This window comes from Carcharhinus amblyrhynchos, chromosome 1, assembly GCF_965287045.1.
Source record: "Carcharhinus amblyrhynchos chromosome 1, sCarAmb.v2.hapA, whole genome shotgun sequence".
Taxonomy (NCBI): domain Eukaryota; kingdom Metazoa; phylum Chordata; class Chondrichthyes; order Carcharhiniformes; family Carcharhinidae; genus Carcharhinus; species Carcharhinus amblyrhynchos.
Window position 1 is genome coordinate 86,028,347 of NC_137324.1, and position 1,018,781 is coordinate 87,047,127.

Here is a 1,018,781-nt window from a genome sequence, read left to right on the forward strand (position 1 = left end):
CAGATTGATACTAATGCTTCCTGAAATTACGACGTGAAATTCGCTGGTATCTCAAAGTCCTTCGGAATGCAGGCAGGCTGGAGATGCCGTTCATTGATAACACAACTCAAGATTAAACAGACTTAGGTGTCACTCTCCGATGTTCTAATTAAATTCCCACTGGATGTCAATCCATTATGTCCCAATGGAGATTCCCATCAAATAGACAGGGAGTCAGTCTCTGTCATACTGAAAGGATTCATATCAAATAGATTTGGTGTCAGTGGGCCATCCCTGGTGTCCATCAGATCGACTGGGTGCGAATCCCTGATATCCCAATAACGTTTTAATCAACCACACTTGATGTCCCCGGTGTTCTAACCGTAAGCACAATCAAATAGATGCAAATTCAAGCAAGATTTATGCCTGCTCGTAAAATGCTAACAGTCGTTTTCATCAAAACGAGTGGATTTGATGCTCTTGTAATGTTTCCATACAATTGCTGGGTGCCAGTCAGTAATTTGCCACTGGAACCTCCATCAACTGTTAATTTGGATGCGAGTCTACCACTGAAGGTTTCTCCCAAGCAAACTGTTAATTGGTCATTGCAATCCTCGTGCATTCTGGTCAGTCTGAATATAATATCTCATTCAATATGCCAAAAGAGCTTCCCGTATTAAAGTGGGCATCACTTCTTGATATTCTAATAGACATTTTCATTAAATAGACTGGGTTCAATCCTTTCTATCTCAATACACATTCTCTCTCCTATCTGTTATTATCTGTAGTTCGGTCCATAGCATTCTTTCCTCGCAGTTAGAAAGCTCTGGGTCCAAGTTTCACTTGAGCTGCTTTTTGTGGATTATTTTTTGGAGGCGTTGTCTTTCAGAAGAGATGTTTAGTGGAATCTTTATCTGCTGTGCCCGGCAAGATAGTTAGCCCCACTGTCCTAGTCAATATTTATCCCTCAATCAGCATCACAAAAACAGGTGATCTGGTCATTCACACATTGCTAATTGTGGGAGCCTGCTGCGCACAAATTAATCCACCCATTTTCTGCTTTACACAAAATGCATTTCATTGGCTGTGGGGCACTTTAAGATGTGAATGGCCGATGTAAATGAAAATCTTTGCTTCTAATTTGCATCCTTCTATCAGCCTCGCATGGGCCATTTCCAACACTTCTCTTCCTTGACCACTCTGTCTCCATTTCTGGTGATAAACTGTCCACTAGTATCCATTGCAAGCCCACTGACCCCCACAAGAACCTTGACTTACAGGTCTTCACATCCCGCATCCTGTAAGAACTCCATCCCATTCTCTCAGATTCTTCACCCCTGCTGCATCTGTTTTGACGATGCCACTTCCCAAATTAGCACTGCCAATATGTCTTCCTTCTTCCTCAATCGCGATTTTCCGCTCACTGCTGTTGACAGGGCTCTCGACCCATTCCTCAGGCCATTGCTCTCACCCTCTCCTTTCCCTCCCAGAACCAGGACAGGATTCCCCTTGTCCTCCTTTTGAGCCCACCAGCCACTGCATTCAAAGGATCATCCTTTGTCATAACATGACATAACATAAGGACATAAGAACATAAGAAGTAGGAGCAGGAGGAGGCCATCTAGCCCTTCGAGCCTGCCCTGCCATTCAATAAGATCATGGCTGATCTGAAGTGGCTCAGTTCCACTTTCCCGCTTTCTCCCCATAACCTTTAATTCCCTTGCCTACCAAAAACTTATCTACCCGTGACTTAAATATATTTAGCGAGGTAGCCTCCACCACTTCAACGGGCAGAGAATTCCATTTCTGCCAACTCCTGCATGGAGTCACTGCTCAAAGCATCTTCCCCTCACACCACCTGTCAGCATTCCACAAGGATTGTTCCCTCTGGGACACCATAGACCACTCTTTCATCACATCCAACACCTCAATCCCTGCCCATTACACCTTCCCATGCAATCGTAGGAGGTGCAACACTTGTCCCCTTACCTCCTTCCTCCATGCTCAACTCTCCAGCTCCTAAACACCCATTTCAGGTGAAGCAGCACTTCACATGCACCTCCTTCAATCTGGTTTATTGCATTCATCACTCCCAATGCAGTCATCTCTACATCAAATGGAGACTGGGTGATCACTTTGCTGAACACCTTCGGTCCATTTGCAAACAGAATTCAGAACTTCCTGTCGCTTGCCAATACGTCACCATGCTTTCCTGTCCACATGTCTATCCTTGGCCTTTTGCAATGTTCTTGTGAACCCCAATGCTGGAGGAACAGCACCTCATCTTCCAATTGTGCAATTTACAGCCTCCTGTACAGAACATTGAGTTCAACAAGAGATAAGGCCTGGGTGGGACTGTGGTCAGTGCAGACTCGATGGGCCAAATGTCATTCTTCTGCACTGTAGGATTCTATGATTCTATAACTTCAGAGCATGAACTCTCCCCTCTACCTTCATCCCATTTCCATTTATTTTGTTCTGTTTCTTCTTTTCATCTCATTCATCCATTCTTATCATCCTTCTTTCTCACTTCCAATGTTCCACATCTCCATTTCCATTCTCCTTCTTGGACCCTCCATCACCCATCTCAGGGCGACTACCTTAACCATCTGTACCTCTGTTCTGCCATTCGTACATTGTGATCACCTAATGGACACTTTTAGCACCTTTCTCAGCCTTCATCTGCATTTACATCCCCTTATGTCCTATTACAACATTCCTATCCCCCTGCCCCCACCCCCACCCACTATCTTTTCTGATTTTCTTTGTTCTAGCTCTGATGAAGGGTCATCCAGACTCAAAATGTTGGCTCTCCACAGATCCTGTTAGGCCTGGTAAGATTTTCCAGCATTTTCTGTTTTTGTTTCAGATTCCAGCATCCGCAGTATTTTGATTTATCTCAAGGAAAACCTTTTTTGTTATCCGTGACAATCAGTCCTCACAACCATAAGAACATAAGAAATAGGAGCAGGAGTAGGCCATCTAGCCCTTCGAGCCTGCCCCGCCATTCAATAAGATCATGCTGATCTGAAGTGGATCAGTTCCACTTTCCCGCTTTCTCTCCATAACCCTTAATTCTCTTGTCTATCAAAAACCTATCTACCCGTGACTTAAATATATTCAGCAAGGTAGCCTCCACCACTTCAACGGGCAGAGAATTCCAGAGATTCACCACCCTTTGAGTGAAGAAGTTCCTCCTCAACTCCAATCTAAACTGTACCCCCCCCCCCCCCCCCCCCCACTTATCTTGAGGCTGTGCCCTCTAGTCCTGCTATCCTTTCTAAGCGGGAAGAATCTCTCTACCTCTACCCTATCCATTCCCTTCATTATCTTATACGTCTCTATAAGATCCCCCCTCGTCCTTCTAAACTCCAACGAGTACAGACCCAGTCTATTTAGTCTCTCTTCGTAGTCCAACCCCCTCATCTCTGGTATCAGCGTAGTGAACAACCCCAATAATGATTTTTCTCAGACTGGGTTGTTTACCAATAGACATTACAATCATAAATATCGGGTACCAGTTCACAATATCCTAACAGAAATCCCTATCATACAGAACGGAAACCCATCTTTCAAGTCCCAGTAGAGACTTCCTATATTTTCTGCTTTAGAACTTACTATCAAACGGACAGGAAGTCAGTTTCTTGCTGTCCCTGGCGGCCTGATGGAGTGAATCCTATTGTTGCAGTGTCTGTCGCCCTCTGCAGTGTTTGTGAAGCATTCGGATGCTTTCCAGAAGCGAGCTGCCCAGACGTTCTTAATATTTGTTTAAGTAATTAATTATTACACCTAATCAATTTCGCATCGAAAATTTAATAATACTTTGTTTTCTAATGAATTTTAACAAACAAATAGGGAAATGTTATGAGACTCCTCATTGAGTTCTTTTCTACAAAAGTATAATCAATCCTGGAAATATTGGTTGTGTAAATAGCAGCGGCCTTTTTAACGAAGAACGCATTTGTATGTTCCCACTTAAAAGTAGACTCTGTTCGGTTTTGAACTTCGGGATTTTGACAATATATGAGGAACTACGTACCATCTTTAGACAACCTTGAACATTCTTGTTCTAAGTAAATATCTTAAGGATGCAAAGGCTGATCCAGAACGACCAATTCAGCTGTCCCCAATTACTGAGAGTACAGGTATGCAGTTGCTGCAAAGGGAACGCTCCGTTTACAGGTTCGACTACATGCTGACATCTTTTAGCCTTCCGATTCAGTGGGCCCAGTGGATAGTGCTAAAGTGCCTACTAGGAATTGCCCAGGTGCCAGCTGACAGTGCCAAGGTGCCAGGATGGCATTGCCCAAGGGGCACCCCCTCTTGCCCTTGTCCTCTCCAGGAGGATCTCAATGGCATCCTGTTCCACCGGAGAGGGTAACATGACTGTTCCCTGTTCATGGGGAGCAGAAGTTTTCCTTGCTGGAGAGAATCTCTCCCGGCCCGGCGATAAAGGGGCAAGCGAACCGGGACAATTGAGCTCCGGGCTCACTAAACACATGGAAAACGGTATTTAAATAAATTTAAATAAATTATTTAGCCTGTCGCTTACTTCTGGGGAGAAGCTGACCTTGTCGTAAATCCGCCTCTTGTAAAATCGCAAGACCGTGAAATTGGGCATGATCCTGATTTCTCAGCTCTTGCATGATTTTACCAGCTCACTCCGTCCATTGATGAGCAGGGCAAGCTGGTAAAATCTCAGCTGATGGATCAAGTGGCTTTCTTCTGAACTGTAACAGATCTGTGATTCTGTCATGTTTGTGTGATGTGGCCAAACATGGAGACACAACAAAATGCTTTAGATGGATTTTATGCATTTCCTGGCCTTTGTTAAGGCTGTTGGAGTAATATTGGAAATCTCGGGCAAAGATCCTCTCCAACAGTTAATGACCAAAGGGAGAGTGACCTATGGCTCGATTTCAGACAGAAGCAGTTTCACCAGATGTCTGCTCCAAGTAGATGTAATCAACCTGCCCCTTTATAATGTCATCCTTAAAAGCACATTAACTTATGTGAGTAGTTAAGAGATTGTCATAATTAGAAAAAGATGAAGTTGTGTTGACCATTCTGGGAACCTGGCATGGCCTATTTATGGACACCTTGATTATGAATTATATATTGTGTTAATATGAGAGCAGAGCAAAATATTCTGCTTGATTAGATCAAAGCTTCTCAATTAATCAACATAACCTAACACCTTTTCTGCACTTTAACACCCTATGCCTTCAATTCAATATATATCCACATACATATAATTTAGCAGTATTTTTAATATTTATGATTCTAGGGTCCTGATATTTTCTAAAGGACTCCCACGAAAATATACGTATAATTTGCTTATAAATGTTGTAAGGAATTTGAATGTAATTATTAAGCGAAGTATCAGCAGAATATTTGCAAATTTCTCCATAACTGGAGCTGAGCTGTTGATTTTCAGAGAATCCATGCATATTTATTGGCACCATGTACAAAAACCCAAACCATGCATTAAAAGAGGAAGACTCTTAACCGATGAATATAATTTTTGTCAATCTTTTTCAAGGATCCGCTATATTCCCAAAAGTGGTACCATTACTAAAAGCAGTAATGGCTTTGTGATTCTTTGTTGAGCTAAGGAAAGCTTTTATATTGTTTCACCAACCTCTAGAGCTGAAGATTGGCCATTTGCTGGGAATAGTATGCATTTCTTAAATTGCTTCTTAACCTATTTACGTTGTTTCTCAGGTAGTTTAATCTGATTTCAGGGCTCTTTGCTCTGTAGTAACTATGTTTGAAAATGTCTTGTCTTCCACGCTTGGAAAGTTGTTAATGAAGAAAGAGCATAGATGAACGGTCGATTTGATCAATCAGTTAATCTGACAAAATTGTACATAAAGTGGTCACAAACAAATATGATCCAATTATTTCCAATTGTGCCAAGATCTATTTTTATGGCTGGGACTGTCCTTGCTTCATAATTTTGATTTCATTGCACGGCTCAGGATAACTTGAAAATAGGTGAACTGAGGTTGAACTCTCCTGGAATGAGTGCTGATTCCAGAATCCGGTATATGTTCATTAGAATTAAATATAGCGTGACTTCTCCAAACCAGGAAATAGATAAATCTGCTGTTATTAGATTATGGCTTGTCTCTAACGATCCTTTCTGGAATTCTTCAAACCATTCCTGATTTCAGCTAGAACAAAGGCGAGCGGGATTCTTTTTTATCTAGCAAATTATTATGATCTGGAATACACTGCCTGAAAGGTTAGCCAAAGTAGATTTGATGGTAGCTTTCAAAAATTAATTAGATAAATATCTGAAAGGAAGAAAATGGTAGGACTCGGGGAAACCTAAGAGAAGGTCAAAGGCTTAGAATCCTGTGGTGTGTAACTCTCCTTCTCCCTCTCAAAAGCCACAAGCTACAAGTCAGGAGTGTGCTGGAATACTCTCCACCTGCCTGGATGAGTGCAGCTTCAATAACGCTCAAGAAGCTTGACACCATCTAGGACAAATTAGTCCACTAGATTGCGCCCCCGTTCCACAAATATTCAGTCCTTCCACCACCGATGCACAGTGGCAGCAGTGTGTACCACCTACAAGATGCAAGAACTCAGCAAGTTTCCTTAGGCAGCATCTTCCAAACCCATGACCACATTCATTTAGAAGAACAAAAGCAGCCGACACACCACCATCTGGAAGTTTTCCAAGCCTGTATTGGAAATATATCACCATTCCTTCACTATCACAGGATCAAGACCCTGGAACTCCCTCCCTAACAGCACTGTAGATGTCTTTACACTGCAGCGATTGCAGCGGGATAAGAAGGCAGCTCACCATCACCTTCTCAAGGACTGGTCAATAAATGCTGGCCTCATCAGCGATGCCACACCCTGTAAATGACATTTTTTTAAAAAAGGAGTTGGAGAAAGCCATTAAGCCCTTGAGTGACATGGTGGCACAGTGGTTAGCATTGCTACCTTACAACGCCAGGGACTCAGATTTGATTCCTGGCATGGGTCACTGTCTGTGTGGAGTTTGCATGTTCTCCCTGTATCTGTGTGGGGTTTCTCTGGGTGCTCCAGTTTTCTCCCACAGTTTGGAAGATGTGTTGGTTAGATGCAATGACCCGAACAGGCACTGGAGTGTGGTGACTAGGGGAATTTTGCAGTAAGTTCATTGCAGTGTTAATATAAACTTTACTTGTGACTAATAAATAAACTTTAGCCTATGCCACCATAATAATATCATGGTTGATCTTGAATCCCAACTCCGCTTTTTCATCCTATATCCATATTCTATTATTCATTTAATATCCAACAATCTATTGCTCTCAGTCAGGAATAAATTCAATAACTTAACATCTACAACCCACTGGGTTTGAAAATTTCAAAGAATCACATCCCTCTGAGAATAAATTTCTCTTCATCTCAGTCTGGGTTATCCAATCCCATAACCTGAAATTAAGATCCCTAATTCTAGTCGCTCCAGTCAAGGAAAACAATCTCTCAGCATTTACACTGTATGCTCTCTAAGAATCATAGAATCCCTAAAATGCTGAAGGAGGCCATTTGGCTCATCAAGTCTGCACCAGCTCTCCAACACAGCATCCTACCCAGGCCTACCCCCTGCCACTCCCTGTAACCCCAAGCATTTATCCCACTAATCCCCCAAGCCTACACATCATTGAGGTGGAGAGGCTCTTCCCGCTCAGAAAGGACAGTAGGACTAGAGGGCACAGCCTCAAGATAAAGGGGGGGCAGTTTAGAACGGAGTTGAGGAGGAACTTCTTCACTCAAAGGGTGGTGAATCTCTGGAATTCTCTGCCCGTTGAGGTGGTGGAGGCTGCCTCGCTAAATACTTCTAAGACGCGGGTTGATAGGTTTTTGATAGGCAAGGGGATTAAGGGTTATGGGGAGAGGGCGGGAATGTGGAACTGAGACACGACAGATCAGCCATGATCTTATTGAATGGTGGGGCAGGCTCAAGGGGCTAGATGGCCTACTCCTGCTCCTATTTCTTATGTTCTTATGTTCTTATGGACACTAAGGGACAATTTTGCATGGTCAATCCAACTAATCTGCACATCTTTGGACTGTGGGAGGAAACTGGATCAGCTGGAGGAAACTCATAGAGAAACAGGGAGAATGTGCATGTTTACACAGTGACCCAAGGCTGAAATCGAGCCCAGATCACTGGCAGCAGTGCTAATCACTATGCCACCATGCTACCCTTGGAATGTGGCAGCTAAGGGTGCCACATTTCAATGGGATCACCCTACTTTGCTAAATTCCTGCAATCACACTGTGTCTCAAAACCAATAATCTGAAAACCGCTGATGTCTGAAAACAGAACATTCTTTTAAGCTGCCATGCATGAATTTTAATTAATATTGATGAGTATCTCACTGGCATGTTTGGCTAGATGCTGCATTAGCACAACGGTGTGCCAGCTAATTATCAGCTTTTCACACTCTCCTAGTGGCCTGAGTGACCCTTCTGTACTGCCAAATAAAAAGGCTAACATAAAATTTACCTTCCTAATTGCTTACACATTAACTTTCTGCAATTCAGGTACACGGACATCCAAATCCTTTCTGCATATCAATGTGAATCTCTCACCTTTTAAAAAATAATCAGTCTTTCCATTTCTCTGCATTATACTCCATTTGCCATCTCTTGTCCACTCACCTATCTATATTTCTTTGCCATCTCTTTGCATCCCCCTCACAGCTTTTGTATATAATATTGTTCCTTCGTGAAACATAGATATGTTAGACTATGTCCTTTTATCAAAATCATTGATATATATTGTAAATAGCTGAAACCCAAGGACTGATCCTTGTGCTACCCTATTAGTTACAAGCTGCCAGCCCAAAATTACCTGTTTATTCCGAATCTCTATTTTTGGCCTATGAACTAATTTTCAATTTAAGCTAACATGGTACACTGGCACAGTGGTTAGCACTGCTACCTCACAATGCCAGGGACCCGGGTTCAATTCTGGCCTCAGGTAACTGTCTGTGTGGAATTTGCACATTTCCCCATGTCTGCATGGATTTCCTCCAGGTACTCCAGCTTCCTCTCACACTCCAAAGATATTTGGGTTAGGTTGATTGGCCATGCTTAATTGCCCCTGTTTTTCAGGGAAAATAGCAGGATAAATATGTGGGGTTATGGGGATAGGGCCTTGCTGGGATTGTTGTCGGTGTAGACTCGATGGGTTGAATGGCCTCTTTCTGCAAAGTAGGGATTCTATGATTTTATTCTATGGCTATTCCCAATTCCAAGAACTCTAACCTTGCATAACCACCTTTTACGAGTCACTTTATCAAATACCTTCTAAAATCTAAATATGGTCACTGGTTTCCCTCATCTACCCAGCTAGTTACACTCTCAAAATGCTTTGATTGATTTGCCAAAGCCACGTTAGCTCTATCTAATCATGGTATCATTTTCTTATTGTGCAGTTAGCCCATCCCCAGTAACAGATTCTAGATTATTTCCTATTACTGATGTCAGGATAACTAGCCTGTAGTCTCTTGTTTGCTCACTTTCTCCTTTCTTGAATAATGTTATATTTATTACCTTGCAATTGAAGGGTTCTGTTCACGGACCTAGAGATTATGGAACTCAAAACCAACGCATTCACACAAAGCATCTCCACAGCCAAATCTTTTAAAACTCTTGGATATAAACCATCAAGGCCAGGAAATTTGTTGGCCTTTAAACCCATTAATTTTTCTAGTCATACTCCCTTTCTAACAGCACTGTGGGTGTTAGCTACACCACATAGACTGCAGTGGTTCTGAAGACAGCTCACCATCGCCTTCAATTACCTTGGAAGACCTAAGTATCTCAAAAATGTGAACAATGTGTTAAATAAGCCAATTCACACGACTACTATGCAATGGTTGGTGTTTTCCACCTACATGATGCTGCTGTCAGTTCAAAAGGAGGTTTTGCGTATCACACAACTGAGCATCGTTGTTTGAGAACTTCAGTGCTGGTGCAATGCCAGCTGCATGCATCCCAGCAATTGGATGATCAAATCAAACAGCATGTTCCTTTGGTTGTTCATACTAGGCAGAACACAGATCTTATTCAACCAGTCCTTGCTTGCAAAACTGAAAACAAAAACCTCTACCGTTTAATGATGGGCAACACCTGCTGAACAATCCTGTGTGCATGAATAGCCACACTAACAACTAATTTAAGATAATTAGTTAGCTTGTAACATGGCTCATTTACGCTTGTCACAAGCGACATACAGTCATACACAGGGGTTCATTCCCTATAAACTATAGGGTCCCCAAGCATCAGTGTAATTCACATAGATGAAAGTTTGAACATATTCCTTTCTCCATGATAATGCCTCAGCCAATCAGCAGCCTTTTCTTCTATAGTATAAATTATTGTGATGGTTTGAAATTTGCTATTCTTGCATTTGTCCTGATGAGTGCAAGATGAAAAACTTTGGTAACGTGGTCTCTCTTTTCAGCAATATTCAAGTTCTGTCCTGCCAAGCAAACATTTGCATACTCTACTTTTCATCTCAATAGGAAGAGAGAAATGGTGGCGTGGTGGCAAATTCACTGGACGAGCAAACCAGAGGAACAGGTTAATGCTCTGGGGATGTGCATTCAAATCCTGTGACATTTGGTGGAGTTTTAATTTAATCAAATGTCCTAATCTTCACCAACTTGCACATGTGTGGATTTCAGAAGTTATTGTCAGCTTTATCCTGTAATAGTGGCAAGTATTGACAACCTTAACATTACTGGTACAGTAAAATACAGGCTATTATATCTTAAAATGCTGTGTGACTCACAACAGTCCATCTTCAAATCATTAAAAACTGTGTTAACTTTGACAATTTTTGAAGTGTCAGTATTTATCTGCAATGCCTATTACATCCCTTTGTGATGATAATTTTTTCATGTTAAGTTCCATGGAATGATTGCTGCCATACCAATGGTCTGGATTTTGCAGTCAGCAGTAAAGGAATGACATTCACTACTGACCACCTAGAAAACTGCCCATAAAGATGAAGAGAGCTCTGTTATGCAGAAGTAGAAAGCAAAAGCCACATAGATAGAATTCAGTAGCATTTATATAGTACTGGGCCCTGAGCTTTTTCACAGGGAATTTACCTGTGTGTGTGTGTGTGTGTTATGGACTTGAGGAATTTCAGAATGATATATCATTTCCTTACTTTGATGATTTAATTATTTATGAACAGCTAAAGCATCAGCAGTTTGGGCAGTAGTGAAGTCAGATCATTGGAGTTGCTCTGCAATGGAGGCTGAAAAGCCTTGAGACCTGATGTTCTAAAGCGCCACCCTTAAAAAGATGTCCACAGAATTTCCAATTTAAATGTGTATAGGAATTTATAATGGATAGGTTATCTGGAAGTCTGTGGGAGCATATGTTAATTAGGTATGAATGTTAAAATGTTCTAATACTTGGTCTGTCAATAATAAAAGCCTTACACAGTTGTACTTTAAATTTTTTTATTTATAAACAACATACATTTACTATAAAAGCTGTTGCATTATTTGAACGCATTGTATTTTTTCTTTAAGAGGCAAATCACTATACATATAGCGCAATGGTTGAACTGTAGCATATAGCAGACAATTTCAATAGTTTATTAGCCCCAGCTACAATCATTCACTGAAAAAAGCACCAGTCCAAGTCCATATTTGGTTAAGCATGTTTTGGGAGAAATGTTGTTAACTACATATAGTCAAATCTAATAACTTGCTACACAGATGTTAGCAGTTGGTGGTCGAGTTTCATTGCATGCTACTGTAAGGGTACTACATCCGATCATGCAAATATGAATGGATGAGTCTTACCAACAAGGTGAGAAGAGTAAGCACAACAATAGATACTTTGAATAAGCTTTTATTTATGAACCAAACATGGACTTCCCAAAGTCAGTAAAGTCAACCATACACATAGTGGAACATTTTAACGCAAAATGTAATTTTCAAAAACAGAACTACACTTTTTTACTTGACTATTTAGTTATCAAGGCTGTGTTTTCATAGAATTGGTGCTATACAATTTTGTTAAGCAAAGTGTTCATCTCTGGTATGACTGACAGGAGTTCACTTGTGTGAAACGTTATATTAACATTTTGGATAAGAACTTACTATTGATGTTATTAGCGGATGAACGCAATGGCCAGAATTTTCCAGCCCCACCAGCCATCTGGTGTTGCCAAAAGTCAACGGATATTTGGCTGACCTGCCACATCCTTCTCAGAGTGTCTCACTATGGCAGGGCCAGAAAGTCCCGGTCAATGTATTTTAAATGAATTAACAGCTCCTTTAAAATAGTGGCGCTAGTGGATTACAATCCACTCACAAAGTCCACACTGTTATGGTAACATCCATATTTACATGCATGTTGTAGCCTGGAGCTATGGGTAATGATAGTCAAGGCTCCAACGATTTTTCCATCTCATGGTTGACCCGGAATCTCTCCCATGTTTACCAATTGCCATTGCCATGTGTTGGGAGGATTTGCAAGTTTATAATCAACCTCTTTGGTCACATTCTGAGCATACCTTCCTTGGCCATCAAGTCCTACAGTGAGATTCAAACCCAGAACTTCTGACTCAGAGGGAGGGACACTACCTGCTGTGCCACAAGACTGCTTTAAAATAGTAAACAGAGGAATATAATTTAAACCTGTAATTAATTAATTTTCAATATTGCCAATTGTATTTTCCAGCCCGTATTCTGATTTAAGTACCAGCATTCATTGGTTTTGAATATTGATGTTCAGTGTATTACATATAAATCTGTATTGGAGCAATTTACTCTACAGGCCAAGAAATTTCAATGTTACCACTTAAATGCTTAATGACTTTGTCCCTGGTTCATGTTGGCGCCACTTCAACTTTATTTTAAAAGATAAAGAGAATTGCAAATGGGGCTCTTGGAACAAGTACAGAATGTGCTATTATATATGTTCACTGTTCCTCTCAACTGTTAATTTCTGAGGAGAAAAAGAGTACAAGAATGTGTAAAAAGTCCTCTTTAAAAATATTTTGGGCGCTGAAACATGTATTTTACACAACAGATAGACTGCAAGATAAACATCAGCCTTTGCTGAAACCATGCAGAAGAGTAGAATTCAGTTTAATATGAACCGGTCACATGAGATAAACCAATTAGGCCTCAGCTTCATGTTTAACTCATCTCCTTTGCAGTATCGCTTCCACCCAGCTCATTTGAGAGCTGACAGAGATGTTTATCAAGCCAGATACCAATTACTTCACATTCACTGCAGACGCTCAACATTTTTGACCGTCAATGTGCAACAGCCTGCATTTTCTAAGGCACAGTTTTAATGTGAAAAAGATAAAATCATTCTTCCAAAAGACTGATCCAACAATGGTTACAAATAAAAATACAGCACACAATTATCATATAATACCTCGGCATAAGGGCTCGACTAGCATGCAAAACATGTTTTTATCTATTTCAATAAATAAATGTCAAAGGTGTAATTTTAAGAAATAATTATTGCTGAGCCAAAGAAAGAGATTTACTTAATTGCGCACTCTTCAACAATACTGCTAAATGATCATGGACTACACCTTAATATTTAATATGGAAATCAAGAGCCTCGGTGACTATGGAGTTGACACTGTATTGCTGTTGTTTAAGGCAGAGACAATGCAGTTGGCTAATTAGCTGCTTTCAGTTCTCCATAGAATCATTTTGCAGGCATCTGCTTGCGATATAAATGGTCTTTTAAGCAAGGGATCATGGCATATCTCAGGCTAGTTGTAATTGGTTATTCTCATTTACCTACAAATCAAGAAAAATTAAATTTTAAAGGTTTCTGGTAAAAATAATGATATTTCAGTAAAATACAACAAAATGCGTGCCTGTAACTGACGCTTCCAGTAAGGTATCTGCAATTTCACAGTAATTTAGAAAAAAAACCTTCAGCGGCCTTGTGGAAAATTCCAGCAGTGACTTGAGACTTCATAATAATATAAAAATGCTGAATTCAATTAAATTCTTTCTCTGCTTGGAAAGATTGACTATTTAAAAAGTTTCACAGCTTTAATGTATCATAATAGGTAGAATGTTTTATAATAAAACAATAATAATCTACAAATTAATTTTACTCACTTCTTTGTTACCTTAATTGGGTTCTGGTACTTTAATTTCTTGCAGTATACAGGCATTCTGATATTTTGGGGGAATATTTAACCCAATTTGAGGCAAAATTGTGAAAGTTCAAACTTACTCTGCATTGTTTTCTAGTCAGTTCCAAAATAGGTTTCCCAGTTTTCCAGAATCTAAAATGGTGGCACAGGCCATAAACCAAATCACAATGGGCAGCATTTGAGCACCTGCAGGCATTGCGCAATATTTACTGGAATTTCATTATTTTAACTCTTGGTTCGCCTTGATTTACAGGAAATACACCGGATTTACAGGAGATAAAAATCCACATGGAGAAAGTAAACACTGGGTCAACAGAAAAGCTCGGGTCTGGCTGTATAATACGCAAAAAAACCTGATCAAAGTGTGGAAGAGTTAATACCTTCTCTTTGTGATCCTGAATATGAATTGCAGCCTGGTGGTTGTCTACTCCTTAATCATTAACTTAAAGAAAATGTTGATCTAAATTCTTCTTTATAGTAACTTAGATCAATTAGATAAACAATAAATGAGCAAAGCCAGTACTGAACATTTAGAAAACCTGATGCAATATAACAGCTTACAAGTACACACTGGAGAGCTGGCATTGATTGCCAATTGTGTCCTTTCTGCACACAAACCAGTGTAGTAAATCCCAGGCTTTCACACATAGTTTTCGAAAGACAAGCATTTCAGCTTTTCTTTCTATTTTCTGATGCATTAATAAGTCGTGTCGTTGTATTTTGTTATTATCTAGTATCAAAAAACAACTTGGTTATTGCCTCGATCATGATCCATTTATTCATATGCTAGACCATATGGTGATATTCTTGCATTATGAATAAAGCCAATTCAAAATATCTGAATGACTGTAAATCTATCCATTTCGAATCAACTCAATTTTCCCTTAATGTTACAATGACAGCTCATGTTAGTCCAGGAAAAGGAAAAAGACAGTTTTTATCCACTACATAGGACAAACATAAGGCTGAACCCTTTGGAGACAAAGGCTAGGGAGGGGTACGGACCACAGTTGTTGACCGGAAAGCCAGCGGGACCTCCATAACAGGACCTCCTTTTTGTGAAGGCCCACCATATCTCCTGCCTCTCAGGCACTTAACAAACCTGAGGCGGCCTTTCCCCAGGATCAAGGACTCTGGGGTTGGAAGTCCCACACCTGCTGAGAGTTCCCCACTAACCAGAGGCCAGCAATTTCTGCTGTATCCAGCAGTGCCAACTGGGAGGTGTTGGCTGCTGCAGGTACAAAACCCACATGAGGCTTTGGATCGAGGAGGGACCCAGGCGCTGATGAGTGATGGGGAAGGGGGTTATGGGAGGGGTATCGTGGGGAGGGGAGGAAGCGGGGGTCAGCAATATGAGCAGGGGGGGATAGCTCTTAGCAGGGCTGCTCCTTTCCAATGCCAGGTCCATTGATCAGACTCTGAGGGCCTGCAAGCAAACACACCAGGATGCATGGAGAACCTCCTGCCTGCTGCTGGCCTAATACTTAAGGGTCTCATTTGGCAGTGGGCAGGTGTTGAAATCCCCATTTGCTCCCATACCACCCCATTGAATGCCACTCCCACTACCAAGCCTGCCAAACGGAGGACACAAGATTCTGCCCCTAATTTTATTCAGTTTCTCTGATAATCATTGCACTTTTATGTATTTATCATGATTGGAGGAGGCGATAAAATAAATTACATATCACACAATATTAATTAAATACATGTTGAATCCAGTTAAAAGCTTTTATTCAACAGCAAAAATAGTATGCTACTTTTGTAACTGTGTGCACAAAAAGAATGGTGCTTTCACTGGGTACGAAAATGATCCGAAGTGTAGACTGCCAAGATAACAATGCAGGTAAAAGCTGTTTTGGAAAATGATGTTTCTTCTAATGAGAAAGCCAGTGAATGACAGTTTCTATCCGCGATTGTCAGTCGTCACAAGGATCAGCACTGAGCATCGGGCCACCTGTGTTCTATCCAACTTCCAGTTGCTGTTGCTGATTGGCATGTGCAAGGTCATAAAGTGGTGGGTTGTCCAGCAGCTAAAAACAAAGGCAATCTCAGTATGGACAATATTTAATTATAGCGCATCTCAGGTTATAAATGTTGCAATGCTACAAAGACTTACAGGAGATAGATAACATCATGGAATCACTCAGTTATGTTCAATTGACATCATTGAGCAGATCTCTTCTTAACATTCACAGTGCTGCAATTCTAGACTTGGCCCTCCAAAAGGCTGGCCAGGCTTGTATATACCCTTCCACGATGGGGCACTGTGACCGGAATTCTCCCAAGAAAATTCTAACTGCTGAATTCGTCTAAAAACTGGAGTAACTCCTGCTGGTTTTTTTTTAAGCAGGATTTTCAAAACGAATCTCCAACATTCTCAGCACTGCAGAGTGCAGTAGCGAGATTCACAATGAAGATCAGTGGGAAAGCCTATTCCCACTGGAGAAGCGGCAGCATGGCGCTGAGCGGACCACCTTGCATGCGCCATTCTGTCATGTGCAGTAGCCCCGCACCGCTGGCTTCTCAATCACTGGCCAGCACACAACCTTCCACATCTGATTTCCTCAGCCCTCCGATCGCTGGCCTCCCGGACATCTCTGGGCCAGCTCCGACCCCTCCCCCAGCCGCTCCTCCTCCCCCCTCCCCCCCCCCCAGCTCGATCTCCCTGACACTCTCTGTTCCGCGGTCCCAATCTCCCTGACACCCCAGCAGTCCTGACCCCATCCACTACAGTCCCACCCCTCCCACCTCTTTGGCCAGACCCAATCATCACCTTCCCTCCCCCCATCACAGATTCTTATGCAGGGTGACAGCGGATCCCCCCACTAATCTTGCCCCCATAGGCCGCATCCTCAATACGGCCCCTCTTTCTGGCCCCACCTACTTGGCACTGCCTGATGCCCAATGGGCAGTGCCACTTTGCCCCTTAGGCAGTGCCAGAGGCCCAGGCTGGCACTACCAGGCTGGCAATGACCAGGGGGCACCCCCCTTACACTTGACGTCCTGGAGGGCCTCCATGGCCTCCCTTCACTCTAGCGGGATCAGGCCGCCAGCTCCCCATTAGTGGGCTGTTGTAAACCATCCTGGAGTGAACCTATCCTAGCAAGGTGTGGGGGAAGCAGGAGAGGCTAATGGGCCCAGAGACTTCAGCTAATAAGATTTAAATGGTGATTTAAATATTTTAATCAGTTCCATGCCCATGGTGTTGATGATGCTGGAAATCCAGGCCCCAACGCAACGGGTTGGAAAAATTACCCGTTTTATTTCTCACTGACATTCTTTTTATCATTTTTAAACACAAATATGGAAATTGTATTAAGAATTCTTTCACAAGGTAACTCAAGAGTAGATTTTCCCACCCTGAACTCCTGACGTATAATATATATTGTTAAATTACATTCTTCCAGCTCATAACTCCCATTTATTAAAGTTGTTGAATGCAAAACCATGAGCAGATGTTACTTATTTTCCTGATATGAGCCAGGAGCAGCACAAGAAATGTTTACTCCTAAATTAGAGAATAAAAATTGCGCATTTAAAAATCCAAGTAATGAATTTACAGCTTATATAATGTTCCACTTGCAAATCAGTTAAAAGACTAAGGCTCAAAGAATGAATGCTGAATTTAGATTGTTTTGAAAATGGTTTAGTCACAGAAAGCAGAAAATAAAATATAAATGTAATAAACTTAGAACCAAAGGAGTGACTAATGCATTTCTGGAGAAAGCTGTTCTGAATCCCAAGCTATGAATGCCAGTCATTAAAAAAAAGTACAATGTTTCTTATGTTACATAACCTATTATTCTTAAATTTCTAGCCACATTCTGAATATAAAAGAGATCATAGTAGCATCCAAGGGACGTGTATCAATGAAGTTGATTGGCTAAGAATGACAAAAGAGCTTTGAAATTGTTACATGGTAAATAATGAATATTGGAGACAATTGAGCAGGGGAATTCTGCCAGAGTAAATGCTGTCCTCAGACTCCCGCTCAATTCTCAATCATTCTTGCCCACTGAAAATGGTGATGGAAAATCCCCACCTTTAGTAAAAAACTTATTCAATGAAACCAAAAGAGAAAATGCTGGAAAATCTCAGCAGGTCTGTCAGCATCTGTAAGGAGAGAAAAGAGCTGACGTTTCCAGTCCAGATGACCCTTTGGCAAATTAAATAAAGCGCTGCCAACTATAGTATAATATTTGAAATGATATTTGAAATGTGTACATCTGATCTGCTGAGGGTAATTTTACAAGATGTAAATTTTCAATTTAAATTTAAAATGTGGAAGAAAAGGGAAAAAATTTGCATGTGATAATTGATTATTCGCTTCATATTTCTGCTCAATGTGAAATATTTACCATCATGACTGAAAGATTAATGATTATAATGACAACACTGTAAATAAAAGCAAATCATTTTCAACTTAGTCACAGGAAAATATTTGAATATGAATGTCACAATCTTTAATATTAGCAATTAAATGTTGACCAAAGTTTTTAACTTTCAGCCTTGCAGAAATTGTGATTCTTCAGATTATATCTTTATAACTTTTAAGTGAGAAACATGGATGGAATTTTATGACCTCTCCCACCAGCCAGGTTTCCTGTCCTGCCAAAGTCAATTGACTTTTTGAATGGTTCACATTTTGTGCCCCCCCCCCCTCCCCCACACCATCCCCCCCCCCCACCCCACCCCCCAAACCGGCTCCAACTCTCACCATAGCTGGGCTTTAAAATTCTGCCCCAGGAACATTTTACAAAAAGCATAACTTACTTCGGGACCTGATGTAGCAATCATTACAATTGAGAAGCCCATTGCGGATCCGCACATCTGTCCCAGTGGTTGCATCTCCAAGTTGTCCTTGACAGATACCACACTGTAATATCACAATAAAAGTTAATTAGCCATTTCAAACCTACAAAAAAAAACTTGTCAATTTATCTGAATGCACTACAGAATATGGAATGGTCAAAAATTGATCAGGAAGTTCATGTGGCATATTGTCCCCCTCTTAGGTTGCTACATGTACTTACGGCCCCATCCTTTCCGTGAGCATACACAAATGTTGATTCATCCTTCCTGTTACTCTAATTTTCCTTCATGTCTTCAACAAGGTAAAAGATTTTGGAGATATTGATAATGAAGCACATCTTTAAAATGGCATTGGCATGAATAAATTGGCAAACAATACCAAGACTAAACAATACCAGGAAAGAAGGTACCTTCTGCCTGTGCAAACTAAATTATATAGTGCTTTTCATATTATATTGGGCCAGATTTTGCTGCAGCAGGGCATCCAATAGTGTCTGCCTTTTGTTAAGACTTGTTTCTGCATGCTCAGGTTTTTAAAGTTTTGTGCATGGCAAATTGCTGATGACCACAGAATCCCTACAAAGCAGAAGGAGACCACTCAGCCCATCAAATCTGTACTGACATCAATCCCATCTAGGGCCTATCCCTATAACCCCATGTATTTACTTGACTAATCCCCTATACTAAGGGGCAATTTATCATGGCCAATCAACCTAACCCGCACATATTTGGAATGTGGGAGAAAACCAGAACATCCAGAGGAAACCCATGCAGACATGGAGAAAACATGCAAACACCACACAGTCAATCACGCAGTATGGAATTGAAATCGTTTCCCTTGCTCTGTGAGGCAGCAGTGTTAACCACTGTGCCACACTAATATTGCAGTGAGAGAAATCAGACATCTGGACTAGAATGAACAAGACAAGGAACTGTATATGCTTAACTAATTTGATAGGAGGTTTGAGCAGCACATGGGCTAGAAGAAACTGTACATTGGAGTTATTTCACTGCCAAATCAGATATAGCATGTGAAATAAGGGGAGGTGTCATTCCATTAACTTTTGGCACAGTGGTTAGCACTGCTGTCTCACAGTTCCAGAGACCCGGGATCGATTCCTGGCTTGGGTCACTATCTATGCTGAGTCTGCACATTTTCCCCATGTCTGCGTGGGTTTCCTTCGGGTGCCCTGGTTTCCTTCTACAATCCAAAGATGTGCAGGTTAGGTTGATTGGCCATGCTAAGTTGTCCCTTAATGTCAAGGAGACTGGCAGAGTGAATTTGTGAGGTTACAAGGATAGGGTCTGAGTGAGATTGTTGTTGGGTGCAGACTTGATGGGCCAAGTGGCCTCCTTCTACATTGTAAAATTCTATGATTCCATGATAAGACTCCAATTTCTTTACTGACTTCACAAATCTGGATTCCACAGCTCAAACATGGGCCTCTCTGCTATTTCTGCAAAGTGGCTAAAACCTCAGAAAACACTCTCGGATTCCAATAGTCTGCTGCAATGGTTTCAAACTGCAACCAAACTGATCACATCCAGAACTCCTACTACAGCAAGGTTAACTACCTTTTATTGAGAGGATTACTATCGATTTCTTATTTAGCTTCCAGCAAAACAAACCTTCCAGTGTTTTTCCATTTCCAACTCTGCCTTATACTGAATACCAGCTCCATGCATCACGGACAATAAATCTATTTAATTTTTAAACTTATTCTATTTTTAAAGTTTCTTCATTTACCAGTGTAGGAATTAAGTAATGTAAAATATTACAATTTGAGATTACAATGTTTTAATATTTGCTTCTTTTCCGCTAAGGAAGATCCTAAAGGACCTAACAACAGTTTTAACATTGATTCCTATGGGATTTACCATTTTCATTCTAAGTGCTGAATCTAGGCACAATTCAGATCCGACTTGGAAATCTGCGTTCAGGCGCTCTCATACGCAGTCAGCCTGAAAAAAAAATCACCAGTCTGAATTGCGCTGTGGGTGGGGCTTAGCCTGCCTGAAACGATCGGAGCTCTGAACTGCACATGCGCCCATGTCAGATCGCTCCTGGGCCACAGAAAGCGGAGAAAGTGGTCGGGAAGTGAAAAGTGGAAACAATGGCCTCCACAGGCATCTTGAACAAGAGAGGATCTGACTGTCTCCCCTTGACAATCAATGGCATTACCATTACTGGACGTATCACCATCCTGGTGGTTATCATTGACCAGAAGCCTAACTGGACCAACTATTTAAACACTGTGGCCACAAGAGCAGGTCAGAGTCTGGGAATTCTGCAGAGAGTAACTTATCTCCTTACTCCCAAAGCCTGTTCACAATCTGCAAGACACAAGCCAACAGTGTGATGGAATACCCTCCATTTGCCATTCCACAATATTCAAGAAGCAAAAAGGGGACTCAAGATTGTTTTGGCATATAAGGCAAAGGAGAATCCAAAGAGCTTCCACAAATACATAAGGGGGCAAAAGAGTAACAAGGGAGAGAATAGGGCCTCTTAAGGATCAACAAGGTCATCTATGTGCCAATCCACAAGAGATGGGTGAGAACCTAAATTAATATTTCTCACCAGTATTTACTGTTGAGAAAAGCATGGATGTTAGGGAACTTGGGGAAATAAATCGTGATGTCTTGAGGAGTGTACATACTACAGAGAAAGAAGTGCTGGAGCTTTTAAAGCGCATCAAGGTAGATAAATCTCCAGGATCCAATGAAGTGTATCCCAGGACACTGTGGAAGGCTAAGGAGGAAATTGTGGGTCCCCTTGCCAAGATATTTGAATCATTGATAGTCACGGGTGAGGTGCCTGAAGATTGGACAGTGGCAAATGTTGTGACTTTGTTTAAAAAGGGCTCCAGGGATAAGCCTGGGAACTACAGGCCAGTAAGCCTCACATTTGTGGTGAGTAAATTGTTGGAAGGTATTTTGAGAGACAGGATCTACAGGTGTTTAGAGGCACAAGGACTGATTAGGGACAGTCAGTGTGGCTTTGTGAGTAGAAAATCATGAATCACAAATTTGATTAAGTTTTTTGAAGGGGTAACCAAGAAGGTAGATGAGGCTAGTGCAGTTGATGTTCTCTACATGAACTTTAGCAAGGCTTTGACAAGATACCGCATGGTAGGTTGTTGCATAAAGTTAAATCTCACAGGGTCCAGAATGAGGTATCTAAATGGATACGAAATTGGCTTCTTGACAGAAGCCAGAGGGTGGTTGTAAAGAGTTGTTTTTCAAACTGGAGGCCTATGACCAGTGGTGTGCCTCAGGGATCAGTGCTGGGCCCACTGTTATTTGTCATTTATATTAATGATTTGGATGACAGTATAGAAGACATGGTTAGTAAGTTTGCAGATGACACTAAGATTAGCAGCATAGTGGACAATGAAGAAAGCTTTCTCCAATTGCAATGGGATCTTGATCAATTGGGCCAGTGGGCTGACGAATGGCAGATGGAATTTAATTTAGACAAATGTGAGGTGATGCATTTTGGTAGACTGAACCAGGGCAGGACTGACTCAGTTAATGGTAGGGCGTTGGGGAGAGTTACAGGACAAAGAGATCTAGGGGTACATGTCCATAACTTATTGAAAGTGGAGTCACAGGTGGACAGAGTGGTGAAGAAGGCATTCAGCATGCTTGGTTTCATCAGTCAGAACATTGAATACAGGACTTGGAATGTCTTGTTGAAGTTGTACAAGACATTGGTAAGGCCACATTTGGAATAATGTCTGCAATTCTGGTCACCCTATTATAGATATATTATTAAACTAGTAAGGGTGCAGAAAAGATTTACTAGGATGCTACTGAGACTTGATGGTGTGAGTTATAAGGAGAGGCTGGATAGACTGGGATTTTATTCTCTGGAGCATAGGAGGCTGAGGGTGATCCTATAGAGGTCTATAAAATAATGAGGGGCACAGATCAGCTAGATAGTCAATATCTTTTCCCAAAGGTAGGGGAGTCTAAAACTAGAGGGCGTAGGTTTGAGGTGAGAAGAGAGAGATACAAAAGTGTCCAGAGGGGCAATTTTTTCACAAAGAGGGCGATGAGTGCCTGGAACAAGCTGCCAGAGGTAGTAGTAGAGGGTACAATTTTGTTTTTTAAAAAGCATTTAGATAGTTACATGGATATGATGGGTACAGGGGCATACGAGCCGAATGCGGGCAAGTAGGATTAGCTTAGAGGTTTTAAAAAAGAAAGGGCGGCATGATCAAGTTGGGCCGAAGGGCCTGTTTCCATGTGTAAACCTCTATAACTCTATGACTTTAAGCTCAATACCATCAAAGACAAAACCAATGTGCTTAATTCTCAAAAGCAACCCCATTCATTCCCTCCACAGCAATGCACAATGGCAACAGTGTATAAGATGGACGGTTGCAGCTCATGAAGGTTCCTTCAACAACACCTTCCAAGTCTGTGACCTCAATTATTTAGAAGGACAAGAACACACCAGTTCCCCTCCAAGCCAAACAAGATCCAAACTTGGAAGCACATCATCATTCCTTCACTGTCGCTGCATCTGAATCTGGAACATACTCCCTAACACCACTGTGGATATACCTACACCAGATCAACTGCAGTGGTTCAAGAAGGTGGCTTATCTTCTGAAGGGCAATTTTGAATCCCATCCAATAAACAAATTAAATAAAGGAGCTGACTTAATGGACCAGAAGATCTTTCTTTTTGAGATTATTAATTCTACAATAATTTCTACAAATAATACTTTCATATATAAATACTGTCCTGATTCCCCTTTATAAAAATACCTGGTCACCATCAACATAGACAATTGTGTACAGCTTCTTGAATTAGGACTCACCGTGAAACATTGAATATGGAAGTAAAGACTGAGTGTTTCGATGATCATGGCTGCACCTTTTCCAAGAGGAAGCCCACAAGTTGAGCACAGCTTCTTCCCACTGACTGACCTACAAAACCACGTAGAGAAACAATGATCAAAGCTGTTTCTTCCAAGAATTAAACACGATAAGCAACTTTCATGGTTTTAATCTTGACCCTTTACTAGAAAAATAATCATTAGATATACATTACACCTCAATATCCTGAATCAGGATTTAACCAGTAACAGCACTCCTTTCTGTTTATCTACACATTTTGGGCTGTAGCACACATTTTAACTTTGCAGGGGTTGTCAGGATGTATCACTGATCCTTTCTGTGATGCCTACCTGCTGGGTGATTGGAGCTGAAGGGGGGGAGATGAGTGTGGAAGGGGCAGAGATTGGCCTGACTGTAAGTTTTCATGAGATCCAGACCTAGGAAAAGAACAGATACAAACATGATGACAATATTCATTTGTACAGTCGGCTGAATATTTGGAGAAATTGGTAATGCATTCAGTAAAATTCTTCAGATGTCCAAATATGGGTACTATCTCCCACATTTGTTTGACAGTTTCTGGAGGCCTTGTATATTAATTGTTTTTCACTACAGTCCCAGGCTTGATTGAATGATCTATGAAAATCCCCTAACCCTTGACCTGTGCCTCCTTGGAACACAGCAGGGCAGGCTAAGTTAGATGATTGTATGGTCAGCATTCATTGTTACTGATGCTAGAGGGATTTCTATCATCCGTTCTGTGAAGGTGGAACACGATGGAGTTCACTTGCAAATTGGTCAAATGCAATGAAGTTCCAAAAGAAGAAATGCAGAAGTAAATGGTACCTGAGCTCTGTGGAAGGGTTTAAGTAGAACTCCACCATACAATGTTCCCTTTCAGCCTGAGCATTTATAAAGTACTTTGGTCACCAATCCCCAGAATGGAAAAGATAGATAACAAGGCAGTGAGTCTGGAGGCTCTTTTAACATGACTTCTGTTAACAATTAAATAAAACAAGCCAGGAAAAAAGAATTTATATTGTTTCTCTTTTATTGGTGAGCCCTAACATCAATGAAGTCCTAACTTTTAAAGATTTCTGTACATCGCAGCACTTGGAAAGTTGTTCGGGAAAAACTATTTCTGAGTACTTCTCCAAAACTCTGTACTCAACATAGACCTCCAGAACATCAAGGAATTTACTGTCATCCATAAAAATATTCAGATTCTCAAGCATCTAAATAAATGCTTGTTTGAACTTAAAAATTGAATTTCAAAGTTCAGCACTTTGAGAACCTTTAACACCTTCAGCTACTATTCAGTGGAAAGGGATAAGAATGCTCAGTTGTGCAATGCGTATTGAGTTGGTATGAATGGTGTAGCATGGGTCATCAGCCAACGCAGGCAGCTCATAAGCCAGGGATAAAACAAATGTATAATAAGCTTGATGTACATTGACCCAGATTTTGCAATAGTAATGACAGCAACGCTGTCATTGTTCAAGAAAGAAAGGGAAAGGCTTGCACTTCTCTGATTTTTTTTATATCCATGGGATGAGGGTGTTGATGGCAAGGCCCAACATTTGTTACTCATCCTTAATTGCCCTTGAACGTTAGGGGTTGCTGCCATAGAGCTCTCAAAGCCACATGTGCAACGGGTGGCAAAGCTATTTCAGAGGGCAGTTAAGATGTGGATCTGGAATCATGCATAGGCCATTCCAGGTCAGAATGGCAGATTTCCTTCCCCAAAGGAGGTTAGTGAACCAGATGGGCATTTATGACAAGTGATGATAGTTTTGTGGTTACAATCACTGAAGCTAGCTTTTCATTGCAGATTTTGGATGGTGAAATTTGAATCCATGTCTCCAGAGCTTTAGCTGAGATGTTTGGATTACAAGTTCAGTAACATTGCCACTACACCACTGCCTCCTTGCACTGGACTTCTCAGTGTTTTACAGCCAGTAAAGTACTTCTTAAGTGTGGTGACTGCTGTAATGTAGGAAACGCAGTGGCCAATTTGCACACAGCAAACCTACAGAAACTGCCAAGTGATAATGAATAGGTAATTTGGTTTATGAAATGTTGATTTGAGGGATAACTATTGCCATGATCCAGAGATAATTTCCCTGCTCTTCAGCAGTTTAAGCATCAGAGGCACATCTTCAGGTCTGCTCTATAATTGATCACGTTGAAGTAAGCACCACATTGTATCTTTCTTCTGAGGGACTTTGAAGATGATGTATGGGGGTCATGAACATTCATTTCTGCAGGTACCCTTTGTCACTCAGCAGCTGGCCTGTAAGAGCTATGGCCTTGCCATAGAAGCATCTGAGAATGTCTCATATGTATGAGTCTTGGCAACTCCCAGAGTACTTGGCACAAATGTGCATGATGTCACACACCAACTGAGTGTTTAGTGAGTGGAACCCTTTCCTGCTCATGACCATTAGGGGCTGCTGCCATGAAGCTCCCAAAGTCACACATGTGCAATCACAAGCTGAACTCTAGGGAATCCAGAAATTGCCATGACACTGAAGAATCTAGCAGTCTGGCTAGCTATATCCATGTGAACTCAACTCAATGATGTCCCTTGCTGCATCCAGCATCTCCTTGATACATTTATATGGGACTGAGAGATGTCACATAGATCCTCTGTGGATCCTGGAACAACCTAGTAGCAAAACAATTGAGTGCAATGGTGGCCGTCAGGAAACTGACGGAGTATGTTCTCCCAGTCCATGTGACATTAGCTCTTCCTATAGAATGCAGCAGATATGATCCACCACATCTTTTGACAAGTAGTGTTCGGCAGCACGGTGGCACAGTGGTTAGCATGGCTGCCTCACAGTGCCAAGGATCAAGGTTTGATTCCCGGCATGGGCACTGTCTGAGCAGAGTCTATTCGTTCTCCCTCTGTCTGCGTAGGTTTCCTCCAGATGATCTGGTTTCCTCCTACAGTCCGAAAGACGTGCTGGTTATGTGCATTGACCTTGCTGAATTCTCCCTCAGTGTACTTGAACAGGTGTTGGAGTGTGGCAACTCAAGAATTTTCATAGTAACTTCATTGTAGTGTTAATGGAAGCCTATTTGTGACACTAATAAATAAACTTTAAAACTTTGAACAATGTATAATGGAAATTCAAAGCTTCCCATTTTTATACTATAAGATTTACTGCCAGACCACTTGGTGCAAGGTTCACAATGTCAAATACAAGTTACCGTTCAGATAAAATTTTGCTGAACAATTCGACTACTTACCATTTCTTTTTGTCCGTCATACTGGACTGAAGAGCCCAGCTTCTGTCCAAAGATCCAGTCTTCAGTCCACCTTGAAGCCCCTGCTGTTGTTTTCTCTGAACCTCAAGAAACAAAGGAAATTCCTGTGTGTTCCAGGATTTGCTTGCAATCACTGGGGACCCAGCAGCTGAAAGCAACAGAAAAAAGGTGAATGTTTTAAATGTATGGGAATGAATTAATTGGCATCAGAACACAGTCATTCATTTCTAGAGCAATGAAATGCTTTTATCTCAATTAAATGAAACCGCTGATTTCAGCACTAAAGGAGTCAGGAAGTAACAAAATGGTGCAGATCCAAATCAGCCAATATGCATCATGATCCATGTTGATCACCTTGTTAGATAGGGAGACAACGTGGTGGCCTGGGTACGCTGGAAGAGACCTCAGACAGCATGGAACAATAATTTGGCACTCAACCTGCCTTCTGGACCTACCTATACCCTCACCTAAAAACACACAACTGAACATACATTTCACTGCATGACGGAACTCTCCATTAATGCAATCAATGGAGATCACCATGCCACTTTCAGTTGTAAGGCTGACTTTTGCAGAATTAATGGAAGTACCGTGTATTGTGTTATTGGAAAAGTTGACTGAAATGTTATCAGTCAGATACAAGTGATTTTGGGCATGTTGGAAAAATGCTGTAAATCTGAAAGATCTCTGAATAGAAAGCTGACTCCCAGTTATGTATACTATAGTTTTCAGTGCCACTTTAAAATGAGATAGGTGGATCTGGCGGCAGTGGGAAAACTTCAGATGATTCTGACTGGATTACACCAATAGTTACCCAGAAAATGTTAGAAGAATTAAAATCTCTTCTAACATCTTAATGGCTACTGCAGGTCCACATTGAACCTCCCATAGGGGTTCCCTATACCCCTAACACCTCCATAGGGTATTCCCTCCACCCCTTCCCCCATGAGATTCCCTCCACACGGAGATTCTTCACTCCCACAGCCCCCAACTCTCATGCCAGCTGCCGTCATTTCCATTCCTGAGGACGGATCCAACACACTCCCCCAACTCCCCCGCCTGAAGCCTGACCCAACGTTCCCACTGTACCACTGAAGCCTGACATTCCAAGCCCTGATCCCCCTCACCTCCCCACCAGGCACAACACCCTTCATGCTTCCAAAGGCCCCCCAAATCCCCAAGCTCCCCTCATCCCCAATACCTACCCAATTATCTCATACACTTACCTTCGCCCTGGCCTATAAAGGATCTTTAAAAACTTGTTTGGACCTTCAAACCGACTTGCTTTACGTGACTACTTCTGTAAAAATGGGGACATGGCCTCCTTCCCTTCTGTGTCTGGGTCAGGTGCTCTTTCAGAGAGTCGGTGCAGACTCAATGGGCTGAATGGCCTCCTTCTGCACTGTGGGGATTCTATCATTCTATGATTTCTCTGGTCTTGCCTGGCCTGTGTCAGAAATTCAAATGAAACTGGATTTTGGGTAAGAAACTAGGATTGATGTGTTAATCCAATGCTGATTGCTGCTTCCAGGAAGTTCAAGAAGTTAAGCCAGAAAGGAGACCTGGGCTGAAATTTTCCAGTCCTTGCTGCCAGCGTGTTTATCCAGTCCTAGATGGTCACCCCTTGTGGTGCGCTTCCCAGTGATTGAGGGCGCAGGTCACAGAAAGCCCCTAAGGCATCGGTGGGACCGGAAGATACTGTTGCTGGCCAAAGGTGGGCAGCTCCACTACTGGAAAATATGCCATGGGGTTGATGGGGAGTGGTGGCGGGGGTGCAGAAAATCCCAACCAGAGATTTTTTAGAAACATCTGGTGATTCAAAAATGAAGGAAAAAGTATAAATCCAATTCAGGAAGTCTAACCTTGAGCTGGTAGTTGCTGGTGACATGAGGAGGGTATTTGCCAGTCTGTCTGGTTCTGACTTTCACTAACAGTCTCTTTGTCCATCTGGAAAATGCCTGCTTCAGACTGGAGGTTCAACCTGTTGGTATAGAAGTCAAAACGTTATTGAAAATTATTTCATATTTCCAACAAAAATTGTTCTTTTCATTTCTTTAGGTGGTAGATTAGTGACACAGTACATGTTGCAGCATTAAGAAATGTATTTAGGATAAGATCACACAACCACTCTTGCTGTCAAATCTCTGGGAGATACAATGTGGAGCACCGCAGTCTTCTAGTTCAGTGGGTAATGTCCCTGCCTCTGTGCTAGAAGCTCTGAGTTTAAGTTCCACTCTAGGACTTGATGGGCAAGGAAGGTGCGTTTATAATATAGCCAAATGGGTTGAGTATCAACCTTCAAATCTTTCTAACACATCCTAATGGCAGGAGCTAAGAATTGGTACGATTCTTAGTCAGATAATGGAAAGCAATTTGGTGTCAATGACATAAGTAGGAATAGGGATATGGTTCTACAGTCAGAATTTAGGAAGCTAGGTATGAGATTAGCAAGTAGGATCTCAAATCTGGTAATCTCCACTGTAGTGAAGGACATGTCTCCATGAATGAGGACAAAGTGGAAATGATCAAGAGTTTCAAGTTTTTAGATGTCCAGATTACTAACAACTTGTCTTGGTCCCTCCACGTCGATACTACAGTTATAAAAGCACACCAACACCTCTACTTTCTCAGCAGGCTAAGGAAATCTGGCATGTGCGCTATGACTCTCACCAATTTTTACAGATGCACCATAAAAGCATTATTTCTGGTTGTGACACAGCTTGGTATGGCTTCTGCTCTGTCCAAGACCACAAGAAACTACAAAGGTTCGTGAATCAAGCCCAGTCCATCATGCAAACCAACCTCCCATCCACTGTTTACAATTCCCACTGCCTCAGAAAAGCAGCCAGCATAATTAAGGATCCCATGCACTACAGACGTACTCTCTTCCACCCTCTTCCGTTGGGAAAAGGTACAAAATTCTGAAGACACATACCAACCAACTCAAGAACAGCTTCTTCCCTGCTGCCATCAGACTCTTGAATGGACCTATCTTGCATTAAGTTGATCTTTCTCTACATCCTAGCTATTACTGCAAGACTACAGTCTGCACTCTCTCCTTTCCTTCTCTATGCATGGTATGATTTATCTGTATTGAATGCAAGACACAATACTTTTCATTGTATACCAATACATGTGACAACAATAAATCAAATCAAATCAAAAAAAAGCATCATATGCGAGTGAGTGCAGAAATGGGAGGATAGCTCAGACGAAAACATGGCTGAAGATATAGTGCAAGAGTGAGGGTTTTAGATACTTGAGAGGATGTTTTCTCTTTTGAGACAATCTAGAACCCTCTGTGAATTAACTGAAGATAGTCCAAGCTCATTTCTTAAGGGAGGGCGCTTGTGTTTAATGCAAACTTGATTATTTGATTCATTTTCTCTAGCGACAGTATTTCTTGTCTTCAATCTTCAACATTGAACAATTCTTAAAAAACAGTGAAGTTTTGGAGACGTCACTCATAACATGCAGTGTTGCACAATGAGAGTGTTGATTGGAGAGTCAGGTGCAGAAGCCAGTGCTCCATTTTGTAGTTTTCCTTATGGTTCAATCAGTAAGTTCTCTGAGGCTTTGGAATTGCTGTAGAGTGCTGCTCAATGGCGGCACAGGCTGAGGGGGATTATGCACAGAGAACACCAGCCTCAAACTGAAGTGCACCTGATTATCAAGTCATTAAATATAAAAGCAATGAGAGGTAATTTAAATAATCAGAAAATTAAGTTTGCCACACATTGGGCTTGCTGATCTCTAAGCCCTGCTGTTGTCATTAATAACAGCCTCAAAAACACGTTTGCCTTTGGTATCAACAGATTGCTTGGCTTTGGGCTATTGCAAAAGGTTTAGATGATTGGTAAGTCAAAAGGTGGATTAATTATAAAATATATTACCGGACTTCTTAGTGCTTAATAGATAATGATTTATTATAAACAATATTAAATAATACACCATTTTAATGTGCCTGTTATATAACTATTATAGCAATAACGTGAAATGAGCGGTACTGTAATTATCATACAGAATGAGAGGTAAGAGGGTTTGCAAAACTTATTATTTTACTCACACGTACTTTTGTTCTTCAGATTCAACTTGTTTGGTCTCCTGCCAGTGCCATTTCTCCAATTCGTTCTTTTCAGTTTCATCCCCATTTTTCTGCTGTCCTTCCTCATCGTTTTTAAGGCCCAGTGTTTCTTTCTGCTCCCACATCAACTTTTCTTGCCCTCCCTTCTGCCACTGTTGCTCCTCTTCGGCCTGCATCCGACCCCTTTCTTCTGCATGCCAACTCTCTGTTTCCACTGTATTCTAGCAGTTAAAGGCACAAGTGAGTTTATAGATCCAAACATCATTTGTCTAATACAAAAAAATACTGTGGGTACTGAAAACCTGAAATAAAAACAGAAAATGCTTGAAGACACAGTTCTGACAGTGATCTGTGCAGAAAGAAACAAGAGTTCAGGTTTTAACTCAATGACCTTTTATCAGAACTGGAAAAAGTTAGAGATGTAATGGATTTAAAGCAAGTACAGGGGAGGGAAAGGGGGAGCGAAGGAAAAGAACAAATGGCCTGCTGTGTGACAGGGTGAAAGATGTTGTAATGTAACCATGATAACATTGGATCTGTTGTAATGCAAACAATGGCAACATGCTGTGACACAATGCAACTAATGGCAAAATAATGTGGTGGTCAGCTGACCAGTGGACTCAGTATAAATAAGAAGCATTTGGGAATTGTGGAAGCTTGCATGACCCAGGGTGTGACCTCAAGTGTTGAAGTAATGAAGTTTCTTTACTAAACCTTTTTCTTTGATTTACTTTCTGAGGTTAGTTGTTTTATTGCTTGTAACTAAAGTATCCTTACTGCCAGATGGCGGCAGAGGAAAACCCATTGTAGATTGGTGTTTGTTTTCTAAGGTCTAAAGAGGTGCTATAGACTCAGGACATGGTCATAGCAGAAGGTAGAAGCAAACATATGTTGTTTGACTATTCCCTGTCTTTTTAACCATATCTGTAATGGAAGGCAAAGTGGAATTGTGGAACTTGTTACTACAATACCAAGGAACAAGCAAGGTACGGCCTTTGCTTTGGCAATTCTGGCTAGAAGTAAGATAAAGAGCAAAGTGTTTCCTGACTGGACAGCAGATGCCCTAAATGAAGAAGGGTTACAGCTCCCAGTGCAATATCTAGATAAGGGAGGTGATCCTCACATTCTGCTGTGCTAATTTCTTAGTGCTGTGGGCTGGGAGATTCAAGCAGTGCCTGATGCGCTGGATCTGCACTGGGTGTTACGCCCTGATAGCGTCTCCCAGTGCCGGATTTCCAATGGCGTCAGCTCTGTGCTGGAAATAGGCATGGACCTGCATTATTGATGCAGGATATTATTTCCCTACAATATAAATAAGATTAACCAATCTGGGACTGAAATCACTGGGCCTGCAGGGTTACTATATCTCCCCACTTTTGGGAAACTGGCGATCCAACTCCGCTGGTGTGATGGGGGAAATCGATGCCCCCAGTAGGTTGGGTGCCTGGGGTGGGGTGCCCGCTGGGCATTGCCAGCCTGGCTCTCCAGGGCTGCACAAGAGGTAAAGTGCCAATGCCCAGAGGACACCTTGGCACTGCCCATCATGCATGGGGCAGTGTCAAGGGGGCAGGACCTGAAAGGGCAGGGCCTCCTAGGGTGATCTGTGGGAGTGAGAGGGTCCTGCTGCCATTCTGCATTTGGGATCGGTGGGAGAGGCTAGCAATTAGGGCTGGCTACTGGGGGCGAGGGGTGCACGGGGACTTCAGTCCTTGGAGAATCTCCCTCTCAGAACATTTTGGGAGAATCCCAGCCAGGTTTTTTACCAAAAAGATAAGCTTTGGAGAATTATGAAGGGTGGATGATTTTTGACTATTAGAACACAAGAAAACCAGCCCATAGAGGAATATATCATGGATTTTGATCGCGACGTAACAGACCAATGAAATTTAATTTGGCGATTCCAGATGTGGCGTTGGCCTTTAAGTTTTTGGACTGTGCATGTCTACCTCAGATGGACAGTCTTCTGGTAATGACTGGAGCACAATTTAAGGGAACAGAGCCCCTCTTTGATCAAATAATAAGATCATTTATTCATTTTTTTGGGAAACAATCATTTTCCCCCTACTTTTTTCAGTTCAGGTTGGAATGTCAAAGCACTCAGAATAGAAGATTCAATGGTATTCAGCTGTGTTCTCGACCGAATGGTACACAAAGGCCCCAAAACAAAGACATTGAACAAAAGACAGATTCAATGACAAATTATATGATGAATCAAGAAAAAACTGCATTGGGATGGGGAGGGCGTAAAGGGGCAGATAAAGGAACAAGAAATGTGTCTAGAGGAAGTGTAACAGCATCAACAGCCGCCATCCAAAAACAAATCAGAGACCAGAGGTTATGATCTGAAATTTTGAACAAAGTGTTAAATCTGGAAGGTAGCTGCTACTTGTGCTTGTGTTGAGATACATTGGAACAGTGTAAGAGACCCAGGATAGAAATGTTCGAGTGAGAGTGGAACAAAGAATTAACGTGACTGGAAGCTCAGGATCCAAAAGGTTCAAGGTGACCAGAATGATAGGCTGGATGAACTGAATACAGATACTCCATAAAGCACTCACCGTGTCTATATTTGGTCCCTCTAAAGTAAAATAGACTACATCATGAACAATGAATAAAGCATATCTGATGGAAAGAAATATGAATAAACTACTATTACATCTGCAAGGCATGTTTGGGACCTTACATACTGAGAAGAAAAGAGACAACAGGTAGGTATAGTATCTCCTGCACCTGTATGAGAAGGTGTGGTGGGAAGGGGAGACTGTGTTGGTAGGTGACAGTGCAGTAGGTCAGGGTGTTGTGGAATTAACAGTCCATTGCTGAATGAGGGGAAGTGAAGCTGTGTTCAGTGGTGGCATCACACTGGAGGTGATGTAAATGCCAGAGAATGATGCACTGAATGTGGAGGCTCCAATGTGATGGCTTCACGCTTGCTTTAAAACTGCTACATCACTGACGAAAGGCCATTGACCTGAAACATTAATTGTTTCTTCCTTCACAAATGCTGCCAGAACGACTGAATATTTCCAGCATTTTCTGTTTTCATCTCAACAATTGTCTCTCGACTGCTAAAATCTTAGCAGAATGAAAGACCAAGCCAATTATCTGAGTCACATTTCCTTGATTTTGTCTATTTGTCAACATTGTAAAATATATATTTCCAGACAAAGGAATAACTGAAGTTGCTGGAAATCTGAATTAAACAAAAAAGCAAAAGTAATAAACAGAGAGCAAACCAATCAACACCTATGGAGAGAACAGACAAGTCAGCTTTTCAGGGTTAATCTTAATCTAAACTATCTTGAGGCTACATCAGAATGCTGCTGAATAAGACTATCTACAAATACTCAAATCCCATCTCGCATCCCATTGGAATGTCACCCACAAGAAAATATGAACGATCTACATAAGCACAGGAGCATGGCTACAAGAAAAAGATTTGTGGTCATATTTCTCTCTTCTGCTGTTTTGCTCAAACATATGCTGCAAATAGAAAATCTGCCCTGGAGCGTAACTTCCTGACAGTTAAATCAGAGACCCTGAACCTATATTAAAATGCAAATAGGATAGAGATATTGGGAGTGAACTTTCTCAGACCTCCCCTGCTATGTCGCTGTAACTTTGCTGAAAATCCCACTGACCAAATCAGTATAGGATTTCTGCCAAAAGTTAGGACTGCAGCATGAGAAATCCTGAGGAATTCCCCTTCACTGACAAGCTTAACTTTCAGCATTTACTGTTTCTCCTTCCACAAATGCTGCCAGACCTACTGAGTCAATAATATGGAAAAGCTTTTTTTGTTCCTTCATAGGACATGGATGCTGCTGGCTGACCAGCATTTGTTGTCCTTGAGAAGGTGGTGGTGAGCTGCCTCCTTGAATCACAATGTGGAGATGCTGGTATTGCGCCTGGGTAAGCACATTAAGAAGTCTCACAACATCAGCTTAAAGTCCAACAAGTTTGTGTTTATGTAAAGTCTATGTTCTGTGAGTTGACCTACAATGTTGTTAGAGAGAGAATTCCAGGATTTTGACCCAGCAACTGTGAAGGAATGGCAATCTATTTTCAAATCAGGATGGTGAACGGCTTGGAGGAAAACTTGTAGGTGGTGTTATTCCCATGCATCCGCTGCCCTTGTCCTTCTAGATGGAAGTGGTTGTGGGTTTGAAAGGTGCTGTCTCAGGATCTTTGGTGACTTGCAGCAGTGCATCTTGTAAATCGTACACACTGCTGCCATTGAACATAGATGGTGGAGAGACTGGCTGTTTGTGGATGTGATGCCAATCAAACAGGCTGCTTTGTCCTGGATGGCGTCAAGCTTGAGTGTTGTTGGAGCTGCACCCATCCAGGCATGTGGGGAGTATTCCATCACACTCCTGACTTGTGCCTTGCAGATGGTAGACAGATTTTAGGGAGTCAGGATGGGAATTACTTGCTGCAGTATTCCTAGCCTCTGACCTATTCTTTAACCAATGGTGACCCCAAGGATGTTGTCAAGTGTGCTTTAAATAGAAGAGTCAAAAAACTGATTAGAACATTTTAAGAATAAAATGGTTGTCTTATTAATGAAATGTAAAAGTCTAAACATAATAAAAATCAGTTTTAAAAATGGAAATACCAGGAATTATCTTGTTTTCATAACTCCAAAAGTGCTTGGTCTGTGTTTTTCACAATGCAGATTCAAGAACACAAAAGGATACCTGAGCTATAAAGATAATGGAGCATAATCTGAATATAAAAAATGCATTCATTGTCACAATGTGGACATTGTTGCCTAGGCCAGCGAGGGTGGAAGCAGTAGTGCTGAAACAATTAAGTGCTTATAAATTTATACTAATAGGCTTTGTGCCCCTTCTAGGTGCAAAGCTGCTCTCAGCATCAAAACAGGGTACAAACGGGATTTTTCCCGTCACACGTTTTTTTCCCGGCTCACTATGCTGAATGACCAATGCAGCAAACCAGTAAGATTGCACCCAATATCTTTTCTTAAATAAGGGGCCAAAACCTGCTCTGTGTTCCAGATGTGGTCTCGCCATACCTTGTACAGTTGCAGGAAGACTTCCCTATTCTTATACTCCAACCCCCTTGAAATAAGGACCAACATTCCATTAGCCTTCCTGATTATCTGCTGCACCTGTGTGCTAGCTTTCTATGTTTCATGCACAAGTACTTCAAACTCCCTTTCTGTTGCAGCTTTCTGCAGTTTTTCTCCATTTAAATAATACTATATTCTTTTGTTCTCCCTTCCAGAATGAACAATTTCACATTTTCCCACATTAAATCAATTCGCCAATTTTTTGCACACTTACTTAATCTATCAATATCTCTTTGTAAACTCTTTGCATCCCTCTCAACTTGCCTTTCCACCTATTTTCGTGTCATCAGCAAATTTGGTTACAGTACATTCGCTTCCGTCCTCAATCATTAATATATATAATGTAAACCGTTGCCATCCCAGCATCGATCCCTGTGGAACCCCACTGGTTACAGGTCACCAACCTGAAAAAGAACCCCTTATCCCCACTTGCTGCTTTTTATCCCCATGCCAATATACTACCTGCAACACCATGGGCTCTTATCTTACAATTTACTCTTGTGAAGTACCTTGTCAAACATCTTGTGGAATTTCAAATACAAAACATCTCCTGGTTCCTCTTGATTCACTGTAGTTGAGACTTCCCCAAAAAATTCTAAGTTCGGCTGATACAATTTCCCTTTCATGAAGCCATGCTGACTTTGCTGGATTAGATTATGATTTGTCAAATGTGCTACTATTATTTATCTAATAACTGATTCCAACAATCGGGGGCTGGTTCTCCCAGCCTGCTGCATTGCTTGAGTAGCCCAGTGGGCCAGAAGACATCAGCAGTACCAGCTCCGTGGGCTTCCTGCTGGGCATAATGGCCTCCACGTCTCTGAGACTAAGATTTTTGACGTAATGGGCGCAAAGCTGATTATCATATGGAAATGAAAATTTCCATATTAGCGGGCCTGAGACCGAATTCTGCAGGCCCACTAGCATCTCCCTCATTGGCAAGGAGTGGTTCCCTCCAGTTGGGTTTACTACTCCTCCCCAGTAACAGGGAAGAGGTGGTCTGATCCCGCAGGAGGGGAGAGGCCATTGAAGTCCCCTCCCAACAGATCAGTGCATGGACTGTTCAACACTATGCTGCCAGTCCCTTGGGTGGGAATAAGCCCTGCCCCCAGATTTCAAGAGTGAATCCCACTAGGGCACTCTATGATGCACAGTGTGTCGGAGATTCATAAGAACATGAGAACTAGAAGCAGGGGGAGGCCATCTGGCCCCTCGAGCCTACTCCACCATTCAATATTTCATAGCTGATCTTTTCATGGACTCAGCTCCACTTAATCCACTCATTCACCATAACCCTTAATTCCTTTACCATTCAAAAATTTATCTATCCTCGCCTTAAAAACATTCAATGAGGTAGTCTCAACTGCTTCACTAGCAGGCAATTCCACAGATTCACAACTCTTTATGTGAAGAAGTTCCTCGTCAACTCAGTCCTAAATCTGCTCCCCCTTATTTTGAGGCCATGCCCCCTAGTTCTAGTTTTATCCGCTAGTGGAAACAACTTCTCTGCTTCTACCTTATCTATTCCCTTGATAATCTTATATGTTTCTATAAGATCTCCCCTCATTCTTCTGAATTCCAATGAGTATAGCCCCAGTCTACTCAGTGTCTCCTCAAAAGCCAACTTTCTCATCTCCGGAATCAACCTAGTGAATCTCCTCTGCACCCCCTCCCGTGCCAGTATATCCTTTCTCAAGTAAGGAGACCAAAACTGTACACAGGTGTGGCCTCTCCAGGTGTGGCCTCTCCAGCACCATATACAGATGCAGCATGACCTCGCTTTTTTTAAACTCCATCCCTCTAGCAATGAAGGACAAAATTTCATTTGCCTTTTTAATTACCTGTTGCACCTGCAAACCAACTCCTGTGATTTCTGCACAAGGACACCCCGGTCCCTCTGCATAGCAGCATTCTGCAATTTTTTTACCATTTAAATAAAAGTCCATTTTGCTGTTATTCCCACCAGGATGGATGACTTCACATTTACCAACATTGTACTCCATCTGCCAGCCCCTCACCCACTCACTTATTCCATCTATATCCCTTTGCAGACTTTCAGCTCACTTTGCTCTGCCACTCATCTTAGTGTCTTCTGTGAATTTTGACACACTACACTCAGTCCCCAACTCCAAATCATCTATGTAACTTGTAAACAATTGCGGGTCCCAACACTGATCCCCGAAGCACACCACTAGTCACTGAACGCCAAACAGAAAAACACTCATTTACCCCCACTCTGTTTTCTGTTAGTTAACCAATCCTCTATCCATGTTAATACATTACCCATAACACAGTGCATCTTTATCTTATGCAGTAGTTTTTGGTGCAGTACCTTATCAAATGCTTTCTGGAAGTCCAGATTCACCATATCCACAAGCTCCCCATTGTCCACTGAACATGTAATGTTCTCAAAGAATTCCACCAAATTAGTCAAACATGACCTACCGTTCATGAATCCATGCTGTATCTTACCAATGGGACAATTTATATCCCGATGTCTCACTATTTCTTCCTTGATGATAGATTCAAGCAGCTTCCCTACTACAGAAGTTAAGCTAACTGGCCTATAGTTACCTGCCTTTTATCTATCTCCTTTTTTAACCAGTGGCGTCACATTTGCTGTTTTCCAATCTGTGGGAACAACCCTAGGGTCCAACGAATTTTGGTAAATTACCAGTAGTGCATTTGCTATTTCTCCTGCCATCTCTTTTAGTACCTTGGGACGCATTCCATCAGGACCAGAAGACTTGTCTACCTTTAGCCCCATTAACTTGCCCAACACTACCTCTTTTGTTATAATGCTAGTTTCTAGGTCCTCACCTTACATTCATTCTGGAAATCATGCTAACAAAATTGGCGGGATTTACTCCCATTTTCCCGCATGTTGGGAACTTAAGATTTTTGTGAGAATCCTGGCCAAGGTGTTAGACCAGAGGGTGAGATATTTCTGATAACAGCAACGCCTTCATTAAAATAAATATTATATTTACAGAATTAAAATATTTCACCAGACTCTAACCAAACCAACTTACTGTTTGTATCTGCAATTCAACCTGTTTGTTCTCCTGGTCTACGGAGGGTCCATCAGGGAACTCAGAATTCCTATTTTCCTCAGTTTTTGATGGGCCGATCCACTCGTCAGGAAGATGGATGGGCAAAGCTGGTGATTGTGGAGTCAGTGGAGCCACCGTTTCTTGAATTATTTTACGTTCCTAGTAAAAGGAAAGCGAATCATAGTTGCTCATAAGTTCAGACAACTCATTCAAAACTTTGCAAATAGTTAATGGGAGAAATATATTCTGTACTGTTTATGCTCATCACTAGGTGTCACTATCACATTTACATCAACCAGCTCAAGAATGGCTTCTTCCCTCTTGCCATCAGACTTTTGAAGGGCTTACCTGATATTAAGCTGATCTTTCTCTACACGCTGGCTATGACTGTAACATTATATTCTACACCCTCTTCTTTCCTTCTCCCTTATTGACCCTATAAACAGTATGCTTTGCCTGTATAGTGTTCAAGAAACAATACTTTTCACTGTATAGCAATACATGTGACAATAATAAATCAAATAAAATCAAAATTTAATAATAAAGGTATAACGTTATATTTTGTGAATAAAATATTTTCCAGAGTTTGTGGTGGCAAAACTATCAATGCCTTACAAGGTAGTGTTCTCAGTCCCATACTATAGTCCTTATACACCTGTGACTGTGCGGCCAAATTCCCCTCCAATTCAATTTTCAAGTATGCTGATGACACCACTGTAGTGGGTCGGATCTCAAACAATGACGAGACAGAGTACAGGAATAAGATGGAGAATCTGGTGAGCTGGTCAACACCAATAATCTCTCCTTCAACGTCTACAAAACGAAGGAGAGAGTCATCTACCTCTGGAAGCATAAAGGAGAACATGCCCCATCTACATCAACGGGGACGAGGTAGAAAGAATCGAGAGCTTCAAGTTTTTAGGTGTCCAGATCACCAACAACCTGTCCTGGATCCCCATGCCGATAGCGTAGTTAAGAAAGCCCACCAACGCCTCCATTTTCTCAGAAGACTAAGGAAAGTTGACACATCAGCTATGACTCTCACCAACTTTTACAGATGCACCATAGAAAGTATTCTTTCTGGCTGTATCACAGCTTGGTATGGCCTCTGCTCTGCCCAAGACCGCAAAGAACTATAATATGTCATGAAAGTATCCCAATCCATCACGCAATCCAGCCTCCCATCAATTGACTCTGTCTACACTTCCTGCTGTCTCAGCAAAGCAGCCAGCATAATTGAGGACCCCATGCACCCTGAACATTCTCTCTTCCACCTTCTTCCTTCGGGAAAAAGATACAAAAGTCTGAGGTCTACCTTGCATTAAGTTGATCTTTCTCTACACGCCAGCTATGGCTGTAACACTACATGCTACACTCTCTCATTTTCTTCTTATGAACAGTATGATTTGTCTGTACATTGCATAAGAAACAATACTTTTCACTGTATGTTAGCATATGTGATAATAATAAATCAAATCAAATCAGTGGTCTCTGTCATTAATCCACCGAAACTGATGACAAATTCAGAAGTCTGCAGAATTGCAGAATATCATGGAATTTATAAGTTGAAGTTAGTGATTCTATGCTTTTCCAGACAGTGTTGTTGAGGAGCTGCCAAACTACAACCAATGGGGAATCACAAACTTGCACTCTCCAGTTGTTAGTCTCACTAGAAAAACATTGTTGAATGAAATGTAACTAACTAGGTTTTTACTTGAGATGTAACCGAGTTTTTAATAGAGCACTAAGTTCATAATTAATGCTAAACATCCTCACTGAGCCTGAAACTAAATTTATATTTGTGAAATATCATATGTCTCCATTACATTAAAAATATCCATATATTGCTAGAATACAAAGCAACATTTTTTAAAATAAGTATTGATAGTTTATTTTCTATCTGAATCTAATCACAATGATTTATTTCACAATTGGAAAATTTAACAGTGAAGATTAAGAAGCTCTTAATTTCCTAATTTGTTCTCTGTGAGCATACTTCAACATGACTGGCTGCTTTCCATGCTTGCTGGCATCACTCCTGCTACATGACTTACTGCCGTCAGTTTTCCCATCATTTTTAATTTTGGGGACAGTAGCATAATGGTAATGATACTGGGGCTAGCAATCTGACCCAGATAAACAGCCCAGAGTTAGGAGTTCAAACCCCATCATGATAGCCAGGAGAATTTAAATTCTATTAATTAATAAGTTCAGAATACATGAAAGTGGTAATCTCATTATTAATGATCATAAAATTACTGATTTGTTGTAAAAATCTATCTGGTTCATTTATGTCTTTTAGGGATGAAATCTGCTGTTCCTTGTCTGATGTGGTCTGTAGGTGTCTCCGGAACCACAGCAATATGGTTGACTCTTAACTGCTCTCTGAAATGGCCTAGTAAGCCAATCAGTTATAGATGGCCCATCACCATCTGTTCCAGGACAATTAGGGATATGCAAAAAATGTTGGCTTTGCCAGTGATGCTCAAATTCCAAGGATAAATTAAAACAAAATCTATCATTAGACTCTTGAAAAATTAGCCATGGGAGTCTTTTTCTTTCTGAAGTTACTGACTCATGCTGGAGAACGATTCATGACCATTGAATACTTTCCAGTATCTCTGTTAAATATCCATTTCTCATGTGCCTCAATATTTACCATGAGTCAACTTTCTGATTGTGAGCTATGTCACAGCTAAACACAATCTAGCCCTCACTTGAGAGATGATTATCAGTGGGCCTTAGGTTGCTTATATTATGGCATCCTTGTGAGCTCACATTCCTACTGAGATGACTGGGAAGCAATGAAGAGTTAATCTGGCTGTCTCTTCCTCTCCCTATGTTATTGTCAGTGAGAATAAATACCCTACTGATGGTACCCTGCCCACATTTTGGGATAAAAGCTTGGACCCTGCTGCTCTGCGCCACATCACACAGCTCATTGAAGAAAGACAGTCATTGGTCACATCATCAGCAGAATTACTCATTGAGACTGATCTTTTATTGAAAGCAAAGTGATTTTAAAATTGTCAGTCTAACACTAGGTCACAAATGAGTAATTTGATTCCTTTCTTACCTCCTCATGGTATCGACGTTCTTCCTCCTCAACCTCTCTTTGTGCTTTCTCCCATTCCTGACGGAGCTTTTCTTGCTCCCTTCTGTACCTCTCCTGTCATCGGGTAAAACACTTGTGTCACTTACCATTGCCAGACAGTGAGTTAAATTTAAAGGAACAGATCAACTACTAAGCCTTCATCTCAGAGACTCATGCCTTTGTCTCTTTCGGTGAAAACTGTCATTAGACGAATTGTTAAGTAATCTCTTTGTTGTTGTAATGAAATTAATGGAATTTTTACAAATTCATTGCTTTCCCAGTAATTGCATTCAACATTTCAGAGCAAGCCCAGTCAAGCAAGACCACTAAATATATTAAGATATCATTAACTAGAGTGAGAATTCAAATCGCATTCAATCTTACTGCCACCACCAAATTTAAAGTTCATAACATGTAGGATATATTTACAAGTACAGACACATTCCCCCTAAAATAAGTTGAATACTCAAAGTATTTAAGAACAACATTCACACAACTTTGCAATTATGTTGTTAGCAAATAAAACAGTTAAAGACTCCACAGAAAAGTTTTCCTATGACGTTTAATCTTGATTTATCGCCTCACTTAACCCTGGAAATCTCCAATTTAAAATCAGACTTGGAATTTGGATCAACTGGAATTATATATGACCATTGTCACTGACCCACATGCTGAGTCTCGGAGCTTTGTACAAGCATTTGATGTCCCATTGTCTTATTAGAGCACCATGATCACAGACCAAGATTATTGAGTACCAAAGTTTATGTCCTATATGATCAGCACATGCATAGTTGTTAGCAATCATCCCACTTTATCAAATAATTCCATGCACTACAAAGGCTTGACTAAATTATGACACATTTATGGTTAATTAGAGTCTATTGTAGGAGGGCATGTTGTTATTATCTCCTGATGGTTGGGATAATAAATTCAAATTATTGAGAACTATGGGTGGAATCTCATGTTTTTGCATGTGTCATGTCAATGTTATACTGGAGCTATTGTGTCAAATTTACAATAGTTCCAGCATGAAAACTCTCACTTAGACTACATTGAATCACATTTATTTGACTTCTCCGTTCTAGAATAACAACATGATTATTGGCTTCACAATGCAGTGGCAACGTGCAAGCTTCATAATGATAGCTAGAGATACTTGAATGCCTCAAAAATCCATTTATTTCATAATTTTGCCTAAAGCGTCTCACTCGTGCTAGCACCCTCCACACCACAAGCATGGTTAATGAAGACAGCACTTTACTGTTAACAGAACACTCATAGGGAGAGTGAAGAAGTGGCATCCTTTTCAAAGTTTACATGTGGTGTGTCAATGCTGATCCTTCCTTTCATAGAACCCATAGAATCATAGAATCTCTACAGTGCAGAAGGAGGCTATTTGGTCATCAAGAATCTATCAATTCTTACCCAGGCTTATTCCATGACCCCAATGCATTTACTTGCTAACCTACATACCTTGAGACATTAAAGGGCAATTTACCATGGCCAATCAAACTAACATACAGATCTTTGGACTGTGGGAGGAAACTGGAGCACCTGGAGGAAACCCACGTAGACATGAGGAGAACATGTGAACTCCAAATGGTCACCCAAGGCTGGAATTGAGCCCAGGTCTCTGGTGCTGTGAGACAGCAGTGCCAACCACTGTGCCACCGTGCCTCTCATTTCCCCTCCACTCCCCACTGTCTACTCTTTTACAAGTATTTCTTGGGTTCCAACTACCTTCTGCACTTGAGCCAAAGAATCAATCTCAGATATGAACCTAACCAATTGAGCATTGTAGACAGCCCAGTTTTTCCTCACATGTGGAGGAGTTACTAAATAGCAAGAAGGAATGCAAGCCTTTGTTAACTTCCCCTTGCTCCAGGTTAATGAGGATACTTATAACACTACATTAGGTATCAATTAATGGTCACAGACCAAGGATCATAGGGTTTCTTGTCCTAGTTCTAATGGTATCCATTTATGTATATGTTTTTTAGTATATTCTAAAAACTTTCCTTCTCACCCCTTTGTGTTCCTTTCAGTGGTCCTAAACTCTATCAGACCAAAGTTGTTACTAGTATATTTGAGACCATTATAGGCATTGGGATAACAGATTATAATTAATGTCCCCTATTTGTGTCAGTCATGGTGTATCCTGCTCAGGACTTACATGTCTAAGGAGCTGTGTTAATTCAGTTGGCTGGATGGCTGGTTTGTGATGCAGAATTATGCCAACAGCATTTGTTCAATTCCTATTCTGGCTCAGGTTATGCATGTGCTTTCTCAACCTTGCCCCTTGCTTGAGATGTGGTGACTGTCAGGTTAAATCACCACCAGCTAATGGTCCTCTGGGACTATGGTGGAGAGCACAACACCTCTGAGGATGAAGATTCTGACCACTGTGGAATATTTGACATTTATATGTTTAGATGGATCATCAGCTCACATTCCTTTTTTGAATTCATTGTCAGGGTATGGGTATCACTATCAAGTAAGAAGTCACACAACACCAGGTTAAAGTCCAACCAGTTTATTTGATAGTAATCCCACAAGCTTTCGGAAACGCTGTTTCTTCGTCAGGTGTGTGGAAGGTTCTGATCAGAGAAGGGCATATAAAGTCACACACAGTTTACAGAATACTGATTAAATCTTTAAAGACTTGCATTCTAATCAGTATTCTGTAAACTGTGTATGACTTTATATGTCCTTCTCTGATCAGAACCTTCCACACACCTGATGGAGGAACAGCATTTCCGAAAGCTTGTGGGATTACTGTCAGATAAAGTGGTTGGACTTAAACCTGGTGTTGTGAGACTTCTTACTGTGTTTACCCCAGTCCAAGACCGGCATCTCTACATTATCACTATCAAGGTCATTATTTATTGCCCAACCCTCATTACTTTGAGAAGTTGATGTTGAGACTTCATGGTGAACCACTGACTATTTTTCTTTGTTGTGATTTTATACAATTGAATGACTTGTTTGCCCAAATCAGAGTATAGTTAAAAGTCAGCTATGTGAAGGATCAAATTAATTTAAACAAGTGCAATAAAGGCATATGTGTAATATTGCAAAAGGTTTAATTCAAGCAGGCTCAGTAAAAGTTTTGAAAGCAGGTGATTAAACATTCTTTCAGTTTGATTCCATTTTCACTAATCTTCAGCCAAGCAGTCATGCTGTTGCAATGATAGTTAGCATTTCAGCATAACAGTCCATGCTGTTCTTAACCATGATGCCTTACCTGTTGAAAATCAGGAGCAATTATTTAATTCATATAAATTGATGCAAGCCAGTTGGTCTGTAAAACTGGTTAAAATAGCTTACAGAAGCTCCCTCTCACTGTCAACCGTATCTACTGTTGAGTTAACGAGGGACATGCAGATGTTCACATGGACTGGAGACAGTGAATATCAAGAAAAACATGCTCCATCGATTGGCTTCACAGGTTAGATGATTTTACCTCTTGTAAGAGTGTCATACACTCTGCAACACTTTCAAGAAATATTAAGCAAAGATGACGGCGCATGGCACAGATGAACACAAATATATTTTGCGTGATAAAGGAAAAAAACTGGGATCATGCAGAAAGTCACGATTTCAGCTGCTACAATTTCCATCACCTTACACAGTGCGTGGCAACCACTTCTTACTATCTTTCCCACAGAAGCAGAATTATCAGCCTTTTTTGTTTAGAAAATTAGTCATTTCTATGTATTTGCAAATGCAACCATTTACTGCAGTAGTCAGCAAATTACTGTTAATGTGAAGCTTTGTACTTTTCAGCAGTACAGCTTTGTATCACTAGTAATGTTACTACAGAATGGTAAGAGCATGAATAAAAAGGATCCAAACCACTGCATCCATTTTCTAACAAAGGAAGTTTTTAAAAATATAAATTGGTGTCATTTTTTTCAGAATCCTCACTGACTTGAGTTAGTTCCTCACACTCATGTCCTTCTTGGTCAAGAGGACAGGTCAGTTGTGCCAACAGAGGAGCTTGCTAATAATATCAATGCCACTTCATGGAATCATAGAATTCCTACAGTGCAGAAGGGGGCCATTCAGCCCATTGGATCTTCACTGACAACATCTCACCTAGGCCCTAAACCCAAAATCCCACAAATTCCTCAAACCAATGTACTCCATGACACTAAGGGGCAATTTAATGTGGTCAATACACCTAACCAGCATGTCTTTCAGACTGTGCAAGGAAACCGGAGCATCCGGACAAAACCCACGTAGACACGGGGAGCATGTGCAAACTCCACACAGACAGTGACCCAAGCCGGAATCAAGCTCAGATTTCTGGAGCTGTGAGGCAATAGTGCTAACCACTGTGACACTGTGCTGCCCCTGTGACACTGTGCTGCCCCATAATTGAATTCTAATGTCACCAGCTGCCGCAGTGGCATTTGAACCTATCTCTCCAGAGCATTAACCTGGGTCTAGAACTGGTTCAGCGACATTACCACTACACTACTGTCACCCCTTCTTACAGGAGAAATCATAAGCAATATTCCCTTTTAAATAATTAGTTGTTGCACGCAGCCAGATTTCTCCAGTGTGATTCTTTCCGTGGCATAGAACAAGGTCTGAATGATAGCATGCAAGCTGCTGTGCACTCACGCACCATGCAGCGCAGTGGGAATGTTGGTCTGAAGATGTTGTCAGACTGTACAAGGTCTACTAGCTTGTCTTCTGTTCCTCAGGTGATTCAGTCAATACAAGTGTGACGTCACCTCAGGGAGTTACAAATTTGAGCATTTGCAAAAACTGACAGTCAAATTCAAGTGATCTAGTTCAATGGTCTAGAAATCTTCCTCGGGATGCTGATCTTCAACAACTTCCAGATAAGATAGGCTGGATTAAATAATTGTATGATTGCAGGAAGGATCAATCTCAACTCAGTAAAATTCATTCCAAAATCAAATTTCCAGAAATATGTTTTATTGAATTGCAGTAATTTGCTCCCTACTGCAGCAATCCTATAACCTTTTTCATTTCAGTTTTTCATGGTTCCAATCTGCCTATCAGGACAATGATGTTCTGCATCTCTCTCATTACTGTTTTTTGGTTGGCTAATCAGAACCATGTTTGTGAAAAGAAAACATGGATTAGTGCAAAGAGCCTTAACTGAGGATGCACCGTATCTAGCTGAACCTATATGATAAGCAGCAGCAGAATAAGCAATGTGTAGCAGGGGGTCAATGCAAGTTGTGTTAATGTACCTGGAGCAAGCGTTCCTGCTCTTTCTGCCATCTTTCCTGACGCTTGCGTTCTTCTTCTGGGTCCCAATACCAGCGGTCAAAACGCTTAGGGAGATTTAAAGGAGCAACTGGGATCTAACAATCCACATCAAGAAAAAGTTGTGTGACAGACTGATGTTATTTCATGATTTGAAAAATTTCCACTTAGGTGATGTTTCCAGTAAGTAAGAGCAAGAATGATAGCTACTGTGGAAGGCTGACAAAAAAATTACAGCAGGATAGGACTAACTAAATTGCTATCAAAAAGCTTAAGTGATCAATTTATTAAATATGAGTATTAACAAATCTTTTTTATAATGAAAGATTTTAGTCATGAACTATAGTATTACAGATTATTATGATTGAATTTATGTTCATGTACAATATTGCTTAGCAGATGTATTTAGAAAAGACAAGAGCACATTGAGCACTAATAATCCCTATCCTTTTCTCCCCACTTTTGAAGTGATTATTTTTCTGGGCATAATCAAAGGAACTGGGATATGACGTGCCAGGGTCTCCACCAGCTTAGCAGACACAAAAGAGAAACATGACTCATTCAATGACTACCCTCCCATACATCTGGGTAAACAATTAAGTTGTGCATGATTTCTTTGTTAGATGGCACACCTAAGGTTTGGCACTTTACAGAAAATTACATGGAATGTACCAAAACAAGCCAATTAGCCCAGCTAGTGTTCTAAGTCCATTCAAGTCCATTCCATTCAACACATTCTTTCATCATTTGTCTCTTCTTTGTGGGTACAATCTCCATCTTCCTCAAATCTGCTGTCATCGCCCATCTCCTCAACAAATTCCATGCTGGACAGCTCTGTCCTTGCAAATGACCACCCTACATTTCCTCTCCAATGTTGTCAAAAGTGACATTGCCTTCCAAAGCCATTCCCATCTTTCCCAAAACCCTGTTTTTGAATCTCTCCAATCTGATCTCTGCCCTTAGTACAGTACAAAAATGTCCTCTATCAAAATCATAAATTAAATCCTATGTGACTGTGCCTCTCCACTGTTGCCGAGTTGGGTTGGACTAGGCAACCCAACTAGGCAACAGTTGCATTCTTATCTATTTAATCATAGCCAGAGAATCTAATAGCTTCTCTCCCTGCTCCTACAGTTACCTTTGGTGAGGCCAGAGATTTAGCTTTGGCAACCTTCTACATTCCATCTACACGCTGCACCTCACTAATATTATCCACAAACACAATGGTCTGAATTCTTGCTCTCATGCCGGCTGCACAGAGTTGGGAGAACCCTGGCTCTATGAACCTGACTCTTAAAGAGTGCCACAGAAACTCATTTGGGGGAAGGAAGAGGCCTTTTCATTTTGTACATACTGCCCCCATCCATTCATTGTCACTGGCAATTTTTGCCCTCCCCTGTCCCTTGCAACAATTCACTGCCTCTGATAATCTCCCCATTCATCTCTCCATCCACCACCCCCCGCCATCCATTCAGCTAATTCCGAGATCTTCCCAATGCAAATCCTGTTAAGACCCTGTTGCATCAGTTTCCAGCCATAATGAGATTTGCACCCATGTCAAATTGGCCTGGAAAATTCTGGTCTCTGTTTCATGTCCAATATCACTCTTTGGACTCTAAACATTAACATTACTCCTCTCTCCATTGCTGCTGGGGTCAATTCTCCCAGGCCGCTGTGCTGTTTTTGTATGCAGCGAGCTGGAAGGCTCAAGTTACTTCCCACTGTGTGCGACAGCCTCCACGAGTCTCCAGCAGCCGGATTTCCAGTGCTGTCAGCTCCACGCCAGAAATTAGTGCGAACTGAATAAATTATTCAAACAAGTATTTTAATAGTTTAACATATAATTAGTGGGCCCAGGACTGAAATCTCTGGGCACGCTAGCCTCTCCACCACCCCACCCCCAGTCAGAAGTGGTTCACCTGCAGGGAGCTAGCGGCTCGACTCCCCTGGAGTGAAGGGGAAGCCAACGAGGCCCCCCAGAGGTTCAGGTGCCAGGGATGTGCCCCATGGGCATTGCCACTTGCGAAGGCTCAAGGGACAATGCCCAAGGTGACAACTTGGCACTGCCCATCGGGCATTCAGCAGTGCCAAAAGGGCGGAGCCTAATGGGGTGCAGGAGGGAGATCAAGACAGGCCGGGAGCAGGGTGGGGGAAGGTGTCGAGACTGGCAGGACATATTCAGGGACCAGCAATTGCGCCATGGGGGGGGTTTCGTACGGACAGCAATACTGGGGTCGCAGGGCTGAGATCAGGAAGCCAGCAGTGCAGGGTTACTGCCCATGTGCCAATGTCAACACTGACAGATCGGCACATGCACAGTGGGCCACCCAGCACTACAGTGCCAGCCTGCCCCGTGGGAATAGGCCCCACCCACTGAATTTTCACATCATTCATGTTAGTGCACTCTGCAGTGCACAGAGGGTGGGACATTCATTTTGAAAATCTCACTGAAAAAACCAGTGGAATTTTCTTCAGTTAACATGCGAATCCGACATTTAAAATGTTTTGGGAGAATAGTCCCACTGAGTTTTTCCAGCATTTTTTGTTTTTATTTCAGATTTCCATTATCTCAAAGAGTCGCAGAGTTCTACTTCACAGAAAAGGATCATTCGGCCCATCAAACTTGCACCTGTCAAATACAAATCATCCAACTATACTAATCCCATTTTCCAACACTTGATCCTAGCCTTGTGTGCTTTGGCATTTCAACTGTGATCTAAATAATTCTTAAATGTTACGAGGGTCTCTGCCTCCACCATACTTTCAGGCAGTGAGTTCCAGACTCCCACTATCCTCTGGGTGAAGCTCTCACATCCACTTTCAACCTCCTGCCCCTTATCTTAAATCTACGCTCCCTGGTCATTGATCCCCAACAAAGGGAAAAGTTTCTTCCTGTCTACTCTATCTATTCCCTTCATAGTTTTATACATCTCAATCACAACCCCCTCAGTCTCCACTGCGCCAAGGAAAACAATTCCAGTCTAACCAATTTCTCTTGATGAAAAAGATGCAGAAGTCTGAGGACGCATACCAACCGACTCAAGAACAACTTCTTCCCTGCTGCCATCAGACTTTTGAACGGACCTACTTCCTACTAAGTTGATCTTTCTCTACACCCTACTTATGACTATAACACTACATTCTGCATTCTGTCCTTTCCTTCTCTATGTACGGTATGCTTTATCTGCATAGCACGCAAGAAACAATACTTTTCACTGTATACCAATACATGTGACAATAATAAATCAAATCAAGTCAAATCAAACCCTCCAGCTCAGGAAACATCCTGGCAAATCTCCTCTGCACCCTTTCCAATACTATCACATTCTCTTTATAATGTGGATTCCAGTGCTGCACACAAAACTCTAGCTGTGGCCTAGCCAATTTTTATATAGCTCCATCATAACCTCCCTGCTCATAAATTCAATGTGACATCTAATACCATATGCCTTTTTAACCGCTTTATCCACCTGTCTTGCCAATTTACGGGACCAGTGCACATGCATAAGAACATATGAACATAAGAAATAGGAGCAGGAGTAGGCCATCCAGCCCTTCGAGCCTGCCCCGCCATTCAATAAGATCATAGCTGATCTGTCGTGTCTCAGTTCCACATTCCCGCCCTCTCCCCATAACCCTTAATCCCCTCGCTTATCAAAAACCCATCAACCCGCGTCTTAAAAATATTTAGCGAGGCAGCCTCCACCACTTCAACGGGCAGAGAGTTCCAGAGATTCACCACCCTTTGAGTGAAGAAGTTCCTCCTCAACTCCGTTCTAAACCGCCCCCCCTTTATCTTGAGGCTGTGCCCCCTAGTCCTACTGTTCTTTCTGAGCGGGAAGAGCCTCTCCACCTCTATCCTATCCATCCCATTCATCATCTTATACGTCTCAATGAGATCTCCCCTCATTCTTCTAAACTCTAACAAGTACAAGCCTAGTTTATTCAGCCTCTCCTCATAGCTCAACCCCCTCAACTCCGGTATCAGCCTAGTAAACCTCCTCTGCACTCCCTCCAAGGCCAAAATATCCTTGCATAAATACGGCGACCAAAACTGCACACAGTACTCCAGTTGCGGCCTCACCAATGCCCTATACAGCCGCAGCAAGACCTCCCTACTTTTATATTCAATCCCCCTCGCTATGAAGGCCAGCATCCCATTAGCCTTCCTGACTACCTGCTGCACCTGCAGGCTGGGTTTTTGCGACTCATGCACAAGGACCCCGAGGTCCCTCTGCACCGTCGCCTGCTGCAGTTTTTCGCCCCGTAAGTAATAGTCCTTCCTACCATTATTCCTACCAAAGTGGACCACCTCGCACTTGCCAACATTAAATTCCATTTGCCATTTCCTGGCCCATTCGCCCAGCCTATCTAGATCCTTCTGCATATCAAGGTCCCTCTCAGCCTTGGTGCTTCCCAGGATCCTGCTGTTCATCACGTATTTTCCTTGCCTCCTTTGTCCTGTCCAAGTGCATCAGCTCACACTTATCTGGATTGAATTCCATTTGACACCGACCAGCCCAAGAGACCAGCCCGCCTACACCCTCCTGTAACCTAAGGCTATCATTCTAACTATTTACCACCCTACGTATTTTTGTTCCATCCATGAGATTACTGATCAACCCTCCTACATTCAAGTCTAAATCATTTATGTAAGCCACAAACAGCACGGGCCCAACACTGACCCCTGCGAGGCCCCACTGGACATGGTCTTCCAGTCTGAAAAGCACCCTTCAATCGTAACTCTCTGTTTCCTGCCACTTAGCCAATTCTGGATCCAATTTGCCAAATTTCCTTGGATCCCATGGACTCTTATCATCGCTCTTTGTAGTTTGACTCAGTAGTTAGGAAAGCAAATGCAATGTTAGCATTTATTTCGAAAGGGCTAGAATACAAAAGCAGGGATGTACTGCTGAGGTTTTATAAGGGTCTGTTGAAATCACATTTAGAATGCTGCAAGCAATTGGGGGCCACGTATCTGGGAAGGATGAGCTGACCTTGGAAAGGGCCCAGAGAAGGCCCACAAGAATGATCCTGGGAATGAAAAACTTAACGTACGAGGAACATCTGAGGACTCTGGGTCTGTACTCAATGGAGTTTAGAAGGATAAGAGGGATCTCATTGAAACTTACAGAATACTGAAAGACCTGGATAGAATGGACATGGGGAAGATGTTTCCATTTGTAGGAAAGACTAGGACTTAAGGGCACAGCCTCAGAGTAAAGGGGTGGCACTTTAGAACTGAGGTGAAGAATTTTTTCAGCCAGAAGCTGGTGAATCTATGGAATTCATTGCCACAGAGGCCAGGTCATTGACTGCATTTAAGAAAGAGATAGATAGGTTCTTGACTGCTAAAGGGATCAAGGGTTACAGGGAAAAAGTGGGAGAATGGGGTTTACAAACTTTTCAGCCATGATTGAATGGTGAAGCAGACTCAACCGGCCGAATAGCATAATTCTGCTCCTATATCTTAGGGTTTTATAAGTCCCAGAGAAGGACTTGAACATAGAACTTCTGGCCCAGAGGTACAAATGCTACCATTGTATCACAAGTCTTCTCAAACTTATACATTTGATGCAATTCCATTCCCTATCCCTCCACATGCAATATACTGGGAATATCAAACTATCGGCATTGTTTCAACTTTTAATCAATTATGTTTCACTAATCTATTGGAAAAATGTGTAACTCAAACATGACACTAAACTGAACACTTGTATAATCAATTTGAAAAATTTTGCAACTGAATTCTTCAATGTGAAACTGACTTCATGCATGCAGTGCTTTTAAAATGTGCAGCTGTGATTTGAGTCTCATATTAGGCACCTTGTTCAATTGGCAGCTGAAATGCCTTTGGAGTCTAATGCATGCCATAAGATTTCATTTTGCATAAGCCTACGAGGCATGAATGCAACCAAAAAGAAAACAGTGGCATCAAGATCATTGTAAGTTACATAGAACATAGAACACTACAGCACAAACAGGCCCTTCGGCCCACAAGTTGCGCCGATCACATCTATATCTACCAACCTAAACCTGTGTCCTCTCGCAGCGACCATTTCAGCCCTGGGAAATAGCCTCCAAGAATCCACCCTGTCTATTCCTCTCAACATTTTGTAAACCTCTAACAGGTCGCCTCTCAACCTTCGTCTCTCCAGGTAGAAGAGACCTAGCTCCTTCAACCTATCTTCATAAGGCATGCCTCCCAATCCAGGCAACATCCTTGTAAATCTCCTCTGCAAACTCTCAATAGCTTCCACAAGTTAGAAGTAGAGCAGGATATTGGCCCACTCCATTTTAACCTCAGCTCTGCTCTTTCTACCAGATGCGGCAGTGTAAAGGGAGTGGTAGAGCGGGGAGATGGAGTTAAAATTTGCCCTTAAGTTTCAAATATACAAATCCACTTAGATTAATTTCACTTTTGTTTCATTGGGCAATGGTAATTTCCAAGTTAGCTTATTGTAATTCAACTCAGCAAAGAGTCCCTAAAGACAATCACTGAAGGGTGTAAAGCAACATTAACCTTTGACTCTTACCCCATGTTTCGAAGGTTTTTAATTCCATCAAATGCTCTTTGCTGTTCTTAAAAATCAAAATAGGTAGGATTTAGGATACTGACACTGATGTTATCATTTTATTGGAATATTGTATGGAATACTGTTGTTTCAGTCGAGTTTCGGACATTTATTGTAATATTTGTTATGATAAAACATCTAACTGCTGTGGCGGAGTAAATCTCAATAACTCAAAAACATTAACATAAATCATTAAGGCCTTTTCAAATGCTGACTGTCCATTTTCACCTAACAAATAGTGACCTACAGAAGAGGTTCTGGTGGGGAATGTGTACACCCATTTGTCATCATGTTCAATTTTTCATATTCTTTATTTAAGGGTTTCTGGCCCAGGCCAAACCATCTTTTCCCCCATTCCTATCACAAAGCCCTCCCCAAAAAGCCCTACATGACAACTCGTCCTGAGCAGAAGTCAATCCATTCCCATGAAAGTGGTTAAAAAATGTAAATGAGTCCTGAAACTAGCTTTCTCAACTCTGGCCTTGGATGGGTACTCGAGGTATACTGCTAATATTGCATTTGTATCAGACCCAAACCAAAATTCTCCTCTACTGCATTTTGGAGTCTGCTTTTCCTGTTTGCGCTGGGAACTGAGGCTCAGTGAAAAAGCATACCAAGATGTTTGGTCATTCATTGCTCAATATTTACTCCCAAAATATAATAGCTTTATCAGCAGAATATTTAACTATGAGCAAAAGTGCTAAACACAGTGCTTTTGAGCACTGAAAAAATGAGTTTGAGACAAGATCTTTGAAATTAAATAAGGCAACTAAATTAATAAATTTAATGGGTAGCCTTGGAGAAAAAAATTAAAGTTAAATTGTTTTTACTTTCAAAGTTCAAAGTTTAAATTGGTAAAGATGAATTTAAGACTGAAGCCAGAAGGAACAGTTTTGCAAAGACAGCAACCAAAATTTGGAACATCTTTTAAAATAGAGCAGATAAAGCTAATAGGATATTGTGATGTGGAGAACTGTAGATTTTTTTTTCTGAATGGAAAAGCGAAGATGAACTTTTCCTCATCTTGTGATTTTGTGAGTTCTGTTACTGATAAGGTGACTGACTGAACGCCAATTAGCCAAATAATCAATATACAAAGAAATACTTTTGCTGTGCAAGATATATTCTAAGAGCTCAACCTCCAATGAAGAATTTCATTTTAGTTAAAATATGTCACAAGTTCAAAGTAAAAAAAATTAAAACTATTTTAAGGTCCACTTAAGTCACATCAAAAAACAAATTCTGCTCCTAATTAATGGAGATAGCCTCTGAAATCAGCAATGAGATGAAGAACGAATCATGAACAGAAATAGTGCCATTCTTTAAGGATTATTTCTTAGTGACACAAGTAAGCTTACATTAACACCACAATGAAGTTACTGTGAAACTCCCCGAGTCACCACACTCCTGCGCCTGTTCAGGTACATCAAGGGAGAATTTAGCATGGCCAATGCACCTAACCAGCACATCTTTCAGACTGTGGGAGGAAACCGGAGCACCCACAGGAAACCCACGCAGGCACATAATCATTAAATGTAGTGCAAAGAATATGATAGTGTTGATGCATTGTGCCATGGAATAATAAAATACATTTTCCAATCAGTGTGCCATTGTAGCAAGATCCTCATCAAAATGGGACATCCACCAGCATGAAGCCAGCAGTTTCCCCGCTGTGAGAAAAGGAGGGAAACCCAGAGGGTCCATCCCAGAACACCCAGTTATGGGCCTGTGGCCTAGCAGATAGAACTGGTTCCCAGTACACTTGGAACCAAAAAGATGTTCATGAAGAAATAACAAAATAACTACACCAAGCCATTGATGAAATTCGCAAAAGGACCCTGTATAAAAGATTTTCAAATCTTCATCTTTTATTGAAACTTCAACTTAACATCACTGGTTTGCCTTTGAAAGGCATCATTTTTCACAATGCTGTTATTGAAATAGCTTGAATATTCAGCAACTTGAGTAAAGGAATTTAAAAAACAACACTGTACACATAATCCTCAATGATTCTGCACTGATCAAGATGATTCTTCATTATAATATTGAGAAGCAAACTAGGACAATAACACACAACACTACACTGAAGGTATTAGCTGTCAGAAAGAACTCTTGCTCATTCAAGACCATATTACACAGATAAAACAATAATGTTTTGTACTTACATTTTCATTGCTTTCCACTCCTGCTGAAAGATAAAAAAAACAAGCATTTTATACAGGATTAATGATCATTGGTTGAAATTCCACCTGTCCTGGGAGGACAGCTACACGTCGTGAGCAGTGACACCAGAAATAATTTCTTTAAATGTTTTATTAATTAATTTGCTCTATTTAATATGTTGATATCCAACTAGGTTGTCAAATGCAAGCAGTTTCCACAAAGAGCCAGCAATCAGCGCTAATGGCAGGCTAGAAAAGATCATTTAGAAATTGGTCACTTTCTTGAAATGTGCGGATGCATCAAGTGAGTTCTTTGGAGCTTGCAATCAATACCATAATAAGCATGAACAATGGGAGGAAAATGAAATATTATATTTCTCATTGTTAGTGATGCCAAATAAAATGAAAAGCAAGACCTGTGTTTGTATAATAACTTTTATGGCCAAGGACGTCCTAAAGCTCTTTACAGCCAATGGAGTACTTTTGAAATGTGGTTATTGTTGTAATGTAGGAAACATAGCGATCCATTTCCACACAGCAAGGTACCACGGCAGTAGCAGAAATGACCAGATCGACTGTTTTTGGTGTTGGCTAAAGGATAAATATTGGCCAGGGCACCAGGGAGCACTCCATGTTGCTCTCCAACCGTTGAAACCATCGATAGACACATGGGCCGGAATTTTACTTGCATGTCGACCCCAGAATCGGGGCGGGCAAATTTTGCAGAGTGGCATTCTCCATTGACCTCAGACTGGATCTTACGAGCCTCAGGCAAGCGAGGTGGTAAAATTCTGGCATTGAAATTCCAGGCTTACATAATGAACAAAAGGACGTAATGACCAGGTAAATGTACATGACCCACCACCAACAAAATGATTTCCAAAAATGATGAAAGAACCGTAAGTGAGGTAGAGGAAGTGAGCCACAGAGCTGGGATTTACTATCTGTACTCTTTGTGATATCCAGCAGCTGCTAAATTAAGCAGATTTAGGACACAGCTGTGGATTGCAAAGAATTTGTGCACCAACACCATGCTGTTGTGATTCTATTTTTTAAAGTCTTATTATTTGCCACCTGAAGTAGGGAAACAGGCAGATTAGTACAGAGAACACATTCGAGTCCCAAGGGTTTGCACTGCACATAGTTGCCAATCCTACCAATTTTAGGTATAAATTTCTAAGGGCATGGGACTGGCATTTTAAGTAAAGACAAATAAAATTATTAGATTGAAAAAATCTCCAAAATGTATGCACTGATTATCTTGCAACTATTGAACAAATTAGAAAAAAGAAACTGTTTTGATGGACAAACAGTGCCACTTTGCCTATGTTCACACGAGAATGGATCTGAATATTGTTAATGTTGATGATCAACATACATTTACAAAGGTTATTTCTGAAATTCATTATTTATATCATAGCTAGCTTTAGCCAGGACTTAGATTCTCCATGTGGCTCACTTGCCTAGAAATATTACATGTTACTATTCACAAAGGTGTTCATGTGGTAGCCACAGACCAATGTCTCTGATGTGCGGAGATGTCTCACAGTAACAATAAAGCTTTTGTTATGGCAATAATATTTTTAGTGCAATCATTATATTCAGATTGTGGCATATTGAATGGAATCACAAGATCACTATCGTTTTTTTAAAAGTGGGGTTCTAATTATAATGGCCAATTTATAAATGAGTTAGAGAGCAGTTGTTGAAGTCCACTGTAGCTGACCCCTCTGCATTCCCTTTAAATGCTCGATAGACTTGTTTGTGCATAGAAGTTCTTCTTTAACTCCAATGTATTACATCCAATAATGTGGAAGGCACTATTTTTAACGTCCTATGGGCTATGATCTGTGTAGTATCTAACAAGTTTTATTCTTGTGACAACATTTTTTAACCTCACTAGAATTCCTTAGCATTGGTGTTAATTTCAAAAGGGAGTTATCAATGAATTACTTTCGCAGCTGCTTCTTTCCCCACATTGGCATGCTTTGGCAACTATGCAGCACGTAATGAGGTAGGCAAATCGAGGAAAGCAGGGAATGATTCATGTGATCATTAGTGTGTCCCAAAGCACTCCCAGGTACAGGAAGCAAAATATAAGGAGGAAATGACTAAGCACAACTTTTACCTGGCTGTGAGAAAAATTCTGAGCGTCGCCAGGAGTTCCGAACTGTAACCGGAACACTGGCAGTAATAGGTGGCTCTAAGGTAGGTAGCAGAATAAAATAAAAAAAGGGAAACAGAAATCATAAGAAAATGACTGACAACAAAAGTATAGTATTTGGGTATTTAGTACAATTTTCAAAAATAGATTTGTTTTAGATAACAGATACTTACATATATATGTATGTGTGTGGCATTAAAAAATCTTATAGCTGATTGTGGCAACTAATTAATTACTGCTCCAAAGACCCTGCTACAGACTGTAATCCCATAGAGATAGTTATGTTTATGATATTTTGCATGCAGATCTGTGCATATTTTACTCTTATGCCATAGAAATGCCATTTTTATTTTGGTGCTTACCCTAAAAGTAACACCACTGTTTCAGCCATACATGCTCAGACGGTATAAGATATTTCTGAAGGTATTATGCAACTGTTGTTGTGATGCATATTTAACAATTGCTATTGTCAGAATACCTTACATTTTCATCCTTATATTAGGAAAATGTACAAAATAACCATTGGATCACCTTACAGATTTTATTTTAATTCAAATAACATGCAGGAAGAATAGGTTTTCACTATGTGAACTGATTCCTCTAGTGTGACTGAAACTCAGGAGGTCACTAACCCATGAAGTATACAGTTATGCAGAAGTATTGCCATATGCTACAGGTGTGCTTTATCACTGCAAACTAACCATTTGTAATAATAAATGAAATGTACCAAAATAGATTAAAATATTTAACAGCATTCAGTGCTGCTGGAACATTTAACATTAAAAATCATGCCATTTTTGTGATAATAAAATGTTTAATTAAATCAAATTGGCAGCACAGTAGCACAGTGGTTAGCACTGCTGCTTCACAGCTCCAGGGACCTGGGTTCGATTCCCGGTGTGGGTCACTGTCTGTGTGGAGTTTGCACATTCTCCTTGTGTCTGCGTGGGTTTCCTCTGGGTGCTCCAGTTTCCTCCCACAGAACAATGATGTGCGAGTTAGGTTGATTGGCCATGCTAAAATTGCCTCTTAGTGTTCTAAAATGCGTAGGTTAGAGGGATTAGCAGGTAAATGTGGAGGGATATGGGGTAGGGCCTGGGTGGGATTGTGGTCGGTGCAGACTAATAACAGTCAATTCCTAAATGAGTTGAAAAACGAGCAGTTGTTGGAAGGGTTGTCCTATGAGGAAAGGTTGGATCCACTGAGTTTAGAAGAGTAAGAGTCTACTTGACTGAAACATGCAAGATCCTTAGTGGTGTTGACAAGGTAGATGTGGAAACAATATTTCCTCTGGTGGGTGAATCTAGAATTAGGGGATCACCATTTAAAATAAGGGGTGACCCGTTTAAGACAGAGATGAGGAGAAATATTTTCTCTCACAGGATTGTGAGTTTTGAAACTCTCTTCCTGAAGTGTTTCAATGTCTGTATATTGGAAGTCCAGAGTAGCTGACCCTTCTTCAATAACCCACCTGACAAAACTCCTTGATTTTATTTTGAAGGTAGTAGACATTAGTAAATCTAATGAAATGCGTAATTAAACTTTCAAACTGCTAGATAAAATTCCATGTGAAAAGTGACTACTTAAACTCATTGTTGGAGAAGATGATTATCTGTAGGGGGAGAAAATGTAAATAGTTTGAGGAGTATATTGGTTGGGGAAATAATGAGTTGAGTCACCTAGAACTCAGTGTTGGGACTGCAAATGTTTCAGGTATATGAATGTCTTGGATTTAGAAGCTCAGTACAAACTTGTCAAATTTGGAGATGATACAAAATAGAAATGCAGCTCAGAAACTGCAGAATGACTTAGGCAAATATGCGAATGGACAAAACAACAGCTGATAAAATTTGATGCAAGTAAAAACTATGCATAGGAAGGAAAAATGAGCAACAGACATGTCCCATGAATTAAGTTGAAGTAGTAAAATTAAGTTCAAAGAATTCTTGGAGTCTTAATAAACTGTGGCACTCAACATTACAAATCAATGCAATGAAGCAGCTGACAAAGTTAATGGGTATAATTCTCCTGTCCCACCCGCCACGGGAATCGTAGCACGGGGGCTGGACCACGCAAAGATCCATTGACCTCGGCCAGGATTCTCCGGTTTTGGGGTGCGCACAGCCAGAGAATCCCACCTAATATGTTGAATTACATGGCCAAAACAATAAAATATGAGTCAGAGAAATTTGTGATCATATTGCATAGCTATCAGATAAAACTCTGCCTTAGCTGGGTCGTCCATTGCTGGTCACAGAGAAACTAAGAAGATATTACGGTGTGGAAGCAAATACAGAGAAGAACCATGAAACTGACCCCTACTTCAAGGATCTGAATTACCTGGAAAGGTTAGAGAAATTTAGAATAGAAAGGAGCCGTTCAAGAAGTGACTCGATAGAAATATACAATGGAAAATCCAGAATATTACTTTAAATTGAGGAAACAATTGGAGAACAGGTTCAAACTAATGTAGGGCAGATATCAGGAAGGGCTACTTTGTACAAAGAATGTTTAACAGTTGGAATGAACTTCTGCATAGACTAGTGAAAGTAAAAACCATGAAATCATTGAAAAAAACAATCTGATGCAGGGTAATCCTGGTTAAATGGGTCACCTTTCATTTTATTGTGATCTTTGGGGGGAATTTTCTGGCGGTTCATGCTGGGGGGATTTTCTGGTCCTGCTGCGGTGAACAGAGATTTAGCTGAGTGCCAAATTCTCCATCCTCATTTGCAGAGACGGTGAGGTGTGAATGGCCAGGAAATTCTGGCCCTTATGATTACTTTCTAGTTAGGTTCATCTGATGACATCAGAAGAATTGAATTTCACAATTTCTAAATCTTCTCAGAGTCAGAAATTGTGCCTTTGGTTATATGATTTATGTTCCTTTTATTACAGCAATTGTCTTACCATGCTGCAGCCAGTGCCATTAAGAGATAATGCAAAAGGCAAGACAGCAATTCCCTTATCCCCATAACACCTACTCACCTTCATTGTTCATGTTGTGCGACTGAGCTATATGGCCACAAAGCACTGACTTCTTCCCACCATCAAATATTTTCAGCCATTTCTGGGTTTACAACCCAGCTGTGAGAGCAACATCCCTTCCAGACAATTTTTCAGAAAGTAGCAATTTAACTAGATGCTTCTGGAGTCATCATCCAATAAGGATGGTGGGTGAAGCAGGCGTTTGATTGGTTATGCACCATTGCTTGGCTGACTGCTTGGCACCAGTCGCTGAGGGTAAGCATGCAAGTGCAGCAGGTGGTAAAGAAAGTAAATAGTATGATGGCCTTCATTGCATGGGTTTCAAGTACAGGAGCAGGAATGTGTTGTTGTGATTATACAGGCCTTGGTGAGACCACACCTAGAGTATTCTGTGCAGTTTTGGCCTCCTTTTCTGAGGATGTTCTTACTCTTGAGGGAGTACAGGGAAGGTTTACCAGACTGATTCCAGGAATGGTGGGACTGATGTGTGAGGAAAGATTGACTAGGTTGGAATTGTTTTCACTGGAGTTCAGATGAATGAGGGGGATCTCATAGAGACTCAGAAAATTCTAACAGGACTAGGCAGGATAGATGCAGGAAGGATGTTCCCGATGTTGGGGGTGTCCAGAACCATTGACAGATTTTAATCGGTAATGGGTTGAAAGGTCATGGGGAGAAGGTAGGAAAATGGGATGAGGAACATATCAGCCATGATTGAATAACGGAGCGGACTCCATGGGCCGAATGGCTTAATTCTGCTCCTTTATCTCGTGAACTTATGAATCAGGGGTCAATGTCTGAGGGTTCGAGGTAAATCATTCAGAATGGAGATGGCGAGTCATTTTTTCACCCAAAGAGCCTGTGGAATACATTACCACAGGAAGTAGTTGATGCAAAACATTGAATATATTCAAGAGATGGCTAGATATAGCACCTGAAGTGGTCGGAATCAAAGGTTATGGGGAGAAAGCAGGATTAGGCTATTGAGCTGGACCATCAGCCATGATCGTGATGATGGCAGAGCAGGCCCGAAGGACCAAATGGCCTCTCCTGCTCCTACCTCAATGTTTCTATGATTCTAAATCAATATACAAGGGAATTGAATCTCCTTCTGACTCTCTAAAGTCTGCCACCACCTACAAAGTATCAGTCAGTAGTGTGTGGAATACTCTTGTCAGCTCCATGACATTCACGAAGTTTGATATCATCCAGGGCAAAGCAACCCGCTTGATTGTTACCCCTTCTACAAGCATTCAATCCCTCCAGCACTGACACACAGTAGCAGCTGTGTGTACTATCTACAAGATGCAAGCTACACAGCAGGAACTCAATAAGGCTTCTTAGACAGCACATTCCAATCTCATAACCATTACAATCTAAAGGGACAAGGGAAGTAAATACATGGTAAGAACATAAGAAATAGGAGCAGGAGTAGGCCATCTAGCCCTTCAAGCCTGCCCCGCCATTCAATAAGATCATGGCTGATCTGTCGTGGCTCAGTTCCACATTCCCGCTTTCTCCCCATAACCCTTAATCCCCTTGTCTACCAAAAACCTACCTACCCGCGTCTTAAATATATTTAGCGAGGTAGCCTCCACCACTTTAACGGGCAGAGAATTCCAGAGATTCACCACCCTTTGAGTGAAGAAGTTCCTCCTCAACTCTGTTCTAAACTGCCTCCCCTTTATCTTGAGGCTGTGCCCTCTAGTCCTGCTGTCCTTTCTGAGCGGGAAGAACCTCTCCACCTCTACCCTATCCATCCCTTTCATCATCTTATACGTCTCAATAAGATCCCCCCTCATTCTTCTAAACTCTAACGAGTACAAGCCCAGTCTATTCAGCCTCTCTTCATAGCTCAACCCCCTCAACTCTGGTATCAGCCTAGTGAACCTCCTCTGCACTCCCTCCAAGGCCAAAATACCCTTGAGCAAGGGCGGCGACCAAACCTTCACACAGTACTCCAGCTGTGGCCTCACCAGTGCCCTGTACAGTTGCAGCAAGACCTCCCTACTTTTATATTCAATCCCCCTCGCTATGAAGGCCAGCATCCCATTTGCCTTCCAGACCACCTGCTGCACCTGTAAGCTGGGTTTTTGCGACTCATGCACAAGGACCCCCAGGTCCCTCTGCATCGTAGCATGCTGCAGCTTTTCACCATGTAAATAGTAGTCCTTCCTACTATTATTCCTGCCAAAGTGGATAACCTCACACTTGCCAACATTGTATTCCATCTGCCAGGTCCTCGCCCACTCGCTCAGCCTATCTAGGTCCCTCTGCAGACTTTCTACACCCTCCGCACAATTTGCTGTTCCACTTATCTTTGTGTCATCAGCAAATTTTGACACCTTACACTCAGCTCCCTCCTCCAGATCATCTATATAAATGGTAAATAGCTGAGGCCCCAGCACTGATCCCTGGGGCACTCCACTAGTCACCAACCGCCAATCCAAATAGCATCCATTGACACCCACTCTCTGCCTCCTATTTGACAGCCAATCCTCTATCCACGCTAACACCTTACCCCCAGCTCCATGCCCCCTAACTTTCTGTAACAACCTTTTGTGCGGCACCTTATCAAACGCCTTCTGGAAATCGAGAAACACCACATCCGCCGGTTCCCCTCCATCCACCGCACTAGACACATCCTCATAGAATTCCAATAAATTCGTCAAACACGACTTCCCCTTAACAAATCCGTGCTGTAACACCACTACCCGGAAGTTCTTTGCCAATCCATTTGGCATCCTGCGTCAGAAATATATCATCATTCCTCCACTGCTGTTAGGTCAAAATCCTGGAATCCCTTGGACAACAACAATGTGGCTGTATCTATACCATATGGATCACAAGAAAAAGACAGCTCACCGCCAATTTCTCAAGAACAATTGGGGTTGGGCCCTATCCCTTGAATGAATAAAATAAAACAGAGGCCCAATGGCAAAGATAGAATTAATAGGAATGCAGCAATTGATAAGCAAATTTGATTCATTAAAGTGTGTAAAAAGAGAAAAGGGACAAAATCTTAAAGGAAAAAGAACCTCAGGATACGCTAAAATGCTTTACAGCTAATTAAGTACTTTGAGCGCATGGCACAGCCCCATTATCAACAGTAAGATAATAATCAAATTATTTTTAGTGATGATGGATGAGGGAAGAATACTGGCCAAGGCACTTGAGAGTAACCCCCTGCCTTTTTTTGAATGCTGCCCTGGGAACTCGTTGGCTCACCTAAAGGTTGGAAGATGAGAAGCCGGAGGAGTCAGTAATAGATCTTTTTCTCCATGTGATGAAAGCCTAACTGCACTTCCTTTATAGTAAGTTAAGGTTATAGATTCTTTAGAAATTACTGTTTCCATCTTTGTATCTTGGTTTTGTAGGGTGAGTAATATTTGCACCAAGTCATTTTATCTGATGGTTCAATGCAGAAACATATTAGCCTCATAAGATCTTCCTTTAGTACCAGTTGTTGTTAGATGACACTGTAATTACTCTGAATGTATTGTGTAATTCAACGAAATAAGAGTTTCAGTGATAGATCATTACCACACTTACCTGTTTCTAAATTGTACCTTATAGGTCTCACGTTACTGACTTTTTGACCATTTTTCTCAGAAAAGATTTAAAGAAAAAGTTACATCATAGGAAAATATATTCACACAAACTTAAAAAGAAGCAATGAGGCAAAAGATAGTTAAAATGCTAATGAGCAAAATATTGAAGTTATTTCCCCAAAGATTCAATCATGGATTTTGCAATGGGAATGACGTCAAAGCATTTGCAGTCATTTCACCTCATAAATCGATAAACAATTTCCAGAGTGCTACCATAGTTAAATGTGATGATCCAGAGTTACCGTCAATGAATCAATATTCCTCTACAGCATGTGGTGTTGAACTCACCAATGTTGAAATTAATACAGAAATCAACATACTGATATGAACTAATTGTTCATTTCTCACAAACTTGCTTAGCTAAAAACTTTTAGAGCTTACATGAAAAGATATAAGAGGCGTTATTTAATGAAGGTGACGGGCGTCTTTCCTGCCTTGCCTCTCTTAGGGAAGTGCCTCTCAGGCACTTAGCTGGACAGCAGTTGGGTCTTTCCCAGGATCAAGAATCCTGGGGGGCAGAAGTCCCACTTTCCAACAGCTGCTAGTCAATCAGAGGTCAGCATTTCTATTGAATGGCAGTGTCACCAGGGAGGTGGTGGTTGCCAACCAAGGCCTGGAATTGTTGCTAGATCCTAGGCCAGATGTATGCAATGGCCAGGGTGGGTGTGAGCATTGAAGGAGAGGTGAGGGAATTGGTATCAGCAGGAACAGGTCCAGTAACTGGTGGAATTCTCTACTGTGCGTTAGCCCATTTTGAAAAGTGTTTCTTTTTCTCCTGTTTACGCTCAAAGTTATTTCCAAATTGACAAATGTAAAACCCACCATAAAAAAATCAAACTTTATTTTAAAAATTATTCATAGGGATATATGGCAAAATGGTTAAATTTATTTTATTATAAAAAATAAGCACTTTAAATCACTTCGTTAATCCATGGTTTTATTAGTAGCCCCTTTTTTATGAACATAAGAGCAGGATGAGGCCATTCAACCTATTGAGGGGAGGAGCGTAAACATGGGGAATTGATGAAGATATTTTGCAAGCACAGTTTGAAAAATAAAACACTATCTCATAATGCAGACTGCAGCCATGCAATTTCTTACGCAATTTGTTGATAACACAATTTTGAGATGATTTTCACAGCTTGATACACTAAACACTACTGTTCTACGTTTTAAAGCTAACTGCATCTCACAATCCGCAGGCATGTTCGCTGTGCTTTGAGATCTCTCACCTTGCTGATTAATAGCACCAACAGGCTGACTGCCCTCCACAGTCTCTTCCTCCACTTCACTTATCTTCTGAATGGAATCGAACACATCTCCTGTTTCATCGTGTTGAAGTGTCTCTGATTTTAATGCCTGTGTTGTGATAAACACAATGGGTGACATTGCAAATATTAAACTGTATCAGGTAAAACTGAGCGCCCTTGAAGTTCACTTCTTTAAAATGAAAAGAAGAGTTAAAGCATACAGTGAGCTTCCATCTTGGTGACTCTGCAATCACTCCAGAATAGTTTGAAAGTTAGTTTACAAAGTCACATTAATGTCAACGCTCCCTGAAAAACTTTGGAAACTGCAATTTTGGGTTACAATAAGATATTGCAACAGAGCAATCAATTGACTATCCATGGAAAAAAGTGAAACTTTTGAAAGCAGTGTATTAGATTAAATCAATGCCTACCTCTTGTTTAAGCTGTTTCTGTGCACTTTCAAAGGGTTCCTCTTTCTCTGGTTTTAAGCAGGCTTCATCAACTACGAGAACTTTGGAATCGACTGTGTTACTTGTGCCCAATGCTGCATTGTTTGACAGGGCAAAGTGTGCTCTTGATGTTTCTAAGTTCCAATCATGATCTTCTTTATCTTTACAAGAAGAAATGTTGAACTAGTAAATAAGTAAACAGATACTTGTGATAGGAACACAAGACCAATAGTCCATTCAGCCCCCTGAGTATGTTCTGCCATTCTGTGGTTCTCGGTAATTAGTAATTAGCAGACAATGCAACAATTATAGCGGGACATCATGAGGCTCTAAATTGGATGAAGTGTCTGCATTTTAGCCATAACTGACATAAATGAATAATCTGCTAGCCTACAGCTTTCAGATCCACAGATGTGAAACACTCTCAGTTTCAGGGTATGAGTTTTAAAGGAGGCTTATTCCTTTCTGAACACTGTGACTGCTGGTATTGGGCCATTGTCAATTGCAGTAAATGTTATAATCCAGCCTCTTTGCTCCTGCCAAAAATGGTTCAGTGCACATGGGACAGAAAAGCAACCAAAATTTAAAGCAGAAAATTTGGGCAGGGAAAGGAATAAACACATGAAACAAATGTCAAAGAGTGGAGGAATTGGAGTTCCATCAGACATCACTTCCTTGACCATAAATTATATTTAAAAAAGCTCCTCCGCTCCTTACATATAGTACTGTTTGAACCTGAAATAATCAATGCATTTTTTTAGAAGCCTATTAATGACTCACTATGATCAACTGTTTGCTTCTAGCCTCTAAGAAAGCTTCATAGAATCATAGAAATCATAGAAACCTTACAGTGCAGAAAGATGCCATCGACTACAATCGACTACAATCCCACGCAGGCCCTACCCCCATATCCCGCTAATCCCTCTAACCTACGCATCTCAGGACAATAAGGGGCAATTTTTAGCATGACCAATCCACCTAACCTGCACATCTTTGAATTGTGGGAGGAAACTGGAGCACCTGGAGAAAACCCATGCAGACACGAGGAGAAATGTGCAAACTCCAAACAGGCAGTAACTCAAGCCGGGAATCGAGACCAGGTCCCTGGAGCTGTGAAGCAGCAGTCCTAACCACCGTGCTACTGTGCTGCCCATTTTATTTCATTTATAGTATATGTCTGTCACTGCTAGACCAACATTTGTTGCTTATTCCCAATTGCCCTGGAGAAGATGATAGTGAGCCACCTTGAATTGCTGCAGCTGTCATACCCACAGTGCTGTTAGAGATTTGGTCTGGATCCCCAGAGGATCAGGGACAAGGGGTAAAAGCAGGTTTATAGTTAGCAAACTGCGTCTTCTAAAAATTGTTTTCAATCACACATTTTCACTGAACCTTGTGTTTATATATAATGTAATTCCCAGTTACAGTGCCATTTTATTGCATTGAGCCTCTCACTTGCAAGACTTGGAAAGCAAGACTTCAGGAAAGTCTGACATCTGTTTTACCACAATAAGACACACAACCAAGCTGGAACTTATTGCAGCATGTTTGAGTTCAGTCTCACACCTTCTTGTGCAGTATCTTTTATTGTCTCTTGCACATTCTCATTGCAGCAAGATTTTATATCAGATTCTTCCTCTGTGCTTGGCTGGTGATTGGTGGGAATGGTGATTGATGTCTCGGTTCTCTTATCCTACAGGAAAAAGAAGCCAGAGATTTATTATGAAGCACAATCATCAAAACAGCACGTAACTGCCAGAATACACAACAGCACTGCTATGGATAAGTGTGATGCTTGCGGGGAGAATGTCACGAGGTCCAGGCCATTTCCGTTCTTAGGCCTCATTTAAACATACCAAACGCGACTCTCCGTCAAACTTGCTGTCAATGATGGGCAGCTGACAGATAATAGTCAGCCAAATGGGGAAGGACCAGTTGGAACAGACCCCAAAGTCAGATAAGTGATGGGTTTAATGAAGAAGGTAGTCATGATGACTAAGGAGTCCTGATCCTATGCATCCTGGTCCAAAAGGAAATCTTGTGAAGATTAATTACTTATCTCCTAAGGGCTTGCTGCTGCTTCCACTGGGTTTCCCAAATCAGATCAGAACCATACACTCAGCTTGTGGCAAAAATTTAGCATAGCATTGGAGTCTGATTAAAATCATCAAATGCAGAGTTTAATATTTGAATTAAATTATCTCCTGCTGTCCAAAAACAGGGATAAAATGGTCAACGTGAGCACTGTGTTAAACCAGAGGGCAAGGCACCTGTTTCCATTTTAACCTGTGTGCTTTCTTTTTGTCTCTTATCAGACTTGGGGTGGGATGATGCTGATTAAAATCAGTATATATGATGAGTATTTACATCGGGGAACACTGACAGAAAGGTAACATGAAGTGAAAATGTATTAACCATCTTACATGTCATGGCTTCGAACACATAACAAATATTCTTGAGAATTGCCCTTATCCAGCATTTGGTAAAGGGACCAGTGGCAGAGCCAGTGGTTAATAAAGGTGTACTTACCTGCTCGGTATCCTCACTCTGCGGATCACTTATGGTCGAAGAAGCTGCTTGTTCAAGTTCAAACACTTGGCAGTAACTATCTGTCTGAGATTTTAATGGTTTTGATGGAGCATTGTCCACTCTTGCAATACCTTCGAACATCTGTGATTTTGTAAGGGTTGGGGAAGACGTTGCAGATGTGTACTCCTTGTCTTCAACTCTGGTAAATGTTGGACTGGTCTCTCCATTTATTCTAATCTTTCCATCTTTCTACACACACACACATACACACGCACACACACATATACACACAAATAAAGACAATAATTCAGATCAGATGTTAATTATAATATTCAGTTGAAACATAAAACTAAACATTTCTATAAGCTACCACAATAGAAAAAAACATTCAAAGCAATAAGAATAAAAACTCTTTGGATATACAGGTGGAAATTTATAGAAAATCAAAAGTTCATTTTGCAAAAATTTTTAAATACCAATAAAATGTAAATGATGTATTTTTGAAATCCAACGAACAGATAGTATGAAGCATTGTTAAGACATTCTGACAGCATCATAAGATTGTATGTATTTTTTTCTAAATGCAATTATACTTGGTTGGTCCAAATGCAAAATGTTCTTAGTTAAGCTACAATTAAATAGAAACATAGAAAATAGAAGCAGGAGTAGTCATTCAGCCCTTTGAGGCTATTCAACCATTCATTTTGATCATGGTTGATTATCAAATTCAATACCCTGATCCCCCCACCCCACCCTCCCATTCACCTCCCCCCCACCACCACCCTCCCCCCCCCACTCAATAACTACCTTGATCCCTTTAGCCCCAAGAGCTGTATCTAATTTCTTTTTGAAATCACACAATATTTTGGCCTCAACTACTTTCTGTCTTAGTGAATGCCACACATTCGCCCCCTCTGGCTAGAGAAATTTCTTCTCACCTCTGTCCTAAAAGGTTTATCCCTTATTCTCAAATTATGACCCCTAGTTCTGCACTGTCTGGAACATTCTTTCTGAAACCACCCTGTCTAATCCTGTTAGAATTTTATAAGTTTCTATGAGATCCCCTTTCACTCTTCATAAAATTATAATAGGAACAACCGGGAATAGGCCATTCAGTCCATTGATCTTGCTCCACCATTCAATGATCTGATTTCCTGCCTGTCCCCTATAACCCTTGACTCCCTAGTCAATCAAAAATCTGTCTAACTCGAGCCTCAAATATATTCAATGACCCCAGCCTCCACTGCTTGCTGTGGAAGTGAATTCCAAAGACTAATGACTCTCTGAGAACAAAAAATTCCTTATCTCTGTCTTAAATTGGAGTCCCCTTATTTTTAAACTGTGCCCCCACTCCAAGATTCCCCCATGAGAGGAAACATCCTTTCTGCACCTACCCTGTCAGATCCCCTCTGAATCTTGTATGATTCCTTAAAATCACAACTCATTTTTTTAAACTCCTATGAGTACAGGCTTAACCTGCTCAACCTTACCTCATGGCAGTGGATGAGCAGGTATTGTTGCCGTCGGGGGATCCCTATATGGTGCTCCTGATGCAAATGACCTCTTGGTTGCTCTTCTCCCATTGACACCAATGTTTCAGAATGTCATGGCCACAGATAAAACTCCTGCCATTGCTCAGGAGACCCGTCCACACTGCAGCTCTGATGGCCTCAGGCAACCAGAGGAGGCTTACCAAAGTCATCCCAGGCAAAAGGGCACCAGAGGCCGCAGCCTGTCCCCAGCACAGATAACAGCGATAAGGGAACACCGTAGCACATACACAAATGTTGATTAGAATGTGTATTTAGTGATGGTGTTGTGTGAACCTACTGTTCTGGCTTCATTTGTGTTTCATCTGTGTGGTGTCCTGGTTTGGATTTGAGTGACTGACTTGAGGTAATTTTAGATTATATGTACCCTACTGAAGGGCCTCATAATGTGCCTCGCCATTGACACATGCCAATAAATGTGTTAATGTATGCAGCTACAAGAATGAGGTGAGTGAGTCTTTCTGGTTTGATGAATTCCATATCCTTAAGTAAAACATTGCATGATAAGGGATTCTTGCACCTCTCTGTTATACATCAGATTCTATGGTTGACTGGCATTCCGCCTCCTGCTCATCCTCACACTTGCTCTACTAGATTGTCATTTGTCATGGTCTCCCCTTTCTGGAGCACCAGGTTGTGTAAGATGTTGCATACACAAAGATGCACCACAGAAAGCATTCTTTCAGGTTGTATCACAGCTTGGTATGGCTCCTGCTCTGTCCAAGACTGAACGAAACGTCCATCACGCAAAACAGCCTCCCATCCATTGACTCTGTTTACACTTCCTGCTGCCTCAGAAAAGCAGCCAGCATAATCAAGGACCACATGCCTCCTGGACATACTCTCTTCCTCCTTCTTCCATCAGGAAAAAGATACAAAAGTTTGAGAACACGCACCAACCAACTCAAGAACAGCTTCTTCCCTGCTGCCATCAGACTTCTGAATAGATAAACTTCGCACTAAATTCATCTTCCTCAACATCCTATGACTGTAACCTTCTGCACTCTCTCCTTTCCTTCTCTACAAACAGGATGCTTTTTCTGTATAGCACAAAAAACAATACTTTTCACTATATACTAATACATGTAACAATAATAAATCAAACTAAATTAAATTAAATAAAAAGACACAAGACAGAGAGTATTGCATGATTCAAGCATTGAATTCTCACAATGAACCTGGTAGACGCATCTTTTTCACATTTCTCTCTCTGTCTGTGGATATCACACCAGTGTCATGAACCAACACTTCAGTGAGTGTCGCTTGTCTTCAAGATGCCAACCCTACAATGCTCTGGTGAACAGAAAGTTTGTGGCACCTGGGAGTGCCTAAGGGTGTTAGAGAATGACTACTCCTAGAATAATGGGCACACACCTGCATGATCCTTTGATGATGGCCACACACAAATTGGAATGAAGATATTTTTGACTGACAGATGCATCTGGCTGGCCTGATGGTCACTTGCGTGCAGCCTATCACTCCTTGGGCAATCAGTATCACAAAAAAGCTTCTGGCTCTCTCAGCCTGGCTAATGTCATTGGTGAGGAAGGATATGAAGTCATTTGCTGCCTAAATATTAGATCTGTGGCTTTTATGCAATGGTGAGCTAAAAATTTAGATGGGCCACAAAGCTTTCCAGATGGTTCCTGGAATAACCCCAATGCACCAGTCTTCATATTGAGAATGACAAGCATGAGGTAGCTGCCAACTAAATTTGAACTGATCTCCCCAGTCAGCAATTCAGAAAGGGAAGTCACTGTCCCCCTGGAGAGCCAGTCTGTGAGACACTAACGCCCTAAGAGTTGATGGTAATTTATCCTGTGCCTCTGTAGTCCCTGTGCAGGATGACACTTTCTGCGACCACAATCTGGCTGTTGTTGTCTGTCTTGTTCCGGTTCTTGTGCAGCAGTGGGATCCTCACCTGCCTGGACTACAGAACTCACCTGTCCCTGCAACTGGCCTCCTCTGGCAGTATCCTCCAGAGTGTACAATCTCCGTGGGGATAGTGATCTCTGGTTCCTCTGCTGGGCTCCTCCCCTCTAGCATTGCTTTGTATCCAAGCCTTCTTCCTCTCTCCTTGTCATTTGTAATGTTAGAATATAAAAACTGGAGAAATAAAGTTTCCTAACAGCCAGACTGTGCCACCTTTAGCAGCAAGTGCTACTGCTACACACAGCTTTGATCGTATTTTCCCTTGTGCCATGCCTCATACCTGACATAAGTCACTTCTAACAATTTTCCCATGCAACTATGAAAAGACATAAAATTGTTGTAATTACCTCTTTAACAAGCTAAGTTGTCTGCTAATTTTTTTTTCGAACTGGTGATGGGCTTTTAATTTCAGCACTCGTTACCTTCTGTAATATTGGAGGCTGGCATGATGATATTGGATTGCTGACCTGGTGCCCTCATGTGTATTTTACATTAGTGCAGGGAGTGGCCTGCTCAATTTGCAGCCAGCCCAATGTTTAGCCATAAAATCCTGTCCTTTGCATCCTCCTCACAATGTGCTTATCTATTTAGTTTGTGTCATCAGCAAATCTGACTATAATAGTTGGTTCTTCATCCAAATTATTAATGTGATCATAAATGTGTGGCCAAATTCCCCTCCAAATCGATCTTCAAGTTTGCTGACGACACCACTGTAGTGGGTCGGATCTCAAACAATGACGAGACAGAGTACAGGAATGAGATAGAGAATCTGGTGAAATGGTGCAGCGACAGTAATCTCTCCCTCAATGTCAACAAAATGAAGGAGATTGTCATTGACTTCAGAAAGCAGAGAGGAGAACATGCCCCTGTCTACATCAATGGGGACAAAGTTGAAAGGATCGAGAGCTTCAAGTTTTTAGGTGTCCAGATCACTAACAACCTGTCCTGGCCCCCCTATGCTGACACTATAGTTAAGAAAGCCCACCAACACCTCTACTTTCTCAGAAGACTAAGGAAATTTGATATGTCCACTACGAGTCTCGCCAACTTCCACAGGTGCACCATAGAAAGCATTCTTTCTGTTGTATCACAGCTTGGTATGGCTCCTGCTCCGCCCAAGACTGCAAGGAAGTACAAAAGGTGTGAATGTAGTCCAATCCATCACACAAACCAGTCACCCGTCCATTAACTCTGTCTACACTTCTTGCTGCCTCGTCAAAGCAGCCAGCATAATTAAGGACCCCACACATCCTGGACATTCTCGCTTCCACCTTTTTTTGTCGGGAAAAATGTACCAATCGCCAGAAAAACAGCTTTTTCTCTGCTGCCAACAGATTTTTGAATGGACCTATCTTGCATTAAGTTGTTCTCTACATCCTAGCTATAACTGTAACATCCTAGCTATAACTGTAACACTGCATTCTGCACTCTCTCCTTCTCTACGAACGGTATGCTTTGTCTGTATAGTGCACAAGAAGCAATACTTTTCACCGTATGCTTATACATGTGACAATAATTAATCAAATCAAATCAAAATAGTTGAGTCCCAGCACTGATCCCTGCAGCCTCCTGGGGGAGGTGGTGGCCTAGTGGGATTATCACTGGACTAGTGATCCAAAAATACAGGGTAATGCTCTGGGGAACCAAGTTCAAATTCCAGCACAGCAGATGATAAAACTGAATTCAATAAAATCTGGAATTAAATGTCTAATAATAACCATGAAGTCATTGTTCATTGTCGTAAAAAACCCATCTGGTTCACCATTGTCCTTAAGAGAAGGAAATCTGCCATCCTTACCTGGTATAGCCTACAGTGATTGCAGACCCACAGCAATGTGGTTGACTCTTAAATGATTTCAGGCGTGGGCAATAAATACTGGCCCAGCCAACGACACCTATATCCCATGAACAAATAAAACAAAACTCCACAAATTAGAGTTTGCCAATTTGAAAATGACCCATGTATCCCACAGTTTCCTGTTAGTTAGTTGGTCCTCTATCCATGTTAATATATCACCCCAACACCATGAGCTCTTACCTTGTTCCTTTTATATGTTATCTTATCAAATGTCTTTCTGTTATCCAAATGCATTGCATCTGTGGGTTCCTCTTTATATATCCTGTTTGTTATATCCTCAATAACTCTAATAAATTTGTCAAAAATAATTTCCCTTTCACAAAATCATGTTAACTCTGCCCGATCATAATATAACTTTTTAAATGCTACAACCTCCTTAATAATGAATTCTAGCATTTTCCTAATGAAAGGTATTACACCAACAGGCCTATAGTTTCCTATTTCCTGTCTCCCGCCTTTCTTGAATAGCAGTATTATATTTACGGTTTTTCAATCCGCTGGGAGTTTTCCAGAATCTGGGGAACCTAGGAAGATTATATCCACTGATGTCCTGCATTCACCATCCCTGCAGCCACTTCCTTTATGATCCTAGGATACAGGACATCAAATCCAAGGGACTAGTTAGCCATTAGTTTTCCACCTTTTCTCCAGTAAGTATGAGTGCTTTAAGTTTCTCCCTACCCTATTCCCACCTGCTGCTCTTCTTCTATTCTTGGGGTGCCTTCTGTGACTTCCACTTTGATGACAGATACAAAATACTTGTTCAAAGTTCAAATAAGGAATTGCAGATATGGATGCTTGATATTTTTGTTGTTTCCAGAGATGCTTTCTGTTGCTATATTAAGATAACAGATAGCGTACAACTGGCACATGAGAGTAGTGTTATATTAGGTGGCTGATATGGAGAAAACTACCAGCACAAAATTAATGGACCAAATGGTTTGCTTCTATACTGTGCTTATCTATAATTCCATAATTTTGTTCTAACTTCCATGGAACCAATGTAGTTGATGAAGTTCACCTTAGCGCTCACTTCTTTGCTGTGAGTGTTGATACAGGCTATTCATGAGGCACCACTTTCAAAATATGTATTTACCAAGAGTTTCTGGCAACATAGGGTTGGCAGGTATTTGAGATATTGTTGTGCAAGTTAAGTGCCTTCCCACTGATGTCAAGTACTCCAGCAGAGTAAGTACTAGAGGGCACCGTTGGGTGAGATCATGTAATAGAATTTAATAGATGTATCCAATTAGTCCCACTCCACTGTTCTGTATATATGTTCCCTTCAAGTATTGATATAATTATCTTTTAAAATTTACTATCAAATCTGCTTTCACTATCCTGTCAGGCTGTGTATCCAAGATCAAAACAACTCACCACGGACGAAAAATATTTCTCGTGTTGCCTCTGGCATTTTTGTCAATTATCATCAATCTATATTGTCTGGTTACTGACATGCTGCCATTGGAAACAATTTCTCATTATTTACTCTATCAAAACCATTCATGATTTTGAACACCTCTATCAAAATTTCTTCTTGGTCTTCTTTGCTCTAAAGAGAACAGGATTTCCACATAACTGAAGTATCTTATCCCAGGTACCATTCTAGTATATCTCTTGTGCCCCCTTGCCACGGCTTTGACATTGTTCCCAAAGTGTTACACTCAAAACTGAACACCATTCTCCAGTTAAGGGCTAACCTCAAGAAGGAATCTTCTCTATGGTTTAATTGGCATTGATTGATTTGAATAACTAGCTTTACATGATATAGCAACTAATGTTTGAATAAGTACTCAGTCCATCAGTTGAAAGATTGAAGGCTTGGCTTGAATAATTCCTTCTTACCTTAAATGATTTCAGCACAGTCTGTGAATCTTTTGGTTGTGAATAAGGCTTGGGAGTCAACATAGGCACTGCCTTAGAGGCAAATGATCTTGTTGGGGATGTTACTGTGGCAGAAAAGTTAGTCTGGGACTGGCTGCTTGGAATGATCATTGCTTCAACTGTGGCAGTATATTTTTGGACAGGCAATGATTGCTGTCGTAAGTATTTCAGTGAATTAGGATCCTTTGTTGGTGAGGATGGAGTATCTGAGTCCACAGATTGACTTCTCTCCAGGAATTTTGGCATCACCAAGCTTTCTAGAATGGGTTCGCTGATGATAAATCGCTGTGAATATTTTCTCAAAATGGCTTCAGCTTCTTCTGGGGTCCTTGCTTTCTTGTACGCTTCTTGGAGTGCCTGTTCTCTGCTTTCCCTGAGATTCAAAATATAGTAATGAACTATAACACAAGGTTTAAATATTTCACTTTATCATAGAATCATAGAATTCCTACAGTGCAGAAAGAGGCCTTTTGGCCCTTCGGGTCTGCACCAACCACAATCCCACACAGGCCTTATTCCTGTAGCCTAATATATTTACCCTGCTAATCCCCCTGACACTAGGGTCAATTTAGCATGGCCAATCAACCTAACTCACACATCTTTGGACTGTAGGAGGAAACCGGAACACCTGGAGGAAACACATGCAGACACAGGGAGGGGAATTTCACAGTTACTTCATTGCAGTGTTAATTTCCTTCTTACCTTAAATTTTAATGTAAGCCTTACTTGTGACTCATAAATAAACTCTAACTTTAGAATATGCAAAGTCCACACAGTGACCCAGGCCAGAGTTGAACCCAGGTCCCTGGCACTGTGAAGCAGCAGTGCTAGCCACCGTGCCACCCAACCTATAACCAGCCTTTCCCAGATACAGCCCAAAGATGTGCAGTTTAGGTGGATTGGAGTTGCTAAATTGCCCCTTAGTGTCAGAGGGACTAACTTGGTTAAATGCATGGGGATTTTGGGGATAAGGCCTGGGTGGGATTGGACAGAGTCAATGAGTCAAAGGCCTCCTTCTGCACTGTAGGATTTTATGATTCTATGGGGTTTTTTGATGTATTAAATGAAAGAGATCAGTTCCACATAATCTGCCCAGGTGGAACAGGAGAAATTTGGGTCAGATACCCATTTCACATCCTGTCTCCAATTTACCAGACTAAATTAGAATAAAAAAGACATTTCAGAAGGCTGGACAGTGGTGTTCCCCAAGGGTCAGTTCTCGGACTATATAGAGGAATAGAGTAAAATTTCAAATTGTGGCTACGATACCAAACTTTAAAATATGGCAAACAGCGAGGATGATAACAATCAACTGCAACAGGATATAGATTAGCAGAAGGACCAAACAAGTGACAAAAGGAAATTAATGCAGAGAAGTTTGAGGTGATGAATTTTGGCAGAAAAGATAGAGGGGGCAATATAAGCTTAATGACACAGTTCATAAGAGCGTGGAGAAATGAAGGGATCAAGGGATTTATGTGCATAGATCTTTGAAGATGATAGGACATATTGAGAGAATAATTAGCAAAGGATACTGAATCTTGGGCATCATAAATAGAGGTATTGAATACAAAACCAGGGTAGCTGTGCTGAACCTTTATAAAACTCTAGTTAGGCCACAACTGGAATATTCTGTCTAGTTCTAGTCACCACATTTTACGATGGATGTGAAGGTCCTTGACAGGATGCAGTGGAGATTTACCAGAATGGTTCCAGGGATGAAGAATTCTACCTAGAAGATTATACTGGAGAAGCTGGGTTTGTTCTTTGAGCAAAGAAGAGATTTGATAAAGGTGTACACAATCATGACAGCTTTGGATAAAGTAGGCAAAGTAGAAAGTTATTCATGTCAATTGATGGTGAAATGACTGGGAAACACGGAGCTTTAAGGTCTTGAGAAGTTTGGGGAAGGACATTTTTTTATATAATGAAATGGTATTGACATGGCTTGGTCGGGAATGGAGGTCTAATCCAGTGTGGAGTGGAGGAGGTGCATTGTCAGGGATGTAAAACCTGAGAGATTGGAGGTCTCAAGTGGAGAGGAGACAAGGGGGAGGTCAGAGGCCTGAGGAATGAGAGTACTCAAAGTGGGCGAGGGCATCAGCTTTGGGATGGCCAGAGGAAGATCAGAAGGGTCTAGGAGTGTACGCGATTCCAGGGTTTGGTGAGGCAGATATGCTGGATCCAATAGGCAAATGGAAATATTGTAATAATTAAATTGTCCATTTACCTTCTGCAAGTGGATTGGTCCTTGCCCCTATCCTATCCCTATTAAACTGGAAGTGGACAAGTTAGAGAAAGGTTGTGGTCAGGATTTAAACCTTTAATACTTTACATCCCGCCTAGCCTCAACCCACCATTTCTGAGGCGTTAAAATTCACCCCTTCGTACCAATTATTGACAAATATGCTTCACAATGAATGGAAACATGATAATTTTGGACAACATGACATAAAAATTTCGTACTTTTCCTCCACAATTTCTCTGTATGTTTTAATGCTCTTCCGTCTTTCTGAACTGCGATCCCCACTCATTATCTTTTCCACAATATCTCGTTCCTCCTTCCGTTTGATAAGATCCTGGGAAGCACTTCTCCTCCGATTCTTCCAGCGAGCCAGGTCCTGCATAAAAATAGTAATGGATCAGTAATATTGGGGATGGGGTCTCCGATGTCCATGGAGGGGAGGGGGAGGCTATATTTGGCCCAGGAGGGTTCTGTCAGCAGAGCTGGTGTTTATTCGGGTTTTCCTGCAAATGCTCAGCTTGTGGCTCTGATCTGAGCTGCTGGCTGTCTGGTGAATTAGGCCCTGCCCACTTCATCAACAATGCAATCAAGTGTCACTCTCAGAGGGTGGCTCATCTTTGGAGCTTCCTTTCTGGATAGGCAGTGGAAGCAGAGTCTTTAAATGTTTTCAAAGCACAGCTAGATAGATTTTTGATAAACAAGGGGGTGAAAGGATATTGGGAAAAGTGGATGGTTGCAGTCAGAACAGCTATGATCTTATGAAAAGGCAGAGCAGGCCCAAAGGGCTGAGTGGCCAAGCCCAATAATGTGATTTTTCAGGCCCCCTCCAGTTCTAGCCCATTCTTAGAGGGCTGATAAAATCCAATTCATGGTTAGCATGTTGGCCATGTGTGATTGGCTTACGCACCACAGTCATGAACCAGGTGGTCAGTTAACAGCACTTATCAACCAGTAGTTATTCTCTGGTTTGTTGTGCAGGGCTTAAACACCGAAGAAACAATATGATGCAGAACAAAAACATTGTGACTGTGACCAGGATAGTGGCCATTCACCAGCATTCTGTGCTGACCATAGTTGCCACACGCAGGTTGAACACATGGTAACCTTTGAGGTTAAAGAACATCACAGTATTTTATCACCAGTGGAGAAAAAGTGCTAGAGGAGAGTAGTGTGGTCAAAATATCAAAGGCTGTAGGGAAATTGAGGGGGGAGGGGAACATAAAGTTACAAATAATGTCATTCAGGACTCTGGCATTGCAGAAGTAGAAATCTAGTAAGAGAAGATTCAGATACCATTTGTCATCAGACTGGGCTGCTGACCAGCCTACATAGCAATGTAGGCAATCTCAATGTGGTACAAATCCTATCACATTATCCTGCCAACATTAGCTAAATGAGTCTAGTCTGGCATCAGATGGTCTTCCGGAGCCAGCAACCAGCAGCATAGATGGATAGGAAGAGAGCACAAAACCACTGCAACCCCCTTTCAGGTGCAATTCCTGGCAGATTAATTAAGCCCTGTGATATATGAAATAAATGCAATCATACACACTTGCCTCACATTGACCAACACAGCCAACCTAAACCTCTAAATATCAGTTGCAGCAAAAAATATATACTTTTTATTTCGTAGAGGCTGTAAAAATATAATGTAGAATGGGAAAACTTATCATTACAGAATTGCTACCTTATGTTGTGTGGAAACTTGTTTTCACTTCAAGAGAAATTTTCCAAAAGTTAAATCAGCTGCAGCAATGTAAAGCTTAATTTATGCAGCTTGTTATGTTGGTGAAATAGTTTGACTCTGATGTTTCACTTTGGGTACAAGTGCCAGATGCCAACTTGTTCATTTGAAACTCTTTTCACCACTATTTTGGCAGAGGCATTAACATCCATTTAACTTAGCACTAACACTTCTAATGCAAATTTAGCAACATTGTACAAAGTACTAAGGTACCACATAATGCCATCATTGTATAATGCTGCTACATTAATATAACACTTGGAAACCTACAACTGCCAACCCAACTACCTGACAACAAGATGCTAAGAATCAACTATAGCATGTTGGAGGAAACTTAAGGAGTTCAGGAGCTCTGGCCCTTACCAATATCTTCCCATGTTGTTCATTGCTGCCAGATGGGTGGGCAATCGTCACTAGAGAGCAAAGAGCAGGGCAGAAGGGTACTGGATATGGTGGTGGGTAAATTGTTGGAAGGTATTTTGAGAGACAGGATCTACAGGCATTTGGAGATGCAAGGTCTAATCAGGGACAGTCAGCATGGCTTTGTGAATGGAAAATCATATCTTACAAATTTAATTGAGTTTTTTGAAGGGATAACCAAGAAGATAGATGAGAGCAGTGCAGTTGATGTTGTCTACATGGACTTTAGTAAGGCCTTTGACAAGGTACCGCATGGTAGGTTGTTGCATAAGTTAAATCTCATGGGATCCAGGGTGAGGTATCTAAATGGATACAAAATTGGCTTGTTGACAGAAGCCAAAGGGTGGTTGTAGAGAGTTGTTTGTCAAACTGGAGGCCTGTGGCCAGCGGTGTGCCTCAGGGATCAGTGCTGGGCCCACTGCTATTCGTCATTTATATTAATGATTTGGATGAGAATATAGGGGGCATGGTTAGTAAGTTTGCAGATGACACCAAGATTGGTGGCATAGTGGACAGTAAAGGAAGTTATTTCCAATTGCAATGGGATCTTGATCAATTGGGCTAGTGGGCTGACAAATGGCAGATGGAGTTTAGACAAATGCGAGGTGATGCATTTTAGTAGGTTTAACCAGGGCAGGACTTATTCAGTTAATGGTAGGGCGTTGGGGAGAGTTACAGAACAAAGAAATCTAGGGGTACATGTTCATAGCTCCTTGAAAGTGGAGTCACAGGTGGACAGAGTGGTGAAGAAGGCATTCGGCATATTTGGTTTCATTATTCAAAACATTGAATACAGGAGGTGGGATGTCTTGTTGAAGTTGTACAAGATATTGGTAAGGCCACACTTGGAATACTGTGTGCAATTCCGGTCACCCTATTATAGAGAGGATATTATTAAACTAGAAAGAGTGCAGAAAAGATTTACTAGGATGCTACTGAGACTTGATGGATTGAGTTACAAGGAGAGACTGAATAGATTAGGACTTTTCTGTCCGGAGCGTCGGAGGCTGAGGGGTGATCTTATAGAGGTCTATAAAATAATGAGGGACACAGACAAGGTAGATAGTTGATATCTTTTCCCAAAGGTAGGGGAGTCTAAAACTAGAGGGCATAGGTTTCGGGTGAGAAGGGAGAGATACAAAAATGTCCAGAGGGACAATTTTTTCACACAGAGGGTGGTGAGTGTCTGGAACAAGCTACCAGAGGTAGTAGTAGAGGCAGGTACAATTTTATCTTTTAAAAAGCATTTAGATAGTTACATGGATACAATGGGTATAGAGAGAAATGGGCCAAATGCAGGCAATTGGGATTATCTTAGGGGTTTTAAAAAAAAGGGCGGCATGGTCAAGTTGGGCCAAAGGGCCTGTTTCCATGCTGTAAACCTCTATGACTCTATGAATGGGAAGCTAGTGTGGAATCAGAGTTTGTGAATACACGAAACAAGGGGAGGTCTGTATTGCAGCAATTTGTTAGATGGTGTAGATTGATAACAATGTTAAGCAATTTTATTTTCCACTCTTACTTCTTGCCATCTGTCCTGGTCTTCACGTAGTCGACTGTGAATGTTGTGTAGTTCCTCATGGCGAGCTTTACCGTGAGGCTGGCTTGAAACATCATCTTCAGCCCTCATATCATTCATGCTGACACTTCTGTAATGCAGGAGGATAGAAATGAGCGTGATAATGCTTTTCCTTTCCTTTCAAAGATGATTTAATTAGGGTATGTTCCCCCTCCACATGAGGGTGCTAGAAATCATCAAATGAAACCCTATTCAGCTGATTTTTGCAAGAATAATATTATTTTTACTCATGGGATGAGATACATCATACAAGAGTTCTACAGTAATCAACTGGAGGAGAGGGCCAAGTTTTACTGTCTCTACTTGACAGTTTTTAATTAAAACCTCTTATCATTCATTTGGGATTAAGCAAGCATCAGACCATATTGAAGAAAAATGACAGGCAAAAATTGCATTTAAACAAATTAATTACCAAACTCTGCATTTATAAAACATAACAATCTTTGGGTCTAAAACAAAGTAACTTGATCAGCAGTCTATTCCAAAGGACTGACTAACAGCAAGTAGCACTGAAAAGCACTGTCAAAACTTTCTACAATCTGGAAATACTTCTCTCAGATTACAAGGCTTTTTTTTTAAGATTATGTAAAGTGTTATTTGACTATTGGCCAAATGAGCACAGACTATCCTGAGGTTAGAGCATTTTCCTAATTTGCAAAACTGAGAGTTTCATTTTATCTTTACATCAATCCATATCATCAAATAATATCATAAATGTTAAAGAGAAAGGGGATTTCATGGAGAAAAGTGTTTAATATTGCAAAACTGTGCCATGGGATTTCACTCAAAACTTATTCATCCTTACAGGAAGTTCTTGGAAAGGAACTACATTTGAACCAAATGAACCATCCACAAAACAGTTCTACAAAAGTATCCATGACCCAACTTCTCTGATGTTTTCATTTAAAAACAGATGGGTAAAATGTTCACGTTCAAAGTATTTCCCTTATTATTTTGTATGATTTATGATTTGGAAAGAGAATGAAATGTCCAATTGCAAGTGATTCAAGTTTTGTTGGCTTCACTATGTTCTCAGAGGTTTAAATCCACAATGGGGAACGATCATGCATAATGTTTTGCACTGAAACTATTAAAATGTTACAAGCCATGCAGTTTAATAAAATGTGAACCAAAGTAAAAACAGACAAAATGACAGCAGCAGCACCTGAGAGACTTGTGATTTTTTTTAACATCAACACAAGGTTTATAACTATCAAGTGAGCCAACACAACAGCAGCATCCCCTTCCAACCCACACTAAACATGTTGCCACACAATATACGGGATAATAATAATGTTTCTGCAAAAGAAGATATTACAGAAGAACCTACCTTTGTAAACACCCATAGAAATATGCTGCATTTAAGATTAGTGACATTAAAGGATTATGACTGATTGCGCAATTAATTTGCTTGTGATTATGTAAAAACAACAGTATTGCAAAAATGTATTATTGTTCATTCATTTATCGTTTGACTGAAAAGTTCTGACAACTTCAGTGGTTGATATTTGTTTTTTCTAAGAGCATAGGTACCTTGAGAAATGTACCTTAGTGAAAGCTACTGTACTGTACAGATGTGCAATTATGATTGACACAGCACCCTACTCTATAGAATAGAATATCTTAACGTCCTTGTTGAAAATATGATAAAAATGATCAATGTTGATAGCTGATCTGAACTGAAAGCTATTATTCCTGTTCACCCACAAGTCCATTCTTAATCAGTGTCAATAGTTCCTTCTTCACTGGAATACTTATGTCTGGGAACTCATCCATAAATTAAGGATGGAAGTTTACTCCATTGACTAAACAAGCTTATTCTCTGATCCGCATCAAAACTTCCTTTCTGAATGTCCCAATCAAGAGGTCTATTGTAACTTTAATTGTGTAAGTCTTCAAAAATAATTCCACAACATCTGTGCATTCTAACTTGCAGGAAGTAATCTAGGCTTGTCACCTGGATTAGAATTATAAAGTGTAAATCTGACTGCTCTAAACAGACTGAGGACACTATCTAAGCAACAGTATAAAGATTTCATAGATTAGATCCCCTCCAAAACTGTCACTGATTTAAAATTTGCTCCCACCCAGTGTACTTGTCACCTCATCCTGCCCTTCAGCAGCTTTTGATCGTTCCAAATGACTTGTTGCCATCTCCCATTGAAGTCTTATCTTCCTCCGACTGCCACAGAATATGCAGTTGCTATCAGGAAGTTGTGCAATCTCCATGTTTTGGTAATAATTACAATTTTCAAACATTCCCCGTGATCAATTATATTAAAAATTCTTTCTCTTCTATACGATCCTAATTCCATCCAGAAATTTTTAGTATCCTTTCCCAAATGCACTGCAAACATTTGCTGCCTGGGGAATTGAGCTCTGATTCAAGCTAGTATGCCTCATTGAATATGTACCGAGATGAATAAAAATAAACCATATTGGGTAGAAATTCCATGTAAATTCTCTCTAGTTTCCATTGTAACTGGTAAATGATTGGTGGAAGCATTAGAGAAACAATATAATCTGGTACATTTCTAGCTATTGGTGTAAGTGCATCTTTTACATGCTGACAGCTTCAAAATCAACTGCTGCTACCTAGTACTGTTCCAGCCCTGCAATTACAAGAACAAAATTGTAGTGTTCCTTTTTAAATAAGACAAGGTTAGATTAAAAGCATACCATCTGAAGCACTGCTCAAAGTAAATGAAATCCTGAACTGTTAAACACAGATGGGTATGATTCAACTGCAAAGACTGTGTGGTGTCTCTTTAAAGCCACAACATATACAATAAGTAAACACAGCTTGAAGTCATGTAGCATCTCTTTACAGATTGGAAAGACCTCTCTTTTTCAGGGTTCTGAATCAATTACCTTTCTCGCACACACTTTCCAGCACAGAAGGAGACCATTCAGCCCAACAGACATATGCTGGTGCTCATGCTCCATGCAAGTTTTCTCTAACCTTCATATGTCCAAACATCTTACCCATATTTCTTTCTAGTCTTTTCTTCCTTATGTACTTAACCAGCTTCCCTTTGAATGCGTCTATGTTATTTGTTTCTATTTCTCCCTTGGATAGGAAATTCCACATTCTAAAGGCTCTCTGGGTATAGATATTTCTCCTGAATCCCTTATTGGATTTGTCTTATCTTGATGGCCCCTAGTTCTGGGGCCAGATTTTCATCTTCGAGCTTGGACTATTCCAGACATTGCAGTCCTGGCATTTAAAGGCAGCTCCTTTTGCATCTCTGGTAGTAAGCTGTGAGCTGGAGTTGGAGCTGCTACCTCACAAGGCAAGCTCAAGTCAGCAATGGAGGCAGAGAAATGGCATGGCCAGCAGGATAGAAGCTCCACCACCAATGATTGGACATGTTCCAGTTGTATACATGGTTGTTAGACCCTCTAGCTGTCAGTCTCCCTCAACCTCCACCAACCCCCATGCCCACTCACCCAGTATACACTGGGTATACAACTGATGAGCCAAATAACACTGGCAAGTCTTTGAAATGCCCATGAAATAAAAACAATCAGCCATTCAAAAATCCCTTTGAAAAAAGTTATTGTAATACTGTCAATCAAATAAGACAATGAGAGTCTCATGGAAGAAGCCTTTAATCCACCTAACAACTGTTAATCTTGTGTAAATAAACAAATAGGTATTGAAATGCTGCTTTAAAGAAAAATAAACTTATTGCAAGTTAATAAAATTGATAATTAAACAAAGCTACAACTCCCTTCAAGTTATGTAAACAAGCCAGTCTAAGACCGAATGCATTAGTTAGCCTTGCAGTTCAGCCAAGCAATGCTGGCCATCTGGCAACTGTATCAACAGAAGCAGGTTGAACAGATGATTATGCATTCTGTTTTGTGGCATTTAACATGCACAAATCCTTGCTGTACAATTTTTCATTGATCATTGAAGTCAACTTTGATTAAACTCTAAAACCTCACTCTTTAAATAACCTTTCAGAACAGAATGTCCTACCCATTGTTTGGGTTTATCTTGCAGCCTATTTGATTTAGTTATCATGCTTTGCTGCCTTTACTCTAGAATAATTTTCTTTGTTCATTTTAGTGAAAGTGTAAATGTGAGTTTAAAGGATGATATTGTAGTTATGATTCTTACAATTCTATTTACCACATTTTGCAAAAATAAATCACAAGCAAATCTTTATTGTCGCCAGCTATTTGCTATAACATATATAGAAATACCTTAGAAATTTTAGTAACTCATAGAATCAACAACAACCTGCTTGTTTCCCCTCATTGGGAGCAACATTTCAAGGCATTGTACAAGGGGAGGATACAACGCCAATTTGGAAGTGGGAAGCTTCACAAGAACTGGAAAGCTAAATACACAGTCAATAAATGTACGAGAGAAATATAAGACCTTCTTTTTAACAATGTTGCACAAACTCATTGTATAATGTTGTTTATACGGGCCTTTGGATCTCGTGTCTAATTTACTTCCAGTAGAAAATGACACCAGACTCCAAGCAATGGCACTTTGCATCACACCCATTTGAAGCTGAACAGTTAATCTTCCAAAGAGTCACTTCTTCATGTAACACCATTGTGTTTTAGCACTTTTCCAGTGCACTTATGCTTCTAAATGACTCTGCCCCACCACCACCTGAATGTTTCTCATCAGTATTTACTGTTGAGAAAGGTATGGATGTTAGGGAACTTCGGGAAATAAATAGTGATGTTTTGAGGAGTGTACATATTACAGAGAAGGTGCTTGAACTCTTAAAGCAGATCAAGGTAGATAAATCCCCGGGACCTGATGAAGTGTATCCCAGGACATTGTGGGAAGCTAGGGAGGAAATTGCGGGTCACCTAGCAGAAATATTTGAATAATCAATAGTAACAGGTGAGGTGCTTGAAGATTGAAGGGTGGCAAATGTTGTGCCTTTGTTTAAAAAGGGCTGCAGGGAAAAGCCTGGGAACCACAGGCCAGTGAGCCTCACCTCTGTGGTGGGTAAATTGTTGGAAGGTTTTTTGAGAAACAGGATCTATAAGCATTTAGAGACGCAAGGACCGATTAGGGACAGTCAGTGTGACTTTGTGAGTGGAAAATCATGTCTCACAAATTTGATTGAGTTTTTTGAAGGGGTAACCAAGAAGGTAGATGAGGGCAGTGCAGTTGATGTTGTCTACATGGACTTCAGCAAGGCCTTTGACAAAATAGCACATGGTAGGTTGTTGCATGAGGTTAAATCTCACAGGATCCAGGGTGAGTTAGCTAAATGGATACAAAATTGGCTTGATGATAGAAGCCAGAGGTGGTTGTAGAGAGTTGTTTTTCAAGCGGAAGACCTCAGGGATCTGTGCTGGGTTCATTGTTATTTGTCATTTTATACCTATGATCTGGATGAGATCATAGTTAGGAGGCATAGTTAGTAAGTTTTCAGATGACACCAAGATTTGTGACATAGTTCTCAGTGAAGAAGGTTATCTCCGATTGCAATGGGATCTTCATCAATTGGGCCACTGGGCTGACGTATGGCAGAAGGAGTTTAATTTAGATAAATGTGAAGTGATGCATTTTGGCAGATTGAACTAGGGCAGGACTTACTCAGTTAATGGTAGGGCACTGGGGGGAGTTACAGAACAAAGAGGTCTAGGGGTACAGGTTCATAGCTCATTGGAAGTGGCGTTAACAAGTGGACAGAGTGGTGAAGAAACCATACAGCATGCCTGGTCAGAATATTGAATGCAGGAGTAGGACATTGTGTTGAAGTTGTACAAGGCATTGATAAAGCCACACTTGAAATACTGTGTACAGTTCTGGTCACCCTATTATAGAAAAGATATTATTAAACCAGAAAGCATGCAGAAGAGATTTACTAGGATGCTGCCAGGACTTGATGGTTTGAGTTATAAGGAGAGGCTGGAAAGACTGTGACTTCTTTCTCTTGAGCGTAGGAGGCTGAGGGGTGATCTTATAGAGGTCTATAAAATAATGAGGGGCATAGATCAGCTAGATAGTCAATATCTTTTCCCAAAGGTAGGGGAGCCTAAAACTAGAGGACGTAGGTTTAAGATGAGAAGGGAGAGATACAAAAGTGTCCAGAGGGGCAATTTTTTCACACAGAGGTTGGTGAGTGTCTGGAGCTGTCAGAGGTAGTAGTAGAGGCAGACATAATTTTGTCTTTTAAAAAGCGTTTCGACAGTTACATGGGTAAGATGGGTGTGGAGGGATGTGGACCAAATGGCAATTGGAACTAACTTAGGGGTTTTAAAAAAAAAAGGTGGGACGGAGAAGTTGGGCCGCAGGGCCTGTTTCCATGCTATAAACCTCAATGGCTTTATGACTCTATGACAACCTCCACTGATTCATTTTGTGTTTTGAACATTTCAGTGCTAATTTAACCAAAGTGCTGGCTAGAGCTCATACTTTGATTTCAATTTCACAAATGCAATTGATCAAGAACAAACATTAAACAGTTTACTCTGCATGCAAAACAGCATCATCTAAAATCACATGCACCTGCAGAGAAAGAATTAGACTGTCAAGAAATGTGTTTTTACAATTTCCCTAAAGCTAGAATACCAGTTCTTATTTCAAAGAAGTAGACAGCACAGGAGGAGGCTACTCAGGGTGATGAACTAGCTGTCCACTTAGTGTTACTGCCTGGCTTTTTCCCCATAGCCCTGGAAATAAGGAACAGGAGCAGACATAGGCCATTTGGCCCCTTGAGCCTGCTTCGCCTTTCAGTAAGAATAAATTGATCTTGTTTCAAACACATATACAATTCCCTTTTGAAGGCTTTGCACAGAATTATTGAGAACACATTTCATATTTGTGAAGATGCAAGTATGGAAAACTTGAGTCATTGGATGTAAAATGTCCAAACCTAGCCAAGAAAATACAATGTGTTCCAGGTACTGGTGCCCCTGCCTGATCCTTGTGTCTTGCCAACTCTTCCTAAATCTCCTACCCCAAACCTTTTCTACTTTACAGCATGGTATGTGCTTGCATTCTGGCATTAGTTGATGTTGAATTTAAATGTTCCAGTTGCTTTCATGTGTGGTCTGCAAAGGTCTGTAACTACATAGGTATACAGAACACACATGGGAATATGGGAGTACAAGTGAAAGCGAACTAGAAATATAAAAACAGATAGGAAGAGTTTGTACAAGTATTTAAAAAGGAAAAGAGTATCTAAATTAAGTGTTGTTCCTCGAAGAAGTGAGTTTGGGGAATTAACCATAAGAAATAAGGAAATGGAAGAAGCAAATGATTAGGAAAGCAAATGGAATGTTGTTGTTCATTGCAAGAGGAATGAAATATTAGAGTAGGAAAATGTTTCTGCAGTTGTATAGGGCATTGGTGAGACCACCTCTGGAGTACTGTGTACAGTTTTGGTCTCCTTACTCAAGGAAGGATACAATTGCATTAGAAATAGCTCTGAGCAGGTTCATTCAACTGATTCCTGGAATGTAGGGATTACCATATGAGATTGGGCCAATCTCCATTGGAACTTAGAAAAATGGGAGGTGATCTTACTGAAACATATAAGACTCCGAGGAAACTCAAAAGGCTAGATGCTGAAAGGATGTTTCTCCTTGTGGATAAGATGAGAACTAGGGGACACAGATTAAAAATATGATGTCTCCCATTTAAGACGGAGATGAGGAGAGTTTTATTCCCTCAGAGGATCATTACTCTGTGAACTCACTTACGCACAGAGCAGTGGAGGCTGTATCATTCAACATTTCTCAGATTGAATTAGATAGATTCTTGACTGATGAGTGTCAAAGGTTACAGGAGGTAAACAGAAAAGTAGAGTTGACAATCAGATCAGCCATAAATGGCGGAGCAGGCTTGTCGGGTCAAATACTCCTGTTCCTAATTCATATGTTTGTAAGTTATGCAATAGTCTAATAGCAATTGGCAATCATTAGCAAGAACTGCAACTTGGAAAGATCATTCCATTTTCAGTTCTCCCCAAATCTGATGCATGTTTATAAGTGAAAGTCACCTGTTTCTTATAAAGTGCTTTATTGTCAGTAATCCCCAGCTGTGTGTTATATATAGTTAAAGCAGTTAAACACGCAAGCCCAGAGAAACTCATTATTCTTGGTGGTTTAGTAAGCACTTGCAAATACTGATCAAGCACATGCACTTCCACAATTTTAAAACACAAGATACCACTTACCCTGTATCATCAGACAGGGCATCTGTAGGACTGTATCTACAGGACCAAATATAAAGAACACACAGAAAATTTACAAGAAAACATAAGAAACATCAAAAATGCAAAAAATTCAGATCTTCAAAAATGCACAATGGAAATTTGTTTGTATAACAGGTGTTTAATGTTTTAATTGATAGCGGGTCCAAAGCTTCAGTCTCCCTAGGACAGTAAGTCACTGTACTGGGATAACACACTCTTATGATTCTACTACTGAAAATTAAACTTAGATACCAGGTATAAGTTCATCATTGTAATACTCATTCTACAATATAAAAATAAACACCTTAAATGTTTCCCTGCTATCTCCCTCCTCCAAAATTTCTATTTTTATTATTCATTCATGGGATTTGGGCCTTCCTGGCCAGGCCAGCACTTATTGTCAATCTCTTATTGCCCTTGAGAAGGTGGTGATGAGCTTCTTTCTTGGACTGCTGCAATCCATAGGTGCAGCCACAGTGCTGTTATGAAAGGAGCCCCAGGATTTTTACCCAACAATGAAGGAACAGCGATATATTTCCAAATCAGGATGGAGAGTGGCTTGGAGGAGAACATCCAGGTGGTGATGCTACCATGTGTCTGCTGCACTTAGTCTTCTGGATAGTAGCAGTCATGATCTTGTAGATGGTACGCACTGCAGACACTGCATTGGGGTGACAAGAATGAATATTTGTGGATGACATGTCAATCACATGGGCTACTTTGTCCTGGATGGTGCTGAGCTTCTCGAGCATTGTTGGAGCTGTGCTCATCCAGGAAAGACAAGCTTTAAGGTGTAATATTATTGAATGTCAAGAGCTGATGCTTAAATACTCCCCTGTTGGAGAAGGTCATTGTCTGCCAAACCTGCAGCATAAATGTTATTTGCCACTTGTTAGTCCAAGCTTGAATATTGTCCAGGTCTTGCTGAATTTGGACATGAACTGCCGAAGTGGTTTTCCTAATTGGTCACCATAAGGTTAACAGAAGATCAGCAAATCCTCATTTACGTTTCCATCCAGGTTGCTTGACCACCTGGAAGATGCCCAAGTGTTTTATGTTAATATTAGCTGTTTTAATGTTAGCTGTTTCTTACCTAATTAATCTATTCTGGTGCATTAATGGTTTTAAAGCTATTTTTAAACTATTTTTCACTCTTTTCATCCTGAATTATGTAATACAATTTAGGGGTTGATGTGAATTCCACAACATTGCTTATTAAATGGCTGAAAGCTTTTTGCTGATAATTGCTGATTAGACGAATGAAAACCAAAATATTTTGGAATAAGGCCTGGCTGATCTTTGATGTGGGAAAATATAAAGCAAGAAGCAGTTCTATCCTAATGTTTCTTTCTTTATTCTCTTGTGGGTTGTGGGCATCACTGGCAATTCCCTTTGAACTAAGGGCTGTTAAAAGCAGATTGCGGGTCTGGAGCCACATGTAAACAGGTGTGGAAAGGATGGTAGATTTCCTTCCTTTTCTAAAGTGCATTAGTGAACTAAATGGGTTTTTATAATTACTGAGGCTAGTTTTATAGTCCATATGAATTAATTGCATTTAAATTCCACCAGCTGCCATGATGGGGTTTGAACCCATGTCCCCAGAGCATTAGGCTGGGCTTCTGGATTAGTAGTCCAATAACATTTTCACTACACCATCAACTCCCCTTCTATACAACCATTGGCAGTTTCTGGAGTTCAGCACCCCAGCAGCAGAACCACAGCATTGAAGAAGGATTCTATTTGGCAGCTGAATCTATGTATGTATAGTTAATACAAGAATAATGGGCAGCAATATGGGAAGATCAAAATAAAGAGAGGGGAGAAATTGCTGATGGGCTGATCAATCCTAACCAAGTGGGATGATCTCAAAGATTCTGACCACAGAATCAAAAAGCTTGCGTTAAATATGAAACGGAACCAGATAACAAAAAGAGGAGGAAAAAGGCTTTGGCCTTGATTTTCTCGTTCCTAGGCAGGGTCAAAATTCATCAGGTGGGATTTGAGAATGGGAGATGGGACCTGGATCCAAGATTAACAAACCTTCTTGATACTGCCAATTTTCTTCAGTGTGGGTTAAGGATGTGTTGGCCACCCACCAATGTCTCAACATTGGCAGCACCATCACAGAAATGGACTTTTCAGACCTTCCTCAATTTTGATGGATTCAGGCTGGTTTTGGAAGGCAATAAGAACATAAGAACATAAGAAATAGGAGCAGGAGTAGGCCATCTATGTGAGGCAGCACAGAGGTACCATGGACCATGGGGGATCCGTGATATGGTACTGGCAACCGTATGGAAGTTCAAAAGGTATTGCCATATGTCAGAATAAACTGCTTTATCAGAAGCTATACACATATTTTTAATAGTATGTTATGATCCCCATAAATATGGATAACTTTTTAGAAGAAAGGAATCCATGTGATGGGAATCAGAAGACTTCACTTTTTTAAAATAATTACTGTAACAAACTGACCAAAATGAACACAATTCAAATATTAGTTAACAGTTGAATTATTATTTGATCCTTTTAAATGGTCTGGTTGGCTCTGGCAAAACTGAAACTGTAGCAATGTGGCTGTTGTCCATTCCACAATCTCCACTCTCCCTGCATTCAGCTCCCTGTATAAAACACATAGTATTCCTGCTCTATTCTGGGAGTCTTCAATTTGCCTTTTCACCAGGATATGGTAAAACTGCAGAATCTGATTCCAGCTGTAATTTGATTACACAATTAGCTACCTATTGACCCTTTGTTTTCTGACTTTCATCTCCATGGTAACTTCAGATCAGATGGGCATCTCATGGCACTAAAATGCTTTCTAGGAAGTCCAATTACACTCTTTTCTGGGTTCTCCCCAGTTTACTTTGGAATTAAAGTAAATTCATAAAAGAAAACAAGCAGGCTTTTCCCCAAAGCGCAAAGGTAAACTCAAGTGATGGAAGGACATTACTTTGAAAACATAAGTGATTATTAAATGAGGTGGTATCCAGGTTGTCACTTTTGAGAGCTGACAAACTGCTGACAGAATGAATAGCATTATTAAAGTTTTCAGATGCATCAACATGTATTTACCTTTTGGATAAAGTGCTCTTCTGCATTGCACAAAATGAAATTCATATCTTATGATATTAAATATGTTCTAGATGTTGGTTTCCCTGCAAGATTCAGCTTAGCCATCAATTTGGTTGTTTAAAAGCTTTGAGAGTTAATTGAGCTTTTGATTCGTTTCAAAGGCTTTAATGGCTTTAGCTCAGGAGTTCTTGTTGATGTAGTGGTTCAATGGAATCTCACTTTGAATGCTAGGTTGACTTCAAAACCATTCATGGATTTAGTTTGGCTAGAGTCGTGTAATATGACTTCCTATGAGTGCTTGGCTGACTTCCAAACCTGCTATTCAGGTTGTTGACACAGCTGTTTGTTGGTTTGTTTTACATTTTTATGAGCTGTTAAGAGAATAGTGTTATTTTAGTGGATATACAAGTAATTCTTGTTGATTTTGACAGCTGTATGGTACTAAGTGTACTTCCTGGTCCTCATTTTCCAGTCATTGATTTTAATCGGCATGCCTAAATTGTCCATACACTTATCAGGTATGGAAAGCTCTCTGGTAAGAACATAAAAGATAAAAACAACTATTTATATAAATGCTTGACAATAATTCATATACTCTTGTATCAACATTTGAACAATTTAAAAATGTATTAACTGCTCAAACTATCCAAGGAAGGGAGGTTTTTACACAAAGTGGATTGTTCCAGTGTTAATTTATAGCCAGTTGTTCATAATTGGCGCGTACCATCACTGGAAGTCAATGTCAGCTCTATATAGCCTAGACATATCCCCCAATCTCAGACAATCATTCTGCCTGAAAACTTTTCCTTATTTCATTTCAGATTTCTACCTTCTCACATCCTCTTGCAGCAAGTTATGTCGATAATCAGATTTCTGTAATTTTACATGAAAGTAAGCACTCACAACATCAGGTGACATTAAAGCAAACCTGTGGCTCCGGTGATTGAGCTAAAGTCCAAACGTCCACTACTAGAATGCGCATTGTCTCATAAACAAAGGGATTTGTGTGATTATCCTTCAGTTGTCCTTTGTTACAATGTTTTATGCTTCTGAAATCCTGGTTACATCTGTAATTAAATATTTTGCGTAGAATGCTCCTGTATGTGACAGTGAACCCAAGACAGCACACCCTATGCCTGGTGTCAGTCAAACAAGGCAGCTTTATTTTCAGGGACTGACATCATTTCAGATTAAAATTATTGCCCGTGTATTCAAATGTTACTAGTTCTAGGACAAAGGAATTTCCAAGGTGCAGAAAAAGTACCACAGGCTGAGTGTTAAAACAGAATAAGCTATCAAATTAAAAAAACTGATTTTAGCTGTTATCACTGGGACATGAAAACATGAAAAATACAGTCCCATTTACCTTTTATATTATTTTTGTAAATATTTCTACAATGCTATTGTAATATTTCAAGATGAGTCAAGGTGACACACAGACAAAACAACTGCAAACACATGCTAAGTGTTACTTGGTTCAACACAAACATTTCCACACTTGCAATGAGTTTAAGTGCACTTCAGGCTCCAGCCCACAGCAACTGTTTAGTTAAATGAAACAAAACAAAAAGCTCACGTCCACAGAGATCCCTTCTTGGGTTTATTCATCTTCTCACGTCCATCATTGATTCCGCTCTTTGACTGGCCTTGTTGTGAACTGGGGACTGGGAGGAACTTATTAAAGGCAGCACTGGTCTGCTTAGAGGTGGATTTTATCCGCCTGCTCATCATGTCATCTTTCTCTAGATCTGGGACCCTCTCTTCTTCATCTTCGTCACTGGAATCGTGACTGCTTTCACTCAGAGTTACTGTCTGGACAACCAGGACAGGAGAAGGGGTTCTTCGAAAATACTCAGCTGTGCACGTGTCACTAAGGAAAGTCTCTTCCGGTTTATAGCTATGGAAGAAGAGGTAAATTAAGAAAGGAAGGAAGGCACCAACTAATGGGAAGTAAGGTAACAGCAGAACAAGATGGTTAGATAAGAAATAAAACATTCACTTCATGTTTACAGTCTACAGGATACAACTTCAGCAGATAAAGACTTAAAAACACAAATTTGTTCCTTTAACATGTCCTGGGAGAATGAATACTGCTTCACTATATCTATTATTATGGTAGAAATAGTAGTTATCATTGTAGTTACAGGAATGGGTACAGAACTGTCCTAAACCTCAATATTTATCCCTACCCCAATGAGTAGGAGGTAGTTGGAACTGGCAGAGTTGTGGGGGATGGGGGTGAATTAACTCCAAAAAAAGGAGGCATGTCCCCAACCCACCGTGGACCCACCTGTGGCAATGGACAAGGAATATGTGTATCATTCTGGCGAGATGAAACTTCGTTACCATATTTAAGTCAAGCTTCAAAGGTGCAATTTAATTTCAATTTAACTGCTGCTGGCTGGGTTTCCTAGCGCTTGGGAAACCCAGAGGGAAATAGGGGCAGAAGGGATCTCATTGAAATTTATAAATTTCTGACAGGGTTAGACAGGATAGATTCAGAAGGAATGCTCCCAATGGTTGGGGAGCCCGAAACTCAGGGCCATAGTTGACAATAAGGAGTAAACATTTTAGGACCAAAGTGAGGAGAAATTTCTTTAGCCAGAGAGTGGTGAATGTGTGGAAGTTACTACCACAAAACGTAGTTGAGGCCAAAATGTTGTCTAATTTCAAGAAGAAATTAGATATAGCTCGTGGAGCTAAAGGGATCAGGGATATGGGAGGAAAGGGGGGATTGGGATATTGAATTCAATGATCAACCATGATCAAAATGAATGGCGGAGCCGGATCGAAAGGCTGAATGGCCTACTCCTGCTTCTTGTTTCTATGTTGCTATATGTTTATATTAGGAGTACTGGCTCCAAATGGTCAAGCCTTTTAATAGCAATTTATGTGGCTCAAGAGAGGCAGGAGAGCTTCCCCAGCCCTTCAAAAAAATCTTCAGCACTCTCCATTCAGCTGATAGTGGCCTCTCTCCACCAGCCTCAACTCTGCAATCACAATTGCAGTGGATTGCTGCCAAAGCTTTCTGGCTGTGGCCTCCTGCCGTTTGTTTTCCCATCCGGTGGTTTGGTTGGCTGCCAGGCAGGAAACAGAAGAAATAAATTATGGCAAGGCATTAAATTCAGTAGGATTTCCAGATGGTGGTGGCATAGTGGTATTGTCACTGGACTAGAATTCTAGAGGCTATAGGCTAACATTCTTGTGGAACAGGGTTCAAAATCCACACACAGCAGCTGGTGGAATTTAAATTCAATTAATAAATCTGGAATATATAACAAGTCTCACTAATGGTGACCAGGATAACTATCATTGATCGTTGTGAAAAAACAATCTGGTTCACTAATGTTCTTAGGGAAGGAAATCTGCTGTCCATTCCCGGTCTGGCCAAAATGTGACTCCAGGTCCATAGCCAATGATTGACTCTTAACTGCTCTTTGAAATGATGTGAGGCAAGCCACTCTGTCCCAGAGTGAATAGGGATGGGCAACAAATGATGGCCTTGTCAGCGACACTCACATCCCATGAAAGAATAAATTTAAAAGGCTCCTCCACTTGTTCCCACACTACTAACCTATATCATCCCCTCCTTATATGCCCATAAATATCGGGGCCAAATGACTTTTGGGTCTAATGTAAAAGAGTGATTTCTTTGATTTGTAACCACACAATGACCAATAACTACGGTGACTGTCCCACGGTGACCATCCCATGGGAAGGAATCAATGCACTCAGAAGCAGGGGAGATGTGGACAGTGAGGTAGGAAAGTATAAAAATAGCAGAAAAAGCACAGAAAAAGCCCCATTAAGGATTAATTAAGAGGAGTTTTGAATGAAATTAATAATGAAGTCTACATTGGCCCAGTCCTTGGTTTGGGAGAGATTACTGGTTTGATTGTGCTGTGGTTAGTTTGATTCTTGGGTACTCGATTATCAGGGTCTGTCCTCAACACAAGGGAATGTCTTTTTTTTTATTGAGACTAGATTTGAGGTTAGAAACCTCACAGCTAGCAATATACTTGGGTTACATGGAGATTTGCTGCTTGGTTGGCCAAGTATTAGTCTCTTAGAGCCATGGAGTTTTATGATTTATTCTACTAAACCAAAGCTATACCAATTCTCCGTAAGCAACTGTTAGTTATTCCTATTTTACGAAAATTCTGTTTTTATAACACTGCTACTGCATCAAGGAAATATTGGCTAGAAATTACTTTATTGGTCTTAGATTAGTTATAATGCTGTATTTTTCTAGAATAACAAAAGTGTATAAAATTGGTGTCTGGTGTATTTGAAAAAATCAGTGAAACGAAGTTGGACTCAAAGTTTAAACTCTTAATAATATCCTCCTAGGACAGCAAGAGATGGAGAATTGATGGAATTTTCTGATCGTTCACGTCAGCGGGATTCTTTGGTTCTTAGGTTGAGCACCAGATTCTCCATCCTCGCTTGCAGTGGCAGTGGGGCATGAACGGCTGGAAAATTCCAGCCAATATCTCTCAAAATAAATATATGTGCAGATTAGAAATGCCTGATGAACCTCACTAACAAGCAGCCAGTACGCTGCGGATGTAGAGCAGACACTGCAAGACAGCTCGCCGATCAAGGGGAGCAGGAAATCACCCTGCTGCTGTTCCTCCTGACCGCACCAAATTGTAAGGAAAAATTCAACCATCTTTTGGAGTGGCCCCTTTGGCCTGTTGAGCAGGCTGCTCCACACCGGGAACCAATGGGTGGGGGTGTGTGGGATATTTCATACCCACTGATCCACAAAAATTACACCATCCTCGAGGGTGGGTTGAATGATGCAAAGAATTTGAAGAAGGCTAATTTAGTTAGCTCTAATAAATAGAAGGTTCAATTAATTTATACTACAGTTAAAGACAGGCTGTGCTTCTTACCTGGAATTTGAAGCTAGTTACAACAGTGGAACTGTCAATGTTTGCCCTCATTACTCCTCAAACTGACAGCAACATCTAAAGTCTGCACATGTGCAGTTAAATCTGTAAGTTGCAGACAGTGATTCTATGCTTCCCCATAAGGTGCGGCATTGAACTCACCTCAGGCTGCAAGCAGGAATAAATTGCAGAACTGACTCAAACTTGCCCTGTTAAACCATTAGAATCACTGTATAACCCTCCAAAAATGACACCTTGTTGAATGAGGTGCAACAGTGTTTTTAACAGCGTACTAACTTCATGATTACCACTAACAGCTTCACTGACTCCAAGAAGCTAATTTTATATTGGTACGATGCCAAATTTCTCCATTCGCAAATTTAAGAATTATTTTTTAACTATTTATGATATTTCAATGTCTACCCTAACCCCACATGTATTTCTCAATCATATATTTCACTCTGTAAAATTGAAACTGAAACATTCAGAACACTTTTGCTTCCTACTTTGTTGTCTATGGGAATATCTACATGTGATTGGTTGCTTATTCAGTGACGACACTGTTGTTGGACACTTGGACAATCCTTTGACCTGATGCCAGATTCAACATGGCTTTGAGAAGGGGAAAATCCAGGCCACAGAGATCACTTGATGCTTAAGGCAGCTTCTTCAAGGTCAGTGGTAAAACTTCCCTACTGACCCTGAGATCAGGGCCATAGTCAATCAGAAGCAAACCTGGAGTCAGACTAGATTAGTCGGTTCGGGCTGCATCACCAATTTTCACAAGTTCAGTGCAAGCAAAGTCAAAGTTGCTTTGCACAACTAGGTTAAATACACCTGAGGAATAAATACAATGCATGGAATTTTCTATTCTGGACCTAAGTCCCGTGGTGAGGGCAGGAACTGGGAGTGTTTCTTGCCACAGAGGCCAGCAGGAGTATGTGCTAATTGCACAATGCTCCATCCTTAATTATGCAGTCTGGAATTTCCCAACTTATCTCACAGCAGAACGGTCTGGATCGCGGCCATCCTGCCATCATACTCAGGCACCATAGTAAAAGGCACCCGGACATCAATTTCTTATCCACTGTTGAAAGAGGTGATAGCTGATTGATCTCAAAGATCAAAGAGAAAGAACAAAAAATGGTACAGCACAAGAACAGGCCCATCAGCCCACCAAGCCTGCACCAACACATGACACCTTTCTAAACTAAAGACATTTTGCCTCTACGTGGTCCGTATTCCTCAATTCCCTTCCTATTCATGTATCTGTCAAGATGCCTCTTAAATGTTGCTATTATATCTGCTTCTTCCACTTCCTCTGGCAGTGCATTCCAGGCACTCACCACCCTCTAGGGGAAATACTTGCCTCTTACATCTCCTTTAAACTTTCTCCCTTGTACCTTAAACCCACATCCCCTAGTAATTGGCATTTCTACCCTGGAAAAAAGACTCCAGCTATCCATTCTATCCATGTTTCACATAATTTTGTATAATTCTATCAGGTCATCCCTCAGCCTCTGACGTTCAAGTGAAAATAAACCAAGTTTGTCCAATCTCTCCTCATAGCTAATACCCTCCAAACCAAGCAACATCTTGCTAAACCTTTTCTGTATCTTCTCCAAAATCTCCACATCCTTCTATAAGTGTGTGATGACCAGAACTGTATACAATATTCCAAATGTGGCCTAACTAAAGTTTTATACAGCTGCAACATGCATTGTCAACCTTTACACTCTATGCCCCAACTGATGAAGACAAGCATGCCACATGCCTTCTTGATCACCGCATCCATTTGGGTTGCCATTTTCAGAGAACTGTGGATCTGCATGCCTAGATCCCTGTGCATATGAATGTTTCTAAGGTTTCTGCCATTTACTGTACACTTCCTTCTGTATTAGACCTTCCAAAATGCATCACCTCGCATTTGTTCAGATTAAATTCCATCTGCCATTTCTCCACCCAAGTCTCCAGCCTACCTATATCCTGTTGTATTCTCTGGCAATCCTCCTCACTATTTGCAGCTCCCCCAGTTTTGTGCCATCCACAAACTTACTAATCAGACCACCTACATTCTCCTCCAAATCATTTACATGTATTACAAACAGGGGTCTCAGCACTGATCCCTGCAGAACACCACTGGTCACAGATTTCCAGCCAGAAAAATACTCTTCCACTGCTACTCTTTGTCATCTATGACTCAGTTCTGTATTCATCTTACTAGCCCACTGCGGCTCCCATGTCACTTCACCTTCTATTTGAGCCTGCCATGAGGGATTTTGTTAAAGGCCTTGCTAAAGTCCATGTAGACAACATCCACCGCCCTACCTTCAACAATCATCTCTGTCACTTCCTCAAAAAGCAGGATTATGAGACACAACCTTCCCTGCACAAAGCCATGCTGCATCGCTAATAAGTTCATATTTTTCCAAATGTGAATAAATCCAATCCCCAAGAATCTTCTCCAATAATTTCCCTACCACTGATGTAAGGCTTGTGATCTTATTGCCCTTCGTAAATAAAGGAACAACATTTGCTATTCTCCAGTCCTCTGGAACCTCTCCTGTGGTTAAAGAAGGTACAAAGATTTTGTACAAGGACTCAGCAATTTCCTCCTTCGCCTATCTCAGTAGTCTGGGATAGTTCCCAACTTGTCTATTTTAATGCCTTTCAAAACACCGAACACCACCTCCTTTTTTATATTATGACCTAAAATACCAACATACGCATCTCCAGACTCACCATCCGCCATGTCCTTTTCCTTGTGAATGCGAAGTATTCGTTAAGGATCTCATCCACTTTCTCTGGCTCCAAGCATAAATTCCTTCAGTGAATCTACCCTTTCCTTAGCTACCCTCTTGCTCCTTATATATGTACAAAATACCCTGGGATTTTCCTTAATCCTGTTTGTCAAGGACATTTCATGGCCTTTCTAACTCCTTGTTTAAGTTCTTTTCTGCTTTTGTTACATTCTTTCAGTCTTCAGTTTCCTAAACCTATGTATACCTCCTTTTCCTTTTTGACTAAGTTTACAATTGCTCTTGTCATGCAAGGTTGCTGAATCTTACCATTCTTATCCTTCATTTTCACAGGAACATGCTGGTCCTGAGCTCTAATCAACTGACCTTTAAAAGATTCCCACATGACAGATGTGGATTTACCCTCAAACTGCCCCAATCTGCATTCTCCAGTTCTGCTTAATATTGTTGTCGTTAGCTTTCTTCCAGTTTAGTACTTTCACTTCAGGACTACTCTTATTCTTATCTTAAAACTTACAAAATTATGGTCACTGTTCCCAAAATCTCTCCCACTGAAACTCTGATCACCTTGGCGGATTCATTCCCCAAGACCAGGGCCAGTATGGTCCCTTCCCTAGTTGGACTATTTACATTTTGCTTCAAGAAACCTCCCTGGATGCACTTAACAAATTCCCCCATTGAAGCTCCTGGCACTAAGGGAGTCCCAGTCAATGTAGGAGAATTTAAAATCAGCCACCACAATAACCCTGTTGTTTCTACACTTTTCCCTAATCTGCCCACATATCTGTTCTATTATTTCCTGCTGGCTTTGGGAGGCCTGTTGTACAACTCCATCAAAGTAATTGCATCCTTCCTGTTCCTGAGCTCTACCCATTTGGCCTCGCTGAATAAGCCCTTTAAGGCATCCTCCCTCAGTACAGCAGTGATATTATCCCTAATCAGTAACGCAACTTCCCCACCTCTTTTACATCCCTCTCCATCATGCCTGAAACATCTAAATCCCAGAATATCAAGCTGCCAGTCCTATCCCTTATTTCCTGAGCCCCAATGGATGAAAGTCCACCTGTGTATATTCCATAGGTGGGATTTTACAGCTCGTTCAGGCAAGACTGGAAATTCCCACTCCAGCTCAGTGGAGATTTCCAGTGGCGGGTGAGGTGATAGAGTTCCCGCCTACATTTCCGCTCTCAAAATACTGAACTAAAACAATGCCAGTGATGATATGGGAATACTTGGGTTTGTTTAAAAATAGTTCCAGACAACAGGGGTTTCCAAACAATGAAGAGGTTACGGAGCACTTTGTGCTGGAGGCATTATCTCCTCCACCAACCCCCTCCCCCCAACATTCTGTGGAGTAGTAGATGGCTGAGGAGAAGGGGAGAAGGTGGCTGCTGGTGCTACCCATGCTGTTGCTGTCCTTGCTGCTACTGCTCCATCTCTCATCTGCGGTCCAAGGTAGAGTCGCATTAGTGGCCCCCATGTTGACCTGAAAGTTAACAATTGTGAAGCATAACTTCTGGAATAAGTCCTGTGAGAAAAAGTCTTTTGCTTGGGTAAGGAAGCATGTGTCTGATATCAGTATTTAAAGCATATCAGTTGCTCAATCCCCACTGTCCTCTCTCTCTGTTTTTTCCAGTTTGTCCTAAGAAGCCTAGAAAATCCAGGAGCCAACAGTTAAATTTGAGTGTTTTACCTATTTGAATGACATAGTTGTGTCCTGTGCACTATAGAACACACTTGTGTTAAAGGCAGAAGTGAGTGGGTTCCTGCCACCCACACAGAAACCCACCCACACTGAAATATTTCAGTTCCTTCCAACACTTCTAACTCATTTACTGTGAAGGCGTGATTGTACCTTGCACCAAATTTTCTGTAAGCTTGTGTCGCAAGTCATTATTGTGGATAAGTATATCTGAAGTAAGAAAGTTTTTACTGACCATAACCAAAAAGCATTATGAATATGGTGATCCAAAAGTTGCAAATGGTACCGAAATGAACCAGAACAAATTATAATCCTAAGCCAATATTTCCCATTATACAGCAACATATTTTCCAATTTTGCAGAATAAAATATGCAAAATGTATCCCAATTGTACCATAAAAAAGAAACCCACCTCCGCAGGAAGTGAAATATAACTAAGCTGTTAAAGGAACATACATTTCTAGTGAAGTGGTTAATACGAATAATGGAAACCTCTAACAGCATAAATGATCAATGTCTAGGCTATTGCATTGTCCATTTTTTTATCTCCATTATTATTAAAAACATATGTCAAACTATCTACATTACAGCAGGGTGAAGTCTCAATAAAACAAAGCTATTTTAGAGCCAAAATTCTTGAATAAGATAGAGTTATACAAGATAAGAGACCTCAGCCCTACATTGCAAACACATTGCATTACTAAGAGATTAAATCACACCATGCAACTGAAAATATTATATCACTCTTGACCCAGGCTTACTGGAGAGGTTGTAAAATGTACCTTTGCTCATTTTGGAAGTGAAAGCTGACCTCGCTGTCAGAAATGACTTGAGATTCACCTCCTATTACACTGTCCTGTGGATTGAGCATGACTGCTGAAGCTACTGATGGTAAGAGATGGCAGGTGTAGGCTTTGATAGTGCAACTATCTTCCCCTTCCTCTGACTCACTGTCTGGACCAGCCCTGGCGATGCTCAGCTTCTCCCACCGTTGCTGATCTATCTCCGTCACTGGGCCAAAGTGCACAAACCGCTGGCAGCTGCCTGAAGCACTTCTATTGCTTCTTGCCTTACGACAGGCAAGGTCATCTTGAGCTGCTCTTTCTATTTCAATTTCAGACATTGGCTTCATTTCAGAACAATTTCTAATTGGCTTGGAAGTCTCCTCGCTAGAAGAAGTTGTGCAGAATGAAGAAAAATGAAGATTAAAGGCAGAAAACAGAGACTATTAATTCCTTAGTTTGTATCCATTAAAAATGGAAATAAACTCTTAACAAATATGAACAATAAACTACTAAACAGGATCATCTATCCAGTCAGTTTTGTGAGGACATTCAGTTTATTATATGATTTTTTCAGCCACTTTGTTAGTAAAAATGAAAGCATACAAAATTGGAGGCTTTGATGAGGAATTTTTTAGGAGACAGCAGACAAAGGCTGGAATCTTGATGCAATATCGAGTGTCCTGATGGTGGGACAGGAAACGTGGGGACTTCTGCTTGTAGGCAGGATGGCTAGGCAGAAGCAATCATGGGGCTCAATCAATGAGATGGTTTCATGGATGAGGTGCCTAACCAATCTGGCAGTGAATGTTGGCAGAAATTAATGATCCTGCCATTACCTCATAGGGTCAAAGATCTGGGCACCATACTTAAAGGGCACCTGGACATGCATTCATTTCATGCAATGCAGCAGCATCAATTTGGCTGTGTGAGTGGACACCTTGAGATTACAGCTTTTGATTTGATTTGATTTGATTTATTATTGTCCAATGTATTAGTAAATAGTGAAAAGTATTGCTTCTTGCGCACCATACAGACAAACCATCCGTTCATACAGGAGGGAAAGAGAGAGTGCAGAATGCAGTGTTAGAGTCATAACTAAGGTGTAGAGAATGATCAACTTAGTGCGCGGTAGGTCCATTCAAAGTCTGATGGCAGCAGGGAAGAGGCTGTTCTTGAATCGGCTGGTACACGACCTCAGACTTTTGTGTCTTTTTCCCGATGGAAAAAGGTAGAAGAGAGAATGTCCGAGGTGCGTGGTATCCTTAATTATGCTGGCTGCTCAGCCCAAATCCACTAGGAAGCTTATTCACTGACTGCATGCAACCCTTTCTAAGGGCACTTGTTTCTCATTCACTGCAGAGTTAATTGCAAAGGCACTATTTAATCTGGCAAAATGCTGTTTTCATGTGTATGCATGACATGCCCAAAATAACAAACAGGTTCCCAGTGCTTGCTGCAATCTATTGCCACTTTAATTCCATACTTTCATCTCACTGTCGGGAAGCTGGCATTTTGCCTCCTGCACAATTACGTGTCCAGCCGCCTTGTTACTTATTGCCAATAGCAGCACAGGATTCTGGCCAAAGAGTAGGGAAAATGGCCATATACTCAAATCAGCAGATTATGATTATTGGTGACCACCCCCACTCCATCATCTATCCCCACTCCCACCAAGGATCTGTGTTGGGATCAATCACAGCTTTGCACAATTTTCATAAATGACTTGGATGATGGAATAGACATCTGTATATCCAGGTTTGCTGATAACACTAAGTTAGGTAGCGCTAAAAGTTGCAAAAGAACTTTGATTTGTTTGTGAGTGGGCAAATCCTTGGCAGATAGAGTTCAATGTGGAAAAGTGCAACGTCATCCACTTTGATCCCAAGAAAAATAGAATATTTTCTAAATGGAGAGAAGCTAGTTACTGTAGATGAGCAGAAATACTTAGTGCCACAAACATAGAAATGAATAAAAACCAGTACAATAAATATTTTAAATGGCTAATACAATGTTGATCTTTTTCTCAAGGGGATAGGGATCAAGGGGTGAAAGTTTTGTTTCAGCTCCACAGAAGAGCCCCTTTGGAGTATTATATTCAGTTCTGGACACCACACCTCAGGAACGTGTTGGAGGGGGTGCAACACAGATACAGCAACATTACACAGGGGCTTTAATGGGGTAAGTTATGAGGACAGATTGCATAGACCAAGCCTCTATTTCCTCAAGAACATAAGTTTAATTTTTGACATAACTGAGATGCTTAAAATGATAAATGTATTTGATAGGGTAAATAGGGAGGAACTGTTTCATCCAGTAGGGAGACCAGAACAACAACATAACCTTTAAGTTAGAACTGGGCTATCTAAAAGATGATGTCCAAAGCACTTCTACATGTAAAGGTCAGTAAAAGTCTGGAACTCTCTCCTCAAAAGCTGTTCAGGCTAAGTCAATCACAAATGTCAAAACTTAGGTTGATTCAAATTTGTTAGGCTCTGGTGCTGAGGGTTTCACAACCAAGGTGGGTAGATAGAGTTAAGATACAAACTCAGCTGAATGGTAGAACAAGCTTGGAAGGCTGAATGACTGATTGGTTCGTGTGTTCACTGATTATGAACATGCTGACTTAATGTACAGTTTTAATGCAAACCACTCAGGTCTACATATGCTGCAAGATTATCACTGAAATTAAATCCAAAGATTTATTTGTCTGCTGATAAACTTCTGCTGATGGCTTGTAAAGAAGTCCAAAGGCAGATGGAAATGGTGGCAAAACATCGCTGCCAATGGAAGGAAAATAAGGAACTGTATCCTAGAAGTGACTGACTTCCGTCAGGAGAGAAAAAAAAGAGGGAAATAGAGGAAAAATTAAGAGAGAAATTGACATTGAACAGTGCGTCTCCCCATAACTGTGACAAAATATCAAGCATGGTGTAAATCACCCTCATTGATTAAATTTGGTACATTGTCTGAGGAGATAAACAAGAAAATTAATTTGCAACCTAAAGAGTGCGCACACCCAGAAAGGGCGGTTTTGTGCACAGGAGTGAAAGATGCATATTTACTATCAGGGAGCCAAAATTCTTATCCTTCACTAATTCAGTAAAAAAGTACATAAGAGTAATCCCTTACATTGAAAAAGACAGGAATTTTAGTCTGCTTGAAAACTTCAGTCTGCATGGATGTGCGTATTTTAGCAACAGACTAAGACAAAAGAACACTGAAGATTACATGTTTAATGATAAAAGAGAATTTGCCCATAATTAAGTTGACTGTTTGATCATGCAAATTGCATCTACTTTACTATCGTTGAAAATATTTTTGTTTCAGGTTCAGCATGTGTGGAGGGAATCTCTGATTGTTACCTTCAGTGGACAAACCTCACATTTGATGGCTTCAGTGAATGAAATGGGAAAAAGTCCCAAGAGAAGGATAGTCAATGGCAGCGATCATTGCAGATTTCAGCTACACATACGGGCCTAAATATTGACTTTAAAAGTGGCAAACTAATTAAAACTTGATACGCTTAGGGAGGGGGATTTTGGCAATTTCTTCAGGCTTAAGACTGTTGCAGTCAGTGCTATAGGATTGAATGCTTTGCTGCCTTCTATTTCTTTAGGTTAGGTGGAATCAGACTAATAGATAACAAAGCTGTTTATATTCTTCCTTAACAATATGGTATAATCACAGTTCATCAGGGCATCCCTATTAAAATAGAGTGGCACATTTGGTTTGCACAATAGTCATCTGTTTCAGCCTCTCTCTAACATTGCCAGCTTGTTGAAAACCAATGCTGCTAATGGGTAGTTTGTGTTAGACTTCCAAGCATGCAAAGAATATTGATGAGAATGGTCACATCTATTTCATTTAGTGTCCATAAGCAAGCAAAAGGATGAGGCCTTAATGCCATCAACATGCCTTGTCAGAAATGGTGATCCCAGGATAAAAGGCAACATACTAGTCCATGGCATCAACACAGTCTCCCATAGGTCACTTGGTTTAATTACGGGTAATTTTGTTATTCTCTTTTAAATGGTGTTCTTTTAAGAAAATATCTTAGATTAGACAACAGAATCTGACATATGATAACAAGTTATATTGTGTTTTGATTTGCTTCTTCAAGGGATGGGTAAAATACTGAAAGGAAGTGATGCAAACGCTGTAACACCAGTATTGCATAATAATAGATTGAATTTGGTCACATGAAATTAAAAACAAGTACTTCAGCAATTAAGAACATAAGAACATAAGAAATAGGAGCAGGAGTAGGCCATCCAGCCCTTCGAGCCTGCCCCGCCATTCAATAAGATCATGGCTGATCTGTTGTGGCTCAGTTCCACTTTCCCGCCCTCTCCCCATAACCCTTAATCCCCTCTCTTATCAAAAACCCATCAACCCGCTTCTTAAAAATATTTAGCGAGGCAGCCTCCACCACTTCAACAGGCAGAGAATTCCAGAGATTCACCACCCTTTGAGTGAAGAAGTTCCTCCTCAACTCCGTTCTAAATCGCCTCCCCTTTATCTTGAGGCTGTGCCCCCTAGTCCTACTGTCTTTTTTGAGCGGGAAGAGTCTCTCCACCTCTATCCTATCCATCCCATTCATCATCTTATACGTCTCAATGAGATCTCCCCTCATTCTTCTAAACTCTAACGAGTACAAGCCTAGTTTATTCAGCCTCTCCTCATAGCTCAATCCCCTCAACTCCGGTATCAGCCTAGTAAACCTCCTCTGCACTCCCTCCAGGGCCAAAATATCCTTGCGCAGGTGCGGCGCCCAAAACTGCACACAGTACTCCAGCTGCGGCCTCACCAATGCCCTATACAGCTGCAGCAAGACCTCCCTACTTTTATATTCAATCCCCCTCGCTATGAAGGCCAGCATCCCATTCGCCTTCCTGACCACCTGCTGCACCTGCAAGCTGGGTTTTTGCGACTCATGCACAAGGACCCCGAGGTCCCTCTGCACCGTCGCCTGCTGCAGTTTTTCGCCACGTAAGTAATACTGAGGTTCTTAGATGGGCAATTATTATTTTTCAAGCATCATTTTAAATATATGTACAGATTAAGAAATTATGCAAAAATATACAATAGACCAGGAACATTTGAAACAGCAGCTTTCTGTATGATGTTTTCTATTAGAAACAACAAGAAGGCAAGGTCAGTAACAACCTGGTGTCAGTGGAAAGCTTGAGCCTTTGCCATATTTCCATATCAGCTGATGTGATAGAGGAATGGACGAAGGTGTGAGGCTTTTGCCGACTGGTAAAGCCACCCAGGGCCTTGCGCCGAGCCAGATCGTCACGCTGTATATCTGGGGCTTTCAGCTGCTCTTCCGCTTCAGGCTCATTCTGCTGCTGTGACTTCAGGAGCACGCCTGCTTTTTCTGGGACAACCACCTCACTCTCTGCAACCTGAACATGACTTTGGCTGAACAATTGTATGCAGGTCAAAAGAGGAAAAAGCACAGAATATCAAGTGAGAAGATAAATAGGGAAAAGAAGTGAGGTTTTGCAGATAGGTGCCTGTTTGGCAACAGATTAATATGGTGAAGTAGGAACTAGGAGAAAGGTGGCAGCATAGGTATTTCAATGCACATTAATAAGAATGAATATGAGGTTAGACAGAAGCAGAAAAATATGTTAAAATAAATAATAGGTTCATAATTCTATTAAATGTCTTCTCTGATGAGCACAGTAAGAAGTCTGACAACACCAGGTTTAAGCCCAACCGATATATTTGACAGTAAACTCGCAAGCTTTCAGGGTTTGCCCCTTCGTCAGGCGACAGGGCAAACCCCGAAATCTTGCAAGTTTACTGTCAAATAAATCAGTTGGACTTAAACCTGGTGTTGTCAGACTTCTTACTGTGTTTACCCCAGTCCAACGCCAGCATCTCCGCATCATGACTTTTCTGATGAGCACAGGGACATAATCTTTAGATGTAAACTTAGGCATATCATTTAGGAATCAGGAAGGATAGTGAGATGTTGGGAAACTCACCTGCCAAAAGCTATGGATGTTGAGTCAATTTTCAAGACTGAAATCGATACATTTTGTTTGGGTGTCAAAGGATATGGAGAAATGGCAGGTAACTGGAGTTGTACTACATAATAAACACAGTCTAATTGAATGGAACAGGCCTGAAGGGCTGAATGGCCTTCTGTTAATCTGTCCCAAGTCATGAAAACTGAAGTAAGGTTTTTTGTGTAAAAGCTGGGTATTCAAAAACAAACTGCAAACTTACATGGTCTACATTTGTTTACAATATTTATCCTTCTCAGCATCTGCTATGCATTTTTACGGAATTAAAGATATTCTATCTGAATTAAATTCACAATGTGAAGATTTTAAATTGCAAACTGAAAACAAAAGTGTTAGAAATATGCAAAGCAATCTATACTTAGAAGGGGAGAATGATTTCAAATGAACAGAGCCACTTCTCCTCCACTGGATATTTGGGAATGGAAGTTTACAACATACTGTCAATCTAAAGAGAATTTGGTGAGTTTCTGCTTCATATATTTTGAATGTACAGTTTTGACCAAAAAAAAATAGGAAAATAATTGGTGAATTCTGAACTGCTAACCATCCTGTTTACAAATCATCCAGCAGTTTGAAATAGCAGAGAAAGCAATGGCAACCCTATTGATGGCCAAGGCCTGCCAGATGTGACTTCCAAGAGAGAGTTAATGTGGATACACTCCACACAGTTGCAACAAACGAGGTGCAGAAACATTCCAGTCATGGCCAAGAACATTGGGCCGGGGGGGCGGGGTGGGATGGGAAATGCTTTTCCTAGCCCCACAAAAATCCTGCAGCTGGCTATTAGCTGCTGGGTAGGCCCAACCACTGGTGAGTCTTCCCTCTGCTGATCTCCAACGCGATTCACCTATTGAGATGCAGCCACTGGAATTCACTTCCCATTGGTTCAAGGAACTGCCTATTGGTGTGAACTGATCATTCAATCCATTGGGTGACCATTACAGCTGCACTATTGCATCCATACCCATTTTGGTGGATTGTTCAAAATTGATTCCTCATTGCAATATTTTAAATTGAACATCAATACTGAAGCATTATGAAAATAATAGCAAATTCATATACAAGGTTGAAGCCAGAAATAGCTTGAGATACCAAGTGCATGCATCATTAAAGTAAATAAAGCTGCCTTTCACTTTAAAAAGCACAGTTGAGGCACTGATACAATAAATATTCCAAACCAACGATGTTGGTATTTTTTTCTCTCTTTTCCTACTTATATTTGAAAATCATCTGCTGTACTTTACCAATCTTTGAGACTTTGTCGCATTTTTTGTATAAAATGGAAAAATCTTCAATAAAAATATAATTAATTTTTTATATAAAAAAGCAAAATAAAAAAACACAAAGTGGAAGCGAGAAAACCAACAAGGTTACCGATAAGTAAATTTTCAGAAAAATGTGTTGACTAGAAGTTGGTATGTACAAGACTATGACCCATTTAGCTAGTCACATTATTTCTCAGACACTTCCATTGCTTGCTTTGCTAAATGTCTATCCAGCTAGCTCCTGAATGTGCTGAAATTAATTGGTAAATATGAACCAATGTGGACTCCAAGCAGTCAAAAGGGGCCATCCAAAAGTCCTGGCAAAAAGCTTGGTCCATTGTAACAATTGGGTCTCATTCTAATTTGGCCAGCAGGCTGTGAGCAGAAAAGTTAATTAGGCTGTAGGAAGAAATAAAGAGAGCACGAAGATCAGTAAAATAGAATGAAAGATACCAATTTCAAACTAAGATAATGCACACCTGTCTATTTTTTGCTCTTTACTTTGTGAAGCTCTAGGAGTTCTATGTGTGGATTGTTTAATACTCTGCCAGCGCTCCCTATCTTTCTTTGTGCACGGTCCAGGTAAGAATTGATTGACAGCAATTTTGGTCTTGGACTGGTGCATCTGGGCCTTCCTCAAAGCAAGGTCGTCTTTCTCAATATCGGGAACTTTCTGTTCCTCCTCCTCGGATTCTGACTCGTTGTCCTGATAACTTGTCAGAAATGTATTCTCCCTGCGGAGGATGATATCTGGAGTGGTTTGCCCACTATTTTCATATTGTTGTTCTTGTCTACTGTAAAGGGGCAAAAGCTGTAAATACTTGTCATCCAATAGAAACAACAGAATTTTTCAGCTTGGTGAGCATTAGGCTATGTGCTGTTAGCAGAAAAACTTCCACACTCAAATACTATAAATGTGAGTATTTATATTTGGATGATTTTTTTCCCCATGCCTGTTTCCACACACAGTCCTTTGCAACTTTCATTCCATTTTCATGCACATGCCATTTTATTCCACACTGGTAATAAAAGGATGATTTTCCAAGATGATCCAGCGACAAGCAATGCCTTGCGTAAAGTGAGTAATTTAGGAGAAATCCCAGGGTAGATCACTCGTGATTCCCCAAGGGCAGGATTCTCCGATCTCATCCGTACCTGCCCCACTGCCAGTGAGAACAGAGTATTTGGCAATCAGCCAAACCTCCATTCACTGCGGTGGCACCAGAGAATCTTAGCCATGGTTGAGATCGGAGGTTTTCGACATTGAGTTCTATCGTGCAGCAGTGATTTTCTGCTAAGCTATTTACTGCATGTGATGTCCCATTGATAGCACAACCTCTTGGAAAAGCTGAGTTTTTATTGCATTGTTTATCATGCATCTCAGCTAAAAACAAATTATCGGAGTCTTGCTAAGAGTTGGTGCAACTATTGATAACAGTCACTGTCAATCATTTAGAAAAATATTAAATAAAAATAAGGGCATTTATTTCCCTGCAACCATTAATCTAAAACTCCTTATCAATGTAGGAAATATCATGTGATCCAATGTTTGAGTCAGGTAGCACAATATTACCATAGAATGAACTGTGGGACATAATGTGGACATTTGGACCTAAAAATGTGATCTGGTCTGAAAACCAGAAGGTGGGAGGGAGACAAGGCAAGGGCTGCATGATCCTGTTCATGGGGGCACAATGTGAAATTTATTCCCAAAGTCCACCATTCAATAAAGCAATATCTGATCTGCTTGTGGCTTTAAATCCACTTTCCTCCTTGTCCCTCATAACTGTGACACATTTACAGATCAGAACTTTCTGTAAACCTTGCACTAAATATATTCAATGATCCAACCTCCACTGCTCTTTGTAGAAGAGATGAGTGACCCTCAGAGAGAAGAAATTCCTCCTCAGCTCCATTGTAAATGAGGGAACCCTTTATTTTAAAGTGCTCCTTTGTTCTACAATCCCCACAAGGAGGGAGCAGGAAACATGTCCTCAGCATCTACCCTGTCAAACCCCCTCAAAATCTTATGGATGGATGGGCGGGGTGAGTTGGTAAAATCACACAAGAGCCAAGAAATCAGGATCATACCCGATTTGTCATCTCAATTTTATGAGAACAAAATTCTTGGCGAGGTCAGCCTCTCGCCAGAAATGGATGAGAAGCTCAATAATTTATTTAAATATATTTAAATGTTAATTTATATATGTGTAGCGAGCCTGGTATACAATCATCTGGGATAACTTGCCTGTACGGCCTCGTTGGGAGAGGTTCTTTCTGGTGAGGAAAACATCCGTTGGCCTCACTGGTGGAACTGGAGCCACTGAGGCCCCCCCAGGAAGGTAGAGGGCAAGGGGGGCATGCCCCTTGGACAGTGCCAGCCTAGCACTTTGGCACTGCCCAGCAGGCACCTGGGCACTTTACCAAGATGCAGGGTCAATGGGTGCAGGGCACCGATCGGTAGGAGGGGAGAATGCTGTGCACTCTGTAAAGAGATCGAATCGGGCGGCTGCTGTTGCTCTGCAGTTGCTGTCAGATCGGGGGAAGGGCCCCGATCAGTCTGGGTGGCAGGGGCTTGATGCCCATGCGCTGTGGGGCTTGCGATCAGCCACAGGCCCCCATGATTGTGGGGAGGGGAGCTGGTCAAGGCGGCCTGCTCTCTGTCAGACCCCTAAGTTGCTATTAAGCATGTGCAGAAGCAGAGGTCTTCACATGCGCAGTAGCTCCCTCTACAGGCTGCCTGGCAAACTAAGCCCAGTCCATTGCCTGCAGCAGCTAGAAATATCCAGACCACCTTTTCAGTGACTAAGTGCATAAGATTGGGTGTGAAAACATGCCCAAAAAGTAAATCAGGAACTCTCCCTTTTTCACGCTAGGTGGATATTTAAAATCAATCTTGTAAAATTCCATCCTACGGCTAGAATTTTACATGTACACCCGCCTCAGAATCGGGGTGAGCGATGCTCACAGAATGGAATTCACTGTTGGCCTCGGGTAGCCTCATCCAAGCATAGTCGTAAAATATTGGCCTATATGTTTTAATAAGATCACCACTCATTTGCCTAAGTTCCAATGAATATATATTCAAGCTCCTCAACCTTTCCTCATAAGGCAACCCATTCATCCCAGAAATTAGCTTAACGAATCTTCTGTGAATGACTTCCAAAGCAAGAATATCCCTCCTTAAGTAAGGAGACCAGGAGTGGAATTCTCTGGCCATTCACAGCAGTAGGATTCTGTGAACAGAGATTTGACTGAGCGCCAAACTCTCCGTCTTCTCTGGTGGTGATGGTGGTAGTGGGGAATGAATGGCCGGAGAATTCCAGCCCAGAATTGTACAGTGAACGTCGGGAAACATGGCCTGTCACAGATCGGGAAAGCAGACGATCGCGTTAATGCTTTCACTTGTGATATTTTCCGCTTTTATTACCGAACCTGTCTGACGTGAAAAGGAGCGGAAAATCCTGGCCAAAGTGCAGATGCCAAAGGTGCCAGCTCACTGGACAGCAAGATCATGCTCTAGCTTGCTTTGTAGAAGACTCTAGTGCCAACTTCAAGGGTCAAAGCTTCAGAAGGTTAGGAGAATACACCAGGCAAAGCATTGAGTAGCCTGCCAGTAAGCTTGTACACATGTTTCAGGGCATTGAAGAGTCCAGATTCTATTTGTGTCAGGCTTCACACAGAGTCTGGTCATTAATCTGCCCAACATGGGGCAAGTGGTCAATTCCATGAGCGATGCAGTGGCATCCATGACGATGAGGCTTCTGCCAACAGCAATATCAGCTCTATGGTTTTTTTTCTGTACCTACTCCCCCCTCAGCCCCAAAGGCCAACCTACTAGATCGCTCATGACTGCAATAAATCTATTTTCAAAATATAAAATGCCCAGTACCAGCACAGAATTATACCTAAAAGACAGTACCACTTGATGAATTCAGAAAATAGCCAACAAAAGGCCTAAATGTTAACCTGCAAATTAAGAGGACAAACCAGTAACTAACCCATGTGGAATGGTTGAACCCTTGTAGAACAATGCAGCAGGGTCCTTATTGACTGTTACTGGCATGATTTGCTGGGTGATTTTTATCAGATTGCAACTAAGCCATATGGGCTCATAAAAACAGTCCTGCAACTAACACAGGACCTGGATATAAATATTAGTTATATTAGCACAACCTAATTTTGCACTTCTATGCAGAACACAACCTGCCATTTTGAAGCCTTAGCTGCCCATTTCATGCCTGGTGCAGTATGATGTAATTTCTTGGTGCTGAAAACCTGGAACACTGACATAATTTTCTTATAAGAAAGTTGTGTTTGACTTGCAAATATAAATAATTTTATCGAGAATAAGAGTGTAAGGATTAAAGTGGTTTAAAACATAGGGTCCAAATACTATGAGTAACAGCTCAAACTTTATTCCTTGCCATTTTCTGCATTTATTAATATGGGATTATAATCTCCACAGGGCCTGCAGTGAAGTCAAATCCAATATTACTATAGTTCAAGCCATATGATCCAGTAAGAGTCTGCCTGCTGATCTATACTGCTGGCAAAATGGTTGTCCTTAAAATCTGGATATGACCAGTATATGCCAGTATACGCCTGTATATAGTGACACTTTCAAGGATGAAATAATTTCACATTCATACTACATGTTACTCTTTGGGATATTTTCCAACTCGGCAATCTTACAGGAAGCTTTATGTCCCAGTGGATCTGTGACACAATTTAGCCAATTGCTCAGTGCTAGTCCAGACTCAGAATATCTTTCACAATATAATTCCCATCAACTGAAGCGCTCAATGAGTATGATGGAGTCAGGAAATTATGAAATACACATTTATTTACCCAATCCTATATTTGATATCACTTCCCTCCACATATCACTCTATATTGTAACACACATTTACTCATATTAAATGCAATTTTGTAAGTGTGTGTCGCCCCCTCGTCTGCTGAGAAAACATAGTGGGAATTTGAGCACGTGCCTCTCATGACATTCTATCCATTAACATTTCCAAAATGTGTTTTGGTGGTAAGAGTCTGTGCTCTGAGTAAGAACTTCTAAAATCATCTCTATGGGGCATGGTGGCACAGTGGTTAGCACTGGTGCCTCACAGTGCCAGGGACCTGGGTTTAATTCTGGCCTTGGGTGACTATCCGTGTGAAGTTTGCACATTTTCTCTGTGTGTGCGTGGATTTATTTCAGGTACTTTGGTTTCCTCCCACAGTCCAAAGATGTGGTGGAATGGTCATGCTAAATTGCCCCTTCATGCCTAAAGATATGTAGGTTAGGGGGAGTAGCCCTGGTAAATGAGGGGGCTGCGACATTCTGTGTCAAAGAATCAACTTCTAGGCATGACTAACAAGAATATGTTCATTAACTGATGACATGGCTATGTTGCTACGTTAAGGCTTGAGCGGTGCAATGACAAACATTTCTATCAAACCGTTAGTTGTATAAATGGTGCCATGCTAGGGTGAGTAATCCAGCCAATATCTGTAGTACTTATCTATTGTGATTTAAATATTCAAATACAGCAGAATAGTCATTAACCAAAAACTTTGCTACATTAATGCAGAAAAACTATTGCTTAACGTGAATTAAGTAATATGGCCAAACCAAAATGTGCATCAATCAGCACACTTAAATTATACTGACACATTTCCCAGCCTCATCACGGATTCCTATTATACCATGTCAAAATCAATCGTTCAAAATAATTAAAAGCATCATTCTAAACCAAAACCCTTCAAATGAATTTTCATTTTCCATGTTAAAAGCACATTAATTAACCACCTTCACATTTCATTAAAATGAAATCACTTTGTGTTTAAATATTTTCTCTGATCACAATTTCCCTCATGTTCAGTTTAAAGATTACTCATATCGGAACACCATGGTATAATAAAACCCAATAAAGCAATAACACATTGTGCCTCAGTATAGAATTTCATGCCTTTATTTCACACCTATGAGAGCTCAACACCGCACAGCTGACCTGCAATATCGCTTTGATGCTGGCATGACTGTGATACCAGCTTTCTGAATTCGTTTCAACTTCTTAATTTCTTCTTCATCCTTCCTCTCCCATTTTGCACCTTCTGTAGATGCTCTGTGCCCTGGATCTTCTGCCACACAAACTTGCAGCTGCTTCTTGAGACTGTCTGTATCTCCAATTGGAGTTTGTTCATGTTTCACTGCTGTCTTGGAATCATCAATTCCTTGAACTTTGAAAAACGTAGATGGTGTCTCAGCAAAATCCTCATCCTGATAGGCGTCTTCATTTTGCTCTTCTTCAATAGTCTCAGGGTGACTATGACTAATGAGTTATATGATATATATTAAGGCAAAAAAATTGTAGATCTTATACAAGCACCCAGTTTACATTGTAAGCAGTGTCACAGATCATTTACAACCTTCACTGGGATACAGTTTAACTTCAAGTGTCCTGTCATTGGAGAAAGGCAAAAACCAGTGCAGGGGAGCTCTTATACCATTTGGAATTATTACCTTAGCCACAGGCTGCTAAGATAGTAGCTAAGTGAAGCTCAGCTACTCCCTTTTCACAGCAACATTTTCAATATGTTGTAGAGTATGACCTGGATTTACAAGGTTCAAGCTGAAGGTTGCTCTGTTTCAGTACTAAGAAATGAACATTGCTAAGAGTACGGCATCCTTCTCCTTCATGGTCAACTGCTTTACAGTGAGGATTCCTTCGCTCAAAAACTGGAATAATTCAATATAAGCAAACAATTTGACAATAATGTCTATTCAGCAGACTAATAATTTTACCACAACTGAACTATTTCCAAATGCATTCATGTTGATTCTTTTTATTGCAATTCAAATGAAGGGCGAATTGCTGTGTCAAAATTTATGATGATGGCACAATCATTTTCATTGGACACTAATGTAAGATGTTTTCTACTGAGCAATAACAGGCAGCTATGGGCTTTGCCAGGATTAGAAAGATAGTCCAGTTGAATAAAGCCATACAATGAGCAACAAAAACTATTTACAATCAGATCAGAATGTTTAGATTTATAATTAAATCACAATGTATAGCTCCTCAAATCAATGTAAAGGCTTAGATCACATGTGACTGTTACTTAGTACTGGTAATTCATAAAAACAACCATATGATGTGGCTTACCTGAAAGGTCGCTCTGCTCCTACAGGTGAGGTAGTGTTGCTCCAACTCTTCCGATAAGTTTCTCCTCGCTCTGCCCGTTTTTTCCGAAGAGGTGCTGGCATATAGGCCGTATGGTTGCTCTTGTTGGGTAGGTACTGATTAAAGGGCAAGGATGATTTAGGTTCACTGCAGGAAGTACGTCTTACAGACATGTCGTCTCGCTTCACATCGGGCGCCTTCTGTGTTATATCTGATTCAGAGTCACTGCCACGACCTTTCAGAGTATCCAAAAGAATATTGTCAGAAAATATCATGTCACTTTGTTGTGACACATTTTTAGCAATGCCTAAATTAAGTTACAGACCAATGATACTCAAAAGGTAATCTGTCTCCTTTTCACCTGTAGCTTGTCAAATCTAATGACCTGTATGTGCCTGAGCCTCCACTCACACACTCTCCACACTCTGAAATGCAGTGCCAATCAGGACTGTCCTGTTTTCTTTCTTTATCCTGCCTTCTGTAAAGAAGTTGCAAAGAAATGATGTCAAGAAGCAGGATAATCCCAATTTCTATACAGCAACTGAAATGGTCCTAATGAAAAATATCCATTGATCCAACATGTCCGAATAAACCCGTGATGTAGCATCTCACTGTAATCCTGAAATTGCCCCTGTGCAAGATTCTCGTTAGTACAATGGTCCTTGTCAATGCACTTGTAACATACATCCTGGAATGAGAGGTACATTCCACATTTAAAAGTCACTTTTTTTCTCTCTACTATATCTTATAATTCTGTACAGAAGAATAGACCTTCTATAAACAGCCCTACTCAGACCACCACCACATTTGTAAGAAGGAACTTTTTTCTGATTGTGAGCAGCCTTAGTTACATATGTTTCCTTATTTTCCAAAATGCATGTTCTTACAACTGCCCAAATTCTGCCAACTTTTTCACATAAACTGCTGCCTGCTTTGTTATTTTCTTCCAATAGCTGAAAAAGAAAGCTTCCATTGCCATCTTTTCATTCACACAACCTCTCTGGAAACATTATCTAGGATAAGTGCGTATATGCTTCATTTCCTAAACTCAATCATTCAAGTGTATGTTTTCTTTACTTACATTGGGTAAGATTACAAAGTTTGTAATTGTATCCCTGCTTTAAAAAAGTCTCATGGCATTTCTGGGGTGGGTGCTTTCTGCTTTTCACTCTAGGACTTTTACTGGGCTTGCTTTTGGAAAGCACACAATTTGTTATAATTGATAAAGAACATTGTAAACAGCAGGACAATTCATTCAGCATTTTGGTCAATGGTTATTCAGTCAGATGCAGTTATTGTCAAATATCGCCTTTCGCAGATTAGGTTCACATGCATATCACATTAATGGGTCAGTTATATTTCCATTTACATCAATGTAAATCTTTTTGGCATTGTATCAACACAAGCTTCATAGTGTAATGTGGGTGCCAACCTGCCCAATCTCAGCTTAGCAAAGTGGTATGAAACCTCCAGGATACTCTTTCGTGTTACTTCAGTTTCATGCTTGTTTTTGTACAACTGAAGCTCAGTGTGAAGTAAAGTTTAAAATTTGTCATGTTATCAAGGGTGACATTTAAACTGCATTCCAACGGTACTAAGAGATTTTCATGTATGTGGACAGGTTTGTGTGCGCAGGGCAGCATTGTCCCTCACCAAAGAGCAATATGGGAAATGCTGGTATAACTGAGCTTTGCTGGCCCCATGTAACTCTGAAGTACAATGATGAACTATCGCCCCATATACCCATACGCGTTTTTATAGATTTATACTGTGCACTCGTAGCTGCAAACAGTCCCCGGCTTACGACAAACTGCTGAGCTTGCATGTAGCAGATACCATCCTGGGACATTATCACTACCTACCGTCACTACTTCCTCTAAGTATCACCTCAGGTGATGGAGTCTGTTGTGACCGTGATCCAAATGAATCCAGACTATCAAAGGAATCATCCCTGGTATGTCTGGGAGGTGACAGGGAATCACTGCGTTCAGAGTCCCAGCTGTCAATGTAGCCACTATCACGGATGCTTCGTTTTGGACTGTCTGTATCTTCCATCTCCTGGTAACAGGCAGAACATGAAATAATTCATTACGATAGACATTGATTTTTTATTAGAAATTACTTACCCCGATCTTCAAGGGTTAAAAAAGGAAACAAAATCAACGATTCCGTCTTCTACTTTGTGTATTACAGTCCAAAGATTATATTGGCTGTGTTTGGTACAGTTATGCACATTCAACATCAGTGTTCTCCGAATAAAATATCCTCTTATTTTCCAACAGCTCTCCAAACAGTGACAATTGTGCCCTTCACCCATTCACCCAAACTCTGCCTGTGGCCATTCCCAGAGCACAGTGACAATCTGCGGATTGCAATGTAACCAAGTTTGTGCTCAACCTTCTCTCCCGACTAAATAAATTCCTGGGTTAAGGAGAAATAGCTTTCAGAGGTAATCAGCAATGAAAATATGCAAAAGCTTTCCTCTTCCCTTTTAAAAAAAATCATTCCAGCACTTTGCTGCTTGCCAGCTATTGGCTTTGAAGGCTATGAACGCACTTGCATCTGACCCACACGGTCGGAGCATTGAGAACAATCGCTGCTTTCACAGTCCCTGATTAGGAATTCTTTCCAAGGCAAGAAGCCCATACTAAACACTGCAACTCTAGCCCAAGGAAAGGTCAATGGAAGCCATCCTATGCTGCACTCAGCCTAGTGCTATAATAAACCCCTTGTCGCAATTAAAGATCACTTGAACATTAATTGCTGTAGCAAATAACCGATCAGCACACGTATATTCAAAAAAGGTCTCAATTTCACCTTACACAAGTATATGATTTTGGATTATTTATGACAATTTAATCATTGCATTTTCCATGGCTGAAATAAAAGCTGTGCCTGATATCTCACCACAGCGGTACAAAGTTAACAAGAAATTACACACAGTTAAAATACAGTGGTGCTCTTGTTCGCTTCTGTGCTCATTTCACATGGCCAAATGACTTAGTGCTTTCCACATTTGGTTACAGTTGTTATCTACCTCACAAATACATTTATTTTAGCTCTTAGATTAAGTTAGAATTACAGCAAGTGATGAAATTATATCACTGCGAACATTTGAGATGTTTTTAATGACTCGCTCAATACCTCCTTAAAAAAACATGGTTATGAATGAAGGCAGTATTTGCCAAATGTACTGTTATTCAGTATTGGGAATTAAACAACTTTCACTCTCTTTCTCCAGTTCTGAGAAAAGCATTTAAAAAAAACTATGTAATTAAAAAGTTGAAATCACTGGAAGTATTCATTAGATAAGTTTGAAACTAGTTACATAAGAGCCTTGAAATAATTTTTGGGGATATTATTGTATGAACACCTGATATGTTTGGATCAAATGCTTTGATCTCCTATTCTAACAGAAGCTGCTGTACCATTGCCACGTTCCATTTCATATGATTGAATTGGTAATGAATACATCAAGCATCTGTGAAATAAGATCACAGAGCATATTTTCTACACCTGGGTTTTTTTTTCTCCCTCTATTTATCATTTTCATTTTAGAAGTTGAATGTTTTATATGGACTTTGCCCACATTGTTTTAATAATAGGATTACGCAAGTGAAAATGAGCAGTATGTTAGGTCAAGCTGATAGTCCTTTACAGTAATAGCAAAGATACTTGACAGTACAAACTTCCAGCATTAAGGAAAAGCACACACACACATACACAGTCTCACACACACACACAAACACACACACACACACACACACACACGCACACACTGTCTCTCACACGCAGTCTCACACACATACAGTGTTTCTCACACATGGGGCCTGATTTTACCATCAAGTTGTGCCGTTTTTATGTGCGAAAACTTGGTAAAGTCAGGCATGAGGCAGGTAGCACGATCCGCGCCCACCTCCATGCCAGTTCCCCCATTATCAATGCCCGAAAATGCATCTGCATGCATTTAAATTGACTTAATGGGCTGCACGAGCAACCTCACAGGCATTCCCCCCTTTACCATTGCGTTTGCCCATCCAATATCAGCATAAAACAGACACGCTCTACAAAAGTCCAGTTTGGGCGCTCCAGTTAGAAAGAAGAGAAGTGCTGAATGGCCGACGGCTCTCTGCTTAAGATTGATGGGAGAGGAGTTGGGGGGGAGGTGGTTCCGACAGCTCTCTGCTTGAGATCGGTGAGGGGGAAGGGAGGTCCGCCGCTATTCTAGCTGTGGTCATTGAGAGGGAAGGGGGTCCGCTGCCACTCTGCCTGTGATCATTGAGAGGGAAAGGGGGAGGGGCCACAATCGGTCTGGATTATCAAGGAGGTGGGGGGAATAAGGCGGTCAGCAATGTTGTGGGTGTTTACACACGCGCATACACCATTGTTTACACACACGCATACACCATTGTTTATTACCTTTTGGATCAGAGACAACAGTCCTTCAAATTCTTTCAGGTTCAGTGTGGGCCCACTGTAGGATGTGCAGCAGTTTGCTGTTTTTCCCAGCCAGTAAATAGTGATTAAGACCTGAGGGATATAAATGATTCAGTGAATTTTGATGCACCGTGTTGCTAATAGTGTAATATCATGGTATCATTAAAAGAATGTGTTGTATTTGGAAAACTCTTTATTGCCATAAAATAAGCATCTTCATTGACATACAGGTCGGAATTTATTGAGGGCAGTGGGGCTGGGATGCCCGCCACCAAATGGCCCCTGTCAACCCAATGTCCAGAAGTCCTAAAAGAACTGAGTTCCTAATTGGCAGCAGGAATACTGTCGTCAGGGCTGCCGGCTCCATAGACAACAATTAACTGCAGAACTTAACCCAATAGGGTGGGAAATCTACCCTGAAAACAGTCGCTGATTCTTCACCAGGAATCATTGTTGTGATTGTGGACAAAGACAAACAAAATGGGATAGGGGTTGAGGGGAAGGATCATTAGCCAGAAGGGTAGCAGGATAGAAGGAAAAGGCAGGGAGTGGCATTCAGCAGGCATCTCCTTCCCAATTCAGGGTCCCTTGATCAGGAACTGAGTGCCTTTTAACCTCTTGATCAGCGAGACTAGGATCATCTCTCCACGTGCCAAGTTCTCCACTTGCCATTGATTGAATTGTCCATTTCAGTGTCTTAATTGGCACCTAGATGAGCAGGTTACCCTAGATGTAATCATCACTGGTTCGCATTCTCTTGCCACAGAATGCATCTCCGGGAGGGAGGCACCTACAGCAATTGATAATGCTATGGCCTTGAACCAATTAATTAGACCTAACATTAAGTGAATATTTCATTGCAGGGCTTCCCCCAGCAGAATGGAAATCCTACCTCAAGAGCTGCTGGCCAATCAGAGCCGGCAGTTCTCTACCACTGGCAGCACTGGTTCAGTATCCCTCAATGGAGCCAGACACTATATTAGTGCAGTGGAAGCATGTACCTTAAAAGCTCACCAAAGTTCCAAAATTTACTTAAAGCAGGAGCTCCCGATAATGTCACTAGAGTGTTTGAGCAACACTGCAGGTAGTTGTTTTGTAGTGCAGAATTTGAACATTGCTGAAAAGAGTGACATGTTGCTAAAGCTTTTCATCTTGCACACATCAGGACAAATGCAGGAATGATAAATTTCAAACTATCACAACAGTTTATACTACACAGAAAAAGCATTCTGACTGGTTGGCAAATTGACACTTATCGGCCGATATGTTTTTGATTGGCCAACGTGTTGCCATGAATAAAGTAATGGGGACGATAGGTCTCCAAGCTTCTGACTGTTTCAAAAAAGGTGCAAGGTTTGAAAATATTCCTTTTGTTTGCACTGACAGCCAATTTAAGATATTCAAATCAAGCTTGCAATGTGGCTTATTTCAGCTTGCTACAAGTGACATCCATTCATATGCATAGACCCTGCAAGCAAAATCCAGTACTCCTGCCTGCCCCCAATTCTTTGTTGCACTCAAAACATGTCATGCATTATGCACTAACAGGGCTACCAAAATAGTTAAATATGCTGAAATTACATTTTCTGGGTGAGATCAACTCATTTCAGCAGAGGCCAAGTTGCTGTGGACAGGCCATTGTTGAAGGTTAAATGTTCTGCAACTTAATATATACTTGCTAATGTCCATTGTGCATTAACTATACAAGGACATAGTAGGCTCAAGATGGTGAGCATAATCATGATGGGTGATGTTGCCATATGGCAGCTCCTCTAAAGTACACTCGTAACTTGGATTAAAGAGAATCAAAAGCTATTAGAGAACTTATCCCGATTTGCTGGCCTCTTACAAATTTCAATTTTCTTACAACACTCACAATAAAGATAATTGAAAAAAAAAGCAGGCGGAAGATCATTTTGAAAAGCTAAAAGTTAGATTGATAGCGGGGAAACCATTCCAAGATGATTGTAGGGGGAAGGGGGGGTTTCTTCAATGCTCATGGTCCTCTCTTTGAATAAAAGAATACTCCCTCGCTCGGGCTGCTGCTGGGATATTGCCTGCATTCAGCTGGCAGCCTCCACAACCCACCTGGAGAGAGGTGCATCAGCCATTGGCAAAATGCCCTTAATAGGGTAGTGGAACACTGAAATTTGCTACCTGTCTCCTTGTGAGGTGCAGCCTGTCTGAGGCCGGTCCCACTGTTGGTAAGGTTCCCTGACGGCAAGATGTAGTGAAGGAGCCGAACCAGCACAGCTTTTCCTTGATTTCACCACCATCCCCAATGATCCGACAAAATTCTTCCCAATGGATCAGGAGGTCACTGACCTTAACTTACCCAACACTGGATTCCTAAACATTCAACATTCATAGAATATAAGAGTAGGGAGGTCATGCTGGAATTGTATAAAATGCTGGTTAGGCCACAATTGGAGTACTGGGTGCTGTTCTGGTCACCACACTATAAGAAGAACATGACTTCATGAGAGAGGGTGCAGAGGAGATTTTTACCAGGATGCTGCTTGGGCTAGATGGTCTGACCTATGAGACTGTGGCTATTTCCTTAGAGCAGCAAAGGTTGAGATAGATTATGAGGGGCATAGATAGGGTGGATAGGAAGGCACTTTCTCCAATAATAGGAGTCAATAGTCAGGGGCAAGACAGGAGTTGAGGAGAAACCTTTTCACACAGAGGGTGGTGGAGAGTCTGGAACTCATTGCCTGAAAGAGTGGTTGAGTCAGAAATCCTCATGTCATTTATGAAGAATTTAGATATTCACTTGCACTGCAATAACCTCCAGGGCGATGGACCAAGTACTGGAAAATGAGATTCGTGTACAAAGAACAAAGTAAAGTACAGCACAGGAACAGGCCCTTCGGCCCTCCAAGCCAATGCCAATCATGATGCCCTAACTAAATTTAAAAAAACCTTTTGCTTTTACTCAAACCTCTATTCCCTCACTATTCATGTACCCATCTAGATGCCTCTTAAAGGTTGCTAATGTGCCTGCTTCCACCACCTCCTCTGGCAGAATATTCCAGTAGTCAGATCTTGGTTGACTGACATGGACATGATGGGCCAAACGGCCTCCTTTTGTGCTGTAAATGTTAATGAATCTGTGAAAAATTACTTCCCTCTGGTCCTTTGCAAAAATTTGTTCAGTGGGTAGTGAACAAATGATAGCCTACATATTCCAACCTTCAAGTAATGGTTATGATTTAGATTTCTGGCTTAAATATTAAACATATTTTAATTTGTGTTTCTGGGGATCACAGTGCATAATTAAACAGTAATCTGTTGCTTCTAGTGCCAGCAGCATGGAAACTTTGTGATGCTGGCTAACTTCAATGATAATAGTGTCCAACTAGAGCAGAGCTTGCTGCTGAGTGGCTGCTTGCCTGAGAAGAGAGCAGAGTTGCAATAGCTTGCACTGCTTGGTGCAGACTGCACCTCTTGCACAGGAGACACATTGCAGCTGAAACAGGTGCTGGAAGTAATTGGAAGTAAAATATTTTTAACATGGGTAATACTAAATAATTGCACAATATGACAGACAGCAAGCACCAAGATTTTGCGATGCAGAACCAGAGGCTTTGGTGAAAGAGGTTGAGAGGAGAGATATCACACAGCCATTGTGAAGAAGGAGGCCCTCTGCACAAACACTGCCAAAACAGTGGAAACAGACAACCATGGCAGTTGTGCCAGGGGCTGAGGACTGAGAACCTGGATATAGAGTCACATAAAAAAAAATAATCTCACCTGAGTGGTCTGGATCAATGAATGTATCTTCAAATGCCACACCACTTAAACACACTGCACCCACTGACTTACTTCCCTCTCTCCTGCAGGACAAGGTGGCATAAAACTGAGGGGTGGCAGGACTTAACTTAGAGAGGGTCAAGTGCAGCTGCATGTCTGACACTGCTGGAGGGGATGGTCATTGCCATCACTGCAGCAGATATGGCTGAGATTTTGAACAGCAATGGGGCTTGAAACATCAACTCTCCTACCTAATACAGTTTTTCAGATCTCATTTTCCCTCATACTACAATACCTCCCCAATTACAAGCTATAAATGATGTAAACATACACCTCTTGCTTCCCATCTCAGTATAACTGTATCTTGTGTCTTTCTCCTTTCAGAGAGCCAAGAATGAAAAACCTGGCCAGGCAATGCTGGAAGAGCAAGAGATGGAAGGGAGTGATGAAAAAGAAACATTGTCACACAATCTCACATTCAGATGTTGACAGTGCATGCTTAAGAAATTGGCTTAGGTGCTGCACATGGTAAGACACTGAGCACAAACAGCCTGCAGCCAATTCAGGAGACAAGGGCATGAGCTTTCCAGCTTGCCAGAAGGAGATGCACTAACAGACCCGTCAGGAAGCCTATGGTCCATGTCAAGAACCATGGAGTAGTCTGACATCAACTTGGCCCAAGGCTCTTTGCGCAGAGCTTGGAGTTGCTTCTTTCTACTTTACCATCCACCAAGCCAGTGACAGCACTGGAAAAGAATGTTGGTCAGGTTACAATGGTGATGATTTGTAAAACACAAGCTGCAAAAACATGCATAATAATCCTGGAAATGGTGGCCAAGTTTTAGAAAACTTGCGGACACATCCATTTTGGAACATCAGAGATTGATGGCTCAGCTTCCAATTCAGCACGAGCAGAAGCCACCCAATCTTTGGATGTTGTGAAGGAAGGTCAGGCTGAAGTCATGTCAAGGTCAGCTTGCTGCCAGGCAAACTCAGACTACAGCTATTACGACTACACATACCAGCGTGCAAAGGGGCTTGTATAGCTTAACTAGTCCAGTAATCTGATGAGTGAGGTGCTGCCCAGGTGAATGATTGTTGTTCTGTGGAACATAAGCCTGCTGTTCTCTTTCAGGAACACTGCACCACCCTCCACATCACCGACACATTACCTTGGTTTTGCCTGTCAGCCAGCTCAGATCACTGTCAGTTAAATAGAGATGTTGCAGTGTGAAGCCAGGCCCTCGAGGCCCAGAGCTGCTTGAGGTCATCTTCCAAGGCCATCTGCAATCTCTCCCAGTGAAAGTCAGCAATCTTCTAACATCCATGCTGCAGTCACACAGTTAGTACTGCATAGGAGAACTAGGATAGGCAAAGGTACAGAGAATACGAAACACTAACATGGTGTAGAATGGAGATTAGATGGTATTTATACCCATTATGGCTTGATTTAGGTTGGAATGTTTACTTTGTGTTGATTTTTATTTTTGTATTGCGGTCAAGCAGACACTGTGATGATCAGTAACAGAGAGAAGGTAAAGTGTGGGACTGGCAGTCTTGCATTTACTAGTATTGCAATCGAATTAGTCGATCACAGACAGCCCAGCCAGAAAGAGTTTTTGTTGATTCCCTCCTGTCTTCTTTTCCACCTCTTCTTCCTGCTCCTCAGCTGGCTACTTGTATCATTGGTGACAAGGGGCTGTAACTTCACTGTGGGGCAGGAAATAAAACTTGGGAAAAAGCAAAGTACTGCAGATGCTGGACCTCGGAAGTGCTAAAAAAAATCCCAGTAGATCTGGCGGCACTTGTGGAGAGAGAAACAAAGTTAATGACCAAACATTTTTTGACTGTTTCCACCAGTGGGTTCTTCAGGTCCAACCACACAGCCCCAACCACCCGCGGGTTCTTCAGTGGCAGAGGATGCAAATAACTGGAAAGCCTGTTAACAGCGCGGGACCAGAAGACCTTACCACCAGCCAATGGGGGACCGCCTCCGCCACTTAAAATACATCACAGAGGGAGTGGAAAATCCCACCAAACATTTCAAGTCTAATATAACTTCTCAAATTAAACAGAGGTTGAGGCTGTTTCAGGCTTGTGAGCCTAGCCCAGGGGAATTGGAGGAGGTGGGGTACGGAAATGAGTCTGGTGGACCTCTGACAATGCAGCACTCCTGCAGTACTTCACTGAAGTATTAGCCTAAATTAAATTTTATCACTGAGGAAGATGATGAGGGATTGAACATCGCTGTCAATGCAAAATCAGTTCATTCATGAATTTGGCTATGGCTATTTGGTTGATATGAGAAGAATGGAAGCTGGATTACAAGGATGTAGACAGGATTTGAACAGGAATTTAGAGGTGTTGGAACAGGGATTAGGAGGAACTGGAATGGAAATTCAAAAAGGGCTCTGGAGGTGCTGTCTTTCAGCAGAGGCATTAAACTGAGAGCATACTAATCCTTTCAGCTAGATGCCAAATATCCCATAGCATATTTGAAAAGTAGAGGAGTTCCATGAATGTGCTGCTCACCATTTATCCATTTAGCAATGTTCCCAGAACAAATTACTCGGTCCCTGTGACATATCAGTGACTATATTGTCCAGGAATTAGTGCAACAAGAATTTGGAGGGAATGGAATGGAAATTTGGAGGGATTTGCAGAGGGAACTGGAGGGGGATTGGGTTGGTCAAGAAGTTGGGAGATAATACGGGCCTGGTTGAGTTCTTTGAAAATGTGGCTAAACACATTGACAAAGGAAGAGCAGTGGATGTGGTTTATATGGACTTCAGTAAGGAGTTCGATAAGATCCCCCATGCAAGACTTCTCGAGAAAGTGAGAGGGCATGGGATCCAAGGGGCTGTTGCCTTGTGGATCTAGAACTTGCCCACAGAAGGCAGAGAGTGGTTGTGGATGGGTCTTTTTCTGCATGGAGGTCGGTCACCAGTGGAGTGCCCCAGGGATTTGTTCTGCAACCCTTGCTGTTTGTAATTTTCATAAATGACCTGGATGAGAAAGTGGAGGGATGGGTTGGTAAGTTTGCCGATGACACGATGGTTGGTGGTGTTGTGGATAGTCTGGAGGGATGTCAGAAGTTGCAGCGTGACATAGATAGGATGCAAGACTGGGCGGGAAAGTGGCAGATGGACATCAACCCGGATAAATGTACAGTGGTCCATTTTGGCAGGTCCAATGGGATGAAGAGGTATAATATCAAGGGTGAGACTCTTAGCAGTGTAGAGGATCAGAAGGACCTTGGGGGTCTGGGTCCATAGGACTTTTAAATCAGCCTCACAGGTGGAGGATATGACCAAGAAGGTGTATGGTGTACTAGCCTTCGTTAATCGAGGGATTGAGTTTAGGAGTTGAGAGATAATGCTGCAGCTTTATAAGACCCTAGTCAGACCCCGCTTGGAGTACAATGCGCAGTTCTGGTCGTCTCATTACAAGAAAGATGTGGAAGCTATTGAAAGGGCACAGAGGAGATTTAGAAGGATGTTGCCTGGATTGGGTGGCATGACTTATGAGGATAGGTTGAGGGAGCTAGGTCTTTTCTCCCTGGAGAGACAAAGGATGAGAGGCGACCTGATAGATGTTGACAGGTATAGATCAGATGGATTCTCAGAGGCTATTTCCCAGGGCTGAAATGGTCGCTACGAGCGGACACAGGTTTAAAGTGCTGGGGAGTAGGTACAGAGGAAATGTCAGGGGTAAGTTTTTCACTCAGAGGGTGGTGGGTGAGTGGAATTGGCTGCATCGGTGGTTTTTTAAGAGACTTCTGGATGAGTACATGGGATTTAATGGGATTGAGGGTTATAGGTAGGCCTGATAGGTAGGGATATGATCAGCGCATTGTGGGTCAAAGGGCCTGTTTGTGCTGTAGTTTTCTATGTTCTATGATAATTTCAGGGACCATAAAGTGAAAAGGGAGATTGGCATTGGAGCAGCAGTAGGAGGAGATAGATTGTTTAAAAAAGGGAGCTGATGGAAGCTGATGAGGCGGGGTGAGTAAGGGGTATTGCTTTGCCTGATATTGAGAACCATTACATCTCCAAGGTGCTTCAGCAGTGCCAGGCCCAGTGTATCCTTGGAAAACAGGGCTCGATTGGCCAAATGACCTCCTTCTGCACTGCAGATTCTATGATTCTATGATCATCACTCTATAACGACTTTGGAACACCTTAGCTGCTCTGACTATGGTGTTCCAAGGTCATTATAGACTAACAATCATAGAATCATAGAATCTGCAGTGTAAGAGGAGGAGGAGGCCATTTGGCCCATCATGCCTGAATCGACAACAATCCCATCTAAGTCCTATCCCTGTAACCCCATATATGCAACCTCTTAATCTCTCTGATATTAAGGGCAATTTAACATGGCCAATCAACCTAACCCACACATCTTTGGACTGTTAAACATATTGTTAAAAACATTTTCAGTCCTCAAGTGACACCTTTGTTCCTGATTAATAATCTTTGATAAAAATGTTGAGCCTTTCTGAAGAATTCAATAGGATTCGGCAAATTTCTTGGGAAATTCCAGAAAGCCTCTCAGATATACCCATTTGATAGTGGAGTGGAAAGAGCAGAAGATCTGATCAATTTTTCTTCTCCAAGAAGAGTTTAAGGAAAAGGAGGCATGCAAACAAAATGGAATCTCAATTTAACCAGGTCCATTCCCAATTCCTGGATTCCCAGAGTTTGGAAGTCTTCAGTTCCACACTCTGAAACACCAGGAATTTCAGGGTTTGTGAATCAAGCAACACATAAGTTGAAATAATACTGGATTTAATTGTCTGTCAATGTTACTGGAATATGCAAGCATTTTTAGTAATGGGTTATTTTAGTCCATTGTGGAGCTTGGAAGTCACTATGGTTAATCAAAATTAAAGTTGATTTTTATACTGTTATTTCCTAATAGTCCCAGTAATCAACCATAGCTTATACAATAGTGATCACCCAGCAAGTGTTAATCTTCAGTAGGGAAATTGGAATGGGAGGCCTTGTGAGTAGTGGAAGCTTCCTTACCTCTGAGCCAGAAACTTTGAGTCCCTGGACTGGATGGTCATGGAAGGTCCATTCATAACATGGTCAAGTCTGTCAGCCTGTAAATCCTTCCAATACACATATGGAAAGTGCTAGGCACAGGAGAATCGCCTGGTCAGCCAGAACCTACAGTAGGCAACGGCAAACCACTGCAGTTTCTTGCCAAGCATAACCATGGCCCAACACATGGAAGTCCATTGTTGCCAGTGCCTATTTAGGGCATTGTGCCTGAGGACGAGGGGGGATATTGCACTAGATTTACTTCTACCATTGCAACACCTGTTAGCAGACCAGGAAGTTGTTGGGGATTTGACACAGGTCTGTGGTGGTCAGCTGAACCTAACTATGTGGCAGCAAGCTTATTAATGGGGGAAATGGTGCTGTAGTGGCAATGTCACTAGATCACTAGATTCCCAGGCTAATGCCCTGGGGACATGAGTTCAAATCCCATCAGAGCAGCTGGTAGAATTTGATTCAGTTAATAAAAATCTGGAACATAAAGCTAGTCTCAATAATGATGACCACAAAACTATCATAGATTGTTGTAAAAATCCATCTAGTTCACTAATGCCCTTTATGGAAGGAAATCTAACCTGGTCTGTCCTACACATGACTGCAAACCACAAACTGCCCTCTGAAATGACTGAGCAGGATGGCCCATATCCAATTAAATAACAAAAAAAAATGTGGGCTTGCCGCCATTATGGATCACATAAAGGGTGTGATTCTGATGTTGGGTCACCTGCATTATCTGATGGCCATGTTTGAGCTGGTGCATTTTTGAAGGGTAGCCACTCTGTATTAGAATTAAATATCATCTTCCAGGCTTTTTAAGAAGGTCCTCTGCAGTTTAAATCTTCATCTGAATTTCTGTTGCTCTAGCACAAAAAGACGTTTCGAAGATTCCTGTGCCATTACGCAGGAGCATTTGGCGGCATCTACCTGATCAACTGAATGTGGAGATGTCATACTCCAGCCAGCACCTCCCCTCTAGCTCCCAAGAATGAAAAAGGTTGGGGTTCATGATATCCATGCTGCCGCTGGCTCTCCATTTCCCTCCAGGCCACCTTCTAAGTGTCCTCCCTTTAGGGATTCAGAGCTGTAATAAGCTCTAACTTTAAGGGGTGGTCCCTCTGCACCTCAGTTGTGTACTATCCCTTTAAATTTAGGACCAGTACTTCTTAGATCTTAATTGCCTGCCAGAGGTTCCACCACTCAGAGTTTTTACACAGCAAAAACATCAACAGGATTAATCCAGGGCAGTGTGAGTCAACCTCCTGGAAGTTTAAAGGACTTCCACAGTGAGTTAAGGAGGCCACATATGTAAGACAGCAGCTTTCACTGGGTGGGTTACTGAAGGTTCATGTGCGTCTCACTGAATCAGGCAGGATGAAATCCCATCGAATTGCAAGTAAATTATATGCAAGTGGGCCATTAAGCACATCCCACTGTTAACAGGTGAGTTTCTGTTTTGTTATCTGTTGTCGCTGACAGCTTCATAGAATCATAGAATCCTCATTGCGCAGAAGGAGCCTGCTCAGCTCATTGAGTTCACACCAACCATAATCCCACCCAGACCCCCACTTCTGCAACCCCACACATCCACCCCACTAATCTCCCTGACACGAGGGACAATTTTGCATAACCAATCCACCTAACCTGCACATCTTTGGATTATGGGAGGAAATCCATGCAGACATGGGGAGAATGTGCAAACTCCATACAGACAATGACCCAAGGCTGGAATTGAACCCCGGGTCCGTGGCATTGTGAGGCAGCAGTGCTAACCACTGTGCCACTGTCCCCATGCAATTCTCCATGATCATCCACCATCTTGCCACCTCCAGCGAGCTCCAAGTCCAGCCCACTTTCTGCCTATAACCACTTATTAGCTGGAACAAAATGGGCCCAAAGTAAAAAAAAAATTACTCTCCCTCTCAGAATGTTCACGTATCCATAATATGAAATATGGGATACATAATCTTAGAAATATCAGCATTACCAAGGAGGTTACCCTGTTCTTAATGTCTGGCATACTTATAGCAAAGTTTGGCATTTAGGTTCAAGGCAGGAGCACGTATTGAGTTCAGCATCATACAATGTGAATATCTCTCCCTCATCAATATTTATGCTATTCTGGCATAGGTTTGTAGTACAAAATCACAAAGGCAGTTTTTCCCTTTTTTAATGCAAATAACCTATAAAAATGGTTATAAAAGACACTTACATTTTTCATTTTCCTGCTGCACTCTGTTACCCTGAATTAACAAAAGAGACAAAATGATTAGTTAACAATTGGAACATGACATTATTCACCAATTTGTAATTTTGTTGGCCATACAGTTTATTCAAATTTGAACCAACAGCACATTTCTTCCAACAGACTGCACTGACTTAATAAATAACATAACACGCTTTTCGGGTAAGTTTTCCCCTCTCCACATGACATCATGCTTCTTCCTCTATCTGGCCTGTTGCCTAGTAGCTGGAGTTCAGGTATGTGTGGTCATTAATAAATTCAATAAGAAATTCAGACAGAACCTCTTTACTCAGAGTGTAGTGAATGTGGGATCCACTACCACATGGAGCTTTTGAGGCAAATATCACAGTTGTATTTAAGGGGGAACAAGATAAGCAGATGACAGAGAAAGGAAACAAAGAGCATGATGCTAGTGTTAGTTGAAGAGGGGTGGGAGAAAGCTCATTCAGACCTAGTGGACTGAATGGTCTGTTCCTGTATTGCAAAGCTGATTAATTCCATGGATGGCCCATTATTTTTCTTTTAAAGTCATGGACATTTTGTATGAATTATGATCATACATTTGAAAATATGAACTTTGGAAACCGTGCTGTTCTAATTTCCTTACAGTTAATGAGTGATGCTGCATTAAAGACTCAGTAGCAAATGATTAACTGCAATATTCTACTGCAACCTTAGGAATATCTGCATAACCAAGGAGGTTATCCTACACTTAAGGTCTGGCATACTTGTAGCGAAGTTTGGCATTTAGGTGAAATGCAGGCACACGTTGATTTCAGCATCATACGATGTGAAATATCTTTCCCTCATTAATATTTATGGTATTCTGGCAAGTAGCAGGTTCAGCTGAGCATTCACCAGGGAATTAGACTGTTATCTGAAAAGGCAGTTATCTGATAAGGGAGAATGTGCAGAGTTATGTGCAGAGAAGGCAGGGGAATGGCTTTCGGTGAATTGCCCATTTTGGTAAGTCAGTGCAGACACAATGGGCCAAATAATCTACTGTCCTGTAACATTCCTGTGATTTAGATTCCGTTCACCATATATTAACAAGAAAGAAAATAGTACCATTTGTAACAAAAGGATAAAAATTGTGTTCACTGATATAAATATATAAATAACCAAAGAGGTAATTCCATAAATAGAATATAATTGAAAAGTAGTACACCATTTAATCATGAATTAAGTCTGGATGCAAGTTAAAGAATGTAAAGGCTTCAATATTAACTGCACCCTACATCCCCCATTGGGTAAGAGAGGGTTCTCAGATAGCTGACAAGTCCAAGGCACTCAGTCTGCACACTTTAGCAAATGGGGGAAGCAGATGATGCTTTAAGGGTCAGGTAAATGAGCTGTTGGGAGATTTGTACATTCTCTTCAACATTTTGTTTCATCTCTGCATGCTGCCAATGAAGACTCCTGACCTGTTCCGGTGCCTTCCCAAATGAACTTTGGTCAGTGACAAGTCAGGGACTGTCATGAGTTAACCAGCATGTTTGACCTCATCAGGGAGGCTTTGATGACGTCCCTAACATGTTTACACTATCCTCCTGGGAGTCTCCTGCCTCAACCGACTTCCAACTAGAGCAGTTCCCAGGAGTCTGTGTCAGTCTTATGAACAATATACACTGCCCAGGAGAGCTAATTATGAGAGATTAGCATCTTGATGCTAAGCAAGTTGACTGAGGAGAGAACATTGCTGTTATATTGCCTTTCTTGCCACTGGATTTGGAGGATCTTGTAAAAATAATGCTGCTGGTGCTTGTCCAGTGATTTGAGGTATCGTCTGTAAGTTGTGCAAGTCAAAGCATATGGGAGCATAGGAATCGCCAATGCCCAGTAAACCATGACCCTCGCCTTGGGTTTTAGATCCTTGTCCTCAAATACTCTTTTCTTCAGTCAGCCAAAGTCTGAGCTGGCACAATGGAGGTGATGATGAATATTGTCATCTATGTCTGCCTTCATTGAGAACAGACACCCAAGATATGGTTCATAATTTTCACTGTTTGTCACCATTTTTCTTAATTGACAGGGAATGTTGTGTTGTCAGAGCTAGACGAAAGAGGAGATTCATTTTCTGGATGCTTACTGAAAGGCCCATGTTGTCATATATTTTGAAGAAGGAGTCAACAATGACTTGGAACTCAGTTTCTGAGTGAGTGTGCACACAATCATCATTTACACATTGGCACTCCATGACTGAAGGTGGAGTGACTCTGGTTTTAAACTGAAGGCAGCATAGGGTAAACTGTTTCCCTTCTGTTGTGTAGATTATCTCCATGCCTGCAGGTATTTTGCTAGAGGCGAGGTGCAGTATTGCAGTGAGGAAGATGGAAAAGTGGGTTGTTGTGATGACACAGCCTTGTTTGACCCCAGTCTTCACTAAGATAGGGTCTGTGGTGGTTCAGTTGAAGAGCATCATGGCTTGCAAGGAAATAGTGTATAAGTGGAAAATGTCAGAGCAGCTATGTACTTTATGAATAGCACATTTGTCATTCAATCTTGACATTTTCCAAAGGCATTCTACTGCTGCTAGTACAATACTGTAAAGAGGAAGCATTCTTTGGGCCTATTTGAAGGGGGATTAAGAGCTGAAAAAAGCAGTTTATACTGAGTCTTAAAGTGTGAAAGAAGCTGATGCATTCACAAAGCACTGAGTAAAATGTTATGACAACTTGGATTGCATAAATAGCTTAGTGCAAATATTTTTTTCTAAAGCAAAGGGTCACCTCAAAGGAGTGAACAACAGCTTCTGTTCTGGTATGTGGGACTGCTCAGCTTGTTATATGAAAACATGTATATGTTTTTCACTATTTGGAGCCTTTTCAATTTTAGGTATCATTTTTATACAATTATTGCAAGTCTTTTTCTTCCAATTTTCTCTTAGTTTTGAAGCTGCAATGGGAAATGATTCCATGGTTACTGGTGGCCCACATCAGAGCAATCCATTGTCGAGTGAATATTGGCAGATTGTGGAAGCAATCACACAGTAAAGCCTGACCCCATCCTCACCTTATGTCCCCATGAAATGGTTGATATTTTTCTTCCTTTCCCCAATGGTACCTAGGCAATTGTAATATTCCCACCATCATTTGTTCAGATGAACTAACTCTACATAGAGCATCATCTCAACATAGGATTCTCAGTTCTGTCAACTCAGGACATGCACATGAGCACACTGACCCGTGGGACATAAGCAGAGTTCTTTCAGCCTTTAAAAAAAATGAGCAGATACATGTTTTAGAAGAGGCATGAAATCATTTGACCATAATTTTACCCATGATGTCATTGTGAGTATGAAATGGAATGTCCTTATTGTTTATACATTGTTTTTGCTAAAATTGGCAACAGGACCATTTTTACCTCAAAGTAAGAGGGGTTTGGAATGATTCGCTCCTGTTTTTCAATATGGGCTCCTATGTTGTATAAGGTATGCTCTGATTCATGATACAGTTCTTATATGCTCCAGACACTGGGTTTTTTTAATAGCCTGGTTACAATCTCTCCCTGTAGCCTGAATCCATTCCGTGCAGCTGTAATAATGAGGTTATTTGGCATCTTCCCAGGGCAATGGACGACATTGGGAGTGATGCCAAACTGCATCCTTTATAGTGAATGAGTTAACTGAATGGCTAAATGGACTAATGAAGTGTAGAAATGCTGCGTTATTACATTCTAGATCAATTATGTAACTGTTCTGCTTTCTCTGTTTTTGTCTGTTAATTAATAACTGCATTCCAATATAAAGGGAATTTCACAGACTTCTGATTTCATGGATGCCACTTAAGCATCAAATTCAATCATGAAAGAGGCGCACGCAGCCCAATCAATCTACAAGGTTGTCCTTACTAAATTCTGAGGGCTTCCCCAGAGTTGGGTGAACTCTCTCATAAACAGTCTGACACGCTTTGATTAACAGATTCATATAATAATGTCCTATACTCCTCCTTTACCAAAACAGAGCATGTCCTGATCCTCTGATAGGACTTTGGCAGATTGGTATGTAGTCAGAGGACAGTGGCCCTGATGCCCTTTACATTAATTCATGACTTCAGGTCAGGCAAAGAGCAGAATCTTCGGATCTGGAGTATATCTTCTGCCAAGTTAAATACTGCGGTGTCTCGGAAATTATCAAAGGTTCTGGCTTTAAGTTTAATGGAGGGGTGATGATTAGTAAAAATATCGATGAGTTCTTCTAGTTCTACTTCTGTGGGAGTTCAAATAGCCCATTTGTCAGTACAAATACAGAAGATAATGTTACTACTTGACTTCATCACCTAATAAAAGCATTAGTAAGAATGAAAAAGGGGACCATGAAACCCAAAAATCAAAAAGTAGCCCCTGAGAAAATCTCAAGAAGATCACTGGAAAGATATATATTTTGGGCCCTTGAAATGAATGTTAAACTTCAGAACAGGATGCAAATCAAGTAGGCTGTTTTGACGTGGGTGGTGCCAAGCTTCTTGAGTGTGCTTGGAGTTGCACTCATCAAGGCAAGAGGAGAGTATTCTATCACACTCCTGATTTATGCTTTGTAGATAGTGGGAAGGTTTTGATGAGTCAAGAGATGCATTAGTTGCTGCAGAACACTCAGTCTTCAACTTATTCTTGTATCTATATGCCTGATCCAATTAGGTTTCTGGTCAATGGTGACCCCCAGGATATTAGTGGATGGTTTCAGTGATGATACTGTCATTAAATGACAAGTAAAGATAACACTCTCATGTTGGAAATAATTACATAAGAAATAGGATCTGGAGTGACCCCACTGACCCTTCAAATCTGCTTCACCATTCAACAAGATAATGGCTGATCATCTTCTTAAACTTCGTCCATATTGTCCTTTAATTCCATTTGTATTCAAAAACCTATCGACCTCAGTCTTCAACATGCTCAATACCTGAGTATGCACAACTTTCTGAGATAGAAATTTCCCAAATTTCACAGCCATCTGAGTGAAGAAATTTCTCCTCACTTCAGTCCTAAAAGTGACCTTGTGTTCTAGATTTCCCTGCCAGGGATCATTTTTGCACTTAACCTGACAAGTCCCATAATTTTTTTTACATTGCAATTAGATTACCTTTTATTCTTCTAAACTCCAAAGAATATCAGCCTAGTCTATTTGATATCTCCTCAGAGGACAAGTCCCTCATCCCATGAACCAATCTAATAAACCTTTGTTGTACCCACTCCAGGGCAATTATGTCCTTCCTTAGGTAAGCAGAACAAATATGCACACAACATCCCAGGTGTCTCCTCAGCAATGCCCTGTACAACTGTAGCAAGACTTCTATTCTCTTATAATCTATACTGCAACTATATTCAGCTAGAAATGTCAAGTGGATTATCCTTCTTAGCCTCTTCTTAAGGTGCCAATCATCAGAGAATCCAGTACTCAGTCATCAGGAATGGCTCCCGCTTCTCTGAAATGGCTGCCCACTCAGTAGTGGCCTCCTCTCCTTGGGCATGTTGCTGACCTAGTGTGTTTTCCATGTGTCATCATGAAACAGTAAATCATCTTTGCAATAACTGTCCGAACTTGCCACTTTCAGGGGGTTGCCATCCCCAAGAAGACGCCACTATCAAATTCAAATAGATTTGAATAGATAGGTGTTTGGTGGACAGCACTGACATGATGGGCTGAAGGGCCTCTTTCTGCTCTATGACTCTAAAATCATTGGGAGGCAGGATAGTATTGTGAAACCTGCAGGCTGTTCACCACTGAAATGTTTTCAGATATGCCACCGCCAAACCTGCTCTGTCTTTCAGTGAAAATTCAGCCTTGGCAATATAGATCAGAGATATTAGGTGCCAAAGGTGTTAAGCGATATGGGAAAAGAGCAGACATGATCCAACTGAATGGAAAGACAGTTCCAAGGGACTAAATGGCTTACTCCTACTCCTTTGTTCCTGTCGTGCCTTCCGCAGCCTCAGGATATCCCAAAGCACTTTACAGTTAATGAAGTGACCTTGAATAGTCAGTCACTGTAATGATGCACAAAATGTGGTAGTTAATTTGAGCACAGTGTAGTTTCACAAACAACAATAGGATAATGTGATCATTTTGTTTTTAGTGACACAGGATGAAGGATAATTATTAGTCAGGACATTGGGGAAAATTTCCCTGTTCTTTTTTTCATTTCCACCTGAAAGGGCAGGTGCAGCCACAGTTTAATATCTCATCTGAAAAAAAGGCACCTCTGAATGTTCAGCATTCCTTCACCACTGGATTGTCTGCCTAGATTATGTGCTCAAGCCTTTGGAAAGGGACTTGAACATGATGCCTTCAAATTTAGAGGCATGAATGCTCCCAACTAATCGAAGGCTGACATCTTGTTTGGTTGGTCAGATATACCTACAAGTAATTTAGCTACTCAGAGAAAAACACTTTGAGGGGAATTTTCCCATCCTGCCCGCCACAAGAATCATGGCGGACGGTGGGGGGGGGGGGCACCATGCAAAGATGTGTTGACCTTGGGTAGGATTTTCCGGTTTTGGGGCCAGCATGGCTGGAAAATCCCATCCTCCGTCTTAGAAATGAAGAATTTGCTGTAAAACACAAATCATAGTGGTTTGGTCCAATAAAGACATCAATTAAACCTTGGCAACATGGCTTGGAGAGGAGCTAAACTAATGCTGACAAGCTATGATTTGCTAGCTAAATAGCCTCATTTAGGATGACAACTCAACTGTTGTGTGATTTATCAACGACCATGTAAACAATGAATCTATAGCTTAAACTTAAGCCTTATCAGAAAATAATGAAATCCAAGGACAATCTGAATGTTAGATTTGTAACCTTTTACATGGATATGTTTGCACAGTGGCACAGAGGTTAGCACTGCTGCCCCAGAGCTCCAGGGACCTGTGTTTGATTCCCAGTTTGGGTCACAATCTGTGTGGAGTTTGCATATTCTCCCTCTGTCTGTGTGGGTTTCCTCTGGGTGCTCTGGTTTCCTCCCACAGTCCAAAAGATGTGTTGGTTAGGTGTATTGACCATGCTAAATTCTCTCTCAGTATACCCAAGCAGATGCCAGAGTGTGGCAACTAGGGGATTTTCACAGTAACTTCATTGCAGTGTTAATGTAAGCCTATTTGTGACACTAGTAAACTTTAACTGTTCTTCATTACAATCTCTACTTTATGGGAAGTGTGTATTTGAAGGTATGAATGAATAAAAACCATTCACTCTACTTAGCTGGCCTATTCTACAGGGGAAAGCTTCCCATTTAGTGGTACTTGTGCAAAGCTTTATGTAATAGACAGCATATCTGGAGTGATTTTGCAATCTAGTAGCAGCTCTAGGCACTATAGTTTAGGAAATCATGTGTCATGATTAATTTTAATTAAATAGTGTCTGCATTGGGACTGGTAAGAGTCAAGATTGGATCATAAAGGAGAGGCAGGGGAGAACATTGTGGTCATTAGTGCCGAAGACCACTGAGAAATAAAGAAAATGCAGACATGGCAGCCAAAATGATTTGCAATAGTTAACATGATCAGGTGCATGTGCTGGAGTTTCCCTGATGGTTCCGTCAATGGTCTACCACAACTTCAGTAAAATATCTACTGAAATCCCAAACAAGCAGCATAAACACTGGATGATCGAGAAAAGCCCCACAAAAATGAATGATATATAGTTTAGTGCTATGAATGTGATGGAAATGTGACAAAAGTACTGAAGGGATGCCTAGAAAAAAAGAAGTTGGAGAGGAGAAGGTGGCCAGAGAGAAAAGAAGGGTTGCAGATGGATTTTTAAGCAGTGGGGAGATAATGGCAGCTTTTATTGATGGAGCAGTGCCTGAATAGAAAAGGCAGTTGACAATATTAGTAGACAGAGACAGAAAGAAGGATTTTTAAATGATTGTCATCATCTGAGTTCCATGCCAAGTAGCAGAGGCAACCATGGTCTCCTAAACCTTTCAATCATAGCTTCAGTGGCTGATCTTGTTGTTGAAGTTTTGATTCAGCCAATCTCCAATGTAGTCTGGCTGCTTCCTTCACTGTCAGTATCTTGTTCTTCTTCCATTAATCCTTCCATTGGTGATTAGGCACACCATGGATTAGAATTCCATTTGATTTAGTTATTTTCTTCTTCCAGCCTCAGTCAGAATTTCTTTATTCATTCTTATCCCTAAACAGCTTATCCTCAGGATCCTTTATAAGCAGCACATTTTGAAGCTGTTAATTTTCTTTCCTTCCTTTCTCCCAAAGCTTCAATTTTCACATAATTCATTACTGACATAAGAACATAAGAACATAAGAAATAGGAGCAGGAGTAGGCCATCCAGCCCTTCGAGCCTGCCCCGCCATTCAATAAGATCATGGCTGATCTGTCGTGGCTCAGTTCCACTTTCCCACCCTCTCCCCATAACCCTTAATCCCCTCTCTTATCAAAAACCCATCAACCCGCGTCTTAAAAATATTTAGCGAGGCAGCCTCTACCACTTCAACGGGCAGAGAATTCCAGAGATTCACCACCCTTTGAGTGAAGAAGTTCCTCCTCAACTCCATTCTAAACCACCCCCCCTTTATCTTGAGGCTGTGCCCCCTAGTCCTATTATCCTTTCTGAGCGGGAAGAGTCTCTCCACCTCTATCCTATCCATCCCATTCATCATCTTATACATCTCAATGAGATCTCCCCTCATTCTTCTAAACTCTAACGAGTACAAGCCTAGTTTATTCAGCCTCTCCTCATAGCTCAACCCCCTCAACTCCGGTATCAGCCTAGTAAACCTCCTCTGCACTCCCTCCAAGGCCAAAATATCCTTGCGTAAGAACGGCGACCAAAACTGCACACAGTACTCCAGCTGCGGCCTCACCAATGCCCTATACAGCCGCAGCAAGACCTCCCTACTTTTATATTCAATCCCCCTCGCTATGAAGGCCAGCATCCCATTCACCTTCCTGACCATCTGCTGCACCTGCAAGCTGGGTTTTTGCGACTCATGCACAAGGACCCCGAGGTCCCTCTGCACCGTCGCCCGCTGCAGTTTTTCGCCACGTAAGTAATAATCCTTCCTACCATTATTCCTACCAAAGTGGACCACCTCGCACTTGCCAACATTAAATTCCATTTGCCATTTCCTGGCCCATTCGCCCAGCCTATCTAGATCCTTCTGTAGACTCTCCACACCCTCCGCACAATTTGCTGTTCTACCAATCTTGTCATCAGCAAATTTCGACACCATACACTCGGTTCCCTCCTCCAGATCATCTATATAAATGGTAAATAGCTGAGGCCCCAGCACCGACCCCTGGGGCACTCCACTAGTCACCATCCGCCAATTCGAATAGCACCCATTGACCCCCACTCTCTGCCTCCTATTTGACAACCAATCCTCTATCCATGCTAACACCCTACCCCCAACTCCATGTCCCCTGACCTTCTGCAATAACCTCTTGTGAGGTACCTTGTCAAACGCCTTCTGAAAATCAAGAAAGACCACATCCATCAGCTCTCCTCTATCCACCGCCCTAGACACATCCTCATAGAACTCCAGTAAATTTGTCAGACACGACTTCCCTTTAATGAAACCGTGCTGCGTCCGCTCTATCAAGCAATTCCTCTCAAGATGCCTCGCTATTTCCTCCTTGATGACGGATTCTAACATTTTACCTACAACAGACGTTAAACTAACCAGCCTATAATTCCCTGCCTTTTGCCTGGCACCCTTCTTAAACAACGGCGTAACATTAGCCACTTTCCAATCTTCCGGCACATCCCTGGAATCCAGCGACGTCTGGAAAATAACCACCAAGGCATCCACTATCACCTCCGCCATTTCTTTCAGAACCCTCGGATGCATTCCAGCCGGTCCTGGCGACTTGTCCACAATCAGCCCCTCCAGTCTGTCGAGCACCGCCTCTCTCGTAACAGTAATGTCATTAAGACCCTCCAGTCCTACCACCCTTCCATCTCTAACACCCGGCAAATTATTCACGTCCTCCTCCGTGAAGACAGAAACAAAAAAGTTAATAAGCCGTGGATAACGAAGGAGGTGAAGGAAAGTGTTAAATTAAAAGCGGAGGCGTTTAGAGTAGCTAAGAGTAGTGGGCGAGAAGAGGATTGGGAGATGTTTAAATGTCAACAAAGATTGACAAAGAAGTTGATAAAGAAGGGTAGGAGAAACTATGAAGCTGGGCTAGCGCTTAATATAAAAAAGGATAGCAAGAGTTTTTATAAATATATAAAAAGGAAGAGGCTGGCTAGGGTGAACGTTGGTCCCTTAGAGGATGAGAAGGGGGACTTAGTGGTAGGGGATGGGGATATGGCTGAGGACCAGGCAAAACATTTCACTGCACAGATTCCTGCTTTCTTTGATCCATTTAGCCGCAAGAGCTATATCTAACTCCTTCTTGAAAACATACAGGCCAGGTTTTACCGGCTGCCCCGCGCATCAATGGGCGGAGCGAATTGATAAGATTGCTTGAGAGCAATGAAATCATTTTACGAGAGCTGGATTTCTGGCACGGTCAGCCTCTCACTGGAAATGGGCTGTGGGCTCCAGCACTGGGGGGGGTGTTTGTTCAGGCTGCCTTCAGCAGCTGGAGTCTGACAGTTCTCTGTCTACCAGTCAGATTCCTGCTTTTGCAATTGCATATGTGCAGAATCAGAGGTCTGCACATGCACAGTAGCTCCCTCTACAGGCTGGCTGGCAAATTAAGTCCAGCCCAAGACCATTTTTTTCAATGATGAAATACTAAAGATTCGGTGTAAAAACTTGCCCAAAAAATGGACCAGGAACTCTCCCATTTTCACGCTAGCTGGACACTTAAAATCATTCTCATAAAATTTCACCCTCAATGGTTTGGCCTTGATTGTTTCCTGTGGTAGAGAATTCCATAGGCTCACCATTCTCTGGGTGAAGAAATTTCTCCTGATCTCTGTCCTAAATGATTTAACCATTTCTTTAGAATGCGACTCATATTTCTCGACTCTCCTACCGTCAGGAACATCCTTCCTACATCAATACTGTATAGTTCTGTGAGAATGTTATAGGTTTCTATGAGATTCTCCCCCTACATCCTCCCACCTTTCACACTTCTTAAATCCAGTAAATATTATTCTAACTGACTCAGTCTCTGCTCATATGTCAGTTCCATCATCCCAGGAATCGGTCTGATAAACCTTCACTGCATTCCCTTCAAAGCAAGAACTTTTGGCTTATCCAATTCTTTTGCAGATTCCAGTACTGCTTTTGACATTGGATGTTACTGTGCTTCCGAGATAGTTGAATTGATTTGTTTGTTCTAACTTGCTTTCATTTACTGTGCTGTTGAATACTGGAATCTTTTTCTTCTTTGTTATCACAATGGTATATATTTTCTTGAAGTTGAGGGTAAGCCCATATCTACCATTTTCATTTATGAATAGAATCGACTATCTCTTGCAAACATTCTTCATCTATTGCTACGTTAAATTGTAGGGACCTATACTGGTTGAGAGTTAAGCTAGAAAACCATAGGATTTCATGAATAGGGATCAACTTGAGAAAAAATGCAGTATTTTCAGGCAATATCTGGGGTGGATAGCAGGAAGGACAAAAGCACTTGTGCAGTTGAGTGGACAGCATCAATTTCAAATGCTGTCCACAAGTTCCTCACATCTAGCTACTTTCTAACCTCCTTTGAACAATGCTTTAATGTTTCAATGTTTTTTGATAGATATAGTTTTCATACATGATATGATGTCTAAGTGAAGTCTTACTAATGCTTTACAAAATGCTGCACAACATACATCAGTCCTTATACATCACAATCTACTTGCCATGGCAAGTTTTAGAGCGTCATCAATGAGAAAATGAATGAAAAAAATGGTGCATCAACTTCCCTGGCCTCATTTTGGAAAGTTATTTAAAGAAGAAAAAGCATATTTAAATGACTGATCAGAAATCAATGAACTCTCTTTTGAAAAAATAAATCAATCAATATGCTGTCAATACTTTGCACGGCAAGTTGAATGATGGTAGTCAGATGCATTATCTTCAAAAACAAAATAGACTTAGTAAATCCTGATTCCGCAAAGTCACCGTCTGTTCTCTGTTTAGTTGTTCACCACAAAAATATATCAAGCCGGGGGGGGGGGGGGGGGGCGCAAGCCAAAGTTCAGTAAGCCAGAATATGTAAATATACTGGGGGACAGCTTTATCTGATCACAATATCTTAAACACATTTCTGAAAACACATTCTCGGCATTGCCATAGGCAGCAGCCAGAGCAATCATTCCCCCTCTCCTACCATGACTCAAATACCAGAGAATTTGACCCCTATTGTGGTAATGTGATAATTATATCCTAGGTATCCAGAAGTATTCTTTTACACAAAGTGTGACTGACAGTTTGAACAAATTATTGGGAGTGTTGGTTGAAGCCAGAACATGGGACTCATTTGAAAAACAGTTAAACGCTTGAAATAAAAGTGCTTGGGATGGTATTTTGAGGGATAAGGGTCAAACGGACAGAAGATCATTTCCATCCAAATTTATGCTGTGACATTATGATCGTGTGATGAAAATAAAGTTACATTCATTTCACCAGTACGGTATGTGGTATGTTTTCAAATCAAAACATTTCGCTTGTATATACCTTGCTGTGCTTATTTACTTACAAGTTTCTTTAATGATAAAACTTTTTTTCTTTGACACAATGAATGCAATTCTCCCCCAAAAATTTCTAAGCGTTGTCCCCAGTGGGTAAAGTATTGCAATTCCCACCAGGTGGGTTGGCATGATCCAGATTACAATCCATCTTCAATTAGTTATTTCTTTGAAGCTCAGGTTGATAACTGCCGCGAATTGAGATGCATGGGACCTAAAGACACTGGCAAGGCTGGCCAATCTGCAGGCAACCACCCAGACCCCCTCCCCCTGCCCTCACTCAATGACGGAGAGGGTCCACCTCCCCCACCCTGCAACTGAACAATGCCCGACTGCAGATCGTCAAATGTCTGTCCTTCAGGTCCCCCCCTTCAAGTCTCTCTATGCTCCACTCATGCTTCCTCTTCAGGCCCTGCCCCTTGGCAATGCCAACCTGGCACTGCTAAGGCATGGCCCCACCATGTCCCTGACCACCCTGGGGCTTCAATGGTCTCTGATTCCCGCGGCATGGTCATCACATGTGATCTCCATTTGTAGAAACCAATGATGACTCCTGCCAGCCTCAGGTTGCACCGACAGGTGGGTGATGCTGGGAGCCAGGTGAATCCGGTTTAAAACCGAATATGCATATTTAAATGAGGATTTAAATGTGCTAATCTGGTTTCTTGCCCTCAGTGGGCATGAATCTGATTACATTGCCAGCTGGGGGTGGGGAGAAATAAGTTCTCACCAGCACCAACCATGTTATGGCCCCTCTCGCAAGCATCTCCAGCCGTAACGCAATTCGTGCTTGCGTATGCGAGGGGCTGGAGAATCACCCTTAATGTTTATACCTTTTTTTCTCATGAATGAGATGCCAATTCTTAGTTGTATTTGCTCAGATATAAATACTAAAATACAATAACTCAAAAAAAACAATGAAAAAATGTTGTCTGCAGCACATCTGCATCTGTTAAGCTTGCCAAAACAACTTTGAGTTTTATTTCAATGAATATAATGAGAACGATGGAAATCTTGAAACATATTCCAGATGTCCAGCAATTCTGAAGATAAGACTGGCTCATTAGTGCCCCTACTTTTGCATGCTATGATTACCCTCAGAGCTCTGAATGGCGTCTGCAATGTGTGCACACAAATGTAGGGCAAACTGAGCAAACTCCATATTGATGCAGGCAGCAGCATATGCAGAGAGAACATCTGGCAGACGTATGCACTTCCCATTTTGAAAGAAACAAAAACATACATTTATGTGACACAATTCATAACCACAGGATGTCCCAAATCACTTTACAGCCAATGAAGTACTTTTGAAGTGTAACCACTGTTGCAATGTAGGAAACATAGCAGCCAATTTGTGCACAGCAAGTTTCCATGAACAATGATGTGATAATGGCCAGACAATCAGCTAATGTGGTGTTGACTGAGAGATAAATATTGCACAGGACACGAGGTAACTCTCCAGCTGTTTTGAAATAGTACCTCAGGATCTTACATATTCACCTCAGAAGGTGGGTTCAACATATTTTTTCAAATGACAGCATTTCCAATAGTGTAGAACTGCATTTCTTAGCCTTGCATAGTTGAACACACATCCTGCAGCAAAAGGATGTCCACTTAGTGGTCTTTAAAGGGATCATCAATTCCAGGTTCGTTGTTCTTTTTTGCTGTTGCTCCAATTCTACAAATGTTTGTGTTTACAATGGCTGTCTCAATTTGCAAAAGTCTACAAAAAGTGATATGGCAAGTGGGGAAGGACATTTACTGACTTTAAGGCTGCTGTACAAACCAAATTGCTTCTAGGCAATACCATACTCATTAGCATTGTCCTTTAGATACAATATGACTTGGAGAATGAACAGACACCATACAGAGCAGGACAGGCTGCTGATAGATGGAGGAGATGGAAGAGAGGGAGGAGGGCTTTCAGCGGGACAGCATATTCACCACGGGTGTTCAGGTAACAATTCTCCTCACTGAATCTCAGCAAAGAACAGCGTGTTTGATGTCTGCACCTCAGTAAGCAAATCTTCAGTGAAATCTGTCACCTACTGCAACCATAACATCAGAGCAGGGCAAGTACCAAATTCTCAGTGACTATGAAGATGACAATGGCAATAAACTTCTATTAATTTGTCATTGTCCAAGGCCATGCTAGAGATGTTTGCAACATTGCAATTTATTGTGCTGTTATATGTAAGGGAAGTTACTAAGGCCCTCTGTTTAAAGATAGATGCATATATTAATTTCTCTCTTGTCAAAGATGAACAGATGGAGGAAACACGCAGCTTCATGAGGATTGCAGATTTCTGCTCGGAGCAGGATGCCATTAATCACATGCATATCATTTTGCGGGCACCTCACATCAATTCTGCCCTATATTGTGACCGAGAAGGATTCCCATCCTTAATGTTCATCTAGTGTGAGACCACAGGTGACAAAAAATGGCCAAATCCTGGCAGCAGTCATGGTAGCAGTCTTTAGTGCCAGCTGCATTTAGCTACCACAGGAAACCAAAGGTGGGCGCATGGTAACAAAGGCTTCTGCTGACGACATGACTGAGAATTGTGCAACCAATTCACAAGAGCACAACATGCATAATAATAAAAGCCATGCTGACACAAAAGGTAATACAGTAGTTCATTCGCATCCTGAAACAGTACTTCTGCTGCCTCTTCTGCTCTGGAGGAACCCTGCAATACACAGCGGTGTAGCTATCAAAGTTCATGATAGACTGCTGCATGTTGCACAGTCTTGTCCTCAAGAGGACACAGCCCTTGCCACCAAGCAGCTGTAGGGTGGGAGCATAAACTGAACAGTAAAGGTGAAGGTAACTTGGCTGCCTGTGAAGAAGTTATCGACTGCGGTAATCACAACCTCATATTCTCAACTACTCACAATCCCATACTTTACCTTCCCTCACATCACAAAATGCACTTGGCCAACATGCAAAAATCAAAGCCACCACAAAACAAGCATTCCGAACCAAATTATAAATGAATTCATGCCATATCTGTAAGTGCCTACTTTGTGGTGTGTTTGCCTATTCCAATGCTCTGAAGCAGCAATACCCCTGTCATTGCAGGATGGCTGGTGAAAGGCTGCGGACTTTCGGTGAAGACGGTAGATGGGGGATGACCACAAGCCACCCTGGGTCCTGTAAGCCCAGTCGCAGACAGCACATTTCTGCATGGTGGCAGCAGTCCGGGAGAAATTGCTAAGTAGCAGGCAATAAGAAGGGCACTGACAGAATGGCAGTGTTCATTCTGACAAACAGCAGGTACATGCTCTGTCCCTCCAGTCCCTGGAGAACAAATTGCTGGACTGGACTTCTGTAATATTCTGCAAGCACTGTAATCCACTGTAATCCACTAAGCACTGTAATCTATTGTAATACCCTGCAAGCACTGTAATACCATGCAAGCCCACCCTAAACCTGAAAGGAAATGGGATGTGAGAAGGAGGATTAGACATGAAGGTACCATCATCTTAAATGGTTTCTGTCCCACTGCTGTTTATGGCCTTGGTAACAGGTGATTCAACAATGGTCAGTGTTGTATCCTCCATAGGGGTCAAGACATTTAGGCACACCTGACCCACTGGTCAGCTATGTGTGAAAGCTGTGAGATATGGGTATGAGACTTGCAGTGATGCTAGGTGTGTGAGAGTGAGGTGGTGCTATAAGTGATTGATAGTGATCGTTGGCAGGTGCACGCACGATGGATGTGTAGTGATTTGAACATTGGCTGAGGTTAATGACACAATTGGGTAGGAGATGGCATTTGAAAATGCATTCACTGACCTTAACAACTCACGTAAGATCATTGAACTTCTTGCTGCACTGCATTAAGGTCTTCGGAATTTGACTCCTGGCCATGGCTATCTTCTCCCACTGCCTTTCGTCTCTGTGCCCTCATGCTTTCTGCTGATACAGGACATGCTTCCGTCTTTCCAAGCCCTCCCCTCAAAACCCCTATTACAACAATGGAAAAGTTTGGAGCCCTCATCCCCTCCTCTGAGGTGCAATTTCTCACTCTTTCCTAAGTCAGATTTTCTTAAACTATGACTCCCAGAACCTACTCCAGCCCACTAAGAGGTGTAGGTTAGCTTTAAGTGGCGCAGACTAGCTTTAGGGGATGCAGGTGAGCATTTGGAGAAGCAGGCCCAACATTAATCAGTACAGGTTAGTTTTAAACAGTACTAGCCAATGAACAGCACAGTTAGCACTATCTGAGCTATTTGATTTAACCTCTGGTATATTTAGTGAGTAAAAAGGGATAACGTGCTGCAAGCAGAATGAGATACTGTTACATACGGGCTGAGGATCAATAAATAGTAAGAAGTTTCACAACACCAGGTTAAAGTCCAACAGGTTTAGTTAGTAGCAAATGCCACTAGCTTTCGGGGCTTTGCCCCCTTCGTCAGGTGATTGGGGAGTTCTGATCGCAAACAGGGCATATAAAGGCACATACTCAGTTTACAGAATACTGATTAGAATGCGAGTCTTTACACAATCAAGTCTTAAAGGTGCAGACAATGTGAGTGGAGATAGCATTAAGCATAGGTTAAAGGGATGTGTATTGTCTCCAGACAGGAAAGTAAGTGAGGTGTTGCAAGCCCAGGCAAATCATGGGGGTTACAGATAGTGTGACATGAACTCAAGATCCCGGTTGAGGCTGTCCTCACGTGTGCGGATCTTGGTTACCAGTTTCTGCTCAGCAAATCTGCGCTGTCATATGTCATGAAAGCTGCGTTGGAGAACGTTTACCCGAAGATCAAAGCTGAATTCCCGTGACCACTGAAGTGTTCACCAGCAAGAAGAGAACAGCCTTGCCTGGTGATTGTTGAGCAGTGTTCATTCATCCATTGTCGAAGCGTCCGCATGGTCTCCCCAATGTATCATGCCTTGGGACATCCTTTCTTGCAGTGTATCGGGTAGACAACGTTGGCCAAGTTGCAATATGTACCGTGTACCTGGTGGATGGTATTCTCACGTGAGGTGATGGCATCCATGTCAATGATCCAGCATGTCTTGCAGAGGTTGCTGTGGCAGTGTTGTGTGGTGTCGTGGTCACTGTTCTCCTAAAGGCTGGGTAGTCTGCTGCGAACAATGGTGTGTTTGAGGTTATGCGGTTGTTTGAAGGCAAGAAGTGGGGGTGTGGGGATGGCCTTGGCGAGATGTTCGTCTTCATCAATGACATGTTGGAGACTCCGGAGAAGAAGTCCACTCCGGGGGGAAGTACTGGACGACGAAGGGTACTCTGCCCACCATGTCCCGTGTTTGTCTTCTGAGGAGGTCAGTGCTGTTTCTCTCAGTGGTGCATTGGAACTGTCAATCAATGAGTCGAGTGCCATATCTGTTCTTATGAGGGCATCTTTCACGTCTGGAGGTTTCTGTTGTGATTCTCCTCATCTGAGCAGATCCTGTGTATACGGAGGGCTTGTGCATAGGGGATGGTTTCTTTAACGTGTTTAGGGTGGAAGCTGGAGAAGTGGAGCATCGTGAGGTTATCTGTGGGCTTGTGGTACAGTGAGGTGCTGAGGTGACTGTCCTTAATGGAGATGCTTGTGTCCAAGAATGCAACCGATTCTGGAGCGTAGTCCATGGTGAGTCTGATGGTGAGCTGGAACTTGTTGATGTCATCATACAGTTGTTTCAGTGATTGTTCACCATGAGTCCAAAGAAAGAAAATGTCATCGATGTATCTAGTGTTGATGTATCAGTTGAAGGTCCTGCGCGGTGAAGAAGTCTTGTTCGAGCCTGTGCCTGAAGATGTTGGCATATTGAGGTGCAGATTTGGTCCCCATGGCTGTTCTGTGTACCTGGATAAAGAGCTGAAGGTGAAAACATTGTGGTCCAGGATGAAGTGGATGAGTTGTAAAATTGCATCTGGAAACTGGCAGTTGTCGGCGTTGAGTACTGATACATACCAGGTAACTTGGTCAATGTTGTCTACTTGATACACTGCAGGAAAAGACAATGGATGAATGAACACCACTCGACAATCACCAGGCAAGACTGTTCTCTTCCTGTTGGCGAACATTTCAGTGGTCACGGGCATTCAGCCTCTGATCTTCGGGTAAACATTCTCCAAGGCAGCCTTCACGACATATGACAGTGCAGAGTCGCTGAGCCCAGTTCCGCACACATGAGCACGGCCTCAACCGGGATCTTGGGTTCGTGTCACACTATTTGTAACCCCCATGACTTGCCTGGGCTTGCAACAGCTCACTTACTGTGCTGTCTAGAGACAATACACATCTCTTTAACCTATGCTTAATGCTATCTCCACTCACATTGTCTGCACCTTTAAGACTTGATTAGCTGTAAAGACTCGCATTCTAATCAGTATTCTGTAAACTGAGTATGTGCCTTTATATGCCCTGTTTGTGATCAGAACTCTCCACTCACCTGACAAAGGGACAAAGCCCCGAAAGCTAGTAGTGTTTGCTACCAAATAAACCTGTTGGACTTTAATGTGTGTGAGACTTCTTACTGTGTTTATGCCAGTCCAATGCCAGCATCTCCACATCATGACAACGAACAATAAATAGGTCAGGGGTAAAAATGGCAGTTTATTCCAGTCTTGTTTAGAGCTGGTTTGATTACAACCAAAATTGGCCACGGTAAAGATATGCATCTATCAGCAATGTACTTAAAAGAGATTCGTAAGTATATCTATTTTATTGTAAGCAAATAACAAAAAATAATTACCAGGATTAAGAAAGAATTCAAGGCAAATAAATGTTGAAATCCTTTCACAATTTGTAGAAGCTATTCTCTATAAATTTACTATTCACCACAAGTGGTTCTTTTCTTACTTACTTGATTGTAGCCCTGTTGGTCATATCCTGAAGATCACCAGGGTCAAAAAGCTGTGATCCCTTAAGTCCAAGCTCTTCACATGCTCTCAGAAATAGAGTAATGTTGTCCTGTTAGAGACATAAACACAGTGATGTTATCAGGCTAGCTCACTATATCAGTGCTTTTCATACACATGCAATGTGATTTATATGTTCATTATCCTGCACTAATTGTCCATTCTTTTTCATCCCTTGCTGTTCCATTCCTGATCATAATCTGCACAGCTCAAATGGAAAGTGTTAAATAATATTTTATCCTGCAGGTATGTCATCTGTCATCTAATCAACATTCAAATGCTTTCAGCAAATAAAAAACTGGTGTAATTAATGCAATTCTTTTCAAAAATGTATTTATAAACAGAAAGACGATGGATTCCAGAGCATTTTTACATCTGGAACATGTTTAAACAAATTTCAACACGTTAGGTGGAATTTTCTGTCCTGGAGACTAAGAGCGATATAGGCAGTAAAGTCAGCCTAATTCCTAATTGAAATATAATTAGCAGGCCGGGCTGAAATCTCTGGGCCCACTAGCCTCCCCCACCCCGCTGGGCATATTTCACTCCAGTGGAGATTACAGTAGCTCCCCACTTTCGGGGAACTAGTGGCCCGACCACAATGCAGTGAAGGGGAGACAATCAGGGCCCCCCAGAGGGTCTGGCAGCAGGATGGTTGCACCATGGGCATTAACACCTTGGCAGTGCTAGCCTGAGACCTGTAGCACTGCCCACTGGGCATGGGGCAGTGCCAAGGGGTGGGACATATGGAGGTGGGCCTAGAGGCGGGAGGCCTGGGGGGTGATTGGTGGTGATTGGAGGCCTTGGTGGTGCGTTCCGCTGCCACGCTGCCATTGGGAATAATGGGGGAAGGCCAGAGCGATCAGGGCAGGCTGGGCAGGGGCGGGGTAAGCTGAGGTGGGGGGGTGGGCGGAGCAGTTAACCTGCCAAAGGTGTTGGCACTGTGTGGGGGAGGGGGGAACTGTTGGATCTGCGAGGGAAGGGTCGGAACTGTGCAGGGGATAACTGTTGGGGGGAAACGGTAGGGAGAGGGGTGGGGCTGGAGAGGAGGCTGGGCCTCCTTCTAACACCGAGACAGGCATACAAGGGGAGCAAGGAAAAATAATCCTATTACACTGGTCATGTTATTTGGGACAGTCATCAGTGGCAACTGTCCTAATTGGCAGAAGATGTCTACTCAGGATTACATGTTTCTACCATGGCGTTTCTTGTGACAGAACAGGTCAATCCTCGGCCCACATATGATTGGGCACATGGGGCAGGATGTCCCACAAGGTAGTGAGATCTGCAGTTGGGATTTGTTTGCTTCACTGCCACCTCTCTGCCTCATTGTTAAGACACTTGAGCATGATACAATGTTGTAAACAAGTTGCCACCATTTTGAATGATTGGTAGCAAGCTCCTCCCAATCATTAATGTCAATGTTGCCAAACGCTAAGAGAGAGTTTCTGAGCGTTTTTGAAGTGTTCTCTCTTTCCTCCTGTTGCCATTGAGCAGCACTGCATATTTGAAAACAAAATAGTATTTGACAAGTTCACATGAGGCTTGTATTTTAACATATGTCAAAGAATCATTACAGCACAAAAGGAGACCATTCTGCCTACAAGTCTATGCTGGCTGTCTGTGGACAGAGCAATCCAGTCAATTTCCCTGCTCTATTCCCACAGCCCAATAAATTTATTTCCCTCAAGTGTTCATCCAATTTCCTTTGAAATGATTGATTATGTCTGTCCGAATCACCTTTGTACATGTGTTCCAGGTCACTATAAATTTACAATCAGGAAACTACAAGTGACTTTATCCTGAGACCACTTCACTTTTACAAGAAAACAACTAAGTATTCCATGGAACATAACACCACCTGGTCTCCTCAGAGCTGACTTTTTTTTTGTATTTACTGCCTTGCACAGATTTTTATCCTTAAGCCAGATTTTTTGAACTTGATACATTCAATCCCCATTCCTCTGTACCCTTGCCATATTTCTCATATATCTTGCAGTTGTTACTGTCATGTGTGGGCATGTGTCATGCATGATGATCCATTTGCAATTTATAAAGGAAGCTTTGCAACCTATTTCTGAGTAGCACTATTAAAATGATGTCCCATACTGGGAACACCGGACAGGATATGGCAGTTGTTGCTTGTGTACATATTTTATTATGATATCATGAATATTTCAGTACTGGGGAAATTGGGTTATGTCAAGCTGTTCACGAATTACACTAACTGTTCAAACAGATGGACAACTTACCTTTGCAACATTTATGAAAATAAATTCACAGAAAAGTTTACTGAAAAACTTCTGAAACACATCTTAAAACATGAAAGGTTTGTCCAGCAGGGACTCAATGGGCTGCATGTCCTCCTTCTGTGTTGGTATCACTCTGTGGAGTGGCCGGGACCCACCCCTTCCGGTAACCTTGGAGTGTGGGGGAGGGGGTACTCTGATGGGTACGATGGTTTTGTAAAGAATGTCACCTCCCTCGCTCTCCTTCACTGGTCACCAGCCTGAACAGTGAAAGATGCCAGGCTTCACACTTGGTGTCAGCCTCTCCCACTCCAGGTTAAATCCCAGCAGTTGTCAGGAATGGAGCCCATGACATAGTGCCCAATCTGACGACCCATCCCCCTGTCTGCTAACCCACCCACGGAGGGCCCTAAAATCCAGCCCTAGGACTCTTTGACTTGTAAATCATTGTTGTCATTACTGATATAGACAGTATTTCCCACTATAATTTGTGCACATGTTATTATTACACAGGTGGAGTGGAGCCATTTCAAGTCACAGAGTATGTTGAACATCATAGTTTACCCACTGTAGGCGTTATTACACAATTGGTACACATGGAATAAATAAAATTATAAATTAATAAAACTGAAATAAGAACCTCCTAAACGCCCTGCATCTTTTCAGAGAGATGATTATTCTGCTGTGGCCTGACTAAGTGCTGATGTCTCAGAAGCTGCCAATAAAAATATCCAATTCAGTCATTTAGTTCAATCAGTTCTGAAACATTACTGGAATAATGCCAGGGAAAAGTGTCTAGTCTACTAAACTGAACTTTCTCAAACACTAGTCCACTGATAAGGAATGTTTGGTCATCCCCTCTTTTGCACATAAACACTGTCATAATTGAATTGTTCAGCACAATCTTTCAACTGGTGCCCAGAAAAAAATAGAAGGCTTCAAACACAACTTTGTATTGTAGGCATCACAAAGGGGCTGCACATGGGGATATTCAAGTCCGGTGTTTTTCTACTTATGGCTTAAAGAGGCTGTGTTTTACTGACATCATTGTCCAAGCTGAGAACTAAATCCTTTGTGTCCCTGTGGTTCTGGTTTAGCAATGAATGATTATATTGTGTGCAGCTACAGCTAGGTGGAGCCCAATGTCTTCGGATAAACACCACACAGCTGCCAATGTCTGGCCGAGGCTGTAACTAAGGCTTGGCTCCCAGACACAAGAAGGAAAATAATGCCACTGCCAAGAAATTGCATTCCAGTACACTGTTTGACCCCAACTGAAACACAAACCAACTTCTCCCTTTGTTTATTTTAAGGTGCTGATCCCTTTCATGCAAAGTCCAGGCTCTTAGGTTTACTCCACAATGAAATACACTTCTTTATAAATCCGTAATCACCATGAGCTTATTTCCTGAAAAAATAATTAAAAATATAATTAAATCTTTTTTCTTATAATTTGATTTCTACTATAGGTTTCAATTGTACAGTTTGGCAATGAATATTGTAAATGTTACGTTTGTCTACCCATTCTTGTAGCACAGCAATTAGACCATTCAAAATAAACAGATTAATGCCGCCTTTAAAATAACACAGATTCAATTTTGATGCAAACTACATGCAGATGTGAGCACCACTAACAGCAACTTCTACCGCCAAGTTAGTCCTGAAAGCAAATTACTCAATGTCTTATGAATTATAGCTCCTGGTCTCAATACAATTCTCACCATGATGTTAAATGTTGCGGAATAATACAATGCTACTTCAGGTCACATAGGGTTTCAGGGTATTACAAAGTAATAATATACATGTATTCAGTGCATGTGGTGGTCACATCACTGACTGTAACCTGCATCATTAACTGTATGTTTTTGTCAATGGCATAACCATCACAATCACTAAAAACAACTCACAACTACATACAGGCTATTGGTTCCAGCCCTGGTAAGGACTGCAGATTTTCTCAATTAGTAGTTCAGCAGTTCAGTGAACGCTATATTGTTAGATCCAAGTTCTTTCGGATAAAATTTTGGGCCCAGTTTCACCATCAAGTTGCACTTATTTCTGGGCACGAAAACTTTGTAAAGTCATGCGTGAGGTGATTGGCGCAATCCGCACCTGCCTCCGCATCGGTTCCCCCTTTACCAAGGCCGGAAAATGGCTGTGATCAGGACTGCACCCATTTGCATGCATTTAAATTGATTTAATAGGCTACACGGTTAACCTTACCAGCACTTTGCCCTTTATTACCGCGTTCGCCCATCCAGATTCAGCACAAAACAGACATGCTCTACAAAAGTTCAATTTTGGTGCTCCAGCTGGTAAGCGTCCGATGGCCCTCTGCTTGAAATCGGTGCGGAGGAATGGGTGGTCCACTGCCACTCTGCCTGTGATCAATGGGGGGGAAGGGAGGGTCCGCTGCCACTCTGCCTGAGATCAGTGAGGGAAAGGGGGGAGGGGCCTGTGATCGGTCTTGTTGGCGGAGGGTGTGGGGGATAAGGGGGTCAATAATGTTGTGGAGGTACGGCAATGTCTGTGGGTGTGAGGAGGAGGCATTATCCTGCCTGGGAGTGATGTGGTAGGAGAGCCGCATTCTATCATTTTTATTTCTGCGCATGCACAGTTGGAAGCGCCGATCAGAGCTGCAGGATTTCAGGCATGTTAAGCCCCGTCCACTGGCTTGTGCGGCATGATTCAGAACCACTGATATTTTTGCAGGCAGAGTGCGTATGGAGGCGCTTAGAATGGATCTAAAAGTTGGATCTGAAATACTCCCAGTTTCAAGCCCGCCCAGCACTTTGAATCAAAGTGATAAAATAGTGTCCTTTAAATCCAAACGCCTGTTCAATTGGGCAAAAAAGATCATTGTTTAAAGATCAGAGGATTTTCCCCAGTTACTTGCCAATGCTCCTGCCTCAGTTAATACCAACAATAAAATTATCTAGATATTCATTCGCTTGCTATTCGTCAGCTTACTGTGTATAAACTGTCTGTAGCATTTCACAACACGACTGCAGTGAGTGGGATTCCATTAGTTTGAAAATGCTTTGAGAATGTGATAAGTTCTTTCTTAAACAGTGATTCCAACTATGCGTCCTATTTCCTGTGAGAAGGTGACAACTGCATACTGATACACTGTAGACAGCTATGTGCAGTAATGTGGCAATTGCAGAAATTTGCTAATGGTAGCCATGTTAGTATTGTCAGATGTTTCGGTTGGATTTGGAGACAACCATGGGGAATTGAAAGAGAATAACCTATCACAGATTTTTTTAAAATTCATCCTCACAGATCGCTGACCTTCTGAGGAAGAGAAATGAGATTTAAAAAAAAAGAAATGAGCCAAATCTCACCCATAATTTACACGATGCATTCAGAATTTTTGCTATGACCAAGGAGACTGGAAGCCAAGCAGTTCCCTTTCCGTTTGGTTCATGCCTTTGTGTGCGGTGAAGTACAATAGGAAACAGAGTACAAAAATGTTTGAGCTTTGGCAGAGTTATAGAGTAACACCCTCTGATCTGTCCAAACATCAGAATTCAGTTTCAACACCCTCAAGGTATGTTTAACAAGAATCCTGACATCTGTATTTATTATATCACTGTTCTACATGGCTGTTTGAAGAAATCCTAAGTCCAGAAAGGATATTGTTACTCTCGAAGAAGCCACTTGTTATGTCTCTAGATTATGCACCATCAACATGCCTGCCACTGGTAATGTCAACTGTTTTGGGGACTGTGACATGGGAAACACACAGTGCCTTCACATGTTGCTGGGAAAAGTGTTTTCCCATGCTGTTAATTACCTAAAGAAAGCATAAGAAGGAGTTTAGAAAGCAAGTACAGACTTGCATTTATATTGCAGGGGCTAAACAAGTGCTTTTACAGCACACACTATTAGAATAATAAGGTATTTAAGTTCAAATTATGATAATAATCAACAAATCAAAGTAAATTAATGATGGGGTTGATTTTTACAGTACTCCATTCTTGAACTGGTACATGATAGACAAATGCATGCCAGGGAGATCACCAGATTGCAGAACTTAAGTGAAACCACCTACCCATTCTGCCCACATATCTTCAATCATATCTTCAAATCTATGCACATTTACCTAGTAACAATTGAGAGAATCTAAGAACGAGATCAGTCGGAAGTTAAGTGCAGACTTATTTTGGCCACTGCAAAGAAACCTGCACCATAGGAACAGCAGTACAAGCAGCGATTAAGATCACCTTGCACTCAACTTGTCATTTTTCACTTACTTTCAGACCATTGTAGGGATTAACCACAAGATTAGCTAAAGTTCCAACCACAATCAAGTAACAGAAACATTCATCAGCATGTCCTGGACTTTCATTTCTTTCCTCAGTGAGGAGCAGCAGCAATGTGACAGTGCCGTCAAACATCACAGTGCTGTTCCAAAGGCACCTTGCACTGCAACCAATCTCTACAAATCCTCATACTCACTCTGCCTGCTAGATTGGGTCAAGATGGATTGAATGGAAGCTGTCTCTCTGTGCATAGGCAATCTCAATGATGTTTGTAATGCAGCAATATACTGAAAAGAGTGTGATGCTGCTTAGATCTCCAGCAGCAGGCTGCAAACAGCCAGATGTATGAAAATGAAGAAAAATGAATGGTCACCTAGACAGTAAGAAGTCTCACAACACGAGGTCAAAGTCCAACCATCAAATGAACTGGTTGGACTTTGACCTGGTGTTGTGAGGCTTCTTACTGTGTTTACCCCAGTCCAACGCCAGCATCTCTACATCATGACCACCTTGACAGTCACAGGCAACATGGTTCTTGCTTTGCTTTGCAGTTGCAGTTGTAGCTGTAGTGGTTGTCCATTTTCACTCACAATCTCTTTAGTGAAGCAGATGTACAGTGCCAATGCATTGATCCTCACTGAAGTTGAGGAAAGTGAATTTTTCCCTCATATTTCTCTGGATATGATTTCCCCATTCCAGAAGGTTGTCCTTAGCTGCATGGCCTCTCTCCATTCCCCCAGTTTGCTTAATTTTGTAAGGAAGGACCACCAGCCAGACCACCCACTTCTGGAAAAAAACATGCTTCAGTACAAGCTTTTAAATCTGCAATGTACTGGTCTGAATCTCTAGACAGGTTTCTTTTTGTACCTTTTGGTACTTTATTGCCAATCAAAAATCCAATTTGGTCCAGAGTCCCCACATGAGAGACAAAACAGATCCACGCTGACAAGACAGGAAGTACATTCCATCTTGGGCTTGATCAAATCAAAGAAGATCCAAGCTGACTGGAAATGAACTTCATCTTAGCCAAAAAGGCCCAGATGGCTTTAAAGAAATTGCTTCAGGTGAAGCCTCAGTTTAACCTCATTGGCCAAGGCAAGACATGAGACCAAATATTACACCTGATCTTAGCCAGAAGACCAAGAAGCAAATCTCTGGACAGGAATAGGAATGCTCCAGAAACACTAAATTTCACTAACAGCCAGTTTCATCCAGCAACTGACCTATGAATTGTTCATAGCACCTTTAAATTGAAGTGGTGGCATGGGGCATGGTGGTTTCCTTTATACTGTTTAATGTCATGTTCAAGGCTAAGATAGGGCATAGACTGAAATGTGGCATTCAAAAATGATTGATGCCGTATTTTAACTCTCTTCATGCTGTCTGGAGTTAGTAGGTGTGAACACATCAGATGCCGTTTGACATACTTCCCAGCAGAAGTGTGTATACAAATCTCAGAGATCATTATCAAGCATTAGAAAGTTGTGTAACTTCTAAAAATTGGCTCTATAGAGCCCAATTTCTCTCCTATATGTTTACAATTATCTAACTCGTCAAGTGGGCCCAGAAATGATAGAGCTGTACCCAGCATATTAATGTTATATATAACATTAATATGCTGATATGCGACCAACTGCTAAAACAAAATCGATTTTTGCAAGTTTTCTGAGTCCCAGCTGCACAAAGTTAAAATTCTGTAAACATGCTCCACACAGAATATTGATGACAGCAGAGACGGGACCATCATGCTAAATTGCTGTGTAGTGTCCAAAGATATGTACATTAGGAAGATTAGCCATGGTAAATGTGTGGGCTTACAGAGATAGAGCGGGAAGAAGGCCTGCATAATATATTCTGTCACATGGTCAGTATAGACTAAATGGGCCAAATGGCCTCTTCTGCACTGTATGATTTTATTGAATGTTACGTATCAAGAATTCCAGTGGCTAATATTATCATACTCACCAAACCAATTTTGGGCAAACAAAACAACAAGATTGTTGTCAAATGAGCTTTTCATCACCACTTTGGGTGAAAACGCTAAAACTGTGTATCATGGGTTCAGTCTGAGCAAGCAGTCAGAGAGGCAGATGGAATTGGGGCCTAAGGTGTAAACTTTAAGACAGGTGTCAAGTATGGCGGCAGTTGTTCTAATGCAAGGTCATTAGCGCGGAACGTTAATTCCCTTTCTCTCTCCATACATGCTGACAAACCTGCTGAGTGGTTCCAAATTTTCTGCTTTGATTTCAGATTTCCAGCATTTTTCTTTTGCTTTGTGGTATTGTGGAGCTAAGTTTCGTACTGAGAAAGTATTTGGTCATCCAGAACAACATGGTGCCAATTGTACAATCATTGATGTAAATATGAACCAAAACTCTGCAGACTATCCATATCAGGTGGTGACCTCAGGCACCGAACACATCCCTTCTGAACGCCTTAATTGAACCAACCTCCATGACACTCTTAGGCAGTGCATTCCAAGTCCCAATCTTCACCATTTGGAAAAGTTTTCCCTCAAGTCATTTTAGCTTCTTTTTAGTCTTTATCTTAATCTCTATTTTTTAGTCACCCAGGGAGCACTGGATTTATTTGCCCTACCTTGTCCCTTGTGGGAATATATCTTGACTGTTCCCAAACTATCACTTCTTCTAAGTAGCCCATTGTTCAATTATCATTTTTCCTGTCAACCTCTCTTTCCAATTTATTCCACCCAGATCCATTCTTACCCCATTGAAGTTGGCTTTCCCTGAGTGAATCATTCCTACTCTGGATTGTTCTGTGGTTTAAGGCCTTAAGACCAACAAAAATGGGATCTGTGTGAACAGAGCACTAAGTTCAAATGTTGAGATTGGATACAAGCTTCCTGCCTGTGTGATGCCCCCTTCCCCTTACTGGCAAAAATAGGATCTGCTGGAAGTGGGAGCCAGGTCACACTCACTATTTTTAAAGTTTTGCAGAGTCTTACAAATTCTGTAAAAATCTGGCCTTTGGGTGTCTCACTATCTAGCAGCAATTATCAAAAGGCAAAAATCGAAATACACAATGGATGTTGACTGGACGTCCCTGCTTTTCAGACTGCTTTCGCTGAGCAGCTTCTTCATTGCTAAACCCTTCCAATGGTCACCTTTCTCTGCCACATGACAGCAACATATGCTGTTCAAGACAATTTCAGTGTTTCTAACGCTTAGAGAACTCTTCAGAAATAGAATACTTTTGGTGCCATTCAAAAGTGGCACCAGATCAATAGATGTAATGACGGTAGGATGAAGGAGAATGTGTCCCAGTTTATTGAACCTAGCAAAACTGAGAGAGAAAATTTTGCATGTGTGAGGGGTTGGGTGTTTGGGCGCAGGGACTCCTGTTGCATTATGGCAATGCCAACAATGCAATGACACACTACAACAAAAGATTCACAACACAAACAATTTCATTAGCTTATAACAAACAGCTTCATGATAACTGAGCAACAACTGAGTCTGTGGATTACCCATATTGCAAGTAGAGTATGCCCAATGCTTCCTATTACTTTACACTATTAAGAGCATGAGTGCATTCAGGAACACAAACAATGAACAGCAAAGTAGTTAGTGCATCAATGCTAGAAATCTCCCAAACCAGTAGTAGGATTTACAACGTGTACGTATATTGACAGCAAAGGCAATGGATAGAAACGTATGGGTTAAAACGTAAAGGGCATTGTAGCCCAATAAAATTGACTGCGAGGCAGGAAAATTACAAAATATTCCTATTCAATTGACAATGTAGGCTATGCAACTTGCAATTGCAGATTTTCCCACTCATCCGAGCTGAAATATTGTCAGGAACCCAATAATACGTTCAGCCCTACACCAGTGAACGACATGGGTCAGCGTGGAGAGAGATGTCAGAAGCATGGAATGCAACACTGATTGGAAATTCCAAGCCAAATAGGAGAAGAAATAGTGTAACTAAGAAAAACAGCATGATTACAAGGATCACAAACACAGTCTGGGAACAAACCCTTGCAACGATTACCCTAAAAAGACAAGAACAGCGGCAGAAAGAACAAAGCTTTAGAAGAAGGACAAGTGGTGCTTTCAATCATGGTAAATCTGTTAACTTTCAGTAGATGCAAGACTGTTATTGTCTCGTTGAAATATGTAATCCTTTAAACATTCTCTGGGGTCTAATGTTTCCTGTCTGCTTCTGCTCTCTCACAAAATAATAACAGTTACAAACTGCCTTCGTTGTTTAAGCCTGTAAGATCCTTTCTTTCCCAGGATCCTGTTGCAATTACTGAGTACTTACTGAGTGACCAACTCTGAAGGTTGGTCAGCAAGACTTCCTGGTATTATAGTCTGCTTGGACCTTGTGTGTAAAAGGTCTGAACAACCAACATTATTTGCGATTGATTTAGTGATAGATACAACATTGTTTGGTTAACGATCTCACTTCCTCAGTCAGAAAGTAAAAAATAAAATCTTCAAATGGGTGTGCTGAGAACAAAATATTTATCTGAAAGCTCCATTTAAAGGTAAAGGTCATTGTAAATCTTGCACAATCTTAACACATTTATAATAATGTTTAAGTGCAATTAAGTAATCAGTTACATCAGGCCGATCCTGTCTGCATCCAGCATTATAATTTCTAGATGACCTGAAATTCCAGAATTCCCTGAATAAACCTCTCTGCTTTTTTACCTATCCATCTCCTGCTTCTTTGGATGACAGCAATTTTTTTTTGTCTGCTTACGCTCCTGTGAAACATCTTGGAATGTTTTATTACATTAAAGTTGTAGCAGGTGTTAGTGTCTACGCAACATGTATTTACTCCAATAGCAGACATGGTGGAACAGTAGCAGAGTTCTCACAGTCAACAGTGCAGGAGCTGCTGTTTTATGAAAATTCCCTGTGAAATGTCTCTTAACCCGGAAACACTAATAAATCAGAAAATCAGAAACAAAACAATGCGATTCTCCCAGTCCACTGTGTTGCATGAGTAATGCAGCTCGCCGGGAAATCTCAGCAGAGGACCTTTCTTAAGTGTATTCAGCCACATGTCAGAAATCAGCATGAGGCTGATTACAATATGGAAACTAACATTTCCATATTATTAGCGAGCTCGGGACATTATCGTCCAGGCTCGCTAATGTTTTCCACTCCACTGGGAGAGGTTTCCACTAGCAGGGAACATGTATGGTCCCCATCCGCTGGTGGGGATAGAGGCATTGAGGCTTGCCCTGTAGGTTGGGGGCAGGAAGGTGTTACCCCTTGGACAGTGCCAGTATGGCACCCTGGCACTGCCCATCAGGCATCAGGCAGTGTCAAAGAGATGGAGCCTGAGGAGAGCAGTGGTGTTTGGGGGTTGGGGACCCACTGCGCACTCTGCGTTAGAATTATAGAACCCTACAGTGCAGAAAGAGGCCCTTCGGCCCATTGAGTCTGCACTGAACACAATCCCACCCAGGCCCTACCCTCATATCCCTATATATTATACCCACTAATCCCTCTAACCTACGCATCCCTGGACACTAAGGGGCAATTTTTTAGCACGGCCAATCAACTAACCCGCAGATCTTTGGACTGTGGGAGGAAACCGGAGTACCTGGAGGAAACCCACGCAGACACCAGGAGAATGTGCAAACTCCACGCAGACAGTGACCCAAGCCGGGAATCGAACCCAGGTCCCTGGAGCTGTGAAGCAGCAATGCTAACCACTGTGCTACCGTGCCGCCCAAAGGGATCGGTAGGGATCGGAGGGCGGGGGTGATCAGGGTCAGCGCATGCGCACTGCCCCCACCCCCCCATTGCCAGCTTCCTATCACTAGCCTCAATGAACCCTTCGATTGCCAGCCTCTGTGACTCCCAAGCCCCCTGATTGCTGGCCTCTGTGACCCCCTACCTCCCCCCTCTGTAATGTACAGCGTCCTGGGGATTCATTTCACTCAGCCTGCTCAAAAGATGGGCAGGAAAAATACCCATTTTCCTGCTCATTGGGGACTTAATTTCTTTTTTTGGAGAAACGCCCCTCCCCATATGTCATTATTCCAGGCCATGTCACATTAAAGACGCACAAGATATCATAGAAAATTACAGGAAGTGAACTTGATGTTCTCCAAAGTGGCTCTGCCCCATTCCAGGGATATATTTTTGGAAAATCAGTCAAATACTGGAATAGGTTATAACATGTTAAACTCTGAGAGCCCAGTATTGCCACCAGATTTGTAACTTTGTCCACTGATTTATTTTAGCTGGTTTCTGTGACATCCAGATGAAGGCATTATGTTCAAATGGAAAGAAATGCATTTACATAACACCGTTTACAACCTTAAGTAATCCCCAAGTGCTCTACAATAACATACTTCATAAAGTTCTGACATAGAAAATTTGCATAGAACAAGACTCCAGAAATAGCAACAATAATGACCAGATATTCTGCTTCGATTTTATTGGTTGAGAAATACTGGCCAGACAACCTGGGGGAACGCCCCTGCTCTTCACCTGGGGTGGCAAGGTGGCACAGTGATTAACACTGCTGCCTCACAGCGCCAGGGATCTGGGTTCAATTCCCGCTTGGATGACTGTCTGTGTGGAGTTTGCGCATTCTCCCTGTGACTGCATGGGTTTCCTCCAGGTGCTCCGGTTTCCTCCCACAGTCCAAAGATGTGCGGGTTAGGTGGATTGGCCCTTAGTGTTGGGGAACTAACCAGGGTAAATGCATGGGGTTTTGGAGAGAGGGCCTAGATTGGATTGTGGCTGGTGCATACTTGATGGGCCAAATGGCCTCATTCTGCACTGTTGGATTCAATGATCACCAAAATGATCCTTCGCTTGAAGGCATTAAGGTCTTGCTTTTAAGAAAAGATATCTGAAACAATGGTTACTCCTAAATATATAAAGTGACTCTCCTGTGAAGATCATACTCTCAGTATAACACCAGCTGTGGGAGATTTTGAGCCTCTTCGTCCTGAAAGCAACACAATTTGCTGACCTTTGACCCTCAGTGGCCTGTACTATATTAAAACTGTGTGAACTATGAATTAAAGTAAGGGCTTCTCATGCTTGTGCTGCACTCAGGACAACATCAAATACAAAACACAAGAACCATCAGGAGACATTCTCAGCACGCGGCAAGTTTCTTACAGCTCTGGTTAAAAACAGGCACACCAAGACAAAATGCAGGTTACCATAACATCAAAAAAAATGACCGAAACAGGAAGGAAGCTGAACTGCTGAAATGGTACCTCTGGTCCAGTAAGAGTAATGGTCATTTTAACTGGTTTATTAACAGACAATTTCAGCTAGATTCTCCTCTTTGGGGCAAAGCAATGAATGGATTAGAACTTCTCCCCCCTGCTACCCCCACGTCTGACTCCACCTGATCCCAACTCACTTCCCTGAGCCCTAATTTAAGGGTCAACACTGAGCTGCCCAGAGCCTCTCACTACATTTCACACCACGGTCCCAGGAAACTGCGGGAATTGGAATTGCCAGGAATACAATGCACGGCAAAGAACAAAGAACAAAATCAGCCCAGGAAACAGGCCCTCTGGCCCAACGAGCCCGCGCCGCCATCTCAACACCACCAGTCCCCCTCTCCACCCACGATCCCTGTCTAATGTTTTACGGCCATCCAGGTTGAGGGAAACTGATTTAGGGACAATTTATTCCTGCCAATCAGCCTAACAGCAGATCTTTGGGGTGTGGGAGGAAACCGGAGCACCCGGAGAAAACCCACACAAGCACGGGGAGAATGCGCAAACTCCCACAGACACCGGCCCAAATCCATGTGTCTGCACAGCAATCAGCGATAGTCACTGAGCTGTCGTCTTGCCCAGTATCTGGTCCAGTTTAGGCACACACTAACGACATGAAGCACTAGGCCAATCTCGAACAACCAAGAGCAGCCCCAGTACGACCCATCGCGTGTATGCCCCTCGTTGGACACGAGGCGGACCGACTTATAACCTGTGAATGAAAAGGGAAAAAAACATTATTATCATACCATATCCATTTACCTTACCAGGGACGCCCCAATGCTAATGACCCTTATTTAAAACAATCTCCTATATCCACCCATCTCCAACCCACTCATGTGCCTGTCTAAGTTACTCTTAAATGACTGTAGTGTGTTTGCCTCCACCACCTTACTTGGCAGAGCATTCCATACCCCCACTACCCTCTGTGTGAAAAACCTCCCTCTAATATCTGTGTTGTACCTCTCCCCCCTCACCTTAAGTCCATGGCCCCTTGTCCTACGTGTCTCTATCATAGGAAATAGCTTACCTCTGTTTACTCTATCTATACCTCTATTAGATCCCCCCTCAGTCGGTGTCTTTCAAGGGAAAAGAGCCCCAATTTCTTCAATCTTTCCTCATACCCCAGTCCTTCCATACCAGGCAACATCCTGGTAAACCTCCTCTGCACTCTCTCCAGAGTCTCTACGTCCTTCCAGTAGTAAGGCGACCAGAACTGGACGCAGTACTCTAAATGCGGCCTAACCAACGTTCTGTACAACTGCAACATTAGACTCCAGCTCTTATATTCTCTACCCCTTCCGATAAAGGCTAACATACCATAGGCTTTCTTCACCACACTCTCCACTTGCACTGCCACCTTCAAAGACTTGTGCACTTGCACCCCCAGGTCTCGCTGCAATTCTATACTCTTTACGGGCTTACCCTTTACTATATAACTCCCCCCTACATTATTCCGGCCAAAATGCATCACCTCACATTTATCCAGATTAAACTCCATTTGCCATGTATCTGCCCAATCAACCAGCCTATCAATAAACCCGTTGTATTGCCAGACACTGCTCCTCACTGCCTGCCAATCCAGCCATCTTGGTGTCATCAGCAAATTTGCTGATCACACCACCTACTCCCTCTTCCAAATCATTTATATACACTATAAAGAGAAGAGGTCCCAGTACTGAGCCCTGCGGCACACCACTAGTGACAGACCTCCAGCTAGAAAAGGACCCCTCCACTACTACTCTCTGACTCCTCTTTGCAAGCCAGTTCTCTACCCATCTAGATACCTGACCACATATCCCATGAGCTTTAATCTTCTGTACCAACCTACCATGAGGGACTTAGTCAAACGCCTTACTGAAATCCATATAGACGACATCAACGGGTCATCCTTCGTCGACCGTTTTTGTCCCCTCCTCAAAGAATTCTACCAGATTCGTAAGGCAAGACTTCCCCTTTACAAAGCCGTGTTGCGTATCCTTAATCAGATCGCAACGCTCTAAGTGCGCATACATCCTATCCCTAAGAATCCTCTTCATCAACTTACCATCCACTGACATTAAGCTCACCAGCCTATAGTTACCCGGGCTATCCCTCCTACCCTTTTTAAACAACGGTACCACGTTCGCTATCCTCCAGTCCTCTGGGACCTCACCTGTGTCCAAAGAAGAGACAAAGATTCGCGTCAGAGGCCCAGCAATCTCATCCCTCGCCTCCCTAAGCAGCCTAGGATAAATGCAATCGGGCGCCGGAGATTTATCGGTTTTAATGCCAGCTAAAAGCCCTAACACTTCTTCCCTCATAATCAATAGATCTTTCAATTGGTCTATCGCTCCCTCAATGACCGTACCAGACATCAAGCCCCTCTCCTTCGTGAATACCGACGCAAAGTATTCATTCAGGATCTCCCCCATTCCCTCTGCCTCAAAGCACAATTCCCCACGTCTGTCCCTGAGAGGACCGATTTTACCCCATTCACCCTTTTGTTCTTAAGATAGGAGTAAAACGCCTTTGGATTCTCCTTAACCCTACCTGCCAAAGCCATCTCATGCCCCCTCTTTGCTCTCCTAACTCCCCGTTGAGATCCCTCCTACTCTCTCTGTATTCCTCCAATGCTCTCTCCGTTCCCAGCTGCTTAGACCTGACATACGCCTCTCGTTTTTTCCTAACCAAGTCTTCTTTATCTCTAGTAATCCACGGTTCCCTAATCCTACCCTTCCCATCCTTTCTCCTAACCGGCACATGCCTTTCCTGCACCCTTTGCAGTTTTCCCTTGAAAGGCTCCCACATGCCTAACGTGGTCTTGCCTTCCAACAGCCTATCCCAGTCTGTATCCCTAAGCTCCTGCCTAATCTGGCTGTATCTAGCCTTCCCCCAATTTAGCACCCTCCCCTTAGGACAGCTCTCATCTTTTTCCATTCGTATCCTAAAGTAGATGGAGTTGTGGTCACTATTAGCCACATGTTCGCCTACCGCAACCTCAACCACCTGACCCGGCTCATTGCCCAGAACTAAATCCAGTATCGCCCCCTCTCTAGTCGGGCTATCTACATACTGTTGCAAGGATCCTTCCAATACACATCTTATGAATTCCTCCCCATCCAACCCCCCAGCTCTAGGCACCTTCCAATCCACCCCAGGGAGATTAAAATCTCCCACTACAACAACCCTGTTCTTCCTACACTTATCCAAAACGTCCCTACATATACCCTCTTCCACTGCCCGCGGGCTATCGGGCGGCCTATAGTACACTCCTAGCACAGTAATGGCCCCCTTCCTATTCCTCAACTCCACCCACAGAGACTCAACTTCCAACCCCTCCATGTTATCCTCCCTCTGCACCGCTGTGATCTGCTCCCTAACTAAGAGTGCCACTGCCCCTCCTCTTTTCAACCCTCCTCTATCACGCCTAAAACACTTATACCCTGGAATATTCAGCTGCCAGTCCTGCCCCTCCTTTAACCACGTCTCTGTCACTGCCACCACATATAAATTCCTCGCGAACATCAAGGCCCTAAGTTCATCCGACTTTCCCGTCACACTCCTCGCATTAAAACAGATGCACCTAAGACCCTCAGGCCCTCTAGGATCCTCCTTCTCCTGGGGGATTTTCCTATCATCTAGACTTACCCTGACCTCCAACTCACTCCCAGTGCCTGAGCTGTCTCTCTCCTCCCCACCCCCCCTCCATATTAGTTTAAACCCTGCCTAAAAACTCCAGCCAGCCTCCCAGCTAAAATATGTGTACCCTTCCCATTTAAGTGTTCCCTATCCCTCTTATACAAGAGGTGACCAATGACAGACTTGATGGGGAGAGGGCAAGAAGATTAAGGGAAGGATGGTGTGACAACAACAGGCCTCACCACCAAATTTTACCCAATTTTTCAGCACTTTTCCACCCCACCAGGCAAAAGCATGGAGGACAATCCAGCCCCATGAGCACTTAATCACTTTTACACTGTTCTATAGCACTGCCAGAATTCTCCCATTGCACCCGCCACGGGAATTGTAGCGGGCGGGAGGCAGACCATGCAAAAGTCCATTGACCTTGGATGGGTTTCTCTGGTTTTGAGGCAAGCATGGCCGGAGAATTCTGCCTCACATCTGGGATTAGTTACAACTTCACACTAAAGAAACCAAAGTCATTGGGTTTGGTATAGAAGCAGGAAATGCTGAAAACACACTGCAGGTCTGGAAGCATCAGTAGAGAAAGAAATAGAATTAGTGTTACAGGGAAATGACTTTTCATCAGAACTGGAGAAAGTTAGAGGAGAAAAAGATTTTAAGTAAATGCAAAGATGGGGGGAAGGGATACAGGAAAGTGTTGTGATAGCATAGAGGGCTGGAAATCAGAATTCCAAGCTGAGGTTAAGATTAAGAGAAACTCAAGGAATTTAACTTTGGGATGACACTTATAGACTGAATGAAGGTGTTCTGCATAATAGTTTCTCAACCTGAGTTTGGTCTTTCCAGTGTAGAGGAAATATCTTTGATATCCATGAAGCAGTCTGCTCTACATTGGGAAAATTCAATCGTGATTAGGAGGGCACTTGAATAAACCATTCCATATAGTAAGCAAGTGTGACCCAGATGGTGAAAATTCACACTCGTGCTGGCTGGGGCAAGAAAGCAGTGTGCAGCTCTCCAGCTGCATAGCTGAGTTTTCTCTTCAGATCCTCTGGCACTCTATGCACAGAATCCCTGAAGGCATGATTTTCGCCACCACACTGGTGGAGTGAGGCCCTGATCTGCACTGAAAAAATACTCTTCCCCAACCCCCCCACCTATGGATGCAGGGAATACCCCTACCACAAACTCTGGGGCAAGCTGCTCACATGGACAAGGGCAACACCACAAAATGCACCAGGGCCACCCCTCTCTCCTCCACAGATAAGGATGACACTCCGCTACCCCACAAGGACCAGAGAAACATCCCCCCCAACAATGATTAAGGTCAAACACCACCCCCCCGCCCCACTCCCCAAAAGCACTGGGACTGCCACACCCCAACAGTTAAGGGGAACTCTACAAATGGAGCTTCCTAGAGGCATTGCCAGGTTGGCACTGCCAGGGTTCTGGGGACAGTGTCAGGGCTCAACTGCTTCTCGTTTTGCAAAAGCAGTTGTAAACCTTGCCGAGGTGCTGCCAGGGGAATGCTTAGTGAGGGGGAAACAAATGCAGGGAAGCCCTTTAGAACAAAGAACAGTACAGCACAGGAACAGACCATTCGGTCCTCCAACCACATTGTCCAATCTAGACTAACCACCTTTATCCCTCTACTCCCATCAGTTCATGTGTCTATCCAGATAAGTCTTAAATGTCACTAACATGTCTGCCTCAACCACCTCACTTGACCGTGCATTCCAGGCCCCCACCACCACCCTGTGTAACAGACTTCCCCGCACACCTCTACTGAATCTTTCCCCCCTTACCTTGAACTTGTGCCCCCTTGTAATTGCCATTTCTGTCCTGGAAAAAACTTCCAACTACCTATGCCCCTCATAATTTTATAAACTTCAATCAGATTGCCTGATATTACACACCCTTCCCACCTCTACCACCACACACACACACACACACACACACACACACACACACACACACACACACACACACACATACACACACACACACACACACACCAGACTGAATGGACTCCATCATATGTGCAGGGCTGAGCATAGCCTCTGACAACTCTGCCAACTGCCCCTACACATCTGTGATGTGCTAACAAGGCTCTGAATCTAATTCCAAGCACATACCCATTGATGTGCTCACTAGGTCCTGAATTTAATTACAAGCGCATACTCACAGATATCTCTGTGCTGATGGAGGTGCAGGAGAAATGATGTGAGGATGCCCTAAGGAGTTCTCCTTCTCAGACTACAAGTCCCCATTCCTGGAGACTGCTTGATATAACTTCACACCTCATTTCCCAAACATGTCTGATGTGGTGGACACCTAAGCTCAACATCTTTTCATTCTCTTGTGTTGTCGCTACTTTAATATCATCAGCAGTTCTGAGCCTGCCTTGTGAGAAGTCTCACAACACTAGGTTAAAGTCCAACAGGTTTACTTGGTAGCACAAGCCACAAGCTTTTGGAGCACTGCTCCTTCATCAGATAAAGGATTCTTCAAGACTACAATATTGACAAGTTAACAATTTACAGATGGCACTGGCACCTTTCCATCAGGTAAGGCTAATATCAGTGCTTTATTGTCTGCACTCATCCACAGGATGGGCCCTGTATGTCTAGGCCAATAATTTATCAGCTGCTGCACGATTATGATTAGCCAGCCACATTTCAATTATAGGGCAATGGCCCCCACTTCTGATGCTGTTATCACAGCCCATGTCATCTATGTGAAATTTAATCCTTTAATACCCAGTTACACAAGGATGTGAAAATGGCTAGCAATCTCAACCATCAAGACCAAGGCACTGAAATGGAGAAAGTGATGGGGAATTATAGAAATTACCCCAGAGCTCACAAAGATAATAGTTAGTTCCTCATCACTTTCTCCACGGCAATGTCTCAGTCAATTAGAGTCAACCTGTCAACCAATCAGCAGCCTTTTCTGCTCTGGTATAAACTGTCCGATGGTTTAAAATTTGGTATTCTTGTGTTTTTCCTAAGAACATAAAAACATAAGAAGTAGGTGCAGGAGTAGGCCATCTAGCCCTTTGAGCCTGCTCCACCATTCAATAAGATCATGGCTGATCTGAAGTGGCTCAGTTCCACTTTCTCGCTTTCTCCCCATAACCCTTAATTCCCCTGCCTAACAAAAACCTATCTACCCGTGTCTTAAATATATTTAGCGAGGTAGCCTCCCCCACTTCAACGGGCAGAGAATTCCAGAGATTCACCACCCTTTGAGTGAAGAAGTTCCTCTTCAACTCCATTCTAAACTGCACCCCCCCCCCCACATTTATCTTGAGGCTGTGCCCTCTAGTCCTGTGTGTGTGCAAGACACAAACCTTTGGCAACTTGTCTCTTATCTCAGTAATAATCAAAACACCGCCAGTTTGTACAAATCTTATCATTATTCAAGTGTTTACTTGAAAGGAATTTCCTGATACGAAAGCAAATAGTGACAAAGCAGGTTTGAACCTACTGAACCAAGGAGTTACTGAGTATGTCACAGTTGAAAAGAAAGTCTTGCGTTTATATCATGCTTTTCCTGACCAGAATGGATTTCCTTAAGTAGTAAGATTCAGTTTTCTGCAAATAAAGGTAATTCATAATGCAAGATGTTTTATGAAGTTCTAAGAGGAAAGGAGCTACTTAGGCAAAGAAAATAACTCAAAACTCACCAATCCTGCAATGGGAGTCGGCAGCCGATTGATCTTCTTCACGGCCCCAGGCTTTATAGCATTTAATAATCTGGGAGTAAAAAGCAAAACAAAACAATAAGAAACCTCCAGATTTATACAGCCTGAAATACTTCAACTGAAGTCAATCAAAACAGGTTTACGTGAAGTCACATGGAGAGACACTCGTCACCAAAACATACTGGTGGCAATAGATTATCTATCACTGCTGGAAATTAATAATTTGAACAGGTGACAATGTCTAAGAGATTTTTTACCTCCTTAAATACTAACCCCAGAAAATTAAGGTCCTACTAAATGAATAAAGCACCTGTGCACAGCTCTTAACAAATAGCCCTGCACCAGCTCCACCTGCCTTATGTAAATACATCTGACAATTCATCTTATTTCACTGTAAAGGAGACTTCAAAAATTTTCATTTGAACTATTGCCTCAGAGAGACAAGAATCCAGAATTTAGTTAAAACACAGACTGTTCCCCCACTCCCCCCGTGTAGTAAAAGTAAGAATAACTACAACGAGATAGGATGGTACCTGCCCTTTGTGACCAATGGTCCCAATAGTAAAATGTTCTTCACACAAGGTTAACATTGTATTGCTGCTTTGTTAACTAATCCGTGGCACAATGGTCTCAGCCTTTTGGCTCAGAGCATGTGTGGGATCAAGCCCAAGATGGATGTAATGCCATACTTTGTCAGCTTGGACCTTGTCAGCTTGGACCTTGTCAGTCTCTCTTGTGGGGACCATGAATTGGGTTCATTTTGAATGTGGTTTTTGGAGCAAGCAAGAAGATGGATTCGAGCTTGCCCTGTCCACACTGCACATTGATTTTATAACTTTAAAGATTGAGAAAAAATAAATAAATCTCTTCTACCCAAATGGCAGTCTGTAACCAGTTAAGGGGGATTTTGGAGGCCGATTCTTAGTATTATGTTAACTTATGGAAATGATTACATGAAAAGAGATTTTATAAATAGCTACAGTTTTGCAACAGTGTTGGCACACACAAATCATGGACCGGTAGCTGTTGATCTCAGATATTTTTCCATTGAGCCAAATTAATTTTCTTCCTATCTCTCAGCTGCTTCAGAGCCTGCATAATTTATTAATTTATGGCAAGCAAACATCATTATCTGATGAAGTTGCAAACACCTTCTAGAGCGCACCATGGGGTGCTTTGTTGACTCAGGTTTTGGCAGTCGTATGAGTTTATATTGGCTCTTCACGTTGCTGTGGAATGTGGAGAGAAAGCAAAATGCTATCCATGTGGATTCAAACTCTGCACTCTGCTTCCTGACCACTGGTTGTTTGTAAGGGTTGCATACTGATTGGAAAGAGCAATGGAATAGTCAGTTCTACCTTAGTCTGAATAGCTGCACAGTGAATTACAAGAAATAACGTTTGACTTTCAGGGCTTAGATTTATGGTGAGCTTTGCACCAACTGCTTTTATTCTGGAACCACTGTACATCTGAAACAATGTATTCCAGATGATCTTTTTATTAGTGCACGGTATCTGGGCCCACACACATCATTTAGCTTCAAACTGAGATTCTGACATCAAATTAGTAACCAAGAAACCACTACAAAGTAGAATTAAAATTTCAAATGCTTTGTAACTTGAAACAATGCATTAATATGTAACATATTGCACCAATGTTGTTTGCAACCTACTTCAATTCATCACAAATATATTTTATATTCATATTGTCAGTCTTAGAGGGTATACAGATGAGATATATAGCCTCACAACTATTTCTGTAAAAAGGAATTCTGCTCTGTAACGGTGAAATAATAGATAATATAAATGAGGCTGTAACAAACACATTGCCTGGAACACCAGTAGCTCTGTTTTTAAAAGCTTAATTTAAAACATATTTTTCATTTGTTTGTTACCTCCAGTGTTCGCAACCATTTTTCCACTTGTTTTTTTCTGGTTTATTGGGATGCAAGGCAAGAACTTTCTAGATCAACTTACCTATAAATTCTTCAGGTCAAGTAACAAAAGTAAAGGGAGACAACAAGAAGTCAGAATGCATCCTCTTAGTTTAATACCCTTCACTGTAACTGATAATCAGCATAGAACATAAAGGAGTGGGAGTACAAGACTAACTGTAGAATCAAAACTGCACTGGTAAAACCCAAATTACACGCTGTCTCACTGTGATTATAGTCCCTATCGCTCTTATCCCTTTCAACTTCTCCACTATCTTTTGAGTATTTTATCCTGCTCTGCAGTCCATCCCTATGGCATTGATTTCCTGGATCCACTCATTCTTGTTCCAACAAGGATATAAATCTCCAGTATTTTTGCTCTAAAAAGGACAGCCGCTCTATTGTTTCGTTCAGTCATTTCTAATGCACCCCAGACACAGGGAGGGAGACAGGTCAGATCTCCCAGACAAAGAAGATCCCAAACAAGGGAATGGGGGAGAAAATCATAATGCAGTCTGAGGTAGAGTACAAGGGCAGAGATCAGAAATAGATCTTGCTGAATAAAATGGAGAAGAGGAGCTAAGTAATTGGGTCCAAGTTAAAGTTGGGGAGCCGAACTAAAACAAAGCCAGAAAATCCCACCAAAGGTTGATGACTGCTATCTGTGGGTCCATGGAGCAATAGTGTTCTGCTTGGCAGAGCCGAACATCTATAAGTGAAGCTTGAGCCACACTGTGATCTGGGGGAAAGGAACGTTGAAAGATGAGACTGAAATCTTGGAGGTGAATCTTGGTAGAAACCATCTAAGTGGAAGTAACATTTGGAGAGAATTCCAAGGCAGGTTCTTAGAGTGTGGAGATGGACGCCCTTTTGAGAAAAGCAGAGTTTCAGTGAGGCTAGCTGGCTGATGGTGTATCATACATGAGGGGCGGGAAGGTGGTGGTTGTGTGGTTGGGTTGATGAGAAATCCATGGAAGCTGCTTTGGTGATATCTATCCCTCCTTTTGAGGTGTGTTGTGTCCAGCCACAGTTCCCCCATTAGTTACATATACCGCACACTGACATATCAGAGTTTAAGGGGGGTGAAGGAGTAGTGTGATCTGACTCATTTACTGGTGTTTGTCTTGAAATCTCTGCTACTTTTTGTCTAATGTAACATAGTTCATTTCTCTTATTTAATAAGCATTTTATCTTTGTGCTAGGTTCTCAAAAACCAAAACTTTACCATTTCTCCTGCCATTTGGTGCACACACTATAAAATATTCTGAGGCATCTTTTCACAAATAAAGAGTGCTGTAGAAAACACAAATACAATGTTCTTGGCAAAGTAGTCCTAATTTTGTTTTGTCAGTGGGAATTCTCACACCCCTGCCTGAATATTCACACAAATGTTACATAAAACTTCCTGACAACTAAATTAAATAATCAGAAAAATGTGCACAGACCACCCCCAATCTCCCCTGTGTACGCTTGGTGGGTAGGTGGAATTAAAAAAAATGCCATTTGTATTTGAAGTATCTGGCTTTGGAGATATATCAGTATGGCACCATTAAATTGTACGGTGCCCTGGATTTACTTATAGAATAGCAATGCTGCCAATCATAGTGCACAGCTTTGTGACATCAGGCCCTTTGTTCACAGAACCAGCAATTATAGGGTTCGAAGATCTGTTGTACCAGATGACATTTTGTTTGAAAGCAGAAGTAATTAAAATATATCCAAAACTGTAATTCCAAACAAGAAGTTTCAGTATGGCAAAAACCTTGTCGCAGAGTTACCGTTTGTTTCATAAATGTCAATTCCACTAATCTTCCTTTGAGAAGGAGAACATTTCTCATTACTGTGAGGCTGTGGGATAGCATTACGTTTTGCAAGGCCCCGGAAATCGAGCTGGCCACACTACAAACTTGCAAGGCAGGTTATCTCCAAGGCTTCCAAAACTGGGAATGGGCCTGCCCACTGCCCTCATTATAATCTGGAAGTTGTGGGTTCGAGCTAGCTTCCTGATGCACTCGGAATCTTAGCCCAATCACTACTCCAGCCACTCACATCCAACCACCCCCTTCACCCATGTTAAAATTCCACTCCCCTCCCCCCCCACATTCAATTTATAAAGGCTTAATATTACTCTTTACCCATTCCATGATAATCAATTACAATTTTCCGCATTAGTGATTACCATAATAGAATAAAATCTAGGATTCAGGAAGCTAAGATTATGAAGAGATTTATTATATCCAAATATATAATGCTGAAACATAAATAGGATTTCAGACTACAATTATATTCCTGTTTATAAAAGTTATTATAAAATAAGCACTAGTTTATATGAAAAACACTTAGTTATTCCACCCCGCTCCCCACCCTCCCTCCGCCTACCATTGCTAGAAAGCCAAGAAAATTCCCATTGAATTAGACTGGTCCTAATTCATCATCAATTGGTCAGATTAGGAAATGCTTTTGAAGTTTTGATCAAGGTACTTTTCTTTGTGACAAAATAAATTGAGCTTTACTCTGCAAAAACCTGTTCAAAATTCTTCTTGTGTGTTCTGATGGGTCAGTAAAGAACCCAGCACCACTAAAAAGCAGCAAGCCCTTCTGATGTCCTGAATATGATATCTAACAAACCATCATCACTGAAAAACAGATTAGCTGGTCATTCAACTGTTTGTGAGGTATTGCTGACATAGAACGTCTGAGGCATTTGCTTAAATCGATATGAGTCACGCATTTCAACAGTCTTTGCATATTAAAAATGTTAAGAATCTGAATGGATATTGCATCTTTCATGATCTCAGGACATCCCATTGTAAACTGCTTCTTAAGTATAGTCGCCACTGTAAAAAAAATAGTTCATTTGTACATAGCAAGGTCCTGAAACAGCAATGAGGTAAATGATCTGATTTTTTTTGTTAGCAGTGTTAGTTAAGGGATAAATGATCACCAGGACAAACAATATCCTGAGATCTTTAACATCTATCTTGGTTTGACAATCCATCTGAAAGGCAGCACCTCAGACACCTCTTGCAGTATTGCACGAAGATGCCAACCTTGGTTGCTTGCTCAAGGTTCTGGACTGCGGCTTCAAGATCCTGAATCAATGACAAATGTGCTAATGTTGAGCTGAGTCTGAGTCCCCAAAGATACTTAATTCTGACATCAATAAATGCTTGAGTACAAGTATATTGTTGCTATATAACAGCAGATGATTATTTGAATTGAGAGAGACTTCAGAACACTGCGGTACAGAGGGATCTCGATGTCCTTGTATACGAATCACAAAATGTCAGCATGCAAGTAAAGAAATAATTAGGAAGGGAAGTGGAACAGTGGTATTTATTGCAAAGGTGGTGGAGCGGATGCATCGGAACACCATCACCTGCAAATTCCCCGCCAAGCCACATTAAGAAATGCACATTAGCTACAACCATATGCTGAACATAGCTCCTTGTGCACTATCCCCAAAAATACACCAACTTTAAAAGAGCACCATATATTGTATGAGGCTGCAGGAGTTCAAGAAGGTAGGTCACCAGTACTTTTTCAAGAGTTATTCAGTATGGGCAACAAATGATGGAATAGCCAGCAATATCCACATCCGGTGAACAAATAAATAAAAGTAAGAAAGTGTTGCTACAACTGTACAGGATGTTAGACCACACCTACAGTCCTTTGTACAACCTACCTCATTAACTAAAGGACATCACCCTCTGTATAATTCATTAATAAGGTGTACAAGATACACTGCAGGAACTCACCGAAACTCCTTAGATGACACCTTCCAAACTCACGACCTCTACCATCAAGATGGACAAGGGCAAAAATCACATGAGTATACCATGACTTGAAAGTTCCTCTCCAAGGTATTCAGCATCCAGACTTGGAAATATATCACCGTTCCTTCATTCCAAAGTCAATAGCCTGGAATTCCTTCCGAACAGCAGTGTGGGTATACCTACAGCATAGGGACTGCAGCCATTCAACAACTCACTAAGGGGAATTAGGGATGGGTACTAAATGCTGGCCTAGCTAGCAACGCCCAAGTCCCATAAGTGGGTTTTATAAACTTGCGCTGGAAGCAGTTCAGAGAAGATTCACTAAGCTGATTCCTGGGAAATCAAGGGTAATGGGGCAGGCATAAAAGAAGAGATAAGGCCACAATTAGAACTGCCATGATCTTATTGCCACAGTGGACTCAAGGGGCTGAATGGCCTATTCTGCCTCCTTTTTCTTCTGGGATTGTTTATGAGGAAATGTTGAGGAGGTTGGATCTATACTCTTCAAAATTTGGAAGAATCATAAATCCCTACAGTGCAGAAGGAGGTCATTCAGCTCATTGAGTCTGCACTGACCACAATCCCACCCAGTCTCTATCCTCATAACCCAATGTATTTACTCTAGCTAGTCCCTCTGACACCAAAGGGCAATTTTGCATGGCCAATCAACCTAATCCACACAATATTGGACTGTGGGAGGAAACCAGGGTGCCTGGCGGAAACCCATGCAGACACGAGGAGAATGTGTAAATTCCATACAGTGACCTGAGCTAGGAATCGAACCAGGGTCCCTGGTGCTGTGAGGCAGCAGTGCTAAACACTGTGCCACCATGGGGCCCAGCCTGGTAAGCTTATTGAAACATATTAGATTCTGAGGGGACTTGATAGGTTAGATGCTGAATGGAGTTTTCATGCATTGAGGAATCTAGAACTGGGGACACAGACTGAAAATAAGAGATTACATATTTAAGATCTCGTCAGGGTTATTAGTGTATGGAATTATTTTCCTCAGTGAGCTGTGGACACTTGGCATTGTGTATAATCAAGGCTGAGATACCCAGGTTTTGATCTAAAAGGAAGTCAAGAATAATGGGACAGGCATGAGACAGGAGATAAGAACTGCTATGATCTTATTGGCAGAGCAGGCTCAAGGGGCTGAATGGTCTACGCCACCTCCTATTTCTTCTGTTCTTATGTTAGTACTACTGTTCAAAACGTGCAGACCGTCCTGATATAACCCTTAGAGGGACACACAATGGATTCTGCTCTAAAATGATGATGCTGATAAACGCCTGTAGACATGTAACTATGATTCCTAATTTGTTGATCACCATCTTAATTAATCCTTTAGTGAATTGCTGCTTAAGGTTAGAGAATATCAGTACAAAAAAAATTAATCACTTCTTCACTTTGACACTTAGGGGCTTAATTTCCTGTGTGCTAATTTTAGCACACAAGCTAACATAAATGCCTTCTTTTTCTTTTTAAATGGAACAATTAACTATTAAAAATAATGACTGTGCTGTAATGCTTATGGAGAAATTTGGGATGGGCAATAATCAACTGGTGTAGCAGGGTTATTTGCAACCTCAAGGGGGATCAACCCAGCTAAGTTGCCCCAGACTCAGATGAGGTACCATGTTTAACATGGGAGGCCCCGGCTTCAGTTGGCGGTCTTGGGCTCAGTGTCTGTGTAGAGTCTGTACACCGTCCCCATGTCTGCGGGGGGAGCCTTTCCTCACACTCTCCAAACATCAGCAGCATAGGGACACTGGGCAGGATCAGTTACTGCTCAGTGTCAGGGGGAGGGTAAATACTGGGATAGGATCTGTCTGGATGGACTGAATGGCCTCCTCCTGCACTGCAGGAACTGGAAATTTTTTGCTCGACAGACTGGAGGGATTGATTGTGGACAAGTCCCCAGGACCGGATGGAATGCATCCCAGGGTTCTGAAAGAAATGGTGGAGGCGATAGTGGATGCCTTGGTGGTTATTTTCCAAACGTCGCTGGATTCCAGGGAAGTGCCAGAAGATTGGAAAATGGCTAATGTTACGCCATTGTTTAAGAAGGGTGGCAGGCAAAAGGCAGGAAATTATAGGCCGGTTAGTTTAACGTCTGTTGTAGGTAAAATGTTAGAATCCGTCATCAAGGAGGAAATAGCGAGGCACCTTGAGGGGAATTGCTTGATAGAGCAGACGCAGCACGGTTTCGTTAAGGGGAAGTCGTGTCTGACAAATTTATTGGAGTTCTATGAGGATGTGTCTAGGGCGGTGGATAGAGGAGAGCCAGTGGATGTGGTCTTTCTTGATTTTCAGAAGGCGTTTGACAAGGTACCTCACAAGAGGTGATTGCAGAAGGTAAGGGGGCATGGAGTTGGGGGTAGGGTGTTAGCGTGGATAGAGGATTGGTTGTCAAATAGGAGGCAGAGAGTGGGGGTCAATGGGTGCTATTCGGATTGGCGGTTGGTGACTAGTGGAGTGCCCCAGGGGTCGGTGCTGGGGCCTCAGCTATTTACCATTTATATAGATGATCTAGAGGAGGGAACCGAGTGTATGGTGTCGAAATTTGCTGATGACACCAAGATTGGTGGAACGGCAAATTGTGCGGAGGGTGTGGAGAGTCTGCAGAAGGATCTAGATAGGCTAGGCGAATGGGCCAGGAACTGGCAAATGGAATTTAATGTTGGCAAGTGCGAGGTGGTCCACTTTGGTAGGAATAATGGTAGGAAGGACTATTATTTATGTGGCGAAAAACTGCAGCAGGCAACGGTGCAGAGGGACCTCGGGGTCCTTGTGCATTAGTCGCAAAAACCCAGCCTGCAGGTGCAGCAGGTGGTCAGGAAGGCGAATGGGATGCTGGCCTTCATAGTGAGGGGGATTGAATATAAAAGTAGGGAGGTCTTGCTGCAGCTGTATAGGGCATTGGTGAGGCCGCAGCTGGAGTACTGTGTGCAGTTTTGGTCGCCACACTTACGCAAGTATATTTTGGCCTTGGAGGGAGTGCAGAGGAGGTTTACTAGGCTGATGCCGGAGTTGAGGGGGTTGAGCTATGAGGAGAGGCTGAATAAACTAGGCTTGTACTCGTTAGAGTTTAGAAGAATGAGGGGAGATCTCATTGAGACGTATAAGATGATGAATGGGATGAATAGGATAGAGGTGGAGAGACTCTTCCCGCTCAGAAAGGATAGTAGGACTAGGGGGCACAGCCTCAAGATAAAGGGTTTAGAACGGAGTTGAGGAGGAACTTCTTCACTCAAAGGGTGGCGAATCTCTGGAATTCTCTGCCCGTTGAAGTGGTGGAGACTGCCACGCTAAATATTTTTAAGACGCGGGTTGATGGGTTTTTGATAAGCGAGGGGATTAAGGGTTATGGGGAGAGGGCAGGAATGTGGAACTGAGCCACGACAGATCAGCCATGATCTTATTGAATGGCGGGGCAGGCTTGAAGGGCTAGATGGCCTACTCCTGCTCCTATTTCTTATGTTCTTATGTTCTTTAGGGTTACGAGGGCTGCATGGTGGCACAGTGGTTCGCACTGCTGTCTCATAGTGTCAGGGACCCCAGGTTCAAATCCCAGCTTGGATCACTGTCTATGGAGAGTCTGCATGTTCTCCCCATGTCTGCGTGCGTTTCCTCCAGGTGCTCCAGTTTCCTCCCATAGTCCGAAAGGTGTGCTAGCTAGGTGCACTGGCCATGCTAAATTTTCCTTCAGCGTATCTGAACAGGCGCCGGAGTGTGGCGATCAGGGGATTTTCACAGTAACTTCATTGCAGTGTTAATTACGCTAATAAATAAATTTTTAAAACTTTAACCTTTAATGAGCTATGACCAACAATTGAATCAGTTAATTTTTGATGGTGATGATGTTAAGAGCTGGAAACTTGAGGGAAAAGGCTGCTTACAGATGGAGGATCCTGTACAGGGAGGAATTGTGTTTCCTTTAAGCACAAAAGCCTTGTGTATTCTTTCTCCTAGTATTTTGCTCATTGAAATTGAAAATGGAAGGCTCTTACAAGCAATCAAGAGGGAAAGTGCAAGATTATGAGGCATGGAGAAATGAGCAAGGGGCCCACCCTTAATTAGGTCATTTCTACAAATAAGCCACATGCTAAAAATAGCATACAAAGTCAATTAAACCCCTGAGTGTCAACATCAAGAAATGCACTTTAGCTACAACCATATGCTGAGCGTAGCTGTTTGTGCACTATCCCCAAAAATATACCAACTTTAAAAGAACACCCTATATTGTACTGATCCAGCATTTCATTTGCCAGTTTCTTTAGGCATTTCTGAATGAAACCATCAATTTATTGCCAAATTATGGATGGTTTAGACTGTGGATCTGTACCAATTAATTTGAGACTAATTTCAATTTCTCAGCCTGTGAACTATTAGTCATTTACATTGGAAAGCCAGGCACCAAACAACAGACATCTCAAGAAGGATTGTTTCCCCAATGCCATAAAGATTTCAGGAGCAAACAGACTTGAAGTGCAGAAATAAAATGAGAGAGGTGAATTTTGTTGAATCAATCAGTATTAGTCATCACTCAATAAAGCACACAAGTGCATTTCATTCAACGACAAGACTAAATATATTGCAAGTAATTCTATCTTCCCTTACCAGTAAAGAAACCTACAAACAGCTTTTTAACACTAAACAATAATGATTATTCTGATATCCTAAAGAATGTATACACCTTGATTGAGAATGTTCCTGAATAATCATTAATAATCATTAAGTTGTTAAAAACAGTGGAAAATGAAAACAGCAGTTTAAGAATGAATCCCAAGGCAAGAACCAACCATTGAGCCTCAAGCCCATTCCAATGACAGTATTTGGCATTATTGAATTAAATATGAACTAAACTAACAAACTTCATGGAATTCATGCTGTGATCAAAGTCATGTCTCCCACAGGAATGCAAGATGTGAGAAGGATGGCAAGAGGTGCAAATGTATACAGGTTGAGTGACTGGGCAAGAACATGGCAGACAAAGTATGAAATTATCCATTCTAGTGAGAAAAATAGAAAACAAAATATTTTTTAAATGGAGAGAAAGTAGAAAAAGTTAGTTTTTAAAGGGGCCTTGTAAACAAATCACAGAAAATGAACATGCAAAGAGAGCTGCAAAGAAGAAAGGGATTGAAGTATAAACCTGTTACGTATCAATTGGTAGCTATCACAAAGAAGAGTAATTTGGTGTCACACTATGGGCTGTAGTTAAACACGATGCAGCTTTATTAAGAAGGTGTTGCTTATTCCAAGAGTAAGGTGAAAGAGCAACAGAAGCCCGTGCATCTCCCTGCCTGCATCGCTACAGATCATGTGACATTACACCAGAAGAAATGCAATCATTTCAAATACATAACACAAAGTAAAGAAGCCTTAGCGCATTTATACAGCACATCATTAAGATCATACATGGAGCACTGTGCACAGTTTACATCTCCTTGCCTAAGGACGGATATACCTGCCTTACAGGGAGTGGAACAAAAGTTCACTGAACTGGTTCCTAGGATGATAAGATCGTCCTCTACACATATCTCTATCCAGTACAAGTCTGCACTCGGGGCTCAGGTCATGTATTTCTTTACATCACACTGTGGACAGTACAGTACCCAGTTCCACGTTACCCTTTTCTTTGCGAGACCCTTATACTGCCGAGCTATGATTTTAAGATTATGGTCCTTTGTTTTCAATTTCCTCACTCAAAGACACAATTATCCTTTATTTAGCCATTACTTTATTACTTTAAACACATAGGAACATAGGACCAGAAGAATGCAATTCAATTTGATCATGGGGCTGATCACCCACCTCAATGCTACTTTATATTGATCTATTGATGGAAGCATGATCAATTAGATCATGTTTCCATCTTCCATCTCAAGACAACACAAGACAAATTTTTGTAATGAACTGATCTAAGTTAACTCACCATGCACAAGTCTGATGAATATGCACTGTACCACCTCCTTGGTGCCAAAATTTAAACTTAGCTTTCAGATGAAGTCTCTGTGTAGCTGAAGCATCATTTTCTTATTTTTGAAGTCCAGTCCTCTTGAGATAAAGGTCAATGTCCATTAACCTTTCAATTATGCATATGGGCAGTCATTCTTTTTTTAAATACGGCCACCATACTTGCCAATTTTCAATCTACTGATATCTTCTCAGTGTTCACTAACTCCCTCGTAATGCTTCTCACACTCCAGTTACGAACAATATAAGAGGAGTGAGCCATTCATTCCCTTGCGCCCATTCTGCCATTCTATTGCATCATTGCTGATCTGTATCTTAACTCCATTTTTCTTCCTTTTTCCCTTATCTAACAAAAATATATTTATCTCAATCCTGAAAATTGCACTTGACTCAACATCCACAGCAGGATAAAGTTCCAAATTCCAATACACTTTGTGGTAAAAAGTACTACTGATTTCACTTTGACATGATCTTGCTGTAGTTTCAAGATTACGCTTCCTTGTGACAGCAATTTTTTTTACTCATTCATGGGTTAGAGGCATTGCTGGCTAGGCCAGCCTTTATTATTCATCATTAATTGCCCTTGAGAAGGAGGTGGTGAGCTGCCTTCTGAACCATTAAAGTCCATATTGTGTAGGTACATTAAAGAGCTGTTAGGAAATGGTTTCCAGGATTTTGACTCAATGTAGTGAAGGAATGACTATTTCCAAGTCAGGAGGGTGTGTGGTTTGGAAGGGAACTTACAGGTGGTAGTATTCCTATGCATCTGCCTCTCTTGTCCTTCTAGATGGTAGGGGGGCCAGGTTTGGAAGTTGCTGTCAAAAGAGCCTTGGTAAGTTGCTGCAGTGCATTTGGTAGCTGGTACACACTGCTATCAGTCCACATCAGTGGTGGAGAGTGAATGTTTATTATGGTGGACAGGGTGTCAATTAGGCGGATTGCTTTGTCCTGGTTTGTGTTGAGCTTCTTGAGTGTTATTGGAGCCACACTCATTCAAGCAAGTGGAGACTATTTCACCATGCTTCTCACTCATGCCTTGTATTGGTGGAGATGGGTAGGTCCTGTTGTCATTTGTGTCTAAAAGCACATCACATCAAATTATCACTGTTCACTTTCACATAGACAAAAACCTGTAAACATGTCACCAAAGCATTTTTTGGAAAAATCACTGGAGAATAAATAAAATGAACATTGACTGGAAACAATTATCACCAACTGTTGTCTTTCAAATACTATCCTGCCAAAGAATAAAAATATATTTTACTTCATAACCATAACAACAGATGATATATAACACAAGTAGTGGTATCAATAACATACATAATCAATTTGTAACTAAGCCTCAGAAAATATAAAATTGGCAATGAGTCACAAAGCTGTAACTTAATGCAAGTTCATTCATGGCACTGTAAACTGTAAAGACAAAGCTGCATGAATTTCACTAAACAGGATTTTACGGCCTTGTTCGACCAAGATTGGAAAATCCCGCCTGAGATAAATGGTCATTTCCATTGTCCACCCCTCTCCCGCTCCAAATTTGTGGCAGGTGGAGCAGTAGAATTCTGGTAATGACACTGAATTCTAGTTAAACTCAGTATCAACTGTTTATTACTCTGCAATCTAAATAGTTTTTTCATCTTTCTTTCAGTTTTTTTAAAGTCAGTCATGGGACATGGGCATTGCTGGCTTATCCTTAGTTATGTAGTTATGCATTAAGTACGATAACTGGTGGAGTATGGAAGTATGGACCTCATCTGATAAGTACAAAAGCATTCTAAGTCTTCTTTTACAGTGAGTGATTAAAGAAACTACAATTAGACTTAGGCATGATAACTGTGATGTTAGTGTACCTTTAAGAGGTTTCTTAAATCATGGTCATAGCCTTAGGTGATGTCATTGATGAGAGTAGGAAAAGAACTGTGTGCAGTCAGGTGACAAGAGCTGTTTTTAGTTTTGTTGTGGCTGCAATGTTAGAACCATAGCCAAAATAAATCTCTCTCTGTTTTTATTTTGAAAGTTTTATTAGTTAGTTAAAAACACATCCTGATTGCCATCCTGCAGTTAAAGAATCTGTGTTTTAAGGAGCTAATGACTACAAACTGCTCTGAGTTTTCAAGATCATTTGAAACCCGCATTCAACCCAGGGATCTGGATTCCAGTGTTACAGCTTTAGCCTGAGCAGTGATAAACCCATGAAAAAGGTTTATGTTGTTTATGGATTTTCATTTTAATCGGAACACATTAGAGATATTCATTAAAAGTTATACATTATAGTGGTTGTTTTGTTTCTTGTTTGTAATTGATAAAAGATGTTGCTAATTTTCTTATTGTACATGTTAACTATATTCTTAAATAAACTTTGTTTGATAAAAGCTCCTTAATGGGTCTTTTGAATCATACTGAATTGGAACCTATCCTGCTCATCCTAGCCAAATTCAACATAAAAAATGATGGTTCTGACAAGCTTCATAAAACATTTTGGAGTTTTTGACCTGAGCCATAACATAACATACAAGTAACTTTCCACCATTTGACCTTTAAGGATAAATGGATGAGGAGTCTGTAACTATGATAAACATTTCCTGCTTATCCTACAAATCCTCAGTGTGAAATATCAAATGTCTTTCAAAAATTCTGTGCATAAAATGTAACCTCAGAGCGTTTCCGGATCATTGCTGAGAATGTTCATCTGAGTGACATTGCAATTCACCCAAAAACACATTCAATTTTCAAAGCCAGATGCCAGATAAATTTCAGTTTGAAATTATTTATTGCCAGGTAAGAAATACATTTTTTCATTAACATTATATGGACTGAAAAAGCTAAAAACAAGTCACTGGAAGGTTGGAAATTCCAGAAAGAAGTCTCACAACACCAGGTTGGAAATTCTACAGCTTCAGTGTTAAATTCTGGTGGTTTCTTGTTGGTGTAGGCCATCTAACAGCTCGGAATCCATTCAGCATAAAGCATATACTCAGTCCCTGAGGACTGTAATAGAACAAGCAGCAGTTTATGTTCACTACCAGTGTCTCGCCAGCAGGATGCCCTCAATTTTCACCCATACCAGTTCTACAGAACATATTTTGCCATCCAGGTGACTCTAAAAGAACTTGCACATTTCAACCATGAGTTTCCATCAGTTATTAAATTTCAAGTTGATTACAAACTGGCATTCTGGGAAAAGTAATCAGCAGAACAACTTCTTCATTCAAATGCAATATGCATTCATGAACTTGCAGAGCAGGAGAACACCTTAGAGTCTAATCAATGGTATATTGCAGACATTTATTTAGACGTATACAACCTCTACAAGAAGGCAAGGGTAAAAGGACTCATTACATAAATGTCTCCAGGTACACAGATATTCTTTGCAATTGATGTTAAAGATTTCATTTTCTTACTGCTACATCTACCATTTCCTGTGAGTGAGTGCTGTCCAATACAACTTTTTCAGCGTCAGATGGTGTTAAATATTTTAAATTGTTGCATGATTGCTTTAAGAGCTGATCACATGATTGATAGTGATATAATTAGAGTACTTCACAGCCTGCTGTTTAGTTTCAGTCTCTGTTCTTTGCAGAAAACATCTCTTTCAATAAATCTGTTGGGCATTACTTTGAATCTACGGGCCCGATTCTCCCAAATCTGTATTGGTGAGAAAAATGGTGTAAATCACGATTGTTTTTTCAGTGGCAGTTCAGATTCAAATCTCCCACACTCTGCAATGCAGAGGTCACAATCAGGAATATCATTAAAAGCTCGGTGGTGGTGGTGGGCAGGGGGGCGCGGTTTGCTATTCACGCCGGAGTCTGAGAGTTCCAGAACTCTGTGCATTTGCAATGGTCCCAAACTGTTAGATTGCACTTTGCGGGCCAGCTCAATCGCTGGCCAGCCTGGGAACCCAGCCATATTGCCCCTATACTTCCCCCGTGGCCTGATCACAGCCCAATCACAGCCCGCAGAAGCATTCCCGGGCCAGCCCAAACCCCCCCCCACATCTCAGAGCACCACAATATCCAGGCACCACACCCCACCCCCAGCAGTGACACTCCCCCCCACACATCCCCAGCAGCACCCCCCCCCCCCGCCAATCCTCCTCCATGGGAGGTAGACCCTTCCCAGAAGGCAGACTCCCCCAGCGGGCCACCACCCCCCACCCCCCTCAACCCCCACACCCCCAGCCCGCCCTGATTATTGACCTCCCTCCTGCCCCGACCGATCTTATCTGCAGAGTGGCCATGGGAATCCCACCCCCACTGATCGTCTCCCTAGCCCCACTTACAATAGGCCCCTGCCCCCTGGCCCTGCCATAATAGGCTAAACCCACTTGGCCCCAATCCTTCACCCCAGACCCCACCTTCTAGGCCCCACCCCCATGGTCCCACCTCATCGATCCTGCCTCCTTGCCTACCCCCCAGGCTCTGCCCCATAGGTCCCGTCACCTTGGCATTGCCTGACACCCAACGGACAGTGCTAAGGTGCCCTCTGGGAATGGGCAGTTGTCCCTTGGGCAGTGCCAGGTGGCACAGGCTGTTACTGCTAGTGTGCCCTTGCCCAGAGGGCACCACTCCCCTGCTGCTTGACCCCCCGTGGGCCCCAATTGCCTCCTTTACTCTTGCAGGGTTTCCCACTAGCTCCCCATAAGTGGGGAGCTACTCTAAGCCCCACGAGAGTGGCAAACTCCTGGCGGGGTCAGAGATGCTATCGGGCCTGGAGAATTCCGTGCCGGGCCCGATAATAACATTTAAAATACATTAAAAACAGATTTAAATCACTTACCTTTCTTCCTGCCAGTTTCCACGGTGGTCCCAACTGCATCTGCTTTCCGACTGTGGAAGACATGCATGATGTGGGTATGCCGGCGTTGGACTGGCGTAAACACAGTAAATAGTCTGACAACACCAGGTTTTAGTCCAACCAAATAAATAGGTTGGACTAAAACCTGGTGTTGTCAGACTTTTTACTGTGAAGACATGCATGTCAGGATCATATGCGCGATTCCTGCAAAATGGCCAATACATGCATCTCCCATCCCAATGCTCCAAAAAATGTGTGCGTCAGGTTGGGAGAATGGGGTCCCACATGTGCAAATGACCATCTTTTTCTTTAAACACAGTGGCGCAGTAGCTAGCCCTGCTGCTTCAGAGCACAGGGAAGCGGGTTCAATTCCTGGCTTGGGTCGCTGTCTGTGTGGAGCCTGCACATTCTCTCCATGTCTGCATGGGTTTCCTCCAGGTGCTCCAGTTTCCATCCACAGTTCGAAAGAAGTGTTGGTTAGGTGCATTAGCCTTACTAAATTCTCCCTTAGTGTACCCGAACAGGCAGTGGAGTGTGGCAACTAATGGATTTTCACAGTAACTTCGCTGCAAGTAAACCTACTTGTGACTAATAAATAAACTTTAACTTTTTTTACTTTAAACTGCTAATACTGTTAGAAGTTACATTACAACAATATTAGGCAACAATATTAGATTCGGGGCAAATGTTTGAGGGCAAACCAACATCTGGCATATGGGAGGCTTTCAAGCGTCAGTTCATAGGGATTCAAGAACATTCCTATAAGCATGAAAAATAATTAAGGCAAGTTTTGGGAACCTTGGACAATGAGAGATACTGTGAGCTTATTCAAAGAGAAAAAGGAAGCATTTGTCAAAGCTAGGAGACTGGAAACACATGAAGCAAGTGTGGAATACAAGGAAAGTAGAAAGAAACTTAAGCAAGGAGTAAGAAGAACTAAACGGAGTCATAAAAAAGCATTGGCCAGCAGGATTAAGGAAAATCCCAAGGCTTTTTACACATATATAAAGAGCAAGAGGGTAGCTAGAGAGAAGGTTGGTCCATTCAAGGACAAGGGGGGGTAGTCTATGTGTGGAAAGGAAATGGGCACTGTATTAAATGAGTACTTTGCATCAGTATTCACCAAAGAGAAGGACTTGGTGGATGATGAGTCTGGGAAAGGATTTGTAGATAGTTTGAGTCATGTTGAGATCAAAAAGGAGGAAGTATTGGGGTTCTTGAGATATATTAAGGTAGACAAGTCCCCAGGGCCTGATGGGATATACCCAAGAAACACTGAGAGAGGCAAGGGAGGAAATTGCTAGGATCTTGAGAGAAATCTTTGTATCCTCACTGCCTACAGGGGAGGTCCCAGAGGATTGGAGAATAGCCAATGTTGTTCCTTTGTTTAAGAAGGGTAACAAGAATAATCCAGGTAATTACAGGCTGGTAAGTCTTACGTCAATTGTAGGGAAATTATTGGAGAGGATTCTTCGAGACAGGATTTATTTAAGGAAGAAAATTCTCCATTCTTACCTGGCGCAGCTTACACGTGACTCCAGATACACAGAAATGTGGTTGACTCTTCAATGCCTTCTGAAATGGCCTGGCAAACCATTCAGTTCAAGGGCAATCAGGGATGGGAAATACATACTGACCCAACCAATGGCACTCACAACTCATGAATGTAAATAAATTGGACCAGCAGAGGATAGATCTAAGTACTATTTAAGTGGTTAAAAGCAAGGAACAGTGGATTTTGAAAGAGATTTATAAGTCTATGTGCACAGGTCACTAAAATGTAATAATTGGGTACAAAACAAAATCAAAAAAGCTAATGGCCTTTCTAACTAGCGGGCTCAAATATAAAGGGGAGGAGATGCCTTGGTACATTTATGCAAATACCTGGTACGACCACATCTGGAGATCTGTGTACAGTTCAGAGCATCATATCTCAGAAAGGATATATTAGCCTTGGAAGGAGTGCAACACTGATTCACTAGAATGTTATGACAGTTCCAAGAGCTAGACAAGTATATAAAAAATTATGGAGCCACGGTAAATGGATGGAATAAAAGTACTGTTTAACCATGACTTTGTAAAATGGCAGAACAGACTGAAGCAACTAAAAGAATTCCTCATGTTCTTGTTTTACTACAGAAACATTTCTGAGAGCTAGTTATTTTAAATGCAGATCTGTGGTGCCCATATACCCACCTGATTCTGATTTGATTCTGATTTGATCTGATTTATTATTGTCACATGTATTAGTATACAGTGAAAAATATTGTTTTTTGCATGCTATACAGACAAAGCATAGGGAGAGAAAGGAGTGAGTGCAGAATATAGTGTTACAGTCAAAGCTTGGATGTAGAGAAAGATCAGCTTAATGCGAGGTAGGTCCACTCAGAAGTCTGATGGCAGTAGGGAAGAAGCTGTTCTTGAGTTGGTTGTTACATGATCTCAGAATTTTTCATCTTTTTCCCAATGAAAGAAGGTAGAAGAGAGTACATTTGGGTGCATGGGGTCCTTGATTATGCTGGCTGCTCTTCCAAGACAGTGGAAAGTGTAGACAGAGTTAATGGATGGGAGGCTGATTTGAGTGATGGGCTGGGTTTCATTCACAACCGTTTGTAGTTTCTTGCTGTCTTGGGCAGAGTAAGAGCCATACCAAGCTGTGATTCAACCTGAAAGAATGCTTTCTATGGTGAATCTGTAGAAGTTAGTGAGAGTTATAGTGGACATGCCAAATTTCCTTAGTCTTTTGAGAAAATAGAGGCATTGGTGGGCTGTCTTAACTATAGCATCAGCATGGAAGGACCAGTACAGGCTGTTGGTGACCTAAACACCTAAAAACCTGAAGCTTTCGACCATACCTACTTTGTCCCCATTGATGTAGACAGGCGCATGAACTCCACTATGCTTTCTGATGATCTCCTTCATTTTGTTGACTTTGAAGGAGAGATTATTGTCGTCGCACCAGTTCACCAAATTCTCTATCTCTTTCCTGTACTGTGTCTCGTCATTGTTTGAGATTCGATTCACAACGGTGGTGTCATCAGCAAATTTCAAAATTGAGTTGGCAGGGAATTTTTAAATTCTTCCTTTATCATGGCACACATATGCCATAACATTAAAAATTTCCCTCATTAATGAATACTGATGATGGGAAAATGAGACTTCCCCTGCTAGTAGATGTGCTACTAGGAGACTGTATTGCGTATTTAATGATCATCAACTCAGTAAACCAGACCGCGATCATTGCAGGATCAGAGCAATGGGTGAAAGTCCTGCCCTGACCATCTTACAACAGGAGGAGGCAAATCCAGCTAAATTCTTAATAATAAGCATCATATGATTGCAAACTTGTGTCAACAACATTCTCCTTGCCTGCTGTGGAAGTGCATAATATAGGTTTTCCAGTAGTGTTTTTTGCATTGATTGGACTGATGTGTGCAAGGCTACAAAGCATTTAATCTGTTACAGATTAGTTTGCCTTTTATTAACAACTAACTCTTTAAAGTGCAGTCGATTTCATCATCAGGCTAACAGAATCTGTTGACAAATTCTGCAAATATACCAAATAAACAATTGATTAACAAGCTGTGTTCACATCATACAAATAAACGATTTGATTGGCTCATGGTCAAGCCTATTTGTGGTAAATATTCTGTGGCTTAATCATGTACGCACCAGATGTCAGGAAATTGCAGGATTAGTTAATAATCTGAGATATTGGAATAATTACTTTTCCTGCATGTTGACCAGACGCAAGCATATTGACATTGTAAGTACGGTCAACAGTGCTTCAACTGACACGGCAGCACCAGCGTTAGTTAACGTCAATGCGATTGGAGTTTGAATTAAGACATTATGATATAGAATGGCTCCTACCAGGCACCAAATCACTGCAACTGTTATTTTATAAACACTACCACTTTTAAGAAGACAGTTTTCTGCCACGATACGGGCAGAGGGCTGAACCATATGGCCTCTCTCTACGTGCCAATTATTTATTTGTTCCAGGCAATGGAACACAGTAAAAGCCAGGAGGTAAATTCCATTTCTGGCCGATATTTTACACATGGTGACATGTGTATTTTTTTATTTGTTAAAGGTTAACTTTTGGGAGGGGTGGGTTGATATTGTACTCTTTGACCGGAAGCTAATTTAGCACAAAAGAAAGCACATCATTCTTGTTGGTAACTAATCTCACTAAGGTTAATTTTCCATTCTATCAGAAGTTATAGAATTCCTTCAGTGTAGAAGAGGCCATTCAGTCCACCGACTCTTTGACAGAGTATCGTACCCAGGTCCTCTCCCCCACCCTATCTCTGTAACCCCATACATCATCTATATTACACATCTTGGGACACTAAGAGACAATTTAGCATGGCCAATCTACCCAACCTGCATATCTTTGGACTGTGGGAGAAATCCACTGCACCCAGAAGAAACCTACACAAACACGCGGAGAACGTGCAAACTCCACACAGTCACACAAGATCAGAATCAAGCCTGGATTCCTGGAGGTGTGAGGCAGCAGTGCTAACCACCAAATAGGCTCTAATTATTTTAAATTCAGCAGTGCAAGTCTTAAGTAACTATGTTTAGTTGATACAGTGAAAGCTTTTTATGCAGATTTCAGACAGGGTACAAAAGCTATGAATGCAATTACAGCAGAGCCCTGACTCCACTTAAAGAAACAGCGAACAGCTAAATCAGTCTCAGTGTCCAAGGAGAATGGGATCTCTCACCTTCTTTGGTCGGTTTATTTATTGGAAAAGAAGCATTAAAATTACTTACTCGCAAAGTAAGATTCCATTTTCCAAACCAGTTCGAAAGTCCTTATCACCGAAACTTCTGCCAGTAACTTGCTGCAAACAGAAGGGAATTATTTTTAATAGGAAATATGAAGAAATAACACGTGAATCACACCAACTTTAAGGAGCACATATATTATCAGCCCTGGAACAGCCTGTCCATTTCTCAATACATGTAAAATAAACCCAAATGGCAAACTGTAACTAATAAGGATCTTATTTCCTAAACAAAAAGTTATGGTTTTAATTCAAAAAGAATTCAAATTGCAGGTGAGGTGTTTCATTTCTGGGATAACAATGTTTCATTCTTACCAATGCAATTTTCACAGATACATCGTTAGGAGAAAGACCTGCAAATTGTCAACAGATTCATTTCTAATCAAATATGACATTTGTGTTTCATTATGGATGCATAAGAAACACAAACTTGAAAATTTGTGAATCGAACAAATTACTAGTTCAGCCTTTACTAATTTTCATTTGAAGAGTCTTATATTTTTTAATTCTTCTTTTGTCATGGCACAACAAGCCATTGCATTAAAAATTTCCCTCATTTAGAAATATTGACGAAGGGAAAATGAGACTTCCCATGCCATTCATCTACAGCTAACATCAAATACTCTCATGTCTGTTATTGCACAACTAGATGCAAAATAAAGTTACCTTTCTCTGTTTTAACACTGACCTTAGATGGCACTACTGACTCCAGCAGTGTAATCATTTTGGCCCTACAGAATAGTCATACTGCACCCTCTCCAAGTTAAAATTACCAATTAGGATTTTAATTGAGATTTTCCAAACTAGTGCCCTTACAGTCAACATATACAAGGAGGATTCAATCCCATCAGCCTGAGCTGGACTTGAACCCAATTGGGAAAGGCTTGGGCTTAACCCAATGAACTGAGCATTTCTCCCTCAAACATCACTCCTTGACCTAAAAGAGCTGGCTAACAGTGACAGAGACCAGTCACCAGGGACTACATGATTGGAGAACATGCTTTTCAATTTCTCCCAGAATAGACCTGCCTTCACACAGCAGATCATTATACACACTGCAGACTCTGAGAGCTTGATTTATGAGGGAATTCTGGGCAAAATCTAACATTAAATCATCTATATCAGTCTACCAGGTTCACACATCAGAATTGCTTCAAAGAAGAAAAGAACGTTTTAGAAATGGGTTATATAGTCCGTATTAAAATAATGTTTCCTATAAACTGCTGAAATATTCCAACAATTTAAAAACATAACAGCAAGTCGCAACTGGGTCAATGTGGACTTTATTATTGCTATTTCAGAAGATTCCAACATTAAACTGTACAAAACAATCTCTGATTAATAATACAGTAGCAACAGAAAATGCAGCAACATTCGTATCTACACAAAAAAGAACTGAGCCAGTATGAAAGATTAGGTTCAAAGTGTTTACAGAGAATACTGAGACTCAGCTGACGGATGAACATGGTTTAGAATAACTGGGTCACCATTCTTCCAAAAGGTAAAGGATGCTGCTTCATTTTATTTAATTTATTTTAATTAGAAGTGTTTTGGACAATATTCATTTAAATTGAAGCTGCACTAAAAGAAACCCAATTCAACAATAATCTGCTGAATTAATATCGATCATCTTGATTTTAGCCTCAAAAGTTTTTTTTAAAAAATGTCAGCATTGAAGATGATTTTTTTTAAAAATTAACTTTAAATTAGAAGAATTATTTTGTGTAACCTTACCCACTTAAGAATATTTACTGGATTTTTTTGAATAGTGCATGTGTTTTTAGAATGGACTATTAGCTTACAGATGGGTAAAGTGATTGAATACAATAATGAGCCTTCGCCATGTGTTCCCTCAGAAATGGGTCAGAATCCAGGTCTGCAGCACAGCTACAGATCAATTCCCTCAGTTGGAGCTCAGATATATAAATACTCCTCCACTTGACACTGAATATCAATTTTAAGAGTGTTTCAAATCTTAAAGAGATATTCAAGCCATGATGAGACAAGAAACGTTTCCTTTCACAGTCCACAAAGATGTGCAGGTTAGGTGGATTGGCCATGGTAAATGTGCAGAGTTACAGGGATAGGGCGGTGTGGGGTGGTTGAGGAGGGGGTGGTGGTGGTTGCCCTGGTAAGATGTTCTTTCGGAGAGTTGGTGCAGTCTTGATGAGCCAAACGGCTTCCTTCTGCTAAACTATGACATCTCTCAAATGGTCAAGGCCAAAATGCATCTTCAAATGTCAAATCTGACCAACTGAACAAATAGCCTCACATGGTGCTTAATGCACCACGCTCCCATCACATACCCACTAGTTATATCCATCGATCACAACTCAACACATAGCTTCACCTCACTCTCACACACTTAGCATTGCTGCAAATCACACACCCACATTTTGCAGTGTACACACACTGCCACAGCACCCAAATTAGATTACACTAACTAACACATTTCCCACGTCTTGCAGGATAGATTCGCGCATAATTGGAGGAACAACCCTCAGGATCCAGGCATGGCTGCATGTCCTTACCACAGTGGAAGCCACTTATTAATGATCATCACAAAAGGTGTGGCCAGTGCCAGAAATAAAACCACTGGAGATGAGGAATCCTCATATCTAATCCTCCTTCTCACATTCCAGTCCTCCTCAACCCACAATATTTCCATATTTACAAGCTACTGATAGGGTAAACTTCCCCTCATCAGTCCCCTCACCACAATGCTAGCAACTCTTTCCAAATACCCAAGTACTCCTAGCAGTGATGGAAGAGAAGAATGTGAAGAAGAAGAAGCACCACCGGTCAGTCTTGCACTCACAGTCACCAACTCAGATACTGGCACTGCACATACTTGAGAGCTTAGCATCAAGGTAGAGTCTGCAAGTGAGTCAATGAGCATGAGTGGCTGGCAGCCAGGGTAGAAAACATGCCAGCTCGTGGCAACCTATAGTTGAGAATATACAGTGAAAAGCTTGGTGTATTGGCAGGCCTGTCAAATAATCCTGTAGCCAATGTCAAGAAGCATGGATGAATCTGGCACCAACTTGGCACAGCGATTTGTGCACAACACAGAGTGCATCCTTTCCAACATGCAAGTGGTGGGCAACTCCATTAGAACACAGGTGGACCCATCTTCAATGCAGGAGTTGATGGCATGTCGCAGCTTCCATTGCAACACAAGCAGAAGCCAGACAAAGTTTGGGTAGTGCATGGAAACTCAGGTGTATGTAATGCCAGGTCAACTCATTGCCATGCTAACTTACTGTTTTAATGTAAGCTCAACTTACTGCCAGGCAAGCCTACACTGCTGCCCCAGAATAGCTACAGCATGTTCAAAGAGACTTGCGGTATGTCAGCACAGGTCAGCGATGTGTCCTCTAACAGATTACTACCATCACTGAAGCAGGACCCCAGGGAAGTGATAGTACCTCTATGGAGTAAGAACTACTATCCTCTCTCAAGATGAAAGCTTTTGCCCTCCCACTCAGCTAATGTTGCCTCTCATCCAGTCAGTTGTCACCCGTCCCAAGATGGGGCAATCTGAAGTCGGACTTTCTAGGCCCAGAGTTGCTTAGCGGCATCCTCCCACGGTCAGTTCCAATCTACCCCAGTGAAAGTCAACAGCCTTCTTCCAAAAGTCATGCTTCAACCATTGGGATAGCACTGCAGAGGAGCACAAGGCCAAGCAAAGGTATCCGCAAGACAGGGACAAGAAAATGCACAAGAGTGCTTAGTTGACAATTTTATGTGTCATGATATGATTTGCTTTGTATATTTGGTTTTGGAATTTGTCAGTTTGCATGTTCTGCCCATGTCTGCATGGGTTTTCTTTAGCTGCTCTGGTTTCCTCCCATACTCCAAAGGTATGTTGGGTAAAGTTTTCTTTAAGTTTAAAGTTTATTTAATAGTGTCACAAGTAGGCTTACATTAACACTGCAATGAAGTTACTGTGAAAATCCCCAAGTCGCCACACTCGGGTGTTTGTTCGGGTACACTGAGGGAGAATTTATCATGGCCAATGCACCTAACCAGCACGTCTTTCAGATTGTGGGAGGAAACCGGAGCACCCAGAGGAAACCCACACAGACACGGGGAGAACGTGCAGACTCCACACAAACAGTGACCCAAGCTGGAAATCAAACCCATGTCCCTGGAGCTGTGAGGCAGCAATGCTAACCACTGTGCCACCGTGCTGCCCACAGGGTAAGGTGGAAATGGCCATGCTAACTTACCCCTTAGTGTCAGGGTGACTAGCAGGGTGATCACGTGGGATGATAGGGATAGAACCTGGGTAGGATTGTTGTTCGTGCAGACTTGATGGGCTGAATGACCTCCTTCTATACTTGTAAGGATTCTATTCCATGCTTCTATAACTCTGAGAAAGGACTAACGGCTTTTAAAAAATCATTAGTATGTGCTCCCTGTGCAAATTGCCCCAAGCAATGAGATGGGAGGTTAAATATCTAATGAAAAGCTCTTAAAGTGATGTTTCTCACACTAATGAGGAGACACTGAAGAGCAGAAAATCAGGAAACAGCTGGTGAGCAAAGGAGTGGAGGTCCAAAAGTGGGTTCTGTGCCTGTGGCTATACTGACTGTGTTCAACAGAGGGCAGACTCTGACTAGTAGGGGTTTTGCATCACATGTAACATCCAAAGACAAACAGAATGTTAGTGAAATGTTGGACAGATAAGTTACATATGTGATTTGTGATAAACTCTATTTCACTGTCATTTGGAATTGAATTATAAATTTCTGCAAGTAAACAAATTGTTTATTCCTTAAATATGCTTTGCAAACACAAATCACAGGATTTCAGTGCCCCTGCAGCAAGAACCTTCTTAAATTTACGATTTGCCTTTTAAAAGGAAATCAGCTTTAATTTCTTCCATATTTGCTATCAACTGAAATTTCTCCAGTAATTTACTGCTTTACTATGCCTATTGATGTGTCTGCTAACTATTACATAACCAAAACACACAGGCATTCCATCAATCGATCGACAGTCAGTTAAATCCTGGTTATATTCTCCACTCTCCACAAAACACATGCAACAACCATAGCTACCGATTACTGTAAAACACGGTTTGCTGTTGAACTGTGCTATAGAGATGTTTAATTTGCAAAAGTTCTATTATTATGTATGATTAATACAAAGGCCAAACATTCAAACTTATTTCTAAGGATGTACATCTAAGGATGGGTGCAGATCAGTGGGTGCAAACAATTTAGCACTTTCATCATAGCTCTTGACAGAGGAGTGTTTGTTTTGAGCAGGCTGAGACTTTGAGGTATGAAACAATAGCTTGAGCTAGTTTCCTTTCCCTTGTCAAAACACCTGCTAACTGCATCAATCCACTTCATCCATTATGCAGCAATGAGAGAAAGGAGCATTCCAGCTTGTTTTTCTCATCACAGTACAATCAACCCCTGCAAATTGAGAACTCCATAATGCCAACTGGCTTATACTCATCATTACTGAAACTTAAATAGGGTCAGAGTACAACGTCTGGACTCCCCAGTCAGCAGTCTTTGTCTTTTTAACTGCACCACACTTCCATTTTTATTTAACTGAGCAGTAGTTTATCTTAGAAAACGAAGGTTGGAGTGTGACATTTTGTCATCTATGTTGTATGCCTCAGAGACATGGACAGCAAGCAAAGAGACTATTGATAAACTGAATGTATTCACAAAGTGGACATATAGAATGGTGTTCTGCATATGCCACACAGGCAGAAAGACTAATGAGTAAGTGATGGAAGTGACTGGGGAAAAGGACATAAGAACATAAGAAATAGGAGCAGGAGTAGGCCATCTAGCCCTTTGAGCCTGCCCCGCCATTCAATAAGATCATGGCTGATCTGAAGTGGATCAATTCCACTTACCCGCCTGCTCCCTATAACCCTTAATTCCCTTACTGATCAGAAATCTATCTACCCATGACTTAAACACATTCAACGAGGTAGCCTCCACCACTTCAATGGGCAGAGAATTCCAAAGATTCACTACCCTCTGAGAGGAGAAATTCCTCCTCAACTCTACTCTAAACTGTCCCCCACCCTTATTTTGAGGCTGTACCCTCTAGTTCTGGTTTCCTTTCTAATCTCTCTACCTCTACCCTATCTAGCCCCTTCATTATCTTATATGTCTCTATAAGATCCCCCCTCAGCCTTCTAAACTCCAACGAGTACAGGCCCAATCTACTCAATCTCTCCTCATAAGCTAACCCCCCTCATCTCTGGTATCAGCCTGGTGAACCTTCTCTGTACTTCCTCCAAGGCCAATATATCCTTTCAAAAATAAGGGGACCAAAATGCACACAGTACTCCAGTTGCGGCCTCACCAGTGCCTTGTACAGTTGCAGCAAGACCTCCCTGCTTTTATATTCTATCCCCCTCGCTATAAAGGCCAACATTCCATTCGCCTTCTTGATCACCTGCTGCACCTGCAGACTGAGTTTTTGCAACTCACGCACAAGGACCCCCAGGTCCCTCTGCACAGTAGCATGCTGCAACTTTTCACCATTTAAATAATATTCCATCCTACTATTATTTCTTCCAAAGTGGATAACGTCACATTTGCCAACGTTATACTCCATCTGCTAGGTTCTCACCCATTCACTCAGCCTATCCAAATCTCTCTGCAGACTTTCTGCATCCTCCACGCAATTCGCTTTTCCACTCATCTTCGTGTCATCAGCAAATTTTGTTCCACTACACTCAGCCCCCTCCTCCGGATCATCTATGTAAATGGTAAACAGTTGAGGCCCCAGCACTGATCCCTGCGGCACTCCACTAGTCACCAACTGCCAACCAGAAAAGCACCCATTTATTCCAACTCACTGCTTCCTGTTAGATAACCAATCCTCTATCCACGCTAACACTTTACCCCCAACTCCATGTACCCTAACCTTCTGCAGCAACCTTTTGTGAGGCACCTTATCGAATGCCTTCTGGAAATCTAAAAACACCACATCCACTGGTTCCCCTCTGTCTATCGCACTAGTCACAATTTCATAAAAATCCAGTAAATTCGTCAAACACGACTTTCCCTTCATGAATCCACTCATTCATGAGAAAGAGCAAATGAGTGCATAACATTAACCCTCTGACCCCACATCTCACCTCCACCCTCTGTCCCCACACTGCACCACACCCTCTGCCCCCACACTGCACCCCACCCTCTGCTCCCACACCGCAACATACCCTCTGCCCTCACACCACACCTCCATCTGCTGCCCCCACACCACACCCCACCCTTTGCCCCCACACCACACCCCACCCTTTGCCCCCACACTTTGCTGCAGTTTTGATTATGTTCTGCAAAGATATAGCCAGAATGCAACACAGACATTAAAAATGGAAATGATTAGGCTTTTCCTGGTAGCTGTGAATCACCCATGTTACACAGCCATACAGCAAGGGACAGTGTAATACAGGCCTTATAAACTATCAGTGTGGCTCTAACAGTCAGCTTGTTGTTTTCTCATGCACACTTCATGATTTGACCAAAAGTGCTGGCTGCATTATCAAGTTCTGCATTCAGGGACAGATTGTGTATGACCGTGAACCCAAGGTTGCAGAACTTGCTAACTGCTTCCACTGGGGTGTTGTTCAGTGTGATCAGGGGATCAGGTGCAACACCTTGTCCTATGACCGCAGTTTTCTTGATGCTTTGAGTCAGGGAGAAAAAGTTTCAGGTGGGGGACAGACAGCCATAGTCTTTGTTGCTGTGTTTCCATGTGGGGGACTAGTGCAACATCATCAGTGTAGAGGAGTTTCCTGATCAGGACGTGATGTAATTTTGTCTTTGCTTCCAGTCCAGATGGATTGTACAACTGTACCGGCTGACACAGTGCACAAGTAGATTCCTTCCATATCTTCAGGGAAGACAAAGGTCAGGAGCATGGAGAAGAAAATGCCAAACAGAGTGGGGGGGGCGGGTAGGACACAGCCCTGTTTCACTCCATTCTTCACTCTGAAACTGTCAGGGTCGGAGCTTTCAAACTGTACAATGTGATGCATGTTCTCAAGAAAAGATGAGACTGAGGAGCTTTGATGGACAGCCAAAGGTCTATCAATGCCATGATTATAAAATTTTCATCTTTCTTTTTAAATTCTTATCCCCTGCGATCTCCTCCAACCCTACAACTTTCCAATTCTGGCCTTGTGTGTAATTCTGATGTTAATCATTCCATCCTTGGTAACTGCCTTGGCCCCAAGCTCTGGAATTCCTTCCCTAAAGCCCTCTACCTCACATTCCTCCATTAAGATTCTGCTTGAGACCTCCTTCTTTGACAAAACTGTTGGTCACCTGACCTAGTATGTCCTTCCTATGACTTGGTGTCAAAATTGTTTGGTAGTGCTCCTTGAAGCTCTTTGGGATGTTTACATATGTTAAAGGCACTTCATAGAATGCAAGTCATTGGTGATAGTAGACTGCAGTTGCCCTGGTCTGGACATGCCAAGGGAGGACCTTATACTCAGAGAGTGCTGCAGGCCTAAGGAACTGCAGACAGACACTGGGCCACCAGTGTATGTCTGTGTCTCAAGTTGATTTTGAAAATCAGCATTGAAAAAGCTTCAAGAACCAAAGATCCATCATAGGGCTCAAAGGGAAAGAAATTACTATTTTCAGAATGCAATGGAAGGGAGGCAGAGGCTCAAAATGATTAGTCTATTCCCCTGATTCTCCTGAATGAATTCTGTGAAATTCCCTTAGTGGCCTCACTCCAGCGCCTGTTGGGGTCAATGCATCTAACCAGCACGTCTTTCAGAATGTGGGAGGAAACCAGAGCACCCGAAGGCACAGGGAGAACGTGCAAATTCCACACAGACAATGACCCAAGCCAGGAATTGAATCCGGGCCCCTGGCGCTGTAAGGCAGCACTGCTAACCACTGTTGCCACTGTGCAATTCTAATTGTTGCCATCTGTGGGAAAATCAGTGCGTTTACTGAGATGAGATTCAACCAATTTAAAACTCAAAAAATATGCCCCCATGTGAATCACACCAGGCCAAATGTGCCCGAATCGACAAACAGCTTTTCAACTGAAATTCAAGAACACTCCCTATTTTCCCTTCTTTCAGAATAACTGAAGGAAGAATAACTCAGACTCACATTAATGCAGGAAGATCATGTTCGATCTTTTATGAGACTAATCTTTTGGAGTTATAGCTGTGGATTTACATCTGATACTCTCTGCTGCAGCAAGAACCCAGAAAAAAATTATTGAAGCCTGTAATTGAATTGCTCCCCATAAATTTGCTTCATCACAGGTATTCCATGCAATGTCCATTTAAACTATCTTATATAAGTGAATCAAACCTGTAGTGGCAACTGCATCTCAACAGTTCTATCTTTCATACACACCCATGACAATAGAATGAAATTTAGATTTGAAATTGTACCTAGTGCAGGAATATCAGAGTGGCACCATACACTAGGGTATTGAGCTTGTATATAATAGCGAGATATAGAATAACACATATGTTATCTCACGAGCTTCCAATCTCAGCTAATCGTTGGAAGTTAAACACTCCTCACACAGGGACGGACAGTTATCCCAAGACCATCCCTTACATATCCCCTAGTGACCACCTGTCCACCATGTCACTCATAAATGCTAAAACTGATGAAAAAACTATCATAAAAAGACTTGCATTCTTGCATAACATCTTACTATTTTCTTATGATGTCCTAGAGTGCCAATGAATTACATTGAAATAATACTACCAGTTCTTGAGCAGACGAACATTGACGAGGAGAAAGCACAATCATGTAAAAAGGGTCCGGTACTTTAATTGAAAGTCTTCATTTGTAGGATCTGGAATGTTTGTTAAGTGTGGCATTGTCATAATCTAAGGTCAATTTCAAATCGAAAGTCAGACTTATGAAACTTCTAAGAGCCAATGTTCAAATGGACAAGATTCTGCACCCATATGTCAATGGCAAAATTATTTTGTTGTCTTATTTAATGAATATGAATGATCTCTCTGAAGGGACTACTGGATGAAGTGAGGAGATTGGCTACTGATTAATAGAAAACCAAGCAGAAGAGGTGTCTGTCAGTTGAAAGTGATTCATATTTTAGCCCTTGGCAATAGCCCCATAGATCATAATACTTCTAATGGATAACCATGCACTGCATGTTTTAGAAGCTTTCTGCCTTTAACCTCCTCCCACTCTCTAGTTGAAATAATTTCCTCTCAATTCCACTTTAATTTTTCAGCCTATCACTTTTAATCTATGTCCCCAGCGACTTCTCCGCATTTAGAAATAGCTCCACCCGCCGCCCCCCCTTTATTTTATGTATTTCAATTAAATCTTCCCTCAGCCTCCTCTATTTCAAAGATAAAGCCCCAGTCTATCCAATCTTGAAGCTTGGCAGTGTTAAAAAAAACTGTAAGAGAAAAAAGCAATGATATGAAATTTATGGGTTCAGTAGCTCTGGAGGCAAGGAAAAAAAGCCAATGCCAAAATAAAACAGTGTTGAAAAGCATATCTGCTTTTTAGGAAGGGTCAGAGACCTGAAAAAAAACTGCATGTTAAAAAAATGGGATCAATAGACCAGATACAGTGAAAAGAGGAAGCGCTTCAAGCTTAATGGACTGTGAGCTGATTGAATTTAACTCTTTTTATGCCCTGGAGCTGTCAGTCAAAACAGCTTTTAGCAACTAATGACCATCAGTTCCTTGTGTAAACAACGCTAATCCCCTCTGATCTACTCTGGAGCTGTCAATCAAAACAGTTCTAAGATGTTTCAGAGCTGCTGGGGCTCATTCAAGCTGAAAAAAGGAACCTCCATGTTGAAATTGAATGCTCCTGTCAATCAATATAGTTACCACACAGAACCATTGGTTGGAATTTTACAGCCCTGCCTGCCACAGGAATCAGAGTGGGCAAGGGAACAACAATGGGAAGGGCCATTGACCTCCGGCAGGAGTTTATGGTTTCGGGACAAGTGAAGCCACAAAATCCTGTCCATAGAGTCATGACATTGTAGGAAGAGGCTATTTGGCCCATTGAATTGCACCGACTATCATTTATGGCACCTTACCCAGGCCCAACCCTACCCCCCAACCTGTCTTCAAAACCCAATGCATTTACTCACCATTTTTAGACACTTAGGGGCAATTTAATTTGGCCAATCCATCTAACCTGCCCATCTTTGGGTGCGTTCAAGTTTTAAATGCTAAGAAGTTTCAGAGGAGCTGTGGCTTGTGAGAGAAAGCAGGGGAATCTCTCTAATGAAGCTGTCAGTTCCTGTCACTCAAAGCACTTCAAAGAGGTCTGATAATACCTGGGGCTTCTGAAAGCAACAAAGGGCAATCCCCACTGTAGAATGGAGTGCTGCTGTGATTGCGAAGGCTTTCAGGTGTTCACGGGTGCATGTGGTTGTCCTTGCCTAACCAGCTCAGGGACATCTACAAAAATCAAATCCCCCCCAAGACATACAAAGAGATATACAAAGATAAAATTCTAATACTCACATCAGCACAAAAGTTACAATTCATGTAATTGTACTGCTGATCAATAACTACAATTTTTAAAAATTCAGCTGTAGGGTGTAAATTGCATTATTATTATTTTATAAAGTAGCATGAAATACATTGCGCAAGTTAAACATCTGAACAAGGGGAACACGTAATACGACATTGTGATGTTGTAGTGCTGAAGGATTGATATTTGTGATGATTCACAATGCTGAGAGCATCAATTATCCTGAGTACTAAAACCAATGAGATCTACCATCCTCTGTCCTAATGGTGTTCATCTGAACAAGCATTGCCTCAGGAGGCTAGCATATGTAACCTTCATTTGATCACCAAATCTTAATTTTATTCGCACAATGTAATAAATAGAAGTCCTTCTCAGCCAAGCACACTTCACACAAGTCAACCATCATACCAGGCTCCAAACATGAACTTACAGTTATCAGTCATTTGGGAAAAAAATGCAAAATTATCTGTAGATCAGCAATTGGATTCATTGTAGTATTGGATTATGAGAGGTTAAACACAGTCGATGCGTCCCAAAATAGATCCTGTGTAATGCTAATGATCTAAGGAAAATGTTGGTTATATGCATTTGTTGGAGGAATCAAAGGGGGAGTTATCAAGGGTGACAAACAAATGTTGATAAGGTCATAAAGCACATCAATGGAACATTTTACAGCCTACCCTATATCTTTCACATTTAAACAGGACCATGGAAGACCAATACAAGAGAAGCACTCAGACCCTGCGTGGACCAGCTGGCAGGGGTATTCGCAGACATCATTAATCTCTCTTTACACCAAGCTGAGGCTCCTTTCTGATTCAAGAAGATGACCATTATCCCAGTACTAAAGAAAAGTCAGGTAGCATGCTTTAATGGCTATCATCAGTGTTTCATGCTTAGTTATGGCACAAGTCAATTCCAGCCTCCCAGATTGCCTGGATCCACTATAGTTTGCCTATCACCACAACAGGTCCACAGCAGATGCTATCTCCCTGATCCTACAGTCAACCCTGGAACATATAGATAACAAAGACAGCTATGTCAGACTCTTATTTATTGACAAAGCTCAGCTTTCAACACCATTATTCCTATAAAACTCATCTCCAAACACCATGGCCTGGGGCTCAGATCCTCCCTCTGCGACTGGATCCTAGACTTCTTAACACACAGACCGTAATCTGTAAGGATAGGCATCAACACTGATGCCCAGAAGGCTGTGTCCTCAGCCCCTGACTATACTCTTCATATATCTATGATTGTGTGACCAAATTCTCCAACAACTTGACTTTCAAGTTTGCTGATGGCACCACTTGTAGTGAGTCGGATCTCAAATAACGCTGAGACATAGTACAGGAAAGAGATAGAGAATCTGGTGAACTGGTTCAACGACAATAATTTCTCCTCAATGTCAATGAAACAAAGGAGATAGTCATCGACTTTAGGAAGCATAAAGGAGAACATGCTCCTGTCTACATCAATGGGGATGACTTGGACAGAGTCTAGAACTTCACGTTTCTAGGTGCCCAGATCACTAACAACCTGTCCTGGTTCCTCCAGGCTGACACAATAGTTAAGAAAGTCTTTACTTTCTCAGGAGGCTAATTTGGCATGTCCACTATGATTCTCACCAACGTTTACAGATGCACCATACAAGCATTCTTTCTGGATGCATCACAGCTTGGAATGGCTCCTGCTCCGTCCAAGACTGCAAAAAACTACAAAGGGTCATGAACGAAGGCCCAGTCCATCACGCAAACCAGCCTCTTATCCATTGACTATTACTTCCTGCTGCCTCAGAAAAGCAGTCAGCATAATCAAGGACTGCACACATACACTGGACATACAATTTTCCACCTTCTTTCATTGAGAAGAAGGAACAAAACTCTGAGGACGCATACCAACCGACTCAAGAACAGCTTCTTTCCTGCTGCCATCAGAATTTTGAATTGACTTACCTCACACTAAGTTGATCTTTCTCTTAGCTATGACTGTAACACTACATTCTGCACTCCCTCCTTTCCTTCTCTATGTATGGTGTGCTTTGTCTGTATAACACGCATGAAACAATACTTTTCATTATATACGAATATGTGACAATAATAAATGAAATCAAATCATATTTAAAATCACCGGGTTTTGCATCTTCAGAATAGAATACAAAGCAAGAAAGTAACATCAAAATGGCACAGACTTTATTTTGGCTATAGCATTGTGCACAGCTTTGTGCACCCCATTTTAAAAAGGATATAAAAGCACTAGAAAAGTTTCACTAGGGTATTGCCAAAAATGAGGGGTTATGGTTCTGAAGAGAAACTAAAGAAATGCAAGATTTTATTAACAGAAGTTTTTTTTCATTCATTTGTGCGATATTCATTTGTGCTAGCTGGGCCAACATTCATTGCCAATCTTTAGTTGCTCTTGAAACGGCTTATTAGGCCATTTGTGAGGCAGTTGAGAGTCAACCACATTGCTGTGGTTCTGGAGTCACATGTAGGCCAGACCAGGTAAGCACGGGAGATTTCCTCCCCTCAAGGACACGAGTGAGAATTGAAGTCTTTGGTCTGTAAAATGGTAGCAGGGGAGTACAAATGTAAGATAATCATAAAATGAATGAAAGAGGAGATTGGTGAAAAATAATCTTTGCACAGAGGGTGGTTGGAATTTCTGCTACAAATTCTGCCTCAAAGGGATTTAAGGATAAGAACTACAAATGGGAGGAATGGGGGTTTGGGAGTCAATTTGGTCAGAAATAATCAGGCTGGTGATTGAGCAGGAGTTTTGTGTGGGATGATTCCATTCAGTCCCACAAGATTGTTCCACCTTTTCAACAGATCCTGGCTGATCTGTGCCTCAACTTCATTTCCAAAACTTTCATCTGTATCCCTTCATAGCCTTCCCGAATAAAAATCAACCAATCACAGTGTTGAAAATGTCAATTGGCTCAACATCCTCAGCCTTATGGGGAAGAGAATCCCAAATTTTCATTACCCTTTTATGAAAAATTGTTTCTTGATTTCATTCCTGAATGGCTGAGCTCTCACTCACAAAATTGTGCTGTTGTTCGGGATTTCTGGTTTAGAGGTAACAATTTCTCTGTATCAACCCCATTGCATCCTTTTATCAATTCGATGACCCTTCAGCTATTTAAACTCAAATGAATAAAAACAAGTTTATGGAGCCGGTCCTCATAACTTAACATGTTTAATCCTCAGCATTACTTGTCTTAATTTTGTGCAATACTCAATTAAAAGGCCAATATCCTCAGGAGTCTGACCCAGAGTTGAATACCATGAGCTGGAAAATACACTCCTGCCGCTGGCATGCTTGAAGATGAATGGGGAGAATGGGCATGTAAAATCCAGTGGGCAACTTACCCTCTGCCTACCTACACGTCTCTGCCCTCACTACAATTTACCAGCAGCATTAGAGGATTCAAGCTGCATGCCTGCCAGTTGAAGCCTATAACTGAGCAATTAATAACCACTCAAGGGCCCTGCAGCAGTGGGGAGGCTCATGCCAAGGTTTCCCTGTGTGCAGGGTGGTGGTAGGCAGGGGATGGGAAGTGGGAGTCCCTCATGTATTACTCCCCTCAGCTCCTCTCTCTCCCCTCAAGTTCTCTAAAACCCCAATCATTAAGTGGCATTGGGGCAGCAGCTTTTAGCCTAGGTGGGCTAAACATATCACCAAGAAGTGCAGGGATCAAAACCATAAAATTCAGCCCTTTGTTTCAATGGTGGCCAGACTAGAGTTATGTACAATGAAGCAAAATGCTCTATTTGTCTTTTTGATTCAATTTTTGTAAAGGTGCATGAGCTTTGAGTTTTTGCACATACTATAATCAAATCCTGCTATTCCTCTACTGTTCCTAATCCCTTGGCACTATCCTATCCAATACTGCTATTATTGTCTTCTTCACTTGCAGTATTCTCTTCTCTCAGGTACAAAACAGTTAGTTATGCCTCAACCATGCCTCTGCCTTTATAAGATCTCCCTTTGGTCCCTAATTGGTCTCACCCTCCCTTTGAATACAGTTTTACTATTTATGTGTTTCTGAAGGACCTATGGGTTCCCTTTTATCTTAGCCATAAAATGTTTCATCTACTAATCTTAATCTAATTTCTAGCGCTGTACAGCCCTTTGTAAAAATTTCATTAAAGACTTCTTTTGCAAAGGAAGCCTATTAAGAAGGAACAGCTAAGAACCAAAGCAGCTCTTGGGATCTAATCCTTAGAATTATGTGTGCACATAAAGATGATATAGATACAGAAATGTCCCAAGTTTTATTTCTGTGCAATGACTGTACTTTGGAACATGGGTCTGACCAAGACTGCTGTACTTCCTGGCTAATTAAAGAATCAGTTGAATACTGGGATTGGGAAAAGCTCATTAAATATACCCACTATGGAGATAGACTTGAACCAGAGTCAAATCACAATTGATACCAATGTAATTAGAACCAGCCTCTTATGATCTTGAATATGATTATAAGTTTCTTGCTATTATCTATTTGCATGACTGGAGTAAATTGTGGTCGGTCCATTCTAATGTGTGTCAGAACCCTCTTGCATGCAGTCACAGGACTGAGCAATTAAGCCAGCAAACATGAAAATCCATTAACACTAGCCCAACATCCACTCCTCACCCCAACTAAAATTGGGAATCAAAGATTCAAATCAATGCTAAGAATTTATATTAGGTTCCAAGAATGACTTTTCCCAGGCTCTAGGACCACTGGAACCTGCTCCACTTGGCCTTTCATTTTTATAAGCTTACTTCCATCCCCCAACTACATCACTGGTCACAAGTTTTCCCTGTCTCATAAATATTTCTATCAAGTTTCCTCTTTCTCATGCTAACGTTATTGTAATCGTTAATCTTCAATCTCTGATACAGTTAATAGATTATCCGACTTCTCCCTTGGATGTGTATGCTTATATTTCCATCATCCCTTTGCTCGCGTCCTTTCCAAACTCTGTTCATCTGTTGTATCTTCCAATTCTGACACAATCTGCACTGGAAATGCTAATTCCTTCCTTTTTACACAGGTGTTGACTCTCCTGTTGAGCATTTTCAACATTCTTTGTTTTAAATTTCTAGGGTGGAATTTTCCAGCCGTGTTTGCCCGGAATTCGGAAGATCCTACCCAAGGTCAACAGACCTTTCCATAGTCTGTTCCTTGTCCGTTCCAATTCCCATGGCAGGCGGGATAGTAAAATTCCACACTAGTGTCAGTGGCCCAGTTTGTTTTTTTGTCCGCATTCTATGCAAAGATGCTATGAACTTATGGCTTTCAGGATTTTATGATCATTAGCACAATTGGAATGTGGAGGAGTTAGTGTGGGGTGGAATTTTTCCAAGACCCCCTGCCCCCAGGGCAGGTTCAGTGTTTGCGGGGGGGGGAGGGGGGAGAGAATTCAGTGGGAGGTACAAAGATCAGTGTTACGCTGGCTTATCTTAAAACAGGAAGCAGGAAGTTCCGTTGGTGCCCGCTATGGTGGATCAAGAAACCTGCTGGAGGAAGGTGTGAATCTCCTTTTCATCAGAGCTGAAGAAGTCATACAACTCAAAACATTGGCCATGTTTCTACCATCCCATTGCACTAAAAAATTAGTGCAGAGGGTGGGAGACTCACATCAGACAATTCACAGGATTCGTGCATGTGTCTCTGCTCCAACAGTGTCTCCCAGCACCAGATTTCTGGCAGCAACAACTCCCGGTATCGTGGAATTAATGTTCTGACCCTGCTGGAGTAAAGGTGGGCCATCAGGGCCTACAGATGGTTGGGCAGTTGTGTGGGGGGGGGCGGGGGGGGGGGGTGCGGTGGCTTGCCACCTGGCCATTGGAAACTTGGCAGCACCAGCCTGTGCCCCCGTCACTGCCAAAGGGGTAAACTGCCAATACCGAGGGGCACATTGGCACTGTCCATCAAGAAAGGGTCAATGGGCAGCCTGGGGGTGAGGCCTAATTGGTGGGGCCTAGTGGGCCAATCAGTGAGGATGGGGGGGTCCTGCTGCCACTCAACAGACAGGATTGATGGGGGAAGGAAGGAGGCTAGCTAGTGGGGTGGACTGGGATCAGTCTGCTGGGTGGGTAGGACTGCAGAGAGTGGGAGATTCTTCTCTGAACCCCCACTGAGAAAAGCAGCATGAATTACTCCAGTTTTCATGTGAATTCGCAACTTCAAATTTTTTTGAGAGAATTCGGGCCATTAACTTTATTTGTCTCTCGACGGATGCTGCAAGACCTTGAGTTTTTCCAACTTGTTCTGTTTTCAGGAGTCAATCTTCTTTCTTCCATAGAAGGTCAGTAATGTTGGGCAGCTTTTCAATATGACGCCCAGATAGGACAGCAGACTACATGCCATCGGGCCTGTCTTGTTACATAGCATGGTGCAAGACGCCCAGTTGTATAATTAATGAGGTTCGAGCCAGAAGATTTGGCGCATTTTCCCACCAGCCTCCGCTGTGGGAAACACTCCGCATTCCCACCCCACCACGGGACTTAGTCCCAGATGGGTGAATTCTGACCGTGGACTCTATCGGGCTGCAGGGCCATATGTATTTTCACTGACTCAGGCATCAACTGTTCCTCCTCTTCTTTTGCATTTATGCTGCTGCTGAAGGTCATCTACTTCCCATTTCCCCAAGAACCACTGTCCATTCAGAGGCCCACAGCTCCCCATTACTAACTGTGCAACTGAGAGCAGAGGTTGCTGTTAGTAATTCACTTAGGCTTTCACTGGGACCTTCATAGGATCAAGGGTGAGATTGGGGTCACCAGGAGAGAGTACTGGCAAGAGACAGGAAGGTGGTATTGCAATGGAAGGGAGAGCAGTTGAAAGAAAGGGACTTTGTCCCAGTCAGTGTCTGAGGAGAAAGACCATCCTCCCCCTGCAAGTCTTCCCATCCAAAACTTAATGAGGTGGAGGCAGAGAGGCAACAGGGTCACTACCCCATAACTTCGCACCTAATCTAACAGATCTACAAACTCACTTGGGGAGATGGGGGTCAGTAAATTCCACTCTATGCTCTTGCATAGACATCTATGGCAGTGACTGCTTCAAGAATGGGTGGTAAATATCCTTGCTCTAGCAAATGCTTCAGGAAACTGTGTTTCGCAAACACATAAGAATGAAGGGTGGACTGATGCCCTTGCTGTTTGTAAAGACAGCAGCAGGTACACTATGAATAAGTAAGCATCTAAAGTTTTTGTATAGTACATATTGTACACAGCAGAAAGAAGGGATAACTGAAAGGTAAATAGCCTCATAAAGAATTGGGTAAAACAGATTGGCCTCCTGTTTTGCAGTCCATTCAATTTCCCGTTGGTTTCAACATCCACTTATTGCCATTGCCAAAGCTGCAAGTTCCCACTGTAGCTTTAATGTTGAGAAGGATTGGGTTTGAATAGGAATCCATGAATGGCAGCTTGGCTCAGTGGTAGCATTCTGAATAAGTAGGTTCCACTTCAGCAGTGGAATGCATAATCTAGGTCGACACTTTTCCGCAGTACTCATTGAAGATTGTCACTGCCCTCTCTCAGTGGAGATTTTGGAAGATCCCGTTGCCTATTCCAGCGGATATAAGAAAATGATATGGTAATTTTTAGAAGAATGCCCTGAGGTTCTGACCAATGTACCTTCTTTAACCAACATCTGTGGAACAGATTGTTGCTGTTTGTGGAAGTGCAAAGTGAGTGGAGTGGCTGGCCATATTTGCCTCTAAAACAGCAGTGGCTACACTTTCAGAAATAATAACTAACTGTGAAAGATCCGGAGATGGGAAAGGCAATAGATAAATGCAAATTTCAGTCCAGCAAGGATGCAGAGAAGATGTAAAATATGTAAATCAAGATGCACAAGTCACTTCAAAAAAATGACTAGATTCTGCAGCAATCCTTGATTATCCCACAAAGAATCTGTTCTCCAGAGCAGTTATAAATTATTAGCACAAGGAAGAAATATTGAATTTATATCCAGGACAGAGAAGCACAGTGGCAAAGTGGTTAGCACTGCTGCCTGACAGCGCCAGGAACCTGAGTGCGATTCCAGCCTTGGGTCACTGTTTGTACATTCTCCCCATGTCTGCATGGGTTTCCTTCAGGCACTCCAGTTTCCTTCCACAGTACAGAGATATGCAGGTTAGGTGGATTGGCCTGCTAAATTGTCCCTAATGTGTAGGTTAGGTGGTTTAGCTATGATGAATGTGATGCGTTATGGGGATGGGGCAGGGGGGTGGGCCTGGATGGGATGCTCTTCAGAGCATTGATGCAGACTCAATGGGCTGAATGGCCTCTTTTTGTATTGTAGTGATTCTATGATTCTATAACAACGTAGCAGACAGGATAACATATGAGATAATGGTACTGAAAAATTCTGATGTTGTCACAAATTATGTTTTCCACTGTTCAATACCTAAAAAATGTCACTGGAAAATCAGTTTTCTGTCACACCCAAATTTGGCATTCAGATGGAATTATTATAGCTGAACACTAGCATTTTACGGCTCTCTGTGGATCTCACTTCTTAAGTAAGCGTCATTTAATTGGTTTCCTTTATTCAGCTGGTTTTGTATCAGTAAGAAACACACAGGTTTTCCTTCCTCTTTAAATTGTCTGTCTGACATGGAAAACCAATAAAAGTTTGAAAAACAAAATAAAACTTTTAAAGCTGAAATTGCCAGACTTGTAAACTAAAATCAAGGAGTTTATTTATGTTCCAGTTGCTGCAGTAAATGCATCCAATAAGAGATGCCAAAGTTTTGAGTTACATAATTTCTTGCTTTTCTTCATTAATTTCAGTTAAGTTTATTTACTCTCTGTGAAGAGCTGTAACTTATGAGGATGGTCTACTCATTTGGCAAGGTTTTGAAACCAGCCTTCCTAAAGATACTTACAACAGATTTGTCAAATATCACATTTTGAACAGATGAGTGCAGGTAGGAGCCTCAAATCAGGTCATTTGGCCATTTAACTTACTTAACCTGGATGGAGTTATAGATATCCACATAGCCTTTCTGTATTATCCTTATCCTCAAGACTGAAATACTGCTGCAGTCAATTGACCCATTATAGTTTCACCATTTACATATTATTGAGTGACTCTTGTTCTGCATCATGTAAAAAGATTACCAATGATTTACAATGTTCTTGTGTGGTGATACATTCAAATCTTTTTTCTCTTTTTTTCCCCTCCTCTAAAAAATCATTGATTCTTTTTGACACATTTCTAAGTGCTTGGTACCTCAACTGGGCAAGCCTTAACAGTGAACATCTATAGGTCACTCATTCACATCTCTATAGTGTTCACACCTGTCTTCATCTGATATACACAAAAATGCACTTTCCAACAGGGTAATAGATAATGACCAGAAGTGGTCTTCTCATTGTTTTTCTCTCTATTATGTGAACATAGGAGCAGGAATAGGTCAGTCAGCTCATTGAGCCTGCTTTGCCATTCAATGCAATCATGGCTGGTCATCCACTTCAACACTGAAGTGGGGAGAGGAGGCCTCAGCCTCTCAATCTGTATAACAGGTTTGAGGTTCTTGCTTCCAGTCTGGACAAGGGAGGTGAGGTCGGTGAGCAAACTGCACACGGTGCAGTGATGCAGCAGGGCATAGGCAAAGAGAAGGTGATAAGGAACGTAGTAGTAGTTAGGGATAGTGGGGTGAAGGGTATTGACACTGTCCTTTGTCACAATGACAAAGTGCACAGAAGGGTGTGTTGTCTGCCTGGTGCTCGGGTCCGGGATGTCACATCTGGGCTGCAGAGGAACCTGGAGTGGGAGGGTGAGAATCCGGTCGTTGTGGTACATGTGGGTGCCAACGACGTAGGCAAAATGAGAACTGAGGATCTGGGGAGGGAGTATGACAAGCTGGGAATGGAATTAAAAAGTAGAACCGACAAGGTGGTTATCTCTGGGCTACTGCCTGAACCGAGTGCAGACGGGCGTAGGGTGGACAGGATTAAGGAAGTGAATGGGTGGCTCAGGGATTGGTGTGGGAGGAATGGGTTTGCATTTATGGGGCACTGGCATCAGTATTGGGGTCAGTGGGACCTGTTCGGGCGGGATAGGGTGGGTCTGAACCGTGCTGGGACCAGAGTCGTGGCGAATCATGTAAAGAGGACTGTAGACAGGGCTTTAAACTAATTGCGGGGGGGAGGGTGCGAGGGTAGGTGACATTAAGAGGCTTAAAGTTAAGGAGAGGGGTACTGGTAAGGGTAGAGGCCGAGGATGTCCCAATACTAAAGGGAGTAGGGGGCGTGAGTATGGTTGGTAGCATTCCGGCAAATAGGGTCCAGGTGAAGGCTGGGATGAAGGCGCTTTATCTGAATGCACGAAGCATTCGGAATAAAGTGGATGAGCTGGTGGCGCAGATCAGCACAAATGGATATGATCTGGTGGCCATTACAGAGACGTGGCTGCAAGGTGACAGGGACTGGGAGATGAATGTCCAGGGGTATCAAGTGTTTAGGAAGGATAGACAGGAGGAAAAAGGGGGGGCGTAGCTCTGCTGATTAAGGATAGCATCAGGGTGGTAGCAAGGGATGATATTGGAGCCAAGGAGCAGAAAGTGGAATCGTTGTGGGTAGACATTAGGAACAGCAAAGGGAGGAAGATGCTGGTGGGTGTCGTCTATAGGCCCCCGAATAATGATCTGGAGGTGGGGTGGGCTGTTAACGCGCAAATAAGTGCGGCGTGCAGGAATGGGACGGCCATAATTATGGGGCATTTCAATCTGCATATTGATTGGTCGACCCATGTTGGACACGGTGGGCTCGAGGAGGAGTTCTTGGAATGCTGCCGGGATAGTTTCCTTGAACAGTGTGTGTTGGAGCCGACGAGGGAGCGAGCTATCTTGGATCTGGTGTTATGTAATGAGGCGGGTAGAATCAGGGACCTTGCAGTGAAGGATCCTCCTGGGGAGAGTGATCATTGTATGGTGGAGTTTCTGGTGCAGATGGAGGAGGACAAAGTGGGTTCCCGGACACGTGTCCTTTGTTTGAACAGAGGGGAGTATCGTAGGATGAGAGAGGAATTGGCGAATGTGGACTGGGGGAGCGCGTTGGAAGGTAGGTCTGCTGAGGAGCAGTGGAGGATTTTTAAGGAGATCTTTCTTGGTGCTCAGCAGAAATTTATTCCGATGGTCAAAAAGGACCGTAGGAGGAGAAGTAATAAGCCATGGATAACGAAGGAGGCGAAGGAAAGTGTTAAATTAAAAGCGGAGGCGTTTAGAGTAGCTAAGAGTAGTGGGCGAGAAGAGGATTGGGAGAGGTTTAAATGTCAACAAAGATTGACAAAGAAGTTGATAAAGAAGGGTAGGAGAAACTATGAAGCTGGGCTAGCGCTTAACATAAAAAAGGACAGCAAGAGTTTTTATAAGTATATAAAAAGGAAGAGGCTGGCTAGGGTGAACGTTGGACCCTTAGAGGATGAGAAGGGGGACTTAGTGGCAGGGGATGGGGAAATGGCTGAGGTCTTGAATAACTTTTTTGTTTCGGTCTTCACGGAGGAGGACGTGAATAATTTGCCGGGTGTTAGAGATGGAAAGGTGGTAGGACTGGAGGGTCTCAATGACATTACTGTTACTAGAGAGGCGGTGCTCGACAGACTGGAGGGGCTGATTGTGGACAAGTCCCCAGGACCGGATGGAATGCATCCGAGGGTTCTGAAAGAAATGGCAGAGGTGATAGTGGATGCCTTGGTGGTTATTTTCCAGACGTCGCTGGATTCCGGGGAAGTGCCGGAAGATTGGAAAACAGTTAATGTTACGCCGTTGTTTAAGAAGGGTGCCAGGCAAAAAGCGGGGAATTATAGGCCGGTTAGTTAAAATGTTAGAATCCGTCATCAAGGAGGAAATAGCGAGGCATCTTGAGGGGAATTGCATGATAGAGCAGACACAGCACGGTTTCGTTAAGGGGAAGTCGTGTCTGACAAATTTACTGGAGTTCTATGAGGATGTGTCTAGGGCGATGGATAGAGGAGAGCCAGTGGATGTGGTCTTTCTTGATTTTCAGAAGGCGTTTGACAAGGTACCTCACAAGAGGTTATTGCAGAAGGTCAGGGGACATGGAGTTGGGGGTAGGGTGTTAGCGTGGATAGAGGACTGGTTGTCAAATAGGAGGCAGAGAGTGGGGGTCAACGGGTGCTATTCGGATTGGCGGTTGGTGACTAGTGGAGTGCCCCAGGGGTCGGTGCTGGGGCCTCAGCTATTTACCATTTATATAGATGATCTGGAGGAGGGAACCGAGAGTATGGTGTCGAAATTTGCTGATGACACCAAGATTAGTGGAACGGCAAATTGCGCGGAGGGTGTGGAGAGTCTGCAGAAGGATCTAGATAGGCTGGGCGAATGGGCCAGGAACTGGCAAATGGAATTTAATGTTGGCAAGCGCGAGGTGGTCCACTTTGGTAGGAATAATGGTCGGAAGGATTATTACTTACGTGGAGAAAAACTGCAGCAGGCGACGGTGCAGAGGGACCTCGGGGTCCTTGTGCATGAGTCGCAAAAACCCAGCTTGCAGGTACAGCAGGTGGTCAGGAAGGCGAATGGGATGCTGGCCTTCATAGCGAGGGGGATTGAATATAAAAGTAGGGAGGTCTTGCTGCAGCTGTATAGGGCACTGGTGAGGCCGCAGCTGGAGCACTGTGTGCAGTTTTGGGCGCCGTACTTACGCAAGGATATTTTGGCCTTGGAGGGAGTGCAGAGGAGGTTTACTAGGCTGATACCGGAGTTGAGGGGGTTGAGCTATGAGGAGAGGCTGAATAAACTAGGCTTGTACTCGTTAGAGTTTAGAAGAATGAGGGGAGATCTCATTGAGACGTATAAGATGATGAATGGGATGGATAGGATCGAGGTGGAGAGGCTCTTCCCGCTCAGAAAGGATAGTAGGACTAGGGGGCACAGCCTCAAGATAAAGGAGGGGCGGTTTAGAATGGAGTTGAGGAGGAACTTCTTCACTCAAAGGGTGGTGAATCTCTGGAATTCTCTGCCCGTTGAGGTGGTGGAGGCTACCTCGCTAAATATTTTTAAGACGCGGGTTGATGGGTTTTTGATAAGAGAGGGGATTAAGGGTTATGGGGAGAGGGCGGGAATGTGGAACTGAGCCACGACAGATCAGCCATGATCTTATTGAATGGCGGGGCAGGCTTGAAGGGCCAAATGGCCTACTCCTGCTCCTATTTCTTATGTTCTTATTATGTTCTTATGTGTTAAGAAAATTGTCAATTTCTGCTTTAAACATACACAGTGACTGAGCTTCCACAGCCCTGTGAGATAGACAGTTGCAAAGATTCACAACCATCTGAGTAAAAATACCTCTCCTCATTGCAGTTCTAAGTGGCTTCCCCATTCTTTTGAAATTGTGTTCCCTGGTTCTAGACTCCCAAACCAGAGAAAACACCTTACTTGCATCTATCTTGCCTATCCCTTTAAGGATTTTATAGGTTTCGACAAGATCACTTCTCATTCTTAAAAATTCTAGAGTATATTGGCTCCCTAAAATCTCTCGTTGTAAGACAGACTTGCCATTCCAGGAGTGAGGGAAAACTGGGAATTTCTGAGAAAAATTAAACCACCAATTGCTGCCCTTTCCAAGATGAACTAATTTAACACAAGACAAAGGATTCATAGCGAGGGGGATTGAATATAAAAGTAGGGAGGTCTTGCTGCAGCTGTATAGGGCATTGGTGAGGCCGCAGCTGGAGTACTGTGTGCAGTTTTGGGCGCCGCACCTGCGCAAGGATATTTTGGCCCTGGAGGGAGTGCAGAGGAGGTTTACCAGGCTGATACCGGAGTTGGGGGGATTGAGCTATGAGGAGAGGCTGAATAAACTAGGCTTGTACTCGTTAGAGTTTAGAAGAATGAGGGGAGATCTCATTGAGACGTATAAGATGATGAATGGGATGGATAGGATAGAGGTGGAGAGACTCTTCCCGCTCAAAAAAGACAGTAGGACTAGGGGGCACAGCCTCAAGATAAAGGGGAGGCGGTTTAGAACGGAGTTGAGGAGGAACTTCTTCACTCAAAGGGTGGTGAATCTCTGGAATTCTCTGCCCGTTGAAGTGGTGGAGGCTGCCTCGCTAAATATTTTTAAGAAGCGGGTTGATGGGTTCTTGATAAGAGAGGGGATTAAGGGTTATGGGGAGAGGGCGGGAAAGTGGAACTGAGCCACAACAGATCAGCCATGATCTTATTGAATGGCGGGGCAGGCTCGAAGGGCTAGATGGCCTACTCCTGCTCCTATTTCTTATGTTCTTATGTTCTTATGATTTGACTTAGGAGCATGTGATCTATAGAATTTATAATTACAAGCCATCAAAAGAACTGATATGGACTTGTTTTGACGGATGACGGTGTCTGGTGATACCAGTGGCCTCCTTAGCTCATCCACTCCTTTAGACCATTGTAACAGAGAGTTCAACTACTAAATCATAGGATCATAAATCATTGAACAATTACAGCATTGGAGTCCATTTGGCGCACCAACTCTCTGCAAGAACTCCGCCAGTTTTTAACTGTAGCCCTGCAAATATTTTCCCTTCAGTTAATTATCTAATTCTCTTTGAACCCGGATCGTAAACACTCATTGGATAATAAAGTTGTTCCTCTTGTTGCTGTTGCTTCTTTTACAATCGCTTCAAAATGGTGTCCACTGGTTCCTAATCCTTCTACCACTCAAAACAGCTTCTCCCTTTCTACTTTGTCTAAACTCCTCCTGATCTTACATCTATCTATCTAATCTCTTCTGAGTCGTCTCTTCTCCAAGGAGAATAGCCCCAGTTTCTGTGATCTATCTACGCAACTGAAGTTTCCCATCCTTGGAACCATTCTTGCAAAGCTTTCCTGTACTCTTATAATGCCTTCATTATCATTACTTGAACAAATGCCTTTTGGAAGTTCAGATACATCACGTCAACCACATTGCACTCTTCAACCCTCTCTATTAACTCATCAAAAGATTCAAACAGGTTAGCTAAACATAATTTGCCCTTAACAAATCCGTGCTGTCTTTTTTCAAGTATTTATAGAATCCCTCCAGTGCAGAAAGGGCCAGTCAGCCCATCAAGCTTGCACCAACTTTTGACAGAGTATGTTACCAGGCCTTCTCCCCCACACTCTCCCCATAATCTCACATATTGATCATGGCTAATCCATCTAACCCACACATCTTGGGACACTAAGGGGCAATTTAGTATAGCCAATCCACCTAACCTGCATATCTTTGGACTGTGGAAACTGGAGCACTCAGGAGAAACTACTCAGAAGGTAGTGTTGAAGAGCAGAAGGTAGTGTTGAAGAGCAGAAGGATCTTGGGGTCCGGGTCCACAGGACTCTTAAATCGGCCTCGCAGGTGGAAGAGGTGGTCAAGAAGACGTATGGTGTACTGGCCTTCATTAATCGAGGGATTGAGTTTAGGAGTCGGGAGGTAATGCTGCAACTTTATAAGACCCTAGTCAGGCCTCACTTGGAGTACTGTGCGCAGTTCTGGTCGCCTCACTATAGGAAAGACGTAGAAGCTATTGAAAGGGTACAGAGGAGATTTACAAGGATGTTGCCTGGACTGGGAGGCATGCCTTATGAAGTTAGGTTGAGGGAGCTGGGTCTCTTTTCCCTGGAGAGACGAAGGTTGAGAGGCCACCTGATAGAAGTTTATAAAATGTTGAGAGGAATAGATAGGGTGGATTCTCAGAGGCTATTTCCCCGGGTTGAAATGGTCGCTACGAGAGGACACAGATTTAAGGTGCGGGGAGGAAAGTACAGAAGTGATGTTAGGGGTAAGTTTTTCACTCAGAGGGTGGTGAGTGAATGGAATCGGCTGCCGTCGTGGAGGCGAACTCGCTGGGGTCTTTTAAAAGACTTCTGGATGAGTATATGGGGTTTTATGGCATTGGGGGTTATAGATAGGTCTATAGATTGGTAGGTGTTGATGTGATCGGTGCAACTCGTGGGCCGAAGGGCCTGTTTGTGCTGTAGTGTTCTATGTTCTATGTTCTATGTTCTAAACCAATGCAGACACGGGGAGAACGTGCAAACTCCAAACAGTCACCTAAGGCCGGAATTGAATTCGGGTCCCTGGAGCTGTGAAGCAGTGCTAACCACTGTGACACAGTGCCACCCAATTATCACGGATATTTTGCAAAATTGCCCAGTTCCTGCCTTTTGGAGCTTTTAGGTAAAGTGTTTCTTTTTCTTTATTATTGCTTAGCATTTATCTGGTATGAATTGTAATCATGTTTCTCAGTTGCTTTCCACATGCCTTTGCTGCAATTCACCCATAGTTTGACTCATCATTGCCAGAACATGCCAGTGGCATGCACAGTGCATGTCTGAGGGTCGAGCCTGCTCCTAGTTCCTTTGAAATTTTAGCCTTTAACTGTGAGGGACATAGTTTCCATGTGTGACTACATGTAGGCACAGCTCAGGACTTGCCAAATGAGAGGCTGTCTACTGACCGGGGGAGGTTTACCCATTTGGCTCTTTTCCACGTTGCTGCTGCCAATCTGTAAGCAAAATATGAGAAGGAAACTAGCACACCAAATTGAAAAGCCTGCTAACTCCCTTCAGCCATACATAATAGATACATCACATCGACCTGTTAAACACTCCATGGCAATTAATATTTAGCAATTAGTCTACAAAAGACCCAGTCATGAACAGGAGTTTGAATTTGATACTTTACTGTGACTCTCCAGTATGGGATAAATAAATGTCGAAGTTAAAAACATAGAGAAGCAGAATATTAGTGCCAGGTTTTCATTAACATTGAGAAGGGTCCATACCCAGTCTGAATATTTGCGCCCACATAGCTATGACGATTGGAAGACTATGTATAGAGATTTGGGTAGAGGGAGTGAGGAGGAGGTATCTGGTGGATACTAGAGTCTCTAGAATGGTACTGAACACCCCAGATCTCACATGATCACACTGACCGAGCAGATCACCCTATGTTTTAAAAGGATTTACAGGATCTAAAACAAGACAGGGCGGTATCCAACCTCCTAAAGCTTTGGGAAGGACCCTGAGAACTGAAATGGAAATGAACAGCCCAGCATGGGTTATGTGGGATGTTAGCCCATTACGTGATATTAGAAATGATATAATAAGAATAATAACGTGGGAAGTAACTGCCTATGGAGTGCAGTGAATAAAGAACAGCACGTTATGGAACTGTCAGGCTATGTAATGCCATACGTGCTGAAGGCAGATGATGGTTGGTGTGAATGACATCACCTTAGCTGCATTCAAAATTTATCTGTTGATTTAAAATTCCATTTACCTGTGAATTCGTATTTGTTATTCGTTCTGGTTTATGTCAGTTGAAGTTATAGAAAGTGAACTGTTCATGATAACTTCTTCATTTGGGGGGTCATTTAATAAATTTGGTTACTTTGATTTATATGGGGATTGAAACAACGTTGTCATATCATCTCAGCCTGACCACCTGTATGATTTAATGTTCTCCATGTGAAGAATCCCAGTAAACCAAGCAGGAAGATCCCAATCAAAGATTGCTCTGAAGTGAATACCGTCATCTCAGATTGACCAATGGGGGAAGGGGTGGATAGAGTAACATCTGAGGTATTTGAAACTGTTTTGTTTAAAATTCTCAATAAAAGGATGTTGGATTTGGTGTGAGATTGTGTCAATCATAATCCTCAGTCTCAGAATTTAAGAATCAGGTAAAATCACCCCCAGCTTATTTCTCCTGCAGAGCCATGGCAGTGCTGAGGGTCAGCCCCTGGAGTCCCATTGGCTCCATGGGGGAGGATGACATGACATCTGACTTCTCCCCCAGCAACCTCTGAATCAGTGTGCCTAGTGATGCCAGACTGCTCCGGTTTCTACATCTGACAGTCTGCAACTGTCTTTACAATTGCCCAAGAGTCTCACAGTTGCCCACCATGATCACTTCACACCCTCCATGGAGGTTCAGCAGCCAAGCAGTAGCCACTGGAAAGCCACCTCATAGCAGCATTAGGTTGTGTAATAAAGCGCACAAGGTAGACCTTAGGGCTTTGCACAAGAGAGAGATTTATGGCTAAGCAAAACTTGTACAAGCACATGTCAAATCAAGAATGGACCATTTGGAGCATGTTTTGCTTTTGGTACTGATGTAGTCCTTCAGGTTGTTGGTAATGTAATCTATGAAGCTGTATACGTTGAGGACACTGATATGTTGGATGTCACGGCTGGGCCAGATGGAAAGAGGGATTTGTGCTCTGGGACGGGGGAGATGGCTCTCCTCATTACTTGCTATCTTACTGCTCTGTGTTGCTGGTTGTGATCCTCCTCTTCATTCTTCAGTTTCTCATTCCCATCTTCATCTCCTTTCTCCACTTCTTCCTCCTCAGGCAGCTCCACAATAACTGCCCATTATTTTGCAAGATTTTTGTGAGGATTCTATAAACAATTATGAATCCTGGTGTGCTAAATGACTCCCCTCGAGCTTTTTAGACACTGAGACCTCTGTTACAAGATGTTAACGATTTGCTCAGTCTGAAGACTTCTCATTGCATGGCTCTCATTATAATCAGCACTCTACTTACGTGCCCAAGTTCCTGTGAAAAATTTTGAGCCAGATGCTCAGAATATAGCTCTTATCCCTCAGCAGCCATTTTACTTCCCAGAAGAACAGAGAAGGCATTGAGAACTGGCATAGTATGAAAGCAGCGTGAATGCTGCCTGTACACTGTGCACAGACCTACATAACTCGTTGCCTGTGTCATAAAACAAGTTGAACATGGAGCAAATGAAGGCTCTTCCCATTAAGTGATGGTTCATGATGGGGACACATAGGGTTGTGTGCCCAGCCTCTGAGGCTCTGCACATACAGGAATCCAGCAAATTGGGCAAATCCCAGAGCTCTTTTTCCTTATTTGTTAGGAAAGCAAAGTACTGCTTTCCTCCTCCCTGGGAAAGCTAATAAATAGTTGTCACCCTGCAAACAGAACATCAAGTGATCTTCCAGGTTACCATGTGCATAACAAATTGACTGATGATGCTGATATCACCCAAGGTAGTTTTGAACAAACCAGAGGCATAAAAGATACAACCACTGAGATCTTCACTGTCAGATACAGCTTAATGCAGGCCCTGGTGTTGTCCTCCACCTATCATTCCAACATGTGGAATAGGTAACTGACCATATTCCTGTTAAAAAGCAGTAACCACATACACGGCTCCTCTTAGAGGTTCAGGAATTATGTTCTCTTACTGAAGACGCAAATGTTGTGCCCTTTCCTTCTTCGCTCTCTTCCCATTTTCTTCTTTGCTATTGTCCTTTGCTATTGTTATCTTCCAGACCTGGAAGCCTCAAAACTGCTTCCAGCACTATTCCCAGATGCAGCAACTGGGATCTTAATTCCCAGCATCATATATTTATTCACATATTGTAATGATGCCTGCAATCATTTCAGGCAGCTGCCTATTTATCACAGAAATCAATATGTCTTTGTCAGTGGAATTCTAATATCATTATGGTAGGACATGGTACTGCACTGCTGGGGAGATGGTCGCATCAGGGTAATGTCATTGGATTACTGTTGGATTGCTGGAGTACTGTGTGCAGTTTTGGGCGCCGCACCTGCGCAAAGATATTTTGGCCTTGGAGGGAGTGCAGAGGAGGTTTACTAGGCTGATACCGGAGTTGAGGGGGTTGAGCTATGAGGAGAGGCTGAATAAACTAGGCTTGTACTCGTTAGAGTTTAGAAGAATGAGGGGAGATCTCATTGAGACGTATAAGATGATGAATGGGATGGATAGGATAGAGGTGGAGAGACTCTTCCCGCTCAAAAAAGACAGTAGGACTAGGGGGCACAGCCTCAAGATAAAAGGGGGGCGGTTTAGAACGGAGTTGAGGAGGAATTTCTTCACTCAAAGGGTGGTGAATCTCTGGAATTCTCTGCCCGTTGAAGTGGTGGAGGCTGCCTCGCTAAATATTTTTAAGACGCGGGTTGATGGGTTTTTGATAAGAGAGGGGATTAAGGGTTATGGGGAGAGGGCGGGAATGTGGAACTGAGCAGCGACAGATCAGCCATGATCTTATTGAATGGCGGGGCAGGCTCGAAGGGCCAGATGGCCTACTCCTGCTCCTATTTCTTATGTTCTTATGTTCTTATTAGAAATCCAGAGATCCAGGCTAATGTATTGGGCACAAGTCAGTGGAATTTAAATTCAATTAATAATCTGGAATTGAAAAGCTAGTTTCAGTAAAGATGACCATCAATTGTCATAAAAAACCCATCTGGTTTCATAATGTCCTTTAGGAAGGAAATCTGCCATCCTTACCTGATCTGGCCTACATGTGACTCCAGATGCACAGCAGTCCACTACAGTGTGGTTGATTATTAGCTGCCCTCTGAAATGACATGGCAAGGCACTCATTTCAAGGGAAATTAGGGATAGCTGACAAACACTGACCTTCAATTTCCACAACACATGAAAAGATATTTTAAAAGATGCAAACACTGTAGTGCCCATTTTAGAATTGGAGAATGAGTGAAATGCCAGAGGCAAGTCCAGCATGGGTTGGGTGACATGGGCATATATTAAAAGTGGACTTTCAGAAAGGCCCCTTCAAGAGTTAAGTCTTTCGTGGTAAAGTCCCTATGCCTCAAGAGATATTATGACTTGTCAAGTGAGTGGAAACTCTGTAAATGTTGTCTTAATGTTCACTGACCCTGGAATCAATGGCCTATCACGGGCTTTCTCTCAGAAACACATGTCCTTGTCACTACCTATTGCCTATTCCTCCAGTAGAAACCATGGAAAATCAAAAACCAAATCTGAAATTTCAAAGCCAAAAATTGTTGTTGCAAGAAAAACATAGGACCAAGATGATTGATGAGTGATGGACTAGATCCATTATTTGACATCTGTTAGGATTTTCTGCTCTGTTGACTATAAAGGACACCATTTTGAATTTTCTTGTTTGTGACTCATTGGGCAGCATTCTTTCTTCATCTCATGTGCAGGTGCTAAAACCTGTCTACACAGAGAAAATGACGATCTTTGACACATAACTTGGCAAGAGTGATCTCCCACGTGTACATCTCTGTGAACGTCATTCTACACAACTGTGAGAGCTGTTGAAATTTGGAACTGTATGCCAATTCACATTAATAACCATTTCAAAATAACATGTAGTGCGTTGAGGAGAAACAGGGAAAAGTATGGAAGTGTCCATCATAAAAAGAATACTGTTAAGCCTCTTAATCCCACAAGCAGAATGTTAGCCAACATTCTGAGAAGTTTGGAATCAATTCTTGCATGTCTCATGCTTGAAGAAAAACAAAAATATCTGGTGCCTGCTTTACATTTCACTGGATATGCAATATGTGGTAGGGTGTGGGAAACAGTTGTTACGGTACCAGACTAATAAACCAGGATTTTCTGGCCATGCACACCCCAAAACTAGAAAATCCTGCCTGAAGTCAATGGAGCTTTGCAGGGCTCCCCCCACCCGCCTGCTACGATTCCCGTAGGATTGGAAAATTCTGGTCTTCGAGTTTAAATCCTACTGTGGCAAGTTGTAAAAGTGCATTGGCACCAGCAAAAATGATAATGAAAGCTGCTGAATTACTGCAACAACCACACAAATGTCATTTGTGGCTGTGTTAGTAGCATTCTTGCCTCTGAAGCATACAATTCCAGGTTCAAGTCCTGCTCTGGAGCTTGAGCACAGTAACAAAAGAAACTAACACTCTAATGCAATATTGCGGGAGTGCTGCACTGTTGGACGTGCTGCCCCTTGAATGAAGAGTTAAATGAAGGCCCTGTTTGGGTGGATGTAAAAGATCCCTTTGCACTTTATTGAAAAAGAGCAGTGAGTTATGTCCTAGAAAATCTTTATCCTCACTTCACAAAAAACAGATTAATTGGTCATTATCACATTGCTGTTCTTGCATTACAACAGTGACTACTGTTCAGAAAGTATTTCATTAATTGAAAAGTGCTTTGAGACATCCAGTGATCATGAAAAGTGCTATATAAATGCAAGTTTCTTTCTTTTTAGTTCACAAATATGATTTAGGGCTATTAATTTGCCATTCTTTCCCAATTGGTCCTAATCAAGCATGTATTTGAACAAAGTTTTTTTTAAGTTTGTTTATTAGTGTCACAAGTAGGCTCACATTAAGACTGCAATGAAATTACTGTGCACTTCGGGTACACTAAGGGAGAATTTAACATGGCCAATGCACCTAACCAGTACATCTCTCGGACTGTGGGAGGAAACCAGACCACCCAGAAGAAACCCACGCAGACATGGAGAGAATGTGCAGGCTCTACACAGAGAGTGACCCAAGCTGGGAACTGAACCCGGATCCTTGGTGCTGTGAGCCTGCAGTGTAATAAATTTGACTTTGTCATGTCCTGAGAACAAATAATAAGATACCATTCATGAATTCTACAAAGTAATGATGTGGCATTCTGAAAGCAGCGAGTTAGGGCACCACTGGTGGTTTCCTTTGTACTGGTAGTTGTGTCAGAGTCAACAGAGATGGAACAAACCAAAGGGTGGAGCTCAGAGATAAATAAATGGGTTAAAATGCCATTGAGAATTATGATAATCAGTGCAATGGACAGAATTATAACAACAGCTATTTTATGTCGCAAGAAACATGTTATTCAAGTTACAGTGATATATAATATTTTGTTTAGTGGTTGCCATATTGAACTGTACTTTATTTCTTCGATAAATTTAGACATTTACAAATCTAGACTTCACTAAAACAGCCATGCTATTTTAGTTGATTTTCATTATTTCTTCAAAAATTACAATAATTTCAGAGTTATGGAAGTCATTCCTACCCAAAGCAGTCTACTTAGTTCTGTAGCTATTTGTTGCTGTAAAGCTATTTGTTGGGAGTTTAAGGAACACCTGACAACTGAAGACATCTATCCCTCTCTCTCAACCAGCTGGCAACCTCCACTCTTAAAATGCATAAATATTACAGCTTTAGTGTTGCCAGAACTGATAGCACCATCTTGGTTTGCGTTGAACTAAACCTTCTACAGTATTTGGTCCAATGCCAGAGCCAAAAATATATTAGTGCTGGTGACATTGTACCAAGGTGAAAGCTCTGCCCAGAAAATAGAAGTAATTGTGCCATATCCAATCACTACTAGCAATGAAATATAATTCCCTTGCCATCATGGGTGCCACCACAACCTAGTGACTGCATCACAATGACTTTCTGTCCCTGATCTAGTCCCCTTTGTTAAAATCAGTCACTGACACAGAGCAATTCAAAAAATAGCACTTGCTCATGAATGATTTATAGGAACCACAAAATGCAGAAGCATGCATCTGAACATGTTATGCATGTACTTCTGTACATGAGCTACAGAAGAATCTAAAGGGCCCTAACATACAGCCAGCCTGCCTTCACTATAAGTTTTAAGAAACAAAATTAAAAAAGCCATTCAAGTCACACATCCCAGTGCAAAAATTTCACTGTAGGTTGTGGAGAATTCATTACACAACCAGATTAGCTGGAGATGTCAGAGATAATGTTCATTCTTTCTTTCTGTTTTCACAGAATGTGCCTTTATTTCCTTGGAACAAAGTGGAATTGTTCTGTCACAGAAGAGGGAAGCTTGTTATTCCACAAGGATGAAAATGCGTTTTTGTGCTGGATTACACCATAATGCAGGCAGCTGCCTGCAGTGAGGAAAGCAAACTGAACTTTAAGGAGGAATATTTGACCATTTAACTACATGCATTGGCTGTAATATAAAATAGAATTGAAATATGTGGCTGAGTCTTCTGTACTCATTCACCATTCTTGTCTGATTTTAAGGAGTGCCAGGCAGTACACTAAGGAGGATAGCTTACTACCTTCTATTTTAAAATTGAATTGAATTGAAAATATAGGGTGCTATTCTCCCATCATGCCAAGCTAATTTTTTAGTGCAGTATGCTGGGAGAATCGCATGTGGGCCAATTCGTGGGATTTGTGCATGCATTCCCACAACACACACACCTCCAGCACTGTATATCCAGCGCAGTCGGGACCACACTGGAAAGTGGCAGGAACAGTAGGTCAGTAATTTTAATCCGTTCTTAATGTGGTTTGCTGGCCCGTGACCGATGTCGGAGTTCAGACTAACTCTCCATTTTCAGAAGTAGCGGGAGACCCTGCTGGAGTGAGGGAGGAGCAATCAGGGTCCCACAGGGGGTTGAACGGTGGGGAGTGGTGCCCCCTGTGCGTGGGCATCCTGGCAGTCCCCCCTAGCACTGCACAAGGGGAAAAGTGCCCATGACCAGGGGTACCTTAGCATTGCCCACAGGGCATGGGGTAGTATCAAGGGGACGACGCCTATTGTGGGTGGAGCTTTGGGGTAATCGGTGGGGGGGGGGTCCCGCTGCCACTTTTCATTGGGATCGTTCGGAGCTGGAGGAAGACCAGCGATCGGAACGGACTGGTGGGGGGATGGTGGTAGGCCAAGGGGGTCTGCCTCCCATGTGGGGGTGGGGGTCTGCCAGGAGGTGGGGGTGTCCACCAGCCGGGGAGGGGGTCCGCTGGCAAGGGATCTGCCTTCCATGCAGGGATGGAGTCTGCAGGGTTGGGGGGTTGGGGGGCTGGGGGGAGGTGCTGCAGGAGGTGGAGATCGTCACTGCTGAGGCATGGGGGGGTAGAAATTGGGATGCTCCGGGATGGGGGAAGAAGTTGGAGCTGGCCCACAAATGGATGGGGTGCCACGATGGGGCCATCAGGGTGTTGGGAGAAGCAACACTGCAAGGGTCTCGGGCTGTCAGCGATTGAGCTGGCCAATGAAGTGCGGGTTGACAGTCCAGAGCCACTGCACATGCACAGAGTTCTGGAACTGTCAGCCTCAGTGTGAATAGGCCCCACCCCCCCCAACCTTTTAATGATATTCACAGTTGTGACCTCTGCATTACACAGAGTGTGGGAATTTGAGTCTGAACTTCCATTGAGAAAACAATGGTGATTTATATCATTTTCCTGCCAATTCAGCACTTAGATCTTCTTTGGGAGAACTGCCCCCCCACCCCACCATAAATTCTCTACAAAAAGATATAACACTGAAGACTGGTGTTATCTATAGCACAAGAAGGTACAATTATATCATACGTGTTAATGGCCAGGCATGCGGTACAGCCAGAATGAATAGCCACATAGAATGATCGATACATAGTGAGACAGATAAATTATGGGTTGCATCTTCCCAGAATCTCTGAAGTAGCCATCATGCTTCATACACTCATGGTGTACAATTCCTCTTTTAACAGAAGCAGAAATTGTCTGTTCTTTTCCATGGTTAATCATTCAACAACACAGTCACACTTTATAAAATCATTGTAAAGCTATACATTCGCACAATTGCTAACATCAGATCCCCTCAAGCTTTATACAGAAACAGCAATCTCAACCCAAAGCTGGTGATCTCAAGCACACCAATGTGAGAAAATGCAGAAGTTTTTTTATTCCAGATTGCTTCCCATAGCTGTAGAATTGAAAAGTTGTGAAGCTAAGCTAAACCTGTATCAAACCTTGGTTAGGCTTTACTCAAGGCTATACTGTGGGCAGTTCTGATTGCTGTGAGAAAAAAGGAGGCTAAAGGGTTTGATCGGGTGGATACCAAGAGAACATTTTCACTTGCGGAATGAGTACAACCCATAAACAGAGGCCATCAGTACAACACAGTCACACAGAAACCTAACAGAGTGGCCAGAAAATGGAACTCACTACCACATGGTGGTTGAAATGAATAGTATAGATTCAGTTAAGGGGAAGTTGGACAGCCTGCTCAGGTAGGAGGGAATAGAGCTTTACGCTGATAAATTCTGATGAGGAATGACGGGAGGAGGCACGAGTGGATCATAAACACTGATACAGACTGGTTGGGCCAAATAGTCTGTTTCCGTCTCATTTATTTTCTGGAATCTTATAAAAATATTGTGGTGAACTAAAGGATAATGCAAGAAGATCGAAGTAAGAACTGAGTTAAAACCTCCTAAAAAGACAATTCCCTCAATCCAGGTTTGGGATCACCAAGGCCTTATTTAACTGCAGCAAGACTTTTTTTACTTCTACATAAAATGTAAAATTTTTAAAAATGCTGGAAATAATCAGCAAGTCTCATTCCAGTCATAGAGGGTGAAACAAAGTTAAAGGCCTGTGACCTTTCATCAGAACACTTTGCTCTTTACTCTTATTCTCAACTCCCTTTGTAATAATGGCTAACATAGCACTTGCCTTTCTAGTAATTGCTTCACCGTATGTTAAATTTCAGTGATTTGTTTTCATGGACACCTAGGCCCCTTTCAATATTAGCAGTCCCCACTCTCTCACTATTTAAAAAAAATTCTGCTTTATTATTTTTCCTACCAAAGTGACTAATTTTGCACTTGGTCCGCCTTATATTCCATCGCCACATCCCCAGTCATTTAACCTGTCTATATTCCTTCACAGCCTTGTGGCGTTCCCCTTACTGCTTACTTTCCCAAAGAACATCATCAGATATCTTGGCACAATACATTCAGTCCCTCATCTTAGCCATTGGCTGGAATTTTCTGGCCATTCACACTGATAAGATTCTCTGGTCCCACTGTAGTGAACAGAGATTTGGCTGGGCGCCAAATTCTCTGTTGTCGCTTACAATAGCAGTCGGGTGCAAATGGTTGGAAAATTACAGCCATTAATAGAGATTGCACGTAACTGCGGTCTAAGCACTTAATCTTGTGGTGCCACTGCCCAAAGCAGTGTTAGAGGCAGAAACTTTCACCACATTTAAGAAATACTTGGATGTCCACGTGAAGAGCCATTGCCTGCAGGGCCAAGGTTCTAGCGCAACAAAGTAAAATTAGGGCTGGATAGTTCTTCATCAATGGGTGCAGGAATGATGGGCCTAATGGCCTTCTTCTGCATCATAAATTTTCCATGACTCTATGATTACCCAACAGTTTTGGCCTGCCAATCTGAAAATGACCTGTTTGTTCCGACTCTCTCCAATTTTTATCCACTAACCAATCCTTAATCCATGCAGATATAATACACCCTAAACACATGAGCCCTAATTTTGTGAATCAATCTCTTGCATGGTACTTTGGGTCCTATTTTACCATTTTGATTCTAACTGCCAGGCGGACTTGAAACTGGGAGTGTTTCTGATCCGAGTTTTAGACCCATTCTCAGGCGTCTCCATATGCACTCTACCTGCAAAAATATCAGCGATTCCGAATCGCGCTACACAAGCCAGTGGGTGGGACTTAACACATCAGAAATCCTGTAGTTTCGATTGGCGCTTTTAAACTACGCATGCGCAGAAACAAAATGATAGAATGCAGCTCCCCTGTCACATTGTTACCGGACCGGATAATACCTCCCCCTGGCCCCCACAGACACAGCCGCACCTCTACGACATTACTGACCCCCTTATCCCCCTACAGCCCCCACCACTCCAGACTGATCACGGGCCCCTCCCCCTGACCTCAGGCAAAGCGGCAGCAGACCCCCCCCCACCTCCTCACTGATCTCAGGCAGAGAGACAGTGGGGACCCCCTCCCTCCCGATTGATCTCAAGCAGAGAGTCATTGGACTCTAGGCACTTACCTCCTCACTAACTGGAGCGTCCAAATTGGACTTTTGTGGAGCATGTCTGTTTCGTGCCGATTTTGGATGGGTGAATACAGTGGTAAAGGGGGAAATGCCAGTAAAGTTGGGCATGCAGCCCATTAAGTCAATTTAAGTACATGCAAATGCATTTAAATGGCTGTCGTGCCCGCCTTGGGCACGGTCCCAATTGAGGCCATTTTCGATCCTTGGTAAAGGGGGAACCGGCGCAGAGGTGGGTGTGCATCACATTACTCATGAGGAGAGGCTGAATAAACTGGGCTTGTGCTCGTTAGAGTTTAGAAGAATGAGGGGAGATCTCATTGAGACGTATAAGATGATGAATGGGATGGACAGGATAGAGGTGGAGAGACTCTTCCCGCTCAAAAAAGACAGTAGGACTAGGGGGCACAGCCTCAAGATAAAAGGGGGGCGGTTTAGAACGGAGTTGAGGAGGAACTTCTTCACTCAAAGGGTGGTGAATCTCTGGAATTCTCTGCCCGTTGAAGTGGTGGAGGCTGCCTCGCTAAATATTTTTAAGACGCGGGTTGATGGGTTTTTGATAAGAGAGGGGATTAAGGGTTATGGGGAGAGGGCGGGAAAGTGGAACTGAGCAGCGACAGATCAGCCATGATCTTATTGAATGGCGGGGCAGGCTCGAAGGGCTAGATGACCTACTCCTGCTCCTATTTCTTATGTTCTTATGTTCTCACTCACCCAAATTTACCAAATTTTCATGCTTGAAAACGGGCACAACATAATGATAAAATCAGGTCCTTTATCTCAATACTTTTGAAAATCCAAATATACTAAATCCACTTACTGGTTCACCTTTATCTACTCTGCTAGTTACAATATCAAATATTCAAACAAATTTGGCAAAACCAATTTGGGGCATTCATCATAAAGAGGGCGGACAAAGTTTAAAAATAGTTTACTGTGTCATTTATATCATCCTGAAAGAGGTGGGTTTTCCATGGGCTGGTCAGATCACACATCTGGGACAACTTAAGCTGCAAATGGAGCTGTGGCTGGGGCTGCTGTGACATACATGAGCCCTGTACTGGAATTCTGATAGAAAATAGCAGGAGTGACAAATAGATAAGGTTAAAGCTAATTGTGTGGGGTTACAAGTAGCAAGAGTACACTTCCACGAGAATGACTTTGTAACCTAGCACAGAGGATTATCTATCCAAAGACTTCCAGTCTTCTGATTTTGTGGCGGCCCAACCCTCAAAAGCAACCCTGGCCTGTGGGAATTGCCCATCCAGCGTTCTCCAACACTCAGCTGTCAGATCAAGAAAATCTGTGCCACAAACTCTGCTTTGTCATGAATGAGTAACAATATAAACTGATCTGGCACAAAACAGATAACTGAACAAATTTGAGGCCTTGTTGCAGTGCTTAGCTCCGTGCAGTACATAATGTTTGCACAAGATCCCCCCACCCTTCACAATTCCAGTCCATAATGTTAATTATAATCTATAATTGGAATAAAAATAATGAGAAACACATATCTGAATTCCAGAAATTTTTTAGAAGCACTTAAGACTTTGCATCAGTGTCAATTCAGAAAAATTAAAGCTCATTTATCATGTAATTGTTTTTTAATTTAAAATAAACAAAATAAGGAAGTGGTACAATCATAGCAATCAGTATTCTTGTCTTGATAAAATTCATAACAGTTTTACATGGGCAAAATGTTAGCTCTTGCTTGCAGATTTTATTATGATTTTCATAAATATCAGAACATAAGAAATAGGAGCAGGAGTAGGCCATCCAGCCCTTGGAGCCTGCCCTGCCATTCAATAAGATCATGGCTGATCTGAAATGGATCAGTTCCACTTTCCTGCTTTCTCCCCATAACCCTTAATTCCCTTGTCTATCAAAAACCTATCTACCCGTGTCTTAAATATATTTAGCGAGGTAGCCTCCACCACTTCAATGGGCAGAGAACTCCAGAGATTCACCACCCTTTGAGTGAAGAAGTTCCTCCTCAACTCTGATCTAAACTGCGCCCCCCCCCCGCCTTATCTTGAGGCTGTGCCCTCTAGTCCCGCTATCCTTTCTAAGCGGGAAGAATCTCCCTACCTCTACCCTATCCATCCCCTTCATTATCTTATATGTCTCTATAAGATCCCCCCTCATCCTTCTAAACTCTAACGAGTACAGACCTAGTCTATTTAGTCTCTCTTCATAGTCCAACCCCCTCATCTCCGGTATCAGCCTAACGAACCTCCTCTGCACTCCCTCCTAGGCCAATATATCCGTCTGCAAGTGCGGCGACCAAAACTGCACACAGTACTCCAGCTGCGGCCTCACCAGTATGCTGTACAGTTGCAGCAAGACCTCCCTGCTTTTATATTCTATCCCCCTCGCTATAAAGGCCAACATTCCATTCACCTTCTTGACCACCTGCTGCACCTGCAGACTGGGTTTTTGCGACTCATGCACAAGGACCCCCAGGCCCCTCTGCACCATAGCATGCTGCAACTTTTCGCCTTTTAAATAATAATCCCTCCTACTATTATTTCTGCCAAAGTGGATAACCTCACACTTGCAAACATCATACTCCATCTGCCAGGTCCTCGCCCACTCGCTCAGCCTATCCAAATCTCTCTGTAGACTTTCCACACCCTCCGTGTAATTTGCTTTTCCACTCATCTTCGTGTCATCAGCAAATTTCGTCACCCTACACTCAGCCCCCTCCTCCAGATCATCTATATAAATGGTAAACAGTTGAGGCCCCAGCACCGATCCCTGCAGCACTCCACTGGTCGCCAACCAGAATAGCACCCATCGATACCAACCAACCAGAATAGCACCCATTGATACCATCAAAAAGAACAAAAAGTACAAATGCATTTATAAAGAAGCTCAATTCTCTTAATATCAATGCACAAGAAAGCTTCCTCCCACATTCCAATGATGTCCAGGCAAGGTGGATTAGCAGAGTAAATATGTGGAATTACTGGGATAGCGTAGGGGAGGTGGGCCTGAGTAAGAGGCTCTGTCGAAAAATAGGTGCAGACCCGATGGGCTGAATGGCCTCCTTCTGCACTGTAGGGATTCTATGAGATCACTTCACGTTCTCCAAATCTCCAGAAATTGCAGGCCCATTCTACTCCACTCTGAGGTAAGTGTATACTCTAGTACTCCAGGTGTGGTTACAATGAAACCCTTTACAATCACAGCAAATTTCCTTCAAATAAAAACCAATTTATATTTCATAACAGCATGCCCAATATTAAATGAAACTTTGAACTACCTCGAGTCAGGCAATCATTCATAAAGTCCTCCCGATCTTTGTGTTGAAGACACATCAGAATTGCTTCCAGCCTGGAAGCTACTAGTTTTGCAATTTATTCAGAATTCTATTTCGGAAAGAAATGGTTGATTTGCTACTTCACCCCAGAGAGTCTTTTCTTCAAGCAAGCTGAATTTAAAGATGGTAATAATTTGCCATCTGTAATATTCCACGTGCATTTTTTAAAGAGATCAACAGTAGGAACAGCATTTTTGTAGCATCGTTAATGTAGCAAAACATTGGCCCAGGGACATAGGAACCATTGTTAAAATTCAGTAGTAGAGTCACCTGCTGGGTCTCCTGCCCAACACCACTTTAAACAGTTTGAACAGGTTCCAAAAGCTTCTCTAAATGGAACTTGATCAATGGTATGCTGCTTTTCAAAAGGGAACCACAGGTCTCTAAACCTTTCTGTAGATTTTGTCAAACATTTGGGCATGGATGGTGCGCGTGGAGTGGTTTGCAATTGGCACACAAGTCTGTTTATGATAGATAATGGGAAGCCAGTTACATTAAAACAAACATCATCAGCCCAATGGCCGTCTGACGTGATTTCCAGGCAAGCTGACAATCGGGCAACCTGGGTAGCAGCCAAAAACAGCCAAGAGTGAATTTGACTTCTCTGGACATACAACCACATTTCCAATTATCAGTGTCAAAGGAAAGAGCGTGCACCATGTATACTCTACCCAATAATAGTCAGCCTTGAATAGCCTGAGGAAGCAACCACTAAAAGTCTATTATTTTTTGTGGACTTCTTGCTCCTCCTGGCTTCACAAAATTTCTGTGAACTGATCACAATAGGTTCTCCAGAGAGGGTCTTCCTCCACTTTTCCAGTTTTCATCTGGCTTGGTTCAGCTATGAAGTTGCCAGGTTTCACAGGCCCCTCTCCCTGACACCAATCAGCAAATTCAGTGTTCATTAAGCACTCAGCATCTTAGTGATCCAATGCCCATGTGTCCAAACTTGAAGATGGTTCCAGCCTCATGCCCAATATGGGTGCATATTGAAAAATGTCGCTTCGCACTCTGCAGTTTGCACTATAAAATGTTTATTAAATGATGAATTATATGCTCATCAATAATGGTTTTAATTCGCATGGTATGAAAATTTTGTAACTCTGGACTTACTTAACATTGCCTATGATTATAGTGCAAACAGTGCACTCAATGGGCTAGAGAGTGCCAAGGCAATGATGGCCGGGTAGCCAGGGACAAACCCACTTTCGCGGTTTGGGGAATCTCTGGATGGATTTTTCTGCCAATTTTGCAGCCAATGAGCCACAGTCACAGCTCCAATCCCTTTAAGGGATTATTGCCACTTACAAAAGCTGCTGGCCATTCAAAGTGCCAGCAGCTCAGTAGCATCACTGGAAGCAATGGTCACTGCTGGGACTGCACCCCATTGGGATTCATGGCAAGGACATTGCCTTTGCAACAAGCTAAGTGTGGCTCTGGATTTGTAGGTTCAGTCAGGCAGGTCCCGACAATTGGGTGGGGTGTGGAGCGCTGGCAGTTGCTGATTATGAGTGGGAGGGTCGGAGGGGGGGAGGGGGTGATTCTAGTAGTGGATGAAATGGCTTCTGCTCTCAACCCTCTATACTAAGGGCGTCATCAGATGTCACATTACTTCATCACATTACTTTGCACAAAAGTACTTCTCCAAACATTCGCCATTTCATCAAAAGTTAAAAACAATCTGCATTCACTATCATTTACAGCTGCAAGTCAGGCACACACATGTTCCAAGATTAAAACAATCACACACATATAGAAAATCAATCATTCCATTTTGACCCACTTGCGTCTGTCCTTACACACACATTACACAAATAATCCTTAAAGCACTCAGGTTTTCGAATGGGGTTATTACTGACTGTCTAGTGTCTGCTCATTCCAAGAATGATGTTGCCTCTGGGGAATTTTGTTGCTGTGGTAAAATTTGCTGCTGATCCCTGATCTTCACTGGAGAATGGCTGACCCTCTGGAAGTGATGTTTGTTCAGTTCCTTGTGTGGTTAGTGAACTCACATCTTCCTTATCAGCTCTCTAGTTCCAATAGGTATCTATGTTATGAATTCATTTTCACCATGTATAGTGTCATCTTGCCAAGTGGCCTGACTTCTATTGTGAGTTTTGAATGTTTGCCCTCTGGGGGCTGGAATTTTCCAGCCCTTCACACCAGCAAGATCTTGCAGACCTGCCGAAGGTGCACCCTCACCATTCAATGGAACCAGGTGATTTCACTGCAAAGCACGCGGCAGGTTTCATGGAAAATCCTGCACTAGTTCTCCAATTCTCAGCCGTGGCAAAGATTTGGCAGCTTTATTGAAGTAAGTGTTGTCTTTCTGTCAATTTACTTCGATTTTATCAATCACTCTTGTTACTACTTCTGGTTTGATAGTATTTTTACTGTTGGAAGAGTAGCTTGGGTTTGGTGTGCCATTCGTTGCTGAACTGGACTCCTTTCCATGTCTTCAGAAGGCATGTTTCGTCTTACTGAGTCTGACATGATTTGTGCCGGATCCACTCTATTTTTTGATGATCCCTTTGACTACTTTCACTGCTGCTTCAGCTTTTCCATTCGATTGTGGATTATGAGGCAATGACTTGTAGTGTTAAATTTCTCAATTGTTTACGAAGTGTCTGCAGTCATCACTGATGAACTGAGCACCATTGTCACTCATCACAATGTCAGGAATGCCTTAACGGCTGAATTGTACTTTTTAGAATTCTATGATCTCACTGGTGGTCATTGATGTCAGTTTGTTTAACTCTCAGTGGTGTGAACAGTCATCAAAGCACTTCTCCAAAAAGTGGGCGTGTTGTCACGGGAGCTGCTCTGTGGGCCTCAGAGTGTCTGATTAAGAGGGCTCATCCATCGCGAGCATACAGAAAAGGTGCTCAGATTTACCAGGTGGCCTTCCCATGCAATGGAGGACCCACCTACTAAAATTGCTAAAATCCCAAAGGTGGTGGGAAGAGGCCCTTAATTGGCCAATTTTGTGGCACAATTGGGCTCTGGGCAGGAGGAACATCTTCCACCTTTCCTTCCACTGGTATAATGACAGTAGGATAGTGACAAGCACTCCCCTACCCTTTTCTCCTGATTTTTCCGAACGCTCCCTTGCCTCTCATGCTGCACTGGCATTCCCACAAAATTTAACCTGAAATATAGATTTCTCTATCAGTCTTACTGAACTTGATAAAGTGGATGTCAGGATGATTAAATATTTCCCACTTGATGGATGGAATGCAAATTCGATCAGCTATTCTTTAAAAAATCTGTAGTAAAAATGAGTTTTAAGTAATTAGTAATGTAATTAAGAAACTAAATTAGGTGGAAGAAACAGGAAATCAGACGTTCACATAAAATGCTAAATAATCTGATTGTTAGTTGTACTAAACTTATTTGATCCAACAAACAAGGAGAATGCTTCTTAAGGGAAAGTAATTAAAAACTTCCAAAGGACAATAGAACTTTAATATGTCAGCCGCAATACTGGAGATGGTTTGATAAATTGACTAGTGGCTTTGTGGTTTTGACCACTGGGGTGCAAATAAAAAACCACAGCAACTGCAATATAAAAAAAATTGATGAATGATTCAGAAAATTGTGGCCTAGTTTCTACTAACTGGTGATGCTGCTCCTTAATATGTCAGTTAGAAATATACATAGGAAGGGATGTTTTTACTGAAATATTATAAATATCTCATGATATCTGGGGGGAAGTGGTGCAGTGGTATTGGTTACTAGACTAAGAATCCAGCAACCAAATGTAATGCTCTGGGGGTCTGGATTCAAATCTCACAGTGGCAGATAGCGGAACTTAAATTCAATTTTGGGTGGCATGCTGGCATAGTGTTTAGCATTGTTGCCTCACAGTGCCAGGGACTCAGGTTCAATTCCAGCCTCAGGTGACTGTGTGGAGTTTGCACATTCCTCTCGTGTCTGCATGAGTTTTGTCTGGGTGTTCTGGTTTCCTTCAATTATTTAAAGATGTGCAGATTAGGTGGTTTAGCCATGCTAAATTTCCCCTTAGTGTCCCAGGTTAGGGGGATTAGCGGGGTATATACATGAGGTTACAGGGTTAGGGTTTGGATGGGATGCTCTGTTGGAATGTCAGCGCAAACTTGATGAGACAAATGACCTGCTTCTGCACTGTAGGGATCCTATATCAAGAGCAGTCACTGTCACCTCACCTCTGGAGTTCATCTCTTTAGTCCATGTTTGAACCAAGGTTGTATAGAGGTCAGGAGCTGAGTCATCCTGTGAAACCCAAACTGAGTGCCCCTGAGTAAGTTATGCTGAGCAAGTGCTGCTTGATAGCGCTGCTGATGATACCGACCATCACTTTACTGATGATCGAGAATAGACTGATGGAACAGTAAGTGGCTGAGTTGGATTTGTTTTGTCTTTTGTATACAGGTCACACCTGGGCAATCTTTTACATTGTTGGGTAGATGCCAGTGATGTAGCTGCACTGGAGCAACTTGGCTAGGAACACAGCATACTCTGGAGTTCAGGTCTTCAATATAATTGGTGGAATATTTTCAGGGCCCATGATCTTAAAGTCTTTGCAGTATCCAGTGCCTTCAGCCATTTCTTTATATTACGTGGACACAATGGGCCATATAGCCCCTTTCAGTGCAGTAATTTTTCATAGAGTCATAGAATCCCTACAGTGCAGAAAGAGGCCACCTGGCCCATCAAGTCTGCATCGACTCTCCAAAAGATCATTCCACCAAGGTACTCCACTCTGCCCTGCCCCATGTACTTAGCTTGGTCAACCCATCTAACCTGCACATCTTTGCACTATCAGAGGAAACCGGAGCATCCGGAGGAAACCTACACAGATGCAGGGAGAATGTACAATCTCCACACAAACAGTCACCTAAGGTCAGACTCGGACCTGGGAGCCTGTGAGGCAGGAGTGCCAAATATTGTGCCGCTGTGCTGCTTGCCATGATTCTCTTCTATGAATGGAGAAAGGAACAAGGGTAGGATTACAGCAAGGGGAAAAGTAACACACTCCCACGATCGAGAGCATCTATATCAGAAGTGATTGTGTGATGAGGAGGAAGAGGAAAATTAATGGACTTACAATGCGTATGATGTAGATTTATTCAATAGCTATTCGGGAACTCACATATGCAAAGTAGCAAAGCCCATAAATCAGGAATAGTGGACAATGAACAAAGTTGAGAATTGAAGTGATTCCAATCACTGTGTTTGTATGGTGGTTCCACAACATCATTAAATCACTGATAGGCTTTTTGAACGGTGCTGATCAAAACTGATGAATTCAATGAACTCCACTGAAATACTTGATCTGGAATGCATTTAACTTTTGACCAACAATCAACATGCTGCTGTTTAAGCTGCAATTTAAGACATGTTGTTCAATAATTGAATTAACCTAAGCCCTCTCAAAAGTGTCATCACCCCTCAACATAGTTTATGAGTTCTAGGTCACATCCTTTATAAGATAATGTTTCACTCAAAGACCATAAATTCAAAAGCAGGATTCAAGCTACTATCTACTCAAGAAGCCAAAGCCCCAAAGCACAGACTGAACAAGTTCTGAGTCTTGATCTTAATACATACAGAAGAATGGATGATATGACTCTTGAGATTTATGCCTTCCTGTTTAAAATGCCCTTACAGATCCAGCAGTGTTTGGGCTCATCTGCTACAAATGATTAATGATTCCGTTAAAATTTAAATAAGCGCATTAGATCCATCAGCATAAAAGGCATCTGCATGTTTCAAACTAATACAAATTACCAGCCTTCAAAAATGTTTTATATGACTTGCCATCTCTGTCTGGATACCTACCACTCATCTAATGGCCCAAACCGAGAGAATAATCAATGACAGAGGTGGGATCGTAGCTAAGTCTGATCTTGTCCTGTACATTGGGGGACGCAATGGCCTAGTGATATTATCACTAGGCTATTAATCCAGAAACTCAACTAATGTTCTGGGGACCTGACTTTGAATCCAGCCACAGCAGATGATGGAATCTGAATTCAATAAAAGAATCTGGAAATAAGAATCTACTGATGACCATGAAACCATTGTCGATTGTCAGAAAAACCCATCTGGTTCACTAATGTCCTTTCGGGAAGGAAACCTGTTGTTCTTACCTGGTCTGGCCTACATGTGACTCCTGATCCACAGCAATGTGGTTGATTCTCAACTGCTTTCTGAAATGGCCTAGCAAGACTCTCAGTTTCAAGGACAACGAGGGATGGGCAATAAATGCTGGCCAGCCAATGACGCCCATGATTGAATTAAAAAAAACATTTAATCACTTTTCAACAATCATTGATAAATCAAGAAAACATTCTGGCTCTTTTCCATTATCCTATCTTAGAAATGCAGAGGGAAATTATGAAGCCCCAGATGCCACTTTGGCTCCAATTAATCAGTACAATGGAGACTGGAATCAAATCTGGAACATTCTAGATCTATAAAGCTCAGCTGCATGCAAGGCAGGGTTTTCCTGCCCTGCCCATCATTGGTATCGTCTAGTACCGCAGAAAGTCAATGAACATTTGGATAGGCCGCCAAATCTCCCGGGGCGTGTCCCAGCATGATGGAGCCAAAAAGTCCTGGCGATTATTTTTTTCAAAAGAATCATTAGGGAACTGTAGATAAATGTATTAGCAAATCTGTGAAAATAATTTGCACATGGGAAAAAGTGTCTAGTAAGTTTGAAGAGACGGTGGATTGCAAGATATTGCAGAGTTTAAAATCAGATAAGATTACAAAGACAAGATCAGTTATTCAAGATCATTGCATTGCTAATTATATGCAGCATCAGGTCTTAAACAAGGACAAAGTCATTAACTCAGAGATCCTGGAGAATACTAATTCCATCAGCTACACACTTTGCTAACAATGCCTGCACTGGGTCAGCCACGTTCATCGGAGGGACGACAGCTCTACACCCAAAGACCTTCTGCAGAGTGAATTGACCACTGAGTTGCAACCTCCTGAAGGTCCATACCTGTGCTACAAAATCACCTGTTAGTGAGATATGAAAATGATGAACACTGATACTGACAACTGGTAGACAGTAACAAATAGCCAGAAACTCTGGAGGCTGACTGTTTGAAAGTACATTGGAAGAGACAAACAGAAACAAAAATCTAAGCTGGCTAAGAAGGATGCCAAGAGAGTCCGCAAATCATGCATTTTCTCAGCTCACTATCTACCTCTGCAGCAAATGTGGCAGAGATTGCCATGTTAGAGTAGAGCTCTTGTGCCACACCAAAAGGATGTGTATTTTTGATGTGTATTCCTGTCCGGAAACAATACACATCAAAATGGTGTGTATTGTTTCCAGACAGGAAGGTTACTGAGATTTTGCAAGTCCAGGTAAGTTGTGGGGGTTACAGATAGTGTGACATGAACCCAATATCCCGGTTGAGGTCATCCTCATGTGTGCGGAACTTGGCTATCAGTCTCTGCTCAGTGACTCTGCACTGTCGTGTGTCATGAAGGCCGCCTTGGAGAACGCTTACCCAAAGATCAGAGACCAAATGCCCGTGACCACTGAAGTGCTCGCCAACAGGACGAAAACAGTCTTGCTTGGTTATCGAGCAGTGTTCATTCATCCGTTGTCATAGCGTTTGCATGGTGTCCCCAGTGTACCATGCCTTGGGACGTCCTTTCCTGCAGTATACCAGTTAGATAACATTGGCCAAGTTGCAGGAGTATGTACCATGTACCTGGTGGATGGTGTTCTCACATGAGATGACGGCATCCGTGTCAATGATCCGGCACATCTTGCAGAGGTTGCTGTAGCAGGGTTGTGAGGTGTAATGGTCACTGTTCTCCTGAAGGCTGGGTAGTTTGCTGCGGACAATGGTCTGTTTGAGGTTGTGCAGTTGTTTGAAGGCAAAAAGTGGGAGTGTGGGGGTGGCTTTGGGGAGATGTTCGTCTTCATCAATGATATGTTGAAGGCTCCGGAGAAGATGTCATAGCCAGCTAGGCAGGCAGTTAAAATTGCCCATGGCAATTATGTGCAAAGGTTTCACTCAAGTCCATAGTTGTTCCAGTCTTAACCTACTCTTCCACTCAGGTGAGAGGGCCACACACCGGAGTCCAGCAAAACACTTGTCAATCTGCAAATCAGCGTTTAACTAGAGGCCTTGCATAAGGAAGCCACAGTGGTTTTCTCATCAGATCAACCAGGTGAGAAGAAGAATGTTCTTGCTGCAATGCTTTTATTGCATGAAAAATTGCCATATGTGCAAATTCCTGATACACATTTCTACCACATAAAACTTTTGCACCAGTAACATTACAATGTACCTCAAATATGCATGTGGTATTATCAACCCATGCATCAACCCATGCTCTAACACAGTCTTTTCACATGTATGCGCATCTCCCATGAGTCTTACAAAAGATATACTGGTTAAAATAAATACACATCATTTTTGAGTTATTTGTACACACCAATGTCTTCAACTCAGACTTTCTCACAAATCTGCTATTACTCAAAGATGTAATTTAGTACTTTTCCAAAAGTAGGCCAGACCAGTGTCTGTGAATAATAAAATGTAGCTTCCGGCTTAAACCGATACCTGAGCTGCCATTTCCAATTCTGTGCCATGAACACCTCCAGCATAAATTTCAGCTATGATGTTTCAGACTCAAATGATATCCCGTACTGAGACAAGATTGTATCAGCGACAAGAACACGCTAAATATTTTGCCAGCTCTATTCATTCACTGTTGGTATGATATCATTGGTTCACTAGTTGTTTAAGGCAGTATTTATTCTGGGCCTTTAAGACCTTTTCAAAGCGACTTCTGTTTCTTATCAACACTAACTTCCAGAATAACTAGACATAACATATCCCTGCCTAAATCCATGTAGAAGTGGTTTGTGACCCAATTGGATTGGCTTTGGATGGCATTTAACTCATGTTGTGATGCCAATCAAAGACAAAAAGTGCGCACTGCAATTTTCCAGCCGCACGCTCCCCAAGACCAGAAATTCCTGTCCAATTCCTACACACTCCTACACACAAATTCCTACACACTCTTACAGAGATGTATAAGATAATGAAAGGGATGGATAGGGTGGAGGTAGGGAGATTCTTCCTGCTTAGAAAGGATAGAAGGACTAGAGGGCACAGCCTCAAGATGAGGTTGGGGGGGGGCAGTTTAGATCGGAGTTGAGGAGGAACTTCTTCACTCAAAGGGTGGCGAATCTCTGGAGTTCTCTGCCGGTTGAAGTGGTGGAGGCTACCTCGCTAAATATATTTAAGTCATGCGTAGATAGGTTTTTGACAGACAAGGGAATTAAGGGTTATGGGGAGAGAGCAGGAAAGTGGAACTGATTCACTTCAGATCAGCCATGATCTTATTGAATGGTGGGGCAGGCTCGAAGGGCTAGATGGCCTACTCCTGCTCCTATTTCTTATGATCTTATGTAAGAGTAGCACAGTACTTGGCACAACTACTGCCTCACGACACCAGGGATCTGGGTTCGATTCCCGGCTTGGGTCAATGTCTGTGTGAAGTCTGCACTTTCTTTCTGTATCTGCATGCGTCGCTCTAGCGCTCCGGTTTCCTCCCACAATCTGAAAGATGTGCTGGTTAGGTGCATTAGCCACACTAAATTCTCCCTTTCCTGTACCAGAACAGGCGACTAGGGGATTTTCACAGTGACTTCGTTGCAGTGTTAATGTTTTTTGTATTCATTCGCGGGACCTGGGTGTCGCTGGCTGGCCAGCAGTTATCGCCCACCCTAGTTCTTAAGAGAAGGTACTGGTGAGCCACCTTCTGGAATCATTGCAGTCCACATATTGTGGGTTGACCCGCAATGCTGTTGGGGAGGGAATTCCAGGAATTTGACCCAGTAACCATGAAGCCTACTTGTGACACTAATAAATAACCTTTAAACTTCATGGGTCCTTAAAGTGGTCCCACCCATCAAGATTCGCACAGCAGGTGCATCCAGAAAATCTCTTCCCAGATCTCCTGGATCTGCTGAACACTTTTTAAACCAATCTACAGTTTATATATATGTACCGAGCATTTGCACACATGACAAGTGAAGCGTTGCATTTCAAATTTTGAGTTACTTGCTTATTTTGTAATATGGTCTCGGTATTATAGATCACTGAAAATATTTTGTTCACCTTAAACAGAAAGAGATTCATACATTCATGTATATTGGGAATGTATTACGCAAAACTGCATGCAGGTCCCCTAATGCCCAAGCAGAGAGGTGACTGACCATAAGTGTCCGAGTTTGCAGATCAGCCTTCTACCAGACCTGGTGAAGCCACTAGGGGGTGGTGCAGGGGGGCACATCAAAGGAGTGCTGACTTCAGTATGTGATGGGATCGTAAAATTCTGTCCATCATTTCAAAATAGCCACTGAGCCTTGAAAGGAAAATGAGAATCTCAATATTTTTTAATATCACTGTCATATACTAGGAAACCAGCTTGTGTGGGTATGAATGTTTTAATAGAATTGGAGACAGTAGATTGCAACGTTCAAAGCATTAATAAAGGAGGTGGGGAGGCAAATGGTTTGAAACAGTAATGAATAGAGCTAAGAGCTAGGATGGAGTGGCAAGGAAGCAGCATGATTGGAAATTTGCATTAGGAAGAAAAGGGAAGTGATTTGAAGTTAAATATTGTATTTCTTAAGGAACGTATACAATTGGGAAATTGTAAATGGATGAGGCAAGATAGAAAATTACTTGATAATCATCGTTGCCGTGAAGTAATTAAAAACAGTTGATCAATTCTGGGAAGAGGAACTCCTAAAGGATTGCAAATAATAGAATGGAGAAGCTGTATCTGAGGTCACCATTGCAGATGTCAGAGCAGCTTTCTCGAAGGTCAACCCACATATGGGGTACCTGGGTGAGCACTCAGGTCCTGCATGGATCAGTTGACGGGAGTATTCACAGACATCTTCAATATCTCCTTAAAACAATCTGAGATCCCTATCTGCTTCAAGAAGATCACCATCATCCCAGTACTAAAGAAAAGCCAAGCAGCATGCCTTAATGCTTTGTCCGGTGGCTCTAACATCCATCATTATGAAGTGCTTCGAAAGGATAGTCACGGCACAAATTAATTCCAGCCTCTCAGATTGCCTGGAACCACTAGAGTTCACCTACTGCTACAAGACGTCCACAGCAGACACCATCTCCCTGGCCCTGCACTCAACCCTGGAACACCTAGATAACAAAGACACCTACGCCAGACACCTATTTATTGTCTAGGTCAGCCTTCAACACTATTATTGCTATGAAACTCATCTCCAGATTCCTTGGCCTGGACATTGGCTCCTCCCTTTGTGACTGGATCCTGAACTCCTTAAGCCACAGACAACAATCAGTAAGGATAGGCAACAATACCGCTGCCACGATCATCCTCAACACTGGTGCCCCACAAGATTGTGTTCTCAGCTCCTTACTATTCTCCTTATACACTGTAGTGGGTCGGATCTCAAACAATGACAAGACAGAGTACAGTAATGAGGTAGAGAATCTGGTGAACTGATGTGGCAACAATAATCTCTCCCCTAATGTCAACAAAATGGAGGAGATTGTCATCACCTTCAGGAAGTGTAAAGGAGAACGTACTCCTGTCTACATTATCAGGGATAAAGTAGAAAGGGTCGATAGCTTCAAGTTTTGAGATGTCCAGGTCGCGAACAACCTGTCCTCGTCCCCCCAGTCTGACACTATAGCTAAGCAAGCTCTCCAAGCCTCTACTTTCTCAGAAGACTGAGGAAATTTGACATGGCTGCTACAACTCTCACCAACTTCTCCAGATGCACCATAGAAAGCATTCTTTCTGTTTGTATCACAGCTCAGTATGGCTCCTGCTCTGCCCAAAACCGCAATAAACTACAAAAGGTTGTGAATGTAGCCCAATCCATCACTCAAACCAGCCTCCCATCTATCGACTCTGTCTACAATGCCACCAGCCTTGGCAAAGCAGCCAGCATAATTAAGGAATCCACACACCCCAGACATTCTCTCTTCCACCTTCTTCCATCAGGAAAAATATATAAAAATCTGAGGTCATATATCAACCGACTCAAGAACAGCTTCTTTCCTACTGCCATCAGACTTTTGAATGGACCTATCTGTATTCAGTTGATCTTTCTCTACACCGTAGCTATGACTGTAACACTACATTCTGCGCTCTCTTGTTTCCTCCACAATGAATGGTATGCTTTGGCTGAACAGTGCGCAAGAAACAATACTTTATACTGCATGCTAACACGTGACAATAATAAATCAAATAAATCAAATCAAAAAGCAAAGGGAAAAGGCATATTTAAAATGAGTTAAGACGGTGTGTGTCAATGCCAGATCTGTCAACATTAGTGGAGAGGTTGCGTAAGATGAGTAGCAGAGCGTTGTATGATAATGTTACTGGAATTTGCTATAGATTGAAAATCTTTAAGGACTGTTGCCTTCAAAAGGAGGTTTAACTCAGTTTACTTAAGCCAAAATCTTTTAGGAAATATTCGTAAATTACTGTTAACAGCGTAAAGATGTCATTGTGTTTTAAATGTTAATTTATTTGTTTTACCTTTAGTAAGGTGATGTTAGTATACCTTTAGGAGTTTTTTTTTAATTCATGCTCACAGCCTTAGGTGATATAATTGTTGGGAAGGAGACAAAACTATGCAGCTTAGGTGACAGGGATTTCATTTTCAGTTTCACTTTGGAGCTGCAGGTTGGAGTTGAGTTTTGGAAGGGGCAGCAAGCTCAAAAGAAATATTTTCCCTCTCTCCCTGTTGTTAAGAAAATTCTGTTGGTTTCCTGAAGGGTGAAAATCTGTTGCTCTTGGGGGCTGGACCAGAGTCTCTCTGGTGCTTTGAGAAGTTGTCTTGTCTTCAAGTTGTTTGGAGTGAATTTCTGAGAACTGCAGGCTTCAACTAAGGGACTCAAATTTCCATTATCACATGAGCAGTAGTCTGTGCTGTGAAAAGAGTTTCTACTGTCTATGAGTTTTGGTTTCAATTTGGAACACATTAGAGATGTTCATTAAGAGTTATACATTATAGTGGTTGTTTTGTTCCTTGTTTGTAATTGATAAAAGTTCTTGCTCATTTTCTTACTATACATGTTAACTATATCCTTAAATAAACTTTGTTTGATAAAAGTTCCCTTGTGGATCTTTTGAATTACCCCTGAAGCGGAACACACCATGCTTATCCTAGTCAAACTTAAGATGCAAAACTTAAGATTTAGGTAGGTTCATAAAACACTTTGGAGTTTCTGATCTGAGCTATAACAATAAATGTTTAACTTTAATATATGAAATCATGACAATTGGTTGAGAGACACTTATCTTGACTTCAGGGAACTCCGCGTAATACAGAAATTGCATAATTGTTGTGACAGCTGATTCAAGTTTCCTTTGAGGATTTGGGCAGCTCGACATTTACCATTTGCAATGCCATTATAGCCTACAATAATAGATATCATAATATGGGCATTGGTTAAAATTTGGAAGTTTTTGAAGGTGGTAGAATTGGTATTGAGGTGTATTAATGTGGATATGAGGAGTAGAGTGAAGGGAGGGAGTAGATTAGCTGAAGAATTGGACTATCATCTGTTGGCAAGTAGCTCTTGCAGCAGATTGGTGCTGGCACTCTCCTGCTTCTGCTCCGTTCTCCCCCTCATCTATACCTTCATCAATACATTGAAGCAGGTCTTTTTCTGTGTTTGCTGTGCTCCACAGCAAAGTTCAGCAGTTGCAACACTCCTCCACAATGTGGGACAATTCCTGTAGACTGGACTACAGAACCTGGGGACTTAAGTGAAAGGCAGTGGAAGTGTTTCAGTAGACTGATGGTGAACTCTGTGATGGCTCTTGTGAAAGCTGGACTGGGTTATATATCTGATCAGCGCATGAGTTATGTGCTGTTGTCATGAGTCGGGGAGGTGTGGATGATAATCATGTCCCCAAGTAGCCAACCTTTCAATTGATGAACCGGCCTGCCTGTTGAAGTGGTGGAGGCTACCTCGCTAAATATTTTTTAAGACGCGGGTTGATGGGTTTTTGATAAGAGAGGGGATTAAGGGTTATGGGGAGAGGGCGGGAATGTGGAACTGAGCCACGACAGATCAGCCATGATCTTATTGAATAGCGGGGCAGGCTCGAAGGGCTAGATGGCCTACTCCTGCTCCTATTTCTTATGTTCTTATGTTCTTATGGGTCAAGCAATGCACGTGATGGTTTACATGTGTCATGACAACTGCTGGAAACCAGGCAAAGAACTACATGATTTGCCAGCAGTGATTACGCACCAGCTGAATATTGATGGAGTGATAGCCTTTCCTGTTCCTGAAGACTACTGGCTGATTGTAAGGTGTTTTCAAGACTGCACAGGTATAGTTAATAACAGTCTGTATTTATAGGAGCTCTGACATGTCAAACCTTTATTGTTGGCTGTTATTTTTAGGACATTGTGAATCACTATCAGAGAGCTATAATTTAGTTCTCTAATTTTCCATTCTAACCACCTTGAATGGAAATCCTCTTCATCAAATCATAGAATCCTACAGTGCAGAGGGAGGCCATTCAGCCCACCGAGTCTGCACCTGCTACAATCCCACACAGGCCCTATCTCCACATCCCCATGCATTTACTCTAGCTAGTCCCCCTGCTGCTACGGGGCAATTTAAATTGGCCAATCCACCTAATCTGCACATCTTTGTGGGAGGAAACTGGAGCGTCCAGAAGAAACCTTCGCAGACACGGGGAGAATGCACAAACTCCACACACACAGTGACCCAAGCCGGGAATCGAACCCGGGTTCCTGGCACAGTGAGACAGCAGTACTAAACATTGTGCCACCATGCCGCCCTGCTTGTTTTAATGAATGAATAAATTTGAGAGCCCAATATAACTAGTTCAAGTTTTCCTGCATCTTAAGTTAATACACTGTAGGAAAATTTACGGTGGAATACTTGTTTGTATCTGTCATTCTTTGTATGTCAAATGTCACATCCAGCCGTGCCAAGAAGGGAAATTACCCAACATAGACTTTTCTCCCCTCCACAGGATGAATAAATCAGATGGTCTACAATGTCAACTTTTCATATTCATCTCCTAACAGTCAACTCAAAAGCAAACTGTCACAGGTCTTTACTCCTGAAATTAATGAAAAACCATTACTCCACTCTGGTAACAGTGAAGTTAAACTTTTATGCTGCCAGATACATCAGAGGGATTTGTAACAGTAAAGCATTGTATTCATTGGCTTGTATCTGGTGGCAGATCATAAGGGGGACAGTTAGTGTGATAGCCAACCCGTGGAGAGGAATCCAGCTGCCAGATGTCTGACTGTGTTGGGAGTCGTTGAATATTCATTCAGGTCATACAAACTGTAACAGTTGAAGTCATCCCTGACGTCCACAGCAGGTAAAAAAGTTCTTCCAGAATCAGCACTGGTTTACAGTATGCTGTAATATAACAGTACAATATAAAGAGAGAAAAAAATATAGCATTTGTTTTCTCTGGTCATTTAAAAAAGGCAAGGTCTAAACATGATCATCTAAATAAATCGCCAGATAAGAGTAATCTGCGCTCCACCAATTTACCATGGCACCTACTTTGATGAAGTCTGTTTCAGATGGTTTGTTCACATCTTTAAACTTCCACTGAGGCCTGATTTATGAAATGCACATTTTGCTGCAGATGTAACTAACAGGATGTGCAGAATCACCAGATTACATTACCATTGGCACTGTCTCCAAAACAGCCGTTCAAATCAATGAGGAAATTCCTGTGGAATGTGCACAGTTTAATATGCCTTATGTGTGAAGTGAATGCCAGTACATTAACCCTTTGAATACAAAACTGTTCTTGCACAATGAATATCCATATTAAAAGATGAAATAAAATAAATTATCTTGCTTGGACTGTTATTTGATATTTATATCCACCTTAAATCTTCAATTAGTTTTATTTCATGTTAAAAATATGGTAGAGTCATTTCCCCCAATATGTCTTCTTATTCTGATTCATCTGAAGGCTCCTGCTAGGGCAGAGTTACACAGAAAATCTGCAAGTGACCACAGATATTGATTACGTGTAGGTTATCTGAATAGGGGAGCATTGTAGCTGAAGTTTGAGATTGCCATCATTCACCCAAGCAAATGCACATCCAGCAGTGTGCATTAGACAGTGGTGAACAGCAACTACTAGCAAAAGAGATTCATTTTTATTTCACAGCATTTCCTTTTAGGAATGTTCATCTTCTCTACTAGAAAAAAATGAAGACAGGATTATCGGCCTTCTTAATTTAAAATGTTTACCTTACATGCGACTTGGCTTTTTCAATATACTATCGAATGGCTCCCACATTCTACCCTCTGCAAACCTGGGGTCATCGAAAAGTCTGTTCCCTGTTTCCTGCCTCACACCAAGTCCTCTCCACCATCAGACCTATACATGCTCATCTACATTAGCTCCCATTTAAGCAATTCATCCATTTTGAAATTCACATCCTTGGTTACAAATCCCTCATTGGCCTCCCCACTCTCTATAATGTAACCTCCTCCAGCCCCATACTCCTATAAAATATTGGGGCGGCATAGTAGCACAGTGGTTAGCACTGCTGCTTCACAGCACCAGGGACCCTAGTTTGATTCCCAGCTTGGGTCACTATGTGGAGTCTGCACGTTTGCCCATGCCTGTGTGGGTTTTCTCCAGGTGCACTGGTTTCCTCCTACAGTCTGAAAGACGCGCTGGTTAGATGCATTGGCCATGCTAAATTGCCCCTTAGTGTCAGGGGGACTAGCTAGGGGAAATGCACGTGATTATAGGGATAGGGCCCGGTTGGGAATGTGGTTGATGCACTCAATGGGCTGAATGAACTCTTTCTACATGTAGGATTCTATGATTCTGTGATCTCAGTTCAACAAATTCTGTCCACTTGTATGTCACCAGTTTTACCCAAAAATGTGCAGGTTAGGTGGACTGGCCATGCTAAATTGCCCCTTAATGTCCTAAGATGTGCAGGTTAGACAGATGGTAAATGTGTGGCCTGGATATGATACCCTGTCAGAGGGTCAGTATAAGTGTGTTTGGAAGGCTGAGGAAACAAAGGTTAAAAATAGGCAATTGTGCTAGATGGCATATACTTCAATGCAAGAATTCTAGAGCATAGGAAAAGAGCTGAGAGCACAGCATGACACGTTCAGTGTGAAATTCTAGCTATTGCTCAGACATGGCTGAAAGAAGAGCAGGAATGGTCTGAAACTCAATATTTCTGGGTACTGGGTCTTCAACTGTGGTAGAGAGAGGAGTAAAAAAAGAGGGGGGGTTACAATATTGATTAAAGAAACAATTATAACTGTAAGGAAAGATGGTAGAAGGACCATTAAATGAGACCAAAGGGGTTGAATAGAACAATAGTGAAAGGGACAATCACATTACTGGGAGTGAATTGTAGATCCCCAAACACTCAGGAATAGAAGAGCAAATATGTAAGCACATGTCTAAGAAGTGTAAAAACAATAGAGCAACAAGAGTGGAAGATTTCAACTCCTGGGCCCTCAAATTAACATGGATAGAATTAGTTGGAAAGATACAGAGGATGCAAAACACTTAAAATGCATTCAGGAGAACTTTGTTAAACTACAACAAGGGATGGCTCTTGACTTATTTTGAAGAATTATGAGAGGCATGGATAGAATGGATAGTCAGAAGCTTTTTCCCAGTGTAGAAGAGTCAATTACAAGAGGACATAGGTTTAAGTTGCAAGGGGCAAGTTTAAAAGAGATGTACGAGGCAGATTTTTTACACAGAGAGTGGTGGGTGCCTGAAACTCGTTGCCGGGGGAGGTAGTAGAAGCGAATACAGCAGTGACTTTTAAGGGGCATCTTGACAAGTACATGAATGAGATGTGAATAAAGGGATACGGCCCCCAGAGAGTAGGGGATGTTAGTTAACACAGTAAAAAGTCTGACAACACCAGGTTTAAGTCCAACCGATTTATTTGAATCGGTTGGACTTAAACCTGGTGTTGTCAGACTTTTTACTGTGTTTACCCCAGTCCAACGCCGGCATCTCCACATCACGATGTTAGTTAAGTCAGGCAGCATAGTCGGTGCAGGCTTGGAGGGCCGAATGGCCAGTTCCTGTTCTGTAATTTTCTTTGTTCTTTGTTCTTGAATTAAGCTGGGCAGATGGAAGTGGAATCTGCTGAAGAGCACTTTGGTGGAAATGACCATAATTCAGGTGGATTTAGGATAGTTATGGAAAAGGACAAATAAAAAATAGATCAGTTGCCAAGTGAGAAAAAAGCTAACTTTACTAAGCTGAGCTGTGATTCAAGTAGACTGGAAACAATTACTTGAAGGTAAATCAGTGTAAGATCAATAGGAAGCATTCAAGGAAGAGATAGTGAAGGTTTAGAGCAAGTCTGTTCTTTTAAAGAGAAAGAGTGGGACTGGAAAATCCAGAGGTCTCTGGATGTCTAGGGGCTTAAAAGCGATACTGAGAACTCAATAGAGCAGATAACCTAGAGAAGCACAAAATCAAGGAACAGGCCAAAATGTTCTGCTGTTCCCACCAGTGGGATCTTCCAGTCCCACCAACGGCAAGCCTCTGCCTCAGCTTTCATGATGGTAGAGCACATGGACAACAGGAAAACCTGTTGACAGTGATGGGATCAGTAGATCCCACCACCAGCCAATGATGGGCTCTTTCCACTTCCACAAAACATCCCATGGGTTGTGGGGAAGGTGGACAATCCCACCCTCTAATATTTTTTCCTAAACACATAAAGCACAAAAGAACTGAAAAACAGAGTTGGAACTATTAGGAACCAAAGGGCTAACATGTGTGTAGAGGCAGAGGATGTTGATATCATTCTTGATAAATAGTTTGTACTTGTTTTCACAAAAGAGAGGTCTGATAAAGGAAGAGGAATGTGAAATGTGGGATGAAATTTAACAGAGCAGGACAGGAGGTTTTAAGGAGTTTTAAAATCTATGAAAGTGGATAAATCCCCAGGGGTGGGTGAAATATATGCTCAGCTGCTAAGGGAAGCAAGAAAAGAAATAGCAGAGACTCTGGCCATCATATCCCAACTTGTCTGGCTACAGATGTGGTGCCAGAAGACTGGAGGACTGGTAGCGTTATGCAATTTTTCGTAAAGAGAGTAAGGAACAGACCGAGTAATTACAGGTCAGTCAGCCTAACTCAGTGGATGAGAAAATCATTGGAAAAAACTTTGAAAGACAGGATAAATCTTGGTAAGGGAAGGTCATATCTCTTTAATGTGATTACATTTTTGAAGAAGTAACAAGGAGGGCTGGTGGGGACAGTGCATTTGCTGTAATCTACATGAATTTTGGCAAAGCTACTGATAAGGTCACAGTGGCACAGTGGTTAGCACTGCTGCCTCATAGCGCCAGGGACCCAGGTTCAATTCTGACCTTGGATCACTGTCTATGTGGAGTTTGCACGTTCTCTCTGGTTTCCCCCGGGTGCTCCAGTTTCCTCCCACTGTCCAAAGATGTGCAGGTTAAGTTAAATGGCCATGTTAAATTGCCCCTTATTGTCAGGGTAATACGTGAGGTTACAGGAATAGGGCCTGGGAGGTATTGTAGTTGGTGCAGACATGATGGGCCAAATGGCCTCTTTCTGCACAGTGATTCTATGAAGACTCCACATGAAAAACTGATCGCGAAAGTAAAAGGTCAGGGGACCCAAGGCAAAGTGGCAAGTTAGATCCAAAATAGACTCACTGGCAGGAAGCAAAGGCTAATGGTCGATGGATGTTTGTGTGACTGGAAAGCTGTAACTTGTGGAGTTTTTTGGGTCTCAGCATTAGCTTTCTTGCTTTTTGTGCTAGATATCAATGATACGATTTTGAATTTAGTGAGTACAACTAAAAAGCATGTGGACAATGCAAAGACTGGGTGTTCGGTTGATAATGAAGAAGAAAGCTATAGACTACAGGAAGATCTCAATGGATTAGTCAGGTGGATGGAACAATGACAAATGTAATTCAGTCCGCAGAAATCAGGGGGAATGCTTTTGGGGAAGGCACAAGGGAATACAAAATAAAAGGCAGGATACTTAATGGTATATTTAAACAAAAGGAACATTGAGGGCAAATGCAGAGATTCCTGAAGGTGGATGGACAGATAGATAAGATGGTTAAGAAGTCATATGGGAAATCATACCTTCAACCAATTACACATTGCGTTTGGAATTTCTCTGGACAACACTCAACCCCTTTGTCTTCCTCTCCTCCTTGATAACTATAACTTAAAGCTCACCTCTCTGTCCAAGATATAGATTATCCCATCTGAGATCTTTGACTGAGCATCCATTTTTTGATTACACCTTGGGCGAAGTGCCTTAAGATATGAATGATGCAACTAAATATATGTTACTGTTGCCATGCTGCCTATAAGGCTGTACATCTTCCCCACCCCATCCTTATATTACAGTATAAGTGTTAGTGCTCAAGGGAGTGGGATCACAAGTGTAAATCACCAACTGCCAGGTTTTTGTGGGACGATCCATGTGTCTTAATCAGGCGCTATAATAGATCTTCCCATGCATCATGTGTGGACTGCATCCAAAGTTTAAAATGTGTTTAGAGTATTACAAGTGTGTGAGCAATCCAACGCAGCTGAAGGATACTAGAATCTTAATGGCTGAGTTCTTTAGGTTCAAAATAGGTGTTGGTGGCAATTTCTGAAATGCAGCTGCTGTTTTAATCCTGCAGATTAGATCATATTTGACTTGATTGGCTCGAATGTTCTTGTCAAGATGTGTGAAGCTTTCAATTGAGTCCAAAAGAGCTTCACCTAAACATTGTTGCAACCAATGTTGGCATATTTCCATTATTTGTATCTTTCAACTTCTTGTACTTGACTTTGAGCCTCACACTTGCACCCATTTGCCTCCCAAACACTGTTGGCTCTTGCAAGTAAACAGTTTTTCTAGTAAACATATGACAGGTGAAAATATAATTAGTTACCCCAGGCTATTAAAAAATTTATCATCTTTCAATAGCCAAATCACAGTGTGTTTTATCTAATAATATTTTAAAAATCGATCAAACAGCCCATACCTAAATTTCCCTGGTTTTCCCTCTTCCAATTTCTCCATCCTAATATTCTAATTCTCTTTCTCATAGCCACTGCCTCAGTCTCACCATCTCTGAGGTCTTGATCACAATAAGACTTTTTTTCCCTGCTGCCCTGTGCCCTTTACCATTCCTATCCCTATCCCCACCAGCATTACTATCAACTCATAGAAAAACTGCTCATTCCATTATTTACTCTCAAGCTCCCAATTCCCTCTTTTCTGATCCTCAATATGTTCTAATAGTTCTGCTACTGTGTCATCTATTGTATCTATTCACATCTCTCCCAAAGCCCTAGCTTGAACTTTTGCTCTCGTCTAGAACAAATCATGGCTCCGCAAACCTCACCAGGGGATGGGGGGAAGTGAGGAATAGCATGGGGGACAATAGAAATTGCAAAGACAGTTCCAAAAAGAGTTCCCAGGTTGCCATGTGCGGAGGCAAAAGTCCAGTCAGGGTCAAAGATACAAAATAACAAATAAAGCAAAAAATAGACCTATTACATCACATCCACTCATCCCCGCATATATTCCCCATGCCCATCCATGACATCCCATGCCAATCTATGCCCCTCTGCTCACCTGCATAGGAACTCCTTTATAGTTCCTATGTCAAACTATGACCCTCTGGACACCGTTATGGCCCTTTAAAGCCCAATGACAATTTAGTGGCAAAAAATATCCCCACCAACCGCCCTTTGCCCTTACACCTACCACCCCAACTCATCCAGTATCCACGATGGACAAACCTCATGAGCCACACTGAGATTAAATACTGTGAATTGATGAATTCACTATTTCAATGAAAAGCACTCTCACTGATAAAAAAGTAAAACATTCACTACATTTAACTTCCTTTAAATCCTAATGAAAATAAACATCTATATTTACTTCAGACTTTATAACCACTCGAAGTTATCAATCAAATTGTGAACTGACATGGACCCTACTGTGATAATGAAAATTTGTGAAATCAGTCATGCAGCATGAAGTCTATAAAGATATACCTCATGTTTCTGTCAACAGAGCGAAATAGCAAGCACTGGATTTTTGTTAACACTTTAGACAGTTATTTTCAAATGTTTAAAGAAAAGGAGATTTAAATCTCTTGACAGCTTGACAATTCTCTCGATAATTCAAATGAACGTCGCCATTCAAATGAGTTTATGAACTTTTTATGCATAATCATCTCTGCTTTTAACAATCCCAAAGGACACCATACCTCACCCAAATGGCATTTTACGTCTCCTAAAGTTTTCTTTCTTTGGAGTTTACTTCTCTGAAAAGTTTTGGCAGCCTTACACCTTCTCTTCCAGGTCTAAAGTACGTGAGCCACCGAGACATGTTTTAGACACCGTACTATCCAAAATCAGATCTGACTGAGGCAGCTGCAGTTTGACATGTTCACTTGCTTCCATGCACCATAGCTATGTGATTTATAACCCACCCCACCAACTGCAGCAATAATGGAGAGGGCAGGGTCCATGGGGACTTCAGGTTCCATGTCTCTGCCACCATTTTCACTAAGAGAGAGAACCTCCACATTAAAGGCACTATACAAATGAAAGCTGGTTTGTTGTTGGAGCAAAATGTCTAAAAGGAAAAATAGCCATGTGTAAGCATGCATTATCCAAATACCTACAACTATTAAACTGCCAGTAACACTCACTACTGCTATCAGCTGTATACAACATATATATTATGAGATGAATGGTTTGATTTGGCAGGTCTTTGGTTTTCCATCTTTTATTGCAAAGCATGATTAGTGCTGTCAAACACAACTTTGAGAGAGGATAAACCTTACTGCAGAAGAAATTTCTTATGAGTATATGAGACAAATTTAGGCCCAATTTTAACTCGGCATGATTGCATGGATTTTGAGTGAGGTAAAATTGGGCCTAAAAATACTCATCAATATATAGCATGGACTCTCTGAACTCTATAACTGCCCTTTTGTCCTTTGACAACATGTTTGATGCCATTGGAACAATTGTTTCCAAATATGCTGCCAGCAACATTTAAAATAGATTACTTGGCCTGGTAGTTAGAACATGAAGTCACTTCACCCTTTCTGGTATCTTCCATGATACCTTTCCAAACAATGATCTGTTAGTTATTTATTCCAATCTGTGCTATCAAGAATCAGAGTTCTTAAAAAAAATCCGCATTATAGATATCACCATGTATTTTCAATTATTTATTTTACTTGAAAATGTATACAAATTGGAATTGATATAATTAACGATCGTTGAGGGTGTCTTAGTTCCAATAAATGAGGAATAGAATTTATACAGGACCCCACAGTGACAACAGAGAAAAAATAGCAAAAGCAGCAGTTGCAATCAGATGCAATCATTTAGATGGTTGAAGATCTGAAGGTGAAGTAACAGGATTGAAAAACTCTACAATAGAAGAAAAATACTACAGCTGCTGGAAATCTAAAACAAAATCAGAAAATACTGGAAAAGTTCTTTTGTATTTAGATTGTAATTCAACACCAACCGTTTCATTGACAATTCATGGTTTGATAAGAAGAATAGGTTGGGTCATTATGTTTATCTAATGCCCTTTGGGGAAGGAAATCTGCCATCCTTCCCCAGTCTGGCCTACAAGTGGCTCCAGACCAACAGCAATGTGATTAATTCTGAACCTCCCTTCATTCAGTTGCAGCAAACCATGACAGAAAAATTGAAAAAAAGGAAAAGTGGAAGGACCACCTGGCAATTACCCAGGCACCAGAAATTACAAAGGCAGAGCCTGCCCTGTTCTCCTCACTAATGTCTAGGCACTTGTACCAAAATTGAAAGAACTGTCTCACAGGCTAGTCAAGCAACAGCCTGACAGTCATAGTTACCGAACCATGTCATACAACCATTTTCCCAGGCTCCTCCACCATCATCTTGGATATGTCTTGTCCCATTGAAGGATAGACCCACTAGAGGTTTCAGCACAGTGCTATACATTCAGGAGAGAGCTGTCCTAGGAGTCCCCAACATCAACTCCAGATCCAAAAAAATCTCATGAAATCAGTTCAAATATGGGCAAGAAAACCACTTGCTGATTACTAGGTATTGCCCTCTCTCAAATAATAAATTAGTTTCCTCCATGTTCAAGACTACTGGGAAGAAGCACTGAGGATAGTAAAGGCACATAATGTACTCTGGTTAGGGAACTTCAACGTCCATTACCAAGAGCGGCTCAGTAGCACCATTACTGACCAAGCTGGCCATGTCCTGAAAGATATAATTGGTAGAATGGGCTGGGCCTGCTGCTGCTGGTGAGAGAACCAACACGTGAAAAACCTACATGACCACGGCCTCACCAGGTAACCTGTTGGAAATACATCTGTCCATGAGATTATTGGCAAGAATGACCACAACATAGTTCCACAGTCCCATCTTCACAGTGAGGACAGACTCCATTTGTTGTGTGTCACTGCCATCATGCTAGATAGGATAGAGTCAAAACAAATCTAGCCGCTCAAAACTGGACATCCATGATACACTGTAAACTATCAGCAGCAGCAGAGTTGCATTCAGCTACAATCTGTAATCCCACGACCCAACATATCCCTCACTTTAGCATTATGATCAAGCAGGGGAAACAACCCTGGTTAAATAAGCAGTGCAGAATGGAATGCCAGGAGTGGCACCAGGAATTCCTATAAATATGAGATGCCAACCCTGTGAAGCACTAAAACAGGACCACGTGGATATCAAACAGCAAAAACAATTTTCTACAGGCAGACCTAAGCAATCCCACAACTAGCAAATCAGATCAAAGCTGTGAATGGTGGTGGACAATTAAACAAATAACCAAAGAAGGAGTTCTACAAATATTCCCATCCTCAATGCTGTGGGAGCCCAGCACAAAGTTGTAAAAAACAAGCCTGAAGCACTTGTAACCATTTTCAGCCAGAAGTACCAAGACGTGCCATCCCAGCTTCCCTATCATTATGCCAATATTGAATAAGTTTGATTCACTCCCTATGATATCAATAAACAATTGAAGACACTGCATACAGCCAAGGCTATGGGCTTGGACAACATCCTCTTGGCAGTATTAAAAATTTGTGCTCCAAATGTAGCCCCTAGTCAAACTGTTCCAATACAATGTAGCACCAAGAAGCCCTAGCAAAACTGGAGTCAATGGGAATCAGGGAAAACTCTTGACTTGTTGGAGTCATACCTGGCACAAAAGATGACAGTTGTGGTTGATCACCTCAGTCCCAAGACTGCAGGCGATTTTCAGGATAGTGCTTGAAGCCCAACCGACTTCAGCTGCTTCATCAATTATCATCTCATAAGGTCAAAAGTGGGGTGCTTGCTAATGATTGCACAACGTTTAATACAATTTGCAACTTCTCAGATACTGAAACAGTCTGTGTCCATAATCAATAAGACCTGGACAGCATTCAGGACTGGACAGATAAATGGCAAGTAACACTGACACCAAGTGCCAGATGATAACCACCTCCAAAAGACAGAATCCAACTATTGCCCGCTTGACAATCAGTAGAATTATCATCACAAATTTCTCACCATCTGCATCTTAAAGCAACCATTGACCAGAATCCAAACTGGAACAGTCATATAAATATCATGACTACAAAAGTAGAGCAGAGGCTGGGAATTCTGCTGTGAATAACACACTTCCCAAATCTTCTAACTACAAGACATCAGTCAGGAGTGTTGGAATGCTCTCCATTTGCCTGGACGAGTGCAACTCCAACAACACTCAGTAACATCCAGGATAAAACAATCTCTTCAGCAGCACCTCATTCACCATCTTAAACATTCACTCCTTCAACCGCCAGTGCAGAGTGGCAGCTCTGTACAGGATACCCAGTAGCAATTCACCAAGGATTCTTGAAAAGCATCTCCCAAATCCACAACCTCTATCAACCACCAAATTCCCCTCCGAGCCATATCCTGACATAGAACTATGTTGCCTGTGCTGGGTCAAAATCTTGGACATCCCTTCCTAATAGCACTGTGGATGAACCTATAACACATGGACCGCAGCAGATCACAAAGGTGGCTCAGCACCATCTTCTCATGGGTAATTAGAGATGGGCAATAAGTGCTGGCTTTGCCAATGCTGCCCATATTGCATAAACAATTTTTTTTAAAAATTACCGTCATAACTTGGAGCCAAGAGTGTTTCTGAGATAGTAACATTTGGTCATGACTGTAGGAAAATAGTTCAGATGCTCCATGGTATTTTTGGCATGAGTGTCATATGAAAATGAGATGATGTTTTCAGAATGCGAATACCATGTGTTGCTAAAAAGGGAAGAGAGTTTTTTCGAACTGAGGCAGAGATTGATGAGGACTCTTTAAGAACACATCACCTAAGTGGCACTGTGAGACAGTGCACAGTTGTATTAACAAATTGTGCCAGATATTGGGAAGCAGTTCATGATTGTCTACATGTCAGTTCCTAAACATTGAGGGGGAATGTGCAAAAGCCAACAGCCCATCATGGATACCAAAGGACAATTATCAGTAACTCTTTAAATAAGTTAATGAGTTTGAACAAATAATACACATTGTTAATAGGGAGATGGGAGTAAGAACGGGCAACTGTTATCATACTATGATCCGGAGGATTTCAGTTACTAATCACTGGTTTTGCTGTACCTCAGCCACATCACAATTCTTCACATGTGGAGAGAGTCAGTATAGTTACTTGTCATTGCTCCTCAGATAAGAATAAATGTTGCGCAGCATCATGGAACATAGTTTTGAAAAGTTTTACGATAAAATTCCAAGATATTTGGCAGCATGGCTTCAAATTTAGCAAAAAGGAAACACAATAATAAAAATGAAACTATCATTTTAAGAGCCTCAAGAAAGGGAATCATATCTTTCAAACAAAAGTCCCTTTACAGAGGCAGATCAGTCCTGTGTTTTACTGAATATACATTCCATATATTAATCTAATCATTCTTATTGACATCTATTAGCTTACTGATACATGTCAAGTGTTCTAACTTGATATCCTACCCACATCATGTAATCACTAATGGTAACATTACTTATTTGGTCATTTCACAAAAAGTCTCATAATATTGGTCAAATCTTATTGGAATTAAGTGTAAACAGATTTCCCACCAGACATCCAGTGAAGTTATCTCTCTCCCGTATCCAAATCCCAACAAACAGGCCCCTCTCATCAAAGCCCCCATATAGGCATGCCTATTTAATTCCACAATCTGTTGCAAAGACATTGGCCTGAATTTCAGCCCACAAGCAAGTTCCATGTGGGAGGTGCTGTTGGGAGGTCTGGAAACTTGGCAAAACAGGTTTTCCAAATGTCCTGCAGCTTTTAACTTCAGGCTTCCGTTGAACTAAAGCCTGCGTCACAGCGTCACAGAGACAGGTGAGGCTAGGTGTAGTGGGGGAGAGTTCATGGGGGAAGGAGGCATCACAACTGTGGGAGTGGGGATGCTGTCCCAGTTGCAGCAGAGAGTTGACCAGGGTGTTGTTGAATGGTTATCATGGGAATCAAAAGGTGGCTGTTAGAGAAAGATGTGGGTGGAGGGGGTTGCAAGGATTCAATGGCAATCTGAGGAGCAACCAAATGGTGCTTGGGAAAGGGGAAACAAATGGTGTCAGGGGTGGCTCCACTGATGGGGAGCGGATGGGCGTTTACTATGTAACTTGTTGGGCTTGGAGGAATGATTCATGCATCGCTTGGTCAACCAACTGTGCCTACTTTATGGATTCAGTACTTCTCACCTCCTTGCACCTGCAGGGGTTCCTGAAGTCTGGAAAACCTAGCTGAAATGACTTTAAACAGAATGATTATTAAAATAAAAGGAGGCAGCCTCACTGTGATATTTAAATCATCAGGATGTATCTCACAAGTGGATTGGTCATCTGCTTTTTAAGAAATAGAATTGGGCACCTTTAGAGTGAGGTTTGATTCCTGTTTCAGAATTTTTGAATCTCTGACACAATTCCAACTCACCAGTTCTTGGAGTTAAAATTCAGCCATCTTCCACCATTCCAGTTCGTACATTTGTCTTCTCCTACATCTATTCTTCCCATTCGCCAATCCAGTTAAATGATAAACTTTTTGCACTTCCCCAGCCGTCATGTTAATACTCTTCTTGTCCCTGCTCACTTTATGTTGGCACTCTAACAACCTCATTTCCATTTTCTGTTTTTGTTTTCAATTTACACTACTTTTGATTTTAGTCGCTGAAAAATGAGACATATTGAAGTTTTCAATCTTTCATCATCAGGACTTTCACATGCATCGCAAAATTAAAGGAAACAATGTTTAATGTTTAATGTTTCATGAGTACCAATCAGCATTCTCTTCTCATGAAGTACGAATTGATGTTTCCTGATGAACGCAAGGTGAAATGCTTTGACATGTGCCTTTTTTCAGCAATATTTGTGTTTTCTTTGTCTTCTTAAATTCATTTCCAGTGTATTTCCTTGCTATTTGAAAGCGAGACAAGGCAGTGGACTGCCTCATGGGCTTATGGCCTGCATTATGATGCTCTCAATGCCACTGCTTTTTTTCAGTTATACCCAACCAAAAACCAAATTCATAAAATCCCTACAGTGCAGAAGGAGGCCATTTGGCCCATCGAGACCACAATCCCACCTAGCCCCTAACCCCATAACCCCACATATTTACCCTGTTAATCACTTTAACTGACGCATCTCAGGACAACAAAAGGACAATTTAGCATGGCCAATGCACCTAACCCACACATCTTTGGAATGTGGGAGGAAACCGGAGCACCCGGAGGAAACCCGCACAGACACAGGGAGAATGTGCAAACTCCACACAGACAGTGACCCAAGCTGGGAATCAAACCCATGACCCTGGAGCAATGGGGCAGTAGTGCTGACCATTGTGCCACCGTGCCACTCCTTTGGTCAAATCGAAGTCCCTATGATCCAAGCCAACATGACAGGGCTAATTATTCCTGTCTTGGGCTCAATCGAAAGGATCCAAGCTGATAGGAGCAGGGATTGCGCCCTCTGTAAAACTGAAATGGTTCTACTAAGGTGACAGAAATTAAGGAAATTCACTTCTGAAACACGCCTGCTGCTCACCTTTGATATCAGTGTAATTTAGTTAAAGGTTGCTTATGGAATTTTAATTTTTGAACAGTATTCTTTCTTCTTTTGTCCTGCATTAGAGCTTCCTAACTTTCCACAGTCAGCGGAGGCTGCAGAAAACACAAATGTCCTCCAAATGGCCTTTGGATTCCACACTCCATTGACGCGAATGATAAGAAGCAGGCCAGATCCAAAGCAATCCTTTTTATTGATGTCTCCCTTGTTTGGCTTCTCCATTCTTCACTGAATGCAATCAATGTCGAGAGAGCAGCCTTGCAAAGGCAAATATTTTAAATATATTTTCTATAGAAATTAAATTGTGGAGACGATCTCTGAGGAGGATAAACAGCACATACTCATAAATTCAACTTCTGCGTCAGAAATATTTTCAGTTAATTCTTCTAGAACAATTTTCTGGCAACAATCTGAGAAGCATGGAACAGATAGCACAACTTGCAGTTAAAATCTGCTGTTACAAATACAATCAAGCATTGTTGCTGCAGATTAAGTGTAATAAAATAAATAAACTATTATATCTTTGCCTTGTTAATTATTTGCTTGTTGCAATTATCATTGAACACAAAGGGGCCTATTTTACCATTTTCGTTCTAAGTGCTGGGCGGACTTAAAACTGGGAGTGTTTCAGATCCAACTTTTAGGCCCATTCTCAGGCACCCTCATACACATTTGCCTGAAAAAATATCAGCACTTTCAAATCATGCTGCAGAAATCTGTGGACGGGGCTTAACGCATCCAAAATCCTGCAGTTCTGATCAGCGTCTCCAACTGCGCATGCGCAAAATAAAATAGTATGCGTCTCCCCTGCCACATCCCTCCCAGGCCGGATAATGCCTTCCTGGCCCCCAAAGACATTGTCCCACTCCCACAACATTACTGACCCCATTATCCCCCCCACCCCCTCTTTCATCCAGACCAATCACAGCCCCCTTTCCTCCCCCACTGATCTTAGGCAGAATGGCAGCAGATCTCCCTTCCCACCCCTCACTGATCTCAGGCAGAGAGCCATCGAACACTCAGCACTTACCTCCTCACTAACTGGAGTGCCTGAAGTGGACTTTTGTAGAGCATGTCTGTTTTGCGCCAATTTGGATGGGCAAACGCGGTGGTAAAGAGGTAAGTGCCAGTAAGGTTATGCGTGCAGGCCATTAAGGTGATATAAATGTATCCAAAAGCATTTAAATGGCCATCGTGCTTGTTTTGGGTGGGGTCCTCATCACAACTATTTTCGGGCCTTGGTAAAGAGGGAACTGGCACGGAGGTGAGTGCAGATCACAATACTTGCTTCACGCCCAACTTTACCAAGCTTTCCCAGCCGAAAACGGGCACAATTGGGCCCACTAGCTACTACCAAACCCTTGTAGCTTGGTAAAGTCCATACATACACAAGACAAGGTGTATGGATTGGCTTTAGCAACTTAATGGTAAAATCGGGCCCAAAGAGTGCAAACCAGCCTTGCAGCGTTTAGTTATTTTATTTATTTATTAGGGTCACAAGTAGATTTACACTGCAATGAAGTTACTCTGAAAATCCCCGAGTCATCACACTCCAGCACCTGTTCGGGTACACTTTGAGAGAATTTAGCATGGCCATTGCACCCAACCAGAACGTCTTTCAGACTTGTGGGAGGAAACCGAAGCACCCGGAGGAAACCCATGCAGACATGGGGAAAATGTGCAGTCTCCGCACAAACAGTGACCCAAACAACTGGGAATCCAACGCAGATCCACCATACCACCCTGTCAAAAAGCATAACCTTTCTTTGGGAGATTAACAATCATTACCTACATTAAATAGATTTGATGATCATTAGATTTGATTGGTCAAAAGGAAGTTTTTTATTCCATGCTTTTTATATATATCTCACCGTCTATTGAAGGGGTACACTTCAGGAATCCATTGGAGGCTAAAGCAGCACAGTGAGCTAGGAAACTCAGCAGAGGCTATTTAGCAGCCAGATGCCAGCGTGGAGCTGTATAAATTATTTAAATTAGAATTAGCATATAATCAGTGAATCTGGGACTGAGATCGCTGGGCCCGCTAGAGTGTTTCATTCCAGTGGGGTTTACAATAGATCCCCACTTGTGGCCTTCCACCACCGGAGGTCGGGACTGTGGGTGGGAGTGGGGGGGCGGGGGAGGTGGTCGAGACTGCAGAGGAATGGTCGGGACTGCAGTTGGGGAGAGTTGGGGCTGCTGGTGGGATGGGGGAGGGGAGAGACCAAGGTGGGCCGAGGGGGTGAGGGGATCAGGGCTTGACTGGGCATGTCGAGGAGGGTCGGGAATTGGAGTGTGGGGGGATTGCACGGCCAGTGATGCAGGGTAGTGGGGCTGGTCAGCGACGTGCGGCCGGCAGTGTGGGGCTACTGTGCATGTGTCCTTCTCTGCTATGATAGATAGGCACATACGCTGTGGCCGGTTCAATGCTACGCTGCTGGCCTCTCTAGCAAGAATAGGCCCTGTCCACTGATTATTTACACTCTGCAGGGCACAGAGTGTGAGAGATTCAGTCTGCAAATCACACTGAAGAAACTAGCAGCGTTTACTCCAGTTTTTACATGAATTCAACACTTACAATTTTTTTGGGAGAATCCCACCCATTATCTTCCTGGGCATTCAACATTGAATAAAAGCACTAGGCAGTATTTTTTTTCCAATTCAAACCATCAGAGACTAAATAAATAAGTAGATATATTCTACAAGTCAGCATTCTCCCTTCCCTTGCTGGCTATATTGGATGGATAACATTATCACTGCAAGGTCATGCAGCACTTCATAAAGAAAAAAGAGCAGGGATTCTGTAAGTGCTGTAAACTGTCACAGATAATTAAATAGACTGTTAGCTGGGATTTCAATTTTTATTATGTGAAAAATATTTTGTACATCTTTTGATACAAAATGCAGACTGCAGAACAATGACTTAACCCGGATTTAAGCTTCACCAGAAACATTTTTGTCGCATCTGGTTTACCATCTAATCTATCACAATGTTGATTTGTTTGCCAGTTTTATCAGTACACAAAGTCAAAGTACTGGACATCGCCGAGACTGTATTCAAGGTCACAGACACCACATGGCAGGTCACACGCTGCAGGCTAGAATATTTCAGATGCCATTCTGTCTAACTGGTGGTTACTGTACACAGAGTAATAACATACCAAGAGAATTCCCCAAAAAACAGACTTTGTAAGCAAACACAAATCAGGTTTAGAGGCAACAGTTTATCTAGTGTGACAGTAATTCCTTATGGTTTCCTCAAGATCTGCGTGGCAATACTGGAACAATTTTGCAGTAGAATTTAAAAAATTTCAGAATATTTCTGATAGATGCCACATTGCCCTTTTTAAAATGTCAATCCCAAGAAAAAAGTGAATTTATTGAGCACCCTCACTGCATTGAAACATTAAAAATTATTTTAATGGGTTGGAGTCAACATGCAGCAGTCTTCACAGTGACAGCCACAGACTCGTCTTCTAATTTATATATGATTCAAATATTTTCAACTGGCCTTTTTTGCCCCTTTCTTGAAGTATTAAAAAACAATTTTTTTTTAACTCTTCAGGTCTTCGTGAAAGCTATATTTATTGGTCAGAAAACTGCATAGTCAACTTACCTATTGACACTGTTAAGTCACAATTCTGGTTAACATGAAAACACCCTTGAGTGCTGTGAGGAACAGTTGCCAAATAATTCTTCCCACCTCCAAGAGTTTCACCTTTTCTTTACCTTTACTCCCGCAACTATGCCTCGTCCTGGAAATATTCAATTTTTTGTTGCTAACTTGTGGTCAATGAGCAATAAATCCAGGCCTCTACTCCAACCCTAAGTACGATTATTCAAGAGTCTGTTTTCCAGTTGACAGTCTAGTGTCCAAGATCTGTGTAGGTACAGGGTGTACCCACATAGTCCCGGTTTTGCAAGTAGTTTTCTACACAGTAACAGCAACTTGATATATACAGTGGCTGAGTGAATAGCAGGAAAAGAGCCAGGTGAGGTGGCAAAAGGCACAGCCATTAAGATAGGTTTAAAAAGAAGTCTGACAACATCAGGTTAAAGTCCAACAGGTTATTTGGAATCATGAGCTTTCGGAGTGATGCCCCTTCATCAGATGACTCACTGGTGAGGTGCAGACATTGTGAGGAACCTGTGCACTGTTGGGTAAGAAGAAAATAAAGCTTAACAAGGTTCTTTATTGCCATTTTAATTGGTTCAATTGTTTTTCCGCCAGAGCTAAAGGAGGTGGGCCATAAATTGCCAGTGGCTGGCAAGATGCCTGTCACTGGAGGGACAGTACTGCCCTCCCCTCCCTCTCTCCCAGCCAGATTTCTGCCTCTCACCTTGTTGTAAAAAGAACAAAGAAAAGTACAGCACAGGAACAGGCCCTTTGGCCCTCCAGCCTATGCCAATCAAGATGCCCTAACTAAAAAAAAGTCTGCCTTTACTCGGACCTTGTCCCTCCATTCCCTCCCTCTTCATGTACCCATCCAGGTGGCTCTTAAATGATGCTAATGTGCCAGCTTCCACTATCTTTTCTGGCAGCGCATTCCAGGCACTCACCGCGCCCTGTTTGAAAAACGTGCTGCGCACATCTCCCTTAAACTTTCTCCCTCTCACCTGTGTACTCTCTCTGCAGGGGCGGTACGGGGCACAGTGGTTAGTACTGCTGCCTGACAGCACCAGGGTCCCAGTTTGATTCTCGGCTTGAGTCACTGTCTGTGCGGAGTTTGCACATTCTCCCTGCGTGTGCGTGAGTTTCCTTTGGGTGCTCTGGTTTCACAGTAAGAAGTCTTACTGTGTTTACCCCAGTCCAACACCGGCATCTCCACATCATGCTCTGGTTTCCCCACACACTCCAAACGGAATTGAGCCAAAAGATAAATACACATTTATGCATTTGTACACACTGGGCCTTACTTTAGCATTTTGATTCTAAGTGCTAGGCAGGCTTGAAACTGGGAGTGTTTCATATCCAACATTTAGACCTGTTCTCAGGCACCCCCATATGCACACTGCCTGCAAAAATATCAGCAATTCCAAATCGTGCTGTACAAGCCTGACAGTGGGGCTTAACACACCCAAAATGCTGCAGGTCCGATCAACACCTCCAACTGTGCATCCGCAGAAAAAATGATAGAATGCTGCTCCCTGCCACTTCCCTCCCAGGCCGGATAATGCCTCCCCCTGGTCCCCACAGACATTGCGCCACCCCCACAACATTACTGACCCCCTTATCCCCCGCCACACAGACCGATTGCTGTCCTCTGCCTCCTACCTTCCCACCAATCTCAGGCAGACTGGCAGCGGACTCACCTTTCCCCCACCACCAATCTCAAGCAGAAAGCCGTCCAAAGCTCAGCACTTACCTCCTCACTAACTGGGGCACCTGAATCGGACTTCTTTGTAGCACGACTGTTTCAGGGCAATTCTGGATGGACGAACACAGTGGTAAAACTAAAAGCTGGTAAGGTTGGCCGTGCAGCCATTAATTCAATATAAATGTGTGCAAATGCATTTAAATGGCCGTCGCACCCGTTTCAGGCACGGTCCTGATCGCAGCCATTTTCGTGCCTTGGTAAAGGGGGAACTGGCATGGAGATGGGCGCAGATCGCACTACTTGCTTCACATCCGACTTTACCAAGTTTTTGCACCCGAAAACAGGCGCAACACGATAGTAAAATTGGGCCCACTATCTACTACCAAACCCTTGTAGCTTGGTAAAGTCCGTACACAAGACAAGAATAATGGATTGACTTTAGCTGTACAGTCTGGTATCCAACCAACTGCTAAACTTGCTCTCATTATTTTCTAACAAACCTGGAATATGTAAGCAAGCAGAACAAAAAAATGGTGAAGAAACTGAAACATTTTCCATCGCAAGATGAAACAAATGAACTTATTGATTTGATATATTGATAAACATTATTTCACTTCAGTAGTAGTGTGAGAAATGTGTAAGCCAACAAGATAAAAGAACAATGAAGAGATGAAAGCACTTCTCATTATGAGTTGGTATAAAAAGGATTGCTATGAAGATAACTTATTGATTTAATGAATATTGTTTTCACTTCAGCAGCCAGCTTAATTACGGCTACATTTTACAAGCACCACTATCAGAATGCTTATGAAGTCCTGTGTTTGGGTGCCACAGAATTTCATTACTGATATGGGACAGAATGTAGCAGTCATTATCCTGATATGCAGGTCGTGGTTTATAAATTAAAAAATTATTTAATTTTGGGGATGACTGCGACTATGCCAGGGACTCAGGTTCAATTCCAGCCTTGGGTGAAATTCTGTGTAGAGTTTGCACATTCTCCCCTTGTCTGCTTGTGTTTCCTCCGGGTGCTATGGCTTCCTCCCACACTCAAAAGATATGTAGGTTAGGTTGTTTGGCCATGCTAAGTTGACCCTTAGTGCCAGGGAGATCAGCACGGTAAATACATGCGGTTACGGGGATAGGGGCTGAGTGGGATTGTGGTGGGAGCAGGCTCAATGGGCCAAATGACCTTCTTTTGCACTGTAGGGATTCTATGATTCTATTTCTATGAAAATGCAAAAATGTTCTGGTTTAATATTTAAATTGAGAACTTTCAAGTGTTCACATATATGACCACACTATAAGGCAATTAAAAGATTTTCTGCTAATTCCAATTTGATCAAACAAATGATGCTAAGAGTTAATAATATTCATCAGTACTTCATCACAAATAGTCAGAATACGTCTTACCTGGATGAATGTTAGTGCATCACTTTTTCAATATATTCCCAGAGCACAACAATAGCTTACTACTCTTGTGACTATTTTATGTAACTCTAAGTAGATCAGTAAGGTATGTCAGGTCCATCTGTTCTCCTGATTTGAAGAGAAGAGTGGTACAAAGAAATTCCCACAGCATAGACTCAGTGGGACTGGGCTCCACACAACCGTGACAATTGGGAAGAGATTGAGTATTTGATACTTATTTTTTGTAATTCTTTACTGCTTTTCCACAGGCTGAAGCATCCCATAAATATTCAACTTGCAGGCATTAAAAGACAGAATTATCCAGAAAATTATTTAAATATTTAAAATAAAGCCCAACAATGAATTGAGAGGGAGATCCTAGGGCAGAATTCTCTCATAGCCAGCAGGTACAATGTGGGGGAGAGAATTTGTCAGGAGTCCAAAATTAGTTTTATGCCTGTGTGAATTTCCTGTGAATCTTTCACTGGCTCCTGCCAAGGCGGATCAGGAAACCTGCTGGATGCTGGCATAAAAATGATTTGCGTTCCACTAATGGGATGTAAATGAAGGCCCAACTAGAATCTTCCTCCCACACCAGCATAAAAACACACTGGTCCGAATGTATCTAGAATAAGGTGGTGTGCATAAGTCAGGACTCACCTGAACAATGCTTGAGGCTGCCTCCTGAGTTCAGGATGGTGTGTACCAGTGCCCCTGGAACACCACAGCAGTGAGTGGAGGGAGCATCAACAGGTGGATCTTCCAGATTCAGTGTCATCGAGGAGGTCCATTTTCCAGCCTCAGCATATCCCTGGAGATCCATCTTCTTTCTTCAGGTTGTCCATCTTCATTCTTCAACAGTGGATCAGTGATGTTGGATGCCTTTTAAATATGGCATCCAGGTATGCTGCCAGAACATGTGCTAAATCCCTGGATGCATTATTAATGCGAATGGAGCTGGAAGATTTGACATGGTTTCCTATCGGCCTCCATAGCGCAAAACACACCCTGTCCCTTCCTCCATCACAGGACTTAGTCCAGAATGGGAGGATTCTGCCCCCAGTTACTATTTGAAGATGGTATCACCTTACACCTGATCATGTGAAAAGAACAACCAATATCTTATTAACTATAGACCACCATTAATAATTTTAAAGTGAGCTTTTATCAAATTAACAATGATTTTCGAGATTATAGTGCATACAATAAATGCCAAAAATGTTTTAATATGGCACTCACCTAAGAGAAGGGTCTAATATAATTATTTCTTAACAACTTGTACCTATTATTTGTATTGTGTGGTTAATATACAATGGCTGGAATCCTCTAGCCATTCATGCCGGTGGGAATCTCTGGTCCCGCTGCAGTGAATGAAGATTTAGCTGAGCACCAAATTCTCATCCTCACTTGCAGTGGTGGAGGGCTGTTAACAGCCAGAGAATTTCAGTTAATGTATTGGCCTCTACAGTTACAAAAGAAAATGCTCAATACAAGAGAGACATACAAAACCAGAAAATGCTGGACAATCTCAGCAGGTATGACAGCATCTGTGGATAGAGAACAGAGCCAACGTTTCAAGTCAGGGTGACCTTTTGTCATACACTCTGGGCATAGTCTATTATCTCCTGAGTTTATGTGCAGCATCTTAAACTAATTTGATATAATTGTCAGGAAGTCATAAGTCACATTCAGCATGTTTTAACAGTGCTCGGTTGACTAGATAAGCCAACCTTGAAGTGACAAATCTCTCAAGCAGAAATCTGCTCCAGCTCACACAGAACTGAAGTATCGCCCTAAACACAAGAGTTCCATCTGTCCTATTGTTCACAGTATTCTTCTAAAATCAGGCCAATTTTAAATAGCTGATGGTAAGAGGAGCTTGGGAACCTCAACCATGGATATTGTAGAAGATCAGACATCATCAGATGAATGGATCTTTTATGAACAGATTATTAACATTATCTGAGCTTTCTGTTAAGTGATGGGATGTTAATAGCTGACTAATAAGGCAGAACACGAGATGAAAGGCAGGATAACCTATCCTGGACTCAGTACAATCTAAAGCCAGGAAACAACATACTGAATAAGCTGAATCATGATGGCCAAGTGTAGAATCATCTACAATATCACTCAGAGTGATGGAAGTTTGAATGAGTGACACATTTGGAGAGAGTATGGTAGTTTCAGAGCCGCAATTATTCCAATACTCTCTTAGTGGATTCCATAAATTCCGGTTTACTCAAAGCATTGCTTTTCATATTCAAGTTTCATATTCCCATCATTCTTGTTTCTACATCCTACATCTGCTTCCCTAAGACTTAAAATGTGAATATCTTATCCTTGTTAATAAATTGCTCTCCAGGTTTGCCTCTTTCCTTGGCATGTTTAGTGGCATGGACAATTAATGATCATTGTTCAAACCAAAAAAGGTGTTTCAAACCTGATTAAAAATAATTATAAGGATGTGAAGGCAGGGCTGACTAAAGTGAACTGAGGAATTGGAGGCAGGATTCTCTGATCTTGTCTGTGCCCGCCCTGCTGCAAGTGAGAACAGAGAATTTGGTGTTCCAGCCAAAACTCCAGTCACTTTCAGTGGCACCAGAGAATCACAGCCACAAATGAGGACAGAGATGGTTGGCGTAGGTCAAACAGTAGGGCAGTATATATGCAGACTAATAAGGATATATTTAATAACTTTCAGCAAAGATTTATCCCAATAAAGAAAGAATCTTTGAAAAGGATGTATCATCTGTGGATAAAACAGGAAATTACAGATTGTATGAAATTAAAAGAAACATGCAATGCAGCAAGTCACCATGGCTCCTTTAAAAACACTTTCCAAAATTGTGACCTTTGCATTAGGCCAGCCAATACCTGGGAACACCACCACCTGGAAGTTTCCCTCCAAATCCTTCACCATCCTGACTTGGGAATATATCACCATTTCTTCATTGTCGCTGGATTAGAATCCTGGAGCTCTCTCCCAAAAGGTACTATGGATATACCTACACCACATGGGCTGCAGCAGTGCAAGAAGGCCACCACCACCTTCTCAAAGGTAATTAGGGATGTGCAATAAATGCAGTCCCAGCCAGCAACACCCATAGCTTTTGAAAGAATAATAGAGAACACTGTACAGATCTGCAAAGTTTAGAGGCAGATCAGACGAGTGGATAAATACTAAGAAATCATAGTATGAGAGTAAATATAAAATAAATAGTAAGAGCTATAAATATAAAATAGATTGTAAGAGTTTCCACAAGTATTTAAACTGGAAAATAGTACCTAAAGTTGGTCCTGTAGAGAGTGAATCTAGGCAATTGATAACGGAAAACAAGGAAATGGCAGCAGCATGTATCCACCTTCACTGGAGACTTAGAAAACTTCCTCAATTTACAAATCAAGAGGTGAAAGGGAAGGAACACTGAGAACAAAAAATAGAAAATGCCATTTTTGTTTCAGATTTCAACATCTGCAGTAATTTGTTTTTATCATAGAGAAACAAGCACCAGCATAAGGTGCTAGGAAAACTAATGGACCTAAAGGCTGATAAGTCCCCAGGACCAAATGGCCTGCATCTTAAGGTCTTCAAGGAAGTGGCTGCAGAGATGGTCAAAGCATTCCTTAGATTCTAGACAGGTCTCAGCAGATTGGAAAATAGCAAATGTAACACCTTTATTCAAGGAAGGAAAACAAAAAGTAGGAAACTACAGCCCTGTTCACCTAACATCTATCATAGGGTAATTTCTACAATCCATTATTAAGAAGGTTATAGCAGGATACATGGAAAAAGTTATAACGGAATTAAGACAGTCAACATGGTTTTGTGAAAGGGAAATCATGGTTAACTAATTTATTCAAGTTTTTATCAGGAAGTAACACGCAAGATGGAAGAAGAGGCACATGTAGATATGGGGCAGGACTTTCTGGCCATTCACACTAATGGACCTTACAGTCCCGCTGATGGCACACATCTGCTATGGATTTCATGACAATGAGGGGTGCATTTAAAGGGAAACTCCATTGACAACGGTGGAACCAGAAGATCTCGCCAGCCAGCAAACAAGACCTCCATCACCTTCACAAGATTCTGAGTCTTATTTCTGTAAAGTACTTTAGCTTTACAACTTTCTGCTCCTCTCCCTCTGACTTCTTGTCCATTTAATATTCCTGCTATTGGCAGATGTTTAATGTTCAAGTCTTTGGAATTAAATCTTCATGCTCCCTCATCTTACTTTCTTTCACACAGTGTAAAACTGTGCATTCCTAGCCATCTCCCCCTGCTATTTTAAATGGACTACATCTGAAATTCTCCCTGCCGCCACTGCTAGTGAGAATGGAGAACTTGACACTCAGCCAAAACTTCATTCACTGCAGTGGGACTGGGGAATACCAGCCATGAAAGAGGTTGGAGAATTCCAGCCTACATTCCCATTGAGATTTGGCGCAAAAATGTTCAAACAATAACATCAGTAATGATACTTTCCACTCTGGGCGATAAGGTGGCATTGTGGTTAGCACTGTTGCCTCATAGTGCCAGGGACCCAGGTTTGATTCCTGGCTTGGGTCACTGTCTATGTGGAGTTTGCATGTTCTTCCCATGTCTGCGTGGGTTTTCTCCAGGTGCTCCAGTTTCCTCCCATAGTCCAAAGAAGTGTGGGTTAGGTGGATTGGCCATGCTAAATTGTCCCTTAGCGTCCTGGGATGCGTAGGTTCAAGGGATTAGTGGGGTAAATATGTGGGGCTACAGGGAAATGGCCTGGGTGGGATTGGTGTTAGTGCAGAGACAATGGGCCGAATGGCCTCCTTCTGTAGTATAGGGATTCTATGATTCCATGATCCATGGTAACATTATTAGAGTGATACCAACCCATGTGTTTGGACAGAAAGCTGTGAGGCACAAAGTGGAGAAAGCAGTCAGCAGTTTTACAAATATCAACCTTTCTTCAACTCAGCAGCAAGTCTACCTGCATGCAATAATTTTGAAAATGACATTCCCATTAAGATTTAAAATTACACAGGCAGGTATAACAACGCATAGGAAACATCAAGCAATAGCTACCAGTGAGCTTTAAGCAGAAACTCGGTCCTTATTATTTGTGATAGAAATAGATTGCTGCCTCACAGCCAACCATCCAACCTATATTTATATACACATATGGGTTTGGTACACATTGCTTCTTATTGAAAGCTGATTTGAAAAAGTGGTTGAATGATGCAAACCCTGAAAGGTAAAATTACCAATTCATAACCTGTTGGACATTTTCTCAGTCAAGCCTTTTTGATGAAATCAATAGTTACAGACTGAGCAGATGCAGACAGATTTGACAGGCTGTCTATAGGTCAAGTCTGCAATGTTTATGTAGGTATCAGAAACGATTAAAATAAAATATGCTCTCAATCATATTTAATCAGTGAACACCCTTGAAATTGTCATGCTGTTCTGCCTCATGGTGCAGCTTTATTACCGAAATTTGTGGTCCAGTCAAAGTCCATTAGGCTTAGCATTTATGGACATCTGCATGTGATCACAGAGAGACAAAAGTCCTATTCAGGTCAAGTCACAAGAAAAAGTATACTATTTATGTAACTAATTTAAAAGCTTACTGCTTGCTGAAAGAGACAGATTTTTTTGTCCCCAGCTTAATGGGGACTACTGTGTTCTTGGATAAACAAGCAAGCAAAGATAGAATTAATTGATGTTATCTGTAAATATTATATATCAACCATTTCTAGCCTTGAAATTAAATTGTGCAAATCATAAAAGCAATAAACGTATTCATAATGAATTGTTCAGTTGACTGTTTTAACGGAAGCATTACTCTATTAAAAATACTAAACAGGGCCACTTGACACAAATGTGTGTTATTTAACAATCAAATGATAAGATTGCACAGTTCATTCTCAAGATTAATGTAATTTGAGTTTGTTATAATAGAGGCTGAAGTTAATTTAAAATTCAGCATGCAGTGATAATATACTCTCAGGATTAATGATCAGATAGATGTGAGCAAAGTTTCACACTGGTCAGGTTTTGAATCCATAATGCACACTTTGAAAACGTGTTCTGGAGGAAAGTGCATGTAAAAGAGATGAAACAGATTAATTGGGACATTCAGTCCAACACCAAGTGTTCTTGAATTTGAGTTTTTTTAAAGCTTTTGGGTGATTGACATCAAGATCATTTTGTTAAGCCTCGAGAAAAGCAGGTGAAGTAAACTGAAAAGGTCCGAGAGAATTACTAGCACAGAAAAGACCACTGTTGATTGTGGTTAACTTCCTGCCTTCTGGATAGTCATACGGTACAAAATAATGTAATGTTGACTAATGGTACTAATCAATTTCTATCATTGAGTCTGCAACAGATCCTGACATGAGAGCGTGGTCTCTGGGCCCACTAGCTCCCAGCCAGAACCGCAGTGGCCCTGGGAATCAGGTGTTGGATGAAAAATGGGTTCTGTGCCAGGTGCCAAACCTCCCAGGGCACACTGCTGGCCCAGTTGGGGGTCCCAGCCAGAATGAGTAGGTGCCCAATAAATATTCAAATGGCCTCCATGGAATCTCATTAGTGGGCTGAGTTGCCGGTTCAACAGCCACCCAAGATGCGTCCAGCTGGAAGTCCCACAGTTGGGAATTGGTACAGGTCCTGAAAAGTAGGGGACTGAGCATTGAGGATAAGCAAAGAGATAAGTCTTCACTTGAGAGTTATACTGGGATGTACCTGTGGGTAGGGGTGTCTGTGCTGTTCGTGTGCTGGTGGTACGGGGATGACCTTTGGTGTTCCTAAACACTCCCCCCCGCTCCGATTCACAGGAGTGGCCTGGCTGAAGGTCAACATGCTGTGGCATGACCTGGCAGGACATCCTCGTGCCATGGGGGAATAGTTCAGAGTAATCACTAAGATGCCACTCTTGGGCAACTAACTTGTCAGTATGTGGCTTGGTGTCGGTTGCATGTCTCACCTGCGATGTCTCCTTCTCCAATGAAAATATCATGCATTCTGTCCATCTGAGAGTATGCATTACTCTCTAAGGAATCCACGGGTATACTGGGCATGCCCATGGCTTAGTCAGTGGCCCTGACCTGTTGGCACACCTCCACCAACTGCTCCATTTCACTGGGGTTGTCAGACTCAGTTCGGATTTTGCCCTTTGAAGACTGACTGTGGCCCATGTACAAGCCCTTTCAATGTCTCTCAGATCTAGTTAAGGAGAGAGTCAGCCAAGGAGAGTTAGGTGAATGAATACCTCAACCCACATCAGCTGAAACAGTACAAAAACGGAATATGCTGGAAAATATCAGCAAGTCTGACAACATCTGTGGAGAGAGAATAGAGTTAACCTTTTAAGTCTAGATGACCCCTTGTCAGAGTTGAGTCAGTGTTCTGCCAGTCAGCTCATGCAACATAGAGGAATTGCTTGTTGAGTCAATCACTCGAGCCCCCATTGTGGATTGCACTCTGTCTCATCCCTACAGTTGCTCAGTCTGGCCACATCTTATTAAACCGCAAGCCCTGTCCCCACCCTCCTTGAGATCTGAGGTGTATACGGCAGTCCATTATACGTCAGCAATGGCCTCTCTTCCCCAGCACATAAGTTCCTGACGGGTGGGGGCAGGGCTTGCGGTTTAATAAGATGTGGCCAGACTGAGCAACTGTAGGGATGAGACAGAGTGCAATCCACAATGGGGGCTCGAGTGATTGACTCAACAAGCAATTCCTCTATGTTGCATGAGCTGACTGGCAGGGCACTGACTCAACTCTGACAAGGGGTCATCCAGACTTAAAAGGTTAACTCTATTCTCTCTCCACAGATGTTGTCAGACTTGCTGATATTTTCCAGCATATTCCGTTTTTGTACTGTTTCAGCTGATGTGGGTTGAGGTATTCATTCACCTAACTCTCCTTGGCTGACTCTCTCCTTAACTAGATCTGAGAGACATTGAAAGGGCTTGTACATGGGCCACAGTCAGTCTTCAAAGGGCAAAATCCGAACTGAGTCTGACAACCCCAGTGAAAAGGAGCAGTTGGTGGAGGTGTGCCAACAGGTGAGATCTGAGGTGTACACGGCAGTCCATTATACGTCAGCAATGGCCTCACTTCCCCAGCACATAAGTTCCTGACCAAGCTCATACAGGAATGTGCCAGGGTCCCTCTATGACTCATCCTGCACTGCGTTCCCAGGAAATATAAGAGGAGCTCAGCAGAGCCCATCGTGAGGACTTTGCTGTTGTGGACATAGGCTCTCCATGTGGATGTGAATGCACCAAGGAGCAACTGCAGCATTACTGGGGGGGGGGGGGGGCCTCAGGAATGGCCTGAGTTTGTTGGGGGGGAGGTGCATTTAAGCCAGGCATGAACAGAACCTAGGGTGAAACACATGAAGGGGACAGCTAGCCCGCTAATATTTTCTGAATAGCATGTGCAGATCATTGGTAGTGCAATGTGAAACACTCTGGCTTTCCCACTGGCGTGGACACTTAGTCCTGATTTGGAAGAATCGCAACCATGATGCAAGATAAACCCCAGTTGAGGAGGGGTTTAGGAACAATGACTGGAACTTTACAGGCCCCAGGCTGGGATGGCAGATGCGTGAGCTATAAAATTGGCCACTATGGCAGTAGCACCAAGCCTGCCACCATACCACTCTGTAATGATTTTTTCAGAAACAGGGGGTACATCGGGCACTCACCCATCAGCCAATTGAGGTCCATAGGTGGCCTATTAATGGCCATTTAATGGCCTCCTCCTCTCATTGCTGGGATTTTACCCATGGCAAAGGAGGCTGGCACCAAATAACTGGCAGACTGGTGGTCAGGCAAATGGTGGGGCCTCCTTCTCAAACCGCATGCCCATTACCCTGCCATGTATTTACTCACTCCTGTGTTTCCCCTCCCCCCACTGTCCAATCTGCCCCTCCCCCAAATCCTGTCACCAGGACATGCCAGCCTAACCCTGGTGAGATCCCAGACACAATTTCACACTTGGCTCCACCACAATGCACTTTGCTGTCTGGAACTAGCTGCATTTCACAGCATTGGTCACCGTTCCTGGTTTAGCTGTTGGGACTGCCAGCCACATGATTTGCTGGAAGCTATCTGCAGCGGGACTTCCTCTCCACTGTGGTGGGAAACCAATTAACATTCCAAAATCATTAAATAACTGCAGGGTGAGCTGGCTAAACCAGGGTAGGCTCATGCCTGGCTATTACACCATAGGCCAGGCACCCTACCCCTTATTATTTTCAAGCCAATAAGTCCAAAATCATTGGGATAGTATAAATCAGACAATAATCAGTCAAAGAATATAAAAATTGGGAAAGATGTAAAAGGGACTGCTATTTTCTATCCTCTTTCAGTGCACAAAATCAAAATGACCCCCACCTAATCCTCCCAAACACGCCTCAATTACCATAAATAAATCATACACAGTATCACAAAATATATTTCCTCAATCGATATACTGTTTCATATTAATAGGATCATCCTTACATCTTCTGTCTGCTCCTTTACTGATCTTTCTATCTGAGACTGTCTCTACTACCGCCTTTGATCTTCTTCAGCTGCACACTTATTTCAATTCAAAGCGAGGGAAGAGATTTCTGTTTTAGAAATGTCTTCCTGAGAGCTGGTAAATGATTCTTGTTAATCTATGGTGGCCATTACAGAGACGTGGCTGCAAGGTGACAGGGACTGGGAGCTGAACGTCCAGGGGTATCAAGTGTTTAGGAAGGATAGGCGGGAGGAAAAAGGAGGGGGGGGGGGGCGTAGCTCTGCTGATTAAGGATAGCATCAGGGTGGTAGCGAGGGATGATATAGGAACCAAAGAGCAGAAAGTGGAATCGTTGTGGGTGGAGATTAGGAACAGCAAAGGGAGGAAGATGCTGGTGGGTGTCGTCTATAGGCCCCCGAATAATGATCTGGAGGTGGGGCGGGCTGTTAACACGCAAATAAGTGCGGCGTGCAGGAATGGAACGGCAATAATTATGGGGGATTTCAATCTATATATTGATTGGTCGACCCATGTTGGACACGGTGGGCTCGAGGAGGGGTTCTTGGAATGCTGCCGGGATAGTTTCCTTGAACAGTGTGTGTTGGAGCCGACGAGGGAGCGAGCTATCTTGGATCTGGTGCTATGTAATGAGGCGGGTAGAATTAGGGACCTTGTGGTGAAGGATCCTCTTGGGGAGAGTGATCATTATATGGTGGAGTTTCTGGTGCAGATGGAGGAGGAGAAAGTGGGTTCCCGGACACGTGTCCTTTGTTTGAACAGAGGGGAGTATCGTAGGATGAGAGAAGAACTGGCGAATGTTGACTGGGGAGCGCGTTGGAAGGTAGGTCTGCTGAGGAGCAGTGGAGGATCTTTAAGGAGATCTTTCTTGGTGCTCAGCAGAAATTTATTCCGATGGTTAAAAAGGACCGTAGGAGGAGAGGTAATAAGCCGTGGATAACGAAGGAGGTGAAGGAAAGTGTTAAATTAAAAGCGGAGGCGTTTAGAGTAGCTAAGAGTAGTGGGCGAGAAGAGGATTGGGAGAGGTTTAGATGTCAACAAAGATTGACAAAGAAGTTGATAAAGAAGGGTAGGAGAAACTATGAAGCTGGGCTAGCGCTTAATATAAAAAAGGATAGCAAGAGTTTTTATAAATATATAAAAAGGAAGAGGCTGGCTAGGGTGAACGTTGGACCCTTAGAGGATGAGAGGGGGGACTTAGTGGTAGGGGATGGGGAAATGGCTGAGGTCTTGAATAACTTTTTTGTTTTGGTCTTCACGGAGGAGGACGTGAATAATTTGCCGGGTGTTAGAGATGGAAAGGTGGTAGGACTGGAGGGTCTCAATGACATTATTGTTACTAGAGAGGCGGTGCTCGACAGACTGGAGGGACTGATTGTGGACAAGTCCCCAGGACCGGATGGAATGCATCCGAGGGTTCTGAAAGAAATGGCGGAGGTGATAGTGGATGCCTTGGTGGTTATTTTCCAAACGCCGCTGGATTCCGGGGAAGTGCCGGAAGATTGGAAAACGGCTAATGTTACGCCGTTGTTTAAGAAGGGTGCCAGGCAAAAGGCAGGGAATTATAGGCCAGTTAGTTTAACGTCTGTTGTAGGTAAAATGTTAGAATCCATCATCAAGGAGGAAATAGCGAGGCATCTCGAGGGGAATTGCTTGATAGAGCAGACGCAGCATGGTTTCGTTGAGGGGAAGTCGTGTCTGACAAATTTATTGGAGTTCTATGAGGATGTGTCTAGGGCGGTGGATAGAGGAGAGCCAGTGGATGTCGTCTTTCTTGATTTTCAGAAGGCGTTTGACAAGGTACCTCACAAGAGGTTATTGCAGAAGGTAAGGGGGCATGGAGTTGGGGGTAGGGTGTTAGCGTGGATAGAGGATTGGTTGTCAAATAGGAGGCAGAGAGTGGGGGTTAATGGGTGCTATTCGGATTGGCGGTTGGTGACTAGTGGAGTGCCCCAGGGGTCGGTGCTGGGGCCTCAGCTATTTACCATTTATATAGATGATCTGGAGGAGGGAACCGAGTGCAGGGTGTCGAAATTTGCTGATGACACCAAGATTGGTGGAATGGCAAATTGTGCGGAGGGTATGGAGAGTCTGCAGAAGGATCTAGATAGGCTGGGCGAATGGGCCAGGAACTGGCAAATGGAATTTAATGTTGGCAAGTGCGAGGTGGTCCACTTTGGTAGGAATAATGGTAGGAAGGACTATTACTTACGTGGCGAAAAACTGCAGCAGGCGACGGTGCAGAGGGACCTCGGGGTCCTTGTGCATGAGTCGCAAAAACCCAGCCTGCAGGTGCAGCAGGTGGTCAGGAAGGCAAATGGGATGCTGGCCTTCATTGCGAGGGGGATTGAATATAAAAGTAGGGAGGTCTTGCTGCAGCTGTATAGGGCATTGGTGAGGCCGCAGCTGGAGTACTGTGTGCAGTTTTGGTCACCGCACTTACGCAAGGATATTTTGGCCTTGGAGGGAGTGCAGAGGAGGTTTACTAGGCTGATACCGGAGTTGAGGGGGTTGAGCTATGAGGAGAGGCTGAATAAACTAGGCTTGTACTCGTTAGAGTTTAGAAGACTGAGGGGAGATCTCATTGAGACATATAAGATGATGAATGGGATGGATAGGATAGAGGTGGAGAGACTCTTCCTGCTCAGAAAGGATAGTAGGACTAGGGGGCACAGCCTCAAGATAAAGGGGGGATGGTTTAGAACGGAGTTGAGGAGGAACTTCTTCACTCAAAGGGTGGTGAATCTCTGGAATTCTCTGCCCGTTGAAGTGGTGGAGGCTGCCTCACTAAATATTTTTAAGATGCGGGTTGATGGGTTTTTGATAAGAGAGGGGATTAAGGGTTATGGGGAGAGGGCGGGAATGTGGAACTGAGCCACGACAGATCAGCCATGATCTTATTGAATGGCGGGGCAGGCTCGAAGGGCTAGATGGCCTACTCCTATTTCTTATGTTCTTATGTTATCATTTTATTTTCTCTGAAACAAGGAAAATGAGGCAGAGTGTGCAATAAGTAGTGAAGGCACTTCTAGCCACATTCCAGCAGCGGCATAGAGTAAAAGGGCAGTTTAGATGAGAGCTGAGGAGGAACTTCTTCACTCAAAGGGTGGTGAATCCCTGGAATTCTCTGCCCGTTGAAGTAGTGGAGGCTACCTCGCTAAATATATTTAAGTCGCGGGTAGATAGGTTTCTGATAGACAAGGGAATTAAGGGTTATGGGGAGAAAGCAGGAAAGTGGAACTGATCCACTTCAGATCAGCCATGATATTGAATGGCGGGGCAGGCTCATAGCGCTAGATGACCTACTCCTGCTCCTATTTCTTATGTTCTTATGTTCTTAAAACAAGATCTTACACTGGTGAGGTAGCATTGAATCATAGAATCCCTACAGTATAGAAGGAGGCTGTTCAGTCCGTCAAACCTGTGTTAACAACAATCCCACCCTGTAACCCTACATATTTACCCTGCTAATCCTCCTGACACTAAGGGGTTATTTATTAGCTTGGCCAATCCACCTAAGCTGCACATCTTTTGACAGTGGAAGGAAACCAGAGCACCCAGAGGAAACATGCACATTTTAAGTTCTCCTATTTCTCGCTCTGATCTATCTGGGGTGCCTGCCAGCCTAAAAATTGAGGTTGGGAGGGAAATGGCCTCTAAGTGGCCTTAATTGGGAAAAGGTAGCCTTTCCATGACAGACCTTGCCAACCCCAGCGCAAAATTGCTTCCAGGTCAGGCCGGGCACAATTTTGGAGGGAATCCTATCAATGACATACACAAACCCCCCGGCCCTCTGCCCTGGCCAAAATACCCACTGGAGTGAGTATAAAATTCAGTCTATATGTTCGACTGATCAGCATTAGATCGTGATTACCCTGTGACTGGTCACATTGACACAAGTAGCAGGCAAACTACATACAACCTAACATGGAACTTGTTGCTGCTTGGTAGTATGAGGGTCTAGTATGACACACAACTAGCTTGAGTCCATCTTAAGGGAGAGATGTAGTCATTCAACAGAAGCTTCTGGAGACTGCAGAAGACCTCGCGAGAAAGAAAAATACAGCAAGTGGAGCAACCACCAGGAAATTACTCCCAGGTGACACTGGAGATGATCTGATTTTGCTCCTGCTCTACTGCGTGTTTGGCAGCAGTGGGAGGCATCACCCGCTCACTGATGGTGGCAGAATGTTATGGTCCTGCCATTATTGACGGGTTTCTATTAAATGCACCCCTCCCTGCTGAGAACCCCACGGTAGGGGTGAGCCTTCGATGAGACTGTAAAGTCTCACTGGCGTGCATAGGAGCAAGATTTTGGCTACTGGTACAGGAGCTGGAAGGGTGGGGTGGCATTATGTTTCCATAGAAAACCAGGTGATCCTCAAGGCAAACCCAGAGACAGGAATGGGAGCAGGTAACCAAAGTAGTCAATTCTCAGAGTCTGGTCCCAAGGACCTGGCTACAGTGCTGAAAGTAGAAACATAGCTGGTCAGGGCACATAAGACATGCCTTCACTAGCACCCTTAGTCAGGGTACACACATGACACATCTTGCTAGCACCCTTAAAGACAGGGTGCAGGCCACAGCCAAGGTAATTAGAAGCATTCTGATGCAGCCCAATTTCAGGACCTAAGTGTGTTAATGAAAATAAAATGGAATAATCTCAGTCAGCCTCTTCCATCTGTTATTAATTATTTTCATCATCTCCTGTGGGGTTTTTAAGAAGTGCATAATTTGTGAATAAAACTTTAAATACATTTAATTAGAATTACAGTAATGAGCTATTTAATAGAAAGTTAAAAGGAAGTTTGCTGGATTTTCCCCAATGAAATCCAAGCTGTTTGATTGGACAACTACCAAAATGGACCAAAAAAGAGGCTCGCTTTCATCATCCAGTCAGGAAACCCTCTCCTCCTCCAGTTTACAACTTACATTCAGTGATCCCACAGTCTCAATGCAGGGCGCTGTAAGGGAAGGGAGGAGTCGGAGTATCTCTCCACAGTGTTTCACAGTCCTTACTCTGACCTGTGCACAGCTCACTGAACTGATTCTCTGATTGTAAGGGTGGAAGTTTCCTTTCTGGAATCTAAGTCCAAAAGCAGGCTAGAAAGTCAGCATGGAACTTGCTCAATTGTCTGTAGTTCAAGTCATTAATTGTGCATCCATGAGGAGCACGGCAAATCGCAAGGCAGGAAATTGCTCACTCCTGCCCTTACTTCATGACACCAAAGGTCATGGCACCATTTTAAACAGCATCTAGGCAGCCCTTCACTCGAGCAGTCCAGGAGCTCTGCACTACTCCCCCAGAATCCTTGCAGCCACAGCTCGTACAGGAGAGTAATCACATCCCAGTACAAAGACACCCCCCAGCATTACCTTTTGCTCATCTCTAGATAAGAGCACTGCTGGTAAAGCACCCATGGTCAGGCCAATGCCTGCCATTGCACCCCATTTGCCAGCATCTTGAGCTTCTCAAGGCCCTGCTGCCTCTTGTTGCTCAGGCCCTTGCTCCTCATGGTTGATTGCCAACCAATGAGATGCCTTCCTTCTCCTCATCTGGAGGAGAGCCATGTAAAAGATGCCTCCCTCTGACACAATTTAACTTCCTGCACTACCCCCGAGACACTATAGATGGACTATTGCCTTGGCAGCATAGAAAGACTAACTGATGGGCCCTTTTCAACCATGACCATTCACCTGGGAGGATGGAGGTTTCCACTCACAAGTTGGTCGTCCATCACCTGCCATGTCTCTGAAGGCATTCACCTTCCTCCCTCCCTCCCTCCATCTCTCTGACTGCAGCCAATGTCAAATGGCATTGAACAAATAGCAGCTCCACACCTTGCTACAATCTCCATGTTCTGAGATCCATGAGTCAGAACAAATTTGCTGCAATACGGCCTTCACCATAGAGAACACAACTGAGCAGCTTTGACACCCAGTTGCCTCATTATTATTAGGGTGTCCCTTTAGTCGGACAGTTGCGCTGATCTTGAATTCTGCCCACCTAAAAACACCCACCTCCTACGTCAAGGGGTCTCACTGACTGACCACCTGTGTGGCCAGTTTGGAAAAATGGTGCATGTCAGCTTTCAAATTCACTCCACTATCATCTACTTTCATCTCCTTATCACCCAGCAACATTCTCTCATCATCACAGTCCCACCCAACATCACCATTCCTCTCCCCTCTGTCACCCTCGAACCTCCCCCTGAATCATATCACCATCCACCTCCAGACACCCCGCTGCTACTCTTTAGCTTGTCAACATCTTGCCTGCGCCAGACCACCAGCAACATCCACCTGATGAGACATTCACCAACCAAACTCTCACCCTGGACCTGCGACGCTCCTGCTTCCCAATCCCTGTGACTGCTCCTTTCTAACACCTATACCCTGAATTCTCCCCCTCAGGATCTCACCATCAACACCACAGACAGTCTACCCTTACACATTTGCCCTCCTTCCCCAGATAGACACTCTCACCCCGCTCCCCAGACACCCCCCTCCTCAGACACTCCCCCATCCCCAGATACTCCCGCGCTCCCCAGACACTCCCCCCGCTTCCCAGACACTCCCCCTACTCTCCAGATACTCCCCCCTGCTCCCTAGACACTCTTCCTGCTCTCAAAACGCTCCCCCTGCTCCCCAGAGCGTCCCCCCACTTCCCCCCAGCTCCCCAGACACTCACCCCGCTCCCTGGACACTCCGCCTTCCCCAGACACTGCCCCTGCTCCCCAGACATTCTCCCCGCTCCCCAGACACTCCCCCCGTTCCCCAGACACTCCCCATGCTCCCCAGACACTCTCTTTGCTCCCCAGACACTCCCCACCTCCAGACACCCCCCTTCCCAGACACTTCCCCCCTCTCGAGACATTCCCCCAGACACTCCCCCGCTCCCCAGTCACTCCCCCAGACACTCTCCCCACTCACCAGTCACTCCCCCAGACACTCTCCCCACTCACCAGACACTCCCCCAGGCACTCCCCCCCTCCCCAGTCACTGTCCCCCCCTCCCCAGACACTCCCCCAGACACTCCCCCAGACACTCCCCCTGTCCCCAGACACTCCCCCCACTCCCCAGACACCCCCCCATCCCCATACACTGCCCCCTCCCCAGACACTGCCCCCTCCCCCACCTCCACCACGCCCCTCTGCCCCCATGCGGGGTCCACAAGAAGAAGAAAGCAATATCAACAGACCTCAAAGTGGTGAATGAGGTGAAAGTTACCAGTGAAACTTTCTCAGAGCTGAACGTTGTAAATTCTCCCCACTGGCACTCCTCATGCTGCTGCCTCTTTTAGGGCAGACCAAATAAACCAACTCAAATGAACTCATGGGCAAAGTAAAAGGGGCAGCTCCCCAAAAGGAGGGAGAACTGCCCGAACAGAAACAAAGTGCAAAGGAAACTTGCATACGGTGCTAGCCAGGTTCCCAACATTGTTCACTGGGAAATTCTTGAAAATCGGGAGAACAAAATGCCAATCCTGTATTGAATTTTCTGCCTCCTGCAGCCACCACAGATCCCCCTGCTGGTGGCATTGGAAGATATTGCCCTAATTCTTTGTTTTCTCTTTGTGCCATTTAAGCAGGGTGCCACACTAAATAATGTGTCACTAAATTAATCACATCGTCCGGGAGTTCGGTTCCACAGCATCACTCTGCCACCGAGCCCGGATTATAAAGAGTGGTGAATGGGCGATTTCCAGCCACTTTCCGCACAGTCCAGCTGCTGCACTATACTGGGATAAGAGTGCCACCACTGGTAGTGCATCCCTGTGCCCTTTCACACTGGGCAGTTTATGGCATCAAATCACCTCCGAAACTGTTTTGACACAGGTTCTGCCAACTGGAACTCTTCAGGTTCTATTAATACTGTTCAGCTACATGAAGCAATTCACCCCATCCCCACTAACATTATTTAAAGGGCCAGTCAGCCAATTTGCAGGTGATCTGATATTCACTTCCACTTTTGCCAAGTTTGTGGAAGTACTATGGTGTGTTCTTGGAGGCACTTTGGTGACTTTGAAGATCATTGTATCCTAATAGGAAGGTCAGAGTGGTTTTCTGCCCTGTGTACAGAAAGCCTGCTGGAAGCATCGCAACTTTCTTGGTAACACTGGATGCAACAACCTCAGTCACAGAAATTTGCATGACATGCAGCACTGTTTCCTCCAGAGGTCTTAGGTGATGTGGGTATGCCTGCCTCTCACCAATTCAGGTCTGCTTAGCTGTTGTGGACTATTTGGTTCTGCAAAAGGGATGGAAAATGTCTGCAATTTGATAAGTGCTACCATGGCTGAATAGCTAAAGGTTTTGGAAGCATCAAGAGATGGGTGTGAGGTTTGCAGCAATGGTAAGTATGAGGGTGAGGTGGAGTGACTGGGTATTAGGACTGAGCCCAAATTGGTAGAAATTGCTGATGGATGATGGGGTGGTGTACTGAGACGTGTGAGATTTTGGTGGTGTGGTGAGTGGGTGGTGTCTTTTGAAGATACATTAATTGATCTTCACCACCCATGCAAGCTCACTGAACTTGTTGCAGCACTGCTGCCAGGTCTTTGGAGTGAGACTCCAAGAACTGATTTCCCAATCCACCTGCTCCCATTCCCTTCTCTGGGTTTGACCTGAGGGGTCCCCTTGTGGAAACACTTTGCTCTCCTCTGTTTGATTTCATACACTGCAACCTCCAGTGTCACATCAGTAAACCTGGAGCCCTCTCCCTTTTTTTGCTCTATTTGGAGTGCTTCTCCCTGCAACCAATTTATACACAGACAGTAAGCAGCAAAAGGTGGGGGAATGCTTAGCCCAGTTGGCTCAATCGTTGACATATAGATCAGGTTAACAGCAATAGGGTTCAATCCATATGGGGGCTGGAGTAGATTTGAGACCTGCCTCTTTGGTCCCCGGGGAGAGGGACATGCCCGTGCCATCCCTGGCATTGTTCCATTGCACTGGTTGGCACTGCACAGTGGCAAGCAAGATGAATATAGAATGTTCAGAGAGGAAGTGGAAAAGGAAATAAGAGAGGATGAAAAGAGTTTGGCAGCTAAGATAAAAGGAAACTGAAGGTCTTCTGAAGACATATAAATCACAAAAATGTAGTGAGTGGAGAGGTCGTGGATAAATAGGGGCCAAAATGAAGATCTGTGCACGGAAGATAAAGTACAGCTGAGGTACTAAATGAATACTTTATATCTGTCTTTACCAAGGAAGAAGGTGCTGCCAAACTCATAGTGAAAGAGAAAATAGTTGAAGCATCAAACGGGCTAAAAATATTGACAAAGAGGAGGTATTAGAAAAGCTGGCTATACTTAAACTGGATAAATAATTAGGATCAAATGGAATGGATCCAAGGATGCTGTGGGAAAATGAGTAAACATTTCAGAGGCACTGACCTCTGAAGGGGTGGTATCAGAGGAGTGGAGAATTGCAATAGCTACTGCTCAAGGTCCTGATGAAAGTTTATTGACCTGAGGTATTGCTCTGTCTCTCTCACCAGACTGCTGAGTGTTTCCAGCATTTTCTGTTCCTTTTTCAGATTTCCAGCATCCACTGTACTTTGTTTTTGTGTCAGGTTACGATGAAGCTTTGTAAAACACCAGTTCAGACCTAGCTGGAGTAATTGTGTCCAGTTCAGGGCGTCACATATAGGAGGAGTGTGAAACCTATAGCAAGGGTGCAGAAAACATTAACATGAATGGTTTCCGGCAGGAGGGATTTCAGTTACGTGGAAAGCTAAGATTGTCCTCCTGAGCAAAAATGTGGTTGAGAAGAGAGGTGTTAAAATCAAGAGAGCTCTAGGTAGAGCAAGTAGAGCAGGTTCCCATTGGTGGAAAGCTCAAGAACCAGAGGACACAAATTTAAGCTGATTGGCAAATGCAACAATGATAACATGAGGAAAAAGTACTTTACGCGGTGCTTGGTTAGAATCTGGGATACACTGTCTGAGAGGATTGTCAAGGTTTTCACAATGGAATTGGATAAATAGCTGAAGGAAAAAAATGCAGGGCTATAGGTTCAAAGTTTATTTATGTGTGTCACAAGTAGGCTTACATTAACACTGCAATGCAGTTACTGTGAAAATCCCCTAGTCGCCACACTTCGCCACCTGTTCAGGTGCACTGAGGGAGAATTTAGGATGGCCAATGCACCTAACCAGCACGTCTTTTGGACTGTGGGCAGAAACCGGAGCACCCAGAGGAAACCCACAGGGAGAATTCCACATAGACAGTGACCCAAGCTGGGAATCAAACGCAGATCCCTGGCGCTGTGAGGCAATAGTGTTAACCACGTATTACTGTACTGCCCAGGGAAAACGGTGGAGGAGTGGGACTAGCTAAATTGCTCTTGTGGAAAGCCAGCAAGCATATGATGAGCTGAGTAGCCTCCAATATGACATGTAATGACTTCTTTCACTTCTGTCGTGGTCATTTCCATTTACAGTTCAAAACATCCAAATTTATTCTTTTACTCTCTATGCAAAAAATTAACATTTCACAATTTTAATGAAATTAACACAACTGCACATTATCTCTTTCAACGGCATAAACTGCAGCCTTACTTTTTTGTTGATTCTGAACCTCTTAAGATTACTCAATGATTTATTTGAGTTGGGTTGCATTTTGCAAATATCTGACCTTGTCCAAACAACATACTTTTATTTTCCCTGGTGCCAGTTTAAACAAAACATCCATGGGAACTAGCATTAGAACTTCTAAACACTAGAAGCTGATAATAAAACAGATATCAATGCTGTTTCTGTTCCCTTCTCAGCTCCTCCTGACTCAAGCTGATTGTTACACTCAACAACCTGGCACATTTCAGTGAATCTATTGTCAGTCAGGAATAAGTATGTTCTATCCCAACAGCATCCTCAGTGCAAATCTTCCTCTTCAATGAAGATTATGAAAAGCAAAACTGAACCCAGCAATCTAAAGCTGGGGATAAAGCAGCATTTAAACTAGGATTTTTAACCTATGTATCACCATGCTAACCTCAAATTATTCAACATTTTCCTTTTTTTGTTGTTTATCTGATCAGTATGTGTAGCCAAAAATTTATTCAGGCCTTGTAAAGATTCTTTTATTTTCTTTAAAGCATAACCCGCATCAGATTGAAGTTGCACCGTTTGTAATTTCTTGAGAAAATACCTTACTGCATTGACTCTAACTCAAGAGTTAGAGTTAGAGTACTTTGTGACCATGAGGACAACATACAATTCTGGTCACTGAGACACAGGGCAGACAGTTAAGCATGGAAACAGTGCAAAGAAGAAGCACTGGGCTGATCCACAGTACTGGAGGTCCAAATGGTTAGAAAGGACTGAGGGAACATGCAAAAGGCCTTTCCAATACTTTTATCAAGTTTTTTCCATGCTCCCTCAGTCCTTTCTAACCACTTAGACCTCCAGCACTGTGGATCAGCAAGTGCTGCTTCTTTGCACTGTCTCCATGGCTTGAGAAACTACAAAGAAGAATCCAGCCAGGCACTTGAATATAAACTGTAAGAACAGGATGAAAGGACACAAGTTCAAACAAGTAAATGACAAATTGGTGTCTGATGTCAGGAGGTTTTTCTTCATATGCACACGGAACTACCAACTAAATGGGCTTTGGGCACAATAGTTAAAAAAAACATACATTTTAAGAAAGGACTGAATGTAGCATCAAGTTGGAGAAATTTAAAATTTCTCCAACTTAAAATTTAACAACACAGAAAATTTTGGGAATAGAAGGTGACCATTTGTCCCAGCCAATAAAGGACTATCCAGTCCAATCCTATTTTCCAGCTCTTGGTCAGTGACCCTAGATTTTAGCTCTTTCCACATTGGCGGCTCAAAATGGACTGAACAAACTTCATTACCCATACATGTTTTGTGACCTTGATGTCAAATACCCATAACAATGAAGTTGTAATCGTTATAATGCAAAATTGTTTTATAATGCCATTTCTTACACAAATAATAAAACAGTTTGTACAATTTTTTACCATCAATTGCAGTCTTGTTTCCCAAGGGAAGCAAACTTCTTAAGTTAAGCATTGGAGATACCAAACTTTGCTCAATTCCAGTTGATACCACATCAGCACACATTGATCTGAACTGTTTTTTAACCTGACTTTTAAACAAGGAACCTAAAGTTAATTGCACCTGTAGTAGGGTTGCATTCAATGGTAGACTGAACTATAAGCTGAAAGTAGATCTCAAAGGAGAGAAATATTCTGGAGTAAAGTATATTAAATGTATCCCTATGTTATGAATGTGCAATATGTTGGTTTTCCTAACCAGAAAACAACTGGTTTGATGACACATCTCTCCAGTTCATTGAAAATTTATTGTTGCTGAGATGGGTGGAGAATTTGACATTCTTTATGCTGTTAATACCATTTCAAGGGGGCAGAAGTCACATTTTACCAAGGATTTTTTCTAAAACAGTAGTTTAGAGCACATTCTCGTGGACACTGGATTGCTAATATTGTAGATCATGAAGTCTTGGTGAAGTTCTTTCTTTGACCTATATTGCAACTGCATAGTGCTGAGCAGTAACTAAGCATCTCTATACAGTGAAGAAAAATGGAATGGAGTGTTGTCCCTAAGCTGCTCTCACACTCAAATTAATCAATGGAGGCCTCTGAGCCACTAGCTTATTTCTGACCCAAGGATGACAATGATCGACAAAATTGCGGGTTAGGCTGGGGAACTGCAGTTTTATACTCTCACAAAATTATTTCCAGGCTATCTAATAGACAACTAATGTCTAATTGTTCTGATGTGATGATTTCACTAATATCCTCTGCACTGTTTGACACTGAATACCTATGTTATGATTTGTTAATTTAGATTACCTAGTGCTCAATGTCATTTCAATTCAACTAGCCTGGGTAGAAAGGTAAAGGTAAAGAAGAAATTGGATATGGTTCTTGGGACTAAAGAGATCACTGTATATGGTGGGGAAGGGAGAATCAGGATACTGAATTTGATGATCAGCCATGATAAAATGAATGGCGGAGCAGGCTCAAAGGGTCAAATGGCCCACTCTTGCTTCCATTTTCTACATATAGGAAGTTACAGTGCAAAATTATCAATTGTGGGAAAACATCTTGAAATGAAAGATTAAAACCACTACACAATCAATCATGTTACTTAGAAACAACTACTCAGCAGAAGTGCAACATCTTTGCAAATAACATCAACTGAAATCCTTTCCCACTGATGGACGGGCAAAACAACACATTTCTCCGCGTCAATTAGTTCATGCACACAAGTTATAGAAGGAGACCATCAAATAAAACCTGACATGAAATTGTGAAGAATTATTGTCACTGTTTGCAACAGTTACAATTTCTGACAGTTTGATAAAGTGGAATTTGAAAATCTTTCACCACCTTATTCGTCCTTGTGAGTTTTTTTTGAAGTGGAATCTTTGAGATAGGTAGCAAAGATTTTGTAATCAACACAATGGCTTTACCTGATTGAGTTCTGGTATCATTTCAAAGGATAATATAACGCTTCCGTGTGAAACTTTACTTTGATCCACAAAGAACTCCACAATATATCAACTTCACTCAATCTGGAGCAGGAATTCAATGCATTCTTACCTATTTTATTTCAGCCTATCTATCCACAATGAAAACCAAATAAAACACAACTCAATGACCAAACAACTCTTGGCTTTGTCTTTCTAATCCCAGTAGAGGAAGTTCAGGTTGCAAATGAGCTCATTGTCCTTTCACAAAAGATGGTTTCTTTACTTCATCAAAAAAGATCGTGAATAAAACCTTATAATATCAGTCAAGAAAGAAGATGGCTATTTCCCAACCAACACAATTGTACTTGGTCAGCAATGGGATGTTTTTATCATAGTGATAAACCAACATAATTACAATTATAATTATACATGACCCTACAATTTCCTAGTAATTATGTCTCAATTGTTAGTTTGTCCAAGTTAACATCATCACCGTTGACCACAAGAAGGCTGTGATTATCAAAGTCAAATATGACACCTGAGAGCAGCAGAAGAAAATACATCTAAGATGGAAGTAACATGCTCATGAATTTCACACATGTACGTATTGCCCATAAAAAAGCTGGTGATGACTTCAAAGTTTTTTTTTAATCACATTTCTGCATCACCCCTTAAAATGCTGCCTTTGAAATCCAATTGGTATTCATAATTCTCAATGGGATTAGATATCCTATTGAAATTTATTTTTATCACACCGGTCAATGCATTCATGTATAATTCCATTGTGCATCATTAACTTAATGACCATGTTAAAACCTTGCACAAAGAGATTTTACACTGTTTAAAATTTTGACTCCTCTACCTTATGTATAATAACTGTAATTTTCAACAGCCAATTGTTTATCTGTAAAGTAAACCCATTAATACTGCAATGTTCTCAACAGCACATTACCTCAGGAAATAGGAAGGGATGAAAAGTAGTCCCACAAGGACCATAAATTCTTAACAAAAGTGACCTCATCTACCTCAAGCTTATTTTTATAAACATTAGTGGAAAAGGCAGCCTTGGTTAGATCACGCTTGGAGCACAATGTGCAATTCTGATCTCGATGCTACAAAAAGGAAGAACTGAGGCAAGTTACCACAATTCAGAACACATGGCTGTCAGGGAAGATTCAGCAGGCTGTTTTCATTTCTGCAAAAAAAACTGAGGAGACCTGATGGGATCTTTAAAATTACGAAGGATTTGAAAAGAGTGGATGTAAAGAAATTGTTTCTACTTGTGAGAAAGTTCAAACAAGTGATTATAAATGCAAGACAGCCACAGAAAGATCAGATAAAAAGTTTAGAAGGAAACACTTTAAGGAGTGTTTAGGGAAAATCTGGAACTTGCTCACTGAATGATTGAAGCAGATAACATTGGCAAACTTAAGGGGAGATTTGGAGCATACATGAGACAGAAGGGAATAAAGAACCATAAGTGCAGAGCGGGAAGAGGTTTATGTGTGGTATAAATTGGTTGGGTTAAATGGCCTATTTCTGTGCTATAGATTCAAAATAATTCTACATATGAATCTCTGCAGACAACATGAACAAAAATACTCTTTTAAAAAAGTAGCCAACAGAAAAGTTGTCTGGAGTTTCTTTATCTCAATAACTTCCAGACACAGTCCCAAATTTAAGATAGTATAAATGATTTAAGGTCCTTTAAAGGGCCAATGTTGCCAGTCAAACTTTATTTGGTTTGTGCAACAAGAAAATTGCAAAAACATAAGGCTAAATTAACATAAACAGAAAATGTGCTCCACCATAAGCATTGCACCAGACTTGCAACCAATCACATGAAAGACCAGATTGCTCCATATTTGGATGATTACACAGTAAGCTCTTTGGACCCTGGCAACATGTAACTGTATCCACGGTAAGTACTGAATATTTGTTTTGAGTAGTATCATTGGTCCATGGGAATAAAGAGATTTGGAAAATAAATATATTTTATACCTAAATATATACCTAGCATTTTTTGTTACCATAGGACATCCCAAAGTACATTGCAGCCAATTAAGTACTTTTTGAATATTGTCATCGTAATAATGTTGGGAAAATACAGCAGTCAATTTGCACTCAGCCAGATCCCACCAAGAGCAACGGGTTAAATGACCAGGGGATGTCAATTGAGTGATAAATTTTGACTGGAACGTCTTCTGTACTTTTACAAATATTGTCTATATACCTGAAAGGACAGGAAGGGTTTTGATTTAATGTCTGAAAGATAGAGCAGGCAATTTTTCCAAATAAAAACTAAGTGCCAGTGGATGGGAGATTTTCCCACCTGTTTTTTTTTTGGGAAAGTTTAGCGGAATGAATTTACAGCACTTGGGGATTAATGCAGTGATGGGGGGGGCCTAATCCTGCCCAAGAGGCTGGCATCAGACTACAGGGGCGGGGAGGAGGGGGCTAGTTTGCATGTGCTGATCATATACTGGTAGATCGGTTGACAAAAGCTTCTTCCCCTCCCATTGCCTCCTGATTGCTAGCCTCCCAACTGCCCGCCCGATTCCCCTCAACCACAATGGCTGGCCTCTTGGTGGCTGGACCCCTCCTCCTTATGACCGCTTCTGGCTTCTGATCGTCGGCCCCAGCCTCTCAATGGCCACCTCCCAAAGGCCACCCCTGATCCCCAATAGTGGGCCCAACAGCAGTCCCATTTCCCATGCAGATGTTTCTGCTGTTCTACCTCCTTATATCTGGCCCCACCCTATCTGACCCTGTCCCCTCAAGCTCTTCCCCATTGGCACTGACCAATGCCCACTGGGCAGTGCCATGGTGCCAAGTAGGCAGTGCCAGGATGCCAGGCATCTCTCCGACCGCTGACCCTCTGGGAGCCCTCAAAGTTATTATAAGTGAATTAATACTTATAAGATTCCCCCACATAGAAGAGCTTGAAAACCACTGACCTATACAACATAGAATAGAGCTTTGAACAGAATGAGGGCTAGTCTTCTGTAGTCACTGGTCTAAACTATATTACAAAAATAAATCAAGCTACCAATTGCTTGTTCATGACAAGTTTATCCAACTTAGTAGCTGAGCTACACAGATCAGGAAGGCTCCTGGTTCAATTCTTGGCTTGTGCTGAGTTAAGTTGGGGAGATCAATAATTAGTTTTGGAAAAAAAACGGTGGCCAGGATTCTTCCCATGCCTGCAACCTAATTACCGCTTTCTGGAAACTACCCGTAGAATCCAGAGAATTCCAGCAGTGCTGAAGAGGGCTATTCAGCCCATTGAGTCTTCACCAACTCTCTGACAGAGTGTATTACCCATACCCTTTTCCCTGCCCTGAACCCACACATTCATTATGCTAATCTGCCCAAATCTACCCATTTTTGGACTCAAAGGGCAATTTAACATGGCTAATTCACCTAACCTGCACATTTTTAGACTGTGGGAGGAAACCAGAGCACCCAGAGGAAATCCACAGAGACACGGGGAGAACATGTGAACTCCACACAGACAGTTGACCGAGTGCTAACCACTGTGCCACACAGTATATTGGTATAGCTTTAAGTAAAACTTGATCAGGCTTGATTGAGAGATGCTTCTGAAACAAACATGCTTATTGAGATATACATGGAGAATAGACACCTATGCAAGGTATTCAAGAGCAGATAGCATCCAGCAGACTGCGTGACAACGTGGTGAATACAGCACTCGCAGCTGCACAGCAACAAAGCAGATAACAATTAAGATGGAGCGACAATTTCTCACTTTAATGCCACTGGCTTCGGTGTTGGGTGTGATGCTTATCAGTGTCAAGCAGGAACCTCATGAATAAATGATGGCAGGGATCCTATAACATCAGAAGTATACCAATACCATTTTAACAGGAGTTTGAGTGGGGAAAGCTCAGAGTTAAATCCTGCCCCAGAGGAAAGTCATGCAGACACGGTAAGAACATACAAACTCCACACAGTCACCCAAGGCTGGAATTGAACCCGCATCCTTGCGCTTTGAGACAATAGTGCTAACCATTGTGCCATCACGCTGCCCCAGCTCTCTAATCTTTAAAAATTATTTCTAAATCTAATTAATGTAGGGAGCAATTCAATTTTTCTTGCTCTTCCTAATATTCAACTAGATAAACTGTGGCTCATCCAAGAAGACAATTAAATCTTCATCTCATTCCACAAAAAAATCCAGATTTTAATTTTAATTCTAACGGACAGCTTTTTACATTTTAAATATAACTTATTCAGGATTAGAGAGTGGTACATCCAATAAATTTAGACTATACAGAGTTTTACTAATACCCATAACAGTCCTAACATTGCTACTCAATATAGTGATTTTCCAAAATAAAATGCACAATATTGTGCTGTAACATGATTCACCTCTGATTTCCCCAAAGACTTAGACAGAGACAATCACCAGTGACATTTCCCAGGGTTTAAGCCAAACCTACATTTACCTGCCAGCTTCTCATTTGTAATGCAATGGCCTGTGCCACAGAAGAACCATTGTTCACTGCAGTTCCTTAGTCTTAAAGCAAAGGAAATCTGTCATTGTCCATCAAGCAGCCTTTGAGCACTGTAATAATATTAGATACAGCAATATTATTCCAATTCCTCTCCTTGCCATGTGGACTGTGGTAAAGTCTTCTACTCTATCATCATTCCAATCTTTTTTTTAAAAAAGCAAAAACACAGCCTTTCCTGTCAAAACTGCACAGTCTGCAATGTCAATAGTTAGCAGGACAAATGGCAGATTCAAATTCCAAAGGGAAAACTCAGAAATCAGAAACAATAGAAAGTTCATGACTGACATAAGGAAACAAGCTAAAAATGAATTTTTCTCTGGATCCAGATAACTGTAAACTGCTCTCACTTCATTCACAAGTTAGCCACTCAAGTATATTGCAGCTTTGCTCAATTTTCTACACAGCCCTATCAATGACACAAGATAAAGATCTTTATTTAATTGTCAAATATTTCATAGTTATGGTCTTAATAATAACTGTTATAGGCTAGTTCACTTAATGCTATTTTGACCCTCATTACATTTCCATGAATTCTGTTACAATAGACATCTAACTCTATAGATGACCTTACATCACACTAGAATCACATCAATTATTTTTCAGACCTTTGCCCATCGCCATGAATAATAAATTTTGAAATATTTCTACCCCAGTTACACTCAGTTCTTAGTGTGTTGTCAGATTATGTATGATGTGCGACCATCAACTTGCTGGCCATTATTTCCTCCAGAAACCAGATCTCATTCCACATCATTTTAATTCCACTTTTGGGTAAGCTGTCAATATCTGGTAGCGTTTTCTTTAAAAATGAAGTCATTTTTGGGCCCCTCCCTGCACAATTCTCTTATTCTTAAACTATCCTATTATCATTTGATCCTCTAAGAAAACTATAGGAAGTAAACAATAAAGTAAAATGTGCTGGAACTACGGAGCAGGTCAGGCAGCTTTGTTAAGAGAGAAACAGAGTTAACATTTCAGATTGATGACTTCTGGTCAGAGCTCACTCATTAACTCTGTTTCCCTCCTCATTGATGCTGCCTGACCAGTTGAATCATTCCAGCATTTCCTGGTCTTTATTTCAGATTTCTAACATCTACAAGATTTTTCTTTCACGGAAGGAAATACAAGTTTCTCCAAAAGTCAACCTTTGTATTTCATTGCTGTATTTTTAAGCTGAATAAAGTAATCTTAAATAATGCAACATGTTCTTATTTAGTGCAATGTATATGAAATTATAATACAATTTTGACAATTAGCAACCGTGCTGCAAAAGAAGTACATAATTATAATAATGTAGAATGATCATTATTTAACTTGCAATGGAAAGTTGCCACAAATGCAACTCATTTTTCCTATTCAAACTTTCAAACATGTTGAGTTATTTTCACTGAATGGCTACAGTTTGTAGCCAAACTGCAAATTGACAAAAAAGGAAATTCATTGAAGCTGCTGTCTATGTCCTATGATTTCCCTTAAGTTTAAATGGCAGCTCTGGGTGGGGGGGTGATTCAACACAAGGCCCGAAATAACGTTTGGGATTTTGAAGGCCAACCAAGTCTCACTCATTCAGGGATGAGACTTTTCAATAAACGTTTGAAATGAGATTTATGATGCAGTGCGTGCATAGGGTATAAATCCATTTAAACAAAAGGTACCGTATTTATCAACGGAATGACATTCATCAAACAGCTTACATTTGAATCAAATGAATAGTGAGCGGAACTTCACAGAAATAGTTTTCCAATGAGTGAATGATGGAATTAGAACTGTAGATGCAATTCAGGTGAGTGGGCGATTGAAAATGATGGAATACCAACAGATGGCATTCCTGCCAGTTATATAAGTTAACATGTGGGCCGAAGGGCCTGTTCCTGTACAGTACTCATCTATAAATAAATATGAATGCATATAAGTCCCAATTTAAAAGGTCAGAAAAAGGAACATATGTAAAGCACTCTTTAAATATTTTGTACCTTCTGTCTAATATGTAAGTAATATTTAGAGGGTAATTAAAGAAACATTTTTCAGCTACTGTTCAGTATTAGGCTTAGAAATTCATGTATATTTTTCCAGCTTTGTGTATCTTTCCTGTCTGTCAGGTCAAACTAAGGAAGAATGTTTATATTCCAACAGAAGCAACAGAATCACTGTTACTAAGGTGACAGATTGCATTGAAAATCTTTCCAGGAGTTCCGCAGAACAAAAGAATCATTTTATATTGAGATTCATCCACTCACTTCCCCCAGTCCTGTGGTACCATTGCAATCATGCACCAGCCAGCTTATTAACAACAGACCAGCAGGACCCCCGGTTAATGAAAGCCCAAAGCTGGTTGGAAGGGGGTGATGTATGTGTGCATGTGGTCAGATATAATTGCCAGCAGAGGGTGAAAAGGACACTGGCAGTCTACAGCACAAGGGAGGGCCTGCAGGAGATGGGTAGAGTGCAGTCCAGGGACAGAGGTGTGCATGAATGATCCACGTATACCCACCAGGCTAATTGAAAGAATCTTGGCACCCTGCAAGATTCAGGGGAGAGCAATGAAAGGGAACTGCAAGGGGAGCAATGCCATGATGCTCATTACAAATACAGTTCAGGGACAGAGAATGATGATTCTCATTTTTGATTTGATTTGATTTGATTTATTATTGTCATATGCATTAACATACAGTGAAAAGTATTGTTTCATGCACACTATACAGACAAAACATACTGTTCATAAATAAGGCAATAAAAGAGTGCAGAATATAGTGTTACAGTCATAGCTAGAGAAAGATCAACTTAATGCAAGGTAAGTCCATTCAAAAGTCTGACAGCAACAGGGAAGAAGCTGTTCTTGAGTCAGTTAGTACGTGACCTCAGACTTCTGTATCTTTTTCCCGAAGGAAGAATGTGAAAGTGAGAATGTCTGAGTGCGTGGGGTCCTTAATTATGCTGGCTGCTTTGCCGAGGCAGTGGGAAGTGTAGACAGAGCCAGGGGTTTAAGTCAGGGGTTTCTGGGTATGTATTCAACCCTGCAAGCCTCGGCATTGCCAATGACCTCAGGTAGACATTGACAGGGATATAGATGGACAACTCACCCAGAGTCTAAAATCCTCATTCATCTCAGGTAAGCAACCTTAACAGACCAATTAACAGATCAGCAGCAGCTGTCTGCATCTGGCAACTCCTCTCAGGGCACCACTGATGATGCCAGCATCTCCTCTGCCTCTTTGCCATTGATGCCAATGTCTCACGATGCCGTGGAGAAAGGGCCACAATGTAGGAGTCCCTTACAATTCCAGGACACTCATGGTCTCAGGCAAACCATCCAGGCAAACGAGGCATCAAGGTCAGCAGACTACCTTCAGTGAAGCTGGTACTGATGGGGAAGCAGCACAGTATTTCACCCGTAAATGAATGAAGACGCTATAGGCGCCGTTATGTCATCACAGGTGATTACTGGATGTATATGATTGAGTCTCACATGATTATATCGGCCTTAATAAATGATTGTCAGCTTTTACGGTGTCTTTGCCTCAGAGCATGAATGCCTGATGGTCGTCATGAGCCATTTCTTTAAAGGGTATCTTACCTCCTGTTAACCTGTAATCTAGTTGCACTGGGGATACAAACAGCTGCGGTATCTGGCTACACCTGAGGATATAGGCATCATGGCTATTTCTAGGTACCACACACATAGCTGAAGAATGCACAGACAGACATCACAAACTACCTGCACACTTAGAAAATGAAATCCTTCCCTCCTCCTCACTTGAGGAGCCTCTGCTGGAATGGACCATGCCTCACTTTGTTTCATCCTGCCCTGTGATGGCCCCTCCTTGCCTGAAGCCATGCCCCTCCCCCACCCCCACCCCCCCAGCCACCATACAGATAACTCTCTTGTTGAACCCTACACTGGATGAACTTCAGCCCTTTGTTAAAAGTGCTCTGAACACAACTTCTCTCACCTTTCCCCCAGCCGTAGCTTCCAACTCCTCACCTTGTTCCTGTCTGATGCATTCTATCCCAACCTAGTGCACTTTTGACCATCCTGCACACGCAATTCCTGCCCTCCCATGAGGCCTGCACATCAACTGTTAAATTATATGGCACCCAAAAAAAAGCAATGAATTAGCAATGAAATTGCCACAAAAAAGGGTGATAACTGTCCTGATTTGGAAGGCAGTCTTCTAACTTTTGGTGCTGCTTGTTTCCCATAATAAGAGGTTCAAGTATGATGAGATTGGGAATCTGATCTGCCATCACCACACCCAATTTTATGACTGATTGGAAGGAACATCACCCGCTGCCAGAATGTAAAATTCTGTCGAATAAGATCATTGAGCCATAGCAATTTTCACAGCATCTAGTGGTAATCCAAACCAATTGCAGTGCCATTTGTCAAGTAACTGACATCTTAATACCAGGTGTTGTTTGAAAACACCAAAATCACAGCACAATATGTTGAAATGGAAGGAGATGAAAGAAGCCATGTCTGAGTCATCAGTAACAACTTGCATTTATTCAGCAAACTTAGAACAAGAAGTCTCTTGAGGTGCTCTCTAGAAATGAATGTGAAGTCAGGAAAGAAAATATTGAGAGAGTTGAATAAAAATTTGGTTGAAGATATGGTCTGTGAAGAGGTTTACACTGGAGGGAGTGAGATGGAATAGACCGAGGGGTTGAGGGAGTTTATTCTAGATTGCTGGGCCCAGGGAACTGACCCTTCCTACACATGAAAGGCAGGTGGCAAGACTGGGAGAGTCCTCTGGTCAGCCAGAACCATGTGGTAGCTACCATGAAACAGTCTGTACATATTAAAAGATTCCACATGCAGGTTTTTGCCACAGGCTGTACTCTAGGGCAAATGTTCTCCTCACTTTGCTGGATTATCAGAGCAAAACCAGAATTGGCAAGTAATGACTCATTGAAGAGGAAAAGACAGGGCAGTAATTGGAAAAGACAGAAAGATTTAGTTGGGTTTTCAGCAGGTAACAGGAAAGGCTTTGGTTTCATCAATATGATGCCAGCAATCATACCTATAGGATCGGGAACAGCAGCCCAAGAATGACCATTGGAAATTGGCTTTGTACACCCTGAGTCAGCTTGGTCCACTTACAAGTCAGCTCTATCTGCAAGATGGTGAAGATAAATAATTTCAAGGCTTTCCTAACCCATCTCTGCTAACCTCAATCTGCACTATTACAACATTTGTCATTAGTAGGTTAGGTTAGCGGAGCCCTGAAATTATTTTCCTTCACCACCTTGCAGTCTTTGCACTGTCAATCAACATGTTGCCCAGAGAGATATGAAACCAGTGGCTAATGTAGCAGTCAATATAACCAGTTTTCTGAGTTAGTTTGTTATTGATCTACACTGAAAGTCTGACAGAGACATCCAACATCACCTTCTGCTGCATTACCCAAAGTACTGAGAGGCAAATTGTAAAGTACACACTTAGGGCCGAGAGATTGAGTGGTGTTTGGGGGGGATGGGGCGGGTGGGGGGTAGTGGGAAGAGGTGATCAGTGTGCGAGGAGGCTTGTTTGAAGTTTAAATACCACAATACGCCAGTTGGGCTAAATGCCCATTTCTGTGCTTTAGATTTTGTGAAGTTTTATGTAAAGGTTGCTCCAGAACAGTTTGTGGCATGTGTACTCACGCTGAGTGCATGTTAAAACCTACACTGAGATAAGCCTTCACAGGCCATTTCTGTACCAAATGTCAGGTAGGTAGCTTGCAGAGCACTGAACCTGGCCACCAATTCCTCCCAGAATACTTGAATGCTGAACATTGTTGAGAGTGCTCAAAACAACATGAAGACAAGATAAGCTTTTTTAACCCAGCCTGTACTGCAGCACATTCACCAACGACTCAGGAAGGGACTGGGTGCTGCAGTGCATCCTCACTTTTTAAGACACTGCATTGCCCGCTTCCACCAACACCTTGCCAATCATTGATTTTTCCTCGATAGTTAAGTAAAAAACAGGAACACAAAGGGATTTGGGAGTCATTGTTCAAGTTTCTCTTAAGGTTAACATGCAGGTTCAGTTGGCAATTAAGAAGGCAAATACAATGTTAGCATTTCCGTCAAGACGGCTAGAATATCAGAGCAGGGATGTACTTCTGAGCTGTATAAGGCTCTGGTCAGACCCTATTTGGAGTATTGTGAGCAGTTATGGGCCCCATATCTAAGGAGGGATGTGCTGTTCTTGGAAAGGATCCAGAGGAGGTTCACAAGAATGATCTCTGAATGAAGAGCTTGTCGTATGAAGAACGGTTAAGGACTCTAGGTCTATACTCGTTGGCATTCAGAAGGATGAGTGAGGATCTTATTGAAACTTACAGGATACTGTGAGGCCTGGATAGAGTGGACGCGGAGAGGATGTTTCCCCTAGTCGGACAAACTAAAACCAGAGGGCATAATCTCAGGCTAAAGGGACGATCCTTTAAAACAGAGATGAGGAGGAATTTCTTCAGCCAGAGAGTGGTGAATCTGTGGAACTCTTTGCCGCTGAAGGCTGTGGAGGCCAGGTCACTGAGTGTCTTTAAGGCAGAGATAGATAGGTTCTTGATTAATAAGGGGATCAGGGGTTGTGGAGAAAAGGCAGGAGAACGGAGATGAGAAAAATGTTAGCCATGATTGAGTGAGGGAGCAGACTAGATGGGCCGAGTGGCCTAATTATGCTTCTTTGTCTTATGGTCTTATGGTCTTAAAACTTTTTCCAATGAAAAAGCAGCAATTCAGCTGTTAATTTACGTTTAACTGTTTACAAGTTTTTTTAAAAATTCACAATGCAATTTCCCATCTTAGCTGGGGATAGGGGTGTGACCAACATGAGTCAGGAATCTATCTGTGGAAATGAGATCAACCAAGTACAGGAAATGCTGTGATGTCACCTGATGCCAGATGGCAGCCACAAGCCCATTGTACAACAATTCTACCCCTTTCACGCTGAGAATAGAAAATTCGTTCTGATAGGTTTGTTCATTTAGAGTGAAGACAATTGATTTTCCTTTGAAAATAACTACATGCGTTAGATTTCACCCTTAAAAGTAGTTTGAGTGGGATGTTCATCTTAATTGGGACAGGGATTTTGTTGTAGAATCTACAGCCCTGGCTCAGCAAGTTCAAATATTTTGTATAGTCCCTGAAGTTCTTTCCACTGCATTCCCAAAGACAACTGATTCTAAACCTTTTGAAGCTTAACCCTTCTCCCTCCCTCTGGGACCTTTAAAAACAATGGACATCAAGAATGTACTGGTTTAATTTGCACCCAGCATGGCTAGGATACAAATAGCAGGAAATATATCACATGATCTATTCTCTCATTTTCATGCTGTCATAATATGTCACTCTGCACATTTATGACAAGTAGAAAAAAGGACTTGTCATAAATGTGAAAAGTGACATTGCCTTCAGATCCCACACCAAATTCTGCCCCCAACCACCCAGATTCCAATTTCAGAATGTACAACACAAGTCTCTTTACCTCCTTCCTCCTCACTATTCAAGGCCACAAACACTCCTTTCAGGTGAAGCAGCATTTCACTTGCACTACCTTCTACTGTACTCATCGCATCAAATGCGGTCTGTTCTACACTGGGGAGACTAAAGGCAGTCAGGGTGATAGCCGTGGGGAACACGTTCACTCAGTCCACAAGCATGACCCCAACCTTTCTGGGACTTGCCATTTCAACTCAACATTTTGCTCTCATGCCCACATGTCCGTCCTTGGCCTGCTGCAATACTCCAGTGAAGCCCAATGCAAGCTATTTTTTGCCCAACACCTTTATCCCCCACATTGAAGGATTGAACAGAAATAGGGGGGGCAATACTCCCATTGCGACATGCAGATTTTCTGGTGGGCACAGTCGGGTGAATCGCGTATAGGCCATTTCACGGAATTTACATGTGTGTTCCCGATGCACGTGCATCTCCCAGAGCCAAGGAACAGTCACAGTCGGGATTGCGCTGGGAACCGGTGGGAAGAGAGGTAAGTCATTTAAATCTGTTTTAATTATATTTTAAATGCACTTTAAATGTGATTATTGGGCCCAGCATGGAAATTGTCAGGCCCAAAAGCATCTCCCACCCCGTCAGGAGTACTTCAGCTAGAGTAGATCCCCACATTTGGGGAACAAGCAGGAGACCCCACCAGAGTGAAGGGGGGAGCATTTGGGGCCACCCAAGAGGTTGGGTGGTGGGGGACATGGGCACCCTGGCAATGCCAGCCTATGCCCCGGCACTGCCCAAGGGGCAAAGTGTCCATGCCCAGTGGGCACCTTGGCACCGCCAGTAGGCATCGAGCAATGCAAAGGGTTGGGGCCTATTGCTGGTGGGGCCTAGGGGTGATTGTTGAGGATGGGGGGTGGGGGGCTACCACTGCCACCCTGCATTGGGATCGGTCTGGGCTGGAGAGGGGGTGATGGTCTGCTGGGGGAAGGGGGTCTACCTCTTAGGGGTGGGGTCTGATCCCAGAGGATCAGCGGCGGGGGGGGGTGGGGGGGGGGGCTGCCAGAGTGAGGGGCTAGGGGGATCGCCACTGCTGATGGGGCAGGAGTGGGTTGGACATCAGGGCACTCTGGGTCGGGGGGCTCAGGGCTGGCCCAGAAATTTTGTGGGGGCCACAATCGGGCTGTGGGGAAGAGGGGGGTGGAGGTGCAGCACTGTGGGGGTCCCAGGCTGACCAGCGATTGGGCTGGCCAGCAAACAGGGAGTCTTACAGATCGGAACCGCTGAGCATGCACAGAGTTCCAGAACTGTCAGACTGTGGCGTGAATAGGCACCCACCTCCCCCTCCCGCCACCCCCCCCCCCACCCCCCACCCGGGGTTTTAATGAGATTCACACAACTGTGACCTCTGCAGTACACAGAGTGCAGAGATTCAGGTCTGAACTCCCACTGAAAAAACAGTCGTGATCTAGACCAGTTTTCCCACCAATTCAGCACTTTTGGGAGAATCGCCCCCAGGGTTTCTTAAAATCTAAGGCTAAATTGTGAACAGATTTGCTAAGCTCTGAAATACTTTTGCATAGAGCAACAATCATGAGCTCTTTTACACCTACAAGTTTCAAGTTACAGAGTCTGATTATTGTCAGTCCAGTTCCAGCTAATGATGCATAATTGAATCGGTCAGTTTCTGATTGTGCAGTTAAAGGAATGTTGGGAAAATGTCACACTCACAGCTTGAACCTGGTCAGGCTACAATACTGTTACACCAACTCTCCGACCTGCACTGAATGATGCTTGAAATTATTGTCTGTAACTTTACACACACAAAATGATACGTGAAATATTGTCACTTACTGAAGCAAAGGCGTCTATAAATGTTCATAATGTATCATTACACACTCTATTACAATTACTTGTCTGCAACTATATCCATTTCACCTTTGGCCCAGAACTTTAAATAGACAGGTCAGTGATTTACACCAGCAATAGCTAGCAATGAGCAACATAACAAATAGCAATTGACTATCACTGCATAGGCATGACTGGCCTGTTTTAAATTTTCACTGATACGCCAATTGACAGATGACTCAGAATAGGAAGACAGCAATTAATAGCCAATTACAGCAAAAGAACCTGATGAGGGAGGATGACAGGCCAGCCATACATTTGAGTGATGCGACACACTATCATTGACCCTTTCTTCTAATTTATTCTTTTTCTTTTTAAATATCCCCTGTTTCTCTTCCAATCAATGAACGACAATGGAATGCCAATCGACCAATATTTGATTCTAGACAGCAGCTATCAAAAGGTTATCGCTGACAGATCTACTCTTGACTGCACCACACCTTCATATCTACACATGCATTTTTTAACCTGGGTTACGGGGTAGAAATCTGAAGTGGAAATTGTGGCTAATCTTTTTCTTTTTTATTAATTTTCAGGATGTGGGCCTCACCTAGATGCAATTTATTAACTTAACTGAATAGCTTATTAGATCAGTTTAACGGACAATTTAGATTTAACCATATTATTATGGGAATGCAGTCACATATAAGCCAAATCAGATAAGAACAACAGGCTTCCTTGCTGAAGGATGTAAGAGAACCAACTGGAGTTTTACAATTGTGCAGCAACTTCACAATTATTTCTATTGATGCCAGCTTTTTCTTATTTCAAGATAGTGAGACATTAGTGAGGCCTTAGGATTACCAGTCCAATTCCATAACCACTACACTGCATTCCCCGTAGTCCAGGGATACAGATCAACAATAGACAGCTAACCCAGGATTAGCCAGAGATTGAAACTGAAAACTTTCTGATCTGTATTTGACATTGTATTACACTGGGCACTGCGTTTACAAGGTCAAGAACTCTTGCCAATGCCCTTCCAAAGGGCATCCAGAATAAATGCTTGAGCTGGGTTTGCATCCTGGAGGTGGGTAGCAAGAGTTGGAAAATTCCCTGCCACAGCACAGCTGCTTCAGCAAGAAGTGTCTGCAAAGGCAAGATTTCTCTTCTGGAAGGTGTGGTTGTGGGGAGGTGGGGAGGTGGCAGGGGAGGGGGGGAGTGGGGGTGATTTGGTTGGGGGGGGTGGGGTATTTTGGTGGGTGGTCCAAGCTGGAGCTGGGCTTACCAGCCCAGAAAGAATTCAGCAGCAGCCAGAAGGACTAGTGGTTGTGGAGCAGTCTGTTTAAAAGGCCCTCAGTGCTCTGAAGCTTCATCCAGGTTACAATAAAAACAAAAAAGCCCTCTACCCTGATTTCCTCCCCTACACACACACAATCCACAGACCCCATTCATGGCCCCTGCCCACACTCCATTACCCCTCATACCTGCAATACCAAACTATGCACTCCCATCTAACTTCTACGAACACTCATGCCCTACATGCCAAGCTATGGCATGTTCATGCTCATTCACCCACTAAACATTGGATAGATAAATTCCATGTGGCAATAGGATCTGTTAAAAAAAATATAAAGAATGTTTTCACTACAGCCCAATAACAGTGTAAATCATTCAAACCCAACAAAATATCACCAGCAGAAACTGCAAGCATTTTAAACTCTTCATCTTGTGTAAAAAATAAAATTGACTGAAGAGCACAGAGAGCCAGAGTTGTCAATCAACCAATGTTTTTCCTGGGGTGCACCTTCTTCAGAGCTTCAATGGATAAACCTAGACATCTGTGATCATCATATTATAAGGTTTAAATTGCTAATGGAGGAGAGCATGGAACAATTTAAAGCAAAATGTCTACATTGAAAGAGGGGGTCAATTTCAATGCAAGTACAGGAACAGCAGGTAATGTTTCTAAGTTACCTCAGATGGTCTATTAATCAATCCACTACAGCAGCTTATGTTTTGTATTCTAATTCTAACTGATAGCTGCAGCCTAGTCTTTCATTGTTTTTAAAGCGTAGGGAATTTAAATATCTTCAAATCAAGAATATTGAACAGACTTTTGCCTCTCTTCAAGGGCACTTACGTTTCTCAAACAAAATCATGACTCCTACATCACAGGTTAAGGTACAAAGCAAGAATAAGAAAAAAAGGGTCTGCTTAAATGCAGCATTATTTCAAATGACCCAGCAGATTCATGCTTCATACCTGCACAGTTCACACCCTGCCAGTCTTCCGCACATCTCCACCAGGGCAGCAAGGTGGCATAGTGGTTAGCAATGCTGCCTCAATGTTCCAGGGGCCTGTGTTCAAATTCGGTCTTGGGTGACTATCTGTGTGGAGTTTGCACATTCTCCCCATGGGTTTTCTCCAAGTGCTCTGGTTTCCTCCTCCAATCCAAAGATGTGCAGGCAAGTGGATTGCCCCTTAGTGTTTTAAGATGTATAGGTTAGGGGGATTAGCCATGGGAAATGTGTGGAGTTACAGAGATAGGGCAGAGGAGAAGGCCTGGATAAGAGGGCCACTTCTGCACTGAACGGCTTCTAAGAGTCTATGATTACTGCTTGCCTTGCAGCCATTTAACGACCAGACAAACATTAATTGGCTGGAGGCAACACTTTTGCTCCTCATTTGGATGAAAGTCCTGCCTCAGAGAGCTGCCGACCAATCCAGTCAGCCAGCTGCTCTCTGATCCCTGAGGCGCCAGAAGCTACAGTGGACTGGACTGGGACTGCAAGCGGTCCCCAGAGCCAAAATCCTAGGAGTCAAGTAATTCTTGGGGGATCCCAGGGTGGGGAGAGGAGGAAATGCCCAGGGGAGAGGGCAGAGGGGGTGGAATTGCTGGTGGAGATGTCAGGGGTGGAGAGAGGACCTGCAGGGGTCAGTCCTTGTGTGGGATTGAGGTCACATTATGTCAAGTGGAGGCTGCTGATGGTACCATCCTATCCACCCGCCACTCCCCTTCCTGCTCAAGGCCTGAATTACATTGGGTTTCCTGCCTTGCCCTGAACTCCTTCCCCCAGCCTGAAAATTGGGGTTGGGCAGGAAGCGGCTCTTCAGTGGTCAATAATCTGGCTGCCTAAGCTTTGCCTATAACAGTGCTAAATTGCCAAGAGGTCAGAGCTCTTCCAGGTAGTCAACCTATTACATTTTTATTGAATAAATAAGGGAGAATGGATAAAGGAAATTAGATAAATATGGAGTGTATGGATTTTCAAAGAAACTGACATACCACAGAGGAGAATTATGGCAAACATACTAACATATGGAATTGAAACAAGGAAATGTGGTCACAGTCAGGGGATAGAATTGCTATAAGAAGAGGCAGGAATATCTCTGGCCATTTCTACGAAAATGAGTTCAGTTTTGTTGTTTTGTGGGCAAATGTGGCATGGAAGTTGTGTACAGCAACTTTGTATAATGGCAGGTCAGATAATTGATCACTAATTGACTTTTGTTGGTTTTGGCTGAGGGAATAATGATGGGCAGACCATCAGCAGAAATCTGGTAGGAACCTGGAGGAAAAGTTATCCATCCCCACACCTACAAACCCTCTGAGGAGGAACTTAAAATTCTGCCCATGACTTTCCTACTAATCTCAATGTGTGGTCTGCTGATATTTAACACAATGAATATATTTAAGAAGTCATTTTACAAATACGCAGCCCTGGGATAAAGTGTACCAACTGGGGATGAGAGTTTAGAATTTAGCAAATCCCACAGAATTTGCAGCCATTAGTTTTAAGAGATGGGAAATCCTAAAGGACCCACTGATAACTTGATGGGGAAAGAAGACAGAATCTACTCCAGCCTTCCAAAAACATAAAGAGTTGATCTGGGCAAAAGAGCCCTTGTTGTGAAGGTATCAGCCAACACATATGTAATACAGTTTCCTGCTGCTCTTTCATTGGGAAATACAAGGCTAATCCACTTCTGCTACTAATTGTCATGCTGGTTTTGTTAAACTGAATAGTTGTCATATCAACAAAGGATGTTAAGTAACTCCCAATAGAGAGTTATGACCCACCTCAAAACTTCACAGCAAATCTTTGGAGTCACATCTACCTCTGCAAATGAGATTCGTGCAATATATCAGAACTAACAGCACACAGGAGTAACTCATGGAGTGGAGGAAATGTGCCATTCTCGACTACCCAGCAGTTTACAACAAAACACATGGCAGCAATACACTGACTCAGAACAGTAAAGAATTACATGTCATCAATCCAAGAACGAATTTCAGCTGGTCTGAACAGATTACTTTATAGAGTTGCTGTTCCTCACCATAAAACCAAAATACTTTAATCAAGAAACAGCAACTTAATCACCCAACAATCTCTACAGATCTAGGACAAATAAAATACAATATTAATAGACAGCACTACTAAAGTGTCTGATTCATAGAATTGATGGAAACTGCCAGAATCATGAGTACTCATAATTGAAAATTACTGTATCAAAGTGGTTGTGATGGCACAATTTATAGGGGTAGCATGATAGGGTGTAGGCAGAAATAACTGAACAAACAGACATTCCACTGAACTGGCTGCTGGTTGCTCAGAGAACAAAAGGACCAAGAGAAATTATACTAAGATCCCAACAGGCAAGTCATAGAGCAGAATATTGCAGGAATGCAGATGTATCTCCCGCTGAGAGCAAGTCAGAGTGGAATGGTCATGTTAGTGCACCCTGCAGCCACGACACACTGAATTAGGGCAGTGCGGGACTTCTGTCCCCTAACTGAGGAACTGGATTGGTCAGCTGATTCATCAGTTCCCAACAGCCCAAGCATACTTTAGTGGGCACTGCCAGGACTGCAAACAGCCCCAACAAGAAAGCCCATGGATCTCGGAACCAGGTAAGTCCAGGATCTTGCTACTTGAAGGGATGGAGGCAGGATGGCATGCTTAGTGGAACAGGCAAGTAGGAAGGAAGGGGAGGGGTTGCTATCTTAAGGGGTTGCTATCACAGAGGGTTTCTCCCTCCTCCTGACCCACAAAGGGCACACCCAAATGATAGTACCTCCCACCATTTCACATTCCCACTCACTGAAAACTTGCCCAGTGGTGGTACATAAAATGCAACCCATGGATTTCCTATAATCTAATGCATGTTCCTGATATGTTTGACTGACTGTAGCCCAATAATCTATCAGATTCTCAACTTCGTTGAAGGACCAGAAACAAAGTTCCAGTGATTCCACTCTTTCAGAGTGATCTCTAAATCTTCAGCAATTGTCTTACTTTCTGTCTTAATGCAAAAGATTGAAGTGCAGCCACAATAGTTCTTATGTTTCTGATATAAAAGATGGAGGTTTCAGTTAAGCTCAAGCAATGTTTCCAATGTTGCTCCAATTGTAATCACAGAGCAGACTGAGAATCTGGATCCTTCTCTCTAATCAGGAGAGAGAAGAGATAGAGTTCTGGTATAGGAAAGACCACCAACTTCCAAACATAAAATAAACGCAGCTTTCTTCCCAACGAATTCAGGAACAAGAAGTAAAAGTGTAATTTTTAGAAATTCATACTTCCAAACGGGATTGGTTTAAATGGAGTCTGTTTAAATGGGATCTGTTTAAATGCAGCCTGTTTAAACAGGGTCTGTTTAAATGTGGTCTGGTTAAATGGGGTTTCTTTAAATGGGATCAGCTTAAATGGCTGAGTTCTTGTTTTCAGTCTCTGATACTGCCAGTAAAATTGAATTGGTCAGAAATGGGGGGCAGGAATTCAAATCCACTACCTATATGCCATTTTTAAAGGTCTATTGAGTCTTTCCAACTCGCAAAAATGCAGCACATTGAATCAAGGACCCATCTGTCCATAGACTTAAAATACCTCAGAGCAATATTCAAGATTTCTGCTGATGGTCTGCCCATCATTACTCCCTCAACCAAAACCAACAAAAGTCAATTAGTGATCAATTATCTGTACACAACTTCCATGCCACATTTGCCCACAAAACGACAAAACTGAACTCATTTTCGTAGAAATGGCCAGAGATATTCCTGCCTCTTCTTTTAGCGATTCTATCTCCTGACTATGACCACATTTCCTTATTTCAATTCCATATGTTAGTATGTTTGCCATAATTCTCCTCTGTGGTATGTCAGTTTCTTTGAAAATCCATACACTCCATATTTATCTAATTTCCTTTATCCATTCTCCCTTATTTATTCAATAAAAATGTAATAGGTTGACTAGTTTGAACAGGAAACCTTCCCAGCAAGACAATAAGAAAGAAGCTGAAAATATTAGAAATGCAAAATAAAAAATTATGCTCGAAGTTGCGGCAGGGATTCTCCGGTCCTGTTGCAGTGAATGGAGATTTGGCTAAATGCCCAAATTCTCCGTTTTGCTGGCAGCAATGGCAGGGGTATGACGCTGGAGAATTCTGGCCAGCATTTTTACAACACTGTCCAGAACAAAATGGGGAAAGAAGAGGATCAGGTAAGAGTTTCAAAATACAATATCCTAACTGCTTTTATAAAGAGGAAACGTATGACTTAAAAATCAAATTCTCACAAAGACATCCACTCAAAATGTTAACCTCCCCCTGTCTGTTCATATACTAACTAATGCCAACATAATGGAGGAGAATACTGAATTAGGTCTGCACATGTTGGACTTTGAATAAAACCTGTGAGTTTTTTTAATAGACATACAAGAGCCAAAGGTGGCTGAGGGCGCAAAATCAGTCATGTGCTCGGGTGTCAGAGTGTGTGTGACACAGAAGCAAAAAGCTACCAAGGCGCAGCACCTCGCAAAAGTTTTTTGCAGATATGTATCTCTCTCTCTTTGATCATTGTAATAAGCCAAGTAAGCAAAGACCACAGCTGAAAAGAAAACAGGGAAACTTCTCAGCCAAACTGCAGAAAGCTGGGATCCTGAAACTATTCACTTGCTGAAGTCAGCACTATTGGAATTTTAAAACAGACTAGTCACCTACTGAAGTCAACACTATTCAAATCACAAATCGCAACAGCCGCAACACTTCATCATTTACTCCTCATGAGTCAAGGATTTAATTTATTTCCTTTGGACTCAATTCTCATTTCTAATCTGTCTGACGTTCATGCATGTATTTTGTCATTTTCTTGCTTTTAGTAGAGAATAAACTCATTCTTTAACTCAATAAAGCCTGGTTCAATCGGCTTCTTTTAAAACATAAATATTGGAACTGGGAAAAGGGATGATTTTTCGATAATCTTGTTTCAATCAAATGAGAGGAGCTGGACGAAGAAAGAAATGAAGAAAGTTGTTGGCTCCTTACACTAGGCATTAGGGGATATCACAGCTGGATGTTAAAAATTTAGGGTGCATGTCCAGGTTTTCACAAGTTGTCGGTTAGTGCCAAGATAGTTCCCACCAAGGGGACAGAGGGTAACAAAGTGAGGGATTTCATTCAGGCTACCAAATTTCGGGAACCTCACCTGGGAACCAGTCATAATACCAACCTGCTACACATTTTGCTTTTCTTAATTTTAATTCTTTTGGTAAATTGACTACTGATTATTTTAGTTTATGACTTAAATTTGCAAGTCAAGAAAGAAAATAATGTGCCCAATTTTTTTATTAGGGTTACAAATAGTGTTATATTAACACTGCAATTAAGTTACTGTTCAGTGAATTGATAATCCTGAATTTATTTAATCCTTCAGAAAGTCCTGTTTGAGGACTTCAACTGAAGCTGCATTATGTAATATCTGAAAAATTATAGTAGCATGGCAGAAAAATATAACACCATAATAATGTCAAATGTTTCAGCTGGTTTATGTCTTTTTTCATCTATTTTGTTGCTCGTTTATGGCTTTGAATGTTTATACACTTAAGCCAAATGTTCTCTTTTCAATGTAAACAAGGCCACCCAACATCACCTCTTTCTTCGGCTAGGAGTCCAAACCACAACAATGTAAACAGCAATGTGCAGTTCTGTGATTTCCCCAAAAAGGTCACCTCTAGCCATGTTCATTGATGTACTTTATTGCCCTTCCTTCTCTAACTGCAACAACAAATGGATATCAATAAACTGCTTGTGAAACTGTCACAACCTTTTTGCACAAAAACCATGCACAGTGTGATTTTTAACTACACTCTCCTCTCCACCCCACCCTCCACCAGTCCTTCCCCACACCCCCCCCCCCCCCACCCCAAATCACACTGGAAATGGAGGCCACAGGCAATGAAGCTTGGTGGGGGGAAGCCCTTCCACTTCTGATCTACTTCTGCTTTAGTTGTATCATCTTAAAAGAGTATTATTTGTATTCTGTCAATGTTTATGTAGGTTACACTAGCTAAACCAGGCATAACCTACTGAAATGGTAATCCTGATAATTAAAACATTTATATGGAGATAATCTAAAGATGTGTCTTGAAGTGATGAAGTTGTGACTGTTTCCTTTGCCAGCTTGTTCCATTTTGAGATTGCATGACTCACGCGCTAGTTGAAAATCATTTTCCATGTCTCCACGCTGCAAGATGCAGGAAGAGTAAATTATTATCTGGATAGCTCACCCTGCAAAACTGTTGCTGCTTTTCCTGCCTGAATTAATAAAACCCTGAATGTTTCACTGTGTAGAATATCACTGGAGCAAAGCAAGCCTTTACCAGTTCGGCACAAGAGACTTCATCATCTGTGCTTTCTTAATACAAATCATTCCTCCTTTATAAAGAAATATAATGCTGCCAGATCATCCTGCAACCGTTTTATTTTTAATCCCATGCTGTCTGGTGGCTGCTGTGATATGTCCAGCTGTAATGTGCCAATCTCTACAGCTCTTCAAATGCCAGAAATCCCTAAGGACAGCTGCTAGTTCCCATTTTAGAAATGCTCTACGTGCTTTGGTGGTGTTGGAGGCCGGTATTGGAACATTCCACCATCCTGATGCTCCGGACAAACACATGAGACAAAGAGAATGATGCAAAACTATGAAAGCTGCATTCTTCAGACTGAAAATTACATGGAATGGACTAAAATCTCACCCGCTCCTTTACACCCCCCTCCAGTCTCCAATTCACTCAGATAAACAACTGTCAACAATTACTTAAATAAAGCTTATGGCATAGCAACAAAGCTAAAACTGTCCTCGGTGCTATTGGCCTAGGAATGGGGAAAGAATAAACCATGGGGTGGGGGCAATGAATAAGCCAGGATTCTGATCTTGATCACTTTCCTTACAAACCATAACTTCTGCACATGTGTTGTTACTCCTCGACATCAGGAAAAAAAACTAAAAACATCCTTTATAGTAGACAAAGTATTGTTCTGTGACCCCTTGCCCCTTCTGTCAGGAATAATTCTCAGGGTACACAGAAAGAATGCTGTGAGAAGTGACCACAGTCTAATAACAGCCTCAGTGAGCAGAGTAATTGGAGTTATTTTCTGTTCATCATGACTCCTTTTCACTGTGCAATGTGACACAGATTCATCATATATTGCAGTGTCATATTTTCTGCATTGTTCCCCGCTCATTTCACACAACTGGAAGCTGACTGAACAGATGAGAGGTTATGGAATAATACCGTGTTATTTATAAAGAGTGTTACATGTTTTTTTCCTGATGCTGGAGAATAACAACCAACGTGTGCAATAGCAGAGGTTATGGTACAATGGAAGCGACTGTGGCAATTGATTTAATTTTATCAGTTTTTCACCATCATTATTTCTCTCCAACTCCCAAAGTTTGTGTTTTATATCTTTTGAATGAGATGTCAAACAAAAGTTCTGCTTGCCCGCCCAAATGTACGTAAAATATCCATGGCACTATTCTGAAAAAGAGCAGGGGAGTTGCCCCAGTATCCTGGCAATTAATCCCTCAGCCAACATCACTGAAAAAACAGATTATCTGGTTATTAACTCATTGCTGTTCATGGAAGTCTGTTTTTTTTTGCAAATTGGCTGTTTTGTTTCCTACATTACAATAGTGACTGCATCTCTAAAGTATTTCATTGGCTGTAAAATACTGATGGTAGTTCTGATGAACATAGCGAAAGATGAGTCTTTCTTCTCCATTAAGTCTCATTTATTCCAACTATATTATTTTAACTGAAGATGCCATCCCATTTTGGGATATTAATTCATAGATTTCCCCCCTCCCCATGGTCAGTTTTTGTGTAAAGATTTTCAGCACGACAGTTAAGATGTTACCTAGGTTCATAGCCTCTACTGTGTTCAGTGCACTGAGCTGCTACTTAATATCATATATGGTGAACTGAATTGGCTGGGCATTGGTATCTGTGCTGCTGGGGACCTTGCAAGGAAGCTGCGTAAGATTGTCCCATCAGCATTCATGCCTTAAGGCACTTGCAAACAGTTCAGCTTTGTTGCTTGCATTCACATCCAGGATTCCAGCAAGGCTGAGGTGCCCCCTCCTCCAACTATCCACTACCATTCCCAACTCGAAGAAACTCAACAAAGCTTGCATAGCTTTGATCTACTGAATGAGGGATCACTCATCTCTATCTATTGACTGTTGTTTGTGATAGCATGCATTTAGCTTTATGCATCGCATAGTAACTTGTTCTAAGATTTATTTGTTGCTGCTCTAATATGCTCCTTTACTCTGTGAATTTGTCTCCCAAATTGACAATGGCCAAGAAATGAGTGAAATGTCGGATTAGAAAGTTAGAACTTGTGGTGGTGTTAAATTCAGCTGCAATTGTTGGACCGCAGTGTCTCATGGTGTTGAGTTTTGAACTGTTAGATCAGTCCTTAATCTGTCACACATTGCATAAAGTGGTGTCATACTGTATAAAAAAGGACTGTGGAGCCAAGATATCATCATCTAAGGATGCTGTGGTGCTGTTTGCAACAAATGCTAACTTGGACAGGTAAATGGTTGAAAGTGAGGTCTTGTGGCACAGTAGGTAGCATCCCTGGCTCACACCAGGTTCAAGTCTCACACCACGACTTGATGGCCACAGGAGGTCCCTTCATAACATGGCCAAACAGATTGATTATCAGCCTATAAAATCTTCCAATATGCCTGATCGCAGGTGAGAGGAAAAGGAGAGTCTCCTGATAAGCTGTACTGCAGAAGGCAACAGAAAACTGCTGCAGTGCTTTGCTAAGCATAGTCATGGGCCAATAAAAATCAAATGGAAATCTATGGTAGCTAATGCCCTCTTTGAGCATGGTACCTAAACAGAGAGAGAAACTGAGCTAAGGTTGAGGGTCAAGTAGATCCACCTATTATATCCCATCAACACAAATAACCTAAGTAAACTGCCTTCATGAAACTCTCTATTTGTGTTATGACAGAAATGTGTTCATTGAAGCAAATAAAATGTTTTCTACTTGAAAACACTGATGGTATTTTATGACTGAATATGATTTAGAAAAGAATAAAATCCATGATTTAAGATTTAGCATAGTTAGCAGGGATTCTAACTGTGACTATCCTGAATTTATTTGTCATGATCTCATGATTAGTGAGGCATTTTTAAACTTTTATCTATGTGAGTGCAAGTTACATTAACAATAACAGTTGACTTTTCACCCTCCACCATGATGCATACTTTTGTTTTAAAAGTGCATAAGAAATAGGAGCAGTTTTAGGCCATATGGCCCCTCAAGTTTGCTCCATTCACTGAAGGCCATTCAGTATAATTATGTTTGATATTTGATCTTAACTGCACCATCCCATCCTAGCCCCAGATCCTTTGACTTCCTTAGGAGTCCAAAAATCTGTTGCGCTCAGCCTTGGATATTCTCAACAACCGAGCATTCAAAGTCCTACCTGTAGTTGTGAATTCCTAGGATTCATGACGCATTAAGTCAAAGCCTTCATGTTACCACTCCACAATGCCAATTTCAGCAAGTTAAAAGTGACTCCTATTTCTCAATTTCTCAAATTGTTATAAGTTTTGTTTTATAACTGTAAAGAGCTGTAGCATAACATCAAATTACATAAAATCAAAATCAGATTATCTGATTTTAAAATGGATACCGTGATTCTCCCATCACAACTTTTCTGGTGGGTCGAGGTGGCAGATGCACATCGCCAGCCTTGTACCAGGATTTGTGCATGCGCCAGGAACGCATGCACATCTCCCAGAGACCAGGCTGGAAACTGGTGGGAAGGCACTAAGTAATTTGAATCTTTTTAAAATGTATTTTAAATATGTTTAGCAGGTCATTATTGGGAATTTTCAGGTCCCGATCAAATCTGCCACCCTGCTAGGAGTACTTCATTCTGGCAGGGTTCAGTGTAGCTCCCCACATTCAGGGAACCAGCAATGGAGGGGGAGCAACTGAGGTCCCTCAGGTGGTCAGGTGGCTGCGGGTTGTTCCCCTGGGCATGGGCACCCTGGCAATGGCAGCCTGTGCTCCCTGACATTGCCCAAGGGGCAAAGTGCCCATGCCCAGGGGGCACCTTGGCACTGTCCATCAGGCATCAGGGCTTATCGCGGGCGGGCTTAGGGGTAATCAGTGCGGGGTCCCACTGCCACTCTGCAGGCAGGATCGGTCTAGGGTAGAGGGCAGCCGGGAGGGGTCAGCAAGGGGGAGGGGTGGAGTGGGGGTCTGCTGGGATGTGAAGGGTGAGGGAGGATCGTCACTGCTGGGGAGGTGGGCTGTGCTTCAGGGCATTCCGGGACGGGGGGTGCGGGGGGGTGATCAGGGCTGGCCCGGGAATCGCTGTGGGGGCCACAATTGCACCTTGGGGGGGGGGGGTGGTTGCTGGAGGAGCAGCGCTGCGGGAGTCGCAGGCGGCCAGCGATTGAGCTGGGGAGTCTGACAGATCAGGGCCACTGTGCATGCACAGAACTGTCAAACTCCGGCATGAATAGCACCGCCACCTCCTCCCCACCACTCCCCGGACCTCTGCAGTGCACTGAGCACGGAGATTCAGGTGAGAAGCTGAACTAACAAAACAGTCGGAAACTAGAACAGTTTTCCTGCCAATTCAGCACTTTTGGGAGAATCGTAGCCTGAATTACATTAGTCCAATAATTCAATACCCTCTAATCCCACTTCACCTAGGTGATCAGCTATCTATTGTATACTCTTATAATGTCTGCTAAGATGGCCATGGGCAATCATCAATCAATCTCCTGGTGGGCCTCATTGATTATGTGCTCTCTTATTAGGCAAATGAAGGCTCACCCAATAGAGAAAGAACAGTGGGTGGGTGGGGGCATTAAAACTAGCTGACTCCGCTCAGGCAGACAGTCAATAGACTGCACTCTGTGGCTGTTGAAAGATGTTCAGGTATCACTGTGAATTAAAGGGTGATTGATGATGGAAGACTGGCCTCGGTGAGATTATTACAATATATGAAAGGAAAGAGGTGTGGTATGAAATATTTTACAGACATAAAAACATTTGAGATGTCACTGGTTTCTTTTTGAAGTTGTTTTGATGAAGATTAAAACAGTTGTTTTCAAATCTTACTTGCTATAAGTTGTAACTACCTGGTGAAAGATGATTTAAATGTAATGAAACAAGACTAGCACATCAATGAAAGTCAAAATATTCATATTATCTTGACATATTAGGGTAGATTTACAATTGACCAGCCCCACCTAAAAATTTCAATGCAGATTAGTGGCCCATTAAAGAAACCATCTGACTTTCACTTTGATTCAACTCTAGCTTAAGGATAACATATCAAACTATACCCTGGGATAAGATTCCTGATGGATATTGCAATATTTAAGATGTCTGCTGTTTTGTTGCATTGAATGAAGTTCTCAACAGATTCCTTCAGAACATGTTTGTGATTTCTCTAGAAATCAAAAACAAAGAAAATCTTCACAAGTGTATTTATCACATTGCTGGAAGTTCAAAGCCCACACCAAAGACTATGTTGTCTGTGATTGTGGCCATGAGAGTGGAAAGATCAGGCAAGATGGTCAAGTCTAGAGGGTGCCAGTGAATGTTTATAGAAGAATTTATATAGATGGAAAGGTGAAGAGAGGACCGAAAAATAGCGAAATCACAGAAGGGCAAGGTGAGCTCAGATGGAAGCTTGGAAGCACCAAAGATGAGGAGGTATTTAGAATAGAGGCTGAGCTAGGTAAAAGGAAAGATGCCTGAGTGAGAAACTTAAACCATAAGACCATAAGATATAGGAGCAGAATTAAGCTACTTGGTCCATCAAGTTTGCTACACCTCTCAATCATGGTTGACATTTTAATCATCCCCATTCTCCTGCCTTTTTCCCATAATCCCTGATCACCTTATTAATCAAGAACCTATCTATCTCGGTCTTGAAGACACTCAATGACCTGGCCTTCACAGCCTTCTGTGGCAAAGAGTTCCACAGATTCACCACTCTCTGGCTGAAGAAATTCCCCCTCATCTCTGTTTTAAAGGATTGTCCCTTTAACCTGAAGTTGGGGTGAGGCTGAGGAACACAATAGTAAATGAGGGTTTTTAGGAGACATGAAGGATGGAAGAAGCTGAGGTGACTGAGACAAGTGAAGTACCAGACTAAAATCAAAGATGTGACTCGGTGACAATACCACACTGCCAACATAGCTATGTGGGTAAGGCACAGAGGATAGTATAACCTGGCAGACCACTTCAATAACTGGCAAGATATTGCTACCCAGGAGTCTAACATTTGTCAAAATCATGTTGTTTATGCAATTATGACAATAAAACCATGGAAGAGAAGATCCTTGCTTTTGAGGCTAGGTATTCTGCTGGGAAATGTAGAAATTAGGTGATGACTTTCGACCTCATGACAGAGGTGGGTAGAGTGACAGGGATGGGAGAAGCCTTAGGCAGGCTGGTGAGAGGGAAGGATGGGGCAGTTGAGGTTGCAGTTCATAAGGAGACAGTGACATGATGAGCTCTTCTGGGGTATTGCAGGATGATTCAACCTTAAATGGGAGTAGGAAAAAAACAGAGGAACAGTGATGAGTTGGAGCTGGGATTGGGAGAAGGAATAACTGAAAGGCAACTGGGTGACAAGAAGAGGAGCAGAAAGGAGGTAAGGGCTCAAAAAGAATCAGGAACAAAAAAAAGGAAATGGGCTTGGATTCACAAGAGATTCTTCAGTCAAAGGTGGAGAGCTAAGCAGACATGATGAATTAACCAGAAACTGGCAGATTGATCCAGCAGTAGATAAGGGGACAATTGAGGTGAGTAATGGCAACTAAAATGGTGAATGTTGTTTGTCTCAACATAAGAACATAAGAACATAAGAAATAGGAGCAGGAGTAGGCCATCTAGCCCTTCAAGCCTGCCCCGCCATTCAATAAGATCATGGCTGATCTGTTGTGGCTCAGTTCCACATTCCCGCCCTCTCCCCATAACCCTTAATCCCCTCTCTTATCAAAAATCTCACTGTTATCATCATCACAAAATCCATTCCTGCCGGTGAAAGCGTTGCAAACACATAATACCATGATATGAACGGATTTATTCGTTAATTTCTGCAATTATTCATTTTCAATCGAATAATTCAGTTATATTTTCTGTTTTCAAAAAATTGATTGATTATATAAATTTCAACTGTCAGACTTCTTCAAACATGAGCAATAGTTACTGCACCCAAGTTGAGCAAATCTCTGCCAGATTTGACAATAAAGCAGAAAATAAAGATTGTTCATTATATATGTTGACATTTTGTGGATCCTAATGCTGCTTGGTTCAATTTTGATTGACGGTGTTTCTGTGAAATCTTACGACATTAAAGAATTCCTACAGTACAGAAATTTGGCCCATTGAGTCTTCACCGACCACAATCCCACCCAAGCCCTACCCCATATTTCTACATATTTACGCACTAATCCCTCTAACCTACACCTCTCAGGACACTAAAGGCAATTTTTTAAGCATGGCCAATCAACCTAACCCGCACATCTTTGGACTGTGGGAGGAAACCGGAGCACCCAGAGGAAACCCACACAGACACGAGGAGAATGTGCAAACTCCACACAGACAGTGATCAAAGCCGGGAATCGAACCCAGGTCATTGGAGCTGTGAAGCAGCAGTGCTAACCACTGTGCTACCGTGCCGCCCAAAAGGTGGAAAAGGCAATATAAACACAACTTGTTGCAATTATCACAGTGGTTAGCACTGCTGCCTCACAACGCCAGGGACCTGGGTTTGATTTCCGGTTTGTCTGTGTGGAGTTTGCACATTCTCCCCGTGTCTGCGTGGGTTTCATCCAATTTCCACCCACATTCTGAAAGGTGTGCTGGTTAGGTGCAACGACTCGAACAGATGCCAGAAAGTGGCGACTACAGGAATTTCACAGTAACTTCATTGCAGTGTTAATGCAAGCCTTACTTGTGACTAATAAATAAACATGACTGTACTTTATTGTTGATTCATTGGGAATGACATTCCTTGTATAGAGAAACAAGAGGACATATTTATAACTAAGTCCACGCTATGACAATTCAATTTATAGAAATTAGCATATTCCAAAGCTGCATGGCCTTCATTTACATTAGCATGTTATTAATCATAAAGGAAGACACTAATTTACCTATTTTCATCAAAATAGAAATTTGGTGTCACTGTCACACAAGCAATGTGCTATTTTATCCTTGAATGCGCAGTCTTAGACTGTAACTTAGAATTTGTTGCTGTATCTTTTTTCTAAAGATCAATGTGGTGATTTTGATCCATTCTGGCCCATGGGAAGAGCTTGCTCTAAAATATTTCAGAGCCACTTTGCCGATGACCAGAATAGCTCATGCTGCACTTGCAGTAATTGCTGCAGTGACACCATTTCCTGCCGCAGTTCTGAGCTACTTTGATAATGTTTTCTCATGGGATCTTTTAGTAAATGTTTCATGACATTTTGTTCGCAACAGCACAGTTGGTGATGTGATGACACAACAGTGTCACCAGTCACTCCACCAGCCCACAATTTGAAGTAAATTCTCACTATTTAAGCAAAATAACAATTGCTGTCCAAGATTATAACTGTCAACAATTACATAACACCTATATTAAGAGATACTGAAACACTCAAATCTAAATATTTTTATCTGTAAAGGATGAAGTTAGATTTAATAATCTTACTGAAACTCATTTCTTGATTATAAATCTCAATTAGCAATGCAGCAAATGCAAAAGTAGTCTTTTCATGGTTGACTGTATAATCAGAAAATAAAGAATTTAACAACAGGAAAGCATAAAATATCTCAAAAATTGTAACGTTTTCTTATTACTGCCTGGGCTTTTGCCCAAAACCTTTTTCTTATAAGCACCTTGATAAGTACTTCCCATAAACAGATTAAGCCTCTTATGAATTAAATCTGCAAATTTAGTTCTTTGGATTATTGTAGTCCAGATCTAATGGTTAATCCTAGTCACAGTAAATTGCATTCTGGAGAATATGTAGGATACCCACGACATCTTCTATAATATTAAAATGATAGAAAATACTGGACCAATGGCTACAATAGTCAGATTAAATATTTGCTCTGGATTCACTTCCAAGTGATACATAAAAACAGAAATATGTACCAAGGATACCATACAGCACAATTCAGAATGAGCAAACTGCAGACAATCTATAAGATGTTAATTTTTAATTATCCTTGCAGTCACTTGGAATATAACAATTCCTTGAGATGGATCAGTAGAAAATCTTCTTCTCATGAAGTAGTCCACAGTCTTTCAGGATAAAGTATTATACATGAAATACACGTGATTCCAGAGTCACAGAGCTGAGGTGCATTTTCGCCAGAACTGCTCACCACTTAAAAATTCCTGTCCTATACATCTCAAATCTTTGGAATACAGAGTTGTCAATCATTCATAATTAAAGCACGATACTATGAAAATGATTACAAGAAATGCTAATGGGAAGTTAAATGCATATCATCCAGGTTGCAATCATCTACAATAGCTAGAGTATACCGTTCAACGCTTGGGGATCTAGATAAGGAATACACATCTTTTGTCAAAGAGAGCGTGGAGAAATGGAAGTCACGTGACATGGGCCTCAGGCTTGTGTAACCAGAACTATAAAGCTGAGTCTGCTGTTTACCAACTAATTGCCAGCCTCACAGAAAAGGAGCTCTGCCCAAGTTGAACACATGACTACAACTATACTGCCTTTTCTTGAAATTCTGTACCATCACCCTCAAGATTGATTCATCCCTACGAGCCTATTTCATTATGTGAAGTCAACGCCATCAGAAAAATGAATTATACAGCATTGGTCTTCAACCCATTGACTTCTGTGAAGGAATACCTCATTGGACTTTGGTTCTGGACTCCGGAACCCATGTGAAAAAATATTTATTTTCTTAATGGTCTCTGCACACTAAATCTTTCTTTTTTATATCTCTCTTTTTACTATCTGAAGGACATTGTGAACCCTATTTTCATGTTTTCGATGTGTGCAAGTAAACTAGCCATTTGAGTTCATCCTATTTTGAGTTTGTTGTGGGGTTATTGATTGAAACTTGGATTGCACCAAAACTGAGAGGTTGGAAAATATGCCACCGATCATAAAGAGGGGAACAAATCAAAACACTTTTCTGTTTATTGGTGGGTGGTGAGAGGAGAAATTAGTGCTGTTTAACTCTCCCCCTATCCATAACAGAAGCAATAAAATTAATTTCCAGACCAACAGCCTAGTGTATGCCGAGGGTCATCTGTCTCTAATTTAGAAACATTGTGAAAGCTCAGGCTCCAACTAAAGATCTAACAAAGTACACAAAATAAGAGAGATATAAGTCTGATAAGTTTCTAATGCACAAGGACAATAAAGACAAAGGAATAGTAATTAGCCAATTTCACATGCAGAGGCCTAGAAGAAGATACGATCCAGCAATAAAAGTGCTGAGTTACTTCCCTGCTGGAGTTGAGGATTTAAATGCATTAGGCCAAAATTCCTAACTTGGTCAATTTTAACCGCAAAATGCTTTAATCACAATGACCTCTTCTCGTTCAAATATGTAAAGGCAGACATCACATGTCCAGAGTTTGAATAAAGAAGGGGACACTTCACTATTTTGCTTGCACATGATGTTTTGAGTGTCATTTTAAGTGGTTTACCTATTATGGTGACATTCAAACAACACGTGACATTCCATGACACTCACCTAGAGCTCATGCATTACTGCTACAGCCAATTTGAAAATTTATTGTTAATGTCGCAAAGGTCTTCTTAAAAAGTAACTTAGAGACTGCTGATATAATTTTAACACAAAAAAAAATTAGGTTCCTCCAGCCCACCAAGCTACCTTGCTAAATTCCACCACTACTGGATACCCGCCACTTCCCCAACTCTACATTAGTGATGGGGCCTATAAAGCTGCCATCCTTTAGTTAGAGTCATAACCAACATTGAACACTTCAATAGCCAGACATAGGAAGATACGGTGACATCACCTTTGTCTCAGCTCACCTGTTGCTTAAAACCTAATTTATGAATGATACCAAACATAGGTTGTACCTTTAAGAAAAGATGAACAGGTTGGATCTCTTTTCTCTTGAAAAGAAAGAGCTGAAGGGTCACCTGATAGAGGTCCTGAAAATTCTGAAAGATTTTGATCGATTAGAGAGAGAAAATAATCCCACTGCCAAGGAAAAGATAAACTCACAGCCATCAATATAGGATAGATACCAAAGAGTCAAATAACAAATTCAGAAGAAACTTCTTTACCCAGAGAGTATTGAGGAGGTGGAATTTGCTACCACATGGAGTAACTGAAATAATATTGATTAATTTAAAGGGAAGCCAGAGAAGCATGTGAGAGAGAAGGAATAGAAGATTATAAGAACATAAGAACATAAGAAATAGGAGCAGGAGTAGGCCATCCAGCCCTTCAAGCCTGCCCCGCCATTCAATAAGATCATGGCTGATCTGTCGCTGCTCAGTTCCACTTTCCCGCCCTCTCCCCATAACCCTTAATCCCCTCTCCTATCAAAAACCCATCAACCCGCGTCTCAAAAATATTTAGCGAGGCAGCCTCCACCACTTCAACGGGCAGAGAATTCCAGAGATTCACCACCCTTTGAGTGAAGATACTGATAATAAGAACATAAGAACATAAGAAATAGGAGCAGGAGTAGGCCATCTAGCCCTTCGAGCCTGCCCCGCCATTCAATAAGATCATGGCTGATCTGTTGTGGCTCAGTTCCACTTTCCCGCCCTCTCCCCATAACCCTTAATCCCCTCTCTTATCAAGAAGCCATCAACCCGCTTCTTAAAAATATTTAGCGAGGCAGCCTCCACCACTTCAACGGGCAGATGGAATGTTTTTAATTCTTTCACAGTATGTGGGTGTCGCTGGCTGGACCAACATTTATTGTCCATCCTCAATTGCCCTTGAGAAGGCGACCGTCAGCCACACTCTTGAACTGCTGCAGTCCACATCGTGTAGGTGCACCCACAGTACTGTTAGGGAGGGAGTTCCAGTTAGCCAAGAAAGGATGGGAGATGCACATCTGGAGCATAAACACCAGCAGGAACTGTTCATACTAGTGACCGGTTCAGTACCTGTATATTCTAAATATATTCTATGTATATTCTGTCTAATTTTGTGCATATTCTGCAAAATTCTATGCATATTCTGTGTAAATTGTATGTATATTCTTTGTGTATTCTGTGCAATTACGGGTGTATTCTACGTAATTTTATATATATTCTATGTAATTCTGTGTATGTTCCACATTCGAACATCATCTAACTAAAGAGATTGTCTACTAAATGTTGCTTAAAGGAGCAACACCTTTATTTACTTATCCAATCATGCAATATAATTTGCACTGAAGTACCTCACTTTTGCATTATTTAGCGAGTATCATTACACCCTGAAAAAAAACACAAATTGCATTTCCCCTTAAGTTACAAAATTTTCCTAACATTTTCTTACTCATTTAACACATCCTACCATCACTGACAAGCTGCATTTGACTGGCTTCATAATTTGTCCAGTAGCAAAATATACAATCCTGCCCATATTATGAGTACTATCTTTCATTGGCCCTATTAAAAAAAACCATAGGCTTGAATACTCAAATGCAGCAACAGCTTGACTTCTATAAGGATTCACTTCCAACAAGTTTATTGGAATTGGCAAGAGAAATTAAACAACATATTTATCATCCTCTTTTCATATTCATTTGGCAAAAACAAACTTCCTGTAGATTTCCATCATAGCAAGTTATAAATTGCAGAAATATAAGTATTCTTTGTTTATAGTCATCCCTGAATAAATCAAAATATTGTGAATTTGAGAAGTTTTCATTTTGCAAAGAAAAGAGTGCCATTGCCCCCGTTGTGTAAGTATCTTATGTAGTCCACATGTCTTGATGCAGTTTATTTTCAGTAAACTATGTCTCAAGTCACTTATTCAGTGGGCCCCACACCATTCAGTTAAGCAGTTCCAGCAGCTGCTTAAGGAGAAATAAAGAACAGAGAATAAACCACAACCAGACATAGCAAATATGTGGAATAAAATATTTGGTTGGCTGACTAGGTCATTACCCCATGTTATATTGCACAGTAAAAGCAACTTCTATTAGTCACCAGCAGGGTTTTCTGTATTAACAAGTAAACCGCCAAGGAAAACAGGTGTGTGTCTGTAGTACATTGCAAGATCTGAGCATTTTGTTATATTATCCTCTCTGCTTCCCTCTCTGTTGGGGAGGTGTAAATAATGTTAGTTCAATGATGGCTGCTTGCAGCAGAGCATGTGTTAGTCTTATTCAATGCAATACACAACAGAAACTTACAAAGGTAGAACGGAACTTAAGGGGCTTTAGCATGTTTGTCCACACAAGCATAACGACATGTTAGCAGGATGGTGAAAAAAGCATATGGAACACTTGCCTTTATCAATTGAGCCATAGATTACAAAAGCAGAGAGTCATGTTGGAGCTGTATAGAACTTTGGTGAGGCCACAGTCACAGTACTGTGTGCAGTTCTGATCGCCACATCATTGGAAGGATATGATTGCACTAGAATGATTTACCAGGATGTCCCTTGGGATGAAACATTTAAGTTATGAAAAAAGGTTGCTTTCTTCATAAAGATTGGATTGTTTTCATTGGAGCAGAGAAGACTAAGGGGAGACCAAGTCAAGGTGTACAAGATTATGAGAGATATGGACAGAATGGATAAGGAGCAGCTGTTCACTTTAATTGAAGGATCAGTCACAGGGGACATAGCTTCAAAGTGAGGGGCAGGAGGTTTAAGGGGGATGTAAGGAAAAACGTTTTACCCAGAGGATGGTGACAGTCTGGAATGTGCTGCCTGGGAGGGTGGCATAGGCGGGCTGCCTCATATCCTTTAAAAAGTATCTAGATGAGCACTTGGTATATCATTACCTTCAAGGCTATAGGCCATGCGCTGACAGATAGGATTAGGTGGGAGTTCAGGTGTTTCTTATGTGACAGTGCAGACTCGATGGGCCAAAAGGCCTCTTGTGCACTGTATGATTCTATATGGTTTCAGTTGAGAAATTAAGGACTGAAGGACAGTGTGACACATTTTTGATGTGTCAGTTGACCTTGAGAAAGTTTGGGCAATTTGAAAAATTGTTCTGTATGTACATCATATTCAGACATACAGTGAGTCAGTGATACATAATTTTAAAAATGGCACTGAAAGCATATTTAGGATAATGGGGGAATTCAGCCCATCACAAATTATGAATAAAGGTTACACATGTGGCTGAAAGTGAACAAAATAGGAGATGAGGTAAAGGGTGGGATACTCTGGCCTCCCTGCAGCATCTTTCTCATGGCAAGAGGCACTAGCCATTGCCGGTCACAGGATCCTCTGGTCCCACCACTGCCAATGGGATTTACAACTGACTCCACTCAATGCCACCAGGAAACTTGCAGCAAGCATGCTCCATTAGCAAGACCAGAAGATCCTGTTGGCATAAATAGCCAGAAAGTTCTGGCCAAATAAAAAGATGGGACCAGATGCCTTTGAGGTGGTGTCTAACCAATTTGTCCATGAGTCCCTAATATTACAACTATTCTGAAATGAATGAAATTCTGGATTCATAATACAGCCCAACTAAGAATGAGATTACGCGAAATGTTGCATTGTATCAAAGGATGCAATTGCCAAGTGAAACTACTGCAGTTTACATTCTCAAATTAAAGAAACCTTCTCATCACAATGGGTTTAGCGTGAACGTAAAAGTCAACCTCAGAAATCTAAAGGAGGCCTATAGATCAATAAAATCCAAGCCAGTTTTGAGCAAAAGCATAACGTAACATGACAGGAGGCCTGCAATGATGCCAAAGCCATGGAAATGGCAGAAAGGGAGTGCTGGAAATTGCAAGGGAGTTCGTTTCCTAAGTCAGATGGGTGGTTCTCTGGATTTCAGTGACATCCAGAGCACCTCGGAGTGAGAAAATTAAATGCTATTATTGCTCTGGTAGCCAACAACCTTTCAAATACCTCCATTTCTAGTCAAAGTGGAAAAGTCCAGCCTGTGCAGAAGTATGCAAGATTAGAGGTAACAGTGAAGCCTCATATCATGGTAATGCTCCAGGTGGTAGCCATGCACAAGGATGAGGTTATGGTAGATTTGAAAAAGCTTGTTCAGGAGTCCAGAAATCCTCAACTGTGCATATGATAGATGTGGAAACAGAAATTGATATTACCAAGCAGGAAGATCAAGAGTTATACCATGTCAGAGAGCAAGAAAAACAACACATGGAAGATAAGAGTAACAGGGCTGAGGATACAATTGTAACACCCAAGTAAAAATGAAAGTTAGAGATTCACAACAGACTTTCATCATAAAGTCTAATAAAGTGTTTCACTGTAACTACTGTCACCGGGAAACAGGACATCAGGACGTCAGATCACACACTGGCATGTATGTTTTCTCCAATAATTTATCATTGTGCATCCAATTGCTGCATCCCACCTTCCCCTCCAGGCTCCCCATTCCGCTTGCTGTTTGCTTGCCATTCTCCCCATTCCCATTGCCATTCTTCCCATTCCTCCACTATTCTCCTTCTTCCCCTTATCACTCTCCCTGCTCCCCAACCAGTCTGCCCATTCCCCTGCCTCTTCTATGTTTCCCCTGCTGCTCACCCATCTCCCCTCACCATTCTCCTCATTTCCCGCACTGCTATCCATTCCAGAAAGAAGCCAACAGTGAAGAGTGCAGGGGAGAGGAAGCATTGAGATGTGAGAACAGCAGCAAGAGTGGGGGAAGCGGCGAGAAGATTAGGGGAAGCCGAGAAGGATAGGGGAAGCGACAAGCGGAATAGGGAAAGCAGCAAGGAGAATAGGGGAAGCCACGAGGGGAATGGGAAAGCAGCAAGGGAACAGAGAAACTAGCGAGGGAAATAGGGGAAGAAACGAGGGGAATAGGGAAAGCAGTGAGGGGAATAAGGAAAGCAGCGAGGGGACCAGGGGAAGCAACAAGGGGAATAGAGGAAGCAGCGAGGGCAATAGGAAAAGCAGTGAGGGGGCTAGGGAAAGCAGCAAGGGGATTAGGAGAAGCAGCAAGGGATTAGGGGAGAAGTGCAGGTAAGCAGTTGAAGTGTGGACAGCAGTGGGGAAATTGAGGAGAATGGAGATGGAAGCAGAGGAGGCAGGGAAGGGCTGTCAGTAAATCACTTTTAAAAGCTGATGAAACTCTTTCATTTCAGTTGTGTCACAATTACTAGTTCTTCAAGCAACATTGAGCTAGGACACAGTCTGCAATGGGAAACCCCAGTCTGATAGAACAAAGGAATCACTTCTCTCTCTTGGAGCCAGCACTCCTATGGCACCCAGGAAAATCATAGATTCAAATAGCACAAAAAGAGGCCATTAGGCCCTTGGGCCTGCTCTTTGGTAGAGCGATCCAATTAGCTTCACACCCCCGTGCTTATCTCCATGCCTTCAAAATCTTCTTTCCAAGTGCTCACAAAAAGATTGCTGAGATTGACCTGCAGGAATACTGCAAGCAAGTACCGACCTTGTGATATTGCAGCTTCCCCTGATTTGAATACTATGCCTTGGACAAGTTCATTGACCTCACCAATGGATAAAATTATGAGTTTTATTACCCAACATTAAAATGTTCAAGTCCTGGAAGGATTCATCTACATGCATGGTTATTTTGTATGGAAGTAAGAACTTGTATATACACATTGTCTCAAAGTACTTCACAACCAATGAAGTGTATACCTTGCAGTCAATGTTGCAACGAGCACAATGAAATATATATGCCAGTAATTTTGTTTGAAGAACAAATATTGGCTAGAGCATGTCTCCTTGCTTCTTTTCAGAATAATGCCTGAAATCTTTCATAACCATCTACAAAGGCAGATAGATCCTGGTTTAAAATCCTGCTTGAAGGATAGCACCTTTTACAATGCTGCGTTCCCCACTATAATAACAAATATGTACAATTCATTGGAGTTCGGCTTGATCCCATAATGAAGATAAGAGAACTACCACTAAGCTAAGGCTGACACATATGAAGGATACCAGCAAATAAGCAAGTCTTCCCATTAAGATGACACTGATATGAAGGATTCATTCCCACAAAACAGTTACTCACATGAGCGATCCATTTCCATGATGGTATCATTGTGAAACTGCTGAGCACATTTGGAAATTTAACCCCAAATGTATTTTTAAAGAATGGAGGTAATATTCTGAGCGCATGCTGACAACGCAGAATCTACTCACTACAGCAGTACCACACCCATGATTTTCCAATAGGTGCTGACAGTGGGTAAGGCTTCCTTCCAACAGCATGCACATGGAATGTTGCCACAAATGTATACCCGTCTATACTCTGACATAGTCTGTCTCATTTCTCCATCAACCTTCCCCCCTCCTCCTCCTATGATAATGTTGACTCCTTGCTGAGATGCAGTAAAGTGCTGTTCACCCTCAAGTATCTTACCCAAAAGGAAATACTCATTTCAAAAGGAAGGCCACGGACATTTGGAGAAATAAAGTCAGACACTGATACATTTACTCAGGACAATCAAGACAATGGATAAGCTGTCACCTCAGTGAAGGAGCTCCCAACAAACATTGACACGACAGGGGAATAGGAAGTCCCTTTCTGTTGACTATATCATTGAATTGTTTTCAAAGGTAAGGGGCACCATGGCGAGTTTCATTAGCACCCTTTCTGGCCACCCATTTGACAGAAGAGGGAGATGGGACATCAGGAACTGAGTCCCAGCTTCAGCTAGAAGTAGGAAGAAAAATATCAAAGGTGATAAGGGCATTCAGGATGAATCAAAGGGAAGGCTGGGGGAGTTCTTACTGAGGAGAGAAAACCAAAAAGGTAAGAGGACTGATGTAAGATACCAACCCCTAACATTTGTTAGCACCTGAAACTGAGTACAATTCCAGCAGGGTACCAAAGGCCCAAGACATCCCAAAATTTATCCTTGTGACATAAAACATTAATTCAGGTGAGATTTGGCACTGATCTACTTGTTTAATACAGCACACCTGTGAGCGCTTTGCCAATTTTGCGTTCTGCTAAGGTGCACAGGTGTGTCCAATGGGAAAGATGGTAATTAGGCTAGGACAGTAAGGGAGGGGTGGCAGTAGCTCACAGTTGTTTTGGGTAGTATTCCGGCTTCTTCCAACTTCTCCAGAAACTATATTCCTGTACATACAGGTGCCTTTTTGACTCACTTCCAGCAATCCCTTTAATGTGCATTAAGGTTGCTCATAACCTAGAAATACTAGTTGAAGATTGGCCATGTTTAATTTTGCAATGGTCGGAAATCCTATGCAGATTGACCACATGCCTCTGCCTTTCTAGGCAGGTTATCATTGTGCCCGGTTAGACACGTAAAATGGCCACATCAAATTTTATATTCAGGTCACATCATTAAAATCAAACTAAATAATACAATGATGTAGGGAAGCATGGTGTGTTATTTGTTTTACATCATTATACAAAGATAAAGTACCCTGCTTGGACCAAGTGAATATGATTATAACTATTGTTCTGAATATTCATTCAATGTGACATAAAGTAACTCATGTTAACATCTGCCGCATAAAGTGTTTGTTAGAACATAAGAACATAAGACATAGGAGCAGGAGTAGGCCATCTGGCCCTTCGAGCCTGCCCCGCCATTCAATAAGATCATGGCTGATCTGTCGTGGCTCAGTTCCACATTCCCGCCCTCTCCCCATAACCCTTAATCCCCTCTCTTATCAAAAACGCATCAACCCGCATCTTAAAAATATTTAGCGAGGCAGCCTCCACCACCTCAACGGGCAGAGAATTCCAGAGATTCACCACCCTTTGAGTGAAGAAGTTCCTCCTCAACTCCATTCTAAACCGCCCCCCTTTTATCTTGAGGCTGTGCCCCCTAGTCCTACTGTCCTTTCTGAGCGGGAAGAGCCTCTCCACCTCTATCCTATCCATCCCATTCATCATCTTATACATCTCAATGAGATCTCCCCTCATTCTTCTAAACTCTAATGAGTACAAGCCTAGTTTATTCAGCCTCTCCTCATAGCTCAACCCCCTCAACTCCAGCATCAGCCTAGTAAACCTCCTCTGCACTCCCTCCAAGGCCAAAATATCCTTGCGTAAGTACGGCGCCCAAAACTGCACACAGTACTCCAGCTGCGGTCTCACCAATGCCCTATACAGCCGCAGCAAGACCTCCCTACTTTTATATTCAATCCCCCTCGCTATGAAGGCCAGCATCCCATTTGCCTTCCTGACCACCTGCTGTACCTGCAAGCTGGGTTTTTGCGACTCATGCACAAGGACCCCGAGGTCCCTCTGCACTGTCGCCTGCTGCAGTTTTTCTCCACGTAAGTAATAATCCTTCCTACCATTATTCCTACCAAAGTGGACCACCTCGCACTTGCCAACATTAAATTCCAATTGCCAGTTCCTGGCCCATTCGCCCAGCCTATCTAGATCCTTCTGCAGACTCTCCACACCCTCCGCACAATTTGCCGTTCCACCAATCTTGGTGTCATCAGCAAATTTCGACACCATACACTCGGTTCCCTCCTCCAGATCATCTATATAAATGGTAAATAGCTGAGGCCCCAGCACCGACCCCTGGGGCACTCCACTAGTCACCAACCGCCAATCCGAATAGCACCCATTGACCCCCACTCTCTGCCTCCTATTTGTTAGATCAATCTTCAGATTGAAACAGCAATTACGAAAGACATAGATACCTTGCTTGGGTCACAAGGAGCATTACAGTCTAGGATACATGATCATATAAGTAGCTAAAGGGCAATCTGAAACATCGCTCACAAAAAGCAAGACATATTGATTGCCGATGAGATTTCCACTGTAAGTAGCTCCTCCATTGTTCAGTTTGACATTATCCCTGTTCCCACTGACTGAGACTACAGCAGATCTAGCAGCCCAAAGCTGAGCATTTATGAGATATTGTGAATGTCAAGAAAATTCCCATTCTCAGCCAAGATGGATTGCAGCACATGAGTGCAAGAGGTGTGACTTAAGTGTTTTCTGCAGTTTCTTAGAACATAAGAAATAGGAGCAGGAGTAGGCCATCTAGCCCCTCAAGCCTGCCCCGCCATTCAATAAGATCATGGCTGATCTGTCATGGCTCAGTTCCACATTCCCGCTTTCTCTCCATAACCCTTAAGCCCCTTGCCTATCAAAAACCTATCAACCCGCATCTTAAAAATATTGAGCGAGGCAGCCTCCACCACCTCAACAGGCAGAGAATTCCAGAGATTCACCACCCTTTGAGTGTTCCTCCTCAACTCCATTCTAAACCGCCCCCCCCTTTATCTTGAGGCTGTGCCCCCTAGCCCTACTGTCCTTACTGAGCGGGAAGAGCCTCTCCACCTCTATCCTATCCATCCCATTCATCATCTTATATGTCTCAATGAGATCTCCCCTCATTCTTCTAAACTCTTAACGATACAAGCCTAGTTTATTCAACCTGTCCTCATAGTTCAATCCCCTCAACTCCGGAATCAGCCTACTAAACCTCCTCTGCACTTCCTCCAAGGCCAAAATATCCTTGCGTAAGTGCGGCAACCAAAACTGCACACAGTACTCCAGCAGTACTTCTTATGTGTTTTGAGCTCCATATTTCCATTATGTTGTGGTACCAGATCAGAAACTCCAAGGCATATTATGAAGCCAGACTTGACCCCAACAATTTTTCTATTTTGGCATTAATGTGAGGATGTAATGGCCACGATTCTCCCATTGCGGCCCGCCACTTTTCTGGTGGGTCTAGATTAGATCTGCACATCTGTGGCTTTGTACCGGGATTTGCTCATGTGTGGGGAATGCCTGTGCATCTCCCACAGCTGGCAAACAATCACTGGCCAGACCATGCTGGAAACCGGCAGGAAGGCAGGTAAGTTACTTAAATCTGTTTTTAATCTATTTTACATATGCATATTTGTTGATTATCTGAATCTCCCACCCTGCCAAGAGTACTTCATTCCGGCAGGATTTAGACTCGCTCTCCACATTCGGGGAGCTAGCGGGAGATCCTGCCGGAGTGAAAGGGGGCAATCGAGGGTCTGGCTGTGGGGGGGTGCCCCCTGGACATGGGCACCTTGGTAGTGCCAGTCTGTGCCTCTGGTGCTGCCTGAGGGGCAAAGTGCCCATGCCCAGGGGGCACCATGGCACTGCCCACCTGGCATCAGACAGTGCCAAGGGAGTAGGACCTATTGTGGGCAGCCTAGGTGCGACTGGTGGTGATGGGGAGGTCCTGCTGCCACTCTGCATTGGGATTGGTCCGGGATGGAGGGAGGGGAGTGATTGGGGTGGCCTTGGTGGGGGGTGGGGGGGGGTGATCTGCTGGGGGGCCTGTGTCTGGGAGGGGTCTGACCCCAGGAGGGAGTCAGCTGGGGGGGGGGGGGGTGGACTGCTGGGCTGAGGGGGGGTGGGAGATCGCCACTGCTGAGGAGTGGGGTCTGGGCATCAGAGTGCTCTGGAATGGAGGGGGGTCAGGGCTGGCCCAGGAACTGCTGTGGGGGCCACAATCAGGCCATGGGGAGGCGCTGAGGAGCAGCACTGAGGTGGTCCCAGGCTGGCCAGTTAGTGGGCTGGCCAGCAAATGGGTGTTTGACAGTTTGGGGCCACTGCACATGCGCAGAGCTCCAGAACTGTCAAACTCTGGCACGAATAGGGCCCGCCCTGGGTTTTTAATGAGATTCATGACTGGAACCTCTGCAGTATAGAGAGTGCAGAGATTCAGGTGAGAAGGTGAACTGTCAAAACAGTCAGGATTTAGAACAATTTTCCCACCAAATCCGCACTTCTGGGAGAATCGCCCCCAATGTATCACTCCAGGGACAATTTTACTGACAAACTAGGGAGTTTTTATCAAAACAAACTTTATTTAACAACACAATTAAACTATAATGAATGAATTAGCTTAACTTTAACAATTGAACAATACTTAAACATGACAAGATGCAAGTCTTAACTGCTAACCTTTCACTATGAATTGCAATCAAGCAAAATTTCTCTTATTGACCTAAGCTCCTCCTTATAATTAATTTGCAAAACACAGGCTTACTTGCTGGTGACTTAGGTTAACAGTCTTGGACTTTCAGACAACCTCTGAGGAGAGAAAGAGAGAGAGAGAGAGACTTTTTTTTCTAGCAGGTCCAGGTAGTAACTGCGTAGATTTAAAAATGAAAATGCAACTGGTTTTTGGCTTTGCTCTTCAGGTTCTCATAGTCAATAGGAATAGTGCCAGAAGACTGGAGGATAGCAAATGTTGTCCCCTTGTTCAAGAACGGGAGTAGAGACAACCCTAGTAATTATAGACCAGTGAGTCTTACTTCTGTTGTGGGCAAAGTTTTGGAAAGGATTATAAGAGATAGGATTTATAAACATCCAGAAAGGAATAATTTGAGTAAGGGTAATCAACACGGTTTTGTGAAGAGTAGGTCATGCCTCACAAACCTTATTGAATACCTTGAGAAGGTGACCAAAGAAGTGGATGAGGGTAAAGCAATTGATGTGGTGTATGTGGACTTCAGTGAAGTGTTTAATAAGGTTCCCCACGGTAAGCTATTGCAGAAGATACAGAGGCATGGGATTGAGGGTGATTTCGCGGTTTGGATCAGAAATTTATTAGTTGTAAGAAGGCAGAGGGTGATGGTGGATGGGAAATGTTCATTCTGGAGTTCAGTTACCAGTGGTGTACGACAAGGACCTGTTTTGGGGCCACTGCTGTTTGTTTTATTTTATAAATGACCTGGATGAGGGCATAGAAGGATGGGTTAGTAAATTTGCAGATGACACTAAAGTCGGTGGAGTTGTGGACAGTGCGGTTGGATGTTGCAGGTTACAGAGGGACATAGATAAGCTGCAGAGCTGGGCTGACAGGTGGCAAATGGAGTCTAATGTGGAAAAGTGTGAAATGATTCACTTTGGAAGGAGTAACAGAAATACAGAGTACTGGGCTAATGATAAGTTACTTGGTAGTGTGGATGAACAGAGAAATCTCAGTGTCCATGTGCATAGATCCCTGAAAGTTGGCATCCAGGTTAAGAAGGCATACGGTGTGTTAGCTTTAATTGGTAGAGGGATTGAGTTTCGGACCCATGAGGTCATGTTGCAGCTGTACAAAACTCTGGTGCGGCCACACTTGGAGTATTGTGTACAGTTCTGGTCACCACCTTATAGGAAGGATGTGGAAGCACTGGAAAGAGTGCAGAGAGATTTACCAGGATGTTGCCTGGTATGGTGGCAAGGTCTTATGAGGAAAGGCTGAGGGACTTGAGGTTGTTTTTGTTAGAGAGAAGGCTAAGAGGTGACTTTATAGAGACATATCAGATGATCAGAGGATTAGGTGGGTGGACAATGAGAGCCTTTTTCCTCAGATGGAAATGGCTAGCACGAGGGGACATAGCTTTAAATTGAGGGGTAATAGATATAGGGCAGATGTCAGAGGTAGGTTCTTTACTCAGATAGTAGTAAGGGCGTGGAATGCCCTGCCTGCAACAGTAGTGGACTTGCCAACATTAAGGGCACTTAAACGGTCATTGGATAAACATATGGATGATATTGGAATATGTAGATCGGGTGGGCTTTAGATTGGTTTCACAGGTCGGTGCAACTTCAAGGGCTGAAGGGCCTGTACTGTGCTGTAATGTTCCATGTTCAATGTTCCTGCAAGCTTAGCTAACCCATTAATCACATCACTCTGTCCCTGCCTATCAACCTAATCAAAACTCACATGATTCTGCATACCTGATCTAAAATCTCAGGAGAACCTAAATAAACAAAAGGTCCATGAACTCTACAATATAACTCATTCCTAGCTAAAATCAGTTACCATCCTGCATTCTCAACCTTTGAGCCATGTGATTTTGCAAACAAATCACCTCTTGTAACAAAACACTTCCCCACCTTACACATAAGGTATATCCAAATAACACAGTATCATCACAATTATATAATTGTTCTGCCTCTGTGAGCTTCACAAAAATGATCCGCTTATGAAAACTGTTGAACCATTTTTAAAACTGACAACTCACTCCAACCTCAAAGAGATCAGGATTGCAAAGAACTAAAATAAAAACAAAATACTGCAGATACCAGTCCTGACAAAGTGTCATCCAGACTCGTTACATTGATTCCATTCTTTCTCCGCGAATGCTGTCAGATCTGCTGAGATGTTCCAGCATTTTCTGTTTTGGTTGCAAAGAACTAAGATTTAATTAAATTGGCACAGGATAGCAGGATAAATAACTTTGGGCCAGTTTTGTCATTCTTTCTTTCTTGATGATACTAATGGATTCTTATAAAACCTTATTATGGTTATTCTAAATTAATTAGTTTCACCCCAGTTCTGTCACTCAGATAAATGGGATTTCCAATGGAAATTCTCCACGTTGAATTGAACCATATGAACTAACTGTATAAACTCAAGCTGTTGGCACTCTTGACATGCTTGAAGGAAGAGGGGGATTTGTGGAGGAATACCAGGCAGGTCTGACTACACAAAAAATTTATTTGTACTTTCCCTATTGTCCAGATTTTGTGAGAACGCTGTTCTGTTTCAAATAACATCATCTGAAGAAGCAGACTGGGCCTCAGATAAACATTTCGTTCAAAAGACGGCACTTCTACTAACATTCCCTCTACTATATTACATTTCCAGCTAGCTGATTGCACTCCTGGCTCTAGAGGTAGGCTTGACCTCCTCTGTTCACCGCGTGGCTCTGGGGTGAGGATCCTATCACTGAGTCCAGTCTTATGGTTGAAAACAGCCATGCATATTTAAAATCACAAAAGCCTGATGTGTAACGACAATGTCGTTTTTCATTATGGCTTTTGCTGCGAGCTTTTAAACCAATAGAAAACAAAGATATGCCACAAAGCAATTCACTTAATGAGCTACATTTGTTGAATGTGTGATTTAACAAATGCTATCGCTGCTGTAGTACGTGGACGTGACATTAAGCTTTCATGTGCACTGGCAGATATGAACCCTGCACCGAATAACAGTTACAAAGTGTATGCACCTATTAATTGCAAGGTTTCACGCTTGACATCAATGTGCCTTGAAGGAACGCGCATTGATGTCAAGTGAGAAACCTTGAAGTAAGTAGCACTTTAACTATAGTATCGTTTAATTAAATAAAGAGGCATTTGGAAGCAATGAGAAAGAACAGTTATTTCCGGAGCGATAAATAAAAATAGTACATTATCTTCATTGACTCGCCTCAATGCTACAATGCTGAAACTTGCCTAGAAGCCTTCCCTAAGCGAGTTTTAAGGGAGGACCAACAGATTCGAGTGGGCGGATCAGGAAAACTTCTCCAGGCTGTCCCATAGTAAACTCAAAAACAGCCTTTTTAATGTGTGTCAGCGAGCAGCCCGGATTTGGGGGGGGGGCGGGTGGGAGGTGGTGGTGCAGCAGCCCGCCCACCTCCTCCACCTCCACCGTGCCCTCAATTACAGGAGAAATCCGAAGTGCTCGGACATCCCCAGATCCTGCAGATAGCTTCCACTGCCTCTGCCTGCGGCAAATTCACTTGGCTCGGAGCCTCAAATATTGCACACTCCATGCTCTCACCCAACAATGTATGCTGCCCTCACTTCCCAGCAACATCACCTTAACAAAGCGCCTTAACATCAGTAGATCACGCGTGATTATCTGCTAGCTTCCTGGGAAATAAAACTGCATTGACTGCAACATCGGCCCAATGGTTATAAACGCTATCCGCTCGGTCTGCCACTAAAGGATAACACATTGCAAGCGCCTGTCTCTGACAACTGTAAACACCCTGGCATTGTGTCAGCTACTGACCGTACTGGAAGCAAAACAGCCAAAATATTATCTAAATGCCCTGTGCATGCATCTGAGCTCCCCCACTCTCTCAAACTTCCACTTGCTGTCAGTGAGATCGCTGTCAGGGTAACATTAGTAAAGGACTCCATTACAGCAAGTGTCAGGACCGTTCTCCTTACTCAAGGTTACCACAAGTGTTTCCCCTCGCCCTCAGTACATTTGAAATCGCGGCTTCTATTAAACCACCAGCGGGTTTTCAGATGGCAGGTTCTGTTACTGCAGCTGTCTTGGTACAGTAATTCATTTTATTCCGGGAGCATAAGCTTTCAAAAAAAAAACAGATCATGGTTATCAAATGGCCACTCAACCTCCACTTCAAATGCAGACCCGTCAACTTACTTCAATCCAGTGCTGGGCTTCAGTGAAAGCTGGACCTGGACCGAGGTCTTGCTGCTGATTCTCAGCTCCCCAGTCCACGTCTTTGGCGTTGGGACTGGCCATTTCCAAGCCCACAGTCCTCAGAGCACTCGGACTGAATTAGAATTAGACAGATCCTCGTAACACGCTGCTCTCAACGCTTTCACAAGGGCTTTTTTTAAAAAAAGGAGGATTGGTAGCCGCGGTTCTCGTGTGGTTCCCCCCGCCCCCGCCCCCCTCGGCTTGTGCTGTGCTGATCAAATCCGGTGGAGAGACTGGCCGCTCGGCGCCGTACACTGAACCAGAGCTAAAAATAAACAGGGCAAGCCCAGCGCCGTGTATCCAATACAAATCCAGGGCCACCTCCAACACCGAGAGGGATGGCTCTTCCAGGACTTTTAGTCCGTACAGTCAGGCAAGATGTTGTATGTCATGGAAGTCGATGAGACGAATACTCAATGAGATTTAAAAGCAGATTCAAGCTTCCCTCAGGCAGTGAAACGCTGCTGTTTTCATTGCTTGCTTTGGCCTGTTTGTGTGTGTGAGAGAGGATTGAGAAGTGAGGTGCCAACAAAACTGCTGCAAAGGCAACGCACTAAACATGAGTTCTAGGTGCATGGTATTAGCTCAGTGAGACGATGGTTTATGTCAGTTAGTTTATGTGGGCCTGGGGTTAACTTAATCAGAAATGCCAATTATATCATGCCAGAGTAAAGGTCATTCGATTTTTCACACAAGTTATCACAAGTAAAGGCGCCAGCCTTTCTGATAAACGACTTCCCCAATCGGGTGCCTGTCTAAATATAAACTGGACTGCTGAAATCAAAGATTTCTGGTACTCAATTTGTCCCTGGCGGGCTCTTAGCATTGACAGAAATGACAATTATATCCATCATTTAAACCGTTATTGCATTATTAAAAACATCAATACAAAATACACTGCAGCATCATTCAGCAATTGTGTATCAAATGAAATAAGTTTTACAGGTGCACATTGTCTCTCGATGCACCACGTCCTGCACTAGATCTCTATTGTATTGATATTTTAAGAGTTACTTTGTTAACACATTTACAAACACTCAAATGTGCATTGCTACACCAATATCCATTGGGGACGCATAGTGTAAAAGCAAAAACTGTAAACTAACCTAATGTCATCCTATGATAAATATTAAAATGTAGGTTAATATTCCCGTTAGAAACCCTTGGGCAGAAGAAAGAAAAGCCGAAAGGTTGGTGGATCTATTCAGAAAGAGGCGGATCTCGCTTCGGACATCCAACTTGCATGATTTCGTTAATTAAATGTCGGTAATTCTTATAATCGTGGCAAATATATGTGATGTAAATATGGTGCCAATCTCCTGTTGCCCTGTGTTGTTTCTTCAGGCATCAGAGAACTAGACTTACCCTATGGTTGTCTGCGCTTCCCTCTCACCATGGCAACTGACCATGTTCAGTATCTGAGTGAAGATTGCCCCCTGCTTGTGAACCAGTAACACAGACTGAGTCATCCTTTGCAAGGATCTTTCATTTTCAGCTGTTTGTCTTTTAATTTGGGGCGAATTTCTCGATGACAATCACGAAGACAAGATGTTTTCACGAAGTGGAAGGGGAAATTTGATTTTAAAAATCTTAGCAGAAATGTTTGGACAAATGCATTTTTAATTTGGATACGAACGGATCTCTTGCAGGATTGTACATAAATCGGAATATATCGTCATGTACTTAACCTGTCTCTGATCCCTTGGTGCTACGGATCATGTCTTCTTTCTTCTCTTTCTGCCGTTTTCTTTATTGTTTCTCTCCAGTTAAATATCTTTTCTTTCTCGGTCTTTCTGTTGGGAGGTGATGGATGATGCGTGGGGAAAAGAGCCATCAAGGGCTGCAAGCTACATTTGCAATGGAAAAGTTACTTTTAGGGCGAGGATCTGGGGGATCCGTTCTCATTCCTTCCATCAATATTTTATGCTTCCCGACCACCACATTGTCCCACTGCATTTCCAATCCCCTTACCTTCCTACTCCTCCTCACTCCTATTGTTGCCCCACTCCCACTGCTAACCTAATCTCTATCTCTTTGAAGGACCCGCCCAACCCTGTACTTTCCTCTTCCACTTACACAACTATTACGCATACCCGCTTTAACTTCCCATCTAATTTCTGCACTCCCCCTTTCTCCCCAAGGGCGGATGCCAGGAGACTTGACCACCCCTTCCCCTCCCACGTTCAACTAGTTTCTCTCATCCCTTGTCCCTCATCCCTTCCTATTCCCTCAAAATGTTGTAAAGCAGAATCAAATAATAAGGTGGGGTGGCGGGGGTGTGGGGGGGATAGCGGGGCGGGGAGGATTGTCTGTGTTCATCTCTATTTGGAACTTTTATTTCTGTGACTGCATCCCATGAATGTCAGGAATTAACAATTTCCGTCTCACTAGTTGGGCAGCATGATGGCACAGTGGTGGCACTGCTGCCTCACAGTGCTAGGGACCCAGGTTTGATCCTGGCTTGGGTCACTGTGGAGTTTGCACATTCTCCCCATGTCTGCACGGGTTTCCTCCAGGTGCTCCAGGCTTTCTCCCACAGTCTAAAGATGTGCTAAATTGCCCCTTAGTGTCAGGGGGATTAGCTAGGGTAAATGCATGGGGTTACGTGAATCGGGCCTGGCTGGGATTGTGGTCGGTGCAGACCCTACGGGCCAAATGGCCTTCTTCTGCACTGTACGGTATTTATGATTCTAAACAGTATGCATTGAACTTTGCAAACTACCAGGTGGAGAATAGTTGGCTCCTTGATGCAACTGGCATTCCTTTTTAATTGAAGGAACATTAAATGAAGAACCACCTTTTTTTTCTTTCTCACATTCTTCCCTAGCTGAAACCTCTCTCTCCCTCTGTTGCTCAAAATCTCTCCCTTGAAAATACAAAACAATACCATATAACTATTGTCATAACGATTATTTTCCCATCATCTCATACACCGAGACACCTAAAAACCCGTCTTCATTTTTTATGTATACGTTTACTTCAGTAAAGCTATAAAATTAATTCTCCTCTACAGTCGGAGAAAGGCAATGCAGTAGCAAGTGCAATGAAAGCAAATAAGCAATTCACACAACTGACTGAACAGAAATATTGTAACTGGGAAATTATGTACATTGCACATGCTCAGACTGGATAATCTAAATTCAGCCCAGAGTCATTGTCCTGAACAGTTCTCAGGGTAGTGTCCTGGGCCCAAGCATCATCAGCTGCTTCATCAATGATCTTCTCTCCATCTTAATGCCAGAAATGAGGTTGCTCACAGATGATAGCACAATGTTCAATAACATTTGGTACTACTCAGATACTGAAGCTGACTACGCCCATACTGCAAGCTCTGGACAATATTCAGGCTTGGGTTGATCAGTGGCAAGTAAGATTTGTAACACCAGGTTAAAGTCCAACCAGTTTATTTGATAGTAAACCAACAAGCTTTCGGAAACGCTGTTCCTTCATCAGATGTGTGGAAAATGACTTGGAAGTTTCCACATGCCTGATGAAGGAACAGTGTTTCCAAAAGCTTGTGGGTTTACTGTCAAATAAACTGGTCGGACTTTAACCTGGTTTTGTGAGACTTTTTACTGTGTTTACCCCAGTCCAACACTGGCATCGCCACATCACAAGTAACATTTGTGCCGAGCAAGTACCAAGCAATGACCAGCTCCAACAAAAGAGAATATAACTTTTTCCATTTATTTTAGCAGCACTGAATACCCCACTATTAACATCCTGTGGGTTATCATTAACTAGAAATAGAACTGAACCAGGCAAATAAATACTATGGTTACAAGAGCAGGTCAGCAGCAGGAAATTCTGTGGCAGCTAACTCACCTTCTGACTCCCCAAAACCTGTCCACCATCTACAAAGCTCAAATCACAAGCATGTTGGATTATTCTTCACTTGCCTGGATGAATGCAACTCAAGGTGTCAACACCATCCAGGAGAAAACAGCCCACTTGATTGGCACCACTCCCACCCCACCTTAAACATTCACTCTCTCCACCAACAACAAACAGTGGCAGAAGTATGTATCACAAACAAGATGCAGTGCAGTAACTCAGCTAGACTCCTTTGACAGGACCTTTGTCCAGCACCTTGAAGGACAAAGGCAATACCATAGGAACACCACCAGTGGCCTGCTTCCCTCCTAACTATCTTGCCTGTCCTTCACTGTCGCTGAATCAAAATCCTGGAATTCCCTTCCTTACAGCACTGCTGATGTACCTCCACCACAGGGACTGCCGCAGTTCAAAATGGTGACTCACCTTTTAAGGGCCATTAGGGTTGGGCAAAAGATGCTGATCTAGCTAGCAATGACTGCAGGCCACCAAATAATAAATATTAATCTAGTCTGTAATGGCAGAGCCTGATATGGTGAGACTTGGACAATGTAAGCTGGGAAAGAGAAAAGACTGAACAGTTTCTTTTGCTGTCTCAGACAAACTTTCAACATCTCTTTGCAGAACAAAGTCTCCAACTCAGGGACCTTGGAGCACGTCAATTCCATTAATATACACTCATTGCTAAGCCAATGATTTTCAAGCTGGCTCTGCCACATTCATCTGATGGATGATGGCTGTCTATCCAAAGACATTCTGTATGGTGAACTGGCCACGGTTATCACCTCCTGGATTCCCAGGCCTCCACTACAAGGAAATGTACAAAAGAGATGAACATGATGGGCACTGACACTGACAACTGGGAAGTGCATTGGAAGAAATAAGCAGAAACAAAAAGCATAGCTGATCAGGAAGAGGGCCCAGGTGAAATAATGGCCAGTGAATCATGTACCTTCCGAGTCTACTCCTCCACAGCAATTGTGCCAGAGAGTGCCATGACAGAATAGGGCTCTTGAGCCACACCAGGCATTATTTAACACAGAACCAACCATCGTACCAACATATAAATATATGAACAAAAATGTAGGCCATTAAGCACCTCAAGCCTGCTCCTTCATTTAATAAGATCATGGCTGAGCTAAAATCTTAAATCTGCATGCCACCTATCCTCAAAAATCTATCATGCACTAACCATCATCTCACAAGAGCGAAGGTTACCAAGCAAAAGATGTGAGCAATTCTAGCAAGGGCTGAATTTCCATACCTGATTGACGAGAAGGTGACAGTGGTCTCTCTCCTTGCACCAGTGCAATGCTGAAGCGATGGATTTCTCAAAATGCTGTTAGACAGGGAATACCATGATTTTGAAAAGGAAGTTAGAGTGATATATATCCAGGTTAGAATGTTATATGACTTGGAGTTGATGTTCTCATAGCATTGCTGCTCTTATCCATTTTGATGATAGAGTTCAGAGAGGAGGGAGATATTGTCTTAGTAATCTTAATGAGTACGGCAGCACATCAAGTAGTGCTAAAATGCAAGAATAAAATGCTACAGCAACTGTGAGACAGGGGAGAATGGGATGAATATTGAGTGCAATAGTAATCAAATATTATTAGTAATCAAACAATCTACTTTGTCGTGGCTGGAATTGAGTTCTTGACCATTGCAATGACTGCACCGAAGTAGATGAGTCATATTAAACTTTGCAAAAGATTGCGAGGTCATCACCCACTCATGGCAGGGTACTGAGCTTCTACCATGCTTTTGTAACCACAATGTTGATGAGGGGGGACTTAGTGATAGTGATGGCATTGAAGCTTAGGGAGGGATGATTGGTCTTCCTCTCATTGGAGGTGGTCATTTTTTGGCATTTAAGTAGAATTTAATCAATATTGATTAAATTCTGTTGGATGTGCCCTTGGGCTGCTTCATAAAAAGAAGAGTTGTGCATGATAAACTATAAAATCTATTTCAAATTGATCACTGGGGCCTCTCGATGTCCTCCTTTTGCACCAAGAATCATACTGGTGAATTTTATTTTGATTAATATTCAAAGCCATTGCCTTTTATCCAGAAAATGATAAATTCCAGATTTTATTTCGGAAGGTTACTACTAACGTCATTAAAGTTTGGTTACTGCTTGATCTCCCAAGAAAACGTTCTATTTATCTTTAGCAGAAAAACACAAGTTACAACATGTTTTTACTTAGCAGCTGTTTTGTGTATGAACAGTGAAACATAACACAGGCGGAAACTATTGCAACAGTTTCAGACCTTTCAAGTGGTTTTATTTCCAGGGGGACATTCCAGTTCCAAAGCTAAGTAATGCAACTTCTAGCTTTTAACAGACCTTACCATTGTTTAACCAGTGTCAAGACAGTTGCTCAACTGTCAACAGCATAGAAAATTATCTCACAATGTCACTGCAGCAGATGGTAACAGATAACAACTGGTAGCTGCATGACTGCCAACTGCATGATGATTGCATAACCAGCTGTCTTATGAGTCACATGCTGGGGATTGGTGGCAACATCAGGTAGTTGGGGTAAAGATGAAAGAAAAACAAAATCAATTGCAATCTGAGGATGAAAGGAGTGGCATTCTCAAATAATCTATTTATTATAGTTCATGGTAGCCAGCTGTGGACTGAGAAGTCCAGTTTAAACTTTGTTCTGTAGGGACGGAGTTGACATTGTCCAAGTTGAGTTCACGTACACACAACAATCTCACCTGAATTTTAATAAAGGTCCCAAAAGTGAAAGGACAGTGTGCTTCCACAATGCACTAATTCATCCTTAACTATTTGAACACCTTATAGCCATGCTTGTCTACAACCTTCAATCTCTTCCATCAGCAAATGATTCAGTATTTTTTCTAAAGGGTTAATCATCATGATTTGGGAAGTTATTCAACATATCCTATTGCATTTTAGCAATTAAAACCTGGATTATGTTCCCTCTCAGACTTACTTTATTTATTTCCTTTAAGAGATTAGCTAACTTAATTTTGGCAGAATGGGAAGAAAGTTGGCCAGGACACTAGGAGAATATCTGGCCCCTTTTGTATGGTGAATTAAGGTCACATAAGGAATTACGAACAGTTGTTCTTGTTATGGGGTCTCAACATGAGCATTAATCTAACTCAAATCATTTGTATTTAATATCTGCAACCCCTGAGTTTCATGCTCAACAACTTCACGATTTCCACTGCCCTTTGTGTGAAGACTACCTATTCTTAAGTAGCTATGTCTTCAAGTAGGTGATAAAAATCTGGTCTCTGAGCCCAACTCATTAAAGTAATTCTGCATTCTCAGGATTGTGGAGTGATATTACCAGAATTTGGCAAAGTGTCAGGGCCGGACTGAAAATTGGCGTGTTTCTGTCCAGAGAAACGGGCAAGCTTTCTCTCCAGGTCTTCTAATAGTCTATCAAAAAAAAAGGTGGGTATATTTCACACCATCATGTATAGGGGTGGCACCTTAACACGCTAGTAAAGGCTGGCTGCACTGAGATTGGGGTGCCATGTTTAAAGGATGCCGTGATCAGAGGAAAATAATAACTTTCCCTCCCCCACCCCATCATGGAGGACTCCCCCCTCCCACCTTCCTCCAAACTCCACGATAGGTTTACAATTGGGTGTTTGCGTTGGTTGGCCAGCATTTATTGCCCATCCCTAGTTGCCCTTGAGAAGGGGGTGCTGAGCTGCCTTCTAGAAATGGTGATACAACTGACTGGCTTGTGTGTTGAGAGTCAATCACATTGCTGAGACTCTGGAGTTATACATAGGCCAGGCCAGGTGAGGACGGCAGATTTCCTTCCATGAAGAACATTAGTGAACCATATGGGTTTTTCCGACAGTCGACAATGGTTTTATGGTCACCAGTAGAGCCTTAATTCCAGATTTATTTTTCAATTCAAATCCCACCATCTGCTGTGGTGGGATTCAAACCCAGGTCCCCAGACCATTAGCTAAATTTCTGGAATAATAGCCTAACGATAATACCACTAGACCATCACCTCCCCTAAGGATCGATAAATGGGGGGGGTGGGGTGTGGTGTTTAATTATTTGCTAACATATTAATATTGAAATCAGATTCACACCCATTATGGGCGTGAACCTCATTACATCTCAGGGCCGTTGTCTTCTCCAAATGGCTGATCAGGAACATCTCCCACTCTTAATGTCTACCATGAGGCATACTGGAAGGGCTTATAGGCTAGTAATCAACATTCCTGACCATGTTATTAATGCACCTTCGATGGCCATCAAGTCTTGAAGTAGGACTTGAAGGTAATAGAACATAGAACATTACAGCGCAGAACAGGCCCTTCGGCCCACGATGTTGCGCCGACCAGTTAAAAAAAAACAACAACAATGACCCACTAACCTAAACCAATCCCTTTTCGTCCATAAACCTGTCCACAGACCTCTTAAACGCCCCCAAACTAGGCGCATTTACAACTGCAGCAGGCAGGGCATTCCAATCCCTCACCACCCTCTGGGTAAAGAACCTACCCCTGACATCTGTCCCATAACTAACCCCCCTTAGTTTAAAGCCATGCCCCCTCGTGCTAGATTTTTCCATCAGAGGAAAAAGGCTATCACTATCCACCCTATCTAAACCTCTAATCATCTTATATGTTTCAATAAGATCCCCTCTTAGCCGCCTTCTTTCCAGCGAAAACAACCCCAAATCCCTCAGCCTCTCCTCATAGGATCTCCCCTCCATACCAGGCAACATCCTGGTAAACCTCCTCTGCACCCTCATTAAGGACATTACTAGTGTATCCCAAGACCTCCCCTATTCTCCTCATGCTGACAAAATCCTCCTGTCTTGCAGTGCTGTCTCTATAAAGTAACAAATTTACAGTAAAGGGATAGCGCACTTGAGGGTATCATTTTGGGGAGGTGGCGGTATAGTGGTAGTGTTACTGCGCTAGTAATCATGAAGCCCTGACTAATCCCTTGGGGATACAGGTTCAAAGCAGTGGGTGGAATTTAAATTCATAAGAACATAACATAAGAAATAGGAGCAGAAGTAGGCCATCCAGCCCTTCGAGCCTGCCCCGCCATTGAATAAGATCATGGCTGACCTGTCGTGGCTCAGTTCCACATTCCCGCCCTCTCCCCATAACCCTTAATCCCCTCTCTTATCAAAAACCCATCAACCCGCGTCTTAAAAATATTTAGCGAGGTAGCCTCCACCACTTCAACGGGCAGAGAATTCCAGAGATTCACCACCCTTTGAGTGAAGAAGTTCCTCCTCAACTCCGTTCTAAACCGCCTCCCCTTTATCTTGAGGCTGTGTCCCCTAGTCCTACTATCCTTTCTGAGCGGGAAGAGTCTCTCCACCTCTATCCTATCCATCCCATTCATCATCTTATACGTCTCAATGAGATCTCCCCTCATTCTTCTAAACTCTAACGAGTACAAGCCTAGTTTATTCAGCCTCTCCTCATAGCTCAACCCCCTCAACTCCGGCATCAGCCTAGTAAACCTCCTCTGCACTCCCTCCAAGGCCAAAATATCCTTGCGTAAGTACGGCGCCCAAAACTGCACACAGTACTCCAGCTGCGGCCTCACCAATGCCCTATACAGCCGCAGCAAGACCTCCCTACTTTTATATTCAATCCCCCTCGCTATGAAGGCCAGCATCCCATTCGCCTTCCTGACCACCTGCTGCACCTGCAAGCTCAGTGAATAAATCTGTTTTATGAAATTAGTCTTAGTAATGGTGGCAATGACAATTATCACTGAATGTTACAGAAGTCCACCTGGTTCACTAATAGCCTGTGAGGAAGAAAATCTGCCCTGGCCTCACTCACATATGACACCAGGCCCATAGTAATGTGGTTGAATTTTAAAGATCTCTCAGTCACTTAGTTCAAAGGCAATTAGATATGGACACCAAATGCTGGCATTGTCAGTGATACCCATGAAATAACACAAAAAACAGAGTATTGAGACTTACAAGTTTATGTAAACATTATTTGATCTTGTCTTGTACGAGGAGATTCTCTTTGAGAACATTATTGTATGGAAATTTATTTTTCAGAAAAAGAGACTTCTTCAGTATCTAGAGCTTTTTAGAAATGTTCTTTTTTTTTGTTTGTTCATCGGACATGGGTGTAACTGGCTGGGTTTATTGCCCATCCCTAATTACCCTTGGTTTGCTAGGCCATTTCAGGGAGAATTTAAGAGTTAACCACGTTGCTGTAGGTTTGGATCACTAGTCCAGTGACAAAACTACTGCACCACTGCCTCCCTCGTTTCTTCTGTGTACTATCAAAGATTGGTGACTAAAAATTAGGATAAGAACCTTGAAATTAATTTTCCCATCAGAAATGTGATACCTTAGGCATTGATTTCAACCCCAACACATTCAGAATGAAACTGCAAATATATGTCCTCACTATCCTGAGCTGAAATTTAAACCCATATCCAGTCAATTGCTAATGCTGCCTTTATCCCATTGCCAACATTACATAAATCCTCATTTAATCCTTTGGGTATCTCAAGATCCATCTTCTCTAATGCTATTCTTAGGGGCCACGCAGGTACTCTCTGCAAACAGTGCACCTCATTCAGAATTCTGGTACCAATATTGTATTTTGCATTAACATTTGCACACTCACATCCTTGGTTCTCATTGACTCCTGTTGCTGCCTATTCCTCATTGTAACAACATTCAAACTTTGTTTCTTGTTTTTAATTGTTTCATTGTCTCATTCCATTCAACTTTTTTGCTGAGCCCTGCACCCCAACACATTACCATTGCTCTTCTGTTTGAGATTTTTTACTTATCTTATCTTTCATTCTGCTAGTTTTGGCAGAATTCCCAGAACTACTGGCCTATACTTATACACTTTAAGGTGGAATTTTCCTGTCCCACCAGAGATAAGTGTTGTGGTGGATGGGAGCAGAAAATTTGGAATGAAACCAAGTGGGACATTTACACCACTGGGAAAACAAGTTGGAATTTTCCTCTCCGCACTTTCATGGTAGCCTACCGCAGAGCAACTGGCAAGCAGCTCCATGCTGAGAACCCCATTTACATGCATTAACATACCATGACTGCTTGTTAAAAAGGCAACTCATGGGGAGAAGTTTCTCCCTCCTAATTACCATGCCAAAGGGAAAGAAAACAGGTCTGATCCATGATTGAATATCAATGGAGTGCATCTGCCAACATTCACTTCATAGGCAGAGCTGCTCACACTGGGTGCTGCAGAGTGCAGGCAGGACTGTTTGCACTGGGTGCTGCAGGGTGTATGTATAATAAGTAGTCTCACAAGACCAGGTTAAAGTTCAACAGGTTTATTTGGTAGCACGAGCTTTTGAAACATTGCCACTTCATCAGGTGAATGAAGAAGTTCAGTTCACAAACAGGGTATATACAGACACAAACTCAATTACAAGATAATAGTTGGAATGCGAGTCTTAACATGGAATAAAGTCTTTACAGGTGCAGACGATATGAGTGGAGAGAGGGTTAAGAACAGGTTAAAGAGGTGTGAATTGTCTCCAACCAGGACAGTTAGTGAGATTTTGCAAACCCAGGCAAGTCGTGGCTGTTACAGATAGTGTGACATGAACCCAAGATCCCGTTTGAGGCTGTCCTCTTGTGTGCAGAACTTGACTATCAGTCTCTGCTCAGTGATTCTGCATTATCGTGTGTCGTGAAGGCCACCTTGGTGAACGCTTACCCAAAGATCAGAGGCTGAATGCCCTTGACCACTGAAATGTTCTCCAAAATAAGGGAATGTTCTTGTCTGGTGATTGTTGAGCGTGTCCATTCATCCACTGTCGTAGCATTTGCATGGTCTTCCCAATGTACCAAGCCTCGGGACATCCTTTCCTGCAGCGTCTCAGGTAAACAATGTTGGCCGAGTGACTAGAGTATGTACTGTGTATCTGGTGAGATGGTGACATCCACGTCGATGATCCGGCACGCCTTGCAGAGGTTGCTGCAGCAGGGTTTTGTGGTGTTGTGGTCACTGTTCTCCTGAAGGCTGGGTAGTTTGCTGCGGAGAATGTTTGAGGTTGTGCAGTTCTTTGAAGGCAAGTAGTCGGGGTGTGGGGATGGTCTTGGTGAGATGTTTGTCTTCATTGATGACATGTTGAAGGCTCCGGAGAAGATGGCATAGCTTCTCCGCTCCAGGGAAGTACTGGACGATGAAGGATACTCTGTCCACCATGCCCCTTGATTGTCTTTTGAGGAGGTCAGTGTGGTTTGTCGTTGTGGCACGTCAGAACTGTCGATTGATGAGTTGAGCACTATATCCTGTTCTTACGAGGGCATCTTTCAGCGTCTGGAGGTGTCCGTTGCAATCCTCTTCAGGTGAGCAGATTCTGTGTATATGGAGGGCTTGTCCGTGGGGGATGGCTTCTTTAACGTGTTTAAGATGGAAGCTGGAGAAGCGGAGCATCATGAGGTTATCCGTGGGTTTGCGGTACAGTAAAGTGCTGAGGTGACTGTCCTTGATGGAGATGCATGTGTCTAAGAATGCAACCAATTCTGGAGAGTAGTCTATGGTGAGTCTGATGGTGGGATGGAACTTGTTGATGTCATCATAGGATTGTTTCAGTGATTTTTCACTGTGAGTCCAAAGGAAGAAAATGTTATCAATGTATTTAGTGTATAGCATCAGTTGAAGGTCCTCTGTGGTGAAAAACTCTTATTCCAACCTGTGCATGAAGATGTTGGCATATTGAATTGTGAATTTGATCCCCATGGCTGTTCCATATGTCTGGATTGTTGAAGGCGAAGACATTGTGGTCCAGGATGAAGTGAATAATTGTAACAATGTGTCTGGAGGGCTTTAGGTAGGCTGTATGTCAGGCTGTTTGCACTCTGTGCTGCAGGGTGCAGGCAGGGCTGTTTGCACTGGTGCTGCAGGGTACAGGCAGGGCTGTGAGTACTGGCTGCTGAAGGACGCAAGCAGGGCCGTTCGCATTGGGTGCTGCAGGGTGCAGGCAGGGCTGCTCACACTGGCTGCTGCACGGTGACAGCAGAACTGTTCACACTGGGTGCTGCAAGGTGATGGCAGAGCTGTTCATACTGGGTGCTGCAGTATGTAGACAGGGCGGTTCACACTGGGTGCTGCAGAGTGATTGCAGTGGTGGAGGGTGGGAGTGATGGGGGTGGCAGATGCTAACAGGAATCAGGCCCACTACCCCCAGAAAGAGTTTGGAGTCCAATATGTGCAGGATTGGCCATGTTAAATTGCCCCTTAATGTTCAAAGGATTAGCCATGGCAAATGCATAGGGTTATGGAATTAGAATGGGGGCAGTGGTCTTTCAGAGAGTTATGTGGATTCAATGGGCTAAATGGACTCCTTTTGTGCTATTGAAATTCAATGAATTCTATGAAAAGCCTAAGGCTTCCAAACTCATAGGTGTATGTCAACAAACATTTTTTGAATTTGCAAGTATCTATTTTTTCAACAGAGCGACAAGAGATTGAAATTTCTTTTTAAAATTTAAAGGGTAGTAGATTTAAATGTTTTGATTGCTTAACAATTCTGCAGAACTTATCCATTGTTTAAATATACTCATGTCAATTTTAACCATCCCAAAAATCCTTACCTCTCCCAAAGGGTATTTAAATGCCCAATGACCTCCGCTTGTCTTAGACCATTTCCTCAAACTTGCAAATCTCACGAATCATTTTCTGAAATCTGGATGACCAAAATTGCTTCATTTTGAAAACAACTGCATGCCTGCATGAACCATATGAAATACATCTCATCCTGTTTATCTCAGAAGAAATGGATGGTGCCAGCTTTGGAAACAGGACTTCAGGGTTCTAGTGCCATGTTGGCTGAGACAGAGAGCCCTTTGACTTTACAAAAATTCAGGCCCTTAATTTTGTTTCTCTCTGCACAGACCAAAGAATGCACCCATTCTGGATATATCACAGCTTGGTATAGCTCCTGCTTTGAGAAAGACTGCAAGAAATCACAAACATAACACAGTCCATCACGCAAACCAGCTTACTGTACATCAACTGTGTCTACACTTCTCAATGCCTCAGAAAGCAGCCAGCATAATCAAGAACACCATGCCCCCTGGAAATACTGTCTTTCACCTTCTTCCATCAGGAAAAAGGTACAAACATCTGGGATCATGTATCAACCAACTCAAGAAGAGTTTCTTCCCTGCTGCCATCATACTTTTGAATGGACCTATCTTATATTAAGTTGGTCTTTTTCTACACTCTAGCTATGACTGTAACATTACATTCTTTTCCTTCTCCCGTATGTATTCTAAGAGCATTATGCTTTGCCTTTATAGTGTGTGAGAAACAATATGTTTCACTGTATACCAATACATATGACAATAATAAATCAAATCAAATCAAAAAAGACACTTTTAAAAATATATTAGGGTATTCAGCATCTGCAGTATTTTGTTTCTAAATTAAGTTCAGGACCTTGAATTAACTCTAGGGCTATGGTCTAGCTCTAAATTAACAAACATTAATGCAATAAAACGTAAATATTATCTTTTTCATATTAAGCATGCTAACCAGTCTGGTTAAATAATGGAAATGATTAACGTTTTCAGCATTCTAATATGAATATTCTAGGGCATAATTGTTGGGTCATATACTGTTGTGGAAGATACAACTTTTCACAGCAGTGCATATATTCAACTACAACACTAGCTCTCAAATTGGGTGATGTTATATATTTAAGTAGTTGCATGATGGTGCTAAGAGCAGGTCACATGATTTGATGGGGCTGTCATTTGGGGTGTTTCAGAGACTCCTGCTTTTAGTTTCAGTTTGTACTCTGTTCAGACAAAAGCTAGAGTGCCCACTGTTGTCCAAGAGCTGCTGCTCAAGAATCTGCTTTTCCACCAACTTCATGTCTGGTGGCTGGTGGTGAGATGGATTGTGGACACAAGGATGACTAGGGTCAGGGGTGGCGGAGGAATGGACTGGATGACACCTCATGAGTTGGTTCAATGCGCGGCTGTGGGTGTTCATCTCATGACCGATCCCTTTTTGAATAACAGGCTCCAATCTGTAGGAACCAACTCAGACTGCAAAGAATTTTAGAAAATGACCACCCATGAATCTATTATTACCAGGACAACTTTCTTAAATACTCTGGGATGAAGGTTATCATCCATTTAATATGAAGGGTGCAAGATGGAAGATGGGACCAAGAGAAACCCTATTATGGATATTTTGAAATTTCTTCACTTTTTCCCAGCTGTTTGAACCACCACCTTCTTGGAGACTACAAAAGGCTATTTCTAAGGTAAGGTAAGGGGGCTTGAAAAGGCCATCCATCTCCAAAGGAATTTTCAACAAAAAACATTGGGAACCTCTACAGAACTTTAGGAACTACAAATCCTAGCACACATTGCTATTCACACGCTCCACCTTTTTGTCAATACAGAATGGATGCATGGCAGTTCAGTTTGTGGTGAGGGCATTCTAGATTAATTAAGTACAACTTACCAACTCTTCCAACTGATGCTATTTTGCACACATTGTCTAGCATTATATATTGTATAAATTGAGCATAAAAAGTCCTACAGGATGTAGGAATGAGACTAAGTATTAAGCTGGCTTCCACTCAATTATGGCTCAGCTAACGCAAAGGCAGGTGGAGACAGTACTTTGGTTAAAGATGTTTCTTTATTTCCCAAGCTTGGTCCAATGTACCAGGGAAAGAGACTTGGGGCAGTTCTAAATCATTCTGAAATTACATGACTCTCAGTGTTACAATTATGCAATTTTCAAAAGTCATTTGCTCACCCCATGCTCACCCCAACCAGGTATGAGTCAATCATTATTAGTATTGAAAATTTACCGTGGCCAATAACATTTACTCCTGGATAGCATGGGACTGTGTGATCAGTTCTTTTAGAGTTTCTCACAATCTCCTGATGCTTACTAAACAACTCTTATCTGGTGCAATGTATATTCTATTCATTAGAACTGTCTGGGATCTCTGGTACTCCCTTGATTAGTGAATATTCTATTCATTAGGGCTGTCTAGAGACACTAATAAGAATTGCTCTTCCCTTTGCTTAATATTTGTTGTTCCAGGAAATGTGGTTCTTTATACTTGACTACATTCCATCATGCCTTAGAGCATTATGTCATAAGCCAAGGTGTATGACTTTAATATAGAATATATTTCCAAAAATTCATATCTAAATTCTCTAACAGTGGTTATATGTGTCTCTATGCATTAACAATATATTCCAGGCACTTTGTGGCCTTTCTATACTCTATTCACTCTGATCTAATCTACTCTGACCTGTCAGTCTTTTAATCCCAACTTTTTCTAAACTCCCTCTTAAAGAAAAAGGAATGTGTTCATTGCAACGAATATAAACATATGCAGGAATATGTCAAAATGGTGATCAGATGTGCAAAAAGAGATTTAGGCCTCAAACTTCCAGTCCTGCCCACCATGGGAATCATCATAGGTGGGACAGTGAATATGATGGACAAGACAAAGGTCTGTTGGCCTCGGGTGGTAATTTCTGTTTCTGGGGCAGTCAGGAATGTAAAATCCTGCCCTTAGACAAATGCTTAGCTCCAGTACTTCATCATCAAGGTGGCAATCAGAGGGGAGGATGGAAACATAAAGGTACAAATAGACTCAAATCAGAGGATCATTTATTAGTAAATAAGTTTTGTGTTGGCATTGATAGCCTTTGCAAGGTCATGTTCCCTTTTTGTAACTCTATGTTGTATCGCCCTTTGCAATTCTTTTTATGTCCCTCATTTGCCAAGATTTGTCACATTTTTTGCATGTTCATTTTTCCATTTTAGTTTGATGTAGTCTCTTGCCTCTGATTTGTGTGTGGCAATCATTTTTGGCAAGTAGAGCTCTTTCCTCTTATTATAAATATTCATTCTGTATCACATTAAATTATTTCTTAAATACTTCTTTCCGAAAGTCAGAAGATAATAAATATATTGGTAGGTTAATAAGAAAAGGTTTTATTTATAGGTTAATGAAGCAAGATTCTGAAACAGTACAATAATTTCCATAAACAAAATAATTAGAATTAGTCCATAAGGGGCAATTTTTCTTAATGAGGTTGACAGACATAAGGATTTTCGGAACTGCCTTTTAAAGAAGATTCAAGATGCAGTATTTTATGCGGACTATAACAATTTCAGTTTGTTCGTGGAGCTGAACTACCAGCACTAATGACTACTGGAGAATCCCACAGCTCTTATTCAGTTCAAGGGCCTCTGAAGTCTACACGTTCAATGACTCAAGATGAAAAGGCATATTAAATTAAGGTGTCTATGTGTATTGCTAATGAGCATTTCATATACACTGCCAGGGTTCCAGACTTCTGCTCATGTCCCAGTATCACAGGCCAGAATGATCATGGGGGTATGCACCCAACCTGGAATCCTGTAAAATTGAGAATATGACAGGCACATATTCCGACATCACTGTGCTTGTGCACAACATTACAGTCAGCAGGAGTGCAGTATTCCCCAATACTTAAGTAGGCAATGAAGGTCATTACGAGTGGTCAGCAATTTTATGTCTTCAGTCCACTTTTATGATTGACGAAATGGCCTATCAGCCAGGCAGCCTTCATATTTTTGATACAAATTTGATCCAAGCAAAATACCTGGAGGTAATTAAATGGAAGAAGATGTTTGAGGGGTGAAATGCAGTGTGGTCTGCTGTCAGATGCTTGAATTTCATTTCTTTTGAGCTCATTTCATTTACACAGTACTGCAGCTTCCTGAAGTATCTCCACAGCAGCTGTCATCCTTCAGGGAACTTGTTGGAAGTGCCTGCCTGCACCCTCACTTCTCTCAGTGCCTGCTCTGTTCCCAACTCCATCACCACAGCAGCACTGAACATTTCTCAGTACACATTTCAAGCTGACTAGCAGTTAATTGCCCAGTCAGCATGAAATCACATACATGTGCACCCAAGGCTAGGATAATTGTATTAGCAGGAAAGTTAAAGTTGAGTTAAAAACAAGGGCTAGGAAAGCAGTATAATAATTGAGGTAATCATAGAGTATCAGGGACTTGAAAAGAAAAAGTTAACCTAGATAGCAATTCATGTTTATTTCTAGTTGGAACAAGGTCACTTTAAGAGTCTGATTATGTGAAGTATTGACGACGACACAATCGGCTGCTTGCACAATCTTTCCTAACAGAGTGTAGAGTTATCACCTTTCTAATAAAGCTCTTGTTTGTTTCCACCTTCCTGGTCTGCAGTCTATCCTTTAAAATTACCACAAAGGAAACTGGCAACAAGAAAGTCAGATCTGCGCAGACAGGGAAATAAAAAAAATAGAAAAATTTTCAATCCGTGCTGCAGACATCCAAAAAGGATTAAGATAAAATCATCATATCACCTAATTTGGCATCAGAGGTGTGCCAAATATCGGTTACTGCTGATATTTGATCTCAGAATCTCTCAGATTCTGGAGAAAATAACATTGAAAAGAAACTCCCCAAATGCTCTTTGCGGAAAGATCTGGAGTGGTATATGGAGCATTGTGAGTTTTAAACAGTCGCTTATAATATTTTAGAGCCGGGGAACATTGCAAAACGCAGAAGGAAACAGGCTGATCTGAGTTACAGTGTTTGAAAGATAAATAAGTCAAGTAGCGCTAAAAACTTTGTAGGAAGTTCTTCCCATGATAAAAATGGCAGACACTTTGGCACCATGGAATCAAATGATGAGGACACTGAATGGTGGAGCTCAGGCACTGAAAATTTAGAATACTTTGTTCAAGTGAACAAAATTGTGGTAGCATAGTGGTCCCAACTTTCTGAGCATCATGGATGGAGTGGGGGGGAGCATTCAATCTCCTGCAAAGTCTGGTGCAACCAGAATAACCAGGCTTGAAAACCTATGATGAGATTGTGGAAATATTACAGGGCCATTCTCACCTAAAACTTTGGTTGTCATCGAATGGTTCAGGTTCCATAAATGTAACCAACAAGAAGATCAATCAATCACAAGTTCATAGCTACTTAAAAGATATTAGCTCAATAAAGTGAATTTTGAGATGTCTTAAATGACAGAATTAGAGCCAGACTAATATGTGGGTTAAAATGTGGTTATGTGGAAAATTAAAAGAGACAGAATGACATTTTGATAAATGAATTAAAGAACTGTAAAGAGAATATAAGAACATAAGAAATAGGAGCAGGAGTAGGCCATCTAGCCCTTCGAGCCTGCCCCGCCATTCAATAAGATCATGGCTGATCTGTCGTGGCTCAGTTCCACATTCCCGCCCTCTCCCCATAACCCTTAATCCCCTCTCTTATCAAAAACCCATCAACCCGCGTCTTAAAAATATTTAGCAAGGCAGCCTCCACCACCTCAATGGGCAGAGAATTCCAGAGATTCACCACCCTTTGAGTAAAGAAGTTCCTCCTCAACTCCATTCTAAACCGCTCCCCCCTTTATCTTGAGGCTGTGCCCCCTAGTCCTACTGTCCTTTTTGAGCGGGAAGAGCCTCTCCACCTCCATCCTATCCATCCCATTCATCATCTTGTACGTCTCAATGAGATCTCCCCTCATTCTTCTAAACTCTAACGAGTACAAGCCTAGTTTATTCAGCCTCCCCTCATAGCTCAACCCCCTCAACTCCGGCATCAGCCTAGTAAACCTCCTCTGCACTCCCTCCAAGGCCAAAATATCCTTGCGTAAGTACGGTGACCAAAACTGCACACAGTACTCCAGCTGCGGCCTCACCAATGAACATAAGAACATAAGAACATAAGAAATAGGAGCAGGAGTAGGCCATCTAGCCCTTCGAGCCTGCCCCGCCATTCAATAAGATCATGGCTGATCTGTTGTGGCTCAGTTCCACTTTCCCGCCCTCTCCCCATAACCCTTAATCCCCTCTCTTATCAAGAACCCATCAACCCGCTTCTTAAAAATATTTAGCGAGGCAGCCTCCACCACTTCAACGGGCAGAGAATTCCAGAGATTCACCACCCTTTGAGTGAAGAAGTTCCTCCTCAACTCCGTTCTAAACCGCCTCCCCTTTATCTTGAGGCTGTGCCCCCTAGTCCTACTGTCTTTTTTGAACGGGAAGAGTCTCTCCACCTCTATCCTATCCATCCCATTCATCATCTTATACGTCTCAATGAGATCTCCCCTCATTCTTCTAAACTCTAACGAGTACAAGCCTAGTTTATTCAGCCTCTCCTCATAGCTCAATCCCCTCAACTCCGGTATCAGCCTAGTAAACCTCCTCTGCACTCCCTCCAGGGCCAAAATATCCTTGCGCAGGTGCGGCGCCCAAAACTGCACACAGTACTCCAGCTGCGGCCTCACCAATGCCCTATACAGCTGCAGCAAGACCTCCCTACTTTTATATTCAATCCCCCTCGCTATGAAGGCCAGCATCCCATTCGCCTTCCTGACCACCTGCTGCACCTGCAAGCTGGGTTTTTGCGACTCATGCACAAGGACCCCGAGGTCCCTCTGCACCGTCGCCTGCTGCAGTTTTTCGCCACGTAAGTAATAGTCCTTCCTACCATTCTTCCTACCAAAGTGGACCACCTCACACTTGCCAACATTAAATTCCATTTGCCATTTCCTGGCCCATTCGCCCAGCCTATCTAGATCCTTCTGCAGACTCTCCACACCCTCCGCACAATTTGCCTTTCCCCCAATCTTGGTGTCATCAACAAATTTCGACACCCTGCACTCGGTTCCCTCCTCCAGATCATCTATATAAATGGTAAATAGCTGAGGCCCCAGCACCGACCCCTGGGGCACCCCACTAGTCACCAACCGCCAATCCGAATAGCACCCATTGACCCCCACTCTCTGCCTCCTATTTGACAACCAATCCTCTATCCACGCTAACACCCTACCCCCAACTCCATGTCCCCTGACCTTCTGCAATAACCTCTTGTGAGGTACCTTGTCAAACGCCTTCTGAAAATCCAGAAAGACCACATCCACCGGCTCTCCTCTATCCACTGCCCTAGACACATCCTCATAGAACTCCAGTAAATTTGTCAGACACGACTTCCCTTTAATGAAACCGTGTTGCGTCCGCCCTATCAAGCAATTCCCTTCAAGATGCCTCGCAATTTCCTCCTTAATGACGGATTCTAACATTTTACCTACCACAGACGTTAAACTAACCGGCCTATAATTCCCCGCCTTTTGCCTGGCACCCTTCTTAAACAACGGCGTAACATTAGCCGTTTTCCAATCTTCCGGCACTTCCCCGGAATCCAGCGACGTCTGGAAAATAACCACCAAGGCATCCACTATAACCTTATACAGCCTTATACAGCCGCAGCAAGACCTCCCTACTTTTATATTCAATCCCCCTCGCTATGAAGGCCAGCATCCCATCTGCCTTCCTGACCACCTGCTGTACCTGCAAGCTGGGTTTTTGCGACTCATGCACAAGGACCCCGAGGTCCCTCTGCACTGTCGCCTGCTGCAGTTTTTCTCCACGTAAGTAATAATCCTTCCTACCATTATTCCTACCAAAGTGGACCACCTCGCATTTGCCAACATTAAATTCCATTTGCCAGTTCCTGGCCCATTCGCCCAGCCTATCTAGATCCTTCTGCAGACTCTCCACACCCTCCGCGCAATTTGCCGTTCCACCAATCTTGGTGTCATCAGCAAATTTCGACACCATACACTCGGTTCCCTCCTCCAGATCATCTATATAAATGGTAAATAGCTGAGGCCCCAGCACCGACCCCTGGGGCACTCCACTAGTCACCAACCGCCAATCCGAATAGCACCCATTGACCCCCACTCTCTGCCTCCTTTTTGACAACCAGTCCTCTATCCACGCTAACACCCTACCCCCAACTTCATGTCCCCTGACCTTCTGCAATAACCTCTTGTGAGGTACCTTGTCAAACGCCTTCTGAAAATCAAGAAAGAAAAATCAAGAAAATCAAGAAAAAAATCAAGAAAATCAAGAAAGTGTAGTCAGTAATCTGGAAGAAAATTAATTAAATGCCCTTACATGAACCCTTGCAATAAGGTTCTATAAATGATACTGAAACAAAGAAAACTAAAGTTACCTGAATAGTTACTGAGCTTAATGAAATAATTAATAAGCTTGGAAAAGAATTGAAAAAGCAAGTAAACGGATGCTTGGGTGAAATTGTGAAAGGAGTAGAAGTTAAAGTTTCAATTTTTGCAAAGTAAATGAGAATAAGAATATGTTTAGAAGACTGAAGCACATCTCTAAGATAAACTAGAAAAGAATGGAGTAAGGAATGGAAAAATCTCTGGTGTATGTTTATTCATATTATTGAAACCATCCAAGGGAAAATCTTCTGATGTGGAGGTTGGAAACCTTATGAGAAAGATCGAGTTTCTGTGAGCTTGGTTAGCTCACAATGTGACAAACATCTGAGTGGATTGTTCAGAAATCCATGGAATTGTGTTTGGTCATAACTGTCATCTATTGTGCACTATGGGGTGTCCAATCACATTTTGCATTTTAGTTCACATAGGGTACAAGATAAATATTGTAAATTATTTTACCTTTCTGAACTTGTATCATAAATTTTAGTTTTGCTTGTTCAAAACCTTTGGAATCTATTAAATGAGTACTCTGCGTCAGTGTTCACCAAAGAGAAGGACTTGGTGGATAATGAGTCTGGGAAAGAATGTGCAGATAGTTTGAGTCATGTTGAGATCAAAAAAGAGGTGGTATTAGGGCTCTTGAGAAACATTAAGGTAGAGAAGTACCCAGGGAGTGATGGGATATACCCCAGACTACTGAGAGAGGCAAGGGAGGAAATTGCTGAGGCCTTGAGAGAAATCTTTGCATCCTCAGTGGCTATAGAGAGATCCCACAGTATTGGAGAATAGCCAATGTTGTTTCTTTGTTTAAGAAGGGTAGCAAGAATAATCTGGGTAATTACAGGCTGGTGAGCCTTACATCAGTGGTAGGAAAATTATTGGAAAGGATTTTTCGAAACAGGATTTATTGCCACTTGAAATAAGTGGACGTATTAGCGAGAGGCAACTTGGTTGTGCAAAGAGGTGATTGTGATTCACTAACTTGATTGAGTTTTTTGAGGAAGTGATGAAGTTGATTGATGAGGGTAGGGCAATGGATTTTGTCTACATGGACTTCAGTTAGGCCTTTGACAAGGCCACTCATGGCAGACTGGTGCAGAAGATGAAGTTGCATGGGTTTCAAAGGTGAGTTGGCAAGGTGAATACAGAACTGGCTCAGTCATAGAAGACAGTAGTAGTGGAAACCCAAATGGAGGGTTGTGAGAAGTGACATTCCTCAGGGATGTTTGTAATGTATAAGTGACTTGGAGGAAAATGTAACTGGTTTGATTAGTAAGTTTGCGGATGACACAAAGGTTGGTGGATTTGCCGGTCGTGATGAGGACCAACAGATGATAGTGAGTTGGGTGGAGGGATGGCAGACAGAGCTTAATCCAGGCAAATGTGAGGTAATGCATTTTGGAAGATCTAACGCAGATAGGAAATATACTGTAAATGGCAGAACCCTTAAGAGTATTGATAGATAGGAGAATCTGTGTATACAGGTACACATATTACTGAAACTGGCAACGCAGATGGAGAAGGTAGTAAAGAAGGCATATAGTATGCTTGCCTTCATTGAGTCAGCCACTGAGTTTAAAACTTGGGAGGTCATGTTGCAGTTTTATAGAACCTTAGTTAGGCTGCATTTGGAATATAGTGTTCAATTCTGGTCACCACACTACCAGAAGGATGTGGCGGCTTTGGAGAGGGTACAGAAAAGATTTATCAGGATGTTGCCTGACATGGATGGAATTAAACAAAAAAATTGTCACAAGTAAGGCTTACATTAACGCTGCAATGAAATTACCATGAAATTCCCCTAGTTGCCATATTCCAGTGCCTGTTTGGGTCAATGCACCTGACCAGCATAACTTTCAGAATGTGGGAGAAAACTGGAGCACACGAAGGAAACCCACACAGACATGGGGAAAACAAAGTCCATACAGACAGTGACCCAAACTGGAAATCAAACCCAGGTCCTTGGTGCTGTGAAGCAGCAGTTCTAACCACTGTGCTACCATGCTGCCCCATTAGCTACGAGGTTGGAGCAACTTGGTTTATTCTCACTGGAACGACGGAGATTGAGGGATGACCTCGTAGAATTCTACAGAGATTGAAGGGTATGGACAGTGGATATTCAGAAGCTTTTTCCAGGGTGGAAGAGTCAATTACCATTCTAACTGTCCTGGTTTCTTATTAGACTCTGCTATTAAACAGAAAAATGACAGACTCAGGAGGTCTGACAGCATCTAGAGAAAACAATCAACATTGCAAACCAGAGTCATGGTTATAGAAACAAGTGACTTCTATCCCTATATACACATGGGATTAACTCCTACATTCTAGAAGGCATCTTAATTCAAAGTTAGAGTGCATGCAGCTTTGTACTGTTAGCCCTCCATATGTTGCTAGAACTATGGCCCTGCAGCAAGTGGGTTGTGATAAGCAGAGGTAAAGAGACAGCAGACAGGAAACAAATGTTACAGGAGTGCTGCATATTATTTACCTTCAAGCTTTTAGGTGATGGAAACTTAAAAATACCACCAATAAAATTAGATTATATAGGGATGGTAGTGGATGTTGCACACCCTAAGTTTTTTTTAAAAACTGGACTCTAGCTGCAATGTTGTAAAACATCAGGCAGAAAATCTGATGTGGCCCCTCAAGTAAAAAGTGAACACCAGCTAATGATCAGATAGGATCTTATGACTGTGGTAAGTAAAATAAAATTAGGCACAGTATGGAGGACCTGCCTGCATTGGGAAAGGCAAAGTTTGTATTGTTTTGACCATGGCATAAATTGGTCAGTGGGGAAGTTAAAAAAAGGTTGTAATATTTGTTAGTTGCCTTGTATCAGGGTGTAGAAGAACTCCTTGCATCTGGAGACTTAATTTTTCAGATTATGGTTGTCACTTGTAGCTATTAAGGCCATTGCAGAGGGCAAATTACTGGGGCTGGAATCAGGTGCATTACAACAATTTATTAGAACTGCACCAGTAATGGTACTATTAGAATAATGACATGTCACTACTGCTGGGGGGGGGGGGGGGGGGGTGTAGGTGGTTTGGAAGAGGCTGCAAGCAACAGGAAAAGAGGGAGGACCTTGTTAAAGTCAAAATGCAGAACCTTGGAATAACTGCATTGGCAGCTGAGCCATGTGTAAACTGGATATAAGCAAACTAAGTCAAGGTCTCAAACAAGATTTGTTTTCTTGCATAAAACACAAGAGCTGAAAATAGGTTCAAAAATGTAATTCCTCCCTGGGATGCATGGAAGGGGACTGATGTTTCTTGGATGCATTTTAGTTGTGTTAACCAAGATTAAACTGTACAACTTCAGCCCATTTAAAATGTACAAAGATAGTTACTATTGATCAATGAACAATGTTGCTTCACTAGTAAATTTTATTTGATTACAGCCAACATATTACAGGAATAGCTGTAAAATTAGGCACAATGTGGAACAGAACAAACTTTCTACAAATCCCTGCAGCCAGCCTTAAGTTAGCACAATGCTGTGATCTGGTTGCAATGTAACACAAGATGGACATTATGAAACAAATTTTTATCTAGAGCAAATATAGGTCTGGTCTACTATCCAAGACAGTACAAGGATGTTGCTACAAGGTTAGTGCAGAAATGCCATCTATTAAAACATCCACAGAAAGTGCCTTTTTTGGTGCCCCAATACAGTTATTTAAGCAAAGCAGAAATCTTTAACAGCACATTAAGCTGTGATTTTGTGCACTCATACTGGTTTTTGGCCATATTCAAGCTTTGCAAAGGGCCACAGCAGTGAAACGAACTTCTCCTTGATCACGTTCCATAAACTGTCTGCATATCTTTGCTGAATCCTGGAATGAGATATCATGGGTTAGTAACTAAACTTGAGGGCCAGAACCAAGTTTAAGCTTCATAGTTGTATTATCTAGTTACAACTGTGACAGTAACAAACAAGTGCCAACAAACCTGTAATAGCCCATCATTTGATGTTTCTCCTTGGTCAATAGGGAATGGCATTCTTCCATCTTGAAAGAAAAAAGTTACATTCAAGTCTGTAGGATACTGAGGCCTAAAAATATGTACACTAACAAAGTATGCCAAGTAGCCCACAAGATAACTAATTTTGTATACTGGAATTAGTATGTCTCAAACCATGTCAAAATGGGTGCAAAGTTATTTCTGGCTAGGGCAATGTAACCCATACCATTTGCAAGTCAGACTTGTTGCATTATAAAAGTTAGTTTTGTTCTATACTGTTGCCTTTTGACTACATACTTGGCCCTTAAGGCATTGATGCAAGTTTGAAAGAATGGCAATCAAAATTGAATTACCCAATTCATAGAGGTGCCCATCCACTGCAACAAAGGTGATAAAATGAAAGTTTGTACCATCTTCATGCACCTATTAGAAGCAAATACAGAATTCCAACAATTAAAATGAAGTTAACCATTTCAAACTTTGTTCAAATCAGGAATTTAACTAAGTCCATTACAAGACTTCAGTTTACATGTAGGGGGCTTTGTAGCCTTTTACATGACAAAGCTAAAGACAACCAAAAAAGTGCACGATAAAATGAAGTGCTGTGGGGATCTTCCATCCACTGCCCAAAAAAGTGACTATGTAGGAAATGCAGCAGCTGTTGCTCACAGCAAGCTCAAATCCAAAAAGGATGATTGCATGCAAAGTGCATTACCCATTACTTGGTCATCCAAGGCACTCAATTTGCTCAGATGTTTTGGATCCAAATCCAAAAAAGAAGCCAGATGGACAACTTTGTTTGGTGAAATTTGAAGCCCATCAAATCCTCATGCATTCAGTGCCTCAATTAGGTTGACACTAACCAAGTAGCTGGGCATTTAGCTTAGAATGCATAGAAACCTAACAGTAAAGGAGCCATTCCATCCCTTGATTATGCACTGACCACAATACCACCCAGACCCTACCCTCATCCCAACATGTTTTATCCATTAATCCCTCTAACCTAGTGGGATCAGACCCTAACGGGCAATTTTAGCACAGCCAATCAACCAAACATGCACATCTTTGTACTGTGGGAGGAAACAGGCACACCTAGAGGAAACCCATGTAGACATGAGAATGTGCAAACTCCACACAGACAGGTGACCCAAGCTGCAAATTGAACCCAGGAGCTGTGAAGCAGTGCTAACCACAGCTGTCCAGTTCAACTTTCTGCCAAGACTGTAGGCTAGATCAAGTGGATCTTGTACCAAATGCTCACATGAGCACTTGGGCAATAGTAGAATTTGCAGCTTTGCTTTTCCACTACAAGTTGATTTACGATTATTTGTTCCATTGCTGTTACATACAATTAATGCTGCGAGACATCCAACTCAAAATGGGAGGTCAACCTCCACAATGACATTTGGAAAATCAAATCTTGAATTTTAAAACCCTTATTTTTAAAAGCCCTCCATAGCCTCAGATCTCCTGTCCCACAATCCCAAGGGACAAACTACAAAGGATTGTGAATGAAGCCCAGTCCACATGCAAGCCAGCCTCCAATCCACTGACCTTCCTACTGCTTGAAAAAGTAGCCAACATAAAATCATGAACCCCACACTCTGGACATACTCCTCCATAAGATGGAAAATTTGAGGTCATGAACCAGCCAACTCCAGAACAGCTTCTTCCTTGCTGCAAGTTGAAATCTCTACACCTCAGCCATGATTAATAGAAACAATACATGTGACAGACTTGCATTCTCAATTCTAGTTGTTCCACCATGGATGACAGGTGGAGTACCCCACAGAACACCCACTTCCAAGCCAACATTTGGTCCAATCATAGCTTGGTTAAGGACAAGCTGGCAGTAAAAGTGCTTTGAATTTGTTGCATAGGTCATTTAAGTGCAAGTTTAGGCCATACGAAGAATACTTACTCGACACTCTCCCTCATCTGCAGTAGCATCATGTGCTGCACGAATTTTCTGCAGACAAAAGAAATTTAAATTAATCATGAGAATTAGGAATGTTAATTGCTAACTAAAGAAAAATTTTCCCACCTCATTTTTTTCCAACAGTTTGGCTCTCTGTTCTGCTGAGAGATCAACAGTCTCATTCAGAAACTTCTTCAATACAGAGCCTTCCACTGCAGGGACAGGGCAAGGAACAGATCAAGTTATCTAGTGTGTGTGCAGCACAAGTTCAATTCTAGAAGAATTTAGACATTCACTTGTCAAAATTATGATTTACCTAACTGCACATTGGTGCATCAACTAGACCAAAAAATAGCTGCATAAACAAAAACATTTTATTCCACAAAAACAAACTTACCAAAGTCAAGTTTATCTTGATTGTTGGCAATGGTGTTGATAAGCCCAATAGTGCCACAGGAATTTGAAATAGTCTGCCTCAAGAAGTAGATTTTAGGGTCAATACCCTTTCCACTCAATTCTGATGTTTGGCGTTCTCTGTGGGATTCATGCTATTGTGGGGAGAAGAGGAAAAGTCAATCTAGTATACAACATGTAGTTAAGATCAATGCCTCAAGGCATTTCTTGCCATGGGTACAATTGTGTACAAGTAGGAATGATATTATACATTTATAATAGTTGAATTAATGGAAGCTGTATTATCCATTTGTCAAGAATTTTATCAAAATTGTAGAAACAAGCAGGATTAAGGTTTTCCTCAGTTGAGCTCAGCTGTGTCAGTTTGTACTGTCAAAAGTACAAATAACTCAAAAGCATAGACTTTCCCCAATTTAGAAACTGGCTTCAGCCATCCAGTTGCCCTTTGGGGCAAGGGCCAAGTAATTGAGTTGTGCAGCTATTGTTGCACAGTAAAAAAGCATAAAACACCAGCCACAATCTTGTAAAATTGTGGATTTTAGCAATTTGGTCCATGTTTGTAAGCATTCCATATTAAAGGCAATGTGTTCCTCCAAAAGAGGAAAAAAGCAGTGCAATAGGAATAATGAACAGTTGAATTCAATACAGATAGCAGTGGGAAAGGTGTATGATAGGCCCAAAAGAGAAAGGCTCCATGGTGCAACAGCTACAAGAATGGCAATTGAACAGGTGCTGAGAGAGAAGATAGGCAAATAGGATTTAAAATTTCTAAACAATGGCACTGTTGTAGAATACAGTCAAATGATGCACTTTGGGAGCTTCAAGGAGTGTTCAATTTACTTTAAACTATCATTCATAATGGATTCTATCTTGGGAACATATTTCAATTTAACTGGCTGCCTAGCCCCCCTAATCTTGCCATGAAACAAGAATTTCTATTCCTACTCAAGTGAAAGTAATTGAAGGACTTTCAGATTAAAACCAAGCAGCATAAACTATTGCTGGAAAAAACCAAAGCCTCCAATAAGTGTTGGGTGCAACATGCAGAAACAATAGAAACTCATTCAGTAGGCAGGTTCATGGCAGAAGTCAGTCAAGCTAAAGCACAGAAGACAGGAAAACAAATATCAGTTTTAGTAAAAAACCTAGATGCAAGGAAATCTGCATAAAGACAATTGCTAAATTGAAGTATCTGATCTGATGCCTGTTTATTAATTGCTTAGATGCATGCAAATTTTAGCCAAATTGCAATGATAGCGGGGTTACAAGGGAAGTGGTAACCTGAACTAGTTGAGATATGTACAGCAATAGGCACCAAATAGTAAAGTCAGACAGGAAAATGTGTTGAACTGCAGATGGAAACCCTTCCAAAAACTGATTAGTTCAGTTTGTTGGAATACAGTCAGACATCAGGACTTATGACCTGCCCAAGTGTGGAACACAGTAGCAAAACTACCACTAAAACTACTAACAGCTCATGAACCAAATAATTAACCAAGGACCTGTCTTCAAGGAGCACAGATGCCGTTATGGCTATCAGTTACAGACACTATATTCAGATGCTGATCTTGTTCCAATTCTGAAGGCTCCACAGAATCTATAAACTGAAGGGTGTTGTCAGATGGAAGGCTCATCCTGGATTCTCATCCAATTGTGCCAGACAGCACTTAAATGGGCTCCTGCAAAACTTCTTCGGTGGCCTTCCTGCCCTATGTACAAGGGCATAGTTAAGCAATCACATGACCTGCCCACCTTTGTCCCAATGAAGCCAGATTATGCACCAAATCCTGCTCTCCCAATTTTAGAATGTAAAATGTCCAATTAAAATTTCACTGCTTTATTAAAGAATTTAACAGCATCGGTCAAACCATTAACAGGCAGTTTGAGAATCTCCATATCATCCTAAATAGCTTACCCTTGTTATCTCTTAAAGCCTAAATTTAAGAAATTTCATCACCCATTCAATACTCCTGCTCCATGCAATGAAACCAATACCAAGTTAGGCATTTCCATTTCAGATGGAAATAGATCCAACTGCACTGAAACACAATCCATATTTGATGAATATGGAAATGACTACAAGTGTAGAGAAAAGTCATGCTTAGTATGGAGTTGCATCCAAGCTTGATGTAGGAATAATTCATCAGCTATGTCTTGAGTGAACCAAAAAAGTCTAGGACTAAAACATTTGCTCCCTTTAAACAATCAAAAGGAGTAAACATCTATTGATGCCATTTTGTACTTTTCATCTTGGTGGAGACTGGAATAGATATGCTGCCATTACCCAATCATCCCTCAAGATTATGTAACAAGCAGAGTAATGAGCTGTAGTTTACACATCTGCAAAAAAAAAAATGACAATTCAGTTTAGGAATAAGTATTAGGCTTACTGTATCAGGCTGTAGCTGTATATAGGGAGCTGTAGCGTCTGAAGCGCCAGACCACAGCGTGATTCAGCATATTTAAAAGCAAGAATGTGACACAGGTTAATATCTAATATTCCAAATCTCAATAAACGTTACTTTATAGCACACTATTCAGATGGGGCGAGCTTGTTTCAAAATGAAGCATGCCTTACCTGTTGACTTAGAGGAAACAGCAACATTAAAGCACACACTGGAGATGGCACCATGGAGAGGGATTCGTTTTCTAGACCCAGAACATCCACGAACTTCCAGCTAGATGCCACACCCAGACGCGACAGACACTAACATTAGAAAGAGGTAAGGATTTTATTGAAGCCAGAAAAACCGTTAATCCATGTTTATATACAGATTCATTTAATCCAGTGAACATCTTTACAAGCTAACGCAATACATCCTTTATTGGTGCATCAATAATTCGACAGTGCGGTTGATATGGCCACGCCCTTAGGTTAATGAGAGATTAAACAGAGCTTTCAGGATGTATAGTATAACTTAACTCAGGACCATCTGAAGAAATATTTGCCGATAAGAGGTGCCCAATGAACCTGCGTTGCGCACTTACTTTGTTCAACATCTGAAATAAAAATCAAACACAAGGTGGTTAAAATGGGTCAAGCACGGCATCGAAAGGCCGTTTTCAACAACGCGGACAACAACAAAAGAGGTTACTACCTCGGGGTTGATTTCCATTGCTTTCCATTCCATTGTTGCAGTGTTTCGGATCCTGTCTGTGTGTTTGAGACCTGTCTGCAACCGCACGCTGCTTCTCTGTGAAGGGAAAAGAAAGAGTCTGGTAGGGCCCGGCAGTAAGGCGGGGCTTTAATACCCGCCCGAGAGTGAATCCACTGCGAGAGAGGGGAGCGCGGTCAATCCCCTCATCAAATCAGCAAAACACCTGCTGCTGCTCTTGCCGTGGGCGAATCGCGGGCGAATGGGAACAAGTCAGGAAGGAATCCAGTCAAACCCTTTGATAAATGTTCAAGACTGGAAAAGATTACAGTAGCACAGTCCATGTCTCCTGATCCTTCTGGAAGTCAGAAGCCAACAAACCACATGAGCAGGTTTCAAAATAGAGAAGTATCTTGATTTAAATGTTTCTTGGTCGATTGGTTATAGGCTTCCCAGACAGACGGTTAGAATTATGTTTTTCTGCCCCCCCCCCATGACGCAATGCGCAATTTATGACCGAGTGCAAAGAGCTGATAACGAAGAGATGCTGACCAATAGTTTTAAACAATGCATGGGATTCACAGCGGTTGAAAAGAGCAGTCAAGTGCAAAAAAAAATCCTTTGTGAATTAACAATCGCCATTTAATATAACTTGCACTGCAGGCTAAATAACTAGAAATTAAAATTGTTTTTATTTAAGCTCAGTTGCCACTTCCCTGCACTAGATCCCAATGTATTTGGGACAGGTCTATAGAAATAAATACAATACAGTATATCTATTGCAGTAGCTGAGGGGATGTGTCCATGGTCAGCAAGGCTGCCAACCCGCCAGGATTGACCTGGAGTCTCTGGGAATTACAGTCTCCAAGACACTGCCGTGCACAATCTTGGAGGAAAATCACTAAGACATTAAAAGTACCAAAATCTTGCGGTGGGATCTTATGATCCTGCTAATGGCACACCCCTATCGCAGGTTTCCTAACAGAGAGGGGTGCATTCAGCGGGAAACCATATAGACATTGATGGGGCCATAAGATCCCGCCATCAATGAGTGTCACACTGCCTCCTACCACTGCAAAACATATAGTGGAGGGGCAGGAAAATTCCACTCATAAATTCTTTGAACACTTATCTTTACCAGAGGTAAAGATATTGAAATGGAAGTGAAGGGCTGTATGGTTGACAGTCAAATATCATCCAATTTGGTAATCAGTCTTTTAGCTTTCCGTTTAGTGTAAGAAGGCCATTTGTCACGAGGATTGATGTGTTGATTGATGGCTAGAAAATAGGGGAAAGTTCCGTGATGAAATCTTCAGGAAAACATCTAATTTCAATTCAACAGCTAATGACATTAAAGCTGAATATATGCAAGTGAAAAAGCTGTGACCCCAATAAATTTTTCTGTCATTTAGCGATCTTGCTCCAACTACAGTGAGGTAAGCAAATGGTAAAGGAAAATAGATGCATTTGATGCTTTTGAGAGTAACAAGAAATAGTATATCATTAAATTGAAGTGGTTCCTACATGGAGAGAAAACTTGACATAATTTCTAAGTTTAGTACTTCTTGTGAGTCTTTTTGTAGTGGCTATTTTATATTCAAGATGTTCATGAAGCTGATTCTTAAATATATATCTTTGCAACTAAGCTAATTCATGTGCCATTTTTCCACTGGAATTTATTATTTTATGAGCATTTTAATTCTAGTATTTCAGATTTCAGATTTAAATATACAAGGACTTGAAGGTTTTGCTGTAAAACATAAATTCCTTTCCATGCATGTTCTCAATTACTGTAGTCTATGGTAAAACTGTTTAAAGCTGGTGCGTTTGCAATGAAATCTGATCATTTGATACTTATTGAATTTTTTTAAATATTATTTTTAAAAAATTGTCAACAAAGTTGGCATTTCTTAATGTGAATATTATTTGGAAAAGAAACACTGACCTTGACTGCACGTAGCAGTATGTGTACATTTGGTAAAAACAATGTTTATCGTACATACCATTTTCATTAGTTTTGTCTTTGGATGATATGAGATGATCAGTGCCAAATTTTCAGACACTTTTTATTAAAATGGTGGCACAGTGGTTAGCACTGCTGCCTCACAATGCCAGGGACCCTGGTTCATAAATGTCTGTATGGTGTTTGCACGTTCTCACATGTCTTTGTGGGCTTCCTCCCACAGTTCAAAGGTGTGTAGATTAGGTGGATTGACCATGCTAAATTGTCCTTTAGTGTCCCAAGATTAGGGGGATTTGTGTGGTAAATATGTGGAGTATGCCTGGATAAAAGTCATTGCAGACTCAATGGCTGAATGGCCTCCTTCTGTAGGAATTCTCTGATTTTAAAATGCAATTGAAATGCCAGAACAAATTAAATACCGGCCTTGTAAGTCCTTCTTGAACAAATTTGCCTCAATAGTTAAAGTTTTTAATGTGTCATTGACATCAGAAGAACTTACAAAATGTTTATGTTTTCTTGATGTTAATCAATCTCATTTTACATAAGTGGGACAGATTTTTATCACAGGTAACTGGAAGTTAATTCTTATATATTAATCAGCTTGTACCATTTTTAAAATGCATTTCTCGAGAGTTTATAGATTTTGATCCCTTGCCTGATTTAAAGTCATCAGGTGTGCTACTATAGTCAGCCATCACGACATATACCGTGCTTACTCAAATGTTTTAGACAGGTTAAGAGCCATTAGAATCTATGGGATTAGAAAAGAACATTTTTGCTTTTAGCAATTAGTAGAAAAGGAATTCTGAGTGTTACCACGGTAAGAAGCAAAGAAATTAATGTTTCTGCAAAGGATGTATTATTTGTGGCTCTTAAAACAGAGATATAATATTACATAAAAGGGAATTAGGTGTAATTTGCCAATGAAAAATATAAAAGGATATGGAGAAAGTGCAGTGAAATGATTATAAAGAAGGTAAACTTCAGTTAAAAGTCAACATGGTGTAAAAATGATGGTCCAACAGGTTTTCTTTTGTGTTGTAAATTCTGCTCTTGGTGGCATTTGTACCTCCTGTAGATTTTCAAATAGAGATAACTAGATTTTGAAGAATCTGTTGATAGATTAATAGTGGAAAATCATCATACCTGTTCAAGTGCGTTGAAACGATTACCATATAGGTCCATTAACCTTTACTCCATATTTTTTCTTTTTTAAATATATATCAGCTACTCATTTAAAAGCTAGTTTGTGGCCTGTTTCATCTATTATTTCCAATAAAGGATTCCATGTCCAAGCAATCTTTTGTGTCTAATAAAATTACCTTAACCTTGCTGTTTGTTCTGTTGATGATTATCTTAAATTTGTATCTCCAGTTACTAATTCATTGATTATCAGAAATATTTACCTGTCTTAATTTTGAGCACCTCAATAAGATAGCCTCTTAATCATTTTTTTTGGAAGACGTAATCTCAGTTTCTCTTATCTTTGCTCCAGAGAGCACTGTGTATACAGCGTAGCTTCAAATTAACAAAATGTCTTCAGATACTTCAGTGAATTTATTTTTGATGAATGCAGTTGCTGGTGTTAGGTTAGCAAATATGTTTAGAGAAATGGGTTGAACTCATGAATATGATGTCCAACGCTCCATTTTTTCACCTTTCATTATGTCACAAAAACTGCTAATATTCTTTAAATATTTTCTGAACAGTCAAAGGCTCAGCAATATTCTGGATGTTAGATAAGTTCTAGCTCCCATCAGATGCAATTAATACTGACTTGTTTCAAAGATAAGAATTAGAAGAGGACTCAGAAATGACCAACTTTTGACTACTTTGAAGGAAGCCACCTTGGGTATCTTTGCTGGTGGAGCATAGAAAGGTAAAGCTGCTGACAACTCCATGCCTGGAATTAGTAACATCTGACTTTTACATCTTATTGCATTATCATGTAATCCTGCACTGGCATCCTGCACACAATCATGCGAACACAACATCTCACAATGAAAGCTGTTTTAACAAATGAATCAGAGCCAGAATTCCAACATTTATTCTTTTTCCGTCATTATGTGCCTGGAAGAGCAGCTCCCTATGGCTCAGAACAAGATAACACCTCACAGCATCCTATGTCTCTCACTAATGTTTACAAGCTATGGAATGTATTTAGCAAGTTTGAAGAGGTATCATCAGGTGAATCACCATGCATGGTGATGGTGACAGAGGAGGAGTAGAAACAGCAATTTAGGAATTGCAGTAGTGCTATGAAATTGGCTTGCCACTTTGTGCTGGAGTTGTTATTCAATGGAAAAGAAGATAAAAGAGCAGTTATGCAAACTGAGGGATTAGTCACTTGTTTGACACAACTGTGGACATCACTGTAGTATGAGAGGTTCATTTTAATTGTGATATGCTAATGAAACATGCCACCCACCATCAAAACAGTGATGCAATATCTCATGATCTCGTTCTCTTTTGTAGAACTCATAGCAAGGTGAAGCCAATGCAAGGTGTTTCTCAATAAAGTTACTGTTTTCCTTGCCTCAGCAGACTCTGTAAATATTCTATGTTAGCACAGCAAAATCAGGAATATCATATGGTGGCAGTGAGTGAGACAACAAGTATGGAAATGTCTCTGGCATTACCAGAGAGCTTCAGCCAGATTGCAGACCCCAATTAAGCAGAAGAGTGGCTAAATTAGTGGTGAAGATTTGTCAAATATTGCATCGCATCAGGACTCGCTATGAAGCCAAGCAGTGAGCAGCTAAATTTGCTGTCATCCACCATGGGTGGCTGTGCAGATATCTTACTCGGGCGAAGGATCAATAAAGAAAAAGTTACGGAAAGTCTTGAAAGCTACTTTATATGCATCATTTAAAAGAAAATCTTCATGCCCTGCTGAAGTCTTGCAAATACTTCAATTATGATTCAGCATTTTGGTGCTTTTTTCTTAGTATAAACATTCCAAGTCTTTATTAAAATAATTCTGAAAAATTGTGAAATAAATACACATTTTATTTCAACATTAAAATGATACAGGATGATGGAATCATAACCTTAAAATTATTCCCCCTTTAAGAGTTCCAGTGCAAAGTGGTTCTGGCTTTCACCATCCAGATTGGTAAACAGAGCAAGAAGTATGATCCCATCCTGGGAAAGTCACATTTTAATCCAAAATATGTTTCAATACCTTTTGAATCTGATTTGTAAAAGATGATATCCCATCTTTATCAATGCACAGAGCAAATTGTCATTTTTTTGCAAGCTGATTATAAGTTCTGACATAAAGGACCCACAATATATTTTATATAATAGTTCTGCATTCAATTTCAAAGTCTATGGTAGCCATGATGTGGAGATGCTGGCGTTAGACTGGGGTGAACATAGAAGTCTCACAACACCAGGTTAAAGTCCAACAGGTTTATTTGGTAGCCCAAGCCACTAGCTTTTGGAGCACTGTTCCTTCATCAGGAGTTCTGTTCACAAACAGGGCAAATAAATACACAAACTCAATTTACAAAATAATGGTTGGAATGTGAGTCTTTATCGGTAATCAAGTCTTAAAGGTACAGACGATGTGAGTAGAGAGGGAGTTAAGCACAGGTTAAAGAGATTTTGCAAGCCCAGGTAAGTCATGGGGGTTACAGCTGGTGTGCCATGAATCCAAGATCCCGGTTGAGGACTTCCTCATGTTTGCGAAACTTAGTTATCTGTCTGTGCACAGCGACTCTGCGCTGTCGTGTGTTGTGAAGGCCGCTTTGGAGAATGTCTTGAAAATCAGAGGCCAAATGCCCATGACTGCTGAAGTGTTCCCCAACAGAAAGAGAATACCTTTGCCTAGTGATTGTCGACTCATGTTCATTCATCTATTGTTGTAGCGTCTACATGGTCTCTCCAGTGTACCTTGGGACATCCTTTCCTGCAGCGTATCAAGTAGACAACATTGGCCAAGTTGCAAGTGTATGTGCCGTGTACTTGGTGGATGGTGTTCTCACGTGAGATGATGGCATCCGTGTCGATGATGCAGCAGAGGTTGCTGTGGCAGGGTTGTGTGGTGTTGTGGTCACTGTTCTCCTGAAGGCTGGGTAGTTTGCTGTGGACAGTGGTCCGTTTGAGGTTGTGCGGATGTTTGAAGGCAAGAAGTGGGGGTGTGGGGATGGCCTTGCTGAGATGTTCATCTTCATCAGTGACATGCTGAAGGCACCAGAGAAGATGTCGTAGCTTCTCCGCTCCAGGGAAGTACTGGACAACGAAGGATACTCTGTCTGCCATGCCCCGTGTTTGTCTTCTGAGGAGGTTGGTGCGGTTTTTCACTGTGGCATGTCGGAACTGTCGATCAATGAGTCGAGCTTTGTATCCTGTTCTTATGAGGGCATCTTTTGGCGTCTAGAGGTGTCTGTTGCAATCCTCCTCATCTGAGCAGATCCTTTGTATTCTTGGACACACACATCTCCATCAAGGACGGTCACCTCAGTACTTCACTGTATCGCAAGCCGATGGATAACCTCACGATGCTCCACTTCTCCAGCTTCCACCCCAAACACATTAAAGAAGCCATCTTCTATGGACAAGCCCTCCATAACACAGAATCTGCTCAGATGAGGAAGATCACAACAGATACCTTCTGATGCTGGAAGATGCCCTCATAAGAACAGGATATGATACTTGACTCATTGATCAACTGTCCCAACGTGTCACAGCGAAAAACCGCACCGACCTCCTCAGAAAACAAACACAGGACATGGCGGACAGAGTACCCTTCGTTGTCCAGTATGTCCCCGGAGCGGAGAAGCTACAACATCTTCTCCAGAGCCTTCAGCATGACATTGATGAAGATGAACATCTCAGCAAGGCCATCCCCACACCCCCACTTCTTGCCTTCAAACATCCGCACAACCTCAAACGGACCACTGTCCGCAGCAAACTACCCAGCCTTCAGGAGAACAGTGACCACGACACCACACAACACTGCCACAGCAACCCCTGCAAGACATGCTGGATCATTGACACAGATGCCGTCTTCTCAGGTGAGAACACCCATCCACCATACATGGTACAGACACTCGCAACTCGGCCAACGTTATCTACCTGATACGCTGCAGGAAAGGATGTCCCAAGGCATGGTACATTGGGGAGACCATGCAGATGCTATGACAACGGATGAATGAACACTGCTCGACATTCACCAGGCAAGAGTGTTCTCTTCCTGTTGGGGAACGCTTCAGTGGTCACGGGCATTTGGCCTCTGATCGTTCTCCAAGGCGGCCTTCATGACGTACAACAATGCAGAGTCGCAGAGCAGAGACTGATAGGCAAGTTCTGCACACATGAGAATCGGCCCAACCAGAATCTTGGGTTCATTTCACACTATCTGTAACCTGCACCACTTGCCTGGGCTTGCAAAATCTCACCAACACTCCTGGCTGGAGACAATACACATCTTTTTAACCTGTGCTTAACCGTCTCTCTACTCACATTGTCTATACCTTTAAGACTTGATTACCTGTAAAGACTCGCACTCCAACCATTATTTTGTAAATTGAATTTGTGTCTTTATATGCCCTGTCTGTGAACAGAACTCCCACTTACCCAATGAAGGAGCAGTGCTCCGAAAGCTAGTGGCTTGTGCTACCAAATAAACCTGTTGGACTTTAACCTGGTGTTGTGAGACTTCTTACTGTATTCAATTTCAAATACAGAGAAGTCAAATCTGCAAATCTTAGACCTCTCTTAACGTAGGTCAAGGACTTTCTCCTAGGTTTTTATGTTTTCCTGGAGGAGTCAGACCGGACTCTTGGTTAAGATATAATCATTCTTGGGAAATGAGAGTTCTTAATACTATCGCTTATTACCCACCCATAGTAGCCCTTGGTAACAGACCTGCATATTTAACTGCAGTTCATGTGGGGATGCTGCTAGGTAGGAAGTTCAAGGATTTTGAACCAGGTCAGGAGTTTCCTCAGACCAGGACTTGTGAAAGTGTGGCAGTTCAAGTTCGAGTAAGGCATGCCATATTGATCCACTTTTGAGGAGCAAGGTGACTATTTCTCAGTGGTTCCAAGGTCATATCATTTCTCCACATTCTCCGCCAGTGCAGATGCATTCATCTCGCTGGATCTGCAGTTCCAACTCGACTTAGGGTTCACAAGCCGGTGAGCACATTACAGATATGCAGAGGCAGAAGGCTGTCGAAGGCCTTGACAGTCAGAAGATGTTGAAAGCTAAGCCTACACTGAGGCATAAGCTGATCATGGGCCTCTGGTGTTGGCATTAGGGAATATTGTAGAATTGCAATAAGAGGTAACTGAATATTGAATGTAGCTTCCAGAAACTATGCACAACAATGGATAGACAATGGAGCAATCCAGCCAGGCCATGCGTTCTGCCATGTCTCAGATGTGCAAACACATGGCTTCCTACATCAAGAAATTCATGACTCTTCTGGAGACCCAAATTCAGCAGAGATTTTGTGGATGCCAGATATGCACGTAGGTATAGGCTTTAGCCGTGAACTCTGTGTAGCTCTGGCCTGGTGAGAGGAGAATGAGGCACCTGGACTTCTCACCAAATGCCCTTCCATCTCTGGTAGACTGAGAAGTACCATTGTGTAACGGGGGAGGAGGAGTTGTCACGGCCTGCCACATTTGGGACTCGTCTCAGTGTTCTCTGAGGGTGAACAGTCATCCCTCAGCCCACTGCCAGTGGTTCAAATCTGGCAGTAGCCATGGCCACAAAGAAACACCCGCACCAGTGCAGGAGCTGCCCAGTCTGCCATGACTTGGGCAGCCAGAGGATGATTGCCAAGGCCATCCGAGGCCAAGAAGCAGCATGATCAACAGCCTGTCTCAACCTCAGCTGCAGATTCCATGGCCAAATTTCATTGGAACATTCAAAAGAGCACTTAAATACACCAGGGTAGAATAGGAGGTTATATTCTTTACATGTTCATGAGTGGTTGTGTTCCAGTAAATGGTGTCTGTACATTGATCTCTGCATTCTTTATGCAGTCACTGGCATCATCTCATATGCTACAGTCCACAACAATCCAAAACAGGAGTATTTATAATAGAGAACAAGGAAATGGCAGAGCAATTAAACAACTACTTTAGTTCTGTCTACATGGAGGAAGATACAAATTACCTCCCAGAAATGCTAAAGGATCAAGAGTCTAGTGAGAAGGAGGAATTGAAGGAAATTAGTATTATTAGTAAAATGGTGTTGGAGAAATTAATGGGACTAAAAGCTGATAAATCACAGGGCCTCATAATCTACATCCCAAGATACTAAAGGAAATGGCCATGGAAATAGTGCATGTGTTGGTGGTTATCTTCTAAAATTCTGTAGATTCTAGAACATTCTCAGCAGATTGGAGGGTGGCAAATGTAACCCCGTTATTTAAAAAAGGAGGGAGGGAGAAAAAAGGAAATTACAGATTAGTTAGTCTAACATCAGTAGTAGAGAAAATGATAAGAGTCTATTATAAAGAATGTGATAACAGGACACAGAAAATATCAATGGGATTAGACAAAGTCAACATAGATTTATGAATGGAAACAAAAACAGAAAAATGTTAGAAAACCTCAGCAGGTCTAATGGCATCTGTGGAAAGAGAGTAGAGCAAACATTTCAAGTCTAGATGACCTTGCACCAGAGGACTTGAGTACAGGAGAAAGGATATCTTACTGCAGCTATACAGGGCTTTGCTGAGACCATATCTGGAGCATTGTGTGCAGTTTTGGTCTCCTTTCCTACAAAAGGATATACTTGCCATAGAGGAAGTGCAACAAAGGTTCACCAGAATATTTCCTAAGACAGCAGGATTGTTGTATGAGGAGAGATTGGGTCAACTGGACCTAAATTCATTGGAATTTAGAAGAATTTTAAATAGGATTTCATTGAAATGTATAAGATTCTGACAGGGCTGGACAGTCTGGATATAGGGATGTTGTTTCTTCTGGCTGAGAGATTTGAAACAACAACACAACATAGCAGCATTTCTTACTTTTCTTAACCACCATTTGCCAGTCCTCAGCCCATCACTTCATCCAGATTCAAGGGTAAAACTACTGAAAGCTTCAGCTCAGTCAGGCATTTGAAAATATGGTACACTATAATTTAAAATCCACAATTAGTGTTAATGACGATATGTAACAGTTTTTCTCTGGCCTTCCACATTTGGTATCTACGTGTAGAACTCTTTCCTGCAGTTTAATGATAAATGTAATTTTAACACACAATTCTAGTTGGTTGACTTGACAGCACCATTGCTTCAGAAGTAGCCAAGAGCCTTCTTGAATCGCTGCAGTCTATATTCAGTGGGTTGACCCACAATGCTGTTAGGAGGGAATTCCAGGATTTTGACCCAGCGACTGACAAGGAACAACAATATATTTCCAAGTTAGGATGGTGAGTGACTTGGAGGGAAACTTGCAACTTGTGGTGTTCCAATTTATCTGCTGCCTTTGTCCTTACAGATGAAAGTAGTCGTAGGTTTGGAATGTGCTGCCTAAAGATCTTTGGTGAATTGCAGCAGTGTACCTTGTAGATAGTATACACTGCTGCTACTGAGCATTGTAATGGAGGGATTGAATGTTTGTTTGTAGATGTGGTGCCAGTCAAGAGGGCTGCTTAACCCTGGATGATGTAAAGCTTCTTGAGTGTTGTTGAAGTTGCACCCATCCAGCCAAGTGGGAAGTATTCCATCACACTCCTGACTTGTGCCTTGTAGATGGTGGATAGACTTTGGGGAGTCAGGAGGTGAGTTACTTGCTACAGCATTCCTTGCCTCTGACCTGCTCTTGTAGCCACTGTGTTTATGTGATGAGTCCAGTTGTACCTGGTCAATGGTAACCCCAAGGATATTGACAGTGGGGGATTCAGTGATGGTTACACCATTGAATGTCAAGGGCGGTCGTTAAAGTATCTCTTATTGATGATGGTCATTGTCTAGCGTGAATGTTACTTGCCACTTGTCAGCCCAAGCCTGGATATTGTCCAGGTCTTGTTGCATTTGAACATGGACTGCTTCAGTATCTGAGGAGTTGCAAATGGTGCTGAATCAATCATCGGTGAACACTCCCACTTCTGACCTTATGACAGAGAGAAGGTCATTGATGACCCAGCTTCCTATCTGCCAGGTATGATTCCAACCAGTGGAGAGTTTGCCCCCTGATATCCATTGGTTCCAGTTTTGCTAGAGCTCCTTGATGCCACATTGGGTTGAATGTGGTCTTGATGTTGAGGGCTGACACTCCCACCTCAACTCTGGAATTCAGCTCTTTAGTCTATGTTTGAACCAAGGCTGAAATGAGGTCAGGAGCTGACTGACCCAGGCAGAACCCAAACTGGGCGTCACTGAGCAGATGCTGCTTGATAGCGCTGTTGATGACCCCTTCCATCACTTTATTGATGATTGAGAGTAAACTGGGCGGTAATTGGCTGGATTTGTCCTGCCTTTTGTGTACAGGACATACCTGGGCAATTTTCTACATTGCTGGGTAGATACCATTGTTGTAATTGCACTGGAAGACCTTAGCTAGGGGAGTGGCAAGTTCTGGAGCACAAGTCTTCAATCTTCAAGTCTTGAAGCTTGAAACACTGGCTTTTCAGCTGCTTATTGTTATTTTTCTCGGTATGTTTTGATGCTTTTAATCCACCTTAAAAATATTTAAGTGGAACATGTTTTTCTTCTTGTTTGTTGATTTATAATACTGGCCTGTATTATTCCAGTTTTTAAAACTTGTCAGTAATGTGATTTTATTTATTTTGAATTTCAGATGGCTAACATTGTCAGATCTTGGTGTCTATAGAGCAATTTTCATGAGCTTTGTGTTCCTATTAAAACAATTAAATTTTCAAAATAGTCAGTTAAATGAAAAGTAGAAAAGCAAAATCTTCCTTTGTTTGTTCTACTGCTTCCATGCATAAAGGAAACTAAATAAAGCCGTGACAGTTATATCAAAACTCTTATGTTCATAATATATTCCCCTTCAGTTCTTCGGAAGCATGTATTTTTGATACAAAAAGTGCCGTAATTCTTAGGAATAAGGGCAATATTATAAATCCTATTTATAGTTACGAACTTAATCTGTAAATTGATTTAAGGACACTTAGTCACAAGATAATATAATTGATGTATATAAGAAAGAAAATGTTGCATATATCCAGCCATTATTCATTATTCTGGGAAAGCATTAGGGACCAGAGCACATAGCATGTTACAAAATGGCTGTGTGATGCAGTGACTCAGCAAACATTGTAGGTCAATCAATTTTATAAAATATATATAAATATCTGAGCAGCTCTTACCATAAACAGTAAGAAAATGATAGACACAGCATTGCTGTTAACTCCATGAGCATTACTGGAGAACTTCTACATTGGAGATAAATTAAATCAGCCTTTTTCTGAAGTGTGCTTGATGAGAGATTTATGCTACACTTAATCATGTAGTATTGAGAATTGTGCAGATGCAAGATATTGTACTGTTGCAGGTATCTACATTTATGAAAATCTATACTCTGCCTAGTGGATTTTCAGAGGCCCAGTTTGGGCCAGAATGGAGGTGGGTGTTTGGAGAAAATGATGATAATGTCATACACCTGGATATCCATTTCCAACATTACCAATTTTCTTGAGAACAGCAGGGAGGATAGGCCTACCAACTTGCTTAAGCAGGCCAATTAGTATTATTAAGAGCTTGCAAAAAGCCTGTCTTTGGAAAGATTTCAGATTTTCCTGAGCGCAGCTGGCATTCAGCAGCTACCTGTCTCAAATCATGGAAAGTAGGTGAGGACCATGCCAGAGGTGGGTCATGAATGCCAGAATACTTTCAAAAGTTTAAATGTCTACATGCTTATGATATGTTAAGGGGCTTGCCCCCTTGAAATTAAAGTTGCAGCAACTCATCACAGATAAAGGGAGAAGTCAGCATCAAGATCTTTGCCAATTCAAGGAGGCGTAACTATCCAGTCATTTTATGGGCATTGGAGCAGTGCGCAAGGTTGTTTGAACTCCACCTTGCACCAGGAAAGATACAGCAGCTGGAAATGGATGCCGCACTGAGGTCACTGGAGATCTGGAGCAGCAGCCTGCATGGGAAGGACAGAATGCTGAGCATCTGGAGATCAGAGGAGAGGGACGAGGAGAATGAAGGATGTAGTACCCAGAGCACCCAAAGATACAGAAGTCTGAGATCACGTACCAACCAACCCTTCCCTGCTGCCATCAGACGTTTTTATTGGGCCTACCTTGCATTAAGTTGATCTTTCTCTACACCCTAGCTAATATCCTAACACTACATTCTGCACTCTCTCGTTTTCTCCTCTATAAACGGTATGCTTTGTCTGTATAAAGTGCAAGAAACAATACTTTTCATTGTATGCTAATACATGTGACAATAATAAATGAAATCAAATCAGCATTACTCCATGTGTTCAGTGTCTTCGATAATGAACCTTCACCATTTTGGTTAGTCACAAGCCAGCGACTCCCCGGAATCTGAGGGATGTTTGACCTCTTCAGCGATGTTCTGAGGACTTCCTTAAAATGTCCCTGCTGTCCTTCTGGGAGGTTCCTGTTGTAACTGTCCCAAGTAGAACAGTTGCTTTTTGAATCATGGTGTCAGGCATAAAAACAACATATTTTTCAGAGCAGAGCTAGGCTTGTTATTAACACCTCCATGCTGGATGTACTGGCTTGGGAGAGAATACTACTGTTACATCATCTTTGCAGTCATATTTGGAGGATCTTATGAAGGACTGCTAATAGTACTTCTCCAGTACTTTTAGGTGCCATCTGTAGGTTGTCTGAGTCACTGATACATTTAGGAGTGTGGGGATCACTGCTGACTGTTAACCATGATTTAGTTTCAGATATTGGTCTTCAAACTTTCTTTCCCCCAGCCAGCCAATTCTCTAGCCAGGCAGTTGCAGTCATCTGTGCCCTCATCACTGCGAACCTCTGCAGCATCTCACAGACAATTGCACAGCAGTGCATCATTCAGATGACAGATGGCCTCTTTACCAATGCTGGACAATTAGTCAAAATCACAACTGATGGGGCATTGCAGCCTTAGAGGGCAGAGTGTCTCATGCCTGGAATGGTTGAGTGCTCCTTGCAATACCCTCCTGTAAGGTTCTTGATCATTGTGGTGATCTGCTGTGCTGTCCCATAATATGTCAATCTAGAGAGACGTGGACCCTGAGGACAGTGATTCCTTGGAAGGAGAGAAGCCATCAGGAGAGGGCAGGAGCAGAAATTGGAGATGAAGAGAGATGATGCTGAACAGAAAGGTGTCTCACTGCATGATGGGGTGGCCTCCTGCTGCCAGTCCCTGGGTCCAAGACTTTCCACCTGTCCCTTATGGCTGCCAGACCTCTGACCCTTATGTGAAATCTCCCTCTCATTGTGTTATTGGTGAAGGCTTTGACGCAAACTCTTCCTCAGGACAACCAGCTGCCTCGGTATTGTCTAAATGAATTCCCCACATCAGCTCACCCACCTCCATTCCTGTCCCTACCAGCTTTACTTGGACAAAAAAACCACTTTCATAAGAACATAAGAACATAAGAAATAGGAGCAGGAGTAGGCCATCCAGCCCTTCGAGCCTGCCCCGCCATTCAATAAGATCATGGCTGATCTGTCGCTGCTCAGTTCCACTTTCCCGCCCTCTCCCCATAACCCTTAATCCCCTCTCCTATCAAAAACCCATCAACCCGCGTCTTAAAAATATTTAGCGAGGCAGCCTCCACCACTTCAACGGGCAGAGAATTCCAGAGATTCACCACCCTTTGAGTGAAGAAGTTCCTCCTCAACTCCGTTCTAAACCGCCCCCCTTTTATCTTGAGGCTGTGCCCCCTAGTCCTATTGTCTTTTTTGAGCGGGAAGAGTCTTTCCACCTCTATCCTATCCATCCCATTCATCATCTTATACGTCTCAATGAGATCTCCTCTCATTCTTCTAAACTCTAACGAGTACAAGCCTAGTTTATTCAGCCTCTCCTCATAGCTCAACCCCCTCAACTCCGGTATCAGCCTAGTTATATTATATATTATATAGTTATAATTATAATAATATAATAATATAATAATTATATATATATAATTTATTCACCCATTTAGAATGTGGCTGAAAAGTGTATAAAATTTAAGAAAAGATTCAACAAATCTGGATCTTTATTTTTGCAACAATACAAAAAGTTCTCTTTAAATAAATAAGTTTAAAATCAGGATATTTATTTAGAACCTTCCTACAAATGAATTGGAGCATATGGACAATAGACTATGCAGCCCCTTGAGCCTGTTCTGCCATTTTAGTATCGTACTTCACCGCCATTTATCCCACTTTGATCGATATCCCTTGATACATTTCCTCAAAAAAAGGTATCAAAGGTCTTGGAAATCTCAATTGATCCAGTATCAACATGTAGGGGGAGAATTCCAGATTTCCACTACCCCAAATGACCTACCTTGAAATTTATGGTTACTAAAAAAAAACTGTGCATTTGTATAGCATTTTTTTAGAACCACGGTCATTTGAAAGCAATTTACAGCCAGTTAGTACTTTTTGAGGTGTAGCCACTATCCAAATATGTAGGAAATATAGCAGCCTCTGACTACGCTCTGACTGACTACCTTCTATTCTTGAATATCCCCTGACTACCCCCCAACTACTCTCCCTCCCTCTCCCCTGCCCACCTGAAACCTCTACTGACATGTCTCCCATTGACCATCACTGACAATCCCTCCCTTGCCCCGATTCCCATTGACTATGTTCCCAATCACATGATCCCATACTGACAATCTGACCCCCCCTCCTGTCACTGGCCATCCTCCTGACCACTCAATCCCTCCCTTGACCAACTTTCCTCACCATCAGAACAACCTACTGACCACTCTACCCCCATTCCTACTTTACATACTTCTCAAAGTGGCCGGACCTCTAAACTTGCCTATTTTACAGCAGCTACTGCAGTAAAAGACGACACATGTTCTCCTTACCTTTGAATCAGCTGTCCTCAATGGAAGGCCTCGGGAACCCACTGCATTATATTGTTCTTGCCTGGCCTGAGTTAGAAAGGGAGAGAAAATTATGGCTGAATTTCAAGAAAGAAAATTAGGAGCGATTGCCACTCCATAAAAGTTGTGGCCCAGCATCTCCAACAGTGGGCCACTCTCTCAGCACTGCATTGATTTTTGTGTTCAAGTCCTGAGTTGGGACTTGAGAGATAAACTTGCGGCTCAAAGTCTAAAGTGCTACCAATTGAGCTTGTTCTGGATTCCACCACCACCACCACCAACCACACCTCCCCCCCGCCCCCCACCACTACCATGGTAAATATTTCTATCAAATCTCATTATCATTTTGAATGCATTACTCCATGTGGAGTCTGACCAGATCCACCAAGATAAAGGCTATAATTCAGTTTTTCATTACTTCCTATCCCTTTGTGCTAGTGTCAATAATATTGCTAAACCACAAATACTCTTTCATCTAAAGTTTGCCCCAGTAATCCCAGTTAAGCAATTAATGGTTAACACTGCATTTGAGCTTCCCCACACAAGGGCATGGCGTGTCATGGAAGTTTTCATAGAGTCAAGAATATTTTAAAAATTACTCGGTCCAGTTTTTGCAGTTTATTTTACCAGATATTTGACATTGAACCAAGTTTTTATTTTGTGGTTGATCTTTGTGAGCTTATTTTAATGGTTTGACCATGATTCCAAATATGATTGTCTCAAAGGCGGAGGGAGAGTTGAATAACTTGCCTTTAATGGCAGATTTGGTGTCATCTGTAGTCACATTTAATTTAATCTTTAGTATTTGTCTCAATAAAATTGATTGTCTTATCCAAGTATTGCATGTGAAAAATTGATTGCATCAGATGATATCACATGAACATTTCTGCTGACTACATCATAGTGCTTTAAGGTTTGGTGGATTTGATCCAGCTCTGCAGGGCTAGGCAGCTTAGTAGAAAATATAGACATTGCCAAGCTGGAATCTGCAAGCATCCATTTTAAACCAACACTGCAGAATTCTGCTTCCAATTAGCTTGCAGGAAGAACTAATATGTGTTTAATTATTACTTTGGCAGCTACATTGCTTCATGTTTCTTCCCCTTGTATGTTGATGAATAAATTATTGACCCCATTACTGGAATGTGATTTTTACATGAGATTATTTGTTTGACAATATAGTTCCATTACTCTTCAAAAACTAAAGTTGAAAAATAATCAGGATTAAATTACCCAGTGTTTTCTTGGGTAGATCTCCTCATTTGCTGACTTTGAAATTATTAAATAAATGAAACCATATGAGTTTCAAAAGGATCTTGAAATGGTACCACAGCAAGTCCAAAATTGCTTCTATGGCTAGTTATTTATTTTACATATTCATTTAGTTTATTTTTCATCATGTTTTCCCATACGTATGTGTACCATTTTCTGAGTAGGCAGATAGGCAAATGATTCCCCCACCCCCTGACCCTCACCCCCACCATTTACCTTTTCTTTCCTACCATATTATGGCATTGTGATCTAGATCCACAAGAAGCTGGAGACCTAGGAGTCAGTTGCAAGTGGAGATACAACAGCAATTTGTGAGTTCTGGGTGTTACTGGGTCGATGGAAGCAGTACCTTTTTATATTGAAAAGTGCTATTGATTGCAGGAGTTTTGACAACTCTTTATGATAATTTTTTAAAATACTTGTATTTATACAGCATCAGCTTTGACAATAACTCTTTCATATCATTCTATTATTTGGGGTTGGATGGTGGCATAGTGTTTAGCACTGCCTCACAGTGCTAGGGACTTGGCTCAACTCAGGCATTGGGTAACTATGTGGAGTTTGCACTTTCTCCCGTGTCTGCATGGGTTCCCTCCCAATGCTCCAGTTGCCTTCCACACTCCAAAGATGTGCAGGTTAGATGGCTTGGTCATGCTAAATTACCCCTTAGTGTCAAGGGGACTAGCAGGTTACATAGGTAAGTTAACGGAGATAGAGCCTGGGTGGGATTGTTATCAGAGTAGGCTCGATAGGCTGAATGGCCTCCTTCTGCACTGTAGAGATTCTATATCATCTGGTTCATCAGCTTGTTAACTTGTGTGCATTAGAAGATGCCATGGTTTTTTAAGTAGAAAATGTATAGTCGACCTTAGGACCTATCTTAAGAGGGAGGTAATGTGGAGTGGTTGTTGGTAGGGGTTCTTCTGTAGAGTATCCTGCAATAACCGAGTTTTCCATGATGGGCTGCACCTTTGTCTGCTGTCAGTGTGTATTTGTGAATTATGAACATCTCTATAGACACACAAACTGTACAGGCTTCTCATCCATCTTCTGGTCTTTGTCAAACTGCAACTAAACCAACTGATCTCACAGTTAGTGTGTCTGTGCTGGCATTTGCCAATGCAGAAGTGGACATTGCAGGGTACTGTGGAAGCTCATTTCAGATTTGACTTTAAGCTTGTCACCTCCTTCTTGGCATCCAAAGGGCAAAAGAATGTTGCATGTGATAAAATGCTGATAATTAACCAACACTTGAAACAGAGCTTGAAAGGCAAGACATTAATGTGTTAGGCTGCAATGTATACTCAGTTCCTCAAAATGGTAAAATGCAAAGCAAATGATGATGCCAGCTAATGGTGTGGGATTCTTTTCCATTTCTTCTATTACCTCTAGAACCAGATCTCTGAGTTAGATAATCTGAGTTAGACAGGTTCTTGACTGTCAAGAGAATCAAAGGGTATATGAGATGGACAGGAAAATAGACTACAGTCAGATCAGCCATTGGGTTAGGGGAAAGGTGTGAATAGCTGTAAGGGTTTTTTTCAGAGGCTAAGTATTGAGCTTTAGCTAACACAAAGACTTGTGACACAGTATCCTGGCAAAAGATGTTTCTTTATTGACCAATGTGTGCTTGGAGAGAAGGGCTGGACAGTCCAACTCTTCTCTGAAGTTGCATCACTTCGGTAATATAATTATATAATTTCTAAAAGTCGTTTTACGTGCCCAGTGGTTCATCCCAGTTGGAAATGAACCAATCATCTTTAGTACAGGTCAATCATTATTAGTAAGTGTCATATATCTTGGTCAATTACAGATGTAATTGAATAGCCCTGAATCTGGCTAAGTCAGGGGTTCTAATTGTAGATACGCAGGGTAGAATAGGTGTAGGGTGATGCGGCGGCGCGGGCTTGTTGGGCCGAAGGGCCTGTTTCCCGTGCTGGGTTGTTCTTTGTTCTTTGTTTGTATGTTCTCTGACAGCATGGGAACAATAAGTTCTAGTGGTTTCAGTCTGACTTTCCCATAGCCTCTTGGCCTAAACTCTTTTCTGGTCGAATACTCGGCCTATTCATTTGCTGCCTGGAATCTCTAGCTTGTCCTTGTGTGTATTATTGTAAGGAATGTGGTTCACTTTACTGGCCTATTTCCCATGATGTCTTAGAACTCTGTGTCATTAGCCAAGGTGTATGCCTGTTCTATTATACACTTTCAGAAATACATGTTTAAATTCTCTAACTGTAGTTACGTGTGTTTCTATGCAGATAGTACTTCTGCAAAATATATATAAGGCAGTCTGTGCCTTATATATATTTTGTTCTAATATTCTTTATTAGTGGTTTAATTCCCAGAGTATTTTGAAGTCCTCTAACAATAGCTTACTCTTACTCTTAAATCATATTTTTGTATGTCCTTGTGAAGAGATTAGGTGATTTCCTTCTGTCCACCTGCACTCTTGTTGATTATATATAGCCATGGAAAATAAATGATACATCTTGGAATAAGAGAAACATTACATTTCACATGAGTGCAAAACCAACTCTAAGTATCTGAACATATGACATGCATTTAATTTGAGGGGTGGACAGTTGGTTAAACCCTCTTGCGGTCAGTATGCCAGTTTCCAATGTAAGATCAACAGGCTCCAAGTTTAAAAGGCTGCAACTGAAGGTTGAAGAAACAATCTATCTAGATTGCTTAAATGATCAGTTAAGCTTCAATAGCTTGTCAGCTCAACAAAGGCCAATTTTGAGTTTTCTTTTAAAGGTGTAGGATCCACACAGGTTTCCAACATGACAGGGAAGGGGAGTCTGTGACCCAGTGGAGGTTAAGCTGGTACGGCATTGAGGGTCATCCAAGGATTCATTGGAAAAGTCACCATAGCTTTTCCATGCTTCCAAGAGTCACCATGACCTTGCATTTTTTGCAGCTGGCTCCTCCCAAGAAGCAACAACAGACATTAGTGGCATCTCACAGACAGCAGCATGTCAGTGCATCCGAGAAATAATAGACACTCGGTTTGAGAGTTGTCGGGGTTACATTGAATTCAAGTTGGGTAGTGGTATATTCAAAGGGCAGTGGGATTTGGCTCTCTTGCTGGTACAGGGTACTCTCAGGTACAGGGGATCATCGATTGCTCCCATGTGGCCATCAACTGGAAGAGATTCTCCTTCCTTAACATCAGGCTGTCATGAGACTGAAGCCAACACTTTAAGCAGGTTTTTGCATGCTTTCCTGAAAGTTGCCATCATACATAGAAACTTGAAGCAGGATTAGGCCATTCAGCCCTTCAAGCCTTCTTTACCATTCATTTTGATCCTGGATGATTATTGAATTAAATATCCTGATCTTCCCACAACTCTTGATTCCTTTAGCCCCAAGCACTATATCTAATTTCTTCTTGAAATCAGACAACATTTTAGCCTCAACTGCTTTCTGTAGTAGTGAATTCCACACACACACACACACACACACACACACACACACACACACACACACACACACACACCATTATCCTCTGAAACTCACAACTTTTTATGAATGGAGATTGATGAATAGCTGTTAGCAGATAATGTTTAAGTCTTGTAGAGATGGCTGGCTCCAGTGCATCGCCCTGCCCTGGAAACTGAGAGATTCTGCAACTGATGCCCCCTAAGCTCAAGAGTCAGCACTGAGTAGGTCACTGGCCTTCTGATGATGAAACTCGGGTGCTTTGACTAGTTGGCGGTCACCGCTCAGTACAAGCTCTCTTGCATTTTGTGATGGAAGAATGCAGCGGATCATTACATTTCTCTCCAGAGGGATGTGAACCTTAAGGAGGGAGAAGCTTTGGAAAATCACAGCCCCTCAGAGGAGGAAGATGAGGATTAGCAGGATGCTGAAGGAGAATTGGAGAGCAGTCTCTTTGTTTTGCAGAGCTGCCACCTGGACAGACTCATGCCTGTCTGGATTGATCGTTAGGAAGGCAGGGACACAAGGACCACTCTGTTGCAGAGAAGTTGGACCTGCACAAAACAGTCTGTAGGAAATTTGGAGGGGAGAGTTTCTTTCAACTGAGTGAGAACAATCATCAATTCATAGCAAAAGTTTCCATTGGCATAATAACTGTAAGGCTGTAGAATCTTCACATACTATACTCTTCCTCATCACATTCCGTCATTTTAACAACCCTTACTTTGCATTCCCCTGCATCTTACCATGATAAGAAGTCCCACAACATCAGGTTAAATTCTAACGGGTTAATTTAGAATCATGAGCTTTCGGAGCACTGCTCCTTCATCAGGTGACTCACCAAGAAGCGGCCAAGATGATCCACAAAGTGATATTACCGACAGCATGACCTACACTCACATGCATTCCTATGAGTTTCCTCCTCTTTAATCTGTATAAAACCATTTTTAATGTATCATGAGAATACTGAACACCTGGGCCAAATACATGTCCCTGGCATCCAGTGTTCAAATCCATAAAATTTGCAGCAAATATGTTGAAGGATATTCTATCATTTTTTGAATTCATTTGCAATAGAATACTCCACCAACCATCTGAGGAAACAGGAATTGGTTGGCATGTGAAGGAGGCATGGAGCAATTTTACAGTGCTATCCAGACAAATCTACTGACATAACAATAGCAGCCATGACTGAGGGATCTAGGCCAATGCCTTAAGGAAAGAAGACATTTTGTAAGGATATTCTAAAAATGGAAAGTTTACCAGGTAATCTGTGGTGTTTACAAAACATGACTGAAGTCATCCAGTGCTTTGTCAAAGGAATGGGTTAATTCTATAACTTGAACAATATCAGCATGTAACATCATAGTGTTAGAGTGCCACTGGGTGGCGCTGTGTAGGAAAACCAGAGAATTCCACTCCTGTTGTCCACAAGAACCAATGTTCTGAGCAAGGTGCAAGAGAGATAGGTTAAAAAAAACAATATAATGAAGAGCTGTATTCACAAAAAGAAATAATAAAAATGAAAAAAAGGGAAAGTTATTATTGCCAAAATAGAATGGAAAAAATAATTAGAAATAATAACATTTTAAGAATAGAAGCAGCTGAAATTGCATTCCTCTGGACTTCATGGTTTCTGGCAGAGTGAGGGAGGCAGAATGGGAAGTGTGTGGTCTGCTCGCTCCTGCCCCCGCCATCTCGACACAGTGAATCAAGCATCAGATCGCCAATTAGTCGTCATCCAGCAGGAAGCTGATCAATTAGAGTTGGGTAGAAGAAAGAAAAATACAACACAGGAAAAGGCTCTTTGGCCCTCCAAGCTCATGCCAATCATATACTCTAACTAAACTAAAACAAAACCTTCTGCCCTTCCTCGGACCATATCCCTCTATTCCCTCCGTATTCATGTACCCATCCAGATGCCTCTTAAATGTTGCTAATGTGCCTACTTCCATGGCCTCCTCTGGCAGCACATTCCAGGCACCTACCACTCTCTGCGTGGAAAAACTGTGCGCATCTCCCTTAAACTTTCCCCCTCTTACCTTGAATCTGTGCTCCCTCGTAATTGGTGCTTCTACCCTGGAGAAAGCTTCTGACTATCCATCATGTCTATGCTTCTCATAATTTTGTAGACCTCTTTCTAGTGAAAACAGCCCTAGTTTATTCAACCTCTCCTCATAGCAAACACCCTTGAGACCAGGCAGCATTCTGGCCAACCTTCTTTGCACTCTCTCCAAAGCTTACACAACTTTCTGGTAGTGTGGCCACCAGAATTACACACAATTCTCCAAATGCACCCTAACCAAGGTTTTGTATAGTGCAGCATGTTTTGCCAACGCTTATACCTCAAAACATACTAACAGGTTTGTCAAACATGATTTCCCTCACACACACACAATATCAGAAAATTAGGTGATGGGTGTTTTGCAACACATCTAATTTCACTTCATTAACTTAAGTGTATAGAAAATCAGACAAGTTCATTTAAAGACATGTACTCTATCTGTCTTTTTTTTTGAGAAACACTGGTGCCCAATTAATTCATTACACCAGGGCATAGACACTAAGTGGAAACTCTATTTTTTCAACAATCTAGTCCTACTAGCCCTGATTTTAAATTCGCAGGGAGATTCAGACAGACTAAGTGAATGGGCAAGAGCATGGCAGATGGAATATAATGTGAAAAAATGTGAAGTTATTCACTTTGGTCAGAGAAACAGGAATGCAGAGATTTTCTTGAATGGTGAGAGATTGGGAAGTGTTGATGTGCAAAGGGACCTGGGTATTTTTATTCATAAGTCACTGAAAGCCAACATACAGGTGCAGCCATCAACTCAGAAGACAAATTGTATGTTAATCTTTATTGTAAAGGGATTTGAATATAGGAATAAGGTAGTCTTGCTGCAGTTGTATAGAGCCTTGGTGAGACCCTTGTGTGCAGTTTTAGTCTCCTTACATAAAAGGAAGAATATATTGGCCATAGAGGAACAGCTACAAAAGTTCACTGGATTAATCCCTGGAATGGTGGGATTGTCCTATGAGGAAAAATTGAGAAGTATGGGCCTGTATTCTCCAAAGTTTCGAAGAATGAGAAGTGATCTCATTGAAGTGTAAAATATTCTTACAAGGCTCGATACGGTAAATGCAGGAAGGATGTTTCCCCTGTTTGGGAGTTCTAAAATCAAGAGACTCAATCTCAGAATAAAAGGTAGGCCATTTAGGACCGAGGTGAGGAGAAATTTCTTCAGTCAGAGGGTGGTGAATCTTTAGAATTCTCTACTTTAGAAGGCTGTGGAGGCTCAGTCATTGAGTATGTCCAAGCAGAGGTTGATGGATATCTAGATTCCAATGACATCAAGGGATATGAAAATTGCGTGGGAAGCTGGAGTTATGATAGAAGCTTAGCCATTATCTAGTAAAGTGGCAGAACAGGCTCGAGGGGCCAAATAGCCACCTCCTGCTTCAATGTTCGTTTGAAAGCTTAACTCAGCATCAATAAATGCCTTCAGGAAAAGGTGAGAAGTGTGGGGTGGCATTGGGAAGGGTGGAGTATATGGTTTTGTTGAGACCACATCTGGAGTACCGTGTGTAGTTTTGTTCTTCAGAAAGAAAGATAAACTTGCATTGGACATGAGACATTAATGATTTATCAAATTGGTTCCTGTGATGACAAGTTGTCCAATGATGAGAGGCTGATTAAGAGCAAAAGTCCAACATCCCTGATGATCTCATCAGTACTCACTGTTTCAAAAAACAGATTGAAAATCTTTTAATCAAAATTATTTGCTATCATTTGATTTAATTTTGATTAAAGATTTTAATCTGTTCTTTGAAATAGCGAGTACTGATGAGATCATTAGGGGTGTTGGCTTTTAGTGTTACTAAGGTTGTCTGCTACATAACTGAATTGTTAGTAGAAATATGGTCAGAAACAGAAAGATGACTCAATATCTTTTCTACGCCAATTCAGTCCTGTCATTCTGCAGGGTTTCACAACTGTTAGAATTCACTAGCCCTGGTGATTCATCGTTTAAACAAAAAACTACAAGGCAAAATGTTACTGTTGATGATACTTTAAGAATTCCAAGCATTTGCATATCAAATTTCTCTTTTTGCTATTTGGATGGAATGCACAAATGTAGCTGCACATGACTAAATGCAGCTCAAGGCAGAGTGTAAGCTTGGCAGTTTGGCAAGTGAGAGAATTTGGTGCATTGAGGGAGGAGGTGTTATTTTGACTTTATTGCAAAATACGAGTGGCCCGAGAGAAGGAGTCAGAGACTAGCAGCAGGACACGAGAGCTGAAGTCCAGAAGATTTAATTAGGCAAAGAGATAGGTGAGTGGTTTGTGGGTTTTACATTTTTGTTTCTTTAAGCAGGGGCCAGTAGTTCAAACCAGTACCAAAGAGAATTGCATTAAATTTACACCTTAATTTGTTAAACTACTTGATATAACTGCAGATGCCTTGGTGGTTATTTTCCAGACGTCGCTGGATTCCGGGGAAGTGCCGGAGGATTGGAAAACGGCTAATGTTACGCCGTTGTTTAAGAAGGGTGCCAGGCAAAACGCGGGGAATTACAGGCCGGTTAGTTTAACGTCTGTGGTAGGTAAAATGTTAGAATCCGTCATTAAGGAGGAAATTGCGAGGCATCTTGAAGGGAATTGCTTGATAGGGCAGACGCAACACGGTTTCATTAAAGGGAAGTCGTGTCTGACCAATTTACTGGAGTTCTATGAGGATGTGTCTAGGGCGGTGGATAGAGGAGAGCTGGTGGATGTGGTCTTTCTGGATTTTCAGAAGGCGTTTGATAAGGTACCTCACAAGAGGTTACTGCAGAAGGTCAGAGGACATGGAGTTGGGGGTAGGGTGTTAGCGTGGATAGAGGATTGGTTGTCAAATAGGAGGCAGAGAGTGGGGGTCAATGGGTGCTATTCGGATTGGCGGTTGGTGACTAGTGGGGTGCCCCAGGGGTCGGTGCTGGGGCCTCAGCTATTTACCATTTATATAGATGATCTGGAGGAGGGAACCGAGTGTAGGGTGTCAAAATTTGCTGATGACACCAAGATTGGGGGAAAGGCAAATTGTGCGGAGGGTGTGGAGAGTCTGCAGAAGGATCTAGATAGGCTGGGCGAATGGGCCAGGAAATGGCAAATGGAATTTAATGTTGGCAAGTGTGAGGTGGTCCACTTTGGTAGGAAGAATGGTAGGAAGGACTATTACTTACGTGGCGAAAAACTGCAGCAGGCGACGGTGCAGAGGGACCTCGGAGTCCTTGTGCATGAGTCGCAAAAACCCAGCCTGCAGGTGCAGCAGGTGGTCAGGAAGGCGAATGGGATGCTGGCCTTCATAGCGAGGGGGATTGAATATAAAAGTAGGGAGGTCTTGCTGCAGCTGTATAGGGCATTGGTGAGGCCGCAGCTGGAGTACTGTGTGCAGTTTTGGGCGCCGCACCTGCGCAAGGATATTTTGGCCTTGGAGGGAGTGCAGAGGAGGTTTACTAGGCTGATACCGGAGTTGAGGGGGTTGAGCTATGAGGAGAGGCTGAATAAACTAGGCTTGTACTCGTTAGAGTTTAGAAGAATGAGGGGAGATCTCATTGAGACGTATAAGATGATGAATGGGATGGATAGGATAGAGGTGGAAAGACTCTTCCCGCTCAAAAAAGACAGTAGGACTAGGGGGCACAGCCTCAAGATAAAGGGGGGGCAGTTCAGAACGGAGTTGAGGAGGAACTTCTTCACTCAAAGGGTGGTGAATCTCTGGAATTCTCTGCCCGTTGAAGTGGTGGAGGCTGCCTCGCTAAATATTTTTAAGAAGCGGGTTGATGGGTTTTTGATAAGAGAGGGGATTAAGGGTTATGGGGAGAGGGCGGGAAAGTGGAACTGAGCCACGACAGATCAGCCATGATCTTATTGAATGGCGGGGCAGGCTCGAAGGGCCAGATGGCCTACTCCTGCTCCTATTTCTTATGTTCTTATGTTCTTATGATCCAAGTGATGTTTCAAAATCACATTATTATTAGAACTCATGAGGCCATTTGGCCTATTGTGTCCATACTGGCTCTCCAAATGAGCATTATGGCTTAGTGCTATTCCTCTGCCTTTTTCCCATACCCCTACGTATTGTTTCTATTCAATAATCATCTAATGCCCTCTTGAATGCCTCAATTGAACAGGTTTCCACCACACTTCCAGGGAGTGCATTCTAGACCTGAATCATGCGTTGCATGAAAAGGTTTTATCTCACCTCACATTTCTAATTTGTTGGATAAAATACAGTGAAGGTGGCAAGGTAGGTGATGGGGTAAGTGATGTATACTGGTTGTTGCATGGGAGACCTGTGTGATCCACTTCAACCAAGAACACAAGAATACAAAAAATGGGAGCAAGATTAGACCAAATGATCCATCAAGCCTGCTCCATCATTCAGTGCGATCATGGCTGATCTTGGGTTTGAACTCCACTTCCTGCTTGATCCCGATATCTCTTGACTCCTTGAGAGACCAAAAATTTGTCTATCCCACCATTAAATAGATGCAATATTGGAGCATCCACAATTCTCTGTGGTAGAGAATTCCAAAGACCCTCTGAGTGAAGCAACTTCTTTTCATCCCAGTCCTCAATAATCAGCCCCTTATCCTGAGAGTGTGCCCTTATGTTTGTACAGGGAACCAACCAGTGGAAACAATCCCTTAGCATCTACTCTGTGAAGACCTTCCAGAATCTTGAATGAGAATGCTCTCATTCATCTAAACTCCAGAGCATGTAAGCCCAATTTACTTAGCCTCTCATCAGAGGGTGACACTGTCATCAGGACACCTCAGGAACCAATTTAATATATCTTTGTTGCCCCAACTCCAATGCAAGTATATCCTTTCCTCTGAAGACGAAAACTGCACACAATGTCCCAGATGTGGTCTCATAAAACGCTGTACTTCAAAACCATTGCACTAAAGGTCAACACACCATTAGCTTTCCTAATCAGTTGTTGCACCCACAAGCTAACATGCTGTATTCCTTATGTAAAACATCTAAGTGTCTTTGAACACTGACACTTACAAGTTTCAGACCTTTCAAAAAAATAGTTTTCTATTCTTGTGACCAAAGTGAATAACTTCACACTTCCCTGCATTATACTTCATCTGTCTCCTAGTTGCCCAATCTGTATCATTTTGAGCCTCTGTGTCCTCCCCACATGTATATCATTAACAGATATAGATACATTATTCTCTGTCTCTTCATCAAGTCATTAATATAGATTGTAAATATCTGAGGTCCCAGTAATGATCTTGGCAGCACTCCGCCATTCATTGCCTGCCAAAGTGGGAAAAAAAACAATTATGTCCACTTCCTGCTTTCTACCTGGTAACCGATCCGTTATCCGTGTTAATATATTATTCCCATCTCCAGGAATCCTTATCTTTCCTATTAACCTTTGTGTGGCACCTGATCAAATGAATTTTTGGAAATCCAGGTATACTGCACATACCGTTTTTCCTTTAAATACCCGACTGCACATATCCTTAAAAAACTAATAAATTTGTCTAAATGGGATTTCTCTAATAAAATCATGTTGATTTATTCTAATCATACAATGTTTTTCCAAGTGCATTGTTAAGACTTCCTTAATAGATTCCAGTATTTTCCTAACAACTGATGTTAAGCTAACTGACCCATTGTTCACTGTTTTCACTTTCCCTCCTTTCTTGAAAAGCAGTGCAACATTTGCCAAATTACAATCCGATAGGACCATTCCTGAACCTAAGGAGTTTTGGAAAACCATAACTAGCAATCCACTATCTCAGCAGCTATCTCCTTCAGAACCCTAGGGGATAGCACATCACGTCCCAGGGATTTGTTGGATTTTAATCCTTTATGTTTCTGCAAAACTTTTTTCTTAATTTCCTCACTCTTTTAGCCCTAGATTGTCAATCGTTTCTGGTGTGAAACTTGTGTTTTCTGTTATTAAGACAGACACAAAATATTTTTTCAATGTCTTTACCATTTCCTGTTTCCCCAAAATAATTTCTCCTGTCTCTGCTTTGAATGGACAAACATTTACTTTAGTTTCTCTTTTCATTTTTATATACTCAAAAAAACACTTACAATTTTTTTTTACATTTCTGGCTAGTTTAATCCAATATGCTATTTTTTCCAGTCTATAAATGTTTTGGTCATCTTTTGCTGGTTTCTGAAAATAACACCAATCCTCCGACTTGCTGCTGTTTTTCTTTCTTACAATATTGTAAGCCTTTTCTTTTAAGTCAGGGCTATCCTTAACTTTCTGAGTGGACCCCAGATGGGACCAGCACTGGGGAAAGTAGGAGCTTATAACATTGGGAGCACTTTCACCTGAACTGTGCTGGGACTAGAATACAGGCGAATTACCAAAATTTAAGAGAAATGACCAGGGAATAGTGCAGCATAATAATGCTAGTAACGATATCCTGAGTAGGACAGGAAGAAACAGAGTGTACAAACATAAGAGTGCTAGCAAGTAAAGTCGGAGTATCAAAAAGACAGAATTAGAAGTTCTTTATCTGAATCCTCATAGAATTCATTATAAGGGGCATGAATTGATGGCACAAATAGAAGTAAGATAGTATGATCTGATAGCCATTATAGAGATAGTTCACTACCATCGTTTAGAGGGTAATTAGAAGTTGGCAATAAAAATGTTGGCTTAGCCAGTGATGTCCCAAGTCCCATGGAAATAATGAAAAAAACATGGTTGTAATGTGACCAAGGCTGGAATATGAATGTTCATTTGACATTTTGGAAGGATAAGGGGAAAGGAAAAGGAAATGGGGTAGTTCTGTTAATTAAGGTTAAGATCAGTTCAATAATGAGAAATTAACTTAGTTCAGAAGATTAAGTTTTAAAATCAAATTGGGTAAACATAAGAAATAACAAAAGAAAGAAGTCATTGTTGGGAGTAGCTTATAGGCCCCTAACAGCAGCTACACACTTGGCAGAGTATGCATCAAGAAATAACTGGCGTTTTTCAAGAAACAATCATATGTGACATAAACCTCGCATCAACTGGACAAATCAAATTGACAAAGGTAGCCTAGAGGATGACTTCATAGAGTGTATTTGGGGTAGTTTTATAGAAATTACATACTTGAACCTAACAAGAAACCGGCTATTTTGTACCTGTTGACATATAATGAAATAGTGTTAATTGAAGGCATAGTAGTAAGGATCCTTGAGGCAAGAGTGATCATATAATGGTAGAATTTTGCTTTCAAGTGAGAAACACAGATCCATGACTATTGCCTCAAACTTAAATCAAGCCAATTATTCAAGAGTATGCAGACAGAGTCGACTAAAGTGAACTGGGTAAATAGGCTAAAAGGGAAGTTGGTAGAGAAGCAGTGGCAGACATTTAAGGAGATATTTCATAACTCTCAACCAGGATATATTCAAATGTGGAGTATACTACCAGAGGATGCACCATCAATTGGCTAACTAAGGAAAGTAAAGATGACATCTTATGAGAGAAGGTGTACAATGTTGCAAAGATTAATGGTAGACCAGAAGATTAGAAGGTTTTAGAAACAAGCAAAGGATGACCAAGAATAATAATAAAGAGGGAGAAATTGGAGTATAAGACAAAACTAACAAGAAATAAAAACAACAAACAGTAAAAGCTTCTACAAGTTTATAATAGGGAAAGAGTAACAAGAGTAAGTGTTTTATAGAGTTCCTGAGAGGGTGGGACTAGCTCTTTGAACAAGTATTTTCTATCCACCCTCACAATAGAAGATACAAAAAGCATTACAAGAACAGTAGAAAATCAAAAGGAGAAAGCAAGCAAGGAACTGAAAATAACCACTATCGCTAGAGAAAATAAAAATAGGAAATTAATAGAACTTAAGGCTGACGAGTTCCCTAGACCTAAAGGCCTTCATCCTAAGGCCTTCAAAGAAGTGGCTGCAGAGATAGTTTATGCATTGGTTGCAATCTTTGAAAATTTAACAGATTCTGAAAAGGTCCTAGCAGGTTAGAAAACTGCTAATGTAACGCATTGTGGCCAAATGGCCCAGGGCCTGAACAGTGGCCAGATACAGAAATGGACGATCTAAATTGAACAGCAAACAGCCCCCACAGCCAGGACTGATAGGAATTCGGACAGGCCACGTTGAAACACAAAGGTCAGAAGCCAGCAAGGGCAAATCTGGACAAAACAAGTCTGGAATCAGAATTGCTCAGCCTTGACCAAATAAGTACAGTGTTTGTGTATTCCCCTATTTCAGCCATACTTGCCATTACCTTAAATGGAAAAGGGTTACCTAAATCCTTTGCACCTGAGGATGGACACCTAGGGAGTCCTGATGTCTTCCATCTATGGAATCAGCAATCCCATGTGATACTGCAACCCTGCCTAGTAGCCTTTTTGGCTGGAAGCCAGGGAACCTTCCGGAAGAGCGCAAAGAGGGGGATAAGAAAAGACAGCTGGAGGCCACCCCCAACGAAGACTCAGTGTTGGCGGCAGAGAGCAGAGAGTTGGCAATGACAATCCAGCAAGGAAATAGCAAAGACTCAAGATTAACCTTTGCCATGTGAAAAACCCTGAGTTTGGAACTCAGCAAAGACCTACGACCAAGATTTGTATTGGAGAAGTGAGCCTGGACAGTTCAATCTCATGGATAGTATTTAGGTCTTGGATAAGTTAAGACAGAGAGTGGTTTGTTTGAGTTAAAAGTATGTTGTAAGAAGTTTGATACTATGAGTATTGAAATACAGACCAAAGTTTATTTTAAGTATAATTGTAAGTTGACTCTTGTCCTTTGTTTGTCTTATGGGTAAGAGTACCTCATTGAAGTGACCAATTTCTAACAGCAATATCTATTCAAGAAAGGAGGGAGGTCAAAAACTGCAAACTACAGGCCAGTTAGTCTAATGTCTGTTATTGGGAAAGTGCTGGAATCCATTATTAAACAGGTAGTAGCAGGACACCTAGAAAATCATAATACAATCAGGCGAAGTCAATTTGGTTTCATGAAAAGGAAATTATGGTTAGCAATTTTTTGAGTATATAACTAGCAGGGTGGATTAAAAGGAACAAGTAGATTCTGAGTATTTGGATTTCCAAAAGATATTTGGTAAGGTGCCATATAGAGGGTACTACATGAGATAAGAGCTGATGTGTTGGAGCTGATACATTAGTATAGCGTGGAAAGAGGATTTGCTAACTAATAGGAAACACAGTTGAAATAAATGAACATTTTCAGGTTGGCAAACTATAACTAGTGGAATACCACTGGGGTCAGTGCTGGAGTCTCAACTATTTGTGATCTACATTAGTGGCTTGGATAAAAGAACTGACTATTACAGGCAAATTTGCTGACAATGCAAAGTTAGGTAAGAAAGCAAGTTGTGAGCAAGATACAAAGAGCCTGCAAATGGATATGGATAGATTAAGTGAGTGGGCAAAAATGTGGCAGATGGAGTACTATGTGGGATAATGTGAGGTTGCTTACTTTGGCTGGAAGAATAGAAAAACAGAACATTATTTAAATGAAGAAAGACTGCCAAATGTGGCAATACGGAGGGATCTGGATGTCTTCATGTAGGAATCACAAAAGGTCAATATGCAGGCACATCAAGGAATTTGGAAGGCAAATAGAATATTAGCCTCTATTACAAAGGGGATGGAATATAAAAGTAGAAAAGTTTACTACAACTCTACAAGGCATTGGTGCGACCATACCGAGGATATGCTGTACAGTTTTGGTCCCCTTACTTACGGAGAGACATGCTTGCATAGGAAGCAGTTTAGAGAGGTGCATTGGGTTGATACCTGTGATTAAAGGGTTGCATGAAATTATGCTAAAAGGTTGAGTCTTTCCTTATTGGAGTTTAGAAGAATAAAAAATGATCTTATTGAAACATAAAATTTTCAGGGGGCTTGACAGGATAGGCTCAAACAGGATGTTTCCTCCCATGGGGAAATCTAGAACTAGGGGACCCAGTTTCAAGATAAGGGTTCTCCTTATCTTGAGAATTTAAGAGGGAGGCGAGGAGGAATATCTTTTTTCAGAGGGTCATTTGTGTTTTAAATTCCTTTTCCCAGCCACCAGTGGAAGCTGCCTCATTGAATATATTCGAAGCTGCGTGGCAGAGATTTTTGGTTGACTAGAAGGTCAAGAATTATGGAACACAGGTAAGAAAATGAACTTAAGGCCACAAACACTGGGCAAGGGAGATCAAGACATAGGCTGAAATTTTACCATCCCGTCTGCCATGGGAATCAGAGCAGATAGGGGGCAGACCATGGAAAGGTTAACCTCATGTGGGATTTTACAGTTTCAGGATGGGAAAGGCCATAAAATCCCAACCAAAGAATCAGTCTGGGTAGAAATAAGAAGTAACAAGAGAAAGAAGTTCCTGATGGAAGTAATATATAGGTCCCCAAACAGTAGTTTTGCCATGGAACACAATGTAAATGAGGAAATATTGGGGGTTTGTAAGAAAGGTACAGCAATAACCAAGGGTGATTTTAATCTGCATATACACAATTAATCAAATTGGCAAGGGTATCCTCAGGGGAGAATTTATTAGTTCCAGTGATAATGGGTTTGTCTTATGAAGAGAGATTGAGCAATTTAGGCCAATGATCTCTCGAGTTTAGAAAAATGATGGGAGATCTAATTGAGGTTTTGAAATTATGGTAAAGGAGATTGACAGGGCAAATGTAAAGTGGGTATTTCCTCTTGAGGGGCAATCTAGAATGAGATGTGATTATTTTAGGATAAAGGATAGCAAATTTAAAACATAGATAAGAAATTCTTCTCTCAAAGGGTAGTGAATCTGTGAAATTCACTACCTCAGATAATGGTGGATGCCGGGACATTGAATAAATACAAGGAGGGGATAGATTTCAATGAGTAATGATAGACTTTAATGAGTAATGGGTTGAAGGTTTTTGGAGAACGGGCAGGAAAGTGGAGTTGAGGCTGAGACAACATTAACTGTGACCATATTGAATGGCAGAGCAGGCTTGAGGGGCTGAATTGCCTACTCCTGATCCTGGTTCTTAAATTCAGAACAGCTGTAATCTTACTGAATGGCTGATGGGAGTGCATTGCCTCCCCCTGCTCCCAGTTTATGTTTATTTCATTTTATTTCAAACAATTTGACATCTGTTTAAAACAGAGGGGAAGGCAGTAAACTTCATACAACAACATCACCAACAATGATTTCATTCATCACACTAATCACTAATGATTTCTGTTCTTTATAAAAAAAGACTGAAATAGACGAAACAGAGAAATTAAGGTCCGTTGTATTCCTTTCCATCAATATTCCACAGTCACTCGGTTTTCTGAAATCATTGACTTCCATAGGATAGCGCAGTGCCGCACTGACATGGACAGTGTTACTCGCTGACAAGGCTCACAGATTATCACCAAGCTATTTAACTAGAAAGGGTGTCATGCCTGAGCCTGATTGTGTACATGATGTGGGTTCGTGATCTGTAATCAGACTTTTTACCTTGATTGTGTACACAGCTGTAACATTCTCATTTTCAGTAGGTGTTACTAAAGATCAAAGAAAAGCTTTGTCTGCTTTTTGACAGGAAGGAACATATATGTTTAGGACAACCTGGCTAGTCTGTAAAATTATTTTTATCTAAAAAATGAACAAGGCTTTACCCTGCTTGACCATGATTCACACCAAAGGAATTTCTGACCCACAGCTGAGTCACGTTATCTCTGAAAAAGGCACCAAAATCCCTTCTGGAACTGCACAAAGTTGTTTTACATTTGAAAGTAATAATTCTGACCAAGAGAGATGGTTGTCATAATTCTCCAGTCTCACTCATCCCACTACTGCTCCCAGTGAGAATAGAAAATTTGGTATTCAACAACAGCAGGATCGATGAATCGCAGCTGCAGGCAAGGTCAAAGAATTTCAGCTGCTTTGTCTGCAAAGGACAAAAGGCCCTGACTCCTCCATTAACCATCACAAGATTTCAGACCTGGGAAAATGCAGCCTTTGTCTAACACCCAGGAGAAGAAGTGGGAGGTGTGTCACATGACCTCACCCAAGCTACTAGAACCTGTAATATTGCCATGTGGAACTGAACCCAGGCAGCCTACCATTTTACAATAGGGCAGGTAGCAGCAGGAAAAAAAACTCTATTCAGGTAAATTTCCTAGCCCTGGTCTACATTGTGTATTACAGGAATATTGGAACTTCTGTATCTGTGCCTTCAAGACTAATTCATCTCTATATGCCTTCTCCCATCATGGAAGTCCTTAATTCTGGAAAGATGGATCAGTCTGCAACAGTAAGCCTGTTAATGAATAAGCCATTGGACTTCTTGATTCTGGACTCTGGACAAAACCAAACTGCTAATTGCCCTGTACCCTTTTATCTCCTACTCCTTTCCGATTGCACAAGGGCAAAATAAACCAACTCTTATTTTACTTATCGCAGGATTATTGTGGGGTTATTCACAGAAGATTGCAACACTTCAAATTCAGGAAAATACATCACTACTTATAAAGAGAAAATCAAAAATACCTTTCTGTTTACGGATGGTACTGAGAGGAGAAATCTGGGCTGTTTAACCACACCCCCCGCACCCCCCCCCCCCCCCCCCCCCATAACTTATTTGTTCTGTTTACAGATGATTTGATTTGATTTATTATTGTCACATGTATTAGTATACAGTGAAAAATATCGTTTCTTGTGCACTATACAGGCAAAGCATTCCGTACATACTGAAGGAAAAGAGAGGGTGCAGATTGTAAAAGATTGAGTTAAACATTGTTACCTCATCTTCCGAGTCAAATCTGCATTTTCTGTCTTACTCATAATAAATTAGGTAGTCTGATGTTAGAACCATAATTTGAGATAATAGTGAGCACTTAGAAATTACTGGGATAATCAAGTCCATGTCAGCTTGGATTTTTACAAGCAAGTTGTATTTGACAAATTTAATGGAGTTTCTGAAAGGAATGACTGATTGTATAGACCAAAAAAATTGAGTCGTTGTGATATATATGAAAAGCTATTCCATAAGGTATCTCACGAGCAGCTTGCAGCAAAAAAAAATCAGGCGTAGTTAATCAATGGACATGGGGCAAAGTGTGTTAGATGAATGGATCTTGCACAGATCGATGAACAGTTGGAAGTTCTAAACATCAGGGGTTGGCGCAAGATAATTGTGCTCTCTATATATAAATTGGACTTGGATATAAGGAGCATGATATCAAATTTGCAACTTGAAATTAGGGGGTTTGACAACAGCAAGGAGGACAGCAAGAGCCTTCGGGGATATAGATTAATAGAATAGTAGAGAGTGAAAGCAATTTTTTAAAAAATTGCTTCTCAGAAAAGTACGTTCATGTACATATTTTATGCATCAGTTTTACATTGATGTTCATTACAAATATATTTTACATATAAATTGCCATTCATATTTTGTAAATACATTTACATTTAGATTGCATGACTCAGTGTATCCAGATTAGCAGATACAAGCTCCAGCAAAAGCTATGGACCCTGAAAACATCTCAACAATGGTACCCTAGACTTGTGCACCAGACTAGCCACACCCCTAGCCAAGCTACCCTTGTATATCTACAGCATTGATATTTATTTTTACAATTTAGTACACTGCCCTGGCCTGTCTGTCCACAAAAAAACAAGACAAATCCAATACAGCCAATTGCCACTCCATCAGTTTATTCTCAATCATCAGGAAAGTGTCATGAACAGTGCTATCAAAGTTGCATTGCAATAACCTGCTCACCAATGCTCAGTTTGTGTTCTACTAGGACCACTTAGCTCCTCACCCCATTACAGCCCTTGTCAAAACATGGACAAAGGAGCTGAATTTGAGAGACAATGTGAGAGTGGCTCTCCTTGACATCAAGGCAGCATGTGACTGTATGTAGCATCAACGAGTCCGGGCAAAATTGAAACCAAAGGAAGCGGAGGAAAGATTTTCCGCTTGTTAGTGTCGTACCTAGCACAAAGGAAGATGCTTGTGGTTGAAGGCCAATCAATTCAGCCCCAGTCACCACACTGCAGGAGTTCCTCAGGCTAGTCTTCTCAATCCCTTTAGCTGCTTCTTTGATATTCCCACTACCATCAGCTCAAAGGTTGGATGAGCGTTGATGATTGCACAATTTTCGGCATCACTCATGAATCCTCAGAAACTGAAAAGTCCACATCTATATCCATCAAAATCTGAACAACATGGGCTGCTAATTAGAAAATAACATTCACGTCACGTGTGACAGGCACTAAACATCCCCAACAAAAGAGAATCTAATCATCTCTTTTAGACAGGCAAAAGCTTACCATTGCTGAAGCCATCATCATTAACAATGGCCAGAAACTTAACCACAGCAATCATATAAATGCTACAAGAGTGGGTCCAAGGTTGGAATCCTATGGTAAGGAACTCACCTGTGACTCCCCAAGCCTGTCCACCATCTACAAGGAGTGTGATGGAATATGCTCCATTTATTTGGATGATTGGGGCTCCAGCAACACTCAAGGAGCTCAAAATCATCATAAAATGCACTTGATCAGCACCACCTTAAACAGTCCACAACCAATGCACAATGAACTATATACTATATGAACTGCAGCAACTTGCTAAACCATCTTCTACAGCACCTTTCAAATCTACATACTGTACAACCTAGAAGCTCAAGGGCAATAGATATGTAGGAACGTGCAATTTCCCCTCCAAGCCACACACCATCCTGACTTCTCAAGGGGCAATTAGGAATGGGTACAAATGATGAGCTTGTTAGTGATGCTCACATCACAAGAAAAATTAAAGCTAAATTGATGTGGAGAGGGGAAACAAAAAACAAAAAATTATATTGAGGCAGCCTCAAGGGGCCAGCATAAAAATAAATATGCTAGGCCCAAGAAGGCATGCCCCTGTAGTTGGAGAGTTGAATCATCCAGCAGTTTTCAAATTAATAGCTTTAATAAGGTGATAAGGAAGAAATACTTTCCCTGGTTGAGGTGCAATGTTGAGGGGGTCATTAGAAGGGTTAGGTGAAATATAGTTATGGAGAGATGTTAGAATATGGAATGATATACCAGAAGGACCACTGAAGGTAAAGAGCATTTTTTTTAAAGAAAAAGTTAATAAACATTGGAGACCGAAAATATGGGGAGAATATTGCAAGTAGAATCATTTCTGGATTGCAGCCACAAAGGGTCAGCACAGACATAATAGCTGAAATGCCAACACTGAAAAATTCTGAGGTTCCTTGGGTTAATCAAATATATCAGTAAAACAAGTCATTTTGATTGTTTTTCACTTATAATTTGAGTTGGAACAATACTTAAGAAGAGGAACTGCACACTCACTAAAACAACAATACAGACTTTGTATGACTTATCTAATTTCAAATTTACAGAGGCCATTGTGAAAATAAAAGTGATGAAAGATGCAAAACAGGCTGCAGATTTGCTATCATCTGATTTACACCAGTGCACAAAGTCAAAATCTACCCAGCAGAATTTAGTGAGCCTCATGAAGCCTTCAGGATAAATCAAGGAGCTGACACAGATTGTGCTGTTTTTTTTTAAAAGCTCACAATCACTTTGATAAACAGGCATTAGCTTTGAAAGTTAGCTGAACAATACCTTGGTGTTTACTGCAATAATGGGATTACCACTTGGTGAAATGCGATGAGATAGCCAACTATATATTTGGATCTGGGCCAATGAACGTTATTGCTCTTTCCTGATTAAAAGCATACAAACATCTTCCTGCAGTGCATCCCAATCGATTCACTAATATGTTACTCCCTTCAAAAATAGTAAAATAGCCATTTTCCCAATAAAAAATGACTTGTCGAAGCTTTTCGTATTGCATTCATCGGGACAAAGGAAAGAATGCCACATTTCACAGAGAAAATAATTTATACTGCAAGAGAAAGTGAGTGCCAATTGATTGGCAAATTGGCTGATTGGTTGAGATATTGCTATGGTGAATACAATCGATGGAATCACCTTTAAATCTACTCATTGCATATTTCTGCTACATAGATGACATGTTTGCTATGTTTGCATCTGCAGTTGCATGCAAGAATTTACTTACATAAATAAATGCACTCCAGCTATGCTCAAATTCACCTTTGAAATGGAGCAGTCTTATGAGTTTCTTTGATAAGCTTGTTGAAGAATCCACTTGTGGGTTCTCCACTGCTGTCTATCTCAAGGCTACTTTCACTACTCAGTATATGTGTCTAGAATTCTTGCAGCTCCACACAATAAAAGTTTGGCTATGACGACAGCTCACTGTGCAAGCTCGATGCTGAAATAGAACACATCATAAATATCCTGTGATATAATGGCTGTCCCAATAAGATGTGTATTGTATACACTGAAAATCGAACCTCGGCAATGCCCAGTCTACCTCAAATTACACTGAAAGTATTTGAACAACAAGGAAAATTTAGCCACTTTAGGTTGCGAATGTACTGTGTCAACACAACTCTACTAACAGGATGTTGCCATTTACCTAAAAAGATGTTCTGTCTGCCACAAAATGAGTATGCTGGTATATCAATTTCCATGTTCATACGATGCAAGGTACACAAGCCATACAGTGGATTGTATCATATCCTGTTCAGCTGTTTGCAATAGGCAGAGCACTGAGCTTATTCAACCAACATGTGCCAGTAAAACTCAGAACATAATTTTAACATTGTGCTGTTAGGCCTTGCTGAACAATCCTGAGAGTGCTATGAATTAATGAGTTGAGGAGGAACTTCTTCACTCAAAGGGTGGTGAATCTCTGGAATTCTCTGCCCGTTGAAGTGGTGGAGGCTGCCTCGCTAAATATTTTTAAGACGCGGGTTGATGGGTTTTTGATAGGAGAGGGGATTAAGGGTTATAGGGAGAGGGCGGGAAAGTGGAACTGAGCAGCGACAGATCAGCCATGATCTTATTGAATGGCGGGGCAGGCTCGAAGGGCTAGATGGCCTACTCCTGCTCCTATTTCTTATGTTCTTATGAATTAACCTAATAACCCATTTCACATGATCAGTCAGGCTCACAATGTAGCTCACTTACGTTTGCTAGAAGGGGGCTAAAACCTTGATGGGAAATTTACTAAAGCCACTTGGGAGGTTTAAAATAGTTTGACAGGGGGATGGGACCCAAAGCAGTAGGGAGACAGAAGAGAAAGTTGAGGACAGCACAGAAGTTAAAGAGAGAATGTTAAATAGTAAAGGCGGTGTCAGTAATCCTCGTACTAGACAGGTCAGGCAAGAGCAGATCAGAGAGCAAGGGCAGTCTAGATTAAATTATTTATTTCAATGCAAGAGGCCTGATGGGCAAGATAGATAAACTTAGGGCATAGATGGGTACATGGCACTGGGATATTAAAGCTATTACTGAAACATGGCTAAGGCAGGGTCACAACTGGCAGCTCAATATTTCAGGATACAGATGCCATGAGAAAGATAGAACAGGACGTAAGAGAGATGGCGCAGTTGCATTTTTAATTTGGTGGAACAGCATGGCAGTACTGAGACGATATTTCTGAGGGTACACCCACTGAGTCTATATGCATAGAACTGAGAAATAAGAAGGAAGAGATCACTTTGACAGGATTGTACTATAGGCCCCCAAATAGTCAATGGGAAATTGAGGAGCAAATATGTAAGGAGATTACAGATATCTCCAAGAAAACTAGGGTGGTAATAGTAGGGGACTTTAACTTTCCCAACATTGACTGGGACAGCCATAGTGTTAGGGGCTTGGATGGAGAGAAATTTGTTGGAGAATTTCTAATTCTGTATGTGGATGGCCCGACTAGAGAGAGGGCAAAACTGGACCTCTTCTTGGGAAATAAGGAAGGACAGATGACAGAAGTGTTAGCGAGGGATCACTTTGGGACTAGTGACCATAATTCCATTAGTTTTAAGATAGTTTTGGAGAATGATAGGTCTGGCCCAAAAGTTAAAATTCTAAACTGGGGCAAGGCAAATCTTTATGATATTAGATAGGAACTTTCAAAAGTTGACTGGGGGAATCTGTTGGCAGGCAAAGGAATATCTGGTACATGGGAGGTTTTCAAAAGTGTGTTAATCAGTGTTGAGGGTAACCACATTCCTTTTAGGGTGAAAGGAAGGCTGATAGAAGTAGGGAACCCTGGATGACTTGGGCTATTAAGGTCCTGGTCAAGAAAAAGAAGGAGGTATATGACACGCAGCTGAGATCAAGTGGATCCTTGAAGAGTATAGCAAGTGTTGGAATAGAGTTAAGAAATAAATCAAAAGGGCAAAAATGGGACACCAGATTGCGTTGGCAGATAAGGCAAAGGAGAATCCAAAGAGCTTCTACAAATACATAAAGGCCAAAAGAATAACTGGGGAGACAATGTGGTTTCTTAAGAATCAACAAGGTCATCTGTGTGTGGATTTGCAAGGGATGAGTGAGATCCTAAATAAATATTTCTCATTATATTTAGTGTTGAGAAAGGCATGGATGTTAGGGAACTTGGGGAAATAGAGATGTCTTGAGGAGCGTACATATTACAGAGAAGGAGGAGCTGTAAGTGTTAAAATGCATTAAGATAGATAAATCCCCTGGACCTGATAAGGTATATCCCAGGTCATTTTGGGAAACTAGAGAGGAAACTGGGTCCCCGAGCAGAGACATTTGAATCATTGATAGTCACAGGTGAGGTGCCTGAAGATTGGAGGGTGGCAAATGTTATGTCTTTGTTTAAGGAGAGCTGTAGGGAAGAGCTTGGTGAACCTAATGTCTGTAGTGGGTAAATTGTTCGAAGGTATTCTGAGAGACAGGATTTACAGGCATTTAGAGAGGCAAGGACTGATTAGGGATAGTGAGCATGGCTTTGTGAGTGGAAAATCATATCTCACGAATTTGATTGATTGAGTTTTTTGAAGGGGTAACCAAGAAGGTAGGTAAGGGCAATACAGTCAACAGTTTCTACATGGACTTTAGCAAGGCCTTTGACAAGTTACCATGTGGTGGATTGTTGCATAAAGTTAAATTTCATGGGATCCAGGGTGAGTAGCCAATTGGATACAAAATTGTCTTGATGACAGAGGGTGTCTGTAGAGGATTGTTTATCAAATTAGAGAATTGTGAGCAGTGGTGTGCCTCAGGGATCAGTACTGGGTCCATTTTATTTGTCATTTATATTAATAATTTAGATGAGAATTTCGGAGGCATGGTTAGTAAATTTGCAGATGAGATGAAGATTGGTGGCATAGTGGACAGTGAAGAAGGTTATCTAGGATTGCAATAGGATCTTGATAAATTGGGCTAGGCCAATTGATGAATAGCAGATGGAGTTTAATTTAGATTGTTGCATTTTGGTAGAATGAACCAGGGCAGAACTTACTCAGTTAAAGTTAGGGCATTGGGGAGAGTTATAGAATAAAGAGATCTAGGGGTACAGGTTCATAGCTCCTTGAAAGTGGAGTCACAGGTGAACAGGATGGTGAAGAAGGCATTCGGCATGCTTTGTTTCATTGGTCAGAATATTGAAAACAGGAGTTGGGACGTCTTGTTGAAGTTGTACGAGACATTGGTATGGCCACACTTGGAATACTGTGTGCAATTCTGGTCACCCTATTACAGAAAGGATATTATTAAACTAGAAAAAGTGCAGAAAAGATTTAGAAGGATGCTACCGGGACTTGATGGTTTGAGTTACAAGGAGAGGCAGGATTGACATGGATTTTTTTCCCTGGAGCGTAGGAGGCTTAGGGGTGATCTTATAGAGGTCTATGAAATAATGAGAGGCATAGATAAGGTAGATAGTGAGCATCTTTTCCCAAAGGTAGGGGACTCCAAAATAGAGGGCATAGGTTTACGGTGAGAGGAGAGAAATACAGCAGTGTCCAGAGGGGCAATTTTTTCCAAAGGGTGGTGAGAGTCTGGAACGAGCTACCAGAGGTAGTAGTAGAGGCGGGTACAATTTTGTTCTTTAAAAAGCATTTAGACAGTTACATGGGTAAGATTGGTATAAAGGGATATATGGGCCAAATGCGGGCAATTGGGACTGGCTTATTGGTAAAAACTGGGCCGCATGGACAAGTTGGGTCAAAGGGCCTATTTCCATGCTATAAACCTCTATGACTCTACACATATTTGTATGCAGGGATCTGACCTCTGCAGGCAAAAAATGTATGCCCAGGATTGCACCTTTTTTGAATTAAACAAAAGCATGGAGGCAAAGGTGGGCTTGTAACAAAACACACCTTGCCTAGGCTGGGGTGGGTTAGGGGTGCGTGTGGGGGGAGTGAGGCAATGGAGTGCAGAGAAGGTTTACCAGACTGATTCCTGGGATGGTGGAACATGAGGAGAAGTGGAGTTGGTTAGGATTATATTCACTGAAGTTTAGGAGAATGAATGGGGATTTCATGGAGCCTATAAAATTCTAACAGAACTAGAGGGACAGATGCAAGATGGATGTTCCCAATGGTGGAAGAACCAGGGCTCACAGTCTCAGGATATGGGGTAAACCATTTAGGACTGAGTTGAGAAGAAATTTCTTCAGCCAGAGAGTGTTGAGCCTGTGGAATTCTCTACCACAAAAAGCAGCTGAGGCCAAAACATTGTAACTTTTCAAGAAAGAACTAGATGTAGCTCTTGGAATTAAAGTGATCAAAGGATATGGGGGAAAGCGGGAGTAGTTTACTGAGTTGGATGATTAGCCGTGATCATAATGAATGGGGGAGCCAGCTCGAAGGGCTGAATGGTCTACTCCTGTTCCTACTTTCTATGTTTCTATGATATGTGATACCAGGATGAAAAATATAGCCTCCTTTTGCATTATTACAGAAACCATGATACCAAGCCAGCAATAAACCAAAAATAGCACGTCAGGGTACAGCAATTATATTATTAGTTGTGCCTCTTTTCAGAATGGCTGTCAGGATTCTCAAAGAATCTGTGTCAAACAACTGAACCTCCCTGTAGGCTGTATACAACTTAGGACAAACAACAAAACTGACCTGGTGCTGAAAATTTGGTGATGATTTTAATGCTGCTGTTCTGTGGTTAAAACTGAGAAGGTGGACAGTTTAAATTCCCCTTGGGAACTTCACTGAATTTACTGGATAGGAAGGACACTGCTGAAAGCCAGCAGGATCCTTTTCAATATTAATCTGTTTGTTGGGTATCAATGCTATAATTGGACCCAACAGCAATACCTACTCTGAGACCTGAGTGAGAAATCAGAGTAGGTTTTTCTGCCTGGGCAACCCAGCATGGGAAGAAATTAGAGCCAGAAGACACAACAAAGGTAAGTTTGAACATTTTTATTATTTCTTCATGGGGCAAGGGAGAACGGTGTGCAGTGACGTTGCCCCTCTGCCTATTATAATGATTCCAACAGGATGTTCCATCAGCATTCAGCAGATTTACTGGGCAACATTTCATTAAGATGCTGAATTAAAATATTCACGATCTCTATTTTCTTTTCAAGCTGACATCAGGACTCACCCACTGAAAACCAGCCCTCAGTTAAAGCCAGTACCAATGTTTCATAATTAGGTGGATGGACAAAGTGTGCAATAGAGAGATGCAACAGCTAGAGTTAGAGACAAGGAGTACATAAGGAGATGGTGCTAAAATAGTGGTAGGTAAGTAAAAGTAAAATATAGCAACAGTTAAAAACATCATGAAGGATGACACTTGGGCAGAGACAAAGAGAAATCCAAATCAAGATGCAAAAGTACAAGCTGAGAGAATAAGAACATAAGAACATAAGAAATAGGAGCAGGAGTAGGCCATCTAGCCCTTCGAGCCTGCCCCGCCATTCAATAAGATCATGGCTGATCTGTCGCTGCTCAGTTCCACTTTCCCGCCCTCTCCCCATAACCCTTTATCCCCTCTCTTATCAAAAACCCATCAACCCGCGTCTTAAAAATATTTAGCGAGGCAGCCTCCACCACTTCAACGGGCAGAGAATTCCAGAGATTCACCACCCTTTGAGTGAAGAAGTTCCTCCTCAACTCCGTTCTAAACCGCCCCCCTTTTATCTTGAGGCTGTGCCCCCTAGTCCTACTGTCTTTTTTGAGCGGGAAGAGTCTCTCCACCTCTATCCTATCCATCCCATTCATCATCTTATACGTCTCAATGAGATCTCCCCTCATTCTTCTAAACTCTAACGAGTACAAGCCCAGTTTATTCAGCCTCTCTTCATAGCTCAACCCCCTCAACTCCGGTATCAGCCTAGTAAACCTCCTCTGCACTCCCTCCAAGGCCAAAATATCTTTGCGCAGGTGCGGTGCCCAAAACTGCACACAGTACTCCAGCTGCGGCCTCACCAATGCCCTATACAGCTGCAGCAAGACCTCCCTACTTTTATATTCAATCCCCCTCGCTATGAAGGCCAGCATCCCATTTGCCTTCCTGACCACCTGCTGCACCTGCAGGCTGGGTTTTTGCGACTCATGCACAAGGACCCCGAGGTCCCTCTGCACCGTCGCCTGCTGCAGTTTTTCGCCCCGTAAGTAATAGTCCTTCCTACCATTCTTCCTACCAAAGTGGACCACCTCACACTTGCCAACATTAAATTAGAAGGTTAAATTGCTGTTTACCACATTTTTACTATTGATTTATACATTTATCCCCTATAATTAATATTTTTCACACATCAAAAATTTATTGGTTGTCTTGTTTCCATATTCACATTTATACACTCACACTCATTCACTAAATGGAAAAATTGGCTAAAAGAAACAAAAAATCTAAAAAATAGTAATTACCAGGGAAGACAGAAGCTGCTATTTATTTCATAGCTAAAGCAATGGTCTTATATACAGAAAAAAGACAGACTTTTAATTTATCATGCTCTTGACTAAAATAATCAGTGTATTTTCACTTGTATGTCACGTGTATGTGCACAGTGTAAGTTTCAGTTAAGCATTAGAATACAGATTAAGCTCTCAGATGACATGAAATGTAGAAGTGATGCATTTCCCATCTCAAAAATAGAGGCTATGTAATAGGCAAGCCTGTGATATCTATTTATAATTCACTGATGAGGATAACCTTTTAACACATAAGCATGGGTTTTACCTGCAATAAGTAGTGGGATTGCAGAACTGATGCAGTCAGCCCACTTCGATTGCAAATTGATTTTAAGGTGCTCAACCTCATGTTGCATACAGCAGTTACACCTATTAGAAAGCAAAGATTATCATCTCATTAGTCTGAACTACTTTCAGTTCTCTCCCCAAAAGGCTGTGTGGATCCATTTTTTGATTATACCATTATGTGAATGCTATAGTTAAGAAAGGCCACCAATGCCTCTACTTTCTCAGGAGATTAAGGAAATTTGGTACGTTCACAACAAGTCTCATCAACTTCTACAGACACCATAGAAAACATTCTTTCCAGTTGTAATACAAGTTGATCCTACTCTATCCAAGGCTGCAAGACACTACAAAGGGTCTTGAATGAAGGCCGTCCATCACGCAAACCAGCCTCCCATCCATTGACTGTCTAACTTCTTGCTGCCTCAGAAAAGCAGCCAGCATAAACAAGAACCCCGTGCACCTTGGACATAGTTTCTTCCACCTTCTTCCATCAGACAAAAGTCTGAGATTGTATACCAACCAACTCTAAAACGGCATCTTTCCTGCTGCCATCAGACTTTTGAATGGATCTTTCTTGCATTAAGTTGATCTTTCTCTACACCCTAGCTATGACTAACACTACATTCTGCAGTCTCTCCTTTCCTTCTCTGTAGTAACTTGGCTTTGTCTATATGCTTTGTCTGCAAAGCACACAAGAAACAATACTTTTCACTGTATACATGTGACAGTAAATCAAATCAAATTCACAACACGTCATCTCAAGTAGATGGACAAGTTGTACTTTGGTCTTGTGTCACCTTTGACTGAATTAGGAATCGTTTCATGCTATGGCATGTAGAATTACATTGTGAATGTTCACAAGGGTTCAATTGAATCTAAGATACCTACAGGTAGTGAAGAGAAAAAAATTATCTCTAACTAACTGGATTTGAAGCCAAGTTTCAGAGGTGACAGAGTGTGTTAAGTCACTGTATTTCTTTCTGCGTTAGTAAATATTGTCCCAGAGTTCACCATTCATGCATTTTGTAGCAGGTTAATGGTTAATAGAGATGGCTGTACATACAGTATACTTTTTGTCAACAAAATTTTGTCAGTATGCATGTTTAAATAGAGATAAGGATATAGAGATAAGACTGAGTTTCAAAGGAGGAAGAGGAAATGGCAGTATTAGTTTCCTGGGGAAACAAGAGAATTAGTTTCCTCCTATGAAATAAGTGACATAAATCTTGTGCTGCCAAAATAAACAATTTGACTTTAAAGTTAACAAAATGAAAATAATGATTTTAAAAAACTGCTGCAAAATTTGCAAAAATGCACAGTTTAAAAGGACCTTGTCCACATGGTGATGGTTGTGGCTTACAAAAAAAAACAGGCAAGTTAGTCAGCTCTTACGCAACTTGTGTCCCTCTGTAACAGCTCAACAATTCTCCCTGAGAATAACCTGTTCCTTTTCCACTGTCAAGTTCAGGTGAGCAAGACACAGATGAACAAATCCAAAACAACTTACTAAAACAGGGGTAGGGAAGAACAAGCTATCAATCAGTGCAACTTGGACAACAACATACATTAAATTTACTATCTAAATGCAGGTGTCCAAAGGTGCTTCATAGAGGCAGAATGAGACAATATTTGATGCCAAGCCACATGGAGAGGCGCTGGTGGGCTTTCTTAACTATAGTGTTGGCATGGGGGGACCAGGACAGGTTGTTGGTGATCTGGACACCTAAAAACTTAAAGCTCTCAACCCGTTCTACTTTGTCCCCATTGATGTAGACAGGGGCATGTTCTCCTTTACGTTTCCTGAAGTCAATGACAATTTCCTTCATTTTGTCGATATTGAGGGAGATTATTGTTGCCAAACCAGTTAATCAGATTCCCTATCTCATTCCTGTACTACATCTCATCATTGTTTGGGATCCGACCCACTACGGTGTTGTCGTCAGCAAACCTGAAAATTGAATTGGAGGGGAATTTGGCCACACAATCTTATGTGTATAAGGAGTATTGTAGGGGGCTGAGAACACAGCCTTGTGGGGCACCAATGTTGAGGATGATTGTGGAGGACGTGTTGTTGCCTATCCTTACTGATTGTGGTCTGTGACTTAGGAAGTTCAGGATCCAGTTGCACAGGAAGGTGCCAAGGCCCAGGCCATGGAATTTGGAGATGAGTTTTGTGAGAATAATAGTGTTGAAGGCTGAGCTGCAGTCAATAAATAGGAGTCTGACATAGGTGTCCCTATTATCTAAGTGATCCAGGGTTGAGTGCAGGGCCAGGGAAATGGTTTCTGTTGTGGACCTGTTGCAATGGTAGACAAACTATAGTGAATCCAGGTAATCCGGGAGGCTGGATTTGATTCATGCCATGACTAGCCTTTCAAAACACTTCATAATGATGGATGTCAGAGCCATCTGTCAATGGTCATAAAGGCATGCTGCTTGGTTTTTCTTAGGTGCCGGGATGATGGTCCTCTTCTTGAAGCAGTTAGGGACTTCAGGTTGTTGTAAAGAGAGGTTGAAGATGTCTGTGAATACCTCCGCCAGCTGATCCATGCAGGATCTGAGTGCACATCCAGTGCATCCAGGCCAGTTGCTTTCCATGGGTTGACCTTCAAGAAGGCTGCTCTGACATCTGCAATGGTGACCCCAGATACAGGTTCATCCAGGGCTTCCAGGATAGAGGGCATGCTCTCGCTGACCTCTTGCTCAAAACAGGCACCATTAACGGGACAGTTAGGAGTCTGGGGGGCTGGAATCACATTTAGGCCATACCGGGTAAGGGCCTTCCCTGAAGGACATTAATGAACCAGGTGGTTTTTTATATCAACAATTGACAATGGTTTCATGGTCTTTCATTAGACTTTTAATTCCATATTTTTATTGATTTCAAATTTCACCGTCTGCTGTGCTGGAATTTGAACCCAAGCCCCCAGAATATTACCCTGGGTCGCTGGATTACCTGTCCAGTGACAATACCATGAAGCCATTTATGGAGTGATTAAAAATCATCAACGTGTCAGAGATCAAAATTAGAGGAATGCAGAGATTTCAGAGGCTTGTCTGCCTAGAGGAGGTCACAGATGTGAGTCCATGGAGGGATTTGAACACAAGGTTGATGAATATCAAATTGCTGTGCTGGTCCAGGAGTAAATGTAGATCACTGAAACAAGTGTGTGAATGAACAAGTCTAAGCATATGATAAGATATATGAAGTAGAGATTCTCATGAGCTTAAGCTTACGGGGTCCAATAAGAGTGAATAATTAAATTTGATGCAGGGACCACACTTCCTACCTTAACTGTACGGATTCAGCATGACTTGCTTCATCAATAGGGTATTATTCTAAATTCAAATCTCTTCAAATCACTAATGTTATGAAAATAAAAGATGAGGACAGGGGACTCCATAATCAAGATTAAAGAAAGATTTAATTTTTTAAAACGTCAAAGCAAATGTTAGCGGCAGTACTTTGACATTTCTCATGTTAAGTCCAAGGAACACTTCTATAATGATAGGAATATTATACACAAAATGATCATATAATGACTGGAATGTTACATTTCAACGGATTCTTCCTAATAGATGTGAAAAGGAAAGCTGCCTGCTATTAAGATGGGTTTTTTTTGGAAACTGACCTTACCATGCAACGAAGTGTCATTTCCACCATTGGCAGCTCTTCCTTCAGCTGTTAAAGCCCTCCGTTTTAGATTCACTCCTGAAACCTCCCCAACTTTCAACCTCTGGTTTCCCCCATTGAGACGCTCCTTAAAATGTATCTCTTTAACCAATGTTTTAATTATGTCCTGACGCTCCCTTAAAGTTTGCTAATGCTCCTGTGTAGTATCTTATGATGTTTTTCCATCTACAGGTCCAGGCAGCGGGTGATCGAGGGTGTCATCCAACCTGACTATCCGCCTGTCTACCACGGCTATATTCGTGGCTGGGTGTCCCTAAAGAGGGAGCATACAGTGTCTGAGGGCTCAGTTGATGCCTTTCGTAACTGCTGGGCACCGCAGGAACTGGGGTGTAATATTGACCCCTTCAATCACATTCGAATTTGATGTTTTAAGTTTCCTTTCCACTTTGTTTTTTGTTTTGGGTGATTCCCTTCCTGTAGGGAGCTGCCCTTTGTGAGTTGTCCTTAAGTTAGTTTGATTTTGTTTATTTGGTTCAACACAAGAAGATATACCTTCTGATGTTTTGACACATTAATGATGCTCAATAAATAAAAGTTGTCACAAACAGAAATCTAATTAACTTGCTCAACTACTTCCTAACTTAAACTTAAACACATCCTGAGCTTAATGAGTGACTGCCCAGAAGAGAAAAATAACAGCAAACAGGGAAATAAGAATACTGATCTGAACTAGTATTGTGTAGTTTAAAATTGAACTCCAGTAAAACATGGAAATAAAAATACTGGTCTGAATTGATTCTTGTCTTTCTGGGTGATTGCCATCCTTTAAGTTACAAAGCCAATGCACAGAATGGACAAGGTTGAGCCTTAATCCATTTCCTTGTTTTCTCCAAAAACCAATTCAAATTCAAATTGAATCCAATTAATGGTCCTCACAGAGGAGACATATATAATCCAAGCTGATAAGAAGGTGCATTGCACACAATCTCAGGCTTGATCTGACACTTGATTTGACCAAAAGGCCAAAAAACGCACCCTTGCCAGGTGATCAAGGTTTCAGCCCTGCAAGATGGTCTTGTTGACAACACACACCCCACCTTAAGCATCAATATCCCTTATAAGAACATAAGAAATAGGAGCAGGAGTAGGCCATCTAGCCCTTCGAGCCTGCCCCGCCATTCAATAAGATCATGGCTGATCTGTCGTGGCTCAGTTCCACATTCCCGCCCTCTCCCCATAACCCTTAATCCCCTCTCATCAAAAACCCATCAACCCGCGTCTTAAAAATATTTAGCGAGGCAGCCTCCACCACTTCAACGGGCAGAGAATTCCAGAGATTCACCACCCTTTGAGTGAAGAAGTTCCTCCTCAACTCCGTTCTAAACCGCCGCCCCCCCCCCTTTATCTTGAGGCTGTGCCCCCTAGTCCTATTATCCTTTCTGAGCAGGAAGAGTCTCTCCACCTCTATCCTATCCATCCCATTCATCATCTTATACGTCTCAATGAGGTCTCCCCTCATTCTTCTAAACTCTAACGAGTACAAGCCTAGTTTATTCAGCCTCTCCTCATAGCTCAACCCCCTCAACTCCGGCATCAGCCTAGTAAACTTCCTCTTAAATCTCCTAATAACATACATTGGCAATTCATAGAAGGAAGCCATTCGGCCCATCGAGTCTGCACTGACAATAATCCCACCCCTGGCTCTATTCCCTTAATCTCACACATTTACCCTGCTAATCCTTCTATCCTACATATTCTGGGGCACTAAGGGGCAATTTAGCATAGCCAGTGCACCTATTCTGCACATCTTTGGACTGTGGGAAAAATCTGCAATCAATTTCTTGCAAATCCCTGGCTCCTCCCCTTGGGCAGAGGCCAAATTACCAAGGTTAACAGAAACTAGAAAGTAATGAATATTTTTCTTCACGGTTCTAAGTTTTTTGAATATTACGAAGTTGTGATTAGTTGTTTTAAGAATCTGTTTTTTGACTGAATCGGGAGCAAATGTGTCATGTAACCCATAGGTGTAGGTATCAGCACACTCTTCTAATCAATGAGGCAACATAAAAGAATTTAGAGAGACAAATACTAAGACCTTCCCATGGACACACTCTGCAAAATCCATTTTTGCTTTAAAGGGAGAGCATAGTGCTGGGGAGTGACACAGCGTACAGGTCCCAGGCATTGCAGTGTTCTCAGCAGTAGATTTATAAGTAGCTTTGCAGCCTTGAATGCCACCTTTAGGCTTCATTTTATACAAATAACTTTGTTATCAGATGAATTAATTTATTCACTGTCAATCCATCATCTGCAAGTGAGACAATTAAACCAACTAGTGGTCCATGCTAGACAGCTATTGGTTACTTCCAATAACAACACTGCCTTAGTGCTCCTAAGAACAGTGAAATAATTCTCTATTGTTTCAAAATACTTCGGGAAAAAGCTGCATGTTAATGTAAAAAACAAGGACGCCCGTTCGCTACAGGCACAAATCCCATCATGGTGCTAAACATCACGAGAGGCCAAAAATGGGATTTGCGTCAATATTTCAGAATGCGATCTTCCCAGCCCCCTTCCAATGGTGGAATAAGTTCACACGCAGGAAGGGCACAAACTGATTAACGTGAATTTGAACACATTAACATTTACTTATTGGGCTTAAAATTGCAGCTTTAGCCCTCATCGAATCTTTCCTGTTTGTGGGAGATCAGTGCTGGGGCCCTGCGATGTGGCAGCATGTGGGGGTGGATTGAGTTATATTCTGATGGAGTGACGGCATGGTGGAGTACAGAAAGGACACAGGAAGCACTTATCCTGGCAGAATGGAATAAGTCATTCATTTTCTTGTGGCATTGCACCTCTGTGCTCTCGTGGAAGGGCTGCTGATACTCACTAGTGCTGCCGTCGTCTGCCAGGCTGGTTTGTGATCTTGCTGAAGGGTGTCATGCCAGCCTGAGGGTAGGTTGTTCCCCTTCTCTCCTCTGTAGCATCAAACAGATGGGTGAGGGCCCCTTCTTTGAAGCGGGGAGCATTCTTTTTTGCTGCCATCTCCTGTATTGACTGTGAGCATGTGCTGTGGAGTTATTTAAATGCAGTACCCTTTTGATAGAACTGCTCAGATGACCCCTGGGGCAGGTGAATCAGGTGCTTCGTGCCATAGGTGTGGCATTTTTCATGTGGAAATTTTTTTTTAAAGTGCCTAAAAATTGCAGTCTGAATCTTGCTGCCGGGATCAGGATTTGCACCGGTTTTCACGCCAAAACTGCCACTTAATCGAATGTTGGGAAAATTCTGCCCAAAGTTGTAGCATGGCCAGCTAAGTGAGGGCATTCTTACCTCTCAGGCAATGTGGCCACTACCATAACAGAAAAGGGACCACATAGACTACTGCTGGATTTTATGTTACATGATGTAGAGCTAGATCACTGAGCACATGGAAAAGTCACTTATCTAAATTTCCTAACCATTGTTGATGAGGTACCTTTGTGAAAGTTGATTATCTGTGTTGAAAGACAGCAATCTTTCCAAATCCTTTTGTGCAAGATTTGCTATATTAAAATGCTGGAAATCGAAATCTGATATTTTCTCAAATATATATTTGTGGTCAGTACAGACTCAATGGGCTGAATGGCTTCCTTCTGTACTGTAGGTATTCTATGATATTTATTATATTTGAACTTGAAGCAGTGTATTGATGTGGCGAGTGAAGGAATATCCTATTTATAACTTCAAACATGAATTGTGTTCCTGGGGGAAGCTTCTGGAACTGACTTTTATATTTTAAAATGAGCACTTATAAGATGGCTGAAAGAGCTGCCAAGAGTCAGGAGGTCTTTGCGACATTTACACTGGCTATCTTAAGCTTCTTGAACACTCTAATTGAATCACCCTGGATGAGAACTTCCCCTGGAATGGATATATCAGGACGAATGTTCTCTGTGAGATTTACATTTAAGTAAGTAGACCTCTAAGCTTCTCGCGTCCATGATCAATGGTTTACAAAAGAGAGCCAGATAAGCCAGTTATCCAAAAATAAGTGTGAATGACCACCATCTATCTCCTATTGTGCATCAATGGCCTTTTAGCTTCAATCCAATGTCGGTGGATAATGGCTGTTGATCATCTGACTGATACTAGCCTCTGACACCGGACTCCTTTATTATCCCATGATTCAGGAAAATGCTGGGGCAGTCTGAAGAATACACTGAAACAGTCTGCAGAAAAGGCAGTGCCATTTTTGCCTTTTTAAGAACCTGAAGGCTGTTAAGTTTTTCAAAGCCTCCCAGCTGGATTCCTAAATCCAAGTCCAACTGTAATGAAATTGGACATTGTGAAACTAATCCACAAGTGCCAAACATTATGACCTACTGAACATTCATCTTTTTGAGGGAATAATCCTGATATCCAATACATCTAAACCACAACTCAAATGTGGAAAAGACTTCCTTTTTTACCAGGCCCCCAAAGATTGATTTCCTACAACGAGTCAAAACGCGAACTGTCAGTTATTCTTTTGTATTAACACAGAAGTGCACCATCTTCTTTAGTTGTATTTTCTTGAATGTGTGGTGTGTGACTCACATAGTGTTTAGACTTTGAATAAGTGAATAAATAATCTTCTTAAACTCATGGTTCTTTAAATTGCCCAAACCCTAATCGGGGCTTAGAAAGGGACAATTCTTCCTTTCTAAAATAACCACACTTGTAGGGATTTGTGGGGAGGGAGAATGGAGTTTAAATGTATTTCTCCTCCTCTGTACAGAATAAGAATATGAAATGGTGGAATTCCTGTAGATCTGTCTGGACACACAAAGAAAATAATTAAATTTTTATGATTAGTTAAATTTTCCAATGTAATGTCAAAAAAATGTAAAAATAAAATACTGATCAATGTGGCTGAAAACCTGTATAGAGAGAGCATTTTATCTGAAGTGATTGAACCATTAGCAAAGGATAAGTTATCTACTGAACCAGATGCAAGTTACACTTTTTTTCATTTAAAATATGCTTAAAGGAATACCATCATCACTGCTGTAATGGTGCAAAGAAGATCAGTCATTTCTTCTGAATATAGCAGCATTCAATGCCTTTCCTTTCAAAAACTTGTATTTATGTAACATCTTCAACACAGAAAGGTGTCCAAAAGCATTTCACAATAACGCCATTCAGGTGGTAATGGGCACTGAGCCAATGTAAAACATGATGGATGATGAAACACCATATATAAAGAGATGCCTTTTAATAAACTGTTTAAAAAAAGAGAGAAGTGAGAAGAAGCAGAGGGGTTTAGAGAGTGAATTGCAAACATAGATCATCTTTAAATCATTGAAAGTATGTTTCCCAATGTTGGGTTAAAGAGGCAGACTTTTAAAAAGAGGAGGAATGGAGAGTTTGGGGTAGTGAGGGGATGTTTTGGGATTGAGGTGGTTACAAACACATAAAATAGGAGAAGTAGACCATTAACATGAAATTAACATTATAATATATTTAAATATTTCTTGCCAATTTCTGGCGAGAGGCTGACTGCACGGGAAACCCCAGCTCTTGTAAAATCGTGAGAGCCAAAAAATTGGGTTTGATCCTGATTTCTTGGCTCTCATACGATTTTACCGGCTTGCACGGCTCATTGATGGGTGTGGTGAACTGGTAAAATCTCAGCTATCATCTCACTAATGCCCTGAATAACTGAACCAGGGAATCCTTACTTTTATGTTCAATTCCTCTCATAATAAAGAATAGCATTCCATTATCCTTCTTGATTACACATTTAAGTAATACTCTGCTTTTTACTCTTCCTGCCAAAGTAAACAATTCATACTTTCCCACATTATACACCATCTGCCAGATTTCTACCCACTTGCTCAACATACCTATATCGATCTGCAAACTCTTTGTCTTCTTCAGAACATACATTTCAACCCTTCTTTGTGTCATCTCCAAATTTAGCCACCATGCTTTAATCCCCTCATCAAAGTCATTGCTGTAAATTGTAAAATGTTGAGGCACCAGCAGTGACTCCTTTGGAACTCAACTCATCACATCCTACCAATGTGGCAAAGACCTATGTGCACATACTCTGTTTTCTGCCAACCAGTCAATCTTCAATTCAGGCTAATATGTTACCTCCTACACCATGAGCTTTATTTTTTGCAATAACCTTTGACGTGGCACCTTATCAAATTCTTTCTGGAAATCCAAGTATAGTGTGCCTATAGGCTGCTCTCACATTTTACTCTTTCAAAGAACTCTAATAAGTTGGTTAATTGATTTCCCTTTCATAAAACCATATGGACTCTTTCTAATTACTTTCAGCTTGTCTAAGTGCCTAGCTATAAACTCTTTAATGATTGATTCTAATACCTACTCCATGACAGACACCTATAGTTTTCTGTATTCCTTCCTTCTTGAATAGAGAGGTTATATTTGCTACTTTTCAGTCTGATGCAACCTTTCAGAATCTAAAAAATTGTGGAAAATTAACACCAACACATCTACTACTTCATCAATCTCCTCGTTTATGACCCTAGCGACTAGGTTCTATTAGAACCCAGAGACTTGTCAGCCCACAGCTCCATCAATTTTTCAGTACTGTCGATTGTCGTAAAAACCAATCTGGTTCACTAATGTCCTTTGGGGAAGGAAATCTGCTGTTCTTACCTGGCCTGGCCCAGGTAATGTGAAGCAATGTAGTTGACTCTTAACTGCCCTCTGAAATGGTCTAGCAAGCCACGCAGTTCAAGGGCTATTAGGGACGGGCAACAAATGCTAGCCCAGCCAGTGCCGTCCACATCCCCTGAACAAATTTTTAAAAAATGCATTTGTACATTCCTAGCCAGTTTCCTCGCATACTCTAATTTCTTTCTCCTGATTAACCGTTTGGTCATTCTCTGCTGTTCTTTATATTCTGACCAGTCATCTGACCTGCAACTCATTTCTATGCAGTTATATGTTTTTTCCTTAAGTTTGACTCTTTTCTTAACTTACTTAGTTAACTATGAATGGTGGCTCCTCTCTTTAGAAATTTTCTTTATAGCAGGAATATATTCTGAGTATTCTTAGAGGCAAAGTCACAACTGAATCCAAACACAGCAAGTGATCAGGGGTTTGGTTGTCAATAGATGACAGCAAGTAAAGGAGTGACAGGTGAGGGGATCTTGCTGCAGGATAAGATATGCACAGCAGAATTTTGGGTGACCTATCAATCCAAAACAGGTTGGCGCCACTAGCAGGAGAGCAGGGTGGATTTGATGGCTAATGTGCAGTGATACTGGAAAGACAATAGCTCTGGTCTTCTCGATAGTTAACGGGGGAAAATTGCAACTTGTCAATGACTATGGGTGGGATTTTCTGGCTTTCCAGTTGTGTTTTTCTCAGCGGTGCACCATTCGCTGGCGGTGTATTTCTCTGGTCCTGCTGCTGTCAATAGTATTTTCCATTGATGTCATCCAACGCTGCTGAGAAACCAGCTGGAAGGGTACCCTGCCAACAAGAGCAGAGAATCTCACCAGCATGAACAGCCAGAGAATTCTGACCTCAATGTCAGACACAGTCTGACAGCACAAAGGCAGTGGCTAGGTTGATAAAAGTGGTGGAAAAGTAGAGCTGGATGTCATAAGATCATAAGAAGTAGGGGCCACTCTGAGAAAGGGTCATCTAGACTCGAAACATTAGCTCTAATCTCTCTCCTTAGAGGAGAGTGGTAATGGATGGGGATTGTTCAAGAAAGAAGCAAAGAGGTCTCAGACCATCTTGATGAGGAATGGGGGTGTAGAGGGATTAGACATCCATGGTAAGAAGGAGGCGGTTTGGGCCAGGGAACTGGAAGTTGTTGATATGGCGTAGGGTATTGGACGAATTGTGGATGTAGGTGGGAAGGAACTGGACAAGAGGAGAGAGAATGGAGTCAAGATAGGAGGAAATAAGTTCAGTGGGGCAGGAACAGGCTGACACGATGGGCCTACAGGGGCAGTCCTGTTTGTGGAGTTTGCAGAGGAGGTAGAAGTGGGCTGCCCGGGGTTGGGAGACTATGAGGTTGGAAGCTGTGGAGGGAAGATCTCCAGAGGAGATGAGGTCATTGACTGTCTTGGAAACAGTGGCTTGATGTTTGGTGGTGGGAGTCATGGTCCAGGGGGAAGTAGGAGAAATTGTCTAAGAGTTGGTGCTCCGTCTCTGCGAATTAGAGGTCAGAACACCAGACAACAATAGCACCACCCTTGTCGGTGGGTTTGATGACAAGGTAAAAAGTCTGACAACACCAGGTTTCAGTCCAACTGATTTATTTGATAGTAAATTCACTAGCTTTCGGGTTAGCCCCTTCGTCAGGTGAATGGAGAGTTCTGGCCTCAGACAGGGCATATAAAGCACCGACAGTTTACAGATTAGAATGCGAATCTTTACACCTAACCTGCTGTTCAAGTCTTAAAGTGGCTAACAATGTGTGTGGAAGGAGCACTGATCACAGGTTAAAGAGATGTGTATTGTCTCCAGACAGTACAGTGAGTGAGGTTTTGCAAACTCAGGCAAGTCACGGGGGTTACAGATAGTGCGACATGAACCCAAGATCCCTGTTAAGACCGTCCTCATGTGTGCGGAACTTGGCTATCAGTCTCTGCTCAGTGACTCTGCGCTGTTGTGTGTCGTGAAGGCCGCCTTGGAGAATACTTACCCGAAGGTCAGAGGCTGAATGCCCATGACCACTAAAGTGTTCGCCAACAGGAAGGGAACAGTCTTGCCTGGTGATTGTCGAGCGATGTTCATTCATCCGTTGTCGTAGCGTCTGCATGGTTTCCCGAATGCTTTTGCCGCGACACTACGGACTTCCTACAGAAACTCAGCACACATGGAGCATTTGAACCAGGGACACTCCTCGTCACAATGGATGTCTCGGCCCTCTACAACATCCCCCACAACGATGGCATTGCTGCGACTGCCTCAGTGCTCAATGCTGACAACTGCCAGTTTCCAGATGCAATTTTACAACTCATCCGCTTTATTCTGGACCACAATGTCTTCACCTTCAACAACCAGTTTTTCATCCAGACACACGGAACAGCCATGGGGACCAAATTTGCACCTCAATATGCCAACATCTTCATGCACAGGTTCAAACAAGACTTCTTCACTACACAGAATCTTCAACCGATGCTATACACTAGATACATCAATGACATCTTCTTCCTTTGGCCTCATGGTGAACAATCACTGAAACAACTATATAATGATATCAACAAATTTCACCCCACCATCAGACTCACCATGGACTACTCCCCAGAATCGGCTGCATTCTTGGACACACGCATCTCCATCAAGGACACTCACCTCAGCACCTCACTGTACTGCAAGCCCACAGACAATCTCTCAATGCTCCACTTCTCCAGCTTCCACCCTAAACATGTTAAAGAAGCCATCCCCTATGGACAAGCCCTCCGTATACACAGGATTTGCTCAGATGAGGAGGATCGTGACAGACACCTCCAGACGCTGAAAGATGCCCTCATAAGAACAGGATATGGCGCTCGACTCATAGATCAACAGTTCTGATGCGCCACAGCGAAAAACCGCACCGATCTCCTCAGAAGACAAACACAGGACACAGTGGACAGAGTACCCTTCGTCATCCAGTACTTCCCCCGAGCGGAGAAGCTACGACATCTTCTCCGGAGTCTTCAACATATCATTGATGAAGACGAACATCTCACCAGGGCCATCCCCACACCCTCCCTTCTTGCCTTCAGACAACCACGCAACCTCAAACAGACCATTGTTCGCAGCAAACTACCCAGCCTTCAGGAGAACAGTGACCACAATACCACACAACCCTGCCACAGCAACCTCTGCAAGACATGCCGGATCATCGACATGGATGCCATCATCACACGTGAGAATACCATCCACCAGGTACACGGTAAATACTCTTGCAACTCGGCCAACATTGTCTACCTGATACGTTACAGGAAAGGATGTCCCGAAGCATGGTACACTGGGGAGACCATGCAGACGCTACGACAACGGATGAATGAACATTGCTCGACAATCACCAGGCAAGACTGTTCCCTTCCTGTTGGCGAACACTTCAGTGGTCATGGGCATTCAGCCTCTGACCTTCGGGTAAGCATTCTCCAAGGCGGCCTTCACGACACACGACAGTGCAGAGTTGCTGAGCAGAGACTGATAGCCAAGTTCAGCACACATGAGGATGGTCTCAACAGGGATCTTGGGTTCATGTCGCACTATCTGTAACCCCCGTGACTTGCCTGGGTTTGCAAAACCTCACTCACTGTACTGTCTGGAGACAATACACATCTCTTTAACCTGTGATCAGTGCTCCTTCCACTCACATTGTTAGCCACTTTAAGACTTGAACAGCAGGTTAGGTATAAAGATTCGCATTCTAATCAGTAATCTGTAAACTGTCTGTGCTTTATATGCTCTGTCTGAGGCCAGAACTCTCCATTCACCTGACAAAGAGGGGAACCTCGAAAGCTTGTGAGTTTACTATCAAATAAATCGGTTGGACTGAAACCTGGTGTTGTCAGACTTTTTACTGTGTTTACCCCAGTCCAAAGCCGGCATATCCACATCTTTGATGACAAGGTCAGAGTTGGACCTGAGAGAGCAAAGTGCAGCCAGTTCAGATGGAGTAAGTTAGAGCGGTTGAGGGGAGCAGAGAAATTGAGACGGCTGATGTCACGCTGATAGTTCTCAATGAAAAGATCAAGAGCAGGGAAGAGGCTGGAGAGTGGGGGGGGAATTGTTGGAGGTGGATGAAAGGATCTGCTGAACACAGGGAGAACTAATGCCCAAAGAAGTGAGCACAGAGATGAAGGCAGTGGAAGAAGAGTTCAGCATCATGTCAAGACCGAAATTTGTTGAGGTGAGGATGTAAGGGTACGAAGCCAGTCCTTTGCTGAGTGCAGCACACTCAGCCTCAGAGAGGGGAAGGTCAGAGGGTGTGGTGAGTAAGCAACAAGGGCTGAGGTTAGGAGAGATGGGGTATGAGGGACGGGAGGAGGTGGAGAGTCTTGGATGGGTGTTAGTATCGATGAGTTGTTGGAGCTTGCGTTCCTTAACACCTAAAAGGAAGAGAAAAACTTTCTTATTAGTGCATTGAGAGAAGAATGAAGTGAAACTGGATAAGGACAGCTTTAAGGAAAGAATGAGCCGGTGTTGCTGGATAGAGATATCAAGGGTGTGTATATGGTGGTGCATGCACTGCGCTTGGATCTCAGGATGTGGTGAGAACAGCTGTCCAAGGAGCGTTGTCCCGGAGATACCTGTAATCCTTGGTGGATTCGAAAGATGAGGGATGGAACTTCATTAGGAATCCACATGGGGTGAATTGGAGATGGAGACATAAGAAATAAGGCTGTGAAAATGAGTTTTCTTAAACACCTTGTTGAACACAAGGAGGGAAATGGAAAGCACTGACAGTGGACAGGGTGAAAGAGACAAACGGAAGTTCTATTGGAAAGAAGAGCAGTACTTCTTCAGGGAAGGCATTCCTGAAAGAGAAATGGCAGCGAGTTAATGCACTCAGGTAAAAGCAAAATACTGCAGATGCTGGAATTTAAAATGAAAACAGAAAACACCAGAAAATCTCAGAAGGTCTGACAGCATCTTTGGAGAGTGAAGAGAGCTGTTTTGAATCAAGATGACTCTTCATCAGAGCACTCTCCACAGATGCAGGCAGACTTGCTGAGATTTTCCTGCATTTTTCTGTTTTAATTTCTCCTTTAACTTGTCTCATTTCCTCCAATAAAAGATGTGGCTATGGGTACCCAATGGGTTATGCCTGTCTCTTTATAAGTTATGTGGAGTATTCCATGTTACAGTCCTATTCTGAACCCCCCCCACCCCCCTCACAACTCTTCGATTGGTAAAAGAGCTCTGACGGAGAGTCATCTAGACTTGAAATATTAGCTTTGTTCTTTCTTCACAGATGCTGTCAGACATGTTGAGATTTTCCAGCAATTTTTTGTTTTTGTTTGCTTTTATCTCTTTTATCTATCCTTCTTATTACATCCTCGGACAACTCTAATAAGTTTGTCAAGTAACATTCGTGCCACAAAATGCTCGGCGATGACCATCACCAATAAGAGACACTCGAACCATCACCCCTTGGTAATGGTGTTATCATCACTGAATCCCCACTGTCAACATTCTTGCGGTTGCCATTGACCAGAAACTCAACTGGACTCACCAGTAAACACAATGGCCACAAGAGCAGGTCAGAGACTTGGAATACTGCGGCAAGTAACTCAGTTCCTGACTCCCCAAAGCCTATCCACTATCTACAAGGCACAAGTCAGGAGTGTAATGGAATATTCCTCACTTGCTTGGATGGGTGCAGCTCCAACAACACTCGAGAAGCTTGACATCATCCAGGAAAAAACAGCCCGCTTGATTGGCACCACACCTACAAATATCCACCCCCTCCACTATAGACACTAAGTAGCAGTGAGTACTACGATCAAGGTGCACTGCAGCAATTCACGAAAGATCCTTAGACAGCACCTTCCAAACCATGACCAATTCCATCTAAAAGGACATGGGCCGCAGATATATGAGAACACCATCACCTGCAAGTTCTTCTCCAAGCGACTCACCATCCTGACGTGGAAATATATCACTGTTCATTCGCAGCTGATGGGTCAAAATTTTGGAATTTCCTCCCTAACGGCATTGTGGGTCAATCCATAGCATATGGACTGCAGTGATTCAAGAAAGTGGCTCACCACCACCTTCTCAAGGGCAACTAGGGATGGACAATAAATGCCAGCAACGCCCATGTCCCACAAATGAATAAAAAAAATTGTCAAATATAATTTCCCTTTCCCTTCATCAAACCGTACTGAGTCTGCTTGATTGTACTAGGATTTTCTAACTGACCTGTTACTACTTCCTTAGTGGATTTTAATACTTTCCCAATGACATGTAAAGTGAACTGGCCTACAGTTTCTTGCTGTTTCCCTCTTTTTTACTAGACAGATGTTACATTGTGGTTTGTCAATCTGCTGGAACTGTTTCAGAATCTAGGGAATTTGGGAAGATTACAACAAATGCTTTTATATCTGTGCAGCCACCAGAATAAAATGTTTATCTGTATCTATTCTGTCAAATCCCTTTATAATTTTGAATACTGTACTCCAGATGGAGCTCTGGCGTGGATTTAGTATTACTAAAATATGGGGTGAGATTTTCCAGCCTCCCAGTGTGTGTTTCTCGGTGGTGGAAGGCAGTATGCCATTCACCAGTGGGAGAATTCTCTGGTCCCAAAGGTGTCAATGGGATTTCCCATTGATGTCACCCCATGTTGCTGGGAAACCCATGGGTGGGGGTGCATTATTGGCAGAACCAGAGAATCTCACTGGTGTGAATGGACAGAGAATTCAGGTCATGATTTCCTCCCTTTTTGTATTGCAGATCCACTAAAGGCTAACATTCCAAAGATCTGCAAGTTAGACGGATTAGCTAAATTGCCCCAAAATGTTTAAAGTTTATTTATTAATATCACAAGTAAGCATACATTAACACTGCAATGAAGTTACTGTGAAAATCCTCTAGTTGCCACAATTTGGTGCCCGTTTGAGTACACTGAGGGAGAATTCAGCATGGCCAATGCATGTCTTTCTGACTGTGGGCGGAAATTGAAGCACCCAGAGGAAACCCACATAGAACTGGGGAGAACGCGCAGACACTGCACAGCCTGTGACCCAAACCGTGAATTGAACTTACGTTTCTGGCGCTGTGAGGCAGCAGTGCTAACCACTGTGTTAGGTGGTTGAGCAAGGTAAATGTGTGGAGTTATGGGGAGAGGGTGTGGGCCTGGATAAGATGCTCTGTCAGTTGGTGCAGACTTGATGGGCCAAATGGACATCTTCTGCACTGTAGGGAAACTATGATTCAGAATCAGGGCATTAGGTCAACACGGCTAAGGAGTGTTCTATTTAGTCCCTTCTGTCTGGTTTAATCTTGCTGATTTAGCTTCTTCATGCCATTACTTTACTTTTCAAAAAGCTATTCAGGAGTCTACTTGCCTGGTATTTCTGGTAGGGAATTGCATTTTCTAACAATCCCCTTTGTAATAAAAGGAAAACTCCCCTTGATTTCCCCGTACATTCAAGAAAACGTTAGTTTAAATTTTGTAATCCTGATACAAAAGTACTTTTATATTTACTGTTGAAACTTTTTCTGTACAGTGAAGGTGAGATAATGGTCATTAAAAAAGGGCTATGAATTGTTAGTTAGCATAACGTTTGTGTTTTTTATATCAAATGATTTCTATTTGGAAGAAAGCTACCCAAACTTCAGTGATGAGCCGCTGGTGCAGGACCCAGATGCCACTGATACTTCCACGTGTCTTCGCTGGAAAACTGCCCAGTTCCAAACGCTCTTTCTCTCTGTTTCTGTCGCCGCGATTCCCTGCGGAATTCTTTCCCACCGTTTACGCAATCCTGGGGAAAAGGATCACTTCCGCCGGATTGCGCATTGCTTTGGAGGAAGGGGGGGGGGGGAAGTGTTGAGTGGAGGTGGGGGGAAGGATCGGAGGCGGGGAATCTCTTCCGGGATTGCGGTGATTTGTTTTGGGAGGGAGGCAGAGCGCGGCTGGCGCCTGGAATGTGAGGAATTCTGCACTGGGATTGGGATTGGGAGCGGGCGGGAGGGAGGATCGGCCGCTGGTGCAGGAGGTGCCGAGCGGGGCGGGGCTGCTGACGGAGAGACTGACACTGGGTATTGCTGCTGGGGTCCCGGGCATCGCCCCCCCTACGCATACAGGCAACAGCAGAGGACAACCGGGCAAAGGGATTGCGGCAAGGAAGCTAGAGGCGGACCCAGAGACTTGAGTGACTGCGGCTGCTGGTGAGCAGACTGGTTTCTCGGGCTGACAGCAAGGACCCGCGGAGAGAGCGAGGAAACTGTGTGAGTGCAAAATAACCGCGACGGCTTTACAAATAACCAGGAGGGAATGAAGGAAGGAAGGATGTGGACATGCAAGTGGGTAACGCAGCAACCTCCCCACCCCCGAGCAAAATGTTAGTTTACACAAGGGCAAGAATGTAGTTGTGGGTTAAAACGTTAGTCTTGCAGCGGGAAGGTGTTGAATAACACCCAGTGATACTGCGCCACTTTACACTGCATTGATAGCCATCATACAGATAGGAAAACAGCGATAGCCAGGTTCCGTACAGCGGACTCGATTGGAGAGAAACTGCAGAAGACTGTTAGATGCAATGAGCTGAAGTGCGTGTCAGGGCAGCAGAGAGACAGAGAGGGAGAGAGTTGGCGATGTTGTGGTTCGATACCATTGAAAGTCCTAGCGCTTTCCTTAAACCATTCAGTGCGACTGTAGCCTCGCACAGTGGGCTGTAATATTAAAGCTGGGATCATCAGGAGGAAGGTTGTAAACTCTGTTTACAGGGAAAAGCGAGGTAGCCTGATGTTCACCTTGGTTTTGGGCAGATTGTCAAGAGGTTCTTTTGTGCTGTGGAGCAGGGTGAATACACAAATCCGCTTGAACAGTCTTTACTGAAATGTGCAGAACCCACTGGGCTGAATGTTTACATAGTGAACCACGGAGCCAGCAGACAGCCTGTGTGAGTCGTCCTTGCTCCTGTCTCGTTTGTCTCTGCTCGTAATTCCTGTCCGTGCTCCATCTGCTGCAACCTGATGATTTGTCCCTGCATCTTTCTGCTGGATCTCCCTCCGGGGTGGATGGTTTTATGTTGCCGTCCAAATAACGGATCCATCTGCCTTGAGGTCTCTAACTCGTCATTTGACGTCCTTCCTCCCCTCCTGCTGAGAAACAAGGTGGGGATCGGCGCTATTCAATTTCAGGTCACTCGGTTATCGTGTGGAGGACCTGGTCTGGTTTATTTTATTGCGACCGGTCGGGCTAGTCTTCAGTTTCTCCAGTTACAAAACTTACCTTCTATCAAAACCGGGCAATAACGGTAAAGGGCGCCTTTATAGCTTTATTGTTCGGGTAAGTAAGTGATTCAGTTGAAATGTCGGTGTTACTGGTTAAGGAAATAAGCCAGAGTTGTCTTTTCATTCCTCGCTAGCACGCCTTTTTGATATCGGTTTCAGCATGCTGTGGATTGATTATGTTTAGATGGGCAATGTAATAGTTTGTGTTTTTTGTGTGGCCAGTGCTCTATCCAGTTCGAGTTCATTTCAATTTGGGTTGACGTGAAAGCTAAACAGATTTCATGTTGTTCCCCGGTACTAAAAGTGCGTTCCTTCAATTACGATTAAGGTCCAGCTTCTACAGCATTCGGATTCTCCATCGTGCGTTCAGGCTCCAGATGTCACTAATCTATACGAAATTACATCGCAGGCTCTAGTGTGGTAAAATGTAACTTGAATAGCCCTTTCTTTAAGGCTTTTGCAATAATAAACCAAATAACTTGGTCATTTGCCGAGATTTACTTTTTCATGCCTGTTTAGCGTTGTAAAATGAATTAGTTTGTTCAATGATTGGTATAAATTTTACTTTCTCGTACAGTTCGTGAAAAGTTAGCTTTTAGCATATCAAATTTGTAAATAACTGCTAAAAATTAACAGTAAGTGCATTTGTAAATGTGGTGTGAACAAAACGATTTACCAATAACTTAGAATCCTATACGGAGATTTCCTTTGAAGTAATTTTAAGATTGGAAGTGGCAATTACATACTACAGCAAACGCTGATGAAATATGAAATTATAGTAATTGCTTGGAAATTGGCAATAGAAGGATGTCATGGTAAACAGAAACAATGTGACCTGCTTTTGCAGTGTATTCTATGGCTGCCTTATGAGCACATGTCTGTTAACCAGATCACAAGTCATTTCCATCTGTAAAGCAGAAAACTAGATGCTGTAGACCTGAAATAAAAACCTGTTAGAGATTGTTTTTCTCCACAGATTCTGCCAGACCAGCTGGCTATTTAGGACATTTTCTGTTTTCATTTCCTTTCTATCTGTGTTTTTCTCTTAAGTCATCCATAAAATTATTGTCATTATTTTTCAGTCTATTTATTTTGTATCTTTATGTGCAAAAGTTAATGCATTGCTGAAAACCTAGTTTTATAAAGGATATCTAATAGCCTAAATTCAGCTACTCTTGTTCTCTTCTCTCCCCCCTCAATTCAACTGCTCCTGTTCTCCGCACCCCACCCCCCCGGCAGGCAATAAATTATTGGCTTTGTTTTGTGTGCGACTTCACCGCAAAACTGGATGAAACCTTCTAGTTTGTAAATTGAGGAAACTGGTGTTCAGGAGGAGGAGTGAGATAGAATTACTTAAAATAAACCTGAAGGAAATTGAAGTAGACTAGTATAGTTTTTGCAGAATGAGATGCTTTACTTGGGAGGCTTGAGATCGTGTACATCTAATTGACATGCATGTTAATTAGTAATCCAGAATGGTTTACTGATCGATTGCTGGTTTGGACTAACCAGCTGAGTCTGCACACCTTCTGATCTGGGACTCTTCTGTTTGGGCATGGAGTTGTCAATCATTTCAGTTACTAGAATGTCTTTTGCTTTTTTGAGCATTTGTAAAAGGTATTAATGATAAATATTCTAAATTATAATCCAGCTATGTAATAGTGAAATGCTTGATGAGTTAGGGATGCCAGTGTTTGACCCAACATTGGTTAACTAAGTAAATTTCCATACTAAGTTTAGATGTCCAAAATTATTACACAATCCCTAAGATTGTGAAAAGACTTCAATATGACATACAGGTACCGAGTCTCTTTTCTTCAGGTTGATTGAATTTGGAAGCTGGATAAACAATTTATTCAAAAAGACAGTAGCTTCGTGTACAACACCAGCTTATTTATAGAGCACGTTTAACTTAATCACCTCAAGGCATGATAAGGTTAAACTAGACATCGAGCCATGTAAGGTGATATTAGGATTGGCAGTCAAAGGCTTGTTTGAAGAGTTAGGTTTTAAATAAAGTCTTAAAGGAAGAAGGAGAGGCAGAAGGTTTGAGAGGCTTATGGAGGAAATTCCAGATCTTGGGGCCTAGGCAACTGAAAGTACAGTCACTAGTGGTGTGGCTATTAAAATTGGGGATGCCCAAGAGATGGCGACTAAGTGAGAGAAGATACCTCTTGAGGTTCATGGGGCTGGAGGAGATTATAGAGTTAGGGAGGGATGAGGCCATGGAAGGATTTAAAAACTTGGTTGAGAATTTTAACATCAAGACATTGCTCAAGTGCGAGTCAGTGTAGGTTGGCAAGCATCGGGGTGATAGTCAAATGGCATTTAAAGACGAAGGTTAGCAGAGATTTGGATGACTTTAGCTTTGTGGAGGGTTAGATTTTGAAGAGCAGTTAAGAGTGCGTATAAATACTTCTTTCTAGAGATAAGAAAGGCATAAATGAGGGTTTCAGCAGCAAATGAGCTGAGACGGACAAAATCAAGTAATGTTATGGAGATTAAAATAGGCAGTTTTAGCGACGGCACAAATGTGTAGTTGGGACCTCATTTCGGGGTCAAATATGACATCCCTTTATCTTCAGATTATTGCTAATTAAAGGGATGAAGTTGGTAGCAAAGGAACAGAATTTGGAACAGGAACTGAAGACAATCTCTTTTCAGTAGTTAATTAGAGTAAGTTTCAGCCCATACTGGATGTCAAAAAAGTAGTCTGGTAATTTGGCAGTAGTGGAGGAGTTGAGGGAGATGGTGCTGAGGTAGAGCTGAGTGTCACAGCGCATGTTTTGGATGATGCCATTGAGGGCAGTATATAGATAACAATTAAGAGGTGGCTGAACATTGATCCTTGGGGGGCACCAAACCCATGGTTTCTAACTTTCTCTAAGCTTGTAACTACATCTTCAACTTGGTTTTCTGCTCTGTCGTTCCACTTGTTGTGTGCTCTTGAGTTTGTTTTACTTAATGTTTCACTTTAGGATCAATATTCAGTTTAATTTGAATTCCACTGAAAATGAAATGAATGGAGCCACAGTTTATTTATGAGTAAGGCAGATCCATGTTTATTCTCCTGAGCAAGTAGCGATGGGCAATGAATGCTGACCTAGCCAGCATAGCCCACGTTCACTGAATGAATAAAACAACATTGACCTAGTTTTGTTTGTTGTAAACAGCCAAAATCATGGAAAAAATATCCCAGCAGTTCACCTGTCAATTTGCTATTCTTGATCCACCTCTTAGATTCGTGTAGCAAATGTTGTTATCTTTGATTCCTTCAGGTGTATCTTGTCTTTGTGGTTTCTTATCAACTCCCATCACCACACCCAAAAACTGAGTTCCTATCCTAAAAAAGATATCACACATTCTTAGTCATTGACACAGTGCAGACATTATTCTGCAGGCATATCTTGCCATTTTAGATGAGTATGATTTGTGAGTATATTGAAGTGTAGAAAAAGGATAATGAAATCTGAGAATGCAGTTGGTAAAGGTCTGTACTTCATTATGGCAGGATGACCTCTCTGTCGGTTGCCTTTAGCAGTGGTGATTGAAAGCTGAGAATATAGAAAGTGCCTAAAGGATTTGCCTTTGCGTGCTTTAAATCACATTGGCATGCAGGGTTTCAGGCAAAGGAGTTAACTATTGTAAGTTCCAGAGGTATTGACAGTATTTATGGCTGTGAAATGCAATTAGTATGAAATCTTCAAAGCTTGAGCATCTTTACACCAAATGCTGGCATTCAGCTCAGAATCCACAATATTAATTATTTTCCTTGTTGATTAAAAACATTTTTTCCATCCTGTTAAGTAACATTTCCTATTCTATTTCATAATGTCATCATAGGCAAAATAAAACCTCAGGAACAACTGAAAGTGACCTTGTTTATGCCTTTGTTAGCTTTAAATATGAGTGTTTCACTCCTGGCCAGCCGCCCACCTTCCACCCTCCTTAAACATGAGGTTATCCACAACTCTGCTGCCCGTATCCTGACGCCCACCACCTTCACCTATTAACCCTGTAGTCACAGGTCGCTGTTGGTTAAGTGACAACTTGATTTCAAAATTGTTATCCCTGTTAAATCCTCAACCTTCTCTATCACTTTAATTTCCACAAGTCCAGCAAACAACCAAGAAACCTGTACTTCCCTGATTCTGTGCAACACTTGTGCAACCCTAATTTTAAATGCTTTATTTATTATTTGTGGCTGTTCCTTCATCTACCATGGCTATAAGTACTGCAGTTTTCTCTTGGAGCCTCTCAACATCTCTTCCCTCCTTTATGACTCTTCTTAAAGCCCAAAATTTTGATTATCTAGTTGCTCCTGTAACACACCATAGTCTACTTTACTACATTAAAGGCTCTACATAAATATAAGGCACATACGCACGCTGCAAAACCAGAACCTTCATCCATCCGTTCATAAGAACATAAGAACATAAGAAATAGGAGCAGGAGTAGGCCATCTAGCCCTTCGAGCCTGCCCCGCCATTCCATAAGATCATGGCTGATATGTCGTGGCTCAGTTCCACATTCCCGCCCTCTCCCCATAACCCTTAATCCCCTCTCTTATCAAAAACCCATCAACCCGCATCTTAAAAACATTTAGCGAGGTAGCCTCCACCACTTCAACGGGCAGAGAATTCCAGAGATTCACCACCCTTTGAGTGAAGAAGTTCCTCCTTAACTCCGTTCTAAACCACCCCCCCTTTATCTTGAGGCTGTGCCCCCTAGTCCTACTATCCTTTCTGAGTGGGAAGAGTCTCTCCACCTCTATCCTATCCATCCCATTCATCATCTTATACGTCTCAATGAGATCTCCCCTCATTCTTCTAAACTCTAACGAGTACAAGCCTAATTTATTCAGCCTCTCCTCATAGGTCAACCCCCTCAACTCCGGCATCAGCCTAGTAAACCTCCTCTGCACTCCCTCCAAGGCCAAAATATCTTTGCGCAGGTGCGGCGCCCAAAACTGCACACAGTAGTCCAGCTGCGGCCTCACCAATGCCCTATACAGCTGCAGCAAGACCTCCCTACTTTTATATTCAATCCCCCTCGCTATGAAGGCCAGCATCCCATTCGCCTTCCTGACCACCTGCTGCACCTGCAAGCTGGGTTTTTGTGACTCATGCACCAGGACCCCGAGGTCCCTCTGCACCGTCGCCTGCTGCAGTTTTTCGCCACGTAAGTAATAATCCCTCCTACCATTATTCCTACCAAAGTGGACCACCTCGCACTTGCCAACATTAAATTCCATTTGCCATTTCCTGGCCCATTCGCCCAGCCTATCTAGATCCTTCTGTAGACTCTCCACACCCTCCGCACAATTTGCTGTTCCACCAATCTTGGTGTCATCAGCAAATTTCGACACCCTACACTCGGTTCCCTCCTCCAGATCATCTATATAAATGGTAAATAGCTGAGGCCCCAGCACCGACCCCTGGGGCACTCCACTAGTCACCATCCGCCAATCCAAATAGCACCCATTGACCCCCACTCTCTGCCTCCTATTTGACAACCAATCCTCTATCCACGCTAACACCCTACCCCCAACTCCATGTCCCCTGACCTTCTGCAATAACCTCTTGTGAGGTACCTTGTCAAACGCCTTCTGAAAATCAAGAAAGACCACATCCACCGGCTCTCCTCGATCCACCGCCCTAGACACATCCTCATAGAACTCCAGTAAATTTGTTAGACACGACTTCCCTTTAACGAAACCGTGCTGCGTCTGCTCTATCAAACAATTCCTCTCAAGATGCCTCGCTATTTCCTCCTTGATGACGGATTCTAACAGTGCCTTCATACATAATATTTGCAATTGCACCTGTAAATCAAGATTTGGTTTAATGTCACAACCAAGATGACGCCAGCTGGATAGTGAGAAACTGCTCTCCTTGCTGAACATCCATTCTTCAAAATGACAGCAAAATCCATCTGGAAGTTCTTGTCGATTATTGAACACACCGCTACAAAGTTACAGTTTGACTATTATTCAAACTCCATTTTCTCTGGTGGGATGTTGATTCCTGTTGAATGATGGGTATAAAGAGGTGGTAAACCTTACAGGTAAAAATAGAAATTCAAATATTTAAGAATTATTTGCCTTGATTTTGCCTGTAATAAGGCTGTGTTTCTACCCCTGTTTCAGCCGACCTAATGAAAATCTAATTCCTGCTGTTAAAATTGTCTCGTTAGTCACTTCCCATGTTCTTCCTGGAAGGCTACCCATTCTTCACCCTCTCCAAATCAGTTAATCTAAAACTCTTGTTTGTGTATCTTGTTTTACACCAAGACCTGCTCACTTAAGAACTACATCCTTGCTGTTTCACACTGACTTCTGTCCTACAGTGCCTTAGACTTCAAAATTATCATCCTTGTATTTAGATTCTTTCTTGGCCTCACCCCACCTCATTGCTGTCATCACTTTTAGCTCTGAAAACCCATCCCCCATCCCTCCATACTCTTCATTGCCCTGACTCTGGTCTTTTATCTGTCCCCCTTTCCTTTCCCCAACCATTCCTTCAGCCTGAATCCATATTCTGAAATTTGCCCCTTCTCTCTCCTTTTGTTTTCTCCCTTGAGACTTACTTTAAAACATACTTTTTATCAAGTGAGGCTCCCCACCAGCAGAAAAATTGAAAGATCTGGCTCAAAGATCTTAAACTTTGAAATGTCACCTTTGTGTACCTTGAATTGTGTCTTGCATTGATTGTGTTAATTAACACAAATGCCAATGTTTTTCCCTAGCCTCTTGTCCCAGCTCTAGGTTAGAATGGCATACACTTGTCTTGCTTAATGTTAACTGGCTTCACTGCTTTTAACTGCAGTGCAGCATTCAACAACAATATTGTGCCTTTACTTGGAGAAATGTCCCAAGGTGCTTCATTAGAGTTCTGTGAAACAGGATTTGATACAGAGCGATGTCAGCAAATTTTGGGACAGGTGACCAAAAGCTTGGTCAAAGTGGTAAGGTTTCAGGAATGTCCAAAATGAGGATTGAGAGCTGTTTAGGGCGGGAATTTCCAGGCTTGCACCTCCATAGCTGTAATGGTGTGATGAAAATCAGTGGTGCATAAGGGTCCAGAATTGAAGAAATAGAGATTTTGGAGAGTTTAAGTCAGGAGGAAGCTACAAGCTGGAATAAGGCCATGGAGAAATTTTACAACAGTAGTCAGAATTTAAATATTGGGGCATGATTGGAGTGGGAGCAAGTATTTGCCATAGAGCACTGGGGTCAAGAGTGAATGGATCTTGATGTGGGTAGGAAATAGCAGAATTTTGGATGATGTCAAGATTAAAGCAAGATGGGGTGCCAGCCAGGAGATATTTGAATAGTCCAGTCTCAAAGTAAGCAAGGGCCTCAGCAGCAGATGTAGTGAGGCAGGGATGGAGCTGAGTGATGTTTTTGATTTGGTTGTGGATGGTTTTGGTGATGGAGAGGATATGTGTTCATAAACTAAGCTCAGGACTTTAAGGTTGATTTTGGATAGTGGCTGAGAGAATGATCATGGTCCTGGTTACGATATGGTCTGTGTGATGGGGCCCAAAGACTGGGCTACATTTTTAAGTGGCTGTGAAAGTGGGCCCAGGGACAGAGGGCTGGCCTCCTCCTGTGGTTTTGCCTCTGGATTATTTTCTATCTGGGAGGATTGGAGGGGACCTGTTCATAAACTGTGATTGGACTGTTGGATCTAATTAAGACCTATCTCCTTAGCTAACTGGAATTTTTAGCTTGACCTGTAAGCTCTCCACAGAGGCTGGAACTCAAGTCTAGGGATGGAGGCAGCCTCTCGACTACAAACAGCAGTGAAGAGGTTCTGGCAGGTGAACCCTCCTCCCTGCCACTGCATAGCCATCGACTCATTTCAGATGGGCCACGGCAGCAGCCAAAAGCTGTCAATTGAAATGGTTAGAACATAAGAACATAAGAAATAGGAGCAGGAGTAGGCCATCTAGCCCCTCGAGCCTGCCCCGCCATTCAATAAGATCATGGCTGATCTGTCGTGGCTCAGTTCCACATTCCCGCCCTCTCCCCATAACCCTTAATCCCCTCTCTTATCAAAAACCTATCAACCTGCGTCTTAAAAATATTTAGCGAGGTAGCCTCCCGCACTTCAACGGGCAGAGAATTCCAGAGATTCACCACCCTTTGAGTGAAGAAGTTCCTCCTCAACTCCATTCTAAACCGCCCCCCCTTTATCTTGAGGCTGTGCCCTCTAGTCCTACTGTCCTTTCTGAGTGGGAAGAGCCTCTCCATCTCTATCCTATCCATCCCATTCATCATCTTATACGTCTCAATGAGATCTCCCCTCATTCTTCTAAACTCTAACGAGTACAAGTCTAGTTTATTCAGCCTCTCCTCATAGTTCAACCCCATCAACTCCGGTATCAGCTTAGTGAACCTCCTCTGCACTCCCCCCAAGGCCAAAATATCCTTACGTAAGTGCAGCGACCAAAACTGCACACAGTACTCCAGCTGCGGCCTCACCAGTGCCCTATACAGCTGCAGCAAGACCTCCCTACTTTTATATTCAATCCCCCTCACTATGAAGGCCAGCATCCCATTCGCCTTCCTGACCACCTGCTGCACCTGCAGGCTGGGTTTTTGTGACTCATGCACAAGGACCCTGATGTCCCTCTGCACCGTCGCATGCTGCAGTTTTTCGCCATGTAAGTAATAACCTTCCTACCATTATTCCTACCAAAGTGGACAACCTCACATTTGCCAACATTAAATTCCATTTGCCAGTTCCTGGCCCATTCGCCCAGCCTATCTAGATCCTTCTGCAGACGCTCCACACCCTCCGCGCAATTTGCCTTTCCACCAATCTTGGTGTCATCAGCAAATTTCGACACCATACAGTCGGTTCGCTCCTCCAGATCATCTATATAAATGGTTGGCTTGTCAGCTTTAGCAGTTTTTAAAAGAAAAAAATATATAATCGCTTTCGAGGGCGTCTTGATCTTGAAATGTCCTCTCTCTCTTTTTTTTCTTGAATCAGTAGCTCCCACTTCTGATATTGGGCTGTCGATCTGAGTGCTAGTCGGTCTCCCATTGGCCCTCCAGCTTTGGGAGCTGGATGGGGACTTTGGCTGCCTCCTCAGAAATCACCTTCTGAATTCTGACAATGACGTGTGTGGATTCCTGATGCACGTTTCTTTCTGATGGCAGGATTCAGATCCACAAATGAAAATTCCACCCAATCACTTTGGTTTTCTCAATATTTAATTGGTTGAAAGTTTGATGATCTTTGTGACAAATTGGAGACAGTGGAGAGGTCAGGAGAAGTGGTGGAAATGTACCGTTGCTGACATCATGTGTATTGAATCTAGCATATTTTTGGATGAGGTTCACAATGCCATGTTATCAGCAATGGTGTTACAGAGTGGCATTAAGACACAGAAAATGTATGTTAGGTCTGATTTTCGGTTTGCTGGGAGAGTGAGAGTGGCACACAATGACGTAAATTAAAGTAGAAAATCCAGTTGAGCTACTGGTTTACCAGTAAGCAAAGATAGTCTTATAGTAGAAATGGGTTTAATGGCAGAATGCACGTTGTAATTGCTCATTATCCCCTCATCTCTGTTCACCCACTGTAGAGGTATCATTAACTGCAAAATAATTGGAACTGTCTCTACAGATTTACATTGATGAACTGCATTGTGCTTTCAGACATTAGCCATAGCTGCATTGAATAGCTCGTGTAGTGGATTGATTCTACAGAAGAAATTGCATTCCGAAAAATGATCTGTAACTGCATCCTTTTACGTGCTTAATTCAAATAATTTGATGATCCAATGTTTTTCTCAAAACACAGCTAATTATCAGTTGATCCTTCAGTTTTCTGCTGCCTCAGTGCCAGGGACCCAGGTTCAATTCTGGCCTTGGGTAATTTTCTGTGTGTGTCTGCGTGGGTTTCCTCCAAGTGCTCCCGTTTCCTTCCACGATCTAAAGATGTGCCAGTTTTGTGTATTGTCCATGCTAAATTGTCCCATGGTAGATTAACCATGGTAAATGTATGGAATTACGGGGATGGGAGAAGCCAGGGATAGGGGCCTGGGTAAAATGCTCTTTTGAAGAGCCGATGAAGACTTCATGGATCAAATGGCCTCCTTTGCACTGCTGTGATTCTATGATTAAGGTTACTCCATTATTATTATTATTATTCAGATGTGCACCAATGACTGCTTGTGCAACATGTAAACAATGATTTGATGGCTGTAGTTGAGAGGGAAATGTTGGTCAGCATGCAAGGAAAACTCCTTACTTGTCTTTAAGTATGCTGGAAATGAACTGAAATTGGATTGGATAATTTCATGTTACAGTAGTTTTTGACTAGCTAGATATGTTAAAAAGTCACTTCATTTACTAGAATCGCCACTGGTTCCTTCTAACTGCGTCATGCTATGCATCAAGTAAATCATTGGGAATGGGGTAGCTTCACATGGTCCATTTTTGCTAATGGCTGAAGAGACCAATCTGGTTTAGGCCAGTTCTACTGCAAGTATCACATATGAAATGATTACTAGGTGGTGTTTTGTGTTGTTTTGGTATTGGCATCTGTTGCCAAGCCCCTGTAGCCATTTCTCACCATTAGTTTTTAAGTTTCTAAGGAACTTCTGATTTCATTGAGAGGAAAGCTTCAATTTCCTTGCTGTCTCTTGAACAATGTTTGGCATTCTCTAATAATGTTGTCAATCTGAACAAGAAATTGACTTGATGTGAAGTACTCAAACGGTCCCTTTTTACCTTTGTTGATTAAAATTTACGCAAATGGAAAGCTCGCGTTTAATTAGTGCTGTCTCCTATTGTAATTCCTGATTTTGGGTTGTAAAATATTTTTAATTCCCAAGTGACTCGGATGCTGTGAGAGATAAATCTAACAAGAACAGATGTTATATCAAATGATGTTCACAGAGCTCACTTTGGAGTGGTTGCATTCTGTTTGACAGGCTGTGTTGAGTTGCCCATTAGTCAACCACGTCCTGTGGTTCACAATGACATGCTTTGAGAAAGCACGAGATACTTGATAGTGGAGCATATGGAACAGGCTTTATTCAAATACAGTATAGGTGACCAATCTAGGACAAAGGAATAGCCTTGGGCTTCACTCTTTTCAGCGCTCCAACCCCCGAGAAAAACTTGTATCCCTCAGTTTGTTTACTTCAAAGACATATTTCACAGATACAACCTCATGATTTATCTGTCCATGGGTCTCTTTATGAACAGCTTATTTAACCAAATATCCAGTCTGTACCATGGTTAATTGATTCCTCTGACTATTTTTATTACACTGGTCACCAAAGTTATCATGGTTCATGTTGCAGTCATGTATTTACTTGCAAAGGCATCTCAACGTTTCCCTGGATATTTAAAAAGCCTGCTGCTCTTTGACCAGTTATAGTTATGCAGGTCAATCTGATTGTTAACTCTTATCTCTCCAATGTGTCCAACAGGTTGCAGTATGTTCTGGTGATGGACTCACTATTGAACAGTTGACTCGGATTAAAGGGAGGCTGTAAAATTTCTGTTGCAACCAAGGCTTTAATCCATATTTTAATGGGAGCTGATGACATCTGTCCTTCCTCGGCAGAATTTTGTACTCCATTTATGGTATGCTCAGCCGCAAGACATAGTTTGATATTCCATTCATTTTATAGAAACACTTTCAACAGAAGCAGTTTCAGAATAAATAGTGGTGCTGAATTCTCACCTACAGTATGATTTTAGCAACCGGAGAAAGGTTGTGTTGATGAGACTAGCTTTCAACTAATGGTAAAATAGGAAACGATTACTGACTGGAACCAAAATTGCTGGAAATACATAGCAGTAGGATCAGCATCTGAAAGATAAATCTGGGCAATATCTTGGACTTATCAGACTTGCGGTTGTTCTTGACTGGCTGATCTCTTTAAAAAGATTTAAGTGATGTAAAATAATTAGTTTACCAGAACATCGTCTATTTGTTCTAAGTATGCTGGAGGTTGCAAAAGTGGATGGTAGAGTAGTGCAGTAAGAACAGGTTTAATCGCCTCTTGCTGAACCACACATTAAATCCACAGGCTGACTCTGTCCTGTCAAACAGACGGAACTTAAAGCTTGTATGTTTCTCTGACTCACTTAAATGGTACAAAGTCCAAGAATAAGAAATGTAGCTGCCAAACGGAGCACAATTGTTCAGAAAGAATTCCACAAGCTGGGAAAGAATATTTGAAATTCCCCAGTTGTGGTTGTTCCCAGGCATTTTGAATTGATGCAACACATTAGAACTTAAATGTAGCAACTTGTATACATGGCATACACATAGAGGCCAGAACATCACTAACAACAACATCTCTCCTTATTGTGACACTGTAACTTTGGTAGTCCTCCAGAAATCCACCTTGAGTTCCTCTTCCTCTTTAATCTGCACGTAACTCTTGGGCAACATCGCCCATAGGCCTGCAGTCAGCTACCACATTTGCACTAATATCCAGCTCTTCTTGGCCACCACCTATGTCAAGTTCTTCACTGCTTCCCTGCTGTCAGTTAAGTTTTCTGTCTTGGGTGAGTTACAGTTACCTCTAGCTGAACACTATAAAGACTGAAGCCAAAGTGTTGTGCTTCTAACATAGACAACTGAATTTCACCAATGGCTTCATCCTTCTGATCATGATATCAGGCTGAACCAAGTTGTTAGTAACTCAGAGGCAAACTGGGCATAGAAATTGAGGTTTTGATCCTATATTGTTTACATCATAAAGATGTACTTCTACATTTGTAACATTGCCTGTCTTCTATATCGTAGTTCCATCCCCTCAACCCTCTGTCATAACGGTCACTTACAACTTTGAATACTTCAATGACTCCCCTCCCATCCACAATCCTATTCAATAAGCTTCAGCATATATAAACTGTGTCCCATATCTATACCCCATTCATTCATTTCTGCCCATCACCCTTTACTCTCTGTCTTAGATGATCTAGTTCCCCCAAAGTTTCAAATTTAAAATTATTGTATTTGTATTTAAATCCTTGCCCCACCCACACAACTCTGGAATAAGTTCGGCCATACAAAACTCCCCTTCTCTGGAAATTCTGCTACTTTGATTCTGACCTTTTATTTATTCTCCCTTTCTTTGACCTAGCATTGGCTATGTTTTCAGCTGCTTAAACGCTGGCTATCCCTCCTTAAACCCTTGGTAATTCTTCACATCTCTCTGTTTTAAACAAAATCCTCTTTTGAACTTGTTTTTTGAGGCATTTGTCACTCTTCCGACCTTTTATCTTCTGTTTATTCTATGTTTTCTTCCTGTGAAATGCTTTGAGATATTCAAGATGTTATAAAGTCCAGGTTGCTCTTGTGCTTTAGCTGAAATAATGCCAACTCTTCTGTTCTGAACTGTGGAAACCTAGCCACATCTTCTGTGATGTACAAGATGGGATCTCAAAAGGATTAGATTAATCTAATCAGATTCAATTGTTTTACCCAGTTACTTGGACTGTTCTGAGCCTAAGAACTAGAGATTGGTTTCTCCACAGTCCAGTGAACAGGGCAGTGATCCATTAATGCGATTTATACAAGCTGATATTGCCAACTGTCAAATTGAGCAAAGCCTTATTGAGAGATTTGTACCAGAATTTGCAGTTAATTTCTTACTGTTTTGCTGCAGCATAGAGGAGAAGTGACTGCCAGTAATTTTCTCTGCCCTGATGTGACTTCAGCAAAAACCACAGAGAAGCGGCGTGAATGTGGTTTTCACTAATCTTTTGCCAATGTTCTATCAGATTAGGAAACTGCCGCAAACATTTTACTCCAGAATCTGAACAGCTCAGTACTGCTGCAGAAGGATGAATATGGAACATGACAATAAGATATGTTTCTGGAATCATGAAACAAAATGTCTTTTGCCTATACCTGCACTTTAAGGCTTCACATGGGGGAGGATGCAGCAATTGTCTGGCCTACAGGGTCATTTGTTTCCAACTACAGCCTTTGGATGATGAGTTCAAAGAGATTTTCCATAAATTGTTTATAGTAGTCTGTAGCTCAACCCTGTTGATATTTAGGTGTTGCTTTTCTTCGTAAATAAATTTTAAAAATTGGCATTTCATCCTCCAGTCTTGTCAGTATCTCAATAATGTTTAATTCCTTCCACACCAGTCCATGAGGGAATGCCCTGACTTCCTGTTCAAGTACTATTTAATGCATGCAATTTTTGTTTGGTTTTATGGGTCTAAATTACTATTTCTAATCTGAGCCTTGATGGTGAGTACAACAGTGCCATGATTTAAATGAAGCGGATATGACCAGATTTTGTCTGTGCACAAAGTCCACATAGTGCACATATTCAGAAGGGATTCTAGATAGCAATTGGGAGCAGGAATCCTTCAATGCTTTCTTTCCCAACCCAGGATGCTGAAGCCAATGGTAGCACCACAACAACCCCAGGTCATTCTTTAAAGCATGGCCTGCCTACTCAGCAGCCAAACATGCTGAACAGAACATAGAAGATCACAGACTCCCTGCAGTGCAGAAGGAGGCCATTTGGCCCACTGAATCTGCACCGACCACAAAACCACTCAGGCCCTACTCCCGTGACCCCACGTATTTACCCTGGTAATCTCCCTGACACTAGGGTGAATTTAGCATGGCCAATCAACCTAACCTGCACATTTTTGGACTGTGGGAAGAAACCAGAGCACTCGGAGAAAACCCAGGCAGACATGGAGAGGATGTGCAAACTCCACACAGACAGTGACCTGAGGCTGGAATTGAACCTGGGTCCTTGGCTCAGAGTCAGCAGTGCTAAACACTGTGCCACCGTGAATTATTAAAAGAACTCTGTGTTTTCAATTGAAGTTTCAATCAATGATGGCTTTTGTTTTTGATTTGATTTTAGCATGAGGAGATTGAGCTAATCCCATTTCTCACAAATATATGGCTTTAGTGTAATTTAACTTAGTGGTGGCATGTAGCACAGTGGTTAGCAGTGCTGCCTGTCAGTGCCAGTGACATGGTTCATTTCTAGCCGTGATGACTGTGTGGAGCTTGCATATGTCTGCATGGGTTTCCTCCCACAATTCATTGTTGTAGGTTAGATGGATTAGCCATGGTAAATGTGCATGGTGTCTGTGGTAGGGAGGGTGAGTGAGCAGGATGGTGGATCCTGGGTCAAAGGCTCTTTCGGAGGTTCGGTACAGACCTTCTGCATTGTAGAGATTCCAGAATTTCTATCTGGATTGTTTGCATGTACGGTGCTGTTGTGTTGCCAGCTCTGAGTACTGCTCAATTACTGGATATTGCAATATAAATATTAAATCTCCAGGGGCTTGAAGGTGGTCCATTTGTTTTGACTGGCTGACAGTTTCCTCTGTCTCTGAGTTCTGGCTTGTTTCCAGTCATGAGGCTGGGCATGCTTGTAGAAAGCTTTTGTTGCCTGATGACGATAAAAGAGAAATCTTGCATTTCTATAGTGCCTTTCAAAACCTCAGGATGTCCTAAAGTGTTTTGCATCCAATTAAGTACTTATGAAGTATAATCACTGCTGTAATTTGAGAAACACTGTACATTGGTGCAAAACTCCCTCAAACATCAGTGTGATATTGTGATAGCCAAGAAAGAAACTTGCGGGGGGAGGTGGGCTGCAGAGCAGAGGAGAGAGCAAGGTTGAGAACTTGAATCGGAACGTGTCCCTGGAGTTTTTACACTTGCACAGATTAGGAATGGGTGGTGCACATGCCGTTCAGCATTGTGGGATTTTCAGACTGAGGACAATTGGCCAGTGGGCCTATGTGGAAGAAAACCGTGCAAAAACCCTGATCATGGGATCCAGGTTTGACAATGAGAGGAATCCTGGGACAGGGACAGAGAGAGACCCCAGAGAGATAAAGGGAATCCAGGGAGAGGTCCCAGTGAGAGAGAGGGCTGAGGAATGAGTCACCAGAAGGAACTATCAACCAGTAGGAATAACTGGAGAAAAAGCCGCAGGGGAGTGGAACAAAGAAAGATGCTCCAAGCAGTGAAACTTCTGTGATTGACAGGCTCTTAGTAATGGAGGCTTGGGAGAAGACCCTGACAGTGAAAAAGCAAGGAGAGGTTGGTAACTGTGTGCTGCTGGCCATTGGGGCAAAGTTAATTCCTAATAAGCCTATATTTTTGTGCTCAGGTGTTCAGCGTGGGATTTTAACCCACAATCTTTTGATTCACAGGCATGAGCGTTACCAACTGAACCACGGCTGATGGTGTGTGTCTTGAGGATGGCTACATGTGTGAAATTTGTGTCCCTTAAAACAGAAAACAGCAGGACTGGAGAGTCTATTTGCTGTATCCTGCAGCATTTGGGAGGGAAAAAATTATTTGATGCATTTGTTTTAGAGGGCAGTTACTCCAAAGGTGCCTGGAGTAGAGAAATGCATCAGAAAAATAATGAGACCATGAGCAGTTTGGAGCGGGAGCCAAGGGTTAGAGTAGTAATGGGATCATCCATAGAGTTTATATACTGGGTATACCAGCTTGGGTACCAGTGATGCAGACAAAAGTGTAGAATAGAAGAGTAACCATGAACAACATGCAGCATATTGGCATTGCAGCATTCTATTATTGGGGGAATGCAGGTTAAGCATTTGGAGCTGTTGGGGAAATAAATCACAAAGAAAATCATCCTTGGTCTCTTGTGTGCACCACCTGCCAGGTAGTTTAGTACGGCAGTAATAATATTCTGGGAGCAGATGGTACGTCCCTGGTGAAAACTATGAGCTGAGTGAAATAATAGATTAACTTATTGCCTGTTTTCTCACTACCCCTCTCCCTGTTTGCCCATCTCCCACCTCCAAAACACAAACATTTTCATATTTATCTCTTTATATTTTTGTTTACATTTTTCTTTTATAAGCTGTGTATATACCTCTCCTTTCCCTAGTATCCAAAATCATATACAAAAAAGACTTCTATCGCTTTCATTAAATCACTCTGGCCACTGTCATGGAATAGAGTGAGATTCAATTCATGCCTTTCACTTCAATTTTTGTTCCTTTCTTTCATCAGTTGCAATGTGGGGAATCATGAACTGAGTCCATAAAGCATAGCTAGTTCTCAAACTAATTTGTATTTAAATTAGTAGAAAGCAAACTGAGTAGTAAATGCACACAATTAACCAGGCAGAGGAATTGAGACGCAACAGTGGGATCATTACAGCTGTACTTGGTTGCTAAGTTGAGACTTAGACTAAACTGCCATTTCCATTCTTGACGTATTTTTGATGACTGCTGGGTCAATTGCACTAAGTACTCTGGATATAATAGTTTATACTTGTTATTTAAGGAGGGACATACTTGCATTGGAGGCAGTTCCGAGAAGTTTCACTAGGTTGATTTCTGTGGTGAAAGGGTTGTCTTATGAGGAAAAAATTGGCCCATACTCGTTGGCATTTAGAAAAATTAGGTGTTCTTATTGAAATAAAGGGGGCTTGACAGGGTAGAAGTTGAGAGAATGTTTCTCCTCATGGGGAAATCTACATCTCTGGCACAGGTTCAGAATACGGGTAGTCCCGTTTAAGAGTGAGGTAGGGGGTGGGGGCGCAATCTTACCAAAAAGATTCTGTGTGCTGAACAAGCCTTAAAATGGGAAAGAATCTTGCCCATTTTTGTGGCAAGTGAAAAATTCAAATCTTATGCCACTGCAGAAAAAAATGAGGCAAAGTGTGTTTTGTGCCAGAAGAGGGAGTGGACAGAGTCTATTCTCGCCAAGAAGCCAGCTGCTGACTGTGAGAGGGCTCTATTGCACATGCGCGATATCTTCCAGTGCTCTGTGTAAAGTATACGCAGTTATTGCAATAAGAATTATTCACAACTCCTCTCCTTGATCCTTAATTGCAGAGCACGCAGCTCCCACGTGTTTGCCCCACCCTCTCCTGTTAAGCCCTACCTCTGGGCATTGCCCAAGGGGCACTGCTTTTCTCCACCTCTGACCACCTGGGGGTCTCAATAGCTTCTGGTCCCACTGGCGAAGCCATGACAACAGGTCCCTGTTGCTGGGGACCATACATGATCCTTGCCGGTGAGGACCTTCACTGCCAAGGCTGTTAAGTGAGCCCAGATGATTCTGTATCATTTGAGAGGTGAGAAACCAGGCGTGAATCCAGTTTCATGCCTCTCTCGCAACTTTACCAGCTCGCCATGCTGATCGACCACCATGAGGAGCCAGTAAGATCACCCCCAATAGTCTTTAATCTTTGGAATTCTGTACTCCAGTGAGCATTGGAGATTGGGTCATTGAATATATTCAGGACAGCGTTAGACAGATTTTTTGATGTGCATGGACATTAAGGATCATAGGAGGCAAGAGGGAGAGTGGAGCTGTGACCATGATCAGAGCAGCCATGACCTTATTACATGACAGAGCAGACCAGAGGACTGGTTAGCCAACTCCTGCTGCAATTTCTTAGTTCCCTTTTTTATACAGATTACTGCATAGTTAATTTCCATTTTTTCAATTTCTTCTGTAACGTTATTTCTCATTTGAATTACTGCTGATTTTTCCCTTTTTCCTTATCTTAATTTTGCATTAATTTAACAAAAAGTCTCTGGAGAGCCTTTAATGCTATATGGGTGTAATTTTACAATGTTCATTAAGCAGAAAACTTGACCAAATCTTCTTCTTCTTCTTCCCCTCCTCCCTCCTCCCTCCTCCCTCCTCCCTCCTCCCTCCTCCCTCCTCCCTCCTCCCTCCTCCCTCCTCCCTCCTCCCTCCTCCCTCCTCCCTCCTCCCTCCTCCCTCCTCCCTCCTCCCTCCTCCCTCCTCCCTCCTCCTCATAAGTCATAGGGAAAATAAAGTGAAGAACAGAAAAATAAATGCAGCTGTGAACAAAGGCTTCTTTGTAGAGCTAACTTTCATTTTCGCTGCTTCATTCATGGGATATGGGTTTCACTGGCAAGGGCAACATTTATTGTCCACTCCAAATTGTCCTTGAAGATGATGGTGGTGAGCTGGTTTCTGAAACTGAGGCGTGAGGTGAAAGTATGCACGTGTTGTGTTGGAGGTTTTGGGATTCCAGTACAGCTACAACACCGGCAGTCTACCTACCAATGTGGAAAATTGCTCAAGTATATCATGTCCAGGCAGGACAAATCTGATCCAGCCAGTTAGAACACCATCAGCCCATGCGCAGTCATCGGTGGGGTGATGGAAGGGGTCATTGGCAGTGCAGTCAAGTGGTCAGAGCTCAGCTTGAGTTCCTCTTGGGTCACTTGGCTTTAGATCTCATGATGGCCAAAGCATAAAGATGGACAAAAGAACTGCCTTAACATCAAGGTAGCATTAACTGAATGTGATACCAACACACCCTAATAAAATCTTGAGTCGGTATGAGTTCGGAGAACTAACTCCATTGGTTGGAATCATACCGAGCTTAAAGAAAGATGCTTGTGATTGTAGGAGGTTAATTGTTGTAGGTAAAATAGTACCTCTGAGACAGTGAGTTAAAATACAATGGTTTTTATTCCAAAGCTTTGGGGAGAAGCTGGCTCCGATTAAGGCCTACCAGACTTATCATAGAACACAAACACAAGTGGGTATTTATATATTATGAGCTCCAGCAGGAATCACGATTCAAAGTTCCAATTCCTGCCAGACCTCCAGTTCTTCCTTCCTGGGTTGTGATGCAGCCCCGGAGTTAATGAGGAATTACAGTCCTGCAGGCAGGACACAGGAAACCCCTTCTGCAGAGTACTGGCATCCCTTCTTTGAAGTTACTTGTGTGATCACGGCTGTCCCAGCAGGACTCTTCCTGTTAAAATCCGGTATCGTAAACTACCATTTATGTAACAATGTCTAACTAACACAAATAGGTAAGATTTACAAAGTCTACAAAATAACAGCCACATTAAACTATCTGACTTTACACAAATGAAAGTTAAAGCACGTAAGACATGAACACATAACTTATATTAATGCCAGGAACAATATAAGCTAAAGGAGATCAGTCATGATGAAGGGTTATGATTGGGACATATTCTAGGTACAAAATCCATTAACCCTTTCCCTTCAGGTACAAAATGCATTCAGCTTTTCCCTACTTCACTAATCACCTCCACCAAAGGTCATCACTGCAGGAGTTCCTCAATCTAGTATCCTCAGCCCAGTTACCTTCAGTTACTTTAATGACCTTCCTTCCCAGAGGTCAAAGTGGGGAAGCTCGTGGATGATTGCAGTGTTCACTCCCATTCACAACTCCTTGGATCATGAGTGAAACAGTCTGTGCCCACATGCAGCAAAAGCTGCATGCAGGCTGAGCATCTAAGCGGCAAGTAACTAATGAACATATGGCAGATGTAGGCCATTCAGTTCCTCGAGCCTGCTCCACCATGTGATAAGATCATGGCTGATTTGATTGTAACTGTTAACTTATCACCCCTTGCTTACCAAGAATCTATTCACCTCTGCCATGTGTGCCACAATTGCCATCTCCAATATGACAAAGTCAAACCACCTCTCCCATGACATTCAACAGCATTATTACCATCAAAAGCATTCCCCTAACCTCAGTGAAATCCTGGGGTTACCACTGACTGGAAACCAGCTCAACACCTTCTCGAGGGCAATTCAGGTTGGGCAATAAATGTTGTCTTTGCCAGTGAAATCCACATTCCATGAATGAATAAGTGAAAAAAAATTAACTCTACAAATAATCCCTTGTTCTCAGTTGTGTCACTTTTCTGATCTTTCTAATGTAGCTAGTTCTAGAGCACAAGTATTCAGCATGATTGCTGGGTTATTGTCTTAGGCCCAGAGTCTCTTGCTCAGCTGAAGTTAATATCGGGGGGGAATTGAACTGGCTGTAAACTGACATATTTGATGGTGACTTCGGCAGAAGGCCAAAATGGATCATCTGCTTTATACAGTTCTGGCTGCAGATGATTGTGAAAGCTTCAGCCTCGCCTTTGCTTTATGTGCTGAGCTCCCCCATCATTAAGGGTGGGGATGTTCATAAAGGCTGATCCTCTTGTCAGTTTAATTATCCATTACGATTCATGACTGGATCTGGTTGGACTGCAGAACTTTGCTCTGATGAGTTGGTTGCGTTGTGGGACTAATTGGCTCTGTTTATAATATGCTGCAGTTGCTGTTCAGCACGCATGAATTCCTGTGTTGTAGCTTTCTCACGTTGACACCCAATTTTTTTCCGCACACCTGGTGCTATTTCGGTCACACTCTCCTACGCTTTCTGTTGAGCCACAACTATTGACCTGGCTTGATAATGGCGGGATGAGGGATTTATTGGGCCATGATGTGTTAATCGTGTTGATAATATGTAGTAGGGACATTGCTGCAAAGCTCTAAAATAGCAAACCATGCTTATTGACTGATTTATTTTCCCTTTAATATTTCTCAGTTCCTTTGTATTATTTTTTCATAGTTCTGACTTCACATATTTTTCATAATTAACCAAAGAATCTTTCAGAGAAAGCATAGTATTGGTACACTCAACCCCTCTCAAACTCCCCTTTTCTTTCTTCCCTCCCTCCCCCAGGAAAGATATCATTTGATCAGCAGCCCAACTTTCCCCTGGAGGATATATTCCAAAGAATAACCCTCACGAGGACTGATCATGCTCTTTCCACACACAAATCAAATGGTGCTGAAACCTATGACTATGGGGACGAGTGCTAAATATCACACCATGGCACCAAGCTTTTCAAAGGATCTCTTTACATAATTAAGGTTACTGGCTTGTTTCCTCCTGGAGATTGCTGTGTTTTGCCACGACTGTATTTCTTCAGATCACTGCATTGTGTGATCTTTACTGGATTCTTTTTTTCTGACATACACATACCTAAAACTGAAAAGCCATCAACTAGATTTTCACTTCCCCTTCACTGGTGTTGTTCCAAGGGAATGGTAATTGGTGTTGAATTATATTCAGTTTGAATAATGTTTATAACTTACACTGCTTTTGTTTAGCAATGGTACTGTAATGATTGACAGTATCTAAAAAATTCATTCATGTAAAGATATTGTAGCTGTCTTTCTAGGATATTCAAAATGAAAGACGAGATGCTAGACATGCGCATGTTATTGTAGCATTGGCCGCACTTGACATTTTCTGAGTTCATCTTTCAAAGGTGGTATCATTCTGCCATTGTACTGGTTATGTTCCATTGTGTGATACAAAGTATATGTAATTAATCCTTGAGGATTGTAAAAGAGAGCATCAGATGGAGGTTGGGTTTACGGTCTGAATTTTACTGATAACTTTCTCTTTTCACTCTGAAACCAATATCTTCATTGAAATAAAGGAGAGAACAAGGAACTGAATGTGGCATGATGAGTGATGTTGCAATAGACTACCTGAAAGTGATGAGTGACATTTCTGATCTGGCATCAGGATGCAGATTGCTAATACTGTATTAAATTGATTGTGGCTCAGAATTTTAGAGCACATTGCTATCGGGTTGCTTTTTAAAACAAAAGTTATTGGTGAAGGGGAGTCATGGTTTTGCTTGGCAATTGAGTTGTTGCAAGTAATGAATGAAGTCTGTTTTGCTGTTTGTATTTTTTTAATGAGATTGCATAAATATAACCAAAAAACTTCTGTGTTGTATAAATTAAAATCTGATTTGTGTTTTTGAAAGTGAATTTTTCAATGAATTCACAGCTGATGCATTATTATATGAAATGGGTATTTTATTAGCATGTAAAACTTCAAAACAAATCATCTTTATGTCATGTAGACAAAAACAGGCACTAAAACTTCCCAACTCTTAAGCAATCAAATTGCCTGTAGAATATATGAAAAGAGAGAGGTAAAAATAAACTGAAAGGCGCATCCAGGTTTCCCCTATACACTGGATGTACATATGCAGAAAGAAAATTGACCATGTTTTTTTAAATTTATTTTCTCTTGATGTGTATGAGGTGGGGCACAATCGCACTCATTGCCTTGAGCTGTTGCAGTCCCAGTGTGAATCCATAATGGTCTTTGGGTTTTGAGTATCTAGGGTTTTGGGTTTCTAGTCTTGGGGAGGCGATGGCCAGTAATCGCTAAACTATTAATCCAGAAACTCAGCTAACGTTCTGGGGATCCAGGTTCGAATCCCACCATGGCAGATGGTGGAATTTGAATTCAATAAAAAGATCTGGAATTAAGAATTTACTGATGACCATGAAACTATTGTTGATTGTCAGCAAAAACCCATCTGGTTCACTAATATCCTTTAGGGAAGAAAATCTGCCATCTTTATTTGGTCTGGCTTATGTGGGACTCCAGAGCCACAGCAATGTGGTTGACTCTCAACTGCCCACTGAACAATAATAACTAGGTAAGGGCAATAAATGCTGGCTGGCTGGCCAGCCAGCGACATCTGTGTCCCATGACTAAATTAAAACAAAAGCAGTGTTCTGATCCAGCAGTGATATGTGTCCAAATCAGAATGTTCTGTGACTTGGAAAGGAACTTGGAGATTGTGGTGTTCTTGTGAAATGCTGCTCTTGTTTTTGATGGTACTTGCCACAAGGCTCAAGATTGTTGTTGAAGGAAACTGGGTGATTGCCGGAATGCATTCTGTAATGTACGTGCTGTGGCCAAAATGCACCAAGTGTGAATATTGAGTCCAGTGGCAAGAGTGTCAAATCATTGAATGGTACAACACAAAAGGATGCTATTTAATCCATTGGTACTGTGCTAGCACCTTGAAAGAGCTGCCCACTTTTTCCTACTTCCCTGCATTTTCTGCATTGTCCTGCAAATAATTCTCCTTCAAGTAATTATCTAATTTCCCTTTGTTAGTGTATTGATAACCTTTCACTGTTGTTCCAGAAAGTGGATTCTAGATCATAAAAACCTGCTCTGTTTTTAAAAATAGAATTCTCTGCATTTTGCCTCTGGTTCTTCTGTCAGCTTCTTTACATCTGTGTCCACTAATAACCAACCTTTCTGTCACAGGAAACATTTTCTCTTTAATTATTCTATTAAAACACTTCTTGATCTATCCTTATTCTCTGTTCTAAGGAGAATGCCAGTTCCTCTAGACTTTCCCCATAAATCAAATGAACATTGTTCTGAATAGTTTGGGGAGGGTTTAATGGCTCTGTCCGCCAGGGAAATGAACCAGGTCTAGTCCTGTTGTGTGTTATTAGCTGCTTAAATATTGAGTGTAGTTGAACAATGAAATTGTTAGTGAAGAATCCCACAGTTAGTCTTATGATGGACTAAGGGAATTAATGAGGCAGCTAAACATGGTCAAACTGAATGGGGAGACTTAATGCAGTCCTTGCTTGCTACAACCAGATGATGAATGACAAAGTCGTAGTGGTGATGTCAACAGCCCTAAGTCAGTAAGAGTTCACTTTCACTATGTAGATTGGGCTTCATTGATGTCATCAAAACCAGATATTCCATTTTAACTTGAGTGATGTGGAGAGAAGCAGTGCTGGCCTTTCTGCCAGGCAAACCTGCTGGGAGAAGCAGACTGGGTCAGACAATGCCAGTGAGGTAAATATTTTTTGGTTTCCTTGTTATCCAAAAGAGTGGTTTTGCCTCTGAACCCACACACAACCTCTGGACACTTATGCCTTTGGCTTTATTCCCTTATTCCACCTCCCCCACCCCCGCCCCTGCCCCTGCCCCTAGAATTGCTCTCCTTTATGCCAATTACTTTGTGCTGGGTACTGTACTCTGGACCCCCAACAGTGGCTTTCTAATGCCCACTTCTAAATTGCTGGCCGTTTTGATCACACAGTTAGTAAATGGCATGCTAATGTTGCCCATCCATCAAAATCGGCCAGCCTGCCTACTGCCATTCAGGAACTCAACGCAAAGTGAAAAGTAAGCCCTTTTCTCTCTAGTACCTTTTGAAGTCTTGTGCATCACAATCAAAGGATGAAGATTTTAAAGTTTGATCAAAACATTTGCGACTGAGATTTCCAATTGCATGCTCCCAGTAAGAAACATTTCCTGCTGAGAGTGTGGATCAGAAAATTGCATAGGCATAAATCATAATTTTCTGCCCAGTGCATAAATAGATTGAATTTTTTATGGTGAAGCACACCTACAATATCTTAGTCTGGAACCCATAGTAGGAACCAGACTTTCAAAATCATACCTAAAGTAATTGCGTTTCTGCAAGATTGAAAAAAGAGATTTTAAAGAGAATGACTCAGTGCATATATAAAACGTCTTGCTGGGTTTGATCTATGAGTAATGACTGCACAGCCAATATTGTCCTATAGCATTTTGATGCTCGTGAAACTTGTGAAGATCAGATCACTATATTTGCTGTGTGATACAAAATATATATACTTCTGTTTATTCATGCGATGAGAGAGCCGCTGGCTAGGCCAGCATTTGGTGTCCACTTTGGTGATACTGATGAGTGGCCTTCTTGAACCACTGCATTCCTTGGGGTGTAGGTGCACCCACAGCACTAAGGAAAGGCGCTCCAGGATTTTGATCAGTGAAGGAATGGCAATAAAGTTCTAAGTCAGAATGTTGTGTGATTTGGAGGAATCTTGCAGGTGGTGATGTCCTGTGCATCTGCTGCCCTTGTCCTTTTAGTTGGTGGATATTCGGAAGGTGCTGTTGAATGAGTCTTGGTGAGTTGTTGCAGTACAACTTGTAGGTGGTACACGCTGCTGCTGCTGCTGTGTTGATGGTGGAGAGGGTGAATGTTGAAGGTGGTGGATGGACTGCCAGTCAAGTTTCAGTCAAGCTTCTTGGGTGGTGTTGGAATTAAATTCATCCAAGCAAGTATAGGGTATTCCATCACACTTAGCTGCCACAGAATTCCCAGTGTTTGACCTGCTCTTGTAACATTTTTACGGCTAGCCCAGTTCAGTTTCTGATTATTGGTAAACCCCCAGGATGTTGACAGTGGGGGATTCAGCAATGGTAATGCCATTAGACTCGTTTCATTGGAGATGGTGATTCCAGGTACTTGTGTGGCGTGAATATTACTTGCTGCTTATCAGCTCAAGCTTGGATATTGTCCAGTCTTGCTGCATTTAAACGTGAACTGCTACAGTATCTGAGGAGTTGTGAAAGGTGCTGAACATTGTGCAGTCATCAGTGAACGCCCCTACTTCTGACCTTTTATAATGTAAGGAAGGTCCTTGATGAAGCATCTGAATATGGTTGGGCCTAGGACCTTACCCTGAGGAACTTCTGCAACAATGCCCTGGAACTGAGATGACTGACAACCAGAATCATCTTCCTTTATGACAGGTATAGAACAGTATAGCACAGTACAGGCCTTTCAGCCCTCGATGTTGTGCCAATCTGTGTCCGAACCCATGATCAAGCTATCCTACTCTTTATCATTATGGTGTGCTCCATGTGCCTATCCAACATTTGCTTGAATGTTCCTAAAGTGTCCGGCTCCACTGTCACAGCAGGCATTGCATTCCACACCCCAACCACTCTGAGTAAAGAACCTACCTCAGACATCCCTCCTATATCTCCCACCGTGAACCTTATAGTTATGCCCCCTAGTAACAGCTAAATCCACCCGAGGAAATAGTCAATGAACGTCCACTCTATCTGTTCCCCCTCATTATCTTATAGACTTCTATTACATCACCTCTCATCCTCCTCTGCTCTAAAGAAAAAAGCCCCAGCTTCCTCAACCTTTCCTCATAAGACCTATTCTCCAGACCAGACAGCATCCTGGTAAATCTCCTCTGCGCTCTGTCCAAGTGCTTCCACATCCTCCTTATAGTGAGGTGACCTGTACTGCACACAATATTCCAAATGTGGTCTCACCAAGGTCCTGTACAGTTGCAGTTTAACCCCATGACTCTTAAACTCAAACCCCCTGTTAATAAACGCTAACACACTATAAACGTTCTTCACGGCTCTATCCACTTGAGTGATAACCTTCAGAGATCTGTGGATATGAATCTCAAGATCTCTCTGTTCCTCCACTTTCCTCAGAACCCTGCCATTGACCCTTAATCCACATTCAAGTTTGTCCTATCAAAGTGAATCACCTTGCACTTATCAGGGTTAAACTCCATCTGCCACTTTTCAGCCCAGCTCTGCATCCTATCAATATCTCTTTGCAGCCTTCAAGAGCCCTCCACTTCATTCACTACTCCACCAATCTAGGTGTGATCAGCAAATTTACTAACCCACTCTTCCAAGTCATTGATAAAAATCACAAATAGCAGAGGACCCCAACCAGCAGGGAATTTCCAGTCTGACCCCCATTAATCCAGTTTTGCTAGTGCTCCTTGATGGCACACTTGGTCAAATGCTATGTTAATGTCTGGGACACTCATTCTCATCTCACCTCTGGGGTTCAGCTCTTTTATCCATGTTTCAGCTAAGGCTGTAATGAGGTCAGGTGCTGAGTGACTTTGACGGAACTGAACTGAGTGTCAGTGAGCAGGGCATTGCTCAGCAAGTGCCAATTGATAGCAGTGTTGATGACCTCATGTTGATGACGCTAAATATTAAAAAGGATAGTAAGAGTTTTTATAAATATATAAAGAGGAGGAGGCTGGGTAGGGTGAATGTTGGACCCTTAGAGGATGAGAGGGGGGATTTAGTGGTGGGGCTTGAGGAAATGGCTGAGGCCTTAAAGGTTTTTTGCTCCGGTCTTCACGGAGGAGGACGCGAATAGTTTGCCGGGTATTAACGATAGAAGGATGGTAGGAGTTGAGGGCCTGAATGAGATCACTGTCACTAGAGAGGTAGTGCTCGACAGACTAGTGGGACTGATGGTGGACAAGTCCCCAGGACCGGATGGAATGCATCCCAGGGTTCTGAAGGAAATGGCGGAGATGATAGCGGATGCCTCAGTGATTATTTTCCAAACCTTGCTGGATTCCGGGGAAGTGCCGGAAGATTGGAAAACAGCTAATGTTACGCCGCTGTTTAAAAAGGGTAGCAGGCAAAAGGCAGGGAATTATGGGTCAGTTAGTTTAACTTCTGTTGTAGGAAAAATGCTTGAATCCGTCATCAAAGAAGAAATAGTGAGGCATCTGGAGAAGAATTGTTTGATGGAGCAGACGCAGCACGGATTCGTTAAGGGGAAGTTGTGTCGGATGAATTTATTGGAATTCTTTGAGGATGTGTTTAGTGCGGTGGACGGAGGGAAACCGATGGATGTGGTGTTTCTCGATTTTCAGAAGGCGTTTGATAAGGTGCCGCACAAAAGGCTGTTACAGAAGGTTATGGGGGCATGGAGTTGGGGGTAAGGTGTTAGTGTGGATAGAGGATTGTCAAATAGGAGGCAGAGAGTAGGTGTCAATGGGTGCTATTTGGATTGGCGGTTGGTGACTAGTGGAGTGCCCCAGGGATCGGTGCTGGGGCCTCAGCTATTTACCATTTATATAGATGATCTGGAGGAGGGAGCTGAGTGTAGGGTGTAGGGTTTGCTGATGACACAAAGATAAGTCGAAAAGCAAATTGTGCGGAGGGTGTAGAAAGGCTGAGCGAGTGGGCGAGGACCTGGCAGATGAAATACAATGTTGGCAAGCGTGAGGTTATCCACTTTGGCAGGAATAATGGTAGGAGGGACTACTACTTAAAGGGCGAAAAGCTGCAGCATGCTACGGTGCAGAGGGACCTGGGGGTCCTTGTGCATGAGTCGCAAAAACCCAGCCTACAGGTGCAGCAGGTGATCAGGAAGGCAAATGGGATGCTGGCCTTCGTAGCGAGGGGGATTGAATATAAAAATAGGGAAGTCTTGCTGCAACTGTACAGGGCACTGGTGAGGCCGCAGCTGGAGTACTGTGTGCAGTTTTGGTCGCTGCACTTGGGCAAGGATATTTTGGCCTTGGAGGGAGTGCAGAGGAGGTTCACTAGGCTGATACCGGGGTTGAACTATGAAGAGAGGCTGAATAGACTGGGCTTGTACTCGTTGGAGTTTAGAAGAATGAGGGGGGATCTTATTGAGACGTATAAGATGATGAAGGGATGGATAGGGTAGAGGTGGAGAGGTTCTTCCTGCTCAGAAGGGACAGTAGGACTAGAGGGCACAGCCTCAAGATAAGGGGGGGTGCAGTTTAGTACGGAGTTGAAGAGGAACTTCTTCACTCAAAGGGTGGTGAATCTCTGGAATTCTCTGCCCGTTGAAGTGGTGGAGGCTACCTCGCTAAATATTTTTAAGACGTGGGTAGATAGGTTTTTGGTGGGTTATGGGGAGAAAGCAGGAAAGTGGAACTGAGCCACTTCAGATCAGCCATGATCTTATTGAATGGCGGGGCAGGCTCGAGGGGCTAGATGGCCTACTCCTGCTCCTATTTCTCATGTTCTTATGTTCTCATCCATCTCTGACTGATGGAGTGGTAATTTGCCAGATTGGATTTGTCCTGCTTTTTTATGGGCAGGACCTAGCTGGACAATTTTCCACATTATTGGATAGATTCCAGTGTTGTTGCTGGGCTGGGGATGCAGCAAAGGGTGGGATGCATCTTGTAACAATCTCCCCGAGATAAACTGGGATTGATGGACAGCATTGAAGGTGAGCAATAGTACTGTAGATTTGCTCTGTCAAAGAATATTTTTGTTGTGGGTATGCCGGCGTTGGACTGGCGTTAAACACAGTAAAAAGTCTGACAACACCAGGTTTTAGTCCAACCTATTTATTTGATAATATACTCACAAGCTTTCGGGGTTAGCCCCTGACGAAGGGGCTAACCCCGAAAGCTTGTGAGTATATTATCAAATAAATAGGTTGGACTAAAACCTGGTGTTGTCAGACTTTTTACAAAGAATATTTTTAGCAGCGCAGTTCATCACTGTACAACATCCAATTGTGGTGTAGAAACTAAAATATTTCAACATGCTTTCACTTCCTTCAGTGGGGCCTCTTACCACATATCGTAATGGAGCCAGGCTACAGATTTCAAATTTAAAGGTCTTTTTCCTCCTTTTGAAACATTCATGGATTGTGTCAGGCAGAGTCTCGAACTGCGTTCTTGGTCAAATAGGCTGCCATAGGCCCCTCATATGAAAATCTCTCATCTCATGAAGAGCATCAAGTCTGGTTAATTTGCCACATGACAAGTGGGAGCATGATGGAGAAGGCTGTACTGAATTCCATGTTTAAATTTATTTTGCACAGCTGACTGCAAGTTTTGTACATTACCAAAACAGCCTGTTCACACAAACTGCGGATTTACTATCCAATATTTAATTATTAGATGTTGACATCTGCAAGTGGCCACGGTGGCTTGACAACAAGTGTCAACACCAAAGATAACAAACCACAATCATACCTGATAACCATGTTGCTTGTGGCAGAGCCTGCCTCTTGCAGATTGGTTTCTTCAGCCGTCAGCCAAAGTGCACTACGTGAATCTATCCCATCCCCAGTGGGTATTCTGCATGTCCATGACGTTACGTAAATGAAAGGATGCTGCTGCCACTGATGTTTCAAATGTTCAATGGTCCTTCATTTCAGATGTAAAGAGACTTTTTATATTGACGTGGCCTTAGTTCAGATTTTGAGAGATAATTTGTGCATCAGCTTCTAACAGTCACAATCTCAAATTTGGGGTCCTGTATCCTGGTGGCAGTGTGTACATCCAGTTCTTGGAATTTTCCAGTTAAGGTTGCTGAGATAAAGAGGCTTGCAAAGATTGTATAAACACTGGCTTGGGAAGGGGTGTTTGCTGGAGAAAGAAGGAAAGGAAAATGTTCTCCACTTCCAGCTTTTGGTATTCTGCCTTACTAACTCCATATGAATATATGAATTAGGAGAAGGAGTAGGTCATTGAGTCCCTTGAATCTACTCCAGCGTTCAGTAAGATCATGGCTGATCTGGTTGTAGCCTCAGCTTCACGTTTCTCCCTACCCCAGGTAACCTTTGACACCCTTGTTAGTCAAAAATCTATTGACTTATGCTTTAAAAATATTAAAAATATTCAATAATCCTGCCCCCACCTCTGGGGAAGACAGTTCCAAAGACCAGCACCCTTCAGACAGAAAAAATGTATTTTTGTCTCTGTGTTAAATGGGCGGCCCCTAGTTTTAATCTCTCCCACGTTGGGAAACATCCTTTCAGCATCCACCCTGCCAAGTCTCCTCAGCATCCTATACCTTTCAGAAAGCCATGTTGACTCTGCTGATTGTATTGAGATTTTCTAAGTGTCCCCACTCTAATCTCTATAACAGATTCCAGCCACTTCTGTCCTGAAAGCTCATAGGAATTTTGTTATAATGGTAATTGAGGATTCCATTACATCTTCCACTTACATGTATGTATTGTTAAGGTTGCATAGGAAGTCTCGACAAGTTTTTTTGATCATGGGGAGCATCGCAACCAAGCTCAATCTAATTCTTCAGCAAAAACAACTGCTCCAAGCCTGAAATAGAAAATGCTGGAAATATTTAGCAGCCTGGAAGCAGCTGTTCTGATCAAAGGTCACAGGTCTGAAATGTTAACTGTTTCTCTCCCCACAGATCCTGCCAGACTTGTTGAGTATTCCAGCATTTTCTGATTTTGTTTGAATCCAGGTCTTTCTTGACCAGGGTGCACATGCATTTCTAGAATGAGATCAGGAACAATAATTTGTCTGTTGTTCCTTCAGCTTTTTCCTATTGTTAGAGATGTCCCTAACAGTTGTGGACAGTGATCAGGTTTGTGTGCAAGAATACAAGTTAACTCATGTCCTGCTTCCCTTGAAGGAGTGAGCTGGAAGTAGAATAGTGACTGCCTTTCACCCCATTGTCCAGAAAACCACGAGGTGTTGTTATATTGCCACTTTGTGGAAATTAATTACTTGAGTTGAAACTAGCACTGACAACTGAAGAATTATTAAATCAAGCATCACTAACTTGGTACACAACAGTGTTGCTATTATCACCAGCTTGTGTTAACACAACTAAGACTGTTTCAAAATTATATCAAAATACTGCCCCACAAAGAAAAATATAGAACTCCATCTGACAAATAAAGTTGCAAACCAGTCAAAGAATTAAAGATGATGCTTCTGAACCCTTCAAAGTATGTTGTGCTTTGACTTGGTCAAAACCAGATTAATTCTTTACAATCAGTGTGTTACATGTTAACAAATGTGGTGTGTAGATCTGGTTCTTAAATATTGATAATGGGAAGGTTGAGGTTTGAGACTAAAATCTGTTAATTGAACTTGAATGGATGTCTTTTTAAAATATATAACAACATCATTTGTTAACAACCCTGGTGAAATCAGTTTGCTGCTATAAATTGGAACATCTGTCACTTCCTAGATCTTTGCACTTCACCCATCTGGACAGGGTTTTGTTGAAGTCCAGGTCATTAGCATTTGCCTTGTCTACTTTTCTGCTTCAGTAGCTGTTTTGATCTCTTCGAGCATGCTATAAATCTTGCTTATATTGTTGCACCTCTAAACTATGTCAGAGCAATAATTTCCATGACAAAAGAGACTTAATTTTTTAAAAAAGTGTGAAACATAACTATGATTTTGGTAGCTGTACAAGTACACAATTTCCTTGGTAATTACAGACATTCATTTCTTTCATTGTTTGTGGTTCTAATTTGGCATAAAATATTTCTGACTCAGCTCACTAATTGCTGCTTTTCTTCATGAATGTCCTTTCTAAACAAACTAGATTCCACTTTATGTGGGGGAAGGAGAAGACTTTGAAGGATTTGCTGCAGCAATAATGTAAAAAAGTGCTGTTGCAAAATAAAACCATAACCTAGTCTATTTGCCATGTGGAGAATGTAGTTCAACAATTAAAAAGTATGAAATGACATTGGCAATTTTGGACACAAGTTTAAACAGCTTGTTAACTAATCTTGGAGTTTATGAAAAACTAGCAGGGATTGGAATGCTTCTTGTACAATGTTGCAAATTATGTCCTAAAATCCTATTCTGTTATCAATAAAATCTTTGTTATGAACTGTTGATGGACAGCGCAAACATATTTATTTTGACCAAGAGATTTTGATGAGGAACTGTCTTCCTTATTTGCTTTAAATTTTGATTCAGTGAATGTTCAACTTTTTAGTTGTAGAAAGGGGACTGCAGTAACTACCATCACATTAAAGCTGGTTTGGATATCAGGAAATTTGAGAAGAAACCATTAGTTTCATTATGGCTTTTTTCAAGAGCTCAGCCCAGTGCTAATTTGAGCTGCACTGAAACCCATCTTTGGGTATTTTTTCGTGATACAGATTCACACCTAAATCATTGAAAGTGGCTAGGATAAATGTTAACTTACTGCTGTGCAGATGTTTTGAAACCAAATTTACTGTGATGTACACAGGTATTTCTGGGCAACTTTTAAATATTCAAACCTTGGTTTGAACTTTAATTATAAAAAGATTGCATTGATCTCCTGCACAAGATCAAAAATTACAACAAATAAATTGTGAAGTAGTTTCGTGTAAGTAATTGTCAGTGAATTAATGTGAACACTTAAGAATCTAAAAAATAATATCCCTTCTGTATCTGTAAAGAAAAACATGCGAATTAACAATGTTGGAGATGCACAGAAATAAGCCAGTGCAGTATGAAAGCTTACTGTTAATTGTGTAGTGGTCAGAAAAAAATGTATGAAGCAATTAGTGCATTCCAGAAAACAAGTTCATGCTTTAAACCACAAACTGGCAAGAAACTTTATTGCTGAAGTATTAATAGTTCACAACAAGTTTAATACAGTAATGTCTTTGAATGGTAATCTTTAGGATCTAGTGGCTGTATTTGATTCAGATTTTTTTTTGTCTTGGACAGATGTTTGATTTCATGTCTGTTAATATGATAAGATTTGAGAGATAATTATGAAAAATGACCAAGTCTAGGTCTTCTGAAAGCCTGTTTTTAATTTGATACCTCTGAGGTACAGTACTGATGGCCAACTTGACCAACATCTGAAACTATTTCACTGATCAACTCTTTTAAGGAAAATGGTTTGCTTTTCATGTATATTGTGAAAAGGAATTGAGATGTAAGAAATGGAAATAAATATTTATTAAAAGGTTATACACTCGTCTTTTAAGTATAATAAGGTTTCATCAAGAGCTGCTGATAAGCAGAAAAACTTTGTGTTTGCATCAGTGGAACTAAATCTTTCATTCAATCCATCATCACATGAGATGAAAGTGTTGTGGCAATATTTTTCTGGTGCAGATCATTTTTTTCTGCCTGGTTTTTGTGAACTACAGTGATTTTATTGTACTAGCTTCAGCTAGTTTGAGTAATTAGATGGCGATTTTTGAGAGTTCAAAAATACACCATTCGCTCTCAGGTGATGGCTGAAGGCAAAGGCTTTTCATTTTGTAAAGACATTTTGAAAATCATAGAATCCCAGCGATAAATGGCAGATGGAGTTTAATTTAGTGCAGAAGGAGGCCATAGGCCCATCAAGTCTGCACCATCCCCAGTCCCATCCAGGCTCTATTCCTGTAACCCCACGAGTTTACCTGGCTGATCCCCGACACTTGGGTCAATTTAGCATGGCCAGTCTACCTAACCTGCACATCTTTGGATGTGGGAGGAAACTCATCAGACACGAGGAGAATGTGTAAATTCCCCACAGACAGTGACCCGAGGCTGGAATTGAACCCGGGTCCCTGGCACTGCGAGGCAGCAGTGCTAACCACTGTGTCGCCGCTATAGCTTTCTATATCATTCATCACATGTCGTAGAGAGCCTTCGAAGGAATGAAAGTAACCAGATGAAGAAATTTAGGGATGCATGATAGAGAAGTAGTTGAAGAGAAAGTTTTCAGAAAGTTTTAGGTATCAAGGCAAAATGTTTTTGGAGAGTTTCCTTGGTGGTGCGGTTAGCTGAAAGATTTATCTCCTGTGATGAAGAAGTGTGAGCAAAGGACCATGTAATGATCCTGATCAGAGGATTGAAGATTAGGACTCGAACAGTTTCCAATTAAGGCCATGAAGAATTTGTAGATGAGGATGGGGATTTTGAAAAGGCATGAGTAGGATGAGGAGGAGACTGTGGAACTTGGAAGGAATGGGGTGACAGCATGTGTGCTTTTCTTTGGGAGAGCAGTTAAATTGCAAAGTTCTGAACAGATGAATTCTATAAAGGGTCGACTTATGCATGCCTACAAAGAGAAAACATTTAGAGGTCATAAAAGTTTACAGCATGGAAACAGGCCCTTCGGCCCAACTTGTCCATGCTGTCCCCTTTTCTTTAAGCTAATCCCAGTTGTCCGCATTTGGCCCATATCCCTCTATACCCATCCTACCCATGTAACCAAATGTTTTTTTAAAAGACAAAATTGTACCTGCCTCTACTACTACCTCTGGTACCTTATTCCAGACACTCGCCATCCTCTGTGTGGGGAAAAAATTGCCCTCTGGACCCTTTTGTATCTCTCCCCTCTCAACTTAAATCTATGCTGTCTAGTTTTAGACTCCCCTACATTTGGGAAAAGATATTGACTTTCTAGCTGATCTATGCCTCTCATTATTTTATAGACTTCTATAAGATCACCCCTTAGCCTCCTATGCTCCAGAGAAAGAAGTCCCAGTCTATCCAACCCCTCCTTATAACTCAAATAACCAAGGCCCGGTTGCATCCTAGTAAATCTTTTCTGCATTCTTTCTAGTTTAATAATATCCTTTCTGCAATAAGGTGACCAGAATTGCACACAGTATTCCCAGTGTGACTGTACCAATGTCTTGTACAACTTCAACAAGACGTTCCAACTCCTGTATTCACTGTCCTGACCAATGAAACCAAGCATGCCTAATGCCTTCTTCACCACTCTGTCCACCTGTGACTCCACTTTCAAGGAGCTATAAACCTGTCGCCCTCGATCTCTTTGTTCTGTAACTCTCCCCAATGCCCTACCATTAACTGAGTAAGTCCTGCCCTGGTTCAGTCTACCAAACTGCATCACCTCGCATTTATCTAAATTAAACTCCATCTGCCATTCACCAGCCTACTGGCCCAGTTGATCATGATCCCGTTGCAATCCTAGATAACCTTCACAGTCCATTATGCCACCAATCTTGGTGTCACCTGCAAATGTACTAACAATGCCTCCTATATTCTCAACCAGATCATTAATATAAATGACAAGTAACAGTGGACTCAGCACCGATCCCTGAGGCACACCTCTGGTCACAGGTTTCCAGTTTGAAAAACAACCCTCTGCAACTACCCACTGACTTCTATCGTCAAGCCAATTTTGTATCCATTTAGCTACCTCACCCTGGATCCCGTGGGATTTAATCTTATGCAACAACCTACCATGTGGTACCTTGTCAAAGGCCTTGCTAAAATCCATGTAGACAACATCAACTGCACTGCCCTCATCTACCTTCTTGGTCACCTCTTCAAAAAACTCGATCAAATTTGTGACACGTAATTTGCCATTCACAAAGCCATGCTGACTGTCCCTAATCAGTCCTTGCATCTCTAAATGCCTGTACATACTGTCTCTCAAAATACTTCCAACAACTTACCCACCACAGATGTGAGGTTCATCGGCCAGTAATTCCCAGGCCTTTCCCTGCAGCCCTTTTTAAACAAAGGTACAACGTTTGCCACCCTCCAATTTTCAGGCACCTTACCTGTGACTATTGATACTTCAGATATCTTTCTAGGCGACCCGCAATTTCCTCTCAAGCCTGCCACAATGTTCTGGGGTACAATTCATCAGGGCCTGGGGATTTATCTACCTTGATGTGTTTTAAGACTTCCAGCACCACCACCTCTGTAATATGTACACTCCTCAAGTCATCACTATTCATTTCCCCACACACTATTTGTGTATATTGGGGCACTTTTTACTGAGCTGGGTCCTTTGAGTTGAAGATACCTGTCTTTGTAGCCAAGATCCAATCCCATATCAACATTTATGAATGGCTTAGGTAAGTACTTGAAGAGAAGAGGATTAAAGGGCTTGGGAATAGGATGGGCAGATGGCATTGAGATTACGTCTTAAGTAGAAGATAAATATCAACACTGAAAAAGTGGGTTGAATTTTGTTTTCATTTTAAGTAGTAACATGTTCATTTAGCAAAAATAAAAATTCTCTCAAATAAAGGGTTACCAGTTTTGGAAAGTCTGAGTCCTGCTTAGTTTAACTAGATGACTTTCAATAGCACGATTAAAGTAAACAAAGCAAACAAGTAATTACTGAGGTACCAGATTTCTCTCTGTCAAGTGGTTTTGTGAGTTGCTCCACTTCTAGTGTATTACTAGTGGCAAACATAAAATATAATCATATCCAGCAGTTATTGGGTGCGATTTTTCAGCTTGCATTCTCCGTCAGAAAGAAGGCAACATGAGTTGAAAATCCAGAGAGATTTGGGAAAAGTGATTCTCTCTGAAAAGATTGTGTTCTGTGATTTTTTTTTTTCCCCTGTCCCTCAGCACTGACGTTGAGATGATCAAGGCCACAGCCAATTTGATTCACGCTTATCAAAAAATGGCTCAAGGCACTGACAAAGGGCCCTGACAATATTCTAGCAATAGTACTACAAGCATGCTCCAGAACTTGTCGTACCTACAGCTATAGCAGTAGCATCTACTGGGCAATGTAGAAAATTGCCCATGTATGTCCTGTACATACAAAGCAAGCCAATTACCGCTCCTCAGTGTACCCTCAATCATTGATGAAGTGATGGAAGGGACCATCAACAATGCAATCAAGTGGCACTTGCTTAACAATAACCTCCTCACTGACGTTCAATTTGGGTTCTACCAGTACCATTCAGCTCTTGACTTCATTACATCCTTGGTTCAAACATGGACAAAAGAGCTGAGCTCCAGAGGTGAGGTGAGAGTGACTGCCCTTGATATCAAGGCTGCATTTGACTGAGTACAGCATCAAGAAGCCCTCGCAAAGGGTGGGGAGAGTGGTGGAGTCTCACCTAGCACAAAGGAAGATGGTTGTGGCTGTTGGAGGTCAATCATCTTCAGTTCCAGGACATCAGTGCAGGTGTTCCTGAGGGTCCCTGGCCCAACCATTTTAGCTGCTTCATCAATAAACTCCCTTCCATTAGAAGGTCAGAAGTGGGGACATTCACTGTTCTGTTCTTTTTCAAAATCATTAATGGGATGTGGATGTCACCAGCGGTGCCTTTTATTTGTTGCACATCCCTGAGGACTTTTTTTATGTGACTCTAGATCCTCTTTAAAGGCCAGTTAAGATAAGGATGACAGATTTCCTTCCCTAAAGGACATGAGTAATCCAATGTGTTTCTGTGACAATCAGTAATGGTTTCATGGTCATCATTAGACTTTAAGTTCAGTAAAAATCTGGATTTATAATTTCACCATCTGTTGTGGGATTCAAACCCAGATACTCAAAGCATTACCCTGGGCCTTTGGATTACGTCCAGTCCATCTCCATCATCTCCATCATCTCCATCATCTCCATCATCTCCATCATCTCCATCATCTCCATCATCTCCATCATCTCCATCATCTCCATGCATTTCCTCCACAGTGGCAGCAGTGTGTACCATCTACAAGATGCACAGCTGGAGCCCACCTAGGCTCTTTAGAGAGCACCTTCCAAACCCAAGATCACTACCAACTAGATGGAGAAGGACAGCAGATACATGGGTGTTGCCCTCCAAGCCACTCAGCATCCTGACTTGGAAATATGTGGCTGTTCCTTTTGTGTCGTTGGGTCAAAATCCTGGGACTCCCTTCCTAATATCATTGTTGGATCACCTACACCACATGGACTGCAGCGATTCAAGCGGGCAGCTCACCACCACTTTTGCAAGGACAGTTAGGATTGGTAGTGAATTCTGGCCTCTCCAGTGAAGCACGCATCCTTTTAGTGAATAAAAAAATTGTCAGCAGAACTTATGTTATAAACTTTGGAATGTGCATTGGCACATCCAGCATAAATAGATATAGTCTTGAGCCACTTGGACGGGTGTTCCGTAAAAGAATGTACATCCGTTTCACTTACTGCAGTGCACATTTGTTGAACTACCCTGAATGCATTTAAAAACTAGTGTGTCCCACTAAAAGTGCAGCATTCCAACTTTCATTTTAGAACAATTGATTCAATTTCAACTCACAGCGGCAACCAATATTTTACTGCATTTAATGTAATTTTTGGCTCAAACTGAGCAGATTTGCATACACTTTTTTTAAACATAGAACATCTGTTTTCAGCTGAAAACAGACCTTGTAAGTCTGTTGGTTGTGGTGTTTAAGAAAGTGAGATTGCCTTGAGACTGCTGTGCTTGGTAACTCCTACTGGAACAAGTAGTTTTTAGTGTTCAAGTAAAACAGAATAAAATTCAAGACTGAAGAAGAATTTAAAGTCTCTTATAGGAGAGGTAACCATCAAAATTGATACAGACCTTTATACTTTTAGTAGGTTTACCTGCTCATCAGGGAAACAAATGCACTGGCAAAAAAAAGCTGATGTTAATGAGGATGTTGTGGGAGAATTGCTCAATTTAATAAATTTGATTTGATTTATTATTGTCATATGTATTATCACACAGTGGAAAGTATTGTTTCATGCGTGCTATACAAACAGAACATAGCATTCAGAGAGAAAAAAACGAGAGAGTGCAGAGTGTAGTGTTACAGTGTAGAAAAAGATCAACTTAATGCAGGGTAGTCCATTCAAAAGTTAGCAACAGGGAAAAGCTGTTCTTGAGTTGGTTGGTACGTGACCTCAGACTTTTGTATCTTTTTCCCCGAAGGAAGAAGGCGGAAGAGAGAATGTCTTGGGTGTGTGGGGTCCTTAATTATGCTGGCTGCTTTGCCGAAGCAGCAGGAGGTGTAGACAGAGTCAGTGGATGGGAGCTGGTTTGCGTGATGGATTGGGCTACATTCATGATCTTGTGTAGATCCTTCTGGTCTTGGGCAGAGCAGTAGCCACACCAAGCTGTGATACAACCAGAAAGAATGCTTTCTATGGTGCTTCTGTAAAAGTTGGTGGAAGTCGTAGCTGATGTGCCAAATTTCCTTAGTCTTCTGAGAAAGTAGAAGAGTTGGTGAATTTTCTTAACTATAGTGTCGACATGGGGGGACCAGGACAGGTTGTTGGTGATCTGGACACCTAAAGACTTGAATTAAATTAAATTTCATATTCTGTGGCATCACTCCGCAGGTCTCTTTTCTCCTTAGCAGACTTCCCACAGCTGTTGACTAGGCTTCAGTAGACTGCATATAAATTGCACCCCAATTTGATGCATTATATTTGACATTTAAATGTCTAACTGAAGGTAAAGAAAATGACAAATGGATGTGAAAGCTAGTGGGATAAAATTTCCACTTACAAATGGAACACTGAATCTAAATTGCACTTGAAATTCTAATTTTTCTGAAGTAGGAATCGGGTAAGTGAGTATTTTTGTTTCTTTTTCTTTGTATAATTTATTAGTGATTGCAAAGTTTTATTAATAGTCGTAAGGTGTACCAGCAGTAGTAAAGCTTTATTGGGAGTATTAGGGTTTATTCATTAAGAAAAATAATAAATTAATAAACACATAGTAAAGATTGCAGGACAGGTAATGGATTGTGACTGCAGGATGTGGGGACTCCTGAACAGCAGTATGATCCAGGTAAAGACGTTCCTAAAGATGTTAACTGGAAAATTAAATGCTGAAAAGCAAAAAGAAGAGAAAACAATGGAGCTAAAATCATGGATGGATGTGGAGGTTAATATTTTAAATGGTTACTTCACTAATGAATGCATGGAAGTAGAGCAAAAGAGTATTTTATCTAGTAGTAACCCCAAGACAATTAACAATTTTGATATAAATGAGACCAAAGGTCTAAAATAGGTAAAAATAACTCAAAATTAACAAGTTTTAAAGATCATTGTACCACATCTCCACACCTACCTGCATAAGACTAAATATCCCATTCAAATATCATTACATTTAGCAGGATCAGTAACATTACCGGACTGTGAACTGGGGAGGAAGTAGCTCATCATGTGAGGCTCGTCACAGCAGTCACACATCACTGCCTTACACTCATTATAATCCCATTTTCATGTTGTTTAAAGGAATGACAAGTCCCAATAAATACATAAGCTGTATGGGAGCTGGCATTGAAGGAATGTTCATATTGTGGTCAGTTTGTTAATTAGTTTGAGAATCCTTCTACAACTGATTGATTCTCAGGGTTAGTGACTTAGATCTGTGCATACTGAGAGGGACTGGGGAAAATTCTGAGGTGTTGCCAGTGATTATCAACTTTTGGGGGGAAACAGTTAGCCATTTTGAGGAAAAAGTAACAAAACAGATTAACAATTACAGATCCATGACCCTCACCTAGTCCAATACTGGGATAAAAACATATTACTGCTGACGCTGGAATCTAAAAAAAATTGAAAATGCTGGAAAACTTCAGCAGGGCTGACAGCATCTGTGCAACATAAGAACATAAGAAATAGGAGCAGGAGTAGGCCATCCAGCCCTTCGAGCCTGCCCTGCCATTCAATAAGGTCATGGCTGATCTGAAGTGGCTCAGTTCCACTTTCCTGCTTTCTCCCCATAACCCTTAATCCCCTTGCCTACCAAAAACCTATCTACCTGTGACTTAAATATATTTTAGCGAGGTAGCCTCCACCACTTCAACGGGCAGAGAATTCCAGAGATTCACCACCCTTTGAGTGAAGAGGTTCCTCCGCAACTCTGTTCTAAACTGTCTCCCCCCCCCCCTTATCTTGAGGCTGTGCCCTCTACCCTATCCATCCCTTTCATCATCTTATACGTCTCAATAAGATCCCCCCTCATCCTTCTAAACTCTAACGAGTACAAGCCCAGTCTATTCAGCCTCTCTTCATAGCTCAACCCCCTCAACTCCGGTATCAGCCTAGTGAACCTCCTCTGCACTCCCTCCAAGGCCAAAATATCCTTGCGCAAGTGCGGCAACCAAAACTGCACACAGTACTCCAGCTGCGGCCTCACCAGTGCCCTGTACAGTTGCAGCAAGACCTCCCAACTTTTACGTTCAATCCACCTCGCTATGAAGGCCAGCATCCCATTTGCCTTCCTGACCACCTGCTGCACCTGTAGGCTGGGTTTTTGCGACTCATGCACAAGGACCCCCAGGTCCCTCTGCACCGTAGCATGCTGCAGCTTTTCGCCCTGTAAGTAGTAGCCCTCCCTACTATTATTCCTACCAAAGTGGATAACCTCACACTTGCCAATATTGTATTCCATCTGCCAGGTCCTCGCCCACTCGCTCAGCCTATTCGGATTGGCGGTTGGTGACTAGTGGAGTGCCCCAGGGATCGGTGCTGGGGCCTCAGCTATTTACCATTTATATAGATGATCTGGAGGAGGGAGCCGAGTGTAAGGTATCCCTCTGCAGACTTTCTACATCCTCCGCACAATTTGCTGTTCCACTTATCTTTGTGTCATCAGCAAATTTCGACACCTTACACTCGGCTCCCTTCTCCAGATCATCTATATAAATGGTAATTAGCTGAGGCCCCAGCACCAATCCCTGGGGCACTCCACTAGTCACCAACCGCCAATCCGAATAGCACCCATTGACACCCACTCTCTGCCTCCTATTTGACAGTCAATCCCCTATCCACGCTAACACCTTACCCCCAATTCCATGCCCCCTAACCTTCTGTAACAATCTTTTGTGCAGCACCTTATCAAACCCCTTATTAAACGTGGAGAATGAATAGAGTTAACGTTTTGAGTCGAGATCTGATGAAGGGTCATTAAAATATTACCTCTGTTCTCTCTCTCCACAGATGCTGTCAGACTTGCTGAGATTTTCCAGTATATTCAGTTTTGTGACAACAATAGGATTCATGCTCTAAGTGTAAGTACCTTGAGATTTCTCAGTGTGATAACCCAGAAGCCAAAATTAATTCTGAAGAGGGCTACCACGCTTAACAATCTCTTTAGAGTTTTGGAGGAAGGGAAAACCCTTCAATGTGATAGATCTAGACTTCCACAAAATGTCTGTTGGTGTACCTAAAGGCTATTGTGTTGAACTTCAAGCGGTGTGGAGTCAGGGTAATTCATAGAAATGGAAATAAAATTGGCTGAATTGTAGAAAGTGTGTACTATTTAGAGAGGTTACATTAAGGTGAAATGTTTTGGACAAAATGGAATGTATGGAGTATAGGAGACCAGCAAAGAGTGCATTGTAGCATTGAAGGTCACAAACATGCAAAAAGATTTGGGCATTAGAGAAGTTGAAGTGTAGCAAGTAGTGGGCAAGTAACTCATCTTGGTGACTGAAAGGATCTGGGCATTATAACTCAATTCAGGACTAACAGGATACCAAGACTGAATGGTCTGATTCAGCATAAAAGAAACAGTTTGAGATGTGGTCACTGTTGAAGGCAATTGTGATTCATCTAAGAGTAAACATTGAACAGGCCGCCTGATACCACAGAAACATCCCACGACGTAAGATTAAGCATGGAGAGAGAGAGTTGGGCAACAAATCTTTGAATCAATATAATCTAACAAATTGCTGGCTAGTCATAGACATAACTAAAATTACACCATTTTAGCTGCATGCACTGTTTAGGAGAAAGCAGTTTACACACAATACATGTAAATGTATATTTACTACACATGTACATATACTTAGCAAACATCCACACAATTCAGTTGGAATTTTGCAGTCTTTATTTTCCCCTATAGTTTGGAATTGTCATGAATCCATCTTAATGCAGGAATATGAGGGCAACCAAAATTTTATCAGAATGATTACTGAGAATATTAACTTGAATGATGAGATGCACCAGACCTGCCCCTATTTTATCATGACATACCCTGTTATAGAGTTGCTTTAGTTGGGCTTCCTTGTTTCAGCTGAGCTGGAGAGGTTATTCTGATTGGTTCAGCTGACTGTAGGGAGAGGGGAGCAATGTTGTTCGCATTTCCATAGGTCCAAATCTTCCTGTCAGTTGCAGAGTGGTAATGACCGCCATTTAAAAAACACAGTTGCCTTTTTATATGGGAGCCATCACAGTTTCTGGTTCCTGAAGTCTGCCTTCAGTTCACTGACTAACTCTGCACAACCTTCCCCTCTGCTGCTGCCCCCCTCTGCTGCTGCCCCCCTCCCCTCCCCAACTTCATAGACAACCCACTTCCCACCCTGCTCCCAATCCCAAACAATACTCATTTCCCCTCCCCACACACTCCCCCACAATGCTGACTGTCCTAACATGGCTGGACAGGAGCCACGGATTCTAGAAGGCAAGTTGGAAGGAGGGTGAGTATTGTTGGGAGGGGTGGGGATTGCTGTAGTTGCTGGAGTGTTTGACATTCCAGCTGATTTCCTTAAAGCTGCGCACCTCAGTAGGCTTTACACTGGCCAGGAAAATCTCTAAGTAAATCTGCCTAAAAACAAAACGAGGGTAATTATAGCACAAACAGCCCATGTTTTTACAGATATGACCCCCTCATCCCACTGTAGCAGGGAATCATGCAGCAGTCCAGACAAAGTAAAACCGGCAATGGGAAGTTTCAGCTTCCCACCTGAGTACTTCACATGTGCCTGTCAGGGCTTCCTTAGGTCCTGAGGTGCATCAGTGCTCACGGTGAGTCATTCCACCACTTCCTATATCGGAGATAATATTCAAGTCTGGCTTTTTCACCCTACGTGACACCCCATCTTAGCAGACGTAAAGCCTTGCAGAAGAAGCATAATAATTAAAGAAAACCCTTGTGCTCTGCTTTTCAACGTGCAAACAAACGCAATGGAACGTTGATGTAAACATGTATATGCAATAGTATTAATATCACAAGTCCAGGGGCAGTATCTATTTTTACTTTAAATTTACTAATTAAAAATGTACTTTGCCTCATATGATTTCACATGTAGCCTCAATGCTAATCACTAAAGTATACACAACACTACTAAAGTGAATTTGTGGTTCTTCAGCAGATATAGTCAGAGTGTGGGGGCACTGGATTTCTAATCCCTTTGTTATTATATGCTTGTCAACTATACTCTTGCATTTGTTGCCAATTTCAAATATAACTGTTAGTTACATTCTTATCAATAGGTGAAATATTCCTTGTTGCAAGAAAATACTTAAAGTCACTGTTATGCGAGCGAAATATCTGAATCAGGTCTTTCACTAAATCTTCGTTTACCCTTATAGAAGTGGTGCTTGCTATTGAGAATATTTATGAAGTATCGATGGGGATTGTTGTACTTTGTTCTTCATCTTTCTGGAGAAAGTTAATTGATGTGATCAAGAAATGGAATGTAAACCTGTTGGCAAACAATTCAATTCAATTTTGGCCACATAATTACCATCTCCCTCAAGGTATTGTTTAATGACTGTAGGTAGACCTGAGTTACTACCACTCATTCCAAGTAGCACAGGTTTTAACTTGTTGAGGTTTGCTTCAAAATGACGTTTAGTTACAGTAACTTAACAGGAGTGAAGAGGATTGAATTTTTTAAACATGCTAGTACAGATGTAATATTTTCTGGAAATAATAGACTGAAATTACCTTTAAAAAACCTAATTGTATTATATTGCCAAAACACAAACAAATTGTAATCCCAAGTAACATAATTTTGATGGCTTTGTTCCTGTCAGGGCATCAACCAGGTGCTGCTATAATTGGACTTTTGTAACTCACTAGTAATATTAAGCATTGTGGCCCCTAAGGTAGTGACTATACTTGCTATATTTGAATGTTCACCAATGAATTAGAAAACAGTTCCATAATTAGAATATGATGTGATTTCAGCAGTGATCTCAGAGTTTTAAAATGTGCCCATTATTCCTTTTATTTGAGTGAGGAAGAGAACTTATTTTCCTTTTTAAACAGCTGGTTATGCCCCAGATCGATATTGCCAATTTATCTTTTTAAAAACTTCATGCGTTCATGGGACATGGCTGGGCCAGCATTTATTGCCACGTCACTAACTGGTATTGAGAGCTTTAAGGGTCAGCTGTGGACCCAGAGTCACATGTAGGCCAGACCAGGTAAGGATGACTGATTTCCTTCTCTAAAGGACATTAAAGAATGAGATGGGTTTTTCCAGCTATTGATGGTTTCATGGTCATCATTAGTTAATTCCAGATTTTTATTGAACTCAAATTCCACTATCTGCCCTGGTTGGATTCAAACCCAGATTTGCAGAGCATTACCATGGGTCTCAGGAACTAGTCCAATGATAATACCACTACACCACTGCCACCCCTTACTATTTTATTTCTACAATTCAAAGAATCATTCCAGCACTTTCTGCTGGGCCTTTAAATGGGTGCAGGGGTGTGATGGGGGAGGGAGGGAGTGAGACAAGAGGTGCGTGAGTGAGGAACGATAAGCCTAGAATGTTGCTTAATTAGCCGTTGCTTGTGTTAGCCCAGTTTGATTGTTGCCAGATTACTCTGGAGTGAATTACGGGTAACCTGACCTGTTTCTGTTCCAGTATATGTATATTTCCCAGCAATGAGTCACTAGATGGTGATTGTGAAGGGAAAATGCTGGTTTATTCTTCCCTGTTGACCAGTTTCAGTGTCGCAAATGGCTCTATGACTTGAGACCAATAAACATGGGAGAGTTTTGTTGCAACTTGTATTTATCTCTGTTCTGTCTTTTTGTAAAATTCTACTTCCTACATTGGGAACCTTGGGGAGACACTTGAGTCCCAAGGTTTGACGAAATAGTCTTGCCAATTGCTAAGAGCGACAGTGCACACTAATGGCAGTGCCTCTGCTCTGATGCCTCACATTTGAGGAAAGAGGAAGAAGCATGTTCTGGGTCTATATTTGACAAATATGATATGAAACAAAATCTCTGCTGGTTTGGTACCCCCAATGTTTCTCTTTAATTTTTCACTCTACCTTTTATTATTGTTAGTAGTTTATCGTTAACGAGAATATGTTGTCATGTATGAAAATATTCCTGTGATTGCTCAAAAATCTCACCGTGATTTGCTGATGCTTGTTGACTTTGGGAGTAGTTATTGTTTTATATGTTTCCGGTGTGAATTCTTTTGTGGTATTTCTTCCTAGCAGTCATCAACAGACCTTCTTGGACATTAACTAAGCTTACTATCTATGCTTAGCATCCATGCTTACTGAACTCTGATTACTCTCACTATTCAGATGATACAGCCAAGATGCAGCACAGCATCTATGTTGTGCTGTGCTGAATATTGATTGCCTGTGCCTGCCCTTCCATGCTATTAATCCATTTTGTCTGGTTTTTTTTGTGCCTGTGAATGTCACTGCCAAGGCCAGCATTTATTGCTTATCCATAATTACTCTCAAAGGTGCTGGTGAGCTGCTTAGAGCAATATCAGGAAGGAAGTTCCAGAATTTGAACCAGAGCCAGTGAAGGAATGGAATAATGGAATAGAATAATGTATAATTCCAAGTCAAGATAGTGTGTTGTTTAAAGGGGAATTTTCATATGGTGGTGTTCCATGTGTCTGCTGTCCTTGTACTAGGTGGTAGAGATCACAGGTTTGGAAGAACAGTTGAAGAAGCCTTGATGAGTTACTGTAATAAATTTTGTACACAGCTGCCATTGTGTGATATTGGGGTTTTTTTGACTTGAATAAGATCTGTTAGGTGTTTTATCAATGGTGTTCCCTCCACCATAAGGTAAATGGGAACGTTTGCTAATGATGGTGTAGTGTAGAGTAACACTTACGAGTCTTCAGATGCAAGAGCAGGCCATGTCCATATGCAGAAAGACCTGGAAAGCATTCAGGCTTGCTAATATATTAATAATATTATTGGTGATATTATTACCAATAATATCTGGCAAGTATTATTCACATAATTCACATGATATTGGGGGAACTGTATATATTAATGATGGAAGATGGCTGCATTATCCTGGATTGTGTTGAGCTTTTTGAATGTTATTGGAACTGCACTCATCAGGCAAGTGGAGAATATTCCATCACACTCTGTAGATGTGCCCTGTAGATGGTGGATAGGCTTTGGGGATTCAGGAAGTAAGTTTTTCTTTGCAGAGTTCCCAGCCTCTGACCTGCTCTTTTGGCCGCTATTTTTGAGACTATTCTAGTTAAGTTTCAGGTCAGTGGTAACATTCAGGATATTGTTGGTGGCAAATTCAGTGATGGTAATGCGGTTGAGTGTCAAAGCGAAATGATTAGATTCTCTCTTGTTGGAAATGGTCATTGCTTGCACTTGTAGATGTGAATAATACTTGCCAGATATTATTGGTAATAATATCACCAATAATATTATTAATATATTAGCAAGCCTGAATGCTTTCCAGGTCTTTCTGCATATGGACATGGCCTGCTCTTGCATCTGAAGACTCGTAAGTGTTACTCTACACTACACCATCATTAGCAAACGTTCCCATTTACCTTATGGTGGAGGGAACACCATTGATAAAACACCTAACAGATCTTATTCAAGTCAAAAAAAAACTTATCAACTTTCAATATGAATATTGTATTTCTTTCTTTACCTCCAGCCTACACTGTTTCTTCGCTCTTTGTGCCATTTCCAATTCTTTGTTTATTTCAGCTCTTTCCTTCAAAGTGGCAAACTCTTCTCTCCTATTAAAATGCCGTTTTACTTAAGTTTAGCTTTTATTTGGTTAAAGTTCAAGTTGATATGTGACGTGTACATTTTTAGTCCTAGTTTCAAGTAGCGAGTAACTCTTAACACTAACATAGATCATTGAGTGGCAGTCCCTTTTGCAGCTCATATAGATTAATGGTATTGGCGTGAGGCCGGCTGATAGTTTTTCTTTCCAGTGATCTCTCACTCCCACCATCCAGTCATTTCTTTTGTCCTCTGCTTTTTCCATTCCTTGACTGCATGGCTCCCAGCACTCTGGTCAGCAGCAAGTATTTCGCATGCATTGACTACAGAATTTCTACAATGCAGAAGGAGGCCATTTGGTTCATCAAGTCTGCAGTGACTCTCCAACAGGACATCTTACTTAAGCCCGTAACCCTGCACATTTACCATGGCTAATCCACCTAACCTGCACATCTTTGGACTGTTGGAGGAAACCGCAACACCAGAAGACATTCATGTAGACACAGAGAGAATGTGCAAACTCCACAGTCACCCAGGGCCGGAATCGAATCTGGGTTGCTAGCACAGTGGTGGAGGCAACAGTGCTAACCACTGTGCTACCATGCTGCCCAGAAATAGAGTAACTTACGGGATATTTCTGGATCAGTGGTATGGCAAGGGTTGACCCGAGGACAACCTTTCTTCTTGCAGTGTTGTAGTTTCCTTGGTTGAAGCCTGACTTTGCCACACACCAGGATATGGTTAATGTCACAGTCAGTGCTGTGACAGCTGTGAATGACAGGGACACTGAGGCTGGTATACCTGGTTATGATGAGATCTAGCTAATGCCAGTCACCTGATTGCAGATGTCTCCAGCACACCTTGTGACATGGCTTTATTTGGAAGTAGTTTCTTGTTGCAAAGTCCATGGTAACTGCATATTTCCAGCAACTGTTCATTTTTGTTCACCATGCCAATTCCCTGATGCCCTATGCACATTGGGCAAGCTGTGTAGTTGGTACCCAGTCCTATGGGACTGCATTCTGGATTTTCTGTAAGGATTTACTCCCTTAGCTGCCTTCTTTCTGGTGATATCCAGAAGGCAGTGGGGCAATTTGCCCATAGTTGAGGATTTGTTTTATGGGCACCAGGACATAACCACCAGCATGGGACTGTGTGCCCATGTGTCTGGGGGTCTTGCCTCCTCTGAGTCTCCTGTAGTTTATCTTGAATCTGCCACGTATCCAGTTTACATATTTTGCCACGGGGAGGCACTGCCCCAGCTATGCACTGATAGGAGGAGCTTATGATGGCTTACTTTTTACAGTAACCAGCGGTAAGCACTGAAGTAGCAGACCACTAAGCACCAGCCACTAGTTAACATATTTGAAGCAACACATCATCTGGAACCATATAATCGGCTGTGTCACAAATGTCTGTCATGATTGGTGTAAAACATTTGCTTTTGCATAACGCATCTTAAAATTTTCAGGCTGAATAGAAAAAATGCTGTGTTTTTGCCCAAGCTCGTGGGTTGAATAGTTTTACAATGAGAGCAAAACTAAATTGTGTAATGTTTGTGTATTTTCACTTTTCTTACCATAAATGGGAGTTGTATGACTGAGACATTACTTTTTATGACTTGCATTCGGTCTGCCAGTATCTTTAAAACATCTCATTGACTTCAAAAAATGTTACAAGCCCAGGGGAAAGTTTATAGTAAAAATGGTTACGCTCAATTGTGCCATTGGGGAATATGTATTTGTTCCATTGAGTGTAGATGAAGCTGCACTGCAGTTTGTCCACACCTGTCCCTTTGTTTCATAAAAAGTGGGTACAGAAATAATGAAAATATCAAAGCTTTCTCCTTTTTAAAGGTTTGACATGTTTATCCAGGGGGTAGCTGAGCCATATTAAGGTGGAAAGAGGGGCTGTGTTTTGATCTGAAGTCTTTATTAAATTAGCAGATCTCATTTAGGGCTGGCATCTGTGGAGTTCTACCCCAACAACTCAGTTCAAAAAGGAGGGGAGAAGCATTGATGAGAAGGAAGTAATGTTATGAATTGAAAAAAGAGCCTTTTTTTTAAATGGGGCTGATGCAAACCTGTGTTGTTCGTCATCTTTAGTTGTACGGCAAATCAACTCTGTTCTCTGAAGACTGGCGATTCTTCCACTCGGCTGTAAACAATGTTTATTTTTAGGCCCAAAGCCCAAGTGCATTATGTTGTGTGTTACTTTGCTGCCAGAAGCTGGCAACTTGTTTTGGTCCTTGATTTTTATTCAATCCCTCTAATTTATTTGGATAGGTTTCACTTTAAATGATCACCAATACGTTGCACGAATTGTTTTCCCAATATTTCTTCCAGGGACTTTAGTAATTGACACCTCATTTGCTAAAATGATGAGGATAGTGAAATCAGTAACTAGGAAATATTACACTCCTGAAACGTATTAAGGCTAGAAATAAGCTGTTAACTAATGAATTGCAGTACAAAGACAGTCTTTAACACAGTAGGTGTTACTGGCATCACTGCTTTTCTTGACATATATTCATCAATTAGACTTGAGTATAAAGGGTAAGATTTCAATATGTGCAGACGACAACTTGGAAATGTTTTGCGAACTGTGAGGAGGATTGTGTTGTATTTCAAGAGGACTTAAGCTGGTGGAATGGGCAGAAAGATGGCAGATGAAATTTAGTATGGAGAAGTATGAAATAATGGTTTGATAAGAAGAACGAAGGGAGGCAATATAAAATAAAGGATACAATTCTAAAAAGAGTGCTGAGAGACCTGGGTATATGTTGAGAAATCATTAAACAGGGCAGGCTGAGAAAGTGGTTAAAAGGTGTTCAGTATCTTGGATTTGATCTAATTGGGTATTAATTACAAAAGATTCTCTGTGATGAACTTCTTAATAACGCATTTGTTGAGATTCAGCTAGAGTATTCTGTCCAATTCTGGGACTACATTTTAGGAAGGATGTGATGACTTTAAAGAAGGTGCAGAAAATACTTATGAGAAAAATGGTTCTGGGTATAATGGATAGATTGAAGAAGCTGGAGTTCTTCATGCAGAAGATTGAAAGAGGAATTGACAGAAGTGTTCAAAGTCATGGAAAATAGGAGTAGAAGTAGGCCATTTATCCTTTCGAGCTTGCTCCATCATTCATTATGCTCTGGCTGATCAACAAATTTAATACCCTGATCCTGCCTTCCCCACATATCCCTTGATTCCCTTAGCCCCAAGAGTTATATCTAATTCCTCCTTGAAATTTCACTGTTTTGCCCTCAACTACTTTCTGTGATAGTGAATTCCACAGATTCACCTCCTGTACTCTCTGATGCTATATCATTTGCCTTCTTTACTGCCTGTTGTAGCTGTGTGCTTACTTTCAGTGATTGATGCACAAGGACAGCAAGGTGTCCTTGGTCAATATCCACCCATTTAAATAATAAGCTGCCTTCCTATTTTTGCTACCGAACTGGATAACCTCACATTTATCCATATTACACTGCATCTGCAATGCATATGCGCATTGACTCAGCCTGTCCAAATCACGCTGAAACATCTCTGCACCTTCACAGCTCACCCTCCCACCCAACTTTGTAGTATCTGCAAATTTGGAGAAAATACATTGAGTTCCTTCATCCAAATCACTAATCTATAATGTGAACAGTTGTGGTCTTAACACAGATCCCTGCGGTACCTGACTAGTCACTGACTGCCTATCAGACAAAGACTCAATTATTCCAACTCTTTGGTTCCTATCTGCTAACCTGTGAGACCATGTCAAAATCTTTCTGAAAATCAAAAAAGAACACATGCAGTGGTTTTCCCTGGTCGGCTCTACTAGTTAAATCCTTAAAGAATTCCGGTAAATTTGTCAAGCATGATTTCCCTTTCGTAAATCCATGCTGACTTTGTCCGATACCTGGCTTTTCACTCTTCATCTCAAGAGAAAGCTGTCTTGCTCTAACACTCCTAGCTCTCTCCTGATCTGCTTGTCTTGCAGCACCTCAGCCCTCCTGAAAATCTGTGTGCGTGCATCGTTTCTGCGGCATGGGGCATTTGGTCATCTATCCTCCTGCAACTACTGTATTGTGTGCCCCTTCATCTCATGAATGTCTTATACAGATTGCAGTGGGTATCTTTTGTCCCTTGTTTGAAGTGCTTGTTCCAGGGCATTAACCTGAAAGTTCTAGGTAAGTTAAGCTCATGTTCAAGATAGGACCCTGAATGCATAATTATATTTGCTTCTAAATTGTGGCCTAGAAACAAGTAAATAATGTATGTGATACAAGCAGGAAGCATTGGCAATAGCCAACAGGTCTGGCAGCATCTGTGGTGAGAGAAACAGAGTTAAATGTTTCAGTTTGGTGACAAATCAACAGTTCTGTTGAAAGTTTACAGATTTGAAGCTTTGGGTGGAGTCTAATGTCCTCCCCTGAGGTTTGGGTGGGGTGTTATTTAATCAGACAGGGTTGGAGGATGGGGACCCTGCTGCCTTCTCATCTCTTTCGTGTTTTAAGTCTGAATACTCATGGACAGCTTTTGTACCTTGCCTCCTATAATGTCCACCTCATCTTACTGCTGCTATTACTTGTCCAGCTGTGGGGAGGGTCTTGCTGTGCAAGATGTCCAAAAAAAAGTGAAACCTATTGGCATTAAGTGCCTGGTTGGCACCTAAATTGGTGGGCCTTGAAGGGAGGCAGTGTTCCTGCCTGCTCTGCAACTAGAGAGCAAGACCCTCATTACCGCCATTAAAAACCATTCATAATCTCTATTGCTTGCTTCACAGGTGCTGCCAGACCTGGTGAGTTTTTCCTGTATTTTCCCCTTTGTTCAGATTTACATGATTCGCAGTATTTTACTTTCTGTATCAATACCATGTGTTTGTTACCTCTCAAAATAAATGTAAAAATAATTGCCAGTCACTCATGCTAATTTTTTTGTTCCAGTGTGTTTGCTGTTTATTATGTTTTTATTGAAAGTTATATCAAGCTGAAATTCTAATAATGGGAAACATTGTATTATTTAGTCTGACTTAGAGAACTTGCAAAACATGATTTTGTAAAAAAGAACCCTGCGGTTAGTATCAATGTTGTAGCTGGAAAGATCTGAAGTTGTAAGTGGCATACTTATAAAACAGCAATTATTGATAAAGTTCTCTCAGAATTCTTTGCTGTTCATTATCCTTACCCTTTCAATAACCCAAAAGTATTGACAAGACAACATTTGCAGTCAAGCATTGGGTTAAATTCTTGTTTATTTAATTATTTAATATTAATGATTTTTCATTTTAAACAACTGACCGGTCAAGCAAGAGGTGAGAAATAATGTCAGCATATGCATATTTTTTAAATCACAAAAAAAGCATGTAATTTAAGTTTAAAAGTCCTAGTTCTTTTAATCTCCACTCTTGTAACAGTACTGAACCTCTGTGAAAAGTGCATTAGATCATCTTATACTTTGGTTGTTTTCATGGTATGTCATTTTGGTTTATGATGTAATGTTCCTTAACTTGTACACAGATGGTAACAAATTCCTAATCAACGTTTTCCAACCATTGTAATTCCACCTGAAAGAATTGTTACCTGATTGAAAGGCTTTAACAAGATCTGAAGTTCGATGGTATGTTATGAATTAAGTGATTTGTAGCCATCATCTAGGTCCCATAATAACATTATGTCCTTCATGTAATTCCAAGGAGGATAAATTTTATTCTTACAATCTTTTTTTACTGTGAAATTCATTGGGTTAGTTGAGGGAAAGCTTTGTCTTTTACCAATGTCAGTTGTTACGGCAGCCACTGACGTGCAGTGCACTTCACTTCCTAAAGCTTAATGACCTCGAGACTGAAAGATTAATGCTTCTCATTTAATTACTGCAAGTTTATTGAATGATAATCAATGATTGTTTAACAGGAAATAAATATAGGCTGTATATTTAACTTATTGGTGAATAATACAGGCTGCTGGATGTATTATCAATGTATTGACTGAGTAATGAAGAAAAGCTCCAGAGATTTCAGTGTCATCTGGACACTGCAATGTCCTGTGTCCTTGAAGCAGATGCGTAACTGCATTTTATACGAATTCAGTATCAACTAATGAATCTATTGGCTGACGTTGTGATTAAATTGTGGTGTTTGAACTGAATTGATTTTGGGCTTCATTTCATTGTATTTCAGAGGTGAATTGCATAAACCATGCATCTTGTGTTGTAATGTCATTGGAAATGCATCCAGACCTTTTTCCTAAAGATAACTGCTAGCTGAAGTTGTATGGAAAGCAAACAAAATTGCTTATTTTCTCCTCATAAAGCTTTACATTCACAAAAATTTTCATTATTTGCTTTCATTCAAAATAAATATATAAGCAAGCAGTGTGATAGCTATCATATCTCCCAGAATTTCAAAAAAATCACACATTTAGCCGAAGATACCGGTGCTTATGTTGAGTGTAGTTTTTTCAGATCCCACTGTGTGCTGCAGAATACATGGTTGCTTTGGTATACAGACTGCAGTGGTGAATGATGTGGCACCCTGGACATACGTGTGTACCTACACATGACAGCATAGTTCCAAAATCATTTTGGAATAAAACATTACATCTCTTTTTAAAAAAGAAATACATCTTTAATGATTGAAAGGCTATGTTATCATTTTTTATATCTAAAGAAAATATGCAATTAACCATATGATTCCAAACTTTTATAGCTTGTTGAATTTTCTCAACAAGCTTTATCCATCATAGAATCATAGAACCCTACTGTGCAGAAAGAGGCCATTGGCCCATCGAGCCTGCACTGACCACAATCCCATGCAGGCCCTACCCCCATATCTTACCCACTAATCCTTCTAACCTACACGTCTCAGGGCACTAAGGGGAAATTTTAACATGGCCAGTCAACCTAACCCGCTCATCTTTGGACTGTGGGTGGAAACCGGAGCACTCGAAGGAAACCCACGCGGACACAAGGAGCATGTGCAAACTCCACACAGACAATGACCCAAGCCGGGAATCAAACCCAGGTTCCTGGAGCTGTGAAGCAGCAGTGCTAACCACTGTGCTACCGTGCCACCCATAGTACTGCTCAGGTGGTAAGGTATGCCTCTACCTCATGGAAATCATCGCTCTAAGTGATGACTTGCCATGCTGTACTTGCGATGTTATATGTTGCTCTTGGTGGTAAAGGTTGTGTGTGATTGCTGATCTTGTGTCACTTGTTAATGATGTTGATGTGACACTGCTTGTTGGTGATGCTGTTGATGTTTTTTCACTTATTAGTGACATGGCTGATATTTCTAATGCCCTTTTCTGCCGTTCTAACTTGGGTGTAGGTGAAACATGGCTCTGCTTACCAGTTTCAGTCTTGATGATGTTTGACCTTGGAGCCTCAGCTTCACCAACAACTTTTGCTGAGTTCCAGTTATTCATAATTGGATTCTATACATGCACAGTTTGTCTTCTCAAACTTGGGCAAGGACTTGCCATACTTTTAACTTTCTTCTACTTGTATATCAGGGAGTTGTTGTCTTACTTCCTCCTAGCCATTTAAAGAATGTATCTTCCTTGATAGAGCTGTCTTTTATGTTTTATCTCTGGAGCCAATTTGCATCAGTTTGAGAAGTGTATTTTGAGCAGCAGTCAGGCAAGATTGGTGTCTACCTTTGTCGCTTGGCACTTTGAAAGTCTTGCTGGTCATCTAACTATCATTCTATGAAATTATGTTCCCCTGGGTCATGAAGTGATAAGGTTGTGTTGTTGAACCTATCCTTTTCAATCATTCCTCTAACTAGCTTGAGGTGAAGCAGGTTCCATTATCACATATCACCTTTCAGAAATCATTTGCTTAGCAATCATCATTCTCACTGCTCTGGTGACTGTTGTAGTTCTGAACTCTTCCGTCTTCATGATAAATGAGCATTTTGAATAATGGTCTATTACCATAAGGTAAGTTTGTTGTATGTGAACAAATCTGTTTTCACAGTATGCCATGGTCTGGATGAACATACAAATTAGGAGCAGGTCATTTGGTCGATTGAGTCTGCTGTGCCATTCAGTAAGATCATGGCTGATTTGATTATGGCCTGTCTCCATATTCCATCTACTGCCAATAGCCTTTAACTCCAATGTTAGCCAAGAATCTATCCCCCTCAGGCTTAAAAATATTAATTGACCCTTTCTCCACTGCTCTTTGGGGAAGAGAGTTCCAGAGATTTGCAAACCCCTGAGAGAAGAAATTTTTTCACACCTCTTGAGGTCCGTTGACCTCAGGTGGAATTTTCTGGCTGCGCTTGCCCAAAAACAGGAAAATCATGCCTGAGGCCATCCACCATCCACTGCAATTCCAGTGAAGGGTGGGATGGGATAATTTCCTCCAGCGTCTCCTCTTTCTAGTCTCTCCTGCAAGGGGAAATATGCTTTCGGTATCCACCCTGTCAAGTTTCCTGAGGATCCTATATAAGGATAATAAGATCACCTCTTCTAAACTACAGTGGATACTGGCCCAATTGAGTGAACCTTCTCTGAACGTCTTCTAACATATTTGTGTGTTTTCTTAAATCAGGAGCCCAAAACAATGCAGAGTTCTCCAGATGTGGCCTGACCAACACCCTGTGTAACTGTGGCAAAACATCCCTACTTCTATATTCTATTCCTCTTGTAATAAATGACAATATTCCATTTGTCTTTTTAATTACTTCTTGCATTCTAAGTTTTTGTGATTCATGTAACAGGATACTCAGATCCTTCTGGGCCTCAAGACTTCTGCAGTCTCTCTATACTTAAATAACATACTGCTGTTCAATTCCTGCTAGTGTGGACATATTTACATTTTTCCACCTTATACGCCATCTGCCAAATTTGTGCCCACTCAACTTATCTATGGCCCTTTGCAAACTCCTTATGTCCTCTTCACAACTAACTTTGCAACCTATCTTTGTCATTAACAAATTTAGAAACCATACGTTTGGTTCCTTCACCCAAGTCGTTGTTATAAATTATAAATAGGTGAGGCCCCCCGCACTGATCCCTGTGGCACTATCTTGTCAATCCAAAGATGACCCATTTTGGTCTACTTTCTTTTTGCAGCAATCAATAATCGTTTCACGGTCATCATTAGTGTTCCCCAGTATTTGGGCTTTTGACAAGCTCTGTAGTATGATCTGAACATGGAACATTTCTTTCCATCTGTGAACTCGTGGTTGCCCACAGTTCTTGCACACACTTACCTCTTTCTGGTGTGCATTCTTGATGTCTCACTACGTCAAACCGCAACCTTTCCCTTGATTTAACTGAAGATTAGCTGTTTGGGTAATCAGCGTCTTCATCTTTCAAATAGTGGCTTCGTGTGCTGTGGCAGTGTCAGCAGCCTGTGATATTCAGAGCTGTTTGTTCATTAATGTGTGCAGAGCCCTAAATAACTTGATCATACAGCCTTTCATCTGTTTCCTTGAATTTGTATTTGCTCATTTCCATCTATTTAAAAGATGCAATCTTTTCTTTCCAGCCCAAAAAACAATGTAGCGGATCCTTTTCTCGTCACTCGTGTCTTTTGGAAAACTAGTGAATGTCAGTCTGCACTTCTCAAGTGCCTGTATGACGTTATCAGTCTCCCAATTCATGGACTGGAGCTGTACACTCATTGCTGCAGTGGGCATTTAATTTTCATATGATTAATTCAGTTTTTCCTTGGTAATACAGAACTTGAATATTGCTGGAAGGAAAGACATGTTGCCAAAGATTTTCATCTTGCACTCATCTGAGCAAATGCAAGAATACCAAACTTCAAACAATTGCAACAATTTAAACTAAGGGAGAAAAACATGTTGATTGATAGGAAAGCCTTTTCTGATTCATTTCCAGAAGTTTGAAATAATCACACTTCTATACAAAAGTAATAGAACTTGCATTGTGATTTTTCTTTTCCCCCGATTTCACTGGTACGGAATGATAAATTGTTGCTTTAGACTCCAAAGGTGTCAAGGGATATGGGGAGACTGCTGGAGTATGGAGAATCAGCCACGATCACGTTGATGGGTGAAGCAGGTTTGAAGAGCCGAATGGCCTATTCCTCCTCTTTTGTATGTTTCTATGATGCACTGACCGTACTGCAATAACTAATGCTGTGATACTTGGATATAAATATATACCTATGCATGACAACATAGTTTCCAAGTCATTTTAGAATAATACAACAATATAACAAGTATCTTTAAAAATGATCTTGTGTAGCAACTCCCAGATACAGATTGTTTTTGGGAAAGTGTGATGTATGGACCAGAGCATTTGGCTACAACATGTTTGTGTCACCTTCCTGCAACGCAAGGCTGTCTAACCTGGAAGAACGTCCAGAGGTTAGTAGGGCTTATGGATCTTATTTCCTTGCACATCAACACACAGATTTTGACCCCCACACAACATGCTATTTCAGTGCTTTCTCCTTTCAGTGTTGCAGCACAAAAATCTCCGAAGAGTTTCTTGCTTTCCTTTGAAGGTTATATCATTTAGACACCAGAATTCAGCAGTAGTATAAGAAATGATTATTGTCATTTTCTGCTGCAGTTTTCTAGCTTCCTATCCTATAGGGTCTATCTGGAATATGAATTAGTGAACATGATTGGCAGGCTGTAGTGTGGGCATGACAGTTTGAAGTTGACAGATTTGAAATCAGTTGACCATGGATAACTTCACAGCTTTGTCCAAAATGTGTATTTCAGCAGGAATCGGTTCTGATTTTTGAAATGATTAACATGTAAACTTAAGGTTCATTTTAAGCTCCTGATTCAAGTCAAGTTTATAAACTTTTTTTCGGATTCACTAATCGTTTTTTGACCCAATTTGAAACTCCTGAGTTTAAAATCTCGATCAGTAGCCAGATAGCCAACTGGTAACTGTTTTCTTTTGGGGCCAGAAAATGGAGGAGTTGGCATGTTGGGAATTCAGAGGCATGTCAACTCTGACAAATTTAGTCATCTGATACTAAATGAGGCAGGTTTGCAGTGCTCCTGGACACCATTAATAATTGTCCAGCCCTCTTGTGAGAAACCTCAATTTTAAATAGGTAATTATAATGGCTTCACCCTGTTGTTAAAATAATACTGATTGGAAAAGCTCATTGTTCTTGTAGATTTCTCAGTAGATGGAATTAAAGCTTCTTTAACATCACAATGAAGTTTCTCTGGTCAAAAATAAGCTACATGCCACAAGTGGCATATTTAGATGTTCTTAAAATACTTTTTTCCTTAATTAGCTTAAAATATCATAACCACAGTTATTGAAACAGTGAAAATAACATTATGGTGTAGTTGAACTAACTTGGTTTAATTATTGAAGGAGCAGTGCTTCGAAAGCTCATGGTTCCAAATAAATTTGTTGGATTTTAACCTGGTGTTCAGAGACTTCTTTCTGTGCCCTCCGCAGTCCAACACCAGCATCTCCATCCCATCTAGTTTAGGAAAGCAATTGGATCATGAATGACAAGTTGCATTTAACTAATTTGTGTTCTAAACTTAATATTATTAATTAATATGTACCTATTATTTATTATGTTAAGTATGTGGAGTAGGTATTTCATTGCCCTCAATATCTTTTGTTTCTTTAGATTGAGTTCAGTGGACATAAAAGTGAAGCAACCAAGTTGCGCAATCCACAGTAGTGATTTACTGTGAGTGTACATCACTATGGTTGGACAAACTCCATAAACAGGTTCTCAATTGCTCAAAATATTTTCTGTTCTTTGTAATTAAATATCTAGTTAAGAAAGCCCATCAATACCTCTACTTTCTCAGGAGGCTAAGGAAATTCGGCATGTCCACGATGGCTCTCACTAACTTTTACAGATGCACCATAGAAAGCATCCTTTCTGGTTGTATCATTAGCTTGGTATGGCTCCTGTTCTGACCAAGACCACTAGAAATTACAAAGGGTCATGAACAAAACCCAGCCCATCATGCAAACCATCCATTGACTGTGCCTACACTTCCAGCTGCCTTGAAAAGCAGCCAGCATAATCAAGGACCTCCAGCATCCCAGAGATATTCTCTTCCATCTCCTTCCATCAGTAAAAAGATACAAAAGGCTGAAATCACGTACCAGTCGACTCAGGAACATCTTTTTTCCCTGCTGCCATCAACTTTTGAATGGAGCTACCTCATATTAAGCTGACCTTTCTCTATGTCCCAGCTATGACTGTAACACTACATTCTGCACCCTCATTTATCCTTCCTGATGAACAGGTACAGCGCGCGAGAAACAATACTTTTCGCTATATACTAATACATGTGACAATAAATCAAATCAAATGTTTGAAATAATGCACCATAACTTCCTTGGATGGCAATCAGCATTGTATTGCCACTTCATACAGACTTACCTGCAATTAAATTCTTGAGTACCTGTCTCGCCCAAACTTCCTGACTCAGACTGGGAGAATTCAGGCAGCAAAGCAGATGGTCAATTGTAAAGGAGGACACACTTTTTTTTTCAGTCTTGATTTTTAGTGCAATTATAGCTTAATTTATCATAAGATTTACAAGGCCCTGATTAAACAAAATAGACTATTGGAAATAACATAAACTCGATACAGTAGAAGCAAGTGTGCAAAAGTAGCACTCAGAGAAAACAATGCATACACAACCTGGTTTATATTTGTGCAGCATTTCAGGCCCATTCTCTAAATCGGGATTAGGAAAAAACTCATAACAAAATAGATCTAAACCTCCTTTTTACAGCACTAGCTGTAAAAGTTTAACCGTCCTGTTGGAAGTAACAGGCCAAGGAGGAGGCAAGTATCGAAATGAATGAGGTGGAGGGGGCGAGGTGGGGAGGGGGTTGGTGTTGGTGGAACATGGGGTGATGGATGCAAATATTGGGAGGAGGGAGTGTGGGTTCTGACACTCGGGCTAGGGAAATGAGTTAGACATTGGTGTGTGGGGTTTTGCTGGGTGAACCCTTACTTGGGAACACTCAACAGGGATTCCCCAGTGCATCTTTGGGGTACCCCTCATTTCTGATGCTGGGGAGCTAGGAAGCTGCCGGCAATGCTTTCAATATTATCTATATGAATAAAACATTTCACAATAACTTGGTGACGTTTTATTCATAAGAATGCCATTTCACATCTTCATTATAGTTTTACTTGAAAGCCTCAGCCTCTCTCAAAAACTTAAGCTTCAACTTGACTTTTTGGCAAAGAATTGTGAGCTGAATTTGAAATATATAATTTGAGCATGCATGTGCCTGTGCCTAATTTTGCAGATTGAATCAGTATTCAACCAATTGTGCTGTTTTTATCTTTAACTTCTAATCAGCTGTTTGTCTTTGTTGAGATGAAAATTAAGGGGCAGTGTGCATACATTATGGAAAGTTGCATGTTGCAATTGTGCATTATAACTTGTGTTCTTCAGGAAATACATTAAACTGAAGGGGAGAGTAAACCTTTGTGTTGATTTCAACTTTCAAGAACCACCCACGCTAATTACATTTTAAAGTTAGCTGCTTATTTTGATTTTTGTGACAATGAGGAAAGACGATTGTTAACCATTGCTTATGAGAGTCAGAAAAAGACAATGTTAATTCAATCTTGGAGGCAAATAATTAGTTTATATATGTTGGGGAGGAAGTATTAGGAAGTAAATGCAGAGCTTTCATCAACAGTGTCTCATTCCCAGCATTGTAACTGGAACAGTGTGCCACTTAGCCTTTCACTTTCTCCATTTCCCATGCAATTATAATTAAAGTTCCAAGTGCCAGTCGTGTCCATGGAAAATGTTGCGATTCAGCATCAGGGGAAGCATATCATTGGTGAAACTCACCGTCAGCTGATAATGCAGCAGGTACTGGTGGCCATAAAAAAAAACTTTCTGGACAAACAGAATCTGCATCACAGCCATATCTTTCCTGCCCAACTACATTTCCGTTAACAATAAAACTTGAGAGCACAAAGGTGCAACGTGTGTTTTTCAAATTAAAATTTCATTTAAAAATACTTCACATTACATTTGTTTCATTTCATTCATTTGTGCACCATGGGTATTTAGAAACAAAGAAATTAGGAACAGGAGTAGGCCATTCAGCCCTTTGAACCATCTCAGCCATTCATCATGACCATGGCTGATCTCGTTTTTCCCCCATATCCTTTTTGATCTCCTTCAGCCCATAAGTTATATCCAATTCCTTTTTGAAAATGTACAATGTTTTGGCCTCAACTGCTTTCTGTGGTAGCAAACTCTACAGGCTTATAACTTTACATCATATCCTTAGACTACAACTCCTGGTTCTGGACACCCCAGCATTGGGAACATCTTTCCTGCATCTACCATGTCTTGTCTTGTTAGAATTTTATAGGTTTCTGAGATGCCCTCTCATTCTTCTGAACTCCAGCAAATATAATTCTAACGGATACAATCTGTCATTCATCTGTCCTGCTTTCCCAGAAATCAGACTGGTAAACCTTGACTGCACTCTGTCTACAGTAATAACATCCTCCCTTGCATAAGGAGCCCAAGACTACACAAACTATTTGTGGAGACTAACTTATTCTGAGATCCAAATGTATTGGCATGGTTGGGACACACATTGATACTAATTGGGGATTTAGGGAAATTTTATTGTAGGAGAAACAATGTGTGATTATTGCTCACACTTTATTGAAAGTTTGTGTTAGTATCCAATGTTGTACGCATCTCTGTGAGACATGAATAAATTTGAAGGCTCAGCTGGCTCTGCAAATGATACACTGTATAGGAATTGTCTGAGAGCACTTTCTCAGAGAGGATAATTGAGATATTGCCGGTGAGCTCAAAACCCTGTAAGGATATTGTGAGCAAACACCATGAGATGGGCATGTATTTGGACACCATTGACATTGCCCTTTAGGCTGCACATTTTCTTACCTTTGAATAGCTGTTCCCACCACTCTCTGGACACTAGGTGCCCCCCACTTCTCCATGCTCCTGACCCCTTCCATAATCCCCGTTACTACTGAGTGACTCCTGCTGGTCTTGAGCTTCTGTGCAACTTGCCGTTCTCCTGCTTCGTCTCCTTGTGCTGTTGAGTTAAGCAAGGAAAACCATTAACTTTAAAAATAACTGCTCAAAGACTCTTTTTGTGCACATATATTGGGTAGATGTTTTGTTGTGCTGCCATTTTAAGAGTTTGGTCATGTGTTTAGTTTGTGATGTCATTGGCTGCTGTGTGGGCTTTTAGTCAGTGTTATCCTAGCCTTTGTATGGTGAACGATTTCTCAATAAACCTGCCTTGTTGGCTGCAACCAATCCATGTGCTGAGACTCCACTTTCTTTTATCCTCACAAGTGCAACATATTCAACACACCCACCTTTAAATTTCAGGGAATTCTTGTATACCACTGATTTCATCCCAAATGTAGGACCTCATTTAATAAATGAAAAGAGGTGACCAGCAGAAGAGGAGAGGTAATAAGAAACAGGAAAAGAGAGATAACTGAGGAAAATGTGGCACTGTCTGTATTCTCTGACTAGGGAGAGTCTGTCAAACCCTGGAAGATTGATTAGTGTTTAAATAATATCAGTAAATCTGTCACGTTTTTTGAAAAATCCATATAACTCTTGTAATAGTCCAGCAAGATTTTGCACAATAAATGCAACATTATGTCATGGTTTTGTTCTGCATACATTTGTGGTCAAGCCAGCAGATACTGCTATTGAAAAATTTTTGTTTTAAAATAACTTTCTCATCTTTCATCCAGTCGATTAATGTTGATTTTCTGCTGTTTGAAGGTAGTTTGCAAACTAAGTGTTAAGTCAGGAACTGACATTTCAAACTCATCATTATTAATTCTATATTCTTCTAACTTTTGATCCCTCATTGGATTCCCCAGTCTTCTTGCTCTCCTGACATCCCTCATTTTTGCTCATTAGCATTTCCCAATGTCCCATTTTCCTTGCTTACACATTCTATTGCTTCAGTTTTTATCCATACCTGCCTCTCACTAATACTGTTTCTGTCCTTATTTTATGCCTCATCTCTTGTGGCCCATTTGAACTTCAGAAGTATTGGGAACATTGGAGCAGGAGTAGGCTATGTTTTTAAAATTTTTATTGAAAAAAAGAAAATTCAAATTGAATCCAATTCATAGTCCCCACATATGGGACAAACTAGATCCAAGCTGACAGGATGAGGCATTGCACCCCATCCCAGGCTTGATGTGACAATTCCATCGTAGCCAAAAGGCCAAGATTGCTTTAAAAAAATTGCATCAGGTAAAACCTCGGTTTGGCCTAATTGGCCATTCTGATCCTTTACTTTACCCTAGCCCAGGCAAACCAGCACACCTGGGGTAAATTAGGGTAGCCTCATCACCTGCCTGATCATTGACTCTCCCCTGCCAGGTAATCCCTTGAATGTTTTCTGCCATTCAGTAAAATCGTGGTTGATTTGCACCATCATTCCAAATACCTGGCTTTCCCTTGTACCCTTCTTAATTGTTTGGTTAAGAAAGTTAGATTAGTCTGAGATTTAAAATTGGTAATTGATCCAGCATCAATTTCCAATTGTTGGTGAAAGGTCCACATTTCTACCATTTTGTGTATAGAAATATTTCTTAATTTCACTCCTGAAAGGTCTGGCTCTAATTTTTAGATAGTGTTTCCAGTATTAAACTATCAGCAGTGGGGGTAGTTTATTCATCTTATCCGCTCCCTTAATATTTTTCGAACAAATCACCCCTTAACCTTTTAAATTCCAGGGAAAATAACACATATCTGCATAATCGCTCCTTATAATTTAGCCCTTCAAGTCCAAGTATTATTCTAGTAAATCCATGTTATATTCCTTTCAAAGCCATTACATCCAGCCCAAGATGTAGTTTGCAGAATGACCAGGTGTGCTTGAAACAAGGCTTTACTCCCTTGTATCCTACTCCTGTGGATAAGGCAAGTATTCCACTAACCTTGTTGATTATTTTCTATATCTGTTTTTGACATTTTAATGGTCTGTTTACATGGACCCCAAATCTCTTTGACCGTCACAGTTTTCAGATTTTCACCATTAGAATGTATCCTATTCTATTTTAATTAGATCCAAAATGGGTGACTTTACATTTTCCCAAATTGAATTTCATTTGCCATAGTCTTGCCTGTTTACTTGACCTGTCACTATCTTTTTATGATTTTGTGCTTTCATCTACACTGCTTATAGTGTTTATCTTTGTGCCACAGCAATCCTCAGCTAAATTATTAATGAAGATGGTGAATAGTTCAGGCTCTAACAGGCTCCTTCTGAGACACCAGTAGTCACATCCCACCATTTAGAGTACCTGGCTCTTATTCTTCCTCTGTCTCCCGCCGCTTCACTTCAGTGGTCACGGGCATTCAGCCTCTGACCTTCGGGTAAGCATTCTCCAAGGCAGCCTTCACGACAGCGCAGAGTTGCTGAACAGAGACTGATAGCCAAGTTCCGCACACATGAGGACAGTCTCAACAGGGATCTTGGGTTCATGTCGCACTGTCTGTAACCCCCGTGACTTGCCTGGGTTTGCAAAACCTCACTTACTGTACTGTCTGGAGACAATACACATCTCTTTAAACTGTGATCAGTGCTCCTTCCACTCACATTATCAGCCACTTCAGGTCTTGAACAGCAGGTTAGGTGTAAGGATTCGCATTCTAATCAGTAATCTCTAAACTGTCTGTGCTTTATATGCTGTGTGTGAGGCCAGAACTCTCCATTCACCTGACGAAGGGGCTAACCCCGAAAGCTTGTGAGTATATTATCAAATAAATAGGTTGGACTAAAACCTGGTGTTGTCAGACTTTTTACTGTGTTTACGCCAGTCCAACACCGGCATACCCACATCCCGCCGCTCAGCCAACTTCCTAAGCGTTCAGTAATTTTCCTTCATGTTGATGAGCTTTCGCTAACAGTCTCTTTGAGAGATTTGATCAAATGCCTTCTGAAAGTCCAAAGGAATGGCATTTGTAGACATTCCCCTGTCCATTCTTTTAGTCACTTCTTCAAAGAGTTCAGTCAGGTTTGTCAGGCTTAATCTACTCTTCATAAAAACCAGAAAACCAATGATGCAGAACAGCTGTAGGAGGGGAGTCGGTGGAAACATTGTAGGAAAACTGTATATATGAATGCATTGAGAGCAGGTATTACAAGGAGAATACGATAAGATGGCATTGGAGACATGGGCATCAAGGGGGGCAATAACAGAGATTTTTGGGGGTTCCAAATTGGAGTGTGGGACAGCTGGACGTATCAGAGGCATAGGATTGGAAGTAGCTCAAGCAAAATGATCAGGGAAATCAAAAGGGGAAGGACTTATAGAGACAGTCATCTAACTTCCCTCAAGCAGCATCACAGAAGTCTGCTTTTTTTAGCAACTGAAATACATGACTATTTGTAAACATTGATGAAGAAATAAAGTTTACTTGGCTCAGTGTTCTCATCCCCAGATGCCTTTTGGTAAAGATGTGGGTGAGTTTTGTTGTAATATGTTTACTGTGACTTTTATAATGCTGGTACTTGGCAAACATGAAAGGGATACAATATCTGACTATGATCTGGTGCTCCTATGTTACAACAACAGTTAGCATGCATCTCTGCCATTTGGCTAAGATCAAGCATCAGATCAAGCCCAGGATGTGGTGCAGTGCCTTCAGCTTGGATTTTATTTGTGTGTTTTCTGGGGACCTTGAATTGGGTTCAGCTAGAATTTGAATTTGGTTTTTGGAGCAAGGAGTGGATTTGGGTCAGCCTGCACCATTCTAAGCATTGACTTTGTAAGTTCGAGGTTTTAAAGTTTATTTATTAGTGTCACAAGTGGATTTACATTAACACTACAATGAAGTTGCTGTGAAAATCTACTAGTCACCATACTCCAGTGCCTGTTTTGGGTACACTGAGGGAGAATTTGGCATGGCCAATGCACCTAATCAGCCCACCTTTTGGACTGTGGGAGGAAACCCTGGGGAGAATGTGCAAACTCCAAACAGTGACCCCAGCTAGGAATTGAATTTGAGTCCTTGGCATTGTGAGGCAGTAGTGCTAATCACTGTGCTACTGTGCTGCCCAGGAGTAAAACATGAAAAAAGGATGGCATGAAAATAGCCTGCTTCCCCTATGGTTCACAAGGTAAATTTTGGGGATTTATAAGAAAATGTGCTCAGCACCCTGAAAACTAAATATATCTGCAGGAATCTATCACTGTATTTTAACTTTACCTTATTCTGAAATATTGACTGTTTGGAAAATTGAGCTATTTTTAAATGATCAGTTTCCAAAGGATATTGCAGGACAAGAAAATGTGGTGACTGTTGAAAAGTTTACATGTTTATTTTGTAAACATTTCTATATGTTGCAAATGTACTAATATAGAAGACTTCATGTATGTTTAGTTTGTTTCAAAACTCTTATTTGTAATGTATGAAACATTCTTATAGGTAAAATTTTTTTTTGCATTGTGAACCACAGCCAGAACCAAAAGATGCAATATTATTTGCTTGTGTAAGGAAAATAAAATTCATTTACCATTTTATGAATGAAATAGCTACAGTGGTAGATAGGAAATAAACCTGCATTTGTAAACCCATTTATTCTATTGAAGTCAGGTTACAAACTTGAGGGTATCTTATTCAAGAAGTACAATTGACTACATTTAATGTACAGTGTAAGTGCTATGTTCATGTAGAGCTTGTAACACCTCTAAATAGTTCAGTCAGGTTTGTCAGGCTTAACCTACTCTTTATAAAAACCAGAAAACCAATGATGCAGAACAGCTGTACAAGGGGAGTCAGCATTGTAGGGAAACTGAATATAGGAATGTATTGAGGGAGGAATGCATTTGAGGGAGCAGCGCTCTGAAAGCTAGTGACTTGTGCTACCAAATAAATCTGTTGGACTTTAACCTGGTGTTGTGAGACTTCTTACTGTGTTTACTGCAATCCAACGCCGACATCTCCATATCGTGTAGAGCTTAACAGGATTTGTATTGCTCAGTTGACAGTAAAAACACATGTCTGTGAAGTTTCTCTCAATCTACAAGTTTCCAGAGAAATGAATCCGTTAGCTACGATGTACAAATAACCAATCAGCATGATCAGGTCATTGGAAATATCCCAAGCTCCAGCACTGCAACCATCAACAATTTCAGTCAATGGACCTATTTGGTTAACAGTCAAAGGCACAGTTTGCTTTTTCGAGTATCAATGGACAAAAACTACTAAAAATTTGTGTCAGTTGAAATAGTGGAAAAAATGCAGAAATTATATATGTCCTGATACCTTTGTGAAATAAATGTAGTCAATAACAAGTAAGTAGAACTTGTATAGTGGAGGAAACGTGTGCTATACGTTCTGAGGCATGGTATCTGTTACAAAATAGTAGACTTTTGTATTTGAAGAGGAAATCTTAAATAGCTGTTTACAAACTCTGAAGGTATTTGTTATATTTATTTTTGGGATACAAGCAGAGCTAGCTGAGTTTATTACCTATTTATTGCTGGTTGTCCTGAGAAGGTGGGTGGGGTGGGGTCAATTGGGCACGGGAGGATCGGGGTGGATTTACACTTGAGCCACTGCAGCTGTCGTGCTCGTGGCGCTGGTGTTAGTGAAGGATTCCAAGATATTGACACAATATTGCCCATTAAGCATTGGGTCAAGAGTTTCCAGTGCAAATTGCTCAAAATTTCTCAGTTACGTATTACATTAAAATCACAGTTTGGTGAAACTCATTGTCTTTATTTGTCCAGAGCATTGATTTTGTCAGTTAGTTGAGCTCTGTATTGCCAGAACTTGTGATCCAAACTGAGACTAGAATCCAGCAAGTTAATTACTCCTGAATATGAAATGCCATCTACACTGTTACTATTGGCTATGTCACATGCAATTAAAAGTCTAATAATTTGATGACTTCTATTAATTTTAATTCAGTGCTCTCCAGTTGTGCATTATTCTTGCCTTCAGAGCTGTGATGTAGACATGTTTTTAAAAGGAAAATTATTCAAAGGTTATTCACGTTTAGATTTCATTTATGGGGTGACTTTACTTATATTGCAGATGACTTGGGTGAGGGAACAGCAGATGGACAGTATTTTAATGCAGAGCGTTATAACTAATTCATTATACTTTCTATTGTCGGGCAGAGGTCCATTGTGCATATACATTTTGACACAAAGAAGGAAAATTATAGATTGACTCAACCAGCCTTAGTGTGTGACCAGGCGGCTTGCTGCAGTATTGAGACCTGGAATAAAATCATCTACATTTTGTTTGGTGTTTGGCATTAGTTCTGTGTAAAAGTGAAAGGAAAGCAGTTTATGAATGGGCATGGAATTTTTTAAAAATGTAACCCGAGATCAAATGCCTGACTTGGAAATTGAATTAAAATGACAATTTCTGTGGAATATGTTTTCCTATGTCCACTAATTCTAATCAAAAAATAGAAATGAGTATTAATTGACATCCTCTGCTGTATAATTGTTTCTATTATTTTGCTAAAATTAATAAAGAGAAAATAGTAGTTTACTTTATGGCATTAAAGTCTCCCTACTTTACATGTGGGGAAAATAGGACATGAAAATGCATTATGTTCACGATTTGTTGTAATTTCATGTGATGTGACGCATATTTTGTGTTGTGATGTAGTTGTACTTCGGCGTGCCATCTGACAAAACATCTTTTACTGATCTAGAGCATTGATTTGCAAGAATGTTCGTTGTCAATGATTTTACTTAGCTTACACGCTCTTTTTTTATTTGTTTCTATCAAGCTTGACATAGAGCCAAAGCTACAGCAGGGCAGGTATGTGATGTATGTGTAGATAATGCTCTGTACCATAACAGAGATTTTATCTTTGTTTTCTCTGTCTGTTCATCTAGCTGGACAAATAACTTCAATGTTTGTGTTACTGATCTTGAGTGCAGTGTGCTTGGTTTCTTTATTAGAAAGTCTTTTTAAAGGTGAAAACTTGATTGTGTTACAAAAGTTAGGATAGATCTGGTCTTAACTTGATACAATTGTACTCATTAAGGTAAGAAACCACAGTACACTTATTTTTACATTTGTAGACATTTAAAGGGAACTTTCTTGTCCTGCCCGCCACAGGAATTGTAGCACGTGCAGGGCGGACATGCAAAGATCCATTGATCTTGGGCAGGATTTTATGGTTTTGGGTGAGTGCAGCTGGAAAATCTTGTCTTTCGCATTTATGACCAAAATCTTCAGTCCTCGTTTGCAGCTGGGATTGTTTGGTGCTGCTGAAAGTTAATGAAGCTTTGGCTGGAATGTCACATTTTCCATTCTTCCTTGCAACAGATCCCACCATAAGTGAGACCAAAGAATCCCACCCTATAGGTTTGGTATATGTAGCACTGCGACATACGGCTACCTTTACTATGCTACAACTGCATGATGAATTTTCCATGGTGGTGGTGCTGTTGGTCGGTGGCAGGGTCTTCTATTCCCACCATTGCCAACGGAGTTTACCATTGAATGCACCCTTTGCCACATTGGAAACCTACGGTGGGGGTGCACTTTCACAGGATCAAAAGATCCGGTGTGAACAGCTGGAACGTTCTGTCCCCCACTGTGTGATTACTGTGTGCTACTGCAATGTTGCTAGTTCTCCATTTCCCATGACAAACATTCTTGGCACACGTAGAAAGTGGACAAAATGCTAACATCTTCACAAAAGCAGACAGTTCAAGGAGAGCTTTAATTATAAATGTAATAGAGAGGAGATGGCTGGGAAGAGGTTTAAGAGTTCTTGTGCGTGGTCACTGTAAACTTTTGAATCTTGTATTGAAAATGGTGCATTCTAGTTGATTTTAAACACTTTTTAACTCACAGTTGGTAACATTTTAATCCTTTTTTTAAGAAAAAGGAAAAGCAAAATGGTCGTTAGATGTTCATCATGCCACCATTTCTCTGAAATCTACCTCAACACTCTGGTCATATTTTAATCCTCTGCCCTAGTTCACAGCAGCGTTCTGTTTCTGGGTACTGGTAAGGGATGCTACCCCTCCTACCTTGTTGGTGCTTTTCACTCTCTTTGCCCCAAATCCACTTCAGGCTAGAACTCTTCTTCCTCCATTGCCCCTCTCCCTGCTCCAATCCAGATCAAGCTTCACACTGTCCTTCTTTCCCACTTACCCTGCCTTTATACCCCCTCCCTGCATTCATCCCTTTGTTCATCCACACTGACATTATTTTCCCGCTCCTTCAAGCTGCTGCTCTTTTCCCCTCCTGGCCAATGCTGGCACCCTGCCCTCTGTACCTTTAAAGTCGAAGCTTGCAGTCTTCTTCCTTTCTTACCTCAAAAACAACAACTTGCAATTATATGGCAACCTTGATGAAATAAATATGTTCTGGGGCTTCACAAGAGGCATAATTAAACAAATTTTGACACTTTCAAAATCTGCTCCCTGTTTTCCTCATCACCCTTAAAGAACATAAGAACATAAGAAATAGGAGCAGGAGTAGGCCATCTAGCCCTTCGAGCCTGCCCCGCCATTCAATAAGATCATGGCTGATCTGTCGTGGCTCAGTTCCACTTTCCCGCCCTCTCCCCATAACCCTTAATCCCCTCTCTTATCAAGAACCCATCAACCCGCTTCTTAAAAATATTTAGCGAGGCAGCCTCCACCACTTCAACGGGCAGAGAATTCCAGAGATTCACCACCCTTTGAGTGAAGAAGTTCCTCCTCAACTCCGTTCTAAACCGCCTCCCCTTTATCTTGAGGCTGTGCCCCCTAGTCCTACTGTCTTTTTTGAGCGGGAAGAGTCTCTCCACCTCTATCCTATCCATCCCATTCATCATCTTATACGTCTCAATGAGATCTCCCCTCATTCTTCTAAACTCTAACGAGTACAAGCCTAATTTATTCAGCCTCTCCTCATAGCTCAATCCCCTCAACTCCGGTATCAGCCTAGTAAACCTCCTCTGCACTCCCTCCAGGGCCAAAATATCCTTGCGCAGGTGCGGCGCCCAAAACTGCACACAGTACTCCAGCTGCGGCCTCACCAATGCCCTATACAGCTGCAGCAAGACCTCCCTACTTTTATATTCAATCCCCCTCGCTATGAAGGCCAGCATCCCATTCGCCTTCCTGACCACCTGCTGCACCTGCAAGCTGGGTTTTTGCGACTCATGCACAAGGACCCCGAGGTCCCTCTGCACCGTCGCCTGCTGCAGTTTTTCGCCCCGTAAGTAATAGTCCTTCCTACCATTCTTCCTACCAAAGTGGACCACCTCGCACTTGCCAACATTAAATTCCATTTGCCATTTCCTGGCCCATTCGCCCAGCCTATCTAGATCCTTCTGCAGACTCTCCACACCCTCTGCACAATTTGCCTTTCCCCCAATCTTGGTGTCCTCAGCAAATTTCGACACCCTGCACTCGGTTCCCTCCTCCAGATCATCTATATAAATGGTAAATAGCTGAGGCCCCAGCACCGACCCCTGGGGCACCCCACTAGTCACCAACCGCCAATCCGAATAGCACCCATTGACCCCCACTCTCTGCCTCCTATTTGACAACCAATCCTCTATCCACGCTAACACCCTACCCCCAACTCCATGTCCCCTGACCTTCTGCAATAACCTCTTGTGAGGTACCTTGTCAAACGCCTTCTGAAAATCCAGAAAGACCACATCCACCGGCTCTCCTCTATCCACTGCCCTAGACACATCCTCATAGAACTCCAGTAAATTTGTCAGACACGACTTCCCTTTAATGAAACTGTGTTGCATCTGCCCTATCAAGCAATCCCCTTCAAGATGCCTCGCAATTTCCTCCTTAATGACGGATTCTAACATTTTACCTACCACAGACGTTAAACTAACCGGCCTATAATTCCCCGCCTTTTGCCTGACACCCTTCTTAAACAACGGCGTAACATTAGCCGTTTTCCAATCTTCCGGCACTTCCCCGGAATCCAGCGATGTCTGGAAAATAACCACCAAGGCATCCACTATAACCTCCGCCATTTCTTTCAGAACCCTCGGATGCATTCCATCCGGTCCTGGCGACTTGTCCACAATCAGCCCCTCCAGTCTGTCGAGCACCAGCTCTCTAGTAACAGTAATGTCATTAAGACCCTCCAGTCCTACCACCTTTCCATCGCTAACACCCGGCAAATTATTCACGTCCTCCTCCATGAAGACAGAAACAAAAAAGTTATTCAAGACCTTAGCCATTTCCCCATCCCCTACCACTAGGTCCCCTTTCTCATCCTCTAAAGGACCAACGTTCACCCTAGCCAGCCTCTTCCTTTTTATATATTTATAAAAACTCTTGCTATCCTTTTTTATATTAAGTGCTAGCCCAGCTTCATAGCTTCTCCTACCCTCCTTTATCAACTTCTTTTTCAATCTTTGTTGACATTTAAACCTTTCCCAATCCTCTTCTCGCCCACTGCTCTTAGCTACTCTAAATGCCTCCGCTTTTAATTTAACACTTTCCTTCACCTTCTTCGTTATCCACGGCTTATTACCTCTCCTCCTACAGTCCTTTTTGACCATCGGAATAAATTTCTGCTGAGCACCAAGAAAGATCTCCTTAAAGATCCTCCACTGCTCCTCAGCAGACCTACCTTCCAACGCGCTCCCCCAGTCCACATTCGCCAATTCTTCTCTCATCCTACTATACTCCCCTCTATTCAAACAGAGGACGCGTGTCCGGGAACCCACTTTCTCCTCCTCCATCTGCAACAGAAACTCCACCATGCAATGATCACTCTCTCCAAGAGGATCCTTCACCGCAAGGTCCCTAATTCTACCTGCCTCATTACATAGCACCAGATCCAAGATAGCTCGCTCCCTCATCGGCTCCAACACACACTGTTCAAGGAAATTATCCCGGCAGCATTCCAAGAACTCCTCCTCGAGCCCACCTCATCCAACATGGGTTGACCAATCAATAACAAAGAACAACACAGCACAGGAAACAGGCCCTTCGGCCCAACGAGCCTGCACCGCCATTTCAACATTGTGAGTCCCCTCTCCACCCACGACCCTTGTCTATGCTTTTGGCACTCCTCGTGCTCGATCATTCATTTCCCCTTCTCTCTTACCTTCATTACCATTCATTTCTCTTTTTTCTGGGAAATTTTGTGCCATTAAGTTGCAGTTGTTTGCTTGTGACTGCTGAAATAGTTTAATTTGTCTCCCCTAACAACAGACAAAGTCAAATGTCACCTCACACTTCAAGCTGAGATATGGTTCGGACCTAATTTCAACAGTTGGAAGGGTGTGTTTTTTGCATAATTTCCCTTTGTTGCCAAAGTATAGTTTTCTAATAAATATGTGTTTCAGAGCTGTAAAATAATTTTCTTAAATCCTTCTCTAACTCATGTGGTTGTGTATTGCAACAGAAGCAAACTCCAAATTGAATCAAAACCAGAGTTCTGTAGCACCAACCTAGCATTGCTTTGTACCGCGCTGCAATGTTATAGAATTATTTGCTGTTATCGGGCTTTTAGTTTTGAAAATAAGGTCATTTATTGCTTAGAATGCTGTAATTTGTTCTTGGGATAATACTCAGCAACACACGTTGCATTGGTGCCTTATTTATTTACTTAAGCTCCCAAAGTGAGTTAGACACCCAGCTGGAGCTGTGCACCATTTTATCATTTTAATGTTGGCAAGATTGTTAGTCTAACCTAATTTTTTTTTGCTTGCCTATCAATTTCTTTTTGTTCTAACCTTGTGTCATTTGGATGGAGGGTCTGACTGCCATTGGACTATTGCTGCCAAGTTACCAGCATTTTAACTGTGAACATGAGCTCCTGAATATATTTAAGGTCGGAGAGTGGGGAATTTGTTAAAATACAAACTCTACCACAATTTCTGACATTCTAAAGGACTCATTTTATTTCAGCAAATCTGTGCAACCTTTCTTCCACTTTTTCTGTTACTGGCAATCTGTGCTATACCTCCCAAGACCCAGTTGGTATTTTGCACTCTTGATTTTTGTTTTGCAGTTTAAAGCACCTAATCTCTTTTTAATAGATCACTTGATTTATAATGACCTATGAATGAATTGTCATGTGTAAGTGTAACTTGATTTTTTCATACCATGCTTGCTTCCCTAATTTTGTAAATCTATGTTGAACATCTGTCTTCTTATCTGAGCTGAAAGACTTAATGCGATGGTGAAATGGTGCATTTTGCTTCCAGGTAAAATTAGAGATCATTTCATCAGAATCCTCTCAAAGATCACAGTTACAATCAACCTTGATAGTTACCTTATTTTAATTGCTATTTTAACAAAAATAATTGAAACATTGAGTACTGATGATGGCAGGTTATTTGCATCAGCATGGAGTTACTAAGCCTAATTTGTTAGGGAGTAAAATTAACATCAGAGATGGTTCAATTGTGCGTTATTTGTATAAAACAGTTTTAGTCCTATTTGTCTGGCTTTATCGGATTGAACTCTCTAATACTGGGAGGTTGTACCTCAATATTCTGCGGTATTCATATATGTGGCCATTTGTGCCTTTCTTCTGCCCTCCTGTAAATTGACCTATCCCCTGCTGAAGGTGGTAACGTTCTGGGGCCTGGCCCAGTCCCCACTCTTCATGAGTCTAGAAAAATGGTTCTCAGAGTTCTTTGATTGAAGGACACCTTTTAAATTTTACTATATAATGTGGAAGTGTTACATGTAAAGAGTGTTTCAACTATTTTAAAATAATGGGTATTTACTTAAGGATGTCAGTGAGACGTGTGATTTTGCTTTTCAATGTGGAGTTTGTCCATTTGCACTGTCTCTTAGTGAGACAGCCAGCCCATTTTCCGCTGCATGAATTGTGGCCTCACTTTGCTCATGTCTTTCACACTGTACCGTAGACCCCTTGATAGTCCCCACATAAGCCCAGAGGAGCTGCATTTGTAAACCATTGCATAGAAAATGATTAATGAGGATATTGCAATAGGGAACCAAGTAACTGTGGCTCACTGGTGTCATTCTGTCCTCCTGAGTCAGAATGTTGTTCAGTGGGTTCAAACCTGCTAGTATTTGAGTGTATAATGCAGATTTGACACTTCATTGTAGTTCTGAAGGAATGTTTCATTGTTGACGATGCTCTGTTAAACCAAGGACCCTCTTTAGAAGTTCTTCCTTTCTTTGTAGTAGAGCAGATTAGTCAATAATCAGACATAGCCACAATCGAACGACATCACAGTCCTGGAATCAAATCTGGGACTTTTCTAGTGTGTATCATGTTTCAGTTTCACCACAGGTAGCACACCTACTTGAGTCATCAATGGAATGCTGAAACCCCAAGCTAATGGTGAAATATTACCTGTGTTGTAGCCTAAAGACAGTGCATTCAGATCTAAACAGCTTGTATAAAAAAATGTTTTCTCACATCAGCTTGTGGTTCTTTTGCCAATCACCTTGAATTTATGTCCTTTCTGCCAGAAACAAACTAAACCATTCATAACTTTTGAACAGCTCTTTGTATCTTTTCTTGATTTACTCTACCCTTAAGGAGAAAAACCTCAATTCCTTCAATTTCTCCACACTATTGAAGTCCTCCATCCTAGGAATCATTCTTGTAAATCTTTTCTGCACACTGTCCAAAGATTTGTCATGTTTTCAGCAAAATAGAACACAATAGTCAGCTAAGGCCTGATTGTTTATAAAGTTCAGTATAACTTTTTTTTAAGATGCCATTCCTCTATTAGTAAAACCTAGGATCCCAGCATATGTGCTTTTCTTTAACAGCTTTTCAACTTAACCAGGAATTGCCAACAATATGGATGCTACAACCTGAGATATCCCTGCTTTTGTACCCCTTTAAAATTTTACCATTTAGTTAATATTGGGTCATAGCTTTCTCAGAGTGGCGATCTACAGTAGATTGCCACTCCATACCCACTTAGCTGTGCTTGATTTCTAAAGTGCCTGACTTGGACCGGGTGAGATCTCAGGCAATAAAGTGCATCCTGGCTCCCATGGTGAAGTGTAGAAGGAGCAACGGAAGCCCTAGCTACCATAAAGTGGGTGTGTATAAGCGTCCAATTGGAAATACGGGGCAAGAGAGAAGGTAAGTGTCCAAAGTCAGTGGATGGGGTGTGTGTGTGTGTGTGTGTGTGTGTGTGTGTGTGTGTGTGTGTGGGGGGGGGGGGGGGGGGGGGGGCGGAGGTGTGTGGGAGTGGAGCAGGTGGGGCGGCGGCGGCGAGATCAGACATTCGTGGGGGTGAGAGAATCAGAGTTTGGGGTGTGGAGTCGGATCGGGGGGGGGGGGGTGATGTGAGGTTTGGGGGTCAGGGCCAGGTTGAGGGTTGGAGTGAGGTCAGTTCAAGTTGGGGGGATGGGGTTGGTGGTATTGAGGAGGTGTCTCCTGGCAGTTTGGTAGTGTGGGAGGTGTCCCCAGTGGGGCTTGGGCTTGGGTCTTGGTCTTTAAAATAATTACACTGAAGTTGGAAGTGCTTTTATTTATTCTGACTCTTTCAGAATAACTGTTAGTATATCACTGGCAGAACCGTGACTTAATTCGCTTTGCCAGATAATTCCCAGTGCAATTATCCGAGGGAAGCTAGCACTTCTGGGCAAATGCTTTCTTAAGAACTTCAGAAAGGGATTTCCCAGTGCTGCTTTGGGGTACTGATGCTGGAGAGTCAATAAGTTATGGGCTGTTGTTTCTTCTCATTCTTCCAACCAAAATGTATCACTTCTCTCTCTGCATTATATTTTTGCACACTATATGTAGGCTTATTTTAGCAGTCTCTCTATGTCCTCCTGAAGCCTGTTGCTATCTTCACCATTTCCGAGTTTCATGTTATTTGCAAATTTAGAAGTGTACTCAAGTCTGATTATTCACATCAAAAAGAGTAGTGACCCAAATTCTGACACCTGAGAGCACATCACTTGAGTCTAAAAAGCAACAGTTTACTATGACTCTCTGCTCCATAGTCATAAAAACATGGAGAATAGAAGCAGGAGAAGGCCACTTGGCCTTTTGAGCCTGCTCTGCTATTCATTTTGACCATGTCTGATCATCAAATTCATTTTCTAATCCCCTTACCTCCCATATCTCTTGATTCCTTTAGCCCCAGGAGTTATGCCTAATTTCTTCTTGAAATCACACAATGTTTTGGCCTCAACTATTTCCTGTGGTAGTGAATTCCACACACTCACCACTCTCTGGGTAAGGAAATGTCTCGTCACCTCAATCCTAAAAGGTTTAACCCTTATCCTCCAAGTATGACCTCTAGTTCTGGACTCTCCCACCATCGGGAAAATTCTTTCTGAATCCACCCTGTCTAATCCTGTTAGAATTTTATAAGTTTCTATGAGATTTACTCTCACTCTTCTAAATTCCAATGAATAAAAATGATCAAAAATGTTGTATTCATGTTGCCCTTGTTCCTTTAATTCCACAGGCTTTAGTTTTGCTAACAAGTCTGGTTTGCATGATATTTTGTCAAATGGCTTTTGAAAGTCCATAAACATAACCACAATGCCTTCAGCAGTCCTCTCCCTTAATTCATCAAAGAACTTGATCAAATCAGTCAAAAGTGGCTTAGGTCTGTCCTGATTTTCATTTATGAGTCCATACTTTTCCAAACCAGATTATTGTTGGTTTCCCCACCACTGACATTGGGCTGATTGGTCTCTAATTGCTGACTTTATCCTCCTCCCCCTTTTAAAAATGTGGTGTCACATTTACAGCCTACAGTTTTCAGTCTTCTGGCACCATCCCAGGTGGATTGAAAGAGTCTTTGCGATTTTAATTCTTCCTTCAGTAACTCAAGATGCAGGTTAGGTGATTTTTCAGCTTTGAGGATTGTCAACCTTTTAAGTCAACTTCTTCATTGGATTTGATCCCGAAGGCTGGTGTTATTGCAGCTTCAAAGAAAAAGAACAAAGAAAATTACAGCACAGGAACAGGCCCTTCAGCCCTGCAACTCTGCACCAACTATGCTGCCCGTCTGAACTAAAACCCCTACCCTTCCGGGGATCATATCCCTTTATTCCCATCCTATTCAGTCACCCCTTAAAAGTCACTACTGTATCCGCTTCCACTACCTCCCCCAGCAACGAGTTCCAGGCACCCACCACCCTCTGCGTAAAAAAGAAAATAAATTGCCTTATACGTCTCCTTTAAACCTTGCCCCTTGCACCTTACACCTGCACCCCTTAGTAATTGACTCTTCCACCCTGGGAAAAAGCTTCTGAATATCCACTCTGTCCACGCCTCTCATAATCTTGTAACTTCTATCAGGTCTCCCCTCAACCTCTGTCATTCCAGTGAGAACAAACCAAGTTTCTCCAACCTCTCTTCATAGCTAATGCCCTCCATACCAGGCAACATCCTGGTAAATCTTTTCTGTATCCTCTCCAAAGCCCCCACATCCTTTTTGTAGTGTGGCGACCAGAATTGAACGGTATATTCCAAATGCAGCCTAACTAAGGTTCTATAAAACTGCAACATGACTTGCCAATTTTTAAACTCAAAGCCCAGGCTGATGAAGGCAAGCATGCCGTGTGCCGCCTTGACTACCTTCTTCACCTGCATTGCCACATTCAGTGACCTGTGTACCTGTATACCCAGATGCCTTTGCCTATCAATACTCTTAAGGGTTCTGCCATTTACTGGACATTTCCTATCTGTATTAGACCTTGCAAAATTTGTCCGAATTAAACTCCATCTGCCATCTCTCTTCCCAAGTCTCCAACTGATCTGTATTCTCTGATGTTCCTCATTGCTATCTGCAATTCCACTAACCTTTGTGTTGTTTGCAAAGTTACTAATCAAACCAGTTACACTTTCCTCTAAATCATTGATATGTATATTACAGACAGCAAAGGTCCCAGCACTGATCCCTGTAGAATGCCACTTATCACAGCCCTCCATTCAGAAATGCACCCTTCCACTGCTACCCTCTGTCTTCTTTGACCAAGCCAGTTTTGTATCCATCTTGCCAGCTCACCTTTTGATCCCATACGACTTCACCTTCTGCACCAGTCTGCCATGAGGGACCTTGTCAAAGGCCTTACTGAAGTCCATGTAGACAACATCCACTGCCCTACCCTCATCAATCATCTTCGCCGCTTCCTTGAAAAGCTCGAATCAAGTTCGTGAGGCATGACCCCCCCTTCACAAAACCATGTTTCCTCTCACTAATACGTACATTTATTTCCAAGTGGGAATAAATCTTGCCTCCTTTACTACTTACTACTACTATTACTACTGTTCAAAGATGTGTGGGTTAGGTTGATTGGCCATGCTAAAATTGTCCCTTGGTGTCACGGAGATTAATTAAGTGCATGGGATTACTGGGTTAGGGCCTAGGTAAGATTGTTGTTGGTGCAGGCTCAATGGGCTGAATGGCCTCTTTCTGCAGTATCCTTTTCCCTTGTGAAGACAGACTCATTCAGTACCTCAGCCATGCTTTCTACCTCCATAGAAAGATCTCATTTTTGGTTCCTTATCAGCCGCAGCCATTCCTTTGATTACCCTGTTAACCTTTTGAGTTGAGGAAAAAGTTGCTGCTGTGATTCAATACCAGTATGGCATGACTGATTATCAGTGGTATGATGCAGTTGGAAATCTTTAAAGGCCATGTTGAAGGCACTTCTACACAATCAAATGTGCTTTTTTACAGTGGTCATAGTGTACAGAATAAAATGGAAAACTATGAAGAAAATATATTTGTTTTAATTTTTGACATGGTGCAGGAAGATATTTGCTGTTAGGATTTGAGTGAAGGAGATGCTGCTCTGACACCATGTTCCCATGTTATTATTTTGAAGAATGCGCAGTCTTTGATTATGCACAACCCATAGGTAGGACATAAAAATGTTTCAACAAGATATGATGTGGTATGATTGATAGAAAAATGCCATGTTTTGTCGTGCTGCAAAAATATAATTGATCATTCTAGGTACAACAAAAGTGATAGTAAGTAATAATCCATAAATATAGATATTGAAGGTCTGCATGTGTAATAGCAATAAATGTTGCATTTATTTTACCTTGCTGATGTGAAATCAGCTTTGACTAGCATTCGTGCTGGAATCCACTTTTCCAAGCATTCCTGCTGCATTATAAATGAGATGGCACCTCTTGTTGCTGCAGTTCCACCACAGGCACAGTACTGAGAGATATAAACAACTGTGGCGTGCAGTCAGTTTAAATGGTGACCTTAGAGGCCAACCAGTTCTGTGGTTGTTTTATCACTGGCCGGCACAAACCAAAAAATGTTTGCAGCTGGAAAGATAATGTACAAGTCTGCACATGCATAGTTTTCTATTGCTGCTGCTGGTTCTAGGAAATCTATCGCTCCATTTAATCAGTTCAAATTGCAGAACGCTGAGGGTTGAAGTATGTTGTCAAAGCTCTTCCCTATTGTAACTATGTTACAAGAAATCATGTTTTTCTGTTGTCTTGTGATACCATCAAATTTAATATCACTGGTTTGTATTCACCAGTGCAGACCAGTAACATTCTCTAGGTTTTTAGATGGTGCTCCAGAATATCATGGTCTGCTTTTTGCCTTTTGGATGAGATGCTGACTCGAGGCTACATTTGCCCTCTCAAATTAATATAAAATATTCCATGACACTATTTTGAAGAGCAAGGGGATTCTAGTTGGCATCTTGGCCAATGTTTATCCACCAATGAACATCAATAATGCTCACAGAAGCACCATAGAAAACATCCTTCCTGATATATCATAGCTTGGTAGGGCTCCTGCTCTGTCCAAGACCGCACGAAACTACAAAGGATCACGAACAAAGTCCAGTCCATCACTCAAACCAGCCTCCCATCGTTGACCCTTCCTACATTTTCCACTGCATTGGAAAAGCAGCCAGCATAATCAAGGACCCCACGCATCCAGGGCATACTTTCTTCCACCTCTTCCTGTCGGGAGAAAGATACAAAAGTCTGAGGTCACATACTAACTGACACAAGAACAGCTTCTTCTCTGCTGCCATCAGACTTTTGAACGGACCTACCTTAAATTAAGTTGATCTTCCTCTACACCCTAGCTATGACTGTAACACTACGTTCTGCATGCTCTCCTTTCCTTCTCTATGAACAGTGTGCTTTGTCTGCATAGCATGCAAGAAACAATATTTTTCACTATGCTAGTATGTTTGACAATAATAAATCAATCAATCAGTAAAGCAAATTTGAAGGTGGTACATTGGTTAGCACTGCAGCCTCAAAGCACCAGGGACCCCATTTAATTCTGGCCTTGGATGACAATGTGGAGTTGGTACACTCTCCCTGTGTCTGCATGGATTTCCTCGGGGTGCTCTGGTTCCCTCCCACGGTCAAAAGATGTGCAAGTTAGATGGATTTTCCAGCCTAAAATTGCCCCTTTGGCCAAATATGTTTATGTTAGGGGATTAACCATGGTAAATGTGTGGCATTACACTGGGGCGCCCTGGATAAGATTAAGATGCTCTTTTGGAGATGAGGTGCAAACTCGATGGGCCAAAAAGCTACTATCTACCCTGTAGGGATTCTATGGAAATTATCTGGTCATTGTCTCATTGATGTTTGTAGAATCTTGTGTGTAAATTGGCTTCTGTGTTTTCTATGTTATAACGGAGGCAAAACTTTAGAAGTGCATGATTGAGGTTATGAAATGTGCTAAATTAATCTCCCAGCACTTGGCCTGTTTTGTATATATTGTCACGCACAGTCCTGCAAATTAGTTTAAATACACGTGCAAAGTAAGGTTTTTTATTTTGTTTCCTACATTTCAACAGTGACTATTCTTCAAGAGTACTTTGGGGTTCAGAAGAAAAGTCACATTGGACTTGAAACATTAACTCTGTTTCTCTGTCCAGTAGTAAAAAGTCTGACAACACCAGGTTTTAGTCCAACCGATTTATTTGATACTATCAGATAAATCGGTTGGACTAAAACCTGGTGTTGTCAGACTTTTTACTATGTTTACCCCAGTCCAACGCCGGCATATCCACATCATCTCTGTCCAGTTGCAGCCAGACCTGCTGAATTTTTTCCAGCACTTGCAGCTGATTTTGTTTCAGGTTTCCAGCATCCTCAGTATTTTGCTTCCATCAAAAGCGCCTCATCAGCAATAAAACGCTTTGAGAAGTTCTATGGTTGTGAAAACACCATGTAAGTGCAAGTTTTCTTATCTGTTTTTACAGTGGTACTGAATTAACTCAGTAAATTGGTTTACTTGCACCAAGGCATAAAATTCACTTGAGCATACATTTAGAAGTTTGCAGCCCAGATTCTAAATTGAACAAAATTGTTGTTAAAATTGAAGCCTTGGGTATGCGATGTTATCTCCTCAGTCCTATGGACACGTTGCTGATTCAGAAAATGGAGATCCATTTTTGTACATTGTTATTTCAAGTCTATCTTGTTGGAAGGCAGCAGTTCAGCATCTTTGAAAGTAGCATGCTCGGTGATTGGCTTGGCATGACTCTAAACCACTTTTGTCCCAGGATTTTAATGTGTAAGTGTTGTCTGGCTATCCAGCCTTTTGCATGTTGTTAAATGTACGGCATTTTCTGCCCTTAATGGATTGTATATTCCTGCTGTTTCTGTTATTTGATTCACATTCATATATGAATGCACAGCTGGCTATCAGTCCACATGTCATTATTCTAAGTGTTCACCTTATCAGAAGGAAGCTAGATGTGAAAAATGATTGTGGAAATTGTTTCCTGCAATGTTGGTGACTGCAGCTGCTTTATGCCTTTTTGGGCTGTGAATGTATATTAGAGCTGTTGTCATCATTCTTCCAGACAATGGACCAAAATGACTTCTCCAATTCTGTTATTAACCTGTAAACATGCATATTCATAAATTTTATTCAATTTACGTTCTGAGAAATAAATTCAGAATAGTGTTATTTTGTATTGGATTAAGGGCAATGTTATTGCCAAAACTCCTGACTTAATGGTGGTGAACAAAACAGTGAACTTCTCCGATTCACCAAGGCTGACCGTTGGGAATACTGGGTGTGATTCTTAGGCCTGTTTTGCCATGGCCGCAAATCCCGTTCTGGCTGCTAATTTTTGCGAAAGGGTCATAATGGGATTTATGGTGGTATGACCTTCATTTAAGATCTCCCTTTTCCAATGCCGGTGATGTAATCAGGTTGATACCCAGAACTGACTGAATATTATTAAATAGTTTTAACACCATTGCTTCCAGGAGAGTTGAATGTCCCCATCCCTGCTGGTGTGACATCAAAAACAAAAACTGGCCCTGATGACCACACCAGAGGTGCAGAGATGAGTATAGGCCCCAGGTGCTAAGGTACATAGTACCTGTCAAGTTGGCAATGGCAGGGCCAGGCTTTCTGGGATTTTCCTTGTATGTGAGTGGGTGGTGCCCCAGTTTTTCAGTGGTGGGGGGGGGGGAGCTTGCCCGTCTAAGTATGAGGATTCGAGGATGTTCCCCATGCCCAAAGAGGGCCCTAATGTTCTTGACAGCCCCTGATCACTGAATTGTCAGACAGTTTTTTTTTAGGCCCCCACCTCCCAGATGGCTGTGAGATCCTCGTTTCTCGCCAGCACTTTGGAATTGGACAGAGTGCTGTTTGATCAAGCTGGAATTGGCAGCTGTGAAAGTAAGTTTCACACTGCTTTCTCGTCTGACCCAACACTGCGCAATTTTTGAAAAATCCGCCACTCCTTTTTTTTATTGGATCTTCTTGGGGACTAGATTTAGTAATACCAGAAAGCTTTTTCTGGCGATGGCACCATCTAGGTAAGAACTTGGTACCAGGAGTCAAAACAAATCTGATGTGCAATAAAACTAGTGAACATTCATCCTAGGGAGGATGGCAAGGATATTTAATTGAACATTATAATTGATTTATTTTTAGACCTGTAATTTTATTTATTTTGGAACAAAGATTTAGCTACTTGTAGAGTTTCTGCAGTTAATCAGTAATAGAATTGCTACAGTGCAGAAGGAGGCCTTTTGGCCCATCGAGTCTGCACAACAACAATCCCACCCAGGCCAGTACTGCTTGCTAGGCCAGCATTTATTGCCCATTCCCCAGTGCCCTTGAGAAGGTGGTGACGTGCTGTCTTCTTGAACAGTTGCATCTGTGTGGTAACTTGCCTGTCTTTTTAAAAACCTTTATCACTACCATACACTGAAGTGAGGTTTAGCTAACAAAATGAAATGTATAGAATGAATTCTACCTGGTTACATAGTGCATTCCTGTTTAAATGGTGTATACACAATTGTATTAAGCTGAGTTACTAACTCAGTGTGTATAATGAAAACATATTGTACAAATGGTACTACTGTCCTTGTACAGTGCAGTGAGGAGGTGTATTTACTGGGGAAACATAAATGATTATTTCTCACATAGAAGCTAGTTATTTATGTGGTTAAAAGCAGGTCATCCTTCAGCTGTACCAGTTTGGTTAAGTTACCCTAATGGTAAGGGGGAGGGGCACTTTGCAATTTCAAGGAGCTCCTCGTTTAAGATATCCCTTAACACCTACATCTGTGACTGTGCCCATCCTATTATCTCTCTCAAGCTCAGCATCAATTTTTGACTGACTAACCTCCTGAGAAACAACATGGGATGGTATGCCAAATTGAAGCCACTTTATAAATGCAAGTTGTTGTTGGTCACCTGTCAGTTCTTTGATGTCACTGGCAAATATTTCACAATGTCTGGAGAGAAAATGGGAAAAACTGTTTTACATTATTTTATCTGCTTATGGATATGAGGAACCAGTGAGAAGGAAGAACAATTATGGACATGCTTGGCAGATGTGAGAAATTTGATTACGTAGATGTGAGTATTGATGCTTAGGTATTCTAATTTTGTTTTAGCAAAAATCTTTTAAAATGAGAGTTCTGCTATAAATGGCAATTAATTCATGCAAAGTACTTGCATTTCCACTGTTCAAATTAGCCATGGGTGGATGTCTGAGCTTTAAATCCTGTTAATGTGTGAGGTGATGCAAAGCAAAATGTCTGTTAGCTTTGATTTTTTTTAAAATATCACAAGGAAATCCTGTGGGAAACCCTGCCTTGGCTTCCTGTGCTTATAATCTGCACTTCTGTTTTCTCCCTCGCCTCCCCTCTTCGCACATGAAAATAACGTTCTACACAACAATGGACATTTTACTTTGACTTTTTCATTATTTGTATGTAATTCTTAAATGATTGTGACAAATAAATGCCCATTTATACCAGCCTGATTTTCACCACACAGTAGAAAGTTTGCCTATCACTGTAACAAGTGCCCCTGTCTGTGACATTTAATTGTCTTTTGCTCAAGATTAAACCATTAACCAGTTGAGACAAAGTCAGCCTTTGGGGTTTTTTGTTAATTGAGCAGACTTCTTGATTACCTCTGTTTTTTCATTTTAAAAATGTTTTTTCTCATCAAGGTCACCACTGTGCATTTAAGGATGGAATCAGATGTACTTCCTGGAAACACTGTTTTCAGCATTAAAAATTGAAGTTTCCTACCCCTGATTGCATTAGTGATTTTTCTGTTTCTTTTGCTGACTGTCCTTACACCCCTGTTATTGACGTTGCAAGATCAATTGCACTGTGAGTACTTTGGGAGTTGGCAATAACAGCAACTTGTATTTATATACCCTTAAAATGTTCCAAGGTACAAGGGGGCATTATAAAACAAAATAGGACACGTCACATGAGGAGATATTAGGGCAGATGACTAAAAGCTTGGTCAGAGGTGAGTTTAAAAGAGGAAAGTGAGCTAGAGAGGGAGGGAATTGGAGAACTTAAGACTGTAGACAGCTGAACAACACAGCCACTGGTGATGGTACGATTAAAATCAGTGACGCTCAAGAAAAATGCAGATATCTGAGGGCTGGAGGCAGTTACAGGTAGTATGCGGGGAGGCCATGGAGTGATTTGAAAACGATGAGAATTTTGAAATTGAGATGTTGCTTAACTGGGAGCAAATTTAGGTGAGGGAGCTGAACAAGATTTGACGTGAGGACCCAGTTTCTGGAAGATAGAACTTTGGAGGCCAACCACAAGTGCATTAGAATAGTCAGTTCCAAAGGTAACAAGGACATGGATAAGGATTTCTGTAGCAGATGTGCTGAAGCAGGTGTGGAGTAAAGTAATGTTATGGAGGTGAAACTAGGGGATCTTAGTGATGGCTCGGATTTGTGGCCAGTGATTCCATCTCAGGGACAAATATGATGAGCTTGTGAGCAGTTTAGGTTTGTCTCAGAGTGGGTAACTAGTTTCTGGCAGAGATTGAAAACAATTCCAATGTTAAATTGGAGATAATTTGAGTACTGCATGTTGGACAAACAGCAACATTTTAGAATTAGCTGACATATCTAGTGATGTAGCAGATTGGCACGGTGATGCCTCAGCACCAGGGACCTGGATTCGATTCTGGTTTCGGCTGACTGTGTGGAGTTTGCACTTCTCCCCTTGTCTGTGTGGGTTTACTCCGGTTATGGGGATAGGGCCTGGGTGGGATTGGTGTTTGTGGTTGCTTGATGGGCCGAATGATTCCCTACTGCATTGTAGGTTCTATGATTCCATGATGTAGCAGTGGAGCTGGGTGTCATCAGCATACTTGTGGATACTGATGCTGCATTTTCAGAACAGCACGTGGTTGAGAAATAAAGCCAAGAGTAGATCTTTGGGGGTCACCAGAGGTAATGGTGCACGAATGAGAAAATAAATATTGCGGATCTGTCTCTAATTAGAATTGGATAGATCGGAATAGACCCAGCTGGATGACAGTGGGGTGGCATTGCAGGGGAATGTCAACAATGCTAATGGCTGTAGACAGATTGAAAAGGATGAGGTAGAACAGTCTATTTTTGTCACAGAGGCGTAAGATTGTCACATAAGCATCAATTAAGAATTGAGCAGCAACCAATTGCTCCATCCTTCTTCCTCACTGACCATCTTGCAACTGTACCCATTGTCAGCTAACCTTGGCAACCTCTATGTTACAACTCAGATAGCCAGAACACTGGAGCCTGGTCTTGACACACTACAATCTTTTGTACTGAATGTCACGTACCCCTACCAACAACCCCTCTGTTGGTCTACTCCTATATGCATACCATACTTATCGGACATATAAAACAAAATGAAACAAATAAAACGGAACTAGCATTTTAAAAGAAACCACTTTGGAATAAAAGGTCAGTGTATTTAGGTATTTAGTAATCTTTTACAGAGGTTGTGTGCCTCCATGTTATGAAGGGTTTTGGTTTCTTTTATCTTCTGGAGATGAGTCTCCTGGGACTCATGAAAACTTGGCAATGAAAGAGATGAGAAGAGTTGCATCAAGAGGTGAGTTTTTTCTGGGGGTGCGAGCTGGGCCACTATTTATTTATTTCTCCATTCTTAATTGTCCTTGAGAAGGTGGTTATCAGCTGCCCTCTTGAACTCTTGCAGTCCATGTGCAACTCTGCCCCTCCCGTTCCACTTCTCTCACCTTTACACCCCTTCATGCCTTCACTGTTCCCTACCTCTGTGACCTCCTCCCACCCTCTCCTCACTGTCCCTTGGACCTTCTGTACAATTCTTGTCTTTTTGCCCCATTATTAGTAACAATATCTTAATTCAGCCTTCTGGACTGGGATTCATTCCCTAAAACCCCTCTGCCCCTCTACCTTTCCTCTTTTCAAACCATATTTAAAATCTGTCTCCTGCCACTGCATGGAATATCTCCTTATTTGACACAATGTTCTTTTTCTTTCCCCTTGTGTCACTTTGAAGTGATGTGGGATGATTTTCTTGTATTATAAAGGCACCATATGGTAATACACATTGTTGGGTTCAGAGTCCAACTCGTATCATTCAGAATTCTTAAGGCTTTGATAATTTTGAGCCCATTTCCAGATTCAAAAGAATGGTAGTTTAACCTCTCATCCGAGTTCTATTTTGTAGGGTACTTGCCTATACTATAGTGGGTATGATTTTGTTTATATTCCTGTACTGCTGTAGACATTCCCCTTGTCTGTTTGGGAAAAGCACATGGATTTTTACTCCGTGCATCAACAAGTATGTCATCAGGATATGAAACTCCAGAGTCAGCACACAGTACATCAAGATTTCAATCTTTAGCTGCAGGAAGATTTACTTTTCGTCTCTGCACGGTTCATGGCTGCACATTTAGATATTTATTTACATTAGCCACTGTAAATGTCAGTAAAATAATCAAACATTTATAGCTTATTTTTTGTATAGATTCTCTGTCCTCTACATCATCCTTTGAGAACTAAAAAGGAAATCTGAAATGGTTATTGGCAGAAGCTGTTAAGTGTCGCACAGAACCAATTTCTTACAGTACAATATCAAATTGATTAACTTGCAGAGTTATGTGCCAATGCACATAACCAATATTTTTGTAGCTGTGTTTGTAAATGTTTATTTGATATCTTCTTTGAGTTGTTTTTGGAGGCAATGAAATGCTATGTAACACACAAAACAGCTTGTGATTACAACTGTTCATTTACTGTAATATTTACTGAACAGTAGACACTTTTTATGCTGAATTAGAAATCAGAAATCCTGCTCAAAACTGGAGCCACGAATATAAAAACATTCTGGGCGAGATTTTTATTGGCTCGCCACGCCAGTTGTTCAGGGTGGCAAGCTGGGAACTTCCTGCTGTCAGGAAAAACTGAGTGTGTGGGAAGATTTCAGTGTTGAACTCTCCCAAGAAGCTGGCGTGAAAGACTCCCGTTTTCAGACTTTTCTGACAATTAAAATTTTTTTTGGGAAGATTGCCCCCATATATTTAACATATTGGCCGGAGAGTGACGGGGAAATGTCTTGGGAAGTATTGCATAGCTCTTTGAAGTTTCTGGACCAAAGCCACTTTGGTTACATATATTTCATGCCTTACATGCTTTTAGTTGAGAAGCATAATTAGTTTTGTGACAAAAGTATGAGATTTATTTGGAAAGTGAGAGGGATCTGAGCTGAAATGCGTACCAAATGCAAATCAGTCCCTTTGTTACATTTCAATAGAGGTTATAGCCTCAATTTTCAGCTTCTCCTTTGGTTTTAAACAGTAGTTGTGCAGTTCACCCAGGATGTTCTGAGTCCCTATGATTCAAAGTAGAGCTTTTGTTGCACTGAAGTATAGTATGCTGAATTTGTAGACATTTTTATTTGCTCAGTTGTTTAACCCTTCAGAAACCTTGGTTGCAGTACTATAACTACTGGTATGTCTGTCAAAATAGCTAACTGTTCTAAATAAGTACTTGTAAATAAGTAAACCTTTGGAATATCATTCTTCGAATGCACTCGCATTGTGAGATCAATACAAGACCTATAACTTACAGGATACCTCCTTTTTTTTAACAAGTAGGTTGGTTAATGTCCTTTAGAGATTTAATTTTCAATTATATTAACTTTCTTACATTTTGCTACATTAACTTTCTATAAACGTGTACAAAAGGTTCAGGGAACGACGTAATGTTAGGGATCTACAGGAGTATACGGCTTGTAGGAAGGAAGTTGAGAAGGAAATTAGGAGAGCCAGAAGGGGTCATGAGAAGGCCTTGACAGGCCAGAATAAGGAAAACCCTAAGGCATTCTGCAAGTATGTGAAGAGTAAAAGGATGAGATGTGAAGGAATAGGATCTATCAAATGTGCCAATGGGAGAGTTTGTATAGAACCAGTAGAAATAGCAGAGGTGCTCAATGAATGCTTTGGTATTCACAGTGGGAAAGGATCTTGGTGGATGTAGTGCAGGCTCACGACAGACTGAAATGCTTGAGTATGTGGACATTAAGAAAGGGGATATGTTGGAGCTTTTGAATAGCATCAAGATAGATAAGTCGCTGGGTCCAGATAGGATTTACCCTAGGTTACTGAGGGAGGCAAGGGAAGAGATTGCAGAGCCTCTGGTGATGATCTTTGCATCATCACTGGAGACGGGAGAGGTTCCAGGGGATTGGAGGATTGTGGATGTGGTTCCTCTGTTCAAGAAAGAGAATAGAGATAGCCCAGGAAATTATTGACCGGTGAGTCTAACATCAGTGGTTGGTAAGTTGATGGAAAAGATCCTGAGAGACAGGATTTATGAACATTCAGAGAAGTTTAGTACGATCAAAAGTAGCCAGCACGGCTTCGTCAAAGGCAGATTATGCCTTACGAGTCTGGTTGAGTTTTTTGAAACTGTGACCAAACACATTGATGAAAGAAGAGCGGTAGATGTGGTTTATATGGACTTCAGCAAGCGTTCGATAAGGTCCCCCATGCAAAACTTCTTGAGAAAGTGAGAGGGAATGGGATCCAAGGGGATGTTGCTTTGTGGATCCAGAACTGGCTTGCCCACAGAAGGCAGAGAGTGGTTGTAAATGGGTCTCTTTCTGCATGGAGGTCGGTCACCAGTGGAGTGCCCCAGGGATTTGTTCTGGGACCCTTGCTGTTTGTGATTTTTATAAATGACCTGGATAAGGAAGTGGAGGGATGGGTTGATAAGTTTGCCAATGACATGAAGGTTGGGGGTGTTGTCAGTAGTTTGGAGGGATGTCAGAAGTTGCAGCGTGACATAAGTAGGATGCAAGACTGGGTGGAAAAGTGGCAGATGGACTTCAACCCGGATAAATGTGTAGTGGTCCATTTTGGCAGGTCAGATGGAATGAAGGAATATATTAAAGGGTAAGACTCTTAGCAGTGTGGAAGATCAGAAGGATCTTGGGGCCCGGGTTCATAGGACTCTCAAATTGGCTTCGCAGGTAGAGGATGTGGTTAAGAAGGTGTATGGTGTACTGGCCTTCATCAGTCGAGGAATTGAGTTTAGGAGTCAGGAGATAATGCTGCAGCTTTATGTCCCCAGTCAGACCCCACCTGGAGTACTGTGCTCAGTTCTGGTCGCCTCATTATAGGGAGGATGTGGAAGCCATTGAAAGGGTGCAGAGGAGATTTACAAGGATGTTGTCTGGATTGGGAGGCATGCCTTATTAGGATAGGTTGAGAGTGCTCAGTCTTTTCTCCTTGGAGAGACGAAGGATGAGAGGTGACCTGATAGAGTTATGTAAGATGTTGAGAGGTATTGATCGGGTGGATTCTCGGACGCTTTTTCCCAGGGCTGAAATGGCTGCCAAAAGAGGACACAGGTTTAAGGTGCTGGGGAGTAGGTACAGAGGAGATGTCAGGGTAAGTTTTTCACTCAGAGGGTGGTGGGTGAGTGGAGTCGGCTGCTGTCAGTGGTGGTGGAGGCAAATTCGATAGGGTCTTTTAAGAGACTTCTGGATGAATACATGGGACTTAATAGGATTCAGGGTTATAGATAAGCCTAGTAGGTAGAGATATGATTAGTGCAACTTGTGGGCAGAAGGGCCTGTTTGTGCTGTAGTTTTTCTATGATTCTAAATCTCTTAGATGGTTAGATCTTAGGGGTTAGATGATCAAGCTTTTACAATTTCATTTTGCTTTATATGTGAGGTTGGGAAAGGGAGGACAAGGAGGAACAAAAGTGATGGAAGGCAGAAAGGTGAACTGTAAAGTACAGCCTTGCTTTGTTTGTTAGTCTTTACCCAAATAACCAAGAGTCTCATATTTTATCACTTCAGCAGCCGTACTGAACTTGAAAACATGTTTTGAAGTATCCACATTGCACGTACACATTTCCTTTGGGAATATGCAGGTATCCAAAAGGTACAGGTCATATACTTGTATGTGTATGTTAGTGAAAAGATACCATCTTTTCAGCTCTACAGATTGTTGTTCCATGCATTCCAATTAACCTACTGAGATACTTAATTGGATTAGACAGCAAACATTCCTGGCACAAAAGCTCTTTAATTTAAAGAGAAATTGAAAGAGCATTTAAAAGTATGCACAAACAAAATGCCTCAAAGAGCATAGATTCTCCCATTGCAACCCGCAAATTTTCTGGCAGATCCGGTCAGGAAAATCACGTGTAGGCCATTTTGCAGGATTTGCGTGTGCATTCCCGACACATGCATGTCTCCTACAGCTGGAGAACAGCAGTCGAGATCACGCTGAAAACCGACAGGAAGACAGGTAAGTAATTTAAATCTGTTTACAAAGAACAAAGAACAACCCAGCATGGGAAACAGGCCCTTTGGCCCAACAAGCCCGCGCCGCCGCATCACCCTACACCTATTCTACCCTGCGTATCTACAAATAGAACCCCTGACTTAGCCACATTCAGGGGAGAATAGTGTCAATCTGGTAAAACCAATCAGCCTAAGAGCACATCTTTAGGGTGTGGGAGGAAACCGGAGCGCCCGGAGGAAACCCACACAACCACAGGGAGAATGCACAAACTCCCACAGACACAGGCCCAAATCCATGTATCTGCACAGCTAGCAGTGCTAGTCACCGAGCTGTTGCGGCGCCCGTCTACCGGTCCAGGATCAAGCACACACACCGACACGAAGCACTAGGCCACTCCTGGAACCTCCAGGAGCAGCCCACGCACAACCCACCGTGTGCATGCCCCTCGTTTGACAACGAGGTGGACCTCCACCTGCGGAGTGAAAAGACAAAACGTTAATCACAAGCCTGCCTTTCCGGTGTCTCCCGAGGTTCTAACCCTTATTCAATAACCCCTACCATAACCCTCCATCCTCGTTTCACTCATGTGCCTATCTAACTGAACCTTAAACGAGTCCAACGTTCCCGCCTCCACCACCCCACTCGGTAGCGCGTTCCATACCCCCACAACTCTCTGCGTAAAGAACCTTCCTCTCACATCCAAATTATATCTCTCCCCCCTCACCCTTAAATCATGTCCTCTTGTATTCGTAACCAATCTAGGGAGCAGTCTCTCACTATTGACCCTGTCTATTCCCTTCAGTATCTTATATACCTCTATCATGTCACCCCTCAATCTCCGTCTTTCCAAAGAGAACAGTCCCAGTTTCTCCAACCTTTCCTCGTAACCCAACCCCTCCATGCCAGGCAACATCCTGGTAAACCTCCTCTGCACCCTTTCCAGAGCCTCCACGTCCTTCCGGTAGTAAGGTGACCAGAACTGGACGCAGTACTCCAAATGCGGTCTAACCAACGTTCTATACAACTGAAGCATTAGACGGCAGCTTTTAAACTCTATACCTCTTCCTATAAAGGCTAGCATTCCATAAGCCTTCCTGACAACATTCTCCACTTGTGTCACAACCTTCATGGATTTGTGAACCTGCACTCCCAGGTCCCTCTGTGTTTCTATACTCCTAATTTGTCTACCTTTAATCACATAACTCCTCTCTACATTATTCCTTCCAAAATGCATCACCTCGCATTTGTCAGGATTAAATTCCATCTGCCACCTATCTGCCCAATGCACCAACCTATCTATATCCTGTTGTATCACCTGACAATCCACTTCAGTACCCGCCAACCCTTTTTAATATATTTTAAATGTGATTATTGGGCCTGGCACGGAACTTGCCGGGTTCGATAGCATCTCCCACCCGGCCAGGAGTACTTCATTCCAGCGATGTTTAGAGTAACTCCCACGTTTAGGGAACTAGCAGCAGACCCCGCCAGAATGAAGGGGGGGTGACAATCAGGTACTCCCAGCGGGTCGGGCAGAAGGGGATGGTGCCCTTGGGCATGGGCACCCTGGCAGTGCCAGCCAATGCCCTGGCACTGCCCAAAGGGCAATGTGCCCATGCCCAGGGGCACCTTGTCACTGCCCAGCAGGCATTGGGCAGCACCAAGAGGGCGGGGTCTATTGTGGTTGGGGCCTTGGGGTGATTGGTGGGGTCCCACTGCCACTGCATGGGGATTGGTCTGTGGTGGAGGGAGGGCAGCGAATTTTGTGGGGGGAGGGCCTGGTTGGTGGTTTGCCGGGGGGCGCTCGACATTGGGGTGCTCTGAGGGGGTGGGGCAGGTCACCACTATTGGTGGGCGTGTGGGCTGGACTTCTGCGCGCTCTGGGAAAGGGGGCAGGATGTCGGGGCCGGGATCGGGAGAGGTAGCACTCTGGGGGTTTCAGGCTGGCAATTGAGCTGGCTAGCAAACGAGGAGACTGACAGATTGGGACCATTGAGCATGCGCAGAGTTCCAGACCTGTCAGACTCCAGTGCAAGTAGGCCACACCTCCCCCGCCCCCCCCCCCCCCCCCCCGCCCCCGCCCCCGCCCCCGCCCCCCCGGCCTGGTTTTTAATAGGATTTGCGATTGTGACCTCTGCATTGCAGAGCACAGACCTTTGGGTCTAAGGTTGCATTGAAAAGAACAGTTTTCCCACCAATTCAGCACTTTTGGGAGAATTGCTCCCATAATTTCTGTTTTTCCATTCCTCTCTCCCTGATGCTATATCTAACCATGCTCTCAGAAATAAAGTTTCACTTAATTTTGGAACATTTCAGGGAAGGCCAAGAAATAGAATGATTTCCATCTTGGCCTCAGTTTTATAATGCTGAGATTGGAACTGGGTGAAAAAAAAAGCTGTAAGTATCAGCTGTGAACCCAAAAAAAGCTGCAGTTGACGGAGAAAAAAAGCAGAGAACAGATTAATGAAATACAAATCAGCTGTGCCGAAATTGAGCAGCAGAACTGAAGAGAGGAGCTGAATGACCAGTTTCCCCTATTAATGTTCTGCATTAAAATATTTTGCCCAGTTGAATTTTGAATCCTGATTCTCGATTTGGATCGATTGTTTTGAACAATTAGATCTACAGATGGACTGGTGAGGTCAGAAAGCAGCTGGTTACACGAGGGGAGAAAAATGTGACTTATAATTTCAAATGTAAAGGCAGTGCTGTGATTCAATTGATACTGTTCAGCGTTCCTGTCAAAAAATTTTGTGATCAGGTCATATCTTGGGGGTATTTATTTTCATTTTGGGAAGAATTAATGAATTTGATTTAATACCTAAAAAGGTTAAACTTGCTTTATTTTGTCCTTTAATATACAACAAGTATTGTAAGAACCAACCATCATAATTACTGCCTAATATTGGACGTAATGGTAATATAAATCTGATCCTCTTATTAGGAAACTACTCTGAGTGTGTTAATTATACTACTTTATCTTGGACCAGCGATTATAATTATAGGTAGCTACTTTTAAGAATCTACCTCGGGACTCTGATTTTTTTTTCATCTTTTGATGCTTTGCACGTATAAACACTAAGGCATGTAACCCTTTTGAATAATTTAACTAGATATTTGTTCTGTCGCTTTGTCTTTTGTTACTCTTGAATGCACACTCTTCCTATCTGCTTCAGGACTGCTTCCTCTAAAAATTAGGCCACTGGTTTGAAACGCTGATTACAATAATGTCATTTGAACACAATGAAAGTCCTGTTTGACCTGAGGATGCTTGAAATTTGTTGTTTCATTAACAGGACTGTAAGAGGTGGCAATACCTTGGAGCATCGAGTTTGAAAGAGTAGGCTTTTGATCAGATGCATCTGACTATTATTGGTGTAAATCTAAGGATTGCTCAATGCGTATAAGCTTATTAGAAGCACGTAAAACAGAATTCTTGAAAATTGCAACTTAGCAATATACTGTCAGCACATACCAGAAGTCTGACTTGGAGGAGGGTTGAAATCGCAGCTGGCAACTTATTTTCTCTTTGACCACAATAGAAATAATGGGAGTGACTTTTCGATTCTCCATATCTGGCACGGATCACACTGATCCTGGAAGATTACATGCGGGTCAAAAAATTGGTCCTGTGCCTGGTGCCAAACAGTTTGCAATTGTCCTGTTCCTTTCAAATGGCATGAACTGGATCATGCCCAGAAAGGCAAGGCCGATTAGCATAATTAAAGTAGTACTTGAATACGTGTAGCCTGTTCGACACTGGATTCTCCCAGCTCTTGGAATCTTGCAACGGCCATGCTGGGGGACTCGGAGGCCATTAAAGCCCCTGGATGATCGGGGGCATAGGGCTCTATCCACCGGGCATCATGAAGGGGCATGCCGTGGGTCAGACAGGGAACCATTGGAAGGTCCCAATTCTGACAACCCATGTTGGGGAGTGGGTAGGTGAAAATGCTGCTAATTGGGGCACGGGACGATGCTCGTGAGTGGAGGGAGGGAGGGGGTCTCCTAGTGTGGTGAGAGATTGGGGTGCCCTTGTGAAACGGCACCTTTCTGCATCCAGTATGTTTAGCCCCCTCCCCTGCCAGTACCAGTGTGCAACTTGCCACTCTCTCAAAAAATGACTAAGTGTGGAATGATTGTGGTCTGGAGGGCACCTGACAGACCGGCACAGATCACTCTGCTAATCTCACCAATTAGGACACTTTGTTTTTTGGGGGGAAATTCACTTTTTTCACTCATGTTTCTATCTCTAATTATAAATTACTGAAATTAGTGCCTTGTGCCAAATGGTTTTGTGCTGTGGTGTGTTTGCTGATAATTGGATGTTAGTAATTAAATAACCTACTTGCAGGTTGTGGAATAACATACTACATAGTGATTAACTGCACTAGGAGGAAGAAAAATCCGCGTGGAAGCTGTTAATTAATGGTACTTCCAAGATAGCCTGTTAAGGATGACAAATGAAATTAAGGCATAGCGCCAGCACATGTAGAATTTAAAGTGATGTTTGTGCATGTTGTATAGAATAGAATTTATAGCAAAGTGTTCACGACTGGAAACTAGCAAGAGCACCTCAAGATAGAGGATAGTAACTCATTTGTAATTCGGTATCTGTTGGCATTGTGGACACTTGATTTAATTATAAAACCAGAGAAATCACAACATTGATGATTTTGACTCATTATCATAGAATCCTATAGTGTAGAAGGAGGCCATTCAGCCCATCGAGTCTGCATCCACCACAATCCCACCCAGGCCCTATCCCTATAATGCCATGCATTTACCCTAGCTAGTACTCCTAATACAAATTTAGCATGGCCAATCTATCTAACCCACATATCTTTGGACTGTGGGAGGAAAGCAGAGCACCCAGAGGACAGACACGGGAGAACAAACAAACTCCACACAGACAGTGACTCCAGCTGGGAATTGAACCTTGGTCCCTAGCGCTGTGAGGCAGCAACACTAACCACTCTGCTACCGTGCCACTGTAGTATTGCTAGCTTCTTAATTAATAACACTTACTCTAGTTCTATTTTCAGTTTATATTATTCCTGTTCAACATTCGTTCAATCTCCATTCAGTGGATGTTATAGCTTCTGTGTCAATTGAGACTTGTAATAAAACATTCCACATTTTCATTGCATTTTCTTAAAAGTATTCAGACTTCCATTTCTGTTCTTATGCTAATCCCGAGCATATTCTCTTTGTTACTGCTGTTTCATCAATGATGGATATAATCTTTACCATTTCAAAACCTTTTGTTTCATGATAATGAAATTACTTCCAGGTGCAATGAGCTGAATAGCCTCCTGTGTTGTTTCATTTTATATTTTTTCCAATGTTAATAATAAATAAAATTCTTCAAACATGAAAATTTGTGATATGCTAAGGACACAGCGTGACTTGCAGAATCAGAACAGGCTTAAAAAAAAATTGTACATCAAATAAAATTTAGAAGTCTAAAATATTGATTGACTATGAACACTAAAATGGCAAAAACAATGGTACTCAGAAGGAGTATATAGGAGAAGCGAGAGTGAAGTTTAAAGTGGATAGTGCCATGTTGGAACAAGTAGGTAAAATTGTCTATTTCAGACAAGTGATAACAGGAATGGAAATGTGATGCAGCAGTTAGGAGGATGGAGATAGCCAGAAGTAATTTTGTGAAGATGAAGAATGTATTAACAACAAGATAACTCAAGCATGTAACAAGGAAAAAAACTCAAGTTGCTACAGTAGCCTTTCTATTTTCCCGTATGCTTCTGAAACGTGGAGAACAAGGAAAGATCTTTGGAAAAAAATAGAGGCCTTTGAAGTGCGAAAGCTAAGATGTGTGTTAAAAATTCCATATCGAGAACATAGGACAAATGAAGGTACTTGGAATAGCAATAGTGAAAGAAGTCTAAAAAGTGACATTCAGTAAAGGAAAGGTCAATATTTTGGCGATTTGCTCTGAACGGAATAGTTGGAGATCTCTTTTAGAGAGCAAACTATATGGCAGCAGAGAGAAGGGTCGATCTCGGCATAGTTGGATGACAGAGCTGCAGTGAACGTGAGAGGGTGATTCAAGACAGATGTGTGGCATACCATGACAACAGATCTCCTGACGGAGAAACAGAAAATGCTGGAGAAACTCAGCAGGCCTGACAGCGTCTGTGGAGAGAGAACAGAGCCTGGATGACTTTTCGTCAGACACTATTCACTTTCCACAGATGCCATCAGATCTGCTATGTTTCTCCAACCTTCTCTGTTTTTGTTTCAGATTCCAGCATCCGCAGTATTTTCCCTTTTGCCCAGATCTCCTGATGGGATTAGCCAGAGACAACAGTAGTACAAAGTTAGAGTTGTTTATTTTTAAGGTTAAAAAAAACTATATAGAATGTGGGCAAAATCTTCATAATATTTTCCCCTCTGAATTCAGTCACCTCAAATTCCTAACTATCTAAAAGTTCTAATTATTAATTTGTTGTGCTATCTTTGTTGATTTGATCAATTCTAGTTTTTTTAGTGCAAAATTTGACTTTGAGTTCTCCACAGGAGACTGTACTAATAGACTGTACTAATTTATCAGCACTCCTTGTATGTGAGTAACTTATCATGGCTCAAAATGGCATATTATACAGATTTGAAAGGCAATTTTGTAGTGCCCCAAGTGCTGTCCCCGTTAACTTTAACTAAACAAACAGAAACCAGAGATTGAACCCAAGATCCTTCTGTTATGCAATGATTAGTATTTTATGAGCTCTATTCATTAAGACACAAAGCAAATTCATAACATGTTCTTAATCACTGTTCATGCACAAGAATGTCCTTAAAAATGTAAATTTGTTTCTTTGCAGAATCTTTAACTAAACCTGTGAAATATAGTTCTTTTATACTGATGCAACTTGTTCTCAATTATAATGATATCAATTGATGCTGTCAATTATGTCCAGTAGGTTTGAACTTGAAAGTAAGAATGACTATAAATTCTACTGCTCTCCAAGAGAAAAATCTAGAATTGAATTTGGAGTTAAATTTATTATTTAGTCAGACATTCTAATACTTTTTCAGATTCATGGCAATTTTTCCATCCATAGGCAGATGTATGGTGCTTCTTGGATCATAACTCAGTTAATGCTTGAAATGGCATAACTAATTGTGCCTGAGTTTATTTATCCCTCGTGTTGCAAAGATCATTAATATTTTAATGGAAGGAGCCTAGTGATTTGTAGTAAGTCTTAAATTAATTTTGTTTTTTTCAGGCCTGAAATTTGCTTAATCAGTGCTTCTAAGATGCTGTAATGTGCTGACTGGTCACTATGGGCAGACGATACCCAGGGGCATATCATCGTCCAAATAGCATATGTAAGTATGGGTAAAGCAGTTTAGTTCTTTTTTGCTCCAGTAGATTAATTGTGGAAATTCTGAAGGTGAATATTTAGAAGATTCTACTGCAGTGTGGATTTTTGGTTATTGAAAGCCATTTGAAATTTTGTTTTAAGGGAACTAAGTTTCAGTGACATAAAACCGATATATCTAATGTGAATCATTTGTATTTCAAGTTTGTGACTTGGAATTAGGAATGTAACACTATATTATAATTACAGCAGTTATGTTATTGAATTTTTTTTAGAATATGAATTCATTTTTCTATGATGCGCATCACATTAACATACGCATAACATTTGTCACAGGAAGATTTTATGGTGCTGGCATGCATTGAATTGTAAAAAGAAGTCATACAGAAATGCTGAGTTTACAAAGGCCTTCATGGTTTGGCTGCAGTTGCAGGCTTTGTCAAATACTGATGTTCAAAGTTTAAAGTTTTAACATTTATTAATGCCACATGTAGACTATATTAACGCTGCAATGAAGTTACCGTGAAAATCTCCTAGTTGCCACACTCCAACACCTGTTTGGGTACACTGAAGGAGAATTTAGCATGGTCAATGCACTTCTTTTGGACTGCGGGAGGAAACCAGAGCACCAGGAGGAAACCCAAGCAGTTATGGGCAGCATATGCAAAATCCGCACAGACAGGGATCCAAGCAGGAAATCAAATCCGTGTCCCTGGCGTTATGAGGCAGCAGTGCTAAGCACTGTGCCACCATGCTGCCCTGATGCTTGGTGCTTGCTGTAGGTCTGCAAGTATGTGTGGATGTATCTTCATTGCAGTTAACTATGCAGCAATCCTCAGTTTGTTTCACATATCTTCTGATGATTATGTCTTGTGGGCTGAAGTTGTACAGTACTGGGAGCTCATGATCCCTATTGATGCTAAATCAATTTGCCAAGAGAGATGAACCCTATGTAATCAGCCATTACTGTTTTGGTTTTTTATCACATGCTTGTCACTGTGCTGCAACCAATTTCTCGCTGGAATTTTTAAGATTTGCACAAGTTTAAACATTGTGCTGTAACAGTCAGTTTTTAATTAGAAGAAAAACATCGTCTGAAGAATTTTGGAGCACAGCACAAGTAAGTAGAACATTCAAAACTTGTCAAATTTGTCTTTTCTGCAGCTCCATGATGGACCCCTCCAGTTGGATTTCCACCTTTGTCACTGCACTAAAATGGCCCATCTCATAATTGCAGATGGCATTCAGTGTGACTGTAACAAAGCTAAAAGTGTTCCTTTTCATCCTTCTCGACCTATCTATAGCCATAGACAGAGTTGGCCCACCTCCTCCTCCAATGCCTCTGCACCAAAGGCCAGCTGGATCAGACTGCCCTCGTCTGGTTGCATTCTTATCTGCCTAGTTGTAGGAAAGAGTAGAAAGATTGAGTTGCATTTGTATGGTGCCTTTCATGGCCCTGAAATACCCCAGAGCACTTGACTGATGATTAAGTATTTTTTGAAGAGCAGTTATTGCTGTAATATAGGAAATGCAGCAGACAATTTGCACACAGCAAGCTCTCTCAAACAGCAATATGAAAATGACAAGATAATCAGTTTTTGTGATGTTCATTGAGAGGTCCGTACTGGTCAGAACAGCGTGGAAAACGCTCTTGAAATAGTATCATGTGATTTTTGCATCCACTCACAGGGAGAGGCCAGGGCTTTGATTTAACATCTTGTCTGAGAGATGGCACTTCTGAGAGTGCAGCACTCTTTCAGTCCCGTACCAGAGTGTAAGCCTGACTTTCGTGATCAAGTCCTAGAGTTGATCACAAAAGTCAACTCTAGCAACCCACAACCAGATAAGCGTGCTCCAGCTGAGCCTTGAGTGACAAGCAAAGCCAGAGGATTTCTTACAGTGGCCTCTTTTCCTACTCCCACATCATTTAGTTCTAGTCCCCCACCTCCCCAAAATTTCTGTCATTGGCTCCCTGTGTTTCTAATCTCCATGCTGCCCCTGGACCATATCATCTGAAAATACAACATCAGGTTCCACGTGTATCCTGCAGACACCCAGCTCCACCTCATAATTGCCCATCTCAACTCCTCCACTGACTTGGATTTGTCATACTATTTGTCTGACCTTCAGTATTGATTGAGTGGAAATTTCTTCCAGCTAAATATTGGGAAAAGTCAAATCATGTCTTCATGTTCTGCTACAGACTCCAACCCTGTCCCTGGCAACTGCCTGAAGCTGAACCAGAATTTTGCAGTCTTAATGTTAAATGTGATCCTGAGGTGATGGCGAAGTGCTGTAGTCCTGTTTCTGCTCATCTGAAAGCCTTGTCCATGCCATTGGTATGCCTAGATTTTCCTATTCCAAGTTCTATATCATAGAATCCCCACAGCGCAGGAAGCGACCATTTGGCCCATTGAGTCTGTACTGACTCTCTGGTAGTCATGATGTGGGTATGCCGGCGTTGGACTGGCGTAAACACAGTAAAAAGTCTGACAACACCAGGTTTTAGTCCAACCTATTTATTTGATAATATACTCACTAGCTTTCAGGGTTACCCCCTTCGTCAGGTGAATGGAGAGAATGGAGAGTGAATGGTGAATGGTGAACTCTCCATTCACCTGACGAAGGGGGTAACCCCGAAAGCTAGTGAGTATATTATCAAATAAATAGGTTGGACTAAAACCTGGTGTTGTCAGACTTTTTACTGACTCTCTGGCACAGACTTGGGCTCTCTCCTCTGCTCTATCCTTATAACCCAACACATTTACCATGGCGAATCCATCTAACCTAAACATCCTGGGAGACTAGGGGGCAATTTGACATGCCAACCTACCTAACCTGTACATCTTTGGGCTGTGGGAAGAAAGCTTTGCAGACGTGGGAGAACCTGCGAACTCCATACAGACAGTTACCCGAGTTGGAATTGAACCTAGGTACTTGGCGCTGTGAGGCAGCAGTGCTAACCACTGTTCTGCCTATTTTCTATCATCGTTGAATCCCATACCCTTCACTGCTCTAAGAACAACAAACCTGCATCCCTCCGTATAACTGAAGTCCCTCATCCTTGATACCAGTCTGATGAATCTCCTCTGCACGTTTGTGTTTTTGTGGTGTAGTACGTGTTGGTGGTGTTGTGATATGATGACATGCACCTGTCAGGATACATATTTTAAACTACTGTCAGTTATTGTTCAGCTCAACAGGATGCAGTGATTAGCCCCATGATTCATAAGTCAGTTTGCAAACAGCAGGAAAAGGACAGGAAGGTGTCATCACCTTCCAATTAACCCTTATTTTCAAATAAATAGTATCAGTGCAACTTGCTGTAGATCATGTCTTTAACTTATTGCATGCAGAAGCCCCTGGATGTTGCAGAAATTAAAACACTGGATTTTCCATTTCTGACCTGAGTTCAAATTATACCAATGGGCTGAAAGTTTCAACTTTCTGACAGCTGCAATTGTTCTCAAAGACCAACGCCAACAATTTGTATTTGTATTCACATCTTGATCATGGCGAAACATCTCAAGGCAGTTCATGGGAGATAATCAAACAATATTTGACACCAAACCAAATAACGCGATCTTGAGGCCAACAATCAAAAAACTTGGTTAAAGAATTGTGTGTTAGGAAATACCATAAAGGAGGAAGGGAAAGAAGATAATATTGAAGGGGGGAGCAGGATTGAGGGACCATATGGTCTGTGCTGCTCCTATTTTTTATGCTATTTAAAAGCATGGAGGAGAATTTCAGTAGCAGATGAGCTGAGGCAGAGGTGTAGTAGGTAATGTCCCAGAGATGAAGTTGTTGATCTTTGCAATCTATATAAGATTTAGAAATGGGAATTAAATTTAATGTTTCTAAGTTTGCAGCTGACACAAAACGAGGTGGAAGTGTTGAGTTGTAAGGAGGATGCCAAGACACTTCAAGGAGATTTGGAGAGACTAAGCAAATAGGCAAAAAATCTGGTACTGGAAAATAAACGATCCATTTTCTTTAAATAATTACTCCATTTCTATTATAATGATGAGAGGCTGGGACATGTTGAACTTCAAAGGTATAATTGTTCATGAGTCACTCCGTGTCTACATGGATTTCCTCTAGATGCTCTGGTTTCCTCCCACAGTCCGAAAGTCGTGCTAGTTCGATGCATTAGCCATGCTAAATTCTCCCTCAGTGTACATCAACAAGCATTGGCGACTAGGGGATTTTCACAGTAACTTCACTGCAGTGTTCGTGTTGTGACACTAATATGTATACTTAAAACACTGAAAGCTAACACGTAGATGCAGTAAGCAATTAAGAAGGCAAATGGTATGTTGGCCTTTATTGCATGGGCTGGGCATGGATTTGGATGATGGCACATGTTCAGGGACTTTAGATAAGAAAAGGAAGTTTGAGATGTGTCAGTAATTTAGAAAGAGGGACAGAAGTTTTTTTAAGAGGAGGAATAAATACAGTAGATTTGAAGGCCAGGAGGATGAAGACAGATGAGTCTTAATATCAAAGAACAAAGAACAACCCGGCACAGGAATCAGGGCCTTCGGCCCAACGAGCCCGCGCCGCCATTTCAACAAAGCCTGCGCCGCCATTTCAACAAAGCCTTTTCCTACACCTACCCTGCCCTGTGTGTATGTGAATGGTACCCCTAATGTAGCCAGATTCAGGGGAGAATAGTGTAGGGTCAATTTGGTATACCAATCAGCCTAAGAGCACATCTTTAGGGTGTGGGAGGAAACCGGAGCGCCCGGAGGAAACCCACGCAACCACAGGGAGAATGCGCAAACTCCCACAGACACGGGCCCAAATCCACGTAGCTGCACAGCTAGCAGTGATAGTCACTGAGCTGTTGTGGTGCCCATCTGCTGGTCCAGGATTAAGCACACACAACGACACGAAGTACTAGGCCACTCTCGAAATCTCCAGGAGCAGCCCACGCACGACCCACCGTGTGCATGCCCCTCATTTGACAACAAGGTGGACCGACACCTGTGGATTAAAAGAGACAAAAACATTAACATGTAATAATACGTTTCCAGTGTCGTCCCGAGGCTCTGCCCCTTTCTAATACCGTCTACTATAACCCTCCATCCCTGTTTCACTCGTGTCTATCTAAGTAAACCTTAAACAAGTCCAACGTGCCTGCCTCCACCACCTTACTTGGTAGCGCGTTCCATACCCCCACGACCCTCTGCGTGAAAAACCTTCCTCTAGTATCCAAATTATACTTCTTCCACCCACCCACCCACCCACCCTCCCACCCTCCCACCCTCCCACCCTTAGATGGTGACCTCTCGTAATAGTTGTCCCCAGTCTAGGGAAAAGCCTACCACTGTTGACTCTATCTATTCCCTTCATTATTTTATACACCTCTATCAGATCCCCCCTTAACCTCTGTCTTTCTAAGGCGAAGAGCCCCAGTTTTTCCAATCTTTCCTCGTAACTCAGTCCTTCCATACCAGGCAGCATCCTGGTAAACCTCCTCTGCACTCTCTCCAGGGTCTCCACGTCCTTCTGGCAGTGAGGTGACCAGAACTGGATGCAGTAGTCCAAGTGCGGTCTAACCAACGTTCTGTACAACTGAAGCATTAGACGACAGCTCTTATACTCTATACCCCTTCCTATAAAGGCTAGCATTCCGTAAGCTTTCTTCACAACCTTCTCTACCTGTGTTGACACCTTCAGAGACTTGTGCACCTGCACTCCCAGGTCCCTCTGTATTTCTATACTCTTAATCGGTCTACCTTTTATCATGTAACTCCTCCCTGCATTATTCCTTCCAAAATGCATCACCTCGCATTTGTCAGGATTAAATTCCATCTGCCATCTATCTGCCCAATATACCGACCTATCTATAATCCTGCTGTGTCACCTGACAATCTTTCTCAGTATCCGCCAATCCTGCCATCTTGGTGTCATTTGCAAACTTGCTGATCACACCACGTACGCCCTCTTCCAAGTCGTTTATATGTATTACAAAGAGGAGAGGTCCCAGTACTGAGCCCTGCGGCACACCACTGGTGACTGACTTCCAGCCAGAAAAGGACCCTTCCACTACTACTCTCTGTCTCCTATTGCCCAGCCAGTTTTCAATCCATCTAGCTACCTGTCCTTGTATCCCATGTGCCTTAACCTTTTCTACCAGCCTACTGTGAGGGACTTTGTCAAACGCCTTACTGCAATCCATATAGATGACATCAACGGCTCGCCCATCGTCAACCGTTTTTGTCACCTCCTTAAAAAATTCTACCAGATTCGTAAGGCAAGACCTTCCCTGAACAAAGCCATGTTGCGTATCCCTAATCAGATCGCAACGCTCCAAATGCTTATACATCCTATCCCTAAGAATTTTTTCCAATAATTTTCCTATCACTGATGTCAAACTCACTGGTCTATAATTACCAGGGTTATCCCTACTACCCTTTTTAAACAGTGGTACCACATTAGCTACCCTCCAGTCCTCTGGGACCTCACTTGTGTCCAAAGAAGAGATAAAGATTTGCGTCAGAGGCCCAGCAATTTTATCTTTCACCTCCCTAAGCAGTCTGGGATAAATGCCATCAGGCCCCGGAGCTTTATCTATTTTTATGCTACCTAAAAACCCTAGCACTTCCCCCCCCTTGTAATGGATATTTCCTTCAAATGATCTACAGCTCCCTCCAAGACATTACGTGACACCAAACCCCCCTCCTTTGTGAATACTGACGCAAAGTATTCATTCAGGATCTCCCCCATTCCCTCAGACTCGATGCATAGATCCCCTCCTTTGACCCTAAGAGGACCAATTTTCCCTCTAACCACTCTCTTGCTCCTAATGTAAGAGTAAAATGCCTTTGGATTTTCCTTAATCCTATCAGCCAAAGCCATTTCATGACCTCTTTTCGCCCTTCTAACTCCCCTTTTAAGCTCCCTCCCACTCTCTCTATATTCCTCCAGCGCTCTCTCCGTTCCCAGTTGTTTCGACCTAACATATGCCTCTCTCTTCTTCCTGACCAAGTCTTCAATACCCCCTGTAATCCACGGCTCTCTAATCCTGCCTTTCCCATCCTTTCTCTTTACCGGCACATAGCTTTCCTGTAACATTATCAGTTTGCCCATAAAAGCCTCCCACTTACCAACCGTGGACTTGCCAGCTAACAGCCCCTCCCAATCAGTGTCCTTCAGCTCCCTCCTAATCTGGCTATGGCACGCCTTCCCCCAGTTCAGCACCCTCCCCTTCGGACGGCACTCATCCCTTTTCATTTTTATCCTAAAGTAGACAGACTTGTGGTCACTGTTCGCCTACCTCAACCTCAACCACCTGCCCCGGATCATTACCCAACACTAGATCCAGTATAGCCTCCTCCCTAGTCGGGCTAGTTACGTACTGCTCCAAGGACCCTTCCAACACACATTTTACAAACTCCTCCCCATCCGTACCTCCAGCTCCAGGCACCTTCCAATCCACTCCAGGAAGATTAAAGTCACCCACTACAACCACCTTATTCTTTCTGCACCTATCTAAAATGCCTCTGCAAATACCTTCCTCTACTGACCTTGGGCTGTTGGGTGGCCTATAGTATACCCCTAGCATCGTAATCTCTCCCTTTTTATTCCTCAACTCCACCCACCAACTCAATCCCTAACTCCTCCATATTGTCCTCCCTCTACACTGCTGTGATATGCTCCTTCACTAACAGCGCCACCCCACCACCTCTCTTCAACCCTCCTCTGTCACACCTAAAACACTTATACGCAGGAACATTCAGCTGCCAGTCCTGCCCTTCCTTTAACCACGTCTCCGTCACTGCCACCACATCTAAATTCCTCACAAACATCAAGGCCCTAAGCTCATCTGTTTTACCCGTTACACTCCTCGCATTGAAACAGACGCAGTCCAACCCACCAGGCCTGCTCGGAACCTCCTTCCCCCTGATAATTTTCTTTTCACCGAAACCTACCCTATCACCCAACTCACTCCCGACCCCAGTGTGTAATGAGCTATCAGTCTCATCCTCACCCCCCCCTCCCTATTAGTTTAAACCCTGCCTAAACACTCCAGCTAACCTCCCTGCTAAGACATTTGTCCCCCTCCCATTCAAATTTTCCCCATCCCTCCTGTACAGTTGCCCTTCTCTCACAAATACTTCCCAGTGGTCTATAAAAGTAAAGCCCTCTACCTTGCACTGATCCCTCAGCCACGCATTCAGCTGCATGATCTCATTGTTCCTAGCCCTGCTGGTACTAGGCAGCAGCCCAGAGAATGCCACCCTGGAGGTCCTGCTCTTCAGTTTGGACCCCAGCTCCCGAAATTGCCTGCGTACATCTGCCCTACTCTGCCTTCCTACGTCCCTCTCCCCTACGTGTATTATTACTCCTGCCTGGGTCCCCTCCCCTTTCAAAATTCCCTCTATCCTCTCTGATTATGTACCGCTGCTCCAGGGAGGCAGACTACCATCTTGGAGTCACGCTTTTGCCCACAGAACCTCCTGTCAATTCCTTTGACCCTCCCATCCCCCACCACTATCACATTGCCAGCCCCGTTCCTTCCCTCTAAGTCATTCTGGCCCCCCTGTCTTTCCTTTTGTACCCCTGTCGATGCCTTTTGGGGGACCACTGGGGTGGTCTTTGGACCAGGACTGTTCTTCTTCTTCCTCTTCTTCCTCTTAACAGTTGTCCACCTATCCTGCTCCTCAGCCCCTGGGACCTCCACTTGTTCATGGTTCCTAGCCATTAACTCCTCATTTTCCCCAACCAGAAATGCATCCTCTAAACACACCTCCAGTTGCCTGACCCGGGCCCTCAAATGCTGCAGCTCTAAACACTTGACGCAGATGTGGGCCTTCGGGAGACGTGATGCTTCTAAGAACTCCCACATGTGGCACCCAACACAGCTAACGCTCCTCCCCATAGTCCTGGCCATGTCCCAACCTCTCTTGGATTTGTATGTGCCGAAATGCAACACGGGAAAGGTAGAAACTGCACTCACCTTGCCTAAGCCCAGCGAGCCAAAGCCCTTATACCTCTCACTCAGCTCCCACTCACTCTGCTGCCCGCTGTCTATTACTGTCACCTTTTTATACCCCCCCGCTCTCCCTTCCCGACTAGCCCTTCGCCTAACTTCCGGTACAGAAGTAAAAAGTACTCACAGAAACCCCGCGAACTGGAAATGCAGTCAAAAAGCACTTTGAAGTAAATCCAACACTCACCACAGCCACCAGGTACACTGCTCCGGAGAACAATGAGGTGGATCCACGGGTGAGTATCAGATTTATACCCCCCGCTCTCCCTTCCCGACTAGCCCCTCGCCTGACTTCCGGTACGGAAGTAAAAAGTACTCACAGAAACACTTGTAAGAGATATTGGATCCTAAGCAGTTAATGGACAAAAATAGGTGGATTTCATGGTTTGATGAGTTCAACAAAGGCATTGAAGAGAGAAATTGAAGAAACATGCAAGCTCAGGGCTAGAGCGGGGCAGAGAAAGTTAAGGTAAGGGAGGCAGATGGTCTCAGTCTTGGTGACAAAGAAGACCATGAATTTCTCACCTGTAGGTGATGGAGGAGGAGATGGGGAGAGTACTTTATGAAAATTGTTTGCAATATACAACAGAAACTGGGAGGTCACCTTTGCATTCCAGGATGATCTTGCAATAAATTTTGACAAACGAGAGCCGTAGTATGATATGTGGGCCAGACAAACATGGTGGTGAATGACTAATTCAGTTGTCATTCAAATCTGGACTTTGAGTGGAGATGAATGGCATTAGCAGTTAGCAGAATCAGACAGTAGAAGAGTAATAGTTTTAATGGAAACTAGAGCATTGAAGATGGAGACAAGGGTGTAATTTAGTAGATGGTAGCTGTAGAAATGCTGTGGTATGTGGAGGGCCAGTTGGAATATTTAAAGTGTTGGTCTAAGAATTGGGAGAGTGTTTCTCCCAGACACAGATGGTAGTGCTCGTGGGAGAGGTAAGGTGAATGTGGGTGGAAAACAATGCAAGAGAAGTGGTCTGAAATGATCTTACCTAACTGATCAATGAAGTGTTTTGGTTTCTCAACGTAGTTTCAAGTGGATGCATATTTAAATGCATGGACCTGCTTCATTAGGTATGAGTTTGCAAAGACTGAGATGTATTTAGTTTGCTTTCAACACATCCTGTATCTTAATTAAGTATACTTAACAGTGGTTAAATGGCTACATTACAAGCACTGACATCTGTTTTCTTAAACATTTTAAAATTACTAAATGAGTTAAAAGGGAGTACAATAATCAATAAATTAAGATATGTGCAGTCATTAATTTAAATCCCTGATCCAGATTCTTGCAAAGCTATTTTAAATTCAGAACTGAGGCAACTTTTATTAAAACTATAAATTTCAAATCTTGGATGTCCTTTGCCTCTAAGTACTCTTTTCTAAACTATTCCAGAATGTCACAGTGTTCCCAATAACTGATACAGAAGTGTCACATTTCTGATGAGATTGGTGCACAGTGGGACATCTGTCTGACTGTTGACACACTGCTGTTCCTGCGTGAACTCCTTGGTTTGGGTGTAATTAAATATTCAATTCAAGCTGTTGCCCACACACAGGGTTGTCTGTGGGAGTGTGCATTCCTGAAGTTGCAAAATTGTTGCAGTAGAAAAGTGAAGGTTGTTTCTCATTTACTGCAATACTCTACTAGACTATCCAACTTTATTCTTTGCAGAGTGGAAAGCATAAAAATTTAAGTCAATAAATGATCTGAATTAAAATGTGATTTTATATGTCAAGCAAAGGAAGAAGGTGGCAATCAAAGTTGCAGACAATTACTCACCAGTGGAAAACATCTGAAGGCATCACAGACAACTTTATGGATAATGACCTTGTTTAGTGGTTGGTGTCTAGAAACACCCTCTCCAATGAAGAGTTGACTAACACTCTTGACAGGGTGACTAGGTTATGAAACACCCAGAAATCCTGGCTGGAAATGTAGATGATGAAGATAAACAGTGAAAAGGTAGCAAGCTGATGTTGACTGAACAGATGTGCAAGTGGTGGGTAGTAGAGTAGGATCTATCTGACTGGATGGCTGCATTGGAGATATTAATAACCTTGTTCTTCAGGAAATGCAGCAGGAGGTTGGAATTGGCCACCTGCCTTTTCCATTCAATTTGTACTTTGAAGAAGATCAGCTAAATGTGTTAGCCCTGTGAAACAGAACATCAGCCACTTGTCTATCACATCTGTGGGAGTGCTTTGGTTGAAAGCTGTGATCACTTGCAGAGGCAGAAATGACCATGACTGGCACTAGCAGTGCTATTCTTGGGTTGGCTGCAAATCACCTTGTGACAGATGATACAAGTCTACTGCTCTTCCCAGCTGACCCTAAATCTGAAGGGACCTGAATTCGCAGCTGAGCATTTTGCCTAATAGCAGGTATGGATAGTCCTCTTTTGATCTTTCTGACATGGCATCTTTCATCTTGCCTTTGATAGAGATTCTGTGATGGGAAGCTTAGAAAGCAATCCCAAAGTCTTGCGTTGGAGGAGCAGATTTTAGAAAATGACTGGACACAGCTCAGTTGCTTTGTGTGTGTACCCACTGAGCCGTCAGTGAGACACACTGAACCATGCATGCACATGCTTTCAAAGAGATCTGTTCTAGCTGCTGCAAGAATTGCCTTATCTACAACTGTCAAATAAATTTCACATGGGATTTTGTTTTTGTGGTAATTACACCTTGTGAACAGATGGAATAAGTAAATGCATTAAAACTGACATTTGTTTTGATTTGGGTTTATTTTGCTTTGTTGAAAATTTCATTGCTGAAATAACTGGATAATTGGAATGCTGAATTCCAACTCTTAACTGGCAAAAGTATGCATCTGCCACTTAGCTTTTTTGATAACTTCTACACTGTTGTATTATATCATCCCTACTGCTTCTTCACCTCTTCAGTGCTTTCAAATGGTATGTTTCTTCAAATTGTTGTAGTACTCATATTAGCATAACATAAGAACCAGGAGCAGGAGCGGGCTATCTGGCCCTTCGAGCCCGCTCTGCCATTCATAAGATCATGGTTGATCATTTTGTGGTCTCAGCTCCATTTACCCGCCCTCTCACCATAACCCTTAACTCCTATAAGAACATAGAATTAGATTTCATGTTGTGAAATGTTGTTCATATTCAGAAATAGTGAGGGGTTCAACTAGAGTCAAAGGGTTATTTCTCAACTGCAGAAGGGGGAATTATTCCTTCGTAAGCTGTTAGTATCACAGATAAAACCTAGCATTTATTGCCCACTCCTAACTGCCCTTGAAAGGGTGGTGGGGAGCCATTAACTTGGACCATGGCACTCCATGTGGTGTAAGTACATCCACAGCTATCGAAGATTTTGACCCAGTAACAGTCAAGGATTGGTAGTATAGATCCAAGTCAGGATGATGTGAAACTTGCAAGGGAACTTGCCTGTGGTGGTTTTAGCATACACGCAGTTCTTGGTCATCTAGGGTAGATTTTGAAGGAGCATTGGTGAGTTGTTCTGGTGCATCAGAAACACTGCTGCCACTGTGTGCTGGCAGTGAACATAAGAACATAAGAAGTAGGAGCAGGAGTAGGCCATCTAGCCCTTCGAGCCTGCCCCGCCATTCAATAAGATCATGGCTGATCCGAAGTGGATCAATTCCACTTTCCCGCTTTCTCCCCATAACCCTTAATTCCCTTGCCTACCAAAAACCTATCTACCCGTGACTTAAATATATTTAGTGAGGTAGCCTCCACCACTTCAACGGGCAGAGAATTCCAGAGATTCACCACCCTTTGAGTGAAAAAGTTCCTCTTCAACTCTGTTTTAAACTGCCCCCCCCCCCCCCCCCCCTTTGAGGCTGTACCCTCTAGTGCTGCTGTCCTTTGAGTGGGAAGAATCTCTCTATCTCTACCCTATCCATCCCCTTCATTATCTTATACGACTCTATAAGATCCCCCCCTCATCCTTCTAAACTCCGAGTACGGACCCAGTCTATTTAGTCTCTCTTTATAGTCCAACCCCCCCATCTCCGGTATCAGCCTAGTGAACCTCCTCTGCACTCCCTCCAAGGCCAAAATATCCTTGCGCAAGTGCGGCGACCAAAACTGCACACAGTACTCAGCTGCGGCCTCACCAGTGCCCTGTACAGTTGCAGCAAGACCTCCCTGCTTTTATATTCTATCCCCCTCGCTATAAAGGCCAGCATCCCATCCGCCTTCTTGATCACCTGCTGCACCTGCAGACTGGGTTTTTGCAACTCGTGCACAAGGACCCCCAGGTCCCCCCAGTAGAGGGAATGAAATTTCCCTCTTAGCAGAATTCACAGCTATGGACCTGCTCTTGTAGCCACGGCTTTTATATGACTGATCCAGTCAGGTTTCTAGTCAAAAGTGACCCCAGGATGCTGATCATTGGAATTCAGGGATGTTAATCCTGTTGAATGCCCAAGGGAGAATTAGATTCTTTCTTGTTGGAGATGGCCAATGCCTGACATTTGTGTGACCCAAGTAATACGCCACTTGTCAACTTGAACCAGTTTGTTATCCAGGTCTTTCTGCATATGGACACGAATAACATCCATATTTGATGAGTCACGAATGGTAATGAACAGTGTTATCTTCGGCAAACATCCTCACTTATGTCCCTGTGTTGGACAGAAGGTCGTTGAGTAAGCAGTAAGATGATTAGGCCTAGGACACTACTGAAGAACTCACTGATGGCCAAGAGCTGAGATGATTAGCCTCCAATAAGCATAACGAACTCCCTTTATGCTAGGTATACTTGGTGGAATTGTGAGTGGTGAGGAAGACATTGAGAGGTTTCAAGGTGATTTGGGCATATTGAGTGAGTGGGCAGATGCAGTATAATGTGGATAAATATCAAGTTATCCACTTCAGACTGACAAACAGAATGGCAGAGTATTGTTTAAATGGTGATAGATTAAAAAATGTAGATATATAAATGGATCTGGGTTTCCTAGTAAACCAGTCACTGAAAACAAGCATGCAGATACATTAAACAGTTAGGAATACAAATGGTATATTGGCCTTCATCGCAAGAGGACTTGAGTACTAGAGCAAGGATGCCTTACTGCAGCTGTACAGGGCCTTGGTGAGTATTCTGCACAGGTTTGGCCTCCTTAAGAAAGGATATACTTGCCATAGCTGGATTGTAGCAATGGTTCACCAGATTGACTCCTGGGATAGCAGGATTGTTATACAAGCTTGGGTCAACTGGATGTGTATTAACTGGAATTTAGAAAAATTGAAAATGATTGAAAATTACAAAATTCTGATAGGGTTGGACAGACGGGGATGTTGTTTCCTTTGGCTAGAGGGGGATCTCGATCAAGGGATCACAGTCTCAGGATACAAGATGAGCCATTTCGGACTCAGATGAGGTGAAGCTCCTTCATTCAGAAGGTGATGAACCTGTGGAATTCTCAACCACAAGGCAGTGGGGCCAAAGCACTAAATATATTTAAGAAGGATGTAGATTTCTAGACACTGAAGGTGACCAGGAGCGTGGGGAGCACAGGAGTATGATGTTGATGTAGAGGATCAACCATAATATTGAATGGCAAAGCAGGCTCAAGGGGCCAAATGGCCTATTCCTGCTTCTGTTTCCTATGTTTCTACATGTGACTTTAACTAGTGGAGAGTTTTCTCCCAATTCATGTTGGCTCCAGTCTTCTAAGACCCCCGGATGCTCTACCAGAGAATTTTATCAAGTTTATTTCAAATTTACGTCCATATTTCTCTTTCAAGTACTTTATTGCTGATATTAACCATCTGTAAACTAGAAATACATTTGGTAAAATTCTTGAGTGCAGGACTAAATTAGGAAAGGGCCCCAACTTTCCAGGAAGTGAACAAAAATATATGAATGGAGAAACCTAGGCAGCATTGGAAGAACCAAACTCGGCACATAGATTAAAAAAAATACAGGGAAGCAATTAGGATTAAACTTTGAGAGCAAAAACAAACTTGCAGACTCTGTCAAAACTTTATAACTGTGATAGTTTACTGCAAATGTTTTAAACCCAACTGCAGATAATGTGAAGTAGTGAACAATGAATAGAATCAAAAAGATAGCGCACTGTGATCTTTTTGCGAAAAGTAACAATACATTCAGTCTTAAAATTAGTTATCTAGATAGGAGGTGAGGAGAAAGGAGTTGGCTTGAGTAACGTTCACTGAGTCGGTGCTGACTCAGTGGGCTGAATGGCCTCCTCCTACACTGTAGGGATTCTATGGAAGCAAAGTGTGTGATATCAACAATTGGTTATAAAGATTCTGCTATATAATCTCCGGCCTAATTTACTAATTACCTTGCTGTCTGAACTTGTCTTACTGTCCCCGTGAACTACAGCAGCTAATCAAAGATGATTGATTTTGACTTAATTCCCCTGCATTAATATCATGCCTGAGTGCCAACACCCAGAAATAGAAGAGAGCCAGTAGCCAGGTGGCTGCAAGTAGTGGGCCTTTATTGACTATTTACACTGTATACAGGGATAGACTCTATTAGAATCTTCTTCCCTTAGGCCCTGGTTACATGTGATCTAGGAATATCACTAATGATGCATTCTGAGCATACCGGTTAACTCTTTGCACTACACCTCCACCAAGTTTATCATTTTACGCATTAGCTATTTATATTTTTACCCTACTCTCTCTGATGTATCCTGCCATCCCAAGCCCTGCTCCAACTTGATTAATTTGCCTGACTGAGTCCTAGTTTCTCTTGGAGGATTGATGTGACACAGGCATCCTGCAAATGAGGATGTGAATAGTTCATTTGGGTGGTCAGAGCATTTTTGCTTTTGTCTGGACAGTCAGTTCAGCCCTGCAAAAGCGGCTTGCTGGGAGAGAGCAATGCTGATCTGCTATGTATATGGGAATCATCGTCACTGTTGATGAAGTAAGAATGAGGATAAACAAGGGACTCAAAACTCGGTCAGTTTGATTCTGGGCAAATTGTACTGTCTCCTCAGGATGACGTTCTGGCCATTCCTGCACCTTGTGACAGGCGTTAAAGGTTACAGCCTGGTTTGCTTCATAGTGATTATCCTCCTTTTTCTGTGATACCTGGTCAAAGAGAATACAGGAGTCTCTGGAGCCAACAGTGTAACTTCCTACCCATTTGGAGCTCTGAAGGAGCCAAGCTGTTGTGTAAAGGTGTAGATGGGTAACTAAGCAAGGCCAGGTTGACATTGTTTTTCTTTAATAGGGCCTTGCAACCTGGATCCCTCTATTTGGCCTCACCATTTGCTTCTGGGTATCTAGGTGAGCTGGCAATGTGCGTGAAGCTACAAATTTTAGTGAAATGCTCAGAGCGCTCATTAGTGAATTGTGGGTCATTTTTTAAAATAACAATATCAGGGTTGCCACGTATTGCGAAAATCCCTGTTATGTACGGAGGTAACCATCATTGAGGTGGGGCCATGTAGTTGTTTGATGTGAGCCATCGGGGATAATAGAGAATGACAGTGAGTCTGTCTGTGTGGAGCTTGCATGTTCTCTCCGTGCCTGTGTGGAGTTTGCATGTTCTCTCCGTGTCTGTGTGGAGTTTGCATGTTCTCTCCGTGTCTGTGTGGAGTTTGCATGTTCTCTCCGTGTCTGTGTGGAGTTTGCGTGTTCTCTCCGTGTCTGTGTGGCGTTTGCGTGTTCTCTCCGTGTCTGTGTGGCGTTTGCTTGTTCTCTCCGTGTCTGTGTGGCGTTTGCTTGTTCTCTCCGTGTCTGTGTGGCGTTTGCGTGTTCTCTCCGTGTCTGTGTGGAGTTTGCGTGTTCTCTCTGTGTCTGTGGAGTTTGCGTGTTCTCTCTGTGTCTGTGTGGAGTTTGCATGTTCTCTCCGTGTCTGTGTGGAGTTTTGCATGTTCTCTCCGTGTCTGTGTGGAGTTTTGCATGTTCTCTCCGTGTCTGTGTGGAGTTTTGCATGTTCTCTCCGTGTCTGTGTGGAGTTTTGCATGTTCTCTGTGTCTGGAGATTTTCTAGGTGCTCAGGTTTCCTCCCACACCCCAAAGTTGTGCAGGTTAGGTGGATTAGCCAAGCTCAATTGCCCATTTCTGTCCAAAAGATGTGTAGGTTAAGGGCATTTGTGGGGTAAATATGTGGCGAGTATGTTATGGGAAATAGGCCTGGGTGGGATCCTTTGTTGCAGAGTTGTTGCAGGCTCAGTGGGCTGAATGGCCTCTTTCTGCACTGTAGGGATTCAATGATTTTATCCTTGAATACATTTTGACGCATCCTGAGGTGCTCCCATGGGCAAGATGGGAAGAACATCAAGCAGTTTTTACAGTCTTGCCAGTGGGTAGTGTTGGGATCCTTTGGATTTTATGATCTTGGCTAAAAAATAGTGATAGATATAAATGAGGATTTTCTTGTGCTTTCAAAGATGTTATTAGCAGTGTGCCTTTAGATTTTTGACCTGGAGCTGTAGGCCTTTTTTCGCAGTAGACTGTTTGAAAATGCCTCTCCTGTGGCACGAGTGGCAATTGTGTTAATGGCCGGATAGGTGTTGCTGCAATCTGATCGGTTCCTGCCATAATGGAAACACCTAACAATGGCCATGACTGTGCCCTATCTCTCCCCGCCCTGATGTGGAGATGCTGGTGTTGGACTTGGGTAAACACAGAAGTCTCACAACACCAGGTTAAAGTCCAACAGGTTTATCTGATAGCAAAAGCCACAGCTTTCGGAGTGCTTGCTGCCCCTTCGTCAGGTGAGTGGGAGTTCTATTCACAAATAGGGCATATAAAGACACAAACTCAATTTACAAAATAATGATTGGAATGCGAGTCTTTCCAGGTAATCAAGTCTTAAAGGTACAGGCAATGAGTTAAGCACAGGTTAAAGAGATGTGCATTGCCAGCAGACAGGACAGTTAATGAGATTTTGCAAGTCCAGGCAAATCATTGGGGTTACAGACAGTATGACATGAACCCAAGATTCCAGTTGAGGCTATCCTCGTGTGCGGAACTTGGCTAGCAGTCTCTGCTCGGCTGTCAGTCTGTCCCTGCCCTGCCCGATAGGTGCCTGGTCATATCCCCTATGAACTGGCAGTGATAACAATGATATTGGAAGAAATCAGTGCTTCAGAGTTCTGGGTAGCTCTGCCGAACTTTTCTCAGACTGTGCCTGTATCACATTTCAAACCAAAGTAGGAGCCAAAGGCACAAAGAACTTCTGTGTATCCAGTGGTTTTCATGTCAATCCAGTTCCGTGTTTTAGCTCTGCTGCTAACTTTGTATAGTAGCACACTGACTAGATCCATATCTTGTTTCTCTGTGAATCTGGGCATGGTGTGGTAGCAGCGGAGGCCACAATGCCTAAAGTGCATGGCCTGGCCAAGGCATGGTGCAGGAGGTTGGGCAGGGGATGGCTTTTCTACTTATTTCTGCACACCTACTTATAACTGTTGTGTAACTCTGGTCACAATTTTTTGCTCCATTTGCTCTGTGGGTGCTTCTCGAGTGTGCTCTGCTGAGCTGAATGCTTTTTTGCTTTCCTGCCTTTCTTGGCATTGATGGAGATCTTTAAAAATGGTTTACAGACAGCTGACCACCACATGTTAATATCACAACAGGACTCTTGTGTCTGACAGCAGAGAGCTGGAAATCAGGCTGTTGGAAGCTGGTGAACATTTGTTGACTGTTCACACTATTTACAGAGATGGACATTAGAACTGTCTTCCCTTAGGCTCCAGTTATATCTGATCTAGCATCATCTGACATCATTGATGCATTCCAGCTATTAGCATAAATAGCTTTTAACCTTTTATACGGCATCCCTGCCCCGCCTCTTTGTGACTTCACTCAAGAGAACTAAAATGCTGAGAACACCCCACACTAAAGTACTATTCCTGCCAGTGGAAAATAATTGTCCTTGTACTGCTACTGAGTACAAAAAAGGTGGTTATAATCCTTTCCCGCTCCTGTAAAAGGTTTTGCAAATCAAAACGTAAGCTCACAGTAACGAACTGGAGAGGGAAATGGGAGCAGTGCCATGGAAGCCTGGAGTTTCTAACATGGAGGTAGGAGGAATAGCAAAGTCACCTTCTGAAGCTAGTTTGCATCTGGATCATATTGTGTCTGAAGGAAACTGGTTCTGGGGGAACTTATTTTTGGGTTATTGTCTTTTTAACCATGTTTAAAAGATGAACTGTTAAGTGGCAAGAATATTTTATCAAGATTGTTATCTGCTGTACCAGATGATCGCAATCGAATAAGTTCCATGCTCGATGTTTTTCTCTTAACTGTAGCAACCATGAAACCAGAAAGAACAATTTAGGAATGTACCTAGCAAAAGAAAACTTAGCTATACCATCTACTACAGTGACACCTGCATCTAACGTGCATCTTGGGCCAACAAAGCCCATAATGGGAGCAGACAGCTGCAATCCCAAATCTGCCTTTTGACTCCTGCCTGGTGTGCTGCAGTGCTAACCTATAACTTTATTGTAACATGTGACACCATCTCCACTTTATTAGCCACCAAACCCAAGTGCTGGGATGCCTCGACATTTGTCTGCATGTTTTCTGTCACTCCATTTTTGCCTATCATCTCTTCTTTTTTCTCTTCAATGTTGGCAGCATCTACCAAAGGGTTACAATATCTTAACATTCCCAAAGGCGGGGGAATTAATGCCTTCCTTTGCTGCCACTTCCTCTAATTGCCTGCATTTCTGTTAAATTACAGCTTTACCAAAATTTCCCCTCAAGTCAGCTATTTCACTGTACAAGGTCAAAGCAGTTGCTTATAAATAGCTAGACTAATGAGCTGACCATAGAAGGCTTACAACTTGCAGGCATTTTTGGATTTTTTTCTTACTGCATTGGCGTTTGGCATTACCCGAGTGGAGTGCAGAGATTATAATTAAGCAGCAAAGCCATAAGCTCTTGAGGTTACCTGCTCAACTTTCAGTCCATTGAAATTAATGGAATAAAAATGAGAGGGCTTCTGTACAAATATGTGATCCTCCCTGCATGATTTTTCTGCATGCATTCTATTCAGAAATAGATAGCTGTACCCAAAACCTTGAAAACTTTAGAATAGAAACCTATATATACAAATTTGCTGATGACACATGGATGGGTGCATTGGAAGTGGTGTTAAAGGAAGCATAAAATTACAAAATAGGTGGATTAAACAAAGGAAAGAAACTGTGGTAAATGGATTTTGATGTAGACAAACGCAAGGTGATTCACTTTGAATTTAAAAATTATAGAACAGAACATTTCTAACTTTTCACTATTTAGAAATAGTGGAGGTCTAAAGAGATTTGAGAGTCCAGATAAATACATCAATAATTGTTACGACCAGGTACAGAAAATAATCCCAGTGGATTTCTGGTCTTTATATGCAGGGCAATCAGTGCTTCAGTTGCGTAAAGTGCTGGTTAGGCCACACCTGGAGATCTACTGAGGGCCGTAGAAGTTTGGAACATTTTGTAAAGTGAAAGTTGGTACAAGTTCAGTTAATTAAAGATTTGAGATTGATAGATTTTTGTTAGCTAAGACTGTTGAGAAATCTGAGGTAAAGGTGGGGGATATGGACTTGGGTCACAAATCAGCCATAATCTCATGGAATGATGAATTAGGTTAGGAGAAGTAAATGGCATACTCCTGTTCCTATGTTCCATGCTAATGCACTCCTTGCATTAAGAATGTTAAATCCTGTTCCATGCCACCTTTCCTGTTTTACGGATTTTAATCTTTAAATAGTCATAAATCAAGACATTTTAGGAAAATGACTAGATAATTTTAAAATCCTGAATTGGCCCGGTAGTAAATTATGATTGAGGGCAAAGGCAGTCAAGCATTCTTTTCATAAATATTAAATCACATTACAGTTCACTTAATCATTGAATCTTTATAATGTGATGTAAAATTAGTATTTTTGGTTCTTCTCTAAATATTTAACATTTTTCTTCATATTTTCTTAGTTACATCGGTTTAATTTTGTAAAACCAGGCTAGAAATGTGAAACTCAATATCTGCAATCAAATAATAATTCTTCTCAGCTTCTTTTCAGCTGACATTTTCTTTTCTACAACCCACTAAATGATCAATAATTGCAATCGCCAGTTTAACAGAAGGGAGCAACTGACTAATATAAAACCTCAATTCTCCTGATTCAGCTTTATCTGAAAGGAGCTGAACTGAGTGTTGCTTAATTCGCAGATAGAGCTAACAATTAGAAAAACCAATGGTGTAATAAATTAATCCAAGATGTATTATGAATACATATTTTTCAAAGTTTGTCTTGAAGTGTAATTCAAAAGCCAAACACTGAAGATGCTAGAAATTTGAAATGAGAACAAAAAATGCTGGAGAAACACAGCAGGTCAGGCAGCATCTGTGGAGAGAGAAACAGTTAGAATTTCAAGTCCGTGATCTTTAATTAGAAATGTAAGCGTTATTAAGCCTGTGAAAGGGTGTGGAGGCAGGAAAAACATTGTCTCGAGGTAGAGTGGAGTGAAGGGAGATTAAATCAGCAAAGATTTCATGATACGATAGCTAAGAGATTAGCAAATGATTTAGTAAAGAAACAAGCTTGTGTCCAAATTAGGTGCAAATTGCCAACTGAACTTAAGAAATAGGAGCAGGAGTAGGCCATCTAGCCCTTCGAGCCTGCCCTGCCATTCAATAAGATCATGGCTGATCTGAAGTGGATCAGTTCCACTTTCCCGCTCTCTCCCCATAACCCTTAATTCCCTTGTCTGTCAAAAACCTATCTATCCGTGACTTAAATATATTTAGCAACTTCAATGGGCAGAGAATTCCAGAGATTCACCACCCTTTGAGTGAAGAAGTTCCTCCTCAACTCCGATCTAAACTGCCCCCTCCTTATCTTGAGCCTGTGCCCTCTAGCCCTGCTATCCTTTCTGAGCGGGAGGAATCTCTCTACCTCTACCCTATCCATCCCTTCATTATCTTATACGTCTCTATGAGATCCCCCCTCATCCTTCTAAACTCCAACGAGTACAGACCCAGTCTATTTAGTCTCTCTTCATAGTCCAACCCCCTCATCTCCAGTATCAGCCTAGTGTACCTCCTCTGCACTCCCTCCAAGGCCAAAATATCCTTGCGCAAGTGCGGCGACCAAAACTGCACACAGTACTCCAGCTGCGGCCTCACCAGTACGCTGTACAGTTGCAGCAAGACCTCCCTGCTTTTATATTCTATCCCCCTCGCTATAAAGGCCAACATTCCATTCACCTTCTTGATCACCTGCTGCACCTGCAGACTGGGTTTTTGCGACTCATGCACAAGGGCCCCCAGGTCCCTCTGCACCATAGCATGCTGCAGCTTTTCACCCTTTAAATAGTAATCCCTCCTACTAGTATTCCTGCCAAAGTGGATAACCTCACACTTGCTAACATTGTACTCCATCTGCCAGGTCCTCGCCCACTCACTCAGCCTATCCAGATCCCTCTGCAGACTTTCCACACCCTCCGCGCAATTTGCTTTTCCACTCATCTTCGTGTCATCACGCAATGTTTTGGCCTCAACTGCAATAAGAAGGGTTAAAAAAAACAAAATCCAGCAAAATTAATAAGGAACAAAAACACATTGAGCAAGATGGAGGTAGCAGTAATGCGCTAAAATTGTTGAATTCTGTGCTGGATCCAAAAGATTGGAAAAGGCCCATTTGTAAATTAAGGTAAAAGCAAAACGCTACGGATGCTGGAAACCTGAAATAAAAACAGAAAATTTTGGAAAATCTCAGCAGATCTGGTAGCATCTGTGGAGTGATAAACAGAGTTAATGTTTTGAGTCAGTATGACTCTTCACAGCTAAAAAGGGGGAGAAAGGTGATGGATCCTATATTGTATAGGAAGAGGTGAAGTAAAATAGAAGGTCAGAGACAGGTGGGACTTAGGAGAACAGAGATAGTAATAACGATGTGTAGAGCATAAGACCAAGAAAGTGTGAAGGACTATGGAAGCTACATTAACGTAAGATAGCAGAATGTGTTAGAAAGTGTAGAAGCAGAAGTAGGCTATTTGGCCCTTTGAGCCTGCTCCACCATTCATCTTGATCATGGCTAATTATCAAATTCAGTATCATGATTACACACACCCACTCACCCCTTTAGTCCCATTTACAGCTATATCTAATTTCTTCTTGAAATCACACAACGTTTTGGCCTCAACTACTTTCTGTGGTAGTAAATTCCACACATTCACCACTCTCTGGCTCAAGATATTTCTTCTCCCCTCAGTTCTAAAAGGCTTACCCCTTATACTCAAACTAAGATCTCTAGTTGTGGACTCCCCTCACCATTAGAACATTCTTTCTGAATCTACCCTGTCTAACCCTGTTGGAGTTTCATAAGTTTCTACAATATGCACTCCCAGTCTTGTAAACTCCTGTGAATACAACCCTAATTGATTTGGTCTCTCCTCATGTGACAGACCTGCCATATATATACTATATATTTGTGTTAATAAGAGAGCAAAGGCCAGAAGTCATGAAAGCAAAAAGTTGGGAACAAATGACAGCTTGCTGAGTGGGGAAGGGAGAGTGGTTGCGTTTGGACAATTTTTTTTTGGAAAGGGGTCATGATGAAGTGGGAAGGTATGTTGATATTCAGATGGATATAAACAGTAGTATCCACTTGTTTGTTCCTTTGCATTTCCCTCAGCATTCTCTTTGGGTGTTGCATCATGAAATCTTTTGCTATTTAATCTCCTTTGTTCTTCCTGTCCCCTCCCCCTCACTATCGTCATACAAGGTCTTGAAATCCTGTTTCTCTTCAGTTCTGATGAAAGCTTGTCAGCCTGCAATATTAACTTTTTTCTTTCCACCGATGCTGCTTGATTTGCTGAGGTTTTTTCCCAGCTTTTTTTGTTCTTTAGGTTTGGACTGGTTTATGAATCCTTTTTTTGACATTGACCTTTTTTGCCTTTTTCAAGTGACAGTATTTGCTAGGGACTGGGCTGCGTAATATGTAAGGTAGCCCTGGCAGCTGGACACAATGGACTTAATCATATGATGCCCTGTTTCTTGTATATACGTATGATGAGGACAACCTTTAAATGTTTAGCACTGCAGAATTCTAGCTTGGATGTAATGTATGGCTCCTTTGAGTAAATGTGAACTGGCTGCTGGGTGGAAACGGGATATCCGTCCTGGATTTCAAACTGCTGCAGCAACTTTTATTGTGTTCAAACACACAATTTGCATATCAGGCTTGATTTAAGAATTGACATTTCTATTTCCTGTAATTTGTAACAGGAAGAAAGGTACAGAGCCTCTGTGGGAAGGTTATTTAGAAAGGGAAAAAGGCCAATTGACAAGCAAAGTTGCAACTTATTAAAGAACCACCGTGTATGCTACTTCATTGAAGTTAAGGTAAAATTATCCTGCCATATAATCAAAATGAATGATTGTTTGACTTTAAATCCATCTCATAAGAACATAAGAAATAGGAGCAGGAGTAGGCCATCTAGCCCTTCAAGCCTGCCCTGCCATTCAATAAGATCATGGCTGATCTGAAGTGGCTCAGTTCCACTTTCCCGCTTTCTCCCCATAACCCTTAATTCCCTTGCCTACCAAAAACCTATCTACCCGTGTCTTAAATATATTTAGCGAGGTAGCCTCAACCACTTCAACAGGCAGAGAATTCCAGAGATTCACCACCCTTTGAGTGAAGAAGTTCCTCCTCAACTCTGTTCTAAACTGCACCCCCCTTATCTTGAGGCTGTGCCCTCTAGTCCTGCTGTCCTTTCTGAGCGGGAATAATCTCTCCACCTCTACCCTACCCATCCCCTTCATCATCTTATACGTCTCTATAAGATTCCCCCTCATCCTTCTAAACTCCAACGAGTACAAGCCCAGTCTATTCAGCCTCTCTTCATAGTCCAACCCACTCATCTCTGGTATCAGCCTAGCGAACCTCCTCTGCACTCCCTCCAAGGCCAAAATATCCTTGCGCAAGTGCGGTGACCAAAACTGCACACAGTACTCCAGCTGCGGCCTCACCGGTGCCCTGTACAGTTGCAGCAAGACCTCCCTGCTTTTATATTCAATCCCTCTCGCTATAAAGGCCAGCATCCCATTCGCCTTCCTGATCACCTGCTGCACCTGCAGGCTGGGTTTTTGCGACTTATGCACAAGGACCCCCAGGTCCCTCTGCACCATAGCATGCTGCAGCTTTTCGCCCTTTAAATAGTAATCCCTCCTACTACTATTTCTGCCAAAGTGGATAACCTCACACTTGCTAACATTGTACTCTATCTGCCAGGTCCTCGCCCACTCGCTTAGCCTATCTAGATCCCTCTGCAGACTTTCCACACCCTCCGCACAATTTGCTTTTCCACTTATCTTTGTGTCATCAGCAAATTTTGTCACCCTACACTCAGCCCCCTCCTCCAGATCATCTATATAAAATGGTAAATAGCTGAGGCCCCAGCACCGATCCCTGTGGCACTCCACTAGTTACCAACCGCCAATCCGAATAGCACCCATTAAGTCAAAGATTACAAGTCTCCAAGGACAAGTCTAGGAAAAAAGGAAGGAAGGGGTAGTAAAAGAAAAGAAAATAATCAGATGAATTTAACTTTACTGAGGAACATAATTATTCTTCCCAGCCTACCATGTATTTTTGAACCTTTCATAAAACAACAAACACTCTTTAACCTCCTGCATCTCTAATGGTGCTTTCATGTTAGGAAAAAGCAGCAGATGGCAAACAGAAGCTGCTCCTATCACAAAGTGGTCTTTTAAACATAAATTATCCACCCTTCATTGCTCCAATGCAGATCTCACAAGCCATCATCAGGGCTCTACTTAAGTTAAAAGCAGAAAGTTGACTTCATGCACTTACAACAATTTCAACAAGTCTTCTCTAGATTGGCACTAGGTATAATTAACCAGAAAGCAGTAGTCAAACGTATCTGTAGGGTTACTGGATCGCCAATTATTCAAGTCCCTAAAACAAATTTGTCTGTATGGAAATAAAATACGTTTACCAATATCCAACATCCACAGGTCTCCAAGTCAGCAGCCACTCATTCCACCATAGATGACAAGCTTTGCTTTTTTTTTCCTTGTTGCGATACACGACTGCAGTGTGGGACTCTCTGGGTGGCGGAGAGCTTCCATAGGTGACTGGTATGTCCCATCCTGCAACTCCTGACCCTGGCTTCAGCTCCAATATATACAAGTCATTTAAATACTGTGGAATATTGTTTTGTTCTCATTTAGTTTTATAAATGATTGAAACAAGCTATGGATACAAATTTATGACGATGTACACTCTGCTGCAGAAAAGTATGTTAATACTTCAAGTGAAATACTTCCTTTCAAAGCCTGAGCACTAATTTACAGTGCCAAGATATGCAGGTTTATTCTCCCATGTCACTTGAGTTTCCAATATTTGTGGGCAGTTTTGGGGAAGCTGGAGATCAAATTGAGGGAAAACCATCAATGGGTATCTCCTACATTTTTCTGTGTGGCTGGCTGAAGAGTTAAGTTAGTTGAAGTACGGGAGCATGTCAACCACTGTCAACCACCATGGGCCAGCTGGAGCAAATAAGAGTACTGTGGAGAAAATGGCAGGATTCATTGAGGGGCAATGTCACATTGGCAGACGCCTGGGAACAAATCTTAAGTCAGCTACTTCATGGAGCTATAAGACCCCAAAGGGTTGAGGAGAGCCATTCAGTCCACTGTGTCTATGCTGGGTTTTTGTTCGAGACATCAACATAATTGTGCTCTCTTCCTCCACCAGGGAAGGAGGAATTTGAATGGCACAGAGATTGACATTCTATAATAATGTCACTGTATATAAAGATTTAGTTTTGTAGAATAAACATTATGGATATGTTATCCATTGCATAGTTTAAAGCTAAAACCGTGGAGGTTCTAATGTGGCTATAGCTTGTGAGATGTTTGGGTTACAGGAGGTTGCTATTATTTTTCATAAAGTGCAGAAAGCATCAGTAATTTTGGACCATGCAAGCCCCAAAAAGTGTATGTTCTTTGCATGGGCAGATGTATATAGAGTTGCTGCATCTGGTTTTGTAAGATCCACTTGATGAAGAGTGTTGTAAGAGGAATGGCTTGTCAAAGAGCCCAGAAGTAAATCCTAGTTAATTGAATTACATTCCAAAGGGAAAAAAATATTTTTCTACATGTGGCTCATTTATAAAGTATGGTCCATGTGTCATCTGCCAAGATCTTTGAAAAAAATGAAGATTTAAGAATTAAAGAAAATAAAATTTGAAGAATGGGATGGAAGAGAAATTGATGAGTGAAGCTGTTTGAGGGGGGTTTTAATATGTGAATTAGCTTAGTATCAGGAAACTATTATTTAATTAAGAGGGGAAGAATGGAGTCTAGAATTTTAGGTGGTAAAATTGTAGAAGAGTTGAGTTCAAAGTGGAGCGGTATGAATACAATTTACACTTATGCTAGTCCAGGGAGTTATTTAGATAGAATAATATCAGATTCTTCATCAATGGCTTTCCTTTCATTATAAGGTCAGAAGTGGGAATGTTCACCGAGGATTGCATAGTGTTCAGCACCATTTGTGACTTCTCAGATACTGAAGCAGTTCTTGGTCAAATGCAACAAGATTTGACAATATCCAGGCTTGGGCCACACAAATGCCAGGCAATGACCATCATCAATAAGAGGCACTCCAGCCACCGCCCCTTGACATTCAATGGTGTAACTGTCACTGAATCCCCCCCACTGTCAACATCCTTGGGTTACCATTGACTAGAAACTCCAGGGGACTCACCACATAAACACAGTGACTCCAACAGCAGGTCAGAAACTAAAAATACTGCGGCGAGTAACTCATCTCCTGACTCTCCAGAGCCTATCTGTCATCCACAAGCACAAGTCAGAAATATGATGGAATACTCCCCACTTGCCTGGATGTAGTTCCAACAACGCTCAAGAAGCTTGACACCATCCAGTACAAAGCAGCCCGCTTGATTGGCACCACATGTACAAACATTCAGCCCTCCACCACAGAAAAAGTATATCCTTCAGAGAGAAGGAAATGAGAGAGTGCACAATGTCATGTTACAGCCCTAGCTAGAATGTAGGGAAAGATCAACCTAATGCAAGGGAAGTCCATTCAGAAGTCTGACAGCAGCAGAGAAGAAGCTGCTCTTCAGCCAGTTGGTATGTGACCTCAGACTTTTGAACCTTTTTCCTGATGGAAGAAGAGAGTATGTCCTGGCTGCATAGGTCCTTAATTATGCTAGCTGCTTTTCCGAGGCAGGACATGTGGACAGTCAATAGATGGATTGAGCTACATTCATGACGTTTTAGTTTCTTGCGGCCTTCGATATCATTTTCCCAGTTGCTGGACCTCTGATGCACCTGCTCTGACAATGCAACTCTTCATACTTATGCATCCAATCTGGCTGCTTTTGTTCTCAGCTGAAGATTCCTCCCCATTGTGGTTGGTAGGGACATCACCATTTGACTGGGCACTTCAGTTTTCCAGACTCAATGTTGAGTTCAGAGTTTTAGATCATAACCTCTGGCTCCATTTGGTTTCTTTTCTCTTTGCCAGTTTTGTGAGTTTTTGTTTTCTCTCATTTCGTTTTCTTCCTCTTTTTTGCTTTGCTTTGGGATGACAGCTGTTCATGGCTCTGCCATTTATACCACCTTGAGACACAACTTGTTACTTTGCTTGTCCCATTACCACTTCTTTGGCTTTGTACCATCAGCTCCTTTGACTCTTTTTCCCCTATCTTCCAATCTATCACAAATCTTCCCCTTGGTCCATTTTTCCATCTTCCTTCCCTTTCATTTGCTTAAAACCTGTTACATCTTTAAATTTGTCTGCTTCTGTTGAAAGATCATTGACCTGAAATGTATGTCTCTCTTTCTTCACGGATGCTGTCAGACCTGCTGAGTATTTCTAGCACTTTCTGTCTTTATTTCAAATTTCTAGCATCTTCAACATTTTGCTTTTGCAACCTTTAATGCCACAAAAGAGGCTGAAGAAAAATACCTAACAAGGCATCTTCACTTGTAGTTCTATACCAGGGATAGCTGAACTATGGCTCACAGGCTGCAAATGGCTCTTCTTAAAAAAAAAATAGGGCAGCTGATTAGCCAATTCACAGCCCTGTCATTTTTGTAAGTACTGCCCTGAGTTTGAGGGTGCTCAGAAAAGGGTATAAAGGTAATTTCTAAACATAGGATGATTGAGTTATGAGGGAACATTGGCTGCCCAAGAATAGCCACAAACAGCTTCATGGGAGAGAACCAACGATCACCAGTCTGATGTAAAGTTGCATAATGACCACCATTTTGGAGACGTGTCTCCAGCTGCCTAACCCAGCCTCTTGCAGTGACTCTCTGACCTGCAGCATTTGTCTGGAAAATAGTTTGCTACCGAACAGAGGAATGTTAAAGAAAAATCTATTGGGAAGTAAGTACTGTCACTCATTCAAAAATCCCCCCCACCACTTGCTCTTCCAATTAAGCAGAGAGTATTGATGAGTCTCAGTGTAACAGATTTGTTTTGTCTGTTTCTAGCTGTGATTAGCCCTAATATCTGTAAGTTTCATCTTATTTCAGGGATATTACTATTATAATAGTTTTACAAGATTTTCCTTAAAGTGCAGGAATAGCAATAAAAATACATATGTGAAGGTTGTCTGTGTCTTGCAGCTTTTGAATGTTTGAAGATGATCGGATGTGTCTCTAAGATTCAGAAAATTTGGCTATCTCTATTTTATATACTTACTAATTTAATTAAAAAATTTAATTAAATCTGAGAAGCGTAAGTGCTAATAGGCACCAGGATCGTATTGTGTTTTCATAATGGTAGGCAAGATTGGTAGCCCACTGAGGGGAGATCCTGAATGAATACTTTCTGTCAGTATTCACGAAGGAGAGGGGCTTGATGTCTAGTACGGTCATTGAGGGAGCGGTAGACCAATTGAAAGATCTATTGATTACAAGGGAAGAAGTGTTAGGGCTTTTAGAGGGCATTAAAACCGATAAATCTCTGGGGCCTGATTGCATTTATCCTAGGCTGTTTAGAGAGGCGAGGGATGAGATTGCTGGGCCTCTGACGCAAATCTTTGTCTCTTCTTTGTACACAGGTGAGGTCCCAGAGGACTGGAGGATAGCGAACATGGTACCATTGTTTAAAAAGGGTAGGAGGGATAGCCTGGGTAACTATAGGCCAGTGAGCTTAACGTCAGTGGTAGGTAAGTTGATGGATTCTTAGGGATAGGATGTATGCGCACTTAGAGTGTTGCGATCTGATTAAGGATACGCAGCATGGCTTTGTCAAGGGGAAGTCTTGCCTTACGAATCTGGTAGAATTCTTTGAGGAGGGGACAAAAACGGTCGACGAAGGACGAGCCGTTGATGTCGTCTACATGGATTTCAGTGAGGCGTTTAACAAAGTCCCACATGGTAGGTTGGTACAGAAGATTAAAGCTCATGGGATATGTGGTCAGGTATCTAGATGGGTAGAGAGCTGGCTTGCAAAGAGGAGTCAGAGAGTAGTTATGGAGGGGTCTTTTTTTAGCTGGAGGTCTGTCACTAGTGGTGTGCCGCAGGGCTCGGTACTGGGACCTCTTCTCTTTGGAGTGTATATAAATGATTTGGAAGAGGGAGTAGGTGGTGTGATCAGCAAATTTGCTGATGACACCAAGATGGCTGGATTGGCAGGCAGTGAGGAGCAGTGTCTGGCAATACAGCAGGATATTGATAGGCTGGTTGATTGGGCAGATATGTGGCAAATGGAGTTTAATCCGGATAAATGTGAGGTGATGCATTTTGGCCGGAATAATGTAGGGGGAAGTTATATGATAAAGAGTAAGCCCGTAAGGAGTATAGAATCGCAGCAAGACCTGGGGGTGCAAGTGCACAAGTCTTTGAAGGTGGCAGTGCAAGTGGAGAGTGTAGTGAAGAAAGCCTATGGTATGTTAGCCTTTATAGGAAGGGATATTGAATATAAGAGCTGGAGTCTAATGTTGCAGTTGTACAGAACGTTGGTTAGGCCGCATTTGGAGTACTGCGTCCAGTTCTGGTCACCTTACTACTGGAAGGACGTGGAGACTCTGGAGAGAGTGCAGAGGAGGTTTACCAGGATGTTGCCTGGTATGGAAGGACTGGGGTATGAGGGAAGATTGAAGAAATTGGGGCTCTTTTCCCTTGAAAGACGCCGACTGAGGGGGGGATTTAATAGAGGTATATAAGATTATGAAGGGTATAGATAGAGTAAACAGAGGTAAGCTATTTCCTATAATAAAGACACGTAGGACAAGGGGCCATGGACTTAAGGTGAGCGGGGAGAGGTACAACACAGATATTAGAGGGAGGTTTTTCACACAGAGGGTAGTGGGGGTATGGAATGCTCTGCCAAGTAAGGTGGTGGAAGCAAACACGCTAGAGTCCTTTAAGAGTAACTTAGACAGGCACATGACTGAGATGGGGATGGGTGGATATAGGAGAACCTTTTAAATAAGGGTCATTAGCATTGGGGCGTCCCTGGTACTGTAAATGGGTATAGTATGATAATAATGTTTTTTCTCTTTTCGTTCACAGGTTTTAAGTCGGTCCGCCTCGTGTCCAACGAGGGGCGTACACGCGATGGGTCGTACTGGGGCTGCTCTTGGTTGTTCGAGATTGGCCTAGTGCTTCATGTCATTAGTGTGTGCCTAAACTGGACAAGATACTGGGCAAGACGACAGCTCAGTGACTATCGCTGATTGCTGTGCAGACACATGGATTTGGGCCGGTGTCTGTGGGAGTTTGTGCATTCTCCCCTTGCTTGCGTGCGTTTTCTCCAGGTGCTCCTTTTCCTCCCACACCCGAAAAATGTGCTGTTAGGCTGATTGGCAGGAATAAATTGTCCCTAAATCAGCTTCCCTCAATCTGGATGGCCATAAAACATTAGATAGGGGTCATGGGTAGAGAGGTGGACTGGTGGTGTTGGGATGGCGGTGCAGGCTCGTTGGGCCGAAGGGCCTGTTTCCCGGGCTGAATTTTTTTTGTTCTTCTTTTGAGTATGATAAATTTGGGATTAGAATCTAAAATTTCCTTTTATATATGTATGTTTGAAATTTGTAAAGATAAAATGAATTAGGTTCTCATCCAAATTAAACATGCAAAAAATGAATTCAGAATATTTTAATCATGATGTGAAATTGTCACAAAATGGATCATTTTGGAGATTCTTTACCTGAATGATGATAAAAATATGATAATTGAAGGATTGTCAATTGCTGTAGCATGTACACATGGGTTATCATTGCTGTTGCATACAGCTTTGTGCAGGTCAAATCCTGACCATTGAATGTGGAAAAGATTTTTCAAAGTGATGCTAATCCACATTTCATAAACATATAAATGATGAGCACCTCATAGAACAGAAGCTTAGGCTTGTCATTTTCTGTTAAAGCAGTTATGCTGTTTATTTTGTTCATTGACAAAACATTATGGTTGCCCTTTTGTTTAATGTGTTAATAGAGTCCCCAATAATTCAGTAACAAATGCTTTTCCAAAGATTTTGAGTTAGTGTTATTAACTGTTGTTCTAAATGGTGCATTCAAATTACAATTGTTCATCAAATTCTGTTTACCACAAGGACAGAAATTGCACCCAGGATTTACAAGTTGTAACAATGGAAGTTAAACCTGCATTTCAACTTAATGGATATTATGCTGCTACATAAATTTTGTGTTATTTGCCAAGCAAGTTTATGCTAACTTGAGCATGGAAATCTCAGTTTTGATCATTTTAGTGTAATGGATCTTCAACTGTCTGCATGATTTTTGATTTACACCCTAATGCTATGAAGCTTGTGATTTGGTGCTTATTTTGGTGCCTTTGTTTCTGTATCTATTTTTTTGGATTGTTTTTGTTTAATTGAATGATCCCTCTTTCCAGATTGCATATAACCTATACTCCAGTATCCTCATTGTTGAAGCCCTGTGATCCCTGTCAGAAGTGCTCCCAGGTCAAAGTAAGATTCTTTACTTTTGAGAGTATTTGACAGAAATGTTTCTAGATTGTGACTTCTTAGACAAACCTCTTAAAGGGAGAGCAGTCATGATACCCGGCTGATCTCAACTTGGGGGAATTAAAAAAAAATACAAGCTTTCGTGCTTCAGATATATAATATTTAGTCCCGTGGCTTGCTCTTTATTTATTGCCAAGCTGTTCCTAATTGTCCTGCTTCCACTATTGATGTTTTTTCATTTATATTTCTTTCATAATGGTCAACAGTTCCCATATGTTTTTTTAAATGTTATGTACCAGCTTTTAAAAAATATGTAATATTTAGCTTCTCGGTACATACACTCCAATTGTGAGAGAATTGGACAGGCAATTTGTCCATTAGTTACTCTATTCTCAGTAATCAGGAGTGAGTGACTCAGCATGACCTCTGCAGCCACCAACTCCAGTCAGACAATATCAGAGATGAAACTGAACAATTGGTGGATTGTAGACTTGAGTCTATGTTGAATAGGTCCAGCAGGATACAACTCCATTGTTGCCGTTTAACTATTGAAGCACTCCACAGCAAATCAGTGTTCTTTGAACTTTCGAGCTAGAATGATGAAATTTGTTAGCAGGGCAAAGAGCATAGAAGATAGAGGATTAAAAAACAGTTTTAATAAGCTAATGAAATAATTGAACCAAAATAACATTGAAATTTGAACTTGACAATTGAATGAGTCTATGCACCAGAAAAATATTTTGATTCTCTGAAGCTGTTTAAATTAATTTTAAATGTGACGCATTGCATTGCTGCAAAAATAGCTTCGTAATTGGGCATTTCGTAAATACATTTACATTGTGCTATTACCTGTTTGTGGTTTTTGAAATTGCAAATTCCAATTCCATTTGTAGCACATTGTTACAACAATTCTATTGTTTGGTATAAGGACTCCAGTCTAGATTACAAAAAAAAGGCTGAATAATTCATTGTAAGACATTTTAAGAAGATTGAAGGTTGGTAGATCTAGTTTCAGTTCCAGTCTGTGAGTTTTCAGTACGGTTCTATGTGCACCTGAAACAGTGGAATTTAATGTTGTGATCAATTGCACTACATATGTGAAGATTTGTCACATTGAATGGATGAGGCATAGTACATTAGAATTCCTGTTTTAATTCACTGCATTATACAATAGTAAATTGAAATGTTTTCATCTTAATATTTGGAATTGGATACTATAACAATTATGTTCTTCAACTTGACACAAATGGCAACTCCTTGAGACAAAATTTAGGAATTGAATTTGTTTGCTTTAATATTCCATATTTTCATGTTCAAAGTAGAATTTTCCTCCAATTAAATATTGGGAAAATGATGCCATTGTCCTCCATTCCTGCTGCAGACTCCTTTCCCTGGCAATTGCCTAAGATGATGATCACAATGCTGGTCCCCAAGTATTTGACCCCCAAGATGAGCTTCAAACTAATTATCCACACCATCACTAAGCCCACTGATTTCTAGCTTTGTAACATTGCCTGGCTTTTCCCCGACTCAGCTTTTCTGTTGCTGAAACCCTGAATTCGTACTTGTGTTATGTCCAGCCTTGCCTATTCCAATGCACTCCTGGCTGGTCTGCCACATTCTACCATTTGTTAACTTGCGATCATCCAAAAATCTGCTACCTGTGTCCTTACTCACAGCAAACTTTGTTCACCTGTCACCCCTGTGCTTGTTGACCGACATTTGCTTCTAGTCAAACAATGCTGTGATTTAAAAATTCTCATTTGGCCTCTTAAGCATCTCTGATTTTATAGTTTCACCATTGTTGGCTGCACCTTCAGCTGTCTAGGCCCTGGGAGATGACATCACTCACATTCCATCGGTGGCCATTGGATAATGATTGGTGCAGGAGCATAAGCCCTCTACCTTTCTCTGATTGACTAGCATTGCGGCTAACTGGAATGACCATAATGTTACCTTGATTAAAATCAGACAACCTAATACAGGTTACAAATCAGTAGTGGGATCTTGTTATTATGTTGCAATGTTATAGTTTTGGAACACTAAGGAAATTTGCATTTTATAATTGACTTAAGTTTGGTTTCCTTTTTTCAGTTGACTCCTCTGCGGACACTATGTCAGTGTTCCTTGCAACCACCAACAGCCAAACAGATGTAGTGAATCGCAACAGTTCAGCCACCCCACCAAATACGCTTAATCTTCGTTCCTCCCACAACAAATTGGTAAACTCAGAAATAAAGAACACAGAAATCAAGAACAACACTCCTCCAAAGTGCAGGAAGAAATATGCCTTGACTAATATCCAGGCTGCAATGGGCCTGGGAGAGACCACAGCCACACCAGTCATAGTAAATAACGCCAATTCAAAACTGGCTAAGAACGGAGAAAATCAACTGCGGAAAGCCGCAGAACAAGGCCAACAAGTCATGAACAAAAACATCAGTGCAAATGTTGTCAAAAACATAATTTCAGAAAAATTGGAAGGGAAGGAGCCAATCTTGCAAGACACATCTTGCATTGAGCCTTTCACAGCGCAACCAAGGAAGAGTAAGAGCTTCTTGAATTACTATGCAGACCTGGAATCATCCACTCGTGAGTCAGAGCAAAATTATGGCAACAACCCTGTTGATAGTGAAGAAAATGCTGACCAGCCCCACGATAAAACTGCCGCAAACGATGAGGCAGCCAGTGATGAGAGCGTGTCAATTAGTCCTGAAGATTGCCAAATGGCCACAATATCCTCCAGCCCTGAAATAAAGAAAGACCCACCTAGATTGGGAGGGAAAACTGACTGTGCATTAAGTAAAATGCAGAACATGGCTCCGAGCGATGAAGATTCAAGCTGGACCACACTGTCACAAGACAGTGCTTCACTAAGTTCACCTGAAGAAACAGGTATGAAAATTGCAACCTCTTCATACAACAGCATTTCAGATCTATCGTATTTGACCATTGTATTGTAGGTATTATTCTTGAAAGTAAATTTTTTTTTTAATAAGTTGTTTTTCAGAAGGAAATAATTGTTTATTGGAATATGGATTCTTTCAATGTAGGCATGTAGTCCCAAAATTTCAGAAAAGTGAATGGAGAATGGACGCTTAATGCTTTAGTTCCTCACATATTGTCAAACAACTTCTAGTTGAAGCACTTCTACGTTGTATTTGGATTTTCAGGGTTGTAGAGGTTGGCCCATTAGATTACAGCACAAAATTCCAGCATGAGGAAACAACTTGTTACTCCCAATTTATGTTCCATGTTTCCAAAATATAGATGCTATATTTAGAAAAACTATAGATGCAATAATGTAAAAGTAATGCTGATAGACTTTGTGTGGGCTTCACATTCATTCTGCTCCTGTTGATGGTGATTGCTGCAGTTTATCTTTTCTGCTGACAGCATACTTCTCTGTGGAAGGGTCATTTTTATAAAAACACTTCCGTAAGTTTATTGGTTTCTTCAGTAGCTGTGGTGTCACTGCATATACATTCAAATCTTGCTGCCCATGCCAAGGGTTCCATTGACAGCCTCACAGTAAAGCTAAGGAAATATAACCAACTTCTGTCCATTTCACATGGTGAAAAGCTGTTTTGATCAATTTTCTAGCTGGGTAGACAAATGACAGGTAAAATGAAATCCTGAGAAATGAGGTGACCTTTAGGGTGGTACGGTGGCACAGTGAATAGTACTGTTGCCTCTCGGCTCCAGGGACCTGAGTTCAATTCTGGCTTTGGGTGACTGTCTGTGTGGAGTTCACACATTCTCCTTGTGTCTGCTTGGGCTTCCTCTGGGTGTGGTGATTCCCTCCCAAACTCCAAAGATTTGCAGATTAGGGGGATTGGCTCTACTATCTTTCAGTGGCCCGAGATGTGTAGATGAGATGGATTAGCCATGGTAAAATGTGTGGGGTTACAGGGATAAGTGGAGAAGAGGGGCTGGATAAGATATCTGTCAGACTTGGTGCAGACTCGATGGGCCAAATGGCCTCTTCTACACTGTAAGGATTCTTCTTCTTCTAGTTGTTAGCTTGAGGAAAAAAGTTTGATATAAGTGCATACATGATCTTAGAGAATAATCCAATAGACAATGTCAAGCCGCTGGCATGCTCAAAATGCAGTTTGATGCTATGTTGGTGAGTTAAAGTTATGGAAAGGCCAGCTTCAATTTCACCCATAGCTTTCGCTTGTGTTTCTTTTGATCTCATGTCAGTTGAGCAGAATTAATGTTCAGTTGCTAAATTACTGCAACAAAATAAATTTTTGTTTGAAATATTTGATCGATTTGGATTCCTTATAGCTAGTGACAGTACTCGGAAAGTTGATTACAATTTCTGGGAGCCATTACTGCAATGTTCAGGAAGTGCACGCTTCATTCAGATAGGTAAAGTTTATCCTATTCATTTTGAATAATGGGTTACTATAGTAATTATTTCAATAGACAAGCTACTCACTTCGAAGTTTACGAACGGCTGCAGGTTCTAGGCTTGTTTAGCAAAATATTAACTGATTTATGTAAAGTGAAGAAGTTGATTTAACGTCTTTCCAACAAGGTCTTTGAAGCTATTTGGTCAAGGAATCTGGCACATATTATTGAAACAAGCTAGCCAGTGATGATGATCCTTTGACAGTTAGATCTGAGGTAAAGATGTGACTTGGACTAGCTGAACAGGGGCAGTGCCAGTGAAGTTTGTAGTTTATTTTGTTGAAAACCCCTATGGCCAGATGCTCAAATTGCAGATTTCTATTGAGCTGCCTGCAGTTAGTTTATTGGTCTACAGTCAGTTTTTAGCCTGCCCAGTTTGATTTAAGTGGTTACGTTTCACCACATGAACAAAGAACAAAGAAAATTATAGCACAGGAACAGGACCTTCTGTCCTCCAAGCCTGCACCAACCATGCTGCCTGACTGAACTAAAACCCCCGACCCTTCCAGGGACCATATCCCTCTATTCCCATCTTATTCATGTATTTGTCCAGACGCCCCTTAAAACTCACTATCGTATCTGCTTCCACTACCTCCCCCAGCAGAGAGTTCCTGGCACCCACGACCCTCTGTGTAAAAAAAAACTTGCCTTGTACATCTCCTTTAAACCTTGCCCCTCGCACCTTAAATCTATGCCACCTAGTAATTGATTCTTCCACCCTGGGAAGAAAATTCTGACTATCCACTCTGTCCATGTCCCTCATGGATAGAGGTGGAGAGACTCTTCCCGCTCAAAAAAGACAGTAGGACTAGGGGGCACAGCCTCAAGATAAAGGGGAGGCGGTTTAGAACGGAGTTGAGGAGGAACTTCTTCACTCAAAGGGTGGTGAATCTCTGGAATTCTCTGCCCGTTGAAGTGGTGGAGGCTGCCTCGCTAAATATTTTTAAGAAGCGGGTTGATGGGTTTTTGATAAGAGAGGGGATTAAGGGTTATGGGGAGAGGGCGGGAAAGTGGAACTGAGCCACAACAGATCAGCCATGATCTTATTGAATGGCGGGGCAGGCTCGAAGGGCTAGATGGCCTACTCCTGCTCCTATTTCTTATTATAGACTTATAATCTTGTAGACTTCTATCAGGTCGCCCCTCAACCTCTGTCGTTCCAGTGAGAATGAATAAATAGTTTAGGGATTTGGTTAGGTTGAAATGGTCCTCAAGGTAAGTTGTTTTTGACGTGTCGTGAAGGACAGGATAATTTGTATGTCTTGTTTGTTGGCTTATTTTAATTAAGGAGTCCACTGCTACAGTCTGATGATGATCCATCTACTGAAGAGGATTTTTATGTGACAGCACATGTTAATTCCGGTGCACTAGTATAGAGTAGTTCTCTGTTTATCCATAGGCCTCACTATTTTTTCTTTGGGTATTGAGCAGACATAAGTACGTTGGAAATGCAAGATAACTAATAAGTGATCGGTGAAACCATGTAGGATATCTCGTGTAAGAGCCAAAAATGTGAAGTCATCTGCTAATTGATGCTGAAAACAAGTAGGTTTCATCCTTGGTTATGGGGAGATAAGTAGAACCCTTTGAGAAGTGATTTTCAGCCATTCACATTTGTTATGGTTCAGGTAAAAAAAAACTCCAAAGTAGTTATGAAGCCGGCCTGAATCACAAATTTTGCGTCTTGAATTTGGCTAGGATAAGCATGATATGTTCTACTTCAGCTGTGATTCAAAAGACCCACTAGGGAACTTGCATCAAACAAAGATTATTTAAGAATATAGTTAACATGAATAGTAAGAAAATTAGCAAGAGCTTTTAGCAATTACAAAAAGAAACAGAACAACCACTATAATGTATAACCCTTAACAAAGATATCTAATGTGTTCCAATCAAACCAAAACTCTTGCCGTAGACAAAATCCTTTAAACAAATTCAATACAGCAAAGTCTACTGTTCATGTGATGATGGAAATTGAGTCCTTTGGTTGAAATCTGCAGTTCTTGGATTCACTCCGAGCAGTTTGAGACAAGGCAGCTTCCCAAAATACCAAAGGGACTGGTCCAGCCCCAACAATAGCAGATTTTCACCCTTCAGGAAAATGAGAAAATTTCAAAAACAAAGCAAAGTAAGGAGAGAGGGAATGATACTTTTATGCTTGCTGTCTCTTCTAAAACACAATCTCAAACCTACAGCTTCAAATTGAAAATGGAAAAAAAACTGTCCAAAAACACGAGACCATCCTCCTAACAATGCAGGATTGTAAAACTAATCCCAGAGTAATGCAGCTAATCTGGCATGTGGGAAGTTTTCAAGTATAAATTGATAGGGATTCAGGACCAGCACATTCCTGCAATGTTGAAGAATAGTTATAGCAAGTTTCGGGAACCTTGGATAATGAGAGATATTGTGAGCCTAGTTAAAGAGAAAAAGGAGGCATTTGTCAAGGGTAGGAAACTGGGGACACACACAAAGCAAGTGTGGAATACAAGGAAAGTAGAAAGAAACTTAAGCAAGGAGTAAGGAGGGCTAAAAGGGGTCACAAAAAGTCATTGGCCTGCAGGATTAAGGAAAATACCAAGACTCTTTATACATATATAAAGAGCAAGGGGATAACCAGGGAGAGGATTGGCCCACTCAAGGACAGAGCAGAGAATCTATGCATGGAGCCAGAGGAAATGGACGAGGTATTAAATGAGTACTGTGTGTCAGTATTCATCAAAAAGGACTTGGTGAATGGTGGGTCTGGGGAAGGGTACGTAGATAGTTTGTATCATGTTGAGATCAAAAAAGAGGATATAGTGAGGTTCTAACATTGAAGTAGACAAGTCCTCAGGGCCTGATGGGATATACCCCAGAATACTGAGAGAGGCAAGGGAGGGAATTGCTGGGGCCTTGGAAGAAATCTTTGTCTCCTCACTGGCTACAGGGGAGGTCCCAGACAACTGAAGAATAACCAATGTTGTTCATTTGTTTAAGAAGGGTAGAAGGATAATCCAGGTAGTTATAGGCCGGTGAGCCTTACATCTGTGACCGGGAAACTATTAGAGAGGATTCTTCGAGACAGGATTTACTCCCACTAAGAAATAAGTGGATGTATTAATGAGAGGCACCATGATTTTGTGAAAGGGAGGTCTTACTAACTTGATCAAGTTTTTTGAGGAAGTGACGAAGGTGATTGAGTGTTGGGCAATGGATGTTGTCTTAATGGACTTCATTAAGTCCTTTGACAAGGTTCATCATGGCAGACTAGTACAGAAGGTGAAATCGCACAGGATCAGAAGTGAGCTGGCAAGATGGACACAGAACTGGCTGAGAAATAGAAGACAGGGTAGCAGTGGAAGGATGCATTTCTGAGTGGAGGGCTGTGACAAGGGGCGCTCCTCAGGCATCAGTGCTGGGACCTTTGGCATTTGTAATATATTTATAAATGATTTGGAGGAAAATGTAACTGGTTTGATTTGTAAGTTTGTGGACAACACAAAGATCAGTGGAATTGCGGATAGCAAGAGGACCATCAGAGGATACAGTAAGATAAAGGTCAGTTGGAGACTTGGGTGGAGAGATGGCACTTGGAGTTTAATCCAGGCAAATGAAGTTTAATCCAGCAAATAGAAGTTTATAAAATGTTGAGAGGAATAGATAGGGTGGATTCTCAGAGGCTATTTCCCCGGGTTGAAATGGTCGCTACGAGAGGACACAGATTTAAGGTGCGGGGAGGAAAGTACAGAAGTGATGTTAGGGGTAAGTTTTTCATTCAGAGGGTGGTGAGTGAATGGAATCGGCTGCCGTCAGTGGTGGTGGAGGCGAACTCGCTGGGGTCTTTTAAAAGACTTCTGGATGAGTATATGGGGTTTAATGGGATTGGGGGTTAAAGATAGGTCTATAGATTGGTAGGTGTTGATGTGATCGGTGCAACTCGTGGGCCGAAGGGCCTGTTTGTGCTGTAGTGTTCTGTGTTCTATGTTCTATGTTCTAAATGTGAGGTAGTGCATTTTGGAAGGTCTAATGCAGGTAGTAAATGTACAGTAAATGGCAGAATCCTTATTGATAGGCAGAGGGATCTGGGTGTACAGGTACACAGGTCACTGAAATTGGCAATGCAGTTGGAGAAGGTAGTCAAGAAGGCATAAGGCGTACTTGCCTTCATCAGCCTGAGCATTGAGTTTAAAAATTGGCAAGTCATGATGCAGCTTTATAGAATCTTAGTTAGGCCGCACTTGGAATACCGTGTTCAATTCTGGTTTCTACACTACAAGAAGGATGTGGAGGCTTTGGAGAGGGTACAGAAAAGATTCATCAGGATGTTCCCTGGTATGGAGGGCATTAGCTATGAGGAGAGGTTGGAGAAACTTGGTTTGTTCTCATTGGAACAACGGAGGTTGAGGGGCGACCTGATAGAAATCTGTAAGATTATGAGAAGCGTGGACAGAGTGGATAGTCAGAAGCTTTTTCCCAGGGTGGAAGAGTCAGTTACAAGGGCACATAGGTTTAAGGTGCGAGGGGCAAGGTTTAAAGATGTATGAAGCAAGTTTTTTACACAAAGGATGCGGGGTGCCTGGAACTCATTGCGGGGGAAGTAGTGGAAGCAGATATGACAGTGACTTTTAATAGGCGCTCTGATAAATAAATGAAGAGGATGGGAATAGAAGGATATGATCCCTGGAAAGATGGGGGGTTTTAGTTCAGTCGGGCAGCATGGTCAGTGCAGGCTCGGAAGGCCGAAGGGCCTGTTTCTGTGCTGTAATTTTCTTTGTTCTTTATACTTTAAACACAAACATTGCCTTTTAAGGCACTTGAGTAGCAATGAAAGCATATTTCCAGTCAAGCTGGCAGCAATGACATCACTGAAGCTGAGAGGTAAGAAACCAGCGAGGCTGTGAGAGCTGTTAGATATATGCAAAATTGGAGACCCAGCCACACTGCTACTATGAGTGACCTTAGCCATACAGGTTCCTGCACCAGGTTGCAATGAATGGTGGCATTCAATGAATGTGTTGATAGATTTCCACCTTTGCTGCTATGATCTCGTAATGGCTGCACAATTCCAATCTTAATTATATATTTTAAAAGTTCTTTAAATGCTACAAAGACCTGCAATACATTTCAATTTTAAGACTTTTTAGGCAAACATTTAAGGGCAATCTTTTAACATGGGTGTATCTGGTATGTAATTTGAGTTCTTTTCAAACTTACACTCGCATCTGCTTGGAACATTTGCTCACAAGCTAATAGATAGGTATGCATAATATTTTACTTAAGTTCTTTTTTGTTGTTTTATAACCTTGCAATTAATCATTGGAGAATACGGCAATTGGGCAATTGGTAAGCTTGGCTTGATTGACATTACTCTTGCGTTCAGTTTGAATTATTGATCAGAAAGCAGGAAAGGTCTTGGTGTTGAGAGTAGCACTCTAGCTAATAGAAATCTCCCACTAAATCAATTTATACTAGAGTTGAAGTGCACCTGCAGGGAGCTGAAGGTTAGAAGCCCAAGCAGGAATTCTATCCTGCAAGATTAGTGGTTGGCATTTTCAGAAATTTAGCTGATTCATCCAATTTTACATTTGATTTAAGTGACTAAGAGTGAGCAGCGAGCATTCTTTACTACCAGAGTATACCCCTTTATGTCAAAATGCATTGAAGTGACTGATAATTGAATGCCAGTAGTCAAAATGGACAATTTCAAAACGTCAACTCCTAAACAAAATCGGCTAGTAACTACATTATTGTCTTTTTAGTCGGAGATGATACCATACTGACTGCATTATATGGATGCCCTGCTGTTGTTCCTTCATGGCTATCTTCTCTCCTACTTGTTGGAATGGAATAGTAGTAATGTTGTGAACACTGCATTGTTTTAGGTTTTGAAGGAGCAAGATGTGATAGAGTAATTATGTGCAGGACACATCTGTAAAACATTAATTGAATGTGTTCCTGTTGTGTGCAGTTGGGTACTGTATATTTTGATGAATGCTGGTGTTGATAATAGTGTAGAATATGGAGTTGCTCGGACATGTGTAGACTTGGGTTGAAGGATGCTGGTAGTAGATCAGCAGAAGCTAAACTGGAGAGAAGCAGCTAATAATGGTAAGTACAGTACAGATTATTTCAGTTCATGCTTGTGTGCATCAGGATCATGCATTCCTGCAGGCTGAATTTGGATATACCAGGTGCTTTCTTGTTATGCTATATCCACTAAAACACCAAGTGTTGATATTTTACTACCTCTGAATTATTTTCTTAACATCATTTTGAAATGAAACTGTATTGAGAAACAGACACATTATGGCAACTTAAAATTAAAATAAATTAACAAGTCAAAGTAGAGGACTGCAGCATAAAAATTGAGAAGCTATTATCTTAATTGAAAGATATTTCACTGGGTAAAGAATTTTGATAAAATGCAGCCAGATTGATACCATTTCCCATATTTCTGTGAATGCAATTTGTACTCTATAATCCATCCTCAGTATTTTTAAATGAATATTTATGTGTTGTAGTTGATAGGTTTTTGTTTGCATTGCTTTTAAAGTTCCTGATTTATGCCAGCACCTAATTTCCTGCTGTTTAGGTAATTGAAAACATGCACAAAGATTTAACCTATGTTAATGATTTGTGAAACTTCAGGCCTTAGTTCACTGCATCTGCAGGTTTCTGATACCAGCTGCTTGGCTTTACTTACCTGGCAGCGTGACGTTCAATAACTGGTCTCCCAACCTACACCAGTGGGACCAGTTGAGTTCAGACGTTATTTGTTTCAACTTACTGAATTTGAACATAATTTCTAATACAATTGAGGCTTTCTTAAACTTGCATTTGAAGCAAAAATGTATTTTGAAGTAATCAAGATTTTGCCAAGTACAGACCGCTTAACTTTGACTTCTGTCTATTTTATGTCCTATAATTTTTTTTGTGATACCAGTGACAGAAAATTGTAACTCAAATATACTTCGATGTACATAGAGGTGCCACATCCCTCTTGTATGGTAAATATTATGAGTGAGATTCAGCAGGTTAATTGTCATCATTTAATGAACGCTGATAGGAGCTGCTGTGTTGTAAATGTTGCTTGATAATCAAGGGTGTATGTATGAATTGCATTGAAGCTACATTAACAGGGAGTGATTAATGGTTAGGTCCTGAAAGATTCTGGTCAATGTGAAGCCGTTGGAAATATAGTAGATTGGAAATATTAGATGCAAGTCAAAATAAATTGCAGTGGTATTGTGCAGATCAGTGGTTAAGTTGTGCACCATCATTTGCAACTGGGTGTGGCAGGACTGCAGAGCTTTGATCTGTGAGATGTGGGATTGCTTAGCTCTGTCAATCACATGCTGCTTCTGATGATTGACATACAAATAGTCATGTGTTGCAGTCCTGCCAGTTCAACACATTTTTCGGTATGTCTGGTGCTGCTTCTGGCATGGATGCCTGCATTAATTTACCCAGCATTGATTGCCCAGCTTGATTTTAATGGTAGAGAGAGGGATATGCTGGGTCATGAAGTTACAGATTGTAGTTGAATGCATACAGTGCTTTGTGGATGCCCGGTTTTGAGCTATAGATCTCTTCTGAATCTACTCTGTTTAGCACAGTGGCAACATTGCGCAATGTGCGGTTATCCTGAATGTGAAGATGGAACTTCAACTCTACAAGGGCGGTGTACTAGTTACTCCTATCAGTACTGTCACACACAGCTTCATCCTCAACAGGTAGATTGGTATGGACATGCTCTAGTAAATTTTACATTTTATTGGTTCCTTCACTCCCTGCCATAGTTTAACCTCCGTGCCCCTCAGAACTTGGCCAGTTTGGTCAGTAGTGGCACTACCGAGCAAGTCTTGGTTACGGAGCCCCACACCTGAGTAGATTCTGTGCCCTTGCCACCCTCAGTGATTCCTCCAATTGGTGCTCAACATGGAGAAGTACTGATTTATCAGCCAGGAGATGCTGTGGGTGATAGCCAGCAGGACATTTCGTTGCCCCATGTTTAACCTGATGCCATGAAACTTCATGTGGTTTGGAGTCAATGTGATGTACTGCCAAAGTAATTCACTTCTTCTAACTGTAAACCAGCTGCCAGCTTCAGTGGGCTTGTCCTGCTAGTGGGGCAGGACATAACCAGGAATGGTGATGGTGGTGTCTGGAATCTTGGCTGTAAGGTCAGGAATTTTGGTTGTAAGCATGTTAGTGAGGAGGATCATGAAGGATCAACAGGGTTGGATTTGCTGTTATCATTTCTGGTGCCTAAGTTAATGCCAGGTAATTTGTCTGCTTATTCCCTCTTGACTTTTCTATAGCAATTTTGTACACATGAGAAGTTCGCTTCAGAGTGCACAGTTATTATGTATGCTTTCTGTTTACATAGAAACATAAAAACTAGAAGCAGGAGTAGACCATTCGATCCTCCAAGACTTCGCTGCCATTTATTTTGATCATGGCTGATCATTGAATTCAATATCTGATCTCTCCCCCCACCCCCCTCCCTGCCCTGCTTTCCTCCCATATCCTTTGATTACTTTAGCCCCAAGAGCTATATTTAATTTCTTCTTGAAATCAGAAAATGTTTTGGCCTCAACTACATTCTGTTTATCTCCTTACTACTATTTATATGTGCCATATTTTAATTTAATGCAATATAAATCCCTTTAACATGATGTCTTCTACTTCCCCATTGATTTAATTAATTACTTTGATTATTTATGTACTTAACTGATTTATCCTTGCCCCTTGGTTTAACTTGTTTCTTCATCCCATCATCCTGCCCCTGCCTTGACTCTGCACCAATTTCCACTGTCGCCAAATTTTCATTGTCCTTCTGTTAACCGTTTTACCCAGCCCAGCTCTCAATATATTATTGACTTTCACGATCTAAGCTGCTGCAATTTGGAGATGTTGAGCTTTCTTGACTGTCACTGAGGTTAAACTCTATCACTGTTACTCGAATTTGTTCACTCTTTTTGGATGTGTGCAACTCACAGTTGTACCTGCTTCTTCAAAAATCCTGTCTGAGCACACTCAGAACTGACACCTAGAATTGGAATCTGTCAACATTTTTTGAACGATTCCTTTTTTTCAAAACAAAGTAACTCTGTGACTTTACTAGTTGTTTAAGCGATTCACTAATGATGTAGGAGTGAATTTCACTGGTAAGGTGAACTCTAAACAGTAAAGAATAAAATGTTTGTGTTTATTTAACAATTTTACAGACTCTATACAGCTAATTTTAGGCATTTTTGCTGTTGTAGAATATCTAGCAGTCACCTGATACACAGTAAGATTCCACAACAGTGGTAAGATAAATGATCAGTTACTCCATTTTTCAGTGTTGATTGAGGTGATGAAGAATACCGGAGCACCTGGCTTTTCTTTAAGGTAATGTCTTACACATCCAGATAGTTTTGCATCTCTTCCAAAAAGCAATTCCTTTACCCATGCAGCATTAACCTAGATTATCTGCTCAACTCGCTGGAGTTGCACTTGAATCTAGAATTTTTTAATTCTAAGGTGAGGGAGCTACAAACTAAGCCAAGAGTGACATTTAATTATTTTTGGAATGGATATTTTTAATATAGGAAATCTATACTGAAGAGTAATATTGCATAACAATAATGTAACATTGAGGAGTAAGGAGAGACAGCTAAGAGAAGTCGAAGTCCAGGCAGGAAAATAAATGTTATGGTGGAATGAAAACACAAAGTGGTAAAAGAAATTAAGGAACTGTTAAAGATGAAACAGTACTCAATGAATATAAAGAACCATACAAAAAGACAAAGAGGGATGCAGATAGAGATTACTTGAGATTTTCCTGGCTGTGAAAGAAATGTATGCAAGTCTGGTTACCAAAGAGGCCCAAAAACATACATTCAGAACAACAACTGCTAGAGATAGTTGACAAAAATTGTGAGAAATATATGTCAAAATCAAGGCTGCAGGTGGACTAATCGGGGCGAAAGGATATGAATTCAAAGAGATGTGGCCAATAATTGAACTGGCATATGAAAGAAGAAAAGCCAAAAACGAAGACAGAAGAGGTAGCTGCAAATCAGGGAATAAAAATTAACATCAACCTGGAAGAAATCAGAACAGCACTGAAAGGAATGAAAAACTGCAAGGCAGTAGGATTCGATGAGATACCAGCAGGAGTATGGACCTGCATACATGACTATGGGGTCCAGGCCCTGAATAAGCTGCTCAATTGTGCAGTGATGAGGGAAAAATTCCCAAGGGCAAGGAGGCCAGACATTTTGGCATCAACATTCAAAGGAAAGGGACAAATTCAAGATTAGAAAATCCACCTAGGAATTAAATTCTTCTCATACACTGTCAAGACATGGGAGCGAGTTCTGGAGCAGAAACCGAGAAAAATAGTAGAAATCCATGAAGGTCAGTTCAGATTCATGCTGGGAAAAAGGGCCACTGATGCCGTTTTTATTTTAGATAAGTGACAGAGAAATATTGTGAAAGTCAATGCAACGTTAAGATTACATTCATCAATTTAGAGAAGGCTCATGACAGGATGCCTTTGGAAGGAAGTCTGGAGATGTGCTGGAATTCATAGAGTCCCTGTAAAGTACATATAACTATTAAAGGGTATGTATAAGGAGCACCAGATGAAACTAAGAAGTTGTACGTGGGGAAGTCAGCATTTTTAAGGCAAAGATATGTGACACCAAGGTTCGGCACTGAGTCTCTTCCTGATTGCTTGAATGTTCTAAATAAGCAAGTGAGACAGGAAGTGCCTTGGTCAATGTTGTTTGCAGATGATATTGAGTTATTTGTTGGGGTTAATGAGAAAATGACAACTGGAGAATAGCACAGAAAGACGGGGGTATGAATATCATAGGCCAAAGACCTAATTTATGTGCTGTCAGTTTGAGCCCAGGGAAGGGGATCAATGTCAAAATGTAAAGACTATTAAAAGGGTTAAAAAATCACAAGATGCAAGCTGAACCCAGCCACACAGGAAAAGCTATGTGCAAATGACAGGTTTTGATTGAAGTAAGCTCAGACAAGGCTCAAGGACTATCTAATCATATGATGTGCAGCTGCAGTTCATGTCTGCTTGTTAGAACAAGGAACAATGGAAAGGGAGGTTGAAAGACCATTGGTCAGATATATAGCTATAATTTCTTGATGACATAAACATGCACAGGTTTTAATTGGACATTTACCCTTATGTATGCATGATGTAACCTTAACTATGATTGGACAGAGAGAATTCCTATTCTGTTACTGGTTTATGCTAATTACTTGTAATCAAACCTGAGTCTTTAATTACCTTTGTATTTCTGAATTTTTCATTCAGAATGCCCTGAATGGATGTTCAGAGTCCTGGAACTAGCTATAGTAAAGATAATCTTGAAACCACTCTGTTACTTTGGCTACTTGAGGGAAACAATAGTTTTTTAAATACAAGAAGAAAACCATTGGAACAGCCCCTAACAATTATGGTCGAGAACTTAAAGAATGTGAGTATTTCAACTAACAGGTCAGTGGTGGCTGAAAATGAAGTATGGAAGTTGACCAGCCTTGACTAGGGGGATTGGAGGGAGTGCAGTGGGGTGTTTTCTGATAGAAAATTACATGTATATTGGAAATTGAAAGGATGAAGCTGCAAGATGGTTTCTAAAAATGTATTCTTTCATGAGATGTGGGCATTGCTAGCAGACCAGCGTTTATTGCCCATCCCTAATTGCATTTGAGCAGGTGATGATGAACAACCTTTTGAAAGTGCTACAGTCCATGTAGGTTCAGTCAGAGAGCTGTTAGGAAGAGAGTTCCAAGATTTCATCTCCGCAACACTGAAGGAACAGTGACATGGTTCCAAATTAGGATGATGTGTGACTTGGAGGACTGCTTTCAGGGAGTGATGTTCCCATGTATTTGCTCGACTTGTCCTTCTAGATGGTAGAGTTTGTGAATTTGGTAGCTGAGATCGGTCTTGTTACGGACACTTGGCCAACATCAAGAACAGAGGAATAATGACAGACACTAATCAAGTGTTGACGCAGTTTTGAAATTGTGCAGTAATGCAAAAGGATAAAACCAGGAACCAGCACATCGGGGGGTTAATGAGAATTGTGGGACCATCAAAAAATTAGCTGAGAAGTGCTTGAAATGATCTGGTCATCTGTTGCAGAGAGAGGAAATGTGAGGCGAATGATGGAGATGGACTGGCAGGAAGAAAAAGAAGAGGAAGGAGTTCAATAATCTTTCACCATGATCCACAAATTGCTTGGAATGACCTACTAATTAGAATGTGAAGTATCAAAATAACATTATCCCAATGCATCCTTATTGTTTAAATAGTTATCAGTTGAGCCATGTACATTTCTCAGAAGAGGCTAATTAATTTTGCATTCCTGCTGTCTGTGTTTTAACAGATGTTCTCATATTATAGTATTGCAAAAGCACAATTTTATGATTTGAATCCATAAGCACTAAATCAAATTTTTGACGTTCCACCCTTGCAACTACGACAGCTGACAAAATTTATTCCCTGGAAAATATACATTAAATGCAGGCCTTGAATTTATGCTGTTTGTGACTTGCTGCCTGTGACTCTTGGGATCTATCGGTTGGGAGCAGGGAAATCACTGGAAATTTGTGCAGCAAGCGTTGCTATAGTACATTTAAGGTTCAGTGTGAGTGGAAGCTTTATTTATGTTAGAGCACAATGAATTATGAAAGTTGGTGCCTGAGAGAAACTGGAACTCCCTCTTGCCTTTTAAAGCTGCAATTTTTTCTTAAAATATTAACTAGAAAATAATTCCTTAAAGAATATGATTGAACTGAATTCATTGACAGTGTTGAGTGTAGTTTTGCTTAGCTTTAGCTATCCAAACCAAATATTAATGCTTTTGTAGCTTCTGAACAGGCTGAATTCCTCAATTTCAAACACAGCTTAAAAAAAACTAAGTAATATTCACCCTATTTCCACGTCATAGGCCCTTCTTGCCCATAAACTAAATATCTTATTGAGTGAGACATGAATGTTTGCTGAAGGCTTAACTCCTCAAAAAATGTATAAAGCCAATGCACTTTGGAAGGTGCTGGAACTTTCTGCCTGTGCATAAGACACTGATCTTATTTGAACAAATTGAGCACAATAGCATCATGGATTTAAAAAATATATAGGTACTGAAAACATAAAACACAGGAGAGAAAACTTTGTTTTTTCTTCTACATGTTGAGTGTTATTTATGGCTTACACTACAGCAGGAAGCTTGCTTCTATTTGTATTGAAATTTGGGTAGATTTTCAGTTTGCCATGAGGAGTGTAAACCGGTGTTGCGGATTGGTTGCCCTGTTTTAGCAACTGCTTGATTTTCATTCCAGTTGAATATGTCCTCAATTTATAATAGTTTGTAATAGTATTTGGTTTATGTTACAACCACATTAGATTTTTGATTGGAATTTCAGGTTACATTCATGACCTCTACTCCTAACTTGCCTTTACGGCTTTGGACGTGTAACCATTTATCATTGTGGTACTATCATAAAGTGAATGTTGGTGCAGAATCTGGTGTGAATCAATGCTATTCATCCCTTGTTAATCAACAGTGACAATGCAGTCACAATCACTATCCATCTTCAACATAATTAAATTTTTAAGGTTTATGATCAACAATACTGCAATTTTGCAATGCAGTTTATCACTACGTGAATAATACTGCTGGTATTCGTTGTGCGAGAGGACTTTCTGATTAATTGGTAAAGGTAGTGCGACTGTATGTCATCAGGCTTTTTCCTTAATTAGGTATCAGTCAATTACCATGGATTTGCTTTTAGATGAGCCTAATTTTGGAGGATAATGTGGTCTTGAGGCAGCTTAAGTAAGGCAGTGTCTGTGATAGTATTATATTTACTCATCATTCTAATATAGAACCAACACTGAAGCTTAAATATCCTATAGTCAGATTGTCAATACTGAAAGCTACAGATCTACACTATTAATCTTCCATTTCAGAAAACTTCCTTGAGATGCAAATAATTTTGTTTTATCTTCCCACTTCCCTGTTTTATTTCTAATAGATAATAATGTGTGTGGTATGGCGTGTACGGGATCACCTGACCTGGGGGACTTGAAAATTAGAGAGTTAGGGAGTTAGCCAGGCAGTTTAAGTGACGTTGTCCTTGCAGTTAAATTTCTGCCTGAGATGTGACATTGGCGATAAAGACAAGTACAGAGATGTTTTAAGGTTGTATTGTGGTGTTTGGTGGAGCAGATATGTTTGCAGCCTGAGAAATTGTGCCATTTGATCCAAGGGATGATGCCAGTACTATCTGAGAGAGTTTGAAGTGTATGCTGACCATCACTTTCTGTCTTCGGATAGGGCAGTGTTGAGGCAGAAAACAGCAATGAGTCTTTTTGTTATTCGGTGTGGGAGAATTTTGTCTGACGTGGGAGAAAAGGTGGGTTACAAACATATAGTGAAGACCATGAAGGACCACTATGTAGTGAAGCCAGATGCCATGCTGCAAAGTCATGTTGTCTATCAGATGAGATGGGGGAATAATTTGCCCAATTTGTGACTTTTTGAGAGACAGGCGTCAATAAAATGGATGCAACTGATCTGAATAAGTAGATAATGGACCAGGTGGCTCAACACTGCAAGTCAGATAAGCTGAGGCATAAGCAGCAGGGAATAGGAGGTCACTTAACATTGGGTGACACTTTGCTTCCAATGCAGCTGCTGTTTTCAGTGGATGGGCAATTTCACAGCAAGAAACTTGGTCCAGCCAATACCATTGGCATGACAAAAGATGAGGTTAACTGAATGGCACAACTGAATCATATTTGTGTAAATGTTAGCTTAAAAACAGAACATTTCAGATGTGGCAACTGAGGACACTATGGAAAAAAATGCCCTCCCAAGGGACAGATAGGCAGAAAATGTGGGGGCAAAGTCCACTTAGGCAAGAAGTGCAGAAGCAAAGCTTAAAAAAAAGAGACAAAAGTAATATAAATGCAAGACAAGTTGATGGAAATGTACATTACTTTGGTGATGTAGACGTGAAAGCAGGAGATACAATCAGTAAGTTCGTGGATGACATGAAAATTGGTGGTGTGATAAATAACAACGAAGAAAGCCTGAGATTACAGAGTGATGTAGATGGGCTGGTCAGAGGGCAGAACAGTGGCAAATAGAATTTAACCCTGAAAAATGTGAGATGTTGCATTTTGGGAGGATTAACAGAGCAAAGGAATACACAATGAATGATGGGATGCTAGGAAGGACAGAGGATCAGAGTGTCCTTGGGATGCATGCCTATAGATCTACACAGATCTACACGGTGCAGCAGGACAGATAGATGAGATGACGAAGCAAGCGTAAGGGAATCTTGTCTTTATTAGCTGAGGCATAGAGTACAAGTGCAAGGAGATTATTATGATGAGCTGTACAAGATGTGTAGAATTTTGATCAGAAGGATGTGGTTGCAATGGAGAGGGTGCAGAGGAGATTCACCAGGATGTTGCCTGGGTTGGAACACTTAAGCTATGAAAATAGGCTGATTAGGCACAGATTATTTTCCTTGGAGCAGAGAAGGCTGAAGGAGGACCTGATCAAGTATACAAAATTATGAGAGACAAAGATTTAAGGTAGCACAGTGGTAGCTTGCGATACCAAAGAAACCAATTGGACTTTAACCTGGTTGTGAGATTTGTTACACTGCCAGCCAGTCCAAGGCTGGCATCTACACATCAATGGTTATCACTGCTGCCTCATAGCGCCAGGGACCTAGGTTTGATTCCAACCTTAGGTGACTCTGTGTGGAGTTTGCACTTTCTCTCTGTGTCTGCGTGGGCTTCTTCCGAGTGCTCTGGTTTCCTCTGAGTCCAGGTTCGGTTGATTAGTCGAGCTAAAATGCTCCTTAGTATCCAAAGATGTGTAGGTTAGTGGTATTTGGCAGGGTAAATATGTCGGGCTATGGGTTTATGGGGTTGGGGCCTGGTAGCAATGTTCTCTTGGCGAGTCAGTGTACATTCTGGATAGAATGGCCTCATTCTGCACTGTGGGGATTCTATGAGTAGAGATCAGAGGATGGTAGGGATCCAGAAAGGGTGATAGAGGTGGGAACACTCACAACATTTAAAAAGTATTAAGATGAGCACTTGAAATGCCATAAGATACAAGGCTACTGGCCAAGTATTGGAAAATGGGATTAGAATAGGTAGATGGTTGATGGACGGTGCAGACACGATGGGCTGAAGGACCTTGCTTTGTGCTGTAAAACTCTATCTCTCTATGTAGAGAGTGAGGATATGAATAGTGATCAGGGATAAATGTTTTCTGTCAATGGGAGCAGCCACAAAAACAAACACCTCTGACTCTGGCCAAATTCCCCTCCAATTTGATTCTCAAGTTTGCTGACGACACCACTGTAGTGGGTCGGATCTCCAACAATGATAAGATAGAGAATCTGGTGAACTGGTGCAGGAACAATAATCTCTCCCTCAATGTCAACAAAACGAAGGAGATTGTCATCGAAATCAGGAAACGTAAAGGAGAACATGCCCTTGTCTACATCAATGGGGACAAAGTAGAAAGGGTCGAGTTTTTAGGTGTCCAGATCACCAACAACCTGTTCTGGTGACACTATGGTTAAGAAAGCCCACTAATGCCTCTATTTTCTCAGAGGACTAAGGAAATTTGGCATGTCAGCTATGTCTCTCTCCAACTTTCATAGCTGCACTATAGAAAGCATTCTTTCTCGTTGTATCACAGCTTGGTATGGCTCCTGCTCTGCCCAAGACTGCAAGGAACTACAAAAGGTTGTGAATGTAGCCCAATTCATCATACAAACCAGCCCCCCATCCATTGACTCTATCTACAGTTCCCGCTGCTTTGGCAAAGAGTGCATAATTAAGGACCCCACACACCCCGGACATTCTCTCTTCTACCTTCTTCCATTAGGAAAAAGATACAAAAGTCTGAGGTCACATACCAACCGACTCAAAAACAATTTCTTCCCTGCTGCTGTCAGACTTTTGAATGGACTTGCCTTGCATTAAGTTGATCTTTCTCTAAGCCCTAGCAGTGACTGTAACACTACATTCTGCATGTTCTCATTTCCTCCTCTGTGAACAGTATGCTTCGTGTGTATAGCATGCAAGAAACAATACTTTTCACTGTATGTTAATACATATGACAATAATAAATCGAATAGTGATTGGTAATATGGAAGTGAGCCTTATTGCAGATTTAGACAATGTCAGTAATGTCAGCATCAGAGCACGGTAGAAAAAACTGAGGACAAAGAGAAACAAGTGCACATCTTGAATGTGTCAAGAAGTTCTATCATTACACAACTAAAACCCAGCTTCAAACAATTGGATGCTTCCTTGTGGATGTGAGACCTTGGGGTTGGAATATGGAAGCAGAATTTCTCTTGTTTCTATGTAGAGAAACTGCCAAAGCCTTGGGGGTACTGTACATCGGATTGAAAGTGAATCCTGTAAGGCCCTATGTGAAGTTTGGCAAGGAATTTGGAGCAGAATTTCAAGGAGTTGGGAAGTTACACAATCACAAAATGAGATTAGAAACTAGAAGCAGGAGTAGGCATTTGGCCCTTTGAGCCTGCACCACCATTCATTTAGATCATCGAATTAAATATCCTGATCAGCCACTTCCTCCTAAAAGCTATATCTGATTTTGAAATCACACAATGTTTTAGCTTCAACTACATTTGGTGGTAGTGAATTCCATACATTCACCACTCTGTGGGTGAAGAAATTTTTTCCCCACCTCAGTTCTAAAAGATTTACCTCTTATTCTCAAACTAAGATCCATAGTTCTGGACTCCCCTATCATTGGGAGCATTCATTCTGAATCTACCCTGTCTAATCCTGTTAGAATTTTATAAGTTTCTATGAGTTCCCTTTCATTCTTCTGAACTCCAATGAATATAATCCTAATTGACTTAGTCTCTCCTCATGTGACAGACCCGCCATCCCAGGAGTCAGCCTTTACTGTACTCTCTTGATAGCAAGCATAGACACCTTTCCTCAGATAAGGACACCAAAACTGTGCACAATAGTGTGGCTTCACACCCTATACAATTGCAGCAAAACATCCCTGTCCCTAAATTCAAATCCTCTCAGTATGAAGGCCAATTTGCCTTCTTTGCTGCCTGCTGTACCTGCACACTTGCAGCAACAGATGCACGAGGACTCCAAGGTCTCATTTAAGTATTCACCTATCTCAATTTACACCCATTCAAATAATAATCTGTTTTCCTATTATTGCCACCAAAGTGGATAGCCTCACATTTATCCACATTGTAGGCAGATGTCCACACAAACAGCCTGTCCAAATCACCCTGAAACATCACTGCATCCTCCTCACAGCTCACCCTCCCACTCAACTTTGTATCATCTTCAAATTTGGAGATAATACGTTCAGTTCCTTCTAAATCATGAATATATAATGTGAACATTTGGGGTCCTAGCACAGACCCCTGTGGAATCTCACTAGTCACTGACTGCCAATTGGAAAAAGATCCATTTATGTCAACAAAAGAGCATCTCACTGAGGCCCACCCCTCTGCCCATTCCTGTAAGCCCGAGTATTTGCATTGGTTAATCCACCTAATCTAAACATTTTTCAACACTAAGGGGCAATTTAGCACAACCGATCCACTTAACCTGCACACCTTTAGTGCTTGGGAGGAAACCAGAGCACCCGGAGAAAACCCACACAAACACAGGGAGAATGTACAAATTCCACACAGTCACCCGAGGCCGGAATTGAACCCAGGTCCCTGGCATTGTGAAGCAGCAGTGCTAGCCACTGTGCCATTGACGAGAACAGGAAGCCTGTCATTCAGCTCTTATGCAGAATATTTGTGGTCTGAAGTGTAAATTGAAAAAGAACAAAACTTCATGCAAAGCATGTGACTGGATGTGAAGCTTTGTGTTTTGATTATTCAAATTTGATTATGTTCAAAACAAAAAGGGTGTTTGCCAAATGCTGCTCTTGTGATTTGTTTGCAAGGATATGCAAAATTCAGTTGGATTGGATTATTGAGGAGCATCGATTACTTAGTGATGATTATCACAAGAGATTCCACAGCTGAATAGTGAAGAGAAATAACAGTTCCAAAAAGTGAACCATGATGCACGTGTGTGGGTGTGCGGGCATACCCTTTTTTCCCAATACCTTTTTCTCAGTTAACATTCAAAAAGACTTTTTTCTTCCCCTTTAGTTTACACCATGGACTTGTTCTTACTAAAGTGGTGCACGTAACATTTTAAGTAGAATTATCTACCTTTTGAAGCTCAGTGCTGTGGTTTGTGGTTACTTTGTAGATTGTCTTTCTGTCACATTGCATGTTTAGCTCTAAAGATAGATAATAGAAATGTGTTCCCCCTAACTATTCTGTAATACGGACTAGACCAAGATAGTCTATATTTTGGAATTTTTCACTGCATTTTCCAAATATTGCAGTGATGTAAGCTGGTGTATTCTGTCGCTACTTGAAGGTTATTTTTGCCAGTTTTTTATCACTTCATTTTTACTGGGGCTCATGCTCTTCATTTCTTGACCTGTCAGTCCATGGATCCATTTTCAATAGGCTGCAGTGAATTACAAACGTTAATGTTCTTTTATGTGCAGGAGTAATAGCAATGCAGAACGATCTTAGGATTGCACATATACATTTGTAATTCATCTCACCGTTTGTCATTCCCCACATAAATCTGAGCTGTCCGTTAAGATTTATAACCATTGTGTAGATCCCAGTGTTCAAACTTGGTCTTTGTGTTCTTAACTGAAATGAAAGTATAGGATTTCACTGACATAGAGTGAGGTGGCGTAAATTATGGCAGCATTTTACAATTAAATGTGGCTGCATGTGAACATTTCTTAGGCAAGATAGTTTTGTGATGGAGCTGTGAGGAAGTCACGACATTGTTCTAATCATGGTTTTCAATTTCTGACATGACTTGATTGCAACTTCTGTATACAATATATAAATATTGTTACGAGCTAATGATTAAAATGATGGATTTTAGGTTGAAAAATAGAGATTGAGGAGAGAGTGCACAAAGAATGCATGAAGATGATTGGGTGCCTCAGGGAGATTTAAATTTTTCAGAAGTATTATTCCGGTGCTATAAGCAAATAGGTAGTAAATGGGCCGTGACCTTTTACCTCACTTTAATATCTGCCGTTCATACACTAGACAAGTACCTTTGTCCTTTGCGTGTTTGCAAGTATTTCTAGTTAATCAATAAAAAGAAATTGCCTTCCAATACTGTATCTCTTCAGTCACATGGTTGTTTTACTGAGAAACTGCAGGGAGACAATCCTTTTGGTTGTCATAGCAACGCAAAGTGCTGAGCGGAAAGGAAGGCAGAATGCACCAAATGATCAGTCTCTATGTTGTGTAGTCTTATTAAGAGTGAACAGGTTTCAGCAGACATAACCCGGAAGTCTGCGCTGAGTATTGCCTAACCATTATCTGTTTCACAGAGTTTCCATTTATTAATTAAACTGCAGGGGAGGGAATTTATGTGTGTTGTCTGTGCACGCAATGATGCTGGGGAAAGATTACAAGCTGGCCATCATTATTGTGAATTATGAGGGTAGGTGAAACTTCAGACATCTTGTTCTGCATGCGGAATGATCTGGAGTTTAATTATTTAAAAACCAGGCTGGATTTGTGATGGTGCAGTACTGATGTTAAGTGAGGGCAGGTTGGGTGGGGTGGAGGGTGGTTGTTTTCATCTGGGTGGAAAGACTCAAATTGTAAAACTATCTTTCATCTCCTTACATGTGTGGATTTTCAATACTTAAAATGTAACTGAAGTGATTAATTACATGGAATGCAACCTAGGATGCCTTGTTACCAATGGACAGTGAGTATGTGGATGGAGTGTAAGCAGCTGAGGGAGTACAGCTCCTGCATTTTCACGGTTATGAAATGTTTTTATTAATTTTATACATATATAGAATTAGGACGTGGCAATGGTCATTCGTTGAAACAGAAACGTAGAAGATTTATGGCACTGAAGGAAGCCATTTAACACATTATTCCTGTGCCGGTTGAAAAGAGCTATCCAGCTTAGCCCCACTTTCCAGCTTTCGGTCTGTAGCCCTGCAAATTACAGCCCTTCAAGTGAAAATCCAAGTATTTTTAAAAAATTTCTGGCACTGAGTTCCAGACCCCCACTACCCCCTTGGATGAAAACATTTCTCCTCAACTCTTTTCTCATTGATTCATTGTTTCTTTTTATTTCAAAAAGACTTTTGAGGGCCTTACTATTTTTGTACCGTGAGTTTCATTTGATACGGTTTAAAACTGACGTGAATGCAGAGTTGTTTAACGTATCTCAGTGATTAGTGCTGCGTGTTTTCTATCAGCGAGCAGAAGTTACACTTTGGATTTGGATGATAGTTCAAACAAATTTTTTTTGCAAGGAAATAAATATTTAACTTGTGAATAACAATTTAGAAGCTCGAGCTTCATAATTCTATTCACGCTAGATGTTTCTGTTTATTTTAGGTGGGATGTAATGGCAAAACTGAATTCTTCAGCAGGTTTTCTACACAGAGAGGGTGGTGGGTGCCTGAAACTGTGCAGGGAGAGGTAGTGGTAGCAGATACGCTTGTGAGTATTTCGGGGCATCTGGACAAATATGAGTAGGATGGGAATGGAGGAATACGGTCCCTGGAAGGGTAAGGGGTTTAGTTCAGTCAGCAGCACGGTCAGTGTAGGCTTGGAGGGCCAAGGGGCTTATTCCTGTGCTGTAATTTACTTTGTTCTTTGTTTCTGTAGAATTAACAATAAAATCATTCTCTTGACCTTTTGTTTATTTCTTAGACAGCCATGATTCTTTATGTAGTAATCTCCTATCGATCTGTGGCACATGTGGAGCTAAATACCAGGATAAATTAGCTGGGCTGAATGTCCTGAATCTGTGCTGTAAATTTCAACTAATATCTGTTGCTCTAACAGTTGTGACTTTTGAATTCAGGTTTACGTTTTATTTTTGGACTTTGTGTAAGGCAGTTTGTCTTTCCTTTGGATGTAGTGGGCATGTACACGATAGATGGATGCTGCTCGACGGGTGAAAGCTGCACCGTGACCAGGCAAGGTGTTCCTTGGCCGCTGAGAGAGAAGATTGTTGCAAGATCCCCCTCAACTACTTTCTCCTAGTGGCTGGAGAACTTCTAGATCCGCGATGCAGTTTTCTCCCATCGAGAGGTATCACAGACATGGTCATCACTGTGTGGCACATTGAAGGAAAGTATAGGGAACAGGACCAACTGCTGTAAATGCCCTTTTTCACACAAGTCTTTGACCAGTCAACCATGAAGACTTACAGAATCTCCACCTTAAAATTTGGCTGCGCTCAGAAATTTGTCAGTATTCTTTGCCTACCTCTCGGTGACATGCAAGCTATGATCCTCACCAATTGAATGATGATGAGCCTCATCTCAGTGAAAACGGGGGGTCAAACAAGGCTGTGTCATTGCCGCAGTTCTCTTCATCTTCCTCATTGCAGTACAACAGCTCACCTCCAGTACTCGTAGGTATAGGGATGATTTACAGAACACATGGGATACTCTTCAAACCATGCAGCCTTCAATCCAAAACCACTCGAACCTCGGTCGTAGAATTTCAGTATGCGTATGATAATGTGTGTACTCCAACTCTAAAACATTTTCCCTCTGTTGTGATCTGTTGATTAGGTTCAGCAATGAGATCCTGGAAAATGTGGATCATTTTCTATATCTTGGGGGGCCTCCCCTCAGTAAAGGCGGACATAAATCACAAAATACACCATCATTTGTAATGTGCTAACTCAGTTTCAGCTTGTTGAGGAGAAGAACGTTTGAAGATCAGGATTGCAAACCCAAGACTAAGCTCTTGGTTTACCTGGCAGCAGTGATCCCGTGCTGATTTGTGCTGAGGCTTAAACCATGTACTGCAAGCATCTAAACATCTCCAAATGCAAGAGAAGTGCCACAATAGTGCCTTCACAAAATCCTCTTGTGAAGAGAGGTGGTCCAACTCCGACATCCTCCCCAAGCCACTTCATAGAATCCCTACAGTGCCAAAGAGGCTATTGAGCCCATGAGTCTCCACCTATCCTCTGACAGAGTAGCTTACCAGGGCCTCCTCCCCTACCCTCTTCCTGTAAACCCACACATTTCCCATAGTTAATCTATCTAACCTAGACACCCTGGGGCACTAGGGGACAACTTAACACAGCTAATCCACAAAACCTACAGTCTTTTTGTAGCCAACGTTTAAGTTATATGCTACAAATGCAAAGCAAATAAACAATTTCTGCGGATGTGATAGCAGACCATTGATGCATATTCAGACTGTTTATAAATAATACAGTAGTACTGTTCAGGGATGTCAGCTTTTCATACCCACTGTCTTTGTTGCCTCTTTGGAAAATCTGTCTTTTTACATCAATGCCGGAGTCATTTTGTTTTTAGAGATTAATCAATGATTGCTGAACTATCTCTGCATTTCAAGAGAACTGGCACGGCAGCTTTGCTTCTGCTAGTGGAATACATGTGGAGATCAACCTCCACTGAGGCTATGATAATGTGGATACAGGTGTTGTCACTTAATCAGAATTAACTGAAATGACGTTCACCACCTAGTGGTGTAGTATAAAACTACAAACAAAACGATTGTGTATGATTTGTATGCATGGTAAAGTAAAAACATCACTCTTTCACAGTTCCCCAAAAATGTGTAGGAGATGGGAAGCTCAAAATTATTATGGTGCAGAAAGAGGCCATTTGGCCCATCATATCTGCAGTGGCTTTCCAAATGAGCATTGTGACTTAGTGCTATTCCCTGCCTTTTCCCCATAACCTTCCAAACTGTTTCCAATCAAATAATCACCGAATGCCCTCTTGAATGCCTCAATTGAACTTGCCTCCACTACACATACAGGCAGTGCATTACATTTGCCTACAGACAAAAAAAACTCCAATCCTGAAGTACGTACAAGAAATTGTGCTCATTGTGGCCTGAATTTTCCCATGAGTTGCGAGCCCAAGGTCAGGGCTGATTTCTGGGTTGCAAACCAGATGGCTGGATGTTCGCCTCCTTCTGGAGGAGGGTTGCCAGTTAAACTGCCTTCAAGCACGCCAACCAATTAGGCATGGCTGGATGTGTGAGAAGACAGGAGGGCCGATCAAGAGTGTCCAAACGGAAGAGTGGCTGGCAGACCCTCTCTGAATGCTGTATGTTGCTGAGGTGAATAGAGAAGGAGAAAGCAACACAAAATGGAGGCACCATACAGCTGATGGGCTGGCAACCAATTCCTATTGCTTGGTGCTGTTTGAAGGATCTGTCTGCAGGTGACAAATAAACAATTGCTAACATATGCTTGCAGATATCCTGAGGATTGCCACTTATTATTTAATGCAACCACTACCTAAGAATCCCATGGTAATCTGACATCTTGTTCTATTCTTGCATCCAATCAGTAGTTTTCCAGTTAAATCTGCATTAATACCCTTTCATGACTAATAATAATTCCCCCTCTGTACAAGTAAGTTGAAACAAGCCCAACAGATTTATTAAGATATTTCACGATAAGCAAAGTTAAGGTTTAATTATTAATCACAAGTAAGGCTTACATTATCACTGCAATGAAGTTACTGTGAAATTCTCCTAGTCGCCACATTGCAGCATCTGTTTGGGTCAGTGCACCTAACCAGCACATCTTTTGGACTATGGGAGGAAACCGGAGCACCCGGAGGAAACCCACACAGACACAGGGAGAACATGCAAGTACGAAACGTGATATTTGACAAAAGCAGTGGTGTGCAGTCAGTTCCCTTGAATATCAGTCCAGTGGCATTCTGATCAACTGCAGTGCAGTCTTTTGCTATGCGTAGTTGACAATAATGGTCTTGACCTCTTGGACTGTGCACCCTTGGGTTTAACGAGCTGTTTTTTATATGCTTTTTGACTCCAGCCTTGCGTCATATTTGGTGAAACCAATTTTTAGTCTACTGGATTGGTTCGCAAATTACTTCATCATTTATCCATAAACACGTGACAAGCTTGCATATTCTTCAAAACCCTCTAAAGGGGTATGTCCTGCTCTTTGACTTTTGCAAGAGTGAGTTCAGACCTTTAACTGAAACAGACAACTCTACTCCAGTTTCAGTACAAGACAGACTTAAAATGTTTTGGACACAGCAAACGGTCATGCCTTGCTTCCTGAAATAGTGATCATATATTGTTTCTCGGCATTTCATAAACTCAGAAAAATTTGTCTAAATCTACAGACGGACTGTAGTCTGAGTCTGGATCCTGTATGCTGCTGACAAAATTGCATCACTTTCCAAAAATGTCCACTAATTGCCTCCATAATTACCTAAATTGCATTTCCACCACCAATAGGCAGATTGCCATCACCACTCTGAAGCGGTCTCTGATAAAAGTGGAGGAGAAGCAGATCGCACGTTGGGGAGCTGGCCTGACACATTTCCTACCATTTTCTCAGACCCTTGGCCTTCAAACCTGCCACCAAAGTGCTGAAAAAATTTCTCCTAGTATTTCTGATGTCCAGCAGAAGCTTACTGGATTAGTAGCTGTATCTCTCTGTGCGTTAAAATTTTAATGTTTTTGTAGCTCGTTTTGACATTTGAAGTGGTCTCAGTTTCTTCCTTGTATCTGCCATTGTGGACAGAAGGTGGGATAACTTTTTCCATTTCCTCCTCAACTCTGGGTTGTTTTCAGCAAGATGTGTGTTGATAGGAAATGTTTTAAGCTTTTTGATGTTGTAACTTTTGGATAAGTTTAAATCAGAAGATGATGTTTATTCACACAACATCCTGAAAGATAAATGCAGTGAAAAATGCTCATTCCTTCATGTGCACGTGCACACACTTGTAAAGACAGATTCTAAATACAAGACGTGTTTAGGTTATTAAATCACTTGTTTAAGTTCCATGCGTTGCAAGCCTGAATGGCTTTTTCACATGGTTCTTTGGGTGAATGAAAGTTGGAAGCCTTTGGGTTTCCAGACAAAACGGTGGCCTGATTTCTCTAGACTTGTATCTTTGTAAGCGGAGATGTATTAGCCCTTTTCTCTAACTATCTTGGTAAAGGGGTTTTTCAGGCAAGGTTCTGTCGTTCCTGCTGGAGGAATTGCCTACGTTGTCTTGCCAGTTTCCAAGCTGTCCTGAATCTGACTGGTATTTGGAATAATCAGATTTCTTATCTGAAATGAGTTTCAATTATGTGACCACATGATTAGCATCTCTATTGTCCACACAACGGATTCAGAGTTAGACGCCGTTGCTCAGATGAGAAAATGAATGGTGGTATTCTCACCTGCTCGTGATAAACTGATCTCTTTGTTCCTCTCTAAGTGTCAAGCTTGCAGCAGTTGAGTCTGGGGCTATTGATCTTGAGTTTTGGTAAATACCCAGTCAATATGAGGTGTAAATTCGTACGTGGTTTTGCATTTTGGGTGTGTTTTCAAGGGACGACTTTCCACCCACAGTTACTTGCATCTTAAGAACTTTTCAGTTAATTTTTCACCTGTGAAAATCAGAGGTCACCAAAAGTTTAAAATTTATTTATCAGTGTCACAAGTCAACTTACGTTAATACTGTGATGAAGTTACTGTGAAAATCCCCTAATTGTCACACTTTAGCGCCTGTTCGGGCACACTGAGTTTACAATGGACAATGCATCTAACCACAGTCTTTCAGACTGTGGGAGGAAACCCATGCAGATGCTGGGAGAACGTGCGCACTCCACACAGACAGTGAACCAAACCAGGAATCGAATCCAGGTCCCTGGCATTGTGAGGCAGCAGTGCTAACCACTGTGTCACTGTGCTGCCTGACCCATGGCAGCCATCTTTGCAACACATTGTCCACTTTAAAATCAGTCAGAGGCTGTTTGTGGCAGAAAGCACCCACTTGGCTGAAGTATTTCTGCCAGGTGGGCATAGGATTTGTTTTGCTCTTTTTTTACATGCGTGAAACTGAGCCTTCCCAGAAATTCTTCATTACTTAATTCCACTTGCCACCTACTGTGATTATTGTACTTGTGACCTTTGACGTACATAGTTTCTCTGTCGCAAACATTGGTGTAAAGATGCCGGCGTTGGACTGGGGTAAGAATGGTAAGAAGTCTCACAACAACAGGTTAAAATCCAACAGGTTTATTTGGTAGCACAAGCTTTTGGAGTATCGTCGTCTTCAGTGAGAGTCACCTGAAGAAGAAGCGACATTCCAAAAACTTGTGCTACCAAATAAACCTGTTGAACTTTAACCTGATGTTGTGAGACTTCTTACTGTATAAATGCATTCCACAGAGCTATTTTGTCAACAGTGTATTCTCGTTAATTGTCACATTTGAGCATTTATTCTGAAGTAAATCAAAATGAGGATCCTTGAATGGGTGCAGAAAAGATTTGCAAAAATGATTGTAGGAATGATAGATATAGCTACAAGGTTAGGTTGGAGAAGTTGGGGTTGTTCTCCTTCCAACAAAGGAGATTGAGGGAAGATTTGACAGAAGGATACGAGATTATGACCAGCTTGTATAAGATAGACAAACAAAAGCTGTTCCCGTTGGCTTATGGCTCCAGGACTAGGGGACACGGATTTAACATTTTTGGCAAGAGACTCAAGGGAATGTGAGGAAGAATTCTTACACAGTGAATAGGAATGACCGTAAACACGCTCCCCACGTGGGAGTTGAAGCAAAGGCAATGAATGATTTTGAAAGGAAGTTCGATGAATACTTGAAGGAAACACAACTATGGGGATAGAGCAAGAAAATGGGAGGGAGCTGAATTGTTTGTTATTTATTAGTCACCAAGTAAGACTTACATTAACACTGCAATGAAGTTACTGTGAAATTCCCCTGCTCCACAAAGAATTGGCATAGATCTTTGGGCAGCTTCCTGTGCCCTAAATGACTCTATACTTGCTGGGTCTTCAACCTCAACTGGGAACTGTCCCAGAAAACCGGGGCACAAAGACTTTAAGGACAGGAGGGAAACTGACAAAAAAAAAGTGTTGGGGGGGGGTGGGGGGGCAATATTTATTAATTCCCCACATCATTTTGCAGCTGTTGTAAAATGTATCTAAAGTAATTGGAGCAGAGATAATCTTTACTTAAGAAAGCATGAAAAAGACTTGTACTGTAAAATGCCTTATTGATTTCTTTGAAACACCTCAAAGCAATCACAGAAAATCCACAAATTTAGTTTGTGCACCCAAAGTTCCTTTGTAAATCTTGAAATATCAAACCAAAACAGGAAGGAGTACCAACCCAATAAGAGTTCAGTTGGTCTGTTTTTGATACAGTTTTTCAACGATGCTATAGAACCCTTGTCTTCCTGAATCACAATAACAAATAAATAAAGCTTTAGTTTGACATCAGATCTTAAGGATGGCTGCCCCAGTAATGCAGTACAGTACTGATGTTTCAATCCATAATATGTGAGTGTTAGACCCATGACCTTCTGACTCAATTGAACCAAGACCATGTTACATTGAACTATTACTAAATAACGATGCGTCCTTAAAATGACATCTGTCATGGAGTTGACTTCTTAAGCAGCAATTCCTGTCACTAAACAGTGCATGATGTTGATCGCTTACCAGAACGTTTGTGTTGTGGCAAGAGCCTTTTAAAAAAGAGCAAAGCACAAGTAAATTTGGCATTAAAATATGATCTTCTGTATTCCTGTTATATTAGCTGAGCTTCTCATGAACAAGCGAATATAGGTTGTTGTCTTTGAAGTATATGTTGATGAAGGAATTAGTGGAGTTTTGTTAATTTCTTTTTAGCTAGAGTTCAGCTGCAAAATCTACTGTGAATTGTTTCAAATCCAGAAAAGCAGTGTGATTTTCTCAAAATTATTTCCAGAAAATATTGCATTCACCTGTTTTAGTTTTGATTTAAATTGTAATCAGTAAAATGTATTGATGATTAGAAAATTCCTACAGCTGTTAAAGGCGAATGCGTCCATGAATAACCCATAGATTCATTTTGTTGGCACCTTCCATAAATGATAAATTGCCCTGTCATAGGGAAGGGCTCTTTCGAAAATCACGCAGCGTCACTGCTATGCAGTAAGTAAATCATGCAGCAATATTAAAATTTTCACTACAGTTGGAAGACATCAGAGTTGCATAATATTAATTCAGCTTTAATTCTTTGTCTGAAAGGGGGAGGATTTTATTTGATGTTCAAGTTGAGGAATCATTCTTTTTAATCAAAATCTAGTTTCACCTTTGGGTCAAAAAAGAGCCATAACATATTAACTGGCTCATTAGTTATGGAAGACCTGCTGAAGACATCACGGGAAATTCAGGAATTGAATGACATTTTGACTCTTGCCTGTATTAGGCATATTTTGTAATTTGCGTTATTTATTCTTTAAAAAATTACAGGAAAATAATGCAGCTGGGGATATGCCTAACTATACCTTGCACTGTGGAGTTGGTAGGTGTGAAGAAAGCAATCATTTCTTAAAAAAAAATTCATTTTTGTCACTTATGTTTTTCCCCCTCTAGGTTTGTCTAGACAAAAGGGCAATGGACTTGCTCTTAGGTCTATACCAAAGCTTCTCTTACAAACAAACTGCTTGCACATGCAGACAAGGAACAATGGGTGACTTTTGTTTCACCCTCAATGCGGCACAGAGATTGGCAGTGTGCCATTTGAAGAACTCATAGGCATGATTTTATGACCTTAATTCTCCGTGACGTAGTGCATGTGCCATATGTGGTATGTGTGTGCTGTGCAACTCAGCCTGTGCTTAAAATGGATTTTGTATCGTCAGTAAATCATGGTATTCTATTGACATCTGAGAAACCCAAATATTAGATATGTATTTTATTTTCAAATTAGCTACAGTCAACATTGGTCAGAAGATTTTACACCAAATTCTCCAGCAGTAGTTTAAAAATAATCATGTTAATGATAAGTCAATAGTAAGTGTGGAAGCATCACCCATCATTTTGCTGGAATATCTGCTCCCTTAATTGCTATGACTGAAGTTTGATTTGCCCCCTGTGATTTAATTTGTGCATGCTGCATAATTGGACACACAAGTGCATAAGCAATTTATTTGCATAACATATCAACCTTCAGATTTATTCCTACCCACTTCGTTAATCTTACCTCGATCCAGTCTCCTAATCCATCTGATACTAATCCAAATCCCTATTGATTTGATAAAGAGGACAAAAGAGTACAAATTTTGTAAAATAAAAGTGTAGAGATAAATAACTGAAAAACAGTTTCTATACTTATCTCCAAATTGTGCACAGTACTAAATTGTTGTGGACATTTAGAATTTTTTTACCTATAGGATTACAATGTGAAATTGTTTTCTATCTTGATTTAGTCTAATGTTTTACAAATCTAAAAAAATTTTCTAAATTGCAAGTGAACAACGCATTTAATCTAAGGTGCAAGTGTTTCGCATGATTTAAACAAAATGTTCGCATTAGATGAATAGTTCTGAATGTTTTTAACTGTTAAACCTTCCGAAGGGTGAACTGAAGGTAGTTTGAATTAGATTGAAGTTTGCGCTAGATTTGACGGAGAGCTGAGACATCAGGAAGAAGCTGGATGTCAGAGAGAAGAGAACTGCCCCTCATAAAAATAGCAGAAAACACCAATGCAAATTTGGGTGTCATTGGAAAGGTCTGAATCGGAGTCCATGTGAAATATTGACCCTCTAAGAACAGCTGAATCAGGCATATACAATCAAAAAAGGTCAAAATCAGAAATTTTTGCAGAAATCTATGAACACTCAGAAGAAAGTTTGGCGGGGCTTTTGAAACTTGAGCATTTATTGGGAAGAAATCATTTAACCTGCAAAACCTACAATTACACAGACTGATGCTATATAATTAAGAGGGAGAAGTTATATTTAATTTTTCACCTTTTGAAAATTATCAGAAGATTTGAATGTCTTCAATTGATTGTCAGTTGATTTTTCAAATCACCTAACCACTAAGCAATTACTTGAGCAGCAAGTTTTCAAATCAGCTGTGCTAATTACATACCCAGCAACAGATTTACTTCATAACATAATGGGATATTCCTGGTAATTAGCTGCAGACTATTGCTCATATATTCAGTGATTCTATCACAGTCATTAACACTGTTGTGCACATCACCATTTGCCAACTGAGTATTAATATCTGCCAAATTGTCTAATGGCAGTAAAAGTTAATGGAGCAAAACTACTCAACTAGTGGATATATTTTAATCATGTGCATCTATGTGGGATTGCTACTTTCAAATCAACTAAAAGAAGAAGAAAGGCATGCATTTGTATGGTGTCTTTTCATGATCACAAGATGTCACAAAGTGCTTACAGCCAATAGAATGCTTTTGAAACGTAGTCACTGTTGCCTTGCAACCTTTGCTTTGGGACCTTTTGAATCCCCCTATGAGGACAGATGGGACCCTGGTTTAACATCTCATTCAAAAGACAGCACCTCTAAGAGTGTAGCACTTCCCTAGTACTGCACATACTCTTTTTTTTTCCTTGTTCTGAACTAAAGCTAACTAAGCGAGAAAATGGTAGTCGTGGAACACTTTATAATCTTTATTTTAGAATGATGCAAAGGAGAGACACATTGAAGGAAGGTTTTGTTGAAATTGGCTGAAAGAGGTTCCTGTGAGAAGCTATCTGGCTATAGCCATATTTCTGCTCCAAATTCCATTGTAAGGTTGCCATTCTGTGTGCTTGTAAGAACTTAGTGTTCAGATAAACCGAATAAGTGAAACCCAGCAAAATATTTATATTTGTGATTTATTTCATAGCACATGTGCCTTGTAAACTTTACTTCCCAATTGTGTTCCACTATGTATAAGTTCTAGATGTTACTTTAAAAACAAGCACTTTTTACTGTTAGATTGTTATTTTTAAGGTCATAGAATCCCTACAGTGCTGAAGACAGCCATTCAGCCTATCGAATCTGCACCAACTCTCCAACAGAGCATTCACCTAGGCTCCAACCTCATAACCCCACGTATTTAGCTGGCTAATTCTCCTAACCCACACATCTTGGGACACTAGGGACAATTTAACATGGCCAATCCACCTAACCTACACATCTTTGGACTGTGGGAAAAAATTGGAGCACCCGGTGGAAGCCCATGCAGACATGGGGAGAATATGCAAACTCGACACAACAGTCATCCAAGGCTGGGATTGAACCTGGGGTCCCTGGTGTTGTGAGGCAGCAGTGCTCATTGTTGACCTACCATGCCACCTTATACATCAGTCTATAGGTATAATTAAAAATTACAATCATCTGATTCTGTGGTGTGAGTAGTTCTCAGAACTTAATAGCTGCTGTTAAATAGATAATGATTCATTGGTTTTATGATAAAACAAAATTCAGTGTTTTGTAATATGCACGTTATTTGCGTTATTTTTATTTAGCCTAAAAAAAACTTCAGAAGAATGCTGCATTCTAATAAAGTCAAATTTAAGCCATAACTTAACAGTAGAACAAATTTGACTTCATTTTAACAAACTCCAACTTGTCTGGTGCTTGGGGTTGGATTCTTGTTCTGGGGTCGGGATCCCAACAACGGCTGCTTTTCCAGGATCTGACCTCGCATCAACTGACATGATTTTTACAGGCTAGCCAATCGGTGGGAGCATGCTTGCCATCCAGTGAAGGATGACAAACAGGCTCTGAAGGCTGGTGGGCCAAGTGGGAGCTGTCAATGTATGAGAAAGATGGTTAGTGAGCCTTGTTGTGGAACCACTCTCTGAAGACTTCTGGAAAAAGATTTATCTAAAACTGGCCACAGCTGCCAGACAATTCAACGGGAACTCCTCCGCAGGATGATCTTATGCTAGCGTGCCACCTGCCCTAGAGTGAAACCCCACCTCAGTAGGTTGTAACATTTACTTTTTTCTTTAGAAACATGGATGAATAGTTACAAGACTGCTGATTAACTTTTGACCGAACAGTAAACACATTAAACAGAAAAAAATTAACTATAAATCGTTACTCCCTCACCCCACTTATAGGGTTACATATGTACACAGATTTATAAGGATTACGCAAGTTAAAGAATGTATCTTGTATTTTAATGTTCTCAGTAAGTACACATTCCATGTAAACTGATGGTCAAAATATAGTAAGACTGAATTCCAGTCACTTCAGAACATTAGCCTTAACTGACCCATTGGTGTCTCCCAACTTATTTTCCAACATGATCCTATTTTAAAATTGTGACTTCACGCCAATAAAACCAAAATAGCAATAAAGCACCATAGTAACATGCAGCATATAATAGTTTGTGTGTTATGGATCATCACATAATCAACATATATGATCATCTGTGTTTTGAAAGCACTCAGTAATATTATTTTGTGTTGTCGGTTTCAAAGTCTCCACAATCCCCAGTCAGTGAAGCCACTTTCCTCTCCCTGTCCCAGTATAACTACATGTGCACCCCCCACTGTACATTACTCCCTCACCCCAAAAAACGTTAATGGTAAACACCAATGCCACCCTGATGTATCTAGGTGGTCTTTCTATTGTGCTGCCATGTGCTGAGTTTTTGGGGATAATTCAGAAGGCAGAACACAACATTCTTCCTCTTCCTTGGAATGAATTTAACGGGAGGACAAGGCAACTATGGCTGACAAAGGAAGTCAGGGATAGTATAAAAGCAAAGGATAGAGCATTCCCTGAAGCAAAGAATAATGGGAAGCCTTTAAAAGCAAGCAGAGGACAACTAAAAAAAAAGGGTGTAGAGGATGAAATATGTGGGTGAGCTAGTCAGTAACATAAAAGAAAATTGCAAGAGACTTTTTTAGATATATAAAAAGTAAGAGAGGTGAGAAGGGACATTGGACGTCCCAAAATTGACACCCATTGTGTGCTGCCCAGCTGACAACCACAGTGTGACCATCATTCACGCAGACCTACCCTGGCGGTGTGGGGGAAGTTATTGACAGATTTCTGACAATGCACCCAGATGTGCTGCTGAACACTGGTCTGCTAACCATCTCATCCAGATTTCCTTGGGCAGGTGGCAATCTCATCCTTTCTAGCCATTCCTGTGCCAGCTGGTGGAGAACCTGCAGGGTGATATTGCTGAACCATGGAGCCATCGCCTGTCTGCTCTGTGCTCATTCTCCTGCTAAAAGCTCCTTGCCCAGATTTCTGGGCTGATAGCTGCAGACATTGGAAATGAAGGATGTTGTGGCCAATAAAGGAGCTGGATCACGTTGATCAATGCCTTCTTTCTTACAGATGAATGCAAACAGTCTGTGTTGTATGGTGTGTCTATTCAGCTGCAGTCATACTAAGTTAGAAAGCATTAAATCACTGCAGGCAGGTCTGGTTGATGTTTAAAAATGGTGCTCCTACAGCAATTCAAGAAGATGACTCGAGGGCAATTAAGTGTGAGCAACAAATGCCTAACCACTGATGCCCACAAACCTTGAAAGAATGAATTAATGAAAACGTCTCTACACGAAGATCATGAGTTTCAGTCACGCATTGCCAGTTCTTTCAGTTCCGTTAGGTCTTAAGAACTGACGGAAGTTTCAGTGAAAAGCCAGCAAGAAGATAAGATGTCAAGTGTAAATTCCTTTAATGAGAGGGTTTCAGAGAGGAGGGGAATACATAAAGACAGATGGGAGAGAATATAAGTGTGAGAATGTTAGAGAAGGTGCGCAACAAGATCATGGAGATATTTGAGGACAAAGGTGAAGATTTTAAATGCTGAATGTTTCAGGGCTTAGGGACTTCCCCATTGCTGGTTAACAAAGAAATAGACGTTGGAGCAGAGCTTGATTTGGGAGGTCAGTATGAAGGGCAGGATAGAATATGAGTCAAAGATGGGGGTTTCAGTGGTGGGTAGACTGAAGTAGCACCAGAGGAATTTTGTAGAGGAGAAGTAAGCAGAGAGCAGTTTTGCTGATGCTGTGATTGGGATTTCAGGTTTAGAATGCCAAGGTTTTGCTTGCTTCATTTGAATGTGAGAAAGTAGCTAGAAAGGAGGATGCAGTCAGCAACAGGGAAGAATGGGCTATGATGGGGACCAAAAACAATTGAAGAATATTATGTTTTATCACACAGAGCTGGTTGTGAGGTTGACAAATTTTGAGGATGGCCAACTTTTGAAGAATGAGGATTTATTTTAAGATAGTTTCTTGTGAGTTGTTTATGCTCTGTACATATTTGGAATCCAACTGGACCTTTTCAGGTTTAAAGAAATCTTAACATTCATTTGAAAAGAGGTGACCGTTATCCTGTCTAACGGATTCAAACAAAAGCCCTACTCACAACCACCTGGTCTCTGAACTATAGCTTGCTTCAATATCAAAAATGCTAGTGCAATCCTCGAGGATTAAGCAGTGCTTTAATTTTGTTAATTATTTTTAACTCCTCTTCCCAGCAGATATATGGAGTGATCAGTCATTTCAGACTGACCCTGACCTCCCACCAGGATGGAAGAAGATCAATGACAGTCCTGGCATCTATTATTGGCATATACCAACAGGCACTACGCAATGGGAGAGGCCAGTATCCACATCAGCAGAAGTCTCAGATGCACGAAAAGGATCATTGAGCTCCATTACCCCTTCTCCCACTCCAGAAAATGAGGTAACATTTTGTATTAAGTTGGCATAATTATATCTGCACTTTATTTATTTGGAATGCTTTCTAAAATCAACTGAGTGCAAATGAAGGATAAGGGATTTGTATTTCACTTTCACTATCCTTTCCCTCCACTACCATTCTGCATATTGCACATGCCATGTCTGTTTGAAAGGATGACTTGTTTTCTGCATTCTGTCATTTCAATTTTGAATTGGTCTACAGGTGTACCAGATTATTGGTGCTGGACAGCTCCTTCCCTTCCAAAACTCTTCTCCGTCTGCAGCCATGACTATTTATATATCTAATTTTTATGTTTAAATTTTAGTTGTTGCTCTTTTGGTATCAGTGTCTTTCCCTTTTTCAGTTTGGTGTTTTTCAAAGAATCACGGAGGTGTACAGCAAAGGAGGAGGCCATTCAGCCTAACATGTCTTCTTTTCAGTATTTTTTTAATTCTACCTAGCTTGAAGCCGATAATCAAGAGGTTTGGTGCATGCCTTCCTACCAACCTGCTGTTATTGTCTACATTAACAGCTACCAAAAACCAATATGCGTTCTTTCCTCAGCGTCTGTATGATGCAGTTTAGATTGGGATATGTTTGGAGAGGAATTTAAATCTGTATTTTGCCCAAATCTGTGGTGCAAAGAATTGCCACTTTAATATATTGTGCTAATGTGTAGTCTGGTTTGCTTTTTGAAAACAAAATTTAGTTTTCTGTTTTGTTAATGAATAAAAGTTAGGCACTGACAATAGAAACCCTGAAATTAACAATTCAAATAAAGTTTCATTTTAAAAGTTTGTAAAAGTTTATTAGTGTCTCAGTGGGATTACATTAACACTGCACTGAAGCTACAGTGAAAATCCCCAAGTCAGCACACACTGGCGCCTGTTCAGGTACACTGAGTGAGAATTTTAACATGTCAATGCACCTAACCAGTACGTCTTTCGTATTGTGGGAGCAAACTGAAGCACCTGCAGGAAACCTGTGCAGACCCTGGCAGACAGACCTGAGCTGGGAATTGAACCTAGGTCCCTGGCACTGTGAAGCAGTACTAACCACTGTGCCACCATCCTAAGTGAACCTGTTTTATTCTGCAGTTTAAACTTTAAATATTTTCTCACACATAGGTGTTAGCATTGTAATATACAGAGTCCTGATATTAATGTGTCTTTTGCTACTGGGCTGGACTTTGTACAGGCATAATATCGTAAGAACATAAGAACTAGGAACAGGAATAGGTCATCTGGCCCCTCAAGCCTGCTGCGCCATTCAGTAAGATCATGGTTGATCTTTTCATGGACTCAGTTCCACTTACCCATCCACTCACCATAACTCTTAATTCCTTTACTGTTCAAAAATTTATCTATCCTTGCTTTAATCATGCTCAATGAGGTAGTCTCAGCTGCTTCACTGGGCAGGGAATTCTACAGATTCACAACCTTTTGGTTGAAGTTTCTCCTCAACTTAGTCCTACATCTGTTCCCCCTTATTTTGAGGCTATGCCCCCTAGTTCTAGTTTCATCTGTCAGTGGAAATGACTTCCCTGCTTCTATCTTGTCTATTCCCTTCATAACCTTGTATGTTTCTATAAGATCGCCCCTCATTCTTCTGAATTTCACTAAGTATAGCCCGGTCTACTCAGTCTCTCCTCATAAGCTAACCCTCTCAACTCCGGAATCAATCTAGTGAATCTCTTCTGCACCCCCTCCAGTGCCAGTATATCCTTTCTCAAGTAAGGAGACCAAAACTGTACACAGTATTCCAGGTGTGGCCTCACACTTTGTTTTCTGTGGAATCGTTTTCTTTGATGATGGATCTGTTGCCTTTTTGATCCCTTCATAAATGCCCCTACCATTCCCTGTGTCAAAGGACATGTGCGTATTCTGACATTGCCTAGCAATCTTTTGGACTTTACATGAAGCAGCTCTTAGTGTGTTCAGAGTCTTCTGCTCAGATCTCTAGTAGTAAATGTCAGCAGACCATTTGGCTTCAATGACAGATTCCATCATAGTGATGTTAGCCTCAAACCCCAGTCAGCATATTTAAACCCTTGCTTCCTATGTGTTGACAGTGCAGTGCTTGCAGATAGTGTCTCAAAATATGCTCTATTTCGCTTCTGCACTCTGGGAAGGCCAGAGAGTACCTATTCAATCTTTGAAGAGCTGTTGGCTTTTATCGGGGTGGGTAGAATGGTTGATATTGGCTGATCCCAAGGTACCATCTGTGTTTTGAATGAAAAACACTTTGCATGTTACATCTGAACTCTGGTGCAGATCAAGGAGTGATATCACAGCCAGTGCTGTAGTAACTAAATGTTTTGAGAATGCTGTTCAGAGTCACATCTGGTGACTATTAGATTCCTCTGGTGCCAATGTCCTGATCTTGGATGTCTCCAGGACATTTTGTGGTATGTTTGTTCTTAAAGATGTTAGTTGCACAAAGCTTGCAGAAGCAGCAAAACTCTCTCTCCATTCTCATTTATCTTTCTCCGGCCACAATGTTTGAGGCAGGAAAGTCATGCCTTATATTCTGCACTTTGTTGAAACCCACTAGTAGATAAAAATGTCCTGATTTGGAGGTCCTGCTGATAGCTGTGACACCTCCTCATGGAGCTGATCTTTCACCTCTATTGTGGAGGACAGCAGTGGAGCATGGATACTCGGAGGTTAACTGGCCCTGATGGAGAGAATACATTCTCAACCATTTGTGGGGAGCTCTATTACTGAGAGTAGTGTGTCCCTTGCAACCAAGCTCACACCTTCCTTGTGCATTTCCTCTGAGCTCTTGCCCTGCAAATGAATGGGTAATGTTTTTCTTTCAGTGACCTGCTCTCAGTAAGCCTTGTCTCTTGTAGCGAGGCAATGTCAGTGTTCAGCCTTTCAAGTTCCATGCCAATCAGAGTTGTCTTTCTCACATTATCTATCCACTGCAAGTTGTCTGTCAGCTTCATGTATTTGGTCCTGACATTCCAGCTTGTCAATCAAATAGTTGGCATCGTCTTTCTTTTCATTAGCTTTGTTTTTTTTGCCTGGTGCAATAGATTCCGTCCACTTATTGAGCAGATGCTGCAAGTATCCATGGAAATAGATGGTCTGTGGCAGGTCAGCACATTACTAGTTGGTGGTTGCTTGATTTTTGAGACACAGTGGTCTCTCCCACCACCAAAGACAGGCCACAGCACCCATTCTCGACACCAATCGAGTTAGATTTATCACACTTAATTGCCGTCTTTCATGCTGCCTAATGCTGTCCAGTGAAGTATGCTGTCCAAGGTGCAAGCCTAGGCAAAATTTATGACGACTCTGGTCTACCAAAATGTCAGGGTCTCCCTCTTAAACTCCAAGCTGGGTCCAAAGGAATTACAAAGTGCATTGTGTGGCATTGCATCGATTGCAGGAGTTGCCAAAAAGATTGCACATTTAGTTATCAGCCTGCCTTTTGTCTCCACTCCAGGTATTTTGTTTTTCTTAACCTTCAACTCTGCTGAGGCAGTGGAGCTATTCACTCATAGCTGAGAGTGCCAGGGATGTGGGCATGTATACTGCAGTGTCTTGAGGGCCAAACCTTCTCCAGGTTCCTCTGAAGCTTTAGACTGGAGCCACTTAGAGCTCAGTTTCCATGTGTCATCATGAGGTGATACAGATAAGGACCTGCCAATGAAGAGGTTGTGTACTGACAAGGAGAGGTTTACACATTTCTCTCTCTTTGCTGTAGCCAATGGTGTAGGCTGAAATTGAGAAGCAAACTGCACACAGAAGCGGAAAACGTACGAACTCTCTTCACCCACACAACTAGATAAATTTAATCGATTTTTTTTTGGGTGCACTCACAGTACGTCAACCTGTTGGAGATGCTATATTCATGACACTTTAATGATTTGTATACCTGGATTCACTAAGCTCTCTGGAAAGAGAGGTGGTCACACCGCAGGCTCAGACTCTGTGCAGGCAGGAAGAGAATGGGTGACCACCAGACAGAGCAAGAGAAATAGGCAGGTAATGCAGGAATATCCTGTGGCCATTCCCCTGCAAAACAGATATACGGCTTTGGATACTGTTGAAGGAAATGATCTCTCTAGGGAAAGCAGCAGCAAACCACGGTTGGCTCTGCTGTAGAGGGGAGGGGTAAAAAGTGTGCCAGTGCAATAGCTATAGGGGATTCAATTGTAAGGGGAATAGACAGACATTTCTGTGGCCGCAAACAAGACTTCAGGATGGTATGTTGCCTCTCTGGTGCTGGGTCAGGGATGCCTAGGAGCAGCTGCAAGACATTCTGAAGGGGGAGGGCAAACGGACAGTGATCGTAATACACATTGGTACAAAGGACATAGGTTAAAAAAAAGGATGAGGTCCTAAAAGCAAAATACAAGAGTCTAGGAAGAAAATTAAGAAATCGGACCTCAAAGTTGGATTACTACCATTGTCACGTGCTAGTCAGAATAGAAATGACAGGATAAATCGGATAAATACATGGCTAAAGAGATGGTGTCGGGGGAGGGTTTCAGATTCCTGGGGCGTTGGGACTGGTTCTGGGGGAGGTGGGAACTGTACAAATTGGACGGATTACACCTGGGCAGGACTGGGACTGATGTCCTAGGCGGAGTGTTCACTATAGCGGTTAGGGAGGGTTTAAACTAATATACCAGGGAACCGATGTAATAAGTCTGAGAAGGAGGGAGCAAGGACAAAATGTGGGGAGAATGTTCTTACTACATCAAAAATCAGGAAAAAAACTAAAAGGAAGAACTCAGGAAATGTTATTAATTGAAGTGTTAGAATTCAAAATGAAGGTACAAAAACTAGCATAAGGGCACTTTTTCTGAACGCTCATAGCATTCGAAACAAGATAAATGAGTTGCTGGCACAAATCATTGCGAACAAGTATGATTTGATGGCCATTACAGCAACATGGTTGTGAGATGGTCATGACTGAGAGTTAAGTATCCAGGGGTATCAGACTGCTTGGAGGGACTAACAGCAAGGTAAAGGAGATGGTGTAGCTCTGATATTTAAGGATGACATCAGGGCAATAGCGAGAGATGATATAGATTCTATGGAAAAAAAGGTTGAATCCATTTGGGTGGAAATTAGAAATAGTAAGGAAAAACAGTCACTGATAGGCTTAATCTATAGGCCACCAAATAATGACATTATGGTGGGGCGAGAAATAAACAAAGAAATAACTGATGCATATAAAAATGGTACAGCAATTATCATGGGGATTTTAATCTACATATCAATTGGTCAAACCAGGTCAGTCAAGACAGCCCTGAGGAAAAGTTCATAGAATGTATCCGCGATAGCTTCCTTGAACAGTATGTAATGGAACCTACAAGGAAGCTTGCTATCCTAGATCTGGTCCTGTGTAATGAGACTAGAATAATTAATGATCTTGCAGTTAGGGATCATCTCAGTAGAAGCGATCATTTAAAATACAAATGGAGTGTGAGAAGGTAAAATCCAATACCAGTGTCTTGTGGTTAAACAAAGGAGACTACAAAGGGATGAGGGAGGCATTGGCTAAGGTAAACCGAGAGCAAAACCTTTAAGGTGGGACAATTGAGGAACAGTGGAGGACTTTCAAAGCGATCTTTCACAGTACTCAGTAAACTTATATACCAGTGACAAGGAAGGACTGTAGAAAAAGAGATAATCAGCCCTGGATATCTAAGGAAATAAAGGAAGGTATCAGATTGAAAGAAAATGCATTCAATGTGGTAAAAATTAGTGGGAAGCTAGAGGATTGGGAAATCTTTTAAAGGTCAACAGAAAGCCATAAAAAAGCTATAAAGAAAAGTAAGATGGATTATGAGAGGAAACTAGCTCAAAATTTAAAAACAAATAGTAAAAGTTTCTGCAAATATATAAAACGAAAAAGAGTGGCTAAAATAAACATTAGTCCTTCAGAGGATGAGAAGGGGGATGTAATAACTGGAAATGAGAAAATGGCTGAAGCATTCAGCAGGTATTTTGTCAGTCTTCACAGTGGAAAACACAAATGTCATGCCAAAACTTGATGACAGGAAGACATGGCAGGTGAGGATCTAGAAACTATCATTATCATGGAAGAGGTAGTGTTGGGCAATGAGGTTAAAGGTAGACAAGTCTCCTGGTCCTGATGGAATGCATCCCAGGGTACTAAAAGAGATGGTGGGAGAAATAGTAAATGTACTAGTGGTAATTTACCAAAATTTGCTAGACTCTGGGCTGGTTCCCGCAGGTTGGAAAACAGCGAATGTGATACCACTGTTTAAAAAAGGAGGTAGACAAAAGGCGGGTAACTATAGGCCAGTTAGCTTAACTTCTGTAGTAGGGAAACTGCTTGAATCTATCATCAAGGAAAAAAATAGCAAGACATTTGGATATAAATTGTGCCATTGGTAAGACGCAGTATGTATTCATGATGGGAAAGTCATGTTTGACTAATTTAGTGGAATTCTTTGAGAATATTACATATGCAGTGGACAATGGAGAACCTGTGGATATGGTGTATCTAGATTTCTAAAAAGATTTGACAAGGTGCTGCACCAAAGATTGCTACATGAGATAAAGGTGCATTGTGTTACAGGTAATGTATTGGCATGGATTGGTGAACTAACAGAAAGCAAAGAATGGGGGTAAATGGGTGTTATTCAGGTTGACAGTCAGTGACCAGTGATGTGCTTCAGGGACCAATGTTAGGACCGCAATTGTTTACGATTTACATAGATGATTTGGAGTTGGGGACCAAGTGTAGTGTGTCAAAATTCGCAGATGACACTAAGATGAATGGCAGAGCAAAGTGTGCAGAGGATGCTGAAAGTCGGCAAAGGGATATAGATAGTCTGAGTGGGCGAGGGTCTGGCAGATGGGAGTGCGATGTTGGTAAATGTGAGGTCATCCATTTTGGTAAAAATAACAGCAAAATGGACTATTATTTAAATAGTAAAAAATTGCAGCATGCTGCTGTGCAGAGGGACCCGAGTGTCCTTTTGCAAGAATCACTAGAAGTTGGTTTGCAGGTGCAGCAGTTAATTAAGAAAGCAAATGGAATTTTGTCCTTCATTGCTAGAGGGATGGAGTTTAAAAATAGTGACATTATGTTGTAGCTGTATAAGGTAGTGGTAAGGCCGCACCTGGAGTACTGTGTAGTTTTGGTCTCCTTACTTGAGAAAGGATATACTGGCACTGGAGGGCGTGCAGAGGAGATTCAGTAGGTTGATTCCAGAGTTGAGAGGGTTGGCGTATGAGGAGAGACTGAGTAGACTGCGGTTATACTCATTGGAATTCATAAGAATGAGGGGAGATCTTATAGAAACATACAAGATTATGAAGGGAATACATAAGATAGAAGCAGGGAAGTTGTTTTCACTGGCAGGTGAAACTAGAACTAGAGGGCATGGCCTCAAAATAAGGGAAACAGATTGAGGAGGAACTTCTTCACCCAAAGGGATGTGAATCTGTGGAATTGCCTGCTCAGTGAAGCAATTGAGGCTACCTCATTGAATGTTTTTAAGACAAGAATAGATAAATTTTTGAACACTATAAAGGAATTAAGGATTATGGTGAGTGGGTGGGTAAGTGGAGCTGAGTCCACAAAGAGATCAACCATGATCTTATTGAATGGCGGAGCAGGCTCAAGGGGCCAGATGGCCCACTTCTTCTCCTAGTTCTTACGACCTTCACTATTTTGAAATTACTCTATCCTGTTATCCGTTTTGGGTTCAAATTGGATGACTTCATTTTTGTCTACATTGCAATCCATTCATCACAATTTTTACCAATAATTTAACCTACCACGATCTCTTTTCATCTACGTTGTTTACCATCATGCCTGTCTTTGTGGATGAGACATATTTGGACATGTAGTTTTCTATCCCATCATTTAAGTCAATCATGAAGACAGTGAATAGTTGAGGCCCCAACACATCTTTACTGTTGTGTTTTTATAATGATATAAAGGCAGCAAATGCTCTCAAAGGATTGTGTAAGAATAGGCACGTGAGAATGTATATACATGGATAGAAATTTTGAAGACATCATCCTCAGAGTTGTGTGTGCTGTGTTCTGCTCACAGGTCAAAGTGAAACTGAGAATGGATCACACAATGTATTTCCCTTCTGGTGGTGGCATGCTGCTCTCCCTTGACGTATTATGTAGCACTAATGGGGCTCTCCTGGTCACTTTTTGCCAATTAGGTTGCCTGCCCGTTATTGCTACTACACTGTCTCCATTGCTCAATCAGTTTCCTAACCAGATCAATAATTTGCCTGTGAGCTTCAACTTTAGCTATGTATTTAGCTAGGGACCAGGAGGGATTTTATCAAATGCTATCTAGCAGCCTATAGAAATAACTTCAGTCACCACATTAAAAAAGTAAATCAAACCTGTCAGGCTTGAGCCAACCTTTGTGCTTTCTGATCAGCTGAAAATTTAAGGTGTTCAGTCACATTATCTTTAATTATAGATTCTAGTATTTTCTCTGCAACAGATGTTGAGGCTAATTGGTCTATTATGTCTATTGGTGTATTAACCATTCTGTGGTTTCTCACCCTTTTCAAATAATGAATTGATGTGCAATTTTTCAATCGCAATGAACCGGATCCGAGTCAAGAAAACTTTGATCGATTTATAGTTAATGCATCTACAATGTTCTCCCCTAATGCCTTTTAAATCATCTGGGATTTGTAATTCTTTTGTGCCATTATTTTCTTTGTTACTCTTATTTGCATTAGTTTTGGTGAATCCCTGTCCTAATTCAGTATTATATTCTTTGGGACTTTAACATGCAGACTTCTTCCATTGCTGTAAATATTGATGCAATATAATTATTCAGTCTGTCAATGAAAATAGGAAATGATGGACAATGTCACTGTTATCATGTTTCAAGGTGTCCACTTTGTCCTTGATCTCGCTCTCCTTCCTGTAACTGTTTAAAATATAGTTGATATCCCTTGTAATATTTTTATGCTTCCTTCCAGTAGTTATTATTTGTTTTGTCATTTTTTTTCTGTTCTCTGTATCTTTCCTATTTGCCAGAATCTGTTTTTTTTTGGGTATCTGAATGTTTTTCATCTTAGTTTAATATCACTGCTTACCTTTTTAGATATCAGTGGCTGTCCTTTTTGGCAAGTAGAAGTTTTGTCCTTTAAGGGTATAAATTGGTTCCGTGTCACATCAGATTTGTTTTTGAACACCTTCTACAGATCTTCTGTCACGTTAACAGAATTTGTCCCATTTGTAGTGGATATTCCTTGTCTCATCCCACTTGAATCTGTCTTGCTTAAATTCAGAATCTTCACAGCTGTTTTGCATCTCCTGCTTCCAAGCACCAGGTTGAACACTATCTATCATATTATGATTGCTATTAGATAAATATTTATGTACCATTAAGCTGTTAACTAAATCTGGTTCCTTACTAATTACTAAATCTATTACAAAATGCCTCCTTGTTGATTCAATGACATATTGCTGCAGAAAACTATCCTGGACACACTCAGGAAATTTAATACTTTGGTGACATACACGGGTCAGTTCATCCCATTCTACATGGAAGTTAAAATCTACCATTAATACCATTCTGCCATTGTTACGTGCATGGTCAACCTCTGCACTTATGGAGTCTACCACTTCACAGCTGCTATTATTTACTAATTTAAATGGAGTTTTAAATCCTTTTCTATTTCTGAAACTACCAAGAAAGTTCTTCCAATCTATTTCCCAGACAGATGAATAAGCTGCTGCTACTAGAATATCCTTCAACCTTTTTAAGAGGTGCTGACTGGCTTTAATTGCCACCAACCTTACATGAACTTGGGTCCCTGCTGAACATGCAGCCACACAGTGACGTGCTTAGTGCTGGGCTGCACACCACAATTATGGAAATAAGCGGAAAGCACAATGTCTGAGTGCTCCCTGCATAACTTTAAAGAGGTGTGGATTAATCATACACCGCAATCCTTGTGTCTATTATTAGGTTTTATTAAATCTCCTGGCATCTTTCAAAGAGCAGGAATTTTCCCAGCTTCCTGGCAAACATTGCTTTCAACCAACACCACCAAAAATCAATTAACTAGTAATTCTATCATTGCTACTTGTTGGATCTTGCTGTCTACAATGTAACTGCCACATCAGCCTTGATAACAACATTACTGTGTGAAACACTAGGAAATGTTTCTAAGAGCTGGAATCAGGTGTATGTTAATGCAATTTTGTGTTCCTCTTTTATTCGTCATAATTGTCTCCGTTGTATGTGTGTTTAGTTTAGAGTTCGTTGCATGGGATTGTAAACACGGTAAATCATTAACCACAAATCTTGTTAAAAGCCAGTAGTTTTTAATAGAAATGTTACTGTAGTGTTTAGAAGCTGATCCACTAACTGCTTTAGTGTCCTAACCTTGTCCTTTTTTCTGTTTTTATGCATATGTGTCCCTTCCTCTGTGATTAATTGTGTATCTAGAAACCATGGACTGATTTTGCTGTGCTGAATGGTGGAAAGATTAATAGTGACATTTGGAAGGCAAGTATTTTATGAATATTATTCAGCTAGCATATTCTTCCAAAAAAAAATTAGTTTTATAATTCCAATGCAATTTAATATTCAAATTAACTTGAGTATATGTACTAAGCAGCAAGTAATTAAACCATTCAATAGCACTGAAGTGTTAACTAAATCAAAACAACAACATGGTATTTGTAAGTTTTAAAACTTTTACTGGATTTGGGTTCGTGGGGATGAAATAACAACCTGTGGTACAAAATAGTTCGGACTCTTCTGATTTATATAATGCAATTCACTGTTAATTTACACATTCAATACATGCTGTGATGGCAGCTGTCACCTTGCTATGCCTTGAGTGGGCAAACAAGTTTATACGAATATTAGTGTTTTATGACTTTTTCATGTGGTTTTTGAGGATTAAGAGAATTGCAACTATGTTAACTTTTTAAAAACTTAACCCGTTCTTTTTCCTGGGTATGTGCTGTGGCAAATGTTCCAAGTAGAATATGATTGGATTCCCAAGTGTTATTACCAGTTGGTGTTTAAATTAAGTTGACTTCTCTCTGGAGCTTACTTAACATCAATTCTGGTAAGATTGAAGCTCTTGAAAAAACAAAAAGCTCTAAGGTCTGTGCATGAGACAATATGAAACATCTTGATGAAAGTAAATTTTATCAGTAGCTAACTTGTATTTATGACCTTAACTTGCAAATTATAGTTACCATAACTTTAGCCTGTGGCATACTTACTTCAAGTTTGATGCACTGATGGCTAATGCTGATTGCAAGGAGAAGGTGACGCGTGACGTAAATTGTTATCACTTTCTGAAACCCTTTCCAAAACTAAATGTCCTGTATTGTTTACTAATGCCCAAACTAATGGGGAGTTAATGAATAGGAATAAAAGTTGAATTTGTCGTTCTAGTTAGAGTACCACTTTATTTGTTTCTCCAAAGTTACAAACATATTGTTCCAATATATTGCAACCTTTACCTCTTCCTTTTGTAATCATTGTATTAAAGCCATTACTTTTTGACTATTGTTCAATTTTTGCCATGGCATCAGAACTGGAGATGGTTCACTCATTCCTTTACTTGGATTTTAAAATATAATTTTCATGCCTCATCCATTGCTGTTTTTTTGAATTGCCTCAGTTTTTTGAGGTTCTTTCTTTGTTCTGTGTTTTAGTTTTTCAATAAAGATAATGGACACATTCAAAGCAGTTTCTTCAGCAAAACACATTTTGAATGTCAGTTATGAAGATGTTTGGAGCAAAATGGCAAAATCTGGATTTTTCTGCACATTTCACTTTTCTCCATTGTGATAATTATTGGTTGTTGAAATGTATTTCGCTTACATGACATTTGTGGGAATCAGACACTGCTATAGCGTCTTTTACATATTTGTAAATAGTGTTAAGCACACGTGAGGCAGGGTGCCTGTTGCGTTTGGCCGTATTTCTGTTTCTATTGCATCAGGAATTGGAGAGGATACATTAAGTTTTGCAGTGTGTACAGTACTGTTTTCTAATTAGTCAAAACTCCATCAAGTTATTTTCCATTTTTGAAGCAGTTTGTTTTGTATTGATTACCTGAGTGGGTTGGATAGAACGGGAGCAATCAATTTCCTAAAGCTGTTCTGGTATAGTCCAATCCCCAAAATGTGATACTGCATCTAGTTTTATGTATTTGGGGAAATGCTGCCAAATTGAAATTTTGTCCACAAATTATATAGTACATACAACACAGAAACAGTCTATTTTGGTCCAAACAGACCATAGAACATAGAACATTACGGCGCAATACAGGCCCTTCGGCACTCAATATTGCGCTGACCAGTGGAACTGATCTAATGACCCTCTAAGCTAAACTGTTCCAATATTATCGGTATGTCTATCCAATGACCATTTGAATGCCCTTAAAGTTGGCGAGTCACGGCAGTGTTTATGCTCCACTCAAGCCTCCTCCTATCTTCTCTTCATCCAAATCTATCACAGCAATCATTTATTCCCATCTCCCTCATATGCTTGTTTAGCTTCCCCTTAAGTCAATATAATTTCATAGAATCATAGAAACCCTACAGTGCAGAAAGAGACCATTGGGCCCATTGAGTCTACACCAACCACAATCCCACCCAGGCCCCTACCCCATATCCGTACACACTTAGCCGCTAATTCCTGTAAACTGCGCATCTGAGGACACTAAGGGGCAATTTTAGCATGGCCAGTTAACCCAGCCTGCAAAGCATCTTTGGATTGTGGGAGGAAACCCACGCAGACACAGGAGAATGTGCAAACTCCACAAAGACAGCAACCCAAGCTGGGAATTGAACACAGGCCCCTTAAGCTGTGAAGCAGCAGTGCTAACCACTGTGCTACTGTGCCACCCCAGTTTGCTTCAACCACTTGCTGTGGTCATGAGTTCCAAATTCCAACTACTTATTGGGTAAAGAACTTTCCTCTGAATTCCATATTTGTTTTCTTGGTGATTATCTTACATTCATGGTCTCTATTTGTGCTCTGCCATACAAATGGGAACAGTCTCTAACTCAAATTCTTTGTAATTTTGAAAATTTTTTTTAGGTCACTCCTCAGCTGCCTTTTTTCTGAAGAAAAGAGACTTGGTCTTTCAATCCTTTCCTGATTCATACATCCACGTATTCCCAATATCCTCAAATCTTCTTGCTAGCCCCTCCAATGTCTCCTTGGCAAACAGAATTGTGTGCAGTACATTATGTGGTCTACCCAAAGTTTGATATAGATTTAATATTTTTCTGCTGTGCAATTCTCCCCTCGAGAGATTATGGTTAGTGGTTTGATTTTTTTCAATGGCCTTGCTAACCATTGTGCAACTTTTAATGATCGACGTATTTGTACTCCAAGGTCCCTTTGCTTCTTGGAGCCCTGATAGTACAATCAGTAAGAGCACCAGATCTTAATCTTGAGGGTCCCGGGTTCTAGTCCCTGTCTGGATGCTGCTTTTGGCTCAAGATGTCAACTGCCAAGGAAATGACAAAAATCACGCACTGTCTGATGAATTCAAAGAGAGTAGAAGTGACAGATTCATTTTATTAACTGGTCTGGTGTCTTCTGTTGTTTACACCTCAGGGGGTGACCTCCCTTTTTTGCCTACCAAAGCGTACTATCTCGCATCTATCTTTGTTGAATTTTATTTGCTATTCTGCAAGTTAATAATAAGAACATAAGAACATAAGAAATAGGAGCAGGAGTAGGCCATCTGGCCCTTCGAGCCTGCCCCGCCATTCAATAAGATCATGGCTGATCTGTCGTGGCTCAGTTCCACTTTCCCGCCCTCTCCCCATAACCCTTAATCCCCTCTCTTATCAAAAACCCATCAACCCGCTTCTTAAAAATATTTAGCGAGGCAGCCTCCACCACTTCAACGGGCAGAGAATTCCAGAGATTCACCACCCTTTGAGTGAAGAAGTTCCTCCTCAACTCCGTTCTGAACCGCCCCCCCTTTATCTTGAGGCTGTGCCCCCTAGTCCTACTGTCTTTTTTGAGCGGGAAGAGTCTTTCCACCTCTATCCTATCCATCCCATTCATCATCTTATACGTCTCAATGAGATCTCCCCTCATTCTTCTAAACTCTAACGAGTACAAGCCTAGTTTATTCAGCCTCTCCTCATAGCTCAACCCCCTCAACTCCGGTATCAGCCTAGTAAACCTCCTCTGCACTCCCTCCAAGGCCAAAATATCCTTGCGCAGGTGCGGCGCCCAAAACTGCACACAGTACTCCAGCTGCGGCCTCACCAATGCCCTATACAGCTGCAGCAAGACCTCCCTACTTTTATATTCAATCCCCCTCGCTATGAAGGCCAGCATCCCATTCGCCTTCCTGACCACCTGCTGCACCTGCAGGCTGGGTTTTTGCGACTCATGCACAAGGACCCCGAGGTCCCTCTGCACCGTTGCCTGCTGCAGTTTTTCGCCACGTAAGTAATAGTCCTTCCTACCATTCTTCCTACCAAAGTGGACCACCTCACACTTGCCAACATTAAATTCCATTTGCCATTTCCTGGCCCATTCGCCCAGCCTATCTAGATCCTTCTGCAGACTCTCCACACCCTCCGCACAATTTGCCTTTCCCCCAATCTTGGTGTCATCAGCAAATTTCGACACCCTACACTCGGTTCCCTCCTCCAGATCATCTATATAAATGGTAAATAGCTGAGGCCCCAGCACCGACCCCTGGGGCACCCCACTAGTCACCAACCGCCAATCCGAATAGCACCCATTGACCCCCACTCTCTGCCTCCTATTTGACAACCAATCCTCTATCCACGCTAACACCCTACCCCCAACTCCATGTCCTCTGACCTTCTGCAGTAACCTCTTGTGAGGTACCTTATCAAACGCCTTCTGAAAATCCAGAAAGACCACATCCACCGGCTCTCCTCTATCCACCGCCCTAGACACATCCTCATAGAACTCCAGTAAATTTGTCAGACACGACTTCCCTTTAATGAAACCGTGTTGCGTCTGCCCTATCAAGCAATTCCCTTCAAGATGCCTCGCAATTTCCTCCTTAATGACGGATTCTAACATTTTACCTACCACAGACGTTAAACTAACCGGCCTGTAATTCCCCGCCTTTTGCCTGGCACCCTTCTTAAACAACGGCGTAACATTAGCCGTTTTCCAATCCTCCGGCACTTCCCCGGAATCCAGCGACGTCTGGAAAATAACCACCAATAATGTCCTCCTGCAATTTTTTGCAGTCCTCCTCAGTGTTGATCATTTCCCAGTGTGGTGTCATTGGCAGACTAAGAAATTGCATTTTTGATTCCAACAGTCCTAACAGTCCAACTTGTTACGTAAACTGTGAGCAGCAGTGGTCCCAACAATGATCCTTGGACCACTTTCCACCTTTTACTTTGTGAACATTCCATTTCTTCACTTCCATTCTTTGCCATGTGCCTTGGAGTCAACAAGCAATCTCTTCTACCACTTGTACTCTGAATCCACATTGTCTGTCCTTATCAGTCTATCATGGGCCATTTTATCGAAAACTTTTGAAAATCCAGATAAATTACATTTACTGCTTTCCCACTGTATACTCTCTCCCTCTTACTTCCTTCAAAAATTAAATAAAACTTCTCTTTTGGAATGCATGTTGACTATTCATTGTTACTTTTTTTTACCACTGATGCTAAGCTGATTGGCCTATTACTTGCTAGACATGCTCTGTCCCACTTATTAAACATAGGAATTAAATTGTCCATTTGTTAGTTCTTTTCTTAACCAAGAAATGTGAGTGATATTGCTCCTGCTTTCTCTTCCCTAGATTATTTGTAGTTTGCAGTCCATCTGTGTTAGGTGCTTTTTCTTATTTGAGTTTGTTTAGCCTGTTCAATATATCCCCTTTTTTATTTATCTCATTGTTCACTTCATCATTCAATACATTGGCTACCTGTTATAGCTCCCTGCTAAATATCCAAAGTAAAATGATTGTTTAATATTTCTGTCATCTATCATTACCTGTGGTATTATTTTGTCTATCCATTAATAGTCCTATTCCCATCATAACCTTCCTTTGTTATTATTGTGCCTGTAATGTATCTTACTTTTTTTATTCTATTCCTGGATAATTTAACTTCATAGTTCCTCTTTGGCTTCCTATTTATTTTTTGAACTTCCCTCCTAATCTATTTATGCCCCTTCTTATCTTACACTCCTCTGGTGTCTAAGTACTTAATCTATGCTTCCTTCCTAACCCTGAATTGTTCAGAATTAATCTGTACACTTACATATTTGGTTTGGGAAGAAAAAAACACTACATCTGTCTCAGTAGGGTGAATTAACTAAAGCTGAGGAAAAATATCCCAACTGCATCAGCATGAATTGTCCTGTTTCTCACATTTTCCAGCCTTGAGGCCTCCCTGGGTGACATTTACCAATTAATGCCAAAGCTGTGAGCAGCCTTGCCTTGTAGATTCATCACCACCCGAAGCTAGTTTAGATTGTCCAATTCTTCATTTAGCACTCTTATGTGACTAGGTCCATTTTTCCTGTGAAAACCACATAATGAAGTAAAGCCTTCTCATTCTACGTTGGGAACTTGTAAGAATATATAGTAAGATTTGCCATAGTGGGTAGCGCAGTAGGTTATTAGACTCCCATTCATTATTGAGATTCAGGTTAGAATCCAATTAATACCCTTGTTACAGTTGAAGGTCTCCTATCGTTGTTGATTACAAGTCTATATATGTGTTCAGTAACCATAAGCCCACAGTGCAGAACTCTCAATTATTTGGCCCTAATTTGGCAATCTCATTCAGAGAAGCCAGAAAGATGACTAATGTGGAAAGCAGAAAAGAATGTCCCTGGTTTAGTAGAATAAACTGTTCTCAAGTTTGTCCCTTTTTAATATGTGACGTGCCTGATGTTCATGATGCTGTCCTTGAATGTCAAAATTGCGAGATGGGTTCCATTCCCCAATGCTCATAACTTAGTGAGTATGTAACTGAGCCCGACATTTTGAAAATGTTGTAATGATTTTCAAATGGTGCAGATTTTTATTTGAATTTTCTTTAAAATTAAGAGGGAATTCTCTTGTCATAGGATCTCCATGCTGCCACTGTGAACCCAGACCCAAGTCTGAAAGAGTTTGAGGGAGCAACTCTGCGCTATGCTTCTCTAAAATTGAGGTAAGGGGCAATATTTTAAAAGTGTTGGTCTATTGAAATTTACAGTGCAGTGATATCTTCCTTTTACATTGTTTGCTGTTTAAGTACTAATGCTCCCAATTGCGTCCACAGAACAGTACCACAGTCCGAGGAAGATGGTTCCTGTACTATCAACAGTGATCCAGAGGCAAAGGTCAGTGTTGATTCACCGCCATTTCTGAACTTTAGCATCAAACTTTCTGCATATGGCTTCTTTGTCAGGACAACGATTATGTGAAAGATTTTATTTATTCAGCTTTTATTTTTGAAAATGGACAGCAATGTTGTACATTTAATTGACTCCTGTTGCACTGTGTAGGGACTGCTGTTATTTACAATTGGATGCGTGCGACCAGTGTAGTTCTTCAGTATTTAGTTACTTGCTAATGCTTTAATGTGCTGTAACATGAAATAACCATTTCAAATTTCTTTCAACAATTCGAGAAAAGTTAATGATACAAAACTAAATTTTTAAAGGGGAACGTTGTTGGATTTTGAGGCTCAGTACAATTCAATCTGTTATCAGGAATGTCTCCTTAATCTCCTTTAATACCAGAGTAAGTATTCAGAGCTAGATTCAAAAAGTTTATTTTCACCATTTAGACGTTTTCCCCGATATGGATATGCTCCTGTCTTTAAGTATTTTAAGAATTGCTTTGCATCTGGAATTTGAACAAAATTCCAGATTCAATCTCCAGAATTAATGAATCATACAACTTTAAGAAGTAGATATACTCCATTGATATCTAGTACATGACTGTATTAGCATCTACTCTTCGAAGATTTTCCAGTGAGTAACATTACAGAGAAAATGCACTGTTGGAATTTTTTTTGCATTCTGGAGATAAATAATTGAAGAATTGTATCATAACATTGTCAGATGAATAATAATGTACTCTGAATACATGCATATGCCCATGTATACATCAGTAATCGAGTGATATGTTAAGTAACTCGAAGCAAAACAGGATTAAGTGGCATCCTATCAAATATTTTTTCAAAATTTAAACATATCCATTGATTTCCTATGTTTATCCTTTCTCACTTCTTCAAAAAACAATTTATAAGTTTGAGAAAGCACAACTACTTGCTTTTCACAAACTTCTGGTGACCAACTCTGATTAACCAATGTCCCTTATAGTTCTTTCCTCAGACTTTATTAGAATACAATTAATATTAATTGACCTATAATTTTTCAACATGTTCCTGTCTTTTTTTTTGAGGAGAGTCATGTTAATTTATTTGCCTAAAATTTGAGTAACCTCCATTCTATTTAGAACCATAGAAATGATATAGCACAGAAGGAGGCCATTCAGTTCATCTTGTCCATGGCAACTCAAAGGCACCCAGCTGTTCTTTATAATCCCATTTTCCTGCATACAGCTCATACATAGCACTGTAGCTTATGGCACTTAAAGCAGATCCAGGTACTTTTTAAAAGAATTTTGAGTCTTTTTCCACCATCAACTCAGGCAGTGAATTCCAGATACCCACAGCCTACTGCGTAAAAAGATTTTTCCCCATGTCCCATCTAATCCTTCTGCCACTTGATTTGAATCTGTGACCCCTAGTTTTTGAACACTTTGCCAAGGGAAACAGGTTCCTCCTAACTACGCTATCCCTTCCCCTCAAAATTTTGTCACCCCTCAGCCTTCTCTGTTCCAAGCAAAATAATTCCAACCTCTCTCCTCTTTCCTCACAGATACAATCCTCCAGCCCTGACAGCATTCTAGTAAATCTTCTCTGCACTCCAGAGCAATCATGTCCTTCCTGTGATGTGACCAGAACTGCACACAGTACTCCAGTTATGGCCTTGCCAGCGTCCTATACAGTTCCATCATTTTATCCCTACCTGTATTCTGTTCCTCTGTCAATGAAGGAGAGCATTGCATATGCCTTATTTACCTGTACTACTCTACCTATAGGGACCTGTGCACTTGCAAATGAAATCTCTCACTTCTTCAACCACTCTCAGTATATTCTTATTTATTTTGTATCCCCTTTTACTGCTAGACCTCCCCATATGTATTACCTCACACTTATCAGAATTGAATTCCATGGGCGGCGCAGCGGTTAACACTGCTGCCTCAGAGTGCCAAGGATCCAGGTTGGGTCATTGCCCGTGTGGAGTTTGCACATTCTCCCCGTGTCTGCGTGAGTTTCCTTTGGATGCAGCGGTTTGTTCTCACAGTCCAAAGATGTACGGGTTAGATAGTTTGGCCATCCTAAATTGCCCCTTAGTGTCAGGGGATTAACAGGGTAAATACTTGAGGTTGTGGGGATAGGGCCTGGGTGGGACAGCGGTCAGTGAGTACTTGATGGGCTGAATGACTTCCTTCTGCACCGTAACATTCTATGATCTGCCACTTAACTGCCCACACCTCCAATCCATCTATATCATCTTGGAGTTTACAGCTGTCCTCTACATTATCCACTGCACAGCCAATTTTTATGTCATCTGCAAATTTCCCAATTGTGCCCCTTACGTTCAAGTCCAAACCATTAATATGTAAAATACATGCAAGGTTCCCGACACTGAGCCCTGCGGAAAATCACTTGGAACACCTTTCCATTCTTGAGGGCAGCCATCAACCATTACCCTCTATTTCCTGTTACTAATCCAATTTTGAATCCAATTTGCCACATTACTCTGTATCCCACAAGCTTTGATCTTTTTGACCGGTCTGCCATGTTCAACCTTGTCAAATGCATTACTAAAATCCAGGTAAACAAAATCCACTGAACTATCTTCATCAATCCTCTTTGTCACTTCTTCTTCCAAAGAATTCTATCAAATTTGTAAGGCTTAACATTCCTTTAACAAAGTCATGACTGCCCCTGACTAGTCCATGCCTTTCTAAGTGAAAGTCTCTCAGGATTGATTCCAACAATTTGCCCACCACTAAAGTAAGACTAACCGACCTATAATTGTTTGGCTTTTACATTGTACCCTTTTTAAACAATGGAACCACATTTGCATTCTTCAAGTCCTCTCTTATGTCTAGTGAAGATTGGAAAATAATCTTAAGAGCATCAGTTATTTCCTCCCTGACCACCTTCAACATCCTAGGGAACATTCGGCCCTGCAAAGTTCCACTTCCAAGGATTCCAACTCCTCTAACAGTTCCTTTTTTGTTATGAATATTTTATCCAATACTTCACACTGTTCCACTTGGATTACTATATATGCATTGCCCCTTACCTTGTGAATATGGAGACAAAAAGAATACTTAAAACTCTTCCCATATTCTCTGCATCTGCATGTAAGTTTCCTTCTTTATCTCTGATAGGTCCCACTTTCTCCTTAACTTGCCTTTTGCTTTTTATAAACTAGTAAAACATCTTTTGGGTTTTCCTTGATCTTGCTTCTTAATATTTTTTCATGCTCTCTTTGACTTCCTTATTTCTTCTATTCACTTGATCCCTATACTTTCAATTCTCCTCTAAGCTATCTGCAGTGCTGTGTTTTTTGTGACTATCATAAGCTTTATTTTTCTGTTTAATCTTCCCCTGTATTTTTCTAGACGACCATGAGGGCCTAGATTTGGCAGCACCATTCTTATTTTTGGAGGGGACATCCAAAAGGATCTCAGTTATTAGAGCTTCCCACTGGTCTACCACTGATTTATCCTTTAATATTCTTGTCCAGTCTACTTCATCCAAATCACTTCGCAGTTTTGTATAATTTCACACACCCCACATTTAAAACTTCTACTTCTGATTTACCCCGTCCTTTTCCATAATAAGACTAAATCCAACTGAATTGTGGCTACTATCCCTGATATGGTTGCCTACTGCCACTTCGCTCACTGCCACTTCACCCACTTGCCCACCTCATTTCCCAAGACTATATTGTGTCTCCCTGTCATTGGGCTTGTCATGTATTGTTTTAAAAAAAAATCCTGGACACAGTATATGTTTTTTTTCCAACAATGTTGCCTCTTATATTGTTCAAAAACCAGTTGATTAAGGGATAGTCAAAGTCTCCTACTATTATTGCCCCCTTATCCCTACAGGCAGAAAATTTTCTACATGTATGTTCTCCTGTTTCCCTCTCACTAGTTGGGTGTCTATAATGTGCTCCTTTTTAATTCTAGGCTGAACCCAGAAAACCTCATTCGTTAAGCTGTTTGGTATGTCATTTCTTCTCACAACTGCATTTGATTCTTTAATCTTTAATGCCCCCCTGCCCCCCCCTTATCATCCACTCTAGTCTGCTTGAAAACTGTATATCCAGCGATATTGAGCTGCCAATTTTGCCCTTCCTGTAGCCAGGTTTCCATTATAGCAACAGCCTCCTGCTGCCATATGACTTTCTGTGCCCTTAGTTTTATTTATTAATCTTTTCTTTTGAAAATAGACAACTATGTTGCACATTTAATTCACCACTATTGCACCATATAGGGATTACTATTATTTATTGTTGGTGCACGCAGCCAGTATATTTTTCAGTATTTAGTTACTTGCTAATGGTTTAATGTGCTGTAACATGAGATGACCATCTCAAATATTTCCAGCTGAGTGACCCAGGCAGAACCCAAACTGAGTGTCGGTGAGCAGGTTATTGCTGACTATGTGCTGCTTTATTGTATCATCAATCCTTCCAATGCTAATAATTGAGAGTAGGCAGACGGTGCAGGAATTTGTCAAGTTGGATGTGTCTTGCTTTTTGTGTACTTTTTGCACATTTCTGGCAAGGTGCCAGTGTTGTTGCTGTGCTGGAATGGCTTAGCTAATAGCACAGCTGGTCCTGGAGCACAAGTCTTCAGTACTATTGGCATACTGTCAGAACCAAAGTTTTTGCAGTATCCTGTGCCTTCAGATGTTTTTTGATATCATGTGGAGCACATCGAATTGGCTGAAGATTGACATCTGTGATGCTGGGGATTTCCGGAGTAGGCTAAGATGGATCATCCACTCAGACCCTCTGGCTGAAGATTGTTGCAAATACTCCAGCCTTATCTTTTGCACTGAAGTGCTGGGATCCTCCCATTAATGAGGGTGGCAAAATTTGTGAAGCTTCATCCTCCAATTAGTTTTTAATTGTCCATCACCATTCACGACTGGATATGGCAGGGCAACAGAGCTTTGATCTGTTGGTTGTGGGATCACTTATTTCTATCAGTTACTGATTCTGATATTAGTCATGCCTGTGTAGTCCTGTGTTATAGCATCACCAGGTTGGCACCTCATTTTAGGGATGCCTGATCCCAGCATGCCCATCTGCACTCTGCATTGAACCAGGGTAGATCCCTTGGCTTGATAGTAATGGTAGATTGAGGTTATGCCAGACCATGATGTGTTAGATTGTATACATATATTTCCGCTGTTGCTGACGGCCTATAGTGTCGCATGGATGCCCAGTTTTGAATTCTGAAATGGCTTTGCTTCAAAAGTGCTACATTGTCAGGAAGAAACCTGAAAACCGACAGTAAGAAAACTGAAAGAGCAGGAGGGATGAAGAGGGAGATGGTGGGTAGTGGTAATATCACGGGATGAGTGATTCAGAGTCCTAAGCTTGTGTTTAGGGGAGACAGTGGTGCAGTGGTATTGTCTCTGGAATAGTAACCCAGGACTGGGGTTTAAATCCTGCCAAACCAGATGGTGAAATTTAAATTCAATAAAAATCTGTAATTGAAAATCTAATGATGACCGTGAAACCATTGTCGATTGTTGTAACTACCCATCTGGTTCACTAGGAAGGAAATCTCTGTTTTTACATGATCTGGCCTATATGTGACTCCAGACTCTCAGCAATATGGATGACTCTCAAATATTTCTGAAAAGGAGGGCAGTTAGAGACAAGCAATAAATGCTGGTCCAGCCAGTGACCTTCCCATCCTGTAAAATTATTTCCTTTACTCAGAGTGGTTGGGGTGTGGAATGGACTGCCTGCTGTGATGGTGGAGTCAGACACTTTAGGAATTTTCAAGTGGTTATTGGATAGGCACATGGAGCACATCAGAATGATAGGGAGTGGGATTGCTTGATCTTGGGTTCTGACATAGCTCGGCACAACATTGAGGGCTATACTGTTCTATGTTCTATGTAGCACTCACCATTGAGCTCGGCACCGGAAATGACAACAGCAAACTCAGCCCTGTTGCCCCTCCAAAGTCTTTCTTACTGATATCTGGGGGATTGTGCTAAAATTAGGAGAGCTGTCTCACAGACTAGTCAAGCAACTGCCTGACATAGTCATACTCACTGAATCCCAGCTTACAGATAGTATTTCAGTTACCAGCATCACCATCCTTGGGTATGTCTCATAACACTGAACAAGCGTAGATCTTTTCAAAATCGATCGCTTTTAGCATGGTAATGTTGTCATATATTGCGATGGATGATATCCTCTGGGACTTTGTCTTCACAAGGACTGTGCAGTGGTCAATCCTATCAATACTGTCATGGACAGATGCATCTGCGGGAGATAGATTCTTGAGGACAAGGTCAAGTATGTTTTTCATCTTCTTATGCACAGTACCTGCTGCAAACTCAATCTGGCAACTGATCTCTCATGGCTTGGTTAGTAGTGGTGCTATTGAGCCACTTTTCGTCGTGGACATTTGAAGTTACCAGTTCAGAGTACATTTTGTACCCTTGCCACCCTCAATGCTTCCTACAAGTGGTGTTCAACATGGATGTGTACTGATTAATCAGTGGGGGGGCATTTGCTGGTGGTAATCAGCAGGTTTCCTTGCCCAGGTTTGATCTTATGCCATGAGACTTGACGAGATCCAGAGTCAATGTTGAGGACTCCAGGGCAACTTCCTTGTGATTGTATACCACTGTGCTGTGCCACATTTGGTGGCTCTGTTCTGTTGGTGTTACCGGAATTATGGTTCCTGGGTTCTTATTGCGTTGAAGGGTCGTTGAATCCCAGGAATTGGGTGGATCTGGCTTTAAACTGACTTTGTATATTTAAATCAGGATTTAAATATGTTGATCTGGTTCACATCTTTGCTGGGCATGAACCAGATTACGTTGGCATTGGGGGGTGCAGCGGAGGGTTGGCAATGGGGTGAATCCCAAAGGGGTCCGTCCAACTCTTACAAAAACCTGCTGCAGAATCAATATCTTAGTGTTGTGAAATTTCCCTGGGATTACCACAGTAATTTGACTTGAGGAATGCTGCAGAAATCTAAAGATCCTGGCCACAGCCAAATCTAAATTCAAGCTGATAAAGCAGATGGCTTGGATAAAATAGCATTCACAGTGGGTGACCAAGAGTCAGTCAGTCATTTCTGGTGAAAATCCTTGTCTAGATTAATTAAATTCTAAATACTTAGTCAACAGAAAGAGTCAGAACACACAGCAGTCTGAGATGACATTCCACATCCCAACCTGTCACCAGAGACAAAGAACAGAATGTAGAATGTGAGTTATTATTCTGCTTCTTTCTCGTGACAGTAACATTCTTGGGTGCATTTATGCGGTAGCTATCGGTCTAAGCATGACAGCTGTGGTATTGGTTCTGGCTCAGCAATGCATTTTTAAAATTAATTCAAGGGATGTGGATGTCACTGGCACTTGCAGCATATTTATTGTCAATTTCTAATTGCCCTTAAGGTGATGATGACCTGGGCCTTGATCCCTGCAGTTTGTGGAGTGTAGGTGTAGATATTCTCTACTTTGCGTTGCCCAGCTGCAACTGGAATATTCTCAACCAAGAGCATGTTGTACACATGTTTGTTTCAAGCCATGCACAGAGTTCAGCTTGGAGTCATTGCATTTTACATTGCCCCAGCAAAGCTCAAAATAAATTATTTGTAAATATGTTTTATGCCATATTGGAATTGTATTTCATGTGATGGTGTGATTGGTGAATCTAAACTGATTGCTTTGATCAATGCCTCCACTCTGTCTGCAAGTGAAATCTTCAGCGCCATGTCAGTCCACTTTTGTTCTCTGTCCCACTCTGAGTGAAACTGAAGGAAAGCAGCTCACATTGCCACAAGGCATCTTTTCTTCATCTATCCTTAATGTTGACCAACAGTTTTAATACCTTTGCTCATTTACACTCTTGACAGTAGGTGATGCTAAAATAAGTCGATACACCTTATGGGGCTGAAGTGATTAGGTGACAAACAGGAAATGGTTTGACAGGAGTGGGCTGGTGCTTGGCAGTTTTTGGGTTAGGATTTTAAAGTGGAGCTGTGAGAATAGCTCTCCTCCCCCACCTATTCTTAAATAGCTCATACATGTTTTGTTTCAGTGCAAGCCCCCTCCCGCTCCCACTCCAGCCTACCTGTCTTTTGTTCTTAAAGTTACAATATTTTATTGCAATCTCTCATAGCTACACTTTAAAATCTAACACATTCTCCCTTCCTTCAGTTCTGACAAAGATCTAAAAATATTCAAAACATTAACTCTTCTTGCTCTCCTTCAGATGCAAATTGTTTCTCAAATATTTATTTCACTTATTCCCTTCGTGCCTCCTTCCATTTTGTGCTAATCCCATTTCTGTCAGTTTGGGATGGTATAGTGGTTAGCATTGATGCCTCGCAGCACCAGGGACCTGGGTTCAATTCTGGTCTTGGGTAACTGTGTGGAGTTTGCACGATTTCCTGGTGTTTGCATGGGTTTCTTCTGGGTGCTCCAGTTTCCTCGCTCAGTCCAAAGATGTGCAGCCTAAATTAAATTGCCATTTAGTGTCAGGGTGCTTAGCAGGGTAAATACATAGGGATAGGGCCTGGGTTAGTGCAGACTCAATGGGTCGAATGTCCTCTTCTGCACTGTAGGGATTCTATGATACTTCCTTGTCAAACCAGCTCCTGTTTGTCACCTAATCACTTCAGCAAGTCATTCTTCTTACTTAGTCTTCCTTCCCTCACCCTCCCCGCAACATCTCATTCCCTCATCCTGTTACTTATAAGCTGTTCATATATAATATCTTGTAGTACTGTTCAAGTTCTATTACTGAGAAGTCAGTCTAGCTCTTATTCTTTCAATAATTGCTGTCTGACTGCTGAGTGTTCCCGGCAGTTTTTGTTTAGGTTTCTGTATGCATCAGACTGCGTGCTGTCTTTGGAATGGTACAACAACTTCAATGTTACAAAATCAATCCATAAAATTTGTGAAAATATTCTGCTAGTGTTAACTTATGCTGGTCAGAAGGTTGGTTTGTTTCTGAATTTACTAATCTCAACTAAAACAGCCTGGGCCAGTGCAATAGCTGGATTGCTTCATTAATGGTTATTTAAAACATAAGAATCTCACTCGACGATGTACTAAAATCAGGAAACAATGGCAAGGGAAGATTTGCATCTTCCTGTCTTCCTTCACCCTACTGTGAGTGAACCATCTGCCCAGTCACACGTGAAATGAGTTCAAATTAATATTTCATTCAAAAATTTAAATAATAACATTCAAACATTAATATCAAATAAACATCGTGTTTTAAAGTTCACTGTGAGCATGAAGCTGTTTCAAACATTGGATTGAAATTGATTCGGAAATATAAAAGATGTGATGTCTTTTTTTGTTTAAAATTTATTTGTCTAATCCTGAAATTACATATATAGTGCTTCAGAGAATGGGTGATGATGGCTAATCAAAAATGTTGATTACCTTAGAGTTATAGAATCATAGATGTTTACAACATGGAAACAGACTCTGCGGCCTAACTTGTCCGCTCCACATTTTTAAACCCCGAAGCCAGTCCCACTTGCCTGCATTTGACCCATATCCCTCTATACCCATCTTATCCATGTAACTGTCCAAATCCAAATGCTTTTTAAAAGCAAAATAGTACCCATCTCTACTACTACCTCTGGCAGCTTGTTTCAGACACTCACCACTCTCTGTGGGGAAAAAATTGCCTCTCTGGATAACTTTTGTATTTCTCCCCTCTCACCCTAAACCTATACCCTCTAGTTTTAAACTCCTCTACCTTTGGGAAAAGACATTTACTATCTAGCTGATCTACATCTCTCATTATTTTATAACCTGTATAAGAACACCCCTCAGTCTGCTACGCTCCAGAGAAAAAAGTCCCAGCCTATCCAACCTATCCTTATAACTCAAGCTATCAAGTCCTGGCAGCATCCTAATAAATCTCTCCTGCACTCTTTCTAGTTTAATAATATCCCTTCTATAATAGGGTGCTCAGAACTGTACACAGTATTCCGAGTGTGGCCGTACCAATGTCTTGTACAACTTCAACAAGATGTTCTATAACTCTCCTCAATGTCTACCATTAACCGAGTTCTGCCCCGATTCGATCTACCAAAATGCATCTCATTTTGAAATTGGGAGAATGTCTCTCAAATTCTGTTCCCATTACGATTGAAAAAGAAGCACAAATAAGTCTGCTTGCTGCATAGCACAAATTCAGAAAATTGCTTCCATCTGCTGGAGTTATAAAGCCATTACAGCACAGATGCTAAAATACTTTTTAAATGTGGAAATCAATGGCTTATGTTTTGCTGGAGCCAGTGAAGTAACAATATTTGCCAATAACTAACGTGCCTTTCCAGGTTTGCTCTTTAATCTTTTGCATGACAACTTGTTGAAAGTGTGAGCTGACAACGTCACATCGATGAATAGAAAGAGCTTGAAAGCATGATTTTTAAAAATTTTACATTTTCGGCATCACCAACAACAGTTAAAATACCTGAAAGAATGCATTCTCATGCTAGTAATAATTTTCAGTGGCAGGATGTTGATTGGCATTAATTAACACTTATCTCATATAGTCAATTGTTAGTACAGAATTTTAGTATTGCTGAAAAGGGGCATGTCAAAGTTTTTCATCTTGCACTCATCAGGTCACTTCGCAAGAATTCCAGTATAAGGGGAAACGAATATGTTGTACCTTTGAGAGCGAAATGCTGACTGGTTGGCAAGTGGACTGTGGTAGAGACATTGCCATGGAGAATGCACCAGTTGATGGGGACAGACAGATAATAGCCAAGCGTTGTTTGAAATTTAAAGCAGGTAACTTGACCAATCACTGCTTTACCTAGTGATTGGTCAAGGCACTACCCTGGGGAATGAATCAATGAATGGCTGTAACTTATTTTGTTCAGCAAACAAGTGCAATGTATGTACATGTCCTTTCTGTCTTCAAAGAACAGGGCTTTGTGTATTAATATATGTAGCTTCCAGTACATGCAAATGAGCCACACTGCATGTCTGGCTGACAGCCTTAAATTGGTTGTCAGCATAATTCTTAGCACACAGGGAATTATTTAGGAAATAATTGCAGAATCCACGTCTAACACTGCGTTCTGAGGTTTGCAAGCACAGGCTAGTTAGGTACAGCCTGAGAGTTATGCTGTCTACTATGATCTGTCAGCCTTTTTAATATATAGCCAACATACTTAACATCACAATGGCACTGAAATTCATATCCCGCATGACTCATTTGTTGATTGGCAGGTGTCCTTTGAACTTGACAGCAACATCCTGTCAGTGGTGAATGCTACAAGTGATACAGCTGCTTAGTAGCAAGTTGAATCAGCTAGCTTCACCTATTGCTGTAATTTTTGAGATACGTTGCCCTCCGAAGCTAATCTGAGATAGACTGGGCACTTTACAGTGTCAAAAGTGACAGCCTTGGGCACATTCATGAGTTTGTGTGTAATGCAGCACAGTAATCTGATGAGGGTCACCATTATCCCACAGGTACCTTTTAATGTGCCCTATTTCAGTATCAAGCTTGTATGGTGATCAAATGGCTCAGGCCCTACTTACAAGGCTGCTGATGAGACCAATCTTGTAGCATGTGGAACTGTAAGCATCCCAAAGTATTGACCAGTGAAGGTGGACTTGAGCCAGACTGTGAAGAGAGAGAGAGAGAGACCCCACCCCCAGCAAATTTCTCAGCTGGTACAATAAAGAAGGGAAGTTCATTTGACTGCTCCAATTCAAAGGGGAGCCTATTTAGAGAATGGAGCTCATTAAGACATGTAAGGAAACTATTACATGCTGCTGTAGGCCAAAATATACAAACATATCTTCCACCTATTGGAAATATGCAAGAGAGGTAGGAGGTTTGGTGTAATTCTATTGAAGACTTGTCCTCATGGAACCCAACAAAGATGTTTGCGAGAGCTGGGCCTCAAGGGGATTCCATGACAGCATGAAATCTGCAAGAGAGAACATCCTGTTCACATCCACCCTGTCAATACCCCTCAGGACCTTAAAGGGTTTGAACAAGTCACCTCTCACTCTTCTAAACTCTAGTGGATACAAACCTAAGTTCTCCAACCTTTCCTCATAAGACAACCACCCATTTCTGATAGTAGTCTAGTAAACTTTCTCTGAACTACTTATAACGCATTTATATCTTTTCATAAATAAAGTGACCAGTACTGTATAGAATATTCCAGAAGTTGTCTCACCAATGCCTCGTACAACTGAAGCATAAACTCCCTACTTTTGTAAGCAATTCCGCTCACAATAAATGGGAACATTCTATTAGCTTTCTTAGCTGTACCTTTTGTGGTTCAGGCACAAGGACACCGAGATTGCTATTACCTCAGGGCTCTGCATGTAGATAATAAGCTTTGTTAGTTGCTTGCCAAAATAAACAATCTCACATTTGCCCACATTATACTCCAATTACAAGATTTTTGCCCTTCCGCTTAACCCATTGTGTCCCTTGTAGCCTCCTTACATCCTCTTCACAATTTATTTTCCTACGTATGTTTGGGTCATCAACAAATTTTGCAGCTGTACTGTCAGGCTCTTCATCCAAGTCATTTATATGAATTGTAAGGAGCTGAGGCCCAAGCATTGATCCCTGTGGCATACCACTCGTTACATCCTGCTAACCAGAAGAAGACTCATTTATGTCAGTTGTTTTTGGTAAGTCAGCCAATCTTCACTTCAAGCTAATATGTTACCCCCTACGCCATGAGCCTTCATTTTCTGCAAAAATCTTTGATGTGGCACCTTATCAAAGTACATCCATTGGTTCCCCTTTATCCACAGCAGATGCGATTCCTTTAAAGCACTCCAATAAATTGGTTAAACATGATTTCCCCTTGCTCAAAAAATCATGTTGATTTTGCCTGAGTGCTTTGAATGTTTCGAAGAGCTGTGCTGTAACATCTTTAATAATGGTTTCTAACATTTCCCGCTATCAGATGTTAGATTAACTGACCTGTAATTTCCTGCTTTCTGTCTCCTCCCTTTTGTTCTCTTCCAATGTAATGGAAGCTTCCCCAAATCTTGCAGAATCAATCTTGAGCCACTTCTTTCACGACCTTAGAGTTAAGTCCACCCGGATCCGGGGATTTGTTACTTCACAGATGCAGCAATTTGCTCCATACTACTTCCCAGAGATTATAGTTTTCCGGAGCTCCTCCCTCCCATTTCCTGATGTACGGCTATTTTTGGGAGGCTACTCGTGTCCTCCACGGTGAAGACTTATGCAAATACCTGTTTAATTCGCCGTTGTTTAAGAAGGGTGCCAGGCAAAAGGCAGGGAATTATAGGTCGGTTAGTTTAACGTCTGTTGTAGGTAAAATGTTAGAATCCGTCATCAAGGAGGAAATAGCAAGGCATCTTGAGAGGAATTGCTTGATAGAGCAGACGCAGCACGGTTTCGTTAAGGGGAAGTCGTGTCTGACAAATTTACTGGAGTTCTATGAGGATGTGTCTAGGGCGGTGGATAGAGGAGAGCCGGTGGATGTGGTCTGTCTTGATTTTCAGAAGGCGTTCGACAAGGTACCTCACAGGAGGTTATTGCAGAAGGTCAGGGGACATGGAGTTGGGGGTAGGGTGTTAGTGTGGATAGAGGATTGGTTGTCAAACAGGAGGCAGAGAGTGGGGGTCAGTGGGTGTTATTCGGATTCGTGGTTGGTGACTAGTGGAGTGCCCCAGGGGTCGGTGCTGGGGCCTCAGCTATTTACCATTTATATAGATGATCTGGAGGAGGGAACCGAGTGTGTGGTGTCGAAATTTGCTGATGACACCAAGATTAGTGGAACGGCAAATTGCGCGGAGGGTGTCTACAGAAGGATCTAGATAGGCTGGGCGAATGGGCCAGGAACTGGCAAATGGAATTTAATTTTGGCAAGTGCGAGGCGGTCCACTTTGGTAGGAATAATGGTGGGAAGGATTATTACTTACGTGGCGAAAAACTGCAGCAGGCTACGGTGCGGAGGAACTCGGGGTCCTTGTGCATGAGTCGCAAAAACCCAGCCTGCAGGTGCAGCAGGTGGTCAGGAAGGCGAATGGGATGCTGGCCTTCATAGTGAGGGGGATTGAATATAAAAGTAGGGAGGTCTTGCTGCGGCTGTATGGGGCATTGGTGAGGCCGCAGCTGGAGTACTGTGTGCAGTTTTGGTCGCCGTACTTACGCAAGGATATTTTGGCCTTGGGGGGAGCGCAGAGGAGGTTTATAAGAACATAAGAACATAAGAAATAGGAGCAGGAGTAGGCCATCTAGCCCTTCGAGCCTGCCCCGCCATTCAATAAGATCATGGCTGATCTGTTGTGGCTCAGTTCCACATTCCCGCCCTCTCCCCATAACCCTTAATCCCCTCTCTTATCAAAAACCTATCAACCCGCATCTTAAAAATATTTAGCGAGGCAGCCTCCACCACTTCAACGGGCAGAGAATTCCAGAGATTCACCACCCTTTGAGTGAAGAAGTTCCTCCTCAACTCCGTTCTAAACCGCCCCCCCTTTATCTTGAGGCTGTGCCCCCTAGTCCTACTGTCCTTTCTGAGTGGGAAGAGTCTCTCCACCTCTATCCTATCCATCCCATTCATCATCTTGTACGTCTCAATGAGATCTCCCCTCATTCTTCTAAACTCTAACGATACAAGCCTAGTTTATTCAACCTGTCCTCGTAGCTCAACCCCCTCAACTCTGGCATCAGCCTAGTAAACCTCCTCTGCACTCCCTCCAAGGCCAAAATATCCTTGCGTAAGTACGGCGCCCAAAACTGCACACAGTAACTAGGCTGATGCCGGAGTTGAGGGCGTTGAGCTATGAGGAGAGGCTGAATAGACTAGGCTTGTACTCGTTGGAGTTTAGAAGAATGAGGGGAGATCTCATTGAGACGTATAAGATGATGAATGGGATGGATAGGATAGAGGTGGAGAGACTCTTCCCACTCAGAAAGGACAGTAGGACTAGGGGGCACAGCCTCAAGATAAAGGGGGGGCGGTTTAGAACGGAGTTGAGGAGGAACTTCTTCACTCAAAGGGTGGTGAATCTCTGGAATTCTCTGCCCGTTGAAGTGGTGGAGGCTACCTCGCTAAATATTTTTAAGACGCGGGTTGTTAGGTTTTTGATCAGAGAGGGGATTAAGGGTTATGGGAAGAGGGCGGGAATGTGGAACTGAGCCACGACAGATCAGCCATGATCTTATTGAATGGCGGGGCAGGCTCGAAGGGCAAGATGGCCTACTCCTCCTATCTCTTATGTTCTTATGTTCTTAATTCATCTGCCATAGCCCGACTTTCCATTTTCAATTCCCCAGACACACTTCTTATCGGACCAGCGTTTACCTCGTTAACTTTTCTTTTCTAAATATCTATAGAAACTCTTGTTATCTGTCTTTATATTATAAGAACATAAGAAATAGGAGCAGGAGTAGGCCATCTGGCCCTTCGAGCCTGCCCCGCCATTGAATAAGATCATGGCTGATCTGTCGTGGCTCAGTTCCACACTCCCGCCCTCTCCCCATAACCCTTAATCCCCTCGCTTATCAAAAACCCATCGACCCGCGTCTTAAAAATATTTAGCGAGGTAGCCTCCACCACTTCAACGGGCAGAGAATTCCAGAGATTCACCACCCTTTGAGTGAAGAAGTTCCTCCTCAACTCCGTTCTAAACCGCCCCCCTTTATCTTGAGGCTGTGCCCCCTAGTCCTACTGTCCTTTCTGAGCGGGAAGAGTCTCTCCACTTCTGTCCTATCCATCCCATTCATCATCTTATATGTCTCAATGAGATCTCCCCTCATTCTTCTAAACTCTAATGAGTACAAGCCTAGTTTATTCAGCCTCTCCTCATAGGTCAATCCCCTCAACTCCGGCATCAGCCTAGTAAACCTCCTCTGCACTCCCTCCAAGGCCAAAATATCCTTGCGTAAGTGCGGCGACCAAAACTGCACACAGTACTCCAGCTGCGGCCTCACCAATGCCCTATACAGCTGCAGCAAGACCTCCCTACTTTTATATTCAATCCCCCTCGCTATGAAGGCCAGCATCCCATTCGCCTTCCTGACCACCTGCTGCAGCTGCAGGCTGGGTTTTTGCGACTCATGCACAAGGACCCCGAGGTCCCTCTGCACCGTTGCATGCTGCAGTTTTTCGCCATGTAAGTAATAGTCCTTCCTACCATTATTCCTGCCAAAGTGGACCACCTCGCACTTGCCAACATTAAATTCCATTTGCCAGTTCCTGGCCCATTCGCCCAGCCTATCTAGATCCTTCTGCAGACTCTCCACACCCTCCGCGCAATTTGCCGTTCCACCAATCTTGGTGTCATCAGCAAATTTCGACACCATACACTCAGTTCCCTCCTCCAGATCATCTATATAAATGGTAAATAGCTGAGGCCCCAGCACTGACCCCTGGGGCACTCCACTAGTCACCAACCGCCAATCCGAATAGCACCCATTAACGCCCACTCTCTGCCTCCTATTTGACAACCAATCCTCTATCCATGCTAACACCCTACCCCCAACTCCATGTCCCCTTACCTTCTGCAATAACCTCTTGTGAGGTACCTTGTCAAACGCCTTCTGAAAATCAAGAAAGACCACATCCACCGGCTCTCCTCAATCCACCGCCCTAGACACATCCTCATAGAACTCCAATAAATTTGTCAGACACGACTTCCCCTCAACGAAACCGTGCTGCGTCTGCTTTATCAAGCAATTCCCCTCAAGATGCCTCGCTATTTCCTCCTTGATGATGGATTCTAACATTTTACCTACAACAGACGTTAAACTAACCGGCCTGTAATTCCCTGCCTTTTGCCTGCCACCCTTCTTAAACAACGGCGTAACATTAGCCGTTCTCCAATCTTCCGGCACTTCCCCGGAATCCAGCGACATTTGGAAAATAACCACCAAGGCATCCACTATGACCTCCACCATTTCAGAACCCTGGGATGCATTCCATCCAGTCCTGGGGACTTGTCCACAATCCTTCCCTCCAGTCTGTCGAGCACCGCCTCTGTAGTAACAATAATGTCATTGAGACCCTCCAGTCCTACCACCTTTCCATCGCTAACACCCGGCAAATTATTCACGTCCTCCTCCGTGAAGACCGAAACAAAAAAGTTATTCAAGACCTCAGCCATTTCCCCATCCCCTACCACTAAGTCCCCCCTCTCATCCTCTAAGGGTCCAACGTTCACCCTAGCCAGCCTCTTCCTTTTTATATATTTATAAAAACTCTTGCTATCCTTTTTTATATTAAGCGCTAGCCCAGCTTCATAGTTACTCCTACCCTTCTTTATCAACCTTTGTCAATCCTTGTTGACATCTAAACCTCTCCCAATCCTCTTCTCGCCCACTACTCTTAGCTACTCTAAACGCCTCCACTTTTAATTTAACACTTTCCTTCACCTCCTTCGTTATCCACGGCTTATTACCTCTCCTCCTACGGTCCTTTTTAACCATCGGAATAAATTTCTGCTGAGCACCAAGAAAGATCTCCTTAAAGATCCTCCACTGCTCCTCAGCAGACCTACCTTCCAACGCGCTCCCCCAATCAACATTCGCCAATTCTTCTCTCATCCTACCGTACTCCCCTCTGTTCAAACAAAGGACGCATGTCTGGGAACCCACTTTCTCCCCCTCCATCTGCACCAGAAACTCCACCATACAATGATCACTCTCCCCAAGAGGATCCTTCACCACAAGGTCCCTAATTCTACCCGCCTCATTACATAAGACCAGATCCAAGATAGTTACTAGCTAGCTTTCTCTCGTGTGCTGGTTTTTTTCCTCCTTATTGATCTTTTTGTCATCCTTTGATGTTTTCTATATTCTTTACAATTTTCTGACCTGCCACTCATCTTTGCACAAGTATATGTTTTTGCATAATTTTATTATTGTTTTTAGGTTTTCTAGTTAACCATGGATGACAGGCCTTCCTTTGAAATTTTTCTTTTTTATTGAAATGACTCTATTTTGTGTATTCTGAAACGTTCTTTTAAATGTCTGGTACTGAACCTCTATTGACCTATCATTTAAGCACTTTTGCCAGTTCACTCCAGCCAGCTCCACTTTCATTTCCTCATAATTGTCCTTATTTAAACTTAAAATACTAGACTTGGGCACACTCCTTTCTCCCTCAAACTGTACGTAAAATTCAATTATATTTAGATCGCTGCTACCTATGGGTACCTTCACTGAGATTACCAATTAACCTACCACATTGCATCATACCAGGTTTACTATAGCCTGACTTCTGCTTGGTTCTAGAATGGGCTGTTTTAAAAAAAGCCCCAAAATCTTCTGTGAGCTCATCTTCGATCATATCTTTGCCTTCCTGATTTTTCCAATCTGTGTGTAAATTAAAATCACCCAGAATTATCACCATACCTTTCTGACAAGCTCACATTATCTTATGTTTACACTCTGTTTCCCCTTGCAATTACAGTTAGGGGGCCTTATACCAACTCCCACAAGTGGCTTCTTGTCTTTATTATTTCTCAACTCAATCCAAACTGCTTCTACATCTTGGTTTCCTGAGCTTAGCTCATCCCTTTCTAATGTGTTAATACCGTCATTAATTAACTGTGCTGTCACTCCACCTTTTCTTAACTTCCTGTCCTTCCTAAATGTCACATATCCCTCAATATTCAGGACCCAACCTCTGTCACCTGGTAGCTATGTCTCTATAATGCCTGTCATATTGTACTTATAAATTCCTATTGGTGCTATCAGTTGTTCTGTTTTGTTTCAAATGCTATGCCGATTTAGATATAGTGCCTTTATTATTTCCTTTCATTATTTTTGTTGTATCTAGCCTTACCTGTGGATCTATTCTTTGATTTGTACTCTTGTTCCTCCCTGCAATGGTCTGTTTATCATCTTAGTATCTTCCTCTCTTGCATTGTTTCTACTCTTTGGTTTATCACATCTTCCCTTTGCCCCCAAGGTTTAAAACTTTCTCTGTTTCCCCTGTTACTTGACTCGTGAGAACATCAGCCCCAGCATAGTTCAGCCGTAGCCCATCCCAGTGGTGGATAAGATCATACGAAATAGGAGCAGGAGTAGGCCATCTAGTCCTTTGAGCCTGCCCAGCCATTCAATATGATCATGGCTGATCTGAAGCGGATCAGTTCCACTTACCCGCCTGCTCCCCATAACCCTTAGTTCCAGGTTGCAGGTCCCATTTCCCTAGTACTGGTGCCAGCAACCCATTAACCCGAACCTACTTTTCCACACCAGCCTTTGCGCAATATATTCATTATTCCAGTGTTCTTTGTCCTGTGCCAATTTTCATGCAACTCAAGTAATGATCCAGAAATTACCTTTGGGGTTCAGCTTAATTTGGTGTCTAGCTCCTCATAGTGACAATGCAGAACCTCTTTCCTGGTCCTCCATATCTTGTTGGTATCTAGATTGGCCACCACCATTGGACTTTCTCATGCTCACTGCAAGTTTCTCTTCATCCCGACGTAGATGTCCTGAACACTGGCACTAGGCAGCCATCTCCACTCTCGTTCTTTGCTACAGAGAACAGGTCACTCCCCCTCACTGTATTATCCCCAACTACCACTGCATTTTTACGTGCTTCCCCCACTTGAATGGCTTTCTGTACCACAGTTCCATGATCAGTCAGCTGATTCACTCACTCACATCTAAACAAGCCAAGAGAATTCTGACCTGTGGACAATTGCAGAGACAGACACTCCTGCGCTCCTGCCCCTGGGTCCCTTTACCTGCCTGACTTGCAGTCATACTCTCCTGTCCCAGATCACTGACCAAACCGTAACACCCCATCCTAAAAGATATGTGACTGCCTCTTGATACCTGGCATTTGGGTAACCCCTCCCTTCCCTGTGTGTTGCAGAGCATGCAGGTCGGTCTCCAGCTCAATGACTGTGAGTTGAAGTTCCTCAAACCACAAACACATCTTGCAGATGTGTTTGCTGTGGATCACAGTGTTATCTCGCAGCCCCCACGTGTTGCAGCCTGGACACACCACCTGCCCTGCCATCTTAATATGTTTTAAACAATTATGTAGTTAAATTATTTACTTATTTATGGTGTTTTTTTTAATGTATTTTGTTAGCTTCACCACCACGTTGTGCACTGTTTTAAACCACAAGGATAGAATAGAACTTGACCCTTATCAGATTCTCACCAAACAGCTTGCTCCTTTCCTGTAGTCAAGTAAGAACCAATCCTAAAAGGCAGAAAAGATGGAACAAATAAAGGGAAGCAACCATGCCACCTCTCTTATGAGCCCACGTTCATAAGATCATGCAGTGTAGGCCATTTGGCCCTTCATGCGTGCTCCGTCATTCAGTAAAATCATGAGTGATCTAATTGTGATTTTTAAGTCCACTTTCCTGTCTCCCCTTTATAATCCTTCACTTCATTGTGGGCCAAAAAGTCTAACTCAGCTTTGAATATATTCCACTGCACGCTAGAGAAGAGAATTCCAATGTTGATCAACCCTCAGGAGGGGGAGGAGAAAAATCCTTCTCTTCTCTGTCTTAAATGGGAGATCCCAAATTTTTAAACCATGTTCCCTGGTTCTAGACTCCCACAAGGTGACATAGCGTCCCAGTGTCCACCCTTTCAAGTCCTTTCAGAACCTTAAACTTTTCAATAAGATAATCCCTCCTACCTTCTAAACTCGCGTGAAGGCCCATTCTGCTCACCTCTTTCTGATAAGACAACTCCTTCATCTGAGGAATGAGCCAAGTCAAACCTTCTGTGAATTGCATTTAATACAGTTAGATTGCCCCCTTAATTAAGGAGATCAACACTATACATATTACTCCAGGAATGGTCTCATTAAGGCCCTCCTTCCATTTGCCTTTCCAGTCACATCTTCAATCATGGCGTAGTGGCATTTTTGCTGAATGAGTAATCCAGAGACCCAGAATAATGGTCTGGGGACTCGGGTTTGAATCCCATCATGGCAGATAGTGGAAGTTGAATTCAATAAAAACCTGGAATTAAAAGTCTAATGATGACCTTGAAACTATTATGATAAAAACACATCTGGTTCACTAATGTCCTTTTAGGGAAGGAGACCCTGTCATCCTTATTTGGCCTGGCCTGTACATGACTTCAGATCCTTAACAATGTGGTTGATTCATAAATGCCCTTTGAAATGGCCCAGAAAAATAACTGTTCAAGGACAATTAGGGATGGGTGATGAGCAAGGCTCAGCCTGCGACGCCGCATGTCCTGAACAAAATTTTAATGCTAGCTTTTTGTGATTCATGTACAAGGTCATCCAGATCCGTCTGTACTACAGATTCCTACAATCGTTCTCCATTTAAATAATAATCATCTTTTCTGTTCATCTTGCCAAAGTGAACAACCTCATGTTTTCTAACATTATATTCCATCTGTCAATTATTTCACACTCATCTAACCAATCTATGTACCTTTGTAGATTCTGTATGTTCTCTTCACAGTTTTCTTTCCTAAATATTTTTGTGTCATCAACCAATCTGGCTACCATGCATTCAATCCCTTCAGCCAAGTTGTTAATATAGGTTGTAAATAGTTGAGGCGCCAGCAGTGATCCCTGTGGCACTCTTAGTTCCAGTTTACCAACCTCAAAACAACCCATTTATCCTTATTCTTTTCCCTTAGTGGTATTATATACAGGGTTTCAAACCCTGGGACCGTAGCAGAATCAGGAAATTTTGGAAGATAACAATCAAAGCATTCATATCACTGTTGCTGCTTCTTTTAAGATCTTGGAATGCAGATCATTAGGCTCAGGAGAACCTTTCAGTCTTTAGTCCCAAAAACTCCTTTTCTCTAGTGATTGTAATTGTTTCAAGTCCCTTCCTTTTGACCTTCAAAACTATCCTTGGATGCTTTTTATGGCTTCCTCAATGAGGGCTGATACAAAATATGCATTCAGCACTTCCACTATTTCCTTGTTTCCCACTATTAACTCTCCAATCTCAACATCTATGGGACTAATGCTCACTTCAGCTACTCTTTTCTTTTTGGTATATTTGTAGAACCTTTTACTATGTGTTTTTGTATTTCTAGTCTTATGTTAGACTTTAATGTTTCTCGTTATCTTTTTAGTCATTCTTTTGTGGTTTCTGAAAGATTGTGCAATCTTCTGATGTACCACTGATCTGCAGCATTTTGTTTTTTTTTGATTTGACACTATATTTAATTTAGCCACAGTTAACACATTCTTCTTTTTCTAGTTGGGATATATCTTTGAGAGTTATGAAATTGTATTATGTTAAGATCACTATTGCCTTGAAGCTCCTTTGCTATAACATCATTAATTAATCTCATCTCATTACACATTACCAAGTCTAAAATGACCTGCTCCCTTGTTGACTTTAGAATGTAATTCTCTAAGAAATTATCCTGAATACACTCTTACGAACTTCTGTGCTGTCTTTGCCAATTTGATTCATCCAGTCAAAATGAAGGTCACCCATGACTATTGCAGTACTTTTTTTCTTAACTCCCTATTAATGTAAACTGTGTCCTATAGTGTAACTGCCATTAGGGAATCTGGCCAGATTTAGTCATGTTAATATTGGTAACCATCTCAATACCACAATCAGGCAAAGTGCAAACTAAAATGGCTTCTGAGCATAATTCTCCCAAAACATTTTGGTCTCTGGGTTGGTTTGATCTCAATTGCAATCTACCCACGCTTAGACATTTTCTGAGTTTGGGGTGATTTACACTGCAACTTGTGTGAGACCTCTGAGATTGGGGCATCCTGATCTCAGTCTGGAGTTTGCACATTCTCCTCGTGTCTGTGTGGGTTTCCTCCGGGTACTCCGGTTTCCTCCCATGGTCCAAAGATGTGCAGGTTTGGTTGGTTGACCATGCTAAGAAATCGCCCCTTAGTGTCCAGGGATGCGTAGGTTAGAGGGATTAGTGGGTACAATATGTAGGGATATGGGGGTAGGACCTGGGTGGGATTGTGTTCGGTGCAGACTCGATGGATCAAAGGGCCCCTTTCTGCACTGTAGGGTTCTATGATTCTATGAGAATAACACTACAGACATTTCTCCCCTCCTTCTCACTGGCATCCTCACCAATTCATGAGTGATTACCCACCACTGGGCTGTCAAATGCCCTGCCCCCTTCAAGCTCCTTTTCAGGCTCTGCCCCTTGGCAATGCCAAACTGGCACTGCCTCCAGTACCAATGTTGCATTGCAAGGTTGACACTACCTGGGTGCCAGGGGTCAGTGCCAGGATACTGTCTTGCTATGTTCTTGATCATGGCTCCAAGTTCCCCAGTATGGTTATCCGGAGAATTTTGCCAGTGGTTATGAGAAAATCCTCATTGAGGGACCATTGTACTTAAATTCGGGGGAAGTGTATTGAGATGGATAGAAAACTGGTTGGCAGAGAGGAAACAAAGAATAGGAATTAATGGGTGCTTTTCAGATTAGCAGGCAGTAACTAGTGGAGTGCCACGGGGATTGGTGCTGGGACCCCAGCTATTCATAGTATATATTAATGATTTGGATGAGGGAACAAAATGTAACATCTCAAAGTTTGCAGATGATACCAAGTTGGGTGGGAGGGTGAACTGTGATGAGAGGTTAAGTGAGTGGGCAAGTCAATGGTGGATGCAGTATAATTTGGATAAATGTGAGGTTATTCATTTTAGAAGCAAAAACAAGAAGGCAGATTATTACCTGAATGGTTATAAATTGGGAGAGGGGATGTGCAGCAGGACCTGGGTGTCCTTGTGCACCAGTCACTGAAGGTAAGCTTGCAGGTGGTAAAGCAGGCAAATGGCATATTGTCCTTCACTGCAAGTGGTTTTGAGTACGGCAGTAGGGATGTGTTGTTGCAATTGTACAGGGCCGTGGTGAGGCCATACCTAGAGTATTGTGTGCAGTTTTGGTCTTTTCTGAGGAAGGATGCTCTTGCTCTTGAGGGTGTGCAGCAGAGGTTTACCAGGCTGATTCCAGGGATGGCGGGACTGATGTATGAAGAGAGATTGACTAGATTAGGATTGATTTTGCTGGAGCTCAGACAAGTGAGGAGGGATCTCATACTTATAAAATTCTAACAGGACTAGACAGGGTAGATGCAAGGAGAATATTCCTGATGGTGGGGGAATCCAGAACCAGGGGTACAGTCTGAGGATTCAGGGTAGACCATTTAGGACGGAGTTGGGGAGACATTTCTTCTTCCAAAGAGTGGTGTGCCTGTGGAATTCATTACCACAGGAAGTCGTTGAGTCAAGAGGCAGCTGGTTATAGGACTTGGGGCAAATGGGATCAAAGGTTATGGGGAAAAACAGGATTAGATTATTGAGTTAGGTGATCAATCATGACCATAATGAATGGCAGAGCAGGCTCGAAGAGTCAAATGGCCTCCTCCTGCTCTTGTATTTTTCTAATGTCTAAGTGATGTCAGTTGCTTGGCTGGTGGCAACCAGTCTTTGGTAAAGGCATGCTGTTCAGGCATGAGGGGTCAAATAAAAGCCCGTTTTTAAAAAAACTCAGGCTGAATAGGTGCGCTTTCTAGGAAGCATTTCAGAGTTAACGGAATGTGAAGTGCTTTATAAATGAACAACTATAATCTCTCCTTTGGAGGAGCAAAAGCTGCAACTCCAGTTGCTTGTAAAAGTTAACGGTATGTGAAGTAGATTGTAAACAAAGTACTTCAAAATTTTTACAGTAAACTGAGCAGACTAGCCAGCGCAACCTGACAAATCTTTGAAATTGGTTTCTAGAGAAATAGTTAATGGTTTTACAGTAAGAGAGAGCAGATTCGCCACATGACCGTAATCCTGGGGGAGACCCCTGACCTGAGCCCTCCCAGGTCTGCCTGAGCCCTCCCAATCCCCATTTCCCTTCAAGGAAACCTCCTGCTCTTTAGCAGTAGATGTTTTATTGAGGGCACCCTGGAAGTGAATGCTGAGCAGTACTCACCTCTTTGCTCCCCCTTGGAATCCATGGGGACTGTTTACTTCCCAGTGGGTGGGAGGTGAAAGATGCCCGCTGCGGTTGACTTCAGTCTCACTAATGGAATTAAATTATATGCAGGTGAGGTTGGATCAGGTTCTTGCCCTTTCCGGATGAAATCCAGATCATGCCAGCTATCATGGATTGGGAGCATTGGTAATTGATTTATCCAAGTCCCATTTTAGGCCGCTCGCCAAATTCATTGGTCAGAGATTTGTGCCTAGCCTAATTGGGCCAGGGAATCACCCCCTCTGTATGTAAAAAAAAATCCTTCTCACTGTTCTCCCTAGAGCCAAGGCCAACTTGGTAATTGGTTATTTTATTGCGGTATGGTACCATACTCCGTTTCTCTTCTATCTGTCATAAATTCTGTCTTTTTTATCTGTTTTGTTGCTAATGTTTGCTGCTTTGCATAGATGAAGCTGGATCTTATCCTGCATTTCAACTGTATTGGTTAGAATCTGTTCTTTACCAATGTGCATTGATTAGCATGTATTAAAAGTTCTCCATTTACTGAAAACCCATGGATGATAAATGATAGCGGCTGCAATTGAGATGATGATCTTGCATACTTATGTTGCAATGATGTTGAAAGATGATTATCAAAAAAATACAGCTCATAACTTTCTGTACTTCATTCCTACTTTTACTTTTCTAGACATTACGTTATCTCTTTTGAACATGTCTTATTTATAAAACATTGTTGGCCAGAAGTGTAATTTGGTTTTTTTCAGATGGGTGTTACTCTGGGCTGTTACGTCCGAGCTTCCTAATGCATTTGGGGTGGGGCTTACCCAAAAGATGCACTGGGAAATCCCTTTTGGAACTTCATAGTTATGGATTTGCACAGCTAATGTCCAGAAGCAGAAACTCCCTCTGGGCAATTGCCCAGCTCTGTGAACCATCTGAAAATGTGATTTAAGTCAGAATTTTTGGCTGTGTTGCCCACCACCACCTTCACCCTTCCTATAGTCTGATGACTCTCCTGACAGGCACTCTCACTTCCCCACCACCTCAGACCTCTGACACTCCACTCGCAGATCCTATCCGACTACCTCAGACACTTATCTTCCCCCTGTCAATGGACCTTTAAACCTACCTGTTTTACAGCAGCTAATGCCGTAAAGAAGGAGGCATTTCTTCCTTAAATGTAATGGAGCTGGACTTTGACACTGGGCCTCCAGGATTGCTGTGCTTCCTGAATCTCACTCAACTTGAGTCTAGAGCTTGGGCAAGACAGGCACAGAAGAAGTGTCATGTATGTAATTGGGCATGGAGTGGCAAGCTGATGCTGGTAGAAAATAGAAGCAGGAATGGACCATTCAGCACTTTGTGAACCTGCCCCACCATTCATTCTGATCACGGTTCATCACCCAATTCAATAGACACATAAGAACAAAAGAACATAAGAAATAGGAGCAGGAGTAGGCCATCTAGCCCTTCGAGCCTGCTCCGCCATTCAATATGATCATGGCTGATCTGAAGTGGATCAGTCCCACTTTCCTGCTTTCTCCCCATAACCCTTAATTCCCCTGTCTATCAGAAACCTATCTACCCATGACTTAAATATATTTAGCGAGGTAGCCTCCACCACTTCAATGGGCAGAGAATTCCAGAGATTCACCACCCTTTTGAGTGAAGAGGTTCCTCCTCAACTCCGAATCTTGCCTTCCCCCATATCCTTTGATCCCTTTTGGCCCAAGTGCTATATCTAATTCTTTTTTGAAAACATACTATGTTTACGTCTCAGCTGCTTTTCTGATAGAGAATTTCATAGGCTCACCTCTCTCTGGGTGAAGAAATTACTCCTCATCACATTCCTAAATTGTTTAACCCATATCCTTAGATTATGACCCCTGGTTTTGGACTCCCCCACAATCAGGAGCATCCTTTCTGCATCTACCCTGATTGCCACTCCGTGGAAATTACGACCTTGCATGTTATAAATTGCTGTACTAATAATAAGCTGTGAAATGTAAGCACTTTAAATTATGGAACCTTACAACACAGAAGGAAGTCACTCAGCTTGTCATGCCCGTGTCAGCACTTTGAAAGAACAGTCCAATTTAGCCCCACTCTCCAGCTTTATTTGCATAACTCTGAAAATTAGTTCTCTTGACATAGCTGCATAATTACCTTTTGAGAATTACCATGCAATCTGATTGCACCACTATTTTTCAGGTAGTACGGGGGGAGACAACACTGTAGGGATTCTATGAAGAGTAAAATTTCTACAAAAATTCAGGCGGCGTTTTCGACCAGGCAGATTCAGGAATTTGTACAGAGGAAAGTAGAATGACCAAGACTTACCACAAAGGGAAAAACAAATTGAGTGACCTTGACATAGACACTAGTGAGACATTAACAGATGATCAACCTGGTGATTGTGGGATAAATTGTTGTCCTTTTCTTTGCATCGTAGGTTGATGCACTAACGTATTTATTGGCAATTCAGTGTCCCATCTTCATAAAAAAGATTGTAAGCAAGTTATCTCTGTCCAACAACTTTGGTTACATTTCGGACTTTTTTTTGCCCGTTATTTTGTAGAATAAATATCTCATGCCCTTTATGTTGGGTGTTCCCTGCTCCCAATTGTTTAGCAATAGATATCCAGTGTAAACTTTCTAATAGGATTGTGAATGTAGCTATCTTAAAAAAAAAGACAGCAGTCTTTTAGATTCAGAAAGTGGTGCAAGGTCAGTCAGAATCCTATGATGGCAAGTTTTCAGTAGGCTCCAAAGCAGAGCATAGAGAGGTAGTTAATTTAAGTCAAGCAAGACATCCATTGAGATGAGGAAGGATCATATCGACACTATCTTGAGGAAAGCCCACCAATGCCTCTATTTTCTCAGAAGATTAAGGAAATTTGGCTTGTCCACCTCAACTCTCACCAATTTTTACAGGTGCACCATAGAAAGCGTTGTTTTTGGTTGTATCACAGCTTGGTATGGCTCCTGCTCTGCCCAAGACCGCAAAAAACTACAAAGGGTCGTGAATGAAGCCCAGTCCATCACTCAAACCATCTTCCCAGTCATTGACACTGTCAACACTTCCAGCTGCCTTGGAAAAGCAGCCAGCATAATTAAATACTTCATGCACCCCCGACATACTGTCTTCCACCTTCTTCCATCAGGAAAAAGACGCAAAAGTCCGCGGACAAATACCAACCTTTCTTTCCTGCTGCCATTAGACTTCTGAATTATTAAAATCAACAGTAAGTTGATTTTCTCTACACCCTAGCTGTGACTGTAACACTACATTCTGCAATCTCGCCCTTCCTTCTCTATGAATGGTATGCTTTGTATAGTGCGCAAGAAATAATACTTTTCACTATATACTAATACATATGACATTAATAAATTAAATCAAAGCATGTTTATTATTTTGCTTTGCTATGGTTAGACAAGTAGCACTAATTGAAGATGAATACAGTTTTAGTGGTTAACTTGTCTGTTCACTAGCAGCAAAATGAAGCAATTTAATGATTCATAGCAAGCCCCATCTTATCAAAAATGCAATCAAAAAGATTGGTAAAGCACCTGTGGCATGTGTTTAGTTTATTTATTAGTGTTACAAGTAAGCTTACATTAACGCTGCAATGAAGTTACTGTGAAAATCCCCTAGTTGTCACACTCCAATGTCTAGTCGGGTACACTGAGGGACAATTTAGCATGGCCAATGCACTTAACCAGCATGTCTTTCGGATTGTGGGAGGAGGTCAGAACACCCAGAGGAAACACACGCAGACATGGAGAGAAAGTGTAGACTCTGCACAAGCAGTGACACAAGCCAGGAATTGAACCCAGGTCTCTGGCACTGTGAAGCAGCAGTGCTAACCACTGTGCCACCATGGCAATGATATGAATTTTCAGTTTAAATTATGAGGGACTCGCGATTTGACAGTGACTGACATTGCTGAATCTATCAATACCATGTACAAATTTGTAACATTATAAATACGAGATGTAAACCTTCTGTATGACCACAGTTCCAGAAGGGTGGAGGTCACCTTTTTTATGATGTAATGAAAGGAAACAGATTATAGGGCATTGGTTGCATGCAGTTTGAGCATAAAGGTAGACATGGTTTATTTCTTTTCCCTTTGCAGCAGTGATTCAGAAGTTATTTTTGCATCTTAATTCCCCATGAGGTTAGGACAAAATTGGTGCTAAAAAGTTGAGTCAGATTTACTGAACATCACTCATTGATTGTTAACAGAAATGTGGTTACTGCCAGCTTGCTGTCTTCTTGGCTGAAATGTTGCTGCCCAGGACTGCAGTGGCTGACTCGAGTGTGGACATCTGCAGCAGAACTTTGGCTGAGTGCCAACAATAGCATTAAAATGCATTTGCTGCCTTGGAAAAGGATTGCAGATAAATAATGCAGTATTTATTTATCAATTCAGCTTGAGTGCCTTTTTACTTTAGAAAATGTCAGAAGCGATTTTTTTTTTGAATGTGCATATGGATATTTTAAAAAGTCATTCATTTATGTTGTCAGTTTCCATTTTTATATGTATACGTAATTTTGTACTAAATTTGAAACAAAACTTTTTTTAAAAAATACCGTATACCAAAGGCTGTAATTACATTTAATGGTATCGTAGATTTTGATTTATTGCCGGCATCACAGTCACTAGCGGCACTTTGCTAGTAAATGGTTCAATTAGTGAGTCAAGCGTTCTGGCTTCATTTTATCATCTTTATTGTTCCCATTTCTTTTAGTTTAAAAAGGTCAATTTTTTTCTGTGAATTCAAGCAGCCAGTTTCTTTTGTTAAAAAAAGCGTTAATTTCCATAACAATTCTACTTGAGGTGTAGAGCAATTGACTTGTGTTAAGTTATTACAAAATATAATTGGGTCAGTCACAATACATTCTCTTGGAATGAAAAGGTATTAATTACTGTAAAAGAGAGGTCCTTCATTTGGTGTTGACGTAAATGCATGTATGTTCTTAAAATTGGCAGAATTACCTAGGAATATGTAGATATCTGTTCTGAAAGTGTCTACTGAATAGTACTTCAGATCTTGTGGGAGGGTTAAATCCATCAAACCCCACCCTGCCTAAAGGAAACATTTTGCGTGGAGGAATGGCCTGAGTGCTGACAAGAACATAGAACATTACAGCGCAGAACAGGCCCTTCGGCCCACGATGTTGCGCCGACCAGTTAAAAAAACAATGACCCTCTAACCTAAACCAAACGCTTTCCATCCATAAACGTATCCACGGATCTCTTAAACGCCCCCAAACTAGGCGCATTTACAACTGCAGCAGGCAGGGCATTCCAATCCCTCACCACCCTCTGGGTAAAGAACCTACCCCTGACATCCGTCCTATAACTACCACCCCTTAATTTAAAGCTATGCCCCCTTGTGCTAGCTTTCTCCATCTGAGGAAAAAGGCTATCACTGTCCACCCTATCTAAACCTCTAATCATCTTATATGTTTCAATAAGGTCCCCTCGTAGCCGCCTTCTTTCTAACGAAAACAACCTCAAATCCCTCAGTCTCTCCTCATAGGACCGCCCCTCCATACCAGGCAACATCCTGGTAAACCTCCTCTGCACCCTCTCCAAAGCCTCCACATCCTTCCTATAATGTGGGGACCAGAACTGCACACAATACTCCAAGTGCGGCCGCACCAGAGTTTTGAACAGTTGCAACATGACGCTGCGACTCCTAAATTCAATCCCCCTACCAATAAACGCCAAGACACCGTATGCCTTCCTAACAACCCTATCTACTTGATTCCCAACTTTCAGGGATCTATGTACACATACACCTAGATCCCTCTGTTCATCCACACTATTCAGAGTCCTACCAGTTTCCTGACGCAGTATGTGGACAAGCCTACGAGGGGAGAGGCTGTACTTGACCTGGTACTGGCGAATGAACCAGGGCAGGTGATGGATCTTTCGGTAGGAGAGCATCTTGGATATGGTGACCATAATTCTATCTCCTTCACAATTGCGTTGGAACGAGATAGGATCAGGCAGGCTAGGAAGGTGTTTGTCTGGGGTAAGGGGAGATACGAAGAAGTCAGGAAGTTACTTGGACAAATAAACTGGAAGGAGGCGTTCTTAGGGAAAGGTTCCGAAGGAAGGTGGCAGATATTCAAGGAATGTGTGTCTGGAGCTCTGAATGACAACGTTCCGATGAGACGAGGGGGTTTTGGTGGGTCGAGGGAACCGTGGTGCACAAAGGATGTGTTGAACCTTGTCAGGAGGAAAAGGAAGGTGTACAAGAGGTTCAGGGAATTAGGAGATGTTAAAGATTTTGAGGAGTATAAGGACTGTAGGAGGGAACTTAAAAGGGAAATTAGGAGAGCCAGAAGGGGTCATGAGAAGACCTTGGCGGGTAAGATTAAGGAGAATCCCAAGGCCTTCTATAAATATGTGAAAGGTAAAAGGATAAGAAGAGAAGGGATAGGACCTATAAAAGGTGAGGGGGGAAAGGTTTGTGTGGAACCAGAAGAAATGGCGGAGGTGCTTAACGAGTACTTCGCCTCAGTATTCACGGTGGAAGCCGATCTGGGAGATTTTGTTATGGATTTGCAGCAGATGGAAAGGATTGAGTACGTGAAAATTAAGGAGGAGGATGTGTTGGAACTTTTGAATTCTATCAAGGTAGATAAGTCGCCGGGACCAGATGGGATGTACCCCAGGATACTGTGGGAGGCGAGGGAAGAGATTGCAGAGCCCCTGGTGATGATCTTTGCGTCGTCAATGGAGACGGGAGAGGTTCCAGAGGATTGGAGGATTGCGGATGTAGTTCCTATTTTTAAGAAAGGGAACAGAGATAGCCCGGGAAATTACCGACCGGTGAGTCTGACCTCAGTGGTTGGTAAGCTGATGGAGAGGCTTCTGAGGGACAAGATTTACGAACATTTGGAGAGGTTTGACATGATCAGGAATAGTCAGCATGGATTTGTCAAGGGCAGGTCGTGCCTTACAAGCCTAGTTGAGTTCTTCGATAATGTGACTGAACACATTGACGAAGGAAGTGCCGTGGACGTAGTGTACATGGACTTCAGCAAGGCGTTTGATAAGGTCCCCCATGCAAGATTTCTTGAGAAGGTGAGAGGGCATGGGATCCAAGGGCCTTTGGCCTTGTGGATCCAGAACTGGCTTGCCTGCAGAAGGCAGAGAGTGGTTGTGGATGGGGCTTTTTCTGAATGGAGGTCAGTCACCAGCGGAGTGCCTCAAGGATCTGTTCTGGGACCCTTGTTGTTTGTCATTTTCATAAATGACCTGGATGAGGAAGTGGAGGGATGGGTAAGTAAGTTCACTGATGACACGAAGGTCGGTGGTGTTGTGGATGATCTGGAAGGATGGCAAAAGTTGCAGCAGGACATAGATAGGATGCAGGACTGGGCGGAGAAGTGGCAGATGGACTTCAACGCGGATAAATGTGTAGTCGTCCATTTTGGCAGAACCAACGGGATGAACGAGTACACTATCAAGGGCAGAAGTCTGAGTAGTGTTGAGGAGCAGAAGGATCTTGGGGTCTGGGTCCACAGGACTCTTAAATCGGCCTCGCAGGTGGAGGAGGTGGTCAAGAAGGCGTATGGTGTACTGGCCTTCATTAATCGAGGGATTGAGTTTAGGAGTCGGGAGGTAATGCTGGAACTTTATAAGACCCTTGTCAGGCCTCATTTGGAGTATTGTGCGCAGTTCTGGTCGCCTCACTATAGGAAAGATGTAGAAGCTATTGAGAGGGTGCAGAGGAGATTTACAAGGATGTTGCCTGGACTGGGAGGCATGCCTTATGAAGTTAGGTTGAGGGAGCTGGGACTCTTTTCCCTGGAGAGACGAAGGTTGAGAGGCGACCTGATAGAAGTTTACAAAATGTTGAGAGGAATAGATAGGGTGGACTCTCAGAGGCTATTTCCCCGGTTTGAAATGGTCGCTACGAGAGGACACAGATTTAAGGTGCGGGGAGGGAGGTTCAGAAGTGATGTTAGGGGTAAGTTTTTCACTCAGAGGGTGGTGAGTGAATGGAATCGGCTGCCGTCAGTGGTGGTGGAGGCGAACTCGCTGGGGTCTTTTAAAAGACTTCTGGATGAGTATATGGGGTTTAATGAGATTGAGGGTTATAGATAGGTCTGTAGGTAGGTAGGTGATGTGATTGGCGCAACTTGTGGGCCGAAGGGCCTGTTTGTGCTGTAGTGTTCTATGTTCTATGTTCTATGTACCATTAGCCCTATACTCTACACATCCGTTATTCCTGCCAAAGTGAATTACCTCACACTTTTAACATTGCCACAAAGAACATAAGTTTAAATGTCTAGTATTTATTAATAGGTAATAGTTTTTTTTAAAGTATACAAAGCACGCTCCTTTTCATTCTTACTGCAAACTATATTAAAAAATGAAAGATATCGGAACATATAGCAGCAGACATATGGGAACACCACCACCTGTAAGTTCCCCCTCCAAGCCACTCACCATCCTGACTTGGAAATATATTGCCAGTCCTTCACTGTTGCGGGGTCAAAATCCTGGAACTCTCTCCCTAACAGCACTATGGGTGTACCTGCACCACATGGACTACACCAATTTAAGATGGTAGCTCACCACCACCTTCTCAAGGGCAATTAGAAATAAGGTAATAAAAATGCTGGCCTAGTCGGCGAAGCCCAGATCTCTTGAATGAATAGAAAAAGGTGCGTTATTCATAAATTAACAATGGCCTACCATTCTGATACTTGCTTTTGTACATCTGCTGAAAATGATAAATGGACCCATATCAATAATTTAATTTGTTTCATACTTTAGCATTGCTGAAAGACTCTGTAAAAATAATATATATAGACGCCAGACTCCACAGGCTAGGTTTCTGAGGTCTGATGGGGTTGAGACCAAAGGTTGACAGGTTTAATAATTCCTGACGCCAGCTGGCAAGTCCGTTTGCTTACATGGTTTTATCTCAGTCATTTTTGTAAAGGTCGTAGTAAAGGAAGAATGGCTATCTGCTGCAAATAGTAGGTAAACGATAAAGAAGCTGCCTATCAAAGTCCCCACTTCTGAATTTCCCAGTCAGTAGGCGGTCTCCCTGTGGTAGCCAGAACATAGTCAGTGAGCGTAGGCAGCGTTCTCGCAGCTGACCAAAGGGCCAGCACTACAATGGGCTTTTTAAACCACCACAACACTTCCACCCCCAAAGCTGCCAAACGGTGAAGGCCAAAGCTACAGCCACAGGCCACCACCCTGAGGAGGGGGAGAGAGGTCAGCTGGCAGGTGTGGCATGTTTCTATCTTTATATTTAAAAAAATAGTTAATAAGGTACCTCAGGATGAAGGGCGTATCTCTTTCTTTTGCTCTCAGTCTTTCATGCATTGTCAACTCCCACCTTGGACAGGGACCATTGCCTGGAAAGTTTGTTGGAAAATTTCCCATTGGTCCTCCAGCCTTGGAAGTTAGCTGCCTTCCTTGATTGGATGGCCAATATATCTCTTGGGCATTTATAGACTGACACTAAAATCCTTTTCCAGCATTCAGTTCCGATGCAATGCAGAGTCAGGATCCAGAATTTCTCCCAATTCAGGTTCCCAACACTAGAAAGAAAGTACAGCTCTACATCTTTAAAATGTGGCTTGCACTTCATTCCAACTGACACTGGATACTATTTTAATGGCAAACAAACCTATCATTCTAGATGAAGTCATTTCCCATTTCCTTAAGTTGAATAGGATGGTTGTATAGGTTATATGTACATCTGCCTAAATTGGGATGTTCAAGCATGCCACTGAGAATCACAGGGGTTTCTGAGGTTCCTGCGTTCCTAACACGCATGCCCATTTTATATATTAATCTAAAATTACACATGTATGTTAGGGAGGAGAAGGAGAAAAATATGTTTATAGTAATAAAATATTTGGGACAAAGTATTTTCATATACATTATGATAAGGATCTTCTGAGTTGGGCCAATTCCAAAGACATTTAAAAATGGCAGCCGGGGTCTGATTCCAGAATTCACTCCCCCACCCCTCCCCCTCTGTCATTCCTGATGAAACAATTTTTGCCAACACAGCATAGGTAAGAGGGCAGTGCATTCATACCGAGCTAACCCAAATAATTGTAATTGAAATGGGCCTCGTTGACTCTTGGTTCACAGCTCCTCAAAGGAAACGTGAACAATAGTCTGAATTTGGGAATCTTTTGAAAGGTAAGTTTAAAAGGTCTTACCTATAACCTCCATGCACTTCCTGTACCCCCCTCACAATATGGATGTGTACAGAACCAATCAGCCACACGATGAGGAGGAGGAGCAATTCTTGATCTAGTCTTGGGGAACGAAGAAGAGCAAGTGGTTGAAGTGATAGTTGGTGACCATGTTGGGGATAGTGACCACAATTCAGTTAGATTTAACATCATCATGGAAAAGGACAGAATTAAAGCAGAAGTACAAGGTTTGAATTGGGGGAAGGCAAATTTTACAGGGATGAGAAGGGGCTTGGCTGAGATGGATTGCACAGCACTGCTGGAGGATAAACCAGTACAAAACCAATGAGAAGCACTAAAAAACAAGATCCTAAATGTAAAAAGTAGACCCGTCACTTCCAAAAATAATTGTGGTACTACCAAATCTAGATCCCTCCTCTAGTTGCCTAAAAGAATACAGGGGAAGATCAAACAGGAAAAGAAAGTTTATGGTAGGCACAAAGAGTTAAGGACTACAAATAGCCTAGATGAATATAGAAAATGCAGGAATGAAGGAAATGAAGAAATCAAAGAGAGGACATGAAGAAAGATGAGCAAGTAAAGTTAAAGAAAATCTAAAGATGTTTTACCAATACATTAATGCTAAAAGATTAATTATGTAAAAAGTGGGACCTATCAAAGTTGAAGGGAATTTGTGTGTCCATGCAGAGGCTATGGAAAGGATTTTAATGATTATTTTGCTTCCCTGTTCATAAAGGAAAGGGATGATGCAGATTTAATAGTCCAGGAGGAACACTGAGAAATTGGATGGGGTGATCATAAAGAGAGTGGAAGTACTCAAAGGTTGGAATCCTTGAAAGTTGCGAAGTTGCCAAGGTCAAGTGGATTGTTTCTGAGGCTTCTGGAGGAGGTCAGGGAGGCCATTGCAGATGTTCTGAGAATGATTTTTCAATCCTCTTAGGAGAGGTACCATGGGACTGGAGAAATGCAAATATTGTTCCATTGTTTCAGAAGTGGTCAAAGGAATTACCAAACAATTATAAGCTAGTTAGTCTTACATCGGTGGTGGGCAAATTAGTAGAATCAATCCTGAGAGATAGGATTAACTGTCACTTGGGCATGGACTTCTCAGGGATGGTCAGTATGGATTTGTTAAAGGATGGTCTTGTCTCACTAACTTGATTGAATTATTTGAGGAAGTGACAAGAAAGATTGATGAAGGTTATGTAGTGGATGTTACGCAATTTCATAAAAGCCCAGAGATACATGCTAATGTGGCAAACTGGATCAAAAGTTGGCTTAGTGACAGGTAGCAGAGGGTAATGGTCGATAGATGCCCTTGCAAATGGAGAGTTGTTTCAAGTGATGTTCCACAGGGTCTGGTATTGGGGCCCTTGTGTTTGTGTTATGTATTCATGATTTGGTCATGAATGTGGGGGGACCTGATTGGAAAATTTGCAGATGACAAAAAGATTGGCTGAATATTGGATAGTGTAGAAGATAGCTATAATCCACAAAACTATATTGCTGGTTTGGTGGAGTGTACGATAAAGTGGCAGACAGATATTAACATAGAGATAATGCATTTCAGGGAGGCCAAACATTTATAGGGAATACACAATAAATGGGAATCTGCTAAGAGAAATAGATGAAGAAAGAGATCTTGGCGTACAAATACACAGGTCCCGAAAGGCAGCAGTTCAAGTAGATGAGGTTGTAAAGAAGGTATATTGAATACTCTCTTTCGCTGGCAGAGGTCTAGAGTATGAAAATAAGAATATAATGTTGGAATTGTATAATCACTGGTGAGGCCAGTGAGGAGTATTGTGTGTAGTTTTGGTCACCATATTGCAGGAAGGACATAATTGGTCTGGAAAAAGTGCAGAGGAGGTTTACAAGAATGTTGCCAGAGCTAGAAAACTGTAGCTATGAGGAGAGATTGGATAGAACAAAGAGCAGTACAGTACAGGAACAGACCCTTTGGCCCTTAAAACCTGCGCCAATCATGATGTCTGCCTAAACTAAAACCATATGCACTTAAGGAGTCCATATCCTTCCATGTATTTGTCTAGTTGCTCCTTAAATGCCGGTATTATACCTGCTCCCACCACCTCCCTAGGCAGTGTGTTCCAGACGTTCACCAACCTCTGTGTAAAAAAAAACTTGCCTTGCACATCTCCCCTAAGCTTTTCCCCCTGCACCTTAAACCTATGTCTTCTAGTACGTGACTTTTCTACCCTAGGACAGAGCATCTGACTATCCACTCTGTCCATGCCACTCATAATCTTGTAAACTTCTATCAGGTCACCCCTCAACCTCCGTTGTTCCAGTGAGAACAAACTGAATTTATAGATTGCGGTTATTTTCCTTGGAACAAAGAAGGCTGAGGGGTGACTTAATAGAGGTGTACAGAATTATGAGGGGAAGAGTAAAGTGGTCAGGATAAGTTTTTTTTCCCCTGTGGTGGTGAAGTCTAGAATCAGGGGAGTAGATTCAAAATAAATGACTAGGTGTAGAGGGGCATAAGGAAGAACGTTTTTATGCAGGGGATAGTGGGTATCTGGAATTCACTACCTGAGTTGATGGTGGAGACAGAGACCCTAAATTCTTTTTAAAAAGTACCTGGATCTGCACCTCAAGTGCTATAAGCTACAGGGCTGTGGGCTGGTTGCAGGAAGTTGGGATTAGAAAGGGCACCTGGGTGTCCTTAGGCTGGCATGGACGAGATGGGCCAAACGGACTCCTTTTGTGCTATAACTTTTCGGTGGTTCTAATAAGTGTCTAGTTCTGAAACGCTGAGGAAAGAAACATCCATTCAGTAATTTAAAAAAGTTTTGATAGAAATCTGTTATTGCAGCCCTGTAAAAGTGTCAATCAGACAGAGCCATTGATAATATCAAAAACAGGAGCTTTCCCTCTGTTCACACTAGGTCCTCACTTAAAGTTGTGGTTGCATTCCTGAAAATGAAAGAATAACAATTTTCATAGGAATCAATGTTAAAAACCAGACTTAATTTCATTTGGACATTTGCAATGTACCAGTTGAAATACTGTATGTATATGTGCATCACTGTGCATTTCAAGGTGGAATAACTTACAAACTAAAATAAATCACTGAATATGACAAACACTGTGTAAATTCAGTTGTTTAAAAAAATTTCATGGGATGTGGGCATTGCTGGCTAGACCAGCATTTATTGCCCATCTCTAATTGCCCTTGAGAAAGTGGTGGAGCGCTGCTTTCTTGAACCACTTCATGTCCATGCCTGTAAATACACACGCAGTGCTGTTAGGGAGGGTGTTCCAAGATTTTGGCACAGTGGCAATGAAGGAATGCTACTATATTTCCAAGTCAGGATGGCAAGTGGCTTGGAGAGATAGGTTCTCAACCCCAGTATCTCGCAGATCTGGCTGATATGTACAACTCTCCATACAGGTGGTCCTTCTGGAAGGAACTGTAGGCTGTGAGTCAGGGTAACCATTCCTGACCCTCCTTTGTGACAGCAGCCCAAGACTGACCTGTTCTCTTTTTATTACCAAACTTTATCAAAGTATATTCTGGAGATATGTTGTTTGGGTGGTCAGTGCTTAGCACTTTGTAAACTCTTCCAGCTCAATTCTTGCCTTAGCTCAGACAAAACATTCATCGGGAAGTGGTTTCCATGACTGAAACAGTGGACATCATTCAGGTGTACTGTCTCTGCTTCCACAGTAAAATGTACATGATGTAGTCCATTTCTCCTTAGCAGTTGATGTTTGTTTGTATAGTGGGGCCATCAGTTCCAATGGTCTCCCAGTTTCTTTAATTGGATTGTCTGATGGTCACTGTTTTGTCTTTGAAATGGTAATATCCCAGTAACTTGGTTTTTGTAGCAATGCGTTTTGAAGATTAATCTCTACAGTATTGTTGATGTTTGACCTGTTTGCAATATTTCTATCCATGAAGCTTTTGGAGTTTTATATTTAATAAAAGTCCAGTTGGAGGGCTTTCTGATTTTACACTGCCACTTGTAAAATTGCGGCAGGGCAAGTATGTGTGTGCTTGAAATGGCACCCAATTGTGTGCTCCATGTTCATCTGCCTGTGGGAGAGTGCAAGATTCTGGCCATTACCACCATGTGAATAAAGGGGAACCAGTGAGTGTACCATATTAGATTTCCTGAAGGCATTTGATAAATTGCCATATCAAAGGTTAGACCATAAGACATGGGCCATTTGGCCCGTCAAGTCTGCTCCACCATTCAGTGAAATCATGATTGATGATGATTTGTAACTCTCCATTCACCTGACAAAGGGGCAATCCCCGAAAGCTTGCGAGTTTACTGTCAAATAAATTGGTTGGACTTCTTACTGGTTGATGGGAAGCAGAGAGGAACAAGCAGAGGATTTTTTTCAGGTTGGCAAGATGTAATGAGTGGTGTGTCAGCCACAGAGATCAGTGCTGGAGTATCAACTGTTTACAATTTATGTAAATTACTTGGATGAAGGGATGGGTGCCAAATTTGCTGATGACACAAAAATAGGTAGGAAGATCAGCTGTGAAGAGGACATAGGCTACAAAATGATAAAGGCCACGATTCTCCCAAATTGGGACTAAATGCCTACCCTCCTGGCTTCTCACCGACATTAGCAGCATCAATCTTAGATGCTAATTTATTCATAGCGGACAACCCGCCGGCCAAGCCCACTGTTTTTAAATGATGACCTGACCTCCAGCCTTCCACAAAAATATAAAGGTGGTCCCCACACTGACCACCAACCCCTCACCTATGTACGACATCCTCTCCACCTCCCATTTGCAAATAAGGGATAATTTCTCCCTCCCGCCCCTGCCCCGCACAGACACTGACACAGCAGCCCTTCCTCCTCAGACTCCCACTTAGGCCTGTTCAGGCCTCACACTGTGGCAGTGTGGACAGTGCACTGCCCCCTGTTGCTGACACCTGGGCCTGTGGAGACTTGAGGAGGGAGGTCCAGTGGCCATTTGCTCCTCTGCTGCTGCAAGGTTGCAAAGAAAGTGTCTCTCCAGGGCCCTGCAGGTTGGGTGGGCTCAGGCTGGGGGCAAGTGGTTGACCTCACCAGTCTGCCAGGACAGCGATGTCATGGCTGGATGGCCCGTTCTAGCCCTGGCATAGTGATTTCAGGCAGCCCTGTGTTCAATATCTGCATTCCTACCTGTCAGCTGTGAAAACTCTGAAGTGGTCAGGTTATTTTAATTTGGCTGGTTTGTACCGATGCCCAGTTCTCTGAACCATCGCGATTCACGATCTGAGCTAATGGGCTGAGAGAACCCGCCCCCCCGCCCCCCCCCCCACCCCACTATGACCACCACCATAGATAGGATAAGTAGGTGGACAAAGAGCCAGGAACTGTAGTATAATGTGGGAAAATTTGAAATTGTTTATTTTGGCAAGAAGAATAAAAAAGAAGCATGTTATCTAACTGATGCAATATTGCAGAATCCTGAGATGGAGCGGGATCACAAAAGGCCAGAATGCAAGTACAGCAAGTAATTGGGAAGCTAATAGAATGTTATTGTTTATGCAAAGGGAATTGAACACACAAGTAGGGAGGTTATGCTTCAGTTGTACATTGCTTTGGTGAGACCATATTGGAAGACTGTGTACAGTATTGGTCATCTTATTTAAGGAAGGATATAAATGCATTGGAAGAAGGTTTACCTGGAATGAGTGAGTTTCCTTATAAGGAAAGGTTAGACAGACTGGACCTTAAGAGGTGACTTGATTGTAACATAGAAGACCCTGAGGGGTCTTAACAAGGTGCATGTGAAGGGGATGATTTCTCTTATGGGAGGATCTAGAACTTGGAGTCACTATTTAACAATAAAGGGGTGCCCATTTCAAATGGAGATGAGGAGAAATTCTTTCATTCACAGAAGATTGTGAATCTTTGGAACTCTATTCCTGAAAATGTGGTGAGAGCATTGCCTGAATATTTTTAAGACAGAAATGGATAGGCTCTTGGTAAGCAAGAGGATGATAGGTTATCAGGGGTAGGTGAGATGTAGGTTTAAGGTTATTATCAGATCAGCCATGATCTTATTTAATGGCAGCACAGGCTCATGGAGCAGGAGTAGGCCATTCAGCCCCTTGTTTGTATGTTCGTACAGTTTAACCCTTAAATAATGCCAGACTGAAAATCTGAATTTTGTCTCAACTCAGCTGGATTCAAAACTCTCTTAATCCAAACAAGATGTTAACACTGATTATTAAAGTGGTAGCTATTCCCCAATCAATACAGAATCCTTCACTGTAGAGGCCAGCTGTCTGCTGAATAATTGACTGATTATGCTGTTTCAGCGAATGTATTGATAGAGTTTGGTTAGTTTAAAATTCAAGAGTTTGAGGGTGGCATTGTACCAGCTAATTCTATGTCAACGTGAACCAGGTTTGAGCACAATATCGCCATCTAAAATTGAAGTTTCATGCAGTAGCGTATTTTTATTTTTATTTGCGATTAATATTAATCTTAAATTCATGAAGCAAATATTTTAATACTAATCCTGAATATTTTTGTCTCTATCTTTTTTGCAATGTAGCATTACCATTAAACAAATGATCAGATTGCTTCAGCATTACAATAAGACGTTGGAGCAGAAGCTAGCCATTCGGTCCATCAAGTCTGATTTTGTATTTAATGGGGCGTTCCTTCTTTAATTTTCCTTTCACTCAAAATTGGGTCAAGGGCATGAGTATGCTTCTGCTACAGATTCGAGCATGCAGTTAACTAATGTTTCTATTATTGAGGGTAGCAGTAAAATTAGTGAGGAAGGTAAAGCTGGTATTCACTAAGTGACTTAATTCCTTAATGTACTGTACTCTGGGAGTAAACTGGCAGCCACTGAAGAACAACCGTGCTTTGCCTTGTGGAAAATAGACTAAATGAATAACTAGGCCAGCATATATACATATATATTTTATATATATCGTATTATAAATATTTAATATATGTTTAATATGTGTGTGTAATGCTATAATTTACAGACTTACGCTGGGCTAGATATTTCATCCATTTGTACTCAATAAGCTAGATGTAGCTGCAATTTTCACCTCCCTTATGAATTTATTTATAATAAAAGTTTGTTTTAGCTGCGAGTTCAGCAATTGTGATGTTGAACTCATGAAATGCTGATTGTTGAAATTACCAAATTGGTTGGAGTTGAATAAAAATGGCAAGTAAATTCTGATTTAAAGACATGCATTTTGCCATTTCCCTGTTAAATATTGAGCCAGAATTTGCTGTCAAAATAACAATCAGGCTAATAGCAATGACTCTACATGTTTAAATCTTTAGGAGGGGAGTTGATGCATCGTTAAATGGCAATACTTATTGTCCAAATGATATTGCTCTGCAGTTAGTTTTGAAAAATCAGCATTTTGTCATCTACCGCAACACTGACATGAATTGAATGGCATGAAGTTGCATTTGTATTTGCATCGTGGGGATGAGCTAAACCTGCCCCTGATATTTGTGAATAGTAAATTAGTGCAAATAACCATTTAGCAATGTGAAAAAATTCCTGCCAATCAACCACTGGCATTGAAAATTAATTATGAATATGGAATCCCATTCCTTCCCTTTTTTGAATATTTTTAAAAAATATTTTGTTTTTCTTTTCCTTTCTGTCTCTTCTTCCATTCTCTCAATCCAATCTTTTTTTCCTTCACTTCATTTCTCTTTCCATTACTGATTTGACACTGAATTCATTTTATTTAATTCATCTTCCATCGCGGCCTTCTTTGTATTTAGGCCACTAACATTAACTCTCACTCGTTAAGATGATAATATGTATGTCGCCCTATTCACTTGGCACCAGATGCCCTGTTTCCTTTGCTGCACCATTATCAGCTTGTAATTTCAGCAACTTTGTGGACAAAAGTCTGTTGAGGTGAGGAATGATGGGCTTAAAATGACAAATAGCAGTCTCGAGGTGGTTGTTCTCATAGCAAAATCTGGCCAATTAATGGTGACCAGTGCCCACTTGATGGCAGCATTGTGCAGTCAGAATCTGGTTCATTTTGTAGGGCCTATATTATTTGGTCTGAGCTTGTGCTTGATGTAGCAATGTTTGCAGTGTATTTTGGTTCAGTGTTGATACTGCAGGTTTTTCAATTCGGATGACTTTCGTATCTTTAGTAGCAATTTGGTATGACCCTAAGTCAGAGCGTAACTGGAGGACACGTTTTGCGATCCTAGAGTTTCATATCCAACGTACATGTCATTTCCTTGCATTAAAATGAGAATATGGCAGTATGCTTTGCCCAGCTGCTAATTTCTTTCTAGACTTGGTGCAGTGAGCACAACATAGTGTATGACTGCAACCTGACTGCTGTGCTGGCAACCTGTGCACCAGGACTAGCCAATCCACTAGCTCGCCAAATCATTCCAAGTAGATATGATGCTGTCTACCCAGTTAAAGGTGACAATTGTCCAGTATCCAAAACAAACAGGATGTTTTAAGTCGTTCATCGCAGCATTAGTCATTACTTGGCATTTGGATAACATATGGGCCTTACAAGAAATTACCATTGTGAATAAGAGAAAACTAAGCCGCCTTCCCTGGCCTTCAATGGCAATTCCATGCTGATTCTTCACCATCCGCATCCTGTGGGTTACCATTGCCCAGAAGCTCATTCGGACAAGCCACATAAATATAGTGGCTATGACAGCAGTGCAAAGGTTGGCTGGTTTGCCAAGAGTGTTCACCTAACTCCTTAAAACCTCTAGTACAATCACCAAAACTCAAGGCAGGAATGTGATTTATTATTTGTCACGTATTGGTATACAGTGAAAAGTATTGTTTCTTGCGTACTATACTGATGGAGCATACCAATCATAGAGAAGGAAACAAGAGAGTGCAGAATGTAGTGTTACAGTCATAACTAGGGTGTAGAGAAAGATCAACTTAATGCAAAGTCAGTCCATTCACAAGTCTGATGGCAGCAGGGAAAAAAGTGTTCTTGAGTTGGTTGGTATTTGACCTCAAACCTTTGTATCTTTTTCCTGACAGAAGAAGGTGGAAGAGAGAATGTCCAAGGTGCATGGGATCCTTAATTATTTGCCAAGGTAGCAGGGAGTGTAGACAGAATCAATGGATGGGAGGCTGGTTTGAGTGAAGGACTGGGCTATATTCATGACTTTTTCTAGTTTCTTGCGGTCTTGGGCAGAGCAGGAGCCACACCAAGTGTGATACAACCAGAAAGAATGCTTTCTATGGTGCATTTGTAAAAGCTGGTGAGAGTCATAGCTGACATGCCAAATTTCCTTAGTCTTCTGAGAAAGTAGAGGCATTGATGAGCTTTCATAACTATAATGTTGACATGGGGGGACCAGGACAGGATGTTGGTGATCTGGACACCTAAAAACTTGAAGCTCTCGACCCTTTCCACCTTGTCTCCATTGATATAGACAGGCGTATGTTCTTCTTTACACTTCTTGAAGCCAATGACAATCTCTTTCATTTTGTTGATATTGAGGGAGAGATTATTGTGGCCGCACCAATTCAACAGGTTCTCTATCTCATTCCTGTACTTTGTCTCTTCATTGTTTGAGATCCGACCCACTATAATGGTATTGTCAGCGAACTTGATAATCAAGTTGGAAGGAAATTTGAATAGCCTTGATACTTTCCGGAACAGAGCAGTTTTTTTGATTGATGTCCCTTTCAAAGGACTTACTTACAACCTCTTCATTATCAGCAAATTCTGACTGCATGATGTATGATACACAGGGTGCCCTGCAGCAACTTGCCAAGACTACTTTGACATTGGCTTTCTCTTCTGTGATCCCTACTGTCAAGATTGTTGGTCCTTCGTCACTGATCGATATCCTGGAATTCCATATTAACACAAGTATCAAAGCAGCAGGACTACAGTGATAGAAGAAGGTGGCCCACCACACCTCTGGGCAAATAGAATGGACAATTAATTGTAGCCTTGCCAGTGTAACCTATAGCCTGAGAAAAGAGGTGTGAAAGAACAATACGTATTGGTGATTAAAGTTCTCCAGCCAATTTTTTTTTATGGATGAACTGGTTCAGTGAAATCCAAATGTAATCAAATATCAATCCCATTCTGCATAACCATTTACTATTTTACGATAATCAATCATAGTTGCACCAATCTGGACCAGTAGCTGTACAGCAATTTACAAATTCCTGTATGGAATGATTTTTCTTTCCCATCAGCTTTCTCACTACTGTTCCAAGTGCAGGGGTGTCATTTTAGCATTCCCCACACATTTTAATTCATGAATACTCACATTGGCTCAGAGAGAGCTTGACACAATTCACAATGTAAATTAGTTCTCTAGTACAGCAGACTTGAGTTATTTGTTCACATAGTGTAACAGCACTTTCATTTTATATAATGTAATAGCATCTCCAGTTACTAGAGATCTTTTGGGAATTGTACCTCTTCGACAGAATTCCTTTCATTACTGCAATTGCAATCATGCAAGTATTTTTAGATATGCTCCTTTGGAGAGCCAGCACAGACACAGTGGGCTAAATGGCCTCCTTTGGTGCTGTAAACATTCTTTGATATTTAGGTACATAGAGCCTAATCTTACTGGCCGTTCACATTACACTTCTGCTGCAGTGAGGTCAGAAAATCTGGCGTCCAGCCAAATCTCTGTTCATTGCATCGGAATGGGAAGCTCCCACTGGCTTGAACGGCCATAACATTCCAGCCATAGTTATATTGTGATGCATAATACATATTGGGAATCACGGTGCACTACTGCATCACAGTGCCAGGGGTCCAGGTTCAATTCCCACTTGGCTCATTGTCTGTGTGGAGTTTGCACGTTCTTCCTGTGTCTGCATGGGTTTCCTCTGGGTGCTCCGGTTTCTTCCCACATTCCAAAGATCTGCGGGGTAGGTGGATTGGCTATGCTAAGTTGCCCCTTAGTGTTAGGGGGAGACTAGCTGGGGTAGATGCATGGGGTTATGGGGATAGGGCTTGGGTGGGATTGTGGTCAGTGCAGACTCAATGGGCCAAATGGCTGCCTCCTGCGCTGTAGGATTCCATAAATATGTATTGTTTTAAAACAAACATGGTAATTGTCTTTTCATGATGGAGGAGGTATTGGAGAGGCTGGCCTAATATTGCAGAATTCGACAAATGTCTCATTTTCATTCTGATACAAAGAACTCTTTCTAATTCTATTATTTCCTTGGAGCATGCGCAACTTCTTGCAGTCAGCATGCACAAGCTTCCTTGTCTATAATGTCTATAATTTCATCATATTTCCATTGATTTACAATGTCTAATGGATTTATTTATGCTTTTAAATTGTAGAAGCTGCTATTAACACGTTATTACTTTCTTTGAAATTCAGCATTAAAAACAAAATCCTCATGAAATGCATGTGATGATGACCACTTTGGGATCTTGGAAAAATGTCACTGCCTCAGTAGCACAAGTCAAACTTTGGTTTGGATAATATTTTGCTGTTTTTAAAACAAATTAGTTGTAATTTTATTCAGTGACTATAATATGGTAAATGTGAAACTAGTTGGAACTGTCATGATGAAGGATCGACACCAGTAATGGGCAACCTAAACGAGTGAGTGGGCTGCATAAGTGGTTCTCCATCATTTCAGTGGGCCACAAGATTGAAATCAGGCTTGTTCACCAACCATGACCACATGAATAAGATTAAGTATATTTAATAAATGCTGACTATTTCATGAGAGTTCTAGAAAATGCTTAATTGTTCATCAGTTAGTAGAACTATCAACTTCAAATGGCAAAAACAAAAGAATGTTGACACTTTGGACCCAGAGGGAATGCAGGCTCTCTTGGTCAATGCTGCGCACAATCAGCGTGCACCTCACTTGCCCTTGCTTTACATGCATATCCCTTCAGTCATACCAGTAGGAAAAAGTTTACATGGACAGAAATCAGTGGAATGTGGCTACCTTGCACATGGGCAACAGTCAACAAAATATCAAGTGGGGCACAGTTGGAATCCAGATGGGCCTCATGTGGCCCCTGGCCACAGGTTGCTCACCACTGATCTACACTCAAAATGTCAACCTGTCTCCATTTACAGATACTGATGAACTGGATATGTATTTCCAATAGTTTCCGCTTCTATTAACATTCTTAATAGCTATCAAAACATTGGAAACAATAACAGATCAACATTCAGTTACTTTGATAAAGAGAGTGTAATTTGTCTCCATTCTATAGTGCAGACGTTACCAGGAAAGTGGATGAAGGGAAGGCGGTGGATGTTGTCTACCTGGATTTCAGCAAGGCCTTTGATAAGGTCCCTTATGGGAGGTTAGTTAGGAAGGTTCAGACGCTAGGTATACATGGGGAAGTAGTAAATTGGATAGAAACTGGCTCAATAGAAGAAGGTAAACACAGTAAAAAGTCTGACAACACCAGGTTTTAGTCCAACCGATTTATTTGATAGTAAACTCACAAGCTTTCGAGGGGACTCCCTCTTCACCTGACGAAGAGGGAGTCCTCTCGAAAGCTTGTGAGTTCACTATCAAATAAATCGGTTGGACTGAAACCTGGTGTTGTCAGACTTTTTACTGTGTTTACCCCAGTCCAACGCTGGCACATCCACATCATCAATAGAAGAAGCCAGAGAGTGGTTGTGGAGGATTGCTTTTCTGAGTGGAGGCCTGTGACTAGTGGTGTGCTACAGGGATCGGTGTTGGGTCCATTGTTGTTTGTCATCTGTATCAATGATCTGGATGATAATATAGTAAATTGGATCAGCAAATTTAAGAACATAAGAAATAGGAGCAGGAGTAGGCCATCTAGCCCTTCGAGCCTGCCCCGCCATTCAGTAAGATCATGGCTGATCTGTCGTGTCTCAGTTCCACATTCCCGCCCTCTCCCCATAACCCTTAATCCCCTTGCCTATCAAAAACCTATCAACCCGCGTCTTAAATATATTTAGCGAGGCAGCCTCCACCACTTCAACGGGCAGAGAATTCCAGAGATTCACCACCCTTTGAGTGAAGAAGTTCCTCCTCAACTCCGTTCTAAACCACCCCCCCTTTATCTTGAGGCTGTGCTGTCTAGTCCTACTGTCCTTTCTGAGCTGGAAGAGCCTCTCCACCTCTATCCTATCCATCCCATTCATCATCTTATATGTCTCAATGAGATCTCCCCTCATTCTTCTAAACTCTAACGATACAAGCCTAGTTTATTCAACCTGTCCTCATAGCTCAACCCCCTCAACTCCGGTATCAGCCTAGTGAATCTCCTCTGCACTCCCTCCAAGGCCAAAATATCCTTGCATAAGTGCAGCGACCAAAACTGCATTGAGTACTCCAGCTGCGGCCTCACCAGTGCCCTGTACAGTTGCAGCAAGACCTCCCTACTTTTATATTCAATCCCCCTCGCTATGAAGGCCAGCATCCCATTTGCCTTCCTGACCACCTGCTGCACCTGCAGGCTGGGTTTTTGCGACTCATGCACAAGGACCCTGAGGTCCGTCTGCACCGCTGCATGCTGCCGTTTTTGCCATGTAAGTAATAGTCCTTCCTACCATTATTCCTACCAAAGTGGACAACTTCACACTTGCCAACATTAAATTCCATTTGCTGATGATACAAAGATTAGAGGGGAAGTGGACAGTGAGGAAGGTTTTCAAAGCTTGCAGAGGGATTTGGACCAACTAGAAAAATGGGCTGAAAAAATGGCAAATGGAATTTAACGCAGACAAGTGTGAGGTATTGCACTTTGGAAAGACAAACCAAAGTAGAATGTACAGGCTAAATGGTAGGACTCTGAAGAGTGCAGTTGAACAGAAGGATCTGGGAATACAGATACAGAATTCCCTAAAAGTGGCGTCACAGGTGGATAGGGTTGTAAAAAGTGCTTTTGGTACATTGGCCTTTGTAAATCGGAGTGTCAAGTATAAAAGTTGGAGTGTTTTGGTAAGGTTGTATAAGGCATTGGTGAGGCCGAATTTAGAGTACTGTGTACAGTTTAGGTCACCTAGTTACAGGAAGGATGTAAATAAGGTTGAAGGAGTGCAGAGAAGGTTCACAAGGATGTTGCCGGGACTTGAGAAGCTGAGTTACAGAGAGAGATTGAATAGGTTAGGACTTTATTCCCTGGAGTGTAGAAGAATGAGGGGAAATTTGGTAGAGGTGTATAAGATTTTGATGGATATGGATAGAGTGAATGCAAGCAGGCTTTTTCCACTGAGGCTAGGGGAGAAAAAAACCAGAGGGCATGGGTTAAGGGTGAAAGAAGAAAAGTTTAAAGGGAATATTAGTGGGGGGCTTCACGCAGAGAGTGGTGGGAGTGTGGAATGAGCTGCCGGTTAAAGTGGTAAATGCGGGGTCGCTTTTAACATTAAAGAAAAACTTGGACGGATTCATGGGTGAGAGGGGCATGGAGGGATATGGTCCAAGTGCAGGTCAGTGGGACAAGGCAAAAAATGGTTCGGCACAGACAAGAAGGACCAAAAGGCCTGTTTCTGAGCTGTAATTTTCTATGGTTCTATGGAGGCCACTTGGCCTATCAAGTCTGCACCAACAACAATCCCACCTCAGGCCCTATCCCGACAACCGCACACATTTACTTCGCTAATCTCTCTAACCTGTGCATCCTGGGACACTAAGGGGCAACTTAGCAAGGCCATTCAACCTAACCTGCACATCTTTGGACTGTGGGAGAAAACTGGAGCACTCGGAGAAAACCCATGCGGATACAGGGAGAATGTGCAAACTCCACGCAGGCAATGACCCAACCTGGAATCGTACCAAGGTCCCGAGTGCTGTGAGGCAGCAGTGCTAGCCACTGTGTCACCGTGCTTCCCCAAATGACCTGAACAAAGGAATAGGATAGGATGGGAATGAATAACAAGCTTAAGGGTGTTTTGTCCCAACAGTTTTGTTTTAAATTGGGAATCATACATTACAGTCTGTGCTCTGTGGTTTTTATTTTATTTGAAAGTCTATACAACTAGTTTGTTAATTTTAATTTCATTCTCAAGAGATTTCACAGACAGTACTTGGAGGGTATTCTATTCTCAAACAGATGAAGAATGACTTTTCCAGACTCTCAATTGTTGAAGTCATGTACCTTTCCACCAGTCGCCAATTACATACATAACCTCCCATGATTTGACTTATCACAAGCTGTTTCTTTTTGTGAACTGAGGAATTTGAGAATTTATTTACAGACTTTGAATGAACTTTGTTGACAATCAATCTTCAAGTAAGCATGCAGGTCTGAACTAGACTTGGTATCATGTCTGAAACGGGGAAGCTTTTAACCTCAGTACATTGTACTTGATGAAAATAGTTCCTTTTAAAAAAGCGAGTTGAAATGCTGTCTATCTGTTACGACCCAATGAATTTTAATTGTGGTACTGGACATGTTCATTGTTGTAATCATGTATTTTGGAACATTAATTCCCAATTACTTAATTGCAGTGTTTCGCTGTGCGGTCTCTGGGCTGGGTTGAAATGGCAGAGGAAGACCTGGCGCCCGGCAAGAGCAGTGTTGCTGTGAATAACTGCATCCGGCAGCTCTCCTACTGTAAAAATGACATCAGGGACACTGTTGGGATTTGGGGAGAGGTAAGATAACAAAACTAGCGATAGTTCTTGTTTTGATCATACAAGTTTAAACATTGTAAAGAATGAAGAGACAGGACCAAATGTATAGCCACAGTGAAGAGAATGGTGCAGAACTAACTGGGCTTATGGAGGAAATTCATAGGCATGAGGCCTGTGTAGCTACTAGTGGCAGGACAGAATGGGGTGGATGCACAAGAGACCAAATACACTGGAGGGGAAAAAATATTGGCAAATGCATCACAATTCTGAGAAGGGACAAGTGTGGAGTAGTTGATAAATTGGTTTGCAATAACTTTTCAATGATATTTCTAATTGACAGTAAAATAGGTACCAAGTTATTTGAGCTTTATTAGTGATGCAGAGAGGTTGAACAACCTGCGAAATGGCAAGTGGATATAAATGATACGATATTTATTGTATTTCAGGGTAAAGACATGTACCTCATCCTGGAAAATAACATGTTGAACCTAATTGACCCAATGGATCGTACTGTTCTTCATTCTCAACCAATCGCCAGCATTCGTGTGTGGGGTGTGGGCCGTGATAATGGGCGGTAAGTGCTCAATTTTAGAAATTTGACAAATTATTTGATTTAAATTATGTCTTAGTCTTTTGTCTGCAGCTGTTGGACTAAACATTAGTGAGAAAACATTCTAAACTTTGAATTCTGGCTGAGAAAGTTACTCTATTAGGATTTTTACGCATTTCCAATGTCAAAGTCCTTAAACATGCCTGCTGATGAATGATTGGATGGCAGAATGCTGCACTACCAGACGTACTTGCTTGGCTGTATTGCAGGTCTGGGAGATTGACTGCTGTCTCTTAGAAGTCAGAATTCATAACTTTCCATGATGACTTGGTTTGTTCCATGTTATTGTTTAGCTCTTGACAATGGAAAATATGCACATTTTGTACAATGTTGCTGCCTTTGCCCAAAAACTAATCTTAGCATATAAAAATGAAACTGTGTGATTTGTCCACAGGCAGCACTAATCTTGTTCTGTTTGCAGAACCATTTTAGACTCAGTATAATATACATTTCTTAACAAAGACAAACTAGGACTACCAGTCTTGCTTCTGATGTAACTGAATGTACACATCACTTTGAGCTTTTACTGCATTCCTGTGATGTGGGTGTTGCAGGTGAGACATATTATTGGCATCCCTAGTTGCCCTGACAAGCTGATTGGCCTTCTCCTTTAAGTACAATGGTCCCCTTAGAATTAAATGCAGAATTTCAGGATTCTGTTGTTGGAATATATGTTAAAGACAGGTTGTTGTACAATATTGCAGCTCATAGTCTTCCTCCAGCTTGAGGTCACATGGAAGGTAGATGATGTCACATAACCTTGGTGAGTTTCTGCACTGCTTTCTTTTTACTGTACCCATTGCAGCCATAGTGCAATCAAACTATTTGTTGAGCTTCTTGAGTGTTCTCTCAGTTGCAGCCATCTAGACAAGTGGCAAGTATTCTATCATACTCCTCACTTAGGTTTGCAGATGATGGAGAGGTTTTCAGGGAGGGTGGGGATTGTGGAGGACAGATGGTAAACCATCTAACCTCTAATCCCATCTTGTATCAATGATGTTGGTTTTGCTCGCCTAGTTCAACTTCTGGTTGATGGTGACCCGAGGATGTTTATGCTGCGGAATCTAACGCTGATGATGATGTGAAGATTAAGGGTCAATAGCTGGGAGTTGTCTTCTTCAAGATGGTCATTACCTGATACCTGTGTATTGCAGATGATGCCTAACACTTTCCAGCCTAAGTTTGGATATTGTCCAGACACTGTTGTAGATTGTCATGGCCTGATACATTGTCAAGTATTTGTCCATCTGCCCGATTATAAACTTATGCAGTTCAATGTTAAATTTTGCTTGGTTAAACTTCTGTGAAAAACCTTGAGACATTTTACTATTTGAAGGCACTATATAAAGACAAGTTGCTGCTGAGTCTTCTGTGTATTGAATCTGCATACTAGTATATCCTATGCATCGTTAATGATCTCACATTGTCACTGGAAATAGTTTGGATGTACACCATGATCTCCTGTCACTTCTAAAGGTCAAAAATATCATGCGAAAAGCACACTATACACGGGCTAAAACTATTTCCTGAGATTTATTTCAAGTTTAATTCACTCCCAGAGCAGATGATGCATAACGTAGTCAACCAGCATTTTTCCAACTGGGAACAATGTACTATTTTAAGAACCTACTGCTAAGATTTTGATTAGTAGCAAGACTTGTACATGAGGCAGTCATCATTTGTCTTAGTGCAGTACATCGTATGGATGACTTGAGTTCTGTGGCTTGAGTTTTAAGTTCCAGTGGGGTTGGGGTCAGAGGTGGCCAGACGCTAAAAGTTATGCTGATCTGCATGCCACTTCCCCAGTTTAACCCTGTCCTGGAGTCACTTTTCTGGATGTGAGAGGGCAACAGGGCTATTCTACTTGCCTGCATACAATAGGTTGTCTATCCAAGAAATTGGGTGCCTATTAACAGTGGCCAATTTGGATTTGCAGTCAGCTTCCAGGTTCCCGCTAGCATCGGGGACTAATTAAACTGTCTGGAGGCCTCGCAGGTGGAGGATGTGGTCAAGAAGGCGTATGGTGTGCTAACCTTCGTTAATCGAGGGATTGAGTTTAGGAGTCGGGAGGTAATGCTGCAACTTTATAAGACCCTTGTCAGACCCCACTTGGAGTACTGTGCGCAGTTCTGGTCGCCTCACTACAGGAAGGATGTGGAAGCTATTGAGAGGGTGCAGAGGAGATTTACAAGGATGTTGCCTGGATTGGGAGGCATGCCATATGAAGATAGGTTGAGGGAGCTGGGTCTCTTCTCCCTGGAGAGACGAAGATTGAGAGGCAACCTGATAGAGGTGTATAAAACGTTGAGAGGTATAGATAGGGTGGATTCTCGGAGGCTATTTCCCAGGGCTGAAATAGTTGCTACGAGAGGACACAGGTTTAAGGTGCTGGGGAGCAGGTACAGGGGAGATGTCAGGGGTAAGTTTTTCCCTCAGAGGGTGGTGAGTGAGTGGAATTGGCTGCCGTCGGTGATGGTAGAGGCAAACTCGCTGGGGTCTTTTAAGAGACTTCTGGATAGTACATGGGATTTAATGGGATTGAGAGTTAGAGATAAGCCTGGTAGGTATGGATATGATCGGCGCAGCTTGTGGGCTGAAGGGCCTGTTTGTGCTGTAGTGTTCTACATTTTGTGTTCTATTTAATAGTTGGAATTATTGCTTAGAATCCTATAAGTAGATGTTCACGTCATCTGAGATCCGAGTCCTTATATATGCCTTGATCAATCAGTTCAATTAGTACAGAATAGAATAACCTTGAATCATGACAAATGTTTGAATCTAGAACCTAACCCAGACCTGTGGTGAAACTTGTCTGTTGATATTTATTTTGAAATTTAGTAAGGCAAGATAGGTTCTATTTTAAATTATTTCACATCTGTATTAGGTTGAATATCAAAAATGTCGAGAAATGTAAAAGAAAATGGGCAGCACGATGGCACAGTGGTTAGCACTTCTGCCTCACAGTGCCAGGGACCCGGGAGATTCTGGTCTTGGCTGACTGTCCATGTGGCGTTTGCACCGTCTTCCTGTGTCTGTGTGGGTTTCGTCCCACACTTCAAAGATATGCAGATTAGATGGCTTGGCCATGCTAAATTTCCCCTGATGGTCAGGGAGATTAGAAGGGTAAATATGTGGGGATGGGGCCTGGTTGGGATTGTTGTCAGTGCAAACTTGATGGGCTGAATGACCTCCTCCTGCTCTTTAGGGATTCTATGAAAATGAGAGGTAAAGAGACGGTATGAGAATAGAATGGCATCTAATATAAAAAGGACATCTGTAAGCGGATTAACAATGAAAGAGCTGTTAGAAGTGCAATGGGGCTGTTTATTAGGGATGGTGGAGATCTATCGGCAGCAGGGACATGGCTGAAGTGCTAAATTCCAAAAGATGTGCTGGTTAGGCTAAATTGGCCATGCTAAATTCTCTCTCATTGTACTTGAACAGGTGCTGGAGTATGGCGACTAGGGGATTTTCACAGTAATTTCATTGCAGTGTTAATGTAAGCCTACTTGTGACACTAATAAATAAAGTTTAAATTAATACTTTGCTTCTGGACTTGCAGGTACAGGGAGCAACTTGGAAGTGTAGTACATAGTGAGGAAGACAACAATCCTTCAAGGGGGCATAGGCTGGTGCAACAGACAGACATATTGCAGATGAAGATCCACACAGAAAAGAGTGAGCTGGTTTTGGTAGATTGAATGAGAAGAGAAAATACATCTTAAATAATACAGTTTTAAAGGGATGCAAGAAAAAAGAAAACTCAATGTTTGTATTCACATCTTTAAAGATCGGAGAGGCCAAAAAGACAGTTAGTAAAGCACATAAACTCCTGTGCCTTATAAATATAGATAATTATAAATATAGATAATTATAAATATAGATAATTATAAATATAGATAATTATAAATATAGATAATTATAAATATAGATAATTATAAATATAATTATGCTAAACTTAGATGAAACATTAGTTCATTGCAACTGGAGTACTGTGTGCAACTCTGAATGCTGCCATATAGGAATGACATGAAGGCTTTGTGAAGATGCTAAGTGAATTTCGAGAACAGTTCCAGGGATAAAGGTACGCTGGCCAGCATACACTGGGAAAAACTACTTGTGGGGAAATCTATAGATGACCAATGGGGGATTTCAAAAAGGAAGTGGGGAGGGTACAAGTCCAACACGTCTCCCCTAGGGTGATCAAAAGGAGTAACAAAACCTAGAGAACCATGGGTGACCAGAGATATTCGGGATACTATGAGAAGGAAAAGAGAGTAGATACAAAGGAAGAAAATCAGCAAAGGCATTAGTGGAAAATGCAGGGTGGAACTTAAGAAAATAATTTGAAGAGTGAAAATGGGATATGAGAAAGCTCTAGCTGGTAAAAGTAGGGGAAGTCCCAAGATATCCTATAAGCATATCAATGGGAAGTAGATAACCAGGGAAAGAGTAGGGCCTGTTAGGGATGAAGGGAGAAATCTGGCTGAGCCAGAGGAATGAGTAAGTTGTTCAATGAATACTTCACATCCGTGTCAGAGAGAAGAGCAGTACTACTTCAGGGGAGGCATTCCTTGAAGAGAAGTGTCAGTGAGTTAAACACTAAGATAAAAGCAAAATACTGGGGATGCTGGAATCTGAAGCAAAAACCAGTTCTGACGAAGGGACGTCTAGACTTGAAACATTGGCTCTATTCTCTCCCCACAGATGCAGTCGAACCTGCTGAGATTTTCCAGCATTTTCTGTTTTTGTTTCAGATTCCAGCATCCGTAGTATTTTGCTTTTATCTCAGTGTTTAACTCACTGCTACTTCTCTTCTAGGAATGCTTCCCTGAAGAAGTACTGCTCTTCACTCTGATGAAGGGTCATCTAGACTCAACGTTGGCCCTAGTTTCTCCCCACAGATGTGGTCAGATCTTTCTGTTTTTGTTGGAGTTGTATAGAATTTTGTTGTGACCACAGTTAGAGTACTGTGTGCTTTCTGGTCACCACATTATAGGAAGGACATGATTGTTCTGGAGGGGTTGCACAGGAGATTCACCAGGATGTTGCCTGGGATGGAAACATTTAAGTTATGAAGAGAGGTTGCATAGGCTTGGGTTGTTTTCGTTCGAGCAGAGAAGTGGGTGACCTTACATGATTACAAGGGGCACAGACAGGCTAGAAAGGGAGCAGCTGTCCCACTTAAACTGAAGGGTCAGTCATGACTTTACCAGATAAAATTTGACACAAGATATCAGGACACGTAGCTAGAAGATTGGTTAAAGTAGGATTATAGCAGTGTTTTACTAAAGAGGAGCATGGAGGCTGCTGAGGCGATTCCAGAGCTCAGGGCCCAGATAGCTGAAAGCATGGCCTTCGTTTGTGGAGTGGTAAGCATTGAGAACATGCAAGAGGCTAGTATTAGAGGAACATAGAACATAGAAAATTACAGCGCAGAACAGGCCCTTCGGCCCACAATGTTGCGCCAACCAGTTAAAAAGCAATGACCCTCTAACCTAAACCAATCCCTTTCCATCCATAAACCTATCCACGGATCTCTTAAACGCCCCCAAACTAGGCGCATTTACAACTGCAGCAGGCAGGGCATTCCAATCCTTCACCACCCTCTGGGTAAAGAACCTACCCCTGACATCCGTCCTATAACTACCACCCCTTAATTTAAAGCTATGCCCCCTCGTGCTAGCTTTCTCCATCCGAGGAAAAAGGCTATCACTGTCCACCCTATCTAAACCTCTAATCATCTTATATGTTTCAATAAGGTCCCCTCTTAGCCGCCTTCTTTCTAATGAAAACAACCTCAAATCCCTCAGTCTCTCCTCATAGGACCTCCCCTCCATACCAGGCAACATCCTGGTAAACCTCCTCTGCACCCTCTCCAAAGCCACCACATCCTTCCTATAACGTGGGGACCAGAACTGTACACAATACTCCAAGTGCGGCCGCACCAGAGTTTTGTACAGTTGCAACATGACGCTGCGGCTCCTAAATTCAATCCCCCTACCAATAAAAGCCAAGACACCATATGCCTTCCTAACAACCCTATCTATTTGATTCCCAACTTTCGGGGATCTAGTTACACATACACCTAGATCCCTCTGTTCATCCACACTATTCAGAGTCCTACCGTTAGCCCTATACTCTACACATCTGTTATTCCTGCCAAAGTGAATTACTTCACACTTATCCGCATTAAACTCCAAAACACGACTCTGATGGGATAGATATTTCAGAGGCTTAAAGGGCAGGAGGAGATTGCAGTATTGGAAAGAACTGAGGGATTTATATTAAATATTCCTGAGGATTTCAAAATTTAAGAGTTGTCTGACTGGGAGCCCGTGGAAGTCAGGTGGGAGTTTGGATGGGTTGAAGTTAATGGAGGGTGGATGGTGTTTGAATAGTCAAGTCTAGGGATAACAAGCTTGATGAGAATTGCTTAGGGACAGTTAGAGTTGAGCAGTGTTACGGAGGTGAAAGTAGGCGTTTGGTTGATGTTGATTTTTTAGGCTCAGAAACCAACAGTTGCACGCAATCTGACCCCAGCCTTGGACAATGGCTCAGGACCCAAGTTTGTGGCAGGAAATGAAAACAATAGCTTTGGCATTTGCTGCATTTAGTTGGAGGGAATTTCTGCCTCCCAGGACTGGATGTCAGATAAATAATGAAACAAATCGGCGATGATAGAAGGATTGGAAAAGTTGGCAATGAGGCAGATCTGGTTTGTCAGCTTAGTACTTGATGTATTTTCAGATGTTGCTACTAAGGGGCAGCATGTAGATGAGAAATAGAAAGAACTAAGGAGGAATGCTTGTGGAATTCCAGAGGTAATGGTTCATCCTTCAAAGGAGATCTGCACACCAGTGTATAAATGGACATGGCAAATATAAGGAACTGAGAAGTTTTCTTTGAAATTTCTGAAAGCCAAAATGCATTATTCTACTTTGTGTTGGCTTTTCTAGGGAGCAAATGCCAATTTAACATGACATGTTGAAGTGTAACACATAGTGCAATGTTGACCCAGGAGCGCGTTAAAAATAACAGCAAAAAGCTTTTATCAGCTCTCATCCTGTGACATCATGATGTAATTCTTTTTCCACAGCGTATTAGACAAGATTGTTGTTTATCTGAGCAGTTGGTTTATCAAGTCTGCTGATCATTATTTTGTCTTGCTGACAAATCTGCCATTGGTCATCAAGTTTCCTCTTGGGTCCTTAATGATGCCTGAAAGAAGTTGCCATTGCAGTATCCCTGAGTGATTGAAACAACCCCTAATATCTTTTAATGAGTATTTGGAGGCATTGAACATTAATTTGACCTCTGCTAATGTCTGGTATTTGGAAATGCTGCAAAGTAACAATTCTCTTGTTGAGATTTGTTTGTTGTGGTACAATGGGAAATGCCTGCTAGTGATGATGGAGCAAGGAGCATAATAGTCAAATGCTCTGAAATTATGCTGTAACTCTGCATTACACTTGCTGCGAAATTGGATGTGCAGGTCACTCTTCCAGTTGGTAATTATTCTTTAAGATAAGCTGATGCAAGTTATAAGTTCTGAAGTCCCACATTTGGAAGAGATAAAAGCTTGCATAAAAATCCAACAGTTACATTGGAATTTGCAATGCATTTTCCCATGACTGCCAGTGCTCTCTAGGCAGTCAGTTTTATCCTCATTCAACTCTGATCCCTACAGATGGATACTGTTGTATTGGGGATTTTGAGGTTGAGAGCTACCAGGTGTGAAAGGTTATGAGAGTTAAACTTTTCATTAAAGAAGTTGGATAGAGACACGATTCAGATATTTGAAATGGTTAGCAGAAGGAATGACGTAGGACTGACGTACTTAAAAGAGACTGCATTAACTGGGCTTGAACACACTGGAATTTTTTAAGAATGAGAAGGGATTTCATAGAAATATACAAGACCTTCATGGGACTGGACGGGCTAGATGCGGGAAGAATGTTCCTGATGTTGGGGAAGTCCAGAACTCGGATTAACTGGGATATGCAGAGAGAGGATCTGAGAAATCTCTGGCTGGTAAAAATAGGGAAAATCCCATGGTATTCTATAAGTATATCAATGGGGAGAGGATAACAAGGGAAAGAGCAGGGCCCATTAGGGATGAAGGGGCGATATGTGGGTGGAACCAGAGGACATTGGTAGACTGTTAAATGAATACTTCACATCCATCTTCACCCAAGAGAATGAGGGTGATGGTATGGAATTCAGGGAGAGGGCTTATGAGTTCTTGAGCAAATTGACATTGGGAAGGACAAGGTATTAGAGGTGTTGACAGCCCTAAAAATAGATAAATCTCCATGTCCAGATGGATTGTATCCTAGGCTGCTGTGGGAGGCGAGGGAGGAAATTGTAAGGTCTCTGATCCAAATTTTCAATTCCTCTGGCCACGGGGGAGGTCATGATGTGGAAATGCTGATGTTGGACTGGGGTAAACGCAGTAAGAAGACTCTCAACACCAGGTTGAAGTCCAACAGATTTATCTAGTAGCAAAAGCCACTAGCTTTTGCAGCGCTGCCCTTCGTCAGGTAAGCGGGAGTTCTGTTCACAAACAGGGCGTACAAAGACACATTCAATTTACAAAATAATGGTTGGAATGCAAGTCTTTACAGATAATCAATTCTTAAAGGTACAGACAATGAGTGGAGAGAGCGTTAAGCACAGGTTAAAGAGATGTGCTGTCCTAGAACATAGAACATTACAGCGCAGAACAGGCCCTTGGGCCCACGATGTTGCGCCGACCAATTAAGAAAAAAGCAATGGCCCTCTAACCTAAACCAATCCCTTTCCATCCATAAACCTATCCATGGACCTCTTAAACGCCCCCAAACTAGGCGCATCTACAACTGCAGCAGGCAGGGCATTCCATTCTCCCACCACCCTCTGGGTAAAGAACCTACCTCTGACATCCGTCCTATAACTACCCCCCCTTAATTTAAAGCTATGTCCCCTCGTGCTAGCTTTCTCCATCCGAGGAAAAAGGCTATCACTGTCCACCCTATCTAAACCTCTAATCATCTTGTATGTTTCAATAAGGTCTCCTTCCAGCCGCCTTCTTTCCAACGAAAACAACCCCAAATCCCTCAGTCTCTCCTCATAGGACCTTCCCTCCATACCAGGCAACATCCTGGTAAACCTCCTCTGCACTCTCTCCAATGCCTCCACATCCTTCCTATAATGTGGGGACCAGAACTGTACACAATACTCCAAGTGCGGCCGCACCAGAGTTTTGTACCGTTGCAACATGACGTTGCGGCTCCTCAATTCAATCCCCCTACCAATAAACACCAAGACACTGTATGCCTTCCTAACAACCTTATCGACTTGATTTCCAATTTCATCTATGCACATATACACCTAGATCCCTCTGTTCGTCAACACTATTCAGAGTCCTACCGTTAGCCCTATACTCTACACATCTGTTATTCCTGCCAAAGTGAATTACCTCACACTTTTCCGCATTAAACTCCATCTGCCACCTCTCGGCCCAGCTCTGCAACTTATCTAAGTCTCTCTGTAAACTATGATACTCCTCTTCACTATCTACCACTCCTCCGACTTTGGTGTCATCAGCAAATTTACTAATCCATCCTTCTATACCCTCATCCAGATCATTTATAAAAATTACAAACAGCAGTGGCCCTAAAACAGGTCCCTGAGGCACACCACTTGTAACCGAACTCCATGACGAATACTCTCCATCAACCACCACCCTCTGTCTTCTATCAGCTAGCCAATTCCTGATCCAATTAACTAAATCACCCTCAATCCCATACATCTGCATTTTCAGCAGAAGCCTTCCATGGTGAACCTTATCAAACGCCTTACTAAAGTCCATATATACCACGTCAACTGCCTTACCCCCATCCACCTCTTTGGTCACTTTTTCAAAAAACTCAATAAGGTTTGTAAGGCACGACCTACCCTTCACAAAACCGTGCTGACTATCTCCAATCAATTCATTACTCTCTAAATAACTATAAATCCTATCCCTAATAATTTTTTCTAATACTTTGCCCACAACAGAAGTAAGACTCACTGGTCTATAATTCCCGGGAAAGTCTCTATTCCCCTTCTTAAACAATGGGACAACATTCGCTATCCTCCAGTCTTTTGGCACTATACCTGTGACCAACGACGACCTGAAGATCAGAGCCAGAGGCTCTGCAATCGCCTCTCTTGCCTCCCAGAGAATCCTAGGGTAAATCCTGTCCGACCCAGGGGTCTTATCTATTTTCAAACCCTCAAGAATATCTAGCACATCCTCCTTATCTACTGCAATACTATCCAGTTTACAACCCTGTAACCCAGTGTTCTCCACAACTACATCCATGTCTCCCTGCGTGAATGCCGAAGAGAAATATTTGTTCAGTGCCTCTCCAATCTCTTCCGGTTCCACACATAACTTCCCACTGCTGAATCTGACTGGCCCTAATCTTGCCCTAACCAATCTTCTATTCTTAACATATCTAAAGAAAGCCTTAGGATTCTGCTTAATCCTATCAGCCAAAGTCTTCTCGTGTCCTTTTTTATCTCTTCTTAACTCACTCTTTAACTCCCTCCTGGCTAATCTATAGCTTTCCAGTGCACTACCTGAGCCCTCAAGCCTCATCCTGACATAAGCCTCCTTTTTCCTTTTAACCAGCGAATCAACTTTTTTAGTGCACCACGGTTCCCTTGCTCGACCATTTCCTCCTTGCCTGACAGGGACATACTTATCAAGGACTCGCAGTAGCTGCTCCTTGAATAAACTCCACATTTCGGATGTTCCAAGCCCCTGTAGTTTCCTAGTCCAACCTATGCTCCCTAATTCTCTCCTAATAGCCTCATAATTACCCTTACCCCAGCTATAACTACTGCCCCGAGGTTCATGCCAATCCCTTTCCATCACTAAGGTGAACGTAACCGAATTGTGGTCACTATCACCAAAATGTTCACCAACTTCCAAGTCTAACACCTGGTCTGGCTCATTTCCCAGCACCAAATCCAATATAGCTTCACCTCTAGTTGGCCTATCTACATACTGAGTCAAAAAACCTTCCTGCACGCTTTGTGTAAAAACTGACCCCTCTAACGAGCTAGAGCTATAGCTATTCCAATCAATATTAGTAAAGTTAAAGTCTCCCATAACAATTACCCTATTACTTTCACTCCTGTCCAGGATCGTCTCTGCAATCCTTTCCTCTACCTCTCTAGAACTTTTAGGAGGTCTATAACAGACTCCCAACAGGGTGACCTCTCCTCTCCTATTTCTAATCTCAGCCCATACTACCTCAACAGACAAGTCCTCATCAAACTTCTTTTCTGTCACTGTGATACAGTCCTTGACTAATAATGCTACTCCTCCCCCCCTTCTACCTCCTTCTCTACTCCGACTGAAGCATTTGAACCCCGGAACCTGCAACAACCATTCCTGTCCCTGCTCTATCCATGTCTCTGAAATGGCCACAACATCAAAGTTCCAGGTACTGATCCACGCTGCAAATTCATCCACCTTATTGCGAATACTCCTCGCATTAAAGTATACGCATTTCAAACCATGCTCTACTCCACCCCCGCGATGCCGTGCTTTGCAGTCCTCATCTATGACCCCCTCAATTTCATCCCTGCTACTCAGGATCCCACCCCCCCTCTGAATCAGTTTAAACCTCCCTGCATAGCCTTTGCAAATTTTCCCCCCAAGATATTGGTTCCCCTCTGATTCAGGTGTAGACCATCACTCTTGTAGAGGTCCCACCTTCCCCAGATTGAGCCCCAATTGTTCAAGAACCTGAACCCCTCCCTCCTGCACCATCCCCTCAGCCACGAGTTCAAACTTTCCCTCTCTCTGTTCTTCTCTAAACTATCCCGTGGCACAGGCAAGAGTCCCGAGATAACCACTCTGTTTGATTTGGCCCTAAGTTTCCACCCCAACTCCATAAATTTCTGTTTAATATCCCCTTCCCTTATCCTCCCTATGTCATGTGTCCCCACATGAACTATGACTTGGGGCTGACTCCCCTCTCCCTTGAGAGTCTTAAACACCTGCTCCGAAACATCATGGACCCCAGCCCCTGGGAGGCAACACACCAGCCCTGAGTCCCTTCCATTACTGCTGACTCTCCTATCTGTCCCCCTAACTATGGAGTCCCCAGTCACCAGGCCCAATCTTTTACTTCCCCTACCCACCTGAGCCTTCCCAGCAGGCTCACCTCCAGAGACCTGCTCCCTTTGGCTATCTCCAGTTGATTCTTCCTCAACTGTAGCCTCCAGGACAGAAAACTTATTTTGGAGGGGAACAGCCCTAGGGGATTGTCTCCCCGATTGCTTCTTACCCCTCTTCCTAGCAGTTACCCAAGTCTCATTTTTAGGAGTGACTATCTCTTTGTAACTCCTATCAATGTCCGCCTCAACCTCCCGAATTATCTGGAGTTCCTCCAATTCCAGCTCCAGCTCCTTAACACGATCCTCCAGAAGCTGCAAGTGTACACGCTTCCTGCAGGTAAAATCCGCAGGAACACCACTGGTGTCCCTCACCTCGTACATACCGCAGGAGGTGCAGCTTACTGCCTGAACCGCCATCTCTGAAACAGTTTCCAGGAGGGGAGAAAAAAAACTTCCCACACACTTATTATTAGGTTAGAGGAGGGGGGAGGGTGGGATACTCTACCTGTGTAGAGGATCGGGTATCCTCCCTGTACCAATTTATAGGGTCAGAGGGACAAAAAAAACCTATAACTACCGGTAAGCCTCCTAATGACAACTTCCGGTTTCTAGCTAACTTAAAAAAAAGAAAAAAAAACCCACCGCTGCTCGCAACTTTAAACTAGAAAGAAAAAGTTAAAAATTTTTACTGAAAATTACCTGAATCTCGACCTCCACGCACGCCCAAAATCGCTGCCTCTCCGTGCTGCTCCACAGGAACAATCTGTATTGTCTCCTGTCTGGAGACAATACAGATCTCTTTAACCTGTGCTTAATCCTCTCTCCACTTACATTGTCTGTAACTTTAAGACTTGATTACCTGTAAAGACTCGCATTCCAACCATTATTTTGTAAATTAAGTTTGTCGCTTTATATGCCCTGTTTGTGAACAGAACTCCCACTTACCTGACAAAGGGGCAGTGCTCCGAAAGCTAGTGGATTTTGCTACCAAATAAACTTGTCGGACTTTAACCTGGTGTTCTGAGACTTCTTACATGGGGCAGGTGCCAGGTGACTGGAGAACAGCTAATGTGTTTCCGCTATTTAAGAAGGATTGTAGAGATAAACCAGGGAGCTGAAGGCCAATGAGTCTCACATCAGTGATAGGGAAACTATTGGAGAAACTCCTGAAGGAGAGCATCTATCTCTGCTTGGAGAGGCAAAGCTTGATCAGGGATAGTCAGCACGGTTTTGTCAGAGGAGGTCATGCCTAACAAATTTGATTGAATTTTTGGAGTACGTGAATATGTGTAGATGAGGATAATGCAGTTGTTGTAGTTCATATGGATTTCAACCAAGTCTTTGAGAAGATCCACATGGGAGCCTTATAAAGAAGATAAATTCACTTGGGATACAGGGTAATTTGATCAAGTGGATTCAAAATTGGCTCAATTGTGGGAGACAGAGGGTGATGACAGAAGGCTGCTTCAGTGACTGGAAGCTAGTGTCCAGTGGCGTACCACAGAGATCTCTGTTGGTCCCCCTATTATTCATCATTTATATAGTTGACATGGATGACTATGTGGAAGGTAGAGTTAGTAAGTTTGCAGATGGCCGGATGGTTAACAGTGAGGTGGAGTGTCTTGGGCTACAAGAGATATAGATGGGATGGTCAAATGGGCAAATAAGTGGCTGATGGAATTTCATCCTGAAATGTGAGGTGATACACTTTGGAAGGAGTAATTTGAAAGTATTCAGTGAATGGTAGGATGCTAGGATGTTCGGGGAACGAAGAGACTTTAGTGTGTTTGTCCACATATCACTGAAAGCGGCAGGGCATGTTAGTAGGGTGGTGAAAAAGGCATATGGGACACTTGTTCTTTCAATCAAGGCTTAGATTACAAAAGCAGGGAAGTTATGTTGGAATTGTATAGAACTTTGATGTGCAGTTCTGGTCGCCACATTAGCAGAAGGATGTGATTACCCCGGAGGGGGTGCAAAGGAGATTCACCAGGATGCTGCCTAGGATGGAACATTTAAGTTATGAAAAGAGGTTGGGTAGGCTTGAATTGTTTTTGATACAACAGAGAAGACTGAAGGGTGATCTGATTGAGGTGTACAAGATTGAGACATGGACAGAGTGGATAAGGAGCAGCTGTTACCCTTAGTTGAAGGGTCAGTCACAAGGGGACTGGAGATTTGGGGGGAGGTTCAAGGTGAGGGACAGGAGGTTTTGGGGGACGTGAGGAAAAATTTGCTTTAACCCAAAGGGTGGTGACGGTCTGGAATGTGCTGCCTGGTAGGGTAGTGGAGGCGGGTTGTCTCACATCCTTTAAAAGTATCTGGATGAGCAGTTGGCACATCATAACATTCAGGGCTTTGGGCCAAGTACCAGCAGATGGGATTATGTGGGAGTTTAGGTGTTTCTAATGTATGGGTGTGGACTTGATGGGCCGAAGGGTCTCTTCTGCTCTGTATGATTCTATAATTCTAACTTGGGGTCACAGCCTAAGAATAAAGGAAAAGCCATTTAGGACTGAGATGAGGAAGAATTTCTTCACTCAGAGTTGTGAACCTGTGAAATTCTCTACCGCAGAAAGCTGTTGGAGCCAGTTTACTAGAATATGTTCAAGAGAGAGCTGACCATAGCCCTTGTAGCTAAAGGGATCAAGGGGTATGAAGGGAAAGCAGGAGTGGGACACTGAAAGCACATGATTAGCCATGGTCACATTGAATGGTGGTGTAGGCCCAAAGGGCCAAATGGCCTACTCCTGCACCTATTTTCTATGTTGCTATGTAGATGGAAGCAGATTATTATTTAACTTAGATGGAGTGCAAAACTGAGAGGTGAGTATATGATTAGCAAAACTAAGATGAAACCTTGGAGGTCAATTCATGCCACTTGGGAGCAAATAAATGAATCCCAGCTAAAATAATTAGTGCAATATTGAATTATATTTTTAAATAAGGTGTGAAGAATGTAAATGCATAGTCAGAAATTATCAGATTGTCTCAAGTATCTGATGCTTTCTGAGCTGTTGAGGAAGACAAGTATTTAAGGCTGTTAAAGCAGAAGTTGCACTGTCAGAAATTAGACTTCAATTTAACTTTCCAAAAATAAAGTTTGCAAAACTTTTCCTCAGACAAGTAAATTGATTAGACAGAGTACATGTTTTGTGCAAGGTTAGTACGCAGCTGAATGACGTCATTTTTTGACCATTCTTATGTTCTTCTGTCACTTTAATCGTGAACAAAGTTTCTCAGAACTGTGGGTGGCGAATTCTGTAAGAGGTGTATCTTTTCTCTAATGCTGGTCCACCATTGTCACAGTGATACTTAACACAGTGATCTGAACTTTGTGTGTTCATATGGTATTGACCTAGTTTCAGCTCATATTCTATCCCAAATTTCATGTTTTTATCCACTGTTATATTATGCACCAGGTAGGATCTTACAACTGGATCCCCTACGCAGATCCAAGAGGTTATTAAAACAAGGGTTGTTACTGCTAATGTGGAAGTAATGTAACTTTGCATGCAATTCAAACATTATCTGAAATGCTTCAAAGTATATAACAGATAATGGAGGTAACCTTTATTTGATAATCATTAACTTCTAAAAAGTAGATTTGACATTATTTGTAAATTGCCTTTTGATATTCAGAAATACAGAACTCGATAGCCTATTGGTTGCAATACTTGAGTATTGCTGAATAAAGATGTTATTGGAGCTTTTTATCTTGTACTCATCATGATAGCACAAGTGTGCCAAATTTTAAAGGAAGCAATAATTTATACCATGTGAGAAAAGAGCACTGATTGGTTGGCAAGTAAACACTGGTCAAGACATTGTGATGGAGAATGCACCAGTGAACAATTGTTCCCTATGCTTTTGCTTAATTCAAAAAAAGTGCATATTTCTTTTGCCTGCAAAGGACAGGTCCCTGTATATCAATATATGTAGCTTTCAGCAGGTGTGAGTGAGTCACATTGCAGCATTAAACAACATTGTAAACAACAAATCTTTAGCCATTTGGGAAGCAGAATCAGTTGAAGCATCAGAGATTTATTCCTTAAGGCTTAAGGAATATGAGGTGCAGAGCTGAAACATTATAACATGAATACTGGAGGGAGGATGTAATTACAGTACAATAAATTTAGATGGAAGTCTTCATTGCTAGTTTGGACAAAGGGATTTTAAATGGGATAACATTTAGAGCAACATTGCGAAAATGTGGAACAGAAGGTAAAACAGGATATGAATGGAAATACAAGATACTGATAAATGTTATGAATATCCAGAGTACTTTTGAAAACCCATCTCCACATATGTAATGTGTGATTATTTTTTGCTTTGCAAATTAATGAACTTAGCCAGTTTCCACAGTCAGTCATCCAAATTCATTTGACTTTTTGCAAAATGATTGTCCCTATAATTCAATAGCGGAATGTACAGTAGGATGTGGTTTTGAACTATAAACACTATTTACATGCTAATTTTTAAAATGGATTTAAAATTTGTATACTTGTGTCGAACGAAATACTAAAGAGTACGTGATTCCCTTTTAATAGAAAGTTTCACATCAGAGCCTATCTGACAAAAGTCACAGATTAATCAGAATTTATAAAGATATAGGAGCAGGAATAGGCCATTTTACTCATAAAATTTGCTCTGCCATCAATTAAATTTTGGCTGATTTTAATTGCGATCTTTACCCCCACATTCCTACCAGCCCCCATTATCCTTGACTCCCTTATCAATCAAAAATCTATCTAACTTAGCCTCAAATATATCAATGGCCTAACTCCCACACTCTCTGTGGATGAGAATTCCAAAGACTAATGGCAATCTAAGAGAAAAAATATCTCCTCATCACTGTCTTAAATGGGCAGCCCCTTATTGTTAAGCTCTTTCCCCCAGTTCTTAATTTCCCCACAAGAGGAAGCAGCTGTTCAGCATCGACCCTATCAAGCCCTCTCAGAATTTTGTACGTTTCAATAAGACCACCTCCTAATCTTCTGAATTCCAATGAATATCGGTCCACCTTACTCAACTTTTTTGCATAAGACAATCCCTTCATCCCAGGAATCAGGCTAGTGAACTTGCACTGAACTATTTCCAAAACAAGTACATCCCTCCTTAGGAGGCCAGAACTGTACAGAGTACTCTGTGTATAGGTTCACCAATGCCCTGTACAGTTGTAGCACAACATCCCTACTTCTGTATTTCATCCCCTTGAAATAAAGGCCACCATTCCATTTGCCTTCGTAATTATTTGCATACCTGCATGCTAACATATATTCATGCCCCTTGCAAAAAACTATGCCATTTATACCTGACTTCACTCCTTTCCTCAGCTGCTCATTTGGATTTAACTGAGCTTCAGTGTCCGGCATTAAATGTGAAATGTTTTGTCAGTATATTTACTTTATTGCAGTACTGTTGACTTCGTCACACCTCTCACTGCACCACTTAATTATAATTTTATTTATTCATGACTCAGCTGCTCATTGTATTCCAGAAAATTTTCCAACAAAAACAGCCCCACGTTAATTCCCACTCAGCCACCACCTTTGTACTTTCTCTATGTCTTGTTGCACCCAACTGAAAATACTTGCCGTTGCTTACGGATTCCTGCTTGGTCTTGTCTGTCCGAACTCTGTGAGGATAGATGAGACTAAAGAAAGACGCCCTGTGCTCTACAGTTTTCCAACTCGGCTGTCCAGTTCAATTCTCCTGCCCTGCACCCAGTATTTCTTGTTTAGAGGTAAAATTTTTAACTATCTACTTCCTCTCCAACATGAACTCTAAACCTCTTCCCCTTAATGCTTTTCTCCTGACATTTCAAACTCTCCTTTTAAAACAAAACTTTCTCAGCTGTTCTTTTGTGAAAATCAAACAGCACAGGAGGAGGATGTCTTTCGATCCATTGTAACTATACCAGCTTTTTGGAAAAGATGCCAATTGTCTGACTACCATTCTTTCCCTTTTGCCCTGCAGATTTTTGTTTTGTTTATATAACTAATTGCCTTCTGAAACTTACCATTGGACCTGCTTTGACCTTTCATGCAGAGATCATAACTTGCTGAGTAAAATTATTTCTCCTTGACTTTCCTTTTTTTCATTGCTCAATTATTTAAAATCTGCCTTCCCTGGTTGTGAAGCCTCTTGCCAGTTCAACATTCCTAATTCCCCTCTTGCTCCATCCATTCTCCTGACGTGAAGATCTTTATTATGTTCAAATACTTCGTTTCTATGCTGTTTTGTAACTAATGGTTTTAATTAAAGCATGGAACTTCAACTAAAGATTCTCAAATCATCAACCAAATATAAATTCAGGTCTTCACTTGTATTTCATTGTGAGCAAATTAAGCTTCCGTGACTCCCACATGCTCCCATTTTACCATATTTCTTGTTTTTCAAGTAATGATCTTCGTCCTGTTGCTGTTCAGCCAACAAATGGCAAAATATCTTTTGTTTGTCAGACAGTTTTTGCAGCCTTTTTTAGGTCAGTGAGCTGGAGCCTAGAGCTTTGACAGGGCTAGTTTCATATCTAGTCATTTTTTAATGATTTTTCAGTAGATTATAGAATACAACGCTGCACTAAATATTTGAAGTGAGGACACTTCAAATTGTTTCTTAAAATAATGCATTTTTTTGGGTAAGCAGGTATATTATTGTATGTTATTGTTAAAATAATAAATACGTTGATATTTTATCCTATCACAAAGCAGCTCATGGAATGAGTTTGCTCTTCTTGCAGCAGAACCTGATTTTTTTTTGTTGCTCTGTATTCCCCCTCGCTCTTACATGGACACCTGACTTTTAATCAAAGGTAAGGAATTATCCAAAATGCCTTCATAGAATCCCTACAGTGCAGAAGGAGGCCATTTGGCCCATCGCGTCTGCGCCAGCAACAATCATATCCAGGCCCTATTCCTGTAGACCCTCAAATTTACCCTGCTAATACCCCTGATGCGAAGGGGCAATTTAGCATGGCCAGTCAACTTAATCTGCACATCTTTGGAGTATGGAAGGAAACCCATGCAGACACGGGAAGAATGTGCAAACTCCATACACAGTGACCTGAGGCCAGAATTGAACCCAGGTCCCTGGAGCTGTGAGGCAGTAGTGCTAACCACTGTGCCACCGTGCTGCCTCTTAAAGATAGCAAAGAAGCTACTACACTTCAATCGAGCACCTCACTTTTTCCAGACCTATTCTGGAATGTAAAAACAAAAGGTTGGATTAGTTGGTGCAATCCTATAAAGATTTGGTCTCCCAGGTGCCAACACTGCAAATGTTTCTGGTATTCACAGTAAAAGCATTCGGCAATGATCTGGAAAAATTCAGAGGTACAGCCGCTGCCTTTTAATCGATTGAAGATTAATATTTTACAACAAAATGTAATTTCATTCATAATTGAGGCATTTTTGAATGTGAACTCATAATTGTGGTTAGCCCTTAAATTATATTGCTGTTGTTTATCACCTTTTGCCTAAGTCCAGCAAAAAAAAATCTGTGCGTTAGTTGCTTCAACAGTTCCACACTAAATGGAATGAACAGAAACCACCAGAATATACAGAAAAGTTTAGGTGCCTATTGTACAATTTGGGAATGAACATCTGTACCACATGACAGTGACTTTTCTAATCTGCAAATCCTACTTTGAAGAAATTAAAGATTTAGAATTGTGTGATGAACTGTTTCGGTCAGGAAAATGTACAGTTCTGGCAATATCTGCCAGAAGTGTGAGATTTTCATTTCGGGGGATGGGTGCGAGATGAAGTTGGGCAGAAGGCCTGCCTATGTTCTGCAAAACTTTGTTCCAGTTGTTTTGGATGATTTTCGGTCCTCTAACCCCTCCTTTCTAATAGCCCTTTACTTTTCTACCCACCCCTTGGCCTCCATGCTGATAATGGCCCTTCGTATTCTCCATTCCAATTCCATAGTGATTTACCCAGTATCCGCTGTGGGCAGACCTTAGGAGCCATGTGGATATAAACTTATTTTTAAAAATTGAATACAGCATTGACTGTACAGATTTTATAGTAAAACAATTCCCTTTCACAAAAGCATCAAAGTTTTGAGGTCTAGACAAGTGGTTAATTTCTAATAAAACAAACTTCTGTTTGTGCCCCATATACTTTAATCATCTTTTTCAGCTGATGATTGAACTGTGACCCCAGAATTGTTTGAGATAAATTTAGCTTTTGAAATTTAACCAAGCATTCATAATGAAAAACCTTTAGAGAAGTGTCAGCTGAGAAGCCTGTTGAAACTGTGTAAACATGTGATACACCAACTGGCCTGTCACTCAAGCAGTCCAGCAGAGAATTTTAACAAAATTAACAGTGGCAGGAAGATTTTCATGCAGTTTATGTTGGGGAATTTTAAAAAGCTTCAGATCATGACAGTTGGCCCCCCCTAGATAAGAACAAAGAACAACCCAGCACGGGAACAGGCCCTTCGGCCCAATGAGCCTGCGCCGCCGCATCCTCCTACACCTACCCTGCCCTGCGTGTCTGCGAGTGGAACCCCTAACTTAGCCAGATTCAGGGGAGAATAGTGTCAATTTGGTAAACCAATCAGCCTAAGAGCACATCTTTGGGATGTGGGAGGAAACCGGAGCGCCCAGAGGAAACCCACGCAACCACAGGGAGAATGCGCAAACTCCCACAGACACAGGCCCAAATCCATGTATCTGCACAGCTAGCAGTGCTAGTCACTGAGCTGTTGCGGCGCCCGTCTACCGGTCCAGGATCAAGGACACACACCGGCACGAAGTACTAGGCCACTCCCAGAACCTCCAAGAGCAGCCCACGCACGACCCACCGTGTGCATGCCCCTTGTTTGACAACAAGGTGGACCTCCACCTGCGGAATAAAAAGACAAAAACGTTAACATATAAGTCTGCATTTCCGGTGTCTCCCGAGGCTCTGACCCTATTTAATACCCCCTACTATAACCCTCCATCCTCGTTTTGCTCATGTGTCTATCTAAGTAAACCTTAAACAAGTCCAACGTTCCTGCCTCCACCACCCTACTCGGTAGCGCGTTCCATGCCCCCACGACCCTCTGCGTGAAGAACCTTCCTCTCACATCCAAATTATACTTCTCCCCCCTCACCCTTAGATCATGACCTCTCGTAATTGTACCCAGTCTAGGGAGCAGCCTCTCACTATTGACTCTATCTATTCCCTTCAGGTCCCTCTGCACAGCAGCATGCTGCAGTTTTTTTTATCATTTAAATAATAGTCCATTTTGCTGTTATACCTACCAAAGTAAATAGATAGACGTTGATGAGGTTGAGTGACAGATGGAACCTTTCATATCTTCCATCAGTCAATGACTCCATGCCTACATGGGAGAAGGCCGCTGATGAACCAGCAGTTTCCAAACAAAGATATTCAGAGGAAGTGAAGCAAGCAGTTAGGAAAGCAAATGGTCTGTTGACCTTCATAAGAACATAAGAAATAGGAGCAGGAGTAGGCCATCCAGCCCTTCGAGCCTGCCCCGCCATTCAATAAGATCATGGCTGATCTGAAATGGATCAGCTCTACTTTCCCGCTTTCTCTCCATAACCCTTAATTCCCCTGTCTATCAGAAACCTATCTACCCGTGACTTAAATATATTCAGCAAGGTAGCCTCCACCACTTCAATGGGCAGAGACTCACCACCCTTTGAGTGACAAAGTTCCTCCTCAACTCCGATCTAAACTGCGCCCCTGCGCCCCCCCCCACCCCCCCCCCCCCCCCCGCCTTATTTTGAGGCTGTGCCCTCTAGTTCTGCTATCCTTTCTAAGCAGGAAGAATCTCATTGCAAGAGGACTTGAGTACAAGAGCAAGAATATCTTACTGCAACTGTACAGCACCTGGGTGAGACCACACCTGTGTATAGTGTGCAGTTTTGGTCTCCTTACCTAAGAAAGAATATACTGGCTGGGGAGACTAGAATGTGGGGTCACAGTCTCAGGGAATTATAGAATTCCTACAGTGTGGAAATAGGCCATTCAGCCCATCGGGCCTGCACCGACAACAATCCCACCCAGGCCTATCCCTGTAACACCGTGTATTTACACTGCCAATCTCCCTGGCACTAAGGGTCACTTGAGTATGGTCAATCAACCTAACCTACACATTTTTGGACTGTGGGAGGAAACATGAGCATCTGGAGGAAACAAACGCAGACACAGAGAGAATGTTCAAACTCCACACAAACAATGACCTGAGGCCAGAGTTGAACCTGGGTTCCCAGTGCCGTGAGGCAGTAGTATTGACTTCTGTGCCGCCCCGAGTCAATGAATATGCTTAAGAAGGGAATAGATTTCTGGACAGTAAAGGTGTCAAGAGACAAAAAGATCCTGGGAGTATGATGTTGAGACAGAGATTCAGCCATGATCATATTGAATGATGCAGCAGGTGGATCAGAGGGCCAACAGCCTGTAGAAAGCAAGTGCTGAGATTCCAGCTCCATGGGGAAGGCACAAAAATGACGGAGATGGGGGTTGGGGAATGATCCATTTTGTGCGGATGCTGCAGTATGAAGATATTTAATTCAATTTAAATTAACTAATATTCATGGAAATCAGGTTAACGCCCAGAAAGGATGTGAACCTGATCACGTCACCGGTGCAAATCCCATTACAGCCCCCTCAGGAGATTTAGTAGCATAGAACATAGAACATTACAGCGCAGAACAGGCCCTTCGGCCCACGATGTTGCGCCGACCAGTTAAAAAACAATGACCCTCTAACCTAAACCAATCCCTTTTCATCCATAAACCTATCCACGGATCTCTTAAATGCCCCCAAACTAGGCACATTTACAACTGCAGCAGGCAGGGCATTCCAATCCCTCACCACCCTCTGGGTAAAGAACCTACCCCTGACATCCGTCCTATAACTACCCCCCCTTAATTTAAAGCCGTGTCCCCTCGTGCTAGCTTTCTCCATCCGAGGAAAAAGGCTATCACTATCCACCCTATCTAAACCTCTAATCGTCTTATATGTTTCAATAAGATCCCCTCTTAGCTGCCTTCTTTCTAGTGAAAACAACCCCAAATCCCTCAGTCTCTCCTCATAGGACCTCCCCTCCATACCAGGCAACATCCTGGTAAACCTCCTCTGCACCCTCTCCAAAGCCTCCACATCCTTCCTATAATGTGGGGACCAGAACTGCACACAATACTCCAAGTGCGGCCGCACCAGAGTTGTGTACAGTTGCAACATGACGCTGCGACTCCTAAATTCAATCCCCCTACCAATAAACGCCAAGACACCGTATGCCTTCTTAACAACCTTATCCACTTGATTCCCAACTTTCAGGGATCTGTGTACACATACACCTAGATCCCTCTGTTCATCCACACTATTCAGAGTCCTCCCGTTAGCCCTATACTCAACACATCTGTTATTCCTACCAAAGTGAATTACCTCACACTTCTCCGCATTAAACTCCATCCGCCACCTCTCGGCCCAGCTCTGCAACCTGTCTAAGTCTCCCTGCAAACTATGACACCCTTCCTCACAATCTACCACACCGCCGACTTTGTCATCAGCAAATTTACTAATCCACCCAACTATACCCTCATCCAGATCATTAATAAAAATTACAAACAGCAGTGGCCCCAAAACAGATCCCTGAGGCACACCACTCGTAACTGGACTCCATGACGAATATTTACCATCAACCACCACCCTCTGTCTCCTATCTGCTAGCCAATTCCTGATCCAATTTCCTAGATTACCCTTAATCCCATACATCTGCATTTTCTGCAGAAGCCTACCATGGTGAACCTTATCAAACGCCTTACTAAAATCCATATATACCACGTCAACTGCCTTACCCCCATCCACTTCTTTGGTCACTTTCTCAAAAAACTCAATAAGGTTAGTAAGGCACGACCTACCCGCTACAAAACCATGCTGACTATTTACAATCAATTCACTACTCTCCAAATAACTATAAATCCTATCCCTAATAATTTTTTCTAAAACCTTGCCCACAACAGAAGTAAGACTCACCGGTCTATAATTCCCGGGGAAGTCTCTGTTCCCCTTCTTAAACAATGGGACAACATTCGCTATCCTCTAATCTTCCGGTACTATACCTGAGACCAACGACGACCTGAAGATCAGAGCCAGAGGCTCCGCAATCACCTCTCTTGCCTCCCAGAGAATCCTAGGGTAAATCCCATCCGGACCAGGGGACTTATCTATTTTCAAACCCTCGAGAATATCCAGCACATCCCCCTTATCAACTGCAATACTATCTAGTTTACACCCCTGCAACCCAGTGTTCTCCTCAGCTACATTCATGTCCCCCTGCGTGAACACCGAAGAGAAATGTTGGTTCAATGCCTCTCCAATCTCTTCCGGTTCCACACAAATGGAATTTGTATTGTGGTGAACAGGCCTGTTAAATACTGTCCGTTCTGTTCCCATTGATTTATTTTAGAAGTAATACAGGAAATTATTTGACTTACCTGTAGACTGGTGTATGATCCGACACTCCCCCTCTATGTGTGTGTGTAGTGACTCTCTCGTGACTTGTACAAAGGAACCCAGAACTTCAACCTTCAGGAGCCCACAACTCTCATAATCAAGTGTAAACTAAACACTATTAAAAATGTAATTCACTTGGTAAATTTAATTCATTAACATTTGTAATTTGCCTTAGCTTCCTCTTATTGAGAAGAATGCAAATTAGCTGCTGACACTCTGGCAGTTTCCTGCTGTAACCCACTTTGTTGGCAAGTATCCAATAATGGAAAAATTCTAAGACTCAGTGAATTGATCCAACCCTTTATTTCCTTTGAAGTCATAAGTTACCTAGAACTTTCTCATGAGCTTAAGGAAATGTTTTGGAATGGTTATCCACAGTTTTCACAAAGCGTGACCTGTACTGACTCTCAACTGTGTTGATTTAGATAAGGTGATGGGGAAGTACGGTCACAAGGTGTAATAATGAAAATGGAGATTGTAAACAATTAGGGTGGGCAGAATGTCTGAGAGATCATGCTTAGTAAATTACTCTATTGAAAAGAACCAACTGAGTTAAGCAATTTGTTGCTCTGCAATCTTGATTATAGTATATAGACCCAATGATCATTAGATGACAGATGCAGTTTGGCATGGTTAATTATAGAACAATTAGTCAGGGGACAAGATAGTTTGTGGTAGTGCATGCAGATGAGAAAAATGATCAAATGAGTCCTCTGTTGACTAAATCCATGAAAGCACCAATATAATACATGGCTGTAATAAAAGAAAAGGTAAAGAAGACATTGGGTTATACTAACAGAGGGTCCAAGTAACATGAATCCACAACCTTCTGGCTCCAAAGATATGAATGTTATCACTGAGCCAAACAGAGATTACAACCAAATTGGAGAAAGTTGCCAACAAAGGTTGCTGAAGTAAAGGCCATTATTTTGCAGATGCATGCTTACACAAAAGTTATGCCTTTCCCATTTGCAAGTTAGTGTGCAGTGTCGCAGCCATCACTCCTGTTCATTTGGAAAAAAGGATAGGAAAGTAAATACTTTCTGGACAGAGGAATTACTTCCTTTTTTAAGAATGCGCAAATAAAATTCCTTTTAAAAATTTCTGGTCTTAACAAGCATCAAATCAATATTAGTCTATCAGTTTTAAACCAATTTGGTCCTGTTCTTCCACCATGCCCTTCATAACGCTAAACTAAAAGGAGGATGAGTTGTTAACCTTGATAAATTTTTATAGAATAATTGGGGAAAACATGACCTTTATTGCACTTGTTATAATACTCTGGGTTAAAAGCCAAATTTTAAACATTTTGTATAAAATGAATTAATATTTACATATTTGTTACAGTTAAGATGCAATGATAAAATGTCATCACTGTAGTTTTGCAGTTAATGGGTCGGAAAGTGTTTTCAATATATATGAAAATGTAACCCTCCGGGCATACAGGAGCTCCCATTATACAGTGTTGTAATTTAAGCTGCCGATACCTCAGAATGATTCATTGCCTGGTCATCACTTATGATGCTGCAGCATTGTTGCCTTGTTCAAGGCTGCTCTAAAATATAATTATCAGAGCCCTTGCCAGTTACAGCTCCAACTAAATAGATAGCTATCAAGCATACCACCCTAAATGTTAAATAATTTCTATTTTTCTGTTTTTATTTCTTAACTGTATAAAAACTGAATTCTTTTGCAATGGGATATCAGCTGTTAAGAAGATTGTAATGTACAAGAACAGCCATTTTGTGTACAGTACAGACATTGTTCTCTGAGGGGTTATTGTCTCCTTTGCACAAGAAAATTCGTTTCTCTTCTAGAATGCAGTATGAGTAATTGTTAACACACCCTGATTCGTGACTTGAAGAGTACATCGCTGATCTAGCATCAAATGGTGGCTTTTGTTCTAAAAACCCTTTGGTAGGACGGTGTTCTGTAGCTGCAAGTATTTCTTCAGCTCAGTGTATCTCTATTTTCTGAAATGGATTGTGAAATGTGTGCCCTTGGGTGTCCTTCACAACACTGTCGGAATGTAATGCTGTTTTGGAATCACATGTGCGCCACGTTTCTATTGGCAAAAAACTCAGTTTAAATTGGAAATGTAGTCTGTCTGGAACTATTCACCTCCCACACCCACTGTAACCTCCAGAAGAAGAGCTGAATACCCAAACACATGTTAATGCCGTAAAAGCCACATTGTGTGTCTTTGTTAATCTGTGTCACCATCACAACAACAACCTGTAGGGTGGTTTCTTTGCCAGTCTGTTACCTTGGATATAATTTTGGTTACACATTTGTTTCCTCCAAGAGGAGGAATATGTTGCTTTTTGAGCCTTAAGACTGCTGCTTAATTTTAAATTAATAAATATATATTTCTAAGACTACTTATATCATTTGTGCGTCCAACAGAAATAATGGAAGAAACAGATCAGGTGGAGACGTGTTGCGCGAGCTCCATTTTAATTTTTCTCTCCCCCCCTCATCCTGTTGTCTGCGTTTAGCTGGTCTTGTTGCTGGGGATGTGTTTCTCCTAACATCATTCGTTACTACTGGTTGTGTTTGAATTCAGATCAGGTATTTTGGATGTTATCTACTGAAGGAAATACTGGCTTCACAATCTATTGAAATGAACGACTAAATGTTTGGTTTTGTGATTATACTGTGTTAACACATCGCCTTTGTGGAAAGGGAAATGAGACAGGAGACAGCTAATGTGTTGTCTATGAAGGCCAAGTAGTGGTGTTCTTTGCTTGCTGGATGGAAGATTTTAACACAGATTTGTCATCAATGATTTTGTTGAACAGTACTGGTTTCAAAGATCAGTGGATTGAAATCAACTTTTGTCATTGGTCATTGAGGTTTAAGCAGATTTTCTTCCCCACTTCCCTTGTTCATGATGGTATTTCATTCCAAGCTACTCCTAAACAATAGCTGTTTCTTGTTATTTGGCACTGCAGATACTTCTGTGATGTCACACTCTTTGGAATGGCAAAATATGTTAGTCAAAGTGAATTTGATTATTTTCTAATTTGAAGGATTTAATCTGCCCATCAACTCTATCTGAACAATGTACTTTTAACGTTCAGTCTTAAACAGTAACTGTTAAACAAAGTGAAGGGCTCATCCAAAATCAGCAACTTTGAGGTAGCTGAGAATGCTGGCTCCTGTATTATGTTTGCAGTGCTAATGCAGCTTCATCCTGTTGGATAAAAGAAAGATTAGCAACGTTAGAATGGGACCAGATATAAGCTATCGGTGACCATCTCTATCTGGAGAGCATCAAGTAGGTTCTAATTGGGTGCTCAATTAAAAACTTGTGAATTGTTTTAGCAGATTAATACTATCTAGATTTCTGGTGAGAATGTGAGACATACTGTCACTTGGAGCCATTGATTCTAGTAGCATCATTACATTTTGTATCTGTTTTGGTCAAATCTGCCACTTACTGTGCAGTGTAATGTGTTCGAGCATGTGTTGCCTGTTAATTCACATGTACCACATATTAACCCTGAATAAGAACATAAGAAATAGGAGGAGGAGTAGGCCATCTAGCCCCTCGAGCCTGCCCCACCATTCAATAAGATCATGGCTGATCTGTCGTGGCTCAGTTCCACTTTCCCACCCTCTCCCCATAACCCTTAATCCCCTCTCTTATCAAAAACCCATCAACCCGCGTCTTAAATATATTTAGCGAGGCAGCCTCCACCACTTTAACGGGCAGAGAATTCCAGAGATTCATCACCCTTTGAGTGAAGAAGTTCCTCCTCAACTCCGTTCTAAACCGCGCCCCCTTTATCTTGAGGCTGTGCCCTCTAGTCCTACTGTCCTTTCTGAGTGGGAAGAGCCTCTCTACCTCTATCCTATCCATCCCATTCATCATCTTATATGTCTCATTGAGATCTCCCCTCATTCTTCTAAACTCTAACGAGTACAAGCCTAGTTTATTCAGCCTCTCCTCATAGTTCAACCCCCTCAACTCCGGTATCAGCCTAGTAAACCTCCTCTGCACTCCCTCCAAGGCCAAAATATCCTTGCGTAAGTGCGGCGACCAAAACAGCACACAGTACTCCAGCTGCGGCCTCACCAGTGCCCTGTACAGTTGCAGCAAGACCTCCCTACTTTTATATTCAATCCCCCTCGCTATGAAGGCCGGCATCCCATTCGCCTTCCTGACCACCTGCTGCACCTGCAGGCTGGGTTTTTGCGACTCATGCACAAGGACCCCGAGGTCCCTCTGCACCGTTGCATGCTGCCGTTTTTCGCCATGTAAGTAATAGTCCTTCCTACCATTATTCCTACCAAAGTGGACAACTTCACACTTGCCAACATTAAATTCCATTTGCCAGTTCCTGGCCCATTCGCCCAGCCTATCTAGATCCTTCTGCAGACTTTCCACACCCTCCGCACAATTTGCCGTTCCACCAATCTTGGTGTCATCAGCAAATTTCGACACCATACACTCGGTTCCCTCCTCCAGATCATCTATATAAATGGTAAAAAGCTGAGGCCCCAGCACCGACCCCTGGGGCACTCCACTAGTCACCAACCGCCAATCCGAATAGCACCCATTGACCCCCACTCTCTGCCTCCTATTTGACAGCCAATCCCCTATCCACACTAACACCCTACCCCCAACTCCATGCCCCCTAACCTTCTGTAATAACCTGTTGTGCGGCACCTTATCAAACGCCTTCTGAAAATCAAGAAACACTACATCCACCGGCTCTCCTCAATCCACCGCCCTAGACACATCCTCACAGAACTCCAATAAATTTGTCAGACACGACTTCCCGTTAACGAAACCGTGCTGCGTCTGCTCTATCAAATAATTCTCCTCAAGATGCCTCGCTATTTTCTCCTTGATCACGGATTCTAACATTTTACCTGCAACAGACGTTAAACTAATCGGCCTATAATGCCCTGCCTTTTGCCTGCCACCCTTCTTAAACAACGGCGTAACATTAACCGCTTTCCAATCTTCCGGCACTTCCCTGGAATCCAGTGATGTTTGGAAAATAATCATCAAGGCATCCACTATCACCTCCGCCATTTCTTTCAGAACCCTTGGATGCATTCCATCCGGTCCTGAGGACTTGTCCACAATCAGTCCCTCCAGTCTGTGGAGCACTGCCTCTGTAGTAACAATAACGTCATTCAGGCCCTCCACTCCTACCATCTTTCCATCTCTAACACCCGGCAAATTATTCACGCCCTCCTCCGTGAAGACCGAAACAAAAAAGTTATTCAAGGCCTCAGCCATTTCCCCATCCCCTACCACTAAGTCCCCCCTTCTCATCCTCTAAGGGTCCAACGTTCACCCTAGTCAGCCTCTTCCTTTTTATATATTTATAAAAACTCTTACTATCCTTTTTTATATTAAGCACTAGCCCAGCTTCATAGTTTATCCTACCCTTCTTTATCAACTTCTTCGTCATTCTTTGTTGATATTTAAACTTCTCCCAATCCTCTTCTCGCCCACTACTCTTAGCTACTCTAAACACATCCGCTTTTAATTTAACACTTTCCTTTACCTCCTTCGTTATCCACGGCTGATTATCTCTCCTCCTACGATCCTTTTTAACCATCGGAATAAATTTCTGCTGAGCACCAAGAAAGATCTCCTTAAAGATCCTCCACTATTCCTCAGCAGACCTACCTTCCAATGTGCTCCCCCAATCAACATTCGCCAATTCCTCTCTCATCCTATCGTACTCCCCTCTGTTCAAACAAAGGACACATGTCCGGGAACCCACTTTCTCCTCCTCCATCTGCATCAGAAACTCCACCATACAATGATCACTCTTCCCAAAAGGATCCTTCACCACAAGGTCCCTAATTATACCCGCCTCATTACATAACACCAGATCCAAGATAGCTTGCTCCCTCGTCGGCTCCAACACACACTGTTCAAGGAACCTATGAATGTTAGAGTATCAGATAGATATTGTAAATTATTTTATCTGTCTGAACTTGTTCAATAACATTATTTTTATTTGTTCAAAAGCTGTGGAATTTTGTGGCTTTATTCATTGAACAAACTTTGTCTGCTTTAAACAAAACATTATTGGTCTCTGATTGGATCTTACCAAAAACCTGAGAATCTGGTCCAGGACCACAGTAAAACATACAAGGAGAAATAGTTTGCAGCACAAGAACAATCTGTAGATTCATTGTCAAAGATGGTTAAAAGCCACCCTTGAAAAGGTTGCTGGCATGGACGTTGGGATAAAGGAGCTGCCCCTCCCCCCACCTGAAGTAAGTGTGTTAGAGCCAATCACCACTGTTTCATCTCCTTGCTTCCCTCTACATATTGGCTCAATTAAGTTTGGATCTGGAAGGCTGAAATTTCTTTTGACCAAGATATCCCTAACTTGCATTATATAAATGTAGGCTATTGTAAATCAGCTGCAGCTGCATCGCAGATCAACTTGGATAAGCCAAAGAGTTAAGAGATATTAGAAATACAAAATTCACTGCACTTTGCAAGTTGAAGTAGTTAAAGAGTACTACTACTTACGGCGATAGTGACCTCCATAGCCTCATGAATAGGCAGAATAAAATGATATATTGTAAATTGTAGGATATTATAATAAATTAAATGATAACAAATGCAGGTCACATCATGCTGTGAGAACCTTCAAGAAGGAAATGGCTTGCACTCATTTAGGATTGGAATTTCCACTGCGTTTCTCTTGATTATCCTCAATAATTTTGGCGGAAAATCTTTGGAGGAACTAACAATGTTTCTGCAACATTTTCCAGTTCTTCCGGGTGTATTTGGAAGGGACCCTGTAAAATCACCTATTATTGCAAAAAATGTCACCTTAAAAGCATTGCCACTGTGGCTGTCATCGTATTGAAATTTAACATGTTCATAGTGATTTATTTTTCAAGACCTCTGCTGCACTTGATGAAACTATTGCTAATGATTTTTGACCAAATAATATTTTTTGAAAGGCTGTGATGAAAGATTGATGAATTATAGGTATCTGCTGATAAAAATTTAATCCTGGAGAATGCTTGTTACTTTGCCTCTGGCAGTAATGTCTTCAGTCATAATTCTTGCATGATTTTGCTGCTCTCTGTAGACATTTTGTGATTTGAAATTGTACTGTGCGATATTCATAACTTATAAGACCATTAGAAATAAGAACAGGAGTCAGCCATTCAGCCCCCTCAAGCCTCTTCCTGCATTCAGTAGGATCATGGGCTGATCCCAGCAAGATTCCGCATGTCCACTTTCCTGCCCTTTCCCCATAACCCTCGATTCCCTTACTGTTTAAAAGTCTATCAATCTCAGCCTTGTGTTCCAAAGACCCACAACCCCAAGAGACAAAATTCCATCTCATCTCAATTTTAAATGGGTGCCCCTTTATTCTGAGACTATGCCCTCTGGCCTTGACGTTCCCAGGACGGGAAACATCCCCTCAGCATTTACCCTGTCAAGCTCCTAAAGAATCCCATATGTTTCAATGAGATCACCTCTCATTCTTCTGATTTCCAATGAATACAGCCCCAATGTGTTTAACCTTTCCTCATAAGACTAACCCTCCTTACCAGTGATCATCATAGTGAACCTTCTCTGAACTACTACCAATGAAATAAATAAGGGGACAAAAATTGTTAACAATACTCCAAATGTGGTCTCACCAGTACCTTGTACAGTTGCAGGTCTCACCATTACATAGAACATAGAAAAACTACAGCACAAATAGGCCCTTTGACTCACAAGTTGTGTCGAACATATCCCTATCAACTAGGCTTACCTATAACCCTCTATCTTACTAAGTCCCATGTACTTATCCAAAAGTCTCTTAAAAGATCCTATTGAATCCACCTCCACCACCACCACTGGCAGCCGATTCCATGCACCCACCACCCTCTGAGTGAAAAACTTACCCTTGACATCTCTTTACCTACTCTCCAACACCCTAAACCTGTGTCCTCTTGTGGCAGCAATTTCAGCCCTGGGAAAAAGCCTCTGAGAATCCACTCAATCAATACCTCTCAACATCTTATACACCTCTATCAGGTCACCTCACATGCTTCGTCTCTCCAAGGAGAAAAGACCGAGCTCTCTCAACCTATCCTCATTAAGAATGCCACCCAATCCAGGCAACATCCTTGTAAATCTCCTCTGCACTCTTTCAATAGCTTCCACATCCCTCCTGTAATAAGGTGACCAGAACTGAGCACAGTACTCCAAGTGGGGTCTGACCAGGGTCTTATACAGCTGCATCATTATCTCCCGACTCCTAAACTCAATTCCTTGATTGATGAAGGCCAGTACACCATATGCCTTCTCAACCACATCCTCTACCTGCGAAGCTGATTTAAGCGTCCTATGAACCCGGACCCCAAGATCCTTCTGATCTTCCACTCTACCAAGAGTCTTACCCTTAATATTATATTCCTTCATCCCATTTGACCTGCCAAAATGAACCACCACACACTTCTCTGGGTTGAGGTCCATCTGCCACTTTTCCACCCAGTCTTGCATCCTATTTATGTCACGCTGCAACTTCTGACATCCCTCCAAACTATTGACAACACCCCCAACCTTCATGTCATTGGCAAACTTACCAACCCATCCCTCCACTTCCTTATCCAGGTCATTGATAAAAATCACAAACAGCAAGGGTCCCAGAACAAATCCCTGGGGCACTCCACTGGTGACCGACCTCCATGCAGAAAAAGACCCATCTACAACCACTCTCTGCCTTCTGTGGGCAAGCCAGTTCTGGATCCACAAAGCAACATCCCCTTGGATCCCATTCCCCCTCACTTTCTCAAGAAGTTTTGCATGGGGGACTTTATCGAACGCCTTGCTGAAGTCCATATAAGAACATAAGAACAAAAGAAATAGGAGCAGGAGTAGGCCATCTAGCCCTTCGAGCCTGCCCCGCCATTCAATAAGATCATCGCTGATCTGTCGTGGCTCAGTTCCACATTCCCGCCCTCTCCCCATAACCCTTAATCCCCTCTCTTATCAAAAACCCATCAACCCGCGATATAAACCACATCTACCACTCTTCTTTCGTCAATGTGTTTGGTCACATTTTCAAAAAACTCAACCAGGCTTGTAAGGCACAATCTGCCTTTGACAAAGCCGTGCTGACTACTTTTGATCATACTAAACTGCTCTGAATGTTCATAAATCCTGTCTCTCAGGATCTTTTCCATCAACTTACCAACCACTGAGGTTAGACTGACCGGTCAATAATTTCCTGGGCTATCTCTACTCCCTTTCTTGAACAGAGGAACCACATCCACAATCCTCCGGAACCTGTCCCGTATCCATCGATGACGCAAAGGTCATCATCAGAGGTTCTGCAAACTCTTCCCTCGCCTCCCTCAGTAACTAGGGTAAATCCTATCTGGTCCCGGCAACTTATCTATCTTGATGCTATTCAAAAGCTCCAACACATCCTCTTTCTTAATGTCAACATACTCAAGCTTTTCAGTCTGCCGCAAGCCGCAGTACAACCACCAAGATCCTTTTCCACCGTGAATACTGAAGTAAAGTATTCATTGAGCACCTCTGCTATTTCTACCGGTTCTATACAAACTTTCCCATTGGCACATTTGATAGGTCCTATTCCGTCACATCTCATCCTTTTGCTCTTCACATACTTGTAGAATGCCTTAGGGTTTTCCTTAACCTTACCTGCCAACACCTTCTCATGACCCCTTCTGGCTCTCCTAATTTCCTTCTTAAGTTCCTTCCTACTCCTCTAGATCCCTAACATTACCTAGCTCCCTGAACCTTTTGTACACTTGTCTTCTTGACTAAATTCATTACAACTTTCGTGCACCATGGCTCCGGTAACCTACCAAAACTTCCCTGTCTCATCAGAACGTTGTCGTGCAGACCTTGTACAGTTGCAGCAAAGCCTCCCTACTCTTATATTTCAACCCTCTTGTCATAAGGGCCAACATTCCATTAGCCTTCCTGATTACCTGCTGCACCTCGTAGAATTGTAGAATCCCTACAATGTGGAAGAGGCCATTCAGCCCATTGAGTCTTCACTGACTCTCTGACTACATATCTTACCCACGCCATCTCACCTACACATCTTTGGACACCATGGGGCAATTTAACATGGCTAATCCACCTAACCTGCCCATCTTTAGACTCTGGGAGGAAACTGGAGAAGTCTCACAACACCAGGCTAAAGTCCATCCAGTTTATTTGATAGTAAACCCACAAGCTTTTGGAAACACTATTCCTTCGTTCAGGTGTGTTCTCCCTTCCAAAATGAACAACTTTACATTTTTCCACATTATATTCCGTTTGCCAACTTTTCACCCCTTTACTTACCTTACCAATATCTCATTGTAAGCTGTTGGTATCCTTCTCACCTGGCTTGTTCATTTGTTTATGCTTTAACCAATGACATTCGGACATTTGTTCTGTTTAACTCTTCCTCTTTAACTCTTCCTATGTACATGTGTAGAGCAAGAAACAATTGCTTTCTGGCACAAGAATCATGTTAATTGAGTTCTAAACAGACATCGGGGTATTGGATGGAGAAATCCTGGGGATTGAGAAGAGAGTTGTAGGCTGCTGCTGAGAAAAGTACAGCAATAGAGTTCTGCCAGGAGAATGTGGAAAGTCCAGCAAGACATGAGTACTGAGAATGAAATGGAGTGATGTGAAAGGTGGAGCACCAAGAGGGTGAGAAGGCGAATGCTATTGATGCATGAGGCATCGGGCTAGAACAGTGAGTGACAGTAACAGTGAAAATTTGGTGATGAATGGGGGAAGTAGAATTCCATCTCTTGCTTCCACGTAAGATTCAAAAAAAGCAAAGGCCTTCTGCACTAAACTGAAAAGGCCTCTATTTTCCAAATGGAAGCAGAGCTTAATATTTTTACAGACTAGAATGTTTACCATTTGAATAATAGAAGTTTCCAAGCTTAGAATTGGGAATCACATTCCTACAGATTCCATTGAGACCACAAACTAGTTAAATGTTGGCCAAATGCTTTCAGTGCTTCTAAAAGCAGGACTGTTAAACTATCACAGCTGGTATATAACACTTTTTTAACGTAATGAGGGCTCAAAGATCGCTTCAGTTTGGACAGTGGCAAACTAGTGTGGTGGCAGTAGTTTCAAGGTGCGAAAGGTGGCAGGTGTTAGAGTAAAGAAAAGGACAAGACCAGATTTCTGTTGGTGTCAGGCAGGTAATGCTGTTGAGCTCAGTGCTGTGAATCTTGTTAATGTAAATCAAAACCTGGGCAAACTTTGTCAAAAGTTGGTAAATGGTACGTATAGTTCTCAACAAGATTGAGACACCACAGAAATAACGTAATGGAAATAGAACTGGCAGAGAGTGTTACAATAAATAATTTTGAAATATTATTTATCATATTCAAGGCTTGAAAGGTTGCACCTTGCACACTTCAGCCCATCCTTGCCTTGAACAGTGAGATTCTCTTTATTGGTGTGTGTGTGTATAAGATTAAAACATGCAAAAGTGGAAAAGTATATGCAGTGTTCTTTCAAACATGTACAAATGCTAGTTGTGTGGGAGAATGTTGAATAGGAGGTTTCGGTTCATTGCTCTAATTTCCTTTGAATAAAATCTGGACCAACATTCTTGTGTATTCGAAAGTTGACTAGTTTGCTGCAATGTTTTTCTTTTCAAATTGAGTTTTGAGGTGGCAATTTCCACTTCATTTGCCAAAGCTTTGCTGCTGCCTATTATAGCAAGTTCTTTTGTGAGGAAAATATCCAATGCATGATGCATGCTGAACTGCAGGAAAATTGGAAATGAGGATAGATCTTCAAGTGCAGACCTGGTGCTGTGCCTTTCAAAGGGTCTGTCAAAAGAGGGATTTTACAAAAACACACCTTCAAGAGTTATTTCAAAGCATAAACAATATTCTGTTTGAAAACTTGCAATACAAATTCAAACTAACTTGTTTGATTTTATTATATTGAAGTTTAATTCAGAAACTCCATTCATGCAGTCAGCATCAACCCTTCAGTTCCGTACAGCTGGAGGCAAAATATTTTTTAAAATCAGGACAAGAGCAGACAAATTGTAAAATCTTCATTTGTCTTTATAGGATTCTTAAAGAAGTATGTAGAATAAAATTTTATAATATTTTAAACAAAAGAAATTGATATTTTGCCATTAGTTTTTCGAGCATATTCTTTTTTCTGGTTGATGAGAACAGAAGCAGCCAGTGATTGTATTGCAAAGCTTATAGCCAATTAATTCTTTAAGCTTGAAATATACTTTTAATTACATGGATAAGGAACATTCTTTCATGTATATTGTATAAGGCTTTTATAAGGCTGTACCTGGGGATTTTCTTTTAATTGGGAAGGTGAATAGCGAAAGACCTTGCTATGCTCATTCCTCACACCCTGAACTAAGGCCATGTTCATTAATCTGTTATTATAATTTACTTATTAATATTAGATAGCTGGCAGATTCTCCTGCCATTTGCTGAACTATTGTACTTGAATTAACTGGGAACTGTGGATTAAGGTTGATCAAGAATTTATGACATATAATAAAGTTTTGTTAGCTCAATTTTGAACAATTATAGTTGTTTTCTGAAAAAGGTATTTTTTAAATTACTTATGTTCACTTTTTATTCTAGTAATTGAAAAGAATAACAATAAATAAGTTTTAAGAATCAAATCTAGGAAATGATGCACTTTCCTTGTAGCAAGGGCACTGCATAACATAACTTGCAAAGACATTTTATAAATCAGAAGCATATGTCGAGAAAATTGAAATGTAGTAATATCTTTGCAAAGTTAGCAATTGGAGCACTTTTTTCCTCCTGGATTAAACATGTTAATAATAGGACTATCCCTGGTATATTTGTAAGTACTATGCTTATGGTGACAGATTGGTAGGAAATGTGTTCTGTAAAGTGCTTGCAGCATTAAGAGGCATTTCTACACTGATGGCAGCTGTTTGTAATCAGAAAGACATCTGAGGATGTAACTAGGCTACTGTCTGATGTGAAAGTGCGGAAGGACTGAAAGAAATTGGATCACCATATTAATAAATGAATAAGCTGTCATTCTCGGGAGGTTCTCCACAGGTCATTGAAGTACACGGCTATATCAGGAGCACTCAGCATCACCTGATGCATACGAAAGCCTGAGGGAATGATTCCAGTCAGCGTGTTGTCTGTAGTGTGAAGGCATCTGACGTGCTCAGCAGTTTAATTCCTTTTCGCTGCAGTAATTGAAGGGGGTAAGGAAGGGAAATTAACAGCAATCCAAGCAGCATGCTATATAGACCGTTTTAGTACCTCTTTAGATCTTTTGCCTGATGCCCTGTTCTAGAGTGAAATGAAGATTGTGCTTTCTAGCATGATAAGGGAATATATTTATAGTCCCTTAGGATGGCAGTTTCCTCATGTAGAGATATATATCTGCAGTACTGTAAGTACTTGGTGTTTGTTATTTTTCCATATGGAAATGTACTGGCGATTATAGTAGTGCATGATGTAGCTAACATACAGTACTTTTAGTCTAAAAGATCGGTAACTTACTGGCTGTGAACATGCTGCTATGGTGAGCATGTGTAAAAGGTTGCTTTTGTTAAATACTGTGCTTGAGGAGAATGCATTTGTCAATATGCGCATTAATATGCCAAAGGTTAAATTGTACAATTGTAGTAAATGATCTGGAACTCAACTGGGGCAGTTGCCAGTACTGTGCAGTTACGCTATGATTATTTGGGCATTTGGTGCCAGCATTGAAGTTCATGAGCTTTAATTGCAGTAGATTTATGAGTAAAGAATCTGTGTGTAATACATGTGGCCCCAAAATGTAGTGCACTGGAGTGTGAGAAACAAAAGGTCATTTCTATGTGAAATGAAAAGTAAACAGAAACCCGGCAGCAATTGCAATCAGTTCATTATCAATCTTGTATAAAGTAATACATTCAAATTACTAAATATTGTACTCTAGAATAGTAGGATTTTTGTCTGAAAAATTGTTGGTTTCCTGATATGGTCCTTTGGAAAAACTTGCCACTGCAATGATAGTGATAAAAGTGGACCAGTGAAATGGAAAGATGGCTGTTTGTAATTCAAGCTCATTTGACAGATGCTGCATCTTGTTTTGTGTTAGTTGTCCTTATCAAACTATTTTTTTGTTCGATACAGATAGGAATGAGTGGCAGAATGTAACTGAATTTGATGAAAAATTGTATTCTGAGTATGAGTGCTTGATACTGACTGTATGAGTTCCTATAAAACTTAATGTATGTGTTGGTGCAGGCTCGATGGGCTGAATGGTGGCCTCCTGCACTGTAGGGATTCTATACTATTTTATATTTGTACTGTTGAGAATTTTGAGTGTGATGCCTTTGCAAAGTGCCCTGACACCTTCCTAAAAATGACATGTAGCAAAATGATAGTGTTTTATTTAATATGAACATAAAGCTCTGAAAACATAAAACTAGACATTCTGTAAAACATTGGGACTGGTATGGACTTGTGCTATTGACTGTATCAGTGACTGGCTTTAGGCACTGGTAGAACTCTTAGCTGTGAATTCCACTTTAGATTGATTAACTTAAAAACTATGGGAACATTTTCCTACATTGTTTTAACTTGCAACCACTTTACTAGATTATTTTATTATGCTTTATATTCATCCTTTGCAGAAATATGGTGACCCAGCTTGTTTTGGGAGGATAAAAGTAGACTGTTTAGAAGAAGAACCATATTACAATGCCCAGTAATTTAAAGTAGGTTACAGGGAAAAAATAATTTTAAGAATAGTTTCTTTAGCAGATCAGATATGTGACAGAATTAGAATTTAGTAATTTCACAATGTATATTTATTTTTAAATTAGTTGTTGAAAATCTGTTTCCTTCAGTACTACATTCTTATTTTTAAGTGCACCTTGATAGTGTATGTTTCCCCCCATTTATATGTGCACACATGGCTTTTCTAATGGTTGTGACACGCTCCAATTGTTCTAAATTACCTGGATTTTACTAATTTTTATTTTGCTAATTCTCCCCACATCCCTGACAATGTTGACCTGCTAAGCCATGGTATCTTTTATGTCCATATGACGGAGTAGTTATGGCCTTAATTTAATGTCTCATCTGAAATTTGGTATCTCTGACAATCCAGCATTCCCTCATTCCTACACAAGAGTATAAATCTAGACATTTGTGCTCAAGCTCTGGAGTGGAACTTCAAGTTGCAGCTTTCTAACTCAAGAGTCGTGAGTTATACCAACTGAGCTATGGCAAGATTCTGAGTGACTTCAGAGGGATGATGCTAAGAAACTGCTCTCTCTTAGGACCTAGAGTGCATGGATTCAGGATAAGGGATCAGTCAATTTTGACTGAGATAAAAAATTTCTTCCATGGAACAAGGCAGGATTTTCTAGCCCTTCCCACTGGCAGGGTGATCTCATCCTTTCGAAGGCAACCACCTCCCCTATAGTGGGATGGGTATGCAAATTGTAGTGAACATCAGAAGTGGAGTGGAGAGCCATCCCCCGCTGCCAGGAAACATGCAACACAGGGTGTGGATTCCTGCCCATAGAGTTGATGTCATAGTTCAATCTTGATCTTTTGGAATGCTAGAATAGGCTTGAGGGGCTGAATGATCCACTTCCTGCTCCTTTTATCTTATCTTCATGTGTTCTAACTCTGGCTGTAAGCATGCCTGAATGTTTGATTACATGATATTCTAACCATATAATATTAGATCACATGACATCTATGCATGGTATTACATTTACCAGATAACTTTTGGGTCATATTTAGTTGAAAAGCTTATTGCAATAACTCAAAGACCTTCTAGAACTAGAAGTACACAGATGAAGAAGGGAGATTGATAAATTACAGCACAAAAGGAGGCCATTTGGCCACTAGTATTGGCACACTCCCCTGTAAACCCAAAAAATATTTACACTTGCACTTTTCAAATGTTTTCAAAACATCTTTGTCATCTAATATTTTATAGATCGTGACCATTCCTAATTAAAGGACATATGATATTCAAAAACTTTTCTGAATAATACATAAAATGATGGTTTACAACAGTTTGTAACCTTGGAGCTAATGAGAGCCTCTCCCTCCCCGCCCCAATTTAAATTCCCAGCATTTAAATTAGGTAATTGTTTAAATTGGCCAAAGAGTGCTAATCGTTTTCAACTCTAGTGACAAACTATGTTGCTGCTTACAGCATTGTTACATGTCTTGTTTTTAGAAAAAGGAAAATGCTAATGTGCTCAGTGTTAAGACATTATAATCTGATTTTCTTCTGCTGTGCAGGATTAAGATTTTACTTGTACAGGTCGAGTGTTCTTTAATTGAAACCCTTGGGGTGATTGCATTTAGTTTCTGGACCTACTGCATATATGGTAGATCTAAGCCTTTTTGCTGCATCAGCCTAAGCCTAGCCTAGCTGTGGTCTACAAATACTAGGTTGATTTTCACTGGATAACTTTCATACCCTACTTCTTACCTGTTAATACTACTATGATATTACATTGCTTTATTAACATACAAATTAACTGCATTGGCATTCAAAAGAGTTTGGTTTTTGGATGTAGAAATGGGATATTTGACGTAGTTTTTTTTAAATACTGAGAGATTTCCTTTAATTTTCAAATAGCTCTTTAAACAAATAAAATTGCTTCATAATGGAAACTATCAAATACCAAGCAGGAGAGGAAGCAGTAAGGTGTGATTCTGCATAAAGGCTGAGGCTTTTTAATAAATGACGATCACTTAGGGATTGTTCATGATAAAAGCATTCAAGCAATGCTTGAAAGAATAGCTGTTAGAATCCTGTTATTGAATGCATTTTCAATTTGACAGAGACTGTTCCTGGTCTTCAGGGAAGTCTCAACACTTGCAATTCTGTCGCAACTAATTACAAGAAAGGAGAAGAGAACCTGCATTCATGTAACGTCTTTTACAATCGCAGGATGTTCCAATTCACTTGACAGTAAATAAAGTACTATCACAGGGTTATACAGCAAAAACTTTGCCAGCCTCTTTGTGCATAGAAAGGTCCCAAAGACAGTAAGAAGATGGACGCATGTTTTATTACTACTAAGGTATAAATATTGACCAGGACATAATTGGAACTCCCATGCTTTTCCATGGTATAGTTACATCTACCAGAGATACACACAGGTCCTTAGTGTCTCATCTGAAAGAAGGCACCTCTCACTGTGGAGCATTCCCTCAATACTGCCCTGAATTGTCAGGCTTTCTTACTTATGTCCTTGAAGTGGAGGTTCAACTCTCATCCGAGACTCATAATTTTAGTCTGGTCCTTTTCTGATGATGTAAACTGAAATCAAGATTATGGTTTTAGAGGTTAGAACGTAAGAACATAAGAAATAGGAGCAGGAGTAGGCCATCTAGCCCTTCGAGCCTGCCCTGCCATTCAATAAGATCATGGTTGATCTGAAGTGAATCAGTCCCACTTACCCACCTGCTCCCCATAACCCTTAATTCCCTTATCGATCAGAAATCTATCTACCTGTGACTTAAACATATTCAACGAGGTAGCCTCCACCACTTCAATGGGCAGAGAATTCCAGAGATTCAGTACCCTCTGAGAGAAGAAGTTCCTCCTCAACTCTGTTCTAAACTGCATCCCCCCCCCCGCTTTATTTTGAGGCTGTGCCCTCTAGTTCTGGTTTCCTTTCTAAGTGGAAACAATCTCTCTACAGCTACCCTATCTAGCCCCTTCATTATCTTGTAAGTCTCTATAAGATCCCCCCTCAGCCTTCTAAACTCCAATGAGTACAGGCCCAATCTACTCAATCTGTCCTCATAAGCTAACCCCCTCATCTCCAGTATCAACCTGGTGAACTTTCTCTGTACTCCCTCCAAGGCCAATATATCCTTTCGCAAATAAGGGGACCAAAATTGTGCACAGTACTCCAGCTGTGGCCTCACCAGTGCCTTGTACAGTTGCAGCAAGGTCTCCCTGCTTTTATATTCTATCCCCTTCGTGTTAAAGACCAACATTCCATTTGCCTTCTTGATCACCTGCTGCACCTGCAGACTGAGTTTTTGTGATTTGTGCACAAGGACCCCCAGGTCTCTCTGCACAGTAGCATGCTGCAACTTTTCACCATTTAAATAATATTCCATCCTACTATTATTTCTTCCAAAGTGAATAACCTCACACTTGCCAACGTTATACTCCATCTGCTAGGTCCTCGCCCACTCACTGAGTCTATCCAAATCTCTCTGCAGACTTTCTGTGTCCTCCACGCAATTCGCTTTTCCACTCATCTTCGTGTTATCAGCCAACTTTGTTACCCTACACTCAGCCCCCTCCTCCAGATCGTCTAAGTATATGGTAGATAGTTGAGGCCCCAGCACCGATCCCTGCGGCACGTCACAAGTCACCAACTGCCAACCAGAAAAGCACCCATTTATTCCAGCTCTCTGCTTTCTGTTAGATAGCCAATCCTCAATCCACGCTAACACTTTACCCCCAACTCCGTGTACCCTAACCTTCTGCAGCAACCTTTTGTGAGGCACCTTATCAAACGCCTTCTGGAAATCTAAAACACCACATTCACCAGTTCCCCCCTGTCTACTGCACTCGTTACATCTTCAAAAAAATCTAGTAAATTCGTCAAACGCAACTTTCCCTTCATGAATTGGGAAGGGTTGAAATCATATGTTTGTACTTTTACTAAATGATCATCCTTACTCTCAGAGCTGAGATTGATGTGCCCGAAAGGACAACTGCAGTCTTGTTTCAGACCAGACAGGATAGAAGTGTGTTTCCAATAAGGTCAGCCAATAAAATGACAAGTCAGAGTTTGGTGTGGAAAAATGATCAAGTTGGGCAGGTTGGCTTACAAATCATGGGAAGACCAGGGTGGTTTGGAATATGCACTTATAGAAGTCAGATTCTCTACATGAGAAGAACCTCAAGGATCAAAGCAACTAAGTCCAAAAAAAGAAGATGCTAAGTCCTGCACATCACATTCAGCTGACAAGAACCCCAAGAAAATTGTTCAAGCTTTTTACTCTGATTGATATTAAAAATATTATGGAGTTTAGCAGAATGAGAGGGGATCTCATAGAAACCTACAACATTCTAACAGGACTGAAGAGAGTAGATGCAGGATAAATGTTTCCAATGGTGAGGGAATCCAGAACAGAAATCACATCTAAGGACACGGGGTAAGCCATATGGGGAGAAATTTCTTCACCTAGAGAGTAGTAAGTCTGTGGAATTCTGTACCACAGAAAGCAGTTAAGGCCAACACATTGTATGTTTTCAAGAAGGAGTTTGATATGGTTCTTGAGACTAAAGATGGGATTGGCCAAGTGGCAGCCTCCTGCACTGTAGTATTCTATGACTCTATAAAGGTATCAAAGAATATGACGGTGGAGTTGAAAGCAGGAACATGTCACTGAGTTGGATGATTAGCCATGATCATACTGAATCGTGGAGCGGGCTTGAAGGCCGAATAGCTTAGCCTTTCTGCTGTTTTCTATGTTTCTAATACGCTCATGCAAATTAAACTTTTTTTACTTTGTTTACAACTAGGATTGTTTTACTATGAACTGATGATGACATGGCATAATATTGATTGTATCTGGAAGTGAAGGGATTGCGGTAAGCACCAGTAGCAAAGAATCCTGTTGGGTGCTGTCCCTTAATTTCATGAGCAAAAACATGATCAAGACATTTCAAGGATCCTAACAATTGACTGCGTTGAATAAATGAAGAAAATGTGGTTTAATATTTAATTATTTGAAATTGTACTTATAAATGTCAGTCAAAATCAGTTAATAGCAATAGACGGGACCAGCAATTATGCTGTTTTATCTTAATTGATTTTCTTTTCCCTGAAATGTAAAAAATCACAAAAATGAGAGCTTACTGCAGTAAGCTTCTGCATGTGGAGGAGCAGATAATTCAAGAGAGGTACAAACACAAGAGAGGTACAAACACAAGAGAGGTACAAACAAAAGAGAATAGTAATGGAAAGAGAAAGAAAGAACAATTTCACTGCTACATCCATCCTCTCCAATCATTCCAAGTGAGGATGATTATTTGCTGAATTCAGATTGTAATTTTTAAGGGAATGTAATTGTTAAAGGAATTAAATCCTTTAATTTAATAAGGACTTTGCAAATCTTTTTAATCACAGATAGGGACACCTTTAATCTTGCTTTTGATCTTGCTTTTAATTTTGCTTGAATGCAGTGTAATCTTGTTCAAATAATATCTAGCTGTAACATACTTCAAACAGCACCTAGCCTTAACATATTTAAAATCTTGCAATAAGTTTTAATTATTTTGCCTAATACTGATAGTATCACAAGTCTGGACACACAAAAATCTGGACATTTTTATGATGTCATGCGTGAATTTTAAGTATTAGATGAGTAAAATAACTGACTGGCTTGTTCAGCTTGGTGCTGCATTGGCGCAGTGGCACTTGAATTAGTTATCAGCTTGCCTTTTCCCATGGTCTATGAATAATCCAAGTGACCCTTGATCGCAGCTAATCCATTCCAAAGCACCTGGCCTGAAAACCAAAATTCCAAAATTTGGCATGGATTTGGCTGAGATTGCTAGTTTTGAGACACTTCATCTTTAATGACACTTCATCTTTAATGACTATTGTTAGATTTTGTTACTCAGATTCTTTCCTTTATATTTAATATGTTGCATGGCAAAGTATAGGTGTGGGATGAAGCCTCTCCTTTCAATTAAATTTGAAATGATGAAATATAAAATGAACTTGGAAGCTGCAGTGACCTTGTTTCTTACTGAACCAAAAGATGGCAGTTATTATAATTAATAGCTTAATTTATTAGCCCAAACATGTATGATGAGTTTTTTTTTGGCAAGTTAGTCTTGCAACAATTAAACTGTCTTAGATGATTTATTTTAAATGCATGAGATTTTGGCCACAAAGTTGATCTCCATAGCCACAGGCCTCCACTGGACAGTTTAAAGGCCTTTAGCATGGGATTTTCAGATGAGGTTCTCTTGACTTTCCTCTGTTGTTGTAGATTGAATAGAAGTAGTGTGTTCAATGTTGTTGGAGAAGTTCTGATGAAATGTTGGAGTCAGAAGGAGTGTTGCTGAATGTTTCCAAAGAATGCAGAATATTTTGAAGATTTGTCAGCTGATAATCTATTGGTTGTAATAGGGGATTTACTGACCTTATTCACCTGCAACATGGCAGGGAGATGAAGCACAGGCAACAAAGTAGGTAAGCTATTTGCAGAGAGAGGACAAGGACTCTTAATAGAAGCATATATCATTCTAGGGCCTTCAGAGAAAATTTCTCCTACTGCCACCTCACCAAGGAACTTTCACTGAACTCTACCTACTCATCCAGTTGGATTTACAGCTGAGAAGAGAACTGCAGGTAGCCGAGAAGATCACCATTGCCCTCAATTTCAATGTATGTAGATCCTTCCAGGTTGGAGTTTGTAACATTGCCAACATATCATAATTCTCTGCATTGCTATATTAGGAAGATGAGAGGCCCTGTACATTGAGAGCAGATTTCATGGTCTTCCCTCAACCAGAGAGAAGCTAGAAGATCAGGCATGTGGTTTTACCAGAATAGCAGGGTTCCTAGAGATGCAGAAAGCCACTGACAGCATGCATACAATTCTATGGGTGTGACATATTAAGAGGGAAATTTACCACAAGTTGCAAGAACTGTCACCTCCTGAATGTGTGATGGTATAGGTCTATGCCTGCTGACCTGATAGCAGCCACAACCGTTCATCTTGTGCCAGTCACACATACCCTCCTATTTGAGCCATCACAGTGGACCAGAGACTGGCTTACCCGCTCGACACGCAAATGTAATTGTCTGCTACTGGACTGCATGAACAGCACAGATACTGAGAGTTATGCTTAATTTCCATTAAGTACAGCATTTAATATAATACTTTTCACCATATGTTAATACATGTGATAAATCAAATCATCGAATTATTCATGATTGTGTATGACATTAGTGCCTATATGTGGGTGCCTTTGCCTGTCCTAGTGCTCCTATGTGGTGCTATCCATTATTGCAACATGGTGGAAGGCTGCTGACTTTCAGTGAGGGAGATTATAGAGGGACTTGCAGGGTGACTTCGCACATTCTGCAAATCAACTTCCCCTCTCCCCCCCCAACCCTCCCTTCCTCCGTCGCCCCGCTAAGCATGTAGCCAGTCAATAGCATCTTTTGGTGGGTAGCATGCTCAACCAAAGAACAGAGTAGGCAACACAAAGTTTGCATGCTGCCTCTCTCACGTCATTTGAAATGGACATAATCACACATCACAATTCCTGCACTTGCTAAAGGGTTTAATTAAAACTTTAACCCAAAAAAATTCCTCGTGGTCATCACACTTTAAATGAAGTAAATAAAAGCCACTCCAAGAAATAATTTTAGCGCCATGAATTATGCAGATGAACACTGAATAGAGCTTACTATGCAACTTTTCTACTCTGATTTCAAGTGAATTATACCAGTAGTAGTACCTTGGATTATTATCTGTAAATTGCTTATTTCCAGTTACATTTTATTTAAACAACTGGTCACTGTCCTGGTGGCTCTTGTGAATTCATCTAGTGCATGCTTTCCCTATTAATGACCATGTGTTCAGCTGTTTATGTCCTAAGCTCTGGATTCCCTACCTAACCCTATCCTGTCCTCCACTTCTCCCTTAATATAAAAGCAAAATACTGCGGATGTTGAAATCTGAAACAAAAACAGAAAATGCTGGAAAATCTTAGGTCTGTCAGCATCTGTGAGGAGGGAATAGAACCAACGTTTCAAGTCTGAATGACCCTTTGTCAGAGCCAGCTGCTATCAGACTTGCTGAGATTTTCCAGCATTTACTGTTTTGTCTCTATCTCTCCCTGCTCTTATGGTATACAGCTTAAAGCCAATCACTTGTCCTGAGATCTCATTTTGTGGCTCGCTGTCAAATGTTGTTTGTTAGTGCTCCTGTGAGGTCCCTTGGGGCGTTTCACTGTGTAAAAAATGTTGTATAAATGCAAATCATTGTTGTTGCTAAGCCACAGGCCAGGATATTCTTGGGTTGAAATGTGTTCTGTGCTGATCTAGTGGACTTGGCCAGCATGACAATTTGGCCATTATAATCCGTCTGTGTTCCTGGATGATGGAGTGAAAAATTAATGAAGATTCCTGATCCTGATTACTATTCAGTGACCTTGTCCAGAAGTGCAAATGTGAGGATGTTGAATGAGGGCTAGATGTGACTTTGCAATAGTCAGATAGATGGTTGACATTCATTGTCAGGCTTCGTGGCAACTGGAACCCTTGAAACCTTATTAACCTGTTCCTTTACAAGAGGAGAAAAAAACTGAAGAAAAAATGCTTTTGTAACATTTCAAATGTTTGAAAAATTACTTTTTTGTTGCCATTTTCATTCCAATGTTTAATACTCATGATGAGGTTATTAGTTTCATCTCGTGGCACGTTTCATGGGTGTATTAAAGTGTCATTTTTTAAAGTTTGTTTGTTGCCCCTAGGAATCACAATTAACCACGTAACAACATGAGAACCAGCAGCAGGAGTAAGCCATCTGGCTCATCGAAGCCTGCTCCACCATTCAGTAAGATCATGGCTGATCTTTTCGTGGACTCAACGTGGGCTCACCATAACCTTAATTCCTTTACTATTCAAAAATTTATCTATCCTTGCCTTAAAAACATTCAATGAGGTAGCCTCAACTGCTTCACTGGGTAGGGAATTCTACAGATTCACAACCCTTTGGGTGAAGAAGTTCCTCCTTAACTCAGTCCTAAATCTGCTGCCCCTTATTTTGAGGCCATGCCCCCTAATTCTAGTTTCACCTGCCAGTGATAGTAACCTTCCTGCTTCTATCTTAAATATTCCCTTCATAATCTTGTATGTTTCTATAAGATCATCCTTCATTCTTCTGAACTGCAATGAGTATAGTCCCAGTCTACTCAGTTGCTCCTCACAAACCAACCCTTTCAACTCCAGAATCAACCTAGTGTATCTCTTCCGCACCCTCTCCAGTGCCAGTTTACCCTCCCTCAAGGAAGGAGACCAAAACTGTACACAGTACTCCAGGTGTGGCCTCAAATGCACCTTATACAGCTGGTGGCTGGTAACTGTATTACATAACAAAGATAAATAATTGAGTCTTTGAAAATGTAGCATTGAGGTGTTTCCATATCTGTAAACAAAACATCTGTTTAAACCGAAAAATAGTTAATCATCAATAGAATTATAGAAAGCGATAACTTCATTGAAGTATCAATTATGTGACTAATAGCCTAAAATTTAATGCAGAGATATTTTATTCCTGACTGAACGAATATAAGAACCCATTTGTTTTCTAATAAGGATTATTGAGCTCAAAATTAAATGGACTTGCATGTTTATATTCTTACCATGATACTGAAACGCCTCAGCATAGTGAATGTTGCACTGGACAAAGTATTGGATTCTGCGTAATTGCACCCCAAAATGTTGTGTCATAAAATTGCTACTAATTAATTCCATGTCAGATTATGTAATTAATTTTAACACCCTTACTAAGGGAATTGTGGAAAGTATTCCAGGACGTAATAATGTGATGTGACTACATCTTTTGATTTTTTTATTTGATCATCAGAAAGCATCTCAAACTCATTGTGTTGGAACGCCTTGGTTTGTGAACAGATGGAGATTTTTAAAACACAGAGATAGTCAGCAAATTTTTGATGCAAAAGTTCTGTATTTTTTTTGTTCATTCATATAATTTAAGCATTGTTGTCAAGCCAGCAAGGTATCACTAACAGACTTTACAAACATTGTGGTGATATTAAGTGGTGAGGCAGAGCACTCAAGGAAGTAACTGGCCTATTCCTATTCCTATGGATGAGACCCTGCTGTTTTAGATTTAGCTTGAATGGTGGGTTGGATCCTGAACACATGAGCAGCGGCCCTTCCAGTTCAGTCTTCTGGAAGGCATCGAATAAGGGATCGGTCTCCAAGAACACTGCCCACGTAAGGATGATGGGTGGGATGATAAGTCAGGATCATATTTGAAGGACCACTGGCGGCTTCACAGTGTCTGCACTGAAATGTGTCATGTGGTGATCTGGAGATGCTATTTCTGAAGAAAATAGAAGGGTGATGGTAGAAGTCGATAGCCCCATTGAATTGTGAAAGTCTTTTGCAGGAACTGTCAGAAATTTCCTTACCAAGGCCATTGTTGTTAATATGGATGTCAGTAGCCTGCTTCTGTCATCATAAGCCTCTGCCTGTAACTGACCTCAGGTTTGTCACTTTTCCTCTTTATAATGCTAAGTTCATGTCAGTTGGAGGTCTTCAAAGCTTCCTGCTATGCACCCACCCACTCAAAGCTGCTATGTTCCAGATGCTGCATGTGACCCACTTGTGGCTTGCAAATAGCCAGTGCAGGGACAAAACTAATCTAAATTACATCCTTAAATATTTTCATTGTTTTCCTGTTGCTGCTGCTACCTGTATTGTCGAAGGCTTTTTTTATCCCATTTTCCCCAGAGCCCTCCTAACCTCTAAAGGCGTCTTTGTAACTGTACAGGGAAATAGCAAATGAAGCAGAGTAGGAAATCCACATGAGTATTCCAAGTGCTCTGAATTCCACATAGATCAGTGCAATTTGTTTAGTTCTCATTCGGCCACCCCTCACTATTCTAATGCATTATGTAAGATACGCAGACAGGTCCACATTAAATTCACCCTCATTTTTTTGTTACATAAAATTTATTATTAATGAACGTTGTTAAATTCCCACTGTACTATCAAGAAGGTAATCATTAATGGTTTATGGCCCATAAATTGACTTATCCCCTCCCTCCTGCAATCTGTTTAATGAATTGAGCACATTTGACCCTTGCCCATAGGACTTATTTGCCCGTTCAGGTCTTTGTTTAAATGAATCTAAGTAAAATTCTTCAGTATATGCATTCAACTATCTTGGTTGATCCTAATTTTGAAAATTTGTACTTTAGAAACATAGAAATCATAGAAACCCTACAGTGCAGAAAGGGGCCATTCGGCCCATCAAGTCTGCACTGACTGCAATCCCACCCAGGCCCTACCACCATATCCCTACATATTTACCCACTAATCCCTCTAACCTACGCATCTCAGGATACTAAGGGGCAATTTATCATGGCCAATCAACCAATCTTTGGACTATGGGAGGAAACCCACGCAGACATGGGGAGAATGTGCAAACACCACACAGACAGTGACCCAAGTTGGGAATCGACCCCAGGTTCCTGGAGCTGTGAAGCAGCAGTGCTAACCACTTTGCTATCGTGCCGCCCATATGGGAACAGCACCACCTGAAGTTCCACTCCAAGCAATTCACCATCTTGACTTGGTAATGTAACACTGTTCCTTCACAGCCACTGGTCAAAATCCTGGAATTCCCTCTCTAATAGCTATGTAGGTGTACCTACACCACAAAGATTTCAGCAGTTCAAGGAGGCAACTCACCACCACCTGTCAAGGGCAGTTATGGATGGGTAATAAATGTTGGTCTAATCAGTGACATGCTCATACCAAGAATGAATATTTTTAAAATGGCCTTTGGGAAACGAAGTGGAGCATTCCATATTCACATAGTCATCTTTCAAAAACACAGTGTCCACATATATACTCACCATCACTCATGTCTGATTTATCAGGCTTTTGTCCTACATCCAGTATTATATGGGCAGAAATTTCACAACTAAATATTGGGAAGACTGAAGCCATTGTCCTTAGTCTCTCAACAAACTCCATTCCATAGGCACTGGCTCCAACCCTCTCCTTGGCAAGTGTCTGAGGTTGAACCATATTGTATTCAAGATGAGCTTCTAACCACATCACTGCACAATTCAGATGGGCTACTTCCACCTCATGAAATTATTAGGCTCCCCACCAGTCTCGTTTTATTTACTTTTGAAATTTTTTTATCCATATCTTTGCTACCCCTGAGCTAACCTATCCTGATATCAGCCTTCTGGCTAACTTCAAATCTTCAACCATAATTAAAATTGAGTTAATCCAAAAGCCTGCTGCCCCTATCCTAACTTGCACCAAGTCCCATTCATCCTCCTTTCTGTACTCGCGGAACCACATTAGTTCCTAGTCAGACAATTTTAGAATTCAGATTCTTGATTTAAGATCCCACTGTGGCCTTGCCCCTCGCTCTATCTGTTGTCTCTTCTAGTTCTCCAGCCCTCTGAGACCTCTCCTTCAATTCTGATATCTTGTGCACCCCTGAATTTAATCACTGCACCAATTGCACCATGTCTACTGGTACCTTGGCTCAAAACTCTGTACTTCCCTGCACTTCATAAAACCTATCTGTTTGGCCAAGCTTTTGGTCATCAGTCCTAATATGGGTTTATGTGGCTTGATGTCAAATTTTGTTTGATAATGCTCCTGTGAAGCACCTTGGGATCTTTTACTATGCTAGAGGTGCTTATAAGTGCAAGTTGTTTTGTTTATCCATAGAATACACAGAGCTGTGACATGTACAATTGTGTAGTTGGAGCTGGGTTTTTTGGTACTAAGTGGAATAATATGAAAATACTATCAGTGAGAAGGAAGACATAATGGGGAGCTGTTCTTTTTTTTTCTCTGCCAGCTGCATACTGGAGTCCAAGTCCATCCTCTTCTCTTTTGGTTTTAACAACTGCTCATTGTAGATTTTTTACAAAACTCTGAATGTTCCTTTTTGGAGGGAAACTGCAATGCAGCATTGAGAGTAATTTCCATGTCTTAGCTTCATTCTGCCCATTGGCAGCAGTTCAATATATCAGAATTGGATCTTATCTTTGTCCTTATGATTGTAGTTTTAATAAAACTTAGAGCATATATTATTGTATTCCAGGATTGCCAGGCAAAGTGCTTGGTGTCTGTGAAATACAAAATGCAAAGCTTTAAAGAATTCAATGAGTAAATAGACATAGAGATTGAAAAATCACAAATCTGGAAATATAAAGTCAAAATAGATGTTGGAAGTGCGCTACAGATCAATCAGCGTTTGAAAGATGAAAGAATCAATTCAGATAGAGGCCATTTGTCAGAGCTGCTCGTGTGTGTACTGCTGAATATTCTCCAAGGTTATACTAGATCTTTGAACACTACCACATACCTTGCAGTGCCTGCTTAGACAGACATAATTATACTAAAATGGATTAAATATTCCTATTGGTAATGTTTTTCTCTCATTAAAGTGTAGTTCCAGGGACCATGGTGCAACATGTCACATATAGAGTATTTGATACGATTGCCTGAACATTGGAAGGAGGTAAATTCACAAACAGTGAAGTGATTAGTATGAGTGACGGAAATGGAGAGTACATGATCAGACCAGTGAAACAAGCAGTATGTGTCACACTCATGTTTTTAACATGCATATATAAAAACCTAAGAGGGCAGAGTTTCTGCTCTTGGCTGATCCTTGTTCTAGGTGCTGTTACAATCCTGGTTGATGTTATAACTGGATGGCAAGATCCCAGAATGGAGCCCCAGCTCAAATTATAGAGCTACAGGACTGCTAATTAGCTCTAACAAGAAGAATTGTTAAACATGAAAGGTGGATTATTATACAGTACTCCTTTGCTTGCCCCTTATTTTAACAAGTATATACAGATCTTACAATTAACACAGATTACCAAAGTACAATTTAAGCTACAATGGTCTCATTAACACAAAGTCCCTTTTAAGTACACTGGCTGTGGTCAAATACACATCATCCCTGAACCCAAGTTACTGTCTGTGACTTTCTCCTCAGAATCCCCCATTTGATTGTCACATGGGAGTTTCCAAATTCCACTCCCAAAGACACACTTTAAAACCTTCTCTTAATAATGTTTTCCTTCAGCTGTTTGCATTCTGAAATCCAGTCCAGGTTTTACAGGTGACTATTTTAAACAAAGCTCCTGCTCCACTTTTAGCAGTGAATCCTATCCAGGATTTACACCAACCACTTTAGGATTCCTTCATCTTGACTGTTGTACATATTGTTCACAGTGGCTTTAACTCTAGACTTCCTGACGTTTGATTTACTTTTTGAGGTCTGCTATCCCACTTTAAATCTGATTATTGTAATTGTCTCTTTAACTCAGAACACTTTGTTTACTTTCATTGAATTCTTCCGAACAAAGCTTTCTTCTTTTAACATTGGTCATCTTGAGAAATTCTTTCTGTCCTAATTCCTTGGTAATCTGGACAGTAACTGAACTTCTAGGAAGCTTGCCTTTTCGCAGATCCCATCTTTCCCAGACTTTCATCCGGCGGAGTTGAGAGATATTCAATTCCTGATGTCATGTCTTCCACTGCAATATATCCAGCTAAAATAGCCTCCAGTTGCTAAGCAGCAACTGCTACTCCTATTAACTCGTCATGCCATAACCCTCTCCAAGCACAATAGAAACAGAGTTGAAACTTAACCAACCCTCACACAAAAATGGAATTTGTCCAGCATGAATATAGGTTTTACCCTTCCAGAAACATTAAATTAAACCCACTTCAAACTATACCTTATTGTTTACCAACACAAATTGGTTGCAATTTGGCAACTTGGCGGGTTCAGTCCACTTTATTTCAAATATTTTAAATATTTCAACTTCTTCGTGATCTGAAAAAAGCTTGCACATATTATTCAGTTTTCTCCACCATGCCTGAAGTCATTAATTCCTTTCTGGGATATGGTTCCAAGACATGTACTTCATCTTTCTGACTGTTCATCTGTGTGTCTAGACCATGAATGTTGACAGACTGACACTGATTTTATCCTCAGCTGACCTTCACATGTGCACTTTGAGCATAGATCACTAGATAATGACTTGTTTCAGAATCCCAAAAAACTACCTTTGTTTTCCTAACAGTGCAGATTGCACCTAAAATTCACTACTTTAAGCAAGTGTTTTTTCCCCACTTGAAGACTCCAGTGCATATCACTGAATATAAAATATTTTATGAATGGGTGCAATCAGGCAGATCTTAGAGCATAATGATATAAACATTGCTTTTGTTTTAAAAATAAAATATTGATAGATTTAAAAATGGTAACTTGGTGCAGTTTGATTAATGCAGCCAGAAATGGAATTATCACAAATAATAAGCATTTTTACTCAGTGTTTAATCTACTAGCTGTGGGTAAACCGTATTTTAATTAAGTGAAGATGATTTAACACCATTTGCTAGTTATATTAGTGCAAATGGCCAGGTTCCTAGTAAATTAGAAATTATATTCAAAAACTTAAAATGTGCCTATTAATGCCTTGCCCAAAGGAACCAACTAAATTTGAAGAGCTTCCTCAGAGGCCAGCAGGCAAGTGACACACACAAAAACTTGTAACCGTGATTAATATAGCCTGGATGGGCCTGTGTTCTGGGCAGGGAAAGTTCCGGTGCAAAGTTTTTCAATTTCTGCAAAAGATTGCTGAAACTTAGTTTGTGCTGGACATAATTTGCATATTAAATTCCACACTCTTTTCTGCTGGTATGGCTGACTTTTGCACATATTTGCTGAAAGAAATGGTGAAACCTAGAGAGTATTCAAGGCCAAGAGGAATAATCAATCTACCAGTGATTGAGTAACAAGATGGGTTCAGAACAGCTCACAATTAGGGTTTCTGATTGTGTTCAGTGTGCACTCTTTGTATGCCACAAGTAAATATGTGATTGTCCAAATTGTGCAAAATTTGTTGTCACACAATTTTATTTTTAAGTAATATTCTCTCGGGATTTTCACAGCATCTTCATTGCAGTGTTAATGTAAGCCTACTCAGGACTCTAATAAAACTTAAAAATTAAAACTTTGTGTGGCAAAAGGAAAGTTATGGAGCTGCTTTACTCAGTAGTCTGTATTGGCATGCTGATGCTTCAGCAACTAACTAAAATCATGGGGAATCTACTGTTTTTTTCTCCACTCATTTTTGTGTTCAGAAAAACTTCTATAGCTCTTAGACTGATGAATGTGTTTATTGTGATCATCTTTTCTGTTATTTACATGTTCTCCTATTGTTGATTGCATTCTTTCTGATTTCTTTCCTCTGCTTTCCTGGACTCAGAGAGAGGTAATTTTACTTTTTCTTAAAATAGTTCATATTGTCAGAATAAAGATGGTGTTACAGTTAAGTGTAAGTAGATGACTTTTTTTTAAAGCTGTGGTCAAGTGCACATACACCATCCATCTTGTCCTCCAAGTGATTTGACCTGGCTTCAGAACTTTTCATTTTCTTTTGAAGTGCATTGTACTGAGATGAATCCTCCTTCAGGGCAAATTTACAGATTAATCTGTTAAAGACTCAATTCAGTTGTCTGGATAGAACCTAGTGTGTTTTAATGTCCTGTAATCTCATTGCTTGTATTAGCATTTACAAAAATTGTGTCATTCTTGATGGGTTCAAACTTCATTACCGTCAGAGATTAGATTGGTTGCAATTTGGCAACTTGGCGGGTTCAGTCCACTTTATTTTAAATATTTCAACTTCTTCGTGATCTGAAAAAAACTTGCACATATTATTCAGTTTTCTCCATCATGCCTGAAGTCATTAATTCCTTTCTGGGATATGGTTCCAAGACATGTACCTCATCTTTCTGACTGTTCATCTGTGTGTCTAGACCATGAATGTTGACAAACTGACACTGATTTTATCCTCAGCTGACCTTCACGTGCACTTTGAGCATAGATCACTGGATAATGACTTGTTTCAGAACCCACACCTTTTTCTTTCGTCTTCCTTACAATTGACTGAGGTCAGTTTTGACTCTGTCACTGTGCTTACTTTATTTTGGGTCTCATTTTGAATTATCATCATAGGTATGTACAAAATAATACATTTATTAAATGTATTATTAAAAGTTAAGATGTGATAAATAGCCTCAAATTCAAAATAATTACAATTTTAAAAATGTCAGCTTGTTCTGTCCTTGATTATTATTTTGGAACGTTGACTTTAATTTGTCTGATTTAAATGGCTAGAAACTAGATATTGGCAGGGAATAGCCCAGAAAGTGTTATACCGCGGCATTTCTGAAATTTCATGTTTTTCAGTTTGTTTTATAGTCGGTGCATTTTCTCAGCAATCATTCAGTAAATTAAGCCTAACTATCTGTATTAAATTTGTAGGTATTTGGTTAAGCAAGCTTTCTTTTCTGTGTGTTGCCAGTGGAGTTTTACTTTAATAGGGGGATCATATTGATTGGAGGAGTAGGATCATATGGTCTATGCCTACTCCTATTACTTAGGATATTTAAAAGCATGGAGGAGAGTTTCAGTGGCAGATGAGCTGAGTCGGGCATAGTCTGGTGATACTTTGAGGAATGCAAAGTAATCTCATTTAAAGATAAAAAATCCTTGTAGGGCTCAACAGAGTTGGTACAGAAAGGATGCTTCCCTTGATTGGAGGGGTGGGAGTCTCGAACTAGAATACACCATCTCAGAATAAGAGGTAGACTATTTAGTATTGGGATGAGGAGGAATTTTCTCACTCAAAGCGTGGCTCTAAGGGCTGTGGAGGCTCAGTCATTGAGTTTGTTCAACACTGAGACTGTTAGATTTCTACATCTTAAAAAGACATCAAGGGATACGAGGATAGTAGAGCAAGATGGTGTTGACGTATGTGTGAGGTTAGATTGATTGGCCATGCTAAATTGCCCGTTAGCATCCCAAGTTGTGTAGGTTAGTGGAATTAGCAAGGTAAATACATGGGGTTATGGGGATAGGGTTTGGGCAAGTTTGTTGTTGGAGAGTCGGTGCGGGCTCAACAGGCCAACTGCCTCCTTCTGCTCTGTAAGGATTCCATGATTCTAAGTAGAAGATCAGCCATGATCTCAGTGAATGCAGGGGTGATCTTGAAAGGCTGAATGGTCTTTCTTATGGCCACTTATGTTCTAACTGTACATTTGCCTATCATTCTTTTCATTTCCATCTCCTCGACAGTTTTGCGCTTATGAATTGCAGCACGATAACAAATAATCGCATAAGGATGAGTTGATGTGGAATTTGAGAGAAAAATCCTAAAATATGAGTTCTGAAAAATGCTATTTTTCTCATTTGCTGTAAAGCTAGCAGAGTTAAGTTTTCAAAATTTATATATTTAATAATATTCTTAGGCTTGTGTCAGAAACAGTCACAAAATGGACTGAATGAACAAAGTGCAGAAGGGACCATTTGGCACACCATGTCATAATCATAGATTCCTACGGTGCAGAAGGAAGCCACTCGGCCCATCAAGTCTGCACCGATCACAATCCCACCCGGGCCTTACCCTCATAACCCTATGCATTTACCCCAGCTAGTTCCCCTGACACTAAGGGGCAATTTAGCATGGCCAATCCACCTAACCTGCACACCGTTGGACTGAGAGGAAACCCATGCGGACACGGGGAGAATGTGCAAACTCCACGCAGACAGAGACCCAAGTTGGGAATTGAACCTAGGTCTGTGGCGCTGTGAGGCAGCAGTGCCAATCACTGTGCCACCGTGCCGCCCAACTGCCCGTCTGCATCAGTTATCCAAAATGAGCAATTCAGCACAATCCTTCCACTCCCCATAACCTTGCACTTACTTCCTCATCTTCTGAGGAATTTTAATTTGTCCTATCGGAACAGCCTTCAACTAGTTTCCCAACTTGTAATCCTAAATTGCAGTGCTAAAATTCTCACAATTAGTTATGTCACCTAAACAGCAAACACTTTTTGCGTGATTATTTTTTAAAACTAAGTAATTGGTTAAAAAAGAGGATTAGGGTATCCAGAGTGCTTATGTATTCCTTCATATAAGAACAGTAAGATTCTTATTAATGCATGAGATTACCAATAGTCTCTTATCAGTCTTGCTTATGCTATTAATGAGAAGTGCAAAATAATGGTGAGATGTTTATCGACTGGGAGAGTGTTGCTATGGTCACAGGAAATCAAACAGAGAGGATTCAGAAGACCCAAAGTACAAGAGAACAGTCAAGACTAGAATACCAGATCCGAGGCTGGAATGCAACAACAGATTTCCTTTGACGTAGCACCTCTACTATTTAAAAAGAAATCCCAAGATACAAGACACTGTGGATGGTTCCTATTTGTAACCTAACCTTCAAAAATCACTTGTGAATTTTTCTCTTGGGTCACTTGTGGAACATTTGTCATATCCCTAATTTAGCCTGTGCTTTCCAATGGCTTCAAGTGGTATTTTTAATAGCGCCAAAATTTACAGCTGTAGTGAGTCTTAAACTCCTCGGTTTGTCACAATATTCAAGAGATGATCTGGTTTTAAATAGTGCAAAGATTCTGACAGAATGATTTGCATATTATTACTTGTGTTTCAGACTAAATATCTATATATATAGTATATCAGATGGCTTTCATTAAGCGTATGTCACGATGCATGAATTTTATTTTGTACTACAAGTCTCTTGTGTGTATTATAATCCATTAAAGTAACTTAATATTATTAGAAATTAATAGTAACTTATTGCACATATTAACCCTGACAGTTTTTAAATGCTGCTAACAGAATAGGTGATGCAGCATGAATTATATTCTTGACGATAAAAGATTATTGCAAGAATCAAAGATCATTTGCAATAATCAATTTAAATTGAGTATATTTCTGAATAACTGGTTTATAGGTAAAGCCCCCAGTGCTTTCTGTTCACTGTAAGCATAATCTTAAAATAAAGTAATGAATATTCATGGCTGAATTGAAGAAAAGTGAATTGCTGTTTGATGGGCAGTATTTGAAGTCAGAAACTTTACACTATCAACATATTATATCCTTATTGTCATTTTATTCTAGTCTGTCTGAGAACAGCAAAATGCCTGGAGTATGGTAGACTGTAAAACATCCACAGAGCCCAAAAGTAACATAAAAATATGTTTGTGCATGAAAACATAGATAATTAAATAGTTTGTAATATGACTGTCAGCGGCCACAGTATTTCTGCACAGAATGTTTAATGGTGTATTTCTGTGAGCATACAGCGTCTGTAGTTTATACTGTTTGAATTGTCTGATCAGGTGAATGTTTTCTTTCTGAAATGTTTGCTGTTTCAAGTTAACACAATGAAGATGGGTTTGCAAAACTGCAGGATGGGTACAGCTAAGTTACAGCTACAAACAAAATCTGTATTTTTTTAAAAAATGTTTAATGTTTAAATATTTTATGGCAGGAATATTCATCATCCATTAGGTACATTATAATTTCTTCTTCTCAGGTACCATTTTAACAGAATAATGAGGAAATTCGGGGGATTGGAAGGGAGTGGGAGTTGTGGGGGAAAGAGGGGGTACTGAATAGAGTGAAATAGATTTCTGCATTTAGCTTTCCTTTGTTTCAAAATGTACAGTTTCTGCCCTGTATCATAATGATAATCCCAATCTATAATTAATTGTATTCAATGTGCTAAAAGAAAGAAGATTACCTATTAGTTTTGCACATTACAAAGGATTTCTTTGTTTGCTTTAGCAGGGTTTAAATAATCATTTAATCAATTCCATCCAAGATTTTGTTTAAATTATAGTGGAATCTCATCATTGCAAAGTTTTTTTTTCTGTACCCAATGAAAGCAATATTATAGGAATTCTAAGACCATAGCAGCGTAGGATGGTTGTAAGGAGCAGAGAAGATAAGGAGGTCATTCAACCCATCCAGCCTGGGTCAGCTATCTGCAAGAGCAATCCAGCTTGTCCCACTTCCTGCAGTTTCTCCATAAGATTACAATATTTTTCTTTGTGTGCACTTATCTTATTCCCTTTTGAAAGGTTCAGTTTGAATCTTCCTGTACCACTCTTTAAAAGACAGTGCATTCCCGATTATAACCACTCGTTGCCTAAAAGTTTTCCCTAGTACTGCCTTTGGCTCTTTTGCTTATCACACCTTAAATTTCTTTGCTCTATTCCTTAACCGTTCATCCATTCAGAACAGTTTCTCCCTATCTCTCTGTCTAGACTGCTCATGATGTTGAACATCTGTCTCAAGTCTTCTCAACCCCAGCTTCTCCTGTCTATCCACCAAACTAGATCCCTCATCCCTGTGAAGGCATTGGAGAGAGTGCAGAAAAGATTCATAAGAATGGTTCCAGGGTGAGAAATTTCAGTTATGAAAATAGATTAGAGAAGTTAACACTATCTTCCTCAAAGAAAAGAAGGTTGAGAGGAGATTTGATTGGGATATTCAAAGTCTTGAGGGGTCAGATGGGAAGAAACCCTTTCCATTTGTAAAAGGATTGTGAGCATGAGAGCGTAGATTTAAAGTAATTTAGTAGAAGCAAAAGTGATGTGAGGAGAAACATTTTTGTACAGCAAGTTATGAGGGTTAGAAATGTACTGCCAAAGTGTGGGGGAGGCAGATTCAATCACAGCATTCTCAAGGAAATCAGACTATTATTTGAAAAAGGAAGAATGTGTAGGATTATTGGGAGGTGGCAGGGGAATGGCATCAAGTGAATTGCTCATTCAGAGAGCTTTTGTAGATGTAATGTGCTAAATGGCTTTCTTCTGTGCTGTAACAATTCTGTGAGGTCAAGAATGGGAGAGAGGCCCAGCAAGTTAACTTGCTTCAGCCTTGGGCAGGAAGTGAGCCATTTTCATCAGTCCCCTTTCCTGAACAGCAGCCATTCCCCAACCCCACCCTAACACCAGCATTTGCAACCCGGCCCCCCAGCACCTCCTTTCCTGACCCCTCTGATACACCTCCACACTTAACTCCAATGCTGAGCACCTCCGCTTTATCCCATTGGAATTAGTGTATGACCAACAATGTCCACTGCACCCAGTGGCACTGCTGAGATGAGAGAGCTGTCAGCCAATCAGATGGTCAACAGTTCCCTGAGGTGGGAGTGCTTCCAGGCATGGGGGCAGAAGCCAATGAACGCCCTGTGGCTGTGGGGCAGTCATGTGGAGCAGGGACATGTTCCCTGACAACCTTTTTGGTGGTGGAGTGGAAGATGCCACCATCTGAAAAATCCAGCCCTTTGTCTCTATTTATAAAGCCCACAATTCTAAGTGCTTTCTAAAAATTGCTTTTGCAACCTGCTCTGCCATGTTCAATGGCAATGCCCATTATGGTGGGCAGGAACACCACATCCAACATTGATAGAAAACTCAATATAATGTGTTTTTCGTTGATTTTAGTTAATATATTTATATAAACTCATTCTCTTTATTATTAACTTTTCATTCCACCACTCTTTTCCCACTCCCCCCACCCCCATTCTGCCTTTGCTCCTGCCAATGCTGTTCTAGCCTTGCTGATAGGACTTGTGCAAGATTGGTCAAGTGATAGAGGATCGAGTTGGAATCGACACATTAGAAACTCTTAAGCTCCCACCTAATCCCATCTACCAGCACTTAGCCCAAAGTCTTCAATGTATGGCATGCCAAATTCTCATCCAAGATGTGATTAGAGGTGTGAGGCAAACTGCCTCTGCTATCCTCCCAGGCAGTGCATTCCAGATCATCACCAACCTATGGTAAAAAGATTTTTCCTCACATCCCCCTCCTCCCACAAACCTCCTGCCCCTTGTGACTGACCCTTCAACTAAGGCGAACAGCTAGTCCTTGTCCACTCTGTCCATCTCTCTCATAATCTTGTACACCTCAATCAGGACACCCCTCAGTCTTCTCTGCTCCAACAAAAATAACCCAAGCCTATCATCCATCCTCACTTCTTAAGTGTTCCATCTTAGGCAACATACTGGTAAATCTCCTCTGCAGCCCCACCAGTGCAATCACATCCTTACTGTAATGTAGCAACGAGAACTGCACACAGTACTCGAGCTGTGGCTTTATCAAACTCCAACATGACTTCCCTGCTTCCGCATTCTATACCTCAGTTGATAAAGGCAAGAGTCCCATCTGCCTTTTTCACCATCCTACTAATATGCCCTTCTGCCTTCAGAGATCTGTGGACAAACATGCCAAGATCCCTATATTCCACAAACTTCCTAGCATCCTAACATACGTCGAAAACTTCCTAGCATCGTAACATTCGTCGAAAACTTCCTAGCATCCTAACATTCGTCGAAAACTGCCTAGCATCCTAACATTTGTCGAAAACTGCCTAGCATCCTAACATTCGTCGAAAACTTCCTGTCAAACTTCTCCTTCCAAAGTGTATCACCTCACGTTTTTCAGGGTTAAATTCTAGATATAGACAGAGTGGTCAAATAGTCAAAAGCAAAAAAGCTCTAGTTTCAAAAACATTCATTCCCATTCAAGGGAAATTGCTTTACAGAAAGTGAGATTTCTTCCCTTTTGCACTAGCCCCAACAATGCAATTGGCACACAACCTGCACTCCCAGGTTTTTATCATTGTTACCACAGCTCGTGTACTGTGTGCAGTTCTCGTTGCCATATTACAGTGAGGATGTGATTGCACTGGTGGGGCTGCAGAGGAGATTCACCAAGATGTTGCCTGAGATGCAACACTTAAGAAGTGAGGATGGATGATCGGCTTGGGTTATTTTCGTTGGAGCAGAGAAGACTGAGGGGTGTCCTGATCGAGGTGTACAAGACTTTGAGATGGACAGAGTGGGTAAGGAACAGCTGTTTCCCTTAATTGAAGGTCAGTCACGAGGGGCAGGAGGTTTGTGGGAGGAGAGGGATGTGAGGAACAAATATTCTATATTTGTCCATTTGACCACTCCGTCTATATCTTCTTTATAGCCCAAGACACTCCACCTAATTCTTAACCAGCCGTCCAATCTTTGTGTCATCTGCAAACTTACTAATCTTACCCCCCACATAGCCAATGTCATTCATATAAATGACAAATAATAAAGGATCAAACACAGATCCCTGTGGTATGCCACTGGACATTGGCTTCCAATTACTAAAGCAACCTTCTGTCATCACCCTCTGTCTCCTACAACTGAGCCAATTTTCAATCAGGCATCTTGCTACTTTATTTTTCCATTCCTTAGAGGAACAGTACTTGTTCTGTGCTCTATGCTTTCATGCTTGTGGTAGCAGCAATCAAGAACTGCATAATCTGGAGAATTAGAAGTATAGTTGGCTCACTTACTTCCCCATCTATGCCATTATGGTCTAGGAGAGGAGTACAAAATATTTGTGCCTCCTCACAGAAAGAAAAGGAAACATTCAAGGTTGCTTTTGTGAACCTTCTATATATTTGATAACAATGATAAAAACCTGGGAGTGCAGGTTGTGTGCCAATTGCATTGTTGGGGCTAGTGCAGAAGGGAAGAAATCTCACTTTCTGCAAAGCAATTTCCCTTGAGTGGGAATGAATGTTTGTTTTTGAAACTAGAGCTTTTTTGCTTTTGACTACACCTCTGTCTAGAAATATGGTTCCATTCATAACAGTTGCATGATTTTTATTGCCATGGAATGAACGTCATTGTAACCTAATAACTGAATCAAATTTTCTTTCTATTGTGCCAACCTGTCTGTATTATAGGTTAATTTAAATAGGGATATTAAAGACCCAACGTAGGCAATGCAGCTTGCACTGTTGCTGAAAACCTTCAGCTCTGACTTTCTTTGAAAGTATGTTTCATCCTTCATAGAAGATTGTGAGTGCTGTATATACCAAGGTTGAAAATAATGGCAGCACTTGGAATGTGAGCACTTAAGTATATTACACATGTTTACAGCCCCATTCACCTGTGTCAAAGCTGTTTAAAATCCAATTTGGATTTTTAAGTAAAAAAAAATGGAATTAAATATCCAAGTTCTAAGCAATACATTTTTCCTAGCTTTAAGGAACAGCATATTGCACTTTTTGGGATGGGGAGGCAATTAAAGATAATGCAGATGAGCATCAGTGCTAGTGGAAAGAATTTAGAATATGGCAGCAAATTAGCTTCAAAGGGAGATTAAAACTGTCTCTTTTTACTGGAGTTTTAAAATATCATGTAATTTGAATAACCAGTAAAATGATATTTAACGTAAACACTCAGTTCAACAGAAAGTCATTGGATCCCATTCATGAGAAAGGAATTTAAAGTTACCTTCATGGTTCTTAGGTACGTGACCTTTTGGGATGTTTTTCCTTAGCCTAATCTCTCTCCTTTACTTGGATACAAGTGGCCAATAATTCTAATTAAGCCTGCTTAATACACCTTTTATATGTCTAAACAACAGCATTGCAGAGAAGTTCTATTTTGCTATCAAATAAACAAATGCTATGAAGAGCGGGACATTGTCTGAACTACCTTATACTAGTCATTCACTCTCAGTGTGGCTGCAGATTTTTATCCTAGTCCACAGACCTAGAGGATTAGTTAATTTTTTTTTGCTGGTCATTTCTATTCAGTTACATAATTTTGCTGGTTCCTATGTAGGAAATGAATCTTCAACATCAAACCAAGTGTTAATGTATAAGGGGTAATTTTACAATTTTGTGACTTCAATGCCAAGCTTTCTGCACTACGAGCCAGGATTTTGGATGCACACCTCCTGAGATTAAAACTGTGCTATCTCTGGTTAGCATTGCATTATCCTGCTAGTATTTGCACTGTCATTCAGTTAGAAGATTAATGGATTAAGCAAAGTATTGTCTGACAGCTAGCCTGCTATTGTACTTGTGGTATTTTTCAAAGGATGTGATTTGATTCTATTTGCAAAGGTTGGGCGATGTATTTAAAGAACTGCTGCTTCTCAGGAAACATATTCTTCCATTCTTCCACAATAGGTAACATAAAGGAGAGAAAACTCTGAACTAAAATATAATCTACAGTACATATCACCCTGTGACAGAGTGTGCAAATAGATTACAATTTGCTATCACATTTCCGCAATTTGTATTGTCTTCTGACAGCAGCCAAACAGCAGCTTCCATAGAGAGAGTGATACAGGTTTCTCTTGCTTCTTGTAGAATCAGGCAGAAAATTGATAACTGAAAATAAAAGAGAAACTGTGCATCTACCCTGCAAGCATAGCTCCTCCAATTAGCACATGATTCATGGAAGTTCACAGAAACCCTACAAAACAGAAAGAGGCATTTCGGCCCGTCGAGTCTGCAGTGACCACAATCCTACCCCCATATCCCTACATATTTACCCACTAATCCCTTTAACTGACGCATCTCAGGACACTAAGGGCAATTTTTTAGCATGGCCAATCAATCTAACCCGCACATCTTTGGAACACCTGGACGAAACCCATGCAGACACGAGGAGAATGTGCAAACTCCACACAGACAGTGACCCAAGCCGGGAATTGAACACAAGTACTGGAGTTGTGAAGCAGCAGTGCTAACCACTGTGCTACCATACCGTGACATGATTGTCTCTTATCGATCAATCTAATCAAAACATAAAAACATAGAAGATATGAACAGGAGGAGAACATTTGGCCCTTTGAGCCATTCATCATGAATATGGCTGTTTGTCCAATTTGATAGCCTAATCCTGCTTTCTCCCCATAACCTTTGATCCCATTCGTCCCAACTGCTATACCTAGTGGCCTCTTGAATGCAAGTTTTCATTCCTAACTGGGGATCAAACCGCGGCGCCAAATCCTAACCACTAGCCCTACTCTGAAACCCCAAGGGAAACCTAAGTAAACACACATGCCTTAGGCAAGTACACCATTAGCTAAAATCAGTCATTATCCTGCATTCTCAATATTTGAGCTGCCTGTTGCCCAGACAAGTGGACACAATGTGAAACAGCTGAATTTTAAACATATCCCTTACAAAGAAACGCCTTTCAGAAGGCGTTTGACAAGGTACCTCACAAGAGGTTATTGCAGAAGGTAAGGGAGCATGGAGTTGGGGGTAGGGTGTTAGCGTGGATAGAGGATTGGCTGTCTAATAGGAGGCAGAGAGTGGGGGTCAATGGGTGCTATTCGGATTGGTGGTTGGTGACTAGTGGAGTGCCCCAGGGGTCGGCGCTGGGGCCTCAGCTATTTACCATTTATATAGACGATCTGGAGGAGGGAACCGAGTGTATGGTGTCGAAATTTGCTGATGACACCAAGATTGGTGGAACGGCAAATTGTGCGGAGGGTGTGGAGAGTCTGCAGAAGGATCTAGATAGGCTGGGCGAATGGGCCAGGAACTGGCAAATGGAATTTAATGTTGGCAAGTGCGAGGTGGTCCACTTTGGTAGGAATAATGGTAGGAAGGACAATTACTTACGTGGCGAAAAACTGCAGCAGGCGACTGTGCAGAGGGACCTCGGGGTCCTTGTGCATGAGTTGCAAAAGCCCAGCCTGCAGGTGCAGCAGGTAGTCAGGAAGGCTAATGGGATGCTGGCCTTCATAGTGAGGGGGATTGAAGATAAAAGTAGGGAGGTCTTGCTGCAGCTGTATAGGGCACTGGTGAGGCCGCAGCTGGAGTACTGTGTGCAGTTTTGGTCGCCGCACTTACGCAAGGATGTTTTAGCCTTGGAGGGAGTGCAGAGGAGGTTTACTAGGCTGATGCCAGAGTTGAGGGGGTTGAGCTATGAGGAGAGGCTGAATAAACTAGGCTTGTACTCGTTAGAGTTTAGAAGAATGAGGGGAGATCTCATTGAGACATATAAGATGATGAATGGGATGGATAGGATAGAGGTGGAGAGACTCTTCCCGCTGAGAAAGGACAGTAGGACTAGGGGGCATAGCCTCAAGATAAAGGGGGCGTGGTTTAGAACGGAGTTGAGGAGGAACTTCTTCACTCAAAGGGTGGTGAATCTCTGGAATTCTCTGCCCGTTGAAGTGGTGGAGGCTGCCTCGCTAAATATTTTTAAGACGTGGGTTGATGGGTTTTTGATAAGCGAGGGGATTAAGGGTTATGGGGAGAGGGCGGGAGTGTGGAACTGAGCCACGACAGATCAGCCGTGATCTTATTGAATGGCAGGGCAGGCTCGAAGGGCTAGATGGCCTACTCCTCCTCCTATTTCTTATGTTCTATAAAAATACATTTCTTAAAGGCACAGTATCATCACATCTGCAACGGTGGAACCCTCAGGAGTGTAGTTGGCTACAATGGTTGTTTAGGCATCTTCTGCCCTTTTCAGAAGGTTGAAAGAAATACTGGCATTTCTGCTCAGAAAGAAATGAGTTGAATGTGGTGACATACAGAAATTTGATAATTTGCTTGTTGCCGTACTGAGTGGCTCTTGATCTATTGTTGAATTCCCCTGGGACCGCACAATGGTGTACCTGTCACCTGTAGCCAGAGGTCTTATAGTCATGGTTCGTCATCCAACAGGAGTATCACACTGACTCCTATGCCTAACTTAAAAATGTGAATCTGGGATCCATAATTTCTCCCAAGTAGCATTATTGGACTTCTTTATGTGGTTTGTCAATCTCATGGATTCTTTTGGGATCCTCCGCACGAGGGTGGCACGGTAGCACATGATTAGCACTGCTGCTTCACAGCACCAAGGACCCAGCTTTGATTCCCGGCTTGGGTGACAGTCTGTATGGAGTTTGCATGTTCTCCCCGTGTCTGTGTGGGTTTCCTCAGGGTCTCCAGTTTTCTCCCATGTTCTGAAAGATGTGCTGGTTAGCTGAATTGACCCGAACAGGCGCCAGACTGTGGCGACTAGGGGAATGTCACGGTAACTTCATTACAGTGTTAATGTAAGTCTTACTTGTGACAAATAAATAAACTTTAACTGTATCTAGATATTTTGGACATGCATACTTTTTCAAAGGGTCCCAAGCAGTTCAGTGAAAGCAATGGATAGTGTTCGCTGAAAACTGTCCTTGCTGATGGGATAATTTGGTGCCTCAGCGCTGACAGTGGTCTAGCACCATGTGTTTTGGTTGGGTATTGCTTTCCTTGCACTGGAGTCTTCTTGCCCTTTTGTTGCATAATGAATTGGACTGTTGGAGTTGCTATATGCATCTTATCACTGTAAGAAGTCTCTCAACACCAGGTTAAAGTTCAACAAGTTTATTTGTAGCAAACGCCACTAGCTTTTGGAACAGGCTGTTCCTTTATCAGGTGGTTGGGAATTCTGATCACAAACAGGACATATAAAGACACAAACTTAATTTACGTGAATAATGATTGGGATGTGAGTCTTTACAGCTAATCAAGTCTTAACAGTATGGTGAGTGGAGAGGGCATTAAGCACAGGTTAAAAAGATGTGTATTGTTTCTAGACAGGAAAAGTTAATGAGATTTTGCAAGTCCAGACAAGTTGTGGGGGTTACAGATAGTGTGACATGAACCCAAGATCCCGGTTGAGGCCGTCCTCATGTGTGCGGAACTTGGCTATCAGTCTCTGCTCAGCGACTCATTCGGCCTCTGACCTTCGGGTAAGCGTTCTCCAAGGTGGCCTTCATGACACACGACAGCTCAGAGTCACTGAGCAGAGACTGATAGCCATGTTCCGCACACATGAGGATGGCCTCAACCGGGATCTTGGGTTCATGTCACACTATCTGTCACCCCCACAACTTGCCTGGACTTGCAAAATCTCATTAACTGTCCTGTCTGGAAACAATACACATCTTTTTAACCTGTGCTTAATGCTCTTTCCACTCACATTGTCTGTATCCTTAAGACTTGATTAGCTGTAAAGACTCACATTCCCATCATTATTCATGTAAATTGAGTTTGTGTCTTTATATACCCTGTTTGTGATCAGAACTCCCACCTACCTGACGAAAGAACAGCCCATTCCAAAGCTAGTGGCATTTGCTACAAATAAACCTGTTGGACTTTAATCTGGTGTTGTGAGACTTCTTACTGTGTTTACCCCAGTCCAATGCTGGCATTTCCACATCATGACTACCATCTTGTCACTGACAGAGGTGCAGATTCAGTTTAAATTATCCTAATTTCCTTACTTTCTACCCATCCATAAACAGATTTTTAAAAATTCTGATTTCCCTCTTTATAAATTATAACGTATCTTCCTAACTCTTAATTTTGGAAATGTTTCAATCTTCTATTAAGAACTTGCACAGCAATCTTAAGATGAAAATTGAAGGATTGGTTTATGTTTGCGCGCACACATGCGAGAAAGGGTTTCATAATGTACACTTCTTTACACTCGAACAATAAATAGAGGGTGAGGAAAAAGGAAGATGATTCATGGCACAACCACAATAAAATATAGGTATGGATTTTACATGGGTTCAGAGGTCAACTGGAATGTTCGTTCTGAGAGGAGATTAACCCCATCTTTCCAGAGCAAGATTTGCATGACGGGAGAAGGCACATATAAAGTGTCAATCAGAAGGCTTGAGTTACAATTTTCCAGCAATCAGCAGGTTTGATGAGGGTCTGTTTTTTTTTCTGCTGCTGTCAGCTTGACGGTAGACAGCACAGGCTGTTGCCTGGAGTTTTTTCATGTTGGACATCAAACAGTAACTGTTGGAATTCAGTTCCAACAGACACAATCACCAAGTGGTTTGGGGGATGTCATGTGGCATCACCTCCTCAGTATTAGACACAGGATGACTGGGATATTGAGGTTTAATGGGAATCAGGATTCCTTTTGTTTTTGGAGACACTGGTGTCAGGTAAACTAACAGATGTTAGGATTGCTAATGTTTCAGCCATTAGCACCATTTATGGGAGATTACAACCTGTGCAGATTTTCCTTTGGAAACACCCTCACCCCCATGGCCATTGCTACTTTGAAATTGCTGGAAAGCATCAGATGAGTAGCTGGAGACATATTGTTAGCTCAGCAATTTCCATTTTCAACAGGAGAGAAAGAAAAATATCTTTATAAAATAGTCCAGCTGATGATTTTTTTTAACTTTCACATCTCAACCATGACAATCCAAGGAGTGTTATTGGCCACTCCCACCATTATTCAGTCTCTTGCGAACTAACGTTTAAGGTCACCATAGTCACAGCCTTCAGCCAGTCTGTAAACTCATTTATGAAGAGTCCCCGGGTTCCCCAAGCTTTTGGAGTCTCTTGTTAAATTTTGCTTGCTCCAAAGTTTATTGCTTGTTAGGTTAGAGTAGGTGTCCGAGGACTTCATGACCGCTTCAAAGTTATCAGAAGATTAATTTATTCCCTGTTGGCAATTATGTCGTCAGCTGTTACAGTTACAGAGCCATTTTAAACTTCAATGATTCTGCAGAAAATCTTTTGAATAAATTGTTTTGGTCAGCTCGTCGCTTTTCTAAGTTTGGAGAGTCAAATTCATCGAATCCCTATAGCGCAAAAGGAGGCCTTTCGCTCCATCAAGCCTGCACCGACAACAATCCCACCTTTTCCCTGCAACCCCACATATTACCCCACTAATCCCCCTGATATTAACGGTCAATTTAGCACGGCTCAACTTCAACCTAACTGCCCAATTTGGATGTGCCGTTTTTTTACTCTGACTTCTCTTTAAATGGGAGTTTTGTCATCCTTTTGCGATTTGGCTAGTCTTTTGCCTCTGCTTTCAACTGGGTCTTGCAGTAGACCTCTCTGTGCTCTGGTGGAGTCCTCATAACACTGCACATTGGATCTCCTTCTGCTCTTCAGTCTCCATGCCTGTAATGCAGCTTCATAGGTGATCACAGCTGTGCATTTGAGGTCTTCAGGTTAGGTGCACTTCTCTCCAGTCTGACTGGAATTTCTTTACTTTTTCATTCTTATGGATTTTGGGGACCATCGCCTGTTATCATCATATTGTAAGATTGTATGTACTCAAGGGAAGAGGACTAGAGGCTTATAGAGTTGAATAATAACTATTTATTAATAACACAACTATATACATATACTCATGCCAACCTCAGCAAGACTCAGCACTATGCTCTACTATTCCCATTTGACTCTACATCATAATATGGGCAGTACTGTTTCCCCAGTCCTTACAGCCCCATACATTCTATAGTTAACTGATCAAATGGATAAATAAGGTTAGTTAGATGTGGCAGGTCTGGTTGTGTGTTGTAACTGCCATCTGTAGGAGTTTGTGGAAATCAGTGCTGGACAACTATATCTGCAGTAAATGCCTACAGTTTGAGTTTCTGATGAAAGGTCATTGACTTGAAATATTAGCCTTGTTTCTGATGCCACCTGATTTACTGAGTATTTTGATCATTTTCTGTTTTTATTCCAAAAAGTTACTATGCAACAAGCAATGTGAAGAACAAATGGCATGTTGGCCTTTATTGATGGGCCTTGGCTTAGAAGAATAAGGAAATATTGATACAGTTGTTTAGGACTTTAGTGAGACCACATTTGGAATACTTGTGTGCAGCTTTGGTCTCCATGTTGAAGGAAGGATATACTTGCATTGGAGGCAGTACTGTGAAGGTTCACTAGGTTGATTCCTGAAGATGCAAGGGTTGTAGATGAGAGGCTGAGTAAATAGGTCTGTACACTGTGGAATTTAGATGAATGAAAGGTAATCTCGATGAAACATTAAAGATTGAGAAGGACTTGGCAGGACAGATACATGGAGGTTGTTTCCACGGGCTTGGGAATCTAGAACATGGGGCCACTGTCTCAGGATAAGGGATTGATCGTTGAATACTTTTAAGGTTGAGGTACACAGATTTTTGGTGCCTCAGAAAATTTAGGGACATAGGAGTGTGAATTTTTCCGACCACCCCGCCACGGGAATTGTAGCAGGCGTGACGTGGGCCACGCAAAGTTCCGTTGACCTCGGCAGGATTTTCTGGATTTGGGGCGAGCGTGGCTGGAAAATCTCGCCCAGGGAGTTGATGGGAAAATGGACGAAGCTGAAGATCTGCCATGATCAGCTCAACCGTATGGCCTACTCTTGCTCCTATTTCTAATGCTCTTATGTGAGACAATGTTCTAGTATTGAATGCTGTAGTGTTGGCAGCGGAACTGCAGGTGGTTTATTCTCATCTTCTGAACTGGAAGTTCTGTGTTAACTTGACTGGTAAATGTTAGCTTACAATAGGGAAATAGTTAATTACCTTGGACATGATTGCCTTTCCTGTTGTGCTATATTTTTGTTGCTATTTTAAGATGTCACACACTGTAGCATTGGAATAATTACTGCCAGGTGTTCAGCAAAAAAAAGCACCCCATTTACATGAAATATTGCACTAAAATACCTGCAAAATACACAATCTGTCTGGTTTATAATTTCTTGCTCTGCAGGCTGTACATTACTATTGGTGATGACAGCAGAGAAATACTTCTAACAATGTTTCTCTCTATGCAATTTTAATGGGTTGATGTCTCTGCCAAAATAAGAGTAAAATTATACAAACACGTTAAGCATTGGCCACAAATACCAGAATCAGTTATTTCAAAATTTGAGTTGTGCCTGAAAATAATTTTATTAATTTTACTGTCAAAAGTTAAATATTAACAAATATTTGTATGATGATACTAGCGTCATTGTTACTTGTGCATAATGCCCTACTATTGGAAACAGTGTATGTTTCTTCTCCTTCAGTAAATGAGAAATGATTTGTCAAGTACTTGAGCCTTGCTTAAATGGTGTAAATCATTGCCGCTAATGTCTCACATTTTTATTTGTGCAGGGACTTTGCCTATGTAGCAAGAGATAAAGATACACGAATCCTAAAATGTCATGTGTTCCGATGTGATACACCAGCAAAAGCCATCGCAACCAGTCTTCACGAAATCTGCTCCAAGGTGAGAATGAGTATGCACCAGCTCAAAAAATCTCCTATACAATAAAAACAGCCATTATTCACCCATCTTGGATGGTGTTGGGCAGCACAGTGGTTAGCATTGCTACCTCACAGCACCAGGTTCCCAGCTCGGGTGTCTTGTTCTCTTTGTGTCTGCGTGAGTTTCCTCCAGGTGCCCTGGTTTCCTCCTATAGCTCAAAGGTGTGCTGGTTAGGTGCATGGAACATAAATTGCCCCTTAGTGTTGGGGGATTAATAGGATAAATCAGTGGGGTTATGGGGATAGGGACTGGGTGGGATTGTTGTCGGTGCAGACTTGATGGGCTAAATGACTGCCTTTTGCACTGTGGGGATTCTATGATTCAGAATATGCAAAGTTCTTGGTATTTTATAAATTATGCCTTTATAATAATGACCAAGGTTATAAGATTCTTTGGCCATTTTTCATTTTGTGCTCCCATAAAGGGAAAAATGAACTTTTTTTTTAAATAAGGCACTGGGCACTAACATTCATCTTTTAATTAAGATATTTACATCAGCGAATGTGAAGGTTGGGGGGAAAAGGGAGGAGGGAATGTTCGGAAACCCTGCCTGAGCCCCAGAAAAATTATGAACTTGGTAAATGATGAAAGCAGAAGATATGAGCAGTCATGTCTGAATGAGGAAGCAATGACCTAGTTAATTCAAATTCCATCGTGGCAGATGGTGGAATTTGAATTCAATAAAAGAAATCTGGAATTAAGAATCTACTGATTGCTATGAAATCATTGTCGATTGTTGGAAAAACCCATCTGGTTCACTAATGTCCTTTAGCGAAGGAAATTTGCCGAGCTTACCCGGTCTGGCCTACATGTGACAGCGGAGCCACAGCAACATGGTTGACTCTCAACTGCCCTTGGGAACAAGGAATGTGCAATAAATGATGCCCATGTCCCACGAATGAATTTTAAAAAAAGCATTGGAGTTGCAATTTTAACTGAATGGCATGCAGGTTTGGACCACAGTGACACTACAACAAACATACTGTAACAAATACTGATGATAAGCACCACAATTACATAACTCAAAATAATTCCTGCCCTATCAAGTACAACTTGCAGTTCTTGATTTTTAATGAGTGTTTCAACCTCAGTGAAGAAATGGAAGCTAATGAAATAAACAAAAATAGGCTGTTAAAATGTTGTGTGGCCTTGTGCAGTTCTCATTACTTTCCACTGATGCCAAAGTTCTACTGTAAGTCAAGAGCCAGGAGATCCAACCTGACTCTACAAGACTGAGCAAATCTGTAAAGTCCCTGTGCTCTTGATTTAATTACAGTATTCACAGTAACAATTAGCGTTTGTGTTCAGCAAAACCTGTCCTGCAGTGACACTAAAAATAGAATGTAAATGCAGCCTTTACGGACAATAGTAACCTGCCAATAATTGCTAAGCTGTAACTTGTCCCAGTTCGATATTGCAGAATGAACCTAATCCCATTCACAACCATTTGAAGCTCAGGATCTGAGTCCTTTAATAGAAGGGCCTTTGTGTGATTTTATGTGGAGGTCACTGTCCAACATTGTGAATAGTATTAAGTTGCAGTGAATACAGACAACAAAAATGATTTTTTTAAGGCTAAATTAATAGTGAAATCAAAACAGAATTTTTGTATTCTGAATATAACTAAATTGGTTACTGAGTACATGAATGAACATGTTACATTTGGTGTTGACTGTATGCTTGAATCTTGTAAAACATTCATTATCCAAGGTTCTATAGCTTACTGACCCTGATCTGTGGCTTTCAAATAGTTCAGCTGCACAAAACCTTACAGATGAGTCAATAATTGTTCCCCACTCTTACTGTTGTTCTTTTCCTTTGGCTTTAGAAATGAAATGCTCTCTAACATGTTTTGAGGCTGCACTAGATGTCAAATCAGTGCACAAAATTTGGTTGATTTTGCAAATGATTATGAAGATTAATATGAACTTTTCCCTTACCCCACTGGGCCAATCTTGCCCAAAACTTCTCTTCCACCCAGCCCCTGGGATCTTTCTTCAGATTCTTTCTCCCATTTGCACTCTCTAAGATCACAAAACCCAATTCCTGCTTGTTCAGCCCAACTCCCACTGAGCTGTTGACTATTTAAATTTCTTTCCTGATTCCCCCATTGTCACTGATACTGTCAGCAATTCCCTCTGCTTTCTCCTATCCTCTTCCCCTCCAAATCTGCTGTTACCCTCCACCCCCTTCCCCCAAACACGTCTTTTCCTGTTCTGGAGCTCTGGAGTCCCCAAGTATTTATGTATTTATTCTTGGTTTTCTCTTATTTCTCATCTGTCTCCTGTATCTTTCGTAGTATCATCTGAAAGGAAATTATACATTCAACTTCCAGGTTCCCGTCAGGGGCAGAGGCCAGTTTAGATGCTTGCAGACAGCACCTCCCTCACAATAAAAGATTGGTAAGAGAAACACACCAGGTAGACTTAGATGCCTTCCCTCCCTGCCTGAGTACAGCAGCAGTCACAGGTGACCTATGGAGGTGTTCCCTACCTCAGTGGTAGTCTGGCTGCAAACACCATTTAATAATTTGCACCTTAAAAGAAGTTACCTTCCATTGCAACTTACTGCTGCTTTCAAGCTAAAAGACACCTGATTGGCCCTTCTGCTTCAAAATTTTTTGATGGCGTAGCAATTCATTTTGAAGACTTATCTAGTAGGCCAGGTGGCCATTTTAAAATAAGAATGAGAAGCACACAAATAAATAATGAGAAACACAGTCGGCAGAAATCAAACGTGCATGGAGAGACCCCAGTGAATTTCAGCTCCATCACTGTAATCAGTCAGCCACAACTAGGTGACATTTATAAATTCCTCCCATTTCTGTAGAGGGATTTGAACCTGGATTGCCAGATCATTAGCCTGAATTACTAATCTACTGATATTACCACTAACAGCCTGCCTTCCTGCCCTCCTTAATTGGACAGCAAGCCTGTCACAGAATCAAAATTGTTGAGGCACAGGTAGAAGCCATTCAACTCCTTGTGTCTGGACTGACTTTCCAAATGAATGTTGGGACTTAGTGTCATTCCTCTGCCTTTTCCCCATCCCCCTGCACTTTTCTTCTATTCAAGTAATCATCTAATGCCCTCTTGAATGCCTCGATTGAACCTGCTTCCACCAAACTTCCAGGCAGTGCATTCTCGTGAGTTTTTTTTCACCTCTGACATGCTTCTTTTGCAAATCATTTAAATCTGTGCCCTCTTGTTTCTGATCCTTTTACAAGGGAAACAGTTTGTCCTTATTTACTCTGTCCATAGCCCTCATGATCTGAGCAGCTCTATCAAATCTCTTCTCACTCTCCACTCCAAGGAGAGGGGTTCTAACCTCTTCAGTCTGTCTGTCTGTCTCCGATCTGTCCTCTAAGCATTAATTAACTGCTCCAGGGAAAATCACAGAGTGATTATTTCCACATGGTTGGGCTTCTGACCTCAATTTGAACCTGATGTGGGTTCCGAAATCCGCAGGGAAAGTCTTGTCCTATTTTTGCTTGAGCAAGTGTAATGGTAATGTCACTGGACTAGTAATCCAAAGGCTCAGATTAATACTTTGGGAACAAGCTCACCACAGCAGCCAGTGGGAGTTTAAATCCAATCTATATAAAACTCGTCTCAGTAATGTTGACCATAACAATCATTATTAATTGTTGTAAAAACCCATCTAGTTCATTAATGTCCTTTAGGGAAGAAAATCTGCCGCCCTTGCCTGGTCAGGCCTACATTTGATTCCAGATGCATGGCGATATGATTTGATTCTTAGCTACCTTCTGAAATAGCCTAAAGAGCCATCCAGTTCAAGGGATTGGTAACAAATGCCAGCCTTGTCAGCAATGCCCACATTCCTTGAAAGAATAAAGGAATTAAATATTGGGAAGATGTAAGCCATTGTCTTCAGTCTTCACACACACTCTCTTTCTTAATCTCCAACCTTTTTGGTTGAATGTCCTGTTTTCAAATGGATTAGGTACTGCAGACCCTCAACCCCCAACTAATTTATAATAATGTATAATATTGCATGTAAAAAGAGGCAACCTGGTTAAACTTGCATTTTGCTCCCCTTGCAGTTTAGGTCGATAGTCTGTTAAATTTCAAAACACCCTCCCACATGTTGGGCAAGGTTGAACTCACTTAGTGCTCGCGGTAGTGTCGATCTGGAAATCTTAGTGTTCTCGTCATTCCTCCATACATGCTCTACCCTTGGGTGACATAGCCAATTTTTTCTGCATATCACCACTGACTCCATCCCCCTCTGGCTATTATGAGGCTGAACCAGACTATTTCCAACCTTGATATCCTATTTGACACAACTGATATTTCAACCCCATATTCTCTCCATTTCCACAGTGGCCTACCTACACCTCTATACATGATAGGGCAGCATAGTGGATGTGTTCCTGGATTGGTGACCTAAAGGCCTGAATTCATTAATGATCTAGAGACATGAGTTCAAATCACAACAAGGTAGCTGGAGGGATTTAAATTCAATTAATTAAATAGAATCTGGAATAAAAAACTAGAAATGACCAGATTGTCATAATGTCTCTAGGGAATGAAATCTGCTAGTATTGCCTGTATATGACTTCAGATCTACAATAATGTGGTTGATTTTTAACTGCTGTATAAAATGGCCTAGCTAGACTCAGTTGTATTCAAGAAATTAACTCACCATCATGCTCTGAAGGGCAGCTAAAGATGAGTAATGAATGCTGGTCTAGCCAGCACCAGTTGCATCCTATCAATGTATTAAAAAAAAGCAAGAGTCCTTCTCCAGCCTTCCCTCAGTTCATCGACTGCTGAAACCTTCATTTGTTATCTTCTACTTGACTATTCAAAACCTTTCTCACCATGCTTCCCACAAGCCCTCCATAAACTGAGCTCATGCAAAACCTCTATTGCCCTTATCCTAATTTGCACCAAGTCCTCCTTACCCATCACCTTGTGCTCAATGGCCTATATTGGCTCCCAATTGACTACAACTCAGTTTTAAAATCTTCATCCTTGTTTTCAAATTCCACTGTGGCCTCATCTCTCCTTATTTCTGTGATCTCCTCAATCCTTACAGTCCTCAGAGATTCTGTGCTCTCTAATTATGTCCTGCTATGCATCTCAAATATTAATCGTTTCACCATTGACAGCCATGCCTTCAGCCAATTTGGCCCTAAATTCTGGAATTCCCTACCCAAACCACCCTGCCTGTCTCTCTCCTGCTTTAAAATGTTCAAAACTTAGTTCTTTTACCACATTTCCGGCCATCTGACCCAATATTTCCTTCTGTAGCTCGAGTCAAACTGTGTTTGATACAACTCCTGTGAAGCACCTTGGGATATTTTACTAATTGAATTTTCTACATAAATGCAAGTTGTTGTCTTAAACTGTCAGCATGTAAATTGGTACAATAAATGTGTTGGTGTGATTTATGTTTTAAAACAATTTAGTTTCTTGCTACGTTTGTGCTTTAATTTTTGCTGTTAACTTGTGATATTTTTAAAAGTGATTAAATGTTTAAACCAACAAAGTAATTTGATTGTGTCAAAATTTAATGGACTTGCACTGCAGTTTGTCAGAATTTGTTGATATTGCCACTAAATGAAATCATGAAACATCTGCTATTTTTCCAGTCACTAAATTGGGTTTTTGGAGGTAATTGATTGTAGTGGTTAGAACAAGTTGTCAATGTGAATGCTGAGTGATGTGGTATGTTCAGTGTTCTTTTGTTTGAAGATACCAATATTACAATACTGTTCACATTTGAGATTAACAGTTTCCCATGTGGATGTTTTGGGTATGGTTTATATATTGTCGATTGTTAATCTACCTTTGTGAAACTAGACATTACTTTCATCTGAATTTAAAACATGTCTGTAAAGCGAACCTGATACCATGTATTTATCCAATCCCAGATAGTGACCTGGATTTTCCACTTGACTGAGTAGTTTATTTATGCATTCACCTGATATTGGTGTATCCGGTCCAAAGGATTGAGGAATTCTAAGTACAAATCGCATTCCGTGCCAATCACGTTTCACAATCCTTTGCACCGGTTGTAAGAATATTGCACTAGAAGCCTGTCCCGCTCACAAAACTGTCCATATGCCCAGGGCGCATTAATCATGCCTGGGAGTTTCCATCCATTGCTCTTGTTTGTATTCAGGGATGCTCCAAAAGTTAAGCTGAAACTTTTAGTAGCCAGGACACTAATAAATACATTTTCAAAAGTTTTGAATTAACTTTTTTTTCTTCTGTGAAACTTCTATTGTATCTCAATCTAAATTTTAATTTTTTAAAATATATTTTGAAAAATATGTGTTTTGTGCCATTTTCAATAATTTAAAATTTCTTGTGATTATTTTCCAACATGCAGGCCAGTCATTGTTGATTAAACATATAAGAGACTAGTTGTTATTTAGATAGATGTGCATTCCTGTAAATGCTGTGCCTCAAATGTTGAGGATCTCTTGACTAGAATATATTCAGATGAAGAGAATGGGAGTCCACCAGCAGTGCAATGGATCAGGGTAACTTTGGATGATGTTGCGTTTTTTGCTTTTGTGACTGCACCCATCTAGGTAAATGTTGAAAGAATCACACACTTAACTCTTGTACATGAGAGAGTTCTTTGAAGGATTAAATGATGAGTCATTTGTCACTTGCGATTGAGTTATTTCAACTTCTAGCTGGTAGTGACTCCCAAAGATGTTGATGGTGGTGAACTCATCGATTTTGTAAAAGCTTGAGGCTTTTTATTTAAAAGCTCAGATGGCATTGCCCTGCTGACGTTTTCCTGATTATACTCTCCGGTTGCCTGGATAAGAACAGTCCCAATGATACTAACGATACTTGACACCATCTACCATGTAGAAGTCTGCTTGTTTGCCACCCCATTAAACACTCACTATTTCCACACTAGTGTGGAACACTGTATGTGCCACACAGGCAGCACGGTAGCACAGTGGTTAGAGCTGCTGCTTCACAGCTCCAGGGACCTGGGTTCGATTCCCAGCTTGGGTCACTGTCTGTGTGGAGTTTGCACATTCTCCTTGTGTCTGCCTGGGTTTCCTCAGGTGCTCCGGTTTCCTCCCACAGTCCAAAGATGTGCAGGTTAGGTTGATTGGCCTTGCTAAAATTGCCCCTTGGTGTCCTGAGATGCGTAGATTAGATGGATTAGCAGGTAAATATGTAGGGATATGGGGGTAGGGCCTGGGTGGGATTGTGGTCGGTGCAGACTCGATGGCCAAATGGCCTCTTTCTGCACTGTAGGGTTTCTAAGGTTCTGTGGCTCAATGGTGTAGCACTGTGGGTAAATGTTTAAATCCAAGGATAGCTACTGAATCTGTGCGTTAGGAGCTGCATCACAGTGGTGTCACTCAGAGAGGAGATGAGTGTGAAGCATCTCAGAGTTGCTCCAGCTCTGCCATGGTTTTATTTAATCTTTGTAAATAGTTAGCATGTACATAAATGTTTAGGAACAAAAGCCTTCAGTAAGATTGCATCTGGAGTGAGAAGCCAAATAAGCTCGAGATAAACTCTCAATAATAGTGTACCATCTACAATATGCACTGCAGCAACTCGCCATGTCTCCTTTAATTGCACCTTCTGAATCTGCAATCACTGCTACTTAGAAAGACAAGGATAGCAAATGCAAGAAAGCATCACCACCTGCAAGTTCCCCTCCAAACCCCGCACCATCCTGACTTGGAACTATATCATCATTCCTTCACTGTCATTGAGTCAAAATTCCAGAACTCCCTCCCTAATAGCACTGGTGTATCTACACCACGTGGACTGCAGCAGTTCAAGGCAGCTCACCACCATCTAGGTCAATTAACGATAGGCCTAATCAGTGACACCCACATCCCATGAACAAATAAATTTTAGCGAAAGCGGGAATAAATGAAGGAGGAAACCAGGTGTCTGCAAAAAACAGAGAAGACCTGACTGTACAGAAATGTGGTTGAAAGCTCATCCAGGAGTCAAGTTTGAACAGCTGAACAGTCTGGTTCAGTTTCAGACAGCTGCCTGGTAAAGGGACAGGGTCAGTGATTAGGGCCTGGAGTTTGTGGCGGGTTTCTTCTCAGTTTCTAATTGGGGGAAATTTCTATTCATCCCATAAGCTGTCTGATAATTTAGAGATAGTGGACGGGTCAAGGGAAGTAGTGATGGGATAAAGCTGGTGTCATCAGTATGGATGTGTAAACTGATGCTGTGATTTCAGATGATGTTGACATGCTCCCCCTTGCTAATGAGAAATAGGATGGAACCAAAGATAGATTCTTGAACACCAGTGGTGATTAACTGACAATGATTAATACTGTATGAGCCAGTGCATGAAGTGTATTTCATCAATTTAGATTGATAACCTGTTCATCTTTTCTGCAGATTATGGCAGAACGTAGGAATGCCAAAGCTGTGGCTTGCAGCATTTCTCAGGATCGAGTCAATGTGAATCTTGATGTTCCTCTACAAGGTAACATTTTTCTGACCAACTAGCCCATTTCATCAGATTGTGGCTTTTTACAACAATAGCCATTGTTCATTGATGGCACTGTGGTCTCTGAATCAGCAAGTTATGGGATCACTACAGAGATTTGAATGGCTAACCTAGACTGGCTGTCCATTGCTGTACTCATGGGAGCTATTCTGCTGAACGTACTGTAAAATATGTTAAACAAAGGCCCAACCTGTCCTTCTGAAGTGTTTGCAAAAGATTCCACAACACTATTTGAAAGAAGAGCAAGGGGAAGTGGAAACCTAGTGGTATTATCATCTAATTATACAAACCCTGCAGTGCAGAAGGAGGCCATTTGGCCCATCAAGTCTGCACTGGCAACAATCCCACCTAGGCCCTATCCCTATAACCCTAGATATAGACGCGGCTAATCCCTCAAACCTACACATCCCAGGACATTAAGGGGCAATTTAGCATGGCCAATGCACCTAACCCACACATCTTTGGACTATGGGAGGAAAGCCATGCAGACACAGAGAGAATGTGCAAACTTCACACAGATAGTGACCCAAGCCAGGAATTGAATCCAGGTCCCTGGAGTGATGAGGCAGAGTGCTAACCACTTTGCCACCATGCTGCCCCTATTGGTAGACAATTAATCCAGAAACTCAGTTAATGTTCTGGGGACCTGTGTTTGAATCACGCTATAGCAGATGGTGGAATTTGAATTTAAAAAATGAGCTGGAATTAAGGATCTACTGATGACCACAAAACCATTGTCGATTATCGGAAAAACCCATCTGGTTCACTGACATCCTTTAGGGAAGGAAATCTGCCATCCACACCTGGTCTGGTCTACATGTGACTCCAGTGTCACAGCAATGTGGTTGACTCTCAGCTGCCCTTTGGCAACTAGGGATAGGCAATAAATACTGACTAGCAAGCAACACCCGTAACTCTCAAATGAATAAAAAGATGTGTTCTCCCTGGTCTCTTGCGGAAATATTTATCCCTCAATCAACAAACGTGACCATAACAAATTATCTGGTCATTTATGTTGTTGCAGTTTATGACTGTGTGCTGATTGGGTGCCACATTTGTAATACTGACTGTACTTTTGATTCTAAAGCGCGTTGGAGTATACTGAAGTCATGAGAGATTATATAAATACTGGACTCTTAACTTTATTTTCATCTTTAGATCATCCTATTCATGTACCTTAATTGTGTTGGTCACATAAACAAGAAAATAACAAACAGCTGACCCTGAAAATGAATAGAACAAATTAAAGTTCAAAACATTTTAACATAAACTGTAATTCTGATTTACTGAGAATATAATTAGACCATTAATGGACTCAAGAAAATGATCCATCTGTGAACATACAATAACAAAATCTCCTATCATCATAACATTATGATGCATTGAATCATATTTGTAATGCAGTCACAGTATTGGTGGTACAACTATATTTTTTGCAAATTAATATACCTCCATAAATGGAGGCAATTCAGTATTTTGAAACTTTTATAATATATTATTGCAATTTTTATATTAATACCATGAAAAATTGTTACATTCACAATGGTCCAATAGTATGTTGCCTTTGAGAATTTAGATTTTCATGTACTTTTTTGAGTTTGTAGTCAGGGTTTTGCCACTGCCTGTGAATTTCCTGCCCATCTTAGTTAATGGGAGGAATCTTGGGTTGGTGAGCATGCAAGCAAAGAATTCTGGTTGGTGCCTATAAGTTGTATCAATGTAATAAAATGGACATTACTAACTAATGCATGCAGTAAGAGAAAAGTAATTTGACATGCCTAAATTTGTTTCTGCTCTGTAGTAGATTTCCCAACACCAAAGACGGAACTTGTACAGAAGTTTCACGTTCAGTACCTCGGTGTGTTGCCTGTGGCCAAACCATTAGGTAAATTATAATGAATTAAAAATATTTGAACATCGTATTGTTTTTGTTCCGAATAAAAACAAGCCAAAATGTTAGATATATTTCTTCAACGCCATATTCCACTAATTTCTTGTACAATTTTAAAGGATAAGAATCATTCTAATATCCATTTGATGTGTTATTTCCAAATAATTACAAAGTGTAAAGTAACTGAAATACTGCTATTTTTAAAAACGAGACAAAAATAATGAAAGATGTACTTACATTAGGGGCGCTTAACCCCCGACAATGGGTGTGTTGGAGATGGGTAGATGAGTAAAAATGTTGAAGTTTTCAACTCAACCTAAACTACTCATTTCATGCTTAAACTGAGGTGGGACAGGGGGTGGGAAACCAATCCAAACTCAGGATTTTTTTTAAAAATGGTTTGCACATTTCTATTTTATTCCACTTTCGACTTTTAATACGTGGAACCAGAATTCTCCACAATGTCTGTATTGTCCCAACTTTGCCCTCAATGTTACACTTAGCTGGCATATAGAAACTGGGAGCAAGAGTAGCTATTTGGCCCTTCGAATCTGCTCTGCCATTCAATATGATCATGCCTATCTTAATGCCATATTTATACTGTCTCCCTCTACACGTTGATGCCATTAAAATCTTTTTAAAAACTACCCCTTTTTTTGAATACATTCACTGACTACCCTTTGAGTGAAGCAAACTTTTGTTTGGCTTCCTAGCCTGACGGCTATCCGCTCTGTCAGATAGGCTGACTATTGGGCAAGAAACCTGTTGACAATTTTTATAAGTTGTTCTATGTTGCATACAACAGGGCATGTAAGAAACCTTTACTTCCAGATTTCCTGACTGAAAATTCTCACCCCCACTCCGAACACTATTTCGTTTTTCAGCTCCAAGTTCCAGTATAAGCCCCTTTTATTTGAAGAATGTTGACTAATAAATCTTTCACTTTTCTGCTGTGATCGGTAGGTATCGAAATACTGAATGGAGCAATTGAGAGCTTACTGGCCACGACTAACAAGGAAGACTGGATATCTGTTATTATGAATGTTGCCGATGCCACTGTTACTGTGATAAGGCAGAAGGTGAGTAATGGAAGATCCTGTGTAAATGAATTCCTCCTTTTCTCTCCTGCAACATCCTTGGAATATTTGGTCAGTTTTTTTATATAGTTGAAATAAATTTTAAATAGCATATAATAATTTAAAAGATATATCAAAGAGGACAAAAATACCATGCTTCCATCAAAGGAGAGACTTTCCCACCAATATTTGAAGGTATTCTCTGATTGCTGGCTTTTGGAGTGGTTATTAGTTTTTAGTTGGTCTCTCATACCTTTTAGTTGGTGATTAAAATCTGTATTGTCCAGGTTTTAATTTCATGCATTATTAAAATGTTTCCATTTGTCTAAAATTATGAAAAATGAACTCATCACAGTCATCTGTATGACAACTGTTGCTCTTATTTTTCTTCACCCACCTGGAGCAGGATGAAGATGAGGTTTTGTTGGAGTGCCGTGTTCGTTTCCTATCATTTATAGGAGTGGGGAAAGATATCCATACCTTTGCCTTTATTATGGACACAGGAAATCAACGTTTTGAGTGTCACGTCTTCTGGTGTGAACCAAATGCAGGAAATGTATCTGAGGCTGTGCAGGCTGCATGCATGGTGCGTATCATCTGAAGATAATTCTATAGTTGGGCACCTTGTTAAACTATATTTGAAAGCTGCAATGTCCTCTAAATCATAGCTTAAGAATAAGGGGTCTCCCATTTTTGACACAGATGAGAAGACATTTCTTTCTTTTGAGTGTGAACCTTTGATGATGTAGGAGGCTTAGTAAGGTACATGTAGATAGATTCTTGACTAACAAGGGAGCCTATTGGGGGTAGGCAGAATGTGGAGTTTAAGCCACACTCCAATTAGCCATGGAATGGCAGAGAAAGTTTAAAGGATTGAGAAAGGACAAAAGGAATAAGAGTAGGAATAGGCCTTTGAGCCCACTCCACCATTCAATGAGTTCATGGTTGATCTTCTACCTCAGTACCATTTTCCTGCACTATCCATCACTCTCAGTCTTAAACATGCTCAACAACTAGCTTCTATTGCCTTCTGGGCACAGAATTTAGTTGGTGATTAAAATCTGTTTTAATGTGTTGTATTGTCCAGGTTTCACCATCCTCCCTGAGTAAAGAAATTCCTTCTCATCTCAGTCCTAAAGGCTTACCTTCTGAGATTCTAGAATCTCCAACAAGAGAAAATGTCATTCTTCCTGCATCTAGCCTGTCAAGCCTTATTTGAATTTTGAATGTTTGAATAAGATATCCTCTCATTCTTCCAAAGCCCCAAAAAAAGTTCCAGTCTATTTAGTCTTTTTTCATAGGACAATTCCTCCATCCCAAGAATTAGTTTGGTGAACCTTAGTTGTACTCCCTCTATGGCAATTATATATTTCTTTGGGTAAGGAGACCAAAACTTCACAAGGCTCTATATAGTTGCAGTAAGACATCTTTACTCTTATACTCAACTCCTCATGTAGTAGAGGCCAATGTACCTTTGTCTTAATTGCTTGCTGTATCTGCACGTTAACTTTCAGTAACTCGTGAACAAGAACATCCATGTCTCTGACATTTAACACCTTCCAACCTCTCACCATTTGAGAAAAATTCTGTATTTCTGTTTGTCCAACCAGACTGGTTAACCTCACATTTTTCCACATTGTAATCTATCTGCCAAATTTTTGCCCACTGACTTAGCCTCTCACTAGTTACAGCTTGCCAACTTGAAAATGAACCATTTATTCCTACTTTCTGTTTTCTGTTGGTTAATTAATTCTCACTCCTTTCCAGTATATTTCCCCCACTCCCATATGCTCTAATTTTATTTACCAACCTTACCTGGGATCTTATTTGAAAGCATAATGAAAATTTAAATATACCACATTCATCAGTTCTCCGTTATCTATTCTGCTAGTTACATCCTCTTTAAAAAAAAAACTCCCAACAGATTTGTTAAACATGATTTCCATTTTATAAATCCATGCTGTCTGTGTCTAATCAGATCATGATTGTCTAAGTGTCCGTTTATCACTTCCTTTATAATAGATTCGAGCAATTTCCCTACTATTGATGTCAGGGTAACAGATCTGTAGTTCCCTGTTTTTTCAATACGTCCTTAAATAATGGGGTCGCTTGTGCCATTTTCAAGTCTGCAGGAACTGTTCTGTTCCAGAGTTTATTGAATTCTGAATGATGACCTCCAGTGCACTGCAGCCATCTCTTTCAACACTCTGAGATGTAGATCATCAGGTCCAGAGGCTTTATCTACTTTAAGTCCCATTAATTTCTCTAGTACTATTTTTTACTGATATTAATTTTGAAGTTCCTTGTTTAGGCTAGTTTCTCGGTTCTCCAGATTTGGGAGGTTTTTAGTATTTTCCGCTGTGAAGACAGACAAAAACTATTTGTATAGTTTCTCTGCCATTTTCTAATTCCCTATTATAAATTCTCTTGATTCCGTTTGTAATTAGTTTTGTAATTAGTTTTGTTAATCTCTTTCTTTTACGTACTTGTGGAAGCTTTTGCAGTCTGTTTTTGTGTGTCACTGGTTTACTCATTCTATTTTCCCTTTATTAGTATTTTCTTTGTCATTGTTTGCAGCATTTTAAAATGCTTCAAATTCTCAGGCTTACCTTTTCTTGGGTCCCTCTTCCTTCAATCCCCTCTTCCTTTGGTCCTGTACAGTCCTTGATTTCTTTCATTAACCATATTTGGTACACTACTTTCTGGGCTTTTGTGCATTGAAGGAATGTATTTTTGTTGCAAACGATGTATTAGTTTATTAAATGTTAATCATTCCTGTTCACAATCATAATGACAAAGAATGAGAACTGAATAACGGAGAAAAAACAGAAAATAAGAATAAATGGTTTATTTTCAGGTTGGCAGGCTGTGACTAGTGGGGGGTGCCACAAGGATCAGTACTTGAGCCCCATTTAATGTTGTTTCTCATTGGACCATAGCCACTTTGCCCCTCAAATCTTCAGTTTTTTTTGTTTAAACTTAGGACCTAGTTTCTGAGTTCTGTCATATTATGGTTACTCTTTCCTAAAGGTGCCTTTACAATAAGATATTTGTGTTTCTCAGTGCACAATACTAGATCTAGAATAACCCATTCTGTATTCACTTCCTCCATGTGTATTGTTCTAGAAAGCCATCTTACATCCATTCCAAGAATATGTCCTCCACAAAATTAGTACCAATCATGTTTATCCAATTTATAAATAGATTGAAAGCCCCACGATTACTGTATTGCTGTTACATAGAACATAGAACACTACAGCACAAACAGGCCCTTCGGCCCACGAGTTGTGCCGATCACATCAACACCTACCAATCTATAGACCTATCTATAACCCCCAATCCCATTAAATCCCATATACTCATCCAGAAGTCTTTTAAAAGACCCCAGCGAGTTTGCCTCCACCACCTGTTGTTAGACACACCTCTAATTTAATGTTTTATAATGTAATTTACATTACCAATGCTGTTTATTGGTATATGAACAACTCTGACCAATGTTTTCTGCTCTTTGCTGTTACTTAGTTCCAACCAAACAGAACTACCCCAGCTTCCTGTTCTTCTCTAAAGTCTCAACCTCCTTCGATATGAAGGTCCCAGCTTTGTTTTTCTTGTAGCAATCTAATGGCTATCAGTTTACACATGTGAATTTCAATGTGAGCTCTGATTCTATCAGCTGCCATACTCTTCAGTTTACAATCCAAGTCCCTTCCTGTCAAACTCAGATTATCATTATTTTAATTGTTACCTTGATCTTCCTTATTATTCAATTTAATTTACTCAATCTGCCCCTACGTGATCTCTCCGTGCACCCCCCACCACTGAACTATTTAGTTTTAAGCCCTCTATTTTGCTAATTATACAACTCACAAGAACACTGATTCCAGCATGGTTCAGGTATAGTCCATCATGGTGGTACATTTCCCACTTTCCCCAGTACTGTGCCGGTGCCCCATTAATTGGAACCCATTTCTACCACACCAATCTTTGAGTCACGCATTTGTCTCTCTAATCTCATTCATCTCTAACTGTATACAGTTCTGGTCATCCTATTATAGAAAGGATATTATTAAACTAGAAAGAGTGCAGAAAAGATTTACTAGAACGCTACCAGGACTTGATGGTTTGAGGTATAAGGAGAGGCTGGATAGATTGGGACTTCTTCCTCTGGAGCATAGAAGACTGAGGGGTGATCTTATAGAGGTCTATAAAATAATGAAGGGCACAGATCAGCTAGATAGTCAATATATTTTCCCAAATGTAGGGGAGTCTAAAACTAGAGGGCATAGATTTAAGGTGAGAGGGGAGAGATACAAAAGGGTGCAGAGGGGCAACTTTTTCTCACAGAGTGGTGAGTGTCTGGTACAAGCTACCAGAGGTAGTAGTAGAAGCAGATACAATTTTGTCTTTTAAAAAGCATTTAGACAGTTACATGTGTAAGATGGATATAGAGGAATATGGGCCAAATGCAGGCAATTGGGATTAGTTTAGGGGTTTTAAAAAAAAGGACAGCATGGACAAGTTGGGCCAAAGGGCTTGTTCCCATGCTGTAAACCTCCATGACTCTAATCACTTTTACCCTAAGCCAATTTACACGTGGCTCAGATAATAATCTGAAAGGTTGCTATGTTTGAGGTTCTGCTTGTTAATTTAGTGCCTGACTCCTCATATTCCCTATGGAGGATCTCTTTCCTAGTCTGACCGATGTTGTTGGCACCTACATGGATCATGACAACTAGATCCTTCCCTTCCCACTGCAAGTTCCTCTCCACCCCTCGGCAGATATCCCCGACCTTTGAATACAACACAGCCTTCTGGATTCTTGCTCTCAGCTGTGGAGAACTGTTTCCACTCTTTTGACTATTCTGTCCCATACTACCACGACATTCTTCTTAACATCCCCCACACTCAGATGGATTCCTTTACTATGGTGTCATGTTCATCCACACTACAGCCCTCACTGGCGTCCGTACAAGCTGCAAGAACCTTGAAATTGTTGCTCAGCTGAAAGGCTCAGTCTCCTCCATACCTATCTTTTGAATCACCTCCATACCTACCTTATGAATCACCTTACATGCCTGTCTCACAGAAACACCTTCCTGACCTTGACCACTGACCAAAGCAGACAACACTAACCTGAGGGGATATGACCTCCTTCTGAAACGAGGTGCATTGGTAACTTGCCCCTCCCTGATCCTTTACAATGTCTGCAGCTTGATTCAGCCTAAGCTCTTCAAGCCACAGACATTTGCTACAGACATGGTGGCAATGTCACCGGTTCCTCCATCTTTATTGTGTTCATTTAAAAAAATTAATTTATTCTTCTCTTTTCACTGAACTCCCTCACTCATCAAACTCTCAGCTTGACAAACAGTGCCTCAAGCAATATGTTGTAGATCCAGCAACGCTCAGATATCCCTTGCTGAGAAGCAAGGATGAGCCAAGCTCTGCTAAAGCTCAGAAACCAGTTTAAGCTACCTCCCTAATTAACTAGCTGCAGCTGCTCTGAAAGCTTGTTTATCGCTGTTTAAGCCGGAAAGAAACTTAGCTTACCTGTTAACTTTAACAATTTTAAAGTGATTTGAATTAATTGCTAAATGTAAATAAAAACTTGACTTTAGAGAAGCAATAACCATTAAAATCTCTTATTCACCAAAATCCCAGCTTGACATTCTGTGTCCCAAACTGTATTTAGTGCATTGGCCTACTCCTGTTCTAAACTAATATGTTTGAATGTAACTAGCAAGGTTATAACACTGAAAAGTATGTATCTGAGACAATTTTCTGCAATATTTCCATGCGAGACAATTCTTAGTCCTTGACATCTTGAGATTTCTGGAGTAGATTCAGCCATGCTGTTTCCTAAGTAATTAAAATTGAAAAAGTTAATTTGGCATATTTAATGTTTCAGAGAAGTTATTTAATGGTTGTGAACTCTTTACACTGAAGCCTCCATCTTTCTGGCTAATTATCTTGAGATTAATTTTATTTAATGGCTTTTTTCTGTGCAGCTTCGGTATCAGAAGTGTTTAGTTGCCAGACCTCCTCCTCCAAGGATGTGCTCTTCTGGTCCTCCAACAGACTCTGTGACAAGGCGTGTCACAACCAGTGTAAAACGTGGAGTTTTGTCTCTCATTGACACTTTGAAACAGAAGCGACCAGTATCTGAATCACCATGAAGAGGATCTGGAAAGATCCCTTTAGACACTAGTCTAGGAATAACTGAGATAAAACAACAAGATCCATACTGATGTTGAGCCTTCAAGTTATATATGCTGATCCTCTTGTCTTCAACATATATTGTTTATTGTCGAATTTAATGTAAGACGAGCATGTTGTCTCATTCTTCATCATGACATGTTGGGAGGCGCATGAATAACTTTCTGCTATCAACGATCAACGTTTGAATTCACTAACTGATGGAAAGTGTCTGGAATTTATATAAGCCCTGGACTAAATGGTTCCCAAGCAGCTTGTCTCACAGTCCGTTCAGGCTGGAATTCTCACAATCAACCTTACACCAGAAGTATTTACTAGTGCACTTATTCTGTCACTAACACTGGTGTAACATAGTGGTGTTTAGACTATAATAGAACTGTTTCCTTTCAGTCAGTAGTATCCTTTTGGCCATTGCAGTTGTGTAATCATGTGTACCCGACTTATAAGGTGATCAAGAGTGATTCCCTGTTGCTCTGCTGTTTGCTATCTGCGAAGGAAGTACTAATTAAAACAACTTGAACTAATGTTGAAACATAGTCATGCAGCTCACCAGTTTTGTCAGCTTTCATAAGCTCATTTCATAATCATTGTCCTAGCCACAAGATGTACATTTTCCCTGTAGCATAGAACAATAAGTAGCCATAAAGCCATAAATTTATTAAGTCCTATGAATTTTTTTTAGAAAACAACAAAAAGTTTAATCTTTAGTTATTTTTCATCATCTAAATCTTTACATTTTTAACAATCAGAAATTGTGTTTAGTATGTATTCTTTGCTGCTTGGACCATTCGTTGGTGAAATCTGCATTGCTGCTTGATGCAGTGTCATTTGGAAAAATGCCAATAATACTTGGGAGTACTTCTTCCCATTGTGTAGTGGATTGTTAGTTATTTGTGTTAAATACTGGTCAGAATTCTCTGGTCATTCACACTAGCGGGATTCTCTGGTCCCACCAGTGGCGCATCCTGTACTGTGGGTTTCCCAGCGGCAAGGGGGGGGGCTACACTGGCAATTCTCATTGACAGTGGTGGGACCAGAGGATCTCACTACTAGCAAATGGGACACTGCCTCCTGCCACCAAGAAAAACGCTGAGGGGAGGCCAGAGAACCTCATCCACCATGGTTGATTTTTGTCTAGCTGCACTGTATAATCAAGATGCCAGTAGTTTTCTCATGCTTTGACACAGAGGGAACATGAAGGGATAGGGGTAAGGGAAGAGACCATGTCCAGGATACCTTAATGGGGTTATGAATTAATGCCTTTTTTAAAGCATTCAGCTCACAGAACAAGGGAAGTTGGAATGCCCACATTTCAATTGCTCTAATGAGCAACTTAACTTTAAAATGGCTTGTTTTTTTTAAAGTTCAACATAAACATTTGAGGGGTGCTTTTTTGTTGTTTACGAAAGTAAACAACGTTAAATTTCTCTTTCCATTCTTTGCTTCAGATGTAGGAGATGGTTCTGGGTTGAAAATTGAAGCTAATTGAGTAAGAAAATTACAAGTTAAAACCAAGAAGGGGAAAGTGATAAATTTCTGCCATAATTCATCTAATGAACTGGAGGTATGTAGATGAATCAGAGCAGATAGAGCTCAGCTGACAAAACCACTAACAGTATAGTACCCACATTATGGAGATTACGTGGAGATCGGTGGCAGCAGCAGCAGTAGGGGATGAAGATTTCTTATAAGTGGGGCTTGTGAACACGTACATAATTAGTAAGTGACAGGGTGAATAACCCCAAAATGCTAATATTACGGATTTTACTTAACAATTATTTACCTCTCAGAATGGCAACAGGTAATGATGCCCTTATCTGTAGCAATGCTGTTTAAGAAATCTGTCTTACTTCCTGTTTTAAATGTGCACCAAAAGGTTTTGTCTGACTTCAAAATCAGTTAACCCTAATGTTTGCTTTCTCTAATTTCATGATGCATCTGAACACAACTTAAATATTTCACTGATTTCCAAGAGTAGTTAAGAGAAACATCAAATTTAACATTAAAATTCTACTTGCATTTTATTGATGGGAGAGGGGAATTGTCACTGGTACCAGTATAATTGCATCAATTTTGCAAGCTGCAGATATGCTAAGAGAAGCTGCAGATTATTAGCAAATAAAGGAAAGTTGTGTCAGAGGCCATGAAAATTTGTGCAATGCTTTGCCGAAATATTAAAAGTGATGAGCACTGCAGCAAATCCAGGTCTGTGTTTTTAAAAAAAATGCAGGTTAGATTTGACCAAATTTGTCTTTGGAGGATTTTTTCTTGTCATTTGGTAAAATGGCCATTACCTAAGCCAGTTTTTTTCTTTTCGTTATGATAAATACAAGACTTGTAGAAGAATATCAGTTCTTTTTATTTTTTTAACAAGTAGGCCAGCTGGTTGTAACTAGATTACAAACATTATCTATGCATCCATTACAAGCAGTGGCTTTCTTGACAAATTGCTGTGTCACTGCTTTGCATGCCATATAGCTACTTTAAGCAAGACAGCAAGTGAACTTTTAAAACAAAAACATATTAATGAAAATATTTTTTATTTTATTTATTGTATTTTATATTGAAATATTTCTCCTAATTAAGTTGTATTACATTCAACTGTCAGTTTTCACATTGCAGCTAACATTAATTAATCTTTAAATACTATAGACTGACGTAAGTTAATTTTTAAATTTTTCTTATTCTTTCACTACAATGAGCCAAAGTACTGTTGTGACACAGGAACAAAGCTAGTTTAAAGCAGATTTTGTTTATGATAATTGTAGGTATTGAAGTCAGTATCAGGAGTCTACTAGTTAGACTGTCATTCATGCATCCTTTTGTGCTTCCCAACGATACCCCTTTTACTTGTTGGTCTAAATACCTGTAGAAATTATCAACTGGTTAAAGTCTGTTGCTTTGGGGTATTATTATGCAGGAACCCTGTAGCTTCAAAAATAATTTCAGCTATTCATGTGTACAATAACTGATGTTCACTATTCTGGTATTTGTGCCTGTTACACCACATGTAAACTTTCTCATTGAAACCAGGTAAATAATGTGGAATGTAGTCATGGATTTTGAGGATATCCCTTTTTAAGATCTTGTAGGAGGTAACAGTTTCTTTTCATTCAACTCACCCTTTGCCTTTCAATACCTTGCTCATTAGAGGTAAATGACTATAAGCAATATAAGGCTGATTCAATTATCCCTTGCTTTAACCAGAAGCATTGTATTTCAGCGCATGTGGGACAAAGAATCAACACACTTTGTTGTTTCCAGCCTTGTTTTCCTAGCAGGATATTTTGCTGTTGTTGATTGAGACTGCAGGATGGCAGATTCAGCCCTTATATTCCAAAGATGATATTGGAAAAAAAAGACATTCTTAAATTGCAAACTGATTTGAAATACGTCTTTGATACTTTGCTTAATGTAGTCGCTTCTAAGTGTAATTGGACACTTACCAAAGTTCATTACTGATGAGCAATCTTGGGCCACAGAGTTCATTGTATCCTTCTTGAAATTACATTGTGGTCAGTAGCAGCAACAGTCTTAAAATTATAGCGACTGCTATCCTACCAAATCCGATATTCTTAGAGCAGATACTCACTACATACAAGCAGAGACACAATCTGAACCATGACTGTTTGGAGTTCTTGCTTTCTGTTGCACCCAAAAGAAGCTCTGATGGTGTTGCCATAATGAATAAGTGCATTTCATTGAAAGGACAGGATGTCCTTACTATTGAGATCATTGGATAGCCTGCTTTTACAAACTCAAAGGGCAGTGAGAACCCATTTAATTGACTTGGTTTCCAAGTCCTGTGTATAATGCAGTGTCAGTGCACTGTACGACTACTTGAGCAAGCGTAAGGTATGTTTTTCCCTCTCCATTTGGAACTCCTTGTTAAAGTGATTGGCATTCTACATTCCAACAGTTATTACTTGGTTGATATGACTTCTGTTGAAACTGCAGATTAATATTTGTTATATCTGTTTGATATTAAACAGCCCTCCAACCTGTTTCATCATCTTAAATTGTGTTGCATTTAAAGTCTGAGCAGTGCCAGCTCAGGGAGGCCTCTAATATTTTATCTTTTATTTTAATCCTTATAACTATGTACACTTATTGCTATGGAAAACGATCTATGTTAGAGCTGTAAAGTGGGCTGTTAAGCAGCTGTTTACAGCAAAATAGCTGTTCTCTTCTGCTTCCCACTGATTTTACACCTGTAAATGTAATCCATTGTGAGAATAAACTGCATAAACATTATATTTAACTCTGCCTCTCATCTCACAACTGATCACACAACAAAAAAAATCCACATATTGAGAGTCAGCTGCATTTTTTGTGATGAGTATGACTTTCAGGAGTCATGGTCTGCAATCTGCACCGGCCTGGAGCCAAAAATAAGTTATGGAAATATAAATTTCATGAATGTTTACTAGTTTATACATTATTCATTTCAAAGAACTATATCCCATTGTGTTTACTTCTTTGAAAGTTGTGTACTTGCATCAAAAATATAAAGTATAGTCTATTCCAAAACTTACAGTCTTGAAGAATTTTGTATATTTCAGCATCAACAAAAATGTAGTGATGTTTGAAGATTAATGAGTGAGTCTGGGAGTGATGCACTGAAAAGTAAGTTCGTATGTTGTGAATTTTCTTATCATGGGCACATTTTTAACTTTGCCTGGGTTAAAGCTACTGTTGTTATAAATTAGCTGCCTGTTATTTTCATTTCTGCTGAAATCAATTTTGGACCCTGGATGTTGCATTAAGTTCTTAGTTCATCCAGTATAATTGATTGAAAAAGAACTGGACAAGTCATATCTATTAACTTTATTAAGAGCCATCATAATATAATGAATTATTTGTAAGTGCTGCACCACAGTGAAGGGAATGGTGCACCCTCAATCATCCATATTCAATCATGAAGTAGTATGCAGGGGCTGCATATTGAGCTGGAGATAGAATTTCCATTGTTATTTCAGTCTGTCCTTCTGCAACTTTATTAACTGCTTTCAGAACAGTAATTTGTACAGGACTATATCTTCCATTGTAATGGATAGTGCTAAGTGTGGCAAGAAGGAAGAAAATATCTGTCCGCGTGCTGAATAATTGTATGAACATGACACGGGTATGCTGTAGTAAAAGTGGCAGAAGTGGCACCACTAAAATCCATTGCAAAGCCATTGGCTACTGCTTGGACAAGGGTCTTTTTTTTTAAGAGTTTTAATTGTTCAGCCGGATCTAAAGTTACTCAAAGTTATTCCTACTCTACCATTTTACATAGTGGCCAATTGACATTATAGATCACTGGGACAGAGTTCTACTTTGGAGCTGCCTTGTCAGTCTTGATACACTAATCACACAGCAAAGAAATGCTCCTTATATTGACAGTCACTGGCACTTTTGGTTGTTGATATGACTTCCAGGAGTCATGTATTTCTGCTCATAGACTGTTATAAAAACATGCAACCAATGCCTGGTGTCATTCCCAGGTCTCTATTATTGCATTCCCTTTAAAATTGTATCATTTAGTTTTTATACTTCTTCCTTCTTCTTCCAACCAAAATGAATAACTTCACACTTCATTAAATTTCTTCTCCCATGTGCCTGATCATTTCATCAGTCTGTTTTCTCCTGAAGTCTGTTTAATATCCTGCTCAAAGTTTACTGCGTTTCCTAGTTTAATGATGCCTACAAACTTTGAAATTATGTTGTGTACATTCAAGTCCAGATTGTTGATATACATCTAAAACAGTGGTCCCAAGATTGGTCTCTGGGGAAATATCCTTGCACACTTTGCACTTTTCAATCTGACATACAAATTTTCACTACCAGTCTCAGCTTTCTGTCCCTTAGCCAATTTCTTATCCACGCAACCACTGTCCCTTTAACCCCACTAACTTCTATGCTTGCATATAGTACTGTGGAGTAACTAGGGGCAAGTCAAGAATTCTACTGCGTCATGCAGGAAATGCCCTGCTCATCTGTAATTACCTATGTTAGAAGTTGTGGGTTTTAACTAAAAGGAAAAGTTGTGGTTTGCACACTTGGATTCAAACAAGCAACAACACATCTATTCTAGGAGGTCATGCCTGTACAAACTGAAAGTAACTTAGCAGCCATTCCAACACTCTAATGCCATCATCATCAAAACATGTAATTAGATCTTGAAACAATCTGCAACCACTTAAATATATAACATCACTCCCCCTTTACTTCTGTGGTCATGATGTGGAGATGCCGGCATTGGACTGGGATAGGCACAGTAAGAAGACCCACAACACCAGGTTAAAGTCCAATAGGTTTATTTTGTAGCACAAGCTTTCAGAGTGCTGCCCCTTCATCAGGTGAGTGGAGAGTTGGGTTCACAAACAGGGCATATACAGGCATAGACTCAATTATGAGATATTGGATGGAATGTGAGTCTTAACAGATAATCAAGACTTTACAGATAGAACATAGAACAGTACAGACCCTTTGGCCCTTGATGTTGTGCTGAGCTTTGTTCAAAACCAAGATCAAGCTATCCTACTCCCTCTCGTTCTGGTGTGTTCCATGTGCCTATCCAATAACCGCTTGAAAGTTCCAGATTAGAGATGCAGACAATGCAAGTGGAGAGAGGGTTAAGCACAGGTTAAACAGGTGTGAATTGTCTCAAGCCAGGACAGTTAATAAGATTTTGCAAGCCCAGGCAAGTTGTGGGGGTTACAGGTAGTGTGACATGAACCCAAGATGCCAGTTGAGACCGTCTTCTGCTGGATGATTCTGCATTGTCCTGTGTCTTAAAGGCCACTTTGGAGTTCGCTTACCCGAAGATCAAAGGCGCGTGCACTGGCATGAGTCTGATTCTATGACATGGACTGTGGACCTGCACTGAAACTCAGAGAAGGTAAGAAACAATCCTGGAAGCACATTCTGTGATAATTCTTATAGGTGAGTCAAAGTGCTTTGAAGCAGGACTTGGATTTGTTTAGCGTCATTACGTCACTGTTGAGTTTTTTTACACTACATCAACAATTAGCATCCGTATAATGTTTCTAATATAGGAGAAAGTCCAAGGTTTTTCCACAGAAGCATTATTAAATCAGGAAAGAAAATATTAAGTTATGAAAGAGAAAATTTGCTCTTAAGTGGGCAAAGGAGAAAAAGATGGAGATGTGCAGGGAAAGAATTCCTAATCTTAGGGTCTAGATGATTGAAGGTATACATAGAACATTACAGCGCAGAACAGGCCCTTCGGCCCACGATGTTGCGCCGACCAGTTAAAAAACAATGACCCTCTAACCTAAACCAATCCCTTCTCGTCCATAAACCTATCCACGGATCTCTTAAACGCCCCCAAACTAGGCGCATTTACAACTGCAGCAGGCAGGGCATTCCAATCCCTCACCACCCTCTGGGTAAAGAACCTACCCCTGACATCCGTCCTATAACTACCACCCCTTAATTTAAAGCCATGCCCCCTCGTGCTAGCTTTCTCCATCCGAGGAAAAAGGCTATCACTATCCACCCTATCTAAACCTCTAATCATCTTATATGTTTCAATAAGATCCCCTCTTAGCCGCCTTCTTTCTAGCGAAAACAACCCCAAATCCCTCAGTCTCTCCTCATAGGACCTCCCCTCCATACCAGGCAACATCCTGGTAAACCTCCTCTGCACCCTCTCCAAAGCCTCCACATCCTTCCTATAATGTGGGGACCAGAACTGCACACAATACTCCAAGTGCGGCCGCACCAGAGTTGTGTACAGTTGCAACATGATGCTGCGACTCCTAAATTCAATCCCCCTACCAATAAACGCCAAGACACCGTATGCCTTCTTCACAACCTTATCTACTTGATTCCCTACTTTCATGGATCTATGTACACATACACCCAGATCCCTCTGTTCATCCACACTATTCAGAGTCCTCCCGTTAGCCCTATACTCGACATATCTGTCATTCCTACCAAAGTGAATTACCTCACACTTCTCCGCATTAAACTCCATCCGCCACCTCTCGGCCCAGCTCTGCAACCTGTCTAAGTCTCCCTGCAAACTATGACACCCTTCCTCACAATCTACCACACCTCCGACTTTGGTGTCATCAGCAAATTTACTAATCCACCCAACTATACCCTCATCCAGATCATTAATAAAAATTACAAACAGCAGTGGCCCCAAAACAGATCCCTGAGGCACACCACTCGTAACTGAACTCCATGACGAATATTTACCATCAACCACCACCCTCTGTCTCCTATCTGCTAGCCAATTCCTGATCCAATTTCGTAGATTACCCTCAATCCCATACATCTGCATTTTCTGCAGAAGCCTACCATGGTGAACCTTATCAAACGCCTTACTAAAATCCATATATACAGCCAACAATTGTGGGGCAATGGGATTTCAGAATACAGGAAGCCAGAGCTGGAAGAATGCAATGTTCTTGGTGGTTTTAAGAATGTTAGAAATAGGGAGGGGACGAGGCACTGAAGGGATTTGAACGCGAAGATGAGGATTTTGAATCACAACATTGGAAAACTGGGAACAGTGAGCGGGATATTCCAGTTTTGAGGTGAACATGGCCGAAAAATCCCACCCAAGATCAACAGATCTCCGCATGGTCTTCCTCATTCCCACTATTATGCCAGAAATCCCCCTCAGTGAATGGGGTTTGTTGCAGAATATGTTACGTGCAGTAGAATACTCAAGTTTATGAAAGGTAAAAAATGTGAGGCCAGCCACAGAGAATAAGAATATTCAAGTCTTGAGTAAACAAAAGCATGGAGAGTTTCAGCAGCAGTTGAGATAGGGTCAGCGATAGATAATATTGAAAAGGAAGTAAGTGATTTTTGTAATGGACAGGATCGGGGGGTTGGAGAGACAGGTCAGAATTGTTGCTGATGTTGCAAAGAGCCTGATTCACTGAGTGAAATGGTACTAGTGGCAAGGGTACAGAGTATGTGAAAGGAGTTTAAAAATATGGTTTCCAGTTTATTAATCAGAAGAATTTGCAGGTTATATAGGATTGATGATCAGAAAGCAGTCTGCCAACACATGTAGTGAAGGAGTCAAGAAAGATGATTGACAGGTGGAGTTGGATGTTAATTTTCTTTGGAAATCTGATACCATTCCTTTGTTGAGGGTGATGAGAAGCAGCATGGAGAAGAGCAAGAGAAGGGGACTGCTGGGGTGGGTGAGAAGGGTTAAGGGAAGATCATTCAGTGAATTCCTGAAATGCAATGGTAGCAGAAGAAGCTATTGTGCTCCAGTGATGCAGTAACTGCTGTAAGTTTGTAGGATTTTGAAAGCAAATCTGAGGCTTTTACTGAGTTCCTCCAGGCAATCCACCAGAACGCATCATTGTCTAGTAAAACCACAACTATAAGCAACCCAATGGTAATCATATCCAATTTGGCCTTACCAATCCTGGGAAAATATTTTTATTAAGCTGACTTTTCTTCAGTTGCCAGCCTACCTTCTCTGAGTTTCAGTGCAGCTCCACAGTCCATGTCATAGAATCAGACTCATGTCATGCCAGTGCACGCACCTGCCCCTAAGACCCACACCATGGGATTTGGGATGGGTGCCATTGATGGATCAAACCAGGAGTTGATATTTGTTTTAAGATCCTGTAATTTTCATATTTTTTTTTATAAATGATGCAAAATAAATCAGTAAAATTTACAAGGTTCATTTCTGGCTTTAAACTGTTTAAATATTCATAATTCCAACTGACAGTGCTGGAATTATAAATATAGGAAAACCTATGTAAGATCTGACATTAAACATCACCTTTTGGAATTGTCAACTGGAGCTGGAGCAATTCACACGCTAGATATGATGAATAAAGTCAATGACACCTCCTGACTCATCCAAACAGAGAAATCTGCTATGCTCCGATCAAGACATGTAGTGGTGGCTTTAAAGGAAATGATTTTTGGCTCCGGTAAGATTCATTTGATGTGCTGAAAACCATCTGCACCCAGCAGGAAGCAGCACTTGCACGGTATTTATTGTAAGGATTCATAGATGCATAGCTTGTAATTTTCCAATCAATAAACTAATAGGCAGAAAATCAAGTGTAAATTTCCTTTTTTCTTTCCAACTACCACTCCCCACTAGAGATGAGAGGGCATGGAACTAAATTATGTGTGAAGAATGTTCTGATACTGAGCCTAATGTAGTTGTTAGTTTGAAGTTCTCCTAACTCTCAATTCTGCTGTTCCTGTGTTAAAGATACTCTGCTCTTTCCAACTCCAATACATTCATTTAGAACTTTATATTAAACAACTGGTAGATCGCTCTTAATTTCACGATAGAAATATAGGTAATGTTCGACTAACATCTACTTTCATTCTCTATTAACGAGTCTACATACTTAGTGATTGTAAGTATTTGATACACACAGAAAATCCTGGCTTCAAATCTTTTAATGAGCACAGAGAACATCCTGCCTTCAAGTTCTTTTTGATGCGCATACAGTACATTCTGGCTTCATGTCTGGCTGCTTTGTGCTTCCAGGAATGGCTTTGATACCTATAAGTTATAAATTTCATTTATTCAATTCTGAGTTGAAAAGCTCTATCAAACAGTGAATAATGATTTGTATTGTGTTTCAGAATCCATTTGTGGCATCTCATTTTATTGCAGGATCCTGTTTTGTTAAAACCTTTATAGAAATAAAAACTACAAAGGAAGAGTACATTTGTTATAATTTAATTGTAATTGGAACATTGTACAAAGAATACATAATTAAGTGCAAACTTATTCAAACTACAAGTCTGACAAAGAATGTGCAACAACACTAAACTATTGATGAGATTTTGGGCAGAATTCTATTCATTCTGCGTGCTACGTAATGGCACTATATGTTTTCTTTGCATTGAAAAGAATAAGTTTATTCCTCAAATCACAGGCAACAGCATTGAGTCAACATTACAACAGTAGTACAATATCGAAGTGAGTTGAAAAGATTAAAATTGAGAAAGCACAGGCTATGCCTTGGAGACGTGACTGGATATTCCGCCCTCTAATAAATTCTTCATTTATTAGAAGAAACAATGGCCTCAAAAGTACATTTGTTCTCAGTGGGACAAGGGCCATACCTAAATTTTAATAAAATTAAACATTTTAGAAGTCACATTTACATTTTGTGGATGAAGTAGCTTGCTGTTGTCTTTGGATACTCATTTAAATAATGAAGTAAAGGCAGAAGTGCATATAAATGCCAATTTATGTATGCGCACAATGCTTTCAAACTGGAGTAGCTAACAAACTAATACCAGATCAAAATTGACCTGAATGCTAAAAACACAGTTATTGAAAACAAAATAGAATTCTGCCTTACACTCATGGTAAAATAGCTCTGTCATGGTACATACTATCAAAGTGTACAGAAAACTTGACAAATCTTAACAAATCAGAACATTTGAACAGAAGATATTTCAACCACTCAAACTGATTTAAAAGTTCCATAAGATTGCTCCCTGTTACAGTATTATCATGGAAATGCACTCATTAAGTTTAGATATAAAATGTTAAATATAAAATATTTGTTACTGAATATAATTTGATTGATATTTGCATCAACAGAACAATTTAATTTTATTGACATCTCACATGCCATTTAGATTGGCAAATTCCATTTGAAAAGTAGATATGGCAATTTTGTCTTCTGCAGTTTTTGAATATTATTATGGACAGTAACGGCAATGTATCTTTTCTTTATGTATTTTCTTGTACACAGAAGTTCCACATTGATCCATAATGCACTTATTCAGGAAAGAAGTAATATTGCTTAAAATATTTTCATCCCATTTTATTTGTACAGTAATTTGACTGGTAGTTTTTCATTTAAATGTAAGATTTACCATTATTAAATCTTCCAATAGCAGTCATAAATGTGTCAGCAATAGTTGGTGCACATTAAACTCCATTAATTTGAAGTTATCTGCATAAATTGTAGAGAATCTGAACAACAAGCGTGCAATATTCTTGATTAGCTATGCTCTAAATACCATTGTATATCAGCAGGCCCAAGAAACAAAATCATACATGTGAGTCCTTTTAAACAAATTCAGGCCAGAACCACACACAAGCCCAATCTCCTGGGCATCCACTAAAGGTTTTTGATTTAATCATTCATCCAGCACAATATTAAGTTAAAGTTTGTTGTAATTTATTTTAAAAATGATAAAGTAAGTGCTGGTTTTTAACCTTAGACTAAAAAGATTAAATACCACTGAAATTGATATTTCATGCAGCTTCAATACCAGTATTATATAGTTTAACTTCATTTTTTTCTTGTAAATAGATATTGGAGGGTTGACTAGAGAGACAAACTGGAAGATAATTGGTCTATCAAGAAATTAAACAGAACACCAGGTGTCATTCATGCAAATATTGAAATATTTAGGCCTATCAGCCTAAAACAACAAAGTCAGCAAAAAGACTCAACTAGTGAAGCTGAAAATGGAGATAGAAAGAAGCCCAAATAGTATTAGTTATACATGGTTATGGAGGATTCTGTGACTGCCCCTCCCCACTCACTGCAGATCCATTTGATACAGGATTCAAGCCAGCAAAAGGAAAATTGTTATTACTTTATACTTACAAGATAGAATGGTAAAGGATATTTCTCAGCAAATATGCTGGGTTGGGTGACAGATGTTAAATGTGTGGTGGCCAGAGGCAGCCCTCAAATGGCTGTCATATGGAGAATACAAAAAGAAAAAGACATTACTCGATCACGTGATAATATTAATGTTGAAAGAATTACATTTGATATTAATCACAGTATAAAGGATTTGATGCAAACAACTGCAGCTAAGGGTTTCTCATCTACTATACTGTAGAATATGAAAGTGCATGTCTTACTGTCTAAGTTTGCCAAGTAGGAGGAAACTTCAAATTATTACAAAGTGTCCATTCAGACACTTCCCTTTTGAACATCTGATGTTGCAACAAAGTCTACCTTTCCCTCTTGTTCCTACCACCCTTTCCCAGACTTAATCAACAAGGGATTAAGATAGAAGGGACAGAAAGCAACTGATCTATTGACAATATGGTGCTGTTACTGTGGAATTCAAACTTTACTACAACCAGTGTATGCTGCAAAATAAAAACCAAAACTACTCAATATCAGAGGTTAGATAGATATAATACATAACCCTAACTTGGAAACATGCTCTTTTATGTTCCTAAATCTATGTAGAGCAATCATCCATAGGCTGTTATAGGATGTTTTAATCTTTGAGGCTCTACCGCATGGATCAAAACAAAATTAAGGTAAGCTAATCACACCACGTTTGGTCTGGTGATGAACATTTACTTAATACTGGCATATTCCACAACCCCTCTCTTCTGAGTTAAAAGCTTTCTTATAAGAGTGGCTAATTCTGTGTTTTGTTTTCAGAGGAGGGGTGGAGGGAATGGACACCTCTTTGTGATAGGAAGGTAAGAGTTTTTCTTAAGCATTTCTGTTTTGTACATTTCACATGGCTCTTGAACTGGTTCTTTTCACCCTCCTTATCAAAGGTTAAAGATCATTAGGGTTATCTATTTTCCCTGTGTTTGGATCTTCAGTGATTACATTTATTTAAAAAATGGCCTAGAATGATCTAGAAAGGAATGTGGTGTGATTTTGACTTGAATTAGTTTGACCAGTCTCACTGTGATATTTTGGACTAGATTGGCTATCCACCCACAATATACAGAATATTGCTTCATTTCAAGGAGGAAAACTGCTGAAAAGAGAAAGGTGCTACTAAAATTCCCTTTCTAAACTATATTTTGGCTAGTGACAGCACTAACAATATTTCTGGCCTTCATTTCCTTGGCAATACTTCACAGTTACAATACATGTCTAGTAAATGATTAAGTATGTATGCTTAAATTTTATGATTACTGGCGATATGTTATTTTCTGATTTTGTTTTTACTTGTCCAGCAATGAATTCATACACGTATACTTCAAACGTATATACTGAAATATTTTTTTAAAACAATTATATAAAACATCAAAGCAGTTTGCATTAAAGATGTAATTCAAATTTCAAAGTATTTTCTGCAGTTCAACTTTTACCTTAGAGCCAAGGACGTGGTTGCTTGCGCTGAATAGACATACCTGTGTCTCTCTGTTTTTTCACACCAAGTGAAGTCACAAATGCATTACGTGAATAGGGGAATGCTGGTTGACTAGTTAATCCATGATACTGGAACAGGTAGGGTTGATTGTAACCATGGTTTTGAGCCCCAGTTGAATTGAGGTATCGTATTGTAACTGGAGGAAGCAACATCTCTACAGGCTTTAAAATCAACTTCATCTCTTGTTTTGTTCCAGTTGAACTTCCTTTCCTACTAGCAATCTTTCCCACTGAAGAAACATTGCTAGTATTTCTCTTTACTTTATTGGGTAAGGTAGGAACAGGCACACGTTGAGATAATTTGATACTTGACCCAGTTGTGCTAGCTTCACTTCTGGATAATTGCTGGGAGGTTGTGGAGGTTCCATTAACTGTAGCTGGTTTCTGTTCATTTAAATATTCAGTGATCCTTGACTGGACTCCACTAAATGACCCCATTTTTGGTGTAGAGACTTTGCTTTTCTTTCGCTTTTCTTCCTTTTTTCGAATCCTGGGTGTCTCAACTCCTTCTAGTAGTCCCTTTGCTGCAGCTCGAGCCAAAACATCCTTTACAGATACTGCTCCTGATGGATCTCGCTTTAAATTAAGAAAATTACACAGGTCAGAATCCTACTGAAAAAATTAGTTGCTGGCAATTTTCATAAACAAACACAATGGTCTGGATGCTTTTCCAAAAGCACAGCAAATAAGCATTTAGGACATCTAAATTATTTGGACATATAATCACTGTTCTTTCTCTGTCATTGGCTCAACATTCTGGAATTTCCACCTATCAACAGGGTAGGAGCATCACTGGGATAAATACTGCAGAGTGTTTAAGGAGAAGATCCACAGTTGCCTTAGAGTGATTAGAAACGAACAATAAATTTGGCCTGCCATAGTTAATTATATCCCAAGTTTGTTCGAATCTCCGCTGATTAGAGTCATACCTAGCACAAAGTAAGATCGTTGTGGTTGTTGGAGGCCAATCATCTTAGCTTCAGGACATTGTTGTAGGAGCTTTTCAGGGTAATTTCTTAGGTTCAACCGTCTTGAGTGGCTTCATCAATAGCTTCCCTTCATCACATGATCAGAAGTGGAAATGTTCAATGATGATCACTGATTGTTCAATACCATTAGTGATTCTTCAGATACTGAAGCAGTCCATGTTCTTATGCAGCAAGATTGGGACGACATTCAGGCTCATGCTGATAAGTAGCAAATAACATTCATACCACACAAGTGCCAGGCATAAATAACAGAGCAAGTTTAACTACTTCCCCATAACATTCAACAGCATCACTAATGCTGAATCCTCCATGATCAGTATCAAGGGGGGAGCAATGGATCAGCATTTATGCTGCAGTCCCCGCCAGTACCCAGGCTTGTCTAGGGAAGTGAATGATCCTACCAGCAAACTAAATTCCAAATCCTAGTCGAAGTCCCAAAGCCAAAAGGAATAATGAAAATCCGCCCAAGATTACATTGCAGTAGGGTCCATTCTCTGAATCCACTGTCTCAACATTCAAGGCCTTTCAGCAGCCAAGTGAAGCTTTGTTGAAGTTCTTGCTGCTTAACACTCCATGATATCATTTACCTTCAACAAGCAAGAAACCCACATCAGAACAGAAGTAGTAGGCCAATATTCCATCAAAGGCTATTACCTCCTGTGCTACTGCCCCCATGCCAAATATGGCTATGCCACCTTTGTCCAAACCAACATTGTTCAAGCATATCATCTCCCATGCCCACTTTCTCTGACACCACGTAGCCAATGTCTACAAACTCCTAGCACCAGGTGGGAGCAGCAAGTCTTGGCCACCTACCCCTACAGAGCCATCAATATGAGAAATTTCAAGAATCATAATTCAGACAGGGACAGTAACAGTGCAGCACTTGCAGAATAGACGTTCAGAAATTATCTGACACAACCCCAAACAGTGAGGAACATCCTATTCAGCCAGATAGTGTAGGAATTATTTCCCCCAACCTGTGCTGGGTCAGTTCTTTTAATGAGCTCCCCACCCTGCACAAAGCATTGTCTTGGATGACTTTCCACACAGCCAACACCATCCTCTACTCATTCACGTAGATCTACATGTCTTCAATAGTCAACAGCCCCAAAAAAAGCAATAGAATTTCTGGAAACCAACTTGACAAAATAGTGAAACCTTGGAATGCAGCATCTAAACAATCCCACTGCAAAACATCACTGTTGATGAAGCATACAACCACCTTTGTTGTGCCATCTACAGTGTAGTCTACATGGCAATTCCCCGAGGCTATCAATCTATTGACATGCTTAGGTGAAGAGTGCTGCCCTCCTCAAGACATACAAGACGTCAGAGGACTATCTGATTGAGTTACTCAATGCTGCACACTACACCAAGTGGGAGAAAACCATTATAGGGAGTGTTGGAACCTAATTCATCACCTTGGAGTAGCCCAAAAGCTACTCACTCAAAACCTCTGTTCAGTTACTCACAACCATATCTCCAGCTTGCTATAGCTAAGGCGCCTACAGACAAAAACACCAAAAGAAATATCTGGCATAAATTAAAGCAACACCATCAGCATCACTGAGAAGACATCATCCTGCTCCCTTTCAGGTTGCAGAACTTAAGAAGGTCCTACAGGGCTTGAACTGTGGAAAGGCAACAGGACATGACAACATTGTGCCAGAATTTATGGGCCCCGAGACTTGGTTTTACATGATGGTCATAAATTCCAATGCTATTCCAAAGAAATGGCAGACAGCGAAAGTCATTACCATACCAAAACCCAGAAAAGAGCCCATATATGCAGTTAGCTACAATACAATCGGTCTCTTTGAACGCCTCATTCTTCAGTGCATATCCCCATCAAAGAGGTCCTTAGCATCGAGCAAACTGGTTTCTGCAAGGACCGCAGCATAGGGGAACAGGTACTGGCCCTTACCACCTACATTGAAGACAGCTTTCAGAAAAATTGAAGATAGGTGCTGTATTCCTCAACTTCTTAGCCACCTGCAACACAGCCTCTTCCTGAAGCTGTTACGAGCCCTCACCCGCCCAGATGACTAAAAGCATTGGAACACTGAACAATTTAAGGTTTAAAGTTCACCTCGGACAGAAAAAAGTACATGGCAAAATAAACAAATGGGCTCCTCAAGGCTCAGTAATGCGATAACACTGTGCATTGATATGTTCTATGTTTAAGGGGGAATTGCTTTAAGAGGTAGTGCTTTGTTACAAGCAATCAGTTTGGTAGAAATGCAGCAGATGCTGACACAGCAGGATAATTACTCATTTTAGCCACACAAGTGTTTATTTTGCAGAAGGCCGAATGGGGTGCTTTTTTAATTAAAGTAATAAGGCGCGTTAGGTATATAAGGACAGAGTCATGTGATACTAGAAATGGGAGGGTCCAGGCTTGTGGAGAAACAAAATTACATTTTAATTTTACAATAAAGAGCAGTTGCTGCCTGGTTTAAAAAAAAAGATGCTCTCTCTCTCTCACTTCCTCCCTCCAGAAGTTTTCTCGATGCTCCAAGATTATTAACAAAAGTTAAAGCAAGTATGCCCCAGTTTTGCTAACTATGCTTAAAGTGCATGTTAAGTTTTTAAGAAAAATGTTGCTTGATTGAAAGTGATATAATGATTAGTTAGAACTTAGAAAGTTTCCTTTATTGTCCAACTGTTAAAGGTTAAGCTAATTCATTTGTTATTGTTAAACTGTTTGGTTAAATGAAGTCTGTTTTGATAAATGCTCCCTAGTTTGTCAGTAGAATCATATCTGGAGTGAAACATCCTACCCTCATATTTATGGCAAAATAGAAAATTGTTGGGTTCTAGTCTGGTTTCATAATATACTTTGGGGCTCAGATCTGACACCCAACAAAATTTGGGATTCAAAGCTGTAATTCCTTGTTTGGTTTAGGATTACTGAACTCAAAGACAGTGGGTGTTGAGGAACTTTTTTTTCAGGTGTTGCATTCTGTTAGTTTAAATGGGGAGCGCCTTGTGGAACATTGGTTCATTCAGTAGCGAAAGATTTCCTGGGTGTGGAAGAGGTCACTCTGAATGCTTTACAAAAGATGGTTAAAACAAAGCTTTTGGATTTGGCAAATAAGCTGAAATTGACTTTGTCTTAAAGGCTGAGGAACTATACAAAATAATTTCAGTGACAACTCAGCATTTAAATCTGCCAAAACACAGTCTGAATCAAGTGTGTCAATGATGGAGCTGAGGCAGTCACTGATAATAACAAGGGGCAACCTCTCAGAGGACAGCATCATCTTCATCTGCTTCCTTGTTCCTTCTGAATGAGGAACCATCTATGCAGCAAGATCCTGTGAAAAAAGCCTGCCGCTGCACTGATGTCAAAGTTGCACCTCCATGGCAAGGATGATTGCCATGTGCATCTCAGCAGCATGCAGGCAAAAGTGACTGGGCTGCCTCCACCTCATCAGTCGCCACAGGGTCAATGCTCTGAAGAAGGAGACACAAGTGTGGGGCACTAAATTATCCACTGCACTTGTGGTTCACTGGGTGATATGTTTTGTGGCTGTGTTACATGAGTCAGTACAATTAACATGTTGTTTGATGTGATGTTCCATTCTTTAATGGAAATGAGGTACGAGAGAGAAGTCAAGAAGCAACACAAAGGTCTATATCCGGGGTAGTATAGCTGGTGGAGACTAAAGGGTAACGATGGAAGTATTTAAAGTCGTGTGTGTTATGGAGGGGGTCACACAGCCAATTAGATGAATACAGCTTAGATGAAATGTGCCTGCATCAGAGTAGCCCTCATGTCCCTGCCATTCTGACAACGCCTTCATTCTTTAGATGGCCCAAGGGACTCCCTGCAAAGCACAATCTTCATTTTTCACTGCATCTTCGAGCTTTGAGTAACTGTTATTCCAGCACTTCTCCCGCTTCAGGATCCACATCTCTCTGGAATGCCTGTGCCTCCATTTCAGAAGTCACCTCAAAGGTTATCCCTTATCCCCTAGCAGCCTTCACAGATGCTTGTTGATATCATGAAAAACTGTTGCAATTGTGACAGTCGGTGGATGAGAGCATCATGGCAGCTGCCAATATCATTATCTGCATAAATCACTTGTTGTGGTCACAGACCAGCAGAACATTAATTTTTTTTAATGGATTGAAGTGTCTCTCTGTCTGCTCACTTGGTGCCTTGATGGCCACATGGGTGCAATCAATGAAACCTTGCACCGGAAAGAATCCAGTAAAGGAGGCAAATCTGCTTTGTTGTTTGGAGTATATTTCCCTGTCCTTTTGAACAGCATATCTATGACCTGCTTACAATTATCTACTGTTACCTGAGAAATGTCATCAAGGTCCACTGCTAGTTCTTTATACAATCTGGGGTGAAAAAGGTGAAAGCCATTCTGATTTTTACAGCTACTGGCAGGGTATGCCCATGGGATCTGAGAGGCCTGGGATGGTCCCAAACAAGAACAGATGTCAGAAACCATTTGTCTGGGTTGTACTGATATCTGAATACCTTTATACTTTGATACAGTATTGTCATCCTACACCTTGTGGTTCTCTGCTGCAGATGGTGCTCCTCATTACTGCTTGTCCTCATTTTCCATGCCAGAACTGACTTTGTTTGCTATCCGCTGAACTGAAAAGACCTCCTGGACCCTGCTCTTTCACTCCCCTGATCCCACACGCTCACAACTCCCAACCCCCAACCAACATCCCAAAAATCTCCTGGTGTTTGCAGGCCAAACAATGCACAGGGAGCTGTACTGTTGTGATGGCAACACATTCTCAATGCATGAGGACTCCTCAGACCCTTCTACTTCTATGCTGTCTTATGATTATCTCCCTCAGCCACAACTACACTGTGGTGTGGTTCCTCTGCCTCCTATCAAAAATTGCAAACTGGACTATAATGAGCTCATTTACATGAACAATTCATCATCCATCATAATTGTGTAAGTTGCTAGGTCCCACTTCTGTTCCCAAATCACTGCAAATTGGTGGTGTGTTGTGAAGCCATCACAACATACAATAGTGGAAAATTGCTGATCAATTTGCTTATATTACCACCCCCATCGCACATTGAAAATGCAGCCTTTTAGCTCTGTTTCCCTACTTACTCTGCTAGACCTGAGTATATTTCACAAGCATAATTTCAGTGACTTTAAAATATTTCCAAACTTATTTTTTAGAATGTAGCACTAAAAAAAGTTGTACTGTCACATTTGTCTGAAATAAACTGTAAACATTGAAATATCAAAAATATGGGAAAATTTTATATAATAGGAACAGTGCACTAAAAATATAAACATTCAAAAAAGAAAGGAAATAACTTTAACCTAGCTAGCCTGCTGGAAAATGATATAATTAGATCCACTGCCTCTCTTGCATCCCTGCAAAGCCAAGTAAACTGTAGAGATTGTCCATTGACTGGCAGTTAATCTGATGATGGTATCCCACTGAGAAGCTTAGGTTAAAATGATCCCCTAAGGTTTGCAACTTGAAGGCTGTAACTGGGGAAGTTTCCCTGCTTCCATTTCAAATGGGCACTGAAGGATAAAAGCACGTTATGGTGCTTTATGTTCATTTGAATTGGTCTACATGAAACCTCAGGCTTCAATAAAAATTTATTTGTTCTTGTGAGCAAGCTGCAAAGGCACCACAGGTGCCTTTCACTACTGATTTGAAAGCACAACTGCCTTAAGGTTTTTGCCCCAGATAATGCTTAAAGCCAGCAACAGAAAGGCAGGATTTTCACTTGGAATCTAACAACTGCTTACACCACTAGGGTTTTTGGTAACAAGCATCATATAATCCATCATTACTAGAACCCATTGGCATTTTGAAGCATGCCCTGCTGACTAGCTATTTAGAATCAATATATGCTGCACAGTCTGCCTCATCAGAATTAGAGTCAAACAACAAACACTGTAGCTCAGAATTAGCTGCGTGGCACAATTTTGACCATTTGCTGAGTTCTGCCAATGTTAAACCTGAAGATTTTCTTCTCGTTTTCTAATTTCAATATAAAAGTTATCAGGAATTTCTTCAAATTATATTGTCTCATTGCCAAAGACATTGAAGCTCTACTAAAAGGAAACAGGAGATGGTAAATGAAAACCTCAGTGAACAGTGTGTATTAAAGTCCTTGTGATACAGGGTATCATTCAGCAACTCCATCACAAGTTAGGCACTTACCCTGGGAAGACAGACTACACATACTGTGATTAGAATCAGTATCCAACTCTCACATAAAGGACCTGTGATTGAGAAATTTCTAGTGATATTCCTGATTTCCTATGGCACTATTCATCTAGCATTAGACAAAACACTTTTACTATGTTCTACAATTTAATGCACAATTATTCTGCTGCTTTGTTGATCAATTAAATCCATGTTTAACTGGCTTCTCGTTTAAGATGATTAAAGTCTCATTGCTCTAAACATCCTGAGATCAATTATAGCCGCTGGTGAGAGATTTTTGCAAACTGAAGAGTGCAAGCAAATTTCTACCTTTCTCTTCTAGTTTTAAATATTTTGACACTATGAAGTGTGACAAGTCAAAACCATATTAAACCAGATTTTGATGGCAAAGTAACAGTGCAAATGATGCTATTCATTGTTATTAAATTAAAAAGCAAAATTGACAAGGTGGTTATCTCTGGATTACTACCTGAACCATGTGCAAATTGGCGCAGGGTAAATAGGATTAAGGAGATGAATGTGTGGCTCAGGGATTGGTCTGGGAGGAATGGGTTTGAATTTATGGGGCATTGGCACCAGTATTGGGGCAGATGGGATGGTCTTTGTCTGAATCATGCCAGGACCAGAGTCCTGGCGAATCGTATACCTAGGACTGTAGATAGGGCTTTAAACTAATTAAAGTGGGGGTGGGGCGGGGGGAGAAATTACAAAATCTAAAGTAAAGGAGAGGGTATGTGTGCAGGTAAATGTTGAGGATGTTCCACTAATAAAAGGAGTTGGGGGCATGTAGCGTGTCTACAAATAAGGTCCAGATAAAGGCTGGTATAAAGACACTTTACCTGAATGCATGAAGCATTCGGAACAAATCTGATGGCGCAAATCAGCACAAATGGATATAATCTAGTGGCCATTACGGAAACGTGGTTGCAGGGTGACAGGGACTGGGAGCTGAACGTCCAGGGGTTCATGTCGCACTATCTGTAACCCCCATGACTTGCCTGGGTTTGTAAAACCTCACTTACTGTATTGTCTGGAGATAATGCACATCTCTTTAACCTGTGCCCAGTGCTCCTTCCACTCACATTGTTAGCCACTTTAAGACTTGAATAGCAGGTTAGGTGTAAAGATTCGCATTCTAATCAGTAATCTGTAAACTGTTTGTGCTTTATATGCTCTGTCTGAGGCCAGAACTCTTCATTCACCTGACAAAGAGGGGAACCTCGAAAGCTTGTGAGTTTACTATCAAATAAATCAGTTGGACTTAAACCTGGTGTTGTCAGACTTCTTGCTGTGTAACGAGGCAGGCAGAATTAGGGATCTTCTTGTGAGGGATCCTCTTGGGACAAGTGATCATAGTATGATTGAATTTCTGATACAGATGAAGGATGAGAAAGTAGGGTCCCGAACCTGTGTCCTCTGTTTGAACAGAGGGGAGAATGATAAGATGAGGGCGGAATTGGCGAATGTAGATTGGGGGCGCAGATTGGTTGGTAGGACAGCTGAGGAACAGTGGAGGATTTTTAAGGAGTTCTTTTTCGGTACTCAGCAGAAATATATTCCGGTGGTAAAGAAGGACTGTAGGAAAAGGGATAACCAGCCATGGTTATCTAAAGAAATAAAGGAGAGTATTAAATTAAAAGCTGATGCGTTCAGAGCAGCTAAAAATAGTGGGCGATTAGAAGATTGGAAAAGATTTAAAAATCAACAAAGAATGACTAAGAAGGTGATAAAGAAAGGAAAAATAGAGTATGAAGCTAAACTAGCTCTAAAGATAAAAAACGACAGTAAAAGTTTTTACAAATACATAAAGAGACTGGCTAGAGTGAATGTTGGACCCTTGGAGGATGAGAGGGGGGATTTAGCGGTCGGCGATGAGGAAATGACTGAGGCTTTAAATAAGTTTTTTGCCTTGGTCTTCATGGAGGAGGACACAAATAGTTTGCCGGATATTAAAGATAGAAGGATGGTAGGAGATGAGGGCCTTAATGCGATTACTGTTACTAGCGAGGTAGTGCTTGATAGACTAACGGGCCTGAAGGTAGACAAGTCCCCGGGACCAGATGGAATGCATCCCAAGGTTCTGAAAGAAATGGCAGAGGTGACAGCGGATGCCTTAGTAATTATTTATCAAAATTCGCTGGACTCCGGGGAAGTGCCGGAAGATTGGAAAACGGCTAATGTTACGCCGCTATTTAAAAAAAGTAGCAGACAAAAGACAGGGAATTATAGGCCGGTTAGTTTAACGTCTGTGGTTGGAAAAATTCTAGAATCTGTCATCAAAGAAGAAGTAGCGAGACACCTAGAAAAGAATGGTTTGATCAAGCACACGCAGCACGGATTCGTTAAGGGGAAGTCGTGTTTAACAAATTTATTGGATTTCTATGAGGATGTGACTAGTGCGGTAGACAGAGGGGAACCGGTGGATGTGGTATTTTTAGAGTTCCAAAAGGCTTCTGATAAGGTGCCTCACAAAAGGTTAGGGTGCATGGAGTTGGGGGTAAGGTGTTAGCGTGGATAGAGGATTGGCTGTCTAATAGGAAGCAGAGAGTTGGAATCAATGGGCGCTATTCTGGTTGGCAGTTGGTGACTAGTGGAGTGCTGCAGGGATCGGTGCTGGGGCCTCAACTGTTTACCATTTACATCGATGATCTGGAGGAGGGGGCTGAGTGTAGGGTAACGAAGTTTGCTGATGACACGAAGATGAGTGGAAAAGCAACTTGCGTGGAGGATGTGGAAAGTCTGCAGAGGGATCTGGATAGGCTGAGTGAGTGGGCGAGGACCTGGCAGATGGAGTATAATGTTAGCAAGTGTGAGGTTATCCACTTTGGCAGTAGGAAGGATTATTATTTAAAAGGCGAAAAGGTGCAGCATGCTACGGTGCAGAGGGGCCTGAGGGTCCTTGTGCACGAATTGCAAAAACCCGGTCTGCAGGTGCAGCAGGTGATCAAGAAGGCAAATGGAATGTTGGCCTTTATAGCGAGGGGGATAGAATATAAAAGCAGGGAGGTCTTGCTGCAACTGTACAGCATACTGGTGAGGCCGCAGCTGGAGTACTGCGTGCAGTTTTGGTCGCCGCACTTGCAGAAGGATATATTGGCCTTGGAGGGAGTGCAGAGAAGGTTCACTAGGCTGATACCGGAGATGAGGGGGTTAGCCTATGAAGAGAGACTGAATAGACTGGGTCTGTACTTGTTGGAGTTTAGAAGGCTGAGGGGGATCTTGTAGAGACATATAAGATAATGAAGGGAATAGATAGGGTAGAGGTAGAGAGATTCTTCCTGCTTAGAAAGGATAGCAGGACTAGAGGGCACAGCCTCAAGATAAGGGGGGGGACACTTTAGATCGGAGTTGAGGAGGAACTTCTTCACTCAAAGGGTGGTGAACCTCTGAAATTCTCTGCCCGTTGAAGTGGTGGAGGCTACCTCGCTGAATATCTAAGTCACGGGTAGATAGGTTTCTGATAGACAAGGGAATTAAAGGTTATGGGGAGAAACTATGCCTAGTTGAGTTCTTCGATAATGTGACTGAACACATTGACGAAGGAAGTGCCGTGGACGTAGTGTACATGGACTTCAGCAAGGCGTTTGATAAGGTCCCCCATGCAAGACTTCTTGAGAAGGTGAGAGGGCATGGGATCCAAGGGCCTTTGGCCTTGTGGATCCAGAATTGGCTTGCCTGCAGAAGGCAGAGAGTGGTTGTGGATGGGGCTTTTTCTGAATGGAGGTCAGTCACCAGCGGAGTGCCTCAAGGATCTGTTCTGGGACCCTTGTTGTTTGTCATTTTCATAAATGACCTGGATGAGGAAGTGGAGGGATGGGTAAGTAAGTTCGCTGATGACACTAAGGTCGGTGGTGTTGTGGATGGTCTGGAAGGATGGCAAAAGTTGCAGCAGGACATAGATAGGATGCAGGACTGGGCGGAGAAGTGGCAGATGGACTTCAACGCAGATAAATGTGTAGTCGTCCATTTTGGCAGAACCAACGGGATGAACGAGTACACTATCAAGGGCAGAAGTCTGAGTAGTGTTGAAGAGCAGAAGGATCTAGGGGTCCGGGTCTACAGGACTCTTAAATCGGCCTCGCAGGTGGAGGAGGTGGTCAAGAAGGCGTATGGTGTACTGGCCTTCATTAATCGAGGGATTGAGTTTAGGAGTCGGGAGGTAATGCTGCAACTTTATAAGACCCTTGTCAGGCCTCATTTAGAGTATTGTGCGCAGTTCTGGTCGCCTCACTATAGGAAAGATGTAGAAGCTATTGAGAGGGTACAGAGGAGATTTACAAGGATGTTGCTTGGACTGGGAGGCATGCCTTATGAAGTTAGGTTGAGGGAGCTGGGACTCTTTTCCCTGGAGAGACGAAGGTTGAGAGGCGACCTGATAGAAGTTTACAAAATGTTGAGAGGAAAAGATAGGGTGGACTCTCAGAGGCTATTTCCCCGGGTTGAAATGGTTGCTACGAGAGGACACAGATTTAAGGTGCAAGGAGGGAAGTTCAGAAGTGATGTTAGGGGTAAGTTTTTCACTCAGAGGGTGGTGAGTGAATGGAATCGGCTGCCGTCAGTGGTGGTGGAGGCGAACTCACTGGGGCCTTTTAAAAGACTTCTGGATGAGTATATGGGGTTTAATGAGATTGAGGGTTATAGATAGGTCTGTAGGTTGGTAGGTGTTGATGTGATCGGCGCAACTCGTGGGCCGAAGGGCCTGTTTGTGCTGTAGTGTTCTATGTTCTATGTTCTAAAGCAGGAAAGTGGAACTGATCCACTTCAGATCAGCCACGATCTTATTGAATGGCAGGGCAGGCTCGAAGGGCTAGATGGCCTACTCCTGCTCCTATTTCTTATGTTCTTATGTTATGTTTGCACTGCCAATACAGCAATTTAAGCAAAGGGCAGACAGGGAGTTATATTTTAATATCCAAAAGTAGCTGTTCAAGCTTTGTGAAAACAGCATCCCACTGTCTGTCCCAACTTTGAAATACACTGAATCGAGCACATTGACACAAACTAAATTAATTGAAGCTTAATTGTTTCAAGCCAAAGTACCTTTTAACAACATGTAATGTCTTAATTACGGCTATTCAACTTCTGTCACTGAAAATGAGCGACTTGATGTGTGGCATCTTGGTCCAAGTCTTAGTTGCTGGAGATTTAAAAAGTAAATATTTGCTTTTTTGTTTTTATTTTGTTTCTTTTTGCTCTGTTAAACCAATCTTTCTTTCTATCATTACTTCTCTTTCTGTGCCTGATTTGACATTAATTTCATTATTTTAATTCATTCCCTCCCTTCTCAGTCCTGTTTATTTCCCAAACCTTTAATCTTGTTGGCTAAGGAAATAAACAACTAGCTCTATAATTCATTGAGATTCCAGATGCCTAGTTCCCCTCTCTGTGCCGTCACCATGTATACTTGCAGCAGCTTATTGCAAAAAAAACATAAATATGCAAGGGCAAGTCAAACTAATGGCAACATTTGGCTCAAAATATATTGAGGTTCTTCTATGAGGTTCTATATAGTGAGTCAAGACCAAATGCAATTTTCAGTTCAAACAGGGTGAAAGTGTAGAAGGGAAGAGTATCATTACAAAACATGGCAGGGGAAAGGAGGAAAAAGAAGAAAGTGAAAAATGAAGGATGAGAAGGGGAAAGGGGAGGAGGAGGAAGGGGAAAGGGGAGGAGGAGGAAGGGGAAAGGGGGAGAGGAGGAAGGGGAAAGTGGGGAGAAGGAGGAAGAAAGGGAAAATGGGGGAGGAGGAGGAGGATGGGGAAAGGGGCGGGGAGGAGGAAGGGGAAAGGGGGGAGGAGGAGGAGGAAAAAGGGGAAAGTGGGGAGAAGGAGGAAGAAAGGGAAAATGGGGGAGGAGGAGGAGGATGGGGAAAGGGGGGAGGAGGAGGAGGATGGGGAAAGGGGCGGGGAGGAGGAAGGGGAAAGGGGGGAGGAGGAAGGGGGAAGGGGAAAGAGGGAGAAAGAGGAAGGGTGGGGAATAGAGAATCAAATAGGGAGATAGAAATGAAGATTATGGGGAGGAGAAGGTCAAAGGGGACAGGAAAGGAATGGAGGCCAGAAGGGGACTGTTAATTGGAAAAGAGTGCAAGGGAATGAAGAGAAAGGACCAGGTTGGGAGGAGGGATTTGAAGAATTAGATTGTTATATAAACTTAATTCAGAAGCAAGACATAATTATACTGGAGACCTCTATTACTGCACCCTCTATAGGTGTAAAAAGCATACTGCATTCAAACGTTTACACTTTTAATGTCTACCCATCAGCAAAGCATTAGAGGTTTTGAATGCAACCCACACATTAGGTGTTACCACCTAACTAAGTTGGTTGCTTTTTCAGGATATGATTACATAGTTCACTTGATTTTTTTTTTAAACTTATGAAAAATATTTTAACTGTAACTGGTCAAATTGTCAGAAAAATACTCAGGTCCACCTTAGCTCCGACACCTCTAGTTTGTCATGCTCCTTGTTCATCATCTTGTACTACATGAACAGAAATTTTCTCCAAATAAATATTGGTAAGAAATGAAGGCATAGTCTTTGTTCCGGTAACAAAACCTGTTCCCTAGTGAAAGCTTCCACTTCTCTCTTTAACTATCAACTGCACTTACCTAAATTACTCAACTTCGGTGTCCGATTTAACCCCAAGGTGACCTGCCAATCTGTAGTCTTTCAAATATTGCCTATGACCACCTCTGTAATATCACCTTTCTCCACCCTACCAACCTTTGACACCTCCATTACAATTACTCCATTGCTGACATAGGACTTGGGAACAGGAGTAGGCTATTCAGTCCTTTGAACGTTTACCCCCATTCATTATGGTCATGGCTAATTTGATTGTAATGTCATTTCCACTTGTCATTTGCACCCCCCCCCCCCCCAATAATCTCCGCATTCCTTGTCTATCAAAAACCTGTCCAACTCTGCCTTAAGTAAATTAAAGGACCCAGCCTCCTCTGCTTTCGGATTCACATATCAACAATCAAGAGAAAAAATGTCTCATCTCCGTCTTAACAGTTGTTTTTAAAATATGTCCACTGGTTCTAGTTTCTCTCACAAGTGGAAACATCCTTCCTGGTATTCACTTTCAAATCCCCTCAGGATCTGTTCGACCTTTCTTCGTAAGATAACGCCTTCATCTCAAGAATGAGTCAAGGGAACCTTTGTTGAACTGCTTCTAACACAATTTTGGATAGAAGTTTCCATTATTTTGATGTGTTTTTTTTGGGTGAGAATAGCAGCATCAGCAATTTTTGAATTGCATATTTAGGCAGTATTTTCATGCCACATCTGTGGCAGGCTGCCTCTGGTTTATCTGCCCTGGCATCACTTAAACACTTCAATCAGGCTGACGCTCCATTTCCATGGGAATGGGTTTGTGTTCCATGTCCAATCAAGAGGATGGTTGCCTTGAGGTTTTCTGAAGGAACACTCACCAGAATTATGGTTGGAGTGGATGAGAGGCAGACATGCTGTACTTTAAGGCTGGCAGAAGACTAACCAGCAAGGATGTCAGTGGTGGGGGGTGGGGGCCAATTGCATTGAGAGCTTTTGCCAGTGAGACTTGGCACCCAATTCACCTGCAAAATCAGGCCTATATCATTTTTCAAATAGGGAGACCAAAACTGTATACTGTATTCCAGATATGGTCTCAGCAATGCCCTGTACAGCTGCAGTAAAAATTCTGTATTTATATATTCTATTTCCCTTGCAATAAATGCCAACATTTTGTTTGTCTTGTAATCACTTGCTGTTCTTGCATACTAATTTTTCTCTGATTCAAGTAACAGATCCCTCTGTATCACTGAGCTCTGCAATCTCCCTCTGTTTAAACTGTATATTGATTTTCTGGTCTTCCTCCCAAAGTGGACAAATTCACATTTTCCCACACTATACTCCACTTGCCAAATTTTTGACCACTCACTTAACCTATTTATATCCCTTTGTAGATGCTCCTCCTGTTGACAACTTATTTTCCTCTCTGTCTTGTTCTCACTGGCAAATTTAGCTATCATACATTTGGTCCCTTCATCCAAATCATTGGTGTAGATTGTGAATAGTTGAGGCTCCAGGATGAAACCCTGTAGCATTTACTGGCTAGAACTTGCCAACCCAAAAAAGACCCATTTATTCTTACTCTGTGTATTCTTTAGCTAACGAATCCTTTATTCCATTATGTTATCCCCCCACCCCACTGTCCCACACCATGTAATCTTACCTTGTGTTGTGACCTTTGATGTGGCACTTTATAAAATGCATTCTTGTAATCACGGCACAGAACATTTATAGGTTCCCCTTTAACCACCTTGCTGGTTACTTGCTCAAAAAATTTGAATAAATTAGTTAAACATGATATCTGTTTCACAAACCCATGTTAACTCTGCCAGATCCCATTATGCTTTTCTAAGTACCCTGATATAACCTCCATTAGGCGACACTATGGCACAGTGGTTAATAGTGTTGCCTCACAATGCAAGGAACCCAGATTCGATTCCTGGATTGGGTCACTGTCCGTGTGGAGTTTAAATGTTCTCCCCGTGGGATTCCTCCAGGTGTTCGAGTTTCTTCCCACACTCCAAAGATGTGCTAGTTAGGTGCATTGGCCATGCCAAATTCTCCCTCAGTGTACCCAAACAGGCACCGGAGTGTGGCAACCAGGGGATTTTCACAGTAACTTCATTGCAGTGTTGATATAAACCTAATAAATCAATAAACTTTAATGATAAATTCTAGCAATTTCTCTGACAGACATTAGGTTAATTAGTTTGTGGTTTCCAGCTGTCTTCTTCCTTTCTTGAATAAAGCTGGTACATTGGATATTTCTCCAATCCACTGGAACCCTTCATCCTGACTCTCAACTTTGGCTCTATTCTCTCTCCACAGATGCTGTTAGACTTGTTGGGATTTTTCAGCTATTTCTGGTTTTGTTTCAGATTTCAGCATCTGTAGCATTTTGCTTTTATACTGACAGATTGATTTTAGTATATGCACTTTTCATGCATCATCATGTCCACCTTTAACAATCCCAAAGCGCACCTCATCTCTCCCAAAGGTGTAACAGAATGTACCACCCCACTTCTCCAAAAGAGTACCCCACCTCTCCAAAGGACTCCACAAAGTTTAGGCCTGTTCCTATAAGCCACAGTCTGCACAAATAGTGTTTCCCATTTCTGGCTATCAAAAATTAGACATGGCTGGAGGCAACTGCTGTTTTATGTGGGCAGCTGTACCCACAAGATGCGCATGTGCAAATCCAGACCTGCCCTTATTCAAGCACTAATGAAAATAGTAAATGCTGTGTTCAAGGGTGGGACTTCTAGGTTTCTGACTCCTCTGCCATTTTTGCAAAAATGGAGAGATTCTCCATCATAGAAAAAAATCCAGGTTTAAGTGTTTGTGCAAGTACGTAAAAAGGAAAAGAATAAAGTGGGTGCTGATCATGTAGAGCATGAGCCTGGTCCTCACTTAGAGTATTGCATTCAATTTTGGTCGCCACATGTTTCTGCACTGTAGGGTTCTATGATTAAAAGGAGGATGTGGAGACTGTGGAGAGCATGCAGAAGAGGCTCATCAGGATGCTGTCTGGATTAGAGGGTATGAGCTATAAGGTGAGGCTGGATAAATTAGGGTTATTTTCTCTGGAACGGCGGAGGCTGAGGGGAGATCTGACAGAAGTCTATAAAATTGAGAGGCATAGATAGGGTTGACAGTCAGATGTTTTTCCCCCCCCGGAGTTGAAATATCTAATATCTAATATCTAACTTTAGGTGAGAGGGGGAAAGTTCAAAGGAGATGTGAGGGACAATTTTTTTTACACAGAGTGGTAGGTATCTGAAACATACTGTCAGGGGTGGTGGTGCAGGCAATTAAGGGGCTTTTTAAGTAAGCACATGACTATGCAAGGATTAGAGGAATATGGAGCAGGGCAGGCAGAAGGGATTAGCTAAATTTGGCATCATGTTCAGCATAACATCATGGGCATAAGGACATGTTCCTTTTCTGTACTGTTGATGTTCTAACATTCTGAAACAACCCCAATAGATTGGGAAATAGCAAACGTTACACCTTTATTCAAGAAAGGAGGGAAACAGAAGGCAGGAAACTAGAGGGCAGTTAATCTAAAATCTGCCCTAGGAAAATCATTAGAATCCATTATTAAGGAGATTATAGAAGCATGCTTAGAAAATCATAATGGGATCAGGCAGAGTCAATGTAAATTTGTGAAAGGGAAATTGTATTTAACTAATTTATTAAAGTTCTTTGAGGCAATAACAAGCAAAGTGGATAAAGAAGAACCTGTATATGTGGCGTACTTGGATTTCCAAATTACATTTGATAAGGTGCCACATTGAGGGTTACTGCACATAGTAAGAGCTCCTTGTGTAGGGCTTAAGATATTAGCATAGATAATGGGCTAGTTAACTAACAAGATGATGATAGTGGGGCTTTGTTGACAGGTAGGAAATGGAGTAGTCAAGAGGAGAAGTCTACAAAGGGATATAGATAGGTTAAGTGAGTGGGCAAAAAATTGGAGATGGTGTATAAGATGAGAAAATGTGAACGTGTTCATTCATGCAGGAAGAATAGGAAAGCAGTATACTACTTAAATTGGGCTAGGTTACAAAACTCTGAGGCACAGAGAAATATGGGCATCCTTGTACATGAATCATAAAATATTAGCACCCAGATACTGTAAGTGATTAGGAAGGCAAATGGAATGCTGCTATTTATTGTAAAGAGAATGGAATAGAAAAGTAGGGAAGATTTGTTGCTTGTGCGCCTTGATGAGACTACATCAGGAGTACTGTGAACAGTTTGGGTCTCCTTATTTGAAAAAGCATATAATGTTGTAGACATACTTCAAAGAAGGTTCACGGATCATTCTTGGAATGACAGGTTTACCTTTTGATCGGCCGTGATCTTATCGAATGGCAGAGCAGGCTTGAAGGGCCAAATGATCTATTCTTCCTCCTACATCCTATGTTCCTATATCATAGCTATTGAACTAAAGGGCAATACTTTCATCAATACTTTTTTTTTATAAAAAAAAACAAAAACTTACTCCAATAAGTAAATCAAAGAAAAAGGCTTAATAAAAAAATGTCATTACTCCAACATTTCAGGCCACACGCTGGACCATCCAAGCTGTCCACAATTCCTAAATGCTGCTTATTTACACTGAGTCAGCTAGTCATCTGACCACCACATCATTTTGTCATTGGTTTCATAGTCTACCATGTTACAATTGATCACATTATAACAGATCCAATGTTATCATTGGTTACATTTTAATACAGATACTGAAAGAGCCCCTGTTTGCAAGTAGGAAGACCTAGACAGCATTTAGGTTTGGGCTGAATAGTGGCAAGTAAAATCTACACAGCACAATTGCAAAATAATGGCCAACTCTAGCAAGAGATAATCTAACCTTCTGCCCTTGACATTCAATAGCACCAGCATTACTGAATCCTCCACCATCAACATCCTGTAAGTTATCACCGATCAAAAACTGAACTGGACCAGCCATATAAATATCCTGGCTACTGAGAATTCTGTGGCAAGTAACTCACCTCCTGACTCCTGAAAGGCTGTCCAACAGCTAAGTAATTAATTAAAGCACATAAATATGGAAGGACAGGTGGTGTGTCATGGCTGCAGCATGTAGAAACTCCCAGATACCAGTGTGATCCAAGTTAAACACATCTTCAATAAGTGCCTACAGCTTGAGGAGCTTTGGCTCAGCGTCATTTAGCTGGGAGCAGAGCTGCAGACACTGTGACATAGCAGGGAGGTTGAGAGTTACCAGGATACTTTGTCCCAGCAGCCACACCTCTTAGACTAGAATCTTCTGATTTGGAAGGTGGTCAGGGGCAACTAGAGATGACTGTAGTTAAGGCAGCTAAGTGGACTCAGAGGGCAGAGTACAGGATTGTCAGCTTCCAGATTGTCCAACAAGTCTGAGGTTCTTTCAGCTTGACTGGATGAGATTGGGGGCTGCAGGCTAGATGAGCTGATTGACTATGGCATTGTGGTACAGGAAGTTATTCAAATAGAGGGAGCATAAAGTAATATCATGGTAGTAGGGGACATACAGTATGGGGGATTGACGTTCACTGCAACAAAGAACAAGTGTGCAGATGCCTATCCAATGCCAAGGTTAAAGACAATTAACTGGAGGAAGATGTGGGTGGCACGGTAGCACAGTGATTTGCACTGCTGCTTCACAGCTCCAGGGACCTGCGTTCGATTCCTGGCTTGGTTCACTGTTTGTGTGGAGTTTGCATATTCTCTTCTGTCTGCGTCGGTTTCCTCCAGGTCTGCTGGTTTCCTTCCACAGTCCAAAGAAGTGCGGATTAGGTTAATTGGCCATACTAAAATTGCCCCGTGGTGCCCTGAGATGTGTAGGTTAGAGGGATTAGTGGGTAAATATGTAGGGATATGGGGGTAGTATGCCTGGATGGGATTGTGGTCAGTGCAGGCTCAATGGGCCCAATAATCTCTTTCTGCACTGTAGGGTTTCTATGATTTCTATCAGATAGTGGATGAATTGGACAGGTATTTTGCATCAGTCTTCACTATAGAGGGTACAAGTAACATCCTAGAAATAACTGTAAATCAGGAAACGGTTCGGAGAGAGGAACTCAGGAAAATTACAATCACCGAAAATTGATATTGAACAAACTATTGGGGTTGACTAATCCCTGGTTTCTAATGGACTTCATCTTAGGGTCTTGAAAGAAGTGGCTAGTGAGATAGTTGATGCATTGGTTTTAATTTTTCAAACTTCCCTATATTTGAGAATGGTTTCATTAGATGAAAAAGTAGTAAACTTAAGTCATTTATTTAAGAGGAAAAGGATTAAGGGACCAAAGGTTTGGTTGCAAAACTTGTTGATGAGACAAAGATAGATAGGAAAGTAAGTTGTGAAGAGAACACAAGGAGACCACAAAGGAACATAGGTTAAGTGAGTGAATAAAGATCAGGCAAATGGGGCATAATGTGGGAAAACGTGAAATGGGTCTATTTTGGCAGCAAGAATAAAAAAGAAACTAATTGACTAAATGGTGAGAGGTTGCAGAGCTGTGAGATTCATAGGTGTACTGGTACATAAATCACAAAAGACTAGCATGCAAGTACTTAAGTAATTAGGAAAACTACTTGAATGTTGTTGTTTATGATGAGACAAATTGATTACAAAGCTAGGGAGGTTTTGCTTCAGTTGTACAGGGTAGTGGTGAGGCCACATCTGAAATACTGTATACAGTGCCAGTCTCCCCATTTAAGGAAAGATGTAAGTAAATGTGTTAGAAGTAGTTCAGGAGCGTTACTAGACTAACACCAGGAAAGGCTGGATAGATTAGACTTGGGTATCTGCTGGAGTTCAGAAGGCGATTTGATCGAAATATATGAGATCCTGAGGGGTCTTGACAGGATGAATATGATTTCCTCTTGTCAGAGAATCAAGAGTTAAGAGTCACTGTTTAGAAATGAGGTATTGATCATTTAACAGAGATGAGAATTTTTCTTCTCTGAGTTGTGTGTTTGGAACACTCTTCCTCAAAAGATGGTGGAAGCAGAATCTTAGAATTATTTAAGGCAGAATCAGATAAATTCTTGATTAACAAGGGACTCGAAAGGGGGATCAGGAATACAGGGCTGAAGTTACAATCAGATTAGCCGTGATCTTATTCAATGACAAAGCACGATCGAGGGGCTGAGTGGCCAACACCTGCTCTTACTTTGTATTGTTATAGTTCAGGTCAGAAATTTCAAATGTTTTATGAAGCCTGCCTAGATAAGGACATAAGAACTAGGAGAAGGAGTAGGCCATCTGGCCCCTCGAGACTGCTCCACCATTCAATAAGATCATGGCTGATCTTTTTGTGGACTCAGCTCCATTTACCTGCCTGCTCACCTTTTTTCTTTGCTGTTCAAAAATGTATCTATCCTTGCCTTAAAAATATTCAATGAGATAGCCTCAACTGCTTCACTGGGCAGGAAATTCCACAGATTCACAACCCTTTGTGTGAAGAAGTTCCTCCTCAACTCAGTCCTAAATCTGCTTCCCCTTATTTTGAGGCTATTCCCCCAAGTTCTAGTTTCATCCACCAGTGGAAACAACTTCCTTGCTTCTATCTTATCTATTCCCTTCATAATCTTATATATTTCTATAAGATCTTCTCTCATTCTTCTGAATTTCAATGAGTATAGCCCCAGTCCACTCAGTCTCTCCTCATAAGCCAAACCTCTCAACTCTGGAATGAACCTACTGAATCTCCTCCGCATCCCCTCCAGTGCCACTATATCCTTTCTCAAGTAAGGAGATCAAAACTGTACACAGTACTCCAGGTGTGACCTAATCAGCACCTTATACAGCTGCAACATAACCTCACTATTTTTAAACTCCATCCCTCTAGCAATGAAGGACAAAATTCCATTTGCCTTCTTAATTACCTGCTGCATCTGCAAACCAACTCCTTGAGATTCCTGCACAAGAACACCCAGGTCCCTCTGCACTGCAGCATGCTGTAATTTTTTACCATTTAAATAATAGTCCATTTTGCTGTTGTTCCTACCAAAATGGATGACTTCACATTTACCAACTTTATACTCCATCTGCCAGATCCTTGCCCACTTATTTAGAATACCTATACGCCTTTGCAGACTTTCAGCGTCCTCTGCACAATTTACTCTGCCACTCATCTTGCTGTCATCTGCAAATTATGACACACTACACTTGGTCCCCAACTCCAAATTATCTATGTAAATCATAAACAATTGCGGTCCCAATATTGATCGCTGATGCACACCACTAGTCACTGATTGCCAACCAGAAAAACACCCATTTACCCACACTTTGCTTTCTGTAAGTTTTGCATCTTGAATTTGGTTAGGGTAAGCATGATATGTTTCACTTCAGGTATGGTCCAAATGACCCACTAGAGTCATAGAGGTTTACAGCATTGAGTGTATCAGCCCAACTTGTCCATGCCGTCCAATTTTTACCACTAAGCTAGTCCCAATTACCCGCATTTGGCCCATATCCCTCTATACCCATCTTACCCATGTAAATGTCTAAATGCTTTTTAAAAGACAAAATTGTACCCGTCTCTACTGTTGCATCTGGCAGCTCATTCCAGACACTCACCACCTTCTGAGTGAAAAAAGTACCCCTCTGGACCCTTAATATAACTCTCCCTTTTCGCCTTAAAGCTATGCCCTCTAGTTTTAGACTCCCCTACCTTTGGGAAAAGATATTGACTATCTACTTTATCTGTGCCCCTCATGATTTTATAGACCTCTATAAGATCGACTCAAGCCTCCTGCACGGCAGGGAAAAAAGACTCAATCTATCCAGCCTCTCCTTATAACTCAAACCATTTCACTAGGGAGCTTTTACCAAACAGAATCTTTTTAAGATTTTGTTAACACGTATAGTAAGAAAATTAACAAGAACTTCTATCAATTACAAACATGAAATAAAACAACCACTATAATGTATACCCTTAATAGATATATCTAATGTGTTCCAATCAAACCAATCCCGTAGACAAAAGACCCTTTTCAGAGATTTAAGACACTGAAGACTAATGCTCACGTGGTACTGGGCGTGAGTCGTTTGGATGTAGTCTGCAGTCCTCTAAATAGACTCAGAACAGCTTGAAGTCAGACCAGCTTCCCAAGACACCAGGGACTCTAGGCAAGCCACCAACAGCTGATTCCCCCCTTCAGAAAGGCAAAACCTTGCTTTCAGCTAACCAGTAGAATTTCCAAAACCAGGGAGAGAGAGAGATTTCTTTTCAGCTCGCTGTCCCTTCTAAAACTCCATTCTAACTGCAGCCAAACAGAAAATGAAACCTTAAACTCACTGGAAAGGGGAAAAAAAACTGTCCAGAAACACATGACCATTCTCCTAACAATGCAGGATCGTAAAACAACTCAGAGTTAAAATAAACAGACCCCATTTGAAGTTTTGAAGTAGCAATGAAAGAACGCTTGTAGACAATTTGGCAGCAATGAAAGCAAACTGAAAAAGATCTGCTTATACCCTCCCGAACTGAACCGTGGATGTATCTACACTACATTACCTGCATCAGTACAAGAAGGCAGCTCACCACCATCTTCTCAACAGCAACTGAAGATGGGCAATATATGCTGAAAAAAAATCTAATATCTGAATGAAGCATCCATTCTTAACCAAGGGTATAGCTGTAATGCAACTCAACTGAGAAGAATAAGAGATGCACTGTGCCCAGTTTCTATTGCTGTGATCCTACTCTGGAAGTGGAATGTTTCATGTTATCTTGTGCTCTTCAGTCATGACAAGTCCATTTATTGAGAGCTAAAATGACTTTGTAGGCTTTTAATATAGCAGATACCAAGTGTACATTCATTGTAAGCTCAAAGTATGCCACTCATCAAATTGATTAGGTCGAAAACAATCAGCATGCAAAACCCACACTGAGGGGAGACAGTGATGTAGTATTAATGCCATTGTGCTAACAACCTAGAGACCGAAGCTAATGGGCCTCCCATTGGATCTACATTCTCCAAAAGAATAAAAGATTATCTCAATGAAACATACAAGACTCTGATGAGGCTTGAGAGCTCAGGTTGGCCAGAATTTAGTGTTGCAGGGATTCCGCCATAGGGCTGAAGGCAGAGGGCAATCCCTTTGCACGGACAGCAGGATCAAGGCCACACCAGAGGATGCCACTGTGTTAGTAAAATGTAGCACAAGCTGGAGGCAGCCCTTAATTGGCCACTCAGTTGGACACACGCTTGAGCTCCAGGCAATGGGTCTTTCAGCACCTTCCCCATTGCTATCAAAATGAAAAGCAAGGGGGTCACATAGTGTAAGCACAGGAACGGCTGCATTTTCGCAAGCTCTGGTGCTACATTGACTCTTGTTTTTTATCCTGATAATTATTTGATCCCAATGTGTATAATCTGTTCATGGAAGATCCTGGGTATGTTTTGGTGACGGGAGCTGAGTTAAGTCAAGGACAACCTCATTTGTTTGAAACAATCTGAGATAGCAGGGATAGAGCCTAGTTCACAGTGATGGTATTGCTGGTGGCTGGAGTGATACTTTAGCCGTGCCGTACGCATTGAGGTGATGACTGCCATTGAAAGTAAAGTTATGGACGATGGTCTCGGCTCCCCTGCATAGACTTGGGATTACATTGATGAACTGCGAGACATCCTAAAGAGAATGAAAAAAGCAGAGAAGAGAATCCCATTAGTCAAAAGGACAGTTTCCTCATTGGAGTCTCACCTTCAGTTCTTAAAAATCCAGCTGAATGGTATGTCGAACATCCTGATTGATTCCGGGAGATGCACAGGAGAAGGAGTATCCGTGTGCCCGGTCTCCCGAGGGGAGCTAAGGATGAATTCCCTTTGAGAACTGGCTACATGCTTTCAAAATCTTGATTTGAAGGGAGTTCAATGAAGCACATTGCATCCAGTCTTCAAGGCCTGGGTCAATCAAAGACTCTGACCACTGGTCTTAAGTTGTTTTGTCCTTGGTGTTCATTGGTGGCTGGATATGACAGGTCTTCACCTGCAGGGGCCTAGGTTACTCTTTACAAGGACTTTGGGAAGATGACGTGCACCAAAGGAAAGGGCCATGATTGCAACTTACAGTCTGGTAGCTTCACCTAGGGATCTATAACAATGCTGCAGGTAAGTTACAGACATAAAAGGCCCAGCTGACTGCTTCCCATTGGGTGAGCCTCCGCTTACTGAATAAGGCAGCTGATACTCCACAAAGCTCACAGGGAGATGTACTGATGATCCCCTGAGGCCTTGGTGGCTATCATAACATCATGCCTTAGGTCTGCGTCTCTCTCAGCACCCCTACTGTGAGGAGGTCCCTTCCATTGCTTGTTGCTCTGTTGGACACCTGTTGAAGATGGGGCTGAGTCACAGAGCATTACAAGGTTTCCAATGCGGATTTCTCCTCAGGGTTCACTTCAGCCGGGAGACTCACTTCTACAGTGTCTATCTCTGAGTCCATACCTTCACTATCCGGAGTCTGCTTTGAGTTGAGGGCTGGCACTGGCAGCAGCTATCTTCGTGTCCAGAACAGGGGCTGCTTGCACAAGTGCTTCTTTAGTGTTTCACCCTGAACTTTGACCTTGTAAGATACTGGTCTTGTTTTCTCCATAATAATCTCAGAGATTATCCCCATAGTTCTTTACATGAACTAAATCACCTGTTATAAAAGTTCTTTCTGACCTTGAAGAATCAGTTTCTTTTTGGATTTTCCTGTTGGGATTCCACGCTCTCCGCCAACTTTGGGAACAGCAGACTTAATATCATACAAAGTGCTCATCCCCTGGAGCAACACCTCTTGTTTGTATGGTGTGGTCCTGTATCGAACAAAAATCGTGCCAGTTTAGTCTCCACAGATGCTGCTTGTTTCTCATACCATTTTTGAGGGTTTAAAATGTCCCTTCTGCCTGTCTATTTGACGACTGGCGATAAGGTGCAGTTCAGACTTGCCAGATATTATTGGAGAGCACGAATTTCTGGAATTCACCATTATCAAAGGCTGCGCTGTTATCAGAAACCAGAACTTCCAGTAATCCATGTACACTGAAGCTTTGTTGTAATTCCTTGCTCGTAGTTTGAGAAGTCATGGTGCCAATCCGATGCATCTCCAACCAGTTGGAGTGTACATCCGCCATGATTAAAAAGATTGAATCTATAAAGGGGCCCACAAAATTTACATGCACATGCACTCCTGACCTACCAGGACATTTCTACAGATGTAGAGAGGCTGAGGGTGAGAGTTTTTGATTTTCCTGGTACAGATCACATTGTTTCACCAAGTCTGTGATGTCAGTCAGAGTCAAGATGGGGCCACCAGACATAACTCCTAGCCAGCATCTTCACTTCTGATACTCCTGGGTGGCCGTATTACGTTGTTCCATTAACAGTGGATGCTGTCCTGAATACAAAGTTCAGCCTTCTTAATGAGGTAGGGTTTAATTTCTTTGGAAGATTGTCCTTGGGATCTATTGTTTAGGATCGTGTGCTTCATTTCAGATAATGTTAGATCTTAGTGGGTCCAGGCTTTAATCTGCTTTGTTAACACTGGCAAGGTCTCTGAAATGTTCAGAGTCATCATAGATTGTAGATGTGCTGATGGAACTAATTCACACCAAATACAACCGCCAACCCTTCCTTCTCAATTTGGGAATACTTTTGCTCCACATTTGAAAAGATCCTGCAAGCTTTTTCCATCCATCTTTCAATGAGGTGTGTCCATCCACCGAGCTCAGATTAGATTGATAAGTAAGAGGTGCACAAGGAGACAAGAGATACCCGAGTGAGATGGAAACCGAGTGAGTAACAAACTAGGTTGACATGGGAATTCAATGCATAGGGTAAAACAGTGTGATAACGTAAGAATTATTCTTAGTTAATTAAGAAAATAATTAAATTATGCTTACTAAATGACGTAAGTAAAAATAACAGGACAGAAGTTATGTTGCAGCTGTGGAATGTAGGAGCTTCTGGACACCAAGGCAATCCAGGACAAACACATCTGGAGATAGCATAAGTAGCTGGAGGAATTCTGGATCAAGTTTATTGATCTAGAAACCGAACTGCAGACACTACGCTAAGGGAGGGAGAGAAATATCTGGATACCTTATTCCAGAAGACACCTCTTAGAATAGGATCACCTACTTTGGTCAGCAGTGAGGGACAGGGTGATGTGACAGAGAGTGAGGCTGGTAAAGGGACTGAGCAGACAGTATACAGCTACCTCAGACTTTGCAAAACATTGTTATATTCGAAATATAACAAAAAAACAAAACTAAAGGCTCTGTACCTGGATTTACGTGGCATTCATAACAACACAAACAAATTGAGAGCACATTTTGAAGTAAATCAATATGATTTAATGGCCGTTATGGAGACATGGCTGCAGGATGATGAGAGTTGGGTCCTGAATGTTCAGCGTTATGACAACGTTTAAGAAGAACAGGAAGCGAGTAAATGTGAAGGATTAGCATTGCTAATCAAAAATGGCATTGGTGCAATAGATAGAGATGACTTTGGTTCAGAAGATCAGGATGTAGAATCAGTTTGTGGATGTGGAATATTAGGGGAAAGAAGTCACTTGTGAAAGTAGTCCTCAGAGCCCCTAATAATAACCACAACGTAGGACAAAGTATACAAGAAGAAATATTTGGAGCTTGGGATAAAGGGATGATAATAATCATGGGTAATTTTAATCTACATATAAATTAGAAAAATCAGATTGGCAGTAGTAACCTGGATTAGGAGTTTATAGAATGCTTTTGATATAGTTTCTTAGTGTAGCATGTTCTGGAAACAACCAGAGAGCAGGCTATATTAGACTTGGTACTGTGTATTGTGACAGGATTAATTAATGACCTCAGAGTAAAGGCAGCCCTAGGTAGCAGCAACCACAATATGATTGAATTTTACATCCAATTTGAAAGGGAGAAAAGTAGGTCTAAGTCTCAAATTTTAAACTTAAATGAGGGCAACTATGTGATCATAAAAGCTAAGCTAGCGGGAATGAACTGGGGTACTAGGCTAAAGGTTGGATAAATAGACAAGCAGTGGCAGACATTTGAGGAGATATTTCAGAATACCCAGAATAAGTATATTCCTACAATAAAGAAATATTCTATGGGGAGGACCCACCCTCCATGGTTAAGGGGAAGTGTAGTGGTACTATCACAGGGCTAGTAATCCAGAGACCCTGGATAAGGCACTGGGGACCCAGCTTCGAATCCCACCACTACAAATGGTGAAATTTGAATCTGGAAAAATGCAGAATTAAAAGTCCAATGATAATGAAACCCTTGTCAATTGTCGAGGAAGCCCATCTGGTTCACTAATGCCCTTTAGGGAAGGAAACCTGCCATTCATATCCCATCTGACCCAGATGTTACTCCAGGCCCACAGCAATATGGTTGGCTCTTAAAAAATGCCCTCTGAAATGGCCTAACAAGCCATTCAGTTTGAGGGTAATTAGAGATGGCCAATAAATGTTGGCTTAGCCAACAACACCCAGGTCACATGAACGAATAAAAAAAAACCTAAACAAGTTGAGGAAAATATCCAACTTAAGGAAAATTATTTAGTTATGCAAAGTTGAGTGGCAGGCCAGATGATTGGGCAGAATATAAAGAACATCAGAGAATGACTAAAAGGTTAATTAGAAGAAAGAAATTAGTGTGAGGTGAAGCTAGCTGGAAATGTAAAAACAGAAAGCAGGAATTTCTACAGGTATTTTAAAGAAGAAAAACCATAAAATCCTTACAGTGCAGAGGAGGCCCTTCAGCCCATTAAGTCTGCACCAACTCTCTACCCCATCCCTGAGCCCTGCTTATTTACCAAGGCTAATCCGCCTAACCTTCACATCTTTGGTCACTAAGGGGCCATCGACATGGCCAATCCACCTAAAATGGACTGTGGGGGGGAAAACCATGCAGACGTGGGGAGAAGGTGCAAACTCCACACAGTCACCCAAGACCAGTACTAACCACTGTGCCACCATGCTGCAAGTAAGCAAAGTTAGAGAGTATGTAAAGTTGTTGGCTCTCTAGAGGGTGACAATGGGAAGCTGATAGTAGATTATAAGGAAATAGTAGATGAATAAAGAAATATTTTGTTTCTGTCTTCACTGTAGAGGATACAAAAAAACAATCTAGTGAATGATGTAAATTAGGAGGTGGAAGAGCGTGAGGAACTTGGTGACATTACAACACTAGGAAAACAGTACTGAGCAAATTGATAAGAGTTGTAGCCTGACGAGGATCCAGATAGATTTCATTTTAGGGTCTTAAATGAGGTACCTTACACGCCAATGTTAATTTTCCAAAATCACTCAGATTCTGGAAAGTTTCCATTAGACTGGAAAGTACAAATATAAACTCTCTATTCAGTAAGGGAGGGAGTCAGAAAACAGATACTTATAAGTCAGTGAGTTTGACAGCTGTCATGGGGAAGGTGATAGAATTGATCATTAAGGAAGTTGTAGCTGGGCAAGAGGTAATGGGGAAAGAGTCAGTGTGATTTAGTCTAGCAATAATACCAATAGGACATTGCCTTACAGCTACATTCTGAAACAAAAATTGCGAAGTTTAGTTTATTATTTTTTAAATTATTTTATTAGTGTCAGCAGTAGGCTTGCAGCAACACTACAAAATTAAGGAGACGGTACAGGTAAGGATAGAGGCCGAGGATGTCCCAATAATAGAGGGAGTAAGGGACGTGAGTATGGTTGGTGGCATTCTGGCAAATAAGGTCCAGGTGAAGGCTGGGATGAAGGCGCTTTATCTGAATGCGCGAAGCATGAGGAATAAAGTGGATGAGTTGGTGGCGCAGATCGACACAAATGGATATGATCTGGTGGCCATTACAGAGACGTGGCTGCAAGGTGACAGGGACTGGGAGCTGAATGTCCAGGGGTATCAAGTGTTTAGGAAGGATAGGCGGGAGGGAAAAGGGGGGAGCGTGGCTCTGCTGATTAAGGATAGCATCAGGGTGGTAGCAAGGGATGATATTGGAGCCAAGGAGCAGAACGTGGAATCGTTGTGGGTAGAGATTAGGAACAGCAAAGGGAGGAAGACGCTGGTGGGTGTCGTCTATAGGCCCCCGAATAATGATCTGGAGGTGGGGCGGGCTGTTAACGCGCAAATAAGTGCGGCGTGCAGGAATGGGACGGCCGTAGTTATGGGGGATTTCAATCTGCATATTGATTGGTCGACCCATGTTGGACGTGGTGGGCTCGAGGAGGAGTTCTTGGAATGCTGCCGGGATAGTTTCCTGGAACAGTGTGTGTTGGAGCCGACGAGGGAGCGAGCTATCTTGGATCTGGTGCTATGTAATGAGGCGGGTAGAATTAGGGAACTTGCGGTGAAGGATCCTCTTGGGGAGAGTGATCATTGTATGGTGGAGTTTCTGGTGCAGATGGAGGAGGACAAAGTGGGTTCCCGGACACGCGTCCTTTGTTTGAACAGAGGGGAGTACGGTAGGATGAGAGAAGAATTGGCGAATGTGGACTGGGGGAGCGCGTTGGAAGGTAGGTCTGCTGACGAGCAGTGGAGGATCTTTAAGGAGATCTTTCTTGGTGCTCAGCAGAAATTTATTCCGATGGTCAAAAAGGACCGTAAGAGGAGAGGTAATAAGCCGTGGATAACGAAGGAGGTGAAGGAAAGTGTTAAATTAAAAGCGGAGGCGTTTAGAGTAACTAAGAGTAGTGGGCGAGAAGAGGATTGGGAGAGGTTTAAATGTCAACAAAGATTGACAAAGAAGTTGATAAAGAAGGGTAGGAGAAACTATGAAGCTGGGCTAGCGCTTAATATAAAAAAGGATAGCAAGAGTTTTTATAAATATATAAAAAGGAAGAGGCTGGCTAGGGTGAACGTTGGTCCCTTAGAGGATGAGAAGGGGGACTTAGTAGTAGGGGATGGGGAAATGGCTGAGGTCTTGAATAACTTTTTTGTTTCGGTCTTCACGGAGGAGGACGTGAATAATTTGCCAGATGTTAGAGATGGAAAGGTGGTAGGACTGGAGGGTCTCAATGACATTACTGTTACTAGAGAGGTGGTGCTCGACAGACTGGAGGGGCTGATTGTGGACAAGTCCCCAGGACCGGATGGAATGCATCCGAGGGTCCTGAAAGAAATGGCGGAGGTGATAGTGGATGCCTTGGTGGTTATTTTCCAGATGTCGCTGGATTCCGGGGAAGTGCTGGAAGATTGGAAAACGGCTAATGTTACGCCGTTGTTTAAGAAGGGTGCCAGGCAAAAGGCGGGGAATTATAGGCCTGTTAGTTTAACGTCTGTTGTAGGTAAAATGTTAGAATCCGTCATCAAGGAGGAAATAGTGAGGCATCTTGAGGGGAACTGCTTGATAGAGCAGACGCAGCACGGTTTCGTTAAAGGGAAGTCGTGTCTGACAAATTTACTGGAGTTCTATGAGGATGTGTCTAGGGCGATGGATAGAGGAGAGCTGGTGGATGTGGTCTTTCTTGATTTTCAGAAGGCATTTGACAAGGTACCTCACAAGAGGTTATTGCAGAAGGTAAGGGGGCATGGAGTTGGGGGTAGGGTGTTAGCGTGGATAGAGGACTGGTTGTCAAATAGGAGGCAGAGAGTGGGGGTCAATGGGTGCTATTCGGATTGGCGGATGGTGACTAGTGGAGTGCCCCAGGCGTCGGTGCTGGGGCCTCAGCTATTTACCATTTATATAGATGATCTGGAGGAGGGAACCGAGTATAGGGTGTCGAAATTTGCTGATGACACCAAAATTGGTGGAAAGGCAAATTGTGCGGAGGGTGGTGAGAGTCTACATAAGGATCTAGATAGGCTGGGCGAATGGGCCAGGAAATGGCAAATGGAATTTAATGTTGGCAAGTGCGAGGTGGTCCACTTTGGTAGGAATAATGGTAGGAAGGATTATTACTTACGTGGAGAAAAACTGCAGCAGGCGACGGTGCAGAGGGACCTCGGGGTCCTTGTGCATGAGTCGCAAAAACCCAGCTTGCAGGTGCAGCAGGTGGTCAGGAAGGCAAATGGGATGCTGGCCTTCATCGCGAGGGGGATTGAATATAAAAGTAGGGAGGTCTTGCTGCGGCTGTATAGGGCATTGGTGAGGCCGCAGCTGGAGTACTGTGTGCAGTTTTGGGCGCCGTACTTACGCAAGGATATTTTGGCCTTGGGGGGAGTGCAAAGGAGGTTTACTAGGCTGATGCCGGAGTTGAGGGGGTTGAGCTATGAGGAGAGGCTGAATAAATTAGGCTTGTACTCGTTAGAGTTTAGAAGAATGAGGGGAGATCTCATTGAGACGTATAAGATGATGAATGGGATGGATAGGATAGAGGTGGAGAGACTCTTCCCGCTCAGAAAGGATAGTAGGACTAGGGGGCACAGCCTCAAGATAAAGGGGGGGCGGTTTAGAACGGAGTTGAGGAGGAACTTCTTCACTCAAAGGGTGGTGAATCTCTGGAATTCTCTGCCCGTTGAAGTGGTGGAGGCTACCTCGCTAAATATTTTTAAGACGCGGGTTGATGGGTTTTTGATAAGAGAGGGGATTAAGGGTCATGGGGAGAGGGCGGGAATGTGGAACTGAGCCAAGACAGATCAGCCATGATCTTATTGAATGGCGGGGCAGGCTCGAAGGGCTAGTTGGCCTACTGCTGCTCCTATTTCCTATTTCTTATGTTCTTAAAATGAAAACCCCCTAGTCGCCATACTCTGGCACCTGCTCATGTACATTGAGGACGAATTTAGATGGCCAACACACCTAACCAGCAAGTCTTTCAGACTGTGGGAGGAAACTGGACCACCCAGAGGAAACCCACATAGACACAGGTAGAATGTGCAGACTCCACAGAGACAGTCACCCAAGCCAGGAATTGAACCCGGGTCCCTTGTGCTGTGAAGCAGTAGTGCTAACCGCTGTTACTGTGCCGCCTATAATTGTTTACGGAGCAAAGAAAATTGAAGACCATATACCAACCTCCCTACGAGCTGCTGCTAAACCAATTTTCCTCTCTAACCTGAGGAGAGCTTCTCGCTCACTTTTGAACAAAGGCCAAAATGAAAAAGATGCAGAAGCAAGGAGTAACCTCACCAATCACCATGGCAAGAAAATAATGTTCAGACATGGTAATTATCCCAAACCAAATTGCTCTATAACAATTGCATGGATATACCTCAGCTAAAAAATTAAGTGGCATGCAAGATCCACCTGATAGCCTCAGTAAATGGCAAAACCAGCACTTTATTTTCTAAATTGGATGTGAATAGTGGATTTTGACAGCTGCCTCTGGACAAAGAATCCAGATAATTTGATTTATTATTGTCATGTGTATGAACATACAGTGCAAAGTATTGATTCTTGCATGCTGTACAGACAAATCATACCATTCATGGAGAAGGAAATGAGAGAATGTAATGTTACAGTCATAGTTAGGGTGTAGAGAAAGATCAACTTACTGTAAGGTAAGTCCATTCAAAAGTCTGACAGCAGCAAGGAAGATGCTGTTCTTGAATTGGTTGGTACATGACCTCAGACTTCTGTAGCTTTCTCCCGAAGGAAGAAGATGGAAGAGAAAATGTCCCAGGTGCGTGGAGTCCTTAATTATGCTGGTTGCTTTGCCGAGACAGCGGGCGGTGTAGACAGAGTCAATGGATGGGAGACTCGTTTGCATGATGAATTGGGCTACATTCTGAGCAGAGCAGAAGTCATACCAAGCTGTGATACAACCAGAAAGAATGCTTTTTATGGTGCATCTGTTAAAGCTGGTCTCAGTCATAAGCAACATGCCAAATTTCCTTAGTCTTCTGAGAAAGTAGAGGCGTTGGTGGGCTCTCTTAACTATAGTGTCAGCATGGGGGGAACCAGGACAGGTTGTTGGTGATCTGGACACCTAAAAACTTGAAGCTCTCGACTCTTTCTACTTCGTCCCCACTGATGTAGACAGGGGCTTCCTGGAGTCAATGAGCGAGGTGTCGAGGCCCAGACCACGGAGTTTGGAGATGAGTTTCTTCAGAATAGTAGTGTTCAAGACTGAGCTGTAGTCAATAAATAGGAGTCTGATATAGGTGTCCTTGTTATCTAGGTGTTCTAGGGTTGAGTGCAGGGCCAGGGAAATGGCATCTGCTGTGGACCTGTTGCAGCAGTAGGCAAACTGTAGTGGGTCAAGATAATCCAGGAGGCTGGAACTGATTTGTGCCATGACTAACCTTTCGAAGCACTTCATAATGATGGATGTTAGAGCCGCCGGCTGATGATCATTAAGGCATGCTGCTTGTTTTTCCTGAGTGGTGTATAGATAGATGACGACAGTTCTTTGATATGATCAATTGAAATAATAATGACCAAAGGCAGGGAAGGAGTAATATATCAAAGACAACATACTCAAAACACGGATGCACGAGAGAGGAGCGTGATCATAGGGTCACAGAATTAGTGAAAGCTTTACTGGATGTGGGCTTAACACTGAATAAAAACCAAATCCATCCAATGGGGATATCACCCTCTGCCTCAAAGAGGAATGTGGTTCTCTTTAACACCATAAGGAAACTGAGACTCAAATGTAGCCAATCACTTGATGGGAGTCCTTAGACACTGCCTGCTGAGCTACATGGGAAGACTACCAGAAACTTGAATTTCACCCATTCCAGCCAGAAATACTGGGGGCTCCTAGGCCACCTTGAAGCAGCCCAGGAACCGCCAACACTAGGTGAACCATCTGTAAATGCCAACAAAGTTAAGATTCGTCTTCTGCATATAGGAAAGACAACACTGGGAAGACCCTTTCAAAAGATTCCAAGTTCAGCTCATTTCCTGAATCCTTTACTGCAGTGGAGTTGGACACCACGTTACAATAAAATCAAGTCCAGTGCTATAATGCTGGGATCAAAAACAAAAATAGAAAATGCTGGAAAATTTCAGCAGGTTTGACAGCATCTGACAGCACCCTAGCTCTGACAAAGGGTTATCCAGGCTCAAAACGGTGGCACTATTCTCAGACCTGCTGAGATTTTCCAGCATTTTCTGTTTTCGTTATGACAACATTTTTCCTATGATACTCAAACATCTTAGCCAACCAGTAACGGACATGTGGATCAGTTACTCAGAAGAGTTGTCTGAAGGAAGATTGCCCAAACTTTGGCGCATGTCCAAAGCCACTGATCTCCCAAATCCATAAAAAGACCCAAACGTACATTCAAGCTGCTGACCAAGATTATTGCTCTGTGTGCTGCAAGGTCTTAAGACTGTCTCATACCAGAGATGGAGAAAGCCTTGAAAATTGAACAAGCTGGCTTCCAGTGAGGGTGAAACACGTGACCTGATCTTGCACTGATCACCTCCATCAAAGGACTTTGAAAATAACCTCAAAAATAGATGCTATCTTTCTCAATGTCACTGCAGCATACGACACAGTCTGGCACAATGGTGTCCTTGTCAAAATCTCAAGACCCCACTCCCATGATGTCATCGAACTATGACTGAGATAGATGGTTCAGGATGCACATGGTGATGGGATAAGTGCCTGGAGGAAACAGTCGAACGGGCTTCCCCAAGGATCTGTGCTAACCCCAAACATTTCCAATCTCTTTATCAACAGTCTGCCTCCAACTCTCAGAAATTCATCTATACTGATGATATTGTTGTCTCAGGCTTGGACACTGAGACAACGCTAAACAACGATGTTGCAAAGCTGGACAATTACTGTAAGACATGGCACCTTCAGCCCAGCAGGAAAAAAAAATCAAGTATATTCCACCTCCACAATGCCAGCAGCAAGAGGGAACTCAACATCTCCTTGAATGGCAAGAGACTGAATCACGAACAACATTCGTTTATCTTGGTGTTACCCTTGACTGAATACTGACCTACCAAAAATCATCTAAGCAAGGCAGCAGCAAAGATCCAAAACATGAAACAGCCTCCTCAACCTGCTGGCTCTTGAAGGGGTGCAGATGCTCAAAATTTAAGGACATCACCTCTTGTTATTATCTGCACAGTAATGTGCACTAATATGATACAACTCACCTTATCTTGTATCTACCAGTCTTGTGGATACCAAGCTCAATTTAGTAATGCACACTAATCCACAGTTTCCATTTCTGACAAAAACTTAAACCCAACAAATGAGGAAGAACAAAGTAAAACCAGGCTCGGCACTTTAATCACAGGCATAGAGGTCATGAGTTACCAGTGTTGAAGATCAGGGAGAGGATGGGGGGGGTGGGGGAAGAGAGAAAGAAAGAGGGTGGAGAGGTAGGCGCATGTAAAATGATGGGCATAAAAGCTTGGCGGCGATATAGAGTGAAGGATTACCATCTAAAGCATGCATGGTCCTGATGTAACAATAATATCAAATCACAGAACAGAGATCTTGGAGACAACAGAAACGTTTACCTCATGTAGTGGTCCAAATGCTTAAATGTGTGTCAAAAATAAATAGTTCTGGTTTAAAAGCATACTTTTGAGAAACTAGACAATTCCCCAAACCCTGTCTAAACCCTTACAACACAACTAGCATTCATGCCTTTGAGGCGTAACTGCAGGCATTAACTACCATGCTACCTAGTCCCCTGCCTTTTGTGATTTATCTGGAGAGCTTCCTAGCCTTCAGTGGATGAAATCCATCCCTTCGCAATATGTTCCGAACCAAGACATATAGTGTAATTTAAGAAAGTCTTGCTAGTTACTCTCTCTCCCATGCTGTTTCATTGTTCAGTCTTTCTCAAGTCAGAGACTTGAGGAGAGGTAGTGGCACAGTGGTATTGCCACTGGATTAGTAATACTCTGGGGACCTGGTTACAAATCTCACCATAGCAGATGGTGAAATTTGAATTTAATTTAAAAATCTGGAATTAAAGTCTCATGATGACAACAAAACTGCTGTTGATTGTGGGAAAAATCTATCTGGTTCACTAGTGTCCTTTAGGGAAGGAAATCTGTCATCCGTACCTGGTCTGGTCTATGTGGCTCCAGATCCACAGCAATGTTGTTGACTCTTAAATCCCCTCAGGGATGGGCAAAAAATGCTGGCCCTGCCAGTAACGCCCACATCCCATGAATGTATATTTTTTTCTAAAAATCAATTGTTAAATGCCTTCCACCACTTTCTCAAGCCATACTGCACCTCCATTTTAAAAGGTGCGAGGTAGCTTTCTTTGTGCAGACTAGTTTTAATTGGTGCTACCCTCTCATGTCTTTCAGTCTACTCCACAATGTTACTCACGCTGACTCCAATATTTTGCTGCCTGCTTTGGAAGGAATAGGTCAACTCACATCACATTAAAAGGGATGGGAAGAGGATTTTATGGAGCAAAACTCCCCTATAAATCAGCTAAGCCAAATGACCTATAGAAGTGATGTAATCCATGTAATTTCAATGCAATTAAAAATGGATTAGCTTTTACAGTACAAAACAGAAAATGCTGGAAAATCTTAGGTCTGACAGCATCTGTGGAGAGAGGATAGAGCTAACATTCTGAATCCAGATGACGTTTCATCAGAGTTTATAACTATGATTTACTATGAAAAATTAAACGTTTCAAAATACCTTTGGTTTCAACGAATGTGACATGTCCAAATCTACCACAGTAAAATTTCATTCATGTAAATTCTCAGTCACCCAAGTCGGTGCTATACATACACACAGTTTACATCGAATCACATGGGTGCTATAACATAGAAAGATTGTTTTCTAAAATTCAGTTGCATTGAAGGTAGGTTGCCAATGCAACTTGATTGTTCAATCACAAAGGGTGGGAAGAGGCTTGTATGGAGCATTAACACCAGCATAAATCAGTTGAGTCAAATGGCCTGTAGGAGTGATGTAATCTATCTTGGATTTTCTTTCTACTATGATATGCTTGTTCACTACAGCTTGCCTACTCTGAATCTGAAAATGATGTGTGCCTGATGCTATTTAATAACAGCATGACCTTCTTGCAGGGGAGGGGCATTTTGACTACTGAACAATGGAGCATGTCATGAACAATGGAGTCAGACCTGACACCGCTGTTTTCTCAATGTTCCAAGATATATACTGGGAATTTAGTGGTTTGAGTGATAAATAAATTCAACCAGAGAATTAATAGGCACATAAATATCAAATTTATTTTTACTACCTTGAAATATCCTATTTATATGTAAAATCCAATGCAGCGTAGTAATGAAATCAAGCCACTGAAGGAGTGTGGTGCTATCAGGGATGCCTCTCACTGCCCCACACCACCTCCTTCTACTACTTTTCACACATTCCACACCTTCTAATCTTCTCGCTATTATTCCTTTTACATTTCCACACCTCTGCCACCTTTCTGATATCTTCTACCCTAATTGTTAATGACAAACACATTCTCAAAATTTATCATTAGGTTACCACTAACATACTCTCCTCTTTCAGGACGAGCTGAAAATATTACAAACAAGTCACAGTTTGCAAGATCTACCTTCAGTAATGCATCATATTTCCACATAAATCTTATTCTTCTGTTATAAAGTTGAATTTGCTTAATCACTAGTTATAGGACTGTATACTATTTACAGAACTTCCATGACAAACAGTTTCAATTAATGATGGAATTTGCAAACCTACTGGACTTTATAGCACTCAAATTTCAAAATAACTACATCTAAAATACAGTTTGTTATTATATTGGAGTACATTATCTGCTGTACCATAATCTGATAGGGCACATAAATTGCATTCAGCATCATAACATATGAATCACCAATCTGTTTTATAACCTTGAAACATACTAATAATCCATTTTATTTTGCTCAAAATTGGCTAATTGACTTTTCCCATGAACAGAATGTCAGCATAAAAGGATTATTCAAAGTAAATTTTGCCTGGGCAGAATTAACTTCTTAAATTCACTAGAACTTCTATCTAGAAGGCAAAAAGTGAAGATATTTTGCACCTTCAGTTTCTAATTAAAATGACAAATCTATGACCTTTTAAAAATCATAGCTGACTACTATAATGTCCTTAGTTGATTTCCACAGCCATCTTACATCAGTGATCACTGAACAGTAACCAGGAATAAAAATCTATTAGGTTGGAATAAAAAAGTAGAAGGGTTAATGAGATAACTCTTCCGAGGCCAGTGTCCCTTCACCAAATTTAGATTTACATAATAAGCAACATTCAAACAGATAGTTCCTCACGCAGAGTATAAACCCAGAGTGCCAGTAACTCTGACACTCCACATTATGTAGACATGCAGGGTTTCCTGATTGGACAAGCCAATATTATCTTAATTTGGAGGGTCATATTCAAAGAGGTCCACACCTTGGGCCTTCTTAAAGTTATTGCATATAGGTTTCCGTTGTACAGATCCTTGCGTGAACTCCATCCGGAGTATCACGGTATTGGGCATCAAACCTCAAAAAGAATGCAAAACGAAACCAGGAAATGCTGAAGATGCCCAACAGGTCATGTAGCATCTATGGAGAGAGAAACACAGCTAACATTTAACGTCTGTGAGCTTGCATCAGAGCTGAGAAAAGTTAGAAAGCTAATATATTTTGGTCAAATGAGTGGTTGTGGATGGGAAGAAGAATGAAAGGAAAGGCCTGGTGATGGGCAGGGCAGATTAAATATCAAAAAGTTTAATGACAAAGAGAATGGTAATGAGACAAGTGAAGAAACAAAAGATGTCGAGTTGAAGTATAAATGGCTAGATAGCAGCCATTCAAATACAAAGTAAAAGGACTGAAAGAAATGGGTGAAAACAAAACCTGCACAAAAAAAAACACAGAACAAAATTATTTAAAATTGCTGAACTTAAGTGCAGAAGATTGTAAAATTTTCATTTGAAGGATGGGGTATGTTCCTCAAGCTTTCACCGAGCTCCACTGGAACACTAAAGCAATGGAAGTGCTCTGCAAAGCAATCACCCAATCTGCATTTTGTCTTCCCAATATGGAAAGGATATATTTGCAAGCACAGAGATTCACCAGATAGACAGTAGCGTTTAAGGTGTTAACTAATGAGGACAGATTGCATAAAATCACTTGCATCTCCTTGAATTTAGATGGTGATAATATAAAATAAAAATACTGAGCTCATTACCTGCAGTTCAATATAACATTATAACGATAAAAGGAATTCAAAAAGCAGATAAAAATAAACTCTTCCCTCAGGAGGGGACATAATTTTAAAATAAAAGTTGGACTTTTCAGTAGTAAAATCAGCAAGAACATTTTTCACACAAAGAGAAAATCTAGAACTTTCTTCCCCCAAAAGGATCTGAATATGGGTCCGTTAACATTGTCCAGACTATGATCAGTAGATTTTTTGTTACGGAAGAACATCAAGGGTAACGGGTACAGATGGGGAACTGAAGTTGTGGTACATTTCAGTCATAGGAATTAGGAGCAGATGTAAGCAAATCAGTCCTTCGAGCCTGCTCCACTATTCCATCAGATCATGGTTGATCTCTTCCTGGTCTCAGATCCACCTCCCCACCTGTTCCGCATATCTCTTTAACCTGTTTATCAGAAATATATCTATCTCCTTCTTGAAACCATTTAATGATTCAGACTCCACTGCACTATGGCACAGCGAGTTCCACAAATTCACCACCCTCTGCGAGTTCCTCCTCATCTCAGTTTTAAATCTACCACCTCTCAACCTATACCTGTGACCTCTTGTTCTAGATTTGGTCTATGTTTATTTTATCAATCCTTTTTAGTATTTTATATCCCTCGCACAGATCCCCTATCATCCATCCAATTAGAATAAGCCCAAATTGTTCAATTTCTCCAGTAAATCGCTCCAGTTTAATCTCTTCAGTCAAAGCCTAATAAATTGGAACAAGCACAAGGGACTGAATGGCCTACTCCTTTCTCTATGCAAACCAGGTTGTTTTTTCATTTCCTATCTCAGAGATGCTGAAGCTAATTGCATTAACCTAAAGCTGCTCTGACTAAGATCAGATAAGCAAAGGTGAACATCTTGGTCCTTCCTGACGTGTAGAACTATAGCATTACAAAATCTTACAGAACATCTTGCTTGTGTCAGCTCTCTAAAAGAGCTATGAAATTTAGTACCACATTCCCAAACCCTGCAGATTAGTTCAGCTCAAGTCCAATTGCCTGTTGAAAGCAAGCTACTGTGGGGTTGGATTTTACACTCCCCCACTGGTGAATTTAAAGGCAGGTGGGGCATTCGAAATCCAGGGAGCAGTCTGCCCTCCACCTAGTTCTCTGCCCTGACTGCAATTTTACTAGCGCCAGAGATGGCATCAGGCAGCCTGCTTATCAGAGGGCCAACTGAAGGTCTTAAACAGACAATTAATGCCCTCTTGAATGAAGTGCAGGTAATGAACCCCAACATAATTAACAGTATTTTTATTCTATATTTCCATCATCTAAATGCAAGGAGATACAAATGAAATCTAAGTAATCTGTCCTTATCAGAAGTATAAAAGTAAAGATGTGTTGCTGCAACTATAAACGGTATTGGTGATGCCACACTTAGAATACTGTGTACAATTTTGGTCACTTTATTTAAGGAAAGATTTATCTTTGGAGGCTGACTGTACAGAGGAGGTTCACCTACCCCTCTGCGATTTCCCCTGCCATGAAACATTTCCCCATCACCACAGGGTTCCCTCAATTTCCAGAACTCCTCTGTCACTTTCCCTTCCACCACTGCCTCAATCCCAATAGAAATACCCCATCCAAGGCTAGACTCATACGCCTCTACAGTTGAAGTCCAACTAAACCCCTCCCCTGCTCCCCTCGAAGGCTCAAACAGACTCAACTACCTCCTCCCCCCCTTCAGGCCTGAAATTTAATGCAAAAAGACGCAAAATGATTTATTTTGTTGGAAAAATGCAAAGAAATGATGTAAAATACTGGCTTCAGTTCTAATAGAGGTGCAGGACCTGAATGTAGATATACAAAAATCATTGAAGGTGGCAGGATGGGTCGAGAAAGCAATTAATAAATCATATGGCATCCTGGGCTTTATTAATAAGGCATAGAGTACAAAAGCAAGGAAGTTATGTTAAGCCTGTATAAAACACTGGTTTGGCCGCAACGCTTGTATTTCATTTAGTTCTCACTAACACGTTTTTGGAGGGATGTGAAAACATTGGAGAGCATGCAAAAAGATTCACAAAAATGGTTCCAAGGGTGCAGAACTTCAGTTACGTACAAAGGTTGGAAAAGTTTTTTTTCCATTCACATGATTTGGGGATCACTGGCTAGGCCAGCATTTACTGCCCACCTCTAGTTTCCCTTGAGCAGGTGGTGGTGAGCTGTTTTCTTGAATCACTGCAATTCCACAGTACTATTAGATAGGAAACTTCCAGAATTTTGACCTAGTTATAGTGATGTATTTCCAAGTCAGGATGCTGAGTGTCTTGGAGGGAAACAACCAGGTAGTTCCCAGATACCTGCAATCCCTGGCCTTCTAAATGGTAGTGGTCATGGGTTCCAAAGGTGCTGCTTATGGAACCTTGGCAAGATCCTGCAGTGCATTTGTAAGTGATACACACGGCTGCCACCATTCCGGTGGTGATGGAGGGATTGAATGTTTATGAAAAGGTTTGCAATCAAGTGGGACTGCTTTGTCTTGAATAGTGTTGAGCTTCTCCAGTGTTGTTGGAACTGCACTCACCCAGGCAAGCAGGGACTATTCATTGCACTCCTGAGTTGTACCTTGTAGATGGTGGACAGGCTTTGGGGAGTAAGGGAGTAATTACTCGCCACAGGATTCATAGCCTCTGACCTGCTCTAGTAGCCACAGTATTTATTATGGCTAGTCCAGTTCAGTTTCTGGTCAATGTTAACTCCCAGGTTGTTGATAGCGGAAAATTCAGCGATGATGATGCCATTGAATATTAGGGGGTAATAGTTAGATCCTCGCTTGTTGAAGATGGTCATCGCCTGGCATTTGGCATGAATATTATTTGCCTCATCAGCCTAAGCCTGGATTTTTTCCAGACCTTGCTGATTTTGGACATGGACACTGCTTCAGTATCTGAGGAATCATGAATGGCGGTGAACACTGTGCAGTCATCAGCAAATATCTCTATTTCTGACCTTTTATGGAAGAAAGGTCATTGATGAAGCAGCTGAAGATGGTCAGGCCTAGCATATTAGCCTGAGAAACTTTGCAGTGATTTCCTGGAGCTGAGAGGGCTGACTGCCGAACACCACAACCATCTTCCTCTGTACAAGATATGACTTCAACCAGCAGAAGGCTCTCCGCCTGATTCCCATTGACTCCAGTTTTGCTAGGGCTCCTTGACCCCATTTTTAGCAAATACAGCCTTGATGTCTAGGCAATCACTCTGGAGTTCAGCTCTTTTGTCCATGTTTGGACCAAGGCTGTAACAAAGTCAGGAGCTGTGTGACCCTGGCAGAACCCAAACTAATCTTCAGTGAACAGATTATTGCTGAGTAAGTGCCAATTAATTGCACTTTTGAAGACTCCTTTCATCACTTAACTGATGATCAAGAGTAGACTGATGGGCAGTAATTGGCCAGGTTGGATTTGTCCTGTTTCTTATGTACAGGACATATCTGAGTAACGTTCTACATTGCCTGGTAGATGCTAGTGTTGTAGCTGTACTGTGCTTGGCTAGGAGCACAGCAAGTTCTGGAGCACAAGTCTTCAGTACTACTGCTGGAATAAGCTGAGGCTGTTTTCATTTGGAGATAAGAAAAACGTCGAGAGGGGATTTAATAAAGGTTTTCAAAAACATGAGGGGTCTGGACAGAGTAGTTAAGGAGAAATGGTTCTGATTGGTGGAAAGATCAAGAACCAGAGGTCACAGATTTAAGGTAATTGGCAAAAAGAAGCAATGGCAATAGGGAAAAAAGCTATTTCACACAGCAAATGGTTAAGATTTGGAATGCACTCTTATTTTGACGCTCATTTTAAGTTTTCAAAAAGAAATTGAATCTATGGGTGAAATCTTGAGTCCACGTTCGCCATCTGAATGGTTGCTGTCAGGAGCTCAAGATCCAGAAATCATGGTTCTCGCTGACAAGAACGCAACTTTGGATTTACCCCATCCCTTGGGAGTGACGTCATCAGATTCACACCCATACAGGCATACACCTGCTTTGCAGTATTAGCATGCATTTAAATATATTAACCTGCCCCTGCCCCGCCCCCGCACCCCCCACCACCATTTGTTGATCCCCCACCATACATTGATACCATGCCAACATGACTACAACAGGTTTCACACAGACATGAACCTGTCGTGGGGGATCTCCCCCAGGGGATAACGAACATGGGAGGGAAGAAGCTGATGATTCCAGAGACTGTTGAGGGGCGGTGGGGTGGGGAGTGTGGGGGGAGGGTAGAGCAGTTGGAATGAATGCTGCGATCAGGGGAGGGGAGCCCCTGAGAGCTTAGTGGTGAGATGGGGGAGGTTTTTGGAGTTCTGACAGGAGCACCTGTTAAACATGGCATTCAAGCTCTGAGCAGTCAGGTTTTGTCAGCACGTTTAAGGCTCGCCCACCACTATGACGGTGTGAATCACACTCCCTCGATTTTGTGTGGAAGCTATTGAGAGGGTGCAGAGGAGATTTACAAGGATGTTGCCTGGATTGGGAGGCATGCCTTATGAAGATAGGTTGAGGGAGCTGGGTCTCTTCTCCCTGGAGAAACGAAGGTTGAGAAGCGACCTAATAGAGGTTTATAAAATGTTGAGAGGTATAGATAGGGTGGATTCTCAGAGGCTATTTCCCAGGGCTGAAATGGTCGCTACGAGAGGACACAGGTTTAAGGTGCTGGGGAGCAGGTACAGAGGAGATGTCAGGGGTAAGTTTTTCACTCAGAGGGTGGTGGGTGAGTGGAATCGGCTGCTGTCGGTGGTGGTAGAGGCGAACTCACTGGGGTCTTTTAAGAGACTTCTGGATGAGTACATGGGAATTAATGGGATTGAGAATTATAGATAGGCTTGGTAGGTTTGGATATGATCAGCGCAACTTGTGGGCCAAAGGGCCTGTTTGTGCTGTAGTGTTCTATGTTCTATGTTTCCGCTGTTTAATATTATGCAATTTAATTCAGAAAACTGAAATATTTTGCTACATCCTCAATTTTTAAATCTTGTGCTACATAATGATTATTATCACCACGTCTGAGGAAAACATCTGTTTAATTAAATTCAAATACTCCAGCAATTAATGTTGCCATCTACATTTGGATGGTGGACTGTATTTGATTTGGAACTACAGTTCAGATGAATAGACAAAAATTTGTAAAGAAAAAATCTACGTGAGCTTACCTCTCGAGTTAATACTGCAATAAAACACCCATTGACTTGCTCTGATGGTTCAATCTTTAAGTACTTGTCAGCTGCACAGGTTATTTCTGATGGACAACATAAAGGAATAACAGGGGCACTTAGCCTGTAGAAAACAAAAATAGGATAACTTGAAGATAGTTTTAAAAATTATAACAGTTGGATATATGTTCAGCTCTTATAACACATTTGTGGCAAATCTTTGTTTGAAAACAAAGAAAAAGGCAGGAAAATTAACTGAGGAGATTTACCCGAACTAAGATGAGAAAGCACGGGTTCTCACTCCAGTGAAAGAAATGCTACCTGGCCAATAATGTCAGCTCCATGTGCAATTGCTGCAAACACTGACTACCTAAAGTAACTATAGATTTTAAGAAGATTTTTCAACTGGGAGATTCTTTATGGATAAGTACCTATTAATAACTTAGATGAAGAGGCAGAGAGTAAGGTAGCTCAGTTTGTTGATGTTACAGAACTAGGTGGAAAGGTAAGCTGTGTGGAGGACACACTGAGATTGCATAGACAAGTTAAGTGAGTGGGCAAAAAAGATAGTACATGGAGTATAATGTTATTCACTAGCATCATAAAAACAGAAAAGCAGAATATTTTTAAAAGCTCCAACTCGTTAAGTGATGTTCAAAAAGAGGATCTGCTTGTAAAAGAAGTTAACATGCAGGTACAGCAAGTAATTAGGAAGGCAAATGCCACGTTGGCCTTTTTTTGAAAGGGCATTAGAATGCATGAATAAAGATGTCTTGTAAAGAAAGACATACTTGCATTGGAGGCAGCACAACAAAGGGTCACTAAACTGATCCTGAGATGAGGAATTGTCTTATGATGAGAGATTGATGAAACTGGGTATTTACTTTTGGAATTTTAAAAGAATTAGAGGGGATCTCATTGAAACATAGAGGGGAGGAAGCAGGAATTTGGAGCCAGCAAGCAGCTCTACCAGGTCTACACATTTTTTTTCCCACAATGAGAAAAGTAATTGGTGAAGGAAGCATTGATACATTACGTACCCAAGCTGAGCATCAGGGCCCTGCTGTAGGCTGAACTGGGCAGCACCATTAATCAAAGGAGTTGCAAAAACATCAGATGCTGAAGCGTAGAACCCCCTCCAGATCTTAGATAGAAGACAGAAGCAGGAGGAGGTCATTTGGCCCTTCAAGCCTGCTCTGTCGTTCATTACAATCATGGCTGATCATCTAACTTAGTAGTCTAATCCCACTTTATCCCTATAACCTTTGATCCCATTTGCCCGAAGTGCTAGATCCATCTTTTGGCATCAAGTACTTCTTGTGGTAATGAATTCCACAGGCTCACCATTCTTTCGGTGAAGAAATGTCACCTCACCTCCGTCCTAAATGGTCTATTCTGAATCCTCAGACTGTGACCCTGGTTCTGGACTCCCCCACTATTGGGAATATCCTCCCTGTCTAGTCCTGTTAGAATTTTATAAGTCTCTATGAGATTCCCCCCCATTCATCTGAACTCCAGCGAAAACAATCCTAACCTAATCAATCTCTCCTCACACAACAGTCCTGCCATTCCCGAAATCAACCTGGTAAACGTTATGACAGATAGAGGAGCAGTTGTAAAACAGAAAATGGCTGAGCCAAGAATGTTGCCCTCAAGAACACTGTTCCTTCTGGGCTACAAAGATTGTCCTCTAAAAACCACAAACATCTTCCTTTACATCAAATATCACAACTATTAGAAGATACTGACTTTGATCTTGATGAACTCAATTTTACACAGCCCTTTTCTGCTTGGCCTAATCTATCAGATCCAATATTCTGACCTCTGGCATTCAGCTCATGTCCAAATTGGGATCAAGGTTTTGGTAACATTTGTAATTACAGAAAATGATTCCAGCAGAGCTCAAACAGAACATAAATAAGCAGATTATTGGTAATAGGTAGCTCTGTTGACTTCAATCACTTTGCTGCTGGTGGAAATAGACTGATATGGAGTTAATTGGCAAGGTTAAATTTGTCTTGCTTTTTGATTATTGCCAAGCAATTTTCCACACCACTTAAATTTCCAGATCTCAAGACTCAACATACCAACTTAATATGTGATATGCCTGCTATTGGCAGAGACTTGCATTAAATTACAAGAGTTGGAATTGGATCTGTTTAAGACATTTTCTGGCACCGTTTGCAAAAACAGCTTTATGTTGCACAAGATATTTTACCAACTGCCAAAAACAAGTCCGAATAAAATACAGGTTGTATTAATAAGTGCTTGTATAATATACATTACATTCAGAATATTCATTGGTTCTTGGTATAATATTTTTGCACCAGTGACTAAATATAATGTTACAAAATTAAGAATGCCATGTAGAATCTTACAATTTGAAAATATATGTAAATAAATATAGATTCTTACTTTTGTTCTGGCATAATATTTGTTTGGTTGCAATTTTGCTTGTGTGAATGTAAGTGATGTTTTGTATATAACATACCTGTAAGGTTGTACTTTGGCTCCTTCTATTTTCCTTCCCAACATTGGCTTCACTACTTCCTCATTTTCTTCAGGATAAATTGAACATGTAGAATACACAATAGCCTGGACCTTTGGAACTATTGAAAGATACATGAGCTTAATTTTAGAAAAGATACTGCAAAATTAATTCGCCAAAATCATTATTAGTTTAGATGTTCTTACATATATTTTGCCTCATAGTTCATACCTATGAAGGTCAAACATTTTCTTAAATCTATAGCTACATTTTGGTTTTTCATCACTTATATCTGGCACATGACATACAATATTCACCAAAGGAAAGCTTTCATGTCAACATGGAGGAAAATGAAATGTAATAAAAATAGAATAAGTGAGAAATTGCAAAATAAATATTTAATTTGTCTCTTAAATACATTTATTAGTCTCTGTCCTGACACAGAATTATTTGTCAGAATAGGAGTAAGGCCATTTCATCCTGTTCCACCATCTGTTATGTGATTGTAACAGATCTATAGCTCCACTTCACAGACCAGGTCTTGCCTCATTCCTTCAGTATCGTTGGTTAACAAAAATCCATCAATCAATCTATTTACAGAAGCAAGTTCCAAATGTCTACAATCCTTGTGTGAAAAGTGATACCTAGTTTTGTTCCTGAAAGATCTGGTTCTAACGTTTAGGCAATAGCCTGAGTCCAAGACTTTCCAACCAATGGAAACAGTTTCTCTCTATATTTCCTATCTATTCCCCATAATATCTTGCAAATTTCCATCAAATCACCTCTTAACCTTCTAACTTCCCAAGGATACAATCCCAGTTTGTGTAGTCCTCATAATTTAACTCCTGAAGCCAGATATCATTCTAGTTAATCTACACCACACTCCATCTAAAGTCAATATATCTTTGTGAAAGTGTGGTGCTGAGTTTTTACCCTTATACTTGTCCTCTAAATATAAAGGCCAGTATCCCATTATGTTTTTTGATTACTTTCTCTACTTCCTAATAATTTAATGATTGCCATACCTGAACATTCATGTCTCACTGATTTCCAACGTTGTTGATCTTTCACCACTTAGAAAGTGCCTGGTTCTATTATTTTAAGGATCAAAGCGGATGATTTCACATTTGGCTAAATTGAAATCCATCTACCACAGTTTTACCACTCAGTTATCAATGTTCTTTGGCATTTTAGGCTTCCATCTACATTGCTTATTTTGTCATCAATCTTTATGTGATTGGAAAATTTGTATGGCTGCTACAATTCACATGGTCATGGGTTTGGTCCATTGCCTAGGTGCTACCCCCAGGAGATACAAGTACAAAATAATTATTTTCTCAGCCGGTGGTATCTCATCCTTCAATCCCTGTACATCACTAAAATCAGGACACTTGCACATCCAAACTCATTAGGCTTGCAGAACTGCTATTGTTTCATGACACACCTGGGAACCAAAGGGAAGCCATTTGCATCTGATAAGCTCACAGAATCAATGGGTCTGCCTGGACAATGGCTTCCTGACACCATTCCCTCAATATAAATGTAACTCTTTCAACTGCTAATGACTGGGATATTTACAGTCCCAAAATTAATGCCGGTTCCACATATTGGACTAACATTCCTTTTGAAGTCATTGTGGAGAAAGAAAGTCACATGACTTGAGTGACTAGTTTAAACTTTCTATGTGCCTTTGAGAACTCAGAAGTCCTCAATCTGCTGTTTTAACATCCAACTGGTGAACAACCAAGAAGTAGGTCATTTCAAGCACAACAATAGCCTGTACCTTCAAATCTGTCTCTGCTGGTAGATTTTGTACCATTGCCCACAGAACAGACACTGTCTCTGTGTGTCTCCTTCATCTTGTGATAACCACCAACTGCAAAGCAAATACTACAACTCCGGTCTTCAGCCAGCTAAACCCAAACTCCTATGTAAAAGGATTCTTCATTGGACTCTGACTTTGGAAATCACATCAGCTAATACCTGTATCTGTGGTTCTTGTACTGTAACACTCCTTTTTACTGTCCACCACCAAGTGGATGGGGGCTGTGTGTGTGTTATGTGTATGGGATGTGGTGTGCTGTGTGCACATGGGAGAGTGGGAGTGTGTGTGTGTGTGTGTGCGTGCATGCATGTAGTGGAATGGGAAATTGTGTACACTCCTCCCCCAGGTTTTTGATTGTGAAATAAACTAACCTTCTGAGTTAATCTCACCGTGAGCTTGCTGTGAATTTTCACTTTGAGTGTGTAAATAATTATTCAGGCACATTGCTTAGATTAAACATAGATAAATTCACAGTTTGACTGACATTTCAAATAGATTATTAAATGATTAGATGTCTTTGATGTGGGTCACAAAGAAAACTGTTTTACAAGGGATTAAGTAGTCAAAGTTAATTAAGTGAATTGAATGGACTTTTATGAATGCAAGTATTTTTAATATCATGAAGTCTGTAAAAGTTATCTAGAACTCTATTTATTTCATCTCAACATGGCACTTGGGGTCTGTCTTGGGTAGATACTTGGTAAGTTGACATGGAGGGTGCAAGCACAAAAGGTGATGGCTGAGGTGGTCATGAGTTAGCATTAACTTAGGGGCTTTAAAGCTGGGTGGGGTCATGGAATGGCAGAATTGGCACAGGGGCTTTAACACACAGTTACTTCAATAGAGAAAATCAAAAAAGCATTCTGTCCAGTGCTGAAAATCGTATTAGATAAACTGGTTACTAGTGAGCTGATGATTTCCTTATATTTTCATATATTTCATAATAGTATCCCATTATCATGGAGATGTCATAATACTTAATTTAGATATTCATCAATACTAATTCTAAAATCTGGGTTGTTCCCAGAACGAGTATTAATAGATTGACCCAAGCTTCATATTTTAGAAATGTTCTCCATCAAATTATTTAATGCATGCAAATTCTAACACTAATATTTCTGTTCTAAAAATAAAAGCAATTCTCAAAATTTTACAAAAAGAAAATGCTGAAAAATCTCAGCGGGTCTGATGAAGGGTCATCCAGACACAAAACATTGGCTCTATTTTCTCTCTACAGGTGTTGTCAGAGCTGCTGAGATTTTCCAGCATTTTCTGTTTTTGCTTTAGATTCTAGCATCTACAGTCTTTTGCTTTTATTTAACTCAAACTTTTAACTGACGAAAATGAGCATGAAATGTTTTTTTCCCATAATTTTCAACCGTTTTTAAAAAGTTTTGTCATGCAGATTTTGCTTAACATGCTTGTCAGAGATTTGCCGGCCTGCTTCTTGAATGAGGGAATGGCATAGAACAACTATCATTGTTGATTTCACAATCTTTTGAGTCTATTAAACCAGCCAATATGAATGTTTTAGTACCTTTTGTAAGATGATATTATTACCTAAGCATTGCCATTTTATGAATTAGACAGCAGGGATATCTCAGACATCAATGAAAGATCTAAAATTCACAAGCAGCACTGAGATTAGCAAATGATAATTTCACACAAGTGCAATACACAGAATGATCATCATGGATAAAACAGTCAAATACACCAGTTGCCCAAATGTAAAAGTGATGTTATAATCCAATGCATAGCCAATGGCAAAACAATAATCAAAGAACATGCTCCAGAATTATTTATTTCCTTCCTTGAAGTTTGTTCTGTTATTGGGGCCTGTAACCAGGTTGCTAAATCTATGAGAGTTTTTTTTTCTCTCAAAAAGGAAAACTAATTTCTGTTTTCCCTCCATACCATACAAACTGCAATAACCATCATCCATCAAGAGCTGACACAAGATAAAATGGAACAGCTTATACACACAAGATCCAAACAAAGAATCTGATTCCAAGCACCCTGATTAATGACTCAAAGTCTGCAGTCTGTCATTTATATTGGCTTTTTATGTCTTATCAGAAATTCCAGCTTCAGAACATGGATGCATTCGAAGTGATACACAATAAAAATGTCACAGTGCCTTAAAGACATTAAATATAACAGGTAAAAGAAACTAATTTTGGTCATTTTGTGTGGTAAATAAATATATCAGTATTTGGATAAATGGAGTTTTGAATGTTGGTGCAATAATTCCAATGTTTTCAGACAGGGTAGAGAGCAAAACATCTTAATTCTTGCTTAGTCAAAAAGGAAACAAATTAAACATAAAAATCCTCTCTACTGTAATGATAAAAATATTTTAAATATTACTCTCTAAAACACATTTGCAGTAAAGTGTTTTTTCATTATACTATTCATTATTAACTTGGTTTGAATATAATTTAAAAATAACACAAAATAACTTTGCTTTTAAACTGTTACTAAACAAACAGGCAATCTTCAGATCTACTGTTAGGGCATAGTCCCACTGTCCCACATACTCTCTCAGTCTGAAAAACATAATGGTTAGTTGCATTGACCATGCTAAATTCTCCCTTAGCGTACCCAAACAGGCACCAGAGTGTGGCAACTAGGGGATTTTCACAATATCTTCATTGCAAAGTTAACGTAAGCCTACTTATGACATAAATAAATAAACTTTAAAACTTGATAGTAGTCTAATGATTATGGTAGCAATGTAAAGATCATCAGTTCCAAGTCCCGAAGTTGTGAAATTGAATTCAATGTATTGGGTATAAAGTGTGGGCCAGCACCATGCTGGTCAGTTGCAAAACATAACTGGTCCATAATGCCCTACAGGCAAGAGGGCCATGGGCAGATTTTTAACTGCCAAAGGTGCGGGCAGGAAGGATAAGACCCCGAAAAATGCCGGTGAGTGAAAAACCAGACATGATCCTGCCCAATTCAGATTTGACCCAAACAGCTGTGCAGGCAAGTAGGGAACCCTCATAGAGTTCTCAGGCAAATAATCAAATATTCAAAGAAGCCATTAATTGAGAAGTAACCCAGCATTCTGGCTTTAATAGTCAGCACATAGGTATACAGAACTATGTGCAACTTGCCAAGAGTCAACAAGGTGCAAGTATAGGAGCAATTCATTGAACAATGAGATTGACATGCTAGAAAACTCTTAACAAATGAAATTGCTAAACTTGTAGCCAGCCTCAGTGGAAGGCTTGTGCTTACAGGATTTGTTCTGAGAGCCTGATTTCACTGCTTTCAGGATCATTTCCAACATTTTTGGGAATTCTTTCAATTACCTTGAAGTTTACTCACCTTCTTGTTAACTTCCCTGCTGTCAACCTTCACTGCAGCATGGGAGTAACGTCTGCATGAACCTCGCTATTGTAGTGATGTTTCTCATCGGCCTTCTTCACTGCCACAATGTTCCACAAAATAGAGGGAATGGACATAGAGTTTTAGCTTGAAAGAGATGATACCCCCAGCACCAGGTATGTGGACAGAGGGTGAATTTCGTTAACATGATTGAGCAACAGTGGCCCAGGAGGCTTAGGTTTTCACATCAGTTTGTTGCTGACACTGGTAGCCTGCAAGAAGAAGACATCCCTCTCAATCAACCAAATGGCACACAGTGCCATTGGCCATCAAGGCTACCACATTCTGAATTTCTCCACCTCCAACTCCCTCCAAGGGCCTACTGTCGCCTAGGTCTCAAATGGCTACTGCTTATATGTAGTTTGCCGCAAAACAGTCAGCCCTCTCTATTTAACTGGCCTCATCTGTAGCAATGACTGGATTCCCACATGTGTACACAATCAGTGATTGCACATAGCAAGAGCATTTATAAGTGCCCTTAAATACAATAAAAGGTCTCAAGCCACTTTACATTTTACACATGAAGAAGCAAATTTGGTCCAAACCACATGAATAAATATTAGGATAGATGACTCAATGCTTATATAGAACACAAGAATTAGGAACAAGGGTAAGCTCCTTGGCCCTTGAGCCTGCCTCGCCATTTGGTAAGATAATGCCAGGTCTGAAATTCACTCTCCTGTCTATTCCCCATAACCCTGAACTCCCTTGCCAAGAAAATCTCTATATTTCTCAGCCTTGAAAATATTCAGTGACCCAGCCTCTACAGGTCTTGAAGAAGAGAATTCCACAGACTAATAACCCTCAGAGAAAAATTTTCCTCCTCTCAGTCTTAAATGGAAAACATTTTATTCTTAAATGATGGCTTCCAGTTCTGGACTCTCCTAGAAGGGGAAATGTCCTGTCAGCATCCACTCCATCAATTCCCCTCAAGATCCTACATGTTTCAATAAGATCACCTCATAGTTTTCTAAATTGTAATAGGTACAGATTCAACCTGTCCAACCATTCCTCATAAGGTAACCCTTTCAACCCAGCAATCAGATGAATGAACCGTCTTTCAACTGCATTTAATGCAATTATATCTATTCTTAAGTAAGAAGACCATAACTATACAGAGTACTCCAAGTGTGGTCTAACAATGACCCTGCACAGCTGCAGCAGCGTTTTATACTTGATTCCCTTGCAACAAATGCCAGTATTCTTTCTATTTGCCTCCCTAATCACTTGCTGCACCTGCATACCAATTTTTTACGATTCATGTACAGATCCCTCTGTACCGTAGAAGTTTTGCAGTCTCTCTCCATTTAAATAACATAATGCTTTTCTATTCTCTCTGCCAAAGTTCACATTTTTCCACATAATATTTCATTTGCCAGTTTTGTGCCCACTCAATTCCACAGAATCCATATAATCCCTTTAGTACAGGAGGCCATATTGCCCATCAGGTCTGCACCGCCTCTCCAAAAGAGCATCTTACCCATGCCCACTCCACTGTCCTATCCCCGTAACCCCAAACATTTACCATGGCTAATCCACCTAACCTACAGCCTACACATCTTTGAATACCAAGGGGCAATTTAGCATGACCAATCCACCTAACCTCCTCTTGGGAGGAAACCGGAGCAACTGGAGGAAACTCATGCAGACAGCCACCCCAGGCCGGAATCGAACCCAGGTTCCTGGTGCTGTGAGGCAGCGGTGCTAACAACTGTGCCACCGTGTTGCCTTACCTTCTAAATCCCTTTGTAAATATTTTAAAATCCTCTTGACAACTTAATTTCATATCTATCTGCTGTGTCATCATCAAATTTAGCTCCCATACATGCAGTCCCTTCATAGAATCTATAGTGCAGGAGGTGGCCATTCGGCCCATCGGATCTGCACTGACCACAATCCCACCCAGGCCCTATCCCCATGCATTTACCCTAGCTAGTCCTTCTGACACTAAGAGGCAATTAGCATAGCCAATCCACCTAACCCGCATATCTTTGGACATCCAAGTCAATGATACAGGCTGTAAATAGTTGAGGATCCAACACTGATCCCTGTGGCAGTCCACTAGTAACAGCTTGCCAACCCAAAAATAGCCCATTTACCCCTACTCTCTGCTTCCTGTTACCTAACCAATCCTATATCCATGCTAACATGGGCTCCTATTTTGTATTGTAATCTTTCATAGGGTACCCATGAAGCATCTTTTAGAAATCCAAATAGAGTACATCTACAGGTTCTCCTTTATACACCTTGTGAGTTACTTCCTCAGATAACTCTAATAATTTAGTCAAAACTAATTTCCCTTTCACAAAACCTGCCCGATTGTACTGTGATTTTCTAAATGTCTGCTATTACTTCCATAATAGTGAATTTTATAGTGAATAGCATTTTCCCTATGACAGACATTTAATTAACTAGCCTATGGTTTTCTGTCTCCCTCCTTTCTTTAATTGAAATATTATACGAGTGATTTTCCACTCTGCTGAGATCTTTCTAAAATCTAGGAAACTTAGGAGCAATCACTGCATTTATGATCTCTGCGATCTAGGGTGAAAGCCATCACATCCCAGGACTTGATGTGGAGATGCCGACGTTGGATTGGGGTGGACACAGTTAGAAGTTTCACAACACCAGGTTATGGTCCAACATGTTTATTTGGAATCACAAGCTTTCGGAGCACTGCTCCTGTCCAAGGACTTATCAACCTTTAGATCCAATATTTTCCCCTAGTGATTGCTTTAAATTCTTCCTTCCTTTTTACCTCATGATTTTCAAGTATCCTTATGATCTCTTTTGTGTCTTCTAAGACAGGCTCAAAGTACCTGCACAAAGTTTGGTCATACAGGTAGGTTTAAAGGAGGTCCTAAAGGAAGAAAGAGTGGTTGAGTGTGAGAAGGTTTTAGGAGGAAATTCCAAAGATGAGGGCCTCAGCAACTGAATGCATTGCCAGAGTGGAAAGGCTGACTACACCTAGAGTGAATGCGTAGCCCAGGATGACCAACAATCCCAATTTTATGGGATTATTCCTTATCTGAACCCTGATAAGTGTGAGGTGATTCATTTTGGTAGGACAAACCTGAATGCAGATTACAGGTCAACGGCAGGGTTGATTATAGATTATAGCTCAGCACAACATTGAGGGCCAAAGGGCCTGTACTGTGCTGTAATGTTCTATGTTTCTATGTTTTTTTGACATGGTTGCCCCTTGTCCAGATAATTTGTTGCTGGGAAGACCTTTGCCTCGTATTCCAGATCTGTGATGCTCACAGTACACATTGTGCATATAAACTAAACACTGCCAGCAGTGTCCCACTCCAATTCTGGACACAGGTCCCCGCCCTCCCTACTTTTCTTGATATGTATTAATAATCTAAATCTTGGTGGGCAGGGGACAATTTCAAAGTTTGTGAATGAAACAGATCCTGCAAGTATTATAAACTGGGAAGAGAACAGTGTAGAATTTCAAAGGGACCCAGGCAAGTTTGTGGAGTGAGCAGATAAGTGGCAGAGATGGCAATAAGGAAAAGTGTTAGGTGGTGCATTTTGATGAGAAGAACATGGAGTCAATATAATAAAGGGAGTAAAATTCTTAAAGAGGTGTGGGAGCAGAGGGACCTGGGTGCACATGTGCATAGCTTATTGAAAATGGCAGGACAGGCAGAGCGAGCATTAAATAAAGCATATAGTATTCTAGGCTTTATTAATAGAGGTATAGAACATAAGAGTGAAGAATTTATACAAGACACCAGTGAAACCTCAGCTGGAATATTGTGTATAGTTGTGGGTATCACACTATAGGTAAGATGTGAATGCATTGGAGAGCGTGCAGAAGAGGTTTATAAAAATAGTTCCAGAATAAATTGGAGAGGTTGGGATTGTTTTCCTTGGAGAAAAGAAGGTGAAGGGAAGATTTGGTAGAGATGTTCAAAATCATGAAGGGACTGGACAAAGTAGATGGGGAGAAACTGTTCCCGCTTGTAAGAGAATCAAGAACGAGGGCACACATTTCAAGTGTTTTGCAAAGAAAGCAAATGTGAGGTGAAAAAATACTTTTTCACACAAGTGTTTTGCACTTGGAATGCACTGCTTGGGAGTGTGATGGAGGGAGGTTCAAGTGAAGCATTCAAGAAGGCAGGAGATGATTATTTGAATAGTAAGTATGTGCAGGGGTTGGTGGAAAAGGCAGGAGAATGGCACTAAATAATATTACCCATTTAAAGTACCGATACATACATGATGAACCAAAAGGCCTCTTTCTGTGTCATAACAATTCTGTGAATGTTAAAAACAGTGCCAAGGATTTCTAGGTAGCACAATCATACACAGGCCTCAGTCCCCAGACATAATTGTTGATTCTGTTTGAGCCCTGATCTTTCAGGACCTGAACTGAGATTGCAGTTCAAACGTTAAGGCTGCCTGAACAATTGGTGTACCCACCAACCATAAAAGCAGATGGGCACTGTAAAATCCCAGTTAATTGTTGGTTAATTAATTTAAATTGGCTTCTTGATTGTCTGCAGGCACAATTCTGACTCACGCATCCATCCACCAACTGATGGATCGTATGGGGCACGATGATTTTGGGACATGCACCACCCAATGTCTTCTTGTGCGATTTTATGCATTCCTGGTTTGAAAATTTATACATAAAATTCTAGCACATGTAGCACTATCTGTTTTTATTAAATGATACACAGATATTGCCCCTAGACATATTAACTCTGATTTCACTTTCTGTATATTTTAAACTTACACTTAGTGGCATGCAGCAGTTCCTCTGCCTGTTTCTGGGCCAGTGACTTTAGTTTCTCTTCCGATACTTTTCCCTGAGAAAGTTCTTGCAGCAGAGTTGTGTCTAGGAAACATGATTTAGAATGTACTGTAAAATGATTACAAATAAATTTGATAAAGAAGTTATGTATAAATTTCCTCCTGATTGCCTGACCTCGCAATGGAAAGAAAGACAGCCTTGCATTTACACATTTCAGCAGATCGCTTTAAGCACTTTACAGCCAATGAAGTACATTTCATTCTGAAGTGTAGTCACTGTTGTAATGGAAGAAACGTGGCAGACAATTAGGCACATAGCAAGCCCCCACAAACAGCAGTGTTATAACAAGGTAAAGGCCAGAATTTTTCAACTGTTCTTCCAGCAGGAAGTATGCACACAAGAACGATCCAAGGAACATATTTAATCTAGCTTCTTTTATGTCAATCAAACCTCCATGCCAAGATTGAAATTTGTAACTCCGTAAATTACGGGGGCTCTTGCCTGCTTCCTTCCAGTCTTCCGAAAAAAATGTTGGTCCTCCAACACATGATACTTCAGTGATTCAGTAATAGCAACTTAGAAAACTTATTGGTTAAATTTACCTCCATGTTCATTTAAGATAAAATCCACCGGATTGCTGACTCCTGATGCTGAACATTGAGGCACAAGCAGAATAACTTTAACTTTTTGTAAACGTGGATCTATGGGCTCAATGTCAGTGAATTTCTGAGGTATCAATTTTATGTCTGCAAAGCAATTAGGTAAGACATTTTCTTGAGGCTTTTTTTTACTTGATTGGATAAAGTACATTTTGTCTTTACAACAAGCAACAATTAATTTTATTACATAACCTTAAAACCATATAATTTCTTTCCATTTTTAAATTTTAATGCTTGTCAAGGTACGAGTTGTTAATGCTGGGGAATGGAACTCTTCCTATTACAGGAATTACAATTCCTATTATTCCTATACAGGACTCTCTGGCCACAGCACAATCATTTGTAGAATTAAGCTCCCTTTATATTACTCCAGCATGCCTTAGTGGTGATCTGATTAAAATAGCGAGACTTTTTTTCCCAACCCAAGCCATCCATTTATGGTCACTGAACAAGATGCCCAAATTAGTGAGATTTGTATTGTGGTCTTGTGTCTACTAAGAACTGGACTGATACTCCCCAGTTATTTCTCATAAGAACTTTATTGCTGGTAGAGTCTTCATGCCAACAAAGAGAGTTGGATTTGAACCCAGGTTACAGAGGCCAAAGGCCAGCATCTAACCCACTAGACTATGCATTTCCCCTTAATTATAATTTTAACTATTTCATTTACGTTGCAAATTTATATCAATTTTCTGATTATTTCTTCTGTGTTGAAAAAATATATAAAATCCAACATCAAATAAGCATGACCAGAAACAAAAGTGAAAGTTAACAGTTATGCTTCCCATTATAATGTCTTTCCATATCTCCTGAAATTAGGAATACTACTGTTGTCCTACTGTTTATCGAATTAACTAACATTAATAGACTGAACAATGTAGAGCCAGATGCACACAGCCAGGCATTCTAAGCTTTAAAGAAAAATAACAGGCTTGTCATGCCGGCCGATCAGAACAGTGAGCCAGTAAGATCGAGTGAGAGGCAAAAAATTGGGCTCGTGCCTGGATCGTCACCTCTCGCAATCTAACTGGCTCTGCTCTGCCCCTGAAACCAACCTCATGGCCAGGAAGGGCATGAGGCTGATTTAAATATTCAGGGGGAAATCTATATATTTTTAGTGAGTCCCAGGTGCAATTGTCTTGGCTCACTTGTCCTTATCTGCTTGCTGGTGGAGATCCTCATTCCTACAGCTCAGCAGCCAGCTTCCTGGCATAACCAGGCTCTGCCCACTTCCCCTGCTGGCGAGAATCATGCTTGGGCTCATTTTTTTTCCAAGCATCATACAACTGCATGTGGGAAACTCGCCCAAAGAAAGGGCGTGATTCTCTCCCATTTTCACATTCATTCAGCACTTAAATTTTTTTGCTAAGATTGCCCCTTCAGCTTTTAAATGAAGTCTTTACTTCAGCCACAAGTGAACGCAGTAGTTGAAAAGGTTATTAAAACTGAGAGTTCATAGAACCAGACAAACATAATTCACTTTTGCTGTTCATTTATACAAACACGTGCAACAGCTGGATTGGACTTTTGAAAGGTGGCAACCACTAAAACATATGCTTTGATAATTTACAATGATTTTGTATATTCATCTAATAATCTTTAATCTGCGACCTAATATATAGGAAACAAACAGTTAAGCATTTAATCACGTACTTTTACAGCCCATCTTTTCAAACAGGTTCTTCAATTCAAGTTGCTGCGATTCTGCTTTCACCCCACAGACAAAAACTTTGGACGTGCTCTGGTTAATTAGAGTAGACATATGGGCAACAGTCAACTGTGAATCTGCATTTGTAACAACAATATCATCATCCATGTTCATTAAAACCTTCACTGAGTGTGGTGCAAGGCTTCGACCTTTGTCCTAGGGAGAAAGAAAGGAAACAGAAAATTAATAAACTTTTTTTAATGCGGACAAAGAAGACAAAAACTACTTCAAATGTCTCTTTCTCAAGAACAAACTGAATTGTATATTACTTTCTATTCTAATGTCCCTTCGATTTTTCCACTTACCTGGATTACAATCTTGTAACTGGTGACAAGTTCCATTTCATAAAGCTTAGCTGTTAGATGAGTTGGAAAAAGTAGCACATCCTGACAGTGTCGATCCTCACAGAAAGACAGACCCTCAAGCTGACGAGGACATTTCACTTTTGTAAAGCCCTCACTCTCCAGTAAGTTGGTCACATCTTCAAGGCTGTCCAGTCACATTAGGATGATAATCAGTAGTTTTAACCAATTAATAGTTTATACCAATCAATAGTTTATAAAGTGGGATAGTTGTGATAACCAGATGTGAGAGATCTGATTCTACATTTAAATACAATTGGAACCCATTGGTAAAAATAATCATGGGCAGTATCAGTACCAAATCAATAATAATAACAGCACTGAGTTTGTCTGTCCAGATTATCTTAATTGGTCTGTTTAAGAAGTGTGTCTGTTGGTGGGTGGGGGTTGGCGTGTTCAGAGATATATGGGATGCTTGGAGGACTACAACAGATGACACACAAGCAGCTGCCAATAATTAGTGGGATCAGGGGGGTTGGTGGAGAAAATGAACAACTGAAAGAAGGGAAATAAATGACAGTTACCATAGCTGGAGAGCTTGTTTCTATAAGGATGGAATGGTACTGATGGGATGGCAAGAGAGGTATGCGGATGGAAGGCATGAGAAGGGTGGGAAGGCGTGGGGTGGAGATGGTAGAGGGGGGAGGGGATGGCTTTTTTTGTAGTTTAGTTTTATTACAGTACATAAGGAGGCCATTTGGCCCACCCATGCCCTAACCCTGTAACCTCTCATATTTACCCTGTTAAATACCCTGACAGTAAGGGACAATTTAGCATGGCCAATCAACCTAACCCACACATCTTAGAAGCTTGGGGGTAAACTGGAGCACCCGCAGGAAATCCATTTAGACACGGGAAGAACGTGCAAACTCCACACAGACAGGCACCCAAAGCTGGAATTGAACCCGGGTCCCTGGCACTGTGAGGCAGCAGTGCTAACCACTGTGCCAATGTGCAACTTGCTTGAGAAGATGGAATTGGTTAAGTATGGCAAAATGGCAGGAAGTAGTAGTTGATACAACATATAAGAAAAGCTATTCTTTGTACACAAAATGAAGATCCATTCATTTTCAATAGCCAAGTTTTAGGAAAGCTGTTAAGTGAATTAAATGAATACATCGATGCTGATTCTATTGATGAAGATGATTTTAGACTTTCCAGAATTTTGACAAAATCTATCTTCAATGGGCACGTCAGCGCACAAACTTAGAGGCAAGGAAAGAACAGTTGTAATGTTGCTAAAAAAAACTTGGATACTGAACAAGGATTGTCATGGAATAGTTAGACACTGAAATTATAACAAGCAGATGTTAAGGAAATAGAGTGTTTACTCATCGAATAATATTGACCCCATCAGATGTAATGCCACTGCTTCAATTCAGAAGAAAAACAGTTCCCAATTGAATGTTCATATTTTATGACTATAAATAAATCAGAAGGCCAGATTCTTGACAAAATTTGTATCATATTTCTAGGTCTGCTTTTACACATGGACAGCTTTATTTAAGTTTTTCCAAAGTGAGATGTTTGAATTCTGTGAAAGACTTTGGTGAAAAAAACAAGAAACCCTGTTTTTAAAGCAGTACAAGTGCAACAAAGATACTAATTTGACCATCAATATTTCACAGGTCTCTGCTATTTTGCAATAACTGTGATTATGGCTGGAATTTTACCACCCTGCCCACATGGGAATCGAAATGGGTGAAGGGCAGATCATAGAACGGTCCATTGACCTTGGGCGGGATTTTACGATTTCGGGCTGAGTGAGGCTGTAGAATCCCACCCTATATATCTGTCAAATAAACAATAAGATGCCACAAAAGATATTTTTTCTATTCACTAGTCCTCTGAAGGTCATCAGCTAACAGCTCTTCTTAATTCTACTGTGTACTTCTTGATGGATAGGACTGTGAGCAGGCCTGAATCATTATCTTATTAATACCCTGTTAGTTAAACATAGTCTACTTGTTTTATGCAATATAATATGTTAAGAGGGGAATATCTGCATTGATTACCTGGTCTTTAATACATTTACCCAGGCATACAGTGGCAAAGAAGAAGCTCGTCGTTCTTGATTTCTTACAGATTCTGGAAGAATTAAATCGATGGAGATGGCATCATTTTTAATCCGACATCGAGCAAGTGCAGCTGCAAGTTTTGTTTTAAAACTGTAAAGAAAGGGCATACATCAAGTTAGTTTTCAAATAGACTCCAAGAAATGACAAAGAGATTCCTCCCAAAAGAGACAGCATGAAGCACCTCCAAGTGCACGTTAGCAGAGCTAATCACTCACATCCTACATTAAATTAAAAATTCTTGTCCTCAACTTCCTCCACATTCTCATCGCAGTCTACCTCTGCAATATGTATTTTCACCCTTACTCCTTTTTAATTAGCTCCAGCTTTTGGTGTATTTCCCATCCTTCACATACCATTGGTGACACAACTTTCTTCCTCTACCTGAGTCCTACTCTTTGAAATTCTCTCCTTAAACACTCAGGTTCATCATCTTTTTTTAACCCCTCCCTCTCTCCTCTTCTAATAATCAGTTCAAATCTCAGCACTTTATCCAAGCTAACCCTGCCATTCCTGGCTCACCATCTTCTTTTAAATGCTGAAGGCACTATTTAAATCCAAGTTTTAAGATGAAAATTCTTGCAAGCTGCAAGTTGGAAGCGGAAGTAAGATTTTGGGATTTTTGATCATTTTTCCCACAGAAAGGATTTGGAAGAGATTAATTTTTTTAAAGCAAAGTAAGTTTCATAAGTTTAAAAGGAAAAGTTGCAGTGTTTGGAAAAATAGTGTTAATGTCAGGCATGTTGATGAAATATTTTAGGGCAGTTGTCTCACTATCAGAACTTTTCAGACTAAGCGAGTGGGCAGATGGATTATCCATTTCATCAAAAAATAATAGATGAGCATTAGTTAAATGGTGAAAAGCTAGGAACAGTGGAGGTTAGAGCTTTACAGGCTCAATCACTGAAGTGTAGTAATCAAATATAAAAAGAATCAAGGAGGCTCATGGAATGTTAGCCTAATTAACCAGAAACCTACAATATAAAGGAAAATCTTGCTACAGCTATACGTAGTCCTGACTAGATCACATCTGGAGTACTGAGTTCGGTTCTGGGCATCACATCTTGGAAAGGATATACTGATTTTCGACATACAAACGTATGAAATAGGAGCAGAAGGAGACCATTTGGCCCCTTGAGCCATTCAACAAGTGATTCTTCGTCCTCTAGAGACAGAATGGAGAGCTTCATGAATTTAACAAATACTTTGCTTCTGTCTTCACTATAGAGGATACAAAAAACATTCTAGTAATTGCTCTAAATCATGAAGTGGAAGGAAGAGAGGGACTTGGTGAAATTACAATAACTAAGGAAGCTGAACTGACAAGTCTCAGGGTCCCTATGGACTTCATCCTAGAGTCTTAAAAGATGTGGCCAATGAAGTAGTAGATGCATAGGTGTTAATTTTCCAAAGTTCCCGAGACTCGAGAAATGTTTCATCTGATTAGAAAATAGCAAATGTAACCCCTCTGTTCAAGAAGTAAGGGAGACAGAAACTATAGGCCAGCTAGCTTGATGTCTGTTGTGAGGAAGATGTTAGGGATCGATAATAAATGCTGGCCTAGCCAGCAGAACCCATATCCTATGAATTAATTTTTAAAAAATCATAAGGGGAACGAACACATCCCATTCAGTTGAGAGCTTTCCATGACATGAAAGGAAGATTGAGGTACAGGAGAGGTGGTGGGTGGAGGAGGAGGACATTATAGCTGGGTATCATGTGCACAAGCCTAATTGGGAGAAAGGGACTGGAAGCAAACCGCAACTTCGTGCTGGCTCAGGAAGGTAGTGACCAAAGTGGTACGCAGATCTGAAACCGAAAGGGTAAATTCATCAAGCTCCCCATTCTCTCTCTCTAGGGGATCAAAAATCACTTCTTGTTGAATGGCATAGCCAGCTCAAAGGGCTGAATGGTCTCCCTCTGCTCCTATTTCATACGTTTTTATGTCGAAAATCAGTAAAACATATACAGTTGATCAGGAAAATACTGAAAAGGGGATGGTTTAATTTATCTAGGACTGACTCACTGGTGCGGTGAAACAGGTATTAATGTTATTTTGTATGATTGTATGAAGACAAGCAGTCTGCTGGATTTAACTGAATCCAATTATAACTTGTTCCCACAGTATGAAATAGTATGTATCTTTAACTTCAAAGAGGTTGCATTGTAATTGACATGAAATTCAACTAATGCTTTTCATAAAAATGCGGTTGAAATCAAGAGATGAATATTCTTGTCTTCAACAAACCAATATTTTTTGATCAATATGAAAAGTGAATGATGTATTTTATTACATTCTTCCACATGTTAGCTTTATCCCAAATCCCTTAAAGACATTATCAGTGCAACGAGCAAGATAATTATTTTATTATATAAAAAATAACTATGAATATTTTAAATGGAGAATGTAACCACATGGTTGGTAAATTCTCACCTGTGGATGACCATTGTATATTTTGTGTTTAACAAAGGCTCAAGTCCATCTCAGCACATTGCCCATAACTCTGAGTAAACATCAAAACAATGACCTATCAAGCTGAGTATTTTCTTGGGGCACAGATTTCATGCATTGCAACACGTAGACAGAAGTTTAGTCAAAATTTAACGGGGTTAAAAGAATATCCAGACAGATTCCATTAGCCTCAACTTTCTTTAACTATGTGACCACAGTGCATGCATATCATAAGAACATAAGAAATAGGAGCAGGAGTAGGCCATCTAGCCCTTCGAGCCTGCCCCGCCATTCAATAAGATCATGGCTGATCTGTCATGGCTCAGTTCCACTTTCCCGCCCTCTCCCCATAACCCTTAATCCCCTTGCCTATCAAAAACCCATCAACCCACGTCTTAACAATACTTAGTGAGGCAGCCTCCACCACTTCAACGGGCAGAGAATTCCAGAGATTCACCACCCTTTGAGTGAAGAAGTTCCTCCTCAACTTCGTTCTAAACCGCCCCCCCTTTATCTTGAGGTTGTGCCCCCTAGTCCTACTGTCCTTTCTGAGCGGCAAGAGTCTCTCCACCTCTATCCTATCCATCCCATTCATCATCTTATACGTCTCAATGAGATCTCCCCTCATTCTTCTAAACTCTAACGAGTACAAGCCTAGTTTATTCAGCCTCTCCTCAAAGCTCAACCCCCTCAGCTCCGGCAACAGCCATATCACTGAAGGGAACTTATAGTTTCAGTACAGTTTACGGGGTCCTCCGATAAATATTATGTTAAAATATTTCATTTATACAACAACAAAAAAAGACTGGGATTTTCAACATCAGTACTCCTTACCCAAATAGCTACATTCTCCTGTTACAAATTGGAAATATAATTTTTAAAACGATTACCAATTATGTTAAATGTTTTAGCTAGTTTCACTGTACATACTTTGAAAGGCTCTTTTCTACTTTTCTAACTTCTGGTATTACATCTTGCTCTGCTTCGGAGATGCTTCGTGGTTGGAATTTACGATCTTGGTAATCATACAACATAATAACCACGAGACTTGTTGAATCAATGGACTGGAAGAAAATAAGAAAATAAATGTAAAACATGATAACATATCAGGATAAGCAGAAAGCTAGTTTAAGTAGTAAAATGTTTTCCAGCTTATGAGATTCAGCATGAATAGGATTATATATTTTTTAATTGCCATTTTTGAGACAACCGAATGATTCTCTGTATCCCTTTCTAGGAAGTTCATTGGTAACCAGCAGCTTCAGTTAACATGTTTCCCAGTTTGGGTTATCGTTGATATTTGCTTACAAAGTCAGTTACAGATTTCCGTGGGTTTTGATTGTCGCTGGCAAGGCCAGCATTTGTTATCCATACTAAATCGTTGAATGGAATGACTTACTCGGCCATTTCAGAGGGCAGTTAAAAGTCAACCAAATTAGGATAGATCTTGGAGGACGTTTCCACTCATGGGGGAGACAAGAGCTGGGGACACAGTTTAATAAGAGGAAAATGAAAAGAAATTGTTTCTCTCAGAGGAAATTCTCTTCCCAGAGAGCAATGGAGACTGGGTCATTGAATTTATTCAAGGGAGAATTAGCAGATTTCTACTCGACAAGGAAGTCAAGATTTATGGGGCGGTGGCAGACAAGAAAGAGGAGCTGACCTTATTGAATGGAGGACCAAAAGATCCACAACTGCTCCTAAGTCCTGTGTTCCCTATATATTGTACTATGGGCCTGGTGTCACATTTGGACTAGACCAGATTTGTGTACAGTTTCAGGGTTCCCTATCTAAGGAAGGATGTACTTGTCAAAGAACAAAATCAGCCTGGGAAACAGGCCCTTCGGCCCAACGAGCCCACACTGCCATCTCAACACCACCTCCCTACCCATGACCCCTATCTAATGTTTTATGGCCATCCAGATTGAGGGAAAACTGATTTAGGGACAATTTATTCCTGCCAATCAGCCTAACAGCACATCTTTGGGGTGTGGGAGGAGACTGGAGCACCCGGAGAAAACCCACGCAAGCACGGGGAGAATGTGCAAACTCCCACAGACACCGGCCCAAATCCATGTGTCTGCACAGCAATCAGCAATAGTCACTGAGCTGTCGTCTTGCCCAGTATCTTGTCCAGTTTAGGCACACACTAACGACATGAAGCACTAGGCCAATCTCGAACAACCAAGAGCAGCCCCAGTACGACCCATCGCGTGTATGCCCCTCGTTGGACACGAGGTGGACCGACTTAAAACCTGTGAATGAAAAGAGAAAAAACATTATTATCATACTATACCCATTTACATTTTTAGGGACACCCCAATGCTAATGACCCTTAATTACAGGTTCTCCTATATCCACCCATCTCCAAATCAGTCATGTGCCTGTCTAAGTTACTCTTAAAGGGCTCGTGTGTTTGCTTCCACCACCTTACTTGGCAGAGCATTCCATACCCCCACTACCCTCTGTGTGAAAAACCTCCCTCTAATATCTGTGTTGTACCTCTCCCCCCTCACCTTAAGTCCATGGCTCCTTGTCCTACGTGACTCTATTATAGGAAATAGCTTACCTCTGTTTACTTTATCTATACCCTTCATAATCTTATATACATCTATTAGATCCCCCCTCAGTCACCATCTTTCAAGGGAAAAGAGCCCCAATTTCTTCAATCTTTCCTCATACCCCAGTCCTTCCATACCAGGCAACATCCTGATAAACCTCCTCTGCACTCTCTCCAGAGTCTCCACGTCCTTCTGGTAGTAAGGCGACCAGAACTGGACGCAGTACTCCAAATGCGGCCTAACCAACGTTCTGTACAACTGCAACATTAGACTCCAGCTCTTATATTCTATACCCCTTCCTATAAAGGCTAACATACCATAGGCTTTCTTCACCACACTCTCCACTTGCACTGCCACCTTCAAAGACTTGTGCACTTGCACCCCCAGGTCTCGCTGCGACTCTATACTCCTTACAGGCTTACCCTTTATCATATAACTTCCCCCTACATTATTCCGGCCAAAATGCACCACCTCACATTTATCTGGATTAAACTCCATTTGCCACGTATCTGCCCAATCAACCAGCCTAACAATGTCCCGTTGTATTGCCAGACACTGCTCCTCACTGCCCGCCAATCCAGCCATCTTGGTGTCATCAGCAAATTTGCTGATCACACCACCTACTCTTCCAAATCATTTATATACACTTTGAAAGAGTGCAATAGAGGTTCACCAGACTAATCCCTGGGAAGACAGGAATGTCTTATAAGGAGAGACTGAGGAAACTGGGGCCGTATTCTCTAGATTTGTGAAGAATGAGATGATTTCATTGAAACTTCCAATATTCTTACATGGCATTACAGGGTAGAGGTAGAAAGGATGTTTCTTCTGGCTGGTGATTCTAGAACCAGGGAACACAGTCTCGGTTAAGACTGAGATGGGAAGGGTGTATGACATCTCAGCTGCCTTACATTGGAACTCAGATAAGAAGCAATATGGTTCGCAGGAAACAGCAGTCTGCTGTTGAAAGTGGGAGACAACAGATGGTGAAGCTAACATCGAAGCTACTCAGGACATAGAGTGTACAGGCAGTGTTTGATTTTCCATCACATGTTGGAAAAACAATCCTTCACAAGACAGGTAATTCCATCAAATGGTTGCAGTTTTCCAAGGTCTTCCATCCCAGTGGACTTAACCTAGGTTCACCTGTGGTCCAAACCAACCGTCACCCTCAAATTCTTTTGCCTCCAGATCCTTCTGTCAGAGACATATTGAGGACTTCCCAGTTGACAGACCAAAAATGAATAGGATAAGATCTCTGATACTTTCGCCAGACGCGTCAATTACCTGACAAATATCTGCAAGGCCATCAGTGAACATGCCCACTTCTGACTTTGTGCTGGAAGGAAAACCAACGGTGAAGCAGTAGAAGATGGTTGGGCCTACCCTGCAATAATATTCTGGAGTTGAGATGACTGGCCTCCAGCAACCACAATTATTTTTGTGCTAGATAAGGCTCAGAGAGGGACTTCCCTCTGATTCCCATTGCTAAAGCCTCTGGATGCCTCATTTGATGTCAAAGACAGCCACTCCCACCTCTTGGGGCAAAGGGGATTAAAGGATATGGGGGGAAGGTGGGATCAGGCTATTGAGATGAATGGTCAGCCTTGATCATAATAAATGGCAGAACAGCCTTGAAGGTCCACATGGCCTCCTCCTCCCCCTATTTTCTATGTTTCATTTCTGGAATTCAGCTCTTTTGCCCATGTCTGGACCAAGGCTGAAAGGCCCCAGTAGAACCCAAACTGAACAACAATGAGCAAGTTGCAGAAAAATTGCTGCTTGACAGCATTGTAGATAATTATTTCTATCACTTTGCTAGTGATTGAGAACAGACTGATGGGGCTGTAATTGAGGAGATCGGATTTGTCCTTTTTTTTATGGACAGGACTCCTCAAAACCTATCTGTTTGGTCATCTGCTCTAGTATTTTCTTATTTGGCTCAGTGTTGCGTTTTGTTGTGTAATTCCTCTGTAAAGCATCTTGAGACATTTCATTATGTTAAAGGTTGATGAGCTTAGGTTTTCCCTTGTTTCAGAAATTGACCTGTGCCTGTAAAGAATATTTAAGTGACAAAATGTCATATTTTGTGCTCTCAATTTTTAGCATAGTATCTGTGGAATTAATACCAGTTTCACTTTAAGATTCAGCACAGAGCATTAAACTAAGTGGTGAAGTAGATAGAAAAGTAAAGGTAAGTTTATTTGTCACAAGTAGGCTTACATTAATACTACAATGAAGCTACTATGAAAATCCTCCAGCTGCCACACTCCGGTACCTGTTTGGGTACACTGAGGGAGAATTTAGCATGGATAATGCACCTCACCAGCACTGTGGGAGGAAACCGGAGCACCCGGAGGAAACCCACATAGGCATGGAGGGAACGTGCAGACTCCACACAGACAGTAACCCAAGTTGGAATTGAACCCGGGTCCGCGGTGTGAGACAGCAGTGCTAACCAATGGTGCCAAATTAGATCGTTGGGTGTTTCAAGTTTAATATGAACATACAAATATGTGTCCTTTGCAAAGCCATTTGGATTGATACCAGCAGTTACCCTCTGAATACAATAAATTTCCAGAAGGTGATCTATTGTATTTGTTAACTTAGAAACTACAGTAAAAAAGTGGAAAAAGAATTGATAATTATAGAGCAGTAATGCCTTTTAACTTTTAGGTGGATGAGTGCTAAAGAGAGGATTTTCCATCTCCATTTCAGGCAGGCAGGAGTGGCAGAGAATCACGGGGGAGTCTCAAAACAGCTATTACGTCAGCAGGATTTCTCTGCTCTATTGTCCCCACCCCTTGCCGGTGACATCAGGGGGGTCCCGCCATGTAACAAGGGGAACTCGATTTGAATACTTTGTAAGCCCGGTGGTCAGTGCCAGGACATCGGTGGGAAGTTACCAGGGTTCCACTTTTGATTGTCGGACATCCATCTGGTTCACTAACGGCCTATAGGGATGAAATCTGCCATCCAGTTCAAGGGCAATTAGGGATATCTAACAAATTCTGATCTTGCCTGTGAGACACCCATACCTCATGAAAATAATCAAACAGATTTTATTTTTACCAGGTCAGTGCACGTATTAACACTACACACCAGCTATTCAGTAAAACTCAGGTTAAGTGCAAATAGTAAAGGGCCCAAACTTATCCAGCAATATACCTACATTAATTTTATTTCAGTAAATCATTAATAAATACGATAGACTTCAAAAACAAGCATCACAATTCTGATAATTCCTTTCAATAGGTACTCATGGTGACGTTAACTCATGTATGAAAGAATCTGTAACTGTTCTGCTTATTTAACTTTAATATTCTGCTGCACCTACAACAAACATGTCCAAACTTGTTCTGATTTCTCTCCACAAAGCCTTTTTTGTGTGGATCATAATAGACGGACAATGTCTATTTTGACATGTCTGATGGAAAACTTTCAGTACAATGCTGATAAATCGTACACCAGATGACTGCAGTGGTTCCCACCACCTCCTTATGGGTAATTAGGAATGGACAATAAAAACTGGCCTTGCCAATGATACTTAGATCCCATTAAATAATTTTTGAAAATCTAGTAGAACTAGTAGGATTGCTGAAAGGTAGTCTTGAACCTGAATTATAACCTCAGTGTCAACACTAGCAACTCGTATATATATTGTGCATTTAACAAAGTAAACAGTGCCAAGGTGCTTCACAGGAACATTATAAAACTAAGTATAATACCATGAAAATACATTGGGGGTGATCTTACTAAAAAGATTCTAACTGCCGCATAAGCATGAAAATGGGAGAGAATTGCACCCATTTTTTGGGTGAGCTGTCAGATGCCATCTTATACCACTTGGAGAAAGAAATGAGGCAAAGCATGATTCTCGCCAGCAGGGGGAACAGACAGAGTCTATTCACACCAGAAGTTGCCTGGTGGAGGGCACCAATGCTCAGGCACCTGATTTCCCAATGCACCACTACCCTGGATAATGCCTCCCCAACCTCCCCTCTGATTGTACCCCACCCCCCCAGCCGATTGCCACTCCCGTTCAACCCCTGCCATTGCTGTGACCCCCAACTGCAGAGTGCGCAGCTCCCCACATGCTGACTTCCCTTCAGGCCCTGGCCCTTGGCATTACCCAATGCCCAAAGGACAGGGAGCACCTAAAGATAGCAGACCTTGTGGGTGAGAGCACCAGTGTGTAAAAGGGGCTCTTGAAGGAGATGACCCCTCTTCTCACCCAAGGCCAAAGCAAGGTGGCTTGCTGACTCCCACCTGCCCCTGAACTCCTCCCATCCACTTCAAAATTGGGGCCCGCAGGAAAAACCACTCAAGTGGCCAATACACAGGGTGGACTTCCCTAAACCTTGCCTGTACCATGTAAAATTATGGACAGGTGAGAAGGTAATGAGAAGGCCACCTGGGGAATTTCATGGATCTATTAGCTGCAAACTAGCCAGCAGGGAAAAATTTAGCCCTATCATTTGCAGCTCTTGACAATAAGAGGGACATAATGGTCCCACAGAAAGGGCAACTCAGATTTATCAGGATAGCACCAGGGATAAGGAATATTTTTAAATTCATTTTGTGTCTGACATTGACAGGACCAGATTTACTGCTCCTATCTAATTGCCTGAGGGACCACATAATATAACACTAGCAACACATGTACACCAGAGCAGGTAGGTGCTGGTAGCAGATTCCTTCAGTGCAGCGGTCTCCAAACTCCAATCCGGATGTGGCTGCGGGCCACATATTTGGTAATATTTTGGTGCAAACTTTCACACCAAATTAATTTAATTCAAATGCACACTTTGCCACAATTGGATTTTAAATCCTGGCCTGTGGGCTACTAGCTCTGTGTCAATATCATTTGGTAACAACTATTTTAAAGCTTTGCTCAGATACTAAACATTTGGCAACTTATTAACCTGGCTTGGATCAGGAGCTGTCTGGCATGAGCCTTTTTCTCCAGTAATGGACACAGGAAGATAAAGCAGAGATTGAAATACAGAATGACAGATTTTTAAATGGACAGTATAAGGCAAAGCTTTTACCAGACTCAGTTGCAAAGTTCATGCAGGTAGAAGCTGAAAGTCAACTCACTGAAATGCAGAATAGCACCACGCATTATTTTGAATTATTACACAAGGACAAGTTGTAATGAACAAACTGTTATTCACTAATGGTTACCACGAGTGAAATAAAGCAGTTGATCTGATCTCAAGTGCTTTCTCATTTCACTTTCAAAAATGTTGAATAAGTGCCACATCAAGACATATGCAAAAGGCACAAATGTCCAATTCAAATTACAATCATTACAGCCCTGGATGATATGATCACAGAGTTACTTTCTCAACAGAAGAGACACACCTCTAATAGGATGCACAAACTGCTTAAAGGTGTGCCTGTAATGATGTATTCAAGTAAATTTTCTATCGCAAGCCCTTCAGCTTGTGCTCAGTAATTGTAAGATCAGACAATGTACAAGGTACACAGGTCACTGAAACTGGAAATGCAGGTGGTGAAGATAGTCAAGAAGGCATACGGCACGCTTGCCTTCATCGGCAACGGCACCGAGTTTAAAAATTGACAAGTCATGTTGCAGCTTTATAGAACCTTAGTTAGGCCGGACTTGGAATATAGTGTTCAATTCTGGTCACCACACTACCAGAAGGAAGTGGAGGCTTTGGAGAGGGTACAGAAAAGACTTAAAATATAGAACATAGAACACAGAAAAACTACAGCACAAACAGGCCCTTCGGCCCACAATTGCGCCGATCATATCCCTACCTACTAGGCTTACCTGTAACCCTCAATCCTATTAAGTCCCATGTACTCATCCAGAACTCTCTTAAAAGACACTATCGAATTTGCCTTCACCACCACTGACGGCAGCCGATTCCATTCACCCTCTGAGTGAAAAACTTACCCCTGTACCTACTACTCCCCAGCACCTTAAATCTGTGTCCTCTCGTAGCAACCATTTCAGCCCTGGAGAAAAGCCTCCGAGAATCCACCTGATCTATACCTCTCAAAATCTTGTAATGAGAGGTCACCTCTCATAGGAGAAAAGACCAAGCTCCCTCAACCTATCCTCATAATGCATGCCACCCAATCCAGGCAACATCCTTGTAATTCTCCTCTGCATCCTTTCAATAGCTTCCACATCCCTTCTGTAATGAGGCAACCAGAACTGAGCACAGTACTCCAAGTGGGGTTTGACTAGGGACTTTACCAGGATGTTGCCTGGTATGGAGGGCATTAGCTATGAGGAGGGGTTGGAGAAACTTGGTTTGTTCTCACTGGAACGACAGTGGTTGAGGGGGTGCAACCTGATCGAAGTCTGCAGGATTACGAGAGGCATGAAGAGAGCAGATAGTCAGAAGCTTTTTCCCAGGGTGGAACAGTCAATTACTAGGGGGCATAGGTTTAATGTGCGAGGGGCAAGGTTTAAAGGAGACGTATGAAGCGGATTGTTTACACAGAGAGTAGTGGGTGCCTGGAACCCATTGCTGGGGGAGGCAGTGGAAGTGGGTACGGTAGTGACTTTTAAGGGGCGTCTTGACAAATACATGAATAGGTCGGGAATAGAAGGATATGGTGCCTGGAAGGGTAGGGAGTTTTAGTTCAGTCAGGCAGTGTAGTCGGTGCAGGCTTGGAGGGCCGAAGGGCCTGTTCCTATGTTGTAATTTACTTTATTCTTTGAAACATTAAGGGATACACTATTTTTGAAAAGATTAAATTGCCAGGCCTGGATGAAATGTATCTCAGGCTGCTAAAAGAAATAAGGGAAGAAACAGTGGAGGCTCCTACCATAATTTTTCAATCCTCTCAGGCTGCAGGCATGGTGCATAGGATTGGGGTATTGATAATGTTGTACAACTGTTCATTAATGGAGGAAGAGATGGAACAAATATCGGAAGTCAGTCAGCCTAGCCTTAGTGATAGGCAAAACATTGAAAGAAATTCTGAGGAACAGTGAGACATGGGACAGTCGGTTTGGATTTGTTGCAGGGGGGCTGTATTTGACTGACTTGAGTGACTATTCCTGTTACTGTCTCAAAACATTCAACGAGTGTAGCATATTTGATGTATTCTATATGGATTTTAACAAGGCCCCACATGAAAGACTGGCCAGAAAAAGACAATCTAATGGAATCCAAGAGAAAGTAGCAAGTTGGATTCAAAGTTAACTCAGTGGCAGGAAGCAAAGGGCAATGGTCAATGGGTGTTTTTCTGGTTGGAAGGTTGTTTCTAGTTACATTCCATAGAAGTTGGAATTGAGTCTCTGGCTATTATATATCAATGATCTGATAAAGTGCCACATAACAGCCTTGTTAACAATGTTAGAGCTTATGTAACAAATGAGACAGCAGAAGCATGTATATGAAGTTGCTGAGTGACAGGAAACAGTAATAGTGAACAACTGTTTTTCAAAACTGGACAAAGGCATACAGAGGGCTTCCCCAGGCATTGGTCTTTTCTTGACATGTATTAGCAATCTAGATTTAGGTGTTCAGGGCACAATTTCAAAATTTGCAGAAGACATAAAACCTGCAAGTATTTTGAACTGAGGATAGTGATAAACTTCACAAGTCTGACAAAGGATGAGTAGAATGGATGGAAAATTGGCAGATGAATTTTACAACATAGTAGTGTGAAGTAATTCATTTCAGTAGGAAGAACATGGAGAGACAATATAAAATAAAGCGTACAATTCCAAAGGGTAGCAGGAGCAGTGGAACACTGGGATATATGTGCATAAATCATTGAAGATGGCAAGTCAAATTAAGAAAGTAGTTAATAAGGTTCATGGGATATTGCACTTTAAAAATAGGGGCATAGAGTACAAAAGCAAGAAAATTATAACAAATCTTTATTAAACACTGGTTCAGCTTTAACTGGAATTTTGTGTCCAATTCTGAACAAAGAAAATTACAGCACAGGAACAGGCCCTAGGGCCCTCCAAGCATGCACCAACCATGCTGCCCAGCTGAATTAAAACCCACTACCCCTCCAGGGACTATGTCCCTCTATCCCTCGTCCTATTCATGTATTTGTCCAGATGCCCCTTAAAATTCACTATCGTATCTGCTTCCACTACCACCCCCATCAGCGAGTTCCAGGCACCCACCACTCTCTGTGTAAAAAACTTGCCTCGCATATCTCCTTTAAACCTTGCCCCTCACACCTTAAACCTATGACCCCTAGTAATTAACTCTTCCACCCTGGGAAAAAACTTCCAACTATCCACGCCCCTTATAATCTTGGAGACTTCTATTAGGTCACTCCTCAAACTTCGTCATTCCAGTGAGAACAAACCACATTTGTCCAACCTCTTCTCATAGCTAATGCCCTCCATACCAGACAACATCCTGGTAAATCTCCAAAGCCTCCACATCCTTTTAGTAGTGTGGCGACCAGAATTGAACACTATATTCCAAGTGCAGCCTAACTAAGGTTCTGTAAAGCTGCAACATGACTTGCCAATTTTTAAACTCAATGCCCCGGCCAATGAAGACAAGCATGCTGTATGTCTTCTTAACTACCTTCTCCACCTGCATTGCCACATTCAGTGACCTGTGTACCTGTACACCCAGATCTCTCTGCCTATCAGTAAGGATTCTGCCATTTACTGTATATTTACCATCTGCATTAGACCTTCCAAAATGCATTACCTCCCAACTCCATCTGCCATTTCTCCATCTAAGTCTCCAACTGATCTATATCCTGCTGTTCCTCATCGCTATCCGCAAATCCACCACCCTTTGTGTCCTCCGCAAACTTACTAATCAAGCCAGTTACGTTTTCCTCCAAGTCATTTATATACATTACAAACAGCAAAGGTCCCAGCACTGATCCCCGAGGAATGCCACTTGACACAGTCATCCATTCAGAAACACACCCTTCCACTGCTACCCTCTGTCTTCTATGATCAAAGTAAAAAGTCTGACAACACCAGGTTTAAGTCCAACCGATTTATTTGATAGTAAACTCACAAGCTTTCGGGGTTGGTCCCTTCGTCAGGTGAATGGAGAGTTCTGGCCTCAGACAGAGCATATAAAGCACAGACAGTTTACAGATTACTGATTAGAATGCGAATCTTTACACCTAACCTGCTGTTCAAGTCTTAAAGTGGCCGATTTCTATGATCAAGCCACTTCTGTATCCACCTTGCCAGCTCACCTCTGATTCCATGCAACTTCACCTTCTGCCCCAGTCTGCCATGAGGGACTTTATCAAAGGCCTTACTGAAGTCTATAGGCAACATCCACTGCCCTGCCTTATCAATCAACTTCGTCACTTCCTCGAAAAACTCAATCAAGTTCGTGAGGCACGACCTCCCCTTCAGAAAACAATGTTAACTCTCGCTAATACGTCCAATTATTTCCAATTGGAAGCAAATCCTGTCTCGAAGAATCCTCTCCAATAATTTCCCCACCACTAACGTAAGGCTGACTTTACCTGGCTTATTCTTGCTACCCTTCTCAAACAAAAGAACAACATTGGGTTTTCTTCAATACTCTGGGACCTCTCCTATAGCGAGGATACAAAGATTTCTCCGAAGGCCCCAGCAATTTCCTCCCTAGCCTCTCTCAGTATTCTGGGCGTATCCCATCAGGCCCTGGGGATTTGTTTACCTTAATGTTTCTCAAGAACCCCAATACCACCTCCTTTTTGACCTCAACATGACTCAAACTATCTACACACTCTTGCCCAGACTCATCATTCATTAAGTCCTTTGCCCATTTAATACCTCACACATTTTCTCTGGCTCCGTGCATAGATTCCCTCCCGTCCTTGAGTGGGCCAACCCTCTCGCTCTTTATATATGTATAAAAAGACTTGGGATTTTCCTTAATCCGGCTGACCAATGATTTTTCATGACCCCTTTTAGCCCTCCTTACTCCTTGCCTAAGTTTCTTTCTACTTTCCTTGTATTCCACACTTGCTTCATGTCTTTTTAGCCTCAGAGCCTTGACAAATGCTTCCTTTTTCTCTTTGACTAGGCTCATAATATTCTGATTATCTAATGTTCCCAAAACTTGCCATACTTATCCTTCATCCTTACAGGAATGTGCCGGTCGTGAATTCCTATCAACTTTCCCTTGAAAGCCTCCCACATGCCAAATGTTGATTTGCCCTCAAACAACTGCCCTCAATCTACATTCTTCAGTTCCTGCCTAATATTGTTGTAATTAGCTTACCCCCAATTTAGCATCTTAACTTGAGGTTTACACTTATTTTTATCCATCAGTACCTTAAAACTTACTGAATTGTGGTCACTATTCTTGAACAGCACCCCTTATGAAATATCGACCACTTGGCCGGCTCATTTCCACAATACTAGCTCCAGTATGACCCCTTCCCTAGTTGGACCATCTACATACTGTTTCAAGAAGCCCTCCTGGATGCTCCTTCATTGGCCGGGGCATTGAGTTTAAAAATTGGCAAATCATGTTGTGGTTTTACAGAACCTTAGTTAGGCCGCACTTGGAATATAGTGTTCAATTCTGGTCACTACAATACCAGCAAAATGTGGAGGCTTTGGGTGGTAAAGTAGCATAGTAGTTAGCACTGCCAGGGATCCAGATTCAATTCTCGCTTTGAGTCACTGTCCATGTGGAGTTTGCACATTCTCATGTCTGTGGGTTTCCTCCAGGTGTTCCAGTTTCCTCCCACATTCCAAAGATGTGCAGATTACGTGGATCAGCTATGCTAATTTGCACCTTAGAGTCAGGGGGATTAGCAAGATAAATATGCTAGGTTACAGGGATAGAGCCGGGGTGGATTTATTGTCAGTGCAGATTCAATGGGCCAAAAGGTCTCTTTCTGCACTGTAGGGATTTTATGATTCTATGAAGATTCTAGAGGGGTTGGCATGGTAGACACAGAGGTTGCTTCCCTAGCTGGAAAGATCTAGAACATGGGAACAACCTAACAAGCCTGGCCTCGAGTCACTATCTACATGGAGTTTGCACTTTCTCCCCATGTCTGCGTGGGTTTCTTCCGGGTGTTCCATTTTCCTCCCACAGTCCAGAGATGTGCGGGTTTTAGGTTGCTTGGCCGTACTAAATTGACCCTTAGCGTGAGGTGGATTGCAGGATAGATATGTGAGGTTATGGGGATAGGGCCTGGATGGGACTGCTGTCAGTGCAGGCTCGATGAGCCAACTGGCCTCCTTTTACACTGTAGAGGTTCAATGATTCTATGATAAGTGGGGAATCAGACAGGAAAGTGGAGTTAAGATAAAAGATCAGACAAGATTGTACTGAATCACCACTCACAGGGTTGGTGATACTGCCCTTTAATCACAGACGGTAATAGCACATCATGGTGATGTATATCTAACAGTTTATAGAAACTAAAACAGAAAATGCTGGAAAATCCCAGCAGGTCTGACAACATCTTTAGAGAACTGAGCAAATGTTTTGAGTCTGGATGACACTTTGTCAGAGCTGAAGACAGTAGAAAGTAGGATGAGATTTATACTGTTGTGGTAAGGGGGAGGTGGCAGGGTGGGTGTTGTGGGGAGCTTGACAGCGGTTGGTGGAGACAGGAGAAATTGTTAAAGATGTGAATGGTGTGATCACGGCTAAGAAGGGTGCGAGCGGCAGCACACCAAGAGATCAGAATGTGTTAATGGCAGAACAAAGCTAAGGATGGTACTTTTATTGACTCGCCACACCAGGCAATTGGTGTAGCAGACCGATAAGATAGGGCGAGAGGTGAAAAATCGGGTTTCGTGCTCGGATCCTCACCTCTCATGACCTTACCGGGAGGTGGGGGTGCGGGGGGCAGGGGGGATGTTAACCAGCCAGGGTGGCGGAGGGGTGACACACTTCCCAGCAGATTGTGTGTACACAGTATACTGGGAGATCGGGGCGCCTGCACATTGGCACCTCTAGCTCAGCAGCCAGCTTCAAAGGCAAGCAGAGGCATCACACCATCCCCCACCGGCAAGAATCACGTGATGGCCTTTGTTTTGCACAGAGTGCCGTAAATTCATGTTACTTACCTCGCTGAAAAAAACAGCGAGAAACCCTATTACTTTCCTGTCCTTCTGTCACTTAGAATTTTTTTGACAAAATTCCTCCCAAGCAATATGACAAAGGACAACCTGAAAAAGTAACAGGTGGTCCTAGTGGGGTGGGTTGAGGGGAGATAGTGGTAAGGGAAAAAAGATGGAAAGTGAGATGTTTTCAAATTGAGGAATGAAACAATGGAAGAAATGAAAATAATTTTTAATAAATAAACAGAAATGTGGTGAACGTGCAGGACAGAATTTGTGGTCTGAAGTTGTTGGACTCAAATCTGGAAGGCTGTAAAATGCCTATTTGGAAAATGAGGTGTCATTCCTTCAGTTTGCACTGGACTTCAGTGGAACATGCAACAGACCAAGCTTGGACATGTGGACAGAAGAGCAGGATGGGATGTTGAAATGGCGAGCGACAGATCCTGCCTGATGGACCAAAGGTGTTCTATGTTTGGTGTCTCTGATGTAGAGTAGACCGCTTTGGGAAAAACAAACACAATAGATCAAATTAAAGGGGTTAAACGTCATCTGAAAAAGAGGAGTGTTTAAGCCCTTGGATGGTGAGCAGGGAGGTGGTGAAGTGTTGTACCTTCTGCAATTGCATGGGAAAGTGCTGTGGAAAGGGAGTGAGGTGTTGGGCATAATGGAGGAGTGGACCAGGGCATTCCAGAGGGAATAAAAACATAAGGAACAGGAGCAGGAGTAGGCCGTCTAGCCCCTCGAGCCTGCCCCGCCATTCAATAAGATCATGGCTGATCTGATAGTGGTTCAGTTCCACTTACCCGCCTGTCCCCCATTCCCTTAATTCCCTTATTGATCAGAAATCTACCTACCTGTGACTTAAACATATTTAACGAGGTAGCCTCCACTGCTTCAATGGGCAGAGAATTCCAAAGATTCACTACCCTCTGAGAGAAGAATTCCTCCTCAACTTTGTTCTAAATTGACTCCCCCTTATTTTGAGGCTGTGCCCTCTAGTTCCTGTTTCCTTTCTAAGTGGAAATATTCTCTCTGCCTCTACCCTGTCTAACCCCTTCATTATCTTAAATGTCTCTATAAGATCTCCCCCTCAGCCTTCTAAGCTCCAGCGAGTACAAGCCCAATCTACTCAACCTCTCCTCATAAGCTAACCCCCTCATCTCCGGTATCAACCTGGTGAACTTTCTCTGCACTCCCTCCAAGGCCAATATATCCTTTTGCAAATAAGGAGACCAAAATTGCACACAGTACTCTAGTTGCAGCCTCACCAGGACCTCATACAATTGCAGCAAGACCTCCCTACTTTTATACTCCATCCCCCTCGTGATAAAGGCCAACATTCTATTTGCCTTCTTAATTACCTGCTGCACCTGCAAATTGAGTTTTTGCGAATCATGCACAAAGACCCCCAGGTCCCTCTGCACAGGAGCATGTTGAAATTTTTCACCATTTAAATAATAGTCCATTTTACTATTATTCCTTCCAAAGTGGATAACCTCACACTTGCCAACGTTATACTCCATCTGCTAGGTCCTCGCCCATTCACTTAGCCTATCCAAATCTCTCTGCAGACGTTCCGCATCCTACATGTAATTCACTTTCCCACTCATCTTTGTGTCATCAGCAAACTTTGTTACCCTATACTTGGTCCCCTCCTCCAGATTGTCTATATATATGGTAAACAGTTGAGGTCCCAGCACCGATCCCTGCGGCACGCCACTTGTCACCAACTGCCAAACAGAAAAGCACCCATTTATTCCAACTCTCTGCTTCCTGTTAGATAGCCAATCCTCAATCCACGCTAACACTTTACCCCCAACTCCGTGTACCCTAATCTTTTGCAGCAACTTTTTGTGAGGCACCTTATCGAACGCCTTCTGGAAATCTAAAAACACGACATCCACCTGTTTCCCTCTGTCAACCGCACTCGTTACATCTTCATAAAAATCCAGTAAATTCGTCAAACACAACTTTCCCTTCATGAATCCATGCTGCGCCTGCTTGATTGAACCATTCTTTTCCAGGTGTCCTGCTATTTCTTCTTTAATGATGGATTCCAGCATTTTCCAAACTATGTATGTTAAGCTAACCAGCCTGTAGTTACCCGCCTTTTGTCTACCTCCTTTTTTAAACAATGGCGTCACATTAGCTGTTTTCCAATCAGCTGGCACCTCCCCAGAGTCCAGCAAATTTTGATAAATTACAACTAATGCATCTGCTATTACTCCTGTCATTTCTTTTAGTACCCTGGGATGCATTCCATCCAGACCCGGGGATTTGTCTACCTTTAGTCCCGTTAGCCTACCAAGCACTACCTCTTTGGTTCTTGCAGATTGCTGACTGTTGGACTGAGGGGAAGATATGTTTGGTGGAAAGGTGGAGGATATTCCTTTGGATGTGGTGGCTGGTGGGATGAAAGGTGAGGACAAGGGGAACCCTATCCAAGTTCCAGCATCTACAGTAATCTGCTTTTATCTTAGTTCATAGAAGCTTTTCAATCTAACAATCTCATCCTCAAAGCTACAAACAAGTGCCCCAATTTGGGAGAAAACTGGTTGATAAAAACAAAAAAGCAATTTGGAACAAGCAGGATTAAATATTTGCTACAGTCAAAGAAAGCTGTCAATTAAAAACATATTTGAAAAAGTCCCATTTGCAGTGAATAGCTTAATCCTTTCTTGGACAACAATTGCAGGCAAACAAACTAACTTTTGTAACTACAACAACACCAAATGAACATAATAAAACATTCTGAGCTAATTCATAAAGAGAGTTGTCAAAACAAAATTTGACACCAAATCACACAGAGACACTAGGGCAGATGACCAAAAGTTTGATCAAAGGTACAGGAGGGAGTGCAGAGGAGGTTTACTAGGCTGATACCGGAGTTGAGGGGATTGAGCTATGAGGAGAGGCTGAATAATCTGGGCTTGTACTCGTTAGAGTTTAGAAGAATGAGGGGAGATCTCATTGAGACGTATAAGATGATGAATGGGATGGATAGGATAGAGGTGGAGAGAGTCTTCCCGCTCAAAAAAGACAGTAGGACTAGGGGGCACAGCCTCAAGATAAAGGGGAGGCGGTTTAGAACGGAGTTGAGGAGGAACTTCTTCACTCAAAGGGTGGTGAATCTCTGGAATTCTCTGCCCGTTGAAGTGGTGGAGGCTGCCTCGCTAAATATTTTTAAGAAGCGGGTTGATGGGTTTTTGATAAGAGAGGGGATTAAGGGTTATGGGGAGAGGGCGGGAAAGTGGAACTGAGCCACGACAGATCAGCCATGATCTTATTGAATGGCGGGGCAGGCTCGAAGGGCTAGATGGCCTACTCCTGCTCCTATTTCTTATGTTCTTAAGATTAGATAGATAAGAATGGAACCAGTCACTGCAGTCCCACACAATTGGACACCGAAAGAGGATGGTGCAATTAACTATATAGGCTGCAGATAGATCAAGAAGGATGAGAAGGGATAGCTTACCTTTGTCACAGTCATACAAGAAGTCATGTATTTGATAAGAACAATTTCACTACTGTAGGAGGAGTGAAAAACTGAATGGGGAGATTCCAACATGGAGTTCCTGGAAAGATAGGCACTGATTTGAGAGGAGACATGTTCAAGGAACTTGCAGAAAAAAAAGGTTGGCAATGAAGTGGTAGCTTGCAACTACTAGAACAAATTAGACTCAGAAATTCTTATTGAGTGATGTTGCTTTATTTTTGACACAATTCTATTTGTGCCATTCCTTTCACTCATTGCAAGAGACCATATTATTGCATACAGTAAATTGCAGAACATAGTTTGAGTTAGTAGCCTCTAACATCTTTGCGTTTCTTCTTTTGTTCTCTGTCTTATTTCTGTTCAGATGTATAATTCAATGTCATATGGTAGGAAAAGCAGCCATCAATAGCTAAAAGGCTACATTCAGGAACTAGTTTCTGGGGAAAAGCTAGCTTTCAGTGCTTCATTTTCCAGGCTTTTCCTCAATCATACATAAAGGCAAATCAAAACAAGGATTAAAAACTGCCTGTGGCCTTCTCTCTTTTTGCTTTGTTTCATAACTGTACATAATTAGCATTGACCTGTCAGGTGGAGGTGATTGGCTTCAAAAATCAAGTAGTGTCTATTGAATTTCTAAGCTAATTAAACAAAAAAATCATACTTTAAAGGCTCTGATTTTAACTCTAAGTGATTAGATTTTCAATTGGTTAGATTTGATCCTTTCTTTCACCATGTACTATTCTTTTTAAAGCGCATGGGACACTAAGTAATAATGCATGTATACACAACACTGCAATTCTGTCCCATAAATAAAACACGCACATGCACAGGTGCATGCACAAAAACCTATTTTTATCTCAGGAATGTATCCTCTAATATGTCTGCTACAGGGCAGAAATTGATGGAGGTAAAATTGAACATCCCAGTGCCAACATATCCAAGAAAATTAAGTTCATTACAAACGTTAGACTAAATAATGCAAGTTCTGCTCAGAATTATGACTCTGGGCAGAAATATCAAACACAAACCCAGACTTCTGGGAGTGAATAAGCTCTTTCAGTAAAAGTTTTAATGAAGCTTTAAAAGTCACAAAAGGCAATTCAATCAATAAATATTAAGAAAAATGCAATTTTTGATTAAAAAAAGTTTAAATCTTTCTGCCTCCATGGCACTGCTTGGCCTGCTGAATATTTCCACCATTTTCATCTATATTTACAGATTTCCTTCATCCACAGTACTCTGTATTAATACAGAATAAACTACTTAATTTTCCATAAGATTGTTCTAAGGATCTGATCAAAAAATGGATCTGGGAAGCAGAAAAGTCTGCAGCTGGGAGATAATAGAGAAGTCAGAAATACTCAGTACACAGAATTGACATGAGGTTGGGCCCAAAGTTAACCTGAGCCCTGTGCCTGGATTTAACACACCCCTGCAATGGATCTAAATAAGAACATAAGAAATAGGAGCAGGAGTAGGCCATCTAGCCCCTCGAGCCTACCCTGCCATTCAATAAGATCATGGCTGATCTGAAGTGGCTCAGTTCCACTTTCCCGCTTTCTCCCCATAACCCTTAATCCCTTTGCCTACCAAAAACCTATCTACCCGCGTCTTAAATATATTTAGCGAGGTAGCCTCCACCACTTCAACGGGCAGAGAATTCCAGAAATTCACCACCCTTTGAGTGAAGAAGTTCCTCCTCAACTCTGTTTTAAACTGCCCCCCCCCTTATCTTGAGGCTGTGCCCTCTAGTCCTGCTGTCCTTTCTGAGCGGGAAGGACCTCTCCACCTCTACCCTATCCATCCGTTTCATCATCTTATATGTCTCAATGAGATTCCCCCCTCATCCTTCTAAACTCTAACAAGTACAAGCCCAGTCTATTCAGCCTCTCCTCATAGCTCAACCCCCTCAACTCCGGTATCAGCCTAGTGAACCCCCTCTGCACTCCCTCCAAGGCCAAAATATCCTTGCGTAAGTGCGGCGACCAAAACTGCACACAGTACTCCAGCTGCGGCCTCACCAGTGCCCTGTACAGTTGCAGCAAGACCTCCCTACTTTTATATTCAATCCCCCTTGCTATGAAGGCCAGCATCCCATTTGCCTTCCTGACCACCTGCTGCACCTGTCGGCTGGGTTTTTGCAACTCAGGTCCCTCTGCACCGTAGCATGCTGCAGCTTTTCGCCCTGTAAGTAGTAGTCCTTCCTACTATTATTCCTACCAAAGTGGATAACCTCACACTTGCCAACATTGTATTCCATCTGCCAGGTCCTCGCCCACTAGCTCAGCCTACCTAGATCCCTCTGCAGACTTTCCACACCCTCTGCTCAATTTGCCATTCCACTTATCTTTGTGTCATTGGCAAATTTCAACACCTTACACTCGGCTCCCTCCTCCAGATCATCTATATAAATGAAATAGCTGAGGCCCCAGCACCGATCCCTGGGGCACTCCACTAGCCACCAACCGCCAATCTGAATAGCACCCATTGAAGGCAGCAGAGAGCTTGTTAAATTGAGTGAGCAGCCAGCTGACCAGTTCCCACCCATGCTGCTCCCATTGCACATGCTAGCGTTGAGCCCCTTCCCACCAGTGAACCAATTGAGGACATTAAGTGGGCAATTAATCAAGCCATCACCACAGGGATTTAAACATCGATGGGAAAAGTCTAGGCCAAATGGAAAGTCCAGCAGAATTCCCTGTACAGCAGAGCGCAGTGGCCTGGGGTGCCTCCTTGATATACTCTCCTGGACCAACTGAAAGGTCCCCACAGGATTCTCACCCCTCGCCCTCCAGGCTGGACTTCACCAGTACCCCAGCTTCCATTGCCTTGCTAGGGTCTGCCAGCTCGACAACCGATGCAATCCCAAACTGACCTAAATCCTGGTTCCAATGCCACACGCCGCTTTCCCAAACAGCTGGAGAGGTGCCTGCTTCTGTCCCGTGATGTGGGACTTCCTGATCCATATGGACAGAAGGCATGCCTCTAAATTAACCATCAAATGGTTGTGGGGCAGCTGGTATTCCCTTTAGCCTGCTCCCACCTCAATACCCCTCCCTGCACCTCCCTTAAATGTGAAATTAATGTTTACTTAGATACCTCCTCCAACTTGTAATAATATTAACCCAGTAGTGGGTGGGAGATCACCAAGCAGAGAGCAATGAGCAACAATTTGCTTGCAAGCTTCCAGGGCTGACCCTCGCCCAAAGATGCCCAGTGCCAGACTGAGTGATACAGCATTAATAAGGTGGAGGGGTTATGGGATGAGGGGTAGACATGCTAAGACCCACTCCCCACCCTACTGACTCAAAAATTTTGGAAAAATTCAAACATAATTAGTGGATCAGTCTGCAAGAATTCTTTAATGTGATTTGCTGCTTCTTCTCCTTGCTGACATTACCGCACCTTGGATGCAATTCACCCAGCCAGGGCTAAGTTCTGTGGTTAGCCAGAATGGGAAGTGGTTCCCACTGAGGTAACCACGCCATACCTTCTGGTCATGACCTTATTAATTATGCACCTGGAAAAAGATGGACCTCCTGATAAAGATAGACCTCCAGAAGCACTCTAAGACTGGAAGATGGGCCTCCTCGATAACACTGAATCTGGAAGATCCACTTGTGGACGTCCCCCCGCCCACTGCTGTGGTGTCCTGGAATTCAGGGCTTCTGGCAGCTTCCATCCTGAACTCTGAAGATGTCCCCAGGCATTATTCAAGTGAGTCCCAACTTTTGCACACCACATTGTTCCAGATGTGGTCTGGACCAGTGTGTTTTCCCACTGGCATCACAGGGAGTTGGGTATCATCTGCATTCCATTAGCAGGACACAAATCAGTTTCACATCGGCCTCCAGCAGGTTTCCCAATCCACCATTGCAGAGACGAGCAGACGATCCTGTTGAAAATTTCACGCTGGACTCTCATTGAATCCTCCCCTTCCCTGCCATTGAACCTGCCAGTGGGGCCATGGGAGAATTCTGCTCCTTGACATGGCATCAAATCAAATCAACTCAACATCAAGAAAGGTGAAATCTATAGCACAAAGATTTCTAGATCTTTGTGGACCATTTAGTTAAAGATCAGTAGGGTGTCATTATATTACCGCAGACTGCCAACTCCATGTACCAGAGTTGAAATCCTCAAATGGGGTTAGCCAATGTCAGTAACCAATAAATAATAGTTAGTGCTAAAAAATGCAATCACTTTATACTTCAACTAGATTTGTACTATTGATAGTGAAGCAGTTCTAATGCCAAACAAGTATCTAATATGTATGCCCTACCTTTGTGCTATGGGGTTCACCTTTCCTGATGTTAATTTGTATCTGACACCTAGCAAACATGTTCAGCGCCAGTGACACCTTCAAACAGGGTAAGCAATCAACTGCACAATTCCAAGGATACTCCTTGAAAGAAAATCCACTAACAGGGTACTATCATCCAAAAATATGTTCTGCCTCTCATCCAAATATCATGGTTGAATTTCAGCACCAGTACAATTCCAGGCACATAGGCTGTATATTGCAATGATTGGCTGATTGAATCAAACAGCATTTTCCTTCAAACATTCACACTAGGCAGATTACAAACCATATTCAACACTTTTCCGCTTAGAAAACCCAAAACATAATGTTTATTCTTAAATGTGGTTCTGCAATTGGGCAGCACTTTTTGAACAATCCTGAGTGTGCTAATAGTTACATGAACAAGAATAGGAGAAATACATGCAGAGATCTGTTTTCTGCAAAAAAAAAGGAATACGTTCGAATCTTCAACTTTTTTGAATTAGCAAGGAGCTTGTTTCCCTTGCTTTCTCCACGCCGATGCCTCTGCTGGAGTTGACTTATCAACCAATCAGCACCCTTTTCTCTTTTAGTAAAAATTGTTGTGATAGTTTTCAGTCTAGCATTCCTGCATTTGTCCTGCTGAATTATAAATGAAAAGCTTCAACAACATGTTTCTCTTTTCAACAATATTCAAAATAAAGTTCTAAGCCAAATTTATAATAAAAATTATCCCATATTGCACACAAAAGTCAACTATTTACCGCAGTAATCATTTTACAGCCTGTCTTCCATGCATCTTTGTCTATTCTAGTGCTCCTACACATTGCTACTTCAGTGACTGCAACCTGCTGCTGGAACGCTGCTGACTTTCAATGGAGAACACTGAACAGGATGACCTTCAAAAGTTTTGAGTCTATAAAACACACTGCACCATGCTGCTATTAGGCGGTAGCAGTCTAGGAAGCTGAGATATTAGCTATCAGATGTTGCATCATAGTTTGATCTACAGATGTGCCCGTTGAGTTGGTCACCAGCTCCACACTGGAAAGAGTTGGCTTTAAGTTCTACAGAAAGCCCTGTGCCAAGTTGATGGAGACTCCACTTGTGTTGTTGGACTCCTGGCCAGTTTGCCCTTTTTGGGTATCCAAAAGGAGAAAGGCATACAAATGCAGTATGGTGGCACAGTGGTTAGCACTGCTACCTCACAATGCCAGGGACAATTCAGTTCCGGCTTTGGGTCACTGTGTGGAATTTTCATGGTTTCCCTGTGTTTGCGTGGCTTTCCTCAGGTGCTCCGGTTTCCTCCCACAATCCAAAGATGTGCCAATTAGGTGGATTAGCCACGGTAAATGCAGGGTTATTTGATAAGCCTGGTGGGATGCTCTTTCAGAGAGTCAGTACAGACTCGATGATCTGGATGACCTCTTTCTGCATTGTGGGGGTTCTATGGTCCTATGGAATAAGGTTATTATGGAGGGGTCACGTACAGTAAGAGGTATATTTTGATACCTACAGACGTGTGTGTGGAAAGAAAGGAAGATAAGGAGGATTTGATATGAGGATACTGCAACACTAAAGGTTTCATGCTTGCTGCTGTCCAAGGCCTCAATAGTGGGCCTTCAAATAAGGGCCACTATCTCCTCCACATAAGCCGGATAACAAGTGCATCCGTCTCTTCTGATAAACTCTTGTCTCTTGTTGTGCACCTCATTCAAAAGAGAGGGAAGTGTGTGGGTGCTGTGCAATTTGGCTAATTTGACCACATGTTTGAATAATTGGCACTGTGAGATGTGGGAGTGAAGCTTGTAGTATTGCTAAATGTGTGAGATATGAACCTTGATTGATAGATATCATTGGTAGTAGCATGATGGAGCTGTGGTACACTGAGCAGTGTCTGAGGCTAGTGCTGCAGTTAGTAGGATATGGCATTTGATGATGTATTTACTAATCTTGACTTCTCAGACCAGATCATTAAACTTCTTGTGACGGTGAATCTTGGCCCTCAAGCCTTCCGTGTTGACTTCCACAATATCTGCCCTCATGACCTCTCAATAAGAATCTGGATATCGCCATGTGGATACAGGACATTACTTCTCCTTTGCACTTTTTCCACTCACCATGTGCAATATTCGCAAAACTTGGAGCCCACTCTCTCAAGTGTTGTACCATTCAACTGTTTTACTCAAATCAGATTCAGTCTCCATGCACTGCCAACACTTGCTCCATCCATAGTACATTTCCCTTTTAAGAGATGCAGACTAGCTTTAACTGATGGTAGTCACTCATGATATTGGCATCCTGTACAGACATACAGTGCTGGCTGCATACCAAAATCATTTAAATCAACAAGCAACACAAAGTTCGCTTGCTGCCTTGTATTGCAGTCATCTAATGCAAGTTAGTCCTCTATAACTTTTAATGAACAAAGATGCATAGTCTATCAGTACTAATTAAATGGACAATTAGAGGTTTGACTAATCTGCCATTTTAATTTTGCCCCTAGATGCATGTGCGATATTCAGAGTACGAAATTAAATTTCATTGAAATATGAACCTGTCAAGCAATCCACAGCAAGACAATAAGGCCATTCATTCGAGAGTTTTTTCTCAAAACAGGTCAGCCTACCTGTTGAAAGCATGCTGATAAACTTGTGCCAGCATCTTAAATGGTTGACGAGTACATGACTTCAACAACAAGGTACTTTTAGAACTTTTGTATGATGGGCTGCCTGTTTCTCAAAGTAAAATCAATTTTCTCTTCACTAGGAGTTTTTATAATTCTCATGTTCTGCCTCAAAGGAATAGGAGGAGAAAATTGGCCACTGTTCAGCCCGCCTCAGTTCAGCTAGAGTTCAGACTTGGAACCTTTAACCTATCTGACCTTCCTCAGCAAATGAAACCAATCGAGGAAACCACATTGACCATGACATTTATTACTTAGCACCTCCCTTCTGAATGACAAGGTCTTTCCCCCAACCAGCAATTGGTTCAGCAATCTTTTTGAATGAAACAGCAGATCAGCAGTCACTGCACAAACTGTTAATATGATCATTTAACTCCTATTCTCTGAGAAAAGCACCACCTAACTCCAATGCAGTTCCACCTTGTGCAATTCATAACGATGATTCCAGGTCCTCCCTAAATGATCTAATTAAAATTCTTTGGAAATATGAATGCTGTCTTTAGAGACTACACTCAAATCATCCAGTCTTCACTTTTCTAAAGAATGTGTGCCCATATTTTACGTTTATCTGAGTGGCTAAGATATTTTGAACTTGCATCAATCTGTTGCAACCTTCAAAATTCTTCCAAAGCCTCAATTTCACACATCAAGTGAAAAGGTTCAAAATTGGATACTATTCTTAAGGAGGCCTAATCATGCTCTTGTACAGGGACAAAATATAACCACAAATAAATGATGATCAGGAAAAGATCTGCTTACTATATCATCTAATCTATAGGATATAGTGGGGTGCAAGTCTACATACATCATAATTTAGTCATGCCCTATGCACCGGGTGCCATTCTCTGGGAAGAGAAGACGAGCCTAACATCCAACCTAGTTCTACCCTAACATAACTTAGTGTGACCCCTGGATTACTTCCTAATCTTTCCAGTTAAAGCAGTATGTCCACATTATCACAATCTACTCCCTTCATTATTGTATAAACCTCAACTTTTTCATCATGAGTTTAAACTTTTCTAAAGATACCCTATTCAATGTCTCCAGCTTTGTTATGATTTGAAAATGCCAGTGTTGGACTGGAGTGGGCACAGTAAGAAGTGTCACAACACTAGATTACACTGCTCCTTCACCAGGTGAGTGACAAAGGAGCAGGGCTCTAAAAGCTCATGATTCCAAATAAACCTGTTTTTCTTTAACCTGGTGTTGTGAGACTTCTTACTGTTCAACTTTATTGGCAACAGTTCAACTTATTGAATGTTGAGAAGTATTTAAGAATAAAAATTGATGCAAAAAAAAAACCTCAAAAATTCTACCATACCTTACAAATCAACTCAGATCTATCCCAGGAATCCTTCAATGAGTCTATGCGGTCTTCCAATGGATACATATATGATAGCATTCCTCCAAAGAACTCTTCTGTTCTTATTGTGACTATCCACTATTCTCCCTAATCTTTGAGCTTAGTGGTTTCTTCAAAATTCAGATTCTTTTGATCTGTGAATAGACTTTTAAGACTAATTTGCCAGATCATTCAGCCAGCTATTAAAGACTTTTGTAGCAAGGACTGAGCAATGCATCACCTTCCTCACTGACTAGAGAATTTGGCAATTTTAACAGTGTCCAGATATACTTACATCCAGGGAATCATAAACTGCACACAACGCCTCAAAGGGTACTGGAAAACTAACAAGTTGTTTCTGTCATTGAGGTTACTGCTTCATGGGTAAATCCAGTCATAGAAACAGCATTGTGCAAGGTAAGACAACTAGCCACAAGTCTAACCCAATTTATCAGCAATTCCCAACATGAAAGTATGAGCTCAGAGTCAGCTTAGAGGCAATAGACCAAATGGCCTCTTCTGTGTGCTTCAGCCACACAATGATACCCCATGCAGGGCACAGCAACTTTCAGGGACTGAAAACAGAGAAACAGAAGTGAAAAAGCACAACAGAAGAAATGGAAACAGGAGAAGTCCTGCTCCATCCAATACAATCATGGTTGACCTTGGCCTTCAATTCCACTTTCCCATGTGCTCCCAGGTCATTCCATTCCAAGTGACCAAAAATCTGCCTATCCCACCCTTAAACGTATTCAATGTTAAAGCATCCATATCTCTCGGGGGTAGGTAACTTCAAAGATTCTCGACTCTGAGTAAAATAATTTCTCCTCATCTCAGTACTAAGTGATGAACCCCTTAACCCCAGACTGTTTTTTAAATTCCCTGATCAGCTGAAACAATCTCTCATCGTCTATCCTATCAAGCCCATTCAGAATCTTGTAGGTTGCAATGAGATCTCCTGTCATTCTTCTAAGCTCCAGTGGATGCAAGCCCAATTTACTCAGCCATGCATTACAGGTCAATCCTTTCATCCAGGTACCAATCTAGTGAACCTTTGCCATAGCACTTCCAAAGCAAGTATATTCTTCCTTAAATATAGAGACCAAAACTACACACAGTTTTCCAGATGTAATCTCACCAAAGCTATGTATAATTGCAACAAAGCTCTTTATTCCTGTAGTCCAATCCACTTGCAATAAAGGTCAATCTGCCATTTGCCTTCCTAATTGCTTGCTGAGTCTACAAGGTAACTTTCTGCATTTGTTGTACAAGCACAGCCAAGTATCTCAGAACATCAACGTTTACAAGTTTCATACCTTTCAAAACAATATTCTGCCTTTCTATTGTTACAACTAAAGTGAATAACCTCACACTCACCCACATTATACTCCATCTGCCATCTTGGTGCTCACTCACTACATCCTCTATGTCTCTTTGCATCCTCTTTCTATCTTTCTCACAGCTTATATTTCCACCTAAAAAGTAACAATGTGCCTTATGCCATCAACATAGTTGAACAAAATATAATTATTCAAATTAATATTTGCAACGATGTTGGATTTGGAAAATATAAACTAAGCAGGGAAAATATGAAAGCTTGCCCACAAAAATACTTACAAAACCAATTAGAACAACATGGGTTTTGTTGATAATTACTATCAATGCCAAATTATCCTCACTTGAAAACCGTAGAATCGTTTAGCCAGTTGTGTCTGTGCTGGCTCTTTGAACGAGCTACCCAATTAATCCCACTCCTCTCATCTTTCTCCAAAGCCTGTAAATGCAACATTTATACCCAGCACAGAGCTTTTGCTTGTTTTTTGGCAGAGGCTTCAAACTTCTGTTTCTTGAAGAACTACTGGTTGTGCTGCTTCAGGTAGAGACTAAGGAAGATCCCTTGCACGGCACAAGCTCCACTGATTGTACCTGAATTTTGCAGTGTGATCCACAACCAGCGTGGGACCTAATTAATTTGTATTGTAAAAAAGATAAATCCTGTCACAGGATTGCTGTGCCTTCTGGTTGCAAAAACATTTAACTTTCAAAATGTCTTATGGCCTTTTCTGGGCAGCATCCAATGATTCCTTTAAGAACCATTGGCTGCTAGGTCACCCAAAAACCTGGCACCTGAATCTTTGGACAGTGTCCCATAAAAGGTACAATGCTTGACCTCTGTCTGATCAGCCCAAATGTTCCCTTCCCTCTAAATTATTTTCACCCAACTCTGCTTCTTGCCAAAACCATGCATGTAAAGTTCAACATGCAGTCCACATGGTGTTTTATTCAACTGCTAGGCCATTTCAGAGACCAGAACTTTCAAAGAGCGCATGGGTGAATTGAAACATTTGTTATTCCTGTCTGGTGAACCAGTAAAATGGGAAAAAGTATCAAATCATGGCATTACAGTGTATATTAGAGATACTATTAGATCCAAGGAAGAGGTTCACAAATTGTTGAGAAAAGACAACAGACCTGAGGATCAGGAGCAGTTTAGAATTGAGCAAAGAAGGACAAAGGGATTGATTAAGATGAAGAAAATACAGTATAAGAGTAAGCTTGCATGGGATATAAAAACTCACTGTAAACGTTTCTATAGCTATGTGAAGAAAAAAAGATTAATGAACACAAATGTAGGTCCTTACAATAAGGTACAGGAGAGTTGATAATGGGGAACAAAAAAATGGCTGACCAACTAAATACATTCTTTGGTTTTATCCTCACAATGGAGGACACAAATAAGATACCAGAATGTTGGAAAACTTAGGTTGAGTGAGAGGAGGAACTGAAGGAAATCAGTATTGGTAATGAAATGGTGTTGGGGAAATCAATGTGATTGAACATAAGATCATAAGAAATAGGAGCAGGAGTAGGCCATCTAGCCCTTCGAGCCTGCCCCGCCATTCAATAAGACCATGGCTGATCTGTCATGGCTCAGTTCCACATTCCCGCCCTCTCCCCATAACCCTTAATCCCCTCGCTTATCAAAAACCCATCAACCCGCATCTTAAAAATATTTAGCGAGGCAGCCTCCACCACTTCAACGGGCAGAAAATTCCAGAGATTCACCACCCTTTGAGTGAAGAAGTTCCTCCTCAACTCCGTTCTAAACCGCCCCCCTTTATCTTGAGGCTGTGCCCCCTAGTCCTACTGTCCTTTCTGAGCGGGAAGAGTCTTTCCACCTCTATCCTATCCATCCCATTCATCATCTTATACGTCTCAATGAGATCTCCCCTCATTCTTCTAAACTCTAACGAGTACAAGCCTAGTTTAATCAGCCTCTCCTCATAGCTCAGCCCCCTCAACTCCGGGCATCAGCCTAATAAACCTCCTCTGCACTCCCTCCAAGGCCAAAATATCCTTGCGTAAGTGCAGTGACCAAAACTGCACACAGTACTCCAGCTGCGGCCTCACCAGTGCCCTATATAGCTGCAGCAAGACCTCCCTACTTTTATATTCAATCCCCCTCGCTATGAAGGCCAGCATCCCATTAGCCTTCCTGACCACCTGCTGCACCTGCAGGCTGGGTTTTTGCGACTCATGCACAAGGACCCCAAGGTCCCTCTGCACCGTCGCCTGCTGCAGTTTTTCGCCACGTAAGTAATAGTCCTTCCTACCATTATTCCTACCAAAGTGGACCACCTCGCACTTGCCAACATTAAATTCCATTTGCCAGTTCCTGGCCCATTCGCCCAGCCTATCTAGATCCTTCTGCAGACTCTCCACACCCTCCGCACAATTTGCCGTTCTGCCAATCTTGGTGTCATCAGCAAATTTCGACACCATACACTTGGTTCCCTCCTCCAGATCATCTATATAAATGGTAAATAGCTGAGGCCCCAGCACCGACCCCTGGGGCACTCCACTAGTCACCAACCACCAATCCGAATAGCACCCATTGACCCCCACTATCTGCCTCCTATTAGACAGCCAATCCTCTGTCCACGCTAACACCCTACCCCCAACTCCATGTCCCCTTACCTTCTGCAATAACCTCTTGTGAGGTACCTTGTCAAACGCCTTCTGAAAATCAAGAAAGACCACATCCACCGGCTCTCCTCTATCCACCGCCCTAGACACATCCTCATAGAACTCCAGTAAATTCGTCAGACACGACTTCCCCTTAACGAAACCGTGCTGCGTCTGCTCTATCAAGCAACTCCCCTCAAGATGCCTCGCTATTTCCTCCTTGATGACAGATTCTAACATTTTACCTACAACAGATGTTAAACTAACCGGCCTATAATTCCCTGCCTTTTGCCTGGCACCCTTCTTAAACAACGGCGTAACATTAGCCGCTTTCCAATCTTCCGGCACTTCCCCGGAATCCAGCGACGTTTGGAAAATAACCACCAAGGCATCCACTGTCACCTCCGCCATTTCTTTCAGAACCCTTGGGTGCATTCTATCCGGTCCTGGGGACTTGACCACAATCAGTCCCTCCAGTCTGTCGAGCACCGCCTCTCTAGTAACAATAATGTCATTGAGACCCTCCACTCCTACCATCTTTCCATCGCTAACACCCGGCAAATTATTCACGTCCGCCTCCGTGAAGACCGAAACAAAGAAGTTATTCAAGGCCTCAGCCACTTCCCCATCCCCTACCACTAAGTCCCCCCTCTCATCCTCTAAGGGTCCAACGTTCACCCTAGCCAGCCTCTTCCTTTTTATATATTTATAAAAACTCTTGCTATCCTTTTTTATATTAAGCGCTAGCCCAGCTTCATAGTTTCTCCTACCCTTCTTTATCAACTTCTTTGTCAATCTTTGTTGACATTTAAACCTCTCCCAATCCTTTTCTCACCCACTACTCTTAGCTACTCTAAACGCCTCCGCTTTTAATTTAACACTTTCCTTCACCTCCTTCGTTATCCACAGCTTATTACCTCTCCTCCTACGGTCCTTTTTAACCATCGGAATAAATTTCTGCTGAGCACCAAGAAAGATCTCCTTAAAGATCCTCCACTGCTCCTCAGCAGACCTACCTTCCAACTCGCTCCCCCAGTCAACATTCGCCAATTCTTCTCTCATCCTACCGTACTTCCCTCTGTTCAAACAAAGATTGAAGGGCAATAAATCCCCAGAACCCGATAATCTACATCTCAGAGTACTTTAGGAATTGGCCTGAGAAAAAGCTGATACTTGTTATCATCTTTCAAGATTCTACAGACTCTGGAACAGTTCCTACAGATTGGAATTTAGCTAATGTAAGTAACCCCACTAATTAAAAAGGGAGAATTTAGAGGGAAAACAGGGAAATTATAAACCAGTCAGTCTGACTTTGGTAGTGGGCAAAATTCTAGAGTCCATTATAAAAGATTTAATAGCAAAGCATTTGGAAGACAGTGTAGAATCAAACAGATTCACCATGGTTTTATGAAATGGAAATCATGTTGGACAAATCTACCATAATTCTTTGAGGATGTAACTGCAGAGTTGATGAGGGTGAGCCAGTGGATGTGGTTAATTTGGACTTTCAGAAGGCTTTTGACAAAGTCCCATTTAAGAAATTAGAATGTAAAATTGAAGTGCATGGGTTCGGGGTAGTGTGTTGGGATGGATAGAAAACTGTTTGGTAGATAGGAAACAAAGAGCAGGAATAAATTCACCTTTTTCCGAATGACAGGCAGTGACTAGTGGGTTATCGCAGTTGGGATATCTTCAGTGCGATTTGGACAAGCTGAGTGAGTGGGCAAGTGCATGACAGATGCAGTATAACATGGAATAATGGGAGGTTATCCACTTCAGTAGCAAAAACAGAAGCAGATTATGAGCTGAATGGCTATGAATTGAGAGAGGAGAATGTGCAATGAGACCTGGATATCCTCATACATCAGTCACTGAAGGTAAGCATGTAAGCATGCAGGCAGTAAAGAAGGCAAATGGTATGTTGGCCTTCATAGCAAGAGGGCTCAAGTACAGGAGCAAGGATATCTTGCTGCAAATGTACAGGGCTAAAGGGCCTTAAGTGAGACCACACCTGGAATACTGTGAGCAGTTTGGGGATCCTTATCTGAGGAAGGATATTCTTGCTATAGAGGGAGCGCAGCAAAGGTTTACTGAACTGATTCCTGGGATGGCGGGATGGACAAATGAGGAGAGAATGAGCTGATTAGGATTATATTTGCTCAGAAGAATGGTGGGGGGGGAGAAATTTCATAGGAGCCTATAAAATTGTAACAGAACTAGATAGCATAGATGCAGGAAGGATTTTCCCAATGGGAGGGAAGGAATGGGGTCCTGAATCAAGGGTCATACTCTGAAGATGTGGGTTAGACCATTTGACCATTTAGGACTGAGATGAAGAGAAATTTCTTCACCCAGAGAGTGATGAGCCTGCGGATTTCACTATAACAGTTGAGGCCAAAACATTGTAGGTTTTCAAAAATTAGTTTTATACATGTAGAGCTCTTGGGGTAAAGGGGATCAAAGGATATGGGAGAAAGTGGGAAAAGGCTATTGAGTTAAATGATCAGCCATGATCACGATGAATGACAGAGCTGGGTCAAAGTGTCAAATGGTCTAATCTTGCTTTTATTTTCTATGTTTCTAAAGGAAGGACACAAGTGAATGGGTTAAAGTTTTATAACAATCCAACAGTTTCATGGTCTTTTTTTACTGATACCAGTTTTTTGTTTCCAGATATTTTAAACTGACTTCAAATTCTCCGCTATGATGGAACTCTATTCTTCATTCCAGAACAGAAAATAACGTCATCTTTTAAGTAATCTCATCTTTTTAACACCAAAAGGCTTTAACTTCAGTGTGATATTTTGATGAATATAAGCAACATTATAAAGTTATTAAAATGGGTAAAAATCACAACATTTTCTTTGTGTAAAATAAAGATCAAAGAACAGTACAGCACAGGAAACAGGCCCTTCGGCCCTCCAAGCCTGCGCCGCTCATTGGTCCAACCAGACCATTCGTTTGTATCCCTCCATTCCCAGTCTGCTCATGTGGCTATCCAGATAAGTCTTAAACAATCCCAGCGTGTCCACCTCCACCACCCTACTTGGTAGTGCATTCCAGGCCCCCACCACCCTCTGTGTAAAATACGTCCCTCTGATACCTGAGTTAAACCTCACCTCCTTCATCTTAAACCTGTGACCCCTCGTGATTGTCATCTCCGACCTGGGAAAAAGCTTCCCACTGTTCACCCTATGTATGCCCTTCATAATTTTATACACCTCTATCAGGTCTCCCCTCATTCTCCCTCTATCCAGGGAGAACAACCTCAGTTTACCCAATCTGTCCCCATAGTTAAGATCCTCCATACCAGGCATCATCCTGGAAAACCTTTTCTGCACTCTCTCCAAAGCCTCCACGTCCTTCTGGTAGTGTGGCGACCAGAACTGGACACAGTACTCCAAATGTGGCCTAACCAACGTTACATACAGTCGTAACATCAGATGCCAATTTTTATACTATGTCCCGTCCTATAAAGGCAAGCATGCCATATGCCTTCTTCACCACCTTCTCCACCTGTGATGCCACCTTCAAGGATCTGTGGACTTGCACACCCAGGTCCCTCTATGTGTCTATACTCTTGATGGTTCTGCCATTTATAGTACAGCTCCCCCCTACATTAGTTCTACAAAAATGCATCACTTCGTATTTACCTGGATTAAATTCCATCTGCCACTTCTCCATCCAATTCTCCAGCCTATCTATATCCTGCTGTATTCGCTGACAATGTTCATCGCTATCCGCAAGTCCAGCCATCTTTGCGTTGTCTGCAAACTTACTGATCACACCAGTTACACCTTCTTTCAAATCATTTATATATATCACAAACAGCAGAGGTCCCAGGACAGAGCCCTGCGGAACACCTCGAGTCACAGATCTCCAGCCAGAGAAAGACCCTTCTACTGCTACCCTCTGTCTTCTGTGGCCAAGCCAGTTCTCCACCCATCTAGCCACCTTCCCTTTTATCCCATGAGATTTAACCTTTTGCAGCAACTTGCCATGAGGGACTGTGTCAAACGCTTTACTAAAATCCATACAGATGACATCCACAGCCCTTCTTCCCTCATCAACTGTTTTTGTCACCTCCTCAAAAAACTCCACCAAATTTGTGAGGCATGAACTCCCTCTTACAAAACTATGCTATCACTGATAAGATTATTCCATTCTAAATGTGCATACATCCTATCTCTAAGAATCCTCTCCAACAATTTCCCTACCATGGGTGTCAAGCTCACTGGCCTATAATTACCCGGGTTATCCTTGCTATCCTTCTTAAATAACGGTACCACGTTCACTATCCTCCAATCCTCTGGGACCTCACCTGTGTCCAATGAAGAGACAAAGATTTCAGTTGGAGGCCCAGCAATTTCATCTCTTGTCTCCCTGAACAGTCTAGGATAGATGCCATCAGGCCCTGGGGATTTATCAGTCTTAATGTTCCCTAAAAAACCTAACACTTCCTCCCTTATAATGGAGATTTTCTCTAACAGGTCCACACTTCCCTTTGAGACACTTCCAGTCAACACGTGCCTCTCTCTTGTGAATACTGATGCAAATTATTCATTCAGGATCTCCCCTACTTCCTTGGGCTCTAAGCATAATTCCCCTTCCTTTGTCCCTGAGGGGTCCGATTTTTTCTGTCAACTCTTTTGTTTTTAATGTATGAATAAAATGCCTTAGGATTCTCCTTAATCCTGTCTGTCATGGACATTTCATGACCCCCTTTTGCCCTTCTAACTCCCCGTTTGAGTTCTTTCCTACTTTCTCTGTATTTCTCCAGTGCTCCATCTGTTTTTAGCTGCCTGGGCCCAACATACGCCTTTCTTTTCATTTTGATCAGACCCTCAATTTCCCTAGTTATCCATGGCTCTCGAATCCTACCTTTCCTATCCCTCCTTTTTACAGGCACATGCCTGTCCTGCAGCCCCATCAACTGCTCCTTAAAAGACTCCTATATGTCAGATGTGGATTTACCCTTGAACACCCTCTCCCAATCAACGGCCACCAATTCCTGACTAATCCCGCTATAGTTAGCCTTCCCCCAATTCAGCACCCTACCCATGGGACAACACTCATCTTTTTCCATTACTATCCTAAAGTTTACAGAATTGTGGTCACTATTTGCCACATGTTCCCCTACTGAAACTTTGACGGCCTGACCGGGCTCCTTCCCCAGTACTAGGTCCAGTATAGCCCCCTCTCTAGCTGGGCTATCTAAATATTGTTCCAAAGAACCTTCCTGTACGCATTAATATATGCCCTTCTCTGATCAGAACCTTCCACACACCTGACGAATGAATAGCGTTTCTGAAAGCTTGTGGGTTTACTATCAAATAAACTGATCGGAATTTAAACTGGGGTTGTGAGACTTCTTACTATGTTCAGTACAGCAGTGAGATTAAAGGGGTCTCACAAAAAAGTTAAGGAATTTGAGAGAGTAAATTTAGAATGAAAAATATTTCTAATGTTATCATGGAAAAATAAATTCAAGATTGTTTCTAGAGGAATAAAGGGGGAGATTAGAATAAATTCCCTCATGCAGAATGATTAGAACACAAAAGTAAGGAAGTGGCTTTTGTCGCTAAAGCAATCAATCATGACATTTAAGACAAAATGAGATAAACACATCAATTAATATGGAATATTACGGGAAAATGGATTAGAATAGACAATTCATATTGCAATTTTATAGTATCCCATGCCACTATTTAGAAAAGTGAATCAGGAGTTTCTCTCCCAACCCATCCCCATATAATCAAACCACAATGCTACATCAACCATAACTACCAAAGACATTTAACTGATCATTTAGCTCTTGGCAGTTTGTAGGGTCTTTTTGTGCATCAATGACTGCAGTGATCACTTTAAAAAGTTACTGCACTTAAAAGTAATTTGTTGTATACAACAACAATCGTAAAATTAGACAATCGCAAAATTAATTTTATTCACCACAAACTACTTCTATTAACTATTCAGTGAAACTGATGCTGGCAATGATCCTACAAAGTACTGTGAATTATCATGGCATAAGCCTCATCCTAATCATCAAAATGATGGAAAGAATCATCAGCAGTGCTATTAAACTATATCTGCTCCGCTGGAACCATTTCTTAAAATCTCATCTTAGCCTTGATCCAGAGGAAATGTAAGTGCAACAACTCTCAACAACAGCACAAAATTTAACAGAATTTGGCACTGAGGAGTTTGAACAAAACTGGGGTTAATGGGGTTAAGGCTTGGATATGACCTCTTCATTGTCTGGAGTCACACCAGACGAGAGGAACAAATTGCATTTATATACTGCTTTTAATGTAATAAAACAAACCAAATATTGTGTGATGCAAAATTTGACACCAAGCTGCATAAGGAGAAGTTAGGCCAGATGACTAAAATGTAGTCAAAGATGTAGGTTTTAAAAAGCGTTTTAAAGGAAAAAAAGAGATAGAGGCAGAGCAATTTTGAGAGGTACACAGAGCCTTAACAGCAGATGATATGGCCAGCAACGGTGAAGCAATGAAAATTAGAGATGCTCAAGAAGCCAGGATTTTTGTAATGTCAATGTCTCAGAAGGCTGTGTGGCTGGACGAGACAACAGAGTTAGGGAGATACAAGGCCATGGGTAGATTTGAAAACAAGGATGAGAATTTTTAAAATTGACACACTGTTTCACAGAGAGCCAATATAAATCTGCAACCTTGGAGGTGATTGGTGAAAGACATTTGTTGCAAATAAGGACACAGGCAGCAGAAATTTGAATGATCTCAAGATTACAAAGGATACAATGTGAAAGACCAGCCAGTAGTCCTTTGGAATAGTCTAGAGTTAACAAGGGCATGAATGAGTATTTCAGCCATAGATGAGTTAAGATAGGTTGGGGAGAAGCAGTTACAGAGGTGAAGGTAGGTGGTGATAATGATAGCACAGGTAGGACCAGAAATTCATCTCTGCTTGAATATGGCATCAAGGCTGGGCAATTTGGTTCAGCTTCAGACATTTGTCAGCAAGAGTATGGACCAGTCCAAAAACGTGCAGGTTAGATGGACTGGCCTGCTAAATTGTCCCTTAATGTCAGGGGGACTAGCTAGGGTAAATGTAGAGGTAGAGCTGGATGTTATTAATGTATATTGGAATACTGACGCTTTACAGATGATGTCATTGTGGGTGAATGTAGGTCACAAATAGGAGAGTGCCAAGAATAGATCCTTGCGGGACTCCAGAGGTAACAATGCAGGAGCACGAACAGAAGGCACTGCAGGTGATTCTCTGGCTTCTCTAATTCTAGATTCTCTGGATTCAATGGATAAGAATAGCATCAAGCAAGCATAGTCCCACCCAGGTGAACAATAGTTAAGAGATACTGGAAGAGTATGGTGTGGTTAACCACGTACTACCTGTAAATAGACCAAGAAGGTTGAGAAGGGAAAGTTTACCATTGGATGAAATTTGTGACTTTGATAAAAGCCATTTTGGTACTATGCAGAGGTGGATATCTGATTGGAAACATTAAAACATGCAGTTGGAAAGATGGGCATGGAATTGAGAGGTGACAATACATTCAAGGGCTCTGAAGAGTAGCTAAACAGTTAACTTCCTCAAGGAATGCAACACACCAGATTTTCCATGTATGTTTCTCTTATCACAATAGCAGTGCAGGTGTCCTTTACAGAAGCATGGCCTCAACTCCTTTTCCCATCCACGTCAATGGGAAACTAAGTAATATTTGTTTTCCTCTCATTTCTTACAGTGATTACCTAAAATTGAAACAGCAACAGAATTGTAGCAAAGAAAGTTTGGAGTACTGTGCGCAGTTCTGGTCGCCTCACTATAGGAAAGACGTAGAAGCTATTGAAAGGGTACAGAGGAGATTTACAAGGATGTTGCCTGGACTGGGAGGCATGCCTTATGAAGTTAGGTTGAGGGAGCTGGGTCTCTTTTCCCTGGAGAGACGTAGGTTGAGAGGCGACCTGATAGAGGTTTATAAGATGTTGAGAGGAATAGATAGGGTGGATTCTCAGAGGCTATTTCCCCGGGTTGAAATGGTCGCTACGAGAGGACACAGGTTTAAGGTGCGGGGAGGAAAGTACAGAAGTGATGTTAGGGGTAAGTTTTTCACTCAGAGGGTGGTGAGTGAATGGAATCGGCTGCCGTCAGTGGTGGTGGAGGCGAACTCGCTGGGGTCTTTTAAAAGACCTCTGGATGAGTATATGGGGTTTTATGGGATTGGGGGTTATAGATAGGTGTTGATGTGATCGGCGCAACTCGTGGGCCGAAGGGCCTGTTTGTGCTGTAGTGTTCTATGTTCTATGTTCTAAAGAAAATTGGGAAAGCTTTAAGTTTGAAACACCAGAAAAGGAAAGAAAATGCTGAGACATTTCTTACTCCTTTTTTTAAAACTAACAAGCACTTTTCAGTTATTTTCTTGCCTTGGTAATTAGACTCAATCTCAGCTGCAACAAACAAAGAAATTATATTGAGCGAGCTGACAGAAGAGAAATATGATTCTGCAAGAAGCCTTCTTTTCTCAATATCAGCACCATCAATACTGTAGAAGACTATATACAACCCATTGATTTTAGTGGCCCAACTGTCAACCTATAGAGAAAAGTGCTCAAGTTTAGTAATTCAGAACACATAAAAAGACAACTTTCTCTATTTCAGAGTCCACGCTGTATTGCTTTGGAATTGAACAGATATATTGCTGCAGGGACCAAGGTTGACAGTTGGGCCACTAAAATCAATGGGTTGTACATAGATTTCTACAGTATTGATGGTGCTGATACTGAGAAAAGAAGGCTTCTTATCTATAACCCTCAATCTTACTAAGTCCCGTGTAGTCATCCAGAAGTCTCTTAAAAGACCCTAACGAATCCGCCTCCACCACCAACGCCAGCAGCCGATTCCACGCACCCACCACCCTCTGAGTGAAAAACTTACCCCTGACATCTCCTCTGCACCTACTCCCCAGCACCCTAAACCCGTGTCCTCTTGTGGCAGCCATTTTAGTCCTGGGAAAAAGCCTCTGCGAATCTACCCGATCAATACCTCTCAACATCTTATACACCTCTATCAGGTCACCTCTCAACCTTCGTCTCTCCAAGAAGAAAAGACCGAGCTCTCTCAACCTATCCTCATTAAGCAATCCACCCAATCCAGGCAACATCCTTGTAAATCTCCTCTGCACCCTTTCAATGGCTTCCACATGCTTCCTGTAATGAGAACTGAGCACAGTACTCCAAGTGGGGTCTGACCAGGGTCATATACAGCTGCAGCATTATCTCCTGACCACTAAATTCAATTCCTCGATTAATGGAAGGCCAGTACACCACTCACCTTCTTAACCACATCCTCTACCTGCAAAGCCAATTTGAAAGTCCTATGAACCTGGACCCCAAAATCCTTCTGATCTTCCACACTGCTAAGAGTCTTACCCTTAATATTATATTCCTTCATCCCATTTGACCTGCCAAAATGAACCACCACACACCTATCCAGGTTGAAGTCCATCTGCCACTTCTCTGCCCAGTCTTGCATCCTATCTATGTCTCGCTGCAACTTCTGACATCCCTCCAAACTATCCGCAATACCTCCGACCTTTACATCATTGGCAAACTTACCAACCCATCCCTCCACTTCCTTATCCAGGTCATTTATAAAAATCACAAAGAGCAAAGGTCCCAGAACAGATCCCTGGGCACTCCACCGGTGACCGATCTCCATGCAGAAAAAGACCCATCCACAGACTTGCCTTCTGTGGGCAAGCCAGTTCTGGATTCACAAAGCAATGTCCCATTGGATCCCATGCCCCCTCACTTTCTCAATGCCTTGCAAAGGGGACCTTATCAAATGCCTTGCTGAAGTCCATATAAACCACATCTACTGCTCTTCCTTCGTCAATGTGTTTAGTCACATATTCAAAAAACTCAACCAGGCTCGTAAGGCACAATCTGACTTTGACAAAGCCGTGCTGACTATTTTTGATCATACTATATTTCTCCAAATGTTCATAAATCCTGTCTCTCAGGATCTTCTCCATCAACTTACCAACCACTGAGGTTAGACTCACCGGTTGATAATTTCCTGGGCTATCTCTACTCCCTTTCTTGAATAGAGGAACCACATCCACAATCCTCCGGAACCTCCCCCGTCTCCAGTGATGACGCAAAGATCATCGCCAGAGGCTCTGCAATCTCTTCCCTTGCCTCCCACAGTAACTTGGGCTACATCCCATCCTGTCCCGGTGACTTATCTAACTTGATGCTTTTCAAAAGCTCCAACACATCCTCTTTCTTAACATCAAATACTCAAGCTTTTCAGTCTGCCACAAGCCTGCACTACAACCACCAAGATCCTTTTCCACCGTGAATACTGTAGTGAAGTATTCATTGAGCACCTCTACTACTTCTACTGGTTAGGTACCGGCTGGCTCCCTACTTGGAGGTGGTGGTGTTCCCATTTATCTGCTGCTCTTGTCCTTCAATATGGAAGTGGTCGTGGGCTTGGAAGGTGCTGTCTAAGGACCTTTGGTGAATTGCTGCAGTGCATCTTGTAGCCAGTACATGCTGCTGCTAACGAGCGTCAGTGGCAGAGGGACTGCATGTTTGTAGATGTGATGCCAATCAAGCGGGCTGCTTTGTCCTGGATGGTGTAAAGCTTCTTGAGTATTGTTGGAGCTGCACCCATCTAAATGGAGAGTATTCCACCACACTCCTGACTTGTGGTCAGATAGGCACATGAGTGAAACAAGAATGGAGGGATATGGTAGGGGCTATTAAATAGGGTTAAACCTCAGGAGACACCGGAAGGGCAGGCTGTATGATTAATATTTTTTGTCTTTATTCCACAGGTGGAGGTCCACCTCGTGTCAAGCGAGGGGCATGCACACGGCGGGTCGTGCGTGGGCTGCTCTTGGAAGTCCAGGAGTGGCCTAGTACTTCATGTCGGTGTGTGTGCTTGATCCTGGACCGGTAGACGGGCACCGCAACAGCTCAGTGACTAGCACTGCTGGCTGTGCAGACACATGGATTTGGGCCTGTGTCTGTGGGAGTTTGCGCATTCTCCCTGTGGTTGCGTGGGTTTCCTCCGGGCGCTCCAGTTTCCTCCCACACCCCAAAGATGTGCTCTTAGGCTAATCGGTTTTTACCAAATTGACACTATTTCTTCCCTGAATCTGACTGAGTAGGGTTCCATTCGTAGACGTGCAGGGTAGAATAGGTGTAGGGTGATGCGGCGGCGCGGGCTCGTTGGGCCGAAGGGCCTGTTTCCCGTGCTGGGTTGTTCTTTGTTCTTTGTTGTGCCTTGTAGATGGTGAATAGTCTCTGGGGAGTCAGGAGGTGAGTTACTCGCTGCAGTATTCCAAGCCTCTGACCTGCTCTTATAGCCACTGTGTTTATGTGGTTGAGTTTCTGGTCAATGGCAGCTCCAAGGATGTTGACAGCAGGGGATTCATTGATGGTTACACCATGGAAATCAAGGGGCAGTGGTTAGAGTGTCCCTTATTGGTGATGATCATTGCCTGGCATTTGCAAGCACGAACGTTACTTGCCACTTGTCAGCTCAAGCCTGCATATTGTTGCATTTGAACGTGAACTGTTTCAGTATCTGAGGAGTCGCAAATCTGAACGATGGCAGTTCTGACAGTGCAGAACTCCCTTAGTATTGAACTAGAGTGCCAGCCTTGATTTTTATGGTCAAGTCTCCTGGAATGAGACCTGAACCCACAACATTTTTTGGAGGCAGCAGTGCTATCAAACGAGCATTGGCTGATGTTCATCAAGGTTAATCTGATATGTAGGAGGCAATTCTCCCATCCCGCTGGCTCCCCACTTGCGGTTTGTGGGGGGGGGCAGCTGCAATCAGGCTGTGATGGTGGTGGCAGGCGTGGGGGAAGGGGGTGATAATGAGAGAGCCAGCATTGCGGGGATTGGGGAGCTGGCCAGCAATTGAACTGGCCAGCAATCTGGAGGCCAGCAAATAGGGACTATGGCAGCTTGGTCCGCTCAGTGCTGTTCTACGGCCTCCTTGTTTCCAATGTTATTTATGCTGAGGCACTCAGCAGTGCACAGAGCATGGAAGATTCTTCTCTGGACTCCCACTGAGAAAACCAGCATGATGCACTCTAGTTTTCACTCGAATTCGACACTTAGAATTTATTCAAGAGAATTGCCCCCACCAATCTTCTAAAACATACAGCTGAGCTGTCTCAAAGGTAATACAAATTCAGGTACAAAATGCAAACAGGCTGGTGCTGATTAGATCAGAATGATTAGATTCCTCAGATGTTATCAAGAAAGCTTTCTAGAAGAGACTTTGGGCTGAATTTCACCACTTTAGGTGGAAGAAGCAGAGGTAGGAGGGCTGGTAAAAGGAGGAAGAAAAGCATCAACCTGGTTTCCTGAACAAGTCCTGCCACTGTGGAAATTTGCCAGCAGCGGGGAACATGCCAGATTGGCTGCCCACACCCATGGAAACCATAATTATCTTCATTACAGAAACGAAGCACAACTATTAAAAACATTCATTTGGAAAGTATTCTTATCAACCTTAATCAGCAATAGCATGGTGCTAGGAGGCCATGAGCAACAGCCACAATATTCTACACCAGGCTGTCCAACCCCTGGCCCACAAAACCATCCTATGTGGTTCCCAGAGTTGTTGTTCAAAATGCCGGTCAGACAGGTAAGTGGTAAGTGGAGTTGAAGACTTTACGAGGGGCTGCTCTTCCAATAACAACCCATTCCTCTCCAGTGTTTGTTGCCTTGGGGCAGCCTTTAAGATGGCAGATTTGGGCAAACTTTAAGATGGCAGGCCATGCCAACATCTTTAGGTCCCATACGCCTCTTTACCGGGGGGAATCTCGCCAAGCTCCAAAAACGTGATCAGGTGTGGATGGATTGCGATCTGGATTGTGCCAACCCATCCAGAGGGATTCTCACCAGTTTTCCCACTAGGGACAATTCATGAATGTAAGTGAATGTATGTGAGAGTGTGCATGTGTGCAAGACAGAAAAAAAGTGAGTGAATGTGTGCAAAAGAGAGAGAGCATATGTGTGTACATGTGTGAGAGAGAGAGATAAGAGAGTAATGGAGAGAGTGAGGTGAGTAAGTAAGAGAGAGAGCATGTGTAGAAAAGTTTGTGTATGCAAGACAGTATGTGCACAAAAGAGAAAGCACACTTTTGTATATGATTGAGAGAAACTGTGTGAATATGTGCACTTGTACAAGAGAGTGTGTGTGTGAGACAGAGAAAAACAGGGTGAGAAGGTGAGAATGAGAGGGAGAGAGCATGTTAGTAAATTGTTACTTTCCTTTGTACTCAACTTTTCTATTGAAATTTATGTTTAATCTTGTGCCAAACCTTATCTTTCTAAAATTTTCTTAGTGGTCCCTTGAGTGAGAAAAAAAGTGGAATTATGGCCCCCATGCAAAAATGTTGGACAGCCTGCTTTACACAGTTGAAAGTAAACACAATAAGTAAAACTTATTCTTTATTCAGGGCGAAAAAACATTTCTTAGCAATTTTTTCTCCTTATAACCTAATAACAATGGATCTTTGCCCAGGTATAATAAAATAGATTCAAGTTTTTCTCCAATATAGAATCAAAAGAGCTATTCTTCATTTGTGAATCTGAACAAGGACCATTATCTCAACAGTTGAACAGCTTCCCAACAAAACTAAACTAAAACCCAATGCCTAGATACACACAGTCCTGTACAGACTGCAGGATAACTATGGCAACAAAACAGCTGCAACATTAATTGACTGATTGCAAGTTTCACCCAGGATCTGTTGTGTACGGCTCAATGGCGCAGTCATGAGAAGAGGCAAAGTTATTTCAAAAATGTAGCAAAAACTAATGATCTTGTTTGGATTTTAAACACCAACTACCATGTTAAAAGTATATTTGTCTTGCTTCAGTTTCAAAGTGTGTACTTACAATTTGTTGAGTTGGGTAAAAACAGCTGTTAATCAACATTTCTTCTAAGACATCTTGGTCTGTTGAAAGGGAAAAAAAGACAGACAAAATCATGTAGCTCTGATGATATAATGCTTACCAAGTCCAAAACAATTCATCACAATACTGAAAGCAAATCTAATTTTTCCATTTGTAGCCTACTGAAACACAAATAGAAAGCCAACTTTTGGGACTGAATTTTCATCTCCCAGTGGATATGTAATTCGGGGTGCAAAATGCTGAACCTAATTTTTTTTTGCTGGTAAAACAATTTTCCTTTGCCTCCCCGACTCCATGCCATTTTTGTGTGATCTTTTCAAGGGTCGAGGAGGCCCTTGGTGCAAACCATGCATGCAGTTCTTTAAAGGTTGGCATTCCCATTGGAGGACCAATGTATCTCCTCCCGCATACTAATTTTGCATGCTGTTGTGGATTTTGTAAGCCCTCAGAAAATCTCCCTTGGAGAAGCTGTGACCTGTAAGGGGTGCCTGATGAAAAAAGCAAAGTTCTGAAAGGTAAGTGCAAAACGTTTCATAGAATCATAAAATGGTTACAGCACAAGGTTAGGACATTTGACCTATATTGTCCATGCTGCCCCTTTGAAGGGGCAAATCACCTATTTTCATTCCCCAGCTTTTTCCTTGTAGCATTGCAAAATTTTCTTTTGCAGATAATGATCCAATTCCCTTTTGGAAGTCACATTTTTGTGAGCTTAGGAAATAAAAGATCCACCTGCTCAATGGCATTTGACAAGCGTACTGACAGACTGATAGACACAAGTCAAGTCTAGCAGTTTATCTTAACAGTGGAGCTAAATAAACTCAGTGCAAGCTTTGGGTTGCAAGACAGTTCAGTATTGGCAAATAGTTCACATATACAGTTAATACAAATTTGTACTTTCAGTGGTAAATCTGCTAAGGAATCTTCTCTAATGTCTCCCTACCACCCCACCACCCCCCCGCCCCCGGACCCAAAATAAGACCAAAAGGTATAGAAGCAGAATTAGGCCAGAGTCTGCTCTATCATTCAATCATGGTTGATATAATTCTCATCCTCATTCTCTTGCCTTCTCTCCATAACCCTTGATCCCCTAACTGATCAAGGACTATCTCTGTCTTAAAGGTACTCAAGGACCTGGCCTCCTCTGATTCATCATGCTAGAGTATAAATACAACCAGTCATCATGGGTGTAACAGATGTTTGAAGTGACACAAACCAAAGGCTCAGCAATTGCAAGTCTACCAGCATGCTGAGATTTCACATTGATCCATGGATGGTTACCAGTCAGATATCACAAAGCAGAAGAGCATTAGAAAATATACCCATCACTTCAGATCTGACAATGCAATGTCCCAAATGTTTCAGCAGAATCAGCAATTTTCTTAAGCGATTTAAGGAGAAAGAGGATGTCTTACCATCAAAAAATCAACCAGGCACTTCTTAGGGATACAGACTGGGATCTTAGGGATACAGACTGGGATAGGCTGTTGGAGGGCAAGTCCACGTTAGGCATGTGGGAGTCTTTCAAGGGAAAACTGCAATGGGTGCAGGAAAGGCATGTGCCGGTTGGGAGGAAGGATGGGAAAGGTAGGATTAGAGAGCCGTGGATTACTAGAGATATAGAAGACCAGGTTAGGAAGAAACGAGAGGCATATGTCAGGTCTAAGCAGCTGAGAATGGAGAGAGCGTTGGAGGAGTACAGAGAGAGTAGGAAGGATCTCAAAAGGGGAGTTAGGAGGGCAAAAAGGGGGCATGAAATGGCTTTGGCAGGTAGGATTAAGGAAAATCCAAAGGCGTTTTACTCCTATGTTAGGAGCAAAAGGGTGGCTAGGGGTAAAATCAGTCCTCTCAGGGACAGACGAGGGGAATTGTGCTTAGAGTCTGAGGGAATGGGGAGATCCTGAATGAATACTTTGCGTCGGTATTCACGAAGGAGAGGGGGCTTGATGTCTAGTACGGTCATCGAGGGAGCCGTAGACCAATTGAAAGATCTATCGATTACGAGGGAAGAACTTTTAGGTAGCAATAAAACTGATAAATCTCTGGGGCCTGATGGCATTTATCCTAGGCTGCTTAGGGAGGCGAGGGATGAGATTGCTGGACCTCTGACGCAAATCTTTGTCTCTTCTTTGGACACAGGTGAGGTCCCAGAGGACTGGAGGATAACGAACGTGGTACCGTTGTTTAAAAGGGGTAGGAGGGATAACCCGAGTAACTATAGGCTGGTGAGTTTGACGTCAGTGGTAGGTAAGTTGATGGAGAGGATTCTTAGGGATAGGATGTATGAGCACTTAGAGCATTGCGATCTGATTAAGGATACGCAGCATGGCTTTGTAAAAGGGAAGTCTTGCCTTACGTATCTGGTAGAATTTTTTGAGGAGGTGACAGAAATGGTTGACGAAGGACGAGCCGTTGATGTCATCTATATGGATTTCAGTAAGGCGTTTGACAAAGTCCCTCATGGTAGGTTGGTAGAAAAGATTAAGGCTCATGGGATACGTGGCCAGGTATCTAGATGGGTTGAGAACTGGCTTGCAAAGTGGAGACAGCGTGTAGTAGTGGATGGGTCCTTTTCTAGCTGGAGGTCTGTCACTAGTGGTGTGCCGCAGGGCTCAGTACTGGGACCTCTTCTCTTTGTAGTGTATATAAATGACTTGGAAGAGGGAGTAAGTGGTGTGATCAGCAAATTTGCTGATGACACCAAGATGGCTGCATTGGCAGGCAGTGAGGAGCAGTGTCTGGCAATACAACGGGATATTGATAGGCTGGTATATTGGGCAGATACATGGCAAATGGAGTTTAATCCGGATAAATGTGAGGTGATGCATTTTGGCTGGAATAATGTAGGGGGGAGTTATATGATAAAGGGTAAGCCCATAAGGAGTATAGAATCGCAGCGAGACCTGGGGGTGCAAGTGCACAAGTCTTTGAAGGTGGCAGTACAAGTGGAGATGGTTGTGAAGAAAGCCTATGGTATGTTCGCCTTTGTAGGAAGGGGTACAGAATATAAGAGCTGGAGTCTAATGTTGCAGTTGTATAGAACGTTGGTTAGGCTGCATTTGGAGTACTGAGTCCAGTTCTGGTCGCCTTACTACCGGAAGGACGTGGAGACTCTGGAGAGAGTGCAGAGAAAGTTTACCAGGATGTTGCCTGGTATGGAAGGACTGGGTTATGAGGAAAGATTGAAGAAATTGGGGCTCTTTTCCCTTGAAAGATGGTGACTGAGGGGGGATCTAATAGAGGTATATAAGATTATGAAGGGTATAGGTAGAGTAAACAGAGGTAAGCTATTTCCTATGATAGAGACACACAGTACGAGGGGCCATGGGCTTAAGGTGAGTGGGGAGACGTATAACACAGATATTAGAGGGAGGTTTTTCACACAGAGGGTAATGGGGGTATGGAATGCTCTGCCAAGTAAGGTGGTGGAGGCAAGCACGCTAGAGTCATTTAAGAGTAACTTAAACAGGCACATGAGTGGATTGGAGATGGGTGGATATAGGAGACTGTTTTAAATAAGGTTCATTAGCATTGGGGCGTCCCTGGTAAGGTAAATGGATATGGTATGATAATAATGTTTTTTCTCTTTTCATTCACAGGTTTTAAGTTGGTCCACCTTGTTGTCCAACGAGGGGCATACACGCGATGGGTCGTACTTGGGCTGCTCTTGGTTGTTCGAGATTGGCCTAGTGCTTCATGTCGTTAGCGTGTGCTTAAACTGGACCAGATGCTGGGCAAGACGACAGCTCAGTGACTATCACTGTTTGCTGTGCAGACACATGGAATTGGGCCAGTGTCTGTGGGAGTTTGCACATTCTCTACGTGCTTGCGTGGGTTTTCTCCGGGTGCTCTGGTTTCCTCCCACACCCCAAAGATGTGCTATTAGGCTGATTGGCAGTAATAAATTGTCCCTAAATTAGTTTCCCTCAATGTGGATGGCCATAAAACAATAGATAAGGGTCATGGGTGGAGGGGGGGGGACTGGTGGTGTTAAAATAGCGGCGCGGGCTCGTTGGGCCAAAGGGCCTGTTTCTCAGGCTGTTTTGTTCTTTGTTCTTTCTTGCAAGCCAAGTTGAAGGTCAAGCTGGATAAAATGGAACTGAATGGGATCATTTGAAAGGTACAAGAACAAGGACTAGTGCAACTCCATCACATGTTTCATCACTGAAAACAAGGGTCATTATGAGTTGGCCTCAATTAGAGTCTTTCGAGTAAAACTTTAAAGCATTGTCCACATAAAATCCCTACTTTGGAGGAGCTCAATCCAAAATTTTCTTCAAAACTTAACACCAAATATGGGTATCTGGCAGAAAAGATCTCATTGTGTTTTGTACACCATTCATGCCAAGTGAAGACATTTCCTATTCATTACTTCAAACGTGGACTGCATTGCTGTGGAAACTCCTGGAACTATGATCTAAAATGGATATTGATAAGATGGCTAAATTAGATAAACTTTGCTTGTTCGACACTACCTAGCTGAAGCTTCCAGGAAGTTCTAAATGAATCACCACGAGTGGGACATCATCCCTTGAACAGATATGCTTAGACAGCACTCACTGAGGAATTCACACCTGCCATTGTTTGAAGTTTACTCCAGAATCAATGGACCTCTAGAACTTTATGGGCAGACTTCTCCTCTTTTGAGACTAAGCGTAGTGGCGGATAGCTCTGGTGCTGCCTGTTCATTGGCCAGAATGGCAGGATTCCACTCGTGGAACCTCATTAATTATGCAGAGGTGAATTCCATTCCAATTAACCTGACAGGCCAGCAGCTGATTTACCTGCCCTCCTTCAACTGGTTTGAAGGTCCCAGCGTCATACTTAAATACCAGTTCTGCACACTTATATCACTCTCTTCAGCCCACCTGTCTTCACCAAACCATGCAGGATATTAGCAACCCAAAGAAAAAATGCTAACAGCCTCAGGAAGAAATCTGTCTCTCGGGTCAACCATCCTCCCTGTGAGCCCATTAACTCCCTGTGGCATCCATGCCCCATGCGGACTTCTATCCGTCACAACTGGAGTCTTCGCACATCCCCTTCCAGTAAATGATGTGGTATCCCTTTGACCCCGTTGTGTGAGAGCTTTCACTGCACTCTCATCAGGGTCTAGCTTCCCTTCCCTTGGCCTTCCATTGTTCATCTTCTACCCCCTCCACCTGCCATCGTGAACCCTTGCTCTTCCCCCGCCAACCCATTTTGCAGAGCCATCCTTCCACAGTGCCCCCAACCCCATCCCTCGTGTCTTCATCAGACCATAACCCCCCGCTAGATTCTCCACTCCCACAAGTCACATTAGTCATGTGACTAAAACTAACTGGAGATATCAAATTTTATCTAAAGACCCAGGAAGACACCAGCATAGTTTGCAGAAAAACACAAAAAAAACTTAAACAGTTGTGTCATCTTTACCATTTAAGGATATAATTTCTTTAAAAGCCTTCAAACCTGATTCCTAAATTCTTGTCCACCCATGAAGAAATCGGACCTCCTGATACAAAAAGCCACAAGTACCTAACTTCATGACGGGCTGAATAGTCATTTCTTCAAGAGAATCCTACAATAATCCGGATATCCAACCCCAGCTATCTGAATTCATCACAACTACAACTTCAGAGTGCAAATGACTTCCATCTTCACCAGATCCACAAAGACTGTTTTCATGCAACAAGCTCAGCATGTGAACTATAAACTATTTTATTTACAACATGTAAAAATGCTCTATTCCATTTAATTGTATTTTCTTCTTCAGTATGTGTGTGCATGAGTGCTGAGTGATTGACATCACATTTAGTCTTGGAGTAGGTGTGTGAATGAATTATTTTCTTTACTTTTAAACCCACAAACGTCTGCTGGACCTTTAAATTGATCACATGCTAAAAGGGGGCTTAAGAACACCCATTTCCACCTTTCCAAACAAACCACACTGGTTGCAGACATAAGGGAAGTGAATTGGAGGTTCAGTTTATCTCTCCTCTTCTGTCTGTAATACACTTACCGCTCTTGACAATTTCCTTTTGGGCTATTCACTTATCAGGAATTCTTTCAGATGCACATGAATTGTATTACATGTAAAATACCAGGATTCTTACGCATTGCAATTGGTATAGCCTTCATGGGAGTGATAAAACAGGAATGTGATCAGAATTTACATCTGCTGATGCAAGCGGCACATAAAGAAGGGATGGGGTTTAACAGTCACAAACACAACATTAAAGTGCAGCAAATCAATTTATTTCTGTCCATTTATTTGAATGCTAATATCTGTCCTGATCTGAGCAAACCAGAGGATACCCAAAGCAACACCCTAAGATAAGGAGGATCTTCTAAACTGCTTGGATCCCCTCAACCTTTTGTCTCTTTGTATTTCTAATATCGGTGGCACAGTAGCACAGTGGTTAGCAATGCTGCTTCACAGCTCCAGTGACCTGGGTTTGATTCCTGGCTTGAGTCACTGTCTGTGTGAAGTTTGCACATTCTCCTCGTGTCTGCATGGGTTTCTTCCGGGTGCTCCGGTTTCCTCCCACAGTCCAATGATGTGCAGGTTAGGTTGATTGGCCTTGCTAAAATTGCCCCATAGTGTCCTGAGATGTGTAGGTTAGCGGGAATAGCAGGTAAATTTGTAGGGATACAGGGGTAGGGCTCGGGTGGGATTATGGTTGGTGCAGACTCGATAGGCCAGATGGCCTCTTTCTGTACTGTAGGGTTTCTATGATTCTATGAATACCATGCAAAAATCATCACCTTGACAGGAATTGTTGAAAATGGAGGTGCCTTTCCTTTGGCATAATAGCCACCAACATTGCTTTAAGGCAGTAAAGCACTCATTGTCAGTAGTATTATTATTGCATTTCTATGTTCACAGAGAAGTGCCTACTATAGAAGTGGACACATTCCTAAAAGGCTTAAGAGTATGCATATTACAGAAAGATAAACCCATTGCATTTAATTCAAAATCCCTACTCTAACATCGAGCAGGAGACATTAGTGTCTGGAGTTGTGTGTTTTCACACCTACTTATTTGGCAAGAGATTTGTGGTAGAGACTGACCACTAGCACACCAATGACACTGCAACGTCTACAGTAAAGATACAGGGCTATGTCTGCGAGGTTTGGTGCAAACTTGATGGTCACACCCAATACGTTCAGCAGGTTACCTAGTCCGACAGTGACCATAGATGTGTCCATAGATCTGCAGCTTAACCTGACCGACATTGATGACATGTTGATCTGATGAGTTTTGCATAACAGGAGTGTCAGGAACGACTGAAGGAGATAACAAAAGACTCTATACTGCAGAAAATCTGAAAAACATTTAACAAAGGATAGCCAGCGTGTCCACGAGCATTAAACAGTTTTTGACTTCTCAAGATGCTTTAGATATAACATGGGGAACCATCTTTCAGGGCAAGCAGGTCATCATATTGATATCATTGCAATATGACAGGCTACAGCAACTTCATCCCGTTAGATTGCAAGAGGAGACTCATGACAGGGATGGTCTATTGGCCGGGCACGAACAATGACATTGAAGTCGCAGTTAAGGATTATGTCGGAAAATATGCCAAATGAGAACACAAAGTTCCTAATATTCTTGGCTCAAGATTGCTTCTGACCTTTTCCATGTCCACAGGAACAAATTCTTAGTGATTACTGATTATTTTTCTAAACACCTTATCATCTGCCAATTGCACAATACACCAAGCAAACACCCCTAAGCATTATGTTCAGTATATTTGGAATATAAAGGGAGTTGACCTCAGGTCAAAGTCCTCAATTTGCTAATAAGCCATTCAGGAACATGCATGAAAATTGAGGAATAGATCACACTATTACTTCTCTGCACTACCCCAGATCTAACTGCATGACCAAATTTGTAATGCAAACCCTCTAATTCTAAAGTGCACACAGGCACTCCTATACATTGCAATACTGTACCTTCAAGCAACCCTTGTAGATGCACCAATTCCATCACCAGTGGAAATTATGTTTGGAAGACTAATATGAATAATTCAACCCAGTTTCCATCAATCTTTCAGAAGCCAGAAAAGAACTTAAAAAAAAGAGAATGAAAGGCATGCATGACAGAAATGCAGGTGATGAGTTACTAAGTTTCAAGATAAAACACAACAGGTTCATGCTCAGCATTCCACAGAAGGTACATGGCAACTAGCCAAAGTGACAAGGATCTGTCCAGTGTGGAGGTCATACAAGTTAATCACACAATAGTGCAACTGTGAGACATAAGAACATAAGAAATAGGAGCAGGAGTAGGCCATCCAGCCCTTCGAGCCTGCCCCGCCATTCAATAAGATCATGGCTGATCTGTTGTGGCTCACTTCCACATTCCCGCCCTCTCCCCATAACCCTTAATTCCCTCGCTTATCAAAAACCCATCAACCCACGTCTTAAAAATATTTAGCGAGGCAGCCTCCGCCACCTCAACGGGCAGAGAATTCCAGAGATTCACCACCCTTTGAGTGAAGAAGTTCCTCCTCAACTCCGTTCTAAACCACCCCCCCTTTATCTTGAGGCTATGCCCCCTAGTCCTACTATCCTTTCTGAGCGGGAAGAGCCTCTCCACCTCTATCCTATCCATCCCATTCATCATCTTATACGTCTCAATGAGATCTCCCCTCATTCTTCTAAACTCTAACGAGTACAAGCCTAGTTTATTCAGCCTCTCTCATAGCTCAACCCCGGTATCAGCCTAATAAACCTCCTCTGCACTCCCTCCAAGGCCAAAATATCCTTGCGTAAGTGCAGCGACCAAAACTGCACACAGTACTCCAGCTGCGGCCTCACCAGTGCCCTATACAGCTGCAGCAAGACCTCCCTACTTTTACATTCAATCCCCCTCGCTATGAAGGCCAGCATCCCATTCGCCTTCCTGACCACCTGCTGCACCTGCAGGCTGGGTTTTTGCGACTCATGCACAAGGACCCCAAGGTCCCTCTGCACCGTCGCCTGCTGCAGGTTTTCGCCCCGTAAGTAATAGTCCTTCCGACCATTATTCCTACCAAAGTGGACCACCTCGCACTTGCCAACATTAAATTCCATTTGCCATTTCCTGGCCCATTCGCCCAGCCTATCTAGATCCTTCTGCAGACTCTCCACACCCTCCGCACAATTTGCCGTTCCGCCAATCTTGGTGTCATCAGCAAATTTCGACACCACACACTTGGTTCCCTCCTCCAGATCATCTATATAAATGGTAAATAGCTGAGGCCCCAGCACCGACCCCCGGGGCACTCCACTAGTCACCAACCGCCAATCCGAATAGCACCCATTCACCCCCACTCTCTGTCTCCTATTTGACAACCAATCCTCTATCCACGCTAACACCCTACCCCCAACTCCATGACCCCTTACCTTCTGCAATAACCTCTTGTGAGGTACCTTGTCAAACGCCTTCTGAAAATCCAGAAAGACCACATCCACCGGCTCTCCTCTATCCACCGCCCTAGACACATCCTCATAGAACTCCAATAAATTTGTCAGACACGACTTCCCCTTAACGAAACAGTGCTGCGTCTGCTCTATCAAGCAATTCCCCTCAAGATGCCTCGCTATTTCCTCCTTGATGACGGATTCTAACATTTTACCTACAACAGACGTTAAACTAACCGGCCTATAATTCCCTGCCTTTTGCCTGGCACCCTCCTTAAACAACGGCGTAACATTAGCCGCTTTCCAATCTTCCGGCACTTCCCCAGAATCCAGCGACGTCTGGAAAATAACCACCAAGGCATCCACTATCACCTCCGCCATTTCTTTCAGAACCCTCGGATGCATTCCATCCGGTCCTGGTGACTTGCCCACAACAAAACAAGAGGGTAAATCAGGAAAGTACCAAAACCTCAACCTGTGTGTAACTCGGCATGGTGGCACAGTGGTTAGCGCTGCTGCCTCACAACGCCAGTGATCCAGGTTCATTTCCAACCTTGGATCACTGTCTGTGTGGAGTTTGCACATGCTCCCTGTGTCTGCATGGGTTTCTTCCAGGTGCTCCAGTTTCCTCCCACACTCCAAAGATAAGGGGGGGAAGCAGTTCAGATCAGAGTTGAGGAGGAACGTCTTCACTCGATGGGTGGTGAATCTCTGAAATTCTCTGCCCGTTGAAGTGGTGGAGGCTACCTCGCTGAATATATTTAAGTCACAGGTAGATAGGTTTTTGGTAGACAAGGGAATTAAGGGTTATGGGGAGAAAGCGGGAAAGTGGAACTCATCCACTTCAGATCAGCCATGATCTTATTGAATGGCGAGGCAGACTCGAAGGGCTAGATGGCCTACTCCTGCTCCTATTTCTTATGTTCTTATATTCTTATGGTCTTATTGAGTGGTGGAGCAGGCTTGAGTACCCAGTGGTTTGCAGCTGTTTCTAAATTGTACACTTGTGTTTAAGCCATAGCCACACCCATTTGAAATTGCTCTATAATACCGTCTTCCTTTTCAATAAATAACCCTTAGAAAGAACCGTAACTATTTACACTACATGGAAATGCTTACTTGCGCATTACGGAGCTATTAGCTCAGAAACTCATAAACCTAAGTCCCTAGAATATACGGGTGGACTGCTTATAACCCCAACCTGGCACCTGTAATGTTGGTTGAACACAAGCAATTGAATTCTACAGCCATTCACACCCTGCCACCACTGCAAGGGCGGATGGAAAATTTGACGCTCAGCCAAATCTGCGTTCACTCCAGCGGGACCAGAAATTCCCGCTGGCATGAACAGCTGGAGAATTCCTGCCATGATTTCCCTTTCACAAAACCATGTTGACACTCCCTGATTACCTGTTGCCTGACTATCTAAGTGTCCTGCTGTAACATTTTTAATATTAGCTTCTAACATTTTCCCTCTGACAGATGTTAAGCTATCTGGCCACTAGTTTCCTGCTTTCAGTCTCCTTACTCTAAATAAAGCAGTTACATTTACTATTTTCCAATCTAATAAACCTTCCCTGAATCTAGAAATTTTGGAAAATTAAAACCAACACATCAGCTATTTCTCTATTTTAAAACCCTACGCTGAAGTCTATCACGATCCAGGGACTTGTCAATCCTCAGCTCCAACAGTTTGTTCAGTACCACTTGCCTGATGATTGTAATTTTCTTGAGTTCCTCCCTAACTTCCATTTTGTTATTTACAGCTAACTCTGGGATGTTACTTGGATCTTTTTGGGGTTTATTCTGAGGAAGCAATCAAGTCAGACATGTTCACACGTTCTCCAATTGTGCAATACTGCTGCCAATTTCTCATAGCTTTAAATAAATGAACCTACGTTTGTTTGCATTAATGTTATGTGTGTTTGGTAATTTGGTGTTCACCTACTTAGTAAGCACAAGGAGAAGAAAAACACAACACCCTTGTATTCCGTCTTTCCTAATGTTTTGTTAGTTTTCTTTCCTCTTGTTCTTATTCACACAGCGCTGTCCACGATATGTTACTATTCAGCTTTGCCATTCCTCTTCAATTAGCAAACATAGAACAAGATATTTTGATGGAGATCATTGAGCCTTTTGGGCCCTGCCTGGAACTAATCATTATTCAGTCATTATTCTGCTCTTTCTCTACATGATTGAATGTTTTTCAATGCAGATGTTTATTAAATTTCATGTTTATTTAATATTTGTAATTGTTTGAGCTTGCAGCTACTTGTGGCTAAGTATTCCATATGCAGATCCTTTGCATGAAAAAATCTCCCTTTGTTTTTCTGGTGCTATAACAATGTTTACTTACACCTGTTTACATTAATGTTTTATTCTCAAGCTTTTACATTATTTTGAATGCATGTATTAGATCTCCCAATAGTCTCCACTGATGCAATAAATGCAATTCTGATTTGGAACAATGTTGCCATTCCTCCACTGTCACTGGATGAAAATCCAGCACTGTGGGAATACCTGCACCAGGTGGACTGCAATAGTTCAGGCAGAGGGCTCACGACCATCTTCTCAAGGGCAATTAGGCTGACATTGCCAAGAATACCTACATCCCACAAAATAATATTTTTTAATCCTTTTTTTAAAAAAACTTCATCATGTATTCCATTTAATTCATTACATCATCCTAGTGATTCTACATTACATCTATTTCATGATTGCAGCTGAACCAATGTTATTAGAAGATCTTTCTCCAATTGTATTCTCTTTTACTCTTCGTAATTTTATCTCCTTTCATTTTTACTTCCTATCTCTTCAACATTTTTCAAAATAAAATTCATTCACTTGTTTTACTTACATTTCAAAGCACTGAAGGCGAGCTCATACACCCAGCGTTGGAATTTCTCATCTTTGATTTCAGGGATGGTCAATCCTGGATCTTTTTCATAGTTTATAATTCTTCTGGAAGGTGGCTTCTCAAGATGTATACTCTGAAATATGTTTGCTGAAACCTTGTAGATAAAATCAGGGTAGCCGTTCTTTTCACCGTGCAAAGCAAAGTCCTTCTCACTGGCAAGTGTTCTACGTGAGATAGTCAATTCATCAAGATTTGAGATCTCAGAAGTATTTTCAATTAAAGAACCTGTTTCACATCTCGCATGTGACATTTTTGGATTCCCTTGTAATTGGGTGACAGGCTGAAATATTCAAACAAGTTCCTGTTTCCCTGCAGAGACCAAAATGGAAGTTCACATCAGCAGATGACAAATTCTCTGAATTAAAACTAAAACTACCTAATGTCCAATGACCACACCAACCTGAGTTATTCAGACACAAGAATTTCACTTTCCAAAACTTTCCCAGAAAAAAAATGAGCTGTCACACCAGAAAGGTTTTTATTCTCCATATATAACTTTGCACTTTCATGATGGATTAGTGGTCCAGTTTTTAGTGCTTATTTCCCTTTTTAAAACTTACTCACCCCCAAACCATGCCAGTTTTATCTACTAGCTTTCCTCTCTCCTCTGCTACAGGTATTCATTTTTGATTAAAATATAGTTCCATTGATGCTAACCATGCTCCTATCTTCGACTGAGCAACCATTATTCACGAGAATCTTGGCAGTACCAACAGGTTATTTAACTGCAAAACATATCAAAGATCCAAGCTCATCCTAGCCTTACCAAACATCTGTGCATACCTATCAGACACCAATTGGAACGGAAATATTGGACAACTTTATCGTCCCTAATTTGTGAATACTGAGTTCAACTGCAATGTAACCAGTGCCTCCACAACTCAGAGCATTTACTAAACACAAAGGAGGATCTAGTCCAAATGGTTCATTTGTTCTTGTACATTGGTACCACTTTTAAATTTTGGTGCTAGATCCATGTTTCACTCCAGAGACTTGAGCTTATAACCTAAGTTGACACTGTAGTGCAGTGCTAAGGAAATGCGGCACTGTAAGAGGTCTAATCTTTCAGATGGGATGTTAAACCAAGGCCTCATTGTCTCTCCCTCATGTCAATATCAAAAACTCCCATGGAACAGCAAGGATATCCTTCCAGAGATCTAGCCAACATTTATCTTTTCCCTTCTACCAAAATCACTGAAACAGATTATCTGCTCATCACCCAACTGGCAACTGGGATTAGTTTAGTGGTAAAAACTGGGCGGCATGGACAAGTTGAGCCAAAGTGCCTGTTTCCATGCTATAAACCTCTATGACCCCATTGTTGCTGGTGCAGCTTTGATGTATGTAAGCTGCTTTTCCTACACTTAAAATAAATTAATCAGCTATAAAGTGCTTTGGGACAACTTTGGTCATGAAAGATGCAATATAAATGCTTCATAAGATGCAATATAAGTCCTCTGTTTTTGTCTTTGCATATACTCAAGCATGGGGGCAACTTGTGTTTTTGCTTTTTAAAGGCTTCAATACTCAGTTATTTCATCACCTACATTCAAGTTAAAAGCGGGTGCAGGAGCAAAGGGACCAGTGAATATTTGTGCATGAATCATTGAAGGTGACAAGGCAGATAGAGGAAGCAGTTAATAAATAAGATATTCAGGATCTTGGGCTTTATAGAAGTATAGCACACAAGAACAAGGAAACTATGGTAAACCATTATAAAACCTAAGTATTTTGTCTAATTCTGGACACCATTGTTTTCAGATATGAACGCAAAGATGTGCAGGTTAGGTGGATTGGCCTTTCTAAATTGTCCCTTAATGTCCAAAGATGTGTAGGTTGAATGGATTAGCTATGGTAAATATGCAGGGTTACAAGGATAGGGCGGAAGGGATGGCCTGGGTGGGATGATCTTTCAGAAAGTTAATGCAGATTCGACGGGCTAGATGGCCTCTATTCTGCACCATAGGGATGCTATGTCTCTGTAGTCCAGAAAAGATTCAAAACATGGTCCCAGGATGAAACATGAGGATAGATGGACCCGTCTCTTCAAAGGAGGAAGTTGAGAAGAGATTTGATTGCATGCTCAATTTCATGAGGGATCTGGATACAGCAAACTCTTCCCATAGGTAGAAGGGTTGAGAACCAAAGGAGAGATAGATTTAAGACAAATGGCAAAAGAACCAAATAAACACTAGGACTTATTCTGCACAGCAAATGATTAGGATTTGGAATGCATTGCCGATCGTGAGGCAAATTCAACAATGGTTATTGGATAAATATTGGAAGAGAAATAATTTGCAGGACTATGGGGAGAAAGCAGTTGAGGGGGGGGGACTGACTGACTGAGTTGCTCTTGCAGAGAGCTAGCACATACACGACAGACCAAATGGTCATCTTCTGTGCTGTAGCTAATTTATGATGTTTACATGTTCAGTTTTTTTTTTAAATAATTATTTGACAAAGCTTGACAACACTCAAGTTGCCTACCTTGTTTGAATTATCAGGAAAATCACCAATTTACTCCATTAACTTCAATTTGTATTGCAAGTTGTGCATCTTTTCTCAAAAAGAGCTACTGAAACTAAACAAAAAACTTAATGCCTTAACTACTTTCATTGAAAACTCTAGAGCCTGCTGAAAAGCTGAAATTGAAACTAAAAAACTTCATGCCGTAATTACCTTCACTGCGCCCTCATTCTGTTTACATTTTCATTAATGTGTGGTATTCAATACATCAAAACTGTTTTTGTTAAATAGCTATAAAATATTATTTCCCATGAAACATCAGTTTGTTTATGAGGTCACAATAACCATTTTGAGTAGCAGTTTTTCCATTACATCACCAGTCATTAATTGACCACGACTTCATTGTTTTACATATTTTAAAAAGTCAAAGAAAACAAAGATAGAAGAGGTTATACGACTGGAGGACATTAGACATAGAGGGGAAAAACGATGAAGAAATGTTATTAAAGGTTACTGGGAGATTACAACTCAAATGTAGCAAAAACAAGGGTAACAGATCAGCAAAACTTGGTACAAAATGAGAAACAGATAGCAAAGACTGGCACGAGCTGAAATTAATGTAGCATGGAGAATGGGAGGCCAGTCATTTGATAGAGTCTGCAGACAACAAATAAATGCAGACAATGTTGCAGAGTTAGTAGCCAAGGTAGTCTTTTTGCAAAACAATATGGGTGTCAGAAATTCAAGTAGGGTTTAAGAAGAAGAATTTGGACTAAGGGAAGGAACAGCAGTGTTGTGCTCAGCTGTACTCTATTCTGAGCGCTCTCCTGCAATCCGTGCTGTTCTGTACCCAGTTAATGTTCTCTCCTGTACTCTCTGCAATGAGTTAATGCTGTCTCCTGGTCTCCCTGTACTGAGTTAATGTTCTCTCCTATACTCACTATTGAGTTAATGTTCGCTCCTGTACTCTCTGTATTGAGTTAATACTCTCTCCTGGTTTCTCTGTACTGAGTTAATGATTTCTCCTGGTCTCTTTGCACTGAGTTAATGTTCGCTCCTGTGCACTCTGGCTCACTCTAAGACAGTAGCAAAATTTAAGGGAAGGGGCAGAATACGTAAATTGGTGGCTAATGTTTGAAGTATAAAGGGATTCTCAATCTTCAGCTGGATAAAATTGGGCTCACCCAAAATTGGGTGTCAGGCAAGTAGCTGGACAGTACAGAGGACATGGGGGCACCAAGGTGGGGGTGGAAAGGTTGAACTTCTGGGGATTTTTTAGGAAGAGATGCTTTTGGCAAAGATCTTCTGTCAAGCATCAATAAAGTACGAGAAGAACCAAGCAAGAGGAATTATCCTAGTAGAACAACGGGTGTTGAAGGAAGCTAGTATAATTGAGGTCAAGGAGGGCTTAATGCACCCTTGCAGTAACAGATTCAAGTGCAAAATACTGCAGATGCTGGCAATATTCAGGTCGGGCAGGATTGCTAGAGAGAAAAGCGGCGGGGGTGGGGGAGTTCTTCATCGTCTCCACACACACTGTCACCTTTTTACATTTCTCTACTTGCTTAAACCTGTTGCTTTTCTCTCACAATCCAATTCAGGTGAAATGCCATTGACTTAAAACACTAATTCTGTTTCTCCCCAGTGTTGCCTTACCTGCTGAAAATTCTCAAAATTTTTCTTTTGTCATTTCAGATTTTGTTTCAGGCTGAACTGCGGGAGGGTAAGAAAAATGAATGGAGAGATCCAATCCAGAGTTGCCAGGTCGGCGTGGATCAGCGATCGTTCGAGTCCTGCAAGATAACCAAGGTTGGATATAAGGCAGTAGTTAGAAAACAAATCAAGAATGGATCAAATCTTAATACCATCAGTTTGTAGGAACATAATTCCAGGATCATCCGTCAGTGAGCAGCAACTCAAATCTCAGCCAGCTTCACGCACTTCTTACATTATCACGTGAATATAAGCATTAAACTTTTACAACATCGACTTAACACTAATCCTTATAGAAAATAGTAAATTTACTTTCAAAATAAAATATAAGCTTTACAGAAGGTGCTCCTGTCTCACCTCTTTTTTTGAAGGAGTAACAGCAGAGCTAAACTTGCTTTTGATTTAATAGTTGAAGCTCTCGCTAGAGGTGTGCACAATGACTACTACAGTCGCTGAAATCCTTACTGTGCCCAGCTTCCGCCAAATCTCGAGATGTTTGCAAGTCGCGGTAATAAATTTGGATTAAGGGAGGTGAGAGCAGTGTTGTGCTGTACTCTGACTTCTCTCCTGCAATCTGTGCTGTTCTGTACCCAGTTAATGTTCTCGCCTGTACTGTCTGCACTGAGTTAATGCTGTCTCCTGGTCTCCCTGTACTGAGTTAATGTTCTCTCCTATACTCACTACTGAGTTAATGCTCGCTCCTGCGCCCTGTGTGCTGAGTTAATGCTCGCTCCTGCACCCTGTGTGCTGAGTTAATGCTCGCTCCTGCACCCTGTGTGCTGAGTTAATGCTCGCTCCTGCACCCTGTGTGCTGAGTTAATGCTCGCTCCTGCACCCTGTGTGCTGAGTTAATGCTCGCTCCTGCACCCTGTGTGCTGAGTTAATGCTCGCTCCTGCACCCTGTGTGCTGAGTTAATGCTCGCTCCTGCACCCTGTGTGCTGAGTTAATGCTCGCTCCTGCACCCTGTGTGCTGAGTTAATGCTCGCTCCTGCACCCTGTGTGCTGAGTTAATGCTCGCTCCTGCACCCTGTGTGCTGAGTTAATGCTCGCTCCTGCACCCTGTGTGCTGAGTTAATGCTCGCTCCTGCACTCCCTGTGCTGAGTTAATGCTCGCTCCTGCACTCCCTGTGCTGAGTTAATGCTCGCTCCTGAAACATAGAAAATAGGAATAGGCCATTCATTTTGATCATGGATGATCATCACAATCAATATCATGACCTCACCTTCTCCCTACATCCCTTGATTCTTTTAGCCCCAAGAGCTACATCTAATTTCTTCTTGAAATCACGCAATGTTTTGGCCTCAACTACTTTCTGTGGTAGTGAATTCCATGCATCCACCACTCCAGGTGAAGAAATTTCCCCATACCTCAATCCTAAAAGGTATAATCCTTATTCTCAAACTATGACCTCTGGTTCTCGACTCTCCCATCATTTGGAACATTGTTTATGAATCTACCCTGCTAGAATTTTATAAGTTTCTATGAGATCCCTTCTCACTCTTCTAAACTCCAATGAATACAATCCTAACTGACTTACTGTCTCCTCACATGACAGAACTAAGGAATAAGCCTGGTAAACCCTCGCTGAACAATTGCTAAACAATGTTCTAAATGGTGGGAGAGTCCAGAACCAGAGGTCATAGTTTGAGAATAAGGATTATACCTTTTAGGATTGAGGTATGGGGAAATTGTTACTAGAGAGGCAGTGCTCGACAGACTGGAGGGACTGATTGTGGACAAGTCCCCAGAACCGGATGGAATGCATTCAAGGGTTCTGAAAGAAATGGTGGAGGTGATAGTGGATGCCTTGATGATTATTTTCCAAATATCGCTGGATTCCGGGAAGTGCTGGAAGATTGGAAAACGGCTAATGTTACGCCGTTGTTTAAGAAGGGTGGCAGGCAAAAGGCAGGGAATTATAGGCCGGTTAGTTTAACGTCTGTTGTAGGTAAAATGTTAGAATCCGTGATCAAGGAGAAAATAGCGAGGCATCTTGAGGAGAATTGTTTGATAGAGCAGACGCAGCACTGTTTCGTTAAGGGGAAGTCGTGTCTGACGAATTTATTGGTGTTCTATGAGGATGTGTCTAGGGCAGTGGATAGAGGAGAGCCGGTGGATGTGGCGTTTCTTGATTTTCAGAAGGCGTTTGATAAGGTGCCGCACAAGAGGTTATTACAGAAGGTTTGTGGGCATGGAGTTGGGGGTAGGGTTTTAGCGTGAACAGGGGATTGGCTGTCAAATAGGAGGCAGAGAGTGGGGGTCAATGGGTGCTATTCGGATTGGCGGTTGGTGACTAGTGGAGTGCCCCAGGGGTCGGTGCTGGGGTCTCAGCTATTTACCATTTATATAGATGATCTGGAGGAGGGAACTGAGTGTATGGTGTCGAAATTTGCTGATGACACCAAGATTGGGGGAACGGCAAATTGTGCGGAGGGTGTGGAAAGTCTGCAGAAGGATCTAGATAGGCTGGGCGAATGGGCCAGGAACTGGCAAATGGAATTTAATGTTGGCAAGTGTGAAGTTGTCCACTTTGGTAGGAATAATGGTAGGAAAGACTATTACTTACATGGCGAAAAACTGCAGCATGCAACGGTGCAGAGGGACACAAGAACATAAGAAATAGGAGCAGGAGTAGGCCATCTAGCCCTTCGAGCCTGCCCCGCCATTCAATAAGATCATGGCTGATCTGTCGCTGCTCAGTTCCACTTTCCCGCCCTCTCCCCATAACCCTTAATCCCCTCTCTTATCAAAAACCCATCAACCCGCGTCTTAAAAATATTTAGTGAGGCAGCCTCCACCACTTCAACGGGCAGAGAATTCCAGAGATTCACCACCTTTTGAGTGAAGAAGTTCCTCCTCAACTCCGTTCTAAACCGCCCCCCTTTTATCTTGAGGCTGTGCCCCCTAGTGCTACTGTCTTTTTTGAGCGGGAAGAGTCTCTCCACCTCTATCCTATCCATCCCATTCATCATTTTATACGTCTCAATGAGATCTCCCCTCATTCTTCTAAACTCTAACGAGTACAAGCCCAGTTTATTCAGCCTCTCCTCATAGCTCAACCCCCTCAACTCCGGTATCAGCCTAGTAAACCTCCTCTGCACTCCCTCCAAGGCCAAAATATCTTTGCGCAGGTGCGGCGCCCAAAACTGCACACAGTACTCCAGCTGCGGCCTCACCAATGCCCTATACAGCTGCAGCAAGACCTCCCTACTTTTATATTCAATCCCCCTCGCTATGAAGGCCAGCATCCCATTCGCCTTCCTGACCACCTGCTGCACCTGCAAGCTGGGTTTTTGCGACTCATGCACAAGGACCCCGAGGTCCCTCTGCACCGTCGCCTGCTGCAGTTTTTCGCCCCGTAAGTAATAGTCCTTCCGACCATTCTTCCTACCAAAGTGGACCACCTCACACTTGCCAACATTAAATTCCATTTGCCAGTTCCTGGCCCATTCGCCCAGCCTATCTAGATCCTTCTGCAGACTTTCCACACCCTCCGCACAATTTGCCGTTCCCCCAATCTTGGTGTCATCAGCAAATTTCGACACCATACACTCAGTTCCCTCCTCCAGATCATCTATATAAATGGTAAAAAGCTGAGGCCCCAGCACCGACCCCTGGGGCACTCCACTAGTCACAATCCGCCAATCCGAATAGCACCCGTTGACCCCCACTCTCTGCCTCCTACTTGACAACCAATCCTCTATCCACGCTAACACCCTACCCCCAACTCCATGTCCCTTGACCTTCTGCAATAACCTCTTGTGAGGTACTTTGTCAAACGCCTTCTGAAAATCTAGAAAGACCACATCCACCGGCTCTCCTCTATCCACCGCCCTAGACACATCCTCATAGAACTTCAGTAAATTTGTCAGACACGACTTCCCTTTAATGAAACCGTGCTGCATCTGCTCTATCAAGCAATTCCCTTCAAGATGCCTCGCAATTTCCTCCTTAATGTAATGGACCTCGGGGTCCTTGTGCATGAGTCGCAAAAACCCAGCCTGCAGGTGCAGCAGGTGGTCAGGAAGGCAAATTGGATGCTGGCCTTCATAGCGAGGGGGATTGAATATAAAAGTAGGGAGGTCTTGCTGCAACTGTACAGGGCACTGGTGAGGCCGCAGCTGGAGTACTGTGTGCGGTTTTGATCGCCACACTTACGCAAGGATATTTTGGCCTTGGGGGGAGTGCAGAGGAGGTTTACTAGGCTGATACCGGAGTTGAGGGGGTTGAACTATGAAGAGAGGCTGAATAAACTAGGCTTGTACTCGTTAGAGTTTAGAAGAATGAGGGGAGATCTCATTGAGACATATAATATGTTGAATGGGATGGATAGGATAGAGGTGGAGAGGCTCTTCCTGCTCAGAAAGGACAGTAGGACTAGAGGGCACAGCCTCAAGATAAAAGGGGGGGCGGTTTAGAACGGAGTTGAGGAGAAACGTCTTCACTCAAAGGGTGGTGAATCTCTGGAATTCTCTGCCCGTTGAAGTGGTAGAGGCTGCCTTGCTGAATATATTTAAGAGGCGGGTTGATTGGTTTTTGATAGGCAAGGGGATGAAGGGTTATGGGGAGAGGGCGGGAATGTGGAACTGAGCTACGACAGATCAGCCATGATCTTATTGAATGGCGGGGCAGGCTCGAAGGGTTAGATGGCCTACTCCTGCTCCTATTTCTTATGTTCTTATGTTCTGAACTCCCTCTATAGCAAGGACATCCCTCCTCGGATAAGAACACCAAATCTGCACACAATATTCCACGTGCGGCCTCGCCAACATCCTATGCATTTGCAGTAAAACATCCTTATTCCTACATGCAAATTCTCTTGCTGTAAAGATGAACACGCCATTTGCCTTCTTTATTGCTTTCTGTACCTGCATCCTTACTTTCAGCAAATGATGCATGAGGACACCAAGGTTGCGCTGAGTATCCACCTCTGACAATTTACACCCATTCAAATAATAATCTTCCTTCCTATTATTGCTACTGAAGTGGTAACCTCACATTTATCCACATTATACTGGATCTGCCATGCATATGCCCATACACTCAGCCTGTCCAAATCACACTGAAGCATCTTTGCATCCTCCTCACCCTCTCATCCAACTTCACATCATCCACAAATTTGGAAATAATACACTTAGTTTCCTCTTCCAAATCATTAATACATAATGTGGTCAGTTCTACTACTGATCCCTGCGGTACCCCACTAGTCACTGCAAATTGGAAAAGTACCCATTTATGCCAACTCTTTGCTTCCTATTTCTAACCAGCTTTTGATCCATCTCAAGACACTACTCGCAATCCCGTGCATTTTAACTTTACATAGTATTTTTCTATTTCAGACCTTGTTGAAAGCCTTCTGAAAGTTTAAATAAACCACAGCCACCGGTTCTCCTTAGTCAACTCGACTCGTTACATCCTGTACTCTCTGAACTGAGTTAATGCTGTCTCCTGTACTTTCTATACTGAGTCAATACTCTCTCCTGTATATCATATTGAGTTAATGCTCTCTCTTGTACTCTCTATACCGAGTTAATGCTCTCTTCTATAGTACAGGAATGAGATAGAGAATCTGGTGAACTGGTGTGATGACAATAATCTCTCCCTCAATGTCAACAAAACGAAAGAGATTGTCATCAACTTCATGAAGCGTAGTGGAGAACAAGCCCTTGTCTACATCAAAGCAGACGAAGTAGAAATGGTCAAAAGCTTCAAGGTTTTAACTGTTCAGATCACCAACAACCTGTTCTGGTCCCCCCGTGCCAGCACTATTGTTAAGAAAGCCCACCAATGCCTCTACTTTCTCAGAAGATTAAGGAAATTTGGCTACGACTCTCATCAATTTTTACAGATGCACCACAGAAAGTATTCTTTCTGGTTGTATCACAGCTTGGTATGCTCCTGCTCTGCTCAAGACTGCAAGAAACTACAAAAGGTCGTAAATGTGGCCCAGTCCATCACACAACCAGTCTCTGTCCACACTTCCCGCTGCCTTGGTAAAGCTTAATTAAAGACTTCATGCACCTTAGACATTCTCTCTTCCACCTTCTTCTGTCAGGAAAAAGATACAAAAGTCTGAGGACATGTACCAACTGACTCAAGAACAGTTTTTCCCTGCTGCCATCAGACTTCTAAGTGGACCTACCTCGGATTAAGTTGATCTTTCTCTACACTCTAGCTATGGCTGTAACACTACATGCTGCACTTTCTCGTTTCCTTTTCTATGAACAGTATGCTTTGGCCACATAGTGTACAATAAACAATATTTTCACTGTATACTAGTACATGTGATAATAATAAATCAAATCTCCTGAACAGTCTTCACTGAGTTAATATTCTCTCCTGTACTCTCTGTACTAAGTTAATGCTCTTTCCTGTACACTGTACTACATTAATGCTCTCTCTCCTATACTCAGTGTATCTAGTCAATGTTCTTTGCTGTACTCACTGTATTTAATGTTCGCTCCTGAACTCACTTTATTGAGTTCATGTTCTCTCCTGTACTGTCTGTACTAAGTTAATAGTCTCTCCTGTATTCACTGTATTGAGTTAATGTTCTCTCTCTGTACTAAGTTAATACTCTCTCTGGTACTCTTTATATTGAGTTAATGCTCTCTGCTATACTTAAAGAGTCATTGAGATTTACAGCATGGCAACAGGCCCTTTGGCCCAATTTGTCCATGCCGCCCAGTTTTTACTGCTAAGCTAGTCCCAATTGCTCATATCCTACTATACCCATCTTACCCATGTAATTGTCTAAATGCTTTTTAAAAGACAAAATTGTACCCACCTCTACTACTGGCTCTGGGAGCTCATTTTAGAAACCCACCCCTTCTAGTAAAAAAATGTGCCCTTCTGGACCCTTTTGTATCTCTCCCCTCTCACCTTAAACCTCTGTCCTCTAGTTTTAGACTCCCCTATTTTTGGGAAAAGATATTGACTATCTACCTCATCTATGCCCCTCATTATTTTATAGACCTCTATTAGATCACCCGTAAGCCTTCTATGCTCCAGGGAAAATGTCCCAGCCTATCCAGACTCTCCTTATAACTGAAACCATCAAGTCCAAGTAGCATCCTAGTAAATCTTTTCTGCATTCTTTCTAGTTTAATAATATCCTGTCTATAATAGTGACCAGAATTGTACACAATATTTCAAGTGCAGCTTTACCAATGTCTTGTACAACTCCAACATGACGTCTCAACTCCTGTATCCAATGTTCTGACCAATGAAACCAAGCCAAATGTCTTCTTCACCACCCAGTCCACTTGTGACTCACTTGTAAGGAGCTATGAATCTGGACTCCTAGCTATCTTTGTTCTACAACTCTTCCCAACACCCAGCTATTCACTGACTAGGTCATGTCCCAATTCGACCTACCAAAATGAATTACCTCATATTTATCTAAATTAAATTCCATATTTGATTCATTGACCTACTGGTCCAATTGATCAAGATCCTGTTGTAATACTAGATAGCCTTCTTCACTGTATTTCATCCGCAACTTTACTAACCATGCCATTCTCATCCAAACCATTGATATTAATAACAAATAACTTGGATCCAGCACCACTCCCTGAAGCACAGCGCTGGTCACAGGCCTCCAAAAAGAAACCTCTACAACCATTCTCTATCTTCTGTCATCAAGACAGTTTTATATCCAATTGCCTACTTCACCCTGGATCCCGTGAAATTGAACCTTATGTAACAACCGAACACGTGGTACCTTGTCAAAGCCCTTGCTAAAATCCATGCAGACAACATCACCTGCACTGCTCCCATCTTCTTTCTCAATTACCCCTTTAAAAAAACACATTCAAATTTGTGAGACATAATTTTCCACTCACAAAGCCATGCTGACTGTCCCTAATCAGTCTTTGCCTCTCTAAATGCCTGTAGATCTTGGTCTCAAATGATACCTCCTAACACCTTACCCACTACAGACATTAGGCTCACCGGTCTGCAGTTCCCAGGCTTTTCCTTGAAGTCCTTCTTAAACAAAGGCACAACATTTGCCACCCTCTAATCTTCAGGCACCTCACTGGTGGCTGTCGATGATTCAAATATCTCTGCGAGGGGACCCGCAATTTCCTCCCTAGCCTCCCACCATGGCCTGGGATATGTTTCATCAGGTTCTAGAGATTTATCTACCTTGATGCGCTTTAAAACTTCCAGCACCTCCTTTTCTATAATATGTGCACTCCTCAAGACATCACTACTTACTTCCCCAAGTTCCCTAACATCCATGTGTCTCTCAACAGTGACTACCAATGAGAAATATTCATTTAGGATCTCACCCATCTCTTGTGGATCCGCACATGTTGATCCTTGTTGATCGTTAAGAGCCCTAATCTCTCCTTCATTACTCTTTGGCCTTTATGTATTTGTAGAAGCTCTTTCAATTCTCTTTTTCATTATCTGCCAAAGCAATCTCATGTCTCCTTTTTGACCTCTCGCTTTCTGTCTTAACTCTACTCGAACAACCTCTATACACTTCAAGGGAACCACTTGTTCCCAGCTGCCTATACATGTCATATATCTCCTCCTTCCTTTTGACCAGGACCTCAATAAATGAGTCATTTGGGTTCCAGCCCCGCCCCTGCCTTTGCCATGTTTCAGTAATAGCTACAATATCCCAGTCCTATGTACCCATCTATGTCCTGAGTTCATCTGCCTTGCCCATCAGGCCTCTTGGATTTAAATAAATATAGTTTAATCTCGACTTCCCCTGCTCTCTGCCCTGCTTTCTCAGGCCATCTGTCCTGTCATGTTTTGTACACTCTCCCTGTGTTTTATTTTTCTTAGCCTTGATGGATTCATTCACGGAGTTCTCCAGTCTCTGTACTGTGGCCCTTTTTGATTTTTGTCTTTGGTTCCTTCGCCTTCCACTTTTCCCCTTCCTGCCTTTTGTTTCTGTCCCCACTTTACTTTTCCCCACTGACTTCCTGCATCAGTTCCCATCCCTTTACCACATTGGTTTAAATGCTCTCCCTAGGATATTGGTTTCAGTCCTACCCAGTTGCAGACTGTCCAATTTGTACTGGTACCACCTCCCTTAGAACCAGTCCCAATGCATTCAGGGTAAAAGAGATGGGCGGTGGCATGCTAACACGGTGGTTAATACTGCTGCCTCACCACACCAGCAACCTGGGTTCAATTCCTGGCTTAGGTCACTGTTTGTGCGGAGTTTGCACGTTCTCAATGTTTTTGTGTGGTTTGCTTCAGTTTTCTCACACAATCTGAAAGACATACTGGTTAGGTACATTGGCGAATGTAAATTCTCCCTCAGTGTTCCTGAAAAGGTGCCTGACTGTGGCAACTAGGAGGTTATCAAAGTGACTTCAGTGCAGTGTGAGCTTATTTGTGATACTAATAAATGAAGTTACACTGTGCTGAGCTAATATTCTCTCCTGTGCATATATACTGAGCTAACGCTCTCTCCTGTACACTGTGCTGAGTTAATGTTCACTCCTATACTCGCTGTGCTGAGTCACTGCTCTCTCCTGTACTCAATGCACTGATTTAACGTTCTGTCTATTACACTGGGCCGAGTTACGGCTCTCTCCCGTACATTGGGCGGTTATTATTTAAATTTGGACTGCTCCAATGCGGTATGGGGCGTTTCATAAATGTTGGCATTCCATATACACAAATCTCCGATCAGCTCGCCTTGCCCCACGGACACATAATATCGTACACTAACCAGTCTCTACCGGTCCTCAGTTATTTTGTTTGGTGCGGGATGGTTTGTGTTTTGCTCTCCCTCCCGGTGCCGCTCACCCCCTCCTCCCGGAATGGTACCGGCGGTCTCCATGGCAACGGGCCCGCCCGGTGAATCATGGAACGGGAGGAAGCTGACCTGTTACCGGTTCACACTAACCTGTACGTCCCTGTTTACACTGGGTAATTTACTAAGTTTACATCTATTTTAACAGCCTCTGGTGATTTTAGAACAGCTCAGACTGAGCAGGTTACAGTGATTGTTTACAATATATAATTTTTACAGTAATTGGTTATAATATGAATTCAATTCGATTTTCAAGTTTGCTGCTGATACCATCGTAGTGGGTTGGATCTCATACAACGATGAGATGGAGTACAGGAGAGAGGGTGAATTGGTGCAATGACAATAATCTCTCCCTCAATATCAGTAAAATGAGGAAGATAGTCAATGATTTCAGGGAGCGTTGTGGAGGACGTGTCCCTGTGTACATCAGTGGGGATGAAGTGGAAATGGAAAGCTTCAAGTTTCTTGGGCTGGAATTCTCCCAAAAAAATTCTGTGTGTTGAATTTGCGGGATAACTGGAGTAACTCGTGCTGTTTGTTTCAGTGGGACTTTGCACTAGAATCTCCTATCTTCTGTGCACTGCAGACACCACCAGCATGAATATCATTAAATTTCAGGGGCAGGGCCTATTTCCCTCTGAACTGTCAGCCTCCTGTTACTGGCTAGCCTGTTCGCTGGCCTGCCTGGGACCCCCGCAGCGATGCCTCCTGAACATCCCCATGGCCCAATCGCTGCCCCCCCAACCATTCCTGGGCCCAGCCCTGATCCCACCATCCCAGAGCACCACATCCCCCCCGCCAGCAGTGCCGACCCTCCCCCCCACCCCATAGTTTTCATCCCCTTGCACTGTCCGATGCCCAGTGTGCGGAGCAAAGGTGCCCACTGGGCACGGCAACTTTGTCTGTTGGGCACTGTCAGGATGTCCATGTCCAGGGAGCCCAACCACCCTACCGTCCAACCCTCAGGGGGGCCCTGATTGCCACCCTTTCAGTCCAGCAGGGTCATCGTGATAGTTCCCTGAAAGTTGGGACCTTCCGTAAACCCCGCTAGAGTGAAATACTCTGGCGGGGTGGGAGAGTCTAGTGGGCCTAGAGAATTCAGTCCCGGCCTCGTTAATTACATTAGAAACAGATTTAAAATATATTGAAATGACTTACCTGGTCTTCCCGCCAGATATCCGGTGCCATCAGACTTTTGAATGGATCTATCTTATATTAAGCTGATCCTTCTCTATATCCGAGCCATGACTGTAACATTACATTCTGCACCCTCTTCTTTCCTTCTTTATGAATGGTATGCTTTGTCTATATAGTACAAGAAACTATACATTTCACTGTATACTAATACATGTGACAATAATAAATCAAATCAAAATGTAATTATTGCAGCGATTATTTAATATGATTTAATTATATGTAAAGAATAGTGGCTAATGGATTTTTTTGGCTGGATGAAGCTTTTTTAGTGGAATTTCCTTGTTGTCAATGTTGGGACTCTTGCTTTTCTTAATACATATTAATAACCTGGACCTTGATGTGCAGGGTTAGTTTATTGGAGATTATATGATACTTGACCTCTTTTAGGTGATGATATGAAACTTGGAAGCATGTGAACAGTGAGGGAGATAGCAGAACTTTAAAAGGATATAGGAAAGTTAATGGAATGTGCAGACAAAAAACAGATGATGTTAAATTGTGAAATTATTGAGTTTGATAGGAAGAACATGAACAATATAAAAATGTGCTACTCAAAATGGGGTACAGGACATATACAGGACGGGTTGAGAGGGCAGTAAATAAAGCATAGAATGCCCTAGAGTTAGGCTTTATTAATAGTGGCATAGCACACAAGATCAAGGAGTTTTAACTGAACTCTAAGAGGAAACTCAAACAGAGGATTGCATCCAGTTCTGGGCACTGCATTATCAGAAGGACAGAGAAGCATTAGAAAGAGTGCAGAAAACATTCATAAACTGGTTCTAGGGATGACGAATCGCTGTTATAAGATAGATTCAAGAAGTAGGGGCTGTTTCCCATGGAGAAGAGACGAGAATTGATAAAGGTATTCAAAATCATGAGAATTTAGGACAGAGTAGATAAGGAGAAACTGTTCCCATTTGTGAAAATGTAGAGAACAGGAGAGTACAGATTTTAAAGTAATTGCAAAATAAGTAAAAGTAACATTGCAAAAACTTTCACACGTGAGTGGTTAAGATTTGGAATGCATGCCTGACTGGTGGAGGTATTCAGAAGAGGATTGGACTTATCTGAAAAGGAAGAATGTGCAGTGTTACAGGGAGAAGGCAAGTGAATGGCATTCAGTGAACTGCTCATTCAGAGAGCAGGTGCCATCACAATGTGCTGTAACAATTCTGTGAAATTCACTAGTGCAAATATCACACTGCTGGATACATTCATTTTGATTGCATACTGACACCAGCAGTATCGATTGCAGTTAGCAGTTTCTTTAGGCAATAGAGAGAACTACACAAACGTCAGGTTTGATCTTGTACATTGTACTCGATCTTGTACATTGTATTAGCATTCCCTATATCACCAAAGCCCATCCTGCCAATCTCTGTCACAGGGTCAAAAGACCAGACCAGCAACAGAGGCAGCATCTATCTCTGAAGAGGGAAATATACAACCTGTACTGAGACATGTTCACAGTAACCAGAAAAATGTTGCATGGAAATTGAAACCAAGAAGTAAATTTCACTCATGCCATAGCAATCCTGGACGAATTGGAATTTGATCCAGAAACAAAAAAAGGCACTGTTGACTGGCATCAGTAATATAACACAAAGAACACAGACTGCAATTAAGCATCTTAAGTTGTTACTGAAATTGGCAAAAAGTTATTTCCCAAATGCACAAACCTTGATACCAGAAATTAATTTCAGAGTATTGTTTCCACATACAAAACAGCATATAATCCAAGAATTAAATTGAATATCAGGAATGACTGCCAGATTCTTCAAAATATCCATTGACAGCAGATAGGATAATAAATAACAACTGCATTTTAAACTGAAGAGAACAGTAAAACAGAAACAATCTCATCAGTGTACCCCAAAATCAAAACACTCTAAATGCTAGGAATGGTTATTTTCGAGGTCTTTCTTCCCACAGAAACACAGGAAAGAGTTTTAAAGGAAAGAATTTTTAAGACTTTCATTTAACACCATTCATAACCATAGAATGTCTCAAATACTTCTGTAGTGTAGTCACTGTTGTTAGGAAACACAGCAATGAATTTATGCTCAAGATTCCACAAACTGCAATGTGATAATGGCAAAATAATCTAATTTAATTATGTTGATTGAGGGGTAAATATTGGCCAGGATACTGGAGCTCCTACCACCCAACTTGACCACACACCACTATCCTCTTCAAAATAGGATCTTTTATGTCAAACTGAGAGATCAGGAAATACTTTGGCTTAACATTTCATCTGAAAGACAGTACCTGTGACAACACAACATTTCCTCAGTAATGCATTGGAATGTCTGCCTACTTTTTGTAGCTCAACTCTCAATGAGCCCACAACTTCCTAACTCAGAGCTAAGTGTGATACTAACTGAGCCATGACTGACACTGTTGTCAACATACGTATCACATTTGTACATACCAAAGAACAAATTCAAAGAAACTTAAACAAGTTTGAATGAAAAATAAAACGGATTGCTTTAATTCCCCTCTAATAAATAACATTCTATGCCATCAGAATCGACTCCAGGCAATAACCTGATCAAGAATAGTAATCAAAAATAGAACCTAACAGGTAAATAAACAAGTGGACCGACAATACTAAGAACCCACACTTCAACATAGAACCAACAGATAAGGGAACAAGTATTGTTATAGTGGACAGACAGCATGCTTGATTAAAGCAAATAGACAACTGAATACCAACTGTTCCAAAAGTTAATAAGTCTGAAAAAACAGGTGCGTGCTCAAATTCAATAAACATTATTATCTGGGAACAGGGAAGAAAAGAACTTGCATTTATAAAGCACTTTTACATCCTCAGAATATCCTGAAATGCTTGAGAGTCAATGAAGTGCTTTTGAAATGTAAGCACTCTTGTAGACACAGCACCAGCTTGCACCCAGCAACATCCTGAAACTGAAATTTGATAAACCTGTATTTAATGGCTTTATCTGATGCATAAATGTCGATCAGAATATCATGAGGACTCCTTTGGCTTTCTTCAAATGGTGAAATGAGTTAATTACGTCCACCAAAGGCCCGAGTTTATGTCCCATCCATAAGTTAATTTCGCTGACATTATAATGTTTCCTTGTTGCTAGACTAGGCTGTGAGCCAAAATAAAGCAATTTAATCAAAGAACGTTTCTTGAATCTACATACTGCTGACCTGAACAAGATAAGCTTGGGTATGAATTGGCTAATGATGACTATCCTGATCCTGGAAGATTGGAATCAGATTGTTTCTGCGTGACAGATTAGAAATAAACATAACCTATGACAGGTTTGGTGATAGAATTACTGAGCCAGACAAATTCATTGTTCTCCAAAGGGCAGTTGATAATTCAAACATTTCCTTGTTCATTTCTGGAACCTGGATGGGTCAATCCATCAATAAGTAATGTCATTCTTAGATTAAAAACAACTTTTTTGCAGAGCTTTAAGGTAAAGGAACCCAAGGTGATTAGTGAATAGCTGGTGAGAAGATGGTTTTTGTCCAAATTCATAGAATCCCTACAGTGTGGAAGGAGGCCATTTGGCTTCTGCACTGACAACAATCCCATCCCCCGCTATCCCTGTAAACCCCATGCATTTATCCCATTAATTGCCCTAACCAAAGCACCATGGGATACTAAGGAGCAATTTATCATGGCCAAACCAGCTAACTTGCACATCTTTTGAGTGTGGGTTGAAACCGGAGCACCCAGAGGAAACCCACACAGACATGGGAAGAACATGCAAACTCCACACAAACAGTGACCCAAGCTGGGAATCGATCCCAGGTCCCTGGTGCTATGAGGCAGCAGTGCTAACCACTGTGCCACCATACTGCCAAGTTATTTTTAATAAATTTAGCTAGTTGTTGAGTAAACAGAGGCAAGGCTGATCCATCATATGCACATCTTGAGAGAGTTGCTGGCACTTCTCATGTCCTGAACAATCACTTGTGCAAGAAGGGCTTTGAAGCTTAAGCAAAGCTGGAGTCACTGCAGTACATCTGTGAGGCTGAGAGCTACATGGATAACATGCTCCAGGAAGTGGGCAGCCGGGACTTAAGAGGTAATTGCCAGACAAACAAAGAGCACCTGGCAGGTAATGCATCTGTCGAATGCATCTCACTCTTTAACCTGTATTCAGTTCTGCATTCTGGTGAGGATGATAGTTTTTCAGGGAAGTACAGCCAGAGCCAAAGTCATAACAACATGGGTGGCTTGGCTATACAGTCAAGGAGGAGAAAGATCAGGAAAGCCATAGTACTAGGGCAGGGAGTCCACAGAGCCCTCCCAGGAGTCTGAGGCAGGCCAGGTTGATTGATACAGTTTGGGTTTCATCCTGTTCCAGCTTGTCCAATCAGAAGTGAACTTGTCTAGAATCCAAGCCAGACATACTGGAAACAGCGCAAAATTTAAATTGTATCAATCAGTGTGAGTGTGGGGAAGAGTGATGGAGAGAACTGGGCCTGTGAAAGGGTGAGCAATGGGAAGAGCAGAGCATGTGACAGGAGGTGGAGGGGAGCCTGTGAGGGAAGGGAATCTGCAAGCGTAAGGGGGTTGTGAGGAGGGGAGGATCTGCAGGGTGTGGGGGGGATCAGTAATTGGGGTTAAGGGGGGAACAAGTGGACATGAGCCGAGCCTCGGGCAATGAGCAGGTGGGAGCTAGGCCTCACAACAAGCATGGGGAACTGGGCCTTGAAGAGATGTCGTTGTGTGGGTGTGAGAGATGAGAGGGAGTTTGTGAGAAATGGGAGTGAGTGAGTGTGTGTGTGTGTGTGTGTGTGAGAGAGAGAGAGATGAGTGTGTGTATGTGTGTGTGTGTGAAAGAGAGAGAGTTGTGATCAAGTATTTGCATGAAAGGGAATGCGTGTGTGCGCAAATGAGATGCGAGTGAGTGTGTGTGGGTCTGTGTCCAATATGAGAATCCAGCAGTATTCTTCTCAGTTGAACCAAAGGAGCAGCAACACTCCTCCCATTAAAAATGGCAAAAAAGACCTAAATATGTTTTTTAATAAGAGAACTTTTTAATTATTGTAAACATGTAAATATAAGGAATAGAAAAGACTTCCATTAATTTGTTTTCTTATGTTTCTACCTCTTATGCAAAAACAATCTCTTTTTATGGTTTGACTCCTCAGATACTGAAGCGGTGTCCAAATGCAGCAAGACCTGGACAACATTCAGGCTTGGGCTACTAAGTGCCACACAAATGCAGACAATGACCATCTCCATCAAGAGAGAATCTAACCTCCTCCCCTTGACATTCAATGGCATTACCATTTCTGAAATCCCCACTGTCAGCATCCTTGGAGTAACTATTTACCAGGAACTAAAGTGCACCGGCCATTTATATCTGAGTCGCAAAAACCCAGCCTGCAGGTGCAGCAGGTGGTCAGGAAGGCAAATGGAATGCTGGCCTTCATAGCGAGGGGGATTGAATATAAAAGCAGGGAGGTCTTGCTGCAGCTGTATAGGGCACTGGTGAGGCCGCAGCTGGAGTACTGTGTGCAGTTTTGGTCGCCGCACTTACGCAACGATATTTTGGCCTTGGAGGGAGTGCAGAGGAGGTTTACATAAGAACATAATAAGAACATAAGAAATAGGAGCAGGAGTAGGCCATCTGGCCCTTCGAGCTTGCCCAGCCATTCAATAAGATCATGGCTGATCTGTCGTGGCTCAGTTCCACATTCCTGCCCTCTCCCCATAACCCTTAATCCCCTCGCTTATCAAAAACCCATCAACCCACGTCTTAAAAATATTTAGGGAGGCAGCCTCCGCCACTTCAACGGGCAGAGAATTCCAGAGATTCACCACCCTTTGAGTGAAGAAGTTCCTCCTCAACTCCGTTCGAAACCATTCCCCCTTTACCTTGAGGCTGTGCCCTCTAGTCCTACTGTCCCTTCTGAGTGGGAAGAGTCTCTCCACCTCTATCCTATCCATCCCATTCATCATCTTATATGTCTCAATGAGATCTCCCCTCATTCTTCTAAACTCTAACGAGTACAAGCCTAGTTTATTCAGCCTCTCCTCATAGCTCAAACCCCCTCAACTCCGGGTTATGGGGAGAGGGCGGGAATGTGGAACTGAGCCACGACAGATCAGCCATGATCTTATTGAATGGCGGGGCAGGCTCGAAGGGCCAGATGGCCTACTCCTGCTCCTATTTCTTATGTTCTTATGTTCTTAAACCTCCTCTGCACTCCGTCCAAGGCCAAAATATCCTTGCGTAAGTGCGGTGACCAAAACTGCACACAGTACTCCAGCTGCGGCCTCACCAATGCCCTATACAGCTGCAGCAAGACCTCCCTATTTTTATATTCAATCCCCCTCGCTATGAAGGCCAGCATCCCATTCGCCTTCCTGACCACCTGCTGCACCTGCAGGCTGGGTTTTTGCGACTCATGCACAAGGACCCTGAGGTCCCTCTGCACGGTCGCCTGCTGCAGTTTTTCGCCATGTAAGTAATAGTCCTTCCTACCATTATTCCTACCAAAGTGGACTAGGCTGATTCCGGGGTTGAACTATGAGGAGAGGCTGAATAAACTAGGCTTGTACTCGTTAGAGTTTAGAAGAATAAGGGGAGATCTCATTGAGACATATAAGATGTTGAATGGGATGGATAGGATAGAGGTGGAGAGGCTCTTCCCGCTCAGAAAGGACAGTAGGACTAGGGGGCACAGCCTCAAGATAAAGGGGGGGCGGTTTAGAACAGAGTTGAGGAGGAACTTCTTCACTCAAAGGGTGGTGAATCTCTGGAATTCTCTGCCCGTTGAAGTGGTGGAGGCTGCCTCGCTCAATATTTTTAAGACGCGGGTTGATAGGTTTTTGATAGGCAAGGAGATTAAGGGTTATGGGGAGAGGGCGGGAATGTGGAAGTGAGCCACGACAGATCAGCCATGATCTTATTGAATGGCGGGGCAGGCTCAAGGGGCCAGATGGTCTACTCCTGCTCCTATTTCTTATGTTCTTATATTGTGGCTACAAGAGCAGGTCAGAGGCTGAGAATTCTGTGGTGTATATCTCACCTCCTGAATCCCCAAAGCCTGACTGCCATTTACATGACACAACTCAAGAATGTGATGGAACTGTCCACTTGCCTGGGTGAGTAAAGCTCCAACAACATGGGGCAACACAGTGGAATGGCATTGCTGCCTGACAGCATCAGGCATCCAGGTTTGAGTCCGGCCTTGGGTGACTGTGTGGAATTTGTATGTTTTCCCCATGGCTGCATGGGTTTCTTTCAGGTGCTCTGGTTTCCTCCCACAATCCAAAGATGTGCAGGTTAGGTGAGGTGGATTGACCACGCTAAATCATCCCTTAATGTTAAAAGATGGATAAGTTAGGTGGATTAGCTATGGTAAATGCATGAGTTTATGGGGACAGGGCGGAGAGGAGGGTCTGGGCGGGAAGCAGTTTTGGAGGATCAGTATAAATTTGATACACAAATGGCCTCTTTCTGCACTACAGGGATTCTATGGCTCTTCTAGGGATCACATCCCATCCTCTGACTACCCCTCCAAAGGATCTCCCCACACCTGCAGAAACCCAAAATGATATCTTCCATTTTCTGACTACACCCCTCATGAGACTCGCCCACGTCCAACAACCCCGGGGATTCCCGGCACCCCCAAAGGGAAATATCTCCCCCACCTCACCAGGCCCAACTCTCATCGCCAACCCTGGCCTGACCAGACCTAACCCAACGCACCACACCCCCAAAGGCCAGTCCTTGTACCCTATCCCCAGACTGGGTAGAGAACAAGAGGCCTCTCCCTGAGGCTCAACCTAACTCAAAGCCCAGCACCACACCTCTGTCCCCACTACTGGAGGCAAGACCCAATCCAATCTGAGGCCTATATCCCCCTCGCCAAAGACTCACCCCACCCCTCACACCTCTGCAAAGCTCTCTGTTCCTCCCCTTTGACCTCTGATCAAACCCTTCCCCCCCAAATCCTATCCACAAAGCTGAGATGTATAACTTCTTCTTGGCCTGTCAATGACCTTTAAACCTCAGTTGACCTTCAAGGTTTATAGTAGCTAATGCCATATAAATGAGCATGTGGTTCCATTCAGTTTGAATCTGCTGCACCTCGAGTCTAGGCCCTGGGGATATGCTGCACTGCCTGGTTCTCACCCAGTCTGAGTCTGAAGGTTGGATGAGGCAGGCTGAGAATAAATCAGGTAAGAAGCTGGGCACCGAATGGCAATCTGATGTCGATTGCCACTCTGAAAAAGTTCAGGTCCAGTGATATCGCAATGTATGTTTTGCTGACATGGAATGAGGTCAGGATCAAAAGTCACTGCGAAGTCTGGGTTCTGAGCCCAAAATGAAAATTCTATCCATTGAGCAGTGTCCATTGCATTCTGTCCATTGCATGCAGTGCCCACCAGATTGATATTAATACTACTCATGCACAGAGACCTCATCCAGGGATCATATATCACTGTGTCCAAGAGCCACTCGAGCTGGACTAAATTGTGGAAAACTGAATTGAGTTTCTCAAGAACAGTGTGCCATTGGTTCTGGGGGCAGTTGATTCCATGCTTGCCTTCTGTGGGGGCTCAAGATCCTTAAGTCGCAGATCTCCCTGGCAAGATTGCAATCTCAGGTCTTTCCTGTCCCTTGCGTTACATCATTAGATTTCTGTCCCTAATGGACATGCATTTAAGTAGGATTAACACGCTGCACCGCCAAATATTGTCATTGAGGTTAAAAACAGGTTCACCCAGATGTGAACCTGTCATATGGATCCCCTCGGGGACCTAAAGATTGGGAAGAATGTGGAGCATGGAGGAGAGGGCCATAGGCGGGCAGTGGCCTGCTAATACCCACTGGCACTTCTCCTTAGCACAGCTTTCCACTGCCATGTTGGCACCATGCACGATCTAGACCAGCTGTGCAAACTTGTGCCAAGGATCAGATCCCACTGAGAGCCTTATGGGGGAAGGGGGAGGGAGATTAATTTCTATGTTGTGGTGGCCAGGAGCAGACGGAAGAGCAGGGGATGCCAGCAAGGGCCATTTGTGGGCTGCGGGTTTGAGGGGGGGGGGGGGTGATGCTGGAGGTGGCTGCTGGCTCTGACTATTGGGGGGCCAGCAGGTGGGAGGGGCTGAAGATTGGGAGAGGGGCTGAAGATTTGGGGGGGGGGCAATGATCAGGGAGGTGCAAGGAGAGAAATGCGGATTGCGATCAGGGGTGTGGAGAGGAGCCGTGAGACCTCCATCGTGGGCTGGCTGGGAGAGAGGGGAGAGGGAGGAGGGGGTTTTTTTGCTGTTCTGATTGTGGTGTTTTTTAAAGATGGCACCCTGATCTCAGTACAGCCAGGCTTTGGTGGCGTGTTGAGGCCCCACCCCTCCCACATGATGGCATGAAACATACCCTCTTGAATTGTTTTGCCAGAGTGTCGTAAGTTCTGGAGAGAAAACTGACCCGTTTCGCTAGAGAAACATGCAGGTTTTCGCACCAGAAACAACACACTGCTATTTTTGGAAAGATTTCCTTCCTCTATGTTTAATCATGTAAGACATGAACTACATTTCTATTTTCTATGATAAAGTGTGTAAGTATACATAGTTAATACATAACTGCATCAGCAGATGCATTGATCATTTCAATGAGCTTTGAAATATTTGTAACAGGTGAAGAAATGCAATAAAAGTTGTTCTTTAAACTCAGGGTTAGCGTACATATCTTTTGTTCATATGCAAGACTATGAAGAAATGTTCCCTCACACTCACTTGCATGAATGAGTCAGCTAATAGGATGAATAGGAAAATATAATCTATAATTAACGAGAACATTTAGATAACAAGTAATTAGCCAGTTGTTACAGGAACTACAATAAACAGGACACCGTAACGAACAGTTAATTATAGCAAACAGTAGAATTATTAATGTTAATCACAAGCAAAGCACCAATATTGCATGTACCTTTATAAAAGCAAATTACTGCGATGTGGAATCTGAAACCAAAAGAGAAAATGCTGGAAAATCTCAGCAAATCTGGCAGCATCTGTAAGGAGAGAAACAAACTGATGTTTTGCGTCCAGATAACCCTTTGTCAAAGCTTTTTTTCACTTTTGCAACTACCTTTACTTTTTATTATTTTTGTTCTTTGGAAGCATACCACATTTATTGCTGGTCCCCAATGTAATGTGGACATTAAGGGGGTGAAATTGTTCTTTGACTTCAATGGAAAAGAAAATGGGAATGAAAATATACAACGAACTGCCAATTTCCTATCATCAAGTTTGGACCACTGTCCATGATCAATTTTACTCCCTCAGAGTCAATTGTACAGTGTAAAGTTGGACTATTTACAAAGAACAAAGAACAACCCAGCACGGGAAACAGGCCCTTTGGCCCAACGAGCCCGCGCCGCCATTTCAACAAAGCCTTTTCCTACACCTACCCTGCCCCGTGTGTATGTGAATGGTACCCCTAATGTAGCCAGATTCAGGGGAGAATAGTGTAGGGTCAATTTGGTACACCAATCAGCCTAAGAACATGTAATAATACATTTCCAGTGTCGTCCTGAGGCTCTGACCCTTTCTAATACCGTCTACTCTAACCCTCCATCCCTGTTTCACTCGTGTCTATCTAAGTAAACCTTAAACAAGTCCAATGTGCCTGCCTCCACCACCTTACTTGGTATGTGTTCCATACCCCCACGACCCTCTGTGTGAAAAACCTTCCTCTAGTATCCAAATTATACTTCTCCCCCCTCACCCTTAGATCGTGACCTCTCGTAATAGTTGTCCCCAGTCTAGGGAAAAGCCTGCCACTGTTGACTCTATCTATTCCCTTCATTATTTTATACACCTCTATCAGATCCCCCCTTAATCTCCGTCTTTCTAAGGCGAAGAGCCCCAGTTTTTCCAATCTTTCCTCGTAACTCAGTCCTTCCATACCAGGCAGCATCCTGGTAAACCTCCTCTGCACTCTTTCCAGGGTCTCCACGTCCTTCCGGTAGTAAGGTGACCAGAACTGGACGCAGTACTCCAAGTGCGGTCTAACCAACGTTCTATACAACTGAAGCATTAGACGACAGCTCTTATACTCTATACCCCTTCCTATAAAGGCTAGCATTCCGTAAGCTTTCTTCACAACCTTCTCTACCTGTGTTGACACCTTCAGAGACTTGTGCACCTGCACTCCCAGGTCCCTCTGTATTTCTATACTCTTAATCGGTCTACCTTTTATCATGTAACTCCTCCCTGCATTATTCCTTCCAAAATGCATCACCTCGCACTTGTCAGGATTAAATTCCATCTGCCATCTATCTGCCCAATATACCAACCTATCTATATCCTGCAGTGTCACCTGACAATCTTTCTCAGTATCCGCCAATCCTGCCATCTTGGTGTCATTTGCAAACTTGCTGATCACACCACGTACGCCCTCTTCCAAGTCGTTTATATGTATTACAAAGAGGAGAGGTCCCAGTACTGAGCCCTGTGGCACACCACTGGTGACTGACCTCCAGCCAGAAAAGGACCCTTCCACTACTACTCTCTGTCTCCTATTGCCCAGCCAGTTTTCAATCCATCTAGCTACCTGTCCTTGTATCCCATGTGCCTTAACCTTTTCTACCAGCCTACCGTGAGGGACTTTGTCAAATGCCTTACTGAAATCTATGTAGATGACATCAACGGCTCGCCCATCGTCAACTGTTTTTGTCACCTCGTCAAAAATTTCTACCAGATTCGTAAGGCAAGACCTCCCCTGAACAAAGCCATGTTGCATATCCCTAATCAGATCGCAATGCTCCAAATGCTTATACATCCTATCCCTAAGAATTTTTTCCAATAATTTAATTTGAACATCTTCAGTAATTTGTTAATGTATTTGGAATTTCAACTGTTTATTGAGGAGTTGACCATGACAAGACTCAGCACAACTATTATATCAGATTTTCTTTCTCTGATACAGAAGAGGTGTTTACCTCTGGAAGTACGGGAGCGGAGTTCCAAATTTGAAGCCTTGATGCGTACATATTGCTTTCTTGAGAAATCCTAACAAAGAGCCAATTCTATCAAAACAGTGTATGTAAGTCCTAGAAGATCCTAGAGATCCTAAAAGAATATTTCTCATCAGTAATCGCTGTTGAGAAAAGCATGGATATTAGCTAACTTGGGGAAATAAATAGTGATGTCTTGAGAAGTGTACATATAACAGAGAAATGGGTGCTGGAAGTCTTAAAGCGCACCAAGGTAGATAAATCCGCGGGGCCCGATGAAGTATATCCCAGGACGCTGTGGGAGGCTAGGGAGGAAATTGCGGGTCGCCTAGCAGAGATATTTGAATCATCGATAGCCATAGGTGAAGTGCTGGAAGATTGGAGGCTGGCAAATGTTGTGCCTTTGTTTAGGAGGGGCTGCAGGGAAAAGCCTAGAAACTACAGGCTGGTGAGCCTCACATCTGTAGTGGCTAAGTTGTTGGAAGGTATTTTGAGAAGCAGGATCTACAGGACTAATTAGGGACAGTCAGCATGGCTTTGTGAATGGAAGATCATGTCTCACAAATTTGACTGAGCTTTTTGAAGGGGTAACCAAGAAGGCAGTACAGTTGATATTGTTAAACATAGACTTTAGAAAGACCTTTTGATAAGGTATCACATGGTATGTTGTTGCATAAGGTTAAATCTCACAGGATCCAGGTTGAGGTAGCCAAATGGATACAAAATTGGCTTGATGACAAAAGATAGAGGGTGATTGTAGAGTTTTTCAGACTGGATGCCTGTGACCAGTGGTGTGCCTCAGGGATCAGTGCTGGGTCCACTGTTATTTGTCATTTATATTAATGATTTGGAGGAGAATTTAGTAGGCATAGCTAGTAAGTTTGCAGGTAACACCAAGATTGATGGCATTGTGGACAATGATTATCTCAACGGAACCTTGATCAATTGGGTTGTCAAATGGCAAGTGGAGTTTAATTTAAATAAATGCGAGGTGATGTATTTTGGTAGACCGAACCAGGGCAGGACTTACTCAGTTAATGGTAGGGCGCTGTGGAGAGTTATAGAGCAAAGAGATATAGGGGTACAGGTTCATAGCTCCTTGAAAGTGGAGTCACTGATGAACAGAGTGGTGAAGAAGGCATTCAGCATGCTTGGTTTCATTGGTCAGAACATTGAACATAAAGTTGGACGTCTTGTTGAACTTTTACAAGGCATTGGTAAGGCCACATTTGGAATACTGTCTATATGTCTGGTCACCATATTATAGAAAGGATATTATTAAACTAGCAAGAGTGCAGAAAAGGTTACTAGGATGCTACTGGGACTTGATGGTTTGAGTTATAAGGAGAGTATGGATAGGCTGGGACTTTTTTCTCTAGAGTGTAGGAGGCTCGGGGTGATCTTATAGAGGTCTATAAAATAATGAAGGACATAGATAAGTTTGATAGTCAACATTTTTTCCCCAAGGCAGGGGAATCTAAAACTAGAGGGCAGAGGTTTAAGGCGAGAGGGGAGAGATACAGAAGGGTCCAGAGGGGCAATTTTTTTCACACAGACGGTGGTGAGTGGCTGAAACAAGCTGCCAGAGGTAGGAGTAGAGGTGAGTATAATTTTGTCTTTTAAAAAGCATTTAGACAGTTACAAGGACAAAATGTGTATAGAGGTGTATAGGCCAAACTCAGGCAATTAGGTTTAGCTTCAGGGTTAAAAAAAAGGGCAGCATGGACAAGTTGGGCCGAAGGGCCTGTTTCCATGCTGTAAATCTCTATGACTCTGACTCAAAGACTCTATGATAATTGACAGAACAAGTGAAAATTGCATTCAACGAGCAAGCTCGATGTGAAAATTCACAATGCCTATTGCTGACATATTCTGAAGACATTCCCTTTCTGTCCATGTTATAACTGGCTCAGCATTAAAATGATAATTAGGTCAGTGAAATTAATTTTATCCCACTCCCAACTCCAAATTCCCACCATCCTGAACTTTGAAAAGATATTCCTCTTCTAGAACTTAAGTGAGGATAACAGAGATGGGCGTTCAAGACTCCGGAACACCCGGATGCTTAATGCTGGAACAATGAAATCAGCTATTCTTATAAAAGATACAACGTTCCATTAATAATTCAAACTCTTGTCAGACTTGAGCTCCTCCCACACTCCAGGGAATGCCAAAGATGGTATGGGCAACTTTTGGAATTATTTGACAAGGCAACTATGATACCAAATACCCAGCAAGCTCAGGGCCACATATCAGTGAGGGAATCGCAATCACTGCTATGCAAAGGTTATGATTGCAAAACTGCATTATGGATTTTCAGCTCCTAAGTAGTGTGTGTTGGTTGATAGCTGGAACTGGAGTATCTATTCTGTTGAATAGATGAATACAGTCCATTTGAAATGGACTGAAATGAGAAAAGAAATACAACTATTATAATCTATTTTACTGTGGAATATGATCATATAATCATAAGAAAAAGGAGCAGAGTCAGCCCATTGAGCCTGCTTCACATTCAATAAGGTTATGGATAACCTGATCATGACCTCATTCCTGCCAGCCACCTTTGACTCCTTCGCGGATCAGCCGTGACACGGTAGAACAGTAGTTAACACTGCTGCCTCACAGCACCAGGGACCCGGGTTCAATTCCTGCCTTGGGTAACTGTCTATGTGGAGTTTGCACATTCTCCCTGTGTCTGTGTGGATTTCCTCCGGATTGTTTCTGGTTTCTTCCCACAGTCCAAGGATGTGCAGGTTAAATTGACTGGCCATGGTAAATTCCCCCTTAGTGTCAGGGGGATTAGGAAGGTAAATATGTTGGGTTACGGGCATGAGGCCTGGGTGGAACTGTTGCTGGTGCAGTTCAAATGGGCCAAATGGCCTCCTGCACTGTAGATTCTATGATTCTATGAATATATTCAATGATCTAGCTTCCATTGCTCTCAGGGGTGGAGAATTCCAGAGGCCCTCTGAGAGAAGAAATTCCTCCTTTTTCCCATCTTAGATGTGAGACACTTTATCCTGAAACAATGCCTCCTAATTCTAGATTCCCCCCATGAGGACAATATATTTCCAGCATCTGCTTTGTCAAGACTCTCAGAATCTTACCATAAATTGTAGTGCATCAGTTGATGAGTATATAAGATCACTGCATTTGCTGGCCCCAAAAATCATGTTTTTATATATACTCAGTATATAAGTTGAGCACCAATCCCCATCCCACCACAATCCACCTCCCCCTTTTTTTGCCACAACATGTGAAAATCACGCTAGTAATCAGCATCAATTTTTCACACTTGCAGGATTTACTTACCAATACCTGGGCACAAAGCATCGAGCAGGTGATGTTAGTCATGTTGTGAAGATGTGCAGGAGTTTAAGATACACCCATTCTTGATATCAGTTGCTGAAGACATTTTGAAATGGTGATCATGCACACCAACACTGATGATTCATTTCTATACTTGGCATAGAAGTCAACCCTCTTTCATGGAGCAATTTTCAAGTCTTCAAAGGTTGATTTATACACTGATACCTATGGTATATGTTTCAATAAGACTACCTCTCATTCTTGTAAATTCCAATGAACATAAGCCCAACCTGCTCAATCTTCCTTATAAGACAACCCATTCATCGCAGGAATCAACCTAGTGAAACTTCTCTGAACTGCAAATGGAAGTATATCCATCCTTAAATAAGGAGACCAAAACGGTATGCAGTATTCTTGATGTGGTCTCACAAATAGCTGTACAGCTGCAGTAAAACATCCCTACTTTTACACTCCATCTCCCATGCAATGAAGATCAAAATTTCATTTGCCTTCTTCATTACTTGCTGCATCTGCATGCTAATCTTTTGTGATTCATGAATGAGGAAACTCAGATTCCTCTGAACTGCAGCATTCTGCAGTTCCTCTCCATTTTTAATGACTGCTACAAATAATTTGCTTGAATTTTATAGATAATACCTTAATAACAGAAAAACATATTCCACTCTTCTTCAGTTTTCTATTCATTGTTTTCCTACAAGGATTGGATGGATAGAACAATGGAAAGAAATCTGCCAAAAGAGAACTTGCCAACTGAACCTGAGAGTATTTGCATTTTTTGAACATCGGTATGTTCTGCTTTTAATTATTGCACAATATTTTGCAAAATATCATTTAATGTATGTATACTATTTTATCTATGTCTGTATCTAAACGTTAGTGTTAGCCTGCACACCACTCTCAAGGTGTGATATTTTCTATTCACTGTGATTATAGAAGAACATGGTGGATTTTCTATGTATTTTCCAATGAACAATTTAGCACCATTCAGATTAATTGTTAGACCAGAAACCTATTGTTAACTCAAACACAACATAAAATAATTTTTTTTTATTACTTAGACTGCTAATAGAAATGTGTATGTTTTTCATTTTCAGAATGTACATGCTGGAGAAAAGATTGAAATTCAAACAAAACACAGCATGCTTTTCTGAGGTGACATTTTTCCCACTTCTTACATAAGCTTTGCTGTGGTCTTTCTGAATGACATTGCCAATTATCGCATTTATTGACTGAAAGAAGATTCATTGTGTACTGCATGCTGATGCCCATTATAGGAACTGGGTTGTGACTGACCAAAGAAACAGGAGCAGGAGTAGACTATTCAGCTTCTCAAACCTGCTCCGCCAATCAATGGGATCATGGTCCAACAATCCTCATGACCAGTTTCCTGCCCTTTCCCTGTAACCCTTGATTCCCTTACTGATTAAAAATCTATCTATCTCAGCCTTAAGTTTACACAATGACTCTCCCCTCGTGGCAAGTAGTTCTAAAGACTCACCACCCTCTTAGAGAAGAAATTCCTTCTCATCTCAGCCTTAAATTGGTGCCCTTTTATTCTGAGGCTACAGCCTCTGGTCCTAGACTCTCCCATGAGGGAAAACATCCTCTCAGCATTTACCCTGCCAAGCCCCTTAAGCATCTTATGTTTCAATGAGATCACCTCTCATTCTTCTAAATTCCAGTCAGTAGAACCCCAACCTATTTGACCTTTTATGCATTAAGATACAAAGCCTTTAGGCTTGCCTTTTTGCCATTTTTAATCATCCTGACCTTTCTCTGCATTTTTGCCCTATTTGCCTCTTGCCTTTATTACCCTGTCTGCTGTTTATGCATTTTACTGTTCTTCGTTTCATTACTGTCTTTGTTTCTCTTTCTCTTGTCATTTTGCTTAGTTCCTATACCCCTTCATTCTAGTTTAGACCCTCCCCAACCACTCAAGCAAGTATCCTGAAGTAATTTCACGTAGAACCTTTTGACTAGCAATTCCGTGGAACATTTACAAGTAGATTTGAACTCAGTTTCCAACAATGAAAGGCCAATATTTAATCCTCCAAGCTACCGAACACCCATTTAACAGAAAAACAAAGCCAACAGCCCCATTACTTATTATTTAGAATTTAAATTTATTCAGCATTTGGATGTCAAGTATATATTTTTACACAGCTGTGCAAAGCTTCATTTTGTTGGTAACAGAGAATTGTGGAGCTAACGCCCTGGTCTCAATTAATGTTGTGCTCTTCCATGATTTATGTACATTATGCTGGTAGCAGAGGTGGCTGTTATGACAAGTTCTACAAGAAAAGACCCTTACCTCAATTTCTATATGTTCCTGGCACATATGTTCCTGGGCAGTGGGAGATGATGGTCTAGTGGTATTATTGCTAGACTATTAATCCAGAAACTCAGTTAATGTACTGAGGTCCTTGGTTTGAATCCCACCACGGCAGATGGTGGAATTTGAATTCAATAAAAATTATCTGGAATTAAGAATCTATTGATGACCATGAAACCATTGTTGATTGTCAAAAAAAACCATTTGGTTCATTAATGTCCTTTAGGGAAAGAAATCTGCTGTCCTTATCTGGCCCTTGCCTACATGTGATTCCAGAGCTGCAACAATGTGGTTGACTCTCAACTGTCCTCTGAAATGGTCTAGCAAGCCACTCAGTTCAAGGGCAACTAGGGATGGTTAATAAATGCTGGCCAGCCAGCGATACCCATGTCTCACAAATGAATAAAAAAAAGTAGACAAGGAAGCAATTATTAAAGGGCTCTTAACAAATTAAAGGACGTGTCAGTGATCCTGAAGATGCGTCATTTGCTATGAGGAGATGTATATAGTGTGTATAGTAAAGATGTACGCTGAACGTAGGAAAGATTTCATCCTTTCAGGTGACTCATTTGATGTTTATGCTGCAAGAGGTTTGGCTGTTGGCAACTTTGGAGCAGACTACTCTCCAATTAAAGCATGGGTCCCACTTCATTGTGTGAAAATAGAGCAAGTCATTTGCGACTTCGCAGACCTGAGAGCAAATGTAACAGTTCAGTGACATCAGGAGGTAAATGCACTTTCACAGTGTTTAACTGGTCCCAGAGATGATATTTAAGGTAAAGAACCAGTTATGCTGAATCAATTCAAGGAGAATTTCTGAAAATCAATGGAGAACATTGATCAGTGCAAATTTTATCACATTGTGTGACCACCAACAAATATTTATAATTTATAATGACCCCTCATACACTGATTCATGTTCTTAATCAGCTTGACAGAACAAACTTTGCCCACAAAATATCTTGCCATTTACCTCAATTGAAAGCTTTGTACTGGAACACATTGTGGGTTGGATTTCCCCTAATTACTCTAATTGTTAGCCACACATCACAGCATCAATCTACTTGTCAGCTGTGACTCAGTGCTAGCACTCTTGCCTCTGAGTCAGAAGGTTACATGTTTCCAGTCCCACTGCAGAGACCTGAACACATATCTAGGCTGACACTTCAACTCACCGCTGAGGAAATGCTGCATTGCATTTCCTGAAGTGCCTAAGTTGGTATGAAGTGTTAAATTGAGATCCTGGTCTCAGGTGGATAAAAAGAAACCACGGTAATGTTTCAAAGTACAGTTGAGTTCTCCTCAGTGTTCTGGCTGAAATTTAACCCTCAATCAACAACGCTGAATTAGATAAACCTGTCTTTACCATATTGATATACACAAATTGGTTCTTGTGTTTCCTATGTTAACTCAGTGACTACAATTTATTAGCACTTTGCAATGTCCTGAGGTAATGGATGGTGCAATTTAAATGCAAAATCTCTTTTTGTCTCTTTCTCTTGCACATTTCCCTTGTTCTCGTGTATACTTGCACATAGTCCCAGCTTCTTTCTTGCTCTCATGTGCTCTCTTTTGTTCTCACACTCTCACCCATTCTTGTTCATGCTCTCTCATATTGTCCTTATCAACCTCATCCTCTCTATGTGGGCCTGCTGCATCTCTAGTGCTCTCAAAATGCTGCAGGATGCAGGAAATACTTATGGTTTTAGAGACCTGGGCCAAGATTTTTCTGTCCCATTTCAGACTGCAGAGAATCAAGATTTAGAAAAAGAAAAGGCTTCTGAGCACCAAAACAGAGTCCCACTTCTGTCTGTGGCCATTTTCAGCAGTGTGGGAAAGGGCACAAGTCACAATGCCCATACAATTTCATTTAGATGTTTCTGGAAACATTATAGAAGTGAGCATTTCAGAACATCTCTGGAATATTTAATGAGACAACCATGTTTTAGAAATATTCCTAAATCACATCTGTAGGGTAAAGTCATGAACCATGGATTGGAGGCAGGAAGAATATAAAAGGAGAATAAAACTGGTGTTGCCTCCTTTATACTTAATCATGAAAATATGTATCTTAGTTATATTAAAATGAGCGATGACAGCGCTGTGATTGGGAAGTGTAAATGATCATTAAATTATGTGGTTGCCAGGTTATTATTTATGACAACTGGAAAGCTGTCAAAAGAGAGAGCAGCACTGTGAAAGTGAAACTCTTCAAATGTATTGGAATAAATTATATTGGAAAAATTTGCTATTCTGCATTGTACGATGTTGAAAGGCTAGCCCTGTGTGAGATCCAAAACTACGTGTTTAAACTCCCACCACTGCTTTCACTCATTCCTTATGGCCTCAACTTCACTTTGCTGTTTGTTCTCCATAATCTTTTAATCCATTATTAGTTAAATTTTTTAAAAAATTTACTCAATGTTTTGGCATTCACCACATTCTGGGTAGTGAATTCCATAGACTCATAACTTTTAAGAGAAGTCGTTTCTTCTTATCTCTGTTTTGAATCTGCTATACCTTATCCTGAAACTATGACCTCTTGTTCTAGATTGCCTCACAAGAGGAAGCATCTGCTCTACTTTGTCAATAACTTTTATCATCTGATATACTTCAATTAGATCTTCTCTCATTCTTCTAAACTGCACAGAGTAAGTCAGAAATCTACTGGTCTGCCATTCTGAATGTAAACCACACCAAGTCCATGCTGGGAGGCATCTGCTGATAGGAGTACAGGGACTTCAGCATTTGAGAGGCCTTCTTAAACTTGTTAAATGTAATAGTATAGTGCTCCTGCCAAACCATTTGATATCTTGGGGAAGGAGCTGACAAAGGGGTCCAGTGACCTCAATGTATTAAAGAATGAACTTAGAAAGATAATTTGTCATACCTGTCCTCAGGAATGGCCATCTGTCATATAACCATTGATTTGTCTGGATCCAGCTTTACATCATTGATTGTGAGGAAGTGACCCATGTAAGAAACATGATTGACCCTGAATCTGCATATAGCAGGGTTGAGCATTAACTGCGTGGTCCTGACTCTACTGAGGGCCAAACAAAGATGTGCATAATTTTTTTGCATTGTTTGATCCCAGACCAGAATGTTGATTCTGTTGATCCCAGAACCAGATGATGATTTCACAGGATTGTCCTTTAAGGAGCTGCTCTATACATGTTGGAAGATCTCACAGCTAGTGAAGATCCCATAGGACATATGGAGGAAACAGTACCTGCCTACTAGAGACATGAATGTAGTGAGCTTTGAGGACTCTTCTTCAACTGATATTTACCAGAACCCACATTTTGTATCCAAAATGCTAAAGATGTTGGCTTTGGGTATGTCAGCTATGACCTGTTCCATTGTCTTCATGGAGGGATGAGATCTGAGCAGTACCTTGTTCAGGTGGACAGGGTCAGTAAAAATCTTGACCGTGATGTTTTCTTTGACATTCTGGTCTGGGATCAAACAATGCAAAAAAATTATGCACATCTTTGTTTGGCCCTCAGTAGAGTCAGGACCATCCAGTTAATGTTCAACCCTGCTATATGCAGATTCAGGGTCAATCATGTTTCTTACATGGGTCACTTCCTCACAATCAATGATGTAAAGCTGGATCCAGACAAATCAATGGCTATATGACAGATGGCCATTCCTGAGGACAGGTATGACAAATTATCTTTCTAAGTTCATTCTTTGATACGTGCCGAAACCCATTCTGTAGCCTAGTCCGTGGAGCTATGACATCCAGTACTCTCATGCAGTAAAGCTCATTGATTACTTCCTACTTCATTGCTAGGGGGACCCTTCTTGCCGCACAGACTACAGGTTGAACTGAACCATCTAACGTCATATGGTATATTACAAGTAGCTTCCCAGTGGTGTCACAGTTGAACAGGTCTTTATACTCTATCATTTGTGGAGCCTAATGCTGCAGAGTGTGTATGTCTGAACCAAGGTAGATTAACCCCTGGGTAATGCTATCCTGAAGACGCAAAAGTGGCTTCACATTTTAGTTATCGACATGAAACTTTCCTGCATGGAGTGAAGGGTGAACCCATCCTGTGTGTGGATAATTTGTCGACCATACACCACAAAGTCCACCTGAATGTTGGGATCTGGTGCAAAAAATGGCTCAATTTCCTATCATAATTGCCAGGGCAGAACATTGCACATTGTTGCAGAGTCAATCTTTATGTTCAGATTTGCATTGCTACAGGCAATGTTCAATGTGGTGAAAATCTTACCCTTCTCCATAATGGTGTTGATGCTTTCACAGTAAAGTGTCTTTGGAGGCTCAGTACCTTGACTACAAAGAATATATTCCAATTAATTTAACCTGTTCACGCTCTGGAGAACTGACTGAGTGTGGTGTAGCTGGTGGCATGGGCAGACTGCTGTGGCTTGGATATGCAAAATTTTGCAAAATATTTCCATTTGTCCCACTTGTTACAGCGTTTACAAGATGCCAAACATATAATTCTATTCTGTGAGTGATGGCCCCACAATTGGAGCAATGAAAACCTTTGGGTGGAACTTTCCGGCCGCGCTTGCTCCAAGACCAGAAAATCCCACCAACGACTACGGATCTTTGCATGTACCTGTCCCACCCACCTCGATTCCCATGACAGGCGGGAAAGTTCTGCCCTTTGTTTCTCGCCTTAATTCTGTGCTGCTTCTTTCTGACTGCTCATTCAGCACTCATGGCAGATTCCAGGGTTAAACCTTTATCTTGACAAAGCTGCTTGCAGACAACATCCCAAACAAAATGCGATCTCTCACCAGCTTGTCGGTGAGTGTGCCAAAGGCTCATTTGTTTTCTCGGATTTTTAAGGTCGCAGCATATGATAGAATTGATTCATCAAACTTTTGGTGGTAGTATTGGACACATGTCTATCCAGTATAGTGTTCTGGCTATACTGCAGTGCTCAAACTTTTTAGTAATACCTCGGGTCTGCCTTCTCTTCCTTCATTTGAAAATCAAAGGACTCAAATTTCTCAACTGCCTCGGAACCCGCTAAACTTAGGAGAGCGTAAACCTATACCTTCTTTGATTTGTCCAATAGAGCAGCACCACAGTAGATACACTACTCTTTTATGACTTTCGTCCTGTTGTCTGTAACATTTTAGTGAAACACAAGCTGGTCGATGCGGTAAAGTCCTTGTGACATTCTGCTAACTCCTGACACCATGTAGAAGTATTGGTTACAGTAGCTGGTGACCAGGGACTAATCCCAATAGATGTGTATTGACAGCAACTGAGCAGTTCTTACACACTGTGTTTTTGTCCACACTCCAGGAGAGCTCTTGCACTACTGACACATGACCCTTTTTGTACCTGCATCATCCCAATGTCCACATGAACACCTGGTGTACAATGGCAGCACACATAATTAACAAAGTTGAATTCCTCCCTCTCCCAAATGTGGACTGATCAGATAGTGCACAATTTTGGTGCATTCGGTTCAGCCTAACTCTCTGGATTCAAGTCATTTTAAATAGTTTAGACATTCCCCTGGTGTAGGTCCATTCCTGCTAGGACTTATAATTGGGAAGCCTCTGCTTCAGGCCTAAGATATCTTTAGTAGTGATATGCTTGTTGGCTGCAGAGCCTGTGGCCGTCGTCTAAAGACTGTAGTTAGATGTCCCCAGCTCAGATTCTATTCTTAATGTTCATGTTAAAAAAAAACTCTTGCTATGACACATTAAGCTCCTTTTGAAAGTCCCTGTGCACCTACCGCACTACCATCTTTAACCCTCTCTGTTACCTCATCAAAAATCTCTTTTTTGTGCAATTTCCGCAGGATATTTTGAAATTTTCCATCTCTGTTCATAGCTATGTGTTAAAACATTTACATTTTAATTCAACAACTGTTTTCAATTGTGCAGAACTTTTCAGCAACTTTCACTAATTCTCATTAAGAGTGGTAGCAAGAAAAAAACTCACATGGTTGCAAAGTGCATTGATCAAACTGTATTGTAAAGTGACCCAATTACTCTGACCAAGCTGTACTGCTAACCAGGCTGAATTAGTCAGACAATTCTGAGTTGAAGTGACTCACTTGGGATCTAATAGCACTGTGAGTTGAAATTATTCACCCACTAGACAGATTTATGTGGTACCAGAATTAATGAGAAGCAGGAAAAGCTTGGTTGCTGCCATATTGAGTTTCTGGGTAATTACCTCTTGATGAATATCTGTAACATTACCTCAGACAAAGCAGTGGGGCCATTATCTAAAAGGATTGACGCATTTTCAGCTTCATTTCTCACTAGATAAATGGGGGCCAGGCAATTGAAAATTGGTGGGTGAACACAATAGAGAGGAGCGCCACTGTCATGCATGACTCATCTGATCCGATTTTTAGACAGGGCTGTAAAATGACAAGCAACACTCTGTCGGAAATGGCCTGGAAACTTCTTAAATATGCAAATAAGGTTCTGCACTGTTCAGAATACTTCAATTGCAATTCTTTTGCTTCTGATTGTTTCCAGGCTAGTGTAAGGGCCATCCTCAGTATCAGTTAATGTATCATCTACACAAGTATCAGACAATTTACTGATACTTATGCCATTAGCATGATGATCACTTTCATTTTCTTCACCACTGAGATGAAATTGCTGGCAAATGTCATGCTCCTTCAGTCTTTCTCAAAGTAGAGATATGAACACATCATATAGGATTGGTGCTAACCAACTGCCATTCATTTTACCCAGTGGAAATGATGTATGAGTGAGGTTAAGATCAGGCTAAGTACCTAAGGCCACACTGATGTTACCTAATAATATCTTTCTTTTATTCTTTTGTGGGACATGGGCAATTCTGTTGGCCAACATTTATTGCCCATCCCTAGTTGCCCTTCACAAGGTGGTGGTGAGCTGCCTTCTTGGAATCCTGCAGTTCACTTATTGTGGGATGGCCCACAATGTCGTTAGGGAGGGAATTCTAGGATTTTTACCCAGTGATTGCAAAGGAACGGTGATATATTTCCAAGTCAGGATAGTAAGTGGCTTGGAGAGAAACTTGCAGGTGATGACGTTCCCATGTGTCTGCTGCCCTCGTCCTTCCAGGTGGAAGTGTTCATGGATTTGGAAGCTGCTGTCTAAGGATCTTTGATAAATTGCTATAGTGCATCTTGTAGATAGCCCACGTCGCTGCTACTGAGTGTTGTGGTGGAGGGAGTGGATGCTTACAGGTGTGGTGTCAATCAAGCGGCCTGCTTTGTCCTGGATGGTGTCAAGCTTCTAGAGTGGTGTTGGAGATGCACCATCCAGGCAAGTGGGGAGTATTCCATCACACTCCTGACTTGCGCCTTGTAGATGGTGGACGAGCTTTAGGGAGTCAGGAGGTGAGTTACCTGCCACAATGTATATATAGCCTCTGACCAGCGTTTATGTGCTGAGCCCAGTTGAGTTACTTGTCGATGGTAATCCCAAGGGTGTTGACAGTGGGGGTTTCAGTGATGGTAACACCATTGAATATCAAAGGATGGTGGTTAGAGTGGCTCTTATTGTTGATGGCCATTTGTGTGGCGTGAATGTTATTTGCAGTTTGTGAGCCCAGGCCTGGATATTGTCCAGATCTTGTTGCATTTGAACATGGACTGCTTCAGTATCTGAGGAACCGTGAATAATGTTGAATATTGTGCAATCATTGGTAAACATCCCCACTTCTGACCTTATGATGGAGGGAAGGTCATTGATGAAGCAGCTGAAATGGTTGGGCCTAGGACACTATCCTGAGGGATTCATAGAGAGATGTCCTGGAGCTGAGATGACTGACCCTCCACAACCACAACCATCTTCCTATGTGCCAGGTATGTCTCCAACTAGTGGAGAGTTTGACCCCTGATACCCAGTGATTCCAGTTTTGCTAGGGCTCCTTGATGTTAAAATTAGTTGAATATCACCTTAATATCAAGAGCTGTCACTCTCGCCTCACCTCTGGAATTCAGCTCTTTTGTCCATATTTGAACCAAGGCAGGAATGAGGTTAAGTCATGCTGATGGAACCATTGACCATCAAACGTTGCAACATAGCTGGATCCACTGTTTTGCAAACAGATTTGGCCAGCACTTCCATATGAGAAAGTATTACCTCTAAGCTTTGCACAAAGTCCTATGCCAAACTGATGATGGACTCCTTCATACACTTTTCCATTGATCACAGGTTGTCTGGCACTGCTCCAAGCATTTTGTTGTGCATTGCCATCAGCTTTCTTCTATAGATTGTCCCATCTAGGTGCCCATCAAAGTCTTTTGCACTGAAACACATGTGTAATGTTGTCTTCAGGCAAGCTGATATTTTCAGTAAACTTGCCCCTATCCTTGCCTGAAGTTCACTCATGTCCAGGAGCTCACCATGTACAGAGCCTGCCTCTAATCTATTCTCTAATATACAGGTAATGTAGATGTCTGAGTTGGTGCCTACAAGTGTGAAGTCAAGTGGCAGCGCTGTGTTTTCATCAACATCATCTTCCTTGTTTCTCCACTGCCTGCCCAGGTTGCATCTCTTGTGTATTTTGAAGACAAAAGGCAGAAAAGTAAGTTTGTGTTATGGGGAAGGGGTGAGTACAAGGTACACACTCACCATCTGAAACCCATAAATCAGAAGAGAGTGTGGACTGTGGGGGAGTGGGATGTGAGAAGGAAGATTAGGTTGGAGGTTACTATGTTTATAAAATGTTGAGAGGAATAGATAGGGTGGATTCTCAGAGGCTATTTCCCCGGGTTGAAATGGTCGCTACGAGAGGACACAGATTTAAGGTGCGGGGAGGCAAGTACAGAAGTGATGTTAGGGGTAAGTTTTTCACTCAGAGGGTGGTGAGTGAATGGAATCAGCTGCTGTCAGTGGTGGTGGAGGCGAACTCGCTGGGGTCTTTTAAAAGACTTCTGGATGAGTATATGGGATTTAATGGGATTGGAGGTTATAGATAGGTCTATGGATTGGTAGGTGTTGATGTGATCGGCGCAACTCGTGGGCCGAAGGGCCTGTTTGTGCTGTAGTGTTCTATGTTCTATGATCTTCAATGATTTCAGTTCCACTGTTGGCCCATGCACATAGCACTCGGCATACCAATATTGGCTAGCATTGTTCCCCTCTGGCTAATTTCTGCTTTCTCTAGTTAAATCCAATTTAGTTCACTCACTCATTCCTTATAAGACAATTCCCTCATCTCATGCAGCAGTCTAGTGAACTTCTGTTGTACTCTTGCAAGGGCAAATATTTCCTCCTTTGTGTAAGGAGACCAAAATTGCAGTCAGTAGTCCAGGTTTGGCCTCATCAATGCTCTGTATAACTGCTGTAATACCTCTTTACTCTTACACTCCAATCACTTGGTAACAAAACGTAACATACCATTAGAAAGACATTTTGCCATCTTAACAACCTTCTACTAGAAAACATTACAGCATTCTCTTCACCACAATCCTAACATAAAGGACATCACAAAGCAACCAGACCAAAACAATTTTATCTAACAATGCATACAATATTCCATATTATACTCAGCTAATTACTATTATGCTCTACCTTAGAGCCTGTCTTGTGGGTGTCTTTCCCTGCATGATGCTGTTGCACAATGTGACACCAGTAGCTGGTAAAATACTGCTTGCAAAGATAGGAAGCAGATGGCATCACCCAAATACAGAATCTATCCAAGACTCTTAGCTCCCAAAACTTCCAAAAGATCTTAAAAAACTTTTAAGAAATTAGCAATGAAAAACATGCAGATCATTGTAAACTGTGACAAATTTGCCATTACTGACTTCAGAATAAAGAACCATTTATTTTACAGCATGGAGCTTAACGTTCTTATTTCTTTATCTAATATCTCAACTGTGGAATTCTGTTTACAAGTTGCCATGTTACAAGCACAACACAAGAAATGCAGCATACAGCACAGATGATGACTAATCCATGATTTAAATAATCTTGAACGTTCCAACAGGTAAAGTACATTTCATAGGTCAGCACGACCAGCTTTATACCTGCTGCGTCTTTTTGAAGTTGCTCCCAAAAACCTTCTGTGAAATTATGACATAGGTTTGGTCAAAACACTGTCCTTCAATGAAGAAATGTATTGCCTGCTATAGGACTGGGGTGGCATAGTGGCACAGTGGTTAACACTGCTGCCTCACAGTGCCAGGGACCCAGGTTCAATTCTGGCCTCGGGTCATTGGCTATGTGGAGTTTGCATGTTCTCTTCGTGCCTGTGTGGGATTCCTCTGGGTGCTTTGGTTTCCTCCCACACTCCAAAGATGTGCGGGTTAGGTTGATTGGCCATGTTAAATTAACCTTTGTGTCAGGGGGATTAGCAGGGTAAATATGAGGGATTGTGGAAAGAGGGCCCAGGTGGGATTGTGAGCAGTGCAGACTCGATGGGCTGAATGGCCTCTTCTGCACTGTAAGGATTCTATGAGGCAGTACAGTGGCACAGTGGTTAACACTGTTGCCTCACAATGCCAGGGACCTGGGCTCGATTCCCATCTTGGGTCACTGTCTGTGTGGAGTTTGTACATTCTCCCCGTGTCTCCGTGGGTTTCCTCCAGGTGTTCCAGTTTCCTCCACAGTCCAGATATGTGTGTGTTTGGTGGATTGACATTAGTGTCAGGGGATTAGCTAGGATAAATGCATGGGGTTATGGAGATAGGAACTGGATAGGATTATGGTCGGTGCAGACTTGATGGACTGAATGGCCTCCTTCTGCACTGTAGGGATTCTATGATTATGACTGAACCATATAAATCGAGAAGATCTAGGTTCCATTATGGTCTAGGTAGGGTTAGTTAATCTCAGCTAGGGTTGTGCTGAAGTTCTGAAAGGCGAAGAGTGAAATAGATCTACTAAGTGTTAATAATAGATGAAGGAAGGGAGTCTCCAACATAGCAGGTAAAGAAAGATGGTAGCACTTTATACAACAGGAGGAGGATATACAAATGACAACTTTGATCAACCCAAAACAAAATAGGATTTTATTCATGGAAGTTTACTGACAAACTTGGAATTATTAAATATGGTACAAAACTGCTTGTTGACCCAATGTGGAGAATTTGCATGCAGGTTTAGTTCTTGCAAGAAATCAGGATGGCATCCAGAATATGGAAGTATAAAAGTCTCTGAGTACAAATGATCCAGTAATTAACTTCACAACTGAGAAATGTGGGCCCTTATAATAACTCCAAAGAGCATTGAAAATGGATGTATGGCAGAGAGGGTGTCTGATATCAAGCGGATGGCAACCTGCATCTATCTGTGACACTTTATTATAATTTTACCGACACATTTTGTGTTGATTATGCAGTTGTGGTAATGGTGGGGCCCCAATGAAGCAATCTCATCAATTCCAGTATTTAAGGGACCAATTCAGTGATGCAATTTGGAAGAGTTGAGAATTGGGAGAAAAAGAGGAGCTTTGACAGTGGATTCAGGACAGTTAAAGGCTGTGCACCACATTAATGATGCCTTTCTTTATGTGTTACTGAGTACAGTAAGGAACAGCAATGGAAGGGGGAAACCCGCTATTGATGCAGGGAGTCAACGATTATGGGGGAGAGGATGGAAAAATGGAGTTAAGGCAACAGCCAGATCAGCCATCATCTTACAGAATGGTGGAGTAGGGCCAAAGGGCTGAATGGCCTAGTCCTGCTCCTAAGCCCTCTGTTCCTATATTCCAATAAAAGGTATGACTGCTGGTGACCAAGGAGATCAGCAGCAACAACATTATGCCATATTCCTGAACTTAATGCAGTTTAATGAGATAATCAGCTCAGGAAATATAAGCACTTTTTCACATGTACCTTCACCCTGCTGAATGCATCATTTCATCCACTTATTTTGCCTTGTCTAGGCTACTCCATCACAGCACTACTCACACCCATCTACTTTGCAAGCACATCTAGCTTTCTCTTTCATTACACTTTATCACGTCCCCATTTATCCATCCACTACTTCCATTCACCCTCATCCTCAGGCAATGTGATGCCTCTCCTTTATAATCACTTTCACCAAATGCATTCCATCCATTAGCTGAACACATTCAGCCACTCAAGTCTGCTCTTTTCCCTGTTGTAGCAGATAATTGAAAGCACTGAACCCACAACTACAGAGTAAAAAGCTTTGGCGATCAGAGATGTTTTGGCATTCTTGGCCTTTGATTATGGCGACACACCAGTTACCTGGTGCAGAATGAAATATGTCATTACAAAAGTCAGACTGACATGATTTCAACATGAAGTAAAATGTGTCTTCATAACAATTAATTGCAACATTATTACCTTGCCAGTACTAATTCACATATTTTCTCTCTGCTAGAATCTCCATGTGTGCAGATGGACCTCACGGGTGACAAACCCTCAGAGGCACTGAGCCCTTCTGATGTAATTAACTGAACCTCAAAATAATAAGAGTACCCCATATCATGCTGGGCAGCTTTTGAGCAGCATTGCCATATCACCATCCTCTTCTTCAGAGTCACATGAAGATGATATTCTCATGGCACCTTGTTTCTCCTGCTCCCCAAAGTGTAGTGTAACAGGACCTAATGGCTTACATTCCAGGGTTTTAAAAGAGATAGCTGCAGATGTAGTGGATTCACTGGCTAGGGATTTTCCAAAATTCCCTAGATTTTGGAACAGTCCCAGCACACTGGAAGTTAGCAATATAACATCACTATTCAGGAAAGGACAACAAGTCCAGTTAGACAGTAGGTTCATGCGGGGCAGCATGGTGGCACAGTGGTTAGCACTGCTGCCTGACAGCACCAGGGACCCGGCCTCAGGTGACTGTCTGTGTGGAGTTTGCTCATTCTCCCCATGTCTGTGTGGGTTTCCTCCGGGTGCTCTGGTTTCCACCTACACTCCAAAGATGTGCGGGTTAGGTTGATTGGCCAAGCTAAATTGCCCTCAGTGTCCCAATATGTATTTATGTAATAGGGGGATTAGCAAGGTAAATATGTGGGGTTGCGGGGGGTGGGGGGCCAGGTGGGATTGTTGTTGGTGCAGGGTCAATGGGCTGAATGGTTTCTTTCTGCACTTTAGGGATACTATGACATGCCGCTGAGAGTTAAACTGAGTGGGTTAAAGAACGAGGAAGATGAGCTTTGATGGATGAAATTGAGCTTTTGCACCTTTGATTCGTTTTTATGTTCTTAGTTGGTCTCAGGAAGAGGAAAGATTAGTCAAGTTTTTCTCTCCTATTGACCCCACCTTAGGAAGTATGGATATCAACTGAAAAGTCTGCTGAAACTCACTGTCTGAGCTTGTACATGAAGAATGGATACTTGGATAAGATATCAGAGGACTGTCAGCATCTATTGAATTGGAGTCCATCACAAGTCAAATAAGAGAAAAATGTTGGCAAAAGGAACAAAATATTTCATGACATATAATATAGAATAAATTTCTCTGGATTTGTCCATCTCTAGCTTTTAGAGGAAAATTGCTTTTAAATGAGGCAGCAGATTCTGTCCAAGATCAACAAGGAGATCCACCACAAAATCACATGGAATGATTTTAACTTCAACTCGCCCAGCATGAACTGGATGTGTTTCCACTTAAAACCTGTGACGTGCCTGTTTATTTCCATCTGGATATTATCACCCTTCATTTTAAGCTGCTGTTCTGAGGAAGTTTGAAAACATAATCAGGTCAGGAAATATAAATACCATTTCACATTTACCTTCACCCTGCTGAATGCATCATTTCATCCCCTTATTTTGCCTTGTCTAGGCTACTCCATCACAGCACTACTCACACCCATCTACTTTGCAAGCACATCTAGCTTTCTCTTTCATTACACTTTGTCACGTCTCCATTTATCCATCCATTACTTCCATTCATCCTCATCCTTAGGCAATGTGATGCCTCTCCTTTATGAGGGAGAAGCCCTCTTCAAATATTGGGACTAGTGATGTCATTAGACCCATTCAGAATTTTAACTGCGCCCATACTGGAACCACTGCTGTTTTCTTATTGGGATGGCCATCAGGAAGTAAATCTAGAATCAAAGAAGATTATCTGAGGTATGTTTTTGTATTTTCATTGTAGATCTAGGATAAATGTCAAAATTAATTGGGTCTTATGCTGCTGAGGTTGGGCCCCTTTGGCACTCAAACTGCCTGTCCAACCCTACTCCCAGTTAAGTTTTGCTTCCAGAAATTTAGGGATGATGCAAAACTTGCGGTGCAAGTCAATCAAGCCACTAAACAACCATTATTCTCGAAAGTAACTCATACATCAGGAATTGTAAGGGAAAGCAGAGTACAACAGAACATTCTAGACTTGAGAACCTTTCGGTTAATTTGTGGCAATATTTAGCTTAAGTTTTGCTAATTATTGACAGTTCACTCAAATATGCAAAGCAAAATGTGGATGAGTTGCTAAATATAGAGCCTCGAGATGGTGCCACCTATCATCCTCTCTCATTTCAAGGACACCATTTGGTTTAGCTAACAGATGAGTTTGGCTCCCTGCTATGTTGAGAATGTCAGACGCCAAATTTTGATAGAATGAGAGTACAAGATGGCAGAGTATTGAGTTTCTTCTATAATTGTAGCAGAATGAATTTTGAAATATGTTTACTTAAAACAGTCCAAAGACGAAAAATGTGGTAACATTAAATTGGCTTATTTTATTTGTTGAATTAAACAGCTTGCAGTTTCCTCTACGCTCATCTCCAAAAGCATGTACAAAGAGTTCCTGAACTTCTTTGTCATTAAGAATCAGACCATCTGACCATGCCTCTCCCACTTCCTTCCCTTCCTTATCCCATCGGGTCAAGCTTCCTCTTACATACCCCCTCTGATTTAGTCATAAAGTTGAATAATTTTCTACTTTCTCTCCTATCTCACATCATGCCATACCCAAGTTCATCTTGCCCATGAAACTTTGTTCACTGCTCTGTTGACTCAACATCCACTAAATTTCCCTTCCTGGTTTTCATGTTAGTTGACGTCGTTAACAATTCTCTCTTCTCAGGTTATGTCTCCTCATCCTTCAAATCAACCATCATCCATCTCCTCAAAATATCAATCTTTGATCCCTCCATCTTTGAAAACAACTGCCCCATCTCATGTTGGTATCAAATTTGTTTTTATCTTTCTCAGCAATGGATTACTCCAGTCAAGTTTCCACTGTTGCCCAGTACCAAAACAACACTTATCAAGGCAAAAAGGACATCCTATATAACTATGACAAAAATAAACAATTTCTTTTCATCCCTCTCAACCTGCCTTCAGCCTTTGACACAGGTCACCATGCCATAATAGTCTCTTCCTTAATGTCAAAAAAATGAAGGAGATTGTCATCGACTTCAGGAAGTGTAGTGAAGAACATACCCTTACCTACATCAATGGGGATGAAGTAAAAATGGCGGACAGCTTCAAGAATTTAGGTGTCCAGATCACCAACAACCTGTCCTGGTCCCCCAGTGCCGACACTATAGTTAAGAAAGCCCATCAATGCCTCTACTTTCTAAGAAGACTAAGGAAATTTTGCATGTCACTATCTCTCTCACCAACTTTTGCAACTTTTACAAATGCACCATAGAAAGCATTCTTTCTTGTTGTATCACAACTTGATATGGCTCCTGCTTTGCCCAACACCACAAGAAACTACAAACGGTCATGAATGTAACCCAATCCATCATGCAAACCAGCCTCCCATCCATTGACACTGTCTACACTTCCCACTGCTTTGGAAAAGCAGCTGGCATAATTAAGAATGCCATGCACCCTGGACATACTCTCTTCCACCTTCTTCCGTCAGGAAAAAGATACAAAAGTCTGAGGTCATATACCAACTGATTCAAGAACAGCTTCTTCTCCTGCTGCCATCAGACTTTGAATGGACTTATCTTGCACTATGTTGATCTTTCTCTACACCCTATCTATGACTGTAACACTACATTCTTCGCTGTCTCCTTTCCTTCTGTATGAAGACAAAAAACTGCGGATGCTGGAATCTGAAATATGAACAGAAAAGCATAAGAACATAAGAAATAGGAGCAGGAGGAGGCCATCTAGCCCTTCGAGCCTGCCCCGCCATTCAATAAGATCATGGCTGATCTGTCGTGGCTCAGTTCCACATTCCCGCCCTCTCCCCATAACCCTTAATCCCCTTGCCTATCAAAAACCTATCAACCCGCGTCTTAAAAATATTGAGTGAGGCAGCCTCCACCACTTCAACGGGCAGAGAATTCCAGAGATTCACCACCCTTTGAGTGAAGAAGTTCCTCCTCAACTCCGTTCTAAACTGCTCCCCCCTTTATCTTGAGGCTCTGCCCTCTAGTCCTACTGTCCTTTCTGAGCGGGAAGAGCCTCTCCACCTCTATCCTATCCATCCCATTCATCATCTTATACGTCTCAATGAGATCTCCCCTCATTCTTCTAAACTCTAACGAGTACAAGCCTAGTTTATTCAGCCTCTCCTCATAGTTCAACCCCCTCAACTCCGGTATCAGCCTAGTAAACCTCCTCTGCACTCCCTCCAAGGCCAAAATATCCTTGCGTAAGTGCGGCGACCAAAGCCTGGAAAATCTTAGATCTGGCAGCATTTATTCAATTGCAGCCAAAGAATCACCAGTAATAGTTTATTTTTCTGCTCTTGCACCCTAACCTTTAGTGGACCAAGGACCTAACCCTGGCACCCTTCTGTTCTCATTTACTTAAAGCCCCTTTGTGACATGATCTAAAAATATAGCATCAATCATAGAGTTGTAGAGATTCAAAGCACAGAAAAAGCCCTAAAACCCACTGCGTCTGCGCTAGTCAAAAATAACCACCTAACTATTCAAATCCCATTTTCCAGAATTTGCCCCATAACCTTTTATGTTGTAGCACTGTAACGCTCATCTAAATACTTCTGAAATATTATAAGGGTCGCTGCCTTCACCATCCTTTCAGGCCGTGAGTTCAGACTTCCATCATCCTCTGGGTGAAAAACTGTTTCTTCACATTCCCTCTAAAACTTCCAACCCTAACCTTAAATCTATGCTGCCTGGTCATAGATCCCTCCACCAAGGGGAAAGGTTCATTCCTGCCTACTTAATCTATGCCTTTCATAATTTTATACATCTCAATTATGTCCCCCCCTCAGTCTCCTCTGCTCCAAGGAAAACAACCACAGTCTATCCAATCTCTCTTCATAACTTAGGTGCATCTCCAGCAAAGGCAACGTCCTGGTAAATCTCCTCTGCACCCTTTCCAGTGCTACCACATCCCTCTATAATGTGGATTCCAGAATTGCACACAATAAACTCACTGTGGCCTAATTAATTTTTTTTGCAGTTCCAGCATAATCTCCCTGTTCTTAAACTCTATGCCTCAGCTAATAAAGACAAGTATGCCATACGCCTTCTTATGTATTATGTCCACCTTAACGGACCGGTATACATGCACACCAAGGCCCCTTTGATCCTTGGTGTTCCCAGAGTCCTGCTGTCCATCAAATATTCCCTTGCTTGTTTAGGTGCATCATCTCATACTTATCCAGATTTAATTCCATTAGCCACTGATCAGCCTATCTGACCAGCCTGCCATTTTTCTCCAGTTCGTACATGTACACTGACAACAGTAGGCTTTATCTCAACATCACCTCTTTCAACCCCTCCATACTCTCTAAATTGTCAGATTGTTCATTTGATATCGAGTAGTGGATGAGCAGAAATTTCTTCCAACTAAATATTATGGAGGCTGAAGTCATTGGGCGGAATTTTACCAGCTTGCCCTGCCCCATCAATGAGCGGAGAGAGCTGGTAAAATCACACAGGAGCCAAGAAATCAGGATTGTGCTCAATTTCCTAGCTCTCACAATTTTATAAGAGTTGGATTTTTCCACTGAAGTCAGCCTGTCACCAGAAATGGGCGAGAGGCAGAATAATTTATCCAAATTTATTGAAATTCTGATTTTTATTTGCTTAATGAGCCCGGCACTCAATTGGCTGGGCTCACTTGCCTCTATGGCCTCACCGGGAGAGGTTCAGTCCAGCAGGGAAAACATCCTGTTGGCCTCACCAGTGGAATTGGAGGCCATTGAAGCCCTCCAGGGAGGCTCAGGGCAAGGGGTTTGCCCTTTGGGTAGTGCCAGCCTGCCACCTTGGCACCTTGTACTGCCAGCCTGGCACCTGGGCAATGTTCAGCAGGCATCTTGGTTGGGGTGGGGCATATCGGGGCAGGGCCTATGGGGACAGGGGCAGCACAATCAGGGTTTGGGGGGCCCACTGCACACTCTGCAATGGGATGGGATCGGGGGAGGAGGGCCTGCTAGCACTCTACAGTTGTGATTGGATTGGGGAATGGGAGCACAATTGGTCTGGGGGGCATGTAGAAAGCAGCATGGGCTAGATGCCCATGTGTTATGGAGCTCGCAATCAGCTGGGAACCCCTGGGATTGTGGTAGGGGTTGCTGGTTGAGGCTGCCTGCAGTAGCAGAGCCCTGATAGCTTGCTCACTCTTTGTCAGACTCCTGCTGCAGCTATTAAGCATATGCAGAATCAGAGGTCTGCACATGTGCTATAGCTCCCTCTATAGGCTGGCTGGCAAATTAAGTAAGAAGTCTCACAGCACTAGGTTAAAGTCCAACAGGTTTATTTGGTAGCAAATGCCATTAGCTTTCGGAGTGCTGCTCCTTTGTCAGGTGGGTAACTCACCTGATGAAGGAACAACGATCTGAAAGCTAGTTTGCGTTTGCTACCAAATAAACCTGTTGGACTTTAACCTGGTATTGTGAGGCTTCTTACTGTGTTTACCCCAGTCCAATGCCGGCATCTCCACATCGTGCCAAATTAAGCCCAGCCCACTGTCTGCAACAGCTAGAAATAATCCAGACCATTTTTTCATTGATCAAGTGCATAAGGTTGGGTGAGGAAAACTCCCCCAAAAAACTGGTCAGGAACTCTCCCACTTTCATGATAGCTGGACACTTAGGATCAATCTCATTAAATTCCATTGTCTTTGGTCCCTGCCAAAGCTCTGTTCTCTAGTCTCCCATTTCATCCCTCTCCCTGGCCATCGTCTGAGGCTGAACCAGATTGTTCAGAACTTGGTGTCGTACTTGACTCCAAAAGAATTTCCAATCATATAACGTGCTGAGAGCACATATTTCTCCTCAGTAATTGCCTGGCTCTGCCTCTGCATCAGCTCACCTGCTGCCTGGTTCCCCATCCTGTGTCTTTACTACCTCTGGATTTGATTATTCCAATGCACTTCTAAACAATCTCCCATTTTATCCTTTTGAACTTGAAGTCCTTCAAACCTTTGCTGCCTGCGTTCTCACTTGCACCACGATTACCATTTGCCCATCACGTCTGTGCATGCTGATCTACATTGGCAAAAGGTTAAGCTAATCCACAACTTTAAAATTTTCATCCTTGTTTTCAAATTCCTTCACAGTTTTACTCCTCCCTGTCACTATAATCAGCTCCACAATATCTAAACTCCTCCATTTCTGATCTCTTGAGCATTCACACTTTTACTTGCATCACCATTGGTGGCAGTGCCCTCAGCTGCAAAGGTGCAAGCTCTGAAATTCCCTCCATGAGCATCTCCACCTCTCAACCATGATTTCCAGTTGTAAAATGCCCTTTAAAACCTCCATCTTTGGTCAAGGTTCGGGTTATCTGCATTAATATCTCTGTATATTGTTCAGTATCAAATTTTGTATTATATATACTTTTGCGAGGCACCTCCAGACATTTTATCGTATTAGAGGTACTACATGTTGTTGCTATGAAATAATAATGGGTGGGTTTTTGCTGTGACAGTGATGGTTCGCCATTGGCCGCCTATGGAATCGTCTGACCTTGTTACTGTCAACAAGGTTTCCTGTTATTCACAGCTTCCATTGCTGGGGGAACCCATAACAGGTGCTCGGCATCAGCTGTCATATAAAAAATATTAAATAATTAGACAATGTCGCCAACCCAACATGTCTAGTTCTTTTGAAGAAAACAGTAGTTATAGGTACATAAAATTAATAATAAATATTTACCCACAAGATTGGTTTCTTTTTACCCATTCCAATCTTGCCCTAAAAGTTCTTGAAATGGTGAGACTAGCATATTATGCTAGTATTCACTTTAATATTCCCATCAATGAGTTCAGCCGGAATTTCCTGAAAATCATATTAACATCGCTGTGCATTGTGATACTTTTAATTATTTATAAAACAATAACGGGAATTTCAAGTTCAGTAAATGGTGTACATATTAATTTTCAGATTTGTGGTTCTAATTATTTGATTGTAATTGGCATTGATGGTTTTGTATAGTCACATCTCTCCAAAAGTTATATTATTACCATCTAGTACATTTTGCATAATCCCACTCACCTATAGTCAACATTCAGTGAAATTTGAACTGCCAGATGCTAAATTCACTGAACTGCACTATTTGCAAATTCCCCACAAACATTTTGTGGTTTCCTCCGGGTGCTCCAGTTTCCTCCCACGGTCCAAAAGATGTGATGATTGGGTGTGTTGGCCATGCTAAATTCTCCCTCAGTGCACCCGAAAAGGTGCCAGAGTGTGGCGGCTAGGGAATTTTCACAATAACTTCATTGCAGTGTTAATGTAAGCCTACTTGTGGCTAATAAATAAAAAATGTCTGCTGAAAAATTTCAGAAAATGCAGCTTTTTAGATTGGCAAATGATCTAATTTTTTTGTTTACTTTATTCCAATCCAATCAAGTCAAATTAAAGCCAATTCAGAGTCCCAACAAGTTGGGACATTCCCGATCCAAGCTGACAAGACAGGGCTCTCACCACCTGTCTTGGGCTTGATCTACATGATCCAAGCTGATTGGAGTAGGTGTAGCTCCTCCTCCAAGGCTTGATCTAATTTGCATCTTAGCCAAAAGGCCGAGATGCCGCTTTAAAAAATTGCTTCAAATGAAGCTAAAATGTAACCTAATGACTTCAACCAAGCGCAGCATGTCAATACTACACTTGATCTTAGCCAAAAGGCTGAATTTAAAATGAAAAGCTAATATTTCTTCCAATAAATGTCATAAGCTGTCACTTACTTTAACATTCCATTACATATTTTGTCATACAATTTGGTAACCAAATGTTCCTTGAATAATGAAATTAAGTTAATTAATTATTCAATTAATAAGCATCCCAGATATACTGGTAGCAAATTGTCATATAAAAAATATTAAATAATTATGGTGAGTTCTCATAGGGTAATATTACATAGTTGAAGTGAATTCCTGTAGTTAGTGAATTTTGAAATAATAATTATTACATAATCACATGAAAATCCCATGTCAGTAACGATTCTCGTTTAAGTAACATCACCTAGCTACAGCAAAACATTATGTAGGAAATATTAAAATTGGATGATGTGGGTTTCCTATGGTTTTACTGGAATCATAGTCAGAGTGCTGCCACATCCCTGCAGATTTTCTGTATGTCTTGTTGCATCTGCAATGTTTTCACAAGTTATGGGGACCCCTAGTGCTCTCTCTCAAGCATGATGCAGATCACGTACTGAATACTGTGATTAATTCATTCTGCAGTGTTCCACTTTTGTCTATGCTTATTTGTGCCAGGGGAAATTGTGTGGGGCAAGTTGGGGGAGGTGCTTTGTTGCTATGAATCCTAGAAGATTTCTGAAAATCCCAGCTTAAAAAAAGCAGAACCTCACCTCAAAGAAAGAATGTGGCAGCGTTGCAACAGTGGCCCAGAACTGACGATCTCCAGGGAGGGTGGATGGAGTCGTGGTGACATATCAAAAGATACACCAGGGGAATCATCCAGAAGTCACTATCCAACAACTGTATGGGAATTGGCTGAGAAGTTCAAACTTCCAATGGACAATTACCCTGCACTGGGAGCCTACTGATTTAAATCGGACATTTTGGATTGCTCTGACTCTCTTGGCAAGAAAAGAAAACTTCTTGGCAAGAAGTTATAAGACAAAATAATTAAAACCACTTCTAACTCCGAACACACCTAGCTGAACCCCCACACCTTGACTACTCACCTGACCCCCCCCCACCCCAAATACCTCCCAACCCTCTGACTATTTTTGTAACTATACCACCCCCCCAACAATCTTCCCAAACCTTTGACTATTCCCCAACTACTTCGCACCTGCACCCCAACTATACCCAACTCATCACTACATTCCCAACCACCTGACTACCTTCCTGGTCTCCTGGTTATCCTTCCAACCCTCAGCTCTCCCCCATCCCCAACTACCTTCTGGATCCCCAGGGTACCCCCTAATTATTCCCCACACCCCACTACTCTTCCAACCCCCTCACTACTTTCCAACACTCTTGGCTACCCCTGATCCACTGATCACCTCCCAATCCATCCTACCCACCCATCCTACATTCACCGTGTCATCCTACCACCACACAACTGACCACCCAACTCCCCCCTGATCCATCACACCCCTACCAACACATCCCTCCCGTGGAATCGTTGTGGGTAGAGATTAGGAACAGCAAAGGGAGGAAGACGCTGGTGGGTGTCGTCTATAGGCCCCCGAATAATGATCTGGAGGTGGGGCGGGCTGTTAACGCGCAAATAAGTGCGGCGTGCAGGAATGGGACGGCCGTAGTTATGGGGGATTTCAATCTGCATATTGATTGGTCGACCCATGTTGGACGCAGTGGGCTCGAGGAGGAGTTCTTGGAATGCTGCTGGGATAGTTTTCTGGAACAGTGTGTGTTGGAGCCGACGAGGGAGCGAGCTATCTTGGATCTGGCGCTATGTAATGAGGCGGGTAGAATTAGGGAACTTGCGGTGAAGGATCCTCTTGGGGAGAGTGATCATTGTATGGTGGAGTTTCTGGTGCAGATGGAGGAGGAGAAAGTGGGTTCCCGGACACGCGTCCTTTGTTTGAACAGAGGGGAGTACGGTAGGATGAGAGAAGAATTGGCGAATGTGGACTGGGGGAACGCGTTGGAAGGTAGGTCTGCTGAGGAGCAGTGGAGGATCTTTAAGGAGATCTTTCTTGGTGCTCAGCAGAAATTTATTCCGATGGTCAAAAAGGACCGTAGGAGGAGAGGTAATAAGCTGTGGATAACGAAGGAGGTGAAGGAAAGTGTTCAATTAAAAGCGGAGGCGTTTAGAGTAGCTAAGAGTAGTGGGCAAGAAGAGGATTGGGAGAGGTTTAAATGTCAACAAAGATTGACAAAGAAGTTGATAAAGAAGGGTAGGATAAACTATGAAGCTGGGCTAGCGCTTAATATAAAAAAGGATAGCAAGAGTTTTTATAAATATATAAAAAGGAAGAGGCTGGCTAGGGTGAACGTTGGCCCTTAGAGGATGAGAAGGGAGACTTAGTGGTGGGGGATGGGGAAATGGCTGAGGTCTTGAATAACTTTTTTGTTTTGGTCTTCACAGAGGAGGACGTGAATAATTTGCCGGATGTTAGAGATGGAAAGGTGGTAGGACTGGAGGGTCTCGATGACATTACTGTTACTAGAGAGGTGGTGCTCGACAGACTGGAGGGGCTGATTGTGGACAAGTCCCCAGGACCGGATGGAATGCATCCGAGGGTCTTGAAAGAAATGGCGGAGGTGATAGTGGATGCCTTGGTGGTTATTTTCCAGACGTCGCTGGATTCCGGGGAAGTGCCGGAAGATTGGAAAACGGCTAATGTTACGCCGTTGTTTAAAAAGGGTGCCAGGCAAAAGGCAGGGAATTATAGGCCTGTTAGTTTAACGTCTGTTGTAGGTAAAATGTTAGAATCCGTCATCAAGGAGGAAATAGCGAGGCATCTTGAGGGGAACTGCTTGATAGAGCAGACGCAGCACGGTTTCGTTAAAGGGAAGTCATGTCTGACAAATTTACTGGAGTTCTATGAGGATGTGTCTAGGTCGGTGGATAGAGGAGAGCCGGTGGATGTGGTCTTTCTTGATTTTCAGAAGGCGTTTGACAAAGTACCTCACAAGAGGTTATTGCAGAAGGTAAGGGGGCATGGAGTCGGGGGTAGGGTGTTAGCGTGGATAGAGGACTGGTTGTCAAATAGGAGGCAGAGAGTGGGGGTCAATGGGTGCTATTCGGATTGGCGGATGGTGACTAGTGGAGTGCCCCAGGGGTCGGTGCTGGGGCCTCAGCTATTTACCATTTATATAGATGATCTGGAGGAGGGAACCGAGTGTAGGGTGTTGAAATTTGCTGATGACACCAAAATTGGTGGAAAGGCAAATTGTGCGGAGGGTGGTGAGAGTCTACATAAGGATCTAGATAGGCTGGGCGAATGGGCCAGGAACTGGCAAATGGAATTTAATGTTGGCAAGTGCGAGGTGGTCCACTTTGGTGGGAATAATGGTAGGAAGGATTATTACTTACGTGGAGAAAAACTGCAGCAGGCGACGGTGCAGAGGGACCTCGGGGTCCTTGTGCATGAGTCGCAAAAACCCAGCTTGCAGGTGCAGCAGGTGGTCAGGAAGGCAAATGGGATGCTGGCCTTCATCGCGAGGGGGATTGAATATAAAAGCAGGGAGGTCTTGCTGCGGCTGTATAGGGCATTGGTAAGGCCGCAGCTGGAGTACTGTGTGCAGTTTTGGGCGCCGTACTTACGCAAGGATATTTTGGCCTTGGAGGGAGTGCAGAGGAGGTTTACTAGGCTGATTCCGGAGTTGAGGGGGTTGAGCTATGAGGAGAGGCTGAATAAATTAGGCTTGTACTCGTTAGAGTTTAGAAGAATGAGGGGAGATCTCATTGAGACGTATAAGATGATGAATGGGATGGATAGGATAGAGGTGGAGAGACTCTTCCCGCTCAGAAAGGATAGTAGGACTAGGGGGCACAGCCTCAAGATAAAGGGGGGGCGGTTTAGAACGGAGTTGAGGAGGAACTTCTTCACTCAAAGGGTGGTGAATCTCTGGAATTCCCTGCCCGTTGAAGTGGTGGAGGCTACCTCGCTAAATATTTTTAAGACGCGGGTTGATGGGTTTTTGATAAGAGAGGGGATTAAGGGTTATGGGGAGAGGGCGGGAATGTGGAACTGAGCCACGACAGATCAGCCATGATCTTGTTGAATGGCGGGGCAGGCTCGAAGGGCTAGTTGGCCTACTCCTGCTCCTATTTCTTATGTTCTTATGTTCTCCCACTCCTTTGACCCATTCTAATGCCAACTAACAACCTGACCCATCCTAAGATGCCTCCTGAACTCCCAGCTTGTACCTGCACATTCTTGATAATTGCTGACCACAATTTCCACAATATACTTGGAATGTGTATTGTGTCACCTCTCTGTCAGCCTGAGCATTAGAAAATTTACCCAAACAATGTAGTATAGAGGCAGAGTCTCCATGTGTTATGCTACTAGACACAAATGGGCTGTGAGTTATAAGGGGAAAGAATAGCTTGTGTGCCAACTTGCCAGAGGGTAAAGTTGGAGATGAACAGTTTTGCTGCATCAGTGTTGTTTGGTGGAAAATGCTGTGTTGACCATAAGACATAGGAGCACAATTTGGCCACTCGGTCCATTGAATCAGCTCCACCATTCAATCATGGTTGATATCCTCACATGGTTTATCACCACCCACCTCACCATCAACAAAGGAACGGTCGATTTCCTTCTCAACCAGTTGGGCTCCTTCTTTCTATTGTTATTAGAACCATTCAATCCCTACAGTGCTGAAGGAAGTAATTCGGCCCAATGAGTCTGCACTGGCTCTTCGATAGAGCATTCCATCCCATGTCAGCCCCGCAATTGCTGCTCTGTTCCCATAACCCAATGCATTTACCAGATGGGTTACAGTCGTTAAATAAAATCGCTCAATACCACCTTCTTAAGGGCAACTGGGGATGTTAGCCTTGCCAGTGATGCTCACATCCTATCAAAGAATGTAAAAAAAAATCCTCTGTGAACAGTGGTGAACCTACCAAATGCAACCATGTTCTCAATGTGGTTACACGCTAAGGAAACATAGAAGTAAGTGTAAAGAGTCAAACACTGAACTTTAAAAATTTTGCAGAATGTTTTGTTCCTGCTAGCTGTTGAATGGTAATTATATATTTTGAGTTTAATATATTGAATTAAATTGAAAAATTTAGAGTATTAATTGTAGGTCTGAGAGCTGGTTAGCTCAGTTGGCCAGATGGCCATCAGATAGTTCAGAATGATACCAACCGAATGGATTCATTTCCATTCTGACTGAGGTAGACTTGGGATCTGCCTCCTCACTTGGTCTGTGCTTGATGCCAAGTGGTGACCCTCAAGCTATGTAATCAATTGTTTCCACCATCATGGACCATGGCCAATAACTTATATACCTAATTGTAGGAATATTAAAGTTTCAGTTTAGTTCATTGGTCTCTTATCTCTGAGTTAGGAGTATCTGAGTGAACTTTACAACCTTCCACCATCCTATTTGAAGGTGGGGTTCATGTAAAATAAAGTAGATGGTCAGCCCACTCTTTTCCTGTCCACCCTCAACTGGGGATCAGATAACGCATCAGGCAGCCCACCTGCCTTTAGGTCTATTGAGGCAATTAAGTGGCCAATTAATGGCCTTTAAGGATCTTGTTCTGCCTCTGCCTCAATAATGTATGTGGCTACACTTCAGTCCCATACTCCTGATCTTCGAGCCTCCAGTGCGGAAAGGGGCAGAAAGTGAGGAAGATGTCCTCATGTGCTTGCTCCTGGGCCTGGCAAAATTTGCCATGACCAGGGTCAGGCAGTGGGCAATCAAGGGGATTATCTGGCTCAACTGTCTTCCTCTCTACCATGACTATACTTGGGGTTGGATATCTTTAGAGAGAGAATGTGGTGTCTGCTTGGGCACCACAGGGATTGAAGTGTTTTATCAACCTCTTTAATTTCCTTTTTGTTTTGATGTTTTAAGCTTCCTTTGATGTTTGTTTTTGTTTGACACAGTATCCCTTTAAGAGTCTGCTTTTTTTGTTTCGTCTCTTAATTTGTGAATTTAGTTTAATTGGTTTGTCCTAAATCAGATATTATGTGTGGTTGGAGAACACAGAAGGAAGATGATCAACCTGGCAGGTTTCGGGAAGGAAGGACTGTAACTCCTTTTGGTAGAATCCCATGTGCCTCTTACAGCATCCCCCAAAGATGGCATTGTGGCCGGAGAGCTGACTACAGTAAGGATTACAGCAGCAGCAACAACTGCAATATTAGCTGGAAGAGCAATTGTGACGATGAGAGTCAAGCATGCTGGAAACTTTATTCAAGTTATAATTAAACACAGACGTAGGTTATAAGGCTGCAGTGAGTTGTGACCTGGCATGTGAGCTATCACCTGACACTTCCTGCATTGACCAAATAATAATAGTTTTTCGGACTATAATAGACACATCAGAGCTATTATTACCAGATACGGTCAATGTAATTTACATGCAGCTTGGTATAAACATTTGTTTACGAGTAACTCCATTGACTATGATTGAACGTTGTGATCAGTTTCTGGTAATATCATTGGCTGAGTGCCAGAGAACTTTCTGGAAAATTGGGAAAGTTTGGGGTTAAAGAGATGTGCTTCAGCAATAACTTGAAATCCACCATCGCAAATGTGCCCTGAAGAAAATCGTCAGAGAAGACAAGAACCGTGAGGGGAGATCTACAGTGGGAATTAGCAGCCTGGCCAGTTAGCTCAAATCTGGGGTAGTATTCATTTTCAGTTAAAGAGTTAAAATTAAAGAGTTAATATTAAGAGTTAAATTGTTGCAACTGTTGTAAGTTTGAGTTTTGGTACCTAAAGTGTCGAATAAAGGAAAGTTTGTTTAAATGAATATGAGTCAACTCCTGTCCTTTTATCGAAGTGTTGGACTGGGATAGGCACAGGAAGTAGTCTTACAACACCAGGTTAAAGTCCAACAGGTTTATTTGGTAGCACAAGCTTTCAAAGCATCAGTGGGCAGGGCCTGTTCAAACCTGAGAGGTCGGCAGCATAGCACTGAGCTGGCCACTGCACATGTGCCAATCTGTCATAGTAGAGATCGATGCATGTGCAGTGGCCCCACACTGCTGGCCTCCCGATTGTTAGCCAACTCTATTGCTGGCCAGCCTCACGAGCTTCCATTGCTGGTACTGTGAGGTCCCCACGCCCTGATTGCAGGCATCACGTCTGGGCCAACCCTGACCGCACCCTCCCCCACCCCTCCCAGCCCACCTCGTTGGTCCCCCAGCAGTCCCGTCTCCCGATTCCACACCACCACCACCAGCAGCACTGACTCTCCTCCAAAACTGTTTCATTTCTCCCCCCACCAAAATCCCAACCCTCACAATTTCTGACATGGAGCTGACAATGCCAGAAATCCAGTGGCTGGAGACACACGGAGGCCATGGTGCCCAGTGGGAAGCCTGTTAAATGGCCTCTGCTTAAGTCTCCCAAGGCGCTGTGCTGACAAATCACCCCCTGGACCCCTCATGTTCTTATACACCTCAATTAAATCTCATGTCAGCCTCCTCTGTTCCAGACTAAAGAACATCAGCCTATCCAATCTTTCCTTATAGTTAAAATTCTCCATTCTTGACAATATTCTCCTCTGCAGCATCTCCATTGCAATTACATCCTTTCTGAATTGCAGTGACCAGAACTGTTTGCACTATTCTAGCTGTGGCCTGATACAGTCTTTGAACTCCTCTGATCTTCTTCAAATTGTGCTATCCACTTGAGAAGGTAGACATTAGTTCAATGTTTCATCAGATTATGTGCCCTCAAATCTCTGGAGGGGAGCTTGAGCCAACAACCTTCTGACATGGAGACAAAAGCCATTAACTTTGATTTAACTAAAGGTAGGACAAGTCACTAGAGCAGCAGGATTATGGAAGTTTAATCAATCACTGTAATGTGTTGACACTGATTTGCCAGAGTGTCTGAATCGTCAGATGTGCTGCAGTGTTATAATTAATGTGTAATAGGATTTGAAACATGTTGCCAATCTGAAATAACCCAGCTGTGCAATACCTGATCCATGAAACCCAGCCATGAAATCCTGATCTTTGTCCCACCTTTGGTTAACTCAAAGTTAATTAATATTATGGGTCAATCTTATATAGTAAAGAGTAATATTTAAATAGAAGAAAAATGTTACAAAGTGAATATCTAGGCATTGGGTTTTCCTGTAGCAGCAGACCACTTTCCATTGAGATATGCTCAAGGTCAATGATTTCAATTCACTATTGTTACTTTAATAGCAGCCATTGGACAGCAGGCCCACAAAGGGCTGTGTCTCCTGTTAACTCAGCAGGGGGACTATACATTCCCTGACACCAGCTGGGCCCTCATCAACATTTGCTAGTGTTACCCTCTCATCATCACTAGCGGTGCCTTGTCATATACTTCATAACCAGCCTCACAATGATCTTCTGTCGTATGTGCTTGAATTATGTCAAGCGAAGCTCATGGCACATATAGCTATGGCGATTTTGACAGTACATACTCAAAGAGAGCACATAGGATATTATCAATATACAAACATTTTATCTACTGTCTTACAATTATCTAAACCATTATGAGTGTGTAATCAATGTGCATGTCAGCATACTGACGTGACATATCATGGGCTGAATTTTCCCAGTGGAGGTGAGTTTGGAGGCTGACTAAGACTTGAATTAAGGGCTGTTAAGTGCTGCAAATTTCCCAGTGTCACAGTTGTGTTAGCAGACACCTGAGACAGACTCAGGCCATGGGTGGCTGAATTAATTGGCAGTATTAGGGGACTGCAGTGCCCCCAAGTGTTCAGGAGTAGCTGCAAATACATTTCTGGAGATGTCAACCCTTTGCTCGGAAGCTGTTTTCAAGTTGCCCCCTAGGGCTCTCCCACACTCCCAGTACTGGGGACAGGGTGGGGGAGGAGGGGCACGGTTGCTGCCAGTGCTGCCAGATAGACATTGCTGTGAGCCTTCCTCTTGTGCCCCCCTGTTTGTAAATTAGCCCTATGTAAAGTTACTTTAGCAGGTGTGTTGAGGCCATGCTTGGTCTCGGAACCTGCATCAAAAAGAAAGACTTGCATTTATATAGTACTTTCATAATCACAGTGTAGTATGTTCACCGTTCCAATGAAAGAAATGAAGCAGCAAATTTGTGCAGAGCAAGCTTTTAATAGAACAGGGAAAATGGCCAAATAATCTGTTTTCTTAGGTTGATTGAGGTATAAAAATTGGAAGAACCTCATTTTTAATTCACCAAAACTTCCTTGAAATAGTGCCATGCAATCTTTTGCTGTCAACTAGGGCAGGCTTGATTTAATATCTCATCTGAAAGACGATGCAGTTCCAGCAGTGCAATGCTCTCTCAGTACCGCACTGGGCCTTGAATTTTGTACTGAATTACTGGAATGGAACTTGAATGCAGAACCCTCTGACTTGAAAGAAAAAGTGCTGCCAACTACACTAGGGCTAAAACGAAGCTGGCAAATGATTGTGACAATGTGGAGATGATGGTGTTGGACTGGCGTAAACACAGTTAGTAACCTGGTGTTGTGAGACTCCTTAAAATGATTGTCACATCAGAGCCCTGATGCCCCACAGGAAAATTCAATCCCATGTGTTTAAGATGATACGTAAGTAGTTCTGTGCACTTTCAATCGTCAAAATTCCATTAGTTGCCAGATTCCACAATATAAATAAATCAACAATTATTTCATACCATACAATCTCACACATCTTCCAAGTTTCACCTCCTGCCGTCTCCAAAAGTTGTCTTCAACCATAACACAGTGGATTGAAACAGTGTAATTTGTCCAGTGGAAAATTCTTGTCTGATATGCTTTTCCACATCATTATAGTGTTGTTTGCAGAAGCCTGCTAATTGCACTTCTGTTGTCATTCACTGTATTAGTGTTAACATTTGTCCTCTTGTTTCTACATGTTTTTAGCATAGATCTTTAACAATTGGAACATTCTGTCGTGTCCTTCTGTGACCTACACTAACACCCTACAGTAATACTTGCACCTTGCCTTTGTGTTATTCTTTAAGTGTTACAACTTCTTCTCAATCTCCACAAAGATGAATAAATTACATTAGTGCTCAATTTTCAGCAAAGTAGGGCTACTGAAGCACCATTTTTGACAAAAAATTGCTTTTGACTTGCCTTAGCAGACATTGTAAGAAGTCTCACAACACCAGGTTAAAATCCAATAGGTTTATTTGGTAGCACAAGTCACTAGCTTTCAGAGTGCTGTCCCTTCATCAGGTGAGTGGGAGTTCTGGTCACAAACAGGGCACATAAAGACACAAACTCAATTTACAAAATAATGTTTGGAATGTGAGTCTTTTCAGGTAATCAAGTTTTAGAGGTACTGACAATGTGAGTGGAGAGAGGGTAAGCACAGATTAAAGAGATGTGTATTGTCTTCAGCCAGGACAGTTAGTAAGATTTTGCAAGCCTAGGCAAGTCATTGGGGGTACAGATTTTGTGACATGAACCCAAGATCCTGGTTGAGGCCTTCCTTATGTGTACGGAACTTGGCTATCAGTCTCTGCTCAGTGACTCTGCGCTGTCATGTGTAGTGAAGGCCGCCTCGGAGAATGCTTACCCGAAGACCAGAGGCCGAATGCCCATGACCACTGAAACGTTTCTCAACAGGAAGAGAACACTCTTGCCTGGTGACTGTCGAGCGATGTTCATTCACCCGTTGTTGTAGTGTCTGCATGGTCTCCCCAATGTACCATGCCGCAGGACATTCTTTCCTGCAGTGTATCAGGTAGACAACATTGGCTGAGTTGCAAGTGTATGTATTGTGTACCTGGTGGATGGTGTTCTCATGTGAGATGATGGCATCCATGTCGATGATCCAGCACGTCTTGCAGAGGTTGCTATAGCAGGGTTGTGTGGTATCGTTGTCACTATTCTCCTGAAGGCTGGGTAGTTTGCTGCAGACAATGGTTTGTTTGAGGTTGTGCGGTTGTTTGAAGGCAAGAAGTGGGGGTGTGGGGATGGCTTTGGCGAGATGTTTGTCTTCATCAGTGACATGTTGAAGGCTCTAGAGAAGGTGTTGTAGCTTCACTGCTCTGGGGAAGTACTGGATGATGAAGGTTTCTCTGTCCTCCATGTCCCATGTTTGTCTTCTGAGGAGGTTGGTGTGGTTTATTGCTGTGGCGCGTTGGTACTGTCGATCGATGAGTCGAGCGTCATATCCTGTTCTTATGAGAGCATCTTTCAGAGTCTGGAGGTGTCTGTTGCAATCCTCCTCATCTGAGCAGATCCTTTGTATACAGAGAGCTTAGCCATAGGCGATGGCTTCTTTAACGTGTTTAGTGTGGAGGCTGGAGAAGTGGAGCATCATGACATTGTCTGTAGGCTTGCAGTACAGTGAAGTGCTGAGGTGACCATCCTTGTTGGAGATGGGTGTGTCCAAGAATGCAACCGATTCCAGAGAGTAGTCCATGGTGAGTCTGATGGTGGGATGGAATTTGTTGATGTCATCATACAGTTGTTTCAGTGACTGTTCACCATGAGTGCAAAGGAAGAAAATGTCATCGATGTATCTAGTGTGTAGCATTGGTTGAAGGTCTTTGCGGTGAAGAGGTCTTGTTCAAACCTGTGCATGAAGATGTTGACATATTAAGGTGCAAATCTGGTCCCCATGGCTGTTCCATGTGTCTGGATGAAGAACTGGTTGTTGAAGGTGAAGACATTGCGGTCCATGATGAAGCGGATGAGTTGCAAAATTGTATTTGAAGATTGGTAGTTGTTAGTGTTGAGTACTGAGGCAGTTGCAGCAATGCCATCGTCATGTTGGTGTAGAGTGTCGAGACATCCATTGTGATGAGGAGTGCTCCTGGTTCAACTGCTCCATGTGTGCTGAGTTTCTGTAGGTAGTCTGTAGTGTCGTGACAAAAGTTGGGCGTTCTTTGTACAATGGGTTTCAGGATGCCCTCGATTTAGCCGGAGAGGGTCTCGCACATTGCCCGATACAATGGGATGGCCGGGTGTGTTTGCCTTGTGTATCTTTGGGAGGCAGTAGAGATCTCCAATGAGGGGAGTATGTGGGATGAGAGCACAGAGGATACTCTGAAGGTCCAGATCAAAGGTCTTGATCAGTCTGTTGAGTTGATGGGTGTGTTTTTTGGTCAGATCTGCGGGTAACTGTTTATAGTGTTCCTCGTTGTTCAGTTGTCAGTACACTTCTTTGCAGTAGTCCGTTCTGTTCAGCAGAATTGCCAACACAGCAAGGACTATTCAGAAACCTGGTGTACAAAATTCAATAGTTTCTGGAAATGGCCACAGGAAAAACAATGTGATGGTTGTTTCTGATATAGGCTGCATGCTGCAAACATTTGAATGAGCAGGCAGAAGTTTGTACAAACTTCTGCCTGCTCATTCAAATGTTTGCAGCATGCAGCCAGTGCTAAGTGTGCTGGAGGGTGGCTGCACACCTGAGCAGGGTGTGCAAAATTGTCAGAGGCTAACACAAATTTAAAGCAGCCTGGTTAAAGTCAGCTTAAAGGAGAAATGCACTTTGTTTGCATGGAGCAAGTGCTGAAAGTCATTCTAGAGGTCAGTTTGACTGGGAAAAGTCACAGGAATGGCATTACATGGTAGATAGTAGGTTCCAAGATTCTCTGATATAGCTAGAGGTGGAGAGGAGGAATGAGATCCTGCACCCAAAAAGGACCAGAAGGCTCTGTAGACAAACTGAGAAGCCAGTGGTAACAGATGATCCGTGAAGTGATTTCCAGCACTGTAACCCCAAGGATCTAGACGCAGTACCAGAAGAAGTCCAATGACCTCACAGAAGTGGTCAAGGTCAGTGACTTCATCTTCAGATGCTGTATCCCACCAACTGCTCAATGCATCACACTCCTATTACTCACCGACCAACAATTTCTGTTCATCATAACTCATAACCGACATTCATAGCTTCACTTCACACTCAGCACTAATGACTGCTGTAAGCCTCACAACCAGGTTTCACAACGTGCATTCACTGTCAGCTATTCAACCATGACAGCCACATCACCCAAACACATTGCATCACATTCTGATACTCTCCCCTCTTCCTTCAGGATAAAGTAGCACACGACTGTATACAGTAGCAGCTAATCAATTGAGACAAGCATTCATACATATCCTCACCCTTATGGAGGAGACAATATTCTCCATCAGTGGTCTGAGGACATGGCTAACTGCAGGGCTGAAATATTGAAGCAAGCACCAATCTAATTCTCCTCACATCCCACTTTGCCCTCATCCCACCATCCCTTTGGATTCACAAACTGCAAATGGCTTAAATGGGCACCTTTTGTTTTTCAGTCTCCATTCTCACAGCAATCCTATCCTTGCCTCTTTCTCCTTTCAGATACCCAAGATCTGCAACCTGTCAAGAAATGCTGCAGGAACCAGAGTGCAGTAGGAGGAAGAGACTGATGACGAAACACTGTCACCTAATCTCACGCTGGCAGATACAGGCATCACCTGGGGGTAGTAAAGAGATGAGGTCTGCACACAGTCAGTCACCAGGGGTGAATGGCCTGCAACCTGGGCAGGGAGAAAGAGTAGCTCAGGTGCCAGCTCACTGGAGAACATAGAAGGGGCAGTGTACACTATGGCATGCACTCAGAAATGTTTGGTTCTTTGGCAGCCCTGCCTGAAAGCTTGCCATCACCGTCAATGAGCATGAAGGAGCCATACACCAGCTTTGCATGTGGTATTTTGCAGAGCTTGGAGTCCATTCTTTCCAATGTGGAAGTGGTAACCAACTCCATTAGTGCACGTGTACCCAACCACAATGGCCAGTGCACAAGTAGAAAGCCATCCAGTGTCGAAATGCTATAGCAGAAGATCAGACTGAAGTCATACAACACACACTACTTACCAAGCATGCAACGTTCATGGAGCAAGCTCAGGCTGCTGTCATCATAGAGACCAATGATCAGAGAGGCTTTCGGGGCCTCACAGTAATCCAGCAAAGTCCTCCAGCAAATTGGAAGACTGCCAAGTGTGGCCTGAGGAAAATGGGGCACAAACCTGTGTTTTCTCTGAGGATGTATGCTCTTTGCACTATCGCTTTGCTAGTTCTCTTGCTGCTGCCTGTCAGTCTATTGCAGACTGCTGCTGCCCATGGTGAGCTGTGCTGTCCAAAGTTAAGTTTTTTAGGCCAGAATTGCATAGGTCACCCTGCAAGGCCATGTGCAACCTCCCACATTAAAAGCCAGCAGTGTTCCACCAGTCATGCCGCAGCCCCTTGGGCAAAGGCACCCACAAGACAGGAACTTGGAGAATGGACAAGAATGATTGATTAACTTTTGGATTTTTAGCTGTTTGGTGGATAAGATTTGTTTGGGATATTTATTTTGTGGTGGCAGTTATTTCAGCAGTGTGACCGAGAGGACACTTTGATTGTCCATTGGGTAGGTAAGGAGTGTTGCTTAGAGTTTTGGTGAATGGGGAATTGAAGTTGTATTCACTGATATTGCTGTTAGATGGATCAATCATAGATAGCCTAGCCAGAAAAGCTTCCTTCCTCCTCCTCATTTTCTGCTTCTTCCTACATCTCCTCCCCTTTCAGTTGTTGTCATCTTCTGTGATAACAGCAGCTGTACCATCATGATGTAGAGGTTGTAAAAAATGCAGCAGTTTTTTTTATTCTTTCAAGGTATGTGGGCATTGCTGGAAAGGCCAGCATTCCAATTCATTCCTGCACCTAATGGTGCACTAAGGCAGACTTTTGTCTGTTTCTATAGCTAGCAATTCTTGGAAGAATGTTGCTAGGCTGTTGCCAGAGGCTTACAGCTAGAGGGGCGCCATGCCACATCACACATGTTTGACCAGAAATCTCTCCCGCTCTTGTAGTCAGCCATTGTTGTGTTGGAAGGAATTGCACGTTGACACTCAACCTGTTTTGCTGCATTTGAAATGCACCTTCCTTGGCCATTAAGTCCCAGAGTGGGACTCAAACCTGGACCTTCTGGCTCAGAGGCAGGGATGATTACCACTGCACCACAAGACCTCCTCCAGCATTTGTGCCCCATTTCTAACTGCCCTTGAACTAAGTGACTTGCTAGGCCATTTTAGAATCAACAACATTGCTGTGGGTCTGGACTTACATAAAGGCCATGCCAGATCAGGTAAGGACAACAGATTTCCTTCCCTAAAGAACATTAGTGAATCAGACAGAGTTTTACATCAATGATCATTAACATAGTCACCATTACAGGGATTAGCTTTTCAAAAAGGATAATACCAGACTGATGATCCGGCATCAACTTAGACACTAGAAACGACAACTGCAAACCTAGAGCTGTCGACCCTACAAATTCCTCCTAACAAACGTATGGAGAGTTGTGCCAAAATTGGAAGAGATGTCTCACAGATTAGCCAAGCAACAACCTAACATAGTCATACTCCTCGAATCATACCTTGCAGATAATGCCCAGACACCACCATCACCATTGCTGGGTATGTCCTGTCTCACCAAGGTGACAGCATAGTGCTACACAGTTGGGAGGGAGTTGTCCTAGGAGTCCTCAACATTGATCCAGACCCCATGAAGTCTCTTGACATCAGGTCAAAATAAGGCAAGTATACCTCCTACTGATTACCACATACTTCCCCCTTCAGCTAATGAATCTATGCTCCTCCATGTTGAATACCACTTAGAGGAAGCAATGAGGATGGCAAGGACTCAGAATGTACTCTGGTGGGGAACTTCATGTCCATCACCAAGAGTGGCTCAGCTGTACCATCATGGACTGGGCTGACTAGGTCCTGAAGGAAATAGGTGCTAGACTGGGACTGTGGCAAGTGGTGAGGGAACCAAGCAGGAAAAGCCAACTTGACTTTGTCCTCACCGATCTACCTGTCACAGATGCATCTGTCCATGATAGTATTGGTAGGAGTGACAACTGCACAGTCCTTGTGGAGACGAAATCCCACAGGGTTTGAGGATACCCTCCATCATGTTGTGTGGCACTACCACTGTGCTAAATGGGATAGATTTTGAACAGATCCAGCAACTGCAAACTAGGTAACCATGAGATGCTATGGACCATCAGCAGTGTAGAATTGTACCCAACCACAATCTGTAACTTCATGGCCCAGTATATCCCCCACTCTACTATTACCATCAAGCCAGGGGGTCAATGCTGGTTCAATGTATAGTGCAAGAGGGCATTCCAGGAGCAATACCAGGTACACATGTCAAGCTGGTGAAGCTACAACATAGGACTACTTGCATGCCAAATAGTGGAAGCAGCCTGGAATAGACAAAGCTAAGTGATCCCACAGCCAATGGATCACATCTAACCAGTCCTGCCACATCTGGTTATGAACATCAGTGGACAATTAAACAACTAAAATGAGGAGGAAGCTCTATAAATAGCCCTTTCCTCAATGATGGGGGAACCTTTCCCCTCTCCTTGGCATTGTGAACACTCTTCTCCAGTGAGGAGAGAAAGCAGATCAACGTGAGTATGAGCAACAATTTGTGTGGAGAGGTGGGGAGGACAACATTCTTGAAGGGTGATTGTGAGACATGGGTGTAACATGGCACAAAGATGAGGTTGAGTGTTACTGTTGGCTATACTGTCGGGGATGTGAGAAGATGCTCAGAGACAGAGGAGTGAGTGGAGCCAAAAGTCGTTTTGGGTCTGAGGAGTGTTGTGCAGGAGAATGTTGGGATAGTCAGTGTGTGGGGGTTGACACCTGAAGATGTTATGCCACTCACCTTTCCTGCCATTCTCGGTTCCTTAAATCTCGAAGTCTTCTCTCCTAACACACAGAACCTCAGTGACTGCCTAACGCAGTGATGCATGACCATGGAGAAATGTTGACAATATCATTTGCTCCAGCCTGGGAAGTTCCTGAGGCATAGAAATTGTCCCACAGTCGCTTTGATGACCACTGTCACCACCATGCTCACTTTCCCCTGCAACTGCTTGTCTGGTTAAAGGAGGTAGTATAATCTGTGACTACCCCCTTGGTGAAGCATAGCTGCTGAGAATGTTTCTCCTGGCTGAGAGGAGAATGGAGAAATGTGCTTTGAAGACCCATGGTGGGAATGGCCTTGTGTTGAGTTCCCTTCTCCTCCCTCTGCAACCAACTTCTCTTTTTTGCTGCCTTTGCTGCACGTCCATGTCATGTTGCAATCCAAGAGGAACTGCAACTGTAATCTCCAAAACTGAAGCAAGTTTTCTAGTCAGAAAACTTTCAAAACTGCACTATTCCTTCCAAAGTTCAGTATCACTTCCTTCTGACTGAAGTCAAACATAGTATACAATACTTCCACCAACTCTACTGCAGGAAAAGGTCAAAAGCACCTCACCTGAAAGTTGCATTTTAACTCCTTCAAACCATAGGGGCGGGAGTGTGGGTGGGTGGTGATGCAGGGGGCGTTCTCACGAAGCTGAATTAATATTCGGCTGCATGTCTTTAAGAGAGGTATTAAAAGGACCTGTAAGTCTAAAATGGCACTTTGGGGTCCAAAAGAGGTTTAGACATTGACCGACATCACAATCAGCCTAATCTGAATGCTTCTGGTTCATGATGTCCAGGGCAGTCACTCACACCTCACCTCACCAATTTGGACCATTCATTTTGGGATGCTTGTATTTCTTGAAAAAATGGTTCTTTTATTTTGGATCCTCCCTCGCCTCTTAACATCACTGCCTGTCAGGAATAAAATAGCAGCGTGTTATAGAGACTGGAATTATGTCAAATTATGATATTCCATCATTAACACATAATTTCCATATGTCCTTCCAGCATCTCTGATGGAAAATTGTAGAAATATCAGAAATTGTTAAGAAATTGGTGGGAGAGTTGCCCACCACGATTCCCATCCTGTGACATCCTCAAAATTGATGGAAGTGAGGAAACCTGAGTCCAGGGGTGTTTTTCATTTATTTTCTTCTGTTTCTTTCTTTTTCTAAATTATCACTCTGCCTTGACCAAAACATTTCTGTTGCAGTTCACCTTCTATGAGCACAAGTGGTTAGTGTGCTCTCAGACTGCCAGGACTCTTTCAGGGAGTAACCAAGCATGATTCTCCAATCCGATGTTGCCTCCTTTCTGCAGAGAGATGGTGCAGCTTACTTTCACCTCACCCAGGTCAAGGGCTGAGCAGAGTGTGATTTGAATCTTCATGGTTCTGACTCTCAGTTCTGATCTCCAGCATCTCTGTGACGCCATAACACAAAAGTGTTGTGTTATTCTGACTGGGACGTTATTGCTGTCTATCCATAAAAGTGTGGACTCCTCTGGAAAGCAGATGTGTGCCAAGGCAAGTTGGAGCACAGTTTTACTCCATTGTGATTAACACTGACTACTAGGTGAGGTAAATTATGAAATCTCTTGAGCCATATAAATCTCTTAATGTTTGTGCAAATAGTTTGGAAATAAATACTCACCTAATAGCTTTTGGGAGTGTCACTCAGTGTTGCTCCTTCGTCCTCATCCTACACACAGACACATTTTTAGTTATTTCAACACATCAATTGGAAAGCTATCAAACTACGTTATTCTTGGTGCGTAGGTTATCTTTTCATGCTATTGAAGTCTCCAGCAATAATTAAAAATTGCCCATCTTTTGCAGTTACAGGTATAGCACTGCTGAAACATGAGGTAGGACGTGATTATGTACATGTTGCCAGTATAATGGGCAGAATCTTACCATCTTTAAAAATTTTCAGAACAATAGTGCATGCCAACCCCTCTGGTGATGCCTAGATTCTCCCTGGGTGACCTTACTCAAGGTGGTCAATTAAGGCACTGCCTCTGGGATGCCACCCAATGGGAGATGGGAGGTGGGACACACATCCATCTGGGCCAATGGGAGGACCCACAGCAATGTCCTTTTAGTGTCGGATTGACTGAGGTGGGTGCTGCTATGTCTGGCAGCAGATGGAAGCACGCTCTGAGAAATTACAAATTATTTGGAACGATTTATAACCACAGCTGCCAGACCATGGGTCCCCCTACAGGATGATCTGTAGTCCCAGCTGTGGCCTGTGTGGTAGAGGTTTACAGTAGAAGTTGGATGGTTAAATACATAAGGCATTGCTGCTCCCCCAACCACTGCCATCAACATTGCGCCTGCCCTTGCCAATCCTTGCCCCGCCTGCTGCTGGTAGGCCAGTCTTCCTCCATGGATATTGCAGGCTTTGCCTGAATGTGGGGTATCCACTACCAGGGGCGATCTCAGTCATGGCCCCCATTTAGCTAGATAATTGGCACTAATTGACTACCATTACTACCAAGTGAGTAGCCACTTCAATTGCACATCAGCTTCTGGAAAAGTCAACTGGAACATATCAACGGCTATAGCATGGTGGCACTGTGGTTAGTACTGTTGCCTCATAGCGCCAGGGTCCTAGGTTCAATTACTGGCTTGGGTCACTGTCTGTGTGGACTCTGCATATTCTCTTCATGTCTGCGCAGGTTTCCTCTGGATGCTCCAGTTTCCTCCCACAGTTGAAAGGCATGCTGGTTTGTTCGGTGCATTGGCCATGCTAAATTCTCCCTCAGTGTACCCTAATAGGTCCCAGAGAGGCAAATTTCACAGTAACCTTCTAGCAGTGTTAATGTAAGCCTACTTGTGACAAATAAATTAGCTTTAAACATAAAACATCATTCCGAAAAACTTCACTCCTCCTTCCCCCGCCTACACCCAAACGATCTCTTCACAGCTGGTAAGATTTCACTCGATGTGTCAAACTAATAAAAAGCCTGTTTGCTGAGTGAATTAGTTAACCACTGGTCTGCTATTAAGACTATGTTGTGGAAAAATGCTGACACACTTGTTACAAAACATATTTCATTACTAATTAGGTACAGTCCCCCCCTACACCTCCTTCCTACAGAATACTTATTTCAGAACATTCCAATGTTATTCTAAAAAGGACAGTAGGGTAAATCTGGTAATTATAGGCAAGTTAGTTTAATGTCAATGGCAGGGAATATTTTAGAAACCATCGCTTGGATTTTGAGGCAGTAAAGACAGCGGGAAGGAGAAGGTTTTCCTCCCCCTGTTTTTGGTGGGTAGGAACGGTGGAGAGGGTGGATAATCAAAGGAAAGTCCCAAAATGGTTTCCATACTGACAAAATTTCCCCACTTTATTGTCCCCACACCCCTGCCAGTGACATAATAGAGTTCGCGCCATACAATGACCTCATTTGAATTATTTAAATATGATTAGTGGGCCTTCCCACTGGAAAATCCCCCCAATGGTGGGTCTGAGGAAGGGGAGGAGACCTGAGAGGGTGATTCTGAGGTGGGAGTGGACTCGAATGGGGGGATCTGAGGAAGAGGGGGCCTGTGTGACAGGAGAAGCATCTGAGTGGGGTTCTGAGGGGGGAGGGGAGCTGAGTGAGGGGGATTCGGGTCATGTCACCCTCATGTCTGTGAGGTTTGGGAGGGGTGGTGTTACCCATTATTTATGGGTGGGGAGAAGGACTTCCCTCTTTGGTGAGGGGTTGGTGATGCTTCCTTGATAAATGGGGGACACAATTTCATTTTGTGGGGGAAGGGGGGGCCAGTAAACAAGCAGGGAGACTGGGCAGCCATTAAAAAATGGCAGCCTCAACACAGAACAGCCAGAATTTTCATGTCCTTCCCATGATAACACTTGCAGGGCCGGAAAATTTGGAGAGCAGCCAAAGTCCATTGACTTTGGGCAGGAAATTCTGGTCCAGCCAGAAAATCCCACCTGACAATCAAGCTCAATGAGCTTTCATAAGAAGGTCAACTTGGAAATCATCTGCAGCACAATTTGGAAAAGACTGTCAACACTATCCTCTGAATTAGGGCAATTCTTTCTTTTTAATGATCTCAGCGGCCATGGAGTCTGATCAGCTTTAGCAAGTATTTTGCCATACTCTCCTATTTTAATACATCCAGTTTTGTGCCTGTCTGCCTTGGTTTTAATTTGAAACATAGCACAAGTGAATGCCCCCACATGAAGGATTCAGCCCACTCATTTCCAAGAATTGCACTGGGTGGGAGATTGTGAAATCAAGTGGAGAGGCATTGCTCATTTCTCCCGATTCTAGTTGCATATTTGATAGAGCTTCCACGAAAGCTTGTGTTTTTGAACTGACAAATTTAATCCCTTTTTAAGTAACAGGAGAGTTAGATCTGACTGACATGTTTACACAGCTTCCCAAATGCAACTATTTTCATAGTTTATTTTCCTTTTAACAGCAAAATGGGGTCTTTGAATCATCTGATTAATAATGAATTTGATTAAATAAATGGTTCACCAGAATTATGGTAATTGAATCAAATCTTTGTCTCTTCTTTGGACACAGGTGAGGTCCCAGAGGACTGGAGGATAGCGAACGTGGTACCGTTGTTTAAAAAGGGTAGGAGGGATAGCCTGGGTAACTATAGGCCAGTGAGTTTAACGTCAGTGGTAGGCAAGTTGATGGAGAGGATTCTTAGGGATAGGATGTATGAGCACTTAGAGCGTTGCGATCTGATTAAGGATATGCAGCATGGCTTTGTAAAGGGGAAGTCTTGCCTTACGAATCTGGTAGAATTCATTGAGGAGGTGACAAAAACGTTCGACGAAGGACGAGCCATTGATGTCGTCTATATGGATTTCAGTAAAGCGTTTGACAAAGTCCCTCATGGTAGGTTGGTAGAGAAGATTAAAGCTCATGGGATATGTGGTCAGGTAACTAGATGGCTAGAGAACTGGCTTGCAAAGAGGAGTCAGAGAGTAGTAGTGAAGGGGTCCTTATTTAGCTGGAGGTCTGTCACTAGTGGTGTGCCGCAGGGCTCAGTACTGGGACCTCTTCTCTTTGTAGTGTATATAAATGATTTGGAAGAGGGAGTAGGTGGTGTGATCAGCAAATTTGCTGATGACACTAAGATGGCTGGATTGGCGGGCAGTGAGGAGCAGTGTCTGGCAATACAACGGGACATTGATAGGCTGGTTGATTGGGCAGATACATGGCAAATGGAGTTTAATCCAGATAAATGTGAGGTGATGCATTTTGACCGGAATAATGTAGGGGGGAGTTATATGATAAAGGGTAAGCCCATAAGGAGTATAGAATCGCAGCGAGACCTGGGGGTGCAAGTGCACAAGTCTTTGAAGGTGGCAGTGCAAGTGGAGAGTGTGGTGAAGAAAGCCTATGGTATGTTAGCCTTTATAGGAAGGGGTATAGAATATAAGAGCTGGAGTCTAATGTTGCAGTTGTACAGAACGTTGGTTAGGCCGCATTTGGAGTACTGCGTCCAGTTCTGGTCACCTTACTTCCGGAAGGACGTGGAGACTCTGGAGAGAGTGCAGAGGAGGTTTACCAGGATGTTGCCTGGTGTGGAAGGACTGGGGTATGAGGAAAGATTGAAGAAATTGGGGCTCTTTTCCCTTGAAAAACGGTGACTGAGGGGGGATCTAATAGAGGTATAGATAGAGTAAACAGAGGTAAGCTATTTCCTATGATAGAGACACATAGGACAAGGGGCCATGGACTTAAGGTGAGGGGGGAGAGGTATAACACAGATATTTGAGGGAGGTTTTTCACACAGAGGGTAGTGGGGGTATGGAATGCTCTGCCAAGTAAGGTGGTGGAGGCAAACACACTACAGTCATTTAAGAGTAACTTAGACAGGCACATGAGTGGGTTGGAGATGGGTGGATATAGGAGATTGTTTTAAATAAGTGTCATTAGCATTGGGACGTCCCTGGTAAGGTAAATGGATATGGTACAATAATAATGTTTTTTTTCCTTTTCATTCACAGGTTTTCAGTCGGTCCACCTTGTTGTCCAACGAGGGGCATACACGCGATGGGTCGTACTGGGGCTGCTCTTGGTTGTTCGAGATTGGCCTAGTGCTTCATGTCGTTAGTGTGTGCCTAAACTGGACCAGATACTGGGCAAGACGACAGCTCAGTGACTATCGCTGATTGCTGTGCAGACACATGGATTTGGGCCGGTGTCTGTGGGAGTTTGCGCATTCTCCCCGTGCTTGCGTGGGTTTTCTCCGGGTGCTCCGGTTTCCTCCCACACCCCAAAGATCTGCTGTTAGGCTGATTGGAGGTAATAAATTGTCCCTAAATCAGTTTCCCTCAATCTGGATGGCCATAAAACATTAGACAAGGGTCGTGGGTGGAGAGGGGGACTGGTGGTGTTGAGATGGCGGCGCGGGCTCATTGGGCCGAAGGGCCTGTTTCCCGGGCTGTTTTTGTTCTTTCTTAGTTCTTCTTTCTTTCTTTGAATATTAATGTGGTTGATTGGTACTAAAGATCATCGTTTCCCAAGTATTCCTTGAACAATAAGGTACCTTAATGGGTAATTCTTTAAAATGATCCCTTAATGTATAATTTGAAACCATCAGCCTCCATTTAAAATATTGTGTAGTACCCTAGTGGGTACATGTATTATATATGACGTACTGTGGGGATAATACCTACAATGCTGAACCCATTGATTCACTCATTGTAGTACAATTCTGCAGATCACAGTTGCTTTGCATTACTTTGTCCAAACGGCCATGAAGTAGCAATGAGTCTGTGCCGAGTGCCGGTCAGATGAGTTACTGATGTCCATGCATATAACCTCCACCAGAGGTTGCTGTTTAGTGATCATTAACACATTAACATGGCTGATTATTTTCCCTTTGCAAAGCCATGTCACTATTGGACAATCATATTGCTATTTGCCTTGCCAGATTATTGCCCATACTTCATTTTTATTTCCCCTTTCTAATTGCCCTTTAGAAAATGTGGTAAGCCACCTTTTTAAGAAGGTGTAGGTACTGTGGTGTAGGTACATCTATAGTGCTGTTAGGGAGGCAGTTCCAGGATTTTGACCCAACAGGAAATAAATGGATGGTTCCAAATCAGAATGGTGACTTGGAGGGGAATGTGCAGATACTGGTGTTCTCATGAGTCTGCTGCCCTTGTCCTTCTAGGTTGCAGTGGTTGCTGTGGTGAAGATAAAAATGTTACCCATGTTTCTATCTCAAAGACATCAGGGAGTCTGGGATCAGCCATTTGTCCAAGAATAGTCACTCTTTAGGCTTAAACATAGTAAATTGAGCAAGCCTCAGATCTGATGATTATGACTGAATTGTATTTTTATTATATTAAATGTGCTATATAAATACAAGGTTTGTTTAATCATGGGCTTAAGGAGGTCAGAGGAAAGAGAAGGAAATGGCACAAGAAAATTGGATGACAGAAGGTGAAAACTATCCCTGTATATGAACTTTGTTCACAATTGCAACATAGGAATGAATGACATGAACAAGTAGTCAGTGTATCTATGCAATGTCAGATAAGTTTCTCTTGGATACAGAGTAGAACATGAATGACGCAAGCAACATGAATCACCCTAATTCTCTAACTAAATAACACATACTGATTTTTTTAGGTCACTGCTTTTGCTGCATTTGTGCTGCATGTGAAGACGTATGCCCTCCACAGATTGCCACGTTGACATGGTGGTGCACCCTATGCTGTTGGGAGGCCTTTGGTAGGGCCAACCTTGGCAGCAAGGTCAAGGGGAGGTGCAGTTTATAAAGTCCTCAGTAGCACACCAAGCACCACACTGGTTGCAAACGCAGAAGAAGGTTGCAGCGGCGAGGTGTTCCTGGTCGTTGTGGTTCAACATGTCACTGAAATGTGTGTGGACAATGAAGGTACCCCAAGGTTTCTACGCTGAACAAAGTCATGTGCTGTCTTCTATTGCCCAAAGATCTGTGGATTGAGAATTGACCATTCAGTCACATGAAGATCTATTGCTGAAATGCAGCCCTGAGTAGATTCCACCATTGAATCGTGTGACAGCCAACAACATGTGAAATAGTGCTGAAACCTCCTAACAACCTTGTGGACACTGAACGCATAAATTAGTGGAATTCTTTCCTTTTTATCTCAGTATTATTTCTCCCAGTTGCCTCCCTTTCTCCCTGGAACCACAGAAATGGTGCAGGAGAAGTCCATTTGGCCCATCCTGTTTGTGCCAGCCCAAAGACACCAGCTGCCCTTTCTAATTCCACCTTCCTGCATCCATCCCATGGGCCAGTAGCTTACGGCACTTAAGGTGCAGATCCAGGTACTTTATAAAAGAGTTTAAGGTGTCTGCCTCCATCATCAACTCAGGCAGCAAATTCTAGATACCCACCACCCTCTGCGTAAAAACGTTCTTCCTCATGTCCCCTCTACACCACTTGTCTTGAATCTAAGGCACTAGTTCTAGAATTCTCTAAGTACTTATATCCTGTCCACTCTATCTCTTCCCCTCTTAATTTTGTATACCTCAATTAATTCCCCCTCCCCAGCCTTCTTTGTTGCAAGGAAAATGACCCCAACCTATCCAATCTCTCCTCATAGCTACACTTTTCTAGCCCTGGCAACATTCTTGTAAACCTCCTTTGCACTCTCTCCAGAGCAATTACATCCTTCCTGTAATGTGGTGACCAGAACTACACACAATGCTCCAGTTGTAGCCTCACCACTGATTTATACATTTCCAACATTATAACTTTTTACTTTTATATTCAATGCTTCTGCCAAAGAACTGCTGCCTTTAGGGACCTGTGTACTTGTACGCCAAGATCTCTTACTTCATCTAGCCCTCTGTACTAAGAGGGCTATTTATTGTATACTCCCTATAACTGTTTAGCCTCCCTAAAAGCATGACCTCTTACTTCTCTGTGTTAAAATCCATCTGCCACTTTACTACCCACTCCATCAACCCATCTATATTGTTTTGGAAATTATAGCTATCCTCTACACTATCCACTACTCAGCCAGTCTTTGTGTCATCTGCAAATTTCCCAATCATGGCACCTATGTTCACATTAATTTACAACCTAAACAGTAAGGGTCTCAAACCCGAACCTGTGGAACACCACTTGAAACAACTTTCCATTCACAAGGACAGCCGTCGACCATTACCCTTTGTTTCCTGCTACTAAGCCAACTTTTTATTCAGTTTGCCACATTACCCTCTATCCCATGGGCTTTTACTTTTTTGACCAATCTGCCATATGGGACCTTATCAAACGCATTGCTAAATCCCATGTACACAACATCCACTACACTACCTTCATCAACCCTTCTTGTCACTTCCTCAAATAATTCAATCAAATTTGTGAGGCAAGACCTTCCTTTCATAGATCAATGCTAACCATCCCTAACCAGTCCAGGTTTTTCTGCATGACAGTTAATTCTATCTCTCAGGATTGATTCTACTAATTTGCTCACCACTGTTGTAAGATTAACTGGCCTATAATTGCTTGGCATTTCCTTCGATCCCTTTTTAAACAGCGGAACTATGTCTGCATTTCTTCAATCCTCTAGTACCCCTCCTGTATCTGGTGTGGATTAGAAAATCATCCTCAGTGTGTGAGCTATCTCTCCCTTGAGTTCCTTCAGCAACCTCGGAAACAATCCATTTGGTCCCGTTGACTTATCAATTTACAAGGATTCCATCCCTTTGAGTACTTCTCTCTTTACCCCAATTTCACACAGTGCTCCTCCTGCACTACTAAATCTGCATCATTCCTTTCCTTTATAAAGACGGAGACGAAATATTCATTTAAAACCCTTCCACAACTTCTGTATCCACACACATGTTCCTGTCTTCACATCTGATAGGTCCCAATTTTCCTTTACTAACCTTTCAGCATTAATATATTGGTAAAACACTTTTAGGTTTTCTTTAACTTTACTTGCTAACCTTTTCTCATGTCCTCTCTGATTTTCTTTCTTATTTCGTCTCTGCCTTTCCTATATTTGTCTAGGCTTTTTGCAATGCTTAGTTCTTTATGCCTATCATATGCTTTTGTTTTCTGTTTGATTTTCCACTGTATTTCTCTAGACAACCAGAGGGGTCTAGATCTGGCATTAACACCATTAGTTTTGGAGGGGATGTGCCTACTTTGTAATTTAGGATCTCACTTTTTAGTGCTTCCCACTGGTTTTCCACTGATTTACTCTAGTAGTGTTGGCCAGAACACCTCAGCCAAGTCTCTTTCCATTCCTGTAAAATTTTCCTTCCCCCAAGTTCAAAACTTTTACTCCTGCTTTATCTCTGTTTTTTCCAGGATAATGCTAAATCTAACTGAATTATGATGTGGAGATGCCAGTGTTGGACTGGGGTGGACAAGATGAGAGGTCACACGACACCAGGTTATACTCGAACAGGTTTATTTGAAATCACAAGCTTTCGGAGCACAGCTCCTTCATTAAATGAAGTGGAGCAAGGTGTGCAGATACAGAATATATAGGTGGAGTGATGATAGCCTGATGCTAACAGGTAATCAAGCTGTCAAAGGATAAGTACAGATAGTGTAGGCTGGCTGAATAACAAGTCTTTGCAAGTAATCATGAGTGCTAATAGACAAATGCAAGCAGTTCAGTATAATCAATATGTATAAAGTGTTGACAAGTGAAGGGATGACCTCAGAGCCAATAATTTAAGGCAGAGACATAATTATGAACAATTAAAGAATGAGATGATGCTAAACACTATGCAAACTAATTCAGATAGATAAACGATCACCCTTAATCAAGGTGTACATGTTGCCAAAATAGGACAATCATGGAGATTTTTCTTCCACAGAACAATATGGTGGGGTTACATGTAGCATGACATGAACCCGAGATCATGGTTAAGGCCACCCTCATAAGTGCTGAACATGGCTATCAGTTTGCTCAATGATTCTGCATCTCGAAGGCCACCTTGGAGAACGCTTATTCGAAGATCAGAAACTGAATATCCTTGGCCACTGAAGTGTTCTCAGACTGGGAGGGAACACTCCTGTCTGGCGATTGTTGTGCAGTGTCTGTTGATCTGTCATTGTAGTGACTTCATGGTCTCGTCGATGTACCACATCCCGGGGCATCCTTTCCTGCAATGCATGAGGTAGACAATGTTGGCCGAGTCGCATGAGTATGTATCGTGTACCTGGTGGGTGGTGTTCCCCCATGTGATGCTGGTATCTGTGTCAATGATTTGGCATGTCCTGCAGAGATTATCATGGCAGGGTTGGGTGGTGTCATGCTTGCAGTTCCCCTGAGAATTGGGTAGATTACTGCAAACGATGGTCTGTTTGAGGTTAGACAGTTGTTTGAAGACAAGTAGTGGAGGTGCAGGGATGGCTGTGATGTCCATTGTCATTGATGACATGTTGAAGGCTGAGCTGCAAAGAATCCAGCGTAGTTTCTCCACTCTGGGGAAATACTGGACGACGAAGGGTACTCAGTCGGTCGTGTCCCATATTTGTCTCCTGAGGAGGACGTTGTGGACTTCCTTTGTGGCACATCGGAAATGTTGATCGATTAATTGTACATCGTATCCCGTTTCTATGAGGGCATCATTCAGTATCCGTAGATGTCCATTGCATTCTTCGTCTTCTGAGCAGATCCTTATATATGCAGGGCTTGCCCATAGGGGATGACTTCTTTAACATGCTTGGGGTGGAAACTGGAGAAGTGGAGCATCATGAGGTTATCTGTGGGCTTACGGTAAAATGAAATGCTGTGGTGTTTGTCCTTGATGGAAATACATGTTTCCAAAAATGGGACCGATTCTGAAAAGTACTTATCCTTTGACCCTCTAGATTATGGGCTATTGTCACTCAAACAAAGAACAAAGAACAAGAACAACCCAGCACGGGAAACAGGCCCTTCGGCCCAACGAGCCCACGCCGCCGCATCACCCTACACCTATTCTACCCTGCATGTCTACGAATGGAACCCTACTCAGTCAGATTCAGGGAAGAAATAGTGTCAATTTGGTAAAAACCGATTAGCCTAAGAGCACATCTTTAGGGTGTGGGAGGAAACCGGAGCGCCCGGAGGAAACCCACGCAACCACAGGGAGAATGCACAAACTCCCACAGACACAGGCCCAAATCCATGTGTCTGCACAGCCAGCAGTGCTAGTCACTGAGCTGTTGCGGTGCCCGTCTATCGGTCCAGGATCAAGCACACACACCGACATGAAGTACTAGGCCACTCCTGGACTTCCAAGAGCAGCCCACGCACAACCCGCCGTGTGCATGCCCCTCGCTTGACACGAGGTGGACCTCCACCTGTGGAATAAAGACAAAAATATTAATCATACAGCCTGCCCTTCCGGTGTCTCCCGAGGTTTAACCCTATTTAACAGCCCCTACCATATCCCTCCATTCTCGTTTCACTCATGTGCCTATCTAACTGCATCTTAAACGAGTCCAACGTTCCTGCCTCCACCACCCTACTCGGTAGCACGTTCCAGACCCCTACAACTCTCTGCGTAAAGAACCTTCTTCTCACCTCCAAATTATACCTCTCCCCCCTCACCCTTAAATGATGACCTCTCGTGTTCGTACCCAGTCTAGGGAGCAGTCTCTCGCTATTAACTCTATCTATTCCCTTCAGTATCTTATATACTTCTATCATGTCCCCTCTCAATCTCCGTCTTTCCAGGGAGAATAGCCCCAGTTTCTTCAATCTCTCCTCGTAACCCAGTCCCCCCATGCCAGGCAACATCCTGGTAAACCTCCTCTGCACCCTTTCCAGAGACTCCACGTCCTTCCGGTAGTAAGGTGACCAGAACTGGACGCAGTACTCCAAATGCGGTCTAACCAACGTTCTATACAACTGAAGCATTAGACGGCAGCTTTTGTACTCTATGCCCCTCTCCACTCCACTTATATATGCTGCACCTGCACACCTCACTCCACTTCACCTGATGAAGGAGTAGTGCTCCAAAAGCTTGTAATTTCAAATAAACCAGTTGGACTATAACCTGGTGTCATGTGACCTCTCATCTTAACTGAATTGTGATCACTACCCCAATACAGTTGCTAATTTACTTCACTCACTTGTCCTTCTTCATTCCCCAAGACTAGTTCTAGAATTGCATCTCCTCTCATTGTGTTTGTGACTAATTAGTTGAAAAAAATTCCTGGACACACAGCATGATTTCTTTCTCCCTCAGTGTCCCTTATATTTTTGAATCCCAGTTGACATTGGGATAGCTAAACTTTTATCCTATTTTTGCCCTCTTGTTCTTACATATTTGTTCTTCTATCTCCCTTGCACTACTTAGGGGTCTATAGTTTGACAGCCCCTTTTACATTTCTAAGCCCAATCCAGAAAGCCTTGTTCATTCACCGTTTAGTATATCATCCTTTCTCTCAACTGGAATTGATACTTACACCACTTGTGCTTGTCCGCCTCCTTTTTTCTCTTCCACTCTACAGTGTCTGAAGACTCTATCATCAGGGATATTGAGCTGCCAATTTTGCCCCTCCTTATTCCAGATTCCCATTATACGAATGACATTTTGCTGCCTTGTGTCTACCTGTGTCCTTAACTCACCTACCCTGTTTGTAATACTCCTTGCATTGAAGCATAAATAGTTTAACCCTGTCAATTCCCTTGCTGGATGCTTCTAAACTTTCTCACCTGTAATTCCAAACCTATCACTACATCTTCTACATCACGAGCTAATGTTCTACCTCCATTTTCCTGGTCTGAATCTGACCTGTCTGATCCTACTCCTGTGATCCCAGCTCGTTGCCACACTAGTTTAAATTCTCCCCAACAGAACAAGCAAAAATCCCTTCAAAGGCATTGGTCCCAGCTCTGCCTGGTGCAGCCCATGAGTTTGTACTGGTCCCACCTTCACCAGAGCCAGTCCCAGTGCCTCAACAATCTGAATCCCTCTCAGCTACACCATCTGTCCAGCCACGTGTTCATTTGTTCTCTTGTTCTTGCTTTCGCTAGGAACTGGGAGTAATCCTGAGATTATTACATTTGAGGTCCTGCATTTGAATTTATCTCCTAACTTCCTGTGTTCAGCTTGCAGATCCTCATCCCTTAGTTTACCTAAGTCATTGCTATCTATGTATACCACAACCATTAGTTGTTCACATTCCCTCACCAGAATGCCCCACAACCACTTTGAAACATTCGTTTCTTGCAATGATTAATCAGAAACAGAATATTAACGGCATCTGAATGGTCTTGATCTTTGTCCCTTCATAAATGGGTGTTAACAACTCAACTTAAAGTAGACCATTTTGAATTAAACAATAAAAAGATGCTTTGCAAGTGCACTTTTGACCTTCCATTATGGCAATAACTTGCCACATATTAACTTTTGTAGTTTACTTGCTCAACCAATTATCCTGCGAGGGAAGGAAATACTTAAACCCTGATAATTACAACTCTGTTTAACAGCGAATGGTAGGAAACATTTTACAGACATTGCATAAAACGATAACCTGGTATGTTATTAGATGGAAAGAAATAAATAAGTTTCATATGATTTCAATAGCACAAATTTGTTTAAAACTTACACCGTTTGACAGCAGAGACATTGCAAGGATTATTGGAACTTTAAAAAAAATGGGCCCACAATAGTGTGAAAAGATTTAAATCCTGACATGGGAGCAAGTTGCTGCACACTTACAAATTCTGTTTTGAAAATCAAATCTGTTGATTTTCCCTCATTGAAAATATTCGCTATCCACTGTCCATTTCCTTTCCCTCCTCCTCTCCACTTCCATATTCCTTTTCCCCTCCACAGTGTGGAGTTTGCATATTCTCCCTGCATGGGTTTCCTCTGGGTGCTCCAGTTTCCTCCCACACTCCAAAGATGTGCAGGTTAGATGGATTGGCTATGCTAAATGCAAGAGTTGGTAAAAGGGTGGTCGATCTGGATAAGATGCTCTTTCTGAGAGTCTGCGCAAACTTGATGGGCTGAATGGCCTTCTTCAGCCATGTAGGGATGCTATGGTTCTAAAAATCATGGCATGGTTAAAGCACAAAAGGGGGCTATTTGACCTATCAGGCGGGATTACGGCCTCGCTCATCCTGAAACCCGTAAAATGCTGCCCAAGAGTCAACGGACTGTCCCATTGTCCACTCCTCCCTCCTTTTTCCCCTAGCCCAGGAAATTCCCTTTTCCCCAGCCCAAGAAATTGTCCAAATTTTTTTTTCCCTTTTCAGACAATGCTCCAGTTCCCTTTTGAACGGATTGATTAAATCCCCCTGCACCGCGGGAGGCATGATATTATCAGGGAACCACTCCTTCACAGTAATTGGCCTTCAGTGGAAGTTAACCATAGACGCCTGTCCTTCCAGTTTGTGACATGTACATACAGAAACTGAGAACTAGGAAATAAAGGAACACGCACTGAGTCTGTGGGCGTGGCCGATGAGATATTCAGCAAAGTCAACATTAAGTATCCCGAGAAACCTGAGAATTTGTGAGCGACTTACTTCCTGCTAAGAACTTGCACTTGGATAAGGCCAGGCTGAGGATGGCGTGAGGGGGCCGGGTCAGTCAGTCAGTCATGCTGTGTAAGTGTGACCAGCCTCTCCTGCTAACGTTGTCATATTATATAGAAATGGGATCATTTACATTGTGTATTTTGTTTCTTGTTTCGATCTCTACACGTCATTGCCCGATGGGAAAAGGTTACTGAAGTTCAGAAAGCCACTTTTTTGGGGAAGTGCAATGTTTTATCCTGTACACATCTGCAACCCGTAGCAACAGCGCTTTTAAAAAAAACACCCCTCACAGCACTGGGTTCTGGTTTCATTTCTTTCCCCATCGACTTTATAAGTCCAGTTCGTTTCGTTGCTCGAACTGCCCTTTCTAGATGGTAAGGTGTTTTACATACAAAATCTACATAAAGTTTTGAACATAGTTATTTTATTGGGGGAGGTGGGGATTTTCCACACTTTTTTTACACATATTCAATGCATCTAATGTTGTCTGAACTTAATAAAACAGTGTCAATACTTCTGAAGAACACTTTTAGAATATAACTGACGCTTCTTTATTCACTGAGATTTGGATTCACTTCCTCCTTTGCAGCCGTGCTTTGTTGGCAGAGCAATAAGTGCAACATTACTGTTTGCTTCTTACTTGTTTTGTAATCGGTACCCCAAGCTGTGAGCGACTCCTCTCCAACCCTAGAGCGGCCACTGAAATTGTCACCTGTGAGCAAGGTCGCAGGTACATTTCTTTAACCTTATTCCATCCGATTGTTGTTAGAGATTCCGAGTATGTAGCCGTGTTACCCAGTTTACAATGATACACCGACCGCCTCGATAGGCTTGGCAACAAAACCTGTTTTTTTTAATTCATCCGGCCAATTGTAAATGTTAAAATAACCGTTGACCAGCAGTTAGTTAACATATACAGAAACTTTCGAATTCATCACTCTCTGACGTAAAGGATTTCCTTTCTCAGTAACTGCCGCTGTATTTATCTTGTCGATAAGTAACTATGGTTATTAAAATACGTTAAGCAGCGAAGTATTATATTGCATTTGTTTTTTCCTCTCCATTGGTTTTGCCCTTCAGAGACGCGCGAATGAGCGCTGGTGAATTGAAGGGTGCTGGTGACAATGTACCATCACCATGGCACACAAATCATCCAGCCCAACACAGCTTCTCTTGCTGAGAGCAAGACCATTGCAATATTTACCTTTCCGGACTAAAATCAAAAGCTCGAGAACATAGCACCTGAATGTGGTCTATGCGCTACACTTCACGTTGGTCCATCAATAATCTGAACAAAGATTCGTATGAGTTGCGAAGGGCCAACTCATAGTGTGCATACACACGCACACGTTACCCGTTGTAGCAACCAAACACAGCTGATATCTCCACACGCCTTCCTGTCTGCACAATATTTCTGCTACCTTTGAGGCGTTATTATATGCTCTGTGTTGCCCAAATGGGGGAATTACAGGAATCTCTGATGCTTTTGTTCCATTCTTATTGCATCCCTTTAAATAATGAATGGTATGTGACAGAGAGGACTGTTTAAAGAAAACTAATCATCAGGAATTTCCAATTGCAGTGTTGATGATGAGTTGGATTCACCAAAGGGAAATTAAGACTAAAGAATAGAAGCGATTATAAAGACCTTATTCCACAAAGTCTCGACTGATCTCAAACTACGCGCAGACCCTGGCCATATTTGACTTTTATTTGAAGTTTAAATGTTACAGATTTGTTGCTGTCATAGCATATATTATTCCTAGGTATCGTTTGTGAATTCCATGGGGTGGTTTGATTTACTTCAAACCAAATTGATATTAGAGTTCAGATGAGGAAGTAGAGAGGTGCAGTACTGCATAGCCCTACAGTCTGGAATTTAAACTGTTGCAGTGACTAACTTAACTCAGGACAAGTGATAGAAAGAGAAACGCGGCTGTGATTTTTCAAATGCCCCAGCCACAAGCCCTACCACCGGGCTTGCTGTAGGATGTTTGATTAACCTCCCTGAAGTACGTCTTCCATTTTACAGAAAGTCTCAGACCTGCTCTGTAGGTAAACCTCCAGAAGTCGAGATCACAAATTTGCCATAGTTGATTGTTCAGGCAAAAACTTTAAGCAATTACTCTGGATAGATTAAATTGAAAACCTAATTTAGTCCAGCTATTGGGTAGCAATGTTACTTGAAGCCTAGAATATATGGCCTGCTCAGCTATCATAACGAGAGGATAATTTGCCATGGTCAGTGAGTGTGCAATGAGTTTCGAAAAGGTGGGTTAAGAGTTTTGTTTGTGTAGAGAAAAGATGGGTCTAATCTGTGAAAATAGTGATGAGAGGATGCATAAAAAGAATAAAGTTCTCGCTCATTTATTAAATGTTTAACTCAATACAATCGAACAGTTCTTTCGCCAAGTGTATGGGAAACCTTTTTCTAACTGTTAATTCTTGATGACAATGTCTGCCACTGGGTCTACCTTTGGGCTGAACCAAGTTATCTAAAGTATCCACAATAAGTCAGAATTCATTGGAAATTGAACACTAATTGGTAACTGAACAATAAACACTAATTAGAACAAGTTTATTACGTTACTAATTTCACCTGTTTCAAAAACGTTTTAGTTTGAGTTAGATAACTAATCAGACTCAGGGTATGATGATCACCAAATGCTGGATGCCCTTGTCCACCATCCATTGGTAGGATCAGAAAAATCTGAAATAATTGCTAGTAGAGATTTGGAGAATACTTACTATCACTCAATATATAGATATATTAGCATCTAAAATCAAAATTATATGCATTGACTTATTTTCAGCAAAGTTCAGGGAATTTTAAGCCAGAGAAGGTGTTCATAAGGATATGAAATAAATTAAGAATAGATCCAATGTTCAGATGTCTATATCATCTCATTAGCATTGAGTCTTTGTTTTCAAAGTTCATTAAAAGTTAAAAACTACTTCATTATTTACAGATTGAACTATTTTATTAAAGAACATGTCCTGGACAGTGAGTAAAGATATAGTTATTGAATGAGTAACTAGATTTTCAAAAAAAAGTTGGTTTCAAGATTGTGCTTGGATTAAAAAAGTCTATGGGCAGAAAATTAAGCCTAGACTCTCTGTGGGAAAGAATGGTGGCACACGCTCAAAATGTGAAGAGTTTTGAAAAACATGATTCTTGCTGGCAAGATGGTATTTTGCAATCTTGGTCCAGGCCCACTGGGGAGTGATGTAGAACACGCTACAGAATGTTGGGAACCTCATTTTAATGCACCAGTTTCTCATTATCAAACATTCACTCCGGATATTGAGCCCACACCGAATATTCAGTAAGCACCAGTTTGATGACATGCCAGCGCCATTTACAACAGCTCAACGTATGCATGAACCTGGTGCCTTCACCTCTGAGGGGGGGCGGGGGCGGGGGGAGGGGGGGGGGGGTTGGTATCGAAGGTCAGCTCTGAAGCAGCCATTTCTCCTCAGCCTGTCCAACACTTAAGGGACACCAAGCATGCAAGGGACCCAGATAAGTGCAGCATGGACAGTAGGGTGGGAGCCACTCTTGCCATATTGCGAAGGAATGGGGCAGATCAGATGCCATGAGAAAATGGAGGCACAATGTTATTCACCCTGATTTTTTTGAAAGGGAGATAATGCGGGCACATAGCTGTTGTGTCAGAGGGATGTTGGGAGGGAAAGCAGATATTAACTCAATGAATAAATGTCATCTGGCTGGAAATCACAGAGGCATGGAGGGATGAGCATTAGGACTGTGGTAGGACTCCACATAACTCATCATGGTTCTCACTCTTCCAGCGCATGATTCAAAGACATGCTGCTGCGCATACCTAGGACCAGGGGCCTGCAGCTGTCCAGGGAGCGGGAGTGCAAGATCAAATTCTGAGTCAGTCCCTGTCTCAAATCTTCCAGTGAAAGTGCTCGTAACATCAGGTGTCTGAGCCTCAGTGCCAGAGAAGGCTGCGCCTATGCCACAGGATGCCACATACTGCATGAACTGACACCCCATGGAACTGGAAGACAACCCAATGTTTGTGGCCTTAAAAGTCACAACCGCACTAAACATTTTCACCAGCGGCTCCTTTCAAGGTAGTGGAAGGGACATCTATGGCATCCCCCAGTCTGCCACTCACAAATGTATTAGGGAGGTCACAGATGCTCTGTGTGCAAGAACAGAGATGTTTATAAACCTGGACAAGGTCCAGGCAGGCTTCACCCTCATAGCAGGGAAGCTACAGGTGCAAGGCATCATTGATTAGGTCATTCTGGCGGTAGGCAGCACTATTCACAATTCACAAAGATTCCACTCCCTCGACGTCCAACTCATCTGCAGTCATACAATGCACATCATGAAGGTGTGGGCCGCTTCCCGGGGATCACCCATGACAGTTATATTTTGGGTCGCTTACAAATATCAACTCTCTTTAAGGGAGAGCAGTGGCTGGAGTGATGGCTTCTTGGGGACAAGGGGTACCTACTCAGAAAGTGGCTATTGATGCTAGTGCGGAGGTCACAAATACCAGTGGAGACTCAGTACAATGAGGCTTCAATGCACGTGCTGGTGGAACAGGTTATTGGACTGCAGGAAATGAGGCTCCGGTGCCTGGACAAGTCAAAGGGTGCCCTACAATATAGACCTTACAGAGTCTCCCACATATTGTGATGTGTTGCATAGTCCACAACTCAGCGCTGCAGAGGGGAGACCACCTGGAAGAGGAGGAGATGGCTGAGCGTCACTTCTGTTCAGATGAGATGGATGCTGAGAAGGGAAGTGAGCAGGACGAAACCAGGGAGGAGTAGGAGGAGGAAGGCAGGGCTGTGGAGAGAGCCAGAATTGGCCCCCAAGCAGGAAGTATCTCATAACATCTCATTTTAGGGACAAGCGGATGTAGGCTGTGTTGTGTTGTTCCTCCTCCCACCCCCACCCCCCAGCCCCTATGGATGTTAGGTAAAACAAAAAATATGGTACCAATGTTGCATATCTTCATGGGCAGGGGGCCTGAAGCCATTGGCTGGAGTCTAGCGGAGAATGATGATGACTTGCTGTGAGAACAGAACGATGCTTCTCTCATCCTCAACGATATGTCTGATTCATGCCTAACAGAGAATTGAATGTTCCCTGCTAATGAACGGGCACATGGTGGGCTTCATAAATAGGTTGAAAAGAGTACATGATACTGCAACCCCCCCTTTGGGGTAAGTGCTCAGCTTTTCAGTTTCAGCTTCCACCTGAGGTGGACAGACCCTCAGCATTTCGATAGCTCCTTGGACTCTGGTACACAGGTACAATGTAGCACTATTAAAATGCTCAAACTTGATGAACGGATGAGGGGTCAATGGGGGGTGGGGAGGGATATCCTTTCAATGAAGGGGAATGTGGGAAGTGTTTCCAGGGTTTGGGGGGTGGTTGACTGTGGCAGAGGGCCTATAGGTTTTTCTGTGCGGGAGAAACATTGCACAACTGTTCTCACACTCATCAGGGATGAAACATTGGGTGTGTGCAGGGGTTTGCATTCAGCACAAAATGACATGGTGGAGGTTCTGTGGGTGAACAAAGTGAATGGCTGGGAAATTTCAGCCTTTGTTTCTTGTCACTCATCCAATTTCATAGCCATGTTGCTACTGTCTCTTTTATTCCATGAGTCTCAACATTACTGACAAGTCTGTTGTGCAGCACTTTATCAAATTGCTTTTTGGAAGTCCATGCACACCAAGTCAACAGCATTACCATCACCAACCCTCTATCTCATCAACAAAGCCAAGCAAGTAAAGCACAATTTGCCTTGAAGTATGACTGGTAGAAGACCACTGAGTAGAGTGTGGAAGACTGCTTATGGCCTCGCAGGACAACATTGAGTAGCTCTGGGCCTAGAAGACCTGGCTGCCAGCTGCTTTCAACATTAGTGGCAGCAGTCTGAGCTGCTTAACTAACAGGTAACTGCAAGGGACCAGAGAATGAATACTTTGAGAAAAATCAGCAGGATTGTGCTCCAAGGTAGCATAACCATTCCCTCAGCAATCTTCGTAATCTGTTGGAGAACAGACTGTTGGACCGCTGTGACACCCAGCAAGCACCTTTGCACACTCATTTACTATAGCACTCAGATCGGTTTGTGACTGCTATAGGTTGATGACAGCCTTCTTGGTGAAATGAAGGAACGTCAAATGTTGCTCCTCAGTCAAGTTAAAGTAGGTGACATGCTCCTTGAGTATCTGGAGTGAGCATGGCCTCCTGTGAATCGTTCACCTCTTCATCCATCATCCGGTTAACAGCTGCTCCTACTCTCTTGGTCATCCTTGTTGCTCCCTTTCATCCTCTAGTTCAAAAGACAGTCTGACCAGTACATCCATAGCTGAAGCCCAATTACTTATGAAGTGACCAAGTGCAACATGAGAAAAAGGTACAGGCAAAATGCTGCAGATGCTGCAATCTGAAACGAAACTGAAAATGCTGGAAAATCTCAGCAGGTCTGACAGCATCTGTGGAGAGAGAGTAGAGCCAACATTTTGAGCCTTCGTCAGAACTGAAAAGAAAAAGATTGTTCGTTATACACAGGTTAACCTTCCATGGTGATAACACACACTTGAAAACTATCCAGAAGTTAACCTGAATGAGAAGCCCTAAGGTGTATCAAAATTGAACAAGAGTTCTGCAATAACCACAAGATTATATTTAAATAATATCTATATGATCAAAGATGTGCACTTCCTGCTGGAACTATGCTTTTATTTCCTGCCTGCCTGCCAGCCATATTGGTTCCATGAGAATAGATAATAATGACCAACAAAGTGACTTTTCCCATAGATTTCTCCTATTGGGCCAATGATAGATTGTCTGGGATATTTATCAAGCTATCATATCAAGATCATAGTAATTTGAAGCTCAATTACTGATTTCAGCAGAGAAAGTGACAAGGGTGCAGTTCTGGCCTGCAGAGGATTGTGGGCAGATCTGCTGTTCTGATACACCTCACAATGAAATGAAGGTGGATTTAACAAAACCTAACAGTTTCAGGCTACATTTCAGAATCACTCCTTCAAGTGGTTGCATCGTATGGAGCACCAAAAGGGAAGGAAACCCTAGGTGAATAATACTATTGCTCTTTCAGTTTATATTAGAATGATATTAAAGTATTCCTAAATTGATTATACAAAAGTAAAAGTTCTGTGGATGCTGGAACTCTGAAATAAAATCAAAAACATGCTGGTAATGCTCAGCAGGTCAGGCAGCATCTGCGAAGAAACCGCATTAACGTTTTTGATCGGGATGACCTTTCAACAGGACACGCCTGTTGGAACAGAACATTCAAGAAAAGTCATCTCAACCTCAAATGTTAACTCTGTTACTCTCCACAAATATTGCCTGACCTCCTGAGTATTTACTGCATTTTTGTTATATTAAAGATTACAATACAATGTTTTGGTGGGCTGTACAATTGTTTTAGTTAGCAATGGTTTAAAATGGAGGCTGCCCATTTACTAAGAATAAAATGGTGAATCTGAGATAAGTTAGAACTGGACAAGATCGTTTCTCAGAAATTAGCAAATAAATGTTCTCTTTGCTGACAGAATTCTCTGTCTTTTGTCTACAAGACAAATGAAATGAGGTTGGATAGCTTCAGTTCAGTTTCTACTGAGTCTACAGCAGAAAACTGGAGACTTAAATTGGTCATGTCACTAAATTGTCCATTGTACTTAGAGAAGGCACACATATGGAAAATGGAAATAAGTCAATCTAGTACTGCAGAAGGGCATTTTGCCATTGAGGTTTAGGTGTATTGTTGGTGAAGTACAACATTAACTTTACTCTGCATACAACTGCTAGTTATTAATACTGGGCAGATCAAATTTTCCCAGCCCAATGCAAAACAGAAATGAGTTGGCAGGCTTTAAAAATTGTGGCCAGGGTCAGGATCCAGGATTCCTGCCGCCACTTCGAGCACCAGCAATTTTCATTGGCACAAGAAAGGGCCACATGCTGTTGTATCAAAACTGAGGCATCACTGTGGAAGTGTTGTGAACTGGGAGGTAGGAACCAATGTGGATGGTCAGTACAAAGTGTTTTGCATACTTCACATATCATTATGAAAAGTTTTTTCATTATTCTTTCATGTGATGTGGGTGTCACTGGCAAGGTCAGCATATAGGATAGCTGAATATAATCAAACCAAGTCAATGTGGTTTTATGAAAAGTAAATCATATTTGATAAATTTGCTGAAATCCTTTGAGGATGTAACAGAGAGAATAGATAGAAGGAAACATGTAGCTGTAGTGTATTTAGATTTCCAAAGGCATTTGATTAGGTGCCACGTAAGAGGCTAGTGCATAAAGTAAAAGCCCATGGAATTGGAAGTTGTGTGTTAGCATGGATTGAAAATTGGGTGACGCGTAGGTAACAGAGTTGGAATAAATGGGTCTATTTCAGAGTGGAAAGATATAACTAGTGAAGGACTGCAGGGATCAGTTCTTGACCACTATTTCCATTAATGACCTGGAGGAAGGAACAGAATGTAAGGTTCCCAAATCAGCTATTGATGCAAAAATAGGTGGAAGGGCAGGTTGTGATGAGGATATTGTGATTTTGCAATATGATATAGATAGTTTGGGTGACTGGGTGGAAATCTGACAAATGGATTTCAATGTGAAGAGTAAGGTTATGCACTTTGGAAGGAGGAATCAAAAGGCAGATTATTGTCTAAATGGAGAGTCTGAAATTGAGGGAAGTATAGAGGAACCTAAGTGTTCTAGTGCATGAATCACAAAAAGCTAGCAAGCAGGTCCAATAAGTAATTAGGAAGACAAACAGCATGGGGTGTAAAATGCACTGCCTGCTGTGACAGTGGAATCAGACACTTTAGGAACTTTCAAGCAGCTATTGAACAGGCACATGGAGCACATCTGAATGATAGGGAATGGAATTGCTTGATCTTGGGTTTGGACATAGCTTGGCATAACATTGAGGGCTGAAGGGCCTGTACTGTGCTGTACTTTTCTATGTTTCTATGTTTCATTTTAGTTTTTATTGCAAACAGGTTGGAGTTTAAAAATATGGAGGTTTTGTTGCAACTGTACAGAGTGTTGGTGAGGTTCCACTTGGAAAACTGCATACAGCTGTGGTCCCCCTACCTTAAAAAGGATATAATAACATCGGAGGCAGTCCAAAGGAGATTCATCAGATTAATTCCTGGGATGAGAGCGTTGTCCTATCAAGGGAGACTGAATAATCCAGGTCTGTCTTCCTGGGTCTATACTCTGTGGAGTTTAGAAGAGTGAGGGGTGATCTTATTTAAACGTATAAAATCCTGAGGATGCTTGACAAGATAGATGGTGAGATTTTTTCACTAGTGGAGAGTCTCGAACAAGGGGACGTAGCTACAAGATTTAAAACTGAGGTGTGTAGAAATTTCTTCTTGCAGAGAATGGTGAATCACTGGAATTCGGTGCTCCAAAAGGTGGAGAATCGCTGGATCATTAGAAATGTTTAAAGTGGAGGTGGATAAATATTTGATAGAACAAGGAATAGAGGGCTAAAGGGAGATGGCACAGAAAAGGAGCTGAGGCTGGCATAGATCAGCCATGATCATTTTGATTGGTAGGGCAGGTTTGAAGGGCCTGGTGGCCACTCCTGTTTCTATTCTTGTGTTCTTATATTGTCCATTCCTAGTTGTCCTTGAATTTAATAGGCCATTTCAGATGGCAGTTAAGAGTCAATCAAATTGCTATGGGTCTGGAGTCACATATATGCTAGACTGGGTAACAGCTGGCTCTGATTCCCAATTCCTTCCTCCATGATGAAAACCAAGCCTTAGATGTTCAAGATAGAAAAGGTTTATGCAAAAAAAGGTCAAATCTTAACCTAACAGAAGGCTGCATTTCTTCACTACTACACCATTTGATTGGTATCAGCTCCATTGAACATAAAGGAAATGATAACTTTGAATTGATTTAGGCATTGAAAAAGCATTTTAGCGATTGTGGATGCAGTGAATCAAAATGGTAGCTTATGTTCTCAAGGTCTTGTGATTACCGTGAGGTTATTTGCTCCTCTGTGATATCTCTCATTGACAATCTGCTGGGTCTCTGCGGATCAAGAAATATTTTAAGAATTTTTTTTCAAGATAAAATGGTAGTGCATTTTTGAACAAAGTATACAACAAATAGGTATCCTCCCCCCTTAAAATGCTGCCCAGGTAAATCACAGTTTTGACTGTAATCTGAAGTATACTTTGAACACTCAGGTGTGCAATGATTTTCCAGCACCTTGTGGGTTTCTTAGGAAAATGCACTGAGATCTGTCTGATCTATTAGATGATGCACGTAAATGTTTAAGTAAAATAACTTGCATTTCTGTAGCACCTTTCACAAACTCAAAATATCCCAAAGCATTTTATAGTGAAAAAGTACTTGTGACGTGCAGACACCATTGTAGAATCAGAAGTGCAATGATCAATTTGTGCACAGCAAAGTCCAATAAACAATAATGATATAATAACCAGATAATCTGTTTTAATGATGTTGGCTGAAGGATCAAGATTGAACAAGATAGTGCTGAAAACTCCCCTCTTCTTTGAAGCATCATCATTGAATCTGTTATGTTCACTGAGAGAGCAGATGGAGTCTAAGATCAGATGAAATAGGAGCAGGAGTAGGCCATTGGCCCATTGGGCAGCATCTGATATTCAATACACTCTTTGCTGATCTAATTTTGGTGTAAATACCACTTTCATGCCGATCTTCCCAACCCTCAGCTCCCTTGTTGATCAAAGGTCTGTAACTCAGCCTTAAATATATTCCAACACCTGGCCTCCACCGCTTTTCCTGGGAGGAAATTCCAAAAACCAAAGGCTGTCTGGGGAATAAAATTCCTAGTTGTTCCCTCCTTAAATGGGACACCCCTTATCTTTAAAATATATCTCATTTTAACATCTCACCCTCAAGACAACACTTCTGAAACTCCAACAAATCCACAGGAGTGTAAGCCTAAGTTTCTTCTCATTGTGTGTGAACGAAACTTAAATTACCAACCTTCTGACTCAACTGAGAGGATTGCTATTGGTGCATGGTTGATACCTATATTTTTCCTCACTGATTTTGTTTGCTTGTTTCTTGAATCCTAATTCTGTACAGTGTTACAAGCAAGTCTTAGATCTCATTGTAAGAGAATGATAGCATTATGGCTATTTCATTGGGTGAGGAACACAGCGGTTTGGGTTAATGATCCAGAGACAAGCATTTCACAACAATAGTAAAGTTTAAATTCCATTAACTGAATCTTCAATGTTCATCAACAAGAGCCCCACATAACCTTGTACACCTTAATTAAATACCCCTGCAACCTCTTTTGTTCCAGATTAAAAAAACATTCAATCTTTCCTGTTAGCAAAAATTCTCTATTCCTGGAACCATCTTTGAACTCATCTTAGTGCCCTCTCAAATGCGATTGTCTTCCTGGTAATGCAAAGACCAGAACTGCACAAAGCACTCTAGCTATACCCGAACTAATTTTTATATATTTCTGGCGTAACTTCCCTACTGTTAGATTTTATGCCTCTGTTAATAAAGGGCATATCTTCGTAACTACCTTCCTGTTCCAGGCATCCATGGGTATGCCCTCCAATGTCCCTCTGTTCTTCTACATTTCTCAGTATCCCATTGCTAATTCCTTGTTTGCTCCTCCCAAATGCTTTACGTCTCACACTTCCACAGATTGAATTTCAATTGTCACTTCTCTGTCCTTCTGATCAGCCTATTGATCAGTCTCTATAACTTTCTTTCTCACAATCAACCACACCTTCAAATTTTGACTCCTCTGCCAAATTCTTAAACATATCCTTTATACTTAAGTCTGGCTTCTTGATATAACAGTAAGAAGTCTCACAACACCAAGTTAAAGTCCAACAGGTTTATTTGGCCGCAAAGACCACTAGCTTTCAGAGCGCTGCTCCTTTGTCAGGTAAGTGGGAGTTTTGTTCATAAACAGGGCATATAAAGACACAAACTCAATTTATAAAATAATGGTTAGAATGCGAGTCTTTTACAGGTAATCAAGTCTTAAAGGTACAGACAATATGAGTGGAGAGAGGCTTAAGCACAGGTTAAAGAGATGTGTATTGTCTCCAGACAGGACAGTTAGTGAGATTTTGCAAGCCCAGGCAAGTCGTGAGGATTACAGATAGCGTGACATGAACCCAAGATACCGGTTGAGGCCATCCTCATGTGTGTGGAACTTGGCTATCAGTCTCTGCTCAATGACTCTGTGTTGTCATGTGTTGTGAAGGCCATCTTGGAGAACGCTTACCTGAAGATCAGAGGCCGAATGCCCATGATCGCTGAAGTGTTGCCCAACAGAAAGAGAACAGTCCTGCCTGGTGATTGTTGAGTGGTGTTCATTGATCAGTTGTCGTAGTGTCCGCATGGTCTCCCCAATGTACAGAACTCCCACTCACCTGAAGAAGGAGCAATGCTCCAAAAGCTAGTGGCTTTTGCTACCAAATAAACCTGTTGGACTTTAACCTCGTGTTGTGAGACTTTTTACTGTGTTTACCCCAGTCCAACACCGGCATCTCCACATTATTGATATAAACCATGGAAAGAAAGGGACGTAATACTGACCCCTGAAAAATACCACTGGAAACAGCCTTCAAGCCACAAAAGCATCCCTTTGTTTCCTAACGCAAAGTCATACCTAGAAAAATTAATGATAGCTATCGTTGTTTGTGTCTTGTCATTTCAGCTTGACGGCATTGTTGCAGGAATTCCTCATTGTGGTTTTCTAGGCCTAACCAGCTTCAGTTTCTTCATCAGTGATCTTCCCTCCATCATAAGGTCTGAAATGGGGAAGTTCACTGATTGCACATGGTTCAGTTGTATTTGCAACTCCTTAGATAATGAAGCTGTTTAAGTCCACATTCAGCAAGATTTGAATAACATTCAGGCTTGAGCAGTGAAGTGGCAGGTGACATTAATGCCGGGCAATACCTATCCCCAATAAGGAAGTGCTTAATGTCTCCTCTTGATGTTCAATAGCATTACCACCACTGAATCCCTCACATCAATTTACTTGGGGTTATCCCCTGGCCAGAAACCTAATTGGACAAGAGCAGATCAGAGGTCGGGAATTCTGTGGTGAGTAACTCATTTCCTGACACCCCCAAAATCTTTCCACTATCTACAAGATACAATTCAGGAATGTAATAGAATACTCTCCACTTGCCTGGATGAGTGCAAGCTTCAGAAACATTCAAAATTTATGTATTTATTAGTCACAAGTAGGCTTACATTAACACTGCAATGAAGTTACTGTGAAATTCCCCTAGTCACCACAGTCCACCGCCTGTTTGGGGCAATGCACCTAACCACCACATTTTCGATTATGGGAGGAAACTGGAGCACCGAGAAGAAACCTACACAGACATGGGGAGATTGTGCAAACTCCACACAGTCAGTGACCCAAGCCTGGGATTGAACCCGGGTCCCTGACGCTGTGAGGCAGCTAACCACTGTGCCATTGTGCTGCCCCAAAACTTCAAAAACTCTGACATAATTTAGATAAAGCAGTTCACTTGCCAGGCACCCTATCAACCACCTTAAACAGTCACTTCATTCAGTACTAATGCATCATGACCACAGTGTGTACTCTCTACTCAATGAAGTAACTTCAGATTGATTTCACAACAACACCTTCCTAATTTATAATCTCTACTAACTAGGACAAAGTAACTTGTTTATAGGATCACCACGTCCTGCATGTTCTCCTCCAAGCCATACACCATTCTGACTTGGAACTATGTTGCTGGGTCAAAATCCTAGAGTTCCTTCTCTATAGCACTATGGGTGTACCTGGCATCACATGGATTCCAGTGTTTCAAGGATAACTATGATTGGATAATTAATGCTGACCTTGCCAGTGAGATCCCTGTTTCTTCATTTGTATATGAATGAGTAAATAAAAGTATCCCACAAAAGTATTCTTTTGTAAATGGAAAAAAATGGTTTGATGAAATGTGACAGTAACTAATAAATTTTTCACTTAATTCACCCCCAAAAACTGTCCTGATAAAACATATTGAAATGCAACCTTCATAAACATTTCTGATGGGTGATCCAATCTCTTCTGTGCCTTTTAAGTTGTGAAGCTCATCTCATCTGATTTATTAATCTTCCTGCTGTTAATATATATGGTTGAATATTGCACTTGTAATTCTCATAGCAGCATCGGTTGTTATTTTGTTCCAGAGATGACAAAATCCTTAGTAAAAGAAGCAGAACTGTGAGATCATATCTGAAATTTTCATGTTAGGGCAAGTGGCTTACACTCACATTCTGTGAATTTTTATTCTTATGCATGATTTGCTTTCTAAATTACAATTTTTTAATTTAAAAAAAACACTTGCTCTGAAATATAGTCATTGTTAGTGTGGGAACTTTGTTTTTTCCTGTTATTATTCTTCTTATTCACTTATCTGAGCCACATACAAATTATTGCTGAGAGGGTGCAGACAGCCTGCTTTCTTTACCTTGGTATATATGACATTCTATTCTGGAAGTGGATTTGGCTTTGACTTGTTTCAGAGTATTTTCCAATTTACTAACACTCACTAATGCTTTATAGGGGTAATTTTAGTCTAATTTGCCAAGCAGAAAAGTGACAGGATTGAATGGAACATCCATTTATCCTTCTGACCTATTTTCCTTTACATTATGTCATTATAGCTATAAACTATCCTTAAATATCTATGTGCAGCCTTTGACAAAGTTGACCATCTTCCTTCAATGCCTCTTTATTGTCATCTTGCTCAGTGGAACTGCTCTCACTTACTTCTGTTCTTTTCTATCTAATCATAGCTGAAGAATCACTTGCAATGGCTTTACTTCTTGCTCCTACACTGCTAACTCTGATGTCTCCAAGGATCTATCCTTGGCCATTTCCTTTTTCTCATTTTCATGCTGCTGTTGACAACATTTTGATTGATTTGATTTTATTACTGTCACATGTATTAACATACCGTGAAAAGTATTGTTTCTTGCACACTATACAGTCAAAGCATACCGTTCATAGAGAAGGAAATGAGAGAGTGCAGAATGTAGTGTTACAGTCACAGGGTATAGAGAAAGATCAACAATGCAAGGTAGGGTCTAATCAAAAGGCAGCAGGGAAGAAGCTGTTCTTGAGTCAGTTGGTACGTGATCTCAGACTTTTGTATCTTCTTCCAGATGAAAGAAGGTGGAAGAGAATAACTGAGGTGTGTGTGATCCTTAATTATGCTGGCTGCTTTGCCGAAAGTGTGGACTTAATCAATAGATGGGAGGCTGGTTTGCATGATGGATTGGGCTACATTCACAACCTTTTGTAGTTCTTTGCAGTCTTGGGCAGAGCAGGAGCCATACCAAGCTGTGATACAACCAGAAAGAATGCTGTCTATGGTGTATCTGTAAAAGTTGGTGAGAGTCATCATCTGATATCATTTAAAAGCGCAGGGTTAGTTTTTATATGCACATCAATGATACCCAACTCCACGTCACCACATCTCTCTTGACTCCTTCACTTTTTCTAAGTTATCAGACTGCTTATCTGACATCCAGTACTGGATGAGCAGAAATTTCCTCCAATTAAATTTGGGAAGATGGAAACCATTGTTTTCTGTGCCCATTTCAAACTCCGTTCCTTAGCTACCGATTCCACCTAGCACCAGTTTGAGATTAAAGCAGTCTGTTCATAATCTCAGTGTCACCTTTGACACCCAGATGAACTTCCCACCTTATATTCGTGCCATTATTAAAACTGCTTATTTTCACCTACGTAAAATTACCTGAATTCACTCATTTCTTAGCTTTTCTGCTGCTGAAACATTCTTTCCTGCTTTTTTTTAAATCTCTGGACTCAACTATTCTGAAGCATACCCTCCTGAAATTCCACATTTTACCCACCAGAAAATTCAGATTATCCAACCCACCTGCTGCCCATGTGATACCCTGCAACAAGTCCTATTCTCTTGTCTCCCCTGTACTACATTGTCCTCCTGGTCAAGCCAATGTCTTGATTTTAAAATGTTTGTCCTTTTTTTCCCATTCCTCTATAGCCATGCCCCTTCCTATCTCATCTAGCCGCACATTTTCTCTAATGCTGGTCTCTTGTGCATTCCCTATTTTAATTGTTGCACCATTGGTGGCTGCACCTTTGGTTATCTAAGCTGAAGGTGCTGGAATATCCTTCCTAGGCCTCTCCCCTTTAGTATCTTGCCTTCCTTCTTGAAGACATTCCTTAAAATCTTGGTTTTGGCCATCTGACTGAACATCTCCTCATGTGGCTCATTGTTGTATTTATTGCTGCTAAGTGTCTGTTATATATTTTATATTTCAGATCTATGTTCAGATGATACTAGGTTCTACGTGAGTAACAAGTGTTATTTACAGTGCTTTAAAATGTCTACTCCATGCCAGAACTCTGGCTCCCAGTTCCTTCTACAGTTTGTTTATTTTTTGAGTCCAGGCTTAATCAATCCAGCATGGTGAACATCAATAATCCAACAAAATCAAATGATCACAGAGCAATTGAACCGCACAGAGCCATGGGACATTTTGTTATAGTATAGGTGGTCCATAAATGTATGTCCTTTTAGTACTTGTTAAAGATCTTCCATTTATTTAGCACCTCGTACAATTATTTTTAAATGTAATCATTTTTCTGTTGTTATGCAAATGTAGCAACCAATTTATGTTCAGTACATCCCACAAATAGGAAATAAGATGAGGCACCAATCAATTTTGGTGCTGTTAGATGAGAAATAAACCGTAGCCAGAAAAATGGAAAAAAATCCTGTACTCTTCTTTGTGTGATGTCTTGGGACCTCTTTCATACCCCTGAATTGGCTGATGGAGGGACAGTTTAATGTCCCATCCAAATAATGGCACATCCAACAATGTAGCATTCCTTCAGTACTAAGCCAAGTTGACAAATACTAGGCATGATTTTCTTCAGAAAATGTAAAGTGTCCAATGGGCGGACGGTGGGTGATTTCCCACCCATTTTTTGGATGAGTTGGGACTCATATATTTATGGCATTCTGTGCAACTCAGAGGCCATCAGGTGATTCATGTTAGTAAGGGGTATAGGGCCTAATCCTGCTCATGAGGTCAGCAGCAGACTGCTCATGGGGCCATTGAGCATGTACCAATTTCTCACGGTAACCCCTCGGACATCACCGATCCCCCAAACACCACCCTGTCCAATGACTGGCCTCCCGATGGTCGGTCTCGACCTCTGATGGCCAGCACCAGCTTCCTGATGGCCGGAACCTGGCCTCTGATCTCTAGCCCTACATCTGTTCCCACCCCGCAATGCTGAGTTCCCCCCTTCCCTCCCCTCCTATCCCTCCACCCGAGTCTGGCCCCTCTCACCCATGAGGCCCTGCCCTCTTAGACCCCGCCCCCTTGGACAGTCTAGTGCCTAGTGGGCATTGCCAGTGTGCCAAGCTGGCATTGCCATGGTGCCAGGCTGGCACTGCCCAAGGGATTCTAGTCCCTCTGCTCCCAACCTCCTGGGGGGCCTCAATGACCTCTGATCCCACCAGCGAGGCCATCACATCAAATCCCAATTGCTAGGGAGCATCTGAGATCTCTGCGGGTGTGGATCTTCATCGGCGAGGTGAAAAATGCACGTGAGCACCCTTGGCTCACTAAACAGATTAAATAACGTTAGAAGTATTTAAATAGCCTCGCACCACGGATTGCACAAGGCTGATCACGTCATAAGTAATGGCCTGGAAAGATCACAACAGGCCTTTCGCAATCCCTCTATTAGAATCCTGCTACCATTTCCTGCTCTGCTACGCTGGTCAAATAGCATAGCGGGGCAAGAAAATCACATCCACTGACTTGTTTCTAACCCACCTTTTAAACTCCTGTTTGTTATAAAGGAAATGCACAAAATACTAATTTCACTGCAGCTCTAAATTAAATGTTAACTAGACTTCTTAAGAAGATCTGCCACTTGTTCACATGTTGCTGTGTTTGAAATGGGATGTCAATTCCATTAAGCTTTGCTCTTACAAAGTTATACATTTTTTCACCATAGAACATGTTATCGTGATGAAAAATAGAGAGGGTCAGAACTTTGCTATTAAATTAACTTCCATCAAGCAGCCAATATAGCAGATGTGGATTGCCTCCAGGTGTCAAGAAACTAAACTTAGCCGGTCTGTCCCTCAATCTTTTAAAATATTGTTCAGAATATGCTGAATTACTGGAGATCAGCAATTCCTATACTTCATTGACTGCTGTCTGTAATTCCTTCAATGGTTTCTAATATTATATGCTCCTTTTGCCCCTAATTATCCTTGCTGTGACACACCTCTACAATAATATAACTTTACATGTCTCCCTCAGGTAGTATTACAGGAGTGACTATACACCCAGTACCGTGATGTTGAACAAGTATAGAGTTTACTTTCTTTGCATGAAAAGAACAGTTAATGATGCCCTTGGATTGGTATGGATCTAGTTGCAATGTTATTCATCATGAACTATGAGTGTGTGACACCCGAATAAGAACATAAGAACATAAGAAATAGGAGCAGGAGTAGGCCATCTAGCCCTTCGAGCCTGCCCCGCCATTCAATAAGATCATGGCTGATCTGTTGTGGCTCAGTTCCACTTTCCCGCCCTCTCCCCATAACCCTTAATCCCCTCTCTTATCAAGAACCCATCAACCCGCTTCTTAAAAATATTTAGCGAGGCAGCCTCCACCACTTCAACGGGCAGAGAATTCCAGAGATTCACCACCCTTTGAGTGAAGAAGTTCCTCCTCAACTCCGTTCTAAACCGCCTCCCCTTTATCTTGAGGCTGTGCCCCCTAGTCCTACTGTCTTTTTTGAGCGGGAAGAGTCTCTCCACCTCTATCCTATCCATCCCATTCATCATCTTATACGTCTCAATGAGATCTCCCCTCATTCTTCTAAACTCTAACGAGTACAAGCCTAGTTTATTCAGCCTCTCCTCATAGCTCAATCCCCTCAACTCCGGTATCAGCCTAGTAAACCTCCTCTGCACTCCCTCCAGGAATAGTGGTCACCAATCTTTATTATCAAGAGCTTCAAATCAGTAAAATAAATGCTGGAGAAACCATTGTGTAGATTTTCTCATGGCTAAATATCTGCCTTACTATAAGGGTAGATCAAAAGGATAGATATACACTTACAGCAAGCCAGAGACTGTACCATAGGAGAGGACTTCAAATCTTTACCCCAAACATTGTTGACAATAACTTTATCCCACAGTAAAATCTTGCCCAGGATTCAAGGAGTTTATGAGTACGAAATGTCAACGTTTGCTGTCATTGCCACTCTGAATTGCACTGCAACTTCAGGATAAAGCACAAGCACAGTTTAAAACAGAAATTGTGTGTCATTCACTGCTCCTCCACCGGCTGCGCTGTGAAGACAACCTCCTCCCTCTCTGAACCAGAAACCAGTGAAATAAATTTTTCTAGCAACAATTTCCCCCTTTCTGCCTTCATGTCGCTGAAAGAAACGGCATACAACAATTTAGCAATGTTCAATGAGGTCTAACTGGGCTTAACACTAATCTGAATAATAATTGAACTGAGCAACTGATCCAGTCCTGAAAGAAAAATAAAATATATATATATAATATATGGGTGGCATGGTGGCACAGTGGTTAGCACTGCTGCCTCACAGCACTAGGGGTCTGGGTTTAATTCTGGTCTTGGGTGACCATCTGTATGGAGTTTGCGAGTTCTCTTTGTATCTGCATAGGTTTCCTCAGGGAGCTTCGATTTCCTCCCACACTCCAAAGTTGTGTGGGTTAGGTTGATTGGCCTTTAGTCTCAGGGGGATTAGAAAAGTAAATATGTGGGCCTGGTGGAATTGCTGTCAGTGTAGGCTTGATGGGCTGAATGGCCTCCTTCTGCCTTGTAGGATTCTATAATTAATTCTATATTTGTGGAATGGTGTTAGATGTCTTGATTGCAACTGGCTATTGAGACAGCTTAATGCTGTCACTGCAACTCAATGCTGAGAACTCATGTTGAACTACTCTACAATCAATTGTATGTCCAAAGAGTTAAAGGGTGGAATTTTCCCATTTTGAGATTGGCAGGAATGGGAACATGGATTGTTTCCTGTTCTAGTGACCGACAGGGAAACACAGCAAATCTTCCGGTTTGATATCATTAATTATGTACTGGGGATGCTTCACACTGTATTCAGTGGTGGGCAGGCTTGGATAGCACGTAGTTCACCATCGTGTCTGAATGCCATATTGAAAAGGTGTCCAAAATCACTCACCCATCATTAAAAAAAGACTGCCTGAAAATGAAGCTGGATCTGCAGGAATATTCTGAAGCTGGAAGATAGACCGCTCCAGGACATCTAATCTGGAAGGTTCATCTACAGTTGTTCCTCCGACTTACTGCTGTGATGTTCCAGGGTCCAGGGTGCTGGTCGCCTCCATATTGAGCTCTGGAGGCTGCCCTAGGCATTGTCCTGATGAATCCTGACATCTGCATGCCACATAGTTACAAATATTTTTCACGCCGGCATGTTTTCCCATCAGCGTTTCAAAGGATCTTTCAGGGGTGTGGGGGATCGGATCCATTGATGGGATGCAAATGAGGCTCACATGGTCTTTGTCAGGTTTTCTGACTCCCGAGACGGGCATCAGCAGAAGATCCCACTGTAAATTCACACTAGCAAGAAACCGATTTCTGGGCAACCCACCATATCCTTCCCCAACACCTGCCATCGAACCCACCAATGGGGGCTTAGGAGAATTCCAGACAAAATTCTTGTCATGGGGATTGCTACATCTCTAAGCGTAACCTTCTCCACTTTCTGGGCCCATAGATCCCCAGCAATGTTTAAATATTGGTGGTAAGCCCAACCTGATTTCACATTAATTCTTACATTTACCAAATATCCATGGAGGAATGGGCTTAGTTGAGGTGGGGAAGTCAGAGTGGTAGGTGAAACAACACATGTCCAATGTTGCAATGGTCAAAGGTCTCGAAATGTTTGACTAACCAGGTTTATTTGGTCCCATTGCTACACTCAATAATATGTAATGTAAGGCTGGAATGTGTTGACTGTTCACACCGGCCCCATCAGTGGTATACTCTCTGCCGCAGGATTCTCCTCAGTTTGGGGTGATTTCAGTGGGAATTCCCATTGTCAATGGTGGGACTAAACGATTGCACCACCAACAAATGGCATGTGCCAAGATAAACACTTGGGGGAGGCCAGAGAATCTCACTTTAAGATTTTTTTAATGACAATACGTAATTCTGAAAATCAAGACAACAGATTAAAGCAAAACAAAACAAAGGCAGTCTACCTCTGGAATCAATGGTCAGAATAACCTCCAGTTCTTCCCCTGAAGAAGCAGGAAGTCCAAGCCAATATCATCACTGCTATTAAGCTCATCACTAAACTATGGTGGAAAAGTCTGGTATTCTGAGTGGAGGCCTTGCAATGACCCAGAATCAGGATGAAAAAATTATAGTGTGAGTCATTGCAGAATACCTTTCAGTGCCAATAGCAAAACGATTAACAGAAATCTAGCAAGAAGTTTCTCTAGGGAGTGGCACACAGGAAAGCCAAGAAGACGAAAGAAGGAAGCAAAGTAAGAATTTAAAAATATATTTCCAGTGTAGCTGGATTTGATTTGTGCTGCAGGCCATAGCTTGCATTCTACAGGTTGGAGCATTAAGACTACAAAGGTCTTTTGTTCTGTTTTCCCCCATCCACCAGCTTGCCAATTAGACTGGCTAGAATCATTAATGTAAAGGTGTTAGATAAACTTCGACAGATTTTTGACAGAGTACAGGAATGAGCTAGAGAATCTGATGAACTGATGTGGCAATAATAATCTCCCCCTCAATGTCAATAAAACGAAGGAGATTGTCTTCGACATCAGGAAGCGTAGAGGTGACCATGCTCCTGTCAACATCAATGGGGACAAAGTAGAAAGAGTTAGAGCTTCAAATTTTTAGGTGTCCAGATCACCAACAGCCAGTCCTGGTCCTCCAATGCTGACACTACAGTTAAGAAAGCCCACCAACGCCTCTATTTTCTCAG

General features: G+C 41.8%; 5 protein-coding genes across 37 annotated transcripts; 2 read left to right on the forward strand and 3 right to left on the reverse strand.

The window, feature by feature from the left end:
• Positions 1 to 11,472: 11,472 nt before the first annotated feature.
• LOC145342637 (LIM and calponin homology domains-containing protein 1-like) lies at positions 11,473 to 345,872 on the reverse strand. 15 transcript variants are annotated; one of them, XM_080188279.1, is made up of 33 exons: positions 345,580 to 345,872; positions 195,816 to 195,886; positions 174,525 to 174,594; positions 153,404 to 153,510; positions 133,949 to 133,979; positions 122,903 to 123,013; positions 120,346 to 120,541; positions 118,466 to 118,718; positions 117,311 to 117,631; positions 111,785 to 112,096; positions 109,169 to 109,426; positions 104,000 to 104,386; positions 95,438 to 95,758; positions 90,769 to 90,804; positions 82,547 to 82,673; positions 79,082 to 79,236; positions 76,577 to 76,988; positions 69,392 to 69,640; positions 68,429 to 68,555; positions 66,845 to 67,023; positions 66,396 to 66,522; positions 58,529 to 58,603; positions 56,404 to 56,426; positions 47,648 to 47,761; positions 42,399 to 42,491; positions 39,302 to 39,481; positions 31,163 to 31,395; positions 28,953 to 29,071; positions 27,073 to 27,238; positions 24,168 to 24,254; positions 23,799 to 23,907; positions 18,929 to 19,031; positions 11,473 to 16,185 (listed from the first exon to the last, which is right to left on the reverse strand). In XM_080188279.1, the coding sequence occupies exons 1-33, from the start codon at positions 345,679 to 345,681 to the stop codon at positions 16,160 to 16,162; spliced, it is 5,280 nt and encodes a 1,759-aa protein (XP_080044405.1). In that variant the 5' UTR covers positions 345,682 to 345,872; the 3' UTR covers positions 11,473 to 16,159. The 15 variants fall into 15 exon arrangements, with proteins under 15 accessions (XP_080044405.1, XP_080044347.1, XP_080044325.1 ...); XM_080188221.1 differs by having other exon boundaries at positions 31,157 to 31,395; XM_080188199.1 differs by having other exon boundaries at positions 31,157 to 31,395; positions 103,979 to 104,386.
• Positions 345,873 to 370,903: 25,031 nt separating this feature from the next.
• Positions 370,904 to 377,381, reverse strand: uchl1 (ubiquitin carboxyl-terminal esterase L1 (ubiquitin thiolesterase)). The gene is made up of 9 exons (XM_080198396.1): positions 376,921 to 377,381; positions 376,811 to 376,822; positions 376,401 to 376,529; positions 373,806 to 373,956; positions 373,535 to 373,620; positions 373,412 to 373,459; positions 371,844 to 371,913; positions 371,479 to 371,537; positions 370,904 to 371,363 (listed from the first exon to the last, which is right to left on the reverse strand). The coding sequence occupies exons 1-9, from the start codon at positions 376,951 to 376,953 to the stop codon at positions 371,280 to 371,282; spliced, it is 672 nt and encodes a 223-aa protein (XP_080054522.1). The 5' UTR covers positions 376,954 to 377,381; the 3' UTR covers positions 370,904 to 371,279.
• A 63,643-nt stretch (positions 377,382 to 441,024) lies between these two features.
• On the forward strand, positions 441,025 to 779,601 carry LOC145342742 (amyloid beta precursor protein binding family B member 2-like). Of its 14 annotated transcripts, XM_080188285.1 has the most exons (18): positions 441,255 to 441,319; positions 484,862 to 484,932; positions 512,367 to 512,398; positions 542,819 to 542,921; positions 575,791 to 575,866; positions 577,958 to 578,758; positions 615,704 to 615,912; positions 626,347 to 626,406; positions 632,971 to 633,056; positions 633,168 to 633,228; positions 683,766 to 683,912; positions 684,338 to 684,465; positions 757,517 to 757,631; positions 766,046 to 766,133; positions 767,959 to 768,042; positions 769,012 to 769,127; positions 769,531 to 769,710; positions 775,133 to 779,601. In XM_080188285.1, the coding sequence occupies exons 6-18, from the start codon at positions 577,978 to 577,980 to the stop codon at positions 775,298 to 775,300; spliced, it is 2,223 nt and encodes a 740-aa protein (XP_080044411.1). In that variant the 5' UTR covers positions 441,255 to 441,319; positions 484,862 to 484,932; positions 512,367 to 512,398; positions 542,819 to 542,921; positions 575,791 to 575,866; positions 577,958 to 577,977; the 3' UTR covers positions 775,301 to 779,601. The 14 variants fall into 14 exon arrangements, with proteins under 14 accessions (XP_080044419.1, XP_080044466.1, XP_080044410.1 ...); XM_080188284.1 differs by lacking the exons at positions 441,255 to 441,319; positions 512,367 to 512,398 and adding an exon at positions 441,026 to 441,244; XM_080188287.1 differs by lacking the exons at positions 441,255 to 441,319; positions 484,862 to 484,932; positions 512,367 to 512,398 and adding exons at positions 500,912 to 500,971; positions 502,219 to 502,322.
• Positions 779,602 to 786,037: 6,436 nt separating this feature from the next.
• LOC145342846 (putative methyltransferase NSUN7) lies at positions 786,038 to 915,004 on the reverse strand. 6 transcript variants are annotated; one of them, XR_013886656.1, is made up of 13 exons: positions 914,890 to 915,004; positions 910,708 to 911,076; positions 898,440 to 898,498; positions 855,090 to 855,223; positions 851,648 to 851,800; positions 849,576 to 849,759; positions 849,216 to 849,426; positions 847,506 to 847,649; positions 846,886 to 846,987; positions 836,921 to 837,038; positions 834,430 to 834,553; positions 787,937 to 790,042; positions 787,028 to 787,094 (listed from the first exon to the last, which is right to left on the reverse strand). XR_013886656.1 is itself a non-coding variant. In XM_080188394.1 (12 exons), the coding sequence occupies exons 2-12, from the start codon at positions 911,015 to 911,017 to the stop codon at positions 787,017 to 787,019; spliced, it is 1,617 nt and encodes a 538-aa protein (XP_080044520.1). In that variant the 5' UTR covers positions 911,018 to 911,076; positions 914,890 to 915,004; the 3' UTR covers positions 786,038 to 787,016. The 6 variants fall into 6 exon arrangements, 5 of the variants coding, with proteins under 5 accessions (XP_080044520.1, XP_080044478.1, XP_080044492.1 ...); XM_080188394.1 differs by lacking the exon at positions 787,937 to 790,042 and having other exon boundaries at positions 786,038 to 787,094; XM_080188352.1 differs by having other exon boundaries at positions 786,038 to 790,042.
• Positions 914,716 to 921,265, forward strand: LOC145342867 (uncharacterized). The gene is made up of 3 exons (XM_080188407.1): positions 914,716 to 914,834; positions 914,929 to 915,042; positions 920,497 to 921,265. The coding sequence occupies exon 3, from the start codon at positions 920,590 to 920,592 to the stop codon at positions 920,950 to 920,952; it is 363 nt and encodes a 120-aa protein (XP_080044533.1). The 5' UTR covers positions 914,716 to 914,834; positions 914,929 to 915,042; positions 920,497 to 920,589; the 3' UTR covers positions 920,953 to 921,265.
• The last annotated feature ends 97,516 nt before the right edge of the window (positions 921,266 to 1,018,781 follow it).

Bases quoted from the DNA above. Each gene is read 5' to 3' on its own strand.
- LOC145342637 (XM_080188186.1), bottom strand. From the start codon at position 345,681: ATGGCCAGTCCCAACGCCAAAGACGTGGACTGGGGAGCTGAGAATCAG. The intron at 118,719-120,345 runs GTAGGTAGTGAT...ATACTCTGAAAG, and splicing joins ACTTAGAGGAAGTAGTGACG to GTCGTGGCAGTGACTCTGAA. The intron at 39,482-42,398 runs GTAAGAAAGGAA...TCCTTTTACTAG, and splicing joins AACGTCGATACCATGAGGAG to GAACGTAAAATAATTCAAGA.
- uchl1 (XM_080198396.1), bottom strand. From the start codon at position 376,953: ATGGAATGGAAAGCAATGGAAATCAACCCCGAG. The intron at 373,957-376,400 runs GTAAGGCATGCT...TCCCCACAATAG, and splicing joins TGTTTCCTCTAAGTCAACAG to CATGAATCCCACAGAGAACG. The intron at 371,538-371,843 runs GTAATTCAATTT...TTTTCTTTCAAG, and splicing joins TGGGCACCTCTATGAATTGG to ATGGAAGAATGCCATTCCCT.
- LOC145342742 (XM_080188284.1), top strand. From the start codon at position 577,978: ATGTCAGTGTTCCTTGCAACCACCAACAGCCAAACAGATGTAGTGAAT. The intron at 578,759-615,703 runs GTATGAAAATTG...TCCTCTTCCCAG, and splicing joins AAGTTCACCTGAAGAAACAG to CAGATATATGGAGTGATCAG. The intron at 633,229-683,765 runs GTCAGTGTTGAT...ACTTAATTGCAG, and splicing joins ACAGTGATCCAGAGGCAAAG to TGTTTCGCTGTGCGGTCTCT.
- LOC145342846 (XM_080188352.1), bottom strand. From the start codon at position 911,017: ATGTCACATGCGAGATGTGAAACAGGTTCTTTAATTGAAAATACTTCT. The intron at 855,224-898,439 runs GTAAGTACACAC...ATTTTCTTCCAG, and splicing joins TTTACCCAACTCAACAAATT to TCCATTGATTCAACAAGTCT. The intron at 790,043-834,429 runs GTAAGCTCACGT...CTTAATTTAAAG, and splicing joins TTGCAGTATTAACTCGAGAG to CGAGATCCATCAGGAGCAGT.
- LOC145342867 (XM_080188407.1), top strand. From the start codon at position 920,590: ATGAAGCGTAGTGGAGAACAAGCCCTTGTCTACATCAAAGCAGACGAA.